Genomic DNA, 1,153,433 nt, shown 5'->3' on the forward strand with positions numbered 1-1,153,433 from the left:
TATCCCAAGGATCTTTAAACCACGTCATTAGGGTCAGGGCTTTTTCTCCAGAGAGTGAGAGGGAACAGCATGGCTTTGACACCTCTGCAGGGAGGGAAAAATACCCTCGTGGGGCATTAAATGCCATTTCTCATCCTCTTTGGTACATCTTTGTCCTCCACCCTCTTTTGTTTTGTTCGGGTTGGCCATCTCCACACCTGTCCTTGCACTGACCAAAAATGCTTTGTATGCCTTGACATTCTTCACTTTCCCAGCCTGGAGAAGGGAAAAAGAGCATTTTTAGCAGCCATTCTGAGGCAAGAGGAGCTCAGGTCAGCACTGGTTGCACCTGTGGCCCGTGGTCCGTGCCCAGCAGGATGGATGCCACCACAGACATCTTCAGAATAATTAATTTCATGGATAGATTCCACAAAAACAATTCTTTTGACAGGCTTTACTCCCTCCTCTCGCCCCTTACCACATCTGCAGTCAGGAACTCTTCCCATTTCTGCCCCTTTTGGACTTTTGGGGTTTGTTCTGTCAGCAAATCCAAGGAGCTGGATTTAGTAGATCCAAGAAATTGGATTTAGTAACATCCCTTAGGAAAAAAATCATGAGGACATGACCCTGTGTCTGTTAAGATGAAACAAAAGCTGTCCTTGAATGGAGGGAGTTTTAGTCTTCCCTTGTCCCTGAGCATACTTCTGTCCCCAAAACCTGAACCCACTTTAGGTCTGCATCATCCTGGGAAGTCAAAACACTCCTCTAGCAGCTCAGGAATGGAGATAAACACCCCTGAGCCCGGAAATGTTCACACAGGGAGGCAAAGCCAAGGCTGCTCGTGTCCCCCTTTCCCAGGGGAAAGGCACTGGAAGGTGGGTGGGAGGCACTTGGATTCCTTGAGGAATAAGCAGGAATCACCATGGTCCCTCCTGGATCCTTCCCCACAGTGACAGATTCTCCTCATCAGAAACGCCTGAATTCATTCATTGCAAACCCCAACCCAACAACAACAACTTGTGGGAAGTAGAAAATATAAAACTTGGGGGGAAAATGGAATGTGTGGAGCCTCTGAGTCTGGACTGGCTGGTGTGTCCAGTCTGGATCTCCTGCTCTGATCCAGAGGGAAGACAGGGAGAAATCCCAGCCTTCAGCTCCTGACACACAAACCGGGGATCCCTGCTGGGAAAGGCATCTCAGGATGCAATTCCCCTCCATTCTCCTCCTCTCGCAGGAAATTCTTCCCTCCAAAAAGTCAGGAAAACCCCCTTTTATCCTAAGCAAGAGGGGAGTCAATAAAAGAAGCAGGTTTTGGTGGATGAAGAATTTTGGCACCTCTGGTGTACTTGCTGCTCCTGCTTTTAGGGATGGAAGAGCTTCAGCAGAGCTCTGTGAAGTTCAGTATTAATATTTATAATAATAGAAATCCTTAAAGCAGCCTCCCATCATGGTTTCTGCTGGAAAGGGACACCTTTCACTGTCCCAGGCTGCTCCAAGCCCAAAGTCCAGCCTGGCCTTAGACACTGCCAGGGATCCAGGGGCAGCCACAGCTGCTCTGGGCACCCTGTGCCAGGGCCTGCCCACCCTCCCAGGGAACAATTCCTGCCCAATATCCCAGGAAGAGTCATGGCATAAAGGAATTAAACTTCCAAGGAGGGAGGATGGGACACAGCGCAGTTTTTGCTGTCATTTAGGGGATTTCAGGGAAGCAAATCCTATTTTCTTCTCATTTCCTTCCTAAGTTCTTTCGGAACCCACCTCCGCTCCAAGCTGTTGCACAGAAACACCTCATTTATTTTTTAATAATTGTTCCAAGCCGATGCTCACACCGCCCTCCCTTCCATTGATCTTCACCTCGCATTTAAAATTAAATGCCCCTAAAAACGCTCGTCTGAGGAATAAAACCTCACACAGCGCAAGAAAGGGTTACAATACCCGCAAGCATTAAAAGGGAAAAATCCCTGGTTTATTTATTAATTTTTTTATCCTCACCTCTCCTGCCACAGAGGAGAATCCTGCCCCTTTGGGAAGATGAAACAGAGGGAGCAGGTGAAAACCTTGCAACACGCGGAGCTTTGGGGTGGTTTTGGGGTTTGTTCTCGCGTTTATTTGGGGCCGCCTTTTTCTGGGGGGGATTCACCCACCTGCTGGAGCTGCTCTTTGTCCCGAGCCTTTCACCCTTGATCTCGCTCGGGAGGGGAAGCGGAGCATCCAGGTGGTCCAGGTGGAAGGGGAGGGTTCCCCGTACCCTGCGCTCCTTCAAACGCATCCCCGCTAATCCAAAGGGATGTTTATTCCTTTTTTTTTTTTTTTTTTTTTTTCCCCTTCTCTCAAGTAGCTTTGTTTCCCCTCCCTCACTGACTTGTGTTCCTAATTAGCACCTTAAGAGGAGTGAGGATAACCGGGACACTTAAGGAGGGCACTTCTGGGCAGAGCTTCTAATCCAGCCCGGGCGGAGGGAGGGGACCCATTAGCAGGTGATTTTAGGGAGAATGAGACCATCAGCATTTAAATGGGCGCGGGCTGATGAAAGGCTTGGCTGGGCACGTTAAGCTCCGCTGGGGCTTTTCCCCCAAATCCCAGGGGTGGGATAAGGGAAGGGTACTGTGGGGTGGGTTGGTTTTCCGTGAAGAAGCGCTGCTGTGCCAGTCCAGAAGGGACTTAAGAACTCCATAAGGCACAGCAAAGGGGAGAAGCTGCTGCAAAACCCCAAATTTTTTCTTTTTTTTCTTCTTTTTTTTTTTTTTTTCCGGGAGCAAGCCGTGAGGACAAAGAGTTGCTGTTATGATGGAAGCAGGGAATGATGTATCCTACAAGGAAGGGCGCTGGCATTTGGGCTTTGCACCTTTAATCACCTTTCATTTCACTTTTTCATATTAAATCCATAGGTGACACGTAGTCAGGAGAGATAAATCTGGGGAAAAAATAATCACGGAGTTGTTAAGGTTGGCAAAACCTCGAAGAGCATCCAATCAAAATCCCAGTAGGCAAGTCAGGAAATATTGCAACTCCAGAAGCAGAGAACTGTGGAAAACACGGGATGAGAAGGTGGGAGCATGTTCCCAGGAAAATTTGGCAGCTGCCAGGTGCCAAAGGGAGGGCAGGAGAGGTCTGGAAGGCTGTAAACAATGCTCAGGACACGACTGAGGGTTATTTTTGTTCCTCCCAATGCGAGGAGGAGCTGGAGTGTCCAGCTCAGAACAAACTCTCCAGGTTGGGCAGCTGGGGGCCACAAATAAATCTCCTGGCTGGAGTCACCTGGGGACAAGGGGAATTCATGGAAGATGGAGGGAGGCAATTACTGCCTAGGAAATCTCTAAATGCTGATTATGGGCACTGGGGAGGATCATTCTGGAAGTGTCTGGAGCTGGAGGAGGATTTATTTAACGATTAATTTAGTTTTTTCTTGGATGGTGGCTCCTAAAGGCCTTGTTGAGAAGGTGATCCAGAGATTAGATCCACAGGGAAGTGTTGGTCTTTATTTACTTCTTCATAATTTTAAACTAAGCCCTGCTCTGAAACACACCATTGGTTGGAGATGCTGATTGTGAGAGGAAAATGGGATTTTTGTGGTGGGAAGTGTCCCTGCCCATGGCAAGGGTTGGGATGAGGTGATCTCTCAGGTCCCTCTTCCTTCCTGTGGCAGGACAGGTTCTCAAATCACTCTTGTCTTTGGGTGATAAAAATATCTGATAAAAAATACAGTTCAAAATATCCAATTTTATTGTGCCTGGCTTAATATTTCTGGGACTTCTGGAATTGGATTTAAAATACACCAATGCCACCATCATTCAGTAAAAAATTAGATTACTTGTAAGGTTTTTTCCATCCCAAAATATGCATTTTTATGGCAATAACGGAAGGGCAAAGTGTTAGCAGACATATCCCAAGATTGCTTCCCTTTCTCTATTTTGTTTTTATAATTAATCCTGGAAGGCACAAATGAAAATATTTCTATGGAGTATTGATCTTACTTTAATTCTCTATTTTCCATCAATTTATGGAGGGGTGGGGTGTAGCTTCACCACCAGTCCAGGTGGCCCTTGAAAATGCCAGCTTCCCAATTTGGGAAGAAGTTGGACAATCCTGGAAGTCTTGGACCTCACCCTTCTATTTCTGAACAACTAGAGTTGCACAAAGAACAAGAAATCCAAACTGTAATGATTTTAATTTAATTTCTTTTAGCCTCTCTCCATTGACTGGGGACAGTTTCAAAGTTTGGGGTGACTCCAAGTTGTGTGAGCAGGTCCCTGTCTCTTTGGAGTGTCCCCAAGCTGTGTGAGGATGTCCCTGCAGGTGTGGGGTGGCCCCAAGCCGCCCATCCCCCCGAGGATGAGCTGATCCTTCCCTATCTCGGTGTTTTTGCCGTCCCAGCCCTCTCGTGCTGGTGGGTTTGGGGCTGTGCCAGCAGCGCTGCCTGCCCATAAATGACCATCCCAGGAATGCAGCTCCTGCTGGCTGCAGCCCAGCTGGACAGGGATGAGTGATGGCAGCAGCCAGCCCCGCTCTTGCCCCTATTTGGAGCCCTGCTCCTTGCACACCACAGCCCGGGGGATGCTCCTGGAGAGGAGGTGAGGGAAGAGCCTGGAGCTGTTTCCTGCCACAGCTTTATTCCACTCCCATCCACAGGGACCACTGGAGCTCATGGACTTGGAGTTTTCAGCTTACATCACAGAGCCTTGCTGCAGAAAACAACTTTGCAGTTTTAAACCTGTCAGGGCTTTTTGGGTATACCCTGCTTTTGTTCAGGAAGAATTCCTTCCTGGAAAGGGTGCTCAGACCTCGGAAGGGATGTGCTGGAGTGCCCATCCCTGGAGGTGTCCAAGGAAGGGCTGGAGGTGGCACTCAGTGCTCTGGGCTGGGGACATTTGGCACAGCTTGGGCTGGATGATCATGGAAGTCTTTTCCAACCTGCTTTTAATGATCCTGGCTGATCCCAATGATGATTGCTGCCCCCAGGCTTGGTGGGACCAAGATCTTCATTCCTGGGCAATGCTCCTGCTCAAACCCTGCATTGTCCCAGAGCATTTATGGGCTTTTTGGAGGAGGTTTACTCATGCCAGATGATTCTCCCCTGCCAAGGCAAGGCACTATTATGGGCAATATTGAAGCCTTTTTATCCCCTGCTGTGTTACCTTTCAGCTCCTTCTTGGTAAGGCTGATGGGGACTTGGGGCACCATGAAACCTGTCCCTGTGCCAGTGATCTCCACCCAAGTGATGCCATTGCAGAGCTGGGTCCTGTGCTCCAGCAAACATTGATTCCCTCAGAAAGCTGGCAGTGCTCACTGGCAGGAGCTGGCCTGTCTGAGTCACCAGGAAGCAGCAGGAATGCCAAAGGGAAGCCTTTCTACCCAAATTATTGCTGTCTTTTAACCCCTGCTGTAGGATTTTCTGCTGTCCCAGGAGTACAGGAGCTGGGGACAGCACCAGTTCCATGTCACTGAAAACTGGCGGGGACTGCAAGGTCCCACCATAGTAAGAGGAGAACTGGCATGGAGAGGTGGGATGGGTTCTTGGAAAAAGCCATTCAGCAATTCCCTGGTTTTATTTTGAAACAAAAATCAAACAGAGTGATCAACAGGGAGGGAAATTAATTTTTTTCAGTTCATTTCCCATGCATTTAAAATTTTCTCTCATAAAAATTTTGGTGTAGAGATCATGCTCTTAAAAAAAACCAAAAGCATTGCATTGGGAAAAGAGGCTTCCAGCTGACTTTTTTTGATCTCTTTAAAAATCCATCAAGGTGGTTCTGAGTTTAGTTTTTGGGGGGTTTTTGACAACTGGGAGCAAGGAACCATCATGGAAGAGTTTGGGTTGGAAGGACCTTAAAGCCCATCCAGTGCCACCCCTGCCATGGGCAGCGACACCTCCACTGTCCCAGGGGCTCCAATCCCCATCCAGCCTGGCCTTGGACACTTCCAGGGGAAGGGATTCTAGTAGGGCTCCTATTATCCTGCTGCCACCTCCATGGATTTGTTTGTATCCTGTTGGGTTAATGAATCCTCATGGTACCACAGCCTTATTTTAAAATGTCCCAAGAGCACTGAGCTGCACTGAAGAATATCAGTTCTGCCTGCATATCAGCTCTCCCAGGTTTCACTGCTCCCTAAAAGCTGACTTCCATGTGGAATATGCTGTCCTGGAGGTTGCTGTTTGTGACTCACCTGGCAGCAAAGCAGCAGTGACCACCCCAAATGCTGGAGCTGCCTGGTGCTGGATTTTGTGCTGTTGAGCAACCCCAGGCACTGGCTGGGTGTATTTTTTCCCATTTTTGCTGCCTACAGATCACGTCTCTGCACTGCTGAACTTCCTGGCCTTGGGAAAAGGCCAAACTCTGCCCCTGAGAAGCTTCTGCTGGTGCCAGTGTGGCTGGGCAGCATCCCCCAGCTCCAAGGAGGGCTTTGATATCCCCTGGAGCTGGGATCATGCTGCTGAAGGTGAACTTCAACTTGTGCCAGAAAAGGTCCTTCTTACCTGGGCATCTCAATCCTTCCTTAGCTCTGGCTCTCTCTTGAGTTCTGGATGTAATTAAATAAAAAAATAGTAAAGCAAGAGCCTTTCAGTACTGCCATGAGCCCTTAGACCTGAGCACCTTTTCCAACCTAGTTCAGAACCTTTCTTGTCATTAAAATGGGAAGACTCAAAGGTATATATAAAAATGGGTAACTCAATCTCAATTTTTTAGTTTATCCCTTAAATCCTGTTGAGCCTCAGACCATCACTTTTGCATGTATTTCAGTTTTGATTTCCTCCTTGTTGATGCAGTTTTAATTACTTTCAAATCAACACTGGGCACTTCACATCTAATCCTGTGAAACAAGGTAAGGACCATGTGTTTCTCCATCCAGGAAAAGTTCTGAGGTGGATCTTTCCAGGTCTGTATTTTAGGGAGGGCTCTGGGTTTGGTTTAGTATTTACTTTGTTTTGCAGGGTTGCTGAAATAGGGTAAATCAGTGTGGGAGTTTTTAAAGTAAAATGTATGGCTTCTCACTGACACTAACTCAAATCCCTTCTGGGGTGAGAAGCAAAATTCCTGAAGAAAAATAAAAACCCCGCTATTTTCTTCCCAGCCTGACTTGGTATGCACATGAGCTGTTCCCCAGGTTTGGATCAAACAGGGATGAAATAGAAAAATCAGATTTTGCCAAGAACAGGGAGAGCACAGAGTCCTGCTGGGCCTTTGTTTTTGTTTACTTCTGAGGGGTGTTTGAGGGACAGAAGAGGATGAGGTCACTGAAGCAGTGGTGGTACAGACAGAGCTTTTTAAGGCACAAGCTGGCCCCTTTATCTCCCTCCTTATCTTTACTAGGATGGCTGGGGTGGGGTTTCAAGCCAGAGCTTCTGTTGCAACCTCGAAGCTCTTGGGCTCTCCCTCCCTCCTCCTTCAGGCTGAGCTTCGTGTTTGGAATCTGCTGCTCTCTGCTCTGGATGCCAGCACGCGTCCATGGGATTGTGACATTCCCTGCTCTGCTCTGATGACCTGCCTGGACCCTTGTAGGGTCACAGACCCCATGGAAGGGACCCACTGGGATCATCCAGAGCCCCCAACAGCCCCACCCTGGGCATCCCTGGTGTCCAAGCACTCCTGGAGCTCTGGCAGCCTTGGGGCTGTGCCCATTCCCTGGGGAGCCTGGGCAGTGCCAGCACCCTCTGGGGGAAGAACCCTGCCCTGATCTGCAACCTAAACCCTCCTGACACAGCTCCAGCCATTCCCTGGGTCCTGTCCCTGTCACAGAGCTGCCCCCAGGAGGATGCTGAAGAGCCCAAAGAGGTCTCCCCTCAGTCTCCTCTTCTCCAGGCTGAACAAACCAAGTGAGCACTTGAAAAGTGGTTGGAAAAGTCCTTTTCTTGTGTTTTTAATGGAATTTTGTTCCTTGTCCTTCTTCTTTCTTTCCACCCTTCTTGGCCCATCAAGCATAGACAAAAATTTCTTTGCTTTCAGTATTCTGAGGTTGTCTTATCCCAGTCTCACCAGTCTCTAGAGCCCAGACATTGAAAACTCCTGACAAATAACCATTTTCTCTTCTTCCCCTTGCTGGAAACCACTCAGAAACTCCAACCTCCAACCTCATGACTTTGTTGTTGCCCTTGGAGTCACTTTTTAAATTCCTGAGATCATTCCCTCCCCTCATGCCCCCACCTCAAACATCCCAGAGAAGAGGGGAGGCTGCTCCAGGCTGACTCACAGCACCTTCTCCAGTAATTTTTATTTTCTGCTACCCCTCCATATGCTCCAGCACAACCAGAATCTTTTGTCACTGCTCTGAATGTAGCAGAGGATGAAGAAAATATCAGAGGTGACAACAAATGACAATAAAAAAGCAGGGGAAATGCATTTCAAGTTGAGTGAACACATTTCAGGCATGGTTTTGGAGTGAAAAGGATGTGTCCTGATGGGAGAGGGGGACAGCAAGAGACACAGAGCAGTCTAGACCTGACCTCTACCACCCACCCATGTATATTTGGTAAAAAAAACAGCTGTGCTTGCTGCGTTTTATTTTTCTCACTGAGGTACACATGGCTCTTAAATAAACATGATTATACCCTACGTGGAGCTGCAGCTCGGGCCAAGCACTAAAAATAGTGGGCAGAAGGGAGAGACTTCAATTAGATGCAGAGTGCTCAACAATTTAACTTCTAATTGGCTTGTGGTTATCCCCCAACAAGGAACCAGCCCTGGTGTGCTGAAAGGATTCGCAGTCTGGCAAAACAGGCTCTCAAATTGAGTATTTTTTAAAGGGGATTGGCCAAAAAAAGAGGCCTGGGTGTTGCATGTCGAGGAACTGGTGTGTTTGTGCACATTTACCTTCAGCAAAGGGGTGAGGGCTCATCCTGGGGCTTTGAGGGGGGGTTCAGCTCCACGTCCTCTCCCCAACTCCAGTTTGGTGGCCCCACAAGGTTTTTTGGGTTGGATTTGGTTCCTAATGCAGCTCATGGTGCAGAACTTCAGGACCAGTGGTCAGAGCTATCCTTGTTTCCCACCCTCTGCTCCAGTCCAAACTCTGTTGTCCTCCCAGTTCCCAGCAAGCCTCTCCCATCATCATTCCCTTAATTTTTACCTGCCTTTCCCTGTTCCTGCTGCCTCAGGCCTCCCCAACATCATGGAGCTCATCCCTCAGCCCCTGGTACGATCCCATTCCCTGGAACTGGGTGTGCAGGGGGAGGAGGGTGGAAACAGGAGCTCGATTTTTGGGAGAACACTGACCCCCAGCCACTGCCCACGCGCCATTCCAAGCTTCCAGTCCAACTCTGCCCCAGCACCCAGCAGGCAAAGCTTCTCCAAGGCTCTGCTGGGATAGAAAGGGGGATTTCAAGGATTCAGTGGCAAAAATGTACAGAGCTGTCCAGCAAGAAGAGATTCCTCTGTCTGCATTCACTCCTTTTTATTTTTTCTCAGGATATGGGACTAGGATATGGGAATGTGGGAATCCTGCCCTTATTTCCAAGCCACCTTTTCCCTCCTAACTCAAGACCCTCCCAAAAAATCTGCAGTAGTCCCATGATGACCAAGGCTCGGTCTTGTACATGTGACTGTGGCTTAACTGGAGGAGCCCGTGGCAATTTAGGGGGAAAAAAAAATCTTGATATTTTTAAGTAAAAGTAGCAAGTGTATTCCAGTAGAATTCATGTTTTTCCCCATTTCTGCACCTCAGGAGCTGCCTGGGAAAGATTTTCCACCCTTGCATACGGGAAGAGACCACATAAACTGGTATGCCGAGGCTGAAAAGAAATCCAGCTCTTGTTCCCAAAGCCATGTCCCTCCAACTAGGAGTGTCCCAGAAACCACTGTGGCCAGGATGGTGTCAATCCTGAATTTTCCAGTGGAACTGGCTCCTGTAATGGTCTGAATCCTTGCCAGCCATGCCCACCTGCCCGAGGCTCTCCCCCATGGCAGCCATGGGGTTTTGGCCATATTTGAACACCAGAAGTGAAGCACAGCTCACACCTCTGGGGAGAAGGAGGGTGATGGCCAAGGATTCAAGGCAGAGTTTGATTCACAAAATCATGGAATGTTTTGAGTTGGAAAGGATCTTAAAGCTCCTTCCAACCCCCTATCCTGGGCTGCTCCAAGCCCCAAAGTCCAACCTTGGACACTTCCAGGGATCCAGGGGCAACGACAGCTGCTCTGGGCACCCTGTGCCAGGGCCTGCCCACCCTCCCAGGGAACAATTCCTGCCCAATATCCAACCTGAATTTCCCTTCTGTCAGTCTGAAGCCATTTGCCCTTGTTCTGTCACTCCAGTTCCCGATGATTTGTCTCTCTCTCATCTTCCCTGTAACCCCTCCAGACCCTGGAAGGAGCTGTGAGGTCTCCTCACAACCTTCTCTTCTCCAGGCTGAACAGCCACAACTTTATTTATTAATATAATTTATTTATTCCCAATAAAACCCCCTTTTTAACAACATAGGACGTGCTTATTCACTCCAAGTCCTGCTCTCTCTTCATTTACTGCATCAGGTGTTCCATCACAATTAATTAAAAAAAATCCTACCCCCAAAATTAAAAGTTGTGATTCACAGGGGTTTTTTTGTTTGTTTGTTTTTTATTTTTTTGTATTTTTTTTTTGTGAAATAGGGTTTCTCCTGCTCTTCAAGCAGAAAACTGAATTAAAGCATATAAGTGAAATGATGATTACATTAAATCCACCTTGATGAGCAGCCAAGGAATGCTTTGAGTCCCAAAAGGTGAGACTGTGGCATCATCAAGCAGCAGGGCCGACACCTCGGGAGCCTCCCATGGGAAATCCTGCTCTTGCCCAGTCTTGCATGTTTGGGCTTGTTGGTTTGTCTCCAACTCTTGGAATTTCAGGAAAGAAATGACCTCTTGTTCCACCAATCCATCCCTGCATCACTGCCCAACATTCAGGAAAAAGTTCTCCATGGAAAGAGAGGTCAAACAATGGAAGTGGGCTGCCCAGGGAAGAGGTGGATTCATTATCCTTGGAAGTGTTCCAGAAATGAGTAGATGTGGCCCTTCATGGTTTAGTGGCCATGGGGGTGATTGATCAGAGCTTGGATTGATGATCTTGGAGTTCTTTTCCAACCTTACTGACTCCACTTTTTTTTTGGCAAGTTGGGAAAAAAATGCAAATTATTTTGTTGCACGCAACAGGACCAAGATTGATGTTGAGAAATGTAGATGAACATTCATATTTTGGGGAAGAAATAGTGGAAAAGAAAGCTTTTGCTCCATCTAATATGGATTGGATGCCCAAGAGAAGGACTGAAAAGCTCTGATCCCAATCCAGTACCAGCCCATCAATCATTCAGGGCTCAGCATGGATCCTCATCCCCTTCTGCAGAATTTCCAGCCCAAAAGGCGTCTCCTGCCGAAATCCTGCTTCATTAACTCCTCTGACAAATGTCAAAGTAGCTGGATAACAGGAAGGGGAAATCCCTACCCAAGCTTTGCCAGCCAAGCTCCAGCCCACTCCAATCACTCTCAATCCCCATTTACTAAAAACTGGGAGCTGGAGTTCAACAGAGCAGGATGCAAATAGCACAGGGCGGGAGCTGGCTCTGCCTAGTCCCTGTTTTGGTTTGGAACAACTTTCCCTGTTTATTTGGGAATTGTGGAAGGACTTCTGGGTGTTGTGTGTGCCTGGCAGCTCCTGGGAGTTGTTTGACATTTGTCAGGATCAGCTCCCTGGTAGAGGGTTCCCAGTTCTGCAGGGTGCACATGGAATATTCAGGGATGCATGGAAATGAGAGATTATGGATGACCAGATTTCCCCCAGGATCTGTTCATTAAAGCCTGGAGGGGCACACACCCAAACTGAATCCCACCATGGAATTGGAGGTACCTGGCTCCCAACACTGTTATTGGGAATCCCAGTGGGCAAACCAAACCAAAACATTTTAGTCCCACCTGGATGGGTCGCAAAGCATCCCAAAAACTCATCCTGTGCTTTCCTAGGTGAGTTTGGAGGTGTAAGGAGGAGGTTTGGGCCTCCCGGAGTGAATCCCAGAATGCTGGAGTAGTTTAGATGGGAAGGGACCTTAAAGCTCATCCCAGTGCCACCCCTGCCATGAGCAGGGACATCTTCCACCATCCCAGGCTGCTCCAAGCCCCATCCAGCCTGGCCTTGGGCACTGCCAGGGATCCAGGGGCAGCCACAGCCTCTCTGGGCAAGGATGGTTGGGATTTCTGCTATGAAATTCTCTGGATTTAAGCTTTTTTTTCCTCCCCACTACGTGGCACAGGTAATTTTCCTTAAGAGGCACCATCCAAGCCCATTTTGGTTTGGGACACATGGAGATGCTGGAAGGGACGGACATTCCAAGATGGGGTTTGGGGTATCTGGCCATGCCCATGGATCTGTGATTTCATGCACTTCCCAAATCAGGGATAGGGGAGAAAGGCTTTTTAAAGAAGATTCTACAGGATTAGAGTAGGGCACAGACACCCCAAGTGTCCTTGGACAATGAATCTCATGGATTTGATCAAATTCCCAACTCAAAATGTAGGCTCCCTGATATTGAAAAGGGATTGATTAATTCCCTGATATTGAATGTGGGATGTTGCCTCAGGTACAGAAAAATCCACAATCTGATGCCAGAAATACAAATTTAATTCCCAAAGGAGATGTTAAACCCTCAGATCAGTCCCAGGCCCCCATTATTTATGGAGAGGGGCTTAAATGTTCCACCACAAGCACCAAAACCTCATTCCCCACGAGGTGCCCAATTCTTTATTTATTATTTTATTGTGTGATGTGGCCTGAGACATTCACTGCCCTAGTATTTCAGGTGGTGCCTTTTTTCTGACCATTCCAGGATTTTTTCCCAAGACCCAGCAGCCAGCAAAATATGCTTGGGTTTGGTTTATTTTTTGTTCTTACCATAAATATCCTCTGGCTCCTGATGTGATGAAGTGATGGATGCGAAGCTCGTTGGCATTTCCAAAGTCACGCTCCGGATTCCTGCTTCACTCTGACCCCAAACAGATCGTGGGGATGAGCTGAGCTCTGCTCTTAAGACTCACTCAACTGCTGTTTGAGCTGCTGAACTCATTTATAAATTTGTCAGCAATTTCTAAAACTGGAGAAGTCAGAAAATGATGGACAACCTTGAGGAAACAGGGAGAGAAGCCAATCTGGGGCTATTTAATGCCCAAATTCCCATCACAGCTGCTGCAATTTGTTGGTTCACAGAGCAAAAAGCACCTGGAAATTTCTGCATAGAGAATAAAAGATTAAAAAATAAGCAGGCAGTCTCCTGGCTGTAATTTGGGCAGTGACCAGGAAAAATAAAAGTTATATTTGAGTAAAGGAAGCTGGAAGGGGGGATATGCAGTGGGTCAGGACAGTGCTGGGTGCTGTGAATAGGAATAAAATGATGTTAATAATAAACAGCTCCACTGCTCTTTTAAAGGACTTATTTCTTCAACACATGCAGAAAGTTAAAGTTACAACTCTGTGAAATTTCTGCTGGCTGCATCATCTGTTTATCATTGACTCCCTGGATGCTCGTGGTAAGAATTCCAGCTTTTGGAATAATGTTTGTGGTAGGTGGTCCCTTCAAAGCTGCTCCCTTGCACTGAGCCAGTTTGATTTGCTGGGCGAGACTTTGCTCATGCAAAGTTTTCCTTCAACTGCATCCAGTGCCGTGATGAGCCAGTGCAAGAGAAACTACTGTGCTGTGATTCCCCTCTCAAGCCACTCAGACACTTTGAAGTGGAATTTTTCCCTTGATTTCTGGGGCCAGAGAAATTGTTGGGGTTTTTCCCCCTCCTCCCCTTTCCTCTATTCCCAAGGGAAAAATGAAACAAAACATTTATACACATGCTGGTGCTCTATATTTATCAACATCAAATATAAATCTAGCATTGTTTTTATACCCATTGCTGGGGCTAAACCAGCCGTGAAATAAACACACTTTCTGGTTTCTAAAATTACATTTTAAAAAAAGGCTTACAATTATTATGGCCATTATTATGGTATCAAGGCAGAAATGGAACTGCTTTCCCTCTGTGTGCTCATCTAAAGGAGGGAGCCTCACATTCTCTTCAATAAACTGCATGGACACTTTCCATCAAGAAGGGATAGAATTAAAAAAACAAAACAGGGCTGCAAACAAGATTTTAATCTTATTTTATAAAGATTAATGCCATAAATCAGCACTGCCACACAAGCAGACACTGATGTGAGGTGTAGCTGAGCTCACACTGTGGAAGAGATGAGTACCAGCACAAAAAGTCCTAGACAAAAATCCTAGAAAAATTAGTCAGTTTACAAACCTTATTTCCCAGTAGTAAAACAAAAAGGGAAAAGCAACAGGTTTTTTTTGGGGTTAATGTCGCACAAAATGCTCACAAATTAAACATACATGGGGACCACTGTGTTTATTTAGCTTTTGCTAAATTCTAGAAATCCATGAGACTCCAGGCAGCATGCTAATCCTAAAAGTCCACGAGACTCCAGGCACTAATTATTCCAAGAGAGGCTGAAAAAGAAGAAGATGGTAAGGAAAAATTCCAGAAAACTGGAAAAGGGCAGAAAAAATGCAAGGGAAAGATGAGTAGCAAAAATGTCAGGGGAAAACCTGGGATAAAAACATGGACAGGTTAGTCTTGAGATCCATTGCTCCCACAATTAATGAACAACTGTGGGAGGCATCACTGGAGAGGAGTGGCTCTTTAACTACAAATCAATGGATACCATAGGTGATGGATCCAACGTTTTAAAATGCTGATTTTTAAAAATTATTGCTTCTACATTGGTTTCTAAATTATTGAAAAATTGTTTTTCCTTGTCTTGGGTTAAACCCCCCTGGAGCCAACAGCTCCTGTGAGCAGCAGCTCCTTCCCAGCTCCCCATCCTGGAAAGGCCCTGGCAGGAGAGCTTCAAATTCCTTGGAGAGCCATCAGGGAGCCCAGAGATGGAGCCCCTAAGTCAGCCCCTAAATCAACTCCTAAATCAGCCTCTAAATCAGCCCTAAATCAAGCCCTAAATCAGCCTCTAACTCAGCCTCTAAATCAACCTCTAAATCAACCTAAAATCAGCCTCTAAATCAACACTAAATCAGCCCTAAATCAGCCTCTAAATCAACACTAAATCAGCCCTAAAATCAGCCTCTAAATCAACCTCCAAACCAACCCAAAATCAGCCTCTAAATCAGCCCTAAATCAAGCCCTAAATCAGCCTTTAAATCAACCTCAATTCAGCCTCTAAATCAGCCCCTAAACCAACCCCATGTCGACCTCTAAACCAGCCCTAAATCAACCCTAAATCAGCCCCTAAATCAAGGCTAAATCAGCCCCTAAGTCAGCCCCTAAGTCAGCCCCTAAATCAACCCTAAATCAAGCCCTAAATCAGCCTCTAAATCAGCGTCTAAATAAACCTAAAATCAGTCTCTAAATCGGTCCCTAAATTAAGCCCTAAATCAGCCTCTAAATCGACCTCTAAATCAACCTAAAATCAGCCACCAAATCAACCCAAAATTAACCTCTTAATCAGCCCCTAAACCAACGCTAAGTCCACCTCTAAACCAACCCTAAATCAGCCCTAAGCCAGCCCCTAATCAGGCCCTAGATGCCCCCTGTCCCTCCCTGGGTGACCCCTGACACGAGCAGCACGCAGGAAGATGCGGGGTGTGAGCGACAGCCCCGCTCAGCAGCTCCCCATGGAGCTGGGATTTCAGGGCTTGACCCCACAAAGTGACACTCAGGATGTCACAGACCAAAAGTGACACACTGCCCTTCGAGTGTCCTTGCCAGAGGGACAAGACAGCACTGGGATTATGTGTCCCTGGCACGGGGCTGGAATGGGATGAGTTCTAAGCTTCAGCCCAAACCATTCTGGGATTCTGTATTTATGGAATCCTCTGTGATTCTATGAAGTCCTGTATTATTCTAATTAAATCTTATTCTTCTCAAGGTTTTAATTTCTCATTCACAGCTCCTGGCAGTTGGAATCCATGCTCATTTTCTTGTCCTCCAGCTGGCAGCAGAGGGAGAATTCCTTGAGAGCAGCACTCGATGATGGGCAAGGCTGGGAGCAATGCTGGGGTTGTGTGGCTACTCCAAATATTTGGAATTTTACTTCTTTCCCTTTTAAAACCATGTTGCTTTCACCTCTGCTGCAGCCCCCACGTCCCTCCTCCCTGGAACCCAAGTTTGTGAGCTCTTTCCCAGCAATTTTGGTCTGGAAGGGAGGCAGTGGAAGGAGAATAAATTAGGAAATTGTTCCCTATAGGGCCATTGCCTATGGAAAAGCTGCTCTGTGTCCTGGGACTGCTTTCAGCTGAACCACAGACTGAAATTACATTGTTCAAATTGTTCAGAAAAGCAATAGAAAAACAAACCTCAGTTTCTTGGTGGCTCTGTTTAATCTTTGGCTGTGCTTCCACTGGGCAGCTATGGGTGAAAAAAAACCTTTATTTTTTTTTTTTTTTCCAAATGGGAAAAATCCTGTGTTTAAAACCAGCAGTGGGCAGAAAACACTCCTGGGGTGTGGGTGAACATGCATGTGGACACTCAGCTCCCATTTCCAGCAAAACCCCTGGGGGAGGATCCACTCCATCCCTTGGCAATGGTTTCTCAAGGCCAGGTATGTGTGTCTGAATTTTCCCAGGAAATTCCTGTCCAGGCAGCAGCCATCCAGCATCCTTACCCCACAGGCAGCACCTGAGTGGGGTGGGCTTTTCCTGCTCCTGAATTGGCACATTTGGGGTGGATTTCCCCCCCAGGCAGCTCCCAGTGGTGCTTGGCCCCACTCCAGTGCCCATTGCTGGCCTCTCCCGCTCGGATGTTAATGGGATAACGCTGCCAAGGGCTTTGAAGATGAAGGAGAAGCCTGGACAAACAGGGCCAGATAAACACAGCGCTTCATCTCCGAGCAGCTCCGAGCCCACAGCGCTCCCAACTCTTTTTCCCAGTGCCTCCCCACGCTGGAGGAAGCCCAGGTCACCGCTGAGCTCTCCTTCCCCCCTTCCCAAGGCAATCCATCCCATTTGATCCGTCCCTGCAGGACGCTGCTGGGAGCACACACGGGCTAATTGAGCAGCATTAACCCAAGTCAAACTATAACCCGCTGGGTAAACATTTCCCTATTGTTTCTGGGGATTACCGTGCTGGGAAGTCATTAATAACCTGGAAGTACATTCCATTTATCTTTGTTTATTAGCTGCTTTTGGCAGACTCCAGGAGCTTCCCCCTGCTCCTGGAGTGTCCTGCTCTGACATCAGCCCAGCTCCAGCCCCTGTAAAGTCAACAATCTGATTTGGTCATTAATCTCCCACTTCAAAAGGGCAGGCAGGAGGTGCAGGAGGAAGATCTCACATCTGCTCTTCCACTTGCTGCTTGCTGGGACTGGCTCCAGATAAAAGCCTGGTCTAGGATCCCCCTGCACTGCCTGACCTCACCAGCATCCCCAAAAACCCTTCAGGAATTCATTTCACCCCTCCTTTGCACTTCCAGGCAATGGGGACTTGGACCCTGAGGAACAGGACCTGGAGATGTTCCACACCTCAAGGAACTGCGTGTGGTGACCAAACCCCATCCCTAGCACCCTAGTCCAAGGATGCACCCAGCTCATTTTTGAGACAATGAACCTTGCTCCAAATTCCAGGCTCCTGGTGGCTCCAGAGCCCAGCACTGAATCTGTGGCTGCAGAGGAAGCCCAAGCTCAGTGCAGAGCTGCCATGAGCAAGGCAGGACCTCAGAGGGGAAGGTCCAGCAGCACAAAGGCTTCACCTCCTCCAGCCTGGTGTGGAGGCATTTCTGCATCCCTTAGCCAGCCTTTTGAACAGATCAGAATCAAAAAGTCCACTAGACTTGCTGGGGAACAAATCAGAATTAGAAAACCTCCTGGATTTGCTGGAGGAACAAATCAGAATTAGAGAACCCACCACCTGCTGGAGAAACAATTTGCCATGTTGGAAATGCTTAACCCCCTTATTATTGTGGGAGGGAGGACTGCAAACACTGCTAAAACAATTTATTCTTCACTAATTGCATTTTTTCCTGCTGCCACACATCCAGGATAGGAGTCACTTCAAGGAGGGAAGCAGGAGAAGGCCATGAGTGAAGAATTCCTTGTGGTTAAAGACACCTTGGAGCCATCACTGCCAAAGCAAACCCAGCATTGTTTTTCCTGGGCAGGGTTTGCTCCTCCTGCTCCAAACATTTGCTTCCCAAATAATTTATTCAAACCACAAATGTAAAATTTTCCTTCCATGTCCAGAGCCTTTCATTTGCCCTGGGAAAGCCCCCAGCTGCTCTTCCATGGGAAAACCTTCATTAAAGTGAAAGTTTTGTTAAAATTCCTTAAATTAAAAAAAAAATTCCTGGTTTCACCAGGATATTATTTTGTTTTTCCTCTGTGGGTAAAAAGGAAGATGTCAACCTCTCTTCTACATCACCTACAAGGACACTTGATTTCATCTGTCATTTTAAAGAGACGGATTATTTTATTTTATTTTATTTTATTTTATTTTATTTTATTTTATTTTATTTTATTTTATTTTATTTTATTTTATTTTACATATATTTTTATTTTTTTAATTTTAAATTTTATGCTCCCCAGCCCTCCAGGAGAAGTGATGTAGGGCTGGGTGAGTGGGATGAGATCTCTCCTCCTTCCTCTCCTCCTACTCCTGCTTTTGCCCTGGATGATCTCCTGATATTGGAGATTAGGTCTCAACCCCTCCAGGCAAGGAGGAACTTCAATGTGCATGTCCCACATCCTAAAAGGATGCTTTAATCACCGGGATATTGCATAAGGAGAGGCAGGGAGGGAAAGGGAAGATAGGGCCTTTTATTTTGCTTTCTTTAGGGCAAAACCCAGCAGCAGTTTCAAGCCCTCCATGTCATGAAGCTGCCTGAAAAGACACCTTGATTTCCCTGCACTTCACCAGACCTCCTGACTTCCATGAATCTTCATCTGTTCCCCTCCACATCCCCTGTCTTGGACCTGGCAGTGTCCAAGGCAGGGCAGGATGGAGTTTGGAGCAGCCTGGGACAGTGGAAGGTGTCCCTGACATGGCTGGGAATGGGAATGGGATGGGATTGGAGGTCCCTTCCTACCCAAACCATTCCAGGATTCTATGATCACATCATTTCATATATAAATGTAAGCAAATCTGTCGAATACATGAAAATAGGTTTACAATATGCAACATTCTGCGATTTCTGATGTCACTTTGCATGGCCTGAAGTTGCTGTATGTGATGCAGTGCTGCTGCTCCACTGCACGTCCAAGGAGAAATTTAAACAGTATTTTAATTAAAAACTATCTAATTATCTTATTTCACTGTGCAAATGCTCTGTATGTGTCCACTGCACACAGCATTTTTGGGGATACCCAAGGAACATCCCTTCCCATCGTGGTCAATATTACAGCTCAGTTTTAAATATTCTTCAAAATGATGGATGCACTTACACTCACAAGCCTTGGGATGATTTTCCTGCTTTTATTATAAACTCAGGAGGGCAATGCAATAAAAAAAAATCAGATTGCTGCGTGTCACGTCCATCCTGTCAGAGGAACCTCCCGGTCCCGGATGGTTTTTGGGAGATGCCCGCGGGCTCCCATGGCAGTAGTTTAACCATTAAGCCGAGCCTAAGGCGGAGCGGGCTCGGTGCCTAAGGTGAGGGCACCAAGAAAGGAACGCGAGAGCTTTGATCTGGGCCAGGTGTTAATTTGGGAGATTTGGGAGCTGTTAGGAAGCCGGGGTAGCACATCCCGCGGGTTTATCAGGGCCGGGATTAGCTAGGCTGGGGACAAACAAGCTCTGCCGGGACAGACAGGGCAGCTGCCACATGAAAGTGCCACCCGAGCCGGCCCTTAATGGGGACACTGGTTTGAATGGGGACTTTCATCTCTGCGCTCCTGAAAGCAACGGGGGTTGGAAAAGAGCAGGAGGAAAAAGCGGACTTGGAGCCGGGAGAAGTCACCTGCTGCTCGGGCAAACACCAGGCATGGCCCTTGAGGCTGTGCTGGGAGATAAAATACAGATTTATTTCCAAAGGGTGGGGGGAGAGAAGCCATGAGGACGGGGCAAGCGAAGGAAAAGAAAAAATATGAGAAGTAGAGGCAATTTTCCCAATGTCTATTCATCGAAATCCCAGCTTCTCCAATAGATGATGTTCCCTCTCCTACACACCTGACACTACCAAACCTTGAAAATGCCACCACATAAAAACTGCATTCAAAAAATTCACTTTAAAATAAATGCCCTGTTTGTTTAAGAGGTTGTGGGATGTCATTTTCCCAATGAAGGAAAATGCTGGTCCCTGAGGGCAGGATTAATATTGGAATCTGTGAGCTTAGCGCCTCATGGTTTGCCTCCCTGACGTGATTTTAAACAACAGGCCTTCAATTAAACAAAAAAGATGACTTGAAAATCCTTTGAAAATAAGCATAACCCCTATTTCACCTTTCTTGTGTTAAGGACAAATGTAAGAACCAACAGGATCGCTGCTGGTTGCTCATTTTCCATCAAACAACATCCAAATAATAAATACTGAGGAGGAAATCTCTCAGTTACTATTTTTAAGGAGTCACCTGACATCGACCTTTTGTTGCTCGTGGCACACCATAAGCACAAAATTTCCTGCAGCCCAAAGATTCCTCCAGCTAAACCCCGATTATTTTTGTTTTCCTCCAGTGCCAATCATTCTATCTCCATCCCGCCCCGCTGGATTGCGACAGGCTGGGAGTGGGAGAGGCAGCACCGTGAATGTGACCCTTCCCAAAGGTGCCAGATAAGGTGGGGGGTGCTGGTGGCCCCGGGGCCACCTCGGTGCCACGCTGGGAGGGAAGGAGCACTCTGCCCTCTCCTGGGCAGCGCAGCCTTCCACAAGGGCTTCATCCCCCTGGGCATCCCAAACCTGCCCTCCTGAAGCAGCACAGAAGCTACAGGGATGTGGGAATGAGATGGTGCAGCTCCAAAGCTGGGCACTGAACCTCACCGGGGTTGGGACTCGTTGCCTTCAGCAGGGGGAATTCCAAGCAGGGGATGTGGGGCAATTTGGGAGCCCCTCTAAACCAGCACATCCCTCCCTTCGGATCACCCTTCCCTTTGGCTCATCATCACCTCGCTCCACTTGTGGTCCAGGCTCCCTTCTTTTCTTTTCCTGGCTGCCTCTAATTTGTGGCCACCCAGTAACCACTGCTGGGCTCAGCCCCCTCGACGGGAGCTGCTCCCTGCCACCACAACCAGCCCAGGAAAATCGGGATGGGGATGGAATATCTGCCCTTGGATTGTTCAGCAGCATCTGAGAATTCCAGTAATTCCCATGAGACCCCAAGGAATGCAGAGCCAGAGGAGGAAGAGCCGTGCCAGAACCGACTCCTTTTCATTTCTTTTGGGCTGTGGAAAGTGGAGCCAAGGAAAAGCCGGGATAAAGAAGCCCATGGTGGTTTTAATTAGCTGCAAGCCTGGAATGTGGGGGCTGATTGTATTGGTTTAATGATGAATAAATATGGAATGGTGTGGGTGGGTGGGTGGGTGGGTAAAGGAGATGATCCAGGAGCCTCTAATGCACGGGGAATATAAGGAATGTCACTGCAGCATGGTCACATCCCTGCTGGGCTCTTCCCAAGGGATATCTCTGTGGAAGGCTTGGGACTGGCTCCTTGGGCTTGTTCCCAGTGTGCCAGGGAAGGAGATTTCTTGGAAGACAGCCCTGGCTGTGGCTGTGCTTGCAGGGGGTCACACCTGGAGCAGGATCAGGTGCTCTGCCTGGAGAGATGCTGCACAAAGCTCCTGGGCCACAGGCAGGAATGGGATAAACATGGCATAAGCAATCCTCGTGGTCAACAGCCCTCAGGAGAAGAAATTGGAACTGGGATCACCTTCCTTCCACATCCCAGCTGCTCCCTGCTGGTCAGTACAAGGCTTCTAACTCAAAGGACCATAAATAATGGTTTTTTGGGGGTGTTTTGCTCCCACATGAGTGTGAGCAGGAAGGGCCCTGCCCATCTCTCACTGTGGCGACAGAGGGCAAAGCTCAGCAACCACGGGCAAAGGGTGGGAACATCTGGGGTCAGTCCATATCTGTTTCCAGGTATCTGGGGTGTGAGCAGCAATAGTCAAACCTTCTTTGAACTGTTCCAGGTGACCATTCCCTCCTGCCTGTGTGGAGCACAGTTAGGTTGTGTCCCTTACCCCCAGACCACCACAGAGAGTGGATCATGGCTTGGTTTAATTTTAATCCGGGCTGGCATTCTGCCCTAGGTGTTTCTAGAGTCTGCTGGTGATGGTGGAAGCTTTCTGTGAGATTCTACTGCAGCTAATGAGTGATTGCTCAGCTGGGGAATACACCCAGGGTGGAATCCTACACCTGGAATTTCTGCAGGATGAACAACAGGAACCTTGCTGGTCGTGCTGCCCTCTCTGCCCACCTGCTCTGGCCTTGAAATGTCTCAAACTCCTGGACACATCAGTGAGGAGGCAGGGTTTGGGTGACTTGATTGGGAGCCACATCCAAAACATTCCTGGTACAGCTCTGATGCAAAGAGCCGTGATGGAGAGTCATGAAAATACACTGGAAAACATGCAGCCTGGGAATTGAAGTGCAGAAGCACTTTGAACTGGAATAAAATTTGCTGAAGAGAAGGGTAATGAAGCTGGGGAAGGGGCTGGAGCCCCAGCAGTGGCTGAGGGAGCTGGGAAAGGGGCTCAGCCTGGAGAAAAGGAGGCTCAGGGGGAACCTTCTGGCTCTGCACAACTCAGGGATCAGTCTCTTCTCAGTTTGCTCAGGGAACAAACTGAGAGCAAACAGCCTCAAGCTGTGCCCAGGGAGGTTCAGATTAGATATTAAGGAAAATTTCCTCACCAAAAAGATTGTCAAGCACTGGAATGGGCTGCTCATGGCAGTGTTGGTGTCAGCATGCCTGGGAATGTTCAAAAGGGGTGTGGGTGTGGCACTTGGGGACACGGTTCAGTGTGCTGAGTGAGCAGCTGGACTTGATGGTCTTGAGGGCCTTTTCCAACATTAAATGTTGTGTGAAAATGTTTTTCACACGCAAGTCCATACCAGGTTTAAGATAGGTTTCTTTTACCCCTCATAGGACACGACTACAGTTTGCATAAACCAGACCTAAAACCTTGACCTCCCTCTTCCCTCCCCAGCCTGTTTTATCCCCGTGGAGAAACTGCATCCCACTGCAGCTCCTGTGACCAGGAATGGTCCAGGCTCCCTACCAAGGCTTGCTGCTGTCATCAACACATGGGGTGGGATCCTGGGAGCACCAGACAGGCCCTGGAAGCTGCAAACCCCCACCGTGCCCCAGCCTGGCTGGTGACCCCATGGATTTCACTCAGCGAGGAGCTCAGAGCAGCCAGAGGTCCCATCTTGCTGGAAGATGCAAAAACCGTGGTTGCTCACCCAGCATCACTTCCCTCCCTCTCTCTGGGCTGATCTAAGCCCCCAGGCTGCAGCCCCAGCCGCGGGGAGCTGCTCCTTTATTACCCTTTTCCTTTCTGGCGCAGCAGCCAAGGACAAGCCGGAGCGGCGTCCACCGCTGGGGCTCTCTGGAAGCCCCAGCATCTGGAGCTGCAGCTCGTGGCGTCCTTTCAAGAGAGCAGCCAGGCAGCTGCCGAGCACATGTGAGGAGGGAAGGCAACCTCTTGCTTCCAGGGATGCTCTAATGAAGCCTCTCGCCCTCGGCAGCTCCCTCCCGGCTGGGACAGCTTCCTGGAGCCTCTGAGAGCTGCAGGCTCAGGGCTCACAGAGGAGGCAGCTCCCACAGGAGAATTTTGTTCTCTTTAAAAGTCACTGGAAGATGGGGATGTGTCGATCTGTGCTCCAAAGAGTTGGAGTGTCAGAGCACGGCATCACAGAGTCAAAGCCTGGTTTGGGCTGGAAGTGCCCATCCAGTGCCAGCCCTGCCACAGCAGCCACAGCTGCTCTGGGCACCCTGTGCCAGGGCCTGCCCACCTCAGAGGGAACAATTCCTTCCCAATACCCATCTAACTCTTCCCTCTGGCAGTCTGAACTCACTCCCCCTTGTCCCAGCACTATATTCCCTTATAAAAAGTCCCTCTCCATCTCTCTCCTAGGCCTCCTTCAAGCGCTGAAAAGCTGCAAAAATGCTTTGAAGGCCCACAAAACGTCAGGACTGAACTTTCCTGGCAAAGATTCCACTCTCAGCCTCCCAGGAAATCATTTAGCAGTTTCTGACACTTTGCTGCCAGCTGGGAGACCTGCACCACAATATTTTTATTTCTTTACCGCCTGCATTTTCTCCTTATAGCTTGTCACCTAAAGAGTTTGGTCCCAAACAAAAGTTAAGATCTTTCTGGAGATGGAATTAATGTGGCATTAAAATGATCTCTTCCTATCATTACCGATTCAGGGCAGGAGGCCACCCCTGTCCCCCACAACAGCATCCAGAGATGTGTCACGTCCTCCATCCACTCCCTCCCACCAGGCATAAATTAAATTCTGCCTCTGGGAGAAACTCTGGAGTGAGGACTTCTGGTGGAAAACAAGGTGTGCTTCAGAGGGACGTTTGGATTTGCCGAGGTTTGAGCTTTGCATGTTTAGTGGGCCTGGGAACACATCAGTGTGCATTTTTCCCTTTCCTTGGTCATTTTTCCCTGCTTTTCCTCTTCCCCAGCCCTGGAAGGGCAGAACCTGGTGTGGGAAATGGAGCAAGAGGTGAACAGCTGCCCCACAGACAGAAATTCCCTGTTTTCCTCCCACACCTGCCCATGCTCCTTGGTCATTCCCCAGAATTTACATCCAACTTCCAACCCTGCACAGGGCAGGATGGCCCAGCTTCGGGGTGATGGAGAAAACATTGGCTCTGCATCCTGCCAAGGGAGAGGTGGAACTAATCTGTGTTTTCCCTGGGACCAAAGCTGTGTTTTCCCTGGGGGCAAAGCTGTGTTTTCCCTGGGGAAAAAGCCGTATTTTCCCTGGAGGCAGTGGGGAAATTTTGCAGAACACAGCTAAGCCTGCGCGGCAGCCGCTGCAGGATGTGGGGTTTGCTCTGCCAAGAAAAATTAAATAATAAATAGGAGGAGGGAAAGCCTGCAGCCTGCTCTCACTTTCACTGATTTAATTCCAACGGCGCTAATTTTGGGAACGCCAGCCCTGCCTTGCACGAGTTCCTCCCTGGATCCCAATCCCTCACCAACTCCAGACAACGCTCTCTTCTCCTGCCCTTCCACCTTCCATGCACTGGGGGGAAAACAACACCCCCATTCCCAAATTTTTAGCACCCCAAGCCAGCAGAGTTTGGGAGAAGTGCTAGAATGGATGTAAACAGGGAATTACACCCTTCCAGCTGCACGTGGGGTTATAATTACCCGGGAATGCAGCTCGGCCGCTGGTGCATCAGATGCGCCACGCTGTCGCCAAATTTGCAGATGTTCAGCCTTACTTTTATTAAGCATGACAATGCCCAGCAGGATCTATTTTCCCTGATTATCCTCAAATGGAGAGGAATATTAAAAGGCAGGATAATTAAAAATAGATGCCTAAACAAAAGGATGTGTCTACAATTCTTTTTCGTAGCGCTTTGAAATAGTTCGAATTTCTCGGCTGGCTCATGTGTACAGGGAAGCCAAAGGATGTCTTAAATTCAGACATATGTCTTCATTCTGTTTAATGTGCCAGAACAAAAACAGAGCTTGAGACCACCATGAATTGATTTGGAAGCGACGGCTCCTCGTCCCACTCTGCCAGACTCCAGGGCAGATTTTGCAGTGAGGATATAATAGCTTCCTACAAGATAAGGGGGGGAAAAAAAGAGGGATATGGAGCCTATCTGCTGAATTTGGTGTTGTGCATGTTGCATGGGGAGTGTCCCCAGAAATAAACTCTGCATTATTTTTCAAAGCCCATGTGCAGGGGTGTTTTCCAGAAAGGTTTTGCAAGAGGAATTTCCTTAAATCCCTCTGACATTTATGGCAGGCTCTGAAATGAGCATCCTGCCTTGGGTTTCTTTGGAGGATGAGGATTCAAGGAGAGGGAACAACCTGGTTTGGAGGAGATCCAGCCAGCCAGATGGCAAATTAAGGGCCCTGGCACAGGGTGCCCAGAGCAGCTGTGGCTGCCCCATTCCCTGGAAGTGTCCAAGGCCAGGCTGGATGGGACTTGGAGCAGCCTGGGACAGTGGAAGGAGGTGGAACAGGATGAGCTCTAAGATCCCCTTAAATTTAAACTGTGCCATCATTCTGTGATTCTAACATAGCACAACTGAGAGCTGGAAAATTCAGGAATTAGTCATGGGAAAAGGGAAGCTCAGGCCAGGAAATGGATCTTATGCACAGAAAAGGGCAAAAGGCACAGGTTACACTTTGCAAATGTGCACAGCTTCAGGATGAAGTAATGAGAGGCACAGGGAGTGACCTGTGTAGGGGGCAGTGGTGCCTTCAGAGCCAGAGACATGGCAGGGGTGGCTGGGAAGATGAGGAATGAGCCCCAGAGGATGGGATTTGGGATAGCTGTGGCTCAGTGGGTGGTGCTGGGTGCTGCCTGTGGAGGGAGAGGCAAAGCTCTGACTCATGTGGATCCATCTTCCCCCCGAGAATGGCCAACCCCATCCAAACCCAAAGCCAACCCAAAGCCAAGAATTCAACCTTTGCTCCATCCCTACACACTCCCCAATGTCTGAGCACCACAGCTTCTAATTTTTTGGGGCAAGGAAGGAAGGAAATTTGAGAGAGTGAAGAGGAAAATCTCCAATCCCAAAGCCATTGATTCAGCACAGCCTTGCAGGGACTGAGGGTGCCTTGCAGCATCCAGAAGGTCAGGCTGGAATGGGCCAAGCTCAGCATGGAGAAGGCTCAGCCATCATTTCCTCGGCTGGAGGATAGGATGGTTTCCTGGGAAGAGATGGGAACTGTGATTGCAAAACCAGATAAAGATTTTCAAACCCTCGTTCAATTTTCAGATTCTTTTTTCATCCAAATTTGTGTGGATGAACTGATGTGTCCCATGGTTCCTCCACCCCAGGGAAGCTGAGGGATGTAACATTGGCTGCAAAAAGTTAAAACCAGCTCAAAAATGCACCTTGGTGCCTAAAGCTGAACCCCAAACACTGATCTGAAAAATCCCAAGCCTCCTGCCTGATCTAAAGGGATTTAAATGTTCCAGGCACCTTGGCTGTGGTCTGAAATCCCTCCAGACACCAGGACTTAGGCTCAGGGTCTGTATTGCATCCAGAAACTGATGGCAAACATTCCAGGAGCCCTCAGGGAAGGGACTTAGATGATCCCAAAACTACCCCAGAATTTCCAAATTTAGCCAAGCACTTGACTTGCTTTCCATTTATCTGCAGAGTAGGTTTTATGTGGTAGGTTTTAGGCAGGGCAGTTTCCCATGGAGACAAAACTCAGGCAAGTGGTGGCAAAGGCAGCAGTGCAGCCTCAAATCCCAGTTTTTCCTTCGGAAGTGCCCAGTGCTGTCATTCCTGGAGGACACCAGTGCCTGTGGGCTGTGTTTTCTGGCTGTGCTTCAATCTGGAAGAGTGCAGCAGCTCCCATATCACTGGGGTTGTATTAATCTCAGTTTGTGGTTGCCAGTGTTTTCAAGAATCCTACAAAACATCCCAGCAGCAATAGGATTTAAAGGCAGTTTAATGACTTCCCGCTGGCTGGGAATGTCCAGACTCCTGCCGACTCCTTGGGCTGGGGATGCCCAAAAATGGGATTGCAAATGTTTGTTTTCTCTCTTCTCCCCACACAGAAATAACTGCTGCTCACCCCTGCAGATGCTTTGGGACAATTGGAGGATCCTGTAAAAGCAGGAAGGGAGGCTTGGGAAGCAGGGAAATGGCCAGCAAGGTGCTGCTGCTCCTGAGAGGAGTGAGATGCCCTCTGAGCTCCAGCAGCACCAACTGGAACTGCTCCTGCTTCTCCCGTGGCAGAGCTGGGTGGGGTGATGAGGGTTCCCACCCCAGGAATGGAGGAAGTGAGGAGAACAAAAAAAGTTACTCCAAGAGGAAATATAGATTAAGGAGCCAGATTTCCTCTTCCTAAGTCTCATTAAAACACAAATTTTGTCTTCCTGACACTGCTCTCACTCCAAGCATTTTCCCTGGGATCATAAGGGGCTTCTCCAAATTGTTCCCAGGCTTTTCTGGGTGGAGGTGCTGGGGTTCAGGGAATTATCCTGGCTTGACCTGCTGGTGAAGCCCTGGGAGTGCAGGGGTGGGTTCAGACTCTCAACTCAAATGGTTCCTGACCCTCTGGGACACCTTGGTCCCAAAGGTGTCCCTGAAGGACAAGGTGAGCACCAAGTGCTGGTTGAAAAACCCTGGTTGAAATTCTAAAGCTCAGTTTTCAAATCTTCCTTTAGGATCTCTGGCACCTCTTTATCAAGGTTTGGAGAGTTTTTTTTCTCTCCCCCTTGTTCTTCTGGCAACCTGTATGGAAATAAATTGGGTAAGATGTGACTGTCCCAAAGTGTCAGGGATGGGGGTCATCCTCCCACCCCCAACTTCACCCCACAGGACCCAGCAGTCCCCTCAGACCAGTTCTATTTGACACAAATTAAAATCCATGGATTTCCTATACATTTTTAGCCACTCTGTTTGTACACTCTCAATAAAAGAGATCAAGGAGGGAAAATAACACCCAATCCAAACCAAACACAGCTCTTCAAGCTTTGTTTTCTCCCACACTCGTTAAGTGCTAAACTAACATCTGGATGCTCTATAAATGTGTTATTTAAGGAGAGAGAGTTCCCCAGAAGTGTTTATTTGCAATGTCCCCATCCCTGTGGCAGAGGGGCTTTGTGATGGGGGCTCAGTGGCAGCTCCTTGCATTGAAGTGACTCCTTTGTAGTCCTGGTGTCTGTGCCACTGCCAGGGCCAACATTGCCACATTAAAAATACTCATCAGCCTCATTAAGGCTCTCTGTCTTGCAACATCCAATGGGGAGCTCACTTGAAGCCTGATTTAAAGGCAGGATTGCCTTGCTCAGACAAGGAGGGAGCCTGTGGGATCACCAACACAGTTATCCCTCTCCCTTTCCCTTTGGTGGCCAGGATGGATTTGCTCCACGAGGAGGGAGGGATGTCTGAGATACCTTTGACTCTGCTGCTGGCACAGCTGAGGTGACAGGGGGTGAAATGCTGTGGCTGCTCCAGGAGTGGCCAGCACGCTGCAGGGTTGGGCTTTGGGCTGCTTTGTCACCACATGGTGGCATCTCTTTGGGGACCATCATGTCTCACCACCATCACAGCACCAGTGGGGGATGAGGAGATGCAGGGCACGGCCCTGCAGGAGGGATGTGAGTTTAGGTCTACCCAAAAGAACTGGAAAAACCCTGGAGTAGCTCTGGTTGGTGCCTGGGACCTGCCAGACCCATCCTGTGTAAATGTCCATTCCCATGGCAGCCATGAAAACTCCTGAAGGATCCCAAACTGAAGGCTGAGTGATGGGATCCATGGAGACATTTGTAGAAGACTGGGCAGTAAGGAGTTAATCCAAGAATTTCAGAATGGTTTGGTTTGGAAGGGACCTTAAAGCCCATCCAGTGACACCTCTGCCATGTCAGGGACACCTTCCACTGTCCCAGGCTGCTCCAAGCCCCATCCAACCTGGCCTTGGACACTGCCAGGGATCCAGGGGCAGCCACAACTGCTCCGGGCATCCACCTCAAAGGCCCCCAACCCATTTCCAGAAAAATCCAGAAGAACGGGCTGCATGTGCTCATTTATTTACAGGAACAGCAGGAAACCAAATTCCAGTGTGGGGAAAACACCTCTAAGAGGTGGGGGTGGCCCCCCAGGACCCTGAAAACCTGGATGGATACTGGATCCAGGATGGGTGATCTCCTTTCCTCTCCTATCTGGTATCTGCTTTTTGCTCTTCCTGCTTTTCTTTCACTCTTTTGTCCTAGTTATTTTCAGAAAATATGGACAAAAATGACACCAATTTCCATGCTGAGCCTGCAGTCTGTCCATAAAACCTTGTGACCTCTCTTTCTGCACCCTCTTGGCTTTTGCTGTGCTTTTTCAACCAAGGGCAGCTACAAATCTTCCCTGTGGGAGTGGGACCCCAGAGACATTAGGTAAGTTGTAATCTAAGAGCTTCCCTTCCATGTCCTGCTCTCCTTCATCACCTCCTGGAGGAGGGAAAAGCAAATCTGGGAAATGGAAATTTGGAGAAATTTGAGGCTCATAAGAGAGTTCATTAGAGAGAAAGCAACAGCAATTTGCAAGGCAAGAATTCTCCTGGACATCCTATAGAGCACACCAACAAACTCCAGGAAACAGTGAGAAAACATTCCACTTCTCCTGGAATGCTGGGCCAATGTTGTCCTTCAGGGAACACCAGGACAGACTGCTGGGAGGACAGGAAATGATTTACATGGGTCAAACCTAAGCCAATCCCATGGCTGGGAACACGGCTCCAGCTTGGATTTTACATGGAACTGGAAATACATGGCTATATTTTCTAATAGGGGGTTTCAAACTAATTAAAACCATGTAATCTTCGTTATGCCAGAGCTGGGTGGCAGAGGAAGATCTGGATGGAAACACTGCTGAGGGTGTGTGGCAGATGCTGCTGCTCCTGGTCAGTGATATTTTGTTGAAAACCCCACAGGGGAAGGAAGCAAAGCAATGACCAGACTGCAAAATCATAAAAGAGTTTGAAAATACTCATTTATTGAGGAAAATAGTTGGAAAGAAGAGTCAAAAGCAACAGGTTTTGTCTGGCTTTTCATGTAAAGGTACCATTTGTACAATAAACACAATTTGTCCTGTAAATAACAATTATGATAAAAAATAATCCTCTTTAATTAGCCCATGGGAAGAAGTTGCACAGCGTCATGACTTTTATTTATCTCCTTTTAGTTATCTCTTGACTATGCCATCTCCAATCAAGCTCTGGTGAGAAATTAGGAAAGGTATGGATTTTGTGTGATTGGATTTTATTTTCCTTATCTCAACATATGGGAAAGAATAGAATTCTGCAATACCACTCTCAGGTATTACAAGGGGTCTGGCTAAAGCCAGATGTGCTGCAGGAAGGGATTTCTGTGCTGTGCAGAAGAGAAGCTTTGGGATGGCCTCATCATGGCCTTCCAGGGCCTGAAAGAGCTGCAAGAAACATGGAAGAGACTCTGTACAAGGGATGGAGGGACAGGATATGGGAATGGCTTCCCACTGCCAGAGGGCAGGGATGGATGGGATATTGGGAAGGAATTGTTCCCTGGGAGGGTGGGCAGGCCCTGGCACAGGGTGCCCAGAGAAGCTGTGGCTGCCCCTGGATCCCTGGAATGTCCAAGGCCAGGCTGGAAGGGGCTTGGAGCAGCCTGGGATGGTGGAAGCTGTCCCTGTCCATGGCAGAGATGGCACTGGATGGGCTTTAAGGTCCCTCCAAATCCAAGCTATTCCATGACCCCATAATAATCCTGGTTGCCCCTGTCATTCCCCTTTCCAGCAGCTCTTGGCTCATCTGCAGAGCCAGCACTGAAATCCCAGGGAACACCAGCTTAGGTGAGGTTTGAGCACGGCTGCTATGACAGGAATATAGTTGATTAATTAAATTAATTAATTTGGGAGCCACAGTGATGTCACATCTCCCTGTGTGTCCCTCACAGTGTGGTGTGGATCCTGAGTAGCAGTTTTCCTTCTCTTCCCAGCAGCCGCTCCAAGGTCTGCTCCTGATTATCCCCTGAAGGAAGGGCACAGGTTCCTGGAGCAGCTCGAGCCAATGCCAGTGGTCAGCCTGGCAAGACCAAGTGTCTGGGAGAGGAAAATGAGCTGTGGGTTAATTGCTTTCTGCTGCCATCCCCGGGCTGGGGTTTGGCAGGCAGGACACGAGGGAAGGGAGACGCTCCCTGGAGAGGATCCGCGTCCCCAGGGATCAGGGATGATAAATGGCTTGCAGAGCTGGCTGGGAAAGCAGCGGCGCCTCAGGAAAGCTGTGAATCATCCCCCTGTCTCACTCTGCTTCCACTGGAGTGGCTTCCCCTCTGGAAAAACGTGGCAATTCCTTTGATTTGAGGCGCTGCAAAGAAATGTGTCAGTCCTGGCAACCCCTGGGACAGGATGGGAGTGGGGATGTGTCCCCCACCCCGCCAGGGGGGCTGCTCCTTGCAGTGGGGCAGGGTTGGATCATCTCTGCTGTTGAATTCCAGTGAAAAAATGGTCCAGTTCTGCTGCCTCCCAGATCCTGAAATCACAGATCTTTTTCTGAGCAGGAATGAAAAAAAAAAAGGCAGGCTGGACAGGGCTTGGAGAAACCTGGGATAGCAGAAAGTGTCCCATGGCAGGGGTGGCACTGGATGAGCTTTAAGGTCCCTTCCACCCCAAACCATCCTGGGATTCTGCCACATTTACCTCGATTATTGCTTGATCCTGAATAGGATTGATGCCAGTGCTGTGCCCAGGGACAGGCTTTAGGGTTACTCCAGCTGTCTTCAGGTCTTGTGGTAGAGAAATCCCCGGAGGAAAACCCCTAAGGATAACTGAGGCAGGCCTGACTGTACCAGGGGAACCTGATGTGCTTTGAATCTTCAGGGGAATCATGGAATCACAGGATCCCAGAATGGGTTTGGGTTGAAAAGGATCTTAAAACTCATCCAGTGCCACCCCTGCCATGAGCAGGGAGACCTTCCACTGTCCCAGGCTGCTCCAACCTGGCCTTGCGCACTTCCAGGGATCCAGGGACAGCCACTATCAGTGAATGCACTATGTAAAAAAGATATCCCTAATGGCTTTTACATATTTATTTTTTCCAATTTTCTTTGTAAGATGCAACTTTCAGGTACCTGAGCTCCATTTGATTTAGTTATAAAGTCTGGGGGACTGAACAGGATAATGGATATACTCCATTTGCTCAGTTTTACTTAATTACAGAAATCAAAACACACATCACTCGGAGTTTCACTTAAATTCTGACAAACAAGAGGGAGGGAATGTGAGGAATAAACCTGAAGAGAGGATGGAGTGAAAAACATGCCCTTGAGAAGGTGTGGGGGAACTATATATACAGAGGTCAATAAATAGAGCTCCTGTTTGGGCTCTGTCAGAGGCGTCCTGAGCTCCCCAGGGCAGCAAAATATGTTTGTTTTGTGTAACCCCTTGGACAAAAACAATATGATCTGAAATGGTGGTGAAATGCACTTTTCTGCCTTAAATTAGCAGGCAAACTCTGTGAACCCAAACCAGGCTTTGCCAAAGTCACAAAACCTCAAACACCTCAGACCTGAGCTGCAGGACCACTGAAGGGGCTCTTTGGGAGGGCAGAGTACTAGAAAGGTGAACTTTCATTGAATATATCAGAGGGAGAGAACCAGTGGAAATCTTTGGTGCTCTCCATGAACTGTGAAGTCTCAAAAAGAGTCCAGCAGAGCACTGGGTTGTTGACAGAGTTTTGGCTGAGCTTGCTGGCTCTGAAAGTGTAAAAATCCTAGAAGCCCCTTAGGGTTCAGGTTTAGACCTAGCTCAGGCTTAAGCAAATCCCAGCCTTAGCAGGGCACCTGTAAAACCCACCAAACCCTGAATTAAACTGAAAGAAAACTGCAGACACTGCAAATCATTATAACTGTAAAGATATAATAGCTGTAACTATTAGTTGTAACTGCAAGTAGTTGTAACTATGAGGGTCCAGTCATTCTTCATGCAAGAGAGAGTAAATCCCAATTTCCTCTCCCTCCCAGAACTTTTTCCTTCTTGCTTTCCTATGGCACAGTGAAATACTTCTTGATATCCTGTGAATTCATTGGTGGAAGTTAATCCAGATTTTATTTCTCCCTTCATTTCCCTGGAGGAAGATCCAAAAGGACTGGAAAAATTTGCTCATCCCAGACTGATTCCCCTGCACTTCTACATGGCTGAAGGAGCTGAATTTGATGGTTTGGAATAAATGAGAGGCTGGATTTGGGTTCATTGAAAACAAATTGAAGGGAATGGGAATTCTAGCCCAGGAGTAATTATTTAATGTTATCTTTAAAATCATGGAACAGTTTGGCTTGGCTGAAACCTCAAAGCTCATCCCATTCCAACCCCTGCCATGGGCAGGGACACCTTTCACCATCCCAGGCTGCTCCAAGCCCCAAAGTCCAGCCTGGCCTTGGACACTGCCAGGGATCCAGGGGCAGCCACAGCTTCTCTGGGCACCCTGTGCCAGGGCCTGCCCACCCTCCCAGGGAACAATTCCTGCCCAATATCCCATCCATCCCTGCCCTCTGGCAGTGGGAAGCCATTCCCCCTTGTCCCATCCCTTGGAAACAGCCTCTCTCCACCTTTCTTGTAGCTCCCTTGATGTCTTTTATCACTTGTCCTTGAAGCTGGTATTTGGTAGAAAACCCATTTTGGAATAAAAAGTGAAGCATTAAAAAAAAAAAAAAGGAAAATGTGGGAGAGATCCTGCATTTTCCTGTCCTATTCAGTGACCATAAATTGTTTGGATAAACTAAAGAATACATTTTTGATGGGATAAAAGATTCCCACTACAGTATTTTTTTTTTTAAGGTTTATAATGCTTCTTCCAGCATTCCATTAAGCCCTTCTTGCCTGCCTGCAGCTGAACGCAGGGATTTGGCTCTGGATATAACATCTTTCCTGAGCCAGCCTAAAAGTGTGCTGATAAAATGTCTGTGAAACCACTGAGCCATTCTCTAAAATCAGTGGGGAGAGTCTACAAGTATCTAAAATATGAGCCAAGCTTCAAAATTATTCTTCCTACAAGAAAATGGAATTATTACTGGAGAGCTTCATGGAACCTATTTCAGCCTTGTGATAAGAAAATATCTTTTCTCCTTAGAAATGTTCTGTGGACAAGAGGAACAGGCAGGGACTGAGCCCAGCAATTCCCCCTGCACAGGAGGCACAACTTCTTCCCTGGGCAGTGCCCAGCCCTGAACAGATTGCCCACAGAGCCTCTGGGCTCTCCTCCCTGGGGCTGTTGCAGAGCTGTGTGCACACAATGCTGTGCCCTGTGCTCTGGGATGGCCCTGCTGGAGCAGGGAGGGGACACCAGGTGCCCACCGAGCTCCCTGCAGCCTCAGCCAGTCAGGAATTCCAACAAATCTCCCAGTAGGAAGAGATGGAAGGCTGGGTGAGGCTTTTTCTCCTACTCTGAACATAAAAGTGAATCACTGCTGGATTCCAGTGATACCCTCACCTTTTCCATGGGGAATGGGGCCCTCCCACCAGGACACTCTTCAGCCATTTCCCAAAACTGTTCCTGAAGTTCTGACTCTTCCAGTGACACAAAACTGGAGGAGAGGGGAGGGAGGCACAAAACTCCCCAGAGAAAGGCACACAAAACTTGACCTGACTTTAGCAGGAATAAACCCAGACACTGATTTTGCTGCTTCAGTAGAAATTGAAGTTTGTCCTATAATCCAAGGCTCCTCTCCTGAAGCTGTAATTACCTAAATCATGGTTCATTAATACCTGATAGCAGCACAATTACAGCCTGAGACCTCAGCCTACATTCTTAGCAGGAGCTTTAGCATTGCAGGCTGAGAATGATTCAGGTGAAAGCTCTTTCTCCATGACCTGCCATAAACAAGGGAGCCTCACAATCCATCCCCCAGCCTGGATTTCCACAGACTGCCAGGATCGAGCCCCTTAATTCCTATTGATGCTGAGGGATTTTTGTGGAAGTCTAATCAAAGGATTGCTGCTTCTAATAAGCTTTAGAAAAGCAGCAAGAAACAAAAACAACCCTGCCTAAGTGGATTTCTCCTACTCTTCATGTTTGCCCCAGCCTTGGATTATTAATTGCTGTGACTGTGATGTGCTTTGATTTATTTAAATCAAAGCAGGCTTCTTTGGCTCTCAGTTTAACTTTAAATAGACATTGATACAAGACTTAGTGATATAAAGAGCAGCTGGTTTTGATAAATGACATCCGGAGATGCAGGGGACTACTGAACACAGAAATTCCCAAATCTCTGCAGGTTACTGTGCATCATAACACACACATTTATTCTACTCACAACACCCAGAGCAAAACAGAAAAATTCAGGAAAATTTCCATCGTGAGTACCTGGACATTGTCAGGAAGTCTCTTGTAAAGGTTTATTAAACCTGGGAGATTGAGTCTCACACCTATGAAGCTGCCAGATACTGCTCTGACCCTGAAAAAATTGTTAATTAATTCAGTAATTATGGCTATTCTATGTTTCTTCATCCTGAATTTGCTATGGTTAAATGCAAACCCCAAAGCCACAACACTGTGCTTTATTTTAGCCTCGAGCTGCACCAGGGGAGGCTCAGGATGGACACCAGGAGGAATTTCCATGGAAGAGCTGGGGCTGACCTGTGGCAGACAGTGGGAGGCAGATGAGCCAGGACAGGGTGGTTTGAAGGCAGGACTAGGGTTGAGATTTTGGTGCTGCCTTAATCCACTTGTTGCTTTTGCTGGTGATACTGGAGGGGAAGCAAGGCTAAATTTGGTCTCCTGGTCATAGATCCAAAAATTCAGAATCACTAAGATTGGGAAAGGCCTCCAAGATGATTGGGTCCAACCACTAAACTCACAAAACTTTGATGAAATAAAGACAAAAAAATTATACTTAATACACCTAATTTTCCTCTCAACTCCCTCTGTTGTTTCTTTTATCAAGCTACAGGGAATGGTCACAGCTCCAGAGCTGCCAGAGCTCCAACGCATTCAGGGTCAGGGTGGAATTGTTGGGTTTCTGGGCAGGGCCAGGACTTGAAATGGAAGAACCTTGGGGGTCTCTTTCAGCTCAGGATACTCCATGGCTCCAAGCACTCCAACTGGTTTAGAGGAAAATCATCCAACAGCCCAGTGAGTGTTTCTGTGAAATGGGCTTGAGACACTTCAGAAGATGGTGGTAGAAAATCAGAATGTGGCACCATTATGAGGTAATCCCAGGATCCCTGAGGCTGGAAAAGCCCTCCCAGCCCATGGAGCCCAAGCTGTGCCCAGTGCCCACCTTGTCCCCAGCCCAGAGCACTGAGTGCCACCTCCAGCCCTTCCTTGGACACCTCCAGGGATGGGGACTCCAAACCTCCCTGGGCAGCCCCTGCCAAGGCCTGAGCACCCTTTCCATGCAGAAATTCCTCCTGCTGTCCAAGCTGAGCCTCCCCTGGCACAGCTTGAGGCCGTTTCCCCTTGTCCTGTCCCTGTTCCCTGGCACCACAGCCCGACCCCCCCTGGCTGTCCCCTCCTGGCAGGGAGTTGTGCAGAGCCAGAAGGTTCCCCCTGAGCCTCCTTTTCTCCAGGCTGAGCCCCTTTCCCAGCTCCCTCAGCCCCTGCTGGGGCTCCAGCCCCTTCCCCAGCTCCGTTCCCTTCCCTGGACACGCTCTAGCCCCTCCAGGAGGGCCAGGACTGGACACAGCCCTCGAGGTCCCTCAGCAGGGCCAGCCCAGGAGTTGAGCACTTCCCTGGCCAAGCCAGGATGCTGCACTGGGTGTCCATGGTGCTCCCTGCACCTCAGGAAACCACAGCTCCCTGGAGTAAAGGAGCAGTGTCCATCACACACTGGGCTCCAGCTGGGAGCCCACGAATTCTGGGATCATGGACTGGCCATAAGGCAGGGATCTGAGTCCTCAGAGGAGCTGACTTGTGCCCAAGGGTCTCCACCACACAATCAGTTATCAAAAGGAGAAAGGCCCTCTGCTCTCTTTATTGATGGACCTTGTTTGCTTTAGGAAACCACAGAAAGTGGAAATCAAATCCAAGCTGCCAAAGCAGGCAGAGAGAGACTGGAAAAATTTAGGCAGACTCATGATCAAGGGACAGACCTGACCATTGAGGTCATGGCATTGTACTGAGTGGTAAAAGCTTATGGAAGCAAGGAGAAACGAGGTGGGACACATCTGTGGTTATGGAATTTGGCTTTCTGAGCAACCACTGCCGGTGCTGAGGATGTGCAAGCACCTGAAAAGCCACCGTGGATGGAAATGGGAATGAATTCTGCCTCCTGCTCTGCCTGTGTGCACAGCTGGTGCTTGTGATTAAATCATCATTATCCAAACCCATGGATCTTTCCCCCTTCCATTCTCCTCCCCATATCCTGGGAGGGAGTGAGGGGGAGGGTGTTGTTTGTTCACTGGCCAGGGACAATGCCAGCCTGGCCCCTGACAGCCTGTGCCACACCTCTGTCCCCACAGAGGAGCCTGATGTCCCCAGGACTGTCCCCAGCCACGCTGGCCCTGCTGGCTCTACAGCAGTGAGTCCCTGGGCTGAGTTTAAGGTTGGAATAGGGATAGGGAAGCTCCAGGCACCAGTGAGGCCAGGAAAAAAATTCCAGCTGCTCCTGTTACCCCAATCACTCAGTCCAACATATGCAGTTGCACAGATCTGTGCCTTGGCCGTAAATATTTGGGATAAACCATCTGTGTTCATCCAACCTGTGCAATTCCCAGCAGTGCTCAGCACTGCCCAAAAGTGTCCCATGGGTAAACACATCCACAGCAGCTGTATTTCCACAGGGAAAGCCCCTATGGGAAAAAAGAGGCTGAGGCAAGTGGATCTTAACCGAGAGTGAATTTTGATTGTACCTTTTATTTGATCTTTATTTCTTTTAAGCACGGCATCTTTTGTTTTTCTTGCTTTCAGGCTCTGATCTGTCCCTCTGAGCAGGTGTCAAGCAGGTGCTATTCAACCTCACAGCAGGTTTGCAGTCCTGACACCCTACAGCTCCATCCTGGATACAGAGCCTACAGAAATCCTGACAGTTCCCAGGCAAGGAAACTCAGGGAAAAGGTGGGGATGAGCACCTGTGTCTGTGTTGATTAGCCCAGGGCATTGTGTATTATCAGCCAGGCAAGTGTCTGACAAGTCCTGTAGCTCTTTTTGAGAGGATCTGAAAGCCATGGGATGGGAGATGGATCTGTGTCAGGGACTACAGGGATGGTAAAACTCTGTGTAGCCTTCATTCCTAGAGATGCTCTGGAGGTGCAGCATCTGCACAGGCACCCCAAAAGTGCTGGTCACCTCTTCTGCTCTGACAAACCCAGCATGGGGCTCTGGTTTGGCTGTACATTTATTAAATGACGGTAAAAATATGGTTTTCTTGCCATATGGCAGCATCCATCTGGAGCAACCCTCAGGATGCAGCAGGAATCAGGTGAATTCTGGTGGTTCGTGGCTCCCTCTGACTGAAGTTTAGGGTTGGGAGGTCTCTCAGGCAGCTGCTGATGAAATATCCACTGGGTAGGTGGGCAGGGATGGAATGAGGAGAGGAAATGAGCCCAGGAGAAGGGGAATGGCTCCTTCATGTGAGGAACACTGGGATCACTGTGTAATCCCTGAGGGTGGCTGGGACTAAAGTCAGGGGAGCAGATGGGACTTTGCAAAAGCCAGGTGAATTTGCTGGATATTCCATTAGGATCTGGATAAAGGCTGTGCCATGGGATGCCTTCATCCTGCATGGATTAAGGGACTTCCTCTGACCCAGCATCCCAAAGAGTGCCTTCTGACTCAGGAGAGAATAAAAGGATGGAATGTCCCTGAAACAGAAGCTCATTGCAGTTTGGGCTGAAGGTTTGCCCTGGAGAGTGACAGGGTATAATACACATATAAAAGGAATGGCATCTAGAACAGCTGTGAATTAGCTTATGAACCCTAATTATTAATGAAGAACTATAATTGCAAATTCTCCCTCTCTGCTTTCACCCTTTTGTACCGTACCTTTTAGTAATACCTCCCCAACTAAACAGAAGGAAAGATGTTTTTTCCAGGATTATTGTAACAAGGGTGGACTTCTGGACACCTTGCAGCATCCAAAACCCTTTAAAAGGGAGAAGTTTCCTATAAGAGCAGGATCAGTTTCTTAATGCACATGGCTTTACCCATGTTCAGCCTGGGGCTGTGAGGGTGTCCCAGCTTGCTAAAACCAAGGGAGGAATAATGGGATCCGAGTCAAACTGTCCTGCAGGGCTCTGTAAACTCGTGTTTATACAAACACATAAGCAAGTCCTTGCTTTGAGGGTAGAGTTTCTCCAGCTTTGTGGCTTTAGATTTCCACACGTACAAAGAGTGAAAAATCAAACACTTGGCACAGGGCTTTTCCTCAGTGGCTCATGAGCAGCGCTTCATGCTGCTCAATCAACAAAAACCAATTAACTCTTCAAAGGCAAGCACAGACTGATTCCTGCTGCCATTTGCATCAGAAGCAACATTTCTCTTTCTCCTAACTTCTATGGAAGCCACAATGGTTCCTCAGTCTTTAAATCACACCGAGGAAGAAAGAGTTCAGAGAATGATTGCATGGAATCATTTCATGGAATGATGTCACAGAATGATTTCATGGAATCATCTTACAGAGTCACTTCACAGAATGATGCTACAGAATGATTTCATGGAATAATTTCATAGAATCATTTAACAGAATGATTCCTTAGAATCATTAAGATTGGAAAAGATCTTCAAGATCACCAACTCCAACCATCATTGCAGCACCGCCATGTATTTCTTGTGTGTTCTCTGGTGCTGGTGCTGATGGCAGTGGAATCAACCAGAGAGCAGCAGCCAAAAGGTTCTCCAAACGGGATGAAAGAGCTGCCAGGTGTGGGGGACAGGACATCCTGGAGCTGGTGACCAGCCAGAGATGTCCCACTGGGTCAAATGTAGAGTTGGGAAGGAGGAAACGCCCTGGGTTTGTCTCTCAGCTCCTCCACCAACAACAGCACCTCCCTCACTACCCCAGTGAAATATTTGTCACTGTAAAAGATTCCTGCAATATTGATGAGGCCAAAATCCCAGGACAGGCCCTCTGATGGGGAAAGAATCTTGTCCACAAGTGTTTCTTTGGAGGGTTGGGTCCTCATAACATTTCTCCTCCCCAGTGTTGCTGTTCTACTCCACCACTGTGAGGGTGACAGACACAGCACTCAGGACAAGAGATTTTCTCTGAGTGCCACCTGAGATTCTGCACATGGAAATGAGTGTCAGGGAAAGAGGTTGGATCCATGGAATAGGAAATCCATGATTTTCCTAGGGCTACTCTTCATGCTTGCTTTCCTTGTAGCCTGGAGGGCAGACAGAGCAAGCCATCCAAAAACAGGGATGAGAGGAAAGGGAGACAAGGACCATTTAGTGCTCTGAGCCTCCTCCAAGGGAATTCAGTGTGGGCTTTCCTGGATCAAAGTTGCTCCCCCACAATCCATTGTAATTTATGTGCGCTGGAGCCATAGAATAATGCTGAGCTCATGTGGTTTGGTACTTAAGTAAACATGTTTGTGGAGTTCCTAATGCATGACAGAAAGGCTGGATGGAAGCTTTTCCTGGGCTAGGAGGAGAGAGGAAAACAGCCATGTGTAAGGAGCAATGTGTCACACTGAGGAATGCAGGAGAAAGGCTGGGAATCAGGATTTTAGTCTTGGATCAGGAGCTATTTCTTGTGATTATGGAGCTGAGGACCAAGCATCCTGGCTTGGGCTCATTCCATTATTCCCAAGCTCATCCCATTATACCTGGGCTCTGGAGCTGCTTCTTTGAAATTCTTATCTTTTTTGTTAAAGTCATATTCTGTCTTATGGCTGTAAGATGCACACACCCCAAATGACTCCCAAATGAGGGAAAAACACAGCAAAAATTTGCCTTAGCTGAAAGAATAAAGTGACAAAAGTGATCTGTCCTGCTGTGGAGAAGATGCAAATTAAATATTATGACTTATTTTTCTGTCTAGTGGAGTCTCATTTATTAAATCGGACTGTGCAGCTGGATAATACATCATTAAAATAAAATAACAAGTTGCTTTTGATTTTGAAAGATAATTTTATAAAGGGTGGTTTTTTTGAGTCTTATTTGGGTAGGGGAATTTATTTAGTTTCAAGGTAACACCAACACAAACCCCAAGCCCTTGGTCACTGGTTTGCAGAATGAGCAGGGGAACCGTAACAATGGTTTTGTTTGAAGTATTTTTAATGTATGTTCTGAAGGATCCTGTCTGATAAAGCATCCTGAGAAATGGACCTTCCCCAGCATTTCCTACCCCAGCACATGGATTTGATCTCCAAAGTCAACCACAAGAAGCAAACCACGTGTTAACAGCGTGGGAACACCAGGGAGAGGGACCTTTCTGGCTGTCTTTGGAACACGAGGAGATTTCGGGATAGTTTTGCCCCACTGACGTCTCTTTCATCAGGGGGACAGATCCCAGAGCTTTTTGGGGATAACAAAAGCAACTGGAAGCAGGAAAATGTGTGTATGTGAACTGGGATGAGCTGGCAAGCTTTGCAGATATTTAATTGTGAGATGGAGTAGTTGGAGACTGAAATGCTGAAGAATCCCACAGATTTCCAAGGAGAAAGCCGAACTTCCATGGAGTTAGGACAAAGACTGGATTACATTTAGGATCCACACATCCAGATGCAGACAGCACCCAAAGCACTCGGTCTGGAGCAAGGCTGTGATCCTGCCAGCATTCACCCATGCCAGAACCACTCCAGTGAGAGCTTCCTGCAGGGATGAGGATTCCTGACTAGGAAAATTAATTCCCAGGGGGGCAGGAGGTGACAGAGTGCTCTGGGACAGCTTGGATGGCACAGAGAAGAGGAATGGGGGCTGGAATCTGCTGTGCATGCCAGGCATGGGACAGAACCAGGAGCAGCAAGGTTAAAACAAGCCAAGGAGGTGATTTGCTACATCCCATGCCAAAAAACTCCTGGCTGGAAGAGGATGCTGGAGCTCTGCAGGCATTCAAAAGGATCAGGCTGTTTCAAATACAAATTCACCTTGTGGAAAAATAACATTCCACCTCCAAAACACCAGGGAAAAGGGAAGAGCATCTTGGTGAACTCTCACTGTGTGCTCAGTCTGAGTTTATGCACTGATGAGGGCAGGAGAGATGGACTTGGCAGACCTGAAGGACCTCGGTTTAGTCTTGGTTTTATCTTTTCTTCTCAGCATAACTGTGAAAATGAGTCACAGCTCAGATTTTGCAGGTAAGGGTGAAAGAAAAGACAGTTGGTGACAGCCCAGGCAGTGTCCTCCCACTGCCATCCCAATGCCAGCTGTGACAGGGACATCCTGTGACATGATCAAACCTCACAGTTACACAAGAGGAAAATGGGGCTTCCCAAACACACACACAGTAAATATCATCCACTTGCACAACATTTCCTGCTGCTATTGAGGGGGCTGAATTCAACAAGTTATCATGGAGTCATGGAATGTCCTGAGCTGGACCCACAGGGATCACTGATGCAGCCCCTGTCCCTGCCCAGACCCCCCAGCAATCCCACCCTGGGCATCCCTGGTGTCCAAACCCTCCTGGAGCTCTGGCAGCCTCGGGGCTGTGCCCATTCCCTCTTATCCCAATATCCACCTGACCCTCCTCTGCCACAACCATTCCCTGGGTCCTGTCCCTGTCACAGGGAGCAGAGATCAGTTCCACTATGAGCAATAAAAGATCTCAGTTTAAGCACATGCTGATGGTTATCAAGGCATTTAAAGTTAGATGTGTGCTCCAGAGCTGCTGCTTGTGCTGAACATTGGGCTTTGGCCGCTCCCCTGAGCTGGGACTGCCCTGATAGTCAGACATGGAACCAGAGAAAAGAGGAGCAAAACCCAAAATAGACGCACGCACACACAAAAATGCAGAAAGAACGTTTCTTTTTATGTCTGTCTGCTGAGCTTAGTGGGCTTTCTTGGCTAAGTCTGAGCTAAATATTACTGAAAATAGCACAGTGCTATAGCTATTTCAAAGCCCTGTCTGTATTTGTTCTGTGCACTGGGTGGGCAGGATGCTCCATTTCATAAATCACTTTCAACGAGACAGTAGGCTATAAAAAGGGAGGGTTTTTTTCCCTTTAGTGTTTTTACTTCTGAGTGTTCTGAAGTGGCACAGGCTGCACACTGGGGAGAGTTCAAAAAATGTGTTGCTTGCTGCTGCACAGATCTTCTCTCACACATGAGAGACCCAGGGAGACATTGGGCAGACAGCCCTGTGCTCGTAGGTTGACCAGGTCATGCTTAGACTGGGCTAAAATATTCAAAAAATGTTAAAGAAGGGCAGATTTAGATAAGATATTGGGAAGGAATTCTTCCCTGTGAGGGTAGTGACACAGGAAAGCTGTGCCTTCCATCCCTGGAAGTGTCCAAGGCCAGGCTGGATGGGGCTTGGAGCAGCCTGGGATAGTGGAAGGTGTCCCTGCCATGGCAGGGGTGGCACTGGATGGGCTTTAAGGCTCTTCCAACCCAAACAATTTTTTAATTTTTCAGCTGCTTCTCATTCCTAGGGCTGTGCAAAGCCCTCCATAAGCAGTTCCCAAGGGCACTCCCAGCCTCAGGAGCTCCTGTGGTGGAATAATTACCTGGCAAAGAAAACAGGTGAGTTTTAGGAGGGTCTCCTGGGACATTTCTGGGCACAGTCAGGCAGGGATGTGCTTCAGGAGGAAACTGTGAGGAAGAGGGGAGAAGCAGGCAGGAGAACCTACTTAATCCAGGAATTTTTGCTAAGAAGACCCTTCTTAAAACTTTAGGATTGGGCTTTGCACTCCAAAAGGATCCATCTGCAGATTAGGTTGCTCCCTGTGGTGGATTTTAGGAACAACAGGACGGGAGAGAGGCAGGGAGTCAATGCCCTCTGCAAGGAAAAGCTGCTGTCTGGGTCAACTCACAACTTTTCCCACTAATACCACAAAAAATGGAGATCTGCACATCAGTATGGAAAATGTGCCCTGGGATTTTAGCACTGGGCAGCTAAAACACCAGAGAGGAATCAATGTGTCTGGGGGAGGAGATTTTCTTCTGGGGAACCTCACGAACAGGGAAGCCTGGGAAGGTCACAGCTGATAAAAGTCAGGAAGAGCCAAGCCCAGAGAGCCCTCTGCAATCAGCTGCTCCAGCACTGAAAGCCTCAGTGAATCGAACCAGCAATTCCAGCTCCAGCCTTTCCCTGGGCTGCCCTCCCAGCCTTTGGACTCCACAGCTTGGCCTTTTCCTAGGTTTGGAAAAGTTCTGGGGCTTCCCATCCGTGTAAATGTCCCAGACCAAGCTGGAGCAACCTGGGATAGTGGAAGGTGCCCCTGCCCATGGAGCTGGATGGGCTTTAAATCCCTTCCAACCAAACCAGTCTGGGATTTTCTCCATTCTCCTCCTTCCTGACACCACCCCAGCATGTCAGAGACCTTGGAGAGAGCTCATGGTGGTGGAATTCACAGTTCAGGTTAAGATTAGTGCTCCACAGACGAGTAATTCTTCAAAGAACCCAAACCAACCCAATATCAGCAACTTCAGAGCCTTTCCTAACTCTGTGGCTCAGATTTCACCCCCTTGTGTTAATTGATCCTGACTTAGGAGAGACCATCCAGTGCTGGGAAGGCTGATTAAATCTTTTCATTTTCCATGGCAAATATTAGGATGAATCACTAAACCCAGGCTGTGCTCTCTGAGCCTGCCACATCCCATGCTCAGCATTCCCTTGCTGCTTTGAGCTCCCTGCATTTGTCGTGGGACCTCCATGGATTTGCTGAGTGCTGAAGTTTGCTTTTAAATTCCCTTCCAATCATGGAAACCACACAATAAGTGGAGGCATTGTAGTGTGATTTGCAGAAAATGAGCTATCTGGAAACTAATTCTGGTGGTTCTACATTGGCTGTGCTCGTGGTGTGTGGCTTTGATCAGAAGTAAAATAAAATCTTGGAAAATTAAAGTCAGAAAAATTCGCCCCAAACCAAGAGTCTGAAGTGCAAAAGCGTTGATTGAAGCTGAGTGAGAAATCGCAGAAATCCTCTGGCTCTGCACAGTGGTGTAAACAGTTCAAGGGCAATGTAGCTATTGTCAGTTATTTAATGCCATAATTGGAGATATATCTATACATTTATTTAGATAAATAGATAGATATAGTTTGCATTTTAAACAAAGAAACCTTTGCATGCCACACAACACCATTTCACCTCCTCTCTCTCTTAGACATGGATTCCAGACCCCCAAAGATAGATAAATAATATTTTCTACAGCCAGTGCCTGCTATAACCAGGTGAGTGGGATATACAGCCTCTTTCCACCACCTCCCCAACACGCTGGAATAATGGATTTACAGCCAGAATTTCCTCATATCCATAAATTCAGATATTCACTGCACTGCCAAGGCTGAGCTGAGATGTGGAGATGTCCTGACTGGAGCACCTTCCCTATGGAGCCAGGCTGGGAGAGCTGGGAATGTTCAGCCTGGAGAAGGAAAGGTTGTGTGGGAACTCACAGCCCCTTCCAGGGTCTGAAGGGGCTGCAGGGGAGCTGGAGAGGGACCCTGCAACAGGAACTGGAGCGAATACAAATGGAAAGAGGAGAAATTTAGGTTGGATATTGGGAATATCCTCGCTATCCAATATCCCCACTCCCTGAGAGGGTGGGCAGCCCTGGCACAGGGTGTCCAAAGCAGCTGTGACTGCCCCTGGATCCCTGGAAGTGTCCAAGGCCAGGCTGGACTTTGGGACTTGGAGCAGCCTGGGGTAGTGGAAGGTGTCCCTGCCCATGGCACAGGGGTGGAACTGGATGAACTTTCAGGCCCTTCCCACACAAACCAGTCTGGGATTCCATGAAAACCAGTACCAGTGGTGATGCCTTGCAAGGCATGTTGATCTGAGATGCTCTTCCTCAAAACTTTTCCAGCAGGAGTTTTTGCTGCTCAAATTACCTGCATTTTAAAAATTAAAAAAACCCCTCTCCCATCCCTGGCTCGCCAGCAGCAACAGCACCTGTAAAACTTAACATTTTAGTTAAGAAAGCCTCTAAAACTTCTGATAATTAAGGGCAACAATCTTTCAGGGCTTCATCCAGACCCTTGCTGGAGACAAGGATGGAGCCTGGAAGATTGCAGATGGATCCAAACCAAGAAACTTGGGGACTGGAAACTGGAAATTAGAACTTGAGTGAGAGATGAAGGATGCAAGCACCAGGAGAGAGCAGCTCTGCACAAATATGCACACGTTCCACCCAGGAAATGGGGCTGGAGGATAAAATCCCTCCTGGCAGGGCAGGGCAGAGGATTTCAGCTTCTCCCCATATTCTCTGCCCAGGAAAGCCAGAAGGATGCTGCTGCCTTTTGCTTTTTTTAAATTATTTTTATTTTTATTTTTTATTTTTTATTTTTAATTTTTTTTTTAGCAACTCTGAAATGAAGCAATTTGTGAAGTTCCTGGGATATGACTTTGGGAAAAATATCACCTCTCCCAGGCAGACTCCACAGGATTTGTGTTTACAAGCTGAGCTCCCCTCCCCTCTGGCTCAGAGGAGTGGGAATACACAGAAAAAAGAGATGCAATGTGCTGCCTCCAGGCTGAGTTGCTTTTTTAGGCCAGGTTGATCACACCAGGCAGAGAAAGGTCTGGCCAGAGGGCCTCGGTCACCTTTAAATCTCTCTTTTAGAGCCAGCTTTTATCTTAAATTTTTAAAAACTCTTTCTATGCTCGGTGTGATTTTCTCATTGAAAGTGAGACTTGAAAAGATTCACCCACCACATAATTCCTCTGGAAATGCAGGATTGCTCCAGAAATCTGCACCTTTCATGCACAGTGCCTCTTTTCCTTGTTTTAGGACCTGCCAAGGCAGCCGCTCAGGATGCTTAGCATGGTATTCCATCCCAGGAAGATCCCAGAAAAAAATCTAATTTAATTCCAATCCTATTTACATTACTGAGTAGCTGATATTTGGTAGTTACAACTCAGTAATTTGTCACTACTCAGAGCAGCTGTGGCTGCCTCTGGATCCCTGGAAGTGCCCAAGGCCAGGCTGGATGGGCTTGGAGCAGCCTGGGATGGTGGAGGTGTCCCTGTGTGCGGCTGGATGAACTTTAATGTCCCCTCCCACCCAAACCATTCTGGGATTCTGGGATTTTATGACTTTTTTCTTAAGCTCTCAGAAGGATTTTGTTCCCAATTTCCACTAGAAAGTTTTAGAAGTTTTGGTTTTGAAAAGTTCTGGTGGAAGTTTATTTCCAGCACAGACATCCTTTGTAAATATGAGCATTGAATTAAGATCCTCTCGTTTGGAAAACGAGGGTGATTAGGGGTGTCAAGGTTTTAGGGAGACAGGGATTATTTGGTGTATCCCAGAGTCATGGAATGATTTGGGTTGGAGAGGACCTAAAGGATCCTCTCATTCCACCCCCTGCCATGGGCTGGGATACCACTCACTCCACCAAATCATCATCCTAACAGGTGTTTATTCCCATTTTCCCCATTTTTCCCACACTGGATGACCAACAAACCTTAAAATATTTCACAGCTTGGCTTGGCCATGCTGTGTATTTGTATTTTAAGCAGGTCTAAGTGTTTGTTAGGGTGAGGAGATGATAACTTTGCCTCTTGCTGGCATTTTCTTCCAATCCAAAACACCCATGGAAGGAGCTGGGGGAAGAGTTAAAGCAGATTTAAAGCTGCTGGTGCTGTTGGAAGCTGCTCTGGGCTGGAGCAGCTGATGGGAGGAGGGTGGGAGAGCCCAGGAAGGTGAAGGTGATGGAGAGATGGGAGAACTGTGAGACAGCACATCCTGGGAAGCGCTTCCTGGAGAGCCTGGCTGCAGGGTATAATCAGGCATCTGCTGCTCGTTTGCTGGGTGTTTTTTTAACTCCCATCCCAATCCCCCGAGCCTCCCCTCCTGCCTTGCCTTTTTTTGCTGGTGAACGCTGTCTGTTTGTGTAAGGGGTGTCAGGGGCCTGAAATTGTGATCCCAACCAGCAATTTGGGTGTGTGGGTGAAAATGAACCATTGTAGTTGGTTATTTTATGGGCCCAAAATATGGCTGTTAAAAACCCCAACATTCCCCAGCTGAGCTTTCTGCATCCAGCCCATAAAATGTCTGGGATGCAGAGACGGGATCCAAGGCGACTTCCTGCCATGAAATTGTGCTTCACTAATGATCACTGCAGCCTGTTTGCTAAACTTGGAGCCCTCTTGTTTTCCCCAAGGGAGATTATGTTGTTTGTCTTGGGGAAAAATAAAAATAAAAATAAAGTGTTTGTGTGCTGCTGTTGTTAAGTTCACAGCGCTTCAAAAATTCACCTGACATAGGACTGAGCAGCCAGGTCAGCCTGGATACAGAAAGCATAAAAAAAATAAAAATACATTGGAAAGCTGTAAGAAAGGATAAGAGATATTAACAATTTAATTGTTAATATTTAAAATCAGTGCTGGAAGTTCATTTATAGATGGGGTTGTCTCTCCTCCCCTTTATTGCACCCAGGTTTTTTTTCCCCTCATTTCCCAATATCCTATTTTTTAAATCCAATAAATGGTGGTTTTTATCTTAGGACAGGTTTTGAGTGAGGAGCTGTCAGACTTCAGGTTTCTAAAACTGCACCTCTGATGCCTTGCAACAGAGAGATCCCAGTTCAGGGTTCAGATGCAGGGTGGGAAAAAAAATACAGAAAAAGAAGATTAAACTGAGATGTGATGGAAAAATTAGGAATTTGGAGTCAACTGAAAAGAGGGGCTTTTTCTTTCAGCATCACCCTGGTTAGGATTAGTTTTTAAAAGCTGCTTTGAAGAAAAAAGTCTTTTTTAGGTGCCAGTGGAAGACTGATAAAGATGGATTGGAAAGCAGACAGGGCCAGATGAGCCCCTTCATCCCAGGTACCTCAAAGCTGTTGTTTTAGGGCTCCCTAAAAGCCACCCAACCTTTTAATCCTTTGGATAAATCAGGACTTTTCTCCAGCAGGGGAGGAAAATACAGCTCCTGTTTGGCCTTCAGCTCAGGGAGGGTCTGGAGGATCAAAGCTGGGATTTTTGGGATCCTTTTGAACTGCCAGCCAGGGTGATTGGTGTCACACATGCCCGTGACATCCCAAATATCCCGATGGAGGGCACAGTGACAGCAGCCACAGCTGCAGGAAGAAGGAATTTTCTGGATCTGCTCCCATATTTAATGTCACTTTTTGAGTGACACTGTGTCACGTGTGGGATGTGTCAGCCCCACACACAGGCTCTGGGTAAGAGAATTCCCTGCTTCCCAAACGTTTCAGGAGTAAAAGCTTTTACCAGCAACATGAAATTCCAGAGGCACTTTAGGTGGGATTTTTAATTTGGTCACTCCCTCTACTGGAGGTTTTTTGATTCAGCCTTATGCAGATGGTGATCTCATTAACAACTGATTAATCAGGCTTTGCACTGTGAGGTTTTTAACAATTTATTTAAAAAATAATTGCATTTAACCCTTTTTTTGGGGGTTGCTTCCAGAGGGCAGTGCTGTCCCTGTGATGAAAATCTGTTGGGATACACACTGAGGGCAGCAGAGAAAGATGGGCCAGGACAATTCCCTGGAGTTTGGGGCTATTTTTCCCTGCAGCAGCCTTTGAACAGCACCTTGTTTTTAGCCTTCCAGTGGCTGCTGCAGGGCTGCCAGGATGTTAATTCAATTTACTACCCGGATTTTGAAAGCAGACTCCCGCCTCCACCTGGAAATGGAGAAAAGGGCACTGCAGGATTTATCCCAGCAGGCTGGAGCTTAAGGAGCAGAGGTGATGGGATCACTGTGGATTTCAGGAACCTATCCCACTCCCAGTGCCTAAACCCAGCAGATCCAAGCATTGCCTTGAAGGCCTTTCAGCACTTTCCTAATATTTAGTTTGGAGGTGGCTCTGTGTAAATGGGAAAAGCCTGGAAAAGGGTAAGCAAATGTAATACCAGCATGCTCGGCTGAGGAGGATTAATAAAACGTGGTAATAAAAAGCTCAATAGAATTAATTCTTAACTTCCCTCAGCATATTTGGAGTAGCAGGATGGAACTGATACAAGAATTTTTCCTGTATGTAAAATGGAAAGACTGGGGGATGTCACAAAAAAGGTTTGATGGGCAAGGTTTGATTCCCATCAATCCAAACCCTTGTCAGCAGCAAAGCCAGTCCATGCAAGCCCAGCCTTGTGCTGTTGAGCTGTGTTTAAATTCCTGTTCCTTTGGAGGCTCTGCCCCCAACCTCAGCCCAGCTCGGCAATTGCAGGTGCCCAGCTCGGCAATTGCAGGTCCCCAGCACTGCAGGCTTTTCTTAGCTGGGTTTGGTTAAGCCAGGGCTGTGTTTAAGGCCGGGCCCAGCCCCTGTTTGACAAGGCCGTGCATTCCAAGCCCGCATGTTTTCACATTCCCAGCGGGAATTGCCCAGACATCTCCCCTGCCTGGGTTTGCTGCTGAGATGCCTGGCACTGTTCTTTTCAGATGGAGGTTAGAGATTTGGATAAAATATTCCCTGGGAGGGTGGGGAGGCACTGGAACAGGCTGGCTGTGCAGTCCCCATCCCTGGCAGTGTCCAAGGCCAGGCTGGATGGGGCTTGGAGCAGCTTGGGATAGTGGAAGGTGTCCCTGACATGGCATGGGTGGCACTGGATGGGCTTTAGGGTCCCTTCCTACCCAAACCATTCTGGGATTCTCTGATTTTGCAGTCTCTTCTCATTCCCAGCCCTGTGCCAAGCCCTCCACAAGCACTTTCCAAGGGCACTTCCAGCCTCAGGAGCTCCTGTGGTGGAATCATTGCCCAGGAAAGAAAACAGGTGAGTCAGGGGAGTCTTCTGGGACATTTTTGGGCATGTGCTGCAGGAGGAAGGCTGTGAGAAGTGAGCAGGTAGGAGAAGTTCCTGAAGAGCTGTGGCTGCCCCTGGATCCCTGGCAGTGTCCAAGGCCAGGCTGGACTTTGGGGCTTGGAGCAGCCTGGGACAGTGGAAGGTGTCCCTGCCCATGGCAGGGGGTGGGAACAAGATGGGCTTTAAGGTCTGTTCCAACCTGAAGCATTCCATAGTCATCTGGAACAGTTTCTAAATGGCTGGTGAAGATTTTCCCAAATTTCTCAATTTTTTCTGCTGCTCTTTGATCTGCTGGGAGAGGTTCCACCCAAACCTGGGTCACCTCATCAGACAGTGATGCACTCAGCCTCTGGCATCTTCTGAGGAGACCTCCTCTGGGAGAGAAATCCCTCCTCTGGGAGAGAAATACTCACCTCACTCCCATCCCAAATTGTGAGCTCCAGGAGCGTTTGGATAACACTCCCAGGGATGAACAGGGTGGGATTTTTGGGGTGTCTGATCAGCGATCCCTGAGGGTTCCTCCCAGCTCAGACGATTCTGTTCCATGATCCCACGATCATTCTGGAATGTCACTCTCCTGGAGGGATGAAAATCCTCTCCTAAACCAGTCCTTTATGTGCAGGTTGTGGAGTTTAATGCAGAAATCAGCAATAATGCAAATAAAAAGCCTGGTCTGGGTTGTTCAGCAGAATGAGGGGTCACCATTAGAAACCTCTAATCTGTGTGGTTTGCTCTGTGTCCTCGGTTTATGCCCTTTCTGGTGCAGGGGACACTGCAAATATTGGAGTTTCACAGGAGAAACAGGGAATTCTCATGTTTCTGTGGAATGCAGTGTGTTACCTGCTGTGGAAAGTCAGGGAAGAACAGACAACATGGGCCTGTCTATGCTCCCACGACCTTTGGTTGAGAAAAATCTCAGAAATTAGAAATATCAGAGAATTTCCAATCAATGAAACAAGAGCTATTAGCCATGGGAAGTTAAAATTCAAACCTCTGAGCTGAACACTGGGCTGTTCAGAACATCATAAAGAAACACTGAAAATATTGAAAAATAGCAAGTATTAAAGCAATATTCTAAGACATTTAAGGGCATTTCTCAGTGCTGTTGAGTTGATATTTTCAGCTGGAGTATCTGACAACCCAAAAGCTCTGAAACTTCCTGAGAAAAAGTGGAATTCTCTTAAGCCTTCCTGATAGCCCCAGGGAAACTTTATTCCTGGCATGCTGTGCTTGAAGATTTTTGAAAAGTAGGTGGCTAAAGGTGATGAAACAGCATCAGATTTTCCAGCTGTGCCATGATTCTGGCAATATCCCAGCAAAAAGAACTTCTGGATGAATCAGTGTGAGGAATCCCAGGGCCAAGTCCAGGCCTGCTGTGCAGGAGTAGTTTGTGTGTGACACCAAGCAGGAATTTGGCTGCTTCTCAGCCTGGTTCTCTGCATATTTAGGAGCAAAACATCTAGAATGCGAGGTTGGGACACTGGAAAACACCACCTGTGCCACTCCAGGCTGTCTGCTGCAGCCCTAAAAAAAGCCAGGCAGGGTTTAGATGAGCAGGAAACCAGGACAAAAATCATGGCACAAGGCAGGCTTGCCTCAAACTGTCCCCAGATGTCCCACAGAGACCAAGGTGAACATGTCCTGTTCTGACAGTGCCACTAAGGGAACCTGTGGAAGTGGCATCTGAAATCCTGGGAGACAAAAGTTTGTTTCTTCTCCTAAATGGGTATAAGATGCCTGAGAGTACATGGTGTGTTCAAACAGAATTCCCCATTTCTGGTCCCCAAAATTCTGGTGTATTAAGTAAAACAGCCAGGCCTTGGTTCTGCCCCATAAACAAAAAAACAGGAGAAATTTTCCAAGCTTTCCTCAGCTTTTATGACCTAACTCTGTCTGTGTACAGGGGAAAAATTACAAAAAAATTGAAAATACAATGGAAATAAAATTCCTTAAGCTGTTTGTACCTTCTGATTATTCACAGCATCCAAGTCAGACATGGATACAAAGCTTAGTTAACACACATGCAACCAAAATATTACAGAAGAATAATACTCCAGGGTATTTCTAGGCAAAATTTTGATTTTTGGTCTCTCTTTTTTTTTTTTTTTTTTTTTTCTCCCTCCAGATTGCTGAGAACCCCAAACTTTCACGAGTCATGAACAGTCCTAAACCTAAACCTAAATTGGAACAAAATCCCCAGGCTGGGGATTTTCATCTGTGCTTCCTCAATTATAGGATTTTTCAGGCTCTCCCTCATCTGTTCCCAGCTACATCCTGTGATTCCCAAAGATTCTCAATCTGGTCAGCACAACTTCCATGTCCTTATCAGTGACTCATCCGCACACTGGAAGATCTTAAGAGTGAATCACAGCTCCCTGTTTGCCGAATTCCTGCTGCTGCCTGGGAGGAAGGCTCAGCCTGATGGAGCAGAGCTCAAGGCAAGAGACACTTTGATGTTTTAGGGACTTTAAGAGAGTGGGAATCCCCCCAAAAGAGGATTTAAATCAGTTTATTAAATCACTCTGAGGCAGCGACACCTTCAAACTCACCCTTGAATTTTTCAGGCTGCACAGGAGGAAAAATGAAAATGTTTGGGTTTTTGAAGCTGGCATTTAAAATATGTTGGAGCAGCTCTCTGTCACATCAGCTCCATGGAGGAAGTGTCACTCAGCACAACGGGCCACAGGCTGTGCCTATAAATTGTCTGAAATCTTCCCTTTCAGCTGTCAGCTGACAAATCCAAACGGGAATTACATAAATACCAGTCCTACATTAAAGCCTGAACACAGGGCTCCTGTCTGCTGACGTCTGAGAGCTCCAAATGCAGCGAAACCACACAGAGTTAATGATAATTGAGATCATATGGGCTTTATCAAAGCTTCCCCCAGAAAAGCAGCTTAAGGGAAAAATCCTTAAATGTGTGTCTTGACCACAGTCTAGCAATCTCCTTCCGCATTGGAGCCTTTAACTAATTTGTTGGGTTAATTACTGAGGCCCAGGAAAGTTTGCAAGAGTGATAACTGCCTATTCTTTGATTGCTGATCGTTCCATCCAGTGGTCTTTGGGAATTAAAAATAACCCCTGAGTGCAAGATGCGAACCTGGGGATTCAGTCTGTGCCTAACGCTGGACTGACAGCCAAAAGGCAAAGCAGCCCCTGGAACTGCTGTGTCAGGAGTTCACTGCAGAAATCTGGGATGCAAAATGGGAGATGAAGGAGAGGTGCAGGGGGTTCAGAGGCTCGTTAGGTAACTCTGATGTGCCACACTCTCCCACTTTTAATTGGAGGGTGGTGGAGCTCCTGCTCCGCATCCAGGGCCGGCAGAATGACCAGAAGGTCAAACAGGAGGGAGGGGTGGGGGGAGGAGGAGGAGGAAGTGGTAATTGAGGAGCCAAGAGATGATTGTGAAAGTGCTCCGAGGAGTCTGTGTGTCTGGTGAGGCGCAGGGAGCTCCCTGGGCAGGGACATCCCGCTCCTGCTTCCCTCCCGGGCCAGCAATGGCACTGCTGAGTGTCCCTCGGGCACCAAAGCATGGCCAAGCTTAATTAGCTGTGGTGGTTAATTAGCCATGGTTAATCAGCTGTGTTATCTATGCCCGTGTAACGACAGAGATATTGGCCATCCACACACTCACACCTCGGTTTCCCAGGGACAAGCAGGAATGAGAAGCCAGCAGCAAAACCATGGAGTAGTTCAAGGACCTTCCTTCTGTTTTGACTCAGTGGACAGAAGGTTTTCCCTGTCCCTCCACCATTATTTATAAAATGGAGCATATTTTATAAATGTTCTGCAATAAATCACCAAGGCCAGGCCAGCCACCAGCACAGCTTTGTTGTCCCCATCCCTGGATGGACTTTGGGGCTTGGAGCAGCCTGGGATGGTGGAAGGTGTCCCTGCCCATGGCAGAGGTGGCACTGACTGAGATTTAGGGTCCCTTCCAACCCAAACCATCCTGGGACTGTACAGTTCCATGGCATCAGGGGAGAAGGGATTGTGAATGCAGGATTCACACGAATCAGGCCTTGTGTCACTAAGTGCAAAACCATCAAAGATTGCACTGGAAGAAGAATTTGGGCAATTAAATTACAGATGGACATGTGTGAGGAGCAGAGCAGGTCAGAGACCCTAGAGAATACAAGAAGAGCAAAAAAAAAATACAAAAAATGCTGTAGGATGATACAGGAAAGTGCAATCCAAGAGAGGAATCAGCAGTCTGGGGATGACAGTTGAGCAAAGAGGGATGAATCCAGAGGAGCATGGACCATGGGACGGGTGTGAATGAGGAGAATCCACATGGCAGAACACACGTGTTCCAGACTGGATCTGCTCCATGGAGGGACAGAGCCAGGCACTGATGGCAGCTCATGAAGACACTGGGTTTGTTCCCATGTGGAATATTCAGGCTGGGAATGAAGTGTTCACCCAAGAGGAAACCTGCCCTATTCTCACCCCACTTTTACGGCAATCCCCATTGCCCATTTCCTGGATTTGAAAGGATTCTCTCAGATTTTTACATCACAGGATCCCTGAGGCTGGAAAAGCCCTCCCAGCCCATGGAGCCCAAGCTGTGCCCAGTGCCCACCTTGTCCCCAGCCCAGAGCACTGAGTGCCACCTCCAGCCCTTCCTTGGACACCTCCAGGGATGGGGACTCCAAACCTCCCTGGGCAGCCCCTGCCAAGGCCTGAGCACCCTTTCCATGGAGAGCAACATTTAATTATTTGAAAGCTTCAAGAAAACAGAAGCAGCCTGACAGCTGGAATCCAGCTCCTGTTTGGATTATTTCTTTCCCCTATAGAGGAGGAAGATGGAATATACAAGCAAAATAAAAAAAATAAAAAGGTGGGTGAGTTACTTCAGCTCTTCCAATAAAAGCAATTTCAGTTTTCCACAAGAACACACAGTTATTAATATCGAATCTGGCTTTAATGAGGATTTTTTTGGTGGAACAAGTACCTTCAGCACAGCCACAATATATCTTTATGATGCAGCCTAGTTGCCAAGAGAGACATTACAATTATAAGGGAAGTATCTGAAAGTGTCTGTGTGGTATTTTTGGAGTTGCATTCGAAAATACAAAGCCACAGCACTACATCTTTCTAATTCAAATTTAAAGGCAAGAAAATTCAATATTAACTACTTTCTCCTGCAACTGGTCCAAAATTGATATACTGCTACAAAAAAAAAAAAAAAAAATCAGCTAATGGGTTTTTCAAGTGTGCACAGAACCTTAAAAGGCTTACAGACCTTCCAGCTGTTGGCTTGGGAGCCCTTCCACTCTGCAGTGCCATCAGAGATGTTGTTGGCAGACATGGAGACCTGGATCAGAACTTGGATAACTGGTCAAAAAGGGAAAAGGAAACAACAATATTTGTAATGGTATTGAAGAGTTGGTCTGAGGTCAGAGAAGCCCAGGATGGTTTGGGTTGGAAGGGACCCTAAAGATCATCCCATGCCATGGGCAGGGACACCTCCACTGTCCCAGGCTGCTCCAAGCCCCAAAGTTCAGCCTGGCCTTGGACACTTCCAGGGATCCAGGGTCAGCCACAGCTTCTCTGGGCACCCTGTACCAGGGCCTGCCCACCCTGCCAGGGAACAATTCCTTCTCAATGTCCCATCTAACCCTACCAACCACTCTTTTTTTCACACAGTTCTGTTGGATCCTCCTGAGTGTTTTGCCAGGCTAAGATCTGGAATGCCCTTCCCCCAGCCTCTCCTCTGCCTCCATTTTTGCTGATTTTTCTGTCTTCCCACAGGCTTTACTCCCAATGCCCATTTGAATCCAAAGGTAGCTACCCCTCAACTACATCCCCTTAAAAGCTTGGGGGACAAAACTTGATGTCATCAACAAACCTTTCCACCCTGTGGTTCTCCCAGTTATTTCTTGGGGTATTAAATCCTTGCTCAAATCCTTTAACAACCTGTTGGTGACATCTTTCCAAAGGCTGCATACTCACTCCTGCTCAGTTTTAAGTGTCTTTAAATAATTATTCCCCATGTAAATACCTTCCCTCTCTTCCCACAGCACCTTTAGTTGCCAAACTCTTATTTGAAACCTGCATTAACTGGGATTTGGACACACATGGGGCTTCCCTGAAAGAACTGAAAAAATGAGAGACTTATCTTGCCTCCACAGACACCCCACTGGCTCTTCCCGAGGGCTGAGTTTATCAAAGCCTCAGCTAAGCCTGGACTAGAGTTTATTTGATGGAGGACCTTGCCTAGACCTGGCTTTGGAGCTGTAGAAAGAAAATCTACTTTTAAATCACCAGAACATGTAGTTCCCCTTTGGAAACCGAGGTGACAACAACAGATGTGGGGACATTTGCTGCAGTACAAGAGGACTGAAAGAACCCAAATTACCCTTGCTCTGAGGGGTTGGCATCCCTTTGATATTGTTCAGGTTTTCTGGAAATGGTTCAAAATTGCATGAGCAATTCCATGCTCCGCAGCCATTTAGGGCTCCAACAGGATGGAGCCCTTTTTCTTGCTGGTTTCAGCACCTGTGCAATTAAAATCACACCAGCATTGTCTTTTCCTTTTCCCCATCTCATTTAAAGGCACCATCCTTTTCCTTCCCTTCTCCTCCCTCCCCTCCTGCCCCTGGCAATTTGTGGAAGGCCCAGCTCAGCCCTTTGTTGTTTTCCTGGGGAGCAGCCCATCAATCCCAGCTGATGAACACAGGACACCGGGGCTGGAAGCATTTGGGGGTTGCATTTTTGATGTTCAAGCTGAGCCCTGCTGGCTCCAGGCATGCAGAGATCTGGGTGTTGCCATCACATCTCGTCCACACAGAGAAATCCATGGGAGGAAGGGGATGGGAATTCTTCTCCCAGATCCATTGGGATCTGTTTGAGAGCCACGGGATCAGAGCTGGTGGGGAGATTTCTTAGGGCCTCACAAGTGTCAGGCTGGGTCCAAACAACTGTTTCAAATGTAGTGGTAGGTGATAAACCAAGAAACATTTGGGGGGGCAAACAGTCCCTACACCCAGCTAGGAACCATCTCACAAAGAGCTGGTGTGCAAATGGACTTGGCCCAATTGTATTTGACTAATTAACCTTATTTGACACCCCTGAGCAGGGGGATGAGAACATCTCATAACAGCACTCAGCAAGTTAAGATAACAAGGGTAGATAATCACACAATCATGGAAGGGGTTTGGGTAGGAAGGGACCTGGAAGAACATCTCACCCCACCCCCTGCCATGGGCAGGGACACATCCACTATCCCAGGTGGCTCCAAGTCCCAGTGTCCATCCTGGCCTTGGACACTTCCAGGAATCCAGGGGCAGCCACAGCTTCTGTGCCAGGGCCTGCCCACCCTCCCAGGGAACAATTCCCTCAAAAAATCCAAACTAAATTTCCCCCTTTTCAGTGGAAGCCATTCCCCTGGATCCTGTCACTCCAGTTCCTGATGCAGGGTCCCTCTCCAGCTCCCCTGTAGCCCCTTCAGACCCTGGAAGGAGCTGTGAGGTCCCCACAGAACCTTTTCTTGTCCTGATCAGACCCAGCTCTCAGCCTGCCAACTTTCTCACCTCCTTGAGAATTGTTGAAGGTCTCTCTGTGACAGAAAACCTGGGCAGTGAAGTGTCAGATCAAGTTCAACATCGATCCATGGAAAACAAAGTATAAGGGAAACAAAATTCCAACCACCTCAGCACCCTCACAGGGGAGAATTTCTTCCTAATATCCAACTTAACCCTACCCACTATCCATGGAAAGCCATTCCCCTGTGGCTCCACAGCCCTGTCCAGAGTGCCTCTCTCTCTAAAATGTAAAATATTGTAAATGTGAATATTTGCATATAAACTGAGATGGATTCCTTTGGCTCTCCAAAGGATGATGTTGGCACCATGACCTTGTTCAGCTCATCCCCAAATGAATCTGGTGATGTAAGCCTGACTCCGAGGGCTCTGTGCTTGTAATGTTCTAAATGGACCTCATTTAAATTGATATTCAATGAGGGAAGTTAATCATTAATGATGTCCCTGTGCCTGAAATCAAGCACAGACCCACAGGCTCTCTGCTTGCCAAGCTTATGCCATCATGAGAGGGCAAACAGGGCTCTAAGAGGGAGGAAATGTAGGATAAAAGAAAAAAAAAAAAGGGATTTATGTGGTTTAGCTTAGGTGCTGGAGTAAAACTGAAATGCTTTTCATGGTGGAGATGAACATTCTCATCCTCAGCCCTCATCCAAACACTTTCCTCATGGGGTCCTAAACACAAGGTAGATCAGCTGAATATACAGTCACTCCCTAAGCAGCCTAAAATCCTATCCCATAAGGAAAAAGCAAACATTTTCCCAATACCTTCCTGCTTTCTGCCAGTGACATGTGCACTCTGTCACTGACAGGACAAACTTAGAGGGCTGGATGCCAAGCACAGGCAGAGACAAAGAATTATCTTTGTAATTCAGGCATAGCCAGCCAAAGGTGTTTAAATCAGAACAATATGTAGCAGGAATCAGATTTTCTTAAGTGTTTAAATCCCCCAGCAAACAACGCCACAACCCAACCAAACCCTGCAGCAAATACCTGATTTTTTATCTCACTGCCCCTCACAGAACTGCCATAAAAATTCAGTCTTCCCTCCCACACAAAGCCATTTGATATCAAACCAGCCCTGGCTGAACTCCTGCTTTCTGTTAGGACCCAAATACTGCTCTGACATTGCTTCTGCAGAGACCCAGCCTCATCCCTCTTTTCCATTAATTTGATTAATTGTTTTTCCATTTGTGTTCTTTGTGATGTTCCTCCAAACACTCCACAAATTATCTTGCCTGTAGAATGCCAGAAGTTGCTTGGCTTTTTGCTTTTATTTTTTTTTTTTTGTTCCCTTTCCCCCCTTCCTCTTTAAGCTGGAGTGCAGCTTGGGAGACTTTAGATCTGCCATTAGTTTTAACTGCTCTGCGTAGACCTGCTGGCACCACCGAGGAGAGGGAGGGCTCCGAGGATGCTCCCGTGTCCCCAGCCAGCACAGAGCCAAAGCCACCCCTATTATTAGTGCTACTGAGCCTACATTTCCCATATTATTAATCATTAAAGCCTGGCTCCAAATTCAGGCTGGTCAGGGGGCTCTCATTAACCACGCTGGGCACTCATTTACTTCTCCTGCAACAACCTTTTCCTAGTGCACGAGGGGCAAAAATGAAATGCAGGTGATTTTTTTTTTTTTTTTTTTTTTGCTTGGGGAGGGGTGGGGGCTCCTGCTTGATCTCCCGAATAGCAGCAGCAGGAGTATTTTGCTTGTCAGGAGGACAGTAATTCTTCGAATCCCCCTCGAGAGATAATGAGTGGCAGCGCGCCGCTTTTGATCTGTCACAATTACGGAGCGAAAAGGAGCGGATGCAAAGCTGCTGTGCCACGGGAAGGTCACTCCTTTAAACAGGCAGGATTCCCTCTGTGGCTAATCCCAGCCTGTCCCCAGCAGTACAGGCTATTTTTAGGCCCGTTACACATCCTGGCCCTATAAAAGCAGCGCCTCTCTGCTGCTTCTCCTCTAGGGCAGTAATGAGTGGGTAGGGAAATGCTGGCTCTGTGCTCTGGGTTCCGTGCTATTCCAAGGAAGGGCAGCGGGAACGTCTCCTCTCTGGCGTCAAACAGTCCCCCCACAGCACCCAGGCAATTTCAATTATTACAAGGCAATGGTACAAGTATGAAGCCGGGCACAAAATAAAGTAATTACACTTAATTAGGCAGCCAAAAAAAAAAAAAAAAAAAGAAAAAAGTGATGGCCTGAGCCTCATTGCCTTAGATGTAGCCTTTTGTTGACTCAACACAGGACAGGTAGTGAATGAAACTTCAAAGTGTAAGCAGCTAAATTACTGCTTAATTAGGGGAGGCCTAGTCAAAAACACAGCAGAGGAACAACGACAGCAACAAAAGACACAAGAAAAAAAACCAACAAACCCTCAATTTTCTGCTGTCAAAGGTATTGAGGGAGGGATACCTGTCTCAGAGAGGCTCTGAAATTAAGGACTATTCCATTAGGTTGGTGTTTGTGTTCAGAAGTGAGTTTCTGTTAATGCACGGCTCTCCAAAGATGCTGGATCAATCCTGGAGCCTGCAAGCATTCAAAAAGGTGCAAACAAATTCCTGTCTCACAAATCTCACTGGCCTGGCAAGCTCCAAGTCCACATTTTGACTACTTTGATCCTCTGATCTCCCCCTCTCAAGGAACCTTTCCTGGAGAGACAGCTTTGCCAAGTCAGAAATGATGAGATATATAAAAAATATAGGTCTAGGAACACTGAATTCTTAGGTACAGCCTCTCTCAGTTTTGCTGTTGCACATCCAGGATTGCAGAGTTTGCCAGGGCAGCCTCTGATGCTTCCATAAGCATCCCACTGCTTTATCACACAAATGTGGAAAACAAGAGCGGGGCTGAGCAGCAAACTGAGATTTGTTTTCTGTTTTCAGCAGGGGAGGGGGGGATTCTGCCCCTCTGCCCTGCTCAGGTGAGACCCCACCTGCAGAGCTGCCCCAGCCCTGGGGCCCAGCACAGGAGGGACCTGGAGCTGCTGGAGAGAGTCCAGAGGAGGCTCCAGGATGATCAGAGGGATGGAGCAGCTCTGCTGGGAGAGCTGGGAATGTTCACCTGGAGAGGAGAAGCTTGGGGGAGACCAAATTGTGGCCTTCCAGTACCTGGAGGAGCTGGCAAGAATGATAGAGACTCTGTACAAGGGAAGGAGTGCCAGAACAATGGGGAATGGCTTCCCACTGCCAGAGGGCAGGGATGGATGGGATATTGGGAAGGAATTGTTCCCTGGGAGGGTGGGCAGGCCCTGGCACAGGGTGCCCAGAGAAGCTGTGGCTGCCCCTGGATCCCTGGCAGTGTCCAAGGCCAGGCTGGACTTTGGGGCTTGGAGCAGCCTGGGATAGTGGAAGGTGTCCCTGACATGGCAGGGGTGGCACTGGATGAGCTTTAAGGTCCCTTCCCACTCAAACCAGTCTGGGATTCTGTGATTGGTCTCATCCCATTCCTCACACACATCTGACAGTCCTCTCTCCCCAGAGGTGCTCAGATTTGCAGGAGAATCTGCAGCCAGTGGAGGATTTGTTTCATCTCTCTGCCTGCTCTGGGTATTTACCAGTGAGAACAGCTGGAAGACACAACAGCATCTCCTACAAGGATTTCTACCTGGCTCAGCTTTTCTCTCAGGAGCCCCTGATGATTCTGCCCAGTTTAACTGCCCTTCCCACCCCACTTGCCTGTCTCTCACACCTTTTCCCCTTTGATTCCCCCTCACTCTCATCTGTCCCTCCTGCTGCTTGTCCATCTCTCCTGGGCCAGGCTTTTCATCCCCCTCTGATGAGCTGCTTCACACTCCCCATCCAGACTTGGGACTGAGATCAGAAGCAGCTCAGGGATGAGGTGAGAAGGAGGATCAAAACATGCAACTCCATCCTCCTAAATCCTTTACTTCAGCAGATTTAGAGGACCAAAATAATTTGTTTTCTGCAGTGGGGAACTGTGTTGCTGTGTCAGTCCTGTCCACCCCCTCCTCAACCAACAAAAATTACAACCAACCAAAAAAGGCATGCATTTTCTAGAAGACTTCCCATTCTCTGACTCCACATCTCAAAGCTGTATCAGGTGTTCATTTTGGAGTAATGGCTCCCAACCCACCAATTATTAAACACCAGCTTGTCCCAGAGCTTTTATTTTGTCTGTCATGGAAAGACTGCACTGCTGGACTGAAACCACTCCTTCTAAGCTGGGTTTTAAGCGAGGAGGTAGATTTTTCCAAGAGCAAGCTCTGCTTTCTATCCACAGACTGAAAACACTCAAAACCCCTCAGCACTTGGATTTTGGCCTTTTCCCACAACATATGTAGCAAAAGGCTGGAGAACAGGGCAAGGTTCTGCCCCCAGAGGGTGCTGGCACTGCCCAGGCTCCCCAGGGAATGGGCACAGCCCTGAGGCTGCCAGAGCTCCAGGAGTGCTTGGACACCAGGGATGCCCAGGGTGGGGTTGTTGGGGGGTCTGGGCAGGAACAGGAGCTGGATCAGTGATCCTGACTGATCCCAGCTCAGGTTATTCCATGACTGCCACCTAAACCCACCTGGCTGACATTGGGAATTGGGAATGCACAGAGATTGACATTGCAGGAGTGGCTGTTTCCTTACAGAGTTTGGGGTTCTGCAATCAAAGACCTGTTTTGAGAAAAATAGTGAGAAAAAACCTATCTCCCCACCCTCTCCAGCTGAAATTTAACAGCTCCACCATGCTGGAAGTGAGCTCTGGAAGCTGGGAAGCAGTTCCAGGACAGTTTGCCTCAGTCCCTTGGTTCCAGCAGGGACACCAAAGGGAAATGCACATGGCCAAACTTCCCAGTGAGATAATGGGATTACACCAGCCCTTGATCAAGCTGACTTTATTATTAATAAATAATTAAAGAGTTCAATGATTTGGTGAGTTTGCAGTTATTTCATCTCCCTCCCCAGTGCCAACCACTCCCAGTTCTCCCACTCTGGGCAGGGTACAGTGTCCTGCTGTCACTTTTCCCTCCGTTCCCTCTACTCATATCCATCAGCATTTTTTCCCAAACCCTCACCAATTTACATTTTTGCTGGAGATAACTTTAGAAGGAGGCACCTCCTCCCTTCTCTGCCTCTTACTTGGACATTGTTTTCCACAGAGGTGATGTAAAGACATAAAAAATTCACTTGACAGTCCCATGTGGATCTCAGGATAAAACTCAACAGCTCTAATCTGCTCTGCAAAGATAAAACATGGCCCTACAGGACACAATATTGGGTGTTCAGGGGCCTATTTCTGTCTTGAACACTCCTGAGCTCCAGCTTTATCTATTAGGATTTATCTTTTACCAATAAAAGTGTCAGTTCTGGGATAATTCAAAGGTTTCACCAGAATCAATAGGGTTTTCACGTGGTTCTCTGCACTATTCCCTTCTAGGACAGGGTCAGAATAAAAGTAAAATAGAGAGAGGGGAAGGCAAGCAGAAATTCAGCAGAATTTCCCCAGCTTCTGCACCAGATAAGCAGGGCACAAAAAGCAGGCATTATCCTGGAATTGGATTTAAATTAGATTCCTCATATCTTTCAATGAGACACTGAAATGGTTATTTTAATTATTTCAGATGAAATGCTACTGGAAATTTTGGATTCCTGATACAATTCAAATTCAAATGCAGGGAGAGCTCACATATTTCCCTTGCTATGAATGTGCTCACTGAGGAGCAGCTGGCTTGGAAAAAGTGATAAGAGGTTGGAGAGCTCCATCCCTTTTTCCCTGGAGTCAGTGGGACAGTAGGAATACACCTACTTGTGCATTAATACACAGTTACAACATGTTGGAGGTGAGGAAAAATCCTGAGGTTGAAACAAAGAATGTTTCTGATGACTCGAATTTTTTGGGAACTGTCTGGTGGCCAAGCCTGGATATCTGGAGGCAATTGCTATGTCACCAACTCACTCTTCTTCCAGTGTCACATTTACAAACAACTATGGAGCAGCTGCCTCACTAAACCCTGGGTTTGTCTAAAACCAGACTGAAATATTGACTGCGGCATATTTGGAGTGAAAGAAATCCTGAAAAAATCAGAAAATCTCTGTCAAATCCCTTAAAAATCCTCTCTCAAATCCATGTGAAAAATTGCAGGAAGATTTTTGTGTGTTTTGTGTCTTCAGGCTGCTGTTACAGCAAAGTATTCCTATCACATTCCATAGAATCATGGAATGGTTTGGGTCAGAAGGGACCTTAAAGCTCCAAAATTCCACCCCTGCCATGGACAAGGACACCTCCCACTATCCCAGGCTGCTCCAAGCCCCAGTGTCCAGCCTGGCCTTGGACACTGCCAGGGATCCAGGGGCAGCCACAGCTGCTCTGGGCACCCTGTGCCAGGGCCTGCCCACCCTCCCAGGGAACAATTCCTGCCCAATATCCCATCTAAATCTGCCCCCTTTCCACCACCTCTTTTTGTTACTTCTGAGAGCTAAAGAGAGAAGCCAAGTTTAGAGTCAGATTCCCAGACTGGCCTCCTGAAGGCTCAGGGAGCTTGAAGAGAACCAGAATCACCCACAGCAGCATCACAGCTGATCAGTGACAGATAAATGTGAGGTTCTTTCAGCAGAACCAATCCTGAGCTTTCATAAGAACTGATTTTTGCTGCTCTGAGGAGGAGTGCTCAGAAACATCCTCCCTGCTTTGGGAAGGGCACAGTGGGGTGGGAATTCAGCAAGGACTAAGGAGACAGACTCTGTTCTCTCTAGGGTTTCCACAGCCCTGGTGAAGAGCCAAGAGATTCCTTCCCTATTCACCAATTTCCTCCTCCCTCAGTCATTCCCTGCAGTTGGGACATCTCACCTGCCTGGAGACAGCTGTTGGATGAAAGGCAGCAGGGTGGGATTGCTGCTGGCTGAATAACCCACTAATCCCAAAACATGACACAACAAGCCCCTCATTCCCACTTCCCAGTTTCATCTTCCTCCTCTCCCCAGGGCATTTGTGGGGCTGAGATCCCTGTCCTGGAGCAGTCCAGCCTTTTCCATGGAGCTCATGGCTCATTTTCCCAACCACAGCAATTTCACAACTCAGTTTCCCTTTCCTAACCTTGCTCAGGCTTCTCCTTGTTTTTCATCCAAGGCATTCTGGCGTGTGCCTCAATTTTCCAGTTGAGAAATGATGGCCTGAGGGCCATCAAAACCACAGCTTGGGCTTTTTTCCTCCCAAGAGATTAATTCACTGTCCCATAAATTTCAATATTAAGTAAGTTCAGCAATTATTTGTCTACTTTTATAAGCCCGTGCCTGAATCATCTGCACCCATGCACACACCCAGGGCCAGGCAGGAAGAGTTTCCAGCATGCTGCTGAAAGGTATTTTAATAAAAGCTTCTAAATTGCTTTATTTTTCATTAATCAATATTAATAAATTAATAATGTTTGGTTATTGGAAAGAAATATGACAGCAGGGCTGTTCTTGGATATTTACAAAAGATCATGGAATACCAACACGGTTTGGGTTGGAAAAGACCTTAAAGCTCATCCTGTTCCACCCCTGCCATGGCAGGGACACCAGGGATAGTGGATATCCTGGGATAGTGGAAGGTGGCAGGGGGTAGGAACTGGAGGAGTTTGAAGTTCCTTTCCAACCCAAACCCTTCCCTATTCCATGATTCGACACCCAAGGAATTACTCAGACACCATCAGAACTGGCACAATAAAAAACCTTCTCAGACAGGAGAAAGAGATTTTATGTGAGCCTGTTTGAAATAAAAATTATAACAGCCTGTCTCCACCTCAAACACCTTTTTTCCTAATTTCTTTTTTTTTTTTTTAATGTGATAAAAGCAGCACTTTTCTATCATTTCTGAGTGGATCAGCTCAACTTTCAGCTGGAAAAAGGTGGTGTTCTACTGGGTATTTTTGTTTTGTATCCATGAGGTCTCATCCAGAGTGCAGGATCCTGTTGCATGACACATTTCCTGGAGGTAACAACCTGCTGGAGCGAGTCCAGAGAGCTGTTCCACCTGGAACAACCTGATTGATGCATTCCAGGTCACTTGGAGAGGGGCTGCACAGAGGATGCACATGATAACCACCCTCAAAGTAATAAAAACCACCAGGAACCAGATCCCTCATTCTGCAGGAGCAGGATAAGGACTAACAGGGAGTTTTAAATAAAGAGGTGAATATTGGGAGAGGTCCAGGAAAGTCTCCAGCCCTCTGCAACTCAGATGTTGCAAGAATTTCACCCACCTACGACTCGGAGAAGATTATTCTTTGATTCTCCAGCTCTCCATGACTCACCTGTTTAACCTTCCTTTACCTCTTCCTAATCTGAATTCCTGAATGTGGGACACCCCACAAGCTGCTTGGAAAGTAGGGCCATGGGAGCAGATGTTTCTGGTGAATCAGTGCTCCTTCAAGCACAGGCTTGTAAAGCAAGAGGGGAGGAGGAACAGTTCAGCCTGCCCTGGGAGCAGCCAGCTCAGAGCTTCAATTGCCAGCAGGTCAGAGAATCGTGGAATATCCTGAGCTGGGAGGGATCCATAAGGATCATCAGCTCCTGGCCCAGCCCAACAATCCCACCCTGTGTGGAGCTCTGGCAGCCTCGGGGCTGTGCCCATTCCCTGGGGAGCCTGGGCAGTGCCAGCACCCTCTGGGGACAGAACCTTGCTCTGATCTCCAGCCTGACCCTGCCCTGGCACAGCTCCAGCCATTCCCTGGGTCCTGTTCCTGTCCTAGAGAGCAGAGTTTGGAGCTGCAGCCCCTGGTGAGCTCTGCCCTCAATCTCCTCCAGTGAACAATCCCAGTGCCCTCAGCCACTCCTTGTATGGCCCTTCCAGACCCTTCCCCACCCCTGTGTCCCTCCTTTGAACCCTCTCCAATGGATTTGGATCCTTTTCTAACCCTCTGTTCTCCTCCCCACCCTGCCTTGCTAAAGCCACCATCCCTAGGGATGATTTCATCTGGCAAAAAATCTCCCAAGGTTGTCTCTGAGGGGCAGCAATGCCAGGTGTGCTGGGAAGAGGAGAAGCACAGGTGTAATGAGGAGTGTAGAGCTGACATTCCCATGGGATTAACCATTGCTTCCTCCTTCCCAAGCAGGCTGCAAGAGAACAGTGCCTCCAAAGGATGATTCTAAAGGCATTTTCCCAAGCTGCTCACGCCCTTCCAATCCCACAGCTCCAGTGAAGGGCTGAATCACCGACAGGTTTTATACCTTACTACATCCCAGTTGCGGGAAGAAATTCTGCAGGAATTTGGCTGGGGTTTACGGAATGATACCAGAATCAAGGTGCTGGTAATTCCCTCAGGGACACTTTGTGGAATCGGGGCAGACTTCCTCTTTTGTCACAGCAATATGGAAAGCCAGAATTTAAAGTGGTGGGTTTAGAAATGATTCCTCAGCCAGGAAAAAGCCAGGGGAGAAAACAGGCTTTGGGAAATAAAAAATATATGTAAGACAATTAGTTTTGAGTATTTGCAAGGGGAGATAGTCCAAACTGAGCCCTGTTAAAATAGTGAGAAAGTGCAGCTAAACCTTTTGGAATGCTAACAGCCCTTTTGCATTTCGTCTGGCAGGTCCCAGGTGGGTTGCACACTAATTACCTCAAAGTGCACCTGCTCACAGCTGGAGAACAGCTGGGCAGCTCTGGAATACTCACAGTTTAGGACACCTGATCTTGTAAGTGTAGAAAACCCTGTAGTCCACAGAAATGCTTGACAGGAAGCAATCAATGAATTCTGGTGTTAGAATTCAAAAGCCACTTCCTGAATTGCAGCAAGGAGCTCATTGCCTTAAACCTACAAAGCCTTTTTTGATTCTGCAGTGCAGAGCAGGAGCTGAAACACTGTCCTCTTCCCTTTTCATTTGTTTCCTCCAGAACCTCCTTCTACCTCATGGATTGTATTTAAGTGATTGTCATACCCTGTCTGCAGTGCAAAAAAGTTTGTGCTGTCTAGTTTTCCATTTAATCACAGAATCCCAGGATCCCTGAGGCTGGAAAAGCCCTCCCAGCCCATGGAGCCCAAGCTGTGCCCAGTGCCCACCTTGTCCCCAGCCCAGAGCACTGAGTGCCACCTCCAGCCCTTCCTTGGACACCTCCAGGGATGGGGACTCCAAACCTCCCTGGGCAGCCCCTGCCAAGGCCTGAGCACCCTTTCCATGCAGAAATTCCTCCTGCTGTCCAAGCTGAGCCTCCCCTGGCACAGCTTGAGGCCGTTTCCCCTTGTCCTGTCCCTGTTCCCTGGCAGCACAGCCCGACCCCCCCTGGCTGTCCCCTCCTGGCAGGGAGTTGTGCAGAGCCACAAGGTTCCCCCTGAGCCTCCTTTTCTCCAGGCTGAGCCCCTTTCCCAGCTCCCTCAGCCCCTGCTGGGGCTCCAGCCCCTTCCCCAGCTCTGTTCCCTTCCCTGGACACGCTCCAGCCCCTCATTGTCCTATTTTGGGCATCCCAAAATAGTGCAGAGGTGCCTCCTGCCTGGCAGATGTGGCCACATCTGGGCCTCATCTGTGTCCTCTGGATCAGACTGAGGGCTCTCACCTGTTGTGTGCCCTGACCTCCAGGCTTTCAGTGTCCTCTCCAGGTTTGATATTTATCTGATACCAGAATGGTTTGGGAAAATCCCGAGGGATCTCAGAACCATCCCACAGGCTCTGTGGGGAGGGGCAGGAATCTGTGCATCCCTGCAGATCTGGGAGCCAGGACAGAGCTGCCATTACCTTTAGACACAAGTGATTGTGCAAAGCCAGATTTTAGGCACCAACAGAAACAAATCCAGGGCAAAGCTGGAGACTGGGAAGATCATGAGTGTGCAGGCTGTTGAATGAGCATGGAAATGCAGCCATGGAGTATTGATCAGCAAGGTGAATTGCTTTTGGCAGCTGCCAACCCACTTGTTTTGCTGCTCCCATTTTACACCACCAGCTCCATCACCTGTCAGCCTTACAGAAACACCCCAATTTTCTGTTCCCGGACTTCATCTCTTTTCCTTGTCTCCCACACTTTGCCCAAACAACAGGAATAAATTATTCCATGGGATCTTCCCCCTCATCATTGGACATGGCAGCACAAAAGACACTTTCTCACAGTCTTAGTGATGCACACAGATAAACTTGAATTACTGCTGAACAAAAAAAGCACACACAAGACTTATCTGAGGAGCTGCAGCACCTCTGGAAGTCATGAACTGATCAGCAGCAGTGGTTCAAGTTCCTTGTTTTCCTAGGAGCATTAACATTTAGGTCTTCCTGCCTGAAACATTTGGAAACCCTCGTTAAAAATGTTGTTGGACAAGCCAGGCTCCGCGCTGTCTGTTTGGAAATCCAGCCCTTACAGCACAGGAAAAACCACACATGGGGCAGAAAGGATAAAATCGACTTCAAAAGGAGCAACTGAGGGTTTCAGCACCACCCCGGTCCCCAAGTGGATCAAGCAAATACAGGATGCACCATGATTGTGTTGAAAACGCAAGGAGCAAGGCATGGCACTGATTAACAGCTCTGGAGAGGCAGCACAGGGAATTTGTGCTGAGTTTGTGCAGTGTGAGTATAGGTGAGAGGTGCTTAGGGGATGTGCCAGGGGTTGGCAGGACACTCAGGAGGTCAGCCCACCTTCCTAATGACCCCCACTCACAGCAGCGAGGCTTTTTTGCCTCAAAATCGCTTTGCAGAGCTGATTTCTCACCATGACACATCACTCAGCATTACAGTGGTGATTTGTACTGAACTGGATCAAGAAACCACGGAGATTTTGCCCTGGCAGCTGGGGAAAGCGAACACACACCTCTGAATCCTGTTGGGACAACAAACTCTGCAGTTGCTGTTGAAATCTACAGCTCAGCTGATGAGCAGGAAGGGGGAATACCAGAATGGAGATTGAGATATTCCAGAGGGTCATAAGAACGTCAGAACGAGGAGTTCCCTTGTCAGGAACAGACGTGCAGCCTTTGGGGACTGTGGCTTGTGCCATCCCGGTCATGGGCAGGGACACCTTCCACTGTCCCAGGCTGCTCCAAGCCCTGTCCAGCCTGGCCTTGTACATTCCAGGGATCCAGGGGCAGCCACAGCTGTGCCAGGGCCTGCCCACCCTTCCAGGGAACAATTCCTTCCCAATATCCCATCCATCCCTGCCCTCTGGCAGTGGGAAGCCATTCCCTGTGTCCTGTCCCTCCATCCCTTGTAAGAAGTCCTTCTCCATCTTTCTCCTCAGCTCCCTAAACGTCCTCACAAAGCCACAACACATTCACTGGACAAGAGGGAAGGAGGAACAGCTCAGCCTGCCCTGGGAGCAGCCAGCTCAGAGCTTCAATTGCCAGTAGATCAGAAAATCGTGGAATATCCTGTGCTGGGAGGGATCCATAAGGATCATCAGCTCCTGGTCCTGCACAGACACCCCAGCAATCCCAGTCTGTGCATCCCTGATGTCCAAGCACTCCTGGAGCTCTGGCAGCCTCGGGGCTGTGCCCATTCCCTGGGGAGCCTGGGCAGTGCCAGCACCCTCTGGGGGCAGAACCTTGTCCTGATCTCCAACCTAAACCCTCCTGGCACAGCTCCATGTCCTTTTGAAGTTTGCTAAGTTTCTTCATTGAGAAGATTTTAGATCACAGGCCTGGCATATGAATCCCAGATAATTCCTGAGTCCTGGTTTCCTCCTCATAGACTCAGCTGCCTGAGCTGATTGCATTCACCTGGAATTTTCTATTTGGAACAAAGTCTGCTGGGCTTTTCTCTCCAAAGGAACTGGAAAGAGATGAAGCCAACCCTCTGCAGAGCTAGGGGAATTTGTGAGACCTGTGGGCAAACCTTGATTCCTGTTTATCCTCCCTGCAAAGGGCATCTCTGTCTTGGGGGACCACTGACCTGCAGAATGCCTACAGAATTAGATAGAAATTAAGAAAGAAAATTTAATTTAAAACAGATCCCATTTAAAAATAATTCAATGGCAAATCCAGCCATGTAGGAAGAATGACTTTGCAAATAGGTGACAGTAATTAATGGTCAGATTTGATCATCTTAAGGCCTTTTCCAACCTGAACAATTCCATGATCCCTTCCTGGAAAAGCCTTGTTGTTAGGAGCTCTTTGATGTTCTAAACACATCCTGATATTAAGATTTTACTAAGAAAAAGTAGAAGTTGGAGAGAAAATAAACTCTTGATGGGAACAGGACCTAAACAAACCTTAGGCAAAATAGGGAGGTGCTAATGGCTGTGTTTTATCAAAGTTAGACTGATAATTAAATAACAGGGGTTTCTTTCATAATAAGTATTGACTTTACTGACCTGTAGTCACCTACATGTCCATTTTGAGGCTGACCACTCATCTTCTGCCATAAAATTATTTTTATTGAGTTCATTAAAATGGGAATTATTTTTCTTGCCAGCTAAAGCTGTTGAAATTTACTGCTGGCTTGCACCAAGCTATTTTAGCTTTCCATTTTATAAAAACTGGACTGCAGCAGTCAGAATTCCTTGCTGCTTTCTTTGCATGGTAGGGCAGCAAATTCCTTCACCCCAGAACTGACTGTCAAGATCAAATCTCAGGAGAAGTAAAGGGCACAACTCAAGTCAGGCAAGAGAACAGGCCTCTTCTTTCATGTTTTCCTTTTTCCCCTGTGCTCCTTCAGCAGTACAGTTTCCTGTAAGGACAGGAATTAATCTCTGAAAATATTGTCTGCACTGATAATCTTGTAAAAGGTTTCTGCAGTTGGTTTGCAGACAGAACAATTATAATTTTTTAAATTAGGACATCATAATTCCAGCCTGTAATTACGAAAGTCCTTTATATAAGTTCTTAATATTTTTTGGTAGCTTGTTGTCAGGGACTTCCTAAAATTTGCCTTTCTACCTGTGATCCATGTATCAAAGATCAATATTTTAGAGGAATATTCTGGAATTTTAAAGCAAGAAATACGTCGCTAATTCTCCCCCAAGGCACAATTGCCTGTGTGTGGGGAAAGCACAGCTGGTGCTTTTAGGGTCCTTTTGGATCCATGGAAGTGAGGGCAGCTTGAGCCAAGTGATGATCCTGCAGTCTTCCAGCTGGGAATGAACTGGGGTCCCAGCACAGGAAGGACATGGAGCTGTTGGAATGACTTCAGTGGAGGCCATGGGGATAATAAGGAAAGGTTGGGAGAGCTGGGATTCAGCCTGGAGAAGAAAAGTTCTGGGGTGACCTAACTGTGCTTTGCAGAGCCTGAAGGGGCTGACAAGAAACATGGAGAGAGATTTTGGACAAGGGATGGAGGGACAGGACACAGGGAATGGCTTCCCACTGCCAGAGGGCAGGGATGGATGGGATATTGGGAAGGAATTGTTCCCTGGGAGGGTGGGCAGGGCTGGCACAGGGTGCCCAAAGAAGCTGTGGCTGCCCTTGGATCCCTGGAAGTGTCCAAGGCCAGGCTGGATGGGGCTTGGAGCAGCCTGGGATGGTGGAAGGTGTCCCTGTCATGCCAGGGGTGGCACTGGATGGGCTTTAAGAATTCCTTCCAACCCAAACCATTCCATAATTCTGTGATTCCAGAGCTATTTCTGCCACATCCCAGTTTTCACACAATCATGGAATGCCCTGCCTTGGAAGGGACCCACAAGAATTCCAGCTCCTGCCCCTGCACAGGACCACCCCAAACTTCTGTGCTGTTTAAGCTGATCTTCCCTAAACCCTTGCAGTCCTTCCCCAGCCCTCCCAGCCGTGCAGTACCTGTTCCAAACCCTCACTCCACACTCCTGCAGCATCCCACTCTCCCAGTTTTGCCAATCCCCAGGCTGTGCCCACAGCACTGGGACAGCTCCAAGACTGACTTGTTTCAAAATATTCCTGGAATTTCCATCTTACCATTCCAAATGTTGGCTGCACCCCCAAACTACAACCAGTCCTGCTCTTGTTCCTGTTCCCAAATCCAGCTTGGATGCCTTTATTCTGAATGCATCCACATTCAAGACACAGGATTTGGGGTGAGAAGGGGGGAATTTCTCACAGGTCAGAGTGGGGATTGAGACCAGGCCACTCCTCAGCACAGAACAGCTGCTTTGGGGACTTCAGGCACACATGGGCTGCTGTTATCCTCAGTGGGACTTTTTGGAAGTGCAGGCTCATTAACATCAGGGCAGGCTGCAGCATCTGGCCACAAGAACATCAATTAGTTGCCTACCAAGTTATCCAGCAGCAAACAAAGGCAGACTTCCAGCACTCAAACCAAATGGGTTTGTAAAAGAAATAGGCTACAAGCTCAGGCAGTCGGTGCCAAGTCAAGTCTGTGTTCACCAGGTTTGCTACAAGAAACAGAGGAAATGGAGGTTTGGCTTTCTAACAAAGGAACATCCTTTGGGACCTAAAGAAAGAAAAAAACATTTCCTGTCTGCCACTTCAACTCAGGATGCTGAGCTCTTCTGGAGAAATCTTTATTCCCCCAGAAAAAAATGACACTGCTTTACTTACCCTTCCTTGAATGATTGCATCTTTCTGCATCCAATTTCCATCGTCTCTGCCCGTGGACAGCTCTGTCAAGGCTGCTGTAATTGGAAACAATTCAAAAGGAAACACAGAGGAGTTCCATGGAAGTGGTGCTGTCAGTCAAAAGCATTCCAGCAGCTGGGAGCACCTTGGAAATGTTCCCAAGCCTTGGGCCCAGAGGTGATTTTTAAAAACAGGGGAACTACCCAAGGCAAAGAAGGGTTCTGCAGCAAAGGAATGAGCTGAACCTACTCCAAATGAATTCCAGGATTTGAGTTGTTCCTCTTCACTTCCATCAGAACAATGGAAACATCCCTGGAAGAACTCAAATCCACAGCCACAGCCTCAACTGCAGATAAGCTGCTGACACAACTGCCACGATTTAGGTGCTGAGCTCGATGCACTTCACCCTTGCCTTTCTCCAGTTGCTCTTGCTGGCACTGGGATTTTTGGAGAAAGCAGAAAGCTATCCCAAAGGTAGAAAAAAGTGGGATTTTTGGCACTGGCTTGAAGCAAAGATAGATCAGCCCCAAACATTGAGATGCCCTGGAGATGTAGCCACAATTTAAAACCTCTTCATTGCTAAGCACCATCATCATCATCATCATCATCATCATCATCATCATCATCATCATCATCATCCACATTCACCAGCATGCATCAGCTTTTCCACTGTGTCCCTACCATGGCACATTCCCATGACCAGGACTTGGGATAGGTGGATGGCCAAGAGGATCTCCTGTCCCTCTGCCCAGCTGTTCAACATCTGCTGCCCAGTGCTACAGGAACAGCAAGCCCAGGGCTCTGGGGAAGCAGCAGCTTGGGAGGGCAGCAACCAAACGCCCAGATGGGCAGTGGCAGCTCTGGAATGCCCACATGGGCAGCAGCTCATCCCAAGGAGCCTGGAGCCAGCCCAGACCCTCACCTGCTCCACACAGAGTTTCTGCCCAGGGAATATTGGACAACTGTTGCCAAACCCCTTATTTGATAACATAAAAGAGCAGGAGCAGCAGAGAATCATGGACAGAATCATGGAATGGTTTGGGTGGGAAGGGATCTTAAGGCTCATCTCATTCCCACCCTGTGCCATGGGCAGGGACACCTTCCACTGTCCCAGGGTGTTCCAAGCCCTGTCCAAGCTGGCCTGGAGCACTACAAACACCAATGCAGAACCAAACTTTGCCTATCTTGTGGTTTTATTAATGACTGATGCTAAATTAAACCAAAGGAATTTAAATGAACTTACATCAGATTTAACCTGGAGAGCACAGAGCAAACTTGGCATGAGGTGCATGAACCTGCAGCCTGTTTCTTTTACAAATCAATCTGGGTTTCTGTAAGGTCTCTCTGTGGGTTTCACACAGCAAATATCAACAGAAAACTCTTTCTAAGCACAATTCCACAGTAAATTCAATGAAATTTTGCTTAATCACACATAATCCTGAAGTGATAAAAGCAAACCAGCCCCAGGCTGGCTGGGCAGGAACAGGCCAAACACTGAAAAGGATCTCATCCAAGCAGGAATTTATTTGGGATGGATTAAAAGCCACAGAGACTGAAGGAAGATAATTGGTAAAACCCAAAGAAAGCAGAAGGCAGTGGTCAGCAGCTCTCTGCCAAGGAGCAGAGACAGGCTCCCTGTGTGTGCACTGCCTGGAAAAGAAGCACTGGAGGTTGTGAGCATGGAGACAAACTGGATTGTCAGCAGCAGCAGCCCCAGTCTCCCAGGAATTGTGCACCCCAGGTAATATGTGTAAGGTCTAAAATCAACAGCAGTGATCTCACAAACACCCCTGTAACAGTCCTGTGATTAGATCAGAACCATTCTGCAGCAATTCCAGCTTTTCCACTTTAAAATAACCCTGGTTTTGGCTGCTTGGTGGCAATCAGCAGTCCCACTGGGGGGTGTGTGGGAAGGCATTCCCACAGAACATGGAAAAGGGGAGCAGTTTGTGACTCTGTTTTCAAAGTCTTGCCAGAAACCCTCAAAGCTCAGGGATCTGTGGAAAGGATCCCAGAATGGTTTGGGTGGGAAGGGACCTTAAAGCCCATCCATTCCCACCCCCTGCCATGTCAGGGACACCTTCCTATCCCAGGCTGCTCCAAGCCCCAAAGTCCCATCCAGCCTGGCCTTGGACACTGCCAGGGATCCAGGGGCAGCCACAGCTTCTCTGGGCACCCTGTGCCAGGTCCTGCCCACCCTCCCAGGGAACAATTCCTTCCCAATATCCCATCCATCCCTGCCCTCTGGCAGTGGGAAGCCATTCCCTGTTTCCTGTCATTCCAGGAAATAGTCCCTGGGAAATAGTCCTTCTCTGTGGTTTCCTTCAGGCACAAACCTCTCCCACCCTCTGTCCCAGGATGAGATTCCAGACTATGGCCTGAACCCAAACTGGTGCTGGTGGAACAGAACTTCATGAGATGTCCATGAGAAGCCTGACTCCTGTTTGGCCCTGGAGAAGCACATCCTGAAGTGTGCCTTGCAGCTGATAAGGAATTTTGATTAATGTTAACTCAAAGCATTTACACTGTGGAGAACCTGTAACATTTGTTGTCTCCACATTATAAAAAAGAGAGGAAAAATTTGCATTCCAACATCTGATTGTGGATCAGGCAGCTGGGATTTGGCTGGGGTTTTGACACATTGAAGTTTCTGTGCCTGATCCTTGGAGAGCTGTTGGATAAATAGAAGTGCTTTGTTAACAACACAAGCAGCCCTTGGAAATCCTCTTGGAAAAGGAGCTGTCCAGACACACAGAGATTTATTCTCACCCCTTTCATCCAGGGGACTCATCCAAGGATTTAGGATGCATCAGCCAAGAAGGATGAGGGGGAGTTTGATGCAGCTCCTGAGGGAATCTGGTGATGCAAGAGATGCACCATTAATGAGCACTTAACTGGAAGGAGCTCGACATGAAAAGCTGATGTCAAGGACTGCAGGAAGCTTTTTCTGCTGATTCATATGGATGTGGACCTCTGCACCCAGAAACCCTCCTGCACCCTGCTTATTAATCCAGCTCCAGCTTGTCCAAGCACCCAGCTGCTTCCAGGAGCCAGGACTTTGGCAAGACTCAGGCTGATGCTTTGGGCTTCTTAATTTTTGTAGAGAGAAGAGGAGAGAGATATTTTCATTCTTACTGTAATTTTGCAGTTCAACTCCTGTTATTTATCTCTCCCCATAAATCAGAGTGATTTGGGGTAGGAAAGACTTTCCACTCAGAAATTGAGGCCTTTATTTAGGTGAGATGCTTAAATTGGAGATATTTATTGCTCAACTGAACTGGAGTTGTTTAGTCCACATAACACACTTAGTGTAGGACAGGGATTTTCTGTATCACCTCCAGTTGCTGCCAGAACCTGAAACAGTGCACCCCAAAGCTTAGTTTTGACATGGCTATAAAAATCTGGGCAGCTCAGTCAGATTTCTTTCAGAGGTGATGTGATGGATGCATTTCAGAGCAGAGTTCTGTATTTACCAGGAGAAAAATGAGAAACAAAGGGACCATCCAGTGCCACTCCTGCCATGGGCAGGGACACCTTCCACCATCCCAGGCTGCTCCCAGCCCTGTCCAACCTGGCCTTGGACACTTCCAGGGATCCAGGGGCAGCCACAGCTTCTCTGGGCACCCTGTGCCAGGGCCTGCCCACCCTCCCAGGGAACAATTTCTTCCCAATATCCCTTCCAATCCTTCTCTCTCTTGGTTTTAACCCATTCCCCCTTGTCCTGTCACTACAACGCTTTTGCCTTTCATTTTCAAAAATAGCACAAAATTTTTTTTACTTTATTTCTTGCCTTCCTGTTTCCCCAAACAAGAGATTTTGTAATTGCCCATGCTCGGCCCAGAAGACAAAAGTGATAAAAGCAATAGAGTTTGGGCTGAATCCTCTTTTCCAACAGGAAGTGACTGAATAATTGCACTTTATTACAAAATAAATGAATACAAAATAGAGAGAGAGAAGGTTTTAGTGACTTCTGTTCTACCCTGGTTGATAATTTAGGTCTGAAGGACTTGAAGTTTGCTACAATTTAGGATCACACATCAGATTTGTGGCTCTGCCCTAGACCTGAATTCGCTGAGGCAGCTCCCAGTGGATTTTTGCTGCCTGTAAAACCTCCTCCTCTCCCAGCTACCTCCCTCTCCATCCTCACAAGATCAAAGTATAAGGAACAAATGGAACTATTTCTTTACAACTTCAAGGTAAACCTAATTTGCTGTAAAGCTGCAAAAAGCAGTGAGGAGCTGCTCTTCCCTTGGTTTCTGCCCCAGGAGCTGGAGGGATGAAGGAAGTGCATCCACACAGGGCAACAGGAGCTGTGAGGTGGCAAAACTCGGGTCAGATTTCAGGGAATAAAGTAGACTTGGAATTGTGGGCGTTTGCCCTTTGGGACTTCTCATCTCCAGCCAGGATGCAATGAAGATCAAACGGTCCCTAATCCCAGTTTTTGGCTCAGGGTCAGCCCTGGGAGCTGACAGGTCTGAAGTCAGCCTGAATAAAATGTTTCCTGAGGTCAGTTCCTGCACTGGCAGGTTAAGGAAAGGTGGGAGGAGATGGATCAGGTCTTTGGGATCTGCTGTCTCAGAAGGAAAGCAATTACAGGTGAGGCTGTGGCTAGAGGGTACTGGACATACAGGACCTGGACTGGGAAAAACCGGATAAAAAGGAAAGAAAATGGGAAAAAGCCCCATGTACTGATAAACAGCATGAAGTGTGAGAGGCAGAGAGCAAGACAGGTGCTGGAAGTTGCTTTTCTTGGCAAGCTCTGCTCCTGCCACACCTCAGCTGCTCTGGTTGCATCCTTCTGCTAGGAATACACAACCCCAGATCCATCCCAGTCACAGCCAATATTCCCCGGACATTAAAGAAAGAGAAAGGGAACATCCATCAATAAGTCCAAAAGCAGACAATCCCTCAGGTTCATACAAGGACTGCCTGATATAGTGCAGCTTTTGGTCATGATTGAGCCCTTCTGATTTATTCTGGATAAAAAGTCCTCTTATTCCAGCCCAAATGTGCTGTCAAGGACTTGGGAGTAACATTTATACTTTACAGCATTTGGGCTGTGAAGAATTAAAAGGGAGTATCTTTAACCTGACATGTCACCAACACAGTATTTTAGACCAAATATGGATTCAGGATGGGGAATTTGGATTGTCAGGGGATCGACGCATTTCCACGATCTCCAGGGAATATTCCTCTGCACCAAACACACTTACACACAACAGTCATTTCCTGGGAGGGCTTGGTTTTCAGGTGCTACCCAAACAGCATTAACAATGAACATTTGCAAACACATTTCCCAGGACACAAAATCCCAGCTCTGGGGAGATCCACTGTCCTTGCCCAGCTTCACAGGGGATTTTTCAGCACCTTGTACTTGTGGTTTCCTACAGGACATGAGGCCAAAATCCAGATGGATTCAATTACCTGGAAACATTCCTGGTACACTCTGATTCCTCTGGTTGTTGTGCCATTGCTTTACGGAAGGGAAATGTGGAATTAACCCACCCCACACCACTTCCAGTCCCAGAATATCGACCACGGGTCAATAGGATGGCCCTGACAGCAAATCCAAGGTCATTCCCATCCACAGGGAAATCATGGCAGGAGCTGGAACAGCAAATCCAGAGAGAAAAGCCTTAAAAAAAGAGCCCTGCTCAGCTTTGTTTAAAGCCCAGCAGACACTGAGGGAGCAGTTAAACACATATTTAATCCCTGTTGTGTTGTATCCTGCTGTTTCAATGCTGTTAGAGTCAATGGGATATTCCTGCCACTTACAATCCTGGGATATTTTAGTGTCCTGGCCTTGCTGGCACACCAGGCACTGGTGGGTTCTGGAGCATCGCTTTTAGGGCCTTAAAACACAGGTGGGAAAGAACAAAATGCTGCCATTCCTGTAACATTTAGAACTTTGGGGATTTTCCTGGTCCTGATATTCAGCACAATTTTCCTTATCAACAGCAAACATTAATGACAAAAAAAAAATAAATAAATAAATGGAAAAAGCAGCCCCAAAACATAGAAAAATATAAGATTTAATTAAATAAAAAATAATTTCTCAGTCAAAGAAATTGCCTCTGTGGGTGGTTTATGGTGCTTCATGGTCATAGAACTACAGAGTCATGGAATGATTTGGGTGGGAAGGGATTTAAATCCCATCCAGATCCACCCCTGCCATGGGCAGGGACACCTTCCACTATCCCAGGCTGCTCCAAGCCCCATCCAACCTGGCCTTGGACACTGCCAGGGATCCAGGGGCAGCCACAGCTGCTCTGGGCACCCTGTGCCAGGGCCTGCCCACCCTCCCAGGGAGCAATTCCTTCCCAATATCCCATCTAAATCTCTTTTTGTAGCCTAAAACACTTCCCCTTCTCCTACCTGGGTTATTTTGCCCATCTGCCTCTTGCTCATTGATTGCCCCTTCCCACTCCTTCTATATTCTTGTCAAATTTAAGGATGGGTCATTATCCAGAGAAATCCAGTGTTTGATCCCATCTGTCTGCAGAGAGATGCTGTCACAACTAGGGATTATTTGAAATTGGAATTACATTTTTGCCATGGATTAAAAAAAAACCTTGAGAAAAGCTCGTTGTGGCGAATCTGGGACCACAGTGAAGGAACTGAGGTCACTCCATGCTCCACATAGCCGTACATTAAACCCCAAACCTACACAAAACCCAAAGTTCACTTTCCCTGAGGCTTTTTCCCAGAGTAGATCTTACTTGGCATCCTCTCAAAATTATCCTCAGCTTCCAACCTACAGCGGTGCAAAAAGAATTCCAGCACCCTTCTCCTTCCACAGCCAGCAGCAGAACACCGAGGAAATTCGGTATTTTATTGCAGAGCAAGGTTTCTGCGCTTCATGATCCCCCTCTAGTGACGTTTTTAGGGAATCCCACCACAGATAAAACTGAGGACACGCTACCAGACCTTAAAAAGTCACTCCTCTTTTAAAGGACTGGGCTGTACAAAACCCAAGGATATTTTTCAAAGGCAATTAAAATTATTTTCAATAGAAAAGGATTCATAAAGTGGAAAGTTCATTCCTCCCTGTTAAGAGCAGGTTGGAATTCTTGTTCCTTTTTCCCCTGAACACATTTTTTCCTTGGCCTTGGCAGTCACCTTGTGGGGTTACATAACTCAGTGACACACTTCTCTTGCCCTGATTTTGCAGGTAACCTTCCAACTGTTCTTCCTGGGGAAAAACTTGCTCTGAGCAGGAGGATCAGGTGTGAAACTTCCAGCACTGGATTTCCTCAGGACAGAAAACTTGACCCAGGAGTCTTCATAAAAACAATATCTTTATGTCCAGACTCCAGAAATAATCTCACCATGGATGAATTTGGATAAACCTCCCAAAACCCCAAATCAGAGTTAATATCACACTGGTTGGGAGAATTTTGTTCTAATTATTAAGCTTATTTTTTTCCCAGGGTTTAAATTCATCAGGTGGGTTTAGGTCCACTGGCCTCAGTTTTATTCAGATGGCAAAATTCCTCACAGTGGAACTAGTGCATAGGGCAAGAAAGACTTCCATGGGATAATAATTCCACAAGGAGAAAGCACCAAATGTCTAGGAAAGCACCATTCCTCACATTACAATATTCCTAAGTGCATTTTTGAGGGGTGATACCCGAGACCAGGAGCCTGCACAGGGTATTCCCAACCCCACAGTGAGGGAATGAACTGTTGGGTCCAAATCTCCATCAATCCGAAGGGGTTGCAAAATTTAATTCTTTTTAAAAGCCCAAATACTGCTTGGGTTATCCTGGTAGCCAGATCTGACTGGGAAATCCCCTGAAATTCCCAAATCCCTGAATGCAATTTCTCTGGAATGCAGCAGCTGTTGCTTGCTATGATCTTTGGGATGTTAAGGATTAAGTGACTTTTCTGAGGAGCATTCTCTGGGAGCACAGCCTTTTCTGACCTTCCCAACTCCAGCTTAAATTCTTGGGATCAGCTGGGGCATTTCAGGGCTGCTTGTCTGGAATCCTGGCCCCAAAGCAAAGCTCTTGACCCCCCCAGTGCCTGGGCTGCAAGAAAAAAAATCCCAGAGCTCACATGGAGCATCTGATGTCACTAGAGGAGCTCATGAAAACTCCAGCACTCCAAAATCAGGGAATGGTTTGGGTTGGAAGGACCTCAAAGTCCATGCAGTGGGCAGGGACACCTTCTGTTCTCCCAGGGTGCTCCAGGCCCTGTCCAGCCTGGCCTGGAGCTGATTTGGTCCATCCCAGGTGCCAGAGCAGGCAAAAGCTGTTTGCACTGAGAGCTGCAGCCTGGTGGGGGATCTTTCAGGTCCATCCCATCCCATCCCATCCCATCCCATCCCATCCCATCCCATCCCATCCCATCCCATCCCATCCCATCCCAGACTCTCTAAATCCTGCACAGAAGCCTCTGGCCATTTTTCCAGACATTTTCCTACCATCTCCATTCCCACTGGTTTTATCCCTTGAAAGTTGTTCCTCTCTGGTTTTTGCTTGTGCTGATGTTTTAAGTGACAGAGCTGCTCCAGTTTTCCTCCATTTCACTCTGCCTGTGTCATGGATTTATTCCAGTTCGCTGACACAGGACAGGGAAGCAAATTATTCCTCACTCCAGCATTTGGGGCACTCAGTTCCAGGCTATCCTGCACAATGTTAATTAGACCTGGTTTCACTGGCACAAAATCCCATTTTTGACTGGGCTAAATTTATTCCATAGCATTCCTCAATCTATTTAGCTCTTGCTAAACCCTTTCATCCCCTGTCCCTGCAATCACTGGACTTTGTAAATTATCAATTCCATCTCAGAGATGGAAAATTTACCTCATTTCTGACCCTAATAATTTCACAGAGGAACTGATGGAGCAATTCCCTTTTGGGAAGGAAAAGCAATTCTGCCTCGATTGTGTCAGCTCCTTCCAAATGTATTTTCAATTCTAATTCAGTGCTTCTGTTGTGTCTTTCATACCTGTTGTTCAATTTTTTAAATGGTGCCAATTACAATGGAATCTGTCAACTTATTTTGGGATGAGCTGTGACTCCAAAATAACAAATAGTTCCTTATAAAGTTTAGCACCACACCTGAGAAGAGCCAGAAGAAATAATTGTGAAATACAGTGAGGACATGGACTATCTGGCATGATTTCCAGTCAGATGAATATAGGGAATTCTGCCACATCCATTCCTGGCATGGGTGTTGCCAGCAGGGTTATAGAAACCCAGATTTGTTTGGGTTGGAAGGGACCTTAAAGCTCATGTCATTCCATTGAAGACACTTTCCACCATCCCAGGTTGCTCCGAGCCCATCCCAGTGATGAAATCCAGGGAGAATTAACCTAAAAACCAGTTAGGAAAGAGGTTCCCACCCCATTTTGCAGCAGATATGGAAGAATAGGATGAATAAAGTGAATCCTCTGGTTCAATGCCACAACAGAAAGGGAGAGCACCTTTATCTTCTCCCTTATCCCGAAGATCTGGAGTGATTTCCAAAGTGTTCCACCACCTGCTTGGAGTACCTTGTGGAATTAGAAGCTTTAAAAGACTTTTAGAAGCTTTAAAAGACTTTTTAAACGACTTGGACCCACAACTTTGTGATCAAGGGTGTGTAATTGCCAGGTAAAAAGGCAGAAACCCCAGGGTTAAATAATTGCTGGACTGTAAAACGGAGGATTTAATTCCCACTGCAGGGGTGGGAAAGCACCTCTGGGAAGGTGGAACCACCCTCCAGAGGCATCAGCCATCCCACTGATCAAGGGCTGCTGACACCTATGCCCCTGATAAGGAGCTGCCCTTATCAGGGAGCAGTTGCCACCTTTTCCCTGAGATCAAGGGATTCTCTCTTTCATGAAGGAGCTGTGAAAATGAGGCAAAGGACTCAGCTCCACACGATTTTCTCAGCGGGAATGTTCTCGGTGGATGTTGTGGCAGGAGAACATCGAGCAGCACCACGCAGGTGGAGGTTGGACCTGTCACAGCATCCCAGCCTGGCCATTTCACTGACCTGGGAGCAAACCCTGTCCCATCCTGGTGTTTGTTCCCAGTGAAATCTGCCCTGTGGGAGAGGATGACTTCAAAACAGCCTCTCCTTACCTGCCCTGGGATTCCTGAGCACCTGAAGGGTTCCTCCCCTCCTTCTCTCCTGCAGTGAAGCTGCCAGAGGAGAGATCTTCCCCTTTGCATATCACCTAGTTAGGATCCTCTGCTTGCTCTCCAATCCTGCATTTTCCATCCAGACACTGTCCTGAAAATAGCACCAAACAATTTAGTGTCAGTGCTTATATAATGTAGGTTTTCTGTGTGCTTTTTTACCAAAACACACATTATGCAAATACACACATTCATCAGTACAATCCCAGTGCAGGGCAATTATGCTGATTAATGTGTGCACTGTGGTAAAAATCATGGAATTCTGGAATGGTTTGGATTTGAAGGGGCCTTTAAAATGATCTCATTCCACCCCCTGCCATGGGCAGGGACACCTTCCACTGTCCCAGGCTGCTTCAAGCCCCAAAGTCCAGCCTGGCCTTGGACACTTCCAGGGATCCAGGGGCAGCCACAGCTGCTCTGGGCACCCTGTGCCAGGGCCTGCCCACCCTCCCAGGGAACAATTCCTTCCCAATATCCCTTCTAAATTTCCCCCTTGTCAGTCATCCCCCCTCATCCTGGCACTCCAGTTCCTGTTGCAGGGTCCCTCTCCAGCTCCCCTGTATCCCTTCAGACCCTGGAAGGAGCTGTGAGATCTCCACACACTCTTCTCCTCTCCAGGCTGAGCATTCCCAGCTTTCCCTGTATCCAGCTGGGTGGCATCCTGCCCATGGCAGGGGCTGGAATGAGATAATCTTTAAGGTTCCTTCCAGTCAAAACTATTCTGGGATTCTCTGGTTGCATGATGCACCATTACAGGGGTGGGCAATGCTTTTATTTATCTGTGTCTCCATTGCTGCTCCAAGGAGCTTTGGATAAACTCACCCCAGCTCCTGTCAGAGAGCTGAAAGGCAGAGCCCAGTGTGGGCATCTTCACTCCCCAAATCAGAGCTGCCTCCTCTTTGAAGTCCTTTTTTTGGTCCCCTGAGTGCTCTACTCTGCATTTAGCACCCCATGAAACGCCCTTTCCCCTGCCTTTAATGAAGTGCAGCGAATGATTTCGCAGCCCAGCTCCTACAGGTTGATTGTCTTGATTAAATTCCTGACCCTGTCAGAACAAATTTGCTGTTTGCTTTGCAGGAATTATTTCTGACAAGATGCCTTTGATTGGTGTTAATTATGTTGTCGTCAATCTCTCACTGATTGCATCTGCCCAGGTCCTCCCAGTCTCCAGCCCAGAGTGGCCCGTTCAGCTTTTCAAACTCTAATTTTAATTTATTCCTCCAAAACTGCTTCAGTGGGGTAAAATTCAACAGAAATCACTCTGACTTGTGCCAGGGGAATATGAAGGAAATCTCTTCATGGGAGAGATCATGTCAAGCCCTGAAAAAAAGCTGCTAAAGGAATTAGAGTCCCCATCCCTGGAGATGTTCAGTGTACAGATGTGCCCCCTGGGGACATGGTTTAGTGGCAGCCCTGGCAGTGCTGGCTGATCTTGGAGAATTTTCCCAACCTTAATGATTCTATGATTTAATTTTCCTTTAAATTTGCAAGCAATTGTACAGCCCAAGGAGATACAGCCTAAACCTGTTACTCCTTTACATTACTTTCTCTAAATAATGCAAAAAACTATCCTGGCAAAAAAATCTATTTATCGATAAAACACTCCATGTGAAAAAAGGAATGGGTAAGTTTAAGGTGCATGAAGATGCTCTGAAAACAGGAAAAACTAAAAATACCCAGCCAGAGCAGAGCCAAGGGGCAATGATAGGTCAGTGGTAAGAATTTACATTATTGTAAACATAATTCTGTTTTTTAGCTCCCAGCTCTATATATAACCCTTAATCCCCACATTAAGTGCAAGAAATGCCCCATAAGTCAGAAAACACAACAGGATTTAGTGACAGCAGAGCCAAGATGGGAAGATTTGGAGCTGGGCTGTAATTCCTTAAAGTCAGGAGCAAAATTGCCATGGAATAAATATTCAAACATTGTCAATATCTTCATAAAATAGCAGGATTTAGGGACAAAGCCTTCTCACTCTTTTTTTCCTGAGACCCTTTTCTTTTAAAAAAAGGAGATATTTCTAATTTCATATGAACTTTAAAAATGAAATATTTAGAAAAATTTAGCACCACCCAAAATCTTCCTACTCCGGTCAAATAAGAAATAGAATTCCTTGGGAATACTGTGGACCCTGGGATTTTCTACAGGAAAAAAAGAGGACAAAGCTGCTCTCTTTTATATTTTCTTTTCTCTCAGCACTTTTATATTCCCTGTGGAGTGGAGAGATGGAAACTGGAGACTCAGGAGTTAAGAAAGAGCAGCCAAAATACCTCAGAACATCCAGCTGCAGATCCCATAAGTTTCTGTGGATGCCAGTGTTATTCCCAAGTGGATTCCTCTGACACACCATGGACACGCTCCTTTGCAGCATTTTTTTTTTTCTGACTTTGCAAAAGAAAAAGTCAGTTTGTTTATTTGTTGTGTTGTTAAAAAATGACCTTTTTAAGCTTTGTGGTAAAAAAAAAGAGAAACTCCTTAAAGTTCTGGCGCTTCAGAGGAAATGAAAAGAACAGGAAAGGCAAAAACCAGAGCAGGACGCTGCTTGTTTTTAATGAACCCACTCATTTGACCATCTGGCCAGTCCTTTTATGGAGAAATCCAAGGTTTTTCCCATGGCTGCTTTTGGGACTGTTCAAAAATAGGCTTCACTTTTGCCTTGCAACTCAATTATAAATATCTGTGGCAGAATGCACAAAAAATCCTCCCCAGAAAAAAAAATAAAATGTTGGAACTCCCACCACATTTTGGGCTTTTTTCTTACCATAATCATGTTAATGGTAGTTTAATTATTAAAAGAGTAAATAATGCAACAGTTTTCTAAATATAAATCCCCCAGGGTGCCTGGGGTGGTTATTGCAGAGATGTTTAAGAGGATTTGAGGCGCTTTCCTGCTTTTTTCCTGTCCTGTGCTGACATCTGCTGGGTCTTGCTCAGACTGCACAAACCCCTCCCGGTGACACTGGGAGGGACAGCCCAGAAACTCACTGCTCTGGGCATTAGGAGACTTCTAAAAAAATCCCACTCTTTGCTTTTCCCACCAGGATTATTCTCCTCAGAGCTTTGTTGCCTGGCCCAACAAATCCCTGCCCTGCTCCCAAGAACTGACTGGTTTTCCAGGGTTTATTTTGCACATTATGATGGAGAAGGAGGGTGAGGGGGCTAAGTCACTCCTCAGCTTCCCAATTCCCTACACCTTGATCCTTGATGCTTTCTCCAAAGGCTGTTCCAACTTCCCAAACTGGCTGTATCCCCTGGTTAAAGCCTGGTTTGGAATTGTTTGGGGGTTTTAAAGGAAAAAAACCAGGATTGTCCTGGATAAGTATTTTCACCTAGGAGCAATAAAAATGTTAAATATCTATTCCATAATGCAAGTATTAAAAAAAACAAAGCCACTAAATATAGGGACATATAAGACAACTACCCCAAGCTGTGCCTGAATAGCTTTTCAGGAACATCCAGGTGAGGATAGAAACTCTTGGATCAAAACAGGTGAGATGTGGGTATCGAACTCTTGGTCAGAGCACCTCCCATGTAGCCTGTGAAGGCATGGGCAGGAAAAATTAGGAATAAGGCCTTCATGCCTCCTGGAAGACCTCCTGAAAGAGTTCCTCAAATAGTTCCTTCAAGAGCTTCAGAAAGATCTCTTGCTAGAGTTCCTGGAAAAGCTCTTCCAAGAGGGATGAATGTCTAATGCCTAGTTTTACCTCCTCATGCCTTCACAGGCCACATGGGACGAGCCCTGAGCAAAAAACTTGATGCCTACATCCCACCTGCTTTGGTCCAGGAGTTTCCATTCCCACTTGGATGTGCCCTGCAGCTGAGTTCTGTACCCCTGCCCACAGCTGGGGCACACAGGTGTCCCCCAGGACATGCCAGCACCAAACCTGACCTCCAGGCAGACTCACACCTGCCCTGGTCCCAAACTCTTCCCTCAATGCTCAAGTGGCTTTGGAAAAATTGTCCCTTGAAGGACACTGGGCTCTCAGTGTCACAGCCTCCCTGCAGGGGTCTGGGCACTTCCATGTGTCATACAGGCCCTGAAAAGGTCACCTGAGGGGATCCTGAGCTGTCTTTGGGCTCATGTGCCCTAGGAAAACCCATTCTGCCTCTGGAAAACTCAGCCAGCAGCTTCCTGAGGCTCCTCCCATGCAGGGTCACATTTTAGAGCAGGAAGTTTTGCAGGAGCATTTCAAGCTGATGATGGAGAAGGAATTTTTGCAAGGACCTGGAGGGACATGACTTTAAACTGAATGAGAGCAGGGTTAGAGGGGATATTGGGAAGGAATTGTTCCCTGGGAGGGTGGGCAGGCCCTGGCACAGGGTGCCCAGAGAAGCTGTGGCTGCCCCTGGATCCCTGGAAGTGTCCAAGGCCAGGATGGACAGGGCTTGGAGCAGCCTGGGATGGTGGAAGGTGTCCCTGCCCATGGCAGGGGGTGGGAATAGATGGGCTTTAAGATCCCTTCCAACCCAAACCATTAAATGATTCCATGATTTCCACTATTTTAAGTTTCCTTTTGTGAATGGGCCTCTTGGATTAAGTCCTTACCCAGCTCTCATCTGCTGCAACCCCTGGAAAATGAACCAGAGCAATGCAAACACAGAGGTGAGGGGCTCTGTGTGTTTATTAGGAAAGCCACCCAACTTTCAGCACCTTCTCCATTAATTCAATAAGCCCTTAACACAGGAAATAGGCTTGGGGGAATGTGGGAAATCAGGAATAATGGGGAAAGTGGTTCTGAATGCTGCTGGCTTGGATACAAGGTGTGTCACACAAAAATGATGGCACAGAATCATTTATGTTGGAAAAGACGAAGGAAGGAAGGAAGGAAGGAAGGAAGGAAGGAAGGAAGGAAGGAAGGAAGGAAGGAAGGAAGGAAGGAAGGAAGGAAGGAAGGAAGGAAGGAAGGAAGGAAGGAAGGAAGGAAGGAAGGAAGGAAGGAAGGAAGGAAGGAAGGAAGGAAGGAAGGAAGGAAGGAAGGATTTTTCTTCAAAATAGAGAGGAGTTCTCTTTATCCGCCTAAATGCTAATTCAGCCTTAACTCCAGTAAAAACAGCTTGGAATACACTAAAAATCTTTGTGTCTGGAGCCCCAGGAGCAGCTGAGGGAGCTGGGAAAGGGGCTCAGCCTGGAGAAAAGGAGGCTCAGGGGGAACCTTCTGGCTCTGCACAACTCCCTGCCAGGAGGGGACAGCCAGGGGGGGTCGGGCTGTGCTGCCAGGGAACAGGGACAGGACAAGGGGAAACGGCCTCAAGCTGTGCCAGGGGAGGCTGTGGGGGCTGTGAGGGCTATGGGGTCTGTATGGCCCGTGGAGCTGTGAGAGCTGTAGGATCTGTGTGGAGTGTGGGGGTCTGTGGGCTCTGGGTTCTCTCAGGGCTCTGGTGGCTCTGAGGGCTGTGGGGACTGCAAAGTCTGTAGGTGCTTTGAGGACTGTGGGGTCTTGGAGGTTTTTCAGTGCTCTGAGGACTTTGGGGGCTGTGAGTGCTACAGGGGGTGGGAGAGTTATGGGGTACTGGGAGCTGACATGGGTCTGGGGACTCCAGGGAGTCAGAGGGCTCTGGGGTCTCTATGGCCTGTGGGGTCTGTAAGGGCTGGGAGGGCTTTGAGGGCTAAGAGGTCTGTGAGGACTGTGGAGGCTGTGATGGCAGTGGGGTCTGTGAAGGTGTGATGGGTCTGGGGGCTCTGGGGGCTATGAGGACTTTAGGGGCAGTGGGGACTGTGAGGGCTGACATGGCTGTGGGGCTTTGAGGACTGTTTGGATTATAGGGAGAATTTCTTCAGGAAAGGATGATCAGGGTTCAGGATAGGCTGCCCAGGTAATGGGAGACTCATAATTCCTGGAAGCGTTCAAAAGCCCTGTGGATGTGGCACCGGGGGAGGAGGGTTAGTGGTGAACACGGCAGCACTGGGCCAATGGTTGGACATGGTGATCTCAGAGGGCTTTTCCAACCTCAGTGATTTTATTTTCTATGACCCAGTGACTTCTTTCCTTATCCCCACTTCAGCTTTTTAGAATGGAGGAAAATCCTGTAAACCCCCTTTTCTCCCCTCTCCAGTAGCACATTTCACAGGGGCTGTGATGCAGCCCCAGCTGACGAAGTCCTGGCACAGGGTGCCCAGAGAAGCTGTGACTGCCCCTGGATCCCTGGCAGTGTCCAAGGCCAGGTTGGACTTTGGGGCTTGGAGCAGCCTGGGACAGTGGAAGGTGTCCCTGCCCATGGCAGGGGGTGGCACTGGATGGGCTTTAAGGTTCCTTGCATCCCAAATGGTGAAGAATCTGTGATTTAACTTGCAGAGTCAGTGGGGAAATCAAAGCAAGTAAAAATCACAGCGATGCTTTCCTGGCCAGGGCCACAGGGGGGACTCTCCTACAACTTTATAGGGGGAAGAGTATTTCAGTGGAGAGGGAGAAGAGGAATAAATCAGTTCTACAGCTGAATATGCAAAGCCCATTTTAGGCTTTAAGTTTTTTATCTTTTAATCTGTGAAATTCATTAACAGATATCAGTCTGCCTTCATGTCCAGCTGCTGCTCTGGCTCCTTCCAGCTCCTGGTGTGATGCTGCAAATGGTATGTTGCAAATATCCTGTTAGTTTTTATTAATGAATTGAAGAGACTTGCTTGATCCAGTTTAGATAAAAATTCCAAACCAATCCCCTGACAGCTCCTAGATTCTGTGTTACACAGCCTGCTCTGACCAGATTCCAGGTCTGGCAGGACCTGGCAAGGTGCATCAAGGGCCAGAGCCAGATGTTAGCAGTGGTGGAAGTTGCAGAGGGTAACAAGACAGGTTGGGATTAGGGAAGCAGGGCAGGAAAAAGGGAAAATGACATGGAAAAGTGCTGGGAGGCAGGGCAGGGGTGCATGGCCAGTGCTGGTCAACTTCAGCCACCCAGGCAGTCACATCTGCCTTATGGCAATGCATTAAAAACAGCCAGAAGAACAAAAGAATGATTTGAGGTTTTTATTAACATGACCATATTTTGTTGTGGTTTTCTGTACTTTCTACTAACACCTGGCTGCCTTGAAATCTCCATACAAATGTCACTCTCTACCCCCAGACATAGCACACACTGAAAACATTTGAGAGTTCTTAGATGTGACCCAGAAAATCAAGACTTAAAACACAAGCATTGTTCTCTTTAACTCGTAGGAAGTGAATATAATAGGCACACTAACTCTCAGTTCTAGGGAGTTAATATAATAGCCAGTAAGTATCACCCTGAATTCCCTGTGCAGTGCCTCTCTTTGCTGAAATGCTGAAGAAACCCTGAGTACCTCTAATTGAATCTCAGCTATTGTGCTACTTCATTTAGTGGGAGGCTGTGGGTTTGTGGTGAGAGTCACGACTAAAATGAAACTGCGAATGAGCTGCCAATTCCCACAAAAGTGGAGGTGACCTCGAAGTTCCTTTAAAGGCTTCTCCAAAAAGGAGACATTAACATTCTAATTAGGGCTTCCTTTTAGTGGGGAGAAAATTTGTATTGCACTGCTGCCATAATTCTCATTAAAAATGAGCAAATAATTGTTCCTACTTGACAGATTAAATTTCTATTATACCTTCAAAAGATTATGTAAACCCAAAAATCAAAGGGTTTTTTTTTGTGCTGGAGGCCAGTGCTCGAATTGTTTTGCCAGGAAAAGTGCAACAGTGACAGACATATCACATCTCATGGCAGATGTACACACCAGACAACAGACACTGATCTTCACCTCCTCTACTGATCCTTTTTGAGGTCCCAGCTGTGTGTGACAGCACGCAAAGAAAGGAATTTGCACCAGGAGCAAAGGCAGTATTTGGATTTCACAGAATCCCAGGATGGGTCAGGAGCTCAGTGGGCACCTGGTGGCCCCTCCGTGCTCCAGCAGGGCCATCCCAGAGCACAGGGCACAGCATTGTGTGCACACAGCTCTGCAACAGCCCCAGGGAGGAGAGCCCAGAGGCTCTGTGGGCAATCTGTTCAGGGCTGGGCACTGCCCAGGGAAGAAGTTGTGCCTCCTGTGCAGGGGGAATTGCTGGGCTCAGTCCCTGCCCGTGGCTCTGGGGCCATTGCTGGGCCCCCGGAGCAGAGCCTGGGCCCTGCTCTGCCCCTCCCTGCACACAGGGACAGCCAGGGCTGAGGGCCCCTCTCAGCTGGGGCTCCTCTCCAGCCTGAACAGCCCCAGCTCCCTCAGCCTTTCCTGGGCACCCAGATGCTCCAGGCCCTTCCTCAGCGCCGCAGCCTCCGCTGGCCCCGCTGCAGGAGCTCCCTGGCCCTGCTGTGCTGAGGATCCAGAGCTGGACACAGCACTGCAGAGGGGCCTGCAGGGCTGGCACAGGGGCAGGATCCCTCCCTGAGCTGCTGCCAATGCTCTTCCTGCTGCCCAGGATCCCATTGGCCTCCTTGGCCCCAGGACACTCTGCTGCCTCAGGGACAGCTCGGTGTCCCCCAGCACCCCCAGGACACTCTGCTGCCTCAGGGACAGCTCGGTGTCCCCCAGCACCCCCAGGACACTCTGCTGCCTCAGGGACAGCTGGATCCCCTGGATGGAAATTCCCTCATCCATCCCTCTGCCACCCACTCCTCAGTGACCTCAGTGATTCCTAGGACACTCCAGGAGTCATGGAATAACCTGGATGCCCATCTGCTTGTGGCCAGCTGGAGGGACAACAGCTGAATTCTCCTCTTCCTCAAAGGCCACAGAAGCATCTCTTCGCTTCCCACTTCTCTCTATCCATCTGTCAATTTTCCTGAAGTTCATGGAAAATTAATTGATTTGGAGACTGTGAATCTTCCTTCAAATCTGGATGAAATTGGCCATTTGGTTCAGAAATGATTCTGAATTATCCTGACAGGTGGGTGGACATTGCACCCACCTCAGTGCTATTTAAATTTGAAAGCAGGAGTGTAATGAGAACATTATTAAAAAAAAAAAAAGAGGTCCTCAAGTCTTAGGAGAGTTAATTAGTATCTCACACCTGCTGGAGAACTAATTACTGATGGGCTAATTTTGATCAGGCAGCTGGGAAGTACCGGTGATGGAAGCACAGTGGGGTTGTGATGCTGCAGAGCAGGGCAGGAGCACTTCCCATAGGATCCAAGGGTATGGATCACAAGGCTCTCTGCCAAGTGCAACAAGTCTAGTCCAACCTAGTGCTAAATAAAGCACTCACTTACAAAAAGAACTTGAATTTCTGAATTTATATTTTTTTTCAGTCTGCCTTTGGGATTTAAAGTCATTGAGAAATGCTACTCTGAGATTTTTTGGGGGTGTCTAAGTGATCCTTGTGGGTTCCTTCCAATTTAGGACTTATAAAGAAATAATTTTGCTTGGTTGGTCTTAGGGATTTTAGTGATCCTCTAAGATTTACACTAACACTCCTTTCCCTGGATTCAGCCAGGAAGAATCTGGAAACATATTATTAACCAAGACCGTGAAACAAACCCTTCTTTCCTAAGCCTTTTACAAAAGATAATTCTGCAGCATTTATTATAATGTAGAGGAGGAAAGAGAACCGTGTTCACTTTGGGGGTTATATTTTCCTCTTTAGTTCAGCCACACAGAGCTGTACTCAGCTGTAAATAAAATCTCCCCAAGACCTCCTACCTGATCAGACCTTTTCTTTATCATTTCTGTAAAAAACAAACCTTTTAAAGGAAGATGGAGAAGGATTAAACACCAGTTAAATTCACATTGCTGCTATTTGTGAGCATGCAGATATGCCAGGGGAGGTTTGGAATTCCAGAATCCCAGGATGGTTCAGGTTGGAAGAGACCTTAAAGCTCATCCCATAGCACCCCCTGCCATGGGCAGGGACACCTTCCACTGTCCCAGGTAGCTCCAAGCCACATCCAACCCAGCCTTGGACACTTCTAAATATGCTCTATATTTACAGTTTTGGAGCTATAAAATCTAATAAATCATATTAGCACAGGTAAGTACAAAGGTGCAGCTGCTATGGCTGGGTGGGGACAGCTTTTCCAAATTCCAGACCTTCTTTTGCTGATTATTTGTAAGAATTTGTTTTTAAAAAGGCAGGGTTTTGATATTTGGGCTATCTTGATACCTGGGGAATCACTCATGAGTGTTATAGATGGCTATGAAGTGACAGATCAGCCTTAAATCCTTCCCGAGGAAGCTTCCTGCTTTAGCACAGAGGAAAAGGGTGTGAATTGGCTGATTAGAATCCATTAATCTCCACGAATTCCACAAACTGGCATTGGCTATTTTTATCATGGGCTGGATTTGTGCTGTAGTAGCAGAGGCCAAGTTGTCACCTACAGCTGGCTCAGCTGAGTGCCCAAGCACAACTTGGCTGCTGAGCTTTCCCCAGGTTTGCCTGCAGATCCCTGGGAATGCAGTGATTCCTTTGGGAGAGGGGTAGAGGTTACCAGGATGTTGGGACTCCTTGATTCCCATCCTTCCCAGCTTCTCCTACTATCCCACCCACTTCCCCTGCTGTTTTTTCTTCTCCTAGGAACAAATATTCCTCCCTTCCAGCCCAAACTGTTCCATGATCCCATGTTTTTTCCCATGGAGGTTGAACCAGCAGCACTCAGATGAATGTATGTCATAGTCTAGGAGTAAAGAATTTCCACACCCCTCCCTCTAAATCCCTAAAAGGCAAATCATGCTGGGAAGGAAGCACAGGAATCCACAGGAATCAAGGTGACACATCCTGCAGCAGCAGCAGGTGGGGGGTTTCACTGCCTAAAACCCAGCATCTTTGCTGTCTGTTCCTTTTATACTCTTCCTTGAACAATCACAGGACTCCCAGGGTACTGGGAAGGCTGAAAATCTGTGTCAGGACCAGAGCAGCTGTTCAAATCACTGTGACCTCCCAATTTTTGGAGCACTTTGCCCCCTGCTACCCCAAACTCATTTGGCACAGGGAGCTCTTCAGCTGCCTTCCACTCCCAGCAGAGTGGGAATGGTGCTCTGGAGCTGGTGAAAGATGCACTCTGTGCATGTGAACTGCTCTTTCCTCCTGCCCCCTTGGGGATAGAACCCATTTTTCACCAGGGTTTCCATCTTTTATTTCCCAAGAATATTTCCCAGCAGGAGAAGGATGATGGTGGGTGCCTCTGTAAGGGCAGGAAGGGAGCACATCCCCTTCAGGCACACAGGACAGGGCTATTCCATGAGCCTGGGCTGTAATTTGTCATCCTGGCAGCTTAGCTGGGCTGGGCAGGATAATGCCCAGTGTGGCACTCGTGTGTGTCTCCACCCCTGGGCACAGCCCTGTCTCTCACCTTTTGGGAGGAAATGAAGGAGGAGGCAGTGGTGGAGCCAAGAATGAGAGTCCTGCAATCACCACTCCCCTCTCTGTGCTTCTCCTGGCCTTAATCATCCTTCCCACGCCCCTGTCCACGTTCAGGGTTCCTGATGTCTCCTCAGAATTCCCATCCTCAGCCCCCATTTATTTATGATTTTCCAGCCTGCAAGGCAAAAATGTGCAGCAGTAAATTAAACTGCTGGGAAAGAGAAATATTTATTATTCTTGGCTTGGTAATGGGGTAAAGTTTTGAGTTTATCCTTTGTGTTCCTCATTTAAACCGTGGTGATTAATAAGCATTGAGCGATTTGTTTCCCCCCTCTCCCTAGGACTAGCTCTGTGTGATGCTAAATCTGAGCAAAGCCTCGGATTTAGCTCAATATTTGATATATTTAAAACTGGCACTTTCCTTTTTCATTAAAAGAGCCTTTCACCCACGTTTCTGAGATAATAACTTAGAATAAAGTAGCTCTTTGTGAATGCTGCTTGAGCGATGCTGTCTAGGTCTGATGTCTGAAATGTAACACATTAAAAAATAATCATCTTTCTAGCTGTGCAAAATTAATCAGATTAAATAATGGTCTCAATACCATTTCCCTGGTGACCTTTATTGAGGAAAGAAGAAATTCTTCCTGATATACTAAAAATAACCATAGCAAAACAGAGTTTCTCTAAACTTTGGTGTTGTCATTCTCTCTAAACTCTTGAAGCAAATCTAAATCCCCCCAGCATCACAACATTCATTTCTGCACCATTCTCTGGAAGCATCCTATCCCTGGAACCCCAAAAATCTGTCCCAGAACCCCTGCCTGGATTTCTGTAGCATTCCCAGGAACACCTGCCCTGGGAACAGCCCTGGACCTGCTCTCACATTCCACTTGTGGGTACCATGCCCACAATCTTCTGGGAGCAGAAAACAATCTGGAGTGGTAAGCACTAAAAGAGGTTAATTTTAGCTTTGTTGCCCTAAAAAGATTGTGTTTTCTATTCTCTAAGCATTTCAACAGCTTTGAAGGCAAATAAAAAAGATTTTCAACAGTTTGATTCAAGATTTTGTCTTTTAGAAGAGCTGCAGAAGAGCAGCTGCAGAGACACTTCCTTTCCCCAAATCCACTTGGGAATCCAGCACAAACAACTTCCCTGCTTTCTCCCCTCCAAGCAAAACTTCCAGGACCTCCTGGAAGCAAAATATTGGTTAAACCCCACAGGTGTGTGCAAAGCACAGCAACTCCAAAGGAATCCCAGTGCCAGAGGGCAGGGATGGATGGATGGATATTGGGAAGGAATTGTTCCCTGGGAGGGTGGGCACGCCCTGGCACAGGGTGCCCAGAGAAGCTGTGGCTGCCCCTGGATCCCTGGAAATGTCCAAGACCAGGTAGGAACTACCTTGTGCAGGGCTGCTGCTCCTGCTGGGTGACTCCTGAGAAGATTAATACAATTTTATCCTGTAAAGAGCAACCATGATTGCCAGAAAGATAAACAACATTCCAGCTGTCCTGGCTGGTGCCACCTCAAAAGCCTTGTTTTTCTCAGCTGAGTGAATTACCTGATTCTGCTCCTGTTGTTGCTACAGCTTTGATCCAGCTCCAGCTTGAGCCTGGGATCAGCTGGGCTCAGTCCAGACAGGGAAATCACTAACACTCCCTTCTTCCAGAAATAAGGAAAAAAGGCAAAACTCAGTTCTCATCTAATGGGTTTCTGAGAGCTAGCTGCCTCCAAAATTCACCTGATAAAGTGTACTGTTCTTTGGGCTTATCAAAGCTTGGTGTTAAACAGTGCTTTGTAATAAATGCACGTATTCCTCAGGCTACAAACAATGGTAACTCAGCAACATGGAATCATGGAATGGCTTCCCTTGGAAGGGATCTTAAAGCTCATCTCACTGCACCCCTGCCATGGGCAGGGACACCTTCCACTATCCCAGGCTGCTCCAAGCCCCATCCAGCCTGGCCTTGGACACTTCCAGGGATCCAGGGGCAGCCACAGCTGCTCTGGGCACCCTGTGCCAGGGCCTGCCCACCCGCCCAGGGAACAATTCCTTCCCAATATCCCATCCATCCCTGCCCTCTGGCAGTGGGAACACTTCCCTCTTGTCCTGGCCGTCCATCCCTAGTACAGAGTCTCTCTCTATCATTCTTGTAGCTCCTTCAGGCCCTAGAAGGCCACAATTTGGTCACCCCAGAGCTTCTCCTCTCCAGGCTGAACAATCCCAGCTCTCCCAGCAGAGCTGCTCCATCCCTCTGAGCATCCTGGAGCCTCCTCTGGACTCTCTCCAGCAGCTCCAGGTCACTCCTGTGCTGGGCCCCAGGGCTGGGGCAGCTCTGCAGGTGGGGTCTCACCTGAGCAGGGCAGAGGGGCAGAATCCCCCCCTCCCCTGCTGCCCACACTGGGGGCTCAGCCCAGGGCACAGGGCGGGTTCTGGGTCCGACAGCACCCCCAGGTCCTTCTCCAGGGCTGCTCCTGCTGCTCACCCCCAGCCTGGATTGATTCCAGGGGTTGCCCTGACCCAGGGGCAGCACCAGCACCTGGCCTGGTCAAACCCCATGAGATTCCCATGGGCACTTCTGAAGGTTGTCCAGGTCCCCATGGTTGGCCTTGTCTTTCAGGAGAGTTTTAAGTCACCATTTCTGCAGCAGCATTTGAGGGCTGAGCAAGTGTGTGCAGGAAAACAAGGTGAGAACCATTTATCCCCATCCACCAGATGGAAAATTTCCCTAATTTTAACCTGTCCAGTTACACCTGGCATTTACTGGAGTAAGCTCCTAGAAAATGGAGAAGCCACTTCCCAGCCACTGAGAGCAGTCAAAAGGAACTTGAGGACAACCACCACTGTGGCTGTCATGCAGTGGAGACTCCTGTGAACATCAAGCAGTATTCTCTTGGAACATGTGACAGTTCCCAGGAAGCATTTCCATGGCTCAAATCAGCCCACTCCCACTGGATGTTTTGCTACCATTTGCTAAAAAATATTTTTTTTCCTTTTTATTTTTTTTTTCCAATCCCTTTTCAATTTTACTGACTATTTTCCAGGTTCTGGAAGGATTCAAGCTGGGATGGGAGGATGCTGAGTGGCTGTGCTGGGACATTTCTGCCAGCAGACAGACACCACAACCACACTCATGGTCCTTTCCCTCACTCTAAATCTTGGGTGCAGAGACTCCCCACCATTAATGCAAAAAAATATTTAATAATAATATTTTATTTTCCAACAGATCCCTGACAGATCTCTGGGGCTTTCTTTCTAGTCTTGCTCACAGGCAAGCGAGAAAATAGAAATAGTTCCATTTTCCACCTTGCTTGCCTTTTCCCCTCCCAGTGGGAATTACACTGCCCTGCCACAACTCCAGAATTTCTCATTTGGATCTTCTCTGGTCTGAAAATGTACCAGATGTTGTGCTAAGCCTCCTAAGAATCCTGTTTGGAGAGATGTAGGAATTAAATCAGTGGCAGGAGGGGTGATTATCACCTTGATCCGCCAGTGAGTGCTTCTGCCACTCAGGGGAACTGCTCATGCCTTGCCTCAGCCCAACAGATTTCAGTGCTTAAACAGCTCTAAATTACATCCCAAGCCACAGATCTGGAATTCTCCTCCCTGTATCCAAAGCTAGACTAATGCCTTGCTTCCCAAAGGGAAATAAAAGGGATTTTTTTTTTACTGGCTCAATCTGTGAAGTTCCTGCTGTTGATTCTGGCTGCCAGCACCTGCTCACAGCCCAAAATCCAGAGTTATTCATGGTATGGCATCCTCAGAAAGCAGAGTTTGGAATTCTGTATTAGTTGACAGGATGACACCCCCAGATCTTGTACACCTGAGAAAGATTTCCCCACAGTATTCCCAATTTTAAAAGTTTAGCTAAAATTGAGTTAATAACACAGCCCCCCCATTGCTGAAAAAAGTGGGAATTCTATCTCTCTGCATTGTGGGAGAAGCTCTGAGCACCTGGACAACACAAAGGAGCTGGTGGGGATGGAATTTCCCTTGGATAAGCATGGACAGCACAACTGACCACCAGTGTCCAGCCCCAGGACCCTTCCCAAGGCTACAGATGCTGTAGTTGTTTTAGAAATAAAGAAACAACTTCTGTTTTCCCTCAGCAAATTGGGAGAAAATGTTCCTATAAAAAGCACACAACCCTTAGGAACAGAACTGACAGATTTTGCAATAAAAGTGAGGCAGTGAAATAATAACATTGTCTTAAACAGGATTAAAATATAACATTTTACTCATCTTTTCAAAGAATAGATTTTTTTTTTTTTCTTTCTTCCATCAGTCTTATCTGTATGTCCAGCCTCCAGCTTAACTCCAAACAGATGTTTTAGTGCCGGTCCCAAGTGCAAATACGCCAAGAAAAAGGAATTAGGGAAAAGAAACATCAGGTGGGTTTGTTTTCCCCACATGTGAGAGGCTACAGTGCATTTCTCACGCCTGAAAACAAGCACCATTGCTCAAAATATTTGGTCAGAAACCTCAGCTTGAGAAGGAGGTATTGGACAGAGAAATCACATCGACACCACATGCAGACAGCTCCCAAAGACAAACATTCCCAGGGATCTGCTGGGGGAGAATGTGGGCAAAGGGAAACCAGCACAGCCACAGCAGCACAAAGTCCTTTTCCTGCCAGAGCAGATCCGTCCTCACCCAGACCTCACAGCGAGGCCTCAGCTGTGCAATGGGGACAAAATGGTGATGCCCATCTCTTCCTTGCTAATTACACACATTTATCTGTTGGCTCTTCCCATCTTTCCAGAAGGATCCAGGTTGTTCTTACCATTGGTTTGATTTTACCCCAAAAAAGTTTGCATAGCACAACAGGACACTTTTTTCATGTGAGTGGGGTTCTGCTTTTTATCTTTGCTGTTTCATATTGGAGAAAAACCCTTTTCTTTGTCTTTTTTGTGTGTTGGTGACAACAGTGAAAATTCTCAGCTCCCTGCCCAAGCTGTGACAACACGCTCAAAACTTTGAGGTAAAACCAGAAATTGTAACCAGGTACCTGAATTTATGTCATGTATTTCACAGGTAATGAGTACTACAGGTTTTGGAAACAACTTTGTGTATGTCCTGTGACCCTTTGCCCTTCCCATGTCTGTCTGTGCATGGTCACCTCATAAAATATTCCCTTTTTCCCCTCTTCCCTGTGGGATCCATTTGTCTTTTCAGCATGTTTGTGTTCAAAGTTGTCAAAGTGGAATGGTGATGGCACTGCTTAACCCACCAGGCAGCTGGGCTTGGGAATAGATCCATTCTCTTCCCATTAATTCCTCTTTAGTGCCTCTCCCTATCACAGGCTCATGGATCATCCTGCTTTATTCCAGAGGAATACAGCCATAGGACGACAATTACTGATAGAGCATAAAAGCTGGAGCTAAAGACCGTGGCAAGAAGCAAACAGAACTGATGTGGGAAGAGATGAAAAGATGAAAAATTGACCTGAGAAGAAAATTGGAACAAGCTAATTTACAAAAGAAAATGAACAAACCACAACCAGGTAGCTCTGAATAAGATTAATTGCTACACGTTACCTTCCTCTTTGCAATTTTTATCTTATTTCAGCTTCTCCTGCACTTTCCTAAGTGGCAGCGCTGTAATATCAGGAACTTTGATTCCATAACTTTGCCAGCTGGGCATTGTTTGCATAAATTTCTCTGACTTTGGAATTGGGACTCAAATTCCAGCAGCAGCCGAGGATTTGCTCCATTGACTTGGACGGGTTTATTTTTAATTTATTACTCTGAGGTCAGAAGGCAGAGCTCTGTATATAAATCTTGAACATAAATAGACAATTCCCAAATCTAGACAGTAGAGCCACGAGTACCATACAGAAAAACAAAGCCAGGCAGGTATAAAACTGTCTGGAGGGTTAAACCAAAGGGGGCTGTGCATTTATTAGTAGTTTACTGTTTATTAAACAAGAACTCCAGTTCCAAAAAGAACTCATTAATTGAAACCAAGTAGTGTTTAGTGAAATGGGAGCCTGTCAAAACTGGGGAGGACAATGGATCAGTCCAAATGTGAGTGCAAATTTTGTCTGGGAATTTTAAAGCGTGCCGTTTGTCATGGACTACAGATGTGCACCATACAAACTCCGTACATCTGCCCCTGGGTGACAATAAAAAGCGCAGTTTATTATAAACCGAAGTAAAAATGAAAATTAAAAAAAAAAATCAACTAAAATCACAGTTTTGTCATTGGTATGTGGAGGTTGTTCCAAGGGCCCATCCAGAGCTCCTCCTCGTCGGACTGTGTGTGTTCACTGTGAGACTCCAAGGGCTCCTTGACTTCCTCGTGGTCAACAACTGATTCCTGCTCATCTGTGCTTTTCAGTTTGGCCGCCCCGGCCTTTGTCACTACATTTTCAGCCCCTATAGTAGAGGAAAAGGAGACACTGCACGGCCTGGAGTTCATTTTGTCACTCGGGGATGGTCCTTTGGACAACGTGTTCAGCGGGACGCTCTCCTCGTGTGTCACCGCCAGCTTGTCCAGTTTCTTGAACTGCTTCCCCAGCCTCACTGGGGACGTGGCTTTTAAGTTATTGCCGAGGCAGACGCGGCGGGTGCGCACGACGGAGCCGTTCTGGGCGATGTAGATGTTGCCGTTGCTGCTGGGCTGGAAGCCGGCGTTGCTCGGCCGGTTCCTCTGGCTGGGGTCGGGAGCGCTCTCCTCGCCTGTGGAGCTGGTCTCGTACTCTGGGTCCACCACCAACTTGATCCTCTTCTTTTTGGCCCACTGTTGGACAACAAAAAGAAATGTCAGTGAAGCCCAGCACTGTTCATTTCCCTGCCCTTTCTGTTCACTGATGAACAACTCTCATCAATTTCTATTAACTTTGCATCTTTCCCCTTGGGATGTGCGCAGAACATCCTGAGGAGGAAGTGAGGGCTGTGTGAGAGATACCTTTAGGAAACTACTCCAAGGTGTAAATTCTAGGAAGGCCTTGGAAGTTTTCTTCCCTTGCATTGTGAATTCTGTGCACTGGGTAGCTCTGATCTGTGTGCATCACACATCCAGCAGAGAAAATCCCGGGACATACACCAGGGAATATCTCAGGCACGGCGCTGGCCAAACTGGCTGGTTACAAAAAGAACAGCTCTGTGTAAGGCTTTGTGACTGTTCCAGACAAGTGGGATCAGTGCAAATGCTCAGGAAGATGGTGAAGAAACCAGGCTTTAGGTTTATATAACTTAAATATTTTCTCAAAGAATTAATGCAAACAATTTCCACGCTGCTGTGACTGTAGTAGCAGTGATTCCTCTATGGTGAGCACACAACCCCCACTAGTTATTATAATTTATAATTGATCTTTTAAAAATAGATGCCTCCTTGCAGCACACTGAAAAGAGCTATTACCCTTCTTGAATGAATAATTCAAACACTAAGATGCCATCACAGTTAACCTCCACTGCAAAACACACACAGGAACATGAGAAAAGCCAGTTTTTAGAGAAAGAAAATCAAGCAAGATACAAATAGGTGATTACTCTTCAGCTTTTGAGAAGTTACACTTAGTAAAAATTGCTTAGATGTCTATTTTGTTCCTGGCAAAGACAGACAATGTTCTTCACATGGATATATTCCAGTGGATCTATTCCTGCTTAGTTTAAGTGGGATTTACATTAACACATTGTGCGCAGCTACAATATTGTACTGTGTGGGGATGCAAAAGGGCAGGTAAGTGGCCATGGCTCGAGTTCAAAGAGATCCTTGCATAAAATAAAATAAAATAAAATAAAATAAAATAAAATAAAATAAAATAAAATAAAATAAAATACAAACCAAAACAAAATTAAACAAAATAAAACAGAACACAAAACAAAACAAAATAAAATAAAATAAAATAAACCCTCTGTACTCTGATAGATAGGAAAGGCAGAGGTTGGGAAATGTAATCAATTTCCTTTCCTGACCCAGCTCACTTGGTCCTTCTGCCTCAGCATTTCTGGCTTGTGCATCACTGGTGTGATCCAGAAACATCCCAATCCAAGCTGTCCCAGTTATCCCCTGCAGTTTTGGGAATGTTGTTTTGCTGCAATTCCACTTGTTCTCCCTGCAAACACAACTGACCTTGACAGCAGGGAACTCACCTGAAGATTAGCAAATGTAAAATATTAATGTATAAGATGGAAACATGGATCATTGTGAAATCTTTACATCCTCCTAATCATGGATGACTTTAAAATCTCTACATCCTTCACCTCCTCATTCCCATTCTTCCCTAAATCCCATGTTTCATTGCTCCATGAAAACTAAACTTTCAATACCTATGATTAAGTATATCTATAGTGTATGTGTGTATGTGTGTGTATATATATATTTACATATATATCCACAGGGCTGGAATTAGCTTGGTTTTCCACAGTTCTCTGCCAAGGACAGTGAAGTGCTGGGTCAATATGCTTTGCCCTTTCCTTTTGGCTGTCTCCAGCCCATCAGCATTGCTTAGGAAAGACCACACAGAAGGCACAGCAAACAAAGCCACTCCTCACTGCAAACCATCACCTACTGTCACTCCTCTTTAAAAGGAGGTGGAATCACCCGTGGCCTCCGACTCTGTAATTCCAGTACCCAGGGGCTCATCTGACTGGGACTGGCTGCTTTCCTGGGCCACCTTTTTCCTTGTTTTCATTCCTTTCTTTTTGGTGTCAGAGCTCTGAGTCTCAGTCGTGGCAGTTTTCCCAGACGTGGCACTACCTGAGCTTTTTGTCCCTGTGGTACCTTTGGAAGTTGCACTGATTTCACTGTCTAGGCAAGAAGATTCATTCTTACTGGCAGTGTCCTCCCTGTCACTGTCCTCTGGATCAACCTCTTCTTCACTTTCCTCCTCACTCTCCTCCCCAGCAACAGCTGATTGTCCTCCCTTGCCCTCTCCAGCAGCAGCAGCTTTTGCGTTGGTAGTTTTAGAAACCACCTTGTTTGAGTTATCTGCCTTCTCTGCCTCTTCCTCTTCCTCTTCTTCTGACACCTCTTCTATGGTGTCCTCTATTTCCACACTGGCAGAGGAGGTTTTGCTCTTGTAGCTGGATCCCGAGGTTTTCTTGTAGCTTGTGTCCCTGTCACTACCTGAGGCAGTGGAGCTCACAGATTTCTGGCTGGAGCGTTTGCCACGGGAGCTGCCTGCCCTGCTTTTTACACTGGACTTTTCTGTGCTTCTCCTGCTGCTGGACTCACTGGTCCCTGACCTGCTGTAGGAGCTCCGTGTGGATGAGCTCTTGGACAGGCTGCCATCCTCATCGCTCTCAGAGTCTTCCTCATCATCATCCTCTTCCGACGAGTCTTCCTCAGACCCGCTGCTGGAGCTGGATTCAGAGTCCTCATCGGAATCCCCCACATCCCCGGTTTCCTCATCCGAGTCCACAGTGCTCTCTGTGGCCTCATCCTGATCCAGGGTTATCTTCAAGTAGTCTTTGTCTTCTGACTCGGAGCTGCTGCTCTTCTCAGAGGACTCATCCGAGGTGCGCCTCCTCCTCCTCTTCCTCCTCTTCTCGTAGTCACTGTCCTCCCGCTCACTCTCTGCTGTGATACTGATTGAAACTCCTGACTTGGCTTCATCCCTTTCAGACTCTTCCTTGCCAAGGCCCTCCTGGAATTTCCTGGAGACGCTGATGCGCTTCAGCACGTGGTTTAGTTTTCTCATGGAGGGCCTGTCATCCGTGGACTTCTGGAAGTAGCTTCCCCTGATCATCATGGGTTTGTCCCCCTCTGCTTGGCGAGCGGACAGCAGCTTGGCATAGCTGGAATCTTTCCTACCTTTCACTTTCTGCAGGATCATTGGGAATATCTTTGCTTTCTTCCACCGGGAACGGGCAGACTCAGCTCTTCCTACGGGTTTGTGGGCACTGACTGACACACGACTTAAATGCATCACTCCCTTTAGCCTTCTTTTCCCCTGGCTGCTCCTAAATCCTCTTCCAGGACCACGGCTGAGGTCCATCCCAACACCTACAGGTCTCCCTTCCATTTGAGGCCCTGCTGCCTGGCTTATACCTCTGCTGGGGGGGCCTCTGACTGGACTCATGCCCTGCAAATTATGAAAATTAATTGATTACCACTTGAAAAAAAAGTTATTGTGAAAACCTGTACCTTAAAGTGAGGTAGGAACAGATGTAACATTTATATCCCAGCATCCAAACAAACTCACCTGTTTTAGAACAGTTTTCTCACCAAAGTTATGGGAAATGTTTCTGAATTTTAGAGTTTTAGAAAGCTCTAGAATAGTCTGGAAATGCACAACTACCTTACTCTGCAATGGAGAAAACACTGTAATGTTCTGTCTTCTCATTTAATAATGGATTAAGATCTAGCATTTATGAAATTTGGACTTTTTTTCTCAAAAGAAAGGTTTACATCAACTTTCTTCTGATTGCTATTGACATTTAAATTTTTTTTTAGATTTCATTGTGAGCTTTATGGAAAATGAGTTTAGGTACTGCTTTTCTCCATGGAAAGGCATAATTTATAAGGAGAATATTAATAACAGACTCATAGATTCATGGAGTGGTTTTAGTTGGAAGGGACCTTAAAGCCCATCCCTGCCATGTCAGGGTCACCTTCCCCTATCCCAGGCTGCTCCAAGCCCTGTCCAGCCTGGCCTTGGACACTTCCAGGCATCTAGGGGCAGCCACAGCTTCTCTGGGCACCCTGTGCTAGGCCTTCTACCCTTACAGGAAGGAATTTCTTCCCAATATCCAACCTAAATTTTCCCTTTTTCAGTCTGCAGTCATTCTTCTTGTCCTGTCACCCCAGTTCCTGTGGGAGATTCCTCCTCCAGCTTCCTTAGTAGGGCCCTACAAATACTGGAAGGTTTCTTTATTTGGTAATAATATACAATGGAATTACCTAAGTGGATTTTCATTTGAACTCAAAACAGATGTGGATACTAACATCTGTTAGTATTGAACTAACTCAGAAACTTGGCAATTCTTTTCTGTGCCTTGAAAACAAAAGGAATTTAATGCTGACGTACTTTACAGGTCACCAGAAGGGCCAACAACGCTTAACACTGATCTATAAAAAACCTAGTTCTAATCAATTCCAGCATACAACTGATGGGGTTTGGTGGCCCTTCGAGCTGTTAAAGGGACAGAATGAGCCCTCCAGAGTTTGTTTCTCACCTCCTCTGCTGCTGGCCCGTGGGGACTGTAGTAGTAGCCACCGTCACTCTCCACCACGACCTCGCCGTACTCGTCGTACATTCCTGACGGGGACAGCAGGCGCCGACGGCTCCCGTACTGCGGCAGCTCGTACCTGCCAGGGACACCACAGATCCTCAGAACCAAATGTGCTCACACCTCCCATCACACAGCCAGCAGTGCAAGTGTTCACATCCAGAGGGATGGGGATGACTCCCTTGTTTTTCTCCCTCCTTTTTGTTCCTTAGCGGCACCCAAATCCCAGACATCCTTCTGTTCCAACAGCCACAAGCCCCTTAGGGTAACCTGAATTTTGAGGTCTGTTGGATCAGTCAAGACCCCTCTAAGTATATCAAGCTTCCTTCAATCCACCTGATTTTTTGGGGGAACTTTCTCAATAACCATGGAGTGAAAGAGCAGCTTCCTTGGGATCAGTTCTGGAGAATGCCATCAGTAATTCCTGAAGAGCCTGCAGTCCAATGTGCTTCATCAGAACAAGGCAGGATGGGGTATTCTGAGGGAAATTTGAAAGGCCACCAGGGCAGGATGGGGTTTTCTGAGGGAAATTTAAAAGGCCAGCAGGTGGCTGGAAACTGGGAGAAGAAAGGAATTATCCCTGAGCTCAGGAGGGGAGGAGGGGATGGAAATGAATCTCCCAGGAAGCAGAAATATACCCACAAAGGATATAAACCCAGCATGAGGGATGGGATGTGCAGTCTCTAAGTGGAATAATGACATTCCTGAAGAAGCAGGGGGTTATCACACACCCCCTTAAACCTCTGAAAAGAGTTTTGTTGTTGGTTCACGCCTTTGTGGACACAAAGATTAAAGTAATCCTGAGGTGAAGGGAAATTCCACGATTAACTGCTGGAATAATAAACATCACCAGCCTGGAAAAGCAGCACTTTCAGAAATAAAGAGGAAAAATGAAACTATACCCGTGCTCATAACTGTAGTAATCCTGGCCATAGTATTCCTGCCCTGGATCAATTCCAGACTCCATACTCAACTCCTGGAAAAGAGAAACACTGATTGAATGCAAATCGTGTGAAAAAGGCCCAAATGTAATTACTGATTTTATTATTCTTTATGATGTAATTACTTCTCCTGACTGCAGAAATGATCCCCATCCTGTAGCACAAAAATACCAATGTCTCACACTTGCTCTTATTGCTTATTCTGGGAACAATTTTGAGGTAAAAGATTGGAAAGAGAAAGATTTGCAATTGCACTGCAAAGCAAGGTGCTAAAGCTTCCAGCACCAATGGCTCAGCTCAGCTCCAGCTGCAGTAATCCATCAGCAGCTGACTGACACCAGGAAAAAATCAGATAGCAGTTAGAGAGCAATGGAATAATTCTGTCTGGAAATCTGAAACTGTGGGATGAAGCAGGCAGGGGCCACTGAAAGATGCTCATGGGGAAAATCACAGTGGTTTGGAGTGGTTTGGAAGAGACCTTAAAGCCCATCCAGCCTCACCTTTTATTATTCCAGGTTGCTCCAAGCCCTATCCAACCTGGCCTTGGAAGTACCAAGATACAGTAAATTTAAAGTATTTAATTAACAGAACTGGGCTTACAATGCTAGAACTTTGCATTTTATCTAAGAGCCAGGGGAAAAAATTACCTGACACAGACAAGTTCTTATTACAAAATGATGTAAAAGCCATTTCAAAACTTACAGAACAATTCAGAAATGAAAAATTGTGGTACCTCTGGTCTGAGAAGAGAAGGTCTCAGCAACTGCTGTTGCTATGAAAGAAAATGAGAAAGCGGTTAATTAGGCAGCAACAATTAAAGTGCAGGTGATTGGTGTCTAAGATTAGTAATAAATGCTGAAACCATAGGTCCTTTGGAACTTTTTTATGGGAGGCAGCTGGATACTTCCATACCTGTGAGAACACTGAGCACCTGATGCAGCAAAATCCCTTTGGAGTCCACCATTTCTTTTGCCTAAATATAAAATCAGCTTCCCAGTTTTTGTGGTGATTGTCTGACATATTTATCTCAAGAACTTCTATCAAAGTAAGTTCTGTATTTAAATTAAGAGACACAAACCAGCTGTGCAAAGAGAGGAAAAAATCAGCAAATATCAACCTTTATGATAGAAACTTTCTGATTATTAAATGAGACTGTATTGAAGGAAACTCTTCTCCCTGTCAGTCATTTCTGGAGAAAATTATACTGCAGGAGCAGAAGAGCTGCAGGGAAGGTCCATGGAGCACCATCCCTGCCTGCAGGTGATTGGGTGTGACATTGGAAAACACAGCAGGTGTGGAGGGAATTCCCTGGGAGCTGCTTCTGGCAGCTGGTGAAGCAGCAATCTCCGAGCCTGGAGGTCGCACTGCTGCCACAAGGGATCTCAGTCCCCAGGGGATTTAAGGCTCATAAACTTCTTGAATCACTTCCAGTTTCTGGTCTGCAAAGCACTCAGTGCCCGGGAGCTCCACAACACACTGTCCCAGACTGGTTTGGGTTGGAAGGGACCTTAAAACTCAGCTTATCTCACCCCCTGCCATGGGCAGGGACACCTTCCACTGTCCCAGGCTGCTCCAAGCCCCATTCAGCCTGGACTTGGACGCTGCCAGGGATCCAGGCGCAGCCACAGCTTCTCTGGGCACCCTGTGCCAGGGCCTGCCCACCCTCCCAGGGAACAATTCCCGCCCAATATCCCACCAAAATTTCCCCTGTGTCAGTCTGACCCCATTCCCCCTTGTCCTGTCACTCCAGTTCCTGTTGCAGGGTCTGTCTCCAGCTCCCCTGCATCCCTGCAGACCCTGGAAGGAGCTCTGAGATCTCCACACAAACTTCCCTTCTCTAGGCTGAACATTCCCAGCTCTCCCAGCCTGGCTCCATAAGGAAGATGCTCCAGACCCCTCAGAAACTCCATGGCCCTACAGAGCCTACAGGGGGACCTGCCCCTACAATTCCATGTCCTTATTTTGGGAGAAGCAGAACTGTGCACAGAATTCCAGGTGGGGTGTCACAAGGGTGGAGTGGAAGGTGAGGCTCCCCCACCCCTGCTCCCCACACTCCTGGGCTGCAGGGGAAAAGCACATTGGTAAAATCAATATTTTAAAGGTAATTGGGCACCAGCCTTACCTCTTGCTGTGCATATCCTCGCCTAGAAGTCAGAAAAAGAAAAAAAATATATTAGTATAATGCTGTGAGCCTGCACAAAGTTGCCCATTGCCATTCTTGCCGGAGAGGGGTGAAAGAGAATGTAATTAGAAACATAATCAGCATGGAAAGAAATACATATCTCTAATACCGAATATGGGGTTTTTTTGTTTGCTCTGGACACAGGGATTGTTGTACGGGAAAGGTTGGTGAAGCTTTGTGACCTTTTCTTGCTTTAGACTGTGAATGGATGAGGAGAAATCCCCAATCCCAAAGAACCAGAGCATCCAGAGAGACTCAGCACAGGGAAAGGGGGCTGGGAGAGGCCCTGCCCCATCCCCTCCCCACTGTCCCACCATCCACAGAGGGACATGTTCCCTCACACGTCTGCTCAAGCACTGAAACAGCTTCTGCTCCTGCACTTTCTGCATCCATCAGGAACCACCCTGGAGCGTGTATTACTAATTTCTTGTACCAACATTACCATTCCAATTACACCTTTCCTAACATTTGCTCAGTGGAGGGGAGGTAGATCCCTTTTTTTTTTTTTTTTTTTTTTTTCTATCTGTGGTTGTTTAGCCACAGGCTTTGTGCTTCTATCTTATGGGAAATTTATTGTTGGTTTAATTCATTTTCTCTGAACCATTCCTGGGCATGACCAATGCATTTATGTCTGTCACGTTCTTTATTTTCACATTTTGTGCCTGAAAATTAAAATGGTTTCGGCAAAATTAGAGAACAAAAATTTAGGCCTTGGAATTTTTCTTAAGGATAAGTCTGGATTACTTTTATTATGGTTTTCAAGAAGGAAAGGGTAAATGCTCAAAATTATGTTAGCCTTAACCTAGGACACAGCCAGCAGTCATGGGGAGGTCTTTAATTACACTAAATAAATAATAAAGACCAGAGAAATCCTTTTAATTCCTTAATATCCCCATCTCTAAATCTTCCTATTAATATTCAGCACATGGAATTGATTATCAGCATTGAATTAATGCTGTCGCCTATATAATATAAACCTCATGGCCAGTTTAAATGAAGATTTATCATCCAAAGATGATCTGTGAATTTTCAAAGCCCTCTTGAGGAATGCTGGATTTGGTTCCCATATCGCCTACAACAATCTTCAGATAAAGGAGGTCTGAGGAGAAGGAAGTCTATTACTCTTAATTGCACCATATTGCAGATTAAAGGCATAATATGAGTAATTCTAATTAAATTTGGAATTCAACTTTCATAAAAATGGCACCATGCTGAGTTTTGCTGATACTTCTCAAATAATTTTGTGTGGCCATGATTAGAAGGAACAAAAAGTCCCCAAAAGACATAAAATACCCATTCACTCACTACAGCACAAAGATCTATTCTGGCACAAAGACAAAGGTCAGGACAACATCATTTGCTTCCTGGAAGGAATTAGAGCTCTCCACAGAGGGAGGGAGTGCTTGTGGGAAATGTTCTTTGCCAAACTTCACTGCAGTCTGGGAATCTTCCATGTGGAATGGGAAGCAAGGCCATGGAGCCTGTGAGGATGTGGGGTAACAGGACAGCCAGAACACAGAGTTGGTACTTAAGGGAGAGACAAAGCCAGAATGGACAAGATGTGATGACTTTTCACTGATAAAGAGGTTAGAGAAAATGGGACTTGCCTAAATAATCCTTTCTCCAATTCCTGGCACCCCAGCAGGCGTTTACTCTTCCATAACTTAAATCTGTTTTCATATCAAAAGCAGAAACATCACAAATCCCAAATGCTATAGATATTCCTCAGAGGGAGCAACTACTTATCAGTTTGCCCTGGCTCCTAAAATGAAGATTTTTCCTGTAGTTCAGAGCTGGAACTGAGAACAAGTTGGGAAGGAGGACGAGTAAGGATAACACCGCGATTCAATTCAGTTTTGCATGGAAGAGGTCTCCACTGATGCCTCTGCGATCCACTCTGCTCCTGCTCACGACTTGGCCCTGTCAAGCTGATGATGAAACTATGAGAGATACCTCCAGGGTCACAGAGGACCCCAACTGACCAAATCAGACAACCTGGGAGTGGTAAATTATATACAAATATAAATTATTTCAGATGTTCAACTTGCTACCAACTCCTATACTGGATCTAATCCTTTGTAGCACCCCAGAACTGCAGTACCATGGAATTGGGGAATGGTTTGGGTTGGAAAGGTCCTTTATGCTCACCATCTTCCACCTCCACCCACTTTCCACTATCCCAGGCTGCTCCAAGCCCCATCCAACCTGGCCTTGGACACTGCCAGGATCCAGGGGCAGCCACAGCTGCTCTGGGCACCCTGTGCCAGAGCCTCCCAACCCTCCCAGGGAACAATTTCTTCCCAATATTCTATCTAAATTTCTCCTTTTTTGGTTGGAAACAATTTCCCCTGCAGTACCCAGACATCTCAATGGGACAGAATTTCCCTGGTACAGCTTCTTTCCCAGTCTAATTGAGTAATTTTTTAAACAAAGGCTATTAAAAAGAGCCAGCAGAACAAAGGTTGCATTATATCCAGACAAAATGAATCCAGTTTTGCAAAGTTTTCAACTTCATGAAGATTTCCAGAATGAAAAAGTAAATGTTCCTCATCAGTGAAGAGCTAATTGCCATGACCCCTCCCAGACTGCTCTGAAATGATGAAATTAAATATATAAAGTGAAACTTTTCTGAGATGTCCATTCCTTCTGCTTAAGAAACATCCCAATTAATTGTAGCCAAGCTGAAACAGTGGAGTTTATGCTGTGAATGACTGAACACCTCCACTCTTGCTGTGTGACCTAACACACCACAAACTCAGGTCCTATTTGTGTCATATTTCACTAGGGATGTAAAGATCTGCATGACAGCCACTGTTTACAAAGTCTAACGTGGGACTTGGGTACTTTAATTTAATTACTTGTCTTTGGGGTTGATTCACTCTGAACATGAGTGGCCCAGTAATTTTTCATGCCCATCTCTGCCCTCTTCCCACTATCCCCTTGCCAGGAGCATGGCCAGGACACAGAGGGGAACATTTAAGTCATATTCCCACTCTGGCTCTTCAATCCTAAAAATTCTCTACCTAATAGGGAATTGATACCTACTTGGGAATATGATTAAAACATTGCAGTTGTGCCACCTTTGGAGAACTGAGCATCAAAAATGTGTACATGTCATAAATGACACCGATTATGTTACAGCAAAAATAGGATAATAGGATAATCCCTCCCCTCACACCATTAGCTACTCCTACACCTACCTTGATTCTACAACCAACAAGGGTTTTAAGTAAAGGAAAGAGTTTGGCACTGGGACAAAGAAAGAGAAACTACCTTGAGCAGCTTTCAACTGAAGCATCCCCACATGTCCTAACTGCAGACTTAAAAAAACCCCAAAAAACAAAACAAAAAAAAAATCAGAAGAAAAGAGAAAAAGCCAAGCACCAGGGAAATGTTGAGTCTGACAAACAGTCTGACAAAGAATTAATTACCTTTTTGCTCAGGATTGCAATGTTGATACTGAACTGGAGTTTTAGCTTCGCTTCATTAGGTAATATCTGCCTTTCCCAATATGGTTTTTCAAAGTTGTCATATTGAACTTTTTAGATTTTGGCAAAGGACTGAAATGAAACTTGCAAGTTGAACCAAACATTTAAATACCCAAACTGCTTTTACTTACCATTTTTTCAAAGGACAAGCTAATTTACTTTATATATACATTTATAATTGACATATTTATGTAATAAAGATCTGATTTAGACGACTGCGAGCAAAAAAGCTGGTAAGTAAATCCACATTATGTGGAGTTTTACAAGTACTTGGAAACCCTTCACCTGGTGACACTAATCAGAGTGACTTTATTACAACTTAATTGAGATGTTTCAGCTCATGACAGACTGGCATGGAAATGAAAGAGAGACAGCAACAACATGCACAGGCAAAATCATAAAAAACAAACAACAAAGGCTTTGTACATGAAAGGAATTTACAAAATATAAACTTTTCACATGCAGTTACAATATAAAAAAAATGCAATGGAAGGCAGAAGATGGAGAACAGGAGTGGGGACACAGCCACATTTGCTGAGAAACCAAGAGCAAACCCTTCTTCTGACTGGAGGCAGGGACTGAGCTACCAGAAAATGTCAGCAGAGCCCACGGAGCTGCAGTATGGAATTATGGAATATGGAATTATGGAATGCCTGGGTTGGAGAGGACCTTAAAGCTTATGCCATGGGCAGGGCCACCATCTGAGGTTGCTCAAGACCCATCCAATAACCCGGCTCACCGAAGCTAAGCCTGCTACTCCCAGGCCTTCCTTGCTCTGATGCCCAATATGTGGCAGAAGATTCCTTCCAGGTGGGGTGTTTTATGGGCAAAGCAAGAGATTCCAATCACAGCTGCAGGAAAATCTGACTGATGTTACCTACAGTGAAGGTTGCTTAAAGAAGTATCGAGCCCGCTGCCATCTATGCCATATCCTTGGGTAAAAATGGACAGTTTCCCCCAAGAATTTCCAGGAAACAGACTAAGAACCAGCAAGCTGTAGTTCTGAGAAAACAACTTGGAGAATTATATTTTACATCATGAATTTCCGAGCGAACAGGAAGGACAATGTCTCTTCATTTCGGATCGGGAGTGGGTAAGTCGTGTACAGCAGAGAAAAGGGGGAAAGCTGGGATTTCCAGAGAGTCTGAGGCAGATACTGTGTGCTGCATTAGAGTCCTCCCACTCAACAAAAGCAGGGAACATCCACCCATGAGCATCACAGAACTGTTGACTGGGAGGGGAAGCGTTTCTCCAGCTCCTCCACAACACAGCTCAAGTTCCCGTTCTGCTGGTTGTGCTCGGCTGCGGCTTCTGGAGTCGGGGGCTCCGGGGTCGGGGCCGGTTTGAGCTTGGGGACGTGCTTGGGCAGCAGGTGGTTCTTGTCTATTTGGCTGTACATGTTGGCCACTGACTTCTCGATGGCGGCCAAATTCTGAATGTTTTTAAGAATTCCTTTGAGCTCCCTGCGGGGAGGAAGCTCTGGCACTGAGGCCGGGGTGGGGACAGCTGGCTGTTTGGCAGGGGATTTGGAATGCTTGGCAGGGGACAGGAGATGCGTGCTAAGAGGAGATGGAGAGGAAGAAGAAGAAGGAAGAGAAACTGCAGGTGGAGGCGGAGGATGTGGTGGCAACAGAGGAGGGGATGGTGGTGGTGGTGGTGGTGGCAGTGGAGGTGGCAGCTGTGGAGGTGGGGGTGGGGGAATTTTAGGCGGATCTGGAATGCATTCTACATTTTCTTTGGTCTGAGGAGCAAGAAAACTTTGGCAAAGTGGTTTCTTTATCCTAGAAGATGGAGGAGTTGGTTTGCGAGTCGGTGGAGGAGAATGAGGATCGTCGTGGTGAGTGACGATTACAGCGGGGAGCACGGTGGCCTCCGCTTCAATTCCTTCAGCAGAAGGCATTGGAGAGGACAGAGGGGAGGAGTGAAGGTGGGGAGAAGCTGCCACACTTTTGGGAGACTGCTCTGGTGCATTCTCTCCCTCCTGGACACTGGCGCTGTGCGTGGGCGACCGCGCGGATTTCACCTCCGGAGACCTCACTTGCTTCATTTCCTGCAGCGCCTCGAACTGCCTCGCCTTCTCCTTCACAGTCAACTTGGGGCCACTGATCTTTTGGAAGAGTGGGCTGCTGACATCATCACTGCTATCAGGGTTTTCAGCTCCTTCCTCCTTGGCTGTGAGTCTCTGCTGCTGCCACTGGATGGGGTCCATGATAACTGGCCTGCCCAGGGACCCTGACATGTGTCTCCTGGTCAGGTGAGTGGGCACTGTCCATGCCCGGTGGCTGCCCCCAAAAGAGGCCTCTCTCCAGGCCAGTCTTGAAGGAGAAAGAATATCTAAAGTATCGTTCCTTTTCCGTAGGAACCCAGCAGCGGGGCTCTGAGGGAGACCTTCCACGTACAATGGGTTTCGGGTCGTTAGCGGGTTCTCATCAGATAAAAAAGTGATGTTACTCGAGGATTTGGGGAGGTTATTGTTCAGGGATCCATTGATATTGGATTGCTTGTGAGCCTCTATGGCACGGGAAGCAAAGCTGCTTATAACTCTCTGTCGATCTCCTTCTTCTAAGACTGACTTTTTTCCCCTGCTTTGTTGGAAATGGTAGAGAAGAAAAAGACTTGAAAGAAAAGAAGATAATCACATGTGAGGAAACATGCATGGACATAGGTACTTATGAGAGAGAGAAAAAAAGAACTTATGACATGAATCAGAGCCATTAAATCGCTTCTAGCAAACTACAACCCAACAGCAGGAGCACATCTACTACTGGCAAGACATTTACTTTTGCATCTTCTTTAAGGGGGAAGGAAGAAAAATTAAAACAAGTTGCTGCTTGTTTTAATTTGAAGCTGCATAGCTACTTGGTGAGTTAAAAAATAAATTCACTTCTTGTTAAAAAAAACCTCTCAGACTTCAAAATTACCAGTTAATATTGTGGCCTATCTACCTAGAAACATGAAGCATCACAGAAGTATTAATATGTGAATGAATTTAATTTCTTGTGTGTATGAATTTCATCTCTTCATCATGTTGAACCCAATGAAAAGCCCCTGTGGTTGGGTAACACTGAATTTCTACACCAAAAGTGGGAGGTCCCACCACTTTCTGGACTGCATGTGTTACTTCCCAGTCTCTCATTAACTTCCTCCCTCAAATATTCTTAATACCACAACCTTCTGAGCAGATTTGAAGATAAACAGTATTTTAAAACTGCCAAACTGCCTGCTAGAAAAATGCTCTTTGAGGCCTATTTTAAATAATGCTCACTGCAGGGGGAAATGAGATTTATTTTTCTCTCAAACTGTGAGATATTTAAGATTTGGGTCTGTGATGGGCAGAGCTAAAGTACAGCATGAGTAGCAACCTTATCTACCTGTACAAATTAAAATATCATTTAAGACTGGTTTTAGTGATCTGGAGATGTCCAGTATTTTCACACAAGTTCTGAGTTAAAAATTATAATCCTTGTCTCTACCAAAATTTGAACTTTGGTAAAGGAGTAGGATAAAAAAATTGAGTTTTCCATTATTCTGTGAATGTTGTAAGATGAAGCTTTAGACCTCTTGGTCACATTGCTCTGCAGACTATTGTTTCATATCTCAGAAAACATAACCAAATCCAAATTAATGAGAAATCAATTTGTGGTGGTTAAATATTCCCTAGCAAAACTTGAAGGGAAATTTAAATACCTAGAAGGAGTTAATTAATAGATCTTCTTTTTCCTCTAAGTTATTTAAGATGTAAAAGTCCCCTGAGGGTTCTATTTAATAACCAAACACTTTTGTTTCTTACGCTTTGTTTCCTATTTTGATCGGGGGACAACCCAGAGAGGGAATCCCCAGCTTCCCAATGTTCCAGGCAGCCAGGAGGACTGGAATTCCTGCACAGAACCGAGGGATCATTCTCCCATTTGCAAAAAAACACCCAGCTCCACAAAGTGAATAAACTCTCCCCAAGCACTGCAGTTTGACAGAGCTCAGTGTGTCTAAGGTTTCCTCTGGGCAGAATGAATAAAAAATAATTAATTTCACACTAATTAGAGAAGGGTTTGGATTGGAAAGGACCTTAAAGATGACCTAGCTCCAACCCCCTTCCATGGGCAGGGACACCTTCCACCATCCCAGGCTGCTCCAAGCCCCAATGTCCAACCTGGCCTTGGACACTTCCAGGGATCCAGGGGCAGCCACAGCTTCTCTGGGCACCCTGTCCCAGGGAACAATTCCTTCCCAATATCCCATCCATCCCTGCCCTCTGGCAGTGGGAAGCCATTCCCCCTTGTCCTGGCACTCCATCCCTTGCCAAGAGTCTCTCTCCAGCTCTCCTGTTTCCTCCAGGTGCTGGAAGGCCACAATTTGGTCACCCCAAAGCTTATCCTCTCCAGGTGAACAATCCCAGCTCTCCCAACAGAGCTGCTCCATCCCTCTGATCATCCTGGAGCCTCCTCTGGACTCTCTCCAGCAGCTCCAGGTCCCTCCTGAGCTGGGCCCCTGAGCTCTAAGTAACTCAGATTTCCAAAGCAGGCAGCTTTGATGCAGGCAGCCAAGCGCTGCATCTGCGGAGTGGCGAGAGAAGCAGTGACTGAACTTGAAGGAGCCCCTCCAGCAGAAGGCTCATGCAAGGTGCTGCCACCTCCCTGCCACTGGAGCAGATTATTTCAAAAGCTCCTCAGTCTCTTCCTCGCTGCACACGAGGCCTCTGAGAGCTGAGGTGACCCCACCGTGTTTTTCTCTTTGTGCAGAGCTGTTCCGATCACTGAGGACCAGGGAGTTCAGTTTCTGTGAACTCAGAGACTCTAAAGGCCTTGCATGGGATTGGAGTTAACAGCCAAGGAAGGTTTAAACCCAGCCATAAATCCATGAACTCCCAGCAAACCTCTGTTCACGCACTCAGTGCTGGTTTGGCTCTTTTGGACCTTTTGGCTTCAGAAATAATGCCCTTCAAGTTCAGCGATCACCCTTCCTCTCTCTACTTCCAAGAAGAGGGTAAAGAAGCACAGAAGTATTGGAACTTCCCAGTAAATGTCTTTCCTGCTCAATGGACAAATAAAATATGAACTTCAACTTGCAAGGCTGGATGGGAATTGCTGGAAGGAAAATTAACTAATTTCTACCAGCTACAAATATTAAGACAACGAAATAAGCTTACTTACTGATGCCTAAGGATCCAAAGACAGGGAAAAATGAAAATGGTGAGACAAGGCAGATTTAAAACTAAAGAGCTTTGTTCTGTTTCATTTGCTATGAACACCAAAGAAAGCAAACAAGACACTGCAAATTAAAGATGACAGACTCAGGACAACTAACAATGTACTAAAACTCATGAAAAATGGCAATAAAAGATTTTTCCCAAATAAGAATTTCCTGTGCCCTGCAGTAAAATATTTAATAGGGAAGAAAAAGTTAATTTGTAATTATATTTATTGAAGCCTGTTATTTTCTTGCAAATCCTATGGATTTTGATGTATCTTTGAAGGATTTTTGTGTTTAATCAGTTCCTCAGCATGACAGATAAGCCCTGGTTGTATGCAAAGACATCTGAGAGAAAATATTCCAACTACAGCATCTTTTTTGGTGCAATGAAGACTGATTTTTGTCCAAATTAGCATAAAGCTAAGCCTCAAAGTCAATACTGCAGATTTGGGAAGTGGCACCTCTTTGGGGCAATACTAAACCCCCAAAAGCCTTTGCAGATAAAACAAAGCACAACAAGGCTTTTTCTGGGTTTAGCATCAAAGAATTAATTTCAGCAGAAATTTGGTTTATTGTAAAATAAAAAGTGGATTTTATTCAAATGGTACCTCCCTCCATAAGGGTACAGATGTGACTCACAAACAGAAGTGCTCCCATACTAAAAAACTTGATTCCACACGTTTTCCCTCTCTTCCTGCCCAAGCATAACTTGACAAAGGCAACAGGCAAAAATTCAGCCCTTTGAAGAAATTATTCCTGCTCCCAGCATTTTTTTGGCCTCTATTTACCCAGAAAAGCTCAAGCCCTGGAATTGTTACAGAAGCAAAAGCTCTGTCATAGCCCTGTAATGTTTTATAAACTCCATCACAGCAGCTGGAAGATTTTAACTTTCTGGGCAAAACAAATCATGATAGAAAATGGAGCAATCCTCGTTTCCACCATCCACTCACTCCCTACCTGCTCCAAATATTATTCAAGCTGGGCTCTTCAGCACTCCTTGGTTTTCAAGTGTAAACAGAGATGAGGAAGTGTGGCAAAGCTTATCAAACAATCCCCCCAGTATCAGACAAATAATAATTGGCTGGAATATTTCCCTACTGAGAGTTAAATTGTTATTGGAGTCCATTAACTTCAGGTTTACAGAGGCATGGAAAGAGAGGCAGCCTTGCAAAATTATTATTTTATGAGCATGTAAGAGGTAAAATATGTGTTTATTGGGCTACTAGGGGTTTCTCTGCTTTGATAGTTCCTTTAAATTCAATATTTAAACAGGTTTAAATTTAGAACAAAAAAACCCCAAAAAACCAAACACGTCTTACTATGGGAAATGGGGACTTGGGGGCAGTAATTTTCATGGAATTTCCATTTCAAATGTGTGCAATGAATAAGAATTAATTTTATTGGATGTGTTTAGTCATCAGCTTTGGAAAATGGGGAGTGCTGGCCTGGATGTGTCAAGGAATGCAATCCTGGCAGTGACCCACTGACCTTTTTGCCCACTTAAAGTTTGTTAAATATTCCCCCATGCATTACAAGAAGACTAAATGGTTTTTTCCCTCCTTCCAGTGCCAGTCTATTTCTTTTCTGGATGTTGGAGAACCCCAAGCAGCTGGGGAATGAAGAAAACCTTTTGTACAGAGAATGCATGAAGCAATTTCATACAATCCCAGAATAGTTTGGATTTGGAGGGACCTTAAAACCCATCTCATTCCACTCTCTGTCATGAGCAGGGACACCTCCCACTATCCCAGTTGCCAGGGCAGTGATTTTGTGGATGGATCTCAAGGAATACTCACATGGTGCTGTCTCCAAGCTCCTCATAGAGGTTGTTGGCTGCAGCTCCAGATGGTTTTCCTGCTGGCAGAGCCATCTGGATCCTCGCAGTCTTGGCACACTCAGCCTGTCGCCTTTGGAGAGCCACGGGGGGAAGGAGAAACACTCATCAGGAATGCCCCAAAACACACCCCCAAAGGAAGCCAGCACGTGAGGTTTTCTATGTTCTTGCCCTGCAGTTACTAATCAGCCCTGGATTTTGTCCTCATCAAAGTAGCAACATGATCATCTTCTCCTGGATTTTTCAGCTCCTGGTTCTTCTGTCTTGGTGGAATCCCAGAATGGTTTGGGTGGGAAGGGACCTTAAAGCCCATCCATTCCCACCGTTGCCATGTCAGGGACACCTTCCACTATCCCAGGCTGCTCCAAGCCCCAAAGTCCAGCCTGGCCTTGGACACTGCCAGGGATCCAGGGGCAGCCACAGCTTCTCTGGGCACCCTGTGGCAGGGCCTGCCCACCCTGCCAGGGAACAATTCCTTCCCAATATCTCATTTAAACCTACTTCTTTCTGTTTTATATCACTCCCCCTTGTCCACTCACAACTCATTTTTCTTAATGGAGTTGGCTGGGAAATTTCTTCTCAATTAATGTTTGGGGGTTTTGTTTGTTTGCTTGTTTGTTTGTTTGTTTTGGGGTTTTTTTTTTTGGGGGGGTAGGTGGTTTTCGGTTTTGTTTTGGAACAAATTTCTGTTCTCTGTCTGGAAAATAAAGCTCCTTGTGTGAGGAGCACCACCAGGCTGATACACCCCGGTGACACCAGGTAGCCGTAAAAATAAATCACTTTTAAATTCATCCCACCAGGAGTTCAGGAGCAAGTTGAGTATAGGAATTTTTAAAAATACCCTTATATTTAATACATTTTGAAAACAAAATTTGTCAGTATTCCTGGGGAAGCTGGAAGAAACAAAGCTGGAAATAAATACTTACTCTTTGAATCTGTTTGGTTGCAAAAAAAGAGATAAAAAGGAAGGTTAAATAAATTCTGCTTCCAACAACTGCCCATAACAGTGACTCTAACAAGAGTAATAAACTACAGGCTACTTAATTATTCTACACATCAAATTCCAGAATTAATGACTTGTTTAAAGAATCAGAACTTCCAGAGCTGAACAGCGTTTGGCTGTGTTTCTGATCCCCTGGAAACAATTCTGTAGTCAGCAGAAATACGAATTACAGCAGGGAATGAAAACAAGACATGAAAACATGAATATTTCTCCTGGTTTTAGACTTGTTTCTTTATATTTAATTATTTTTTATTTAACAATATAAATAATATGATTGCTATTTTATTTATATTTTCCCATTTTAGCATATTTCAAAGATGTATATAAAATACCTTTAATAATGAAGGAGCATTATTTTTGGGCATTATTTAGGAGATGCCATTTTTTTGTGATTAATAAATAATAAATAATTTATAAGTACCTTACAGGTTTGTGCTAGATACTGGATTTCAAAGGAGTCATTTTTAGACTTATTACTAAATAAATAAAATAGGAAAAATACCGAGATTCCTTTGGAAAAGGAGTGAAAAAGGTTGGAATGCAAAAACTAACCATGAGGCTCAGGATTTTAATTTAACTCTAAAATTCCTTTCATTTTCTTTGACACTCTCCGTAAAAATACAATTTATTCACAATGGGCTGCTATAAATCCCACTCCAAGTCAGATTTCTAGATGGGAAAAATGGGATTTTTGGATGAAATGAATTTAAGCATATTCCTGAGAGTTCCTAAAAGAGATTGATGATGTTGGGATAATCTAACATATGTGAAGGAAAAATGAGGCTGCTTAATTTCTTTAAGGAACCTGCAATTCAACTAACAGCTACCAATGAACTGCAAGATGAACTAGATCATGGAAGCAAATTTTCCATAGAATTCTGGGAGAAAAAAAGCAGTTTGGGAATGATCTGCCATCCCAGTGGTGCAGAAGTTGGTCAAGGTCTTTCAGACTTCTTTAAAAGGCTTTTTCTCTTCACCCAAAATGGAGAAAAGAGGAGGATGTGAATGTAATCACTAATTAAAGAATAAATCAGGGAATAAATGGATTTATAAATCTATGAACTGGAATATAATGTATATGTAAATTTATGAATATAATATTTAATTAGAGAACAAATCTATGAACATATCTATATCTATAAATAAATGAATAGGTATGGAGCCTTTAAGTCCAAATGCAGGGGATTTAAATATGAGTAGACCTGAAAATTTTAGTTGAGAGGAACTTGTTGCAGATGTTTTGATTTGAATTAATTTATCAGCCAATTATTGGAATCTCTCCAGTGTATGAGAGGCAAGAGGAAATATCAAAAAAAATCTCTGATGTTGCCTTAAAATGGCACAAAACCTCCTCTCCAGGAAACATTTGCAATTAAGAAGCTCAGGATTGAAGCAAAAACATTGTCATCCTCTAATTTGATTTTTGAATAATTTCTTTTAAAAGCACCGTTTTCCTCAATTTTTCTTTTTGTATGGAATTCAGCTCTGAGTCCTCACTTCTGTGTCCAACATCTGGGTTTTGAGTTGGCACAAAAATCCCGCACCATGTTAGGAAGCCCAGGATGCACTTCCAGCGTTCACCACACCAAGCATTGAGCAACCCTTGTGGCGAGGAGGGGATTAAACCCAGGAATTAACTCACATGATAGAAACATAGATAATACATACAAAATATTCTAGAAATAGGCAGTAATAAAGAGACATTAATCTCGTTGAATGAATAACTGCTGAAGCAGCACTGCTGCACAATGCATCACCTCTACTACAGCGTTACAAGCCCTGGGAGAGGAGGAGGAGGAGGAGGAGGAGGAGGAGGAGGAGGAGGAGGAGGGTACTCACTGCCGGTAGCTGACCATGACGATGAGGATGGCTGGCATGCAGCACAGGATGATGATGACAGCCAGGGCCAGCAGTGCCCCCTCCGTGTAGCCCACGGCCTGCGCCTGCTTCTTCACGTTGGCCACCACGTCCGGCGTGCGGATCTCCAGGATTCGCCCGCCCTGGCCCAGGTAGGGCTGGAACTCCTTGTTGATATCCAGCAGTTTGCCATCCAGGAACCTTCAATGGCACAAAATCACCCCACTATTAGGGCCAAGCTCATGAAGAAAGTAATTACGGCAGGTTAATAGTCCAATAAAGCGCATATGTTGTCTTTGTGGGCTTTGGAATAGTGGCAATTCCCTGTAATGGCGGTGCCAGGGACAATTCCAATGTACTTAACCACCAGGACACAGTTTAAACACTGAAAAGGAGAGTTGAGCTGAGCTTATCCTGATTTACAGGGGCACAAAGTTCTTGCTGGCATCACAAAGGCCTTGCTTTGTGATTTTCCTGCTCCGCTTTGATCCCAAGGATCAACCAACCCTTCCTGGGTACATCCCTAAGGACCAGGCAGTGGTGGAGTCACCATCCCTGGAAGTGTTCAAAAAATCTGTGGATGTAGCACTTGGGGACATGGGGTGGTGCTGGCCTTGGCAGTGCTGGGGAATGTTGGATTCAATGACCTCAGATGTCTTTTCCACCCTTAATGATTCTATGGTTGCTGTTATCCTAAAAGCAGGCAATTTTTAGAGGATTTGCTCAGCTCCTTAGAGAAATTCTTTGGCTGGTTGGACAAAAAATATATTGTCCAAGGCTTTAACTTCTGAAGGAAAATAGAAATCCTTGGGTCACTCCAGAAGTGAAGATTGAGTGTCTCACAAAATGCCTAACTCCAAAGACTGAAGTAGAAGATGTGTTAGGATGGAGTATCCTAAAATATGGGAGCTATAGCAGAATTCCAGATCCTTACATGAACAGCAGTTCTTCTGGAGAAAGACAAGGGGGAAAAAACCTCCAGAAAACTTCAAATAAAAAAACAACAAAAAACTTCCATAAGTATTTTTTGTGTATAAACTCTGAGTGTCTAAGAAAAGCCTGAGACAGCTTTGATTTCCTTACTCTGATCACAAGGCAGAAATTCTACTCCTCAAAGACCATTTCTTCAAGGGCAGTAATTTCTTACAATTGACTTCCCCTCAGATTAATTTCCTGATAAATCCTTATAGCATTTCTTGTCCCTGGTTTTTTATTTCAGAATTCTGGGAAGAATCCACTCTGCTCTGGGTGTGTAATGGATGAACTGGATCTGGACAAGCAGGATGCTGAACAAGCAGAACAGCTCACCCTGAATGATGAATTTGGGCTGGTTTCACAATACTGAAGGCAAAGAGGCTGCTCACCCCCACCCTCACAAAAGTGTCTGGAAGAATAATTCCCATTCCTGACGTCTTCCACAAACCATTTCCTTGGTACTTGAGGGAAAAAATCCCTTTTCCAACCGAAATGATGGCATAAAGTGGATACAAACATTTTCTTGCTGCCCACTAGATGTCACTGGTGCATGTCCCATGTCTTTTGAGCTAGCAGAAGCCTTCCCAGCAGGACAGCACCAAGTCCCTGGATGATTTTAACCATCTCTCTGTTGAAATTCTGCTGGCATTTTCCCGACAGAGCCTTTTTAAAAGGTTCGTAACTCAGCCGTGAGCGTTTACTCTATGATGGAACCTGACACGTTGTGCAGCAGCTTCACACAGTTTCTTTTTAACAGGGGACATTTTCCACTTAATTTATGCAGGGAGAATTTGCTGGATTGAACTGGTTTTTATGCTCCAATAAATCAAAGCCTTTTCCCTTTAAAAGATAGGAAAGGAGGCTGAACGTTTCAGTCTGAGAAATTATCTGAGTGGCTTCAGAGTCTTTTAGGGGTTTGTGGAAGAGGGAGGACAGTGGAGTACAGGCACTATTCAGAACCAATTTTTGGGGTGTAATCAAAGAGATTTGGAGCAAAAATCAGAGAAGAAGTGGCTGAAAGAGGTGGGAAAGGGGCTCAGCCTGGAGAAAAGGAGGCTCAGGGGGAACCTTCTGGCTCTGCACAACTCCCTGACAGGAGGGGACAGCCAGGGGGGGTCGGGCTGTGCTGCCAGGGAACAGGGACAGGACAAGGGGAAACGGCCTCAAGCTGTGCCAGGAGAGGCTCAGCTTGGACAGCAGGAGGAATTTCTGCATGGAAAGGGTGCTCAGGCCTTGGCAGGGGCTGCCCAGGGAGCTTTGGAGTCCCCATCCCTGGAGGTGTCCATAAATGTGTGGATGTGAGGACCTGGTTTAGTAGTGAGCATGAAGTGCTGAGGGAAGGGTTGGACCTGATGAGCTCAGAGGTTCTTTCCAACCTAAATTACTCTGTTTTATGAGATTCCTGATTAATAAAAACTTCAGGTAACCAATCATAACAGTTTGTAGGAAAAATATGGATCTCTTGTTGTGTATTAGTTTTACAAAGTACAGGACAGGCAAAATTCTACATATCTTAAGGGACACATTGGTTTTACCTCCTGGTACTGGCTGCTACGTGACTTCTAAATCATGCCTTTGTTTTCCAGCCAAACATTTTCCTGGAATTATTGTGAAGTTAATATCACGGATTACAGGAGCCTAATGCTTTGGTTCAGTGGGGTTTGCTCCTCATGGTGACAATTGTGACTCTGTTCAGGTGCTGCTTGGTGAGCTGCTGTGTCCACCCTCCTCTCCCAGCTACAGCTGCTTTGGGTTTAGATCCCTGACTCCTGCCTGCATCCCTGCAGTTCCCCACCTGCTGTTCCACTTCATTCTCAATTCCCCTCACATTTGACCTTCACAAATAACTGTTTTCAAACAGTGACAGGTTCACAAAAATTCCTTTAAATCAGAGCCTCCACTTTGATTTAGAGGAGGAGCACAGCAGGTGCTCCCAAAAAAGCCCATTCTGGAAAAGCCACAGGTATCTTCCAATACACAATCATTTGGTGACCTGTGTAAAAATCCCAGCTGGCAGAAATCATTAAGTCTGTGCTGTTAGTCCTGGATACATCATGGAGTTGTGGAACACTTGGAAAATCACCTGTGAGAATTTATCTTCCTTATTGGTAATTAAATGTTCAAAACAGGATGTTCTGTTTCTTTCAGACTTATTCACCTTTTTCCAGTTTATGAAATGATCCTTTCTCCCACTGATCCATTTTCTGTCAAATGCAGAGCAGATTCTTGGCTGACAGAAGAGTGGCTGGGACTCGTGGCTTCCAGTGAGAGGACAACCCCTGTTAAAGTGTCCTCTGACCATGGAGGGAGGAACCCTGAGCCATCCCTCTGACATCAAACTCCCAACAGGGACCTTTATCTTTTTAGGAGCTTAAAATATTTGTAGATTTGGGTATATCCCTGGCGCAAATCCCCTGAGGTTCTCCCACTTCCCAGTGAAAACTTGGGAATTCCAGCTGCATAAATCTGTCTCCTTACTCCAGTGAGCTGACAGTCGCTCACCTCTACCCTAAAGCCAGGGGAGCAGGTGCAAGGATTTTGCTGATTTAAATATTTAAAAGCTTTTGAAGAGAAAAAAAAAAACAAAAAAAACACCTAAAAAGCTGAGTGTGCAGGCACAGGGAGCATATTAATGAAGCTGTTTCTCAGATGAATCCCCCTTCTCTTCCTGCTGGAAAATTTTTACCCATCTTAACTCCATTCTGCTCTGAGTACTTCACTGGACATCTGAACATCCTTAAAAAGACATTCAAATATTCTCAAAGGGTGCCATAAAAAAGAAGGACATTTTTTTCTGAATGAAGAGAGTCAGCAAAGGGAAAAGTTTATTTTTCATTCAGAGAAAGTCAAAGTTTATTTTTAATTCAAAGAGCCAACTGCCTCCCTGTTCTGATAACATCTGATTTTCACATTCTGATATTAGTGGATTTACTGAGAGTTTTCTAAAGGGAGGAGGAAAAGGGGGTCAAAATCATGAATAAAACTGGAAAAAGATCACAATTACTCCATTCTGGGAATGACCAGTACTGGTCAAGTGACCATAAACACCAAGAACATCACTGAGACCTGAAAAGACTGACTGACCATGGGGATACCTACAAATAAACACCAAGAGAAATAAGGACGTTCTATCACCACCCCTCTGAAAGCTGTTATTGCTATTAATGATATTTCACATAAAATTTTTATATAAAATATTCAGTTTTTTATATTCCTAGTTGAGAAAAATGATGCTGGAAGACTGGACTGGGTTCAGAGAAAACTTTAAGTGATTAAAAGAATTAAAACATAGCCCAGAGCAGAACTTCTCAAGAATAAAAATACAGAGGATGATGTGAACATGAGCCTAGACCTCAGTGGGACACAGAAATTAAAAGCACCCATCGATGCTTTAATTTAGCACTCAAAGTTATAATAAAACTGAGCCTGGGAAAATAAAAAAAAAAAGAAAAAGACAAAAGGCCTAATTTTGACAGGGAATTAACCTGCAATCCTGCAATAACAACCCCCAGGTTGTAGTTGATTGGATTTTCTGGTGCAGTTACTTTGCTGAAAGCTATGTTCCAAGCAGAATTAATGTGACGAGTTCCCAAACTTGCTCAGACTGATCCCAGTGATCTTTCCTAGCCTATAAAATCTGAGTATCTGCAGAACTTTCCTATGCTGCAGTTCACCTACAGTCCATAAGGAGCTGGAGAGAAGCCCTTTTCCAACCCCATTTCCCTGCTGTGGCTCGCAGCCTTTTCCTTCCAGGTTGCTGAGGATGTGCTCAGCACAGGAAGAGCCTGGTGTGGTTTTCACTGAAAGAAAAACCAACACCAAGGTGGAACACATGCCAAAAAAAAAAAAAAAAGAAAAAGAAAAAGAAAAAACAACCCAACCAAAAAGTTTTTTTTTCTCCAGAAGAACCTGATTTGCATTTGGAAGAGCCTGATCTCCTGTGTGGAGGTGTGCACTGGGTCATGTCCTAGTCTGTTTTATCTCAGGTACAAATCATCCCTTCCCTTCCCTTCCCTTCCCTTCCCTTCCCTTCCCTTCCCTTCCCTTCCCTTCCCTTCCCTTCCCTTCCCTTCCCTTCCCTTCCCTTCCCTTCCCTTCCCTTCCCTTCCCTTCCCTTCCCTTCCCTTCCCTTCCCTTCCCTTCCCTTCCCTTCCCTTCCCTTCCCTTCCCTTCCCTTCCCTTCCCTTCCCTTCCCTTCCCTTCCCTTCCCTTCCCTTCCCTTCCCTAAAAATGGACTCATGCTCCAAACAGAAACTGTGGGAAGCTTGAAAGCCAACACTGTAGCACCAAAGCCTGAAGATCACACAGGACTTTGGGTACATAGGAAGGAAATTCCCTGGAGGAATTTCAGTTGGAAGCACCTCCACAGGGTGGAGAAAACCTGTTACAGGCTGTCGTGGTGACAATGTCCAAATCATGTGGATTGGGACAATTTAGCCCAAGGCACTGGACTGCACTAGGAAGTGGCAAATTCCCAAAGTATTCATAGGGGATATCCATGCAGCAGCTGTTTCAATGGACTTTGCTATTCCTGTTATGCTGAACCAGTTTCTAACAGACCAACAGATTCCCGAACAATCCATGGAAATAGAGGAAGATCAACAAAAAAAATACTCACTTAAAAAGCTCGTTCCTCATGATGGCTCTGTTGGTTTGTGGGTCGATGGCATAGACCATGAGGTCAGATTTGGTGTAATCCTCCTCAGAATATCCATCCCCAAACCTCCGTGCTCCGATGGATTCCACCACAACTGTAGCCCCCGGAATCTGGTCTTGAACGTAGCGTTCCAAAATCCTAAAGGGAAGATGAAGCTGGAAAGCTGCAGTGATTGATTTGTGCTGCTCACCACTGACCCCAGCCCAAATGAGGTATTGACAGGCAAAACCCATAGGATGAGAAGGATTTTGACCTTCAGAGCACTTTAAAAAAGGAATCATTGCTCCACGTAACCTCTGAAATGCTGAACTCCTGAGAAAAGCTCAGCAGTGCTCAGAGAGGTCTTCAGAAATTGTGTCCTTAAGTCGAGCTCTTTGTATTTATGACCCCAGTCGAGTTTTAAACGGCTCACGGGAATCACCACCTATATTTCACACAAAATCCTCCTGTCGGCCTTTTATTAAGTTATATTATTCCAGTACTTCCATTCCAGCCTTCCACAGGGTGCATTCCATAAATTTTCACCCAGAAAAACAACCACTTGAACGATTTTTGGTGGGATATTTCATCCAGCCCTCCAATATCACACAACATTTCAGGGGCTGCAACACCTGCTGCTCCAAAAGGCACCAGGTTTTACAGGCGGGAGGAAATTGGAATATTGGGCTGACGCTTTTACCACAGGAAATAAAATCAAATAAACTGCAGCAGGATTCCACAAGCAGGGGAAAGAAAGGCTGATAGAATTTAGAGAAAACAACATTATCAATGAAAACAACAACAACCAGACTTGCTAAAGAATGATTGGTTTCCAACATGGACCAAGGAAGGTTCACTCAAAGTCCACAGAAAGTTTTATAAACAAAGGCATACATGCAAATATAATCCACTCTGCGCATTTGTCAGTGCAAAAGTTCCATCTGAACTTATAAGAAAATAGAGAATTACCTGGGCTCATTGATATAACCAGAAAATAAAAAAGGCAATGGCTGAGCTGGGAGGCAAAAGCAAGGGAACTACAGGGAATGTGTTGTCTGATCCACCAAGGATGCACCAGGGTGTGAAGACACACCTCCAAAAAAAAGGATATAAGTGACTTAAAGGTGTCACTTGTTTAACACAAAACCTTCTGCAGTTGCTGAGGTTATATTTTTGCTGTTGTGGTTTTTTCCTGACACAAGATTTCCACCAGCTCCTGATTTTCCAATACTCCTGATTCACATTTATCCAAGGAACATCGCTTCTCTTTGTGTGGAAATTTAGTGTGCCCTTAAAACCAGTTGTAAACTTTTAAGCTTTTCTGCAAGACCGTCGAAAATTCAAGATGTCAGAGCCAGGTCATACCTGAAGAGTGAATATATGGAATTACTGCAGAGAAAATAGGGATTCAGATTGGCTGACATGGAGTGGTGTCCTCTGAACAAGCTCTCCTGTTGTTTGCAGATATGGAAAACTCTGCTTATCTCTACTTCTAGCACGCTCTGTACTGGCAGCCAAGGTGAGAACCTGTCACAGACACCTCAGCAACAATAATTCCCCCAGGGGAAGTCTGACAGGACCAATCTGGGATACAGAGATTATTATAAAACCCCACCAAACATGATGGGAGCGTAAATGGCTGAAAGAAACCACAATCATTCTTAGAAGTGTGTTTGACACAAGGTGTCAGACAGAACAAATATGCAAATGACTTGCCTCCATAATTAGCATTTAATTATCTTCTCTTGCTGCAGGAGATGATTTTCAGGAAATTACAGTGTCCCAGAATCCACCCTGTTCCCAATGCCCACCTTGTCCCCAGCCCAGAGCACTGAGTGCCACCTCCAGCCCTTCCTTGGACACCTCCAGGGATGGGGACTCCAAACCTCCCTGGGCAGCCCCTGCCAAGGCCTGAGCACCCTTTCCATGCAGAAATTCCTCCTGCTGTCCAAGCTGAGCCTCCCCTGGTAGAGCTGGAGGCCAATTCCCCTTGCCCTTGTTGTTTCCTTGTACAGAACTCTTATGCCCAAGACAGAACTTCTCCATCAGGTTAGAAAGTTATAATGTAGGGTCACTTCTGGCAGAATCAGTAACAACATTCCCTATCCTCAGAAAGTCCTGGCATCCTGCTGGATTTCATTGCCTTTGAGAATATCTTCATCTAAGACATTATTAAAACTGAAGAACAGAATGTTTGGACAAGGGATGGAGGGCCAGGACACAGGGAATGCTGCCAGAGGGCAGGGTCAGATGGGATATTGGGAAGGAATTGTTCCCTGGGAGGGTGGGCAGGCCCTGGCACAGGGTGCCCAGAGAAGCTGTGGCTACCCCTGGATCCCTGGCAGTGTCCAAGGCCAGGTTGGATGGGGCTTGGAGCAACCTGGGATAGTGGAAGGTGTCCCTGCCCATGGCATGGATCACACTGGATGGGCTCTAAGGTCCCTTCCAGCCCAAACCAGTCAGGAATTCTGTGATATCACTTCCTGAGAAATGGGCACATTGCAGCCATTGGCTATACTGACATTGCAGGAAACCCCCAAGTCCAGCAGAATGGCAGCAGTGTTCAATTTGAAATGCACAAATTGCATGTTTAGGTTAAAACAGAATAAAATCACACTGAAGAGCTGCAATTAAAGAATTCACTTAAAAATGGGGCAGTTCCCTGTAGAATTGTTTGAAAAATCCTTCAGCTGAACTTGTGATGCTGAAAACAGTGTAGTGTTTTAGAACTCCCCTGGAAATGTCCACTTGTTTGTAGTGGTACTCACAAAAGCCACTTTTTTTCCCAGATTCCTACTTTTAAGTAACAACAGTTTCTGCAGCTCTGCTGTATTGATCAGCAGAATTCAAATTAAAATTAGTATGTCACTTGTTAATCCCACACGGGTCATTCCCATCCTCCCAAGTGGTGTGTAAGAGGTGGAAGCAGGAGCAGAACAGGTGATGAGCCTTTCCAACTGCTCCAAGTCCACTGGAGCTGCTCAGTAGTGAGGGAAATGCCTCCCAATGCTTCCCCATTAGCACAGCTTTCCCAGTTCCCAGCAGTGACACTGGATAAGAGGAGTTGCTCTGTAACTGAGGGATCCTGAGGCCCAAAGTTCCCTGAAAACCCTGAGGTGATTTTTTTTTTTTTATCTTTAGATGCAATATAAATAGAAAGGCAAAACAATACAGGGGTGTTGGTCTGCTGAGCTGTCCCTTGGCTGGGGAATTCTGCTCCATGAAGTCCCAGAATGGTTTGGGTTGGAAGGGACCTTAAAGTTCATCCTGTGTCACCTGTGCCATGGGTAAGGACAACTTCCACTATCCCAGGCTGCTCCAAGCCCATTCAACCTGACCTTGGACACTTCCAGGGATCCAGGGGCACCTGTGCCAGGGCCTCCCCATCCTCCCAGGGAACAATTCCTTCCCAACATCCCATTTATCCCTCCTCTCTGGCAGTGGAAGCCATTTCCCTTGTCCTCTCACTTCCCACTTTTGTGAAAATCCCATCTCCAGCCTTCTTGCACATCCCCTGTAGGTACTGGAAAGGGGCTTTCAGAACATTCCTGAATGGTACTTCCTAGAACATCCCTGAAAGCAGCAGATAAAAGCCCAAAATCTGGGATACGGCACCACATTCACAGCCCTCAAACATTGTTTCTTTCAGGACTCAAATTACCAAAGACTTGGAATGAGCAGTGTTGAAGATTCAATATCCTGCATAATTTTTGTCCAAAATTCTAGTTCCCAAGAATGACCTGGTGCAATAATAATGATAAATTTGTATTCTAGGTATTTGAAAATGCAAATTTGGCAACCATGCAGAGTGGAGAGCATCCAGCCCCCGCCATCAGCATCAACACAGACTTTTCAAGTGCTTTAATTAACTCCTCAATTCTGCTCCACTTCAGCCAAATTCTCGTCGTGTGGAGTCTTTGTGAGATTAATTATTGACAATGAAACCAATGGATTTTCAACTGGACTTTCCTGAAGAGACAAGGACCAATTCCAGCCCCTCTGGTGCAGTCAGTGATAGATTTGGGGGGATAAACTGGAGCCCCAGCTCCCAGATTCCTTATAAATAGAGCTCAGGGAAGGGTCTGCTCATCCTGTGGTGCCTAGGGTTTATTCCAAGCCCCAAAACATCCCTTTTTTATAAAACAGCTTTTCAAAAAGGTTATTCTTCTGTTACACACATGTCCAGCCAGAAGGAGCAGCACAGAGAGAATTCCCTCTGCATAGAATTACATATATAATATTTCATAATAATATTACTAATAATATTTAGAAAATAACTAATGCCTTTATACTCACTTATCCTAATCCTATAAAAGCAGATAATCAAGAATCATTAAGGCTGGAAAAGGCCTTTAAGACTCAAGAGTCTCACTGTCACCCCAGCCCCACTACAAGCACATTGGTTTGCACACCAGAAAGAAAATTTGTTTCCTTACACACTGCTGAAGTTGCTTTCCTTCTCTTTGTGCTCATCCTGTAAAATCCTGCCCTCCAAAACCCTTACACACTCCAACTTTTTATTTCAGCCTCATTTGTCCCAATCACAGGAGGAACATTGCACTCATTCAAAGAATAATACAAAGGGACATCTCCCCTCTGACCCTGAGGACAATCTCCAGATCTCAGCACAAAAGGGCTTTTCCTGCAACTGTCAGCAATTCCTGGGGAAAGCAGGAGTTTACAGCTTTATCCACTGCATTAGTGAGCTTTGGAGAGATCCATGACCACAATAAGGCTGGGAGTTACAGAGAGCAGGAGCTCACTGAACCAGGGCTTCCCAGCTGCCAGGGCGAGTAGCAAGTGGAAAAGCTGGGGTTGTAGAATCTTGGGTCTCTATTACCCAACTTAATAAAGGTGGCCTGCAGTTATTAATCATCCTGATTGCTCAGGAGGAAGGGTGGAACAGGCTCTATGAACACTGCACCAAGCCCTGGGACACTCTCCCAGCAAAGCCAGACTGGCTGGACATGAAACAGGAGACAGCCAGCTGGTGACAAATGTCCCACTAATCCCTTTATTTCATCAGATTGGATCTGTTTAATCCAATTCAATAAATTCTGTTATTATCTAATCTATTCCTTTCTAAGTTTGCAATTTAATCGGGAATGAAACATTACAGTGTGAAGAAGTGACAGAGAAAAATGGGAGGGGAAGTGGAGTAGAGGGACAGGAGCAAAGTGACCCCAAAATGTTCCTGTCAGAGAGGTAAAGGACAAAGCTGCTACAGCTCGACCTGTGTCTCAGGAATGCTTCATAAAGGGCAGGAAACCAAGTGCCACCTGTGGAGAGGGCCAAGGGCAAGGTCACTGCCACCACCCCAACAGGCAAACAGTCCAGTCAGCTGTAATTAGACTTAATTCAGTAATTAACAGGCAAAAATAATGAAGTGAGCACCAGAACGTGACTTCTCCTTGGAAAAAGGAACAAGACTGAGTGATTGATACCCTGCAGCTGAGATTTACTCATTTTTTACCAATTCAGGGACTGAGGAAAAGAAAAAACACAACTGCAGGGAAATCATCCACATCTGAAACACTTCCCTGATGAGAGAACTGCGTGTTCCAGCTCCCAGATATAAAATTTATTGTCTCATATACTATGATTAGACATAAAATCTTATGTGATGCACAATGTACATGTGCTGTATATTATGATCTATAATTTACAGCAGTATTTACTGCTGTAGTATTTTATAACATCTCTTTTAAGTGCAGCACAGTTTCTGTGCATTAAGTAGAGTTCCTTTGAAGAATGATGGCAGTCAGCTTTAGATATGCAAACCATTAAGTTGGAAGGTTCAATGTACATATTCCAAAATACTCCCTCAGCAATAACTCTGAGAATCAGCACTTGATTCTACATTTGGATTTTCAGGGAAAAGCCTGCCTGGCCACTTCTGCACTGTGTTAGAGGGTTCAGCATGGATATTCCTTACCTGGGGAACTGCCTCATTCTTTCCAGAGCATAAAACTGACTGAGAAAAGTGTAGCTGAAGTGAGGGGAGACACTCTGAAGCCACTCCACTATTCAAATTCAGAGGAACTGATGTGATATCTCATCTATACAGGAGTGTACAGAGGAATTTACTTCCCAAGACAGTTCTCTTCCCTGCAGGATGGGACAAGCTCAGGTCTCTCTTGGCAGTGTAGTTTATCTGCCTTGAGGCAGAGCTTTAAGTGGCCACCATGTAAAAATCAAAGAATTAAATGCTCTGAGAACCACTTTGGCTGTTATATTCCAGTTGAATTTCAGGAGTGGGATGCCTCTGGGTTGCTTCCAACTGAAGATATGCTATGAAATGCTGTTCCTTACCCAACAAACCAACACTCTCTGAAACTTCCATATTTCAAGAACATTCTGGCATCTGTCTCCACCTCTCTGAAGAAGAGGAGCACACACTGAATTTTCCATGAAGCCTCAGCCTATTTTTTCTGTCCCTTCTGCAGCAGACAGAAAGCAGTCTCTCTGCCCAGCCAATTAAAGTGGGCAAGAGAAATGGCAAATGGGACATGGATGTGCAGCCCAGAGAATATGAAAAGCTTGATGAAATTAAAGCAGTTGGAGGAAAACATTGAATGACTGCAAAAGATCCTATTGGAACTGTTAGGGAAGACCAGTCCATTGTATCCCTCAAAAAATTCCTAAGCCAAATAGTGATGCTTTAAATCTTCTCTTCCCTGCTTTGCTCCCTTTATGTGGACCATTAACTCCCACCCATCTCTGGCTGTGCTGAGTGTGGAAAAACTGAATTATATAATTCTTAACACCTCATAAGTCCTCGTAAAAATGACAGAACCTGGTATAGCTTCCCCTCCAAAGTTTTTAAACCACTATTTATTTTATTGTGAAAAATCACTGCAATTCCACAAATGACCCACGTACCTCCTTCCCTAACAGTCCCCCTCACCAACTGTCGGCTACATGTTCTATTTTCAAGGATTAATATTTGCCAAAATGAGAGGAGAAAGAGCTGAGTAATCTATGTCGTGACTAATTTAATTCACAGGACACAGAATGGTTTGTGTTGGGAAGGGATCTTAAGGATCATCTTGTTCCAACTCCCCTGCCACAGACAGGGACACCTCCCACTAGACAAGGTTGATGATAGTCTTTTTATTAATTTTATAGCTTAATTACACATTAAGCTTTTATAATTACTGCATTATTTGAAGTGACAAAACTGCTTCAGTCTGAGATTCCACAGAATTTGATTTCCCTTTCCCTGTGGTTGCACAGGGAATAATGTGCAAAACATCACAAATTCTTATTTTGTTTTTATGGGTTGCACAAATTATTAAACCTGTATAAAAACAGGGAGAGGGTGATCTTTTAAATTTAGGAGGAAAACATGAGAAATTCAAAGAGAGCAGTAAAATAAATAAATTTCCCTGAGAAATGGATCTATGAAATTATTTTTGAGACATTTTTTCTCTGCAAATATTTTCAGGAATGAATGGGCCTATTTGAAAATCAGATGATGTAATTCTTCTGGCAAAGGCTGTCCTTAAAAACTTATTCTTAGAAGAGAAATTCTCCAGCCACACTGATCTGCCCATGGTGTTTGTGAAGGTAAAGACTTCCCAAGCTTATTTGGAGAGCACAAAATCTGATAATATTGTGGTGTATTTTCAACTTTGTGCTCATCCCAAAGCTTTGTTCACTGTGAAATACAGAATCACAGAATGGTTTGGGTTAGAACTGACCTCCAAGTCCAACCATCAACCACCACTAACCCATGTCCTCATGTGCCATTTCCACATGAACACTTCCAGGCATAAGGACTCAACACTTGCCTGGACAGCCCCTTCCAATGTTGAAACCACCCTCTCCATGAAGAGATTCTCCCGAAAATCCAGTCTAAACCTCCCCTGGTGCAGCCTGAGGCTGTTTCCTCTCCTTCTGTCACTTGTTACCTGAGAAAAGAGCTTGATCCCAACATAGCAGAGCCTCCTTTTAGGAAGTTATTCCTATTTCTAGGCACTACCTTTTCTAAGGATGTTATTCCTGGCTCTAGGCAATCCCTCCTTTCAGGATGTTGTTCCTATTTCTAGGCAATTCCTCCTTTCAGGAAGTTATTTCTAGGCAATACCCCCTTTAAGAATTTATTCCTGACTCTAGGCAACCCCTCCTTTCAGGAAGCTATTCCTGGTTCTCCAAAGTGCAGTCCCTGTGAGTTCAGCCCATTGCCTGAACAGCTTCGCTCTGGTTCTGACATTCAAATCTCTCCAAGCCAACACAAACCTGGCTCAAAACAGAGGGGGAGAAGAGGAACATGTCCCAGATCTCCAGGAGCAAATCCATCAGAAACTTGTCCTAGCCCAGTGAAGACATGAGGCACTCAGAGACTTTTCCAACAACTGGTTGGACCATCAACCCAAAGGTATTTCAAATTTAATGGACAACAACAAGCAGGATGGACCAGACTGTGGGAATCTGAGAAGTGCCTCTCATCACTGATTGAAGTGACAAAAAGAAGGACAAAGATTGGCTATAAACTACTTTCAGCATTTTCTATCCCATATTGGATAATTCCATGACAGCAAGTACAGAAAATTGTTTTTGTGTTACAAAAAGAAGCCAGAAGTGCAAACCTGAGCCCTGGAAGCTGCTGCTGATGTGGTGTGTGGGGGCTCTTATTGACCAGATAAAAACCCTCCCTCACTCCCTGATCCATCCAATCCCAAAGCCAGGGAATTGTCTGATATTTGGAAAGGAAATAAATTGATTACCCAATGAGCTGGTCTTTGTTTTGCTCCACAAGGGTGGGAGGAACGTTGGAGACAATCACTTGCATGTCCAACTGGTTGACCACAGAGACCTGGGAAGAAAAGAGGGGAATTCAGTTGGCACTGCCAGGCACAGTCCCCTCCCCATTCAACAGCAATGGAAAAATTCCTTTCCTGCCTCCATACCAGCCCTGATATCCAGATTTCTCCTTTTAATTCCAAATAGGAGAGCTGGGGAATCTTGCAGCCAAAGCACATAGGCATCAAAGATTTAACTGGAATTGAATTTCCAGATCTGCATCACAATTACAGATTTTTAAGGTGGGGACAGAAAAAGCTGTTCTTGGTTTAGACTTGACTTAGAGACTCCCAGATCTCCCACAGGCTGTATTCAAAATTACTTCTGAGCATTTGGGTGGTTTGGATGCCAGGAAAATCCTCCCTTGGAGCCATGCAGTGTGCACCAAGGGAAATGGAAATTCAGGTTTAATTCCACAAAATCAATGCTACTTTGTTAGAAAATCAGGGAGGAAATTGTTCATTTACATTGAAGCGATCAGTGAGAGGTTTTATTTTAATCTCCAATTGTTTTAGCTTCTCCTTCTGTCATAAAACTGCACATTTTATAAATGAGTTTTACTGAAAAAAAAGGAAAAATAAAGTAGGAAAAAATGTTTCTAACCCACTCAATACTTGCGTGCTTTGTCGGAATAAAATTAAATTTCAGTTTTCCACCGAGGTATGGAGTGACGTCAGAGCAAATATCTGGCAATTATTGTGTTTTACTATGAACCCAACCACTCCAATCCTGTAGAGGATTCTAAAGGAAAATTTGGAAAACTAGGCCAATGTTAAAGCTGATAAATTTAAAAATCAAGGGTTAGTTGATTCTAAAAGAAATAAACAAGCCCTAATTTTCCAAAGAGGTGTCCTGGAAGCACAGCAGCAGAAAAGCCTGAATGTGCTTCCACATCAAACACTGATTCACCAGCTTTGAAGCTTAATTCAACTTTAAATATTCAAATGTTCTTGAAATGTCATCAGATGCCCTGATCAGCACGTACAGGCTTCTGTGTAAGAAACACAGAATTATAATGAGCTCCAAATAAATTTTAGACTAAAGCCATGCAACAGAACTGGAAAGCAATGATTAATTTAATAGAATTAATTACATTAGCCAATTCAAGCAATCACTGTGCACCCAGGAACTGAAAACAGCGTAAAGGCAACACAAAAACCAAAGGCAGTAATTCTTTCAATATGGAAGAAATCACAATTATCATCACTTGTTCATGTACAAAACCAGAGTTAAACACACATTCATGACAAGCTATAGGAAACCAAGAGTGTTGGACAAAAATCAAGCGACATTTGAGGTTTCCATGGTAACATTAACTTGCTTGTTATCCATATTTGTAAAGGCAGGTTAAGCAGAAAATTGTTGGCAACCTCTAGCCCACGAGTGATATCTCTTTGATCCCAAGCTTTGCTCATTAGGCACTTGCCAAGTTTTAAATCCAGCAAGGCAGAGCCTACAAAGTGTCTTGATTGTGATATGGCACCAGTGGATTCCTGGGAGGAGCTGGGACCAGAATGAGGAAGGGCCTTGAAACCTCCTCAAACCCCAATAAACATTTGATTAAAGATGGTATCTATGACATCATAAAGATGATATCCATGATGTCAAATAATGATAGTGAATATCCACTATCCACACTTTCTCAGCATCTTTAGGTGCTTCCTTGCAACAAATAATTTAAAACTAATTCTTGTATCTCTTTCATCTCACAGATGCTGAGAAGGAAAACTCCTTCTCATGGAAGCAGTCAACCCAGTGTCTGACTTGAACTGTCCTGGTGTCCTTCTCATGGATTGTCCCCACCAGCATGAAGACTTTTGAGAAGGGGTTTTGGCAAGTCCTCTTGCTGCCAAAGCTGTGCCAGGCTCTGGGGAAGCATCCTGGTCCCAGTTCTGGAGGACACCTTGCTCTGCTCAGTTTCTTCCCAGCATTGTCCCTCTGATGGGGACCTGCCTCTTCTCCCAAGACCTCCTCCCAGTGCAGTCCCCTACACCTTATTCTTTTGCATGGGAGTAATTAAATTAATTTCTCCATTCTCTGTGCACTTTTTGAGCTGGTTTAGAAAGAAATAACACCTGAGCCTGAGTCCCTGACCCCACAGCAGGAAAACTGTGTTAAAAAAATGGGAAAGGATTTTGTTGATTGTATATGGATCACACTTGATGCATAAAATCAGAGGATCCCAGAATGGCCTGGAGGGGGAAGGAACCTTAAAGCCCATCCAGGGCCACCCCTGCCATGGGAATTGACATCTTCCACTATCCTAGGCTGCTCCAAGCCCCATCCAACCTAGCTTTGGATGCTTCCAAGGATCCAGGGGCAGCCACAGCTTCTCTGGGCACCCGTACCAGGGCCTGCCCACCCTCCCAGGGAACAATTCCTTCCCAGTATCCCATCCATCCCTGCCCTCTGGCAGTGGGAAGCCATTCCCTGTGTCCTGGCACTCCATCCCTTGGAAATAGTCTCTCTGTATTTCTTGTCAGCTCCTTCAGGCGCTTGAAGGCTATGATGATTTCACCCCAAAGCTTCTCCCCTCCAGGCTGAACAATCCCAGCTCTCCCAGCCTTTCCTCCCAGCAGAGCTGCTCCATCCCTCTGATCATCCTGGTGCCTCCTCTGGACTCAATCCAACATGTCCATGTGCCTGTGTTCTAGGCAGGATGGAGGTGGTCTGGAACTGTATCTCCAGCTCCTCCGAGTTTGCAGGCCTTGCTCAAAGCAACTGGGTGCACTGCTCATCACTCAGCCAGACATCATAAAGAAACCTCTATAAATTAATGAGACATCTTTCACTTTCTAATGTTAATGTCAATTCCTTCTGGCTATATTTTAATATCCCATTAGTGCCTAAATTACCTGAGAATGCCCCATCATTTTGAGAGGTCAAGTATGAGGGTGAAATCATTTATGTTTATTTGGTGAACTCCTGCAGAACTCACCACACCAAGGATTCTGGCTCTCATCTGTATCCTTTGACAGTGTTCCCATTAAGTGGATAATGCACTCCATCCCTTTCACATTATGCTAATATTGAGCCGATCCATCAAGTTTACAGGCTTTAAAGAAATTTAGCTTGGATGGTTTCAGTGACTGGACTAAGTCAATGTTCTCTGAACAGCACAAAACCACGAGCCTGAGGTCTAAAGATTGTGCCAGCATCTGAAATTCTGCTTTCTCAGGGACTGAAAAGTTCTTTCTCAGCCCAAAATTACTCCTTAACATATGCAACTAAGACAACTTGGAAATGACCAGCAGGGACACAGAATCAGGGACCTTAAAGCCCATCCAGTGCCAACCCCGCCATGTGCAGAGACACCTTCCACTATCCAAGGTGCTCCAAGCCCCATCCAGTCTGGGCTTGGACACTTCCAGGGATCCAGGGACAGCCACAGCTTCTCTGGGTATCCTGTGCCAGGGCCTGCCCACCCTCCCAGGGAACAATTCCTTCCCAATATCCCATCCATCCCTGCCCTCTGGCAGTGGGAAGCCATTCCCCATTGTTCTGGCACTACAGGCCCTTGTCCAAAGTTTCTCTCCATGTTCCTTGCAGTTTCTTCAGGCAACAATTTGGTCACCCCAAAGCTTCTCCTCTCCAGGCTGAGCATTCCTAACTCTCCCTGCCTTTCCTCCCAGAAGAGCTGCTCCATCCCTCTCATCATCCTGGTGCCTCATCTGGAGTCAATCCAACATGTCACAAAATCTTTTGGTTTAAGAAATGAATGGCTTTATTCCAGTGCCTTAAAAAAATTAAGCACAAGCAGTTTGTGGCTTTTTTCTAGGTCTACCTGGAATTAAACTTCCTGCAGTATTTGAATCTCCTCAGGAATTATTCCATAATAATAATAATCCTGGCTGATACTTACGAGCACTTCTGCTTTGCTGCTCAGTCCTTTGCCGTAATCGTCGGTGGCAATGACCTGGAACTTGAAATAGGATCTCCTCATGTTTTTGAACATCATGGCAGTTTTTATCAGCCCTGTGTAAGCCTCAATCACAAAGCCTTCCTTGCCATCCTTGATGGGGGGAATGATGAGTCTGTATTGCATGGCACTGTAATTCCCAGTGTCCTTATCATTGGCCTAATGGGGAAAACAAAACAAGCAGAGGCAAACAAGGTAAATATGCATGGAAGGAGTCATTAACCTTGTCCTTTAAATAAAGTTACATCTTGGCCCAGCAAATTTCTAACACTCTGACATTTAAAGCATTAGATCCCTGAGCACAGATATGGCTGCTACTTTAAATGCTTCATTTAGCTTTGCTGCACTCAGTTTTGCTTTTCCAGCAATTTCTTCCTCCTCTGTTGGCATTAAACTGCTTGAGAAGAAAGAAAAAAAATTAAAAAGTAGAAAAATATAAGTTGACTTTCAAGTCTACAACAATACCTAAGAACTGCTTAATTCTGAGAAACCTCCACTTCCAAATTCTCATTGAAATAGAAATATCAAAGAAAAACCATCTCAGCAACTTGTGCACACTTACAAAAGAATGTCCTTCATGTCAGAGATATTCTGATGGAGCACAGGTATTTTTGGTCCAATCAAATAACTTTTTATCACAATAAGGAAGGATTGAGTGGCATTTCTGCAGTGGTGCACAAGGACCTGCTGGGCACCCCAGAGCTTCCCTGGCACCTTTGCTGAACTGGATCAGAATGCAGAGCTGGCATCAGGAATTGTTCCTGAGCTGGCAGCCGCAGGAATTATTATTCCACCTTCCCTACTCCTGACAGCCCTGTGTAGCCCCATCCTGGCCTCTCCAGCCCCATTCCTTATGCTGCTGTTCAACCTGTACCCAGAGGGAAGTGTTTCCAAGGACCCCGACAGAGCTTTCTGTGCTCCTTGCAGGGATTAGCGAGGTGGGAGCTAATTAATGCCTGAGCACTCATTAGTCTTGGGCACGGCCTCAGCATCTGGGATACTTCAGGATCTATCAGCAGGTTTTAATGGAAAAATTGGCACTGCTTCTAAAGCCTTTTACTTAAGCTAATCCTGGAATAAAAACCAGCCTTAACTTTGAAAAGTGCACGTAGAATCCACAGAAAATCCATACTGTGCCATGACTTAAGAATGAAAAACAATAAGGGTTTGTGTCAGTATGAAGAGCTCATACAATCATGGAATATCCTGAGTTGGAATTATGGAATATCCTGAGCTGGATCCACAGGGATCACTGATCCAGCCCCTGGCCCTGCCCAGAGCCCCCAACAACCCCACCCTGTGCATCCCTGGTGTCCAAGCACTCCTGGAGCTCTGGCAGCCTCAGGGCTGTGCCCATTCCCTGGGGAGCCTGGGCAGTGCCAGCACCCTCTGGGGGAAGAACCTTGCCCTGATCTCCAGCCTGACCCAGCTCCAGCCAATCCCTGGGGTCCTGTTCCTGCTCACAGAGAGCAGAGTGCAGAGCTGTTCATGAGACACCACAGCTGCTAAAAGAGAATTATCTGTGCAAGGTCATTAAGCCTTCAATAGGGAGCCATTAATCATCACTAATTGTTTTGTCACCAGCACCGAACAAGTTCTATATGGTGGAAATCGTCCCTTCTGGGTTTTTTTTTCACTTTCAGATAATTTTTCAGGGAATATCAGCACCAGATGAACGATCCAGGTACTCAAAGCTGTTTATGCTCCATGCTACTGCAACTTCTATCAGCCCAGATTCCCAGACAAAATATCCAGCACTTACAGGATAATATCCAGGCTGGATTAGGTGGAAAGAGAAAACAGGTTTCATTCAGCATTGCCCAAAAGATGAGCTCCTGGACTGACACTGGCTGTCACCTCACAAACACACAACTGGTTAAATTCCCACCCTTTCTCAATGTTTTACTTTCTTCTAAATTCATAAAGCTTCATCTGGCTCGACTAACAAAAGCATAAATGTAAAATGTGTTAAGTTGTTTCTGTTCTTTAGCTCCACAGTTTTTTTTTTTTAAGGCTTTTAAAACCGAGATTGCTGCCTCCTGGGCGAGCTCAAACCCCTTTATTAGCGATTTTAGGAAAGATAGGAAGGTTGAAAAGCTTTCTGAAATTTACTCTGTTCTGTCAGTCAAAAAAAGTAAAGATACCAGAGCATTCCAGCTTTCCAACTGGCATGAGGAAATACAACCCCACAACATCCCAGAGCTAGCAGATGGGAGCTTGACAGGTGGAGAGTCAGGAAAATTGTTGGTTTTCCACATAAATAAATTGCTGAAGGGAGAAATGAATGTGAAAACATGCTATGTCATAGAATAATGGATTTTTTATGGTTGGAAAACACCTCCAAGATGACCCAATCTAACCTTTGATCGTCACTTTGCCCATCAAACCACATTGTGCAGTGCCACATCCACTCATTCCTTGAACACTTCCAGGGCTGTGGCTCCACCATTCCCTGGGCAGCCCACCTTCCAATGCTCTGCCACTCTTTAATGAAGAAACATTTCCTAATATCCATCCTGAACTCAAGGAAGCAGCTGGAGAGAAACACCAGGTTGATGTTTGGATGTGAGAAACAAAGACAAAAATGAAAGGAGCACCTCAGCTGTGCCTGGAGTGCAAGGACACAGGGAATGGTGTCCCATTGCCAGAGGGCAGGGATGGATGGGATATTGGGAAGGAATCGTTTCCTGGATCCCTGGAAGTGTCCAAGGCCAGGTTGGACTTTGGGGCTTGGAGCAGCCTGGGACAGTGGAAGGTGTCCCTGACATGGCAGGGGTGACACTGGCTGGGCTTTAAGGTCCCTTCCAACCCAAACCATCCTAGGATTCCAGGGTAAGTTCAGCTCATACAACACAGCCATGACCAAACCAGAAAAATCCTGCCTAGACAAACCCTCTAGTTTACACTCATTGCATGTTGGTAACAGAGCTTGGGGGGAAAGAAAACCAGAATTCCTGTAACCCCACATGGCACGTGGGGGACCCAGCAGCAGCCACAGGAGCAGTGTCTGATCCAGTTCCTTTAGGGTCATCCGTGAGCAAGCAGAGTTTCCCACTGAGTGCCCAGTGAAGTCCAAAGGTTCCCCAGAAGTGCCCTGGAGAGGAGCATGACGCCTTTCCAATAAAAAGCCAATTTCTTTGCTAAAATGGATTGATGAGGTTGGTTCAGCTGGGTCAGAAGCCCATCATATTTTTAATATTGGCAAATTCTCTCTCAATAAAAGCTACAGCTTTTAACAGTCGCTGCTTTCAGTGACACCAGAAATCAATTTCACCTTCAGCATTTCATGCCTGGAGACGTGTGTGACTAAAAACAAACAAAATTTGGATCCAAATTAAGGTGTTGATGCTGCAGGCACAGGCATTATGTGCAGTCAGGCCTTCTGCACAAAGCTCAGGGCACTGGAGCTCAGAACTAATGAGATGTTTAAGTCTTGCAGCTGAGTTTAAGTCATTAAACTCCAGTGAAAGAGGCCTTTTGACATTTGAAGCGCACAGCTTGTAAAGTCCTGCAGAGTTCAGGTGCCTCGAGCTGGTGGACAGGCTCTGAGTTAATTGCCACCAGTTCTGAGAGCTCAGTGCCACACCAGAGCCATCAGCAACCTCAGCATCTTCCCAGTTCAGGCTCTTCCCACATCAATCAGAGATGAGCAAACAGGTGCCATACAGCCTGGAAAATTGATCAGATTCCAGTTTCAAATATTTGAACTTTGTTTGCATTCCCCCCTTTCTCTGCTCTTTGGATCAAACCTAAGGACACTTGGCTTAGCCAGACCAGCAGAGAGAGCTTGTGAGCTGCTCCCAGGAACATCCCAAACTTCTCTAATACAGAGGAGGGATGTTTGCTATTCCTGTAATTTGTCCTGAAGGTAAATATTTTCGACACTTCATTAGGAAGAGATCTATGACATCTCAAGAGTTGCATTATGACTGTCAAAGAAGAGAAAGAGCTGCACTTAATCTTAATATTCCAGCAGCATATCTGCCTTTTGTTCTGTGCAAGAAATACAGATGTCTCCTAAATCCTGTTGTGATTGAGGGCTGATAAATATGGATGATCTCAGGAATTACCAGGCCAAATTCCAGCCTCCTGTGATTGAGTGTAGGTGTGCCCACACAAAGGGAGTTGGGTCAGCATTGCTGCCTCTGCCTTCCAGCCCTTCCCCATCCCCTCCCACAGAGAAGGATGAGACACCAATCCCAGAGTGCTCCCTAATCCCAGCACAAAAGCACTGAGGATATTTTAACTCAGAGGGTGGGCAGGCCCTGGCACAGGGTGCCCAGAGCAGCTGTGGCTGTCCCTGGATCCCTGGCAGTGTCCAAGGCCAGATCAGACAGGGCTTGGAGCACTCTAGGATAGTGGAAGGTGTCCCTGACATGGCAGGGGTGGGAATGGATGAGCTTTCAGGTCCCTTCCAACCCAAACCACTCCGTTCTCTGTGATCAACCCGTTCTTTTTCTCTGCTTTGTAGAAGGCTTAACAGATGATGCCTTTAAAGCATGAATTAATGAATCTCTGGCTCCATGTGACTGTACAAGCAGGTAGGACACCCAGGGAGGCTGGTAAACCCCAGTGACAGTGGCACTCTGACCCTGTCACCAAAAATGACCAGTGGCATGTCTGGGATGAGCAAAAAAAAAATCATCAGTGACTGTAACTCCTGAAGCTGTTGCATAATCATTCATGGTCCCAGTTTTTAGAATTATCAGCCTGAGCTAAATCCAGATGTGCTGCTCAGAGTGAAATGCAGTTGTTAATTTGAAATGTTTTCCACCTCCCTCACAGGGTCACCCTTAACCACAAGCCCGAGGCTGCTAACGGGGCATGGAAAATGGCAGGATTGGGATTGGGCTGCTGAGGGGTTTTTCTCTCTTCCTAGCAGATGGCAGCTTCGATGTTCCCAATTAGTGGCTGGCACATAAAGCAGCTTTTAGAACCAGACCGTTTTTGCTGATAGGAATTTCCAGATTGTTGCAGATTTCCAGTTCTGACGGCATAGATATACAAGACATTATATATCAGTATATAAAAATATATTTCTATTACATTATATTAATAGTTATTTTCATCTATTCATTAATATTCCTATTTATATTGATCTGAATTTATATATCACCACATCACTGATATTGATCACTGCCCAGCCCACTCTCAGTACCCTAGTGCCAGGAATTTTCTGAGAAACACAGGCAGGAAGAAATAAGGTGAATGGGAATTGCTCACTTTGCCCTCCAGTGGTGGCCAAAACCTCCCAGGTAACGAAGGAAACCAGGATTCCTTTTGACAGGCTGTCTCATGGGAAAAGGTGGTCAATAAGAGGGGTTCCCAAAGTCGGGTTTTGAAACAAATAATTGGAAAAATAGATTTTATTGCCATTTTTCTACTGCTGATAGCAGTCAGGGCTTGATAGAATAACCTTGTGTGTGTATGAGAGGAAGTAGAGGTCACACACATGGCTTTCCTCCATGGGATGGGAATGATTCAGGCACACTCCCCACTCCCAGCCCCTGTAGGAGCCTTTACTCAGGAAGGCACGTGCAGTCTTCAAAATGCCCTTAAAACAACAAAGTAATTGAAATAATCTTCAATCACATGAGAAAAAAATCCCACAGGGTAGGGAATTCTCTGATTGCTGCCAGAGGAAAATAATAGGAAAGTAAGAGATATAAGAGTAAGAAGTTCAGGAAGCCAACATAAAAAGCACAAATATGATTTTTGAAGGAAAAATGCTTGGCATTCCTGTGATATTTGTGTTAGCAGGACACATATCTTTTTTGGGGGGCAGATGTTCCAGCAGCTGGAAGCTGCGCTGTTGTCATTGCAATGAGCTTTCAGAGATTTTTACTCCTACCAAGCATCTTTTCCTCCTGTGCTGGGATCCATAAATCACATTTTAAGGAAGAAAAGGTTGTGACTGGCAAAGCAGTTCAGTTTTGTGCACGAGTCATGCAACAGCCAAAGGAGAAGACTCCCGTGTCATCCCAAGGAAAAACAAATATCAAAAGAAATCTACAGGTTATAGGCATAGATAGAAAAGAAATGGAGATTTAACATGGATGACAGATCTGGGAAAAAAAAAAAATTCTGGTATTCTCTCCCTATCCATAGCCAGGAATTTTAACTGTTTCTTTTATCCACTGTTTTAGCTCATTATGAGATCTCTAAGATGCTTTTGAGGTGAAGAAAAGAGGAATTCCTGCTCCCCAATGTGTCCTCAGCATCACAACCTGCAGCCTAAAATGCTTTGGTTTCTTTTGCTCTCTTCTGTTGAGATATTCCAGGATATTCAATTTTCAATAAAGGATATTCAAAGGGAATAAAGGATAAATTTCCATTAAAAAGCTGAACAGAAAGGGGCAAAGAGCACAGGAAAGGGATGGAATTAAAATATTGTAAGAATCAAAGCATTTCCATCAAATACAGGTGACTCCAGAGCCTTACATTTGCTGGCATTATTTAGGCAAGATTCCTTCCCTGCAAACATTTGCAGGACAAAAACACCTTTATAAACTGAGCAGGAATTCAGGCAATTCTCTTGGTTCACTAGAATTAGGATCTCTGATATTTCCTAATTTAAATCTGTAATAATTCAATAATTTAATAAATAAAGGAAGAAAAGCAGAGGTTAACACTGTTAATATTTTAAAAGCAAGAGCTAATAACATCCCATTATAGGGAAAAGCCAATTCCTGCTGGTAATTTCCCTAAAGATTCTGCTGTTTGTGGGTTTGTTTCCTGGAGCAGATTGAAAAGATTGTGTCTGGGGCTCAAGGAAGCCTAGTTGGAATTCTGAGGGGGAACAACAGGAGTTCGATGAAAACACCAGTAAAAAGCAAAATGATTCTAACAAAAGGAAGCACAAAGCAAAGCTCAAGGTGCAGAATTCATAAAATAGAAGCTATGCATGTTACATCTGGTTTTAATTAGTATATTCCTAATGAAAAGCACAAAAAGGTCTTTAATTAAGGAAATGGGCTCTCAAGTACATTCTGGGGGAAAAAAAGGGAATTGTAGAGAAGGGGACTTCAAGCAGCAAGGAGCAAATCCTTGGATAAAAATTGCATTTTATTCAAATATATCCCTTTTGTTTTTTTCTTTCAGAGGCCACTGCTCTTAATCCAATCAGATTGATAGAGAATAATTCATGTGGTTTATCACTCCCCGAATTAATTTTGATTAAAAATGACTTTTACAGAATGATTTGTGACATTCTGCTGAGCTTAAGCTTCCTTTTTATCTACTTAGAGGAATCTTACTATGAATCTAGAGCAGGCCAGCTCATTATCCTCCTCTAAAAGGCTTTTATACTTAAATTAATGTATTTAAGAGGATGCTGCTGGCAGCAAACCCAATGACCTTAGAGAGTTGGGAGAAACTCCATAGAATTGGCCTTGGTACGTATCAACTCTTTGGATGATGAGAGAAATTTTTATCCAACATTTTATTGGTCTTTTTGTTTCCAGATTCAATTTGTGTGGAAGATTATGGACTCAGGATTAGTTTTCTTCTCTCCCTATTTAAAAAAAAAATGTATTTTTGGTGTTTGATTATTTTTATTACCTGTGAAATTTTGTTCAAGGCAGAGTAGAGCATGACTGAAGCAACTGAAGGCAAGCATCTGAATCTTCAGCAGTATTTGTGATCGACTGATCCAAAAGTGATTTACATCAACTAGTCTATTAATAATTAAAGACTACAGTCCTTAATTATCCCCATAAGTTATTATGTCCTGTTAAAAAAGAACTAATTGTGGGATTTTTGGGTCATTTTTGAAAGCTGTAATTTTGCTTCAGGTCATTTGAAATGCTGAGAGAGTTGAGGTTGGCCAGCCTGGACAAGAAAAGCCCTGGGAGGACATCAGAGCATCTTCCATGGCCTAAAGGGGCTCCCAGAGAGCTGGAGAGGGACTTTGGGAAAGGGATAAAGGACAGGACAAGAGAGAAGGGTTTCCCACTGCCAGAGGGCAGGGATGGATGGGATATTGGGAAGGAATTGTTCCCTGGGAGGGTGGGCAGGTCCCGGCACAGGGTGCCCAGAGCAGCTGTGCCTGCCCCTGGATCTCTGGAAGTGTCCAAGGCCAGGTTGGACAGGGCTTGGAGCACCTTGGACAGTGGAAGGTGTCCCTGCCCATGGTAGGGGTGGCACTGGTTGAGTTTTAATGTCCCCTCCCACCCCAGTCTTCCTGGGATTCTCGGATTCCAATAATCCCACGTTCGAGGCTCATCAAGGCTGTTGTTAGCGCCAGCAATAATGAGAAGATACTGAGAAAATGACTTTCTTCTCAAAATCACTCAGATGATGTGAAAGAAAGTGAGCAGCTGTTAATGAATGCAGAAGATGAAAGCAAATGCATTAAAAACTCCTCCTAAGAACCTGAATTTCCCCCTGGAATCCAAACCTGAATAATTTCTACAGTGCAAGCTCTGCGTGTACTTTATTAATGTTCTCCTAAATTGCAACTTGGAAAGCTGCTCATTTCATTCTACTCTTCAAGAACAGGCATTCATTTGATTAATTATTCTTAAACCAGGCTGGAATGTGGATTGTGTTTAACTAACAGAGCAATTACTTTTGCTTTCTAAAGGCCAAGAAAAAAGGTAACGAGCACTGACTGCTGCAAATGCTTGGTGCTACAACAATAAATTCCAGCCTGATCCTCTGCAACAAGAACACTTCTTAATTATTTCTAATTTTACTTTCACTAAACACACAATTATGTTTAATGCCATCCACTAATACCAACTCCTGGCTTAGGCCTTGTTCCATTTTGTGCCAGTGAAAACAGGGAGGATTGAAACAAAAAGCTTAAAGACACAAAATTGACATTTCTTTTTGTCCTCCTTTGGGACTGATGACATGTTTTGAGTCAAATAAGTCTAAAGGGCAAAAGCAGATTCCCCTCATTACCCCCAAGTTTCCCTTAGCTTTTCTCCACCCATTTCTTTGCCCCCTGACTGACACACAAATACCTGTGCCTAAGAAATCCTCTTGGAAAACCAGGACGGATTTAACAGCCTGTTCATGTTTCATGGGATGACTCCAAATGTGATTTGACATTTGTGCCCATGTTTCATTTACTTTCAGATGGAACAAAACGTTCCTTTCCCTGAATTACTTTGCCTTCCAGAATTTTATATCTACTCCTAAGGGCTACACCTTTGACCTGTTATCTGCTCTCTACAATTCCCTGGAAGGAGAATGGAGCCAGGTGGGGATCAGTCAAGGGACAGGAGGAGAGGAAAATGCCTTGAGTCACTGCAGAGGAGGTTTGGATTGAATAATTGCAAGAATTTCTTCACAGAAAGGGTGGTTAAGCATTGACCGGGTCAGTGGTGGAGTCACCATCCCTGGAAGTGTCCCAGAATGTGTGGAAGTGGTGCTTGGAGACATTATTGATGGTGACCATGGTGGTGCTGGTGGATGGTTGGACTTGGTGATCTTAAAAATCTTTTTCAACCTTAACAATTCTGTGATTCTTCAGCAGTTCTAAAGTTAATAGCTTTGACAAGATTCTTGGATTCACCACCATTCTTGGACTCCTAATTTTGATGAAGTAGAAACTTCCCAATTCCCCACTTCTCTGTCATGTCTGGGCTTATTTTGGGAAGGACTCTCATGAAATCAACAAAAAAAATCCCATCTAGAGACAACTTTATTAAGCTCTGACTGTTCTATCATTCCTGATACTCTAAACAGATTGTGTATTTGCTTTATTGAAAACAAAGAGCTTTTACTCTTGGCTAATAACATCTGATGCTAATTGTAGTCTGTATATTATATTTCCATTAATTTTGTCTCTCTTAAAAAACAAAACCCCAAAACACTACGGATTGCTGGATTTCTTCTGTAAAATCTAAACAAGGTGCCACCAAAATAGAAGAAAACTTCAGGTGAAACTGGCATTGAACATAAACCAAATGTGTCAATAGTAATAGATCTAAAATGAGAGCTACAAACTGGCATGAGACACAAACACCTAAAATCGAAAACAAAACAAAACCTGGGTTTTAACTCAAAGTTATCCTTGTGTCAACATCAACCATCAAGCAGCTTCAGAAAATGCAAATTTCAAATTTCCCTGTAAAAAAATCAAAGGGCGAGTACAAATTTTCCCTCAGTAAGTGCAGATTATGACAAAATGTTCAGCCTTACCTTCACTTTAAGCACAGAAGAAAACATTCTGGCATCTTCAGACACACCTCCAATGTACATCTTTTTGGTAAACACAGGTGCGTGGTCATTTTCATCCTTCACCTCAATAAAGACCTTGGCTGTATTACCTAAAAGAGGGAAGGAAAAAGGAAAATATTATATTCTGTAATAATTTGTAACATCTCCTGGCATTCATGCATTTACAGCTTAGGGAGATCATGTAAAATGTGTATTGGGATAATAAATCCCTTAGCCACTGCTGGGGCTCCAGCACCCCACCCTTCCCTGGAAGAGTAATAGGGATCTGTATCACACTTTAATTCTGCAGCTTTTGGTCCCATTAAATACCCACAGGTGTCACAAAGAGCCCATTAACAGCAGCTCTGCACCTTGCTTTATCTATTTTAATTATTTCTACTGCCGTGCAGATATTTTACGGCTGATTCAGTCCTGGTGTCTGTAAACTCATAAATGGTCACACAGAGTCGTGGCTCAGCAGCCTCACCACTTAATTAATTTCATGAGTTAATTGAAAGCATCCCTAAGCCTGTCCTCCTCCCAAAGCTGGCCTGGCCCAGGGGAACTCCACCAGCACTGTCTCACCTGAGAGGTTCAACACAAAACCCCACTGTTCATTTGGTTTTATTAAAGAGTTCCTGCTCCAGCCCATTGAGCAATAAACATCTCCATGGAAAAACATCCAGCAAAAACCATGGACCTGGTGCCAAACAGATTCCACTGTGCAGTAATCTCCACCAACATCTGCTTCCCTCTTTCAGAATCGTATCATCCAGAAAGATTGCTGGAAATGATGATATCCAGTTCATTAAAACCACATTTGCAAGTGATAAATTGCCTACTTTCTGAGCTGGTCTTCCCAGCTCCTTTCAGTGCCAGGATAATTTCAGTGTTGCACAGGTGCCACTGATCTGAGTTACTCGTACAATGCAGGCTCTTTAGAAAAGGCTTAGGAGCTGTATATTTAGGGGAGGAAAACATTAAACCACAGACTATTTCTGACATGGCCAAAGTCATATTCTGCCTATCTGATGGTCCAGGTGATGAGAAACAAAGGATGGCTTCATAAATGGAACTGAAATCTGAAAAAAACCAAATGTTTAAAATGCTGTCCCTGAGGCAGCAGAGTGTCCTGGGGGCGCTGGGGGACACCGAGCTGTCCCTGAGGCAGCAGAGTGTCCTGGGGGTGCTGGGGGACACCGAGCTGTCCCTGAGGCAGCAGAGTGTCCTGGGGGCGCTGGGGGACACCGAGCTGTCCCTGAGGCAGCAGAGTGTCCTGGGGGTGCTGGGGGACACCGAGCTGTCCCTGAGGCAGCAGAGTGTCCTGGGGGTGCTGGGGGACACCGAGCTGTCCCTGAGGCAGCAGAGTGTCCTGGGGCCAAGGAGGCCAATGGGATCCTGGGCAGCAGGAAGAGCATTGGCAGCAGCTCAGGGAGGGATCCTGCCCCTGTGCCAGCCCTGCAGGCCCCTCTGCAGTGCTGTGTCCAGCTCTGGATCCTCAGCACAGCAGGGCCAGGGAGCTCCTGCAGCGGGGCCAGCGGAGGCTGCGGCGCTGAGGAAGGGCCTGGAGCATCTGGGTGCCCAGGAAAGGCTGAGGGAGCTGGGGCTGTTCAGGCTGGAGAGGAGCCCCAGCTGAGAGGGGCCCTCAGCCCTGGCTGTCCCTGTGTGCAGGGAGGGGCAGAGCAGGGCCCAGGCTCTGCTCCGGGGGCCCAGCAATGGCCCCAGAGCCACGGGCAGGGACTGAGCCCAGCAATTCCCCCTGCACAGGAGGCACAACTTCTTCCCTGGGCAGTGCCCAGCCCTGAACAGATTGCCCACAGAGCCTCTGGGCTCTCCTCCCTGGGGCTGTTGCAGAGCTGTGTGCACACAATGCTGTGCCCTGTGCTCTGGGATGGCCCTGCTGGAGCAGGGAGGGGACACCAGGTGCCCACTGAGCTCCCTGAGTCTTTCTGTGGGGTTCTCCAGTATGGAGAGAAGAGGGGGAAAAGAAAGGAAAGAAAGGAAATTACATTAATTGTGAAATCTTTGTCTTCCTAAACCAGGTCCTTAATGTCTGTGGCTGCAATACCAAATTACGGTAGGAAAATGAGATTCCCAGACAGACTTTCCCACTGCAGCTCCACCTTTATTAAAAGCAGGATTATATGTGGAAGTGACTCTGCCCTGCTGAGCCTATAACCAGCCCTATCACTGGCTGCCACCAGTTTGGTCCTAGAGGGAAGGTCCTGATTTTATCTGTGCAGGTAGGATCAGGTGTTGGCTCACTTGCACTGGATTTCTCTAATTCAAATTAAACATCATTTGCATATAGCTCACTTTTGTCAGGCCACCTTAGGTGAGGTGGCTGAGCCTTGTGCAAAGTTTGCCTTGTAATTTGCTCAACTCACCATTTGTTTAATTTACTGGCAGTTCTCTGAGCTGCCAAAATGCTGATTTGTTTAGCAAAGGGTGAATGCTTTGAGAATGGAGAAATGGAAGTTATTACATTAAGCACAAGACAAATAAAATGCTTTGCATATCCACAGGCCAACATTCTGACCATCACCATTGAATAGCTACCTGTGTTTCAGCTTCCTGCCTGATTTCTGGGCACAGTCCTTCATTCTAGCAGATGGAGTAGAATGTGGCATCTGTGAGATCCTCCCTACCCCACCTTTGGATCCAATTCCACAGCTGGCTGCAGGAAAATGCTCTCCACCAGCTATAGAAGTTGCCCTCACAGTGGAATTCTCACTAAAATCCCTCAGCAGCAGCTGAGTCACGTGGGAAGGTCGTGCCTGACCCTTTCCCATGGGAATTTTTCCCACTCCCTCTGCTTGATTCAGGAACATTCCCTGCACAGGGGCTCTGGGGCTCCCAAATCCACCACTCCTGCACCCCAGCCCCCAGTGTGATGGAAATGGCCACCAACGAAGTGCACTCTTAGAGAGTCTGCTTTAGACTCTGTCATTAGACTCCTTTTTCCTTCATATCCCAAATTTCTAACTGCTTTTCTAAACACTGGGTGTGGCTTGAACCCTCTTTGTGAGGACAGTGATTATCACAGGTATTCATACTCATCTTTCAGAGGGGAAATTTATACCCCCAAGTATGTAAAACCTCCCATCTTCGTTGTTCTAAGCATGGAATCCAGCTCCAGTTACCTTTTTTTTTTGCATGGATTCCAGGAGTGGATAGAATGATTTACTCCTTAGTGGTAATTCTCATGAGACCTCCCAGAATCCAAATATAAAATCTTATTACTTATGACTACCCTGCCTAAAAAACTGGCCAGGTGAAAGAACAAAAAGCATCTTTCCCTGGAGAAAGCAGCACAGGTTGCCAGGTGGCCAAAAAGAGCCAAGAAAATTGATTTCAATGGTACCTCAGTCTCCTGCAAGGTTCCTTTTTCCTCCTCCAGCACCCTGGAGATAAGTTGCAGTGCACAGAAAATACAGAACTGCAGCTGCTTCTAAGTCATCCTCAGTTTATAGGAACCAGCTAAATAATCACTGCCAAGACTTTCAGATCCTTCAGCTTCTGTGGTTTGCTTAAGGGGAGTGAAAACACCCTGAAAGGTGCTGTAAAGCAAAGCTGAGGAACCTCTGAAACATCTAAAATGAGCAGACCATTAATAAGTAACACAGAAAATAAGCCCAGCAAAAACTCCTGGGTCACTGTTGTGTCCCAGCTTTTCATTCTCATAAGTTCTTCCCAAACATCCTTGTTGAAGCTCTTTTCCAGTCTCCACATCTAAAAATGTGCCAGATCTATGTGAGCTGGTAGTTCCTTGCCAGGCTGCAGAAATGAAGCTGAACTAAACCAATGATTTTTAGACACTGGGACAGCATCAACGATGCTTTGAGTGTTCCTAGGTGAGTTCTACTCAGTGCTTTCACCAAAAGCACTTGTCTTCTGCAACATTCCAACCCAGACATGGATACAGCTGCTCTTCAGGCATGGATAACTCTAACATAAATCCCTGCATCTCCAAAAGCAATTCTGCAGGAGGCAACAGCAGATTTCAAAGAACCTTTCCAAAGTTCATCTGAATCCAACTGGGAGGGAACACTGTAATTTGCCAGGGTTTAGGAGCGCTTTGCTTTACTTCTGCCTTACAAGTGCATGGAGCAGACTTTGTGCTTTGGCAGGTGAGCTGTGCTGAACTGCAGCTGGGCTCCATCTCACATTCCTGGATTTGGCAGAACCAAGTAGGAAGCAGCACTGAATATTTTTCAGTGGCATTTAGATCTAAATGAGCCCGTAAAGCCAGAAGAAGATCATCATGTGCTGTCATTGCTCAAGAGTGTAAAAAGAAACGAACAGCAAAGTGTTTGGAGCAGAACAGACCTAAGGTCTGATTTAAATCTATATAAAACCTCTTTTTCTACCAAATAATGACCCAAGTGGGAGCTCAGGTTTTATTCAGCCCCTCTAAAATGCACTGCTTTGCTGCCCATAGAAATTGGAAGTTTGTCCCAAGCTCTGTCAGAGCTGTGATGCAGCTGGATCAGGCTCTGCTTGCATTGAGTCCATCTGTCAAAACTCCTGGATTTGGGAACTGCCAGAGCAGCCAACTTGTAAAGCACCACCAGCACCAACTTTTGCAACTAAAAACATAAGGCTGCTTTACTGTTACATCAACACAACAGGGACACAGAATTCATGCTCATATTTAACGCAGTAGAATAATCATTCCCAATTACTGTGGAACAGCTGCAGAATTTTAGTTGTAAAACTCCTATTTCCACTTTATTCCCAAAGGGTTTTTTGGTTTAGAAAACCAAAAACTGAAGCAGACAGGGCTGTTGCCTTACCCCCAACCCCCAAAGCAAAGCCCTGCTCACAGCTGAGAGTACAGTAGAGCCAGGACAGCACCTTTGTACCAGCCCTGGGGGTGCCAAAGGTGACAAATAGTTCTACCTGACTGGATAAAACATGGAAATAATCAATGGGAGGGTGATTTTGTTTTCAAGTCTTCTGACAGCAAGATAAAAACCACGTCTAACAAGGTCCTGTCACAGAATAATCCAGGTTGGAAAAGACCTCCAAGAACATGTTATGTGACCTGTGACCAATCTCCACCTTATCACCCAGCCAATTAATTCCTCTTCAACACAGGAAAAGCCACCACAGGATGCTGTCATTGTCTTTACCTCTCTAGGAATGTGAAATCACAAAATCCCAGGATGGTTTGGGTTGGAAGGGACCTTGAAGCCCATCCAATCCCACCCCTGCCACTGACAGGGACACCTTCCATTATCCCAGGTTGCTCCAAGCCCCATTGTCCAACCTGGCCTTGGACACTTTCAGGCATCCAGGGGAAGCCACAGCTTCTCTGGACATGCCCACCAATGCTTTGGTTCTACAAGTGGGACCAGGTTGAATTTGGAGGTAAAAACCTCTCTTTGTCCCTCCTTGTCCATCCTGCTCCAATGCTCTTTGTCCCTGCGTTTAGGCAGCACTTTCTCTTTGCTGCTCCCTCTGCTTCCACATAAATCCTTCTGTTTCCTCCTACCCCTTACCTTCTTACCTCAAAGAGCATCAAGTGCAACTCCTGGCCCTGCACAGGACAGCCCCAAGAATCCTACCCTGTGCCTGAAAGAGTTGGCAAACTACATTAATATTGAAAGTCCTTCAGGGCTCAGCATCATCAGAATTCTCAAGGAGAACTCCAAGCTTTTTACCTCATCCTCATCATCAAACAGAGCTCACCTTCCATTCAAATGAAGTAACACCACACAACAATATCATAAAGTTTCAGTTAAAGTAACTCCTTTAATGAGTTTGACTCTGCTGAAAGCAAGAATGTGACTTTGCATGATTTAGCATCATCTATGAAACCCCCAGTTTAAGTCACCAATTTGATGTTCTCATACTCCAAAGGATATATCAATTTACTTTCTCTCCCCATATATTTATTCAGTTATTGCCATGCTATCACCTGGCACCATCACTGAATGACAAGCTCAGTTACACTTAATGCACTTTCACTTTTCCCCTGCACAGATGGAAACTCCAGCTCCTACTTCTTTGTAATTATTTCCTATAATACCATCACTGAAAACAATTTGGTACCCAGCTTCTGAGCTTGGTGGCATTCAGCTCTGTGTGGTGGCTGAGCAGTTTGTCAGGGGTATGTTATTTACAGGATCCCAGGATCCCTGAGGCTGGAAAAGCCCTCCCAGCCCATGGAGCCCAAGCTGTGCCCAATGCCCACCTTGTCCCCAGCCCAGAGCACTGAGTGCCACCTCCAGCCCTTCCTTGGACACCTCCTGGGATGGGGACTCCAAAGCTCCCTGGGCAGCCCCTGCCAAGGCCTGAGCACCCTTTCCATGCAGAAATTCCTCCTGCTGTCCAAGCTGAGCCTCCCCTGGCACAGCTTGAGGCCGTTTCCCCTTGTCCTGTCCCTGTTCCCTGGCAGCAGAGCTCGACCTCCCCTGGCTGTCCCCTCCTGTCAGGGAGTTGTGCAGAGCCAGAAGGTTCCCCCTGAGCCTCCTTTTCTCCAGGCTGAGCCCCTTTCCCAGCTCCCTCAGCCCCTGCTGGGGCTCCAGCCCCTTCCCCAGCTCCGTTCCCTTCCCTGGACACAATGTGTATCTCAATGTGAGAGGCTCAGAAATCCCTGCAGCTACAGAGTAGGTCACTGACAAATTCCAGAACTAATTCCACCAATTCAGGGTTATCCAAGACCAGAACTGGCAGCAGGTCACTGCCACTGGGTGTCACAGTTTTGTATTAATTCGCTGTTGCATAATCCTGGGGCTGTGTATTTCTAGTCACCCAGCTTCAAAGAGGGTCATCAGTTCATCCTCAGCAAAGCCCACAGTGATGTGCTGATTGTGCCCCATCTCCTCCCACTGCAGCTCATCAACTGAGTGCCCTGAAATTCAGAACTAGTGTTTAACCTGATTCAAATTCCTCAAAAATAATCAAAGTGCCAAGAATATGGAAAGGAATTAATTGTATAAATGCAGGAATCAAACCCAGAGATAAAGGGATTTTCATTACAAAGTCATAGGTGATTCATCTGGCCAGACACTTCTAAAGTATTTTAAATATATATATTTATCAAATGATTTAGCCATCCCTCCAGCACAGTGCATATTCTAAGGAATATTTATGCTGTATACTATTGGAGAACCAAAGGCACCTAGCTTATGTTCCTTTAAGCTGCCCTGAAGTCAAACTCCAGTCACTATCAAGTATTCCTGAATAAAGTAATTCAGCCATCATTTTTTTTGGAACTGCTGCTCAGCTGGGAGAGCTACTCTAGTGCAGAGTGTGAGTCAGAAGAGGGAATGAAAGGAAGGAGCTGCTGACTGCCTTGTGTCTTCAGCACTGTCAGAAAGGTTTGGAGAAGGCTGTGTCATGCATGGAAGCCTGATCTGCTCCCTGGGTATCCCTTGGTTGTATTTTTATGGATATAACCTCATCTGGATTTCTCCCAGGCACAGGGAGAAGCAGACAGCTCTGCCTTTCTGTCCCCTGGCAGGCACATCCTCGATGGTGGCTAAACCAGCACAGGATGTCACTATACTCTTAACAAAGCCAAACTCCACTGATTAACCCCAGTGTGTCACACCCCACACATTCCATTCTTACTCAAGGAAAAAGAAATATCCACAATAATCCAGGCTCAAAATCCCAAAATGTCCTGCTGGTTCTGTGGGTAACATTGGAAAGAAACCCAGGTGAAGGTATTGGAACTCTCACCCCTGTACAGTGTCTCAGGCCATTCCCAAGATTTATGCCATGTTCCCAAATATATGAGCACCTTCAACTAACATAGAATCCCAGAATCCCAGAGTGGTTTGGGTTGCAAGAGAGCTCAAAGCCCATCCAGTGCCATCCCCAGCTATGGGCAGAGACACCCTGCACTATCCCAGGCTGCTCCAAGCCCTGTCCAACCTGGCCTTGGTCACTTCCAGGGATCCAGGGGCAGCCACAGCTGCTCTGGGCAAGTCAGGCTGAGAGATTCAAAAATGCACCATGTGATCCCAATCATCCCATAAAAGACAACAATGTCACTGCAGAGCAGTTTCAGCATTCTCAGCAAATGCCAGCAATATCTATGTAAAAAAGATGGAAAAGGAAGGATTTTTGACACTTACTTTTGGAGGGGACTCGCAGGTTGGATCTCACCACCTGCAGGGAGTCTGCCTGCACCCGGAGTTCGTAACTTTGGACTCTCTCATAGTCCAGAGGCTTTTTCACAGAGATCACTCCTGTTTTGTTGTTAATGGCAAACACATCTAGAAGCCAGAAAAAACAGAGGAATTTTAAGAGATGCATAAACAGAGATTTTCAATGCCCAAGGGTTGTATTTTGGGGATGACACAGTCCTCTGACACTGCCAAGCAAGTTGTTCCCTCCCTCCCTCCCTCCCTCAGGCTTGTAAAGCTCCGTGTAGCTCATCTTTGAAGATATTTTTGAAGAGCAGAATGGCTGGATCTGCTCTGCTACTGGGATAACTAGCCCAGCATCACAGAATCATGGAATATCCTAAGCTGGAAGGGACCCAAAGGATCAGGGAGTGCCACTCCCTGCACAGGATTTGAGCACAAATGGAAAGATGAAACAAGACAAAGAGCCCACTCTCACAAAAAGGAGGATGGGGATTCTTTACATCCCTCCCAGTAATTTTGTGTTATTTTGTCAAGATGTCCAGGTGGATCACCGAGAGTATCCCAGCAGGATGTTTTGTTTGGATACCAGGCTCTAATCCAATATTTGGTACAGCATGGCTGAGTCTATAATCTCTTAAACCAGATTTTTAAGCAAGTGTGACTCCATCAAAGCTATTTATGTTTTTATTTTGATGTGCCATGGACTCACATTATGTGGCATCCATGGGAATTTTCACATCAGTGAGAATTATTTTCATGTGATTTTGCTAATTAATCTAATCTTTAGCTTATCTCCAAAGGCTTGATAATGGTAGTTACAGAACCATAGAATGGTTTGGGTGGGAAGGAACCTTAAATCCCATCCAGTGCCATGGGCAGGGACACTTTCCACCATCCCAGGGTCTCCAAGCCCTGTCCAACCTGGCCTTGGGATCTTCCAGGGATCCAGGGGTAGCCACAGCTTCTCTGCCCACCCTCCCAGGGAATAATTCTTTCCCAATATCCCATCTAAACTTCTCTGTTCCAGCTTGAAGCCATTCTCCCTTATCCTGTCCTTTATAAAAAGTCCCTCTCAAGGTTTCTTGTAGGCCCCTTCCAACCCTGAATTTCCCTCCTACTTGTCCAGATGAGGTGGGATTTCACCTCAATGATCTGAGAGTTTCTTTCCAACCTCAATGACTCTGTGATTCACCTCAGCAGCTTTACTTCTCCACACTTTCCTGCAAATCTCTGGTGCGCCCTCCAGGTTCCCCATAACCACAAGACATTATTATTATTATTATTATTATTGTTGTTGTTGTTACACTTACCTTCTTCATTCCCTGACACAATGGAGTACACGACGGTCTGGTTCAAGGCGGCTGCGGTGACAACGGTGACCACGGTTCCCTTTGGGGCACTTTCACTCACTGGGGGGGGCCTGCAGAGTGGAACAGAAGGGTTTGTGTTACACTCCTGAACAGTAGATTATTGAAACTTACTCCTCAGGTTAGTATTTCCTCCATCTATTAGGTTGCCAAAGGATCTGTCATTAGGGAAAAATCATATTAAAAATGAAAATGTTTAACCTTTGAAAATGCAAAACCCACTGAGAAGAGGTGGCAATGTAAAGATCTAATGATTCTTGGATCTGAGAAGTGGGACAGTGGGGCATAATGAGGAGAAACAAGAACCATCACAGCCTGATAAATTGAAAGTAAAGATAAAATAAATCTTTTCTATACATATTTTCTATAGATCTGTAATATATCTCTTTTATAATAGATCTTGAGTATATCTGTCAGAAAACCACGCAGGAAACTTCAGTCATGAGTAAAATTCCATGCCTTAAACAGGAATCACTTTGGGGCTACCTCCATGGGAATTTCCACTATTCACAAAGATCCAAAATTTTTCCTGCCAGCACATTTTGGTGCTAAAACACAAGATGCTTTTCAGGAAATGAACTGCAACCCAAGGCTACCCAACCACTGGGAGGGTGGGCAGGCCCTGGCACAGGGTGCCCAGAGCTGCCCCTGGATCCCTGGAAGTGTCCAAGGCCAGGTTGGATGGGGCTTGGAGCAGCCTGGGACAGTGGAAGATGTCCCTGCCCATGGGATGGGATGGCACTGGTTGGGCTTTAAGGCCATTTGAACCTAAACCATTCCATGACTCTGTGCTGATGTCCTTAAGCCAGCAATCCAAACAATTTCAACAAGGAGAAATGAGAATCCTGAGCTCATCTCAAATCCTCCTCCTCAGATTTTCCTTATGGCAAGCAATGGTTGAATTCATGCTTCAAACTCCTCAAAATAAATTTAAAAGGAATTTTTGACACTCATCCATGAACGTAGATTTTTAAAAAATGCATTACACAGATATTTTCAATTTTTAAAAATGACACTCGTTTGATAGATAACAAAATAAACACCAAATAAGGATCTGTTCAGAGAGGCTCCTGAGTTTGAAGATCAGTTGTGAACTGATCTTTAAAATTCTGGACAGAATCTACAGCTGCTTCTTTCTAGGGAGTATAATGGAGGTATTTGGAAGACCAAAACAGCACCTGGAGACCTGGTCTAGTGGTGGCCCTGGCAGTGCTGGGGGAACAGTTTGATTTTATGATCCCAGGACTAAATAATTCTGTGATTCCATTAATATTTTATCACTTTCCAATTTCGTCTTCCAGGTGGTTTTCAAATCCTCCACCCCACACCACATTTTCCCATTCTAAAGGCAGAGAATGGGCACGGCCCCGAGGTGGCCAGAGCTCCAGCAGTGCTGGGACAACGCTCTCAGGGACAGGGTGGGATTGTTGGGGTGTCTGTGCAGGACCAGGAGCTGGGATCAGTGATCCTTGTGTGTTCCTTGCAACTCAGGATATTCCATGATTATATGAAAGTTGGAACCCCAGGACACAATCCCAACTATTGAACCCAAACTTTTCCCATCAAGAAGCAGCCAATCTTCCCCTGAGCTCTACCTTACAAATATTTCCTTTGGAATCAATATTGATTCAAACTTCCTGGAAAAAATTAGAGATAATGAATATATGGAATTAAGTGTTGGATCATGCAATGTAACAGTGATGTCCTCTTTTTTTCACGGGTGGAAAAATCCCCTTTTACTCAAACACACAGATCCCTCTGCTCCCACAGCTCTGCGTCAGTGGTTGGAGTGAAATTCCTTGATGCTCCTTAATTTATTAAGCTCTAAAACCATTGCTATGAAAAGCTTTTTAGTGTGCATTTTACCAAAGCAAATCTTAGGGATTAAAAAGCTGCCAAAAGGCAGGGGAAGGCAGGGAAGGACAGGGAAAAAAGCTGCCAAAGCTGGAAGCATTTAAGGCTGGAGTTCTTTTGATGAGGTCAGAGAAGAAAATGCCCTTTTTATGCTGCATTATAGATGATGCCGTTTTCTTGGCTTCTTAGAAGGGTGGGAGTGGAACAAAAGCCCTACATTTCATTCCCAGCATAATTCCAGGGTGTTTCTGCAGTGGAAATTACCTTATAGCTCCCTTTGCCAGAGCTGAAGCCAATGGATTGACAAATCAATAATAATTATTGAGAGGATTTGTGTTTGCTCTGGAGGGAGAGGACAGGACAGCACATGTTCCTCCCCATGGTAATTGAACTGATTTTGTTCTCTTCCTTTCAGGTATTGGGAACAACAGGAGCAATGCATCAGCTGGAGTGAAACACCCAACTCACCCCTTCAGAGCATTCCTCTGGATTCTGGAGAAGCAAAGCAGCAAAAGATGAGCATCCAATTTCCTATATCCTGCTCTTTATCCTGTTCTTCCAGCTCTAATAACCTTTCTAAGGGAATAAATTCCTTATTTTCCAATGTTTGAATGGTTAAGATAGAAAATGGTGCTTTTTTTCCCCCTGACGTATTATTTGAAGGTACTTTAGGGCACAGGTGAAGGTGTTTTTATGCCATAATTTTGCATTACTGGATGACAAAAGCTGGAATTTTTGTGGGAAGAGGAAAGTGAGAGAATGCAGCCCAAGCCACCCAAAAAAAGGACAAGAAAACACACACTTTAATCCCCACCTCAGCCTTATGCAGAGTTTTAATCTTCACAGAATCACCCTTTGACCATGACAACTTTAATCTATTCCCAGACCACTGTTTCCTCCATTTCCATGGTATTTTTTCCATGACCATCACAGTAATGTGGCATTTAGGCCCTTTGATTCACTTTAACTTTTCCACAGGTACAATAAATGGTATCCTGGGAGAAATCAGGATGGAATGGAGACCAGGAGAGACCTCACTGATGTCTTTGAGTTTAAAACCACAAAAAGCACTTATTCCTCAGAAAATAAACAGAACAACCACAAAGAAGAACAGAATTAAAACAAAAACATCATTTATGCACAAAAATACTGAAAACAAATACAAATTAAAAAAAAAATCTGAATTTGCTGTCTCCTAATTATCTGTGTCTTGATCAGAGATCAAGGGAGACTGAGTATGTCTCAAATACATTTCAGGGTGCTACTACTGGAAGTGTCCAAGTGAAATTTTAACTTTTTCTCTCTACTTTTCTGCTTCTTCTTTTTCCCTGTGCTAAACACATCACTCCCAACCCTTTTTCAATTTGCCTGGTAGCCAATATGCTTTAAATTCACCATGAAACTTGTCTATCTCCAAAAGCATGAATGCGAGATTTAATAAAAAATTAAATTTCAAGCCAGCAAACCCAATAATAATTGGGAAAATTGGTTTAGAGCTGAAGCTTAATAGTGGGATGTGAATGGACTCCATATGAGCCACTTCAGCTGCCTCTACTTTGTGGACTTCATATTTTGTATCTATTTATATAGAATATTAGAACACAAACTATTTTATATATTTATATTTAAATTTATGGAGGTCCATAAAAACCCCTCAGAAATTAAGTTTTGGTGATGTTTAATTACATTGCTCACCTCCACTTGGTTAATATTGAGGGTATTTTTATTCTTAGGATGGTGGGAGAGCAGCTGTGGCTACCCCTGGATCCCTGGCCAGGTTGAAGCAGCCAAGCTGGGATAGTGGGAGGTGTCCCTGACATGGCAGGGGGTGGCACTGGATGGGCTTTAAGGTCCCTTCCAACCCAAACCACTCTGGAATTCCATGATTCCCGTGGCAGCTCTTTTAATTCTTTCACCAGCACATAAAAAACTGCCTTGGCTTCCTGTGTTTGCTTAAGAAAAGATAGACCTGGACACATTTTAGAGCAAGAAACCATCATTTTATCAAGTTCTGTATATGTTTTAGAGCAATATTCCATCAATTTATCAAGTTTTTTTCTTTCCTAGTAACTACCTGAACAGCTTGTTCCAGGCAATCATAATTTTTTTTTCTGGAAAAATTTTTTTTTGTCCTAATTAGATGTATTTATGGAGCAGTTTCTCTTCAGAAAATCACATATTCCTTCCTGGACTTGATATCCTGCCTGTCTGTCTCAATTCCCAAATTGGTTGGAGGCACTCTGACCTTCCCATGATATTTATCTCCAAAACAAATGACAAGGGAGTGTGGACATTGCTCCAGTGATCCTGTCTTAACCTATTGCATTTCAACCCAAATGTCAGGTTTTGCTCTCCTGATCTCTGTGTGTTCATGTTATCCCTCCAATCTTCCCAAATTAAACCTGAGCCCATGAAGGCAGGGATACTCCTGTCAGGATTCTGCAAAAGCAAAAAAAAAATGGGGAAGAATTCCTACCAAGCACAACACACGGCACAAGCACACACTTGGATAGGTCAGACCAATGGGATACATTCCAAGGATAACATGGCTGGAAGGATAAAACACTGCTGGACACCTATGGGGTTTAATACTAAAATTATGGATAATTTCAGTTCCATATCCACACCCCCAGAGTGATTTATTCCTGCATTTAATTAACATGGTGTTGGGAGCTCTGACTCTCAATCTTTTCAAGAACAGCTTCCCTGCTGAGATCTGGCTCCCTGTGCTTTCCTCTTCCCCTGGAAAGATCTCACCAGAACATCTAATTGAAAAAAAAAAATCCTAAAATTCTAGTTTCATTTTCATTTGGTATAAAGAAGTACAGGATTTTAACAAAATGCAATCAGCACTACTAACACAAGGAAAAGTTAGGGGAAAAGGATCCTTCACCTGGTAATCCCCTGGTAACTCACTCCCTAATTTCTCCATGGTAAGTCCTGCTTCAGTGCCTGCTGTAAAAATAGTTAAATTTAAATTTATAATCACACCTGCTAATTTTTTATTACAAACCAAATAATGCACCAGCAGAAAATCACTCTAAACCAATGATTCCAAAGGGAAAATCACACACATTTTCCCAAATCCAAGCTACGACTGATGTGAGATGCAAATTCCAAATGTAGCTTGGAAGCTCCAGCTTAAGTGTCAGGAAAACATCGACTGTTTTTACCCCCACATCTCAAAAATGCTGCAACTAAAAGGTTACCTGTGGTATTCCCTTAATAAAATGTAAATTCCATCCTAGGAAAGCTGGGAAAAGCAGTGGTAGGATCTGGAAATGCTGGGAAAAGAATGATGCAAATGGATACCAGCATTAAACAAAACACTTTTAGGCCCAAAACACTTTTGAGGGACAACAATAACCCTCTGTGGACTCTGACAAGAAAGGGAAAAATTATTCCTGAGGGAAAAAATGATCCCTGACAGGGGGAAATCCCAGGGAGCTCTGCTGGGAGGGAAAAGGGAAACTTGAGTAAACAGAGGTTTAAAGAAATGTAGCTCAGGAGCTGAGGTGGAATGGATATCCTGGCAGTGTCCAAGGCCAGGATGGAAGCAGCTTGGAACAACCTGGGATAGTGGAAGGTGTCCCTGCTCACGGGCAGGGGTGGCACTGGATGGGATTTAAAGTCCCTTCCAGCCAGAAACATTCCAGAATTCTCTGACCCATCAAGGCCTCAGCCGTTCACAGATATTGAGAACCCAACATCCCAAGTTGGAAAGGACCACCCTTTCTGATTCCTGAGCTCCAACCCAGAGCACTGTGGATGCTTTTTCCATCAAGTTATGGAGATTCCAACCATGGAATGGCACCCCCCACCCTCACTGTCACTGTGCAGGGTTCCCCCTTCCCTATTTCCCAATGAGGCAAACTGTCTGAGTGAACAGCAGGAAACCAGAGAACTGGGGAAAATCTCTTGGAATAATCGACTCCTGATACAGCTCCATGATTTTGTTTTGTGAAATCCTTTTGCTTGGATGGTGTTTGACTCCAAATTGAAGGATTTAATTGGGTGGAAAACATTACAACATCTCTTCCACCGAGGGAGAGCGAGCTCCACGTGTCCCCAGATCTCCCTTTTTAGGCAGAACACATTTCCACAGCAGGGCTGGTGCTGGGAGAGAAATAAAATTAAATAAAATTCCACACTACATTTACATCGAGTTATAGCCTGGAATTCACAGCTTCCCATATTTCCCCATAAAACTTCAGATTGCTGGGCAACTGGACACATCTTTTCCGACAGGTTGGGGAGCTGTAATGCAACACTAACAGAAGCTGTAAGTTTGCAAAATTCCCCATTTTTGCTGTTCTGGAATGACTGAACACCTGGTTAATGTGCCCACAGGCACCAATTAGGAAGCAATGGCGCTGCCCCCAGCTCCCATTCCATTCCCTGCTCCAGCAGCACTTTGCTACGAGCAATGACCTTCCCCTTGCAGAGGATGTGGAATTTATTAATTAACACAATACCAAAAAGACCCCAAATCCCTTTCAACTTTTACTGTTTTAAATTGAGGACGTGCTCATAAAGAGGACAGGCTTGCTAAAAATACCTTTTTATATTCATCTGAGGTTCCAGTTACAGCTGGTCTCCACTGTTTCATAGCACTACTAATTAATATCTCTTAATTAAGAAATTAAAGTGCTGCCATAAGTTGTTGTGAAGTAATAGAAACTTCTGGATTAAATCCTTGATCCAGAGGTGATCTGGGTGAAGTTAGGACAAAAGAAAGAAGAGCTTGGGAAAGGGGCTTTGTATGGCAGATTTGATTTTCTCAAAAAATGGATTTATTTGGTTTATTGAGTTTTAACCTGTTTTTTGTTGTCCAGAGGAGCTGTGGCTGGAAATATCCAAGGGATTCTGGACAGGGCTTGGAGCCACCTGGGATAGTGGAAGGTGTCCCTACCCATGGCAGGGGTTGAATGAGATGAACTTTAAGGTCCCTCCCAACCCAAACCACTCTGGAATTCCATGGTTCTTTGTCCAGAGACCATTTTGCTAGCACAAAGCAGGATGAGATCAAAGCCAACATTACAAACTTTAATAAATTATGTGAATTGTCTTGCCCTGTTCCGGGTAGGAATGCAGAAAGTCTCCCCGTCCCCACCAACCCACTCTGACCCAGGCTGTCAATGGGCTGGAGACACTGAAGTGTCCATGTCTTCCATCAGTTCTGCACAAATCCAGTGGAATCCGACTGACAGCCGGTACCCTGAGGGAGATGTGGTGACAAAAGCAGCAGCAGCTGTGTCCTTCCCTGGCACCAAAGGTCAGCTGGGCTCTGAGGTGGCCCAGCCATCTCCAATTAAATGCCCACACGCTCCAGCACTTTGATTCTTTGAGATTTCTGCCCATTTCTCCACACTGTGTTTTTGTGGAACAATGCCTGGCTTGGAAAACGCTTTGTTTGTCAGGCACTGCTGCCATCAGCTCTCTCTGAGTCATCCTTAACATCCATGGCAAGGACACACAAGGACCCACACTGCTAAAGCAGCTCAGCTCCTGGGCTCCACAGGGAAGATCCAGCTGGGGCACTGGGACCACACAGGGCTGACAACAGAGTCCTTAGGGTTGGAAAAGCCCTCAAAGGCATCGTGTCCAACTGGGAACCCAGCAGAGCCCTGTTCCCCACTAACCACGTCCCCAGGTGACACATCCACACCTGTTTTGAGCTCTTCCAGGGATGGGGACTCCAAAGCTCCCTGGGCAGCCCCTGCCAAGGCCTGAGCACCCTTTCCATGCAGAAATTCCTCCTGCTGTCCAAGCTGAGCCTCCCCTGGCACAGCTTGAGGCCGTTTCCCCTTGTCCTGTCCCTGTTCCCTGGCAGCACAGCCCGACCCCCCTGGCTCCAACCTTTTTCCAGGCAGTTGAAAGAGTGAGAAGATTTCCCTGCTGTTGCTCTGCTTCTAAGAGGGAGTGAATGCTGGGGTGAGAGACATTCCAAATCCCTCCTGGCCTCCAGTTGCCAGTCCCCTCCAGAGGAGCCAAAGATGCAGAAGATTCCCTCTGGTGGACTTTTGGGGGAATCTCTCACAGTCATTAGGAAGGAACTGTTTTTATCCCCCAGTTATTACAAATCAACTGCTCCATTCTATATTTTCTGCATCTCAAAGCCCTCAGCTGCCCTTTGCTGTTTGATATGGAGAGCACAGCAGTGTTTAGAAGTCTCCAGAATAATTTACAATCTAAACAAAGAAGGTGGGGGGAAAAGAGACCAATTAATTTGCCCCAAATGATGCAGCAATGCAGAGGGCAAGCCAGTAAATAAATATCAGTCTGCCTTCATCCACTTGGCTGGTGTCTCTGCTGGAAGTAGCTCTAAGACATGGATAATGATCAATCAAAGTTTCCCTGGGTGTGAGGAGGGCTCAAAGCAGTGCTGGTGTTCCTCTGGCAGAGCTGCCAGGCTCTGCAGCTCAGCTCAAGGCAGAGTGGCACTTTCATCTCCCTTTCTGCTCATGCCATCTGCTCTCTCTCTCTCTTTCTTCTTTTTAATTTATTTTTGATTTTGTAGCACAGGCTGCAGCTTTATTCTGTAAAACTGTTCAACTGTGACCTTTCCCTAAATACACAGGCAGGAAGTTTGTAAACCAGCTTGAGAACTGTGCTGGAATCATCCAGATTATGATAATTAGACAAGCAAAGATCAATACTAATCCACTCTAAAGCCACTAATTCTCAATCTATCTGAAATTCAAGCATCCACATCCAGCATTTTTTTTTGTTTTGCAAGGGGCACCATTGCTCTGTGCTGCCTTTCACCCTAAAGATATCCCATGTCACTGGAAAATGAGGTCCTGTGACATCTGCCAGTTCCAGCTTGCATCACTGTCAACAAACCAAACACAAATACAGCTTGCAGAGTGTGACAATCCCTGAAAACCTTAGGAATCAACACTAGTCCTGCTCCCAAATATTTGAGTCTCCAAGCTGAATCAGAAACTTCTGGGGTTGTTTTAATTTCATTTTTGACAATGAAGAAAAGAAATAACTGCCTTTGCTGTCCCCAAAAGATTTTAAGAGCTCCTCAACACTGTGCAAAGGATTTCCCAGGAATGGAGCTGTGCTTTGGAAAGGGAAACCAGGCTGTCCAGATATTCCAAGGAGTTCACAGAGACACAAAGATAACCTGGGTTATTCAGGTGTTGTCATCCAAAGGTATTATGGGCTATGAGTCACTTTTTACTGCACAAGTTCTTCCCTGTAGTGAAATAACATTCCCAGCTGCTGGGATAAAACTGGAGCTCAAGGCAGGATCAGGAATCCCACAGTCCCAGTGTGGTTTGGGTTGGAAGGGACCTCAAAGCCCATCCAGTGCCACCCTTGCCATGGGCAGGGACACCTTCCACTGTCCCAGGCTGCTCCAAGCCTGGCCTTGGACACTTCCAGGGATCCAGGGGCAGCCACAGCTTCTCTGGGCACCCTGTGCCAGGGCCTCCCCAATATCCCATCCAACCTGTCCTCTGGCAGTGGGAACCCATTCCCTGTATCCTGGCACTCCAGTTCCTGTTGCAGGGTCTCTCTCCAGCTTTCCTGCATCCCTGCAGGCCCTGGAAGGAGCTGTGAGCTCTCCACACAACCTTCTCTGCTCCAGGCTGAAAACTCCCAGCTCTCCCAGCCTGGCCCCAGAGGGAAGGTGCTCCAGTCTCTTCAGCAATTTCTGGGCCCTCTCTGGACTCCCTCCACAGCAAGCTTGCTCCAGCAGACACCTGCCTGCCCTGATCTGAAATTTCAGTCACAAATGACCATGTTCTTATTTGCTACATTACCCAAAGTAATGCAGCGAACACTGCACACCTCTGGGGATAACTAAGAAACTGCAGGGAGCAGTGGGAACAATTTCTGTCTCGAGAAAAATCCATCAGCAAAGGACTATTATTAAATGCAGAGTTTGTAATTTTGCACTGGTCCTTCAGATTTCACATTTGTTTCATGTTAAATACAAAATTAGGAGAAGAGAGACATGTTTTTGATATTTTCTACTTCTTTAAGTGAGAAATATGCTAATACTCCAATCATGAGGACAAACAAGAGTGCAGATAACAAATTTTTGTCTCCTTTAAATTCATTTAAATAGCTGAGCAATCCCATCTTTAGGGCTTGCTGAAGACAATTTATGTTCAATTTCTGCTTTCTGATTCCCTGCAGTCCTTGGATTTGGAAATATCTGTACAAACCCCACTACATTCTGCTGCTGATTATGTCACTGCAGTGGCATAGAGTGAACACATTGCAACTTCTTGATATCCTGAAGCTGCTTGCCCTGATCTTATCACATCCTATTATTGTACAGATGTCAAATTCATGAACATATTCTCTGTTACAAAATCTAACAAACTAATCAGTCTGTGCCCCACTGTCTGGTTTGCTTTGGATGAATTTTAAGACACTGAGGTCGATGATATTGAATTGTCAGAGGGTACATTTATGAAATTATGTCTCTGTGGTGATAATAACCATCACCTGCACTTCTAACATTGAAGAGGTCGAGTATTGAGCTCTCTCATGCCTCACACAAATGGTGTAGAGGATCAAAAAATGTCTCACAAAAATGGTGCAGAGGGTCAAAATACTCTCCAGGAAACTGAACCTAGAGCCTTGATGATCCCAGTCCCAATTCAAGAGTATGAAATTTGTTTATCCAAATGACTGACATTTTCAACAACTTCTGAGGTGAAAATTTCAAGCAAACCTTCCCTCACTATCACCATCAACCCAGATCTTTCCAACTGATGACAACCTGCTAAGAGTAAAATTCCACCACAACTGAGTATTTTTGTAGCTCTATTTCAGACTAGCCTTTAAGCAGGAATTTATTTGGACTTTAATAATACCAGTTTTAGGGTGAAAGAAGGGAGTCTTTACCTGTATTCATCCTGTGTGAAGCGTGGGATGACTGAGGGCTGCAGCACCGTGATTTCCACCATGGTGGTGTTGAACTTCACTGGGTCCCCATCATCATAGGCAATGACCACCAGCTACAGACAACACAGGAAATCAGGCTCTGACTACACAAAAGAACATTTTTCATCCTGACTTCCAGCAATTCTGGTATTTGCAGGGTCTAAAAAATCAGACGTGATTTTCTTTTGCTGTAAGTCACGCATTGTATAAGAACAAAACACGGAGGGGAAAAGGTGACAGCCATTCTCAGGTTGAACCTCTGCTGGAAAATTTACAGACACATGGTAAACTGGAAGGATTTCTTCCTGGAAAGGGTTGTTAAACATTGGGATGGGCTGCTCAGGGAGGTCTGCAGTCCCCACCCCTGGAGATGTCCAAGAAACTGCTGGATGTGGCGCTCAGAGCTCTGGTGGGGATTGGTAACAGGCTGGACTCCATGGCCCTGGAGGGCTTTTCCAACCTCAGGGATTCTGGGATTCTACAACTCCCAATAAAACAAACAGGAAAAGCCCTGGGTGAGAATTATCTGTTGCTGACATTAATATGTAGAACCAAGGGCTCATATTAGAACAAAAAAATTAACATTACTTCCCACTCCCCTCCAAAAAGCCCTCTGCAGAAAGGAGATGCTCTAAGCTCAAACATGGACCAAATTACCTTCTTTTAAATGGGGCCTGTTATAAATATTATGATTTTAAAAAATCTTTTCTCATGTCTGCTTGTTGATTTAATCTGTGATTTTGTGCTGGCACAAGCAGGTCCATTCGTTTTTAGCTTGCACATGAAATCTGCTTGCAAAAGGATGTGACTCCAGCCCACTGAAGAGGGAACAATGGGCATTTTTCCAGTTTTCTCCCTAAATTTTTCCTTATTTCTGGAGGTCATCACATGAGGTAAGTCTGCACTTCATTCTAGCAGAGCATTTTCAACTAATTTCTGCCAGACCAAGTTATTGTACAATAACCCTTTTTTTTTTAATCCAGCTGGTATATTAGGAAAGTCACCAGTGCAAGATATAATTGCAGAAATTATCTCGATGTTAAAGAGTGACTGGAAAAATTCCCAGAGGACTCAGCAGCAGACACAAGCTCAGTAGTCTCGAAGCAAATATGAGCTCCAAGTGTTCCTTTCACTGATTTCTGGAGTCTTCTCTGTGGTTTTTTTCTAAGAATCCACATTTTCTGAAAAGTAATTCCCTGCTGAATGTCCCATTTACTGCCCTAGTATGAAGCAGTGTGGGATAGATCCCAGTTTTGGAAAACAGCCCCACAAAATAAGTACTAAGTAAAAACAACAAGTGCAGCAATAGAAAAGTTCCAACCTTATGATGTTAACCAAGAAAAAATCCTCTTCCCCTTGGGTTTTATTATATGATTTAGAAATTTAAAAGGACTTTAATTAGCACTGTCCTAAACCAGGGACTGCTCCAGCTCAAGTAGCCCTTGATGGGACACTCAGGAGTGGAAAACAGTGGACAGCTTTATTCCTGATAATGGAAAGTGTGCAAATAAACCTCTCTTTAACCCTCATTTCAGAAATTAATAACTGAAGGAAGAAAAAAAAAAACACCTTAATGACTGTAAGGAAGTTTACAAGTAGGGCAATTACACCAAACTCAAGATATTATGGATATAACTTTTTTTTTCTTTACTGATCCACTTCTATTTTCATTTTTTTACTACCACCTCCCTTCATGGATCTTAAAGGGCAGAGGGTCTACTGATTTAGGTTAAAATCATACCTTAATCCACACTAACTGACTCCAGACTCTTTAGGACCAGTGACAATGAAATGGGAATTTAGGTTTCCTTAAAATCAATGTTTTTACATTAAAACACTTGTGAACAGGAGCTTCTGAACTACCCAGCTGTGCAGTAACTTCATTTACAAGGTATCTTGCTCTTCCTACAAAGTTCTCCCCAAATTCTCTCCAAAAGCCCTGTTGAAAGTGAACTTGGGTAAAATGAGGGTTCCCCAAGCTGCCTCCCTGTTTTCCCCACCCTCCCAACAGGTGCAACCACATCCATTCAAGACATTCCTGAAATCACAATGGCACAAAACACATGCCAGGAGAAAAAGAAGGAAACAAAGGAACAAACAGAATTGAAATTTTGCATGGAAATCCAGTGAAAGGTTTGGATTTGACCTTGGAGGTCTTTTCCAACCTTATTGATTCTGGGATCTTACTATGCAATAGAAAAAACAAAGAAACAAAGGAGAATCATGAACGGCAAAAGGAATCCCAGCAAATTTAGGGAACATTTCCTGGCACTGCAGCTGAATTTGTACCTTGAACACTGTGCTGGGCTCCTCGTTGAGGTTCACTCGGGTGACGACACGTCCGGAGTTTTCCTCTACATCAAAAATGCTGGCACTGTAGGGAAACTGGACAACATCCACCTTGTAGCGAACTCGACTCGCTGGGGTGCCCTGAAATGCAAAAAGAGGCAAATTGGGTATTTTTGGGTTTTTACACACCTCCAGAAGGATTAAAATGCAACACTGATAAGGCCATCACAAGCAGAACTTGCTGTTTGTCTTCCTCAAACATGAGCAACCCATTCAATCCCCCCAAAATACCTTCCATGACACCTGAGAGGTCCAGAAAGAAAAATAACCAGAGGTTAGGAAAGAAAAGGGATGAACCCCCAGCCACTTAAAACAAAAAATGTTTTATAAAAACTGATACTGAAGATGGGCATGGCTTAAGGCTGGTTAAAATAACTTACAAAAATATTTTCACTTGGTATAAAACTCATTTAAGAAATTCGTCAGTGGTTAAAGAGAACGCCATTTTGCAGATGGATTTTAACCCTCCCCACAGTTCAGACCCTGCTTTGGCGACAAGGATTACTCAGTCCAGGTAGCCCCTGGTTGTATCACAAAGAGTCTGAAACACCAAAGCCAAAGGGGGATCGGAAGCAGCACTGCCAGAGGGTTGAAGAGAAGAATTTTTCCCATCAGTATATCAGCATTTTCTAATTGAAGGCTGCTTATCCATTTAACTGGTTTAACACCACCTGCCTAAAAAATAAAAATTATTGGAAGGATGAAGTTTCTTAGGGTATCCATTATTTTCCAACAATCACCTCAAGGGTCATTGAGTCCAACCATTAGTGCAGTGCTCCTGAGGCCAGCACTGACCCATGCCCCCAAGTGCACCAGCCACATCTTTATGGAACACCTGCAGGGATGGGGACTCCAAACCTCCCTGGGCAGCCCCTGCCAAGGCCTGAGCACCCTTTCCATGCAGAAATTCCTCCTGCTGTCCAAGCTGAGCCTCCCCTGGCACAGCTTGAGGCCGTTTCCCCTTGTCCTGTCCCTGTTCCCTGGCAGCACACAGCCCGACCCCCCCTGGCTGTTCCCTCCTGGCAGGGAGTTGTGCAGAGCCAGAAGGTTCCCCCTGAGCCTCCTTTTCTCCAGGCTGAGCCCCTTTCCCAGCTCCCTCAGCCCCTGCTGGGGCTCCAGCCCCTCCAGGGCTCCGTTCCCTTCCCTGGACACGCTCCAGCCCCTCCAGGGCTCTCTGGCCAGGAGGGCCCAGAACAGACCCTAGGATTTGAGGTGCCAGCACAGGGGGACAGGCACTGCTCTGACCTGCTGGCATACAATAAAAATGATGGAGATTGTCCTTAGCCCACTTCTTGTTGTTGATATGTTTATGGAAACATTTTTTATTGTTTTTATGGCTGTACCAAGAGAAGTTCTAGCTGGTCTTTGGCCCTTTTCCTTCCACACACTCCAGGGAACTGGATCTCCTGGATCTTTCCTCTCTGCATCTCCTGTAGGGTTCTGTCTCTGCAGGGTTTATTTTTGTCTTGGGTTACAATACAGAGTGTGATAAAAGGTATCTATTCTATCACCATCTGTTGAGGGTGGGGGCAGTGATCCTTATCTCCACAGGAGATATTCTGCTAATGGGCCATCCATTGAAACCAGGCAGGGCATTGTTCTTTATCTTTTCACAACCCATCCTTCCTCCAGCCAGTCATTTTCTGCTCATGGCCATTGAGTCCCACTGTGTGACTGATAAAATTACTGCATCCCATTGGAAGTTGCTCCAGCCAGGGGAAAGAGCCCAACATTTCTTACCAAGATAAAAACAGAGGGTTTGGGACACTAAGGGAGCCCCTTTCTCCACTGGACTCCAGAGGAAAACCGGATTTCTCTACATCACCACTGGACCTCCGGAGGGAAACTGCACCTTGTACAGGAGCACTGCTCCAACTGAATCACATCTGTCACTGCAGGAGGATGCAGCCACCATTGAATGGGACTGCTGCCAACACCCTGCCTGACAGGGTGTCAGGTTGTACTCTGACTTTGTCAGGGCTTGGAGTTTGTTTCTTTGTAGTACTGTATTTCTATTTTAATTTCCCTAGTAAAGAACTGTTATTCCTAATTCCCATATCTTTGCCTGAGAGCCCCTTGATTTCAAAATTATAATAATTTGGAGGGAGAGGGTTTACATTCTCCATTCTAAAGCGAGGCTCCTGCCTTTCTCAGCAGATACCTGTCCTCCAAACTAGGGCAATTTTCCAGCAGTCACCTGGTAGGCTGAAATCCCTCATGAGTACCAGGTTATGCAATGGGCCAACTTCTCCCAGCTACTTTTAGGATGCCTCATCTGTCTCTTCATCCACCCTAGGGAGTCTAGGACAGATTCCCTCTGATCCTCTTTGCACACTAATGTCTGAATAATGATTTTGCAGCATGCCAAAGTCCGGATACACAGAGATTTGGGACATTTTACTGAACTCCAACTAAATTATTTGCTAAATATATTTGGGAGTAGAATCAGAGAAACATTTCTGTCCTAACAACAGCATGATTTAATTTTCGAAAACCTCTGAGTCTTGAGCTTGGATCAGGCTTTGACCTTTATATTGTGTTTAAACAGCCAGAACATCCTTAATGGTGGATTGCTGATTTTCACCTGTATTCAGTAATGTGCTTTGTTGGGATTGGGAATATATTCCACATGCCATGCCAGACTCAAACTACATGGGAACAGAACATTTCCTTTTGTAAACAGCAATGGAAATGGCTACAAAAGTGGTTTGAGCTCACTAAATGCTATCAATGTTTTGCTGATCCAACAGAAGTAATTTGAGTGTTGCCTCTTGAAGTTCTCCAAGGCATTCTAGCCGGGGCAGAGTTTATGAGGCCATCAGCAGCTTTAATCATCCCAGCTGGGTCTGCCAGGCATGTTTGAGTGGTTAGCAAATTAATAAATGATTGTGTTCATAGTTAAAAGCACTTCACACGTGCTAAAGAGGGCAAATCCTGGAAAAAGTGAGAATTTCTGGGATCATGGCATAGCAGACTTCATTATCAACTTTCCCCCTGGCATTCCCTGCTTCAGTCATTTTTCTTCAATGTTATAATTAAGAGCAAATTACCTGCTGAAATTCAGCCTATTTGGGCTTGAAGTAATGGCCTTAAACTTGCTTGGAAGACTAAGAGTCCTCATCATCATTAAAGCTCCTCACACCAGGTAATTTGTGATTAAATAAACAAAAAACTCATCAGGTTATTGTTGCTCCTGATGTGATTACTAAGTACACTTTGCTCCTGTCACTTCAGAAAAATAACAAAACCAAGATTTATTTTTTATTTATGGTATTTTGGCACTGATGAAATTAGGAAAATCTCCAGAGAGATTTCCCAGGGAAATCTATTTAGAAGTGAGTTTTAATTATCTGAAATATTAATAATCTTTTGCCTTTGTTCTAAATTAATTTAGATGCATTATTTTGTCTGCAGCAAAACTTGAATCTAGCTGATAATATTCCCAAATAAACCACAGAGCAAAGATTGTGCTTGGCAGGCACCACATTCATTCTCTCCAAGCAAAGTTTCCCTAAGATTCAGGACTAACATGAAACTTAAATGAAGCTCATCCAGTTCCAATCATTTCTTCCATGGCTGCATGGTTCCGTAAGATTCCATTTGCTCTGGGGAAATGCCATTTATTTCTGACACAGGTGACAGCTACCACAATGTTGGTGAGGCTGCCCCTGGAAAAGGGGCCTTGCATGGTGCACAGTGCACTGTCCAGATAACTCCCAGCAGGGAAATTGTAATGGAATAAAGCCAGGAAAAATGGAAAAAAGGAAAACACCATGATTATTGGGGATTTTCTTGCATGTTTCTGCAAGCAACTCGAGAAGAGGCCAGGAATTGTTACTTCCACTCTCCAGGAGAGGCAGGCTGGAGCACCTCTGCTAGGAAGATAGGAGACCTTTGGTAATGTCCAGCCTGGAGAAGAGAGGACTCCAGGGAGACCTTAGAGCTTCTTCCAGTGCCTAAAGGAACTCTAGAAGAACTGGAGAGGGACTGGGGACAAGGGATGCAGCGACAAGTGGGAATGGCTTCCCACTGCCAGAGGGCAGGGATGGATGGGATATTGGGAAGGAATTGTTCCCTGGGAGGGTGGGCAGGCCCTGGCACAGGGTGCCCAGAGCAGCTGTGGCTGCCCCTGGATCCCTGGAAGTGTCCATGGAGCTGGACGGGGCTTGGAGCAACTTGGGATAGTGGAAGATGTCACTGCATATGGAATGGGGTGGCACTGGATGAGCTTTAAGGTCCCTCCCAACCCAAACCACTCAGGGATTCAAACTGGTAAGAGCCACAAAACCCTACAATTCCTTGGCCCAGGAAAGAATGTGGGGAAATGGATTTCACTTTCATTTGAAGTCACCAGGTGAAGATGCCAGATGTGCCTGGATTTCACCCCTAAAGACCAGTATGAAATGGCAGCATCATGAACACAGTTCTCTCTCCAGATCTCTCTCCATATATTATCTCCATATATAGATTTCAACACAAATCTGAATAATTTGTATAATAGGGAGTTCAATCAGGAAAGTTTTGTAAAACTAGTTCCATGAAAAAAAAACAGAAAGTGGTGCTAAACCCCACAAATTCCCAAGTTTTGGTAACTTACTCAAAGCAACCATGGAAGATGGGACAGTGCAGAGCAGTTGGATGAGTTTGGTGGGTTTTACATCAGCTTAGGGATGTGAATGGTGCACTCATATAAATTCACCCTAATTTCATTCACATGAACCCTAAAATTTGAAGGATTTTACTCTTTAGTAGATAACTCGACAAGAGTTATCTGTATTTCTGAATTGCTGAAGCTGGAAATTCTAAATTTTTAACTCTCACAAGCTGAACACAAAAAAGCCCCATCAACTTTTAAAGCCTTGAGATAAAATTACTTGAAGAACTCCTGGAATTTGTGGCATGTATCCTATATTGTAATCTCCAGCAGCCACTGAAATTCCACAGGAAGAGCTTCTAAAAGATCAAGGTCTGGCCTGCCTGAAAATGATTTTTTACCTTCAATTAAAATGCAGTGAAATCTTTAATTAAATATCTAATAGCCTCTTACTTTTAGTGAGTGCATGGAAGACAATAAGGACAATTACTCCCAGTTTGACAAGAGGGCTCCACTGAAGGAAAGCCTCAGGAGGTATTGGGAGAACAGATAAAGCATTAAATGGAATGTTCTGGAGCTCTGGAAGCTGGCTGCTCGTTAAAATTAGTGTTCTGCATCTGTTTCTATTAACATTTCCAATTAAAAAAAATAGCAGGATATGGAGGGGATTTGCCCACGGCCAAAATATCCCAGCTCTTACAGTGATAACCACTATCAAAAAAGGGATATATAGGAAAAACAAACACTTCTTTTTATGTCAGTCCTGGGAATCACCTCTGATAAATAAACTGAGCATTTATCTAACAGCTCCTGGTGCTCTCCTGCCCACATTTTTGGAGGATTAAGAGCTTTGAGACCACTCAGAACCACTTTTTCATCTCTCATTACCACGCCACTTCAGTGAGGCATAAAATGTTCACCGGGAAGAAAACTCCCCTTGTCTCCAAGGGATTTATCCAACACTAATCCAGGCTGATGATTTCTTCAGCTCCAAAGGATGATCTAAATGCCCAAAAAAAGAGATGGCTGGCAGTATGTGCTGCTGGGAGACTGAGGACTGTGCCAGCAACATCCAGAAGAGCAGGACACTGAGCCAGATACTGTCTTTGTCCAGGCTTTGGAATCTTTCCCTGAAAAGGCTGGGAAGCATCTAAGAGAACACAAATCTGAGCACATTTGTGTTAACTAAAATAAAGCAGGATGTGAAGGGAAATATTTTCACAGAGGTGCTTCTCCCCCTTTACTCTGCTCAGGTGAGACCCCACCTGGAATTCTGGTGCCTCCAACATAAGAAGGTCATGGGACTGTTGGAGAGAATCCAGGGGAGGCACCAGGATGATCAAAGGGATGGAGCAGCTCTGCTGGGAGAAAAGGCTGGGAGAGCTGGGATTGTTCAGCCTGGAGGGGAGAAGCTTTGGGATGACCCACCTGTGGCCTTACAGTGCCTGGAGGAGCTGACAAGAAACACAGAGACATGTTTGCATGGGATGGAGTGCCAGGACAAGGAAGGATGGCTTCCCACTGCCAGAGGGCAGGGATGGATGGGATATTGGGAAGGAATTGTTCCCTGGGAGAGTGGTGAAGCCTTGGCACAGGGTGCCCAGAGAAGCTGTGGCTGCCCCTGGATCCCTGGCAGTGTCCAAGGGCAGGCTGGATGGGGCTTGGAGCACCTGGGAGAGTGACCTTAAAGATCATCTCATTCCAACCCCTCCCACCAGCAGGGACACCTCCCACAGTTCTCTCTGTCTTGGTTTTCTCCCATTTCTGTTCCTATTGTGGGCAGCCAGGCAAAGCCAGCTGGGAATCACTCTGGGAGCACAGATCTGTTTGGGTGCTTCTGCTCAGCTGGAATTCCAGGGGTGTAGTGTAGGCAGAGCTTCCCTGCACAGGGCTCACCAGTTTTTCTGGTCACAGTATCCAACAGCCTAAACTCACCCACTCCAAGGGACTAAAAATCCCCAATACATTGAAAATTCCTCAAGCTGCTGTTCACCACCTCTGGAAAGGAAGCTCAAGCTGATGTGTGAGAGAGAACTCACAATTAAAGGGATTGTTCACATAAAAAAGTGCTCAGCTGCTGCAATAATTCCAGCTTCAATGTGCTTAAAATCAAGGATTTTTATTCTTATAAGGTTACCGGTTATTTAGAAAGTTTTTCCTTGGCAGACATGGCTCTGCTTTATCCCCATCATTCCCTCTGGCCTGCTTTTGTTGGTTTTTGCTTAATATTTCCTGCTTATACCTGGAATTAGGTAGAAGCTCCTCTGGGAAAGGCAGGGTGAGCAACTTAAAGATGCATCAAGTAATTTGAAAAATTATTTATGTATTTCTAGAAAATGTTACTATAAAAATGTAGAAAAATTCACTGCAGATTGTTCCAAACAACCAAAGGATAAAATGTTGATTTACCAGATTTAATGAGAACAAAATTTTCAGGCAAAACCTCCCAGATTTCAACGACCAGAAGGGTGTTTCAAGTTTATAACACATGCAGAAGCAGCTACTAAAACATAATTTACATTCTCAGTCACTGCAAATAAAAAGAGAATTAAAACTAAAAAAGAAAGGAGCAACTGGTAAGAATTTAAAGTGACATTTACTCAAAACAGCCCTGCAAATCTTTCTGTGGCCTTTAGAGAAAAGCTCTGGGTTTTATGTTTTAATTGACATTTCACCAAGGGCCTGAAGAATAACTATCAGAGGTCTCTGATGCTCTCAGGCCAAGAGGTTTTGACCACTTTGAAATTCACAGGTTGAAATAAAGACATTACAAAATACCTTTGAGGAAGTGCTTGACTCTGGCACAAATTATTTCTGTTGTAACCAAGCCACTCTTTGTAATAATCAGAAATCTGTGGAGTTTTTGCAGCAAAACCCATCTTCTTATCACCAGTACATTCTATTGATGGCCTGAGGTTTTAAGCACCAGTTAAATTATGAAAATCTCACATTTTCACCCTCAGATTTGTTCATATGGTTACACATTCCTATGTGGAAGGTACACGGAATTGTAAATAACTCAGTGTGTGAGGGTTTGATTGCAGGATTTTTTTTAATAAAACAAGAGATGCTTTCATCTTCATCTCCAATAAGTGAAGTTCTGTTGGATTAATTTAATAGTAAAAGCTCACTCTTACCCCTATATGCTCTAAATTTCTAAATATCATTTCTAAATGTCATTCCCCCTCTCATGTTTCACCTAAATTAATGCTTGTTTGTTAATATGGAGAGCCCACCTCCACTGACACCATTCCCACCTCCTTCTCCTTCCCCTAAACCTGCTCTTCTGCTCCTGGAAAAATTCAGATTTGCAGAGAAATCCCACACAGATGCTGGGCCTTTCCAGCTGGATCCTCATAGCATCCATATTAATTGGACAACGTTGGGACTTGCTGAAAACAATGGTTGTCTCTGAGGAGCTGATTAGGTCTGAAAAGCTTTTATTGCAGATGATGGAAAAATCTGGCTGGGCTTTTATTCTGGATATGGGAATTACGTACATTACTTGCAAAATAACAACAGGAAAAGTTAAGCTTGGAGACTTCAAATGAGTTGGGCTCTTATAAACAGGCATATTTTAAAGCTGCAATTATTTTTTTAATAGATACATATTTCTTTCCCTAAACTGATAAAATAAATGTATTAGTACCCTGCAAATAAGATTCCAACAGGTTTAAAACCCCCAAACCACACAAGTAAAATACTGGTGATAACTAAGAATATTCCATCCCTTAAGGCAAATTTAGAGCAAGGTCCCCTTGCTGAGCAGTGAAAAGGTTTTGTGCTTTTAAACCAAATTTCCAGTGAATTCATATCAAATACTTTGTGACACCATTTAATGTCAAAGACAGCTTCAAATAAATAGAGATTTTCCAGTAGCACAGGCTGGCTCAGGCAGAAAAAGAAATACAGCCATTTATGCCTGGTAGTTTTACTTTTAAAATAAAAATGATGAGGGACAAAAGTACCAGCCATTATTTTAAAATAAAAAAAACTGCTTTCAAAACCTCCTTTAAAAGCTTTCCTACATAGCTGTCTGACTTTTATAGCCCTTGCATTTATTAGAGGCTTCAGGGTAACTTCATTTTTAAATCTTCATAAACATCAACAGGTGTTCATGTGATAGTGAGAAAAATGTTATAAAATATTCAGCAGGGTTTGGGGTTGTTAAATGAGAAATGAAATAACTTTGCATTGGAAATGCTGATTGCACAGGACTAAGGATTATAAGTGTACTTAATCAGAACTATTTTGTTTCCCCTCAGTGATCTCTTAGTCTTCAAAACTTAGACATAGCAATTATAAAATGAAGCTTTTATCAGAATGGGCAAAAAGAGACCAAAATCCCTCATTGTGAGGCAACAACATTTATTTAATGTTAAATAAAAGCTGCCTAAACCCCAATCACACCACATTTAGTTAAGCTGTACCTGATTTGTGTCCAAGCACTTCATCAGCTTTTAATGTTCACGGCACATTCCCCCTGAACTCTTCCCCCTGAGGATTATTCTCCTTCTTATGCCAAACACTGGCAATTAAAAATTAAACCTGGCTGGCAGAACAGCTCTGGCTTTTCCTGTCCTCAGAGGATCATCTGGTCACTGATGTTCATCAGGCTCTGATGACAGAAATGACATCAAACTCAGAACAGGCAATGAGTCAGAGGTGTGTGCCCAGGGCTCCAGCAGCAGAAAGAAACAGGGACAAAAATAAACTTTATCCCCAAAACAAGTACCCTGGGTTCAAATATTGCCCGTGGAATGTGCAGCTGGTGAGCTCTGCAGTCCCACATCAATCTGGCACGGCTCAGCTGGGAAGTGCACGGTGGCTGTGACATCAAACAGTGACAACCTCACAAAACCGTGGCTCCTTTCCTCTTGAACGACCCCAAAGACAGCCCCAGCACCCCTTCCTGCCTGTTCCTCTCATTCTCTGAAGCTGGATAAAGAGCTTTCCTAAAGCCTCCCTGGCAGACAAGAGCTGTAGCATTGATCTTCCAGCTCCAGGAGGCAGCCTTGGAAATGCAGCCTCTGTCCTGAACAGCAAAGCCAGGCTGACATGAAACAAATGCAGGAGTTACTCCTCTGTGAAGCTCCTCATAGTCTGAGTCAGTGATAGAGCGGGGGAACTTGGGAGGGTGCGAGTTTCCTCCCTCTGGGGTGTGGAATTTTAAGAGTTTTCCTTACCGGGGGATCCTGATCCTCAGCTGAGACCGTGGTGATAACAGTGCCCTTGACTGCATCAGGAGCAACCATCCCCCTGTAGAGCTTCTGGCTGAACACTGGCGAGTAATCATTCATATCCTGCAAAAAGCAGAATTCACACTTTAGTCCTGGAGTTCCAACAAAATTCCAGATGCATTCACAAATGTTTTTGTTGAGTCTCTCCCTCCCTCCGTAGGATCGCCACTCCCGATTCTATTCCCCTGCACAAAATGAGGAGGGAAGGTGCTGAATATTCAAGGGAAAATGGATGTGGGACTGCTCTGTAGAAGGGAATTCTGCAGGAAAATACAGCTCCACAAGAGAACAGAGCAGAGAATTTCACACCACTTCCTTCTGTGGCAGCAGGTTAGGCTCATTTTCCAAAAGGAATGAACTGCTCTGGCTTGATGGTGCTTGTTACCTTTAATATCCAGTAAATTAAGGGGAAATAAAATATCCTTTGTAAGACAAAAGGGCATTTGCACAAATTCTTGTGCCTGAGATAGGCAAGGATACATAAATATATGTATATATTTGCATATATACCTAAACATATCTTAAATATCTTGCAGAGTCATCCAGAGTTGCTTCTCTTTGTGTAGAGATGAAAAATAAACAGTTTTTGGTTTTTTTTCTTTCATAAAACAAGATGTCTACCAAAACACTTTTTCCAATTCAAGTTTATTCTTCTCTAGAAAGTCTTTTGGTTTTGGCATAGTCAAATCAGAGCAGTCTGTCACTCATTGAATGTTGTGTGCCATTAACTGGGACAGGTCACTTGGTCCAGTGGAAGATGTCCCTGCCAGTGGCAGGGTGGAAGGAGATGGGCTTTAATGTCCTTTCCAACACCAAGCATTCCATGATTCTGTGGGAATCTGGAGGCAGGGATTCGAATCCAAGGAGTGCTTTTCCCAGAGCAGTGAAGAAGGAGGAAGAGGGGGTTTAACACCCTGGTATTAAATATTTACATTTTTAACTTAGCGGGGCACAAGCATGAAAGGTCTCTTGGTGTCCCCATAAACCAAAAAACCAGGAATGTCCCTGTGTACAGTGACATTCCAAAAGCTATTTTATGCTGGGAATGCTGCACTGCAGGGATTTTTCTCCTGCTGTAGCTGTTTGGCCTGTCCCCACCTTCGGGGGCACCTGGGTGAGTATCAGTGCATTACAGCAAGTGACTGGCTTAATGAGTTTTAAATTACATATTGATTTCCTCCTTAGTGCCTTCCCTCCCCTCCTGCTTTGTTTCTCCTCTTTGCCATTCCCACATGACAGTCTCACTTCCCAACATTTTTGTTCAGCATTTCCATACTCCTTGCAGACAGGGCAGTGTTTGTTCCTTACCAATCTTTTTTCCTAAATAAAAGCCCTGTGTAAGTGTTGTGTCCTGCTCAGAGAATAAGGAATGTGGTGGGGGAGTGGGATCAAGCACATGCTGACATGGTGACAGCTGAGTTAACGAGCTGCCATCAAGAAATCCCTTCATAGGTCTTAGCCTGTTTTTAAAGGTGTAAATGTGGATTCTCAAGAACACTAAAATTAAACCATCTCTCCCAAATTGTGTTTCATCCTTATCTTTGTGCAGGGAAGGGATGTCAGGATCCTGTAGTGCTTCTGCACTGCCCCATGGGAGCAAGGAAGAACAAAACGAACAAAAAAGTGGTAGATAAAGAGTATCTATGCTAGGGAGACAGCTTTGGGGGTGCTATGCTTTGCCTTTCACTCCCTTTTGTAAATAAATCTGTATAAAAATAGAATAAATCTGCAGCCAGATAAGCAGTGACACAAAAGCTGGTTTGTAGTTATCTGTAAATACATAGCTGTTATTTCCTTACTGTCAAAATAGGCAACCCAGGTATTTGAAAGTGAGAAATATGGAGAATCCATTACCCAGATTTCCCATATTTTGGAGCATGTCTGATTGTTAATAGAAACCTGGATTTGAGTTAATGGCAGACAGGGTTTATGTGGTTGGAGGAGTGAAGTGGGGAAGGTTTTCAGATGCTGCAGTTTGGTCCCACTTGTGGGATTACACCTCAGATTTAAAAGGTGATTTCATGACTTCTTACAACCACTGTGGGGGGAGTTTACTGCCCCATTCCTGAACCTGTGCTTGAGGACTGTAATCATGTGCTGCATCCACTTCTGTGCAAGGATTAGATGTGTTTTAAGAAGCCATCAGATGTTATATTCAATTATTTTGTGTTTAAAACCAAAACATGTCTGGGGCTTTGGTCTCTGCTCAGAACAAAGCCCAGGAATTGCTCCAAATATTTGTTGTCCAAAGTCTCTCTGTGCTGAAAACCTGAAAACTCCATCTCTGGACTGGAGTGAGGACCTTGGAGAGAGATAATTTACACGGGCCTGGAGGAACAAGACAAGGAAGAATGGCTTCAAAATGACAGAGGGCAGGGATGGATGGGATATTGGGAAGGAATTGTTCCTTGGGAGGGTGGCAGGCCCTGGCACAGGGTGCCCAGAGCAGGTGTGGCTGCCCCTGGATCCCTGGCAGTGTCCAAGGCCAGGTTGGACTTTGGGGCTTGGAGCAGCCTGGGACAGTGGAAGGTGTCCCTGCCCATGGCAGGGGGTGGAACTAGATGAGTTTTAAGGTCCTTTCCAACCCAAACCAGTCTGGGAATTCATTAAATACCTGATTTCACCAGATACTAGAGTGTCAAGAACTTCAAAGCCCCTTCCCTTCCTTATGTGTTCTCTTGGCCTCTCATAATGAACAGACCTTAATAACACCAAGTTCAAACCCTTGTGATGGTGCTGATAAGTTGATAAGCAGCCCCTTGAATTTTGTCTGTGAGTGCGTGCAGAGTTGCTTTACATAGGGCTTTGACTGAAGCTGCACAGAACAAGGGCCTTGCTCACATAGCACAACTAGATCTCTTTCCCATTCAGTGCCCAGAAAGCCCTAAAGAAGCTCATCCTATAAATTAAGGTATAATAATCATGGTGGAATACATGAGGCAATAAATGACTGGCTGATGATTGAGCTGATCAGTTGAGATGGAAGGAAAGAAATAATTCTATTTACCAGCACTGTAGCCCAACCCCAGGCCTGTTATTCCATTAGCGTCACTAGAAATGAGAAATGTTTTGGAGGCAATCCAGCTGATTTTTCAGCCTTCCTGTAAGCTTTGATGCTGCTCTGTTCTTTAAATGGGAAAATATGTTCATTGTGTGGCTTTTCTTGTTGCCCCCAGGATCCCATTGGCCTCCTGGCCCCCAGGACACTCTGCTGCCTCAGGGACAGCTCGGTGTCCCCCAGCACCCCCAGGACACTCTGCTGCCTCAGGGACAGCTCGGTGTCCCCCAGCACCCCCAGGACACTCTGCTGCCTCAGGGACAGCTCGGTGTCCCCCAGCACCCCCAGGACACTCTGCTGCCTCAGGGACAGCTCGGTGTCCCCCAGCACTCCCAGGACACTCTGCTGCCTCAGGGACAGCTCGGTGTCCCCCAGCTCCTTCCCCTCAAGCACAGACCCCCAGCCTGTGCTGGTGCCTGGGGTTCTTCCCCAGTCACTGATGAATTTAGACAATCCTGAGCCCAGTACTGAGCCCTGGGGACACCCCCAGTGACAAACACCAACCACACCCTGTGCCACTGACCACAACCCCTGTGATCAGCCAGTTCTCAATCACCTCATTGCCCCCTCATCCTCATTTTTTTGGCATTGTTAGAACTGTAACTCTCTGTTTTTAGTTATTCTTGTTGCTCTCTCACTTTGAATACTTCATCTAAGACAATGGCTTCATTCCACTACACAATGTCCTTGAAAAACTCCAAAGCAAAACAATCTCCAACCCAGAAAGAGGAGAAAAGCACTTCTACAAACATGAAAGAGGCAAAATAATACAAAAATAATGCTGGTAATAAGAAGAGGAGGACACAGCATAAAGCATGCAGAGACCTTACAGGCCCCATGATACAGAAATTCTCATTATTTGTGTTTTGGAACACATTACTCAAGAGCAACTGTTTCTGTTAACAAATGCTGTTACCACAGCAGTTGCTTCCAAATGCTACATCCTAATAATATGAACTGCAAGGATTTTGCTTTTTCCCCTACTGGGAATCATCTGGATTGTGAGGGGATGTGTGTGAGTACAAGAAGAAGCAAAATAAACTCAGCCCTCCCAGACACACTGTGACTTCTTGCGGCTTCAGAGGAAAAGTTAAGAAAGCAGCCCAAGGAATCTGAGAACAGGGAAAAGAGAAAAATCTTGGTCTGTTTGAGGTGGTGGGAAGAAATCAGTGCCACTTAGATTGTTCTTCCTTGGAAATACTTGAATGGATGCAGCAATTATCATTCTTTGACTCCCTGAGAGGGGCTGGAGTCAGGCAGGGATCGGGTTCTTCTCCCAGGGAACAACAACAGAACAGAAGGAAACAACTTAAAGCAGTTGGATATTAGGAGAGATTTCTTCACCCAAAGGGTGGCCAGACATTGGAAGGGGCTGCCCAGGGCAGAGGTGGAGTTACAGTTCCTGGAAGTGCTCAGAAGATGCGTGGATGTGGCACCTGGGGACACACTTTAGTGGTGCAGGGTTAATGGTTTCACTCAGTCATCTCAGAGGTAATTTCCAACTAAATGAATCTATGAATTCATTGATTTACCTTTGGCTTTCTGTGCCAAAGGAGTCCTAGGACACCCTTACAATGCAAGGAGCCTTTTGGCTGCAGCAGAGGCCAGTAACTTGTTTCATCCAGACATGAGGGTACAGATTAAGTGGTTCCTCCTGCAGTGAAAGCTCAGCTCGGCAATCTGTGCCTCGACCTAGTTCAGGGCAGGTTAATACAAACTATTTGTAACTTGTCATGCCAAGGGCTCAGAGTCCAAAGAGCAGCCCAGTGTGCATCCCCCTCCTGCAGCCACAGGGAGCAGGGGGCTCTGGGTGTGCTCTTTCTGCTGGATATCACACAAATGATGGACGACACCATCAGGCACCCATAGCTGCTTAACAGAATTCCATTACCCAGGAAAAATTACAGTGCTTGCAGTGAAGAGCTGGGCTGGGAGAAATGACAAATGTGAGCAGAGCAGAGGGAGCCCCAGAGGGCTGGAGACCTCAGTAATAACACAAATAAAGTTTTGAGGGTTGGAGGGGCTGGATCTGTGATGGTGACATGAGCTTGGTCCCAGCACTGCCTCTGCTTCCCTCTAGCTCAATTTTGTGTTCTTATGTTGGGGACTGTGGGGCATCCACACTTGTTTGAGTTCCTATTTGGGCTCTCCAACCCTGTATTAAAGTAATTACTCAAAGGCCAGCCTCTAAATACATGAAGCTCAGGAACTACACAGAGGAAGCACATCCAGCTCCTGCAGAGGAGCAGAGGATGCTGAGTGGGAGGGAAAGGGTGGCCTGTTCTTGTTCTCACTTGGTTTCAAGACTCTGCACCCTGCACCAGCTGCTCTGACTTGGATCAGCCTTAAGAGGTGTCTTGAGGGTTCTGCCTTCACCCTCTACCCTCTCCCCCATCCCCGTGAATTTTATATCTGGGAAGTGCATCTTTAAGCTCAAATTAAACCATCCAGACACCTCTTGTAATCAATGTTCAAAATATCTGCCACCTGACATAAAACCCACTAATGACAGCTGCCCAACACACTGAGATACTAAATCTGGTTTTTCCATGAATCCTCCTCCGTTCTCTCAAGTGCCACTCAAAATTCCCCTGTCCTGGCTCTCACTCCTGGCTGGAACCTAAGCACCATCTTCACCCTAGCACTATAGTAATATTTGATTATGTCCCCTGATCTGCTGCAAAACTCAGCCAGTTACTGAGTATGAAAACACTCACCTTTAATTGGATTTGTTTTCTTTCTCACTTAGAGTATTCCCTGCTTGTCCTCCCTCCCAGGCCCTGTTCTGCCCCCAGCCAAACACCTTTTACTCCAAAATTGTTACTTCTGGCTCCAGCCTGGTATTCCAGCCTCTCCAAAGCATCATCATGCTCCCATTTTGTTGCTCAGGTGTGGGAAGAGGTTCCAGGGGAGCAAGAACTGATTTTTTTGAGTCTTATAATCCCCACCTTAAATTTCCTATTTCTTTGAGAGTGCACAAGCTGCTGGTACAGTGATGCCACTGAGCTGAACTGTAATTTTCCCTGACATTAATTAATACAATCAACCACACAGACAACAGCTTTTCTCTGAACATAATCCTACTGAAAACCTTTAAAAAACCCCAAAAACCCCACCCAAACTACTCTTTCAAAAATTCAGTGTGCTGGGAAAAGGTTTCTTTTGGGAAAAAAACTGAGGTTTGAGCACCTTGCTCTGTAAAAGTCCAACAGAAGAAGCTCAGGGAATGATGGAAAAGCTACTTCCTGTGAATGATGTGGAATGTGCTGGGGAAAAGCACAGATTAGTTGGGAACAGGTGACCTGCACTTCACATGGAGACATTTTGCAGACAGAGAGACATCATAGAAGCCTTCTGGCATTGTCAAAAGAGCTAATAATGGGAGGCATTTACTGTCCTAAAAGAATTGTGAGCTCAGCAGAGAGTGACAAACAGAATTACTTAAAACCATGTGGCAATTCAAGCACCTGCAGCTCCAGAACAGGCTGAACTCCAGACTGCCAAATGTTTTTCACAGACACATTTAAACTGAACATTTGTGAGCTGTGCTTTTGGTCCTGCTACAATTTTTGCTCCTTTACTAAAATCTGAGCAGTTAAAGTCTCTTCTCTTCCACAGTTCACAAAACTCAAGCAACTGCTCAAAAGGACTGAAAGACTGACAGAGCTGCACCTTTGGGAATGCCAGCAGTAGGATTAAGGCATCTGAGCTCTCCTCTTGGACACAGGCAAATGAAGATGGGGAAGTGCTGCTGTCCCTGCCACAAACACTTCATTTGTGGATCATTCCCAAACACACACCAGTATCCCTTTATTTCTGGGAAGGCCCCTGAAACCCTGAGGTGAGGCTGTAGCTCACTGCAGTTCATGGTGCAAGACACTAAATCAGGCTGTTCCTTTGCAGAGCTGGATTTTCCAGCAGCAGAATCTGGAATCCAGGATGTGCTGTGCCACATCAGCACTCAATACACCCCAGTGGGTTTTAAAATTACAATTTGTGGGCTGAAAAGTGATTGTGTCACTTTTGCAAACAATTCCATGAAGGGTTTATTTGAGTCTTTTAGGGATTCTAAAGGACAAAACGTTTGTATTTGTGTCAGGTGTTCATTGATTTCATAAATCCAGGTTTAACTACATAATTGCACACGGGGAAATAATTACAGCTGTTACAAAGTGTGTGTTTAACTCAACAAACTGCTGGCAGAATAAGACTCATACAAGTGAGATGCAGGAGAGCAGAGAGTTCTGGTGTTTCCTAAGGACACCTGCATGGTGATGGAATATTCTGGCATGACTGGGAGAGGATGCTGTGCTGAGGAGTGACCCCTTTACCTTGACTCTGACGGTGACAGTGGCCAGCCCAGGAGGCATTGTACCCTTGCTGTCAAAGGCTTCCACAAGGAAGGTGAAGGTTGCTTCTGTGTCAGAGAAGGATTCATAATCCAAGGATTTGCGGAGTGACAGCTCTCCTGTGTGCTTGTTCAGGGAAAAATACTGCCGGGCTTCCTCAGTGCGGATCTGGTAGTTCACATCAGCACCCAGGTCCACGTCTTTGGCCTGCAAGGAACAGAGGGAAATAAATAATCAAATAAAATCCATTCTCACAAAGTACCCCTCTGAGATTTAAAGGGCAAACTGTTGCAAACATCCTGAGTTTAGTTGTGTTGTTGTAATTGTATTCAATGTCCACAGACATAAGGAATGAAATTCACTGAAAGTTCAAGTCATGTGAGATGAGCACAGTGTTCTGGGCAAATGGCAGTGAAAACTGAATCTCATCTTAGCTCTCCTCCCTGCCACCTGCTATTGGCCACTGCCAAGATCACAGGATCTCAGGATGTTTGGGTTAGAAGGGACCTTAAAACCATCCAGTACCACCCTTGCCATGGGCAGGGACACCTTCCACTATCCCAGGCTGCTCCAAGCCCCATTCAGCCTGGCCTTGGACACTGCCAGGGATCCAGGGGCAGCCACAGCTTCTCTGGGTGAAAAAACCTTGTCCCCATGCTCCAGTTCACAATCTTTTATTGCAGTCTCACTGCCAAGTTAAATAAGGATGAATATTGTAGAACAAACACACACCACCTTCACTCACTGATGCTTCCTTACCTCCAGCTGCAGGAAGACAGTTCCTGGTGGGAGATTTTCTGGCACGCAGACAGTGTAGGAGGCGTTGGTAAACACAGGGCTGTTGTCATCAATATCCAGCACCTTGATGGCCAAGGTGAGCGTGGAGCGCCGGGGGTCCGCGGCTCCGTCTGTCGCCTCCACAATGAGCTCATAGTGATCCCTCACCTCCCTGTTCAGCTTCACTGCTGTGTAGATGCTGCCGTTGGACGTGATCCGGAAAAGGTTCTTGAAGTTTGCCAGACTGTAATGGACTTGCCCATTAACCCCAGCATCTGCATCTGTAGCCTGAAGAGACAGCAGGAAAACCATGGATTAATGCACAAATTGCAAACCTCTGAGGGAGATGCCTATAGGAGAGAAACCTGGTGAGGCAGGGAAGGATTCTGCCAAATCTGTGGTGTCCAGGAGGGCTTGTCTGGGGCAGCCAAAGCTCTCTCTGAGCTTTGAATGAGGATAAAACATCCCACAGAAATAAATGGCTCTGTTCCCAGTGACAGAAGCCAGGCTAACTGAATCCCAGTTGGATTTCGTCAGCAGAAAAGGCACAGTTAGCTGCACAGCCTTGGAAACTTTTGACAGAACAAGAGGACACAGCCTGAAGTTGTGCTCAGCTTGGACAGCAGGAGGAATTTCTGCATGGAAAGGGTGCCCAGGCCTTGGCAGGGGCTGCCCAGGGAGGTTTGGAGTCCCCATCCCTGGAGGTGTCCAAGGAAGGGCTGGAGGTGGCACTCACAGTGCTCTGGGCTGGGATCAGGCAAAGACTGGACTCAATCCTGAAACCTTTTCCAAGCTAGATGATTCTGGGATTCTACCCTATGATTCCCTGAATTTCAACAGAAGATGAATTTAGTGCTTGTGAAGCCAAGCCTTCAGACAATTCTAATGCTGAAGAATCTTAAGGATTGGATAGTGTCTGAGAGGAATTTTTATTTAACACCTATGTAGTGTTTCATTGCTGCCCAGATCCTTATGGAATATGAATTTAGATGAAGGATGGATGGAGACAGACAGAAGGGACACATCAGTTAGAAAGTTTCTTTCTACTTAACACATTTGTCACACTCAGTGATATTTTCATTGCTGCTCTCAGAAGAACTACTTAAATTTCTCTTTTGTTCATCCTGTTCTTCAAACCCAAACATTATCATATTTCATCCTCATTCTTCTGTACTCAGAACAGGCTGATGATTGCCACAGAAAACCATCTTGATTTCTTTAGTTGGGATCTTTGTTGTCACATACTGAACCAAGCCTTAGATTTTAGTGTCAGACAAGTAATTCTTGTTATCACATAATTAAAGGGATGGACAAAATTAATAGGTTTTCATAGAGCTCTCAGGTTGAAATGCTGACATGTTATTTTGCCTCCTCTTAATTAAATTAGGGCGTGATGAACACTGTTAAGCAAATTAAACAAAGGGCACTCTGTGAGCAAGGTATTCTCATTTATTTGCCTTTATGAATGACATCTTTGAAGATCATAGGAGATTTGCATGTTTTGTTTTCAGAACAGTCTCTGGGAATGCTTAATTCTGGTGATGGTGTTCAGTGTAAGGTTTGGTAATGAAACTATTTATCCTGCTAGAAATCAATTAAAAGTTAATTTAAATTGCTATTAAGGAAAAAAACATTGTGTTTCTTCCCTGCATTATATCCATATGCTAGGTGAGCTTCCTACAACTTCATTCTGACTGGTCCACAGGTATATAGCATCCTTCTAATCCACATCTGTCAGCAGGATTTGCTTAATTTTCAAGCAATTCAATTTCCTCTGTAGAAATAACAGATCTAAGCAACAACAACAAAAAAAACCCCAAACAAACCAAAAAGCCCCAGAGGAATCTCCACAAGTAATCTGAAATACGCCTATAATTGGAAAGCATGACAAAAAATTCTCATGAGACATGAGAGTTTTGTATCAGGTTAGTTTGGAGGGATGTTTTAGAATAGATAAACTTCTTGTTTAGGAAAGGAAATTAAAATTCTGTTCAAACGGATGGCATGCTTTGCAACTGGGCTCCTAAAACATGACTATGAATGATGGGAACTCATTTGTGCACATCCTTATGCAGAAACACCTTTGCCACATTCTGCAGGACTGATTTCATTCACAGAATGCCAGGATCCCTGAGGCTGGAAAAGCCCTCCCAGCCCATGGAGCCCAGGCTGTGCCCAGTGCCCACCTTGTCCCCAGCCCAGAGCACTGAGTGCCACCTCCAGCCCTTCCTTGGACACCTCCAGGGATGGGGACTCCAAACCTCCCTGGGCAGCCCCTGCCAAGGCCTGAGCACCCTTTCCATGCAGAAATTCCTCCTGCTGTCCAAGCTGAGCCTCCCCTGGCACAGCTTGAGGCCGTTTCCCCTTGTCCTGTCCCTGTTCCCTGGCAGCACAGCCCGACCCCCCCTGGCTGTCCCCTCCTGGCAGGGAGTTGTGCAGAGCCAGAAGGTTCCCCCTGAGCCTCCTTTTCTCCAGGTTGAGCCCCTTTCCCAGCTCCCTCAGCCCCTGCTGGGGCTCCAGCCCCTTCCCCAGCTCCGTTCCCTTCCCTGGACACGCTCCAGCCCCTCCAGGGTCTCTGGCCAGGAGGGCCCAGAACTGGACACAGCCCTCGAGGTCCCTCAGCAGGGCCAGCCCAGGGGACAGCCCTGCCCTGGCTCTGTGGCCACACCATGGCTGGCACAGCCCAGGGCCATTGGCCTCGTGCCCCTCTGGCACCCCTGGGCTCCTGTCCAGCTGCTGGCACAGCACCCCCAGGGCCTTTCCCAAGGGGCCCTTTCCAGCCCCTGTGTCCCAGCCTGGAGCTGCAGGGCTTGGGGTGAGCCCAGGGCAGGACCCAGCACTTGGCCTTGCTGAACCTCAGCCCATGGATCCAGCCTGTCCTGATCCCTGCCCTCCAGCACATCCACACTCCCTGGCAAGGTGATCTTCACAAACTGACTTGACAATGCACTTGATCCTCTCATCCAGATGGTTGACAAAGATATTAAACAGATATTTCCACAAAGAGTAACAAGCAAAGCATCATTATTCAATCTAATTATCTAATTGGAATTATACCACCATAACACTGGTAAAGAATTAACATTTTTATCACTCTAAACTTGAAAAGAGATAATATTCCCTTTATGGACCAGAAAGAGTTTAATTTGTTTCCTAAAAAATCCTGTCTCTAGGGTGCACAACTGTTCCCAGATGGAAATAATATCCCAGAGCTCCTTGGAGCCTGTGGGAAGCAGCACCTTGGACAAGGACTTGCTGTTGGTGTGGACACTCTTTGTCCCTCTTTGCAGTCATCACTTTTTACCAAAATGGATAACTTTAACCCAAATTTCACGCCCACATCTGTCACCAACAGGTACAAGATTTGCCAGGAAGTGAGGGAACAAGAGGTGTGGAAAATGGGGAACTTTCAGAAAGTTCTGCTTCCAAAAAACAGCCCTGGTTGAATTTATCCTGACCCTGACAACAAGAACCAGTGACATCCCAAAAAATTTTATCCCATTTGGTCATCACCAACACTGGGCTGAATTCCCTGAGTGAACAGGTACAGAGGTGGAGAGAAGCAAAGAAACAGTTCATTCCCATGTAACCTGAATATTTAAGAAAGTCTCAAAGCCAAGGAGAAAATGGCAGGACTAAAAAGAGGTGAGAGCAGATTCCTGTGCCCATGCAAAGTTTTCCACCACAACTCATCCCCAGGGATTTACACAAAAATATGGTAAGAGTCCTGGAGTTTTGGTAGGTAAAGAGCCACCAGATGACAGCAGACCTCAAAAGGAGCTAAAGATGTATTTACAGGCAGAAGGCTCTTCACAGCCTTGCAGAGGCTGCTCCTACCTGACACAAGGCAGCAGAAACAGCAGCTGTGATTGCTGGAGGCACCACAGCCTTCAAAAGCCACTGGTGACACAGGCACCATGGAAACTGAGACCAAAAAACTCAAACCAGAATTTAAAAAACCCAAACAAGAAGAGAGAACTAACAAAAAGAGGTAAATTAAAAAAAATATAGAAGAGATTCCACCACAGGGCCATAGTGTGATTGCATCTCAAATGCTGGCCCATTTCTACCTCTCCCATCTCACAGAATCCCAGAGTGGTTTAGGTTGGAAAGGACCTTAAAGCCCATCCAGTTCCACCCCTGCCATGGGCAGGGACACCTTCCACTATCCCAGGTGCTCCAAGCCCCAAAATCCAACCTGGCCTTGGACACTTCCAGGGATCCAGGAGCAGCCACAGCTGCTCTGGGCATCCTGTGCCAGGGCCTGCCCACCCTGCCAGGGAACAATTCCTTCCCAATATCCCATCCATCCCTGCCCTCTGGCAGTGGGAAGCCATTCCCTGTGTTCGGGCACTACAGTTCCTGATGTGGGGTCCCTCTCCTGTAGCCCCTTCAGACCCTGAAAAGAGCTGTGAGGTCTCCACATATTAGGATGGAGTCACTGGTTGGAGACAGAGATGACACAAATGCACCGAGGGTCACCAACAAACAGCTCTAAGTTTGTTATGGCCGCCCCTTTCATAGGGGGTTTGAATTTCCCAGGCTTGCACCTGTGCTTGGGTGAGGCACTAACACTGCCCAGCTCCCAATGATGCATCTGCATTTGGGGCTGGATGAGATTGGCTGAAGGTCCCTGTGTGGGTTTGAACCCAACTTCTCCTTGCTCACCCATGGACCTGTTTATCTAACCAGGCTAGCCGAACTGGGTTTCTTATTTATGGCCAAATTATTTGTCTGGCTACAAACTGGCTGTGCTGTGACATCCACACAACCTTCCCTTCTCCAGGCTGAGCAGCCCCAGCTCTCCCAGCCTGGCTCTACAGGGAAGTGCTCCAGTCCCCTCAGCATCTCCATGGCCTGCTCTGACCTGCTCCAACAGTTCCATGCCCTCCTTATGCTGGGGGCACCAGAACTGTGCACAGAATTCCAGGTGGGGTGTCACCTGAGTAGAATAGAGGGGAAGCATCCCCTCCCTCCACACTGCAGGATGAGCCCAGGATACACATCCTGGTGTTTAGCCAGAAACAGGAACAATGTGTCTATCCAAAAAGACAGAGCAAGTACTGCTGTTATTCTGGTGACTCCTCAGATCTCCAGGATGACTCTTATTTCCATCTCTAATTCATGAAGCGCTGTATGATAAAACAAACCTGGAAACCTGGGAATATAAATGACTCACGACATTTATTTCCCAGAAAATACATCCCACATTTATTAGCGATGCCATCACCTATAAGGCGACAGCCTTTACCTCATGTGGTAAATTCACATTTGTGTTACCAGCTCTGCTTCCACATCACCAGGAAACCCTCAGAAATACAAACCAACAGTGTTCCAGAGTAACAAATTATCTCCCTCCATCTCAAACAACTGGGAAACACAGTCCTGGGAGATGGGAATGACTAAGACACCTCTGAAGGATCCTTAACTCTGAAGTATAATGACAAGGGCTTGAATGTCAACAGTATTCGTTATATCATTATCATCCTTTGCAAAAGAAAGCTCCTAGTATATCCTCAACTCTTGCTCATGATGGTGAGAGGATTTAGGCAGGTTAATTGAGGATTTGTGCCTGGAATGCTGGAGCAGGAAAACAGCCAAACAAGGTTGTTATTCCTACTTGTCTCCAAATCAGAGACCAGCACAGTGGGTATCCCCCTTTCCTGCAGGTTTAAATATTTCTTAGGGACCACTTGGCCACAAAAAATAGTTTCTCTCAGTTTAAATTTCCCTTCTTCAGGAGCAAAAGTTCCCCAGATTCCCTACCCAAGACAACCAAACTCCTCGTTTTGGACAACTCTCCCAGTATTCCAGCAAACACCACAGCTCAAAGTAGGAATTGTGCTGGAGGATCCAAATGATGCTGTTGGTGAGAATTATTGTGCTCATGGCAGATAAAATGATTTTTTTATTACTAGGGGTTTAATAGGTTTATTATTGAAGGTTTAATGGGTTTATTACTCTGGGCTGAAAGTATTCCCAAGCCCCTCATTTGTGACAAACAGCAAATCAAGTGTGGGTGGGAGTGTTAGATTGGATTTTGTACTTGTTTTGCAGGGAGATTACAGTTTGTGCCCACAGGACAAAATTAACATCTCCCAGATGCAGTCAGAGGCCACAAATATCTGAAATGTGCCTGACCTCTTGGTCATAAACCAAATATTTGTAAGGGGGGAACATCAGTCATCCATAAAAATTTGGACTTTCCTTCTTTCTTAAAGTTCAGAAAGGATTTTCCTCTCTTTTGTTGCTTCCTGGCTGCTTTTATATAGCCTTTCACTTTTTAAATTTTCTGAGAGGGATGGAGCTGCTTGGCTGGGAGGAAAGGCTGGGAGAATTGGGATTGCTCAGCCTGGGGAAGAGAAGTTTTGAGTGACCTAATTTTGACCTTACAGTGCCTGAAGGAGCTACAGAAGAGATGGAGAGAGACTCTTTACAAGGGATGGAGGGACAGGACACAGGGAATGGCTTCCCACTGCCAGAGGGCAGGGATGGATGGGATATTGGGAAGGAATTGTTCCCTGGGAGGGTGGACAGGCCCTGGCACAGGGTGCCCAGAGCAGCTGTGGCTGCCCCTGGATCCCTGGCAGTGTCCAAGGCCAGGTTGGATGGGGCTTGGAGCAGCCTGGGATAGTGAAAGGTGTCCCTGCCTATGGAATGGGGTGGCCCTGGATGGGCTTTAAGGTCCCTTCCTACCCAAACCCATTTAGGATTCTTGGATTTTGGCTGTCTTGCAATTTCAAGGCAAATTCTACTTTGAGATCGAAGTGCACGCACATCCTTTGGAAAAATCCTGCAGGCTTTGTGGATGTTCTCCAGGAACATCAGCATCCTACTGAATCCCCAGGTCAGGGCAGCTCATTTTTCACTCCACCCAGAGTAGGATAAAGGAAACACCCTGTAAATTTTCAAATACTGCCATATTTTTAGGCATTAGACAAGCCAGAAGAACCCTGGATGTCCTCCATGGTCTCTGCTAATTCCAGTGCACCTGGAGGGTTAATTTCAAAACCAATTAAATGTTATTCCAAACAAAACTGTGCATTAAGAGCAGTTAAACTCTAAGAGCAAATACAAATGAAAATCAATGAAAATCCATAAAGCTCCTGGCTGCAAACCCATCACTGGATGGGCTGGTGAACCTCCTACATAAGTTAATGACATTTTAACACTTCATAGCTTCAACCAAGCCCAGCCTTCTCTAGGCTGGCACACAGCAAAACCCTAACCTTGGAGACTTGGTTGTCCTTGAAGGATGATTAAAAATCTGGGGTTTTGATGAGTGTGTTCTTTGGCAATGATATGATCAAGAGAGTAAACCAATGCATTTGCACACTAGAAAAAAACTAAAACACCAAAAATCCCTCTCAAAACAAAAACTTTCTGAGTCACAGATGGAATATGCTGTTTAAAATCTCCACATGTAGCTGGGCTTCCAAATATTTTTCTAATGTCAATTCAGTTTTAAGTTATTTTTGGAATTTTTCTTGACTGGGTTGGAAGGGACCTTAAAGCCCATCCAGTGCCACCCCCTGCCATGAGCAGGGACACCTTCCACTATCCCAGTGTGCTCCAAGCCCCATCCAGCCTGGCCTGGGACACTTCTAGGGGTGGAAATCAGGCATCAAAATCCTAAAAGGGCATGAATCAGAGATATGAAATCACTGATTCAGAAGATTTAGTTTGGTATCAAGTTGAAAGAAATAACAGGGCTTAAAGGCATCCCAAAATATAAAGTGTCAGTGGACAAAAACAAGAATTCCTTTCTTGGAAAACCCTTGGACTCTCAACAGTCAACTGCCATGAATGAGCTGATTATAAATATCAATATTTCCACTGTATTAAAGCACCAATATTATCTGGAGGGCAAAGGTGCAAATGAATGCACAAATATAATAAATATTGGGAACAGGGAAGACAAGGGCACAGCTTTTGAAACCCCTTTCACTTGAGAGGCCCCGTTATGGGTGGCAAGGAGCTTTTTTAACCTCTTCCATCTGTGCCCAAGCTGACAAGGAACAGTGGAAAAAGGATGAGGAACTGTGGCTGCAGCCACTGCTGCCAAATATCCTCCAGGAATTCCTGGTGCCAGGAGGAAGAGGTAATTCTGACAGTGATCATCTGGAATGGAAATAAATAGCCCAAATCTGTGACCCCATCTCTTTCTCCTGATGCCACAGTTTTGGACTTGAGACATCAATCTTGTTGTAAGAGGAATTTGCCTGTTAACAAACATGAAAATCCAACTAGAAGCACATGAAATTCTTTCTGTGACAAGTACCTCCATGAGGATCTTGAGAGAGACAGAGCTGAAAATCATATTAAAGTCCTTTCTATTCCTGCTGGGGACAAATTCCTTCATAAACTGAAGGAAATTATACTGCCAAGGTCCTCTCCCAGTGATCTTCCACCACTTATACAAAATGAAGTCTGAACTTTCTCCGGTTGGAGTTCACCTGCCACATTCTGATTCCCTGATTTTGGGGTCTGATTAGCTATTCTATGGATCCCAACTCTCAAATCCCAGCTTTTCCTGTTGGTTTTACATCCATGAGATGAATTCAAACTGCATTGTTAGGCGCTGGGTCATGCAGTGAGCAGGAGACCTGGACTTATTCTAGGTATTTGAGATTTACTTCAGAACCTGTGATTTTACTCTTCCACAAAGGCTTAAGTCCCTTTCCTCCCTGGATTGTCCTCTCCTGCCACTAAATCCCCTTTTTCCTGGCTTTGTCCTATCTCCTCCACCTCTAATTTTAATTCCTTTTCCTCCTGGATTGTCCTCTTCTGCCACTAAATCCCCTTTTTTTCCTGGTCTTCTCCTTTTCCCTCCACCCCTAATTTTCCTTCAAGTTGTCTTAAAGTTCAGGAAATTTGGGAATTTAATTTCAGGAGTCTGTGTTTTTAACATAGACAAGCTGTAATCTGCAGTGCAGGTTTTGGGAAATCACACCCTTTACACTGAAAACAACGCATTGGGGATTTAGGAAATCAGATTCCTTTCCAGATTTTTCCACAAGATACTGTAATGTTATAAAATAATAGAATCACAGATGCTTTGGGATGGAAAGGACCTTAAAGCTCATCTCATCCCAACCATTCCATGTGCATGGGCAATAATTCTTCATCAGCATTTTAAAGAATTTTCCTGCTTGTAGAAATACAGGATGAGCTGCTTGACACATCTCCAGAGGTCATTTAGTCCGACACAACAAGCTTTACCCAACAGCCGTGAAATTTAAATCAGGCTTTAGATCCAGGGTTTATCAGCTTATGAATTTATTAAATAAAAATAGGAGCCTGTAAGAATTCATTGATACCACCAACAGAAAGCTCTGTTGGGAAATAATTACATTTCATCAGCATTCAGGAGGTCTAGTACAGTACAACCAAAAAAATTCCTCCAAATTTTCCCAACTTTTCCAGTAGGAAGAATAGGTCTGTCCCAAAAAACAACTTTCTTAAAGCATTTATTTTGTAACTTAAAACCAAGCAGGTGACAGAGGCATCACACACCCTGAAAACTGCTCTCATTATGGAATTAATTTATCCTTTAATTTATTTAGAGAAGATCCAAGTGCCAGTGGTACTTGAGCACATAATTCTTTATCCCCATTTTCCATCTCATTTCCTTCCCTGTTGCTATCTCTCCTTGATAGCAAAACGTTCATGATAGAGTTTTCAAACAGTACTGATCAATGACACCAAAATACCCAACAATAAATAAATTATGGGGCTGGGGGAAAGAATCTGGATATAAATAAAACCCCACATGAATAATAACTTCAGTCAAGGGATGCCTTTCCTCTCCACGGCCCCATCAGCTTTTTATTTAACCCCAGGCTGCTTTTTTAGAGTCTGCAACAAACTGCTGGAGCTGTCTTCCCCTGCCCAAGGGTGTGAACATGGCTGCAGATCAATATATTGATCTCTTTCCTAAGTGTCATTCCATCTTTTTTACCTCCCATGCCCCTGCAATTGATTACAGTGCAGAGTTCAATGCAGATCATCCCCATGCCCCATCTCCAGCTGGTTTAGCCTGCAAGAAAGCGCCTGAATTTCACTGTCAAGTTTCCAGTTGGAGTTTTTGGATTCCTGGGGGCCCTTTGTGGAGACTTCATGCAGCAGTTGTGCTCCTGCCTGGCTGGGGAATCCCCAGGATCAGAGGGGAAGGAACACCTCTGGCTGCCACAATTTAGAGAACACAGTGTGAAATAAAAGGATTGGAAACACGTTCGCTCCACTGGCAGCATTATCCTGTCTGGCTTTTGTTCTTTTAATCTTCAGGAGGCTCCTGGAATGCCCACAGGCAGCACTCCCATGCCAGTGCCTCCAGCAGCTCCAGCTGGCAGCAGAGCTGCCAGAAAGGGAGAGCGCTTCCAAGTGTGGATATTGCCTGCCTGTATGGAAAAAATGCTCCAAACCCTCCCTCTCCCACAGGAAACCTCTCACTGCCTTCCTGCTACACCTCCTTGGGAAATCACCCCCCAAATATTATCAAAGTCCTTATGGGAACCCATCTGAAAGTCCAGCTTTCCCACTGAAAACAAAGCAGAGCATGGAAATCTCTTCTTTCTGGCAGGAGTTATTCCTGAGTGTTCAGACTGATTTATACCCCAAATTGTTCAGAATGCCCATCCCTAGAAGTGTCCAGGGCCAGCCTGGACAGGGCTTGGAGCAAGCTGAGATGGTGGGAGGCATCCCTGCCCATGGCAGGGCTGGAATGGGATGAGATTAAAGATCCCTCCCAACCTAAAGCACTCTGGAATTCTGACAGTGAGCCCAGGCACCCAATCCTGAGACCAAACCTCCTGAGTCAAAAATCCCGAGAGACCAAAGTGGTTGAGCACCTTTCCCATGTCCTTCTTCACCAGGTTCTCTGCTCCCATGAGCAGCAGGGTCAGATCTTGGGTTTTAAGGTAAAAATCTCTTGCTATATTTTTCCCCAGGTGAAATGGGAAGGTGTCATTCAAAAGGGAAATGTACACCACAAAATCTGTCTTTTTATTTAAAATCCCCTGTATGACTGCTTGCTCTGGCAGATTTCAGGTTTCTGTTTGAAATGAGTGAAAAGTTTTCTGAAAAACAGCTTGGTTAATCAGTGGGTTAGTTCTTGGTAGGGAAAACAAAAGACACTATAAGGATTTCTTCTTTTACCAGGCTATTCCCACTTAAAATAGCCCTTTATGTACATTTTATCCATATTAAAGCTTCCATAAAAAATTATTCCCATTAACACCTCTCTCATAGCTCCTGTGTTTTTATCTACAGTGAAGCACAACACACCAAAAGCTAGTTCAGTTTTTAAGGAATATCCTCACACAACACAACTACACCCAAACTCTCATCACCATTATTTCAGTAACCTCACTGGAGCCAGAAAAAATTTCCAAGTGCCCCAATTTCTCTTTTCTGTACCATGAAATGGCATTTCCAATGGATAGTCCTATATCAATTTGCAGTTGTGAACATGAGACAGGAGAAATACACCCAGCATTTGGGCAATAAAAGAAAAAGCTTTCTCCATCCAGGGATAAACAGGACAGGAAATGGCAGAAGCAGTTTCTGTCACTCCAAGTAGGAATAAACTATCCCAAGGCTTCAATAAATATTTTCATTTCCACACAGCTTAGAAATTGCACTAATTTAGAAGCCAGAGAGCTTCTTGTGGCAATAACTTGCTGTATTTTACAATTCTGTCACAGCTAAAAATAGAGGCAAGCTCGTGTTTGAGAAGATGATTGAGCCTTGAGGGTCCCCAGCAAAGCACAAAATGGATTTGAAGGATATTTGGGACTGATTGAAAATGTTCCACCTGTGCCTTTTAGGATGCAAAATGAAAAACAACCACACAGGAAGATAATGATAAAAAGCAGAACAGTAATTTAATGATTTATCAAAACTGACTTAATTGCACTGAGGGATCTTAACTTTGTCCAAGACCAGCTCTGATTTCTTACTAAATAATATAAGGATGGGAAGGAACATGATTATTATGCGTGTTTGGGTTCCCATGGTACCCAAATGTCCTGTTTTTCTGAAGCTTCTACTTAAGGAGCTCCCATTTTCTCTTGATGTGGTTGCTGCTGGAATAAAAATAAAAGGTGTATTTTACACCTAAGTTCCTGAAAAGTGCTTCCTAATTCCTCTTTTACCCACAGCTCCTGCTGGATCCAGCCTCAGTGCAGCAGATATGAGACATTATATTCAACTTCTGGATTGAAAAACCCTCCAATTAGTATTTTCTTCTTCCCCTTGAGTCAGGAAAAACAAACATTAGCAAAAAAAAAAGATGTTTTCTTCAAGAGACTGAATCCTCATCCAGAAGACCCCCATGTGTCATAAAAAATTTACAGCTCCAAACTCTCAAATTGTTTTTATCCCCTATTTTTATGCCAGGTCAGCAATTATTTCACTCGAGGGTTTAACTGATTTCCCCTTAATGGCCTTAAAATTTCTAGGTGTGACAATTTCCTACACCCTGGTGTCACTTGCTCAGCATGTTTGAATTCTATCTCAAAACAAATAATTTCAAAATGCGGCAACACTATTTTAACCCTGCAAATCTGTTATCAGCAAGTTTTTTACAGTGGAATTTCTTAAAAATAAGCTTTTTAATGTGCTAATTTTAAGTGACAAAATGTTTTCAGTATTTAGCACAGAGAAGAAAACAATTCCAATATTTAAAATCCTCAAAATGTAGCCACAAATGAAGAGTTTGCATTTCAACTGAAGATATCTGGATGAGTTTTTGTCTAATTATTTTGTACTCTTTCCTTATTGTCTGGACAGCCTGGGTAATAAAATAAACAATTTTAATGACTTACCCTTACTTGACCAACAAAAGCATTGGCTTCCTCTTCCTGCACAGAGAGGTTTTTGGGGAGAAACATGTCAAAAACTGGTCCGTTGTCATTGACATCTGTCACCACTATATTGACAGTAGCAGTTGAAGTCTAGGTAGAAAAAGAACATTTTGAAGAAATTCTCTTTATTTTACAGCTAGCCAGGTGCCAACCCTACTGTTACTTATTAGACAGCATCACAGGTAAGCAGATTATCAACTTTTTAAACATTTTTTTGTGAAAAGGGAAGCATTTCAAGAGGTTATTTTGAATTTTTAGAAGACAAGCTCAAGACTGACTCCTATATTAGAGATGCATGATAAATATCAGATATCTTTTCTGTACAGTATTTTTAGGATTTAAGGAGTTTTTGTTCTGAGTGGAAGGAAAAATCTGGAAATATCAAAATTTGCCAGAATGTGAAAAGGAAATTAGTGATTTATCAAGCAAAATATGCCACAGTGATGATTAACTAAGCTGATGAAGTGGCACAGTCATCCTGCATCATCCTTCCCCACCCCACCCCTATGTTCTATTTTGCAATCCAATTTTAACATCCCGGGGGGGTGGGATAGCAGAATTAACTGAATTTAATATAAAAATTATTGTGTTCAATATATTGAATTTCAAATCACTTCAGCCAACTCAATGTCTTAAATCTTTCTTGTGCCTCCTGATACTTTACATCAAATTCCTCTGAGAGAAATTCAGGCCCTCCTGGCCAGAGAGCCCTGGAGGGGCTGGAGCGTGTCCAGGGAAGGGAACGGAGCTGGGGAAGGGGCTGGAGCCCCAGCAGGGGCTGAGGGAGCTGGGAAAGGGGCTCAGCCTGGAGAAGAGGAGGCTCAGGGGAAACCTTCTGGCACTTTGCAGTTGTGGTTTATTTACAAAGTGGTGCCCAGTCACAGGCTGGAGTTGAGGACTGTCTTGGGTTACAATACAGGATGTGATCAAAGGTATCTATTCTATCACCAACTGTTGAGGGTGGGGCAGTGATCCTTATCTCCATGGGAGATATTCTGCTAATGGGCCATCCATTGAAACCAGGCAGGGCATTGTTCTTTATCTTTTCACAACCCATCCTTCCTCCAGCCAGTCATTTTCTGCTCATGGCCATTGAGTCCCACTGTGGGACTGATAAAATTACTGCATCCCATTGGAAGTTGCTCCAGCCAGGGGGAAGAGCCCAACATTTCTTACCAAGATAAAAACAGAGGTTTGGGACACTAAGGGAGCCCCTTTCTCCACTGGACTCCAGAGGAAAACCGGATTTCTCCACATCACCACTGGACCTCCGGAGGGAAACTGCACCTTGTACAGGAGCACTGCTCCAACTGAGCCACATCTGTCACTGCAGGAGGATGCAGCCACCATGGAATGGGACTGCTACCAACACCCTGCCTGACGGGGTGTCAGGTTGTACTCTGTGTCAGGGTTTGGGGTTTGTTTCTTTGTAGTACTGTATTTCTATTTTAATTTCGCTAGTAAAGAACTGTTGTTCCTAATTCCCATATCTTTGCCTGAGAGCCCCTTGATTTCAAAATTCTAATAATTTGGAGGGAGGGGGTTTACATTCTCCATTTCAAAGAGAAGCTCCCACCTTTCTTAGCAGACACCTGTCCTCCAAACTAGGGCAATGACCCTGGAGGTTGTTTCCAACCATAAAAATTCCATGATTCCACTAAATGTTAATTATAAGACAGTCACAGCAATTACACCATGGAGATGTGACCCCAGAAGGAATTCCTGGCTTTAGGAAGAACAAACGTGTTTGAAAGTGGCACCTCACAGGCTTCATAGAGAAACCTGCAACCATCCTCCTTAACAAAAACCTCAAAACAGCAAAATAAAGAAACAAAGAAAAAGACAAACCAAACAAAGCCCCAAGCAAAAGTCTGAATGGAGACCTGCATCTTCTGGTGTTCTATTGGTGCTGGAATCAGGCTCTTCCCAGCTCCAGATCCAGCTGGTGTGGTTTCAGTGTCCCAAGAGTTCCCCACATCTGCATAAGAGAACTCCTTACTACGTAAAAAATTCAAAAATCCAGAGGATTTTGAACCAAGCCAGCACAAGGTACTCCCAGGCTTGCAGTTTCTGTTTACTGAGCCCCAGTTATTTACTGATTGCTCCTGAAACTGCCATCCCCACATTCTGCTTCTAAAAAGAAAATGCACTTTCTGCCTTCTTGTCCACACAAAAGCCACTTCAAAATGTTTGCTCTGCTGTGATGCACACTGATTGTAAATCAGCTTTTCCAGAGGTAACTCAGCTCCATGAAATTCAGGGAAATGAACTGAGGCAGCACGGTGTTTAATAACAATGGCATAACACAGGAATTCCCATTTGGAAAAGACTTCTTTTCATTCCAGAGAATTTTCATGGGCTGTGGTTGATAATCTGCAGTGTTTCTTCTCTTTGAGAGGATTTTATAAGGAGAAAGACAGAGAGGAAGGAAAATGAGTGTTTGGAATTTTTTCCCAACTCTTGCCTAAGGATTTTCAGTATTTTTCACATTCCTGGCCATTCTTTATTCATCTTAAGCAGCCTCCCTGTCAGCCAACACACCCAGGCCAGTGTTCCACTTGTCATATTTAAATTTTCACTTCTGAATTTAAAAGGCAAGATATTTGCAAATAAACAATATTTTGCAAAAAAAAAAAAAAAAAAAAAAAAACACCCCACAAAAAAACCAGCTTATGGAGACGCCAAATAGTAGAATTAGTTTGGAAAATTTTATCAAATGCTCCTCACCCTAAACTTGCAAGAGTATTAAAATAAGATCCTGTAAAACCAACATTTCAAGAAATCCCTATTCTTACATGAGTCACAGTTTAGAAAATTATCAGATGTGAATGAATTCAGAATTCACTGTAATAAGACCAGTATTTCAAATAACCTTCCTTTTTTAATTAATCACAATTTAGCAAATGACCAAAAGTGAGTGAAATCACAAGGAGCATTCAAAGCAAACTCTGGGTTAGCAGCAACCACCTGGGTTGTCTTCCTAAAAATCAGTAACACTCAAACTGAGAAAGAAAATGGGAGTACTTCAAAGTCTCCCTATTTCAGCCAAATGCAGGAAACATTTGTTATCTCACTGTTATCTCAGCAATGCACACCTTTACCACTTACTGGGACTCACCTGTGTGTCTTTGAGAACAGCACTTCTCTAATTAACATCAGAAAGGGCTGTGATCAAAGATTATAAACCAAAACAAATGTTTTTAGATCCCCATTAGATGGCTCCAAAGACTTGTTGCAGCTCCCAGCCTCACACTGATAAGCTGTTCTGAAAAAGCACTTATTTGACAACCAGAATGAATTACAGGGGCTTCTCCAGAATTGCAGCACAGAGCAGGATTGGGAACAACATCATCATCCCTGCTGGGAATCATGAAAAAGTCAAAAGACACTAAAATCCCACTGACTAAATAACCATTTCCAGTGTTCAGGGATAAACCAGAACCTCTTTTCAGCCTGACACTGGATCAGAAAATATGGAACGGTGGCAGGCCCTGGCACAGGGTGCCCAGAGCAGCTGTGGCAACCCCAGGATCCCTGGAAGTGTCCAAGGCCAGGCTGGACTTTGGGGCTTGGAGCAGCCTGGAACAGTGGAAGATATTCCTGCCCATGGCAGGGGTAGGACTGGATGGGCTTTAAGGTTCTTTCCAACACAAACTGTGATTCCATGGTTTTTATGTGACCTTAAAACCCACCCAGTTCCACCCCCTGCAGTGGGCAGGGACACCTTCCACAATCCCAGGCTGCTCCAAGCCCAAAGTCCAACCTGACCTTGGACACTTCCAGGGATCCAGGGGCAGCCACAGCTTCTCTGGGGATCCCTGTGCCAGGGCCTGCCCACCCTCCCAGGGAACAATTCCTTCCCAATATCCCATCCATCCCTGCCCTCTGGCAGTGGGAAGCCATTCCCTGTGTCCATGCCCTTGGAAAGGGTCTGTCTCCAACTTTTCTGGAAAGTGAATTCACAAATTTCTCAAAGAATTATGGATAGTTGCCAAGGTTTGTAGAAGATGGCAAAAAAGGCAGAGAAACAAAAAAAAAAAAGGTCTTCATAAATATTTAGAAACCACTAAAATTCTTTATGGAAGTGGTTCCCTAAAATAATGAGAGACCCCTAATTCACAACTGGTTTTCCAAGGATACTCCTCATGCAAATCCAGCACAGGAAGGTTTGAAAACTGCTTTGGCTGGTTAAAGATGAGGCTTTTCTACAACAGAAGCATCAAGCAGTGTTTGGGAATCCTAAAGCTATTCCTGGAAATTCAATCAGTGAAAAAACCATCTCAGCCTCATATCAGGCATTTCCTATTCATTACTGGAGAAACCCTGCTTATTTCTCTTTTATAATGAACATAAATAAAAGATCCACAGCACCAATTTATATCTTTCTTAGGGGCCCCCAAATAGTTCTTACATAGATAATTCTTCCCTAAGCAATAATTGTAAAATCTACATTGCCTGCACAAATCTTAAGAATGCCAAGCCCTGATAAATGTTATGGATGATAAATCTGAAGGAAATTCCACTTTGTTCTTATTTTATTTGTACCCTGTCATTTAAATTGAAGCTGGGAATTGATGAGAGCATTCTATGCCTTGGAGAGAAAACATTCTTGGCTCTGATGTTGAGTAAGTTTATTAATTTGGACAAACTCTTAGACAAACCTGTCATATTGAGAGATAATTAGTTTGCAAATAATACAATTGGAGGTAAAGACTTTATTTGATCAAAAAAGAAATGATAAATAATTCTGCTGATCTCCACATCAGGATTTATTGATATTCATCTCAAGAAAACTGTATTTGAGTGGTGATAAAATTAACAACTCTATGATTCTATTTTCACACCTTCTTTCCTTCCATGAGAAGTTTAAAAGAAGTATCCCCCAACCCTCTCCAACCCTCCAAGCTATAAAGAGGAAATTGCAACCTGGACTGCAAAGAAATTTTGGAGACAAGATCCTGAGGTTAAGGGAAGGGTAATTCTGGGCCTTGTCAATAATTACATTAATGAGAAAAAATCCAAATAAGCCTGGAGATGAGACAAAGAGAAAAAATGTCAAAACACCAAGATAAATCCCAAAGGGAAAGCTCCCAAAATGAAAACCTCATACATCATACAAACAGATGGAAGTGTTAAAGTTGGAAAAGCCCTCTAAGACCATCCAGTCCAACCCTTCCCCAGCACTCCTAAGGCCACCCTGACCAATGTCCCCAGGTGCCATGTCCATATGGCTTTGGACACCTCCAGGGATGGAGACTCCAAACCTCCCTGGGCAGCCCCTGCCAAGGCCTGAGCACCCTTTCCATGCAGAAATTCCTCCTGCTGTCCAAGCTGAGCCTCCCCTGGCACAGCTTGAGGCCGTTTCCCCTTGTCCTGTCCCTGTTCCCTGGCAGCACAGCCCGACCCCCCCTGGCTGTCCCCTCCTGGCAGGGAGTTGTGCAGAGCCAGAAGTTCTCCCCTCAACTTCCTCTTAATGGGAACTTATTTATTTGCATCCTTTATTTCAGATTTACAATCTGCTCCAAATCTCAGATTGAAAATTGGGATCAATCTATTGCTTTATATGAATTCCTTAATTCACCCCTCCCCTTTTAGCACATGAAATCGAAGCCTTAAGAGGGAATATTATCCATGCTAAGTTACACAAGCACTGAAAGTTTGGGAGGCTCCTAAAGCTTGCCATAATAAAAGAGCTGCTGAGGGAAGAAAAGCCTTCTGTCCAAGAGGAGGAAATCTGTCTGGACAAACTCCTCTCGTGCAAACTGGAATTCACACAGCAGCTGTAATTTTTAAGGATTTCTTATACAAAACACAGAACTTGTCAGGAGAATAGCAATAGGCAGTCTAATAATTACAGCTTGTCTCTAATTACAGCTTGGAAAGAAAATAATTTGAGGAGAAGTTCTTTCAAGAAGGACAATCAAATTATGGATCTGTGTATATTGTTCCCTTTCATATATTTAGGAATATTCCCTCTAGCTTCCTTCTTGTTGGATAATGGAACTCATGTGGACTAGAGACAGGAGTAACAGAAACAGTTACAGTGCCAAGGAGTAACAGAAAATTTACAGCAATTAATGAATTCTCTGTATGCTACTCAAGAAGTAAATCTTTGTTTAAATTACCTTGATTCAGGGCTACCTGTTTGCTCTAAGGAAGGGAATTAATTCAGGTGTCGTGGGAGACAGTAGCTTTGAGTTACGAATGATCTGCTAAGACAGACAAAATCCCCAAGTCTAACTTCCAGAATTTAACACAAAGCACTGAAATCACAGAATCATGGAATGGTTTGGGTTGGAAGGGACCTTAAAACCATCCAGTGTCACCCCCTGCCATGTCAGGGACACCTTCCACTATCCCAGGCTGCTCCAAGTCCCATCCAGCCTGGCCTTGGACACTGCCAGGGATCCAGGGGCAGCCACAGCTTCTCTGGGCACCTTGTGCCAGGGCCTGCCCACCCTCACAGGGAAGGAGATGAGGTTTCTTTGGATTATCTCAGTTCCCTGTGGTTCCCCCTACTTTTCAGCTGTTGCTTCTTCCCATGACTTTCAAGGAACAGCAGAGTTCTGCATCCAGTTTGATCCCTGCCTTCAGTGCCCAGAGCACTGGGTTCACTTTCAGATGCCTTTCCAAGGGTGATGGTACCTCTGTCTCCTGAGGAAATGTGGCCCCAAACCAGCCCTGGGCTCTGCAGGGCTTAAACAATCCCTGTTTTTTCCTGAAGTGCTCATTGCAGAAGGAATGGGCAGAGTCAGATTAAAAGGACAGATCTTCCATTTGTGGCTTTCAGAGCATCCCAGAGCCAGGTCACCTCTGATCTTCCCTACCCAGTGAATCTTGGGATATACCCTGAATAGCTGGATGGATGACAGCTTCTCCTGGACTTCCAATGGAGTTTGGTGGCCTGATCGTTGAGTCTTCCAAGACAAAAAAAAAGAATCTGACCTCTGCCAGTATTTATGAGTACCCCGAAGTGACCATGACCACCCTGGTGCTCCTTCAGACATGTTAAAAAGGAAGGTTGGAGTTGGAGGGTTGGGAACATCCCCTGGATGACTGATAATTTTTAAGAACTTAATTCCTAATTCCCAAATGGATTTATAAATTAGGCACTGAGCTGCTCTGCTTTGCCAGGCAGAAAATCCCATTTCTGCAGTGCTGGATGAATATTTTCAGGATGAGACATTAGCATTTGGAGGTTGGAATTCCCCTTATTTCACACAAGATACACTAAGACAGCACAATGGAGCTCCTGTTTCATCTCTCTAAATCAACTGACACATACAAGCCAAAAATCAAGAGCACAGAAGGCTTTTTTTTTTTTGACAAAAGTCACATGTATTCTTTTCAAACTTCTCCCTCTGAAAGGTGAAGACAGGAATACTTGCCTTGGAACTGCATCCAAACACACCCCAATTTGTGAGCACAACTTAAGCTTGGAATGTGCTTTTTCCTTCACATGCCACTTTGCCCATCTACAACTGAAAGCTCATTACTTGGAAAAGTAAAAGCATTTTCCTGCCTGCTACATTAATGCATCCTTAAATGTTTGTTGTGTCAGATTGTTAATGGTGACAGGTTGTGTTTTCCCAGGAAACCCCACAAGCACCTTAATGCTCCAGGTCATACCTCAGAACAATAATAATTTGGGAAGCACATCTGAGTATTTTGAACCCATCAGGAGCATTCCAGGGAAGAGTAATGGAAAGGTGGGAGCTAGGCCACCTCACTCCACGGAAAGCCATGGTGCTGGGTGAGGGCATAAGTGGTTCTGGATTAATTTTGATGGAATTAAGCAGTCCCCCAAAGCCAGATGGTACCACCATGACTGTCACCACACCACATGAATCAGTTAAATCAGCCTTGGGGCTTAGAAAAGAGGAACCTCAATTACTCTGTGCCACAGCAGTCTTGTCAAACCTCTCTGATGCCTTTTGGTAAGGATGTAGAAAAAGAAGCAAGGAAAAAAAATCTAAAAACCTTAAAACTCCCAAAAAAATTCTGTGTGTCAGACCACAGACTTTCCAAATGCAAAAATAAGCTCAACAGATTTCACTGATGATGATGATGATGGGGGTTGGTTACAGATTTCTCTAAAGAATATCAGGGATCAAAAGGAGAGCCAATACCACATTGTATCCTTGTACTACTCCAATGGATTTTAGGGCAAGCACAGAGCACTGCCCTGCCCTGGTGGCAGCTGCAGAAGGAGGAGGTCCAAGATGAAGAATCCAGGAACTGGTGGGTTTGGAAAGGAAATAGCGAGATGTCTTCTCCAGTAAGAGAGGAAATCACCTTGAGTTGTGCCATGGGATGTTTAGCTGGGATATGAAAGAAAATTCCTTCACCATAAGCATTGTGAAATACTGGAACAGCTTCTAGCAAGTAGTGGAGTCCTCATCTCTGTAAGTTCAAGACATGGATGGGGATGTGGCACTTGAGGACATAGTAGTGGTGGAGCAGGTAGATGGCTGGATTTTATGATCTCAGAGGTTTTTTTTCCAACTTTAAGGATTCTGGGACATTCATAATTATTGGGAAAGGCATCCAGAGGAAACACTGGTCCCCAAAAGTATGAGGCTGGGGCTGCTGGACCCTCAGCAGAAGCCCAAGCTCATGTGGGAGGTGTCCTGCTGTCCTCCAAATTCCTGGAAATACCAGAATGGAAAAAAAATCTATTTTAATGTGTCTCCCTGGGCCAAGGAAGATCCTTTTAGGGGTGGAGATATCTGAGCCTTGCTTAGCTCCATGGAGAAAAATATCCCTGGTTTTATGAGAACAAGAGAGACATCATGTTGAGACAGAAAGCTTTCAAAGCAGTCTGGGATAAATTTCTTCCTGTAAACATGAACAATTTCTAAGCAAAGCAACCTTTCCCAGATGAGGTATTCCAGGATTTTATACACTATTATTTAAAAATTCATGAGCAGAAGTTTAGCCCCTTTGCTTTCATGTCATAACAGCTAAAAATCTTTGTTTGCACAGAGTTTGGCTGAGAAATATTGTGGATACTGAAATTCTGGAGTGCTGGCCCCAATTTCTGAACCAGTATCACTGGGTGAAGTTAAAAACACTGAATTTACTCAGGTGAGTATGAAAGACCAAGACAAATGTTCCCATTTTTTCCACTCTGCAAGGGCTTTTTGGGCATCTTTATGCTTGAAAGGTATGGATGAAATAACCACATTTAAATTGTCAGTGCCTGAGGAACATCAGCTCCTGAGATCCCGTGCAGTTGGAATCTATCTGGGGATCCTATGACTGTTGTTGACAAAACCAAGCCACAAAAATATAAAAATGTTGTAACTGAGGAGGAAAGTTCTCCTGGGTGGGGTTTGTGTGGCAGGGTTCTGGTAGTGAGGGGTTATAGGGGTGGATTCTCTGAGGAGCTGCTGGAAGCTCCAACAGTGCCAACCCCAGGAGATCCAGGATGTACCTGCTACTGACCAAGGTAGAAATGGTGGGGATGCCTCTGGGATAACCGATTTGAGAAGGAAAATTATGGTTGTGCAGTTGTCATGGTGGCCAGAGAAGAGTGGAGTGAGCCCATGGGAGAGCAGCAGCTCTGCAGGCACCTGGGGCAGGGCAGGAAGAGGGGCAGGAGCTGAGATTCCATGGGGAAGCCCAGGGGGAAGCATCTATGCCCCTCCAGCCTATGGAGGAAGCAGAGATTCACCTGCAGCTCCTGCAGAAGCCCACACCAGAGCACAGGGATGCTGAGAGAGCTGGGAAGCCCATGCTGGAGCAGGGACTCGAGGATCCATGGAGAGAGAAGCCCACACTGGAGCAGGTTTGTTGATAGCACTTGAGACCTATAGGGGACCCACACTGGAGCAGCCTTTTCCTGAAGGACTGAGCCCATGGAAGTGGATTCACATTCAGAGCGGTTCACGAAGAGCTGCAGCCCATGGGATGGATTCACACTGGAGCAGCTCATGGACAGCTGTTTCGCATGGCATGGACTCCCTGCTGGAGCAGGGGAAGGACTCCCACTCCTCTCCTTGAGGAAGAAGCAGCAGCACAAAGAGCACAAACAACCCAAACCCCTATTCTTGTCTCCCTGTGCCACTGGAGGCAAGGAGGGAGAGCCCAGGAAGGAAGGAGGGGTGCTGGGAAGATGTCCTTAAGATTTGTTTTACTTCCCATTACCCTGCTCTGATTTTGTGGGTAATAAAATCAATGGATTTCCCCAAGTTGTTCTGCCCATGACAATATTTGGTGAGGGATCTCTTCCTGTCCTTGTCCCAACTCCTGAGTCTTTCCTTATATTTTTCTTCCCTGTCCAGCTGAAGAGGGCAGGGATAGAGCAAGGCCAAGCTACCACATCTCATTGAAAAAAACCAACTCAACAATAACAACAGAAAACCTCCACAACAATAAAGTCTTTTTCCTTTGAATGTCTTTCAAATTTAAAAAAAAAAAAACCCATTCAAATATAGGAAATAAAATCCAAAAGCTGACTCTAAGTAGGTTTGACTCTAATAGCTGGTTTCATGTTGGATGGAAATGGATCAGGTTGGATAAGTTACCAGCTAAAATATGTTAATGGGATTTAAATAACACTGTACCTTCCTGGGGAATTAATTTTGGGATTTTAGGCAAACTGCAACAAGGCATCTGGTGACATCACCAGTTTTCTGTAGGCACTAATGGAACTGTTCACAAAAAGCAGAGCTGGATGACAGGTGAATGAGCTTGGGGAGCAGTGGTTTTGTAATTGTGGAAATATTTTTCTTTCCTAAAAAGACACTGTTACTTCCTGATAAATACTAGTTATAAAGCAAAATTCCTCCGTGAAATGGCACTAACTCCTTGGACCAAGGATCCATGTCCTCAGAAGGGTTTGGAACTTTGAGTGGGTCCTGACCCCTCTTCAGGAGGAACCTGTCAAACAGCAGGGAGTACATCCAGAAGAGCTGCAAATCAAGAAAATTGTGCAAAGACACAAGGAAGCCTGGTAAATCAGTCACACCCACTGTTTCCTGGCATGGAAAAGGCCTAGAGATTTAATGACTTGGCTGAACTGCCTTGTTTCATCCATTTGTTTGTAAAATGAAAGCCAAGGAGCTTATCCAGCCTTTTTTATAATCCTGGCAAGCCCAACTCTTAACCCTTTTCAGCTGCTGGCATCAGAAGCTTTGGTCAACTGAGTGCTATTGCTGGACAATCTTAAGAAGAAAGCTGCTCCACCACTGACAGAAAATACGAACTGCAGAGGGTGGTAGGCAGAAGGAAGATGCTCAACTACAGAGTGTGCCCACATTTCACCCTGAGAACTATACACACACACCTGCAGCTGCAAAATTTCAGGGGAAAAAAAATCTGTTGTGAAATCTTAGAGTCATGGGATCAACAAGGTTGGAAAAGATCTCCAAGATTATCAGATCTGCTCTGTGACTGATCCTCATGCCAGAGCTCTGTGTGCCACGTCCAGCCCTTCCTTGGGCACCTCCAGGGATGGGGACTCCAAACCTCCCTGGGCAGCCCCTGCCAATGGGATTGAGGGAAGAGAGGAGATAATGAGATAGCAGGGGGTGGATTTCTAATAGTGGATTTTTCTGCTACAGCAAGTAACAAGAACTTCAAGAGGTGTTCAACAGCACAGTCCAGGGACAACTCTAAAGGACCCCTCCATGATTTCTTTTGGGTGGTTTTTCCAGAGCTGAGCTTCAAACAACATATCTCAGCTCACATACAACTATTTTCTGCTAAGCACTGTGCCATGATTAACAGGATTTCTTTTCAAAACCCCAACTATCACCTTCAGAATGTTAGAATTAATCTGCTGGCCACTTAATCCCAGGGCAAAGCGAATGAATCTCTGTCTAGATGAAAGGAAGAGGAAGGAGCTTTTCAGTCCCTTTTTTTTTTTTTACACCCCAGAGAGTATTTCAGGAGCATAACACAGCCTGAACCAACTTGCAAGTCTTTAATTTACATCTTCAGACTTCCCAGCTGGAAGATTGAGATCAAAACCACTGAACTCACAGTTCACGAGGAACAAATCCACAAGTTTTAAGATGAATTACCACAAAAACTGTAACCAGATTTTTCATAGAAAAGGTGGAGACTGTTATAATTCCTCCATGCTGCCACTAAATTGTATAAAGGTTGCCTTGATATTTTTGGGTGTAAATCCTGACCAGGAAGGCAAAGCTTGTTAGGTGAAAAAGCTAAAAAGAGCACGAGATAGAAGAAATAAACCAGATTTTCTTCTGCCACAACGAACACAGGCCCAAATCCCAGAATTTTCACTCTGTAGCAATGTAGACATTCCTCTGTTTCAATCTCAAATCCTTCTAGAATAGTCCAGATAATGCATTCTTGCTATTTATTAATTATTAGAGTTATTATTTCAGATCTGCCCTTACACACAAGGTCAGATGTACAGAGATTTCTACCCAACATGTGCTATTATTCCATGGAAGAGGTGCTGCATTCCCAGGTACCTTGCAAAATCCAGCTGCAATTTTTAAAAAAAAATTTTAATAGGAAATGTGCATTTATTTTTTTTTTTTCAATTTAATAGGAAAATTGAAAAATCACCGTTTCGTTATATTAAACACAAATATGAGCAGCATTTGGTGGGATTGGTTGTGGGGTCATGGATTGATGCAAACACAGAAGACTTGCAGATAGCTCCTGATAAATATTGCTTTTTTTGAAAGAGAAGTGGGATTTTTCCAAGACTTTTCTGGAGAGCTGGACAGTCAGTTGTGGAAAAGAGCTGGATAAAGTACAAATCACTAATTCAGTTTCCACATCTGGGAGAAGGAAAGAAGAGGAGCAGGTATCAAATGGAGAAGAAACAGAAGATGAACATCTGTAAATACACAAACCTTGGCTGTTAAAGAACAACACAAAGCAGCAGCAAAATTCCTTTGTCCATGATCAAAGGCAGTGACACACAGGCTTCACCCATAGCACCCAAAAGAAAACTGTCCCAGATTTCGGATAGGTGTCTTAGTTTGGAGGACAGGTGTCTGCTGAGAAAGGCAGGAGCTTCTCTTTGAAATGGAGAATGTAAACCCCCTCCCTCCAAATTATTATAATTTTGAAATCAAGGGGCTCTCAGGCAAAGATATGGGAATTAGGAATAACAGTTCTTTTCTAGGAAAATTGAAATAGAAATACAGTGCTACAAAGAAACAAACTCCAAGCCCTGACACAGTCAGAGCACAGCCTGACACCCCGTCAGGCAGGGTGTTGGCAGCAGTCCCATTAAATGGTGGCTGCATCCTCCTGCAGTGACAGATGTGGCTCAGTTGGAGCAGTGCTCCTGTACAAGGTGCAGTTTCCCTCTGGAGGTCCAGAGGTGATGTGGAGAAATCTGATTTTCCTCTGGAGTCCAGTGGAGAAAGGGGCTCCCTTAGTGTCCCAAAACCTCTGTTTTTATCTTGGTAAGAAATGTTGGGCTCTTCCCCCTGGCTGGAGCAACTCCCAATGGGATGCAGTAATTTTATCAGTCCCACAGTGGGACTCAATGGCCATGAGCAGAAAATGACTGGCTGGAGGAAGGATGGGTTGTGAAAAGATAAAGAACAATGCCCTGCCTGGTTTCAATGGATGGCCCATTAGCAGAATATCTCACACAGAGATAAGGATCACTGCCCCCGCCCTCAACAGATAGTGATACAATAGCTACCTTTTATCACACTCTGTATTGTAACCCAGACAATAGGTTTGGCCAAGATCCATGCAAAGCACACACTCAGACCACTGGAGGTGGTCAATGCTGTCCATCTCTCCAGGACACTCACCCCATCAGGCCGGCCGTCCGAGGCTGTGACAATGAGGATGTAGCGGTCAGTGCTCTCTCTGTCCAGCGGCTTTCCCAAGGCCAGCAGGCCAGAGCTGGGAACAAAACAAAACCAGGACGTGTTAGTAGAGCACCTGGAACAGGTCTATGAGCACCATGCTGACACCAAAGCTCCTCTTTGTAAGAGCTTTTAGGCTTTCTGTGGGTGAAGGCCAAGAAAAGTCATGAGCCAATTCCTAGTGCTCTCTGCTTGGATACAGGAATAATCCTGGATTAAAGCATCAACCTAGCAAGACTACCAAAGCTAGAGCTCCACTGAACACAATACCCTGATTTGTTCCTGCTGCACTTTAACTAATTATTTAATTATTAAAACATATTGATTTGGTTTTTTTACTATTAATGCTGCAATAAATGAGAAGAGAGAAGGACAAGCAGGGGATTAATCACTGAGGAGTCCTGATAAACAGCAGGACTGAGCAGGAAACTGGGAATACAGTACACACAGGCTTCAGGATGAGTCTCCTCAGGGAGAGGCTACTGGGCAAAGTTATACTTTGTGTAACCTCAGAGTAATGCCTGCAAGTACCCCCTAATAATTAAATATTACTCCAGGCACAAGGGTGGGGGAAAACAAGTCCTGGAGTGTTTTGGGTTGGGAGGGACCTTAAGGCTCATCCAGTGCCATCCCCTGCCATGGGCAGGGACACCTTCCACTATCCCAGGGTGCTCCAAGGCCCTGTCCAGCCTGGCCTTGGACACTTCCAGGGATTTCAGATCTTGTCATTATTGAAGCCGATTTTAAAAGGACAACAAAAGAAGGGTTAATTGAAAGCCACATTAAACAATGTTTGAAAGCATTGCAAATTCCTGTAACTACTGACAAATGAAACAATTTGGCTTTTTCCTCTAATCTAATTCCCTCCTGCAGATGTCTGGAAGCCACCCAGGAGGACAGGACCCCACAATAGACTCATTACTTTTATGTTAGGAAGGATTAGGAAGGCACAGTGAGGACAATCCTGCCTAAGGAAGCTCAATGCTCCTTAACTGAGTTAGCACGATAGCCCTGAGCTGTCCCAAAGCTCCACATTTCATTTCCATGATTTTGGTGCCTGATGGAAGCTGGGCAAGGTTGTGACAAAGTGATGACACCTCTTCTAAATCCACAGGATATTTAACAACTATGGATCCAGGGTGACAGTGATCCCAGCCAGCTCCTCCCCATGGAATTCCACCAAATATGGTAAGAAAGATGTAACGCCACACATTTTTGCAGCCCAAAATTCACATCAGCTGGGATCTGGAGATTCTGTGACTTCCCACGCGCTATTCCATTGTCAATGGATGGATCAGACACAAGCAGTGGCCAAGTAGAGCTCTAAATTTTATTTGCTGTACCCACATTTGATGTTCAGGACCCAGAGCATGAATATCAACTTGTGCAGAGGTTCTACAGAAACAGAAAATCCAAACCAAAGCACAAATTCCCACCAAACCAGGAGGTCTCCCTGGCTGGACTTCTCCAGAACGCTTGGATGTGTTACACCTGGACCTAATAATGGGTTTTCCCCCTAAATTATAAATTTCTGCAGCATTCCTTCTCTAATTTCCTACTCTTAGAGACGATCCCAGCAAACTGGTTCCAGCCAAGACTTTCTCCAACAGAAAGAAATCCCAACACTTCCTGGGAAGCTATTCCTTCCAATAAATACCACAGAAATTGGTGGAAACTGGGAGTGGGAGAACAATTCTGCCCTACGATTGAAAGGTTGGTGGGGAAAATAATATTTAAAGCATATTTCAGGAGATACTCCAGTCTGTCTGCCTTGTGGTTATCCAATGAAAACTTGGGTTTGTGTCCTGTTGAGCTTCCTTCAAGAAGGAAAGTAATTCCCTGGAAGTTGGTAAAAACCAGGGGTAAATGAATTTTGTGTTTGGTTTTCAACCCACTAAATTTGGAGCTGCCATGTCTTGGATCCTGGGGAGAGGAGAATGGAACCTCCAGCATTCTCCTCCTTCTTCCAGAGTGGGATTCCACATGCTGAGGATTCCTGATCCAGGGAAAATGATGCTCCAAAGAGAAAGGGCAAAGTGCAACATCATAAAAAGGGAGAGACCTGAGAGAGTTTCTGCATATATGTATATATTTTTAAATATATAACCATATTATTATTGAAAATATACATTTTATATATTGAAATGTATTATTATTGATATATTTTATATAACTATTTATTAATATTTAAAATATTACATTATTTTATATACAGCTGTGTTATTATAATTCTAAATATAACAGCTATATTTCATTAATCCATACACGTGTATGGATATTTATATGATTATCCACAGACAAATGTTAAAATTCCATATATACATCAAATAAAGGATATGATCCATATTTTATATCTAATATATATACATACACACATATTAAAACATATTATATTTACAATTTTAGTTACTTGATTAGAGTGATAATTGGGTTACTAATCCAAATTTGATTAAGACTTTATTTAGACTAACAAAAATTCTTATTCTGAGCAGATAAATATGGCTCACAAGAAGGCAATCAGCCATAATATATAAGCATGCGACTAGAAATAAATATATTTAATACATTAAATATATGTATTAAATTAAATTAATTACATTATATAGAAATATCTACTTTTCAGCATTTTTCAAAACACTGCAAGAAAATACGAACAAAAAGTTTTAGGGGGAAGAAAGAGTAAATAAAACATAAAAGACTTCAGTGGTCAATTATTAATTAAAAATATATTTACACCACCTACATTAAAGGTGTTTTATTTAATAGTAATCCTTTAATCGATCAACATATTTCAGTATCCAGAAAAAAGAAGGCTGAAGGAAACTTGGCACAAAGCCTTTTCCAAAGGAACAGCGAGGGGAAAACACTTCAAATAACTCTTCACCAAAGGTGCTGGAGCATGAGCTGAGCACTGAGCCCCAAATTGCTCAGATTTGTGAGGGCTGCCAAGGGTCCCAGAGGAGGAGGATGAAGGGATGAAGCAGGAATTCCAGCTGGGAATTCATTCACACACCACCTTTAACTGCTTGGTTTCTGGGTATGGCCACCCTGCTCACATCCCAAATTGGATAACACATGGGTTCCAGAGGATCTTCATGTCAGGAGCTGGCCTGGATTTCCACAGATGTTTTAAGCCTCTCTGGTGTAAAGAACTGCCAGGAATTTTATGGTGTGGTATGAAGGGTGCTGGGATCACTGAGTGATTCCTTTGGAGTATTTCTTGTGCAGCCAGGTGGGATTATTCATGTTAATATTAAAACATGGTGCTTTACTAAGACTGCAACCCCGCTTTGGAGCATCTCTCATGTAGCCAGGCTGGATTATTCACCTTCTAAATCAACAAATCCTTCTTTACTACCACATGTTAAAATTAAAACATGGTGCTTTACTAAGACTGCAGCCCCTCTCTGGAGCATCTTTCATGTCGCTCCTGTAGATTATCCAAGTTCTAAAGGTGCCAGGCTGAGTTTCTCCATGTTAAGGAAAGGGTTGTTTGCATCACTTGGGCAAGAGTCCCTACAAAACTCCAATCCCAAGCCATAGCTAACACCAGCAGCCCAACATCAATCCCTGCTCTGGTCACTCCAGTGAAGGAAAGTGTCCCCTCTCCAAGGTGTCCCTTCCATCACCTGCCAAGTCTTTATCAATCCTAGTGGATGAGAGGACCAGCACCTCCTGGCATCTTCAAGGCTTTATTCCCATTATTTCATGAAGGATTTGATTCTCCATGAATGGGAGATTTATCATCTACAGCTCCCTCAGAACACATAAACCTGTCTCAGGAGGTTTGGATATTTAGGTTCACAATCTTTCCTTCACACCAAATTAGAATTATTTTGCACCATGAAATAATAAGCCCCAGGTTACTTCTGTCCCATCATTTACTGTGGGAAGACAGCTCACCACCCTCCCTCCCTTCCTCCTGCAAGTAAAAGGATACTTCGGATTGCAAATAATAAATAATAGCAGGTAAATTAATAGCTAATAATAGGTAAAATAAAGGGTGGTGGGCCAGGCACAGACCAATCTGGTGGTAATGTTTCATAACATTTCTCTATTTCTCTCTCTATAAAGTTGGAATTCAATTTAAGTAAAATACAGTTCTTAAACAATGCTCAAAAGACTTTTCACTACAGGCTAAACCATAACAAGTCAGGAAATTAAAGCAAAAATTGTCCCTGTTATTAGTCAGGAGCTGACAGGTAAAAGGGTTTTAATTAATCCCTGGCCACTCTTTTAAACAGAATCTTTCCACCTCAGTGAGTTTCCCTTACCTAAAGCGTTTAAAATAAATAAAGGGTGGCCTGTGACAAACCCCAGAGTGGAATTTGGCTCACAGAGCTCTCATTAATGGCTGACAGCCCCTCGAAGGAGCAGCTGAAAGTGTCTGAGCACAACCCTTCTCTCTCAGCTCCTCCATTCCCTGGACTGACAAGTTCCAAGTCTGTTTTCCAAGGGTTTCCCACTTACCTTTGAGAGAGATTAAAAACTTGCTGAGGATCTCCATTCTGAATGAGGTATTTGATGGGGTCGCCCTCTCTATCGTAAGCCTGTAGGGAAGCAAAAACGAGGATAAAATTCAGTCAGTGGAAAGGTTTCTTCTCTTCCCTTCCATGTAGAAACTGGGGAATTAAGTTTTAGGAAAATCTTCCACGGGGATGACACCAATTCCTGTTTCTAAGGCAACTCTGGTTGTTGATGGGCTACTCAAGGAAAAGCTGGAGCACATCAGAATTCCTATGCTGCACAGAAATGACAATATCCTGAATGCAGGAAAATAATTACTATTAATTACTAGTAATTATCTAATTATCAAATTACAGCTATATTACAGCAGTATGAGTGTGAAATTCAGGCTTTAATAATTTACTTCTATTTTTCTGCAGCTTCACACTGATTAGACTGAACTTTCATTTTTCCTTTCTTCCCATTCTTCATTTCCACTTCTTATCAAGATCCATCTTTCTGTTATTTTATTAGAATCCCAATCTTTGGCTGATGCTCTAGTGAGTTCCAACTGCAGCATTCACCTTTTAATTTTCTTTTTGAGGGGGTGAAGATCAGGGTAAGACCTTTAAGAACAAATATTAACAGCACCAAAATGAGGATATTCCACCTATTAGGTCGAAAAAAAAAATCTTTCAAAAGTTGAATAAACTACTTTTGTCTCTCCTGGTGCCACCTGAGGCCATTTCCTCTAGTCTAGAAGAGAAGAGGGCAACCCCCACCTTGCTCCTGTTAAATTATTGCTGTGAACCACAATCAAGGGCTGTGTATGAGCTGACCACCTAAAAAAGCAGTTTTTGGGATAAAAACCTCAGAAAAATAACAAAAAAACCCAACTCAAACATCCCCTAAAATTAAGAGCAGAAGCACAAACCATTTAAATGTGAAGGCAGAGCAGGGAATGCAGTAAGAAAACAACTTGGCTTAGCCAAATAAAAATCAGGGGCTAAGTCAGATGGAAGGGATCAGTACTAAGAAAGAGCAAGAAAAACTGGATAGGGACACAGTCAGAAAAAGTCAAGGGAGAATTGGAATGGAAACAAAAGAAAACACAAAGGGTAACAAAGAAATGTTTAAGTTGCAGAAGGAACCTGAGGAGTTTGAAAACAGAAGTGATGATGTTGAGAAGGTCAAAGAGGTAAAAGTGCCCCTGTTCCAGCTCCAAAGGAAATTAACTGGGGCAAAACTTCAGCTGAGAGCTGGGCAAGAGTCAGGCACAGATGTTCACAAACAGAACATCTCTAAATCAGCTGCTGGAATTCAAGCCTGGCGCAGTCCATCCTGGCATATAGAAGGGCTGGAACAATCTCAAAGCCACTGGTTTTTGGGGGGTTTTTTTGAGCATTCCCAGAGAACAAAAATGCTGGAGGGCACAACAAAAGTCTAGTCTTCATGGAGGAATGAACCAGGAAATCATACACCAGGCAGGTGGAGTGCAATTCCCAGAAAACCACAAATATCCAAATTATTTGCAAGTTCCCTGCAATGCCAATATGCAGATGGATAACACAGAACTAAATTTCTCCAGAACAAAAGGATGCTGAAGCAATTTAATCTGATTTTCCAAGCAGACAAGAAGTCTCCTGAACAGGGCAGAAACTGGATCAATAAACCAGCTGAGCCATGGTGAAGGCTTTTCCCAGCGCTTGATGGGACATTTTCCCAATGGAGTTCCAACAACACAGTCTCCAAATGGAGGCTGCGATTAAGCAAGAATTAAATCCATCATCAAAATGAAGGCCAGGCAGTAGTGGGTAGTGTTAATACTGACTCAGTTCTGCATGGGTGTGTACAGCTCTCCCAGCACTGATCAGTATTCTCATCCACAACATCAATGACAGACTGGGAAAATTGGAAAATTGCTTATAAATTCCATGGGTGGCACTGAGTGTCAGGAGGGGTGGGTGGAATTTGTATCTCCTTGGCCTGAGGATATGAACAGTCAGGATCTGAGCCAAGAACACAAAATGCTACAAACACTGGAGCACACAATGTGAGGAGCTGGCATCTCTGAGGACTGTCCTTGATCCTAAATTACCAGGATCCCATGGTTGCTCTGGTCTTCAGCCCTTTGTCCTCATTTTACCTTCCCTGCAGGGGATCTTGCCCTCCCTTCACATTAAGTTGTCTCAGGGGTGTCATTATGGTCTGCATTCTCTCATAAAAAGTCAGGGGGCTCTCAGAAAGCCAGAAAATCAAAGACTGGCTGTCGTTGATTTTGTTTTCCCCTTATCCCCACAGAAAATCCACCTTCAATCAATATGCTTAAAAAAAGGGGAGGGAAAGTTAATCATTGCTTTTAAAAACTCCTGTTTTCTTTAAAAGCAAAGAACATGAAGTTCTTATGTATAGAAGAAAACCACTGAAGGCAAGGGAGAAGAGCAACCTATTCCTGATTTTTTCCAGATCAATGGCACAGAGTGAATCCATAAATTGCACACAACAATTCCATGTAGCGACTTGTTCAGCACGTAACTGGACCCTGCTAACGGCCCTATTTGTTCTGCAGGCTCCCAGAAAAATGACAGCATTTGCATATTTTAATTAATAATGGCTGGCAGAACATGAAGCCATAAACGCCTCCCAGGCATGCAATAAACTCTGAGGTTTATTTACAAATTAATGCAGTGGAGATCATTTAAAATTGCATTAATCTCAAATGTTGTTAATTAAAACACCAGTCAAGACCAACCGGGTGTGTTAGAAAATAAATAAGGGGATAAGAAAGAAATAAAGTCCTCCATCATCAGCATAAGAAATTTTAATGGACAAGAAGAAATTGAATTTTATTTTTCCGAAGTCTAAAGGGCAAATTTAAAGCAGCTACATTTGCACTGTTACTGACCCTAATGTTTTGCAGATCTTCATATTTGGCAATTTGGGAATACTTGAAAAGTTTTGCAGGCTCTCTCCAGGATTTTGTAACCCTCCTGCTGTATGCAGAACTATCAAATTATGACTAAGAGAGAGTCACAAAAGAATAATTTCTTAGTCTGCACCAGCCCAAAAACTGATTGAATAGATAAGACTCAGGAAAAGAAACATCAGTGTGAAAATTGAAACGTGAAAACACTTGTTCAATATTTAAGGCCTGGAGATATTCCCTATCATCGATGGAACACAGGCAATACTTTAAGGCACTGCTAGAACACCACAAAAACCCAAAACCAAGGTGCCTAATTTGGAACTTTCTGTTGCCTGGAAAAGGCAGCACAGGATTTCAGAAGCTCAGATACTCAGTTTATGAATGTTTAAAATGACCTGGTGGATTTTATATAACCAGGAATGAAAGAAGATGAAAACAAAAATATCCTGCACACAGGAAAGGTCCTTTAGTACTGATGGGGGTTTTAATGCAGGATGAGGGAGCTGGACTTGGAAATGGGTAGAGAGGGATCTGTAAAGCACAGTGCCCCTTCTGCCATGGGCAGGGACACCTTCCACCATCCCAGGCTGCTCTAAGCCCCATCCAGCCTGGCCTTGGACACTTCCAGGGATCCAGGGGCAGCCACAGCAGGGCCTGCCCACCCTCCCAGGGAACAGCTCTTTCCCAATATCCCATCCATCCCTGCCCTCTGGCAGTGGGAAGCCATTCCCTGTGTCCTGGTACTGCACACCGTTGTAAAAAGTCCCTCTCCATCTTCCACATTTCAGGTTGAGAACTACCAGACCTACAAGAGACACAGTCCTGGACTAATCACCAAAGCTAAAGCCTAGCATATTTGGGATTTAGCAATCAAGTATTTTTCATAAAATGCAGGATCCCTGAGGCTGGAAAAGCCCTCCCAGCCCACGGAGCCCAAGCTGTGCCCAGTGCCCACCTTGTCCCCAGCCCAGAGCACTGAGTGCCACCTCCAGCCCTTCCTTGGACACCTCCAGGGATGGGGACTCCAAACCTCCCTGGGCAGCCCCTGCCAGGGCCTGAGCACCCTTTCCATGCAGAAATTCCTCCTGCTGTCCAAGCTGAGCCTCTCCTGGCACAGCTTGAGGCCGTTTCCCCTTGTCCTGTCCCTGTTCCCTGGCAGCACAGCCCGACCCCCCCTGGCTGTCCCCTCCTGTCAGGGACTTGTGCAGAGCCAGAAGGTTCCCCCTGAGCCTCCTTTTCTCCAGGCTGAGCCCCTTTCCCAGCTCCCTCAGTCCCTGCTGGGGCTCCAGCCCCTTCCCCAGCTCTGTTCCCTTCCCTGGACACGCTCCAGCCCCTCCAGGGCTCTCTGGCCAGGAGGGCCCAGAACTGGACACAGCCCTCGAGGTCCCTCAGCAGGGCCAGCCCAGAATGGGCTGTTTGGGTTTAGTGAAACATTAAAGCAGATTATTCCATTGTAGCTTCACTTTCCAACCTATTTAAATCCCATCAAATCCTTCAATACTAAAACCTGCCAACAGGTTTTCTGCCTCCAAAGATCCCTCAGGCCCTTAGCCAGAGATTCTAGCACCTGTCAAGGAAACACAAATGTTTCTGTTTCTCAGCATGTTTCTGGCTCCTGTTCCTCTTTGGGGCTTCCAGCCCCAAGTGTCTCTCACCGGGGAGGAGAAGGCTCCTGAACAGCCTGGCCCTTCCACTCCTTCCTCCTGCAGGCACCACGGATGTGCCAGAAGTTAATTGGCAGCACTGAGCTAAATTAGTCACCCTCCCTCAGCACAAGTGACTATATGAGCTTAACCAGCCAGAATAATCCCAGTCTTTCAGCAGGAAACCATTTTAGAGGAGCTTTCCCATCCACCTGCTTCAGTGAGTTAATTAGAACTCCTTTATTTCACTACTGCTAAACACAGCATTAAGTAAATTCCTGATCCGTCAAAAAAATAAACCTCAATAAAGAGTTGCCATTTATCTCCCTATTTTGCACAGCTGGTATCTGGGCAGAACATAATGCAGTAAATAAGTAACAGTAAATAAGTGAGGAGATAACTGATTTTTTAACCATGAGCACAACAAGGGGAGGTCTGGTCCATGAGGATGAAGGATGTTCCTGCTCCTCGACCTGGCCAGAAGCTGTTGCATGATCCCTGATCCCAGTGCTCAAGGTCCTACTAATCCTGGCAGCACTGGGATCTCTGCTCCCTCTCAGCCTTTTGTTACACATACCAAGGAGTAGAAATATCTTAAGTCATTTTTCAAGAATGACAGGCATGGGAAGGCAAATTGCCAAAAATCTTGTTGAAATCCCCCCTGAATGAGGTGCTGAAGCTCCTCTGATCTGCTGGCAAATACAGAGAGAGATTTTAACACAAGAAATCACAGGCCTTTCATGTTTCCAGCCACTCATCGATTTTTTTTCTAATATCATGATCACAGAATCTCAGAATCCCAGAATGGTTTGGATTGGAAGAGACTTTGAAGATCAGCTCATTTCACCCTCTGCCATGGGCAGGGACACCTTCCACTGCCCCAGGCTGCTCCAAGCTCCAGCCAACCTAGCCTTGGACACTTCCAGGGATCCAGGGGCAGCCACAGCTGCTCTGGGCAGTGCCATTTGCAGCCTATAGCATCTTTCACAGTATTTAAATCATAAAAGAAGTAAAAGAAATAGCCAAGTGAGCCCTTTTCCTCTACAGTCCATGTAAAAAGGGCTGTTGATCAGATTGAAATAATTTTCAATCCCTTTGAACTGCGCCTTTTCCCCCTGAATGTAAGGACTGGCTTGTGCATGGCAGGAACACAGAGGCCAGGAAGGTGGAGAAGGTTTCAGCACCCTCAGGGAGTGCCAGAGAAGGCTCTGTACCTGCAGGTTTAACAGAACAGCGCCGATCCTCATGGCCTCGCTGACTTCCAGGCTGTACATCAGCTGCGGGAAGCGCGGAGGGCTCTGGTTGTTGGGAGGCAGCACCTCGATGTAAACAGTGGTGATGGAGCTCCTGCAGCGCAAGGAGGGGAGAAAACAGTCAAAACCAATCAAAACCAGTCAGAATCAATACATCCAATCCACAAGGCACCACGATGGCTGCTTTACACACTGTGTTCTCCAGCTCTAACAGCCTCCCTTTGCTCCTCTACTAGCTTCAGGACATATTTTTCCTTCTGGATCAAAAGGAAAGCAGGCTGCCACATGAACAGGAAGAAAAGCTCAATAATTTCCCCCAAAGCAGCCCAAAGTGGTGCTCTTTCAAAAACAGAGCAGTGAGCTATCAGTGCACACTGCACAAACAAACAGCTCTCAGTGCACTGTGTCCTCTGTGGGAGCAGCACCAATTCCAAGCTGGGAACTGCTCCTGCCACGCACAACAGCCACACCTGAAGCATCCCTGCTGGCAGTCAGTTTGCTTCCTCTCCTTGGAGAAGAAGGAGCAGGGAATGTTGGCAGAGAGGATAATGCTGGGAGAAGAGATGCACACAACTCTGTCAGGCTGCTGTGATGCTGTGGGTCAATAATCCCCATTTCAGAGCAGTAAATCCCATTTCAGAGCAGTGGCAGTGCAGGATGTTACAAATCCCTGGCTAAACCTTCAGCTGCACTGAATCCCTGTCCCAAACAGACTGCAAACAGCATTCCAGGTGGAATATTGTAGGCTCCTGGGACACTGACACTGAAGACCCTGAACAGACCATCCTGTAAACACACTTGATATCCAACAGCATCAACTTTTGAAACGGAGCCAGGAGATGGAAGATTAAAAATCTGATTTTAAGGGATCTTCCTCTCGTCTCTCTGCTTCATTATCTCATGTGCCTTGCCTCCTGGATGTCAGCACAGCATCCCCATCCCAGAACAACCCCTTGAGAAGAGCAAGTGCTGTGCTGCACATGTAGCTTTTCCCCTCATAAATCCTCGGACAAAGTTGATGAATATCAGGTTTTAGGGCTGCAGGAAAGAAAGCAAAGTTTTTTTGGAGGTGAGGCAGGAAGAGGGAGAGAGAAGTAAATCATAAACCCAAAGAGTTGCTTCTTGCAGGGCTAGCAAACTCCAGAGCTTTTTTCTAGAGGGTCATTTATTGCTGAAACAGCTGCTGTTTTAACTGAGACAGCTCACTGCATATGAAAACATTAGTGATCAATATTTTTAATTAGCTACCCAAAATTGTGGCCAAGCACACTCACCACTGCCGTTTCCCAGCAGGTTTTGCAGGTCTGGGTCACGGATGGGAGCTGGGCAGAGCATTGCAGCAACACCAGGGCTGACAACAACCTGCTGGGGACTGTCACACACCCCCCACAAACACACACTGACACACAAGCTCCAGGGTAAGAAATTGCTGTCCAGGGCAACAAATCACAGCCCCAAGGAAGGGATTCTGCCCCTCAGGGCACATCCACACACACAGTGAGAGGATTCAGTGCCAGGACACAGGGAATGCCAGAGGGCAGGGTCAGATGGGATATTGGGAAGGAATTGTTCCCTGGGAGGGTGGGCAGGCCCTGGCACAGGGTGCCCAGAGAAGCTGTGGCTGCCCCTGGATCCCTGGAAGTGTCCAAGGCCAGGGTTGGACAGGGCTTGGAGCAGCCTGGGACAGTGGGAGGTATCCCTGCCCTGAAACTGAAAGGCTTTAAGATCTCTCCCAGCCCAAACCGTTCTGGGATTCTAGGAATAGTAAGCAAATTTTCTTCCAATATGTAAGGTAAAATCACCGAAGTAAAACACTAATAGTCTGCAAACTAAAAGCACTCTGATATTAAATGTCTTTTTTTTGCAATTCAATCCATTTTTTATTAACACCTTGTTATTTTTCCCCTGTGTCTTTTGTGTGGCTTATAGTCCAGTTAAGGAGCTGGAAAATTCTCCTTTGCCATGGGAAGGGGAAGGAGATGGAGTTGAGTCAAGCACTGCAGCTGGTGTTTGCAGGTGAATACACAGAGACCAGCACAGCATTTGGGAACTGTGGAGCGCTCCCAAAATCACTGCAGAATGGAAAAACAGCTTTTGTGACCCACCTGCTGATTGAAAGTCAACTGCACCCCCATCTCTGCTGAAATAATCTCCACATGGAATCATGGAATGGTTTGGGTGGGATAGGATCTTAAATTCATCCAGTGCCACCCCTGCCATGGGCAGGGACACCTGCCACTATCCCAGGTGCTCCAAGTGCCATCCAGCCTGGCCTTGGACACTTCCAGGGATCCAGGGGCACCCACAGCTTCTCTGGGCAATTATAAAATTTACAATGAATGGATTTCCATCCAAGTGGACCAAGCTATCTTGACTTGACCCAGCAGAACTCTGTATCACCAAGTGACATGAACTCCATGTCCAGGAATCTGAGGGATTGTGAAAAGCTTTAAGTCTGACCCAAAATTACTCGATTTTACAAATGTTGTCATTTATTTTCCAAAAATAGAAATTGTTGTGCTTCAGGAGTGGGCTGTGCAGGGAAGGGGTGAAATCTCCAGCTCTGGAAGGTTTTAAGAAATAACTGGACATGACACTTGTTGTGGTTTAGTTGACAAGGTTGAACTTGATGATCTTGGAGGTCTTTTCCAACCTTAATGATTCCATTATCTCAGTAACTTACATTAGTAATTTTAATTAATAATACTCAAATCTCAGTTGGGGCACAGCCACTCACCAACATTTTAAAATGTCATTCCATGCAAAAAAACCCCCCAGCAAATCCAATTCAGAATTCAGAATTCTGAATTCCAATTTAAATTTGTGTTCACAAAGGCTGCAGAGCTACAGTTCCTGAGCCAGGTTCAGTGGCTGGGTTTTGCTTTGTGCATAAGCAAGGGTGAGACTGAAACCCAGCCACTTTCCAGGTGACTTTGGTTATCCTGGAAGAGCTTTCCACTTCTGATTTGCCTTGAAGACATTTTCAGAGGAGGAAGCACAGGCTCCCAACATCCATCCTCAGAAATACATTTGTTTAGGCAACACAAAGGTTTCTCCAGCACAAAAGGAGTTGATGGCAATCAGAGCTGTAGTGTGGAGCCCCACCATGGGGATCTTAGACTCTCTGAAGGAGAATTACTGCTTTCTTGCCTTCACTCTGAAGTACTACAAAAATAAATGCATAATTGTCCTCAATCTTCTCCTCAGCACTACTAGCAGCCTTCTACCAGCTCGAGAAGGTTTATCAAAAAAGCAAGCAGGACAAAAAAGAGAGTGAAATTCAACAAGGGAACTGCTACCAGATGTTAATTTTATGAACAACTTAACAAGTTGAAGGGACAGTAATTATTAAATATGTGCACAACAGCATGAGCTGCTTTCTTGGAGACGTGACAGAAGCAGCAGGTCCTGAGGAAAATCAGTTATTGAAATCTTACTCTTGTATTTTCTTTCCTTCTTACATTTTCCATTTGAAGAAGTTTTCACTTTACAGTTGTGGGAGGTTTAAATGCAGGAACCTCCTGTTCCTACCCGTCATGCTCTTTGGACAAGGAGGCTGGCACATTATCAACACCAGAACACGACAGAAATATTTTTGCTCCCTCCACACCTTCACAAAATGATGTTTTGGCAGAGCTGCCACCTTTAAAACACAAACTCCACAGAAGCAGGTAAGCAGAGCTTGAAACCTTTGCTGGTTTTTGAACTTATAGATCATAGTATGGTTTGGGTTAAAAGGGACCTTGAAGATGATGATGTTCCCCTCCCTGCCTGAATTCTAAGTTTGCAGTCTGCTCTTCTTTTTCAGCTGGGGTCAACAGAGTTAATTCTGCCTTTAGGAATTTTGGCACACCCTACATCTGGAGAGGGTCTCCAGCTCAGCAACCCCATTCTTTGGGATCCTTTTTGCATTTTCTGAACAAAAATAGACCTCCCTTCTCACTTGGTTTCTTGTCTTAGGTTACAATACCAGATGTGATAAAAGGTATCTATTCTATCACAATCTGTTGGGGGTGGGGGCAGTGATCCTTATCTCTGTGGGAGATATTCTGCTAATGGGCCATCCATTGAAACCAGGCAGGGCATTGTTCTTTATCTTTTCACAACCCATCCTTCCTCCAGCCAGTCATTTTCTGCTCATGGCCATTGAGTCCCACTGTGTGACTGATAAAATTACTGCATCCCATTGGAAGTTGCTCCAGCCAGGGGGAAGAGCCCAACATTTCTTACCAAGATAAAAACAGAGGTTTTGGGACACTAAGGGAGCCCCTTTCTCCACTGGACTCCAGAGGAAAACCGGATTTCTCCACATCACCACTGGACCTCTGGAGGGAAATTGCACCTTGTACAGGAGCACTGCTCCAACTGAATCACATCTGTCACTGCAGGAGGATGCAGCCACCATGGAATGGGACTGCTACCAACACCCTGCCTGACGGGGTGTCAGGTTGTACTCTGACTGTGTCAGGGTTTGGAGTTTGTTCCTTTGTAGTACTGTATTTCTATTTTATTTTCCCTAGTAAAGAACTGTTATTCCTAATTCCCATATCCTTGCCTGAGAGCCCCTTGATTTCAAATTCTAATAATTTGGAGGGAGGGGTTTACATTCTCCATTTCAAAGAGAAGCTCCTGCCTTTCTCAGCAGACACCTGTCCTCCAAACTAGGACATTTCTTCTTTCCTTCACCTCAATGAATGAATGGACATGCACAATGACAGCACAACTGGGAACTTTTAAACAACAGACGATGGCAAGCAAACAAAAGTTTGAGAAGCCGGAGGCACAGGTGTCAGTGCTGAGCTGCTGGAGCCGTGCACCTGACATCAGTGGATGCACTGGTTACCTTCTCTGCGCAGGGGGGGCTCTGTCAGACGCTCTGACCGTGAGGGCGTAGGAGCGCCCCACTGCCAGCACCACTCCTGGAGCGATGGTGATCAGGCCTGTCTGCTCATTGATGGTGAAGTCTCCCTGAGCCCCAGCCAGGATTTCATACACTATCTGGCCATTGGCTCCCTCGTCCGCATCCACGGCCGTCAGCTGCAAGGCAAAACCACAGGGTCAGCAGGGAGCACTCCCACAGGCTCTGGGATGGTGACTTGGGAAGAGAAGGGGGAACTCAAACATCTGGAACACACACAGGAATTTGTAAGCACTTCACAAAAAAGATATAGCTGAAATGAAGAGTAATAGATAAAAAAAACAATGAAGCAGAGAAAAACTGCTAGCTAAAGACTGCAAGCCACTTATTTTAAGATACAAATTAAGAAACTTTATTTAGACCAATTTTATTCTCTGTAGTTTGAAATATGTAAGACTTTCTTTGAAAGCAGAAGGAAGAAGAAGAGGTTTTTTGTGTAGCAATAGTAATGAGAGGATTGTATTTATTTATTTCCCATCCCTCTCTCCACTTTTCCAGGTGACAGCCCTGGTGGTGCCAGGAAGTCTCATATCCAGCCTGGCATTCCAAGCCCTCCTTGTGCAAAGCTGGAAAGCAATGTTTGTGTTAATATTCTCCTACAGCTATGGCAGTCAAGTGGAAGGGAAACATATGTTCCCATATGGATACACCCTTGGAATCATGGAATCATTCAGGTTGGAAAAGCCCTCTAAGATAGTCGAGTCCAGCTGTTGACCCAACACTGCCAAGGCCACCACCAACCCATTTTCCCAAGAGCCACGTTAAATCACTTGAGAAAATCACAGTTTTAAATCACTTGAGGAAAATCTAAATCCTGGTATTAGACCCCAATTCTAATGATGAACATAATGAAATGAGGGTGTTCCTTGCTTCCTCCTGGGAAAGGCAGTGGTTTTAACCCATTTCTGTACTGAGCCATGCTAAATCAAACACACAATTGGCCAGGAATTAGAGCCCAGGGAATGTATTTGCTTTTAGTGAATTATGGAAGAAAATCCCCGAGTGGCTTTGGTTGGAAGGGACCTTAGAGCTCATCCCATTCCACCCCCTGCCATGGGCAGAGACACCTTCCACTATCCCAGGTTGCTCCAAGCCCTGTTCAACCTGGCCTTGTTGTCTCTTCCTCCTTTAGGAGCTGTTTTGCTGATACATGGGTTCCTCAGCTGACTTTTCATTCTGTAGGACATCTTTCCCTCAGACAGCACAAGGAATGACACAAAGTGGTGAGAGCAGCACTGGAACATCCAGAAGGCCACAGCATCCAGCTGCCAACAGCTGGCAATGGAAGTTACAGGGAATGATGGCACCATGGGGTCCTCTGCTGCTCCTGGCTCCAGGCAAGCAGTGGGAGGTGGGGAATGGGAAAGGGCACCGGCAGGGGTGACGGCAGAGCTTTTCTGGCATGTCCAAAGTAATCCCAGCCTCAGGAAGGATCCCTGCAGGGGTCCCAATGTGAGGATGAAAAAGAAGGGACATAGCTTCTTCAAAGGTCTCTGCCTTGGCTTTCCTGACACAAACACTCCTGCCCTGGGGCAAGCAGGGATGGCAGATGGGAGCACTGGATGTCAGCGGTGACGGAAAACCTCGGAACTGACTGCAAGGCCAAGGGCAGGATCAACAGCTGAAACACTAATCTTAAAGAAATAGGATTTTAGTTAAAAGTTAGAAGAAACTGGGTTTGAGATAGTTACCTGAAACTTAAATACTTGATTGCTTGTCAATTTATATTTGCTTATCTGTGATTGTAATGGGAAAGGATGAAACTAGTAGTTAGGTCCAAAGAACACAAACAATTGCAACCAGAAACTCATTCTTTGCAAAACTGGAGTTGCCCCAAAGCCATTTGTATTGTCATTAATAGAAAATGTCAGGGTGAGGAAGACTGACCTTACTTCCTCCTTTTAAGACCCCTCCCCACAAAAACGACCCCAGACTTAATTCAAGAAGCCAACCACGCATCCTTAATAACCATTCAAGCTAATTACCATAGGAAGCAGGGGATGGGAGGGGCTGGTATTATGAACATGTATTTGTTTGAACCTTTTGTCAATAAACAGACTCTGTGACCACCTGTAATTTCGCAGTGTGTATCAGGGGGCTACCCCAGGCTGCTGCCCAGTGCTGAATAAACATACCCTTTGTAACTTTAAATTGTTAGAGAGTCTTTTGTCTGTCTCAGCTGAGTATCGGTGTTAGACCAATACTTATATTTTGGTAAATCACAGCCACTCCCTGAAGCAAGGCCAGATGAACAGCAGCCTCAGTCTCTGCCTCTGGGCCCCTCTTGTCACCTTGTGACACCTTGAGTCAGGGACAGGAAAACCTTGACAGCCCTGCCATGCTTCGATAGAAAATCATCTATTGATCAAGGCAGCAACTTCAGCAGCTCCAGCCTCTCACAGCACTACCCAAGGTTGCCAAACCAGCACCCAAAACTTCATAATCAACACATAAAACTGCTAACCAGCACGTAGAACTGCCAAACTGCCAGCCAAAACTGCCAAAGCAACACCCAGAAGTGCCAAAACACCACCTGGAACTAGCAAATCACCTTTGCCCAAGAATGGCTAAAAATTTAGAAGAGCAGGAACCAAACCTTGCCACTAAAACCAAAATAAACCCCAAAGCTGCATTATCTGAGTTAATCCCATTTGCATACAACATTAACCACTAAGGGGAGGATGTGAATTCATGGAATCATGGAATGGTTTGGGTAGGAAGGAACCTTAAAGCTCATCCAGTTCCATGGGACACGGTCCACTACACCAGGTTGCTCAGAGGCCCATCCAGCCTGGCCTTGGACACTTCCAGGGAAGAACTCAGGGATCTAATTGGTCCTTTATGCACAGAGGCTCAGTGAAATACAAAATTTCATTTAGACAGTAATAACTATTCTCCAAACAAAAAATAAAGCCCTCAATAGTCTTAAAAACAAATCTTATTTAATCTCCTATAGCACTTTGGGGCACACTGTATATTGAACATAGGATAAATCCTTGAAATGCCCCAAAATATCATGGAACAGAGGTCACCTCCTCTTAAAAATTTAAAAAACAAATTAATATTTGTGTAGGGTTTTTTTAATCTCCCTCATTCTCTATTTTCTTTTGGAATTCTGAAGGAGCCATCCTATTAAAACTGCAATTTAGTCACTCATTCTATAGCTTCTATACGTACCTGGGTACATTAATTAACCTTGCAGAGAGTAATTATCCACCCAAGTGACAGAGATGTAAAAACCTTGTCTGCTGGACTTCAAAGTAACACACAGAGACACAAAAGATAAATAAAGCCTTTATGCAAAATACAGGGTCCTGAGGATTTAATGACAGGATTTGGAACCAGGCCAGTTTTTACTGTGACGACATGAAAAAGGAAAAATAATTGCCTACACAAGCACAGTAAGATTAAGAAGGTTAATTAAACCTACAAATACAGAATGCTTGGAAAGATAAGTGATTTGAAAAACATTTTGGGGGCAAAACCAGGAATCAAATCTGGGATTAAAGAGAATTAAAGTTTAACTGCTGCCATAATGTATGACTCCATAAATCCCATCTCCAGCTGTCCCAGCCCGATAGAGCTCCATAGTTAACAAGATTTAAGAAACAGAGGCTAAAATGCAAAGGGAAAAGAACAAAACAAGGTTTCATTTACAATCCTAAGAAATTTTCATCCAGCAGGATCAGCTTCATTGCATCAACATTTAATGTATTAAAAGTTTGGCAAAGCAGGTATGGATTCTGCTGTGAGGAAAAGGAAGTTCAGGAATGGTTTTCTTGGGAGGAAAAGGAGGTTTAGGAGTGTTTTTTGGGGGGAGGAAAAGGAGATTTAGAAGAATGGCCTTAAGCTTACAAAGACACATTTTGGTTATGATATAAACCCTGCTCAGACTCACTTCATTACTGGAGGAAACTGGGCTTCAATGTTTGACTTGGAATCTTCTTACAGCAACATCTGTGGTCACCTGGCCCTGGGCAGATACAGTGATGACCAACATTCCCAGCAGCTTTCACCAGATTCAGCGTGACAGAAAAATTCCAGGATTGTTATGGAGACATTCCTGAACTGGAGTCAACCACACATAATGATCTCTGGGTAGGTTAAAATACCTTTTCATTATCTCCTCCACACATTTCATCAAGTTTCAATCCATTATTTTTCCTTGAGTCTGCAGGGACATTAACTGAGCAATGCAAACACATCCTGCTTTTGTTTTTGCTTTCTGCTAATCAGGTTTGCTTTGGAGACGGAAATTAATTACCTGACAGGCAGAAGGCAAAAGGTTGCAAATAAACATGCAAATAAAAGATGAAGTGGGGTGTGGAGATCACTTTTATGAGGATTGTTTTAGGGAGATGTTCAGGAGTGGTCAAGCACTGAACAGGTCACAGCCCAAAGGCTGCTCAAGGGATGTTTGGACATCACTCCCAGTGCTGCACAGAGTGGGAGTGTTGGGGTGGCTGGATCCAGGAGCTGGGTCCATGATCCCTGTGGATCCCTTCCAGCTGCAGATATTCCATGATCTTAACATTTCTGCTAAACTGTCCTGCTCTTTCATGGCACAATGCAGAATTAAGAGCTGCAAATCAAGAACTTAGGCTAAGCTAGGGCAGGACCTTAAAAATTAATTTGTACTGATGCAATCAGACAAATTTTTTTTCAGTGGGGAACAGGGCACTGATCCCCTGTGTATTTATTGTCCATTTTCAATCAGGGAATTATTCAATTTTTCTTGGAAGAGACCACTTGAATGTGAGTCATGCACCAGGAAATTAGCAAGAAATTAGGATATGTGGATAATTTGAGATAAGATGTAAGAAAAGCAAAACTGGGATTGTTCAGCCCAGGCTAGAGAGAGAAGCTTCAGACTGACCTAACTGTGACCTTCCAGGACCTGATGGAGCTACAGAAAAGAAGGAGGCTCTGTACAAGGGATGGAGGGACAGGACACAGGGAATGGCTTCCCACTGCCAGAGGGCAGGGATGGATGGGGTTTTGGGAAGGAATTGTTCTCTGGGAGGGTGGTGAGACCCTGGCACAGGGTGCCCAGAGAAGCTGTGGCTGCCCCTGGATCCCTGGAAGTGTCCAAGGCCAGGCTGGATGGGGCTTGGAGCAACCTGGGATACTGGAAGGTGTCCCTGTCCAGGCAGGATGGGCTTTAAGGTCCTTCCCACCCAAACCATTCTGTAATTCCATGAATTACATTTAAGGCCAGTCCACAAGTTTTCCTGTAAAGACAAAATATAAAAAAATCTCCTCATGGGCCAAGATTTAGGTGAATAATAATTTTTACCACCCTCTATCCCTTCCCAGCTCTCTCATTTTCCTGCTCAATATTCCTTATCCCCTGCATCCTCAATATGAAAATGAGAGATGTGTAAAGAACAACAGTAGATTTAAATTACTGAGATGGAATTTTTTTGCACCACTGCTGTAAACTCCACCCATCAATGTGTAACTCATTTCAATATCTATGTCACAGCAGTAGAAAAATGAAAACCTGCGCAGCAAAATATAATAACATAAAAATTATGGAATTAAGTACTTTACTAGGTTTGCTGTTAATAATCTTTCTAGTGACAGTTATTATTTACTCCATTTAACTGTTTTAAAGGACACATTGCTCAATTGAGAAACTCTCAGGGAGCACAATAAAATAAATAAAATAAGAAAGGAGAAGAAAAAATGAGAAATTTTCAGGCTGAAATGAACAAAATACACAGACATTTAAACTTTGCTCAACCAAGGCCTGAAACAATTTCACAAGGAATGAGATGAGACAACTGAAATAAAAATAAAACCTGGTTTTGTCACTTCTGAAAAGTAACATGGAAAGAAGGAAAATTCCATGGTCTAACCATCAAGGCAGAAAGGAAAAAATAGGGGTGGTGGGGGGGAGAAAATTAATTCTGCTTGTAATGAATATAGTTGTCTGCTATTTGTGGTTATTTTCAAGCAGAACCTAAGAATTGATAAATTTCCTTTATTTTTTAAGCTGTAGCAGACAGCATACACAAGTAACTTAGAAGCTGTTATGTTCTGGGGCTTTTTTCAGGAGTAAAATCAACACAACATCCCACAAAATAGGGCAGCAAGAAAGCACAAACTGGGATTATTTCTCCATTTTATTTGTACATTTTCCTGAAACTGCACTCTGGGAAAAAAAAATACAAGCCATGCAAAAATATTACCCTAAGGATCGGGTAATATTAATATAAAAGCCAAGTGGCTGAAAATCAGTCTGATTATTATAGATAGTTATGAGACTGTCCAGATGCTCTGAGGTCAGTGTTCTTTTTCTAACCTGCTATCTCTGATCAGACAAAGTGATTTTATGAACTAGTTTTCCTCTGGGAACTGTAAGAGATGAGCATCCTCACCCAGCAGAGGATCCCAAAGGATCCTGACCCCAGGAGGGAGGGTCAGTGACTTTGTTCCTCATGTAGACAACAAGATGAATACCCCTCAAAATCAATGTGTCAGGGCTCAAAAAATGGGAAAGAAAGGTTAATTTGGCCTCTGAGAAAGTCTTTATAAAGCCTTTACATATATATGAAGTGTGTATATATGTATATATATATATACGTGTGTGTGTGTATGTGTGTATATATGTATATACATATATATATCTGTATATATAATATATAAAGATTAGTGCACACCAATTAGTATAGCTGCCCAAAATCCTTTGAATTGGAAGAAACCTTAAGACTGTGCAGACAGAAGCATGGATTTGGGAAAACCTCGCTCTTGGAATTTAAATTTTTTAGCAGAGGTGAGCTAAAGGCCCCACTCCCCCATTATTCCTTTCCCAAATAACATGTTCTGGCTCAGTTCTCTGAAGAAATGTGTCCTCCTGCTCTTTGAAAACCTCCAGGCTTGGGATATGTTTGCAGCTGCAACTCCAGGATGTGTTTGAGAACTGGAGAGCAGCGCCTTCCCTCTGAGTGCAGAAACACTTCAGCAGCTTCAGAAAAGCCCAGGAGCTGCTCTGCCTCATCCCAGGTATCATTAACACACCTCAGGCAGCTCAGAGCATCCTCAAGGCCAACTTGGAGTAGAAAACATTCTTTTTACGCAGCAGAAATCTCATTTAGCAACATTTTCTGCCTCCCGCTCCCTGGCTCCTTCAGGACAACATTATTTGTTGTCATGTTTCCACCCAGCCTTGTGCAGCATTTTAAGGAATTCAACTATCAACCTTTTTTCCCTCAGATCTTGCTGGAAATGCCCCTGATGGTTTTCAAGCACATGTGGCCCAAACTGAGGAGAGGACAAAACAACACAAAGGAAGAGCTGAAGATGCAAAGGCACAAGCTGGGGCACGGAACCATCTCCTCATCACTCCTGCACTCTAATTCCTGATTACAGTTCAGAAAATGGCATTTTATACCTAAGTCAGCTGATTAATTTTATTTTCCCAGTATTCCCACTGCCTTCAACCACTCTGGAATGTCACCAATGGCATCTTGTCTTCTCATGCATCTGGACTGGCAGCACTGAGAGCAGGGATGAGATCTTGGAAGAATTATATAAAAAGAGCTTTTGTCCATTAATTTCAATGTCACCAGTATTCATCTCCAGTCCTGCCCTAAAACATGAATCAGTGTTGGCAAAATTTAACTGAAACTGCTTTTCTCTGGGCTGTGTTCAACCCATTTTTCCTTGCTCATTTGCTCTACAAACAAACTTGCAAAAACCAGCCAGTTTTCTGGCACGGGAAAACTTTCCTGGTTATGTCTTACTCCACTGCTTACCTGTTCCCCAAAAATGTTTTATCTCAATGACCCACTAATAAAGGAGAATTTTCTTTTTCGTTTGAGATTTTTCAGCTTAAGTTTTTTTGTGTAACCTCAGAAGCAGCTGAGCTGCAGCTCTACAGCTAAAACAGGCCTGACATTTAGTATGAACAATTTCGAATAGATATTTAATTAATGAAGTGGATGCAGATACACAAACTTCATTTCTAGCTGGTTTCAGTGCATTTCCAATTTAGTGAACAAGGCCATGTACTGCTAAAAAAAAGTGAGTTATCAAAAGTAATAAAAGCCCTGACATTACCTTGATAACGCCTTCCCCAGGCCTCATGTCTGTATAGATCTTGACATTGTAGGAAATGTTGGAGAAGGTCGGGGTATTATCATTTGCATCGATCACCAGGATGTTGACAGTCACTGGGACACTCTCCTGGACTCCATCAGAAGCTGTCATCTTCAGAGGGATAAAAAAAAGCAGGACAGGAATGTGTTTTAATGGTGTGTTCTCAATACAATTCCAAGAGAAATACAATTCCAACAGGAGAAAATACAGCCTGACAACCCAAAATTAGTGTTTTGTTTCTCTCTGCATTGACAATTACAGGAGGATTCAGCAGAGCTTGAGCCTGCATGTGCAAGAATCAGGGCAAAAGCAAAGCAAACACATCCAAACCTTTCCAATGTAGAAGTGAGAGGGAATAACTTGGAATTTCCCAGGGACTGGGATAGGAGCTGTTGAGTTCAGGGAGTCTCACCTGGATACCACCACACCCAAGAGCTCTATTAAACCTCCCAGACAACATTTTGAGCTGGGAGATTTTCTCATACTGCAGAGGAAATCTGAGCTCTCCTTTCCAATGAAAATGGACAGAAAATAGGGATGCACAGACTGGGAACCCCTGCAGAAGAACTGGGTTTGCCCACAGCCCGTGTCCAAAAGGATGTAAGGCTGTTAAAGGGGTTCACTCAGAGTCTGAGGGAATATCAAATTAATTTAAGCTTTTTTTCCCCTCTTTTTTTTTTTTTATTTCTGTATGCCTATTTTTTTTTTTAAATTTGGGACAAAAATAAAACAAAAACCCAAGACAAGGCTCATGCTCCTGGCTCCAGGTATAAGTGAAAAAGGCAGTGAGAAAGGCAAGGCCAGGAATAAAAAAGAGGGCTCAGATCCTGCCTGTCTGGTTTTACAATACAGAGTGTGATAAAAGGTATCTGTTCTATCACCATCTGTTGAGGGTGGGGGCAGTGATCCGTATCTCCACAGGAGATATTCTGCTAATGGGCCATCCATTGAAACCAGGCAGGGCATTGTTCTTTATCTTTTCACAACCCATCCTTCCTCCAGCCAGTCATTTTCTGCTCATGGCCATTGAGTCCCACTGTGTGACTGATAAAATTACTGCATCCCATTGGAAGTTGCTCCAGCCAGGGGGAAGAGCCCAACATTTCTTACCAAGATAAAAACAGAGGTTTTGGGACACTAAGGGAGCCCCTTTCTCCACTGGACTCCAGAGGAAAACCGGATTTCTCCACATCACCACTGGACCTCCGGAGGGAAACTGCACCTTGTACAGGAGCACTGCTTCAACTGAGCCACATCTGTCACTGCAGGAGGATGAAGCCACCATGGAATGGGACTGCTGCCAACACCCTGCCTGACGGGGTGTCAGGTTGTACTCTGACTTTGTCAGGGTTTGGAGTTTGTTTCTTTGTAGTACTGTATTTCTATTTTAATTTCCCTAGAAAAGAACTGTTATTCCTAATTCCCATATCTTTGCCTGAAAGCCCCTTGATTTCAAAATTATAATAATTTGGAGGGAGGGGGTTTACATTCTCCATTTCAAAGAGAGGGTCCTGCCTTTCTCAGCAGACACCTGCCCTCCAAACCAGGACACCACCATGGGATGAGGAGCAGGCGCCAGTCCTGGGGCCATGGAGAATGTGCTGGCAGGGGAATTTAAAATGCTTCTCTCAACCAACTCATCCTTCACTACTCTCTTCTTTCTGGGCCATTTTAAGACTTCTGAGGATGCTGGAATTGATCCTTGCCCACCACAGAGTTTCCCAAGGGCATTTAACTTACAGAGAAGGTGTAGAGCTGCTGGGTCTCCCTGTCCACGGGCTGCAGCAGGGTGAGGTAGCGGGTGATGCCACTCTGAGTCACAGTGAAAAACGTGGTGTAGTCATTCAGGAAGAGATGGAGCTGGGGATCCTTGGTCTTTCAACAATATCAAAGGCAAAAAAGAGCATTTTATTATAAAATTCAGAGGGACATTAAGTCTCCAATCACTCACTGCATTTGCTTGTTTTAGTTGAAACTTAAATAAGCACAAATGCTGTGACTAAAAATCTAAAAAACTGTAAAAAAAAAAAGGAAAAAAAAAATCTTACTGCTGGCCTAAAAATCTAATCTTCTTGATGAAAAATGTATTAAAAAGCCACCAGTGTAAGAAAATCCAATTGTAAACAAATACCTATACTGGTTTTAAATAAGTGTCTTTTTTCCCCCCCATTAAACAGTATTTTTAAACCCAACTTAATATAAGAAACCAGATTCAAGCATTTATCTTCATATTAAAACCCAAAAGAAGCTGAACCTGATTAACAGAACAATAAAACAGCTGGGTTGGTGCACTGAACAAAGAGAATGACATGCGGTGAAGTATTTCAGGAAACAGAGCCAGCCCAGGGGGTCTCTTTAGCTCCCAGAAAGAATCCAAAAGTATTGATGCAGAATTAGGAACCTCCCAGTTGATGGGGGGAAAACATCATAAATGAGCTGAGAAGTAACATTTTATGGTAAAAAGAGGAAACAAAGCCCTGTAAATTTACTCATGGCTTTTTTTTTTTTACTCAGGACGGGTCACTCCTGATTTCTACCTCTTTCAAGGTGTTTTCTGATCAAGTCTGATCAGACTGTACATGAGTTAAATTTTCAAACAAGCTACATTTCTTTTTGTTGCCCACAGTATTCCAGCAGCTTTCAGTGTCCTTGTCCATTATCTGGTTGATTTAACCTGAGTTCCTGCTGCTTTCGCTCATGAGTTTATCTCTGTTGGTAGGGGAATGCAAACCCCAGGAAAATGCAAAAGGTTGGGAGTCAAGTCCTATAAAAACTGCTTTAAACTGCCCCCAGAAATGGGGAGATGAGGAACCAGAGGAGTGGTACCAGGAACGACAGAAAATCCAGGATTTTACCAGCTACTTTCCAATGTCATTCCACAAACCCCACCCCTACAGAGGAGGCCATGGGGTGAACCAGAACAAGTCCAGAAACTATCCCAAAAGGAGAAATGCTGAACTCAGAAAAAAAATCCCCAAAGGAGCATTATTTTTCTGAATACTTTCTGAATCCAAAGGTCTTCTGGAAGGGTCACTCCATCAGTACCATTCCTGGAGGATTAAAATCTTTGGGAGCACATGACAGGTCCCCAACTCCCAGCCAGCCCTCACCTGCACCAGGTGGCACCAGGACAGAGCAGCACAAAACCAGGACAGAGAGAAACTGCTTTAACTGTGCCCAAAAAAAGCCCCCAAAAGCAAAGATTCCACTATTTAAATGAGAAAACATTGCAGGAAGCCATGGGAAAGAATTATCCAAGTGTTCCACATGAGTGGTTCCTCAGTTCCTAGAGCTGCAATTGCATCTCCCAGGAAAATGAAAATTCATTTTACAGCCAGCAATGCAAACAGCAACCTCTTCATTCCAGGAAAACATAGGTAAAGTAATTGCCCATAATTGCTCACTTTGTAGACATTATAAAGTCTGTTAAGAATTTAATTTACAAAACCCCTAGTTAGTGTTGCAGTACTTGCTTTCATGTCCTTTTAAACACTAATAAACAGCACTTTTTTCCTAATTTATTCCTGAGAAAAGCCAATGATGGAGATCCAAAACCCTCCTGGAGTAATGTGTCCTATTCCTTTGCTATACTTGTCTTAGAAATGTTCTCCTAATATGGAAGGTAATTGCCTTTACAACAATCAATGCCTATTTCACCACCTCCCAGGCATGTCAGAGCCACAGAGCAATTTATTCCCTTCATTGGGAAAAGCATTGTTATGCTTGGACATTATTACCAGGAATATTTGACATTGTTATCAGGCATCTTGGACATTATTATCCCATTTTATGCTGCCTGAAAAGACAGATTGACTTAATTGAACACTTCACATGAGAGAGAACAACCCCAGCTACATTGCCAACACAATTTCCAATAATTCATTTTTAAAAATAATTTTATTTTGGGGTGTGGATTTCAGCATTTCTGCTGACATTACTGGGTCATGGAGAAAAGGCGGGTTTCTGATAAATTGTTTAACATGGAATTTTAAGTAGAAAATTATCAAAATCCACACAAAAGAGTTCACATGCAACATGCAAGGACACAACTCAAACCTGAGGTACTTCTTAATTCAAAAAAGCATTTTTGTAATACTCAGGATGTCTTTGAAGATGTGGAATAATTTAATGAACATTAAGCAATCACAATCCATGACTATGCCCTAAATTGGGTCCAATATGTTAAAGGGCTCTTTGCAGGCTTCACAAACCAAGGGACAGTCCCAGCCTCAAACACCATCAGGACAGGGAGAAATGAGGGAAAAAAAGGGGGAAATAAAGGAAGAAATCACACAATTAAGACCAAAAAAGGTGTTTTGCACACATATCACCCAATACCTACGGGGAAAGCACCTGGTCGGACCTACAAAGGAAAACACAAAATGAACACAAGTGAGGCAACACAAACCTGGGACTGAGGGACATTTGGGGGATTCATGCTTACAGACAAAAAAAAACAACAAAAGGAGGCACAAAAAATGATGCACCCAATAAACAAAGCCTGGGCTCAAGTGTGTTCTGCTTGAAAAATCTCTGGAGAAATTCCTGCATGGATGTAGATGTTCCTGCATTCCTGTTCCTCAAATCCCACCAGGGATTACAACTCTGCCCAAAGCAAACAGTTTCCTAAAACTGATGAAGATGAAACCAAACTTATTTGGGATAATTATAACATTGCCAGGACTAAACAGACAAGGGTATTTATTCTGTGTGTGTTTCAACAATCTCAAAAGTTTTTGGACAGGGTCTGTTTGGCTGTGAACCTCTCCAGGGTAGCCAGAACAAGTTCCTAGAGTATTCAAACTGCTCAGACTTGCTAATTTGCAGCACAGGTCCATCCCCTGAAAGCTGAGTTTTCAAACATTTTGAAGTGGAGAATCATCAGCACTGAAATATCCATGAAAAATTTGTTTTGTTGAAAAGATATTTCCAACACCTGTCCTCCTTGTTCCTGGGTGAAAGGTGAAAGTCTTTCCTACGTTCATCTGGAAAATCTGAGATCCAGAGCCTTGCAGAGGGAAAGCAGGAGAGATTCTGTGACCCCAACAGAAGAAAGATGTGGATCTGTTGGAATGAGTGCAGAGGACAGGACACAGGGATGGCTTCTCACTGCCAGAGGGCAGGGATGGATGGGATATTGGGATATTGGGAAGGAATTGTTCCCTGGGAGGGTGGGCAGGCAGAAACCATGAGATATTCATCCTAAAATAATCAAGGAAGACACACAATGCTACAGAAGCGATTCAGTGTTAGTACTTCTGCTTTTCCTTAAGTGTACAGATCCAAAAAAATTTAACCCCTAAAGGAAGGGAAGCAGCCTTTTGTCTTTGCCTTGACCTTCTGTTTGTTTTAATAATTATATTAAAGGGCTGTTTAATTCTGGGAAGGGCATTTCCTGAGTTATTACAGCTGTTGGAGTGTCACCACAGGGCTGCCCAGAGCCAGCAGAACTTGTCTCCTTGACTGCAAAACAACTTCAAACCACAACCGGGAGTGATAGAAGCAATCAGGTAAATATCAGAGAAATATACTTTGGAATTTAAAATGCTTCAGTTCTCCCAGTTAAAAAAAGAAATAAAAATTCTATTATTTTTCCTTTTCTAGATGTATTGTTGAAAATTCTTAACCTGCACTTGTAGATGCATTTAAAGCTAATTTTATACATTACTTGCTCTGTCTGCTCGCATTGCTGCCAAGACACCCTTCAGTAAAATTCTTTCAAATTTCCCACAAGTTCTCAGAAATAAAAAAAAAATTCCAGAAAATCATGGAATGCCCTGAGGTGGAAGTGACCCACAAAGACCATTGAGTCCAACTCCTGGTCCTGCATGAGACCACGCAGGAATGCCAAGGCCAGGCTGGACAGGGCTTGGACTCCCCTGGGACAGTGGAGGTGTCCCTGACATGGCAGGGGTGGCACTGGATGGGCTTTATGGTCACAGCCCCTTCCATGATGGATACTCAGTGCAGCTTTATCACCAACCCTAACAACTGCAGAAATGAATTCTCTCCCGTGGAAACCAGAGGGGAAGGAAAAAAGAGGCTTGGGAAGCCTTATGTAAAGAGCTCTCAGCTCACTCAGTTTAAGGTCCTCATCTCAGCTTTGGTTTGCTCAGGTCTTAAGGTACTTGTGTAGCTTAATTTAATTTGTGCCATTTAAACAGAGTACTTAATTATATCAGCACTCGGCAGTGCTGCTCTACTGAAAGGTCTGTTTGCAATGTCCCATCTATAAATTAATTTCTGCAAGGTTTATAGAAGGACTCTGTTATAATTCCCACAAGGTTTCAGTTTAGAGGAGGGTTGCTCTTTTTTTTCCTCAGACATACAGTTAAGTGAGCACTTTCTTCCTGCATTTACCTGAGGACATGGAGTCATTTTAATTTTTCAATTAGCAGCCAGACCTCATTATGATTAACTAGAGTCACCAGTGGGAACTGGGATGCACCAGCATAGAGGGGTTTATCTCAGTGTCTCATCAGCAATCCTTAAATTCAAGTATATTCCTAAATACATGAGTTTACTGAGGTACAATGAAACCATCAGCACACTGAGACCTGTAGATGTTAATGACCATCACCTCTGCCAACAATCCCACCCTGAGCTCCCACCCAGACCCATGAGGGGCAATTTTAGTGTTTGGCCATTTTATATGGGAGCTCTGTGCAATTGCTGCACCCCCAGCTGGAATTCTGGAAATTCTGCCCAGAGCAGGTCAGGAGCACTCTGTGAATCCCTGAATTGAAACACAGGCACTTCAATCTGGTTCTCTCACATCCATGTTACACCTGCATCATGCCATGGCCTTGGAAAGGGCTGTGCAAGAACCAGGTAATGGCAAAGGAACAGGGAATATTTCCACCCAAAGGGAGGCTGATCCCCTCTGGCTGGAGGCAGATCTCTGTGTGTCAGAGAATCCCAGGATGGTTTGGGTGGGAAAGAACCTCAGAGCCCATCCAGTGCCACCCCTGCCATGGGCAGGAACACCTTCCACTATCCCAGGCTGCTCCAAGCCCCAAAGTCCAACCTGGCCTTGGACACTGCCAGGGATCCAGGGGCAGCCACAGCTTCTCTGGGCACCCTGTGCCAGGGTCTGCCCACCCTCCCAGGGAACAATTCCTTCCCAATATCCCATCCATCCCTGCCCTCTGGCAGTGGGAAGCCATTCCCCCTTGTCCTATCACTGCACACCCTTGGAAAAAGCCCCTCTCCATTAATTTAGATGTTAATCCACCTGAATTTCTTTATCTCTCCCAGTGATGCCAGAACCCCACAACAAGAAGAAACCCTCAAAATCAATTTTTGGCAGTTACTTCTCACGACACACAAATATTCACCTTTGCCAACAAGAAACTAAAATAATTCACTTTTGGCTCTGCCTCATTGTGTATTGTGTGGCTGAAGTAGATTTTCACTAACCTCACTAACTCCTGCTATTCATCATCCCATGAAAATTAAAACATGAGCTTAAGCTTACTAGGAAAAGCATTTGGGAACTTGAACTGCCATATCCATGGAATATCCTTCCTGTGGTGAGAAAATTTCAGGTCTGTTTGTACTGAGCCACTAAAATATGTAACAACTGTTAAGAAGCTGCCTGAAGCAGTTCAAGAAAGATACATTTGTTTTTTACAGCAATTTCTGATGTAGATTATTTAAAGTATGGTCGTGCTCTCAATTAAGAATCTGCTGCAGATTGGACAGATTTTTTTCATTTTTAGTGATGCAATTAAAGTGACAAATACTTGGGCCACAATTCTGTTGGAATTTTTACTGCAGGTAAACACAAGTTTATTAATGAACTTCCTATCCCAGATCCAAATAGTGGGAGAAATTAATGGGAATGTGCTGATGTACAACAATAAAATGTGGAGCACAATGGTCAAATTGCCTGTGATGAATCTCAGAATCTCAGAGAATGCCTCAGAACTCCAGGTATGAACTTGTACTGACCAAATAAGGAACAGAAAGGACCTCTGGTGGGAACAGGAATCCCAGGATTTTATTATAAACCTAGGGAATTAAAGGAACAGGTTGGTGTTCCATGCAGAAATTTCCTAAATGAAATATTTGTATTTTGAGTGTGTAAATAGTATGTTGGTACTTTCTACATGATTCAATCAAAATCAGCCCAAATTCAGGATTTAACATTTCCAGGCCATCCTATTTTTCTGTCTTGGGTATGACCTAATATGGAGTTACATGGAGAACCCTGAATTACCCAATCTGCCTTTGACACAGACTGGGTAATTCTCCTGGACAGAGCTGTGCAGGTGCCAGGGAAGGGTTAATGCAGCGCTATTAACTCAAGCCTGAAAACCCTCTGGAGCTAAATGAATTCCCAAATCTCTCTGGCATCCCTTGAGTGTAGCAACATCATCCACCAGAAATAGGGAAGACACAAAAAAACCCAGCAGCAGAGAAAACTGCCTCTACATTTGAGCATCTGAAGGAGGATATGGAATTTTCTTCTGTTAAAGGGAATTGCTTTGAGTTATTCCACAATGGAATTGTGGCAAGTTGTGCTGGGTGGCTTCTCTGACCACTCTGGGCTTTGTAGCACAGGGACACCTTCCACTATCCCAGGTTGCTCCAAACCCCATCCAGCCTGGCCTGGGACACTTCCAGGGATGGGAAATCCAACTCTGTGTTATATTTATAAACCTGATCCTTGCCCACCTTGACTGTTCCTATCCTAAGCAGCATCTGAGGTCCCATTTATTTCATCAACCAAGAAACTGCTTTGCTTTAATCAGAACTGAACCTGAGTGTTTCCCAAGCAATCCAGATCTTCAGTAACTCCTGCTGATTCCCACCCCGTGCCCTCATTCCATACCTTCTACCCAACTCCCACAAAAGCCAGATCCAACAGCATTTTCCATCTGCCTTCCAACCACTGATTTCTAACAATGCCCATAAAGTGGTGCTGAAACTTTAATGGACAGAAATCCTCTGCATGAACTTGGGATTTAAAACAATAAATTGCTCTAATGCTGCGATGTTTTAGTGTCAATGAGCTCTTGAGTTCCTTAAAAAGCATTAATTTGCCTAAAGCAAAGCTTTGAAAAGCAGATTGTTTTCAAACTCTCAGATTAAGAACTTTACTCAAGAGATCCTGTAACTATTCCTACAAAACCTAAGCCTATAGCTTGAATTTCCTTCTGTAGCTGAAGGAACCAAAAAGATCAAAGGAGACAACTGGAGAGACAATGGAAATTAGAGGGGAAAGAAATACTGGCTAAAAAATCCATAATGATCTTGGTGAGAACAGAAGAAAGGTCAGAGGTGTTGTACTGTTACTACTTGCTTACTATCCCTCTGGAGATGCCTGACTTCCACTCTGAGTAATGTTACATCAAAATTAGTTCAGATGAGGAATTCCTTTCTTTCTGAGCTCCCCTCTTCTGTTTTTGGTGTGGGGCAGGTTCATCCCTGTCACAAAATGCATTTTGGTTCCTCTGTGCACTGAGCATTCACCACCTTGAACAGAACAGAGTCTTCCTGACAGGTGAGCAAAACACAGATCAGAAAAAAACCCACTTCCAAATCTATCTGAACTCAGAACAAAAACAAACAGAAAATTATAATGAAATTAGGGTGACTTTTTTTTGTAATTTATCGATCTAAATAGGTTTGTCTCAATTAAAAAAAAGAAAGAAAAAAGATAGAACCCTGAAAATAATAAAAGTGCAAGCACTGTGAAAGAACAAACTGTACCTCTTCCACGTCGTTGTCCAGCACCACGACCTGCAGGGGGGAGGTCAGGTTCCGATTATCGGAGATGGTCGTTCCCACCGGGGAGGATTCCAGGATGAAGCCCTCGTAGGTGGACCTTGTGAAATAAGGCTTCTGGTTGTTCTCATCCAGGATCTCGATGTGGAGATTGGCAAAGGCAGGGAGAGGATGGCCATTGTCTTGTTCAGCCTAAAAAATCACCTCATTTGTCAAAGGTTTCCAGTTAGGAACAGCAGCTGGGGATGGTTCTACTTAAGAGTCATAATCCAGTTTAAAAATGGACTTTTTTCCTCAGGGTCCCCTACTATGGAACTCAACATCATGGAAAAGAGAAATGCCAACTTAAAATTAGCTAGGAGACAAGAAACAGCATCAATTTCCATCACAGTTGCATTTACACAGCCACAAGAAACCCAAATCTTATGCAAATATAGCTCCTTAAACTCTCAGGGTTGAGAGTTTTGGAAAAAGCTCTGAGGGATGAAAGAAAACTGAGAATGCTGGTTGTGCAGCAGAACCCACAGCAGCAGCAAGAGAGTAAAATGCAAAAAGTGGGAACAGCACACGTGGACACATTTGCTTCCTCTTTCCCCAAATCTACCTCTTCAGCGTTACACGAGTGGGATTTTAATTTGTATTTTGCCTGGTTTTTAATCCCAGACTGGTCTGGGTTGGAAGGGACCTTAAAGCTCATCTATTTCACCCCCTGCCATGGGCAGGGACACCTCCCACTCTCCCAGGTTGCTCCAAGCCCTGTCCAGCCTGGCCTTGGACACTTCCAGGGATCCAGGGGCAGCCACAGCTTCTCTGGGCACCCTGTGCCAGGGAAGTTGTGGATGTGTGTCCTGAAAAATTTTTTACTTCCACAAACAACCCCTCCATCTCAATGGCAGCTCTGCACCTCCCAGGAGTTAATCCCTGATATTTTTCACCTGATTTATTCTTATTCTCCAACTTCCTAAAGATAAAAGCACTAACTGCCCATTCCAGGCTGCTACTCCTATAAAAACCTGTGATCCTGCTTTCTTTTCCTGCAGCTTCCCAACCAACAACTAATAAAGCAAAGAAACAAGGGAATTAGGAGACAAAAAGTAATTTGGTCTCCAGCTAATAAAGAGCAAACCAGCTTTAATTACAGTCCTGCACTTGATACTGCAGCAAGACAACAACAGGGCATTGAAAGCCAGTTTCCTATTCCTATGGTCAAAATTTATATTCCCAAAATCTGGATGCACACAGACCCTGTATCACAACAGACAGAACAGGGCCTAAATTCCTCTTCTTAACAGGACTTTTTTTTTGCAGAGGTTTTATTGTAATCTGGTATTTCCCCCATTTCAAACAGATAATTCCTCATTTTTCAAATCAAGACTCCAAGGAATCTTGGTCTGGAAACATCCCTTTGACTTCACCAGAGTTTTTAAAAATTTCTTATTTAAACACCTTTTGTTGGTCTTAAAAATGGTGATTCTCTTTGTTTATAAAACAGCAATAGAAAACATTATTAAACCTTCTATTTCAAATAAAAAGAAATACAGGAATAAAAATTGTTATTTTCTTCAAAGAAGGTGACGACACCTTAAGTAATTAATAAAAAACTTATTCTCAGTTTTTAGGAAAAAATGGATTTTTCTTTTCAAAATATACCTGGATTACTCTTGAGCTACAGGAAAAAACACCCCAGGCTCCAGTCTAGTCCAGCTGATGCTCCACTGAATGAAAATAAACTACATGTGTCAAAGCTGACATCACCAAAATTATCTGGCAGGACTCTGGCTACTGACCCAGGAAGGTGAAACTCCAAAAATCTCCTGAGATGGAATTTTTGCCCAAGTTAAAACACTCCTGGGGCTCCAGCTCTGTTCCCTTCCCTGGACATGCTCCAGCCCCTCCAGGGCTTTGCTCCTTCCCATAGGACTAACAATGCTTGTCCATCATTAAATTAAATACTCTTTTCTTCTGTTTTTCCAGGCAAAATTGATCTTTTCATGGCCCAAAGTTTCCATACAATCCCTGCAAGTTACTTTATAACACTGCATAATGTTCCTTGCTATCAAGAGATTCTGAAAAAAATGGAAATGCAAACAAGAGAGTGCCTCAATCTTCTGAACAGCTTGAAACACCACAATAATGGCCCTGCTTGAAAGTCCAAGTGAGCCTGGAGCTCATTCTGGGATAAAAGCAGGAATATTCATCCTGGTGTGGCAGGCTTTGTTGAAGTGCTGGGAATTACACATGGCCAAACACAAAGGAAGTTGTTTGCTCCCAAAATTGGACTTCAAATTTGAATCCCTGGAGCCCAAAATGACAAAGTCCTTCCTCACTGAGCACTTCCACTCCAAATCACTTCAGCTTTCCTTCTTGTTCACCAGTCAAAATGATGGATTAATTTAATTTTTTTGTTTTCAAAGACACCAGTATTTAAGGAAAAAAAAGAAGCTTTGCAAGCATCCACTTATCTTTTCCTTTTGCTTGAAACAAGGTATTTCATATTACAATGTGAGGGATTGATTTGCTTTCAGGTGTTCCATGGAATCAGTCCCAGAAGCAACACTTTACTGCAAGCAGAATTCAATACAGACCCTTCATAATGCTCTAAAAACATAATAAAGCTGCAACAGCAGTAATTTTTGCTTCAGTGCCCTATTTCGTGGGGTTTTTCTTAGTGTGGAGGTTTGAGGGGTTTTTGTTTGTTTGTTTTGTGGTGGTTTGGGGGTGGTTTTCTTGTTATTTTTTGTTTTGTTGTATTTTTTTAAGAGATTAAGTTATACCTCATGAGAGTTGTTCCAGACATTGACCACTACTAGTGCAAACCCTCTTCCCTCACATTGTTCTGTTAAACACTTGCCCAGATTTGCTGGCCATGGGTTGAGCTTTTTTGCTTCCTAACACATATTTTGGAGCACAAACAGCAAACAATTTACATTTTCTTCAGCCAGAAAGCCACTGGTATCTAAGCCACAAAACATTCAGGTTCCAGTCCTTCAAAGAAAAAGTTTTAGTGTCAAAATGATGAGGGATCTCTCGAATAACCTCAAGGATGTGACTTTCCACCAAGACACAAAAAAACCAGCACAGCATTAGATTGTGGTATAACTTAGTAGTTAAGAGCAGCTAAAAAACAAAACAAAACAAAAAAACCAGCAAAATTATGTGAAATGTGTTAATTTTCAGATACTTAACTGCTTTTATTATATCATCTGTGCTGAAGACTGCTTGTAGCTGTAGTGTCCATAATTTTATCCTGATGGAGATAACAGGAAAGCAGCTCCAGGTCGGATGCAAGGAGAGGAGCGAATGGTTGTGGGAATTTACAGGACCAACCAAGCAGCAGATGAAACAGCTCCCCCCAAAAAAAGAGAAATTAGAGCAATGCAGAAGGCTCCCTCATGGAAGCACAGAGAATTCCAGGCTGGAAAGGACCCACAGGGATCATCAAGTGAAATTCCAAGCTGGAAAGAACCCATAGGGATCATCAAGTTCCAGCACAATCCAGAGCTGGAATATTCTCCAGCCATTCCCAATGCCCCCTCTCACTGCTAAATTAGCAGGTCCTGTCCTAGAGAAACATCTGAAAGACAGCAAAATGTGGTTCCCCTAGATAAAACTCCGAGTTCCCATTTCTCCATGGATTCATAAAATCCTGGATTCAGAAATCCTCCGTCCAAAAAATCTGTCCTAAGGTGCAAGGAAATTGAATTGTTGTATCTAAGACATGTCCATGCTGCTGTTTTTCTCCAAGAACACAGAGTTATCTGAAGTGTAAAATAGGCTAATTAGGAATAAATGTAAAACAAAAAAAAAAAAGGGGGGGTTTGTCTTCATGCCAGATCTTTTATTTGATAAAAATGGGAAGGTCCAACACTAGAAGCAAAGAAAAACACAAAATATAACCCCCCAAAAATGAAAAAGCCCCCAAAAACAAAAGAAAAACCCTCAAAAAAAAAAAAAAAACAACAAAAAACCCAAAAAAGTTCCCTCTCCCCTCCAATCCCAACAGGAAGATGAGCAAGTGGAGCTGAGTAGAGAGTCATGGATGATGATAAATCTGAACTTCACACACCCTAAAAAATTGGGATGCCAGGAAATATTCCTAATGAGGGGCTACACACAAATCCATGTGGAAGAGTAGCAGTGGGAGCTGCAAACTGTGCTCCAAGAAGATCTCAGAGTTAAGGAAAGCAAAATCAGGTGGCAGGGGGTGAAACCAGATGGGCTTTAATGTCCCTTCCAAGCCAAACCATCCTGGGATTCTGTGATCTATTATTTAAATGGATGTGATTAAAACTAGGAGCAGCCAGCAGGGAGAGAGGGAAGGAAGGGCAGGGTGACAAAGTGGCTCCTTTGAACTGGAGAGGCAGGGTGAAAAGAGGGACAGCATTTATCCAGATTGAGGCAAAACTTTAGGACTGGGGAATCATTCCTGAACACAAGGAAAGAAGCACTGAACTGGATTAAAACTGTTAAAACTTGGCTTAAGGACAAGGAGCACAGAATATCTTTAGAGCACAGAAGAAATGTGACTTTCTTATCAGTGACTTTGCTGTCACTGTGGCAGGGAAATTAAATCAGCACAAAATGTGTCTAGACACTGGGCTTATAAAACCACCCTTACCCCAAAACATCCATTTTAGGGCCATGGGTAAAGGTTAACTTCAGGACCAGCAAGACTCACGATGCTGCAGGGCAGTGAATAGTAATTATGGATTATTTTCCAAGTACTACAACTCTTCCTTCTTCCCTTAAAAAAATCACCAGCTATGAAGCCATTAGGCCAAGTTTTAAGTGCTGAATATTAAATTTTACATGGAAAAAATATTGTTTCTTATTGTAGAAAGGAAATTTCTGTCAATGAAAGCACTGGACATCCCAACAGGACATCCCAATTATTGATTCTAAAGATTTCATTGCTCTGAGAGTTCTGACACAAAATTTAGGGTCAATCCTGATCTGAAGAAATATTTTAGTGATTTAAAGGAAAGGATTGGGTTTCCTGGACCCTTTTTTCCTTCAACACAAAGCTGAACACTGTCCCTGCACTCAGATTTTTAATTCTACATAAAATCTCATCACTGTATTAAATGTAAGAGAGAAAAAAAGGTTGTCTCAAAAAGAACTAATTGAATTCTGAGTTCACCTAGGGGCTGAACCTTTGAAAAGCTAATTTAAAAAAACACTTACTGCCCTTAGGAATACAGGAGATGCACAACCAAATGAATGATTGGGAAAATGTCAGCCCTTACAGGAAGAGGATGGAGCAACTCTTTAATAAAAATGAACTTCTTCCATTCTTTTCCCTATCTGTCACCCTGAGTACAAACCCCAAAACTTAGAGGAGCTAAAAATAAGCACAAATCCTATGAAATGCAAGAAAATTAAGACATGGGAAGAGAGGAAATTTGGAGCTACCCCACACAAAGGTAACAAAGGTCAATAGATGATGGAGCCAAGATATCAGAACAGGCTGGGAAGAGTTGAAGGTTGAAATTTTTGCAAAAATCAACCAAATCTCGCAGATATGAAGTTTCTGAATGGGTGAAAAAAAGAATTAAATTATTCAGGAGTTTCTAAGTCTTAAAACCTACAGAGCATTTCTCTAATCGAAGAACTTCCAGTCCAGTGAGCCTCAACTGATGGGCATCTCCTCACTGCCTGCTGGAATTGTGCTGTCTGAAATTCAGAATAAAACAGCCACAGAATCACAGAATCACCAAGGTCACCAGAGTCCTTCAAGGTCATTAAGTCCAACCATCACCCCAGCAGCACCAGCATCACCCCTGAACCATGTCCCTAAGGGCCATGTCTTGATGGCTCCTGAACATTTCCAGAGAGGGTGACTCCAACACTGCCCTGGGCAACTTTTTGCAAAGCCTGACCACTCTTTCAGGGAAAAAGGAATTTTTTCTGATCTGAACCTCCCCTGGTAAGCACGGTAAGAAGAACAATTCCAAAATCATGCTTGAAGCTGCAGCCAAAGACAGGAGCCTGGAGAAGAAAAGCAGCTCAGATCTCTCTGGATTTCTCTTTTTATTCATAAACTTGTCTTCCATGAGCCAGCCTGGCCTCCCCTTGAGCCTGGACCAGCATTCAGTCTCACAGCACTGCCTGTCAAATTCCAGTCATAGAAGGAATCAGAGTGTGGGTGGGAACAGACTTTGAAAATCATCCTGTTCCACCTCCTGCCATGGGTAGGGACACCTCCACTATCTCAGGTTTCTCCAAACCCCAAAGTCCAACCTGGCCTTGGACACTTCCAGGGATCCAGGGGCAGCCACAGCTTCTCTGGGCACCCTGTGCCAGGGCCTGCCCACCCTCACAATGAACAATTTCTTCCTAATATCCCATCTTGATTTTCCTTCTGCCAGTCTGAACCCATTCCCCCTTGTCCTGTCCCTCCAGTTCCTGTTTCAGGGTCCCTCTCCAGCTTCCCCTCATCCCCTAAGATCCTGGAAGGTGCTGTGAGGTCTACACCCAACCTTTTTTTTTCTAGAGAAGAACCCATTTTGTCTGTTTTAACCCTGCCACCTCCTTGTCTCAGCTAGGAGCCCCTCACCCTGGAACTGCAGAAGAGGCTGAACTGCTGCCTCCTCTTCACTCCCAAAACTCTGGTACTGTATCCTATAAGTAGGTGCCTGTCTCGGCTTCTTCCTTCCTCACCTGGAGGAGTCTCTGTCCTTTTTGGGACACTGTGTTCAGGACACCTGGATCTGTTCAGAGCTGCAGTGCTTTTCTCCCTGTTCTTTTCTCTATTTTCACTAATGAGTTCTAATGTTCCATTCCCTTTTTATACATTTTTTTGGATCACCGAGCCAACCTTCACACTCTGTCCACAGTTCCAACACCAGGATCTCATTCCCAAGTCAGGCCAGAACCCATCATTTAATATAAAAATTTAGGGTGATCCTTTCTGACACATTTCACTTTATTTTTAAGCCATGCCTAATTTTATCAGCCAATTTTTCACCCAGTCACTTGGTCTTGCAAAGTCCTTCTGTAATTCTACATTCAATCCCTGGAAGTTCCATCCCAGGAAGTGTTAGGAAGATAGGGGACATGGAGTAGTGGTGGGCTTGGCTGGAATGGTTAATTGGCTGCAATTGATGATTTCAGAGAGTTTTTGCAACCTAAATGATTCTGTGGTTATATCCTTATCTTTACAACCAGAAATTTTACATATATATAATATATATAATGATTCTGTAATTCCTCAGGATCAGAAGTAGCTATTATTTCAGGAATTCAACCACTGAGATAATACCCAATATTCTCCAGCCTAGAGCTCTCCTCCACAACCTCCTATGTTCTAAACCTGACCATTTTTTCCCTTGCCAGTGGCTGGCAAACATCCTCTTCCAGTCTCCCTGTATTTTCACTTGGAACAGGAAACAGCCCCTGTGCAATCACACCAAACATGGCACATAAATATCTGTATTTCCTGCCTTCCAAGGTTTGTCCACAGTTTGATCCTGAGGCTGTTTCTGAAAATTCCTGTAATGCAGGAATTTTTTGACAGCTCCGAGAGCAACTGACAGGAGTGATCAATGAAGCTCTTAATGGAATAAGAAGTCAAACAACCACCAGAGTAAGGAGAGCATCACTTCCTTTTGTTTCTGCTGAAATCCATATCAGGGAGAATCATGGGCATTGGGAAGAGTTTAACTACACTGGGACTGCTGGGGGCATCTTTTTTATCCAAAGCGCCTCCATAAGAAAGTAATCAGAGAACCACAAAATATCCTGAGCTGGATATTGGATCCAGCTCAAGAAAAGATGAATACTGGATCATGCACAAGAATCATGGATCCAGCTCCTGGCCCTGCACAGAGTCCCCCTACAAAAACCCCACCCTGGCAGCGCTGTCCAAGCACTCCTGGAGCTCTGGCAGCCTCGGGGCTGTGCCCATTCCCTGGGGAGCCTGGGCAGTGCCAGCACCCTCTGGGGGAAGAACCTTGCCCTGACATCTCACCTAAACCTCCCTGACACTCAAGCACTGCTCCAGCCATTCCCTGGGTCCTGCCCTTGCTCACAGGGAGCAGAGATTGGAGCTCGGTTCAGAAATTCCAGCCAGAAGAAATTCTGTAGCAGACGGAACAGATATTACAGCAGAAACATTCTCCATCACCTCCTGCACAATGGGATCCCAAACCAATTTCCCTCTAACACTGGGATTGCAAATACTCTGTTCCACTCTGACCTTCTGTCACCCCCTAAACAACAGGGAAAAGCAATCCCACTGTAGAGCTGTTTCCAAGGAATTGTCTGTCACTGGGTTGATGCCAGCCTGGCTGAAAGTGCTCCTGGGATCACAGGGATAGTGCCAAGGGATACAGAAAATGCTATGCAGGAATACTCTTCAAAATCCACTGGATTGCCCTGGCATGGTGTTGAAGTACATTTCTGTCACCAGCTTTGTGGGGAAGGAATCAAAACCACCCAAGGGACACAAACCAATTCTTTTTCACAGAATTCCAGACTGGTTTGGGTTGGAAGGATGTTAAAGCTCATTCGGTTCCACTGCACCTTCCACTTGCCCAGGCTGTGAGAGTGTATTCCCTATGTGCCATAAAATTCCTAGAGTCAAGGAAAAGTCCCATTAATAAGTCAGGCTACAAATGTTATTTGAAGCTGGTAATCTTATCTTACCTTTTCCCTGTCCCCCCCATTTTTTAGAAATAATTTAATTGGAGTTTTTATTGAGATGCCCAAGTCACATAAATCCTCCCTAATTTCCTAAATACAATCAAATACAACAGACAGTGGTTTATGACTTGACCAGCCAGACTGGATGAAAACCCACTCTGGAACTATCAATTTAATTAACTAAATCAATTTATCTATCAATTTAACAATCTAAACTCTAATGTGATCCATTTCATTTCACCAATACACAGGTGCCCACATGAAATCACCACAACATTCCTCTATTGTTCTAAAAATCAAAGCATTTTTGTCACTAATACAATGCCATTAGAAATGGAAAATCAATTTCTGCAGGAGAAATAAAATGCTTTCCCTGATTTTGAATCTGACAAAGATAATTTTCTTTGAAGGGGAGAAAATCTGATGTAGTCCTGGGTGCCAGAGTACCAAGAGTGATACAACAGAAATGGAAAAGGTCTGTGTGGGTGGGGAAGTTCTGACACAGATTCCAGAGAAGCTGTGGCTGCCCCTGGATCCCTGGAAGTGTCCAAGGCCAGGCTGGATGGGGCTTGGAGCAGCCTGGAATGGTGGAAGGTGTCCCTGCCCATGGGATGGGCACTGGATGGGCTTTGAGGTCCCTTTCAACCCAAACCAGTCTGGGATTCTCTGCCCTTCACAGCATCAAAATACTTCCAGGGTTTTTTTTGCTGTTGCAACTCCCAAAGGTTTATAGTAACTCTGAATGGACTAATGTTATGATTTTTCCTTAATTGCTGGACATCAACCCACTGCAAATATTGAGGAGAAACTCCTGCAGCTCCTCATCCTTTGCCTAATCCAAAAGCGAGTCTCTGAATCACCCCCAGCATAAACAACTTTATAAAATCAGCTCTCCCCCAGGTGTGATAAATTCTCCAAAGTACAGGAATTCCATCCATGAGCACTTCCCTGTCTGTGCCAGCACATCCAGCCTCCCACAGCCCATCCTCTTTGCAAATGGATAATAATGGAAGTGTCAGCTTACATTCTGTCTGATTAATAAATAACCCTTGCTCAAATAGAAATGGAGCAAAGTGCATCAATTTGACTAATTCTCCCATTTGCTTCATGATTAAAAAAAATAAATAAAACTTGTCTGATGCTTTTTAGACCTGGTAAAAAGAACATAATCTCATGTCTACAGTGTCATGTCACTGCAATTTTAATTAAGCCCTTTCAGTTTAAAGGTTTAATGCACATATTGTGGCAGCCTTGGTGTTGCACATGGAGATTTCAATTGGATCCCCTCAAAAATCCACTCTTTTTTTTTTCCTTTTCTTTTTTTCCTGTGAGGATGTTCTAATAATGCCCATGTTTCTTGGCTAAGAGCTTCCATAGGAGGGCAAAATTGGTTTTCTCGTTGTTTATCATCTAATATATTCCAGAGGTAGAGGAAGGCTGAAATCCAGCATTTCTTATTAGGATCTTTCGTTTTTTTCATTGTCTCCCTATTTGAGAATTCAACATTTATCAGCAATGCAGGTGAGTGCCCCCATTTCCTGTCCACCTTCCTTCCTGCATTCAAATACTCCTGTATTGACTTAACCACCTTTTCCATTTCACAGTTTTCCATAATATCTTAACAGGAGAAAAAAAAATTGATCTTCTCATATCAGAGGGAATATTTTAAAGATTAAATTGAGTGTGTGCTGCAAAAATAGCAGATTTTCTGTTTGAAGGGAAACATCACAAGTTGCATCCCTTCAGATGAAACAGAATCAGATCCTACAATTGTGAGAAATGACATGTGTGCAATACAAGCAGCTGAAGGTTTGATTTGGTACAAGCCTGAGCCATTATTCCAAAGGTCCCAGAAGGATACAGCATTAAAACTTTTATTGTTTTAGCAGGTGGCACATTGCCATCCTTACAGACTGATCCTTTTCCTTACTGTTTTCTTATATTCCCTGACTGCACATTTACCACAGCCACAGGAACCTCTTAAATCCTATAAACATGGCCACAAATGACCCAGGTTGCTATTTAGGCACAGAAAATACCCTCCCACACCAGGTAATTGATTTTTTATCAATGTGTTGTGCAGCTCAGTTTTGGGAATAAAGGGCTACAGGGCTTTAACCTGTAACTCCTGAGGATATTTAGAGTCATGGAATGGTTTGGGTTGGAAGGGACCTTAAAGGGTCCAGGAATGGCCCTGCTGGAGCAGGGAGGTGGCACCAGGTCCCACTGAGCTCCCTTCAGCCTCAGCCAAACTGGGATTGTGTGAATATTCACTACTCAAATATAAATTATTCACTGCTACCCCAGCCTGAGCTGTCCTGGGATTCTGTGAACATTCAGCACTCACACAGTGATCTGTGTCCTCGTGATCCTCTAGGATGGGCTTTGAACTGAACAACTGAAATAGAAATGGGACAGAAATAGCTGCATTCTCAGGACAACAGGGCTCATGAAAAGTGAGGGGACAAGTGGTGCTGAGTTTGTTCACACAAGGTAACATGAAATGTTAGAACTCTGCCACGATTCGTTCCCTTTTTCATAAATGCTTCACACCCCTCTTCCCCCTGATGGTGCTAAATGATGCCTGACAGGCTAAAAGGAAGAGAAAACTGCAAAGAAACAAGCAGCCCCACCCCACATTTTCTCCAGAGATTTTTATTTTCTAAAGAATATAAAAGCACTGAAAAAATTCAGCCCATATTACCTTAATAACCAAGTCAAACTTTTGGTGTAAATCCCTATTTATTGGCTTGAGGAGCGTCAGTTCAGCCGTTGTGAGATTCATGTGGAAATACTGGGGATAATCCTCAGGAGTGCCTGCAAAAAAGAAATTGAGGTTTGAACAACTCTGAAAGGTTTAGTTCAGCTATGTGTTTATTTTATTCATTAATCATCAAAGGAACAAAACCTAATTCTGCTTTTAGAAGGATAAAATATTGCCTTAAGTGGACATGGAGCTTAAGGAAACAATAAAGTTATGTGTTTAGTAGTATTATTTCTGTACTCTCCAAACCCACAAAAATTTCTCTCAACTGTGACTCCCTAAGTACTTGATAACAACAGGAATATTATTAATAATGTATAAATAATGTATATAAATATTAGCACAATTAATAACAATTTGATAACAACAGATAGGTTATTTTAGAAATCCTTCTGGGAAAAGTCTCTCCTCAGGGAGGAAGCACCAGATGAAATCTCAATTTATTGTCAGTTGTAAATGGTGTTTTCATGGTTGGGGATTTCCAGGATATTCTTCAAGCCAGTGAAAACAGAAGCCTCAGAGCCTGAATGGATTTGGGAGCCATTGGAAATGGAGGAAAGGCTGTACCAAGGCTGTGCCCAAAAATGTGCCTATGCCTGAGCCAAAGGGCTCCAGCAACCACAGCCTGGCAGAGGAGGAGGGAAAAATTCCAGCTACAGCCATTCTGAGCCCTGGGATTCTCCAAGAAATGGTGTAAAAGGGCCCAGAAAGCCCAGGTGTTCCACACTGCGAGAGGACCCCAAAGAGCCAAAATTCTGATTTTAAGTCTCAGATCTTGAGGGGTTTAGTCTGGGAGCAGCCCTGTCAGCAGCTGAGGGCAGAATGCACTCCTGGCTCATGGGATAAAAGCCTCAGGATATCCCTGATGCCAGGGGCTGGGAGCCCTAGAGCTGCCCTGGGAGCAGCACAAACCTGGCCCTGCCAAACCCTGAACCCAGCCAGGACTGAGGCATCCATTCCACTTCCCTGATAAATGCTGCTGGCTTTTGTTCCCCTTACAAGTGCAGTGGTTAGAAAGCACTTTCAGAAAGCCAGGAGATAAATTATTACAATAATTTAATTTGCTATATAAATAAAGTACACATGTATTTATATATATTATATATGTTGGGGTTTATTTTCTGTGACTCTCTTAATCCACACCTATATCATTGACCCAAAATGCAGCAAAAGAACCACCATGGATTATTTTTTCTCTTATACCACCCGCACAAATGCAGAGCTTCAAGCTCCAAGTCCTGCATCCCCTTGCCTTGCCTTTTAATTTCAAGTTCTAATTAATTAATCTAATTTTTGAAGAGCACAAGGCACCCAGCAGGAGATCCAAACTTTTGGCAGGTAACAGATTGCTGGTTTCAGAGGCTGCACATCACCAAGGCTGTTGCTAAAACTAAAAACTGTCACAAAATTAGGGACAAAATGCAAAAACTGAGAAAGGAGAAAACAAGAGGTGCCCTAAAGGAGAACAGATATATAGGGGAGGAGGATAAGAGTCACAAAGGAATCTACTGAAGGGAAGAAGAGGATAATATAGGGCAAGGATGTCAGGAAAGAATCCAGGAAATAAAAAGGAAAAAAACCTTACTTACTAACTAACTTAGAATCAACAACATTGTTAATAAAAATAAAGGGAGGGGCCTTTCTTCACACCTGGGTACGTCCAGGGAATGTGGGTGTATTGCAAAGACCCAAAGAAATTAACATTTCCAAAAGCCAAGGATTGGAAAAATTAATGTATTAAAAAAAAAAAAAAAGCCAAATATCCTGTTCCCAAAAGTTAAATATATCAAATATCCACAGTGCCAGGAGCATGTGCCTTGCACAGGTGGGCAAAGAAAGAAGGGAAAAGAAGAACCAAATAAAACTGAGTCAAATTAAATAAAACTTAAAATCATTCTATAAGTAACTTATCCCTTCATTCCACAGGCACAGTTCAAAACTCCCAGTGTTTAAAAAAAGGACATTCCCAAAGAGATCAAGGAGAAGAAGGTTTAGATCTAAAGAAAAGGGGTAGAAAATCCACATAATGAGAAAAATCTGCAAGACCCATTTCCTGTGGAACTACTTAATATTTTCTGAGGCTAAAACAGAAATAGCAAATCTTGGGAGAGATGAAGGCAGACTTAAAATTCAAAAATAAATCCTTTGGAAGCGCACAGGAGAGGGAAAATAAAAAGAACAGAGTAAAAAAAAAAAGTGAGTGAATGGAGGGGAAAAAAGAGGAAAAAAAAGAAGGTAAAAAGAAGCAAAGAGGAAAAAAATACGGGGGAAAATGAATTTTAAAAGAAAGAAAATAGAAAGTAGAACAAAAGAAGTAAGGAAAAAAGAAGCAAGGAAAAAAGAGAGAAAAATTAAGAAAGAAGAAAAAAGGAAGAATAAAGAAGGAAAAGAGAAAGAAAAAAGAAGGAAAAGGGAAAACAAAAGGGAAGGGGAAAGAAGGAAAAGATATGAAAAAGGGAAGGAAAGAAAAAGGAAAATATAAGGAGTAAAGAAGGAAAAAACAAAAGAGAAGGAAAATATGATAGAGAAAAAGTAAAGAAGAAAAAAAGAAGGCAAAAAAAGGAAACAGAAGGACTAGAGAAGGAAAGGAAAAGGAAAAAAAAGAAAAATAAGCAAAAGGGAAAAGATCAGGAGCAAATGAAGTTAAAAAGAAAGAAAAGAGAAACTAAGAAAAGAGAAATGAGGAAAAAATAAGAAAGGAAGAAAGAAAGAAAGGAAAAAGAAAAGAAGAAAATATGGATAAAAGAAAGAAAAAAGAAGAAAAGAAGACAAAAAGGATTAAAAAAGAGTCAAAAGGTTATGGAGGAAGGGAAAAAGAAGGAAAATATAAGGGAAAAAGAAGAATAATAAGAAAAGTGAAAAGAAACAGAATGAAGAAAAAATAAAGAAAGAAAAAAAAGAAAGAAGAATGAAGGAAAAGAGATGGAAAAGAGAAGAAAAAAGAAAGAAAAAAGAAAAAAGAAGGAATATAGGAGGAAAGGAGAAAAAAAGTAAAGAAGGAAAAGGACAAAAGAAAGAAGAAAAATGAAAGAAGGAAAAAGAAAAGAGAGGGAAAAAAAGGGAAAAAAAAAAAAAGGTCCCCAAACCAACCTGAATTGCTGTACCACACCTTTCTGAATTATTTCTTGGAGGTCAGAACAGCCACTCCAATATTACCCACATCCCAGGTTAGTGACACACAGTGTTTAACAATTTCACTCCTGAAGGACTTGGTAAATTATACAAAAATACCTTAAGAAGTTGACCTAAATGTGGCCCTGGGGTGGAGTTCTCCCTGCAGAACTTGGGAATAAAATCAATTTATGACATTTATAAATAAATCCACTTGCAGAGCTAAACCTCCACAATGTGCTCCTCAAAGTCCTCACTTCCACCTCTCCTTGGCTGGGAAAACCATGGAGTTCAACAGGGGGAGACAGGGAAATGATGTGATTCCCCAGAATTCCTCATTTCCAAACCCCACAGAAAGCTTGGTGTGTGCATTTTGGGAGCAGCTGGGCAGGTGGAGCCCTGCAGGCCCTTCCATGGTCACATTCTAGAAGCCCAGAAGCAAATGCCAAACACAGGGAAGCAGCAGGAAAAAAAAAAGAGAGAGAAGCATAAACAACTAAGCAAACTTTAAATTTCAAAGGAAAGTGCACAGGCAGCAAAATTGGAGGTGGATGCAGTAAGATCCTTGAAGCTTGAAGATTTTGGAGATGAAATCTGCTCTAATTGCCTTTTTTAGCCTCTCTTTTTGTGTCTGTCAATGGAAAACACATCCTAGCAGAACTCTCCCTCACTGTGTTGTTCCATTCACTAGAACAGACAACAATTCTGGATTTAATATGAATAAACACTAATAAATAACCACGTGATGTGAATTTCCATGTGACAATTAAACACCACCAAGTAGATGAACAATTCTAAACATCTCACTGGCCACAAGAGGAATTTTTATCAGGGTTCCACTCTGCCAGGCAATCTTTTCCTGGCTGGTCATACCAGAGGGACTGACAGGAATAGGAAAAGTAGCAGACACCAACCAACTAGGATGGAGTAGAGGATGCCGGGTCGCTCGGAGGGAGGCTGGATGTTTCGGTCCTGATCTATGGCTTGGATGGGTGGAGTGACACTGATGGGGTTCACACTGGCCTGGAATGAGAAATCACATCAACAGAGCAATTAGAAAGGCAGCAGGGAGATCTGTGGGTTTAGCACAGCAACATCATGGGGAAGGGTATTGGAGGAGAAAAAAAATCTTCAGAATGAGAAGAATATTTACAGCTCATGGCCCCTTTGAATCCAAATTAACCAAGCAACATAAACATTTCCATAGCAACCTCCTTTCTGTGAGATACAGTTTTAGGATAGATTCCAGACAAAAGGAATCACAAAATCCCAGACTGGTTTGGATAGGTTAAAGCCCATCCAGTGCCACCCCTGCCATGTCAGGGACACCTTCCACTATCCCAGGGTGATCCAAGCCCCATCCAGCCTGGCCTTGGACACTGCCAGGGATCCAGGGGCAGCCACAGCTGTTCTGGGCACCCTGTGCCAGGGCTGCCCACCCTGCTAAGGAACAATTCCTTCCTTATATTTCACCTAAATTTCCCCTGTGTCAGTTTGAACTCATTCCCCCTTGTCCTGCCATTCCAGTTCCTGATGAAAAGCCCTCCCCTGGCTTCCCTGTCAGCCCTTCAGACCCTGGAAGGAGCTGTGGGGTCTCCACACAACCTTCTCCTCTCCAACCCAAACCTTCCCAGCCTGGCTCCACAGGGAAAGTGCTCCAGCCCCCTTATCAGCTTAGAAGGGGACAGTAAACACTTGATAAAGGAAGCTCACAGATACTCCACTGTGTTTCTATAAATAGTCCCTCAAATCAGGGATTTCAGCCATCATGCCAGCTTTCATCTCTGTCAATCCAGCCTCCAGTGGCAGCTCCAGAGCTGCCATTCCCAGCTCCCACAGTTTCAGTGACCTTGGCTGCTCAACCAACCACAAATGTACCACACATGGATGTGTGCACACCAGGGTTTCCCCTCCCCTTGGAATGTTTCCCTGCATGACAAAAACCCTTAATGAGCTCTGTGAAAAGCCAGACACCCTTGTTTTTCCACATACAACTCATCCTGGCAGCCTTTCCCTTGGAAAGCTCTGTGTTCTGCAAGAGGGGACTTGAAATTTAGCGTGGGAATAGGAATGAGACAAGTCCATGCTCGGCCAAGTTTTGGCAGAGCTGTCAGAAATCATCCTGCTGAGAGCTGGATGGGAGCTGTGAGATCTTAGGTGATGCTGAGGGGAAACTTAGAGGGAAAAGGGATGAGGCAGGAGGAGGAGGAGAAGCCAGGGATGGAGGAAAGGTGGTTTATTGACCCCTTGTGCAGGTGTGGATTGGCAGCCCCATAGGTCACCTGCCACCACACCCCAAGGTGTGCTCCCCCAGTCATTTCCAACAGCTTCCTCAAGTCCAGAGGCTCTGCCAGCCTTTTCCACACCAAAGTAATTTGAGGTACAGACATGTCAGGGATAGGCACATTAAGTGAGGATGGAGGCTCTTGGCCTCCCAAATTAGCACTGAAAAGCTCCTCACTCCACCCCTGCTCATGGCTTTTGTCTCAATCCCTGTCCCAGTGTTCAGGACCTTTGTTATCACCCAATTCCATCTGGGACTCTTTGAAAAATTAAACTCTTAAAAGCGTAATGAGGGAGATGAGCTCAAAATAGGCAGAAAGAGAGAAGAAGATGTATTTGACATCTGCTTGAATTTTTAAAAGGCCTTAGGATGGCATAGAAGTTGCATGGGAAGAGAGAAGATTTTGCAGAAAACTGACTAAGACTAAAATGCTATTTTTAAATTCACAGATCATTTGGAGCCCTCTCAGAAAACCCCACATTCGAGTTAGAAACACACCCACAACAAAACCAACCCCATCTGTTAGTCTGGGTTTAAACCCACCAATAATGCTCAGAGCAGCTGTGGCTGCCCCTGCATCCCTGGCAGTGCCCAAGGCCAGGCTGGGTTTTGGGGTTTGGAGCAGCCTGGGATGGTGGAAGGTGTCCCTGCCCATGGCAGGGAGTGGGAATGAATGGGCTTTAGGGTCCCTTCAAATCCAAAACATTCTGAGATTCTGGGATTCTATGATTACCATATTGCAGGCCAGGCTGTGTCTGTGCCAAACCAAGACTAAAATCAGAATTGTTAAAAAAAAAAAATCAAATAGCAAGGACAATGCTTTATTTTCCAGTTCAAGGAAGAGCTAGAGAGCAGCACTTAGAATCCCTGTATTTGAGATCAAACAGGTTCTGGTTGAACAGAAGATGTTTTTTCCCACACTGCCACCTTTGCACCAACCCCTGGGAAACAAAGCACTCAGCTGAACAGAAACAAGTCCAGTAAGGAAATTAATTATAAGGAAGCTGAGAATGAAAAGTGAAATCCATTAATTTTTTTTCTATACAAGTTTTTTCTCCAGGTACTGTACACACCTAAAATGGGCTACTCAAGAGCTAGGAGATATCATACACCATCTTCTGAAATGTTTACAGATAGAATCATCAAATGATGGAATGGTTTGGGGTGGGAGGAACCTTAAAGCCCACCCAGTGCCATTCCCCACCATGGGTAGGGACACCTTCCACTATCCCAGGCTGCTCCAAGTGCCCTCTGACCTGCCCTTGGACACTTCCAGGGATCCAGGGCAGCCACAGTTTCTCTGGGAATTTGATCCCCTCCCTACCCACACAGGAAATGATTTCTTCCCAATATTCCATCTAAATTTCCCCTGTGTCAGTCTGAGCCCATTGCCCCTTGTTCTGTTACTCCAGTTGCTGTTGCAGGGTCCCTTTCCAGCTTCCCTGCAGCCCCTTCAGACCCTGGATGGGCCTGTGGGGTCTCCCCACAACTTTCTCTTCTCCAGGCTATGAAAACATAAAACAATGAAGCAGCCATTACATTAATAAATGGGTAATAGTATGTTAATAAATTAATCAAAGCACACATAGGAAGTTTAAGAAAGTGTGCATATGCTTTTAATCAGAAGTAATTGTTTTAAAAATTAGGAGTCAAAGTGGAAGTCTTCCACAGGCATCCAATACCTTTGCAAGAGACCAAAAAATTCCCGGCTCCTTCTCAGGAGCTTCATGAGATGGAAGCTCATTAAAAGGAAGGGAAAACAGATTAATGAAGGAGTGAAGTGTCTGAGGTGCCCATGGGTGCCAACTGGAGGCAAAGCAAGAGCACCAGGGGGTTTGGCAGGAAAGGCTGGAAAGAGTGCTGGGAAAATCAGCACAGAGCCACAGCAGGGCAGGGAGATCACTCGGAATAAACAGCTGGCCTTCAAATCCCAGCCTCTGCCAAGGGGAACATGAAAGGCTGCCCAAGCTCTGGCAGAGGCAGGTGATTAAAAAACAAACAAGATCTTGCCCATCTGAGGGTGGAATATGCAGTCATTTATTTTCCTCATTAGGGAAAAGCTCCCTCAGTTTCTGGTGTGGTGATTAATTGACTTCCAGGTGTTCAGTATAGCAGAACTGGGCAGGCCAAAAGGCAAAATCCCAGTCCCACCTTGCAGCTCTTAGCACAAATACAAATAAATTTAAAAAAAATCCTCCTTCAAACAGAGCCATGATGGGGAGCCTGCCAGGGAGTCTGCAGGGCCATGAGATAATCAAGGCAGAAGAACAGTTAAAAAAAGCTCAGAGAGAATAAGGTAGCAGCAAAAACCTAAATTCCCCCCGCTTCTTTTGTGTTCACCATGGAAGCACAGCATCACCTTCTCCATGTGGGGTGTCCAGCAGATCCTGCAGAAATCCATGGCCTTCAGAGATCTTATGGATGGAACAAGGCAAATTAAGAGTCTGGCATTTGTGCCAGGGGGTTTTAGACTCCTGCTGAGGGTTGTGAATAAAATAAACAGCTGATATTTTAAATTAATGCATTTAAATGGTGCTTAATAATTCAGGAGTGCAGTTGCATTCAAAAATCCAAATAGGATTTCTAGGCACCCGTCTACATACTGATTTCACCATCCCATGATCCCATGGAATAATCACGAGGGAATTTACAACTCAGATGCAGAATATGCATTTGGGGCTTTCAATAACAACTACAAAAACAGCAGAACAAAAAACAAACAAAAAAACCCCCACCCCCAAATAAACATGATTTTAAGAATAAAAGTAATAGATTTTCCAAGATTTTTAATATATTTTCTTGTATTTAAATTATTTTAAGATGTCCAGGAATGCCATGCTTCCAATAGAAGGATGTGGACAGTGTAGAATTCTTTCTAAAGTCAGGGTACAACAATAATTGTTACACAGCTGATATCAAGGATTTTTAAAATCAGATTTTCTCTTTCCCACCTACCTGAGATGCAAAGCTGAATTTGCTACCTGTAGATACTTAAGGAAAATTTCTTCCTTTGGGGAAGATGAGAAGGAAAAGAGAGGAAATACTACATTTTTGGAGTTGAACTAACACTGTTTTCTGCTCAGAGCTGCCTTTTTCTTTTGTTGAGGGTTTTATGGTGTATTTTGAGGGGTTTTGTGGTATATTTTGGGGTTTTTTTTGCTTGTTACTATGAAAATCATTGTATTCTAGGAAACTGAAAGCCAAATGAATCCAATATTCCTCAGCTAGGAAGGTTTTTTTCTGAGCAGATAATAAATTCCTGAGAGGTGCTATTTGTATGATTAAGACACCAGACCATGAAGCAGCTCCAGGTTTGGTGACTCTGCTGTGATGATTCACAATCACCTGAGTTCCCACCAGAGACTCAGGGGTCACCACACAGGCACAAGTAAACACTGGAAAATACTGCAAAGGATAAAACTCCATGGAAAGCAAGAGTTTTCCTTAAGTTTTGTTTGGATTCACCAAGGTGAACTCAAGAAGTCCACTGAGAGAAGGGACAAAAACCTACACTGTCAATTTATTGTTGAGTCAAACACTGCAAGGCATTTTCTACACACAGGGCCTGCTGAAGACTGAGTTTTTACAGGCAGCTGTTAACTGTGGCCAGTGGACCTCAGGTAAAGTCTCGGGACTTTCCACCTGCACCATTCTCATGGCTCAGCTGAGGAACTTGCTGCTGAACTCTAATCCCTCTGCAAAACAAGGCTGAGGAGTTTTTCTCCAGATGGAAAATACCACTAAAGCAACACAAATTGTCCCTGGTGCCATTCAGAGCCCCATCCCAGGGAGCTCTGCACTATTAAACCAACAAAGTTCGTGATGAATTGATCAATCATTATGGTCACACTGTTTCTCCTGGTGCTTTCTCGAGGCTGGAGTACGAGCTGTAAGTGGGAAATGAGCTGAGTTCTCCCCATGCTGTGCAGAACTGCCTGTGACTTTGCCAATACTCAGCACTAAAACAGCAGGGAGAGCTGCAGAACCATTCCAACATCATTCCTTGCTGCTGTCTCAGCTGCTCTGCCAGCACAACAAGGGCTGTGACAAAACACTAATGAGCAGAAATCCATCACAGAGCACTTGCATGTCAGCAAAACGTGGGGAATGTTTCAGTGGAGTTATCCAACCACAAAGGAAGTCAATCCAAAAGCAGGAATCACACTACAAATGTAGGAGATGACACCAAAATCTCGTCATTAGTCAAACCACACCTCATCAAATCTCCCATTTGTAGGATCTCACCGTTCTCCCTCTTTTCCTGCCTTCCCCCTGGCAGCTACAGCAGCTACACATTCCTGCCTTTGATCAGAGCCAGGGGAGGCAGTGCCTCACACCAGGAGCCTACAGGAATTCCTGTGCTGCTGTTTGAAGGCTGATGTGGCACAGAGATCTACAGGAATCCAAGGGGATGGAATCTTCTGACCCTTTGCATTGCCACAACATGGGAACCCAAACTGTGGGCCAAGACCTCAGCTGAATGCTTTGAAGACTTTGGAAGCAAATCCCAAGCACAGATTTAAAACACACTCTGAATCTGAAAGAGAACTGTTAGATCAAGTTGTCATGGGAGCTAAAAAGAGGTTTACACAGCAAAAAAAATTCTGGGCCTGGAAACACTTCCCAAAAAACTTGAGGAAAACAAATTTACATTGCTCAACTCCAGAGATTTATAGTTAATTCACCCAATTTGTACCTTTTAGAATTATAGAATCAGCAAGGTTGAAAAAGAGCTTTAGTCCAACCACCAATCCATCATCACTCATCCATGCCCTCCAGTGCCACATCCACACCTTTTATTCACCCCTTCAGGAAAATGATGGCACAGCCACAGCTTCTCTGGGCAACCCTCCCAGGGAGGAATGCCCTCCTAATATCCAAACTAAACTTGCTCTCTGGCAGTTTGAAGCCATTCCCCCTTGTCCTGTCTCTCCATCTCTTGGAAAAGTCTCTCTCCAGTATTCTTGTAGCTCCTTCAGGCACTGAAAAGCCACAATTTGGTCATCCCAGAGCTTCTCCTCTCCAGCTGAACAATCCCAGCTCTCCCAGCAGAGCTGCTCCATCCCTCTGATCATCCTGGTGCCTCCTCTGGACTCTCTGCAGCAGCTCCAGGTCCCTCCTGTGCTGGGCCCCAGAACTGATCTGCAAGTTTAAAACTAAACTAACTTTTCTCTTTATTTATTTTTCAGAAGGTCCCTTTCACTTCCAGAAGCCACAGCTAAAAAGCCACAGTGGGTAATTTATGCTGTTGGTACCTGTGACCTGGCCTCTCCTGTTTTCTCTGGGGGCAAAAAAGTGTTTTAGTGACCAATGGGGAAAAATTAAGACATGGGATTAATTGTTCAATTCACCTTCCTTCTAAACTCAGCACTAAATTATCAAACAGTTTTTAGCACCTGATTTAGCTACTCAATACCACACATGGCTGCTTCGTTCTTGGGTTTCTGTCATGCCTCATGTTTATGCAATTTCTTGAAATGAAAACTGTAAAATTCAAATATCCTGGCAGCTCGGGTTGTTAACGGAGTAAGCTGTCAGAGAACACAATTCCTTCCATTCATTTGCAAAAACAAGCCATCTTCAAGGGGGAAAAAAACCCATTTTGAAAGAGCAGCAAGAGAGCATAATGAACCCGAGCACGGAGGAAAACAGAGACTATTTTTATCAATGATGTCTCCCAGGAACAGCAGGGCCAAAAAAGAATTGAATTTCATTGGGATCTGATCACAGTGCTTACTAAATTGCTTTTTCTGTATCTGACATGCTTGATAAGAAGTGTCCCCAGCAGTGTCTGTGCAGGGGACTAAATGAAATGCATTATGCAATGGGCCTCCTGCCTCAGCACAACCAGAATTCAGGACAGAGCTTCTCCTCCTTCCAAGGTGATGACTGGCATTTAAGAACAATAAATATTTCTGGTTTGACATTTGGCTTTTTTCCCATACAACTATGAAGGCTATTTCCTTGACTATCCCTCAAATTCTTGATGGAGGGTCTCTTATCCAAATTTCTGTGCAGAGGAGCAAACTGTGAAGCCTAAGACAAGCACCTACATCTCCCGAAAATCAGAAAATATTTAACAACCATGTAGCACACAATTATGACTTCCAGATTATTTTTGTTTTCTTTTCTAAGAGTAATTTCTTTGTAATTAAAGAATTCCTTGTAATATTAGCCCAATTTTCTTTCCTTATAAATGTTATTTCTCACAGAGGGATAATTCTCTCTATCATATATCTATATCTATATATAAAGTGAGAGAGATTTATATACATACATTTCTCTTCCTAAGGACAACAAGCAGATGGCTTCTCTCTGCCTTTAGGAAAAATTAGCCACACTATAACACACCACAAAAGATACAAGATGTTACAAGCAAATGATAAAAGAGGAGAAAGATTTGGTGGGAAAATATAGCCAGTACCAGAGGTGGAATCTTTCTTAATTTCAGCTGTATGGAACTAGAGAAAAACTCAAAAAACCCCAGAGAGTAATTAATTTGAAATCCAAAAATAGAAATATCAAGATGAACAGGTCAGTATTTCACCCAGGCCCTTTGTCTCTAGGCTGACTCTCTTCACATGGAGATTTTATTACAATAATATTGGTGGTTCATTCTCTTATTCCCACATTTCATCTTCCTGCAGAGAATTTGACATTTCTTCACCAGCAGGAATAAGCCAGGCCCAGAATCTCACATCAGTGGCAATTTCAGAAGGCTGAAACAGGAGGGGGACGTTTGGGATCAGCAAAACCACACTGCAGTTCCCACTCTCAGCTTGGAGAAGCATCTTCATTTTCTGTACTGATTTTCCTCTCTTTTGGGTACTCAATGAGCACTTTTCAAGTCCAGGAGTGGGAATGTCATCTGGAACCACCTCACTACTTAATTCCAGCTGTATCCACACCACTGTCCTCTCCTCATTAAATTTTGCCACCCTGTCAGAGAAAGAATTTTTGGGAGAGATTTGGTGGCCAGCTACAAATTCTGCCTCACCAGTATTAAATCGATTTTATTACACTGATTTAATGATAACATTAAAAGTGGCACTTTTAGATTGAAGGTTATAGGGGAAAAAAGGGTTTTCCCACCTGAATTTTGGATGTATTTTCAATCAATCTGTGCAGATGCAACATGTCTGTGTGCACACACCTCACCTCCAGCGCTCACATCCTTCATCCTTAGGCTCATCCTCACATAATTTTAGGGTGAAAAAAGGAAATTTTTTTGTTATATTAAATGTTTTTCTTTTCCAATCCCAGGACAAAAAGCAGGAACCATTTACCAAGCAGATCTCTGCCTCCCCAGCACTGCTGTGCTGCCCAGGGTATTGATCCAGAGCCAAATGGAGATTATTCCCATTTTCTCCCCAGGAATTTCCTTGTTCTCCCCATGAAAGACCTCTAGGATTCAAGTAATGTTTTCCACAGAACCATTATCAATAGCATGGAACAGAGGCAAACATGACTGTCCTGGGAATGGGGACTTTTTTTCCTTTCATTTCCAAGGAGGGTTTCATTTTAACATGTACTTGCACATATTCATCAATTAAGGTTTTGCAGATCACATTTGATTAATTGAGGAATTAATCTGTGCCCTCTGCATTGTGACAACAAGCTGAAAGGAGAAATAATTCCTCCTGACCCCTAATGATCAGTCACAGTTTAATGGGACAACCCAGGCACTGAAATTATTCTCTCTGCAAGGCCCAAGGATGTGACAGAGATGAGAATTTTTCTGGAGTGAAGTTGGCTAATAAAGCATTGTGGCAAGAATATTTTGTTTAAATGTCAACATTTAAAGCCCTCAAATGCTTTGAAATGACATTTAAGGATCAAATAAATTGCTACATATGTTTTCTTTGAGACAACAGCTCCACTTGGTGTTGTAACAAACAGGGATCTATGGAATAGAAAACAGAATTGAATCTTACAGGAGCTCCTCAATCAATACTTGGGCGTTTTGGCACTTCATTAATAAGTTAATTGGATTTTTAGCCTCAGTTTTGCTGCAGGAAAAGCTGGTTTGTGCTCCTGAAGCTGCTCTGCTGCCCACGCCAAACCCCTGGAGATCCCTCTCCAGCCCTGATGGATTGGATTGCTGTGGCTCTGATCAAAGTTTGAATCAAAGCAGCTTCTCTTCCTTCCTGAAAGGAAATTCCTTCTTATTTCAGAGCCACTGTTACTTCTTCCAAGCAAACTCAGGACCCTTTTCCTTCTCAGCTTCTGGCAAAGCCAGAAGAACTGAGCATTTTCTCACCTGTAAGTTCCTAACCATGATGAGAAATAACAGGCAATTGATTAAACATTCCCAGATTTGAAAACATAAAAACAAATTATAAAAATCAGTCATTTTTACCAGTTTATTCCTGCCTTGATAATGAATCAGATTTAATTTACAGCTTGATAAATAGCTAGAAAATGCCCCTGTTTTCAGTAGCAGCCAAATTTCCAGCCCAGCTTGAGTCTCTGGAGAGCTCCCAGAGCTGCTGCTCCTCCTGTGCCACTCAGTGAGCCCCATGGCCACTGTGGCCCACAGGCCATCCCATAACCCAGCCCCAGCAATACACAACATATGGTTATCTCAACTTAAAAACAACTCCAGAGGTGATATGCAGGGACATTTCTTTCCTGTTTCTTTTTGTTTTTACCAAAATCATCTCACTTTTCAGGCAAGCTTGATCCTTTTTCCCTTAAAACCTCCACTTTTAAGGATTAGAACTACTATATATAAATATATATATATATGTGTGTGTGTGTATTATTTTTTATACCTACAGACAGCAACTCAGCTTCTGAACCACAAGCACTTTATCCCTGAAGTAAAGTGTCTTTCACACTTACTCCCTCATTCTGCAGCCTTGCTATAATTTTCTCGACCACAGTGATCTTTGAAACACCTGGTTCTTTCAACAATCATTACATTTTGGAAGTAAAAATCATGGTTTTGTTTGGTTTTGAAGGGCAAACCAGGCAAGTGAACCTCTCTTCTATCTGAAAAGCAACTATATTTAAAGATACAGGTTAATCTTAGATTAACAGGGACTGTCCTGCCTGATCAATACATCAGCCAAGAGAAGAGCATGCCTGGCTGCTAAGGGAGATTATTCTCAGGTTTATGTATTCACATATTAAAGTTCTTGACAATTTTACTGACAATTCTTTTTAATTAGCCATCCTGGTATCCTCCCAAATACATAAAATTTAATTATCTGTAACATCCCATCTTTGTGATTTTAACCTTTTCATGCTTCGCTACTTTTCAGTGACATTTTCCTTAAAAAAAAAGGCTCTACCTGTCAAGGGATGGCATGTGGGAGACAGACAATCAATCCTAAAAAGGGAAAGGATAGGGGAAATCACATCAGCAGACTTAAAACTACCTTTTCAGCTCCTTATCAGGTACTTGCAGATAATCAATAGTTTATCAAAGCTGTCCATTTTGACTTTGCTAAGTTATTCATTCAAAATCACTAAATTAGGTTAAAAACAAGCCCAACATTGTGAACTTTATCCAGTACCTTGAACTTCACATCAATCTGGTGACCTCTGCAGGACTGCAGTTAGAGTGAAAAGAGGGGGAAAATGAAAAGTTTGCCTAGAATAAACAGAGTGGCTGCAGCCACTAGAGGATTTTATCATTGTTTTTGCCTTGCTTTCCCACTTCCAAAGCACTTCATGATTGCTTATCTGTTCATCTTGCATCTCTGCTGAAATTTAATTAGAAAAATTGCTATCTGCCTCCAATGGCAAATAACTTGGCCACAACTCTGCCTTCTTCTATAAAAAGCACCCTGACAACTGCAGAAGTGTCGGGGAAGTCAATCTGTGTTTCCCCTCCACTCAGATCTGAGTTGCAGCATTGACCTAAATTGCTACTGAAAAATTAATTCCTGGGTAAATGGAACAATTTGCTCATCTTTTAGTGGTAGTGGGACTGTTCAGAGCCTCAGTCATGAAGTTCTTTTCTAATTTACTTAAGAATAAGAATGCAGAGATATAGCCAGTTTTTAAAACATTTCTCTGGTTGTTTCCTGAAGTGACACCAATACTCTGTCCACCAAATAACTTTTGGAATTAAAGTATCCAGGAACTCCCATTCCTCTCAGCCCAGCACTAATTATCTTGCACCAAAAGATTTCAGTCTAATTAACAGCAGGGCTGGATGCTGCCCATTCAAAATATAAAATCACCTTTTTTCTTGCCCAAAATGATTTGTATGAAGAGAAACAATTCTCCTAATGATGAAAACTCTGTTTTCTCTGGAAGGCAGACTTTGAATATTTAGTTTTGCCAGCAGACACAACTGTAGTCAATTCCAGCAGGAAGTGTAAACACCAATCCCTACAAGAGCATTTAGCAGCAGTCCCAAAAACTGGACAGAGCCTGTTCAGCTGGGAAGGGAATAATTAGAAACAAATTAAATCCCAAACAATTTCCTGAAGCTTGATGCCACTGAATCACAAACAGAGCTGATAAAATATGGGAATAAAGCTAGAGAGAAGGACTCAAAGCAGCTTGTGATGTGTTAACCATAGTGGGCCATAAGCCTTGGCAAAAGACAGCAGAACCCTGAAGAAGGAATGCAAAAGATACCAGTGTGTTGAGTATGGTTTGTTTGAGAGAAATCATGCCAGACTGTGCCTTTACAGATCTGTGCAAAGCTATGATTAAGCCATGTTATTTAGTTACATAAATGTTTTTGTTGTGCTACTTTTAGCTATAGCTGAAAGGCATATAAATATATATACTGACGTGTGAAATCAATAAACTGCTTCATGCTTGCATCAAGCTGGGGTCCCGCCTCTTTGCCAATCGCCATCAGTAAGTCTCAACAGACCAAAGGCTGGTGTCCTAGTTTGGAGGACAGGTGTCTGCTGAGAAAGGCAGGAGCCTCTCCTTAAAATGGAGAATGTAAAACCCCTCCCTCCAAATTATTATAATTTTGAAATCAAGGGGCTCTCAGGCAAAGATATGGGAATTAGGAATAACAGTTCTTTTCTAGGGAAATTAAAATAGAAATACAGTACTACAAAGAAACAAACCCCAAACCCTGACACAGTCAGAGTACAACCTGACACCCCGTCAGTCAGGGTGTTAGCAGCAGTCCCATTCCATGGTGGCTGCATCCTCCTGCAGTGACAGATGTGGCTCAGTTGGAGCAGTGCTCCTGTACAAGGTGCAGTTTCCCTCCGGAGCTCCAGTGGTGATGTGGAGAAATCCGGTTTTCCTCTGGAGTCCAGTGGAGAAAGGGGCTCCCTTAGTGTCCCAAAACCTCTGTTTTTATCTTGGTAAGAAATGTTGGGCTCTTCCCCCTGGCTGGAGCAACTTCCAATGGGATGCAGTAATTTTATCAGTCCCACAGTGGGACTCAATGGCCATGAGCAGAAAATGACTGGCTGGAGGAAGGATGGGTTGTGAAAAGATAAAGAACAATGCCCTGCCTGGTTTCAGTGGATGGCCCATTAGCAGAATATCTCCCATGGAGATAAGGATCAGTGCCCCCATCCTCAACAGATGGTGATAGAATAGATACCTTTTACCACACTCTATATTGTAAGCCAAGACAGCTGGCAAAGCTCTTTTATCATATTTGAATTTAAAAAGCCAAATCTTAGTACAAATAAGGCAAAGGAAATAAAGGCAGATTGAGATCGAACTGCTCCAGAGACCACCAATTCCCTAAATTAACTGTGAACAACTGCAGTTTAAAATGTCCCATATCTAACAAACAAACACAAACAAAATGACAAGAAAAAGTGGCAACTGAAGATGATTTTTCAGTTTAATGCAGTTTGATTGTTATTAGGGGTGATTCCCTCCCTGTGAATTGTCTTTAAGCAGTCAGGTTTAACAGTCAGCAAGAAAAACCCCCGATTATTCTCTGGCATTTTGCCACTCTCACAGGTAAGAGAGGCATTCCTCACCTACTGAAAGCTTCTATTAAAGTTGACATAACCACACATATCCACTTCAACTCAGCCTAACAGGCCAAAATCTGAAGGCTGTGTCTTTCAGTGCCCCAAAAATCTTCCTTGGCAGCTGTGTTGGAGCTCCAGGTAAACCAGTAAATCTCTCCCACTTCAGAGGTGGTCACTTGGTGTTCATTCCATGGTAGATCCCTGGATCAAATGTCTTTTGTACTGGTACTTCCCACAGCAAAATAAGGTCATTAATTAATTAATTAATTTAATGACCACTAGAGGAAATCCAGAACATTTTGATGATTTTCTCTTTGATTAGTATAACCAAGATGGGGAGATGCTGTTTTCAGAATTTTCATTTGTGCTGCTACTGCTGCAAATTTTATATTAATGTGTCTCTTGGAGAAAATTCCAGGAGGTTTTGTGTTTGGGAGGAATTGTGATTTGCAGGGTCAAAGGAAGGAAATGCAAGGGAATTCAGTTGGAAGGAATTGTCAGGTGCTTGTCATCCTCAAGACCAGAGGTACTCAAAACCAGAATTAATAATGGAATTAACTGAGTTGGAGAAGACCTTTGAGATCATCCAGTCCAAAACCAGTATATCCTGTATAGTGCTAATTAATTACTAATAATCAGCATAATGTTGATTTGTCCAGAGCTAATTAACCCTTGACACTCTGGAAGTGTCCTGTGCTCCCAGTCCCAACTCACTCAGTAGGATTACAACACCTCCTCAGAAAAATGCAGATTTCTCCCCTGAATCCAAATGGATGGAAGTGAAGAGCTCCTTCACACTAATAAAGACTTGAGGCCTTCCAGAGGCACCTCCTGCTCTCCACTGTCTTTTTTCACCCCTCTCAACTTCACAGCTGTTTGAGAATATTTCATTTATTATTTTTAGCCTTTCATCTCTCCATGCTCTGCTCAGGCCCAGCTCCATGAGGGCACCTGAGCCCACAGACCCTGTGAGGCCCCAGCTGACACAATTCCTCAGGATTCTGGGGATAACCAGTACAAACCTAAACCTCTTCCATGCAGGAGGATCCATCAGAGGTGCAAGGACAAGAAACTTGTAGAAGAGTGAGGTCGAATCTGGATTTAGTACAAAATCCTTGGTGTCAAGGAGTGTCTTAGGGCTCATATGGGCTCATAATTACCCCATGGAACCCCATAATAAATCCCATTAATCCGAATCGAGTCCAGCAATTAATTAAACAAATCTAATGTATATTTTGCTGTTTAATTTCTTCTTTGTATGATGATGGAAAACACTGAGTATAGAAGTGGAGGAAAACTTCACAATGTGAGTGCAATAGGAATGGACTGAAGAGGGAAAAAAAGGAGGAGAAATTATCTTGCCCATGTTATGAGATATTCATGAGGTTGTACTTCTTAACTCCATGTGATACTTGCACATCCTGATAATAAATGATAATTTATTCAAGTCTTCCTGATACAAGAGGGGGGAAAAATTAATTACCAGAGCAGATCAGACACAGAAACACTGAAATATAATATAAATGTAAAGTAATGTAACAACAACAACAAAAATCCCCAAACCTAATCAACAACCAACATAGGTTTTCTTGGAAACTGAAATTCAGCTAATAGCAAGTAATTAATTCCCAACTTTTTACCTCAGTAAATTCATGGATAGATTCTAATTATACTGGACAAAAACATTACTCTTGCCAGTGACATTAAATGCTTTATTTTAGGGGTCAGCTGAGTGGACATCTTGCCCAGCAAAGCAGGACTTCCCTTTCCAGCTACTGCCTCTGAATAATTCATACTTCAACTTTGTTCCTCGTTCATTAATATTCCTTCTTATCTTCATTAAAAAATTAAAAAAAAAAAGATGGTATTAAACTAAAACCAGTCCTTTAGCCTAGGGAGTAGGGTAGTGGTAGCTATAGAATAGCTTAGTAAAGAATAAATATAATGCATAAAAATGTAACAGATAAATGTAATAAAAATATTTCCTAGCTGAATCCAGGTATCATCCATATCTTCCAAAGGAATTATCGCTTAAGAGCCAAGTAAATATTTGAGGTTCAAACTATAACTTCTTCCACTCAGGTTTATCAAAAAGAGATAAACACTGAAGGGTTTGTGGCTCATCAACAGAACCCAGGTCTCATTTCATAGATCAGGAGCAGTTTGACACAAGAAAAGCTAAAAAACAAACAAAAGCTGCTGCCCCTGAGCACGCTGCAGCTCAGGAAGTTTAAATAAATGAGTTTTGCAGCTCAGTACCCAAATCTCAGGTCAGATTTTTCCTGGGACAACCACTCTCCCTGGCAGACACTGCTTTGTTTTCCAGTGGGGAACATGCCTGGCCAAGGGCAGGAGCAGAACTGGAGCTGGAATCCTCTGACTGAGAGGCAGCACCACAAAAATGGTATGGTTTGTGTTACACCTTCAGATAAAAGATAAAAACCCATTAAAACACCAGTTATTTGTAATTCCTGCCTCATCTGCTCCCACACTGCGAATTATAACAGATCTGTGCAGGTGAAACGGGGTCACAGTCCCTCCTCCTTCATTGTCTGAGTGCTCACCCTGAGGCTCCACACTCAGCTGGACAGGGAGCTGCCCCTTTCCTGAAAATGCCACCAAGCCTAAAGCAAATTAAAGTAGAATTTAAAGTCAGAGAAGTTCTTCACCAAACACAACACAGTTACAAAGGGTTTTTAAGCACACCAAGGTGTAGAAGTATGTGTGTGTGGGGAAGATGTGGAAATCAATACTCCAAGGGTATATACAGATCATCTCTCCCTTCCCTTGACCCATCCCAAGGATAATCCCAGCAAGACTCCTAAGGCCACACCAAGCAAGGCACCAAAATGTGTGTGATGGGAGAAGAGTGTGAGGCACAGGACAGGAAGGGAGATAAGGCAGGGAAAAGCAGGATCTCCACACTTCCAACCTCAACCTGCCATTGGCTGGAGGCAGTAGGACACTGAGCGTGTACTGTGATGAGCAACCAAAGTTAAAAACCTTAATGCCAAAGCTTAACATTATTTTAATGTCATCTTAATGTCAGAGTTAATCAGGTGGGGCAATACCTGGTGATTCGATTGGTTCTGCCTTTTTATATTCTTAAATATATGAATCAAAGGTCACACATCAATATTAATTCAGCAATCCCTGTTTCTGTTCCGCCCACCAGAGGTGCAGACCTCCAAGCAGCAGCTCTGCTGTAAGGAATGGTAATTGGCACCAAGTTGCAACAAGAAATGGTAAAGTTCTCACCTCATTTTGGGATTCATGTATGCATGGAGTGTGAAATGAGTCTTACACTCACTTTTAACCCAACCCCATGGATGGATTAACTGACAGATTTAGCACAAGGACCTACACGGGATAAACCCCAATTGCTCTTCAGTGCCTCTTGATCAAAACTGATAATAGCAACACAAATCCTTTCAAAAGTCAGTGACTAATGCTTCCTCTTCCCAAAAGAGGTTTCTCAAAACCCTCAATGGAATAACATCAAGTCTCCTCCCAAAAGTGCTTCTTGGCGATATTTTGAGAGCCAAATACGAACAGATCAGGAAAAGCAATTCCAAAATTTACCAAATTTCTTCAAGACTCAGCCCTTGGCATTGGATCCAAGCTGGAATTTCACCATCATTTCTTACCTTGGTTTCCTCTTGCTTGGCACACGAAACACAGCATCAAGCACAGGTGGCCTTTTAGCTCCAGCTCCCAGGTGTGCCCACAGGAAAAGAGGACAGCCAATCAGATAAAACTTGGAAAAACCCCAGAGGACTTACAGGATCCGTCAGCTCAGGCAGGCTGGCTTGGTAGGTGAGGGGTCTGCAGTCCCGGGTGTTGTTCACCAGCACACAGGGCAGGAACATTGGCCCCAAATCGTCCCCATCCAGCACATCCACAGTCAGGGTGGTCGTGCTCGTCCTCCGCTCATTCAGGTTCTGGGCTCGGTCCTGTGGAGCAAACCAGATCCATCTGGTGAAACTTCCTGAACTGAGAATCTCCTGGAAAAAAATCTCCTAAAAATCTCCTAAAAATTTCCACCCAAAAGGTTTTAAACAAGGCTAAATATAAAATATATAAGCATCAGAATTATCGATGTTCTAGGAGTAATAAGAGGAACTAGTAAAATTAGGAGAAAAAGTGAAGAAATACTGCAAGACATCTATCACTCACAAATAATACAGCCTGGGACAACTATAGGATTAAAACTGTAATAATGCAGCATGTTTGTAGAAGATAAAAAGGCCCTGTGTCTTATTTATAATCCAAAATTGTTGTGATTATACCGAAAGTACACAAGTCTTCTTTCTTCTTTTAGTGAAGAAACATCATGACTGGCTAATATTTTGTTTAAAATACTCAAAAATATTCTTATTTTCACAGAGGAACTGCTGCATGAGCTTCCCTTTGCAGAGCTAAAATCCTGGGGCGGAATATGTGCCATGAATTACATCTTGTCCTCCTATCCTAACAGGATATAAGGTAGATGTAACACTGAAAAAAGGAAGTAATTTTAAAATTTATTTTTAAATTTATGCTGTTTAATAACATCATCTATGTAAGATGATGAGGCCATTGCTCTAACTTAGATTGTATACATATTTATTTTTCTATTTTGGAGTCCGGGAAGTTCATACGCCAGCTTCACATTTAGAGTAAATATGGGAATGTCTGCATTCAGCTTTCTTCATGGTCAATGATGAAAAACAATTCCAGTTACAATGAACAGCTTTTATCATCAACTAAACCATTTCTACCTTTCTCTCTTTTCCTCCAGTAAGTGTCTCAGAGTAATTCTGGATCAAAGCAGATAGAGAGTAATTAATTTCCAGCAATATCTTCAGGATGCAAGGACAACAAAGCACTGATAGTGTAATCAGAGGAATGTGATTGCATAGTGCACACCAGAGAGAATTCAATGCAGCCTGTGGGGTTATAGAATCCCAGACTGGTTTGGGTTGGGAGGGACCTTAAAGCCTCATCAGTGCCACCCCTGCAATGAACAGGGATACCTTCCACTATCCCAGATTGCTCCAAGCCCCGTCCAGCTCCATGGACACTGCCAGGGATGGGTTGTGGTTTATGGCTTTTCCCAGAAACAGGAGCTGAATGGGCAACAGGAAGAGCATTGGCAGCAGCTCAGGGAGGGATCCTGCCCCTGTGCCAGCCCTACAGGCCCCTCTGCAGTGCTGTGTCCAGCTCTGGATCCTCAGCACAGCAGGGCCAGGGAGCTCCTGCAGCGGGGCCAGCGGAGGCTGCGGCGCTGAGGAAGGGCCTGGAGCATCTGGGTGCCCAGGAAAGGCTGAGGGAGCTGGGGCTGTTCAGGCTGGAGAGGAGCCCCAGCTGAGAGGGGCCCTCAGCCCTGTCCCTTGGACACTGCCAGGGATCCAGAGGCAGCCACAGCTGCTCTGGGCACCCTGTGCCAGGGCCTGCCCACCCTCCCAGGGAACAATTCCTTCCCAATATCCCATCTAACCCTGTTTTCTGTCAGTCTGAAGCCACTCCCCCTTGTCCTGGCACTGCATCCCTCAGAAAAGTCTCCCTCTATCCTTCTTGTCAGCTCCTTCAGGTCCTGGAAGGTCACAGTTAGGTCACCCTGAAGCTTCTCCTCTCCAGGCTGAACAATCTCAGCTCTCCCAGCCTTTCCTCCCAGCAGAGCTGCTCCATCCCTCTGATAATCCTGGTGCTTCCTCTGGGCTCTGCTTCTGCTGGCAGCATGCTGAGCAGGTCACAAAATATGTAAGAAAAGAGATTGCAAAATGCATCTGCACTTCTGTGTCAGAGAGATGACAGGAAAGTGAAGGTGTGGATTCAGGATCTCCTATTGCTTCAAAGCAAATATAATTTCCCATGAACAAAGATGTATCACAACAGCCGTGAACAACAGAGGAGAAGTTTTCATTTCAGTTGTTATCAGAAAGACAAAAAGGGAAAAAAAGCTTTCACAGCCCTCAAGGACACCGAAAAACCCACTCTGATGACAGTTATCTGAGATACAGTTTATACATCACTTTTCTTCTCCGTGCAAGTTACCACTGCAGCCACTCTGGAAAAACCTCTCCCTACACTTGAAGGAAATATCACCTCTTCATAACAAAATGCATTTCCAACCTGAAGAATACAATGAAATTGTGTCCACTAAACTCATCAGAGTGAAAATCAGCCTTGCCAGATTTGTTGGAAAATGGGATGCTTAGTGCCATGAGGTCGCACTTTTCTGCATGAGCTGCACTGCACATTTGCAACTTGCTCCTTGTGCCAAAAAGGTTGGCTTGTACCACAGTGAGCAAGCTTTTTTAAGCAGTAATAATATGCCTGAGCTTTCAACAGCCTGGATAAATCTTAAATTAGATCTTCAGCAGAGGAGGATTTATCAGAGCTGGTATTTCAGCAAGACGCTGCCTTTCCTTGGGAAGGAAACTAAACCCGCACCTAAATCAGGGGAAATGGCCTTCAAGAGATTTATACTCACATTTGCTTGAACAATGACAAAATAACGAGTCTTTTCTTCATAATTTAGTCTTTCCCTCAGAACTACTGCTCCGGACAAAGTGAGAGGAATATCAAAGGTCCTGTTGGAAGTCTGCAAATGAGAAAACAACACAATAAAATTGAACATGCCTCAAAATTAAGCTGTGTTGTAGCTGGACCCTTGGTTGGTGTTCCAAGGCTGCATCTGCTCTTCAAATTAAAGATTATAAAGCTTTTTATGTTTTCTTTGCCCCCCAGTTTCCTCCTGAAGAACCCCACAAAAATGAATCTGGATGTCCTGGGTTCTTTACCTATCTATTGCTACTTCCAACCACAAAAATCTGACTTGTCTGCTTCTTTCCCCTTTACTATCCTGAATTTGCAGTGGTGCGTTAAGAACAAACACTCAAGTGGTAGAGATAAGAAATCCACATCATTGTACTTATCTACTCTTCATTCTGCCTTTCATGAGGGCAATGAAGTGCTAAACAAGCAGAGAACATCAACATTTAGGTGCCAGTTCATGCATATGTTTCTATCCGAAAAAATTCACATTTCAGGGTAAATGCAGATGTTAAATCGGGTGAAGTTCAATTTGTTCTGTGTATTTGCTTCCACAGACTCAGGTGACAAAGCTGGGGCAACAACTGGCAGGGGGGCACAAATTTCTGGTCTGAGATCCAATTGCAATTTCATTGTCAAATTAATCTAATTAAAAAACCCCATATTTCCATGCGTCAATCTCCCAGTGCCAAAGATAGCTAATGTTTAAGTATTATGAACAAGCAACAGAAAGACAAGATTCCAAACACAGCAGAGATACTCAGGAATGTTGTCATCACATAACGAGGCCTTTTTCCTCTAAGAGGTTAAATAACTGCTAAAATTGCAGGATGTGAGTGTTAAATTCCCCATACAGCAGGTATCCGTGGTGGGCAGGAAAACAGGATTGGGAAGTGTGTCCCAGACTGATAAATAACTGGAGATAATCTGAGTTTGGCACTCTTCTTTTGGGATAAAATATTCATCATTCCCATCAAGAGGGGAAAAGTCAGTTAGGAGATTTATACTGAGGCGAAACAGAAATCATGGAATCCCAGAATGGTTGGGTTGGAAGAGATCTTACAGCCCATCCAGTGCCACCCCTGCCATGGGCAGGGACACCTTCCACTGTCCCAGACTGCTCCAAGCCCCAAAGTCCAATGTGGCCTTAGACACTTCCAGGGATGGGATAGACACAACTTCTCTGGGCATTATTGAAAGTGAAATAATCCAGCTGCTGACAGCTAGGCAACGAGAGGGAAGGTAAATTCATCTGTGGTTACAGGGCTCATGGGCAGACAGGATACTTAACATGAAGGAAAACAATTCTTCATGTCCAACAGCAACCTCTTGTTCATTTGCTACTTCATGTTACAGAAACATAAATGTAAACATAAATATAAATAATAAAAACATAAATATACATGGAGGAAAAAAACCTGAATGGCTGTACCTTGTCATTAGGATTGTACTGGATGACATATTCTATCTGGCCATTGGGACCATCATCAATGTCAATAGCACCATTGTTTCCAGAAAATCCTGTGAAGATGGTTGTTCCAACTGGAGTTAACTGCAAGAACAGCAATAGATCTCCATTAAAACCTTAAGGTTTTAAAGTTAATTTTAACCTTATTTTCCCCCCTAGCTCTGGTCTCTAATGCATCAAGACAGAACTTAATTTTTTTCAAAAAAATGACAAAGATGAGAAAAACACTCTTTAAACCTGAAAGAACCCATGAAATAAATATAGATTAATCCAAATAAAAGCTCCTTTTTCAGACTCAGGAAGGAAAACAAGAACGAGCTGCAAACGTAAACACCACTTATTTGACAGCATCTTCATAGCAATGTGAACAGAGCCAGATTAATATTGTTACATGCAAACACAAACACCCATAGAGCTTCATGGCTTTGAGCAAACACAGGAGTGATGCTGTTGCTCCAATATTGTGTTGGCAGCAATTGAATACCCATTAAATTATGTTTTGAAAATGAATCAATTTATAATTATCCTTGCACTGATAAATAGAACCAAATCAAGGCCCATTGAGAGCAAAGACAGATTTCTTGGGAGTCATCGTTTCTGAATTTAAATATTCAGGAAACTTTGCACGTAATCAACCAGGAAGTGAAGAAGAAATGAACAAACACATGTGGATTCAGCACAACCCTTGCTTCCTGGTGCTAGATTTGTGGCTCCTAAATTCCCAGAGTCCCGCTGGCCCCTCTTCTTTCCTCCAGAACTTACATGAAGTTGCTGTATATATTTAAACCTAGAGGGCCTAAAAGGTTCAAAATGTTGGAAAAAGTGCAGAGGGCAAAGAACAGAGTCATTCCAGCATTTGGTGCAGATGTGGATGTTATTTCATGTTCTATTTTGTAGTGCTCCCAATAGAGCAAAGACTTAACTCCCCATTTCTTCCTGCACCCATAGTTGCTGTTTTATTTATAAAGCTGCTAATAAAGGGTGCAATGGTTGGCAGAGTTCTCTGGGAAACGTTTTCAGAACTGAGAATACTGAATCCTTTGAAACAAACTCCACCGATTTGAAGCCTTTTTATGGTAAAACAAGTGGAGTCTAATTTATAATACCACCAATAGGCACAGTTACACCACAACTCCTAATGTTCATGTTTTGCTTCTAACTTGTCTTATTTACTCCTGGAACAGGCAGCAGAAATGTCAAGGGATGGGCTGCTCCTTCACATCCTTGCTGCCTCCTCAGCAGCTCAGGAGAAGAAAATCCAATGTTCTTGAGGGAAAAGAGGGAGACCAGGCACCCATTCCCTGGGTGGTCTCTGTCCCGCACTGCCAGGCAGGACAGAAGCAGTGGGGAACATTGATTTTGCATCCTGCCAGCAAAAAATACACGGGGATGGGGACAGAGGGACACAAACAAGCACTGTCCCCTATCCCAGCCCTCTAGCCCAAGCTCAGCGTCACTCCTTAACTCCCAACTCCTCCTCACCACTTTCTCCTCCCTCCTTGCTGCCAAATGGCGTTTTCCTCTCTCTCAATCCCCTTTTCCCCTCTCTCAATCCCCTCTTTCCCTCTCTGATTCACTGTTCCTGGGGCTGACTGAGGGCTGGGATGTGCCCAGTGCTGAAGCCTGTGGATCCCTCAGCCCAGGGCAGTCCCACCTCTCCTCACACGGACTCCTCAGGCCCTGCCTGGGCACTGACACCCTGTAACCCAAAATAAGAGAGTTTAACCAGTTCATCCCGGTTTAAACAATGGTCTCGTTAGTGGAAAGAGCCGGGCAATATGCAGGCTGGTCATAGGGTGGCATGTGATGGAAATCTCCCAGGTTTTTGCTGTCCAAACAGGACAAAGTCCTCATGCTCCCAGAGGGATCTGAGAGGAGCAGCTCTGGAGACATCAGACATGTAGAATGCCATGGATTTGGGTTTGAACTGGTTTGGGTTGGAAGAGACATTAAAGATCCATGGGCAGGGACATCGTCCACAATCCCAGGCTGCTCCAAGCCCAAAGTCCAGCCTGGCCTTGGACACTTCCAGGGATCCAGGGACAGCCACAGCTTCTCTGGGCACCCTGTGCCAGGGCCTGCCCACCCTCCCAGGGAACAATTCCTTCCCAATATCCCATCTATCCCTGCCCTCTGGCAGTGAAGCCATTCCCTGTGTCTGTCCCTCCATCCCTTGTCCCCAGTCCCTCTCCAGCTCTCCTGGAGCCCCTTTAGGTGCTGGAAGGGCTCTGAGATCTCCCTGGATCCCTCTCCTCTCCAGGTGAACACCCCCAGCTCTCCCAGCCTGGCTCCAGAGCAGAGGGGTTCCAGCCCTCCATGGCCTCCTCTGGACTCATTCCAACAGATCCACATCCTTCTTCTGCTGGGGATCCCAGCACTGAACACTGGATTGCAGATGATGTTCCATATTAAAAAAAAATAAATATTACTTATATTTAACACTACTAAACATTGTAAAAATGCTGTTACATCCAAGCAGTCTGGGAGATGACAGACACCGTGGAGCTGCTGGCACAGCTCCCACCATTCCATTCTGACAGCGTGCAGATAAATAGTGGCCAATATAAAAAAGCTCCAGCACCATAAAGCACATTATTAAGTGATAACAAAGGAGAGAGTTGCAAAAATGACACATCAGTAAACAGGAGAACTCCAATTCCATGCTCTAACAGTAAAAGTCAAAAGCTGAATCTTGTATTTGATGTATTACACCCAGGATAACTGACTGCAGATGTGCAGGCCTTCAGGACATGCATGTTTCCATTTTATCGACGTTTTCTTTCATGCAACACAAATGATACTAGAAAAGAACACTGGAAAAAAAAAATCCTCTCCACTCCTTCCTGACAGAGCTCCAGCAGCATTTGGACAATGCTCTCAGGGATGCACAGGGTGGGATTGTTGGGGTGTCTGTGCAGGGCTGGATGATCCTGGTGGGACCCTCCCAGCTCAGGATATTCCATTATTCTGTGATTTCAAGCCTGCTCAACACCTCACATTAGAGATTCCTGCAGCCTTTAGAAAAATTCAGATGACCTCTTAACTCAACATTTCAAATCCACTTCCAATCATGTGGGAGAGGCCCTTAGCACTGCAAGCCTCACAAACTTCTTACACAGAGATCTCAGCATTGTGCTGACTTTTACTATGATATTTACCATTAGCCAGTCATAATACATTTTCCCACAATTTGCGAGGGATTTCTGAGAGATTGCTGTCACTTCCTTGTTGAAACAACAAGGAGCAATACCATTTCCCTAACAAAATGCAACTTCAGCCTGGAGAAAAGGAGGCTCAGGGGGAACCTTCTGGCTCTGCACAACTCCCTGCCAGGAGGGGACAGCCAGGGGGGGTCGGGCTGTGCTGCCAGGGAGCAGGGACAGGACAAGGGGAAACGGCCTCAAGCTGTGCCAGGGGAGGTTCAGCTTGGATATTGGGAAAAATTCCTTCACTGAAAAAGTGGAAGTTCATTTCTCCATAGGAACCTTTGGTATGTCCAAGGGAAAGGGCCTGAAGTTGTGCATTAAAGGGCTCAACCACACTGAATGTTTTACCTTATGCAAAACAAAACTTTAGAGATTGCAAAGAACCAATTCCAGGAGTGCCAGCAACAGCCTGAGGACAATCATCTCTGTGGGAACTCAATCCAGTGGAAAAGAATCATGATGACATGGAATAAGGAAGAATCCAAAAAGAATGCAATTAAACAAATATGAGGAGATGCACACAATAAATCTTCCACAGTCTACAGCTGTAACGCTTAAAAATTTCCTTCAGTGTGATTAATGGCCATTAGAAGTCGAGATGCAGACAGGAATGTTCAGCTCTTCCATAAAACATTTGGAAAATAAATTTCCCTATTATTGCCTATTTACAAAGTTTAAAATGAATAGTTTTTTAGAGTGGCCTCAAAGAGCAGGGCAAAGCCAGATTTGCAGCTAATCATTCTGAGCTAACGCTCTTTTGATGATGTCTACCTGCAGAGATTAATTATTTCAATACCACAAGGAAAAGACAGGAATAATTACACCACAAGAAATGAAAATTCAGCACAATTTCTAATTCTCAGCAGCCCAAACCCAAAGTTTTGGGATGACTGAAATTCAAGAAAGGCTCTTACTTAGCAAAGGATTCCCATTTCTGCTAAATTAAAGGAGAAAAACAAAGCTCCAAACTAAATAAATGAACCAACCCCAAAATTTTGTGTTGCAAGCAGCTCTAAGGTCATGTGCATTTAATAAATACTGACTTCAGTAGTGTTCTAGGGACTCCACCTCTACTTCCAAACAGAACCTGCTACTAAATGCTCCTGACTTGGCCTGTAGGACTCAGGAAAGTGAAGAACTAAGAGCAAACAAAGTCATTTTTATAAAGTCCAGGCAGTTCAGAATTGGAGCTGTATTTAGCTCAGATAAAAATGATCCAGATAAGTTGTGTTTAACACAAAACACAGACACCACCACTGGGCCTCAGCAGTACAAGCTTTTACTTCCTAATCCCTGTATTAGGCTCCATAAATTTAAACCCCTTGTGGCAATGCCATAGATTTGCCTGTGGAATATTAACTGTGCTGCATAATTCTGCTGAATTTTAACTCAGCTGCAAAACTTTGATTTAATATGGTAATAACCCAAATCTTCAAGCCACCAACCAATATGGTCAAATTTAGCCCCAGGCTAATGTCCCTGTCAGGAGTTTTTCCTAACTGAATAACAATGTAATATTTTCATATAAATAAAAATATGTCACATACACACAAAGAAAAGGAGTAACTCTGCAGAGGATTTCTCATTTTCATAAAAATGGTGACATCAACCTTCAGTTGTTTTTCTTCCATGTGGAGATTCCTAATGCTTTGTACAGCAGTTGGAGTTGGTTGAGATACTTGGACTTGTAAAAGCATCAGGAAGGGAAAACTGGCTCCAAAATGGTGGGGCAATAGAAAATCTGTTTTCAACTAAGACTTCAAAAAAATCAGTTTTATTTGTAATGTAATGTGGATGCAGCACTGCCATTCCCAGCTAAGCTACCTCATCCAACAAACATTCCAGCCCCCAGCAAGTCCAGCTCCATGTGACAAGTCCATACTTTTAACAGAGGAATAAAAGTCCTGACAAAAAAGTATTCCTCAATAAACAGGTAATGAAGATTTTGATTCTCAGCTGCAAAAGCCACATTTTCAAACCACTCACATGAATTTCTCTGTACATTTTCATTTGAGGTCACCTTTACCCAACAGTCTTCTATAGGCAGAAGTGTGGGAATGATGGAAGGAAACCCTTAAACCCCTAAGGATTGTTGGACAAAAGGCAGAATATTCCACAGACTCTTTATGCCTTGAGTTGTTTCAGGGTTCTCAGAGTCTAGATGAAGATGTTTGAAGCAGTAGAGTGAGGAATTATGGTACAAGACAAAACATACTGGAAAAAAAAGGCTACAAAACACTTGGAGTAAGGAAGGAAAGGAGGGACCATCATCTCTATGTCCACGAGCAACTGGGAAAGACAAAATTGGTGTGGAGAAAAGCTGCTCCACACAGGATTTTACAGGGAACTCATTAGGGAAGCACCATTGAATTTTTCCCTATCCTGCTTTTTCCTTGAGCATTTGCTAGGGCACTGGCAAAGCAAACATTCTGGATTAGGGGAGCTTTTAGTCTAACTCAGGACAGAGTGATTCCAATCAAGTATAAAAATCAAGACTCCTCTTGGTATAAAACCCAACAAACACTACTACATCCATCTCATTCTAAGCCTCCTGGAAAAATCCAGGCTTAATTTTAAACCATGCCTTTTTCTGTGCAAATGGAAAACACGTGTGAAACCAGGATTTATGGTGCTATTTACAACTACCCTCAGCTTCTCTGACAAACTCATCTTAATATGTTGGAGACAGTTCAAATACGAAGACAACTTGATATAAAAAACATTAAATTTCTCCAAAATATAATAAAAGCTATTTCTTCTTTGAGTTGTTTTATGTTCTATATGTAAGAGAAATTTCTGTACTTTCTGGTTTACAAACAACCTGAAAACAGATGCAAAAATCAACCACAAACCTTTCCTCCCAGTGCATTCCTGTTGCTAAATTCACCAGAGGCAGTGCCAATTATGAGCAGAATAAATGAGCATTAAAACATTTAATCCCTCATTAAAACCTTTGAGAGAGTCTGAGATGCTTTGTGAATTAGTTTTTTGTTAATTAATTATTGAGAGCATGAACTCACTGGGTGCTGCTCAAGGACACAGTGGTGCCATGTCAGATGTTATAAATGGAACAGAGATAAAATTAAAAGAATAAATTAATTAAATCAGGGTGCAGCTGGTGGAAAGAGCAACAGTACATTTTGCCCAGCAATAATTCCAATAAATGCTTGGTGTCCTCAGAACGTCGTTCAATTTTGGGACTGGTGCATTTTGCACTCTGCCTCTTGGACTTCTCCCTAATGATGGGAAATCCTTGTTTACTTAGCATGGCCATACTGCCCGTCTTTGGTGTCCCTGCAAACATGATGCAGGTTTTGGAAGTGATCTGGGCCCTGCAGCACAACCCACACTGGCACTTCAAACTCGTGTTGCCTTTACTCAGGACCAGAAACGTTCCTGCACTGGGTCTGCAGAAACAGAGAAACTCCACAGCCACATGAAGGCCAATGTGAAAAGCATGGACAAGCCCATGGAGAACTTTCATGATGCTCCCAGATTCCAGTGGGAAGTCACACGGGCAGCTGGAGTGCCAAGAACATGTCTGGAGGTAAAAGCTTTTAAATTTAAAACCAGGAATTTTGAAAAAACTTGTTTATCCTCCTCTCAGTTCCAGGTCCAATATAATGTGTGGATTGGAGGGGGTTTCCTCCACACTTTTGGGTTAATTAGGCCTCAACTCATCAAAGTCCCCCCTTTTCCCAGGGCAATGACCTGTCCTGCACACGTGTGGTCATGGAGACCAGAGACAACACAAGGACACACTGAAAAGCTGAATCTCCCAAACACAACAAAATAGGAAATTTCTTCAAACCAAATATTTTAAAATCAAAGCCGTCATGCTCTTTCACAGACCCCCCACCCCACAAACCAAACCTCACCAGGCTGCATATTTAATATAATTTATTTTAAAAATGTAACTCTATTTCTTTCAGTGTTCACCTGCACGGAACTGACCCATCTTTCCATTTTCCACATAATTTCAGCCCACATAATTTCCATTACTTCATGTAAGTCTCTGTTTCTACTCACTACTAAAGCCCCTGAGATGCTAACCTGAAAACTCAGACTTTTTTGTACTGCTTATTGGCAGATTATATAGTCCCTAACAGAATGAAAAACTTCACTGGAAAGTGAAATGAAGTTGTACCAGCTCAAGAAGAAAATTTTTTTTCCCTTCAAATGACACAGCGATCCAATCCATAGCTCTATATTCTAAAAAACGTAACATAATAAATAAGGGAAAATAATTCATTTCACAGGCATCATTTAACGCAAAGCAATAGCAATAAACCACATCTGCACTTTGCCAAGCTTCAATATTGTTAATAATCATTTTAAAACTATTTTTTAACTTCCTTTTCTTCATACATACATTTCTTTTACTTCCAGGTTTGTTGCTAAAAGTGCTTTAATTTAACAGAAATCAACACTTCATACATGAAGACACTGCTTTAAATTTGGATGTCTTCTGCAATGGAAAATGTGCTGGCCTTTGTATTCCTTAAGGAAAAGCAGGATTAAATGCTAAAAACTGAAGCCTACCAAAGTGATGGGCTTTTCTGCAGTGGCTCAAATACCAGGGATTTGAAAACAACCACATTTTTTGGTTTTCAAAGGAAAGGCACTGAAGGCTGGAATTCAGCAGTGCCCCCAGCCAAAGGAGAAGGAGGAGAAGCAGGAGCTCTGACCTCGTTGACGGCCACGTAGTAGCGCTGCTGCTGGAACTGCGGCGAGTTGTCGTTGCGGTCGCGCACCACGATGCGCACCTCGTGGTTGATGATGGTGCCCACCTTCTTGTTCACACACTGCACCTGCACCACGATGGACTGGATGGACAAGGGTGGCTGCAAGGGGAAAGAGGGTATGATAAAGGGACCCACAAAATGTCACCTCTTTGAGCTTTTGTTTACTGCTATTGGAATTCAATGGATCTCAGAAGGGTTTGGGTGGGAAGAAACCTTCAAGATCATCTCATTCCACCCCTTGCCATGGGCAGGGACAATTCACCCTATCCCAGGCTGACCCAAGCCCCAAACATCCCAGTCTTGGACATTTCCAGGGATCCAGGGGCAGCCACAGCTTCTCCAGATACCCTGTGGTGGTGCCTGCCCACCCTCCCGGGGAACAATTCCTTCCCAATATCCCATTCATCCCTGCCCTCTGGCAGTGGGAGCCATTCCCTGTGTCCTGTTCCTCCATCCCTTGTCCCCAGCCCCTCTCCAGCTCTCCTGGAGTCCCTTTAGGCTGTGGACAGGGCTCTGAGCTCTCCCTGGAGCCTTCTCTTTTCCAGCTATCCCAGCCTGGCTCCAGAGCAGAGGGGCTCCAGCCCTGGGAGCATCTCTGTGGTCTCCTCTGGACTCAGCCCAAAGTCATTCTTGTTTCTTGTCTTGATTGAAAGGTCAAGTCTGAAATAAATCACATTTGCTACCACTTACATTTGAAAATAATTCAGAAATAACTTTCAGTGTGGACAATCCCGCTTTTCTCACTGCAGTGAAAGCAGCAGTGCTCTAAAACTCCCAAATTGATGAATGGACAAAAGAATTTAGGCTGGAATGGCTTTTACTGCTCATTTGAGTAAAATCCAATATTTTTTAGGCTGCCTTTAATAAGTTGCAGTCATTATTAAGTATATCTGGAGTAATTAGACAAACCCAAGAATAATATAATTATTTGAAATAACAGATATTTGATAAGTATTTGATATTCTGAATTTACAAAAATATGTAAATAAACAATGGCACAATGCCACAAATTGTTTATGAAACTAGGGACAAATCATCCCAGTACCTTTCAGCAGCACCCTGCACCTTCAGTTCTGATTTATCACTGGTCATTCTTCCTAAGCACTTAAAGCTTTGGAAGAGAAGTGTGGAATTTTCTTTTTATCTGATTCTATTTGGAAAACACACCATCATTCTCAATAACAATCAATGGAATCTAGGAAGATTTGCTGTCAGGGAAGGCAAGAAATAAAAAAAAGGACAGGATCAGGCTGACTGAATAAGCAGGGAGAGAAGAATAGGAAGAGTATCCAAATATATAGAATGCAATCATTTGTGGATCAGAGACTCCAATTTTTGCTCTGTAATAAAAAGCTGAATCTAAAGGTTCAGCTTAATAAAACTCCCAGTTTAATTGGTGCTGCAAAATTTTAAGCGGATTTAAGTGGATAGATGAGAAAAATATGTTGGGGGTTTTTGTTACCAACAAGAGACTTTCCCACACACTGAATGGTTCTGTGGTGTTGGGGTAGCACAGCCCTGCTTCCTAAGGCTGGAAATACCATTTAGGAGAATCCATAAGGTTAGAAAAGACTTCCAAGACCACAGAGTCCAGCTGTTAACCCAGCACCAACCCATGTTCCTAAAACAGCCATATTAATAATGCCCATGACACACATTTCATAATTTTACTCAGTCCTTGGGGGTTTTCAGGGTTGCTCTCCTTTTCTTGGGGTTGTGAGTGACAGCAATTTCCTGAAACCATGCAAGAGAGGCACAGGGGGTATCACATCCAAAACCTAAACCACCTTAAAGTCCAGATTTTCTTCTCAGAGCCCACCAAACTTCAATAGCCACAGATGACTGGACACAGTATTGGAGGTAAGAAGTGTTCCAGTTCATTGTAAAAAATAAAGAATCAATACCTTAAATACCAATGTAAACACAGTATTACCTGTATTTAATTAAGAAATGTACACACTTTACTTGTTTCCTGGGAACTTAAGTCTACCTCTGGCAAAGAACATCCCTGTAAAGTGTCTGGGAACTCACAATAATGGGAACTGATTTAGACAGACTAATACTGAAACTCAAATAATCTTATGAGGTTCTTTGGGTAAAGCATTGACTTTGATTTACATTAAGGTGACAAAAAAGTGTCAATAAACTTACTTGAAAAGAAGAATTACCACTGATCCAACAGGGATTTTGGTTCCTAACTCCCTATGGATGGGTGTGGGGTGGTAAGAACGGACCCCACATTTCTTAAGAATGGTTCTCCAGCCTTGCTCTCATTTTTTGCTCTGGTTTAAAATTAAACCTGAGAGGCCAAAGCTGCTCCTGCAGCTGCTGGTTGGCACTTGAGGAAGTGCCAGCTCTTTCCCAGAAAGTCTTCTGCCACCATGACCACTCTGCCACGCTTTGTGCTTTGCATGAGAAAACAGTTTGTGAATTAAAACAAAATTAAGAACAGCTGTATTCAATTAGTGCCTTTCACCAGCAAATGGAAATGAGGAGAAATTTGCATGTTGTTTCTGGTACTTATGAATTTATCTCAAAACACATGGAGAAGATAAATTAATCAATCAAGCTAATACAAAACAAAGTTCCCTGCACTCCAAGTAGAAGTTCTGAGTTTTACAGCATTCTTGCCATATTGATCAAAGCACTTGGAAGTCAATTTTACTCTCAGATTCTGTCACAAGGTTGCAACACTGTGAGGAGATGTCTCAATTTTTGGAGTGTTTTCTCCTCAATGAAATTAGCCTAGATGAGAACACTCCTATTTATTTTATTTCTTTTTATAAAAATCAAACTTACCCTGACAATATTTCCTTAACACCATCAGGAATGAGCACAGCAAATATATTTTAGGCTGCTTACAAAAAGAATCTGAACCAGCACGTTCTCAATGGAACATGTCAAGCTTCGTGAGTGAATTGTGGCAGTGACAACTCCTTCACCTCTCACAGCTCATAATTCAGTGTACACAGGGAAAGCAGGCTGCTAATAAATGTCACAGGGCACGGGGCAGTTTAATTCAACAAATGAGTCAAGCTTGGTCAGATATAAAACCCTAAAATCAGGTTTTTTTGGTCTTTGTTGTGTTTGTCCACAATAATATTTGCAGATATGGTCAAGTTCCTGTGTGCTCCCAAGAAATTCTAAAAAAAGGATCAGATTAACTCTGTTCACATCCATCTGGGGACAAGATGGATACAGGAATTAGATTCTAGCATGACTTGTGTGTATGGTTAATTAGAAATTAATGTCTGGAGAAAACCAACCCCAAACTTACATCTCTGTCCAGCACCCGGCCAGTGCTGTTGAGGTACAGGGTCTGCTTGATGGGGTCCAGGATCACCCAGTAATCCACGTTGTCCTTCAGGGAGAGCTCAATGGTGGGGTCAGGCCCTCCTGCTGTCCCTTTGATCAGCATGTTGTCAACCAGGATAGTGCCTGTAATGACATTGAACAGCCAGGGAGGAATTTATAGGGAATCTACATTCTTATGTATTTTTGCAAGCACTGCAACACTGAAAATGCTGTTTTCTACCTCGGCTTTGTGCTGTTTTATGTTTTTGAGTGATGTTTAAAGAGTCTGAACCTTATTATCTGTAATGAAAAACTGCCACTGACACCGCAGCTGTATCAGACAATGCCAGAAGAAGCACTTACAATGCACAATGATTTAAATTGACAATGAGACCCGTCACATCCAGCTATCTACTTAACAAGATGAGCTTTTTCTTCATTGAGCAATCATCTCCCAATCTCACCTCGAACAAATGAAAGCACAGAAATAACAACCAAACTTGGAATAAATTTTCTGCAGCGAGAGCGACACGTCAAGGTGAAGATGGGGAGAAAAAAGCACAGTTACATAAAGCTCTCCAGGAAAAAAGAGGGTTTGTACCAGGAGTTGCTCTGAAACAAAAACTGAATTGCAGCAGAAGGATGTGAAAACTACAGCCACAAGACAAAGGTGGTACTGAGAGGAGCAACAAGCTCTCAACACGGGTCTTTTCATGGCATCACAAGATCCCAGAATGGTTTCGTTTGGAGCTGATCCTAAAGTACCCAAATTCCACCCTCTGCCATGGGTAGAGACACCTTCCACTATCCTAGGTTGCTCCAAGCCCCCTCCAGCCTGCTCTTGGACACTTCAGGGATCCAGAGGCAGCCACAGCTTCTCTGGGTACCCTGTGCCAGGGTCTCACCACCCCAACAGCAAAGAATTCCCTCTATGTATGTAACTTGAATTTTCCTTCTGTCAGTCTGAACCGATTCACATTGTTCTGGCACTCCAGCTCCTGATGATTTGCCCCTCTCTAGCTTCCCTGTATCCCTCCAGACCCTGGAAGGAGCTGTGACATCCACACAACCTTCCCTTCTCCAGGCTGAGCAGCCCCAGCTCTCCCAGCCTGGCTCTACAGGGGAGCTGCTCCAGTCCCCTCAGCATCTTCATGACCTCCTCTGGACCTGCTCCAACAGTTCCATGTCCCTCCTATGCAGAACAGTGCACGGAATTCCAGGTGGGGTCTCACCTTGTCCCATCCTGCCAGTTAAGCCTCCCCCCTTTTAGCCATCAACTCACTGCCCCCACAATGTACAAAATGTCCCGTGGAAAACACTCCCAACTCATTTCCCAAATGTCATGCATTACAAACTACTCGGAGTGTTGCCCTCCAGTGCCTTGGATTTGCATGCACAAAACTTACAAGCACTCCTCTGAAATATTATTTATCTGCAACACTAACACTCCCCGGTTTTCTTCACACCAAATATTAGAAGGAATTATCTTTGTGGAAGTTCACCAGCAGTTATGAAGAAAATCTGTGAATATCAGTAGCTGCAGAACATTTAAATTAGGTTAACATATTTCTCATGTGACCTCCCATTATTAAATAATTTATTCCAAAGTGTAGCATGAAGTTTCTTTACACCTTCACTTTGTAACAGTGACTCTGTTTAAAAATATTAATCCAAGAGGAATGGCCCCAACATGGGCTGAGGCTTTTTTGCTAAAACAATGAAGTAATCAATGATCCTAACCCCAGCAAACTGGTTTGTATTCCTGTGGGGGAAAACACCACAGTAAGGTCTTTTCAATCATCTATTTTGAAACTACTTTTTTTCTGACACAATAGAGATGGCAGGAAGAAAACTGCCAAATATTTGGGAATAGAACTGCCAAATTTTGCACCAAAGACTGGTTGCAAGTTCAAGGAGGAACAACTTTTTAGCCACATGAGAAACATTGTTTTAACTCAGGTGTTTTATGGCTCTTGGCACAATTTCCTGCCCAATAACATCCGCACAGTTCTACTCTGCTCCAGGAGCTTGGCCTGGCACCTTTTGGGAGACAAGCACTGGTTTTAATAAAAAGCAGATTTCACCAGGAAAACCCAACTCATTTCCAACCCTGTGACACTGCCAAGTGTTGATATCTACTCAACAAGTTCTGTCAAATCTACAAAATCCACCAGTTCATGCACTGCCCTCGTTAGTGCGCCTCAATAACGATGCAAAGAAGGGTTGGTAATCCAAATTCACTTATAAAAATATCTAAGCAGCTTAAAATCTGTGATGATGAATTTCATGGTGTGTAGTCAACCACCATCACTTCAGCGACCTCACTGCTTTGATTCTGCATCTCGCTGGACTCCGCTCTGCTTCACTCTCTGCTTGGTTTCACAAAGCATTTTTGTTAGCTTTGGTTTGACCCAGGGATTATTTTCTTCTTAAAAATGGGTTGGATTTTCCTCAGATATTCATGAGGCACCCATAATCACTCTCTGAGAGACAGCAGTTTGCAAATCAGCCTTTTAATAGCCATCCTTAAACTTTTATTTTTGTAGTTTATGAAGTCTCTGATATTTCCAAAGCCTTTCCCTTTCCCCCTTAGATATCTATAAGATTTTCCTTATGTCCTGCCTAAAATGCCAGGGAAGGAACCTCCTAATGATAAATCTGATGTGTCTGCATCACCAGTTTTTCCATAAATATCAGCACTAAAGCAAGCCAGTCCAGTGATATTTGTAACTCACTGATACAATGAGTTTACAGAAAATCTGCTTTGCAATTTTTTTTTGCACAAGACAAAACTCAAGCAATCACAGAATCCCAGGATCCCTGAGGCTGGAAAAGCCCTCCCAGCCCATGGAGCCCAAGCTGTGCCCAGTGCCCACCTTGTCCCCAGCCCAGAGCACTGAGTGCCACCTCCAGCCCTTCCTTGGACACCTCCAGAGACCACACAATCTGGCTGCTTTTCCACCTGCCCTGAAGCCTGACTGATGACTGAGGCAATGGTGGGATGACCATACAGATTTCCAAGGGATTAGTACAGGACAAGCTTCAAGGAAGCCATGTCAAGGCAGCTGTTGGCTCAAAAAACAACAAAACCAGCCAGAACCCAACAGGCTGTACGAGAGAGGAAAGATCTTTTGTTGTTGAGGGAACATGATTTTTCTGAGTTTGTTGCAATTATTAAAAAATGGCTGCAAAACAGGACAACAAAATGAAAAACTATAAAAGATGTAAGTATTTAAACAATTGTTTTACATCAGGCTATTTCCCTGAGATGAATCCAGGAGCTGAAAATCCTCATTAGGTGGAAATAAAAGGGAAGATTTTGATTTTACATCCCAATCTCATGTGAACATTCTGTGGGAAGGGCATCAGACTCAAGTGCAGTGGGATCTGCTGGTTATGCTCTGCTAAAGACAGGAGTCCGGCAGTGCTCAGTGAGCAGTCACTTCCTTGAATGATTCTGACACATTCTGGGATTATTTTAGTTTAATGTTTTGGCAGAACCCTTTTTTAAAGTGTGAGGGAATTATGACTGCTCTGGGAATAAACCTTATTGAATCATGAAGAGGTTTGGGTTGGAAGGCACTGATGTCGTTGGAAAGTCCCTAAACATCAAACAAGGTTTTCTCTGCATTTAGATCTATTTTTGCAGCACAGGAATGTACTTAGGGGATTGGGCTGTGGCCTGCAAAGCCTTTAGATGTCCAGCAATACTCTGTATTCCAAGTGGAAAAGCAAAATGAATCTGCAGGAGATGGGAGAAGTGAGGTTCCTCCTTCAGGGGATCATTTTCTACATTTGAGCCTTCAAGAACTTCTACAGCCACTTTTCACCCTGAGAATTTTCCCACTTCAAGAGTAAGTTCCTTACACCTTCCCCTCATGAATACTAGTTTATTTTGGTACTTTGGGGAAAACATATGTATATTAACGAAGTTTGTGCATATTCCCAGGCGAGGCTGAGCTCCTGGGAACACAAATCCTCTGATTATGTACATTGATTATGGAGTTTGGTACCTGCAACCAGAATGATTTGCACTTAAAAGGAGCCATGCTCCCAGGGATATATATCCAAGTCTTCCCACTTAAGTATATTATCAAAAAACCAATCTCAGTTCTATTTCAGACCTGGTCTATTTTATTGAGACTATGTTAATAAATGTTGTATTAATTCTTTTTCTGCTAAATAGGTCCCAAGCCAAAGCAACAAAGCAAACCCAATTTTATCCAGTTTATTTTTGTTCATCTAACTCAAATCTGCTCAACTCAAAATCCCAAACACTTTCCTTTAAATGTATGTTCACCTTGCTAACTTTGCGATTTCTTTCCCCTTTGGGATTTCTTTTCCTAAACTTTTCCTCAAATTCATGGGTTGACAGCACCAAAACTATTGCCCCAGTCTTTCCTACTGAGTCCAAATGGGGTAGATTTAAACCAGAAACCCCAATCTGCAAAATATACAACAACTAGTCCTTAAATGGGACAGAAATTCACACCCAGAGATCAAAAAACACAGCTCCCACAAACACTGCAGCTGAAAACTGGAATGAACTCCGTGCCCACTGCAGTGATTTATTTTGCAGGCAACTGCAGACCATGTGTAACATCATTGGTGTTTGCAGTCCTTCTATTCCCTCCCAAGATCCCTGATGGGTAATTTTCCAACAATGCTGCTTTTAAGTCCCTGGGAATATTCTCTGCCAGGTTTGACAAATGTGTAGCAACATGAACTGGTTTTCATCCAAGATCTGCCTCCTTTGGAGCGCTAGCGGTTGTTGGGAAGACAAGGCCAGGCTCTGGGTGCTACACACCCCAAAAAAAGGGAGCAGCCCGAGCTGACATTGGTGTTGGTGTCACCTCCAACAACCTCAAATGTCAAATGTGACCCAAAACTCAGCCCATGGCTGCTGAGCTCTGTGACAAGGTGATCAGGGAAGGGTTACAGGCTTAGAGGGTCCTCCTGCCAAATGGGAGAATCTCAAATCCCCAAAACTTGGGGTAGGGAGAAAGGGAAAGTTGGAGCTTTCTTGGCTCTTTTCTTACAGATAAGCCCAGGATTTTGGAAGATGGATGTGAGACAAAGGGTCTTTGGTGCCTCTTCATTGATGGTCCATATGCCCAAGATCCCCATGAACTGGAGCCCCTGGTTGTTCTGTTTCATCCACCTTTTACTGAGGGTAATATATTCCATTCCCATTCAACAGAAAATGGAAAAATACCTGATTTTCATTCTGATTCTAGTAAAATGACATCTTTGGAAATACAGTATTATGCCACTGAGGAGATGCCAGGCTTTGCATCTCAAAACAGGAACCCATCTTTCAGAATTAACCTTAAATCCATCTCTGGAATTGAGGAATTGGGGGGGACTCATCTCTCAATACAAGACTGATAATCAGGAGGCAGGAATTGAGAGTGGGGCATGGCCTTGGCCAGGAAAATTCTGACAAAAACTTTTATCCAAATTAATGTTTCTGCACAAAACCCACAGAGATGAAGATCCATCACACTTCCCTCCCACCCTACATATCCAGGTAACCCCTTTTGGAGGTCCTGGGCACAGTTTGGGGCTGTGTCAGTCTCAAATAAATACTTAAAACTGGTTTTGTAAATCCTGTTTGCTTTCCAATTCCTTGAGCCGCTTCTCAAGCCAATCAACAATGAGGTTTATTTGCTCTCTGTTTAGAAAAATCTGATTTACACTATAAACACACAAGGATTCCTAAATAATGAATCAGATCAGATCAGTTTTTTGGGAGCACCATGATCAGCAGTGGCAGATGAAGGTGTGAATTAAATGACTTGAATGTTTTCACCTTAATTTGGAGCCATCCTGGGGCCTGTTTGCAAACCATTCAGAGAGGAGCAGCAGGAGCCTGCACTGCACTGCTCTAACCCTGAATTATTAAAATTATCAGACCCTGTCCAAACATTGCTCATGGTTGTGCATAATTCTTTTTAATATTTCCTTGACATCTTCTGTGCACCACATGCAGCTGTTTTCTCCTTATAAAGGAGGCAAAATAAGGACAATTTACTGATGCTTTTCAACATCTTTTATCTGCTCATGCTGGCTTTCCTGCAGGAAAGCATCCCTGGGGAAAAAAAAATTAGCACTGCCAGCAGACCTTGATTTTATTGGTGCACCCCAAAGGCACAGCCATTAAAACTTATTTTCCAAACTTGTGCTGCTATGTGTTTAGTCTGACATTGGCTCCAGTCCCCCAGTTGTTTCCAGATGTTGGAAAGGTGTAGACACTGTAACGTGAGGTCTGGAAAACTGAATGAAAAGGAGAGTGTGGGGGAAATGTAGGGATGGGGAGATCCCTCCTTTTGCCCAGAGGCCAAAGGAGTCCTTGAGGTTAGGAGTGGAGCATTACAGAGAAACTGCACACTGGATTTTATAACAGATTGAGGAACAAGCACAATTTCTTATCTATTTCACCTTCTATGAGAACAGGGAAGCATCTTCATTCACGGGAGAGAGCAAATCCTATCTTGTCCTGAGAATTGCTTTATCACAGAACTAAAAAGCATAAAAAAGGCCTTTGTTATCCACAGAATTCTACGGGACCCTTTGTAACCTACAGTTGTGTATCAGCCTCTGATCACACTGCTGTCACGGAGTCAGAGTTCCAAACAACTGACAAGAGTTGTCTGACAACTGAGTGAGGATCATATTGGGTTTTGGAGCAGAATCCTGGATTAGGAGATTGTGGGAGCAAGCAGAGTGATGGATTGCAGTGGTCAGAAGAGATACAAACACCAGTCTGACATCCTTCTATCCTATTTTTCCCCTAAAGCACACAAGGTGGGGCAGATTTATTGACAGTAATGCAGCTCCTCTTTGTTTTTGCAGACATCCCAATAGAAACATAGGAAAACCAGGAATACAGTAATTTCACGCTTATAAGCCGCACGTTACAATACAGTGTGATAAAAGGTATCTGTTCTATCACCATCTGTTGAGGGTGGGGCAGTGATCCTTATCTCCACAGGAGATATTCTGCTAATGGGCCATCCATTGAAACCAGGCAGGGCAGTGTTCTTTATCTTTTCACAACCCATCCTTCCTCCAGCCAGTCATTTTCTGCTAATGCCCATTGAGTCCCACTGTGGGACTGATAAAATTACTGCATCCCATGGGGAGTTGCTCCAGCCAGGGGGAAGAGCCCAACATTTCTTACCAAGATAAAAACAGAGGTTTTGGGACACTAAGGGAGCCCCTTTCTCCACTGGACTCCAGAGGAAAACCGGATTTCTCCACATCACCACTGGACTCCAGAGGGAAACTGCACCTTGTACAGGAGCACTGCTCCAACTGAGCCACATCTGTCACTGCAGGAGGATGCAGCCACCATGGAATGGGACTGCTACCAACACCCTGCCTGACAGGGTGTCAGGTTGTACTTTGACTTTGTCAGGGCTTGGGGTTTGTTTCTTTGTAGTACTGTATTTCTATTTTAATTTCTCTAGTAAAGAACTGTTATTCCTAATCCCCATATCTTTGCCTGAGAGCCCCTTGATTTCAAAATTATAATAATTTGGAGGGAGGGGGTTTACATTCTCCATTTCAAAGAGAAGCTCCTGCCTTTCTCAGCAGACACCTGTCCTCCAAACTAAAACAGCAACTTTTCGTTCTTTGTCCATATATAAGCCGCACCTGATTATAAACTGCACTTCTGGGTTTGGACCAAAATTTTAGTCAAAATGGTGCGGTTTACAATCATGAAATTACTGTCCTTGGTACTACAACCTGTAAGAATTTTATGTGTCATTCTGAAAAGGTTTTTTAAAGCAGTTTTGTTCCCTTTCCAATCAAGCACTGCCTTCTTCCCCATAATTTGCTATCTCTGGGAGTGTTGAAGGACAGTTTGGAACAACCTGGTCTAGAGGAAGGTGGCCCTGCCCACATCAGCAGGTGGAACAAGGATGAGTTTTATGGTCCCTTCCAACCCAAACCACTCCATGATTATGTGATTCCTCCTGACTCAAATCCCAAGTCCCTAATGCCACTAAAGTGCTACTATCAAAAACCAATTTTAAGCAGCAGTTTTGCAGTTATCAGGGGAGAGAAAGCAAACCTGTAAAAGCCACACTGTTCCCCAGAGCCAGTCAATTATTTCACAGTTCCCTGACCTGGCTGTCAGGGAAGCAGCAAGGACATAACCAGTTTCAAAGTGTTACCTGAGGATCAGGTTTTTAAACTTTTCATCACCTGACTTGCAAACTATGATTGATTTTATTTTCCCCTTCAGCCAGACCTACTCCTTTCCCACAGGGAAATCACCCTCACCAAAAGCTCTTTGAACACATCTCAGCACAAAGAAAATGTTGAGGGACCTGAAACCAAAGATTTGCAGGAGGTTGCTAAGGACTCACAGCATTTCACTTCACTTGTGATCTGAAAGCTCTGTTAAAAAGTAAAATCTGAATTAGAAAGAATATTGGATGTGATTAACTAAATTAGTGCTGTTCTACTGCCCTGTGGAAATGAAAATGGACATGGAAGTGAGCGGCAGTCTCTTTTCCCAGGTAACAAAGGACAGGGAGAAAGGAAATGGCCTCAGGTTGCACCAGGGGAGGTTTGGATTGGATATAAGGGGAAAGTTCCTACACAGAAAGGGCTCTCAAGCACTGGAATGGGCTGCCCAGGGAAGAGGTGAATTCATCATCCCTGAAAGCATTAAAAAAACTTGAGGATCTGGGTTAGTCGTGAACATGGTGGTGCTGGGCTGATGTCTTAATTACTTTAAAAAAAAACTTCTCTGGGCCAGGGCCTCCCCATCCTCCAAGGGAACAATTCCTTCCCAATATTCCATCTATCCCTGCCTTCCAGCAGTGGGAAGCCACTTCCTGTGTCCTGTCCCTCCATCCATTGTCCAAAGTACCTCTCCAGCTCTCTTGGAGAGGGAAGTACATCCAATATGGTTTTTCACAGAAAACCTACCAAAAAAGACACAAGAAATAGAGAATTAACAATTCTTGGAAGTAGAATCAACCTGAGAGTCACACAGAAAACTGGGAGTAACTGGCAACCATTACATGTCCTAAATGTTTTGTTCTGCATCCAATAGAGTTATCATCATTCATGGGGAGACCCCACATCCCCTCTAGGCAATCTGTTCAAGGCTGGGCACTGCCCAGGGAAGAAGTTGTGCCCTGTCCCTGCTGTGCTGAGGATCCAGAGCTGGACACAGCACTCCAGAGGTGCCTGCAGGGCTGGCACAGGGGCAGGATCACCTCCTTCTGAACCATGAAAACAAAAGCATCTAAGTTTTTTGACAAATTTCTTACACAGTCATACCACCATCCAAAACAAGACCTTCCAATAGAAGACCAAAAGATTGTCAGGAACTGAATGAAGTTTTCAGGTATTCTCTCAAGCCCAAGGCTTTTGTTATCTTTACACTGAGCTATTCCATCAAGACACTGTCAACAGCAAATTATTTGTGCAGTTGATTCTTTCTCTCAGCATTTCCTGGGTTGTGTCTTTACTGAACACATCCTGCACTCCCTTCCTTGCTTTTGACAGGAATAGTAAACAGCAGAGTGTGTAAGCAGATTTCAGAGCTAATTGAAAATAGGAACATGGAGCCTAACGATATTAAATGAAAAACCCTGTCAAGTTTAGCAACAGATCATTTGCATCTCCTTTATTTTGTTGTACAAGTTCCCTGTTTGCATAGAAAAAACTAAAATGCATGTCAAGTTGCTTTGTAAGTGCCTGGTATCTAATAAGGATGAAAATAAGTATCTCAAATGGTAATGAAGCATTGTGTTTATTTGCCAAGCAAATTACTGGAAGGCAAATTACTCTGACAATAGCAAAATGGAGGAAAGGCAGGAAGACCTGCCCTGCTTTCCAATTGCCAGGACACTTTTGGTCCTGGTAAACTGGTCCTTGCCCAAATAACAGCTGGGAGGTGCTGCCACCCAGGTTTGGGTGCCAGTACTGGCTTTAGAGGAAGAAAGAGAACAGTTCCCTGTCTCGAGCACTGTTAAACCCATGAGGTAAGCACAGAAGAGAGCAACAGGATGGAATTAACTCCAGGCCTGGCGAAGGCAAGATCCAGTCAGCACATCCTGGGAAGTCCATGCCCAGAAGAATTCCCACTGTGGCAAAGTGTGCAGAGAAGCAGCTGTCCTACACACATCACCCAAAGCTCATCCAGGTTAGTGACAGATGGCAGCTGCCACCACTAGTGACCACCAAAGCCCCCAGAATATTCCTTTGTGGATACCTGGAACCTGAACTGCAGAGAACCCCACTTGAGATAAATCAAGGTGAAACAATGGTCTGGGTGTTATCCCAGGCTTAGGGGCAGTTAACAAAGCTGGGGAGAAGGGATTGCTGAGAATGGACACAAAAAAGGTTGCATTTATGAGACACAAGGAAAGCCAATGTAGCAGCTCTGACTGGGACAAAGGGAATTCTGGCAGACCATGACCACCAATCCCAGAAATCACCAACTCAAAAGACAAAGAACTCTGAGGTGATACCAATTAGCATTAGAAACAAGGGAATCATTTAACCAATAGTGTAAGAGACCTGATGCACAAGAGCATTAATTCCTTGCTTGCTAAAATATATAAATAGGGAAAAGTTCCAGAGGACTTTGGGACCCTCCACCAGTGAGAAACCTGGGATGAAGAATGACCAGCAGGACACTGCTGGATCCAGGAATGGTGACAATCTTCTGCTGGATCTGTCTCTCTCTCCTCTTTTTTCTATTCCTCCCTATCGCACTACCTCACATTCATTGCGACATAAATTCCATATTATTGACTTCAGCACATGGACTCATTTGCACCTTCCTTTGGCCAGAGGCATCTCTCACTAATCAGATCTTAATAGAGGCCAGGGGTGTTAATTGAACAGACATGCTCAGCCCACACCAGTTGGCTTCACAGACACAGAAAAGACCCTGGTGCTGCTTAATTTACCAAACCAAGACTGATCTGTCTGTGGGAACTCAGAGCTAACAACAGCCCAGTGGAAACCTGGAATTTCTTCTCTGTGGCATATAGGTTGAAATGAGATGATCCCTTCCAGCCCAAATATTTCTGGGATTCTACAATTAAAACTTTGGCTTCAGCAGCTGAATTGCTTCCAGATCTCATCACTCAGTCACTGGTGGCTGAGGTCAGTACCTGGCATCACCTGCTGGAATCTTCCCCATTTTCTCCATGGTTTAAGGTTTTAAATGAAGTGCAGGCTGGATTGTATTCTTCCCTGTGAGGATGGTGGGGCTCTGGCACAGGGTGCCCAGAGAAGCTGTGGCTGCCCCTGGATCCCTGGCAGTGTCCAAGGCCAGATTGGACATTGGGGCTTGGAGCAGCCTGGGATGGTGGAAGGTGATCCTGTCCATGGCAGGGGTGGCACTGGGCGGGCTTTAAGATCCCTTCCAACCCAACCATTCTGGGATTCTATCTTATGATTGTAACTCTGCCTTCCGTATCCCATGTCAATCCTGCTGGAAGTGCTCAGCCAGAGGGATCAAGCAAGTTCCTGTTCAGCTTTTCCACATTCGGCCCACTTCAGATCACTCACTGCAGTCCTGTGTAGTGTTACTTATACACTGACATTTCCTTTTTCCTTTACTGGATCCTTTCTCATTTCCCAGTTTTTCAGCACGCAGAGGTGAGAATCACCCCCCATTTCGCACTCCAAGGTGGAGCAGTGCCATGTGTGTGTGACATCCCTACCCCTCCTGTCTTTTCTCCTGGCAAAGTGCCTAAGGAGAGCAAGTTTTGATTTACTGTTGGAGAGGACAGGCAGAGGAGCTTGTCCACAGTGATTTGTGAATGTATTTCAGAAGCGATGCACTCCAAAGAACATCTCCTTTTGTAACGTCAGCCTTCATCTCCCATTGTTTGAATACTTTCCACTTGTATCAAGAACCCTTTGAATCCTCTGGGGCTGCCTCCTGTGAAAAATTTGCAAGCTTAATATTTGGGTTCTTCCAGATATGAGTTTGGAGCTGCTCAGAGAATTTACTGTTTAAAAACACCTCTCTAATCTATTACCAGCTCTCCATCCCATGTAAGGAAGCACCAAAAATGTGTTATAGAAATGTGTGGGGCTTTATAGGCAGGGCATGTTATAAAATCAGATGTTTTATATTTGTAGATGAGCAGAGATATAACTTTACATAGGAAATATTTTCAAATAAGATTTAATAACACAGGAGCTGTTTGTTTGCCTTGTAAAAGTCTATTAACTACTTTCTTTTTAAATGTTGTTACAGTGTCAAAAGAAGACCTTAAATTTCTAAGCAGCCTGATAAATTCACCTTCTCGGTTATGGCTTTTTTCTGGGGGGAGATAGTGATAGTTCCCAAAACCAGCCCTGGGAAATGCAGGAAAGCTGGGGAATGTAAAGGAAACCCTGGCAAGGACCTGGCACCAACCCAGAGCAGTTTCTCTGCTAAGAAAGATGTGCAGATGGAGCACCTCCGTGATGGCTTTACAGCAGGAACAGTATCATAAATCTATAATGTTTCTCTCCATAAACTCCATTGGTGTACAGTGTATTAAACTGGCTCTTAATAAACTGCACTCCTTCCCTCTTGCTTGCCTTCCAAGCACATAAAATAAACACCAAGAAAAGGAACTAATTTAGAAAATAAAGTCTGTTTTTCTGAGAGGAAAATAGTGACCAATGGCTCAGGGTGATAGTGGTCTCCCTCGAGGGACAAGTGTAATTTCTTCATTAATGACACAGACAAAGGGATGGAGGTCACCCTCATGAGGATTGCAGGTGACACCAAGCTGAGGGTGACCTGATTTTGACCTTCCAGGACCTGAAGTGGCTACAAGAAACACGGAGACAAGACTCTTTAGAAGGGCCTGGAGTATCAGGCCAAGGGGCAATATCTTTCTTCCCACTGCCAGAGGACAGGGATGGATGGGATATTGGGAAGGAATTGTTCCCTGGGAGGGTGGGCAGGCCCTGGCACAGGGTGCCCAGAGCAGCTGTGGCTGCCCCTGGATCCTGGAAGTGTCCAAGGCCAGGTTGGATGGGGCTTGGAGCCACCTGGGATAGTGGAAGGTGTCCCTGCCCATGGCAGAAGGGAGAACTGGATGGGTTTTAAGATCCCTTCCAAACACAACTATTCCAGGATTTTGTGAAAAGAGAAAAGTAGCCAGCCCCAAATCTGTCCTGCTCCCCGGTTTTTCTTTCCTGTCACATCACTGCCACACCATCTAAATGAATGTGCTGACCCTGGCAGTCACTGCTGAACATTCAGAGCTGGTTTCCATTCTGACAGGTTGCTGCCAAACACAGTGTTTGATATTTTTCTGTTTGCATAAGACTCTCCTTGAAGAGGTCAGAGCATCCCAAGGGAAATCTGGTGTCATTTGAGAGGCACAATAATAGCCCATTACACAGGCCAATAAACAACGTTGGAAGCAATTCCTCTTGGACATTCAAACCCTTTCCCTTTTCATTTTATCTTTCCATTCTAAAGAGTCCTGTCATTTCCAGTACATTCTTGCAATAAAATAGAAAGGCTGAAAAGCTAACTGGTGATTTGTTGAGATGCATCTGACTGTGGAAAAACCCACTCCATTACTGGAAATTAAGACCTGACCTCAGGGACCAGACATGAGCCATGCTCAATGTTGAGTGTTAACTTTGTTCCATCCCTCTTGTTTAGCTTGTGAGACAAATTATACATTAAAATCTGGATTGATCTTGTTCCATTTCAGCTTCTGCTCCAGGCACTGCAGGGATGGTCTGCACAGAGAGAGGAAGGGGCTGTTTACACAAAATCCCAGGATCCCTGAGGCTGGAAAAGCCCTCCCAGCCCACGGAGCCCAAGCTGTGCCCAGTGCCCACCTTGTCCCCAGCCCAGAGCACTGAGTGCCACCTCCAGCCCTTCCTTGGACACCTCCAGGGATGGGGACTCCAAAGCTCCCTGGGCAGCCCCTGCCAAGGCCTGAGCACCCTTTCCATGCAGAAATTCCTCCTGCTGTCCAAGCTGAGCCTGCCCTGGCACAGCTTGAGGCCGTTTCCCCTTGTCCTGTCCCTGTTCCCTGGCAGCACAGCCTGACCCCCCCTGGCTGTCCCCTCCTGGCAGGGAGTTGTGCAGAGCCACAGGGTTCCCCCTGAGCCTCCTTTTCTCCAGGCTAATTCCCAACTTCCTCCTTTTCTCCATTGCTATTCCCCATGCAATCCACAAAGGCTGGGCCATGCTGGGACCTGGCAGTGGAAATCACTTCCTCTCTACACACATAATTAGAAAAAGGATTTAGGAACAGAAAATCTTTTTAGGCTCAAGATTTTGCACCTTCTGTCTCTATACTGAGGGTACAAAGACAATTCGGTTGTGTCATTCCTGGCCTTGCTGGTGTTCCCCCTATGCCAGCCCATCAAACCTCCTTCTTTACAGTCCCTTCCACAGATGTTATGGATCACTCTTATCTAACATGAAGCTTTCATCTTCGCCATTTCTGGATGGTTAAACCTGTGAGATTTGGGACATTAAACACAGCTCAATTTGAAGGAGTGGTCAGCAGGAGGGAGTCTGCAATTGGAACACCACTGCCTGGGCTTGCCAGGGTATCCCTGACCGCTCCTGGCCTCCTTATGGGCTCCCACTGTGGCCAACAATCCCTGGACCTCTAGGTGACAACTCCTGCTGATTCTCTCCTGCTCTCTAACCCCATCCTCTCCCATCACTGCTGTTCTTACAGCATCCCAACCCACACTTCCCTTCTGACCTCTGCATTTTTCCTCCTGAAGTCTGATTTAATGGAAGTGAACCGCAGCAGTCAAACTGATCTTTGCACAACCCCAAAACAATTCAGCTTCGAGCCTTTAATGAAGCCTTAACGACAGCAATTTCAGCTCAGAGCACAAGAGAACAACTGAATGGTGGGAAGTGCAAATGAAGAATGGGTTTCAGCTGAAGCATTCACAAGCCCTGCTGCTGGTGACAGATACCTGTCATATCCCAAATGGAGCCTGGAACAAGCTTTATTCCTTCTAAGATAAATCAGTGTCTTCACTCCCAAACATTTTCCTAATGGAAGGTAATCATGCCTCCAGCTTGGGAAGACATCATCATTTAGAGAAACACAGTCAGCTTCATTTTCAGAAAAGAGTGATGGGACGCAGTAAGAAGTGGCCAAAAACTCCCAAGCTGACTTTTCAGTGCACTGGATACAACACTTCAAACACAAATTCAAATAAATATCAAATAATGAAAACAGCTTGGTGGTTGAGTAGCACTCGTAATGTACCATAAAAAGCTATTTTCCTAATGGACATTTGGGGATTTGGGCACAAAGTTGCTTCCACATGCAGATGTTCGACAGAAAAGCTCTCAATCAACTCTGCAAAGCTGGAAGGACTTGCTCAGTTTAGAACTGACCTGAAAAACACGTTTGGGAATGAGGAGAATAATCAACATTTATGCCAATAAAGTTCCATGGTTTGACTGAATGGCACATGAGGAAGTTTATACAGTTTATGACTGGCAGTCACATTATCTGAGACCTCTGCTAGAGTAAACTGAAGGAAGGAATGCCTGAATATGTTAATTGAAATAATGAACTGCTGAAATATCACAACAACTGTGCTCCTGTATCCTGGGCTGAAGCAGAGCTACTTGGAGTCCAGGCCATCTATTACAAATGAAAGACACAACAAAAGGGGAAATTTGGGGGCAGTGGCACCCTGGAGTCTGCTGGAGTGGCCAACTCTGTTATCCAGGGGAATTCTACCTTGCTGGGAGATGATATCTCTGAAGAGCAATTTGGGCTTTGCAATCATTAAGAGAATATGGGAAGTAAGAAATATTAGTAAGACTTGGGGTTTATACCTCTCTCACTTTTTCCTTTTCATTGTTAGTATTACCAATACATTTTACTTTAATGCCAGAAGGGTTGGGATTGGAAGGAACATTAAACTCCATCCAGTTCCACTCTCTGCCATGATCAGAAGCACCTTTCACTATCCAAGTTTGCTCCAAGCCCCATCCAACCTTGCCTGGAACTCCCACAACCTTATTTTTGCTCAAGTACAGGGTACTGATCTTGCAAAACACAAAATACATCCTGACAGGAATCACCTTGGGGCTTGAATCCAACCAGAACAATGTGGCCAGGGCTCACTGCAAGGAAATCCCTGAAAATTAGCAGCTGTAAAGTGTGCAGAGTACCTTTGCTCTCCTATTAATGAATGCACCAATGCCCCATAAAAGCAGTTATTTTATCCACTGTAAAATACACTGTATTGTACCACTGGTACAATGCCCAGGCAGTAAAGAATATCGAACTCTAACACAAATTCCATTATTCCACCAGAGAGGCTCAGCTAATGATTCCAATTCCACACTCTTTGTCAAGTTAAAAGACACTGTAGACACTTGGATATTTGATATATTTAACAGCTAATTGCTTGTTGTTTATTCAGAGCTAAAAACTGAATACCAGCTGTGGCAGTCCCCCACATTGTCCCCAAAGACAGCAGGGTGGTTGTTTTGATCCAACAACCAGTTAATTTTCATGGCAGGCAGAAAGGAAGAAGGAAGCTTGCCAGAAGCATGGATTTTACCATAAGGAAGTGACTGGCAGGTGTTCTGGGGCACAGTTATCCTGGATTTATACATTTATCTGGTGTAATCCTTCGTCCTGGCTATGGCACCTATGATTATTTGGCTTTATCTTGTTATTGTTACAAAATTCCTGTGAAACTCGGCTCAATCCCAGCAGAAATTTCTCATACATACTATCATGCACTACAACTGCTCCTACTTATGGTTTTATTTCAGTACACTTGCATCCTCTGAGAGTTTCCAGTTTTCTTCTTGAAAAATAATTTCAGAATCCATCCTAGCAGTATCAAACTAAAATATGGGTTGGTTTATTTATTTTCCAAGATGAGTAGATTCTCCCATGATTCCTTCCAGCTTTCTTCCTTCTCTAACTCTTTCCAAGGAGGCTGCAGATATTTTTTGCCTGGTGCATTCAACAGTTCTAAGGGACCCATCAGCTTCCAATCTCCTCAAAGCTTCCCACTCTTCACTGGGAGTTTCTGATCCTGTCCAGCCTGGCTTTGGACACTTCCAGGGGCAGCCACAGCTTCTCTGGGCACCCTGTGCCAGGGCCTGCCCACCCTCCCAGGGAACAATTCCTTCCCAATATCCCATCCATCCCTGCCCTCTGGCAGTGGGAAGCCATTCCCTGTGTCCTGGCACTCCAGGCCCTTGGACACTGTCCCTCTTTCTTGCTGGCTCCTTCAAGTCCTGGATGGCCACAGTTAGGTCACCCCCAAACCCAGAGCTTTTCCTGTCACTTATTACCATACAGACCTCATTGAGTGTTTGCTTCTGCAAGGACATCATGAAAGAGTTCAGTAAAATCAGGGTTGAAACGTGGCATACCAATAATTTCCACCTGAATTGGACACCAAGCCTTGGCTGCCCAACTGGCAGGGAGGGCTTAAATATCCAACTTCTCCCTTTCAGATATCACCCTTCTGCCTGTGGAGCTGCCAGAAGCCTCGTTGTCTTCTTTGCCCCATCCCTGGAAGTGCCCAAGGCCAGGCTGGATGAGACTTAGAGCAGCCTGGGATAGTGGAAGGTGTCCTTGCCCATGTCAGGGGTGGAATGAGATGGCTTTTAAGATGCCTTCCAACCCAAACCAGTCTGGGCTTCTGTGATTCTTTTCTTTTAAGAAATCTGTGCTTCCCTTAGGGCTTTACTGCAAACAACCCTTGTTACTCTCACTTGCTGCTGCTGTACAGATCCCATCAGTTCCCTGCCTTACAGCACATCTGTGATGCATCTGTTCCAACAAGAACTCCAGATGTCCAGAGCACATGGATCTCACCACGCTGCTGTAGTTTTCAAGACTTCAAGCATTAGTACAAGAATCTGCATATTTGGTTTTGGTCTGGTTGCTTGGCTGGAATAAAATCTTACATCCCAAGGTACCTTCTTCCTTGTTTTCTACCTGAAGTTAATCAAATTCTACTCTATCCCTGTATTTCCTCCACTGAGAGGAATTCCCTTAAATTGCTCATGTATCCAAACCATTCATTCCTCAGGCTCCCTCCAGACTTCCAGCCATAAATGCCGTTTTGGCTGAAGTGAAACTCATCTGAAAGGGCATGGATTAAAAGGAGACATGAAACTCCATTAAAACCTTGGAGGCACTGCTAACCAGGTTATTCACCTCCTGCTTCTCACTCTGTTTTATTTAGGAAAAAAGGCTTCAGTGGGAACATACCACATGTCATCTTTGAATTGCATCAAGCTGGCCAATAATTTGCATGGCAGCTTTACAGAGCTGAGAAAGAAAAATAATTAGGGTTAGAAAAGACCTTTAATATCCCCAAATCCAACCAACAACCCAGCACCACTGCTGCCACCACTAGCCTATGTCCTCAAGTGCCATGTCCACATTTTTATGAACACTTCCAGGGATGGGGACTCCTCCATTTCCCTGAACAGCCCATTCCAATGCCTGACCACACTCTCCATGTAGAAATTTTCCTTACTATCCAATCTGAGCCTTCCATGGCACAAGTTGAGGCCATTTCCTCTCATCCTATCTCCATTTTCCTGAGGGAAGAGATGGACCCCATCTGGTTCCACCTTCCTTTCTCCTCAGCAGCCTCACTGATTTTTGGGAGCTCATTAACAGGAGTTTTGAAGACCTCACAGGTAGTGCTCATTCCAGTGTGTCCCACACCCAACACCCCTCACAATTCACCAGGACAATATTTCCAACCAGACAAATCTTGGACTAAATGGCTTCCAAGCAGTAATTCCCAGTTCTCTGCTGTAGTAGTGGGTAGGTCACACAAAGGCAGCATTTTGAAGCTTGAACCCATGTCCTCTGTGCCAAACCAGCCCATTTCTCTAAGAACAGGGGCTCAGACAACCAGTACAGGCAGCAGCTCCAAAATTATTCTTCTTCACCTGAAATGATATTTAAATACAGCCACAGACAACACTCTCCCTCATGCTCTTACCAGGAGGAAACAAAATATTTCATGCTGGATGCAATTACGATGCAATCAATTTTAACTTATTCTGCTCTGAGTAGGCATAAATATTTCTCATAAAGGAAGTTAGGATAATTGATTGATTTAGATTAATAGAGAGAAAGTGAACTGTATTACAAACAGCTGGGAATTAACTTTGTCCTTGCAAGCATGAAACAATGCCAAAGGTCTCTCAGCCTTCAAGTACATACAAATCTGAAAGGAAGAGGGAGTTTTTTGGAGAGGGCAGGAAGATCCACTTAGCACAGCAGGGATTTAAGGCTGGAACACCAACAACTTCCTATTGCCATACTAATGTCCTGTCAACTTTGAGTTCCAGACACAGTTCTTTATTTCAGCTGTAAAATGTCCATTTCTGTATTTGTGCTCTTGCTTCGAATTCAAAGTCCACGTTCTCTTTTTCATTTATGGTTATTATTCTAACATCAAAAAATATGCCACACACTTTTGTTTTTCTTTTCCTTTTACTTTTTTTTTTCTCCTTTGTGTATTCAGTTGTTAATTGAATGACCACAGCTGAGGGTTTGCTAACCAAAACCAGGAGTTTTTCCTTGTCTCCACTTGGAAATTAACTGCATGAACATGGCTGGAGACAAGACCCTTCGCTGATGACTGGGAAGTTCTTCCTTAAGCACCCACAGAAGGTGCATCTTCAAACCTCATCTGACCTTAAGCACAGCCTGGATTGCTCCTCAAGGTGAGGAAGAGCATCTCAAAGGAGTGACCTTTTGAGGGTTTGAGAATAGCCCAAAGGATAAAGAAATGAGGCAACACCTGTGCTGCAAATCCTTGGAAAGGAGCACCACCCCATGCTGCTTCCTTTAGCAGAACAAGCTCCAGCAATCCTTCACTTTGTTGTTTCCTAATAGCTGCAAATCCACCTCTGCTCAAAAAAAGCTCCAGGGAAGACTTCTAAAGAGTTCTAAAGAGGCTGGCTAACATGGGGATCACAAAAACATTAATGCACTAGAAGGTGTTTGAAGAACTCTTCTGTCAGCAAGAGGAAAATACAACACTGCCTTTGGAAGGACCCCAAATCTGACAGAACCCCAAACCTCTGTCACTCTGGCTGATGCAGTGCCAAGGGATGCCACTTCCCAGCTAATGGAACAAAAGGGAGAAGAATCTTCTGCAAGGTTAGCACATAAAATACAGACAGGTCCTGGGGTGGGCAACTCAACTATCATGGAAACATGCTGGGCTCCAAGAAAGCCATTCCCACTCAGGCACAGGATCTTGGAACTGCTATCAGATTCTAGGAAAGCATCAGTCCAGCATTTAACATTTTTTATAAAAACCCAAAACCAAACCAAACAAGAACCCCAGTGGAAAAAAAAAAATCAATCCCCTACCTCAAACATTTTTCCATGATATACATTCCTCAAACATTTTTCCATGATATACATTCCTCAAACATTTTTCCATGACATACATTCTGTGCCACTGTTTGCAGCTCCATCCATCAGACCCACTGACTGTCCTGACTGCTTCCTCTGGATTTGCCCACTCCTGGCCAGGATACCATGGCAGACAGCCCCTGGATCAGACCCTGTAGTTTGGTTTCTCTTACCATCAGTTGTAACACCACTTTAAATTACTGGCTGCAATTAGTGGTTTCTGGGGATAAATGAGATGAAGCAAAGCCTCACCACAGGGGAACAATGACACCTGCTAAGGTTGTCATGATGTTCTTCACAGGGAAAAAAACCAAAAGCGTTATGGGGGGTAATTAAATTTCTCTCATCAAAAGACTAAGATATATTTTCCATTAATTTTAACATTTCAAAGGCACATAACTCTTGAGGGAGAAATCAACCCAAAAAAACCCCCAAACAAAATAATTTGAACAGGCAAAGGAAAGCCAATGTTCCAGAAAAGAGAAGCCATTGAACACTAACAGAGATCATAGAATCATACCCTTGGGTTGAAAAGAACATTAAAGCCCATCCATGCCTCCCTCTGCCCTGGGCAGGGACACCTTCCACTACCCCAGGTCTCCAAGCCCCAAAGTCCAGCCCGGCCTTGGACACTGCCAGGGATCCAGGGGCAGCCACAGCTGCTCTGGGCACCCTGTGCCCAACCACCCTCCCAGGGAACAATTCCTTCCCAACATCCCACCTATCCCTGCCCTCTGGCAGTGGGAAGCCATTCTCTCTTGTCCTGGCACTCCATTCCTTGTCCCAAGTCCCTCTCCATCTTTCCTGCCAGCAACTTCGGGTACTGGAAAGCCACAATTTTCTCACCGCAAAGATTGTCCTCTCCAGGCTGAACATTCCCAGCTCTCCCAGCAGAGCTGCTCCATCCCTCTGATCATCCTGGTGCCTCCTCTGGACTCTCTCCAGCAGCTCCAGGTCCCTCCTGTGCTGGGCCCCAGGGCTGGGGCAGCTCTGCAGGTGGGGCCTCCCAAATGTGAGACAGAGGCAAAGTTGATAATACTAGTAAAACAAAAGAGCTGAGGAGAAACCTGTGACTGACCAAGTCAAGCACTTGGAAGCAGCTCTAGGATCCTCCATTGCTATGTTTCATAGACAGCCAAAAATCAGAGCTGGTGTAGCAGAACATCTCTGTCCAAAGGACAGAAAGGTCAGAAGCACTGGTTATAAAAACATCCATTTTCCAGCAGGAAAAGGTGATTTAAGCCACAAGATGCTGCTGAAACCCTGATTACTGACACTGAAACAGGGGACATGCCAAGCCAGTGTTGACAGTTCTGTGCCTCTGGTCCCAGCATGTGGATGTCTCCTGGAAGAGCCAAGAGTGCTCAGACCCCTTGGCAACAGTCCTGAAACAGGAAAAGCAAACACTGTGCCATTCTTTAATCCCAGTAAACACACACATCAGCTGAAGGCTGATCCCAGGAAAAACAATGCAAACAGACAGAGCAGACCAAATGCATGCTACAGGAGGATAATACACCTATTAACATGGGACAATAGGGGAAAAAACACATGAAATTGGTTATTTGTAATGAAATTACAAGCCTGGAGAGCAGAGGGAATGCAACTTCCCAAGTTTAAATATCCATGGCTTCATATCACATAAACTGATTATGAAACTATGAAAATAAACTGGATGAACATTAAATAAATTAATAGCGAGTGAGCTGAGATCTCAAAATGCCACCAGGAAGAAATCCCTGCATCAGCCACATCTAAACACACATATCCAGGTCTGGGAATGGTGTAGAAATGCAGTGTCCTGACTGGGAAGGCTTTGGACACCACCAAGATGCTGTGGAACCTCTCTTTTCTTCAGAGACTAAAAGAGTTGCAGGCTTTGAGTGTACTCAGGGCAAATACAGAGGCTCATGCCAGGCCGGATTTTCCTCCAGCACCTCCCTGCCATCCCTCCTGGAGGTGGGGACATTGTGCAGGAGCACTGACACAGGGTGTAGGTGTGTAACCATGGGATAACAAGGGTGTGCCTGGCATTAGCCGAGCAATGAGGGAACACTGCATGGTCCTGAGGGCCAAAACTCAGAAAGTAAAACTAATCCGAGCCATTAGAGAGGAGCCCAGTTCAGTGACCATATCCCAGAACCTTTGATCTCATCAGAAATGCTCTTAAACTGCCTTTTTCTGTTTCATCAGGCAGAGACTGAGGAATGCGCTGCTTTCACTGTGGAGAACAGCAGTCCAGCAACCCTCCCTTTACCACAGGAAGAAGGAAGTTGAGTTTTCTTTCAGAAGGGGGATATTTTCCTGAAGAGGATACTTCCTTTACAAGTCAGATATATTCTTTCAGAAGTGGGATATTTAACTTTTCAAGTGCTGTACCAACAATGGGATGGGATCGTTCATTAAGAATGATGGGAAAATAAACACTGTGAGGTTACAGCAACCTGATCATTTGTTCAGCACTTTTCCTTTTGCACTTCTCAGGCTCGCACCTGCACCCACCTAACAGCAAGGTTTGTATTTTGGCTGGGCTGGAAGCGTGTTCTGCTTAGCTAAGTCCCTGATGGCTTTGATGGGATGAGGCAGGGAAGGGTGAGAGGCTTAGCTCGACTCACAGCTTTTTCCTTCTTCTCTTCTTCTGGGTCTAACCTCACAGACTGCACTCACAACCCAAAATTAGCCTGGTATCTAAAACTCAGAATACACAGACCTACTCCATGGGTGCTTTTTAAGTTTGAAGGGTAATTAGAGCTAATAAAAATAATATCAAAATGTTCAGTGCTCTGCCGGGCTGCTGAATGAGAAGGACAGTGCAAATCAGTACTGAAGGGAGAGCAAATGTGTGGTTTTAATGTATTTTAATGTTTACTAATCCAGCAGAGGCATCTGACACCCACCAGGCATGTTTTCAGATAGCTGAAAATTAACAGAGATCATGCCACTAATTACAAAAACAATTAAACAAAACCAAGGCAGCACATTTTAATTAAAGAATCTTCCCTTTTGTTGTTTTGTTCCCAATCTATGCCGTGTCATATTTCAACAGTAAAAAAAATCCAACCCAATGCTCCAATGTGCTGTCAGTGGGTGAAATTGCCCTTGAAAAAAAGCAGCCACCGTTTCCCATCTGTCTGCAGAATAAAGAATTAATGAAAGGAAACCCTTAGTCAATTTAAAAATAATGAGCCATCAATATGGAGCTGCTTCAGCTCTATCAAACTGAATTAATAGCTCATGGGCTTTTTGGTAGTTTTTTTTGTTTGTTTTTTTTTTTATTTGCCTCTGCCTCCTCTCTTTATTTTAATCTAGTTGATACTAAAAGGCAAAAATCCTAAATTTCACACTTCCCAACCAACCAATTCCTTGTCTGATTATAAGAGGTAAAATTTACTAACTTAGGTTGGGCTTAACCTTACTAAATCAGGAGTACAACTTTCCAGCACCTTTTCTTGACACCTGAAGTCCAAGCAGGAATCAACCATGCCAAGGACTTGGGCAAAACCTGGCACAAGCAAAGGAAGTGCCTGGAGCACCTGGCTTACATGGGATAATTCCAATTGCAAGGATAATTTTAATTGTAACCCAAGTAAAAACAACCCCCCCCAGGTGATGGAGGAAAGAGTTCCCTGAGGATCCTGGGTTCCAGGGAAGCACAACAATCATCCAGAACAGGCTGTGAGCCCACAGAAGGTGTCTTTAATCCTGTCACCCCACACTGAAGTTTGCACGAGCACTGCACAACCCAAGCAGGCAGTGATGCCTGGAGAGTTTACCTAGAACAGACACTAGACAGTGTTAAAGGAATAAAGTAGGTAATTATTAAAAAGGCTTCAAAGCATTCACCTTGGGCAGCACAAGAGCCTGGCCATGGCTCCACCCAAGATGGACCCAAGATGGATGGATCACACTTTATAAGTTTTGGTCCATTTACATATTTGGGTTAATTGTCCAATTCCAGCTCCAGGTTCTGCAGTCCCACCCTCCCAGATCTCTCCTCAATTCCCTGTTGTTTGCACTTTTTAGGCCTGAAGCTGCAATGGTGTCCTTGGTTCTCAAGCTGGAAAAGGATTGACTTGTCTGACTGAACTGTGAGGAGGACTTGATAACACTTTGTATGGAGTTCAGAATTATACACCAATGCAGTACAGAATCTGCAAAATATGAAAGCTAAAACTTAAGGCATCTGCAGAACCCCACATAAAGCTATTTATATACAATTTTATCACCTATTTCTCCTCTCCCCCTCCACCTTGACCCAGTGAGGCCCAACAAAATTCATGTATTTTGAATTAATGATGAAAAGCACGTCCTGCCAATCCACCTCCCATGCTGGCATTTACTGGTGCTCAGGAGCCCTTTGTAATCTTGTATTCTAACCACTATCAATTATCATAAAAGGTTGAAGTCTTCACCTGCTGTTTGATAAATAATGCATGAGAGAGATTAACAACAGGCAAGAAATAGCACTGCCAGATCTTTAACACTTAATATCCAACCAGCCCTGGTCCCCAGGGACCTGAACAAAAAGCCTGTGCTCCAGGGCAGAGCCTGGGCAAAGAAAGGTGCTTTACAAGTGCCTTTTACAGAGTTTCACAGATCAAAATCTGTGGTTTGCCTGAGATGTTGTTAACAAAATAACTGCAATAGCAGGAAGCTGTTTGAACTGGTATCATATCACATTCCAAGGGGGAAGAATAACATCTCAATAACCTGAGAGTTCTGTGACAACACTGATTAAACAAGGATGTATTCTTCCTCTTAATGATTCTATTAATCCTATGATTCTAGGAATTCTTCTTATGGAAATATGTATTTCATTCCACTGTTACCAAGCTTTTTTTCTTTAATTTTTTGTCCTTTTTTTTTTCTGTCCTCTTTTATTTTTTTCAATAGACAACACCATCCTTCAGGCCCACCCTCAAGCTACCTTCTACCAAAGAAAAGCAGCTTATCCTTCCCTTTCAGCTCCTCTCAGCTAGAGATCCTTAAAAACCAGAGTCCCCTGTGGGACAGGTGGAAGGAATGAACACCCATGGTGACAACACACCTCTAGGAGAAATGGTTTCTCACTGCTGAATTAAATTAAGTGCCTGGAGGGGCTTCAGCGGGAGCATTAATGCTGAACAAAAGCGTGAAACAAACCCCATATGGTCACTTAACAAATTTCACACGTTAAAGCATTGTGAGTTGATACTGATGGGATTTGAAAGGGTTGTAATAACCCAAGGCAGTCCCTCAGCATCTCATGGCGGGTGCAGGTGAAGCAGGAAATCTCTCCCAAAAGCCTGGAGCAAGCACAGGAGAGTGAACCCAGCCTGTGGATCCCCAGCAAAGAAACAGGATCAGTAACTGAAAAAAAAAAAAAAAAAAAGCAGAAGAAACAAAAACTATCAAAACACACAGACACACTTGAAAAGTGAGGTGGTTCTCCCTGCTGCTGCTTTCCTCAGAGATGCCCTTTCTAAAAACTATTAATTCCTTGCATGGAAGATAATTTGTCACAGAACTACTCTTTTCACCCTGTTGTGAAAGTGCCAAAATAATAGGCCAAACACAAATGCTCAGTAGTGCATTTCAGAAGCAACATGTGCCAGGTTTTTCACTGGGTTTGTAAACCATCCTGAGAAATAACATTTTACGCCTGGTAGCAGCCATGTATAATTATTCTTCTGAAAAGAACTAATATTTATAAAAATAATACATATAAATAAAAATATATATTTAAATCCCCCTGAGATTCTTGCCCCTCCAGACCAAAACTCCCCCAAATATCTCCAGAAAATATTGGCTTATCAGAAGAAGAAAATGATCCCTAGGATTGGGGTAATGGTATAACTTAGAGATAGCCAGAAGGTCCAGACTTAATGATTTATTTTTATCAGGCCCTGTGTTCCTAAACAATTGTGTCAATAGGATAAAAATGTGAAACAGCAGAGTAATGATGAAAAATGATGGTTGAATAAAGGAGGAAATATCTCTCAGAGCCATGGAGCAGAACATTTGGCTTGATTAGCATGACTTTGAAAATCTAAAAGGATACAAGGAGCTTTCACATGAGACTGTGTAACAAAACAAACCAACAAATGTAATTTATGTTTGAGCCAAGCAGGGCTTTGAAATCCATAATTTATTTAATTATTTTACTGTTTCAAGCACTCTGCTGTTCAAGACAAGAAATAACTTAAGTGTGATTCTTATTACTAATTCAAAGTTGGAATAAAGAGAAAAATTCTGATGTTTTGGAGCAATCTGCTTAAACTAGGGAATATGAGGGAGAAACATTATCCGTGAATTACTAAGCAGTTATCCACCATTTTAAGATCAAAACAAAATTAGTACAATTAAAGGAAACTGAGATATGAGCATTTTAAAGCCATTTTCCCCCATGTTTTCCCCTTCTCCTCTCCCTTATTTGGGGGAAGGATATGAAAACACTGAGGACAGCTCATTATTCACCTGGTCCAGATCCATGCTCCCAGTGCCACATCCAGACACATGTTGAAGAATGGGAAATGCAAAGCCATACCTGCTCACCCAGGTGTGAAAAGGGACTGGGGTTATATCATCACTTTAAATGGAAATTTAGGTGAGGTTCCCTTGGAAGGAAATCATTTTTCAAAAGCATGCCTGGCTTACAGAAAGCATCTCAGAAAAGTAATGGGAATTTTGTCCTGAGGGACAGACTGCCCAAGATTCTCAGGCACCTCCTGAAGAGGCACACAATCCCAGTTTGGCTGAGGCTGGAGGGAGCTCAGTGGCACCTGGTGGCCCCTCCCTGCTCCAGCAGGGCCATCCCAGAGCACAGGGCACAGCATTGTGTTCAGATGGGTCTGGAACATCCCCAGGGAGAAGACCCCACAGCATCTCTGGGCATGGACCAGGCTCTGCTCTGGGGGCCCAGCACCAGTAATGGCACCGAAGGAATGGGCAGGAACTGATGCCAGGAAGTTCCACCTGGACATGAGAACAAACTTCTTCCCTGTGCAGGTGCCACAGCGACTCTGCTTCTCACTTTGTGGATCTTCTATCGATTCTTTATATCCCTGTGGTGCTCCAGAGGAAAGCAGGGAGGGGCCCTGTGCCTGGACACCAACCTTTGCATCCTGCTCAGTGGGTACTGCAGTAGACTGGCGTGCAAACCTTCCCTCTTCCAGCCCTTTCATAGCCCTTTGGCACCAAAAGCTGCTATTTTTAATGCAGTTTTGTCCATTTTAATCCAACACTTCATTTCCCAGTAAGGTAAGGTGGGGAATTATTTTGACACAGAAGAAACAGAAGGAGATAAGTCTGGGGGCCCATCACACTGTTGCACATGTCTCCTGGTGCTAACTAGACTTGGAAAAGAACGGACATGGCTCCTACCATTCGGATGGGATATTGGAAAGAAACTCCTCCCTGTGAGGGTGGAAAGGCCTTGGCAGGTGCCCAGATCCCTGGATCCCTGGCGGTGTCCAAGGTCAGGCTGGACAGGGCTTGGAGCCCCCTGGGATAGTGGAAGGTGTCCCTGACATGGCAGGGGATGGCACTGGATGGGCTTTAAGTTCCTTTCAAACCCAAACCATTCTGGGATTTCTACACAGGACTCAGCTGAACAAAGGTGAATTTTGAGATCTGAGATGGCTCATCAGAGCCCCAGTAGGTCCAAAAAACTGATTCCAGACTGAGCAGCTCCAGCAGCCGAAAACAAGTAGAGCTGGGAATTTTGGAAAGGGAGCACCTGCCCAGAGAGCTCACCAGAGCTGAGGGAAGAAGGATGAATGGATTCTGAGCTGCAGGCTAGGAACTCCATTGTTTGACAAAGAATTCACATAAAAGATCATTCCCCAGAAAGAAGAAGATCCGTTTCCTCTGACATCAGTGTCACACCTTTGCTGGTGGCGTGAGAGGAAACCTGAGCTGGGACAGCTCCTTAGGAGTCATTGCCACGGAACAACAGCCCCAGGCTGACCTTTCCTGGGAGCTGGCTGGACCAGCCTCCCCCAGACTTACCAGTCCTGCTTTGGGCTCTGTTTTACACTCCAAAATTAAAGAGGTATCAAAACACTTTGGAAAGCACACTGCAGTTCTGGACACCAATCCCAACCATCACCTCCCACTCCCTGGATCAAAAAAGCCTCAAAATGTATCAAATCCTCCCATTCTTGCACTGCTTTACTGAGACTGTGAAGGAGAAGACAATCAAGGAGCATTGCTCCTGAAACAACATTTAATGTTGCAAAACTATATGGAAGAAATAATTAGGGGGAAATATGCAGTTCTTTATTGGCAAAGGGAAATAGACACCCTGGGAATATGAATGGATCATGTACCGTAACTTGAATAATTTATTCTGACTACTCAAACTGTCATAGATGAGCTGCTCATTAAAATTCTAGTCACTCTGAGGAGAATTTCCAGTATAAAAGGAAATCCCAAACACATTTGGAAAAGGTTTGGCATTACAGAGTGGAATCGTGATCCACAATAATTACCCCTACCTCAAAACGAGTCCAATTCCTAATTTTTGCCATTGAAACATCCCTTCTGTCTCTCTCATCCCTGAAGGTAATTTAAGGACCTCTGTTCCACCTCTCCCAAGTGCATCAACACCAGGTTAGGATATTTGTCCAGGCAGCTGACAGCACAGAAATAATTAAATATTTCCAAATCTATCCCTATTTTCTACTGTTAAGAATTAATCAGTTTCTCACAGGACAATTTTTTTCTCCTTCCACCCCAAATTATCTCCTGCTTTTGAAACTTTGATTTTATTTTTTTTAAAGACAAAATTAAAAAAAAAAAACTGAAAGAGGAGCATTGCAGAGATCTTTAACAACATCCCTGCTTAAGCTCCAACCACTGCTGATGTGCTGATAAATAGAAATAGAATAATAAACTGATCCATTTTACAGCTTCCTCGGTCTTTACGTATTTGTCCTACACGAAAAACATGAGAATTGAAATCCATGGTATAAAAACAGCATTAGACACCAAACTGATTCATTACTTCCCAATGAAAGCCTTAATGTCCAATTCTGGAGAACACATCATTTCGGAATAGAAATGAACAAACAGGCTGGAATGAAACAAAAATAATTTCCATAAATTTCGTCCTCTTTTCCCATCTCATGAATTTGTAAACTAAATCAAATTGTCAGGAAAGAAGTGATACTTCCTTGTGCACATTTTGATTGAAGCACCTGCAGGCAGAGTTGAGAAGCAACACCTATGAGCCAACTGCTGACATGAAAAATGGGGAAAAAACATAAATAGAACCTACAAAAAAATAAAAATATTCCGTATTTCATCTCACTGAAGTCATTTACTAGTTGAGTAAATTATGGAGGAAATTTTGGACAGTTCTTGGACCAGAACATTTAGAAAAATAAACCAAGTCGGTTTACAATCGGGCGTCTCTTGATTCCTTGGCACTTGCTCCCCACCCCAGTCAGGGAGGCAGCAGTAGGAAGTCCTGTTGCAGAAACTTTCCTGGAATGTTCATTGCTGCCAATGGATTTCTAAGGCCCAGTTTAACCCCTTTCTCCAAGACTAATCTGCACACTCCTAAAAAGCACAGGAATGCTTTGAACAATCCAGAACTAGAGCCAGTACTTCTCACAGCACTGCAGAGTCTAGGCTGGAAGGCACCTGGAGGCTGATTCAGTTCCACCCCTGCCATGGGCAGGGACATCTTCCACTGTCCCAGGCTGCTCCAAGCCCCATCCAGCCTGGCCTTGGACACTGCCAGGGATCCAGGGGCAGCCACAGCTTCTCTGGGCATCCTGTGCCAGGGCCTGCCCACCCTCCCAGGGAACAATTCCTTCCCAATATCCCATCTAAAATTCTCCTCTGTCAGCCTGAAGCCATTCCCTGTGTCCTGTCCCTCCATCCTTTGTCCCCAGTCCCTCTCCAGGTCTCCTGGAGCCCCTTTAGGCACTGGAAGGGGCTCTGAGCTCTCCCTGGAACCTTTTCCAGGTGAGCACCCCCAGCTCTCCCAGCCTGGCTCCAGAGCAGAGGGGATCCAGTCCCCTCAGCATTTCCATGACCTCCTCTGGACTCTCTCCAGCAGCTCCAGGTCCCTCCTGTGCTGGGCCCCAGGGCTGGGGCAGCTCTGCAGGTGGGGTCTCACCTGAGCAGGGCAGAGGGGCAGAATCCCCCCCTCCCCTGCTGCCCACACTGGGGGCTCAGCCCAGGGCACAGGGGGGGTTCTGGGTCCCAGCTCTCACCCACAGCACCCCCAGGTCCTTATCCTTTCAGAGCAGCATTTGTAGGAAACCTCCAGCTCCCAGAAGAGCCTAGGGATGAGCAGATGGAGCAGACCTGGTCAGCCCTGTGACTGCACAGGCAGTGCTCAGCCCCCAGCAGCAGCCACGTGGGACACACGAATCAATACAAATCCACTCCTCCTGTTAGAATTTGTCCAGAACATTCCACAAGGGTAACAACTTCTCACAGAAGTTACTCAATCTGGCAGCTATTGGATCTAATGGATCACCTCTCTTTCCACATAAAAACACAAAGCTGGAATAAACTCTATAGAGCGAGGCATAATTTGCGCAGATGTTATTACGGGCTTGGGCCTGATCCAGCTCAGACTTGTACTGCTGGCTAATCTAATGTCTTAGACCCGGGAGTAATGACCACAGAACAGCATAAGCACCCAGAGCAAAACACTGCTGAGAATCATCACTAAAATCACATCATCCACCTCGACTGCACCATGAGCTGGAATGGCCAGACTGGGCCTAGACCCTCAGCCTACAGGTGGCCAGGTTTAATTCCGAGGTTTATTTATTGGCTGCAACACCTTAACTTAGATCTGTACACGACACCCCATCTCCATTGCCAGACAAACTGGATCCTGGGCTGGTGAACATAAATTCGTAAAGGATGGTCAAAAGCTGGTAAAAAACACTTTAGGGAGCTGTAAGATTGCCCAAAGATGTGGGAAGAATCTATATGTGGGCAGAGCATTCAATGGCATGAACTAAATTAAAAATTAACTGAAGTACTTTCTACCTGGAAACATTTCACAGGAATTACAGCATCATATAAACTAGTAATTTTAATTTTTGCCATTATAGAAACACTACAAAAAACAGTGCACCAAGTAAAAGCAAAATGCAAAGAGTCCTCAAAGTGCCTTTAGGGGAAAATAAGAAAAATCAAGACAGAATCACAGTTTGGTGTCTTTCCACACCTATACATGCAATGCAAACTTGGGAAATGCTGTCCTCAGAATCCCTTGAAATGGCAAAACTAAGATGACTTTGCATCATAAAGCTGATTTTTGAATGACAAAAAGCAATAGGCGAAAGTATTTTTGTTTAAAATTAAAGAGTGAGATGCTCATGAAGGCAATACAAGAATATCTTGGAATTTAGGTTGGAAAAGTGCTCCAAGGCTGAAGCACCTTCAAGTCATTAATTCATCCTTCTTCCTGAAACAGGAGAGAAAAGCAGACAACGAACATCGAGCCACAGCTCTTAAGGAATGCATTTCTCCATACACCTGTGCTCAGTCACAGCAACCTTCCAAGTTAATTTTACTAAACAACTGTTCCCCTTAGCCAAAATGCCTGGGATAGCAAGATTCTTCATTCTTTAGGGCAAATTACTTAAATTCCAGCCTGCCCTGGTGGTCACTGAACATTTAATTGAGTAATGAATATTCAGAGGCATCACTCCCAGTCCTTATTAGCCCACGCAAGCCCTCTGGAGTGAGGCTGCAGACTTTGTGCCTCTGGGGACACTTTGTTCAATCCCTAAAAACCAGTTTGCACCAGCACAGAAATCATCAACGTGCCTCCGCAATCAGGTCCATTCTTCCAGCATTACATATAATAAAACTGAAAATAAATTGGTCCAACAGAATTAGGAGAAAAAAACCCACAGCTTTGTTTCCTGCATTTTTTTCCCTCCATTTCCCATGAGTGTCTCCCCACAGAGGTTCATGGAAGGGGATTTGTAGCATGATCACACATCCTCTGCCTCCCCAGCAAGTCAGGCTGATGAAAGGTTGCTGCTGAGGGAGCAGGAAGATGAAAAGGTGGAAAAACAACACTGGACTCACCTACAGCTATGAAAGCTGCTCTCCTTGAGTCAGACACCCCCAAGGAACATGGAGGGAAGAGAGCAGGAGGTTTTGGGATTTGCTCCCATTATTCATTAGAGCACTCACACCACCATAAGGAAAGCAGGGAGAAAAAACCCCCCAAAATAAAATCAAACCACACCAACACTGACTGATTTTTCTAGGATGGGAAAGAACACAAAATATTCCTAACTGTGGAATTTTTTTCTTCTGGATGGAACACCAAGATGCCAGCTCCTATTTGTCCTCATATTAGAGGAATTTACTTTGGTCTGCTTGTTTCCTCTACCCCAAACTCTACTTTCTATTCCAAATTCCAATTTAATCCCTAAATCTTTAAATCTTGCCTGGTAGAAGTCCTTTCCCAAAAATATACTTTCCATCAAAAACTCTGCCCAAAGATTCAAAGCCCTTGAGAATCTCAGATTGCTCATCTGAAGGGAAAATGCATGGATGGCTCTACAGGGAGGCCTCCAAAAATTTGGGGTACACTGGCAATGAGAAAGTCTGACCAAGGAATAAGGCTCATTCAGTCTTCAAAACAACTTAAAACTAAGTCTCAAATGCAATCATTAAATAGAGATAAATCCATGGGCAAAAATAACTTTCTGCCTATTAAAAATCATCCAGAAAAAATCAGTTTTGCTGTTAATATTATCTGAAATACCATCACCCAATTCAGTTCAACAGAGGGAAAATCATAAAATAATTATTTATTCCTTAAGAAAGGTCAAGTTCACTCCTTCCAGGATTGCTCACATGAGCACAATTACCATGTAATTTACTATTGTACCTAAATTACTTGATATAAAGAGATATTCATCCCACGATGGGAACTGTCAAATCCTAACACTTCTGCTGATCTCAAGATCTTTAAATGTCAGGCACGGTACCTGTGTGCCTGACTGTGAAAACAAGCAACAGTTATTTGGGAAAATGGTTTTATTCTGTGGGATTTGCTGGTCTCTGACTTCCTGTAAATTAGGAATGATTGAGCTCAATGTGTGAAGGCACAATGGATAAATATCTATTTCTAAAGAGCAGGATTTTCTGTTTATTGTGTTGCCAGAACACAATGACCACATGCACTGATGGAATTAAATATCCCAGTCACTGTTTTGAGATCTTCATCCCAAAACCTCAAGAGAGCTATTCCAACCTCAACAACAGACTCTTGGAAGTAACCGTGCCATGCAAGAACTAAAATAAGGGTGAGATTTCACACTTTAAGTTAGTTAGAGACAAATTTGTATAGGCTAGAACAAAATTAGGTGGATTTTTATTTCTGCATCTCTTGGAAATCCCAATGTAAAGTTTGGTCACTAGAAATGTAGAACATCATGCTTTTCTTATTAACTTTTATATCACAGACTGAGTTGGGTTGGAAGGGGCCTCAAAGCTCATATTCCAGCTCCTTTGCTGTGGGCAGGGACACCTCCCAGTAGACTGGGTTGCTCCAAGCCCTGTCAAGCCTGGCCCTAGACACTTGCAGGATGGGGAATCCACAACTTCAATCTCTCTTTCAAAAGATTTTCACAGAGATTTTTCTGGCGGCAAAGTTTGTTTGGATTTATTTATAACCCCTTGCTAATGAGTAGGGAGGGTGAAAGGCTACGAGAGACAAGCTCTGGCAGCCAAATCATTTCAGTTGAGGAGGTCATTCCACCAAAACTGAACAGGCCACAACTGGAACACATCAGGATAAACAGGAGCTTGCCAAGAACCTGTGGGAACCCAGGACATCCCTCTGGGTGCCCTGGACGGTTTGAGACCCAGGCAGGGGGCTCAGGAGCCCTGGCACAGAGCCCAAAGCCCCTGTGCCTTGGATTTGTCTCCCTGGGAAAAATTACCACCCCTATATGAAGAATTACAAGTTACAAAAAATAAGTAGAGTGTAAGTTAGCCTATTATAAGGTGAAAAAGTAGGTTTTTAAGATTGTTTATAATAAGGGTCTGGGGTCAAGATGGAGGAATTTGGGCATGTTCTGTCCTTCCTTCTCCTTCCTAGCATCCATATTTTGGGTGATGTTGGCACTTTTAGATTGGTTTAGAGTAGAACCAGACTGTACAACATAAGTGATAGGTATTGGGAGATAATTGTAAATAATGTTTATGTCGTTTCTAGTATATAAAGATAATGCTGCCCCAAGGGCAGGCAGTGTGCCTGGGACTGACCTGCTGAGAGGTCAGGCTGGTCAGGGAACGAACTTTTTGATTAGATAAAATAAATCCCTCTGGAAACCACAGAAGACATCCCCTGACTCTTTCTCTGGTTCTCGGACTGGGACACAGAGACTCTAAAACAACACAGGTGGTTGGCTCAGGTTCAACAGAGACACCACCAGCCACAAGAACCAACACATCCGATTCAAAGACACATCCATCTTCACAGCCTCCCTTGGACCCTCCTGACTGCAGCGAAAACCACCCCAGGAGGAGGGAAAAGAACCTTGGTGGTTTTATCAGCCACCCCAGTATCAGAGCTTTTCAGCAAACAGGTGTATTAAAAATTGGTTTATTGAGGAGTTTACCCATAAATGCGTTTATCCATCTGACTTTGAACAATTCCAACAAGGAATTCCTGCTGGTATAACAGCAGAGAGGTTCTGCCAGCATGACCTGGCTTTATTCACTATCTCAAGCTCCCATATCTGACAAACCACAATCACACACAGCACAAAAACAGGTCCAGCTTGCAAAGTTAAAAAAAAATTAAAATACCCTAAACACAGAACAAAAAGCAGAAAAGACTAGTAACTTACTCTCAGGAGCAACAGCTGATCATAACAGGGTAAAGCACTCCATCCCATCACAATATTCTGCACAAAAGCAATGCTCAGAACACAGACCAACAATCAGCGAACTCTATGGCTTTTCAGGAGAATTAAAATACTGAAAAAAGGGACGTTCATTTTCTTTTCAAATTTCCATGACTACAATCAAGTTCTTCCATTTCAGAGGTGTCCTTAAACTCATGTTCTTGAACTTAGAGGGAGCTAACAAGCAGCCTTCCAAAAGCCACGTGGGAAACCCGAAAGAACACGTTTACACTCATGCTGCAGAGGAAAATTTCAGCTTTACCCAAAGAAAACCAAATACTGACCAGAACTCTGTTCTCTGGCAATGTCCCACTGACTTAGGAAAAATTAAGGAGGTCTATTTGCAGCAAGGGACTTGAAGAGTAGTTATAAATAATTTGTGTTATAAATAATTGGGGGGCACTCACCGTTGCGACTCTCCTCATCAATGGGAACTATTGTGGCTGGAGGACCTGTTCTGGCCAATTTGCAATCTATAAAGATGAAAAAAAGAGTTATTTCTCATTCCAAAAGCAGGATCTCTGGGGTTTTGCTATTGGTTTTGTTTTTTTTAAAGTCAGCATATTTGGCATGCTGAAGGTAAGTATTCCCTTAAATGTGATGCAGGTCTGAGGTACAACTGATAGTAAAGTTATACTCACAAAGGTTCAAAATTACAACTGTTTGCTTATCCCTTACTCAGAGAAACTTTGTAAAGTAAGGGAGAATGTGATGACAAAAGATCTCAGGTATGATTCATATTTAAAACACTTGAACAGCAAAGACTTTATATGATTTTCCCTCTTCTTTGCATGTCATGAACACACACACCTCAAATCACAAAATCATGGAATGGTTTGGATTGTAAGGGATTGTAAAGCCCATCTCATTCCCTGCCCCTGCCATGGGCAGGGACACCTTCCACTATCCCAGGCTGTTCCAAGCCCTGTCCAGCCTGGCCTGGGACACTTCCAGTGATCCAGGGGCAGCCAGAGCTTCTCTGGGTGCCTGTGCCAGGGCCTCACCATACGCCCAGGGAAGGATTGGTGTTACATTCCACCACGATCCAGCTGGATGGCTGCACTATTGAATATTTTTGTGTCTTGCTCTAGAGATCCCATCAGGAATCTCAGTGTCTGTCAGGAATACGATGGTAATTCAACCAAAAGAAATGACAGAGGAATGATTTTAAAGTATAAATCATAATTAAAGTTTCACAACAGAAACAAACATAATTTGAATTTAATTGCAACAAAAGGATCTACTTAGTGAATGGAATTTTAATAACTCTAAGGAGAACACAAATGAAAAGCAGACGAGCAATGTTCAGGAAGTCGTATTTTGCCATCTTACCCTCATATTGCCAGTCTGGAGTCAAAAGTTTAGAGTCATCAATGGAAGCAGAGCAGAATAACGAAAGAAAATAAGTAAGAGTTTGTTGGTTTACTCAAAAGAGAGGTTAAAAGGTATCAAGCAGTACATGCAGAGCTAGCAAACACATAAGTGTAGCCTTAAAGTACCTAAAAGCATGATCACCACATGTGATGACTGTTTTAGGACCAATCAGGTTTTCTATATTAAACAGCAGAAAACCACTACTCCCTTTACAGCACATGGAAATAAAAGTTCATTAGGAAGAGCTTTTGATTTTCAAGAGCCTCACTGACTGAGTGAGAAAAGAGAGAATCATTCACTTTCCCAGTTCACCATGCAGGACTATCTGGGATTGCCCATGATTTTACAGACTTCTAGAGGCTCCTGTGATGCACAGCCCAACAAAACCCCTTTTGTGTGAAATGGTACCTTCTAATCAAGCTTTGGACTCAAAATAGGAAAGAAATACCTAGGTATTACTGGTTTTTTTGGTTTTTTGGGGTGCATTTTTTACACACAAATCCCAACAAAAATAATTTGTAAATTAAAGAGAAGAGCAAGCTGAGGTTAATTCTATTTCTCATCTTGTGGTAAAAATTACATATTTTTGATTTCAAAGGACCCGCTTTGCTCAGATCTCCATTCAGGTGAAGCCCCTAAAGGACATCTCTACAACACTGGGTTTTCCTTCAGCAGCAGCCTGGTGTTGCCCCTGAGGAGTTCATGGGGAAAGCTCGACTAAACCTAAACACAATATTTCAGATTATTGTGTTAAAAGAACCCTTCAGGCAATGATCCACATCCCCCAAATCCATAAACATTTGCTGCCAAGAGAAAGCTTATTCTTTGGAATTTTGCTAGTTGAAAATGCTGCATCACCTCTCTCAATAATTCTTGTGATTGTAAGATTGACAAATACAGTCGGTGCATATTAGAGGAGAAATGCTTGAAACTAGAGATTAATTGGAAGAGATTATAGTTTTACAGGGTCTGTATTTAATTGTACATGTAACTCTTTTGGGGTGGGAAAGACAGATTCCCAGCAACAAAGATATTTATCAATGTAAGCCCAACCTGTGACCAAACACCTCCGTGCCCACTTCACCATTTCAAAGTGCCTTAGGCAGTCTAAATAAAATTATTAATGCAGGAACTCTCTCTCCCTATTCCTTCCATGCTTATAAGGTCTACTTTGATACATAACAATTGAAAATTTTCTGTTTGGTTGCTTTTTAAGAATTAAATTAACTATTGTTTTATTTTAAAACTTTTTGTTCTGTAGGCATTAACAGAGCAAATAAATCACCTGGAAAGCCACATCTTTCATAACACTGTAGTTTCCTACGAGCACACTGTGAGGGAAGATAAGAAATGTTTGCATTATCTATATGAAATATGGCCTTTTATTTTTCTTTTCCCTGCTCTCATTTTTTTCACTGGATACAATACACATTCCAGGTCTATAACCAGAACAACTCTAACTTTTTTTCCTAGAGATGTATGTTGTAATTTTCTAGATGTTCAGGATTTGGGGAACTGAAGGACCCTTCAACAAACTCTTAATTAGGGCAAATGGGCTTAACAGTAGAAACTTTTACTGCAGCTTTATTTTCAGGAATAGCCCTGCTATACCCCCTACAACAGCAACTAGAAAAATAAAAGTAAAACCAAACTAAACATCCAAATATAAAAATCCAAAGCAGGGACAATTTTTAAGTCTAAAAATTCATATATCTCACTAAAAGAATAATCATGATTGTTTTAAAAACTCCATGAGCTCTTCCCCCATCTTCTCTGTTTCCATGATATTTTCTTCCTGCTGGATGTACCAGTGAAAGTTTCAGTCAAATCAGGCCAACTTAGAGTTTATATTGAATAAAATAATTATCAAAATTACAAGTCAAATCATATATTCACATTAACAACTTTTCCCAAAGTTGGTTTTCCATCAAACATACCTGAATTTCCAGAATTATAAATAAAACAGTTGTACAGTGCATTTAAAAGTAATGTTCAGCATTTAAAAAGCATGTCCAGCATTCCAATGGGGATCTCGGGAGTCTCACAGAAAAGCCAGGGCTGGCCAGTGAAATTCAGCACTTTGCAGAGGATTTATTGCAAGTGTGAGCAGGTGAAGCAAGAAAATTTATCATGAGATAAATTTCAGAGAAAAGAAGCTATTAGAGCAAGAGACAGAACTACAGGAGGGAAAAAAAAAAGAAAAAACAAAACAAGCAGGTTGGGGTAGGGAAACTTCTGGATTACCCCATGGCACCAATAAGAGATTTGTGAAGGAAAAGAGTTTTACTGCACAGGTAAGAGTTTACAGATTATTTCACATCATTTCACCATTTCACCACCCAAATCTCCTTTTTCAGATGTTGTCACCTCAACTTTTCCTTCTGCAGGAACAAACCTAACAAAGCCACAGCCTCAGTTCCACATCCACCATCACACGCTGAACAGATAGATCTAAAACTGCAGTCTGGCACAAATTTCCAATTCAGAGACAATAATTAAAAACCTTGAACACAAGAGGCACGCTGTAAATATATGGGGGTACCTTTTTTCCCCTCACAAAATATAATCAACAAGTAGCAATATGGGTTCAAAAAACCCTAAACTTAAGGACTGGATTGCACAACCAGGCATCAGCCAGAGATGGTGGGAATTCCTGGGGACATGAAAAAACATCTTTGGACTGAGCCAGGTGCAGAGAAAAGTTATTTCCATCATCAGGAGGATGGAGACACTGTCTTATAAAGATGAGAGGAGTTGGAATTTATTTAATCAAGGAAACTGAAAACTCACTGGAAATACACTCGGGTAAAATAACAAGGAGGAAAAAATATGTTCCTTAAGCTAAAGAGCAACACCAATGAGCAGTGCTCCTCAGGAATTGTCCTCAGTGATGTTCCATGAAAGAGGCTTTGTTTTTAGGAGAATCCCAGACTGCTTTGGGCTAGAAGGGACCTTAAAGCCCATCCAGTGCCACCCCTGCCATGGGCAGGGACACCTTCCACTATCCCAGGCTGCTCCAAGTCCCAAAGTCCAGCCTGGCCTTGGACACTTCCAGGGATCCAGGGGCAGCCGCAGCTTCTCTGGGCACCCTGTGCCAGGGCCTGCCCACCCTCCCAGGGAACAATTCCTTCCCAATATCCCATCCATCCCTGCCCTCTGGCAGTGGAAGCCATTCCCTGTGTCCTGTCCCTCCATCCCTTGTCCCTAGTTCCTCTCTGCTCTCCTGGAGCCCCTTTAGGCTCTGGAAGGACTCTGAGCTCTCCCTGCAACCTTCTCTTCTCCAGGTGAACACCCCCAGCTCTCACAGCCTGGCTCCAGAGCAGAGGGGCTCCAGCCCTGTTAGCATCTCCATGACCTCCTTGGGACTCACTCCAGTTCTCTATTTTTTCCTCCAGTATTTTGTTTGAATGATCCTCAACCAAATTTTTTTCAGCACTCAGCACTAGGACTGCTTTATTCAACCTAAAAAAGCACAGAATAACTGTAGGTCTAAAGGTGACTTAGGAAGGGACTATTTCCACAAGACTTTAAACCCAAAGAGCCCCATGTCAGTGTGTGGGCCTTGGTAGAACTCTTTTAGCCATTATTTTCCCTCTTCCACTTTTACACTGCAGTTTATTACCAGAATGTATTACCAGAACATGCCTCTGTTCCAACATTCTCAACAAAAAACAAGTTGTCCTTGAAATTCCTGGGCATAATGGAGTAGTTTTTGAAGTCATATCATGATAAATCAAACACACTTTAAAAAGGAAAAGCATTCCATTAATGAGCTTCCCTCCCTACAGTTTTCATGATGCATTTTATGTTTAAGCAGCAATGCTGGTAAATGGAATCCTGAGGCAGAAGTGCCCCTGCCCCAAACTCCCTACAGAAAAGGCAAATAGAACTTACTAAATAAAACGAGCTCTGAAGGCTTTCCTAGGACCTTGCAGCAAAACATTTCTGTTCCTGTTGTTAACTTCACTGTTTTTCCTAGCAGTGCTTCTGCTTTACCCTTCTTTAATCAGGAGAAGGGGATAAACAATGGGCATCTCTCCTTGGGAACAAAGTGAGAACCTCTTTAGCAAACTCTCCATGTAACAGTGTCAAGGCTCAGCTCTATTTGGTTTCTGCTGGCTAATTTTCATTATTTTAATTTCTAATTATTTTTAATGAGATGGCTCAGAGGAAACCCTCAATCACTGTCCTAGGTGAGATGCTCAGCAAGGTCAAACAGCCTGAGCACAGGCAAACACAATGTGGGTAATCAGGTATTTTCCCAGCAGAGACCTGCTGGATCATCTTCCTTTCACCTTTGAAACCCCTTCAAAACCCCTTCCTGTCCACAATTTCTATTCCTTGGAGGACTTCTTGCTGTTTTACAGCTAAAGGCATGGAGAATAATGTATAAAAATTTAGAACAAATGTTAATGAATCAGCTAATAACAAACTTCCAGTTTGCAGAACCAAGAGGCAGTGCCCAGAGCTCTGCAGACACCTGAGAGGACAGAGTCTCCAATGGGAGGTGGCTCTGGATGGTCTTGGAGGTCTCTTCCAACCCAGACCACCCTGTGACTTTGTGGTCACATGAGCTGGGGTTTGCCTGACAGCCAAAGGTCCCCTCCAAGCACCACTGCACAACTGTGGGGATCTGCAGTTTCCAGCAGCTCCCTTTCTCCTCCTGAGCTCTTCTCTTCATTCCCACCATCCCAAAGGCCATCTGCATCCTTACAGCCCCTGGTACCATCTCCAAAGACATCAGTTCCTCCAGAAAGGGATTTCACAGGACTTTCCACACTGGTCTCCTGCTCCCAGTCACTGGAGGGACTCTCAGGCTCACAGGATGGCTTGGGCTGGAAGGAACCTCAGGGATCCTCCAGTTCCAACCCCTGCCACAGGCAGGAACGCCTTCTGCTATGAACAACAGGTTAAGGAGTAACTGGAGACACCAGAACTCCTACACCACTCATGGTGTGTGGAGGTTATGAGGCTGCAATAGCATTTGCAAATCTCTCCTCAGAAATTTTTGTGAGAAGCCCCACACTCACATTTCTGAAAAGTCCCATGCTTACTCCCATAGGGACAGCTGAACCTCACACACACTGAGACTGACAATGCAGGCATCAAGGTAGAGAAGTCACAACCATCCAGAATTGCATTTATATTCCCCTTACCAAACACAATCACTTGGAAACCCCAAATAACCACTCATGGTATATCTCTGAATTCCAGCTCAATAAAACATTTGGATGATGTGGGAGCAGTGCCAGGAGAGGGCTGTTCAGGTGTTTGAATCACATGGCTTCAAAGTTCATTAAGAAAAATAGCTTGGCCCACAAAGCCCTAAAAGACTTCAAGCACAAAACATCTCCCACAAGACTTGAGATGGGGTTTGTATTCCCATTAACAGAGCACAGCCTTGGGAAAAAAGTTCACTTAGTCCTACCCCTCCAAAGACAGAATTGTATCTCGACACAAAAAATAAGGGAGGAGCTTTTCAGGGAGCACAATCATCTGAAAAACAAACTTTCCTGGAGAAACAAACAGTTACCCTGAACCTTCCTGGGGAAACAAAGAGCCAGCCTGGACCTTCCTGGGACACGATTCTGGGAAGTAACTGCTATCTCCCCCTGAGGACTCCTGAAATAAAACTGGGAAAAAACATCCACTTCTATATGCTGATCACCAACTCTTCCTCCAGCTGCTGCAAAAACACTTAATCATTACTCATTAATCATATCTTATATTCAAGTTTGCTTTTGTTTAGTCAGACAAATTGTTCCATATGTTTTTATTTAAACAGTCACAGGGAGTGCAACAGGCAATTTCAAACCCCTGACTCAGTTCCTAGCAGATACTCAGTCCAATTTAAAAGATTTTCCATTTAATAAAGTTCTACCCACCAACTGTTGAAGAAAATTATTTTATTTGTCGGCAGGAAATAAGTTTATTTTTAAATTTTAACTGAAATGAGGATCAGTTTGCTGTTAAACCTCCGGTGCTCTTAGGCACCAGTCGGGTTATCTTAAATGAGCAAGCAGCTAATAGTTGCTAAAATGGTGTTTATTACAAAGGCACATCAGTCTCAAAAGCAAAGTCACAGACGTTAAAGTCCATGCTAAGTTTTGGCATGAGTCCCAAACAGAAGCAGAAGCTGCTCCTGTCAAGGTCCCGGGAAGCTGATTTTGTGCAACAGCTCCTGTCTTCTTCTGGGGTGTTGATGATGGCAAACAAAGCAAAGCAAAAGCAAAAAGCAGTGGCAAGAAGTAAATGGGAAAAGCAGTGGCAAAAGCAGTGGCAAAAGCTGTGGCAAAAAGCACCAGCTCTCCCCAATACATACTCTGATACAGGATTTTTCCAACAAGCTAAGACACAAACTCAGACCACCACTCCTTAACCTATTAGAATTCTGGTTTCCTAACACGCCAGGTTATGTATAAACTACCCATAGATCTATCTTGTTCTATCTGAAAAATGTAAGCAATATTCTTACTACAGCTCTATTATGTCTAAGCACTGTCAAAAACCATGTTCCTGGAGCCTCCACTGAAAACATTACCATGTTTTTCAACCTTCACTAGAACTCACCCTTCTACTCTGACATCTGAGACCTTTCACTCACTAAAAGCACTTAAACTCATTCTAAAACTTACTTACTGACTCACTTACTTATCCTAAAACTTAAACTTCCACCTCTACTTTAAGTGTGAGTGGCTTAACACACTTCAATCCATCCAAAGGCTTTAATTCAATCCCTGCACTCTGATTTCTCCCTGAAGAATTCTGAGAGACCCCCGACTCACTGACTCCAACAGATCAGACTCTAAACCTTGTCAGTAATTGTGGAAGGCATCAGTGCCTTACTTCCTAGGGCTGCTCCACAAGACAGCAAAGAACAAAGTATTAACTCTTAAATTTGTCTTCTTGTTAATTTTTCCAAACTCTTCCTGAATCTGTGAGAGTGTGCAGCATACACAACATCTTGGAGCAAGCTTAATTTGAACAAGTCATGGCTTGTTCACATGGTCCCACCCCATCACAGTGCAGGAAGAAGCAGTATCTAACCATTCCCTACCAACCTTCTATTCCCTCCACGTCTCCAATAAACCACTTAATCATCCCCAAACACTGCAGAAAACAAGAATTTATGGTGAGTTCAGGGCTCTGATCCACTTCAGTAACTGTGTGCTATCAATAAAACAAAAGATAAAATGGAAAATTCTTCAAGGAGCCATTAAAGCCACTTTCTTTGATATGCATGTGAAAGAAAAAACCTTGGACAGCAAAAAACCTTGGATAGCACAACATCCAACACAGAGAAAACCTCAGTGGGAACAAGGTAATGACAACTTGTTTGGTACTACAAAAAGCCTGACCCAGGAAGCAAGTCTAAATTATTTTCCACAGAGTGGGACCAGAGTTCAAAAAAAACGCAGAAGGGACTTTTCTAGGACCTAGAGGGGAGCAAAAAGTCTGGATTTGTTATGTGTTGTTTCTTCCCCTCTGTGTTTATAAACATTTAAATTTAGCTCTAGAGAGAATTAAACAAAGTCAACTTTCAACATTCAGCAGTTTTAATTTCATGGATACTCTTTTCAACCACGACCCTTTCCACTGTGGAGAGGGGAAGAATAGAGCTTGTGAAAGAGGGTTTGGAGAGTCTGAGATGAAGAGAGGCTGAGAAAGCTGGGGCTGTTCAGCCTGGAGAAGGGAAGGTTGTGTGGAGGGAGACCTGACAGCTCTTTCCAGGTGTGAAGGGATGCAGGGGAGCTGGAGAGGGACCCTGCAACAGGAACTGGAGTGCCAGGACAATGCAGAATGGGATCAGACTGACACAGGAGAAATTTAGGTGGGATGTTGGGAAGGAATTGTTCCCTGGGAGGGTGGGCAGGCCCTGGCACAGGGTGCCCAGAGAAGCTGTGGCCGCCCCTGGATCCCTGGAAGTGTCCAAGACTGGGTTGGATGGGGCTTGGAGCACCCTGGGATAGTGGAAGGTGTTCCTCACACGGCAGGGGATGGAATTTTGTATCTCTGATGTCCCTTCCAACCCAAACATTATGCAATTTTTAAGTATTTAAAGGCTTTTCTCCCCATTTCTTCTACATGGCTAAGCCCATCAAGCACTTAGAGAAATCTTAGAGATACAAAGTGAGAATCACCAAGTCCCATCCTCAAACCTGAGTCACTGCTAATACCGTGGCCATTTTAAATAAGGAATTAAGTTGTTAATTAGGAAACGGACACTTGGTTTCTGCCTGACCACCAGTTGGAAATTAGAGTTTCTGTTTGTGGAACACACAAGATTCAGGATGGAACAAGGCCAGAACACCTGCACTGCTTCACTAAAACCCTGCCAGCACGAGCAGTGACACGAGGGCAGCTGTGACCCTGAGGTGGCTGGTGATGGGACAAGCTACTCAGAGAGCCCAAGCCAAGAGATCTCCATCATTCACAACCCCAGCATGTCAATGCTAAAACCTCCACCCTGAGGTCTTTTATGGATTGAAACCCCAGCAGTGCTCTGGGAGCTGGTGATGCCTGGGAAAGTGAGACCAGCTTCTCCAAACTGGAGAGGCAAGGAGGGAAACTCTTGCAGTCTGAGTTAAAGCACCTCACATTTCTCTCTGCCTGAACAGGTATTTCTGTTTCCAGCTGCACTTGATTCTCCAAAATGCCCCAGCTGCTCCTGAAGTAAGCAGTGCTTTGTCCTTACCTCCACTTCCATTCAGCAGGGACCACTCAGAGGGAAAACACAGCCATGAAAGAGTCTCTAAAACTCGATTTACAGACTGAGGGTCCTCATAAAGAGCCACATAGAGCCATACATTTAAATTGAGTAACTAAGCAACCCCATTCAGGGGGAAATGCCCCGCCTTGTTTCCTGTGTGGCCATTCAGCTCCACAGCTGGGCAATTTCGGAGGAGCTTGGCATAACCTTTTACATTAGCTGGCTTGTGCTGCCATGGCTCTGCATTGAAAATGGCATAAGAAGGGCTTTCACAGACTATTTTCAGCTCTTCCTGAGAGAAATTCCTAATTGGAGAGTCTGGGAAGGCACCCCAGCAAACCTGAACTTGATTCAGACCCATTTGAGATTCTTCTTAAACCTCCTGGAGTTTGTCTGCTCTAAAATTTGGAGCTGAGGCATTCCAAGGCTCGAGGGAGAGATGAATTTGGAGTTGGGTTTGGTTTGAACTGCACAGAAAGGGAGGCTGGGGGACAATCCAGTGCCAAAAGGACAAAAAGCAAATAAAGACCATTACAAAAAGCTCCCGTTCCATTTCAAGACACGCAGCCTGATCAGCCAATTTATTTTGTGTCTTTATTCTGCCATTCTTCCACCTTTTTTTCCCTTAATTTTATTTACAGATACAGTATCTCTAAAGGGTTTGAGACGTGCAAATTGCCCTGCCAGAGCTGTGCATTGCTATTTTATTTTTACAGCTCGAGAAGAATGCAGAGCCATTCCTCGTTCAGACATTGTGCTTTTAGATTGAAATAGCTCCCCATTTTACAAGCAGTTTTGGAGATGACAGGAGTCTTTAAAATCATACTTGTGCCTCAAAACACTGTAAAGCATATAAAAACATGATACTATACCAAGCAGCAGCTAAAATTACCATTACCAAAAGTCATTTTTAAGACCATTAAAAAGCACTGGATGAGTCGAGAGAAGCTGCAATATCTTCAGAAGTGCTTTACAAAGTTGATTAAACCTGCTTTTAACCATTCCTATGACCCCAGTATTCAAATTTCATCTTATTTTCAATATTTGTTGGGATTGCAATTTCCCTATTATGCCTGTAATGCATTTCATCTTCCTCTCACAGAAGAGGATGAAAAATTTCTAATATTGGAACTTCAACTCATTCTTGGTACTATAAGCAACTTCTAAAATTTTACTTCTGTAGTACCAGTAGTAAAAGCAACTAGGGAAAGTGGTTGGAGATACTCCTACCATTTCATATTGCTGGAATTTCTTTAAAATCAAATAAATCAGCATTTATTACCTGAAATGTGAGGTAAGCCAATAGTATTCACCCTTTCCCTGTTCCTAAAAGGTAAATTTTTCAGTTTTAATCTTAGGTTAAATACTGGAGTTGAAAATCATATTTAATAATCAGTCTTCTCATCTTGCCCTGGAGAGTTTCTTCTATTTCAGTCCAGACTTTTATATGGCCACAACAGGCACAGAAAAACCTCAGTTTGTGTTCCACAGAACTGATGGAGATGAGCCAAGTTGAGAGAAAGAAACATTAAAAGTAATTTTTAAACTAATTTTAAGGGAAATGATATGTACACAGGAATATGACTCTGTAAAAACAGGTTTCAGATTTTAGAATATTTCAATATCATGTGAATACCATTGAATGCATTTTTGAGGCTGTGATTTCAGTGGCTTCCTTTAAAAAGCATCACTTTATAAATTGGGGTAGAAAAGAATTACACAAACATGAAACTTCCAACTTTGGGTCCCCTCAACCTAAAAAAATTAGCAACATCCACATGTTAATAATAAAAAAAAATAATCAAGTTGTCAGAGTCTGGTAGAACAATTAATTTTGGTCCTCTGAAGTCACCTCTCCCAGGCTATAAATACTCCAATAATTCCAGACCCTTCCCCTTGGTGCCAGTCTCCATCAGGTAACCCAGGAAAATGGGTGCTAATTAAGCTGCCACTCCTAGGATTGTTTGTGTTCCAGGGAATTAACCACATATTTGGGGAGATTTACATATTGTGCCTATAAATAGCTCTCTCCTGACATCTCTAATGAAGGCAGTGTTGATCAACACCTTCCTGTAATTTAATCAGGACCTCAAGCAGGAGTGGCAGAAGGAGAGGATGTGGCTTTGCCATCCCAAGGCATCCCCTTGTCTTAAAAGACACTCAGCTCCCTCAGCTCCTCAAGCTCTCCCTTAGACACTGCTAAAAATACCTGGACAAACAGATTGGCACAAGTGCATCTCAATTACAACAATGCCATCTTCTCTGTCTTTCCCCAAAAACGCAACGCTTTTCTGGAGGAACACACCCTACAGTCATGGCACTGCCCTGAACTATCCGCCTGAAACCAGGGAATTCTCCACTCCATCCCTGCAGGAACAACCATCTGCACCACTGAGGACTCACCTGGATGTTTAAAGGCTGCACTTTGGTACTGTGTCTTAACTAAACCATTATTTAATTCCCATTGAATTCTGTCACGAGGCAAGAAGGGGTTCTGTGCTTTGGAAAGGCTTATAGATTTTAAATATCTAAAATTAGCAAACAAAGCCCCAAAAGGGCCAAAATACTGGTTTTAAGCCCATTTCCAGGTGGACATGCAGTGGCAGAACGCAGGAAATGGCATGGAATGAACTTCCTACTTATGGTGGAGTTCCTGTGGCTTCATAAAGTTACCTCATTTTGCACAGAGGACGCTGACACAAAGTCAGTGATGGAAAAGTTACTCAGCCAAGGACATGGAAAGTGCTTCCCTCCCAGGGTGCTAAGTGTGAGAGGAAAACAGGCTCCAAAAGAAGGTCCTTTCTCCCCCTCAAAAAAGGTGAAGGCACCTAAGACACTGTGCAGCTCCCGAATCTCAGCCATTTGCATGTCCCCCATCCATGAATAACCCGGAATGGGAGACTTCAACAGGAAGTGTCACCCTTGGAAGTGTCTGTTAATTAATTACGGTCCAATGGGTTCAATAATTGAAGCCTGAGCTGCTTTCTGACCAACCTTGAGCCAGCCTGTGTTCAAACAGCCTGATTTAATTAGGAAAGCAATGAGGACTTCAGTGCTGGAGAGCTAGGGAGTTATTTGTGGCTCTCCTGTGTGAGCTGCACACTTTGGAGATCGAATTTGTTGAGTAAAAACCAAGGTTATCTTGGTTTTAAAATTAAAATTGTTCCCAGTCCACAATGTGTTAGAGAAGATGTACTTTGGCTTCCTGCCCCACAGTTTATCAATCACGTTTTCAGGTGAATTCACAAAATATCTCCCAATTCGCAAAAAAAACCCAACCCAACTCCCCCCCAAAAAGCAGGGTGAGAAAGGGGGGGAATGCAAAGTCTGTACTTTCTTCAAATTTTATTTTAGAAAAACCTTTTGATGAAAAGCATGAAGGGAGAACTCATACCTTTTTTTTTCTTAAGTACCTATCTAATAAGCAAACCACATCCTGAGATGGAAGAACAGATCTCTGGCATCCTCTCTTACTCTTGCCACAATCTCATATCCTCATCTTTGGAAAGTCTGGGCTCTATTAATCCAAAACTGTCTGGAAATTGCAAAACAGCGAGAGCCTTTGATCGCCTTTGAAACAATTTAGGATTTATTTTAATGAATGGAAGGTTTACAGGTATCTTCTTGGTAAAGCAACTCTGTGAGGGAGGAATTATGGGATGGGAAAATGGATTGTTGGACTCAGCACCTGTCAGCTCACAGTGGTCCCAAGCATCTATCTGGAAAGGATTCCCAAAAAGTGATGCTAAAATCAGAGAGGCTGATTATGAAATCCCAGACTTGTTTGGGCTGGAAGGGACTGTAAAGCCCATCCAGTGCCATGGGCAAGGACAACTTCCACCATCCCAGAGTGCTCCAAGCCCCATCCAGCCTGGCCTTGGACACTGCCAGGGATCCAGGGGCAGCCACAGCTGCTCTGGGCAACCTGTGCCAGGGCCTGCCCATTCTGCCAGGGAACAATTCCTTCCCAATATCCCATCTGACCCTGTCCTCTGGCAGTGGGAAGCCGTTCCCCCTTTTCCTACCACACATGCTGCTGTGTGGACTCACCAGCCTCCAATCACTAAAAAACTCCTTCCAGAAACTTTAGTCGGGATGATTTTTTTGTGGCTTTTCTTTAATAACGTTGTGAAAATGAAGTGTAAGTATGGTTCATCTGCTGCCTGAAACCTTTGTCATCAACCAACTGATAAATTGCAAGGAGAGAGTTGCTGGATTTCTGCTACATTAGGAAAGACATTTCATATTCCTTGCAATATTGACTCCAGAGCCTGAGAATATTTACTTCTCCAGTTTTGCCATCTTAGAAAACACTTTCAAAAATAAACACCTTAGAGGACATCCTGATTATCATCAAAATATCTCTGTCTGGCTCTCCTCTCAGAAGAGTTGAAGGCATGGAAAAAGTATCATTCCCTAAAAGGCATCAGTAGAGTCCCCATCCCTGGAGTGTCCAAGGAAGGGCTGGAGGTGGCACTCAGTGCTCTGAGCTGAGGACAAGGTGGGGACTGGGCACAGCTTGGACTCCCTTATCTTGGAGGGCTCTTCCAACCTCAATGACTCTATGAAATGGCAGGAAAAAAATCATAAATTCTGCTCCTGGTGCTGGTAAGAAGCTGAACTTGTATTTTGTGTTTGCTTACCTATGTACATTATTTTTTTTTTCAATTTATACATGCAAATTAGCATAAAATGCAACTCAGCTGTTTGTTGCAAAGACAATCAATTTTTAAAAAAATAATTAATAATAATAATAATAGTAATAATAATAATAATAATGAAGGAGGATATTTGCTGGCAGAAATTAAGACTGATCATCTGTCCTTGTAAGGATACAGCTCTGCTCAGTGTTTTGGCTCCTATAGAAAATGGGAAGTCACAAAGGAATCTCAGCCTCTGCCTATCAGTGATCCTTCCAAAGACCTAAGGACACATAAAACCCTTCTCCAAGCAGCATCTGCCTGGAAAGGACAGGATTAGGAGCTGTCCTTCCCAGGTCAGCCCAATGCAGGTGCACATCCAGGGAAGTTTTCCATCAGCAAGGATGGGCAGCAAAAAGAATGTGGTTTTTCTTATTATGATTCTTAAGAATACATAAGTAATTTGGACCCACAGGCTACACAGAAGCCACCAGCAGGAGGACAAAGTGATGCCTAAAGCTCGACTCAGTTTCATTTCTAATAGCTGGAAATAAAAGTATTCAGGGCAGCTTTCAAATCCTTCCTGTAAGGTTTTCCCCTCAGAAATAGCACAGGAGATAATCCTGCAGATGAGACAGCAATTGCATGGGTATTTCTGTAGGATTTAAAGTCTTCTTAGCGTTCAGTAATGCCCAAACTCTTCCCCTCCTAATTCCTTTCAGTTTTTGAAGCCGTATTTTTTGATTTTATCTCACCCACAGACGCTGATAAAGAGGCAGCACACCTGACACAGAGCTTCTCAGCCTCTGCTCCAGCTCCAGGCTGGCTGAAATGGAGAGCTTGATTAATTTTGTATTAGCCAGCTGCACAATAAATCCCAAGCCATTGATTACACAGGAAGAACAAGCAGATAAGGTATTTTCTTTGCAGACCTCCAGTAGTTAATTATACAAAGGTTCTACCCACAGGGTTGGTGAGAAAACAACTGAGCACAGCTCTGGGAGTTCTTTATTACTTTCTAAGTGTAATTGTTCATGTTCTTTAAGTTCAAAATTAGGTGCTTGTTTTGGTTGGGGGCAAGATTCTGGTTCATGATGGGTTTAATTCTGGATAAAGAATAAACCAGTTGTTTATCTGAAGCCATTCACAGTTTGCCTTTCCCTGGCAGTTTTGTTCATAACTATTTCAATTAGCAGGCAAGAGTGGGATCAGTGATTATCTGGAGCTGATTATGTGGAAGAAGTTTGGATACTGAGCAGTTCAATGATATTTAAAATACCCTGGTACCATCAGGTTTCTTGCTAAAGCAGAGCATCTCCTCACCTGTTAATCACCATCTCCTGAGCAGAATAAAAACACCAAGCCTTGGAAACCAAAGTGCTCAGCCTCTGGAGCTGGAAAAACCACTGCCTGTGCCACTCTCCCCATCGATTTTCTTACCTAAATAGATCAAACTGGAGATATGAGGAGCAGCTGACTGGAGCAGCATTCCAGAAGCACAAGGCTGTGTCATCCTGATTAGCTCCATTTGATTACACCTTCTTAATTGCTTGTGTGCCCCTGCTCATTAAATGAAAAATAATGTTGCTTTCCAACCTTGGGCACTGGAAGTTCGAGAGATGGACACCAATGGTGGAAACTGAGAAAGTGCAAACAGCAAATGCAAAAAAGGCCACATCTGTTTTCAGTGGCCACAGGACCCTCGATGTCATTGGGAGCCCAGGGCCAGAGTGTTCCTCATTTACTAATATAATATAATATAATATAATGTAATATAATATAATATAATATAAATTTTAAAGTAATTCCTTTTTTTACTGTTCACCCTGAAATTATTCCAGAGCATTTCTGAAGAAAAACTCTGTTTCCAAGCCACATGGCACATGGAGAAGCAGAATGAGTTCTGCAGTTGAGACCTCACCTGCAGAGCTGCTCTCAGCTCCAGGGCCCAGCCCAGGAGGGACCTGGAGCTGCTGCAGAGAATCCAGAGGAGGCACCAGGATCATTCACAGGGATGGAGCAGCTCTGCCAGGAGGAAAGGCTGGGAGAGCTGGGGCTGTTCACCTGGATAGGAGAAGGCTCCAGGGAGAGCTCAGAGCCCTTCCAGTGCCTAAAGGGGCTCCAGGAGAGCTGGAGAGGGACTGGGGACAAGGGATGGAGGGACAGGACACAGAGAATGGCTCCCACTGCCAGAGGGCAGGGATGGATGGGATACTGGGAAGGAATTGTTCCCTGGGAGGGTGGGCAGGCCCTGGCAGAGGGTGCCCAGAGCAGCTGTGGCTGCCTCTGGATCCCTGGAAGTGTCCAAGGCCAGTTTGGACACTGTGGCCCATTCTGTGAGTTACAGTTCCACCTTTTACTGTTTTGTTTGCTTGTTTGTTTGTTGAGGAGGGGCGGATTTCTGGGGATTTTTTTTTCCTTTTTTAAATAATACAAAAAATGTACTTGCACATCATTTGTACTTGAACATCCCATATATCTTATCTCTTCTAACATATGCAACTGTTGGAAATTTTCACAGCCTTGAATTTATTTCCACAGCAGCCATCAATCACTCAGAGATGTTATTTTGCTGGCTTTGTTGATAGAGATTTTGTTTATAGTTTCTCCTTCACTGAAACACCATATTCTATAAGATCTGATTTTTATGAGACTCACAAAGTAACTTTGCCCTGGTAGGAAATCCATCCCAGTTCAATTAAATGGGGCAGCACGAATCCTGTGGAGCACAGTGCTACAGAGTGAGAAGAGGCTTTTGTCTGATAGATGGATTAGGAGCATTAGCTTGGAGTTCTATGTATATTTTCTATGAATACAAAGACAACAATAAAAAAATCCAAAACAAATTTTAAAAACACTCCAAAGCATTGAAGAACCTGCTTCCTTTGTGTTTCTGTGCATACCAGCAGAGTAACTGCACAGAATCACAGAATAATTTCAGTGAAAAAGGACTTTTTAAATGCTATTTAGTTCTCCCCTCTGCCATGGGCAAGGAAATCTCCACTGTCCCACACTGCTTCAAGCCCCAAAATCCAGCCTGGCCTTGGACACTTCCAGGGATCCAGGGGCAGCCACAGCTTCTCTGGGCACCCTGTGCCAGGGCCTGCCCACCCTCCCAGGGAACAATTCCTTCCCAATATCCCATCCATCCCTGCCCTCCAGCTTAAAGCCATTCCCCCTTTTCCTGTTACTCCACATCCTCACAAAAAGTCCCTCTCCACAAGATGCCTCTTCTGTTTTACATTTAGCACAAAACCCTTCAAATTGCCAGCAAGTCACAAAGAACACTGCCCAGATTTGTGCAATTGGTTTTGCAGTAAAAAATAGTAAAGGAAAACTTGGAAGGATTAAAAAAAGCCCACTGAAAAAAGAGCAAAGCTGAAGTTTCTGACTTGTGGATGTGAAACTTCACTTTCTAAACAAAACAGACGAACACTGAGTTTTTATAACAGTTCAGGTGGCAGGATCCCAATAATTTTTTATAGAACAAAAAGTCAGAGGAGTCAAGAAATTTTTGCAAAGAGTAAAATCTCTTAACAGTAGTAAAATAAAACAATAGTAAAATGTATTGTTTCCATGTAAGAAGATGGGAAATAGAATTTAAACACCAGAAGCTTTCCTCCAGCACCATTATAAGGAATAAAAAACTCTCTTTTCTTTGATTTTATTTTTTTCCTGGAAGTTTTTTCAAAATTTCCTGTGATTTTGCAGTAACCAATTTTTGTGCTGTGTTATTTGGAATTGAATCAAAAGCTTGGCCGCTTCTCAAGAACAATTAGGCTGCATTGGCCAACTGGTCATAGAGAAAAGTGACACCAGGCAACACCAGAAATCTTGGTTTAAGTTAAGACCAACTGGGTGATCAAATTAAATGTTTAAATGAGGGAGCTCCAAGTTATTTAACACTCTGTGTTCCCCTCTAGGACCAAACAATTCCCTTCAAACATCTCTGCTTAGAAATAAGGTGTGAAATTATCCCATGGCAGACTTGCCCAGCTGGTCAAATCATTACCTCCTGTCCCTTCAGACACCCTGTTAAAAGGGACAAATAAATCATATATTTCAAGTTGCATCAATATTGCTGGCAGAATCCTCAGCATCTTCTATCAGAGACTAAAACAAGATATTCTGGTACAGAACCAAAAAATGTCTGAATAGCAGGGGTTGCCCAGGGAGGTTTGGAGTCCCCATCCGTGTGCAAGGAGGGCCTGAATGTGGCACTCACTGCCCTGAGCTGGTGACAAGGTGGGGATCAGTTCAGAGGTTTAGAGGTCCTTTCCAGCCTAAATAATTCTGGGATTCTATGGTCTCCTACTCTGAACATTTAAAGATCCCCAAGAGTTTGAAATTCCTTGAACTTAAACCCCATTAAGATGTTCCTGAAATGAGAAGTGATCACGGAGCACCAATGAATTCACAAAAGGGAACTGAAATTATATTGGAGTCAAACACAGACTCACACTATAACCCCTTTCTTGTGTAAGTCAGCTTTCCAGGATCATTCAGACTAGAACTGAGCCTTCAGTTGCAGAGAAATTCCATTTCTCTCTAATCCAATTGAAGAACACAGTTTCTCTCCTTGCTTCCTTCCCTACCTCCTTGGCCCTTCCCATTGCAGTCATATTTAACCATGTGCAGCAGGATAATTTGGCATTATTTAAACATTCGATTTCTGCCTACATACATCAGCTTTAATCTCCCTGCCAATTTAAAAGTTGCCATGCCTCAATATACTGTCTAATAAATACTGTAAAGCATAGAGGATTTTTTTCCTTACTATTTTTTCCAACCTAACCCAAAAGTTTTCTTTTCACCATGTTAAAAAAAAAAAAAGAAAAACAAAAGGAAAATTATTGTCTTCCAACAAAGATTCCCCAGAAGAGATGAAAGTGTTTGGCTAGGAGTGATCACACCTGGGCATTCCAAAATTACAGCAATATTTGTGGAAAAGGTGTGGGAGAGAGAGTTTGGTTTGGGGTTTTTTGGGGGGTTTTGGGGTTTTCAGTTCAAATGCCCATATACTTCCTCACCATGGGCATTCCATGTAAAATCCCAGAGTTTCCATGAGCTTCAGTCAGAAAGAGCCGTGACTGTGTTTAATGACAGACAACAGCTGAGCAGTAATGATGCCCTAATGTGAAAATGATCACTGCAAAATGAACGCATTAAACTGAGCTGGGAGGGTTCAGCCCTTATGATTATTGCCCAGACACAGGGGGTGGCTCCCACTGCACACAACAGCAGCGATCATGGAATTCCTGAGGCTGGAAAAGTCCTCCAGGATCACTGAGCCCACCTTTGAGCTGCACCCTGTCCCCAGCTCAGAGCACTGAGTGCCACCTCCAGCCCTTCCTTGGACACCTCCAGGGATGGGGACTCCAAACCTCCCTGGGCAGCCCCTGCCAAGGCCTGAGCACCCTTTCCATGCAGAAATTCCTCCTGCTGTCCAAGCTGAGCCTCCCCTGGCACAGCTTGAGGCCGTTTCCCCTTGTCCTGTCCCTGTTCCCTGGCAGCACAGCCCGACCCCCCCTGGCTGTCCCCTCCTGTCAGGGAGTTGTGCAGAGCCACAAGGTTCCCCCTGAGCCTCCTTTTCTCCAGGCTGAACCCCTTTCCCAGCTCCCTCAGCCACTGCCTGGGCTCCAGCCCCTTCCCAGCTCTGTTCCCTTCCCTGGACACGCTCCAGCCCCTCCAGGAGCACCCAGAACTGACACAGATCCTGCTGGATTCAGCCCCTGCAGAATTCCATACTGTCCAGAGGCTCTGGAAAACACAGACTCCTGTTTAAAGCTTTCTGAAGGAAGAGTCCATAATCATGATCAACAAAGAAGTTTCTGGGCACTCAAAGTGATTTGGAGCGCACAGATCCCAGGCCCCGATGGATGGAGCCCTGAGCTTGTTCTTTTCATGTGAAAATCAAATCCTACAAAAATCAAGTTTTGATCAAGGTAAAGTTCCTCTGCCTTGTTTCAAACAGCTACTTCTCAATAAAAAATACAGATAAAACCACAGTAATAGGGAGGCTATTTCTATGACATCATATCTGTCCACATGTGATAGTCTCTCATAAGGATTTAGAAAATAATTCTTAGTGGTAGACTAAAACAAGGAGAAATTAGAAGGGAGTTTGGAAAGTAACATGACAGGGGCAGCAGGTAAAGAAGGGATTTCCAACCTTCCTGACACAGGAATTCTGTTCTTGCAAACTGTTGCTACAAATACAGTATTTTCAATAAAAACTAAAAATGATCATACTGATAGAGTATGAGATGAAAGACATGACACTGAGGCAGATTTTAAATCCTGCCAGTTGTAGTGTCTTTCTTAGCTCTCTAAAAGTCAAACTAGTTAGACTGTTGCCCCTCAAACAGAATTTCAAAGCCTGATTTCCTCCAAAGTTAAAATATTTACATTTCAGGCTTACTAGTAAAGAGTCTGTTTATAAGAGCTGCCTTAGTACTAAATTCTAGTGGCCCAGCTAAGCTGTGAATGTGTTTCTGCTGAAGAAGAAAGCAGAAAAGAAAGGTTGTGGGCATTCCAAGTCTTCATGCTGCTTAGGACAGACACAAAATGTCTTCATGACTGAAGAATAAACCAGAAAGCTCAAGACTGAAGAGCTGCAGTGGCTCTGATCACACACAGTGGTTAGGATTTTTAGGAGTTCAGCCCTAAAATTATCATTGGAGTTAGAATCCAATGAGCAACTCTTCTGGAGGGGACACAAGGTGTTCCAGGGCACTTTTAGGGAGGTTTCTGCTTTTCCTGGATCAGGAGTTCCCTTCCCAGGTGTAAGTAGCGCCTTTAGGAACTCAGCCCTTGGAGGAACAGAACCAGCTCAGTCCTCCCAGCCTTCCCCCACCAAGGGATGGCTCAGGACAGTTAAATCCTAAAGGAATCAAAGAGCATCGATGTTCAACACCCTAAAATCCAGACAATCCAACACAGGTGTAGGAGAATCACACAATCCCAGTTTGGCTGAGGCTGCAGGGAGCTCAGTGGGCACCTGGTGGCCCCTCCGTGCTCCAGCAGGGCCATCCCAGAGCACAGGGCACAGCATTGTGTGCACACAGCTCTGCAACAGCCCCAGGGAGGAGAGCCCAGAGGCTCTGTGGGCAATCTGTTCAGGGCTGGGCACTGCCCAGGGAAGAAGTTGTGCCTCCTGTGCAGGGGGAATTGCTGGGCTCAGTCCCTGCCCGTGGCTCTGGGGCCATTGCTGGGCCCCCGGAGCAGAGCCTGGGCCCTGCTCTGCCCCTCCCTGCACACAGGGACAGCCAGGGCTGAGGGCCCCTCTCAGCTGGGGCTCCTCTCCAGCCTGAACAGCCCCAGCTCCCTCAGCCTTTCCTGGGCACCCAGATGCTCCAGGCCCTTCCTCATCTTGACAGCAGAAAAAAAACCACTTGAGAGTCCAGTGCCTGGAAAAGGCTCATTCCTAGTCACATCCCACAGTCTGGTGGTTCAAAGGCTGTTGGGATCTGGGATTTCCTCCTTCTCCAGAAGCAGCTTCCTGCCTCAGCCCTCGCAGCCCAGGCACTGGGAGACCCCAGGATACCCAGTCCCTTCTACCAGGGCTGAAATCAGTACATTAACTGAGATGAACCTCTTTTCAGTGCCCCTATTTCGTGAATAACTCACCTTTCACCACAGGGAAATTCATCTGCCGTTGCCTCAAAGTGCTGCTGTTGGCACTCAGAGACACTTTGAAGAACTAAACTCTTCAGAGGAACTTAATGGCTCCACTACAACTCGACAACATCAAGGAGAGCTCTTTTCCCTGTAGGATCAATGCCACAGCTCCCAACCAAATGCAGCAAATCCCCATAAAACACACAAATGACTCCTGTTCCCATGAACAGACACTTTCCCTCAGGCAAGAACCTGGTGGCATTTCTCTTCTCTCCCTGCATCTGTATAGTGCAGGGCTCAGGGAATGATCAATGAGCTCCAGGTACTCAAATATGCATTTTCCCCAGTTAATTTCCTGCCCAACAGTAATAGATCAAGATCTGAAACTATTTTCTTTCTAAAATAGCCTCTTAAGGTGATTTGTAAGGCCCCTCAGTGATTCAATTTTTGTAGCAGAAGATTGTTAGACTGAATAAAGACATTAACTAATAGAGTGGGCCTTGAAAAACAGGTGAAGGCGTTTGTGGCTGAACAGTCCTGGTGGCACAAGTGAACAGTCATGTTTTTCACTGAAAAAAAGACTTAAAAAGTCACCCCCACTCAGAGTAGTGGCAAAGACCATTTAAATGTTTTTTTATTACATTCTGATAGAAAGTACCCATCTGCTGAACACTTAGGAAATGAAATCCATATTTGGATGAGAAAATCTTCTGATTAGCCTCAGTTTTGTGAAATTTTGTTTCAGAATAAAACAAAACCACTGAGCCAGCAGCGAGATCCATATTCCACAGTGCAGGTGTTCATGGCTCATCTCTTGTTCCACAGTCAAGCAGAAAGGAAGGAAAAGGAAGGAAATTAGTCTGAAACCAGAAGACTGGAAGAACTACAGTGATAAGTCCAAATAGAGTTGAAAAACCAACATTAAATAATCAAGAGAGCATTCCTTCTTAGCCATACATCCCAAGAGAAATAAGTCCAGCATCCTGTTTGCATCTCCTCTGGGATAAACAAGTATTATTCCTTCAGTGAGTCAGAAGGGATGATTTCATGGAACAGCTCCAGGTGATTTCTGGAGTGGAAGCTTCTAGAAATCCTCATCCCCAGCATTATGGTTGGACTCCCTGTTCTTGAAGGTCTTTTCCAGCCAAAATGACCCTGTGGTTCCACTGGCTCCACACCAAACACAGGTGGGACTTGAGTACTGCCATTTTTGGTGTTTGACAGCATGGTGTAACAGGTCCCTGGGTCAGGGGAATGTGGGAGACAGGTGACATCAAGCCCAGTCCTCCTTCTTCTGCCCCTGGAGAACCCCCTCAAACACAATCCAAATTCACAAGATAACAAAGGACCAGGATGGGCTCATCTCTGAGCGTACTGAATTCAGGATTTTTGTCACTGTTCTTCTTTTACAACTATAAATCTTCAGGAGAAATATAAAGACCTTCAAGTGTTCTTTTCATTCTTGTATAAAAAAGTGCAAAACAAGTCTAGGTTAAAAGCAGCCTCCCCAGAATGTTCAAAAACCCTTCAAAGATTCCCAGGTATGAAACAGATTCTCACAACTCACAGCCCCATTACACCACTTCTGAACACCCCAAGAAAATATCCATTACAAATTTTGTGGGTAGATCTTCACATTTGCTTTGGGTTTTTAAAAGGGATCAGAATTATTTTTGTCTTCTATTCATCTTTTAAGGGTTAAGAATAAATTATTTTGCCCCTCCCCTCCCGAGCTCACATTTGTATTTCATAAAAGGTATGGACTCAATGCTGGGCAATTAAATATGTTAAGTGGCAAATAATTGCTGCTGGATTGGTTTGGTCTGGCATAAAAGTGCAGACAGTTTTGAATTCAGTAGCCTTCTTTGTTGGCCAAAAACTGCTGTTAAATTTTTTTCTTTGAGCCATAGGCATTGGGTTAGAGAGAAAAAAAAAAGGAGAAATTTGATCTTGTGTTTCCACCTTCCTCCTCCCTGATTCCTTTAGCCTCAGAGTTTGCCTCTGAATTCAATAGAGCAGCACAGGAAAAATGAAAGAGATTTCAGCTGACCTAATTTAACGTATTGCACAGCTACAAGTGTCATTTCTACTTTTACTTAAGCTAAAAGATTATGGAAAAAAAATCTGACCTTTGCAGCATTTCACCTGTTTGGAAGAGAGATGACAGCAGGAATTGTAAAACCAGATCTCTTCCTTTCAGAAAACCAAACTAAAAATGCTCACAATATCTCCCATCCACACTTAAGCCATAACATTTATTCTGGTGCACCACAGGATTGAACAAAAGGATTTCAGGATGAAAGAATTGAAATTAAATACAGAATGGGCTCATCAACAGTAAATTAGGACTGATGGAATGGCTCTGTAACAAAAAGCATTGGGGTTTTTAATAATTAGGGGGGTGGGTTTGAATACAAAGGGAATACAGTAGATGGGAAGTACTTGAGCAGATGGGATCCTGGGGAAACTTCTTACTGAAGTGTAGGAAAAAAGCGGCCTGACCAAGGCACTCCTGGATGAAGTTACTTTGGGACATCATTAATTGCTGTGGCTCGGGAGGATTTGGTGACACGAGAGGTCAAGTAAAACACGAGAAACAGAGAAATTATGAGCTAATGAAGCAAAACACAGCAAGAGGGGCAAGAAACTGAGTCAACATCCACAGCTCCTGCCAGGAAAATGGAGGCTTGGCATGCTGGGTGCAAAGAAACAGCCCATAATTTCTCCCAGAGCTGATTTTTTGTTTATTTGTATTTATTATTCTGCTGTTAAGAGAACTACACTGGTTGGAAATGGCAATTGCCAGAAGAACACATCTTTTCTGTGTTATATTTCAGGTTACAAATTCTGTTCCTGCACATCAGAACTCCTCCAGGCCCAGCCTGAACAGAGTTTTCTATTTAGCTGCAAGAAACATATTTCCAAGCAATTATTCCTGTAAGCATTGCCTCATTAGCTGGGTGCCATTTGCTGAGTCACCAGTCCCCCACCTTGGCTTAAACCCATTTCCAGCTCATTTTTTCTCTATTACACCACTGTGAAATTTATCCAAAATGCTTTTAGCTACATTTACCCTTTTCTGAGCACAGTGCAGGGGAGGAGATCAGTTCCATTTGTATCAGGGTGCTGCATGTTCCTCAAGAAATAGCATTTCTGAACTGCTCCCCAGAAAAAGCAGCAAGAATTTTGGCTGCAGGCAGCAAATTTATACTCACTGTAACAAAGCTGCCCTGTTCAGGCCATACAAGAGAACATTACCAAGGATAAAATCAAGCGTGAGTTCTGTGATAAATAAATTGGCATGAGCCAGGCTAAAAAAAATCTACCCAAAAATTATGTTTAGAACCTTCTGAAGTAAGGGAGTTGCTGTATTTACTCGATCACAGGACGCTGCCATTAGAGTGGTGGCCTTTCCCTTCCTCTAAATCACCTGGAAGAAAAAGGATTCTGAACGATCTTGGGATAAGGGCACAGAGATGAGAATTTGTCATATGAGTATACAAAGGAACAGAAATGGAAACTTGAGGGATCCCTTTTTCCCCTTCAGGAGATTGAATTGTTGCTGTCCTGTGCGGGCCATCTGTGTTTTGCACACTTTACCATCAAACCTAACTAGAAATGGCTCCTCAACCAAAAATCCCCATTTTATTCTCCTCAAAGATGCCTTTTTGGAGAGATGTGACACTGCCAGCATGAGCACAAATAAAAATCCCACTGAAAAGTGCTTTTTTTTTTTTTTCCATCCTCCTCTGAGGGCTCTCCACACCCCCCTGCTGTCCCATGATCCTGTTTTGCTTCCCACATTTATTCCCACTGCTCTCCCTTGTCCTCCTGCGCTGCTGGACATGCCAGAGACCATCCTGCTGCCTCTCCTCCACCCAACCCAGCATTTTCCTCCTCAAACCACCACAACCAAGGTCAACCCTTCACCAGCCTGCTTGCCCCACTCCTCCACTTCAATAAATTATTAAAATCCAGTTAATTGTACCCCAGCACAGAGCCAGTATGTGAAATATGAGCAGCTCGTCGACTTCAGTGTCAGGAGTGACAGTGATTATGACAGGGTGTAAAAATGGAGAAAATTTAATTAGCTTTCTTGTACATTATGGGCATTAAATATAATGTGGGGTTGGGCTGGGAGATGGAAGGGAATAAAAGGACATTTGGAGAGCAATTAGGAGAGCAAGAAACAGAGACTTTTGACTCAATAGCAAAAAACAAAGCATAATTCAAGCAGGATTGAAGACTTCCCATGAAAGCAAAATTACTTTACTTCCTAACTGACTAAAATAGAGGTTTCTAAACCAAAAATCCAGATGCCAAAGTCATGAATTTGTGCAATTACAGCTCTACCCACATGGAGTGCCATGGATAATGAGCAACTTCATTACAGACATTCTGAAACCACACTGTTTTCATTTATCCCACTCATTATTCCCAAGAGTGTTCAGAAACAACTCTGACAGACTTTGCCCTTCAGTGCTGTTAAATTGTTCAAAAAAATAAACCCTAATCAGTTATCCAGGACTGTAATTTTTAATTACCAGAGATCACTGGCAGGACATGTTTCTACTGTCTTTTAATTAAATTCAACCAAGATGCTCTGAGGAGGAACATGGGCTACTGGTGCTATGTGTCAGGGTTCCTGAAGTATTGTTTCTCTAGAAAATCTTCACTGTGGATTTTTTCCCAAGTTTTTGGTCATTAACAATTCTCTCAAGCTCCTGTTCCAACCACGACTGCTGATTTACAAACAAAGTAAAGTTTACGGTTGAAGCTTGCACAATGAATAAGACAAAACCAATTTTATGCTGGAGTCCAATACTGAATAACCATAACTTAAGATTTTATCTCGCCTGGTAAATCAACAGCTTCAGAAAATGCAATCATCAGTAGATGCTGAAGCCATGAAACACAGAACACACTCAGACTTTTCTCTTGTAAACCTCTTTTTCTACCAAACTAGTTCTTCAAGTAATAATTCTGGGGGGGATAAAAACATTCCACTGAAATTCCAGAGGCATCCCAGCCCTCCCACAGCTCTGCCCCCTCAACCAAACCCTTACCTTCATCATTCTGGGCCAGAGCCCATGCCAGGACAGCAGCGAGTGCCGTCCCCACTGTGAACCATTTCCAGAGACAAAGCTGCTGGACCATTTTTCGTCAAACTTCACTCAAGGCAGAGCTGGAAAAGAGGGATTTGACACATGTGTTACTCAACCTGCACAAAGCTGAGCCACTACAAACTCTTTCACAGGTAACTGCATAGGGGATGTGCAGTCTCTAAGAGCATGGCATTGTTTCAGTCACAAAAAATAAATAAAGGAAGGAAGGAGAAGCCCATTAGCATTAATCAAGATGTGTGTACTCATTAACTCAATAACTGTGCATGCACAGCCCTCCAGCTCAAGAAAATGCAAGGTTCTGGCTTAATGCAGGTCTGATTTCCATAATTTCCCTGCAATAAATGTTATCCTTCCTGCTTTCAAGCACTTTGGAGAAGCAACTGTAGCAGAGAAATTGCTCTGGTTAAAATGAGGGTTCACTGCAAAAGGTCAGAGTGACCCAGGATTCAAAGGCAGTGCCTAGGAAAAATGGGAATGATCCCTGAGGTTCCCGTCTTTAAGGACACAGGTTGTTGGGCTGTGTCCAGGAAAATGAGAAAAACACCACCCACACCAGACCAAAAAAACCCCACAACCAACAAAGTGAAATTAAAAAACAAACAAAGAAAAAACAAACACCAAAAAAACCCCATCAAAAATCCACAAAACAAACAAAAAAACAAAAAGCAAGCAAACAAACAAACAAACAAAAAAAAACCAAAACAAATAAACCTCCCAAGAAAAACAAAAACCCAAAACAAAACCCCACAACCCTCTCTTCCCTTCCCTCCTAGACCCCCAAAACAAAAACCACCCAAACAAACAAAAAAATCCCCCACTAAAATCCCCAAGATGGGTCTGGTTGAACTCCAGAGCACACCTAGAGTGTGAAACATCAAAAAGTTAAAAAAGCTCTGGTTCATGGTTCCAATAAAAACAATTAGCACAATTCTGCAGCCCAGAACTGAATTATCTTAAAATATTCCTTCAAATTAAAAAAAGTGTGAGATAAATACAGTGACAGGAGCATGGAATGAAGAGATTTTCAACAATATAAACCAAGTTATTGTATAAAAAACCAGCTGCATTTATTAAAAATCAAACAAACTTGCAAACAATTGTGTGCCAAGAGTTTTCAAGGAAAACCTGTGGGGTTTTTTCCACAGGAGAAGAAGAGCTAATAGGGAAATGTAATAAACCAGACTGAATGGCCCATATTTACTTGAGTATTTAAAATTCCTAGGTGGTTGACAATATATATTTTATATACATATATATATTTAGTTTTCTTGCAGGACAGCTCACATGGGTGGAATCTCCAGGACATCAGAGGGTTTTGCCAAATTCAATGATTCTACCTGTGATTTATGAGGCTCCCTCACACCCAGCACAGCTCCTTTTCCCTTTGTAAAAGCCATGGATTGCAGGTGACTTTACTGGATTTTAATACCAACATTCTGGAGAAACAAAGGGCAGCGGCAAAATAATTTCAAATTGTTGCTCCACTTCTCATCCGGGGGTGAAGAATGGGGAGAGGACTTTCCCAGCTCCACCTCTCCTCAGGTTGGACCCTTCCCAACCTGTCCAGTAGCAGGAGGTTGGAACAGGTTGCAACAGGGAGCAACTCCAGGCAGAACTTCAAACTCCAGGAAGGTCATCAAACAAGTGAAGCCCCAGCAGAGATTTCATGGCAATAGTCATTTCCATTTCAGAGCAATGTTTATCTTGACAGAGCAGCTCCAGGTCACAGAAGCCAGGAATTCATGCCATGTAAAGCACACTCCTTCCTCCTCTCTCCTCCTTCTCTTTCCTGGCCCTTCTACAGCTGTTTCTGTCCAAATTCCAGCAGGGAATTGTGGAGTCACAGAATTCTTAAGGTTGGACAAGACCATTCAGGTCATTAAGTCCAACCATGGTCCCCACTAACCCATGCCCTCAAATGCCACATCCACACATTCCACCACTGCCCTGGGGCAGCCCCTTCCAGTGCTTTCCAAACCTTTCCATGAAGAACCTTTCCTTAACACCCAGTCTAACCCTCCCCCAGCTCGTCTGGAGGCTGTTTCCTCTCATCCTCTCACCTGTTCCCTGAGAGAAGAGACCCAACTCCCCTCTCCTCACCATCAGCTTCTTTCAGGGAATTGTAGGGAACAACCTTGAGAGGAGAGAGCAACCCCAACAGCTCAAATGGGAATTTGTGGCAAAGCAGGAAGTTAGGAGACAGCTCAAAGAAGAATTGCAGGCTCTTTCCAAAGGATCTATTATTCCTATGTGAGAGGAGACCAGAATTGCTCAAAAGGGCCTTTTCCCCTCCTTCTCCTTCCCAAAATGTTCATTTGGTTACTGTTATCTGAACTTCCACTTAGCCCATTCCAAAATCATTCTGGAATTTGCAACAGCACCTTCAGAAAAAAACCCCGAAATTACTTTTATAATGATATATTCCTGCTGACTCCTTGGAAATAGAGGCTGTTTCCACATTATCCAAACAGATTCCAATTAATCATCATTATCAAACCTCCTGGGAATTTTGGGGATGGGAACTTCTCACTATTTCACCACTATTTCCTCCCCTGTTAACAAAAGTTCCCAAAGGAACTGGGCTCTGCTGCTTCCCCACTTTAAGCAGTGTCATTCCATTAGGTGGTATTTTCCTCCAACCTTTTACACCTCAAATCCCATAATACAGAAGTTCAGGAAACTCTTGGTGTCTTCAGGTCAGTCTAAGGAATATCCCATCCAAACCCAGATTTTAGATGTTATCAGACCTAAAAAGAAGTTCACAAACTCACTTCTGAGGCCTCTGGTATTTGATTTTACAACCTTGAAAAACAAAATAAATCCATCTCTCCAATCACAATGTTCTATTTTAGAAAGTTATTCAGAGCTCAGCTGACACCCTTGAGTGGAGTCTGCTCCTGAGAGATTTTTAGGATGGAATCTTGACAGATTTATTTTTGATTTTGATGAAATGTCAAGTGAAACAACTAGGATAGCAATACTGCTGCTCCCAGAATAAGCAGCTCTCTATGCAACTGAACTACAACAGAAGAAAAATTCTGGGTTTTTCCTTCAATTTCTACCAGAAAAAAAAATTCAAACAAAAAAACAACCCCCCAAAAAAACCCCAAAACAATAAACCAAAAAAACCACAAACAAACCCCCAAAAGCCAGGAGTATAAAGCACAGAAAATAAGACCATTAAGTTCAAATTATTCTGCTAACTTGGAAATAGCTCAGAACAAATCACAATTTACCACAAAGTGCCAAAAGGTTGACAACCTCTAAGAAATAACACTCAACTCCAGACAGGGTAAGAAACATCTATGAATTCATGACAGAAGGAAGATCTGTAAAGTAAAAGCACACAAAATGTCTACAAGACTCAGTATTTTCCTGAAAAATATTCTAATTTTAAATTTTAAGAGGTGATAAATGTAAATTAAAAACAAAACCAATCTAAATATGAGTTATTCCATCCAAGCATTTTGAATATATTTAGAGGAACAATAATAAGACAGTAACTTCCAATAATTATTTACTTTTAGATCTCTGAGGTCTCCTTGGAGCCTTCTCTAGGTGAGCACCCCCAGCTCTCCCAGCCTGGATCCAGAGCAGAGGGGCTCCAGCCCTCAGGGCAGCTCCATGACCTCCTCTGGACTCATTCCAACAGCTGCACATCATTCTTGACAACTTGAAAGAATTCAATGGGGGCAGAAAAAAGAGAAAACCTAAATTTTGGGCCATGTTAGTGGCTACATATTAGTGGTACCACATATTAGTGGCTGGCTTCTTTTCTGCCTTCACTCAGAATCAGGATAGAAACTCAAGAGACGGATTTTCTTGTTTGGACTTGGTTGTTTATGAATTCTTATCTGAAGTACAGAGAGTTCTGCAATACTTCCAGCTAACAAGCCAAAAGTGAGAAAATTGAGGTAGATTTAGCTAGGTACAAGGTCTTTCAAAGGCTAACTATTCAATTAAAAGCTAACATCTATATTACTTATACTTTTGACCCAATAACCAAACATCTGTGACCTGCACTGCAGTACTATCTAATTAAAAACTACCACCTCAAACTAAGAAGGAACAAGAAGGACTTGTCCCATACTTATTACTATATTCTACAACCCTAAATTCCAAACTCTACACCATGTGATATTGCACACTTCTATTCTGACTACACACCAGTGATTGTAACTCCATCACTCAAATCTGGAAGCCTTCTCCAAGACCTCAAGTCAAAAGCAGCATTCTTTTGAGGGTCAGTGTCAGAAAGCACAGAAAGTTTAAAACTCCCAGGCTTCAGGGTTCCAACAGGGTTTCAGAGCCATTGCCTCCCTCACAACAAAACTGCCACATCCATACCCAATTCCACAGGAAACATGGACTATGGAAGTGCCCACACCACCCAAACTGCCACCAGCAACAACTTCTCAGTGTTCTCCACGAGCAGCAAATCTAAAAACAACTTGGAGGAAAACAGTTTGCACTTTCTGCTCCTACAGTGAGTTCAAAGCCCTGAAAAAATGCAACAGAAATCACTAAGCGAGCATTATTAATTCATTAGACACGTAAATAGATATTTGCTATTTAATATATTTGTCAAAAACAACAGTTCCTGAGAAACTGCTGTGGCTGGACGTGTAACTCAGCATAAAAAGGAATGAAATACTCATTTATATCTGTGCTATTATTTACACTACAAGCCTGAACTGCTTTAAGCATCAGGAGTGCACCAATTTGCTTAGTGGGGATGCTCTTTGCACCCTACAATCTTTAAAAGTATTTATTTTTCAAAGGTTGATGCAACTGAATTGCTTTAACACACCAAAAATTATAGTGGACTTATTTTTATAAAGGTCATCATTATTACTGATCACCTGAATTCTCTTAAAGTTTGTAGACATAAAACAGGGAGTGCAAATGCTTATTCTGGAGGACTGATGCCATAATAAATCAGAAATGCCAGTAAAACTGCAGGAAAAAGCTTCTTACAGAAGCCAGAAAGGAGAGGAACTCACTTTAGAGTCTGACAGTGTTCCTTAAAAACTGTGTCCCAAATGTTTGATTTTTGTCACCCAAACAATTCTGTTGAAGTGCCAGCATGAGCAAAAAGCTTCTAAAAGATGATTTAACCACACAACAGACACACAAAAAAACCCAAACTCTGTTTTGCCTCACAATGTTGTTCAACACTCAAGTCACCTCACATGGTATGGAATTCATATCCATTAATTCCATGGAATATCTCAGGGAGTTACTTCTGATTAGCAAGTCCCGAGCCCCTCTCACTGGGGGTGCACATCTGCTGGAAGATACCCTCACCTGGGGCTTAACCACAAAACCAAACCCTAATTCCAGCTCAGGGATCACCTCTGATAGCTCAGGACATCCTGGAAAGATGAATCTTGTCCCACAAGCTCCCTCCCTCACCAGGCTCTGAGCCCCTCTCATGGTGAGACACATCTGGGAAAACACCCTCACCTGGGGCTTACCCAGAAAAACAAAGTTTAATTCCAGCTCAGGAATCACCACTGGTAGCTTGGAAAATCCTGAAAGGGTGACTATCAGCCCACAGCCTCCCTCCCATGCCCAGTCCCAGATCCCATCTCACAACCCCTTCCAACCAGGAGAAAAGCCAGGAAAGGAAGACTTTACCTTCAACTCAGAATCAGTTCTGGCTCTGATTCAGCTGCAAGTGTGACTAACTCTGTTTGCTCAAGTCAAATATCTGCTTAAATGCTTTCCTGAAGAATTATTCAAGCATAAGCAAATATTTGGCTGTGCTGGTGCTACAGTGAATAATTTACAGTGCAAATCCAGCTCTTTCTCCGGCTTTGGAGGTTCCAAAAATCCAAACACTACTCCAGGTTTTATTTTACCAACACTTCTTGAGCAATTAACACACGAGTAGTTCAGCCTATGGACTCTTGGATTTACTCAATCCTATTAAAGTGCTCTTATGATCTGGGACTGGCACAGTTGAGTTGGATTTTATCATTCTCCTCTCCTTGGATAAGACCTTTCAGGAACGTGAAGATTTTTAAGATGAAATTTCAAGATCCAACCTACTCCCAACCTCAATTCCCTTCTCCCAGCTGCTGGGTCTGTTCCACATTAAAAAAAACACATTTAAAAAGTGGAGCATTGATGCTGCTTCTGTCCCTTGTCCTTGTGCTATCAAGCTCTTGAGTTTTTACCCTCACTTGGAGGCAGCATTTTTAGAAAGCAAAGACACAAGAATAAGGAAAAAAACACGGTGACAATTTATATGAGAATCTGAAGTAAAATTTTACCAGCAACTTGAAATTCCTCAGCATTTTCTCTGTATGTACATACAAATAATTCATTTGCAAATATTCCTGCTTGCCCCCATTCTTCTAGGGACTACTGGTTTTGTTCCTTTCCTTGCCCCACTCTTTAAGCCTCTTATTTTCTGTGCCTTTCTTGCAGAAATGAGTCTCTAAGAGTCGATGAGATGCCATTGCAAGGCCAAAATAAAGCCTCAGTAACAGCTCAAAAAAGTGATTTCAAACTTCAGTGAGAACACCACAGCTGCCCCTGGGCCTGGCTAGGAAAGATGCAATGTAAAAGTTAATTAACAAGCCGTTTTTACTTCAATGCAGAAATCTCTAAGTTTATTTCAATTTTGCACCCCTAAAAACCCCAAACCAGCTATTTTCCAGTTTTCCTCAATTATGAATTTGTTTATTTTCCATCTTTATGGACCAGGGGTAGCCAGAGAATCCCAGAATGGTTTGGGCTGGAAGGGACCTTAAAGCTCATCTCATTCCACCCCTGCTGTGGGCAGGGAAACCCTCCAGACACTCCCAGGGTGCTTTTCCACCCTCCTGGCAGCAGAACATCCTATAGATGATTTAAAAGGATTAAAATATTTAATGCTGCTGATTCCCACTGAACAAAGAAGACTGATAAATAGATGGCAGGTTTGCACAGAGACAACTCAGCTGAACTCACGAAAATAAAAAGAGCTTTCTGGAATAACTGAGGAAGGGAGAGAGAAGCACTTTTGTTTCCTGCTTCCATCACGGTGATTAATGTCCTGTCTGTTTAACAAGCAATGCAGCTATTGGATGGATTAACAGGATTACAACTCTTCATTGTTCTTTCCTGTCCACAAACCCCATTTTTCCATGCATTATGAATTTATTTATTCTTGTTTCCAACCCCTCTCTATGGACTAGACCTATATATATATATATATTTTTTTTTTTTTTCACGTAAGGTGTTGAGTCACCAAAGAAGGTGTTTGGCTGGGACACTGTTCATTTGAAACTCCTGCTGTGCAGATGGTGCCTCCAGAAAAAAGAGCAAAGATATCCTAAACCTGCTATCAGAGCCAGGAGACTTCAGCTGAAAATTAACATAAAAAGATTAAAAGAAATACAACCATATTAGGCAGGAGCAGCTCAGTTTGTTCTTCAATAACCTTTGTTTTCACAAAATATGCACACAGAGTTAAAGTCACACATTAAAGTGTTAATAAAAAAAAAATAATGTAATAGAAAAGTCCAAAGATCAGTTTGGTTGCTTTTACTGCAAGACAGGTATTGGATTCCATCCCAAAAACTTCTCCATTTCCATTTTGCCAGAGCAGCTTCTCTCCAAGGATGGGTCCCTAAGATTACATAACACAGAGGAGAGAATCCAAGGGGTAAAATCTCTCTGACACCAGGGAATGTTTTGTCAAGAGCCCTTCTGAGTGCTTCTTGCAGGACACCAGGAACTGTATCCACATCTTATGGCTGAAAAACTGACTGGTGTTTTAAAAACAGAAACATCCCAAACTAAACCAGGACAACAAACATGACCCAGATTAATTTAATTAGTTGGATTTAAGTGCATTCATTTACTGAATAAAATGACATTTTCTCAAGTAGAATCTGCATACTGCCTCTTCCCTTCTCCGAGAGGATTTTATTTAAATTTTGTTAAAATAAATACACTAAACTTGTCAGTTTTCTAGAAATGAGTTTTTCTACCTGTCTGTATCGCTAGAGCAGTAGTGTTAAATACACCTTGGAGTAGTGGCAGGAGCTGTGTTGGAGTAGCTCAGTGCATGACATGTCAGAATTAACATGTGCACATGCCCTGGGCAGAAATTTCATCCAGCCACTCCGAAAACCAGCTGAAGATTTTGATACTGGAGATTACCAGGCCAGAAGTTAGGCCACATGCCAAACAATAAAACTGGTTAAGCCAAAGAGCTACCACAAATTTGCATCACGATTCAAAAGTCCCCTAAAAAACAAATGCACATCCCATTATTGTACAGGAGCCAGTCTGCCTTCCTCCTCACCTTTGGGACACTCCCAATGAGTCCCAAACATTCCTTCTGCCACTGAGGCCCACCTGGTACTAACCCCCAGCAATCCAGGGACACTCCCTTGTGACTTTTACCCTCCAGGGACCAGGCTCCTCAGCAGAACCTAGCCTAAATTAAGCCATTTCACAGGAATTCAGGTTTCTCTTCTAGAAAGGAGCAGGAAGTCCGAAGTTTCATCTTTATCAGGTCTTTGGTACATTACTAATGACCACATTCCGCACTTAAATCACAGATTATTTACAGTAATTTCATGATTATAAGCCACACATCCAGGTGTCTGCAACTGTCTTGGGTTACAATACAGAGTGTGATAAAAGGTATCTGTTCTATCACCATCTGATAAGACCAGGCGGGGCAGTGATCCTTATCTCCCTGGGAGATATTCTGCTAACGGGCCATCCATTGAAACCAGGCAGGGCATTGTTCTTTATCTTTTCACAACCCATCCTTCCTCCAGCCAGTCATTTTCTGCTAATGGCCCATTGAGTCCCACTGTGGGACTGATAAAATTACTGCATCCCATTGGAAGTTGCTCCAGCCAGGGGGAAGAGCCAAACATTTCTTACCAAGATAAAAACAGAGGCTTTGGGACACTAAGGGAGCCCCTTTCTCCACTGGACTCCAGAGGAAAACCGGATTTCTCCACATCACCACTGGACCTCCGGAGGGAAACTGCACCTTGTACAGGAGCACTGCTCCAACTGAATCACATCTGTCACTGCAGGAGGATGCAGCCACCATGGAATGGGACTGCTGCCAACACCCTGCCTGACAGGGTGTCAGGGTGTACTCTGACTGTGTCAGGGTTTGGGGTTTGTTTCTTTGTAGTATTGTATTTCTATTTTAATTTCCCTAGTAAAGAACTGCTATTCCTAATTCCCAGATCTTTGCCTGAGAGCCCCTTGATTTCAAAATTATAATAATTTGGAGGGAGAGGGTTTACACTCTCCATTTCAAAGAGAAGCTCCTGCCTTTCTCAGCAGACACCTGTCCTCCAAACTAAAACAGCAACTTTTCCTTCTTTGTCCATATATAAGCCGCACCTGATTATAAGCTACACTTTGGGTTCGGACCAAAATTTTAGTCAAAATGGTGCGGCTTATAATTGTGAAATTACTGTATTTAATCCCTGACCCATGTACATAAGGAGCCTTCAACACAAACAACCTCCGATATCCAACCTGGCACAGTTAGACCCCTCTCACCTCACCAGTTTTCTTGGGAAGCCTCCTCACCCTGGACAGCTGGATTGGAGTCTGTTCATGGAGTCCCAGGTTAGATTTTCATTATTTTAAGCACATCCCTGCTATTCTGCACCTCCTTTTTGCCTCTTCTCCTTAAGCTTGATCTTCAGTTTCCTCCTGCTCCCACCCAATGGCACCCGAGTCCCAAAGTGGGTCTTGCCCTCCCCATCTCCTCCTTCCCTGTCACTTCTGCACATCAAACCCACTTGTCCCCGTCATTCCTGAACAGCCTCTCCCAACTCTCCCCTGCCCTTCTGCTTGCTGAGCTTTCCCTGATCTGACACCACATCTCCCAAGCCTCAAAGCACACTTTCACTCCTTTGCTCCATGACTTTCCTTCCCAGTATTTTTGGGGGATCTTATCCTTAAAAATCCCTCATTGCTTCATAATAGGCACCGAACATAACTGAGGTGATTACATATTTGATTATGCTTGGATTGATTTCTGAGCTCGTTGGCTGGGAGGGAAAGGAGGCAGTTAAATCTTTACTCACCTTTTGACATTTTTAAAAGGCATCACAAAGCTGGAATCACTTCCCTCTCTTCACCGCCCCAGAGAAGCTATGGCTGCCCCTGGATCTCTGGAAGTGTCAAGGCCAGGTTGGAGCTCCCTGGGATAGGGGAAGGTGTCCTGCCCATGACAGGAGGCGAGATAAGATGGGCTTTCACCAACCCAAACCATTCTATGATTTATCCATCTACATTTAACCAGTCTACCTTCTGAACCTCCTCATCCCTCCAGCTGCTTTTCAGCCCTCTGGCAATTGCTTAAATCCATCTCCTGATCCTTTGTTTCTCCTGACACCCTCACACCTCAGTGCTGATCATCAACCCCCAACACTTAGCACTTCACTTCCTGGATTTTCTGGATCCCTGTTTTCCTTAAAATAAAGAACACCCAGGGCGCTCATCCACCCAGGCTGGCTATTCCAAGACACTTGGCCTCCACATCTCCCAGGCAAATATTTTTCCACCCTTCCAGACTCCCAGAAGTGCTTCTGCCTACTGCTGAATGCAGCAACTGATGTGGCATTTCCAGTTTTTGTTGTTCTGCTGGATCTGTGGGTGATTCTTGTGCTCAGAGCTGGGGTGTGCAGGGTATGCCCACGTGCTGGGACATCGGGATGGGCACAGGGCGCTCATCCACGGACAGCTGGCACTAAGTGCCCACCAGAGCTCTGGGGATGGAGTTAAGCACCCACATGTGGGTTTTGTGTCTGCTCAAGTATCTCTTTGGGCAAATATCCAGCAGGAAACGGCTTCTGAGGAACAGAAGAGAGATAAAGATGGGATCTTACAATATATTGTTAAGACAGGAAAATGACAGAGATATCTTTGGGAGAAGTGCAAGCACAGGGATTTTCAGATTGTTCCTGGCTGCTACAGGGAACTACTGTTTCCATCCTGGAGATAGGCTACACATGCCAGGGATTACTGGTATAGAAATGGTTTGGGTTGGCAGAGACCTCGTAGATCCTCTCATCCATCCCTCTATCCAGAGGCAAGGACAACTATTTCACCCTGCTCAGGTCCTGCTGATTCCAGCCAACTCAGCCCACAAAATTGATCCCTTGTTCATCTCAGTCCTGGGTATGAATCCCAAAATGGTTTGGGTGGGACCTTAAAGCCAATCCAGTGTCACCCCCTGCCCTGGGCAGAGTCATCTTCCACTATCCCAGGGGGCTCCATGCCCCAATGTCCAACCTGGCTTTGGACACTTCAGGGATCCAGGGGCAGCCACAGCTGCTCTGGGCACCCTGTGCCAGGGCCTGCCCACCCTCCCAGGGAACAATTCCTTCCCAATATCCCATCCATCCCTGCCCTCTGGCAGTGGGAACCCTTCCCTCTTGTCCTGCCACTCCAGGCCCTGGCCCAAAATCTCTCTCCATCTCTCTTGTAGCTCCTTCAAGAATTGGAAGGCCACAGTTGACATCAGTCCAAAGCTTCTCCTCTCCAGGTGAACAAACCCAGCTCTCCCAGCCTTTCCTCCCAGCAGAGCTGCTCCATCCCTGTGATCATCCTGGAGCCTCCTCTGGACTCTCTCCAGCAGCTCCAGGTCCCTCCTGTGCTGGGCCCCAGGGCTGGGGCAGCTCTGCAGGTGGGGTCTCACCTGAGCAGGGCAGAGGGGCAGAATCCCCCCCTCCCCTGCTGCCCACACTGGGGGCTCAGCCCAGAATTGGGTTAAGAAATCGGGAAATCCAGGAAAAAGCACTGCACCTCATTCCAGCGTTGTGCAATAGAAAAAATTCCACACCATCACCAGCAAACTTTGAGGTGGAAGGAACAGCCACAGGGGAAGCAATGCACAAGAACCTCAATCCTACATTTTAAATTACTCAAGCAAATTTCCTGAGTGTAAATGGAGCACATCCCCTGGAATGAGTTAAGCTGTTTTGCTGGACATGAAACATCTCATTGTTTGTTTAGATACTTTACTCATAGAGCCTGTGTTGTTGGCTATTTCTGAATGATCAACCAAAATGGGTTTACAATGTTTATAATTAAGAAACTATTAAGATATCCAAGTAACAGTAAGATCCTTTAAAGAAATCCAGGAATACCACCAAAACCAGAGCTTAACAACCCAACAATAACACATCACTCAAAGGAATGTTTTAAAAGTGGGCTATTCTCAAATTTCAAAAGCTGTCAAAGTAAATAAGATTGTTTCACCAATTTCCTGTAACATCTCATAAAGGAAAAAAACAATGTTGTTTTCTGACAGTCTTTAAATGAACAGCACCCTTACACCCACACAAGGTCACAAGTTTGTCTCTGACTGAGGCCAGATGTGGGAGAATGGACAAAAGCAATCAAGGAAATGCACTCAAAGATGCAGAAATCACAGAAGAAATGGACAGCCTGTACACATCCACAGGCTCCTGATAACATTCTCCCCCTCTTTCACTCACTTTTCATCATTCTACTTGATATTTTGTTGGTACTGAGCTGACATTTCCATGAATTCCATTTTAAAAACCTGGTGTTTAGAAGACATTAGGTTTAGCTGGTGAAGTTGAACAGAACTGGCTGAAAACAGCCAGCACAGCATGGACACTCAGTGACCTCCCCATGGCACATCAGTGAGGCACCACATTCCTGCCAGGGCATTATCACAGCTTCAGGCATCACAGCTGAACATCTGAGGCTGGAGAAGGAGTTTGGATAAGGACCTGGAATTCCAGGATGAGACAGAATGGCTTTAAACTGAAAGAAGGCAGGGTCAGATGGGATATTGGGAAGTGCTTGTTCCCTGGAAGGATGAGGAGGCCCCTGCACAGGGTGCCCAGAGCAGCTGTGGCTGCCCCTGGATCCCTGGAAGTGTCCAAGGCCGGGCTGGAGCAGCCTGGGATAGTGGAAGGTGTCCCTGCCCATGGCAGGGGATGGAACTGGATGGGCTTTAAGGTCCCTTCTGACCCAAACCATTCTGGGATCCTGTGATAGTAAAGCAAGCCTCACAAATCAGGGAAGAGACCTCTTTCACCTGCAGCAATATAAACTGGCCCAAGGTTCAGCAGAAGAGACTCCAGGACAAAAATCCCTCACAATCAGACAGGAGCACAGAGGAGAGGGTACCCAAGGCACTCAGGTGGAAGAAAAACACAGAAGACAAAGTTCATGATGGGCAGGTGAGCCATGGCTTTCCTTTTCCATGGAGAAGTGAGCAATGCCAATCCATCTTGGAAGCTGTTCTGTCCACAAACCTTGGAGATGGAATTTTACCACAGGGGTGAACCAGAGAGGTGCCAGTGTGACTGTTAATGTCACCAAACAGCAGCTGCTGAGAATTGGTGACAGCCAGCACAGATTCCTGGTTACTGCTGAAGTCAGGGAAGGGGATCAGACTTGGAAGTCATGATTATTCCTACAGAAGAGAGGATGGAGTTTTGGACATGATCCTGAGACAGCTCCTTTGAACACAGGCCAAGAGGCATTCCTGTAGTAACTGCAGGTGAGCAGTGCCCAGTGAAGTGATGTGTCCCCTCCTGGGGCTTTGTCCACAGTATCCTGAGGCTGCCAGGATGGGGACAGACAAAAAAGGCCCTGACAGCAAGAATGTAACAATAGAATTACAAGAAACATTCATTCTAAAGATGAAAAGAGAAGATAAAATTAGTTTTCATTCAGTGTCAGAAGAGATGTCTTTCAACCCAAGCATGTATTCCATGGGATTGGCATGCCTGAGAGTAGGGGTACTTTGAATCTATTATCTCAATTTTTGTGGCTTTTCTCCTAAAATGTGTAAAGAGAGATGAGAGAGAAAGGAAAGCACTGTGGTGTGTAAGGCTGGCTGTCCAAAATAAAAGGCTGAACTGCGGGAAACACCATTTTAGTGCAATTCGGTTTTAAAAACGAGAGAAAACTACGAGCTAAGAGGCCAGATGAGCTGGCCCACGCGCTTTACTACTGCTGGGTGAGGAGGGGAAGGTGTCAGAGTATGGAATTAAGTGCCAGGTGAAAGTCTGCCAGCTCCAGAGTCAGTCCTGGCTACAAACAGAGGGTTGTCAGCCACTCTGTGAGGATCTAAATGCATTTAGTACCTGGGCAGCTTGGGAAAGGAATATTCATTTGGATAAAAAGGCACGCTGGGACAAATAAGATATTCATGTATGCAGAGAGGGATTGGGAATTTGTCAGCTTTTCAGCAATTTTCCCCTCAGAGGAGGCGGCACAGGGAGTGGTTGTGGGTACCAAGCTGAAGTAAACAAAATGCTGGGGAAAATTTGGGGGGAGAGGAAGAGAGCCTAAATTAGAATGACATTATATAGGACAACAGGAAACCCCCGGAGCATTAAAGCATTTGCTGCCATCATTTCAAAAAAGAGACACCAGAAAAGGACAAGGGCTCAGGAAGGACACTGGGGGACCTTGCACTCCTCTATTAAATACAAGAAACCCAAAAAAATCCAACCCTACCTCAGAAGTCAGACTGGTTTGGCCTGCAAGGGATGTCAAAGCCCACCCAGTACCACATTCCACTATCCCAGGCTGCTCCAAGCCCCAAAGTCCAGCCTGGTCTTGGACACTTCCAGGGATCCAGGGGCAGCCACAGCTGCTCTGGGCACCCTGTGCCAGGGCTGCCCACCCTCCCAGGGAACAATTCCTTCCCAATATCCCATCCATCCCTGCCCTCTGGCAGTTTAAAACATGAAAATAAAAATTCCCAAGGATTACTTGCTGCAAGAAACAGACATTACAGACATCAAATGAAATCTTGATCAGCAAAGCTGCTGTAGCAACAAATTTTTCCCATGACACTGTAATATTTCTGTCCTAGAGGAATACAGACAGGAATAAAAGCAAGAATACTCACAAAGAAATCTTCCTCACGTCAGCTAAACACTCGGGCTTGTTCAGGAAGCCATCAGAACAGAGAAAACACTCTACTCCCAGTTGTTACCTCTCCAAACAACAATAGATTTAATTATGAAGATTAAAACAAGGACATCCCATGCTTCAGGGCTTTTGCCTGCAGGAGCCACAGGGGAGCCCTCAGCTAGTTCTGTGCACCTCATCTCAGGTATAGGGTTCAGGGACACATTTCCTCTCTCCAAAACATGCAGTGAATCAGAGGAATATTTGCTGAACAGAACAGATTAATGTCTTAATTCATTGTTAATTGATATGTTTGATTTTGCCCCCCAGCAGTGAGATATAAATTGAGTAAAACACACAAAAGCCCATAAATGAAGTCTGAGTTTCCTTACAATTCTCTACATTTGTTCCAAGCTAAAGAAACCACCCAGAGTAAGAAATTTACTTCACGTAATCTGAATTTTACACATTTTCCATCACTTTGGTCCTCAGCACACAACAGGGAAAAGGGAAGGTTCTACACCTGAGCATAAGGCAGTCAGGTTCTGGGAAATTTGGGCTTAAACCCAGCTGTTTCAACAATGTCCTGATTCCAAAAGTGACAACACATCCCATAGGGGACCTTCTGGCTCTGCACAACTCCCTGCCAGGAGGGGACAGCCAGGGGGGGTCGGGCTGTGCTGCCAGGGAACAGGGACAGGACAAGGGGAAACGGCCTCAAGCTGTGCCAGGGGAGGCTCAGCTTGGACAGCAGGAGGAATTTCTGCATGGAAAGGGTGCTCAGGCCTTGGCAGGGGCTGCCCAGGGAGGTTTGGAGTCCCCATCCCTGGAGGTGTCCAAGGAAGGGCTGGAGGTGGCACTCAGTGCTCTGGGCTGGGGACAAGGTGGGCACTGGGCACAGCTTGGGCTCCATGGGCTGGGAGGGCTTTTCCAGCCTCAGGGATCCTGGGCTATTTTATTGCAGTGAAAAGAGTTTTTTTCCTGGAGCTGACTCCTGATTCACACAACTGATGTGAGGCATTCCTCCCCAAGGGGAAAAACTGGGAAGAAAAATCTTTCAAGACAAAATTCCCTGATAACAATAAGATGCTTAGCCTTGGAGGGAAGCCATCAAAATCAAGGCAAAATCTGTAAAGAGGCCTTTGGGAAATTATCCAAAATAGCATCCAGACAGAAGCAGTGCCACTTGACCTAAGGACACAGCCTGAGGTGACACAAAAAAGTAGAGAACATCACAGTAATGACATCAATGCTTCTGAACAGCCTTACCCTGATTCTGAAGTTTAAATTTTTAGTGCATTCTCATTAATTGCATCTTGAGAGCATCAGATTGTTTTAAACTTGGTAGGAACAGATTTTTTTAGGACCTAAAGCACCATGTGCCAGGATTTTGGGTTCTGCCATGTCACTTTGAAAGGTCAAGGGGGAAAGAAATAAATCAAAGAATCAGAGTAAGGCTGTGAAAAAAGTGAAAAAAAGTTCATGAGAATCCAGCTTTGGCTAAACCTCCTCAGAGGCCACTTAGACTGGACACCTACTGGGATGGGAGGGCAGCAGCCCTTCAAAATCCCCCTTAAGAGGCAGATTTACCCCAGAACAAGACCTGGATTTACCCTGGAACAACTTCCACCTTCTGTTAACAAGGTGGCCATAAATCACCTCAGCACAGGAGACCTCAGTCATGGCTCTAAACCACGTTGTCCTTGTATTGAACTCTGGATTCATCCTCACAGGAGCCTTCTCCACTCTTGGACTTGAAGCGTTTTCCAGGCTCTGTTGAGTCCTTCCTCAAATTCTTTATGCATTTTCCTGATGCTTTAATCATTGTTTACACCTTTGTAGAACAACTGCAGAGAGGCAGATATGGAAATCTACATCTTTAGTTATCACTTAGCGTGCAAACACCCCATGTGGCTGCATGCACACCTGATGCAGTCAGATCAAAAAATCTGGTTCAGCAGATGTCCCACCAGAAAACCCTCAGGGCACTGGGAAGCTATAGAAGTGAATGTTGGGTTTCTATATTTAAATCCCCTTTTAGGAATAAAATTCTGATGTTTCTGTTTGGTGTCGGTCTTGGGTTACAATACAGGATGTCATAAAAGGTATCTATTCTATCACCATCTGTTGAGGATGGGGGCTGTTATCCTTTTCTCCATGGGAGATATTCTGCTAATGGGTCATCCATTGAAACCAGGCAGGGCATTGTTCTTTATCTTTTCACAACCCATCCTTCCTCCAGCCAGTCATTTTCTGCTAATGGCCATTGAGTCCCACTGTGGCACTGATAAAATTACTGCATCCCATTGGAAGTTGCTCCAGCCAGGGGGAAGAGCCCAACATTTCTTACCAAGATAAAAACAGAGGTTTTGGGACACTAAGGGAGCCCCTGTCTCCACTGGACTCCAGAGGAAAACCGGATTTCTCCACATCACCACTGGACCTCTGGAGGGAAACTACACCTTGTACAGGAGCACTGCTCCAACTGAATCACATCTGTCACTGCAGGAGGATGCAACCACCATGGAATGGGACTGCTGCCAACACCCTGCCTGACGGGGTGTCAGGTTGTGCTCTGACTTTGTCAGGGTTTGGGGTTTGTTCCTTTGTAGTACTGTATTTCTATTTTTAATTGTCTTTATAAAGAACTGTCATTCCTAATTCCCATATCTTTGCCTGAGAGCCCCTTGATTTCAAAATGATAATAATTTGGAGGGAGGGGGTTTACATTCTCCATTCTAAAGAGAGGCTCCTGCCTTTCTCAGCATACACCTGTCCTCCAAACTAAGACAGTGTCCTTCAATACAACTCTTGTTTTTGAACATGGACAGGCCTTTGCCCAACTGAGCACTGCAATTTTTACATTTATGACTTTCAATCACAAGACATCTTAAGTCTTCTACAGGTCGTGGTAGAGGAAAGCTCATCCCACCATTTTATAGCAGAAAACCAGGAAATTCATCAATGTCACACAGCTGCTCTTTGGAACTGTGCTCCACTTTCAGCATCATTGGATTTGCTTGAAAAAGAATTTGAGATTGAGTCATGTTTTAAAAGACACATTTAATTGTTTGTCTTTTTTTGTCCCAAGTTCCCTCCCAAATATAAATATTCCCCAAAGTCTCCTGAAGAACAGGTTGTCCAATATGGAAAATAACAGCCAAAAATGTTAATCAATACTTGAATCAAAGTATTCTGCTCAGGATATTTTACCAGCTCTGTTCCACACTGGAAGTTTAAAAAGATATGGAATTTTCAAATTCATTAGGAACATAAAATGACCCAACTGCTCTATTCCTTAGCATCTGTCCTAGATTTCTTTCTCTCTAAATTAATAAATTCTCCTTCTAAATTCTTGAAAGGCGGAAGCAGTGCTCAAAGAGTCTGGATTTCAGGGTTGATATCTTGCTTTCTTTATGGGAATTATAAAATCATAAAATGAGTTGGGAAAGATCTTTGAGATCATCTAATTCCATGCCCAAGCCATGGGCAGAGGTTTGCAGTCACTTCAAATTCAGAATTGGGCTCATGTATACCAGAATCGCTCTCCAAGAACATTTATGGGATACAAAATTCTGAGAATTAAAATTTTGCTGGATAATCAAAAGGAATTGAAGAGCACCGAAGTTTCCCAACACAGTTTGCTGAATTCATTGCATCTTCCCTCCATTTTTCACCAGAACACCAAATCCTTGTCCCACCTGTATAAATCAGAATCAATTAATATGTATTCCTCAATTTCCTTCCTTTCCTCAAGCTGAATTCCAGAGAAATGGGTATTTATTAATGGATTTTTTTCCCCTCTTGGAAATAACTGACACAGAAGACCTCTGATACCAAGGAATCCAGAGTCATGGAGACCCAAAGTCTAAGTCAAGTCAATGGATTGATGGGAAAAAATGGGAACCATAGCCCAGAAAATCCTTGTTAAGGTAAAGGGAAGAGCAGAACAGGGAAGCCCAGGGAGCTGGGCGGCCACAGGAGATTGGGGAGGACAGGCTGCACTCCAGCCCAAGGATCAGTGACAGCGTTTTTAGGGTATTAACAGAAAAGGACTGTAAGCGAATGGCATCTTTACTGCCTTGGAAGGCATTGTTTGCAGGCTTTGCCAGGCAATAAATTGATTTAGCAAAATGTCAGAGTGGAGGGAGGAGGCAAGAAATAGGAGGTGAATTCCTCCCAGAAGAACATCAGCTCTCTGACTGCTCTGCAAAAGGCAGCTGAAGGATTTACCGATCTGCTGGAGTATTTAATGAAATTATTCTCCTGCGTACAGCCTTTATGAGCTGGATCATTGCTATCTCTCCCCCAATAACTCACTCCCTTCTCATTATGCAAAAAAACTTCACATAAATATCTCTACACTCATCATTCCAATCACTTGTGCCACTGCTGTTTAAAAATCATCTTAACACTGCCACTTCCCCTCATTCCATGGCATAATTCAGCACAGCATTGCTAAAATCCAATTCAGAGTGTCCCAAAACACAGAGTAATTTTGGTTTGTGGCAGGACACCAAGCCCATTCCTACTTCATATGAAAGTTTTGTCTAAAGTTAACTAGATTGCCAATTTGACCATAAATTTGGTATTAAAACTAAATTCTCTTCACCATTTTAAAAAGCCTAACAAATGGATGAATTGCAAAACAGAAGGTGGGATCTCTGACAAACAATTCAAACTTAATTCTTAATTCAGAGGAGGCAAACAAAAATACAGATTTTAGAATCAATTGGTTACTATGAATTTCCTTCTACAAATCAGAGCCTCTTACAATTGACAAAAAAACTGCAATACAGCAAAATTTTGGCTTTATTTCAAAAAAAATATTGACTTCACGTATGTTGGAAATAAGAACGGGGCAGAGGCAGAAAACTCTCAGGTTTTACAGTTTCTACACCCCATGTCTGATCCTACAATCCTTGTTCCAACAGCTGCAAGAGAAGTTTTCACACCAGTTGTATGAAAAGGAAAAAAGAAAAAGAAGCCGCCTTCGAAGAATTAAATTACCTTTGAAATCTTTCTCCATCCTTACAAAGACAAAAAGGTCGTCAGTCAGGACAAAGCTATGGTTGATCAGGTATCCAAACAAAGAGATCATTAGGACCAAAAAATAAAGTTGAAAAAAAAAAGGATTACCAAACAGCCCAGTAACAACCTATTTCATGTGTTGATAACCCAATGTTTGCATTGGAAAAGGTGAGAATCATCAATCCTTGCCCCCCTTTCACTTCAGTCATTACACAGCTCCATGACATCCTTGTTCTGTCCTTCCTTTTCCAGGTTGAGAGTCTGGAAATCACTTAGTTATTCTTCAGAGAGGAATTATTTACAGTCACATAATTAAGTCTCTGCTGAATTTCCCCCAGATTTCATAAAATCTTAACAATGGGGGAAAGTGTGAGACTAATTCCCAGGGAAAATGAACAAAATGTTTTTCCACCTCCTCTGTTTCTGTGAAGAAATTGAAAAGTCTTTTAATACAGTCCAAATGTTTAAGAACAAGAGACACTCTCAACACTTCACCATCACTGCTTTTGGTTCATGTATGCACCTCTGTGACCTTTCCCTGGAAAATAATTCCTGTATTTTCTCTCATCTTGCAACAGCACAGACAGTGCCCCACAGCTTTCAGAGGTGGGAAAAGTACTACTGTCCTCATCATCCACCAGGAAAGGACATTAATCCCAGCAGGAATGCTGGGGACAGAACAACCACAATGGATTATGTCCATGTCTAATAGTTCTAAGAGCTAAATCTCTCTATCAGGCTCATTCATCACTGGGATGCATCAGAAGTTTTTTTGGGTAGAAGGAGATTTTTAAAGTCAGTTAAAGGCTATTAGAATATTGCTCAACAAACACAAATAATTTGTCTTCCCACAAAGGAGTCATTTCAACACCTGTGCTCCCACACAAGAGCAGAATCCCTGGATTCTCCACTTAGGTGAAGTACATGGTCAGGGTTGTGTGCAAACATCAAGACTGGCTTTCATAAATTAAATCACAGAAAAAAAAGGCAGAAAGCACAAAAAAATAAAGGAAAACGAAAATATTGTGTCAGATTGGTCCATGGATCTGCAGTAGCAGTTGCTGTTTGTAATTCATTCATGTGCCAAGTTGGTGGCAGGGAGTAAAGACACTTCTAAAACTGTGTTTATCTGAGCTCTGCCATCACTGTTACTCCTCAGGTCTGACCAAAACTCATCCTCAAGGAACAAAAAAGAGTGACCACAGCCCTCTCCTTCCTCAAAAATCCCATGCTTTAACATGAGATGATGAACCAAAAGCTATGCAGAAGAGATTGGGAGAGAGCAACATACATGGGAGGGAAAGAAATATGTACGCTGGTGAGCCAAAAAAGGTGGTTTTAATACCAGCATTCAATAAAGCACAACTGCATTTGCTAAACCCAATCCCAAGTCCTGCTGGGCAGACATATGGCACATAATAAACACGAAATTGGTTAGAACTGCTGAAATGCCATCGGATAAATGAAATTATTTTCTAACAATACTTAGATACTGGGAACAGCTCCTGCCTTCATACACCAATTACTGCTTAATTACTGTCAGGCCACACTTCCTAAAGGAATAGCAGAAGGAAATTTATGGCATCAGTAAAGGAAACGTCTGTTACGTCAGGAGTAAGAATCATTATTGTTTCTTACAAACTGGTTTCTGATTGAACCTGGCCTTGGACACTTCCAGGGATCCAGGGGCAGCCACAGCTTCTCTGGGCACCCTGTGCCAGGGCCTGCCCACCCCCCCAGGGAACCATTCCTTCCCAATATCCTTTCTAACCTTGCCCCCTGGCAGTGGGAAGCCATTCCCTGTGTCCTGGCACTCCATCCCTTAAAATAGTCTCACTCCATCTTTCCTGTAGCTCCTTCAGGCACTGGAAGGTCACAATTTGGTCACCCCAAATCTTCTCCTCTCCAGGTGAACATTCCCAGTTCTCCCAGCAGAGCTGCTCCATCTCTCTGATCATCCTGGAGCCTCCTCTGGACTCTCTCCAGCAGCTCCAGGTCCCTCCTGTGCTGGGCCCCAGGGCTGGGGCAGCTCTGCAGGTGGGGTCTCACCTGAGCAGGGCAGAGGGGCAGAATCCCCCCCTCCCCTGCTGCCCTCACTGGGGGCTCAGCCCAGGGCACAGGGGGGGTTCTGGGTCCCAGCTCTCACCCACAGCACCCCCAGGTCCTTCTCCAGGGCTGCTCCTGCTGCTCATCCCCAGCATGGATTTATCCAGGGGTTGTCCTGATCCAGGGCAGCACCAGCACCTGGCCTTGTTAAAGCCATGAGATTCCCATGGGCACTTCTGGAGGTTGTCCAGGTCCCCCTGGATTTTTGGGAGATCATTTAACAGTCATCACACAATGTACAGAAGAAACAAAATAAGTGTTTCTACATCCAGAGGTTCCCAATTATTTGAATCCCTCCTCCCCAACAGAAGGGCATAAATCAGGCTGCTCATAAATTTCTGCTCCACTAAGTTTGCAATACAAAAGCAGTTTCTTCCCTAGGGACAAAGAGAAGTAGCAGCACTCAGAATTCTTGTGAATTCTGCTCTCTGTGAGCAGGCTTGTTTCCAAAAAATAGAAAACAAATACAGTATTTGGAATACTTGAGTAGCTAAAAAAAATCATCCTCAAATGCTTTCCAGCACTATCTGCTCTGGTTCTCCTACTCTTTTCCACCTCATAGTAGGATACACCCCATTTCCTACCTGAAGGGCAAGAAAATGGAAGTTTGCTGAAAGCCAGAGCAGAGGAAAAACTCCTCATCCATTTCCCCTCAGGGCTGTCTGCTGCAAAGCCCCAGGCTTCAAGGACAGTCAGGCATTTAAGGAAAAATGTCTTCATTTTGTTCCTCAGACCATTTGAAACACATGTAATAAATCTGGAGAACAGCTTGCCAGATGCATATTCTAAGGAGGAAGAAAATCAGTGCATGAGAGGGACAAACTTCAGTAAACAGATTAATTATGTTAACATTAATGATTCTGAAACAAGAGCCACAAGAGACAGGGTCCTCCTCCCTGCAGACTGATTTATTGAAATAAAGGCCAGCATTGGAAAAATCACCTGACATGAAGCTCCAGATCCATCCGGATTTTACCCAAAATCTTTAATAAAATGACATAAAGCCCCAAATAAATAAGAATAAAGCACAAGTCAGGAAAACACATTAGTTGTATCTTCAGCTGTGTATGCAACAGCTTTTATATAAATACACAACTTGGCCCCAGAAAAGTTAGCTTTACAATTCCTCAATGCTCCTTTTCAATGTCACTCAGCACCTTGAAAACTATTTAAATCCCTCTAGTAATCTCTAGTATCTGAAATTTTAAAATTTGACTAGAAATTTGAGCTTACTAGAAAGCAAGAAAGACAAAGAAGTATTAAAGTGACTTGTGAATTCTAAGTCTCTAAAACTACGTACAACCTCTTCCTAAAGAGTTTTATACACATGATCTTTTACACATGATGGTTAAGACATCACAGTGCCTTAAAATTCTTCATTCTGGATGCTTCTTTCCCTTTTAAATTAACTTTCAGGGTAAAACACATATTTCTCATAGTGTCTCACAGTGTCTCTTGTAATCCTAATGGTGCAGTACCCAAACCTGACTATTTAATTCTCATTGTTCATGTAAAAGTGTGTTCAGTTGACTGTTCAAACTTCCCAGTTTCATCTGATCATATGGGAAGGCACCGAAGTATCAAATGGAAGGTGTTATAGGCAATTTAGTTTTTAATTAATCTAAACTTGGAGCTAAAATTATGACACACAATTTAATTTTATGTTTTAATCAGTCCTTAATAGAGCATTTTAATCTCCAGAGCACGCACACAAATTTGGAAGGGTGCAGTGGAAGGCTCAACTAAACTCTCTACCTCACTTGAAAAAAAACAGTCCCTGAATTTCAACTAACCTGAGAACAACAGGTCAAACAAAGCTTTGAACAGTGACAACTGAGAAAATCCCCAAACTTTGCCTCACTTCAAACACACTTCATTAAAAAAAAAAAATATTACGTGAAACATCAGAAATTGCAAAACCCCCAAACAATTAATGAAGACACCTTACACTATCCCAGGTTGCTCCAAGCCCCATCCAACCTGGTCTTGGACTCTTCCAGAGACCCAAGGGGCAATGAGAACTTCTCTGAGGATCTGTGCCAGGGCCTGCCCATCCTCAGAGCTGCACAGGATCAAGTGAATATCTCCACCCTGGCAGAAATTTTAGATGAAATCCTGCAGCAAACTTTCCCACACAGTTCAACTATCAGCAGGACAAACAAGAAACAAAAGTTCCAACAGTGAGAATTCCACGTGTGTCCAACACAAAGCAAGCCTTCCTACTGAAATCAACACCAGAAAATTTTTTAAAAATGAAGTTTTTAACCACAGAATTATTAAGGTTGTAAAAGCCCTCCCAGCCCATGGAGCCCAAGCTGTGCCCAGTGCCCACCTTGTCCCCAGCCCAGAGCACTGAGTGCCACCTCCAGCCCTTCCTTGGACACCTCCAGGGATGGGGACTCCAAACCTCCCTGGGCAGCTCCTTTCAATGCCTGACCCCTCTTTCCATTAAGAAATTCCTCCTGAAAATTTTAACCATCAAGATGTTAATTTTTTTCTTTTTTCTGAGGCATCTTGCCCAGCTTTGCTCCAATGTGCACAAACCATTGCAGGCAGAACCTGTGACCTGGTGAGAAATCTCTCCCTGAGAAGTCACTAAGTTCAGATCTCATGTTCAGGACCAAGCAGCTTCCTGGGGACACCAGAATCATCTTCTAATTTAAGTAAATCAAAAAGCCAAATACCCAGGCAGACATTTTTACACAGAGCACGTGTTGAGGAGGTGCTGCCTCAAGGCTCTGACAGGATGCCCAGGCAGTCCATGCTGACAGACCTTTTAGGCTCCCAGTAAATAAAACTGTCAGAACAAGAAAAATGAACAGTTGGAAGTGTGAAAAAAATAAAAAAAAAATAATTGAACTTGATCTGTACATCAATTTAGCCTCTGGGGCAAACTAAAATAACTTGGCTCTTACTAGCCTGGAAACATCCAGCTCTCTGTCCAGGGTGATTCATGTTCCAGGCTGAATCATCAGAACCAATTAAGAAAATGCAACTCCCTGACTTTGTCTGAAGTACCACCCACCACCTGATGCAAAGATCTTGCTCTGAGTCCCTGCAGACACTGAGAAGGACAAGAGAAGTGTTAAGCAATCCAAAAATGAGTGGCTCTTCCATTGTCTCCCAAAACCCAAGACTCTCTCCATGTGCCATGTCTTTACTAAAATATTGAGACCTGAAAAGAATGGAATCACCGTGTTCCACAAAGTGAGGACAGAGAGAAAAAGAGAATTTACTCTATTTTGCAAAAAAAAAAAAATCCAGAGGGTTTCATAAGGGAAATGTTTCAGTGGGAAAAAAGGAATGAAGAATGAGAACCATGAGGAGAAAAATGCAGGTCCCTCCTCTGTCTTCCACCAGAATCACTGGACAGGTACCACCTCCAGTTTGCCCTCACACAGAAAATAAAAAAACCAACCCACTTCTTCTACTGAAGATTCAGATGAGGTCCATAATCTTTTTTTTTTAGTCCAGTAACAAAACAATTCAAAGTAGTATTACTCACTCTGAGTTGGAAACACATTTTTACTGTTTCCAATTGCTAGAAATTCAAAAGGGAATTTTCAGGCTTAAGTAAAAGGTATCCAGGTGTTCCCAAAGCAGCCTGAAGGTGAACATACCTCTGGATTTCTGTAGTTTTAAATGTGTCTTGGAGGTAAGCAGGCACTGAATGAGAGATCTGAAAGAAACTGAAACAAACAAAAAAGAAAATCCCTCCTCTGCATTCAGTTGTTTCACACTGGATATTTAGAGAAAAAATTCTATTAATTTGTCATAAGCAATAAGGGCCAGGAGTTGGACTTGGATGATCCTTGTGAGTCCAGATATTCCATGATTCTATGAAAACCTTGGACAGAGTCAGAGAGATGAGACACACCAACTTCTTCTGAGCAGACACAGAATACTACATTGTCTGATTGACAGAAAGATCATCTAATAAGCACCATAAGGAAGATTTTCTCTGCAGAGCAGGTTCCACTGAGCAGCAGGAAGTGAAATTCAAGAGGTTTTCTTCTTACAGCAGCACAAGAGTTGTGTGAAAGAATCACATTGAGATGATCCTTCATACATCTGACACCCAAGAAGCAGCAGTTGAGTCCAGTTCCATGGTCCAGGTTGCTCTGATATCCTCCCAAGGAAAAACCTGCAGGCCAAGAAGTTGTAATGTGCCATTTCCACAACAAACACTTCACAAAATTAAATAATCTGCTTCCAATTCTGGCCAGAAATCATTTCAAGAGCAATGAAAAAGCCAACAATTTAGACACATCTTTAGTTATACTCAAAGATAAAGGTTCTTGGAGCAGCCTGGACAGTGGAAGGTGTCCCTGCCCATGGCACAGGGAGGGATGGGATGGGAGGGATGGGGTGGACTTTAAAGTCCCTTCCACCGCAAACTGCTCTGTGATTCCATAAGGGAATAGAGATGACAACCGTCGCACTTGAGGATGATTATTTGTGAAAGCAAGAATTTTGCACATGTTTTATTGCTCTTTTCAAAAGCTGATAATTCAGAAAGAACTGGTGGGAAAGGCTGGAGAGTCAGCAAATGTGGCTTTGCTTATTTTCATCAAGGAGATTGGTGGCAATCCCAGTTGTGACAGCAGGACCAGCTCCTTTCCCAGCAACAGATCTCATCCCTCTCGCTGGCCATGCTCTGCACATCCCAAATCCACCAAGGTGTCCAGTGGTGAGGGAAAATGCAGGACAGGGTGTCACAAGGCACCAAATCCATCCATTCTCCTGGTCATGTTGGTCGTGTTTCAGGAAGGAAAACAGCCAAGGAAAGCTCAGCCCAAAACAAAGTGTGGCCAAAGGGAACAGACGGAGTGGTTTCATTACAGGCACATCTGCTCCCTGTGGTCTCTCCTCAGCTGGAGAGAGCTGTCCTGTGCCTGCCAGCAGGAGGGACCACAGGGACACCACTCCACCCAGTTAACCCAGTGCCCCCTGAGTCTGCTCATGGGGAGCGCACCCTTGCCAGACCAGCTGTGAATGAAGATGAAGGAGGATGAAGCCCAACAAGGCTCAGGTGAGTTCCTAAGCTGGACTGGTCCATGTCAGGACATTTTCAGGACAAAACCCATCTTATTCCATGTTCACTCTTTAAACTTCAGCTACCAGAACGGCCTCCCCCTCAGCCTGCCAGAAAACAGCAGGAAAAGTGTCTGAACTCAGAGACTGGAGAAGGTTGGAAGGTTTCATGAGGGGAATGTTGCTTCAGTGGGGGAAAAGGAATGAAGAATTAGAGACATGAAGAGAAAAATGCAGGTCCCTCCTCTACCCTCCATCAAAATCATTGACCCAGGTCCCACTTCCCCACAGAAAACACAAAACCAGCCCAATTCTTCTGCTGAAGATTCAGAGGACTTCCAGAATCTTTTGTTTTTTGAATAAACCAGCCTGTAAGAGGAGCAATCTGCTTGTAGCTGATGACTGTTATTTACATTTGTAATAATATATTTCAAGAGCATAACTAATAGCCTGCAATAATTTAGTCAACAGAATTCCCCCATTTGACATCCCTTTGGAGAAATTATGAAACAAACCCTAAACAGATGCTGACAAGCTGTTCCCAAACACGAATGCAACATCATTTTTAAAAACTGCTTAACTAATCAACATCTGAAAGTAAAAATACTGCCTGTGACCTGCATTATCATGCAAACTGTGTATTATTTTTCCCTTCTAAATCTAGAATTCATTATCCTACTTGATTTACCATGCACAGCCCTACAAACCTTATTTACCCTCTGGTTCTCAGCCCTCACAGCACCCTGATAATTTAGTACCTCATCTAAATCTTTGTTTTCCTCATCTCATCAAAATATGACCCACTCATCAACACCAAAAACTCAAAACAAACAAACAAAACCAAACAGACAAAAGCCACAAAAAAACCCCACCAAAAAAACCCAAAATCCCACAAAATTTAAAAAATGCAAATCCCAAACCTATTGTTGAAGCAATGTCCTCCTGTGGCTCAAGCACAAGATGTTTGACAAGGATTTATAGTTTAAAATAGTTTCAAAGCAAGGGGAAATTGATAACATCCCTTGTTAATTTATGTCAACGGTTGGTTACCTTCAGTCAAATATTTACAGCTTGTTTACAATTTCAACATCAACAATTTTGACTTGCAGTCATTTTATTTTGTTCTACATTTGAGTGCAACAATGAGGCCCTCAAGCACTAAATAAAAAAAAACCACAACCTGCATCAAAAAGATCACCCTGCTAATTACTTTTTCTTCTTGTGTGAAGTACGTTGGAGCTCCACAACTCTTGTTGTTAAAACTTTATTATCAAAATGTCATTTTAACTCTGAGTAAGAGCAACACGCAGGTATTCACAGGGAACTTCCAACATTCCCATTTGCCTGTTCTACCTGGTTCTTCACCCTTCTCATATCCATCAACCCTTTAATTTAGGTAGCTCAATTTCCAGTTCCTTCTCGCCTCAACAGCCTGATGAGTCTGGCAAACAAGGATTGAAGCAAACCCACTCCATCTTCCCAATTATTTGAAGTTTATAATACACCTGACCTGAAGGACATTTAGGGAATCCTGAAGTAGCAAAGAATTGCCACCAGAGCTGTTGGACACTGGCCCAGGCAGATAGATTACAGGCAATTAGTGATTCCAACCAGGCACTTCCAGGAATAAAAGCCTGGTAAGCGCTAAAGGAAGGCAGGAAGAAGCCTGTAACAGCCACCAGAATTCTGCTCTTCCTTAATTATAGTCCAGGAATAACATGCTGGAGGTTCATCTGTAGGAGGGGTAAAGGGTAGAAAACCAAGGCCGAGTTTTGAGAAGAACCTGTATGTTGGTAATAAAAACTAACAATAAAGTGCTACCTCTGTCATGCATTAATACAGGCATGTACAGGGAAGCCTTGGAAAGATTTTGCTATTTCTTCTGGCATCAAAGCTACCAGTCCTATCATGAAAAGGAATGATAAACAACAAACCAGCAGAAAAGGAGCAAAAGAACCCAAACACCAAAAAAATCCCCTAAAATCACACAAACCTTTGATACTGCTAAAGAGAAAAAAAAAAAAAGAGGGAAATCCTCTCAGCAGCAGCAAACCAGTGGCCAAAATCCATGCTTTTCTTTATGTAGAGTTATAGTCCACTCGATACACTGCAACTCTTCATTTACTATCTCTTGATTTACTAACTACTGGCACACACAACTTCTTTGCTTCATAAACCCATATCAGGCTACAGCTACAACTCTTACAGCAGTAAATATTTGTGTCCAGAAGGGTTTTCACTGAAACTGGTCCAGTCAAAGTCGTATGAACTACAGGTCTCTACTACTATGAACCAGTTTTTCCCAAATGTACACAGAATAGCAAAACACACTAGGAAAAAAAAAAAAAAAAAAAAAAAAACCTCAGAGAGGGAAAACATCCCATGTGTTTTTAGTTCTGCATCTCAAAGAAAACACTAAAGCAAAAAAAAAAAAAAAAGAAACAAAAAAACAAAAAGAAAAATCAGCACATTCAGATTCAGTGTCACTCCCAATGCTGGATGATTGAAGGAGGGAAGAACCAAAAGAGTTTTTTCAGGAAAAGGGAATAGTCTGAGTATTCAGATATAGTGAGCTATTTTTTGGGTTACCACAGATAAAATATGACACTAAGAAATCCAAAATACAGGTACAGGACAACAGAGATGAAGGTGAGGTGTACCATAAGGTTGTGTTCTCTTAATTTGTTGTTGCTTTGCAACAGTTGTGGATCCTGCAACCTGTATACCCACAAAGGAGCTATTCCCATGAAGGTGCAGGAGTCTTGAAGAAGAGAAAGAGCAGAAGGAAAAGCCCTGCACCTGGGCAGGAACAGCCAGCACAGGCTGGGGGGTCCCTGCTGGAGCAGCTCTGTGGGGAAGGACCTGCGGGAGGAAGGAGCGAGCTGTCCCTGAGGCAGCAGAGTGTCCTGGGGGTGCTGGGGGACACCGAGCTGTCCCTGAGGCAGCAGAGTGTCCTGGGGGTGCTGGGGGACACCGAGCTGTCCCTGAGGCAGCAGAGTGTCCTGGGGCCAAGGAGGCCAATGGGATCCTGGGCAGCAGGAAGAGCATTGGCAGCAGCTCAGGGAGGGATCCTGCCCCTGTGCCAGCCCTGCAGGCCCCTCTGCAGTGCTGTGTCCAGCTCTGGATCCTCAGCACAGCAGGGCCAGGGAGCTCCTGCAGCGGGGCCAGCGGAGGCTGCGGCGCTGAGGAAGGGCCTGGAGCATCTGGGTGCCCAGGAAAGGCTGAGGGAGCTGGGGCTGTTCAGGCTGGAGAGGAGCCCCAGCTGAGAGGGGCCCTCAGCCCTGGCTGTCCCTGTGTGCAGGGAGGGGCAGAGCAGGGCCCAGGCTCTGCTCCGGGGGCCCAGCAATGGCCCCAGAGCCACGGGCAGGGACTGAGCCCAGCAATTCCCCCTGCACAGGAGGCACAACTTCTTCCCTGGGCAGTGCCCAGCCCTGAACAGATTGCCCACAGAGCCTCTGGGCTCTCCTCCCTGGGGCTGTTGCAGAGCTGTGTGCACACAATGCTGTGCCCTGTGCTCTGGGATGGCCCTGCTGGAGCAGGGAGGGGACACCAGGTGCCCACTGAGCTCCCTGCAGCCTCAGCCAAGATGGGATCCTGTGAAAAAGGAACATGACTCTCCTGGTGAGCATTAAGGAGTAAGGACTTTAGAGAAACCCCCACCACAACACAATGCTCAGGGACAAGCTCCTTCAGGCTGTCTGAATCCATTCCCAGTGAGGCAGCTCATGAACATGAAGAACACAACAGTCTCACCACTGCACCACATCAACCCTCCAGAGGCTCGAAGGAAAAAAACAACTGCTGAAATTGATAAATATCTTTGTTGCTGGGAATCTGTCTCTCCCACCCCAAAAGAGTTACAGACCCTGTAAAACTATAATCTCTTCCAATTAATCTCTAGTTTCAAGCATTTCTCCTCTAATATGCACCAACTGTATTTGTCAGTCTTACAATCACAAAAATTATTGAGAGAGGTGACGCAGCATTTTCAACCAGCAAAATTCCAAAGAATAAGCTTTCTCTTGGCAGCAAATGTTTATGGATTTGGGGGATGTGGATCATTGCCTGAAGGGTTCTTTTAACACAATAATCTGATATATTGTGTTTAGGTTTAGTCGAGCTTTCCCCATGTACACAAGGCGCAGCTATGCTTTATTTGCAGATTTACCAGGTGATACATTTATCCCAAAACATTAACTGGAATTGAGAGCTATAAAGCAGCTGACGGTTGGGTTTTCTGATTAAATGCAAGGTACAAGCTCAGATCTGCTCTGTACACTCACAACAAGCCAAGAACAGACACAGCAGAGAGGAACAGATCTTATCCCCCTCCACAAGCACCAACCCATTTCATCCACAAACTATTGTCCTTCTGGAAGAGATTCTGCTTTTAGTGAAGAGAAAAAAAATCCCCTTCTGCCAAATTCTCCTGCACTGCAGTGGCTGGGGTATGTATTTGCCTCTGTCAAGAGTGATCACTGCTTAATTTAAGCATTATCTACAGGAACAGCAAATGAGCCCTCAGAGACAGCTCAGAGTGTGGTGTTTACACTTCCTTTCCTGAAAATACTGAAAAGTTTGGACTTGCCATCTGTCTCTGCTCTTGGCACAGGGAACATCAGTTCCACTCAAAAATACAGGTGTCCTCTTATCTCACACATGTGGTATTATGGACACCAGATTGGTTTGAGTTGGAGGGACCTTAAAACTCATCCAGTTCCACCCCGGGGACACCTTCCACTAGCCCAGGTTGCTCCAAGTCCAGCCTGGCCTTGGACACTACCAGGGGCGGTGAGTCCATGGAAAAACAAACCTGGATGAATCCGAGGATAATGCATTTGATTGTACATTGGTGGATAGATTCTTTTCCAAGGGATGGCATATTCCGAAAAATAATCCCTGTATTTTCCTCCCCTCACCTCTTTTCCCTTTTTTTAACGTCACCTTACTGAGAAAGTTACTCACAAAATCCAGAAGCCTTAGAAAAAGAGAAACCTTCCAATCATGGCAGACAGACACAAAACCATTTGAAGCCAAAATCTCAAGCAAGAAATGTCCCCATGGCTGCAAGCTCCCAGAGACACGAGGACCTTTCCAGAAGTGCAGTAACACAAATGTGCATTAGGCAGACGCTCTCCACAAAAAAAAGGGATCAGAATTAAAGAAGAGATTCAACTTGAAGAATCAAGATTTATAGAAAAACTAAGGTAGTTGGAAAAATTACTGTAAGGAAAGAGCAGCTGGGTCTGAGAACAACAAAACAATAAGGAGGAAGTAACAACAACCTGAACAACTGGAACAAAACTCCTGGAAATCAGGATCTGTGATGAGAAGGAAGCATGACATCTATTTTTACAGGTGGGAGGAACAGCCACTCCAAAGGTTTTACCTAAAATTATCTTTTCTTTCAAATAATCAGTTTTCAGCATTCTTACAGCATCACATCCCAGAATGGCTCAGTTTGAAGAAGCCTCAAAGATCAAGTCCAACCTTTCTCCCAGCACTGCCAAGGCCACCCATGTCCACACTGTGCCACATCCACACTGATTTTAAATCCCTGAAGGGATGGTGACTCAACTTCATGCTGCAAACACAAGATGCTATTTGAAGAAGTGCATCAATAAAACCATGTTAAAAACCAACAGATGGGAGCTGGAAAAAAATAAATTGTTTTTCTGGTTCTGCCTTTCCTGGAGCAGCACCTTATTTCCACAAGGATGGAGATCCAAACAACAAATCCACAAATTCTAACTGGCTCTGCCACACAGTTTGCAGGACTATTATTACCTCAGCCTCCTTGCATGAGATTTAAATTAGCAGATTCAATTAGGTTTGTGCAAAATAAAATCCAAGACAACGCTCATATGGGTATTTCCGTTTCACAACCTGTTATTCCCAGTAAAAGCAAAAAAACCCAACCCCCTGATTACAGTAACAGAGGAAATTATGTTCCTTTTTAAAGGCACTAATTAGATTTCTGTGGAATGCTGGAGGGGGATGGGTGAACCCATCCAATCTACATGGATTTCACAGTTCATTTCCAACCTCAGCCAAATCCCAATTTATCTCATTAGAGAACAATATTTCAATCTCTCTTTTTTAGCCATAAACTGAAGCCAGCACATTTGATGCTCCAGCTCCAAACCAGTGATGGGAATTTATGGGGAAAACAGTGGCAGGGATATCCCAGGGTGACAATTACTGTAAGCAAAGCAAGCCTGAAGCATTGGTGGCTGAGCCTGTGTTGCTGCAGATGCTTCAAGCCTGAATTAGCTTGGAAAACTCTGCAAGAGCAGGAAAAACTCTAACCATCTTCCTTCCCAGAAATAATGGATATGTGTGGTAGAATTCCTGAGTTTGCCCAGCAATCTTCATGTCGCTGAATTTACACATTTCAGACCAACTTGTTCAATCCACAGACTCAGCCCAAGAAGAGCAAGGACTGGCCAAGTGCTCAAAACTGCAAAAATTTGGCTTGAGAGCAGCATCTGCAAGGCCTTAAGGTGAGTTTTGGCTTCAGAGAAATTTGACAGAAGAGCAGGAAAGCTCAAATATGCTTATGGGAAGCCTCTGTCTGGAGGCAATGGAGAAACAGAAAGTGGGGAGGGAAAAGCCACACCCCAGACACCTGGAGAAACCCAAGGCAATCAATGAGATCCAGAAGCCAAGCACACACCTGATATGGCAGTGATGAGCAGAGCAGCTCCTCAGCTACAGCAGCCTCCTCACCTCTGGGAAAAGGTCCCAAAGGTCCCACCCTGTGCCTTGTCTCCAGAAAGGGATGAGAAAACCTTTTGAGGTCAGCTGAGAATAATGTTGTAATTAAGATTACAACCCAGCTGCTGCATCTCAATCAGAGGCTGAAAGCAGAAGGAAGGGACCACCAGGGGTTTGGGGTTTTGTCTTTAAAGAGCTGCATGGCAGGAGGCCAACGAGGTGAAAACCTCAAAAGCTGAAGCCAAGGGTTAAATCCATCCAGCTGCTGACTTTGGCAATGCTGATGGTAATGCCAAAGTATTCAGTAAAGGGCAAACAAATAAAAATACACTATAACTGCAAGTCAATACCTTAAAATACAATAATAAAATAACCAGAACAAACAAATCGGTTCAATAAGTATCATGTCCTTTTCAAAACTGTTCTCTTATTAATATGACTAATAAAGTTTGGCTACAACAAAGCAATAACTGGTGCATGAAAAATGGGCAGTATAAATGCAGCTATTGTTTGGAGAAATCAGGGTACACACACTTAAAAAGCCCACAAGAGCAAAATAAAGCTCTGTTCACACCAAGAATATTAATTCTGAATTAATTCATTGCTGTTTCTTTTAATGTGCTCAACAGATTTAGGCTCATATTTATGATACCTGAGGAGGAAACCAGATGCATCAAATACTCAAGACTTAGAACACCAATTAAGCTTTTGGTAAATGATGATAAGCCAGCAGACAGCACAATGCCTAAGTAATCAGGGAATTTTTTTTTCATTTTTAAAGCAAACCTTCAGCTGCCTGCACCCTTTCCAGAGGAGGCATTTGGGCTGGAGCTGGGAATGAGCCCTGCCACCATCCCCTGCTCCCAGGAACAGCCTGGGTGATGTTTATAAACACACATACACTGCACTGAGCAGACTGCATTTCCTTCAGCACACAATCCAGGCTTTCAGGCACACAAGGAATACATGGCCAGATTTTCTCCTATTACCTCACCATCTGGTGCTGTTGTCTGAGAGTTGCAGGTTTGAAAAGCGCTCACAGAACACATTTTGGTGGGAGATCATGTGTGTGTTGTCTGAGAGTCACCTAATTACCTACAGAAATTCCTGCAGCTCTCTCCTCTCATGAACACATATTTCTAACAGTCCCTCATGGTATTCTCTGAGCAAACTCCATGCAAGCAAAGCCCTGCTGTACTTTGGAGTGATTTATACACACAGGGGTTGCACAGAATTCTGTATGCTGCTATTTAGCTTCTGCAGACACCAGCATTCCCAGAGAAGTGCTGGAAGCTGAGCTTTATCTTCTTCTGTGTCCCCATATTCCCACCATGGCCACCTCAAGTTGTTCTTTCAAAGGACCTGAAGCAACCACATTGCCACTGCAACCCCTGAAGCCTGCACTACTAAGAGTCTCCAAGTCACTGCACTCATCAAAGTCTCTGCTATAGATTCCACCTGCAACCAGATCACCACTGGGCTTCCCCAATATTTCAGATGCACGTGAAATGCCAATAAAACTCACCTATACACTGATGCTTCCAGCAAGACCTCTCTCCACATTCCTCACATCCACAGAAGTGAAGCCTGAGGATTAGGGCTGCTCCAGCCCAGCAAGAGGGAAATTTCACCCATCCCAAATACAAAAGTTTCAATAATTAACATCATTAAAAACACCATCAAAGCCACATCTCTTTCCCTCAAACGTGTGGGGGGAAAAAGCTATTTTAAATATACAGTAAGACTGAAGAAAATAATTTTCACAGGATGCAGTGTTTTGGCTTTAAACCAATTTTTTAATTAATTAAATTGCAAGCAGAAAAAGCACAAGCTAGGAGACTCACTTCAATTTATTTCTTTTTTTTTCCTAGATAGCTTATACAAGCCCTCTGTCAAGTTACATCCACAACAAACCAGCTCTGATACCCAGACTTCAGCTACATGATATAGGAACATCAAAAAAACAGAGAAAAAGGTGCTGTTTAATTGCTTATGCAATTCTCCAATTAAAAAAAAACAAAAAAACAACAAACAAAGACATGCTTGCAACTGAAGGAAGAAACAAGTTTGAAAACAATCTCATTTTGCTCATTAGAAGTTGAGTCCAAACTGCTTTGAAGTCTGAGCTCTACAATTTCAGGTTGGGAGGGGAAAGACTGAAAAGGGTTTGCTGTTTCCTTTTAATTTTTTAACCAGTGTCTTGAGCAACATTTATCAATTCTAAATGCAAATTAAGCTGGGCTTAATTTTGCATTTCTATTCCAAAAGCTGATTGCCACATGCTAGAGTAACAAATAACACAGGAGATTTTACGAGCACGAGAATGAGAGCAGATAACACAGACCTACATTTCTAAGACTTAAATTAGATTCTGTTCACACTATCACAGACACAAAAATTAAAAGCCCCAATAAGATTTGAATACAGAAACTGGTAACTTATCACTTTTCATAGGAGTGGGAATTACTCCAAGTAAAAATTTTACTCTTCCCTTAGAATTTCAACTCAGGTAAGCACAGCAGTGTTTCAAACTTCACATTCCCCAGTTTTCTCATGCACAAAAAATCAAGAGTTGAAATCTCTTTTAAAAGGCTACCACTTGTTTCTCTTGCCCATTAGAGCAAATCCCACACTTCAGCAGGAACCCAAACTTCCAGAGGTTTTTAAAATTATTTAAAAATTCCTCCCAGCACAAGGAATTCAGGTTTCACAACTGATGCTTTAAGCGTATTTTAATATTACAATATCAGACTTTCTCCCTGCTTCTCTCACAGTTGAACAGACAGAGCCCTGCCAAACTTTCCTGCATACTCCAGCTGGCTGAGGGTTTTTGGAGAGGAGGAGAGTGAAGCTGCCACAGGTTTCTCTCCAAGGATGCAAACCTGCCGTTCACATTTTATTCCCTGCTCAGTCCCTTCCTTTGAATTAAATTTTACAACCTGCAGGAACTGAGCAAGAAAATTTGGAGCCAGAAGAATCAACTCTCAGCAGACAAAATAGAGAAATCAGCTGTCCCAAAAAACCTGAGGGGTGGCTGTGAAGCTTGCATGTTGCTTTGACAGCACTAAATCTAAAGTCTGCCTTTAGATTCCCCCTCTGGCTTGTCCCCAAAGCCTTTTAAAGCATCTTGTTGGTTTTACAAGGAGAAGACAAGATAATCACTGTGACAAATGGCAACATTTACATTCGGGACATTAATTCACTCCTGAGCACATCACCTGTCTGCCACTTCACTCCCACACCAAGGCTGAGGCCCTAAAGAGACTGAATTTAAACCTAGCCTTGTTAAACCTTCGTATTCAGCTCCTGCCTCACCCTGGCAAAAGGCTGAGGGAGCAGTTTTCACCTTTTCCTCCACCACATTTACCCTATAAAACCTCCCAAGCATTCCCTGCTTGACTCTGTGGTGTATCCCTGACTTAATTCATGCTGGAAAACATTCCTAGAGTCAGTAGCTGAATTCTCCCAGTAAGGCTCATATATCTGTTCCAGTGGAGAGCGTGTACAAAGCAATTTAACCTGGATTTTTCTTCATAATATCCATGCAGCAGCCTCTTGTTTTCTTAGCTGCCTGCATGGGAGTCAGGCCCAGTGCCTAAAAGCAAGGAGTTCTGGAAATCTGGACTTCAGTGAATATGCTGATATTTGCTTTATCCTCACTAATCAATTATTAGAAGCTGCTGAGCACCTGAAGAGCTCAGAAACCAGAGAAAAGCACCAAAGGAGGCCTCATCACAACCCCAGGGTAACTTGAGATTTATTTGGAATTTGTCAGGGAATCACTGAATTTCCTAGAAGTTAAAATTTCTGTCCAAAATTACGAAAACACAACGCAGGATTTGCAAAATGTCAAACCCATAAATCCTGAAAAGCTGTCATTTGTTTCTTCCCAGCCTTTGTGAATTAATGGGATTACTAAAAGCAACATTCAAGAATGGGAAAAGATCAAGCCTTCATTAATTTTATAGAGCAATTGATGAAGCAATATTGCTGCTCTACAAACTAAAACTAACATTTAACAGGCTGTTAAAAAACTCTCATTTAAAAAATACCCCTCCAAAGTGGTAACCTTTGAAAAATTTACGATTAACCCAGAATGCAACTGCAGAGCCACCTACAAGGCAGCAATCTACAGGAGGAGATGAGGGCTGGATAGGGCTGGAAAAATTGCAGGTGATGTTTTGTGAGGAAGACTCTGACAGTGTCTAAACCAATGGATTGCAAAGTGTAATTTGTATTAGTCCTGATGAGGCAGGGAGTCCAAAATCCCTGATATTTTGAGGTGAATGGCACCACAAAGGTTTGATTCACTCCCAGATCCAAAGCTCCTCCCAGCAACAGCTCTAATCATCAAACTGGGAAGAGCTGGGCAGCACCTGAGGCTTAGGCTGCATTTAATACCCCTGGGGCAGCTACTACCCCTACCTGTGCAAATTGGTTTTCACAAAGAATATACAGAATTCCAAAGAATTCTATACAGAATTCCAGCAGAGGAAGCAGAATTTCACGATTGTAAGCCGCGCTTCTGGGTGTCGGCAACTTTTCATTCTTTGTCCGTATATAAGCCGCACCTGATTATAAGCCCCACCTCCAGATGTCTGCAACTGTCTTGGGTTACAATACAGAGTGTGGTAAAAGGTATCTATTCTATCACCCTCTGTTGAGGGTGGGGACAGTGTTCCTTATCTCAATGGAGATATTCTGCTAATGTGCCATCCATTGAAACCAGGCAGGGCATTGTTCTTTATCTTTTCACAACCCATCCTTCCTCCAGCCAGTCATTTTCTGCTCATGGCCATTGAGTCCCACTGTGGGACTGATAAAATTACTGCATCCCATTGGGAGTTGCTCCAGCCAGGGGGAAGAGCCCAACATTTCTTACCAAAATAAAAACAGAGGTTTTGGGACACTAAGGGAGCCCCTTTCTCCACTGGACTCCAGAGGAAAACCGGATTTCTCCACATCACCACTGGACCTCCAGAGGAAAACTGCACCTTGTACAGGAGCACTGCTCCAACTGAGCCACATCTGTCACTGCAGGAGGATGCAGCCACCATTTAATGGGACTGCTACCAACACCCTGCCTGACGGGGTGTCAGGTTGTACTCTGACTCTGTCAGGGCTTGGAGTTTGTTTCTTTGTAGTACTGTATTTCTATTTTAATTTCCCTAGAAAAGAACTGTTATTCCTAATTCCCATATCTTTGCCTGAGAGCTGCTTGATTTTAAAATTATAATAATTTGGAGGGAGGGAGTTTACATTCTCTGTTTCAAAGAGAAGCTCCTGCCTTTCTCAGCAGACACCTGTCCTCCAAACTGAAACAGCAACTTTTTGTTCTTTGTCCATATATAAGCTGCACTTCCGGGTTCGGACCATAATTTTAGTCAAAATGATGCAGCTTAAAATCGTGAAATTACTGTACCTCAGGGAGGCAACCCAGGGCACTGTGTGTCATTCTCAGGTGCTGCAAGGACTGAAGGAGGAAGGCAGCTTTTCTTCCTCACCCAGTTTTTCAGGTCTTGTGCTAATCCCAGACTACAAAATGACAAGGAAATTCAAGAATTTATGGATCACTTACAGCAAAAACTTCAGGGAATGTGCAGCTATCTCTCTTGAAAAGAAACCTTTGAGCATCCAGCCCAAAATCAGTTGGTACTTAAGTGCTCAGTGGTCTCAGAAATACCAAAATAAACATGATTCCACATTGCTGGATCTTCAAGAGAAACTTCTGCCAAACCAGGATTTACTGACATGCAAAGCAGGATTTACTGAAATACCTGCTTCCTATGTGACATCAACACCTGACCAAAAAAAAAAAAATAAAAAGAACCCCAAAAAAGCCACCAGCAAAAATTCCCAAACTACACAAGTGACAGGACAGATAAAAATGTTTCTTTTCTTACCAACAGGTTGGATAAGAGCCAAAAGATGTGCAACCATCATCTTTTCACAGATAAGATGCTGTAGCAGCAGCATCCACGGGGTTTATTTCACTTTCCTTTCTTTTTTCCCCTCCTTTAAATGCAAACCCCACTGTCTGAGTAACACACAGGGAAAAGAGAGCTTTTGGTAACCCCAGCCATGGCTTCTTGAAGCACTATTTGAATTCCAGTCCCAACTAGAGGGAGGAGCAGAGAGTGTCTGTACCCAGGGGGAGGATTCACTACTGGAGGATTTTGTGATTAGCATCTGCAGAACTCACTTGGGGGGGAAAAAAACAAATAAGTTGGGTTAAACACAAATATGACTGAAAGTAAGCAAAGGAAGGAGCAGCTGAAGTGGGATTTAAATGCTTTATTCCCATGACTGCAGCCAGGTGGACCCAAGACACGACTCACCAACACCAAAACCAGCTCCTAGAGAGGCAGAAGGGGAACAGGGGGTACAGGGGATCTGAAGTGCTGAAACAGGAGTGCAATTTGCACTCAGATCCAGCCAGGAAAAATAGCGTGGCTATAAATAGGAGTCTGCTGTATATTGCATGAACTGCATTGAGATCCTGGAAGGAAGCAAAAGCTATTGTTGGAACCTAAAACCATCTCAGGGAGAGAATTTTGGTGCACAAAACAAAGGGAAGAGAGGGGAGCACAAGGTGAAGGGGGAGGCACCATCCCGGCTGCCATCCTTGCTGTGCCCTCCTCACTCCCACCTCGGAGGAGACCCTACTAAATTTATCAAAATAATTTTCCTACAAAATTAGAAACCCCTTGGAAGGACAAATTACAAAAGAGAGAATTCAGGAACAGAAGGGTTCCAAATTAGCTTCTCAGATTGCTCTGCACAGATATAGAACAAGGATTTAACCACCTGCTTCAAATGTGAGCCACAAAGCCACCTGGCAACATCCAGATAGAAGATTCACTCCATAACTTCATGTAAATACAGGGCATAGTGCTTGGAACACATATTGCCTTAAAAATAAATCTATCAAATTTTCTCTGGAGCTGCAACACATGGAAATGCAACAGGAATATCTGAGAGCAGTTCATAGGAGTAAGAACCCCTTGTTTTTCCAGGCAAGGAAACAAAATTCCATTTGAAAGGCATCATCAAAATTATTTCTGATCTAATTTAAAGGATTACCTAAAAACCTAATAATCTCCAGTTGTAATTAGATAAATTGCATACTCAGATTGATGAAGCTTGTCATTTACAGCAAGAGCCCACATTCCTCTTGTCTGTGACAAGAATGCTCCACTGAAATACTCTTCCATTGGGAAACCTCCATGAGTGAAAGCGAAGCAGCCAATGGGAGGTGCATGTTTAATGCAGAGATGGCTTGAAGTCTTTGAAATGGACTTGAAAAGGTGTTTTTGCAAAGCAATAATTTATTGCCCTTACATTTAAAAAACCTCTTCCTTTTCCAGCCTCCACTTCTACCAGGCAGCATTTGTTCAGCCCACATGGACAGACAGGTTGGAAGCTGCAGATTGGGGTTCCAGAAGAAATTGCTGTGCTGCAACTCCTTCATCAGCCTGTCCTGCAAAATTCACTCAGGGAACAACAAGGGAAACCCATCCTCTAAGCTGTCTCCTTAGCTCCACCTCAAGTATTCTCCTCTTCACCAGACACTTCCTCAGAATTATGAGTGCCAGATTCTCCCCTAAACTGCATTCCAATCTCAGGAAATGGAGAAAGAAAGGAAAAATGCATCACTGCAGCCATGGATACCATTAAATGTTCACGTTCAACTAAAGCCATCAGGAGAAGATGCATTATTCCTTCCAGGACCTGAAGGACCTACAAGAAAACATGGAGAGAGACAATTTCCAAGGGTCTAGAGTGCCAGGACAAGAGGGAATGTCTTCCCACTGCCAGAAGGCAGGGACAGATGGGATGCTGGGGAAGATGGGAAAGACGGGATGCTGGGAGGTTAGTGAAGCCCTGGCACAGGGTGCCCAGAGCAGCTGTGGCTGCCCCTGGATCCCTGGAAGTGTCCAAGGCCAGGCTGGATGGGGCTTGGAGCAGCCTGAGACAGTGGAAGGTGTCCTTGCCCATGGCAAGGGGGTGGGAATGTGTGAGCTCACACTAAGTTCTCTGTGAGATCACCACAAACATTGAAGATATCTACAATCATCCTTCCTGTTAAAACTTCATACACCAACCTCAGAATCACATAATCATTTGGGTTGGAAAAGCCCTCCCAGCCCACGGAGCCCAAGCTGTGCCCAGTGCCCACCTTGTCCCCAGCCCAGAGCACTGAGTGCCACCTCCAGCCCTTCCTTGGACACCTCCAGGGATGGGGACTCCAAACCTCCCTGGGCAGCCCCTGCCAAGGCCTGAGCACCCTTTCCATGCAGAAATTCCTCCTGCTGTCCAAGCTGAGCCTCCCCTGGCACAGCTTGAGGCCGTTTCCCCTTGTCCTGTCCCTGTTCCCTGGCAGCACAGCCCGACCCCCCCTGGCTGTCCCCTCCTGGCAGGGAGTTGTGCAGAGCCACAAGGTTCCCCCTGAGCCTCCTTTTCTCCAGGCTGAGCCCCTTTCCCAGCTCCCTCAGCCCCTGCTGGGGCTCCAGCCCCTTCCCCGGACACGCTCCAGCCCCTCCAGGGCTCTCTGGCCAGGAGAACAACAAGCAGGGAAAGCAGCAAGGAAACATTCCCTTTCCTCTGGAGGATGAAGTATTTACTTTCATTTCAAAACTTTTTAAGAGTCACAAATAAATAGTAGTAATGGATAAGAAATGTTGAGATGCAAGAGGAAGAATCACACCAGGAGTTCCATCAGCACTACTCGGGGTCTGCATGAGACAATAGGAATGCTGGGGCACTGAATCCATCAGCGTCTAATGCCTTTAAAGGCTGAGAAAATAAATGTTTTCAAGGTGAAGGAGTGCTACTCCTATAAACAGGCACAGGCTCTACAAAACCTCGGGCCCAGCAGCCTGGATCTCCTCATTTCTCCAGGAATTTTTAAAATATTGCCATTGAAAACAACTGCATGGAACATGGAGCCACCTGCACTCCTGTCTGCCCTGGAGAAGGGTTATCCTGCAGTTCCCCGTCTGGATGACACAAAACATCAACAGTAGCAATAATAAAACCTTTGGGAGCAAAGCAAAACCTTGGAGAGCAGCGAGATGACTCAAGCAGGGCAAGAGCTCTGAAACTCTCCTGGGACCATCACTTATCCCAGACCTACCCTTTAAATAACAACAGGAGCCCTCAGCCTTCCCTCCTTCCCCAAAACCCATCAATACCTTGGGAATAATCCACACAGCAGGAATGAAGAACACCCATCACAGAAATAACTTCATTTCAAGGTGCTTGAGATGTACTATTAAATCAGTAATTTAAATATACTCATTACTTGTATTAATGTAAAACATCTCAGAAAAAAGGCTCTATCTCCCTACTCGACAGTGAGTTCTGAAATACTGCAACTATTCCTGCAATAAATGCTCAGGTTCTGTTCTTAAATTTAGTTGGCCTCTCTAAAACTTGCCAAAGCTCCAGCTTTTCTCTGTTTATTTTATAAAATATTGATCACTGAATATGATGAATTAACTGCAAGCCAGAAATTTATAACAAGTGTGCAGCATATAAGAATAAACTGCAGCTTTATTGGCTTTTCCTTTCCCTTAAGCTCATCCTTATTCTTATATATTCTCAAACCCTCAATATCACTAAAAATCATTGAGTTGTATTTCAAGGAATTTGTCTATTTAATGATACTTCACTGTTAGTAATTGAGCAGAAGGGGAATAATTTTTTAAAGAAATGGCAGTAATTGCTCCAAAATCCTCTTCTGGAGAGCAACAGATGTTATGGTGCTTCCTATAATACACATTTTTCAAGAAATACAGTTTTCCATTAATTTTATAGGACTAATTGGTTCCAAAATGCAGCATCTCATCCTCATTTCTCCTGAACTCCTGTGAGAACATATGAACTCTGATTTCTTGGGGTTTGCAGCTGGGACATGAAACCAACATCAGCAATAAAATCCTCCTTCCACCAAACAAAAGGAACCTTCCAGTTCCCAATTATTTTTGAGAAAGGGATGACATCTGAGCACCACATGAAGAAGCTACTCAAAGTAAGAAGCAGCAATCACATGGCAATAAAGATTATATATAAAATTATCATATTTTCCAAAAAATTTTGCTATTTCTGGAATGTTTTGTATCTGATATTTTATATCTAATTCTTAAAAACCACTTGAGGACTTCAAGTCAGCTGATTTGGGTCAGTAGCAGAGATGGATTTCAAAGCATTAAATTTAAATAAACCCTCTTTCGGTTCCCCTCAGACAAGAGTAAATACTCCAGCATTTATTACATATATTAGACACTAAACACTGAATTTTCTTTCCACTTCTTAACAGAGTCAACACATTCCAAAACATGGCATTAAAAGGATAATGGATTGCTGTGAACATGGGGTGAACTCAATGGCATTCCTGTGATTTCCAAAACAGATTATGAAACAAAATCATTCCATTTCTGGGCAATTCCCAGCCACATGCTGTGCACCTCACAACATTCCTGTGGAGAAATAAAATTAATCCATGCAGCCCAGTCTGCTTTTGTGTTTATTCAAAGGTTTAACTTCTCTTCCTCCCCCCATCCTCAAATATTTACCTTTCTTCACATTCTTTTCGTATTTATTGCCCTTCCCTTTGTATACTCCTGCTTTTTTTTTTCAATCCAAACACTTGCACACCTGTCTTGGAGAAAATCTGAAGGATCAAATTCTCTTCACGGAATCACAGACTGGGAAACACCTCTGAGATTATCGAGTCCAACCTTTCCTGAAGTTGCAGCTTCCCAACAAAAAGGACTGGAGGTCATAATTAACCCAAAGTAAGGAGCCTCTAAGGAGCAGGCACAGTGAGGTCATGGGACACACAGGATCCACGTCCAGGCCTGGCAATGTCACCTCCACACCAAAATGACCTTCACTAATTCACTGTTTCATACCCAATCTGATCCGAGTCATGGAAATCCACTGGAGTGCATTAAAATGTCAAGCTCCTAATGAAGCTGGGCTGGGAGACTGAGGAGCTGAGCTGGACACTGCACAGAGCTGTTCCAGGAGCTCTGACTGATGAGACAGGCACAGATAAGATTCCTGCACTCACGCTGCTGGAGGCCTCATCATTTTCTGACACGTTATATTTCAAAGTACTCTTAATTTCCTCCAGTTACTCAGGGAGAAATGGTGCCGCACTGCAGTGATTCCAGCCAGCCTTCCCTAAAGCATGCACTGAATGGGAACACTGATCCCCAAGTTTGCTTTCTGAGGGATGGATCTGCCACCTTTGAGTTGCCTTTGTTGCTGTGGAACAGCACAGGGAGAAACCACAGGCGGTGAGGGCACCTCCCTGCACACCAGTATTGTTCATCCAACACAAAAATATCGGCATTTTCCGTGCTCCTGGGGGAGAAGCAGCTCTCTAAAGCCCAAAACAGACAAAATCATGCTGGCACAACAGGGAGAAAATGCTTTTAAAGAGAATTTGAAGTGCCATCCTCTCCTCCTGTTGGAAAGGCATCAGATCCTGTTCAAGGAACACACACGGTGTCTCAGACGCTCTCACTCTTCACAAACCTTGTGTGAAGCAGCTGGATGGAAAAAAATCCTCCCTGTGATGGGGGGAGGCCCTGGCACAGAAACTGTGGCTGCCCCTGGATCCCTGGCAGTGTTCCAGGCCAGGTTGGACAGGGCTTGGAGCACCCTGGGATAGTGGAAGGTGTCCCTGCCCATGGCAGGGGGTGGGATGGAACAAGCTTTAAGGATCCCTTCCAAAGGGAAACATTCCATAGCCTCACTCACAATAATCTCCTTGCTTCCAGCACCAGGAAGAAGCTATGGACATGCTCTCACCTTGAGGCTGGAAGACCAGAACCCTGAAGAACAACAGGACAGCTCTAAAGGTTCATCTCTTGCATGATGCAATTTGCACTTTAAACCAGACAATACAAAACCAGGAGAGAAATCCACTCCAGTCTTTCCTGCTTCCAGTAGGTTCTCAGCTCCAGTCATGGGTAAAACTGCAACTCACTTGTCACACAATCCAGCTGAACCTGCAAGTCCTAACTGGTTACAACCCAGAGTTCAGCAACTCCTCCTTCTACACAAACCAGTGCTTTTAATAAAGCATTACTGGAGGGAGGTGATTTTGGGCACTGGTGAGATCACATCCATGTCCTGTGTCCAGTTCTCCTGGCCAGAGAGCCCTGGAGGGGCTGGAGCGTGTCCAGGGAAGGGAACGGAGCTGGGGAAGGGGCTGGAGCCCCAGCAGGGGCTGAGGGAGCTGGGAAAGGGGCTCAGCCTGGAGAAAAGGAGGCTCAGGGGGAACCTTCTGGCTCTGCACAACTCCCTGCCAGGAGGGGACAGCCAGGGGGGGTCGGGCTGTGCTGCCAGGGAACAGGGACAGGACAAGGGGAAATGGCCTCAAGCTGTGCCAGGGGAGGCTCAGCTTGGACAGCAGGAGGAATTTCTGCATGGAAAGGGTGCTCAGGCCTTGGCAGGGGCTGCCCAGGGAGGTTTGGAGTCCCCATCCCTGGAGGTGTCCAAGGAAGGGCTGGAGGTGGCACTCAGTGCTCTGGGCTGGGGACAAGGTGGGCACTGGGCACAGCCTGGGCTCCATGGGCTGGGAGGGCTTTTCCAACTTAAAACATTCCAGGATTCATTCCACTGCTATGTAAAGGTGTTCACTGGATTTCTCCAGAGTAATTACAAAAATTGTTTGTAAAGACACTTCCTTCAGCTGTTAACACATAGAAAATGGTAAGATGTTCTGAATAGCTCAGAAATATGACTGTAAAGCAGAAGATACTTAAAATTAAATAATAAATTAAAGAAAGCCTTTCTGATTTAGATAACCGATATGGACTCAGTGATCTTAAATCAGAAGAAAATGTCACTCAGCCATCTCTCTAAAATAACAGGGGCTCAGCATTCATTAGCTGGACTCACTGTCACCCTGTGCAGTTCATTAAGGATGCTGCTTTCTCCGTTCACACAGGAAACTGTTTAGAATTCCGCTGGACCTGCTCAGGCTTCCCTTTCACTAAAGCTGGAAAGGAAAAAACCTCCAGATAATGAAAGCCAAACATCTGGCACATTCAGCAAACACTTGCATCCTAATGATGGGGGGAGAAGTCATCCCTCTCATCAGCTCATTTCATCTCAGTCGTGTGGGTGGGGTGCGGAGATGGGGAGCACAGAAGGCTCTCTTCATCCCCCACCAGACTCTCGCATTGGGATCTAAAGGATGGAACTGCACTGCCACTGCTCACTGGGTTGACATTCACACCAGGAAAAGCACATTTTTCAGGGATTATATGTAATATTTATATATATTTTTATATGGTCTGAGAGAAAGATCAAGGCCAGGAGCAAGGCACATTGAAGGCAGTCCTAGGCAGGGACACCGAAGGCAAAAAAAAAATCCTACAAACTTGCACCCACACAGAGCAGTTCAGTTGCCTGGCATTGATGCTTAAAGGGCTGAAGCCCCTCTGCTCTGGAGACAGACTGAGTGGGATTGTTTAGCCTGGAGAGGAGAAGCTTTGGAGAGCTGGAGAGGGACTGGGGACAAGGGATGGAGGGACAGGACACAGGGAATGGCTTCCCACTGCCAGAGAGCAGGGATGGATGGGATATTGGGAAGGAATTGTTCCCTGGGAGGGTGGGGAGGCCTTGGCACAGAGAAGCTGTGACTGTCCCTGGATCCCTGGAAGTGTCCAATGCCAGGTTGGACTTCAGGGGTTTGGAGCAGCCTGGGATAGTGGAAGGTGCCCCTGCCCAGGGGGTAGCACTGGATGGGCAAAAGCCCTATCCAACCCAAACCATTCTGGGATTCAATGAAGTTCCCTTTGGCTCTGCTACAGGTGGTAGTGCCAAGCCAGGACTCAAAACTGCCAGTGTTCCCACATGGATATCAAAGAGCTGCTGCACCCAACCCAGAGAGGAAAAGACAGTTTCCCTCAGCAAAACTGTGAAGATCCAGAGCAGAGTCTAAAAGAGACAGTGTTGGGCTGAAGAGGGTGCAGGCAGAGCTTCCAACATGCTGGGATGAGAAGCAATCCCACTCCAAAGAGGGTGAGCATCCCTGCCAGGGAGACTGGCTCTTGGAAAGGCAGGGAGAGGCCTTGGTGGGAAGAACAAGCAGCTCCATGTGTCCCTCAGCACAAGGAGGAGGAGCAGACACTGCTGGATACCCACAATCCCTTGTCTGGAACCATTGAGAGGGACCATCTCCAAAAGCTTTCCAAGAAAAGGCCGCGGGGTAAAGGATGTGAGGCCTTTCTCCCACTTTGAAGAGAGGAAGAAGAGCAGTAAGGACAGGAACTGGGGGGGTTCACTTATCTCTGTTCACAGAGACATCTCCAAGCTATCCCTCACGGAATTATTTGTCACGGAGCTAAGTCCTTGTGCACAGGGAAAAAGACATTCTGCCTAAAGAGAAGCAACAGGTTCCACCCACATGATGGTTAGTGCTGCGTTCTCAGTTGCCTGACGCTCATCCAAGGCCAAGATTGTGCTTGGCCTTGGATCAATCCATCATCCTGGAAAGCTCTGAATAACAGTGATACAGCAGCCTTCAGCTTTGTCTGGTGTGCAGCTCCTCAGCTGAGACAATTGTAGCAACAACTGCGCTCTTCCACAGCTCATAAATTGTGGTGATGTGGGCTCCACTCTCCAGCTGAGGCTGGGAAATGGGGGTGATTCCAAGCTGTTAAACTGAAGTTATAGGGCTGTATGTATCGTTACAGACCATAGTATCCTGCTCGCTGCATTACAGGAGAGCATCGCCTGTGGTGTGTTCAACATGCAAGCAAATCAGATCTGCTGGGAGCAGAGGACAGGAGGCAAGGTTAAGGGAGAAGCACGTCCTCCCCACTTGTTTCCTGGCACACCTGGGACAAGCACAGTCTGCTCGAGACTTTTGGCTGCATTTCAAGCAGTTCATGGAGCACAAAGACTGCAAAAGCAACACCGAGCAAGGCCCATCTTAGCTCTTTAGAAAACAAGCTTGGGTCTGAAGGGTCATGACAGCACAAATTAAACCAAGTTTTAATGGTGCAGCAGAAGCAGACAGAGCCATCCACATCCTACTTCCACTGGCTGTCCAGCCAGCTCAAACTCCTCTAGATCTGCCAAAGAGAGGACTGTCTGTCCAAAAATCATGGAGTGGTTTGGGTTGGGAGGGACATTAAAGATCATCCAGTCCCAAACCCTCTTCCATAGGCAGGAACACCTCGCACCAGACCAGGATGTTCCGAGCCCCATCCATCCTTGATGCAAACCTCACATCATTCCATGGCACCCTCCAGCTTCTCTCACCCCTTCAAGTGTTAATTTGCTGGGAAGTCCATCACACAGAACATCTCTCATACCAGGACCTCACAATCATTTGGGCAAGCAGCAGCTCTGAAGAAGACAAATCTACATCCACACTCTGATGCCTTGGCACAGATGAATTAACGTTGTTGATGTCCAGCAGCTTTTCTCCCAGCCCACCGTGGGAAGAGTCAGCCCCACCACTACCAACAGCTTCACTGCATGTTCAGGCCAGAAGCAGGGAAATAGAGAGAGGATTTTGTGCAGCTTGTTTTCTACAGCACTCATGACTTCAGAGGTAGGTCAGGGATGCTGTAATCCACCTCTTTTGGGACTGTAGAATCAAGTACTGACTAGCGTTAAGTGTTGTAGAGTAGAATGATTGTGGGGAATTTTTGTTGTAATTGTGATGAAGGGGCTGATTTTGTGGAAATTGTTCATTTTTGTCCAGTATGTTGGTTTCAGTGTTGGAAATTCATTTGGTTTGGTTGTTACTGTTGTTTTAAGTGAAGGTTGTGTGATGAGTGTGGATTTTAATGATAATTCTCAAATACCTTAAATAAGGTTTCCAACACAGCGTCCACTCAGCAACAACAGCCCTGGCCAGTTCATTAACCGGTTTTCAAAGAATGCTGTAATGACCTTACCTGGTTCACAGTGATTTCATCCCTACCCAGGCTGCACCAGAGCAAGGAGAAATAGCAACTGAGCCACACAAGTGGTGCTGAACACAGTTACTGGCAATAAGCATTTCTAAAGCAAATGCTCAGAGAACTCCCGAAACAGAGCCCCCAAAGCACCAAGTGTGGGGAAAACTCATTACAAAGCTTTTAAAGAAAGGATACAGTGTGAGAGTACCTCACCAAATTAAAATTAAGTGTGGGCTGTTTATGAACCAGGGATGTAAACTTAGGGACCAGGAACAGCTCCATATCCCATGGCCAGCTCCCAACCTTTGTATCATACAGCAGCTGCTTGATTTGGCTGCTCCCTGGGCTGGGAGAGCTCTGCTGCTGGCTCTGCCCAAAGTGGGAATGCAGGAATTTCTCCAGTTTTTGACATGGATTCAGAGCCCATTCTCCTGGGACAAACAGGTCCAGCTGTCACCTCCACAGCTCAAAACTTTACATGGACTCCAGAAGGAGACTAAGAACAGTCACTTCCCCTCCCAAAACCTTTCCCCTGCCAAGCACTTCTACCAGAGGGCAGAAATCCCATGGATGGGATTCAGGGAATGCACAGGACCTGCAGACCATGGCAGGATCAGGAGCTGCCACTGGAAAAACCTAACTTCCTCCACGTCCCAGAAGCGTCTTGGCCTCAGCACACTCAGTGTTTAACAAACCATTTTTGTTGCAGTGAATCACCTAAAATTACAGCTCCAATTGCTTGTGGACTGTCACAATCCTGATTTATTCAGGCCTCATTTTGAGCTAAGATAGTGGAAGTGCTTGAAAATTATAACATTTGTTTAACTCAGAACCTAGCGTGTGCTTGCGTGTTGGGAAGGAAAAGAGCATCCTCAAGAAGTCGTAATTTTTGGAAATGCAAAAGGTGTTGCAACATCTCGAGTGTTACAGAGGAAGTAGATTCAGCTGCCACGGCTTCAAAGCCAAAGCTCTGGTGCTACCCCAGAGACAGAACAGTTCCAGGAGGAAGAGCCACTACAGAATTTCAAATCCAAAGCTCTGGTGATATCCCAGAGACAAAACAGTTCCAGGAGGAAGAGCCACTACAGAATTTCAAATCCAAAGCTCTGGTGATATCCCAGAGATTGAACAGTTTCAAGAGGAAAAGTCACTGCAGAATTTCACTTTATGAAAAGTGGGTGTGATAATAAAAACCATTATAAAATTTAAGTAGACATTTTGTGCTTTGATAGAGTTCACAATTATTTCTGGATATTGTGATACAAGTTTTCTTAAAAGCCTGGATTTCGGCAGAGATTTTTGCACTGGAACTTTCCAACTCTCTTTCCCTCCATCAAACCAACAGTTTGTATCTATGTGTGCATGAACTTGGGACTGCCTTACACTGGAGGAAATAAAATATAAAATATCTTCTCTACAGAGGGAGCAGAGCAGCAGTATTTGAAGGAATGTTTTCTGAGGAAAGCTTGTGCTCCATCAGGACAGAGCAAACAAATCCACACCCCTTGTGCTCCCCAGATGAAATAAACTCTGGTTATTCAGTTTTGTGGGAGCCATAGTTGGTGGAAGGGTGGAAATATCGATGTTGTTCCATGTCTGCCCTAATCTGGGGCAGAATTTTTCCCTTTTTGTTCTCTCAAAGAGCTGCCAGAAAGGCAGAACCATTGGGGCAACCAGCAAACTTGATCTTATTCATTCTCCAGACATGAGCAGAGAAGATTCCCCAAAGGATTTTTCCTTGGAGACAGAGACAGGGAGCCAGAAAAGAGCCCCATGTTAAATTTCAGTGTTGGCTGTGATCAAAATCACTCTGGGAAGGGCTGATCCAGGCAAATTGCATTGGGGGGCAGTAATGCCATAAAATGGAAGCAACACATGGGAAGCTGTGGTGTCCTTAAAAGAATTAAGAACTCTTTAGAAATCGGGCCACTGTTGGGGAATTTCATTTTCCAGATACAAAGAACAAAAATTACAAATAGCAGCTTAATTTGTGTGCTCTCATAGAGGATTGATCCAGCAGGAAACCTTTGTATCTCGGAGAAATAAGGTTAATTCATTCTCAGTTTGGAGAGGATTCACCGACAGAAAATAAACTGGATTTGAATGATAATCAGCTGATTAAACAAGATGAAAAACAAAAGAAAAAGGAGTTGTAATTAAGGGTTATCAGCATTTGTTTGGGGAAAAAAAAGAAATTAAGGGAAGTAACTAGAAAAATCAACTGAAATGAGGAGCTCAAGTATCTGAAAATGAAGGAGGCTCAGAAATCTTTAAATGCCAGGTGACAAACATTCCAAAGAGAAAAGAAGGAGGGAAAGACTCTCAAGATGAAGGATTTTGTATGGGTGCACAGTTAACAGGGAACTACCTCCAGGAAAAACCTCACAAAAACCTATGGAGTTTTAAAAAGCTTAAAACCAGACATAATGAAGAAGTTAAAAGAAAATCTAGGGGGAATTGGTGTAACAGAACCTCAGGAAGCTCTCCAAGGATGCAGTATTTTCCTGGTTTTGAGAACTTTATAAGGACTTTTGAGTGGTCTGTAAAGGCAGGGATCATGAAAAGAACAATGTGGGTTCCTCTGCAGTGAGATGTGTATTTTGGGAAGAATAATCACCAAATCACTGCCGCTGGAAAAGACCTCCAAGGTCATCAGATCCAGAGAGTGTAAGTACAAAGGAAATTTTTGACCTTGCTTTGAGTAAGGGTGTTAGTATTTACCATGGGAGGAGAGGGAGGAAGTGAATGGTGAAGAAATTAAAATGAAAAAAGAAATGAAATAAAAAATAAGAAACACAAGGGTATAAAAGAAGAAATCATCATAAAGGAACAAAAGCTGTAGGGACTATTAAAGTCAAAGCCAGAGTTTGGAAACAAACAGCACACAAAATTTAACTCCACCCCAACATTTCCTTTAACTGCAGACAATTAAAGAGCTTGGAATAAATTATTCATGCTTAAGAGAAGAATTCTCTCCAAGTTTACACCACTTCCTTCAGTGACACAGAGACCCAAGTGCTCTCCTCTTCAAATTTCTTTCCAAAGACACAAAGATGAAAGCACAGGGAAATAGGAACAAATTTCTTATTATTCAGAACAAGGTAGCTTGTGAGAGACTAAGAGATTACTTCATCAGATAACATTCCCCCAATGCTGGAGATCCCATTAATCTGGGGTTTAGCTGAGTATTCAGCAGTGTCACATGGGAAAACAGGAGTTAAGCTGCAACCAGCAGAGGCATTTAGGGGTAGGTGAGCATCTGGCTCATGGGGAGACAACAGCAGAAGTCCTGAAAACTTAAGTGATTATTAGACGGTCTTAAAATTCAGGCTTGGAACCGATCTCATTCTAACTGTGTCACTGATGGTAGGAATAGGTTGATCCTATGTGACACAGCAGGGATACAGGACTTGGAGGAGGGGCCACTGATAGCACCCAGAAATAACTGGAGGCTCTGAAGGACTGAAGTACCAGAATCAGGATAAATTCAGAAAGGCACAACTCAGGGTCAGGTACTCAGGGAGTGCAAGACATTTCCTGGAATGCTGTGAAGAACCCAGTGGAAACCACAGAGGAGGAGCAGGGAGTGTGAGTTAATTCCAGCAGGCTGATAGAACTTCCATTTTTACAAAGGCATCTGAGTGACGAGGAGGAGCAGCTTCCCACTGCCAGAGGCCAGGCTTGGATGGGATATTGGGAAGGAATTGTTCCCTGTGGCTGCCCCTGGATCCCTGGCAGTGTCCAAGGCCAGGTTGGATGAGGCTTGGAGCCCCTGGGACAGTGGAAGGCATCCCTGCCCATGGCAGGGGTGGGACTGAATGGGCTTTAAGGTCCCTTCCAACCCAAACCATTCTGGGATTCTAAAAACGAAAAGCCCAAGCCCATCCCCGTTTTTGGAAGGGCTCGGTGATGACACCAGGGGAGATGTGGCATTAAGGCTGCAGTACCAGCCCCACAGCTGGAGATGCAGATGGTCCTTCCAACCTGAGGCTCCTAATGCACATTTAAAATGATGAACTCAGAACCAGTGGTGCTAAAAGTGGCTCCAAACATCAGTGTTGCCACCTCTCAGCCACAAAAGTTCACTGGTACTATTAAACTACACCCTTCACAAGTGCCCTTCACAAGTCCACTCTTCGCGAAAATTTGCCTTTTTTTTTTTTTTTTTTTTTTTAAATAAAGCTGATGATTGTGAATAAGAGCCTTTCATGGAAACACACACACAAAAAAGCTAATCCACAATTTAAAAAGCACGTTAAAACTGGACATCATCCACTGCCTGCAGCACACAAGAAATTAATTCACACTTTATACCTTTAACCCTTACAACAATCTAGCTGTACAGCAAGCTATGAACAGAATCCAGCACAACCACTTAGTTTTATTTTTCATCTATAGAGCTTAAATTTCATTCATTTCACATTATTTGAAAGTAGTTGTGAGGAAAGTTTTCTTCAGTATAGAGACCCATCTCCTATTCCTAAAAAAAGACATTACCAGACAATCTCAGACACCAGGAAACCAGGATGTTCATAAAAAGAAAAATGAGAAAAAAAAAAAATTCTAAACTTTTGTAATAGGAGGGGGAAAAAAAGGCTCTAAAGCCTCCTCCCCTTTCCAAGGAACATTAAAAATTTCTCAGCACAATTTTCCAGGCGACTGCCTTTGTGGCAGAGCCATTACACCTGAGCAAATATGACACAAGGTGACAATACAATTATTTCAAGCAGTGATTTAGCATGAGTAGAACACCATAAAGAAGATATCGAGCCCCAAACTTCTCCACAGACTGCACATTCCCTCTTCCAAGGGTAAGGTGTGAAACACAGCACCTGGGAGTAACTTTCTTGCCTCAGGAGCTCCAGACAAGAGCTGGGAGTGGAGGCTTCATCATTGAGCACAGCTATCCTCTCCTTGAATTCCACTCTTATTTCTAAGGGCTGCACCTGCCAAGCCACAGGGATCAAGTTCCTGAAACCTGAGTGCTCCCAAGGACAGATAAAATGCATCAAATAACCCCCTGGCTCACCGTCCTGCTGCCTCCCCTGGCAAAGAAAACCCCAAAGCAACACCGAAATTCTGATAAGAGACACTGAGAATTCACAGGCAAAGTCTCCAACTCTCCAAAGCAAGACTCCACCGTGTGAAAGTCCAGGCTATTAATATTATTAATTATTTATTCTATCTCCTGTAATATCAGCTTCCCAGCCCCACCAATCAGCTGGCTTGAGGGGAAGGAAGGAAACGTGGACTTGGGGTTACCCTTCCACAGGGAATGTTATACTCGTGTGACAACACAGCACCTTAAACACCATGTCCCTTAGAGTGAGAAATACAAACACACACCTCCCCTCTGCCTTCAAATGCTACATCAACTTTGCTACTTTGCAGTTCACTTGTTTGCATTTGGTTACAGTTCTCCAGATCAAATGGGATGCAGTAATCACTAAAACTCCTCTTTTAAAAAAAATACCTTAAGTAGTGGCAGCATGGCAACCAACACTAGGCAAGGAAAATGCAGGATTCCATGAACAGTTATTACCAAAATAATACCAAATTAACAGACAAGGAATGAGTAAAAAAAAAAAACCCCACAAACAAACCCAAAACTCAAAAAGCAACCAAGAAACCCAAAAAAAACCCAAACCAAAGGAAAAAAAAAAAAAAAACAAAAGTATGCTGTAAGAAGAGTTAAATATGAAGGAATTTAAGGTATGATTAAAAGAAGTTTGTTTTTTTTTTTTTCTCTTAATTAGGGTTAAGTCTGGTATGAGAAAAGGGGGAGAGAAACTAACAGAAAGTAGTAACAGAGCACTTACTACTGAGTGTGGAGGCTTATCACGAAATTAGCCAGGTGCAAGCCCTTAAGTTTCCTAATCCTCAACTCTAAAAACTGCAAAGCCCAGGCAGAATGCTGCTGGGCATGGCAGTGCTGCAGAGGAGTTCCTCTGGGGAAGGGGAGCGGAGCTGTGGGACCTCCACAACATGAATTTCCAACCCAAACTGGAAAGCGAGTGCTCAAATCTCTCCTCTCTCACTGCAGGGAAACCACGCTGGTGGAAAGACACAGACCTCGGTGTGACAAAGGACAATAAACCCAGACCTCAGTGTGACAAAAGACAATAAACCCCGGCGGTTTCCACTGCCTCCCCCACTCCAAACCTAACGCAGAGAGGGCATCATGATTCTTCTAAAGAGGTAAATAAAATATTAGTCCTGGGCGTACTTTTACCTGGATTCCAAAGGAAATCAAACGTGAGACCCCCCAGCCTGAGTTGGCAGTTCAAAGTTTGCTGGGTGATGCAGCAAGAGGAGCGAGAGCAGCCCTGGCACTCTCCGCTCTGCTTCGCCAAGAACCCCCGAGCTGGAACAGAGCAACAGCGAGCCCAGCGCGACCCACTGCCACCAAACAACCCGCGGGGGAGCACGGACGGGGACAGAAATACCTCGGCATGTCAGCGCGGGAGGCGCCCGGCCGTTCCCCACCGGCGGCTCCGCATCCCGGCCGCTCCCGGTGCAGCGATGGGCAGGGATGCGCCTGCCCCTTACCGGCGCCGGGCACTCCCCCGCTGCCAGCCCGGCCTCCCAGCGCCCCCTGCTCTGCCCCTCTCCTTTTCTCTTCCCCTCTGGGCTCCCTGCAGAGCTGGCCAGCGCTGGTGCCCCCCGAGGCGCTCCCCGTCCCTCTCCCCGCAGCCCGCTGCCGGGATCTGCCTTCGGGAGATCACTGCCAGGACAGCAGGAATCCCTCCCGCTGGAGCCCGGCTCGCCACAGCGATGCTGCTGCTTCAGTCTCTGCCTTCCCCCGGGATACGGGTGCCTCAGGCAGGGTCTGGAAAAGAGCTCGGGCTTTTACTCACCTTGGCGGGATTTAAACAGCATTCCCTGAAACTCCCGTTTGCAATTCCTTGGAACTTCACGGACACGCCGTGCAACTCGTGGGAGACCACCCAGGCATCTAATGGAGCTTATTTAAATCAGAGAGTCATGGTTTGGGCTGGAAGGGACCTTAAAGCCCAGCCAGTTCCACCCCCTTCCACACCTTCCACTGTCCCCGGGTGTTCCAAGCCCCATCCAGCCTGGCCTTGGACACTTCGAGGGATCCAGGGGCAGCCACAGCTTCTCTGGGCACCCTGTGCCAGGGCCCCACCACCCTCCCAAGGAAAAACTTCCCAATATCTAGCCTAATTTCCCCTCTGTTAGTTTCAATTTCCTATTGTGTTGTTGGCATTGTTGTCCCTATTACAAAAACAAAACCAAAAACCAGCTAATTTTTTATTCAAAAACAGGTTTAGTTGTTTGGTTTTTTTTTTGCATGTTGTTTTTTTTTGTTTGTTTATTTTTTTGTTCTGGTTTGGGGGTTTTGTGCGTGTTGTTTTTTATTGTTGTTGTTGTTTTGAGGTTTTATTTTGTTTTGGTTTTTTGGGGGGTTTTTGGGGTTTTTTTTGTGGGGGCACATGGTGAGACTAAAGGGGAGCTCATAACACAAGGTTTTATACGGTCATGTAACCACTACAACACTAGAGCATTCCAGTTCTTGAAAACCTCCACTGGGACTAAAATTCTCCTCAGTTCTTCAAAAAATAAAGACACGAGGTTGTTGCAAACCTTCCTAATGCTACTGCTTCTCACCCACAAGCCCCACTTAGCACTATGACTTAAAACCTCACCATCTTTCTAAAAACCTCATAAAATTAAAACAATCAAAATGAGCATTATTTTTGTGTTATGTGACCTGGAATATTGTTTATACCCGAGCACCAAAACCAACGAAAATAAAATTTAAAATCTAATATCCATAGTAAGACCCAGAGTAATTCCTCTTTCCTGGCATGGCTCTGTGCTATATTTAGTTTGTTCTACCATTTATTAATAAGATTTACCTCTCCTGCGAGATCCACCTGTCCCTCACACAGACCTGTATTTTTGTTACAGTTTTCACTCCTCACTTGCTCCAAAAACACTAAAGCCAGCTCTCATGAAATCAACAGTACGAGATCTTCAAGGCAAGATTTGTCCCCCAGGATTGAAGAATTCCTACAGGCAGAAAGGACAATCCAGGAGAAGCTGCCTCTGAAGGAGAGAAAAGACTTCTTGCTCCCAGACATGTGCATTAAATATTTGATATGCTCGAAGAATGTTATTGTTGGTACCTTCACATTCCCTCAGAACATCATCAAAAGGAACTAATTCACCTTGTGGGCTCCGATCAGGGAGTGCTTGGCAGAAGGGAGTTACTCTGGAAGCATGAGGCTCTGCCAGGAGTACCAGTGATTGACAGCAAAGGTGCTCATTAGTTCCCTTCTCTTCCCTGAGCATCCTGCATCTCCCAGCGAGTCCAACCCAAACACAGCCAGGGCCAGCATCTCACAGAGGATTTTCCTGGCAATCAGCGGATGAGCTGAACTCTCCTTGGGATGCATTTGCACAGAGTGCAGCACAGGGAAGGCTAAATTCCACTTCTGCCAGATTCAGGTGCATTTTTCTGCACTTGGGGAGAGAATGCCTGGGAAATAAATTCTGTTTTTGTAAAAAGCAGGGGCCAAGGTCCTGTTAGAGCCCTGTGTGTTATTTACCAGCATTATCCCCACCTGCCAATTCCAACCTGTCCTAGGAATGCAACCCAACTGACCTACCACAGAACTCTGATTCTCTTATGTCTTGATAGAACCGGTTCTTCAGTATTTTAAAACTTGCATAAAGTTCCTTCTCATCTTCCAACCCTTTTAAACACCTTGGATGACATTGAGATCTTCGGTAATTGTGGAGCTTGTCCTCGCAAAACACATCTCTGGGCATGCAGAGGAGAAGAAGGTGAATGGGATCAGTCAGTCTGGATTTACCAAAGCTAAATCATGCCTGACCAACCTGTCTAGAATACAGTGACAGAAATAATAAAGAGATGGAACGTGGATGAGGACATAGCAGTTATAATTTCCCTTGACTTTCCCAGACTTTCAGGACTGTCTCCCACAATATTTTTGTATCCAAGTGAGAACAGTATGGTCTGAAGGGGCAGACAAGTGAAAAATGGGTGAACTCAAAAACTGGTTGAATGACAGGACTCAGATGTGGCAGGAGGAAACACAATATATGAGAGCTTTTCCTTTAGGAAAAATGTGCTGGGACACTGAACAGGCTCCCCAAGGAATGGGCACAGCCTGGGGCTGCCAGAGCTCCGGGGATGCCAGGGATACACAGGGTGGGATTGTTGGGGCGTCCTGGGCAAAGCCAGGAGCTGGACTGGATGATCCCTGTGGGTCCCTCCCAGCTCAGGATATTCCATGATTCATAAGCTGAAGCAATCAATAAGGATAATAAGGTATAACATTTCCTCTCAAGGACAGGTAAGGGGTGCAGCAGGGGCTTTGAAGTCTCCACCCTCACATTTTTTTCTGAACGAAACCCTGGAGAACCTGGTCTGAACCCAAAACTGGCACTGCTCAGCCTTGGTGGGACCAATGAATTTATTTCAGTACATTTTACAGCAATTTCTTTCCTCACTGAGTAGTTGCTAAATTGATTTGAGAAGTTGTAGTTACTGCTTAGGAAACAAACAATGGATTGAGTCTAGAAGTTACCAGCATGCATTTCCAGTTAAAAGCAAGACTACAGCTGTGCAATAAAGTTAAAAATCTTAATGGTTTCAATATTTTGTGTAGTTTAGTTGAGGCAAAGGACAGTACTGGCAGCTTTCTGCTGTATAGGTGTCTTGTTTGTGTAAGGAGCAACACAAGGAGCACAGGGAAGCTCTTATAATTGCAGTAGACAAAATACAGAGTGTTTTCATCTCCCATCTGATGCAACATTTTTGTTTTCCTCCTGAAAAAGCAGAAAGTTTGCAGCTCTAGAAGGCCAAAAATGCAGATGGCAACTCAGTGACTGTGATCAAACTGATTTCAGGGAGGACTAATAATTATTCCTGGTTTATTTCCCGTTATTCAGTTGTTTTGACCTTGGAGGAGAAGATTGGGGTGTTCTGTAATTCCCTGCAAACAAGAGCTCACAGTAAAATGCTGACCACCTCTTAACTACAGCCTACATCACAATGTGCCCCTGGGCATGGGAAAAAACCTTCTGGGGAGGAGAAGATGGTAAAAAATTAAAGACAATTTTCACAGAGGCACGTCAGAAACATCCTCACTAATTCTGTGCATCCTTTTTTGAGTATTTTTGTCATTGAGAGGCAAAGGGGGTAAAGAAAGACGATCCCAGCTCTCTGGAAGTCTAGGCAGAGCCCTACAATCTGCCCATCTGTTCACAGGGAGGGATTACACCAAATCCCACTGAGCCTGCTCACAAATCTGGGAGGAGCAGTAATTGGCTTACTGTAGTTTGTTAGATTCATAATTTGATCACAAACTCCTCTCAAGGCAAGTTCATCCACAGCATTCATTTCTCTGCCTTTCCAATGGCTCATTTGTTCTGCAGCACTATAAATATAATGTGAATGAAAATCACAGGAAATGGCTATTCTGTTCTCCCGCGCTTTATTAAGAGATATCTATTTCCAAAAAAAAAAAAAGCACTAATTATATCTGCATTTACACAGCTCCTTTCAGAAAGATTATCCGAGGCTCTTTATAGTTTATAGAGCATCAAATGACAAGCCCAGAGCTCTGCCTGTATGCAACAATCAGATATATTCCATATGCAGCTGCCATAAACATTTCTATTCATGCCAGTTCATCTGTGCTGGGATTAACAGAGTGAGAAAAGCTGGCCAAGGACACCTATTTAAAGAAGCAGGAGGTTTAAGTGGATGGAACCTGCACTGTAACTTCTCATCCAAAGCACAGGGCAGCTAATGATGGTGTAACCTGGAATTCTCACTGCAAACACAACATTTTGGATCCAATCCTGCCCTTTCCTGCCCTTGGATGTGATGCTGGATATGCCAGAAGCACTTTTGGGGCAGGTCCTGAAAATACCTGCACAAAAACAGCAGGGCAAGGACTCCAAGCACGGGGTGGAGCGCGGGACTTTGCACAGACTGGGCTATTGGACAAGGTGCTCCCAGGGGCTCTGTCCCAGCTTTGGGGAGCTTTGGGGCAGTGCAGGGGGAAAAGCTCTCAGTGCCACACTGCAGAGTGTGGTCAGCCTAGCAGCCCTGAGCTGAAACAAGATTTCAGGGAAGTACATGCAATTCTCAGTGCCTAAATCAGATCCCAGACTGGAAATGCTCCTCTCTCACAGGGAAGCTCTGTGCTGCTGGCAGGCCACGGGTGCTGCTGCAGTTTTGCCTCCTCATTTCCCAGCTCTGACTCTATGCACAGGCAGAACTTGGTGCCACTGGGCTGAGAACCACATTTCACACCTTAAGCCAGGTGAAATCCAGGGGCTAAGATGTATAAATAGGCTTCCTCATACTTCACCTCCCATGGCCTCAGTCCCACATCCCAAGCCCTCCACGGAATTATTACTCCAGCTTTCTACAAACACTCACTCAGCTGGAGCAGGTATGGAGGTGCCCCTCATCCTCCACATGGGAAATGAATCCGAGCTCCAGCCCCTCAGGACGAGAAGGAAATGAGCCCATAGCACTTCTGTTTGGCAGGAAAACACTTCAAGCATCAGGACAGGAAGAGTTTTGGGAGAGCCACTCCTCACCTGGCTGCTGAGTCCCTGCCAGCAAAGCAGGTTATACTGAGCTGCAAAGCCAGATTATGAGATAACTGCTCCATGGACTGGTCCATAAAAAATGCAGGGAAAGTACTGGGACAGAATCCCCCTTCTGCTGCCATGCTAGACACAGAAAATGTGAGCTCTGCTTAACCCTTGAAAGAAAGAGGATAAAAATCTATCTCTAAAGCCCCACTCTGTGGGTGGGCACAGAGCTCTCACCAGCTCTGACGGAGAGGATGTCACCTGGTGCTCCCCCTGCCCAGTGTCACCGTGTGTGGCATGTGTCATGTTTACAGTACAGGATGTGGCACAGGCAAGAGGCTCTGGAGCTGAGCAGGGTGCCCAGGAAAGCATGGGGGGAATACTGAGGCTGCCTGGTTATTGCAGGGCCAGCATGTCCCAGTGGGAGCCGCTGGGTGAGGATCCAGGGACCCCAAAAGATGCAGCAGGGTTGTAAAAGTTCACTTAATGTTTGGAAAGGGGCAGAGGAATGTAACACATATAGCAAATACACACACACACGTATAAATACAAATATAAAAAATACACATCGGTATATATATATACACACTCGTATATATTAGAAAGAGCCTGGTAAGTGGGTACATTTTACTTGGTGCTATAAAATAGCAGCTCCCAACCCCTTTCCACCATTTTAAACCCATCCAAGGTTGGAACCCTAAACAAGCACTTCAAGCACAAGAAACTAGTGAAGTCACAGTCATACAAAACATGGGAATTGTAGTTTTCCCTTTCTCCCTCTGGATGCAGAGGCTATGAGAGCTGTCCTGGGTGACAGAGCAGTGCCACCCCACTGTCACATCCAAATGCCACAGCCTGGTCCCAGAGACAGAGTTCAGGTGCCTCTGTCTTGCAGGTACTGTCCAAAAGCAGGTGAAATAATATCAGCCTTTAAAAGAGTTTTTAAAGTGAAGAACTGCTCAGCAAGGCAGGAGCCCAACAGCTCCACGGCCGTGGCCTGGCTTCGCTCCCTACTACAGCAACGAGGACGTCACCGGCTGAGCTGCAGATAAAGAACATTTTATTCCTGCCCTGCTTGAACCCAGCTTGTTTGGAGTTGTATCCTGCCTCTTTCTCCCCAGGTGAGCTGGCAGAGGCAGCAGGGGAAATACACAAACCCCACTTCAATTATTTGCTCATCCTTCAGCAATGAAAGGGCAGAGAAAGGCACCACACAAAATGAAATGCTCTTTGGAGCAAAGGGGTATTTTAAATCCAAATATTCTTATGAGAGATTTGATATCTCCTCATCCAATAATTTTGGAAGAGCTCTAATCCTGTCTGGGAGATTTCCCTAACTGCTCCAGCAATAAACCAAACACTGCACCAGGGCTTTTCAATATTTTTGTTTCTCTCTCTGGTACCTTTTCCCACACTGCTCACTTTCCAACAGCACATTCAAGGCATTCAGATGATTATCTGCTTTTCACTACCTGGAATTTTACTCTTCAAATGGCAATTCTTTAATGGTTTATTGCTCACAATTAAATTTTTGGAAAGGCAGAAGGCTCTCTTTGGAGGTGATGCTTTAAAGCACCACAGCATGACACATCCAGTCCCGCACAGTACAACAATCCACTGAATTTCCTTTTAGCAGAACTCCTATGGTTTATATTATTATGGTTTATATTATTATTCTTTTCACACCCCACAGCCCCCATCAGGAGTTATCACACACTGAAAGTTTACCCCCAAAAAAGCACTTTTTGCTCTCCAACCTGCATGGATTCTCCCCCAGGACACAATGGCAGCCTCTGTTCCGTCATTGACCCTTCTGGATGGATCCTCATAGGAGTTCCACTTGGAACAAGAAGAGCTTTATTCCTGGAATTCTACAGAGCTGCAAGTGAGCTGAGGACTGTAAGTCAACTGCATGCTGTCTCCCTGTCAGTCAGGGCTAATTCCCACAGATTAGAGAAGGAAATCCGTACAGTTCCCCAGGTCCTAAACCCTACTGCTAAGAAAAGAGAATTTTTTTTCTTTCCGAGCCATCTTTTGGGAGGAAAAAAAAAAGGAATTGTCCATGAATCATTGCTATCTGCACCCAAGGTATCAGAGGAGATGAACCAAAAGCACTAATCCCTGTCTGTGTGTCAGTTCCCAGACCACCCACTCCTGACACTGAGTGTGCTCACCCCAAATAACATCACGATCCCGCAGTTATTGTTGTCAGTAACAACCCCACAGCCACAAATCCCTCCCCTCTGCTTTCCTGGTGTCCTCAGATAACTGATCTCCAAGGCATGCTGGGCACTGTCACTCTGAATAGCAGGGTTTGAAACATTGTGGAAGATGGAGACAGACAATTGAGTTCATCCTGTTGTCTTTCACCACAAAATGAAGACTTTCCATGGATTCAGAGGGGTATTTGCCCTCTTGATTCCTTGGTGTCTCTAGTTGAGGGCTGATATCACTTGGCAGGGAGATCCTTTCTCTTACTTGAACTGAGCTTTCAGACTTTCTCCACACCTTCTCTGGTGCATGGAATCACAAAATATCCTGAGCTGGAAGGGACCTGCAGGGATCATTAAGTCTAACCCTTGGCCCTGCACAGGCACCCCAGCAATCCCACCCTGTGCATCCCTGAGAGCATTGTCCAGTTCTTCCTCCTCTCCAAGTCCCTCTGGAGACAGAGAAGTCTTAAATTAACACTGAGAGCTTCCAATTTAAAGACAATGGCAAAGAAGTACTCTGTTATTCAACTCAAATCCCACACAGCCCATGCAAACAGCCCATCAGACACAGCTGTCACAGAATCATGGAGTCCCAGGATGGTTTGGGTTGGAAGGGACCTCAAAGCCCATCCAGTGCCACTCCCTGCCACGGCAGGGACACCTCCCACTGTCCCAGGTAGCTTCAAGACCCATCCAACCCAGCCTTGGACCCTTCCAGGGATGGATCAGCCACAACCTCACAGGAGAACCTGCAGGAGAGAAGAATTCCCCACCGTGCTCCAAACCCTCTTTTTCGCAGTTCTTGATAAAAGTGAATTTCAATGCACTTTCATAAGTCTTGCAAAAAAGCACCAACTGGCACAGCTTGAGGCTGCTCTTTTGGAGCTCCTTTGGATCAAAGGATCCAAAGGAGGCCTTTGGACCACAGAAACAGGCTGCCCAGGGCAGGGATGAACTCCCTATCCCTGAAAGTTTCCAAGGATCATGTGGATGTGCCACCTGAGGACATAGTTTAGTGGTGAACACGGTGGTTGATGGTTGGACCTGAAGACTTTACAGGTCTTTTCCAGCCTTAAGAATCCTATTATTGCATTATTTCCCTTTTATTCTCTGAGTGAATGTGAGTATTTAGTATGAGAGTCCTAAAATATGATCAGGTGTTCACAGTTGTGCAGTTCTGAGCTTCTCCTAAGACGCTCAGGAATTAAATTCCAACAGAGACTTTACCATCAGTCCAACACAACAACAGTGCTGCTGTTTTTCACAACGCTGAGTCTTGTACAAAGGTGATCAGGGAGCCAATAATTACCTTTCTAGTGCCAAGGAGCTTATTGGACACGTGGCTGGAGCAGATTGCCTGGAGTCAGGAGGAGCAGGAAGGATTCAGGAAGGTTCCTGGCTTCTCCACAGTGCCCATGGCAAATCCCAGAGCACTGGATTTCCAGTTTCCCTGCCTCTTTCCTAAAGCTTCAGATTTTGCTTCTTAAAATGCTCTGTATAGCTCATACTTATTCACTGTTGGAAAATTCTTGATTGGATAAACGTGGGGCAGCGAGGAAAATGTACAATGTGTATTTAACATATTTTCCTTCGCATTTCTTATCCAGCTGAGGAAGGAAGATTGGAAGCCCTCAATTGCCTTCACCTTCGCCTCCTGGAGTCATTTCTAAGTCATTATGTGATAGACTTTGAGCAAGGGTCAAGCAGCTCTCAGAAGTAGGAACACTGTGCACTAGTGGGAAGGCTAATGGAAACATGTTTAAAGCATATTGAAAAGAACAAAGGTGGATTAAAAATACCTTTACGTATTCCCCAAATTCATCTTTATGTTGATTCTGGTCTTACAGGAAATATGATAAAATACTTCAGACAAACCTGAGGGGGCTTTGAGAATTGTACAGAAAAGACTGAAGTCATTAACATTCCAGTTTAAAATCTTTTGCAGATAACCCCCTTATCCCTTTTCCATCTCCATTGCTTTCTCACACATTTCTAATTTTTGTACTGGAATATTCCAGAGCTGGATGAAACGCCTCCAGAGAAAAGCACAGCAGCGAGCCCCATCGGTGTTTGGATGAACCAAGCAAGAGTTAGGCTGTCTCCAGGTATCCAGGTCTCCATGTTTCTGCTAGAATAAGAGGAAAGTGGGTTCTCCTCATACTTTGGCCATTTTCTACCTGAAACCTCCATACCTTCAACCCTCACACAGGTTGTGCCAACAGAGTAACTGTTCAGAATTATTCTTGCCAGGCTCTTCCAGGTGGGACAACAAAAACAAGGAAGAAACCTGTGATCCCCTGGCAATTTCCATCATCCCTGTGCCCTTATTTTTGCTGTCTCTGATATCACCACATGTCAGAAGCCACTTCTACTTGCAGAACCACTACAGAGCCCTCTTGAAACCTCTCCAGCACTCTTCTGCTGTAATTGCCAAATCCAAGTGGATACACAGAGAACGCTTTAGTAATACATTGTTTTTGAATTCATATTTATATTTTGTTGTGAAAATATAACTCAAAACATGGTCCAGATCTCAAAATTCCTTTTTTTTTCTCTTTCTGCTAAATGTTTATTATGCCTGTGTAATTTGTCTTGATCTAAATAGCTTTCTTCCTTTAAGCTTAATCATTTTTTATCCTTATTCTCCCCTTTCTTCCCAACTCTCCTGGTACTTCCCCATCTTGTAAATTCTTCATTCTCCATTTTATTTATATCTTCACTAAACCTTCAGCTAGTTCTAAAATTCAATGATGCATCTGATGCAATGATGTTTATCCTTCCTTGCCATCCCCCAGCTTCCCAGCTCTTGCCTTTATTTCCTCTGTGCCTACCTCAGTTCCTACCATTCCCTTTTCCTCCAGCTGCTTCTGGAGCACCTCATTGGGACCCTTTCCTCTTCTTCTGTGCTGTTTTCTCCTCACATACTTGGATGATCCACTTCTTCTGCTCCCACCTTGCTCTCTCTGTCCCCTCAGTAGCTGTTTTGAAGGGCTCCTGGGGAATTCTTCCAGCTCCTAAGGTCACAGTGCTCACATCCAGAATTCCACTTCTCCCCTCTGGCATTTTTCTCCTTACCCCTCCACGACTACTCCCCAATATGATCTGCAATAATCAGCCTTCCCCAAACTTTCAGAATTTCCAAACTTAACCTTCAGCTAGATGCATGTTTTTTTCACAGGCAGATATCCCCTATCCTTCAAGGCATGCTATTCTCACCTATTTCACTGCTGGTGCACTTCCACCTCTTGGGATTCACATTCATTGGGCAGAAGTACCATGGAGACTGAATTCCTGCCTCAGGTGTGCCAGCATTTGGAAGCAGCCATGTATTTTACTGAGGGAGATAAGGGATCCCACATCCCTTTTTGCAGCACTGAGTCTGGATGTTTTGTCACAGAGTTTTGGCTGCTGGTAGGAGACCCAGCTTTAACCTAGAGTTAACTTTACACTTCATTCCCCTCTACTGAGCCAGGCTGGATCAGATGAGATCCTGGAATAAAAGAAGTAATGCTTACAGTCTAGCTGACTCTGAATTCCTCTTGTCCCACTTCCTTGGTCTCCAAATTAAAAACAAAAAACAAAACAGGAGAGTAAGGAGTAACATGAGTAGACCATGCCCTGAGCACAAGGTGAACCAAGGCTGAAAAGCAGATACCAAGCACTGCATTCCTAAAGGAATGCAGGGATTCCTAATGGATAGTGATGGGAAGGCTGGCAGGCCCTAGTACCTATGCAAAACCACTCCTGAGTATTTGCCCCGGCTAAACCTAAGATTAACCTTGGAGTAAAGTCAGCCTGGGGCTCAGCAGTGATCACTGTAATGCCCTCAAAAAGCAGCTCAAACAAAGGGAATTTTTCTATCTACAATGGCCATGACATGAGCAGGCCAACATCAAACACAGAACAGCAAAACCAGCCCACGGCACGGGAATACTGATGATCCTGCCCATTCCTGGGCTGCTCTGTGGTGTCTGGCAGCAGATTAACAATAATAACAAATGGTATTCAAAAGGCTCCAAGTGGGAATCACTGGGACCATTTTGCATTCTCGGTGATAATTCTAACAGATCTCAAGTATCAGGCTGGTAGCAATCTTTGTGTAATGAGACAGCAGCTCACTAATGGACAAGTATTGAGATTTTGTTTGCATTGTATTGGATAATCATAGGATCTCAGGTTGGCTGAGGCTGCAGGGAGCTCGGTGGGCACCTGGTGTCCCCTCCCTGCTCCAGCAGGGCCATCCCAGAGCACAGGGCACAGCATTGTGTGCACACAGCTCTGCAACAGCCCCAGGGAGGAGAGCCCAGAGGCTCTGTGGGCAATCTGTTCAGGGCTGGGCAGTGCCCAGGGAAGAAGTTGTGCCTCCTGTGCAGGGGGAATTGCTGGGCTCAGTCCCTGCCCGTGGCTCTGGGGCCATTGCTGGGCCCCCGGAGCAGAGCCTGGGCCCTGCTCTGCCCCTCCCTGCACACAGGGACAGCCAGGGCTGAGGGCCCCTCTCAGCTGGGGCTCCTCTCCAGCCTGAACAGCCCCAGCTCCCTCAGCCTTTCCTGGGCACCCAGATGCTCCAGGCCCTTCCTCAGCGCCGCAGCCTCCGCTGGCCCCGCTGCAGGAGCTCCCTGGCCCTGCTGTGCTGAGGATCCAGAGCTGGACACAGCACTGCAGAGGGGCCTGCAGGGCTGGCACAGGGGCAGGATCCCTCCCTGAGCTGCTGCCAATGCTCTTCCTGCTGCCCAGGATCCCATTGGCCTCCTTGGCCCCAGGACACTCTGCTGCCTCAGGGACAGCTCGGTGTCCCCCAGCACCCCCAGGACACTCTGCTGCCTCAGGGACAGCTCGGTGTCCCCCAGCACCCCCAGGACACTCTGCTGCCTCAGGGACAGCTCGGTGTCCCCCAGGTCCTTCCCCACAGAGCTGCTCCAGCAGGGACCCCCCCACCCTGTGCTGGTGCCTGAGGCTGTTCCTGCCCAGGTGCAGGACCTGCATTTCCCTTGTTGAGTTTCAAACATATTTTCTCTGTCCATTTCTCTAAGCTGTCAAGGCCCTAAAAATATAATAAATAACAAATAACAAACAAACAAAAAAATCTTCCATTGTTTGACATTCAGAAGCAGAGTTAAAATTGACATCTTAAATTCTAAATCTTCTCTCTCAACCTATGGGCTAAAATGTCACATCACCTTTTGACTCCTCAAGGGAAATTTAATTATGAAGGGGGAGCGTTAGAGCTATACCAAATTATTATTTTCAAGGGAGAATAGCACTTCATTTTGTGATTTATACATTTATACTCAGTGCAACAGAACTGTGTTAATTCTAAACCAGAATATTAGGAACTGAACATCCTGCTGAGTACAACACAATAGAAATAAGAAATATAAAGGCAGTGTGAACATACATCCATTCATTATAGAAGACTCTGTTTCTAAATGGGTACACATTCTTGGGGAGAGGGAGGAAATATTTTCATTTATTTAAAAGCAGCAAGAAACTCTTACAGTTGTAAGTTACATATGAGCATTTTCTTTGCCAAGCAACACCTGGTTTTGCTTAGGGACCTTTGTTTATACTGGGGAGAGAAAATATTCTGGTAATTCAATAAACACTACAACAATCTCTCCACCTAAATTCAGTTTTAGGCTGAATAATGAAAAATTTCAGTTGGAAGGGGAACTTTTGGGACAATAAGCCCTAAAGACACTTCACCAAAGACCTGCACATCATTTTTACTAGAGCCAAACTCGCATTACATCTTGTGTTTTTTCAAACTTTTAAACTTCACTATGACAATCCTAATTTCTTCCTTACATTCCCATTCTAGAATACAACATGGCAAACCCTGATTTTCCTTCCTGTTCCCTTCCCCCAGGGCATTATCTTGGTTGAGCAGCACTTCTAACGGGAACTTCCCTCTCCCACACACAGCTATGAATCTTTGGACAATTACTGTCATTAAAACTTTTATCCACATTAAAGAAAGGAAAGAAGTGTTTTCTTTCCTTTGCAAGAGCCATCAGCTTTGCCCAGTGATGATCTGTTGCCTTCCTATCTCCACCAAAACCTTTGACTGTTTTGAGTTCATGATTTATATTCCCTATAATCACTTAACTTGCTCATAGCTTTGCTCTTCAGTACCTGGAACCCAGCAGATTTTCCTTCACAGGGTTGTTTCTTGGAATACTCCATTTCACACATGAAAGACAATCAAAATAAAGGATGAAAGTTGACTTTTTTTTTCTCCCTACAAAATAGCAAGCTGTCTTTGGGAGGATGCAAAACTTCTGTCTTCACAACACAAAATACCAGCAGATCAAAAAGAGTAGAAATAGTATTCGGCAAATTCAAAGGAGATCAAAACCAGGACAAATAAACTTGGAAAAGAGTAAGTTACAGTGAGATTCGGGTGGTGGGAATTGCCTGAGACCTGACCATGACTCTCACATTGGAGAGGCTCCAGAAATGAAATCTCCTTTTTTTTTTTTCCCACTATCTCTATGTATGAATTATTTTTTAGGTCCTAACAGGCAACAGCAATTGGATGATGAAATCACTCTCACCACCATCTGCTCCAAAAGAAAAGCAAAGAAACCAAATCTCCCAGAAATCCTTTGTATTTGCAAAGAAATTCACCCTCCCAGTGTAGGGATTTTGACCCAGTCCTCTGATTACCATGAACACCCAACTTCCTATTTGGTCAAAAACACCCCCTTGCAAATCGAAGGCATCATGTAAAAATAGTCACAGTGACAATAACAATGCTAATAATGAGGACGGAGATCTTTCTAAACTGTGAACAAATGTTGATTTTACTCTAAAATTAACTCATGGAGAATGGGAGCATTTTTGTAATCCTTGTGTTCATTGTTTACTTCCTCTGTTGAGCTTTCTGGATGCTATTTCTGAGCGGGAAGAATGAGTCACTGTCTTGTTTTGTGATGAGCCCTCAGTGGAGTTCCATGTCAGCTGGCAGAGAAGGAATTTGGGGGCAGGTACTTTTCAGGAGACAATGACAAACAACGGGCAAGTAAGAGTGGAGCCTCTGTACTGGGATCAAATACAGTATGAGAAATGAAGATGCTTAAGAACAGGACTGGCAAGGAGAGCTTTGATCAGATAGTGCATCCACAAGAGCAAGGCACCCTGATAAGGATTTGAGAAAGGGACAGGAGTGGCTCCATGACTGCTGAGGTTTGCCAGGAGAATGTGTTCACTTTTTTGAGAAAATCCATATGGCACTGAAAATTTCCTGGAGTGTCTCCATTTCAGAGCTTGTTTAGCTTCACCTGCGAGGAGGCCATAAAAGAGTTGAATGTGTCTGAGCTTTTGGGGTCACCTTCAGCAGAGAATTGAAGGTGCCCCAGCTTTTGGGAACATCTTCAGCAGAGAATCAGATGTGCTTGATCTTCTGGGAGTCCCTTCAGCACCAAGCTACAGTCGCCCAAGGATGGGGTAAATGGGGATTTCCAGGGCCTAGATTATAGGGAAAAATCCCCTTTGAACAAACAGCTGAGCAGTCATGCCACAAATGTTCATGCAGAGCTCAGACTCCAAGGTACCTTTTACTCTGAAATATCGGCAGACAGGGAAGTGTTTGTGATTTATAATTACTGCTTCTTTCTTGAAAGGCTACAGCTTTGAAGAACCTTGCAAAGCCTCATCCACCTAGAAACTGTTTATGCCACCTCTTTACTTACAAAAGTCAGACATTCCTTGTACTTGGAGCCAAGAGCTAAAAATAGCACACAAGCATTTCCATGTGCAGAAGTGAATATGCTGCAGCGCTCTTCACCTCTGGCCAAAACTCAGTTCAGCAACAGATGACCCCAGTGATTTTTGACCCTCACATTTAGGGCAGCAGCCCAGTCCTAGAATTCCACAACTTTTATAGCCTCCAGCCCAGAGCAGATCCAACACCTGACACAGCCCCAGAGCCTCTCACAATTAATGACAGCACCCAAAGATGCTCCTGATTCACCCCACGAGTTTCTTTAGTCACTTAGCACACAGCTGACACTTCTTTGTTCTGAAGTCTGACCAGAATGAGAAGAATGTGGAGGTCTTTAGGACTCTGTATTTTGGAGGCTAGTGAATAAGGATCAACAGAATGGATTCATCAGGTTGGGAGAAAGTGCAGAGTTTAATGCTCCTCGGTTCTTTCCATACCCAAACCAGTAAACAGTATTGTCCCACCCAGGCTCAGGGGCTATAGACTCCAGCAAAGCCGATTTTTTCCTTGGCTCTTATGTTTGCTATAAAAGGCTTTAGAAGCATTGATTCTAAACTCACCCAAACCCACAGGAGCACAGGATTATGGAGGAGCTCCTTGTACAAAGAAACTTCATCTGCCTTTTAGAATGTTGTGTTCCTTGGCCCAGTTCAATCCTGAAATTGCTGTAGGACATCGCAGCCTCAAAACCCTTTAACGTGGCCCTTCTGCACCAAGTCATCTGCTAATGTCCCCTGTTAAGTGATCTAAGCCTGGCCTCAATCTTCTGTTAATGAAAGAGAAGGAGGAGGTTACTTTAACTGCTATTATTAGCTCTTAGTACCTGTCCGAAGAAAACAAAACAAAACAGAGCCTTTAATTTCCCAGGCTCCCCAAGGGAATCAGCCTATGCCAAGCAGACTCAGAAATTGTGAAAAACAAACGTGTTGCCCAGGGATTCTTCCCTGAAGTGTATGCCTGAGGAACAGCCCTCCATCTATTAAAAAAAAAAAAAAAACAAAAAACAACAAAACCAACAACAACAACCAAAAAACCCAGTAGTATTGTAATTTAGTCTTTACACTCAGCAAACAGAATGTTAACCGCTGTAATTTTATTTGAAGCTCTAGGATGGTTCCCCGGATTTAGTTAGGGTGGGATTTTGGCACCAGTTTAAAAATCCGTGGGCAGCAGAAGCACCCTTGTGTTGTTCATCAGTCCATCATCTTCACCTGACGCAGTGGATGCTCTCACCTACTCCAGTTCAAATGTTCCAGAATTTGGAGTTTCCCAGCAGTCCATCCTTGCAGAGGCACATTCTGCTGTGCCCACTTCAGGGATGGCTCTGGGGCAGGAGAGGGGTCCTGCACTTTATCAAAGACACCTCAAGAAGCTGAGATAAGCCTGAAGGACTTAAACTCCTGCCTTTAAAACAAACTCTGGAAATGCTCCCAAACTCCAGAGCTCCCATCCCTGAAAATGAACGCCAATTTCCTGCAATGTTTTCATAAATCTGCAAGGAATCTGAACAATTTTTTTAGCAATTACTGAAATTTTAGGTCAAATATTTCCTACAAGGTGGCCTCCAATATTTGATGACTGGAGAAAAGGGTAACATATGTGATTGCTTGATTGCTTCCCTAACGGGATCATGGATAATTAACCATTACAGGGTAATTGATATGTACGTAAATGGATTAGGTGCTTAAAGTTCAGCCTGTGTCCCTCAGATAAACTGGTTCCATGCACTCTGGGAGCACCACACACGCTGGGATTTCAGCTGGATTTTCCTCTCATATTCATTATGCAGCCTGACTAATTCAGGGAGTGATTCACATTCCAACTAACTGACAAAGAATTTTGAAATCTCTATGATTTTTTCAAATGTCTTTTGAGATCTAAAAGGATCTTCGGAGATCTAAAGAGAAAATAAAACAATGCAATGTTAATTTAGGTTTACTTTTCTGGACTCCTCTTCCAGGAAGTTACCAATCCCCTACTTTGATATTTCTCTAATTAAATAAAGGCAAACAAAAAAAATAAGGAACTCTTCCACAGGCAGTCTTTCAGTCAAGAATCCTCTTCACTTTTTTTTTTTTTAATTTAAGAAAACCAGATTTTCTAAATATACGAATGCCTACTGCTTGTAGATTACATTGTGAATAACTAACATCAGCAATTAAAGTTTGAATCTGGGCTCGGGCTGGCTGGATCTTACTACTTCTGAGTTTTTAATATATTTCAGATTGCTGAAAGTTCCTGAGGGGGAGGGATCACTACTGTATTCCCACAAATAATTTCTAAAGAGCCCCTGGTACCCCACAAAAAGGAGAATTTGTATAAGAACAGCATAAAAACATTACATTTTCTAAGCTGTCTCAACTTTTCTCATGTCTTTTTCCAAATTCAGCAATGCCCTCATCTGTGTCCAATGCTTTTGGTGTCCTATTGCTCTCCACACTCCTTCCCTGCTGCAGCCACATTTCGCAATACCACATTTCCTTCCTTCCTTCCTTCCTTCCTTCCTTCCTTCCTTCCTTCCTTCCTTCCTTCCTTCCTTCCTTCCTTCCTTCCTTCCTTCCTTCCTTCCTTCCTTCCTTCCTTCCTTCCTTCCTTCCTTCCTTCCTTCTTTCCTTCCCTCCTTCCTTCCCTCCTTCCTTCCCTCCTTCCTTCCTTCCTTCCTTCCTTCCTTCCTTCCTTCCTTCCTTCCTTCCTTCCTTCCTTCCTTCCTTCCTTCCTTCCTTCCTTCCTTCCTTCCTTCCTTCCTTCCTTCCTTCCTTCCTTCCTTCCTTCCTTCCTTCCCATTATCCATACTTTATCTTGGGAACAACACCCACATCCCTGGGCTCCAAAGACAAGAGCAAAGTTAATACCATTTCACGAGACACAAGCATGGATCATTCCTTGTTTTCCAGTGGGAGAAATTAAACTTGCTGGAATTAAGAGAAAATTATTGGGAAATTCCAAAGAATAGGAGAACCAGAAGATGTCTGTGTATTAGCCTGGTATGAAGCTGTGAGCATTGAATGCACTCTTTGTAAACCAGGTTCCTTCCATACCCTTTTATCCAAACTACACCTTAAAGCAGCAGATGTTGGAGCCTTTCCTAAATGTATTTACAGATATTTATAAAAGTAAATGCAATGGGGGGTTCCCATGTCACTTTAGAGTGGTCAGAAAAGAAGACTGAGCTTTGCAATGAACTGAGTTAGAAATAGAACATTTCCATGACTCATATCTGTTATTCCTGGGAGACAACCTCTGCTGCCAGAGGGTTAAATCCAAATGGTTTCTTGTAACATTCATTTTTTTGCCACTTAGAAAACTACAGAGGTGACAAGGAACACACAGGAAATACAGAAAGCATCAGTTGGGAAATTAGGCAGCGCAGGAAAGCCAAGATAACACAACAATTTGACTTGAACACTTTCATCCCAAAACAGGCTTTCTTCTGCATATTTAAATGTGTAGCGCCTATGGCAGTCTTCCCTCAAGAATCAGCATCTAAACCAATCATTCCGAATAAATCATGGCCTGCCTTGTTTGTGCATTGTTAGTCTCAGATGCTTCAGGGGAAATTGCACAAGTAGAGCCAGCTTGCCAGGTGACAGCTTGCCAGGGAAAATAATTGGCATTGTGCTTGGAGGTGTGTAACACTGGCTCCTCCATCATGTGCTAACAGGGAAAGCTAAAACCCAGTCAGCTTCACCCTGCCAGCCCTCCAGGTGAAAATATACCCACTCCTACTGCAACAGGAGATCTGGATGTGAATGTTATGCATTACATTTATTATGATAAAAGGTGTTTATTGTGATTTATGGGAGGTGTGCAAAAGGCTGACTCTCAGCGCCAGCATTCAGCTGTTTCCTCCTGGAGCTGGCAAAGGAGAGTTTAAGGAGAGGCAAAGAGTTCTGTATTTGCACATCTGTGCATCTAACAGCACAGAATGCACAGGCTTCCTAAAGAAACTGTGGCTGTCACATCCCTGGAAGTGTCCAAGGCCAAGATGGAAACTGGGGCTTGGAGCAGCCTGGGATAGTGGAAGGTGTCCCAGCCCATGGCAGGGGGTGGCACTGGATGGGCTTTTTAAAAAAAGAATCTGCTTTTTCTCCTTACATGCAATGGATTGCACAATTTTTTTCCTGTTTTGTACTAAGTACAGTAATTTCACGATTACAAGCCGCACCTGATTATAAGCCGCACTCTTGTTCGCAGCGAGGACCCGCGTGGAACAAAGTAACAAATTACTAACTGAATTGCAGGATGGCGGGGTTTACTGGCTCGGCTCAGGGCCGGGCGGGCTTGGCCCGCTCAGGCTGCCGACGGGGCCAGGTGGCCCAGCTCGGCGCTGCCGCTTGGCGGGGCCACTCGAGGCTGGCCACCACTGCCGCCAGGCTCGCTCGCCCCAGCCCGGCGCTGCCCCACGGCGGCGGCGGGAGCTCGCCAGCATCAGCGGTGGCAGCAGCAGGCAGGGATGGAACCCCTGCCTCCCTCCCAGGCTGCGGGGCCAGCAGGAGGGAGCCCTCCGCTGCGGGGCCAGCACAGAGCCCGCCTCCACCCACCGCGCAACAGAGTAGCCAATTTGTAGCTATTGCACAATCTCGGATTTTACTGTCAAGTGCTCGGCTCGGCACCTTGGCTTGCACTTCTGGGTTTGGAAATTTCAGAACTTTTTTGATATATTAGCCGCTCCTGAGTGTAAGCCACATTTCCAGGTTGGGAGAAAAATTTTAGTCAAAATGGTGTGGCTTATAATCGTGAAAATACTGTATTTAAAACTCAACAACAAAGCCATCAGAAGCACAATTGGCAAGCAGGTTGTGCAGGTTTGTGTCATCTTCCTGAGAGTAAAAACCCCCAATACTGCTGGATTTACAAATGACTTGGAAGGAACTCATCGTTGAGTGTGCAAAGGAGAGAGAATTCCAAAGCAGCCTTAGCTGGAAAGCAGAATTCCAGGGATTCAACTCTGAGGAAGGTGAAGAGCAGTAAATTGTGGTGCTCAACAGAGCGATCAAGGATACATGTCCACATAGACAGGGAGATCAGGCTGATTTCCCAGAAGGTGTTTGACAAAGGCAACAGCTGCCAAATTCCTCTCATTTGTCCATCATCTCCCCATGGGGACACCTCACCTTTCATCCCATGGCAGCTCAGTTTCCCTGGGAGCTTTTAGTCAGCATCCCCAGCCAGGGCTTTTGGGAAGGCAGTCACATTTCTTTGTCCTCAGGCTTGGTGACAGCTCCAAGGAAGCTCAGCGTGGTTGTAAGGAAGGACTCACCTACCAAACAGGAGCTTGGTGTCCTGCTCTGACTTCTCTGTGGTGATACAGATGCAAAATATTCATCTCATTTTCCTATTCTGGCCTTATTTCCTCTAGCTGTTCCTTTTGTGTCTCTGTTACTCATCTGTGACCAGATTTTTGCACTTGGTGTGCTTGTGAGAGAATTCCTCAGTTCTCCTGCCCTGCTCAAATTGTTCTCCCAGCCCTCTCCTTGCACCTTAATCTTCCACATATTGCTTTTTCCATCTTCCTCTCTAGAGAAAGCCCCAGCTTTTTGCAGGTCTCTTGTATTTCTGGCAACCATCCATTCCCTGCTTACACCCAGGGAAGGTTCCTTCTGGATCCTCTGCTCTCTCTTTTGATACTTAGCATGTCCAGAATATCCCATAGAACAGACTGTATTCCTGCCATCTGCAAGCATTCAAATTGAGAGTTGTTCCTAACTCAGTTAAAGACAAAAGCTGTTTCCAGTTGTTTTCTTTTATTAAGTTCATGGAATCCCATAAAGGTTGAGGTGGGAAAATCCCTCTAAGATCAACAAGTCCAGCTGTCAACCAGCACCACTAATCCATGTCCCCAAGTGACACATCCATAGGGGTTTTGAACATTTTCAGGGATGAGGACTCCAGCACTTCCTTGGGCAGTCCCTCCAACAGCCAGGAAGGAAACCTGCATTCCTGTTTTTAGGGGAATTTCCAAGTTCATACTGTCCAGTCTAAGGTTTGTATTCCAGAACACCTTGGAGATCATAAAAACCCTGCACTTAGGTCAAGAGCTCACTAAATTCCAGAGCATAAGAAACCTTTGTGCATTTGTTTTCCCTTACAATCTAATTCCTTGTTTTTGATGGACAGTGTATGAGTACAAATAAGAAGTAAACATGGATTTAAATCTTCTTTTCACCCTGCTGGCAGTGCCTGAGATTCACACAACCAAATTTAAGCAACCAAGACTAAAATCTCAACCAGACGGCAAGTTTTATATGGAAGATCCTCTCGTTCTTGGGATCTCCCATTTCCAGTGTGGTCCCATTTCTATTTATCCACAGAAACTGGGTAACAGGTGCAACTACAGGACATTTTCAAAATCCCTACTGAAATTGGTCACCTACAACACCTTGTACCTGTTGATGAACACAAACTCACTGAGCAAAGGTGTTTTGCTGTCTCATCCAGCCATAGTCCTTCATTTCCATCCCCAAACTGATAAAAAGATCTCCATGATCGAAAGCAGTAACAGAAACTCCACGTTTAATTGTTTTCATTAAGCAAAATTAACATTAACAAACTTTCTAGATACAGAGGTTTTACAGCTCTTTTTTTAAATTATAAAATTAAAGTTAAATTGAAGTACCAAGGCAATTAAGGGAAATAGCTAAAATAATATCAGGACTTCATTGCCTGAGAATTTAAATGAGGCATTAATTAGTCCAAAACAATATTGAAAAATAGAACCATCTTGTACCTTGTTCAAAATGATCAGCAACTTCCACAGGAGCCAAATCTCAGCATCATTTAATAAGTCTTCAGAAATTCATTAAAATACTTGGAATGTGCAAAGGCAAAGAATTCTGTCTTTTCACTATCTGTAACCCCACAAAAAGTGCAGGACTAAGTAATAAGAAATTGTTTTGTAGCTGTTGATACAGACATTTCTCCTGAAAATTCTTCTGCTTTTACTTGTTTGGAATAGATGTCACTGACACAGCTTCTGAGCAGAGTCATCCTCCCCCAGAAATCTGCCTTTTATTTTTCCTTTTTTCATTCTGCCAAGTAATACCTTGCTCTCTATAAATTCTGCTCAACAGCTCTGCCATGGATACAGCTGCTGTTGCTATCAGCTGAAACTCAAATTTGGCCAGGTAAAGTTGCCAAAGCAATGGAAGATGTGGGAAGCCCTGGCAAGAGGAGTGACAAGAACAGTCCTGTGAATATTTAAACATTCATAGCAGTGGTATCTCAAATTTCAACCAAGATTACACCACTTTTTATAAAAAATTCTAATATTTAGCTAGAAAACTTTTAGCTCCAGGATACATTTTACTACTATTCAGCAAGTTTTTTTCATTTTACTTATAAATTAAGGTCTCATCAAAACCTGGATAGTTCTGTTGGAGACATAAAAGTGAAATTACTCAAAACCAACAAGGAATACTCCTGAGCTATTGAATATTTGAAGAAAACAATATTTTGCTCTTCTATACTTTCCTGTCGGAGCTGACCAAAGCGGCAAAAGCCTTTTCCTTTTTGTATATTTTGATATCTTCTGCTTGCTAGTCTCTAAGACTAATTAAATGCACTCCACTAATTAAGTGGTGGAGTATTTTGATGCATAGATTTGTCCTGTTCTCTGCCAGCTGGTCTCTGCCCAAGTATCCCAGTGAAGGAACTTCCAGACTATAAAGAAAAAAAGGGAAGGGGGGAGGGGAGTGGGGGAATGCACCAGCCCAGTGATGGAGCTGACAAAAGGTGAATCTTCCTCATTAACTTGCACATCACATTCTCATCTACAGCCCCTGGAGCAGCCAGAGGTGTTTCTTAATAACAGAGTGCTGGAAGAGCTAAAGTTCAGAAGTGTGGCCCAGGCAGGTGAGAATTGACAAGCACAGAAAATTCCATAAAGACGTGTCCTTAAGGAGTCAAGTAGCACAAATCACCACCTGAGCAGCACATTAATCCCCATCTCCTGCAGTCTCAAGTGTGACACGTGAAGATCTTTCTCCCAAGCTGATTATCTGTATTTCCTTCACACCCTGACTCCAGCTCATCTCTTCACCCGTGCTGCTAATTGGTTTTCATGCCCAAAACACATTGGCAGAGCCTCTGCTCCTTCTCTTAGCCAAGTCCTTGTCACCTCCACATGTCAAATGCAGGCAACTAATTCTCATCAATCTACTTCTCACTCCCCAGCAGCTTCTTTCCTGTTTGTCCCTGTCACCAGAACTGTAGGAATAAGAGAAGCTCTCCACACCATCTTTTAAGTGTTAGAGAATCAAGCATTACTTAATTCTGGCCAGGATGTGTCATAGAAATCATCCCATCCACACATAGCCAGGGTGTGCAGTAGAAATTATTCCAACACACATCATTCTACACAGACTTTTCCCATATTTATACATAAATAAACCCAAAGAAATTCTAATTCATTGGTTCTACATTGCACAGTTCTTAGCATTCGATTTCCTATTGATTATTGATGTCTTCAATGCTAATTTGGTCCTCATTCTTTGCTTTTCCTATCAATCTTTTTCCCAGACCAGGGGGTGAAGTCTGTGTCCATTTATCTCCTCTTCTTGCTACTCCCAGCCAGTTGATGTTAAACTCTTGGGAGTCTGGGAATCTTCTTTTTGTGGATTGAGGCCTAGCAGGCATCACCCAGCAAAACTCAAACCCTTGGAGTGTTTTGAAGAAAAGCTTAAAGTCCCCTTCCCCTTTGGCCATGGCGAAGAAACCCCTGACTCAAGTTACTTAAATAAAATTTAAAACTTACAGTAATTTCACGAATACAAGCCGCACCAATTTGACCAAAATTTTGGTGGAAACCCGGAAGTGCGGCCAATATTCCGGGGCGGCTAATACATTAACAAAATTCTAAAAGCTGCCAACACGGAAGTGAGAGCCCGCGGCAGCCCCAAGCCAAGCTGGAGCCCGGCCGGCCCCGGCAGAGGTGGGAAAGCCTGGCAGAGGCGGGGCCAGCAGTGTGGGGGCGGGCGGCAGAGCCTGAGCCAGCAGGGCGGGGCAGGGGGGCGGCAGAGCCCGGGCCAGCAGGGCGGGGGAGCCCGGGAGAACTGGGGCTAGCAGTGCAGGGGAGCATGGCAGAAGCAGGAAGGCCGGCGGGTGGGGCTGCCTGACAGCGGGGGAAGCCCAGCAGAATCGGGGCCAGCAGGGTGGGGGAGCCCGGCGGTGCGGGGGCCTGCAGTGCCGGCCAGGGCGAGGAAACGCGGCGGCGGTGCAGACGGGAGGGGGCGGCCGGCGAGCCTGGCAGGGGCGGCAGCAGCTGGCCCGCCGGCAGGGCGAGTACGTGAACGCAGCGGCGAGGCGGCCGGCATGCCTGCCAGCGGCGGCAGAGGCTGGCCCGCCGGCAGGGCTAGGGAACGCGGCGCGGCCGGCGAGCCGGGCAGCGGCAGGCCGCCGGCAGGGCTAGGGAACGCGGCGCGGCCAGCGAGCCGGGCGGCGGCAGGCCGCCGGCAGGGCTAGGGAACGCGGCGCGGCCAGCGAGCCGGGCGGCGGCGGCGGCAGGCCGCCGGCAGGGCTAGGGAACGCGGCGCGGCCAGCGAGCCGGGCGGCGGCGGCGGCAGGCCGCCGGCAGGGCTAGGGAACGCGGTGCGGCCGCTGAGCCGGGCGGCGGCAGGCCGCCGGCAGGGCTAGGGAACGCGGCGCGGCCAGCGAGCCGGGCGGCGGCGGCGGCAGGCCGCCGGCAGGGCTAAGGAACGCGGCGCGACGCGGCCGCCGAGCCGGGCGGCGGCGGCGGCAGCCCGCCGGCAGGGCTAGGGAACGCGGCGCGGCCGGCGAGCCGGGCAGCGGCAGGCCGCCGGCAGGGCTAGGGAACGCGGCGCAGCCAGCGAGCCGGGCGGCGGCAGCTCGCCGGCAGGGCTAGGGAACGCGGCAGCGGGGCGGTGCTGACGGGAGAGGGGGGCCAGCGAGCCCGGCGGCGGCGGCAGCACCACCCAGCCAGCCCCGCCAAGCCGTGACGCTGAGCTGGGCTACCCGGCCCCGTCGGCAACCATGAGCGGGCCGAGCCTTCCTGGCCCCGCCCCGAGCCAGTAAAGCCCGCTATGCCGCGATCCTGTTACTAATTGGCCAATTTGTGAAAGCTGCGCACGGATTCTCGCGACGAACGAAAGTGCGGCTAATATTCGGGGTGCGGCTTATCTATTGACAAAGACAGCAACATTGTCGAGGCACCGGAAGTGCGGCTTATAATCCGTGCGGCTTGTATTCGTGAAACTACTGTACATCATTTCCAAGGTACTTAAATAAAATTTAAAACTTACATAATTTCCAAGGTGCTTAAAATTTAAAACTTCTATAATTTCCAACAACCTCACCTCAAGGTGCCTCAAAAAGCTCTCAGGCAGCTGGGGTTGAGTGCTTTCCAGGCCAGCACTCCCCAAATGTTGACCCTGGGTGTTGGTGCTGGGCTGTGTGGTGACATTGTTTTGAAACAAAACAAAATGTGGCCTTACTGAATAGTGCTGCCAGGGTGTTGTTCCATCATTTATTGCTTTGTCCTGCAGGATGCAGCTCAAAGATGGGGTCACTTCCATCCCTGCACACACAGTTATACTTTATTGTCCTACCTGGCCTTTCTTTAAATTCTGGAGCATTCTCTTGAACACTACTAGATTTATGAGGATTAAATCTTCCTACGCACACCTTTGGAAACTCCTCCTGAGAGCTCAGCTCATCCATGTGTTTTAAATATTCTCTCATTGGTATTTCCTATTTGTAGCTCTGGCAATTAAAAATCGATGGGAAATTGATGCTACTTCAAAACCAGGCGTGGTATAACATCTTTTAGGCAGAGGCATTCCTGGTGAGATGGTGTTCTACCACCACTAAATATGTCCTAGTTTAATCCAAGTAAGTCCTTCATCATTTCATTACTCAACTTTTTATCTTGCACTGCTTTACAATGGTTCAGTCCTTGATTCTTTCCCAAATGGATTCCTAATCACTGCCACAGTTTTCCCACAGCATCCCTCCTGTACAGGCATCAAGATTTACGTTACTGCATTGAGTAATTCCCTGTTTTAATCTCAGTCTTCTACTGAGCAAATCCCCTCATTTTTCAAATTTCAATCATCTTTCAGATTCTACTGCTGACAGTGTGTTCAACATAAACAAGAAATTTCAGCTATAGGTGGGAGATGCTTGTTGAGGCTTCAGAACTTGTCAACGCTACAATTACCTGCATCAATTGTTCTATTAAAACATGAGAACAGCTCTCAGAGAAGAGCTCTGCCAAGCCATGCTGTGTCTTTGCCCAGGGAAAAGAACAGAGAAGCACACAGTGCTTCCTTCTAGGAAGAATCTCCAGCAACTTGCTAAGAAGACTTCAAGAAGATGAGGTCATGTTTTCACAGTTACTGGCCTGTGATGGATTTTCCCCTCATGACTCCAGCCAGGCACCTTCTGAAGTCCTGTCTAGATGAAACCTTTCAAGGCAAGAAGATCTGCAAACCAACCATGCACACATGGAAGGGATGATCTCCTCTCCTCTCCTCTCCTCTCCTCTCCTCTCCTCTCCTCTCCTCTCCTCTCCTCTCCTCTCCTCTCCTCTCCTCTCCTCTCCTCTCCTCTCCTCTCCTCTCCTCTCCTCTCCTCTCCTCTCCTCTCCTCTCCTCTCCTCTCCTCTCCTCTCCTCTCCTCTCCTCTCCTCTCCTCTCCTCTCCTCTCCTCTCCTCTCCTCTCCTCTCCTCTCCTCTCCTCTCCTCTCCTCTCCTCTCCTCTCCTCTCCTCTCCTCTCCTCTCCTCTCCTCTCCTCTCCTCTCCTCTCCCCTCCTCTCCTCTCTCCCTGATTCCTGTATTCAGGATTTTATTATTTTCCATCATACAGAGCTCATTTTTCACTTGTCCAGCTGTCATTCCTCGTAAGCCCTTCCACCCCTCTGATCATCTTTGTTGCCCTGGCTCTCCACCTTCAGCAGGTCACCAAGGAGCCCCCTCTGAGAGACCCACCTGCATCATGTGCACCTCTGACTGAAATTGCATTTTCCATTTCAAAGTCTGTGCTCTTTCCAATGGCTCCCATTTTTAATTTTGCTTTCTGACTATCAAAGTACATTTAGCCATAATTTTTAGCTAAAACAAAAATACCCATCTTAATCCTCAGGTTATTTCAGGTTGGCAGTGCTTCACTGTTTGACCTGCACTGAATATCACAGCATACAGTGTTTCCCCACAGAGTCATCCAGGACCAAAAACTTCTCCTTCAATTGCTATCCTAAAAGATTTAGCATCGACAACAAACTTCTTAGGAGCATGAGATCCCATGGGAATCCACAGGCAACAATCCCTGAACGAAGAACTGTTATTCCAGCTCTCATTTCTGCCTTTTGACAACTGCTTTGTGTCCTGCAGGCTCCAAGTACCCCATGTCCCCTGTGTCCTCCCCCAGCAGCCTTTAAAATTCCCAGATACCAGGCTCCTTTCTCCAATGGTTGTGAGCATTGCTTCCCAAGGCTCTTGTCAGTGCAAACAGCTCCTGTTCATGCCTAGCTTTGTTCTGTTTTGTTAATTATAGCACAGCTAAAAGGCAGCTACATTCCAGTCCTGCAGCTGGACACTCTGTGTATCCTGTGCCAGTGGCAGGCTGCATCCCATTATCCCTGGAACATCTGCCTGTTCTTGGTCAGAGAGTTCAACCATCTTTCAACACAAAATGTTTTCCATCTCAAATCCTGCTCCAGCTCCTTCACAAACACCCATTTTCTCAATTTCCTTGAGAAAGGCAGGGAGGGCCTGACCTTCTCTGGAGCTAAGAGATCAGCAGGAGTGAGCTCTCAGAATGAATATTCATAGGTTAGATATGCTCTGCTGATCATCCTGATCCATCACCCTGCTACTGCCTTGGAGCCAGATTTTAATTAACTGCTTCAAAATGTATTTTTTCCTTCCACTGTTTCCTGTTTTCTTTGCTACACTTTCCCCATTTGTCAGGACATCTGTCTGTGCCTCATTCATATTTTTGTCTTTCTCCAAAATTAATATTCATACATCAGAAATCAATTGGTTGGAAAGGAACTTAAATCTCGCTCCAAATAAATAAAATAGCACTTAAAAATATAGAAAAAGTGCTTTAAAAATTGTCACTCTTTCCCTTAAAATAGAAATTATCCACCCTAACCAACCCTGGAAAAATGTAACCCTTGTTATTATTTCAGTGCTCAATATTGAGCTAGAGGAGGTTCTGATTGGATATTAGAATTTTTTTTCCCCTAGAAGAGTGATCAGACACTGGAATAAATTTCCTGGGGAGGTGGTGGAGCCACCCTCTCTGGAAGTGTTCAGGAGGCATCTGGAAGGGTCATGGCTATGGGGATGCTGGGGGAATGGTTGGACTCGATGATCTTGGAGCTCTCTCCCAGCCCTGACAATTCTGTGATTTGCTGCATCCTTATCAATACATCCACTTCCAAGGAGAAAACTTTGGGAGAGGAATACCTTGTAAAGCCAATTCCAGGGTCACAAACTGTCTACAACAGTCCTCTGGAATATGCACTATTCCACACCCTTCCAAGGGATCAGCTGTGCAGGGACGTTTTTGCTCCCACTTCCAGTAGCAGGGCAAAATTGGGAGTGTGTGTGGCAAAAATGGGCTTCTCCTCCATTAATGGACTTTAAAACCCTTCTTGTGCTGTTTTTTTTAATTATTATTGCTGTCAGACAGCAGAAATTCAGCATTAAATAAATGAGAAGTTCTATTTACAAAATAAAAATCAGTCTCTCTTTTATCCATCAGCGTGAACATTTGCCCATTAAGTACCTTCCTAGAAGTAGAATGCAGAAGTACATCCTAGTCTGAACATAACTGTGGCACTGCTATAAAATCCTGATGTGAGCAGAATTCCAGAAATGAACCCTCCATCTGATAGAACAAACATCTGAAAAGGGAAACCTCAGCACTATCATTGTTTGCTTTCTGGGGGGTCACAGTCCAAAGATGGATGTGGAAGCTGTGAAAAAGCTGGGGGGAAGAGCTGTGGGATTCAAAGCTGAGTTTGTCAGGTTTCCTGCTCCCACTGTGGAGTTGAGGGGAGGCAGACACACTTGGGAGGGAAATAGAGGTTATGGGGTGATCCTGATTAACTTGACTTGCTCTGCTGCCATAAATCCACCCATCTTTTGCTACAATTCACCCTTATTCCGACATCTCCCTACCTGTTGTCACAGCTCAGGGACACGTGGGAAGGTGGGAAGTGAAAGGTGAGGAGAAGCTGCATCCCCCCCAGTGCTGCTCCCTGCCTGAATCCCACTTCTGAAAGGGTTTTAGCAAATCTCTGGTTTTTTTGAAAGAAAAAAAGAAAAGGTGACAATGACTCTTAAACCTAAGAAAGGCAAAATATGGCCATAACAAGACAAAATATTACTGGAATTCTCCAAGAAAACCTGTGGTTAGATTTTATCTTCATTCAATGACTGACAGCCAAAATTAGGGCTGAAAGGAGGGAGGACTTGGGAATCTGAGTCAAAAATTGAAGCATAAAACCCACCAGAACACTAAGAAATATAAACCCCACCAGGACAATAAAGCAGCAGGAAGCCGGTGCAGTTCCAAGGATCACAGCTAACAGGAAAAAAAATTAAAAAGAGCAGTTTATCTTTCTCTTTTGCATCTGGAGAGTTTATGATTAAATTTCCTACCAGTAGCTGAAAGAAATCCTGCCAGTATTCCAAGGGGGGAAGCCAGAGAGGGACTTTTCATCAGGAGCTGAAAGGTCAGGACAAGGAGGAATGATTTCAAACTGAAAGGGGAGAAATTTAGGTGAGATACTGGAAAGGAATTCCTGCTGGGGAGGGTGGGCAGGCCCTGGCACAGGGTGCCCAGAGAAGCTGTGGCTGCCCCTGGATCCCTGGAAGTGTCCAAGGCCAGGCTGGACTTTGGTGTTTGGAGCAACCTGGGACAGTGGAAGGTGTCCCTGACATGGCAGGGGTGGCACTGGATGGGCTTTAAGGTCCTTTCCACCCAAATCATTCTGGGACTCTGTGACTCTATGAAATAACATCTCTAAGGCAAAGATTTGGGAAGCCCCCAAAGAAATATGAATCTGTTTTTCAGTATTCAGAATTACATGCAGATGTGTCACAATATTTTTAACCACTCATTAATGCTCAGTTCCACTCACCAAACCAGCACCAAGCTGCCCCCAAGCAGTGAAATAAGATGGGTTTTCCTGGTGCCTCCTTTCCTTTTGAATCCAAGAGGAAGCTTCTGGGTCGTTCAAACACTTCTCAAGGTATTTTTAAAAGCCTTGGGTTTGATTATTTACATTATTTTTTCCTTTGTGTGTTAAAGATGATGTGGTAGAACAGAACCAATCTTTCCTTGCTCTGCTTGCATTTCCTTTACAATGTTAACACAGAAATCCGTGAGCTGCAGACTTGGTGAGTAAAACTGTCTTAAGTGAGGGGAAAATCACTAGAATCACAAGTTTTTAAAAAAGATGTCTCTGTCACCACCAAACCTGGGATTTGCCTCTCTCACAGGATACCTGTCTTGGTTCTCAAATCAGCTGCAGACTCCTTGGCTTTGATTCCACTTCAAAGAGAAATTTGGTATTTATTCTCCGAGGAAGGAAAACTCATTCGTGTCTCTTTGATGTCTTGTTTCATAACTAATAAAACCACACAAAAAACCCCAACTTTCTAGGGGCAAGATTAACTAATATCAGCAGCAGTGATTTATTTACCAAAAGAAAAGAATTTATGAGCAATGTTGGAGCTGCATTGAGCACGACGGTGGTAAGCTTTGGGGGTTTTTATCAAACTGAATATCAAAGAAAGCACTTAAGGATTTTCTTAGTGGAAGGGTTTGGTAGCTCTGACTGTTGGCACTTCTTTCATTCATACTGAGCTTGAGAATAAGAACCTTGCTTGGTGCAGGCCCAGACTTTGGTCTCAGCAAGAGGCAGACAGTGGAAAATGAAGCAGTGAAGTGTGATTTGACTATGAAAGGTTCCTGGCACCATGATACAATTTCAAAGCTGAGATTAGGGAGGAATCCCCATGTTTACACCTAAAAGAGGAAACACTAAATTTTATTTTATTTTCATTTTTCCACATAACTTCCACTGGTTAGATTAAAATAGCCAGGCTTTTAGAGCAGGGAGGGATGGGGGAGACTAAGTTGTTTAATTTGTTAAAATATAGCCCATATCCCATCTAACCCAGAAAAAAAAAAATTTGGAAAAATTATTCCACAGGCACAAAAATCTCTTACTACATCTCTCATAAGTGTGTGTGCTGCATTCAGCAGTTTCACTCCCCTTCCTTTTGTTTTAAAGGAATGCAAACAATGCAAAAAAGCAACTAAGAAAAAAGAAATAAATTGAAAGTTGCCCTCTAAAACTCCTGCCTGCCTTGTAATAATTACTGAGACAAATGTTCTCCTGGGGAGAAATAGAGAAGTGCTTTCATAGCCGTCACAAACTACACACTTTTGTGGCTCACAGGTGCAAAAATGAATAGACTGAATACATATTACATTCTCTTGCCAGTGAATTGTGCACTACAGAATCACAGTCACAGCTTTTTGAGTTTCTTTATTAAATTGAGGGAGGCAGAAGTTTCAATCCAAGGACTGTTCTGAATGTGTCTATTTGTTTGTAGAACTACAAGCTCTTTTATTTTTCTTTCTTTTTTTTGGCCAAGTCTTCCTGCTCCTGCACAAATTAAGTTATTGAACTTTTTGAATTGTTTTAATCATCCTGGGCAACTGCAGGGACAAGACAAGGAGGAATGAGATCAAACTGAAAGAGGGGAAATTTAGGTGAGATATTGGGAAGAAATCCTTCCCTGGGAGGGTGGGCAGGCCCTGGCACAGGGTGCCCAGAGAAGCTGTGGCTGCCCCTGAATCCCTGGCAGTGTCCAAGGCCAGGCTGGACATTGGGGCTTGGAGCAGCCTGGGATGGTGGAAAGTGTCCCTGTCCATGGTGGGGGGTGGAATTGGATGAGCTTTGAAATCCCTTCCAACCCAAACCACTCCAGAATTCCATGTTTAAAATCATTCCTCTGCTCAAGCAGCTGGCTCCATCCTGAGGTTGGTGTCTGATGCCACCTCCCAGCCCTGTTCTAGACAGATTTTTTCAAATGCTGAACAGACCATTTACAATGTCACTATGTCACTGTCTCACTGTACTGGAAAATCTGACAAAGATTATGCCTTAATGAACACCTAAGGATGGGTTCCTTATTCCATGGCTTTGTTGATCCTGGTAATTAAAGCGGCTAAACACATCCAACAGCCCAAACCCAGCAATGAACATGAAGCCAACAGCCAGTCTCCCCTGCTCATACTGCTGCCTTTGATCCCCCCTGACAGCAATGGCTTTTCCAGCTTCCTCCAAAGAACACTTCCCATACTCAGATTTGATGACAGACTAAGCCAGTAACACTCGAACTTCTTTCAGATTCTTCTGTCTGCAAAATCGAAATGCTTTAAGATTCCTTAAGGTTCAGCCCCAAGTATATTCAGGTTTAAATTCCTTTTGATTTTGCTGGAGAAATTGAAGTTGGGACAGCTATAATGCCAGGACTCTGCAGGAGAGCTGCAGAACAAGGGGTGGCAAAACAGACAGGGAACAGCAAGCTGGCTCAGCTCTTTTGTCCCTGCTCCCATCTTCCCTGGCTCACCCACCTGCAGGGACTCTCCTGTTTAGTCACAGTGAGTTTATAAACGATAAGCAGCACTACAAAATAAAATGGGAAGAGTGATTGGAGGCTCCACAGAGCTCTGAATCTGCCCCATTTGTTTTTCAAGCTTCTCCTAAAACCTCTCTTTTGCAATTTCTTTGCTTAAACTCAAGATTCCAAAACTCAGAGGCAGGGGGGAAAGATGCCAGTGAAGGAGTATTTTGTGCCTCAGCTGCCAAATCACACAGCAAGGGACAGACAAAAAGTATCCTGTACCTTGTCTCTCCCATCCCCATCCCTTGGTTTGTCTGCAGCAAACAGTGCTGTGTGCATTTGAGCACCGTTCCTCTAGGAAAGCAAAATCAAATGCAGGAAAAGCCTTTTGCTATTCTAATTCCCTGCTCATCTTCTCTTCATAGAATCACAGAATCCCAAAGAGATTAGGGTTGGAAGAGACCTCAAAGCCCATCCAGTGCCACCCCCTGCCAGGGGCATGGACACCTTTCACTATCCCAGTGTGCTCCAAGTCCTGTCCAACCTGGCCTGGAGCACTTCCAGAGTTGGGGAATACAAGCCTCTCTGGGTGAGGTTCTCCATTTTCCCCAGTTTCCCAGGAACACAAAGAGAATTCTGCACTCAGCCTTCCAGGCTCTGAAGGAATTCAAAGACACTCCTGGCTGCGGAGAATATTATTCTTGATATTGCAGAAATGTAGCAGGAAAGTCAGACTCCTCCAGAGGCTTCTGTGGAAAGATTTTAGGGTAACAACAGCCCTGGAAAGATTTTGGGGCATAAACAGCCCTGATGCACTGCTGGAAGTGTACCCAGGGCTGGGCAGGGAGGTGAGCTGGAGGATCTTGGCTGCCAAGGAGCCACAGGCAGGACCAGACCTGGGATGAACTCAGGCTGCAAATGCTCCACCTGCCAGTCTCTCTTCCTGTTAGTCCATCCCCATTTGGTGATGCTTCTGGATTTATCTGGATGTGAGGCAGTGCTGAGGGAGCCCTGTTCTGTACATGGTGGGACAGAGGAGACTTCCCAGTGCCCCCTGTTACTGCCTATCCTGGGCTGTACTCACCCCCAGCCATCTGTTCCTGCAGAACAAGGCAACCCTTTCTCATTCCAGGGATGCACTCCTCTCATTTCCACTCAGACAGAGCCTTAATTCCACTTTACTCTTCTTCTGATCCCAGCAATCTGTCCCCATGTCTCCCTGTCCTCAGCCTTCACTGTCTGTTCCTGCTATGGTTCCTCTGCAAGCAAGATCCTCCAGCTCACCTCCCTGCCCAGCCCTGGGTGCGTTTCCAGCAGAGCCTCAGGGCTCTTGGTTCCCCAGAATCTTTCCAGGACTGTTGGTTCCTCAAGATCAGAATCCTCCAGGGGATTCTGTTTGACTTTCCTGCTACACTTCTGCAGTATCAAGAATAATTTCCCTTCCAGCCTGCAGTGTTTTTGAATTTCTTTGAGAGTCTGGAAGGCTGAGTGCAGAATTCTCTTTGTGTTACTGGGAAACTGGGAAGAGTTGGGAAACTTGCCCAGAGATGTGAGGACTCCCCAGTCCTGGAAGTGCTCCAGGTCAGGTTGGATGGGGCTTGGAGCAACCTGGGATAATTGCAGGGGTGGGAATGAGATGGGCATTAAAGTCCCTTCCTGCAGCAGCAGAGCAGTGCTTGAGAAACATTTGGCCTTTTCATCCCAGTTCTCTTTGTTACTCCAGCAATCTGTAAAATAGCAGTACCCAGAGTGTGTTACTGACAGCACCTTTCATTTTAATAATGTTTAATAAAGAATGGCTGCTCAGAATCTTTCAGGTCTTGTAAGGAAATTATTATGTCTGATTTATACCTTGAAATTGCGTGCTGGAATTTCTGAATGCTCTGGGCTGTTTCTAAAACATTGAAAAAAACCCCTAAAAACTATTAGTAGAGAACACCAATTCCTGCCATATCACACTTCCAAGGCTGTGTTGCCCCCAGGGGATGACCTGGAGTTATCAGTATGTATCCAGGTGATCTTCTTGGGGCAGGACGCCCTGAGACTTCCAAATCAAGGGACAGAAGCACAGCAGCAGATGCATGTACCCCTCTGAAGCTACCTGCTCTACCTCACAGCCATTTGGAGCATTGTCTTGGGAGAGTTATAAAAATATCCAGCCCCAAACTGAAATGCAGAGCTCTTGAGCTCAGCACAACCTGGGATTTCAGCACTTTCCCATCTGATGTTGGCCTGAACCTGAAAAAAAAGTGTCTCAGAATGAATTGTCCAAGTAAATGATGGATCCGGGAACATTTGTGGCATTTTCATCATAGAGACTAAAGAATCCAAGACAACCACAACCATTTCATCCCCCTGTCCTTCATTCCCTGCCCAGCCCCTCCAGATCTGCTGCCTGTACAAGGAATAGGAGCAAGGCACCAGTCTCTGTGCAGTCCCCAGACTGGCCAAAATCCAGCTGGATTCATTTCTGAGCTCCACAGGAGCTGGAATGTCACCTTGCTGACGAGCACAGGGCCTCTGTGCAGAAAGCAGCTCTGATGCTGAGAGGGACATTGAGGTTAAGAGGAAGACATCTGCCCACGAGCATTGGGCTGGGTGAGTTACACCAATCTCTACTTAATAATAATTTCTTCTTCCTTTAATATAATTGCTCCCAGAGGACAGAACATTTCAACATTCCCAAATTCCAGGAAATACTCCATTCCAGTTTGGAAATCTCTGAATTGTTAGTGACCTTAAAAGTTTCCACTGCTGCAAGTGCAGAGGGGCAATTTCCTTTGGGAATCACAGCCAAGGCTCTGATGTGGAGGGAGGAGACACCAGAGTGTGCTGCCTTCATGAGAGCCATGTGAAGGAGATGCTAATTCAGGGAGCAGAAAAGCTAATTTGGAAGAAAATCAACCTGGCCAGAATTCTACTCCCATTAGATCAAAAAAACAAAACCAAAAACTCTATTTGATTCCAGAGAAATCAATTCAGCCAATACTGGGCTCTGAGAGTGCCTGAGTGGATGGAGTAGTCTGAGGATTATCTTGGTCTCCATCAAGATAAGCAATCCAGGAGCATTTTTAAGCAGTGATCACAGACCTTTCAAATGGTGATGAAAGGAAAAAAGGTGTTTTAGATCTAATCCCATTGTGGGTCAGCTCCAGTGCTGGGAGGTTTTTGTTTCTGGCTGTGCTGCTGAGAGCCCAAGCCAATGTCCCTGTACCCATCTTTCCCACCCAACCCAGACTTCTGCTGTTCTGGCCCATCCTAGGGGACACCACCAGCCCTCCTTTCCAGATCCTCTGATCCCGAGTGTGAATAACCTCAGCTGAGATGTGGCAAATTGCATATTTGTGTATTAATTACTGCCTTAAGCAGCAATTACAAACCCAAACAAAATTATGCATCAATGGCCAAGTGAGCCAGGCACTGCTGGAGCTGGGCAGCTCTCTGTTTTCATCCTAAACAGAGGCTCAGGAAGGAATCACAGTTCCAAGAGGTCAGGAATTACAGACAACTGTGTTTCCCTGCTGCATTTTATTTCACAAATACATTTATGTGAACTTAGGGCTCTGTCTGTTGTAAATCCTATTCAAGGGTATGTCAAAGGAGGTGATAAATGAAGGTGTAGACACTTGAAAGCATCCTGAGGGATCTGTTAGTGCCTGTCTGGGTGGGCACCAGTGTCCTTTTCTGTGTTGCTGGGTGCTCTCTACTCATGTGAAGGCAGAAGAATTCCATGAGCTGAGTGTTCAGCGAAGAGGAACTGCTTTTAATCCACCTCTGTTGTATCTTATAAGGAGAACATTAGGATTTATAACACCCTGTCACCACATAAAGGCATGCAGGGAGGGAGTTACACAGCAAAGCCATCTGTGGGTAGAATTAATGGGAAGAGCAATGTGTTTGTGGGAAATGTATCCTGACTGACACAATTACCTGGGGAAAATGAGAGCAAAATTAGACGCGACTCTCTTAGCTGTTGAAGTCAGTTCTGATCCAAAAATCCAACAGCCTGCAATTAACAGATTCTATGCATTTTGTCCTGCTCTGGCTTAAAGCTGATGTGTTCTTGGCAGGGCCTTTCAGGCTGATGCTGACACTTAAATTATCAACCTCTCAACATCTGCCCTTGGGAAACCTGGCTCTGTTAGTGCAGCAATAAAACCCCCAGACATTTCTGCCCAAATATTGGGATGGTCACGATCTGGGTGAAGGCAGTGCAAGTGCCAGTGGGAAGCCCAGGAATGCAAATTTGTCTTCAGATAACATAAATCACCACCAGAATTTCAGAGCAGATCATCCCTGGCACATCCCAGTGCACAGGGACAGGCAGAAGAGCAGCCAAGGAGCTGAGAGGACAAAGCCAGTCAGGAGCTTCCAACAGCAGCTGCTGAGGACAAGAGCTGGTGTCTGGGAAGATATTAGAGAAAAGAATCATGGAATTAAAGAATCTTTCAAGTTGGAAAGATGGAGCCCAGCCCATGGAGCCCAAGCTGTGCCCAATGCCCATCTTGTCCCCAGCCCAGAGCACTGAGTGCCACCTCCAGCCCTTCCTTGGACACCTCCAGGGATGGGGACTCCAAACCTCCCTGGGCAGCCCCTGCCAAGGCCTGGGCACCCTTTCCATGCAGAAATTCCTCCTGCTGTCCAAGGAAGGAAAATTCTTTTTCCATTCTCTAAGAGAGTCTGTAACTCATGACCTCTGTCCTGTACCTGCCTGCATCCTAAATGTACCCACCTGGCTTTTTCCATAGCGGGACCTGTGGTTATTTAGATTAGTTCTCCCCAGGTATTTTACCCTTTTCTTACCCTCATTTCTGTGCTCACAACTCTTGCAAAGTGGCCAACGTTTCCACCCTCCTTTCTTTTTAAATCCCACAGACCTCACTATAATAGAACATTTTGCTGTAAGTGACAACTGGTGGTGGCTTATTTGTGCTTCAGGATTTTAATACCAGAGAAATTCTTCTGTGACACCCCAAATCCCCAGTCAGCTGGAAAATTAGGAAGAATACAAAGCTGCAGATCAGTGAAAATTCCTTTTCCCCCTCTGTCATCCCCAGCTAAGTTTCAAACCTAGCTGACAAATTCTGGGTGCCATGGTGGGCAGAGCCAGCTCTGGTTACCTCTGTGCCTTTTCTTGTATCACTGCACAGCTGCAGGAACTTTAGGGAGAGCCCTTTAGGGAGGATGATTTAGGAACAGATCCACTTTGGGGAGGAATGCCCCAGTGTTGAGATACAATTCAACCAAAGCTGCAACCACAGAGCCTTTAAAATTATCTATGATTCTATCTTTAGAACAGGGAAAATAAATTAATGGGTGTGCATGGGAGAGACAAATCATGGACATAAGGATCATATATAAATCTACAGAGGCTACATAATTTAGTGCATCAGAGATCTGGGATTAATCCTGTTCTCCTGGTGAGGATGAAGATACTGATGTGGGAGAGTGCTCCAGCTGAGGTCACTTCTGAAGGACTGTCCTCGTTGTCCCTTGCACACTGCTCTGCACAGCAGAGAGCTCTGGGAGCATGGAAACTATTCCTGGAGGATGGAACCACCAAATCCCAGTGTGGCTGTTTCAGCAGCCACCTCAGGCCCCAGGCTGCAGGCAGTCTGCACGATTGTACGTGTTGGAGTGATGTGGGATGCCCAGCAGGAACTGTTCCAACCTACACCACACCTTAGTCATCCAAAAATTCCCATAGCAGGCTCCTCACTGGATGTTGGCTCAGGAGAAGCCCCCATGCTCCAGCCAGCTTTGATTTAACTTTAAAGATGAACCACAGTGTCTTAAAAACCCCTCACAGAAGGGTGCTCGGAGAAGTCTGATTTTCCTAACTCAACACCAACATGTTGCCTTTTCCCTGACTGGCCAAGCTGTGGGATTGCAGCAGTTCTGCTGAGTGGTGCCCACTAAAGAGCTAAATATGAATTTATATTCATTTCTCAGAGTGCTGCCAAGCACCAGCGGGCACAACAAAGCCTGAACTGAAATCTTGGCATGCTTAAAAGCCAATATTTCTATTTTCAGCTGAGTTTCTCTGGGAAGAGAGGTTCACATAATCATTCCACACCGCTGCCTTTTTGTCCTTCCCCCAAAATCCTTTGATAGCAGCATCAAAGCTATTAAGATGCAAATCACTTCAGGAAAGCTGCAGCCAAGACAGAGGAGAGCAATTCCCAAACATCCCTATGAGGAGACGTGCTGCAGTTTCACTTCCTGTTCATTAAATGCAAGGAAAATCCATGGAAAACCAATCGTTCCCAGTCTCCAGGAGAGGGAAAAGCCCCCAGAGCTCCCAGTGAGGAGATGGGAACCACAAGGAGCCTGGAATTCACCCCTCCTTTTACTCATTAGGTTCAGCAGCATTTCTCAATTCATCCACAAGGATGATCTCTCCCTGCAAATGGTTTTTAACAGGAATACACTAAGAAGAGATAAATAGACAAATATTCGATGCACTGACAGTGTTGCAGCGTAGCTCTTATCACCTAGAATAAAGCAGGAAGGCTTTTAAGAAGGAATGCTGTATCCTGCTTTTGTACCCAAGAAAGCTGGAATTTCCCATCACTGTATTAAAACCTGAACTTCTCCCACTGTAAATATTTTTTCCCTTCCCAGAGAGCATGGAAAACAGTTCTGAGAGCATCTCTGCAATTTCTTTAAAGCCAAAGCCAGCCACTGCTGCAACCTGATCTGCCTGAGTCTAACTCCATCCATGAGACCTGTAGAGGGCAGTGGATAAAAGAAAATCAAGCACCAGAAGGAGCCATAAATGTTAAATACAATTTTTTTTAAAAATTGGGATCTCATCTAAGGACTTCCTCATATTGAAAAGCTTACAGGTAATTCCATGGATTAATGGATTATTGCAATGGGATTTTTCCAAACCTAAATCCCAGGCTCTCAGGCAGATTGCACTGACAGGCTTTACAGCAGAGCTCTTCCCTTGGGATTTACCTTTTTTTTTTCCCAACAGAAATCTTGCACCTAAGCTAAAATGTGCAGCTGGCCCTCCCAGTGCCATGGTGCTCATGGGCAAACCAGACTTCCCCCCTCCTCCACAGAAAGCCACATTAAGCCAAGGAACAGGGAAAATGCAGCTGAGCAAAGCTGAGTGTTTACACAATATACATCAGGGTGACATTAGTGTTCAAATTAATATCAATTTAATATCAAACCAGCCAGGACCCAGAGTCGAAAGCAGCCTCCTGGATAATTCCTCTGTGGTTTTCAGTCACACTGCTAATAACTTCATTATCCATTTGGCATATACAATTAACTCATTACTGATGGAATATGTAAAATCCAGGGTAAAACTCCAATTAGGCACAGCAGATAAAAGCAGTACAGCAGGTACAGGATCCTTTGCCTTATCTTGCACATGAGAGCATTAATCAATACAGTGCAGGTGCTTGTGATCCCCTCCGTTCAGCCATGCTGTAGTAACTGCTCCCAGCTTTGTAAACCTCGTGCAATTCCAAAACTGGCTCTGCAATTACCACAGGCAGAGCTCTCCATACCTCTGTTGATGCCCTGTTTGTCTCTAGAATGCAGATTAGATCTGCAAAGGCACCCAAACCACCAGGAACTGAGAAGGCAGCGAAACAGGGCTTGAAAATGTGTGTGTGAATGTGATGCAGGGGGTTGATATGGAAAGGCCCCACGGTCTGAAGTGCTGGGGTGCAGAACTGGGGGTGCCCTGCCCCCCAGGTGAGTCCCTGGTCCCTGCAGCATCCTTACCCCTCTGGAAAGGCAGAGATCAAACCAGGAGCCAGCGCTGCGCTCTCCTCCTGCCAGACTCCCGGCTGAGTCACCGCGTTATAAATTGCAGCTGCTCCCGAGGAGTCAGACACTGACAACTCACTCTTACCTGCTGCACTTCTTAACCTTGTTTGTGATGGTTTTATTTTTTCCTCCCCTGCCATCGTCTCCTCTCTCTCCCATCAGTGTTCCCTATTGTACCAGTTCCCTCCGATTTAAAAAGAGATAGAGAGCTAATGGCTGCTTCTGTAAGGTACATTTGTGGAGGTAAACACTCACATGGACTTCTGAGCCTTCCTCATACTCTGGCAGAGTTGCTGCAGTGTCCCAGAGTGAGAGCCTTTAGGAATGAAAAATTGGGACAATGCTATTCATGCTCCGACTGGAATGAAACAAAATCACTTTGCTATCATCTGTTATATAGATGTCTGTATGGGGACACGTTTTGGAGGGGGTTTGCAGAAATTGAAGGAATTTTTCTCCTGGGAGAAATATATTTTTGGTGATGGCACTTTTCCTTGTCCAGAAAGCAGAAGGAAACGGTAAAAAAAAAGAAAAAAATAGGAAAAGCCCAAAGTGAAAAAAAAAAAAGGGCAGGTGCGAGCAAGAAAGAACAGTAAGAATGGATCACAGACATAGTGGAATCAGTCCAAGGTTGGACTGGATGATCCTGGAGGTCTTTTCCAACGTTAATGGTTCTGTGATATTGTGATTGAAAAAGTGACAACATAATAACAAAAAAGATGGGTGGCAAGGTCCTGGAGTAGCACTTTGGATGGAAACGGGAGATCAGAAATATTGTTCTGACTTCCTCAGTCATGGAAGGTGCCCACAGCCACAGCCAAATCCACAGCCACAGCCATATCCATATCCATATCTACATCCACTGCCACACGCACATCCAATGTCACACCCACTCCCACAGCCACATCCACACCACAAAGGAGGAAACACCTAGTTTTGGGAGGAAAGCACTGCTAATGCTGCTTTTACTCTCTCACACAGACTACGTCACGCTGCACCCCCCACCCTGGCAGTGCTCCCATTTGGCAGGAGGTTGTTCTTTTTGTCCCATGCAGCCTTTATTCCAGATTATCAGTCACAGGTAAGTGCTCTCCAGCCAGATCACAGCCAAGTCCAATTGCTTGAGAAATTCTCCCAATCACAGTGACAGGTTGGATCTTCCCATGATGAAAAATGAGTCCTCAGGTGCATCATCTGAAAGTCCAAATCTCCAGCTCAGGGGTGAGTCAATGGTTCCCTGGCCCAGTTAGAGAGGCTTCAGCTAAACCCAGGCAGAATTATAGCCTGCTCTACAAGCAGCCATCCCAGCAGATAACTCGAATTTTCCTGTCTCTACCACAGGAAAATGACCATGGAATTGAATACGAATGAAGAGAAGCTGGATTCTTAAAAGAAACTCTTTGCTTATGGTTTGCTCCTCTGGGAGTGATCCAAATGCAGTGCTGAAGTTGTCTCCAGCATTCCTGTGACAGAGGTTTTCATTTTAACCAAAGGATTTGTCAGGAAAATTAATCCACAAACACCAGAGGTTTATGTCCAAAAAGGAGACAGAGGAGTCCTGTAACTTTTTTCAAATAAAGGGAGAGGCCATTTCCCCTGGGGTGTCTCAAATTTTTGGAGGACATAGCCTCCTTTTTATCCTAATTTCCTGGCTACATGACCCTCTCTCTGTCCCCAATGGCTGAGGTTCTTGGGAGGTACAGACTTTCTGAGATGCCTAATACATGGAACACCTAATGCCTAAGACCCCCTTCTAATTTATAACCCATGCTTTGTCTTTTCCTTGTGTCACTCAGTGGAACTCTTTATGGAATTTATGGTTCTTCTCATAGTTTCTTTCATCTCTCAATATCCAGTTTTATTTATCAGGAGACCCACAGTTTGTTTGTAAAGACAAGTCCCTCATTCCTTTCAGAGTCATATAAAAAGATAGGTCTCACACAAAAACTCCAGTTCAAAGCCACAAATCCAGAGGCAGGGATGGCTGCACAAAACATTCTCAGTGGAGGTGCTGCAGCTGAGGACAGTGGGAGCTTTCAGGCTTTGCTTCCCCTGCCTGGTCCCTTCTGGACACTCCTGCTCTGGATGTGACCTTGTGAAAGCACTGTTTGGGGAGAAAGGAAGGTTTCTGCTAGTGAATGTGAGTATTTGCTATGATTTATCATTTCTACCTGCTCATAAAAATAATTATTTTAAATTATGCAAGATGGGGAAAATAACTGCGAAGAACAAAACCCCATAACCTCAGAGGTATTTGTTCCAGTATATGGCCTCTCACCTTCAAATTTCTTGACCATATGGTTATGCAGAAAACTTGGTAAAATCAATACTCTAGCAACAAAATTGCGCAGCAGCAGGAACTCATTTGGCTTGTTAAGCCACTAGCAAATGAGGCAGGGTTTTGTGAATGTACTGTTAATATTCAGACAGGGAGGTAAGTCGCTCAACAATAAACACATTTAATCCAAAGGCTTCTACAAACAATCCCAAGTTTATTTTCATTCTCTCATTAGCAAGTACACTGAGAAGTTTCCTGCAAGCATTGCCATTTGTTTTAGCTCATTATAATAGCTCATTAAAAATATAAATAAAAAACGTGGAATATCCAAGCTAACTTAATGGGAATAGGGGAAAGCTTCAGTCCCCACCATTAGCACTGCCATTCTCCAGCTTTAATTGGAACAAAATGAACTTGTGTCCTCCTACACTACAATTTACAGGTGAAAGAAAATTCCTGCACACAGGGACAGCCAGGGCTGAGGACCCCTCTCAGCTGGGGCTCCTCTCCAGGATGAACAGCCCCAGCTCCCTCAGCCTTTCCCCATAAAACACTAAATCAGGGGCTGAGGGCGAGCACCAGGGTGCTTGGACCTCAGCAGGGTTGTGATGTGCTTTTTTTGCTCCAAGACACCATCAGATCTTTCTTTCCTGATCCATGTTCGTTTAAAATCTTTGTAGGTATATTTAAGTATATCTACTATTTGGGATGTTCTACATGTTTTGTCCCTCAGAAGAAAAACAAGAAATTTTGATCATTGCCTGAGTCTGGACTCACCCCAACTGAATTTTCTCTGATTTCAGACAGAAGCAGAATTTCCCCTCTCCCTCCAATGTCCCTAAGAAGCTGTGCCCTGTAATGGCTCTTAGGAACCTCAACAGTGCTAAGGTGGCTTTAAATCAATTCTACTCAAGGAGATTTTTTCTTTTCCAGTCAGTGCTCATTCTTGGTCTATTTTTCATCAACTGGATAACAGAGGATAATTAAGAGAAAACATTGCCATAAATCAACAAGGGGGGAAAAAAAAGAACAAACCTTGTACCTAAATAAATGCATTTCACACTTTCAAACTGCAAGAATTTAACTCAGTTAAATTCAGATTTCTGTTCTTAATTTGCCTTAAAATGGTAGATTTTTGCCTGAACCAGAAACCCTGTGCACACAGTTTTTGTTTTCCATAACTCCAGCACAAGAAGCTCCTCCTGCCTTTCCCAGGCATGGGAGAGAGGCAGCCCAAGCACTTTTTCAGGAGCAGCAAAATATTGACCTGGAACAGTCTAGGAGGGGCAAGAAACCTCAGCTCCTTTTGCAGTTTTCTGAATAAAACAATGACACTGACCAAGATAAAAAAAAAAAAAAAAAAAAAGGGAGCAAGACATTTAAGTTGCACTCACACTGAAATTAGGATTCAATAGAATAATGGAATCATTCAGGATGAAAAAGACCTCTACAGTTATAATTTCTATCTTTGGACTGAATACCACCACATCCACTCAGTTTTTGAACAACTGTTGATTTAGATAAAACTGAGAAAATGTCAGTACTCAACAGTAAATGAATTTATTTTAAACTCTGTTGTAAGAGAGAGAGAATTTGCTTTCCTCTTGAATGTCTCTCCCTATCACCATTCAAATTTTCTTGCTTAAGTCTTCTCTGAGGTCCTGCTGAAGTGGTGACAGGGATAAAAGGGACAGTCAGGAAGGAGGCAAAAGGCAAGAAGGGTTAAGTTGATGACAGAAGCACTGCTGGCTCCAAAAAAAAAAGAACTAATAATCTATATCCCAGTGAAATCTGATGGGTGAAACCAGTCTCATCCCAATGAGGCTTTATCCTGTTCAGCTGAGGCGTGATCCTGTCTTCCTTTACCCAAGTGTGCAAGGAATGAACTGGAATAGCTGCAGATCAGTTACATGTTTTCAGACAAAATTTATCCTAAAACCAGTGCCAGGCATCCCAGCAGAGTCTCCCAATAGGGCTGGCAGAAGCATGGAAAATATATTTTTCCAATGGCTCTTTGTCACCTTCAGCAGGAATGATGTCTTTACCTATTGTATTTTTCAAGTGTTATCTGCTCGTGTTTTGGTCTCCTCTGCCTTTTAACATTTTAAAAGCTCCTGGGAAGTCTGAAAGGAAAAAGGACAAAGGGACAATTGAATGAGATGTGACATTAAGGCCATGCACATCAATGTTTCCCATTGCCAATCACCATTTCAACTGTGACATGTCCTTCCAGTGATCAGGTGCAGATGGTGTAGGAGATTCCAGAAGCTGGAAACAGAGAGCACGGTTGGATTGGTTGGATTTGTAGCTTGAGCGGTTTTTCACCTCTTGGAAGCTGGAGGAGAGGAGTTACCCCTTGCGTTGATATTCTACAACCTGTAGAAACCCCAGGGTATTTTAAATTCATTTTATATGAGCAGTACTTGAAATCTGATTTAACATCAAGTTCCAACTACATTGTTAATACCCAAAGTGCTAGGTTTTGAGGAATTTTCCATATGGGTGGAAGCTGAATAATCACCGCTTCATTTTACTTAATGCAGTAAGTAAATAATAAACTCGCAAATACGGCTATGAATTAATTCCACTTCATCCCATGACTTCTTTGTCTCTTGGGCAATCCTTTAGTTTATTCTTAGAAGTTTTTCCTTAAAGCAGTTTCATCACCACCACCTTTTGGCCATTTGGTTGTGTTCATTAACTCCTTCAATGACAGAAGTGGAACTCTTTTCCCCACACTCTCAGGAGATTGTAGTGCACTTTGAGAAATCTTGCATTGATCCCAAAAAAGCAGAGTGGGAATCTTCATGCAATAAATTGCATAATTCTTGACACATGCTTGGACCTCAACTCTTCATCTACACCATGGTGAAATTCAATTTATAAAACATTCCTGCTAGAAAATAAGCTAAATTGTTGAATACAGTACCACCCATTAATATATGAAAAGCACCTTCAAGTGAAAAGTGCTGATGTGAAAAAAGTGATTTTATTTGCAAATTTTCCTTGGAGTGAAACAAAAGTGTGCATGGAAATGATCCCGAGCGAATCTCTCAGCTCTGATCATCTTGGTGCCTCCTCTGGGTTTGTTCCAGAATGACCACTTTCCAGTTTTCTCTTTACTGTCTGTTATCATAACAACTATGGGTCTCCTGTCTTTCTGGAGATAGACCAGATATGGCCTCTCATTCATTCCCCAGTTCCAAAGCCTTTGGAAGGTGAGACACGGTTGTGGAGGGGGTTGGTTCAGACACTGCTGACATTACCCTGAAAACCTCATCTCCAAGGAGGCAACTCTTAATTTTCAGCTGGCCCTGGCTGTAGAGGTCACAGGTTTCTCTGGAGGACAGGAATGACACATTCAGTGTATTACTCAGGCAGGAATTGAATTACTGCTCTCCCAAGCCTGGTATTTGACTTGGCTGTCAAGTACACAACATCTAATAAAAGGCACTGGGCTGTTTCACTGTGCTGACTTGCAGCTCTCAGAGGCTGGAGGAGATGGGGCTGGCTTTGCCTTGATGTTCAGGAAGGAGACTTGCCAATAATTTTGAACCAGATGAATAAACATGTGTTCTGTAATGCTCTTTTTCTACAAATTTAATAACGAGTTTCAGGGGTTGAGGTGAGAACCGGGGGAAGTTTGAATAAATAAAAGCATAGGAACATCCCAGGAGGGCCTAATGTGTACCTCGCAAATGTTCTGTGCATTACAGCACTTCTTTTTTGACTGCAACAGTAGTTTCAAGGCAAGGGCTAGGAGGTGGTGCATCAGTCCTGGCAAGAGTTCCAGGCTACCCTTGGAATTAATTTCGGGTATGATCTCAATCCTTGTCTTACAGAATGACAGGCATGATGCAGAGCCTGGCATCACTCACTTGGTGAAGGCACAAAGCACGGAACACACCCCAAATAACGCAAAACCAGTCCAAGACAGTGCTCCTAAAGGGTTTGAAGAGGAGCTGAGTGTGAAGGCTTCATCCCTGAGAAGCCTGTGTCCCAGGCCAGGCCATGACAGGTAAATCCTTCAGAGGGACTGGCAACAAAGGCAGCACTCATGAACCATGAGCAGGGCAGGGGGAAGGGGTGTCCACCAGAGCAGCAAACCTGGAACCTTGTGCAGAAACTGCCCAGAGAGCTGAAATGCTCCCACTTCTGCCTCCCAATGTGAGCAATTCCAGAATATCCCATTCAAAGTCTGCTGGGATGCCAGAAGAACAGGATGCTCTGCCTCAGCTCCGGAGTGATTTGGAATAGCTCCAGTACAGAGTAGCCTGTGTGTGTTTAAGAACAAGAGAGCCATGGAGTGTTTTTGGGAGCCCTCTCCAAGTAAGGACTCAAAGTTTACAGTGACCATGGAGGATTCACAAGCAGAGTCTTACCCAGTCAGCACCATTTTATAAACAGTTATGCTGAATTAGCCACTGGTCCTTCAGGGTCAGAAGCACAAAATAAGTTGGGAAGCCTCTAAACAAAGAGTTTCATCTTCCCAACATCTTTCCCATATCTCCAAAAAGACAATCTGCTAATGGGAAGATGGAGAATTACAGAGCACAAGGTTGTTCAGTAGGGTCACATTGCCATCCTGTAGCTTGTTGCAAGGGACAGCTCCATCTCTGCTCTGGGAGCAGGGAATGGCTGGAGCTGTGCCAGGGCAGGGTCAGGCTGGAGATCAGGGCAAGGTTCTGTCCCCAGAGGGTGCTGGCACTGCCCAGGCTCCCCAGGGAATGGGCACAGCCTCGAGGTTGCCAGAGCTCCAGGAGTGCTTGGACACCAGGGATGCCCAGGGTGGGGTTGTTGGGGTACCTGGGCAGGGCCAGGGGCTGGATTAGATGATCCCTGTGGGTCCCTTCCAACTCAGAATATTCCATGATAATGCATCAATCTGCTTCTCCCCAGAACAAATTCCTAAAGATTCTGGAAGAATCTTTGATTAAACAAAGAACAAGGAGTGTGGCTATCGTTGCTATTGTGGCCAGACCCAACCACTCAGAACCATGGGTGAAATCCAGGGTATTCAAAGGAAGAAATAAAGAAAAAAAAAATCCCTAAACCTTCATTTTTCTCACTTCTCTGTATCAGATGCTTGCCCATCTTGATTAAAATTCAGGATGACTAATATTCCACAGCCCTTTTAGTCCCTAAAATACTACCACCACACCAAGTTGCTTGCAAAGGTGCTCTAAGCCATAGTGAGCAAGATCACTGATAGGAATTTTCTTCCTCTTTATTCAAATAAATTTTAAGTCTTCTTTTTCAGACCTCCAGATTGACACTTAACAGCAGCCACTATTTAAATTACATGTGATGGTGAGTTTCTGTGATGTACTGTCCATTATTTTAAAATAAACTGAGAAAAAGTGGACTCTTATCACAACTACTGAAATCATTTTTCCTTCCCTGTTGATTTACATCCAAATAACCAACTTCTCAACCTTGCAAATGTCAACCTGCACTGAGGCAAGGAGGTGTGAAGTTCTTTAGCAGACACTCTCCTTGGGACCAAAAGGTCAGTGTGCATGTTATTTATTCTTCCTGGGAAAGATTCTACTCTTAAGTCAGGAAAGGCTTTTACACTATCTACAGAAATAATAATGGAAGGCTTTAACCAAGAAAAGACTAGCCCTAGCTTAAATCAATCTTCAAAATGATTCATTTCTTTTAACATACGGACAGGAATATATCCAGAGAATAAAATCAGGATGGAAATACACTGTCCTCCAAGGAGTGCCCAGGCACAAGCCCAGGCTTGGATTCTACTCCTCTTGAGGGAGTCAAAATTGCCAAATCCACTCTGACTTCCACACAGGAATGTCTCTTACTGGCACCTCTTTTCCACCAATTTTAAATACCCTTAAAAACCATCCTCTCCTGGTTTTGGGCAGGGATAGAGTTAAACCACAACACAAACTTGTTTCTCTGTTTCACTCCTCTTCTTGGAAACCCAAAAACCACTGATTTTATAATGAAGTGATGTTATGGCAAAGGCAATCCTGCTCCCTGGCAGGCTCCCACTGCCATGATCAACAGTGCAACCAAACATTTTGTTCCTTATGGCACTATTTTAGTGCAGAGAATTGAGATGGGATGGTGAAAATAAAGAAAATTTGTGGTTGGAGAAATCAAGCTTCAGGGAATGTTGTGGAGACAGATGAAATAAGAAAACAGCACTGCACTAAAACAACAATTTTTAATATGCCAGAGTCACTGCTTTGAGGGGAGGAAAGGCAGCAATGCATCTCCTGCAGCAAAATTTATCAAAAGATTCCTAATTTCTGAAGAATAAAGTCATTATTGTTGTAACAAAGGACAGTCTTGCCCTTAAGCTTCCTTGAACACACTGGTCTGGCTTCTAACAGAGCAGCACAAAGGAAGTCAGAGAATATCTCAGAATCACTAAGGTTGGACAACACCTTTAAGTTCATCAGGTCCAAACACCAACCAGCACCACCACCCTGCTCACCATTAACCATGTCCCCAAGTGCCACCAGCCACATCTTTATAGAACACCTCCAGGGATGGGGACTCCAAACCTCCCTGGGCAGCCTCTGCCAGGGCCTGAGCACCCTTTCCATGCAGAAATTCCTCCTGCTGTCCAAGCTGAGCCTCCCCTGGCACAGCTTGAGGCCGTTTCCCCTTGTCCTGTCCCTGCTCCCTGGCAGCACAGCCCGACCCCCGCTGGCTGTCCCCTCCTGTCAGGGAGTTGTGCAGAGTGTGAATGTCTGATTCCCAGATTACCCAAACTGCCAGAAATCCAGACCAAAAAGGCACAGCTTTTTATTAAATCAAATCACTTCAATGATGCATCATGGATTTTATAGAACCCATTTTTTTTATCAAGCCAGGTGAATTCACCAGACACAAGGTTTCACTAACAAGCTGAAATTGTCTAAAATAATTTCTCCACAATGGTTTTTAGCAAAAGGAAGTGCAAAGCCTTCTCTCTTCTCTGTTAATTAACGTGAAGTTGCTGGTTTATGACACACTTTTGCCACCAACTTCCCTCTTGCAGCAAGCCCCTATCAGGATGCATTTATTTAATAACTTGGGGTTTAAAATTGGTTCCTTTAAATTGGTATTTACCCATGGTGTGTGAGAGCTGGAACACAACATATGCAGATATTTTCTTGGTAATGCGTAACTGCAGAGCTGGGATGTAAAAAAGCAAAAGAGGTGCTAAGGGAACAGAAAATAGGGCAAAAATCACAGAATCACTCATGGTTTGGCCTGGAAGAAAATTTAAAGCCCATTCAGTGCCACCCTGTCATGGGCAGGGACACCTTCCACTATCCCAGATCATTCCAAGCTCTGTCCAGCCTGGCCTTGGACACTTCTAGGGATCCAAGGGCAGCCACAGCTTCTCTGAGCACCCTGTGCCAATGCCACTCTCTAAAGGAGTCTGTCTTTGTTCATGCTACTCTGAAGAAAAAGCTTCCTCTATTAAGAAACAAATGCAAAGACTGGACCAAGCAGGAGACTCTTTTTACCCATCTTTTATCACCCCATACACTCCAACATGCAATGTCTTCTACATCCTCTCCTTTCACCTTAGTTTATCTTCAAAATAGGCCAAAGAGCTCCTGTGGGATGGAGCATCCCTAAACTAACTCTTGGACAACACCAGGGAGAAAAAAATCACTGTTCAAACAACCAGTTCTGCAAAATCTTTGCTCTTTGCTGGAGTCCTGACATTCTTTTTGTCCAGAGCCTCTGACTCTCTCTCAGCTGATCCCGTTGCAGGCTGCTTCATCCCTTCCAACCCACTGGGAATACAGGGACTGTCTGCTGCTCTGAGCAATACAGAACATGTTACACATCCTCTGCATTATTTATACTGGCTACTTACAAGTTGATTTTTATTTTTTTTGAAGTTTCCATCTGTAGGTTCTGGCTCCCTTTCAAAATCTCCCCCTTTCCATCATGTTCTAATGGATATCTGTTCTCTGGGAACATCTGTCCTTAATGGGCCCTGTTAGATGTAATAGCAACACCATTTTCCATCTTACTACATGCACACAGTTTTCAGTTTGTTTTTTAAATTCCCACAATGTTATAGCTTCCTTTAATTGTTTTTGTTGTACAACAACCTCCTCCTCCCAAAAAAAAAAAAAAAGGAAAGGAAAAAAAAATAGAAAAATACTATTAAAACCAAGTTGATGAAAATGTGTTGGCTCTTATGGCTAAGGGTCTCCTGTTCATTCCATTCTTTTAATCTGCCTCTTTTATTCTTTCATCCAACTCTTTTACAAGTGTCAGAGGTCTCCATCAGATTATTTCTGTAATTAAAGATGCTTTAAAATGGCACTTTAGAATGGACTTGAAGACTCCCAGCATCTGTACTGTGTATGGCTCCAAATATTTTAGATGCTAAGAGATCTAACCTCAGTGTCCTGAACAAAAATCCATCCTGTGTAAACACACTCAGGACACCTCAGCCCACAAGCCTTTCCAGCTGGATTATCAGCTTTTATTCCCTTGATGATATCTGCACCCTCAATGTATTGTTACAAATGGAACATCTCTACTTTGCTGGGAAAGGAATTGGTTCCCGATCAGTTCTGTCCCTGGGAGAGCGAGGGAGGCACACCAGGCCATGCCTCATCCTTCTCTCCACTCTCCAACTTTAAATAGACCTTCATCTGATGACAGCCAACCCAAACACACACAAGTGAGCCTTGGACAGCTGAACAAACTTGTCTGCTCACCAGACACAGCCTGAAACCCCTTCCAGCAATGTTGGAGTTTTCAGGAGCTCCATCACCAGTGGTTCCTTGCTCCTCCCATTTTAAGCCCCAGGACAAGCTACAAACAGCCCCTTCACAGGGCAGTCCATCAAGCCCAGAAATCCCTCCCTGACAGGAGTACTCCCTAAGGAAGAGCAGAGATACTCATCCCATGGGACAGTTTCCCTAAACTTCCAACTGATCCCAAAGACTTGCAGCTCACTCACTTCCTTAACAAAAATTACAGTAATTTCACGATTATAACCTGCACCTGATTATAAACCGCACGTCTGGGTGTCAGACTCTGTCTTGGGTTACAATACAGGATGTGATAAAAGGTATCTATTCTATCACCATCTGTTGAGGGTGGGGGCAGTGATCCTTATCTCCACGGGAGATATTCTGCTAATGGGCCATCCATTGAAACCAGGCAGGGCATTGTTCTTTATCTTTTCACAACCCATCCTTCCTCCAGCCAGTCATTTTCTGCTCATGGCCATTGAGTCCCACTGTGGGACTGATAAAATTACTGCATCCCATTGGAAGTTGCTCCAGCCAGGAGGAAGAGCCCAACATTTCTTACCAAGATAAAAACAGAGGTTTTGGGACACTAAGGGAGCCCCTTTCTCCACTGGACTCCAGTGGAAAACCGGATTTCTCCACATCACCACTGGACCTCCGGAGGGAAACTGCACCTTGTACAGGAGCACTGCTCCAACTGAGCCACATCTGTCACTGCAGGAGGATGCAGCCACCATGGAATGGGACTGCTACCAACACCCTGCCTGACGGGGTGTCAGGGTGTACTCTGACTTTGTCAGGGTTTGGAGTTTGTTCGTTTGTAGTACTGTATTTCTATTTTAATTTCCCTAGTAAAGAACTGTTATTCCTAATTCCCATATCTTTGCCTGAGAGCCCCTTGATTTCAAAATTATAATAATTTGGAGGGAGGGGGTTTACATTCTCCATTTCAAAGAGAAGCTCCTGCCTTTCTCAGCAGATACCTGTCCTCCAAACTAGAACAGCAACTTTTCCTTCTTTGTCCATATATAAGCCGCACCTGATTATAAGCCGCGCTTCCGGGTTTGGACCAAAATTTTAGTCAAAATGGTGCAGCTTATAATCATGAAATTACTGTATTTCTATTTTTCAGGCCCTAATATGAAACTTCCAGAACTAAAGCTAACATGGAACAGGTTGCCCAGAGCAGCTCTGGCTGTCCCTGGATCCCTGGCAGTGTCCAAGGTCAGGCTGGACAGGGCTTGGAGCAACCTGGGACAGTAGAAAGTGTCCCTGCCCATGGCAGGGAGTTGGAATGGGATGGGCTTTGAATTCCTTTCCAATCCAAGGCTCTGGGATGATTCCTTGATTATGATTCTGGGAGAGGCATCTTTTGTATTTTACAGCTCTTGGCAGGTGAGTGGCAATGCCCAGTTCAGCACTCATCACCTGTGGGTGGAATTTTTGTCTTTTTCCCTTTGCATGCACCTCTGGAGGATTTTACCTGCCACTGCCTTGCTCAGCAGTTAATTCTGCCTCAATCCTACTGCATTTTCCACAGTCAGCACTCACTCCAGTGCTCTGGAGGAAGCCCCAGCAGCACACCCCATGTCTTTCGCAGCTCATTTATCAGTTGAATATCACAGGTTTTTGCAGATTCCTTGGAGACCATGCTGCCGACATCCTCTCACTCTGAAAACTGCTCAGTTACTCCAACCTTCTGTTTCCTATCTTTTGACCAATTTTTCCACTGATTTGTAGAGCATTCTTTTTCTTTCTCATCCTTTTGGCTTTAATCCCAAATCCCCAGAGGGCTTGACACAGAGCACAGCACACTCGTGATGATCTAATCCTGTTTCACTGATGAGGACCCATTTTGGAGTTCATTTGCTCCTTTCAACTATCATATTGGAATCAGTCTGGGGTTGCTACTCTGCAGGTGGGGTTGTGCTAAGATTTCCCATCCCTGGCAGTGTCCAAGGCCAGGTTGGATGGAGCTTGGGACCCAGAACCCAAGGCCTGAGAGAGTGGAAGGTGTCCTCTTGAGCTCCCCTTGGGAGGGCTCTCTGCCTCCAGCTCTGTCCCAGTGACCGAGCTGCTGCAGTTCTCCTCCCCTACGGGAGGTTTGCCACCTTGAGGAACAGGACTGCTCACTTACAGCACGAGATCCACTCTGGCTTGGCTCCATTTTTTGGTTTGTTTGGGGATTTTTGGAGGGGAGGAGGCAGATGGGCTGGTTCTACGAAAATCAGTTCCAAGGCTGCTACAATAACCCACTGCTTGCTAGTCTGGCACCTTCCTCCTACTCCCCAGGCAAGGTTGGCTTCACACCTGCACCGATTCATACTTGATGGAATCAAGTTCAGAACTTGGTATTTTAGATCTAAAATTTTATTTATTCTCACTTTATAACATACCTAGGCTCTGAACTATTTAGAGTAAATCGTAGTTCTTTAAGGAACAGGTGTCCTGGCAAATTCTGGAGTTGTGAAAGGTTCAGCTATGTGCTACAATCAAACACTTCCCTAAAATAAAAACAATTGAAATTCCATATGCTAAAGTCCTTGTTTTATTTACAGCAGCCCCCCTGCTCTTAGTCCCTAATACAATAGCTTATGATTATTAAATTTTATGCTGCACTTATTCTACTAATCCACAAAGTCAACAAAATTCTTTTGTGTAATTCTTGTGTCCTTCACAGCATTACAGGATTTTCAAAACCTGCATCAAAAACCTGGTACCAAAGTCACTATAGAAGTGTTAGGGAGGGCTCTTCATAAGACCTGTCCCTCAGGAATGCTTCTGATTCCTCCCCTGCACCTGGAGCTCACCTCATCCTGTCCCAGTCCCCTCTTTTCCAAGCTCCTTATCTGCCTTAGCCAGCTCCTTATAATTCCTGTATTAATCTGCGCCATCTCCGCTTTCAATAATAATTTCCTCTGGGAACTGCACTGAATAAATGCTGCCTATAAATCCAGAGAGCTTAAGCCCCCTGCATCTCTGTAGTGTGAGATGTTCACTGTCTCAGCAAAAAGAACCAGCCTGGTACTCAGATAAAATCACCTGCTGAGCAGAATTTTCCCTTTTATCCCACTTTTCACTGAGGACCTTCTAGATTACTCTTTGTTCCAAACCTGACCTAAGGAATCAGCTGATCTGCATGGAATTTCCAGGATCTCCTTTTGCCCAGTATTGTCTCACATCAGAATGCATTATATTCCCAGGTGGAAATAAACATTAAAGGTTTTTGCTAGGGAGCAGACATAATAGTCGAAAAAGTAGTGTATTCACTTTCTCCAAAGGAAGTTGCTAACAAAGCCAAGAACTTTGCCATGCTTTAGTCAAATAAATCATGCAGATTCAGCAACAAAAAAATCCCAACTAAAAGGAGAATTGGAATTGCAGGATGATTTTCCAGCTTCTTCCCTTGACAGCAACATTAAACTGATGGACGTAGAAGGGGAATGGGAATCCTGTCCTGACAATTTCTTTGGAAAGATTTAGTTCCTGCCATTCGAGAACAACTGTTTCATATTGCTCATCAATTTTGAATCTTTATCTGAATTTTTCCTAGGAAAATAATTACTTTTTTTCCACTGCAGTTTATGTTGGCACCCAAGTTCAGTGCCCAGAAAAAACCTGCCACATTTTCTCCTCCTAGTTTTCCCCTCCTGCCACTCTGTATTCAAAATCCCATCCAGAACTCAAACACAACTTGAAGGGAGCTAATCCTGGTCATGAGATGTGCATTCCTAACCAAAACAAGCTTCTGTTCCCTGTGGTCTAGCAGAGATTGTGATTCCAATCAACAAATTCTCAGTGCCACAGAGTGTGCAGCAGCCAGCATTCCAGAGGGACACATTTTCCATCCTTTCCCCACCACATTTTTTGTGTTAGTAATTTCAAAGACATGGCCTTGATCATGGAAGCACAGTTCTCATTGTATATCTGTACAGGCATCCTAAAACATTCCTGAATTTAACACCAGGAAAACAAAAGTTAATGAATAGAAGGGGAAAAAAATGTCGTTTTCAGGAAGTGCAGCAGACAAACTGACAAATGAAAACCATCTAGAGGTGAACTCAGCCTCAAGAAATACAGGTTGTTGCAAATTATTCAAGAGACAATTTTGGGAATGATTTCCAGCAAAAAACATGCCCATATTAAAAGGGAGTTTTCACAGTACCTTAACTGCACTTCTCAGCCATAGCTGTGGAGATTATATGTTGATCACCTGGAAAATGTAAAATAGAAGATTAATGATACTGTTCATGTCTTAATTACTGATTAAGAAGAGCAACTAATCTCACACATTTTCCTTTATTTAAATAGTTTCCACTTCCCAAACAAACAGAGAAGAGTAGAACACACAGCTTTCAATACCTGCTGTTTTATTCCTGATAAAGGCAGCTTCAAAAAAGAAAAATAACAAGAAAACAACGCCTGAGGTTTTCATTAAAGTAGTTTACATATTTTCATGAAGGCTGTCAACTCAGAAACCAGAAGAAATTCATAACAAGTTTTATCCTTCCAAAATATCCACCCTAAAACACATCAGACACTTATCTGTAATTTGTTTTGACTGAAATATATTCTCCACCCTTCCCCAAGATGAAATATTGAACAGGAAAATCTCTGACTGGCTCTTTCCAGCTCTTTTTTTTTTGCGTTATCCCAGGGATGGAGAAATAATTGGGAGATGCAGTGGGATTTTGTGTTTATCCAACTGAGACTGTGCCACAGACTGTGCCACAGAGGAATTCAGGAAAATTCAGGAGGCATTTGGGTTGGAGGTTCCCTCTTTACCCCAGCAGCAAAGGGAAACACAGGCAGAGACCCCAGAGCTCCAAATGTGGAGGGAGAGACCAAGGACAGTGGGAGGCACCTCGAAACTTGTTACTGGCGGGGCTTGAAAATCAAGAAGCTGAGCAATCTGGGCTCATTTCACCTTTTGCTTTTGGGAAAGTCCAGGTTCTTATAAACACATCCAATTCCTTCTCAACATCCCATCCATCCCTGCCCTCTGGCAGTGGAAGCCATTCCCTGTGTCCTGTCCCTCCATCCCTTGTCCCCAGTCCCTCTCCAGCTCTCCTGGAGCCCCTTTAGGCACTGGAAGGGGCTCTGAGCTCTGCCTGGAGCCTTCTCCTCTCCAGGTTGGTCAGCACAGAATCCATATTCCATTGTAATTCACAGCTTGCCAATTTCTTGCTGTCCAAGCAGAAGCAGGGAATTTTAGGCACACATAGTTTGCTCTGCAGTAACCGAAACTGCTGCCTTGTTCTGAGGTGGAATAAATCCACACCACATTGGGCAGTGAGATTTAGGAGATGACTCCCAGCTTCGAAGGCTGATGGGAATCTGGGGAAATACGTGCATGTTGTGATGACTTCCAACAAAATATTCCATAAGGGGAAACAACATGGTATTTTCATAGCCTTCAGAATTTAGCTGAGTATATGTGGGTAAAGCATCATTAACAAGACACCAGATGTGTGTGGGAGTGCATATCTCTTCCCAGGTCTGCTTGACCAAATCATTTATCTCATATATATATATATATATCTAAAGAAGAAGTACAACCAGACAAAAATAAGGCATAGACAACACGCAGTGCATTACAGCAGACATTTGTTTGTATTTCTGAAGACATACACCAGTTCTAATATATTTTTTTTAAGAAAAAGAAATGTTTCCAGCATATTTTTTGCTGAATTTCAGTAATATTTTGCTGAAACTTCTACTTGAGAGAATTCCTATTTTCTGCTTTAAACAGAGCTGGGGAATAGAAGGCTACAAAGGGATCTCCAAGTCCATTCCAGTGCCTAAAGGGGCTCCAGGAGAGCTGGAGATGGACTTAGGACAAGGGATGGAGTGCCAGGACACAGAGAATGGCTTCCCACTGCCAGAGGGCAGGGATGGATGGGATATTGGGAAGGAATTGTTCCCTGGGAGGGTGGGCAGGCCCTGGCACAGGGTGCCCAGAGCAGCTGTGGCTGCCTCTGGATCCCTGGAAGTGTCCAAGGCCAGGTTGGATGGGTCTTGGAGCCCCCTGGGATGGTGAAGGTGTCCCTGTCCATGGCAGGGGTGGGATGGGAGGTCTTTAAGGTCCCTTCCAAAATGGAGAATGTGATGGAAGCTGTTCTGGGCTGTGTGAAACACAGGCACTTTCTGCCAGCAGCATGGTGACCTCTGGATTCCACATCCAAGCAAAAGACTTCCACATTCTACCCCCAAAAATCCACACTGCTAAGACTGCAATTGCTTTGCCCAGAGAAATCCCAGTCACTCAGGCATGGATGAGAGGTACTAAACAAATTCCACTGCCACGAGAAGAGAGTTTCCTCCTTGCTTTACTCAGAGATTAATGCCCATTTTCAGCAGCTTTTATGATAAATGATCGTCATTGTGAATTTTGGTAATGAAGATGCATCATGCTGTGTGTTGTTCACACACTGCAGAACACTTCTCCTCTAATCAGCAAGGGCTTGTAGTTCTGGAGATTGTTTTGCAGGAAAAAAAATAGGCTGTTGGAATGGGAATTGGTTTCTATTTTAATGTTGTAAATAGAGCCAGAGTCTTCAATTCTGAGTTTCCCTGGAAGGTGACAACAGAACTGTGGGCTGTGGCTGTTCCATCTGCCTGGGCTTTGGTGTGAGAGGAGCAGGTGAAAGCAAGAGCTGCTGGATCCATTTCATTCACACTGTCTATAATTTTGAGGTTGGCTTTGGATTTTACACTCTCCCTGGGAAGGATCGGTCGCTCCCTTGGACTCTCACACACCTGTTAGTGGGAGCAGAGCATTTGGTGCCCACTGGACAGTAAATCTGCCTTAGTTTCCTCATTCACATGCACCAAACCACATGGAATTGGCCCAAAATTCAATAAGCAAGAACAAGCACCAATGGTACTAGAGTCATTGTGTGATATTGTGCTCACCATCTGCATATTCCAGGCTGAAATTAAAGAATAACCTAATTTCTACAATTGGTGACTCCCGAAAAAACAACTCCCAACATTAAATCTGAAGCATTATTTTGGTGCATTCCTAAGATTCTCATTTTTGAGGGCAGCCTTCTCCTTCTTAAAGGTCATGGAGATGATTAAAGGGATGGAAAGGCTGGGAGATCTGCAAGTGCTCACCTGGAGAAGAGAAGGCTCCAAAGAGATTCTGAGTTCTTCCAGTGCCTAAAGGGGCTCCAGGAGAGCTGGAGAGGAACTGGGGACAAGGGATGGAGGGACAAGACACAGGGAATGGCTTCCCACTGCCAGAGGGCAGGGATGGATGGATGGATATTGGGAAGGAATTGTTCCCTGGGAGGGTGGGCAGGCCCTGGCACAGGGTGCCCAGAGAAGCTGTGGCTGCCTCTGGATCCCTGGAAGTGTCCAAGGCCAGGTTGGACAGGGCTTGGAGCCCCCTGGGATGGTGGAAGGTGTCCCTGCGCATGGAACTGGATGAACTTTGATGTACCTCCAAACCTCAGCCATTCCATGATTCTGTGATTAATGTAGTGGGGTTAGGAATTGGATTATGGGAGTGGGGTGAGAGGTGGGGATAAGATTTACGTTTAAAGTCAGGGCTCCAGGGTTTTGGTGGTTGCACCTCCCCAAAGAGGCCCATGAAGCTCCCTCCAGTCTGACCCTACCTGAAACCTCCTGACCTCCACAGGCACCATTAGCTGAGAATTTAGAAAAAGATCACCTTCATTAATTTCTTGGCCCTGCCCTATTTGTTTCTACTTGAAGTTTATGTTTTTCTAACCAGCATGGCATTTTCACTTGGCCTCTTCTCCACTCAAAGAAGTAACTCATGTAAGCACTCAGAAATGTTGAAAACCAACATGAAGATCAGTATTGTCTCAGCTAAGGAAAGCAAAGCCACATTTCTCATGAAGCAAGACTCCTAAATCTCTCCTGCAGCTTTGAAAATTACCCTCTTTATTTTAATTAAGCCAGTGTTACCTGTGATGATGCTTACAGTGTGTGTGTTTTCCTATATCACCCCCTAGCAAACTCCATCTCTGTACCTCTCTCAGTGGCTGATCTGGCATTTTGATGCAGAACTTTAGAAATTTTTATCCCTAACTCAATAAATTAAAGAATACTGATCCAGCCTTGAAATATTCACAAAATCTGCTTTCCAGAAAGAGAAATCACTCCCCTTTTTTTTTTTTTTTTTTTTTTTTTTTTTTTTTTTTTTTTTTTTCTGCTTACAAGGCACATTTATGAACCAAAATTGGTTGGGTTGGGGGGCAGCAGAATTTCTTTGCTTTCAACATTTTTTCTCCTCATCTGCAGCAAAAAAAACCAGGGTTTGATTTTGCCTGAAATGTGTGTTAAAAGTTTGCAACAGAAAAAATACAAATCCAACTATATCTTGTAGAACTAATGTAACTCATCTGCTCCAGGTTGGAGTTACAACCATGCACTCGTTTACTGGTAAAAAAGTACAGGTTTTGTTTCTAGAATCTCTTGGAAAACAATCATCTTCCAAAAAGTGTCCATCAAATACTACAAATATGTAAAGGGTACTACCCTGGCATTTTTATTAAAAGTTTTCTTGTCAAATTGTAGCCATGAAATGCTGATTTACAGCCAAGTTTTTTATGGAAAATCAACCCAGTCATGTTTTTCTTGGCAATGGGAAGTAAGCTTGAGTCAAAGTAAGATTTGTTTTAGCATTATTTCATGTTTTCTGAATATATTTCATATATATTTATGTCTGCCTCTGTTTCTACTGCATGGAAATGCTGCTCTCACCCAGCTGGTGGAATTTGCTTGACTGCACACGGGAGCAGCGATTGAATTCCAAAATGAAAATCTGAGTTCTCTTTTCTTTTCTGTGCTCTTTGCCACACAAACTCATAACTGCATCTGAAGAGTATTTAAAGAATTTACTGCTTATGATAAAATTAAACCTCCAAAGTAGTCTTAAAAATACTTAGGGATCTTTCTCTAAGGGCAGGTTACTCAAAATTCTACAGTGCCTTGGAAAATGTTTGGTTTTAGGGATTTCAAGCTGCTCAAGGTGGAACCTCAGAGTCCAGTGTGGCATTCTGAAACTCAGAGCAGAAAGAAAATTCAATAAGGCCCTGAACTTTCCAGATTTTAAAAACCTGATGTGTGGGAGGTACATAACCCACCCAACAGATGACAAGGATTCTCTGCTGCAAGATGTTGAGTGTGACAGCCTGGCCAGGAGCTGAGAATGCTGAGTGAGGTTTTGAACTGGTTTGTAGAACCACAGAATGGTTTTTGTTGGAAGGGATCTTAAAACCCATCCAGACTGCCCCCAGCCTGGTCTTGGACACTGCCAGGGATCCAGGGGCAGCCACAGCTGCTCTGGGCACCCTGTGCCAGGGAGCAATTCCTTCCCAATATCCCATCCATCCCTGCCCTCTGACAGTGGGAAGCCATTCCCTGTGTCCTGGCACTCTCCATCCTTTGTCCCAAGTCCCTCTCCAGCTCTCCTGGAGCCCCTTTAGGCCCTGACAGGGGCTCTGAGTTGTCTCCAGAGCTTTCTCCCCTCCAGATGAACACTCCCATCCCTGGAATGTGGTGTGCAGGTAGTACAGGGGCACTGCCTTGTTCCTCCCCATCATATTCCTTTTGGAAGACATCTTAAAGCACAAAAGAAATTGGTCCTCCAAGAAGGAGCACCCCAATGGTTTGACATGAGCAGAGGTGTAACAAACACCTTTCCTCTGGCTAATTAGGGCTGCAATTGCTTTAGCTTTCTTAATCCTGACTTCTTTCTGAAAGCAGAAAACACAGTGCCAGTCCTTTGCTCGGCAATGCTGTTACTCATCAGGAAGCTGGAGATGAACCCAGGCAGAGGCAGAACCCGTGGATCTGTCCCCAGCAGCTCCAGCTCCACCAAGAGGCGAGCTGGCAGCACCCATGGGTGTCCCTGCCCACGGCCAGCTGCTCCTCACTCTGCTCTGGCTGGGCTCCCACTCTCCCAGCTCTGATGGGAGCATGGACCATGCAGTGCTCAAAAATCTGCTTCCACCACAGCCAAATGAGTGGAAGGGAAGGGTTCACTTGGCAAGAAGCCCCAGAAGCTCTGCAGTTGTGGGGTTTGGGGAGGTGGGAGGTGGGAATGCAGGGACAGTGATGGGGAGCTGCACGTTGTCCTTCTCGGCACAGACAGGGAGAAATCGGGAACAGCCTTTCCACTCTGGAAAGATGGGGTACCTACCCCACAATGTGCATTTCAAACCTCAGTCCTCAGGGGAATTTAGGTCTGCACTGAATGCAGGGTTCCATCAGATCCCCATTCCTGCAGTTACAAACTGACAGTAAGAGGCACCAAATGCAAAATCCACACAGGACAGGAAAGGATTCAGGATTTATCTGTGCAAACATGGAGCTGCAACTGCTCCTGGACCATAAACACAATCTTCAGCCACAGCCTGGGCTCAACCAGGGTATGGATGTTCCCACAGACAATCCTTCATCTACACTCTGGGTGTTCCCACAGCTCGGGAGGAGTTTTTAAATAGGACTGACATGAACTTGCACAACGTAATTACACCATGCCTTTTAAACAAAGGGACGCTCTTCCACATTTTTCATGCTCATCCCTATCCTCCTGAAATCTCCCTCCTACTCTCCAGATTAATAAGGCTCAGGAATTTCTGAACAGTACACTGAGGTATAGAGGCTCTCTCAGTCTTCATCCCACAGTCTGTGTAATATAGTCTGTATAATATTTATGTAAGCCCATTTTAGGCTGTATTTGGCTTGGTTAATATTTTTTCCCACTTACACGGAACTATTCAAGGAAACCTTCAGCAATGTATAGATTTATGTCTCCAGACACAGACATTCCCAGCTATTTTTCCTCCATCAGCCCTCTATCCACTGATAAACAAAACTAAAGACAAAACTGAAGAGAAAATCAGAAACTCCTGGCCTTTAATGCTCAAGACAACACCCACATCTGCAAGAACTTTGACACCTGAAAGCAACAGGGCACCTACAAGGCCATCCCTGTTAAGGATCATGCACAATAAGTGACTTTATGGGTGTGAATTCCCACAAATCTTTCCAGAGCTGTACCTTAAATTACCTGCAGGTCTGCCCCTGTTGGTGTCCAGATTGCTCAGAGAGGCTCTGGGTTCCTCCCTGGGGCTCTTTCCAGAGCTGTGTGCACACAGTGCTGTGCCCTGTGCCTGCTGGTTTGCACGTTGGAGCTGCAATTTGTACCCACACCAGGTCTATTTTGCATAATTTCAGCACTTGCAGCATTATTCAACACCATGATACAAGCATAATAATATTAGTGTTTAAATTTGAATAACTTCCTGAGGAAAAACCACAGTTTATTTCTAGGGCTTCTGGTTGTGAGATAATAGGAAAAATCAATTTTAATTTTTACTAAGTTCCAAAATTCCATTAAAACTGAGAGATATTTTGAGGAGTTTGTACACTGCGTCACACAGAATGAAATCCTAAGACCTGAGTGGTATTTTACACCTTGGCAGTCTTGCTGCTGGGGGTTCTCACACATTGCTAAAACCTGCTTCAACTTACTTGGTCTAATCAGATATGATCCCAAGCCTGGAAGAGTTCAGGACTATTTCTGTGTCTCCTGCAGCCACAAGCCCCTGTAGGCCTGCACTTTGAGATCCTGGATTTTGTGTTTCTCCACTTAATTCTCAACGACAAAGGAATACCTATGGGACTTCCAGCACTTGTGAACCAGCCAATCCAGCAAACCTTTTAGGTATGCAAAGAAGTTTCAGCCATTTCCTGACATTCTTGCAAATGAGATCTGAATTGGAGCTGTAGCATTAATACATAATACTCACATTAAAGCCTAGCAAGGCAGTTGTTCAGATTTGTATTCCAGTGAGACAAACAAGTGTCAGATGCAGAGGTGGTCTTGAAAGTGTCATTGAGGTTTAATTTTAGATTTTTTCCCTGCATACCATAAGTTGGGGTTCAAGGTGTTTTCTTTAACATTGTTAGAGAATATCCACCTTAAAAATCTCACATGTTTCTTATCAAAGGAGTCATTTGAATTGAAAAAAAATGTAAAGAAAAGCTCTTCTTGCCCCATTTCCATTTTTGCAATTATTATATGCATATTAATTGAAGCAAACTCTTTAGGAAATGGTTCATATAAGCAGCTTTTGGCTGATGAATTATCCCTGTCATTTAAAAACATTTACATGGCTTCTTTATGTTACTTTGGTAATTTTATTGTAATTTAGTATTAATTAACAGCCCTGTCTTTACAAGGTGTTTAATCAGTTACAACTCTTAATTACACCACAGCATTGCTTAATAAAACAACACACTATTTGGGATTAAGTTAAATTGGTTAAATTAATCTGTTATCCTCTTTTGTGGGTAATTTATTGCACAATAAAAGCAAGTCATAAAATTATTTTCATGGCAACTAGCCTAAAAATTATTTTACAGAGATTCTTTTTTACCATAATTACCGAGAAAAACTTACTAATTTCAGTGTTTTCTTCAGATCAGCACAGGCCCAGAACTGTCTCAAAAGTTGCAGTTAAAGGAATTTGGTGCTGGAGCAGCCTGGTTTGGAAAGTGATGCTGGAGCAGAAAATCAGTACCCTCAGCTCCAGGGGAACCTCCCCGGCCAAGCACTTCTGCCAGAGCCAGAGGTCCTGCCTTGGTCTGCTGGGGTCACAGGAAAGCTTTTCCTGCATGGAGTTGCCAAACTGCATCTTGAACCCATCTGAGCTTTTCCCACAGAATCCCAGACTGGTTTGGGTTGGAAGGGATCTTAAAACCCATCCAGTGCCACCCCTGCCATGGGCAGGGACTCTTTCCACTACCCCAGGCTGCTCCAAGCTCCAAAGTCCAGCCTGGCCTTGGGCACTGCCAGGGATCCAGGGGCAGCCACAGCTTCTCTGGGCACCCTGTGCCAGGGCCTGCCCACCCTCCCAGGGAACAATTCCTTCTCAATATCCCATCTAAACCTCCTTCTGCCATCTTAAAGCCATTCCCTGTGTCCTGTCACTCCATGGCTTGTCCCAAGCTCTCTGGGAGCCCCTCTAGGCACTGGAAGCAGCTCCAAGGTCTCCCCATCTCCTCATGCTCTGAGGCAGTGCGCCCTGAGCCCTGCCGTGCCATGGGACAGGATCCATTGGCTTGCTCGGAATCTGCTCCTGGATAATTTCATTGCAAATGTGCCTACCCTACACTCTGTGTTAGGAGAAAGAATTCACAGACTTCCCATGACCCCTTTCTCCCCACTTTGGAGTTTCTGTCCCTGCACAAGTCCCTGGCCTTGGCTGCACTTCTCAGGCTGAACACCCCAAATCCACTCCATGACTCACCCAGTGACCCCTCCTGAGGCATTTTTCAGACATGTTCGATATGCACAGCCATTTCTTCTTTGTTTGCCATTGCCAGGCACTCATAGTGACTAAAATAAATCTTAATTACTTCAGATCATTTCTTCCTGTGTTAACATCATTTAGAATCGTAAGTCTGTCCTTGTTGAAATACCTCCAGACCTTTCTGAAGCCATTCTGTCTGTGACTTTCTGGTCCTAATCTATGATCTCTCACAATGCAATGAAAAGAACTAAAAATTAAACATGACAATTATGGCTTAATGTTTGTCACAAGCTCGGGACAGGTTGAAAACACCTCCCTGTGCAGCAGCAGGTATGGAAGATGTGGGGTCACACTCAGGCATGACTACATTGCTGGAGACTTACCCCACATTATAATTCTGATGTGCACTTCTGAATTTTTAAAAGAACAACTGAATTGGAAAAAAATGCAAATCTACCAAACCAATGATTTATGCAATAGAATTTGTCTTGTCAGTCCTCTGGGACCTCTCTGCACTTGGGCAGGTCACAGGTAACAGTTCAGACTGCTCTGGCCACTTCTGCAGATGCTTCAGGGTGAACTTCTTGAGTCTGGTGACTTGAATAACAATCATCCCTTAATTATTTTTCTAACTCTATCTATTCCTCCTTGGACCCTTGCATTATCTCCTGAAATTAGTGAAGAAACTCTGGTTGTATTTCCAATGCTTCTCATGCTGAGGGGAAGCATTTAATACAATATTTATAAACTATACTATTCAAAACTTCATCCTTCGGAAAAGCAGTGCCATGCATTTTACACTTACCTGGGAGCAACACTAAACTTCAAAAAATGCCTTAAGATAAATATTTTACTAAACAGAATGGGGAAACATTTGTGCTCCAAACCCCAAAGGTTGCTTCATCTGACTCTGATTGTTTTATGATAAATGGATGAATGTATGTTCTGGCAGACTGAGAGATGGTGCACAAGTGCCATGGTGTTTGGAGGAAAGAGGAATTGTTGAGCTTTAAAGGCTCACAGAAGGATTTTGAGGTGCCTGAGCTGATATGACTTCTTAGCAGCATCTCCCACATTTAAGAGGTGATTGGGTGATACCTTGGTGCTGATCCTCATTCCAGATTTTTCCCTCTTCACCAGGTGTTTGCAGAGATAAAGTTTTATGCCTGAACAGAAGCACCTCTGTACAATTTGTCCTTTTACTTGGTATGTGCTTGTGCAGTTCCCAGGGTTTTACTGCAGTGATGCCTTAAGAGAATCAACACAAAAATTCGTGAAAGCAAAAGCCTTTTCAGAGTCGTCTGTTGTTGTTGATCTCTCACCAATACCAAGGTTGATACCGGCTTTAACTGGAGAGCCCTGGAGGGGCTGGAGCGTGTCCAGGGAAGGGAACAGAGCTGGGGAAGGGGCTGGAGCCCCAGCAGGGGCTGAGGGAGCTGGGAAAGGGGCTCAGCCTGGAGAAAAGGAGGCTCAGGGGGAACCTTCTGGCTCTGCACAACTCCCTGCCAGGAGGGGACAGCCAGGGGGGGTCGGGCTGTGCTGCCAGGGAACAGGGACAGGACAAGGGGAAATGGCCTCAAGCTGTGCCAGGAGAGGCTCAGCTTGGACAGCAGGAGGAATTTCTGCATGGAAAGGGTGCTCAGGCCTTGGCAGGGGCTGCCCAGGGAGGTTTGGAGTCCCCATCCCTGGAGGTGTCCAAGGAAGGGCTGGAGGTGGCACTCAGTGCTCTGGGCTGGGGACAAGGTGGGCACTGGGCACAGCTTGGGCTCCGTGGGCTGGGAGAGCTTTTCCAGCCTAAAATAATTCTGTGAGAGGGCAAGAAGGATACCAAGGCTACCAAAGGCATGCAATTATATCAAATTGGTATCACAGTGCACTGGGGTTCTCCATGGCCATAAAAACAACCTTTAATTTCCTGGCTGGTGATTTTCCATGGAGAGCATGTCCCATGTGCCAGGGGTAAAATGCCTCCCTGGTGACACTCAGCAGTGTGGAAAAAAGCTCTCCACGTGACTGAGGCAAACACACCCAAATAAGAAAAAGAAGTACAGTAATTTCACGATTACAAGCTGTACTGACTATAAGCCGCATCTCCAGGTGTCGGCAACATTTCGTTTTTTGTCCATAAATAAGCCGCACCTGAGTATAAGCCGCTCTGTCGTTCACAGTGAGGACCCGCGTGCAACAAAGTTGCCAAATAGTAACAGAACCGCGGCATGGCGGGGTTTACTGACTCAACTAAGGCTGTGCAGGCTCGGCCTGCTCGGGGCTGCCGATGGGGTCGGGTGGCCCAGCTTGGTGCTGCCGCTCAGGGCCAGCCGCCGCTGCCGCCAGGCTCGCTTGCCCCGGCCGGCGCTGCCCCGTGGTGACAGGTGGGGACAGAGCCTGCCCGCTCCTGCGGTGGTGGCGGCAGGCAGGAATGGAGCCCGCCTGCTCCCGTGGCGGTGGCGGTGGCAGGAGGGAAAGGAGCCCCCCTGCTCCCGCGGCAGCAGGCAGGGGCGGGAGTCTCCGCTTCCCCCCCGGGCCGCGGGGATGGCAGCACGGAGCCCCCGCCTCCCTCCCTCCCCACCCTGCCAGCATGGAGCCCACCTCTTCCCACCGCGCAACAGAGTAGCCAATTTGTAACAATGGCGTAATGCCGGGTTTTACTGGCAGGTGCTCGGCTCAGCACCTCGGCTGCACTTCTGGGGTTGGAAATTTCAAAAACTTTTTCACATATTAGCCGCTCCTGAGTGCAAGCCGCATTTCTGGGGTGGGAGCAAAATTTTAGTCAAAGTGGTGCTGCTTATAATCGTGAAATTACTGTACTCTTCAAGCGAAGAAGAGTACCAAGCAGCTTCATGAGCTCAGGGGACACATAGACATAGATTTGGGAGCTCAGCTGTGACCTCACAGACACCTTCCAGGGTTTCATGCACAGACTCACAATTGCAAACCCTCAGTATCAAAGCAAGCCCTTTAATTGCTCATTCTCAAAGTTCACTACCAACAGACTGGTGTGATATTTTAACTAATGATTAAATAGTGAAGCTGCTACAAGCACACATTTTTTCTTCTCCCAGGGAACTTTCTTTCTACAGCAGGTAATGCTCAGAAAGAAAAACTCAGCACTGCTGTCCTCTCATCCATATTCATTGTACAGAACAATGTTAGATCACCTCCACATTCCTGGAAGTGTCCAGTCCCAGGATGGATGAGGCTTGGAGCAACCTGGTCTAGTAGAAGATGTCCCTGCCCATGGAATGGGATGAGCTTTAGGGTCTCTCCCAACTCAAACCAGTCTGGATCCTATGATTCTATGTGTGCATCGTTGTCCTCACTTGGTAGTTATGAAATGTTGCAGTACTTTTCTGGTGGTTATATAGCATTTAAAGGTTACAAAGAGAATTGAGGATTAAGAGATTTTTTTTTCTTCTTTTACTCTTCTAATATTCCCTTTAAATTCTGTAGTTATAAAGGTTTGATTGGATGAGCCCCTCAGGACTCTCCATCCCATGCTGTGCCCAAATCACACAGCTCAGTGAACTGGGTGCAGGGGGCTTCCACACCTTTCTCACCAAGGCCTCAAAAATCCTAAACAAACACTCCAGGGAGTTTTAAAGTTCCAGCAGAGCTTTAAAGGCTGAGATGGGAAAAGAGAAGCAAGGAAATCCAAGAAGGGAATGAGGAGAAATACATGACATACGAAGAGCACAGCAGATGCTGGGGAGGAAGGCACCACACAGTGGGTGGTTTCCAAAGAATAACCTGACACTACCCTCACATGTGGCCACCCAGTGCTGGATCACTCATCTCCATCATGGCAATCTTTTAGGAACTTGCCATCATCACCAGCAGCTATTTGAATTTGGGATGTACAGCAGCACTCCCATAGAATTGTACCTCTCCTGTCCCTTATTTAGTACAAAATTTGTCATTTTTTTTCTGTGAAAATTCACTGATGAAGGGAAATCTTAAATATGAGCTTGCAAGTGTTTTGAGTTTCAAAGATCTGTCTCTGTAAAAGCCTGATGATGGTTCTGCGTTTCATCATGTCACGGCTGCATATCACCGGAAAAATAAAAGTCACAGCTCAAGGAAGATAACAGGGTAATGTCTGGAAGGGCTCCTGGCTGTCAGGAGGAGCCCTCACAACTGAAAGGCAAGAGAAAATCTTTCCCTAATCTTTCCTTTCTGAAATTGCATCGTTGTGCTGAAGTATTCAGAGCTATCACAGGAGCACAGCCACCCACGCACCCCTGATGCACACGACAGGAGGCTCTGGCAAGGCAGAGAAAGCAGGGCTTCATTTCAAGGAGAAATCCCAGAAAATCAGATCCAAACAGCCTCAAGGCATCCTTACACCAAAGAAAAAGGGGGAAGAGTCTGGGAAATGCCCCTGTGAGCATGGAAATGGCTCTGCCAGCATCAAAGTCATCACTGCTGCCACAGCCCCTCACCTGGAGCTTCCTTCCCTGGCCTTCCCAAGGGAAGGGATGCGATGGGAAATCCTGCCCCACCCTCCTGTCCAACAGTGCCAAGCTCCAGTGAGCAGCATCTTTCATGGAGCTTCAGCCCCAGGGGAAGGGCTAAAAACTGCACCCCTCACAGACATTTTTGCTCTGATTGCCTGATGACAGAGGCTAAAAGGTAGCTCAGACTAACACCCTTTTTTGCAGCTTCTAAGTGGAATTGTGTTTTCCCTCTTCTCCCCATTTCCAGCAGGTCAGCAGTTACTTGTGCCTGCGAAATATCCATCAGAGCTGCCATCCAGTTAAAAATAAAAACATTCTACTACTGGTAAAAAATAAATTAAGAATTAAAGAACTCATATTCCTCAAACAAACCAACCCCATTCAAAGAGGGGTTGCTTGTTTTAATTTGTGGGTTGGAGTAGGCATGTTTGCAGTTTTTATTAGGGTTCGTAGTTTTAACTTAACGTGCACTGGGATGGTGTCTGATAGCGTAAAAAACACGTTTTACTGTTTTGCTAAAATTTAAAAGGTTTAATAAAAAGACAATAAGAGACATTATAAAGTAAAGGGTTAAAAGAGTTGGGGGCTTGGTAAGCTGTTAAGAGCACACAGTTGTTTTGGGAATGCTTTTTTAAATATACTTTAAGATACATTAATTCCTTGTATATTTATAGGGGTTTTTTTAATAGTAAAATTTTTTGGGAACTATTTAGTATGGTTACTTTTTGGGTTTGTTTTTTGCCATCTTGGGTGAGTGACTCCTACACCATGTGGTGTTTGCCATCTTGGAGTTTTTTGGCAGGCCATGCCCTCAGTCATTCTATTGCTGTCCCTGCGTCTCACTTGGCTTTCAACTATCATGGTAAATTCAAAACAAAGTTTGAGAGCTTTATAACATTCATAGTTCCATCGCAGCTTCTAAACACTACTCAAGAAGGTGACATCTCAGAGATTTCCGCCCAGGACAGAGCTCCTGGCAACATCAGAGGAGCCCCAACATCCAACATGCAGTGTTTAGATAAAGAGGGAATTGATCTTGTTCTGTCAACTTTGAAAGTGCCTCTGTAGCACCCGGAGAGCCTTTCAGGCAGGTTTTTGCAGGCTGTCCTGGCTTTGCTTTGATTGCTGTTGTAGCTGGGATATACAGCTTTAGTATGATGGGATTATCTGTTATCCCACCCTTTGGGAGCAACTCCTGCTGAGACAAAGTCTTTTCTCTGCTTAATCTCTTGAATTTCACATAACTAACAAAACTACAGCACATCCAGCATCACATTTCTTTCTCCTAATGCCCCTCAGGCCCTTATGGGGGAGGCTGAACAATCCCTAAATGGTATTTAACATCACCAGATCTGGTTCTTAATTCACTGATAAACTGAAATCTGATGGCTTTTTTGGGTTCACAATTACAACTGCTTCATGTCACACTGCTCATTAGTGCTTCTTCTACTGTACCTTATGGGAAGGAACAGAGCTGGAAGCATTTAAATCTTAGCTCTGAAAATAAAACAAAGAATCATACTGCGCTTCAGGATCAATTGATTCTGGTGCTGTCCACAAGGAATACCCTTGGCATCAACAGAACCATTTAATCCCTCTCTGTCATGTAGTCCATTCTCTCCTGGCTCAGACAAATCCCCACCACTTTATCCCAGGAGAGTGAATATCCTGCTAGTGAAAGGCCAGGAGTCTGTGTTTGAACAGGGATCACACAAAGCAGAACTCTTTAGAAGAGGAGGGTTTATGTGGGGCTCTGTGACCCCTCCTCTGGCTGGGGACACCTTCAAAGCTCAGGGGCATGAAGCAGAAGTCAGGGCATTGCTCATCCAGAGCTGCTGGCAACTTTGGGGCATTGATCTTCACAGAGGCAGCAAATCCAGAGGGAGCAGAGAAGTCCTGGGCTCACCAGAGGGATAGGATTTCAGGGACATGTTTCTGCAGCCAAATGCTGCCATCAAGAGTTTTAATATAATTTAAAGACAAGGAGAACTGAAGACTTAAGGGTGGTAACATTGCATAATTAATTAGAGTGATACTAAATAAGTCACTAAAAGTAAAAGCAATCCCAACACCTCTTCCGTCAGTTCACTTGCTTGTGGATTCACATCTGCATGCCAAGAGGGAAGGATATTCCCTGTCCATGCTCCCTGACTGAAGAATTGTGCTGCAATGCAGAAATGCAAAATACAGAATTAGAGAGAAAGAGCTAAACCAGTATTGTATAATGTCATATCTGTATAATAATAATCTTCATGTGAACACATCCAGCAGCCCCAGCAGTGGCTGAGGGAGCTGGGAAAGGGGCTCAGCCTGGAGAAAAGGAGGCTCAGGGGGAACCTTCTGGCTCTGCACAACTCCCTGACAGGAGGGGACAGCCAGGGGGGGTCGGGCTGTGCTGCCAGGGAACAGGGACAGGACAAGGGGAAACGGCCTCAAGCTGTGCCAGGGGAGGCTCAGCTTGGACAGCAGGAGGAATTTCTGCATGGAAAGGGTGCTCAGGCCTTGGCAGGGGCTCTCCATGGCAGTGGGGGAGTTCCCATCCCTGGAAGCATTCAAAAGCTGTGTGGATGTGGCATTTGGGGACACGGTTTAGGGGTGATGCTGGGTTTATGTTTGTGTTTTATGGTCTTAGAGGACTTTCCCAACTTTAAAGGTTCTGTGATTCTACATATTAGTTGGCAAAAAAATACAAGATTCACTTGGTTAAATAAAAGCAAAGGCAGCATCCCAGTGGTCCCATCTATCCATAAAATGCACAAATCCAACCATCCTAAAGAAACAAACACAGCAGGCAGAACTTACACACACAGCAGGCAAAACAACCAGCCACAAATACTCCTGAGAAGGCAGGAAAAGATCAAGTGCCTGCATAAAAATCCTGTCCTGCTGCACCAAATCTTGTCCAGATATGACTCTCAATCTCCTTTTGCTGTCATTTCCAGGGGTTCAAGAGACCAAAGAACCATCTCTTGCCAACCCAGATGAACTGAAAACCACTCACTGTGCTGCTGATGGCTGAATGAGCATCTTGCCACATCTACAGAGAGTCTGAAAATCAGAGAGACAGCAGAGTGTCACTCAGAGGACACCACAGACAGGAGGAACCCCTGCTGGAGTGTGCCTGGAGGTCCTGACAGCACTGCAGGATGTGGAGCTCCTGCATCCTCACCAAGCAGAACAGCCAGTTTTTTCCACTTGGGTGTCCATCCCTGCCCCTCCCAGAGGTCCCCTGCAGCACAGGGGATGCTCTCCTCACCTCTGAACAGGCCAGGGTGAGAGAACCCAGCCTCAAACACTGAATCAGGAGGGGATCCACAGAAACACAAAGCACTTGCATCTGCTCATGCAGAATTCCAAACTAGTGAGGAAGAGAAAAATCGGGGAAATTATCCATTCATAATTGTAATATCCATTACAAGACAAGGATTCTAATTACTGTGTTTTTCTGCTTCTTTGCTTGTGCTCTGCAGAGCAAATTGTACAAAGGAAATGGGTTTGTTTCCAGGCAGTTTTTTGCTCCTTTTCCATTTGCCACATTTGCCTGGCAAGCAGAGGAGCAACACAAAGCACTTGGCATCAGAGGTCTGGTGTCCACCTATCCCCATGCCAGGGGGACAGATGGACCCAGACAGACCACAGTGCTACTGCACCACTCCAGGGATTCTTTTCTTGAGGAATCAGAACCCCAGAATGATCCCAAATGCTTGGATGATTCTCAGGAATGTCATAATTTTGCTGAGTATCCAATTTGAGTGTCGAATGCTTGGATTTTCTCTTAGCAGAATGCTAAAAGTTTGTGTTTTTTCCCTGTTAATCAGAGGAAGAAACAACTTTTCCCATTGAGTCTGTTGGGCATCACTTAATCAGACAGTTTTGAAGTTCTTGATGCTGCCAACAACATCCTCAAAATACAAATGGGTTTGTAGAGGTGCCTGCACTTCATCCCTAGGAAGAGAAATCTGCTTCAATCTATTGCATATAACAAAAAAGGTCCACAAGAAGCACTTGGATTTGCCCAGTGTTTCTGCCCATTCTTTATAGAATTATAGAATCATTGAGGCTGGAAAAGCCCTCCCAGCCCATGGAGCCCAAGCTGTGCCCAATGCCCACCTTGTCCCCAGCCCAGGGCACTGAGTGCCACCTCCAGCCCTTCCTTGGACACCTCCAGGGATGGGGACTCCATTACAGGATTTGTAATTACCTGCATTGTTAATTGGCCTGAAAATTGCTAAATAAAATTCATTTATTTAATAATTAAGTAATAAAGGCAGGAAGCCATCCGGGAAAGGAAATGGGAAGCCCCAGTGGATAAAGGGATGAACAAAAGCAATTTTAACAAGAAAACTATATGAGAAAATTTGAATTTTTTCTTGAAATTCAAGAGTAAAGCCTTGGGAAAGTGAAGCACTTGAAGAAAGGCTGGGAAAATGGGGATTCTTCACCCTGGAGAGGAGAAGCTTCAGGGTGATCTAGCTGTAACCTTCTTCTACATGAGAGACTGACAAGAAAGATGGAGAGAGACTCTTTGCAAGGGCCTTGAATGCCAGGACACAGTGAAGGCTGAGGGAGGTGTTAGATGGGATATTGGGCAGGAATTGTTCCCTGGGAGGGAAATAGACCCTGGCACAGGGTGCCCAGAGCAGCTGTGGCTGCCCCTGGATCCCTGGCAGTGTCCAAGGCCAGGCTGGATGGGGCTTGGAGCAGCCTGGGACAGTGGAAGTGTCCCTGCCCATGGCAGGGGTGGCACTGGATGGGCTTTGAGATCCTTTCCAACCCAAACCAGTTTGGTATTCCCTGACAAACCAGGGCAGAGTCAGCTCAGAGGACAAATTCCGAGGCTGCCCTTTCCCCTTCTTGGCTCTAGCTATATCTGAAGCCAGAAGATGCTCAGAAGAAATTTTTTTTTGTTTTGGTTTGGTTTTTTTAATGTAGCAATTAGATGTTCAGCAAAGCATATTCCCATCCTAATTTGATTCCTTTCATGCATCCCCCTTTAACTGATCCCATTTGTGTGCAGCAGGATTTCTCTGCCATCCATGAGAAGTGTAATTTCTTCTCATGCCACACTGGGGGAAACTGTTTTATGATCTAGCTGTTGGTTCCCTTTTACCTTCCAATCAATCCTTTATTGCTGGCAAACATCATGCTCTTTCTACTTAAAAGTTAACTATTATCTGTAAAATATATCTACAATTTTATAGCCAGTATTTTATATCCATAAATATACATTTTTTTTTTTTCATATTTCTCGCCTGAAAACAAGACCCTCTTATCCCATTCCTTCCTAAATTAAATGATGGAGTTCCATGACCCTTTTGCAGGCCTTTTCCCTCATACTGAACAAAACAAGCAGGGAAATCAAATGCAGAGAAAAATATTTCACCGTTTGAATCACAGAATCTTCCCAGAAAAAAATGGAATTATATTGATAACATAATTGTGGAATTTCCCATTGGTGAAGTCTTGGAACAGTGTCTGCAGGACAAAAAACATTAAAATTCACCCTTTTGCCAGCTCCACACCCTCCTCCTTCCTCAGCCATAAGGAAAAATAAAAGGAAGAAGACTCCAATATCCAGAAGCTCTGGTTCAACCACACACAATTTTTTAAAAATCCAGAATTTAAGTGGCCAGTCTTAAATTTTTTGGTCACCTCCTGACAGCATTGTCCAATGAACAACTTCACTCCTTTAAACAGGCTGAGGGGTGATAATTTAAAGACTTTTGACTATAATGTAGAAAAACATGGTTTTGACTAAAGCCACAATAAGTAGAAAAGCCAAAAAAAAAAAAAAAGACAATTTTCCTCTCAAGTGTCTCTTTCACAAAATCACAAGTGACATTAAGCCTTTGCTCCTGGCAAAGAATAATTAATTTTAAAGCTACTGAGATTTTTTAATAGCATTAATTTCTGTGGACATTTGAGTGTCATAAGCATTTTAATTAAAAAAAATCAAAATTACTTTAAAGTCTGGATGATTTTGGTGTTTCCATTCTCAAGACCACAGTTGAATATATTTGTTTCCTTCAATAAGGGGCATATTTTCTTGATGGTTTTGAAATGCTCTCCAGGATTTCAGTTTCACCCTTAGCCCCTGCAGCCTGTCATCTGAATTATGTTATTTGCTATGTTATATCATAGCATGTGGTAATATTATTATTTTATATCATATGACAAAATATATTATTCTCATCTCTGTTTGAAGCCAAATATTCAGCTATGTATTTACTAAGCCAAAGTGGTCTTGACATGAAAGAACTTAAAATTCCTTCCACATCTCAAATAGAGCAAAATAACATTCCATGATTTTTTTTTCCCCTTTTAAGTCATCATGTAATGAAATTGGAAGCTGAGCAGACAGCAGGGATCTCACACCATTTGTTCTGCTCCGAATGAATGCATTATAGACAGGGAGTCATTGCGGCTGCTTCTCCTCACTAATTCTGAGGGAAAAATACTCATTTTATTTGTCAGGGACACAGAATTCTCGCTGCCCACGTGCCAGAGAAAGCAATCTTACAAAAATCCTGTAACTGATGGAGAAGGAAGGCACACAGCAGCTTTCAAATGCCCCAAAATCACGTGAGGCATGCGTGGTTGCACAAATTCCACTCTAAATTTCAGCGTTCTCCCAAGACAACGATTTGATCCCCATTCCATCCATCCACAGGCTGCCAGAATGGGCAATTTGAAATCGTGGTGATTAAAAGTTTTAATTAAGCCATGAGAAACACAAGCATATTAAATGTGCTGACACTCCAAGCTGGAAGAAGAGATGGATTTATCCATAGAATGCTGCAAGGTGTGATGGCATATTATGATTATTAAAGCTTACAAATTACTTACAACTCTAAAACCATTGCTGAGAATAATTACAAGCCTAAAACAAACAACTAATTTCATTCTCATATTGTGAGAGCTCTTCTAATAATCTGTTTCTTATCAATAAGTTCTTAATTGGAAGAGGCTGCACTAAGAAAATCGCACACAAAAAAATCCAAAGCCACTTTTTTTTTTTTTTTTTTTAAAACACAAACCTCAAATTAGTGAAGAACCCTTGAATAAAACTTAGGTATTTTCTCCTCTGCGTAACAATAATGTTCTATAGAGCACATCAAATGATTAAGAAACTTCAGAATCCCTACAACAAGGAGAAAAACCAAACAAGTTTTAGTTCTGATGTCATCAGAATGCCAAGTGCTAGGCGCACCAATCTCAGCTGCCCACAGATAATGGTGTGGGAATCACTGAAGAAAAATGAGGAGGCTCCAAAAAATGTGACTGTTACAAGTGTCTTTCCTAGCTAAAAATAATGTTATTAAACTGTTCTATCTCAGTTTCTGCATTCCTTTGATTATGGATACATCCAAGTATCCCAATCCAACATACTCTCATGAATTTTCCATGTCTCCTCCATGTCTGATCCTGTTCCACCCCTCTGAAGACCAGTGAAAGCAAAGCACATTCCTGTTCCCCCATAAAACCTGTCTTTGGCGGGGACTGAGTTATTTTTCCTCCCAGGAGCTAGTCCAGTGCTGTGGGATTTAGGATGAGAATTCCACTGCTAAGGCACTGATGTTGTGGTTGGTGCTGGGTTGTGCTTACTTCAAGTCAAGGACTCTCAGTTTTCCATGCTCTGCCATCCAAAACACAGCAGGAAGGAATCAGGACAACAACCCATGCTTACAAACTCCCAATGTGAATCCCTCCTGTGACCATTCCAGCTTGTGGCATTCCAACTTCTCCGTGCACCCTACACCAAGGGCTTCACTACTTATCTTGGTTCTCCATATTCTCCAGGTTCCCTCTTCAAGACAGGCCTGCATTTCCTCAGTCTTTTCCTAAAACTACTTTAGAGCCTACCACAGATCATGCAGAATTCAGGGTTTACTTTTTAAACTCAACACGCCCACCCCTCACCTCCTGGCCTTGGCAGAGTTTGAATTATTTGATTACACAGCACTGAACATTTTCCATATTTCATCCAGTGATGAGCCAAGTTGAAATACAGGGTCTACAGAGCATCTGAACATTGTATTGTTCATCAAGTGGAGATGGAGAGCAAACCTCCCCTCACCAAAATCTTCACAGTGACAGAAAAATGAGCCTGTGTCAAATTACAACTGAAATTACATCCCTGCACAAACAGCAGGAGCAGTGAAATGGGAAAAACTGCCATGCAAATTATCCCAGCTGGCAAGATGTGTTCTTTACGAAGGCCTTACAGACAAACACTGTAAATTTTTTGGAATTAAAAAAACCCCAAATACCAAGAACCAAAACTATACTACAGCAGTGTGAGCCTGATGACACCTACCAGCCTTCTACTATCCCAAATCCAGCCTGATCTTTAAAGCCTCAGTAGCTCAAAACACTGGATTTGCTTCTGGCTGAATTAATGAGAACATTTTCCAAGCAACATGTGGGAGGAAAGGAACACCAACTGATTATTAAATACCAGGATGTGGAGTATATAACATTTGGGTGCATACCCTGTGGCATTCCAAGTCATTCCTCCAGGGATTTAAGAGAGTTTGTGTGGGAAGAAGCTTGACCCATCCACAAGGGTTAACACTGCACTGTTAATAACAGTGATACCGTGATTTGCACTAAAAAATTTATATATGAATAAAAAAGAGCATGTTTTAATTTCTGCTGAAAAGTGACCCACAGTTGGCAAACACTTGATGGAACCCAGAAACCTGCCTGGAGCTCTCATCTCCTCTTTCACAGTGCATGAGAATAACACACCTGTAAAAGTATCCATGACTAAAAAAAGGTGTGAAAGAGGCCCTAAGTGTAAGGATGTGGCTTAGAATGAATTTCAGTGTTTGTCCTCGTGATCCATGTTTCATGTGAGGAAAGACTGGATAAATGAGTCTATCCCAGATGACCATGAACAAACACCTACGATGAGGTGTGGGCAAAGGCAGAGAGAGCCCCAGGAGGGATCAGGAAAAGATGGAAGAGAAATTCCTTCATTACTCTGGCCTCATCTACCCAGAGCCACTGTACCTGCACTGACAGAGGTGCACAGGTGGGCAAAGAGCACCTGTACTGTGGGAGCATTATGGGTCTGACACAGGATCCAGCTCCTGGCTGTAAATATCCCTGGATTAAACATTACTGCAGGAGAAGAGCTTCCCTTTCCCTTTCCCTTTCCCTTTCCCTTCCCCTTCCCCTTTCCCTTTCCCTTTCCCTTTCCCTTTCCCTTCCCCAATGACTACATAGCAGGAATGAACCCACCAAGTTGGGAATGAAGCAGTGAACCACCTACAGCTAAATTTACAGGTCCTAGGGAGAAGATTCCAGAAACTGGGACCTAAAGGAGAAAACAAACTCGTTTAAGGTGTGCTATGGTTATTTTATGGATGTCAGCCCCCAGCAGTGTCCCACCCCCTTGGTGGCACTGTTGACAGCATCCTTTGAAGCCATTTTTCTCTCCCCTTGGAGCAGGGGAGCAGCTTTCACTGCTGCACAATAGGATGTGCTCAGCTCCAGCACCCCGAGGTCACACATTAATTGTACCTCATCTCAACACCAACACTCTCAAATAAACCTTTGTGCCAAGGGCTGACCTCAATTTAATTCTCATCAGTGGCCTACAAGTGGAAATAAGTCATATCAGTACCTACTCACAAGATCCCTAGGTTTCCTTTGGGGCATGTTTTTCCACACCCAACTTCCCCTGAATGCAAAAACTTTTACCAGTCTGAACCAAAAGAATGTAGAAGAGCTGGGTTAAAAATAAGAAGATAAAAGGGGAAGACAGCAGGATCTATAAGTACAGTGGCTATAATCAGTATATAAAGGTAGGAGCTACTTCTTAGGGCATCAAAAGAGAGTGATGTTTACACACATTTGTTTTCCTAAAGGGAGATCATAAAGCACCATTTGAATGATTTCATATCTGCTCCAAAGATTGGTACAGGAGAACTTCAAAAGATAAGGATACATCATTCTGCAATCCAAACTGCTCTCCAAAGTCCCATTAATGTTGTTCATTCTCCCCTGCAGAAATGAACCCATAACTCACTCCCAGGGGTTGCAAGAAATGCCATAAAATTGTCGGTATCTTACAGGGCAAACGTCTGCATGGGAAAGATAGTGTGGAATTATGGTGCATATGAACCCTCAGCAACCTTCCTGTTGATACTTCATCACCTGCCACACAGCTGTGGCTGCCCCCGCTATAAAAATCATACATGGAATGCTTTGGGTTGGAAGGGACCTTAAAGCTCATCCTGTTTCCACCCCCTGCCACGGGCAGGGACCCCTTCCACTGTCCCAGGCTGCTCCAAGCCCCATCCAGCCTGGCCTGGGACACTGCCAGGGATCCAGGGGCAGCCACAGCTGCTCTGGGCACCCTGTGCCAGGACCTCTGCATCCTCAAAGGAAAGAATTCCTTTCATATATCCAACCTGAATTTTCCCACTGAGCTGCTGAACTTGAGGCAGATGGAGGTCAAGTGGGATCTCTGCAAAGGACAAACCTCCTTGGAGAGCAGTAAAAACACTGAATATATTTAACTATTACAAGTTAAAAGGTTTGAAGGAAGGGGTTTCCACCAGCTCACGTTTTCCATGGCCCATCCTTCAACTGTTTCATATTTGGAGATGCCTTTACAACTTCATGTTTGTTCTCTGCTCACATTCCCTGGGTGTCACAAGCAGCTTACAAAAGCTTTCAGATCACCAAGGAATCACAGGACTCCACTTTCTATTTTCATTGACATACTTTTAAGTAAGATACTGAAAATCCCTTTAATTAGAACTAAAAGCATGCACTCATGGAACCTCTCAATTGAAAACCACCAGTGAATTCCCACAAGATGTTTCCACTGCATCCAGAAGTTTCTGAGAGTATTTTATTAATCAGCAAATGCACCCCAGTTTTTAAAGAGTGTTTATATATCTATGCTGCAAAACAAGATTCCATGACTGTGAAAATTGCATCTCTTCTCACAGCACTTCATTTCCAGCAAATTAAATGTGGCACTACCAATAACCTTCATAATGAGGCAACTTGATGTGAAATAATTCCAGGTTTTCACAGCCTTCAGGAACAATTATGTTAAATATATGGTGATTTAAATTACTCCGTTTGTTCAAGCATATCTGCAGAACCTTTTCCCCACCTTCCAGGCCTCAAAATCTCCTGCAAGTGATCTTGGTCACACAGGAAGCCTGGCTTGTGGCTGTGGTGAGAGCCTCAGCACGTGGCCTGCAGAGACTGCTGACTGCAGGGAGGCTTTATGGATTCTCCTTTGGGGAATTCTGGAGGAAAACACCAGAGGGATAAGATGGGAGGGGAACTGCAAGTCTAGACAATGCCATCACACGATGTTTGGTGTTTTCTGGCTGCAAGAAAGAGCCAAAGACCCCCGTGCTATATCCCAAGTGCTTCCTCTGCCATCTCTTGCTCTGCAGCAGCACTGGATTTACCTTAGGATTGGAAAAAGGAGAACAGAAATTTCATTCCTGTCCCTGCTGTGGCATTGTACCTTCCTTTGTGACCTCAGCAGAGGACTGAAGGAAGTTATACCCTGAACAGATTGCCCACAGAGCCTCTGGGCTCTCCTCCCTGGGGCTGTTGCAGAGCTGTGTGCACACAATGCTGTGCCCTGTGCTCTGGGATGGCCCTGCTGGAGCAGGGAGGGGCCACCAGATGGCCCAGTGTGGTCTCTTCCAGTCTGACCCATTCTGGGATTCTGAACATGGAGAACATACCACCTATGTAAATATATCAGTGACTACTCTGGAAGTAGGAATAACTCTATAAACTATCCATCTTTAATGACAGAACTTATTTTTCACTAGAGTAATTCTCACAAAATTATTATATTCTCTCCAAAATGAAGTCTATTTCAATATTTTATTATTACAATGTACAAAACTGAGGGCTGAGACAGAGGTGAATGCCATTGTTCTGGTGAGATACAAGTCCCACCTAACACAATCTGGCTGAATCTTTCAAGCCCTCACATTTTATTTTACTGCAATTATATGGCATAGAACTTTTTATGGAATAGTCTAATAAAAGTGATACTACACTGAGTGAAAGCATTTAAATAAAAGGACTACTTTATCCTGTCTTTTAACATCTGCTTGGTTGGGTGTTGTTCTCTGAAGGGCCTGCAGTCACTGAGCTTCATCAATTTTCTTCTGTGGAAAACCCTCAAGGTCTCTTCCACTCTCTGTTGGTCACTCCTCATTTAATAATCAGAAAACCACTAAAGAACTGAGATTTGATGGGAGCTGGAGCTCATCCTCATGTGTGAGACAGAGGGAAAACACCAAAAGACAATGTAGCACCCTTTGCTCATCTGGTTCAGCTCCAGATATGCACTGACATCCCTTGGCCAATACAGAAGGTACAAATAGTAACCCTTCTGTATTTCTGTGTGCATTTCAACACCAGTGCCTTCAAAGTGAGGCAGTGTCTTTAAACTGAACATTTCAGGTGATGATCTCCCTTCTGTATGATCAGAATTTAATGGTGTCAAATATGGAATTTGACTGTTTGACTGCTGAATTCTGACATTTCCCACATAGTCATTAGATTTCAACTATCCTGACTGCTATAAAATGTGCCTAAAATTATAACCTTCAGCAAAAGTCACAGCAAACAGTCTAATCATGTGTGATTACCATGGTCAGTGTTTCATTCCTACCTGGGTATGTGCTCACTGTGAGACCACAAGCAAAATCTGCCCTGCCCCTCAGTAAAATAATTTCTGGATAGTTGGAACAAGAACCAAGAATCCATATTTAATTTTTATAGTACACAGCAACCTCTACAGAGCACAGAGAGACTGATCCTCTATCACTGGTGAGTCCCCACCTACAGAAAAGCCCTCCCAGCCCATGGAGCCCAGGCTGTGCCCAGTGCCCACCTTGTCCCCAGCCCAGAGCACTGAGTGCCACCTCCAGCCCTTCCTTGGACACCTCCAGGGATGGGGACTCCAAACCTCCCTGGGCAGCCCCTGCCAAGGCATGAGCACCCTTTCCATGGAGAAAGGACACTCCTTGCTTTGACCTGCACTGCTCCTTGTCAGCCCTGACCCATGTAGAGCCTGGAACCACCAACAGCTGGAAACCACAGCAGATGCAAAATCCTAGAACTGAAAAGGGAAGGCAGTGACTCCAAAACTCTCAGGTTTAGTGACAAAAGCTGAATCAATTTTAATGCTCAGCCCAGAGCACACCCAAGTGCTCCAGCACTGAGGAGCAGCTTCCTGCTGTGCCAGAAGAGCAGGAAGAGCAGGGACACACTGAGCTTCTCTTGCAGTAACAGTGGTTCCTGCCACCACCACCATCCATCTCCCCCTTTTGTCAGCCAAGCACTTAGAGTGTCCCCATGCTCCATTAAGCTGGCTGGAACCAGTCTGGAATTGACCTGCTAATGCAAAAGAATCACACGACTTCTAAAAAGGACAATTTGTTGCAGGGCTGGAAAGCCATTGGTGTGAGAAGGATCATCCTCCACCTAATCAGCTACGGCCACCTGTGGAATGGGCTCCATCGGGAGCGAGCACAAGGAAAAAAACAGTGCCATGAGATCCCTGCAGCTGTCAGGACATTTGGAGACACAGCACTCTGAGGTCCCTATGATGGTTAAACAGTGCCAGCCAGCACAGAACTGAGCATGAAGGTGTGAATGTGAACTCTTAAACTCTCCATAGAAGCCTTTGACTCATTATCTCTATCATTAAATTTTCATAATGATGGATTAAACAAAACTGGCACATGCTGTTAATACAGAGAGGTGAGGTGAGGTGGAAGCAGAAGTCAGGGAGCTGATCCTGTGTGCTCTGGACACAGCCTGGTCAGGCTGGGGAACCCAGAGTTTGGGGCCTGGAAAGAAGGGAGCAATCATCGTGGCTGGAAGAAAGATGCTGGCAGTGCAGGGAGAGCCAGGAAATGAGGGCAGTCCATGCAGATAAATGTCATGGGGTGCCCAGGGACCTTGGCTGGTGATGCTCAACCCTGACAATGGAGAACAACCAAGATTTCCTGGGCAGCCTTTCCAGCCAGCAGGGATCTGCCCTGAGGGCAGGAGAGGCAGGAGAGAATAAAGATGCTGGGCTGAGGGTGGCTCACAGGAGTGAGTCAGGGAGAACCTCTGATCTCCTCAGGTTCCTAAATAAACCCCAGGACCCAGATAGCTCATGGGCTGTCCAAATCCAGATCCCCCTAGCCACTGTGCACCTGACACAGCACCACAAGCCTGACCACTGTCCCAGGTGCTGGAGAAGGGAAAAGCCAACACGTGAGAGTGAAGAGGAGCCTCAGGCTCAGGCTGACCCCTGCTCCAGGACTGGCTGCAGCAGCACAGCTCCCAGAGACACACAAAGGAGAAGGCACCAGCCCAGAATCCCAGAATGGTTTGGGTGGGAAGAGATCTTAAAGCCCATCCTGTGCCACCCCCCACCATGGGCAGGGACACCTTCCACTGTCCCAGGCTGCTCCAAGCCCATCCAACCTGGCCTTGGACACTGCTAGGGATCCAGGGGCAGCCACAACTTCTCTGTTTTCATAGATACATTCACACATTTTTGTTCTACTCATTAAAAAAAGAGGGCACTGTTTGAGATACAGATCAAAAGTCATGGCTGTATTCAGTTTCATATAAAGCTTTAAAACTAATTATTATTATCTGAAGAAGGGGACAAATAGGAATAAATTTCATAAAAAACTGAAGGTATGAAAAATATTTTTGCATAGAAAAGACTGATTATGATTTGTCATTGGTTCAGCTTTCAAGAAACCCAAACGTAATTCTTCATAAACCAATATTTTCCTTAGCAAACTTCTAGATGTTGCAGTAAAGTATAATAACCTCCCTTAAATTGTCATTTCAACCCTTGCTTTGGAGTACATTGTAATAAGAAATAACTGCCCTGTCAGGATAATGGTCATGCAGCTTCTACAGAACCAATCAAAAGGCCCCAATCCCACAATTAACCCCCACCTCCCCCCCTAGAAAGAAAGACCAAAAAAAAACCCCACCAATGGCAGTGCCCATTTCAACTTGATGGCAGCAAAATCTAAGTTCAAGTGGCAGAAAGTATCAATAAACAAACTCCTCAGAGTTACAGCCACTTCAGCTTTATTACTTATTTAGAAACTATTCATCTTCAGCAGCCACTAGACCAACACTATATCCCATTCTACTCCAAAATAGTTCACACATCTGTTCTGGTAGATGTAGCAGTATATTAAAAAAAAAAAAAAGAAAAAAAGAAAAAAAGAAAAGGTAAATGTCAAAGAGGATGATTTATAGAAAAGTGTTTTTAAAATCTCCTAAGCTCAGTACTTGCCGTTAGCTTCAAAAATAGCATGCCTGATAAAAGTTCCAGACACAAGTATGATAAAACATTTAGGGAAATTATTAATTTGTGTTCTCTGTCCAGAAACTTATTCAAACTTTGATCAAAATTGACCCTCTCTGCATTTGTACATGAAATGAAAGCAGAATATGAGCCTGAGGGGATGTCACAGAAGCACAGAACTATGGAATGGTTTGGGTTGGAAAGGAACTCAAAGATGATGTAGTGCCACCCCCTGCCATGGACAGGGACACCTTCCCCTATCCCAGATTGCTCCAAACTCCAATATCTAACCTGGCCTTGGACACTGCCAGGGATCCAAGGGCAGCCACAGTTTCTCTGGGCACCCTGTGCCAGGGCCTGCCCACCCTCCCAGGGAACAATTCCTTCCCAATATCCCATGCATCCCTGCCCTCTGGCACTGGGAAGCCATTCCCCCTTGTCCTGGCACTCCATCTCTTAGAAAAAGACTCTCTCTATTCTTCTTGCCAGCTCCTTCAGGCACTGGAAGGCCACAATTTGGTCACTCCAAAGCTTCTCCTCTCCAGGTGAACATTCCCAGCTCTCCCAGCAGAGCTGCTCCATCCCTGTGATCATCCTGGTGCCTCCTCTGGACTCTCTCCAGCAGCTCCAGGTCCCTCCTGTGCTGGGCCCCAGGGCTGGGGCAGCTCTGCAGGTGGGGTCTCACCTGAGCAGGGCAGAGGGGCAGAATCCCCCCCTCCCCTGCTGCCCTCACTGGGGGCTCAGCCCAGGGCACAGGGGGGGTTCTGGGTCCCAGCTCTCACCCACAGCACCCCCAGGTCCTTCTCCAGGGCTGCTCCTGCTGTTCACCCCCAGCCTGTTTTCCAGTGTGTTCACAGCTCTGCCAGTTCCCCAAGTCCAATGGGAAAGCCCAAGGACAGAAATTCTCCCAGGAGAAAGTTGCTTTGTGAGCATTTCTGTTGTCACTGCCACTACAAATCACTAATTCCACATAGGAAAATAATTGTCTGTGCCACGGAGGAGCTGTGCCTGTCTTTGGCACCTCTGTTTCTGCGGTGAGACAAAGATCAGATGAGGCATGGCCCGAGCATCTCTTTTTTTCACAACATAAAGAATGCATGTCAAATTTCCGTCCATCAAGTATAAATACAGCTTTAACTACCTGAAATGTACCATAGGTTGGAACAAGACCTTCATCATAAATTTAGTTATGTTTAAAAATACCCTTTGTGGGACTGATAGAAAAGGAAGAGATAGACAGGAAAATATCCACATCTCTGAGTTCTGGATATCTGGCCAAGTTTGAAGCATTCAGCTGGACGAAAGGAAGTTTCTAAAGCTTCAGGAACTTTTCAGAAGCAGCCTCACACACTTCCATTCCAGGCAGGACTGTGCCATGCCTACTTAGTACCACACGTGCACACACTGCAAATACGTCAATTATTTGATCCCTTCAATTATTTGATGCCTTTTATAAAATAAACATATTTTATTTCTATGACAATTCCCCATATAAACTCATGGCACAATGTTATTTTTAATAATATTAATAACAAAGTAACATGGGGCAATACTGCCAGCATGGCACCACCACCTCATCCTTACATGTGAGAAGTAAGAAAAACAAGAAAAAAACCAACCAAAAGCAATCCAAGTGGGACTCGGTGCTAAATCTGGGTGTTCATTTCAGCTAAGGAAAACAGATTGAATCCAATGCTGTCACTGCCTTAAAATACCCACACGAGAATGCACCAAACTCCTCAAATATTTTCAGATCCATAACTTTTATGCAGCCTTTTCAGAGCTTCCTTATAAATTTCTCTCTAAACACATCAAATACATTAGCTTCAGATAAAACCTGCTCCTCAAATAACTTCTGCTCTAAGGAAGGAACAAAGGTCAATCGCAACTAAATTGGATTCTTCTAACAAAAATGAGAAAAACTCTCAGCCATGTAATGTGGAATTCAGGGTTGGGTTCATTTCCGAATTAATTACGACTGCCAAGTCCTCCTCAAAGAAAGCAGAGCATAGCAAATGACACCAATATATAGATATTTATTAGGTGCAGCCTAGCCAGGGACTATTCCTGTTTTCTGCTATAACCATTCAACAGATCTGCTACGAAAATCCCTGAAAATCCAGTGTTGGGTTCTGTTACTTCCATTAAAGTCGAAGTATTAAAAGACTGTGTCTGCAACACCCCTTGGGCACCACTCTCTGCTCTCTGACAGGGACAGGACCCAGGGAATGGCTGGAGCTGTGCCAGGAGGGTTTAGGTTGGAGATTAGGGCAAGGTTCTGCCCCCAGAGGGTGTTGGCACTGCCCAGGCTCCCCAGGGAATGGGCACAGCCCCGAGGCTGCCAGAGCTCCAGGAGTGCTTGGACACCAGGGATGCACAGGGTGGGATTGTTGGGGGGTCTGGGCAGGGGCAGGGGCTGGATCAGTGATCCTTGTGGGACCCTCCCATGGTTCTATGAAACTATAAATCTTCAGCATAAAGCAGCAAAATTATTATTTCAAGAATCTGTGACAAGGAATAAGAGGCTTAATAAACATCCAGTGTGGCTCAAAGGAACCTGACTGAGAAAAAGCCTGGCTTACTCTTAACCAAGAGTTCCCAATGTTATTTATCCATGTTATCAGTTTAGAAAAATGCTCCCTTTATCAAAGCACACTGTGATTTACAGACAACTCCCTCTGGTTGTCCTGGATAGGGGAAAGTCAGGAATTGTAGAGGCAGGACACCCATCCATCCAACACTCCCGTGATCTTTAACTCAATCTCAATTAAGACAAAACTTTCTATTCCATGGTGTGACAGCTCACACAAGATTGATTTCTCACATGGAAGACACTGAGTTGGGCAGTCCCTCAGATTGGCAGGATCTGTCACTTGTGCCAGCGTTTCCTGGAATTGCCCATTATGGACAAGGATTTTATTTAGAGGGTTCTACTTTCTTGCTAGAGAAAAGCTTTTCTTTTTAAACACTACAAAGCAGCACTTCTCTCCTGTGCTACTACAACAGCAGGAATTTTAAACAGGCCCAATGGGGATTTCAGTTCTTAAAATCCTCCTTTACACTCCTTGTCACAGAACAAAAAACAATTCTCATTTATTTGCAATCAAATACACAATTATCCATCAGATGAGATAGAGTTTTCAGACAGCACACAGTAGGAGACTGATTTTGGAAAAGACATTGTTTTACCTTGCATAAAGCAATCCACACCATCAACTCTGGACAAATGTCCAATAAAGACAGAAAAGAAGACAAGAAAATTAAGGAGAGAAAATAGGACTGCCTTTCTTTCCTTCTACAAATTTCTCCTCCCTTCTGCACAGAGGTTCATTGGAACTAAGGCAGTGTCACAGAATTATAGAACAGCCTGGTTAGGAGAGACCTTAAAGCTCACCCAGTGCCACCTCCCTGCCATGGGCAGGGACACCTTCCACTATCCCAGGCTGCTCCAAACTCCATTCAACCTGGCTTTGGACACTGCCAGGGAACCAGGGGCAGCCACAGTTTCTCTGGGCACGCTGTGCAGGGCCTGCCCACCCTCCCAGGGAACAATTCCTTCCCAATATCCCATCTGACCCTGTACTCTGGCATTGGGAAGCCATTCCCCCTTGTCTTGGGACTCTAAGCCCTTGTGTAAAATTTCTCTCCATCTTTCCTGTCAGCCCCCTCAGGCACTGGAAAGTCACCATTAGGTCACCTTCAGGTCGGTGTCTCCTGCAAACCTGCTGAGGGTGCACTGGACCCTTTCATCTGTTAATGAAGTTATTAAACACCCCTGGTCCCAGTGCAGACCCCTGAGGGCCTCCACTGATCACTGATGTCCATCAGGACTCTGAGCCACTGACCATGATCCTCTGGTTGTGACTGTGCAACCACTTCTCTATTCATCCAACAGTCCATTCATCCAATCCAGCTGTCTCCAGTCCAGAGAGAAGGATGTTGTGGAGACCCTTGTCAGAGGCCTTACAGAATTCCAGATAAACGAGATCCATGGCCCTTCCCTTGTCCACTGACAGAGTGTCTCCACCAGAGAAGGCCACGGGGTCAGTCAGGAGGATTTTTCCTTGGTGAGCTCATGCTGGCTGTCTCAAATCACCTCTGTGTGCTCTGTAAGCCTCAGCAGAGCTTCCAGGAGGGGCTGTCCTTGGATCTTCCCAGCACAGAGAGGAGGCTGACAGGGCACTGGTTCCCAGGTTCCTCCTTTCCACCCTTTTTTGAGATAGGGACAATGTTTCCTGTTAGAAAATTATATCGAATAAAGACGAGAAGCAAGGTTCAAACAGGAACTCCATCAGTGACCTTCCTTGGGGAACAGTGACACCTCCTTAGGTGGACGGGTCTGGTTCCCAATACCCAGCAGCAGTTTTAGAGAATGTGACAGCACATCCCTCTTTTCCAACAGAAACATCCTGTGAGATCCGCTCTGGTTGTCCCTCAGATTGTCCCAGGAGACAAACCTGCAGAGGGAACAGGCAGAAGAAACCAAACCTGGCCCTGGGTTCTCAAAACATTCCTCTATTTTTTCAAATATATCACACGTAGATCATATCAGGAGAACTTCACCCCAGGTCAGTGAGCAGCCTTTTGTGGATATAGGGATCCACAGACTCCACATTATCCTGGAAATCCTAGGATCAGATCATCTTTTCATTCACATTGATATCAGAGTCCATTACAAGCTTGAAGTTTTGTGGCCCGTGTGTTATCCTCATTTGCTATCAGCCTTTTGCATTCCAGAGGATGCAAGTCTCTGCCCTTCCCAGGATTTCTTGCACAGTGTTCTGTTCAGCAGGAGATTTTAAGAAGGAAAAACCAAAATCTCCCAGCCAGGGGAAAGTGGTCAACCACTCCGAGAAGTCTTGAATTTTATCCCAGTTTTGATAAGACTCATTAAATGAAGCTGTGAAAATGAGCAGGGAATTCATAAGCCTCCAAGGTCTGGGCTCCCAGGAAAGGCAAGAGGATTTCTGCTTGTGGCTGACAGATCTTCCACAGCTCATGCCCTACTACAAAGCTCATGTCCATATTTCTCACTTCTCCTACCAGGAAAACAGCCAAGAAAGCCATTAGGGAAAATAACCCCCTGATCCACCAAAGCATCACTAACACTCTGAAACATCTGAGAGGGAACAGAAATTACGTCAAAGGCTTGAACACTCTGAGAGGGAGAGACAGAAAACTCTGTGAATAGATTTAGAACGTTGGATTAGTCTCCCAAAGGAAGAAGGATGCAGTCAAAAAACATGAGGGGAAAACAGAAACAACATTAGAACCTCTATTCCGTGGGGTTGTTTTGAAACAACAAATAGTTTTGGTATTTTCAGCTTCCACCAGAGACTTAAAATGAAATTACTCTAGTGCTGTCTCTCCAAGGTGAGGGCTGCTGCCAGACTGGCCAATCCAGCATTTCAGCAATTTAAAAGCCCTGAGCCTAATAGCAAGAGCCAACCTTGAGCTGGTAGAAGCAAGAACAGTGTGTTCACATCTACAGCTGCTTTCTATACATAAAGTGGAGAGAGAATCCTGAAAAATGTACCCATATTTATAACAGAGTTTTAATCCTCATCTATAAACAAACTAAACAGCTCTAAGAGGTGTGCACAGAGGGATAGAGGCACAGATACAGCAATATTTCCCATGGGAAATGAAATATCCTGGGGAAAAAAACAGTGGCATTATGGAAGTCTGACACGCCTTCCTCAGCCAGGTGATGGGCGTCATTGCTCTGGGAATGACAGAGGAATATTCAGCTTCAGCTTCCGCAGCTTCATTAAGTCACACAGAAATCAAACAAATTCCTTGAATTCCTTCAGCTCGTGAGGCTGCCCAGGGAGGTCCTGGAGCCCCCATCCCTGGAGGTGTCCAAGGAATGAGGCACTCCTTGCTCTGGTCTCTGCTTTCTCCAGACAAAACCAAGGCTCCTTGAAACAGAAAAGTTGCCCTTGGAAGTAGCATTGGGATGTTGATGCTCTCTTCTTTAACAGGAACATGCATTACAGATAAAAATTAATGCCAGTGCCTATAATATTTTGTTTTTTTCACAGAGTCCTGTCATAAAGCTAAGAATGCAGAGAGAAACCTAGAGCAGGCCTGATTCATTTTACATACCAAATTAATTATACATGCTAAATCATTCTACTACAAAAGAATTAAGATGTATCTGTGTTCTAATTGCAATGTTAAAACACTTACACCGAGCTAACCACTAAATAACTGTGAAACCAGGACAACAGCATTTACTTCTGGCAAATTCTCCAACATATCTAATGAGGTGAGAACACAATTAAATTCCTCATATTTTAGCAAAGTCCCCTACATCAGCATATCTCCTTTTGGAAACTGTTGAATTTGGAATTTTCTGAAATTAAACCCAGATTTTTGAGCACTTAGCAAGGCCACCGGCTACCTCCACTCAGGAGGGAAAGGGAAAATAAGTTTCACTGCATTAGAAGGGAGGTAATGTTTCAAAATTCATTTCATGACAAAAAAAATAAATGTATCTCCCTAAAAACCAGCATGGAGAACACTCATTTGGAAGTGTGGACGATGTACCAAGGGGAATAAATGATGTGTAGAAAAGGCTGCGTTGTCTCTGACCTTGTATAATTTTAACTCTGCTTTTAACTTCTTACCTGAGTTTTGCACTTCACGACTTGATTCCTTGAATGCTGCAAATTTAAATTGTAATTCCCTAACTCAGAAGTGTTATGAGTTTTCTGCCTGCACTTCATGTAATTGGGAAGACTGGGATTCCAATCACAGCGTACAGAAAGTCCTAAGTACCCCTTTTGAGATGAACTAGATTTCACAACAGAGGGAAACTCCACCTCAGGAATCCCAGTTGGTCCAACAGACCAAGAGGAATCATCATTCCAAATCCCTACAATAAAAATGGGTTGGAGAACCCAGTAAAACACAACCCTCCATCTAAACCATCCTGCCCCTCCTCTTTTTGGCCAATACCACCTTGATATAAGCCATACTCTCACTGGGAAAAGCTCTAAAGGACGTCATTTCCATTGGGAAAAGCATGAGAAACCTGGGGGGCTCAAGCTCTGGTGTGAGAACCACAGGGAAATTCAGTATTGTGCTTGGACACCTCATGCAGAGCAAGTCCCACAATTTCCCAGCTAAGAGGGAAAGATTTCCTCAGTGTGAACCTCACCAGTCCCTAAAAATTATGATGCCCTGTTCAAGTATGAAATTATTTTTTAAGTGCTCTTTAATTACACCTTTTTAAGGCTTTACCTTGTTTCTAAACCTTCATGGTTCATGTTTGCAAGACATTTACCTGTTTTGAAAGACTAGAATTTCATTTTTTGTAGACCTATAAAAGTGCTGTATGCTACTTCTTTTGTAATTGTAGTGATTCAAAGCATAGTTTTGAAATGCTGTTCACAAGAAAGAAGACAATTTTAAATTTTTGTGCATGTCAGATGAGAAATAAAGGTAGTGTGTTAGAGAAACTGTGAAAACAGGGAGACAACTTACTGATAGTGAGTCTATTATTTTGCAAAAAAAAAAAATTAAACAAACCAAGAATTCTGAGATTGCTTGAATTAATTTTCACTGTTGGGAAACTTATTTTTGACTGGGCTAACACGTCTGGATAAGATACTTCAGCCTTTGGTTAAGGAACAGCAGAAAACCCCTGCCCCCAACTTGCACTAAACAAAAAGGGGGAGTTTGAAGGAAAACCTGTGGAATCTCACCACAGAATCCTAGAATGGTCTGGGATAGAACATATCAAGTGCTGGGTCCTGCGCTGGGGTCACCCCAAGCCCTGCAGCTCCAGGCTGGGACACAGGGGCTGGAAAGGGCCCCTTGGGAAAGGCCCTGGGGGTGCTGTGCCAGCAGCTGGACAGGAGCCCAGGGGTGCCAGAGGGGCACGAGGCCAATGGCCCTGGGCTGTGCCAGCCATGGTGTGGCCACAGAGCCAGGGCAGGGCTGTCCCCTGGGCTGGCCCTGCTGAGGGACCTCGAGGGCTGTGTCCAGTTCTGGGCCCTCCTGGCCAGAGAGCCCTGGAGGGGCTGGAGCGTGTCCAGGGAAGGGAACGGAGCTGGGGAAGGGGCTGGAGCCCCAGCAGGGGCTGAGGGAGCTGGGAAAGGGGCTCAGCCTGGAGAAAAGGAGGCTCAGGGGGAACCTTCTGGCTCTGCACAACTCCCTGACAGGAAGGGACAGCCGGGGGGGTCGGGCTGTGCTGCCAGGGAACAGGGACAGGACAAGGGGAAACGGCCTCAAGCTGTGCCAGGGGAGGCTCAGCTTGGACAGCAGGAGGAATTTCTGCATGGAAAGGGTGCTCAGGCCTTGGCAGGGGCTGCCCAGGGAGGTTTGGAGTCACTATTCCTGGAAGTGTTCAAAAAATACATGGATGTGGCACTTGAGGTTTGGTGGAGAACAGGGTGGTGGTGCTGGTAGATGGTTGGACCTGATGGCTGTGATCTTTTTCAGTTGCAATGATCCTGTGATCCTGTCTAGGTTCTGAGCACCACAGCAGTCCCTGTCTCTTACAATCCAGCAGCACAGTAAGGTTCTCCTACACGGGCAGGATTCCAACCTGCTCCTGATTCAGAGCCAGGATCCCTCTGACTGCTGTCTCAAGAGGCCTGCACTGAAAGCCATGCTGCAGGAAGGTGTTGGAAGCAGGTCAGGATGTGTTGCTGGTGACCCCCAGGCTGACAGAGCTGCACCTACAGCCTCCTTGCAGTGCAGTCTGGTCTGTGAGCAAAGCAAACCTGGGCCTGTGCAAGCTCTGATCACACACCCTGCAGCAGTGAGGGTGTGATCCAGATCAGGAACCATTCCTCCAGGTGACAGCATTGCAAATCCAGTTTAATAAAACTGAAGTGGGAGCTGTGTTTGATCACACACAGAACTTCTTGCTGTTCTTTCAAACAAGAGGATTTTCCCAGGGTAGAAAGGAACAAGAGCCTTCAGACTTCAATGATCCACTTTCATATTTACCAGACCAGCTCCAGTTAATCGTGGATGCAAATCTGACACGCCCAAACAAAACACTGCTGTCTGTGCTGGAACACTCACTGAGGGAAACAAAATACCTTCTGTTGGAATGGGAGCTTCTAAAGAAATAATGGAAGGTAAGAAAATTTCCAAGGGCTCAACTGAGACTACTAACTATGCAGGGCAACATTCACGTGACACAAACCCACTGCATCTCGGGGCTGGGTTCGGCCCCAGTCTAGGTAGTTCTGCCCAAACCTGGGCAGTTCTGCTGCTGCCCCCCTGCTCCAGGTTCCTGTGGAGGACTCATTGTTTGGCTGCTCCTCTTGGCGAGACTGACTACACTCCGAGGTTCTGCTGAACAAAGCTCTGATTTATTTCTGCAGAGACATCAATATTGAAAATACCACCTCCTGAAAATTAATAGAGTCTCTGAGAAGCAGGAAGTTATTCTCCCACTGCATCTCTGCCATCACTCAAAGCATGGCCTTTATCATGGAACACATGAAGGATTAACGCTGACTCCGTGGCACCAAATTAGAAAAAACGTCTTGGAAATTAACTCAACTTTCATGAAAGCTTCTGCCAGACCTAAAAGCTGAAGACACTTGAAAGTAAATATATCATGAACAATTTGGCAGTATCAGCTTCTTCATGCTGACATTTAATATTGACTCTGAGAGATCAAAACCCTTCAAAAAATCTCCATTGTCAGGGAGTCTGCTCCTGTCACAGCAGCAAGATTCAGCCTGGAATTTCTTTAATTCCCTTCTCATCAGCAGCCCTAGACCAAGTTCTGTCTCTCTGAGAACTCGTTTGAGTTTCTCAGCTCTGTGTTTGTACACTCCTGACCCCAACCTGTTACTGTCAGTGGAAAATAAACAGCAGAAAACACTGGATAACCTCCACTATTTCATGTCCCAGAAGGTTATCCCTACTCCCTTGAACAGTGAGTTCAAGGCACTCTAGTGAGGAATTGATTATTCTCTACCTTGTCTATTTAAAAACTGCTTTTCCTCCAGAAATAAGTGCTTTAATATAAGGAATTATAAAGAATAACTAATTTAAATCATCTGAGGGCCTGCTTTGTGATTAAAACCTGCTGAAGGTGTAGCTGCTCCCTTTCAGACTAAGAGCACTTTGAAATCAGGCAGATTTTAAGCAGAGGGATCCACATTTTCCCAAATTCCTGAATTTTCCCCTTTGCAATACCTAAAAGGAGTTTATGATAAAGCTGGAAAGGGACTTTTCACAACGGAATGGTGACACACAGGGGGCAATGGTTTTAAGGGGAAGGAGGGCAGGGTTATGTGGGACATTGGGAAGGAATTGCTCCCTGGAAGGGTGGGCAGGCCCTGGGTACCCAGAGAAGCTGTGGCTGCCCCTGGATCCGTGGACGTGCCCAAGGACATGATAGATTTTGGGGCTTGAAGGAGGGACTGGAATGGGATAAGCTGCAAGGTCCCTTCCAACCCAAACCATCCTGAATCTCTGTGGATCTCTGTGAATCGCTGAATGTACTGCAGGGACACATTAAAGATTCCTGCTTTTCTCCCCCAGAGAGATCTCAACGACCTTGTTAACTGCAGGAATTCCTCTGCAAAGCATTACTTCCAGTCTAAAGGAACAAATAAGCATTTTAAAATCCTTCTTTCACTGGAAGTTCCAGTCTCTGCAACAACCAGATAAATAGAGCAGCATAAAAATGTCTAAGATGACCAATTGGTAATATTCTTAATTGGCTATAATAGCAAAGATTTACAGTTCATTTATCTGCATGTAATTTCAAGTGACTCTTAATATTTTTTACCATTTTTTAAAATCAGAAAACTGGATGTAAATTGAGTTCATAGATACATCAGGTAATATAGACCTGGCACAGTAAAAGGGATGAGTTTGAAGAGAATATGGGTTTAGTTCCTAAATTTGTGAAGCATAACATAATGAATGCATCTCATTTCACTTTTAAAGCAACCTGAACAACACACCATCTTTTTTGCAAGCAATTACTCCCCACCCACTGGGACTGTAAGGACAAGAAGTTTGCAAGGACAAACTGTTGGTTAGGAAAGGTCCAAGTGTGAAAGAATTACATGGACCAGCCTCATCCTTCAGCCATTTCACCTCAGCACAGGGAGAACAAAAATCCCATCAGCATTAAAAGCATTGAAGATCAGAGACTCGGGACACAACTGAAATGTGAGCTATACTTTTAGTATATTTAATTATCATTGCAGGAAAATGAGGTCTTGATTCCATCACTTAATCTTAGATGTCCCAACCTATACAGAGACAAGGTCACTTGTGAAAATACGAAAATACTCTTCCAGGAGTCAGAGTCAAATCAACAGATAAAAAAATGTATTTCTGGTTTTGTTTTTTGTTAGGTTGGTTTGTTTGTTTGGTTGGTTTTTTTGGAGGTTTTTTGCTTTGTTGTTTTTTGGGTTTTTTTTTAACATTACCATTCAACCCTGTTCCCATTCTCCACAGAAAGTTACAGAAGAAATGGCCAATTATAAGTCTGCACAATCATGTCCTTCTCTTCTGTTTCACCTTCTACACCTCTGTGAAATTAATCTCACCCTAATGGCAAAAGCTGATTTTTTCTCCCCAACAAACAAAGGAATTAAATGATATCCAAATCATCAGCAGTTTTCTCCAAGAATACAAATAAATGAAACAACAGCACTATGGCAACTTTTGAAGAATATGGCTGGAATTTGAATTATTCAAGCAAGACTGGTAAATCACTCCCAACAATCCATCTTTAAGTACTTTAGGAAACTCAAAGGTCAATTAGCATTTACACCTTTTTCTGCAAGCAAACCTCAGTGGTGAAAAATGACTTGCCATGATCTGGAACTTATAAAATAAAGAAAAAAAATATTAAATTAGGTATAGTTGCCTCAAGAGTCAGCCCAGGAGCTGGATGTACCCATTGCCTGAGCTCACATCCCCAGCATGGCTGACACAGCCAGGACTGGGGGCCCTTGAACTTTTGGTTGGCTCCCTCTGGCTCTGAATTTGCTGCTTATTTAAAGCCAAGGGAAAACAGCAATAGGTTGCTTGATTTGAGATGGGAGATGATCCTGTTTCTCTTCTCTTGTCCAAAAAACACCTCGTTTGCTGTCCCCAGGGTAGAAATTTGCCACATCCCTCTCTGTTTTTCTTTTTTCTCCTACCAAGTGAGGTCTCTGGACAATAAATTGCCTTTTCCTCCCTGCTTCCTACAGATTTTGATTCACCAAGCCTTGTCTTTCCTGTCTCAGCCTTTGAGAGTTTGGATCAAGCTTTTATATTCCAAAACCTCTTCAAAATCACATGTTAAGGTAACAGATTTGGAGGTTTTTTTCCTATTTTATAATCCAACACTGCAATGCATCCACAGGTTGTGCACATAAAGCAGTGCACACTTCCTCTGGGAATTTCCAATTTCTCTGGCCCCTGGAGAAAGGGACACTTCTGTGCCACTATATTTTGTGAAAAATGTCCTGTTCATTTGTGCTTGATTATAAACACTTCCTTTTTAACCTGGCCATTGACAAGATGTGTTGGTGTTTTTATCACTTATTTGTATTCAGACCCCACCACAATCTGTCATTTATATGGCACATGTATTTGTTAGTGATTTGAGATAAATTTTGTAATTAGAGGTTTCAGATAACAGTTCTTTAAAAGTTTCTTTGTGAGAGAACAGCTGTAAATTGCAATTTTGCTGTGAGAGCTCTGCATGTACCGACCAAATAAAAAGATAATAAATGGGAAAGCATCAACTGTAACTCATAAAATGTAATGAGGTATTAAAAATGCAAATATTGGAGCAGTTTATAACTTGACCTGCTACAGAATTCATACCAGGAGCATCACAATGGTTAAACCTCACAGAAATGTGAGGTTTAAAATCTAAATTCACATATTTTTTATAAAGTATACAGAACAAATTGGAGCACAACTGACAGCAATTCCAGGTTGCATCTCTACATTTCTAAACCAACTCTTGCCATCTTTCACTTTTTTCCCCTTCCAAAAATTCCCAACTACCTAGCTGAAATCATGTTTGGATCTGAAAAATCTTTGCTTATGGCATTTCCTTCATCCACATAAGATCAAAGTTTGGTTCAAGCATTTTTATTTCCAATGAGGGCAGGATCTTGACTCATTTCATGCCTGCACACCATTCTGCCTTCCCTAGTTTTTGCCAGATTTTGTCCCTGTTTTGCTCTAGCTCCCTAGGATTGATTCATCACTCACTGATTCATCCCAAGGCTCAGGAGGTTCTTTTGAACTGCTCACAGATTTTTCTCTCTTTAAAAATGAATCTATTTACTGGTGAAGTCATAAATATATCTTCTACAAGGCCATTTAAAGCCCCAATTTTGGTCACCTTAAGGAATAAGGGAAAGTGGCACTGGTGTAACAGACCAATTGTTGCATGTGCTTTGTACCCACAGAGGCGTTTGATCTGGTTTTTTCCCCTTTTAGTGTTAATAAAATCTTTGTGCAGTAGAAAAATGAAGAAATTTTCTGGCAAGAGTTCCAAACTGCCCTTTCCTCCCCTCTGCTTAATTCAGTTTGTCCTGTCAAAGATCCTGTCAGGTGAGCAGATTATTAAGCAGGTACCCAGCAGTGCTCAGGGCATGCCCTCCATGTCCTTCTCACTCCACTGAGGAGCCCATTCAGCTTTTTGTGCAGGATCTGATGCTTGCAGAGAAGGGCACATTTGAACTCTCTGCTGAAATCAATCCCACTGAATGTGGGGACAGTCCCCATAAAAAGCCACCAGAGGAGGTCAAAGCAAGGCATTGCAAAACAGCAAACAAAAAATTAAACAGAAACGAACCGAGCAGAGGGAAACCCCAACCTGAACTACCTTGTCCTTTAGGACAGATCTATTTCATCTGTTTGCAATGTATTAGCAGCAGTATCATGGTGTGAAAACCACGTTTCACTCTTGGTAGAATTTAAAAGGTTTAATAAAAAGACAATAGGAGACACATAAAGCAAAGGGTTAAAACAGCTGGGTGCTTGGCAAGCTGCCAAACATTGTACAATACCTCAACTTGTTGCATATTCATAGTTTTTCATGTATAGTCCAACTTTTTCTGAGAACTATTTAGCATGGCCACTCTTTGGGTCGCCTTTTTAGAGCATGTGTGTTTCTTGGCTTGTGGTTTTAATTCTTTTCTTATTACTTTTGAATTTGGGTGGTGGTCCTGGCCTTTTGCAGCCGGTGAGAGGTGATAATTGTCGTGTCAGCTGCAGGGTTCCCATCACACATTCACAGGCTGTTATTTTAACTAAGTGGGTAGTTTAAGCAGACTATCTCTGAAAAACTTATGTCTAACTTTTGCTATTAGAAGAAAAGAAAAAAAGCCTATATTCAACAGAAAAGCTACTTCAACATTATACATATAGCATTTATCTCAATATTTGCAAAAAAGCCAACAATATGTCATGCACTTATAACAATGGAATTGCAAAATCAGTAAAATTGGAAAAGACCTCCAAGATCAGCAAGTCCAGCTGCCAAACAGAACCATCACCCTGCTCACCATGAAACCATATCCTCAAGTGCCACATCCAGGTGCTTTTTTAACACCTCCAGGGATGGGGACTCCAAACCTCCCTGGGCAGCCCCTGCCAAGGCCTGAGCACCCTTTCCATGCAGAAATTCCTCCTGCTGTCCAAGCTGAGCCTCCCCTGGCACAGCTTGAGGCCGTTTCCCCTTGTCCTGTCCCTGTTCCCTGGCAGCACAGCCCGACCCCCCCTGGCTGTCCCCTCCTGTCAGGGAGTTGTGCAGAGCCACAAGGTTCCCCCTGAGCCTCCTTTTCTCCAGGCTGAGCCCCTTTCCCAGCTCCCTCAGCCCCTGCTGGGGCTCCAGCCCCTTCCCCAGCTCCGTTCCCTTCCCTGGACACGCTCCAGCCCCTCCAGGAGGGCCCAAGACTGGACACAGCCCTCGAGGTCCCTCAGCAGGGCCAGCCCAGGGGACAGCCCTGCCCTGGCTCTGTGGCCACACCATGGCTGGCACAGCCCAGGGCCATTGGCCTCGTGCCCCCTGGGCTCCTGTCCAGCCACATCCAAAGCAGAAAAGCACTGAGATCTGCTGCCACAAGGTCCTAAGTGCTGCTGCTTCCATGTGCTTCACATTGCTAGCACAGCCCCTGGGTGGGTGACAGAGGTTTGGCCTGCTGGGCTCTGAGTGCTCAGGGCTGCTGACCAGCTCAGTGTTCCCAGACATTGTTGTGTCATCCTGGGCACTTCACTGTGGAGCCAGGAAAAATCAGGTAAGCTCAATCCCCTTTGGAGGAGATTCCCAGTGTCTCACTCACACAAGGTATGGACACCTGGCTACTGCCAGCTCTAAACCCTCATTCCTCACTTTGCCATTAAAATGTGTCCCAGGGAAAAGAGACTTTAGGAAAAAATGCACTTCATTCATCAACTACTGCAATTAGGCAGCACTCAGCAGACCTCAGGGCATTCCTTTGATGCAGCACTGGTTCTTCCACAGGAATATTTGATGTACAAACCACGTTTCCCCTGCTAAGTGCTACTTCAAGCAGCACTAAAACAGTTAAACACCGGCTCTCCCTCCAGTGCTCTCACTTATTGTGACTCAGGGTTTATCTCTTTAGCCAGACAGGTCATTAATTTTCCCAGGTGTTTATTATCCACATGAAATGTCCTATTCCACTGGTATCAAGTGTTTTATATTTGTGGCTTTGCCTGTGTGAAATCAGTGAGATGACCAAAGACCTTGATATTATCCTGACGTTATTACTCAATATGACATCTCTATGCCTTGCTCCTTTGAGCATAGTAAAAGTAGTTTTATAGTCAATTTTGTTGCCAAATAAATCAAGCCATAATCCCCTTGCCCCTCCAAAATCCATGATTTTTTTCTTGAGGTAGTGTAGGTACCAAAAGACACACTATATGACTGCCTACTAAACTTCAGACTCCCAAAGTAGATGATGAATTGCTGCCATTTATTAGACAACTCAACTTAGTATCAGTGCCAAATCACATAAAATCTTGAGATCTTGTTCTGAGACTCCAATTTGGGAGAGCATTCTCCTTTCCCAAGTCCCTGCTTTTAATGATAAAAGCCAAGTTTGACAATTTTACTCATTAACTAATGCCTGCATTTTCAGAGGAGGGATGGGTGGCCATATGTCATAGGAAATTGGTAGTAAATCTTTCTCTTTTCCTGGCACACTCTGGGAGCTTTTTTAGATCTGTGTCACCTCAGAAGAGCAAGGATAACAGCACAGCAATGTATCAGCTACACAGTAGGGATTCCTTTTCATTTTTAATTTTTTTTCCCTTCTTTATACATACTCCTAAATGCTTCTTCCCCTGAAATGGAGTGTGTCAGTCTCTGAGAAATGGAACTCTCAGTTACAGCTTCATTTCACACTTTTCCTTCACATTCCTGGGACTCACCTTTGTTAGCTTCTTGCTTTTGTCTCCTCTCAATGGCACCAGTGTCAAGGACAATTACACCCTTCATGCCATACAGCACATTTCTGTTCTGTTGTCTTCTCCATTTTTTTTTTTGCATGGGCTAAAAATCTCCTTTTCAGCCAGAGGCTCTGTCAGTATCCATCTCTTGAGCTTCCTGACTGCTTCACTCCTCAGCAGCTTTGCTTTGCGTGGTCTTCATCTTTCCTGCCCTGGGGTCATGACAAGGCTGATCTGTCACCTTGTCCCTTTATCCAAGACATGGCATGCACTGATTTCCATGAAAAAAATCCCTTTTCCTCCTGGACTGCCAGGAAGAATATAGACTAAAATATGTGCAAAACACCTGCTCCTGAGGACTAGTAATAAATAAAAAGGGGCAAAGGAAGAGGTTTGTGCTGGAAATGCTCTAGTTTGATAGGAATCTGCTTTGAGGGCACAGAAATTGTTGGACTCTCGGTCACTTCACAGCCCAGGGCAGAGACTTCACTCTGCATGCACTGCTTTGGTGAGACACACACCCAAGAGCCAAGGACACCTTGGGAAGCAGCCAATTTGCAGACAAGTGGGCATCCTTAAGAGGAGGAGAATTACAAATGCAGCTGGGGATAAATGGACCTGGATGGAGAATGCAGCGTGCATCTGGGGCTGCAGACAATGCACCCTGCTTCAAGGAATGGGGCTCTACAAAAGGAAGCAGCCAGACTTGGAGGGGACTTTTCCCTCAGCCACAGTTCCATCTCTCCTGCAAACCACCATTGCAAGGGCAGTGGCTTGAACAGTCATTGCAGCCCTCACACAGCTTTCATATTTCCACAAAAATCCTTTAAAACCAAACAACAGCAACTCAGCCAACGCAAGTGCAGCATTGTGCTTGTCCTTAACTGCAACTTCTGGAAACAAGGGAACCAAATGAAAGCAATATGCAAATGGAGCCTTATCTCTGCCCCCACACACCTGCAATGCACACACTCATTTGCCTTGGTATTATCCAGGAATGTCCTCCAGTGCAGCTCTGAGCTGCTGCCACACAATTAAACCCACATCTGTTTAATTTTATAAACTCCTTGTCCTTTATAACCTCACCCTTTTCACACTCTGCTTTTATTTAACCATCTCTAAGGCCACAGACAAATCCATCTGCCACTTCATTGCTGTCAGCTGGGAGAAGATCCAGGCCCTGTTTGCAGTTATTTTACCCTTCTCTTTGAGACTTCCAAAGCTACAGCTCCATGAGGAAACCACAGCTAATCCCAGGGTAATTCAACCCAACACAGTGAAAACAGCTGGGGGGCTCAAAAATAAAAATTTCACCCTATCCAAACAATAGTATGAAAATCAAAAATTTAATCTTCCTCTGAGAATGCTGGACAGAACAGGAAAAGGCCTAAATGAAATAGAAATGCAACATGAACAAACATGAACTGTGATAAACTGAACCCTGTAAGACAACTGAATTTGCCCACAAATCTGGTATTAATGAATTGGCAGATCTGACTTCTCCACATCACCTAAAACTTAACCAGCCCTGAGGACAGAGGGTAAAACATGAGTCTGAGTGATTGTTTTTAATGCTTGCATTTTGTAGCAGAGAGACTAAAAGGGATTAAATGATGGGAGAAATTACTAATGTCAAATTATTAATGACATAATGATTAATGTCACAGCTACTTAAACGCATAATAGAAGAGATTTCTTCAGAGAACTTGTTTTCTGTGAAGAGCAGCTTTGTGAAACCAATCTAAATATTTTTGTCTCTGATTTATTACAGAGCTTTGCATGAATGCTCCTCACAGGGGCCTTCCAAATGGATTCTGGAGCTTCTGCATCAACTGCTGTGAAGCACAACCTTTCATGTAGCTGGGGTTTATCCAGGTGATCCAGCTCAAATGTCCTTTCTTTAATAAATTTCTTATCACTTGGGCTTCTCTCTTCCATAGCAGTGAATTGTGATACTGAAAACTGCCTGTTCACTCATAGTTTCTTAGAAAATAAAGTACCAAAGCACCAAATCTCAGCCTCATTTTCTATATTAAATGAAAGCATTTACTCTGGAAAAGGCAGAAAATCTTTGGCCTTGGCAATTTCCAACAAGAGAACAGCCTGACAGGGCACACGAAGTGAGGACATGGATGTAGTATGGAGAACCATTTCTATTTAACCAGCTCTAAAATGCCAAGTACATGGTGAAGAGAAAGGTGCTGGGCAAAACCTAACCAGCACTCAAGTTTATTTTCCTTTTGCTGTTTTTCCAGTATATGGTTGGTTTTTTTTTTAAACAACAACCTTTGTAAACTTCTGACATAAGAAATTAAATTGCCTGCAATTCAGCAACTCAGGCACAACCCACTGCTGGTATTTGTCTTGTCATTAAGCAACAAAATTCAGTCACACCAAACCTCTACTCTTTACTAACCTTGATAGCTGTTATTATCCACCCAAAACCAGTGTCCCCAGGGGAGGCAGCTCATTTGCCTGTCCTGCAAATCCAGCTCCCAGCTGCCTGTTCAGGATTTAATTGCAGACAACCAACAAGAAGGAGACAAGGTAACTCCCATAGCTGACAGAAACAAGCTGAGGAGGTTTTTATAGCTGCTGCCTTCCAATGACAGTCAACCCCCAGAAGTATGTGATTAACAGAGACACGAGCATGGGAAGAGAAGGATGCACAGAGACTTGGATAATCAGATCTCTGACATCAGTGAAAGGCTTGCCACACATGAAAGACATGGATCTGCTGTATGCTCCAGAAGGTGGAGCCCCTCTGGAGCCACGCTGGGAGAGCTGGGAGTGTTCCTCACACCTGGTGATCCACACACCTGGATAGGAGAAGGCTCCAGGGAGAGCTCAGAGCTCCTTCCAGGGCCTGAAGGAGCTCCAGGAGAGCTGGAGAGGGACTGGGGACAAGGGATGGAGGGAAAGGACACAGGGAATGGCTTCCACTGCCAGAGGGCAGGGATGGATGGGATATTGGGAAGGAATTGTTCCCTGGGAGGGCGGGCAGGCCCTGGCACAGGGTGCCCAGAGCAGCTGTGGCTGCCCCTGGATCCCTGGCAGTGTCCAAGGCCAGGTTAGATATTGGAGTTTGGAGCAATCTGGGATAGTGGAAGGTGTCCCTGCTCAGTTTTGGGAGTTGGATTTTGCAGCCATTTAAGGTTCCCTTCAACCTAAACCATTCCACAATTCTTAAACCAGAACTCACAGAGTTTACTAAGTACTTGGAACAAGGTACCCTAATCCATTTAGTATTAATATTATTAATAATTGCAATGCATTTATTTCTTCCTTCTATAATGAAGAAATAAAAAAATATAACCCAGATGAACTCTTTTCTGTCTAGAATACTAGATGTGAGTAAAGACAAGGATGAGATAATGAGGCAACTCACACATCCCTGCTCCTATGAGAATCCCCATAGCAGTTAAAACAAGGGATCCTTGCAGGGAGTGGGATGGAGATCACAGTAAAGAGCAAAGGAGAGGTACAGCATGGAAAAGCAGAGCAATAGGCATGAATGGCAACAACTGTGTGAGGGAAAACTTCCCTTGAAATCCTCTTAGAGCTGTTAACACATGAAAGACAAGAGAAAATCCTCCAATTTAACTGCGGTTAAATATGAGAAGCTGGAATAAAATCTCCATTATGACTTTGGAGGCAGGTAGCAAAGATAAATGGAGAGAAAACAGTGCCTTGCTCTGGATCCCTAATTGGAGTCTCTAGTTTTCCCAAATAACTGGCACATTTGACTTCTCCCAGCAGGAGAATATGTGCTAATAATGTAATATTTTAGCCTACTAAACCCTCCAATGATCAAAAAGAACATTGCAAAGGCTTTAGCAGTGCAGCAAAGGACAAGCACAAGTAGTCATGGGCTGTAGACTGAGCCACATAACAAAGCATTGGCTCCTGGCAAGGCAAAAGAAGCAGGACATGGAGTGAGAATGGTACTGACATGGGCCAGATCCTGGAGAAGGACCTCATTCGTGGGAATCCTTCAGCAAAGGCAAAGCAAGAGGTCATGTTCTGAGTTCTGAAATGCTGCAACCCACAGGCAATTCCCTCCATCCACTGTTGAATCACTGAAATGGCTACAAAAAGCACTGCAGGAAGAGCAGGAAGCTGTGCCCAGGGAAGAGACAGGAGGCACCTCCAGGGCCTCTGGGATGTGGGACAATAAAAGCTGCTCAATCATCTCTCTCCCCTAAGCTCCATCTCCAACCTCTGGAGCTGAAGAATGACGTGGACAGAGAGAGAGATTGGCACAGGGCCCATAAGGAGGGAAAAACCTTAATATTGTTCTTTAATTGCAGCATAAAAATGGTTCAGTATGAGCACTAAATATTTCCTGTTCTCTGTTGTATTTATAAGGGAGAAAAAAAATCTACAATTCCTTTTAAAGCAGAATACATATGGATTTCCTAAACTCCAGAAGCTACCTGGAGCTGCTGCTCTTCCCCAGCAGCCCAGTCTCAGGTTTATATCACTTGTGCCATCAAGTTATATTCAGTATGTATTCAGTGAGACATATTCAGTGCACTTCATAAAACAAATACAAGTGAAAATGAACACCTTTATCTTAACAGAGATGATGATCTTCTCCCTGTGGGATTATTGAATTGCCCTACTTATCATTCTCACTCTTCTAGGACCTGTCATAACATTCCCAGAAATTTTTCCATTAACTTCCATGAAAATTGAGTTGCCTTCTTGGTTTTGGAGAGTCTGTATTCTCTGACTTAAATTGTTTCTGAAATGAATAAAAGCCTTTTTTGTACACAGGAAAAAGAGTATTCTAAATGTAATACTCTTTTTTCTTATTTTATTTTTTATCAAATCAAAAGATTTTTCACCTTTTAAATCTACCTTCAGCTCAGCTTAACAAGAGCATCAACTTTGCTCCTCTTAGTAATGAATTCATTCCTGCAATATCCAGATCTGATTATCAGCAAAGATAAGGGACATTGCCTTCATATATTCCTGCTCTTTTCAAGGGTTTAGTCTGTTAAAACCCTGGACATGACAGAACATAAAAGACTGCCAAGTGCCTGTAAACAAGAACAGCAAATGCATCATCCCAAAGTGAACAGGCAGGGAAAAAAGGACTGGAATGGACCTCTCAGGACTCCCTGGGCTTTCCCCAGCCACCACTCACCAATCATTGCTTAAACACTTCCGCAATTTGCCAAGCTATTTATTAAAGCACAGGAATATTTTCGGTGCCTGTGCTTTCCCCAGTCCTTCTATTAGTTGGAAGTAACCTCTTTCACCTCTGGAAGTTCAGTTCCTGCCTCTGCTCCAGCCACTTCCCTGCTGCCTGAACCTTTTTGCAGCTGTCTTAAAGCCCATCCAATGCAGGGATACCTTCCACTATCCCAGGTTGCTCCAAGCCCCATCCAGCCTGGCCTTGGACACTTCCAGGATTCCAGGCGCAGCCACAGCTTCTCTGGGGACCCTGTGCCAGGGCCTGCCCACTCTCCCAGGAAGGATTTCTTCCCAGTGTCTTGCCTGAATTTCCCCCTTTTCAGTTTGTATCCATTGCTCCTTGCCCCATCACTCAGTTCCTGAGGAAGAGCCCTCTCCAAGGAGTTGTATCAATAATTCCTCATGTGAGAAGATTCTTTCTGAAATACGGCAGATGCATGGATGGACAAAAGTGTCTATGAACTGTGTTGTGTTTGGGACACTTCTACTCACATTTACCTCCATCCACTGTTGAATCCTGTTCAGCAGGATGAATTGTTCCCATTGCTCTCTCTGAATGCACAGGGCTGAAATGTCTTTCTCTTTCATTTGCTTTGGAGATCAATATTTCCCAACACCCACAAAATACCACTGATAAACTTCCTCTTCAATTTCCTTAGGCTTTCCTTGCACTGACCAGGCTTTTGAGGCTGTTCTTGCAGATGCCTGGAAACTTCCCTTCCTCTCCTTGGACTGCAAGTTAGAAACCTGTTACCTAAGGAAACTCTTGTTCCTTCCACATACAGCTTGATTTGATCCCTTTAGCACAAATCTGAATTCACTCCTGTCCTTGGTTGCTGTGAATGCAGCCCACAGAAAAGGAAGACACTTCCATTTTTAGATGAAAGCAAAGCAAAACAAAATCAAAAAAACTCTGGGAGTACTTTGTTCATGACTTCCCATCTTTCTGCTTTGCTTTCTCTGCTCTAACAGAAGCTGAGGAGTTCCAGGCATGAGCTGAGGAGTTCCAGACTGGAGGCTGGGATTTGGGGGTAGTAGCTTTAGAGAATTTTCTTCAAAAGAATTTGCTCTTTCCAGTGTATTCTTTTAATTCAAAGTGTTTAAGTATAGACACACTGTGTCAAGGAAATTTGCTCCACATAATGCTCTCAATGCAGCAAAATAGATAAAAGGAAGCAAATAAATAATGATCAAGTATAAATACAGGAAATATAAAGCTTAAGGTCAAATACTTGATATCAGAAATTTTAGGAACCCCCATGGCAAGCAGAACCAAATTTCCCAGAGAAAACGAGAGAAGAGGGGAGAAATGAACCTGGGTAGAGTTTACTGACCCAAAAGAAAGGCACCAACTCCCAGCCATAGTGCAGAGTACTCAGGGTTTGGATGTGCTGATTATGAGGGATGCAAAATCCTATGAGGAAAGAGACTTGATAAACTCAAATTATCAGAAATCAAAAAGAAATTCCATGAAAAAATAACACAGACGACACACAGCACTTAAACCTTAGGATAGGGTACCACATTTCCTGTTTTATCAGTCACAATGGTGCCTTGAAGGACCTCCACTAGACCAAGTTACTCAAAAACTCATCCCAACTTTGGCATCTCTATTTCATAAAAAAATGAAATGCAAATGAAATGTTTATGGACTTTCTCAATCATTGATGAAATATCAAAAGACAGAAATAAACCTTCTCAGTCAATTCCTGACTGCATTCACACAAAAATTAAATGTTAACTTCAGTCTCCCAAACTTGTCTATCTGTCAAATCTCAATTTCACCATTTAAATTAAAACTGAATTACTGCAATTGTTAACCATAAACAAGTTTAACATGATTAATCATATGTTAGATGCTTGCTGATTAGGATCTGTAATAATAAATCTCCTTCATTACTTTGAAGTCCACTTTTGTACGTTTTTTAAGATGATCATTCAAAATGTTTTTATCTCCTCTTGATGAGGAAAACAAAAGGAGAACACACTGTGCCAAATGCAGCTTCTCCTTCACTGAAGCTATTTCCTGACAGAAACCTGGAGTTTCTCTCCTTGGTTTCAGGCATCTAAAATGAAATAAAACACACTTTATAAACTTAATGACTGTGCTATTGTAACACTCATTGTAATTCTCCCACTTTACCAACATGTGTGGGAGAAACTTTGAAACACTGAGATTGTTTAACAAGAAAAATTAAGGTTTATATTCTTCTTCAATTAATGACAGTATTATTTCTCTTCCATCCTAATTTTCCCACAGTTCCCCTGGCATAATGATGTGTTTAGGATATTCTAGTAAAACATTTGCTCTAAAATATTTTTTCTCCAGGAGCTGCTTGACAAGCATTTCTGCAAGGCAGACCTGGGTCTAGGGCTGGCAAGCAGAGGAGGAATGTGGGGTATCAATCCTACAGCAGAGCTGGAATTGAACACATTTAAAAGAAAAACAAATCTTACAAAGAAAATGAAAATTATACTACAGCTAAATTACATTTTTACCCATCTCTGCACTGGATTAAAAAAGCTACCAGGAGTAATCCAACCTTTCCCTGCTGGGATGACCTCAAGTAACCAAAACCTTGGAAGCAGATCCAAACAACCACCTCTAAAAAGAATCCAGAATTGATCTCTTCCGTCTCCCACTAGGGTGAAAAAGTGGTTTTACCTCCTATGGTTTTTTCTTCTTTACGATTTTTCTTTCAGCATTAAATCCACATCTTTTCTCCTGATTAGTTCCAGTCTGGCGTGGGCAGAGCCCTCTCAGAGGGTGGCAGCTCCCAGGGGTACAACGACCTCACTGGAAAGAGCGAACCCAAAAAACTCTTGCTCCTTGTGCTTCCCAAAGGCTTGTAGTCTAATTCCTGTGGTCTCGAGATCTACAGCTCTCAGCAGGTTCCTTAAATCGGTCCCACAAAGGGGCGCTCTAAACCTGCCCGTTGCCTGAAGAGTTTCAGAATTGTTTCTGAACGTTTCCATGGAAAACTCCTTGGAATCGCTAATTAGCGCTCTGCTCCTTGGGTCGTGCTCATCTGAAAAGCCAATTACCTGTTCCCAGAGCATCCTGGCTTTGGATTCAGTGCTCTTGGTCCTACATGAGAGCTCTGCAAACAATAGCAATGATCAGGTGGTGAAAAGCCGTTCTCTGTTAAGCTATTTGAGGCATCTGGAACAACAGCTGCCTCTCCATGTTTGCACAGCAGTTTGCATTTGGATATTTCACTTATTTACCACTTTTTGCAGCACACCAGCTTATCCATGAAATTCTAATCACTTCCAACATGACTCCAATTGCCTTTTATCATGCTAAACTCTGCCTTATTTCCTCCACACTTGCTGTGGATCTTTCTTCTTGCATCGAACTAAGCCCAATTTTGTGTTACACCTCCAAGCACCCACTCCATGGCTTCTCCTCTGGAGGAGCTGTGCCTGCGTTCTCCACCTGAATTTTAAGTTGGCACATGATTTAACTCCCAACTGGACAACACCCAGAGAGTTTGGACAAGCTGAAACCAAGGTCACAAAACAAGGAGGCCGTAGCACTGGAGGACTCTTTTCTTTGTGTTGCTGTTTTTCTCCTCCACCAAGGCCATCCTTCAAAACTGCAGGGATAAAGCTGCGAAAATCCCTCTTCTTTTACTTTTTGTGACTCAAGCTATTAGTGAAAGAAGACAAATAAAGAGGAAGCTGAAGTAAAGGTTGATGACTTGCCGAGAAAAGAAGACATGGTATCAGAGACCCCAGTAAAGCTCTGGCTGAGCCACTGCCCCACAAGAAATAGCCTAAGAGAAGGCAAAATCATGAAAAAGTCCCATTTTCTGCTAGTTTTCTCCTTTTCAAGAACGTAACATCAATCTAAATATCACCAGCTTCTTAAAGGAGTAAAAATCATCAGGTGAGAGAAACTCCATATATCCATACCAGCTCCACCCATCCAAGCAGTCACTCCCAGAATTTCCCAGTTACTGAACAAAATGCAAACAATTCTGCTCTACTCTTGATAGTGAAGACTGAGGCACCCACCCCTTCTGCAGCTTTTAGAGCCTCCAGAAATCACATTTTCTTTGAATGCTATTTAAAAAAAAATACTATTCTTTCAAATCTCAATCTTACAAACTCCTACTATAAATTAGAGGGTGTAAAAGCAATGGCTTGTGAAATATTAACAGGAAAGATATATTTTATCAAGAGCTGACTGGTTTGCTGATGAACTGACTCCTGCAACCCAAATAATGGAATCTCCCTGTGGTCTCTCAGCCCTGCTAATGGTGAGAACCCCTTCTAAAAGTAGATAATTAAAATAATTGGATCTTCATTTTGTCTACTCTGATTTTGTCAGAGAACCACACAATTGTATCTAAACACTAGGATTTCCCTTGTGAACTGAGTGGATATAATACCACCTTGAGAGCAAGCTGTGACTCTGGAATCTCTTGATTTTTCAAATAAAATGAAGAAATTAATGAATTAAACTTGCTTTAGTATTAATCAGGGGTTTAGGCTGGGTGTTCCTACATAGTGATAATGAAGGCACCTCAGGGAGTGAGCAAATGGCACTGCCTGTGCAGAGGGGCCATGAGACACCAACATTCAGCAAACTTCCAAGGTCATCAGGGTGAGAATTTTTACTCCCGTACTCACCAAGTCTAATTTTTAAAATGTATCCACAGAATTTTAAGCAATGCTGTATCAATAATAGAACGGCCATAAACAAGTTAAGCTGTCTAATTTGAAATAATCATCACCTAATTCTAAAGCTGCAGTCATTTCTGTTTGGAGCGTGGTTGGAATTACACAGATCCTTTTTAAACAGTGACTCAGCTTTGCCATCTCAAATTTTCTCAATGACCTGCTGAACCTTCAAATATGGCATGCAGGGAGTGTGCTCTTAATGCCAGCTGCTCGTGTGGTCGATGCTGGGATCTGTTGCATCAGCACTGTTTGGCCACTTGAACAGAATAATGTGCAGGTGTTTTTTCAGGCAGGGTCAATTTAACATCTGTTTTCAGCCCTGCTTTCAAATCATCAATATAATGCAGATGGAAAGCTGCCAGTGCACAAAGTCCCACTTGGGGTTGTTTGGTTGTTTTGTGGCTGAATTATCTTCTAACAAAAATATAGAGACATAAAAACCTAAAGCAAAGCTTGACTGGCTATCCATGAATCCAGGGGATTGAACCCCATGGCAGGGGTTGGAACGGGATGGACTTTAATGTCCATTCCAACCCAAAACATTTTGGGATTCTGTGGTCACAAATGCACTTCAAGCTGCCTCTCCTGTGTCAATTCACCTTAAACAGCTTCAAATGGATGCTCCTAGCTGCAGGAGCACCAGGCACAAATCAATGCTCAGGCCTCTCTTAAAAGCCTCTCTCCGTTTTAAAGCCAGCAAATCAAGCCATGCAAATCAGGAGTTGGAATAACATTGTCCAAGGCTCACCTTGGGGAAATACTGGCATTGTGTAGCTGGAATGCAGGCACCTGATGCCATGAGAAAGATTAAGGCCAGGAAAGGTGTTTTCCTAGAGCAGATTATCAATATACAACTAAACACAGCCTCTTACCAGAGCTGCTAAAGCCTGACACTAAACCAACCCAAAGAAAAATTGCCTGGAAAGGAAACAAATGGTGCAAGTAACCCTTCTCCTCCATTAGTTTTCCAGGGAAGCCTGTTCAGAGATCAAAGTGCCACCATCCTCCTGCAGTTGCTGCTGCACTGAAGGGACCTATTACAGCATCTCCACACCCTGAAAACAGGAAAGATTGCACTTTCTTCTGAGTCTGTACTCCATGGTTCGTTTCATTCTCAACAGAGAGTTCCTAAATTGCACCATTCCTATTTTCAAGGAGATCACTAAATACTCACAGGACACCTCTGATTAAATTTAGGAATAGCATAAAATACCTTAAATGCTTGTTCTTACAAATGTTTTCTTCTATAACAAAAAGAACAAATAAGAGTTCATTGAGTTATATTCTGCTCAGATACTCAAAGGCCACAAGAGTCAAAGCTGAGCTAAAGGAATAAACAAGATTGCTGCATTCTATGCTTAACCCTGATAGGGAGGCTTCAGGCGGCCCAGATTTTCCCCTGCCTGCCCACTATAAAAATGAGCCAGCCTCATTTTTCTGTTATGCCTTATAAAATACTCATTCTCCTCAACCAGAGACATTTAAAGTCACCTGAAGGCCTTGTCCAGAAATGTCCCCAACTGCAAAACACTGCAACTTGCCAGGAGCAAAGAATGAAAATGCTCCAGTTTGTAGGACACTTGTAAACAACCTGCTAAGGCTCAGGTGCCCAGCAGCAGTAGGAGGAGGGAGGAAAACCTGAATTCTCCTTTCAGAGCTCCATCACTTCCCTGGTCTGGGCACACAAACAGCTCAGCACTCACACACAGGCCCTGGAAAAGCGAAAACTGAGACCCCTGTGTGTCCTTGAGATGATCAATGCTCCTTTAGAAGATTTGCTATGGAGCACAAGTCAGGCTCTCCAGGAAGACCACAAGAGTTTGATATTTTCTCCTAAGGCGGAGCCGCTCCTGAGATATCAGAATATCAGAGCTCAGAGTCAGAACATCAGCATTTCCAGCCACAAAGTGCAAGGAAGGCTCAGTTCCCTGTTTTCCTTGAAGGGATTCAAAGGCATAACTCCCAGTTCTTTGTCAGGGAAGCCACCTCCAATCCGATGTCCTTATGACTATAAACCAAAATCTGCTCAGGAAAGCAAACTGGAATAGAATAGGATTTAAAGGAAATACAGGAAACCTCCTCCTTCAGTTTGGCCATGGGTGTGTTTCATGGGGCCAGGTATTTGATCACCTGTTCTGTTTGCTGCGCATTAAAATCTTTGGAAAATACATAAACACTTCTGTTTAGAAAAAATCAGAACCTTTAAGAATTAGTTACTCAAATGGTAACAAAGTTAAGATGTCCCTCAGATGGAGATTCAAAATTCCTCAACAGCCAAGAGTTTTCATTTCTTCAGAAGACTTATGATGAAAGAAATGAGACTGATTTTTTTCTTATCCTAGCAGGGAAACAGGCTGGATGAATCCTGAACTACTCACTCAGTCCCGAAGTGGGTGTGACAACCTCCAAGGTGCAAACTGTTCGTGTTACAGAGACTGCAGCTTTCCAAAACCAAGGTGCTAATAAATGCATGTATTTCACAGGGAACCAAGCAAAAAGGATGGAAAACGGTCAATAGCTGACAAGGACCCCAAAGTTTTCAATGACCTTTCTGCTATCACTGCATTTTAACCAGCCAGTGCTATTTTGAAGCAGGAAAGCACACAGGCTCATCCAAGGATTTTAAATATTCCTGTTCTTTTCCCAGATTCCTCACCTGAACACAGTACCCAGCACAGAAAAGATTTCTCTCTGTCAGAAACACTGGACTACTCCTTCCAGCAAAAAAACATTATTTTATCAAACACTGACATTGTTTAACAAATTATACTCCAGAAAAAAACCTTTTGCTATAAAATCATTCAATTTTAAGCAACATCAAGGTCAGAAACAAAATAATCGCTGGGTTTCAGACTGGCAGCTGATTTTCTGGTTTTGCATGGATACCCCTGAATTTATCAACTGCACTTCCTGATTTGAAATATCTGAAGAGGTGAAGTGGTTTTGGTTCGCCAATTTGAGATTTCCTGGCCAGTGCACCAATTTATGTGGTGGGTTTAGTGCTGGCCAAATTGCCAGTGCACCCACCAGAATTATTTACTCATTTCCTGCTGTGAGGTAAGATTAGAAAGAAGGCAAAGCAGGCTCAAACTTTAAAGGGTATAAAGAAGAACTTTATTAACAGAACTAAAAGAGTAATAAGAATCAGAATAAAACCTTCAGAACACTTCTCTTTTCTTTCCCACTGACAAAACAGAAACAATTTAGTCAGTTTATTACCTCTAGAATAGTCTTTCTCCAGTTCACTTAGGGAACTGCCATGCCATGGAGACATCTCCACAAGAAAACAGTTCTCTCATGGCTTCAATGTCACAGTGAATCAGCTGCCCAGGAGAAGGGAACTCTGATCACTGTGTAAAAGTGCCTCCCCTCGACTCACAGCTTTCCCCACAACTGTTTTAGAAGGTTCAACCTTTAGCTAATGGGGTACACTTTTAAGGATGAGCTGTTCAGTAGCAAGGGTTCTCTACATCTATCTCTGAGATCATCTTCATTTCTGTAAACAGAGCTTCTCTTCTTCCCTGGAGGCAAAGGGTCTTCATCACTCTTCTCTGTCACAGCTATTTCAACATCTGCTTGGTCAGTGTGGATGCCTTTGCTCATGTCTACAATTTGAATGCATCATCCCCCCCATGCTTTCCAATGAGCTACAGGGAAAAAGAGTCTGATGTGTCAATCATATCTTCACCATTGCTTGCAAGAGACTTTCAGCCCAAGCTAGGGCATCTCCTTTCTCCACAGGGCCAGAGGGGGAAGAACTTCTCTCTGCAAAGGCCTGGAAGCAAAAGAGCTTTACCTGGGCTTGTTTATTTTGAAACACTAATCTTAAAGAAATTAGGATTTTAGTTAAAAGTTAGAAGGAACAGGGCTTGAGATAGTTACCTGAAACTTAAATAATTGATTGCCTGTCAATTTATGTTTGCTTAGCTGTGCTTGCAATGGGAAAGCATGAAACCAGTAATTAAGTCCAAAGAACACAAACAATTGCAACCAGAAACTCATTCTTTGCAAAACTGGAGTTGCCCCAAAACCCCTTTGTACTGTCATTAATAGAAAAGGTCAGGGTGAGGAAGACTCGCCTTACTTCCTCCTTTTAAGACCCCTCCCCACAAAAACGACCCCAGACTTAATTCAAGAAGCCAACCACGCATCCTTAATAGCCATTCAAGCTAATTACCATGGGAAGCAGGGGATGGGAGGGGCTGGTATTATGAATATGTATTTGTTTGAACCTTTTGTCAATAAATAGACTCTGTAACCACCTGTAATTTTGCAGTGTGTATTAGGGGGCTACCCCACGCTGCTGCCCGGTGCTGAATGAACAGACACTTTGTAACTTTAAATTGTTAGAGAGTCTTTTGTCCATCACAGCTGAGTATCGGTATTAGACCAATACTCATATCTTGGTAAATCAGTTTTTAACATGCGTGTTCACAGAGGTGTGTTCAGCTTTCTCAGTGGTTTAACAGGTTGTCAGTTCTCAAAACCAATCACTGATTGTTTTTCATCAGACACGGAGGAAATCTGTAGAAGCTCCTCTCAGGAAAATAATTTCTATGTGTGGCTTCTTCCCTCCTCACCAAATGTCATATGTGCAAAACCAGCTCAAGAACCAAACCCCACTCCCACTCCAAAAAAACTGCAGTCAGGATCTCCCTTTAGTTGCCTTGTGTTGTACAATATTCTTGCATGGCAACTCTTTAGTTCCCTCTTTTGTCTACAGAATAATCAATAGAAGATTCCTGGAGGGAGTCACTGAAAGAAAGGGAGCCTTTTATGAGCTCTCGTAAAAGCTGTTACCACAGGAGGTTTCTCATGAAGGAAGGAGAAAGCAGGATTATTGCTGCCTCTCTGCAGAGGCAAAACATAACCTTAGGAGGGTTCATAGCAAAAGAAATGATGCAGAAATTGTTCTTAGGACATGTGAATATCCAAAGTTACTAACACTCAGGGAAGTGTGGTGTCTCCCAAAGTCACAGTGAGGTGGGCAGCACCCTTTGTCCACCAGGGATAAGGAAAATTGGATAAGAAGTGTGACTTTTACAGCACAAAATCGCTTCTGCTCTGCTGTTCTTTAGAACAAGTGCCAGTACATTTTTCTTTATTTTCCCTTTTGCTTACACTGCCCCTCTCCTGATCCTGTGGGGATTCAGTTCTGCTACGTTTTCATTAACTGAGCCCAGGTCAAGGACTGGAAGACAAATGTGTTTTATAAAAAAAAGCATTGCTCTATTTGCCATTGCTGAAAGGTCAGGCACACAAAACACACACACAGGGAGCTTTTGTAGGGAGCACAGTTCCCTGAACATCAATATCACTGCCTAAAGGAATGTTGCAGTTCCTGCAATCCCAGGAATTTAGGAAGAGGTTGGTAGAAATGATGATGTTTTCCCTCACTAGGTGACTTGTGCTTTAGACACTCCCCCCGCAAAAGTGACACTGAGACTGTCCTGAGATCCATCAGACTCTGATCCCACGGGAATGGCCATGCACAGGTGCTGCTACAGAACCACAGAATCGACTTGGAGACCATCCAACACCACCTTGTCACACAGAGCGCGGCATGAAGTGCCACATGCAGATGGTGACTTCATCACCTCCCTGGGCAGCCCTTCCAATGCCTGACCACCCTTCCTGTGAGGAAACAAAGCTGAGGCCTGCAGGAAAAGGTAGAAGCTGAAACCAGCTCAGTTTGATGTCTCTGGGTCACTCTCAGTCCCAGGGGCAGAAGGAACAGGCTCCTGCTGCTGCCATCAGCACCCTCGGAGCTCTCTGTCCATCTCTGTCCATCAGCCAAATGTGTGCAAAGAAATGGGAATTTTGGAGCCTTAACCAGCTCCAAAGGTAGCACTGTGGAGACAGGAGGAAGGGTGGGACCCTACAAGGATGAAGAGAGACTATTTACAAGGGATGGAGCGACAGGGCAGGGGAGAATGGCCTCAAACTGATAGGAGTGGGGTTGCATTGGATATTAAGATGAAATTGCTTCCTGTGAGGGTGGTGAGGGCCTGGCACAGGCACAGAAAAAAAACAGTGGCTGCCCTACCGTGCCAGAACAAACACACAAACAAACAAACCACAGACCCCATTAAAACCAAAGCAGAGCACCTCCAAAATCATGGAATAGAAACCTTAAGGTTGGAAAAGTCCTCTAAGACCATCAAGTCCAACACTTAAATCACAAGGATCACATCTAAGGTGTGTGAAGCAACTGTTAGATACAGGCAAACAGTATAAAATAAAGTTAGTTTTACTTAAGAATTTTTAAGGGCACATGAATTTGATTTTATTATCACAGTGTCTTGAAGAACACACAAGAATTCACTTACAAGTGACATTGTTAGGAAAACTCCTACCTGTGTTTTCTTCAGAGTACTTTACTCTGCCAGTGCAACAGCAACCTCTTCATCAATGGAAATATAACTTTTACTCAAAATATAGAATCCCAGAATGGTTTGGGTTGGAAGGGACCTTAAATCCCATCCATTCCCACCCCCTGCCATGGGCAGGGACACTTTTCACTATCTCCACTTGCTCCAAGCCCCAAAGTCCATCCTGGCCTTGGACACTTCCAGGGATCCAGGGGCAGCCACAGCTGCTCTGGGCACCCTGTGCCAGGGCCTGCCCACCCTCCCAGGGAACAATTCCTTCCTGATATCCTATCAAACCTTGCGCTCTGCCAATTTAAAACCATTGCCCCCTGACCTCTCACTGTGTGCCCATAAAAATGGTCCCTGTCCCTCCAGGCCTCCTTCAGGCACTGGAAGGGTCTCTGGGGTCTCCCCAGGCTTTCTCCTCTCCATGTGAATACCGCCAGTTCTCCTTGTCTTTGTAGGACTGTACTCCAGCCACCAGAGCATTTTTGTGGCTTCCTCTGGACCTGCGGCTTTTGTATGAACAAGGATATTTTAATATCATACTTTTTCTTTTGTAATAACAGTGCCTAAAAAGCCACAGCAGGACATAAAACCCCCCCAAATCTTCATGGATATTGAAAGTTGGTGTGGCCAATAAGGTGAGATGACATAAAACAATCCCACAGGTGCTGTGTTGTCAGTGAAAACAGGGACAGAACTGAGGGAACACAACCTCCCCCAGGTGAGATCCTCCCTGGAGCCATCCACAGCCATGGATATAACACCAAGGGAGACTCTTTACATTAATTAAATATCAGTGAAAGGACTCTGGGGAAGGATGCACCCCACATGGAGAGATGTGCAGAGAGAAATTAATACATGGTTGTTTTCTTCTTGACATTATCTGCAATCCTGTCTTTCAAAACTCGTCATGGATGTCAAACCGGGAGATGCTTCAAACATCCTCGATTGTGTTTTGGAAAGTAATTAGGTGATTTCTTCTGCAAGCAGCGTATTGGGAGACATCCCAATACCCATCCCCTGCATGTGCAGCTCCACTGTGGCCAGCAGCCCACAGTGTCTTCCAGATCCACCCCCTTGGTGGGAATGATTTCCTGTGCTTTAAATAAAAACTGGTGTGGGCTTCCTAGCTTCTCAGTAAACAGCCTTAATTGTAAACATTCATGTTTGTCCAGCCTGGAGAAGAGAAGCTTTGGGGTGAGCAAACTGTGCCCTAGCAGTACCTGAAGGGGACAACTGATGGAGAAAACAATTCACAAGGGATGGAGTGACAGGAAAAAGGGAATGACTTCCCACTGCCAGAAGGGAAATTTGGGTGAGATATATGGAGTAAAATCCTTCCCTGGGAGGGTGGGCAGGCCCTGGCACTGGTTGCCCAGAGAAGCTGTGGCTGCCCCTGGATCCCTGGCAGCGTCCCAGGCCAGGTTGGACAGGGCTTGGAGCAGCCTGGGATAGTGGAAGGTGTCCCTGACATGGCAGGGGGTGGAACTGGATGGGCTTTGAGGTCCTTCCAACCCAAACCATTCTGGGATCCTGGGAGTCCCTTTGTATTTCGGTATCCCCTCACAACTCCCATTTTTCTGTGCACAGGCACTGAAAGGTTTTATGGGGAGGAAAAAATACAAACCAAACCTCACAAATATTCAAGCAAAAAAAAAAAAAAAAAAAAAAAGGGGAGGAAAAAAAACCCCTAAAAGGTTAGGAATGCCAAGTCGTTACCATAGCAAAATAAAGGGAAAAAAATAAAAACGAAGAAAAAATCACCACAAAGTATTTCTACTTATTGGTTTCAAGTACAGGAAAAGGAAGGGAGCTCTAGAAATGTTGGAGCTCCATGGAATGATCTAAGAATACAGTGAAGAAAATACCAGCTGAGCCAGGGGTCTGGCACAGTTTACTGGAGCCAAGCTGTTGTAGGAATACCAGGAGGTGATCCCCTGAGGCAATATCCCTGGGTAATACTGAGGAGGCAGAGCTCCTTACTTGTGTCACAGAGGTGTCTGGATAGGAAATCAAGTGCTGTGGAAGGTTCTGCTTCTGATCATACTGTTAAAAAAATCCTTCCTGATAGTTTGCTATAAATTTTTATCTTTTCCTTCACTCTCCCCCAAAGCATTTATTATTAACAGCAACAACCAAAAATTAGAGAAGAATGAGCTTTTGTGAGTGACTTCTTGGGGGAAGAATTGAATGATTTGTATTGTAAAAACTCACTTGACAGCGGCCACAGAGATAACCCTGAATTCACAGACACTTCATGGTGATGGGGAGAGCAGACAGAGGCTACTCCCTCACACAGGGAACCTGTTGCAAATGTGCCTCCCTCCTTCAGACAAGAACAAAGGAGGGAAGCAATTTGAAAGGACAAGTACAAAAATATCACTGAATTGCATGTGACACTTTTCAAGGCTCAGTCAAATCTCTTTTCGCTTTGGTATAAAAAACCCCAGAAAAATTCTCATAATGTCAAAATGAAAAACTCAGTGTTATCATGTTCTTGATCATCAGTGACATTCAAAAATGCTGTTTGAGATCCCATCAAAAGTTTCATTCTCCTCTATTCTTTCAAGAGTGTGTTTTAACATTTTTTTGGCAACAATCTGAATCTGAAAATTTTATCTGTTTTAGCAAACATTATGAAACAGGAATTCCAAACACACTTTGGGGATAATTTCAAGTGTCCATAAAGATTTTATGAAGGCAATCTTATTTATTTCTCCCCTCAGGCAACAGTAATTTACTAAAATTATTTGAAGCAAGGTCTGGTAAAAATGTAACTCAACAAATCCTCATTTTTTAGCTTGTAACTAACCCCATATTAATACTCTTCCCTCCTCCTCAGAAATTTTATGAGGAAGTGAAAAAACCTTACACTTAAAGAAATAATTTCTGAAAGCAAATTAAAATACAGTTCTTACTTAATGGAATTACAGACAAAAGTTGGAGAAACTTAACCACACCATGTGTCTTACAAATACAATTCCAAGGGACCTGCAGTTCCTGACAGTGCAGACATCCGTAAGGACAGAGAGTTTCAGGAGACTCTGTGTCTTCCCAGGAAAGTGGAGGATATATGGGGCTGTTGAGAGTTTAATGAAAGGATTGTTAAGGAGCAAAGGAGGTTGAAAGCAGAGGCAGAGTGTAAATCTTGGGTCTCAGAGCGTAAATCTCAGCTCTTGCAAAGGAGGGCTGCACCTTCTCTCAGTGCTTTAAGCGCAGTGCTGGAGTTCCTTGGCTGTAAATGCACTGCAGGTGTGGGACTGTTACTGGAGGTGTGCCCAAGTGAGCATTTCAGCCATTAAAACTTACTGCTGAAATCCTTCAGTAACACCTCAGCAGCTGTAAAAGAGCCATGTCATGGCTTTGCATGTGCAGGGCCTTACATGGTCCAGGATGATTTACCCCAAATTGTCCTCCCCTAACTCCACCCCAGGGCCCTCCATGAGGGAAAGTGTTTTGCACCATCACCAAGATCTATGACCCAACACTGCTAAACTTGCACAGAGCTTCCCTAAAACCCTCCACTTTCCAATTAAAATCTCAAATTTTTTTTTAATGGTTGCTACTTCTTAAGCTTTTATTGCGCCCTTTTCCTGACCAGGGCATTTTGCATGCAGGATGTTCCAGCTTCCAACTTGTACATGCTTAGGTGAAACCAATACATTTTAAAATGAACCAACCAAGGTTCAGTACAGGAGAGAAACCCATCTGTCTTCACACTCTGTGTAGTGTCCCAAGCACTTGCTAGAAAACAAGGCATCAAGGAAAAAGAATCAATCATAAAAAAAGATGTCACCACTTTGCTTGACGAAGCCATCAGCCAAAAGCATTGTAAGGAAGCACCTGGAGATTCCCAAGGAAATCCCTCATCCATCCCTGTGTTCTGCTACTCTAGGAACTGATCAAAGGTCCCAAGAGGCCAAACAAAGGGCTGGGAGCCCCATTCCCAGCCTGATGATGTCCATGTAGTTACTGGGGCACTGGAGAGCACTCAGTGCTTTCCAGGACCAGACCCCTGTGCCTTTGAACAGACTCCTCTGCAAGGCTGCATTAACATAATTAAACAAATAATTAAACCCAGGCACTTTTAAGCAGATGTGAGTGGGTCCAGGACAATAAGAAGCATCTCTGATTAAACAGCCAGGTCTTTTCATTTTTAACCTCAGCATCGTGCATTTGCTCCCATCCTCATTTGAAGTCAGTTTTACAATTCTCATTGACTTCAGCAAGAATGAAATTAGATCTTGACATATTTGCATGTCAAATCTCTTTTCTTGCCATTACAGTGCTCTCATCCATGACATCTGCAATTTAATGGTACATTTTCCATGAAAAAGCAATGCTACATTTCTTTGAAAAGCAGCAGCAATGAGTAGCATGGCCAAAACAGGGGAGATAAATACTAAAAAAACCCCAAACTGACATATGCAGGACTGAAACTTTACCAGGTTTTCCCTAATAGGGAGAAAATTGTTCACTCAGAGGTCTCCCTCACAAACTTCAAATAAATAAAAGACCCAAAAAATGTGTTTTGCTCAACTATTACCACCCTAAGAAAAAAAAAGCCATTTGAAAAACAGTACTAATTAATTAAATACCAAAACTTTCATTAATAAAAGTCAAACCTTTGAATGGCCTGTGCAGATGTGTTCAATCCAAGTTCCAACATTCAGGAAAAAAAAATCAGTTTGACATAGCTGCAACCTCAAAACCACTAATGCTTTTATTTTGTACATTAATTTAATGTACGTTAATCTTGCAAGTTTATCTTTTTCCACCCCTGAACAAGTGCAGCTGATTTCTCAGTGGATTTCTCCCTCCACATTTGCAGTCACTGCCTTGAATCGTGGAGTTCACACCACAGAATGCCTCTTGAAGCACTTCTGCTGTTGCTATGAATCACTTGCAAGATTAAAAATAAAACATGAGACATTTCTGGACCATACATTGATTGTTTAATTATTTTCCATTTGAAATGCAGCCTATTTTTGGCACAGAATCTTTATGTTGGCTGGACAGAACAATTCATCTTCTAAAATATCTTGATGTCGAAAGCCAATTAGTCAGGTGACAGCATGAATGTTGAGGTTCTTTGCTAACCATGATTAACTCTGGAGGGTCTGCAATAATGCAGTGTTATTCACCAAATTAATTTTCACCTTGGTATCCACAGGCTGTGCTTTGAACCACTTCACAGTAATAAACAAATATTACTGTGCTGTTTAGGAGGTTTTATACAGGAAATGCAAAAATCCTCCCATTAGTGCTGAGACCCAGAAAACTTCCCCAGATGAATTTCCAGTAAAACAAGCAACACATGATGGAGACAGACTGTTTCCAAGGGACAAGGACACAGGGAATGGTTTCCCACTGTCACAGGGCAGGATCAGATGGGATATTGGGAAGGAATTCTTCCCTCTGAGGGAGGGTGGGCAGGCCCTGGCACAGGGTGCCCAGAGCAGCTGTGGCTGCCCCTGGATCACTGGAAGTGTCCAAGGCCAGGCTGGATTCTGGGGCTTGGAGCAGCCTGGGACAGTGGAAGGTGTCCCTGAATGAGCTTTAAGGTGCCTTCCAGCCCAAACCAGTGTGGGATTCTGATTATTCCCTGATCATTACATATCCATAATCTGTTATCTGAACTATGTCATCTTTATTCTGGAATTCAGGAAATTTATTACTTTGATTAACCATTCCTTTGATTCCAATTCATCCATGCTGCTGTGTTTTCCCTGTAATTATATCAGGGTATCTTCTCTTGAAAGAAATCCTAATTACTCCTTCAGCCAGAGCAAGGCTCTGTCTCCCATATCCTTGTTTTGCATGGCACTGGTGGCACAGAGCAGGTGGGAAGTTGTTTATCTAGCTGTCAAAGGAAGGAGAAGATGGCACACAAGGACAGGGATCCTGTCCTCTGTCACCTGCCCCATATCCCAGAGCTGGGATCACACCTGGAAAAAACCTCATAGGTGTTTTCTCCACATTTGGATATTCACAACGAGATATTGAATAGAAATCCAATAGAAATTATGGAGGATTGTGGAACTTGTGGGAACAAAGTGATGTGATGCAAGAGGAAGGGGTCAATTAGTGTGGAGAAATCAGCATTCCTGCAAAAGTTTCACTCCCTGTCTGCCAAAGTGAAAGGATGAGTTCACAACAGAAATCAAGGAGGAAACAGTGGAAGAATCACTACCTGAACATGATCTTTGAGGGACAATATTGAAAGGCAAAAAAAATTCCATGTAGATTCTCACTTTCTGGTACTTGGCATCACATTCCAGCATTTTCACTGTATTTCAAATGGCCTAATAGAGAATGTTGGATCCAGAGCTGACCTTTTTAAGTGTGTTAATTATTTAGAAGAAAGATAAGAACCACCAAATGTCTGATTTTTTTGTTGTTGTTGTTAATTATAGACTTAAACTACTTTGTGCCACCCCAGCTAATTGGCACATTTCCTTAGCCAAGTAAATAGATCTTCAGAAGGCTCATAAATCAGACTGTGTTTATAAGCAATGTTTTTGTAGCAGATATTTTCTAATTTTGGACAGAAAAACCAAGCTGTTGAAATACCCAAACCACAGTTGCACTCACCCAGGTCTGAGTCACACTCAGAGCAAAAATGCCATCACTAACACAATATTCCTCAACAATTTCACTTTGGAACCAAAAATTCAAGGCAACATTTTCTAAGGTAGAAATGGGAGTCAGGCCCTCAAATAATTTCTCTGTGAGAAAGCAATTTCTCTGTCCATTTTTGAAAATTCCCTTACAGAATTTAGGCAGTCATTGACAACTGCCAGGGCCAGAAAATATACCAGACAAGAACTACAAGGGTTTCCTCAATTCCAACACTTCTTTTCCCTAAAAGCTGAAAAACAACTGGGCATTCAGGGGGTTAAAAGTGAAGTCTCCAAGGCCAGGTTGGGTTTTGGGGCTTGGAAGACCCTGGGACAGTAGGAGGTGTTCCTGCCCATGGCAGGGGTGGAACTGGATGATTTTTAAGTCTCTTTCCAACCCAAATCATTCTGGGATTCCATGGGAATTCACCCACCAATTTTTTTTTTTTTTTTGCATGTTTATTCAGGACCTGTTCTGATTTGCAGAAACCTCAAATATCTGGAGTGCCTGCTGAACTTTTCCTTCAGTTTTTTAGCTTCCAAAAATGCAGTCTCAAGGCAAACAAAAACCCTGCAAACCTTTTCCCACAGAGTTTGAATGAAAAGCATTTGCCAAAGTAAAAGGCTCAAAATCTGCATCATGAGGAGCTTTACAGCCAACTTTCTGTCTTCCTTGCTTTCTGGATTAACTGAATTCTGCTATTAATATTCCAACTAGCATTCCTTTCGGGAAGCAGACATTTATACCCTGATGCAGGGAATCAGTTCATATTCCTTGATCTTGAGAGATGAAGTGATGCTTGGGTTAAAATGCATTAAATTTTGGGACCTAAAATTGAGCACTACAGGTCAAGGGCTCTTGGAAAGCAGATTCTGGCTTGAAGTTTTGACTACACAAACTAATATAGGGGAAAAATAATAAATCTCCATTCCACTTAATAGATTAATAGTGCTAGAAGATTTTACCTTGATCCTTTAATGCTCTATTCTGTAATTAGTTTGTCATTAATTCCTGGCTTCAATCTTATGGATTTTCTTGAAGCTTCACCTGTGCAGGTGTACCACAGGTGTAAAATAAATATATATACACACATATATATAAAGAAACTTGTCCTTGCCCCTCACATCAGTCATTAGGTTACTGCAGAAGATACACACACTATATACACACACTATACATCATTCCATAAATTCCTGCTAGTGATTAAAGTCCAGTTCTTTTGTTAGCAATTATGCCACAATTCCTTATAATTAAAATGTAAAAGTAAAAATAAAAGCAAGCACAAGCAGCAGATGCAGCAGAACTCCAGCTGTCAGGCCACCAGAGGACACTGTCATGTCATTTCCAAATAGAAGGAAAATAATTTTTGCTTGAATGCCAGTAATTCAAATTTAGATGGATAGAACAACTCTTTACAGTATCATAGAATGGCTTTGGCTGGAAGGGAACATCTTCAAAGTTCGTCTTCTTTTACTCCCTACCATGGGCAGGGACACCTTCCACTATCCCAGACTGCTCCAACCCCAATGTCCAGCCTGGCCTTGGACACTTCCAGGGATCCAGGGGCAGCCACAGTTGCTCTGGGCACCCTGTGCCAGGGCCTGCCCACCCTGCCAGGGAACAATTCCTTCCCAATATCCCATCCATCCCTGCCCTCTGGCAGTGGGAAGCCATTCCCTGTGTCCTGGCGCTCCATCCCTTGGGAAAAAATCTCTCTCCATATTTCTTGTAGTTCCTTCAGGTACTGGAAGGCCACAGTAAGGTCACTCTGAAGCGTCTCCTTTCCAGGCTGAACAATCCCAACTGTCCCAGTCTTTCTTTCCAGCACAGCTGCTCCATCCCTCTTATCACCTCTTCATGTCTAAGTTCCATGCACATCCATTAGATGTGAGAAATCTGTGCCCATATTAACAGAACATCTGAGAATTGTCTGAGGCTTCACATCCCACACCCCAAAATAACCCCAAATAATGTCAAATGTGGATCCTGAGGATAACAACAGCAAACCTCACGCTGCCTGCAAAGCCAGTGCTGCTGAGCAAGCACTGCCCTGCCCAAAGCCTCACCCACAGCAGTTACACAAGAACCACCTCTGTCCACAACTCTTCCCAAACCAAGCAGCACCTCCTGCCTCCACCCATCTCCCTGAACCCAGTGGAGCTCCTGGAGAACATGAAAGCAGTGACCTCAATCCCAGGGAGCAACATCTGATCCTGGGCACTGAGTGCCCACGAAGCCCTGCCCACACCTGATCCATCACTGACCTTTATCAGACCACAGAAAACAAACAAGAAGTAGCTATCACATGAGGAGGGAGCGCTGCTGTCGGATGCTGGAAGATGAAGATGTATTTAAACTTTTTACAGTCAGAAAAACTGAAGAAATCTTCTTAACCCTGGTTTGATCTGTTGATGCTGGCTGTAAAATATGCAGAATCAGATTTACTAGCACTTACTTTCTATACATTTGCATCAATTTATACCTGGCCTACATAACAAAAACGAGACCTGCACAAGCACAACTGATCTAATGCAAAAGCATTTTGTGTATAGCAGGAAGGGAATCTCACATTATGGAATGTAGGATATATTTTATAGAGTTAGTCTTGAGAGGAGCAGCAGTGGCTGAGGGAGCTGGGAAAGGGGCTCAGCCTGGAGAAAAGGAGGCTCAGGGGGAACCTTCTGGCTCTGCACAACTCCCTGCCAGGAGGGGACAGCCAGGGGGGGTTGGGCTGTGCTGCCAGGGAACAGGGACAGGACAAGGGGAGATGGCCTCAAACTGTGCCAGGGGAGGCTCAGCTTGGACAGCAGGAGGAATTTCTGCATGGAAAGGGTGCTCAGGCCTTGGCAGGGGCTGCCCAGGGAGGTTTGGAGTCCCCATCCCTGGAGGTGTCCAAGGAAGGGCTGGAGGTGGCACTCAGTGCTCTGGGCTGGGGACAAGGTGGGCACTGGGCACAGCCTGGGCTCCATGGGCTGGAAGGGCTTTTCTCAGCCTAAATAATTCCAGGATTCTGTGTTTGGTTCCACATTAACAGCATGAAGCCAAACCAACATGAGATAAAAGGATATAAATGTGAAGGAACAGGACACAGAATTATGATTTTTTCTGCTCCAAACAAATAGTTTGCTTTACAAATTAACATTTTCTTCTCTTTCTGAGTGTGATAAATACACAAACAGATGTCCCTAAACACTTCAACTATGCCTTAAGAGCTGTGCAGTGGCACTGTGCTGGAAGAGGTCAGCACCCACGGTAACAGCGAGATGGAGAGCCCCTCTGACAGATACAGGAATCCTTTTAAAAGCAGTAATTTGGTTTAATAGAAACATTTTTTGAAGGTGTAGGCTTTACTCTTGCTCTGCAGCTCTGGTGTGCAGCACTTCTCTCAATAAGTGGAATGTACACCTTAAGTGATCCAGGTTATACAAACTCATCAAAGCAATATTCCAAGCACTATTTTACTCATCAATTCCAAGCAGTATTTTACACATCATCTTGGGTGGCTCAAGATTCCCAATTTCCCTTGTTAAGCTTAAGAGAGCTCTTGAATTGCTGAGTTCATAGGAAATTGTTCTGAGGTCAGCTACAAACCCAGGCTATGGATGAGTATTCTGAATTAGAAGAATTTAACAAAAAGTAAGTACCAGTTCTGTGTGTTCTGTACAGTGTGAATATCTGAGCTGGAAATAAAGACCAAATCACCTTTCCCAAGCTAAACCCACTCTTCCTGGCTTAACTCACAGCTCTCAGTGCACTGTGCCCATTTCAGTTGTGACTCTCATCACAAGAAGTGATCAGTCATCTTCCCTTCCCTTCCCTTCCCTTCCCTTCCCTTCCCTTCCCTTCCCTTCCCTTCCCTTCCCTTCCCTTCCCTTCCCTTCCCTTCCCTTCCCTTCCCTTCCCTTCCCTTCCCTTCCCTTCCCTTCCCTTCCCTTCCCTTCCCTTCCCTTCCCTTCCCTTCCCTTCCCTTCCCTTCCCTTCCCTGAACTTCCCAAAATGATGTATATCAATTCCAAAATCTGGATTAAGAAGGAAGATTTGAAAAGACTGGAAACCAGAGGTAGGAATATATTCTTAGCAATAATAAGAAACAAAGCAAACAGGAAAATCATTCCTCATTAGGTGTCCAAGGAACTTTCCTGGTGTTATGGCATTAGAAAGCCATTGCCTGCTCTAGAAGAGCAAGCAGAGATCACACAGGCCCTGGCTCTTAAATATTTTTAAATTCTTAAGACCAGCAAGGAAAACCCATTGATAGATTTCTGCCCTGCGCCCTTTCCTTGTGCAGGCAGCAGATACCAAAATCGTATCTTCTGCTGTGCTGCCCTGGTGGTAACAAGCATTTTCACTTCTGACAGGCCTCTGACACTTTATGCAACTGTCACTGGGCTTCCACATATCAGATGGCCAAGCAAGCTTGTCTCTGAGAGCACACTGAGCCATTCCAAACCTCTGCCAAATACCAGCAAAAGTGCCTTTTCCCAGCACCATTTTCCTGCACACTGCACTGAAAGGGGTTGATATTAAGGGGTTGATCACCCTTGTCTGCAATTATTCAGGGTTGCACTTGCCATGATCTGACAGCATCTCAGGCTAATCTCAGAGCCATGCAGTATTTGTAAAGCTGAAAAGACTTTAAAAAGAAATTATTGTAAAATCATTGAAATCAACAGTTGTGTTAAAACAAGCAACAGAAGCTCAGATTTAGGCTGAGAATCTGACATCAATGATTCTCTGCTTAATGAGTGAACACATCTTACTTGGGTGGGCTGATACCCAGTGTCCTTAAATGTGTGTACCAAGGGTAGGTCCAGTTGTGATGTCATTGCTCAGACCTGTGACATGGGCCAGGACTACAGATCCTATTGTGGAACTGGTAGACTTCATCAGTGCCAACTGAGCGTGCCTAATACCAGGGAAAAGAAGGGAAAAACAACCTCTGCTCCCTTCAGGTGACTGCAAAGTGCATTCACAAAGGACAATGTTCACTCCTGGCTCCCCACAGCACCAACAGGTGACAGGACTCACCTCAAGCACACATGCAAAGGCTAAAAACCAGAATTTCACTCTTGTGATTTCCATTTCCGTGGTAATTTCGGATATTAATGCCTTTTCCACATCTTTAAAGCACCGTGTATTTCACTGAACACATTTGAAAGCAGGCTGGGGTACAGCATCCCATGGAGAGATCAAACACTGTCCTCACAGAACTTACCTTTAATGGACTTAATGCATTAAACAGGCTAAAAGTGCCCTGGTTATGAGCAGCATGATGTTATATCCAGGCTGTTCCCCCCACAACATGGAACAGTTTGGATTTAGAATGTTTTGTAGCAAAAGACAACCAGCCAGAAATGCCAATCCCAAATCAATCTCAGTGAATATTTTTTTCAGTCTCATGACTACAAATTGAAAGCATTCCCAACTCCTGGACCTCCAGAGAGAGTTTTGGTGGTGTTTTTATGCATCTTTTTAAAATCTCCATCAGGGAAGGACATAAAATTGCTCTGCACAAGGTACTCTGATGTAAAATGAGGTCAAGCTCCAGCAGCAACATGATTTTTATTGGTTTCAGTGTGCAGATAGTCCTGAGAGGGCCACAAAAATCCTTAAAATATAAACACAGGTAGGCTTTTTGTTGCAAAACCCACTATATTGAAAGTCTTCCTCAGAATACCCAGGATGTGAGGATTTAATATGTGATAGCCAATAAATTAGCAGCAAAGTAGGAACTTTCCACAGAACAATTTGCATTTTTGTAGCACAATATCAAAATTTACTGTTTTTCTATAATGGCTGGGACAGACCAGGCATTCCCTTCAATTTCACCGATTTTTGAGCACAACAAATTTTTAAAAAATCTATAGAAAATATAGAATCTGTTGCCTCAAGCCAGATGCTGTAGTGACAGGCTGGGCTTCTTTTCTGGCTCTCTAAGGCAGAAAACCCTCCTGTAGACGTTATCACCCATCCCAAAGCCTGACTTCTTCACACGTTAATTTACTAAACCTGACAGAATACACTTGTCAGCTTCGTTTCACCAGATGCTACCTGACAATTCCTACATGGATTTGTGGAAGTGCATCCTGAAGGGGATGTAAAATCACAAAAAAATGATGAAGAACTTGTCAAGTCTAATCATGCAGGCCCAGAGCTCAGGAAGGAATAAGAGTGCATTGATTAGATCAACTTTAGCTCCCATGATAACTGAGGCAGTCACTGAGCCACAGCCCCTGTCAGTGGAGGGAAAATGTGCTTTCATGCTTTTGGAATACTTGGAAACATTAGGAAATGCAGGAAGACAAAAAACCTTACCCTTCAAACCTTTCTCCCTTCGTTTAGTTATAGGGTTAAGAAAATTAATGCCTTTTAAAAGCATGAAAGAAGAAATCTATGTTTTCAATTGAGGTACATCCCCCTCCAATATCCTGGACTATTTCTGATGTAAGCTTAGAAAACAGTGAGGAACATGAATAATTTCTAAGAATTCTGTCAGATTAAAACAATATACAGTTTTAATATAAACTTCCATTCCTTATCCAGCTATTGGCTGGATAGCTTTAGTTTCTCTTTAAACAGCTGATGCTGAAGAGACTGAGGACTCAAAACCAGATATTTACCTTCAGAAAAAGGTAAAACTGATGTCATTAATGACACCAATGTCAGTGTTTCATAAAATTTAGGTTGACACTGCTTATATAGATGCTTAAGATTGCAGTCCAATGTGCAGCCAGGTGGGGAAGGGAATCTCTTGATTTCCTCTTACACTGATTTAGAGGAATCATCAAATGTGTGAGAGAAAAAGGCCTAAGCAGGGACTGTTCCTCTGAGTTACCAGCAAGAAAACAAATATCACTGAGATAAAAAATACTGTTTTTTTTTTAAACCTGGCAAGAAGTCCTGGCTGTACACCAACTTTTCATGAAAATCAAGAGACTATTTTCTGCTACACTGTCTTGGTTTGGAGGACAGGTGTCTGCTAAGGAAGGCAGGAGCCTCTCTTGAAATGGAGAATGTAAACACCCTCCCTCCAAATTATTATAATTTTGAAATCAAGGAGCTCTCAGGCAAAGATATGGGAATTAGGAATAACAGTTCTTTACCAGGAAAATTCAAATAAAATACAGTAGTACAAAAACCTAAACCACTGTCAGAGTCAGAGTACAACCTGACACCCCGTCAGGCAGAGTGTTGGTAGCAGTCCCATTCCATGGTGGCTGCATCCTCCTGCAGTGACAGATGTGATTCAGTTGGAGCAGTGCTCCTGTACAAGGTGCAGTTTCCCTCTAAAGGTCCAGTGGTGATAAGCAGGAAAATGACAGGAGGAAGAAAAGCAGGACAGGTGGAAATGGATTTTGGCCAAGGGTGGGAGCAACTGGAAAAGGAGGAATAGCTTCCCACTGCCAGAGGGCAGGGATGGATGGGATATTGGGAAGGAATTGTTCCCTGGGAGGGTGGGCAGGCCCTGGCACAGGGTGCCCAGAGAAGCTGTGGCTGCCCCTGGATCCCTGGAAGTGTCCAAGGCCAGGTTGGACTTCGGGGTTTGGAGTAACCTGGGACAGTGGAAGGTGTCCCTGCCCATGGCAGGGGTGGCACTGGATGGGCTTTAAGACCCCTTCCAATCCAAACTATTCTGGGATTTTGTGATTTGCTGAAAATGGTGTCTGAGATCTGCTCCCCAGTCCTGTGTAAATTTGCATTCTCAGCACAGAGTTCCAAACCTGTAGGATGCCTACAAAATACTTTTTCCAAAGGGAAGAAAGGCTGGATAAAGCTCCCAAGCAGGATGTCCTTTCACCTCCCCTCTGGGAGCAGATGCAAAATGAGACACAGCCCTTGCTGGGTTTGTGCCTCGAGGGGATGTGTGTGCCTGAGTGGTGACTCAGCAAGATCCCATGCACTGCAAAAAGGAAGAGATATTCCAAATGGAATCCTTTTAAACGTTTTTCTAAGGCTGGCTAAAGGACATAGATCAAAGTGTTTCTTTACAAACAGTAGGAAAAACTCTGCTGAAATCTTCTCATCTCCAGTTAAATGCAGAAGATACTTCCCCAAAATGGTTTTGAAAAGTTTTTGCTTCAACTCACAAGCTATGGTTTACTCCCAGGTCCAATATTTCACATCTTGGGAGCGTTATCCAATCTATTTTAAACATTCAGGCCAATCCTGAAATGAAAACTGGGACTTTTAATATCTAATTTTCATTTACTAGATGCTAATATTAAATGTTCTCAAATTTCTTTTGGTTAATAAGATAAAAAAGTATTTGATTACATAATCAAATCTAGCTTTTAAAGCTAAAACTGAAATTTGACATATTTTAAAAATACTTTTGGTCTATTCATTTCTATTATCAGTTAATAGCAATTCCCAGCTCTGTGAACCAAGATCAGCTTATTCATCTGGAAATCAAGAAATTGGATCTAATATAATTTTACTTTTAAAAATAGAAGCAGAAGAGGAACAGGAGAAAAAAAATCTTGCTGTAATTTTCCCCAGTTGTGTCAGGAGAAGTTTCTTTGAAACTGGATTGCTTCCATGGGTATGGAAGTAGATGTTTATATGTGGAAGGAAATGTAAGAGAACACAGCCCTCTGTAACATGATTTACAAGAAAAAACCTGAAGATATTAATTTGGTTTTCTTTCTGAAATAAGAGAAAAATGAAGAGATTTGGAGCATTTCTAAGGTCTTCTTTGCCTACAAACTTCTGTGGGTTTAGTACCAAATCCACAAGATTTTTTTCTTTATTTCAGTGGTTTGGAAGCTCCTGAGGGTTCTGTGTTCATTTTTAATAATTCAGGTTGTACCTAAGGATCCCCACTGAGACCAAGGGTTGAGCCAGCCTGGGCTGTGGCCCTGTGGCAAAATTCATGTCTTGTCAATACAGGCAAGTGGGAAAACTGGTTTGGAATGAGTGTGGATCATAAAGGTCTGTAAGCAGATGATGATGGGTAATATATTGGAATTACAGTAATTTCACGAATACAAGCAGCACCAATTTGACTAAGATTTTGCTCCTAAACCGGAAATGCGGCTAATAATCAGGAGCGGCTAATACAACCTCAGAAGTGCCTGCCAGAGTGCTGAGCCGAGCAGCTGCAAAGTCGGCATTTTGCGATTGTTACAAATCGCTACTTTGTTGCACCGCGGGTGGAGCCTGGCTCCGTGTAGGCAGAACGGGGGGCGGGGAGAGAGGCGGGAGAGCTCTCTTTCCTCCTCTGCCACAGCCCAGGGGAGAGACGGGGGGGGGGGCCCGGCGCCGCCATTGCTGCGGCCTGGGGAGGAGAGGGGGGACCCGGGCCGCCCCTACCGCGGCCCGGGGAGGAGAGGGGGGACCCGGGCCGCCCCTACCGCGGCCCGGGGAGGGGGGGGAAGCCGGCGCCGCCATTGCTGCGGCCCGGGGAGGGGGGGGGGGAAGCCGGCGCCGCCATTGCTGCGGCCCGGGGAGGGGGGGGGAAGCGCGCGCCGCCATTGCTGTGGCCCGGGGAGCCGACGGGAGCCCCGCGCAGCCATTGCCGCGGCTCGGGGAGCCGACGGGGTGCTTTGTCCCCGCCCGCCGCCGCCGCGGCAGGAGCGGGGAAACTCCGTCCCTGCCCGCCGCCGGCGCCACGGGCGCGGGAAAGCTCCGTCCCCGCCCGCCGCCGCTGCCGTAGGAGCAGGGGAAGCTCCGTCCCTGCCTGCCACCGCAGGGCAGCGCCGACCCGGGGTGACCGAGCCCAGTGGCAGTGGCGGCCGGCCCCGAGCGGCAGCACCGGGCTGGGCCATCTGGCCCCGTCAGCGGCCCCTAGCGGGCCGAGCCTGCACAGCCTTAGCTCAGCCAGTAAACCCTGCCCTCCCGCGGTTCTGTTAATAATTGCACGCGGGTCCTCGCTGCGAACGACAGAGCGGCTTATATTCGTGTGCGGCTTATCTATGGACAAAAACCAAAATATTTGCCAACACCCAGAGATGCGGCTTATAGTCAGTGCGGCTTGTATTCGTGAATTTACTGTATCTCCATGGTTTATGAGGCAAGGACTTTGGGAGGCTTGGAAGAGCAATACAATAAGCAGGGAAGCAGCAGGGAAGCAGAGCAATACAAGAGTTATCTATAGCTGACATATGAAGTGTGTTTCTTCTCTGGCTGTTTGTGAATTATCAGGAGTTTTTAAGGCTATACAAAAATTCCATATTGTACTTTTAAATGGAATTAGGATGGCTTTATATTCCTCTCCCTTCTCTTTCAACTACTGCACTGTTCTTTATCTTTCAAAAGATTTGTCTTCTCAATGAGTATTTTTTCTCCCGCAGAAAGGAAGTCTTCATTTTGTGATGGAGATCTCCACTCCCTTGGCAGGGCTCTAGAAACACTTGAGGTTTTCAGAAGTACTTGAATATTTCTTACCTATTTGGGGGTTTTTGCCTTCAAAAATACTGTGGGGACCAGCAATTTCCCCCTGCCTTCACTCCAAGCAATCTCACCATGCACTTCCTTGCAGGAAATCAAGCTCCAGCTGATTGTTGGGTAGTGCTTTTAGACAGTTGTTTCTTTATAGAGATTTTTCCAGAAACAAGTTCCTCTGGTGAGGTGAAGATCTAAGGAAAATAATTTTCCATGTGTTTCCCATGACAAACAAACAGTGAAATTATAAATTACAATTTTTTATCATTATAACAGTTGTTGCTCTGCCCTCATTAGTATTGTCCACATTCAATATAGAGCTCACAGCTATAAAAGGCCTTCAGATATTCAACACTTTCATTTAGGAAGAGTTTTGTGCCTGGGGCTATTTGATCGTTGGACATGGGATTTAAACCATGTATTCAGAAGAGGTTGGCAGAAAAGCAATTGGGAAAATTGTGACTGACAAAGGAATATTGTCCCAGTCCTGCCAAAGCCCACATATTTGGGGCCACAGCATACAGGATAACTCGGTTTTCAATCCCATACGAAAAATTCTTGGCTTTCCACCATCTCATCTCTGATTAACTTGGGAATGTCTCAGTACATTACATCTTTGATTTATCTGTTCAAGCAATTGGCTCAACTTTTGCAGACAAAAAAGTCCCTATTTTATCACTCTGAAACATGTGGCCACTCAGCCTTCAATGAGTCTTGTCTAAAGGAACAACAATAGCACTTAAAAAAGGGGCTTTTGTTTGGAAAATTCAGTATTTATTGGCTCTTGGATCTTGCATTATTTTTCATGATTTTGGACTGCTAAACAGTTCTGATTATTTAAAACATTAGGTTGAATATTAGTTTAAAAATATGCTACAGAAGATTTTTAAACCAGTCAAGAGAGACAAAGAAGCATTACTGTCTTCTTTCATCTACTTGGTAAAAAGTCCAGATGTATTTAATGCAGGATATATAGTGAAATCAGTGGAAATTGTCTGGGGTTTGGAAAATTAATCCAAGAGCAGATATCTCTGTGACTCTGGCACCCAGAGATCGTTTCAGCCCTGGCACGTCAGCCTTTGAAGATCAAAAGGCTCTTAATTGCATGTAATATTTCAGGTGTCTGCACAAAACACAAAGCAAAGTTAATAACATTTGGAGTCTGATGCTGGGCTAAGAGAGCTTCGTTTTATCTGATGGAAGCTCAAAAGCTTTTGGGTGTCAACAAGATCATTAAAGAATTAATTTGACATTTTGAAAACAGTGATATTAAAAGAAGATGTGTATTAGGATGTAGTTGCAAGAAATTGAGCTTCAAAGGAGTTACAAAAGACCTGAAAATGATTAGCAAATGTTATTAAAATATCACAGATCTTGTGTGGCTGCAGGTGTTTGTGTTCATATTGCAGTTATTTTTAACAAAGAAAATTACTAAAAGTCTGTAAAAAGGGCTGCTCGCTTTCAGGGACAGAGATTGGCATAGCATGAGAAAACATCTAAAATCCAATTTCATTTCTTCTCTAAAGCAGAAAACATTGTCTACAGGAACATTTTGATAACTCGTTATATTCCAATTTACCTGAATGCATCCAGGTCCTGGGTGCTGGTGTGAAATAACTGTGAGATATCACTCCAAGGTTGTTAACGAACTTAAATCACAGCACTGCTATGGGCTGTGCACTTATTTTCATGACAAAATTATTGGTGATCTTCTGAAGAGCTGACAGCTGCCAATATGTTTCCTCTTACTTCAGGATCACCTTCATTTCTAATAAAAAGGAGGAAGATGCTGATAAGTGCTGAATTTCCTCCCAGGGGATTGAATTTGTAGTTCTGTTTCTTACTGTGAAACACCTTCTGCCTTTGACAATGGGCACACAGAGAGGAGTTTGCAGGACTGTACAGGGGAAAAAATTGTATCTGGGTACTTCCTGTTGTGCTGTATCACTCATAAAAAAATGATGCTAAGGGGGCAGTGGGTAGGCAAAAATGGTGGAAAAGCATTCCTTGGAGTTTGTAGGCTGTTGATTTGTATAAAATGAGGGCTTGGCTCTTACATTTTTTGTGCTTTCTGTTCTTGAAGCAGAAATCCCTTTTCCTCGTTGTTTCTAGTGTGACTCCAACAGGACCACATGCTTCATAAATGTGAAACTCCCCCTTGTCTTGGTGATTTTATGATGATACTCTATTCCCTAAACATCTGCTTTATGTCCAGAAACGGTTGCTGTAGCTTTGAGGCGGGTCCTGAGTGGGGATGGGAGCCTTGGGCACTCAGGAGCGTGCTCAGTGTGGTGCAGATTGGTTGCTTAACCAGCTTGGTTTTTTGTTAGCTTAAGCAAGAACTTTTTTTATCCTCCTTTCCCTGGTTTAGAGAGACTGCAGCAGCAATCCTGCAGCGGCTTTTGTGTTTTCTTGAACTGTTTGGCTTGGTTTTGGTCAGATCAGACGATCACTGGGAGATGGTCGGATGGGACCTGTGGGGGCGAGGAAACTGCTCCGCCTGGCCCCAGACCTGGAGAAAGGCTGAACCAGCAAGAGAAGGAGCACCAAAATCCACCAGCTTCATGTGCTGTGAGGAGGAGACCAACGTCACAAGTTCAACAGGTTCGCATCTGTTTTGCCTGAGCTGCTGCGTGAAATTTTCCCTTCCCTGATACAAAAAGCCGGTGCTGTTTCCCCCGCCACACCCTGCCACGGCATGCCACACCCTGCCATGCCCCGCCCTGCCACGCCCTACTCTGCCACGCCCCACCACGTTGCCAGTCAGTTTGTTTCTTCCCTTGGCATTTTGGGTTTTTGTTTTGCTGTGGGTGTGTGTGTGGGTGTGTGGTGGGGGGGTGTAGGTAAGGTTCTGGCGGTTCGTTATATAGATTTATTAATTTTTTTCCCCCACACTGTACAGCACTTTGTCAATAAACAGTTGTGTTTTTTCCACTTTTACCTACTGGTATTCATTTCCTCATTGGCAGAAAAGGCATTGCTGAAGCTCTTTTTCTTTAGAGGAAACACTCATTCCAGAGCATCTTCTCCTAAATTTGTCTCTAAACCAAGAACCTGTGAAGGTCATCAAAGTTTTGGAAACACTTTTTCCAGAGATTCTTGGAAAGACAGGTCTGATGGGTTTGTGGATCACAAGAGCACGGCACAAATCAAAACCAGCCCCATTCAAGCCACTGGGAAGAACATGAAGAAGATGTAGTGGTACATACTGGATATTCTGTCAGGCAGAATAAGAAAAATGGCTGCAATTCTTTACCCCACGCTCTTTCGCAGGTTTATTTTCTTTGGATATTTTTTGGTAGTTCCATGTATTTATATTTAGTTATGCTTTCCTTGATCAAGTTATTTAGTCATTTAAAGGAGACACTCCCCCGAAACAGCAAGATAAGGTTTTGTGAGGAATGTTGCACAGACATATTCAAATCCTGGTGTGCTGGTGGCAGGACACTCCCTTTGATGTTTTACAAGAAACAAACAATTTTACCCATTTTTCCTATGATGTGAGCTTTTACAGATATCTTTAGAGACTTAAGGAAAAGAGGATTCTTACATGTTCGTAAAATGTAGGAGTGGTTTGGGTTGGAAGGGACCTTAAAGCCCATCCATTCCCACCCCTGCCATGGGCAGGGATGCCTTCCACTATCCCAGGTTGCTCCAACCTGGCCTTGGACACTGCCAGGGATCCAGGGGCAGCCACAGCTTCTCTGGGCACCCTGTGCCAGGGCCTGCCCACCCTCCCATATTCCTTCCACATATCACACCTAAATTTCCCCTCTGTCTATTTGAATCCATTCCCTGTGTCCTGTCCCTCCATCCCTTGTCCAAAGTCCCTCTCCAGCTCTCCTGGTCAAGAGAAAAATGTGATGGGGATACATTTTGCAAATCATCCTGGAGATGGCTGTTTGCTTTGTCAGCAGCAATCAGGAATCAAGGTGAACACTTTCTCTTTACTGCTCACCAGGAAAGAAGTACACAATTGCCCTTTTTTTTTTTTTTTTTTTTTTTTTTGTCTGCAATTGCCCTGTGTTCTGACTTTTGTCTTCATTGCTCTTTAAGCAAGCAAAAAATGTCCCCATGGATGGAAGAGCAGAACTGAACAGGTAGAGGACACCATTTTTCACTTGTTATCAAACACATAAATTGGATAGTGACTTAATTCACAGAGAGGTGAGAAAACAAAATTTAGAAATAATTATCTATTAGTATAATTACCAAAAAAGTCAATCCACAGCCCTGTATTTTCTCTATTTCCTTTAATACATTTGTTTCAAATTTTCCACTCAAACATTTTCTGGTATAGTATGAGGAATGAGGACATGGAACTGCACAAAATGGTTTAGTGAACATGGTGGTATTAGGTCAAAGGTTGGACTTGTTGATCTTGCAGTTCTTTTCCAACCTTAGTGATCCTGTGATTCCATGAAATAAAATGGCTCTGTCATTCTGCAGGCTAACAACTATTCAAGGATTGAGTGCCACCCATCTCCAGAGCACCACTAACTGAGGAGGGGAAGTGCCCATCAGGAGAATTTCCAATCACAGAACATAAAAATGTCTCAACTTATCATTTTTTCCTTCAGTACTAATAAAACCCTAAAGAGTTAACCAAAAAGCTGTGACAGGAAGAAAGCACAAATTTTAAGACCCAGTTTTCTTTCATTGTGGTTTAACTACAGTTAAACTTCCGTGGCACTTCTGTGAGAGTTCCTACTTCTCTTCCAGGCACCTACCTGTCCCCAGTTCTGATGCCATGAGAGAAAAAATTCCAACACCACATCATATCATTGACAGACCCACTCACTGCAAGTTTATCTACTGCATTTAACTGTGCTTCTTTAAAATGCACCCAAAGTGCCTAAGTCGAACCTGAACTGGCTGGAAAGCTGGAAAGAACTGACCATGGTGCTGGCCTAGCAATGCAGCTGAGAACACCAGGGTGCAGCAGGGAATAGGAATCAGACACAGAAAAGGGACAGGAAAATGAATTATTGTGCAAGTAGCAGAAAGAGAAGTACTCACAGAGAATGGGGAAAACAAAAAGCTGGTTAAACTGGGAAGCAAAAGAAAAATGGTAACCTGTGAACAGAGGAAAACAGGGATGGTTTGGAGACCTTGCACATTTCTTTATAGGAGGACTTGGACTCAAACTTGTTACTCCCAAGACAAGGAAAAAATGTCTGCAGCTCACTGGAGCTCTCAACATGGGAGAAGTGCCACCAAACTTTTGTTTCACCACAGGACATTGTTTGTTCCTGATGTTACACATGGCAGAACGCATATAAGCACATGGAGAATTTCACCAGAAATTGCTGGGATATTACCACTGAACTGGAGCAGTTGGGCAGTCCAGGATTGGAGATGTAGAGATCCAGTCACTTATCCTCTCTGCAACTGCTAAACTCCAGAGAAAACCAGAACACTGCACTGGGCCTTTGAAATGCCAGCTTAGGACACCAAACACCACTGGACAGCTCCTGAGTTAAAACCTCCCCAGGCCCTGCCAGCCACAATTCGTGCTGCATTCACCTACGTGTCTGGGTGAATTTTCCACTGGCTCTTGAGCATTGGTCCTAACCCCCCTCCTTCCCCAGCAGTTCTGATTTACAGATCTCTGAGGAGCTCAGCACACACCACAGTGGCCTGCTAATGTTCCCAGCTTTTTGGCAAAGGGCTCCTTCACCTTTAGCTTATTCCCTTGAGAAGGAGAAAACCATGTCATTTCGACAGAATAACTCAGGCTGCAGGGAGCTCAGTGGGCACCTGGTGTCCCCTCCCTGCTCCAGCAGGGCCATCCCAGAGCACAGGGCACAGCATTGTGTGCACACAGCTCTGCAACAGCCCCAGGGAGGAGAGCCCAGAGGCTCTGTGGGCAATCTGTTCAGGGCTGGGCACTGCCCAGGGAAGAAGTTGTGCCTCCTGTGCAGGGGGAATTGCTGGGCTCAGTCCCTGCCCGTGGCTCTGGGGCCATTGCTGGGCCCCCGGAGCAGAGCCTGGGCCCTGCTCTGCCCCTCCCTGCACACAGGTGGCAGAGAGAAGAGATATCCACTTAAATACCGGAGTTACTTTTACCATGAAGCAATGCAACTTCATCTTTCCTACATTCTGCTGGAATCAAAAGGAGAATTAACAAACACTGTTTGATTTCTTATTTCTTATTGTGTATTGACATGATTATCCATTATCCCTAAGGAAAAAAGGGAGTCAACTACACTTTGTACCAGAACAAAGGGTTCTATTCCCAAATACCCACAGAAGTCACCTGAACATGGAATAAGGCAACAGCATTTGAAATACTGCAGATTATGACCACAAAGTGCAAAGAGGAAATCCAATTACACATCAGAGTGACAAAGCATTAGGATGAAACAGCTGTTAAATCTTTCAGCAGGAGTATTATCATAGAAACACAGTGTGGTTTGGGTTGGAAAGGACCTTAAAGCTCATTCAGTGCCACCCTCTGCCATAGGCAGGAACACCTTCCACTGTCCCACAGTGCTCCAAGCCCTGTCCAGCCTGGCCTTGGACACTTCCAGGGATTAAGGGGCAGGTTCTCTGATCAATAGAGATAGAAAAATCTATTATTTTTCCGTGCTAACTGAAATTAAGAATACTAAGGATACTATCCTGTGTTTGCATTAAATTTTCAATTCAGTTGTTTGGATACACCTAGGACAAAAAGAGTATTAGGATGACACTTATGGAAATCCAATATAACATTAAAAAAGAGAGAGAGAGAGAATTATACTCCTTAATTTACTCTTGAGTTCTTTGAATGTGTCTTCTGTAAATTTTAATACATATTTGTTGTTCATATTTCAGAAACAGGTGTTTGAGCACAGTGAGGGATGGGAGCGTAAAAGAACACTGCTCAGAATTGTGACCAACACCAAGGGAATAAAAACCCCTTTCCACACAAACAAGAGATGTTGAGAACAAGGAGTTTCTAGGACAAACCAAAGACAGAAGAGCTGTACAAGTAAAAGCCTCCAGGTCTGCCTCCTTCATGTACCTTTGAAAAAGGAGAGTTAACAGTTCATAAGAACAATAATAAAAACCTGGCCAGAAGCCCAGAGCTTCAGAGCTGCTGCAGTTGTGAGAGGTACCTCATGCTATGGGAAACCACAGCAGGAATGAGAGATAAGAAAAAGCCAGAGCAAACAGAAAACAGGCACTGGGAAACAGCTGAGAAATACCTGCAGCACATGATGAAAACCGTGCATGTAGGAACATCACACCTTAAGCCAACTCGAAGAGCTTTTCCTCAGGTGCTTTACAGGAGACAACACCCATGAAATGGCTGCTGACAGTGCAGCAGCTCTAAGAGAACAATATCCTTAAAACATTGCCTATCTGGAGCTTTTATTTTGAAGATTGAACATAGTTTACAAATGTATGGAACACCAAAATACTGTTCCAAGACATCATAATTTCCAGTGAATGATATCATAATTCCATGATGCTGGTAGAAAAGAGGACCCTATACAGATATGCATTACAGAACAGTGTAATATGGAACTGTCAGGTCATGTCCTGGGTCACCCCAAGCCCTGCAGCTCCAGGCTGGGACACAGGGGCTGGAAAGGGCCCCTTGGGAAAGGCCCTGGGGGTGCTGTGCCAGCAGCTGGACAGGAGCCCAGGGGTGCCAGAGGGGCACGAGGCCAATGGCCCTGGGCTGTGCCAGCCATGGTGTGGCCACAGAGCCAGGGCAGGGCTGTCCCCTGGGCTGGCCCTGCTGAGGGACCTCGAGGGCTGTGTCCAGTTCTGGGCCCTGCTGGCCAGAGAGCCCTGGAGGGGCTGGAGCGTGTCCAGGGAAGGGAACAGAGCTGGGGAAGGGGCTGGAGCCCCAGCAGTGGCTGAGGGAGCTGGGAAAGGGGCTCAGCCTGGAGAAAAGGAGGCTCAGGGGGAACCTTGTGGCTCTGCACAACTCCCTGACAGGAGGGGACAGCCAGGGGGGGTCGGGCTGTGCTGCCAGGGAACAGGGACAGGACAAGGGGAAACGGGCTCAAGCTGTGCCAGGGGAGGCTCAGCTTGGACAGCAGGAGGAATTTCTGCATGGAAAGGGTGCTCAGGCCTTGGCAGGGGCTGCCCAGGGAGGTTTGGAGTCCCCATCCCTGTAGAGATTTAAAAGCTATATGGATGTGGCACTTGGGAACATGGGTGGCCTTCGCAATGCTGGATGAATGCTTGGACTTGGATGATCTTTGAGGTTTTTTTGTCATCTCAAAAGACACATGGAGACAAAGTTGAACACAATCACTGAATTCCACACAAAACAGCTAAAATTGCTGTGTTGAATCACAGGAAATTATTGAAACTTGCTTAAAAATAGCAAAATCAAGACTTGTCTCCCCTAAGAGAATCAAGAAGTTCATTATGCAAATCATCATAAAAGAATAAGGAAAAAACTGGGTGTAAGGAAACAGCATGACACAGGAAGGGTTCCAGATCCAGTGGGAGAGTTCAGATACATCACCTTGGGTAAGAAGTAAGTGATATCCCTTCTATTTTAAGTGGATATGGCTGGAATTCCATGTTGGAGTGCACACATGTTCCGGCAGTGAACATGTTTCCTGAGGAAACCATCACAACCTTACAAAGAGGCACAGGAGGTCTAACTTCCAGCACTGTGAGGAAAAAAATCCCACAAGAGCTTCCCAAACCCCAAGACTGGCACCAGGTCAGCATTAAACTCCAATAGCCAGGCCCGTGCTGGATAATCCATAATTTGCATAATTTGTCGTGTACATCTGCCCATGGCATCCACTGTGGCACTGGGAAGCTGCCCACCACTGAGATGATGACCAGAGTCATGATTCATCTTCCTTTTGTTTTTATTTCCATTTGTTTTGATCACAGTTCAACCCCTGCTATAATCCAATTCTTCCTGAATTCGGTTCCCTGAAGTCCCAATAAAATAGGGCTGTGCTCCCATGACAAATGCAGCAGAACCAAACTGAGTCCCTCTGAGAACATCTGCAACCTGCTAGCTTCTGTAGGAGCCCAATGCACAATGGCTGCAGTTGGGAGCAGTCCTGTGTGCTGATCCCATCAGCTGACAGAAGAGGGAAATTCCAAAACTGTGTGGGTACAACCACGGCTGGGAGACAGCAGCTGACATTCTAGATAGAGATTGCTTTGTATGGTTTGGGTATTTTGTTTTGTTTTTATTTTTGTTTTTGTTTGGTTTTTTTTTTGGCAGGGGCAGGTTATTGAATTAATTTCCAAGTTTTTTCTATAAATAACAAAATAATTTAAAGTGTAGGCATTTATTTTAAAAAATCATCTTCAGTGCTATATCTTATCATGCTGCTTTGATTTCTTCCATGGTCTGCACTGCCTGTAACAGGCTAAGTAAGAAAACACATTATGATTAACAATCTATTTTGTCTATCTAATCAAGACTTTCTAAGACAAGGCAAACAAAGCTAGCAGCATATTTAACTCTCTTTTAAACAAAAATGCTTTCAGAGATCACTCAGTCTGCTTTCTTGGGTTTTGCAGTGATTAAAGATTGATTCATGTGACTTCTCATTGTTTGCACATCTCAATCAGTTGTGAATAAACAGTGGCCTCACAGACATGACCTCTGTAAACAGCTACCTTCAGTAAGTACACAGCAACTCCTGGTGTGCGTCTCCAGCCCATCTTTATGTCAGGTGAATGTCAGACTTATCTAAATGTTCATTATTCCCCAATTTGAAATTATCACCGAGCTCTATGAAACTTCACCTCTCAGGATTAACATTCACCTGTGCTTTGTCAAGTGCTTCCTACAACCACATTTTTATTGACTTTGTAGAAGAAGTTGATTAGGAAGAGAGTCCCTCAGGCTGAGGCAGGAGGTGTGAAATGCTGCCCTGTCCATTCCAATTGAAATGTGGGAACCACACACTGAACTCAGTGAAAGGAAGGTGGGTCCAGCCTGTCACAGCAGCTCCAGGGAGCAGAGCAGACAGAGGATACAACAGCATCTATTTGACCTGTAGGCTCAAATTGCTTCCCCTGGAATATTAAATCAACAGAAGACTCAAAAAGTATTTATAGCTCTCATGTATTCCCTGTCTCGGAGCAGCTAGGCACATTTTTGGGGTTAGCAATGAGAAAGGAGTATTGGAAAAACTGCTAAAAATAGGAAGCCAGGTGATAAATCACTCCCAGCTACGCAATTGTGGAAAATTTTAAAAAGAGAGGTGCTATTCTAGTTGGGAGCTTACTGATTTTGTCAATTAGCATTTTCAAAGTTCTTTTAAATGAGTGATAGCCATTATCACTTCAGTAATGTAATGTAGTCATAACCCCACTGAGGGGCAGGAAAATGGAGTGTTTTATTCTAAAGAGCTACAGACACACCCCAGCTCTCTGATGGGACTTCACTCGATTTTGGCAACCCAACATTCCAATAAATACCATAGAAACATGTTTTTCAAGACAACTGTAGGAAATCACAGTTGCTCTTCCCTGCCTGCACTGTGTTATCAAGGCCCCAGGAAGCAGATTTAATGAATCTTTAAATGACCCTTCTGCCAGAGATCATATTAACAGTGTGGCCACTGTTGCAAAAAAATAACCTTCCCCAAGCCAGCAAAGCTACTGACACTTCTATAAAGTTTTACGAGCACCATGTTGTGTGCTCAGAAATAAAGCACTCAACTTGTTAGAGATCATTAATCATGGAATCACAGAATGGTTTGGATTGGCAAAGCCCTCCAGGATCAGCAAATCCACCATTCCCCAAGCTCTGCCACGTTCACCACAAACCCCTGTCCCCAAAAGTCACCTCTCTGTGTGCTTTAGAAACCTCCAGGGATGGGGACTCGCTGCAGAAGATCACACTGTGAGGCTCTGCAGAAAGTCAGATTGACAGAAATGCACTCAATTTTCAATTCTCAATGAGTGGGGAGCAATTTCAACTCAAACTGAGTGGATATAGACCCTAAGAATGAGCAATCTGTGTAGTAATGGATAAAAACCATGACAAGGGCAGGGAAGACAAATCGGAAGACATTTGGGTTGAGAAATAAGTAAATGGTATTTTGGGGTCTATCTGAAAGGAGTTGGAAATCCTTCCCACTTAGCAGTAACTTATGAAAGAAGGATTTTAAAAAGGAGGAAAGCAACCATAAGAGTAGATGCCCATGGTGATGCTCTTAACTTCAAAAACTACTTATTATACGTTTCCTAGATTTTGTTTTTCTAGATCCCACTGTGTTTCACAGAATATAAACAGACCAAGATACATCTGCATTCAATTCAGATGTTGCCAATAATTTTCAGTAATATTCTTATGAAGTGAACATAAGGTTTAGCATCTGCAATCTGTCTGTGCTGCTGGGATGGTTTAAAGGTACCAAGGTATCAAATTAATCAAATTTTAGGAAGAGCAAAGAAACAAAACTGCATATTAAGCTGAAAAAAAACCCACGCTGATGTGTATTTTAGAAAATATATGCTGCAGTCAGCATGCCCAGTAACCTCCCATTATTTACACAGTCAGCTGTAAATCTTTGGAATGTGTGACCCAGGAATGCCTTCTACCAATAATCCTGAGACATCAACAAATCCTGTGCATAAATTGTAGCATGCATTGAAGTAAGCCAGTCTGAGAATCTAAGAGTTTAAATTGGTGTGCTTCCACCTGGAATTGTTATTTATTTAGGGTGGGAAACTCCAAGATTGCTGAGTCTAGCTGTTAACCCAGCACTGCCAAGGCCACTACCAAAACACATCCCCAAATGCCACATAAGCTTCCCTAAGAAACAGAACCCATACAAAATAGATGGCAAGAAATTATAAGGCTGTGACATAATCTTAAAAACAAACAAACAAACAAACAAACAAACAAACAAACCAAAACAACAACTCAGCTAAGTTCATGAAACAGCTGATCTTTGTACACAGGGAATAAACCAGAGAGTACAATGAAATTGATAAAAGGGCCTGATATCTTAGGCCTGATCAGGCAGAAACAGTGGGAGAGACAGACACAAGGTAAGTGCTCCCTGGGCAAGAAGTGACCAAGAATCAAGTTGTAAAACTTTGCAATAAGATAATGTTAGTAGGCACTGTGATGTCATGAAGAATGTGTAACCAATGGGAAATTGTTGCCAAAAATAGAACCCTATATAAGTGCCATACAAGTAACACCCTATGAAAACACCTTATGTACTCAATAAACTCAGTTTCTGATCCAAACTTGGATGTCCCCATCTCTTCATTGCTGATATTTGTAAAGCCCCAAGGGAATGATGTGAATTTATATTCTCTGAAAATGTAGCCCCTGGAGTATGCAAAGGAAGAGAACAGAGATTTGGTGGAAGAATCCAGCCCATTTTGTGACTGACATTCCTATTCTGTCCATAGGCAAAATTTTTATGTTATTGCAATTACAGCTCTTTCTATACCACACCAGAATTCTTCTGACATGTGAGCAAGCAGGTGGAGACAGCCCCTGCCTGAAGTGGGAGATTCCATCTCAGGGTGCTTACATGTGTGAAACCATTCCCAGTAACCCTCACACTGCTCTGCTATGAAGTTACTGGGACTGATCTCATTTTGATGTCTGTCACTTGTCTATAAGAGCACACCAATTCAAGCCCCTATTTTAAGAGGGTTTCCTGCAAAAATCCCCTGCTGCCATGCATTGATGGCACACCCACTGAAGCCTTTGAACAGAATTAGCTGCTCCTGACACCTCAGCTGGGGTATGGAAGAGCAGAATCCGTCCAGCAGTTTCCCAGATCCTCCACACAATGTCCAAATTCAGCAGCACTGAAAGCACGTCATTTTTATGGATCCAGCAGCGATCCCACCACACATCTGGAGCTGGTATTTGACAACTCAAAACACCTCCAAGTGTTCCACTGATTTCTAAAGACTTCTTGACAGAGACCTCTGATTCCAGTGGTGCCTCCTGAGGCAGACAAGTGGCCTCTGAGGAGAGGACAAGGATAGCTGGATCTGTTTGAATCCTAGAATGATCTGGGTTAGAAAGGACTTTAAAATCTCTCCAGTCCAATCCTGCTGCCATGAGGAAGGACATCTTCCACTAGGCCAGGCCTTGCTCCCAGAGAGGTCTGGAAAGAGAAAGTTTAATTCCCTTCTCAGGAAATGATGCACTAGTTTTCAAGCAAAGCCACAGCTGATGTTTCTGCTGTCATAGGAAAACTAGTCTGAACTTTTTTTGCCATTTAAGTGGAATAATCAGTTCCTTCAAAATTATAAAGGAAATGTCATGGAGGTATGGGAAGGAAGAGATGTGGGAGCTGAGAGAACAGGAAGACAGCATTAATTATACAGAACCTGACAGGTAGAGGAGAAAATGTTATTTCCAAAGGGAAAAGAATGAACAGATGATTGAGATTTGCCATCAGGCCCTGCATGTTCCTCCCTTCTGGACCTGTGAAAATAAACTCCAAGATCTCAGTTAAAAGTCGCCTGTGCTGGATAAAGCTGCTCACCTGCCCTCAGTGTTTGCTGCCCTGACACTGCTCCTCACCATCAAAGGCAGGGTCAGAAATCTCCTGCTCATTTTAACTCTCTCCCTTTTCCTTGTACTTTCCACTATAGAGCTGCCCTCAAATCCAGACACTGATCTGTGCAGCCAAGGTCTTCCCCAAAGGATCAAATTCCAACTTAAATCAGAGAGGGAAAAGCTTTGTCTCAGACCAGAAAATGCAGAGTGAATTAATGATGGCATTGGTTCTGCATTTTGGCTGGGATTTTTGTTGGGATTTTGGAAACTTCTATAGGGGAATACACTACAGACAGTTCTCCCTGGAGTTCCTACATGAAGGAGGTGCTCTTGCACTGTGGCACTACAGCCGTGGCTGCTACTGATTATCTGAAAAGGAAAAGATTTCCTAAGGCATGAAACTGCACAAGCCAAAACAATTCACGGGTGCTTGAGCCCAACACCGATTGCTTCCTTCAAGGAATATTTTGTTTCAGGTTTTTTCCCTTGATCTAATGTCAACATTTGTCATTTAAACAAACACTCCTAATTTACTCTTGATTTCATAATGCAAAGTATTTTTTCTGTTACTCCATCTATTTTGTTATTTAGCTCTTGCTTTATTTACCAGTTTGTTTTGCATATAGATCTCCCTCTAAGCAATCAAGGGTTAAGTTTATTTTTCCATTCCTTTTCTCCCACTGTTTGTGTGTGACTCAGACTCTGACCACAGAAAATCAGGTGAGAATCCTTTAAATAAAAAATTCCTGTGAGAAAATACTTTTTGTTTCACTCAAACAAGCTCCTGGCTTCCAACATTTGCAGGTCAGGGACTTCTTGGGACAGAGTTTATTTAGATTTTAATCCATTTTTCTTCCATAATCACATGCAATTTCCCCTTTTATCTTTTTGTCTAGTTGCAGTTATTTTTATCACATATTCTGATATTATCTCCCCTCTCCCCCTTCCTTTCTTATTCCCTTGGTCTGATCCTGTTAACTCGAGATGCTCAAATTGTCTGTGACATCACAAGATTATAATTTTCAGGAAAAATCCTCAAGTACTTCAAAATAGATTGGGATTTTTGATTGTGATAAACTGTATCTTACCACACACCTGCAAGTTCAGCAGGTAACCAAGAACTCATTATCAAAAAGTATTTTGGACAAAATTATAGCTAAAATCTTTCATTTGACACACTCATCATCCTGTAACACATAGTTATTTTTTGCATGTTTATAGTTACTTAGCACTTGAGTGTGTGATTTAATAATAACAGAATTGATAACAGATTTGAAGATGGGAGGAATGTTAGAATTCTTGGATTTTTCTGCAGAACTTTTGCCCATCAGTAAATTATAGCTCATGGACTAAAGTTCTTTCTCTGCAAGACCAAAAACTTCACACATCTGAGGTGGTGAAGCAATCAGAGATAGAAATTGTGTGGAATGAAGACACAGAAACTCATTGATAAAGAAAGAGTATTATTATATTTAAAACATGACAGATCATAAGTCCTGAAAAATACTTCTATTCCAAATTAATAAATAAATGCTAAACGTTGATAACATGACACAGGAACACACCAGCTGTAACACCAAATAAAGACACCAAATAAAGCCACCAAAATCTCAAGACCCAGAAAATCTTGTCATTTTTATACATTTCTGGCACAAACCATTTTAAGTAATTTTCCAGCTTTATCAGAAAAGACTGCTCATATGCTGTTTTCATTTCCTTGAATCCTCAGAGACTTCTGTAATCATTGTATTTCCTCCAAACCAGAGCTCCTTAATATACAAAATACCCTAAAATAGCTAAAATTTTGTGAGCTAAGTGGTATCTATACCACATATAATTTGCTAAATGCCAGGAGATTATAAAGGAAAATGTGCACAGATTTTATAAAATAAATATTCCAGAAATAAAGTACATTTTAAAAAAGGGGAAAAAAACCACAAAAACCCCAGGAAAATGAGAAGGAGCAGCAAATATATTTAGAATCATGGAATCATTTAGGTTGAAAAAGGACTCCCATGGAGTCCAACCTAGTTCCCACTTTGTCACCAGCCTAGAGCACTGACTGCCCTGTGCACACCTTCCTTGGACACCTCCAGGGATGGGGACTCCACCTGTCTAAATAACAGATTAGCCTGATATTTTTATATTACTAAGTTGGTCTCTTATTTTTCACTGTCTACACTGAAACAAAAGATCCTTAGTGACAGGAGTTCCATTTTCCACCTGACCCCAGAGTTTCTGCCTCAAGGAGACAATGACTTCTCTCTTTAAAATAGACTCACAGACACAGTCCTTGATTTGTTAACCAAGACAGTTTGGGAAAACTCATACAAAATGAACATATTCTATTCCTTGACCATTTCTTCTCTACCAGATCCCAGCCCAGAGGGTTCCCTAAGGAAAACTGTGTAGCAGGAGGAAGGAGTTCCCTGACTTTAGTGCCTTAATTCTGCTCCATAATGTCACACATGAGCTAGAGGTGCATCTGTCTCATGCATCTCCATTTGATCTCTTGGAAACCTGCAGGAAATAGTTGACACTCAGACATATTTCTGCTTATTTCTGGAAGCCATCTCTGTTTTTTTCAGGTGTTCTCATGCACTTTCATTTCATCCCTTAAGAGTGTATTAAACCCTTGCCTGTTTAAGAGCAATTGGCAAGGAACTCTCTACCCACACACTTGATAGAAGTGACTTGCACATCCCTGCCCACACATTTCAATAGAAAACAACTTGGGGTTAAAAGATTTTAAGTTGCACTGTTTGCATCTAGAGAAAAATAAAATTGCTAGTTAGTTGTTAGGTATTTCTCCCCTTTATGTCCAGTTTTAGGTATTTAAGTATTGGAGTTGAATGTTTTGACCACGGGCAACTCAATGAATCAAGGCAAGTGCTAGTAACCTAATTTCCAACACTGCTTTTTTTCAAGGATGCATTTTGTCTGTTTTCATTATTTCCATTATTTCATACTTGCTTCAGTCTCCGTGCTCATACACCAACACCACATGCTTGCTCTTCTCCCTGCTATCACATTTTAATATAATATACATGATATAATATATGTGACATACTATATGGACGTACACCATTACTTCTCTCTGAATTAATTTTTTCCTGATCTTGAGAAGTGTAGATCCAATTACTGCCAGGTTTAACAGGATGAGAGTCAAATTTACTGGGTTCTGAATCATAGACTGGTTTTAAACATGACTGAGGACTGCTGCTGAATAGGTGTTTTTTTTAATAATCATTCATATCTCTATCTCTTCTGAGGAGCTACTTGCCTGAAACAAAAGATAACGTGTAATTTGATTAAAGATGGATATTTTTCCTCCACAGCACATGTAGATAATCTACTTTAAATCAGTTTGAGCTTTCATGCTTCATCCTGGTGAATGACCCCACATAAGGACAGCTGCAGTTACCACAAGCAATGAAAATAAATATTTAAATAGAAAGCATTCCAGTTTGAAGAGAAGTAGCTGCTTCAAAAGATACGAGTGCAGCAAGGTCTTTTTTTCTGCAATGCTCTCTTCACCCTTTTGTTAGGAAGAAGACTGAGAGTGATCCCTTTAGGCTGGGCTTTGCCTCAGCTTTGTGTCTGCAGTGCAAGGGAAGGAAAGAAATGCAAACAGAAAACATAACAGCTGTAAAATAATCTGAAATGCTGCCACAGTCATGCAACCATTGAATCAATAAGGCTAGAAAAGACCTCCAAGATCATCCAGTCCAGCCTTCCACCAAATCCCACCACGGAGACTAAACCACACCAGAAAGAGCCCCATCATCTAATTTTTTGAGCAGTCCCAGGATGGTGTCTCCAGGACTGCCCTAGGCAGCCCATTGCAATGCTCAACACGTGAAGCACTGGGTCACTGGTTAAACTCAGGTGAAGTTGAATCTGAAATATGAATAAAATTTGTCACATGGAAATAAAAAAAACCTCACCAAAATTAGCAAGTTAATGAAAAATAAAGTATGACTAACGACTTCTCAAGGAACATATTACCACTGACTGAAATGGCAATCCGGCCTCTTCAACACTAATTTTTAATAGATAACATTAATTTATAAATAAACAGTTTTAGCATTACATCCAATATCCCTCTTGTTCAGTACACAGCAATCAGAGTCCTTGAGAAATCACGCTCCTAAAAACATTGCTTTGCTTGGCACAATCAGTTGGCTGCTTGAGAAACCGAAGGAAAAGCTTGCTCACCAAATATTTCCAGTGGCCTGATCACTGGGATCATTTGGGAGCTGTACAGATTAAGTAGTTCCTGAGGATTTACACCGCTATTTATAACTTTTCCTTGTCTGGGTGTGTGTCTTGGGTTACAATACAGGGTGTGATAAAAGATATCTATTCTATCACCATCTGCTGAGGGTGGGGGCAGTGATCCTTATCTCTGCAGGAGATATTCTGCTAATGGGCCATCCATTGAAATCAGGCAGGGCAGTGTTCTTTATCTTTTCACAACCCATCCTTCCTCCAGCCAGTCATTTTCTGCTAATGGCCATTGAGTCCCACTGTGGGACTGATAAAATTAATGCATCCCACTGGAAGTTGCTCCAGCCAGGGGGAAGAGCCAACATTTCTTACCAAGATAAAAACAGAGGTTTTGGGACACTAAGGGAGCCCCTGTCTCCACTGGATTCCAGAGGAAAACCGGATTTCTCCACATCACCACTGGACCTCCAGAGGGAAACTGCACCTTGTACAGGAGCACTGCTCCAACTGAGCCACATCTGTCACTGCAGGATGATGCAGCCACCATTTAATGGGACTGCTACCAACACCCTGCCTGACGGGGTGTCAGGTTGTACTCTGACTTTGTCAGGGTTTGGGGTTTGTTGTTTGTAGTACTGTATTTCTATTTTAATTTCCCTAGTAAAGAACTGCTATTCCTATTCCCATATCTTTGCCTGAGAGCCCCTTGATTTCAAAATTCTAATAATTTGGAGGGAGGGGGTTTACATTCTCCATTTCAAAGAGAAGCTCCTGCCTTTCTCAGCAGACACCTGTCCTCCAAACTAGGACAATGTGGAAATCTGTATAGCATCAGCAGTCACCCAGACGTACAACAGATCTCCTGGGAGCTGAAGAAATGAACTCAAATCAAACCTGACAAGTTCATGTCATGGTTTCCAGAGTCACAGAGTCATCCAGGCTGGGAGAGACCTTCAAGATCATCAGCTGTTCCCCAGCATTGCCCCTAAAGCACATCCCAAGGGCCACATCCAGAAAACATTTGAACACTTCCAGAGATGGTGACTCCACCAGCTTCCTGGGCAACTTATTCCAGTGCCTGACCAATTTATTCCAGTGCCTGCCTACTCCCTTCCTGTGAGTTTCCCCCTAGTGTCTGATTTGAACCTCCCCTGGTGTCACAATGCTACAGAATTGTTGGGGGTGGGGTGCCTTTCTCCAGTCCTGGCACCACAGACATGGAAATCAGTAAACCTCAAACTGAGGCCATGCAGAAAATTTCACATCAGGAATAGAAAAATTTCTTTTTCTTTTCATCCTTTACAAGAACTGTGACTAAATTAAGTTTTAAGTTAGTCTTCTCTAAGATACCATGGTAGGGAGTCTGAGGGTGTATATGGTCAGTCAATATTCAAACTCTCTTTGCATAATACATTAGGCAAATATATTTAATAACATGAATGTTATATATACATACATACATTTAACCAATAAATCTAGACAAATTTAAAGATTTTTGAATTTCATAACAGACAAAATCTGCATCCAATTTTGAGACAACCCTCAACAGACTGATTCATACTTTGAAAAACTGTTGGTGTAACCTTGAAGGAATCAGAAACATTTATCAGGGACAAGACATACTTTTGAATAGGTTTGATAACACAAACCTGTTGGGTTAAAAAAAGAGATGGAAAAGTGTATCTGCTACTCCATGGCAGCAGTCTGTAGCTGTGTGGGCAGGACTGTTTCTGCAGCAATGCCCCCCAAACCCAAGCAAACTGCACAGCCTGTTCCTCCAGCTGGGGATACAAACACACAAACACAAACACACACACACCCACCCCTCCCTCCCCTCCCCATCACCCCATTTTACAAAGAGAAGGAGCTGTGTCTTCAAAAAGGAGATCTTTATCCATAAGCTCATTTCAAGCATAAATTATTATACTGTGGCATATGAAATATTTGCCAGTATTTACCTCTGACTCACCTGCTATTCTCTGGCAAGGTGGAACACTAGATTAGGATCACAGAATCCGGGAATGGTTTGGAAGGCACCTTAAAAATCTCCTATTCCACCCGCCTGCCATAACCAGGGATGTCACTCTCTACAACAGGTTGCTCAGGGCCCCATCCAACCTGTCCTTGAAGGGAACTCAAGTAAAATTCAGAAATAATTAAGATGTAAAGGGGCCAATAACTCAAGAGGTGGATGCCTCCCTGCATTTAAGGAACATGAAAAAACATTCCAGGATTTCACTATTGATCCCACACCTGGAACTATTTTTGGCTTTAATAAATACATGATTTGTTTTCAGTTGTGAAAACCAAACTCCTCATTAGCAGAGAAGCCCTGCTGAAGAGTCAAAAATCCCTGAGGCTGGAAAAGCCCTCCCAGCCTATGGAGCCCAAGCTGTGCCCAGTGCCCACCTTGTCCCCAGCCCAGAGCACTGAGTGCCACCTCCAGCCCTTCCTTGGACACCTCCAGGGACCTGACCTACCCTACATATTTCTGCCAGCAAGTTTGTCAGTACAGGATAGGGAAACATCCTCTCTTTGCAATTCTCAATGCACAAATGCACCCCCAGTGAGTGCAGAACAGTTCTGCTGCTTCAGCCTGTGCCACAAAGATCTCCTGTGACAACGCAAACACTACAGAACCTGGATTTCAGTTTGTTCCAGAATGCTGTGCAGTAGCATTTATTCTATTTATTCTTTGTTTCATAGTAAAGTGAATACAGGAATATGAGTAATTAATGCAATTTTATCAGAGATGGAAATGGTTCAGAATTAGAGAGTCATTAGAGGCACATCTGGGAGGGGGTTTTGGATAGAAAAAATTCAACAGTTATCTGGTGTATATCCTGCACTTTCCAGATGTGAGCAACTAGGAAAGAACAATTCCACAAGGACGGCATTTCTGAAGGAGGCCTGTTTTATCTGACCAAAGCAGCTCAGGTATGTGCCCTTCTGACCAATGCACCAATTTGAGCCCATGCCTGGCTCCCTCCACAAGGACAAAACTTGATGATAAACAACCCCCTCTGACACCAGTCAGTCCGTGAAGGCACAACAATGCTGCTCCACTCACCAAATAGCAAACAAATGAGCAGTTCCCAGTTTCTATTAACAGTTGTCTCCATGACAAGGCAGCTGGGAATGCTCCATGAACTGTGCCCTCTCACCACCTCTCTGCTGGATTCCTCCTCACCTCAATTCTTCTGGTGATCCTCTTAGAACTGCAACCCACCACTGCCCTTGATCCCACCAGCAACCAGCCCTCAGAGGAAAGTTGTGTTGCTCGAGACACTCAAACCTTCCAGCTGACAGGAATTATCCCCTCGTAGTTAAAGAAACTCATGGGGTCAGCACAGCAGTCCTGAAGCCTCAGCACTTCATGCTGAGCTGAATAAATTTGAATGGTTAACTCTGAGTTAACAAAAAAAAAAATCTCCCAATGCAAATGAAACCAAATAGCCCAAACTCCTGCCTACATACCACACTTCCTTATGTGATCCCAGGTCAGGGACTGGGAAGCACAGGTTCAGCACAAAGACAAAAGTATCCATGACAGAGATGTTGTAAGTGCGTGACATATTTGGCTTTTCGCAACTATTGGGATAAATGCTATGTGTATAATGTTAAAATAGCTTTCCTGTATGGGTCTTTTTTTCTTCTAATAGCAAAAGTTAAACATAAGTTTTTGTAGAAATATTATGCTTAAACTACCCACTTAGTTAAAATAACAACCCGTAAATGTGTAATAAAAACCCTACAGCTAACACAACAATATCAACACTCACCAGCTGCACAAGGCCAGGACCACCACCCAAATAAAAAAGTGATAAGAAAAAAATTAAAACCACAAACCAAAAAACACACATACTCTAAAAAAACCGACTCAAAAAGTAGCCATGCTAAATAGTTCCCAACAATTTTTAACTATACATAAATAACTATAAATATACAACAAATTAATGCATTGTAAAGTGCATTTTAAAAAGCGTTCCCAAAACAACTGTGTGCTCTTGGCAGCTTGCCAAGCACCCAGCCATTTTAACCCTTTACTTTATGTTTGTCTCTTATTGTCTTTTTATTAAACCTTCTAAATTTTACCAAAACAGTAAAACGTGTTTTTCAAAGAAAGGCCACATGATCCAGCTACTCCTGGATCAGCTCCTCATTTTCATTTCACCCTGGGAAACAATGTCAACATGTGTCAAAAATTCGTTTCCACATGCCACAAACAGTCTCTCTCAAATAATGCATCATGATTCAAAAGAAATTCCAGGCAAATTTAATATTCAGAATATTCCATCAACTTATTAATGCAAAAGCTGAAATAAATTCTCAACATTGTAACGGTGTGGTGTTTTGCACCACATAATTAGTGGCTTGTCTGAAGTATTGTACGTCTTCAACCAGAGCCAGGATTAAAAAACACACAAAGGAAATGAATTTTCTCGTGTTCGTGTTTGTTTATTAAATCTTTTCTAAGGTACAGAAAGTTCAGCAACACTTCTAGCCACCAGCGAGCAAAATGATGGAGAATCTAGCTAGTTACAAGGTCTCTTAAAGCCAAACAGTCCAATGGAGAATTAACACCTATATTATTTTTGCTTTTGACGCAATAACCAAACTCCCATGACCCTCAGTACAGTACTAAGTATCCAACCAAAAATTACTGCCTGAAACCATGAAGGAGGAGGAAGAACACCGAAAGGAGACACCACCCAAAATCCTTCATCTTGTCCCACACCTATTACTATATTATAAAAGCCTCAAATTTAAAACCCTTCACCATGTGAAAGCACACACTTCTATTTCACTAGACACCCGTGATTTTAACTTCATCACTCACATTTGGAGCCTTCTCCAAGGCCTCAGGTTGCAAGCAGTGTTCTCCAGGGGATCAGTGCCAGAAAGCACAGAAAACTCAAAAAACCCAGGTTTCTGGGATCCAACACAACATCATGATTTAAGTTTTGTTATGAAAATGAATTGAAAATATGGACTAGCTTTGTGCATTTATTTACCTGCATGTTAAATATATCAGCTCAATGGCAGCCTCCTTTGAACTGGGAAATTGTGATGCAGTGATTTCAACAAAGACTTTAGGGCACAGACTGCAGTTTGCCTGGGCCTCTCCAGATGGTCTGGAATGCAAATACAAGGGAAAAACCTGACAGAAAACAAATATGCCACTATGTTCCTTAAATGTAGTTTCCCCTTAAGTTATTATTACCACACAGAATCTACTAATCATAGAATTACAGAGTCCCAGAATGAATTGAGTTGGAAGATAGTGCCTTGATTTTTTACCTCTTTTTTTTTTTTTCCTTTTTTATCGAGAAAGACTGATCATTTGAGTTTTTATTCCATCAAAACCTGGCATTTTTAAATTTTAATAACATTTTGGGCATAATCGAGGAACTCAATTTTCTGAGGAGGCATAGAAAGATCCCTTCAAGGTCTGGCTGACTTTGGGGTGTCAGCACAGCACCTGGCAGCACCTCCAGTGCATTTTGGACACAGGCAAGCAGAGTATCCATGTCCTGCTGTGTCTGGAGAAGACAAAGCCTCACAGGACACCCAAGAGATAGGAATGTTAATAATTCTCATGCTGAGTTTATTCAGGGCCTTGACTGAAAATATTATTTCATAGCAAACAGATAACCCTAAAGAAATCAGACACCTCAACGACATCATCTTCATGCCACTGCCACCACACCCACACAAGGGTTAAATGATTTTTCAGATCATTCCAGCCCCAAATGAGCTCAAACTTGGCACATACAAGATTAGAGGGGACAAAAAAGGCCACTCTAAATTATGCTCAACGATGACACATTGCAGTTTCAGAAACTCAAGAACATAAATCAATATTAAGTTTCTGAGCTCTCTTGACAAGAAAAACCATCATATAATTACAGAATCAAATGAGAGACATGTCCACGTTGTAACTATTTGTAAGCAAGTTGATATCAGTCATACTTTAGAAACAAATATCTCATTTACAAGCCAATTTGAGCAATATAAGCTGCCAAATTGAGCCTGAAGCCTGAAACCCAAAGTCTGCAGGAAGAAGCCAGTCCTCTAATTTCCTGCATGACTGGAGACACAAAAGTAAGACAAAGTGTCGTTCTATTAAGGCTCAGAAAACATGCTTTTAAAACTCAGGTGGTGTTTAATTCCTTGGCTTCCAGAGTTTTAGAAACAAACTCTTGCTTAAAACAGCTCAGTGCTGAGGCTTAATGGGCTGAAGGCAATTTGTGTTAATGGAGTCCACTCTGGAGTGGAGTGGATTTGCTTCTCTTGGTGCTTTTACCCTGAAACTCTTTCTTCACCTTATTATTGGTAACTGTAGGGATGAGAAATTATCGATCCATTTTAGCTGTCATCTTGTTTAAACTTCAGACTGCTCGTGTGCTCTAGGACTTTTGCTGTTTGTACTGAATTAAATAATTGTTAGAAACTCAAAGGGATCAAACTGTTCCTCCCTTAATTAGGCATTTCATGGCTTGCTAAATTCCTTAACAAAATTGAGTCAGTGTTTTGTGGCTGACAGAGCATTATTTGTGAGGAAAAATCAGAGTGCATTTGAGGCTAAATTGAGAAACAACCAAGCTGAAACCTCCTGATTTCAATAGCAACTGATTATCTTGAACTGATCTTTGAAAGTGGCTACAACATAGAATTTTCAAGTTCCTTGCTCTTGGAAGGGGACAACTGAGTAGCACATCATCATCTTATTTATTTAGATATTTCTCTGAATAAAAAATACGAGAAAACAAGACTGGTCTGCTCATTATTTCCTAACATCTTCTCTGGGAAACAACCCAACATCAAAATATTTTATCATCACACTCCCAGCATCTAAAAATTTGTGCTTGTCTGGCTGTTTGTGGTTCTGTGCTACCATTCTCCTCAGATTTCTGCTGCCTCTAGACACAGCTGTCAGCACAGAATTGTCCTTTTTTGTCTCTAATAACACCATAATGCCCAGGTGCTGAGCCCCAGGACCTGTGAAACAAAGACTTTTCTTTTTTCAAGGTATTACAATTATATAGATTGCATGAACATTTTTTTCAGCATTCATTTTAAAGGTCAAAGTGTTTCATCTGCCCTCCTTTCCTGTACATTAGGACCTCTCATTGCTTTTCATGCTTTTGGCAACTAATTTCAACAATTCTTCATTTTTCCCCCCACTAAATATGGTATAATATGGAATATAAATTCACAGTAGGCTGTATTTACCCATTTAATCCCCAGCTTTAAAGAGAAATATTAAAAAATAAATACACAAACCAAAAAGAAACACCTTCAGGCTCCCGGCTGTGACAGCAGCAGATCAATGTTTGCTGTGCCATCTTGACTTGACTATCTCTTCTATGATCATTTCTCCAATTTATATTCATTACAGAACACCTGCCAGATCTGTTATCCAAATTATTTGGTATCCCTGTTGTATTCCCCGACGTGTGAAACCACTCCTTGTGCAATCAAAGCTCAACTCTGCTTTGAGAATCACCGCATAAAAAAAGATTGATTTTCATCTTGGAAATGTCAGACTTCTGCCTATAATGCTCAGCTACATTTTTCAGGAGCAGTAAAGTTCAAAAAAGAGCCCCAGTCTTGACACATCTCCGACACATCATGATGGATGTGACAGTGCTCCTGCTTTATTGCCAGAAACGTCCTGCTACAGAATGAGGCAATCAATGAACAATAATAAATCTATCCCAGACCCCAGAACTATTTTTTGTACATGCAGAACAGCAGAAATGACACATTAGTTATACCTCTGGAGGTAATAAACCATCACACTTTCTTTACTATTACCCAATTCCAGTTAAACAATTTAATCTTTACCTGTTTTATCTGTTCAACATTTCACCATCAAAACTCCCAATATGCATTTTTGGATTATTAATGTAGTGAATTTAAAAAAAAAAAAAACAAAAACAGAGAGAAGGAAAGAATTGAAGACACATTTTCCAGTTAAAATAAGAAGTTTTCTTACCATTTTTTCTTGTCTCTCTATCAGCCATGAGAACAACTGCTGCTCCAAAGGAATCTGCTGAATTACGTTCCCTTCATCCTGGAACACATTGCTCCTGATTAATAATGACTCCAAAATTTTACCTTGAGTGCACAGCACAAATACATTTCATTTACTTTTTTTTTGAGAAGTCCTGTGTTTGAGACAAATTACAGCAAGTTTGGAAAAGTTAATTTGACATGCGTAAATCAAGGCTTTGCAGAGAAAGGATTGGTTTGATTTATAACTAATGCCTCTGAGTGTATTCTACTACCTATCCTTCAAGTAACAGCCTTGATTTCAGCAAGAGGGAATATACTTCAAAATAAGTATTTTCTGAGGTCATTTGACCACACCACCAACAAAACAAGTTCAGCTGTGCCAAACACGGTGATTTAAAATACATGAGTTCATTTAAAATTTTCATTGCACAGGCTTAATAAATTTGAAAACTGTTGCAGCACTAGATTGATGGTTCCTTGTGCTTGTGTATGATTTCCAAAATATATTCATGGATCACTGTCATAATTCTATTTCTCCCATTATTTTACACATTCATAAGCACATAGACAATATTTAATGTTGTAGTTACTGAGTTTGGATGAGGCAAAGCACACAGAACAAACAGGTATGTGACTAAAGCTCACTAGAACTGAGAATTAGGAGGAATTCCAGGGCCAAAGGACTTCTCTTTATTCATTTGGCTTTTCCTAGGCTGCAGCTTTAAAGGCAGGAACATGCTGACACTCTCCCTCTCTTGCCCCCTGAAGGGCACTGGCTGCATTTATAACCAGGCTGAGGAACAAACAAGAAGCAAAGTTTCTTCTCCTTTTGTACAAACCTAAAATAAATTCATAAATCTGTAAGTCAGGCTCTGCCCCAGAGCAGTGGGGACCTGGCTGTGAGGAAATAGGAAAGGTAGGGAATGAGTTTTGATGACACCAAAATCACTCCTGACACTGCCTGCTGGTGGCCCTTTGCTAGAAGGCAGCTCCTGAGAAATCCCCATGAAATCTTAGAGGCAGAAAATAAGAACAAAAATCAGATTTCAGTATGTCTGTGCTTGGCCACAAAGCAGAGATACAATCTCACCCACCTAAAATAATTATCATTTATTTTTGTATGTGGCCTTGTTATCTCTGAAACCCCCTGGTCAGACACAGCTTCACTCTCCTGGTTGTGGGAGGGGCAGGGAAGAAATGAATTTTCCCAGTCCACACAAGGAAACCACAGCAGGATGATGAGCTGCTCCCCATGGATGATAAAACGTTATCGTGACAATTCCTCTCATCTGTGCATCTCATTGCTATTTCCAGCAAGCACAGTTTGGTTTTTCCAAGTGAAAACAGCAATGCACTTTCTGAGGAAATCAAAATTAACAGAGTAGTGCAGCACTGCTTTGTAGTTGTTTCTGACAATTAAGAAATTAATTTAATATTAGGTGCTGAGGGAGGAGACAGAAAATAACTCAGATGGCTATTTCCCTTCAAGCTGGGTGATTTTTTTTTTTAAATACTTTGTAGGTAACAGTTTATTTAAAAACAAAGCAGTAATTATAAAAAAAAAAAAAAAAATTGATATTTTTTTCCTAGGAGCTAAAATAACATTTGGAACATGCTTTAATTTTTTAATGATAGAAAAATATTTTGCATTAATATAATGAAGCTGCTTATTATACCCGAAGCTATTTTTAAATTTCCCATAACTGGCATAACAGTTCACCTAATCATCTCTAATTTTAATGTAATCCTTTTAATTCCTGATACAGACCTAATTTTTAAACAAATGTTAAATAAATAGCAAGTCCAGAATCAGCACAGCTCTTGCAGCAGTGTGCCATTCTCAACCACATGAAAACACTCTGTAATACAAAATTATTCATTTTCAGTTGCCATTCCAGCTCAAAAATCTATAAAGGCTCACCAGATTAACTTTGAGTAATAACAGACTTGAATACATTGTCTTGATTAGCCAAGATTCTTTAACATCTTTCATGTAATAGTAGCTCAACTCAGATTTTTCAATTTGTTCATTGACATCCTTAATAGAGGAAAATGGAAGGATTTTTTTGGACAAGGAAAGGAGCAGGGTGGTTTCAGGTGAGGCAAGGGCTCTCAGAGATAAGAGAAATTCAAATTCAATCTTCCAGCCCCCTCATGATCTGCTGACCTTCTTTGTGTGTATAAATGAGTGGTAGGAATTTAACTCCAAGCCAAAGGACCGGAACCCAAGTAGATTCTTCAAAATATGATTGCTTGCATTAATAGACACAGCAGAACAGCATTCCCCAAGTTCCAGCTGAGGGATTTGTCTTTGATGTCTCCCTTTAAACATCAGAGGGCTGGGGACCACCCTCTGTTCGTGCCAGAAGCAGGAAGGAAAGGTTGATGCCCACATCCAGTGAAAGCCTTGGGTTGGGACAGCAGAGAGCAGCTCTTCCCTCTAGCATCCAAAATTCCTGAAGCCATTAGCATAACAAGAGAACCAGGCAGAGGGAATGGCCAAACCTCCCCAATTCACTGGCTTTGAAATGCTGCATTCTCAGTCTGCCTGGCAGATTTTATTTTCTATGTACAGAAATTTCACTACTATAAGGAGCACCCTTTTGACTAAAATTTTGATCGAAACCCGGAAGTGCGCCTTATAGTCCGGACCGCCTTATGTATGGACAAAGTTTGGAAATTTGCCAACCCGGACGTGCGAGCTGTGAGCTGAGCCGTGGGTTGAGCTGCGAGAGCCGCACCAGCCGCGAGAGCCGCGCCAGCCGGCGCCGGGGGTGGGCGGGAGTGCCAGCGCCCGCGGCATGGGAAGGGTGCCTGGGGCCGTGTTTAAAGGTTACACCAATCTGGGAAAAATGTTTGCAAATTGAGCACCTGCCAGTAAACCCCGTGATCGTGCGATTCTGTTACTAATTCGTTACTTTGTTGTGCATGGATCCTCGCTGCAAAAAAAAAAAGTCCGCCTTATAGTCCGGTGCGCCTTATATATGGACAAAGTTTGGAAATTTGCTGACACTCGGGAGTGCGTCTTATACTCCGGTGCGCCTTATAGTCATGAAACTACTGTACTGTACTGTGATTTAAAGTTTAGAAATCCCTCAAGTGAATATGAAATGAATGAAAGGATTTTTTTTTTTTTTTTTTTTTGGCAAGTTAGAGAACTTCTGTTTGGAATCACAGAATCCTGGGTTGTCAGGGATCCATGAGGATCTAGTCCCAGTCCTGACGCTGCAATATTGCCCTTTTTAGGGTGATTTTTTTTCTTTAAATAGGTGCAAGAGCAACAGCACAAACATAAGTTTAATCAGCATCCTCCCTCAGCTCCTCTCACTGAATTTTGCTGATTGTGATTCTAAATGCTGCTGAGATTCAACTCCTAAAAATGTGTCATAACAACTCCAGCAGCACTGACACTCTGACCTTCAACTCTAATTAATTTTAACAGACATGGCTTTGTTTAGAAAAACTAAAAAAAAATAAAGACCTACCCTGCTCTTTTCTAAAAAAAATAAAAGGGTAAGAGTAAGAGTCAGCCTACTTGATATACATAATGAGATTCACAACAAAAATAAACTTATTAAAATAACTTCTCCTTATTGTGTTTTAAGAATGGGGATTTGACTATGGGCACAGAAAAACAGACCACAAAAAACCAACCAAAACAAAACCAAAACTCACCAAAACACTGCTACACTAAGGCTATATTAAATAAAAAGTTTCAAACTAAAAGCAAACAAGTTCTAGACAAGTTTCATGTAATTTTCACATTTGTAGTGACTTTTAACTGTGTAATAAAATTAACATTTTTTGCTAAGCCTTTCTGAGACCTCACATGGCAGGGGACCTCAGGATCACCTTTCCTTTGTAAAGTCATTGTAGAGTCACTTCAGTCATGTTTAAAACAAAACTAATCACCCAATTAATTCAATAACACAAATATTGAAACTTTTTTCCTAATGAGATGAGAAATATAGTCTATTCTAGATCACCCACGTATTTACAGCTACAAATAATAATATTAAGTCCTTGTAGGGAATAAAATAGATTCCAAATTAAAATTCATGCTTTATCCAGAATCACTCTGTGTCTCTGTGACTTTACAGAGTTTAACACAGAGATTCTTTTCACTTTTTTTGTAGTGTCTACTTATGTGACTGTGAGAGACTTTAAATCAGTGAAAGACTAAAATCCCACAGACTCCTTTCATTGATCTCAGACTTGTGAGGAACCTGTTGTTCAGAACGGCCCAGGAGAGGTGGAATTGTGAGAGGGGATAAGACAGTGTGGTATTTTATAAAATAAATGTTTTCACTCTCCATGAGATTAGGCAAAAAAAAAACAAAACCCTAACCCTTTTTACATTCTTTAAACACATTTTACATAGCTCTCCCTTCCTCAAGAAAGAGAATCTATCCCTTGGATAGGAGAAGCAAATCTGGGGAGTGCAAGGACAGTGAGTAAAGAGCTCTCTCCGTGAATATCCACCTACTCAGATACGGGATGACCAGCTCCTGAGGCAGTAAATAAAATTCATCCCTTCATAAGCTATGAAACACAGAACACTAAATAATTCAGCTCCAAACACTAATTACAGGATGTTGACAGCAGGAACTGCCAACCCTGAGGATACAGAGATGACCCCAGGATGTGCTGATGTTCCCCCTGACCCTCCTGCAAACTGGAAAATAATCCCCTGCCTTAAACAGAGGGGCTATGATGCATGGTCATGCTGAGGGGGGCTTTAAAAAGAATTCCTAGTGTCCTCAGCTTGAAATGCTTGAGAGCCAAGACAATTTCCCAGAGCACACTATCCACCTGGGGAAACTGTTCCAGTCCCTGCTCTCACAAGGATTAATGCTGTTGCTGCTAGCAAGTAAAAATCACCTGGAATTCCCACCCTTCTTGAGGCAGGGCAGTATCAGAGGAAACCACCAGCTCTGCATTATACACAGCCCACTGCAGGGTCACAAACTGGCACAGTAAATATTCCCAGAATCCCAGAATAGCTGGGGCTGGAAGGGGCCTCTGGAGATCATCCAGTGTAATCCCACTGCCCAGGCAGGGCCACCTGGAGCAGGTGGCACAGAAAGATGTCCAGTTGGGTTTGGGATGTCTCCAGAGAGGGAGACTGTCCCTGTGCATCTGTTCCAGGCTCTACCACCCTCCATGGAAAGTTCTTGCTCACATTGAGGTGGAGCTTGTATCATATGGCCACTGCTCCTCATCCTGTCACTGGCACCCCTGAACAGAGCCTGGCATCCTCCTGTGCCATCCCCTGGAGATGTGTGTGTGGATTGATGGGATTCCCACTCAGCCTTCCCTTTTCCAGACTAACCATGCCCAGCTCCTGCACTCTCCTCATTAGGGAGATGCCCAGACCCCAAATCATCTCTGTGGCCTCTGCTGGATCCCTTCCAGTACTTCCTTGAACTGCAGAGCCTAGAGCTGGACACAACACTCCAGATGTGCCTCAGCTGGGCAGGGAGAGGGGCAGGATCCCTCCCTGACCTGCTGGCCATACTCTTCCTGATGCCTCAGGATCCCACTGGCCCTCCAGGCCACAAGGACACTGTCTGCTTGTGGTCACCTTGTTGAACACTGGGCATTGTTCCTGCCCAGGTTCAGGATGTGCATTTACCTGCATAAACCTCACTTGATTTCTCTCCACCCAGCTCTCCAGCCTCTCAGGGCCCCACTGAAGGGCTCAGCTCAGCCCCCAGGTAGATCCACCAGTGCCCCCAGCTCTGTTCCAGCAGCAGCTCCCATCCCCAGCACTGCCCATGCTGGGGCCTAACCCTATACCAAGCAAGATTCCCTGGCCTGAAATTCTGTGTTTCCTGTGATCTTTCCATCACTTTTGCACCTCACTACAGTACTAGTAGAGCCAGAATGCAGTGAGTATTGTGTTAGTAGGACATGGGTGTAGACAGAGATAACAGTGGTCTCAGAGATCCATATGACAAAAACTCCTTTATTGTTCCTGGAGGGAACATGATGCTCCTTCTAATATAGAGGGTTTCTGTTTTCCAGGAATCTCCTGGATATACACATGTGATTGGTTGGGGTCCTAGAACACCCCTTTCCCTGGCCAATGATACATCTGCACTTAGGGTTCAATGATTTGGCTGGGATTCTTTGTATGTGTTCAAATCCATCCTGTGTGACAAGGAAGGAGTCAGGGATTGATTTTCTGCTATCTTTCCTGGTGTTACCTGTCCGTTTGATAAGGGAATTTCATCACCAGGACAAGGCCTGGTCACAGAGAGTGATGCCCACCTGGAAAGCCCAAGAATCACCTTAGGATAGGGTGAAAAGAGGGATCTATACCCAAAATGTTCTGGAAGGCAGACCCCAAAAGGAAGGTCCCAAAGCTTCCATATTTCCAGTAACTCCCTTTATGTGCTGGTTCCAGCAATGCCATAGAACTGGTCACCACCATCTTCATTTTTTGCTCCTCTGAACAGCTTCCATTTATCTCCCTGTGCTTAGACGTGACACAATCAAAAGATAAACGATGATGTACAGAATGGCCATAAAAAAATAAGTACAGCTGTTACTCTGGTGGACAAAAAAATGTAGCACACATAAGAAATGAGTCCAGCTGCAAGTCTGCATTATCATACCACCTTAAAAATGCTAAAGATCAAGTATTTGGTCTGATTTTTAAAAACATATGCTACTGCAAGCTCAGGTATCTCATCAAGCCTTTCCAAAAGCATCTGATTTCCTTCAGGGCTTTTCATGTCCAGCCCATAGAAAAGATAAATATTCCTTTAAGTGGCAATGATTTCTGAAAGATGAATTTCTAAGTGATTTATGCTTGAGGCACTGTGTATAAAACCTGACAGGAAGCTCTAAACTGATGACTATTCCTGCATTGCTCTTACACTGATTTAAAAGGAAAAAATCACCCTTAAAAGGGCAGTATTTGTTTGAGTTCTGAAAACAGAGTCTCAGTCTTAAAGGATGGCAAGAGCTGAGGAATATCACTGATGTGGTGATAAAAGATTTTTTTTGCAGCCAACAAAATTCCTGGGAAATGTATCCTGACATAAAAATTTTATCAGACTACACGCTCTCCATGGCGAGCAGTACCTCTGGAATCAATATGTTCCATGGTTAACAATCAAAACACGAGAACAATTATTTTGAGGATAAATGAAGGAAGTCAATTTAGCCATCACTGCTAAGAGAGACAATCATGATGCTCAAAGACACATCAATGTCTTTATATATTAATATCACAAGGTAAAATACTAAAAAAAAATGGGAATTGAGGAAATAATTTAGTCTTTCTCTAATATCCCTTTCACAAATCCTAAGAATTTTCTACAACACGGTTTTTTTCAGCATTACTGGCACCTGCAGCCAAAGACAAGTAGGCAAATTAAGCACCTTGCAAAGCCTCAGCCACAGCAGCTTCTCTTCTTCCAGCTAATTAAAGGGTTTTCCTCTGAGCCTGAAGCTGTCTAATCATGGCAGAAGCATTCCCCCATCATTAGGGATGACTTGAATCAATCCTGCAGCAGGATGCAGACTCAATTTTGTATTTGATTTTTAATTATAAGCTCTAGATACCAATTTCCCTAAGTTTTCAACATAAACATTAAAGAAAACCAAACACCACGACTCAGATTTCACAGTCTTTTGTTATTCTTAAGTGGACTAAAATGGAGCAATTTTGCTTTCACAAAAACCAGGCATAATCCAAACGATTACACAGCTAAAAATCCCTACATGTCCAATATTGCTGATCAAAACCAATGGAACAGTCAGGCCTGAGATAAGATCTCTGTATCATTTTGGCAGCTTTATTGTTTTTTAACTCTTGGTAGAAATAGGGCTAAAAATCTTTAAAGAGATCTTTCATTTCCTTTCCATGCCTTACAAGAAACAGAACAAGTATATTGCAGTTTAATATGCTAAATTAGACAACATTTTAAAACACAGTGTTGGCTGATAGCAGCACAAAAAGTAAGATAGTTTCTTAATCATTTTTTCTGGACATTGATTTCTGGAATTATTGGCTACTCCAGGGGAAAAAAAACCCCAGAAAAACAAACAAACAAAAAAATCAAAATGGTTGTAGGGCAGATTCCAGTTTAAAAAATTCTCATTTCTTCTTTGTTGTTTTGAATAAAGGCTAAGAGAGGCTGCTGTGTTTTCTGTACCTTTAATAAACAGAGACAAGGCTGGAGGAGATGAAATAGGCATTTTGTCTGGAATTCCACAGTTCAGCTGTGAAGAATTTCATCTTTTCCTTTTACCTTGGGAGTCCAGCTGAAGAAATGCAAAACGCCCTGTACACAGAGGTATTTTAGTGCAGCTGCACTGTCTCAGCAAACAATAGAGGGCCTGGAGGAGAGCACTGCTAAAAATAATTCCCCAGCTGAGGTCAGGAGGAGAGGACTCATCACAAACCATCCCTGTTGCCCTCATCAGGGCACTTGTACACCTCTGGCAGCAGCTGGTGCCAGCACATCACCAAGCCCAGAGAATTTATGCAAATAATGAGTTACTGAATGATACTGAAATAACAACTGGAAGAAAACTGAATTGGGCACTTGAACAGAAATTGTAGCAGTAGGAGCAGGCTGGGCTTTGTCATTTGCAGCCCAGTTCAAATAGAGAAATAGAAAATATATAACAGAGCTCGTTCCAGCCAAAGAGACAGCAACAATAAAAGTAAGTTCTCAAAACAAGTGTGGGCACTTTCAGTTTTGGTGGAATAAACTCTTTATCAGCTGGGTAAACCTAGGAGGCCAAAACAAATTTCAACATCAGAAAATTCTCAGGCAAATTCTATTTAAGCCATTCACATACACATGAATTGAAAAACATGATTCTGAAACTATGTCAGAAAGTATGGAAAACACAGCAGCTTTCCTGATTCTGTTTCTAGTCCACCTAAGTCCAGAGCAGCTGTAGGTCTGAAATCCTTCCCAGTTTGTTCCAAATCTGCTCTCTCAACATATAAAAGTTAAAATACACATCCTTCCTCCAGGAGGGGTTTGGTACTCTTTTGGTACAGGAGGGGAAAGGCTCATGTTAAGAACAGCTGCCTTTATTATTCAGATAAAGGCAGCTTAGAAGCTGAAGAGCAAGAAAATGAAAAACAAAACCCAGAAAAACCACACCTGAAAAAACAACAGCTGAGAACATTTTAAGACATTTTTCTTGAGGGAAACATATCTGTTAAAAAAGTAGCTTGGAACAGCAATTAACACTCTGAAAATTATTGAAGTGAAAGTGTATTTAAGCAAAAGTCATAAATGTATTGATTTTAATGATAATTAGCAACAGATGTGTAAAGTTTCTACAGACCAAGTTAAAAACAAGACATATAAGATATTGAACTTCTGTCACAGACACTGCTCTGGACTAGGTTGAAACCAAGACGAAAACCCAAGGTTTAATCCACATAAAAATTGAAGTCACATTTATTTAAAAATAAAGGTATTGAAGCAAATTAATAATTTCTACCAGATTAGAATAAGAAATAAGGCTATTTAGGAGTTCTGCAAAACGGGGCCCAGATCCTACAGAAGTTCCATATTCTACAGAAGTTCCAGAGATTCTTTTAGGATGCATTAAAAGTCACCCAGCCCAGCCCTGTGACTACACTTTAGCTCCAACCCAAGGCTGAGACTGCACAAAACAGTACAACCTCTAAAGCCTGGCTCAATAAAACCTGTTTGAGCAAGCATGGTTCAGCATTAAAGACAGACACCAAGGCTTTTTTAGATGAGATGTTAGGAAGGAATTATTCCCTCTGAGGGAAGGTGGGCAGGCCCTGGCACAGGGTGCCCAGAGCAGCTGTGGCTGCCCCTGGATCCCTGGAAGTGTCCAAGGCTATGTTGGAAATGGCTTGGAGAACCATGGGATAGTGGAAAGTGTCCCTGTCCATGGCAGGGGATGAGATGAGATGAGATGAGCTTTCAGTCCCTTCCAACCCAAACCCTTCCATGATTCCATGATAATTTACACCAAGACAGAAGCACCCCAGTTCAACTGACACCTCAAGAGAGCCTGGCAGTAATTCCAGCCCAGGAATGGGCTCCATGTGGAGAATGGAGATTCCCCACAATCCTAGATCCAGGGAGCAGCAGGAGCATCTCTTCAAGCACAGCCAAGAAAAAGCAGCTGTGCTGAGCATGCAGTGCTTGCTGCCTGAACTGCTCCCAGGGATAAACAAGTCCCCAGGGAGTGACCAACATCATCTGCAGAAGCAGCCAAAATGTCAGATGTGAACATTCCTGTAGGATGTCAGGTGTGAACATTCCTGTAGGATGTCAGATGTGAACACTCCCATAGAGTGTTTGAATGGTCATTGTGCCAGGGGAAAGTGGAGAACTTAGTGACATCAGGAGATGATGGAAGTCTGTCATCTTGCTACATCTCAAATACCTGATGAAACCTGGAGAGATGATCATTGTCTAGTGAAAACCTGAACCTGAGGGGCTTTGTCTTGATCCTGAGTTTCATAAGCAGATAACAGGCATTTGGAAAAAGTCTCTTTAGGGCTCTGGAGTGCTTTGTTCCCAGCTGGCAAACACACCAGTAACTCCAGAACAAACCCTGAACCTTCTTAGGCATGACAGCAGAAGCTCAGTCTCACAGACTGTGAAGCAGCTTCAAACATCAAATCATAAAATGCATCACAGACCAGTTGTTCACTGTGGATTCCTTAAATCCATTATTCATCAGTGGAAAACCCCAGAATCAGTCCAGGGGAGAACGTAGAACAGCTTCAGTTGGTTCTGGATCTTCAATTAAATATGATGCTTAATTTTTATAATGCAAAATATTTAATCAGATCTCTGATGCCAAAAATACTTACAGGTGACTCCACACCCAGAGCAGGACACGCCAAGTGTGTGATTTTACAGTTTCATGCTTCACTTCCCCAAGCTGCTTACATTTCAAAATGCTTTTTTAATCCTCAGTTTTGCTGCTGCTTTTTGCCGAGTCCATTTGCCTGGCTTCAGGTAGAGCCAGAGGCCTGCTGAGATCCCGGGGAGCAACGTGAGGTCTTATCTCCAGCACCACCTCTTGTCTGGGCTGTGTACTTGAAATTAATCTTTTTGGAGTGCAGAGGAGGTGAAGAGAAGGAATTAGCGGGGGGAGAAACGCCTTGAGAGTTCAACAAAACAAGGCAGGATGCGCTTAACTTCTTAAATCTGACAACACCAAGGCATAGAGATGAGATTGTTGCTCTCTTCACACACCAACTGTGCAAGGGCAAACACAAACTAAGCTCAGAAAAATGAAGGCTGTGGGCACAGGATAAATATGTGTAAAAGAGCCACGGGCAGTTTGAGGCAGGATGTTGAGAGCAGCCTCGCTGCAGGGGACACAGGAGCAAAATGAGCTGCTCCATCTCAGAGCATCCTGATTAATGTGCAGCAGGATTAACCAGCACAGATTGCTGCAAAGGCAGGTGCCTGGTGCCTCTCCAGCCTAAATGCCTTGTGTTAGAGGAGAATCTGCAGTGAAAAACCATCAAAGGTTTGGTACAGTGCATCTGGGCTGGCCAGATACCAACACACACACACTGCAGAATGGTGAATTACCTGAATGGCCCTAGGATGAAGAAGGGCAGGGTTAGATGGGATATTGGGAAGGAATTCTTCTCTCTGAGGGAGGGCGGGGAGGCCCTGGCACAGGGTGCCCAGAGCAGCTGTGGCTGCCCCTGGATCCCTGGCAGTGTCCAAGCCCAGGCTGGACAGGTCTTGGAGCAGCCTGGGATAGTGGAAGGTGTCCCTGCCCATAGCACTGGGTGGAATGAGATGAGCTTTAAGGTCTCTCCAACCCAAACCATTCTGGGATTCTGTGATATTAAAGACTTCTAATCAGTCAGAGAAGTGGCTGCTTTGGATTCCCACTCAATCCTTTGGATTTGATGATTATATGCACTTTCAGCAAGACAACCTGTTCGGATTTCCCCTCTTCCTGCAGTCATGCTGGGTTATTCCTATCATTCATGGTCAAACTCTCAAACTTGGATATTCCTAGAAGAGAGAGGTATCAAATGGCAGAAAAAAGAGGCTTTGCTCTTTGCACTCCTTCACTAAGAACTGCAGCTGAAGGCATTTCTGAGCTGTACTTACACGGGTGAGGAAATGCAAAGCATTTCACGATGGAGAAAGCACAGGGAGTTGGGCTTGAGAAATTCCTGTGTGACACAGCTCAAGTCTGACAACAAAGGCACAAACACAGGGAAGAGTTAGTGCTGTAAATCCACAGAAAACACACACACTGTGGCAGGGAAGGATAGAGAAGGACAAAAAAAGAGAGCATTTTTGCTAAATGGAGTATTCAACTATTTATTGGCTCCAAGAAAACCTCTGTGTCAAAAAGAAGGGATCACAAAGAGCTCACTTTGTACAAAGTATAAGTTTAAAACCACATCAGTGACAGAAAATGACTCCACAGTATTGAATTGCCATGGAGGGATTCACACTGCCCAGCCAAGCTAAACCAAACACAGAACCTGCCCAATTGATTGAGAATGGTAAAGGATGAATAAAAAGGAATCCTGGAGACACTGGTTAGGGTCAGAGAGGAAAGTAGAAAACCCCAACCAAATGCTGCAGTGCAAAAATAAAGATGGAAAAAAAAAGATGTCTGATCTAATAGTATTTATAAAAAATGAACAAAAACCACCCATACTTTTAGGACAAGCACTTTTATAAAGGATTTGTCCAGGTATTGCTGCAATTTCAGGATTTTCCTTTTGCAGCATCTCTGTCCCCCTCTCACCACCTCATTTTCAGTCCTTTCTTTTTTCTATGCAGCTGATTATTTTTATTTGATTAGATTGGACAGGATATAAATTCCTTTCCCACTGACTAGCTGCTTGGGCTCTCCTAAAGCTCATGTAGCCCTTTAGGAACTGCTAGGGGTGCTTTACTAATGACTCATTTAGTCTGCAAAATCCAGCCATGTCTAAATGAAGCTTTGGTGGAGATGAAGCTCAGTCAGGATTAGTCAAAACACAGAGCCAGAAAACCTTCTGTACCTCCTAATTTACATCAAGTCAGCAGTGCCAATGTGTTTGTTTGGCTTTTAATTGTCACAGTGCTGAGCAATCCTTCCTTTCCCTTTTGTTTAGGGCATGGGACCAGGGTTATGGAAATTACCCTGCTTTATTGCATGATTTATTCAAAGTGAAGAGCTCTATGAGGATACAGCTCAAGGAAAAAAGGAAATAAAAAGTAAAAAAGTGTTGACTCAGCTCCTGACTTACAGTTATTCCACCAGATTTTTGGAAACACAACAGGAGGAGGCAGCATTTTTTTCCCAACCCTCCAAGGAAGTTGTGGAAGCAGTTAATTAACATAACACCTCTTTCTGTGGTGCCAAAGTTTCCAGACATGCACTGACAGACCCTCAGCAGCAGAAACCACCATCAGTGCAGAGTACAAAATTTGGGGTACAGACCTTGACATCTGTGAATATTCCAGAGAGCAAAAGCAGAGAAAAAAAGCTCACTCAAGGCAGCTGCAGCCCCAAAATCCCAGTGCCATTCCAAAGAAACAGAAGTATGGTGTCTCCAGGGAATGTTGTACCAAAAAAAATGAAAGAGAGTCAAATAAAAGCATAAATTTTCTGTGCGTCTTTTAAGGTTTGGTTTTCAAAAATTTGTTTCTTGGCTTTTTGGCTTATGTTTTGCTTCTAAAGAATAAATTTAACTTCAAATTAGGAAAAAATGTCATAATAAATGCAAATACTCTGCAAGCAGAATCCAGTAACAAAAGTGAAGGATGTTTTGCTGTGTTTTTTAACCTATTAAGATCTAATTTATGAATTTTACTGTATTAAAATAATTACCACAGAGATAGATTGGTTTGATATATTGTTGCTGGAAGCTGTTTTAATTTTCTTGCTAACAAGTGCAGTCCTTAAATTTCACAACTCAACTTTTATTTTTAGCTCTGAATTGAAAAAATTTTCTAGTGTGATATTGAATGTGAGGAAGAAAAAGCTGGGAGAAACAACTATGGAAGAAGTGTCTGCATTAAGAAAAGAAGCACTACCAGAAATTACTGTGTGAGGAGGGGTTGGAGATTTTGTGGTAATTATAACATATATTATAGGATATAATAAATCCTTTGTCACGTATTTTACCTAGAACCAAAGTGACAGGTGAAACCAGACCCCTCTAGAGGGCCCAGACCTCCCCACATATGGATGAAAAGAGGTTTGTTGTATGCAGGGGTAGCTGTAGAGCACGACAGAGAAGTTCCACCTTGCTAAGGGATGTGTCATTAGACACAGGTACTAATGGGAGATTAAAGGAAAAATTCAGGCTAGGGAACAAATGAATGTTTTTATTATCCTTCCTGTAGAGTGTGAAAAACGTAACATAAAACCTTAAAATTTCTGCTTCAGGAAACAGCCTCTGTATGCCAGCTTGCTTATTCCTTTGTAACCTCTCCAAAATTATGGTGAATAAAACAGAGAGTCCAATGGAACTGATATAGGGGTGCGATATTTTAGGCCAAATCGAAAAGAAACTGTGGGAGAGACACAGATAAATGCTCTCTGGGCAAGAAGTGACCAAGAAACATGTTGTGAAACCTTGTGATAAGGTAAGGCTACCAGGTGATGTGATGTCATGGAGAATGTGTAACCAATGTGTTATCAAAAACAGAACCCTGTATAAGTGCCATACAAGTAAAACCCTATAGAAACACCTTGTGTACTAAATAAAATTGGCTTCTGATCCAAACTTGGCATGTGTCCATCTCTCCAATCACTGATACAAAATCATGTTTAATGCCACCATGGAGGTGCTGAGGGATATTAAATCTAGAAATACTTCAGCTTCAACTTAAATACAGCTCTGGTACTAGATTCCTCTTTCCTCTGCATCATCCCAAAGTACCCCACTATAGCTAGAACTGGAGAAACTATTCCCCGAAACAGCATGAGAATTTAAATATAAACTGTACTGTGAACCTATATAATTTAAGGATTAGCTCTATATTAATTCTTTATGCAATAGTGCAATTTCTTTAAAAACAAAAAACAAACAAAAAAAAAAAACCCAACAAAAAAAACAGGAAAAAAAAAACAGGGAAAAAACCCCCCAAAAGCCCTAAACAACAACAACAACAACAACAACAACAACAGCAGAGTTCAATTCCTAAAGCAAATTTCCAGGCTTCCCATGGCACAGCTTGGCAAGGGCAGAAGGCAGATGCAGAAATCTGGAATTAATTTTCCTGTCAGATGTTTCTGGCGCTTTCCTGGTCTCACCACTGACCTTGTGGGGCAATTTTATTGCTCCCTGTCCTGGCAGTTGTGGGGGGGTCAGAGTGGGAGGCTGATGGAGAATCAGTTTTATCCTCTGGAATTCTTCCTTCCCATCATGAAATGCTTTTATGTACAACAAAAATACACTGATATTTTTCTACATTTTCTCCAGTACAATGAGACATACAATAATTATATAAATGTAGAATAAAACTCTGATGGCTTCCATTTTATATACACATACAACTGCTAAGGCAAGCACATGTTGCATTACTAAACAATCCATGTAAAATAGCTTGGGATATGAAATACCCAAACTTCTGGTGGTTTTTTTGAGGATTAAAATCTGTTCTCCCATTCTCATAATGTCTCATTTGTTAGCAGCTCTACATGATATTTACAGCCTCCTGCAGCAGGAAAAGGTTCAGATGAAACCCTGTTTCTGAAGTGTGGATTGCATGTTCTAGAATTTCAATACTATAATTGACTCCCTGAGATTTCTCGCCTTGGAATTTGGAATACACTCCAAGCAGATTGCTTGAACCTTTACTTTCACAGATGTTCATTTTGGTCCAGAGGATTGTAAAATATTCAGTCTTAAAGAAGTTCATCAAATAGCCTCTGCAAATTTGGATCATTTTTAGTTAAAAACAAACAAAATTATCTCCAGCTTGGGCACAATCCTGCTCAACAGCAGAGACAACACAGAATTTTACTAACTCAAGGATGGAAAGAAAGGGAATTATTTTGTTTCTTACAGTCCAAGCACCAACATCATTCTGAGATGCCAAAAGACTTCCAGGCTCCACTTAAAGAGGCTCAGTGTTGAAACTTGCCACACAGGTTTAGCCCAGACCCTTTCCTGCCAATCACACACCCTCCTTGTCTTTGTCCCCTTTCCTGCCTCCTCAGTCCCACAGCACTGCCCTGCTCAAGGCTGCTCAAAGCAAGGCTTCAACCATCATTTTGCCATAAATACCCAATTCTTGAACACAACAGGCTGGCATTCCCCAGTGCTCTCTCCAAATGTGCCCTTGACAGGTGATGGAAAACTACATCGAGGTGAAGAAAGCTCATGTAGAGCATCATGGAATGGTTTGGTTGGAGGGACCTTAAAGCCCATGCATTCCCACCCCCTGCTGTGGGCAGGGACACCTTCCACTGTCCCAGGCTGCTCCAAGCTCCATCCAGCCTGGCCTTGGGCACTGCCAGGGATCCAGGGGCACCCACAGCTGCTCTGGGCACCCTGTGCCAGGGCCTGCCCACCCTCACAAGGAAAAGTTTCTTCCAGTGAATTTGCAGCAATGACTCCAGAATTAAGTACAGTAATTTCACGACTATAAGGCGCACCGGATTATAAGGCGCACTTCCGGGTGCCAGCGAATTTCCGAACTTTGTCCATATATAAGGTGCACTGGACTCTAAGGCACACTTTTTTTTTGCAGTGAGGATCTGCAGCCAGCTTCCCCCGGGCTCCTGTGGCTCGCACTTCCGGGCTGGTAAATTTCACAACTTTGTCCATATGTAAGGCACACCGGCGTATAAGGCGCACTTCCGGGTTCGGATCAAAATTTCAGTCAAAAAGGTGCGCCTTATACGTGTGAAATTACTGTAATTTGTTTTCCTGCAGCTTGGAAATCAAGGGAATTAAGTGACTTGTTTGCAAAAGCTCACCTGAGCTCCTGTCACCTGAAACAAACAGTGAAGAAATGTCAACTTCTGACAGCAGCTCCCAAAAATGAGAGACTCCAGGATTTGGCTCAGGCAATGAGGTAGAAAGTCTCTCCATTCCAATGGAACTTATGGAGCAGCAGTGAGGACAACTGCCGTTAACACAGGCAAAGTGCACGCAGCTCTGGGACTCCAGAAAACACAGAATGTTTCAGCTCTTTAGGTAAAGTGGTGGCAAAAATCCTCTCTTTTCCCATAGTGCTAAAGTGTAAATTTCTTCTCCAATTTCCTATTGCTCAGGTCGTTCAGGGTGCAGCTCCACCTGGGTCACCTGACATTTACTGAGGGAAGCAAAAGACATTTGATGTACAATTAACGCATCGAAACCCTCGGTTTCCGGCATTCCCAGGAGATTGATTATGTGCTTTATTTAGAGAGCTCCTATTTAAATTCTGAGCAGTTTCCGATTCTCGTATTTGAGAGCACTAATGATTCATCCTTTCATCCCATTTGGCTTCTAAGCAGACACAAGTACAAAAATTATGTAAGAATTAAAATGACCTGCAGTATTAATTCATGAACAGCAAAAGGCGGGGAAGAGATTGAAGTTCTCACAGTGTGGTTCATTCTGGAAAACAGCAGCAGCTCCAGCAATAAAGTTTGTTTTAAAGTTTAGCTCTGTGAAAGTTGTTCCTCACTCATTACAGAAAGGTGTTTTATGGAAGTGCTGTCACAGAACATAAAACCCAGGCATTTTTTCATTGTGTATTTATGACACTAAGGCCAGTGTTTTACACCTCTTGCACATTCAAAGGTAATACTCTATATTTTAACTTTCCAGTTAAAATAACCTTGCAAACACTTCAAAGAAGTACTTCTACAGTGCTTTTATGAGTTAGAAAAAGACAAAATAAGCAGAGGGCAGACTGCCATGAGCTCCCTGTTCTGGAATACATTAAGCTCTCCTGCCACAGCACCTGCAGCTGTCCCAGGAATCAGGTTTAGAAAGTGGATTTACACTGACATTATCCTGCCATCTAACTGGGTGGTCCCACTACAGAATATGTACCAGGTACCCCACATCAACACTCATTGCCTTTCTTTGTGACACTTGGACTTGAAAGATTTATTTTTTAAAAGAGAAAGTCTCTCTTCAATCTCTGCTCTGCCTCAGTATTTGAATAAAAAGATGCCAGCAGAATAAATGCTGGTATAAAATTAGTGATTGTTATAAACAACTATGTAGTAACAGGCTTCTGCTTTAATTTATTCACTTTTATTATAAATTGCAGTTGCTTGTCAATAATTATTATAAGCTTTAACTTGTTTTGAGAATAGTAAAATTTGTAATTGCTTTTAGGCAGTGGCGGCGGGGGGGCGGGTAGTATATATGAAGAGCAGAATACCATCAAAGGAAAAGCACCAAACCTAACGTGGCATCAGAAGACCATGAGAAGACCACCCTAGACATGATGGATGTGACAGACCCTCAGACACTACAGCTGTGGACACCTGAGATGCTGTAGCATTCTGAGGCAGAGCTGTGGTAAACAGACTCCGAAAATCTGCAAAGTCATTTGAGGAAGTAGTGAAACTGTACCAGTATAAAAGATTGCTACCTAAAGAAGTAGGGGTACCTCAGCATTGCCATGCACCCAGAGTGTGCTACAACTTCTGCTTTAGGATTTTGTCCTTTATTATCACTTATTAAACTCTTAAAATTTTAGAGGAGTGTGCTTCATTTCTTACAGTGATGTAATGCAAAAATTGCAAAAGCAACAAGTTCACAAAAAGATTGTCCCTTCTTATTCAAATCAGCAGCTTACAAATTTCCATCTCAGTGATGCCTGGAGAAAAGGAGGCTCAGGGGGAACCTTCTGGCTCTGCACAACTCCCTGCCAGGAGGGGACAGCCAGGGGGGGTCGGGCTGTGCTGCCAGGGAACAGGGACAGGACAAGGGGAAACGGCCTCAAGCTGTGCCAGGGGAGGCTCAGCTTGGACCTCAGGAAAGAGTTCTCCACTCAGCAGGTTGTAAAGCACTGGGAGGGGCTGTTCAGGGCAGGGGTGGAGTCCCCATCCCTGGAAGTGTTCCAAAAATGTGTGGACATGGCATTTGAGGATACTGTTAGTGGGAAACAGATTGGTGCTGGTTGTGGTTGGACTTGGTCTTGAAGGTCTTTTCCAACCTCAGCGATTCTGTGATTCCACAACTGCACATTCCAAGCATGTTTCCTCCAGGTTTATTTCTGTTACTTAACAGTCCACCTAATCCAAAAACTATGGAAAATTCCATCCCTATTCTGTCACAGATGATTTTTGGAATTCTGACCTTGAAAACAAAATCTACAACCCAAAGGTTTGGGCCCTCACCCACCCCTTCCCAGCACTGAGCCATTTCTGAGTCAGAAAAGCCCAGTGCACTTAAGCCCTGCCCCTCCCTGTCCCAATGAACATCACAAAGAACCTCAAGGACAGAGTTTCAGGCATTTGAACTGAGAGTTCTCTGATTTATTTTATTCCAGTATTTTAAAACCAGATCCTTTTAATACCACTACAAAAACCAAGTGGACAGTATGTGTTTATACTAATATTAATGCAAATATGTGTCATTAATTCATAACCAATGGTGAACTCTAAGAGAATGAGGAATGAAGAGTTGGCTAGAAATTAATTTTAGAAGGAAACACATAAAATGCTTGCTTTATATCCGTAGAAAAACCCTTTTACTATAACTACACCTCTTTATAAAGTACTTCCTGCAGTGGTTGAATCCTTCCCACAAAGCACTTTTGAATCAAAGTAAACTGAAAATAAAATTATCTGAGGTGTAATAATTTTGGGCCTCAGAAACAGCAACTTCTCTGATGTCCTCAGACAGTTATCTTGCCATACACACTTCATATTTTCCAATAAGTCAGAGAAAAGTACTGTGCTTAGGAGAGAAAGAAGAAAGGAGAAAGGAATAAAGAGAAAGGAAAAAAGAAAGAGAAAGAGAAAGAGAAAGAGAAAGAGAAAGAGAAAGAGAAAGAGAAAGAGAAAGAGTCTCCCCAGCTTATTTACCCCAGGAATTTTCAATTAGTGACATCATCTGAAGGTAACCATGCTTGTAAAAAGCTAAAAGAAATGCAGGCAAGAAAAAGACTCCAAAATACAAAGGGTACTTCGTACACAGCCCTAAGAATCCCGTTTGAAAGTGCCCTACTCTGGTCTGGGCATTTCCTTCCGCCCTGGAAGGTTTTAGGGAAGTAGAGGGAAAATGGAATAGGGAAGCAAAGCAATAGGCAGCAGAACTAATGCAAGTTAATGAGTAACTGTTCCCATCTTATTTGTATTTGTCCCTATAGTCATCCTTCAATTTAATGAACAAAAAATGCAAAATATGAGGAGTATGTGGAATACAGTTTAAAAAAAAGGTTATTCACAGAACTCTAATTTATAAATTTCATGGGCAGTTAATCTAAGTTGGAAACGACTTTCACAATGAAAGATTTTCTATTTACAGATGAGTGAAATGCCAACATAAACAGAAAATCGAAAAATAAATTGAAATATCTCCACTTAAACTTTGTAAACATTTGTCCAGACTGCCTATCTGTATTCTGTTTTATGGGAATAAATCTATGCCAAGTGACAAAATTTACCTTAACTATAAAATGCACACTAAAAATGCATTTGCACCTTTTTAGCAAATTTACCCCTCTGCAAATCTGATCTCCAGCAGTTGACCCCACACTATTCACACACCAGGATAAAGGAAGTAATTTCATCTTGAAACAGTTTTTCCATTCCAGTTATCTTTTCATTAGAAACACTTGGAAGCAGATTACCCTACAAAAATGTATTTTGAATTTGAATGAAAAATTCCCTGCATAGGAAAAAAAGAGTTTGTATTTCACTGCAGCTCCAGCACAAACACCTCCTATAAACTTGACGTTGCAAGGGACAGGAAACGGCTTGTCTCTTGTAACAGAGGGAAAACAGCCTCAAGCTGTGCCAGGGGAGGCTCAGCTTGGACAGCAGGAGGAATTTCTGCATGGAAAGGGTGCTCAGGCCTTGGCAGGGGCTGCCCAGGGAGGTTTGGAGTCCCCATCCCTGGAGGTGTCCAAGGAAGGGCTGGAGGTGGCACTCAGTGCTCTGGGCTGGGGACAAGGTGGGCATTGGGCACAGCTTGGGCTCCATGGGCTGGGAGGGCTTTTCCAGCCTCAGGGGTTCCATGACCACCAACAACATGGAATAAACACCAGCAACAGCACCTCCTAAATTGCTATGCCACACACAATATTAAAGTTCAATGCTTGGCTATACAGCAAATATCGTTATTTATGTTATTTGACCCAGCAGTGAGAAGGCTTTTTCAGCTCTCCAGAAAAAGAAAACACATAGAACTCATTTTATTCCTCAGTAATCTCAGAAGTTCCAGAAGTTTTTGTGCTGGTTGAAAACATCCTTTCAGCTTTTTCTTATCTGTAAACCCTATCTCACTCCCACTAAAGGGTAAGAAAAAGCTGGTTTTTTATCTATCAGAAATGTTTTCCCTCCAGAAAGGAATGTGTAAAATGCCTGTGTGGTTCTCTAATGCTCTGTAATGCACACTCAAGAAAAACTTGGAAATTCAAGATCCATGTGTTCTCTTTCTCCATTGCTGGCTGAAAACGACACCATGGCTTTAATTTCCTGCTCCAACACCTGCTGCTCCTGTCAGGCCATGTGGGGCAATCCAAGGCCAGGTCCTCAGCTGTGACAAGCACACATTATGCCATCCTAGCCCAAAGCAGGAACTGGATACAGCTTCTTGTGCCATCCCCAAAATGGAAGTTTGAAATATTGATGAAACTATTGAATTTTTTACTTGACCCTAGAATGTTGAACTGTTACAAATGATTTTTCAGTGGACCTTCAGGTCCTGGTGATAGGCGGAGTATTATCTCCAGGGCTTGGTATCAGTGTAACATGCACAACAAATATTCTGCACTCCCTCATTTCATGGGATCCTCTACATTGAGAGAAGCCTTTTCAATTTGGCACCAACATTTAGAAGGAAACACATCTAGCAGACACACAACATGTGCCTGTTATCTGTGCACAGTGCCATTCTTCTCAGGCATCTCAAACTGAATTAATCCTTTTTTTCATGTCTTAAAAATCACCTGTAATCCAACCTGATGCTCCATACAGTTCCGCCTCAAGAGGTTGTTCAAAGCCTTACCCATCCAGGCTTGAAGATCTCCCAGGATGGAATTGCTTCAGCTTGTCTTGGTTCTTTTTCTACTGTTTCATCACTCTTCTTATGGGAAAAAAAAGTCCTTCCTTAAAATTTCTTACCTAACCTGTGTCTGTTCTCAGGTGGAAAGAGCCTCGGCCATCCTCTCCCTACCCCATCCTTCAGGTGGTTTAAGCCTTTTTGTCCCATTTTCCCAAGTTGCTTGAAGAGATAAATTATACTTCCCTGACAGCCACAAAACCCCAACCAAAATGGCACTGAAATATAACAGTGAGATTGTCTAAATGCCCCTCAGATTCCAGCACCATCTCCTGATTTTCCCAGTTTTTTCTTTGAGAAGGAGTGTTCATGTTTGGCACTGAAGAAAGGCCTGAGAATAATTTATTTAAAGTGACTTCCACATTAACAAAACAAGGGGAAAGCATCAAATAAAATGCAAGAAGGATTGTAAAAATCAATCAACAGGTAAACAATTAATTTACATGGCATGATAGGACTTTATTCACCTAGGGACAACAGAATCCAAATTAAAGATTACACTTTCTTACAGGCTCTTGTATGAGAGTGCGGCTTCATTTTCTTTCATATCAGCCTCATTTTACAGTTAAAAATATTCCCAGACAAATACTCTTTGGCTATATAACTACTATAACCAAAAGTCATGGATCTCCTGCTCTGCCAGCCTCACAGTAATATATTTATACCTCGTGTAGATGACTGCCACAGATGAAAGGGAAGCAAGGGACATTTTACAGTTTATCTAGAAGGTTAAGTCTGAAGGGATTAAGTATGAAAGGGCCTCACCCCTTTAGGCCTTGGAGATGCATGTCCAAAAATCCCACAGGAATTACCTAGCCTGCTGCCACACAATTTCTTATGTGAACATTCATTTTTCAACACCTTTAATTTTCAGCTAAATACAGGATGGCCCATAAAGGATCACCAAAGGATCAAGTCAAGGTAATAAAACCTTGAATTGATCTTAGTGCATGTCAATAATAACTGACATTCCATCCATCTCCTTGGAATTCAGCAGCAGGGACAGCCTTTGTGTAACGAGTTTCTGTTTTCTTCTGTTGTGTGTTTAAACAGTTCTGCTGATTGGCTAGGGGGTTAAAATTAAAGATTTTCTTTCCCCATAATCATGGAAACCCGTTTTTCCCAAAAACATTACTTACGGATGTAAACAAAACTAGTTAAAACTGTTCTAGAAGATAAAAAGAACAGCAGAAGCCCAAAAGAGATGTGATGCATTAAAAAAAAAAAAAGAAAAAAAAAAAGGGCAAATTAGCAGCTTGAAAGAAAATCAGGGATTTTAATTCAAAAGTACAAAAAAAGGGAGAATATTCTTTGTACCAATATAACCTAACAGCCCAAGGAAATTCCCAATCATTCCTGAGAGTCACAAGCCACCACACTGCCACGGATGTTTCCTTAATATCAGAGAGCCATTCTTTAAACCTACTGAAATCCAGGTACAGAAAGCAGATACAGTGGATACAGAAATCTTGCCCATGCTTTTATATCCCATACAGAACTCCACAGTTTCCCTATGACTTTCAGAAGGAGAGCAATAGGAAAACACAACACCTTTATTCTGATCCACAGCTGCTGTACAGCTGCAATTAATTTTAACCAGTATTCATTTTAACCAAGGGACCAGGACTTCCTTCAAAACATCAAAGTAATCAAGTAGAGAAAACAAATCACTGTGGTTGCAGAAAAAAGTAAATTTTACTGTTGAAGTTTATCCTCTCTTTTACATTATGCTTCCAAAAAATGAAAAAAAGTTAACATTCACTTCCTTTAAAATAGTCATGAACATCTTGGGTGACTCCATTTAATAACTCCACTCCAACTTCAAGCACCCACTTTGCAGCAGAACCCCAGAATGTTTCAAACCCTTTAAATCAGCATTGATAAAATTAATACTAAAAAAATAGACAACCCAAGTATACCAAATTCCAACTTGTGCCATGCAAAGCCTCCCAAGGAATTTAAAATATAATATAATATAATATAATATAATATAATATAATATAATATAATATAATATAATATAATATAATATAATATAATATAATATAATATAATATAATATAATATAATATAATATAATATAATATAATATAATATAATATAATATAATATAATATAATATTTATGTTCTCCTAAGGCCAGACCACTACAGACATCAACTTGGGTTGTCTGATTATTGTAATTAGCCAAGTCACCTCTGAGTGATCCCCAAATGACCCCCCCAGGTCAACAATTTACCCCTGAATGATCCATAAATAACCAAAAAGTGCCCTGAAGTGCCCCAACTGACCCAAAACTAATCCCCAGACCCCTCTCCTGCACCCCCAATCCTCCCCAGAAACCCCTCAATCCTTCCCAACACCTTTTAGCCTCCCCTATCCCCCTAGGGCCTCCTCAGTCCCTCTTAAAGTGGGTTTAAGGTGTTTTCTCAGACCATGCTGGAGAGAAAAGTTTCTTCCCCTCATTTATTCCAGACCTACAGGAAATTCCCTCATGTAACTGTGTTTCTCTGGATCTGTTAAGTTTAAATCAGTGTTTAGAAGGACCAGGAAGGAACTTATCAGCAAATTAAACTATGGATGTATTGTAAAAAAATAAGTACAACCAGGGAAAAAATAAGGGTTTTTTTTCATTTCTCAACTCTACAAAGCAACAAGAAGGAGTCACTCCAGAGGTGTGGCAGATGCCAGTAACTCTTTCACCTACAAATAAATCATGTGATAAAATCTATTCCTAAATGTTCCAGTTGTGCAAGATCTCCCTAATTTACAGTAACCTACTTGGGTTCTGATGAAACACACACACAGAGAGAAGCACTGCTCAGAAATGGAGCATCAATTCCTTGAGAGATGGATCATTTAAAAATCCTTTCTGATTAAAAAAAATCCTTTCTGATTTGCTGACCTGAGCTATTGACTCACAAAAATAAGGAAATTACCTACCTCAGAAGAGCACCTGGAAAATTGTGAATTAAAGGTTATAATTTGCAGGTACTCCAGAAATTATTTCTGCTGCCAGCTCGTATCCAGTCGTGCTCAGTATGAGCTGTGGTGACAATGACCTGAACCATGCCCTCCTTCAGTGCCTGTTAGCAGTGCTTGACTCCTCTTTCACTCTGACCCTGCAGTTCAGACCAAAAAATCAGGAATCACCAATGATTTGGTTCACTTGCTCAGATCCCAAGGTTTCACTTCCTTTTTTATGCTGTGGTTCTCTGGGTTGCCTTTTTTCACAGGCACCTTTGCAGACTGGAGAGCTCAGCTACAATACTGCCTAGAATATAAGCCAGGAGTGGCTGAGTTTCCTCATGTCCCCAAAAATCAGTGACCATCATATTGAGCCTCTGCCGAAATACATGAGCAGGGATCAGAACCTGCGAGCAGCACATTTTAATGGATATTAAAACATTTCCTACGAGTTTGGTTTTGCCATTCTTGCTCAGACACGAGTAAAGAAGTAAAGCCAGGCTGCTCCTGAGCATAGCATGGAGCAGAAAAAAACTGTGCAGTACTCAAAGACACTCATCTCATTTGACACATCACTTATGGCAGATTCAATTCTGTGCCCAAGTGAAAACTCAAAGATTTGCTCTGAAATCCACTGGGACAGGAAACAAATTGGCATTTGGAGGTTCTGGAAGCCAAAAATCCTGCTCTGAATCATGGTATTTATTTCTTAAGAGAAGCAATTAGTAAACAAAAAGAAAAGCAGTAGCTCAGTGACTACTCTGCAGTTATTTCATGTTGGATTCTGTTGTCTAAGTTTCTGATTCCACACGGATATGTTGTCACTAGATCTATTAAACTTATAATCATGCACAGTGTGCAGAAGATCTTTATATGTTATTTATAATTGCCCAGATAAAATACTCCTCCTTCTCCAACATCAAGCCTTGACAGGATATTTATACCAGTAATTGTATTTCCAATGCATCTCACAGCAGTTACTGTTTTATCAGTACTATTTTTAGGATAGACAGTTGGATGCCTGCTAAATACACTCATTTTAAATTAATTTCTCCAAACGTTGCATTCTCCCACTGCAGCCCATATTCTGCTTTGCCAGAATGGGGCACTATCTTACATTTCTCGAAGCAAAGAGTATCAATTTTTGTCCTGCTTACTGCAGCAGCTCTGAGGGGAATAACTAGAAGGAGCTTTATGCTTTGTCCATCTTTAAAGCTGGATGCAGGCACAGTCTTGAACTTCACCTAGCCCAGACTCAAGCAAAAAGCTGGTAATAAACCCTAAAAGCTTCATTTACCACATAATTTCCCATTTCTACCCCTCTAGGGTTACTCATACTCTTAGAGAATATCCACGTAATCACCCAGATTTTGCCTGCCTTTGATGCACTTCTTTATATGCCTGAAGTCATGAAAATTCCTCTGGAAATTAAATTTTCCTTCTGATCAGGAGGGGGGCATTTCTGAGCCTGATGTCTCAGTGCCACACATTGTTTTTAGTCACTTTTGGAAATCTCTTTAACAGACCTTGAGAGGAAAATGAAAGTAGGGAAATTTTTAAAAAAGCAAACCAAAAATGAACCAAAAATCCTTCTGGTATTACATTAATTATCTGCAGGGGAAAACAGCATTGCACAAATGCTCTCTGTGCATATGCCATCATCTATAGCAGCTACAGGGACTGTTTGGATGGGATATTGGGAAGGAATTGTTCCCTGGCAGGGTGGGCAGGCCCTGGCACAGGGTGCCCAGAGAAGCTGTGGCTGCCCCTGGATCCCTGGAAGTGTCCAAGGCCAGGTTGGACTTTGGGGCTTGGAGGCCCCTGGGATAGTGGAAGGTGTCCCTGCCCATGACAGGGATGGGATTTAAGGCCCCTTCCAACCCAAACCATCCTGGGACTCTGTGACACAGAGTCTTGGCATTTTATGGCATCCTGGTCCTTCATTATACTGCAAATTCGTGCAACGTGAGGATTTAGACTTGTCATAGATGAGTAATATGGTGGTTGGCTCTCCAAATTACAGGATGAATATTGTATGTATATTAAGGTAAGTTTTGTGGATGTATAGTTATGTTATTGTGATATATCCTCCCATAGTCCTCTTTCCCCTCCCCTTGTATTGTTGTCAGGAGATGGCCTAGTCAGGGCATTTGGGGAGGGCTGGCTTGTTCCTACACCTGACCACTCAAGCTGTAAGAAAGTGTCCAGCAATGGACAGCAGAGAAGGAGTTCACTGACCAGACTTTGGGAGAGCCTAGGGGCACAAAAGGCAGAACATCCATTCTGTAGGTGAGCATGGGGTGGTTTAGTCCTGTGCTCCCAATGCTGAATTTTGTCCTTATTCACTCTTTTGTTGTATTTTTTGCTAAGGTTTAATAAACCTCCGAAATTTTAAAATTTCAGGGGGAAGGGAAGTTCAGGGAAGGGAAGGGAAGTTCAGGGAAGGGAAGTTCAGGGAAGTTCAGGGAAGTTCAGGGAAGTTCAGGGAAGGGAAGGGAAGGGAAGGGAGCAATGAATTGCTTTCTATGGTAATGAAAAGCAGCTCCAAGTCACAGATTCATCAAGGTTGGAAGAGACCTCCAGGATCATTGAATCCAAGCATTTCTGCAGCACCACCCACCCCTAAACCACGTGCCCAAGGGCCATCTCCTGATGTCTCTTGATGCCTTTGAGAAATAGTGACTCCACCACCGAACCAGGAAATTTGTTCCAGAGCCTGACCATGCCATCAGGGAATTTTTTCCTAGCAGAAGCTCCCCTGGCACAACTTCAGGCCATTTCCTCTCATTCTTTGGCTTGAGACATTGTAGAAGAGACTGACCCCCACCTTACTACAAGTAACTTGAAAATCCACAACAGATTTGGGGGCTGGTCAGTGCTAGAAACAGAAACTGAGTCAAAATAATTCAAGAAAAGCAGCTCACGCAGGATTCTTCCATTTACCAAGTCTTTCTGAACACCCATTGGAGACTGTTAATAATAAATAGACAGCAACACCTTTTTATGGATTACTCTGAAATGCTGGTTGCTCTGTTGTTTTGAAACCTTTTCCCTTCCATCCCTTTCAGTTCTTGTCTTGCAGTTCCTTGGGACATAGAAAAGCAGATGGAAAGGGAATGACCTGAGCTGAAGCTCAGTTACTGAAGGGCTGCTCTCAGTCCCTCAGAAGTCACATTGAATTAAGAACAGGTTGGAAGGTTTGAAGGGGAAAAGAGGTGCAGGTTTTTTGTTTCCTTTATGCCACTACTTTCCTAAGGATGTTTTACAGCTCTGAGTTGTTTCCCAGTTACCCAGATCTTTGTGCATCTCAAATGGCAAACAAGTCTTTTAGAAAAGCAGTATTAAAACAACCTCACACAGGCACTGAGGCTTAATATAGGCATTCCTCCTGCAGCAAGCACAGAGATTATGTGCATGTCATTAAGGACACTTGCACAGGGTTCTCACCTCCTTCCTATTCTCCACTGAGCAACCTCTGCCTTGAAATACTGTCCCAACCTTCCAGACACTGAACACTTCCCAAGGCTTGCACTGAAGTAAATGTGACACATCCAGAAATATTTACATACACCTTCAATGCAAATAACCATTTCCTGATCTGAAATATCCCAGGAAACAAGAGATTCAGTGCTGGCTTACGAAGAGTATTTTTAAAAAGTGAATGTCAATCCTCCACTCTCTGAGCCCCAGGAATAACCTGTGGCTGGAGTCAGACTTTGTTTCTACTGTCGCTGGAGAGTTCCCTCCAGGCTGGAATCCAAGCAGCATTGCTGGGAAAGGATCCCCCTGAGGGGAGGCAAGGGGGCAGGAGGCTGCCAGGAAGGCTCTGCAATCTCCCTACTCAGCTTGCAGCAGGGGAGGACAGCCCTCCTCAGCTCCCCTCCCAGCCATCCTCACTCCCACCCTGAAGCTGTCACCACTCCAGCATCCATCCTACAAGCTAGAAAGAGCACAAATCCTGTGCTGTGAAGGTCTTCCTTAAAATCGCTCTCTGCAGAGTCCCTGCAACTTTCAGCCTTAACAACAGGAGCTGAGGAATGTTTGTTGTACAGGAAGAGCAAATGAAAACCCCAAATGATGATTGAAGCAATGCTGACAATATTTACAAACCAGGAGAGGAGAATATGCAGTAGTGGCTTGTGCAGTGCCTGTGGCCAATTTTCTTTTGCACTGAAGACACATGGCTTTGTCAGCAGCAATGAAATTGTATCTTGTTTACCAGTGTGAGCAGATCATAGCGCTTTATTATCATAGCAAACAAAGATAAATCCCAACATCCCGTAGTGTAGCTGGGGCTTTTAGGCAAAGTGACAACCATGTCCTTATTGTCACAACATTACAGGACAATTAAAAGTACAAATTTCATAATTAAGTACTTCCATATGATAAATCTCTTAAAAAAAAAAATTTCTCAAACTCTTGCAACAAGCACAAGCCACACATTTTATCACAGTACCTCAACATTAATGAACAATTCTATTTTTAATTCCCTGATCTCCAGCCATTGGCACAAAACCTTGGGAGTTTGGCATGGCTGTTATTTAAGATTTGAAATCCTTTTTCATATTACGTTTGCTGCTCTTAGATTTAGGAACAAAAAAGCAAGCACAGAGTTGCCAGACTTGCCTACTGCATTTGGAAGAACTGAGATCAGCATTTTTAAAAGTCATCTTCAACTGTAAAAATGAATACATTAAAGACACAACAGATCTACATGGCCTCAGACACAATTTATTTATAGGTTTTTTTGATAAAAAATATGCAAAGAAATCTCATAGGTGGATTTTTTTGGCAACATTTCTCTGCAGCAACGGACACAGATGAGAACATCTGGGCATTATCTACCAAACTTCTATATACAGACAAACATTTTTGGTTTTACAGAATCTTTGGGAGGTTTTTTTATATTCTGTGTATAATTTCATTTCATTTGCAACAATACACTGTAATACGACACTTCTGTTTGAAAACAGGGATTTACTGTTATTTATTGTATCAAAATTGCATTTGCTTCTTTCAAAACACCCATCTTATGTCATGGTGTGAGCTAAACTGTGTTTTAATGAAACTTACAGTTTCTTTTCCTTCGAATCTGAGCTAATTTCTTAAAATACTAAAGGAATATTGAATTATGTGTTTATAGGTAAACAAATTCTTAAAGCAGGACCAACTGTGGTGAAACCCAGACACACCCACTGAGTCTCCCCAGGTGTAGCTTAGCAAAGTATATTAAATAAAACTCCTCAAGTGTAAGAACTGATCAATAAAGTTTGTTTTTACTCCTGTAGTCATGGGGAAAATGCCAGCACAGGATGCAAGGCAGAATTTCAGTGCATGAAACACCCATGGTGGAGTCCAAGGCTGAAGGGAGGCAAGAGAAGATGCAGTCACCGATGAAAATCTGCAGCATCAGGGATTTGTTAAAGTGTTAAAAGGGAATTTTAGCCAAGTGCTTTTCACACAGGTTTGCTTCACACTCCTGGTTATGCAGAGAGGATTAGCTGTTGTTCAAAAGTCAAGAAATACCAAAGTCTAGCAGGAACTTGCCATTTATGAGCAGTCTTTAAATAACATAGCAGGGGGCTGCTGTTCAGCACAAGCTTTTAAGCATAGGACAGATGAATGAAAAAACCTTGCTCAGTTCAGAAGAGTCCCAAATTTAATGGTGGATACAAGTAATGCTCAAACTGCTCAAATTTTCATTCAGCTGTGGCACCATCAGAATCTCTGGTATATCCATTTAACCTTTGTTAAACAGCACTGAATTTACAACTCTCATAAAAATTTAGATTAAATCCAAAATGTATTTAGACAGAAAAGAGAGAACTGAATGCCACAATCTCCTTTATTGTGAACATCCAGCACCAGCACAGTGCCCTGGAAGAAAAAAAGCTCTAAGGTAGGGCAGAAAAAAACAAAAGGGATAAAAAATGCCACATTACCTGAAACAAATAATGAGCAACACCACTGATAACACCAGAAAATCTCTCATTTTTTGGTGTCTTTGAACTTCATCCTTTTTCATCCTATTTCAACTACTCTGTACTTGTTACGAAAGCAACATATTCACCTTGGCACTCAAATTCCATCTTAAGGATGGAAATACCATTCAGCTGAGCAATCCCAGGGAAAGGAGGCAGAGAAATATTCCTCTGAAGGCTCAATGTATTCATCAGACCAGTCACTGGAAAGCTATAAAGCCCTAAGTCTGGGTATTTTCCTCTTTCTTCCTTAGCCAAGAATTCAAGAACATTTCCCACATTTTAAATGCTATTAGGACCTGCCTGCTTTGCAGGTGGAAATATAAATGGGGCGGTTAATGCTCATCCTGTGGCTCCAGTGAGACAGGGAATATGGAATATGCAGCAGGCAGGAAAGAGCTGGCTCTGAGTCATCCTGGGAGCCCAAAATGGCACCAATGATCAGCAGGGTTCCACAATTATGCAGAGAGAATTCCCTGTTCTGCAGTTTCTCAGCTCAGGGCCACAGCCACACCACCTGCTTTGGGTTTGCTGGAGGGCAAAGAGAAACTGGGACCTTCCCAAGGTCTATGTGACCTCCCCAAACTCTGTGACCCTCACACATCCATGGATGAGTAAGGCTTAGATGGATTTTAACTATTCCAGGCTCCCATTTTAAGTGCAGTAATTTCAGAACTATAAGGCGCAGCCTTTTGACTAAAGTTTTGATCAAAACCCAGAAGTGCGCCTTATAGTCCGGTGTGCCTTATATATGGACAAAGTTCGGAAATTTAGCAACCCAGAAGTGCGAGCCGCGAGCCACAGCAGCCGTGCCAGCCGGTGCCGGGGGTGGGCGGGAGTACCAGGGCCCGCGGCACGGGAAGGGCACCTGGGGCTGCATTTAAAGGCTACACCAACCTGTGAAAAATGTTTGCAAATTGAGCACCTGCCAGTAAACTCCACGATGGCGCGATTCCGTTACTAATTCGTTACTTTGTTGTGCGTGGCACAGATCTTCGCAGCAAAAAAGAAGTGCTCCTTATAGCCCAGTGCGCCTTATATATGGACAAAAGTTCGGAAATTTGCCGACTCCTGGAGGTGCGCCTTATAATCCAGTGCGCCTTATGGTCGTGAAATTACTGTAGCTTGTTTTGAACAGATTTCCCCCGTTACCCACAGGAGTGAGGACAAATTGCAATGGCGCTGTCAGCTCAGCAGGAGCTCAGCTGACAAAATTTCTATTTCAAAGGATAAGAAAAGATAACTTGACCCAGATAATAAAGGTAAATACATCCCAAAAAGGTCCACTGTGCCATAGCTCTCCAACTTAGAATAAGACAAAAGTCTTGTAATAATTAAATTTGCCACTATTATTAATAACTGCTGTGGGAGGGTGGGTGGATCTGAAGGCTCTCCTCACATAAGAAACCATGAGTGCCACATACATTTATACAAGAGGTACCACCTGTGACTGCTGTTTGACATCAGAATAAAGCACATTTCATACAGGTCTCCAATTTCCCCATTGCTGCTGTTGAGCTCACTTTGGGGATCTGCTTCTTTTCCAAACTCCCTACCCTTGTGCTGGTAACAAGGCAGGAATTTCAGCTTTTAACTTCAACAATGGTATTGTCCAAGACTCAAACCCAGTGTTGCAATGATCAAAAATCCTCCCATTTGTATCATTCCACCTGTGATCTTTTTCATCACATCAGTTCAGACAGAGTTTGATACATTTCTGAGTGTCACACACTCTTCTGTGCAGAATAAATAAACCCCTGCTCTCTGCCCTCTGTCTGATACTCACTTCCCCTGCAAAGGCATCCTCTACTCTTGTATTTCAGTCAACTGTGGCCCTCTGGGCTGTATCTCGGCAAAGCAGGAAAATGTACTTTCCTCACATTTCTGGAATTGCATCTTCCCAGCACTTCAAAACTAGAAAAGGGGATTTTTGACAGAAAGATATTTTTCTTTAATTACCGAATTCTTTTGTAGGAAAAAATCCTACAAAACTTCACATCCTACAATACTCAAAGCTGAGTGTTTTTCAAACTCTACATTTGTTTCCCCTCAGTTGTTAAGAGCTCTTCTATGTCACCTTTTGGTATCCCCCAGGACACAAAGGATATCGATGGGACCAGCTGAGGAATCAGCCAGTGAAGATAACTGATGGAAACTTGAATTATGAGAGCATTTTGCTTCCTCTCTCTGTTTCAAACCAGACTTACTTGACATATGCTGGTGGACAGGGCTGACACTGAAACAAAGCTGTGACTACACCACCCTTGCACCCCTCTCACAGTCTCAAATTGCTCTTGTGTTATACATTGACATATCCTGATCAATGTTCCTCAGCCTCATCTAAATCTCTCTCAGTGAACTGAGAGCAGAATTTTACACTCAGTGTGCTCAGCTTTGCTGCCAGGTCCCTCCTACTTAGACTTGCATATAAATTTAGCCTTCTTCCCAGAGTCAAACAAACACACACCAAGCCAAGACAAAATATTCCAAGCCTGGCTCCTCCTCACTCTCTCTTGCACCTCCCAAAGCCTTCTCATAGGGTGTTGGTGAGCCCCACTGCAGCTTTTAGGGCTGGGTTTATCTCCTGGGGAGTGCAGGTAGACACAGACACAGCTCCAGGACTGCACTCCCCTTTGAACTCTGACATCAAAATACTAAACACATCTCCACAGACCTAAACCTCCCTGAAAACAGCTGTTGTTTCACCCTCCAGAATCAATAAGGTGGGTAAAGACCTCCAAGATCATCCAGTGCAACCTTTGAGCCACGGGCTGTTTTTCTGGGTTGGGCAAAGATGGTGCTCAGGGCTTAGGAAAACTGCATTTCATACACTCGGTGAGAAAGAGCAAAGCCCACTTCTGATCTTAAATCCCATTTTCATTCCTGTGCCTACTGAATTGAATCAGGATTAGTAACCACATATGCAGGATTTAATGGTAAGGTATTCTGGTGTACAAAAAGAGTAAGAGGGACTAAAAAACTTTCATGTGCTCTGCAGGGAAGCCAGGTCCCTTTTGGCCTGTGGAATGCAACATCCAGTTCTTACAGCCAGAATTAAGGAACACCAAATTTCTCAAGGAGCAGATAAAATTTTGTATATAATATTTTGTAACTAAATACCTTTAGAAATGATGGCACTTTTGGATCAGTACCCATTTCTTTGTTGTTAAATGGCTTTCCAATACAACGTGCATCTCTATTAATTGATATGGGAATAAAAGCCCTAAAATCCCATTGACTTTCCAATCATTAAACAAAGCCCCCCAAATAACCCAGGAATATGTACATGATTTTTAATTATCTAATACATGTATATATATCCTAAATATAGATAGGTAATCTATTTTATGCCTCATCCTAAACCTCCTGTAATAACTGCACTCCAGCTGAGGTAATTTAATTTCATATTCTTTTGAGAACATAGTCCTGCAGTCCTATTTAAAAGATAATAATTCTTTTGAAGAACTTGTTAGAGAGGTGGATGGCGTTCAGAGGAATTCTTCACCCAGGTGAGATTTCTTAGGAAGTTTTTAGAAAGCAAATCAATAAGAGTTTGCAGACTGCAAATCTGATCACACTCCTGGCTGTCCCCAGAGGAAGCTGCGGAATTGTCATTTCAGTGAGGGGATCTCAGTAGAATTAGTTCTCTGTCCGGAAAATTGCTAAAGGACAGGAGACAGCAGGCTGGAGCAAAGGCACTCACAATCAATAGAACAATACTTGTGTTATTTATCCTGGCAGGTCTTTACCCTGGTTCTGATCTCTATCATAAAAAAGAGTAAAACTTCCTTTATGCTTCAATATTTCATGGAATCATCTGAACAAGGTTGGATTTGGGGAGGGTCTAAGGAGAGGATATTGATACACATTATATGATCAGAAGAGCTTTGCTTGTAGTTCATTAAATCAAATCTTACTTAAGAGATCCAATAGTCTCTGAAGCCTCTTGGATTTACTTTTTCTCCCCCTCCACACACTCCCCCATCCCCTGCCTTACTTCTACTGGAACACTGGTTCAAGAAGGCCCAGGTCATTAGGAATTCCAGAATGGTCTGGGTAGGAAGGGACATTAAAATCCATTCAGTTCCATGGGCAGGAACACCTTCTGCTATCCCAGGTTGCTCCAAACCCCATCCAGCCTGGCTTTGGACAATTCCAGGAATCCAGAGGCAACCACAGCTGCTCTGGGGAATCTGTGCTGGTGTGTTGTGATACTGAAAGCACTTCTTGACAGTTCTATGTGTGATTGATGTGGGAGGATAAAGGTAGTTTACAGAGAAACAAACCTGAAGGTCACTGCCATCAGAGTCCTCTTCTGGCAAGTTTTAGGGAAGCAATCAAAGAATTCAGTATTATCTGTTTTCTTCTCCATAGGCACAGGAATGTCTGAGAGATGTCACTTGTGGCACCGTCCTCAGGTTGCTGAGGACTCAGCAGTGTCAGAGAGCAGCACAAGCAGCTGCTGCTCCAGCAGTTTCACCTCGAAATGCCAACAGGAAGGAACAGCCAAAAGTGGAGAAATCCAGAATTACCCCTGGTAATTACCCCTGGCACTGGCTAGAGGATTGATGCCCATGGCCACCTACAACTGACCCCCAGTCATTCTGCTAAACCTCATTTCTGGTAATATCAAGCTTGCTAACATCTTACAACTGACTTTTTCATCCAAAAAATGATGGTAGCTGAAAATATGCTTCACCAGGCCTGCAAGCAAACCAGGAATGCCAGATAAAAAGAGCTGTGGTTATGCTGAATTTACCAAAGTAAATGCACATCTCTGTGCACCTTCCTTGCCTCAGTGAGGGAAACAGGAGATAAAAAAGAACTTTCTCCAGTCCCATTTCTGTTGGACTTCATGGAAAATTACAGAATTGTGCATTTTAGTGACTGAAGGAGGAAGTGACCTGGGTCACCAACACTATTACTGATTCAGAACAAAAGAAATTCAAACAAACTCCCCCCATAATTTCCATATCTGACTTCAGTAAATGGGACTACTCTCAATGAGGGGGGTGGGAGCCATTTAGAAACTTCTCTCCTTCTTTTATTCTTTCATTTGGCTTGAACACCTCTCAGTCTGTCCCTTTATTCCTACTATATGAGCATGTTTCACATTGAGGATGAACAAAACCTTTCTTAGAACTGAACCCACAGTTGCAGGGCTGATTTGCTTTAAGCCAGGCTTCTCCTGTACATGCAGAGGACGTCCAGGAATGCTTGAAGGATTCCTGAAGAGCAATGCAAACTCCTACTTCTTTCATGCACAGAGAAATCTGTGCCATCAAAAATCTCTCCCAGGAATGTCCTCTAGGACTAGAACCTTGCCCACACTCACAGGAAAAGCTCTCAGGAGAGCAACTACTATTTAGTGACAACTACATTGTAATAGAAATAAGTCACTTCATGAAAATGTAAATTACAACTTCATGATGACAATGAAAATAAGCTTACAGATATTTACTTTTCAATCCAAACTTGTACCAAGAGGAATGAAAACTATTTTTTGTGGTCTCAGGTTAGCATTTTGTTTCGTACAGTTTCATACGTTCATACAGTTTGTTTCATACAGTTTCAAGCAATTTCTACGCTGAACTGCACCCTAGGAATTGCCTGACCTGAGAAAGATAAATTCAGAGGTAAGAGTACATAAGGAGCTCTGGTTACTCCAAATTTGCTTCACAGAACATTGTATCAAAATATATATTATATCAAAAAACAACAGAAATAAAATAATTATATATTATCAGCTGTTTGGCCAAACTACAGCAAGAACCCCAGTCAAGTTAACAGGAAGCAGAGTGACTGGAAGAACTTTGGGAATGAGGAGAAATAAGTGAAATATGGCTTTTTCTAGTGGAGATCAGTGAGCCAATGTGATTTCAGATAGATGCACTTTACCTTATGTGTAACAAATTCAGTTTATCGTCACATACATGTTTTACTTTTCACAAACAGATTTCCTGAGACAGCTTTGCTCTGGTGATTGAAGAGCATGGAGCCACAATTCCTGACACAGGGCCAGTTCAGAAATGAGCTCTTTTTAAGCTCTTCCAAAATTCACTCTCAGAACTCAGATGAGCTAGGCAGCAGCTGCCCAAGACACTGGCATCCTGCAGTGTTCTCTGGGAAGATCAGCCCTAAAAATCCAACAGTTCTGGTGGCAGAAAACTTGGCTTAACCCAGCTCAGATGCTTATTTCCTAATGGAGGACTACAGGAGCCTCCCAAGGGCAGCCCCTGCAGACACACTCCTGAAAGAACTGGAGTCACTGGACATCATCCTTCTCTGTGGAGTTATTTGCTGGTGGCCATAGTATGGGGAAAGAGAGCACTGGTCTCTGGGAGAGCTGCTCAACAAAAGCTGAATTTGGGAAATACTGTGAAAGTATGGCCACTGTGAAATCCAGTTCCTTCCACAGCTCACTGAGACAACCCCCTTTGTGCAATATCCATCAGGGAAACAGCCACTCTCCATATTTCAGAAAGGTTTCCTCTGTTCTCACTATTTCCATAAAAAATTTACCACATGACTGAGGCACAGACTTTTTTTTTCCCCTCTAGACCTTAAGAAAACTTGTCATATGCTCATAATAAGTTAAATGCTAGAAAACAGCTGTTAGGTTAGGAGGTAAAATAGTGATAAAAAAGCCCTAAGGATGACTTTGAAAGATATTTTCCTGAGGAAATTATGGAAATCCTCCTGATCTGAAGAAAAATGGAAATTAGCAAAACTCTGTATTTCTGACAGCCTCAAAATCTCCTGTTGCTTTGTAAAACCCACTCCAAACCCAAGGCAGTCCTGCTCTGTGCTGCTGTTTATTTAATCTCTCAGCCCACCTTCACAATCACCTGTTAAGTTTGGCTCTGAGAGGCCAATTTTGAGCCACGCTGAGATTTGCAGGAGTTGAATGGAAGGCATCAACCTGGAGCTGTGTCCCCACATTCAGCATAAATCCCTCTGAAGCCACAGAGCCAATAAAAAGTTATTTATAGCAGTTTTACCATGAATATGTAGGTTATGCAACTCAGAAGAACTCAATAACCATTTTAATGGAGGTCATCACTATTCAGAGAGACTTTGGAGAGAATGCTCTACGTGGCTTAATTGTTTAAATAAAAAGATTTCAGCAATTTACAAAGCTGGTTTTTATGTTTTTTATAGTCTTTGCTACTGTGAAACACAGGGGACAACAGAAAAACACAGGCAGGAAGAGGAAAGCTCCTGTCATCACCTCCAAGCTCCTGCTGTGCACTGGACATTTAAGCTGAAATGGCCTCTTTTCCCAAAGAGAATTTATTAGAATTAATCAATAGGCAGCTGGGGATCAAATCTTCAAAACCAGGCAGCACCCAGCAGCTCTCACCATGACCTGAACGTCCACTTCAGCAGATGTTCAAGCAACTGGAACAATTTTGGGAATGGAGATTGACCCCTTTTGCAGATAAAAGAGAAAATATTTTGTAAAAGCATAATTTTTGTTCTCCCCCTACCATTATACTCTGGAGAAAGAGCATTCATGGTTCCTGGGCACAAAAAAATAGGTTAATAAAACTTCAAACAGATGAAGTTCCTTGCCTGGTGTGGTTTCATATCCTCAGTGGTTGTGAGGGCCCATATTTTACAATCAGAATTGCAACAGACATTGTTTCATTGAGAGATCCTTCTATTCCCACTCTCAAAGCACAGACTTTGAAGAAAAATGGAAATTTGGGAGATAAGTTTCCGAACCTCATGAAAATCTGACTGTGACAAGCCCCACATCTCTAAAAACCCAAACCCAAAACCCCAACTGAGCACCCTGGAAGTGCACAGGTGCTCAGCAAAGTCATCACAAAGCTCAGCTAATTCTCCAAATATTAGGACCGTTCTGGAATGATGATGCATGTGGTGACAGAAGGATGGGACAAAGGGCAGAAAGTGCCTGAGAAGGGAGATGGCACAGACTGCTCAAAATGACCAAAGCTTAAGAGGTTCAGATTGAGCTGTAAACTGAGAATATATATCTATAAGGATAATAACAAACAACAAACCTCCAAATCTGTCAGTCTCTCAGAAACACAAACTAACACAGAGATAATCAATAAGGGAAAGCCTATAAGAAATTGATTTAACCCACAGGTGGTATTTTAGCAGCATACAATAAAAAAGGTATGAACCACAAGCTGATCAAAATCAAAATCAAAACTAAATTAAATTATTTAAATTAAAAAATTAAAATTCTGTAGAATATTTTTTTGTGCTATGGGAAACAAATGAATTATTTTCCCAGTATGTTTGGCACAAAGATCTCTGGGAAAGCTGGAAAACATTTAAGCTTCTGAAATGGATCTGCTTCCAACAGTAGTTTATGTCCAATTCTATACTCCACTTATTTATTTAAAACTTAGTAATAAAAAATGGCACTGGGGAGGCTCAAATATTCAGTGTTCAGCAGTTACCTGGTCAAAATTGCTCAGTCTGAATGTTAAATTAGAACCACCAATTAATATTAATTAAAACAATCCCTGAGGTGTAAAACCTGTCCTATTTAGGGGGAAGGCAACTAAGTCCTACTGGATTTTTAATTATCACATATTGCTGTAATTGGTTCACAAAACCTGATTATGGTCTTGGGGACACACACTGGCAGCTCCATGGACCCAGGGTCACTGGCTGGAATTTGGGAAGCAATTCCTTCATGTAGGAAGGAAGGGTGGGTGTTGGACAGCAGGTTACAGAACAGGGGGCCAGAACTGGGATTTTGAGAGAAAAAATTTTCTGTGGCTTCTTCTGAGACACATCTCCACATCCAACCTTGATGTATGACGCTTCTCCAGTGCTTCACAAAGGATTTGTGCTTGGAAAGGAGGGAAAATGGAGCAATTTTGAGTCCTCTGGAAGGTACTCAGCTCCACTGTTTCAGACAAAGAAATGTGTGGCACTAAATGCCCTTGACTACCAAGAATCCTCCCTGACACATTACTCCACTTATTTCATGGCTATTTCAATTTAAGTGCTAAAAGCTCTGCAAAACTGGAAAAAAAATATTCAAAATTTAAACCCTCTAAAAGCAATTTTGCAGCTCCGATCTTGAGGGAAGGACAAAAACTTTAGGCATTCAATAATTGAAACTCCATAAGCAACAGCAACTCACAGGGTTACAGAGCAGAGTTTTTGACAGGCATTTCATGGAATTGCAGATGCTCCACCAGGCACAAGGACTAGTTAAGCTCCCAATGCATTTTTAAAAGACAGAATTAGAGCTATCCATTCCAGGTCATTACTCATGGAAGACAAGGAGACTTCTAGCTTCTCTAGTAGGTGGTTACTAAGGAACTCTTCCTCCTGAGAACACACTCCTGTTATTCCCCTGTCAAATTTAATTCTTCAAAACTGAAAAATAAGCCTAATTATGAACATACATTACTGGCCTGCCCAGTGCATCTTTGCAATATTATTTTATCTCATTTGCCCAATCAGGAAATGCAATTTCCATGGTCTTGAAATCTGCTCCCTTTACCTTTTGTCTAACAGAATCCCAGAACTGTTTGTTCATGGGGGTGTTTACTATTAGAATGTCTTGCACAAAAAGGCGAGAAATATCCAAAACAGCTTCCAGCTACAGTTTTGCTCTGAAGTCACCCTGGCAGCAGGCAGCATTTAACACATCTGAATGTCATCACACTGCTTTGCCATAGAATATGGAATAGGGATGAGCAGGAGCACTGTGTTCTGAGGTGCAGATCTCCAGTTTTCACCCCCGTCCAAAGGACAACTTGGTAATGTCAATGCGAATCCTACGCTGTACCCCAAAATATTTTAACCCATGTTGCAGAGTCACTGAAGGACTACATAAAAGAGAAGGCTTCACCCACTCTGTTCTGCTGAGGCAAAGCTGAATAATCTACAAAATAGTAGCTCTCTTCCCATTTGGGAAGATTTAGGTTGGATTTAGGGAAAAGGTTCTGCCTCCATATGTGGATGATGCAATTCCTCCAAAGCCATCTTCCCCTGGCCCCTGGAACTTGCTGTAATAGATAAGGTATCCTATATACCAAGGCTGAGCCAAATTCCTTAAGAATTTGGTCACTCTCCTAACACTTTGGAAGATAATTGGTCAGAAATTAGTTTGTGTAATTGGTCAGTTTACCTTTAGAACTTCTCACTTAGATTGGATGTTGTTCTTTGTATAAACTTGTATTGGCTGTAGTTTGAATCCCCCTTGAACTTACAAATATGACTGTCTACCCTTTGTTCTGAGAGAATTCCTGCTTGATCACCCTTCGCATGAAATAAAGATTCTTGTGGAACTCATCAAGTAAGGCCTCCGGTCTTTCTCTGCTGGCTAAATGTGAGCTCCTGAGAGATGGCTGATCGGTATTAGCACTCTCAGGTCCTGGTAAAACAACCACCAGAGGCCAAAAGAAAGTTTATACCCGTAGGTCATGTGGCACTGAACATGCTCCTGAGGGAATGGGCATGGCCCAAAGGCTGCCAGAGCTCCAGGATGACACTCTCAGACACAGCATTGAGGTTTAGGTCATGCTGTGAGGAGAAAGGAATTGAACTTGATGATCCCTGTGTGTCCCGTTCCACTTGGGATATTCCAGTTCCAATAATCTCTGCAGGGAAATAGTGGGGGTGACTCACAGCAGAGTCACCAACAAGACAACTCAGGTGCAAAGGTCCATCTGTTGTAGAAGTCACAGTTTGGAGAAAGAAAAACCCAGCATGACACAGCTATTATAGAGTTGCTCAATTAATGCCTTGTCATTAACATAGTAATTATGTCACAGTGTCTAGTAGACAAGCTGCTAGGAATAAACAATAATAGGCATATCCCTTGAAAAATGGTCTCTCAAAAAGTGAACTGAATATTTTAATGAGTTTTTTATGAAGGAAGTGTGTATGTTCTTAACCATTCACATTGCAAGATAATACAGCCCTTAAGTACAACAACCCAGCAGATTTCCAGTATCTTATAATGCTCTGATGCTCCTACATCTGCTGTTTAAAGAACCATGGTTTCCTTCCTCCCTTGGAAATCCCAGTCTGCTTCTTATTTTTCCATGGTCATGATAGTTTACTCCCCAAAACAACACCACCAACTAAAGGATCTCAAATGCATTCATATGAAATACTTTACTTTTTATATTTAAAAAAGTGATGTTCTTGCTGGACTGTGAAGTTTGGGTCTTTGTTTACATTAATTATAATTCAGTTCAACCAAAACTAATTATCTAAGCACATCTATTCAGGCATCCATCCTCAAAAATGTTTGGATATAAATTTCAAATTTGAAAACTTAGGGCTACCCCAGAGCACTGCAACCTTGCTCCTGCAGGTCACATTGGTTAAATGGAAAGAAAAAATTTCCATGTTTGCTTTCACATTGAAACCTTCTAAAGAAACCAATCAGGTAAATAATAATACTGACATTAATAGAGCAAACAAAAATCCCCTCCCAAATCTAAAGGCATGACATGAAAGCAGCCAAGGATTTGAAGGTTACAAATTCAGCATTGTCTAGAAAAATTGAGTTTTGACAAGAAGGTTCTCTCGGGAGGAAGGGCAAAGCCAATTCTCAATGCAACACAATAATTTTCATTACATATTAGAGAACATACAGGAATTTTTGGGAATGCCAGCTATACTGAGTTTGGATTGTGAATACCATTCCAAACCCTTGGATATCAGGAGAAATTTGGCACAGTTGCAGGATGTCATTTCATCTCCACTGCCTGCTCACTGAAAAATTTATGTGCCCATTACTACCTTTGATGATTATAATGATGTCATTTACTTGGTCTAAAGTGGATGTCAGAATATACCTCGTCTTGATGACAGCAATAAAGAAATAAAAAAACCCCTCACTCCATCGCAAAAAAAGTGATTAAAATTGCTATGAAATTCCCATTACTGCTGGACTTCTGATAAAAATCATGACCTTGGCAATCAGCACATTGAGGGAAGTATTAACAGGGCCACTGGTAAAAGGAAATCAACTCTAAAGTCAACAAGAAATCATCAAGAACTGGGGTTTGGATTACACTTACATATTAGTTCCACGGCAGTAGCACATGACTTGGCCTGGACTTGCTAAGAACCAGGCTTTAAATGAGTTTGTCAGGGCCCATCTCACATCTGGGATTCTGCCTGTGACACATTGCTTTCAGAGATTCTTCAGGGTGTTCCAGGGCTGCTGCAAAGCCTCAGTGCTACAGGCAATGCATGGTCTGGGCACATTTTTGTCTCCTCTCTGACCCTGGCTGTTACTTTTTCCATGGAAAATTATCTTGGTTTGGTTCTTGTCTCAATGTAAAAATGAAAATTCAGCATTTCTGAAGCTGCCTCTAAAAACAATAGCACAGTGACTGACCTGTCTCCACAACAAAAATAAGTGGTATTTTTACAATTTCTTTTTCCTGCCCTTATTTTCCTTATTCTAACTACTATACCTTCCTCTAAAAATCAATGTAATCCTTCAAGTTCCTGGCTTTAGGATACATTGATTGTACACAGAAAAGGTCACTTATTTCAATAAAATGCAAACTCTGGACCTGTTTCCTCATGGAGCAGAGCCTGGAAGAGTAAAGCACTGAAGGTTACCATGGCAGGAACTCTCTACAAAGCTTTGTGTGTTTGTGACAGTCCCTGTACCTCTCCTGGTCACGCGTTCCAGACAGAAGGAGAAATAGGGAAACAGACAGTGAATTACTGCAAAACCTCTTTGAGCTGTCAGCTATAAAGCAAACATTGCATAGGCAAGTGACTTCTTGGCCCGAATCTTTCTGCCTTTACAATTTAAAGCTCCACACAACTACACAGATATCACAACAAAGCAACAATTCCAGTGTAAACACAAAAGCATCAATCCCCAAAACAGCTCTGATAAGCTGTTTTACCTGTTTCTGTAAACTCATTATCTAAGCACATATATCCAGGCATCCATCCTCAAAAATGTTTGGATATAAATTCCAAATTTGAAAACTTAGGCTATCCCAGCCAGGACAGCACTGCCGCCTTGCAGGTAACATTTGCTAACTGGAGAGAAAAAAAATCATGCACTGATTGGTTTTCTGTATGTTGTCAGTGTGAAAGAAAAGTAGGGGGGTGGGTGGGGCAGGAGGAGTGTTCTAAAAGTTTTGTTCTGAGTTTTATTCTTTTTTCTTATAGTTTCTAGTGATTACGTTTTTTCTTTGTACCATCTAAAGTTGAACCTGTTCTGCTTTCCTATCTCACAGCAGGAAAATTTCAATTTGGCGAACCAAAACCACTACAACAACTTAGTGGCATCACTAAATATCCTCATGCATCCACAGTAAGCCTGTTTTTCAGGATATACTGAACAACAGAGATCTTGATGTGCTGCTCACTCCAGTGGTGAGCTCCTTCCCTCATAAGGACTAATTCCAGGCTTTTAACCTCCATTTCCTACTTTCCAATCCATTATTTTTCCATGGAAAGATTTCTTTGCTGAAGTTCCCCCTAACTTCTTTAAAACACGCTGGTGAGGATCTGAGGCCAAAAACTCTTGGTACACAATCCTTCTCCAAAGTCCCCACCCACTGTCTGTTGCCCAAAAAGCCACTTCAACCAAGAGGATTCAGCCAAGGTAGTGGTTTGGCTGGGTACAAATACACCAGATGTGTGTCATTAGAAGAGCTGGACAAGGTATATCACTGTGCTCTGCAACAGCAACAAAATTAGTGCCCTCGAGTCTCTGGCAATCTCCCAAGGTGAGATTTTTGTACAAAGATCCTCCTTTTAACTTCTGTCAGAGGTGGTTATTGTTCTCTCAGGAAGTTTGCCAGTGGATATCACAGAACCTTTTGATTATGCCTGAGAGACCTCACATCCAGCTGGAAGCTGACAGGTCCAGAGCCCCAGAAACACAGAATTGATACTGCACAGGCCAAGGACAGGTTGGTGCTGAGGGATTGCTTTTGGAAAAAAATTATTTATTAATAGTGACACAAATAGTTTGAATTAGAAAAAAATGCCATGGAAGACAACCTACTGCCTTTCAAGGTCTATAAGGTACCTAAATGAAACTTTATCCTTTAGCTGATTTGGCAGCTTCAGAGAGACTTGTTGGTGGTCATAAGATACACACATCCAGTTTACATTTTTCTGGCAAAATACCCAAATAAATCAAAGGCCATCAGATTTCCCTCTCCTTATCATACAAATAAATCAAAAGCCTCAGGATTATTTTATTAAATTAATAAATGTGTTAACATTATTGTTGAATGTATTAATATTGTTATATGTTGTCTTTCTGATTACAGAACACCACAATAGCTTTTATGTTCTGCATAATGAACACTGTCAAAGGAAATTTTTTTGTGCAGGCTAGTCACAAAGAGCACCAAAACCTTCAGTGAATACACAGCCAGTATCCTTCCAGAATAGATTTCTTTTGTGCTAAATTTTGCTACTCTTGTGTTAAAAAAAAAAAATAAAAAATTAAACCTTCTTTCTAAAGCAAGAGTTGCAAGGTAACAGCAACAATTGCTCTTGACAATTTAGATATCATACAGGAGACTGTGAGACTTCCAGAACTATTGGCCTCTAATCACTTTTCATGCAGTCTGACATGTGAAATCCACTATTTAAATACCACAGCTGCTTAAATAAAAGCAGAATTTTGAATATTCCATCCAGCTACTGATTATTTCAAGTATGCAAAGGCACACACTGTCAAACCAATTTGTTCACACATGGATTTTTTCAGCTCAGGAAGACCTCGTTTCCTGAACAACCCAAGAACCACCTCAGGACTTGAACTAAAAATGGAAGGACTGAGTTATTGTGAGTCAGTCAAAAACTGACCTTTCCAGACTGGATAACAGTTGATCATTTACAGTTGTCTCAAAGAGAAAGCAATCCTCAAAGTGTCTGAGGGATGGAATCCCTCTCAGGTTCTGTAACACAGCTTTATCTGCTTATACCTGACTCATTCTGTGTTCCTAAAGGGAAGGTTAAACCAGAGTGTTCTACCTGACCTTGGACAAGGGGTAGAGTGACAGCACACAGGGAATGACTTTCCACTGCCAGAGGGCAGGATTAGATGGCAGGAAGAAATTGTTCCCTGTGAGGATGGGAAGGCACAGAGTGCCCAGAGAAGCTGTGGCTGCCCCTGGATCCCTGGAAGTGTCCAAGGCCAGGCTTGGAGCAGCCTGGGATAGTGGAAGGTGTCCCTGCCCATGGCAGAAATGATATGTCCTTAAGGTCCCTTCCAATCTATTCCATGATTCTATGAAAAGAAAAATGACCAAAAAATATTGCCATGTGCTGGAATGAGTTCACTGAATGTTCTCTTTCTAAATGAACCCCATGAGATGTGATTTACAAGTGTCAGCACTTTGCTGCTCCTCTGACTTTGGGCAGCACTGAGCATCTGCTCCCTCCCCACCCCTTCCCTTTTCTGAACCACCAGCTTTTATTACATTCATGTATTGTCCAAGACAGCCATAACTGGTGTTCACTAAATAAATTTGCTTGAGAAATTTATACAGGGTTTGAAAGTTTAATGCAACTGCCAAAAGATTTTGGAGTGCTGGGAGAATTAATCTTACTACTCATTACATTTATTGATTCCAATCAAGCTTCCAGACATCAGCATAGGTGCCACTGCTAAGAAATAAAATGTTTCCAGGAAATCCCTATGTAAATCTAAAGTGACTGCCAGCTGTGGGGAAGGGAAAAATGCTAAGGAAGAGGTGTGTAAGCTACATACCAGTAAATGCTGGACTAATAGGTTATCAGCCACCACTTGAGCTTTTATAACCAGCTCAAGATGAGACTTCAGCCCTCAAGCCTGCAAAAGGGCCAATATTCCTAACAGCATTTTCTCTTTCAACACTCCATGAATTCAATTAGGGATGAAAAGCAAATAGGCACTTTGATACATAAAGGTTGTTTTTTTTTTTTCGTTTTCTTTTTAAATTAGAAGTTGAGTCTAGTTGAAGCTAGAAGCTGAGCAGCCATGCAATCATTCTATACTAAATAAATAGAAAGGATAACTTTGCTGCTATGTCTGCCCGCAAGAACAAGTGGAAGCTTTTCATCTGAGGATGGAAGAAAACAGTGACTGTGAGTTTTGGTAATAATTTACCACATTTGCTTGAGTAAACCTGAGAGAAAAAGAGCATTTGTGAAGGGATGAAAAATAATGACACATTTTTTTTGTTTTCTATGGCTCCTACTTCAGTCTACCCCTAGGACTGGAATGCAAACCACAGCGAATGTTGACAGACCACCACAATCCAGCCAGCATTTAAAAGAGTTTGGTTGAGTACAGCATGAGAAAAACTTTTTATTTACGTGATTTACAACTGATTTTAACATAATTACTTCTCAGTTTTTATTTTTGTGTATGGTATACATTATAGAAGGCTACACTAGAAAACACTTGGGAGAATAATTATTCCAAAAGTTTGCTGCAACTCTGAATTTCTGAAGTACCATTTTTACTTGTAGTGGTTGCAATAAATAAGAGCAGGACTGAAAACAGGCCCATGTGAAAGACCTTTCTGGATCAGCTGTGAGGTAACAATTTCTTGAATTGGTTGGGATGGTTCATATTATAATATAATAAATATTTTAAAACTTTTCTATTTCTGAGCATTTTGCTTTCAATTTAAATTTATAAGAGAACAACACCTGCAATGCTAAATAGAAAAATGTCAATAACTTGTCAGAATTCCTTGATGTTTGCCATTTTGCACAAATATGACCTGGATGTAGTTCAATCCTAGTTAGGCCTTACAAAATTAAGTTATATATAAACGATAAATAATGATCAGCTTGTTCAGCTTGAATTTTCTTTTTTTCTGTGTCATCATTTGACTTTGTAAATGAGGGTGATTTTGGGACATGCTCTTAAACAGCAACACAAAAAGTAGCTTAAAACTTCCTGTCTAGGTTGATTGTAAACCTGTTGTCTCCACAAAAATAAAGGAATCTTCTGCCTAGATAACACCTAACATAGCACAGGAACCCATCAAGCAACACGATCAACCTGTGGAATTTTTTGTGCAAGTTTTATTAGCTGATGATGCTGGGAAGGTTTTGCTTCTCCACTCCTGACACAAATGAGAGTTTACTCCTGACAGATTGTCTGACTACCCCTTGTAACTGAAAGCACAGACACAACCCTAAAAACCTCCCAGGAATTTTATTCTTCCGTGGGACCCACATTGGCAGAGGGAGTATCAGCTAGGAGAGAATGTGCTAAAACATAACATATATTTAAAAAACAAACAAAAAATACCCCCATAAATAAATGATTTTAATGTTGCCTTTTGTATATATTTGGAGATCTCACTGAGAATCACCAGCACAAATGTTAACTAACCAGGGTGGCTGACAAAGGAAACAGATGTGAGTAAAGTAATCTTATGCGCTGGAACTAATTACATCAAGTTTTAGGTGATGACACAAAAGGTCAGGTTGTACTGCTGAGATGATCAAGAACACAAACTGCAAATCTATTGCAACATTTAATAACCCCCATTCCCCACAGGGCAGGAATCCTTTCAGGCAGCTGTGTGATGAGCAAATACTTAAATGTCACACCTGGAAAATTACAACCTGTGTCTCCCACATCAGATGCTTCCCATTTAAAACCCAACAAGAGCAGCTCTGTTTCTGATGCATGGAAGACAATTCACACTCGCTCTCTAATTGTCACTAATTGCCAGCTACAATTTTATCCACAATTTCAACCCTGGAAAGGATGCTTTCCATCAGCTGCAAATAGATAACAAAAGGCTGGAAGGGAATATTACTCTCATGTGGTTGGATATCCCCTGCAAACCCTTGTTAAAAATGTTTTATCCAACTCCATGGTGGCATTCCTATAAATTCTATAAAATTGTGATTTAAAAACATTGAGTAATGTGGTAACTGACCTCATCTTCAAGCTGCTTTTGAAAACTTCATTCTTACTCTCCATTTCCATTCTGTATTTATCTGATTTCAGCCTCCTACAAAGATCTTGTCCTGCTCCTGTCTGTCACTCCAGTCTGCCTCCAGTATTCAAGCATTTAATTCAATCTCTACACCTCTAACCTGTCAGTTAAGAGTCAGCTCCTTAGAAATTTTTTATTCCCAGGACATTTGATCACCAGAACCAAACTAAAATTAAACATTAGGTAAGCTTACTAAACTCAAGCAAATTAACACATGCAGTTCCACAATTAACTTTAATAAAGATACATATTAGAGACAAATCTAAGGTTGGGTATCAGGAGGAATTCTTTCCTGGACAGGGTAGTCAGGAAGTGGAAGGGGGACATTGGTGAAGTCCCAATCCCTGGAGGTGTCCAAGGAAGGGCTGGAGGTGGCACTCAGTGCTCTGGGGACAAGGTGGGAATTGGGCACTGCTTGGACTCCATGGGCTTGGAGGGCTTTTCCAGCTTTAGTGATTCTCAGATTGTTTTCTTTATTATTAAAAAAAAAAAAAGAAAAAGGATTCCCTGCATCTAACAGTACCCGAGAAATTAAATTTAAATACTTCTCACCTTTCAACCCTGGGTGTGTGTGGCTTCCAATAAAACCTCCAGCTGACTGCACTGTATCCCTTGTTCTACTCTGGGCACTTTTCTTCCACAGCTCCCCCAGCCTTGTTTGTCAGCTGGACCTTATTCCACGGCCATGCAGAAGCACCCAGGGCATTATCCCAGAGAAGCTCACTTGTCCTCCCCCTGCACTCGCTCAGCAGGCTCCTCGTGGTGCTGCAGGCAGTGAGAAGCCCATGCTCTGTGGGAGAGAAAGCCAGGATAAGAGAGGATACAACTCAGAAGGCACAACCATGAAACACTTATCTTAAAGAAATTAGGATTTTAGTTAAAAGTTAGGAGAAACTGGGCTTGAGATAGTTACCTGAAACTTAAATAATTGATTGCCTGTCAATTTATATTTGCTTATCTGTGATTGTAATGGGAAAGGATGAAACTAGTAGGTAGGTCCAAAGAACACAAACAACTGCAACCAGAAACTCATTCTTCGCAAAACAGGAGTTGTCCCAAAAGCCATTTGTATTGTCATTAATAGAAAAGGTCAGGGCGAGGAAGACTCACCTTACTTCCTCCTTTTAAGACCCCTCCCCATAAAAATGACCCCAGACTTAATTCAAGAAGCCAACCACGCACCCTTAATAGCCATTCAAGCTAATCACCACAGGAAGCAGGGATGGGAGGGGCTGGTATTATCAATATGTATTTGTTTGAACCTTTTGTCAATAAATAGACTCTGTGACCACCTGTAATTTTGCAGTGTGCATTAGGGGGCTACCCCACGCTGCTGCCCAGCGCTGAATAAACATACCCTTTGTAACTTTAAATTGTTAGAGAGTCTTTTGTCTGTCCCAGTTGAGTATCGGTATTAGATACAGTTGGGAGGGTTGGGACAGAGAATGATCCTGAGGGAAGTGCCTTCCAAAACATTTGTGGCTGTTAAGATCAAAGAAAGGACTTGGTTCTTCTTCTCCCCCAGCCTCTTTCTAGGTATTTTAGACTGTCAAAAAACAGCTACAAAAATCCCAAAATGGTTTGGGTTCAAACCAACCTCCTAAACCATCCCCAGAATTAAGTTGGAAAGGACCTTAAAGATCATCTTGTTCCAAACCCTCCTGCAATATTTCCTAGAAGAAGAGTCATGCTCAGTGCTCTGTTCCTCAGATGGGGAAAAAAGCCCCTAAACTCATACTACTTTTCATTAATTACAGCTTAAAACCTTATGTGCCTTCAGCAAATCCCAAGTGATCTTAAGGAGAGGTTCAAGAGTATTCATCAGAATGCAGAAAACACAACAGGAATGTTTCTTGCCTGTTCTCATCACAACAAGGGGTCACTTTAAATAAAGACCATTTTGTGAAGAGACTGCAAAAATACTAAGGAAAATATGAAGTGCAAGGCTTATTTTTCAAATGAAAAGGCCAGTAAAATGTAAAAATTGCAAGCTTAAATTTCTTTAAAACATCAGAAAATCTTCCATTTCACAACAGTAATAGCTTCTAGGAAAAACTAAGTGAAACCTACTGGAATGAGTTTTTAATATCCAGTTAATGGGCAGATGATGATTTGCACAGAGCCACAGCAACAGCCTGGGGGGCTGCAGGAGGCACAAGAGCAGCAGAGTTGAAGCTGCTGCACCAGCAAAGGTGGAAGCAGAGGATAATCTGAACCAACAGTTCTTGTCTTCAAATCACTTTTTCTTCATTAGAAAAAAAATTAATTAGAGACACTTTTCACAGATAAATAAGATAAAGCTTTGGTCCAAATTGTGAGAAAAAGTCTGTGCAATGCCTTGGGAACACAACCTATAGGATTAATTTGGCTGGCAAGAAAACAGGGCAGAACAGTGGAGTTCCTTTAACCATGCAGGAAATAATGGTTGAAACAAATCTTCGTCTTCCAAATTAGAGCCACAAATACTCTAAAACTGCTATAAACATTCTGGAGATAACAGAAAATAAGTTCTTTAATTCCTTGTCACAGGGATGAGTAGAGATGGTTGTGTAAGGAGCTAGTGTTGAAGAATAACAATCTCCTTGGATGTGAAGGAACTTGGAGCCATTGACAACACAACCTCCCCCAGCCATGGGTCACATGCTCCAAACTACAATACTCATGGAATTGAGCAACGCTTCAGGAGAAAGCCAATCCTGCTCCAAGGTAGGAAAAGTTCTTTCTGCTTTTCAGCAGTACAAACCAAAACTTTTCTAAAGCTTCTGAAACAAAGTTACCCACAAAAAGCACCTGTAAGAAGTGAAGGTGTTGAAAACATCAGTTTTGGAGTTACTGAGGCAGAATTAATTCACCTCTGATGCACAGATTTACCATGAAACCATCTGGAATCACTCCTTTGCTCCAAAAGGCTCCTGCTTTGGGCTCAACACCAAAGAGGGAAGAATGAAATAAATGGTACAGTCAGAACTTCTGAATGCTTGGATTCCTAACTTCTGAAAAGAATTCTTTGATTACAGCCTTTGTACAGAATGCACACATACACACAGAGACATGGATCACCCCGATGTCAAAGGCTGTGCAGCTCAAAGAGAAAGATCCCTCCCCAAAACAAAGGCTGGCTCTACAAGACTTGCTTTCTATCACAAATATTCCCCACTCTCCTCCTCAGGTGACAAAGAGAAAGCAGAACCAATTGCACAGAAGCTGCTCTCAGACAAGTGACATTTAGCCCAGTGTTCCTCCCGTCGCTGGCAATCTTCCCCCGCTCCAGTGTGCTCACATTAATAAAGAATTCAGAGGTGAGCAAGAGCTCCTTGGTATATGTCAAGGACTAGGGGGGAAAACTAGCAATAGGGAGGAAAATCCATTAGAAAAATGAAAAACATGATCAAGCCAACCATGAATCTCACATTACAGGACTACCAAGTTGTCTTATTAAATTGCATGTAAGGAAAAAAATAAATGAAAGAAAAAAAAATAAATTAAAGAGGTGAAATTAGGAGAAGCAGAGACCAACCCAGTACTGAAAATCTCCTGTAATTCAAATAACATATTTAAAAAAAAAAAAAAAAAAAAAGGAAAAATCCAATTGTATTTCCAGGCATTTTCCCTATCAAATCTACATGTGAAAATACATTTCCTCTGTTTTCCAAAGCAGTGTGTGTGGGAAGAAAGAGAGCCTCTAATATTAAGGCATTTGTTCCAAAAACTTCTCCCCTGTTGTCACCTACCAGACTTCCCTGTATGATCCATCTTTCCCTTTCCTTCAAGGTTTTCCTTCAAAGGTTTGGGTTCAGCAAGAAAGTGGCAAGAAAATCCTTGAATACTCATCCCAGAGCAAGAAATTTGGGCAGGAGATAAAAGGTTAGCAGCCTGCAAAATGCAAAGGTTCAAAAGTCTCAGGTGCTCAAATAAATCCAGAGGTATGACCTTAATTAAACCATCAAATTGCTTTATGATTCAGAATCGAAGTACAGCATGTCCCATCCTCTCCTATTGCAATCAAATAGATGTCCAGGACATAAAGGGCTCCAGTTAATTAAGAAGGATTGCTGAAATCATGTAAAGCATCAGAAAAAACTCAGAGGTAGTGTCATTTGTCTTAAAAAGGAGAATAAAAAATTAACAAAATCACTTCACAGCACTCGAGGGGAAAAAATTGAATTATGCCCATTTTTAATTTAAAATACTTTGCACTTAAAACTTTGCAGTCTGGGTTCCCAAATGGGAAATACATGTGCTTTGGACCCCAGTAAATACAGCATAGAATGTTTCACTACGTGCCTGTTCATTAACATTTATGAACATATTAATTAGAGCAATTCCTAATTGTGCTCACAGTACAAAAGCACTGCCTACCTTTAAAATAGACTGAAACCACATTAAAACTCTCAGATTTAAGGGTGGGAGTTGCTAAGGTTCAAAGAGCAGGGGACTGGTTAAAATATTCAAAATAAACCAATCCAAGTATCTGAAGTTATTTTTCCTATACAAAGTTGACTGTATTAATGAAGGTTTTTCCTATGAGAAGACATACAATAATTTGAGTAATCTTAAAGTAAAAGGTTAATGGATATAAATTACATAAACAACCTTTCACTGTTAGAGACAAATCATCTCATTAAGCCTGGTGACATTCTGGGATTCAGTTGTAACAGCACTGCACCAATCAGTACTTCAGCAGCTTCTGATTTGTTTTCTCAGCCATTATCAACTGTAAGAAGAAATGAAAGTTTCCCAAAGCCAATGAATGAACCTCATTTCAGGAGGAACCCAGGGATGCTTTCAGATCAGGGAAACAGAGCCTTGTGAAGAGATTTCCTGAGATCAGAACAAACTATTTTGTCCTGCTCAGAAATGAAATGCGGACATGACCAGGAGCAGACATTGGCGATGAGATCCAAACCCAAATACAGAGTGGCAGCTACATGAGAAGAAACCCTCTCCAGGAGGGGTTTTCTGACAGTCAGTTCCTACATCTCCTCTTTGTTCTCCTCTGCAAGCCTATGTTCTGGCAAGAAATCTCCCTCCCAGAGCGCTGCTGGCATCTTATCACTGATACATCTGCTTCAAGCCAAGGCTTTCTTCATCTTAATTTAAAGAGTTTCATTAACAGAAAAATGCCAAATTATCTGTTTGTCCTCAGAGGTGACTAAACCCCCATATTGGATTTCTTATTTAACTGATTCCATTAATAACAACTACAGATTCCAGGTTCTCCTTACTGTCATCCATTCTTTCTTTGCTGCACCACAGACCTCCCCAAAATCAGAAAAGTTAATTTATCTATTCGATTAATGCTTGACTTACAGCACCAGTCAGTGCAACTACAAAAATACTTTATTTTTACAACGTAATGTAGCAGTAGTTATATTTTCAGTTGCCACAGCTAAAACAGTTTGCTTGGATTAGCATGTTTTGAAAAAATGGTTAATAATTGCCCAATGGAGATTATGTTGAGCAGGGGGTTGCAGCAGATGAAATTAGACATATCTGTTACAATATTTCTCCCACTTTAACTCCAAGCTAGGCTTGAGTTTTGTAACTAAAGCTGTGATCTACTCCCTGGAATCAGAATCCTGTTCATACACATAGGAATTGTCTTCCTAATCTTCACATTTTTGAAAGAAATCTGGCATAAGTTTCACCTGTAGATTTCTGGAATTCCTCAGAGCACATCATTCATTATGAAACTCTGTATGTGAGGAAATGGTTAAATTCTGGTCTCACCAGAAATCTGAGTGCCAGGCCTATACTTTAAGCTTTTCAAAATACATGTGAATGCCCTGAGTCTGGTTAAAGGGATCTGTCACAATCTTGTCCTTCACAGAATCCCAGATGTGTTTGGGTTGGTTAAAACCCATCCATTCCCACGGGCAGGGACACTTTCCACTGTCCCAGGTTGCTCCAAGTGCCATTCTCCATGGCCTTGGACACTTCCAGGGATCCAGGGGCAGCCGCAGCTTCTCTCTGTGCCAGGGCCTGCCCACCCTCCCAGGGAAGAGCAGAAAATGCAATTCCATAATCAAGACAGTCATGCTATTTAAATGTTTCATGGCAATGGTTTTGCTCTAGACTGCTGCTGTGCAATTTAGAAATAACCAATTCCAGTCAGCCTATGAAGTTATTTAAGGCAGGGGTAAACGATTTTCAGGTACACCTGGTTTTAAATACCTTCTACACCTGAACATATGTTGTATTTTAATTTAAATCCAATGCACATCATCTGTTTTATGCTTTTGAAATTTCACACTTTTCCTTGAAGAATATTGACATTAATTAAAAACTTTGAGACACAGATGAGACACGCTGAGTCATAACCAATTTTACAGACAAATCCAGAGCTGTACAGCCACATACCCTGAAGTGGCATACCAGCTCACTTCTCCTCATTCCCCTCAACAGAATTAAGAGCTGGACCTCAGACACCCCAGCAATTTTCTGCTTCACAAACAGCAATAAATGACATTGTTTCCAAAGAGCACAGCAGAGCCATGGGATGGCCTGTGTACGTAAATATAGATACACTTGGTTTGCTCTGTGACTGAACACCTGAAAAGCAGCAAGACAGGAAAAATTAAGTTTTCAAGAACAGCATGACATGCAGAAGTATATTCAGTATTCCCTCTGTTAAATGTACTGTGTTCCACACAGAACACAAAACACCAAAGTTATGCAAGTTAAAGTTTTGAAAGGAAATCTCAAAGTTGGACTCCACAATTTTTATTGCATTTTAACATTCAGAATATGTTGCCTACTTCTGACTTTTATCCAGAAAAAGTTTAGCCTGGAGCCAGGATTACATTAAAAAACCAAAACCAAAAAAAACAATCAAACAAACAAACAAAAACTAAAAACCACCCTGAAAATACTTAACCTCTTACAAACTGACATAAAACTGTCCATTATAAATTTTCTTATTGGAACTTTAAATCCAAGTTGAATAAATCAAAATAAATATTAGAATTTCCTGCAGACACACCATCAACACACCTCAGTCTGAGCTAAGTTTGAAGGGTTTAAGCTTAGTTGTCAGCACTCAGAAGTAAACAAAGAATTAAAGATCAAGAAGTATCCTTCTATGGTTGTGGTGTTTAGTCAGCTCATAAACATGTTATAAAGTCAGCTGGGTGCAAAGGCACAGAGAATTTATCTCTAATGTGATATTTAACTTCAGTTTTACTGGAAGCAATGATCAAAATTAGGATAATTGAAATCTCCATAATCATGGGTGCAAACCTAGACTTTCTCAGTTCTTCTGACTGTACCAGCAATTAATATGTTCTACATTGAGTCTATTCACCAGGTTGAGATAATCTAAAAATATCCCAGTGCTAAGAGTGCTGATTTCTCTGTCTGCTTCTCAAGCAGCTTTTCTGGTCCTCATCTGCAGTGAATCCTCTGCCTGGTGCCTCCACATCCCATATTCAAAGAGAGACTTCAAATAATGTTCTGGCATTTCTCCAGCACTAATTCTGACACAGTCAGTCCAGCAGGGAAATGCCAGATTTCACCAAGCTGCAAAGGGGGTGGGGTGGGCAGCGCTGTGCTAATGCCTCTCCCTCTCCTGGCTTTTATTGCAAATAACTTTCATGCACATTTTCCTAAAATGTGATTTTGTCAACATATCCAGTGGGTTTACAATACAGGTATTGTTGCTGGAAATGTCAGTGCTCTAAATGTGATTCCTGATGTAGCCTCTCATAAGATATTGAGAAAGAGCCAAGTAAATTTATTCTTTCTATCTAAATGTCAGTTTAGGTGTAAAAAACCCTAAATATCATGAAGGGAAGAGGTATGTGCACTGTGTATCTAATGTGATTACTTGGATAAGAAATAAAATTAAATCTGTTTTGTGTGAGAATACTGAACCCTACAGTGAAGGATGTCAACAGCCCCTCTGTAAAAGGAAATGTGTATTACAGATACAAATAATTTTACAAGACCCTTTTTATTGTAATCATAAAACCTCAAAAACATGATGGAATCAAAGGCATATTAGAGTTTAAAATATCATAAACCAGAAGCTATTATAGCCCTGGCATAAAGGATAATTTAAAGGAAGTCATAATCACTAAATCAAAATTTATCTTGCATCAGTAATAGGAGAAAGGTGTTTTCATCATCAGCTTCCCATCCAAGATCCTCCACAACAGTCAACAATGCCTCCATTTATAAAAAATACTGGAGGAAAGTTGAGGTGTTTGCAGGGATAAATAACTGGTTATGGAGATGGGGACTGAAGGCAGGATAGAGAGATGAGTGCTAAGGGCAGGCTCACCTGGAGAGCTCTAGGCCAGCCAAGCCAGGAGCTGTTCTGCCCAAAAAGCCAGAATTATTCTGGGTAAAGAGAGACTGGGAAGGTGACATTCCGTGGATGAGACAAAGGAAGTCCAGACAGTAATGCTGAGAGCCACCTGCAGAGATCTGCAGATGGACCTTCCTGTCTCAGGGTCTGAGCAATCACTATGATGGATGAGAGGCAACAGGAAGAGATGTGGAGTCACGGACCTGAGGGGAACATCCTGGCTTTCCACGCAACATGATGGATACCTGCTGAATGCTGATATACAGGAACAACAATATGAGGTTGCAACTCTTAATGCTGTGAGGAAATTGGTTCAGACTCCTTGACAGTCACTTAAAAAGCAAAATACAAGAATAGAAAACAGAAAAAAAATTAAAATCAAGTGTTTCTTTGCAAAATCCAAAGTGCAAACTTCTTGCACATTATTCTGACTCCCCCACCTCAACACATGTTATCAGGGACTTTGCAAGGGTTCAAGAAGGGAAAGAAAGTTGAGACTTTCCAGTCAGGAAAGGGAGATGTCTCACAGAGGGATGAGAGGGGCATGGCACACCCAGAGCAAAGAGTGACAACCCAGCCTTGGGCATCCACAGCAGTTCCAGACAAACAAAAGGCTGTGGATTCTCCCGCTCAGCCTGTAATTAGGCAGACAAACTTTTCTCCAAGACACCATGAGTTTTCATGGGCCTAAAAGGACTCTCAACATTTATGTGGAAGCCAGAACTCCTGGATATACCTCTGGTTTCCCAGCTGCCACAGCATGTGGAGTCTGAGAGAGTTTGCTGAAGAATTTTTATTATATGCTTGATCTAAACTCACATTGTCATGCTGCTTTCCAAGGAAAGAACCCGAAAAGTGATAGAAAAGTAGGAAAATAGCAGAGAAGAACCCTTTATCTTATCTTGAGCTCAAAGTGGTTGTGAGACAGAGACAGCTTGGATGGAGATGTAGGACCTTCCTTTGCAGGATCCCTGCCTCTCACAGTTCAGCATCTAAATTCTAGGCTAGAGGTTTCATTTGCCCGAGGTTACCCAGATAGCTTTAACAGAGCTCTGAATCAGACTCCAGTCTCATGTAAGATTTTAAATGCAAAGCTTTGTCTGCACAAAGAGATTTATTTTTCTTGGTTCCACTCTACAGTAAATAATAAGCCTCCCTCTAACACCTGAAAGCTTATTATCTGCTTCAGTAAAACTGTTCATAATTATTCAGTTATCTGATTATGTTTGCCCTTTTGTGTATTTGAGCACCCCAGAAACGCAGAAGATATTAAAGTATTTACAAACCAGGTAACTAATTTATTTTCTCTTCATTTGCCTTCCCAAACTGCATATTATTTGTAGTGGTTTTCATTTGCCAATTTCAGATTTCCTAGCCAATGCACCATTTATGGGGTGGATTTAGTGCTGGCCAAATTGCCAGTGTACCCAGCTCAAACTTTGAAAGTATAAAGAAGAACTTTATTAACAGGATCAGAAGAATAATAAGAAACAGAATAAAACCTCCAGAACACCACTTCTCCCCCCACAGATTCTTTCCTTTCCCACTGAAAACATACAGAAACAATTTAGTCAGTTTATTACCTCTAGAATAGTCTTTCTCCAGTTCCCTTAGGGAACTGCCATGCCATGGAGACATCTCCACTAGAAAACAGTTCTCTCATGGCTTCAATGTCACAGTGAATCAGCCACCCAGGAGAAGGGAACTCTGATCACTGTGTAAAAGTCCCTCCCCTCAACTCACAGCTTTCCCCACAACTGTTTTAGAGGGTTCAATCTTCAGCTAATATGGTACAGTTTTAAGGATGAGCTGTTCAGTAGCAAGGGTTCTCTACATCTATCTCTGAGATCATCTTCATTTCTGTAAACAGAGCTTCTCTTCTTCCCTGGAGGCAAAGGGTCTTCATCACTCTTCTGTCTCTCTGTTCAAGCTTCTCATGGGATCACGGCTACTTCAGCATCTGCTTGTTTAGCATGGATGCCTTTGATCATGTCTACCATTTGAATGCTCCATACCCCCATGCTTTTTTCCATGATTTATAGGGATATTCAATATATCATAGTCCATCACCATGGCGTACAAGACCATTTCAGCCTAAGGCATCTCTTAATTTCTCCTTCCATCTGGGACCTGACTTTCTTCTTTATAGACCTTGGTGTTTTCATGTTGTTTCTCTACATGTCTTTACTTTGTCCTTTCCCCTCACTCGAGAGAGAATTAAAGTCTGCCAGTCTCTTCTGGGCAATGAAAGAGTTAATACTGACTCAAGGCCTGCAGATGGTCATGTTATCCCAGCCAGTGTGGTCACAGTTGTTTAGGGTAGAGATTTCTTTGGCAGTTGCGCTGGGGGAGTCTAGGGTCCAGCAGCCAGGCTAGAATATGGTGGGGCTGATGGCCTTCCCCTTCCCCACCGCCACTGGGGCCTGGCCTGGCCCCTGCTGGGCCATGGCAGAGGAGGCCCAGCCCAGCCCGTAGCCGCTCCCAGGGCCTGGTGGACACTGGCTCTGCCTGGGCCAGCAGTGGGCAGGGTTCAATGGCAGCGAGATGTCAGCAGCCATGGCCCAGCCTCAGCCAGGCCCTGTGGCCTCCCCTCCCCTGCCAGGCCACAGGGGGAAGAACTTTTCTCTGCAAAGGCCTGGAAGCAAGAGAGCTTTTCCCAGGCTTGTTTGTTTTGAAACACTAATCTTTAAGAAATTAGGATTTTAGTTAAAAGTTAGAAGGAACAGGGCTTGAGATAGTTACCTAAAACTTAAATAATTGATTGCCTGTCAATTTATGTTTGCTTAGTTGTGCTTGCAATGGGAAAGGATGAAACTAGTAGGTAGGTCCAAAGAACACAAACAACTGCAACCAGAAACTCATTCTTTGCAAAACTGGAGTTGCCCCAAAAGCCATTTGTATTGTCACTAATAGAAAAGGTCAGGGTGAGGAAGATTTGCCTTACTTCCTCCTTTTAAGACCCCTCCCCACAAAAACAACCCCAGACTTAATTCAAGAAGCCAACCACGCACCCTTAATAGCCATTCAAGCTAATTACCACAGGAAGCAAGGGATGGGAGGGGCTGGTATTATGAACATGTATTTGTTTGAACCTTTTGTGAATAGACTCCGTGACCACCTGTAATTTTGCAGTGTGTATTAGGGGGCTACCCCACCCTGCTGCCCAGTGCTGAATAAACATATCCTTTCTAACTTTAAATTGTTAGAGAGTCTTTTGTCCCTCGCAGTTAAGTATTGGTATTAGACCAATACTCATATTTTGGTAAATCGGTTTTTAACATGCGTGTTCACAGAGGTGTGTTCAGTTTTCCCAGCGGTTTGACAGGTTGTCAGTTCTCAAAACCAATCACTGATTGTTTTTCATCAGACACGGAGGAAGCTTGTAGCACTCCTCTCAGAAAAATAATTTCTGTGGGTGGCTTCTTCCCTCCTCATCAAATGTCATATGTGCAAAAGCAGCATATATTATATGCAATCAGTCATCTAAACTACAGGATGCCTCCACTTTCTGTATTTCTGAATGGCCAATAACATCAGCTGTAAGGAGGATTTCTACTGAACACTGATATTCTTGTTTGGACATGAATACCCTGTGTCTTTGGATATAGATCCCCACAGAAGGAAACCTTGTTCCCTGAGTACTGGATAAAACAAAAAACCACCAGAAATGCTTGCAAGGAGCCTGAATGTGACTGATAAGGGAGCTGTATAAATCTCCAACTGCTACTTGCCAACTCAATTCTGAAACATTCAGCTGATTCCAACTACAGATTGTGACTTTTCTCCAACCATCCCCATTTTCATGTTCTGCTAAAAATATTCATTTACTCAAAGCAGCAGAGAGGCAGCCCAGGACACCCAAATTTCAATAAATCACAGACATTGATTTAATCTCACGCAAGTTAAGCTTCCTGCTGTCCTTTTAAAACAAACAAGGAGGACTCAGAGGCCTGCACATAATCACTGAATTACAAAGAACAGATGTGAAACATTAACAAGGAAATGCTTATGCTGGCAAGGAGCAAGGACTATAAAACAGCACGCACTGTACCGAGCCAGATTGGCTTTGCAATGACTCATACTTATGAGATTACAAACAAGAAGGAACAAAAATTAAATGGTTCATTTGACTGGGCCTAATACACTTTAGTTACTTTAAATTAACTGGTAATTGTGCCATTTCTTTCCTTTGTTCTTTTCCTTCTGACTTCTTGGTTGGAATGCCTTGATGAAAGGGAAATTATAATAACCCCACACAACTTCTATCTATGTATTTACCTATGCTAAATTCATGATTAGTGCAAGTGCTCCCTTCAAAACATGCACTCATTTCTTTGAAATGAAAGCACCTCTCTGTCAACTGCCTGTTCAACCTATTACTACACCAAGTATGCACAGGATTAATCCTAATTATTTTAAAACCAGTTCTACAAAGATTTTATCCTGTTCATTTCCTGATCAGCCTGGGATCCTGGAAAGTGTCTCTGCCCATGGCAGGGTGTTGGAATCAGATGAGCTTTAAGGTTCCTTCCTACCCAAACCATTCTGGCATTCTGCAATAGTACCAGGCCTATTTCTCGCCCTGCACTGACAGAGGGAGAGAAAAGAACAGGAGTCACTACTTGCAGTGTTAATAAGGGAGCGTGTCCAAGCAATATCATGAATAACCTCATATGGATAACAGAGATGAAGAACCACTCTGAAGTGCAGGACGATGAAGGCTCAAATGTAAATAGCAATTGAAATTCATTGCATTTTAATTAACATAAAAAACCCACTGCCTGCCTCTCATACATACATGTTTTTTATTTCTATGCCTGTCCTATAAACATACCCTCATCTCTCAAGCCACTTCATGGTTTATTGATCCCACGACTTGGGTTGCAAGAAATGAAAAAGAGCTTTCCTCCTACACGATTTGATGGTAACATCACATTTACAGGTGCTGGAAATCAATGATCCCTGTGGGTCCTTTCCAACTCTGGATATTCAGTGATTCCAATAAAGGAACATGTGTGGTAAGGGGAGATCGCTGCCCATCTTTCCTTATGTTGCTTGGGAAAAAACAGGGTCAATTTCACACAAACAGAAACTTTCCACTTGTCTGTCAGAAGTACTTTTAAGATGTTAATATTATGTCCTGTTGTTGCTCAAAACACAAAAAATATTAATGCCTTAACTACTTGGTTGTAAGGACCCAAGCAAGATCTACAGGTTCAGTTTGAAAAGAATCATAACCTAGCAGGAGCATGTTGGGAAACTTCTCTTGCTCCAACTGCTGATGAATGGATCTACTCAGTTTTTTATTAATTTATTAATTCCTATTTCTCACAGAGATACCTATGTGTTAAAGCAGAATTCCTCATTATGACCAAATTGGATTAACTTTTTGAGAGCACCAGGGACAGATTTTCTTCCTATTATCCACTGGGAATGAGAAAGATGGAGGCAGTGAAAGTCTTAATTTTTTACAACGGCCACTGCTGGGGGAAGCAGCACATCATCATTCTGGCAGTGGTTATTTCAGCGTAACTGTTAAAAATTCGGGCTTCATTTGCAATCAGAGTCTCTCAGGCTCCCATTAAAGAGGCCTCCTTGTGCCTTCATCTCCCAGAGTGAAGGGTCCTTCAGCATCACATCATGCCTGAGCACTCGTGCCCACAGAAGTTGAATTATACAAATTCATGGCTTTTGTCCTTAAAAAAAAAAAATGGACAATTCATTTTTGTCTTACAGCAAATTGAGGACCCTCAAATGACTTCCATGTCTCTTTTCTGCCACAATGTTGACTTTCCAATCAGTTTTTCCAGCCTAGGAATGATCTTACCACTACTTCCTATGGAAATCCCCGCACTTGTGGGCCCAGGCTGATATTACCCTGTACTTATTTAGTATTATTACACATATCCACACAGGCCTGTTCCTAAGGTCACTAGAGAAATTACAGACAAATTTGACTGGTTGCAGCCTTTTAGAGTAATAAATTTTGGGCAATAAGGGAATTAACAGATCATGATGTTTCTTACTCTTCATAAAGAAGAAAGAGCATTTGAGAATATAAGACAAGAAACAGTTGAGAACTGGAGGAAAACTCCCTTTACCTACCCAAGGGAACAGCACAGAGAAGAGACAGAAGGTGATGCAAAGGAGCAGCTGGGGAAAAAAAGCTGAGGTAAAAACTCTGTTGTGTTTCACTGTTTAATGACATTTATAGTTGAGTAAGAAACTCAGAGCCCAGTTATGGCCCTAGTGAGGAATTCCACTGCCTTGTATTACAGAAATGCTCCTTTACCCTTCCCAATCCAAATCTTGATATTCATTATCCTATTTGAACAGAGTTTTAAAGGTCATGATTTGTATTCAAATTCGGAAGAAATTTTGAAATAAAATGGCAAGAAAAAATGCAAAAAACAACCTCCCAGCTGGGGTGGACTTCCCAGCTCAATTTCAATGCCAAGTTTTTTAATTTGCTCAAGGCTAAGAGTCTGAACACTTCACACTTCAGTGCTTCTGCAGCTCCTTTCACACCTAAGCTGCAGTGAAATGCACAGAATGATGCTAGCACCTGTTTTAGTCAGGGTACATTTTCCCTACTGGCACAAATGCACTGTGCCATTCAAATTAAGACTTCAGACCAAGATGGCACATTTCCCAAATCACACTCTTAATCTCTCCCATCCACTTGACAGAAAATAAAAGATAATTAAAACCCACTATTGGAACGATAACAGAACATTCCACTCGTGCAAGGAGAAGAATCAATGTACAAAGACTAGAGAGAAATGGAGAACATTAAAAAACAAATTTTAAAAAATTAAAGTGCTCTACTAACAAATTGGTTTCTGTAGAGAGGTCTACAGGGCATTAACTTTCAGGAATCACAGCACTGATTTTCTCACAGATGCAAAACCAGTATTTACAGTCATTGGGATCCTCCAGCATATTGAATTATGCAGCTGGCAAAGCACAAGACAGAAACAAGTAGATGTTGTGTCCATCAAGGCTGTGGACATGACCCCAAGCAATTCCTCCATAAGGTGCAAAAAATACAGTAGTTGAGACATCAATTTGTTAACAAGTGTCACTTTTTATTATAAGGCACTAGGGAATATTACAAATCCCCTCATGAAATGACCCAGGCTGTGTCCTAAATGTCTTACATGAAAATTTCTGAAGCAGAAAAGAGATGAAGACTTGCTTTTACTGTGTCACCATGCAGAGTTTGAAAGAAAAGGCTCATAAACCACCAGGCCAAGCAACATCTGCATGAACTACCTGGAGTGTAGCCACAATGGGGACATCACCTTCAGGCAGCCCAGAAATCAGCGAGGGAACAGGACAATTAAACTGGGTCACTTCTGTTAAAGTGCCCTGTGTGCTTCCCTTATCCACCTTTTCCTGCTCTAGATGTCCAGATGGTTTCAGGAACAGATGAACAATTTGGTTGATCACATGAACTTTGAGAGGAATACCTGCTAATCCCCTCCCCAGCAAGGGGAGCACATGGCACAGATCCTCCACACTGGGGCCATGTTTAACGGCAGGGAGCTGAAGGGCACTGGTCCCTGGAAGCACCACTCTGCCAACCAACAACACCCATCTCACCAAACAGGCAGTTTAAGCTCAGACCTGTTTTTGTTGCTAGGATATTATTCCCAGAGAGCCAAAGGAGATGCACAGCAACCAGCACAGCTTATGGACAATGCTATGTCAGGCCCTCAGAATTCAGCACTCTCTTGCAGATGTTTCCAAAGCAGTGGTGTGCCCTGAGACAGCCAGGGGGGAGGACAGATTCTGTTACTTCAGGGTCAAGGTCCTCGGCATCAAGAATAATGCCACTTCTCAGTGACCAGCTCTCAGATAAAACTGTTTCAGCAACTGCTCTTTTCAGAAGTGAACAGTGTGTGTCCTGCTGTGGTTGGACTACATGGAATAATCACAGTCACCCTTTGCCAAGGGTGATTTCCATGGTCTGAAATGCAGCCTCCCTCTGAATTTTGATTCTTTTTTTGCCTATTTATGTTCTCCTCTATTGATGGAGGAGCATTACCAGCATGAGTATTTCAGCAGGGGTGGGACAGAGGAGTCAAGCAGGATGGGAAGGAATAACAGATAGGAATAATTGGTACAACAAACTGGCACATTCCAGCTCCAGTTCAGTCAGCAGCTGAGCATCCTTGACTAACATCACCCTGGGGAACAAGAAAAGGAGCACGAAGTTGTTTCTCTTTGCACCTGGCTAGGCACAATAAGAATTACTGGATAACTCGGGGCAGAATCAGCCTTTAAATCACACTGTCCACCCCAGCTGGTGACACAGGTGGCCATGGAATACCAGCTACCCCTGCAGCAGGATGCTCTGCCTGGAAATGCGGTCAAACATCTGTAACACCGAGCAAGGCTATCAGTGGTGGGCTGAGAGGGGTATCGTGTGCTGCTTGTGCTATTCAATTGTGCTAAAATCTGTCTGGCTTATCCTGATAGAGAGGTAAAGATGTGGCAGATGTGGTGAAGTATTATTTAAAATTGCTAAGCTGACCCAGAGACATCTGACAAATATCAGTCCTGTAAAAGTCCACTTTCCCTAGGGTAGGTTCTTTAACATATTCCTCCTTGAAGTGTGTGGAGATTGCTCTCTTGGGTTTGGGGACAGTCCCCAAGGATACCCCTTGAGACTGAGTGAAAGAGGTATGCCCATGGGCTTTGGTCTGGGTGACTTACATCAATCTCTGTTAGTTAATTCTTTTTGCTTGTTTTAATATAATTGCTTTGCTATTGCACACTACCCAATCTTACACCATAATAATAGTTTTAGCTTTTATACTGTGTAGTAAATGATTCTGGTCACAATCGTTGGTCTTATCATTTGTTATACTCATTTTATGTAAGTAGATCTGATTTGCCATCATTAATCCTGCAAGACAAAGTGACTTAAACCATTAACCAAGTCTAGGTGTAGGACTGGGTCCGGCCACCCCAGGTTCCCCTTGGAGGAGGACTTCAGAAAGCCAAGGGGTCTTTTGTGTGCCTTGTGACTCACCAAGAGCTTCTCTCAAACTTTGAAGCTCCCACTCCACCCACAACAGCCCCTCCTCATGGTTTTCTTCTGCTGCCAAACAAGCATTGAAGAGACCAAAACCTTCCCTGACCTGAGTAAATGAAGGCAAGGAACAAATCAAAATTTCTGTCAAGCTTGCTTGCAGTGGCAAGTGGAAGTGTTACTTCCTTCACAGGAAGTTAAAAAGGAAGAGGATGCTCAGGAGCTGTGGCACCTCCTCTGCCTGGTCCTGGCTCTGAAAGAATATCAGGGGTGCAGACACCCTGACTGGAGTTCTCCACATCTGCTTCTCTGCAATTCTCACTCCTTTGCCCCTTTATGCCAAATATACTCTAGGAAGTTTCTCAAGTTCCAGATTTCTCATCTTCCCCAAGTCTTAGAAATCAGAGAAAATGTTTGAAGAACAGAATTTTGCAGTGGAGTGGTATCTATAATACAAACACTGGGCAATAACTGTATTTATATATTTATATACACATACATACACTGCAACAAATTCTGCTCAGCTGAACAGCAGGCTCTGTTTGCCAGCTCAAATGTGGAGCCCAGCTGCAGCACCAGTCATGCTCCCACACCCAAGAGATGCATATCAAGTGTTTGATATTCTCTGTGTCCTGCTTTTCTGTCTCTGAGAAAAGGGATGCTTATGTTCCACAGCAATCCAAAGAAGATCAAGACTCCTAACAAACCTGAAAAGGTGATCAAAATATGTAACAGAAACTAAGAAATAACATCATTAACACTTATTTCCAGAGGAAGAAAAGAATAAAGCACACTTCCCTTTCTTTCTGCATATAGAAGTACAGAAATGCACTGAAATGACATTGTTTAGTTAAAAAAAAAAAATGTTATCTACAATCCTGCATCTCCCAGAATGGTTTGGGTTGGAAGGGGCCTTAAAGCCCATCCAGTGCCACCCCTTGCCATAGGTACAGACACCTTCCACTATCCTAGGCTGTTCCAAGCCCCATCCAACCTGGCTTTGGACACTTCCAGGGATCCAGGGGCAGCCACAGCTTCTCTGGGCACCCTGTGCCAGGGCCTGCCCACCCTCCCAGGGAACAATTCCTTCCCAATATCCCATCTATCCCTGTCCTCTGGCAGTGGGAAGCCATTCTGCTTGTCCCAGTACTTCAGGTTCTTGTGAAAAGTCCCTCTCCAGCTCTCTTGGGACCCCTTCAGGTACTTCAGACTCTCTTTGGAGGCTTGGCAAGGCTCAACAATAGCTACCACTGGTAGCAATAATAACAAGAACAACAACAACCTCCAACTTCCATCATTAACAGTATGAACCAATAAAAACAGTCTCAAATACTTAATGTTTGCTGGGAAAACTTTCCCCAGAAGATTAACAAAATGTTAATCTCCAACGTAATGCTTTACAACATCAGCCATTAATAAATTATGTGCACAGCAGGAATTAGCTTTAACATAATATTCTCAAATGACACAGGCATCCCCAGATAATTTCAGCAAGGGACTTCTTATTTTTGTGGAGGGGTGAGTTTTTCAATAGGGTTGGTTGGTTACTGTTGGTTGATGTTTTGGGGGGTATTTTTTTGGTTGTTTGGGATTTTTTAGGCTTAAGACGGGCACACAGATATCCAGACTTTCAGACAGATTCTTTAATTTCTAATACTAGAAAATCTTTGGCATTAACAATTTTCACCAATTGATCTGAATTCAGCTAGGATAGCAACAACAGAAAGTGCATCTATTTTGGAATGAAATTCCAAGTGCCATCAAGAATTGTCTTTGAGGAAGAGTTGAGATAAACCAGCTCCAGGTCTCATCATGCCACACATGTGGTTCTCATTCCTGAAAATTATTCTTCTTGCTAAAACAGACACATATTTGAAAATAAAACACACATGCAAGGACTACCACCAGAAAAAACACCTACTGAGTGCCCATTCCCACCTTACAACATGTCTGAAGGCCTCCTGGTTGTCGAAGGCCTTGAGAAAGCTCTTTAGCCCATCTTGCTAATCAGTAAATCAAAATAATTTTTTATAATTCTCTTTACTAGGAGGGAATATTTCTTTAGCTGGGGATCTCTCCACACTGACTGGAATGGCCTCAGCTGTTACATAGAGGATTCATGACTGTGTGTGTTCAAAACAATGCAATTGATGCAATTAGCACATTTAAATTGAGCTCTAATTTTTAAGATACTTCAAGCAACACATTCAAATTTAGCTCTGATTTTTCAGTCTATGTCAAGCAGCAGCAACGCTACATCTAAGACTTAAGACCTGAAATACATCATTCCTCTGGTTGCCACAGCAAGCCTCAAGCATCATGGAATTCTGCCATGGAGGTGAGGACACGTTCACCTGGGTTTGATCTCAGCTCCCACTCCCAGCCAGGCAGCAGCTCAGAACCTGTCAGATCATCTTCAGCTCACTGCTGAAGCTCCTGGAGCCTTCTGTGCACACACTGTGGGGTTCCAGGCATCTGTGGAGTGGTTATTCCTCACCACATGGATGGAGCAGAACTTTTCCTGACACCTCAGAACACACAGGGGGGCTCCTCTTGCTTCTGTAGCCACAGCCAGCCTGTGGATGAAGAATGCTCCTACACAGTGCCAGGTCTAAACATTTTGGCTGCTGCACACAACAGGAGGAACAAATTAAGACAGTTCCAAGATTAATTTTTGCATGTGATTATTAATAGCAAGCAATGCTGACAGTTACTCACTGCAGCTTGTGGGGAAAATTTCTCTTGGGCAATAAATCCAGACATTGCTGAAAAATCTGAAACATTGCACACAGCATGAAAATATTGAACTAGTCTCTCTTTCTGCAAACAGATGAAAAGGAATTATCAAGGACTCCACTGGTGAGAAACAACAGTTTGTGATACACAAGGTCACAGAACACCAGGTAGTAAAAGCAGAAGAAAAGGAAATCTGCTGTTTGCTTCCATTGCTTGCAGACTCAGAAGTCACTGGTGAGAAAAAGTGCTGACAGTTTTAGCATTGGGTTTGTTCACAATGGAAATTTTCATTAAAATAAATAAAAACTCAGAAGAGACAGAATCCCAGAATCACTGAAGCTGGAAAAGTCCTCCAGGATCACCAAGTCCAAGTTGTGCCCAGTGCCCACCTTGTCCCCAGCCCAGAGCACTGAGTGCCACCTCCAGCCCTTCCTTGGACACCTCCAGGGATGGAGACTCCAAACCTCCCTGGGTAGCCCCTGCCAAGGCCTGAGCACCCTTTCCATGCAGAAATTCCTCCTGCTGTCCAAGCTGAGCCTCCCCTGGCACAGCTTGAGGCCGTTTCCCTTTGTCCTGTCCCTGTTCCCTGGCAGCACAGCCTGAACCCCCCTGGCTGTCCCCTCCTATCAGGTGGAAAGACATCAAGGAAGCCAACAGAGCCAGCAGCTGGACGGGGATGTCCAACAGCACTCTCCAGGAAGAAGCCAACCAAAGGCTGGCTACCAGAAGGTTGTGGGCATAAAAAATAAAAGTAAGACAAAAAAAAACCTCATAAGCTTTTGACTTTATCAAGACTGGGTGCAAGGAATAGAAGAACACAGACCAATACCATCCAAATTTACCAAAAATCCACCCACTGTTAAACTAGAAAAATATAACATATTATTTATTATAGAAAAGTATGAATCAAAGTCCTCCAAGTGATCCTTCAAATAAAAAAAAAAAAAAGCTATAGTCTGTTCTAGAAGAAGACTTGTCACTCATTACATGCAGCTCTCTGAAATTCTCTCTGGCTGAAAATTCCTATAAAAATGATACAACATGGGGGGTTTTGGTCACTTATAACAAGAAAATAACTTCGCTTTTCAGATAGTGAGAATAATTTTCCTATCTTTGCTGCAATATCCTCAGATGCAGTAAATGGAAATTTTCAGCAGAATGCACTCAGCATAAAAAAAAAATCATCCAGTAAAACCAGACATCTAATGACAGAAGTGGTAGAGTATTAATTCCTCCATGCAAAGGTATGAAAGAGACTTTTGCCTGCCAAAATGGTTCATTTCAAACAAGCAGCAATGGAAATTTTGTGGACTAACAGATGTTTAACAGATCATAAAAACCAGAAATACTTTATCATCATCAACGCGTGAAAAGGTGCATCTACAAGGAAGGATCCTTCCCAAATGTGCCCAGGGAATGCCTGTTTAGGTAATGGTGGAGGTTCAAACCCACCTCCCCCACTGCAATCCCAAACCCCACTGCCTGGGACAAGGACAAGCAGTTAGGGAGAAGCACATTTTCCCTGGAGGCAGCACCAAAGGTGTTCCCGGATCCGTATTTATGACCTGTGAAGTTGAAACTAACTCAATGTCCTATGGAAATACCTGTGCCAACTCCCCTAGTTTAACGCAGCAGTTAAAACACAATTCACATGGCCAGAGGGATAAATTACATGTTAACTTTGCCTTTGGGATCCATGAGATCACACACATCCTGAGCCTGGCTCTTTCACATGAAGAGTACATCAAGGTAGGGAGAGCAAGCTGTAATGCAGTGCTGAGTTACCCAGGTTTGAGGGGAAAAGAGAGTAGAAACATTCCCTTTCAATGTCTGTACTTCCAAGCAGAGACAACCAGCAGCTGCCAAGCAGAGACTGGGGTGGCAGGATGAGGATGGGCCAGAGCCTCTTTGCCTCTTGGAACCTTTTGCTGAGCACAGTCTCAACCATGAAGTCGTCATAATGATTCCACTCCTGCTGCAAAAATTCCCCACGTAACCTGCATTCTCTGCCCACACTCATAAAGGAGATCAGAGCCATTCCAAACACATTCCCTCTCTTCTGGGAACAGCTCTATGAGGTCCCCCAGCACTGGCCGTAAGAACACTTATTGGCCTAATGAGGATTTTGACATTACTGATAACATCAGATTTTGATCATCACACCATCAGGGCACCGTTTCAGGGCTTGCCAAAGCAAGGGAGTGGCACTCACCCTGAGAAATGTATTTTTCAGAAAACATTGAGTATATATAGCTTACACTGACTTCCATGGCACTAAACCAGTTGCTTGTGCAGGAGAGAAAACAGTCAAGGACTGAGTGTTAAAGTCATATGGGGCTCTAACAGCATTGTCTTTGTCCTCATAAAATTCAGTAAATCCATTTTTTAGATTTCTACCTTTCTGTCAGTTGTGGTTGGAACTGTTCAATGCATTCAAAACATATTGGTGTGAGGGGGAGAAATGAAAACAGATAAGGACACACAGGAGGCTGCACGATCACATAAGTAGCATTTCCACAGATAAAATAAACCAGAAGACTGTGAGGGAGGAAAAATAGAAATACCACAAGTGAATAGACTGGACAGAAACCATCTTATTAAATCAGTTTTGTTATGAACAGGGCAAGCTTGAGGCCTGTTGAAGTCTGAGACATATGCTATGGACTTATCTGAAATTGTGCCTGTACAGTTGAAAGAGTAAATTTGAATGTTGTGGCTTGCCAGTCTAAAGAAATCACATTATTCTGGCTTCCGATCCCAATGAACTTATATTAGTCACTGTCAAGTTATATAGAAAGAAATACATCAGAAGTTTGAAAAAATTAGATAAGATCTCTAGGTCTCAATTAATGCTCAACTGAAATTTTTTCTGAAGCTTTATTGGCCAGATTTTCACATCAAATAACCCGTGACATGGAACTGAGGATTCAAAAGAAAAGGTAAAATAATTCCATGACTTGGTGTTATGCCAAGTACAGCAGTGCAGCAGTAAGGATCAGAAGTCAGACTTTCCCAACCCCACCAAATCAAATCCTCTCATTTTTCAGCTCTCAAATGGAAGCCAAACTCCCCTTTCAGAAGAAAAAAGAAAAGCGTTACTGCCACACACAAATTAATGGTCACCCTCAGTCTGCTCCAGATTCCCAACGCTGAAGCCATCAAGGAAATTATCAGCTTGCACCTTCCTGCTCCAGAGGGTGAAAAGAAGAAACAACTACTGGAAAACTTAAAACCAAAAAAAGTAGTATTATATCCTAAAACTAACAAATGCTCCCTTTTCTTTTAATTGAAACATCTCTCCTCTCCCCACAGCAACAACAACAACAAAATCCTCAAAACATTCAGATAAAAGGAAAAGCTAAAAAGAAAACAAAGGAAAAATCCTAAATTTTTAATCATGGATCCATAGATCTCAGGAGAAATAGCATGAAACGTAGCAATGGTTTATTGCTGTTACTTTCTTCCCCCCTTCTTCATGCTTCACTAAGCACATGCATACAGTTAGTTAAAAAAAAAAAAAAAAAACAGCAAAAACCCAACAAAAGAGTTGAGCTTTTTATACTACTGTTTCAGTGGTTTTGAAAATGTTTCATATAAAAAGGGGTCAGTTTATAGAAAATGCCTCTAGGGTTTACCAATAAGACTCATCCTACTTGGTTAATAACTAATAATTATGATAACAGCAATAATAATAACCACAGTAATAATAGTGACAATAATAACAGCAATAATAATAATATTCTTTCAACCTGTCTGTCTAGAAATAATGAGGAAAGCCTACCAGCCTCCTCAGGAGAATGAACAAACCAGATTACAAAAGACACCAAACACTTCCAGCACTTTCTTTTTGACAAAGTATCAGTTTAGCAAACACACCTTTTAAAAATTATTCCACCAAACAATAAATGACTGCTAATATCTGTGGCTGTATAAATGCCCTATGAGTAGGTTTAACAAAAAGCAGCACACTCATTCTTTCCTCCATGAAAAAAAGGCTGCAGTCTTTAGGATGACAAGTGAAATGGTGCAGGAGGTTATGTGGGTGTTAATGGGGACTATCATTCTGAAAACAGCCAAAATTGACCTGAAGTCATTTACAGGCCCACTAAAACAGGAGGAAAATGCCAGTGATGGACCAGTCAAACCCAGCAAAGTGACCTGTAAAGCAACACCAGGGCAGAATGGGTCTGTGTGGGTTTTCCCCAGAGAGCTGATGAGAAACACTTCATCAGGTGTTACAACCTACCCCAAAAGTTACCTCCAGGAAAGTGTCCCTTCTGTCTCTCCCTTTGACCTGCCACATTGCTAAAATATGGACAAAATACACATATTTCCAAAACATAAGCAGGTTCAGAACACTGCAAACTCAGATTTATTTGGCAAAAAATTATGCCCAAGTGCTTCACAAGTTTAAACTACAGTTCTACAAAATGTAGACAAGCCTAGTATTTTTCTTCTCTGTATGGTCATTCAGGCTTTTTACCAAATAAACAGTTATAAATATGTGTAATAAGCACAGGAACAATTTTGTGCAACACTTTTCCTATATAATTTTTTCTCACACTGTCAACAGAAAAACCTGGGGTCCTCAGATGAGAAGGCTCCCTCATGGCACCCCAGCTTCAGCTCTTCTCCATGCCCTGTTAAACGCTTGAGTGGAGAACAGGGGAAGAGCCTGAGTCTCCACACTGACCTGAGGCTGTTTCAGACTGGAATCTAGGAGAAGGAGAATAAACAGCCCTTCAAGGCACTCCTGGCCTGAGAAGGTTTCAGGAGAAGGGCTGGGAATTACCATAGCAGAGAAAAATTACACTGGAGAAGTATGGAGGAAACTTTGAAAATGAGGAGTGATGTTGATAAGAAACAGAAATTGAGTTTGGGAGAGTTCTGTAATGGTTGTAACAGATCCAAGTGCCAACCCCCTAATGAGCTTCTGCCAGGAGACACTTTCTGTCTCATCCTGAGGAAGGACAACTAACCCACCCAAACTGCCCAGACCCCATTTCCATGTCCCCCTTGAGCCTGTGCCATGGCTAGAGGGCAGTGCACAAACAGCCCAGTCCTCAATGCCACCATTTCCATGACACTCATTTTGTCTCCTGAAACTGAGACCTCTCACTGTCCCAATTCCTCTTTCAAACCAGTCCAAGTCCCCACTCCTACTACAAAAATCTTGGCAGACTCCATCTTTTCCCCACCCATCTCCCAGCAATTTCAAAGATGACTTCTTTCTGCCCCACGTGACCAAAATCCACCTGAAGCCCTGCAGATACCCTGCCCTTCCCCAACAGCAGTCCCCAACATTAGAAAGATGGGGTTTGGACCAGAACAGAACTCAGAAGATTCATCTGCTCTCTGGCTGGACTTTGGTCAAAGCTTTTAGGCACAAAATTCCTTTCCTGACACACTATATCCTGCTCATGTCACACATTCCATTTTAGGGCTCCAGGGATGCACAGATCTTGCTCCCAGTTTCAGTTTAAGTACCAACATCTGCCACAAAAATATTTTCATTCCTGGTTCCAACTTCCTCTTCCTCAGATTTTATTCATACTTTAAGTCAAAAAGGAGGCATTTGCTATTAACTTAACAAACTCATTTATTTTAGGGTTTGGATTTAATTTTTTGGGAGCTTCCTCTTTTTAACTTGGGACAAGGCCTTTGCTATGACAGCACAGGATCACAGAATTATTTAGCGACAACTCCTAGGTTGTCAAGGCTAACAAATAACCTAACACCGCCAAACTGAGATGTTACTTTCTTTAAGCTACTCTTAGCCAGTTTCCCAGGGATGCTCCTCCTTATTCCTTTTTAATTCATATTTTCTTTAAAGATCATTGGCAATAAATGACCAAAAATGCTGTGCAAGGGTTACTAACGCAGATAAAGAATGAGGTTGGAGAAAAACAATGCTCAGTCTTTAGCTGTTTTACACTGCAGGGCTGCAGTTGAATTTCTCCATCAAAAATGGATGGTGGTGTGCCTGTGGGCTGCAATTCCCAGCTAATCTGAGTAAAGAAAGTGATTTTACTTTTGACTCAAGATTGTCATGCATTATTTTTCCCTTCTTTAGCAAGAAGGAGCAGCCTTGTGAAGCAGTACATCTTTTGTAATTTCTTTTGTTCAAAAGAGATGAGAAAGATGAGGAAGGCCCCCAGACTTCAGTCTACATTTCCACAGCTGTCGGCAAGTTGTGATTTTGATGACATAAAAGTAAAACAACTTCCTCACAGCAACTTCCTCAGTAACAACCAACAACACCAAAGCATTCTTTTCACCATACTCATCAATATTCTGCTTCTTCACTTGTGCACTGTGAAAAGAACCTCCAAATACCTAAGTAACGGATGTAGTAGGAAAATATTTGATGGTGAAAGACATTTCAGCATTGCTGGGACAGTGTAAAAAGTAAACAGCTTAGATTGCAGATGACATTCCTGGGTTTGAATAATTCATTCTCTTGCCAGATGCTCTTTTAGACTCATGAAAACCTGAACAAACTGGAATAGCAGCTCACTGTGCTGCTCGAGCACCAATGCCACTGCAACACAGACCTGGTGTTACTGGCTTGACTATGAAGGTTAGAGGTTACACCTCTGGAAAATCCAAAATTTCCATCTAGATAATAACTAATATTAAACTAAAGAATGCTGGAGCCCTCCTTCTACACATATTCAGCACAAGCTGTTGCCCCAAGTTCAATTTCTCAACTTGCCCACAGCTTTTCTGCAGTTTTTCTCAGTGGTGGAAAAGGGATGAAGATATCTAATTATTATACTCACATTCCTAAATTTTGACACCTTCAAAATATACAATGCTTGGAGTGATTATCCTTAATTTAAAAATAAGGTAATTCAAAATATTTCAAAAGAGTTAAAACCCTCAAAATTATCAGTCAAGTATCACTGGAAAGATCCATTATATTATTCTTATCTTACAATGTTAAATGCCTTGGACAGCTTTCCTAAAAAAAAAAAAATATATAGGAAAATTGGTGAGAAGTTTGAAAAGGCTGCCAACAGCACAAAATAAAAGGTGGGAACAAATGTCCCAGGAAGCATCCCAGGATGTGTGTTCAGATTTGTGTCATACAACCCACTCCCAAGATAACCCAGAAACGGGTTGTGATGGCAAATTTTGCATTACAACACCATTTGAGTTTACACATGCTTGGAGCTGAACCACACAAAATCCTTCTAAGTTCATAGTCAAACCCTCAAGGATGTCAGAAATGGTGACAATTATTGGATAGCTGTGACAGGCTGCCAGTGGCATTGACATGATGGAAGGGGAGGGGAGCACCCATTGAGTGAAAGAAGATTAACCCACTTTTCTCAGAAAATCTTTCAGCTTTCTCCCCTGACAGACATTCCTGAAGCCCTAAAATCCATCCCTAACCAGCTGCAGGAACCCTTGGCTGGATGACTTGAACAAGACTGAGTAAGATCTCTGGAAACCAGTTTGCATTTTCTGAGGGAGAACAGCATTAACGACCTCCAGCCCAGCAAGACTGAAAAAATTACTTCTTTTCAAATCAAATGACAGGACCCACCTCCAAATAGATTCTCTTTTTTTGGCTTTAATAATCTACTGAAAAGAAAACTCAAAAAGCACTTTCACTGAATGTATCTCTCAATAGTGAGAATGATTCATTTCATAACATGATAGAGGAAAAAACCTATGGAGTTAAAAAAAATTCTGGGGTGCTCTGCCATTGCTCAGGTGCAAGATGCTGTCTTTGTTTTTAAGTTGCAGTGGGGTTGATTTGCCACTGTGAAAGCTGAGACCCAGCAGCATTTGTCATGCAGCTTTCAAGCTAACACTGAATTGTCAAGGCTCAAAATACCTTTTAAAGACTGAAATAAATTACAATTTTTTTATTCATGGAATCCTGGACTGGTTTGGGTTGGAAAGGACTTTCTCATTCCACCCCCTCCCAAGAGCAGAGACACCACCTTCCACTATTCCAGGATGCTCCAAGCCCCATCCAACCTGGTCTTGGACACTTCCAGGGATCCAGGGGCAGACACAACTTTTCTTGCTCTACTCTTACAATGAAGTCAAAACAAGATATTCCCCTCAAGCTAAGGCTCCCCAGTTCATCTCTGGGACACAGAATGTTTGCTGTCAGAATCCAGCAAAAACCCCATGTATACTCCCGGCTTTATCTTGCCATTTTTACATTCCACAGCCTTTATTAAAATAATGACAATCCTAAAAGGAAAGACTACTTGCTAGCAAGCCACACTGAGGTTTGGCCATTTAAGAAACAGATGTGTTGAGAGCAGGAACATTTCTGATCTCTGATCTGCATCCGTGGAGGCTGCACTGTGCTGTTCAGCACCAACACATCTACTATATAAATGATACATCACATATATCATATCTGTATAATCCTTAGCCAGCAGCTTTCACAGAATCGCATCAAGGTTGGGAGAGACCTTCAAGGGGATCAGGTCCAACCCTCGTCACCCCTAAACCATGTCCTCAAGTGCCACATCCAGATACCAGCTCTTGAACTCTTCCAGAGATAGTGCCTCCACCACTGTACAGCAAAATTCATTCCAACGCCTGACTTGTCTTTCAGGGAATTTTTTTTCCCCAGTATCCAATCTTGGCAGCCTGCACATCACCCGTTCTTCAGAAAGGAAGAAGGATTTCATGCATCCAAAGCAAGCTAAGCTCTGTGATCTACTCCCCCTGAAGACATCCTTTCTTCCTGCCCTTTTCCCTGGAGACTCTGATTTATGAGAAAACAAACCAAGTATTTCTCACATCCCAGGAAAAGCACTCCTCCAGCTTGAAACCATGACATTACATTAGCATCTATATACTGTAGTACCTATTTTTTAAAAGATCTTAACCATACCGTGCTCACAGCCAGTTCCTTAAAAAAACCTACTGCAGTCCATATCCTTGTGCCCAAACTTTCTAATGCCAAGTCCTTCCTTCCAGGCTAAAAGGTAATAGGAAATAAATCACTCTTCAATGGTGATCACAGTATAGGATGCTATAGTTATTCAGATTTATTTCAGCATATTTAAATATATATAAATACAAATCATTACTTCTATTAAAAAAGTGACGTTTATTTATACCTTTATCAAATGCCTAAACTCTACCAATATTTATAGAACATGATCATTTATACTAAACTAACACAAAGATAACATAGGGGTAATACCCCAACTTGTATAAAAATAAAATAATGCAAATCCCAGTATTAACCCAGTTAGATCCTGCTTTAAGCAGGCAGGTTTAACAGTGGACACCTGCACTAGGAAACATGTTAAAGAGTACAAAAGACACAGTTCAACCCAACACCCCAAAATCTGATAGCCCAACCTAATTGTTCTAAGGCAAGACTATTTAATATGTGGAACGTTTCACTGAGAAAGAAGTGGGAGGAGGATAAAGCTGCACACTTGTAAATCTGGGAAACACTGGATAATGGCATTTTCACGTGAGCCTTTCCCTCAGACAGGCCTTTACATAAACCCTCTGCAGCTTATCTGAGTCTTTCCAACTCAGATGCATAATTTGGCCATTTGGAAGCAAACCCAAATAATCAGCAGACCAAGAAAATCTCATGATATGAGCATAGATGCACACATAGCAGGGAATAGCACCCTCTTCCCCCAGAGGGTGCTGGCACTGCCCAGGTTCCCCAGGGAATGGGCACAGCCACGAGGCTACCGGAGCTGCAGGAGGGTTTGGACACCAGGGATGCCCAGGGTGGGGTTGTTGGGGGGTCTGGGCAGGACCAGACTAGATGATCCTTCCAGCTCAGGATATTCAGGGATTGTGTGATTCTAGAAGTGATGTTGGTGCTGGTTTGGGTCATGTCTGCCCTCAGCCCCTCACGTTTATGTTAAAATATAAATCAGTGCCTTCTCTTGAAGTAGGGACTTCATAAAGTAGTCAAGCTTCCTAATAAATCAATACCTCATTGCACATACCAAAATTTACTGCTCCTACTTTCTAGACTGGGCTGATTGAGGAAAATAAAGATTTCTCTGCAGCTGAAACATGTTCCAGTACAAATGAAATTAAGAGCTACAGTTTAAGTTCATTATGCAGCATTTCATTTGCAAAACTCTGCCTGCCCTTTCTTCAATTAATTCTGGATTACATGCTAATCAGAAATGTTAACACCCTTTTGTTCAGAAAATCGGGAGGCACTGAAAGAACATTCCAACGGATTTCATTCCTTCTTCAGCAATTATCATGTAATAATTAACTTCAAGAACCAGTTATGTGTCTCATTACAAATCATTCAGACACCAGATTGCCATGCTCCTATTTCTGTGCATTTCTTTTCCTTTCTTCCTTACAATTTCGCCACATAATCTACCAGCCAAGAAATTTATTATGACATTTTTCTTTCCTTCTGTATAAAGATACATAACAGTAGACAGACTTCTTTTTTTCTTTTACTTCTTAGGATCCTCTACCTTCAGAGAAAGGCTACTTTTTATTCACTACTAGTCTAAGAGAATTGAATCTAAGAAGCAGAGGTTTGCAAAAGATAAACAGGAGCAGAATAAAAACAGGAGAACTGCAGTGCTATAGGAGACCTTCAGGTATTTATTTCTTGCTCTTTAAAAGCAGGATAAGTTATATCAAAAAAAACACCAACCCACAACACTCTGAAAGCACCGATTGCAGAGGTCCCACAGTCATGATCCTTCATTTCCATGCTTAGCTCTGCCAACACAGAGAACCCTTTTTCTTGGGCCCTTATTCCTCCACCTGCTATTTCTTCCTTTGCCAAAACAACAGAGCTCTGCCTTCCAGGACAGCTTTACATCTCTAATTTCTTTTCCCTCTCATTAGTACACACAATTCTTCCAGATTTTCTAGATTTCTCAGAGTCCTGGCTGACATTTGGCTTTGGCAGCTGCTGGACCATTGACTTGCATGAGTTTTCATTCACTGTGTCTCCAAAAGTTCTTGTCTCAAACTGAGGCTTGGCAGCCACTCCCAAAACACATTTCTGTGGATTGTGTTTGCCAGACTTCAGTACCCTGCCCAGATCCCTCCTCATTCCAGCCTGTTTATTTCAGGCTACTCTTAACTGGGGAAAATTCCCCTGATCTGGAAGCCACATCCTCAAAACATTTCCATCTCTTCCTGGCATTAATTAAAAAGTTGAATAGGACTGGATCAGAAAAAGACTACCTTTTCTCCATCTGAGATGTGCCTCAGCTGTGAGCTTGTGGGAAGTGCTCTAAACACCTTCTGAAAGCTGCAGGTTTGGAGGAGAGCCAAGAGAGTTTCCATGCTCCAGTGGTTTTCCACTCCATGCTTCCTTTGCACCAGGCAAGATCCACTCTGTTCTCCCCACTCTGTTTTTACATTACAAAAGTATGGGAGGAGAAAAACTTTTCTGTCAATTATAAAGCTTCAGTGGTTGAAAACTCCTGAATTTATGAACATTAGAAAATTCTGGGGATATTGGAAACAAGCCAAAGAATAAAATAAGCAATGTTTCATAGGGAAGATAGATAATCCCATCTGCCAGTCTGAAATGCTCACACCTTTTTAATGTCATTCATCACAAATATTAGACATGACAAGGTATTCAGGCCAGCTTTAGAAGCTCCAAACCCAAAAATGGGTGGGGAGAGGGAAAACCCCAGCTACAGAATATTAGGCTTATAAGAATTATTCAGATCAGCAAGGTTAGGTCAAAGTTATTTTTCTTACCTTAGGAACTACCAGAAGCAAACCCCAAACTGAGAGAGGACTCAAGATATCCCTAACAGCTACAGAAAGATAACTTAAAAATCAGAGGAAGAAGGATTCAAGGAATTAGAGATCAGTGAGCTTAACTTTGCTCCCCAGAAAGACATCAGGACACACTATTAATCAATTTAGAGGTACCTAGGGCATAATAAATGGGCAGCAAACAGCCAGTGTGAATTTGTCAAGTGCAAATCACGTCAAACCAACTTCATTTCTATCTCTGAAAGAGTAACCAAGGCTTTAATATGAAAGGACTTCCCTAAGGTTTCTACCAGTTTTCTTTAGGAAATGTGAGCTAAGTTCTTCAATTAGTTCTTAAAAAGGCATAAGAGTAGTTTTTAAAATGTTCTCTTTCAACCTAAAGGATGTTTCAAGAACAGTTCTGAAGAGGTAAGTCCTGTGTTCTCTAATATCTTCACTAATGATTTCGAGAATGAGTTCTAGAGGAGACTTACAAAAATATGCAGAAGATGATGATGAAAAGGGTAAAAATTGCTCTGAAAAACAAGATCAAAATTTGAAGCTATCTTGGGAAACTGGCAGAGAAATTAAAAACTCTGATCAAACAAGCCAGGAGAGGTTATAGAGGGTGGAGCTCAAGCAAAACTTTCAATGCTTCAGGGGCCAGCACAGCCCCAGCACAAGGCACCTGGAGAGTTCACAAATCTCTTCCATTACAGCAAATTTAGGCAAACATCTGTCAGTGTCTGTGTTCCTGCCTCAGGACAGGGAGGCCAACCATGCTGAACTCCCCAAGAGCCCTCCAGCCCTAACCCAGGTAACTCCCTGAGGTACACAAGGACCTGGTTCCGAGAACACACCAGGGGAATATCATCAGGAACTCACTTGCTTTTACAGAAGCCAGCTAAGCGCCAGCTTGCCAAGCACAGCGACTCTGAACTGATAACCAAAGGAAAAACACCGGGAAAAGGGATCAGGAGCATCACTGGAAATGCCTGTTTTGATTAAAGCTTTTGCTTTGTAACTTCTAACAACAGAAATGTTATAATATATATAATATTATGTAGGCAATATAAATGTACTAAACACATTGCAGAAGTAGCTACAAGCTTTTTTTTTTCCTGCTTTTATTCTGTAACTGTGCTAGAAACAAGTTCTAGAGAAGACGTGAAGTTTGTGTTATAAGTTAGAATATGTCCAAGGTTTTAGGTAAGAACTTACTTGCCTTGCTGCTGTTCCAACAGAACATTTCTTTCCTTCCTTTTTCTCAGAAAAAGATGAAAGACAACAATCAATGACACTCTCACAGTGCATTGGGTGTTTTTTAATAATAATAATATCTCAAAGATGGAAAACACTGCATTTTGATAATTCACAACACTGCGAGGAGTTATCCATCAACAAAAAACAACCAAACATACAAAATCTCAATACTTCATTAACCAGCTCTTTCCGCAGGCCCAACAAGTTTGGGTTGGTTTCTAAGCCCTTATTAGCACCCACATACAGTCTGGCTGAGTGCTATTCTTATCTTCAGATGAGAACACACATCTTGTGCAATTTGATTTGGATACGAACAGGAGCTTTAAACACCATTCTTTTTACTCATGGATGTTTGCAGGGAACTCCTTTCCTCCCCCAGTGCAGGACATAATATCAATTGGGTTATGTGCAAACATAGTCTGACAGAGTCCCTCTTTCTGAGGGTTACTTCGTAGTTTCCACATTAATCTTTGCTTTTTTAAATGCAGAAGAATTGTAGTTGCATGAATTCCTTTTAAAGCCATCTAATATAGCAGAGTAAATATTAAATACAAAGTAAAAGTAGAAAAATCAAGGGTTTGAGTTATTTTTGCCCCTGACCTCCTTCAGCTTAAGGCCATTCCTCCTTGTCCTGTCACTCCAGGACCTTGTCCCAGGTCCCTCTCCGTGCCATTCTTGGAGCCCCTTTAAACACTGCAAGGCATTTAGGGTTCTCCCTGGAGACTTTCCTTACCCAGGCTAGAAAACCCCAATTAAGAGAAATTTCCATTTTATTCTCATCCCTAATTCAACTCTGCAATGTTTAAACAGACCGACTTGTATCAACTTTTTTGTTCTTCGTTTCCAGAGAGGTGAGGAGCTCCTCCTAATTCTAGGAAGAAATTGTCTGTACAGCATAAGCACTAACTCAGTTTGATTTCCAGCACAATGGTTAACAAAATACATCCACTCAAATTCCCCTGGCTCGGTTTCCCCCACCCTCAGAGCTGATGGGGTTGTTGGTTGGAGACAGATGACACAAATGCACCAAGGGTCATCAACAAACAGCTCTAAGTTTATTATGGCCGCCCCTTTCATAGGGGGTTTGAATTTCCCAGGCTTACACCTGTGCTTGGGTGAGGCACCAACACTGCCCAGCTCCCAATGATGCATCTGCATTTGGGGCTGGATGAGATTGGCTGAAGGTCCCTGTGTGGGTTTGAACCCAACTTATCCTTGTTCACCCAGGGACCTGTTTATCTAACCAGGCTAGCCGAACTGGGTTTCTTATTTATGGCCAAATTATTTGCCTGGCTACAGACTGGCTGTGCTGTGACAAGGAACCAAGAGGTTTCCTTAAAACGCAGCAATAACTCTAGCCACAGCTCAGTGAGAGCCATGCTGGACTCAGGGAATTGCTCCAAGCACACAGGAAAATAAGTAAATGTAGGAAACACGATAAAAATTGCCCGTTGGAAGGAAAAGTTTCAGATGGAAGAGATGGATCAGCTTCCAGACCAGTTCACACATTCCAAAAACACTTTGCCTACTGTGTTTTGTCAAGAAATAAAATAACTGTGGTTTTCAACATCAGCCTCTCTAGGCAAAGAGGAACTGTGAAATAAGCCTGGGAAAGCTAAAACAAAATATTTCAGTCACCCAACGTGATGCTGGGCCAAAAATGTTAACATTCAAATGAAAAATCGAAGAACTGTTTTTAAACACTGGTGGTAGTATTAATACAGATATTTTGACACTTACAAAATGAGTCTTTTTTCAATATAAGAAAAACAGTTGAACTTTTCACTAAAAAATTAAATTCACATCAAAAACTACTGCAAACAGTTTCTCTCTGGACTGAACACAAATCTTGCAATGTAGGATTTTTCAAGTAAAGCAGGCATTTGGCACAGTAGAAAAAAGAAAAGGGTCCCATTCCCCAGCTGGACCTTGCCCACAAACATTTTTTACATTTTTATTAATTTTAGGCTGCTTTAAAAATATTCCATACACACAATGAGAATTCCATACACAAACTTAGCAAAATGTAATAGGATTTAGAGAGAAAAATAACAAAAGTACCAGTTTAAAGATTATTAAAAAAATAAAATTACTGTATCCCATTTAATTTCCCAGAGATGTCTCACTGTTTAATCTCAGAATCATTAAGGTTCTCACTGCCAACCCATAGCCACCTCTAAGCCATGTCCCCAAGGGCCACCTCCAGCAGAGCCATTGCTTCAAGGCAAGACCACAGCCCTGCCTGGAAGAATGGGGCATTTATTGCCAAATGTCTTCACAAGCACATAATGCTACAGGATCAGCCGTGAATGGGCAACATAAAGAGATTTTTAGGGCCTTCTTTGTTTGCAAATGCAGAGCTCCCCGGGCCTTGCTCTGAACACCATTTCAAATCATGTCACTCTGGCACCACAGAAGAGACTGCTACTAACATGCAGAACTTTCCCGATTAACTCAGCATTATTTCTTTGCCAGGTCCTGTCATCATTTCTCATTAAAAATCATTTCATTCCACAGCTGTCCTATCGACTTATAAAGTACTAAAGGATGTCAAAACCTGGCACAGTGTGGCTTTTGCAGACAAAAATACAACTGCTGGAACTCAGTCATTAATTTCTACCTCTTTTAGGAGGCTGTCAAAAAGATACTACTGGAAATTGCACTGTGACCATTACAGACAATGAGTGACAGCAACATCAATCACCTCAGGTTGGCAAACATCAGATATGTGGCAGGAGACACAGCTTCAGCAGAGATTTTGGGCTAAAAAGGAACTGATGGGGAAATGCCAGAGGGGACAGAAGAAGTGCTGGTGCTTGGGGCAATCCCAGGGATCAATCTCTGGGGATGAGCAGCTGGAGCAGCCCTGGAGAAGGACCTGGGGGTGCTGTGGGTGAGAGCTGGGACCCAGAACCCCCCCTGTGCCCCGGGCTGAGCCCCCAGTGAGGGCAGCAGGGGAGGGGGGGATTCTGCCCCTCTGCCCTGCTCAGGTGAGACCCCACCTGCAGAGCTGCCCCAGCCCTGGGGCCCAGCACAGGAGGGACCTGGAGCTGCTGGAGAGAGTCCAGAGGAGGCACCAGGATCATCAGAGAGATGGAGCAGCTCTGCTGGGAGGAAAGGCTGGAAGGGTTGTTAAGCCTGAAGAGAAGTTTCGGGGATCACCTGATTGTAGCCTTCCAGTCCATAAAGGGGCTCCAAGAGAGCTGGGGAGGGACTTGGAAAAACAGCCTGGAGTGCCAAGACAAGAGAGAAGGGCTTCCAGCTGCCAGAGGGCAGGGATGGATGGGATATTGGGAAGGAATTGTTCCCTGGGAGGGAGGGCAGGCCCTGGCACAGGGTGCCCAGAGAAGCTGTGGCTGCCCCTGGATCCCTGGAAGTGTCCAAGGCCAGGCTGGATGGGGCTTGGAGCAGCCTGGGATAGTGGAAGGTATCCCCGCCCTGGCACAAAGGGGAATGGGATGAGCTTCAAGGTCCCTTTCAACACAAATCACCCTAGGATTCTACAACAGAAGTCAGCCAGTGGCTTACACTGGCAAAAGGTTTGAGAAGCACCTTCAGTACAAGCCAGGAAACAGCCACAACTTTTACCTGACAGACTATTTGAGTTCTAAGTTATACTTCATAAATTCAGATAATTTTACATTAGCAGTAAAGAAGGATTCTGCAACAAAACTGTAGTCTTGCAGCATGGGTGCAGATATTCTCAACAGAAAATGTTACAGAGCTTTCACTGAAAGTGAACATGCAAGTTTAAATAAAGCAGCTATTCTGTCCCAGAAAGCAAATTCCCCATTAGTGTTCTTAGAAGTAATGTTTCACTCTTGGTACAGGTCCTTCCTGTCTTTGTTTAATTGCTATGCAATTTAAAATGCATTATTAGTATTTAAAATACTAATATTAACTGTATTAATTTTCAGCTAGGAGAGTTACACTGCAGTGCAGGCTCCTTGGACAGTTTTAAATCCCATCATTAAATCCCATTTGGAGGCCAACCATAAGCAGAATGTGGTATTGCAACCAAAGCAAAAGGAACAGGCACAGCAGGAAGTTTTGAATTATTTCAATAACCCCATCCCAAAGCAGCCAGCTAAACGTGAGGGTTCAGAGCATTTCCCTTCAGCTCCAGAAACCATCTTGTGATCTCCTGGTTCAGGAGAGGGAAAGCCAACCCATGGGCAGGAGGCTTTGCAGTTTAAGCCACAATCAAAGTGAATTTGCTCCAGGTGGAGCTTCTGGACGGTGTGAGTGCAAAGAGCACTCAAGCAGACCACCTCTCCCCAGGATGCTCAGGAACAGATTTGTGTCCTGTGGAGGCTGGCAGAGGTCCCAGCCAGCAGCACACACTATAGGGACAGTGCCAGGACACGACAGCATCAGCAACTCACCAGCTGTGGCCCTGCTGGAAAAAAAGGGGCAGGGCACACTCAGCCAGAAACACAGCAGAGCACAAGGGAACAACTGCCGCTCAGGAATTTTTGGTTGTTCCCACAATCTGTGAGACAAACTCAGCCACTGTGGTTGGTGGTGTCTCTGTTGAACCTGAGCCGACCACCTGTGTATGTTTTAGAGTCTCTGCATCCCAGCCCAAGCACCAGAGAAATGGTCAAGAGACATCTTCTGTTGTTTCCAGAGGTGTTTATTTTATCTAATCTAAAAGTTCTTTCCCTGACCAGCCGAGGTCCATTTAGCAGGTCAGTCTCAGGCACACTGCCTGGGGTGGGATTATCTTTTTATACCATAAACTTTGTAAATGCTGTTTACAATTATCTTCCAATGCCTATCACTTAAATTGTACAGTCTGGTTCTACTCTAAACCAATCTAAAAGTGCCAACATTACCTAAAAGATGGATGCTAGGAAGAAGGAGAAAGAAGGACAGAACACACCCAAGCTCCTCCATCTTGACCCCAGACCCTTATTATAAACAATCTTAAAAACTTATTTTCTCACCGTATAATAATCTAGCTTATACTCTTATTTTTTGTGACTTGCAATTCTTCATACAAGGGTGGTAGTTTTTCCCAGGGGTTAAAATCAAAGGCAAAGGGGTCTTGGGCTCTGTGCCTGGGTCTCAAGCTGTCCAGAGAAGCCAGAGGGATGTCCTGGGTTCCCACAGGCCACCGTCATCCTTGTCATCCTTCCCTGCACCACCAGGGCCCCACAGCAGCCTCCAGGTCACTGATTTTCATTGTTCCCTTCACAAATAGCCAGAGCCCTTTGTGCCACACAGGGAACACAGTTCCTGTGGGAACTGAGCCCCAGCCACTTTTCAGGAAAAGGCCACAGGGCCTCCTTATTTTAGTTTATTTTAGCCTCCATCAGAGGCCCTCAGGAGTTTCACCCCAGACAACCCCAACAAACTCCAAGACAAGAAATATGACTGTGAGGGAGGGAAGCAGGGATCTAAGTAGAGAAACAAGGATGGCCAGTCCTCAATTCAACCTCTGGATTCCTCAGCAAGGTGGCACAAAGCAAATTCAGCCCCACTGGAAACACAACAAAACCGAGGCCAAGTATCACCAGCGGCGTATTTAAGATATTGTGGATAGCAAATCAGACATTTTTGGAGAATGATGATGAAAAAAACCCACATTTTGCCATTCTTCCTCCAGTCCTTGTACCTGCATCCACCAGTGTTGATGTCCATCAGAAAGCATGGGGAACTTCAGACTCTATGGGATGGTTGAAAATACTGTTTGTTTCTACCTGAAAATTCATACAATTCCTGCTCCCTTTTCCCAAGCCTGACAGTTTGCTGGCAGGGTAAGAAGAGGCAGCAAGCTACATAAAAATGGTTACAATTTTGTAAAACCTCGCATCCAATTTACTCTGAAGCAAATTTTAAGTAAATAAATCTCTTTCCATAAATTACTGCTGTGTGCTACTGGACACAGCTGCCTTCGGGATTTTTTTGGCAGACTTCTCTTGAAACAAATATGAAAATTTATTTGGCAGCTCCAAGTTAAAAGAATACTAAGTCTTATTTTGATTATGTGCTTTGAAATGACGTTCACACACTGACCCCATCACAGGCATCTGGCATGCCAGGAAAAGCAGTCTGATGCAGGCTGGCACCCAAAAGCTTTTGCTTATGCCCACTCCAGCAGTCATGTGTGGAGAATTTTTTTTTTTTTTTGGGGGGTGGGGGACAGGTTCTGTTTGTTTCATTTTTATTTTGTTTTATAAAATAAGCAGGAGGATCTGCTCCCTGTGGAGGAACTTGTTAGCAGAAAGCCACTCATACCATTCCAGGTATTTTGCTATCATTGCAGTTCCACCCACCAACCAGTACACACAGCTTTTCAGATATGCAAAACAGAAAACAAAAACACTTCTATGAGCCATCAGCCAAGGTTTGGTGCCATGAAAGCCCTAAAATTCAGCAGCAGGTCCCCTCAAGGTGAGCTGAAGGCGCAAAATTCTGAGGGTTATCTGTTTGGTTTATCCTTCATTATATCCTCTCCCTTTCAAAACATATTCTCAGAGAAAAAGCCTCTGCATAATTCTGAAATTCTAGCACTGGACTTCATCTTGGAAAATTTGGATTACAGAAATTAATTGCTTTAGGGCCACAGAGTTTTGAGAGAAATTTCTTTGCCAAATGCAATAAAGCCAGGAAGCTTCCCACAGCTGTCTACAGTAACCCTTCCTGCGGGTCCCTTGTTACTACTCAGCATCACATTATTGCATCATATTCTGACATCACCATGGCCCTGTCAGACTGATGCAACAGAGTTTATTCATGGTTCCATTTTTGGACAAAAAGGTTATTTTAATCTCATTATCTCCCCATTAACAGAGGCTCCAAGTCAGAGCAACACAGGCAGCACTATATCCTTCAGGTATCCTGCACAAATGCATGAAATACTAAGAAAAAAATAAGAATTTGATGTGGGAAACAGAAAAGGTAGGAAACTCTCAGAAAGCTGTGTGAAAGCAAATCTCAGAATGGAAGAACGCAAAAATGCTGAAGATGCAAGGGCAAGAAACAAGTTGGCTATGAGCTGTGTAGAGACGGGCCTTAGGAAAATGTTAAGCAAGACAGTTAAAATATCTACATTTAATAATGAACCATCATCCATTGTTTTTAAGCTATTACAAGCAAGCCTTGTTCAAAGCAAGATGTATGTGCAGCTTTAGTAATTAGCTGAGACAAATGCTTGTCAGCTTTTAACATTATGTTATTGGCTAGGAAGCTATTAAAAGAGTTTGTAATAAAGAGAATTTTGGCCGTGGTTGTCACAGCAAGGACTTTCACCATCTCCTGTGTCTCACTCTGTAAAATGAGGCTGATGATGCTGATGAACTAAGAGCTCAAAGACCATTGTACCTACATCCACATCCCATTGTTGCTGCATATATACTGCAATAATATAATAATAACCAAGAAAATCCAGCATTTTGAGACTTAAAAAGTTAGAAACCAAATCTTATAGGTGTGCTGGGAGCTAAATATCCTCATTGTACATAACAGTGGAGGCACAACTGACACCACTGTCAGTCCCTTATTACTTTAAAAACTTCTCATACCTTCTGTACGTAGGCTTCTTACAGGCAGCTCCACACAGCACTGACACCTTCTCTCTTCCTTCTGCACAACCAGCTAGCCCCATCCTGCCCCTTACAGGGCTGCCTAACCTCTCTGTGCCTCACACAACCTTTCCTGCTCACAGCACATCCCAACTGCAGCAAACTCAACTCTAACTAACGTTCAGCCAGCTAACCTACTCTTTTATAACCCGTGCTCATTGGATGAGCAAGGCTGTTTCCACTCTGGTAATTAGTACAGCTGTAATTCATCAGGAGAGATTGCCTTCAGCACTATCCTTACAAACCATCCTCCCACATATACATAGCAGTAATTATGATGCAGCCCGCTTTTTAAATTTTATTGTGGTTCCTGCAATTAGCTGGATACTGCTACTGACATGAATCATGTTATAGCTTCATCATAGTCAAAAATCTATTATGCACTGGGCCACATTGTGAAGGCTATGACAGGATTTTCAAATACTCATTTTGTTTATTTTTCTCCCCCAGCTGACAGTTTGTGTCACTACTATCACCCCTCACTCCTCCAATTGCAACCACAAGCAGTCAGTTCCCACCTAATACCTGTTAGCATAGCCTTCCCTCAATAAATCTTAGCATTTGGTGTCCTTCCTGCAATTTTTATTGCATGGCCTTTTCACTAATCCAGGACTTAATAACAGGAGCTAGCAGCTGCTATTTTTGCAGCTTCCTGGACAAGAACATAACTTTTCTCTTGTACCTGCTTTATCTGTTACTTTAAATTATATTGATGCTATTTTGCAAATGCACAAGAAGTGAATTGTCACTCCTTTCATTACTCATTTTTTTCCAAGTCTAAACCCTCACTAATAACTGATTTTACATTAAAACAGTATCACATCAATTAGACAGAATCCTAAAAATATTTGCCAAAGGAACTCTTTACACTTCCTTTCCACTAGAAAGCAAAGAAATAGCAGGATCTGCTCATTTTTAAGGGTCCTCTTCACTTTTAATCTTCCTCCTTTTCTTGGGATACTGAACATAGGTGAGAATTGCAAATTGCTCAGTGATCTATCAAGAATCAGGTCCTGGAATTGCATAGGAGCCTGGGACATCCTTTCCCACTAAATCACGAGTTACCCATTACGCAGCAGTTCTTTGCAACACTGAGCTACAGTCACCGATGGCAACCAGAAATCTCAGTGTTCTGCAGCATTCCTGATCAACATCAGAGCCAAGGAATCTCGATCAACTGCTGAGAAAGACGAGGGAAACAAGAACCTCCTGCTGTCCAAGCTGAGCCTCCCCTGGCACAGCTTGAGGCCGTTTCCCCTTGTCCTGTCCCTGTTCCCTGGCAGCACAGCCCGACCCCCCCTGGCTGTCCCCTCCTGGCAGGGAGTTGTGCAGAGCCACAAGGTTCCCCCTGAGCCTCCTTTTCTCCGGGCTAAAGAATTGACACTTGCCATCCTTTTCTTCTTCTCAGTCTCTAATTTCTGGACACCATTATTTTGTTTCCCTTCTCAACACACTCTCTCAAATCCAAAAATCCTCAGGTTCGATGTGGCACAACGTGAAAAGGTGAGAGCTCATGCCAATAAAGGGGACAGTGACACATCCCAGCAGGCTGGGTACACCAGGCTTCCCCTGGGAACAGGGCGAGGCAGGAGGAAGGACACCCCATGACTAGCAGTCATGAACTTGCTAAGTGACCAGCGAAGCACAGAAGCCACCAGCAAACTGTTCCTAAGAAGTAGTGAGATGAAAAAGAACTCTTACTGAGAAACACCACTGTTTAGGACAACAAAATATAATTTTTTCCTCTTTTTCTTCTTCACAGGTTTTACAACCAGAGCATCAGATCCATATGCAGGAGTGGCCCACATCTGTAGCAATGGCAAACCCTGCAACCTGCTTTACCTGTGCTGAAATGGGTTACCTCCTGTGTTGATACAGCAACTAATGTGTCCATTGTGCTTCGTGCTCCTGCATTTCAACAGTCTGCCTAGCTTCAAAGGACTCAATCATAGGCATTTTTTGGCACATGGAATCAGACTCAAAGAAGGTATTAGGCTGGAAAGGACCTTAAGGCCCAGCCCATCCCTACCCCTGCCATGGGCAGGGACACCTTCCACTGTCCCAGGCTGCTCCAAGCCCCATCCAACCTGGCCTGGGACACTTCCAGGGATCCAGGGGCAGCGACAGCTGCTCTGGGCACCCTGTGCCAGGGCCTGCCCACCTGCACAAGGAAGAATTTCTTCGTAAAAAATAACAAACATGCACTTACTATTCAAGGAGGGTTCTTCCTCAACGATAACATAAGGGAACAGATACAGGATTTCAGTGTGTAAGAGGAACTTCCCTGCACTGTGCACTGTCAGAATAAATGCAGTTCCAATCAATTTTAAATTACAGAAATACAACTGTGTAGTACACCTTGTAAGCATTGTGCTCCCTCCAGGAGAACATGAAAACACTTGTTTCCTCAGGAATTTTTTTTGCATTGCTGATTTTATGGTGCTCAAAAATATCCCAAACACATCATATAACCCTTGTGGGATAGGAATAAACTTTAATGACTTTTTCCTTGTGAAGAGAACTTTCAAAAGCAATCTCTGAAATGGATCAAAATACCTAATGTTGAAAAAAGGATCAAGAGGCTTGACTGCTTCTTTCCCTCAGGATCTCAAGGTCCCTTCTCTCCCACATATATGTGACATAAAGTAAACAGGTATTGAACAGTGTGCCAACAATTCCTACTGAGAAACTCCCTTTGCATCACACAGGACCTCTGCCACACCTTGGGACAACAGAGAAAACTCATCCTGCTGCTGGTACCACATGAGGAGCAGGAGATGAGCGCTTGTAGACACTGCAGCATCTGAAATATTTGAGTTTTGTGTCTGAGAAGGTGCCTAAGGGGTTGCATCTCTGTCCCTCTGCTCCTGAGGCAGTGGCAGATGAGTAATTTGTGCTGAAAACCAACACACCACGATTTCAAACATGAGGCTGACAAGTCTTTTCTACAAACAACCAATGTTTTCTGCTCATGATGCAAGCACTGTTTTGACTTCTGCTCTGCCTGGGCACTTCCTGCTGTCCTCAGATGCTCCTGGCCATGGCAGGCACATTCCATCACCCAAACTTCCCTGCAAAACCCTCACAGAGAGATTTGGCAGGACTGTAACTGCTAAATGAGCAGCAATCAAGTAGTTCACCCAATCAGTTTTCTAATTCACCACAACTGCTATAAATACGACCCATTATTACTGAATGTAGCTTTTAGGGGGGAAAAATACATGCAAACTTCCTGCTGAAGCTAATCTATGGGAAAATTATACAGAACATCACATTAAAGTCTAAGTAAACACTTTGGCACCCTCCTAATGTATGTGCATAGATTACTGGGGTGTGCTTGCAGGATAAGTACCATTTGATGTTCAAATTATTGGTGGATATTTAAAGTTGATTACCCTAGAGGTAAGATATAATTGGTAAACAAGGAATATATACAGAACAACAACATAATAACCACAAGTTGTATTTATTTCACAATTCATTCCCACAATCAGGACAATAGTTCAGTCAAGTTCCTAACTCTATTTTCAAGCTAAATGAAATAAAAAATACCAAAGGCATCATTTTCCTTGGTATGAGATTGGAAGGTGAACGGAAAACCTTACTGGACTTCATTTTCACACCCCCACAAAATGGATATAGAAAACAAGAGAATAAACATAGAGAAGTGGTATGCTCCCTAAATTCCTGAAGAGATCCGTCCCCCCACAGGTGCGATGGTGGGACATGTTCACCTGACTGACACATACACTTAATTACCCACAGGATTTCTCCTTTCCAGTGTAGGAATCTTGTCCAGACTCTTTGATTACCTCAATCTGTAATCAGCCTCTGGTTTTTCTCTCTATTTTGACTTGTGATGCCTTTCACTCCACAAAATGGTGTGATTCCTGTCTCCTTTCATGTGTTTCCTTCTTATCACTGTGAGACACCAACAAATTGCTGTGGTTTGGGCTTTCTCACAGATGACCTGAATGAGCCACCAGCAGACACAGCAGTGCCACCATGCTTCCTACTGGAGTTGTGGAATTTTCTGTGGACAACAGGAACCCTCATTCCCTTCAACCTGATGTTACAGCTGGCAGCCTAAGGGATTCTCCAAAAACAAACCCTAGGGAGAAGACCTCCCACATTGGAAACATGATTGAATAAAGTAGATAATAATAACCAAAATCTAGATAAATAAAAATCATCATCAAAACAAAGGAAGACTATTAGACCATGCCTTGCCCAGCTGCTCATGCTTTGAGTGTCTGTCTTACATGCATAGCCTGGCTGGATTTGTGCTCAAGGCCTGGAGAAACCTGGCCTAGGGGAAGGTGTCCCTGCCCTTCTCAGCCACACCCATTCCATGATTCCATGATTTGTGTATAGGATACATCAGGAGGTCCCCCATGAGACCACCAGCACACATCAAACTGGTTTGACGCACAAAGCAATTATCTTCTAGGGGAAAGTAAATATCTTATTCCCTTGTTGAAGACAAAGGGGGGAAGCCTCAATGACAATTCCCTGCACTCAAAAGCCTTGTAGCAGCAGTCTGAACCTCCCTCAGACAGGAGGAGATTCCAGCAGTCAGACGATGATGCAGGAAAACACTCAGGAAGAGGAGCTGGGTCCTGCTTAAATCCTACCCAGAGCAGCCAGAGGACCCCACCCCAGCACCAATGGCAGCAGTGGTAATAAACAGATACAGCTAGGAAGTATGGAAATTTATTCAGCTATTAAAAGCCATTAAATGGAAAAAAGAAAAAAGACACAAGACCTAGAATTGCAAGACTCAAGGGCACCACAGCAAGAACAAAATGTTTCACAACACATTTTTTGAGCAAACGGTAGCATATTGTGAGCTTGTGTTCAAAAATGTGGCACCAAGTTTCATGGGATCAGACTCACAGAATGGTTTGGGTTGGAAGGGACAACAAAGCCCATCCATTCCCACCCCCTGCCATGGGCAGGGACACCTTCCACTATCCCAGGCTGCTCCAAACCCTGTCTGACCTGGCTTTGGACACTTCCAGGGATCCAAGGGCAGCCACAACAAGTTCTGGAAGACTTGTTGCCCACAGGCACATCTTGAGACCAGCCCTGCCAGCAGTGCCTGAAGGTGGTCCCACCTCCAGTCCAAACCTTCTGCCCCCACGTCTCCCCACAGAATCCACCGCTCTGTCCTTGAAGTGACTTTCATTTCAGAAAAGCACTGTCCTTACAGATTGTGAAGTGGTTTTAGAGCAAAGGAATTACAAAAACTCATACCTGAGGGAATAGACAAGGTCGGGTTTCCCACCTCTAGTTAAAAATGTAGGTCTCCAATGCAGACAGAGCCAATTTACAAAGAAACAAACCTTAAATTTTGAGATACCAAAAAATCAACTCTACCGACTAAAAAAATCAACTCAAAAACAATTCCTCCAAAAAAGCCAACTAGGATTTATAGACAGAGAAAAAAACCATGAGATTTTACTTGAATCACCTGAAACAACAAAAGACATAAACCAGGATTAATTATATTTTAACAACTTTAAGCAACTCATGCACTGTTTTGTCTTTTCATTATTTTGATTTCATATGGTAATCAATAGAACTTCATGTGCTTTACTATAAGGAGAAGAAAAGTGTTTTTATTAGTGGCAGCAAACATCTCTGTCATATGTCTTAAAAGAGCTGCTGCTGTTACTCTATAACAGCATTAGAGACACAGGCACACTGCTTTCATCATTACTTGCTTTTCAAGACAGACAAAAGAGCTGTGCTACAGGTAACAAAGGTTCCTAAAAACTGTGCAAACAGTTAAATAAGAGATATTTGGAATTCAAACATGAAAATTCTAAACTCACTTGGTGCCTCCTTGGCTTAACTTAGCCAGTTGCAATTTCTGAACTCTTCCACTAAAGATGCATTACATAAAAAATCCTTCCCTAACACAGCTTTGCCAGGAGCTCAGGCTTTCAAATTACTTGAAATTATATCACAAATCGAGAGCTTGCAAGAAATATGGAGTGATTCACTGGTAAGTACATGACAGAGATAATGAAAAACCAATGTAATCCAGAAAATCCAGTTCTGCTGAAAGTAAGAAAGTAAAGACAGTTGTCTTCATAGAGAGATAAAAACTGACAGCTCAAGAAAGAACTAAAGGGGAAAAAAAGTCTTTATCACAAAAGAAGAGTTTTCTGATGTATTTCAAGTACTGAAAAATCTAGGATTTGCTTAACAGCTCTGCCGGCAGATTTCAGCCACAGAACTCAGAAAAATTACAGGAGGTCTATCAGTTCCGTTTTTCCATAAACCCCACACTAGTCCATGTCTGAGCATGGGAAAGGCACCCTGGTGGTGTTAGAAAAGGTACAGTCCCCTCCCTTTTATCCTGTTATTAGACCAGAGACACTGTTCATGCTGCAGCTCAGCTCCACAGGGGCTGAGAGGTGCTGAGGATTGTTACTCACTGAAAAGAACCCCAAACCACCACTGCAGGTCCCCATGACACTGTGCAGGCTCACAGAGCAGGCAAATGCACCTCAAGCTGGGCCAGAGGAAAAGATGATTATACAGGGAAATGACTCCTTGGGTTTGGGAAATGATCAGGCCAAACCAGTAACTGAGGAACACCTCACAGCATCACTCTGTGTGTCAGCCCACCTGCATTTTCTTAGTTTTAACAGCACTTTATCAAGGAATTGTTACAGTTAGGAAAAAACCCAAACAACATTCTGATTATAATACACAATAGTTCTTTTCAGCAATCAAAACCAGTTGAGTAGTCTGCTCAAAAAGAATATTCTTAGATTGTTTTTGTGTGTCTCCTCAGCTCATTTGCTAAGAAGGACAAGAGCCTGGGCAAGCATAGCCAGAAACAAAAGTGTGATTAAGAGCCCAGAGAGGCTCAACGTGGCTTCCTTGTTGGCAAGGCCAAGATACACTGCTCCTTCAAAATCCCTGTTGTTTTCTATAGCAAGGATTCACTGTATTTCTGCAAAGGAAGGACTCTCCATCTTGTGCTCTCTGCCTGTTACTGCTCTGCAGTTCTCCACACCAAGAAAAATCCTGGCTCTTTTTTTGCTATTTGGCCAACAGGTTACTTAAATCAGTATTTTAGCTGGTGCTGGTTATAAAAGATGATGTGCCAAGAGAAATGCTGTGACACTCAGAGAATTCCTCTGAGATTTCCATGTGCACACCATGGTGTCATTCTGCCAAAGGGCAGCTCTGGAATTTAGGAAGATATTGCTGTGGAGTCCAAAGGCACAGCAGCACAGATATCATTACACAAAACCCATGTCTCGGGTTAGCCAAGGCAATCATTCAAAGCAGCAGCTCATCAAAAAGACCCTCAAGAAGCCTCCAAAGCTCTGTAGCTCCTGTCAACAAGATCCTGCAGGGAAAAACACAAGTGACGAAGAAAAAAAAGTCTCTAACTTTCAGCAGCAGATCAATGAAATACATCAGTACATCTCATCCCTCGGCAGACAACATTTGGCCTTGTGGAACGTGCTATTAGACAAAATTGGCAGGAAAACCTCTCCAAAGCACAGGCCCATCACAGCAACAGCTTCAGAGATAAAGCTCTGATTTCTGAGTGAAGCACAGAGTTCTGATACAGAAGATGTAAAGGTGGCTGACAGAACAACAGCTCTGCAGCTGAGGTTTGCATTTCTACCTCCATCACAGGCCTAACAGCTCCTTCATGTCTGATAAGCAAGTGAGAATGATGCAGAAATATGGTAATTGCAAACAGGTTTTATTTACAAGATACTTGTCTGGTGTCTAATTAAAATTAAAGGAGAAGCTGGATTTGGATGGTTTGGAAAGAAGGGAAATGAAGCAGGTTTGGTCCAGAAACCCATCACAAGCTCCTCATGGAGCTGAGGGGTCTCAGAGGAACAAGAACATTTTGTTTACATGTGAATTTTAAGCATGTTGTAATGCAGTCCAATGCATCTCCCATGGAAAAAGGAATTGCTTCCCTCCTTTCCTGGAGAAGGCAGGGCCCTGGGAAAAAGCCCTGCCTGCCCCCTGGCAGATGCCCTGCCCCAGCCTGTGGGGTCCTGTGGGGAGTCAGAGACTTGCAGAGCACCCAGCACAAGCACCAGGATGTGCACTCCACCCAAGCACTGCTCCAGCAGCATCTGCCCATTTATTCATCTGCCAAACATCAACAAAGACAATGACTTTAAGGACCCTGTCTCCATTACAGATGACTTCTCTGTGGCCAAACTCTCCACCTCCCTCAGGTGAAGGAGATGTGAGGATTTCCAGGATGGAGCATCCTGTGCTTTGTGGCCAGGTGAAAGGTTTCCTCACCTACAGGCACATCAGCCTTTTGCCCTCAGGGAAATTCAGAAAGGATTCAGAAGTGTGCATACATTTATAATTTTTTCAATTCCCACCCACCCAGTCTCCAGAAGTGTTGTTCAGAATGACTTCGGGGCTGCAAAGCAAAGGAGAACTGCTCTGGCTGTAACAACGCTGGGCAGGTGAAAAAGAGAGATTGCCCTGAGGAAGGAGCCAAAAGCTTTCTGAAATCATGAGACAATCACAACTTTTGGTTTCCTGGCTTGGGAATACCTCTGACACCTGGGCACAAAGAGATTCCAGCACCAGGGAATCAATGAACGTTGCTCATTCCTCACCTCCCACAGTCAGTTAAGCGCTACTTACTCCAAGTTCCATTTATCTCCCCCAGACAAGCTTTAGGTGATATAAGCCATTATTATCCATCCTCATGGGTTTCATGCATAAAGATACAAAATATCTTTATTTAAAGAAAAAATCTCTTCATGGGAGTGGTAAAACACACTCTGGGTACATCACCATAAGGCAATCGGAGCAGGATTTTGTTTGACAGTTTAGAACATAAAATTATACTGGATGAGGGGAAAACAGTTTTCATGCAGTAATAAAAGCTACAATCCTAAAATAATCACTCCACTTGAATACACCTTCAAAATGTATTCTCATTTAATACTGCTGGTATACAGGGAATTCTTCCTCTGTGCTAGATAATGTCAGGTGTTCAGATTAATAATTTTTTATTTTCTCCTCTTACTTCCACTTTCAACCCAGCAGTAACACATCCCATTATCTCTTTCACACTAATTAGCAACAACAAAATGCAAGCTGTTTTAACAGAGAGCCTCTTTTTGTGTTATACAATGTAAATTGGATGGACAACACAACTAAAAGGATAGAAAGGGAAGGGGAAGAGAGAAAAAGCCCCGTAAGATGAGAAAAATCACTTTAAATTCTGAGTGGAGGCAAATTTCATAGAATCACTAAGGTTGAAGAAGATGGCCAAGACTATTGAGTCCAACCTTTGACCTTCCACCACATTTGAAAAAGATATATTGGCTATTATTGCCTTGCAAAATAAAATAATTTCCTAATTACATTAAAAAGTGCTGTCTATGCAGATAAGGACCAACAGAAAAACCTAATTATTAATTAACACATCTTCCTGAATCTTGTACTTTAGTGAAACACTGAAATTAGTGTTCCACCAGACCTGCCAAACAGGCAGAGTTAATACTAAGGAAAAAATCTTAGCACACTTTCTTTTCAGAATCCAGATTTTTTAATAATCACAGGCACTTTTTGAAATATAAATAAGAAAATATCAGGTCAGAGCAGTGTGGCAGGCTCAGCTCTCATTCTCTCTGGAATAACTTTTCCCCTGAGTTCCCCCCGTGGCACATCCTCCATCACTGGTTAGAGCCAAATCTTCCCAGTGGTGTTTTTGGTGGCCTTTCTTCCCCTGAAAGCATCAGCACTCCCTATAAAACATATCATACTTCCTTTCTGCCGAGAATTCTACATCCACAAGTGGTGCAGTGTTGTGAATATTCACTTTTGTAGGGGGCTTTCCAGCAAGCTGGCTCCTCATTAGTAGAACAAATGTTAATTAATATTTTCAACTAACAGCCAAAGTCCCAGCAGTTTGGGAGTGCAGACTGTGCCCTGAGCTTGGCTGCTCTGCAGCAGTGAGCAGAAGGCTGCTCTGGCAGGGAAAAGGGAGAAAAGCTCTGTTTTGTGGTCAGATCCAGCAAACCGTTTCCTAGTGCTATTGAGGGTGGATCAAAGAGTGAGGGCATTCCACAGGTGAGACACACATGCAGTGACTGTTCAAATTCCAAGCAAAAAATACGCTGTTCACAGGAATATAATCCAGGGGAAGGTAGAGAAACAAAGGCAGCTGGGTGTGCCCCACCACACTAGTATGGGCTGTGCTCCTGAGGCTGGAGGACAAAATCCTACCCCAGGGGAGAAGGAATTATAACTGAAGATTCTGATACACCTTTAACAGCCCCTGTGCCCACTGACAGATAAACTCCCAACCTTCAACTGCCAGAAAAACTTCAACAGCAATTCAATAAAATATCTCAAGGAGAGGGAAAAAACTTATTAACAATACAAAGCCATTCAATAGTACCTAAAAGCATCTCTGTTCACATTAGCATCCAAAAGCAGAACATCAAAGCAAGACCAGCCAGTTTAGGGCACACAGAAGGAAAAGAATCTTAAAAGGTTCAGCCTTGTGCTGTTCTTAAACTACATCCAGTGGAATTCATGACCATGAGACAGTTCAGACAAGAATCAATTTCCCTTCACACTCCTTCAACTGAAAAAAACAAGTGAATGTTTTCCAAGAGATGAAAAATTAGGGTACTAGACTTTAGGGACCTGCTCCAACTGTCCCCTGCAATATCACCAACCTTCCTCACAAGGCCCATGAATTTATCCAATATACTTTTCTAACTTCTCCTCTCCTATCAATGTAACCAATACTATCAGCTCCAGCTGACATCCAGCAATTACTCCTTGTTAGAGATGACATGAAGTGTGGATGGTTCCAAGTGGTCAGAAGAAAGAAATACAGCCAGGAACTGTGGAACTTACAGTACAGTTTCTCTCTCACTGAAGATAATTTGAGTTTATTTTCTATAGCCAGCTGCAGTTTTCCTTCAAAACTAAGTAAACAAGCTGTGGGAGCTCTACTACTGTGTCAGAGCTGATCAGAAATACATGATGGGGTCAAAAACCACTGTAGAGATGCTGACAAATGAGAAGGGGAATATAAAAAAAACATTTAAGCCTCTGGTGAAACTAAAAATGTTGTCTGTGCCATGACCAACAACTTTGTCCTTGATTCAGCACAGCAGGGAGGGATCAGGTGTGGTTTTACAGCCTGAAAATCTCCAATATTTGTGTTCTTCTAGGCTCTTCCCTTGCACTCCATTCACTGAGTTTTTACAGAGTTTAGGGAGGGAGGCGTCACAGCTTTGCCCAACACCAGCCTGTTCTGAGCTGACTGCCACGGAGTAAAACTTAGACTCTGAAAGATGCTAGTGATGTCTTTATTTGCAACCCTAAAAGAGATCCCAGAACATCAATTGGAGCAGTTGTAATTTTGAAGCCCTCAGCAGTCCCTACAGATGATTACAGAGAAAAGCTTTGTTTCTCAGGGACTGAGAAAGTTTTTCCAACAAGCACAAACTTTCAGATGTGCTTTCACTCGTTCCCCTCACTGTGGCACCACAAGAACACACAGGTGGCTTTGCAAGACCTCTGAACTGGAAGGGCATAGGAGGCTGGATGAGAGGAAATCAGCCTTCTGCACAGGAGCTTTTGTGGCATATCATAGTCCTGAGAGTAGCACAACTGCTAGCAAAAATACAGGTCATGGCAGGAAGGCAATATATCCTGACATGTATTTTGGTGTTTACAGACAGCTGACACTTCCCAAAGCCACTGTAGAAGAACTGAAATACAATCTAGTTCCAAGGACTGGAATCTTCATACAAGGTTCATCACCAGATTTATAAAGGTTCAACAGTAGCAATAACATTAATCCACACTTTTAATTTAATCTACAGTTAGTTCATAATTTTTACAGGGTTCAAACAGGAGATGAATGCAAAATATTTACTGCCTGAAGTGCTGAAAGAATCTCATTTGCTGAGACCACTGAGCAACACCACCTGAAGTTGAGCTGCTATTGACTTTGGAGTCCAAAACACTTCTCACAAGAACCACAGATCACCTGTTTCACAGAAAATGCTGTGTCAGCACTGATTGTTATTTCAGCCTATAAATTAATTCTAGATCTAATGAGCTTCACAGCTGGCAGTTATCAGCAGATGCTTTTCTCCCCTCAGCAGCTGGCAGACCAAAGGTATCCTGTAATAATTCCCCTCTGCATTACAGGCCCCCAGCACTGCTGAGGGGTGAATTTGTGTTCATCAGGAGCTGTTTGTGCAGCTCTTGTGTCACAAGAACTGTCCTGCCTACCATCATCTTAACAACTGCTTTGGTAGTAAGGCAGTCCTAAAACAGAATAAAATGAAGGGCAAGAGCAGCCAGCATTCTGAACTGCCTGCCAGGGTGAGCCTTCATCCTCCTCATGCCTTCAAGGCAGTACAGTAGAATAAGTTCCCAAAATTTGAGGTTGTTCACTGCTGCAAAGCACATCAGTCAAACTTTTCTGGTTTTTCCTTTCCTTACAGTAGGAAGATAATAGTACCAGCTAGAGCAACTGCACAGCAGTTTTGAAAGGATTAATTAGCTAATATTTCTACAGTCTTAAGAATGCAGAACATCACAGATGCACAGTGTAATTACTGTTATTAGGTGAGTGATTTCTTTGACTCGTTGGGATAACACACATTTTATCTGTCATCTTTTCATGGCACAGACAAGTGCCACCAAATATTCTCAGCTAAAAAAGAAACCTGAATATCATGGCCTAAACTTTCTATGATGTTGGGGTTTTTGAGGGGAGAGAGTAATTTTTTTCAAGCATGTATTCTTTTTCATTAGCAATAAGGGTTAGAAATTCTGCTGATAGCCACGAAGCCTTAAAGCTGGCCACAAATGAAAGCCAACACAAAAGCTGCTGGCCTACTTGCAGAGTGCAGTACCCTCCTAAAAACCACGTTGCAAATTAAACTATGCTGGGTTTGCTTTCCCGGCTTCCAGCAATGTCCAGAAAGGCTTTAGGTGCTGACCAAACTGTCTCTAGAGCTATTAATGGGATAAAGTTCTCTTCCTTAGGATGTCCTGACAGGGCTGGGATCAGTCAGGGCACTGGAGATTGCAGGCACTGTACAATCAAAAGTAAGATAAACTAAACTACAAGAAAGGGCATGAGAATTCAGCTTTTTGTGGAAATTCTGGGGGAAAACTTCGGCACAAAGGAGCCAAGATGAGTGTGATAGGGCTGGAAGCTGGACTTGTATGCATGTGTCAAGGGTGATGCTAATCCAAAGTTAGTAACCTCATACTGCAAATAACAGATAATTCCAGGATGTTGATATTCTCTCTCTGAAGCATAAAAATCAGTGTTTTTCATGGAAATTTAGGTCAGCACAGAACCACTGACACAAGCCTGATGAACACGTTAAGGAACACTTTAAAGCAATGCTAAACCAAATAGTTGAAGAAATACAGGATGTAGAGACGTCATCAGAGGGCACAGAAAATCTGCTCTCTGGAAGATTTGAAGTGCCATGAATCCTTGGTGTTCTGTAGAAAAAGAATAGGAACAGACACAATCCCAGTTTGTCTGAGGCTGGAGGGAGCTCAGTGGGCACCTGGTGTCCCCTCCCTGCTCCAGCAGGGCCATCCCAGAGCACAGGGCACAGCATTGTGTGCACACAGCTCTGCAACAGCCCCAGGGAGGAGAGCCCAGAGGCTCTGTGGGCAATCTGTTCAGGGCTGGGCACTGCCCAGGGAAGAAGTTGTGCCTCCTGTGCAGGGGGAATTGCTGGGCTCAGTCCCTGCCCGTGGCTCTGGGGCCATTGCTGGGCCCCCGGAGCAGAGCCTGGGCCCTGCTCTGCCCCTCCCTGCACACAGGGACAGCCAGGGCTGAGGGCCCCTCTCAGCTGGGGCTCCTCTCCAGCCTGAACAGCCCCAGCTCCCTCAGCCTTTCCTGGGCACCCAGATGCTCCAGGCCCTTCCTCAGCGCCGCAGCCTCCGCTGGCCCCGCTGCAGGAGCTCCCTGGCCCTGCTGTGCTGAGGATCCAGAGCTGGACACAGCACTGCAGAGGGGCCTGCAGGGCTGGCACAGGGGCAGGATCCCTCCCTGAGCTGCTGCCAATGCTCTTCCTGCTGCCCAGGATCCCATTGGCCTCCTTGGCCCCAGGACACTCTGCTGCCTCAGGGACAGCTCGGTGTCCCCCAGCACCCCCAGGACACTCTGCTGCCTCAGGGACAGCTCGGTGTCCCCCAGCACCCCCAGGACACTCTGCTGCCTCAGGGACAGCTTGGTATCCATTTGGAACTACTCAAAGCAACACAACATCCCCAGGCATTCACCTGCTGAAATTGGGCTTGGGTCTCTACCTTACTTATAGTCCAACTCAATAAAGAGCTCTGAGGTTGAAGGACTCATGGAATTTCAAGGAACACCACCTGGCAGACTTTAGTTTCCCAGGTATACACAAACCAGCCTGGGTCATATGGAATTCTCTTGCCGGCTCACAGACAAATGTGTCTAGTAGCAGCCAGCTGGGATCATTTAAATCCACTTTAAGAATAACATCACCATGTAAAGCAGGAGAGCACAGCCCTGTTCTCCCAGCTTCCTGCTTTTCCCAATCTGTCAGCCCCAGAGAGCTGCTCCCAGAGCTGATCAGTCACAGTTCCAATTCCACCTCTGCATGATTAGCCAGCATTAGCAAAGCCAAATCAATGGCTTGATTGCAGATTTGCCAAACAGAAGGGCAATGTGCATGCATTAGAATGATGAGGCAATTTGCAACTTCATTACCTCCTTCAGAGACACGAGAGCTTTTACCCTAAAAGTGGCACATGGATTTAAAATCGTGCTGAACCCTAGAGCTGCCCTGGTTTTCCCCACAGGAGCCTGGAGGATTAACAGCTGAACACTGAGACCAAGCCTTTGCCAGCTCCCACAACAGCCTTGATACAGAAAAAGTCATCATGAGTTCCTTCTGGAGGGAGCAGAAGGCCTCACTTGCAGAACAGACTGTCCTAGGGAAGTCTCCTGCCGCTGTGGGGCTTGGGGTGAATATGAGAAGAGAAAGGTTCCAACTCCAGTGCAGCCCTCACATTATTATCCACGACTGATTTCTCAAAGGGGCAGCAGTGAAGTTGCAATCAGACATCTGAGGGCAATCCAGAGACTTCAGAGTCTTGAAATGACTGATTAAGGGATCAGGAGCAGAGGCAATGTTCTCCTCTATCATTCCAGTTTCAGGAAGAGCTAATTGTCTGTGAGCTTGGTGTCACCTGCAGAATTCTGGCGTCTTTGATCAGAGGCTGGTTTACACAAAACCTGTTCAGGCTTGAGCCAGTTCCAGCCAGAGAGGCCTGGAGGGGCTGGAGCGTGTCCAGGGAAGGGAACGGAGCTGGGGAAGGGGCTGGAGCCCCAGCAGGGACTGAGGGAGCTGGGAAAGGGGCTCAGCCTGGAGAAAAGGAGGCTCAGGGGGAACCTTCTGGCTCTGCACAACTCCCTGACAGGAGGGGACAGCCACGGGGGGTCGGGCTGTGCTGCCAGGGAACAGGGACACGACAAGGGGAAACGGCCTCAAGCTGTGCCAGGGGAGGCTCAGCTTGGACAGCAGGAGGAATTTCTGCATGGAAAGGGTGCTCAGGCCTTGGCAGGGGCTGCCCAGGGAGGTTTGGAGTCCCCATCCCTGGAAGGTTTAAAAGACATATAAATGTGGCACTTGGGGACATGGGTTAGTGGAGGGCTTGGCAATGTGAACTTGACTGTTGAACTTCATGATCTCAGGTGTTCTTTCTGACCTAACCGATTCTCCCACGGTAAAAGGGCAGCAGACGCTCACTGTAGTGAGAAATTGGGTGTGCCAGAGTCTCCTTGATCAGCAAACAAACATAAACACAGGAGAGATGGGCATCCCAAGAAACAGCCCCTTAGGAATCCTATCCTCACTCATAGGTGACTGACTCCATGGAAGCAAACTACACAGCTACAGAGAGACCAGTATTTTCAGCTAAAGAACTGAAGTTTTGGGAAACTAAAAGCAGTTTTTGCAGACAGAAAATTATTATTCTTACTCAGCACTTGTGAGGTGAAAATGAGCAGTTACGTTCCACTCATGCCACTGCACGGTTGTTTAGAAGGAACCTCTGGCTTTTACTTTATGTAAAATCCATGGCAGAATTGAGACAAGACTGGAATCAGTCTGCAGTTTGAGCAGCAACCTCCATTTTACTCAACCACTGTGCTTACATTTTTAATGACAGCTCTCCCATGCATCCTCCTTAAACTGTTGTTCCACAAAAGCCAGGGAATACCTGATGTGCCATATAATGGAGCAGACACATTGCCATGTGTCGCTGTGAAAATTCAAATTGTCTGCTGTGAAAGTAGCTAAAATTACAGCTTTAGCACCTAATGCAAAGTAAAAACATCCATCTAGTTTAAATAATTTAATGGTGAGAAAACCAAGCACTTTCCTTCACAACAACTTGCAAATACCATAACAGTGAACTACAACCTCTTTATAGAGTCTTATCTAAAAGCAAAACTAAGAATACCAAGCACGCCTGTGCAGGGAGTGCCTTGCATTTAAACACCTGCCTGTGTGTTGCTGAGGAGTAACTTATTTAGAAAAAAAAATAAAATCCAGAAAATATCTTAAACCCCAGAAGAATATGTGTTGCCCAGATTCTACTCCCCCAGTTCATTGATGCCTATTTGTAAATAAAAGATTGTAATCCAGCTTGTTGTAATTAGGTATTATTATCCTGCTCTCTTTTATGATTTTCTTCATTAATGAACTGATTTCAGATATCAATAATTTCAGTGCCTGCAAATTTTAACAAAAAGTTCCACAATTAAATAATAGTTCAATAATTTAAGCTAATAAACCCTGACCAAAATCTCTCTTAGGCATAAATCACTAATTAAGTACCAAGAGGAAGATTTGAATACAACTTTGTAATAATTGTTTTCAGATTAGCAATAGAAGGAAGCAGCAACTCAAACTCCAATACTTTGGGGCTTGTTTGAAACATTAAGAAAGCAGCTTATGCAATTGATTCTTTTCATCTGGTTGACAGCTTAAAAAACAAGTTAATGCACATGAAAGGTCTGTGGTTTGCAACTGCACTTTATCCTAGCATAGAGCTGTCAGTGTGAACACACCTGCACAACTTCTACATTAAACAGGATTCACTCAGCCAGGATATTCATAACTCAATACCAGGTCACAACTGTGTCACACACTGACATCTACTCCTCTTTTGTTACCCCATTTCTCTGTGTGTCCTGAAAATTCAGACCCACAAGTTCTGTCTCTTGCAACTGCTACAGTAAAGCAGATATTAAAAACAGACACTGAGAACAGACAGAAAAGTTGTTATTATTTGTTACCACACTATGAAATAGGCTTCCTAAAATGCATCCACATAAGATCATTGGAAGAATTAGGCTCTTACTGCTGTCGATATGGAAGCAAACAAGAAACAAAGCAGGCCAATAAGACTGGATAGATGCTTGCATTGGTTTTATTTTTGTATGTATTTAAAACACTTGTAGGATCTTAGGAGGCTGTCTCAGGCACCAGCTGGAACATCTGCAGGACCAGGAGGAAGGTCACCATCATCTGTGGCACAAGTGTGTAATTGCTGAGGCAAATCAGCCTTAGAGAAACACCTCTGAACAAATGAATGCTAAATTCAAACACACTGGCAAATCAGATTTCCAGTTGCAGGTTGATTAAAACTGCAAATTTTGTGCATTATGATGGTGACTTACTATAATCATAACTTTGGGACAGTTTATGGACAAGTATTACAGTCAAGCTGAGCTGAAATCTAAATTGCCAAGCAGAGCAGGGATGCTCCTTTAAGGCTGGGGTTTAAAAGAAAATTTGAAGAGGTATCAAATCAAATACTAAGTCAATAAATAAAGTTATAACTGTAGGAAAAAAACGCCCAATGTAAGCAAGGCAGATGAGTTTTTTTGTGCCATGTTATGTACAAAAAAAATCTTTTAGAAAACTTTTAGGATTCATCATTGGGCTTTTTCCCTTCCTGTGGCATTAGAGGTGTTTATGAACACCTTCAGTTATTTGTCTTTATTCAGCTGTAACATTGGAAGGGACATCTCTAAACCAACCTCCACCAAACTAGGTCAATTTTCCCCATTTTCTGGATCAGTCCCTCTTCCTTGGCTTTGCCTGAACCAGTCATTCTTGGACTGGGACAACCTCTGGTTTGTGCCTCCTGGCACAGGAGAGAGCAAAGCATCAAATACCAGTTTGCTTTTCTTGCTCTGGTGAGTGAAAGCTTCAGTGAATTGCAGCCATCAGATCTTTGACCTGGTAAAGCACCTGCTTCCAAAAACACTCCATATATCTCATGTTCAAGGTTTGCCTTTGTTGAAAGCTGTTTAGGAGTGGGTCTGTGATTGGTTTTGAATAAGACAAAATGATGTTTATTGCTTTCAATACTTACAAGGCAAGAAATTACTATTTCCTAAATAAAAACAGCCAGTGACTATATCCAATAAATTTACTGAGGCTGAACATTTTCCTTTGTCATGGGAACATTCTGATACATTTTTCAAATACACATACAGGAATTTGAGTGAGGTGGTATGAACACTGATCCCCTAATTAAAAAAATAATTAAAATAAGCCAAATATTTTTTCAGAGTCCCAAAAATGTTTCTAATTCCATATATGGAAAGCAGTAGAATGGTACAGGCTGATGAACTAAACGAAGCCTGATTTTTAAATGGCCTGACAAGGAAGTGCAGTCAAGGAGCAGTTGGATAACATGTATGTGATATCAACCAGTGGAGTCCTGAAATATTTCTCATTCCAAGTGGTAGTCAATGGCTTACTAAAGAAACAGACCCATCTAGTGGTAACAGTGCTTTTATGCTAATGCCTGTGGGAAACACAGGCAGGGAGGAGTGGGGATAAATTAATTACACCACCAGAAAGAGCAGAGGCAATCAAGGCTTCACTCCAAGTCAAGTAGGGAGAACTTTTCTTTGGGTGAAGGTGCTGAACAAGCCTTTTCAAATAATTTGGTTTACAAAATATTAGCACTTATCCTCAGAAAAGACCAAGCCTCACTACTCAAACCTGTCAGTCAGGATCAATGTCAGCTCATGGCAGGGAAAGCTCAAATGCACCAGGCAAGGATACTGCTGGAATACTCTCCAGAAATCATCACTTGAGTTTGAAATATCCTAAACTACTTCAAAAAATTGTTTTCATAATGTAATGACTTTGAGTACATCTGTGCCTAAACAGCCCTCAGTGTTGAGCAACAGAGTGTTCTGCTCATTTGATCTGGTGTCATTGCATGTGACAATTCTGAGTGGGAATGGTCCCAGGGGATGAGAGGGAAAAAACCCCACAATGTGCCAAAATCTGAAAGTCATGCAATTTTAGGCTTGTCAGAGCATTCCTAGCAAAAAGTGCTAGAAAAGCTAATAAGGGCTCATCTAATAATGAATCAAAAATGACAGTAAAATTAGCATCACTGGTCACGATTTCATGGTAAATAGATCTTGTCAAAATAAATCATTGTGCCGTTTTTCATTGGGAATCTCAGGCTTGGGCACTTGCTGCCTCAGGCCATCTTGATTAGAAAACAAAAGCACTGCCATGAGATAATAAATGGACTAAAAGCTGTGATGAGTCTCAACAGGCAGCTGGAAAGGAAGACAAAATGCACGTATTGCTCCAGGGAATTTCCCACCTTGTTCCAAATCCTCCTCTGCCCACAGCTCAGCCAAGGCAGTAGAGAAAACTCAAAAGGATCAAAGGTAGCAAACAAATTAGACAGCAATGCTCATACTTTGGGCAGCTCAAAAAAAAAAACAGCTCTGGCCTCACCTGTTATAGCAATCAATTCTCAAATTTAACTCAACTCTGAAATCCCTACAGATACACAAAGCACGTGGCAAAAATGAAATTGGGAAGTAACAAGGATGGAGAGGTGCAAATGGGGCAACAAAGGGATCAGCCAGCAGTGGTTTCAACATGGGAATTTCTGGGAGCTAGTTCTTCCTTAGCCTGAGGGAGAGAAAAATTGAAGGAAAGGGAAGCAGCAGCAATGCCACATCTCCACACATGACCCTTTCTCCCCTGGATCTCCACCAGGGTGCACAGGTTGAATTCATGGGCAACACAGAACTGCCTTTTCCTGCCTTGCAAAAAAACAAGGATTTTTGGCTCATCTCTCAGACAGCAAAATCCTCCAAGGACAATTTCAGAGCAATCCTGACTGTATGGCAGGAAAAGGACTTCTCCATGTTTGTAATCTCTGAACGACAGTTTGTTCCCTTTTTCCTCAGAGTCCACCAGCCCTGGGCCTGGGCAGTCTGGCAGTGGTAAAGGACAAGCCCTTTGCTATCCCCAAGTTCTCTGAGAAACTCATTTCCACTGAGAACACCCCTGCTCTTCCATCATGCACCATGAACATTGTGAGTCACCACTTCACTGTCCTCTGCTGGTCTAACACCATTTGGTCATGTCTCAGATGTAGAAAATGGCCAAAACCCAGAGTCCTCCGCAAAGTAAGGATGTGCAGATACTGGAGGGAATCTAGAGGAGGCCACAGAGATGCTCTGAAGGCTGGAGTCCCTCTGCTGTGGAGCCACGCTGGGAGAGCTGGGGGTGTTCACTTGGAGAAGAGAAGGCTCCAGGGACACTTTAGAGCCCCTGACAGAGCCTAAAGGGGCTCCAGGAGAGCTGGAGAGGGACCAGGAACATGGGCCTGTGCCACAGCACAGCTCTCAAACAGACCAAGCTGTCACAAACAGACAAGTCCACCAGATATGCCCAGAGGTGTGTATCCCTGTATTCATTCTCATTGTCCATTTTCACCCCACTGGTACTATTGAGCAGTGTAATTCACACTGGCCTGATCCTTTCCACATAGTGGAATAGATGTTTTTACATCAGCAGCCTAAAAAGACAGTACTTACCAACTTTGAACTAATTGCACAATTAACTATCAAATGTCATCACAGGTGTTTACAAATGAATGCTAAAGATCCTTCAAAAATTATTATCTCTGTGACACAAGAAAAGTTTGAATGTGATTGGCAAACATTGGAGAGTTATGAGAATGGATCACCTCAGTTAGTAGAACTGAGGGCTGTAGCTATGGCTTTCCAACATGTTCTGTACATTCCTCTAAATATTATAACTGATTCTGCATCATAGCTGACATCACTGAGAGATTAGACTGAGCACTATTAAGGGAAATTGACAATGCACAATTATTTAATTTACTAAAAACTATATGCCATAACATCCAAGCCACTTACCCTTATTATATCTTACACATCAGGCATCACACATATTTACCAGGTTTCATCACAGAGGGAAATGCCAGAGATACTAGCTGGCCCTTCTGGGGCAGCACCACAGCCAGATATGCTGGCACAAGCAAATTCAACACATGATTTCTTCCACCAAGGTGTTTGAGCCTTACAGCAGCAATCCCAGCTGTCAAGCACAGAGGCTCATAATATAGTTAACACCTGCACTGTCTGCCAAGGCCACACTGCACCACTGCAGATGGGGGTAAATCCTCGTGGACTGTGTGCTTTGCAAATCTGGCAGACTGATGTCACTCACATCCCTGCATTCAGGCATCTAAAATACGTACATTTATCCATTGATACCTTTTCATCAGCAATATGGGCTACAGTACACAGGAGAAAAAGGTCAAGATGCCATCGCACATTAACATTCAGCCTTTCCTGCTTTAGTTATTTCCTGTACCATCAAAACAGACATTGGCCCTGCATACATTTCACAAAAAACATTTCCTACACCTCTGGGGTGTGTCACAGCACACTGTATTCCCCAATTTGCAACAGGACAAGCCATTATGGAACATGCTCATGGCACTTTAAAATATATACTTGAAAAACAAAATCCCCACAGAACAGAGTAGCTAAAGCTATCTATACACTAAACAATTCGAAAATATTACAAAAGTCCCTGAACCGAGTCATTTTAAATCACTTTCTATCACTATAATCATCCAGTGATGATCAGTGGCCCAAACCCAAGGTAATGGTGCAAGACCTCACCAATGCATGGGAAGGCCCATGGAATCTCATCACCTGGGGATGTGGATATGCTTGCGTTTCCATGGACACTGGAACGGATTGGGTACCTGCCAGATGTGTCCATCCTGCCTGGGACCATAACAGCATCCCCCTGGTAACTCCTCAACAGACGTGGTGGAGCAATGTGTGGAACAGTGATAGAAACAACTTTTTCACCTACCTAATGGAAATCTTGGACTATTGAAATGACAGTTCATTTAAAGATTTTGTTCACAAATTGTTTTTCCTGTTTACAAATTGTTTCTCCTGTTGGTTTTTTTTTTCCTCACAGTTCTAAAGGTTGAATGTTTTTGTTTACAAAGTTTTAATTTGAGTTTTAAAGGTTGAATGTTTTCTTGTTTACAGGGATAAGTTATAATTTATAACTTTAAGCAGTTAAATTGTGACATGCTAGCCTGAAGGTTGGTGGTTTCACCTGAAAACTGCTGAACATGAATGCTGCAGCTCTGGTGATGCATGGAACACATCTCTAGCTGGGGGAGCAAGGTTTGTCAAATTAGGTGGAAGGCCTCATTCAAATTAAACTCCTACTGTCTGTGTCATCCTAAAAGGGCCCTTGCAGGTAAGATAACAGAGAACATTTTGCATTTTTTAATAAAAAGAAAAGAGGGAATGTCACAGCAGAGCCAGTCTGTAGCTGGGTGAATAATTTGGCCATAAATAAGAAACCCAGTTCAGCTAACCTGGTTAGATAATCAGGTTCCTGGGTGAACAATTATAGGATATATTCAAACCCAAACAGGCACTTAACCCAATCCTAAGCTGCAGACTTCTCACTGGTCAGAGAGCTGAGCAGTCCGAGATCTGAACCAAGCACATGTGTAAGCCTGGAAAATTCAAACCCTCTTATAAAAAGGGGAGGCCATAATAAACTCAGTGCTGTTGGTTGAGGACACTCAGTGACTTTGTGTCTTCTCTGTCTCCAACCAATGAGCCCTAATGTAATAGGCCTGGAGTGTCAGGACAAGGGAGAACAGCTTCAAACTGTCTGAGGGCAGGATTACATGGATATTGGGAAGGAATTCTTGTCTCTGAGAGTGCTGAGGCTCTGGCAGAAGGTGCCCAGAGATGCTGTGGCCGCACCTGCATCTCTGGAAGTGTCCAATGCCAGGCTGGGCAGGGCTTGGAGCAGCCTGGGATAGTGGAAGGTGTCCCTGTCCATGGCAGGGATGGAATGGGAGGCCTTTAAGGACCCTTCGAATCCAAACCATTCCACTGTAAGGAGTCCCCTTTGCTGGGGATGTAAATGGCCTCACAACAACTGCATTCCAGGTGAGCAGCATCCCCACTCCTGCCTGGTGCTGTAATTCCTTGAATCCCAGCCCAGACAACTCCTCCAACATACAGCCCACAACACCCTGTTCTGGTACCTGACAGAGCAGGGAATCTTTTGGAGAGGGAGCTGCCTCTCATTGGGTTGTCACAGATGAAACCTAAACACACTCATTTAACTGCAGCCTGCACCCCCATGTCCCTGTTGGTGACAGGATCACAATCCCCAATCCTCCCAGGCAGGGAGTAGGATTTTGTCTTTGCTCCGAGGCTCTCCTCCCTTGCCCACATTCAGTAAATCCTTTGATTTGCTGCAGTGAACCCACTAAGTGCAAGATCTAAGATCTAATTCACAAATAAAAACCTGGTACCCAGCTCAAGGACTCTGCATCCTCCACCTTTTGGTGTGAAGTTACAACTTTAATTGCTGGAGGGAGCCACATCCCCAGTTAGTTGGGATTTTGCTTTAGAAGATTAGGCGTCTCCTAGAGAGCTTCTCTCCAGGCAAAGGTAGGAGTAAGGAAGTCAATTCCAACCCCAGAGCACTCTTGTAGTCCCTGGGACTGTCTAAAAGAATAGAAAAAGCCTCCAGGAAAGTAATTTGAGGGTAGTAAAAGAAAGACTCCTGTAAAACATTATCTGACAAATAATTTGTCTGCTATAGAAATATTCCAATGGAGTCCTGGAGATAAATTAGGTCCTCAAATGATGCACAAAATAAAAGGAAATAAAAATGAAATTGAGGAACTGAAAGTAGAACAAGTATTGCAATCACACTTTTTAGCAAAGACTGTTGAAATCTATTGCCAAAACTACTGTTTCTACTGGTTTTCCTCTCAATTAAAGGTGGTGCAAGGCAGCACCCCTGGGGGCAGCAGGGCCAGGTTATTTATTCCTACAGAGGTAATTCCCACTATACAAAACAGGGACTAAAATCCCAATGCCGTGGCAGTTTTTTGAATGACTGATTAGAGACTGAACTTCCAAACGTGAACAACAGCATCTGAGCATTCAAATCTGGATTTTTTTTTCTTTTATTCTATGTTTGCTCCGCTTTAATTTTTAAGCATCTTTTATAAGAATACCCTTGGACAAGGGCCAGTATTTTTATACTTAGATGTCATTTTTTTTGTGCCAAGAGATGCAACAACTAAGGAGAGGCTGACTGGGCCATTGCATCAACAAGCAGCCATCAAGGCTATCTTAAACCACTTTAGATTATAATAAGACTACTAAAATTTCTGCAAGTGAACAACTTTTTAGTGCAGACCTTTAATATTTCAGAGAAAACAGGATTTATTTATTTCATGTACTTTATGTGAAATAGAACCAGCAGAGAAAGAAATTAAGAAGAATCACAGAAATGAAACTAACACATGATAACACCACAAACTTTGATACCTGCAATTATGCATGACAGAATCAAATGAAAAATGGATTGAACATGGCTGTAAGTGGTGCTGCATTGGGACTCTTGCATAGCTTTGGAAGGAAACTGATGGGGCTGATTAAACTAAATCAAAAGCTGGAGCACTTCAATGACAATAAAGGAAAAAACAGCCTTATAATTCAGTGTGAGAATAACTGAGCTACTGAAGGGAACCACTAAGCTGCAAATTGATTGGCACAAGCTGGTGCAAAGCACTGCTGGGTTAGTCACCTCCTGCTCCAGGAGTCTGGAAGCACATTTGCTGTCTGACTGTGGCTATTCTCCTACACAGCATCCAAGTGGCCCTACTGCTGACACTGTTGTAAGTGCCCACATGCACAGGTTTGGGAAATTGAGGACAGGAAAGCAACAGCAAGAGCGTGACAAAGGCCATCCTTTGGCGTAGCTGCTGCTGGCATGGGAAATCAGCAGAATGGTAACAAACTGGAGCAGGTACAGGCTCTCCCAATACAATATCCCTAGAACTGGGTTCTCAGGGACAGCCAACGTTCATGCTCCAGCACAGCACAGAGCAGAACATGTTGGATGCCAAAATACAGGTGCTCCTGTGAGCAAGTGAGGGAACAGGAGGGCTTGAAAGCTGGGGAACTATAGTTGATGCTGTAGAAATTTCATCTACTATAAAGAAATTGTTCCCTGGGAGAGTGGGCAGGCCCTGGCACAGGGTGCCCAGAGAAGCTGGGGCTGCCCCTGGATCCCTAGAAGTGTCCAAGGCCAGGCTCGGAGCAACCTGGGATAGTGGAAGGTGTCCCTGCCCATGGTGGCACTGGATGAACTTTAAGGTCCTTTCCAACCCAAACCATTCCATGATTCCGTATTACCACGTAACAAATACACATAGATGTTTGTTTCCATACACAATAAGGCAGGTGCACCAGAGACACTGGGAAGAGCTTCTTCCAGTTTTTCCTTCTGTTTTCCTTTTGCCTGTACAGCCACCACTGCTTCTGGATTCAATAATTATATTTTGATGTGCATGGAGAGTTGTGTAAAACATCTGTGATCTCAAGTAACAGGAGTAACTATGTAGCAGATGGCAAGATTTGGGGTTTTGTTGGGTCTTTTCAAACACATTGATCAATTGTTATGAAGCAACCTTTGATTTATAGGAGCCTCAAAAACACTACAGTCAGTATTTCTCTGAGCTCTGCAGGCAGACTCACAACAAGCAGAAATCAGACCCCGTGTTGTTCTTGCAGCTGAGCAAAAGGATCACTCTGATTACACTGCGCTTCCCTACAGCAGGAGAGATGGCACTGATGTGCAGAGAAAGGTTTCCTTCCTCTGCTATAGAGCTGCTATCCGTATCTGATATGAATTCTGGGGGCAGCAAGTTGTGCATGCAGCTGTGAGGAGTTCTGCTGTGAAAGCAAATGGGGCTCTTTAAGAAACAGGTAATGAATTAGTGCAGCATCTTCTCAATTTTGCCTTAACCTGTTGCTACTTCCAGCATCTGCCCCTCCGTGGCCTCCCCTAGGAACCCCTGGAAGCCTCAGCTGGAGAGAGCACAGGATCAAGGAGCCTTTAATAAAGCACATGTGCCTTTACTTGCTCTGCTGCAGCTCCAGCTCTGCCAGGGCCGTTATATCAGTGCTTATTTATTGCCATTTGATCTCTGAAAGAAGGATTAAATGGACTGGGATTTAATCACCATCCTCAGGATTTAATTACACTCAGCAGAAAAGCTGAACTTAAAAGGTGTTTGGGAATGCTGAGAAGAAATGTTGTCATATAATTCAAGTATTTCTTTTACTTGTACTTAACTTCACCTAAGCACAAAACAAGATTTCACTTTGCCTGAAAGATTCATAGGCACACAGGGCCTCAAGAGGCATTACTTCGGGATTCTTAATTTTGAAGAGATTTCCAGAAAGCTTCTTGAGCGAGCACACACTTGTGTTCACAGAGACGATGTAAGTGGCATCTGTCAGAGCAGAGATGACTTGCAAGCAGAAATTCTGTATATTCCTCCCAAAGAAGACTGTGTTCTCCTCCCCCTGCTTTTCCTTTCTGCTCCTGTGAGCTAGGAGGAAAAAAAAATTACTGTCCATATTCACACTTGTATTTGCCTCTGGTGAGAAAAATCTCCAGGGAAGAGCAGATCTGAATTCCCAAGGCTGGGTAGCCCTTCCAGGTGAGAATTCTTGTCCTTACAGTCCCCTACAGGCTCAGATTTTTGCACTTCACTGGGATCAAGCTTTACCCTGAACAAGGGAGGTGACATCCCAGGGAAAGCATCTCCGGGATTACATCCTGGTTTCAGCAATTCCTCTGCCGTTGTTGAGCTGATTTGCCCAGCTCTGTGCCCTTACAGATCTACACTGTGTCAACTGAATCCACCTTGATTTCCCAGAGTTCCTTCCCTTCTTTTCTGAGCTAAATAAAGGATAATGTTGCACTGTAAAAAGTGGGTCACAAGAAAAGTAGGGAAGAAGAACAACAAATACCACAGCACCATTTCTTTTTATCTTAAAAACAAAACAAAACAAAAAGTTTAAAACCATTCAAGGACAAAACAATATCTCTCAGTCAGTATAGAATAAAAACATTTTGCCATCTCCAAACTACAGGATTGAAGTTCTTCTTCAGAACTACTCAGACAAACTCTCTCCATTACATGCTGCTGATAAATTCACTAAAATGCAACTCATTTGGAATTTAGGAATATAAGAATTTAGGCATGCACTAGAAATTAGAATCCATATGTCCAAAGTATCCTGCATTTGATGTTTACCAATACCTGCCATTTACTCTGCTTTGCAAGTTAGGTGTCCTACTGAGAGCATATTGAACAGTGTTTTGGTACCTCTTGTTTACCTATTGTGTATTTTTTGTCTGTGGTTGGGGTTTTTTGTGTGCTTTGGGGTTTTTTTAAATGAGAATTTGTTCAATAAATAAATAAAAATGGAGCCTTTAAAGTTGCCATTAGTGAACCTTGAGCATCCAAACAGAGTAAACAATAATGTCTCCATCTACCTAAACCCAGGGATAAACTGTATTTCCTTACACCCTCATCTAAGTTAAAGAACAAAGTATTAATATCAGAGCTTTCTGCTGCAATACACTCTGGTCTTGCATTTTTCTCTAAGCAACACTCCTGCTGATCATCTTTTGGATCTCCATGATGGAGATCTTTCCATTATAAAACTTTAAGAACAAGTTTTGAGCCTTTGTCTGCTGAAGCATCCTTGAAACACCAGCACTACCCACACTGACCAGTTTAAGCACTTATAGAAATCCCACAACCTCCTAAAGAACTTTTTTAAGTAATCATTCTGCCTTTTGCACCTCAAGAAACACCATCTCATCTTTTCTGCAGGAGGTTAAATGTACAGGAAGACCAGATTCCACTCAGAAAATAGGAATAACTCAGGAAGTCACTGGGAAGCAAACTCACAACAGCCCCAAATATTAATTTATCAAGATTTCCAGGGGAGAAGGAGTAATTTGGATGTCAAAGTCTTCAGAAAGTCACTTCTTTTCGCTGACTAGACTGAGAATAACCCACAATTACAAGTCCTTGCTGAAATTTTCCCACTCTAATTTCCCTGATGGCAAAAACCCCTGACCAAAGGGAAAACCTGAGACATGAGGACTGTTTGACTCTAATCCATCCAAATGAACTGCTCTGTATGAAACTTTAAATTTTTGTCATAACACCACTACAAGCACATGGCAGTTCTTCCAAGAAACAATGCAGTGCACCTCACAGTCTTCCGAGGAAATTAGTCTACCTCACACATAGGGGTATGGAAGTGAAGAACCCAAGGGCACAAATAGAGTTGAGATTATTCTTCGCTCTTCCTTTCCAGTTCCTCTCCTGAAAGGTTGGGAATCTTTTAGAAGAGACTGAAAGAAGCAGAACATTTTTCCCCTGTCTCAAACACATAAAAATCACCCCAAAAGTGAGCACACATTCCACAAGAGACCAAAGTCTTCCACCTCTCTGCTCACAAGGACAAGGAGTGGCAGGGAGGGACCTGGGGCTTCTGAAGACACAGAAAACACAATGAAGGCACCTCCCAAAAAGAGGCCAAAACCCAGACAACTCTTTGCATTTTTTTCCATAAGAACTCCAGTGGAAACAACTTGGGGAAAGGAAAGTCTGCAAGTTTCTGCTCCAGGGACAGCTGAAGAAAGGACCACCAAACGTCACAGCATCCTTTCAAGGATTGTTTGTTTATCACCTTGGACTCGCCTGAGAGCATCTGTCAATCTCTCAGCAGCCTTCATCCCTCACAAAGGGATCTTCACATCCCTACAGCACAAAGTTATCGCTGGGTGCTGGTGCCCTTCAGGCTTCCTGCTGCCTGTCCTTCCAAATTTTACATTCCAAAGGGAAGCTGAGAGTCCTGATGCAGGATCAGTCTGAAAACAGGATGTTAGCTCAGGACTGGGAACTGCAGGCAGGGTTTGGGGTGAAGCTTCCCTTTGTCCCAAAAGGTGATCTGCTGGAAAGGCTGCACGTGGCATCCACCAGCTTAGAAAAGGAAATTATTACTTGTGGTTTTCTATTATGTTTGTAGGATAACACCACAGAAAAGAGATGGCATATGTGATTTTATCTTCACTTATGCATCAGAAGATTAAAAAAACTCCAAATATTAACATTATATCTGCTGGTCAGAGAGGGGGATTCAAAGTATCAGTCAAAAAAAATCCACTTAAAAAACCCAAAAACAAATAAAAAACAACAACAGAAAAACCCTAAAAACAACACCCACCACACAAAAACCCCCTCACAAAAATCAAAACCCAGCAACACACGAAAGCTAGAAAGCCATGCAGGTCCTGACTTTTCTCCCAAGAAAAAGAAAGTTGGTACATTATCCTGCCTGCTCTAAGATTACATTAAATTCTTAATTCTGAAAACTAAAAAATACCAAACCAACCCATCTCTCTATTCCATATAAAAGCTGATAACTTCTCACAGTATGTTAATAAGTCTGGTGCTCTGGTAGCTGATCCTGAGGTTCAAAAAGAGGCATATGACTCATATTTGTTTTTATTCCCTGTGGTCAAAAACAGAGACCACAGAAATGATGACGTAAATGGCCTGACCAACAAACTCCTAGGTGCCATGTGCAAGAAAAGACAGAGACCAGGCCCAGTTCTGTCATGTCAGGGAAAGAATCCCACCAGGGTTCAAAGCCCCAGAGCAGACACCATCACAGATGGAAAAGTCAAGGATCAAAGCCATAAGAGGAGGAAAATAATTAATAGAAATGTCTCAAACTCCTGTAATCTGGTTTGGCACACACAAACATTTGTTGAGGTTCAGCTCAACAGGAAAAGCTCTTTAGATAATTATGTACCTACTGAGAGAGTTGGTTGCTCTGGAACAAAAAAAGGATCAAAATCACCCAAAACATGGTTAGTTAAATTGCCAATGAAAACCAATCCAAATGTTTGGGGGATTTCTTTTCATTGTTTTACTTTTTTATGTGGGAAAGTAGCTGGAAAAATTCTGTAAATCTGCTCTGCCTGTGTCTTTGGCTCAGAGTTCCCACCAAGAAATACACTATTACTCCAGTGGTATTAAGGGAGGAAATGCAGGTCACTGCCACAAGAAAGAAAATAAAATAAATACATTAAAACTAGAGTAGGAGGTAGCAGATATAAGAAGCCAGAGCTGGCATTGCTCCTTCCGCACACACTTTTGTTTGTGTGTCCGATTTTTTCCGGCTGTTTTCATCTCTCTTGAACTACTGCAATTTGTCGAATTTATTCCAGGACTAAATGGAAGAAATAACGGATGTCAAATACTCAAGCTTTCAAGAAGCCAAATGTTCTCCTTTGAAAACAAAAACTAAAAAGAAAACAAAGAAACAAAAAAAAAAGGAAAAAAAGAAAAAGAGAAAAAGAAGGGAATGACGTTTTTAAGGAGAGCATAAACACAAGATAGTCATTTTCATACGGCCAGGCCAAGGCAATTACAGAAAAGAAAATGGTACTTAAATGAAATAGCAGAATGTAAAGCACTTCATTGTTCTCTCTCATTTTCTTCTTCTTCTGGCATTTGAAAGCCAAAAGTGTCATGCTCCATTAACAATCCTGGTGTTCAGCTGGAGAGAGAGCCTTTATTTTGGCAACACAGCAAGAATAACCAAGCAGCACACAACAGAACCACACTGACATATGTGAGAAGAGCATTTCCTTTATTTCCCTGTCCTCTTTCACATTGTAATTTCATTGATTTGCTTACTGAATTCACTAAGATTAAAAATCCATGCAGTCAGGGAGCCTCACATAGTCCTCTGCAATGAATTACAGGCACAGTAATAATATGTATTAAAGAAGAAAAGAAGACATAGACCTTGTGCAAGAAAAATCATTTTCATTTTGAAATTACAGAAAGGGACAGGTTCTTTTACATTTTACTCTCATTTGTCAGTCTTTCAGCAAGATGTAAGAGATTTTATTCACTAATAACTTTTCATAAAATAATAAAAAACATTTAGCAGAGGAGCATAAAGTATCTCTTGAGTTACTTCATGGAACTGTGGCTACATGCCACAGGTCCATCATCAGCTGAGGAACGCAGCCATTTGATAATTCACTTGCCAACCCAAATGGTACTATTCCCAAGTTCTCTCAGAAAATTTGTCAGGATAATAGGATGTTACAGCTTTTAACTCTAATGGTCATTGCCAAGATTAGAACGAGAAGTCCAAAAACGATTTTACTTCTGGTATTTCTGCCAGTACTTAATCACCATCCTTGGAATCCAGTTTCAATTTTCACATGTCTCCAATCCCTATCCTGTGAGCTTCCTTCAGGTGATACCTAATAAAATAACAGTGTCTACTTGGAGAGCAAAGAAACCTTTTTATTTTGAGGAGGCCAAGTAGGCAGATCACTGAAGTGCCACTGAATTCAAGAGAAAAATATATAATTGTTAGATCAAGGAAGTTTAAAATCTAAATTTTTCTTTAAACTACTACAGAGGAGAAGGATGGGTTCTATCATCAATTATATTTTCAAGTTAAATAGGTTTATATTTGACCCACATGAAATCTAAAAGTGCCTCTAAAATTCTAGTTTAAGATAGACTTTTCTCCATTAAAGTAACACCTATGCAAGGGAACATACCTTGTAATTCTGTAAAATTTCTACAGCAACGAGTTAAGTGCCAAAGGAAAAAAGTCCTATTTGTAGAAGTGAGAGGAATGGGCAGAACAAAGAGCATTAATTGAAAATTTGGATGAAAGCCACTGGTTTAGAAGGTAAAGAATAGCACAAAAATGCAAGTAGAAGCAAATCAGCATTTCATAAGCCAAGTGAGAAGAAAAACAAATTAGTTACTACCTGTGCTATTTATAGCCCAGTCTTCCTGCAGGTGGCAAACCAAAGGAGAATATTTGGAAGGAGAAATCTAAACCAAGAGATCTCCTGTGGATATTTATGGAGAAAGTTTTCCAAAGCTTATGGGGCAGAAGGAGCCTTCTCAGGGGAGGAATCCCAGCACCATAAAGGACTGAGGCAGCCTCCCTTTACCTGTACCATGGGAAGCCCTGGTTTATTTTCTTCAATACATAGCAGTTCTGATATCACTGATAAATTATCAGTTAAAATATTTCACATCCAAACACTAGTTATTTTCAGTGGATGAGTTTTAGAAGCACAGTCCTTACAGCAAATGTTTGCAGATATTTCACAAAGACAGGTTCTTGTTGAGCAGGTAGACATTAAAAATAAAAATTAAAAACCAAAAAATAACAACAACAAGCAACAACACTTGTTACAGAAGAAGAAGACAAAGCACCACAACAGGAGAGTCCTTCAGATCTTCATTACACCCCAAATCCATGCAGGTCCATATGCTCTTTCTCTAGTTCAACAGAACAATTGTACCCTATTTCTCATCTGTTTCTGGAATTCCAGCATTAGCTGCCTTTCAGAAGACATAGAAGTAGGAACACTCTGGCATTAGTTAAAATTTCTGGGGTCTGAACTCCCCAGTAAAACAGGCACCAGACTGCTCGTTCCCTTAGAGGAAGGCAATTTCTCCCCTCCAACCATCAATGCTTTTCATATGCTCAGCTTTGGTAACATCAATTCTTGCAACTTAAACCAACAGAAAGTTGATTTCTGGTCACAAACCCTTCAAATGCTCTCAACTCTTTATAAATAAGCACCCTCTACAGGCTCAGGAAATTCAGACTGTTGATGTGAATAACCACCATCTGAGTATCTGCAAGGCAGAAGGATCCCTGGCACATTGTTATTATTTACAACCTCTCCATCAAAATTAAGTTCAAAGCTTCAATATTTCTATACCATTGACTGTGTATGCCAACAAGCCCTGTGCTGAGAAATATTTTCAAAACTGCAGTTCAGATCTGGGGCTTTCAAAACACCAGCAGAAAGCAGAAAATCCTTTAATCATGGAATAGTTTGGGTTGGAAGAGACCTTAAAGATCAGAATTAGTATGAAAGAGACCCTCAGGTTTAGAGAATTTTAAAGGCACAGAGAACTAAATGAATCTATCAGAAGCTTAATTCACAGCCTGCTGAAAGGACTTTCTCAAGTCCCACACTCAGAGCCTAGCTTCCCAGCAGACTCCAGTAACCACCAGTAACTCACTCCAGCTCAGGGATAAAGTTGAAAAATTCGTGTGTGCTTCACTATTTAGCATATCAAGGGTTTGGCCCTAAACACACTCTCCTCAGTACCCCAAGTAATGTTTATATTCTTCCTAATACAAAAGATTAGTCAGCCATTTCAGGAGAACAGTCAATTGGATTTTCTCCCTTTCAGCGTTAGTGCAAAGTGATGCAAATTTCAACTCGGGCTCACAACAGAGCTCAGTTCCACTCCCCCATTCTTGAAGAGAACTCACCTGGGATGTCCAAAAGATATTTTGGAACAGCAGCAATTTCATTGAACTCCCAATGCAGTCTCCTACATCAATAGATCTTAAGAGAATAATTTGGCAGTTATCCAACTTGAGCAGGGCACAGAGCAGAGGAGGGCTCTCAGGAACCACCAAAATGCCAGGACTGGGTTTCTCAGCTCCCATTAGAACCAATAAAGAAAAGAAAAGGAAAGGTTTTCACTCAGTGGTCTAAAAAGAAACTGAACTTCAGTTATTTGGAGCACCTTTCATAAACCACTGAGTTTTTATCAATAGCAGACATTCTTCTGAGTTAGAAGGGTTTTATTCAAATGGGAACTATCTTGGTAGGATGTGTCAAAGTGCCCCCAGTGGTGCTCCTAGCGCAGGAATAATCAGCTCATCTCTGACGGAGAACATCATCTGGAAACACAGTTAATGAGCAAAATAGTTATGTGGGAAGGTCCTGGAAGCAGCTCAGGAAGGTCGGTGGCACTGACACAAGCCCAGACACCAGGCTGGGAGTGGACAACACTCTGAGCTGTATTGGTTTGACTAAACCTGAGTCTACCAGTACAGAGTACAAAAAAAGAAAGTACTACCAGCCCATTCTGAGCCTGGGTCTCAGCCTGCTTCTGCCTGTATCTCACAATTCATTAAGCTTCTTCTTTTGTTTTAAATTTTATCAAGGTAAACCTGTTTTTTATGACCACTGGTTAAGTTGTGGCATGCAGCTATCAAACACCCAACCAACCAGGTCTCAAATCACCACTCACACAGAGATGGAAAAATGAGCAATTACAGTAAAAACAACAAAATAAAAGAAAAAAACAAAGCAAGCCATTGTATACTAGAACTGAGCATTTGGGGAGAGTTTGAACTGTGAGACATATTCCAGATACAAAACCTAAGGACCTGAGCAAAACTGTCTTCACAGCACTTCCAGAACTCAGCATTTGTGGGAAAGGTCTCTTATTTATTTTCATGCTGCTGATTTTTTTCACTGACTTGTCCCAACTATAGCAGCACTGTAAGAATTGCATTGCCCAATTCTGCTTTGAATATAATTACAAGTTTCAGCTGTTACTTTAATGGACTTATTTACATTAACTGGAAGCATAACCATTAAAAAAATTATTTCTATTTCTTGTTTCCAAATCTACAACAGACCCCTAGTAATCTCAGTTTATAAATCTTGAAGCTGTTTGGGCCTGCCACAAAGTGCTGATTATCCACAGTGCCTTCATACTTCAAATTTGAAAAATCCTAGGTACAATACAGAGCAAAACTGGCGAAAAGCCAGTATGTGGAAGAACAAGAGAGGAAAAGACCACTCTGAGCTCAGTAGGATCATAAAGATTTTCTAGTCCAGTCCCCTGCCATGGACATGACTATCCCAGGTTGCTCCAAGCCTGGCCTTGGACACTTCCAGGGATCCAGAGGCAGCCACAGCTCCTCTGGGTACCCTGTGCCAGGGCCTGCCCACCTTCACCACAGCAGCTTTTCTTACCACCAGTGTTCCTGACTGAATGGGACTAAATGGGCTAAAAGTGGATTGTCCATGCAAGCACAAATTTTGGCATATATTTAAAAAAAAGATAAATGATATCAGCATCAGAGGTTACAAACCTTGGGGATATTTTGGTATTTGGGGTTTTTTTTACTTGAACTGTGATCTATTGCAAAAAACACAATAGCAACTACAAACCCAAGAGGAGTTTAATCAAACACCGATAATTTTGGCAAAATTAAATGCAGTCAGGGGTTCATGAGCCCCCAAGTGTCTAGGAACCATATCTTCAGTGTGAGGGCTTATTTGGAAGCCTAAATTTAGATGCTGCAAAGTTACTAAATTTACCTTCAGTAATAAAAGCTATTTGGGCCTTATTTTGGGGAAAGCTCACTTTAAATTTGGATTTAGAAGCTCAATGCAAATAACTGCTCTTTGTTAAGAAGTTCCAGTAACTGCCAATTCTCTTTTGCGTGTTGATACCCACAAAGCACTGAGAGAGAAAATTAGCTGGCTTTGAAATTCCTTCATTGCTTCCTAGCTTGGCGTGCCCAGGAACTTGTGGGCATCTCTGTTCGCAGCAAGTCCTGCCTGTGCCCCAGATGAGACACAAACAAAAGCCTTATCAGAGCAGGGCAATGAATGAGCCCTGGCAAAGGAGGACACCTTGCTTTCAGCTGGCAAAGGAACAGCCCAAACCAGCTTTAAAGCTTTCAGAATAGCAACAAAGGGGGCAAAAAAATTAAAAATAAAAGTACAGAACTGAGACGGAGATGCTGTCCTATTGGGGTAACACAGTTATGGCCACACTGCCAAATTAAATCAAGCTTATGTGCTCAAAGAAAGGGCCAAAATCTAATTCACTCTTACATTTTCTTTGAGGAGACAAAAGGAATATTTGCTTTTAGCTCCTCTGTTTAGTGGTGAAATTGTGTGGTTGTTCCACTCCACTGGGACAGGCACAAATATATAACATAAAGAGGCATAAGGGCAGAAAGGGCTGGAGGAAGAAAATACCTCTGGAGGAAGAGAACATTTCTGCCTGCTCAGCACTGGTCAATGGATGGTGCCTCTGATCCTCTCCTGAAGGGACACCTCCAGGTGAGCTTTGCAGCTGGAGCACACCAGGAATACCCATTTACACAGGCAGTGCTCGTAGATCTCTTTAACTATAAATTCTGTCATGACACATATTTACATTCTGTCTCTTAGTTAGTTCAATCCCAAACCTGCTTTCTTGGAGCTCCAATAAAACCTGGATCTGGATCATTCAAATGGCAGCAGACTTACAGGAGTGCATTGATACCTGTACAATTTTCACATCTGTGGTCAGGCAACATCATCTGCACTTCACCAGAATTCTGGTGCTAAATTAGCTTTAATCAGAAATTCAGCCACTCCCAGCCTAGCTGATCTCTGAGCAGCAGCTAGAAGGAAAACAAGCTTATTTTCTGCTGAATTCCAATAGCACCAGCCAGCAGGATCAAGTCAGGATGCAGACAACATCAGCCATTCTGCATCACCTCATCACCTTCGTCTTCCTCAGGGTTCTGCACCTGGGTAGGAAAAACCTTGGAAACGAGCATAGGCTGGGGGATCCCTGCTGGAGCAGCTCTGTGGGGAAGGACCTGGGGGACACCGAGCTGTCCCTGAGGCAGCAGAGTGTCCTGGGGGTGCTGGGGGACACCGAGCTGTCCCTGAGGCAGCAGAGTGTCCTGGGGGTGCTGGGGGACACCGAGCTGTCCCTGAGGCAGCAGAGTGTCCTGGGGCCAAGGAGGCCAATGGGATCCTGGGCAGCAGGAAGAGCATTGGCAGCAGCTCAGGGAGGGATCCTGCCCCTGTGCCAGCCCTGCAGGCCCCTCTGCAGTGCTGTGTCCAGCTCTGGATCCTCAGCACAGCAGGGCCAGGGAGCTCCTGCAGCGGGGCCAGCGGAGGCTGCGGCGCTGAGGAAGGGCCTGGAGCGTCTGGGTGCCCAGGAAAGGCTGAGGGAGCTGGGGCTGTTCAGGCTGGAGAGGAGCCCCAGCTGAGAGGGGCCCTCAGCCCTGGCTGTCCCTGTGTGCAGGGAGGGGCAGAGCAGGGCCCAGGCTCTGCTCCGGGGGCCCAGCAATGGCCCCAGAGCCACGGGCAGGGACTGAGCCCAGCAATTCCCCCTGCACAGGAGGCACAACTTCTTCCCTGGGCAGTGCCCAGCCCTGAACAGATTGCCCACAGAGCCTCTGGGCTCTCCTCCCTGGGGCTGTTGCAGAGCTGTGTGCACACAATGCTGTGCCCTGTGCTCTGGGATGGCCCTGCTGGAGCACGGAGGGGACACCAGGTGCCCACTGAGCTCCCTGCAGCCTCAAACAAACTGGGATTGTGTGATTCCCACACCACCACCTTTCCTAAAGCTTGAGAAGCAAACTGAAGTCACACTCACTGCTGGATGCCCTCAAGCCAGGTCACACATCAGAACTGTCACCTCGGGGCAGGTGATGAACAAGCAGCTCAAGTCTCACCTCATTCCATCATGCAGCCTCCACTGATTCCAGCATAATTCACACACACCAAGGCTGTTTTTTTAGCAGGTCGCTGTTTCCTTTCTATCTCCATTTTTACCCCTGCTTCATTTGCATTTTGGTTCAAAGGAAGTCTTAGGCTAATCTGTTTTACCAGCCCTGTTTACTTCTTTCACAAGGATTTTCCTTTCAGAGCTTCATCAAAGCAAGGAAGAACTGAGCACTCCTGCATCCCACCCTCTGAGCAGTGTTCTGATCACTGCATCACATCTTTCTCTGGGCATCATTTCATGGCTGTGCCCCAGCCCTGGCAGTGCCAGGCTTCAACTCAACCACCACTTTCAAGGAACTGCTTCTCAAGCAGATCCTCTTCTACGAATGCCGATCGGTTTGGGTTTTTTTTTAAATGTGCATAAAAAACTCCAAGCATGATTCTGTCTTCTAAAGCAGACAATTCTGTTCTGAGGACAAAAGTAAATATTTCTGGTTTCATTGCTTAACCTTCATAACTTCATCCTTATTCCATCTACAGTATGAATATAAATGCATTTTGGACAAGAAGATTACTATTGAGCTTACATCTCTTAATTATGTTTCTCTTTTCATATGCACAGCTTTCGTCTGGCTCTTGGCTCTGAATATTACAGATTTGCTTGGACTTCAAACTGAAAGTACTTACATTTATTTCCATGGGAGATTTTAATTTTTTTCCAAGTAATTTCAGCATTTGAAATGTAAGCCCTTCAGTGCTGACAAATACACCCCAAATATTAACACAAGTATTTTTAAAGTCATTTTAAAAACCACTAATCCTCAATTCCTACCACTTTTCATCCTAGCCATTCATATAACGTCCCAATCTCTGCTTGTATTGTATATGTGAACTGTAGCTCCAAAGTCTAAGGAAGATTAACACCAGACAGTGAATCTCTTCTGCACAGATAGCTGAAGAATAGCAACACTTAATTTTCCTGTTTTGAGTTCTTTCAGCATTTGATTATAACACAGCCCCAGTCACTCCAATCACTGGAGTTTTATTCAGTTTTTGGTTCGTTCTGTATGAATCACATTACAGAGGCAATGTGTGCCATTTCACTCAAGGAAACAGATACTTCTTCTAAGATATTCTTGGAGCAAAAGCAACATTCAAATCAGAGACCTCAACCAGATTCTTCAGCAGGTATCAAGCCACCACAGGGAGAATTTAAGTTTTTCAAACTGAAGCCCTTAGGTCAGGCATTAAAAAAAAAAAAAAACCAAAAAAACCCCACCAAAACACTAAAACCCAACAAACCCCCAAATACACAAAGAAAAACACACCAAACAAAACAAAACAAACAAACAAAACAAAGGAAAAACCAAAAAAAACCCAAAACCAAAAATAAAACACTTCCGCCATCCATATAATCCAGATCCCTGTAGGTAAGAAGGGAACACTGGAAATTTATGCAATTAAAATTTCCTCATAGGCATTTAGAAAATCAACAGGACAGATATCAAAACCAGTATTTTTCTAGTTAGTACATGGTTTTATGAAGGTATAGGAATGCTGCAGCACCTCGAGTGAAGCTGTTCAGACACCACCATTGCCCCCACAGTTCTGCTCAAAATGGTGTCCTTTGAAATGCCTGCTCTTGTCTGAGTGGTCACACCAAACCTCCCTGCAAAACTGCCCTTTCCAGGCTCCCTGGGATGCAGAAACATGCACCCACTCAGCTTTAGATATTCTGTTCAAGGAATTACAGAGAATAAAAGAAATAAACACATGACTTGAAATACATTTACAGAAGAAATAAGATCAGTGAGAAGAACTGACAACACAAAAATGGGTCCTCTAGTACCCAGTTACCAGTTTCCATCACTCCAACAGATCAATGTTTACCTCTGGGTTGATGTTTTTAAGGCTTCATATCATTTAGCAGAGGCACCAACGGGAAAACAGGGTCTACCAGCTGGGATATGATGACTTCAGAAAGCTTTGGATCACAGCAGAGGTTTGCTGTGCCCAAACCCCACCTCAAGCTGCTCAGACAGACCCAAAAGCAAAACAAAGGACCGCGTGGATTTGTTCTCTGAGAACCTGCCCTCTCCACACCAGTCTCTCCTGAGTGCTCCATTCTGCACAAGGCACACAATATCAGTCTCGGGAGAGCTGAGAAATGCCTTCCCCAACAAACTCTCCATTCTTTATAGGCCCCTGTAGCAGAATTGCCAGCTGCTTTAATCCAGATTAGTCCAACAGATTTGTTGGACACAGCAGACCACTTAAACGCAAGCTGTAATTTTATCTCCGGAGGAAAAAAAAGACACGTCCCATTGAGCCTTTCCTCCATGCAAAGAGCATAAAAATATCCATTACATTGAGCCAGCAATGTCTAAGCTCCTTCTCCACATCAGCAGAACATACCTTTGCCAGGAAGAGGACAATACTGAGCTATAAACACCATGAAAGCAATCTCCCAACAGATCTCACTGATTTGGGGCAACTTCATCCAGCCAAATCTCAGCAATCATTTTTTAGAAGCAGCACCTCAAGAAAATGTGATTGTGTGATTTTAGATGTTCAGATTCTCCAGGGGCACAATGTCTCCAGCACTGTCCCTACACCAAGAGCAGCAGGGCAGAAGACAGGCACTGCCTGAGCAAGGAGCATTCAGAAATCTCCTCTTAAAGAAATAAGAAGAAACGGGGGAAAACCAGCCCAAACAACCCTCCCCAAAGCACCCTAAAAGTGCACATGTGAGAAATCACAAAGGAGGAAGGTTAATTCATTCTGTCTCTTCACAGCCAGAAGGAAGCAAAGCTCAAGGTCCCTTATCTGTCCTGTTCTCTATTATTTTGTCTGCCCTATCCAATTAAGTTCCCATGAACAGCAGTTTTCCAAGAGAACAGAGAGGTGATAGAAAATCCAAGTTTTTTAATCTATGAAAAATTATTTGGGCGTCTTCAATAGACATGTGAGTTCAATAAAAAAAAAATTTATTTTAAGAACTACCTCTGATGTCACAGGACCCCATATCACTGGCTTTTGCTTTCACCTATAGACAGTGAGTGTGAATGGAAGATGTCCATGAGTGTCTGAATTAATTCCTGTGAACAGTATTTTTTGTTTCTTTTTCAGAAATTTAAGTATCTTCACAAGAGTTTGGTGAAGATGAGCATTTTCTGGAGTATGGACTTGAGAAGAAATTCATTTCCAAATTCAATTCCATGTGAGCCTGAAGGAGCTTAAACATGTGCAAGTGCATGGACTTGAGAAGAAATTCATTTCCAAATTCAATTCCATGTGAGCCTGAAGGAGCTTAAACATGTGCAAGTGCTGCTCTGCCAAGACCTGCAAAGCAGCTGAGGAAGGGAATAAAGACTTCACTCCATACATAAATTTATAAAACTATATAGATTTCTTATTAACATACATCACAGGGCTTCAAAGCCAAAACTGCATTCTCATCAAAGGTTTAATGAGCAGCAGTTCCCATCTAAAACAGAAAGGGACTGGACTGCAGAAGCACTACTACCTTGAGTGAAGAAGTATTAATGCCCGAAGGGAAAACAAAACAAACAAAAAAAACCAAAAACCACGATCAAAAAAGCCAAAAATATTTTGTCAAGGACTAAAAATTGGTTTTGTCTTGACTGCCCAAACCCACCTACTCAAGAAGTAAAAACCAAAGCCTCAAGTCCAAATTGCCAACTCAAATTCAGTGGGTTGATACTGGAACCAAAAGTTTTGCTATTGTCTGACAAAATCTGCATCTATGACAACAGCAGTCATTCCCCTTCCTTTAACCCAGGTAAAATGAATTGGATGCTATGCTGATCTTCCACACTTGCTGCAAGGCTGAGGCTAAATTTCAATCGATGCACCCAGTCAGAAAGCAGCCCAGACCCCAAGATTGTTACCATGTTGCTCTAATTTAGTAAAACATTCTAGCCAAATGTGGGGTTTTTTACTGATTTTTGTTACACATACACAAAAGAAAGAAATTAAACTCAGAACCTGAAAACGGGACAAAACCCTACATTGTTCCATTTTAAAGGGGTTTTGTTAGGAGCTGATGATTTACGTGTTCTCCATTCAGCTGTCGCCCACAGAGGAGTTTCCCATTCCAGCTGTCTGTCACTTAATGTCACTTAAATATCTCTCCAGCATTGTTCTACACAAGAGAAATGTTTAGGACAATGCCCCAGTTTGGGATAAAAAGGCAGATAACTCTCAGCAGGAGCAAGTTCCAGACAGAAAAAAAAAAACAGGAAACCAGAGAGAACAAGAACCCTAAGCCCTGTTTTGGTTAGTGCCACCCAAATTTTTAGGGACCAAGCTAACTCCAAACACACGGATATGTATCTATATCTCAGTTTGAAGGGGCTGGAGGATCTCCATAATTATATGGTGTCACAGTGAAAGCAGCCTTCCTGATCAGCTTCCTCTATCTTGTTTCCCGGTAAGTTAATTGTTACTTGCTTCTAGAAAAGACATTTGTGCAGTGATTCCGTAAAGAGAAGATATATTCTGGCCCCAGCACACACTGGGAAATTGGTTGCAGATTTTTATTGCAGCTTGTTGATTCAGACTGTATGTAACCACTGAATAAAAAAGTTGTAACAGGAGAAGGTTTTTTTGTTTGTTTGTTTTTAACAGTTTATTTGTTTTATTCATCTAGGCTGTAGGCAGCTGAAACTCTTCTCCAGAGCCAGGTCATTTAAGATAAACAGGTTTAATTGGAAAATGCAGGAGGTTTTACTTGACCTCTCAAGGATTAAATCCTTCCAGTTTTCAGGAACACCACTCAGCAGCTTGCAGTCCACCTTTCCCTTTCCTTTTCTGGGATGGGCAAAGTAAAATGAACAAGGGCAGGAAAAAATTTTAGAAAACCCTTTCCTTCTATTCTGAAGCTCATACTGGGATTTCACTGTCAGCAGTAAACAGAGTGGATAATTTTATTCATGCAGTAATCTACTCTGTCTCCACTCTCATCTTTTATTTCCAAACCCTTTGAAGCTCTGTGGCCCAGGTGAGTGCACTGGTACAAAGCCCCTTCTGAACTGCTCCACCTTTTTCTGTAAGAACCCCCTATGATTCCTGGCCACATCTTGACCCTCGTGGCCATATCCAAGCTTTTATTTCCCCCATGTATTTTATCAGTAAAAGATTCATAGCAGAAACTTCACTTTACTGAGAGCATCTGAGCTCTTCCCACACAACTGGGCCTCAGCTGGCAGCTGCCTGGATTTGGCTGGAATGAAAAGGGCTGGAGATGGCCTTTGCTCTCCTCTGATGCCAGATGTTATCATGCAGGTGATGTTCTGCAAGCAGCACACAGGGATTTTTATATTAAATTTTTTAATCCCCCAGCAATGTGCCTTGCTGCAGGGGAAGGGAGCAGCACTGCAGGGCTGGTGATGATTGGGCACAGAAATCACAGCAGAATTGTGTTCCTCCTTCCCAACAGAAATATTCATTTAAGCATCTTGCCCCCCCTTTTTTATTGTTTCAGGTTTTTTTTGACGTGGGGTTTTTTTTGTTTGTTTTTGTTTTTGTTTTTTGTTAGGTTTTTTTTGGGGGGTGGGGTTGTTTCTTTTCTTTTTTTTCACAATATTCCAACTATAGAAGGCTATTTATAATACAAATTTTAAAGGTATTTTTCATGAGATGCCTGATGTTTTCATTAACAGAGTCTGAAACAAAAAACTACAAAACTTGATACTGTTACTGAGGGTTTAGGATCCCTGGAGGACGTCCCATGGACAGTTCCTTAATTAGCCAAGCCAGCAGTACTGCAACATTCTAGGGGATTTTGGGATGCAAAACCACTGTTTGCTACCTGTTCCAGCTATCTTCCCTTTCATCAGTTCATGGAGATTAACTATGCCAAACAGGAAAACTCCCCAAGGGGAAGGCATTCCTTAGAATATTCTAAATATCACTGCTAGTTATTTGAGTTACATTCTCAATTCTTCTCAGGTTTTCAGACCTTATTGTCCTTTGCACCCAAGCAGTGTGTATTTAACACCTAACCAGGCATAACTTATTTTTAATAAATCTCTGACATTTTAGACCTGCCAAGTCATATTTCCATACTAGGGAATTTCTGAGTCAAAAGCCACGATCAGTGTAACCCATATAAATGAAACCCATAAAATATAAACATAAAATATTAAATATATTTTTAAATAGTTAAACCCATAAAAATCCTTAAACAACACAAGAATGTAAAGCCAGAATATCCAGTAGAAACTTTAGATATTACCAAGCTTTTATTTCCATCAATGCAAAGCTACTCTTAACCTGCAACCCAGCTGAGAAACTTCAATAACACAAATCTACTGTCGTCACATAACAGCTACAATATACAAGAAAAAATATAGGAGATAGTGGTTCATGGTAAATCCTTCTCACCATTAATACACATTTCTACTTTTTTGTATCTTTTGGTGGTGTTTTTTGATTTGCTTTCCCAATCCAGTGGGGTTATTCTATAAATTGCAGTGCAAAAAGAGGCTCCCTGCAGTGTCCTGCTGAGACCCACCACAGCAGGCTCACACTAGAAGCTCCCTGCTTTTGGTGCTGGAGCACTTTCCAGTGAAAAGTCACCTCCTCCTGCCTGGCCTGAAGGAATATGAGCCAATTTCCTCTCCCCAGGAGAGGTTCTCATTCACCTCTGCTGTGTCCTGTCTTGCTAAAACCTGTAAGACATCTTCCAAGTGGAAATACATAATTCATCCCCATGACTATTTTATTAACTTACATAGCTTTAGCACAGTGTTCTCCCATGTTCAAAAAGTACTTTTTTTTCTTTTTACTCTTCACAAATCATGAATAAATTTCTCTTCTGTACAGACATCAAGAATTCTTTGTCTCCAGCACAATGCCAGGATAAGGACTCACGGCTTGGGTCCTTTCCTTCTGCTATAGGTTCTTCTTGCCAACAGATAAATTTTAAAGTAAGATATGGAGTATGTTTAAAAGCAAGTGTCAGAAGGAAAAAGCAAGTCGGGAAAGCTGTGAAAAACAAGTGGGGAAAGTAGAGAAAGTTTTTACCATTATTATTATTTTTTCTTTTTTTGCTTCAAAATGAAACTATGTTGTGCAACTGGGAGAAGAGAAGGGTGGGGAATACAGTGTTTTGAAATGTATTTTCTTCTTTTGAAGATTCCAAGTAACTTTCAATTTGGGATTCCTTGTTCTCAGCAAGAATGGATGCCCTTTGCCACTATTTCTAGATGATTTAAGCTCGAGCCTAAAAATAAGTCAGGTTGGACACAGCTGCACCAGAGTTAAGAGTTAAAGGTAAGTAATGCACATGTGAGCTACTTTCACAAGTTATGTCTAACACTAAACCCCAGGGACTCTGTTGGGCTGAACACTTGACTAAAACTGATTTAAATCTGGATATTTGCAATGGTATCAGGTTACACCAGAAATCTCCGAAGCCTTTTCTTCCAGCCTGCAGCAGTGCCCAAGAGCAGGTGGATGAGTCCCTCGGTCAGACTAAGCCTGTGTTCCTGATGTCCCAGCACTCTTAAGGCTTCAGACCCTGCAGGTCCTTTGACCACAGGGGATGTCTGCCCTTTCTGCATGCACAGGAAAAGTTTTCATTTCTTTTCTCTCTCCTAACCCTCACAGGGCTTGCACAACCAAGTGCTGCTCCTGGGAATCTCTGCACTCCCCCAGGCACTCACTGAAAAGAACCCAATTCTCTATTCCTCCACAAAACACCACAGAGTTCTTCCCCTCCTCTCCCCCATTCCCTTCCAGACTGACAAGTACATATTCCCATGAAGCTGTGCTACACTGACTCCATTCTGTGTCCAGATGCTGCCTTTCAGCAGTCCCTGAACTGCTTCCATTGCTGCTCTCCAGGCTGGAAGGATGATGGCTGAGCAAAGATCCAGGCAATGCATGGATTTATGTGGTGATAGAATGCTCCCTTCTGTTTTATATTCTTTTTCTAATAATTCCTACCCCTTCAGCCAACTTTTTGACAGCTGCCAAGCACCCAGCTGACATTTCATAGAATTCCCTAAAATTTTAACACAAAGATCTCACTCCTGATTCATAACAGTCAGCTCAGAGCTCAGGCTTCATATGAAAATTAGGATCTCTATGTATATCACTTCACATTTATCTGGAGTGAATCTCATCTGCCTTTTTATTATCCAACCACTCAATACTCCAAGGCTCTTTTGCAGCTCCTCTCATTGCTCTTTCTTGACTGGTGATCATCAACATACCAATATTCCTTTTTTCCAATGCACAAGGAATAGCAGAACAACACAGGTCTGCTCCCAACTTCCTGCACTGTGAGAGCTGACTCACATTTCCTACTTTTCATAGTCACCTTTTGTCCCTGAAACCACCTTTATTGCTATTCCCCTGTGTTCCTTAACACCCTCTAAGCTGATCTTTTCAAAGGCTCCAATAATTGCACTAGCATCATCTTCCCACTGCAAAAGTCACATTGATTCTTCCCTATTTTGCTGTTTCTGTGCATCAGCTACCCACAGGCCTTATTAGCTTTACCCAGCTGGCCTACTATTGACATGAGGCCCGTGGCTTTGTGCTTTCATCCAATAGCCCTGAACTACTCCAAGAGCCATTTTTCATTCCTTGATTTTCTCTTGCTTATGTTCCTGCTCCCCTTTTGGATGCCAAGCCCAGCTGCTATGGACTCTTGTCTCTAAGTCCTACAAAAAAGTATAGGATGGTCAACACAAGCAGGGCTCTGGTAGCAACAGGAATCACACCCCTTGCCCTTCTCAGAGCTGTGTCCTGAGGGGCTCCATAAGGAGCTACTCCTGGCAGTAGCTGGAGCATTTAAGGTTCCTTGCTCATTTCCTAGACTGAGGTCTCCTCCATCCCTGTGCACATTCCATCATGCCTTCTTCAAGCAAAAAAGTGTTCTGTTCAAATCTCAGTGTTTCCTCCGAGTTCCACAACATCTGCCAGATTTTCTTCTGTGGAATGAAGCTTTAAACCACCTCATTCTTGCCACCATATCTGGGAGTGTGTGAGAGGTGTTTGGATGTGGCTTTTGAGAATATGGTTTGGGGGTGACACCAGTGGTGCTGGGGTGATAATCTTGAAGGGTTTTTCCAACCCTGCTGATTCTGTGACTTCGGGTTATGCAGTTTCAGATGCTTTCCACCATTTCTCCTTTTAAATTATCCTTCACTCTCATCTCTTCTTTAAGCAGCAACAGCTCCACTGCTCTTTTGTCAAAATCATCTAAGCCTGCTGTGCAGGTGCCTTCTGTTTCAGACATTTTCCCCATTCCTCATTACCTCATATAATTTTTCAACCACTGCTCTTCTCTTTTCTGGTCCTGTGCACAGCACAGGGAGTGTTTCAGTGGGCATCACTGCTGAGGCCTCAATCCCACCCTGTTGAGACCCCTCCTCCACAGTCCAGGTGCTAAACTACCAACACAAATGTGAACTACAACCACTGGTTCATCCCCAGCACCAGAAAGCCCATGAGGTCTAAAATTTTTGTCACTTGCCAGTCACTCTGTGATTCCCAAAATGCAAGTAGTCATACAGATGGGAATTCTCTTGAGAATATAGATGAATGCCTGTGGCTAAAGGGGCATTTTTGATGCCAAGGCACATCTGTGAGGAGGCCTGTTGGCAGGACCATTCCTGCTCTGGCTGTATTGTGGATCCCCTGTGCACTGTTTTTCCCCTCCTCAGCAGGTCTGGCTGGGAGCCTGGAGATGAGATTGTCTCACCCAGGAGCTGCAGAGCAAAGTTAACAGTGCATGGAGGCACAAGATTGAAGCTCTGAATCAATTTCCTCCACGTCAAGCTGGTCAGTTATTTTAACCGCAGTTTGCAATTACCAAATCAACACCAGAAAGCTATAAAGAGAACAGACTTAAGACCTTTATGATGTTAATTTCTGTGTCTATCAAGCCATAATTTAAAACCAGCAGCTGTGTCACAGATACTGCTGCAGCCTTCATTTACCAAGGAGAGAACAGAGATGCAGAGAAGGATCACCCCCCAAGATGCTCAAACCAGCAAACCATGAGCTGAGCTCAGCACACACACCTCTGTGTTCTTACTCCTAAGAGCTCTAGGCCCAGGTTTTACTTCTATCTGCACACTCTAAAGCAGATAAATCAAATTCCCCACACTCTATAATCTCATAAAACTGTTCCCCATAGCAAAGAAGGGATTGACTTGCAGCACAACACAGGTCTTGAATCACAGAAGATACAACAGAGTTTCCCTAATATTTTGACAGTAATGTTACCTTTATTCATAAAGATGCTGAAACAAAGAAACAGTTGCAAGAACAGCAGGAAACACAAAGAAAATGAGGTTTAAAGTATAGTTCTCACTATTATTTGTGGACAGAAAGAAAAATTATCTTAGATATAAGAAATATTTGCCTCAATATTAACATGTATGCGAAATATTATGCTGATGGAGAAAATTCTTCGTTCAAAGTAAGACAATTAAGATTACTGCATAATTGAAATAATCTCCACAAGAAAGTGAACAAGTTTTCAAGTTGCAAGGTCATACATCATTCAAAGGCAGCATGACAGTGCATATATCTATATAGATATAAAATACAGATATTTACATAATCATTGCAGAGGTGAGAGAAGATTTTGAAAAGAGCTTTCTGAGGAAAAAAAAAACTTAAGACAAAGGGAATAAACCCAAGCAAAACAAGAGATGTTTTTCCTTGGAGGAAAGTAGATGGGGGGAAGAACAATCAAACTGCTGGACAGAATTATGGAATGAGATGTCCCAGACCCTGCAGCCTGGCAGAGCTTATTTTATTGTCTCTGCCAGTTCATCCCCTCACACACACACAGAGCAGCAGAGCTCTCAGCCAGGCAAACTCCTGAGCAGTGCAGGGCTCTCCTCCCAGGACACTCAAGTATCCAACACACATGCATGGTTTGTGGTGGGGTTTTGTTGGTTTGCTTAACATTGTGCCTGCTCTAGAAAGGTTTCTAAGCAATGCTCTCTTGGAACATAATTCCCAACTGAAATGGTGTATACACAAACCAGTGACAGGTTATTGCTGCTGCAATCACCTGGCCTCCCACAAAACACCCCAGGATACTGCACTACATTCCGACAGGTTCAGCGCCACTTCTTGGCTTCTGCACATCAGCACTTGCAGGTAACCAAACCAGCTGGGATCTGAATACCCAGCTATATTTTTAGAAGAATCTGCAACCCTTCAGCCCTCCAGGATCAGATTTTCCAGGCTGGATGGGGTTCTGAGCAGGCTGGTCCTTGTCCATGGCAGAGAGGTTGCAATGAGATCTTTGAGGTCTCTTCCAACACAAATCAGTCCATGATTCAATGAAATCAGTGCCTCTGACACAATGCATGAACCAATGAAGGAAAAAAAGTGCTAAGCCTTCACAGAAAGAAGTGCAACCCTGCAGCTCCCAGCTTGCATGGGAGGGATTTATGCCATACATAAGACATCACATCTGGATCAAGAGTCAAGCAAGAATTTTGATAAATTTGGATAAATTCTTTGTACTTGGTTTGAAGGTGCTGGTGGGTGGCCATCCAGCCCCTCTGGTTCCTGTACTTCATCCCAGAGTGAGGGAGGTACCACTACAGCTCCCTTCTTAAATTTAAGTTACATTTTGCTGTTCCAACAGGGGTTGAACACTTCAGACAAGCCTCTTCTCCTTTAGGATAGCCTCCATAATTCCAAGGACATTAGTGAACTGCCCATCACCCAGCTCAGTTACACACACCTTAACTCACTTCTTCAGCCATCCCAGCTCGTGTTTCAGTGGTGTTGCAAAGGGAAAAGATGTAAAACATGAGAATGCTGCACCTTGGACTGCAACAGCAAAGCTTCACATTCAGGACCATCCTGTTACTCAAACAAGGCACCAGAGCACAGGTGTGACTGCTCAGGTGTGCTGTGGTACACATTGCCTTTGAAGACTTTCTATGATAAATTTAAGTACTGCTATCCTGCCTTTAGCCTGATTTTAGTAAGTGATTTAACTGAACTGGCACAGTTTGGGTTCTTAGCAGGTTCAACCATTTGAACAAGGCTTCCCCCTCCCATGTCAAGGAGTAACAAGGTATAAAGAATGCCTGGTGGGGCACAGTGGCTTCACCTACAGCTATACTGGACTGCTTCCCTGCCCCAATTCATACAGAATATGCAAATTTGGGCACAAAATGAAACAACAAAAATGTGGTGTTTTGAAGCACAACCAGAGCTGCTTTTCATACAGACTTCTTTCTTTACAGAAAGGAAATTTGCCCTCAGTGAAGCATTGCCCAGGTTCTGCAACCACCATACTCAGCAACACAGGCACAGCAAGACCTCTTCCCTGCAGACACTGAAGGGTCAGCCCTGCACAGAGGGCTGCACTCATTTATTCCTTATTCCTGGATAACAGCCACTGCCAGTGCAGTTAGACAAACCTGCTGTACACACCACATTCCCCAAAGCACACAGAGGCCTGGATACCATGGCTCACAAATGTCAGGCCACCAGAAGTATGGGAAATACCCTGTACCAGGGGAAAGGAATAGAATCTCAGGGTAGTTTGGGCTGAAAGGGACCTTAAAGCCCATCCAGTCCACCCCCTGCCATGGGCAGGGACACCGTCCACTGTCCCAGGCTGCTTCAAGCCCTGTCCAACCTGGCCTTGGACACTGCCAGGGATCCAGGGGCAGCCAGAGCTTCTCTCGAAATTCCATTCCATGGCCTCCCCACCCTCCCAGGGAACAATTCCTTCCCACCATCCCATCCATCCCTGCCCTCTGGCAGTGGGAAGCCATTCCCTTTGTCTGTCCCTCCATCCCTTGTCCCCAGTCCCTCTCCAGCTCTCCTGGAGCCCCTTTAGGCTCTGGAAGGGCTCTGAGATCTCCCTGGAACCTTCTCTTCTTCAGGTGAACATCCCCAGCTCTCCCAGCCTGACTCCAGAGCAGAGGGGCTCCAACCCTGGAGCATCTCCATGGCCTCCTCTGTACACATTGCAGCAGTTCCATGTCCTTTCTGTGCTGGGAACCTCAGCACTGGATGCAGAACTTCATGTGTGGTCTCAAGAGCAAAGCAGAGGGGCAGGGGCAGCAAGTCCCTCAATCTGCTGCTCACACTTCTTTGGTTCAGCCCACCAATCATCCTTCTGGACTGCAGTGGCCTCTAGTCTCCCAAGTAACAGAGCTGTGATTTGGCCTGACCCCAGAATCCAGGGCTTGACCTTGGGGAACACACACAACTGCTTGAACGTACCTTTGCTGTCTCTGCCTCATGGCAGACAAAAAATACCAATGCCTTGGACAGAAACCACTAATACAATGCTCCCTTCCACGGCAGAAAGGAGCATGTGTTGACAAATCCACATTCTCAGGAGACCTCACAGAGGCAATAGACCAAAAAGCACCACATGGCACCACCCCATGTGGGTGGATGATCACAAGGGGATTGTTGTCCCCACACTCTGAGTGGCAGCCCTGGTGATCCAGACTCCTTGGAGCTCCATGCTGAGTAGCCAGGAGAAGAGGAAGCTGCACTGCACACAGCAGGCTGGGTCAAGATGCTTTGCAAACCGCAAAACCCAGCTCCTCAGACTGATCCCTTCTCAAGATCATCCACTTCCCATTTTCTGGACAGGACCCCCAGACTGGAAGCATATGGTCTCTGTGCTAATTAAGGCTATCAGGCTTCCCAAATTTTTCAGGGAACGCCTGAGTTCTCCCACATTCATACCCTAGCAGCAGCATCCCCTCAGGGATGAAAACTTCAGGGGTAGCAGGGAGCAACAGCAAGGAGAAAACAAGAAAATATGGTACCAAATTCTGGCATGGCAACCATTACACCTGGTAGATCAGCCATTTAACAACAACTACAGGAGTCATCTGTAAAACAGATTCAGCCTAGAATATATCACATGTTATGTATTCTGCCTCACTCCACCAAAACACTGCACAGAATCCAATCAATCCAATTTTAAGAACATTTCCCTGTGAAGTGCCATTCCCCCAGTAAACAGTTCAGCCATTTACCAGCACTGCTGATTTACATAACTCTTAATAGCAACACTGCACAACCATCAAATTATTAAGGTTTGAAAAGACCTTCAGGATGATCAAGTCTGACATTTAATATCAACCAGCACCCCTACCCTGTTCTCAGGTGCCACATCCATATGCTTTGTGAACACTTCCAGGGTTGAGGCCTCCATAACGCCACTTCTCGCGTCCCACCACCAAACAACATATTCCTCATCCCAAAATCAAAGCGCCAACTCCCTTTAAACTCACTCTGCTCAATACTAGCGCACGTTTGCCAGCATATCGAAGGAAATTATCCTTTCTTTCTCATAGGTATTTCTGTGCATTTGTGTATATTTCAATCTTAGTTCACAGCTCCAAACATGTTCCAAAAGCATTTTATTTAGAAAGGCCCAAATACCGTTTTCATACAGTCCATTACATCAGAACATTGTAACAATTTCATCTGCTTCAGCCTGAATAAAAAATTATTCCCCACATTCTTTTAACAGAGAAGCTCATGTCAAAGAAAATAGCTTTCAGATGTTTTACAACTCTTTCATCCACAAAGGAATGCTTGGGGCTTATGAAAATATACACCTGCTCATTTGAAAACATGTCTTTCCCCCCACTGGGAGGAAACAAGAAAAGCAAAACTGATGCAACAGTTCTGCCCTCCACACTAAAAAGGCAGCCAGGTACAGGGCCTGCTGCCACAGTTGGAAAAGCTGAGTGAAACCACATCTTCTGTAGGGCTCAAACTGAGCCCTAAAGTTTCTGCCCTGGAGTTAAGCTGGTTCCCCTGCCACAGCCCCCACCTGCATCTTCCAGTGCCCTCCAGCATCTTAGCTGGTCTGGCATGGAAAAACCCACAGGTTCAGGATCAAACTCCTTCCAACTCACCTGGAAGCCCACAGGAAATGTTGCCATGCTCCTGGAACTAGGACATGTCAATAATGCATGTGCCAGGATCATTTACATTCCTAACACACAATCCTGGTACCTGCTAGTCAACCGTGATGCTCAGTGCAACATAAGCAGGTTCTTTTCACAGCAAATAAATACTCCCAGCCATCAGCAGATTTGTGTCATTAACTTATACAAGTGCAAGAGAACAGATATTTTTCTGTGGGTCTCACAGCAAAGTGATCTTTGTTATAGGCTGCTCTCTGTAGAGGAATGATTGAGAGACCCACAGTTTGCAATTTGGCACAAAGTCCAACTCCTATTTCAGTTGACTTCAGCACCATTTGCTCCTATTTCCCAGTACAAGTTTCATTGCTGCAGACGTATTGATATTCCTACCACAAAGGGCATAGTACATCACTGAGACACAAAAATTCAAATCACCTACTTGCCCTCCTGCAGCACTTCTTGCCAAGAAGATGGGGCCTCCACACCGAGGGGAGCTGCCACAACATCAAACAGCAAAACCAGCAGCTGTGGTAACCAGGCACTGGGAAAACGCAGCTGCTTTCCAGGATTTTCTCCTGCTCTCCAATTAGAGCAGCATTGGCCAAACCCCCAGAAAGAGCGGCTCCAGCGTGAGCAGGGATGGAAGAGGAGAGAACTGGAGAGCAGCTCAGAATCAGCACTTTCAGTGGTTCAAACCAAATGTTTCTCAACCAGGGCCACGTCAAAGCTGACGTCACAGCTGAGCCTTAATGAAAATGGAAAAACCAGGATCATTTACTTCTCTGTAACATGAGAGCACTGCTAATGGGGTGGGGGAGGGCAGCAAGACCTTGGAGACCCTGCAGGCTGATGGCTCTGGGAACTGCAGGTACCTGCTTGGGGACCTGGGCACAAGTCCCCTCAAGGCTCAGGGTGAGCACAGCTCACAGACAGGGCTCTTGTCAGAGTCACAAAGAGGGGAAGATACCTGTGAGGTCACAAACCCTCTCTCCAGCACCATCATCACCCCCAAATCACATCCCCTCATCTGGGCCACATCCAGACATCTTTTGAACAGTGACTCCACCAATACCCTGAGCAACTCATTCCAGTGCCTGACCACTCCTTCAGTGATATTTTTCCCCCCTAGTATCTGATCTGAACATCCCCTGGTGCAACCTAAAGCCATTTCCTCTCATCCTCTCATGAGACACAGCAGAACAGCCTGACCCCACCTCATCACAAGGCATCAGGCAGTTGTAGAGAGCACCAGGAACACATCCCCCAAAACCATCCAGCCAAGGAGCCCGGAGGTGCCTGGAAACCTCAGCACAGCTTGAGAAGCACAGCAGGAGAGACATCCCTGACTTCCCAATGGGCACAGCTAGAAAAAGTCACTGCAAAATTCATCTGCATCCCTGCTGTAGCCATTTGCTCTGGTTTTCCAGAGACACAAGTATTTCTCAAAATAGAATGCTCAATACCACTGTTCTCAAAAGCTCTTATTGATTTCTGCCCAAACTTAACAAGACATTTGACTTTCTGAAGCTGTACTTAATTTCTTTGTCACTACACTGCCTTTCCCTGAGCTGTGGTCTCTCCTAAAGCAGCATCATTTTTCTCTTTTTCTCTGAACCAGCTGAGAAGGTGGAAGTGTTCCACATCTAGCATGGAGAAACATGGCTCTTCCCATTTCTTTTGCAAAGAAACATCCTGAAACAGAGATATAAGTAAGGAGACAACTCACTAATAATAAGCCACTTCTTTAAAAAGCCTAAGTTTTACAGAACCCTTGAATGGTTTGGGTGGGAAGGGACCTTACAGCATCCAGTCCCATCCCTTCCCATGGCCAGGGACGCTTTCCATAGATGAGGCTGCTCCAACCTGAGCAACTTTAGATAATTTCTAATTATTTCATATTCAAAGACCAGGATTTTTTAATTTTTTAAGTTCCAAGATGAGAAGTGCAAAACACTGCACTCTGCAAGCACCCACAATTTTACATAAACTATATATACCAACACAACTTGGGAAAAAAGTAAATGCAATCCTAAGGACTATTTATTAAAAAAAAAAAAAAAAACAAAAAAAAACAAAAAACAAAAAACCTCAAAACAAACACCAAAATAAAACCCCAAACAAAAAACCCCAAAACATTAAGCCTGTATTTAAACTATGCCTTTGAACAAATGACATAAAATACATGACAAGTCAACCCAAAGCACGCCTTGCAGGATTTATGCTATTTTCTCCAGAGTTTCTCCAGTATTTGTCCTCTAACCCAGTATTAAGAATGTGCTTTGGAAACAGGCTAATGTGAAAAGAGAGGCTTTGGCATCACTTGGATTTGACATACAGTGTAAGAAAGGCATCAAAATCACCCAGTACTGGTACTGGGAACAGGGACAGAGGGAGCAGCTGATTCTGCTTCAGCACAAACATCATAAAACCATTCGGCTCCAACTCCTACCTCAAAACAAAAAAAACTCATGGTGGGGCAGCAAAGTGTTTAAATTTAAGGTTATTTTTATATATATTTTCCTGCAAAATAATATTTTAGTCACAAGAGATGTTACAGGGTAAAGTTATATTCTGCAAGGATAAATGAATCTGAAATTGCTTTTAAGGAATAAGTATTTGTCTGAGCTCAGAAAAAGCAATACATCAAAAAAAAAGAAGGTAAGCAGCCTATTTCAGGGCATTTTACCAGTGCATTTACTGATAGTTATCCTCTTCCATTTTATTCTTCAATTTAGACAGCATTATTCACTGTTACTGTTAATTTAGATCCTTCTGTTTTCCTAATGTCACACAGATAAAATGAAGGTCAGGACAAACTCATGACTGTTTCAAAATCCAGAAATCCTGATGAAGTACCCACATGAAACTACTTGATCAAAAAAACTAAGGGAATTTATCCTCATTCACAAATACAGGATAAACTCTGCCTGTTTTCTCAGAGATGGAACATACCAGAAAGGGAAAGAAACACCTTCAGGGAGAAAAAAAAGGAGAACAGTTGAACTCAGCTCTTCATTCTCTTTATGGATGAAAGAAGAGATTAAAAAGATGTTCCAAATAAAAGCAGGGGATTTCTGGCATTTAAAGAACACAAAGGGAGAGGCAATGCATCAATGCCTGAGCAGCAGAATCCCAGCAGTTCATCTTCTCCTCACTCGGGTGTTCTGTGAGTAAACAGCCAGCACAGCTGAAGGGAGAACACAAAGAATTCAAGGGAGAAACGCAACTGGAGCTGAGAAAATCGATACCTCGAGCACACAAGTTATGCTACTCATTAGTCCAGAGCTGAGGTGTTAATGGTCCTTCTGATTGGTGCTTCTTGGGGGTTTTAAAAATATGGAGAAAATTAAAAGACTGTAAAAACGCTCAGCTCTCGGAAGCAATAACTGAGGGAAAGCTGAGAAGTGTCCAGGTAACCCTGCTGCTAACCAGTAATGTAATTTAAAGAGGAGGGCTCCCGTACTCCTCAATCTGTCCTGTTTGCCAGGCTGGAATTGCCATCCTGGAGCTGTAATAAGCCAGAGGAAAGCCTGTATTTGGAGACAGCTGTCAGGGAAGAGCTTTTTAAACTCAGATTTTCCCCAACATTGTTGAGCCACCAGCACTGTTCTCCATAGACAGCTCCCAGCATAATGGGGGAAGCAAAAGTTATTTTCATGTACAATGCTTTTAAAATTTCAATTGCTACTTGTCTCATTGGATGCAATTCTCTGGAGCAAAATTAAAATTAATGGTGAGAGCCATATAATAGTTCAGGGGGTGTGGGAACCCAGGACATAACTTTGGATACCCTGGATGGCTTGAGACCCTGGCAGGCGGCTCAGAAGCCTTGGCACAGAGCCCAAGACCCCTGTGCCTTTGATTTTAGCCCCTGGGAAAATTTACCACCTTTGCATGAAGAGTTACAAGTCACAAAAAGTCAGTAGAGTGTAAGTTAGTTTATCACAAGGTGAAAAAGTAGAATTTTAAGATTTTTAGAATAGGGGTCTGGGGTAAAGATGGTGGAATTTGGGTGTGTTCTGTCCTTCTTTCTCCTTCTTAGCTTCCATCTTCTGAGGGATGTTGGCATTTTTAGATTGGTTTAGAGTAGAACCAGACTGTACAATATAAGTGTTAGGTAGTGGAAGATAACTGTAAATAATAATAGTAATGAGATAACTGTTTACATAGTTTATAGTATAAAAAGATAATGCTGTCCCAGGGGCAGGCAGTGTGCCTGGGGCTGATTTGCTGAAGAGACCTCAGCTGGTCAGGGAAAGAACTTCTTAGATAAGATAAAATAAACTACCTCTGGAAACTAGAGAAGACATCTCCAGACTCTTTCTCTGGTGCTCAGGCTCGAGCACAGAGACTCTCAACACACACATGTGGTTGTGTCAAGCTCCTGAGACACCCCTGACCATAAGAGGGAGGAATGCACAAAACACTCCTACACTTCAGTGGTGTCACCACTCTGGGACATTTGCTTCCATCCTCTCCTCCTGGGTATGACGGGAAGGATGTCACCATGGCCTGCAGTAAAAGGCTGAGGTTGGAGCAAAATGAGCTGTTAAACCTGAGGCCAGAAGAGCAGCAGACACAGAGATGAGGTGCCTTTTCCTTGCTCTGTTATATATTGGCAGAAGAGGGAAAAGCAGAGTTCTGCAAAACTGGGGGGAAACCTTATGAAGGATGTGCACTTATGCCAGAAATTGAGGGTACAGAGGTGTTCATGAGGGCAACCGCTCAGGGGAAGGAAAACTGAACAAGTTTAAGGCATTGAAAGTAGCAGAGCCAGACTGTTTCAAGACATTAATGATATAACTGGTCACAGCATGGGGGAAAAGGCAGGGGAGGTGGAAACAGGGTTGGGGGCAAACAGGGGGAAAAAATTCTGAGCAGCTATGTTTGTATGTCTGAATCCCATGCACAGAGTTTTGGAAGGAAAGACCATGCTAAAAGATGAACAGGTCAGTGAAGAACTGGCAAACACAAGAGGAGTTCACTGCCCAAGACCCACAGGCATCCAGCAAACACAACAACTTCTCAAAATAGTCCTCTTGAGGCAGCAATAAATAAAGCTGATGTGATGTTTCTCCCCTCATTGGAACTGTAGCAATGTATTTGGTACAACATCCTGAGGGGGACATATTCCAGAAAACACAGAACTTGAAGAACTGGTCTGAGGGGAAAGGGAATGGAAATGCAAAGGAAAAAGCCTGGGGAAAGGCACCAACCCAGCTCCCCTGGCCTGCAGAAACACTTTGGGCAGTTTGAAATAGCATAGTGGGTCCTTGGCCACCCAAGTAAAAAGTCATACCTGTTCTTTTTGAGCTCGCTCTTCTGGAGCTTCTAAGCTGTGCCTGCCTCCACACATTTGAGGCTCTAGAAAGGTTCATTACCCCCACACCACCCCAGCTGGCTCTGCTCAAGTGAAGCCAGCAGGATCCTACAGGAGAGCACCAGGGAAAAAGGCACAATGCCAAGTGCTGCCTCCAAAAAGGCAGATTCCAATGTGAGCAGGCTTTAGCTCCAGCTCCAGCCCAAGCCCTGACCACAAGGGACCCAGGCTGCTTTGCTGAGAGCTCAGCAGGATATTTCTAAATGGTACTGTACATGACCACAGATCAGGTGCCAGGTCAGGCACCCCCCAGTGCTGGCCTGTGCACTTGTGGCACCACAGCTGTCCCAGTTTGGAGGACAGGTGTCTGCTGAGAAAGGCAGGAGCTTCTCTTTGAAATGGAGAATGTAAACCCCCTCCCTCCAAATTATTATAATTTTGAAATCAAGGGGCTCTCAGGCAAAGATATGGGAATTAGGAATAACAGTTCTTTACTAGGGAAATTAAAATAGAAATACAGCACTACAAAGAAACAAACCCCAAACCCTGACACAGTCAGAGTACAACCTGACACCCCGTCAGGCAGGGTGTTGGCAGCAGTCCCATTCCATGGTGGCTGCATCCTCCTGCAGTGACAGATGTGATTCAGTTGGAGCAGTGCTCCTGTACAAGGTGCAGTTTCCCTCTGGAGTCCAGTGGTGATGTGGAGAAATCCGGTTTTCTTCTGGAGTCCAGTGGAGAAAGGGGCTCCCTTAGTGTCCCAAAACCTCTGTTTTTATCTTGGTAAGAAATGTTGGGCTCTTCCCCCTGGCTGGAGCAACTTCCAATGGGATGCAGTAATTTTATCAGTCCCACAGTGGGACTCAATGGCCATGAGCAGAAAATGACTGGCTGGAGGAAGGATGGGTTGTGAAAAGATAAAGAACAATGCCCCGCCTGCTTTCAATGGATGGCCCATTAGCACACTATCTCCCACAGAGATAAGGATCACTGCCCCCACCCTCAACAGATGGTGATAGAATAGATACCTTTTATCACACTCTGTATTGTAACCCAAGAAAACAACCAACACAACCAAGCCTGCTCAGAACCAGACATGCCCTGGAAACTCTCCCATGAGCCCAGTAGAGGTGGATCTATGCCCATATCAGCATATCCCATAGAATTATGATGAGACACTTGCACAGCTGGACTGGGTGCACACAAAAGCATTTAAACTGCCCTGAACCAGGCAAGGCTGCAGTATAACTGGTCCTGCCTCTTTTATCCAAGAAGGGACACAGAGACTGGGGTGGCTGGGCACAGAAGAGTTTCCATAAAATTTCTACGCTGTGCGGGTTGTTTGAAGAGAGAGGGAAGGGAGAATATTAGCTCTTCTCAGCATTTCCCTAAGCAGCACTTTGGAATCATGGAATGGTTTGGGTTGAAAGGGACCTTAAAGCCCATGCAGTGCCACCCCTGCCATGGGCAGGGACACCCCTCAGCATCCCAGGGTGCTCCAAGCCCCATCCAACCTGGCCAGGGATCCAGGAGCAGCCACAGTTTCTTTGGGCAACCCTGTGCCCTGTGAGCGTGGTGAGGAAGAACTTCCTACCAATATCTGATCTAGACCTACTCTCTTTCAATTTCAACCCATTCTCCCCTGCCCTATCTCTGCAGCTCCTGCTGAATTCTCCTCTGACAATGATCCCCCAACCCTTAGAAGCCACACTTTCCTCTCTACAAATGTTAGGGGAAATTGTTTGGTTTAATCCTTGGGAATAGCACATTTGCATGCTGCCCACACAGCTCCAAAACACTGGGTTTTTCTTTGATTTAACAAGTCCTTAAATGCAGAAAATCCTCAAGCCCCAAACGAAACCTCAGCTCACACCTCTTGATGCTGCTGGGAGCAAAGCAGGTCTCAAAAGAAAGAGGTTGCTCACTCTGGGAAGCCACAGGCAAAAAAAAGCCACATAACCCCTCTCTCCAGAATACATTGTGGAAGCAGGGGACACCAAAGAGGGCAGGAAACTACTTCAGCAAAAGGACAATGCTGGCACAAAACCAGATTTGAATATATGGGTCTTAAATAAGCATAAATTGTAAGAGATAGGCAGAGTAATTTGAGCAATCAGCCTTTGGCTGAGAAGAGGGAATATTACCCATGACATGCTTTGTTTTGTGAGAGGCAATGTTCAGCCAGGCAGGCTCAATGGCCCCCTCAAGCACTGAATTCCCATGAGAATTTTAACAACAAAGCCACTTGTTTATTTGAGCACTTGAAGGAAACGATTTTCTAAATGATCACTCAAGAGAGGCAGAAAGCAAACTGAGCTGACCAAGGAGTAGGGCACAGGTGATCAAAGAGCCATCAGAAACGCCTTTGGAGGAACCCAGGACAGGAGGCTGGCTGATAACAATCTCTTAGAAAGACCCTGCCAAGGGTTCTGTTTTAAAGGCTGCCTTGGGCCAGTGTTCCACATTTTCTTTTTCATAATCTTGTTGCAAAAACAGCAGAATATCTTGGATTTCTTAGTTTAATTTTTTTCCCCTTTTTGTTCTTTTCTTTATTAAGCCCAAGAAAAAATGCAGGTTTTTATACAAAAACAAAACAAGAAGCTAAAGCCTGCATTATTTGAAAGAGCAATGCAACTCTTTGAAAAAGTTGATACAACACTGAAAAGCAGAGATGGCACAGAACACAGGGAGCAAGACTTTGGACCACTACCTTAGAACAAATTTGAAGAGAGAAGATTCAGTTTTTACCTCCTGCTCAGTAATTCCACCCATTTCCAAAGGAGCCAGGATGTGCATCAATCCCAGCAGATTAAAATCTAATGACCAATCTTTTGCCATTAGACATGCCTGCCTACCTTGGAATCAACATCCAGTCTTGCAGGTAAGAAGTGCTGGGTTTGTTTCTAGCAGCTCTCAAAAATAATTTTCCAGGTTCTGAGTTCCTCATTATAACTGATTTCAGAGTCCAAAATTCATTAGCTGTGCTTCACCACCTCCCAGCTGACACCATTGCACAATGCAGCCAACTCCTTGGAGCTCTGACACTCCTACGTACACAAAGGTGATTTTTTTACTTTCTGTAGAAGGGGATATAACAGCAATGGAATAACATGATTCCTATGTTGTTGCAATGGAATTGAAAAAGAGGGAAGAATTGAAGAACTGATTGTGTATCTTAAGACCTACCAGTAAAGCTCACTTTGTGCTTTTAACAAAATTTTAAGTCTATGGCCTGCCTGAAATTATATAAGGATGGGTCAGCTGAAACATCTGAATGGTTCCGTGCTAACCACAGGAGAACAAGCTACTGCCAACAACTCTAGACCCTATGATACAGGAAACATATGAATTTTTATTTTTAAGTAGCTCCATTTGTATGCATTTTTTAAAGTACAGATGCTACTAATTCGACCTCTAAATCTACCTGACAGACATGATACTGCTATGATGGAATTAAAACCAAGATTGAATCATGTACACAGTTATTAAAAAACATACAGCAGGGCAAGGCTGGCATACAGCTCCCCAGAAAGCCTGTGGCCATCAGACTGGGGAAATAGAACCATCTGAAAATAAAGCTTTATTTTATATGGCAGTGTGGATTAATCCTTCTGAGCATGGTATTGGTCATGCTCAGGGCAGCTGCACTCCTTCAGTGCCTGCTTCAGATTTCACATCCAAACTTCTATGTTTCAGTGTCCTTCCTCTTTCACATGCAGCACAACATCTTCAGCACAGGAATGCCCCCATTTTCCATGAAAACCAATCCACTCTTGTATGCCCATGGAACACACACCTCTACCAGTTCTGATTTGAGCAGAACCAAAGCTAAAAGTCATTCCATGGCTTTTAGGAGGCTCTGGAGAGCATTTAAGAACTCATTAGTGGATATAGCTGTAAAAACAGGTAAACTGTGAAGTACTGTTGGAGCTCCTGTTGTTCCTCAATGCTGTGAGCAAGACTGTCCCTGGCTCATCCCTGCCATATTTCCAAGGTCTCCAGTCAGCTCAGCAAGGGACCCTCTGGCTGAGTATCATCCACCCTCCTCCTTCCCCAAGGGGTTTACAGCCTAATCCCAGGTATCCAGCTCTTCAGATTCTTGAGCCCCACAGCCTCATCCAAATCCATACCAGCAGCAAGCAGCACATTATTCCTAACCCTGCACAATTCCTTCTGCTAAAAGCAACAAGGGGTCCATGACCAGGCAATCTGTTGCATAATGCCACAGAAACTGTCATCAATTCACGGGTTAAAGCCTTTTCCCCACCCCTCCAGAAGGCTGAAATAGTTGTAGCCAGCCTGGAGAACACAACCAATTTATTACAGTGATCGTTTCTTGCTGGCTCCCTTCTCCAATCCCTCTCACTGCTTCCAGCAGAATGTTAACTCCGAGAAAACAGAGCAGTGGGGAAAAGGAAACAGTGTGCCTACAGATGTGAATGTCATGTAAATGTCAAACCTCCTGTTAAAATTTGATCAGTAGACTGAGTGAAAGGGAAAAAGCATTTCGTGAGTAAACCAGCACATTAACAAGAGTTTCAGCTTGTCTGCTCACAAAGGGACCTCAGTGATAAATTTCATTATTCTTAATTTCCCATGCAATATTAAGATGCAATTGATTTTGTTAAAAGTTCATGTATAGCAGTACAAGAACTGCAGACAAATATTGCTTGACAAGATAGAAATATATCAGTCTTAAAATTAAAATATTTGTGTCCCTTTTCTACAACTGCACTTAAAAAATAAAAATAATAAAAAATTCTTTTGCATTACAAATAAAGCTCCTCTACTTAGAAAGGCCTAGAGATGTTCCTGTCTCAGGGACTCTCTCCCTGCTGAGTGACTTCAATTCTGTCCTTTCAGCACCCTGGACAACTCCCAGACTACCTCAAGCGCTCCAAAAGCAAGGCGAAGAACTTACTGACGATGGGAAAGAGATATTTGTGCACAGAGACAGGAGCAAGGCATTAGATTAGATTGGATTTTATGAAGGAATTGTTGTTGGGGAGGCTCTGGCACAGGGTGCCCAGAGCAGCTGTGGCTGCCCCTGGATCCCTGGAAGGCACCAAGACCAGGTTGGACAGGGCTTGGAGCAGCCTGGGACAGTGGAAGGTGTCCCTGCCCATGGCAGGGAGTGGCGCTGGATGGGCTTTCAGGTCCCTTCCAACCCAAACCATTCTGGGATTCCATGAACTGTAGTTGTTTTTAACACCAAGCAAAAGGCTTGCTTCACTCTAAAACACACAGATGCAGGAATTCTACAGCAACATTCAAGTTACTCAGTGCAAATTTAGAATTAGAAAAATTTTCCAGTTACATGACACTTTCTCTTCAGCTTTCCATGTTCCCACCAAATCACTACCACTTCTCAGCACACAGGGACTAACTGTGGCACAACCAATGCCAGCCTCATTTCTGAATTCTTTTCAAACCAGTCCAACAATTGCCATGAACTGACCCCTTTCTATCCAAGAAGTGCCCACTTTTATCAGCTGTGTGTGGCTCAAAAGACTGAGTTCATTTTGCAGTAGCCTTGTCATCACAGTTACCTGTTGTGCCACCAAAACAATCCGCTCATTTCTTCCACAGGAGTTATGCAAGGATATCCTTGGAAAGAACTTGGAATTTCATGCCCTCAATGACATCCTCTGTGGCTGGAAGCCCAAGTCATAAACTTGTCACTATCCTGAAAATTGTGGGAGGGCAAGAGGACATAACATCCATATCTCTGATGGATGAATCTCCCTTAGTGGTTGGAAGACTTTTTTGAATTTTTTTTGTAATCTGCCTTCAAAGAGATTAGAACACCAACACTGTCAAAGACGCTAAGGGAGATCATTGTAACCACCCCCCCCCACACCCCCGCAAAAAAAAAAGAGTTTTAAAGGGATTTCAATTATCTTCTGCCCTTTCCCTTCAATGAGGCAATGCAGGCACTGTCTTCCACTGCCTCACTGCTGTTTGAAGTTATAATCAGGAAGAAATAAAGCCAAAAGGGAAGCGGATTGCATTGCCAGTGGACAAAGCCTCCATTTACTATGAATTTCATGAGCAGCCTGATTCATCTATTCAGAAGCTTCAGTCCCCCCAGCTTTCTTCTCATTCCCTTCCCAGATGAAAAAAGCAACAATGGTGGTCAGCTTTCCTATTCTGTTGTAGCTGCCACATTGCTGAACTCCCCTCATCCACAGAAACCTCCAGATAAATCCAGAGCAACTGCATCCACCAGGAGCCTCTCCCCACTCTCTCCTCTGCTTCCCAAGGGGGCTGCCAGGCACAAGGATGCTACAGAAGCTGTTGGGGAATTCCTGAGGGCTGTACACTCCTCTCCTACTCCAACTGTGGTTTCACAGAATCTCATTCCCTGGAGTTTTTCAAAATACAAAGTCAATTTTATGAGCCCTGTGGTTCAATAAGGCTGAATATCCTTAAAAACCAAAACCATCTGAAACTCACTGGGTGCATTTATCCAGATCTTCCTCAGGTATAAGGACTTACACAAACAACCTTGTTTCCCATTCAATGTTAAAAGATTTCTGTTCCTAAACTGCAAGTTTTATTCCAATGAAAAACATTGCTCTCAGAAAGTAACAAAATTTTGAAGAAGTAGTAAAGGAAGGCTGCTGAAGAAGATTCTAATCTGTTCTATGATTGATTTGGACACCTAGAAAGTAAAAAGCCCAAGAATTTAAGTAAAATGATAGTCCTGGAAAGCTCCTTGACTACCAAAACTGCAGCAATTTCATTATTATGAACAAATTCATTCTAGTGGACATCTGAGTAACAGAATTCAGACCGCTCTTAAGAGATTTAAAGACCCTATCTGTGAATGTTAAATAACTTGAAGATCCATAAGCTAAATGGATTCAGAAACCAGTCAGTACTTCTTTGAATTTAGCTTGTGCTCATACATCTATCTCCCTCCCCTTTCTTTGACAGGAACTGAAAAAATAAAAATTCAATGGCAATCTATTTCTGCATCAAGTTGTTCATTTTTCCTTGTCATACACATGGCACTGAAGTGTCACAACCTAATTCCATTAGAGTGTAGGTTTCATTTCTAGTTTGCACTCATTCTAGATGCAACAATTAAAATTAAATACACCACATTCTAATTACTCCCACTGTGCTGCCTCACAAAAAATTTCCTCAAACTTGCAGTCTCTGTTTGCAGACAAGAAAGCCCCAAATTATTTTGTGTTGTTGAACACACCATCAGAAACCAAAGGTTCCCAAGACACTTCAAGCTAGGCTATTACCCAAGTATAAAAACTGGAAGGAAAAAAACCAAAAAACTTCATAATCTATCAATTCAATTAGCTTGGTGAAGCACAGTTCTGTTCAGTGGAGAATCTTAGGAATAAGGATCTGCCATAGTAGTCATAGTCCTTGAAGTGCAGTCACACTCAAGTATTTGTTGTTTAGATGAAACACTCAAAAAGAGTTTAACGAAAGCTCAATGACAACTACATCAACAATGTTTTCCTCTTTACCTACTCCCAAAAGGCTATAATGGATTTCTCTTTTTAGAAAGACATTCCTTTTTTCCACAATCATGATAATCATCATAGAATCCTGGTTGGAAAAGATCTCCAAGGTCAAAATCCAGCTGCAAATCCAGCCCTGCCAAGCCCACTTCCAATCCATACTCCAAGTGCCACCTGCCCAGTGCTATAAAATCCATCCCTGAAGTTTGAGAAGCTCCTCTGATGGAAGCAGGGGAAGGAGTGTTTGCTTGACTGGGGAAACACCCCTGCAAACAGGCCAAGCTCACACCAAGATCTGCAAGGAGGGAGCACAAAGATACCCCATGTCATCCCAGCAATGTTTGGAGCTGCCAGCCCAAGCAATATTCTGATATTTCAGTAGAACTGTTGGCTTTGAATTGTGCTGTTTCTGATAACATGAATATCAGAGAAATCTGGAGTTATACACTCACATGGTGCTAGGAGATGGCAAAGAGCTCATAATATTCATCTGGAGCATTCCCATGGGGTGGCTTCCAGCAGACCCAGACCATCAGGTCACAGGAGCTCTCTCCCTCTTGACAAAGTCAACCTTGGAATTGCCCAGTGGAAGACAGCACCCACAGAGAGGAATACTGCTTCTCCAGATACAGAGGGGGGAAACTGAAAATGTTGCAATCAGCCACTCAAATTACTCTTCACAGTGGGATTAGTATTCATGTTTTTGTCAAAAGCACCACATGAAATGTAGTGTAACAGATTGCAGTTGTACATCTCATGGAAAAGAAAAAAAAAATCACCAAAACCCTCCAATGGCTGGACACTGAACCAGAATTTGAATGGGAAACAAAGGAGCATTTTTATCTGTTTAAAATATGCGAGAAGGAACCATGTGAATGAATAACTACAGCAATCAGTACGTGAACAAAGTGAGTGCAACAATCTGGCTGTGCAGGAAGGTTCCCCAGTAAGAAGGCTGGAAAATGGACATATAGCACCAACCCTTATCACACATCCCTCCTAGATCCTCAGGCACTGCTATTTACAATGTCCTTCTTACAACCTGGGTCCTGAGCCATTAAATAAAGAATTATTTGGGTCGGTTTTACTTAGAAATGTGTACTGATGTGCACTTCTGGAAAAACAAAGCTATTTTAGGCACAAATTCTTATCCAAATCTGACTTGCCAACCACCAAATTAGTAACAGTACTGGTAAAAGCAGTGGCTGTATGTTTGTCTCCCACTAATTAAATCACTTCAACCAGAACAGTATTTCAGTTCTTAAACATTATCTTTACTTTAGAAAGGACTCATTACTCTAAGATGGCTCCTCAAAATGTTTTACCAGGAGTATTTTTCTCCTTGCATCTTTCCCAAACTGCTCCCAGAAATCTTTCCACCAGCTTTAATCAGTCAGCTTTGCCTTTTTACCTCACTTTTTTCTCTCAATACCTCAAATGGTTTGTTCAGGTTAGAAATGAAGCATATGAACTAAATTAAAAAAAATAGGAGAGCACTTCAGTGACAGAAAACAGCTGCAGCCTTTGTGGCACTTCCCTTTGAACTTCCCTCTGCTGCTTTTTTCCTTGCCCTTCAGACTGCACTATTCCAGGGAATTTATTTGAACCAGAACTGTCTTTCTCTGTGTTGCAGGTCATTGTTTGATGGCAGACAAAACAGGCTGGAGAAGGACAGAAGTCCATGGCCCTTCCTCAGGCAAACATCCAGGACAGGCAAGCTTGGTTTGTTTGAAGTTACAAGGAAAATTGGGAGAAAGCCCAGGATTCCTCTGTTCACCTTCAGGCTAAGACTGCAGTCTTGATGCCACCAGTGCAAATTCCTACTGGAGCGTTATTTCCCAGTGGTTATTCCCAGTATGAGCCAGCACAGCTCAGTCAAGGGTTTCATCAACAGGGTGGGAGAGCCTGACTGGCACCTGGCTCATGCCAGCTCTGCTGTCACTGCAGCTGCAGCTTCCTAATTGAGGTCACCATTCATCTCTTTGGGCCTCTAATTGGTCTCCAAAGCCCCTGCAAGAGGCTCCCAGCAGAGACCAGGTTCCTCCGATGCAGCCAAAACAAACAAACAACAATTAACACTTTTTCCTGCCTTTCCCACACAGGCAGAGAAGTTCCCTTGCTCATCCCAATTCAGCAGTGCCGGGGTTTGCTGCACCCTGGAACCTCTAAGGTAGCTCCTTAATATTTTGTGGCTGCCTCTGGATCCCTGGAAGAATCCAAGGCCAGGTTGGACAGGGCTTGGAGCAAGCTGAGATAGTGGAAGATATCCCTGCCCACAGCACAGGGTGGGCTTTAAGGTCTCTTCCTACCCAGACCATTTTGGGATTCTGGGATTAACCAAGGATTGAGGGCAATCACACTGACAAGGTCAAATTTCTGCAGCCCCACTCCAGCTGTAGATCACCCTTCTCCCTTCTGGCTCTCCCTTCCCAAGTGAATCCAGGGAGAACACCCTTCTCCCTCTCACACACAAAGCTGAGGGGCCCTAAGGAGGCCAGATCAGTAGATTAATATGTACAAAACAGACACTCTTTTAAGTGACTTTAGCTCTTCCTTCAGAGGCTTGTCACCAGCCATCAGAACTAGTTGTTCTGCCTTCTTTGGAGATACAGCTTGATGAAAGTCCAGCCAGACATGCAGTGACCCAAGAACACCCTGTCATTCTAACCCTAACAGCTCAGGAACCCCAAGCACTGCCAGGGGATCACACCCACTTCCTGAACTGCCAAAAACACACCACTTCCCTCTGCTGCTGAGTTAGTGCTGACTGTCAAGACTCTTGTAATAAATCACCTAAGCATGCAAAGCTGCAGGAGCATCTCCTCTTCCAGAATCCCGCTCTGCTGTGCTTGCACAAGCTTTTTAGGCACTCAATGTCTCTTCCCCCAAAAGACTTCGCATCAACAAATGCATCACACAGAATCCTCTGGTGGAAGCAAAATTAATATATACCTGCAAGGTGCTTTTTTTCCCTTCATCAATCAGTTGATTAGTTATTTTTAATTAAAACAGCAAGCTCTGATTGCAGGATTTTGAGCAATAATCCTTGCCACTTCAAGCACTGTTTTCTGAGGTTCAGACACTGAATTCATGAACTATTAATAGGACAGAACAAGCAAACTTGGGTTTAATTGTCCAGCAGCATTTTGGCTTGATCCAGATTTCAAGTTTCCACTATTCAGTTACCCCTCTCTATGTTTCAGGTATCAAGAAGTAAATAATAATTGGCTAACAGATCAGTTTTCATCTGTGCACTCTAAGTTTGAGAGAAAAACACACAAAACCCCCAATGCTTCATTTTGCCAGAAGTCTGTTAAGTTTGCTTTAAGCTTGGATTAATAATATCCAAAAACATCCTTCACGGGTAAAAAGGTTCTCTTTGCCAAACCATTGGTTTTATATCAGACTTACCGTTAAAACTGAACTAAGACCAGATTTTATTTCCTATTTTCAGATTTTGCTGCTTGGCTGGACAGAGGCCCATGTGCAGACACAAATATTAGAAAAAAAAAAGGAAACAAAAGGAAAGCTGCTGTTCATGTTATTTTCATGTTCAAGAGCCTTTGAATTAAGGCCTAGTTGCTACCAGAAGTTTACTAAAGACATGAAAGAAAAAGTGCAAAGCTAATGGTTTTGTTTCCTTCACCTTGCTAAGCACAAACAGAGTTTTAACAACTTATGCCCCTCGTTTTAAGCTGATAAAAAAAGTACTTAAATCCCAGAGTTCGGAGATAAATCTCCATGGATTTCAGGCTGGTAAGGCATGGGAAGAAGGAAAGCAGCAGCAAGCAAGGGAGACCACTTTTTAAGGATGTGTTCCACCAAGTAAAAACGTGGTTCCTGAAGTGTCCAGGGGCCAGTAGCAACACGTAAAGAACTTATGGAAGTTTATTTTGTAAATCGAGGAAAAAGAACCCAAGCCAAGTTCTAACTCCTCTCTGATATCCATGCTCTTCTGTCAGGCCTGGCAAAGCTCTGTATCCCTGCATCAGTCCTGTAGCAGCTTCTGAAGCACAAAGCTGCAGTCTGCAGCAGATGCCCACCCAGCACTGCAGTGGAGCTGTCCCAAACAGCCACAAACCCCAAGCTATCCCACACATCTCTATCATGGATACACAGCAGCAACTCAACACTTGTGCTTCAGGCTTCCATTTCAACCTAAACAGAAAATCAGAGCCCAGATCTGAGAAACTCATTTACACAGCTGATATGATGCTTCATTGGTGAAGGAATGAGTGATAACCATGGTCTCACAAAGCTGACTGAACCTCTTCATCTGCAAAATGCACACTGAACTAGCATTCACTTTTGAAGGTGTGTAGCAGGTTGCTCTACAAACCACTCCCATTTTGTCAGAGGAATTAGAAAATCTTACACTTCTCCAGATACATGCACATGCTGTCACTGAGAAGCTACAGAAAAAACAAGATGTGAAAGGCTGCACACAAGACTTTGAATAATAACATGAGCAAGCCTGATTTAAGTGTCCCTTTACCTGTCCAGGGCCATTCCCTTGAAAATTAAGCACATGTCACAGTCACTGTGCCTTCCAGAGGGTGACACAAGGGGCCTGCCACATCCATAGCAAGAGGGGAGAGCCGGTAGTCCCCGATTCGGGAGTAACCTGCCTCAAATTTTCCGAAGTTTTGACACATCAGAAAGCTGAAAGCAGGGTGGGCTCCCATGCCGCTGCTGTAGGTGCCGGGTTAGGTGTGTGACAAGGCTGTCACTCCTGCAGCAATGCCAGCATGTCCCCGTTGCCCCTTCGGGCGCTGGGAAAAGCACCTATTCCGTGATCCATGCAGCCCAGCCTCTGCCGGGAGCCAAGAGATCCCATCTTTCAAAGAGAACTGAATTTGGAAAAGCTACACGGCAGGAACAGTTTGCATTCATCCCCAGCTTGTTACGTGGGATCTCGAGAACATTTGCTTTACCACTCCAGCTCTACAGTCTGATTTTATTTTTAAATGTCTCTTTTTTCCTCAGTTTCCACTCACCAGAGAGCAAAACTGCTCTCAGTCGAAGTGAGAAACGTATTTTCTTAACAAGCAGACAGCCCAAAGAGCAGTCTGAGAGATTTATATGTCACGAACCTCCTCCCGTCGGGGGGTGGGTGGGAGCAGACACGGAAATGTTTCCACCTTAACTTTGATGACGGGAGTGGGAGCAGCCCGCCTTGCAAACACAGGGGCTTCCCCCCACACCCCGGCGGGGCCCAAACGAGTCAACGGGAATTGGTTTGCGTCCAAAACCCCCTTGCTCCAGCACACCCCTCCCTCTGAATTAACATCCAATCATCATTAAAGGCCACTGCCAAAGCACGCAGAGGGGCTAGAAAGCCAGCATCTGCCTCTCCCGGCTGTGCCCCCCGATTACATCACCCACCCCCTCTGTCTTGCTCTTCCCAAGGCAATCTCAGTTCCCAGGCTCCAGCCCCCACGGCTGACCTCACCGTACATCCCTCAAGTTCGCACAACATTTCAAACACAGGGCTCGTAGCAGCCACGGGGATAGATAAAATCACCGGGGTGTGGAAAAGGCAGAGTCGCATCACCCACCAGGAGCAGGGCACGGGGGTTACCCTGCTGATCCCTGCCATAATCCCAAAGCGTTCCCGGGGCTTGCCGAGCCCGACAAGGTTTCTCTCCGCAGCTTTGCGGCTGCAAGGCAAGGAGCTTCCCGTCTCCCCTCCGCAGGACTCCCCTGATGCCTGAAGGGCCGAGGCACTCGGGAAAAGGCAGCAGGGAAGGCACCAGCACCACTCCGCTTCCCACGAAGGAGCTCGGAAACGAGATGGAGCGGCAGCCTCTCCCGCGCCAAATATTACAGAGGCGGAATACTAACGGGTTCTTTATTTTACCCATTGCCATATGCAGATATTAAAGTCGGAGCGCTGCATTTCTGTCACTACTGGCCCTCACAAATTAACCCTGCATCTCAAAGCGACACCACAATAGTTGAGGTCACCGTCACTCCTCTGCTTGGCGACAGGGACGGATGGGGAAGGGGTGGAAGAGAGGAGGCTCTCCCGGCTCCGGCCGAGGAGCTCTGCCCTAGCCCCAGCAGGGTGGGAGCCTCCGGGCAGAGGCAGCGCGAGGAGCCGCGACAGGGCAGGTGCAGCATCCCCCCGTGCGCGCATCCCTCCGCCGCCCCCGACTTACCCCATTCCGCCGGGAAACTTTGGGAGGAGACGGGCAGCGGGACGGGCTGGGCCCTGTGGCAGCGAGGCCCGCGGGGTCCGTGCGGGCGCGGGGGCAGCGGCGGCGCCGCTCCGCCCGCCGGGGCCAGCGCGGCTGCGGCGGTGCCTACGCAGGGGCGGGGGAGCGGGGCCGCCGCTCGCTGCCCCCCCGGCGCGGCCGCGGCTCCCGGCGCGGGGAAAGCGCTGCTGCGCTGCGGAGCCGCTGCTCGTGCCCGCCTCCCCGCATCGGCGAAAGGGAAAAAAAAAAAAAAAAAAAAAAAAGGGAAGGGATGGAGGCGGGGGGGGGAGAAAGAAGGCAGCAAGCATTCGCTAGGTCCCCGGGCATCCCTGCCTCGGCAGCCGGTTCCTCCGCCGCTGCTCCGCCGGGATAGCACAGCCAACTCCCTGGCAGCCCCACCGCCCGACTTGTTTCCCGGCTACGGGCGCAGCCAGGGCAGGCAGAGCACGGCAGAGCGGGCCAAGGGCTCCGGGTGCGCTCTTTCCTCCCACCCCGCGCCCCCCGTCCTGCCCGAGCCGGAGATGCTCCGCGGGGCCGGGGAAGGAACCTCCGGCAAAGCCGCTCTCGGCACTTACTGAGCCCAACTCCGGAACGGCGCGCACCCACTGCCGAGGCTGTGCCTGCTGCTGATGCCTGATCCCCAAATGCCACCTGTAGGCCTGTTTCCTCGGAGGCTCGGTGTCTCAGCTGCCACCCATCTGAATTTGGTGTGCGAAGTTTCAGGTGGCGAATCAACACCGCGGGGACCTGTTGGCTGCCCGGTGCGCACGGCGGGTCAGCCCCGCCGCCGGCTCCCGCTGCTCGCCGAGAGCATCCCGCACAAACCTGGGCCAATCGCACTCAGTGCACGAGAGACCCCGAGGGGGCAAACCTCCGGGTGTTACCCTAAAGCTGCACAAACCTTCATTTCCTAATAAACAAACCCCGCGTCAATTCAGCTGTTTATGGCCGATACAAGAGAAGGACTCCTCACAAGTGAGCGGCTGCTGGCTTCAAATAAAACTGTTCACCTTTTCACCCTACCCCTCCACTCCAACCTAGAACAGGACAGATTCTCTCTCCCTGCTGGAAAAGACCTTTTCTTAACTAAGTGAATACAAATTGCGAGTTTGGCCATTTAATTACAGCAAACTCCCCTCCCCTCTTGCCTACAAACCCTTTTATTGGGTTAACCCGTGCTCCTCCCTCACACTTCTGCGGGCAACTCTATCAGCAAACCCCCCAGCACACCTATCCGTAAAACCTTTTAAAAAGGAAAATAATCACTCCTGACCTTTCACGTGAAGATGACCATGTAAGTCTCGAGTGTTTCCATATCCTCTCAGATCCAAACGTCAACGTAGAACTAGGAACCGCAAATTTTCTGCACAGAAGCTGAGTAAAATCTATTCTTCCCCAAATATTTTCAGAGGACCCTGCTAATTCCTTTGGAATCCTAATAACCAATCCCAGCCTTCAGAAAGAGTTGCACTGGATTTCCAGAGTCCCGAGGAGCTCTGACACTCCGAATACATTAGACAGCACAGAGTTTGATCCGAGGGAAACGGGATGCTACCAAGTAGCCGACATCCAAGTGCATCTCCCTCGGACAGCGCCACGTAGCAGCACCCAGCGATCAGAGACCTTCACTCATGGTCCCAAGCTGCGGCCAGGAGCCACTGGGGCGAGTGGCTTCGGGCGAGTGGCTTCGCTGTCTCCCGCACCGCTCAGCGCGCGGGGCCGTGGCTCCCGCAGCTCGGGCGGCTTCACTGCTGCGGTGCGGGTCCCCCTTCCCATCCCATCCCTCCCACCCCCCGTGCTCCGTGTCCTCACCTCGCCTCGGGCCCCGGCCGCCGTGCCCCCTCGGGAGCGGCGCGGAGCCGCTCTCGCCAAACGCGGGCGGAGTGTGCCCCCGCCGCGGCTCGGAGGCACGGCGAACTGCAGCCGCGGGCACCGCTTACTCTCCTTCCTTCCCTCCCTCCTGGCTGCCTCGGCTCGCTCCTGCCCGGCTCAGCACCCCCGGCTCATCCATCAGCTCCTCCCCGTTCCTCACCTGTGCGCTCCCGCTGACTCCGCGCACCTGCGGAGGTTTGACTCGCTAGGGAAGCAAAAATAGCGGCAAACTCCTCTGAAACACAGAGGAACCGCGGCGCGCCGGACTCCGTGTGGACTCCGACAGCGCGTTTGGCTCGGAGATGCTGGTGGGGGAATAAGAGGGAAGTGAACTGGGGTGACTTCCGTGAAGTGAAAATTAATATTAATTACAGTGGCTGAAGGGGAAATATCGTGTGTCCCGGTGCTGGCAAAGAGTCAGCTCATTAGTAGAAGTAGTGTTTAGGCTTCTAGCAGTTGTCCTTGCACATTTGTCTTTACAAACGAGATACTTGTAAAGATCCTAGTGGACTTCAATAGAGGCCCACAAGCTTCCTTGTTAATTTGTTTTAAATATAAGCTTTTCCTGAATATGTGAGCTTTGCAGGCTTAATGGGAGATTTTTGGTGAACTATCTGAATAAAAATCTCCAACAGGCAGGATCAGCAGCCTGTGGAATCAGGGACATAGCTATTATTCATTTCTTACTTCAGTATTCATCAACTGCACTGCACATGTACTGAAATTTCTCCTACCTCTGTCCACAAAGTTTATAAGCTTAAGCCCAGATCCATGCAGTAGCCCAGGCCAGACTCCTCCATTCAGAACAGGATGCAAAGAATAATTATTTAACAATAAAATCCCAAGAAGACTGAGGTTGGCTGGAGATCCCAAATCCCAAGCCCGTTGCTGCTGCTGTTCCCACCACAGGTGCTCACATGAAGACATGAGTAGGGCTCAGAAAATGAGTTCTGCCCTGCCGCCAAAAGAAAAGTTCACCAAGTTCCTCTTAGCCTTGCAGCAACTTTGTTTGACCCAGTTCAACTCACTAAATCAGCAGAAAACTCACTGGGCAGCAAAAACCAGCATTCCCTTCACCTTTAACAAGCTGAGGAGTCAGATAAGCAGTAAAGCCATTGCTGAGCAGGTCTGGGATGAGTAGACCTTGCAGGTAGTACAGGACCATCCCCTTCAACTACCAGTTGCTCTTACACACTTGCTCAGCCACCTTGTGACCCCTTCTTCTCTGTTTCACCTGTGTAAATCCAGATTAAATCCCCCAGTTGAACCTGAGGCCGAAATTTCTTCCCTCACCTTCTCTAAAGGCAAAAACAGAAGTAATTTTGATTCAGATGGAGCCTTCTTGTGTTCTTCTCCCATACAAAAGGGATTGAGAGCAGGAATTTTAACCCTTGTGGTACCCAGGTGCTTTACAGGTACACTGTAAATGTTTGAATGGCAATGTGCACGTTGCAAATCAGCTCATAGCTCATGCCTCAGCATCATTAGTAAGCGCACAGGTGAATGAAAACCTCTCTTCTCCTACTTCCCTTCCCTCATGCTTCTTAAACATCCAAATTCTTCAAACTAATTCCTAGAAGAAGGAAAGGAAGCAGAAGGAGGTTAAGCATGAGAGCAGTGCTGCTCAGCATCTGAGGTGTTGCACTGCCCAGGTATTTCTCCCCACCACCATCAGATGAGTCACAGAGATTCTAGCAGAGAATCTTTTTTGCTTACACAAAGGAGACCAACAGATTTGAGAGCTCAGGAGCTTCTGAGCTAATGCAGAATTTGGTAGCATTTGTCATAGTGCACAATCATACTTGAAAAGTAATGCTTTTAATTAGAGAAAAATGTAATTTCCACTTCAAAATCTGGTGGATGATTTTAATAAGGGAGTAGGAATTACAAGCAAAAGTTTCAAGACTCCATTAATCAAATATTTACATGTATTTAAATGACTCTGCCATTTACTTAATCTTAAAATTCAGAGTGAAAGAGCAGAATTGCCACTGTTTGTTTAGGTATGGCTACATTCACTAAGCTCATGCCTTAAGCCTCTACTTAATCTGTTTTACTACTCAGAATAATTGCAAACAGGGCTGTAACTTCTATTACATCCTTACCTTCTCTTTTAAAGAACAGTTAATCACAGGAAGAATGTGCAGAGGCATTTGCAAAGTTCTGATTTTTCTTTTTCAAAGCCAGCTGTACTGAGAATTTGTTCAAGGATCAATGTGCATTTTATATGAATACAATTAAAGTTGTGAATATCATTCCCCAAAGCCCCAAATTAAGTTCTCGTAATCCATCATCTCCTGTGAGTATTGAATTGGATGGAAATGTTATTGATTTCAGGGGAAGCAGGTGCAGCTCCTTCATGTGCTGGTCCATCTCAGGCCATCTGTACCTATATAAGTGTGGCATGTACACTGTGTGCAGTATAGATCTGTACCTCAATACCACCCACAATAGCCTGCACATGGAAAAGATATTAATTCCACATGTTATTGGGGGAAATTATAGCCAGGAGCATCTCGCACGCATTAATTAATTTACATTTACTGCAAGTTGTGTTCATAACAGAGACACAAACAAGCCATGCTGCAAATCATTTGCAGATGAAAGGTTGGCACCCAGAACCTGCTTTTGTCCCCATGTTCAGATATGCATCCCACTCCTCGTTAATTTGGGGAATGCTGAGTGACCACACTGCCCATCGATTTCATTTGCAGCTCTGAGTGCTCAGCACTTCTCCACATTAAGCCTGAGGGTGCAGGAGATGAGACAGTGAATAGCCAGAAAAGCTGTTTTGGCTGAAGGGCTTGCTCAGCAACATGCACAGAGCCTGCAGCAAAAACAGGGAGAGAGGAGAATTCTTCTCATTCGCCTGCCCCCAGCACAGGCCAGCCTTTCTCTTTCAGCAGTCCTCTGTATTCTCTTCTCCAGGCACCTTGGGAATTCCACACGACCTGTGAATCTTCCTGAAGCACACTCAGGTGCACTTACCCAGCTACCTGAGAAAGCTGGCAGAGAGTTCAGTGCTGCAGTTCAAGGTGATACCCCAGTCTCACAACCAGTGAGGCTGGAAAAGCCCTCCAAGATCACCAACCCAAGTCCACTTCTACATGCTTTTTGAACAGTCCAGACGTGGTGACTCCACCTGGGCAGCCTTTCCAGTGTGTAACCACCCTTTTGGTGAAGGAATTATCCCTAATGTCCAAGTTGAGCCTCCCCTGGCACAGCTTGAGGCCGTTTCCCCTTGTCCTGTCCCTGTTCCCTGGCGGCACAGCCCGACCCCCCCTGGCTGTCCCCTCCTGTCAGGGAGTTGTGCAGAGCCAGAAGGTTCCCCCTGAGCCTCCTTTTCTCCAGGCTGAGCCCCTTTCCCAGCTCCCTCAGCCCCTGCTGGGGCTCCAGCCCCTTCCCTTCCCTGGACACGCTCCAGCCCCTCCAGGGCTCTCTGGCTGAGGGGGGCCAGAACTGACAACTGATTTGAGGTCTCTCCCCAGTTTCCAGAGATGCTGAATTAAAAGATGTCACCATTGCTAGCTTTTCATAACTTTTGAATGACTGACACTGCAGCTGAAGCAACTCGTAATCCAAGAAAACCACCATAAAGAAGAGATGGCTGCTATATTCCAGTCTTTTCTTCACATGAGAACAAGGGGAAAGAGATGTCCCAACAGTTCCCAGTCACCTTCCACCAGTTGTGTTCAGACCACACAAGAAACTGCCGAAGAGATCTCTTACCTTGACTGGGAGGTGGAGTATTGAGGGGATTTTTTTTGTTCACTTACTAGAATTGGTGAGGTAATATTGCATTACAAGTCCAGTGTAGCCCAAATCCGTTCTCAGCACTCTCTGAGGAGCCCATGTGCCTGCCAGTGCCACCTGCCATGGTCCACAGTGGCACAGTGTGCCAGGCCATGTATGTTATGTAAGTTATATGGCATGTGTGTTTTGACAAACTGCCAGTGTTTCACCAAGAAATAAAACGCTAAAAAGGGAAATTAGCAAGTTTGCATCTCAGCCTAAACTGAACAGAATTTCATAGCTCTTCTCTTTTTCTGGAGGTGATTTTCCCTGCCAAGTTCCAAAGACACATGGAAAACGACATAGGTGCTTCAACCTCTAAAAAACATGGTATGAGTCTCTTACCAGGGTAAATCCTAATAATCTGAAATAAACACACTCTGCTCAGAAAGCATCATGGCTTAAATCAGAAAATGAGAGTAGATAATAACAAACATAAAGCCTTTTGTACTAGGAAGAACATATTTATGATTCTTAACAAGCACAGCATGCAGTTCAGCTTTTCCAAACTGGGATACTGCACAGGTGAAAGGTTTGGAAAGATCATCTCACATGGGATGCACTTCACTCGGAGCTTCTGATCCCTCTCCCAAAAATGGGTTGGTTTACATCACTGACCATTACTTCTCTGTAGAACCTGGGGACAGCTGTCAGAATCAGGTTGACTTTTTGGAGAGTTGGCACTAATAAGGGTTCTGTTCCTACACACAGAAAATCCTGGAGAGCTGAACATCTCTGACTAGTACTACAGCTGATAACAGCTAAGGGTAATCAGCAGCTCCCAGAACACACTCAGCAGCTTTTGTTACAGCATAGTTGTGAACACATTCATCAAGAGTAATTACACCTCACCAGTAACTAAATTACAAAGTCCAAACACAAATAAAGGGGGAGCACAATAGCAACAACAGTTGAAATGCCTCCGAGTGAATGTATTCTCCAAAGTGAATAAAAGTTTTGTCCTTGCATCATTTCACTTGGGAACTCTGCTGTATCTGTGTTTTATAAACACCTTTGAATACTTTTAAAATTATCTGCTCACAAATAAAACAAAGAATTGGAAAAATATTAATCCTTGTTTACTTAATATTTTGAAATTTCTATTCAGTGTCTTAGAACAATGTCTAGAAACTTTTGTGTTCCACTACTGAGGTAACAATTTCCATGCACATGACAGGGGGTTGGATGATTTTTAAGGTCCCTTTTAACCAAAACCATTCTGTGTTTCTGTGATTTCATATTTCTTTTGATTTCTCTGTTAGCCAACCCAAAGGGAGGTAGGATGAGGTTGGGGAAGGAACCCACATTCACGTCTCCCATACCTCTAAGTGCACCACATTGGGGATTAGGTTCCTTTTCTTTTGTTCCTTCTTACCTGTAGAATTTTTCCCATAAGTTGCTATGAAATTCTGACTACTGGGCAAATTTATGGGTACTTAAAAAAACAAATAAATGGCCAAACTCGGGGGGAAGGAGGGCATCTGGTTGCATTTTCTCTCTTCTGGGGAGTTCCTCTCTGAGGGACAGAGATACCACGGGATCCTGGGGAGGAAAAGGAGGGCTTGGGCAGATGCCAGTTCTCTCTCTCTGCAGCTTCAGAGGGGACGCTCGGAGCTGCTATTGCTTGGGGAAAGGAATTCGTCATAACCCAGCCAGGAGCTTCTTCTGCTGTGGGGTGAACCTCTGCTCATGAGAGCAGCCACTGACCCGGGACCTTATTAACACCTACCTCACTAACAGAGGGGCTATCCCCATCTGCTCGTGTTCCTGGGAATGCTGATCTCGCCTCTCCCTGCCCTGCTCGGAGCTGGCCGTCGCTGTCCAGCCCTGCCGCTCCTCCGGCGCTGCTCTGGGTTTGTCTGTGCTGCAGCCCCGCACCCCTGCCCTGCTGGGACATCCCTCGGTTCCAGCTAACGCCACGGAGCTTCTGATACATCCCGTATGTGGGAACCCAGGACATCCCTCTGGCTGCCCTGGAGGGCTTGAGACCCAGGCAGGGGGCTCAGAGCCCAAGACCCCTGTGCCTTTGATTTTAACCCCTGGGAAAATTTACCACCTTTGCATGAAGAGTCACAAGTCACAAAAATAAGTAGAGCATAAGTTAGTTTATCAAAGGTAAAAAATTAAATTTCTAAGATTTTTAGAATAGGGGTTCGGGGTCAAGATGGAGGAATTTGGGCATGTTCTGTCCTTCTTTCTCCTTCTTCCTAGCATCCATCTTCTGGGTGATGGTGGCACTTTTAGATTGGTTTAGAGTAGAGCCAGACTGTACAATATAAGTGATAGGTATTGGAAGATAACTGTAAATAATGTTTACGTGGTTTGTAGTATAAAAAAGATAATAGCACCCTGAAGGCGGGCAGTGTGCCTGGGACTGACCTGCTGAACAGACCACAGCGGTCAGGGAAGGAATTTGTTAGATAAGATAAAATAAACAACCTCGGAAACTGCAGGCAACGACTCCTGACTCCTTCTTCGGTGCTCGGGCTGGGAAACAGAGACTTTTAAACATACGCAGTGGTCATCTCGAGCTCTGAGACACCACTGACACTCGTACACTAGCCCGGGATTATTGCTCATTCCTGCCGTTCCAGCTCAGTGCTCCTTGGAGTCCTGCAGGGGCACTGGGATCGATAGCCCCAAGGCTTTGTGAAGCAAAGCCTCTCCTCCATCCTTTTCTGTCTCGGCTGTCATGGGGTCCCTGGTTCTGTTTGTTATTAATTCCATTGTTGTCATGGTTTGTTTGCCTTGTTATACATATTAGTAAAGGACTGTCACTCCTATCCTCTTATCTTTGCCTGAGAGCCCCTTAATTTCAAAATTATAATAATTCGGAGGGAGGGAGTTTCCATTCTCCATTCCAAGGGAGGAGCCTGCCATCCAGAGCAGCCTTTCAAACCGAGACACAACACAAGTTCTCTGAGTTATGACAGGTGAACAATAATTAATGCAAATTTAAAATTTGTATTTCACTCACCAAATGAGAATTTACTTCAGTGTAACCAAAATATCATTGCTTCTTGTAATCAGAAGAGTCCTGTATAAACTGAAAAGAGAGAATTTCGTTCATTATAATCATAGAATCATAAAAAGGTTTGGGCTGGAAGGGTTCTGATACCTGTCATGTGCAGGGACACCTTCCACTATCTCAGCATGCTCCAAGCCCTGTGCAACCTGGCCTTGGACACTTCCAGGGATCCAGAGGCAGCCACAGCTGCTCTGGGCAACCTGTTCTCAGTACCTTGCTATTTTGATGTGTCAATTTGAAGCTACAAAGGAAAACACATCTTTGTAATCTTTTCACATGTTTGCAATCTTTGTGTTTCTGTGTTGAAGTAGGACAAAAAAGAGTTGACCTACTCTTCCTGAGTTCCACATGAAGCCATCTGTGTTTAGTCCCAAGTTAAGGAATAGTTCATAATATCCAACAACAGTGTCAGGATGGCATCAGTCTTCATTCCCTTATTCCCTAGGGACACTTCAGCACAGGGCGCAGTGCCTGGTGCTGGGGAAATTTGAAACAATGTCAGATCCTCTGTGTGCCAGAAAGGATTGAAGCTGAGGGATCTCTGAGCTGGGAGAGGAAATCCCAGAGTCCCCAGGGTTGGTGTTGTGGAGTGTACCTCTGGCACCATCCAGCACAGAACCCTCTCCCCCAACATGGCAGACAGCACAACTGGGAATAAAGTCAAGTTGTGACTCTACTGGAATTTCTGGTCTAACAGACGGCTGAAAGTCAAGGAAGTGGCTTTCCCAGATGTGAAACACAGAGCTGTAAAAGGTCTAACAAATACAGGACAAATCTTTGAGATGGACAAATGGGCCTCCCATTAAAGTTGAAATGGTTTCCAAAAACATCCCACTAAAGATATCATCAAAGCCACTTTGCCAGTAGCTGTAAATGTCACACAACCACTTCTAGGTAGCTGTTGAGGGCAGGAAGGGGACACTGCCTCAGCCACTGGCAGAAGCAACAGAGGAACCAGAATACAATTTTTGCAAATGGATTCCTGCCAGCCCCATACAGTTGATAAACTTTACTCTGAGCAAAATGTAACATTTAATGGTCCAAATGGTGAGTGCCTCTCTGTGGACTTCTTCCCATAGCCTGAGGAAGAAGAGCAGCCATTGGTACTTACCACATCCTTCTCAGCTACTCCAGACCACTCCAGCCTTTCTTTAACCACACTCCCTGTCTGTCTTCCACAATTACATCTCTTATTACATGCTGACCCTCCTTGACACGCTGGAAACACAACCCATGGCATTTTCCCATTAGAGACTGATGGTCAGTTTGGTGCTAATCTATGTTTGCACGAGTATTGAACAAGCCATAGTCTCACTGAAGTTACGCTTGGTTTATGCGGGCACCACAGAGATAAGAGCCCAAATCAAAAATATAAACAGGCCATTTATTTTTATTAATTGGGAGAAACACAGATGGGATTTTAGGTGGATGCAACAATTTAAACAATGAATTAATTTTTGAAACTAGTTTTTACTGCCTGAAGAATCTTTTATCACCACCATTGCCAACTGACTATGTCCCTGAAGGACCTTTATTCAAGAATCTTCTGAAACTAAACTCAACTCATTGTCATTGGCCCTAAGGCCTACAGGGCTGGCAGGTGTATTTGTGTCACTTGGGTATTTGCAGCAGGAGAAAATGGATTTTCAATGCTATGAGATTGACCTTTGAAGACAGGGTGCTGGGCATGTGTTAGTTTGATCTAATCACAATTCCCAACTTTTTGATAATTTGAGCCCAAAATGAGAAGTACTTGAACTGTGATATAAAACCAGGCATATTCACTGGAAAATTCTGCCCCCCACCATATTATTATACTTCAGAGGTAAAGCACACTATTTATTTTTGAATTAAGTGGAATATTTACACTGTGCCAATGAAATATCCCCCACCACAATGCTAAGCGATGAGCACAGCACCAGCCCAAAAATAAGTAGGGTTTGTGATGAGGCCTAGAAGTTGGGTAATTGGGAAGAACCACTCAAAATCAGAAAAAAACCCCTGAAAATTCAATTTAAAAAACCCAAAACACAATAGGGATTCAAAATTTAGTGAAACATGTTATCATCAAAAGAGCTCTACTGCACTGGTAAGCTCTTAGTTAATTGATTGTTTTGTTAAGGTTCATTAAAGGCTGGTGTTGTAGCCAATAAATTTGGTTAGACTGCTAAAATTCTGTTTTGTTTCTCAAGAGTTGGAAATTTCAGCCCAGAACAGATTCTTCTCAGCCTGTGATGCCTGGAATTGTGTTTATTGCTTTCAGTCATCAGCTATTTTTGGGTTTATTATTTCAGTTATTTTAATCACTAAGAAGTGTAGCTGTGCTCTACACACTGGAAATATCTGTAGAACATTCCTGTAACCTGCTGGGGCCACAGAGATCACAGCTATGATTTCTCTGTTTGGAGCATTTAAGTCATGTTACAGTAATTTAACATTGATTTATTTCCTGTTCTCATCCCAGCTTGGAAGCTCTGTCTCTAGAACATCAAATACTTTGTAGAACTCGCTATGTTTCACACTGTGTGGCAGTGTGAAGTTCTTTTCTATTCAGAAATGGGATGTTCTATTAGGAGGAGCAAACCCTGTCAACTTTTAGCAACATACTCGTGAATATCAATGGAATTAGGCACATAAATATTGAAAGGAAGTTTATGATATGCAATTTTCCCATAACTATGGCTAAGCATTTAATAATTATTAATAATTCCCCACAGAAAATCAAGGTAATATTATGCTTTACAATGTACAGTGTATATATATTTATCCAAATCTAGTTTATTGAGCATGGTAAATCAATAGAAGTATTTATTATCCCCTAAAAGCATACATAGAAAAAACTGAATAAATATTAATATCTAAGAAGGAGTAAAATAATCAGCAGTGTTCCAAAGTCCACAGAGACAGAAAAAAACCTGACTTGGGCAGGATCTATGTTCCAATTGTCAGGTCCTTTTTATCCCATTTTAAAGCTGTCCATCCTAGTTGGGCACAGTGAATGCTAAAATCTCTCTCTCATCCTCAGAGAAGTTGATGCTGGTCAAGTATCAATGGGTTGATGCTGTTGATCAAGTTTCTGGCACACCTGAGCTGCTGCCTGGCACAGGTACCAGCAACACTTGTTTGAGTATGAGGCCTTTTGGAATATCTTATTAAAATAAATACTGGACAGGAGTCAGTACTTCCCAGGACTCCAGGCCACCTTCCACTGCTCTGATTAACTCTCCCCATTTGATCAAAGCTTCTAATACCCATTTACATTCTTCTCAGACTAAAAGCTAACACAGTTCAAGGATATTTTTTTACTGAGGCCTCTCTGTTTAGGCCAAAATTGAATTTTACTTGTCTAATGAAGAATGGCAACTGAGTGATGACATGCAAATACATCACCGGTGACTCCCTGGACTGAGTGAGTATCTGGAGCCTAAAACCTTTATCAATTACCTCTGAACCCCAGGGGGTAAAGCAGGGTTGAAAAATAACAAAAGAATTTACCTGCTGAACGAAATCTGTAAGAAATTCAGCTACTTAATAATTTTTGCATCGCCTGAACAGAAATCTCTTCTGCTAGAGCTGTTCATTTTCTTCCTTGCAGCTGCTCTCTAAACTGCTCATTTTTCTGACTGGTAGGGGAGCAAGCTATGCCCCTGTTCTGCAGGGGGAGAGGTTAATTTTAGCACTTATAATCCCAAACACTCCTTGGCCTTCTCCAGGCTGCCATCGGGCTGTGAGAAGCTGGAATTAACCTGCACACCTCCCGAGCTTCACAGCAGCACATCTGAAAATTACACTGGGGGCCTTGGCTCGGCTGCTGGCAGTCAGCACAGCTCAGGGCACGGTCAAGGCTGATCCAGACACACGAGGAACCCCTGAGGAAGGTATTTTCCTGCTCAAGCTGAGCATTTCAGGGATCAGATTCTTCCTTGTGTGTCTTCATGCCCTAGGTTCTTTCTCATCTGTCAGCTGCAGATTATACTCACTGCAGAAAGGATGAAGGAGCAGTCCCTGATATTAGGGGTGTGCAGACAGAAGCAGAAAATTCTGTTAAAAAATAAAAAATAAGACCCCTGAATTCTGACAGCCTCATAGCTGACCTAAGAGGCAAAATATCCTGATTTTGGAGAATGCTGTCATCATCACATCATCAGCATGTAACAGCTCCAACTTCATCTTACACTGCTTTGGCTTATTCCAGACAGGAATCCAACAGCTCTTCTGTTTTCATTAATCCAGTGCATCCTATGATCTCCTTTTTCTTTAAGTTTCAAAGTCTTCCAGCAACTTTTGGGCTTGGCACCTTTAGTGTGGAAAAATCCAATAAAGGGAAAATTTGGGGAAATGCTCCTTTTTCCCTAAATAAATGAAGCTATAACATGTTCTGAAGTCTGTATTTTCAAATTAGCCAGTACAAAAATCAACTCAATACTGAGCAATGGCATTAAAGAAGTTGATGCAGAACATCTTTTTGGATATTCAGATACACTGCCAGCTGTACTTACCTAGGCAGGGAAAGGCAGTGTGGGAAACTCTATGACCCAGAAATGCTAAACACCAATAATTTAGAAGAGAATTGGGGTCCATACTGAGCTAAGTCACATCTCTGCTCTGGGCTCAATACCTGGATGACAGCTATCAACAACAGCACAGTTTTCTTAAACAATACAGGTACCATCCCTAGTCCTGGAGTGTAACTTCCATCTTTTCATGGTAAAGCATTGAAATAGCAAATGTCTCTACATTTCACTCCCTGCCATGGGCAGGGGCACCTCCCACTATCCCAAGTTGCTCCAAGCCCCACCCAACCTGGCCTTGGACACTTCCAGAGGTGGGGCAGCCACAACTTCTCTGGGCACCCTGTTCCAGAGCCTCCCCACTCTCCCTCACAGGGAATAAATTATTCCTAATGTGCAATCTGAAACTACTCTCAGTTTGAATCCACTCCCCGCTGTGCTGTCACTCCATGCCCTGTCCAAGCTCTCTCTCCATCTTTCTTGTAGGCTCTCTCCACGGAATCCCTGAGGCTGGAAAAGCCCTCCCAGCCCACGGAGCCCAAGCTGTGCCCAGTGCCCACCTTGTCCCCAGCCCAGAGCACTGAGTGCCACCTCCAGCCCTTCCTTGGACACCTCCAGGGATGGGGACTCCAAACCTCCCTGGGCAGCCCCTGCCAAGGCCTGAGCACCCTTTCCATGCAGAAATTCCTCCTGCTGTCCAAGCTGAGCCTCCCCTGGCACAGCTTGAGGCCGTTTCCCCTTGTCCTTTCCTGCAGTCTCTGAGAGAGGAGGTCAACCCTCAACACCTTTCCTAATCTCTTCAGGCACTGGAAGGCCACAATTAGGTCACCCTAAAACTTCTCTTCTCCAGGTTGAACAATCCAAATTTTCCCAGCATTTCCTCACAGCAGATTTGCTCTGTCTGATCATCTGGACTTGCTCCAACAGGTCTATTCATGTCCTTCCTGTGCTGGGGACTTCAGTGCTAAAGGAGCAATATCAGTTTTAAATGGAAACCTGCCATTGTTGGTTTATTTTTAATACATCACACTCATAGGGAAGACTTATAAGCAGCAAAAAATGGACTGAAGAAGTGAAGTCTGTAAGAGAAAAAGAGAGAATTAAAAAAAAAAAAAAAAAGGACTAGGATTGTGAACATGAAACCCAGGAATTATTAAGAGCTATCTTTTATTCACATAGGATGCTAGGGTTTTTAAGACTGAAGGTCCAAGGCAGTAACTTAGCACATTTTAAAACTGTCTCTACCAATGGGTATTGCGGTAAATTACTGCCATTTCAAAATACAATGTATGCACCTACCTATATTATGACTCATAAAATGTTGTATTCTAACCTAAACCAAATTTATCAAATTTTATTTGGCCATAAATATAGGTATATTTATATTTCTAAATTACTTGGCTCATTTTTTCAGAAAAAAATTATTCAGGACATGCAGTATAGTGTGATACTCAAAAGCAACAAGGCCATAGCAACATGTGTTTCTGGCAAAATACAATAAAAATGTATAGACGGGGAAATAAAACTCTTGTATTTACTATTAATGTTCTCCCCTCTACAGTGAATATCAATCACCAAGGTATTAACATCACTCAAGGAATGGCATGCTGTGAGAAAATTATGATAATTCATTCTGTAATCCATATTTCTATGAATATATGAAAAAAAAAATGGCACCAATTTAGGTGGGTTCCCTCCCTCCCTGCCTAGAAAATTTGATGGGTTATTTTCAGGAGGGAAATCTATACTGCCTTGAAAATGTGTAACTAAATTCACACTGAATGAATAATCTTCCATTGATGTGGAACCCCCCGACACATTCCTGCGTTTTCCAAATGCACTTTACAGACGGATTTGCTAAGTACTTGCCTTTACAGGAATCATTTCCAGCTCCTCGGAGGAGAGAGACACATAAGTTTACTACAGACAGCAGCAACATGCAGGAGTTAGCAAGGAGAGAGAGAGAACAAAGGATCCTTTGGAATTGTCAGGGGAGTTTGAAGTGTACAGCGTGACTAGCAAAAGTCAAATCGGACCCAAATCAGGGAGTTACAGTAATTTCACGAATACAAGCCGCACCAATTTGACTAAGATTTTGCTCCTAAACCGGAAATGCGGCTAATAATCAGGAGCGGCTAATACAACCTCAGAAGTGCCTGCCAGAGTGCTGAGCCGAGCAGCTGCAAAGTCGGCATTTTGCGATTGTTACAAATCGCTACTCTGTTGCACCGCGGGTGGAGCCTGGCTCCCTGTAGGCAGCACGGGGGGCGGGGAGAGAGGCGGGAGAGCTCTCTTTCCTCCTCTGCCACAGCCCAGGGGAGAGACGGGGGGGGGGTCCGGCGCCGCCATTGCTGCAGCTCGGGGAGGAGAGGGGGGACCCGGGCCGGCCCTACCGCGGCCGGGGGAGGGGGGGGGGGACCCGGGCCGCCCCTACCGCGGCCCGGGGAGGGGGGGGGAAGCCGGCGCCGCCATTGCTGTGGCCCGGGGAGGGGGGGGGGAAGCCGGCGCCGCCATTGCTGTGGCCCGGGGAGCCGACGGGAGCCCCGCGCAGCCATTGCCGCGGCTCGGGGAGCCGACGGGGTGCTTTGTCCCCGCCCGCCGCCGCCGCGGCAGGAGCGGGGAAACTCCGTCCCTGCCCGCCGCCGGCGCCACGGGCGCGGGAAAGCTCCCTCCCCGCCCGCCGCTGCTGCCATAGGAGCAGGGGAAGCTCCGTCCCTGCCTGCCACCGCAGGGCAGCGCCGACCCGGGGTGACCGAGCCCAGGGGCAGCGGCGGCCGGCCCCGAGCTGCAGCACCGTGCTGGACCACCTGGCCCCGTCAGCGGCCCCTAGCGGGCCGAGCCTGCACAGCCTTAGCTCAGCCAGTAAACCCCGCCCTCCCGCCGTTCTGTTAATAATTGCACGCGGGTCCTCGCTGCGAACGACAGAGCGGCTTATATTCGTGTGTGGCTTATCTATGGACAAAAACCGAAATATTTGCCAACACCCAGAGATGCGGCTTATAGTCAGTGCGGCTTGTATTCGTGAATTTACTGTAATATTCTTCAATTACTTAACTCGTGTAACAGCAGCACAGAAAAATCAAATATATCCCTTTCTCATCTTTTACAGGATTATGCAAAAGTGAGAAACAGGGAGAATGTGAAGCAACATCTGGAAAACAAGACAGAAATGGTCTTCAAGATGCTACCCCAAGTTCTGTTGGAATTCTAAATCATCCCTCGCTCGAAGGATGTTGGGACAAAGTGCTTAATGGAACCCTTCTTCCTTTGGTAAAGATTTCTAGAGCAATGAGGCTTCACAGTTGGGCACAGGGAGACTTTACTTTCACTGAAAAGCATTTGGTGAGATAACCTGGACTAAAGTAGAACTTTGGGTATGGCAATAGAGCTCTCTTTCCATTTGTGTCTGAGAGCTTTCAAGCACACTCCTGGCAATTTTAACTGCACCCTCTGTGTGAAGGAAAAACACCCCATTCCCAGCAGTTTATGGACAAGCAGGTCACATCATCCATGGGACACACTTTAAGGGACACCTGTGACTAGGAATTCGGCTTGTGTTTATGAAGGGTTATTTCCCTCCAAAATAAAGGAGAATCCCAGAACAGTTTGAGTAGGAAGGGAAGTTAAAGCTTATTCAGTTCCACTATTCCAGGCTGCTCCAAGCCCCATCCAGCCTGGCCTTGGACACTTCCAGGGATCCAGGGGCAGCCACAGCTGCTCTGGGCACCCTGTGCCAGGGCCTGCCCACCTTCCCAGGGAGCAATTCCTTCCCAGTATCCCATCATCCCTGCCCTCTGGCAGTGGAAGCCATTCCCTGTGTCCTGTCCCTCCATCCCTTGTCCCAGGTCCCTCTCTAGATCTCCTGGAGCCCCTTTAGGCCCTGGGAAGGAACTCTGAGGTCTCCCTGGAGCCTTCTCCTCTCCAGGTGAGCACCCCCAGCTCTCCCAGCCTGGCTCCAGAGCAGAGGGGCTCCAGCCCTGGAGCACCTTTGTGTCCTCTTCTGGATGTCTCCAACAGGTTAACTTCTTCCATATGTTGAGGCTGCACACTGGACACAGTTCTCCAGGTGGAGACTTTGGTGGGTTCTGGCACAGCTACAGCCTTGTGGTTTCTATTTCTCTTTGGAGGTTGCACCACACCTTTATAATTTACATCATCAGAGTGACTGAGGAGTCGTGGCTGAGCTGACAACTCTCTCCACAAAGGATGACAGCAGTGGAAGTTCCTTCAAGGCCTCCAGAGCAAGAGCTTCCTTCCCAGCACAGCAGTACCCTGGGGGGATTCTTTAAGGAAAACATCTCCATTTTTAATTTGGAAGTATCTATAATATAATTGTTTCTCCAGATTCACACTCCCTCTCCCTGCTCCGAGTGATGCTCCCGTGTGTGCACATGGAGAGGGGGGTAACAGGAGAAGGGTTTTCTGGGAGAGCCCACTGGACATCCAGCTTCTCCTCTCACTTTTCCTGCCTCAGCTCTGTGGTGACTGGAACTGGGTACTAAGTACCCAAATCTAATAAATTCCAGCAGAAGGAACATGGCTGGACAGGAAAATACCAAAGATTTTAATGTGCATTTATTTGCTGTACACTTGAAATGAAGACAGGTTTGTTGGATAATGTAGTATTTTAAAGTAATTTAAATAAACAAATTGGTCTCACAAAAATATTTTTTCTTCAAATGTAGCATGAGCTGTATTTCTTCTGTCCACACAATTTCTTGGGAATCTTTATCTTGATTTAAATATACAATATTAAAGCAGCACTTTAGAATTTTTCCGCCTCCATAAGTTGTTCATATGTTCTTTCATGGTTTTTAGAAGGCTCATTTTAAAAATGAGAAAATCAAGCTTCAATCTTTTTCCCCCCATTGGGTTTGGCTAATGCAAACCAGCTGATATTGCTGTAATATGTTGAGCTCATTTTGCAATTTATATGAAATATGAAAAAATACACAAAATTGAAATATGCCATTAACCTAATTCAAACTTTGCTGATACTCACTAGGTATTTTACTGGTATTTGCCTGAAAAATGATCTTTGTTCTCCTTATTGCAACAGATGTTATTGAAACATCTATCAGGAAGCCTTTTTTTCAGTAACAGGGAAATAATAGCAAATAATACAGTAAAAATTCTCAGATATATACTGCATTTTAAACACTTCTGCATCTCCTTTATCTTCTTCCTAACAACTCCATTTTAACTTTTGTGAAATGAAAAAAATAAATAAATTGAGAGGCACAGCTGCCTTGGGTACAGACCTGGCCTGTCACATGTTTAATCTGGTCAGTCAGACTGGACTTGCCAAATGCATACCTGGAAAAGGAGTCCACATCTGCTCATTCTGCAATTTAACTTCTCAAGTTTTGGCCACGGGACTTCCCTCTACCTCTACAAAATTGTTGCCCTTATCCAGCAGGGCCATAACTCCAGCTCAGCTGGTAGAAGTGGCTCAGTGGAGAGCCCTTGCAGTGCCCAGCTTTGGCATTCCTATAGCTCAATCCTGGGAGGAGCAAGGCTTGGCCACCTATAAAATACAGGAAATCTGCCTAAAAACAACCCACACGTTCAATGGCAATTTTCAGGCACTGGCCCCTGTTAAATTCAGAACTGGAGCAGGATGCTCTGCCTGCAGCGGGGGCAGAACAACTCCAGCAATGTCCCATTTTCAGAGCTGTCAGTGGCAGATGGAGGAGCGGACATCATCCTGGGCTGGGGATGGATAAAGCTGAAAGCAGCCTGAGTCATCAATCGCGAAGTTAAACACCCTGATAGTGAGCTGGAGATGTGGCAGAGCTGATAAAGGAAGAAAGAAGTTATCCCACCAATAACTTATCTAAATCTGCTGACTGGCACAGCTAGCCTGGGGACACCTCTGTGACAGAAGGTTTCTTTACACTGCAGGAACCCAGATCCACTTTTTAATGGGAGGATCTTCACATAAGCCCCTTCCTGGGAGGTGTGTGGAATTCCTCCCTGGAGTGAGGATATCCCTCAAGGTTACTCCTGCAGGCTGAGCCAAAGGGATGTGCCCACAGTTCTTAGTCTGAGTGAGTGACATCAATCTCTACCTAATAATTGTTTTTATTGGCTTTAATATCATTGTGTCAAAATTGTCTTAACAATAGTGCACTATGCTGGTAGTTATAGCTCCTGTACAGTGCAGTAAATTATTCCTATTAACATCTTTTAGTCTAATCATTATCATAACATATCATAATACTTATATTTTTTTCCTTTATAAAGCAACATTTTTCAATTTGCTATAATAGAAACACTGGAGTACCAGGCTAATGACTGCAATTCCAAATGACTATACTCATGTACCATTATCATGAACAAGCAAATATTGATTCTCAGAGAATAGAAACAGTTCAGTAAAATATTCTTCAGCATCAGCAAAAAGGCATTTCCAATAACAAATAGTTATTTTAAGGATAATTTATTAAATACATACTTGCTTATTAAAGCTCATTTGGCAATTTGCTTCCCAAGCAGCAAAATCAGACAAAGTTAATTTTTATTACAGTAATGTCAACCAGTATCAGAAAACAGATCAGATGGGTTTTTGGCAGTCAAAACCCTCCTTTGAGAAATTATAAAGAACAAACATATTCTGGCAGATGGGACTACAACATCTCCCACAGGCAGAATTTGGGTACTTTTTGTGAGGTTAAACATTCAGTGTTTTAGAGAAGTGTAAATTATTTTCCTGTGTGTTCCTTTTGCCTGCCACCCACCCACATCCCTCACTATAAACAGCAGAAGCATGCAGGGGTGGTGGTGCAGAGATAGCCACATGTAATTTCTACGCCCATTTCCAGGAAGAGGATCTAGGAAATCTTCTAGGAAATCTTTCAGAAAATCTTCTAGAAAACTTTTCATGAAAGACTTTGGTGGACAGAGAGGTAACAGGGGGGCACTCAGGCATAGATGGGGTGGGACAATGGAAGGAGGGTATGTTGTGCAAGCTCAGAGAGACAAGTGAATGCTCCAGAGTCCAGTGTATGGTCAAGAAAAAAAACCTAGAAAAGTTTTTAAATGTGACTGCACCCACAGAATCACACAATAATCAAGGCTGGAAGAGACCTTCCAGATCCTGCAGTCCAGCCATCCACCCAGCACTGCCAGTGGACCCCTAAACCACATCATCCAGTGACATTCCTTGGACATCTCCAGGAGTGGTGACTCCCCCACTTCCCGGGCAGCCCCTTCCAATGCCCAACAACCCAAACAGCGAAAATTGGGGTTTTTAATATCTGATCTGAATCACCTCTGTCTCAGTTTAAGGCCAGTTCCTCTGCTCCTCTCACTGAAGGCACAGCACAAGGGACAGGCCCCACCTCACTCCACCCTCCCTCAGGGAGTTTGGAGAGTGAGGAGGTGCCCCTGAGTCTCCTCCAGACTAAACAGCTCCCTCAGCTGTTCATCAGATTTGTTTTCTAGACCTTTCATGAGCTTTGTTGCCCTTCAATGGACACCCTCCAGAATGTCAATGTCCTTTTTAAAGTGAGGGGCCCAGAACTGGATGCAGCATTCGAGGTGCCCAGTGCAGGGGGACGGTCACTGCCCTGGTCCTGCTGGCCACGCTATTCCTTACACAGGCCAAGATGCTCTTGGCCTTCTTGGCCCCCTGAGCTCACGGTTGGCTCATGTCCAGCTGCTGTTGACCACCAGGGCCCATAGATTTGTGTGTCTGATTGGCAGAGCAGGTCACCAACCAGCTCCCTGTCACTAACTTCTAGCTCTGGGGGCTGGGTATCCTGAGGACAGCTGGTCCTGATACTGAAGACTGAGGCAAATGAGGCATTCAGAACCTTTGCCTTTTGCTCATCCCCTGTCACTGTACTCCCCTCTGCATCCAACAATGAGCAGGACTCTCCTTCACTCTGCTTTTGCCGTCAAGGCTTTTACAGAAACTTTTTTGTTGTTTTAAATGCAGGCCAAACCAAGTTCTAGTTGGGTTTTTGTCCTTCTAATCTTCTCCCTACGTGACCTTCCAACATCTTTATGGTCCTCCCAAATTGCCTGACCCTCTTTCTATAGTCAATAGATTCTCTTTTTTCCCGAAGTTCAAGCCCAAGCTCCCTGTTTAACCAGGCTGGACTTTTTCCCTGATAACTTGTCTTTCTACACACAGGGACAGCCTGCTGCTGAATATTTAACAATTCCTTTTTAAAGCAAATCCAACTTTCCTTTTTAAAGCAAATCCGACTTTCCTGGACTCTTCAGGACTAACTCCAAAGGAACCCTGTCAATCCCTCTGTGCACTGGGCACTTCACCCCACAAACCTGGCTCAGGGGTTCTAGTGTTTTTTGATTTCTCTTTTCAAAAAACCTTAATGCAAATAAATAACTTCCTATAAAAACCTGCAATAAATCTTACATCCTAATGCCTAAAAGAACTTTAAACTTTTAATTTCACAGAGTTGTATAGTTCTGGCTGAAAATCCACAGAATCACACAAGAGAAGGAACTTGCACAGATTTCTTCCAGAGGTAATCAGCACATGCTTGTATCCCATAGAAATTATAAAAACTGTCATTTTCAGATGGGAAGTACATTTCTGTCAATAAGAAGCATGTTCCAGCTTTCAGGACAGCCTCTTCCTTCTCGTTGGAATTCTGTCCTTAACTGTGCTATTAACCTCAAGGAAATTCAAGTTACAGCTCTTCTGTTCACCTGGGAATATGAATTTCCAAACTACAACCATCCTCCCAAAAACAAACCCTCCCTCACTGGAGGTAAGATATTTTACTAGAGATGACAGAAAGCCTCTAAGTCCACTGCCCTTGCTGATGAACCATTCTAAGGAACAAACTGTGTCCAGGGAATAAAAGAGCATTCCAGAGGTCTGTCATTTACAGATGGTTCCAGGGATTGCTGCTGTCTCCATGTGTCATGATTTATTGTTTAATCACTTAGCACTGGCAGCTCCTGGAAGGCAATAACGTTAAAGGGCACAGGTTAACTTGTACAGTGTTGCCAAACACTTTTCATGCTGCTAAAACTTTTGTTAAATGTGTAATTCCTTTTGAGCTTGTAAATGTCAGGACTTTAAGACTCCTGTACTACAACCTGTGCAGCAACTGGGAAAAGTATCAACTGGATCCTCATTTAGCAAAATTAAAACCTTGTAATTCCCTATGTGATAGATAAAATACATCAAATATTAATTTTATTATACACAACAGCTCAAAATGATGTTACATTTTTCTTAAAACCTGAACACAGGGAATTCTGAGAAGAGAAAGCCTGTACTGCAGAAGTTTCAGTAAGCAGTGTGGAACTCCTCTGGAGTTTATTGGTGTTTCACTAAGCTGGATGTAGTGAACAGAGCAGAAATGTGAGCAACCTTGAAAATTGTCTGTGAATATCCTCCTGGAGATTAAGGTCACACATAAACTTTACGGACAACTGCATTAGCAAGCAAATAATAAGTCAGAGTCAATTCAAAAAGTCTTTCATTATGAGTGTAAAACCAGCCACAGGGTAGAGTTATGGCTGAGAGCACAAGAGCTGCCATTTCACGCACACCCATCTTTCACCTGCCCTCACAGGATGTGAAAAAAATTCTGAAAGCAAGAGCTCAATCAGTAGGGAAAGGTGGAAGAAATCCCTTGCCATTGCTCAAGGCCTCCTAGGGGAGAAATGTGTTAAACTCATGTTAATCAAAAGATGGGTGGATGACACAGAGCTTTTTTTTCTTTATAAACAAGCAGGTTGACACTCCTTGGTCACCTTCAAACCTTAAAATATCCTTCTGCCTCACAGTTTAAATACAGCTTCTCAACTGTTCCCATGACAGAACACTTACACTTGATCATCTTGTGTTTGCCTTGATCTAGTTTTGATTTCATCCAGACACTGTGACTCATGAGGAAACCAGGCCAAAGCTCCCAGAATGGGCTAGCTCAGATGAGCCCAGGCACAAAGCTCCAGCCATGGTACAATGCCAGGAAAAGGGATGGGCATTCAGCATATATTCAACTCTCAATGAGCTCTAGCAAAGGTTTTTACACTTCTCAACCTTCCCAAAGCAGAACAACAGAATGAAAGCCTCTGGCACTCACAATGGATTTATTACAGACAAGTTTTGCTAGTGAGTTCCACGCTCCCTCCCTCTTTGTTAATCACAAAGAATGTGTTTCCAGCAAAAAAAACCTAGAAACTTTTCTTGATTACATAAGCAAAACTTGTCATTACCCAAAATAAACAGTTGCCCATAATCCAGACTCTGGTTAGCTAATGAAGGCTCCATGCATACTGAATTTATGCGCTGATAAGTGCCACAGCTGTAGCAGCTTTATAACTGCTGCACTATTCCTTCCAGGAGGATATCCCTACCTTACTGGCTGTCTCATAGCACATGTGACAAGTTAGTCTCTCAGTGACATGTGACAGAAAGCCCAGTTCTCACCAGACTATACCTGAAAGATGGGACAACACAGAAATAAATTTGTGTGAATCCTGCTGTACAGAATGTATTGCATGGGCCGACCCCTAAATGGTGTAAGTGAAACCAAATCCACTCTGCTTAATTAACTGTAAGGTGGAAATGCATTTGGGATTGAGGAAAGTGTGAAAACATAGGGCCTCCTGTAGCTGAACAGCTCCTGCTGTGGTCCCTTCTGCAGGGCTGGCAGTCTTGAGGGAAAGTGTTAAGTGAGTTCAGAAAGCCCTTCAGCATGGTATAATTTGTCTTCACTGCCCATTTAGGAAGGCATTAAAAGTCCTTTCCCTCCTGATAACACCCCAGTTGGAGAGCCTGAAAATGCCAACAGACCCTTGGGTGTGACAAGTTCTGGGACAAGATATCATTCCTTCAAATCAGCATCATACATAACCGCGCATTTCACACCACACCACGTTTTTTGTCTCTATTGTTTTACTTTGTTTCCTAACCTACCACTGGATGACCTCTGAATATGTGGTTTTAAAGTTTTATAACTATTTAATCAATACAAAGGAAATGCATTCAAGTGATGGAAACTCTTCTCTTGTTTTGTTCTCCAGGTGAAAAAGAGAATTAAAAACCAAGAATTTGAAGTGATGTTAGAATAACCAAAAAGATCCTGTGTCTACATGTTTTTACTAGAAGTTAACTCTGCCTTTGCAAGCAAAAATTCTGTATTCAAAGTTGTTTTTAGAAGGTGTTAAAATGGTACTTCTACATTTTCTTAGCTTTTTTTTTACACTGCACTTTACTACAGAGCGTAGTGCATGTAGTACTCATGCTACTGTAGTACGCATGTTATTAACATATTAACATAAGGAAAAGTTGAGAATTTTGAAGGAAAATGTAACAAATTAGCATTTGAGAATATGAGAGGTAGTGATTAAACACTGAAGAAGTGAACTTCTTGAATTCAAAATGGGACATCTGTTCCTTTGCTTTCCAGTCTGCTTGGGATTTTTTTCTGTCAGTTTGTAGCATTTTCTCCATTCCGTCCACAGCAACCCAGTTTTTCTCCCTTCACTGCAACTATTTCAGCTTTGCAGCCTCCTGCCTTCCTGTCTCAGGGAACATTTCACATTGCTTGCCTGACAAATGACAGCGTGGCATTGTTTCTGCTTGTTCCAAAATATCACTTTTCTCTTTTTATTCTCTCTTTTAATAGGTATTCCACGTTGCTCAGGGAACACTGTGAACTCCTTAAATTTACTCAGCAAAAGCAGTATCAGCACATCAGCCTGTGCCATGTATGAAAGGTGTGGTGGAGCAGGGGCAGGTGGAGATACATCTGGCTCAGCTGGTCTCCCAGTACAGGGAGCACCGCACACTCCTTGGATACCAAACTTCATGTGGCGTCACAGTGATCACTGGGATTGCTGCAGGTTCATTAAAGACACTGTGTGAGGCTACAACACATGGGACAGCACCAAGTAAAAAGATCTAAGGGAAACTGCCCCCTGAATAAGATAAAATCACAGAATCCCAGGATCCCAGAGGCTGGAAAAGCCCAGTGCCCACCTTGTCCCCAGCCCAGAGCACTGAGTGTCACCTGCAGCCCTTCCTTGACACCTCCAGGGATGGAGACTCCAAACCTCCCTGGGCAGCCCCTGCCAAGGCCTGAGCACCCTTTCCATGCAGAAATTCCTCCTGCTGTCCAAGCTGAGCCTCCCCTGGCACAGCTTGAGGCCGTTTCCCCTTGTCCTGTCCCTGTTCCCTGGCAGCACAGCCCGACCCCCCCTGGCTGTCCCCTCCTGTCAGGGAGTTGTGCAGAGCCAGAAGGTTCCCCCTGAGCCTGCTTTTCTCCAGGCTGAGCCCCTTTCCCAGCTCCCTCAGCCCCTGCTGGGGCTCCAGCCCCTTCCCCAGCTCCGTTCCCTTCCCTGGACACGCTCCAGCCCCTCCAGGGCTCTCTGGCCAGGAGGGCCCAGAACTGGACACAGCCCTCGAGGTCCCTCAGCAGGGCCAGCCCAGGGGACAGCCCTGCCCTGGCTCTGTGGCCACACCGTGGCTGGCACAGCCCAGGGCCATTGGCCTCGTGCCCCTCTGGCACCCCTGGGCTCCTGTCCAGCTGCTGGCACAGCACCCCCAGGACCTTTCCCAAGGGGCCCTTTGCAGCCCCTGTGTCCCAGCCTGGAGCTGCAGGGCTTGGGGTGAGCCCAGGGCAGGACCCAGCACTTGGCCCTGCTGAACCTCAGCCCATGGATCCAGCCTGTCCTGATCCGTGACCTCCAGCACATCCACACTCCCTTTGGCAAGATGTTCTCCAAGAAGTTACTGAGGGTGTCCTCAATTTCTTCATCCAGTTCATCCAGATCATCAGTGGAGACATTAAACAGCAGTAAATGATACAGTCCCCTGTAAACTTTCTTTTTGGTCCCTGGTAGTAGTTTTACCAGGACCTGAGAGTGCTGATATCGATCAGCCATCTCTCACATTTAGCCAGCAGAGAAAGACCAGAGGCCTCACTTGACGAGTTCCACAAGAATCTTTATTTCATGCCAAGGGTGGTCAAGCAGGATTCTCTCAGAACAAAAGGCAGACAGCCATATTTATAGGTTCAGGGAGGATTCAAACTACAGCAAATAAAAAGTTTATGCCAAGAACAGCATCCAATCTAAGTGAGAAGTTCTAAAGGTAAACTGGCCAATTACACAGACTAATTTCTAACCAATTATCTTCCAAAGTGTTAGAGAGTGACCAAATTCTTAAAGAATTTGGCTCAGCCTTGGTGTCTAGGATACCTTATCTATTATAGCAAGTTCCAGGGACCAGATTGTATCATCCACAGTCCCCCAAGTATCCTGGGAAGGACTGGTTGGGTGAAGGGCGCATCCAATTCCACTGCACATCTGAGCCACATAAACCATCCAGCACCTTTGTTTTCCTTGTCCACTCTTTCTCCCAGCAGAATTTACCTACCTGGCTCAAAATGCAAGACTTGACATCCCAACAGTTATAAAATCTGATTCAGATTTCCCATTAATAACCACAAAAGAATGCAATAGAAGGTGCTGTAAAAACAAACACACTAGGGGCTTTTGAAATCAAAATCCACAGTTATGACAAGTCTGTAAACAAATTAAAGGAGGAGAGGTATGCAGCAAAAAGACCATAAGTATGAATATTTTTAGTGCTTCCCATGTTCAGACTGGCCCCAGCTTATCCAATGTCAAGGCTGGATAATAATGGATTGCGGACATTAGAGACAGGTTTTAAAAGGGGGACGGGGAACTAAGGAGAGAATGACATGGAACAAGGATGCTGTAGGACAGAAATTCACACTCCTAAAGCAGCTACTTATAAATAAAGACATAGAAGTGATGGTGTGAAATGTGTGGGGTGGGACCAGATGATATAGGCAAACAGCATGGGCACAGTAAAACTCACAACAGTGATCTCAGGATGGGACATTACCGAATTCCTTATTCCAATGTCTCAGAAAGATGAAAACAAACAAACAAAAAAAACCCTATTGTGTTTTTATATGGAAAGGGAGTCAGAGGAGAGATTTAAACCAGGTGAGGTGGTGAAGTCAATGACAGATGGTGCTGATAAGCCTTATTAGGAGATAACTGATGATCTATTATCTACAATTTACATTTCTGAGGGAATCTCTTTCTAAGAGAACAAAATGTTCCAGAAGCAGAATAAATATTGTATGCCATTCATTAGTGACACAAACTCAAACAGATGTCTTATCTCTAATTAACACATATCCTCTAAAATTATTCACATTTCCTTCTTCCCAGGATTGTTTTCAAAGAACAGGTGAATGATGTCTCAGATTAAACAGTTTCACATAGCATCCTCTTCATTTCTGTACTCTCAGGCACACACTTAGTTATGCTTCTCTTTAGACTGGCAAATCAATCAAAAGCAATTAAATGCTAATAAAAACTTAACCTTGACACAAACACATGGAAGAACTTAACTAAAAATCCAATTAGTATAATTTTCATCATAGAAATAAGTTAATAATTGCACACAACAGAGAACTTTCCAATAAAGAAAGAAAAAAAAATGCTGTTATGTCTACTTCAGAATTTTCACTGTTAACACTGTTATTTAAACCAATGCTTTGTTATAAAGGTAATGCCCAAGTTGGACAGGTTTCAGTAAGTGCCTAAAAGGTAATTTAATGGCAGTGTTTTAGGACAGGTCTCATTATTATACTGTGAAAAGGAAGGCAGGGTTATCCAGCTAGATCATACATCAAGATAGCTAATTAAAAGATGCAAACAATATCTGATGTAATTTAAATCTGGTGACCTTAAAACACTAAACAATGTTAACTGAGAAGATGCCAAAGGGATAAGAGGCTTTGTTATGAGCCTCAGACTGACATTTTTATTTTAGCTGTCTTTGCAGACATTCCTAGCTCTGCTTTCCCTGTAATACATGATAGCATTTTGTTATGTGGACAGAAGCAAAACCCCATTCAAATTGTCCATTTCCCCAAATAAAGTTATTTCTCTTTTGATGACTGACTGGCTGTGTGAAATCAATCTCTTTTTACATTTACCCAAGGGGAAAGTCAGCCTTCTCCCCCTCTGCTTGGGATTTTGGAGCAACCCTCAGGATCAATCCAGGCTGGGGATGAGCAGACAGAGGAGCTTTGGGGAGAATTGTTGGGTGTTATTGTGGTTTGACCCCAGTTGGCAACAAAGCTCCACTTCCTGAACCCCCACATCCCACTGAGGAATGGGGAGGAAAACCAAAATAAAGCTTGCAGGCTGAGATAAGAACAGTTCAAAAATTGAAACAAACTTTAACTATTACTATTAAATAGCAATAATAATTTTAAAAAAATATGCACAGCACAATTGCTCACCATCCACTGATGAATGCCAGACCCAATCCCTGAATCCTGATTCAGGCAACTCCCCAGTTTATATACTGGGCAGGACATTTTATGGTGGGGAATATCCCTTTGGCAAGTTCAGGTCACCTATCCCAGCTGTGCTCCCTCTCAGCTGTTTTTTTTGGTGTACCTCCTGACAGGTATACAGAGCAGGAGACACAAAAAGTTGTTCACTTAGAATAAACACGAGTTAGCAACAATCAAAACATGAGCATGCTTTCAACATTACTCTATACTGAACCCAAAACACACCCCTGGACCAGATACTAAGAAGAAATGAACTCTATCCCAGCCCACAGCAGGACAATATCTGTTCCTTATTCCATACCACTATTCCATTTATGTCATGCCAAATCTCACCCTCTCCCACACTCCATCCCCCCCTATTTACTTTGATAGATAAACAGACATCAATCCCTGAGTCCATGGAGCCCCTCTGCCAAATATCTATAAAGTGTCCACAAAAATGTCTGTTGAAATCCTTTAGCCCAGAACCTTGGCCTCCACCTGTAATAACAATATTTTAGGCAGTAAAGATGGTGTAAGGGGTTGGGTTGTTGCATGTTGCACATGGAAATCAGTGCTGGTTCTGGTACAGCTGCTCTTGTTCAGGTTTATTAAATTCATTTTTCACTGGAGCAATGATCAGAGAGAATCCTGGTTCAGATTCCCAGGATGCCTGTGGATAACATGGATGCTGTCAGGTGCTCAGAGAGGCGAACCACATGTAGCTACCATGGAAGTGTTATATAGTTATTAACCTCACGCAGTTTAATTCCTTGGCTATTCTCACCCAAAATCAAATGCCCTGGAGGCACACATACTGGATTTCCACAACTTCCTAAGCCACCAAGGCACTGGTGGGTAAGAGCTGGCCATGCCTTGGTCCCCAGATGCCCCCCTGTCCCCTGGGCTGAGCCCCCAGTGTGGGCAGCAGGGGAGGGGGGATTCTACCCCTCTGCCCTGCTCAGGTGAGACCCCACCTGCAGAGCTGCCCCAGCCCTGGGGCCCAGCACAGGAGGGACCTGGAGCTGCTGGAGAGAGTCCAGAGGAGGCACCAGGATGGTCAGAGGGATGGAGCAGCTCTGCTGGGAGAGCTGGGGGTGTTCACCTGGAGAGGAGAGGTTTTGGGGTGACCACACTGTGACCTTCCAGGACCTGAAGAAGCTGGCAAGAAAGATGGAGAGAGACTATTTAAAAGGGATGGAGAGACAGGTCAATGGGGAATGGCTTCTCACTGCCAGAGGGCAGGGATAGATGGGATACTGGAGAGGAATTGTTCCCTGTGAAGGTGGGCAGGCCCTGGCACAGGGTGCCCAGAGAAGCTGTGGCTGCCCCTGGATCCCAGGAAGTGTCCAAGGCCAGGGTGGATGAGGCTTGGAGCAAGCTGAGATAGTGGAAGGTGTCCTTGCCCATAGAAGGGGGTTGGAGTGGAATGGGATTTAAGATCCTATCCAACCCAACCTCTCCTGGGAATTCTGCTGATTCTCAAGGCATGAGAAGAGGACACCAGGATCTCCTGCACTCTGCAAAGTCCTGCTGCACTGACCTAGCATGCACAGGAAGCCTTGGGCTGTCATATTTGCTCAGCGTAGAATGCCTAAATCTGGGGATTTTTGACCTAACCTTGTTTTTAAAAAATTCTGGTGTAGGAAGAGGAGCAGTGTTGTAATAAATGATGCAAGACTCCATTTTATTCATGCTGGAAAAGCCAATCCTTTATTGACATAATGCGTTTATATACAGTTTTTACAGACCTCATGTTTGACTCAAATTGGCTATTAGCTTTTTTACTATTATTCTTACCATTTATCAGTCAGATGATGATTTTGTGTGTAAGGTTCAAGTGTTTACAATTTTTCTTTCGTGGGTTCTCATGGGACAAACCTTATTGCTGACACAGGTGCACTTCTTTTTCACCAAGGAATAGGTTGTTGTGCTAAGGAACCTTTCATACCAAGATTGCTTTCACATGGGAACTTGCAAAGTATTTAGCTGCACTTAAAAGAAGTGACAAGCCAGGTATTAATTTAGCAGTGCAAGGCCCAATTTTATGAGGCCTTTCTTTTGTAATTCTTCCACCTGTCTACGTTAGGGCAGACTCTGCTCCCACAGAAAAGCAGCACCTCCTGCCAAGGTGTTTCCTGCTTAACTTCATTCAGTTGGAACAGGTGAATCCAATCCTCTGTTATTAAAAGTGCCTTTCTTGGGTTTATTCATGCTGTTCTAGTTGTCAGCTTTATTCCTTCCTATATATAAATAATGTTTCCTATTTATCCTAAACAACAGCTTATTCTGCTCCCCAGCTTTGCAAGCTGTCACTTGCACTAACACAAAGCCTAGCCTCTGAAAGGTTTAAAATAAGGACCCAAGAGAGTTGCAGATGAGCCACAATGCACTCCCCAGGCTCTGCAGAACCCTCCAGTGAAAATTAACACTTTGCTTGCTGAGAAAGCTTGGTGAAAAACACTGCCCCTTGTGCTCCTGCCACATCCCTGCCTCACCACAGACCAAAACCCTGGGGAATTCCATCCCACTTGGTGGGATTGAATTGAGAAATTCCAATGAATGGGAAAGGGTCACATGGCCGAACAAGGTTCCACCTGGTGGAAGGTTTTAATGAACTTGCACTGACAAAGTCAGACATGGCAAAACAGTTTGGGTTTTTGAAATAAAACAACAGATCAACCACAGCAGTGACTGTTACAGGCTTAAAGAGATAATGACTTGGGTGAGCTGGAACATGAGGAATTATTCTAAAAAGGCTCAATATTTCACTGAGGGGTTTTTCTCATTCAGGGACCTCATGTTCCCAAGGCTACTTGGGCACAATGAACACCTGATGCACCTGCTCCACTCGAGCACAGCACCTGCCAAAGCCTTGTGCACTTCACAAAGCCCAGGCTCAAACAAAGACATAGACCAGAACAAGCCTCTCAGGCCACAAAAAAACAGTTTCAGGTAGAGAAAAAGTATTTGGGAATATTTTATATCTTAAAAAAACAAAACAAAACCACCAAAAAAACAAAACAAAAAAAAACCAAAAAAACCCAACCAAACAGAGCCAAACAAAACCAAGAAAAAAAATCTGAAATAAGCAATATATTTTATCTTTCCAATTTCAAGCATGTCCCAAAAAATAGCTTCAGTTAGAAATTTTGAAATGGAACATTATTTCATTTTTGAAGGCTAGACATATCAAAACCCACGCCACAAAAATAATTCTTCATGTTTTTCTGTAGGGGAAGGGGAAGAGAATTAAAAATAAGGCTGTTTAGTTGTTAGGAATATAAAGTTCAGAGTTAATTTTTCTGGTACAGTCAGCAATTTGAAAAAAATAGCCAACAAAAACTCCAAAGCAATTATCTCAATTTACAGTTTGTTTTTTTAGCACACAATCTGAGAGTAGAATTCAGATATTAAATAGCAAAATGAAAGTTCCTAACTACCAGTAAACAGAACTTTGTCATGTAAGACAAGCACAAAGTCATTAAAATGTGAAAACAGCTACAGGAACAAGCCAAGAGTTTATTCCCCTTCCCCACTTGCAATCCTTGTCACATGGAGGGGTTGTTTTCATCCTGTGTTTCAGTTTTTGCTGCAGTGGAAGGTATCTGAATGTTAATCCCCACCTCGTGCCTGAACCACAGGGCTTTGTACGGTTGTTCTGACCTTTTCAATATTCTGCATTCACCCTTCCAGCTCCCCCATGAAAACTCACCAGCCATAGGTGAGGCAAGGGAATGGACAGTGAGGACTGGAAATGCACTCCAGGAAAATCTACTGAGGAAGGAATATCCAATCCATTCCTGTGACAAAGATGAAGGAAGACTGGAAAATGTCACTAAACTAATTCATTCTCCCGAGAAAGCCAATAAGGAAAAAAATGTGTCTAGTCTAATGTGTCTAGTCTCCTCTGCTTGTAACTCCCATAGACCTGGCTTGCATGCTCCAGTGAAACCACCAGATTTTACAGCCTTTAGAAAAGTCTACTTGTAAATCAGCCAGGCTTATGATGAATTCCAAGGATTTTAAGTTACTGCTCAAGAAAAACAAAGCATGACAAAGAATCCTCAACAAATGCATTTCTCCCTCTACCATACCCCTCCTCACTGACATAGAACAAAATATTCCTTAGGACTAAGAATTTGGGGAATAATGATCTAATCAAGGTAGCTTCTCCTTCCCCTGGGAGGGCCCTGCTCCCTCAGGTACCATTTTCTCACTGTTTGATGAATATCTGTGAATTTTAGGTTCTCCTCTTTGCCTTGGCACAGTTTCAGATGCAAGGGGTCCCCATTCCAACCATTCTCATCACCAGCAAAGCCCACACAGCATCTCTCCTGTGCTGAAACAGGAATTCATCTCTATGAAAGGTGTAAGAATTTTGCATTTCCAAATCACTTCTTTACACTGCTTTTTCTGTTTCTGTGGATGTTGCTGTGGACATCATCAATTCCTGTAAGGATGCAATATGTAGTCCTGGCTCGAGATCCCATTTTCTTTTTAAAAACCTGGCAAAATCCTTTTTTAAATCATGATGGAAATATTTTTTCATTAATGAAAGTGAGCCCAAGACTAATCTGCCAACAAGGTACAGATTTCCTGAGAGCAGTTCCCAAATTAATAAAGAAAATACCCACTTTTACTCATCTAAACATTACAATCTTTCATTTGCTATAGCTATTATAAGCGCTCACAGTTAGAAGGTCAAGAATCTCAGTATGCTTATTAAGTCCAAGCCTGAAAACAAGGAGAGGTGAATTTATTTCATTCTTTTTGCATGCTCTTCAGTGTTTGATAAATTAGTATTTTCCTTCCAAGCAGTAATTTCTGTGCAGATACACAGCAGCCAGATGCCAGACGTGTCAGACCTGCACCAGTTGAAGTGGTGTGGTTATTATGGCTTTAGAACCGCGTGACCCAGAGCTGTCATCGACTGAAGATGTTCCTCTCAGAGGTGACACACAGCCTGTCTGCCCAGAGCAGGGCTTTGGGCCAGCAAGTGACAGCACTCAGGGAGCAAAACATCCTGCCCAGGTGTGTGGGAGGACAGGTGAAGTCTATATTAGTGCGGCTGAACGAATCAGCCAAATACGTGCCAGAATCAGCAGGACAGATGATGAATCTTTCTGCTTTGCATTTGCTGAAGCCACACTTTTGAATCTGACTCACCAGTTCCTGCCTGGGCTAACCCCTGTGTGAGAAGCCATAATTTCCTCATATCCACTCAGCAATAGGCAGTGTTTATCCTTTTGTTCACCCCATCTCCACAAAACACATCCATGCTCACTGCCCGCACTCCCCCACTCCTGCTCTGGTCTAACTCAGCATAAGGGTCAAATGATTCAGCCCATCCCAGTGAATCCCACCCATCACATTGCCCGGATATACAGCTTCATCAGGGAGTATTTTTAATACTTTAAACCCAGGCTTTGGTGTATAGCAGGGACAGCATGTCCAGCTACACCATCTCCATCTTAAATTGACCAGCTGTCCCAAAAACACAAGTCCTTCTACGTGAGAACTGTTCTCAGCTCTTAATTTGCACATTTCTAGTGAATTCTCACCCTCCCCTTCAAAATCTCGTCCAGAGGCATTTTCCATTTTCGTTAACATTGTTACTGTCTATTTACACATTTTTAGCAGCCTATTTTGTTACAGAAGGTTTAAAAAGCCTCCATTGCAGCTCTTATTGTTTTTCCAATCTTCCTGTATTGTCCATTTTGCTTTTCTTTCAAGATCTTACCCTTCATAGCTCAACAAACCGGAGTTTCATTTTCAAAAATTTCAGGTGCTTCAGTCTCTGTCCACCCAGCCATTTGCAATGGCAAGTGCTGAGTGTCCTAATGAAAGGCCATCCTAACTACAGCAAATCAGAGTGGAAAGGGGAAAAAAGCAACCACACAGCCTTCACCACGGGATCCTCATCCCTCTTCCTGTTTTCTGAGAGTTCCAGTTGCTTTCCCCTCTCTCCTTGTTCTTTGCATGCCTCTTCCAGCCCTTTCACTTCAAAACACCCAGCTGAGCCCCTGTCTGTGGATAAAATTCTGTAGAGCTGAGCCTGTGGCTTTTCCCTGAAGAGGCAGCAATTGTAACTATCTGCTTTTTCTCACTGATTTACAGAGCCTGTGACATCACTGGGTCATTAACACACACACAGAGGTTAAGTGCCCAAATATATTCTCTACTGCACAGCACACATTTTCCCTGCGAGTATTTTGGTTCTTTGAGAATATGTTTCTGTGTTCTCCTGCCTAAGCCTGATGCAACTCCAGCTGTCCTGGTTTTCAGTCAGTCAATATTGGAATCAATATAAATGTGACACTGTGGCAGGAAGAGCCAAGTGGCACGTGGAAATGGAGTGAATATCAGATTGGTCTCCTTCCTGAATCCAGGGGTTTATAAAGCCTGTAAGGGATGCAACACCACAGACTCACAGAGGGCAAAGTGCTCTGCTGCCTCCCCATGTCTCTTGTGAGCTCAGCTCACATGAAATAAAAGAAATGCCATTTAGAAACTGTTAATACAGAAACAGTTGGATTGGAAACATCATCCTGCTGGAATAGATGCACTTACCACGTGCCAAAATTCCTGCAATAAAACCAAAGCTCTCTTCCAGCCTCAGGTAAAGCAGAATTAACAAGACAAAAGAGCTGCCTTTAGATACATAATTTCCTCAACTTTCAAACAAGACCAAAAATTCCAGTCATACTGACTAATTTTTTTTCCACATTGACTGTTCTTTCTTTTCCAAAATATTTGGAAGAGTAATCTCATGGCAGACACAGAAATCCTGGCTGAAGAAGAGGTCTGGTTACTGTGAGCATCAAAGAGAAATGATTTTAAAAATATGAAAACAGTCTAAATTATTCTCTTTTTTTTCCTTCTCAAACATAGAACAATTTATTAATGCGACCTTATGTGCATTTAAAAATCTGAACAGTTGTCTTTTCCTGTTGAGAAAAAAAAGAGAAATATAATTTTCTAATTCCAAACTATGATCTCCTACAGTTCACTTCCATATGCAGAGGAAAACAACTCAGGCCTTCACGCTTTCCTGGCTGATGTTCATCACCTCTATCCTTTGGCCCACTGGAGTTACAGCAGAAAATGCCAGTGAAGAACTTTCCAGAAGACAGGTTCAGGAAGCTTTTTGTGCTCTAACACAAACTGTCATGATCCTACATAAACATAATTATCAGGGTATAAAGCCCAGATCAGACTCCAAAGACATATTTTTTTTCAGTGTTATTTTCACTCCTTCAAGAAACATAATTGACTTTTCCAGACCAGTTCATTCTTTGCTATCAATTTTATACCATGCCAGGTATGACAGTTTGCTCAAAAAGATAAATTGAGATGTCAACATATTTTCCATTTTTGAGAGTGTAAAATGTAAATATTTAATGAGCAGGTTTAGAAACTCCTACATCTCTGCTTGATTTATTTGCTAATGCTGTCAATACAGTTTCCTTATACTTTATATTCATGTATTGAGCATCCTCCCCCACTCTTTTCTTTACAAATTTCTTCAACCTGCCAATCCCAGGACTGAGACACCTCAACTGTAAAGTCTCAGGCAGTGGCCAAAAGCTTCATTTCTATCTTCCCAGAATAAAATATACTTGGAGCTGCCTTGGAGTACCACAACTGCAATGTGCACAGATGCAATAAAGAAGAAATTACCCAATGTAACAATATAAAAGAGAAGGGAATCTTCTAATTATAGTTTTAGCTTTAGCACAGAGAAGTCCCACCTTTTGCATGGTCAGATCACCAGCTCAGCACCAGATTTTCCAGGTTCATCATAGTTGCATAAAGAAAAGAAAACTCACATCTTCCAAATCCAGGTTATGGATATAATGGAACTCTTGGAAACAGTGTGCATGTTTGATATTTTAATCAGTTGTTTAATGGAAGCTATCTGTTCAAAATTTATTTGCTTAACTACACAAAATATTTAAACAAAGTATTTAATTGCTTGCAACACCTGCTAAAGAGATGACACAATCTTCTTTTGAACTCTAAAACACAAAAAGAGAGCTATTGAAGCCAGCTCTCCATCAATTACTAGTACAAAATTACTTCAGAAATCATTTCTTCTCATCTCTAGCAGTACCTTTTATATAATCGCCTTTGTACAAGTTTAAATATATTTTAAGCAGTGCATCAGCAACTCCTACTTCCAACAACTCAACTCACCCGGCAGAAAAATGTCTTTGAGAGCTGAAAAGCTCCAGCATTTGCTAGGGCGGATGTGTATACACATGAAGAACACTTCTGTAGGAGACATAAATATATACAATTATTTAATGAGTGATAGCACACACATCCGCATGGATTCTCGAGGACAAAGCACTGGGAACTGGAGACTGAACTGGAAAATGCTGTTGGCACCAAGGTCACCTTTCCCCTACCTATTAGCACTGAGGAGAGACTCTAGGCACTCAGGTATAATCCTAAAAGCCATTTCCCAAGTCTTTACACCCAAATTCAGTTTCAATTCAATCCTTAGAGTGAAATTCTAGCACTGAAAGGTCAATGGAACTACTTCCCTTGGCTTCAGGACTAGCAAAGCCTCCTCCTACATCATTAATCCAGAGTATCATTCATTATCATCCTGATTCAGAACAGCCTGTCAGGAAATGGGAACAAAGCCTATAAACATCTTTCATGTTATTGCCATGTTCTTCACTGCAGCAACACATGAATGATCCATGTGGTAGGAGCACAGCATGTAAAAAATGGGGGAGAAAAAAAGACAAAGAGAAAAGGGAGAAAGAAGCTTTATGTTTGATATTTTACACTATTGTGCAAGAGTTGAGAAAAGAAGGTGGCATTTTGAGCAGCAAGTCTGCCCTAGAGGACCTAGTAAAGGAAAGGTGTCAGACTGCAGCAAATCTTAGTAGAAGTCCAAATAATTTAATAAAATTACATTCATAGAATCACAGAGTTAGCAGGAACCTTTTAAGGATCATCACACCCTGACATGGGCAGGAACATCTTCCACCATCCCAGGCTCCTCTAAGCCCCGTCCAGCCTGGCCTTGGACACTTCCAGGGATCCAGGGGCAGCCACAGCTTCTCTGGGCACCCTGTGCCAGGGCCTGCCCACCCTCCCAGGGAACAATTCCTTCCCAATATCCCATCCAAGCCCATCTTTGTCAGTGGGAAGCCATTCCCTTTGTCCTGGCACTCCAGGCTCTTGTACAGACACTCTCTGCATGCTTCTTGTTGGCTTCTCCAGGTCCTGGAAGGCCACAGTTTGGTCACCCCAAAGCTTCTCCTCTCCAGGTGAACATTCCCAGCTCTCCCAGCAGAGCTGCTCCATCCCTCTGATCATCCTGGTGCCTCCTCTGGACTCTCTCCAGCAGCTCCAGGTCCCTCCTGTGCTGGGCCCCAGGGCTGGGGCAGCTCTGCAGGTGGGGTCTCACCTGAGCAGGGCAGAGGGGCAGAATCCCCCCTCCCCTGCTGCCCACACCTAATTACAGAAAAACAAGAGAGAAAAAGCTAGATTTTGAAATCCACTGTATGTGTAGCAACTTGGAAGCAGAACGTGGGGCAGGAAAACCCTTTCTTATCCTCTCCAGCTCTGCTGCAGACAAAACCTTCAGAGGCATCATTTTGTCACACCAATGGCAAACAAAAAGTAGCTGTCACAAGCCAGAAGAAACACAATCTGTATCAAAATAATCAATTAAACTTATCTCTGCTTGGTGATTCCTTTGGCCACTCTGTTTTAACATCCAGAGACTCGAACTGAACTGGAATGTGGCTGCACTGGGTGTGTACAAACACGTGGAGAATGTCTAACCCCAGGAACAGGGAACTGGGTTTGGCTGGAAACAAGAACAAAGTGAAGTGTGGGGTGGTTTCAGTGGTTGCTTTTCACCACAGTGCTTTTGCACAGATTTGGAAAAAACCAAAATCTGGTTTGCGAGGTGTTGGAAGGTCTATACCAAGAAAGTCTCTGCTCACAATAGGCTATTTTTGAAATGCCAATTTTGGCTGTGTTATTAACCCTCCTGCTTCACAGAGAGAGACACAAAACAAACAAACAAAACAAAATCAAACCCCTCAGTTTAAAAGCAGCAAATCTGGAAAGGACACAAAATGATGAAATTGGAAAAATCAACTAAAGGCTGCCTCAGCATCTCATGGGAAACCGTAGTCCAGCTTAATAGGTGTTATTAATGATTTTTTTTAGGAATTTAATATTAGGCTTTAAATTTTTAATTACAAGAAATATGGAGAAGTCAGATCTGCAGGTAATAAGAATTCACAGCCAGAAACCATCTATTTTTCATGTCTTCTGGTAGTTTGTCTCAAAGCTTCTCAGACTGTTGTGATTTGCCCACTGCTGACACACAGCTCCAGGACAAATACTTGGGTTTGTCATCTGAAAATCCTGTCGATAGCACAAGAAGTGCAGCAAAAACCAGTCAATACAAAACCTGCAAGAGTTTCGGGCATTTTCTGCACATCATAAATGTGTTTGAAATGCTAGCTTGAAGGTTTGGCTTATTGAACACCACTTTTTAAGTGTTCTGTTGTGGTTTTAGCTTATCAAAATAGGTGTATTTTTTGTTAAAAAAATGCCATCGGTAGCACTTTAGTGTTGGAGGATTTGTGGCATCACAGAACTGTGGGGTTGGGAGAGATTTTGCTACACCATCTAGCTAATTTTCCCACCCAGATAAGCCATCCTACATCTTTTCTGACTGATGCTCTGAAGGAACAGCAGCAATTCAGGAGAATTTACGGCTAGACAAAAATTAAAAATAATGCAGTATTTAATTTTTCTCACCACTTAAATACTTCACTTGTCTCAGAACTTCCATTTCCAAACTGAAAGGTTTCCTGCTTTGTAGGTTTTTTTCCACCTGAAATAGAGAACCAGCTACCATGAAGTTTATTTCATGTGGCCAGTGTCTTACCAAAACTTGTGACTTGTTATTTGCAGGTTAACCGCGAAGCATAATTCCTTCTTTTTTACTGCATGGCAGAGCTCAGTCTTGCAATTTTTGCCCTGTTCAGCCAGAAGGTTCAGCCTCAGGTACAAAAACTGAGTGTGCTCTCTTCAAAGAAATCCAGCCTCTGAGGGATACAGATTTACTATCACCTGGATCAAACTACAGGAACTGCAGCTGGCTGCATAAACTGCTCTGAAAGGCAGTCAACTTTTGCCATCTGCATAGTTATTAGCAATGCTATCATGCTTTATTCAAAAGGATTAATACAGACAGCGTACAACCCTGGGAACAGATCTCCTAAAGGGATGTCATGCGTGGCTCAGTCACACGTTTTGGAGCAGTCTAAACACACAGTGGCAGTGCCAGTACTTTTATAATCTATGCTTGTAATCACCTGAAAACTTACCCCCAGTTCTGAGACACTGGCTTTTTTCCACAAAGCTTTTGATTGGCATTTGTCATCTCTCCTGCTATATTGAAGGAGAATTTCAGCATAAAAGTACTGGTGCTTCCTCCCCTGGGTGTCTGACCCAGGCGGTTTCCCAGCAGTGAGCTGAAGCCCTGCTGTGGCAGTGAAGTTCTGCATGCCAAACCAGAGCTCTCTGTGTGGAAACAGGAACATCCATGAGGTTAACTGTAGGGGCAGAGACATCATAAGGACACTTTATCTAAACACAGATTGTAGAGTCACTCATGCAGGTTCCCCTACCAATGCATAAAATCTTTTTAAAAATACATAAAAATGCATTAAAATATTTTAATATTTTTTTAAATAAATTTGACAAAATTCCCTGCCACACCACCGCCTCTGCAGAGAGATCCAAAGGAATGTGCTGGTTTTATTCACCCATGCAGCCAGCTGCCATGGCCAGAGCAGAGGTCTCTGACAGACACTGCTGCTGTAACATCTCTCCAGCTCAACATTTTGCCTTTAATTCTCACAAGGTTGTTTCCCTTCTGAAACACCTGCAGCAGACACTTGGGAATGCTGCAAGGCACTGGTCTGTCTTTCATCTGTCTGACACTGGCCTGGAGCAGACCTGATGACATCAGGGTTGTTGGATCAAGACAATCTGAAGGTGTTTTAAAAACAGTTCATTTTCTCCAACATTGATGTAATTGATTTTGAATTGGAAGAAGAGAAGAGCAATTGTTTCAAACTACTCTAGCTTGACACAAAGTCAGGGGTGGTCGGGGCAGTGGAGAAAGGGTGAAGGAACAGGGAAGGAACAACAGGGTCAGGAGCAGCAGCTGCTGGAGCAGCCACAGCACTGGGTGCCCAAGGCCCCAGGATCACAGCACACATCCCAACACACTCGCCAGCAAACTCCTCACACTGCAGAACAAAGACCCTGAGGCTGCCCACAGGGGGATTTGAATCAGGCGTCAAACCACAGACTCAGAATCATTCAGTTTGGAAAAGACCTTTAAAATCACCAAGTCCAAACATGAACTCAGCATCGCCGTGCTGTTCACCATCAAACCATGTCCCCATATCAAGATATTTTTTGAACACTTCAGTTGTGACTCCACCACTGCCTTGGGCAACCTGTTCCAGTGCTTTACAATCCCTTCCATGAAGGAATTTTCCTAATAGCCAATCTAAATTTCCCCTGGCACAACCTGAGGCTGTTTCCTCTTGCTCTGTTGCTTGTTAAATACACCAAAGTAAACTCTGAGGAAAAATAAAGAGAGTAATAAGAAGTAAACATTTGGGTTGAATGTATGAGCAATTCATTGTGGCATCTATTGAAACTGGAAGAGCACAAGAGAAAAATGATCATATGTGGGCTAGTAGCAGAGTATTTCATAAAGGCTGACATTTCAGAAAGGAAACATCCTGATAGTGAAGAAAAGTCTGTCTCTCCAGGGGAAAATGCTTAGTGTTATTTCTGATACCATTGTCTGCTTTGGCTTTTAGGAAATACATTTTCCTATGTTTATGAATTTTAGAGTTTTGCAATATTTAAGTATATGAAGAAGCATTTTGAACTCCTGATCTCTAAAAGCATAATTATTCTCTTGACTGAACAACTTTTGTGATTGTTACAGAGCTTCTAAAATCTTCCAGTCTCTCACCCGTGGATTCTTGAAAGAAAAGTCAGTTGGTTTACAGTGGCTCATGTCCAAACGCCTCTTCCTTCAGTCACAGCCCCTCTCATTTCCCACATCCCTCCTATTCTTCCCACCCACCACCATTTTCCTCTTGTCCTCAGCAAAATACGTTGCTACACACTCACCCTTCTCTCCCTGGATATGAAGGAAAATTGGCTTTTTTGGTTGGGGTTGTTTTTTAATACCCTTGTCAAAGACACAGCAACACAATTCCAGTGGCTGCTTGACATCAGTTAATCCCATCATCTAATTAGACTCAACTGTAATATCAAAGAACAGAATTTATTCATTAATCTTCCCATTCCCCAGACAAGCAAAAAATCTGAAATCAATACCAATGGTGAAAAGTTTTGTGTAGAATACCAAAAATATCAAGGTATGCCAATATTTTTTGATCAACCTGTACAAACTGGAGCCAAAATAGTTGGCTGTGCCCCATATTCATGTGTGACTAGGCAGCTGATTTTTAATAAAGTGAAAGATTTCTACTTCTACATCATTAAAATGCAGATGTTTAATACTTCCTTATAGCAAACAGTGGGATCTTTGTTGGAGTCCTTGTTATAGCCTCTGTTTTTAACATTTATCTCATGGTTTATGCAAATAGCCAGGTGCACACAAGTCATTCCAAAAGCTTGTCTTGAGTGTAGGTGTGTTTGGGTTAGGTTAGAGTCAGCAGATCAAAATGAAGAAAAACATCTCCAGTGACATTCTTCACAGAAGCATAGAACAGGAATGGGAGAAAATGAAAGACAGAAAGAAAGATCCTGGAATTATATTTTTAACCACAAAGACTGAAAGTCCTAAACCAGATATGCTGGGGAGATTGTGGGATTTCTATCTTCCTCTCAGGAATAAAATCAGCTGAGCAGATCTGGCATGGAGATGACTTAGAAAACCTCTTTGTGGGCACTGCTCTTCTACAATTGCACGAAATTCTACATCAAAAGGGATGTGAAGGAACAGTGCTTGCAGGACAAGAAGCCTGCCAGGGATCTAAGCTTCTAGAATCCATAGCAACACAGAAATTTTTCATTTCTGCAGTCTCCTTTTCATTCCCCAGAGTTTTCCACCTTTCAGGACAGTGTCTCACAGCTCAGTCTAGAAATTATACAAGACCAAAGGCATTTCACAAGGGTCTGTGTGTAACACAGTCTCTGTCATTCTGGTTTCCAAAGATACAGCCAGTTTTCAGATGAGTACTTAGAAGAAAGGCAGTGTTTGCTAATATCATTTCATGGCAAAGATGCCTTCTCATGTTTATACATTAAATCATGAAAACGACAGCTACATATGGCATCCAAGAGAACTGAACAAATTAAATTTCTTGTTTTGACATATTTTTGGTGTGAAAAGAAGGAACCACTATCCTCACAGGAAACAATCTAAAGTCAAGAGCTACCCACCACTAAGAACTCAATCCTGCTATCTTTGCATTCCCAGTGCCTCCTTTGAAGCTTCCATTGACCTTTGAAATCCCTATATCAAAGCAAAGTTTGTATTTTAAAAGACCTTCAGTTATTCTGAAACTTAGTTAATAGAATCACCCTCTCCTTTCATCAGCCCAGCACAGAGACTGACAATACAGTGGCACAGCAGGAGTTTAAGGGTTGCTGGAACAAAATTACTATTCTAATGATGATTACTTTGCTGTTATGTCTGTTACAAAAGGAGAATTTGGAGAGGCTGTTGATCCTTGAAATTTGTTCTTTCACTGTTATTGAAGTTTTCTCTGTGTGGGGTCATTTTTCACTATTACTCATAAACAAAACTCACATCTGAAGTTAAATGTACAAGGAAAAAAGACAGGAACCTCAGTATGCCATGATGTCTGAGAGGGCAGAGAGATGTGGATATGCAGAATCAAGTGCTGCTTAAAACTCTCACCTTCTAAACAAAAACAATCTCGAAGTACTGCTCTGAGACTTCAGGTATTGGAGCTAAATTAAAAGCAAAAATGTGGAGCGTTGTGCTTCATCACAAAGTGATAACTAACAGCTTCCAATCCATGGGACAGGGTTTCCCCCTGCTCTGGCTGCCCAGCCCACTCTGCCACTCTCCAAAACTCTCCTTCCCCTCTCAGGGAGTGCTCTGCTCCCCATCCTTTTGTGCCAGAGCACTGATGCTCCAAGCTGCATGTCAGCATGGATGTGACAGGTCAAGATGGAAAGAGGGAAGGCCCTGATATCTGAGAAACATCTGGGCCTGAAAAATAAGTGAAAGGAGCCACCAGAAAAGACAAATTCATGGCCAGAGGTTCCTATGTGGATCACCAGCCACACTTAACCTGGGGCTGACCAAGCAGCTCTCTTTTTGTCTTTTTTGCAGTTGGGAAAGAAGGGTGGCAGGGGGGGACGTCTTTTTTTTTTCCTTAATCTAGAAAAGATGTCTTAGGCCATCATCAAAATTAACTTACTATGGAGACAACTTCTCCAGCCAGGAGTGGGAATGCAACAAGTAAGTAGAAGACCAACCCTAGCCAGAACAGGAGATTTTTCATGGATAAAAAGGCTGGACCATCCCTGGGTTTGACACTGCTGGCAGTGCTGGTACTGGGCTACCAGGCTGGCCAGGATCTGATCTCCAGGGAAAGGGGAAACAAGGGGCATGCCAAGACCAGCAGAGTCTTACTGGGAGCTGGGAAGGACCACTCTCTTCTACCTAAACATTCAGTATGAGATTTCAGGTTGTTTTTCCAAGCTTTCTGGGCTCCAGTTTTCAGACATGTCTGAGAAAGGCCATGGGACTGTATTCAGCTGATCCAAAACAAGGCAGCTGCTACTCCAGAACCCCTGGAGATGTTGCTTCTGCCATGAAGTGCACTTTTATTTCTGCCACAGCTTCCAGAGGGCACTCATGACATTGCAGAGTGTGGCACTCACCTTTCAGCACCTGATGCAGGCTGCTGATGTCTGCCAGGGCAGAGTGAGAAGAAGGAGGAAGGCAGTGGTTTTAGCTCTTGGCAGAAAGCAGACTGTGCTTCTGCCCTCAGCATGGAAAGGTGTGGGCTAATCCCAACCACACACCAACAGGGGCTGCAGAAGAGGCAGAGGGCTGAGGAGAGAGATGGTGCAGCCAGTCCTGCCATGGGCACCGAGTGGGAGCAGGGACAAGGAGCGAGGGGTCACAGCCCTGGCAGCCAGAGCTCACCTGGGCTGAAACACAAAACAGGACCTGATTGGGGTGTGGAGGGTTCCAATCTCACCTGGAGGAAGGGCATTCCCTTATCAATGAGCTTGTGATTAATTAGAGGAGACAAGTGCCAGCCCTGCTCTGTAATGAGGAGAGGCATCTTCTGGCACTTTCCTCATACCCTTGACACTTCCCGTGGGGCTTCACCTGGCAGGCCAAAGGCTCACTTCACTTCTGCATAGCAAATACAGATTAATACCTCCCAAAGCTGTCAGGCACCAATACCAGATACCTCCCTCCCAACCTGAGAAACAGGCTTCTAAAACATCCTATCTTGTTGTGGAGATAAAAATTAAAGCTATAAATACAACTGTGAAGTACGAACACAAAAAGGGAAAGTGTGAAAAACCCTAATGCTGATATAAGTTAAGGCAAAAATGAAGATCAGGATGACAGGAAGGAAGTATTTAAAAACAGAGAAGGGTGGAAAGGGCAATATTTGAATCCTGAAGCATAAAACATGATAAGGATTTTTCAAACAACCTTAATATAAAGATCAAGGAAATTTTCCAGGCTGCAGTGGAAGCTCTTGCCTGTAGAACAATATGTCTACAGTGAGATACTTTCAGAATTATTTTTTTCTGAAACTAAAAGACTAAAAGATAATTAATACTCTATTGTGGAAGATAGAAGGTACACTTCAAAAACAACCTCTTCTTCTTGCCTCCATCAGCTGACTTCCTGGAGTGCTCCATTTGTCTTTAAGTGGACTCTTAGAGAATCCTGTTGAAGACTTAAGAGCCCTCAGTAGCATCTTTTCATCTTCTTACCCTGCTGCCTGCTTTAGGCATCTGCAGCAGTCACATGCTTGAACTAAAATGTCATCTCCTGCTCCTCCTCCTCAGCACTCAGGGACTCCTCCCGCAGCACAGCACTTGGACTGCTGGGATTTACAACCTAAAGTGCAAGAGGGTTTGTTGTTTGTTTGTTTTTTTGGTTTTTTTTTTTAATGCTACATAACAAACAAATCAGCCAAGACCTTTTTACTCTTTTCAGACACTTCTGGAGCTTACTTTTCTCTCCCCATCTTTCCCTCCCAGCTGTTCCCTCACAAGAACAGGGAAGGGAAATACTGAGATGGGGAGATAAGGCAGGGACAGGAGCCAACCTGGGCCTGCCTTAATGCCAGGTTAATTCTGCCTTGGTGAAGTGACAGGCACAGAAGCAAGTTTAGGAGAGAGCTCCCTGGACTCATCCCTACCACACTGCTTCAAGACCCAGCCCTGCAGAACCAGCAGCTATTCAGCTACAGGAGTTTCTCTATTTTCCCTGTCTATTAAATGATATTTATGACTCTGGCCTAAAAAGAACCATTCCATTGCCTAATCTCTGGCTGCAGAAACAGCCACAGGTGCGGAGGGCGGGTGGGCTCTGTGAAGCTCAGCTAAGAAGAAGGGCATGCAATTCTTTCAGGCATTGACTGTTCCACTTACAGCACTGATTGGCTGTTAACCTTAAGAGCAATTCATCTTTCTCATGCTTATTGATTAACAAAACATAGAGTCCCTGACAGGGACATTGTTGCTGACCTTGGGAATTGTTCTGTAGTTGCCAAAAAGGCAAGATAAGCCCCACTCCCTACAGCTGTCCTGTCAGGAAGCCTCAGCTGACTGTCATGCTTCAAGCTTTTGATTTCTCCATGATGACGTGGAAAAATAATTTGTGTGGCTGGCAGAGCACAGCCAGAGCACCCACAGCCCCTTTGCTCTATTTCCAGGTGGGCATTCCTGAGAACCACCTTGAACTAAATGGAGTTGCCTGCTGTGTCAGAGATGTTTATCTCTAAGGAATGTTGAATTTATTGGAAAAGCTGAGTGAAAATAGCTCTCTCATGAATCTGAGAGTGGAGATTAGACTTATTGCCTTTAGATTAAACCTCTCCTAATTAACCTTCCAATTAACCTCACATCACTCCCTTGAACAAGACCATAAATACAAATGTTACTACATTCCCTTTTATCAGTAAAGAGAGTTTGCTAGATGGAATAATGATAGATGGCCATAATCTACAGAGAATTATATTAGCAAGAGTTTCAAGCTCTGCTCTCAGTCCCCAGGAGGAGAAGAGAGGGCACAGCTGCTCTGACAAGCACAAAACACAAAGCACAACATTTTCTGCTTAGACTTTTGCAACGTGAACTCTGAGATGAAGAATCACTTGAAAATACTGGCCACATTTGCCAGGTTTAAAGAAAACCTGAGCTGAAGAGCTATGCTATGGAGAAATTAAGGAAACCAAACAAGACCTAACCAGCCCAGTATCCATCAGACAGGAATCAATGAATCTGCAACAAGGCGATGCTCCAGAGGAAATCATCCCCTCCCTCATGTAAGGAGAAGCAGTTCTGCTCCAGAGAAGAATTTTTTTAAGTGATTCTCAATATGCTGAAACATCCTTTTCTCCTTATCCTTACCCAGAACAGACACTGTCTTTTTGCCTTTTCAAAGACTGTTTTTCCCTGTGTGAAAAGTTCTCTCTGTTACAGACAATGTTCTGCTGAATGTACGGGTAGTGAGAACATATATTGTTTAAAAACTGGAAATAACTTTGTGTGAACTTTCAATCTGTGAAGTTTAACATTTTCAGTACCAGTTTTGCTTTCCTCACTGTCTGAGCTGGGTATCAGTACCTTTGTATTTAAAGGCTTTCCCTGCCACCTCCCCTTGCTGAGCAGGTTTCCTGTGTCACGGGTTCCCCCTGGGCAGCTCTCCTGTGCTCATGGCAGTCACCCAGTGTCCAAGCTGCAGTCCCAGCCCCACGTCATCCCCGAGGGACAGACAGGACAGGGACCAGGGTGCCACCCTACCCAAGCCAACTCCAACAGCCTCCAGTGATGCTGACCTACTCTATCCTCTAAGAATTCACATTCCTCTGCAGGGCTTGAGGGAAACAGGAAGAATTTCTGTGCCAGAAAGCTTTTCTGAAGTTTTCTTTTTCTTAAGGCAATGCTCCCTTCCCAATTTTACTGGCCAAACCCAGAGCACATCCCCCAGTTCTGGTGCTCCCATCCAAGGCTCTGTTTCTGTTGTCAGTATCTGTTCTTCAGGCTCCAGCAGGACACAAGTCATGCTCCCTCAGCTCTCCTCTCAGAGATATCCCTGCATTCTCAGCTACAAATTTTCTCCTTCTTCCTCCTCCCACTGCCCTCCCAGCTTCATTTCCAGCCCTCCCTTAAGTTCCAATGAGTTGGGAAGTGCCCATTTCCTTTAAATCCTCCTAACCAATGTGCCTTTTGTATCAGAGCAGCCTTTTCCCAACAGATTCAAGTTTTCATTAGCCTTTTGAACATGTATTTGTACATGCATGTTTGACTCTCCTTCCAGGACTAGGATTGCCAAACTCATACGCAGAGAAATGTCTGATTAAATCCATTTCTGCTCACTTTCTTCCCCAAAAGGAACCAGCAGAGCCCATAAGTCTGGTGAAGAATTTAAACATCACTCAAGCTCCAAGGAAAGATAACAATTTTCAATTCTCACACTGGTTTCTTGGGCAGCACGCTAGCAACAATTCATTTTCCCACACAATAACTCAAAATGTCTGAGTATATTTTTGTTGCTTTCTCCTGGCCTACAATTCAAACCAGGAATGTTGTATCCTAAAAGAGTATCCCATGCTAGCATACATTAGCGTGCTGCACAGCAACTTAATGAGAACATGCACCTGTACCTGCCTGTGCACAGAAATAACCACCCTCACACAGGCACTGGGAATTCTGAACATGCGGATAATGCTGGGAAAAAAAAAAAAAGCTGAGAAAGAAAGAAAGAAGAGGAAAAAAACCCCAAACATTTTACCAAGGAATATGATATTCCCCCTTTTTTTTGTTTTCAGAAGAAGGAAAGCTCTCTGCCCTGCAGCAACCCCAAATTCTCTGGTAAATTTATGTCTCTGGACTGAATTTGGAACAACAGGGCCACATTTAACAAAAACACAGCCATTAAAACTGGCAGAACAGCTGGAAAATCAGGTTTTTCAAAGAACACATGTGGCTCACTGGACAAAAACAGCTACCACAGGGAGCTAAAATAGTGGAGAAAAGAAAGAATACCTGCAGTTGAAGGAGCTTCCTCAGTCCTGGGCTCAGCACTAGAGCTGAGGGCAAACACAGGATGCAAAGCTGTTCTCTAGCTTCTGTGAGCTGCTGGGTGGGACCTGCTGAAACAGGCAACCAGATGGAAATCCAGGCTATGACTTTGAAGAGTGCCTGTAAATATTAACATTTGCTTTTTCCAGTTCTGACACTTAAATAAATAGCCAGAGTAAAAGACAATTTGTGTTTTCCAAAGAGCTCCAAAGATGAAAACAAGCATCCTGTCAGTCTGACCCTTGCACAGCATCAAGCCAAAGGGTTGAATGTTCTCAGAACAGAAGTAAATGCAGTGCTTTCAGCCAAAGTAGAGACAAAATCTATTAATTATACATAATTATTTAGCCAGCTTTCCATGGAAGAAGGTTTATGTCATTCATTTGCATTCAGTTAACTTGGTGTATTTTAAGAATTGACAAACGCAAATACATAAGGAAAAATGAGTTTCCAGTGGGAGAGAGGTCCTGCAGGATGCCACTGTAACCAAATTCTGAATTCTGTGTTTTCTAAAGAACAGGAATTAAGCTCTGGCTTTTTCAGAATCCCAGAATCCCAGGATGATTTGGGTTTGGAGGGACATTGAAGCCCATCCAGTGCCATCCCTGCCATAGGCACAGACACCTTCCACTATCCCAGAGTGCTCCAAGCCCTGTCCAGCCTGACCATTTCCAGGAATCCAGGGGCAGCCACAATGGCATTCTTAAAAGAAGTCTCTCCATTATTTAGCTCTGCAGTCTGCCCTTGTGAGACTCATGATGTCCTTCTGGCTGTAGACAAACACATGCACCCAGTCTGGGGTCGATTGTAAAAAACATCCCCTCCTGCCAATGCTTCAGTAGAGTCCTTATCCCAATCCTGGAAATCTTCTTACAAGGCCATTGTCTGGGTTCAGTTATTTCACTCTTCCTTCCCAGGGCTGTTTTTGAATTTCTGTATAGGTTCTCTAATCCGAGCCTGTCTTTTGACCTGAAGTTTCATCTCATTGCTTCTCCAGGAGTGTTCTGGTTGTGCTGAAGAGATAAATGATGGTCACAGATAAATACTTACCCAGACTATGTCAGCAAAGCTCTGACTACAAATGCAAAGCACTGCAGGCAAATTTGGACTGGATTAAGGACAGCCAGACACAGCTTTCATACAGTTATGCATTATTTTATGGCTACTCATTATCTGGACTTATTTGTGCTTAATGCCTATGCAGAACGAGATCACAAAGCCAGTCCTCTTAAACAAACAGAAAAAAATAAACAAACCTTCTGTGCTCAAAAAACAAATAGAAATTATATAGGAGGGGATTGTCTTTTTTTTTTTAAAGAATAACTGCAATATGCATTTTAAACATATATAGCACAGCCAGTGTGATATTCAGGAGAAAAAGCAAAGGGATTTGCCTCCAACAAATAAGGACAATTCTGTCTTTGTTTTCTGCACAGACCAAAAGGAAAAAAAGAAAGTGGTCAGCATTTTCTGGGCTATTAGTTCCACACTGCCATACTGTCCAGTCCTCAGACCATGGAATTATTTACACTTTAAACATTTCATGGCTTCAGCTGCCTCTGAAGGAAGATTTTCTGTAAGATGAAATTGCCACTACAAACATTTTTAAAGAGAGACCACCACCACCTTCCCCAAAAAACAAGTACTCTGCTCATATCCAAAGTGAAATTACACTGAATATATACATATATACATACATATATATATATATGTATATAAGGGAGGTTGTCCTTAAACTTCCAGTTACCACCTTTTAATTCCTTTAAAGTTCTTTTCATTGACTCCCATGTTCTTCTTACTGTAACACCAAATTTCATTTAAGAAAGAAATATTCCTTTGCTCCCTCAACTCAACAAGTTAGCAGAGCTTCCAAAGGATTCATAAGAACAGAAAACCTTCATTTTATATTAAATATCCAGTGTAATCTAGTGTAATCTTTGGATATGAAAGTAGTACTTGTGTTATTGGGGAGGTAGTGGTGGTGGTGATTTGTCTTTTAAAAATCCCAGGTGTACGTGTACCTGCAAGCTTTCACATCCTGCCACCTCTGGTCATTTCTTCTCACATCAGGACTTTCTGTAAGGAAATGTTGGGAGAGAGAAGAAAAGAAATTATGGAAAACATGCACAGCCTGGTTGTCAGAGACAGAGCAGGGGGGTGGCCAGAAGGCCTGGAAGAGTGGGTGTGAACTTGGCTTTACTACCTAGTGCATTCTGAGCTCAAGAGACTGAACCAGCACACCCAGGAGAACTCCAGCAAGGAAAAGAAGGACTGAAATAACGAGTGAAGGAAGATCCACAGTCCCTGCAGACATTGGAATTGTCTAATGCCAAGGAAGTTACTTGGAGGAGAAAGAGGGGGAGTTGGGTACTTTGTGTGTAATGAACTCTCATAGAATTAGAGATTCATGGAATACCCTGAGCTGGAAGGGATTCACAGGGATCATTGATCCAGCTCCAGTCCCTTCACAGACACCCCACAATCCCACTCTGTGCATCCCTGGGAGCATTGCATGAACTCTCCTGAGCTCTGGCAGCCTCGGTCCTGTGCCCATTCCCTGGGGAGTCTGTCAGTGCCCAGCACCCTCTGGGGCCAGAACCTTGCCCTGACATCTCACCTAAATCTCCCGTGGCACAGCTCCAGCCCTTCCCTCAGGTCCTAGAGATTCTCACACCTTCCCAGTTTGAAATACGACCCATTCTACCTTGGGTATACGTACAAACATGTAGTGGAGGGAAAGTGGCAGAAAAATGCATGTTATAGACACAGGTATCTATAAAATGGACCAAAATATTTGGATCTCCTGCACCCTATTACTTTCTCCCCTCATCCCCTTCTCAGTCAAGTGCAATTATTCTCAAATATCTACAGCAGACTCAGAGGATTGTCTGTTTCATCTGTGAGTCTTCCAGCACAGGGGTTTTCTTTCCACTATTTTTGATCTTCCTTCCATAATTTGGGCTATGGGAAAACAGAAATAAAACTCAAACTGAGCCAGATGTTCTCAGCATGAGGGACCACCCAGGTCAGTCCACTCAACAGCACCATCAGGTATTCCTCCACCACCAGAATAATTAAATAACAAAATCGATTAAGGAGAACGTTTGAGGGATAACCTGGAAAGAACAGCCAGAGAATAAGTTTAGCTTATTATCGAATGGAAATGCATTCCATAATACTGCAAAATGACCCATTCTCCTGCATTGACACTTCACTGTTGTTGATCTAGTGTATTTTGCTGATGTTGGGCTTTAATTTTCAGATGTGATGAGCATCTACCACACAAACGTAATCCAAGAGCTTCTCTGGACACTCAGCCAATCTGATCATCAGGACATACACAGATCTATTAATATTTCATCCTGATATGTATTTTTAATGAAAAGATCTTAAAGTCCAGTTAAATATCCAGTTTATATATTCCAGTCCTTAGATGTTTCATTAATAGTTTATAGAATGCAGACCTTACACAAAAATGTCAAGATTTTAATGATTTACATGGATTTCTAGGGTGATGAGGACACACTAAAATGAGGTCTGTATCTCAAAACTCAGTACCAAAGTACCATTCACCATTTTAGAAGGACAGCTACAAACGTAAAAGTTTCCATAAAGAGAAGACACAGTGACATTTTAATAGTATATTTCAATTATACCATTGCAGTGTTCATTGTAGATTCAAATCCAGAAAGAAGATGAAAACTGGAAAAGAAAGCAAAACATTAAGGATCTCTGTGGCATCCAGATATTTTAGAGCACCAGTTACTAGGGTGTTCCAGACAGAGGCCTGGATTTGAGACCAACAATAAAAACACACTTAACTCTTCCTAATATAACTCAGTCTTACTCTCCTGCTGATTCCAACGAAGTATTTGATAATTCATAACTCCAGCCTCCAGCACAATTACATCAAACCAAATAAAAGAGAATTCCTATGACTGCTGTATTTATTTTAATCAGAAAAAAAAGAAGGTAAAAAAGGCTACTCCGTGTAAAGACAAATCAATTTAACTTCTAAGAGGGAAGGAGGAAAGGATTCCACAGTGAAAAACTAAATGAAACTAAATGTCGATGACAGGATGATTGATAAAAATTAAGAGAAATAATTGGTTTCATGGGGTTTTTTTTAAATTTTAGTTAGGGCTTTTTTCACTCTTTCAGTGAAGAAATTTTGCCTAATACCCAAATTGATCCTCTCCTGGTGCACCTTGAGACCATTGAGTCTATTGGAGAGTGCACTGTAAATCATAATTTTTACTTACCAGCCATATATTACTCACTGTGGTGAAAGAATTAAATCTTTTGGGGTAAAACCTTCCAAACTATGAACTCTAGCAATTCGTACTTCTTAGGACTGATCAAAGCATCTGTGCAGCGGCCCCACAGTCAGTAATCAATCCAACCCCAAGCCCAGAATAATCAATTCCAAACTGAGGTGAATAATCAATACCAAACTGGTAGCAAGGTGGAGCCAGGCACTGGTGGGGCCCTTCTGCTCTCAGGCCAGGCTGGGAGAACTGGGATGTTCATTTGGAAAAGGGAAGGCTCCAGGGAGATCTCAGAGCCCTTCCAGAGCCTAAAGGGGCTACAGGAGAGCTGGAGAGGGACTGGGGAGAAGGGATGGAGGGACAGGACACAGGGAATGGTTTCCACTGCCAGAGGGCAGGGTCAGATGGGATATTGGGAAGGAATTGTTCCCTGGGAGGGTGGGCAGGCCCTGGCCCAGGGTGCCCAGAGAAGCTGTGGCTGCCCCTGGATCCCTGGCAGTGTCCAAGGCCAGGCTGGATGGGGCTTGGAGCAGCCTGGGATAATGGGAGCTGTCCCTGCTTTGATTCTCCTCTCCTTCCCAGGTGCACTGTGGTGGGAAGACCCAGTGTTATTACATAGCTTGGCAGGATTGAGGAAAAAAAGCAAATGGTTGCTGGTATTATAAAAATGTATATTTTTTTCCCTCAGTAATATTTTCTTCTGGGATGGATGCTCCCTATAATCCTGAGTCTTCACAGCACATTTTCTTTAAAACAATAGATTAAGTTAATAACCCCTTTAAAGTACATAAAAGGTACATTTGTATGGCATATGAAAGACAAATATTTGAGTTTCTGCTGTAACTCCTTCAGTATTTCCAATGCAAGGGATATGCTAAGTGTGCCAGGGGCTATTTCTCTCACACTGATTTCTCACTCCTAAAAACTCTTTCAGAGGTTGAGGTTTTTTTGTTGCTTTGGTTTTTTAAATTTATTTTTTGCATAAGGAAACACATTTTTTGAAAATCTGATGAACACTGACTAAGGTTTCTAATAGTACAAACTTCTCTCTTTAGCCCCTAATTACACCTCTCTATTCCACTTTACTCAGAGAGACAACTCATTACCTCTTCTCCTGATTAGAGCTTCCTTCTATTCCAAGAATTAGCTAACATTTTCTATCAATTTTTTTCTCTTTCTTTTTGAGGTTTGACCTGTGTTTTATCTGTTGAGGACACAGCACGACCCAAACCTCATCTACTTTTTCCAGCTACAATGCATCACTTGTTCTAATAAAAGATACTTGGTATATCTTCCTGCGAATCTCATCTCTTCCAAGCCTCTGGACAAACACATTTCCAAGCTCACTTTCAGGAGTTCCTGACTTCAGCATCCTTTTCTTCCACTGCCAGACAGAATCACTTTATTCAGTCTCTCTGGAGGTTTGCTGGTTGAAAAGCCCACAAAGTTCATTAGCAAATGATCATATTTAGCACACAAGATGTATTTTTCTACATTTATCTGGCTTGCTGAGCCATGTCTCAATTTTCGGGGAATATATACAACATATTTAAGAGCAACCACAGAAAATGTTCAGATGTATGTGACTTATAATTACGAGATTTGATGCACGTTTTATACACTCTTGCTGAACACAGGTGTTTTTTCTAAGGCTGTCTGCAAAATCCAGAAAGTGTGAAGTGAGGTTTGCTACATGAAGGAACTGGGAAGAAATTTCTGTCTCAAAGATTAGCGTCTTATTTTCATATAGAATTTCTTTTTGCTGAATATGTGGTGCAGTCACTGCTTTTCAAGCAAAAATCTGTGATTAAAATATCTAAATCCAGTCTTGCTAAAAATGAGCGGCTGGCAAATATGGTGACCAAAGGTGTTATTTCAAACACAGGAGTGGATTTTTTAAAATTGTTTGAATGACTGTCTTGGGTTACAATACAGAGTGTGATAAAAGGTATCTGTTCTATCACCATCTGTTGAGGGTGGGGGCAGTGATCCTTATCTCCGTGGGAGATATTCTGCTAATGGGCCATCCATTGAAACCAGGCAGGGCATTGTTCTTTATCTTTTCACAACCCATCCTTCCTCCAGCCAGTCATTTTCTGCTAATGGCCCATTGAGTCCCACTGTGGGACTGATAAAATTACTGCATCCCATTGGAAGTTGCTCCAGCCAGGGGGAAGAGCCCAACATTTCTTACCAAAATAAAAACAGAGGTTTTGGGACACTAAGGGAGCCCCTTTCTCCACTGGACTCCAGAGGAAAACTGGATTTCTCCACATCCCCACTGGAGCTCCGGAGGGAAACTGCACCTTGTACAGGAGCACTGCTCCAACTGAGCCACATCTGTCACTGCAGGAGGATGCAGCCACCATGGAATGGGACTGCTACCAACACCCTGCCTGACGGGGTGTCAGGTTGTACTCTGACTTTGTCAGGGTTTGGGGTTTGTTTCTTTGTAGTACTGTATTTCTATTTTAATTTCCCTAGAAAAGAACTGTTATTCCTAATTCCCATATCTTTGCCTGAAAGCCCCTTGATTTCAAAATTATAATAATTTGGAGGGAGGGGGTTTACATTCTCCATTTCAAAGAGAGGCTCCTGCCTTTCTCAGCAGACACCTGTCCTCCAAACTACGACAGACTTTGGTGCCCAACGTAATGACCTACCAAGCCTTCTCATTCAAATGCAAGCTGTGGAGGTGTCACTCCTCTGGAGTCCAGCTCATGTTGTGTCCAGGCTCTCCAAATCCTATTGGGACATTTTTCTGACACATCTCAGAGCATGGGGCACAGATCTGCACTGCTATGAACAGAGGAAGTATTCAGCTGTCTGCCCTCCTTCCCAGAGAGAAGCTCCATCAAACTCAGGAATTCAGAAACACCTTTCTCACTCCCTGGGAACACTTCAGCAGCAAGGGAGATTTGCGTGTCTGCTGATATTTCTTTCCTTGTATCCTTCAGATGAAGCAGGGCACCAAAGGCCATGCCAGCCTCAGCCCTGCCAGGAGCTGATACGGGGCACAGATACTGAGCTCTCAGGGAGGCCCCAGATCAGTGGCACAATGCCACATTCACTGCAGGTAGTTCCCTCTGGAGCTGCCGTAGCCTTGCCAACACTTTTCTGCTGTTGCTTGGGCAGTCCCTTCCTGTTCACAGCTTTCTCATTCTGTAACACTGAGCATAGCCTTACACAGCACCAAATACATCAAAACAGGTACTGAAGTACAGCACTGTCAAACAGGGTTTTAAAATACATTAAATGTGGTTTTGCAATACATTAATGATTAAACTGGCATTTAAACATAAGGAGAAAAAGCAATGAAAAGGAGTCTCACAGCTTAGCATCCTTTCATGAAATTTTGAAGTTAAGAAAATATTTTAAAAAATCTCTGTCTAGAGGCAGAAGATACACAAAAGGTGTTACAGTCTGAAAATGAAACCAAAATACTTCAACAACAGCAATAAATAAGTAAAAAAGGAAGAAAAAAACAACTCCCAAAATTGTTTAACATAAAAGAGATGGATTAGCAGGATCTTCCAAACACATGAGAAGGGGCAGGAAAGGAACCACATGTTGCTAGCATCCTAGCATATATTTTATAAGCTAGAACATTATGTGTAATATTCTGCAAAAAATACCTGTAGTCTACACTCCTTTTCCCCAAATAAATTGTTATTTAAGGTTCCCTTCTCTTGCAGTACGTGACATGGATGTAAGACATGTGAACACAAATGCAGTCAAAGATGCTTTTAGTGCACTTCACAGCAGCTCAGGCTGTAGTGGAAAGCCAGGGTAATACATCTAATTTTTAGCTGTGCTGGATACATGATTGCCTCCTTGAGTGGCAATCACAAATTATTATCAAAGGGCAACACAAATGGCATTCAGATTTCAGTGCCTGAGCTCATTATGACATTTAGAGCACTTACAGCTTATTGTGAGTTTTGCTGATTGCTGCTTATCCACAGATGACAAATATTGCAGAGCACCTCAGACAACCAGAGCCATTTTCTCCAGTTCTGTATCACAGTTGTCTTCCTGTTTTGTGGCTAATTTCTCTGTGCTGAACAGCATACAGGGAAGAAGCAGGAGGGACCTGGCAGCCAGCTTGGGTTGGGTGTGACATCACCTGTCCAACCCCACACAGAGGCTGAGGTCAATTTTCATGAAAGCAGATGCTGAAACATTGCAGACTTTCTGAGGGAATGAAAGCCAAACGGTCCCATTTTGTCACAACTTGGGTACAGTCAGCCATTTCAAACCCTCCTACCACAAGAGAAGTACCAAGGACAATTCGGCTGAGGTGTATTTCCCTCCAGGAGCAAAAATCAGAGAGGGGAGGGCTGGAGCTGTGGCCTTGGCAGGGCAATTTGGAACTAGGTGATATTTAAGGGCCCTTCCAACCTCAAACATTCTATGATTTCTTTTCAAAGGAGCAATAAAATCTTCTTAATATCACCTTTAAAAAGCAGCATTTTGAAGACATTATTTTTTTCAGGCCAAAACCAAACCTGTTCATATCTTTCCATTTGGAGATTAAAATCATGGCTGTACAGGTCGGTGAGTTGGATGTGGGCTGGCACTGTTGAAAGCCACAATCAAATCCCTGACTGCTGATTAACCATCACTCCAAGGCAAGTCAAATGCTGCAAAGTGCATTCACCAATTACAGGAACAACCAAGTGGTATCCCAGGAATGGATCTGCTCCACAGGACTGGTTGATTGAAGTCTCAGGCAGTGTGGCTTTGCAAGCAGTGCTCTGTGTGTGCTTGAGGAAGGGTGAGAGCCTCTTGGTTGAGGCAAGGCTTGCTCTGTCACACACACATATGGTGGGGCCCTGGAGCTGCTCTGAGTAGGAGGAGTTCTCTGGTGTGCAGAAGTCAGATATCACTTGCACACCCCTCATGGCAGTGTCAGAAGCTAATGCATGTATCATTTGCCAGAATTTTTTCTGCAACAGGCAAAATCTCTGTAAAATAGCCATTTCACTTCCCTGAGCCTTTAGAAGCTTTTCCTAACATGTTACTCAGTGGAAAGAGTGCTCTGAATTGTGTATTTTTTACATGTGTCCTCCTCACTCTAGTTTGAGCTCCCTGCACTGACCAGGATAAAACACTTCTAAGCGTTAAGCAGCACCTCTCAGTGAAAAAGCTTCTTGTCAGTTAATGAAAATTACTGTTTAATGCTCTAATAACCATCAGGAGCTTTCCAAAGCCAAATAACCCACAGTAATAAAGCCATCAAACATGTGAAAGAGAGTAAGATTGGATGGGATTTTAGGGAGAAGTTTGAAGGTGGGGAAGCCCTGACACAGGGTGCCCAGAGCAGCTGTGGCTTCCCCTGGATCCCTGGCAGTGTCCAAGGCCAGGCTGGATGCGGCTTGGAGCAGCCTGGGACAGTGGAAGGGGTCCCTGCCCAGGGCAGAAGGTGGAACTGGATGGGCTTTAAGGCCCCTTCCAACATCAAATATTCTATGATATTATAGCTTTGTCTTTATTCTAAATATTTATTCTTTCTTCCTTTTCTGTCTTAGTTTACCTTTTTACTTTACTTACTATTTCATGCAACACCTGGACTAAAAGCAACTTAAAGGACTCATCAACCCATACTTGACTCTAAAGGAGGATCCTCTATACACAATTCTCAGACAACTGGAGTTTAGAGTGTTTCAGAGATGTCTTCAAAACATCCAGAGAGGAGCTGCTGTAGTACTACCCTGTCCTATATCTATCACTGTTTAAGTCATTACCACAAAAATGGAGGAAAACTTGTTTCCTTTCTGCTGTTTTCTGTGTCACTTCATTAAGCTCATACTAACAACAAACCAAAGTCCTTCTCTTTGGTGACATTTTTAACCCACCAGTGTCAAAGCAGTTTGCAAATCAAACTCTCACCCACATTTATCAAACTTTAAAATGAAGCAGGGAGAAGCTGAGGCAGAGCCAGGGGTTCCCTGCTGTGGCTGTGTTTGAGTCCCTCCCAGGTGTGTACCCACCATGCCAGCAGTGAACCAACACCTACCAACCAGTTCAGATCATGCACCAAAATTATTTTCCTTTCCTGGTGGATTTTTCCCTAGGTTAGCAGCTAACAGGATGTCATAGTGTTGCCCAAGCAAGGCACACAAATCAGCTTTGCCTCAAGTGTAGTACCTTGGACTGGAAATAAAGCCAATGATAGACACTGGCAAAGAGTCGAGTGTGTTGAATTTTCTTACAAGCATCAAAGTCTGCTAAGCTGTGACCCAAAGAAAACTTCAGCAATTAAAGCCACCCTGGCTGGTTTGCACTCTCCATCCTCTCTCTCTTCAGAGACCTCCTTGCATTTGTTTGCCAGAGGAAACACAGTGGTCTGAGTTTTAAGTTCTTCCTGGAGGTATTGGTAGTCACAGAGAAAACCTGATTAAAAATTTCTCCTGCCATGTTTTTCCCCTATCACACGATGCAACGATTTACATTAATAACAGCAGAGTGCAGAGAGGACCTGCTGAGCCTTTAATAAACTTCCTTTTCCCAATCACTTAAAATGTTCCTTAAAGTTGCAACTGAAGTAATACAAAGCCTGCATAACAGTACACTTGACATTTATGAGCTTGGCAATAAATCAGATTTTCGTTTGTACAATGTCTGATTTTGATTAAGTGTTAAAAGTTTACTATAAATACTTCCAGACAAACAGTAGAATGGCTATAAACTGTATTGTGCTTGCTAATACCTCAAGTCATAATGGAGTAAATGCCTTAAACCATCTACATTAAATTCAAAGTATTACAAAAACCCAAATGCTCACAAGTTTCATTACTGTGTTCATTAGAGAATAATTGTGAGCTGCATGGATTTCCTCTAGCCTTGGCATCTATTAATGTAGTGCACAATTCAATACAGGTTTTAAGAGAAAAGCTCCAATGTTCAAACATAAACAACACGTGTAATGCATCTTAAAACCCCTTATTTTTGATAATAGAACATGATTAAGTTAGAATAGCAAGAGACTGCAATCTAGATTTGAAAGTCTAGGAAGAAAACCCTCACTATTATTATTTTTCAGCATGACACAAGTGAAACGCAAGGAATGTAATTATACCAGAATTCTGCCACAGGAATGGCCTGGCACTGGGCTGTGTGGATTGCAATTTTATCCCTCCAGGAAACTGTCTCACCTGCTACTCATGGGTCCTTTCCTGGGAGGGTGCCAGAGCTGAAGGGTAATGGAAATATAACGAACAGCTGCAAATTAAATTATGCTGTTGTAATGTGGCATTATTTGGCGTAAATGATTTCGTTGCAATTAAGAAAACAGCTCCACAGCCCACAGCAGGTGGAAAGGTGGTGTAGCAGCACCAGGTAAGTTGGCCTGCTGACAGGAAAGGCAGCAAGAGGGAAGATTCTGCATGCAGAAGCAGGTTTGCTCCACAGCACAATAAACATAAAGCTGCATTATTAAAGGAGTAACTGATATTGCAGTTACTCTTTTAATAAACACTCCTGAAATGTTTGTCTGCCTGAGTGCAGAGGCCACATCCAGACCTGTGTAGTGTTCAAATCTCGTTAGCACCTCACCAAAGAGGTGTGAAATGATGGATGTGCCAGGCTTTGTTTTCTGCCCAAGAGTTCACTGTTCTCCTAATTACTGCGTGCATCTAAAATCAGCATTTTTAGAAGCTCGTTTTGCTTGCAGTTCTGCCACTTGCAGACGGTCCTGCCACACTCAGCAGTTGAAATAAATCAGATTTTAAAACAGTTTGGAGAAGAGCATTCAAAAATCACCCTCTCAACACTTTGCACTCTCTGGTGGTTTTTGGGTTGCACTGTAACTCATTTTTATCCCAGGAAAACATTGTTTTCTTTGATATTTGCCCTAGCTGCTTGTGAATTTGTAACATTTTAAAAGCAGCCACCATCCTCTATATGAGACAGATAAAGTACTGAACAAGAGAAAAATTAGGTAATTGCTCATTACGGTTGAATACAAAATAAATAAAAAGTTCTCTTGGTCTATTCCATCCATGCATGAATGCACAGTGCTGATGTACTTCGCAGCTCTTTAAGATGTAACTGAAATTTCCATATAAACGAGGAACTCAATTTCTTCAAAACTCTGTGAAGCCAAGGCCAGGTTGAAGCTACCTGGGATAGTGGAAGGTGTCCCTGCCCAGAGCAGGGGGATTGGAATTAGACAAGCTTCAGGTCCCTTTCCAACCAAAACACTCTGGGATTCAGCGTTTCTATGGAACATGTGCTGTGTTCCCTCATCCCAAGGGCAGTGCAGACATTAACACCACAGCAGAAGCAGCACAGAAGGGTCATGGAGAGCAAATCCTTCAATAAAAATCAGCTTTTTAATTGAAATCCTTCAATAAAAATCTATGCAGTCATAGGGGTTGTTTCTAGCCACCAAAAGCAATGCAACAACTAAGAGCACATTTGTCAATGGAGTCCATTCAGTGCAAATTCATCAGAGATAGGGAAAAAAATTAAAATGCATATAAGTGGACTCAAGACAAACCTGAACATACACCCAAGCCTTGAGAGGTTTTTCTGGCTCTATTTCCCAGCTGGTCTGCAGTGGTGACCCCAGGGCTTAATCCCAGGCCAGTCCTGTTTAATAAAAGGAAACAGCCTCAAGCCATGCCAGGGGAGGTTGCGGTTGGACATCTGGATGAATTTCTTCCTGGAAATTCATTGTAAATCACTGTAAATCATTGTAAATCACTGTAAATCATTGTAAATCATTGTCACAGGCTGCCCAAGGCAGTGGTGGCCTCACCATCTCTGGAAGTGTTAAAAAAAAATTGTGGATGTCACAACTAGGGACATGGGTGAACAGGGTGATGGTGCTCTTGGACTTTATGATCTTGGAGATCTTTTACAGCCTTAATGGCTTTGCAATTCCATGTTTCACAAGCATTCTTTGCCTCAGTCTAACAATTCACTCCCCTTTCAGATCAGAAGTCAGCAGCCCCCAGGCAGATGTTTTCCCAGATTCGTGCATCAGAGATTTTCTGTTTCCCTCTGCAGACCCTACAATCAGCAGCCACTTGAGACAGGTCAGGGGAGCTCTGGCCTTGTCCAGGCTGCAACTCCTTTGTCTTGGAAAGAGCCCATTTGAGAGCAATAATGGAAACACCTGATAAATATCAGGGATTCACATCAGCTGAAGTTCTGAGGACAGAGCAGATTATGTTTGTTGCTCAAAACCAAGGCAGTGCAGCACTTCTCTGTCCTTGAAGAATGTCTATAAATTGAGTATTTTAGAACTAAACCAACAATTGAGACCTTGCTGCTGATCCAACCCACTGTTACCACTAGACACCACCTGCACATTTAGGAAAAAACCAATAAAAATAAGAATGCCTAATAGAACAAGAAACTAGAAATTAAAGCAGCCAGAGGCTGGATCTTAATTAGAAAAACTCCTTAGAAAAAGACAGAGAAGTTATCAAACTAAAGAACAGAATTGCAAGAAAGTTGCAAGGTTCATACTCCATGGATTTCCAAGTCTTGGGTTAAATCATGGAATCCTAGAATCTCTGAGGCTGGAAAAGCCCTCCAGGATCACAAAGTCCAAGCTGTGCCCAGTGCCCACCCTGTCCCCAGCCCAGAGCACTGAGTGCCACCTCCAGCCCTTCCTTGACACCTCCAGGGATGGGGACTCCAAACCTCCCTGGGCAGCCCCTGCCAAGGCCTGAGCACCCTTTCCATGCAGAAATTCCTCCTGCTGTCCAAGCTGAACCTCCCCTGGCACAGCTTGAGGCCGTTTCCCCTTGTCCTGTCCCTGTTCCCTGGCAGCACAGCCCGACACCCCCTGGCTGTCCCCTCCTGTCAGGGAGTTGTGCAGAGCCACAAGGTTCCCCCTGAGCCTCCTTTTCTCCAGGCTGAGCCCCTTTCCCAGCTCCCTCAGCCACTGCTGGGGCTCCAGCCCCTTCCCCAACTCCGTTCCCTTCCCTGAACAACAAATGTGTTTTTACCTATCTAATGTTGGTGTGCTGAATCTCACGCTCATTCTTCCTGCTGTCTTGGTCCTGCTGCTTCCCAAACCCTCCAGAGCAAGGCTGAAATGATTTTGTCTAAAGCTCTTCACAATCTTGCACTATGATGGGGTTTGGGGACACTCTATGCATCAGAAATGCAGCTACAGACCCCAGAAGGCAGGGGGCAGAAACTTCTCTAAGGAAAGCTTCTGACTGTGCAAACATAAATCCTGCCAAAATAAAAAATGCCATTTTAGCCACATCAGCTTCAGATGAGAGTGTGAAAGGTGCCTGTCAAGGACCCAGGCATATTTAGGATTCAGCCTGTCTCCTGGGGAGCCTCCCTTTCTGAATGCTGTGCCTTGGCTTTCCATGCCAGACGGACAAAGCTTTCAGTACTCCTTCTTTGCAACTCATCTCCGATCTCTGCACCAAAGGCCCCTCTGCGACTCTTCTTATAAGGGCACCAACCCCTGGGAAAACAGCTGGAATTTGTTGTGGCTTTTGAAAAAGGCAGGAGGTCTGCACCTGGGGACACAGGCTCACACGATGGAAGCAAAACCCCTCCAGCCCTCCAGTTTGCTGTCAATCACAACATTGACTTCCTTGCCTCCCCTGGGTCACTGATCAAACATTACTCATGGTGAGTCACAGTACAGCCCTTCCCCAGCACTCTGCCTTTCACTGGCCCACATTAAACAGTTTGGAACAGGAGAGAAAGGCCCAAAGGAGCCAGAAGTCCTGGCAGCATAATTCACTGCCAGTGCCCCAGCACTGTGACTGGCCTGACACATCAAGCCAGCTCACCCACAACGTTTCTGCTCCAGGATCCAGCCAAGCCCTACCCACCCTGGCCAGTACTCAACTCAAATCTGTAATAATGAGCTGTCAAGTCTTTCACTGCTCCTCCACAGGAGGACCACAATCCTATTCACCTACAGCAGCTCATGGCAGATCATGCCTAACCCTTTATTTCCTTCAGTAAAAAGGGACTAATCTTTCCAAGTGAATAAAAAGGCAGCATGTGTGCATTATGTACATACATAGATACTGGTTCTATATGCAGACTTCTTTAAAGTACATAATTATTATTCTCCTCTGCAAAAGAGATTGATGTACCAGTTCAGTAACTGAATCAATACATCTAGAGAGAATTAAAATATTTTAAATTAGTACTGTGCTCACTAAAATGCCCGTGTTCCCCCAAGATGGACTCAGACATTCTTCCCATAGCAGGGCTGGTCTTCCCTTGGTAAAACTAACCTTACAAAATGAGGATTAGTCCTGGCTCTCTCCAGGTCCTGAGTCTGGTTTCTTGGTTCTCTGCAAATTCTCTTTTCCAGAGTGACTCCAGGAACAGGAGCACCCAGGCAGCTGAGCTTTGCCCGTTGTCACTGGTGCCCACATGTCTTGGGTTATAATACAGGGTGTGATAAAAGGTATATATTCTATCACCATCTGTTGAGGGTGGGGGCAGTGATCCTTATCTCCGTGGGAGATATTCTGCTAATGGGCCATCCATTGAAACCAGGCAGGGCATTGTTCTTTATCTTTTCACAACCCATCCTTCCTCCAGCCAGTCATTTTCTGCTAATGGCCATTGAGTCCCACTGTGGGACTGATAAAATTACTGCATCCCATTGGAAGTTGCTCCAGCCTGGGGGAAGAGCCCAACATTTCTTACCAAGATAAAAAGAGAGGCTTTGGGACACTAAGGTAGCCCCTTTCTCCACTGGACTCCAGAGGAAAACTGGATTTCTCCACATCACCACTGGACCTCTGGAGGGAAACTGCACCTTGTACAGGAGCACTGCTCCAACTGAACCACATCTGTCACTGCAGGAGGATGCAGCCACCATTTAATGGGACTGCTACCAACACCCTGCCTGATGGGGTGTCAGGGTGTACTCTGACTTTGTAGTACTGTATTTCTATTTTAATTTCCCTAGTAAAGAACTGTTATTCCTAATTCCCATATCTTTGCCTGAAAGCCCCTTGATGTCAAAATTATAATGATTTGGAGGGAAGGGGTTTACATTCTCCACTCTAAAGAGAGGCTCCTGCCTTTCTCAGCAGACACCTGTCCTCCAAACTAGGACACCACGGGAACTGAAATACATGTGGTATCATAGCTTACTTTATGACAACACCATGGAGAAATTTTCTAACAGAAAACAAACAGCAACTTTGGATAAGAAGCAATATTTGCCTTTAATAATGATGATGCAAATATTTATTTTATTCAGTTGAATTTCAACTCCAAAACAAGTTTTAGACAATAACACCAAAATTACACATAAAAAGGAATAAATTACTATGACTGGACCCTGAAAGAGAAAGCAGTGCCTGGCTGAGTCTGTGTATCCTCACACAGCCTCTGTGGCTGCTAGCTGGGTAAGCAGCACAAGGAATTCCATTTTCCTCATGAAGTCAGAACCCTGCTGAGTGAGGAAATTAGGATATGGAAGAAAGGGGGAGACAAATTTTGCTGCATTTGAAAACCACCTGTTCCAGACACAGAGAAACAAAGAGCCTGGAGAGAAAATCTTCATTAATGATGGAGTTTTAAGGGCTTCCATCACATCCATCAGGGCATTACTGAAAAATTAGGTATTTCTCAGCTCTGATTTACCTTCCTCTGTTTTTTTTAAGTCTGTCTTTTCACTGATTTATGTTCCTAAAAGGATGAACCCAGAGACTGCACAGCACAGGAGACAAACAGCCTAAAAAAATACTCCATGCATATATCATAGAAATTCTCTTGTCCTGGTGCTATCAGCCACTGACAATGAGTCCAGTGAGGATCTCATGGATTCCCAGCTTGGTTGAATCTCCGCACTTTCTGCTCGTCATTTCTGTTACCAGACTCTAGGACTGGGGGACCTCCATGCTTCCTTGGAATACAGGACTCTCCACAGAATGCTGTAGATCCACTGGTCTGACCTGTCTAGCTCCCTTTGTCCTGCATCATGTCCCACGCCAGACCAGCAAATGACCCTCACCAACTCCAAAAATCACCTAGGATTTTTGGGTTTTGCTCTTTGTGGGTCTGCAGAGCAGAGTCTTGTTACATTCTCAGAGAAGGGTCTCCAGAGAGAGTTGTCTGTAAATCCTGTGTATTTTGAGTGCTTTTGGTAAAGTAACAGCAACCTTCCCATTCTGCTCTCTGTGACACATTCATTGTACTTCTGATCTCAGAGATGTGACAGTCACCTTTCCAGGAAGTCAGGATGGCACCAGAGGAACACCTTAAACAGGAGTGATTTCTATAAACTTCTTAAGCTTTTACATGGTAATTCATCAACATTCATGTCACCCTTCAGTGCCATCCATCTGAGGCACCAGGGGTCTGTGGTTACACCTTGACAAGCGTTGGTACAGCGGCGTCTCTCAATTCCCCAGCAAATGGCAGTGGTAATAAAGGCACAAAAAAAGCACATTTCTTGACTGTGCTGGTGCCTCTCACCCAACTATGCTGCTTGTATATCCTCAGGTTTGTCATTCCTGATGCTTATTAGCTCCAGGCTCCATGTTTCTCTGATAAGAATGATTCCCAAAGCAAGAGAACAAGCAAACATCTTCCTTCCCTTCACTGTAAGCAAACTGACTTTTTCTGCTGCCTTTGCATCTGCTCACAGAGAGCCACATTCCACAGAGCAGCTTGCTGGATGGAGAGCTGGCTTGCTCCCAAAAGCATTGTCACATCCCAACTTCTTTTCCGCTGAAAGTGTTATTTATTAAGAAAGCTCACACTCGAGGATGTAGAAGCATTTTTACAGCACTTCTTTCTCAAGCCCCAGCAAATCCGTCCGTCCAAGTTTCCAGAATGTTTGCAACTCTCCATCTGCTGCAGCTCCTGCTGGCGTCACCAAACCGTGACAGTCAGGAGCTGCCAAGTGCTGTGACTTGCTATTTTTTGTTTTTGTAGAAAACAAACCATGAGAGCACGACGTTTTTTAAAATGATGTCACAACATTTTAAAAAAAGTTTGCTTGCAGAGAGGTCTTTTCCATTTCCTTCGCAAAAACATCTTGCTGCTTACAGAAAATGACAAAGAGAATAAATCTTATGCATTTGATAGCTGCTCAGAGTACTGAAAAGAACTGTTAGTTCTCACACCCCTCACCTGAGCCAACTGTGACTCCTTCTATGCCCACCTGCACAGCCCGTGGGGATGGTGTGAGCCTGCCCTGTCCTTGGGGCAGAGCCACCAGGGTTGCTGGAACACCCAGCTCACAGGCAGGCAGTGCTAGGGCTGAGAGGCAAAGCCCTCAGGAGCAGGGTAAACCAAACCTGCACTGCATTATCTGCTTGAAAGGTGAAATTCATTCCATCCCCTGCTCCCCTCGGGTCTGGTTCTGTAGCCTGTGCTGATGCTCCTTGGAGGTGTCTGTTTGAAATCCTTCACTCAGCACAGCAAGGGGAGCTGGGGCTCCCCAGAACAAGCAGCCACCAAAGCCTGGCCCAGCTGGATGACAGCCCAGCCTCTGATCCTGCACAACCCATGGTCTTTGTGACTGTGGCTTTCCTTATTATCTCATTTTTTTCCCCCTTCATTCCTATTCCCTCTCCTCAGTCACCAACCTTTTTCCTTCCCTCTGCTCTCAGCAGAGTTCACACCAATAAAAGCACTTCCCTTCACGAGGAGGGAAACTTTTCTGCAGCAGCTTGTACTGGGTAAAATACACCACCAGTTGCCTCTTTCTTTAGAACCTAAGGACCCTAAAGAAGTCCCCTTTTTTGACTCCCTGTGGCTTAGCTCAGTTTCTGCTCTTTGCTGTAAGTGAAGCAGCAGAAATGACTGCCAGTGCATCATTTCAGAATGTAATTATGTAATTATATACCCATTAAAAGAATATAACCCACCCTTAACCACCTACATGAGAAAAACAACATGAAATAAACTCTGAATATGGTAAAAAGTGAAAGTATTTTCAGCTATTACAAGTACTAAAATAAAGTCAAACTGGTGCTTTAAAGGAACGTGCTTTATTCTAACCAGCAAGATTGTTTTCAGTGAAGACAAAACATGGAGCAATCTGAACAGCAATTCAAATTGAAGTCAGATAGATGAGCTGTCACACATTGGAGGTGCACACACAAGGCTTTTTCTCATATGATGTCAATCATACTTTTCCTCTGATGGTTTAAAAGAACAGTCATCATGTTGGAAAAGTGAGAAGAGGTTTTCCTGGTATCCTTATGCAATAGTGGAGTTTTTTAAAAAGCTCTCTAAGAAGACTTGGTCCAAGGTTTGTGAGCATTATTGCCCCTGACTGACTTTGCAGGGAAGACTGAACAGGAGTTGTGTTTTTTGCTGCTTAAAGGCAAATACATCATACAAAGAAATGACACAGAACAATCTGGGAAATTGAGGTGATACAAAAGCTCTGGCTGTGTGGGATCTGTGGTTTCGTCACATGCTGTAAAATGTCTCCCTGACAAAAGCCCAGCAAGAACTCAGGTTGTGACACAAAAAAATTGAATGTATCAAACTGTGAGCTGCAGCCTGTTTTGCGTAAATAAATGGAGAAGAAAAATGTTAATGCACACATGATTTAAGTGAAGCATCACAAATAAAGAGAACAATTTTTACCTTGACAAAAGGAGGAAGATAAATACTTTCCCAGACCTTTGAATTCTGCATTGCCACAGACGTGTTCTGGGTAAGGCAATTTTCCCTCTCTCTCCCACTGAGCCATATTTGTCCCTGTTGCTGCTGTACTCATACCAAGGAAGCATCATCAAGGAAGGATCTAATAACAACCAGTTTGTCATTATGCTTCCTTCTCCACTAAACACAGCATGCTGAGCTGTGAATGAGTGTGGGGAAACACTAAAAGATAGCCATTAGAAAAATGATAAATAGAATTTACCCTTCCCATTCCTGAACTGGCACCTTCTAAATCCAGATTTTATGCTGGCAGGACATGAGGTAACTCAGGTCCTCTCTCAATTATTTACCCTGACAGACTCATAGAATTATAGAATTGTTTGGGTTGGAAGGGATTTAAGAACTCCTAACCTCAAAAGGATCCAAAGAAGTAAAATTTAAGTGTTGTCTCCTCCCATCTGAATGTAGAAGTCAGTGTCTCAGATGCCACCTTGAATGTAGGGCATAGATAAACCTGGCAGCTGAAGGCTGGTCTTCAATGTTTAAGTCATGTTAAGTGTGAAAAATTATAATATAAATTATTTTTGACACTATTCCAAAGTTTGTAATCTCCCCAAGAGAGCAAATATTTAATTTCTAAACAGTCAAGGATTTAGAAAATGCCAAGAGAAGAAACATGAGAGGTGCTACCTAATCAGTTGCAATAAAATATTAATACTAACAAAAGCTAAAAAGAAGAATGAATGGAAGGTAAAAATGGTTTGAAAATATTGGAATAATACAGCCCTCTCCTTTGTCACACCTGGTGAAACGACTACCATCTGTTTACTCTGATATGTAATGAGAAAGTAGAGCTGAGGGGAGCCCAGCTCAGGCATTTGTACAACACAGTCCTGCTCTGGTTCCTGCCTCTGATGGATGAGCCCAGGGACTTGCAAAGGTGGGAATCCACCAGCTCCCGTGGCTGCTGGAGGAGAATTGCTGAGCCTTTGCAGAGGGTGCTGCCAGAAAACAAGCCAAGAGAAAAGCAAATGAGTGAGGACACCAGTCTGAGGAGAGTTATGGGAACTAATGGCTGGGCTATAATGTGGGAAGGAAACAGGACAGAGAACATTAAGGGAGCCAGGAGGGAAATTAAAGCCTTTCCCGGCTAATGTGAGTTATGAGGGAGATCCTCGTGGCATAACTAGACAATTTATCTTCCTGTAAGAAAATAAAACAAACCTGGGAGAGTAATCCAGCTAATTATGCAATGACTTTATAGACACTGCCTGAACAGAAATTACTTTCTCTATGGGTTGTTTCCTCAGAAATTTTCTGCCTGTTCGCCCCTGTAAGAGCATTCCAAAAGTCTTTCTTTAGACTGTGCCATGTCAAAGTGAAAGAAAATAATTTGGTATAAACATGATCTCAGTGAAACAAAATAGGAGATTTCCTGCCATGGTCCTAAAATCCCTCAGTTAATGGTCAAGGCTGCAAAGGGACCGCATTAGAAAAACTCTGCTCAGTTGTCCTGGTAATCCACTGCTGTCTAGGAGCCTGAATTTTATTTCTCTCCAAGTGTAACATCTCTTGCTCTGCTTTATTATTTGGATACCAGTCCACCAGGCCTTGGACCAACATTTGATTCCAAAGAGTCCACTCAGGGAGGACTGGAGTGGGTTTGCCATTTTCTTGACACTGGTTTGAGGACTACTTAGCTGAGTGATCTTGGCTGTAATCTGGGTGTTTATTCTGGTAAAAAAAATCTCTGCAGTTAATTAATTCTGGAACAATTACCAATTCTGAAACATGAATTTGAGTAGAAATAAAATTACAATAATTTCACGACCATAAGGCGCACCGGACTATAAGGCACATCCCCCGGGAGCCGGCACATTTCGCAACTTTGTAGATCAGATAAGGCGCACCGGACTATAAGGCGCACCTTTTTTTTTGCCACAAAGATCTGTGCCGCACGCAACAAAGTAATGAATTAGTAACGGAAACCCATGATTGTGGAGTTTACTGGCAGAGGCTCAATTTGGAAACATTTTTCCCAGATCGGCGTAGGCTTTCAAGGGCAGCCCCAGACACCCTCCCCGTGCAGTGGGCCCTGGCACTCCCACCCGCCCCCGGTGCCGGCTGGCGCGGCTCAGCACAGCCGCGGGGCCGCCTCCCCCTTGCATCTCCATTCTGCCATGGTGCTGTTCCCCCTCGCAGCTCCGCAGAGCCGCCGTGCCGTTCCATTGCTCGGCTCGGCACTCCTGCCATGCCACCTGTCCCTCACTGGGCTCCGCGGCGCAGCCGCCCTGCCACCCGTCCCTCGCTCGGCTTGGTGCTCCTGCCATGCTGTTCCGTCTCGCGGCTCTGTTGTGGCACCATGCTGTTCCCCCTTGTGTCTCCGCGGAACAGCCCTGCCGCCCATCCCTCGCTCGGCTCGGCACACTGCAGCCCCGCCTGCCCCTATCAGCTGTGGTCCCGCTGCCCCCAGCCCCGCTGGCCGTGCCTGCCCCTATCAGCTGTGGCCCCACTGGCCACAGCACTGTGACCCCTCTGGCCCCTATTGGCTGCAGCCCTGCCAGCCCCTATTGGTTGTGGCCCCGCTGGCCACGGCCCCACTGCCCCCAGCACCGCAGCGCCGCCGGCCCCTTAGGACTGTGGCCCCTCGGCTCAGGCCGCCGCGCACAACAAAGTGATGAAGTAGTAACGCCTCCCTGCCCACGCTGCTCCCAGTGCCTGGGGCCGTCCGGGGCTGCCCTCTGCCTTCCTGCCCGGGCTGCTCCCGGTGCCTGGGGCCACCCGGGGCCTCCTCCTGCCTTCCTGCCCGCGCTGCTCCCTGTGCCTGGGGCTGCCCGCGGCTGTCCCCCCATTGCTACTTGGCGCTCCCGCGGCGCCGCCCCCCCTTGCAGCTCTCACTTCCGGGGTGGCAAATGTCACAACTTTGTAGATCATATAAGGTGCACCGGACTGTAAGGCGCACTTCCACGTTTGAGGGAAAATTTTAGTCAAAAGGGTGCACCTTATAGTCGTGAAATTACTGTACATACCTCACAGGTATAAAACATGGGAGTAAAGCCACGAGAAAAGACACTCCTCACATTGGAAAGGTGAATGGGTGAGACAGAAAATGCTACTGGCTCTTTCCTGAGCAACCCTGAGCATGAGAATAGCTGGAGGTTAGGAGTGGGAACAGCTGGCTGTAGCATCTAGCAAAACCCTTTTACCTGGTGCTTAAAGCAATAAAAGGCACTTTTTAATCCTTCTAGAAAGTGGGTGCTGATGGTTCTGGTGGGGGAGGACTGAAGTCAGTAGGGTCACACAGGTGTAATTCAGGACACCATTCAAATCAATGAGGAAGGTCCTGCAGATGAAACAGGCAGTCCCAGACTTCAAGGGGGAAAAAAGCTGTATGACAGCCTCAGACAGCAGCCTGAGAGGTGAAAATTGTAGGTGATCTTGTGCTGCCACCAGTCTGTAAGTAAGCACTTTCCTTCAACATTTTTGTCCATGATCTCTACTGCAAGATGTGACAATGCGTCAGAAATGTCATATAATTACACCTCAAAGAGCCCGGGGTAATTGGCAATCACCAAAAGCTGCCTTTCCTATAATTTGCTAACAGGAATGAAGCTCCTTGTGTATTTTGGGGCACCACAAGAGCAGAGATGTCTAATTACTAGCAAGTTCAGCTCAATAGCTGTCAACACATCAGCTCTAATAGCTATTTCATAAGGACAAAGACATAATATGGGCTGAAGGAGCTCTTCTAAGCTTGTCCAATTTCGCTCTGCCACTTTCCCCAACATTCAATAAGAGTTGCTAGAGAAATTTGTGAAAGACTTAATTCCAGCTGTAGCTTCAGCAGCACTGAACATACTGAACACTACATGATGCCCAAGCATTGCTGGTGTCAAGCTCGAAAGGCAGAAGAGCCTCTTGCATGGCTAAATGCCTTTTAATGTGAAATATGTCAGCAAAAAGGTTTAAAGGAAAAGGAGAAGAAAAACCAGGATATTATTGTTATCACTCTAGTTCATAGAATCATTGAATCACAGACAGGTTTGGGTAGGAAGGGACATTAAGGATCATCTAATTCCAGTCCCTGGCATGGGCAGGGACACCTTCCACTACCCCAACTTGCTCCAAACCCCATCCAATCTGACCTTGGACACTTCCAGGGATGGGGCAGCCACAATCTCTTCTGAAACTCCTATAAGGAGACGAAATTCTATTGAGAGTAAAGGTTCAGGAATTTGCTGCTCTGAAGTAGCCCATCACCAACAAAGTGAAGACACTGAAGATAAAGAACAAGTGGTATCTTGGTGACACCTGCCCTCATACAGGCAATATGGCTTTGGCGACAAACCGGGTTTTGCACCATTTTCCTTTCTGCCATCCAGCTCTAAAAAAACTGAGGAGGACTACTTCACCAGACTCTGACCTTATGGCAAGAGAGGGACATGCAGCAACCTGTGAAGCCCTTCACATTTTCACACTTCTCCTGCTTTAACTCACTGGAGTCATTAATGTTTAAAGAACAGATTAAAGAGCACACAAACCACTAAATTTCTACCCAGAAACCTACCAGCACCTTTTCTCTGGCTTTTCCCCACTCTGTTGAAGAAGATACAAAGAGTCAGAAAGAAACTGTGCATGCAGAGGAATCTGTTGGATGACACTTGTGGCAGAAATGGAACCTGTACCTGCACTATCCCAACCCATTGTGAGGACAAAGTACTCCAAGCAGAAAACCCCGAAGCCTGAGCTGTGGAGCAAAGTATGCATCTCATTATATTTGTGCCCCATGCCCTGGCACACAAGCAGAGCTTTTTCAGCCACCACAACATTAAGGCTCAATTAAAGTGAGCCCATGGCTTAGTGACCTTCCTCAAGAGGTGAACAATCACCAGGGTTTTGAGATGATCTCCCTTTCCTCTGAGCCTGAGAAGAAAGGGATCATTAAATGATACCTACCCATTTAGAGCTATCAGGTCTGAGTGCTCTGCTACAGGGAGAAGCCCCATCCCAGTCTTACTGATAGACAAAGATGATTCTATTCATCCTCTCTTGTTTTAAGATTTCTAATTTAGGCAAATAATAACTTTCTAGCACAGAACACGTCCTTCATTAACATTTATCTGTCTAATTTTCAAGGTAGGACAAGGCAACCCAGGGAATTCAGAATCATACCATTTGTGCTGCCCAGTGGTGGTCTCTGCAATGAGACAGAAGGTTGCAGCTCCCTCTTCTATGGTTTTTGTTATTGTTGTTTTGAGGGTTTTATATCTATTTCAGTGCAATTATATTACAAACTTATCCTTTGTCTAACAGGGACATAATACAGTATATTTTAAAAGTCTCCAGTGGCTACTCATACATTATGGAAAAGCTGGATGTTAAAGATGAAAGGCAACGAGAGTTACACAGAGAAGATGATCTTAATTTCTCATTTCTCTCTCTCTCCACTTTTCACTCACTCCCTAACACACACACACATTCCTCTGCTGGTCACCCTTGTGTTTTCACACAGAGCACTTACAATAATCTTATTAAAGTTTATGCTTTTTAAATCTGTTTATTACACCACTTCAGCTTTATTTCCTAATCCTCTTTTGTTATCTTGATTTTTTGCTTTATTTTTTTTAAACTAGGAAAGCTATCTGCCTTTTCCCTGCCAGCTTTAACTGAGTTCTCGTGGAGATGGGTGTGATGGGGGTGGACAGGGGAGTGGCAGGAGGCTTTAACCACGGGAGGTGGCATGTCAATGGAGTTATTCTATATTAGGTCATGTTTCTGGTTCTTGTTCTCAATTGGTTTGAGACTGGTCACTCCCAAGGACATGCTCCTAGTCCATGTCTGTGGCTGGACCTTTGCCCTCACATACCCCTATAATTGTTATGTTCAACATCCCCAGGTCTTCGGAAGTCGCCCCTCAGTCTGTACAGTTTCTATATTTGTTCTTTTATCCATTAAAGTTCTTTATCTTTCAGGCAACTCCATAATTCCAGTCCCTCTATTTTCACCACTAACCTTCCCAGCTGGATGGGTCCCAGTGTCGCTGGCAGTGACAAGTTCTTCAATCTTTAAAGCAGCAACAAGTGTTCCCACATTCTGCAGTCCCCTTCTGAGGAGCCTTCCAAAAGTGCTTCCTCCTGATGTCTCTTCTCAAGTCTTGCTTACAGGATCCTAAAAGTTTAAGAAGTAGTTAATAGAAGAGACTGTTAAGGCCCAGCTCTTGTGCAGCATTCTCAGGCACAAGAGAGGTGTCTCACAGATACTCAAAATTACATCACCCTTGTAGTGCTGCCAGTCTAAAATGACTGCAGACAGCAGTGAATATTGCTCAAGTCATTTCAGAGACAAACCAAATGACAGAGCCTCTTCTTCTCTCTTTGCATGACAAGTGTGCCAGGCTTAAAGGAGATGTGACCCTACTGCTCTGGCTTTCCTCCTCAAGTCAATAAATACAACTGAGCAAATGGGAGGAGTTTCTCTCTGTAGCAAAGTCCTACCACATCAATGGCCAAAAATAATCCAGTGATATTATTCAGCCTTCTTTTCAATTCCAAAGAGATTAGCAATACAAGAGAGGGCAACACAGTTGTAATTAGTCTGGTCACTCAAAAAGAAAAATGCATGTTATTCCTGCAGATGAAGCAAGGGAAATATATCGATTGTGTCTCAGAAGGCAAGGAGTAACTTTGTTCTGGATCTCAGACTAGGTAAAGTCCATTCTACTACTAAAATGCTGTAGCAGAACAGCTCCATGCTTGTGTTTTCACACAGTGAGAGTATAAATAAATGCACAGACTGATTTCTCAGTGTATTTCTCATACACATCAATGTATGTGTAAGCCAAAGAGTTACTGAGGCAAACTTTAGGCTGCTGCTTACTGTGAAGGACAATCAGTCTTAAAATTTACCTTAACACAGTAAATCCACATAGTTTCTAAATTATTAAAACATGCCTGAAGCACTGGAGAGTTGTGTAGCTCCAAGTGGGTTATGTCAGTGAACCATCAGGTGCAGCACAGGTCTGCAACAGTATTGAATAAGTACACTCAGTGTAAGAGTAAGTACTTACACACCTGACATTTCACTCACCTCTCTTTTACCTGTGCACTTGCTCAGTGAAGCCAAAATTTACAAGGGAGATATTTCAGAATCTGCTTCTCTGGAAGAGACATCTCAACCTCTTCTTTGGGGCTTAGTGTTTGAAACAGATGAGTGCTGCTTTCTGATGCAAATCCAGATTCCTCTGCGTGGAATGTGATTAGCCGGGGCCAGTCTCAGTGGACGGAAACTCTTCAGCCTGAAATGTTCCCAAGCAGGTACAAATGGCTTTTGACAGGGAAGATCAGGATTAATTTGTTACAGTGGGAAGTGAAGTACAATTAATGATGGGATTCAAAATGTAAGACACAGCCAGGGCAAGGATATGGAGAGGCACTGGAAAAGATGAAATCACCCCTGAGCTTGGGGTGAAGCAGTGGCAGCATGTCTGCAATGCGGGGAGAGAGCACAGAGTGCATCCACTTTCCACTCAGCATCTTCACTGAGCAGCTCCATCTCCAGAGTGTTTCTGGCACAGGGCAAAGCTACAGCTGCAGGATACATATCAACCTTCTCCCGGGGTTTGGGGGCACTGCAAGTGCAGTATTTTGCTCACAGCCCATTAGGCTGCTTCTAGCAGGAGCAGGATTCCCAGAGGATGCACCAGCAGCAGAGCTCCAAAGCTGGCCTGGCTCTTCCCACAGCTGGCCAGCACTCTGCATCCCTGGATCCCTCCAAGGGCTGCATTTGTCCCTGAGCTATGGGGATCTGAACCATTAGATGTAAAAAACTAGCACAGTTATAAAGACTGGAAATACCACCCCACGATGTGTGTGTGGGACTGACAGGACAGCCCCAGTTATACCTCTGCATGGGAATGGTGCTTTGTCCCACAAAACTGCTCCTGGACTATGCCATGGCATCAGCCTGAAATGATCTGAGAATAAAGAAAACATTTTAAACCCAAACCAAAGTAACTTCATTCATCAAGCACATCCATTTATAATAAGTGTGGCTGTGCCAGGGCTCACAGGAGGGAGAAAGGCTCTCTCATGTGGTTCCACCAAAATAACATTATGGAAAGAGTAGAGCACAAAGAGCAGCAAATGCACACAGCCCACAAGCAAAGAGTAATGAGAGTATTATCAAGGTAGTGAATCCAGATCCTGAAAAAGTTAGGAAATCCCAGGATTCAGCTTGTTTGTGTGATGAGAATTTGCCACTACCATCTGCAAGTCTGCTGTCCAGAAGAGTCTTCATGACAGGAATATTTATTTTGTCCTACAGGATCCTTCCCTTACCTAGAGGGGCTTATGAAAAGGAGGGGGAGAGGCCATTTACACTGACAGATAGTGACTATTGACAAGGGGGAACAGTTTTGAAATGACAGAGGGGTGATTTATGTTACATGTTAAGAAGAAATTCTTTACTCAGAGTGTGGTGAGGCCCTGGCACAGGGTGCCCAGAGCAGCTGTGGCTGCCCCTGGACCCCTGGAAGTGTGCAAGGCCAGCTTGGATGGGGCTTGGAGCATCCTGGAACAGTGGAAGGAGTCCCTGCCCATGGTAGGGGGTTAAACTGGATGTGCTTTAAGGTCCCTTCCAACTCAAACCAAGGATTCTATGATTCTTCTCTCTCTCCAGTCAGTGCTCCCTGAATAAGCAGCCATTCCATATTTTCTCCTTCTCCTAGGGCCCCAGTGTGCTGCTCTATGACTTATTTACTGCGTGCTGCTTTGAAGAGAGAATTATTCCTTTTTCCAGCACTCACCATGCAAGGGCTTCTCAAAGATTAATGACATCTGTTAGCACAATGTGCTTGTGAGGTGACAGGACGTGTCAGGAGGACACCTGATTTGGCTGGTGTCACTCAGCCCTTTGACAACCTCACCAGCTCCAGCCAGGACACCATCAGATGTCTCTCTAAAGGGCTGAGAGTGTGACAGGTAAACAAGACCGGAGCCTTTAGCTGGGACAATGCAGGAACAAGTGTCTGTATTTAGGGCATGGGGCTGTGATAAAACAGCTGTTTAGTTTGAGACTTGCTCATGTTTTGTGAAATGTTAACACTCAGCCACAAGAAAGCAGAGCGTGAACCCTGCCGTGAATATTTCAGACACTGCTGTAGAACCAAAGCTTCCCATCCTGGGACAGAGCATTTTGGTACTCAAGAACCCACTGCTTTTGGCATCTCACAGGTTCTAGCACAGCAGAGAGAGAGAATAACTGGGTAATACAGCCAGTCCCAGCACACATTCACACTGCTCTCCACTGAAATTTGAGAAACAATTATTCAGAGTGCATAAATAATTAGAAGGTCTCATATGTTGCATAGAAAGGAGTAAATTTTTTTTGTAAGGGTGCACTTGTGTCAATGCTGAAATACCTGCCTTTCTCTAGTTGGACAAAAACTGATAAAACCAATTTTCTCACACGGGGAAAACCAAACACAATTCATGAGCGAGTGACCACTTCTTAATTTACATTGTTTTTTTATGTACAGGGTAATCTCTGAACATTAATTTCATTTCAGGGAGCAGAAAGGGAATAAAGGAAATGATTTTGAGTATTACAGGAGTTTCTTCCTTTTTTAAATCTTATTTTCATTTTGAGGTTAGTTGAATTTGCTTGTATTCTTTCTAAATTCAGGGACCAGAGCACTTATATTATCTCTATGGCTTATAGTAAGTACTTCTCTCTAGTCCTCATAGTCTGGCAGGTCATTAACTAACAGATGTGTAGGTATAGTACAGTATGTGACAGATTTATATATTTATACATATGTTTAGTGACAAATCTTGCATGGGAAAAGAGTCTCTTGGAAAAACATGGAACTCTGGGAAGGAAACAAAACACAACAAAAATTAAATTTCATAATTTCAAAGAGTTTGCAAAGCAGTTGAAGAAATTATTTGCGTAACAATTCTCAAGTGATGGTAAGATATCTAAGAACCAAAAAAAAAGCCACCAAGGCAGGTATAACAAGACATCAGTGTTAAATTGTCTTGTTAAACAAAATCCTGCCCTAAAAGCCTTCAGCCTCATTGACAAAAAACCAGAAAAATCAAAGCCCACAAAGCTGGAATAGTAATCTGAGAGGACCTGGAGGAGCCAGAGCCAGAGCCAGGCATGGTGGATGAGCAGATGCCTTGACAAATTACCCTCAGGAAATAGGTAAGTGAGGGCAAAAGGCAGTGGGGCAGTGGAATTCAGAGGAACCCACATGAACACCTGCCTAAAAGGATTGCAGGCAAGGAGGGTTCTGTTAATGATGCACGTGGCACATGTACAATGTACACTGTTTTTCTTCTCTCTGTGTGAAGGTCATTTCTCTGAGCAGCGTCATTTGCAAACAGCTCTTGCAGGTGTAGTTTGCTTTTGCTTTTCTTTCCCATTTCCTCATCCTGTGCAGAGCAGTGTAACAGTTGGGTGACTCACTAAGTGGAAATGGATGGAAGGAGTGATCTTGTCTCCTCCAAAATGCGAAGTTGGAGGAGCCATTAAGTGCGCTGAAGTGAGAAGTGATGTTGCAGACTAACCCTCAGCTGGGAGCTCTAAAAAGTGCCTACATTTACTTTACCACTAAATAATCAGGTTGGAATAGAAGCAAACAGCACCCTCTACACACTCAAATCCCCAAAGGGTGGATGTACCACAGAAAAAAAGATTTATATTCTCATGGGAACCCTTTCTGCTGTGCTTTTTTAGTAAATTTGGACTATTACAATGAAAGTAGGCCTTTTGTTTTGTATTTCAAACTAGAGATTGTTGTCTATGCAGGGAACAAATTTCCAGAACATTTCACTCAAAAGCAAGTTATTAATCAAAAACCTTTTTCTTCCTCTAGGAGAACAAGAGAAACAAAATGTCAATTATTTTAGGGCTCACAATCATCTGGAGAGGGATAGATACAGGGCACATAGTGTTAAAGAACCTGGGGCAGGTGCTGTGCAGAGATCCTTTCCTCAGTACAAGGCCCAGCAGGTGAGACACAGGTGATTTTCCTGGACCGGACTTTTAATGTCAGTGATGTTTTAGGAGCTTGAGACAACCACTTGGGTATGTTAAAAGTTTTTGTAGTTTTGCTCGAGCACTGGAGAAAGAGTTAGGAGCTGTTTTCTGTAGTTTTCAGAGGTTATTTTATCTTATTTAAGAAGATTTTCTCTGACCTCTGTGGTCTGTTTAGCAGGTTAGTCTAAGGTACCCTGCTTGCTTTTAGGGTGCTATTATCTTTTTATACTATAAACTACGTGAACATTATTTACAGTTATCCTTTAATACATATTACTTATATTGTACAGTCTAGTTCTACTCTAATTTAAAAGTGCTAACATTACTTAGAAGATGGATGCTAAGGAGAAGGAGAAAGAAGGACAGAACATGCTTAAATTCTTCTATTTTGACTCCGGACTCTTATTCTAAAAATTTTTCAAAATTTAGTTTTTCATTTTATTATAAGCTAACTTATACTCTTTATACTTTTTTGTGACTTGTGACTCTTCATGCAAAAGTGGTAGTTTTTCCCAGGGGTTGAAATCAAAGGCACAGGGGTCTTGGGCTCTGTGCCAAGGTTTCTGAGCCCCCTGGCAGGGGCTCAAACGGTCCATGGCAGCCAGAGGGATGTCCTGGGTTCCCACAGACTTTGGGTATCTTTCCAAAAGGAGCCACAGCAGGAAGGGTGTGCCATTTTCTACCTCAAATGGTGGTGTGAACTGAACCTGAAGCTCCTGGGGTTCCTGGGAGTTTGGGGTGGGTGATGCAGTAATGAGATGACTGACCAGTTATTGCTTGGGAGTTAAGGAAAAAGGTAAGATTTGGAGTAGAATATTTTCAAAATCAAAATGGAGGAAGAGCAATTCCCAGTTTTCTCTGTTGGATTCCACATCTCTGCCAGTGTCCAAGGCCAGGCTGGACAGGGCTTGGAGCAACCTGGAATAGTGGAAGGTGTCCCTGCCCATGCCAGGGGTAGAATGGAATAAGCTTCCTGATCCCTTCCAACACAGACCATTTTATGATTAATTTTCTTTTTTTCATCTTCTGGAAGAGAGTGTTTGTAGCTGTGGATTCCTGAACAATCTCTCAGGAAGAAAAATTCAGCTGAAGAGCTAAAATAGCCTTTCCAGACACATTAATTCAATTTTTTAAGAGGGTCTGCAGGACAGAGAGCACCCTAGAAGAAATTTCTATTTATCCGTTCTAATGGCTCTACACACAATGATTTCTTTCATGAGACATCTCAACCACTTCTAATGTATTCTTACATTTTCAAATAGGAAGCAAATGTAGGGGAAAATGCTGCAAAGCAGCTGAGGAGATAACTCTCCCATAAGATGGAATAATTTTGTATTCCATTAGATTGTGCTGCTCAGCTGAGCTTTTAGGATGGAAGATAAAACAGATGAGGAAAGGCTTCTTACTAATTAAAGGCATGCAGTGCCAATTGTAAGGGTGGTCAAATATTGGTTTGGCCTCACCACTGCTGCTCACTTTTAACAGGTGTGAGGATATTTGCTGAAGATGACAGGAGTGCCCAGCAAAGCAGAGGCTTCGTGCAAAGCCTCATCTCCTTTCAAATCAGGTCTGTGCAGACTGATGAGATAAAGGCTTATGAGAAAAACAGTGCAAAGGGGCCATGACACTGAACCTGAAAACCAAACCTGTTCATTGCTTGGGTAGTGAAACCAGGCCCTTTGTGAGCACTGTGCTTATTTATTGTAAATGTTGCAGCTCAGCTACTGATTCTTGGTTTAGTTGGAGTTCAGATTCTCACTTTCATCAGCATTATCTTGCTAAATGCATTCCCAAGCTTACTTTAATTTAGGATTTGACACCAGCAATTGCCTTCTTTTTTCCCCTCAAAGGATGAATTAGTCCACAATAAAAGATGCATATTAGGCAATTTATTATGCGAATGACTTGCAGAAAAAAAGCCAAATTGCATTGATGGTGGATTATATTGGACAATAAAAAAAACCCCTCGTCACAGCTCTCAGTGAGTACATAGTTGAGCTGTAGTTAGTTCCAGGAAGCTTCCTGAGAGTAGTATCCACACTGCAGACAGCCATGCATCAGCAGGAGCCACATTCCCAATGAAAAAACACGGATCTCCCTCACATTTGTAATTATGTCTTATTATCCCTCAGCAGTCATTTTTAGCTCAGCTAAAAAGCCTGGTGTTATCATGGCATATGGCATTTCCTACCTGATTATCTTACAATCTATCATCTGATTCCAAGCAAACTGAAAGAGAAGTCAAGATTCAAGAGCATTCTGGCTTGCATAATTTTTTTTTGCAAAGAGAGTCAAGTAGAAGAAGAAGCTATCATCAGTGCTCATCACTGATAGAGGAGCTTGGCCTGGAAATAGGAATCTGCAGGAAGCAGTTCTGCATTGCTCCCAGAACTGTTACTCAGTAACTTCAATAAAGACCTGATTAAACAAAAAAATTACATGAGACTATCAAAAATATTCTTTTGAGTTGGATCAATAACAAGTCAGGCACTGGAAAAGTTGTTTTGTGACACCAGCAGGAGACAAAGTTATCAGTCCTAAGGTTGTTAAGAAAATAAAAGGATCAATGTAATTGGAGGAAAAAGAGAAAGTGGCCTGAACAGTAACTTGGCCCCAACACCATCAAAATCTGAGCTGTCAGAATCAGAGGGAGCAAAGAGAGAGACTCTTCCCAGTTCAACAGCTCTTAGAAATCCAGCAGTGTCAAAAGGCTTCAGTGGGATGAGCTTGGACTACTCCTAATTACCAGATGAAAACTACTCCTTTTTAGCAATTAGTGGGATTTAGCACCTGTCACCTCAGGGTCTGGTCAGTGGAGATTTCACGACACACATTATCATGGAGTTTTTCTCCAGTGACTGCAGCTGTTACCTCAGACTTCAGAATTAAGGGCCCCAGCAAAAGCATCATGGAATTTCTTTTAAAGTGTTTAAATGCAACTCACTATGGGTTTATGTACAGTAATTTCAGGACTATAAGGCGCACCTCCAGGGGTCGGCAAATTTCGCAACTTTGTACGTTATATAAGGCGCACCGGGCTATAAGGCGCACTTTTTTTTTTTTCAGCGAGGAGCTGTGCCGCACGCAACAAAGTAACCAATTAGTAACGGAATCCCGTGATCGTGGAGTTTACTGGCAGATGCTCTATTTGCAAACATTTTTCACAGATCGGTGTAGCCTTTAAATGCAGCCGCAGGCACCCTCCCCGTGCCACGGGCCTTGGCAATCCCGCTCACCCCCAGCGCCGGCTGGCACAGCTCGCGGCTCCCTGCTCCTACTGGGCAGCTGCATCGTGTCCTGGCGTTCCCCCGGCCAGTGGCTGCACCGCTTCCCCCTGGCCGGCGGCTGTGCCGCTTCACCCCGGCTGGCAGATATGCCGCGTCTCGGCTTCCCCCTGGCTGGCGGCTGCGCCTCGTCGTGGCATCCCCCCAGCCAGCGGCCGCAGAGGGTCCTGGCGTTGGTGGCCATGCAGGGTCCCGGCTTCCCCTGCCTGGAGGCTGCGGCTCCCGTGGTTCCCAGCTCCCCCCACACAGCCGCAGCTCCCGCGGATCCTATCTCAGCTTGCATCTCACACTTCCGGGTTGGCAAATTTCCAAACTTTGTCCATATATAAGGTGCATCTGGATTATAAGGCGCACTTTTGGGTTTGGACCAAAATTTTAGTCAAAAGGGCGCGCCTTATAGTTGTGAAATTACTGTAATCTGCATTGTTGCAACTAAGCATTTATTTATTTTATTTCTGTTTCTTTTCCTGTCTGAGAAAAAAAAAAAAATCCAGTCCTCCCCCAGCAGCTCTTGTGCACACTCAGACCTTATGCCCATGACAGGGGTAGGCAATGCCATCCCATAAAAGACAGAAACAATGGACAGGAACTGGGTTAGTGATACAGGGTTGTGTCAGCAGTGACACTTCAGCAGTATTTTACCAATATTAAAAGATGAACCAGTGTCTGAATGAGCCTGTTGTGAGAATGAGCCTTTTCAGTGTGTTCCATAGCAGGAAACATTTTATTTGCTATAAAAACAACAGCTTCTGTAAATGATTAAACTCTCAAGCTTCTTTTCAGCAATTAACAAGCTTTGAACATTGTTTACAGTGTTGGATGTATGGCATCATCGCTTTTATCCTCCAGTGTAGCAACAAAGATTCAACATGAATTAAATCCCATTTTCTATTCCTCTGTATCACTGTTAAAGTATAGCACATGAAAAAATTAATTCTAGTAATGATTACCTAGGACAATTAATGTTCAGCATGAGTTTGTAGGAAGAAATGGCTATTTATTTCCTGGTTACCATTAGTAGAAAAGCTGAAAACATCCAGAAGAGTGACTGCAGCACTGCAGTGAATAGGATTTGGGGAAAGCTGTTCCAAACAGTCTCGAGTAAAAGTAAGGCCTGGTTTGCATGGGGTGGGTTTATTTTCCAACACTGTATGAGTTAAGAGGGATGACTTCCTTAGAAGCATCCAAGGCCAGGTTGGATGGCATCCTGATCAAGTTCCTTCTAGTGGAAGTTATGCCTGCCCATGGCAGGGGGTTGGAACCAGGCAATCCTTTCCAACCTAAACTGTTCCATGATTTCTCAGTGATTTCTTCACTGTCTGAACATAAGCACAACTCTTTTGACACCAACACAGCAGCACTCACATGAAGGAACTTGGCCACCTGGAACCTGTGACCTTTGATGACGTGAGACATTCATACCTGGAGGTGTTGCCATAATGGATAATCACATTCAGTTTGCAGACACCCACAGACATATTTGCCAGTCTAGACAGGGCCTTTGTTTTGACAAAGCTCATTTTCTGTTTTACAGTAAAACAGGACCATTCCTGATTTCCCTAAATTCTACTCCATCCCCCATTTCAATACGTGAATTGGTTATTTGTGAAACAATGAGTAATTTTATTTTTAATGGGTGAGTGTTTATCACTCACATAGAAAAGCCACAAAACAGGCTGGAGCATATACTGCAAGGAAAAAAAGCCAAATGTTTCAAAAATTCAATCAAAACATACAAAAAACACTAAGAAGGAGCTGTGACTAAGACAACAGGCAGAGACTCAAGCCCTCAGCTTCCTGCTCTCAATGCCTGATGACACCAAGAATGTAATTTGTCATGCTGTGTCTGGGTCTCCATCTCTGAAATGAACACAACAGGCACTAAGATGCCTCAAGTGTATGTGGGGAGGTTTTTTGAACCTGCTTCATTTTCCACTGGTTTCCATGGAAAATTATCATCTTCCTCTGCTAACAGTGCTCATTTTGGTAAGACAAACAAGTTCAGGGAAAACCAAGAAAATTTAGATAACAGTTTTTTTCCATGCACAAAAAGCATAGGGTGTGGGGTATGGGGGGAAAAAGTAGCAGGTCCAGCAGGTGAGGCTGGGGAAAAGCATGTTTGGTGCAGCCATCCCTGCCTGGCACATGAGGGGTGGAAAACCTCTCACACCTCCCTGCTCATCTGCATTTCCACCCTGTCTGGCACTGGCTTTCCTCACCCCAGAGGAGCTGCTGGCAGCCTGTAGCTGCCACGATTCCCCTTCACAACCTGCTCCCAATCTCCTTCCACACCCCAGTGGTGCCAGGAGGACTTTCCTGTTTTTAACAGTTCCCCAGTCACTGCTGTGGGTCAGTCCTTCCCCAGAAAGAGGTACCTGAGGGTTCATATCCACAAGAATTTCACTCCTTTCCACGAGCAGAGCCTTACTTCAGCCATCCACAGATTAAACATTCAGCCAAAATTACCCAGAGTTACTCACTGCTGAATGGGAAGGGCAACTCGACTCACCTGACATGGAGAGAACAATTTTCATGTAGGATGAACAGTCCTTTAGGAAAGCTTTCTTGCCCTGACTGGAGGCTAATTTAAGACTGCGTGTTTAATGCAGGTGATGTGGAATATGAAAGGGTTTTTTTGGCCCTATATATATTACCCTTTTTGGATCAGATGTACAGCACATTTTGGCTTTAAACTGAAAGAGGGAAAGTTTGGATTGGACATTAAGAAGAAATTGTTCCCTGGGAGCAGGGGGTGAGGACCTGGCACAGGGTGCCCAGCGAAGTGTGGCTGCCCCTGGATCCCTGGAAGTGTCCAAGGCCAGGTTGGATGTGGCAGTAGGGAAAAGATTCTTCCTTTAAATCTACGAACTAGGTAGTTAAAAAATGTTAAATTTTGATGGCAGCCACACAGTGCTACTGGAAACAGTGGCCTTGAGCTTTGGTGGAAGGGCCCTAAAGCACATTTAAATTACACATAAGGAAGGAGCAGAAATTCCTGTTATGAACACAGCATTTGCTAAGGAAGCACGAATCCGAGAATAGCTGGATTTAGTATAGCTATTGGTCATCTAAATCTAGTCAAGCCACACATTCATGGAGACCTTGGGAGGTGCATCTATGTCCTGTCTGTCCATCTGTATTTCCTCTCAGATCTTGCTTGATTTTCATTTCAAGGGATTTAGGAAATATACCAGCACCCATCAACAGTTTGATAGTAGTAGAATCATGATGGAATATTCAAACTACAGCTAAACCCTGTAATGTGCCACACCACTCATTTAGTGTGGCAAATATGTGCCGTGACAACACTGATAAATGCATATTTTAATAATATACATTTTAAAACATATATAATAGATGTTAGAATATTTCTGATATAGATTCTCAAGCCAACATGCATAGCACAGAAGCATTTTGGAGGCAAAGCACCCCCAAGACAGCCAAACATCCAAGCATTTAGCCTGCAGTTTGGATCACAAACTCAAATCCTGATGGTTTGAATTCTCTGAGCTTTTCCTCTGTCACTGCTTGTTGCCAACAGGAGACAAGGAGACATTGCAAAGTGTCCCCTTTGGTAGCCCTGGTGTGTGGGGCATGGATTCCACATGGCAGGACACTGCCACACACCCATGGCTGCACAGCATGCAGTCCCCTCCCTGGCATTTAACTCTGGCAGGAACCACCTGAATCCATCTGCTCTAAAAGAGAGATGACATTTCCATGAAACCAAATAAACCCAGGAATGGCAGATGGTGTGTGTGCAGGGAGGGAGGGAGGAAAAGAAAAGAGAGTGTGGTTTAAAATAAGGACCTGCCCCAAATACAGTGTGAACTACAATGAAAGGGGAAGGGGAAGGGGAAGAATACACCAACAAAGGCATAGCAAGAATACTCAGCATAATCAGTTTGATTAGGGTGCAATTTCTGTGGATCCAGAAAGGAAAAAGAGAATCAGAGAGACAGGGCAAATGGAGTGCCCGGGGATGATGCCCTTGGTGGCTGACATCCATGAGAGCAAATGTGCGTGATTGATGCTCTCCAAAAATCTCCAGAAGATTTGCAGCAAAGCCTTCAGCAGGACACATCACAGCTGGTCAGAGGCAGCAGTGCCCAGATGAGGGGAAAGCTGACCTCTCAGACATGTGGCCCTCCTCAGCTTCTGTTCAAACACCCACTCACACAGAAGCAGATGAAGCTCATTGTCTGTCCTACTGTCCAGGCTATGGCCCAAACCACTGACAGTCTTCAAAGAGTGGTTATCCTGAGGTTTTTTGGAATGTGTACACAGCAAATCCATCAGTGCCTTAGAGATCTCCATAGAAACAGGCTGACAGCTCAGTGCGGGAGGAAGGATCCCTGGTCTCAGCCTGGAGAAGATGCTGATGTGCCTGGTCCAATACACAGGGCTCCCTCCCTCCCTCACTTCCAGCACCTGGTTTCCTGAGGCCGGTTCCCTCTCCCCTTTAGGTCACAGGAGTGCATGGAGGGTTTCCTGCTCTCTGGAGGGACACATTTTCTACCAAAGCAAATGAGACACTGAGGCTCTATTCCAAATGAAAGATCAAAAAATGGAAATAGCTACTTGGATACTTCTGTCTGAAAAAAACTCTGCTTCAACTGTCTGAATGACAACCAGAGCATGTGAATGTGCAGTGGTCGCTGCCATCACCCCATTTTCGGTGCTGCCTCATATATCTTCCAATGACCTGGACTACAAGAACATAGAGAAATCACACAAGCTATGAGACTAGAATTGTTCTGCTGGAAGGGAAAAATGAGGTAAAGAAAGACTTAGTGTTATTTGATGGGACATGTACTCACCAGGCTCCTCCTACAGCTCCTCCATTTCTCTAAATTTGGGGTTGAACTAGAGAATTTTCCATGGGCTTAATTCCTTCCTGAAGTATCTTCCTAGAGAAGTGCCCACTTCTTAGTGTCCCTCACATCACGTGAAGTAGGAATGACATGTGTTTCCACACAGTTCTTCAAATTAAGGCACAATAAATGGATTGATTAAATTAATAATTCATAAATACTAATTGCACTTGAATGGAAAAGTGTTCAACCATTACCCTGTTCACTGACCTGAAAACATATTTCTCAAAGTATTTCTCTAAATTTTGGTCTGATGACAGCAAATCTTTTAATCACCCTCTTATAATTTTGTGACTTCAATTTAAAACCATTACAATCCAATAAAAAGAATTGACATTTAGTCAAACAAAATGATTCATTTCTTTGCACTGCAGTAAGCATTCAGATGCTCAATTTATCTCAAGCTTAAAAAGTTAGCCAAAGCTTTCCCCAAACTGAATTAATTTTAAATATGTGTTTACTCAGTAATTATGACTCAGTACAGTTTAAATTGCAAGGAAATACAGAAATATTTTAACGGGTGAGACAGAAAACTAAACCACTTCATTTTATTTCATGTTATTTTCCATGTTTCCATGTTCAGCCACAAGATCAGTTGAATTCTATCTCACACTGCTCTCCTTGAAATGTTTATTTTCTGCACATTCAGTTTTGCAGTCCAAAATTTAAGAACAATTTAGGATAGTTATTAATCCACAATGTTATCTAGAGTAAAGGTCCACAGAATTCTTCACCTTTTTTCCTCTGCATATTATATCCTATAATTATTATTCTTGGTTATTAGGAAAAACTCCTTCTCCAGAGGTTTGTCCAGCTCTGGAACAGGCTGCAGTGGAGGAGTCAGTATTCCTGGGGGGATTTTAAAGACTTGTGCAGGTGGCACTTGGATACCTGGTTTGGTGGGGGGTCTGGCAGAGCAGGGGGAGCTGGATTTGTCTTTCCCAACCTCATGGACTCTGTGATTCCCTGCTTATTGCACTTAATGATACATCAGTGCTATCATGCAAATACAGCAGTATAATTTATTTACACATTTTGCAGTGTTTGATTTCTTTTAGTGAACTAACGTTGCTCAGGGCAGCATGCAGAGACCTAAGGGTCAAACAAGTTTTTGTGGGAATGTTTCCATCAGCCATCACTTTAGCTGGAGAGATTTAGGAGACATCACAACATGAGGAGATGACTTTCAGTATTTTCATGACAATTCATTACTGCAAAACAAGAACTCTAATTCTGGCTCAATTAAGTTGCATGGTGTCCAGTTTTCCCCAGCAAAAACACTCGTCTTTCCCCTTGATCACCCAGTCAGTGTCAGTGGTGGTTCACCAACCTTTGTTCAGTGGAATATTTTACTGTTAGCACCTGGGATTTTGGGGAGAGAGACTGGGTTCACATCTGTGTTTGGGTTTACTGTTAATGTGTGATAGAGTCAGTGTGAAGTTTGCTAAGGAATTCACTGCTCTTTATTCCCAGCTGCTAAGGAAATAAGAAGCAAGCTGAAGTAGGGAAAAATCATATAAGCTGTAATAAATGTTCCTCAGGAAGGTGCAAAAGCCAATCTGCTTCAATTAGGAAAACAGCAACAGTAAAGTCCAACTAGCACATAAATCCTCTACAGGAGCAAAAGCCCATCCTCCATAAACACATTCAGAAAGATGGTTTTTGCTTTTTGCCTTTAGATATTTGTAATGTTAAACAAAATAAAGCAGCTTCATGAATATGATACTGTTCTGGTAATTGTTTCCTCACAACTCAAGGAATAATTGCGTTTTTGACAGGACAAAACACTTGGCACCGTATGACTCATGTGGAGCTTCTCTGAGAAACAAACTCCTTTTTGGAGGGGATAGACACTTGGAAAAAGCGACAACAGGATAAAAAGGGTGGCTGCTGGAATGATTCAGAGGTAACAACTTGTAGGATTTTTCCCCATCTTTCTGTAGAGGAAACATTTGCTGATAGTTGTGGCAAGCATCTTATCTTCAGTTCATTCTACTCTATCCTCCAATTAGCTATGTTCAATTTGATCCCCTCTATACAGACATAACTGTGCCTACTATTGCTGGGCACAAAAGCCCCACCAGCCTTAGCCAAAAAACAGCAACAACACTCAGCTGTAAAGTTCAGTTCTCATCCTGACTGGCTTCCAAGCTGGCTGTGTGTGCTCTAATGAAATACTCCTTCAATTTCACTTTTTTTGCCTGCCATCAATTACACTGAATTATGACAGTTTCCTGTAATTCAGGCTGACTTTTTTCTTTTTTTTTTCCCATTTAAGATAGATCTTGCAAAGGAGTAATCCAAAAACATAGCATTAGCCTTGCTGTCCTCTGCATCTTTGCAGAATTATTTCTCTTTTTTGCTTTTTTTTTTAGTGTGGAATTCACGTTCCAAACAAAGGCTCGTGACTGTCACTGACAATAAAATCAACTTTCTCTGCATTGCTTTCCATTCCCTTATGAATTGAAGATGTAATTTTTGCTTTTTCCTACTGTTGTTGTGTTCTGGAGAGATTTTCACTTTGCTGGCTTACCAGCGACAACGAGAATTTCTTTTTCTCAGAGGAAGAGGAAAGTTTAAAGCACAGCAGCACGAGAGGTTTGTATTGTTGTTGCAAGCACACATTACCTTTAAATTTATGCAAGCTGAATCTCATCTGCCAAGTTTTCAAAATTAATCTAGACTCTCTCACCATCCCCTGTGGTTTGCACAAACTGAAAAGTTTATGGGCCAAACTGTTGAAAAATGCCTCTGGATTTGTTTTCAGTGCTGGCACATGCAAAAAGAGATGTGCAGACACCAATGCTTTTGTTTCAAAGTCAGCACACGCACTTCCCCTTGTGTGTGAGAGCCATGAGGAGCCACAGAGCATTACCAGAGCCACGGAGCTTCACCCTGGCAGGGGCTGAGCCACCCTCAAATGTGACAACACTCTCCAAACACAAATCTCCCATGAAGTTCAGGAAGGGACAATGACACTAAAGCAACTTTTCCATTGCCATCAGCAGATTGTCTCACTGCTTCTGTTTGAAAAAACTATTTCTGGAAAGCTTTTGTTTTCTCAGTGGTAGTGGATACGTCCCCACCACTCAAAGTGTGAACACAGCACCACAACCCTCCACCATACAACTGATTTATGGAATCACAGAATCATTAAGGCTGGAAAACACCTCTAAGACCCTAAACTCCAACCATCAACTGAGCACCATCTTCATGTTCATAATTAAAAATTACCTCAAATACCACATCTGCACATATTTTGAATACTTCCAGGAATAGGAACTCTCATCTGGATACTCATTTGGTGAGGAAATATTTCCTAATATACAACCTCAGCCTCCCCTGGCACAGCTTGAGGCCGTTTCCCCTTGTCCTGTCCCTGTTCCCTGGCAGCACAGCCCGACCCCCCCTGGCTGTCCCCTCCTGGCAGGGAGTTGTGCAGAGCCAGAAGGTTCCCCCTGAGCCTCCTTTTCTCCAGGCTGAGCCCCTTTCCCAGCTCCCTCAGCCCCTGCTGGGGCTCCAGCCCCTTCTCCAGCTCCGTTCCCTTCCCTGGACACGCTCCAGCCCCTCCAGGGCTCTCTGGCCAGGAGGGCCCAGAACTGGACACAGCCCTCGAGGTCCCTCAGCCCCACGGCTGGCACTCCTCATTGAGTCAGTTAATCACATCCCCACACATTTAAAAATAGTGAAATTACGTAAGGGCAGATGGTAGCTACCTGCCCATCAGGATTAATAAAACTCACAGATGAGAGACCTTGGTAACTGGCAGCTGTAATCCCAACTCCTGCCACTGCTGCAGAAAGTACTGTGGGCCAAGTAGAAGGCCACTGTTTCTTTGAAATAATAATGACATCAGCTCCTGTGTCAATCATACCAGTAATAGTCACCTGCAGGGGGAACCTTGCATGAGTTCTAAAGAACACGTCATATTAGGTCTAGAGTCAACGACCATTCAGGTCCAAAAAACCTCCAGGGTGCCTGTGGACCCAAACCCAGCAGTCCCTCTCTCAAGAGATTCTGCTCTAGGTACTAGCATTGCAAAAGGTATCTACAGGAGGGACTTCATAATGAGACATCACAGCTTTGTTAGTATCCTTCTTACTTTTCCTTGTTTTCCTATTACCTCCAATGACCTATTTCTATCCATTTTTAAGAGACCAACTAATCTAGCTGCACCTCTTGCCAACACCAGATATTTACAAGTGCATTATAGTGACTCTGAAATCCCTGATTCCTCTCACCTTTAACTGAGATCAAGGGTTTATTCAAGAAGCTTTGGATTAGTGCATGAGTGCAAGCCACCTTTTGTAAATAAAAATTTCTTAAGTCTTGGATTACTCCAGTGAAAAGGCTCCCACTCATCTGGGCTACCTCCATTTATTTCAGATCATGGGACAGGCTAGAATCTGATTCACCAAGTCTAGCTCTCCTGCCTCCCTGTGCTTGTTCTGCTCTGGGCAGTTTTGCCCAGAATCTTTTTGAATCTGCCCCTATTACTGGACCTGCTGCTGATTGGTCAGTACCCCTCAGCATTCCATGTTTCTTTCCCTTTAATACTGTTCAGCTGTCCTACACAGTTGTAGTCCATTAGGGATGAGGTTTGGCTGCAGCCCCATTCCCAATCACCAGTGTGCCAACACCCATCCATTGTAATTTGCTGCACTCAGTATCTGCACAGAAACTTTTTTTTCCCCAAAAATTTAAAAAGACTGCTATTTGGTAAAACTGCTTTAAAAAAAAAAAATCATTTTTCTGTGATCAAGAAATAATCTGAATAATTCCATCAGAAATTCTTTTAAGACTGAAACTAGAATTTGACAATGAGTCAGATGAATATATTTTGACATTTATAAAAGTGTTCAGCATTTATCTCTTGATGCACATCAGAGATACAAGCATTTTTCTAAACAAAGGCATGTCTTTTTATATACAGGAAAGCTGCAGTTCACTTTTAAATTGCCGTGTTACAATTTCTAGATTAGAAGAATAAAAAACATTTCAGTGACTCAAAACACCAAAATCAAGAAGCTCTGACATTTTTAGATGAAAAATCAGGGAGAATATTATTTTGTGCAATACTTTCATCAAATAATGTAATTTACAATCCTCCCTTTCCCTGACTAAGCCCAGTTTTATCCTCCTGACCGCTTCTTGAGAAAATGCTCCCAGACTGGTCCAGCTCCTCCAGCAAGTGAGAAGTACAAGATGTAAGGACAGATGAAAGGCAGCAGAGAGAGCGTTATCTTTTCCTAAGTTGTTCACTAAAAGAAGGTAATTTTCTGTACAAAGAAGCCTGCAATCCATTGTTTACAGGCAGGCATAAAACCTGAATAAAAGACAGTCATGGGTATGGTTTTCTGTCGGACATTACAGGTTTCTGACTCCGCTTCTTCCACTGGCTTCTGGTAACACTGTTTGAAGTTCACACCAGAAAACTGGGGTGCTGTTCATGACTTGGCTATCATTTTACTCTCAGTGTGCCCAAATTTCTGTCCAGTTTGGGTTCTGGAGCTGGACGCAGAAGGGTACAGAAGGGATGGCACTGGGTGACCCATGTTGCTCAACTGTCCCTGCCTTGGCCCCCCATGACACCTCACTGCCGGACTTTGTTTCATGTGTGTATTTGCTATCACCTCTATTCCCTCTGATAATGCAGATAATTTCTTAAATAAATCTAACATTGAATTAGCAATTGGACTAGTGTAAGAATAACACTCTGCAGGGTAGGATTTGCATAGGGGCTTTATGTAAATATCTGTAAGTATTTAAGCCTTTCAAACACTCACACATTTTAGGTTCCTGTTTTTTCACTAATGAATATTCTCTGCTGGACTATTTAGAAATCACCTACAAGCATTTTTGTTTACAGAATACGTTAATTAATATTGTTAATACACCAGGGCATGGGGTGAAACTTCTTTTACGTGCTGCAAATGCTTTCAAGAATCTGTTGGTGTTGAAAACCAAGGCAAAGCAGCCAACGTTTATAAACCTTCCAGTTGAACCTCCAGCAAATTTTCAGTGAACTTGGGCTGACAGATTATTCCCCCTTAAGTGACGAGAAAACAGGTACTTTGAATCCTTTCAAATTACTGCTACACTGTTAATTACTGAATAAATAATTTTTAAAGTTCATCTGTAGTTAAGAATTCCAGGTTAACATACAAAAAAGCAAAAAACCACATTAAAAAGATTAGTCAATCTTCCCCAAGTCTTGATTTATTTCGATTCCTTGAATTTTAATAACAGCAAAAAACAACAAAATTTGGAAAGGCCAGATGAACATGGAAACTCCATAGGACTAATGACATCAGGGGTCATGAAGAAGGTCCTGTTTCGAAGGCCCTCTTAAGGCTGTGGAGCAAGGATTTAAACATTGACTTTCTGCTGCCCAGACACATGTCCCATGTCCCTGGGTAGGGTTTATCTGGAGAAGAACTCTTGATTTGTCTTGTTAACAGTGCTCCAAGATGAAGCACAGGGACACACAGGAGTGCTAATGAGGGCACTGTATGACAGTCAATACACCAATTAGGAGCCTGGTATCTTGATTAGGGCCCCCATTCCAGCAATTAATCTTTAACAGGAAAGTTACAGCAATTGGTAAACAAAGAAAGAAATAATGGTACTGGGGGAATACACACGGAGTATTTATAGCTCAGCTTGATATATTTAACTAAATTAGAGAAAATGGAATCGATCCCTGATTCATTCAGGACTCTATTCCACACACCAAACACAAAACCTGGCACCAGGAACTCATTAATGGTGATTTTCTTAAGGCTCTTTGTCTCTTGCTGCAGCAGCTGTTTCTAGAGTGAGGGTAATGCACACCATATATATACCTGGACATGTGATATACATTTAGATGGCTATCATAGGGTTGGAAATGCAGTTTTGCACTTCTCCTGTGTCTTTGAACGTTGATACCTGTTAGCTCTGGGCAGCAGCCTTCAGACAACAGAGCCATGAAGTGCAGAAAAACAGCTGTGTGAGCAGCCTTGACTTGACAGGCCAGCAACACCTCTTCCAGCTCCAACCCAGACAATTTCTTGAGCTTCTCTGGCACAGACTACCAGAGATAACATTTCCTGGTTTCCTGGTCCAAGAGAGGTGAAAGAGACATCCAGAACTGTCCAAGGAAACATCTTCTTTATAGGAGCAGGGGCAAAGACCCCATGAGAGTAATGTTGGCTCTAAAAGCTCCCTTCATGTGCAAAGAAAAAAAGGAAATTTCCATAATGCTGCAGGCCATAGATTGTCTCCAGTTCTGGGAAATTCACTTAAAGTATATGGATTATAGGCAGCCATCCAAGCCACATATATAAATACCCCATGTAAATCTGGGCTGCAAGACCCAACATTCTTTAAGAATAATAAAACTCATCAGTTTTTTAGCTGAGTATAGAGAAAAAAAAAAAAACAAAAAAGGCAAATGAGGTGCTGATACTGAAAGCACCAGAAATACCCTCCTTTCTTTGATTAGAACACAAAATGACGTGTAAAAGACAACACATTTCATTTGCTGAGGATGTGTGAAACATTTTTTAGGGTTTTGTCCATTGTGAATAAAACTTCAGCTGCTTCTGTCCTTAACTGTCCAAAAGTGCTGCAGGTAAGGCAGCACCAGGAGCAGTTTGTGGTATTTGCTGTCATTGGAATCTCTCCCGAGAGTCCTTCATAAAAGTGGAAAGTGAGCCAAGGGATCTCATAGTGAATACAGAACAGCAAAGCCCTTTCAGAAATGCATGAATGAATGAACGAATGCACAAGTAAGTGAATGACTTGTTGTGCTAAACAAAGTATTTGAGCACTCAAGGCTTGCCCTGAAAGCAATCCCAACACAAACATTTTATTTCCCTGCTACAGCTCACCCTGACCTCCAAAGGAGTAAAGCAGTGCTGGAAACTGAAACCACTTTTTTCTCAGAGTACATTCATTGCCTTGTGGCAATTGCAAAACCATGTTGTATTTTCCTTTTTTCACTGATTGTGAATGAGCATTTTCCTAATGAATCCCATACTGATTTCTGGGATGGTGATGCACTAGTTATCCCACTATTTCTTGCTATAAGCAGAATCCTGATTGTCTAAATTCTCTGATTTCAATGCACTAAATTGACGAATCTTTTGTGTGATGACTTTGAGTCATGCAGGGAATCAGGAGGCATTCCTTCACAGTATCTCCATTTATCTACACGTAAACTGTGTGGGTTGAGACTGTGCTGTTGTTTCACCATGAAAACCCCCGGTTTAACTAAGGATACTAATGATCTATGGACTCCAAGCTGTATTTCCCAAGTCCTCTCTGCATCCCTTATGATGAGCAGCACACACAGACCCACAGAGGTAAAACACTCTACCCACACATGGGTAAAACCCCAGCAACAAAACACTGCCATATCCCCCAGGAGTATCTGAAACTTGTCCAAAAAGCAGGAAATTTTATATCCTTTGCCTAGTCACCACTGTTAGAATGTTTTTGGTGAAATAAGGTTTTTGAGCTGCTCTGAATCCCAGAGCAGGGTAACCCAAAAGGCACTGAGGACCTGGAGGCCCTCGGAGGGCACAGCAGTACAAAAAGCTGATTTTCCTGCCATTAGCCCCAGAAATCAGTTAGCTTTCCCAGGGAAACAATAGGAATTTTTTTGTATTTAATACTTAAACTGTGAACAAAATATTAATAAGGAATGTCAGCCTACTTTTAATTTCTATCAGTGAAAGCATATGCTGCAATCTCCTCCATTTCCAGTGGGAAAGAAACCATGGGCACTGTTGTCTTTTGTTATTGAAGCATTATAGTAGCAGTGTGAGGCTGTGCACATGTAAATTTGCCATAATTTTTCTCTAGGATAATATTTACAGTATTTCAGAGTGCATGTGTGTGAGCAGCATTATGTACCCACTTGGTAGTTTGTCTGAACATCTGCTTTCATGGTTTGTGCTCACAAAGGCCTGGTTCTTTCCATTCTGGTCTGGTATGAAACATAATGCTCTTGGTGTAATGGATCTGTCACATTTCCTGTTCAGCACACCAGAAATTTCCACAGCATTTGTTCTTTAGGACAGACATCCCTTTCCAACCTGAGCGTAGGAGAGACTTTGGGCAAGCAAAGAGTGCCAAGATCATTAGTTAATGATGATCACCACTGTTTTAAAAACCATTTTAAGAAATATCAAAAAGTATGTTTAAAAAGTAGTTCATGGGGGAAACGGAGATGAAGAAAGAAATCATTATACCACAAAGAGATGGAGGAAATGGCTCAAATACATCATGTACTGGGTTTCCTCTGTTCCCTCTCTTTTCTGAAATCCCATGGAGGTGAAAACACTATTCAAGCCACTAAAAGAACAGCGAAGTCGATACAGGAAAAAGAAATAAGGTAAAAAGAGAAGAAGAAAACTTGCACAGATAAAGCAACCAAGTAATTTCACGATTATAAGCCGCACCATTTTGACTAAAATTTTGGTCCAAACCCAAAGTGCGGCTTATAATCAGGTGCAGCTTATATATGGACAAAGAACGAAAAGTTGCTGTTTTAGTTTGGAGGACAGGTGTCTACTGAGAAAGGCAGGAGCTTCTCTTTGAAATGGAGAATGTAAACCTCCTCCCTCCAAATTATTATTATTTGCTTTCAGGCAAAAATATGGGAATTAGGAATAACAGTTCTTTACTAGAGAAATTAAAATAGAAATACAGTACTACAAAGAAACAAACCCCAAACCCTGACACAGTCAGAGTACAACCTGATACCCTGTCAGGCAGGGTGTTGGCAGCAGTCCCATTAAATGGTGGCTGCATCCTTCTGCAGTGACAGATGTGGCTCAGTTGGAGCAGTGCTCCTGTACAAGGTGCAGTTTCCCTCTGGAGGTCCAGTGGTGATGTGGAGAAATCCGGTTTTCCTCTGGAGTCCAGTGGAGAAAGGGGCTCCCTTAGTGTCCCAAAACCTCTGTTTTTATCTTGGTAAGAAATGTTGGGCTCTTCCCCCTGGCTGGAGCAACTTCCAATGGGATGCAGTAATTTTATCAGTCCCACAGTGGGACTCAATGGCCATGAGCAGAAAATGACTCTCTGGAGGAAGGATGGGTTGTGAAAAGATAAAGAACAATGCCCTGCCTGGTTTCAATGGATGGCCCATTAGCAGAATATCTCCCACAGAGATAAGGATCACACCCTCAACAGATGGTGATAGAACAGATACCTTTTATCACACCCTGTATTGTAACGTGCGGCTTATAAGCAGGTGCGGCTTATGTATGGACAAAGAACGAAAAGTTGCCGACACCAGGAAGTGCGGCGTATACTCAGTGCGGCTTATAATCGTGAAATTACTGTATTAGAAAACCCCAAAGCTTTCAGAAACACTAAAAAATCTTAATATGCCTTCAAAAACCTGCAAAATACATCTCAAAGAGCATAAAAGAGGAAAAAAATGCATCTGGCAGTATCATAAAAAATGAAACAAAAATGTTTACTGTAACAGCCACATTTTACATACTTTTACAAAAGAGAAGCAAAAGGGCACAATCACAAGGACTTTGGAAGAAGCTGTTTTCCTGTGTACATAATGCAGCTGAAAATTACTGTCCCTGCATCTGAAAGGGATGGAACGTTGGAGGGGCTTGAAAAGCCACTTGGCCTATTTCTCTGCTCTGAAACCTGACTGACCTCAATCAAAAGGATTCCTGGGGGTGTTGTCTCTCCTCTTGCTTGGAAACTTTTCTTCTCAGTGAGTAATGAAGACCTCACCAACTACCTTGTAAGCTTACTTCAGTGTTACATCCCTCCTTGCCCCTAAAAGATTCTTCCCAATGTCCAACTCGCACCACATTTAGCATGATTTAAACCCTAGATCAGGAATCTGACATGCTGTGTGCACTGAGAATGGGGGGACATCATTTACAGTGAGTTTTTACCTTCTTGATGGCTTAAAATGGCTTTTGTCAGCCTACTCCTGATGAAACAATCCCCTCTTCTAAACTTTCTACTACTTCTCCTGTTTTTTCCCCAGTGTCCCATCTTTCTTGTCCTCCCAACCCCAAGAGCAGCAGCAGGACTCGTGTCCCTTGTGCTAACTGTGCTGGGCCCTGTCTCTCTTGGGAAAGGCTGGATTTGCTGTTTTAGGATTCATTACACCCTCCAAACTCTCTTCTGTGCTTTTGTAGCTTGTTGGGTTTTCCCTGGCCTGACTCTGAACAGATGATTGCTGCTGTCCAGGGGTAAGAGTTTAACTCTCATTAAAGGCCAGATGGCTTTTCAAACTTGTCAACTTCCTCTTAATCCTGTATTTTCTTCCAAAATCAAGAATTTTAACCTTGTATCCTGTTTAAACCAGTATTATCTGCAAACTGTGTAACTTATTAGCTATTTCAGCATTCAGGAAAATGCCCCAAGACCAGGCTTTGAAGGAATCAGGCTTTTGAAGAGGCCTTGCATCTTAAAAGAGAACCACAGCTTATATTACTTTATCTGCTCTCCTTATGAGAATGCCAAATGCAACCCTGCCAAAAGCTTCATCTCTGCTGGAATCTAAGCCTCGGACTCTCTTTGCTTTCCCTCTAAGAAGGCTTTTGGCATTGGCACTGGAAGAAATCTGATTGCTGTGATTTAAAATGAATTTAATTTTGACAAAATTATGCTGCCTCTTCTTGATCATTTGTCAGAGGTTAATTATCTTTGAGCTGCTCAAAAATAGTTTATTTAGGCCAGTAATTTTTCTCCTGCTCAGCCATTCCCTCCTTTTTTGTCAATCACTAGATTAGCAATGTTTACTGGCTCCCCCTCAGCCTAGTTAAGATTTCAAATGCGTTTCCTGATGGATCGGGGATTGCTTCACCACTTGAAGAGATCCTCTGTGATTAAAGCCATTGGGTCCAATTAATCTGAGATCATTCCTTAGCTGCATGTTTTCTTCCTCTGTGACAGTGGGCAGGTGGCTCCTTTTGCAGGGGAGCCTGTAGGCGTTTCTCACTCTGAAGCAAAGATTTACATGCAAAGAAGGAAAGCCAGTCCTGTCTTCCTCTTTTCCCCCATGAAACAGACTCCAGAGAACCCTCCAGATTACAGCCCCCAAAGAACCCAGCCCAGCAGAAAGCAGGAAAATCAGCATCATCATTAAACACCCCTCCAATGTAATCAGAGGGCTACATGTGCTCCAGCCAAGACATTACTGAGGATTTTTTCCAGCTGGAACCAAATCAGTTTCTGTATTTGCCTTCAAAACAGTCATGTTTACACAACAACATTCAGCTGAGATACCAGAACCGGGTATGTAAGAAAACCTGTCCAGCAGATGCTTTGAGAAATGCAAATAATCAAATAATTGATTGCTTCCAGAAAACTCTTACGGCCAGAAAACCCCAGAATATTTAAAAAATAAACCAAGAAAAAAAGAAAAAAGGAAGGAAGCAGTAGCAGAGCCTCTGCTCAGGGCTGCAGACACCTGCAGAAACACATTCCTGACACTGCATCCATCAAGGAAGTGATGCTGGATAACAGGAGAGGGAGGAAACAACCAGATCAACCTCTCCAAACTTTGACTAGGTTGTAGACTTGGCTGGAGACCAGCCCTCATTGTCCCACAGGAGTCTGCGTGCTGCTGGAAGGGCTTTCACCATCTGGCAGGGGAGAATGGAGGGTGCACACCTCAGTCCTGGGAGCTGACACAGCTCCAGCCAGGAACCTCTGCCCCACAGGTTAACCCTTTGCTGGAAGTGACACATGGGGTTTATCTCCTCTCACTTGTGCTTCACAACACAATCACCTGAAACAAATCACCTTCCTCACACATCCAGCAAGGCAAGGAGTGCCAAGATCATGTTGGAAAGCAGTTTCACAGCATTATTACATAGAGCATGTCACCTTTGGAGAGCAATTTGTATGCAACTACATCGCAGCCCATAAAACAGATCAGGTGAAACACTAATCTTAAAGAAATTAGGATTTTGGTTAAAAGTTAGAAGAAACTGGGCTTGAGATAGTTACCTGAAACTTAAATAATTGATTGCCTGTCAATTTATGTTTGCTTAGCTGTGCTTGCAATGGGAAAGGATGAAACTAGTAGGTAGGTCCAAAGAATACAAACAATTGCAACCAGAAACTCATTCTTTGCAAAACTGGAGTTGCCCCAAAGCCATTTGTATTGTCATTGATAGAAAAGGTCAGGGCGAGGAAGACTCTCCTTACTTCCTCCTTCTAAGACCCCTCCCCACAAAAACGACCCCAGACTTAATTCCAGAACCCAACCACGCATCCTTAACAGCCATTCAAGCGAATTACCATAGGAAGCAAGGGATGGGAGGGGCTGGTATTATGAATATGTATTTGTTTGAACCTTTTGTCAATACATAGACTCTGTGACCACCTGTAATTTCGCAGTGCGTATTAGGGGGCTACCCCACGCTGCTGCCCAGCGCTGAATAAACATACACTTTCTAACTTTAAATTGTTAGAGAGTCTTTTGTCCGTCACAGCTGAGTATCGGTATTAGACCAATACTCATATCTTGGTAAATCACAGGGATTCTCATGCCCAGGAAGAAAGGTATGCCTAATCCAGCATTCACCTCCATAAAGGATAACACTGACTCTTCATACCTGAAAAGTCAATATGCCATAAATCACTACCAGAGCTTTCTCTTTTCAAGGAGAAAGAATGTTTTTTGTATGAATTAACTTCAGAGAAATGCAGACTTAATGGGTGAATCACAGTTATCTGTTAACTTCAAACAATTTCAGGTGTATCTGGGATCCTTGAATATCTACAGTAAGGTAAAATTTGACATCATATTCTGTACAGAGTCATGTAATATTGACAGAAGGCTTGAAAAACTTATGTTTGAGTAAAAAATGTGAGAAGGTTGGGTGAATTATCTGAAGTAAGATGTAATGCTCAGCCTCATTTCAGGTTTTGAAGTTCTCTGCATGTGGAGGGCACACTTCCCTGCAGCCTCTTGCTCAGCTGAAGTAACTGGAATAAACTTAAACCAATTACCAGAGGTAAGCCTGGATCTCTGCTCCAGGAATAGCATCTTGCCACTTCTTCTGCTTGTGCATCACTGTTCACTTCCAACGGCACAGGGGCAGGATGTGCTGGGCTCCTCCTTTGAATGAGAGGCTGACAAGGCCACAGGGAAACCTGCACTTTTGTAACACCGTGGGCTGGAGTTTAAAGCTTTCCCAAAGAGCAACAGTGGCCTTCTATTCCAGGCAGTTTAACAGCAAATTCCACAAAGCATTCCCACAGAGTCTCCAGCATGGAAAAATTCAGTCTATAAATGACTATAAAATACCCCCTGCTTCCCATGACAGACTAATATAGATGTGTGGTTTGAAAAGAAAAATTCACAGCCAAGTTTGTCCCCGTGTTATTAAACCTGTCACAGCACTGACAGAAACTGCCTGGCTCCCAGCTTTTAGTTCAGCACATCCCCTGTACCACCAAGCCTGAGATATACACGCAAGAGGATGAAAATGACAGAACAAACCATCCAATCTATGCTTTGAAAAGAAAGTACCATCATGGCAAAACAGGTACTAAGTGTAACTTTCCTTCTACCGTAACTTTCAGAGCACTGAGAGGAAAAGAAAGAAACATTTCAGCATTGCACAGCTCCAATTAATGCCATTTTGAGCATTATAACAATTTATTGTTGCAAATTTGCAAATCATTAAACCTGTATATCAGTCAGGCCAGTTTCAGAACTAAAACATTGTCTTGGGCAGCTTTCTTAAGCAAGGAGAGGGAAAAGCTGTTCTTCCCCTGTTTCTTAAAGAGAGTCAAATGAATCCAGAAGTAGGGCTGGAGAAAAAGAACACATTTGCACATTGTTCAGGTATGCTGTAGATTAAAAGGTCTGTGCAGAATTGGTCTATGCCCCCTATGTCTAAAGTCACAGGTAAGAACTAACCATACAATGAGTTAGAAAGTACATTAAGAACACTGGTTTTTAATACAGGAATAAATGTGCCTCCCAAAATATTTCAGATTGAACCTGCAATTTCATGATATAAAGAATAAAATTAAATGCAGCAAAAGACCTTAAAAAAGGCATGTCTGCTGAGGACCCAAAGGCTGAAGGTAAAGAATGCCCAGAGAGACCTCACAACAGGGAGTAAATGTCAAGTACAACCAAAATCCCTTTGTTTGGGGGATGAATTCTTGGGTACGGCTCCAGGCTCATGATTCAGCCTCCTCCTGGAGGAAATGGTGCATTTAGAGGACATAAGATTACACAAACCAGAATACATTTCTTGACTCAGTAGGTTCGGCACCTTGGACAGGCACTTTGCACTGTTTCAGATCATCCCAGCTCCCAAAGCCAGCGGTATGGGAAGAGATATTGCTTGGAGATCTTTCCCTGTGTGGATGCCCAGTGTTTGCATACTGAATGTGTCCCTCCTCCCTCTGGCACAACAATGATCTCTGCCTTTACTTTTTGCCATTTGAGTGTGTGTTTGAACATGTTCTAGTTTGACACACAGTAATTTCCAGTGCAGTCACAATAACACCAATAGAAGAAGACAACCTCAAAAGGCAGACTTTTAACATAATTTAACATGTGCAGGGCTGCATGGATCTGTTTAGTAATTTATGATGACCACATACCACCAGTGATGATCTCTTACCTCATTCTGTTGCCATGTTCTTTCAGAGCACAATGCCCATAGTTGTCCCTGTATTTTCTTGCAGGAGTATCCATCACAGGTAACACTTTCACCAGGCATTTGTCAACTTACCTGACCTGAAAGAAAATATTTCTATATGCTGCCATGGTCATAACACCTGAGAACCTCAGAAAAAAATTAATGAACAGTCTCTGCAGAAGTGTCTTAATGTACAGGTAAAGATCTCAGTTACAGGGAGATTAAAGGTGGATTGAACTCACTGAACACTACCATTTAAGGTTTAGACATCATTAGACAAGACAATCATTAAATCTCCTAAAAATGCTAATGAAAGGAGTCCACTTCTGGAGGTCACTTCGCAATATTCCAAAACAGAGGCAGGATGCACTACCTGCTGAAGCTCAGTCATGCCTTATTTCTGCATATTTAGACTGCAACCCAACCCCCAACAACACCCACCGCCCACCCCCAATTTCAGGATATCCGAGCAGGTTTTCCATGTCTGATGGACAGGATAATATTTCTTCCTCCAGGAAAGGGTTCAGATGTGCGGAGGTTCCAGCAAAAAGAGGGACCCATCCCAATACAGTTTATGAAACTTTCCATTAAAGCTTTTTTGATGAAAAATTGTAGACAAGAAAGAAAATTGTAGACAAGAAGGAAAATTTAGCTGAATAAAGCTGCAGCATGACTTGCACCTTTAAAGATTTCCCCTTTTTCCTCTGATAAATGAGTGACTTGGCCAGTGAGCAAATGTGCCGATGTCAGCCTGCCCATCACCAGCCATTCCCTGGGGTGTCAGCAGCAGGCAGGGGGCCAGGATGCTGAATGCTGACATTCCCTACCCATGACAACTCCACCAATGAGATGTCATCTGGGGAGGGAGACACCTTATACATCTGCTCATCCATGCTGTCCAACAATAACAACAGGAAGCACTGGAAATGAGGATGGAGCTCATGGAAAACCTATGAGCACGACACAAACCTGTTTTGAAATACCCAGATCCCATCAGATCCACCAGATTGGGCACCAGAGCCAGTACAAAAGAACACAAAGCACAGGAAATCTTCTGCATAGGTATTTAATAACATGTTAGAGTTTTTTCTAACATATTCCACTTCAGCAGTAAAGCATCACCTTTAGCTGTACTTTGCTGATAAGTAAAGTGTACTATTAACAAGTTTAGTATTTTCTTGCCTCTAAACAGATTCCTCCTGGTCCCTCTCTGCTCCCTCAATTATTTTTTTCATGATACTTCTTCAGTGTTAGAATACTCCAAATTTGCATAATAAATTGTATTTCAATCCTTTTTCTAGAAACTTTCTTACTCTTACTAAGTCCACACAACAGTGCAACAATGACATACCTCAGCCTTTCAAAAGGGAAAAAATTAACTCATTTGAGTACCTAAAAGCTTGGACTTCTAGGTCCTCAGTGCAAGGCAAACATAGTTGTTAAATACCACAGATTCCTGGAATGGTTAGGTTGGAAGAGATCTTAAAGCTCATCCAGCCCCAATCCCCCTGCCATGGGCAGGGACACCTTCCACTATCCCAGGTTGCTCCAAGTCCCATCCAACCTGGCCTTGGATACTTCCAGGGATCCAGGGGCAGCCACAGCTTCTCTGGGTCTGCCCACTCTCCCAGAGAAAAATTTCAACCCTGCCTCCACCAGTGGGAAGATATTATGTTTTCCTAAACTATAGGCTGAATTACTATGATACTACAGAACTAGAAAACATATAGTTTGGACAACATTTTTGGAGTAAGGTATTCCTCTATTTATTTGTCAATCCAAAGGTAATGTGGGTGATTTGAATCATGTGCTAGCAGCAACTACTCTGAATAAGAAGATGTTTCCTCTCTATCATTTCATTTGCACACCTTCCCATTGACTTTTCTTCTTGTGCAGGCTGCAGCCTGAATTGGCACAAGTTTGAGGCCCATTTTCAGATGCTCTAACCCACTTTGTCAGCACATGGGACAGTTTTATGGTAGTGCCCAATGAAGGCCCTTCCAGAGCACCTCCCCTGAAAGTTTTGGATCATCCCTCCAACATAACTCAGGTTAACAGAGGAACAGGGATCAAACATAGGGTCCTACTTCCCTGTGTGCTTAGGGGTTACCTGGAATGTCAGGGTTTCACTGCAGGCAGTAACTAATGCCAGTCATGCACCAACTGTAATTCCAGCAGCTGTTCCAGATCTCTTCCTCTCATATAGAAATGAGGTGCAGGAAAGAAAGATGTCAGAAAAACAGATGAGGAGGGTTATGCAATTTCTAATGACAACTCTAAAGGAAGATTGTATTCACAATTTCTGTGGTATGGAGCCATGTAAAGTGTGACTCAAGTAATTTAATCTGGCTTTTGTAAAAGTCAACAATAAATTGATTAGTAAATAGATAAGGTTGTGTTAAATATATGCACTGGAAGATTAAGACCTTCATTTTCTAAAGTGCATATATTTCTTAATTTTCTCAAAATTAAGTCTTCCATTTTTAATGGAAGCGCATTTCCAATGTTCCCTCCCCCCCTTGCAGATTGAATTTTTTATCAGTTAACACGTATTTGAGTGGAATTGGTGTGCAGCTCATGAAGAAAATCTAACCTGAAACAGCTTTTCAGAGAGCTTAAACAGTATCTTGGAATTGATTGATTTGAATTAACAATTCACAAATCCTTAGATTGCCTTTTTAATATCTCCCACCCACCCCACACAAGCTACAAACATCACATCAGACTGTGAAATTTTCATAAGCCCAGTGGCGAAGTGCATGCTCCACAAAGAAATAATCCATGCCAGCCTTCCAAATTTTACTCCATATACTTTAAAACAACAGGTTAAGAGGGAAAAAAGATCAGGATTCAGAATAGTCTTATGAAAAGGTCAGATCTGTGCTTTTGCTTGAGCTGTGCTGAAAGCTGAATTCTAAAAATGAATCCAGAGAAATGGCTCAGTCCCTATGACCAGTAGTTAAAGGATTAATAAAAGGATTAATAATAAAAAAGGAAAATGTATTAAAAGTGTATCAGCAAATTTCAGTTGTTTTGACTGAACACTTGGAATGAGCCAATATTTGAAGAACTCACACGAAGCTGTACAGGATTTTACAAACCAAGGACATGTTAAAGACAGCCTGAAATGATTAGGGAACTCATATGGTCTGTAGCCTTTACTGTGGGCCAGGATTAAAGCATTAGTCTCATTCTGAGGTGGCTGCTGGGATATGAGTCACTTTTTCATTTGCTACTTGGATAGATTCCCCAATGCCTGCAACGCACCTACATTACATCCCCCACAGAAGGTAAACTATTCATACTTCAGAGCTGGCTGTCACTGCTGCAATCACAACAGGATAGAGATCCATTTCCTAAATGGAAGAGGTGGGAGAAGGAATGCAAACATGTAAATTGATAATGTAAATTGATAGTGTAAATTTTGAGGGTGACTTTGGAACACTGGTGGCTTTGCAAACCTAGAAAATACAAAAGAAAATCCCGAGAAAATACACAAACCTAATACTGTATGATCAGTATTTACCAAAACCAGGACTTCACACATGCCAGGTTTTGTTTCTGTTTTCTTGTATAAATCTGTAGGAAACAACAGAGTCAAACTCTACAATACTCAAAGCACCTTGGTATAAAAAATGAAGATAAAGCAATAAATAAAGAGCAGGACCTTCTGTGAAAAGTTTGTGTATCTCACTGGAGAAGGATGAAATATTGACAGTATTAAATCCAGTACTCTAAATGCAGTACCAGCCCCAGAACCTTTTCTGCTAGCTGGAAACTGGAAAGAGGCATTGGGGAGGGATCACTTCATGCTGCCCCGACCTCTTACACTGTTTATTTAAGGCTCTTCTGAGGATACAGACCCACAGGTAAAGAAAATACCTCCAGCCCTACATAGCTTGGAAGAAAGGAAAACTCCATTAGGTCTTGTCTCCTCCCTTCTGTGTATTTTACATTCACTTTAAAATTACAAAGGAAAAAAATATCCGAGAGTAGGTGATGTAAATTAAATCCCATCATGTTATAAGTTAACAAGTCTAATTCTTTTTTAGGTCAATCTGGCCACATTCTGGGTCATGTTTTATGATGGTTGTGGCTTCAATCCCTGAAAGTGCCATTCACTTAAGAGCTGGACTTGATGATCCTTGTGGGTCCTCCCAGCTCAGCATATTCTGTGATTCCATTATGTTCCAATTTTCCAGGAGTATTTTGTTTGAGACATTATAATTAAGCTAATCAGAATACATGCCATACCCTAAATAATAAGAAAACTTAGTCCTATACAGCAGCCACAATTTTCCAAGCATTTGCAAGCTCTTTCCACAAGCTCTTTTTGATGATAGCATAGTGCATAAGGAAACTGCAAATTCTTTTGTGTCCCACATGATGAGCAGGTTTCCCCCACAGAGAATGCCTATGAAAACTATGGTGGCTTTGGGGGATTTTAAAGAGCCAAGACAAACTCTGTCCTTTCACAAGCCCCAACACAGCTCAATCCTGCAGTGTGAGTAGGCCAACAATGAATCACCTGCAGGAGGGCAAGACAAACCACTGAAGCACACGTGCCAGGTAGCTGAACTATAGAACAACTTCTATTCATTAATTTGGTTATTTCTGGAAGAAATGAACCACATAAGCAGCAGGTGCATATGCTAATAGAATGACTTAATGATTTAATTAAGCCGTATTTCCCTACAGATTTATTACATATGTTGTTTATTCAACTTTTTTAAAGGCCATTAAAAAAACCTGCAATCATTCCAAACTCATTCCTGTCTAAAAATAAAAGATCTCAAGAACTTCAAAGACACAAAAAAGGTAGTGAACACACTTAGTAGATCCTGCACATACCCAATGAACCCTTGCTATGCACAATCCCATATAGGAACTTCTCTAACAGGTGGTGTTATCTGAACTCCTATCAAAACCTGTCTGGTCTGATCCCACCCAGAGTAATGTGTGAGGAGATATTTTGCATTGGCTGCCTTAGTTGTAAGAAAACTAAGAGTTCAGAGGTTTAGATTAGATATTAGGAAAAACCTCTGCATGGAAATAGCTTGAAAGCAATGGAACAGGATGCCCAGGGCAGTGGTGGGAGTGTTCAAACATCCCTGGAATTGCTCAAAAAACAAGTGGATGAGGCACCTGAGGACGTGGTTTAGTGGTGAACAGGGTGGTGCTGGGCTGATGTTTGAATGATACTAAAGGTCTTTTCCAGCCATAACATTTCTGTGATTCTAGTCTAACACCGCAGATATTGCAAAACAACGTCTGAAATGGAGATTACAGAGCCTAAAGAAGAAAATTAACTTAATGGGATGACAATTTTCTGACCTTAGGATGCAAATACAGAATTTTCCTCAAAGGACAAGGTGGTCTCACCCCAGATGAGTACAGCTGCTGCACAACTGGTCCAGCTGCTCTTCCCAATATTCAATGATAGGTAGATCCCTTATTCTGTAATACTGAAGCCCTGGCACAGGGTGCTCAGAGAAGCTGTGGCTGCTCCTGGATCCCTGGAAGTGTCCAAGGCCAGGCTGGATGGGGCTTGGAGCAGCCTGGGATAGTGGGAGGTGTCCTTGCCTGTGGCAGGAATTGGATGGGATGGGATGGGATGGGATGGGATGGGATGGGATGGGATGGGATGGGATGGGATGGGATGGGCTTTAGAATCCCTCCCAACCCAAACCATTCTGTAAACCTCTCATTTTCTGCTGTGAAAAAAACATTACTGTGTGACAATATTGAGATCACAGCACTGAAAATAATGCAGCCAAAAGCTCTTGTTTCTTTAGGTGAATTCACAGATTTATCTCTGTGCTTTGCCAATTCACTGCAGTGGAAGACAGAGAATTTCAGGGTGAACAAGTCAATTCACAGGCAGTGGAAGCCCTCAGACCTGCAGGCAGCTTAGCCAAATATAACACTGACATCTAGAAACAGACACAGAAACAAACAGTCAAATTCAAACCCGCTGTCTGTGGATTCAAATCTGCTAAGGCTTCTCCTCCAAACTGTGCCCAGACAGTGCTTCTGAGCTTCCTCCAAAGGAGGCAATTCCCTCTCTGAGAGACTTCTTTAAGTTCCAGCTGTGAAAAAGAAACTTCTTTCGTTCTTAAAGAGAACAATGCACACCAAGTAATGTTTAACAGAAGGAATTTTAGGCAATTTTTTTAAATCCTTATTTGTGCAAAATTATACAAATCCAGATTCTATTGCATCTGTCTTAAATATGACACCACTGGAGAGACATATTTCTCAGAAAATAAAGAAGGGAAGACATTCTATATTGCAGGAGGAGAGATGTGTCAAATGCATGTCACATAGCTATTAAATAGAGGAATGGAACTTGCAGTAAAATATGAGAATGTCTTCAAAAGCTAAAAGCCACATTTTCTCTTGCTTCCCTTGTGCAGACACAACTTTCTTAAAATATGTCAATAAGGTATTTATTTTTTTCGAGATGCTCTCTGTCCATTGCCTATGTGAGATCTGTTATTTTCTGTCAGTGTAACACTTCTGGAAAAGCTACTTCAGCACTTTCTCAGAAATGAGGAGTTTGTATAAATCAAGGTTTGTAAAGAAGAGCTAGCAAGTGCAGCTTACAGGCAAGGTGCTGGTCTGCCTGCAATCTTAAGAATAAAAGATTAAGAAATAATATATTTAAAACACATGACTTGTCTTGAAACAGCCAAAAATCAGGGAAACAGAGCATGTAATGGCTTGGGGATTTTTCCCCTTAAAGCAAAAACTTGATTTTAGAAGCACACATACAAATCTAACTTACCCAATGGCTTCCCAAGACCCTCAAACTAGCAAAATAGCCAATAAAAAATAATCTCAAGAGGGAATAATTATTGTATTGGCAGAAATTGGCACAATGGGTAATTTTGCTAGAATGAATCACAGCCATGATGGAGTCTTTCTGTACCTACACGAATATAAATGCATTTTAAGTATTTTCTTTACAGTTTTATTGCACATGTTAGTAGTGTTTGTGGGTTCCTTGCTCTGCATATTTAAATCTTAACCCCAAACACTCAAAATGCAGGAGATGTTAATACCAAAACCACATGAGCTCCCCAGTAGGGTGTCAGTTTGAGGAGCGTATAAATGAACTGCTGACAGGAAAAATGGCCACTCTGGAAAATTCAACTTTTTAGATAGATCTTACCAATCTCAAGATTGTGTTCAAAACTGCAGCTAAACAGAAAATCCACTATCCAGGGAGAATGACCATGAGCAATTGTCTGTGGTTACACTGTGTAAGAGATGCAAGAGGAGTTTTTGAGAAAATAATTTCTTCTAGGCTTATCACATGTTTTATCAGTAAACAACAAGCAAAATTGCTTGAGCATTATCTCATGTTCCTCTTTTTGCCCCTTCTTTTTCTAGTTAATACTAATATATTTTTACAGATAGTTCTTCTGTCAGTGCTCTTCAAAATTTCACATTTGGGCTCAAAAATTGCTCATTTAGAATTTTATAAATTAAACAGTTCTTGTGTTCCATGACCAGCACTGAACTGTCAGAAGGTGAATTATGTTCACCAAGGGGAATCCAGGCCCCGTTTACCTTCTCTGACCACACGGAAGTTCTCACGCAGAAAGCAAAGAACACATACTCAGAAAGTAAAGAATTTTGCCTACCATCAATTCTTGTCCTGCATTAGCTCTACAGCCCAGTTACAGGAATGATTTAATAGGATAATAACAAGAACCCTTTTTGACTTTATCATCTCCTGCTGAGGCTAAATCACTCATTTTTGCACAGCCTCGTGCTCTGAGAGAAGATAAGTGGAAAACAAAGCAACAGAGAACTTCAACTCCAGATGAAATGAATGTATTCTCACCAGAAAAATATTTATCTTGAAATGGGAAACATGTACACTAGGATTCTAAACTTTGGTTGGCCTTTTTCATATTTAGCTTCCAGTTTGCAAAGGGGATTTATCCAGATGACATCTGAGAACTTATGACACTGACTTTTTTCTTTCTAAACTGAGGAAAAAAATCGTGTAATAAAATTAAGGTTGTAAAAACTGGATTTTGGACAAATTTTAAGAAGCTACAGATTTTTTTTCCTTCAAAAAATACTCTCTGTTTCAAATAACTAAGATGCTGAAGAATGTGCTGGTAAAGGAAATTGCAATCGTTATGATGGAAGAATTCCCATCTTACTATGGGCTTAATATATACACATAAGTGTAATATAATGTATATATACATATAATTATACTTAATTGTATATAATATATATATACATATAATACATACACTAAAGTATGAAATAAATATAAACTGATTTCAGAACAAAAATGTACTGAAAAAAAGAAACACAGCATCAGAATGCCCCTGAATGTGCACCTGAAATCGCTCAGAAAATTCTTCTGTGTTACCTAATCTCCTGCCTTCATAAGATTAACTGTTCTGCTTCCAGAACAGAAAATTGTAAATCTGATAGAACTCACTGCACATTTGCTGTGAAAAAACACAAAATTCAATCCTTTTTCCCCCTTTCTCTCCTGGTATTTACTTGGAATACATTTCTGGCAAATTTAGTAGCTAATCCTCTTCTTCTTATTTCTTACCTAGTCATTGAAACATTACAAGCTGATATATTATTACACACACTGGTGAAAATATTCAGAATGTGAATTATATTCTTCTTCTTAGAAAATTCACTCTACCTAGTTCGGGGTTTTATGATCCCCCAAGTCCAAATTTGCACAGGCAAGTAACACCACTGAGGAATGTATGGGCTTGCTCTGGGTAGATTTTTCCTTCATGAGACATAATTCCTTTTGGATCGCATGCACCGCACTGGATATTTGTTTCTGCTGGATAAAAAATTATTTCTTGAAGTACACTGGGTTTGTCATACTGATCTACTGGATTTTTCTAGCAATCCTATTTTGAGAGTTTTATCTGTGCTAAAATAACAGTCAGAATTTATTGGGGAAAGAAGGCTTGAAAAACCTTTCTATCAGAAATAGATATATTCAAGCTGAAGACCTCTAGTATAACTCAGATTTTTGGAATCAGACAGATGCAATTTCATTTATTGAGTGCTTTCTTTGTGTTTTGCAGCAGGATGAAATCAAGAACAAAATAAAACTGATTTATAAGGTAATGCACGTAGAAACAATGTGCATTTTGAAATCTGATCTTATCATTTCAGCCCAGGCAAATTTTGATACATCAAGACACACCAGAAGGGGCTGATTGCTGTGACACCTGGCAATATTTGATGATAAACATCTACCACAGGGACTATGTGACTTCTTTTGGCTGAATTTTTTGTGTATGCCCAGTTTTCAAAACCCAGAGTGAGGAAAAACTCATCTGAGAATGTTTTGCCCATCATATGAGTTAAAATCAAATTATCTGAAGAGGCCTTTGAAGTGTGGTCCAGCAGAAACACAACTGGTGTCACCTTTAGCAGTGTTACTCTGGGTCACTACATTTAGAGCAGGTCACGGGAAACGATTAACAACGTTCTGCTGGACAATCTCCTGTGGGCACAAAGAATGCCTTCCTTACAGGGAACTCTGCAAGCAAGTCCCTTCACAGATATTCTGCATCAAAGAGGAGATCAGAAGATGTAGGAGAGAGGGAACAAAAGCCATTTTCATGCCCCTTCTGAGGCTGTCAGGCCCTGAGCATCAGTGGATGCTCCAGCTGGTGGCAGGTTCATGACCTGGGGGTCTCTGTTACTAGGACAGAAGAGAAGGACAATTTCCTCAACCACTGCTCTGCACTGGGCCTGCATTCCTCCCCTTAAGAGGAGAGGCAAAGGGTTCCATACCTGAAAGATGAACACACAGGGCACAGCCCTCAACTCCCTGGCCATGTAAGAGCCATAGAATCACAGAGTCACAGGATGGTTTGGGTGGGAAGGGACCTTAAGGACCATCTCATTCCTGCTGTGTGTAGGGACACCTTCCACTAAACCATGTTTCTTCCTAATATCTCATTTAATCCCATCCTCTGGCAGTGGGAAGTCATTCCTCTTTGTCCTGTCACTCCATACCTTGTAGAGAGTCTCTCTCCATCTTCCTTGTAGCTCCTTCAGGTGGTGGAAGGTCTCAGGTCAGCCTCAAGCTTCTCCTCTCCAGGCTTGCAGACCACCCCAGCTTTGCCCTCCAGAGATGGACAATGTGATACCTCTGCTGCTGGTTTTCAGGGAATGCACACTGCTGCATCAGAGCAAGCATCTGACTGTACACTGGCTGCAGAAAACTGGCATAAATTCACCTACAGAGTTAGGGAAGAGGGTCAGCTTGATCCAGCAGCTGCACGAGTAGCTTGCAAACACTATCTATGAGAACATTAGAGAGAAGGAATCCTGAAGGAGGAAGACAGAAGCAAAGCAGATCCCCAGAAGCAGCAGAGGAACAGCTGGGATATGATGTGAAGTTCCACCACAACTTGTGGAACTTTATCTATTTGCCCTGCAAAATAAAGGTCTACTGTATTCTTTGGAACTAATCAGTGAGAAGCAGACGTGTCTGTGGAGCTTTGCTTATTTTCTCTCTCCCTCAGTGTTTGGGGAACAGAGCTGAGACACTGCACTCTCCTTTTGTATCCCTGCTGCCACAGTGCTCTCCAGTCAGAGCAGCTGGCAGCAGGCTGGGAGGGGTGGGAGTGCAGGAGGCACCTGGAAGATGCTTAGACAAGAGGCCACTCTAACCTATTGCTGAACCCCAGTAAAGACTCTTTCCCACAATGCTGGGGGATTGGACACTATGGGAATCAACCCTCCTGAAGCACTGTCCCAGGTGAGGACTCATCTCTAATCAACCAGTTTAAACCAGTCACCCAGATTCTTGCTGCAATTGATGCAAAAAGGCAAATACCACCAGAGGTGACTCAGCCCAGCACTTTTAGACAATCACCTGAAGATTATGTGAGCCATCCCCAGGAGGTGTCTTTTCTTTCCTATCAATTATTGAATGAGGCCAGAGCACTTGCCAAGGCCAGCTGGGGCACCTTGGATTAGGGGAAACTGAACAAACAATTACAGAAAATAAAACAGAGACTTGTTTAGTTAAGGAGCTGTCCCAGAGGCTTTTCAGAGATGTAGGAGGTATTGATAAAAATATCCCAAATGGACATTTCTTCTTGCTGAAAGATACAGAGAGTGAGAGTGAGAGGAGAGGAAACACAGGTATATGTGTGTACACCAATATCTGGCTTCAGGGTGTCTTTGAAACACTTTTTTAGGGCCCTCCACATTGCTCTGCCTTTTTTCACAATCTGCACTTTCAATCTGCAGAGTATCCTGGGGGAGAAGGATGGACCTGTGTTTTGCAATAATCACAAACACAAGAGAAGAGTAGGAATATCAAGTTTCCAATATCCATGGGCTTAACACAATGAAACAAATCAGTGTAATTTCATTTCTAAACCCCAATTCTGTCCCACCTATGTTTTCATTCACATATATATGCACACACACTTGCTCGTTCTTTGCATAGGACCTACAGTGGTCACAATGCAAACACTTCAGTCACAGAATTGCCACTGAAAGTCAGAGGGGTGATCTTACAATGTGACCGTGTCTTCATCCCTGCCCAAAGGTGTTCTCCCAGCTCTCTGCCTTCTCCAGCCAGGTTCCTCCTGTGGGTCACATCCCATTTTCATCAGTGTCCCAAATGTCAGGCCCTCCTCCCATCCAAACACTGTGTCCTGTCTACAAACCACACACAGAACATTTTATTCCCACTCCTCTGCAGTGCTGCTTCACTTATTGTCTGCCCTCTCTCAGGATTCCTTCTGGGGGAGAAAGAAGTTCCTCATCAGATAATTGCTTTCTCCTCATTAATAAGAGAACAATATCAGATCTAGGGTACCTAATTAACACTTAAGAAGTAACATCAGTAGAAATTAGTATAGTATTGATTAAATCTGTTTTGTCTATGTAATAGATAAGTGTTAACAACATAAACAAAGACCTGTGCAGCTTTTTAGGGTTGCTTCATTTTTTAATGGAGATTTCAGATAATTGTGGTTTGAATCTCCCTAGGTTTTTCTCAGTTATTTACAATGGAACTGATGCCTCCTGAGAGGTGGTCAGTTTTAGATTCAGGGGGAAGTGATCCCTCTTTACAAGGAACTAAGCACATCAGTGACATGTCAAACTTACCAGACCCAGTCAAGGCTTGTATCAGAATTATGGACACATCTGTACCTCTGTGTTGACCTTGATTAATTAACCCATGATTTCAGTTTTAAAGGTCAGCTTGAGCAGTGACTTTTCCTAAAGTGTAATCCAGAAATGCTGCATTGAACCATTCCAAACAATCTGTTTTGCTCTCTCATCTGATGCTCACTTTGTACCACAAGTAATCACTTTCTGCTTCTGTCAGACAGCTGTGCCCTGAGATCCTAACCCTTACCTGCTGCTGAAAATGGATCTTCCATATGTCTCTACACAAAATATAACCAATGTAAAAAGGTTTTAGGTTTTATGGACCCCGTTACAAACATAAGGACTCAGGTATTGCACCCAGGAAACCAAGACAACTAAAATGGGAAGAAGACTTTTTGCACAAGAGAGGGTAGAAAAGCAAGGAAGAAGGCAAACCAAAGGAACTGATCATATCTTAAAGATCTTTTCAACCAGATACAGCAGCAACACCCAGAACTTTAAATGTTTGAGTTGTCAAAATGAAATCGAGACATTAAGTGGTTTGCTGGACAGAAAGCTAAATAAAACAGATGCATTATTTAATCTAAAAACAGATTGTTCTCTAAGGCCTTCCTGTGAAATATTCTAGATCAGGAGCCCATAGAAGCATTGATTTTCCTATCAATGAAAACCAAGTGGGAAAACGTGCAGTGAGATGAAAGGGGTCATCCAAATGATTCATGAGTTATGCAGTGAGTTTTGGTTATTTATAAACAGCTTCTCAGTTTTTTTTCTGTAATGACTTTGTTCCAAGTCCTTCCTGCAGACCACCTGACTGGTGTGACCATCACAAAAAAGAATTCCACCTGAATCACTGCTAACTGGCAGCAACCATGCCTGAGAACAGAAACCATTGTTGTGTCTTCAACAAACTTCCTCTCCTACATAATGACCTCCTTTAATTTTCTACCCTGCTTCCACAGAACAGGCACTTCCCATTCCAGCAGATGAGGGCTGACAGTGCTCACCCTCTGCAAAAATCCATTAAAAAAGCATTAAGGTTGCAACACAGAACAACAAAAGCTCAGCTCTTGCAGAAATAGGCTACATGGGCTCCTGCACTTACCCAGCAAAACAGATTTGGGGTGCTGGATTATGCTGAGGTGCTGGAAAATGTGGATAGGTGAGAATGGATTGAGGAGCCCTGAGGTTAAAACATGGTTTGTTCATGTATTTGCTACTATAAGTGTCAGATGGATGAGAAAAGCAGGAAAATCTTAGATCTATTTAAAATAAAAAATATAAACGTTGTCTTTGGGCATGTCTTAATTATGTGTATGCTGAGACAATGCTTAGCCCTATTATTTCAATAAGGATTTGGCTTTTTGGTTCTGATTTTCCCCTTTCCACCGCTGCCCTGCTGACTCTTTATTAATTTCCCTACGAAGAGTACATCTACAACAAAGCACACAACTGCCAGCACAGGTTTTGGGGAAGCTGAGAGGAACTTTACTGCACATTGACTCTTCAGATGCTGACTGACCTGTTTGAAAAACTGCATAGGTCTGGAAAATACAAAACCCAACACCTTTCATCAAAATTCTGCCTTCCCTGGCCTGCTTGCTGAGGCAAGCAGCCTGTGGCTGTGTTTATAGCAAACTTCTGAGAGTAACTGATCAGTAATCTGTCTCTAATGGTCCCAATCTGAATTTCTCCTGCTTTCAGGGTAATAGTTAGCAAAGGGGGGGAAATATGTTTTGTAAATAAACCTGCAAAGACAATAGTCCTCCCTTCAGTCACTGAATTGGTTTTAATCTACTTTTTAATCTTAAGAAATCACTAAAGACATCAGAAAGGGATTGACAAGGCTACTCATTTGTTCCTGCTGTGTGCAAGGATTATTCAATTCCAAATGAAACAAATGGCCCAAAGCAGATTCACTGAAGGAGCAACAGATGGGGCACAAAGTACCCTGGAACTCATCACCACTGACCTCAGAGGGCCTCCAGCAGGACACTGGAAAACCTCAGGAAACAGGAAAAGAAAGATCCTGGCTTCTCAACACAGGATTCAGGAGGAACAGGCACCAACCCAACCAGTGTACTAAACAATGTGGCCTCTCTGTATTAAGGTTCTAGTGAAATAATCTTGACCCATCTCTACTTTTCATGTGCGTGAAAAAATCTGTGATTGGCATTTTCCAACTGCCAATATTTTGTCCTAACTAATGCTTTTAAAATAAGCCCTAACTTTAGAAAATAATAAACCAGGAACATTTTAAAACTATACAGTATGTGGATTGATTTATACTTGTCACAATAACTGATGGAAATTACGCACCCATGATTTTCTAAGGGAAAATTACCCCCCTTTCAGAGTGCATTTCATCCTTAGGCTGCAGAATGGTTTGGGTAAGGGGGTAGGTGGGCCTTCCCACCAAGGGAAACTGCTGTCCATGACTGGACACAGGACTGCTGTGAGCTGCCCCTCCTGCCTTGTCCTCTGAGCCAGCACCCCCCTGGCAGATGCCTGTCCCTGCTTCTGCCAGCCCCTGGGCTTCCCCTGAAGTTGGACAAAGATGGAGAGGAACTCTTCACAAGAACAAGTAGTGACAAAACAAGTAGGAAAAGCCTGGAGGTGGTCAGATTTAGGTAAGGTATTAGGGAGAAACTCTTCCCTGTGAGGCTTGGGAGGCCCTGGCACAGGGTGCCCAGAGAAGCTGTGGCTGCCCCTGGATTGCTGGAAATGTCCAAGGCCAGGTTGGTGGGGCTTGGGGTACCCTGGGATAGTGGAAGGTGTTCCTGCCCATGGCAGGGAGTGCAATAGGATGGCTTTAAAGTCCTTCCCAGAGCAAACTATTCCATGAGTCCAGGATTCCATTAGCTGTCAGCTGCTGTGGCTTTGCTAAGGCTTCCCAACAGACCAGTAACTCCACTTCTAAAACGCCAAGAGAAAAGTAACAAAATGACTCAGTGAGATAAAAAACTTCATCCATAAGAGAAGATTGAAGGTTCTGTGATTATTTTAAATTTAAAATGCTGTGAAGACTCCACAACAACAATTTTCAATTATGGAAAATTTCTCCCAAGGGAAAGGGACAAAACTATTCATCACAAGGACAGGACAAGAAGAGTTAAACTGCAGCAAGAAAATTTTTGTTCAGACATTAGCGAAATCTTTCTATCTGTCAAGAGGGCTCAGCACAGAAATCAATTGCCAAGGAAGAGTGGAATCTCTGTCACAGGAGGGTTTGAAGAACAGGCGAGCTAATTAACTGTCAGGCATGGTTGAGATCTAATTGCTCCTGCTGGGGCAGGGACCTGACCTACCTGACCTCCTCAGTCACCACCAGCTTTTCCTGCATTGATCAGAACCATCTACATCCCACACAAATTACAGAAAGGTAGAACATGAGTAACCCAAACCAGCCTAAAAGCTAATTAGAGACATATAAGGCACCTAATGCTATGTGGCTACTGCCTTAATAAGTGTAGAATTAAATCCATAACATCCTCTCAGTAATCCTGTTTTACTGCCAGCATTACTGGACTATGAATGAATCATTCAATCCTACAGTGAAGCACATGGCACACAATTCGTATTCCACACAATTGCCGTATTTTGTACGTGGTACATCGTGACCACATCCTGATGGGAACTCTGGCAGAACCCAAGTGTGGTACCTGCACACTGCCCAGGTGTGCACAGAGCACTGCAGAGAAGTGAAGCGGGGAAAAGAGGTATTGGGAGGCATTTCTTTGTAATTCTCCCTCTGTCCATCACATGCAACATTCATCCAGGGGTATCTCAGAGAGGGAAGTCCTGATCCAGGACTCCTGGAGAGCTCCAGCTTTGTTTCCCAGTGGTAGATTGAAGGGAATATTGTTGCAGGATACTTCTTTCACTATTGCACTCTTTTACATAAATGACAAAATCAATTCTATGCAAATTTATTTATTAATTTGACACATTTCCTTTCTCTACTGCCTCTGTAACTAGCATCATTGCCATGCTGCAACATTTCACTATTCCTTTTTTCCTTACAGAAAGCCCTTCAAATCTTTTTCATTCCTCATAGCTAAATGGTTAAAAGGCAAAAAGAAAATTAGCTTCTTTACCTTAGGAATCCTCGTTCTCTTTTGAAATTGGAACTGCAAAGGGAAAACAATTAAATGACAGTGGGTTTTAAAAACTGTTTAAGTTAAAATATGCAAAACGTGTCAATCTTTCTATGAGGACCTGGAATATATTTCTGAGAATTCTCACAGAATTCTGTGGTTAATTCAATGGCCAGAGGGGCTGTGTAAATTTGACACGATGCAGGGAAAGTAGATATTGTTGGAAGCATTGCCTAAATGCCATTTATAATTACAGAACATTCATAATAAGCAATAAAGTTGCATGAAAGCAGGTTACACAACTGGAAATAATGGAATTAAGCACAACACTATGCCATGACTAGACCACAGTGCAGCACTTGAAGTATTTTCACTGAAAAAAAGCACTTTTGTGCTCTAGAAAGCTACATCCAGAAATGAAGGGAAACTCACTTCCTGGAGAGATTACGGAGCCAGTTCTGTAGGAAAATCAGGGAACTGCACCAAAACGATGTGTTACAGATCCAGTCAAACATCCATAGCAATTTCCACAAACCAACCCTTCACTGCCATCCCCCCAGCACATTCCCAGCACTTGCTCTGCCCCCATGGATCTCCATCAGCTCATCTCAGGTAAAAAGACAGGCAAAAGGCATCACAGAGTGTAGCTATCATGCTAGTAAAGGTGAATAACAACAGCACACTTCTTCTTGGGCAAAAGAAGCACTTTATTAAAAAACCTGACCTAAGACAGGACAGTAGCTTATTGGACAATAGGAGAAACACCCCATGTCACGTACATTATGTACTGTCCCAGGGTCAGCACTGTGGATGATACAATTCCTCCAAAGCCATCTTCCCCTGGCCCCTGGAACTTGCTATAATAGATAGGGTATCCTAGATATCAAGGTTGAGCCAAATTCCTTAAGAATTTGATCACTCTCCTAACACTTTGGAACATAATTGGTTAGAAATTAGTTTGTGTAATTGGTCAGTTCACCTTTAGAACTTCTCACTTATATTGGATGCTGTTCTTTGTATAAACTTTTATTGTCTGTAGTTTGAATCCTCCCTGAACTATAAATATGGCTGTCTGCCCTTTGTTCTGGGAGAATCCTGCTTGATCACCCTTCGCATGAAATAAAGACTCTTGTGGAACTCATCAAGTAAGGCCTCTGGTCTTTCTCTGCTGGCTAAATGTCAGCTTTCTGAGAGAGCTCAATGTTAGCACTCTCTGGTCCTGGTAAATACTACCAGGGACCAAAAAAGGAAAGCCACAAGCCATTAGCACCAGGTGCTAATCTATGTTATTAATTCTTTTCTGCTTCTGATAAAACTATCTTCCTTGGAAAGAATCCTGGCGAGAGCTGAGAATGCTCATAGCCTGGGAAAGATTCTGAGCTAGAGCTTAGTAGAGCCTGGGAAAAATCCTGGCTGGAATTTTCCTAGGCTTCTAGCAGTGTCCACAACAGAGCTGACTCAACATGATTAATTGAAATTTTGTGTGCAATAAAGTAACTCTGAATGTACTCAATTATGTTATTCCAGGTGTCTGTTCTGAGGGAGCTCCTCTCCAGCAGCACTTTAATGGCAACACTACTGGATTCAAAAAAAGACATAAAGAATTTATCCAGATTTTCACCCTGCCAGAGGGCAGGGATGGATGGGATATTGGGCAGGAATTGTTCCCTGGGAGGGTGGGCAGGCCCTGGCACAGGGTGCCCAGAGCAGCTGTGGCTGAATCCCTGGAAGCGTCCAAGGCCAGGTTGGACAGGGCTTGGAGTGCCCTGGGGTAGTGGAAAGTGTCCTTGCCCATGGCAGGGGGGGACAAGATGACCTTTTAGGTCCTGTCCTTTTGAACCAAACCATTCCATGATTCTGTGATTCTATAATTTTATATGACGGAAATTCTATACATCTCATAATACCAATTACTTCTTGGCACTTATGTTTTCATTTCTCACATTAGGTAGCCTGCTGGGTAGAAACTGTTCATCTTTACAGTTTCCACTTAGTCCTTTATTATTATAGTCATAGTGCTGAAACATGGACTCCTCATGCTGTAAACAAGACATTTCTTATTTGGAAGAAATTTTTTTTTGTGGATTTAATAAAGTACCTTCAAAAAATGTTTTTCTTCATAGGCTATTTTAAAAAAAAAGATAATTACTTATTAATCTATAGCATTTCATGTCAAAGCAGATGCCAAAGTAACAGTAACATTTAAATATGTAGCAGGCGGCTCCCATGCTCACACTAGGAGAGATAGAACAAGGGAGATGCAAACCCACGTCTTGGGAGCTGCAGGTTTCCATGAACATGACTGAGAGCTCACATGGTCCAGCACTACCACAAATGGATTTGGTAACAGGAAAATGAGCATATACCAGAAGGGAGAAACACCCAGACAGTTTCAAACCCCACAACAGCATGTCCTAGGTAGCTATCTGCTTCTGTAGGAGACACTGCAACATCACTGCTTGGCAACACCAACGCAGGGATTTGTCTAAGGCCACGCTCTATCACCTCATGTGGCCTGTCCAAGGTCAGCTTCGGGGCAAGACACCATAAAAACTCATCCTCTTACTCTGCTTTTTAAGCTTCGGGTGCATTTCTCCAAGTGCTATAATGGCAAGTCACTAGAAAAAGAGAATTTCAGAGAAACAGCATTTATTCTGGTCCTTCAGTGACCTTGAGGATGGGTACTGTGACCTGCATTAAATAAGATCACTGCCTACACGGAGGTGTTGTACAGAGCTGTCTGGACTTTTATTTTCTTGGGTCTCTTAGACGTGGCTGGGTTAAACATGACAGAGAAAAAACTACCTGGCATTGGGCCATTGCAACAGCTTCCTTAACCAGTGACTCCTGGAAGAACTGGCTGGAACCTCATTCAGTCAAAATCACGGGGCAGGTTCTAAAACTTGGGAAATGCAGACTTTCCATTTCCCTGGTTGTACACAATATATGTGGGCATGTTAATAAACGCCTCCTAGATCACTAGAATGCTTTGTCTCTAAGTGCTATAGTTTTTGACCTTCTAAACAACTGTACCAATTTTTTGATCAACTATCAATCCATTGCTTTTCTGCAAAGAGACACTAATAAATTTACTAAAATTAAATTTATTTTATGTAATGCATATTTGAGAAAAACAAACAGAAATTATTTCTGACTCACTTTTAACAAGTGCTTTCTAGAATCCAACTTCTGACACAAATTAATTCAACTCTGAGAGTTAAATAAAAACAAAATATTTCAGCTTGAGCATCCTGAACTCACCACAGCCTGTTTATAAACCTAAAATTGAAATTATTTCTGACAATAATTTTAATAATTAGCAAGAGATGCATCACCGTAATAAATTGCCAAGTTACTGCACTGAAACCTGTGAGACAAAATGGAATGTGAAGAATCTCTTGTCCCATCAGTCTTGTTTCTCTGAAGTCTACCCTTTTTGTTCCAAAGATGTTTTGCTTACAAGAGTATTTTTTATTTATCTGTTTTTTTCCTAACTGATCTTTGTTGAATGAAGTCAGGCTGTGCTTCCCATCACCAGCCTGTGTCTCCTCCAGGAATCCCCCTTTCCTGCTGAACACCCTCCTTAAACCCAGCTTTGAGAAGAGCTGCTTCTTACCAAGTTCACAACCACTCTACTCAACACAAGCTCTTTGAAATTGTCCCCTCAAAAATGTATTTTTTTGCCATTGCCTGTGCTCCAGGTTACTGATCAGACCTTCAGATTCTCCTGGGTTTGTAACCTTTGAAGCCTTGTGCTGTAGTTTTGAGGTTCTAAGTGCTGGCATGGGTGCACACTTCCTCCCACCCCCGTTTAGCTCCAAAAATATTTTTTCCCTTTTTTGCTGTGCCACCAGGGCCATGAACAGCTTTTATTTGTCCTGTTAGGAGAGAAGATGGAGCCCAGTGCCTGGTTTGTGAATGCAGATCAAGAACTAAATCGACACTACTGAGCAACACTTGACCGGTGCCTAACAAGTGACTCTCCCTGAGGGAAGAGGACAGCAGAAAGAGGCTGCAGGATTTTCACTGCCTCTGAGGACTTACATCGACATGAAAAAAGCTTTTTACAAAGGTCTCAGTGAAAAAAATACCAACAGATTTAATAAACACACAAATGCACTGGACTTCAACACAATGGAACAGTCTTTGTTTTCTGCAGCAGTTGCTGGAGTTGCAGGATGTTTATTAAAAAACACAGATTAGATTGATTATATGAGATCAGCAGAGTTAGGAAAGAGTTTGCTGAAATATATTATAAAGTTAGCACCTAAGTGTAGGAATCGAACCAAATGAGATAGAGGGCATAAATCTGAGACCCTGGGAGGCTGGGCACTTTAAAGATGCTAATTAGCTCATTCCAAAGTAAATCTTGTTCCTAGCCCTAATTCTCTGCTGTTTTGAGACCTTTGACATATAAGGTCAGTCCCTGTCCTGCACTCAGGGTTGGATACCCTGCACTCAGGGTTGGATACCTTGCTCTCAGGTACCCTATGTATTGTTAACCCTCCCCCTGCTCTTTGGATGGTGCCTCTCAGACTGCACGGTCACGGATGGATTAAAGGAACCACAGCACACATCCTGTTTTTTATAAACCACACTGTAACCCGGTTAAACCAGTGAGGTTGTTGCAAGGGGAACCCCCCCTCCTGCCATTGCAACACTTAAAGTAACATTTTGTTAGCTTCTGTTATAGAATCAAAACCAAATAAAGAGTTTTGATTCCATAAATCTGGTTTATGAAGTCCCTGCCTTCCCCACTCATTCCATCTCTTGATCTGTAGTTCAGTGCACTCCAACTGTGCTGAGATAATTTATTACAGGCCTGTGTTATAAATCAAAGAATAACTAAATTCAAGGGAGAGATGCCATATCCTATAGAGACTGGTAGACGGATAAGTCCAAACTAAATGTGTCAGGGTGGATATCTGAGTCAGTCAACACAAACCACTGTATCTTGCATTGTGTAATGCTGGGAATCAGCCACGAGATAGAAACTGTGGGTATCAGACAAACCAGTAACATCTCTGGGCCCCAAACCACAGATCATGCTGGTGAGAAATACAAATAAAACAATACAGGGATGGGTAGTAAAGTCTCACATTGCTCTGAGTCGACCATAAAGCTGAGACATAAAACAATCTGCAATTTTTAAAGCCAAATTGCCAGTCTTAGAACATACTAACTGCATAATGGCTTTTCCATACGAGGAACAACCCAGAGAATTTAATAGATCAATATTTACTAGATTTATATAGATTAAATCATTGTATTAGCACAGGTCATGATAAACTGAATGGTTATGAGTGCAAATGGTTGCAAGATCCATTCAAACCATGTAACAGACATTCAGTGCAGAAAGATTTGCAGAATGTGCCTCAAACATCTCTACAATGGGTAAAAATATGGTCTCCAAATCTCATTTGGGAGACCAGAAAAGATCACAGGCCTCGTCAGGTCCCAAGGCCTTGATATAACAAAAATCTTTTCAGATCAAATTTCCAATCTGTCCTAGGAAACAGACCATTTCCCAGGCTACAGAGCAAGGGGAAAACCCATGTGGTCCTTGCCAAAGAGATGAGAGAAACACAACAGCAAGTGCAGGGAATTGGGTGTCTGCAAGACACAGGAGAATATTGGTCCAGATGCAGTTAAGATCTGAAAAGCTTGAGAGTTCCTGCTCACTACTGTCTGCAGCTGTGGATAGCCACTAATTGCACCCCATTTACTATGGAATAGCCATCTGTATGCATCCTGTGAGTGGAGGAAAAGCTAACATACCACATCTTCAAATTCACATAAAAAAGATTTTAAAATTTCTGCAGGCTTTTTTAGCACTTTTTAAACCTTTGATCAAGCACAGGAAAATCACCCTCATTTCTATACAGTTTGTGAGATATCTTGCCTATATTTTGCAAATTAGTTGTTTTTTTTCCCTCTTCCATCATCCACTCCTCTGTAATTGAAGAAATAATTTTGTTAGCCACTAATTGATTGCCATATTTGCTTTCAGATTGAATTTCTGAGGCACACTGGCTGAGTACCCAGTTTTAGACTGAGAACACTTGAGATCTTGTCTCAATTAGCCCAGATCATAACTGTCAAATCTTTTGATAACTGTAGGGTACCATAGCACAGGAACATGGCACTGTTGGGGTTTATTTCACAAATTTTCCCTCTCTGAATTAAAGCTCTTCATTTGACAGGATTCTCCCTGACCATCTCAGGTTTCAGTGTACACAACCAAGAAGAAAATCCACATTTAAACATTTTCATTCAACTCTTACCACTGAATTTATGGTCATTACACTGCACTAGATAGAGAGCCATTTCCACTCCCTTCATAACCACCAGCAGACACTGGGGTTTGAAAGCGTTGATAAAATGCCTTCATGACATCCATCCTACCCTGGGGTGCTCTGGGTAGTTTTGGTTTTCCCTTTACAAACTGCACATGTTCTGTAAGCTGGTTGTTCTTGGTGAGTCCACCTTTGACATCAGCAGGAGATGGGGACAAAGTTGACTTGTGGGTCAAGTTAAAAGCATGGAGAACACTTACCAACCTCTTACTATTATGGGTGTCCTAGGTTACAAGTAAAGGTATGCCCTAAAGTATCTATTCTGTCACCATCTGCTAAATCCAGGTGGGGCAGTGATTCTTATCTCTGTGGGAGATAGCCTCTGCTAATGGACCATCTGTTAAAAACCAGATAGGGCAATGTTCTTTATCTCCCACGACCCATCCTTCCTCCAGGGAGATATCTTCTGTTGATGGGCTATTGAGTCCCACTGTATGACTGATAAAATCACATCATCCCATTGGGAGATGCTCCAGCCAGGGGGAAGAGCCAAGCATTTCCTACCTAGATAAAAACTGAAATTTGGAATACCAAAGCAGCCCTTACCCTGTGGTTTCCAGAGGACAAGAGCTACCTGACCTTCTCTACAGGATCACTACTTCAACAAGACCACTTCATCAGGGCTGCTACCACCACGCTAACTAACAAAGTGTCAGGTTGTATTCTGACTCTATCAGTGGTTTTTCTTTTGTACTATTGCATGTATTTTATTTTTCGCTTTTTTCCTATTAAATTGTATTTCTGACTTGAAGTCTCCCACTGGTTTTGCTTTCAAAACCATTACAATGGTCAAAACTGATTTCACTGGCTAAAAATGGGTTTATTTCCAACAGGTACAGAGATCAACAATGAGAAACAAATCACTTTACCTGCCCCTTACCCCAGGTTCATCTTCACGGCTCCCTCCCTCATTCCTCTCCCATCCTGATGGAGCAGGGTTGGGAATGGGGGTGATGGGGACTCCACAACAGTCCCACTCTTTATTTCTTTTCTCTTCACACTTTCCCCTTGCCCCACTGGGATGTCCCCACACCACACAGAAGTCTCCAATGGAAGCCCCCAGTCCCCCACTGCCCCCAGCCACACGCAGCCCAAAAAACACCTTTATTTTAAAAGACATTTTTACAAGTTCTGTATTTTTCCTGAAGCTCTGGGAAGCATTTCAAGTCTAAGATATAGAGGAGATGTAAACAGGAGATGTTTGATATACTGAAGCACTCAGCCACTCCTGTAAGTCCTGCACAGGACCAGATCTGTGAGCACTGCTCTGCTCCTCCCTAGACCAAGATGAGAAATGAAAACATGCCGCTTATCTCAGAAAGTGTACTAAAGTACAGTCCATAATTTCTTGACTGTCCGTGCCCCTGAGGGACAGCTATGGTCCCATTGACGTCTCTGTCACAGTAAATGCCACAACAGGAGCCCTTGGAGAAAGGCTGCATTTAAAGAAACGGCAGTAACCACACCCCAGAGACACATTTTAAGAGCCTTTTACCTTTAGCTAGAACTCTTGTCAGCAAAACAAAACAGAACTTGGTGCTTTTCGTATCACTTCATGTATTTCCTCATTAGTCATCCCACAGGTTCCTCTGAGCATGAGCTGATATCTGTGTGTTTGCCCTAAAAAGCATTTTCATTTTCAACCACCAGTGATTTGAGTGTTACTCACTGGACTAGCATTGTAGTTGCTCCAGGTATTTGCTCTGCAGGATGACTCACAGAATGAGTGTCTTGGGTTGCAACACAGGATGTGACCAAAAGTATCTATTCTATCACCCTCTATTGAAACCAGGCAAGGCATTGTTCTTTATCTTTTCACAACCCATCCTTCCTCCAGGAAGATCTCTTCTGTTAGTGGCCATTGAGTCCCACTGTGTGACTGATAAAATTACTGCATCCCATTGGGAGATGCTCCAGCCAGGGCAAGATGCCAAGACTTTCCTACCAAGATAAAAACTGAGATTTGGAATAGCAAGGTAGCCCTTTTTCCACTGGATTCCAGAAGAAAACAGGACCTTTCCACATCATCACTGAACCTCCTGAGGGAAACTGCACCTTGTACAGGAGCACTGCTCCAATTGAATCACATCTGTCACTGCAGGAGGATGCAGCCACCATTTAATGGGACTGCTACCAACACCCTGCCTGACAGATGTCAGGTTGTACTTTGACTTTGTCAGGGTTTGGGGTTTGTTGTTTGTAGTACTGTATTTCTATTTTAATTTCCCTAGTAAAGAACTGCTATTCCTATTCCCATATCTTTGCCTGAGAGCCCCTTGATTTCAAAATTCTAATAATTTGGAGGGAGGGGGTTTACATTCTCCATTCTAAAGACAGGCTCCTGCTTTTCTCAGCAGACACCTGTCCTCCAAACCAGGACAGCGACAGATTGTCTGAGGGTGGAAAATTGAGCGACAACTTTCAGTGACCTGCAAACAAGACCAGTTCTGTGAGGTGGCTCCAGTGAAGCCACTCATGTCAGGGGGTGGAACCAGCTGATCTTTAAGCTCCTTTCCAACCCAAACAATTCTATGATTATGCACAGAAATCCCAAGGGCAAGCAGAGCCCATTGTGGTGAGGAAAATCAGTGCTCTGGGCTTAGCAGGTAAGAGCCACTTCTGTTCCAGAGTAGCTTCAATCCTCTTTGGGACATTTGCAGTCGGGTCAGCATCTCTCTGTGCCAAGAAAGAGCACCAGGCAACCAACCTTGACAGGGACAGGGAAAAATACTGTTATAAATTTTGAAGGTATTTTACCCTCATCCAAATATTACATGTGTGCAGTTCTTTGTAAGATTAGCTGCTGTCCATGTCCTGAAGTATTTTTTAAAGTAGTGGCAAGGGGTACTTGCTCCTTTCCAGTGAGACCATACACAGGATACTTTCATTCATAACCAACTGAGCAGAAGACCAAGTTTAGCACTCATTTTTTACCTAGCCTTCCACCTTCAGGAGCAGAGCTCCACAAGATGCTGTGATGAAATCCAGTGCACAAGTGGTTAAAGTACACCACTACAACACAACCCTTAACTGGCAAAAGCTTAAAAATGAATTTAACATTATTCTACAAGTAAGATCCCCAAAATACCACCACAGCTTTGTTAACTCCAGTGACAGGTTTCATTCAGCTATAAACTAAGGTAATTGTGTTCCTTCTAAAATAGAGACAACTCAGAGAAACACTGGATAGTAACACAAGGAATTTGCTGGGAAATGACCCCTAAATGCGCCGTATCTTTGTATCATGGGGTCTTTAATCCAGGTGTGTCCCTTTTCAGCAAGCTCAAGAGCCTTTCTGTGCTGGAATACACAGCCCTCAACCACTCTGGGCCCATCAAAACAGATTTTCCACCTTCCCTGAGATCTGGTCTTCCTGCTTTTTCCCAAATCACCACAGTAGCACTGCCATTGGCTTACCTCTTGCTCAGACCGCAAGGTGTCTTTACACACACCTGGAGCCTGGCAAACCTCTCGAGGAAGGATAGTATACGGTGCTGGGGAAGGAGCACTGCTATCCCTCACCTTTACCAGCAGTAGCCAGGATAGTGCTCTGCCACCAGGCAGCTGAGCTCCTTTTCTGCTGTCAAACCCTGTTAGAGGCACAGAGCCTTCTCTGGTAGGGCTCAGTCTGCACACAGCAGGCAAATCCTCTGCACTCCTCTCCCCACTGAAGCTCTGTAGTTCCTCAGAAGGATTCCATGACAACAGGGGAGTCATCAGCTGGTGCTGAGCGGTGCTGAGGGGTGCTGGAGCGAGCTGCAAGATCTGCAAGGGGAGCTTGCAGAGAGCTTTACCTAAAAGGAAGGAGATGACAGGGAGTGCCCAGCCCAGAGTGTCAAAGCCCAGTTCTGGTTCTGCTTGCTGTCTGGGACCAGGGCATTAGCTCCACTGGAAGGGAAATAAATCACATAGGATCAGACCTGTGAATTCCTGAAAGAAGTTTTAAGGGAAATTCTGGATTGTCTCTTTTATTTTGGCTTGCTGCACAGAGCAGCCGATCTTTTCTTGAGGTGCCTCTTTCTACAATTCTAAATGCATATAAGTTTTATTTATATGTGTTACCAAGCTAACCAAATATCAGCTACTAAAATGTGACTCTTATCTTCATATGAATATGTTTTCATCTAGCATTTTCATCTATCAAGTCAAGGAAAACAATTACCAATGTTATTTAAGAATGGAGTTCAAGTAAAAAAACTTTAGCTTGCTTGGCTGAATTTTCTCCTCAGCAGTGTTTCTTGAAAGATACAGTGTATGCAATAATTAAATTATTAACATTCTAAGACAATTTTCTCCTTAAAATGACCATGCATTATATGTAACAGTCTTCTGTGTTTGCTTAGAGGTGAAATATAAATCTAGAGAGAAAAACATATTAAAAGAACAGGATGACATAATTAGTACCATCCTGTTGATCTTGTGGCCTCATGAAGGGTTTTACAGAAAAGAGTAGTGGAATCATATTCTGGGATTTCTTTTTTGAAGACTGATTCAACTGGGCAGCATCACCAGCTTTTATAGACCAGTGTTACTCTGCAGACATCAATGGGAACATATCTTCTCTGTTCCTAAAACGAAAGAAGTGATAACTCCAAGAACCTACATCACCTTTTATTTGAAGTGAAATGTCAGATCTCCTATTACCTTCACAAAATCCCTTCAAAAGTTAATCCAAATTTAACAGGATTATAATACTCATTTCAGACCTCATTAGAAAAATTCCACATTATTAGTGATATTTACAGCTGATGTTCAGTTTAATATTTTGTTAATTCAGCTTAAATAAAATTAGGGTTTGTAGTAAATTCTGAGAAGGTCTTGGACATTTTCTAAACAGATCCTTTCAGATAAATTTTATAAATACAAAAAGTCACTGGGATTAAAATCTACCATAAAAAAAAAATAATATATTTGGGTTTAATCACCTTTAAATATAGTTCACTTCCTCTAAAGGCCTTAGATAGAAAGAGTCAGGAAAAATTTCATTTCATGACCAGTGATCCAGTATATGTGAAATGAGATATATCCCTTCCCATTCTTTCATCCAATTTACTCTAAACAATCATTCCATAGCTATTATATTTTTAGGTTATATAAACAGAGAAAGAAATAAAAAAGCAGAGTTCTTTGTCCCTAACAACAACAACAAAACCACCACAAAACTCCAAAAGTGCCACGATCTCCCAAGTTATCACAAGTAAAATTGCAAAGAACTACTTCCTTAAAGTGCTTTTCACCAGTTATTCTACATGCTTTGCATATTCACTTTGCAGTCATTTCTTAATCTCGCAGGCTAATATGATCTACTTTTCATTCTGTATCACCATGGATATCTTACGATCACAAATTACCCTGCCCCATCATTAACACCAAATGTTCCAATACAGTAAAATTACCCTGTCTTTAGTCTCTACTTTTTAATCAGCAAAAGAGGTCAGCTTGACATTCTGGGGTACCTAAAGCCCCTCTGTATTCACTTGTATCGGACAATAAGTCTAATTTTTTACTTCTGAAAATCTAAAACTCCTCCATGGAGCACATCCCTGTGCTCACTGTAACACTTAGTCAGGTTACAGCTTTAGAGCTCATTTTGTTTTCATTACCATTATTCCTCTATTAAATGAAAGGTTGTTTGCTAAAGCAAATGAGACAATTCTGTTGGTGAGATCTGAATTTTAGGTCTGTTTTGTCTTTCTGACTGCAGGAGATCAGGGTAGGACAATTTTGCTGTTTCAAGCACAATGAAGCACTTTCCATCATTAAGCAAGTTTTGTCTAGGAAAAAAAGGGTGGTTTTGCACATACTGGGCGTAATTATTTCACTGCCAGATATAAGGACTTCATGTTTCTCTAATAATTTAATTTTTTTTAGTGGTGGAGTGCTGGTATTTGTTATCCACAAGGAAATGGAGGTGATACAATTGAAAAGGAACATCTGCTATTAATAAGTGTAGCAAGAAAGACCAACACTCATTAGGTCTATTTTTTTAAAGCTGGTATTTGTAAAACCAAGATTAGGAAAAAAAATTGGCAAGATTTGAACTCTCAAGTGCTGGAGTCCTTTAAAATACAGTAAATTCACGAATACAAGCGGCACTGAGTATAAGCCGCATCTCTGGGTGTTGGCAAATATTTCGGTTTTTGTCCATAGATAAGCCGCACACGAATATAAGCCGCTCTGTCGTTCGCAGCGAGGACCCGCGTACAATTAGTAACAGAACTGCGGGAGGGTGGGGTTTACTGGCTGAGCTAAGGCTGTGCAGGCTCGGCCCGCTAGGGGCCGCTGACGAGGCCAGGTGGCCCAGCACGGTGCTGCCGCTCGGGGCCGGCTGCCGCTGCCCCCGGGCTCGGTCACCCCGGGTCGGCGCTGCCCCGCGGTGGCAGGCAGGGACGGAGCTTCCCCCGCTCCTACGGCAGCGGCGGCGGGCGGGGACGGAGCTTTCCCACGCCCGTGGCGCCGGTGGCGGGCGCGGACAAAGTACCCCGCCTCCTCCCCGAGCCGCGGCAATGGCGGCGCGCACTTCCCGCCCCCCCCCCGGGCTGCGGCAATGGCGGCGCGGGGCTCCCGCCGGCTCCCCGAGACGCGGCAATGGCGGCGCGCACTTCCCCCCCCCCTCCCCGGGCCGCGGCAATGGCTGCGCAGGGCTCCCGTCGGCTCCCGGAGCCACGGCAATGGCGGCGCCCCCCCCCCCGTCAGCTCCCCGGGCCGCGGTAATGGCGGCGCGGCCCCCCCGCGTCCTCCCCGAGCCGCGGCAATGGCGCCGCGGCCCCCCCGCATCCTCCCCGGGCCGCGGCAATGGCGGCGTGGCCCCCCCGCGTCCTCCCCGAGCCGCGGCAATGGCGGCGCCCCCCCCCCCCCTCCTCCCCGGGCCGCGGCAATGGCGGCGCCCCCCCCCCCTCCTGCCCTGGGCTGCAGCAGAGGAGGGAAGGAGAGAGCTCTCCCACCTCTCTCCCCGCCCCCCGTGCTGCCTGCAGGGAGCCAGGGCAACACGGTAACACTGTAACAATCGCGAAATGCCGGCTTTTACTGGCCGGTGCTTGGCTCGGCGCCCTGGCTGGCACGTCTGGGGTTGTAAATGTCAGAAAATTATTAATATATTAGCCGCACCCGACTATTAGCCGCACTTCCGGGTTTCCACCAAAATTTTTGTCAAATTGCTGCGGCTTGTATTTGTGAAATTACTGTATCTCTTAGGTGGGATCCTAGTGCCCCAAGGTAGAGAAATGGTCATAAGGTTTGCTAAGACATCCAGCCTTAATGGAGTAAACACCAGTTGGAAAACTTGGGCATTTTCACCATCTTTCTGTATAAAAGGCTCTTTTCTCACTCTAGAATCACATCACCAATTAAGCTGGTGAGATCTAACCACACATCTTCACATCTTCAGTCCTGTTTGACAGAGCTCCTGGGATTCATTTACATTTTTTAGGTTTGGATATCATGAGTGATTCCCAGTCAGCATGCAATACAACTCCTTCATTTGAATTCTGTCACTCCCCCTCCAACACTTATGATTCCACCTGAAATTGTTTTTATTCCCTAAATTAACACCCTTGAATTGTGTACAACTGAACTACATCCTATTTAAATTATTCCAGTCATTCAATTTCAACAATTTTCTTCTCAGAAAAGCATAGAAATACATGAAAAGAAATCCCTGACTGCCCATTACAATGATTCATAACATTATCATGCAAGGTTGATCAGCTGGAAATTAAATCTGCTGAATTTTAGGATCCTTGAATCATGGAATGTTTTGCGTTGGAATGACCTTAAAGCCCCTCCAGTGCCACCTCCTGCCATGGGCAGGGACACCTTCCACTACCCCAGGCTGCTCCAAGCCCCATCCAGCCTGGCCTTGGACACTGCCTGGGATTCAGGGGGGTCAGCCACAGCTGCGCTGGGCACCCTGTGTCAGGGACTCCCCAGCCTCACAAGGAACAGTTCCTTCCCAATATCAAATCTGACAGTGGGAAGCCATTCCCCTTGTCCTCCCACTCCAGTTCCTGTTTCAGGGTCCTTCTCCAGCTTCCCTGCAGCCCCTTAAAATCCTGGGAGATGCTAGGAAGTCTCCACACAACCTTCTCTTCTCCAGGCTGAATTCTGTCTCAGTTTCTGTTTATCTGAGGTTCTTTTGTCCTCCTCAGCAGGGCTTGAATGATGATTGAGGTAGGAAACAAATATTATTACAGATTTCTGATGGGCCAGAAATAGTTTCTTTATTCAGGTTTAGAAATGGCAGAACAACATGAGATATTTGCAATGGAGGGAGTTTTTGGAAGAACAGTATCGTCAATCCAAAATACATGTCCAAAGTGGAAAATCCACCCCGCCTTAATTACAACATCATTACTTGGATGCCACACTTGGCTGGGTTGTGTTACCGAGCCATGTTTCAAGTTTTGGGAGCAGCAGACTCAGGGTGAGTACAGAATGCTATGACTTTCATTTAGCATTCTGTACTTGAACAAAAATTTAAAGGTCATCTCTTCAGCTTCTCTAGGTAAAGACTGATCACTGCACAACTTGGGGCATCCTAACAGAAGCAACTTAATGTTGACAAGTTCATTTATTTTTTGGCAAATTCTACTAATGAAAATGTAGCAATAAAGGGGATTGTGTGTTGGAGTCAGTGAGTTGGGGGTCTCTCAGAATTCTTCTGGGAGAAATCAGAGTCCAGGGATTGAATTAAAGCCTTTGGATGGATTGAAGTGTGTTAAGCCACTCACACTTAAAGTAGAGGTGGAAGTTTAAGTTTTAGGATAAGTAAGTGAGTCAGTAAGTAAGTTTTAGAATGAGCTTAAGTGCTTTTAGTGAGTGAAAGGTCTCAGATGTCCGAGTAGGAATGCAAGTTCTAGTGAAGATTGAAAAATAGCCTTAGATACAAGTGTTCTCCTTGGAGGCTCCAGGAACATAGTTTTAGACATAATAGAGCTATAGTAACAATATTGCTTACATTTTTCAGATAGAACAAGATAGATCTATGGGTAGTTTATACATAATCTGGCGTGTTAAGAAACCAGAATTCTAATAGATTGAGGAGTGGTGGTCTGAGTTTGTGTCTTAGCTTGTTGGGAAGATTCTCTGTAAGAGCATGCACTGGGGAGAGTTGGTGCCTTTTGCCACTGCTTTTTGCCATTTGCTTTTCTTTGCTTTGCTCTCTCTCTGCCATCATCAACACCCCAGAAGAAGACAGGAGCTGCTGCAGCGACATCAGTGTCCCGGGACCTTGACAGGAGCAGCTTCTGCTTCTGTTTGGGACTCTGTGCCAAAACTTAGCGTGGACTTAAATGTCTGTGACTTTGCTTTTGAGACTGATGTGCCTTTGTAATAAACAGCCTTTTAGCAACTATTAGCTGTTTGCTCATTTAAGAAGATAACCTGACGAAGTTGGTGCCTAGAGCATCGGAGTTAACCCCACAGTTGTTCCTTTAAAGAAAGGCTACATGTTTTGGTTTTGGCCAGGATGAGTTTTGTTCATATCCAGTGACAGCAAAGAATTCAAATACCAATGAATTTAAATGTTCAATTTTAGCTGTGAAAAATAAAGTTACAGTAGTTTCACGAATACAAGCCGCACGGATTATAAGCCGCACTTCCGGTGCCTCAACAATGTTGCTGTCTTTGTCAATAGATAAGCCGCACCCCGAATATTAGCCGCACTTTCGTTCGTCGCGAGAATCCGTGCGCAGCTTTCACAAATTGGCCAATTAGTAACAGGATCGCGGCATAGAGGGCTTTACTGGCTCGGGGCGGGGCCAGGAAGGCTCGGCCCGCTCATGGTTGCTGACGGGGCCGGCCGGGTGGTGCTGCAGCCGCCGCCGGGCTCACTGGCCCCCCTCTCCCGTCAGCACCGCCTCGCCGCTGCGTTTAGTACTCGCCCTGCCGGCGGGCCAGCCACTGCCGCCGCTGGCAGGCATGCCGGCCGCCTCGCCGCTGCGTTGTTTACGTACTCGCCCTGCCGGCGGACCAGCCACTGCCGCCGCTGGCAGGCATGCCGGCCGCCTCGCCGCTGCGTTGTTTACGTACTCGCCCTGCCGGCGGACCAGCCACTGCCGCCGCTGGCAGGCATACCGGCCGCCTCGCCGCTGCGCTGTTTACGTACTCGCCCTGCCGGCGGGCCAGCCACTGCCGCCGCCGCCGGGCTCGCTGGCCCCCCTCTCCCGTCAGCACCGCCCCGCTGCCGCGTTCCCTAGCCCTGCCGGCGGGCTGCCGCCGCCGCCGCCCGGCTCGCCGGCCGCGCCGCGTTCCCTAGCCCTGCCGGCGGGCTGCCGCCGCCCGGCTCGCCGGCTGCGCCGCGCCACGTTCCCTAGCCCTGCCCGCCGCCGCCCGGCATGCCGGCCGCGCCGCGTTCCCTAGCCCTGCCGGCGGGCTGCCGCCGCCCGGCTCGCCGGCCGCGCCGCGCCGCCTTCCCTAGCCCCGCCGCCGGGCTCGCCGGCCGCCCCCTCCCGTCTGCACCGCCGCCGCGTTTCCTCGCCCTGGCCGGCACTGCAGGCCCCCGCACCGCCGGGCTCCCCCATGCTGCTGGCCCCGATTCTGCTGGGCTTCCCCCGCTGCCAGGCAGCCCCACCCGCCAGCCTTCCTGCTTCTGCCATGCTCCCCTGCACTGCTAGCCCCAGTTCTCCCGGGCTCCCCCGCCCTGCTGGCCCGGGCTCTGCCGCCCCCCTGCCCCGCCCTGCTGGCTCAGGCTCTGCCGCCCGCCCCCCACACTGCTGGCCCCGCCTCTGCCAGGCTTTCCCACCTCTGCCGGGGCCGGCCGGGCTCCAGCTTGGCTTGGGGCTGCCGCGGGCTCTCACTTCCGTGTTGGCAGCTTTTAGAATTTTGTTAATGTATTAGCCGCCCCGGAATATTGGCCGCACTTCCGGGTTTCCACCAAAATTTTGGTCAAATTGGTGCGGCTTGTATTCGTGAAATTACTGTACATCATTTTGGAATCTGAGAACAGCACTTCTTGTTTGGCTGCTGGATTTGGAGAGAAAGTGGTGAACCCTTGACAACTTCATGGCAAACCCCAAGTCCTGCCAGGGTTAGGACTGACATCAGGGATAGATTCAGTCATAAAGCCAAATGATTTTGTGATTTGAAGTTCCTTGGTTAACTCCCATTTACTTTTCTCTTGGATTTGCTCTGGAGTATGAAGTGTCATTATCCCAGAGTCACATAAAAAGAGTGAATTTCTTAAAACTCCAGATAAAAGCATTTTCTTAGCAATTATAACAAAAATACTGGACAAGATTCATTACTAGGATTTTTATCTGTTTATCACTGATAAAAAAAAGAATTCACAAGCAATAAATTAAAATTATACGAACTAACACTGTATGTTCCCAGGCTACAGTAATTGCTTTTTAGTTGTAGACTGCCTGTAAAATGTCTGTGAACCTTAAAAAGAAGTAATTTAGCAGTCTTTAAAACTCTTTAAAATGCCCCTTTTCGGCATTTGGCATTTTTCTTTTCTCAATTCTGATGCACATATGAGTTTGTTCCAAAAATGAATGCCTCTCTCGAAGAACACAAATGCTAAGCAGGCTTGAAAAGAGCCTGTATTGCTGAAGAAAATGAAATCTCCGTTCCATTGGTAAGTTAGACTTTGTGAAGGAACTGGAATATGGACCTGTCTAAGAGAAAGGAAGATGGATGACTCTTCCTGAATTAGATGCTTGAAACCTACTTCTGCTCAAAAGGGAATATAATCAATTTAGGAAGGAGTTACCTTCAACACTGTGAATGCTTTATCATAAAAAGTAGATTGCATTTGAACTTTATTTGAGTGTTTTAAAGGTAATATTAGAGCCTAACCTTCAAAATGAATAACAGTTTATTTGTGCAGTTACTCAAGGTAACAGGCTGAGATGCTCACTTTAAATAATATTCTACCCTGTTCTTTACACCCCACATTTCTATTTATTATTAGCCCAGTTTATTACTCATTTAGTTTGCCCCTCTTTATGTCCAGAGGCAGCAGGGTAGCACCTGAAGGGCACGGAGCAAACATGAGCTCAGATCCCCCTCTGCAGATGAAGAGCTCCAGAGGGACCATCAAGGAAGAGCTTGCTCAGCGTCCAACCTTCCCCTGGTTATCCAGGGCATTCAGGAAGGAACCCAGGTGCTCCAGGGAGTGTCCTTGAAGGTCACACCCTGAGAGGAGGGGCTCTGTCCTGGAATGGGATCATTCATTTCAACCCTCAAGCTGGGGACTCCTGAGGGCTCAGAACTTCCACTCTGTAAATTCAATTGAGATCTGGCACAAAGCCTTTACAGAAGGAAATGAATCTGGGATATCAGATTCAAACAGCAATCCCAGCCATGAGGTTACAAGCATCCTAGAACAAAGTGAGATACAGGAATTGCAGGCTGTTGCTCTTACTTAAGTTCTGGCAGAATTTAGATTGCTCCACAAACATCCAATCTGAAAAATTCCATGTAATTTATAACCAGGATTCACCCACATATGGGTTTTTCATACTATTGATGGGGTTTTTAAAAGAATAAAATTTATCAAATAATTTAATTGCCAAAAATCAAAATTTTGATGCCATTTAAATATCTCTATGAATAATCCAGCTCTGGATTTCACTTCTGTGAGTTCTACATCTCATTTGCTAACAACATTAAGTGTAAAAAATAAAATTGGATGCTCATTTCCTTTTTGAACTCGGTATGTGTGCACGTATTAGCTTCCAAAACCTGTGCCGTAGTTATTTATTTCAGAGAAAGAGATCTAGCTCAGAAACATCAGGTTTCTTGCAGAGCAACAAATATTGAGCTAATAAAAATTACTAAATTTTAAAATTTTTTCCCATTGTACTTAAATATTTTCATGTTCAGTACAAGTCATACTTAAATTACTTTGGGCACAGTTATGTTTAATACCTATGGAAGCAGCATTGGTGTAAAATCAATGAGAGGAAGAAGTCATGAAGGAAAAAAATGAAGAGCTAAGTTAAGACAGACAAATTTCAAGGACTGTTTTTGTTCACTAAATGCTCTAAAACACTTCATTAAATATGCAGCAGAAAACAACAAATTCCTGTAATCGTAAAATATGGTGCAATTTCTAGGACTGCTAAAAGTCAGAGCATTATTTTTTATTTAAAATACCATCAATTTGTGTTGAAACAATGCATTTGTAAAATCTAAGGTTTACATACTTTCATGCAGAGCTTCCCGTGGCCTCAGGATAACAACATTTGCATATTTTGCTAATTTACCACATCCACAAATTTCATCTTCAAGCTCTTAATTGGTTTTTGGGAAAAAAAAAAATAAAAGCAATACACTGTGAGAAAGACCAGACTAGAGGGAGGGGCTTCGTCCATTGAAAAGAGGAATTTCTTGGGGAATTTTCTCCCACTTCACAGTAGACCTTTCAAGGGTCCTTGGGACTATTTCATGTGTCTCTTCCTTTGAGCATATTCTCCTAAGTTTCATTTCAATATGCAGCCACCAAGTAAAAGCTGTTGAGGCAGCGCTGCAGAAGGATGCAGTAGGGACTGCTTTCCCAATATTTCCCTGCATGAACAGGTAGGCAAGAGGAGAATGGAAAACATCAGGAATTGCAGGAACAACTCTCCATGGCTTGCTCCCAGCTAGCGTGACATACTGAAATGTCCTGCAGGGCACTGGGATCTCTGGCCACTGCACAGAATTTCCGCAGGATCACCTCTCTCCATAGTGTTGAGTGTTTAAAACCTTTTTTAAAAGTATTTTAATTTTTTTTTAAATTTTAATTTAATTTACATTTATTTTTTTTAAACTTTTTTTTTTAAGTTGTCAAGCAGTCTGAACATGAGGATAAGCTTAGAAGCTCTGTGAGGGAAAAATGGGTTACAGCATCCCTGGTTTGATAAGCTCTTTCCCACACAATTACAAGGCTGGCTGGACTAACCCAGTCTTTCTACAGAGCTCCCAGGAGAGGAATAGAAGGCCAGGAGAATGAAGAGAGCACACAGAGGAACAGAACCTCTTTAAAAATGGAAACCTGCCCAAAAAACTGCAGACAGGGGTTCATTATCAACAGATCCATACCAAAGTGGAGAGGACTCTGGCAGAGTTCTGCAGGATCCAGCCTGTGGTCAGGACTAATTCATACTAGGATGCTAATTCCTTGCACAACAGCTTTTAGCAACCAGGCTGCAAGAAAGTAGGATTCTAAATCTCTGTGGGCAGGCAGAAAACTCCTGAATTCATCTGAAGAATAACCAGTCACGGTGTAGGCTCTGGGGAATTCCTGTGGGGCACAAAATGTGCGAGACTCAGCAGTGTCACACTGGAGAAGAAAACCCCAGAAAATGCAGATGAGACCAGGAACAAGAGCATGGGCTGCTGGACACATCCTGTCTGTTCTGAGTCACCCACCATGGAGACCTCTGCACCATCCTTGGAGAAAGAGATGAACTAAAGCACAGAAAATATGACAAATCAACAATGTGAGAAGGAGTGGGAGCCTAAGCCTACAGAGCAACAAGGAGGTCACCGTAAAGAAGACAGAAATAGTCTGTTCTCCCTGTTTGTAAATGATAAAATAAGAGGTCATGGACTGAAATTAGATTCAAGCTGGATTTCAGCATATGGTCAATGGGAAAAGCTGTAATGACAGGCTGCATAAACAGCTGTCAAGACTGTTTTAAGAACTTGTCTTCTTTGTCCTTCCCCACCCTACAGCTCTGAACTGCAGAGAAAGGTTAAACTGTGATGAATGGTATCACTGCCTCAGTGCTGTTCATGTGAATTTGATGGGTGTGTCTGTGGGAAATGGTGCTATCTGATTGCAGTGCAGTACTCCAACATAGAATGAGGATGTTCTAACACATATTTTGGAAACAATAATGAAAACTATCATGAGAAGAAGTTAAAGAAACCAAGAGGCTGGAAAGTCGTAAGAATGCTCCCAATAGGAAAAATAATTTTATTACCTAAGTATATGGATCCAGATGAACTATGTCTCAATTAAATTCTCTATTCTGTTGGACAGATGTTGTTTTTTAAAACATTTTCTGATGTTATACAATATTTCCCCTTTTCCAAATCATGAGAGTGTCTTGAGAGGAGCTTTTACCTCACTGCTAAAGTAGTAAGAGCAATGCTTTCCTTGGGGTGAGAATGAATCCTGCTGTGCTGCTGAGCAGGCTGGAGCATCACCCCATTGTCAGGGAGTGCTGGGGCTGCTCTTAACACAGTGTGCTCTCAGCTCTGGCCTTGGAAGGGTCAGGGCCAGGACAAACTGGCTGAAGAGAATCCTCTGAAATCTTCAGAGACAAAAAGACTTTCTCACACCTCTTGGAAAAGGGGTAGGGATAATCCAAGAGATAATTATGGAATACCTGCAGTCCATTCTCTCAGGATGACAGCCTGAGCCTGGGACCTACAGACCCCATTCACACCACTGCTCTCAGACACAAAGCCTGGCCCCTGATGAATTTCATAGGAATATTTCAATGAGAGTGGAACTGGAGGTGAGAACATTAATCATCACCCGCTTACAGCGTGGTAGTGGGGAAAGAAAAAGTGGAGGATGTAACCAGACATCCCTGAAAGTCCTGCTGTGGCTGTATAACTGTGTGACATTATTAGAAAGATGCCTAAAATGAGGAATTGAACTAATTAAGGAACCATAAAAGCATGGATAAAAAGTTCCTGGTTAAGTATAATTGATAGTAAAAATCTAATTTGAAAGGTTAACAAGCTCTTGAAAATTGTTGAATCGAGTACAGACTGATGTTTTTAATATAATTATATATGGCTAACAGATGATATAGTCCTTTTTATTATATTGTCAGCTATTAGATTTTTACTCCTAAAACAAATAACTGAATTATACTAAAGATATGTGTGGTTATTTGAAAAGATTTTTCTGTTTTTTGAAAACTGTACTGATCAAATGCATGATATTTATTATTTATAAAAATCCGAAAGACAAGATTTAGATAAGAATTCAGAATATTTCCCTCCCCTTCTAAAACAACTTTATTTTAGATGTTAATTAAAAGCGTTATTTGGCTTTATGAATAACATAACTTTAGATATGTAAATATCTTTTTAGACAGACTGAAAATTAGAAGAAGGTTAGAAAAACAAAAAACCAGGGAAAAAAAAACCCTACTCTTAATTCAATAATTCTAGTTTAAAAAAAGCGAGTGACAAATTAAGTTTAATAATATAACAATAATAATAATTATAATAGTAATAATAATAATAATATATCAGATACACAAATTCAGAGAGATGAAGAGATAGGTGATTACCTCAGTCTAAACCCTGCAGTCTGTATCTTATAGCTACTTTATCTGGGTTCTGAAAATCCTTGAATTAAAAGCAATTACTTGTGTTGGTATTTTTAAAACAAATCTTCATATAAGACTCAGATTTCTGGTTCCTGTTGTGCTACTGCCACTACTGAATTCTACAAATTTCTCACATCAACCCAGAACTTTAGAGAGTTCATGATTCACAGATGAAGTATTACAATAACAAGGTATATTTCTCACTATAATCAGTGGGATTTCAGTGCCTGAGGGCAACTCCAGGGAAGCCAAAGAGAGACTTTTCATCAGGAACTGCAGTGATGGGATAACAGGGAGTGGTTTCTCACTGCCAGAGGATAGGTTTGCATGGGATATTGAGACTGGATTGTTCCCTGGGAGGGTGGGCAGGCCCTGGCACAGGGTGCCCAGAGAAGCTGTGGCTGTCCCATCCCTGGCAGTGTCCAAGGCCAGGCTGGATGGAGTTTGAAGCACCCTGGGCTGTTGGAAGGAGTCCCTGCCCATGGCAGGGGAATGAATAGCATTAGCTTTAAGGTCCCTTCCAACCCAAACCTTTCTGTGATTCTGTGATTCTATGATTTACTAAGAAAGAAAGTCCTTGAATTTATTCTTATAAGTATCAGACAAAATTTATTTAGTCCAAACTGAATTTGGAATTTCCAGCAAGCAGGATTCATCACAGAATCTCACTCCACCCCCTGCCATGGTAGGGACACCTTCCACTAGACTATGTTGCTCAAGTCCTTACAAAGATAAGAAGTAGAACATGAATCACTTCTTTTGTATCAGTGTTCATCTCATCTAAATTTAGTAATTGAAAAGGTAAGCACCTCCTTGTTAAGATTCCTGTGTAATCACAGGGACTGATTGCCAGTCACCTGCCTCTTTCCCTCCATTCCCTCCGAGGTGTCTGTTTGCATTCATCAGAAACAGCAGAAATCCAAACAGCTTCTGAATAGAACAATTTAAAACAGTCAGATGGAGAAGAGAGGATATTATCCACACTTAAGAGCAGCCTCACAAAGTCAGAGCAAATGTGTCCATATTCCCCACACTCATAAATATCAGTTTCCTTGGGCAGGGACCAGAAAGCAACACTTCCACAAACACCCTCCTAGCTGTGCTTTCATTTCAAATTCTGCAGACTAATGCTCATCCCTAGCAATAACCAAAGGCTCTGCTGGCATGGCCTGTGAAGAATCCAGGAATAGCTGTTGGGGAGGCCATAAAAATGGAAAGCCTGAGCTTGATGGCTCTTGAAATAATCACACTGCTTCAGCTGGTGTAGGAAATGAGAGATGGGAAATAAGAGTAAATAACTGACCTGTACAAGTTCAGGTGTCCTGCAGTCTCAAGATAGTGAATTCATTGAATCCTTGACTAGAGTGAAATAAATAAAACATTGCACTTTCTCACTTGTGGCTTGTCTCAAAACAGTCACAATGACAACTGTTTTGCCACTTGAAGGAAACTAAAAGTCATCTAAAAGTTCATGGGGGTTAACAACTGATTACAATCAAAAAGCTGGTACAACAGTGGATTCAATTGTACTGTTTCCCACTCTTGCAGTCCTTGTCAAAAGACTGGATTTATGCCAGCCTTTCTGTCCTTCTTACAGTCTTTGTCACAACAAAGAGGCATGGCAGTTTTACAGCCCTGTATTTTCTCTCAAAGATAACAGTAAACAATATTCCTCTGATGTTTTCAATGTCCTATAATTTTACTCAATGGTCCTTCTTATTCTTCCTTTTATATTCTCAAAACTGATGAGAATGTGATGAAATGGCCAACAAAATAAAATACAGAATTGTGAAGAGGTTAAAGTAGTGAGCCTGGCTATTGTCTCTCATGGAGTAGGCAGGACATAAAGGCTTTTGTTTCATTTTTTATCATTTTGTCACAATTTCCTTGTGAAGTAACACCACACTACACAACAAACTCATACAGAAACTACAGATCAAACCAAGCATCACCACTTCCCAACCTAAACAGTAGGTAAGTTAGAGTTGATTCCACTTCAGGAAGGCACAGGGGTGCCCCTGACTCTGTGCAGATACCTGTAGCTATGGCCCCAGACAAAACCCAGATAAATTTCTCCCTTTCAGACTCTCCTCCCCATGTAGAGAAGATGAAAGAGCCAACATGTGACACATTTGTCATGCTGCTTAATCCTTCCCTGGAAGTGATGTGAGCCTGAAGTAATGGGGGGAGTGTAAGAAACCGCTCTGCAGAGCACTGGTGGTGCCCTAAACAAACTGAAGATGAAATAACACAGGAAGGTCTCAGTGGTGAAAGCAAGATGCAGGAGAGTTATCCATCCTTGTGTGCCAAATCCTTGCACAGGCTCTCCAGCTGATCTGCAGGGGCCCTCTGTGCTCTCAGACTGGGGCCAGCATGAGCACAGGGAGAGTCAGTGTGGCATGGATACAGTGCAGACAGAGAATGGGACAGAACAGAACCACTGCCTGCAGCTCCATCCCCTGCGCTGTGAGCACTGCACCTGCAGTTGCATTTCTGCCTGGAGCCATGTGCTTGCAGACACAGGGGTGTCAATGAGGAAAGCACCTCAGCTATCATCAGAGCCAATTACATCACTGTAGCGTTCCTGGTACCCAAATTATTTCTTTAAGTCAATCTTCATTTGAATTTTTTCCCATGAATGTGAACATTTTGGGTGTCCTGTGTTGGCTACAGCTCCACAGACTCTAATTTAAGTCTGCACTTTGGACACCTGAAGATGGAAGCCTGAGAAGGATTGGAGAAGATGTGAACAACACAGCAGGGTCCTGTTTTGGTTGAGTCCTTGTCTGGAAATTGTCCTGATCATCTCCTACTCCCTCCTCAAAACTTCTGGGTGCACAGCAATCCCACTGGACCCTGGGGCATCAGGTCCTGCTCTTATTCACCTTGTGGGAACAATTTCTTACAAAGTGGGAGAGAGACATCTCAGGTCCTTTAAAATTCTGCCAGTGCCAAATGTCAGGCTTCTGGTACTTGTTGCTGAGCCTGAGGTAAAGGGGAACCGCAGAGGGGTTTTGCACAGTGACTTGAAACTCCCAGCCTCATTCTTGTTCCTCATTGGGAAGCCACAATGTCCTCCAGAGTGAAAATATTCTCCACAAGAGTAGGCTTTAGGTCTGGTCTAAGAGTAGAAGCTCTCCCTCAGGGACTGAATCCCACAAAGAATTTGAGCACATACACAACGTTTAAGGGTAGAATATTAAATATTTTGCTGAATTATATCTAAGTGGCATAACCTAATTACAAGCAAACTAAACCAGAGTGGACTTAAACACCTCTTGTGAAATCCTGCTTTAGAGCTTAGCTGTAAAAACACTCAACAGCTTCACACAGTTGAAAAATAGCTACAAGTTGTTTCCAGAGGGGGTTGTTATTTTTTGAGTGTTTGATGCCTTTTTATTCCTTTGATGGTCTCGAATTTTGCTGGGCAATATGCAGAAATGTAGATAAAACTCCTTCACATTAATACACAGAATAATATTAAGTATTTCTTGAATGCTGTCCCATCAAGCTGTGTTTTTCTGAGACTGAAGGCAGGTGCACACATATTCCTGTGTGAGATGCTGCCTGACAGGGCTCTCAGAAGAAAGGATCAGAGGAGTTCACATGCAGCTCAAGGCAAAACACATCTGCTACAAAGGACCATGGGAGACAGCAAGTACTTCAAGAATTAGAAACACCTTTCGACCAAGGAAAACTGAAGGGCAAATATGATCTTATGGACTGGAAAAGGATTCAGATGATTTTCAGTGAAATTGTTGCAGTCCCTTGAGAGGGAAAACTGATTTCAAGCCATCACAGATCAACAGACAGCTCTGAGATGTTCCTGCAAGGAAACCTTCCCAAATGCCCAGGAAGGGAACAGGACCCTGGCTAGCAGGCTCTGCCCAGCAACCAGTCTCTTGTCCCTCTGGAATCCAAGCAGGCTGACTGGAAAAGCAGGGCAATAATATATAAATTATGTGGGTGGCTTTTAAAAAATTCTTTTTTAAAGGAAGAAAAAACTCATATATGCAGAATATGAACACCACAGCACAAGGGAAAAGAGAGAGAAAGCATTAATAAGCATCAAAGCAAAAAAAAAAGTCATTGCATAATTACCTGTGAAGTAATAAATGTGTGAACAGACAGAATCACACTGGCACCAAGCTCTGGCACTGCAGGACAAGGCAGGAGTTTTCCTGGTTTATTCTGGAAAAACAGACCTGTGGCAGCAGCAGGGTCTGGTTATTTCCTGGGTGGTAAGGGCCTCCAGGTTTTGACACAATAAAATAGGCATTTCACAAGATATATATGTTCACCCAAACACTATGCTTGGTACATACACACAGTGAAATATATATTAAGCCAATAATAATATTTTTTTTTTGTTATAATATTACCAACTAATATGGAGAATAACTAATAAACTCATGAGGTGGTTCTACTTTCAACTTAATAAATAAATAAAACCAGATTATAAACAAAGATTTTAAATTTAAAAAAAACAAAACAACAAACAAAAAAACCCAAACCCGAAAACAACAACAATCAAACCCCAAACAACAAAGCCCTGAAAAATTAGGAACACTTATATCTCAAATGAACTTAAAACCTCAGGACATAGATGAATTCAGAAATTCAAAATCCTCTAAAACATTTCTATAAAGAAGCAGAAGGAACTTCTTCAGGAGGCTTCTACCCCTAAGTGGGTGATAATCAGCACTAAAGAGATAATAGCTACACTCTAGAGGGAAAATAGGCAGCATGAGAAAGCTACATTTTAGTGATAAAACTGTAAGACTAATTTGAGCATGGCCCTAAATCAAATATTTTCTACATAGTGACAAGTGTTTTCAGTCCTATAAATAGAGTATTTTTAAAGGGACAATATATTAAGATGCTATAGGAATGGATTTAAATTTTTTAAAATTCAGTTTTAAATTAACATTTTTCTTTGGCATTCAATAGGGGGAGAAGCGAAAAATCTAAGGCAAAATCACACAGTCTAATGGGAACAAAGTACTGGAAAGGAGGCTGCCACTGTCAAAACCCCCCACAGATCAAAGGATTTAATGTGCTTACATGGCAAGGACCTGAAAGTCCATCCTGGAATAAATGAAAGCACTGAGGGATGAGTGCAAGTGAAATAGGAGAGGCCTCTATCAAACAGTGGTGCCTGACCAAAGAGAAGCTGAAATCATACTCAGACTTCAGACACAGAGCAAAAGGGGACCCAAAATATCAGCAGCTCCATTAGCTTTACCTCAGGGACACTTCAGTCTCTTGAACATGTTCTGTGGGAGAAACGCAATGGAAACCCTGGAGGCAAAGGAGCAGGGAGACAGCGCTGGGATGGCAAAGCAAACCTGGCACACCCAACCAGTGCAGGTTTCCAAGGAGGAAAACGTAACCCGGTATGCTGGGTTTGCATCCCCTGGTTTGGTAGCAGGGGGGTCACAGGGGTGGCTTCTGTGAGAAGCTGCCAGAAGCTTTTTCCATGTTCACCAGAGCCAGTCCCTGGAGCTCCAAAGGTGTGGCTGGCCAAGGCTGGCCAGTTAGAAATGGTGGAATTGCCTCTGGGATAACAGATTGAAGAAAAAAGGGGAAAAAAACCTCAATGTTGTTGCACAGATGTAATTGCGGCTAGAGAAGAGTGGGGTGAAAACATGTGAGAGGAATAGCTCAGCAGACAGCCAGGACAGTGCAGGAAGGGGAGCAGGAGGTGCTCCAGGCACAGGAGCCAACATTCCTGTGCAGCCTGTGCTGAGACCATGGGGAGGCAGCTGTGCCCTGCAGCCCCTGGAGATCCATGAGGATTCAGAGACCCACTCACAGCCCCTGGAGATCCATGGGGATGCAGAGATCCACCCACAGCCCCTGGGGATCCACAAGGATGCAGAGATGCCCCCACACCCTTGGAGCAGCCCCTGCTGGAGCAGGGGGCTGTCTGAGGAGAGGCTGTGGCCCCATGGAAGACCATGGACAGAGGGGCCTCCACTGGAGCAGCTGTCCTTGAAGGACTGACCCCATGGCAGAGGGACCCTCGCTGCAGCAGATGGAGGAGGGCTGCTGCCCATGGGATAGACTGATATTGGAGAAGTTCCTGGAGAACTCTCCTGTTGTAGGGACCCCAGGGTGCAGAAGGGAACGACTCCTGTCCCTGAGCAGCAGGAGAACCCACAGTGGATGAACTACCCAGAACCCCCATACCTGTCTCCCTGTACCACTGTGGGAGGAGGTAGAGTTGGGAAGGAGGGAGGGTTGGGGAGAAGGTGTTTTTAAGGGTTTATTTCACTTCTCATTATCCTGTTCTGATTTTGTAAGTAAAATATTCAATTAATATTTCTAATTCCAGCCTATTTTGGCTATGATTATAGTTGATGGGTGATCTTTCCCAGTCTTTATTTCAACCCATGAACCCTTCCTTATATTTTTTTCTCCCATGTCCAGCTGTGAAGGGGAGAGAGAGAAAAGCTTTGGTAAGTGCTTGCCTGGCATCACCCCACTACACCCAGTAATATGGACATGAGGGAAACCTGTAAAAGGTATTGGCCAAGAGAAAAGAGGGAGAAAATAATAGAATGATGGAAAATGTGATGTCAGGCATTTATTGCCCAGTTACAGGAACTGGTGTGAAATGCTAGGAGATGGCACATGGAAATGACACAGCTGCAAAGCTGCGCCCCAGATCTCAGTGAGGGCCAGAGCCAGAGCAGGCAGGAGGCTGGTTAGAGTCTGTCCCCTAAGAAGAGATAAAAACAGGCTAAAAGAATTTCTTGTTTAGCCCAGCAAAAATGCCAGGTGCTAACAAATGCAGCTGTGCTCAATGTGCACACAGGGAAGGTGAAAGAAGTCTAAGCACAGTGCTGGGAAAGGACAGATGGGTAGACTGGCGTGGGAAGAGCCCTGTAGGGGCAGGTGAACCCCTCCAGTCCTGTTCTTTCGGTTCACAAACACTTCACAGCAGTAATTTAATCCTAAATGCTTCTCTTGATGTTGAGCACACTGAAATGTGTGTTGCTGTGTGTCAGTTTGGTAACCAGAGCATACACAACTGCAAGAATACACTTTGATAAACTTGGGGAGGTGGGGTGAAGGTTGTGTATTTTATCTCTGTATAATCAGAGGGAGGAAAAAGCCCTCTCGGTGGATAAGCTCAAAAAGAGTCATAGGAGCACAGTATTATTCAGCTCAGAAAGGACTTCAGAGGGTTTCAGCTGTAGCCTCCTGCTCATGCAGTCAGCTGCATGAGGTTCAGTGCACACTACCTTTCTTAGCAACTTGTTCCACTGAGTAAAGATTTGATTGGGAAAAAGCTTTTCCTTATATCTAGATGGAAAAATACCCAATGCGCTCCCAGACCTTACAAAATACAATCAAACTATGCAAGTGAATTTAGCAGAAAAAGACTGTAAGTAACAATTTAATGGTTGTCTCAGCTCAGACTTCTCTCTTTTATGAAGTATTGATTTCAATACAGAATAGTCTTAAACCTGCTGAGTGGAAGAGTTCAGGTAAAACACATCTACTGCACTGAGTAGGCTCTGACCATTACTGAATTTTTGACACCTGTTTGACAATCGGTAAAACCCAAATCCTTTCCTTTAATTCTTGTGCACACACTCTGCACCACTTGCCTTCCAGAAGCCTCACGGACAGTCCCTATTTCGAGATGCTTAAAAATCTGAAAGCAGTAGAGAATAAGATCTGGTTGAAGTATCCAGCAAAGGATGCTTTTAAAAAATTACAGATTTATGCAAACAGAGCACAACAAAGATTTTTCTCATCTTGGCCTGGAAATGTATATTGAAAAAAAACCATCCAGCTTTGTACTGTAGGGCTCAGCACAGCAGGTGAAGAGTGTGGGTGCATGTGAGCTTGTTTAAATGTTCAGGAGTGAGTAAACAGGATTATACCTCCAAGAGAAAAAGTACTCTATCAGTATCAACTCAGTATTTTTTACTAGTTCAAATATCTTTCTCAATTTTCATGAATAAATTGCTGAGAAAAAGTTGTAACCTTTCCAAATTTTAGTCTTTTAAAAAATACTGAAGGGTATTGCCCAGATATCTCTACTTTTGAAAGACTGATGTCATGACGAAATATAAATTTCACTGAGGTTTGTTTTTTTTCCTTTCCAGGAAATTCCTAAGCCATTTCAGAGTGTTTCAAGTGTCTCCTGGAAAGACACAGAGCACAGAATCACTTCATTCCCAAGAAAGGACGTAGACCTCACCCCATCTGAAGATAATAACTTCTACTTGGGGCAAGTATCTTATCACTTCGACAAGAAATACTTCAAGGTAATGAAATGAAGTTTAATTCATGAACACTGCTGTTTATTCTTTGTACTGTGATCCCAGAGAAACAGATCAATATATTTTAGCTTTAATGAAGTGCCTCCTGGATATTTGTTGATCCTAAAAACACTTCTCTGACGAGTACTTTAGTTACACACAATCGTATTCTTTCACTTCCTGTTCATCCTACTTGTACCTTAAAGGAACCACTGCTTTTGTTTACCCTTATTTCAGCTTTTTGTTTGTTTAAGTACCACATCTGAAATTCTGTTTTGTAAATAAATCTCTTCTTTCAAGTGCTGATTAAGAGCAAACACTCAAACAAACATTGCACAAACAAGAGGAGTTTCCCATCCTGATCCCCAGAAGCTGCACACACTTTTACTGTGGGTGATTTTGGATATTTTTCAGGTACAGAACACAACTAGTTTGAGCAGATGGGGATTTTGTCTTGGGTTGATCCTCTGGAGGAATGTTATCTTCAAGGCTGAACAAGCAGGGATTGTGACTATTTGCAGTCTTGGTTCTTTTCAAAGGTACAACCAGAAAGCGCAACTCTTGCAATAGCACTTTTTCTTTCTCAAAAAGAAATGTGTATGAAAATTTAATTGCTGGTGACTTGGGCAGACACAACCAACAAGGATGTGTCAGCCATAGCAGGCCACAAGGCTTGGCAAGAGTAAGTGGGATTCTGAGGAAGGGACGATGTGAGATGTGAGATGTGTTTGGAGTGATGAGTTTAGTACTCTGTTTGTGGGGAATCATGCCAACACCCTGCACACCTGGTTTGCTGGGAAGGAGCCATTGATTAAGCAATGTTACTTAGTTACAATTAAGTGATATAGCCTAGTAACATCAATATTATTCGTGTGCTATTTTTAACTATAGCTGTAAAGATAAATCAACTCTGCTTTGTGTATCTATAAATGGCTTCATGTTTGCATCAAGCTGGAGACCTCCATCAGGGCAGACCTGACCAGAAGTGTCCACCACAACCCTAAAATGAATGTGCACTGGATGGCACCAGCAATTTCCTCCCTTTTATAATTCAGCACCAATTTCCTCTGTGTTTTTGACATATTCTCTGACCAAATTACTAATTTATACTAAGTGGCTCTAACAGGGTTGCAAATATAGGGCAATATTTGTTTCCAGCCAGTGATGCTTGAAGATGTTAAAATTCTCCAACTCTCTAACCTATAAGAATCTATAATTATTTCCTCTTTCCATCCCATGCCTCAAGAGGAATTACGTATCTGTAACTTGTAAAACACAGTAAGAAAGGCTGAAGAATTGGCTCTTTGGGACCAGAATAGCATCTGGGGAATTTCCAAATGTCAAGAGAGGCTTCCAGACATGGAAGGCAAAAAGCCAAGAGAATTAACCCTTAGAATGAGTCTGTGCTATTTATGTATATCTTATTGTTTTGGGTAGATGATAGTGTGTAACAGCAGCACGGTTCACAGTTTATATCTGAGACCCCTTAAAAAGTGGCAGAAATCTCACTGTCTTCTCCAGTGATCTTGATCATTGAGTGCTTCCAAACCTCTCTTCTGACACTGCCAGAACCCACTCTTTATCCTTTTTGGGCAACATCAGTTTCGCCATTTCCTCCACTGGGCTGTGTGCAGGAGAAATGAGGATGTTTGGTGTTTTACCTTGAGGTCTGTTTCTACCTTTAGCTTCAGATACAACAGATAACTGAGAATCACACATCTAAGATTAATTGTTTGGTTAATAGCCCCAAATACCTCCACTTTAAATAAGCCTTGCCCAGGATAAAATGTGCAGAACCAGGGCAGGCACATAGATAAATGTTAAATCAGTGTGGACATTTCTAAGGCTACACGGGTACAGAAAAGAAAGGCCAGCAAAGCAAGCACTTGAAATAACATTGTGCTGGCTTGGGGTTTAAAAAAACAAACAACTCTGGCTCAGAGCAAGATCTGTGATTCTTTACAGCTGTCATATGTTATTGTGGCACAGGGTGATTCATTCTAAAGCAGTGTAAAGGAGACAGCAAGAAAGAAATGCCTTAACTCTATTTCCAGTGTCATGAATCCAGGGAATAGTCTCAGTAAATTCCTATCATTGACATTAAAAGAAAATTAAGATGTTGAGCATATTTGATATATGCTCAATGTAGTATCCAGTGACGTTTAAAATAACGTGTTTTTAAAAGTTTCTTCCCAAAGAAACAATGGACAGGACATGCAGAAGTCCTAGCTGGAATCTCAGGGATCCTACACAGAAGTCCTCCATGGATGAGTAGAGACAGATGAAACTGAGTGGGGACCAAAACTTTCGGTACCAAGAGACTGAAAAGATCATCACATTCTGCAACAGCATCTGTGCAAACAAATGGCTAAAGGAGAAGAGTGACAATGGGATGAGAAAGGTGAGCGAGATATTTGAGGGAGAGACAAGGAAGTCCTGTACAGTTTTAAAAGGAATTAGAACAGAAAAAGGGGATAGAGTGGGTTTTTTTCATTTTGCTTTAGGTTTTTTTTACTGCACCTACCACTTCTAGAAGCAGGTGGCATCTAACAAAGCTGCAAATAATACGCTCAGAAAAATCAAATCCATGTGGGTTCTTCACACAATGTTTGGCTGAGCCACAGAACTGGGCAGTGAAAGGGAGACTGGACAAACTAAATGGACAAGTGGAGGGTAATGTCCCAGGAAAATCCCAAAAGGAAGGAAATATGACCTTGGGGCACTTAACTGCTGGGCTTTGTGTGCCCTGTTCCCTGCTCCAGGCTCTCTCCCCAGGCCTGGGGGCTGGCAAAGGCTGTAATCAGCTAAAAGAGACCCCTCAGCACAAAATCACGCCCAGAATCTCTGTGAACTGTAGAGCTTGAAAGAGCTCAGGGAATTCTTCAAGCTTTTACCTTCAGGATACTCCATCCCATGGATTTTTCTCTGCTGTCACACAAGAAAAAATTGTCTCCAGCTTCCAGCTTAGCTCCTGCCTGACCCAAATCCTTGCTTACCAAATGTCTTAGGGATTTAGTGGAAGTTCCCCCACCTGCTTTGGAAGATTTGATGGATTTGATTATTTGTTTTGATGTTTATACAACAGTAGCTGTAACCATAAAGAATCTCAGCATCTCAAATTCCACCCTGGATAGCCTGGTTTCTCCAATGTCTTTCAATATCTTTCAAGAGGAGGTGTGGGGCAGGTGGGAGAAATAACACAAATCCCCAAAGCCAATGGAAAATATTTGGAGAGGTCATAATAATCATGTCAGCTCCCTCTTTTTCTTTTTCTTTTCCTTTTTCCTTTGCTTTTTCTTTTTCTTTTTCAAAAGGCCATTAATTGGGAAAGACTTGACAACCGTGATTGTTGTATGAGGAATTCTCAGTAAGGGAATGGTGTGTGCGTGGTGAGCAGTGCCCCTGGGTTCAGATGGAGAGCTTGGTGCTGAGCTGCAGAAGGCAGCTATGATCCTGTGCAGGAGGAGCTCAGTTTTGAAGTTCCTGGCAGCAAGTGGTAACTTGAAAAACTACTTGAATATTGATCTTTTAATCTTGTTGTTCATGCTTTCATGAAGTGAAAGCTGAAAACATTTTAAGTGAAAAATGAGCTCAAAAGGTAGTTCAATTCACAGTATTAAAATGTAGCATCATGTTTTCCAGGTTTCTTATTCTTCTGGCATGAACAATTCAGCAAATGCAACAAAATAACAAATATTATTAAATGCTGGCATGCCATAAATCAGCATTTTTTCTTCTCAAAACCAATATTTCTCCAAAGAATACTACCTGGGTGTACTCTCCAAAGAAAAAACATTCTGGTAATCAGCTGGCTGTCTTCTCATCTCGGCTCCCTCTGTCTCCTCTTAATCCAGTGTTGTTTTTCCTTTCACATCCACAGTGCCCAGCACAATTTGATTACAATGAAATATTTTTCCATTATGTCTTGCATTGGTGGTGTTGTCACTGAGCTGCTTTTTTCCTCCTCACATCATTTTATTTTCAATAAGGTCACCATTAGGCCAGAGATTGTTTGTGGCTCAGGTCTGCTTGTGCACACTACAACCTTGTCCCAACTCTCCAAGGAAAACTGTTGCTAAGGCACAAGAAAGGATACAAGATAAAGAAATGGAAGGTAAGAAAGGTTCTGACTGTTAAGAAGAAACTCAACTTCTGCCCCATCAAAAACATAACAATTTGGTGTCTTCAAGGAGCTCCAAAAATTAAGATTGAAATTTTACCAGAGTGCAAGGTACTTCCTACTTTTATCTTAGAAATAAACAAGTACTAGTGATACTACATTAAGCAAAAACTGTTTTTCTCCTATGTGATAAACTTTTTTCTTGCTTGTTGAGTGAAGTCATTCACAGGGAAAAAGTGAATGCAAAAGAATGAAAAAAAGGACAGTGAAAAATATAACTGGAGGAAATTCTTGAGACAGAGCTGTCTCTGAAGTACTTTTGGAGAGTATTCCTTTTATTTAATACAGAGGTATCTGATTTCACTCCAATGCAGACCATCCGTTCAACAAGGTAATTCTTATCTGTCTTGATTTTTCCTGACTGTATTTCTTATTTTGCTGATGAATTCTTCCTCTACTAAGCAATCTGGAGCCAGATGCTTCTATTTCTAAGTTCCAAGCCACTTCAGGTTAACTGTGTAACATGTTTGTGTGCTTTAGAGAAACACAGTAAATCTCAGACTTAAAAAAAAAATAAAATAAACAAAATAAAAAAGGCCACAAGAAAGATATTGAAAAAGACACAAAAAAAAGAATGAATTATACTAAGGAAACCTTCAGATTCAGCAATTTCTTCTCTTAATCATTTTCATTCAACTGGCAATATCAAGATGAATACCTGCTTTCTCTTAATGCTCTCTTCTCCTGAGAGCACTGTCACTCTGCAAACAGCCAGACTAAATAATGCATTTCTAAGTTGAGGAGGTTTAAAGCATCCAAGAAGACAACAGCAAAAAATCCCAAGGAGCAGCACTGCTGGCTGGAATGAAAAAAGCAAAGGAGACAGCCTCAACGGCAGCCATAAAATACAAATAAACCTGGATTTACCCAGATAGAGATGTCTGAGAAAGGCACATACCAGGCCTTTCATTTAGATTTCTATTCCCTTTTTTATATGTATTCCAGAAAAACTTTTATTTACCCACATTTCCACAAATTTCTTTTTTTAAAATTGTATTCTGGAGGGGAGTGGGGTTTGTGACCAGTGTTCAAAACCCATGTCTGGCTTGGGAGTACTGCATGTTCATACAGAGCAGTGCTATGTTAGCCAGCATTATAGATATGAATTAAGAAGATAACAAGTTCTTACCCATCTGCCAATCAATAGAAGTCATCATCCTCATGAAATGAAAAGCCTTTCTGGTCAGGACCAAAGTAAAACCAGGAAATTCATTCTACTGTCAATCATGTCACTTCTCTGCAGTAAGACCTTCGCAGATCTTCAGCACCTTCTGTGCTTGACTGACTCTTCAGCAGAGCTTAAATCTGGTGCACAGCACAGACCCACAGCCAATATGCCCCAAAAATCACCTCAGTTGATTTTTTCCTCCCAAAAGTACAATCTTCTATTAATCAATGTCCAATTTTTATCTATCAACCTATCAACTCTTTCAATTTGCTTTAATTTTTCTTAGTATTTAGTTTTTTCTTAATATTTCTTTTTGGCAAATTTAACTGAAAAAACATACTGTCAAAGCAGAATATTTTCATATACTCACTGTCTGTCTCAAGTTGGAAGGGACCCACAATGAAATTTTGGCAAATCTAACAGCACAGCTGGAACAGTTGCCTCTGAGACTCTGTCCCATCTTATTGTAGTCCACATCTAGGAGGGTTTCAGCAACTACAGAAAAACGTTCTACTTATAAGAAAAAATTTTCCTAAATGCTGACTGGCAAGCTGCCTTCCAAAAGTCTTGGAAAATTAGAACAAATTGACAGTTTTCTGGTAATATTGTCAAAGAATCGTCATAGCATTGTAGAATGGTTTGCTTTAGAAGGGACCTTGAAGCTCATCTCAGACCACAGCACTCACCCCTGCAAGGGCCAACACTGATTTTACTACAAATAAAATCATCAAATGTGAAAATTATTCTATAAATAAATCTGAGGAAAACACCAGAAATTTTACTCGATTTAATTTAATTTATCTGATTCCATATTGCATCTCCTATAAAGATGGATGAAAACCAGGATGGTTCCAAAATCCCTGCCTCTTCCTGGTTATCTAAAGCTAAAAGCTGTGCTAGCTTTGGGAACCTTCACTCAGGAATTTTGCAAGGAAGGAATTTTGCAAGGCTTGCACAGATCAGAAAATAAAACCTGAAAACCCAAAAAACCCTCACAAACATGCGTTGATCAGTCTTCCCAATTTCGGAGTGCAGAGTCTGTCAGGAAAGGTTCACACATGAAGAAGGTAACTATACCCATCTATGGAGCTACATCTGTGTCCTAGTTTGGAAGACAGGTGTCTGCTGAGAAAGGCAGGAGCCTCTCTTTAAAATGGAGAATGTAAACCCCCTCCCTCCAAATTATTATAATTTTGAAATCAAGGGGCTTTCAGGCAAAGATATGGGAATAGGAATAACAGCTCTTTTCTAGGGAAATTAAATACAGTATTACAAAGAACAAACCCAAAACAATGACTGAGTACAACCTGACACCCCGTCAGGCAGGGTGTTGGCAGCAGTCCCATTAAATGGTGGCTGCATCCTCCTGCAGTGACAGATGTGGCTCAGTTGGAACAGTGCTCCTGTACAAGGTGCAGTTTCCCTCCGGAGGTCCAGTGGTGATGTGGAGAAATCCGGTTTTCCTCTGGAGTCCAGTGGAGAAAGGGGCTCCCTTAGTGTCCCAAAACCTCTGTTTTTATCTTGGTAAGAAACGTTGGGCTCTTCCCCCTGGCTGGAGCAACTTCCAATGGGATGCAGTAATTTTATCAGTCCCACAGTGGGACTCAATGGCCATGAGCAGAAAATGACTGGCTGGAGGAAGGATGGGTTGTGAAAAGATAAAGAACAATGCCCACCCTGGTTTCAATAGATGGCCCATTAGCAGAATATCTCCCAGGGAGATAAGGATCACTGCCCCCACCCTCAACAGATGGTGATAGAATAGATACCTTTTATCACACCCTGTGTTGTAACCCCAGACAATATGCTTCCCTGGAAGCACTGAGAAAGGTGCTGGCTTTGGATTGGCTCTGGTGCACGACATGATCCCAGAGAAACATGGTCCCATTCCTTTCACAGCCAGCATCCCTTGAAAGTCTCTGACTTGTTCAAATAACAAATCAAACCAAGCTCATTCAGCTCAGAAAATGGTCAGCTTGAGCCGCACTCTGAGATGCGAGGATGAATGTCCTGTACTACCTCATCATTTACTGAAAACACTGCATCCAAAACTTACCTGTCTGCTGCCCTGTCAGCCTATCTTCTGTGCTGGTAAGAGCCTGGGACAGGCACTGGGACACACAGAGGTGATTTGGGACAGGCAGCATGGCCTCACCAAGGGAGGATCCTCCCAACCAACCCCGTGGCCTTCTCTGATGCAGTGGCTCCATCACTGGATCATCATGGATAACGCTATGTGGAACCCTGTAAAGCCTTTGGAGAGATGGAGCACTGCACCCATGAGAAAAAACTGGGAGAGCTGAGATTGTTCAGTTGGAGAGGAGTAGCTTTGGAGTGACTCAATGTGACCTTCCAGTGCCTGAAGGAGTCGACAGGGTACAGGGAGAGGGACCATTTACAAGGGCCTGGAGTGCCAGGACAAGGGTAATGGCTTCAGACTGACAGAGGGGACATTTAGATGGGATATTGGGAAGGAATTGTTCCCTGGGAGGCCAGGGAGGCACCACAGGGTGTCCAGAGATGCTGTGACTGTCCCTGGATCCCTGGAAATAGCCAAGACCAGGCTGGACAGGGCTTGGAGCAGCCTGGGATAGTGGAAGGTGTCTGTGTCCTTGTGGAATGGGACAGGTTAAAGATCCCTTCCAAATCAGACCATTCCATGATTCTGGTAATTACAGTAAAGATAATAAAGAAATTTGGTTTCCTACCAAATGCTGGCTCAGACTTCAGTAAACTCAAACCAGAATGTGACAGAACTGAACATAAACAGATGAAGCTACAAAATGTATTTCTGACCTGCTGTGTGTTCCAACACTGCCATTATTGGCATACAAGAGAAAGAGATTTGATTTGTGAACTTAACATCAAAATTCCCTGTGCTTTCCACCAGCTGCATGGGAAGATTTGAGAGCTGCACACACACTGTTTCTTCTGTCCTCCAGAGCCCTGAAGGTCTGAGAAGCGCTGCAGGGTCGCTGCAGGGAACAAGAAAAACTCAGTGAGATGAGACCTGGCCTTTGTTAGTCCTTTGGAGTGTTGCAGGTTTAGACCTAGAGCACAGATTTCTGTGTTTGTCTGGTTTGCAAAGCCGTTTCTGGACTGCCCAGGACACCCTGGGGACTGGGCTCTGCACCCAAATGTCAGAACTGGGAGCTCTGAACACCTTGTTTTAGACACACACACACGGGAACTGCTTTGTGTCTCATGTATAAACACAGCTCAGCTCCAGACTGTTCCTTCAACTCCTCTGTGACAGGCTTGAAACCTAAATTTAAAAGAGGTAGAGCTGGAATCAAATATTCCAAATGCTCGCTCTCACCATTTCATCGTTAGCAAAATGCTTTCACCCATAATTGTTCTCATTACAATAGAAAAAAGCCAGAGCATAAACAAATCTGAGTTTGGTATGCAAGGGATGGCATCCCCATGGCTGAACTGAAAGTGCAACACAAGCGTGTTCTTCAAATTGGAGTCAACAATTATTCCACGCATGGGAGACAATGGAGCTGAAAATAAATAGAAGGATGTGACAATCTGCCAAGTGGTGTGTAAATATGATGGCAGCCTCAACAGCCTGAAAAGATTCCCAAAGTCATTTTTTTACTAACATTATGTGTTCAAAGCATTTTTTTTTACCTTTAAAAGATGCATTCTGTATACTTCCTTGATCAAAATTACTCATTTACTCATTACAAAGAATTTATCTTATGCATAGTTTTACCTTCAAATAATGAAAATATTTCTTTAATAATTAATTATTTTTGCTCAGAAGTAGATTTCATGGCTATGTTTAATGTTGTCTCTCTCATGTTCATTTAGATGGCTGTGAAGTCTCATACCTGGAGCTCACTCTTGTCACCAATTGCAGTGTCAGCTCAGAAACTCAGCCTCTGTTCCTTCCTGAGTGGCCAATGGTTCTGAAAAAGGCACGTTCCTGGAAAAAGTGCCCATCAACAGCATGAGCTGAGGAAGGACACTTCAAACATTTTTAGTCATCATTTGAATTTTAAAGTTGGATTTAAGAAATGGTTTCCATCTTGGGCTTCCTTCCCGCCTCTTGTTCTGAGTACATGAGAAAGCTCCGAGTCAGATTTCCTGGCTCCTTCACACGTTCTGTTTCACTGTCTCCTGTCACAGCCACAGAAGCAAGAGCAGATGTTGGTAGAGCATTCCTTAGTGTTGTTCTGGGCTGTGCAGCCAGACATTTGTCAGGCTGGTTTGATTTCCTGAGGACTGCGAGGAAGGTTCTGCTGGATAATTCCCATCTGCCATTCTGAGCCGCTCCTGCCAAATCCATCTGAAGCCTCCAAGGAAGAATCCCTCCTCTGGATTTTTGCTCAAGGCTATTTTTTATTAGTTTTCTTCAAGAAATCTTCTTTTTCCATTGTTTTTCCTTGGTAACACAGCTATGAAGATGGAGAAAGGCAGGTTTGGGAGTAAGGAAAAGATGTGCATTCCCAACAAATGGCCACAGTCTTTGCCACCTTAGTGTTTTGAAGTGCTGCTAAAGTGAGCAGGGAAGACTCACAAGTCACAAAGATTTCAGTAAAAGAATTTTCTATTTTCCCATAGCTGAAGAAACATTATAATTCAAACACATTATATACATGCCAAATACAAGACTTCATTTTTGATCTAACTGCATGCAAACCATTTTCCAAAGGACTTCTAGAAAAAAGCAATTTTTTTTTTTGTATTTGTACATAAAAGATTAACTCATATTTTGCAATGCCTTAAAACACCCTTTAATTTTCAAGTGAACTTTGTTTTGTTTACTCACTACATATTTGAATTAGTAAATAAATTTCAATAAAAGTCTTATTGCTGAATATTACCTTTGAATAGAATAAGCCAAAGTTTTGCATGAGATTGGAAATGTTTCCAGATTTAGAGAAATTATTATGTTAAATGGGTTAAGGCATTGTCTTAAAACTAAAGGAAGGTTTCCAAATGCTTTCTTCATGACTGAAATGATGGTGCACAGGGCAGGAATTAAGTAGTTGTGTTCTACAGGGGAAAAATAACTCCAACAAATCATGGTGATGCAAAAAGCCATTTTCCCCATTCATTTTCTATAGGAATCTTATCTGGATGTAAAGCTTTTGGTAAGTGATGCGTTTAGCTTATCTATGTGAGTGAGGGAGATGCCCAAGCTGTGGGTTTGGATAAACATCAGATAGGAACACCGGGAACACCAGGAACACACAGCCCTGATTTTGCAGCTTGACAGGTTTCCTTCCAAATATCCTGTTCATTTGCAGGTGCTTTAACAGTATCTAAGGCAGAGGCTGGAAAGGCCTTTTGTGGGGGAAACCCCGCCAAGGTTGCATCCCGGGTCCCATGCCCACCCTCATCCCCGTCCCCCTTTCCATTCCCATGCCCATCACCTTCCCCATTCCCTTCTGCATCCACTCCCTATTCATATACCTATTCCCATCCCCATTCCTGTCCCCATCCCTGTACCCCTCTCATCCATATCCCTCTCCCCCTTCTGACTCTCATTCCCCTCCTCATTCTCATTACCCTTTCCATTCCAGTTTTCACCCCTTTCCTCCTCCCCATTCCCCTCCCATCCCCATCCCTCTCTCACTCCCCACTACCATTCCCTCTCCCCATTCCTTTTCTCTCTCTCCATTTCCATTCCTCTCCCCTCCCATCCCTTCCCCTCTCCCCACTCCCATTCCGGTCCCTGCTGGACCCGGAGGCGGTGCGGGAGCGCCCCCTGGTGTCCCCCGGCCGCAGTCCAGGCGCGCTCGCGGCCGCGCAGGGGCGCGCAGGGGGAGCGCCCAGGACAGCACCAGGTGTCACCAGGTGTGCACAAAGAATGCCCCGGACAGCACCAGGGGTCACCAGGTGTGCACAAAGAATGGCTAGGACAGCACCAGGTGTGTCACAAGGTGTGCAGGATGCGTTCCTTTGCACGGCAGTAACTCAGCCCAACGCCACTTGTGTCCCTTCCCCTCCTGCTTCCCTTTTCCTCCAGGGGTTGAAAAGGGCTGAGCAAGGTGCGTGTCCCTGAGTTGTCGCTGTGCAGACCCCCCCACCGTATCTCCGGAGCACACAGCACCCTGAGCACGGCTCAGCAGTCCTCTCTCCCCTCCCTGCCCTCCAGCTCAGCGGGCACACAAAATCCGAGCCTCTCCTCCCTTTCCTCACCCCCAGCCCAACACTAATGCAACACAGCTGACACTTTCCTGCTCGTAAAAATTCAGAGTTTTCCAAGGAAGTACAACATTTTCATACCCAAATTCTTAGGAAAGAAGTTTATCTTTTGATTCATTCTAAAATGTAGAAGTCTTGTATTGACAGTGTGTTTTTATTGGAAAAATATCCAAACCATTTCAGAAAGTGCAAGTCCTCAGCCTGAGTCTCTCTTGTTTCCATTACACGGATGAGAAAGTGTGACTGTTGCGCATAACAAAAAGGTAAGTCATCTTCATAAATATCTCCAAAAGGCCATTTAGCTCCATCAGCAAACGAGGGAAATGAACTATTTAGCATAGTTCAGTGAGTGAGTTTTCATTTCAAGGTTGAATAATGGCTTAAAAAAGAAAAACAAAAGAAGCTTTGAAACTTTACCTAACCTTCAGCTCCACTTACTCGCTGCTGAATTCAGGGGAAGTGACCTATTTCTCAACACTTCAAAAAGCTTAAAACTGTGCAAATTACACTGACGAAAGCATGTTATTAAGCTTCCTTTGCACATGTTGGAAATCAAGTAGAATATAAAATCTATTACAGGCAAAAGGCCTAAAGAACAGAGTTCCTGGAAGGAATGCATTTTTAAGTTCTTCTAAACTTATCCTTGATTTTATTTCTTCTTTATGGCATGTGTGTTATGAAGAACTGATTCCCTGTGTAGTCAAAATGTGTCAATTTGATTGAGGGGTCAGTTAAAATTACAAAATAAATTAGGACGTTTCTCCTGATCTTGCTCTTCTGTCAGAATTTTTCACCCAGCACTGCCACCACCAGGAGAAAAAGTATTTTGGTTACACATGGAAAAATGATTCTCTCAACATATTACCTCTTTTGTACTTTGGTAAAAGCCAGGCTTGAATACAAAATATTGCGGAGTTCACACCGAGGCACCGAGGTTATCTGGTGCTTTCCTAAAACACTAAAATACCTAGGTTTTCAAGAAGCTTCTAAGTAATTAAACTCAAACTATTTTCTACACTATTTATCTTCTTACCGATTCTTTGTCAAAATCAGCCATGAGAAATGATGGAAATTAATGGAAGTATAGGACTCTCAATTAAAAATTAATTTTCACAGTAACTAGCAAACCCTTCTCCAATTAAGGCTTTGTACCAGACGAGATTGCTAGCAGCTTCAGTTCTCTAAAGATGTCCAGTGATAGCTTTTAATTTTGAAATAAATAGCAGATGCAATCTTCTTACCCTAATTTCCCCTGCATTCTTTATTCCCATCTGATATCACCCTTCCCAGCTCTGATTGGCAGAAAGAAAACTCTGGAAACTGCAGTCGCATTGAAAACACAGTCAAAATGACTGAGAGTCAGAATAAAGCAGTGCAAGCTTGAAGTCACTGTTCAGAGCTGGGTTTTTACAGATGGAACATGGCACAGGCAGAGACAGACAGCTTTGTGTGATTCCCCTTTTTCTGGAGCAGGAAGGTGTGTCTGTTCAGAGTAGGGAATCTTGGGTTTGCTTTTCCTTTTCCCCAGGAACACTTGTGTTTTGCTCAAGCATAATTTCTCTGGTAACCACACAGGCTAGTGCAGAAATTCTAAAACTGGAATTCCAAAAGCCACACCTACCCTTGTTCACTGCCAAAATGGTCAGGATTAAAACCTGAGAGCTCTAGGTTCTCTTCAAGAAGGCAAAGCCATCTCCTGGGACATTCCTCCAAGGGAGCTCTGAGCCCCTCCAACATGTGCACTGGGGATTCCCAGTGCTGCAGGGATGGTGTTACTCAGGAAATCACCTTTCCCTCATGTTCAAAGGACTGCCCTGATACAGCAGCATGGACTGCCTTTTGTTTACTTTTTCATAAACCTTTAATTAGAGCCTAGGCATGTAAGGAAATTAATGTTCTCAAGGCTTTAGTTCACTTTCTAGAGCTCTTAGAAAAAGGATTTTACTAGGAAATGAGGCCCAGATTGGAAACATTGCTGAGTGCTGCTCAGAGCTATCCCTTACCTTCATCAGAAAGATAGCTAAAAAGAGAAACCCTTCAGCTCTTCCAAGTTTGTTTTGATTTTATGTAACTTCTCATTTTAATGTTGCTTCTCCTGCAAGTACAATCAGATCACGCTGATGTCCCTAGCCTCAGGCAGTCTGTATTTCCTGGCTCAACGATATTACAAAGAGAGAAACAAAAAAGCCATGAGCTCTTTGTCATCTGCAACTGAAAGAGCAATCATAGAAACATGGAATGGTTTGGGTTGAAGGGAGGATAAAGCCCATCCTAGTCCACCCCAGCCATGTGCAGGGACACCTGCTACTATCCCAGGTTGCTCCAAACCCTGTCCAGCCTGGCCTTGGGCACTGCCAGGGATCCAGGGGCAGCCACAGCTTCTCTGGGCACCCTGTGCCAGGGCCTGCCCACCCTCCCAGGGAACAATTCCTTCCCAATATCCAATCCATCCCTGCCCTCTGGCACTGGGAGCCATTCGCTGTGTCCTGTCCCTCCATCCCTTGTCTCCAGTCCCTGTCCAATTCTCCTGGAGTTCCTTTAGGCACTGGAAGGGCTCTGAGGTCTCCCTGGAGCCTTCTCTCCAGGCTGAACACTTCCAGCTCTCCCAGCCTTTCCTCCCAGCAGAGCTGCTCCATCCCTCTGATCATCCTGGTGCCTCCTCTGGACTCTCTCCAGCAGCTCCAGGTCCCTCCTGTGCTGGGGCCTGGAGCTGAGAGCAGCTCTGCAGGTGGGGTCTCACCTGAGCAGGGCAGAGGGGCAGAATCCCCCCCTCCTCCTGCAGAGATGCACCTCTGTGAAAGACACAGGTTCCACTTGGACTGGGAGGTCCCTCAGTGGCAAGTGATCAATATTGTTGTCGCTGAAGTGCACAGACTCCTCAGTGGAAAAGCATCGACTGCCCTGGTGCCCTCCAGCTCCCAGCTGGTTCCTGCAGACACACAGCTTCTGGCATCTCCGGTTAAGGGAAGCACAGAGCCAGGAAAAGATTCTTAGCCTGTTTTTCCCACACTAATTTTTTAAAACCCTGATGATTTTCCGTTTGATTTGCCAGAGAGACAGACACCTTTAATGCAGTTACATTCCTGCAAGATTCATGGAAATCAGTGGCAGGTGAGAGACCCTTTGGCCCCTAAACTCAGACTGTGATAGCACTCAGGAAAACAGAGGTCATGAAGCTTCTAAAATGACCACAGAATATTAAAGACAGTCAATTATGAATAATAGGAAGAAGTCAGGAAAACGTTTTGGTTTTGTGCATAATTAAATTATTTTCTTTTTTCTTACAACTAAAAAAATTTAATGTTTGAATATTTACAGAAAGCACATTTTAGTTCTACATTCAACAAGTTGATCACCCCGATTTAATTAGGAAGAGTAATGTACACCTTCAGAGGAGCTCAGCAGGCTTTCAGAGAAACTGAAGAATAAAGCAGCTGGCATTACTGATAGTTCCAGGATAGATTAAAGTACCCTTCTTTGAAAACAAACACTTTTATAACCCCTTTTCAGAGCAAAGAGCATCTAGAAAACCTCATCACTTTTTGGCAGACTGTTTTGCAAAATCCCTTCTGTGTCACTTGTTATATGATAAATGTACATATCTCACCACAGCCAGTGATACATCATCTATATCACTGCAGCCAGTGCTGATTTGTTTGTATAAAAGCTTGGTTGTGGACTGAAATGATAAAAAGATGAACATTAAGCTCTGGTTACAGATAAGAGTGCAACAGTGCTTCAGAAAAGACAGAAAGTCTTTGAAGTTGCTGAGAAAGTTGAACAAATGTAAAACTAAAATACAGCAGCTCCCTAGCCCCACCTGTCACTTTTTTGTTTTGGTTTTTTTTTTGCTTCTCCCCTGCTGTGTACACAGAGAAAAATACAACAGTTCAACAATGAGCAACAATCTTTTCACATTAATCAACAGTTGTGCTTTGAAATAATGTGGGTATATTAATTCTTCAAAGCCAGACATTGGACCAAATACTCTTTGCAAAGAAAACTGTGATCTGTTACAGACGCCCTTCAAAAGCCAAGAGAAGTGTAAAATAAGTGAATATGAAGAGTTCAGAACTCCACACTCTTGTGGACATGAGGAGAAGGAACATGAAATAAAAGCATTTGGAGTTTTTAGGTTGGTCTTGCAAAAACTCAGGGTGGGAAGATGAATTGTTCATCTGCTTAAGGAAGGAATGTATTTGACCATTTTCTTGGAGGATGGACAAAATTTCTTTCAATCAAACTGGAAATGAGGCCATTCTCCCATTAGAGATGAAATTTATGCTGTGATGCTCTGAAAGAGGAGTTTACCACCTTCTCATTAACAATTCATCTCCTGGTGTGACAGCTCCTCAAAACAGAAAGATGGAGTTGGATTTTTTCCTGATTCCCAAGTGTAAATTTCTAAAGCCAGAATAAGGAGAGGATCCACTGTAGAAAATACATCCACTTAGGCAAAGAATATGTTTTAAAAATCAGGATTTTATTCCTGCGTGGATGGGGCAGCCTGCTCTAGTGCATAAGTTCTATCATTCTTTAGTGTTATCATCAGGACTTCCCAGGACCACAAAAAACTTGGAGGACACTGTAGAACCCTCAGTCACAAAACTGCAGGCTGGGAAAGCTGCTTCCCAAAATGCACAGACCCTGCTCACTTCCAACATAAGCCAGTAGATCACTCATTTTGGCATATGTTTGACATGTGCTAGAAAAATAAATCCCAGTTTCCATCCCTGCCAATGGTTTTCACAGCCATCTCGAGAGCCTGAGCTCCCTGCTGAGTGTTGGCTGGCTTGTTCTCAATGTCCATCATGCCTCATCCTCAATGTCCATCACTCCTCATCCTCTGTTTCGAGCAAAATGAGGTCAACCTGACACAAGCAGGACAACTTAAGCGAGACTAGGTGTTGTGGAAATATCTTCCAAGCATCTTTCTGCTGACTGCCATGGGCATCAGAACAGGCCTTGAATGCCTTAATTCCTGCAGGAATTAATCTTTAATTTCATTATGACCCTTGGCTCTAGAAACAATTCCTTCTACAAACACATCTTGCTCCAGAGAAAAATCTTTTACAATTCTTTATTTTCCCCTGCTTCTTTCACCTGGATTAGAAATATCATTTCAGTTTCTATTCAAGTTCTCTGAAGCCTCACAGACACCACAGAAACACATGCCTCTCCCACAGATTGTTGAGAGCTGGCTCCAGAACTTCCCATCTTGGGTCAGGTGACATTTGCCAGCCCTTTCTGGGGTGGCATTAAGAGCTTTCTTTGATGTTGGATATTCCCCTGTCATCTCCAATTCCATTTCACACATCACAATCCATTAGCAGCATGACAATTTTTCTTTTCTCCTCACTTTACCTTTTTTTGCTGCCATTTCATTTAGATTAAATTAAAGCAGGATTATTCCTTTGGTTTTGGGGGGTTTTGACACGTAAGAAAAACATATTTCCCCTTTCTTTTCAGAGGATATGTGAATTTAAAGTGCAACCTTTACTTACTTGCTCAAGTATGGTGTTTACCAAGAAAATTCTTTCTCTTATGTATTTCACATAAAGCACAGAGGGAAAAAAAAATCATGTAAATTACACAGAGAAAATTTGCAGGTATTTGGTAAATATTTTCAGGTGTAGAACCATAGTTTTATTTAAATAATTTTAATAGGACAAATTCAAAGAAGTGATATCTAATTTATGAAAATACATTCAATAGTAGCTGACAATGCTACCTCAAATTCACAATTGGAGATTAGTCACTTTAGTGACTTTGTTCAATAATTTCTGAAAGATTCCACAGACTGTGGTATGATTCTATTATGCCATGTCTCACAGCTGATGAATGTTCTTCCAATTCTCACTTCTGCAGTAATAAAATCCATGAATGAAGTGATTAGCTGCTAAAAAAGATTTTTCTTTCTGGTATTGTAGAATCATTTTAAGACAACATTTAAACTGTCAATGAACCACTTAATATGATGACTTTGAATTTATTAACCTGAACCTGGCTACATACAGAAGGTAATTAACTTTGGTTATATATATCTATCTATATATATATATATATATATATGTGTATATATATATATATATATATTTGCTATTAAATTATGTCATTAACTTCATGGGGAGGGAGGAAAAATGACAGCCACCTCCACCTTCTAGCAATCACAGAGAAAATTCTTCAAATGTTATTTGAAAAGCCATGGAATTCTGTGAAATACCCTGAAACATGGGCAGTGCTACTTTGGGAACAAACCATCAAGCCCAGTCAAACAATGTTCCTTAGGAGTATTTTGTGCCAGATTCCATCTCTGTTCAAATGCTCCAATTTACATGGGATAAAACTGTAAAATATAAGATTTTTTTTCTGTTCTGACAGAAAGAAAAAATTAATGTTTTGCTACATTTTAATCCTTAGCTTGTGGAAAACTCATTTAATAATAAGAGTACATCCAAACTTTTTGACTGAGGGGTTAGAATATGAGTTTTTTCTTGCTTCTCACCCCTTTCATTTTTTGGTTATTACCAAGACTTTTGATAACAAGTGACCTCACCAGAGGATTTCATCTCTCCAGACTGTTTCTACACTTCCTAAACATTCCTGCAGTTGTTTGCCAACTAGTGAAGATTTTTTTGTATCACTTCAGTTTTTCAGTCCACCATATCCTGGTTTTTCTCAGTGTAAATTGTCAATGCTTCAGCAAAATCAAAATATGCAAAAGTTCATAGGTAAAAAACCCAACCAAACATCTCCCTATGCCCAACACATTTTGCTAATTATTGAATTTGTCTTTAGCTCCAGTTTCAGCAGCTGAATTTTTCTCTTTGTTTGTCAGCCATGTAGGAAATCCCAGCACCATTTCTTCATTTCTGTGCTTAATTAGCTGCAAAAAATGGAATATCACCTCTCAAGTTGCTCTTCAGTAAACTCTGTTATTATTGTGAATACATTCCTGTAATAAGTTCCAAGAGTGGAGTTAAAATTTCTATTCAGTGCACATTTATCCCCTGGTGCACCTGCAAAAATGCCTTTTTAAAAAGTTAAAAATTAGCAATATATTTCATTTTAACTACAAGAAGCAGCAAAACTATTCACTTTTTATCAGATCTGACATAAATAAGTCTTCTTTTTATTTTGACAAGGCTTAACTGAGCTATGAACAGTCCACTCTGCCCTACATTGCCCCGAAAAGTTGAACCAAAGAACATTTGTTCAAGTGATAGCTTGGGTGGACTTAACCCCCCACCTATTTGCAATCCAAATGCAATAAAAACATCCTTTCCCTGTTCTTTGTATATTAGTATTAAAGTATCCCAAAAAACACTCCTAAAGTCACTCTAGAACACTAGATCACTTAGGATCATTAATAACCTTTAAGCAGAGATCTGTGTTGCCAAAAACACTCTGAAGCAACATTTTACCACCAGCAATGGGGTTGACTATAATTCATTTAAAGACAGAGGCAGGATGGGTACAGGGACATTCTTTTTTGCCTTTTCGAGGAAAAATCAGATCAGACTGTAGAGGCCTTGTACAAATGAAAGAAAATTGCATCCGTGTGTTACTTACTTTTGTTTTCTTCATCATCACCACAATGAGCAACCCCTGACTCCATGTGCTCTACATGGCAGGCAGAACTTACTTTTTTCATCACATTTCCTAATAAATCCCCACATACAGTCAGTCTGGTGTGCTGGCAGACTTGTTCTGAATATCTGCTTTCCAGCCTTGTTGCCAATGTACAATAATGTGGGGCTTGAATTTGTTGAAAAAACTCCCTCGAGGGCACACAGTGCTCAGAGCTCAGTGTGAGCCTGCCCAGCCCATAGTGCAGGGAAACCCCTGTGGTATGGTCCTTGTTCCAAGTGTTCCTACACATTTCCCACAGGCACAGGGGCACATGAGTTTGTACTCCTATTACCACTGAGTTGTTTTGGAGGATTTCGCTTCCTCTGCTTTTTTTCATGAAGTAATATTACACTTGTAGACTGTGTGTGTTATGAACTATTTCTTTACTGAATACCTACCCCTCCAACCAAAATTATTATCACCAGCATTATTAGAAATAAAACAGACTGACCTGGTCCTTTGTAAGGCCCCTGGTACCCCAGTGCCTGCCTGGGTTGCAGGGTGTGCTGTCTAGGCTGGCTGAATCAGAGGCAGAGGACACAGGGTAACCAACACTCAACTGTCGAAAGGAGAAAAGCATTGACCAAATGTACATGCAGAATTCTGATACCTGGAAAGTAAACTGGTTACTGGGAAAAAAGTTGGTCACCTTGGAACACTTCATGTTTTGTTGTTGAAAGGGATAAATACCCATGTATCAATAACCATTTTAAGAACCAAAGAGGCCTGAAAATACCTTTCCCAAGCATTGGCTCCAGCACAGCCAGTTCAGTAAAGAATCAGATTTGAGGATGCAACTTCTATTCCCTGAGGACAGCAGGTGATGTGAAGCATTTATCTGGTGACTTCACACACACACTAGTCTGTGGATAAAAAACACCACAAGAACAAAATCAGGACTTTGCTGCCACAGAAGGATGGGAATAGCATCATGGAGAAAAGCCACATAAACCTCTCGCACACACAAGGAAAGGCGCTGCTTAGAAGAGAAGTGCTCGTCTGTGTTCAGGGGGCAGCTCTCACAGGGCTGAGATAATTGCACTGTATTTTTTTGACAGTGAATTCACCAAGATTTGATTAAATTTAGTAATAATTTCTCAAGAATTTATTACATTCTTTAATGCAGGAGACTGCTCAACAACATGTTCCAGCAAGAAAGGTGTCCCGGTCTTTCCAGCAGAAGTTGAACTGTACAGCTCCTTTGCAACACTTCTGATAAACACATTACCTTTTCCTCATGAAAATCAGACAATGTCTGTATGTGAATGAAGCCCAGGACAGCCTCCCCCTCCAAGGGAGAAGCAGCAATGCTGGATTCCCACCAGAAAACTTCTTTGGTCAGCTCTGCTCAGGCAGAGAAGAGAGTTTCACTCTCCAGGGAAAATATGCACAATTTCCAACCTAGTTCAGAGTGGCAGAAGACTCTTGGGGTGTTCTCTGCAGCAAAGTCTTTTTCTCTGTGTTCCCTGCCTGTACAAACACACATCCACCAAATGACAGCTGCACCAGCAGCAAAGTTCTGCAGAGAGACAAGAGACCAAACGAGGTGAAACACTGGAGGCTTTCAGGGAGAAAAATGATAGGATGTTATTTCTGTAACAGAAACTATTTCCTTAGTATTCTTTTCAATCAGAATAAATTAAGAGTGAGAAGTACCCTCTGTTTCTAATGGCTCTCAGCACAGGTATGAGACACATTCGTTTGTGAGGCCATCTTTGTAAAAATGTACTTTAAACCATGGAGGAGACAGCAAACCTTTAAAGAGAGAACAGTTCAGAATCTTAACACAGCAGAACTGGTGATCTGCCTGTAATAATGACAAACCTTTCTTTGCTGGCTCCTGAAAACCAAAGAAAGCTAATTACAAGGATGACTGATTCTTTGGTTTCTGTGCTTAAGTATCTAGCTGAAGAATCAGGCTGCTAACCTAGGAAAAGAGCACTGCTTCAGATCCATGCACACACTAGCAGATATGGCAGGGTATTACAGAAAGTAAGATTTTTATTATGGTCCTGATCAATTCAAAGAAACCTGTTAAGGGCTGGACCTTAAGATATCATTACAAAGTATCAGCAGTAATGTTTGAAGTAGTTACTTTAAACTTAACTTCAAATGTTGTCATCCTATGTTTTTATGTCAAAGTTATCATTGTCTTTCTTCATTATTGAGATAGTATGAATACATGTATATGTAGTCAAGCCACACATATCAATTTGAGCTGTCTTTTTAAATACATGCCTCTCAAACCTAATGTAAAATAGCAAGAAAAAGAAAACCACTGGACAAAGGGAAATACTTCAGTCATACACAAATACAAATCTTCTCTTCCTTAATACCAGGAAGGATGAGAGGCGAGCAGCAATATCTATTGCAACTTGTAGTATATGAACAGCTGTAAAACACAAAGAGTAAGTACCTGGCAAAAATACTTGAATACATCTGAATTAAATAAAATCTTTCTCTTTATTTGCTTTAACAGCAGAAGAGATCATCCTAATTTAAACTCAGGCTTTTTGGTTTTTTAATAACAAGTGAAGAGATTATTTATTTTTAAAAAACCTAATCAGTATCATAAGTACTCGAAGCCCTGGTTAGCACTCTGCCTGTACTTCTCCACTTGGCCTGGGTGCAGTCAGGAAGTTTTCAGTCTCTGTCTTCCCCAACTGATTGCCAGGAGAGCTGTGCTTACTTCCTCAGGAGAAAGAAAAGAAACCAGAGAACACAAGGCTCTGAACACAAACATGCACAAGAAAGGCAGAAAGGAAGAAATACAAGAAAACAAGTTTCCCACTCTCTGTGTATCTCTTATTTCTCTCACTTCAGCTGTTTTTGCTTTCACACCTAGCCCTGTGACTTCTCCCTGCAACTTCCCAGTGAGCCTCATCCATGCAGTTGGGTTTTCCTGCCTTATGACCAAACACAGCTGGCATAAGGCATCACTTTTGCTTCCTCTTGAGTCAGTGGATAATGTATACAGAACAATTCTTTATTAATTTCCATCAAAAGTAGAGTGGATGACCTTCAGAATAGATTTACCTTGCTATGAGACCTGAACTGGGCTCAAGCACAGCCACAGTCTCCACTGAATTCACAGCAATAACAATCAAGGCAAAGGCATTTTGATTCTGCAGGGATCAACCCTGTGACCCCTGAGGTTTCAGGGTGTATTTTAGACCTTATTTGCTCAAACTTTCTTCTGTGCTGTACAAAGCTTTGCATGGAAAAAATTGACATTAAAAAATGTGCAGCAATCTGTCTTTTTAGAATGAACAGGAGAAAACTTTTGTCTTGTTCCATATTAATTGAGTTGCTGCATTTGAAAGCAACACAGTTTTGTGCACTGTACACACCAAAAACTACTCACAATGGTTTCATTTAATTATCACACTACCACAGCAAAGCTCCTTACATCTTATGACTGAATCCCTGTGAAAGTCTTACAAACTCTTTTCAATGTATGATTGCAGAAATTGTCGTTTGGTGGATCTATAGAGCCTAGTGGTCCATGAAAATCAGTGAGCCCAAACTGAAACTGGAAAGTATGAACTAAAACTGCACCCTAAACTAACAATGTGCAAATCACAGGATACTACAAATTATTTTCCACTGATGAAATAAGGCACCCAAATTTCTGAGTCAGAAGCACAAACTGAAAGAAGGGCAGGTTTTCAATTTGGCACCTTAGAAGCAATTAAAGAGTGTCCTAAAATCTGGCATAATAGCTACCAACTAAAGAGACTACAAATGTTCTTTTGCAGTAAACTCCTACTTTTAATGATTATGAAGTTAATCCACAGTGTTCTGCTGCTTACGCTGCAGGATCAAATCTCTATTTTGTCTCCAGGTGATGTTAATGAGAAAAATGTGTTCCCTTACTATCCAGTTCGATTTGAAACAAGTCCAAGCCTTATTTTAAATGAAATCAATTTTTAGTTCTTCCACTGTTACTTCCTCCTATCAAAACCAAGGGGGAAAAAATAGCCTGTTCATAGAAGCCAAAGGAGAAAAAAACCCAGAGAGCAGTCAGCCTCACCTCCATTGACAGAAGTGAAACCTAATGCAGAAATACCAATCAAACAGCAGGCCATTAAAACAAACAAGCAAACAAACAAATAAATAAACATAAAAACCACAAACAAACAAACACACAAACAAACAAACAAACAGGGTCTATAGAAGGTGAGTCGCACAGAAAAATCAAATCCCTTGATGGGAGAGCCCCTGGGATGGAATCTGGGTAGTGGCTGACTGCAGCCAGTGAGACATAACGACTCCTTGTTCGTTTGGATATCTGCTTCTAGCCTACAGAATTCCAGTGGATCTTTGGAAATCGTTAGAGTTGATGTGGAACAGGATAGACAAAGAACAAATTGTTCTGGTGACCCTGTTCACATCTAGTACAAAAGTTCAGGCTTCCTCAGAGGTTTAATAACAAATGTAATATTCTAGATGTGACATTTGATACAGAAATATTTTTATCTTAAAGAAAAACAGCATTGCTTGAAGCATGTTGTTAAAAAGAAAATGCATCCACATTTTTGTAAGCTGAACCAACAGCAATGAAATTAAACAAAATGGTGACTCCAATCAGTTACTCCAGAGCAGGGTGCCCAGGGAAAGAATTGTCCCTTTCAATGCTAATGGACTGATCACACAGGCACACAGATGTTCTGGCAGGTGACAAATAAAAAGGCTTTGTATTTAGGAATTCCATTTAGGAATATTTTATACATACAAATATAACCTCAGGTGGTAAACAAGCTGGTTCACATTTCCTGCTGGTAATGTAAAAGCTTTTCCTATTAAGACAAATTACAGTAATTTCACGAATACAAGCCGCACCAATTTGACCAAAATTTTGGTGGAAACCCGGAAGTGCGGCTAATATTCCGGGGCGGCTAATCTATTAACAAAATTCTAAAAGCTGCCAACACGGAAGTGAGAGCCCGCGGCAGCCCCAAGCCAAGCTGGAGCCCGGCCGGCCCCGGCAGAGGTGGGAAAGCCTGGCAGAGGCGGGGCCAGCAGTGTCGGGGGCGGGCGGCAGAGCCTGAGCCAGCAGGGCGGGGCAGGGAGGGCGGCAGAGCCTGAGCCAGCAGGGCGGGGGAGCCCGGGAGAACTGGGGCTAGCAGTGCAGGGGAGCATGGCAGAAGCAGGAAGGCCGGCGGGTGGGGCTGCCTGGCAGCGGGGGAAGCCCAGCATAATCGGGGCCAGCAGCGTGGGGGAGCCCGGCGGTGCGGGGGCCTGCAGTGCCGGCCAGGGCGAGGAAACGCGGCGGCGGTGCAGACGGGAGGGGGCGGCCGGCGAGCGTGGTGGCGGCGGCGGCAGCCCTGCCGGCGGGGCGAGCGAAAGCGCCGCCGCTCGCGAAAGCGCCGCCGCGAGCCGCGAGCCGCGAAAGCGCCGCCGCGAGCCGCGAGCCGCGAAAGCGCCGCCGCGAGCCGCGAACCGCGAAAGCGCCGCCGCGAGCCGCGAACCGCGAGCCGCGAAAGCGCCGCCGCGAGCCGCGAACCGCGAGCTGCGAGCCGCGAGCCGCGAGCCGCGAGTCGCGAAAGCGCCGCCGCGAGCCGCGAAAGCGCCGCCGCGAGCCGCGAACCGCGAGCCGCGAAAGCGCCGCGGGGCGGGCGCGGCGCGGGGCGGGCGCGGCGCTCGCGAGGCGCGGGGCGAGCGAAAGCGGCAGCGGGGCGGACGGCGAGCCCGGCGGCGGCAGCCCTGCCAGCCGGGCGAGCGAACGCGGCAGCGGGGCGGTGCAGACGGGAGAGGGGGGCCAGCGAGCCCGGCGGCGGCGGCAGCACCACCCGGCCAGCCCCGCCGAGCTGTGGCGCTGAGCTGGGCCACCCGGCCCCGTCGGCAACCATGAGCGGGCCGAGCCTGCCTGGCCCCGCTCCGAGCCAGTAAAGCCCGCTATGCCGCGATCCTCTTACTAATTGGCCAATTTGTGAAAGCTGCGCACGGATTCTCGCGACGAACGAAAGTGCGGCTAATATTCGGGGTGCGGCTTATCTATTGACAAAGACAGCAACATTGTCGAGGCACCGGGGGTGCGGCTTATAATCCGTGCGGCTTGTATTCGTGAAACTACTGTATACTGTTCAGAAATTAAGGTTTCAAAAAGAGAAGAGAGCCGTCAGGTGACAGCAGTGCTTTTCCTCAAGGACAGAGCAACCAGTCCAAGTCAGGTCACCTAAAGATACACACAAATAACATGTGGAAAAAAATTATTTATTTTTTTTCCTCACTCTTGTCACCAAAACCCCAGAAAAGGCCAGAGGTGCAAACACTCGTGTACCTCTGTATGGTTGTGCATACCCACACCCCCATGTACAGAATCCTAAATGAACTGAATTAAACACAAAAGAAAAGAATGTAGAGAAGTACCCAGTCTGAATTGCATCTTTGAGAGCAAAGTGCATCAATCAGGAACTTTCACCAAAAGTAGGCAGTCTACAGAATCTTACAGAGAGAGAATAGTACCCATATAAAGTGCCATATATGCTGTCCCTCTGCAAGACCAGGTTCATGTCCTGCTACTCGCTCACTGTGACACTGAAAAGCTCCAGGGACCTAAGCTCAAATATGGGTAGAGGACTGTTCCCAGCAGTGAAGAGTTATGAGAGGCTCCCATGTTCCTAGTGATGGTGATCTGGACAGGCACATCCCTCAGGCACTACAGCACTCCATCCTGGAAGGAAAGATGCAGAGATTCCTCATACATCAGCCTGAGACAGTGAAATGATCCTACAGAGGTGTTTATTGATTGAAAATTTCACTGTTAAATGTGAATGGATTTCTGCAATCTACAGAGTCAGAGACAGAACTGGAAAACAAAATTATTAGTAATTTCACCTATATAAGGTGCACCCTTTTGACTAAAATTTTGGTCCGAACCCGGAAGTACGCCTTATAGTCCAGAGCGCCTTATATATGGACAAAGATCAGAAATTTGCCAACCCAGAAGTGCGAGCCATGAGCCGAACCATGAGGTGTGGTGGGTGTGGGGGCCGAGCCATGAGGCGTGGGGGCTGAGCCGCGCCAGCCGGCACCAGGGGCGGGCGGGAGTGCCGGGACCCGCAGCACAGGAAGGGCGCCTGGGGCTGGGGCTGCGTTTAAAGGCTACACCAATCTGTGAAAAAAGTTTGCAAATCGAGCACCTGCCAGTAAACTCCGCGATCGCGCAATTCCGTTACTAATTCATTCCTTTGTTGCACGCGGATCCTCGCAAAAAAAAAAAGTGCACCTTATAGTCCGGTGCGCCTTATAGTCGTGAAATTACTGTACTTTGGAACAACAGGAGTTAGACTGAGAGACCTTGCAGTCTACACGAGGCACCCACCCACCTCTCAGCCAAGAATATCTGAGGAAGAAAGAAAAACCATTATTTCCCCCAGTTCTCAGGCAATGTTATTACATTACACTGACTCAGGGGAAGCTACAGCTTCTCTATATGTCTCATGTGCATAGTTGGAAAGCCTGAGAAACTATTAGGCACCAGGAGAAGAGCCAGACTGACAGAAATTTTTTTTTTTTCTTTTTTTCTTTTTTGTTTTCCCCAAGTTAGCAACCACCTCCTCCACTGAGCAAATAATGTTCCTTCAACATCAGTTAGTATTCAGTTTGGCTTCATGTGGCCCGCCCTGCCTAAAATCTTCTTGCCTTGTGGAGTCTATTTCCAGAACAAATAGTATCTCCTCAGAACTGGGTCTTTTTTCTGCAACACAGCTTCTAAGCCTCCACCTTCCAGAGCTTCCCGGACTAATTAAGGGGACAACCTTAAGATTTCCAAACACAAAATGAAGATTTGAGTGTTTGGTTGCTTGCTTTGTTGTTTGTTTGGTTGACTTTCCCAGGTTCCTCAAATGGTCTGTGGGCAGCTGTGGTGGGTGGGATACTGCATACAAAAAGAATCTCAGCTCCCAATTCAAAATCTTTCAGGACAATTTTTTTCAGGAGTAGACATAATTCCTAGGGAGCCACAGGAGAAAGTCCTGTGGGATTACCAAGAGTTCAGCATTCCTTTTCCAGAGAGAGAGCATCTTGTTTACCTGATAGCAGCGAAGGGAACATCTGTGCTGTGCTATGTGTCTCCAGTTGCCCTTTCCAAACAGTTGAAGGTATCCCATTCTGATAATACAGACATTTATTAGCCGCTTTTATAACACAGAGAAAAAAGAAAGTCTCTTCTGAGGATGTCTGACAAGCAGAAAATTTTCTTTTCCGTACCTCAATTAGAACAGAGTTTCAAATTTCAGTCCATGACACACCAGACTGATTGTTACAGAAAAGAAAGTCTCTTCCATTTAATGTATCCCCCAAAGAAGAGACTTAAAATCAAGGGGTAAATAACAAGGTAAATACAAAAGTAATCAGAAAGTCAGCAGTGAGAAATTTGGAGGCCATGGAGAACCTCCCTGGGTATTTGACCATGGGTGGAAGATCCTTAGGCAAATATCCCACCAAAGGATAGATTCAGCTCCCTGGGGAGATGAAGTGGGTATGTATCCTGCCTGGAAAGCTGGAAAACTGCAGCTCTGTGTCTTCCCTCCTGATTTTATAACTTGTTGCAATGAAGAACCTTCCATAATTTTGTTGAAACTTTTATCTCCCACAAAATGTGGGATGCCTTATGCTTAACCATACAGGGAAAGTTGTAATGACACAAAAGCAGTTGAAATGTTTAAAACATTAGCAGATTTTTTTCATCACAAAACTCTTGGAAATACAGAAAGCTGGTGGTTCTTGGAGATAAATTATTACAGAAAAAAAACTCTGGCTGTTTTGCAAAGGTATTCAGAATAAAGTCTCCAATTCTTTCCTTACTTTTGTTCTATATCTGGAGGAATTGCCATGCAATTGTTAGAAAAATAAAAGTATGCTGGTGAAGCACATTTCACACGCTGAGGGGTTTTTTTGTGAGCTATATTTTTCTATACACCAGGAAAACAGCTCACTTGACTTGAGAGCATTTGATCCCACTTGTCCTAAATATCATTACATGGTGTCCAACACCAGAATTTTGAATTGTAAATAAGGGACTTTTCTCTCATTCCCATTCAGACTTAAATAATATTGGAAAATGTGGTTCATTGCTGAAATATCAAGAAGATGTGAAACACAGTGCAGAGACTTTTTGATGCCTAAGTAGGGATAACCTAAATAGGTTCTTTTTGTGAATTCTCTGAAGTGACAGTAGAATCACACAGCTGATAAATGCAAGTACGAAACAATGTGATAATAAATAAAAAGACAAAACTTTTTCGGGTCAGAAGACCCAAAAATCTTTACAGTAGTGACTGTGGTACTGTTGTAATCAAAATTTGGTGGAGGTGGTCTTGAAACTGGAATGCTGGAGTGAGTGGATAATTCAGAACAGCCACCAAAGAAACAATGACCTGAAGTAGAATTAATGTCCCACACAGAGACAGAATGTCCCAGACAGGCAGGAGCAGCTACTGAAAATCCAGGTGAAAGCCTTCTGCAGCCAGGAGAGGCCAGAGGAAAGGTCATGGGCACAGTCAAGCATCTGCTTTACAGGGAGGTTTAGTTTTGGACACTGAGGAGATTGGAAAATCTTTGGATTAAAAATTCATTTCAAGGCAGCCTCCTGACCATGTTCCAGTCTATCAGACCTTGATAGGGAGGGCCTGCTCTCTTTAATATGTGAATGTTCATGAAGAAAAAAAAAGTTAAATTAAATGCGCATATTTGCTTAGGAATTGGGACTAATATACATTACTCATTCACTGGTCTTTGCAGCTTAAGGTAATTGTAATGTCTTTAAAAGTTTGAAACAAAATTCTGTGTACTGAATAACTTATGCAAATATTGTAATGGAATTTAGTTTCTATGCTACTCAAATATAAAAGACTAATCCAGTACTATGCTACTCCTTCCAACATTTTCATTCTTCAAACGAACTGATACAAAAGCATTCCCAGTTAACCAGTCTGGTGTCCCAGGATCACCATCCCTTCCAGATGATTAGGAGTTCAAAACATTGAGAGAAAATACCCTTTTACTGACCACGGTCAGATTTATGGACATTTTACACTACCCCAGCAACAAATTAATCACAGGTTCCAGCCTTAAATTTCATGGCCATTTATGAGATGAAAAGCAAAAAGCACAAGTACTGCTGTTGGACATGTTGAATGCTCACCTATATGAGTTTCCATCAGAAATATTGGAATAGTTAAGAGAAAAGGAATAGTTGGAGAAGCAAAGCCAGGGAGAGCATTGCATGTGATATCCCCACTCAGACTTAAGAGGGACTCACAGGCAGAGAATTACAAGGAATCATGAGGGACACAGAAGTGAGTGAGTATTTTTTTTTCCCTTATACACAAGGATTGGTGTGGAAAAAAAAAAAAAAAAGGAGGTGAAGTGACTGAGGAGCATCAAATCCTGTGAATAAGGGGGGAACTCAAGTGAAAGTGGTCTTTATGGAGAAGTTTGTGTAAGGGGAAATTATTCTTCAAATTTCACACATATCTCTCAGAAATGAGGGAAGACAAGAGCTAAAGACAAAAGCCAAGTTGGACGGGGACTAAGGCAGCCTAGAAGGGTGGAAGGTGAAAGTGTCCCTGCTCCTAGCAGAGGGTTGGATTTAGATATTCTTTAAAGCCCCTCCCAGTCCAAACCATTCTGTGATTCTATGCAGGCATTGGAGTCAAGATGATGAAGTTCATACAGTGGGAAAGAGAATGTACTGAAGAGTCCTGAGGAAGCTGAAGCTGAGAACCCAGCTGAGTTTGCCTGGAAGGAACAAGGACAATTCCAGCACAACAGCACTGCTCCATTCTCCCATGTGGAAGAAAGAAGAAAGATGATAAAATAATGACTGTGATAGAGGTAAGAGTGACTGAAAATTTTGGTGAGTGCCACCTGCAGTGACAGGTACTTGGAGACAAAAGCAGGAGCATTTCAGGAAGATTTTGCCTGGGTTAATGATTTAATTTTTAGCTCAGAATATTTCTTTAAATGCCTTTTAGTTTCTCTCTTGTGCCTCACTTCCCTTCATCAACTTCCACACAATCCAGGCAAAACACTAACCATCCCAACAGCCTCTGGGCAGAAGGCAGTACATCAGCTTCCAAATCCATTCAATTTTTATTGAATTCTAGAACAATGCAAGTTGTCAAGTTTGCCTTCATTATAGGGACCTTACCACAGCATCCTACTGAGCACTGCAAACATCCTGCAAAGAATTCCCCTAATTAGACTTGTTCTGACACACTCTGTTCTGCAGTGGGAGAGACAATGGAGAGATTTACAACATCCATAAACACATATTTAAAAGGCCATTTTACACGTGACCTGTGACAGTTCAGAGAGACTGTGGTGTTGGATCCAGGAAAATAAATTGATCTAGTTTGTGGATGAAGCAATAGGTGGCAAGTACAAAAGCATTAAAGGATCACTAAAGGAAGAGAGTCTGGTAAATTGGGTAAATATAGGGTTGGGCATGGAAGTTCCTGGCTTAAATAAGTGCTGAGACACCCTGAACAACGTAAATCTGCAAACAGATGTGTTTGCTTAACAAAATATCAATGCTGTAAAATGTATTGATTTTTTGCAGAAAAAATCAAGCAATAATACCCAAATTCTCTATTTTCCTTTGGATTTCATAATGATGGATGAACTTCTTGTGTGCTTTAGCAAGTGAAAATAGATAAAACACTTTATTTTGCAAACCACATGAATTTATCTCTTCACTCACACTTAGTTCTGAAGTAACACAAACCCTGTAAAAATGGAGCAAAATATCAAGAGTTTTGGGGTGTTTTAAGAGTACATTTATTCTGTCTATAGTAAATAATGATACTCAACAGAATATGAGGGGTTTTTTCCCTAGACTTAAAAAATTGTTTTCTGTAGCTTCATGGCTTCTGGGTCACTAGGCATCTTGTACTGCAGGACAGATGGAAAAGCCCACAGTGCTCACCCATCGTAGCAGGGCAAAGCACAACTGAAAGGCTGGGCAAACAAACCCAATGCTAAACCAAGTGTGGATTAAAAATGCAACTGAAATAAACAATGCAAAAATATGTCCCCATACTACAGAATTCTCTTTATTCCCTTGAAAATGATGACTAATATTTACCTTGTTTATATGGTTAGTTATGAAGTGAAGGAAAAGGATGACTTCAGCCACTGCCATCATTTAACTCCAGCCATCAAGCCCCCCACAGCCACTGACACCTTTTCCCAGGGCCTCATCCCATGTAGCAGGGACTCGGGAAAACAAACGGTATCACTTAAAACTTCCCTCCTTTCTTCTTGTCCCCCCCACTTTGTGTCCTGAGCACGTCACATGGTCATGCCAGAACCAGCACAGGTAGATAGCTCAAAAACAAGTAACTTCTGGATTTGCTCTGCCTCCAGTGGGAACACTGAGTGTAACGTGGTTATCTTCAGCCACGAGATCCCCCTTTACCTCTGCAAACCAGGGAACACCAGTATGAACATCCCTTCTCATCTTTCAAGTGGATCCTTCTTCTGTGATCACAGAGGGTTGTAAAGCTCACAGAAATACAAACCATGGATTTCCAATACCTGGATAACACAGAGGATAAGAGCTCACTTTCCCACACTGGCTGGAACTACTGATGCAAAATAGATTTCCTAACATTAAAGAGTATGGCACAACTCTGACATGTCAGTTCTCTGGGCAGAGGAGTCTCTGCTGCCCAATAAGGTTCAAAACCAGCTCACATACTGCACAAGCTTATTTAAAGAATTATTACAGTGTGATCAGAATGAATTTGGAAGCCATGGAATTCCTAGGGCTCACCTCAAGAGCAAGGACCACTCCTTAAGGGCTTGCTGCTGGGAGGGGGCAATCCTTGTAGCTCATACACCTTCAGGATGTTAGGAATCAGTCCGTGGAATTATGAATAAAGCAACAATTACTATCATTGAAGAACATTATTTTGCATATAAACCAACTACAAAAATATTTAAATCTCATCCCCTTATAGAAACTCTTATAAACTTAGTTGCCATGTCTCTTTAGAGTATTTAGGAGAGTATTTCCGATGACCCTATGTCTTCTATTTGCCCAGACAAACACCAATTAGAGAGAATTCCTGGACTAAACTATATTTTCTACTATTATGCTTCTAAACTAACCCTCTAAGTATTTTATAAATATATTAAAAAAATAAAGCAATCAGTTGGCATAGTTTTGGAAAGCAATCAGAAAGGGCATGAGGCTGTGGTAAATTTTTCCTGGTGGTTTGGTTAGTAAAGAATACAAAACACAAAGCTCCAAATCTTATCTCTCGTGGTCATAGATCATTCAATCTGTTTCAGACACATCTTCAGTTCTTTCTATACCCTTCCCAGACCCAAAATTTTTCATTCTATAGTTTAGATAACCATTACATTTACAAAAAAATATATTTACTCTTAAAATAGTGTAACAAAATGTTTGCTATTGTCTGTCAAAAGAAATGCAAGTAAAATGTCTTTTTTCTTCTCCTTTAAATCAATTCACTAAAAGGTTAATATTCTTAGTAGCAGTTCTTGGCAAGAACTTAATAGTTCTTAACAGTTCTATTGCTGTATCTCTATGTGAAAAAACTAATTGTTTAAACCCTTTATTGCAATAGTTTATCAAGACAATTGGTTACCATGTCTCTACATTTCCAAGAGTTTCCAAATCTGCTTTCTAAGAGTTTCCAAATCTTTCTTTTCTACTAAAAGAAAAAAAATGCAAGTTCAGGAGAAAAAGTGGAAAGCAGGTAAAGACTGTAGCGCTCAGCTGCACTGCAAAATTGAGTTCACCACAGTACAGGCTCTGGTCTCCGTATTCTCCAAGGGGGAGCTGACTTGTGCTTGTCAGTCAGGATCCATTTTACCACTCACAAAGATGCTTCAAAGAAAAAAAGATGCAGAGATGCAAGATCTGTACGTACTTAGTATGTCAGGAAAAGTTGGGCAGAGCTCCTCTGGGACAGACCCTAATGGCTTTGTGTGACAGACCAAGGTTATCTGTAAACTCCACCCTAAATAAACCCCATCGTTTAGCAGGCTAAATCACACACAAAAACAGCTCCATTAGATAAAGAAGAGCTCTTTCATGTGCCAGCTCAGATAATTATTCTTTTCAAAATCTGAAATGTCATTTATGTCCTAGATGAAATAACTTTCAATGTATTGTATTTAGAACAATGTACTGTGGTACATTGTGTCTCACAATATAATCTGCATTTCTTTATTCAGTAAACTTCGATGAGTTTTCCACAACCCTCCCTCAATTGCACAAAAAAACCCTGAGATGCAGAGCCCATGTGCAAAATGTTCATCAATTGCAAAGAAAAAAATCAGCAATAAATATTTATACTTCTGCTGTGGATTCAGTACAGATCATTTTAAATACCAACAGATTCCACTTTCATAAATGTAACAGGAAAGCCACATTAAACTTGCAAACTGGAAAAGCAGTCTCTCAGTTGCAGCCAGCCTTGCAGAACATGGGAAGGACTTTTAGGAGACAGATGCAGCAGAGACTTTGACCTCTGCGCCTCTCTGCTGGAAAGAACAGATGCAATATGTAAAATAATAAATTTAAACTTTGGAAATATTTGACAAAATCCTTCAAGGGGAAATTGTTTTTCTCTCTGTGAAAAACACAGTTCAGAGCACCAGTGATCATATAAACCTGTCAGTGGATAAACTCTCATCTCAAGCAAGATGATGAATTCCTGTCTTGTTCATCTTTCATCTGCTTCTTGGAAAACAATCTGAGATACCAGCTCCTGAAGGCCCAGACAGGAGGAACCAGGTGTGGCTCTTAGATCCCTGCTGAGCCCTCACCCCTGTGGACTGTGCCCAGGGCATGTCCCCACCAAAACTGAGGAACCCCCTTCTGTTTGTCACACCCTTGGCAATCACTGGCTATCCCCTTGTCACCAACACAGCCATGTTCTTTGAGGTAATAAATTTATTGTGGCAGTAAAGGAGCAAAGAAACCTTCCCAGCAAATTCTTTTATTTTTTATTAATAGAAGCAGAGCCATCTCTGCTGTTATATTTAATTAAAACATCACTTTGCCAGAGCTTGCTTTGCAACTTTAAGACAGAACAATACAACCCCTCTTTATTAAAGCTGAAAGAGTGACAGTGCAGAGAAGCACCTGGAAAAGAGGCACATTTCTGCACAGACATGTCCTCTCTATCAACTGGAGCAGGCAACATGCACAAGTAGGTACCTTATAAAACAAAGAGATGTAAAAATGTTTCACTTTTTATTTTTTTAACTGTTTTTGAAAATGATTGATTTAAGGGCCCTTAAGTGTTGTGTGATTTCTTCTGCAAGGAATCTCATTAGCCCAGAGCCTGATGAGAAGGGCAGGAAACCCTGACAGGGACCTGGCGCAGCACAGAGTGGCAATGCCCCAGTGATCCTTGCTGCATCCCACCAGGTGTCTGGGCAACCCATCCAGGAGTGGCCTTCCAGCAGTAATCTCTTAGGACAGAAATTCCAATCATTAATCATGTTCAAGAAATTACAGTAATTTCATGAATACAAGCCGCATCATTTTGACTAAAATTTTGCTCCCACACCGGAAATGCGGATTATACTCAGGAGTGGCCAATATGTGAATAATTTTCTGACATTTACAACCCCGGAAGTGCCAGCCAGGGTGCCGAGCCGAGCACCTGCCAGTAAAACCCAGGATTTTGTGATTGTTACAAATTGGATACTGTCTTGCGCAGCGGGTGGGGCCAGCTCAGCACCGGCAGCGCGGGGGGAGGGAGGGAGGCAGGGGAGTTCCCTCCTTGAGGCGGGGAGAGGCAGGGGGCTCTGTGCTGACATCCCCACGGTTTGGGGAGGAGGCGGGGGCTCCGTGCTGCCATCCCCACGGCCCATGGGGTAAGCGGGGGGCACCTGCCCCCGCCTACCGCGGCAGGAGCAGGCAGGTTCCGCCCCCGCCCTCCACCGCCGTGGCGGGAGCGGGGGGGGCTCCGTGCCTACCCGCCACCACGGGGCAGCGCCAGGCCGGGGCGAGCGAGCCCAGAGTCGGTGGCCAGCCCCGAGCGGCCCCACCGAGTTGGGCCACCTGGCCCCATCGGCAGCCCCGAGCAGGCCAAGCCTGCACAGCCTTAGTTGAGCCAGTAAACCCCCCGCCATGCCGCGGTTCTGTTAGTATTTGCCAACTTTGTTGCACACAGGTCCTCCCTGTGAACGACAGAGCGGCTTATACTCAGGTGCTGTTGTAATCCAATACCCTACTGCTTTAAGAATGGTACATCCCTTTAACCCTGTAACCCCTACAAGACCAATGGATTGACCCCTGCGATGGGATTGGCCTGAAGCCAAGGCTGACCCCTTGCCTTTCCTGACCCAGAGAAAAACCCTGAGCCCACGTGTGGACGCTCTCTTTATCCCCATCTCTCGCTCTGACCACATGGAAGCCTAAGAATAAAGCAGAATACCAACCCTGGGAGATAGAGCCTCTAATATCTTTCTGTTCTACATGAAACAGCATCCCAGGCCAGCTCTGCAAGATAATTAAGGAAGCAGGCAGGCCCATAGGGTGCTGTTTCAAGGTGCGGCTTATTTATGGACAAAGAACGAAATGTTTGCCAGCACCCAGAGATGCGGCTTATAGTCCATGCGGCTAGTATTCGTGAAATTACTGTACTTGGTTGCTAAAATGCTCTACCTCTAATTTAATAAGAGTTCAACCTTAGAAGAATATAGATAATGCCTGATTATGCATTCTTTCTGTACTTCTGCCAGGAAAATGAGAACAGAGCTAAACTGGAAGGTCCCAGATTATTTATCTCTTTTTCAACAAACACCAAAAGAAAAGAAAAATTAACACCAAAAGAAAAGAAAAATTAACAAAAAAAAGAAGGTAGCAAAAGCTACATTTTTCTACATTTCCTTTCCTTCTGTTTTGCTTTAATGGATCATTGCATTTGGCCTAAAATTCCACATGAAATCAATTCCAGCAGGAAATAAAAGAGAAACATTTACAAGGTTTTGCTGTGCCTCTTCAATCTCCCTTCTCAAAGACTTCAGGCCCAAGTGAGGTTGGTGGGTTCCATATCCAGGGCTCCCCAGATACCCCCTTTTCTACCCCACAACTTGATCCTGTGCTATAAAGGACCCAGTGCCTGCCGTTAGCCTCTGATCTCTGCTGACCTCCCACCACCTTTTACCCAGCCAATAACAACTGAGTGATTATCACTTTCTCCAGATTATCGGCTCTAAGTACCTTAAGACATTCCCAACTTCTTGTAACTTGACAGTATCTGCTATTCCTACCTAATTGCAACTTTCTCCATCCACCTGTCTTTCTGCTCCATTATTCTCCTGAACAGCCTCTTGAGACAACTACTGCTGAAGTTGGAAGAATTGAGGTAAATTGCTGGAGAAGATTGATTTACACACAGGTGATATCTTCATCACATCTTCCAGTATGTGAATAATAGACATTCCTTAATTCCCCTCCTAACAACCATTTCTCATTGCACAGAGGCTCAGTGCTCCCTCACTCCCAGGCTCAGCTGAGCACTACATAAATGCCAGTTTTCTATCAGCCACTCAGCACAATTTCAAAGGAAACTTTTAGAGTAATTTCATCATTTCGACTTGAATTTCTTTTTTATTAGCTATCTTACTTTCTTCAGTTCTGGCTAGTAGCACTGCTCTGCTCTCAGATGGCACAATCCTTCCCTCGCCAAGGACAAGCCTGACACATTTGTGGAGGCAGGATTTTCTTAAGTGAACAAAGAGGTGGCAGAGCAGGAGCATGCAACGATTACATTTAACTGGCTGGCAATAAAGGATGATCCCAAATACCTGCTGCTTTTGCAATCTAAGTCTCAGCTATAGCTGAAAAGAAAGGGGGACAAAGAAAAAATTTTAAAAGGGCAAACTCTGAAAGTTTTACCTGTGCCTGATGTAAGTGATAAAGTGGAACACTTATCTTACCATCAGCAAAAATAGGGGATTTGGGGCAAAAACAGTTCAACCTTGAAGAAGTGAAAAGACTGGGAAAGTTACACAGAACCAGCACCAAAGAAAAGTTCCTTTTGAATATATTTCAGAGCTAGCAGGGCTGGTTTTAGCTGCAGGAACGTGAAGCCTACATGGGTAGGTAAAAAATACCTTGAGGTTTTTTCACCTTGCCTCAGGAATGTAAATAATGCATTAGAAAAATCACTTATTTACATATTAATGATATCCTTCACAAAAGGAACAGTATCTACTAGTAATTTTCCTCAACAATTGAGCCAGTTGTGTGCTCCCAGCATCACGGCTGATCACTGGGCACTCATCCCAAACTCCTGCAGGTAGGACCCAGCCACAGGAAGCAGGGCAGGATTCTCTGCCATGGTGTTTCCTCCTCCTTTACATAGACAAAAGTTCTGTGAAAGGAAGTGCTTGGGACAGGAGCTCCTCAGGTGTTCAGATTTTTGATGTTGCAGACATGAGCCTAACAGGACCCTCAGAAGAGTTTTGGGAGGGTAGGGTTTGTTCAGCCTGGAGAGGAGAAGAATCCAGGGAGATCTTAGAATCATTTCCAGTGCTGAAAGGAGCTCCAAGAGAGCTGGAGAGAAACTTGAAACAATGGATGGAGGGACAGGACACAGGGAATGGCTTCCCACTGCCAGAGAGCAGGAATGGATGGGATATTGAGAAGGAATTGTTCCCTGTGAGGTGTGTGAGGCCCTGGCACAGCTGTGGCTGCCCCTGGATCCCTGGAAGTGTCCAAGGCCAGGCTGGATGGGGATTGGAGAACCCTGGGATAATGGAAGGTGTCACTGCCTTTTGGTGGGTGGGTTGTAAGGTCTTTCCAACCCCAACCATTCTGGGATTGCCTGATTCAATCTACAGATTAATAGGACTGTGGTGTATGTCCCACAGCGCTGCACCTTCAGCACAGCACTATGGTGCAGCTTTGGGATTCACTGCTGTCCTGGGGTGATTTTATGATGATACTCTATTCCCTAATCATCTGCTTTATGTCCAGAAATGGCTGTTGTAGCTTTGAGGTGGACACAGAGCAGGGGTGGGAGCCCTGGGGGCTCTTGCACAGACCTTGTTCAAAGACTCGCTCCTCAGGCATGGGGATTGGATGTTATTTTGTTGCTTTCTCTAGATTAGATTTTGCTACCTTGTGGTGGTCAACAGCTGGCCTGAAGGCCTCGCACCTATAATTAATATTTATTTTCTAACTGAGAGGTGACTGTTTATATAAGTACCTTAATTATGTGACTTGACCAGTGTGGACAGTAGGAAAACTGACCCAGAGCATTGGCAGCTGTTGGCTGGTTGGCTGGGGGGGCAACTGGTTCAGCTAATGGGGATTGCCCGTGCAGTCCTTCTGATCTACACAGGGAGAGCTGTACTTAATAAAAGTTGGCTGTTGTACAATATCCAGTGTGTCTTGTCACTTGTCTGACTCCCAAACTGTGACAATTGGTGGCCACTGGATGTGATGCAACAGCTGTCGTGGGTGGAGCAGGGCGACAGAAGGGGAAGCTGGGAAGAGCTGTCTGCAGCCTTTGGGCTGTGAAGAGTGGCATTTGGTCCAAGGAGATCAAATGGACATCACCAAGGAAAACTGCATGTTGTCTGGACCTCCCCTTTTTTTTTTTTGAGTGGAAGACACTGCCAGCATATTTCTCATTGGCAAAAAGGATTACTGAAGCCCTTCTCTTTAGGGAAAACACTCATCCCAGAGCATTTTTCTCCTAAAATTTGTCTCTAAGTCAAGACAAATGCCTTCCCAGCAGAGCTCAGTGAAACACAGAACTTTTATCCCATTTAGGGGTTCTTACCTTGCTGCAATGAGCAGCTGTTTGCACCTTTAATACCTTCATACTTTCAGTATGAAAAATACTCAATTCTGAAATTTTCCCTTCGAAGCCTGGCTCCATTTCTCCATCCCCCTTCCCTTGGGTCCACTGAGGCAGAGCTGCAGCTCCTGCCCTGCCCTGAGTGCTGCTTGTGGGAGCAGCTCCACACAAGTGGATGGCTCAGTTCTCCCCTCCTGCCTTGGCATCACTTCCTGGGATGCCCTGTGGAGCTCAGCTGCAGGGAGGAATCACACTGTGTTAGGAGAGAGGGGTTTTACAGAGAGCTCAACTTAGGGCAGCACATGGGCACGAACTGAAGCATTGGTAACAAAGCACTAAGAGACAAAAGCTGCTAAATTGATATGGCAGGAAATGTTTGTGACTTTCAGAGACTCTGAAGTGAAAGATTGGAATTATGTTTTAAAAGACCCAAGCCAAAACACTCTTACATTTATCTGATAAAAGAGTCCATCATAGAAAAATCTATTTTCCTGACAGAAGCTTCAGTTTTGCAGGGTCATGAGAAAATTCTTCAACCAGCAGCCTCAGAAAAACTTTGAAAACTGCTCAGTATTATTCAAGGTACATTACTCTGCCATCATACCTTCCAAGCTCTTCAAGGACAAAAGAAACCCAAACATACTCCTACCATCAAAGATCTAAAACTCAATCCTTTGGGCAACGTTTATGTACTTTGTCCAAAGCATAGCTGTAGACAAGCTTCAGTATTCCCCTCCCCAGTTTCCCTTCTCCAAATGGATATAGCCTGACTAAGGCTAAACAGGTTAAATGGAGCCTATGCTAAATCCTTCTTTCGAATCTTATATTAATCACCAACTTTCTGCTTGATTTTGGTGGAGTGGTAACATTAAACAGGTACAAAACAGAATGTGCTGGACTCTCTGCTTGGGCTCTCTGACACTCCAACAGGGTTAGAGAAGGAGCCCAGGGGCAGTGCCCAAGTGCCCTGAACATCCTCTATGGCCCATTTGAAACCTCGTGGTAGTTGATTTGGCCAAGATGGGCATGTAAGGGCATGTAGTGTTCATTTGTGATTGGACCTTGCCTTCAGGTACCCCTATGTATTGTTAACTCAACACCTCCCCTGGTCTTTGGAGGAGGAGGGGGAGGTCTTTTGCATAGGATAAAAAGAATTTATTACTTTGGGGAATTCATGTGGAAAAAGACAAAAATGGCGAAGGTGCAACAACTTAAATATGGGAGAGGTTCAAGGGGAAGGTACAATTTATTAGCAAATTGGAGAAATTCTGAGATGGGGTAAATGGTAGGGTTCACAAAGGCATTGTCCAATGAGGGAGGTAGCGGGAGAAAGCTGGGTAACATGGATTAATAAGATGTTGAATTTTAGGGAATTTCCAAAGGGAATTCCAAGCAGGGGGTTGGCACAAAGCAGAATTGACAGGTAATTCAGGATAGATTGACAAGGAGCGTGGGAGGGTATAATTTTGGACTAAAGCATTAACTAGGGCAATAACAGAACACACTATTAACAAGTAACACACTGCAACACCCATCCTGTTTATTATTATAAGCCACTCTGACCCAGTCAAGCTGGTGAGTAGTTGTTAAATGATAACCCCTCTGCGTGCAATAAAACCTCATAGCAATGGGGCATCACAAGGATTAAGAAAAACTTCTGGACTGCATTTACAATATTTACAAGGACTGGGAATTTTCTTTCCAGAAATAAAAATACTTAGCTTGTTAAAAAGAGAATTTAATAAATAAATCAAGCAGTCAAATGATGGACCAAATTCTAGACTTTTTCATCCAAATTTTGGTTACAGTACCTTCAAAATTTTGTAATAATGCCAGCATTCTGTGTATTTGCACACATTTTCATCATACAGAGCATAAAATGTTCTGTATCAGTGAGCATATGAAAGGAGAAGTGTAACCAAACAGCACATCACTGCCTAAGCAATGTAGTCTCCCTTTTTCTGAGAATATCTGGAGGGGTTTAGAACCTGGTTTTTATGCAGTTGGACTGGGGAATAATTGCAGGTCCCTTCCACCTGAACAACTCTGTTCTATTTTAACTGACTTCTATTTCAGATTTTCTCCTTTCTTCTCCTGGATGTCCATTGCTCTAGAATTTTTAAAAGAAATTCCACATTTGAAACAGATTTTGGATGCAGAAATTGCTCTCAGTTATCCCGGAAGGAAATTACTGAAGTAATGATAAACATCGAACACATCTGTGAATGTCCTGTACTTGTATTCATTCCACAAGCAGGTAAAAAAACAGGTAAGTAAAATCAAACCCAGGAAAATATTCTTACCAATATCTTCAAACAGGAAAAGGAGACTAATGTTCACTTAATTTATTTATTATGTCTTGTGTATCTTAAACCACAAGTGATGTTTTAGTTTCATTGTGTGCCTGCCTCAACCAAGAATTAATCATCAACATAAGGTATGGAACTCTCAGTTTAAATGTTGTCAAGGCTCTAAGGTAGCAAGCAGGTTATTAAAAATGAAAATAACTGCAGCTGGGCAGATTAAAACACCAGCCTCATTCCCAGTGGAACATCCTTCAAAATATCAGCTGCCTTTGGAACTGAAAGATGCCAATGTCTATAAAATTTTGCTACAAATTAATCCAAGAGACGAACTAGGAGCTTGTCAATGGTATTAAAAAATACATAAAACACTGCCCAGAGATATTTTATGAGGAAATGAACAGGATATTTTTATATACACCAGCTTTATGATTTTTAGGTGTTTGCTCAGTATAAGTATAAAATAAAAAAATAGGATGCTTCTTCTTTAGCATACTCATGAAACCAAAATATATGAAAATATATTCTAGCACGTTTCTATCTAATAAATATAATTTGTGAAAGATATTTGTCCAAATACTCTTAATTTTGTAGATATTTTTATACACCTGTTAAACTAAAATATATTATAGATTGCTTAGACTCAATTTAACAATTATAACAAGCCAGGTGGCTCAGCTTTTTACGGCAGCTAAATCTGGAGGCTGTAAAACGGTCATTGGCTTTCCATGCTGAGATGACCCCACTCTTGTCCCAGACTGTCCCTCTCTCTGCCTGCTCTCTCATCCTTTTCAGTTGAAAATGCAGAAAAAAACTGGAGGGTTTTTCTGACTGTTGGATGACTTTTTATGGTTTTGTTATTGACCTTCTCTGCTGGACTATGTTTTCGATTGCAATAAACCTAAAGAGTTGACAGTAAGTATTAAAATTAATCAAGTTACTAAGTAATATGTAGTCATTTAAACTAACCATAAGACAACAAACAAATCACGTATTTCTAATAATCAGCACCATTTTCATTAATTTCATTTCAGTCCTTCTGTCATTAGTTTTGCTTTTTAATAGAATCATGAAATCACAGAGACGTTTGTGTTGGATGGATCTTAAAGGTCATCCTGTTCTACCTTTCTGCCTTATGCAGTATTCCAGGCTGCTCTAAGCCCTGTCCAACCTGGCCTTGGCCATGATAAGCTCCAAAACTAAGTGGAAATGCCCATTTTACACTCTGAAAGCAGACACCTACTCAGCATACAGAGGGATGTTCTTGCTTTCTGGTTTCCACCTCACAAATGGGTATGTTTAGAGACAATTTAGTTCAGCATTACCAGACAAAACCATTTATTGCCAGGGCTATAAATAACATCAGAAAAGATGACTCTAATGATGCCTAAATGTCAAAAATCTGTAGCGTCATCCTCAGTCTAAGGCAATCAGCAGGAAAACTTGTCCATGGCATCCTTCACCTGCACCCCAAAATCTGCCTGGCTCTTGAGGAAAAGGGGGAGAGAAACAGAAAAGTTTCTGCCTGGTTGCAAGAAATCCAGTGGTTTCTCCAGTCTCAATGTGGCATCTTTCTGTACAAAATCTTATGAAGCAATATGAGACATCTCTTCCTGCTTTCACGTCTGCTTGATTTTCTTTGCTGCATTTGTGCACACCTGGAAGAACTGCTCTGAACAAGCTGATGCAGTACCATGAACACTTAGAGAAGTAATGACTGACATGATGAATCAACCTGCAAGTACATCAATCTAAGAAAAGACAGAGCATTTTCAGTGACCGTTTGAGGGAATAAACAGCAGAATGACATCATTAGAAAAAGTTTTTTCACAAATTCACAGGTAGGATAGGCATGGTCTTAAAGGCATCTGCCAGTGCAGCAAGGGAGGGAGAACAACACAACAACTGCACAAACATTGAGCACACAAGAAGAGGAATGGTAAAGTGAGACCCTGTTAACCATCAGCACAGATGGGAAAAGCTACAACTTGAATTGAAAGAGTTCAATGGTTCTGAGGATCCCAGCAGAACAAGATGAAAAACCCCAAGCTCAGTGGAGGAGGAAAGAGATGCAGCAAGACATCGAAATGAAACAGAAGCAGGAGGGAAAGAATTGCACCACTAATCTGGAGCAATGCCAGCAGTGAAAATGAGGGAAGGTGGATCTCCCTTAGTGAAACCATCATATACAGGTCCCTGCATTCTGCCAACTTTTTTTCAAGGAAAGAAGCTTTCTGTTCTTAATGTTCCTGGGAGAAGCTAAATCACAGATCTCTGGAGGTATGACTGCAAAACTGGGGATAACTCAAAATCTGTTTTAAAACTTGCATGTGTCACCATGACCTGGCTGCAGTTTGCACTGGCAGTTTCACTGGTTTCCCAAGCACTCGGATTTCATCCAGTGATAGAAGAATCCTCACAGAGCCCTGAACTGTAGTGTCCTAAAAAGCCCCACACCCTTCTCAAAGCAGGAGATCTGGGTCAGGAGGGCACTGTTCTGAGCTGGACTGCCATGTTATGGAGAATGTACAATCAAGGACAAGGGACCTGCTGCTGCAGTCACACCAAGCACAAATAGGATATGGCCAGGGGTGTTTGCCCAGACTTTACAAGGATTTTCTGATGCAGATTGCTCAGGTGCTGGAAGAAGTTGTTTCTGGGTCCCTGATCAGCCAGGAGATGATGTGAGTTCTGAGAGTTACCTGCCCTCTTGCTAAGGGCCAAAACTTGAAAAGCTGCTGGCCAGGCAGGGACAGTCCGGTAGAGCAGTGGGAGTCAGGGAGAAACAAGGTGTCATGAAACAAAAATCTCACAAAAACAGGTTAAATCAGGCAAACCTGAATAATACCACACTGGAATCAGCTGGTCTGACAGTGGCTTCAGCAGATGAAGGTGCACTGAAAGTGCTGTGAGTACCAAGGAATCAGCAATGCCTGCTCCTCTGTCTGCCATGGTGCAATCTACTGCTGCCCTCCAGGGTAAATCTTTTTGCCAAGTTATTTTGAGCATGCAAGCTCACAGTAGATGAACTCATTGCCAGGGACACAGGGGTTCATTTTCCTCAGATTTCTAGGCACAAGCTGAGCTCAAGAAGTCACAGAACTGACCCCAGTCTGAGCTCTGGTCGTTGCATACCAAGCACCAGCACAAAGCCCACCTGTGCAAGTGCTCCCAGAGTACCCTCCAGCCCTGGGGTTTTGCTGTTTTCCAGCTGGAGAGCTGGAGTGAGGGATTTTATGGGGATCTTCACCCATCTAATTTGATTCTGTTGCTGACAGACAAAGCCAAGCAGCAGAATACAAAACACAAGTGAGTAGTGGGCAGAAGAAATGTAATTTTATTTTTTTTCTTGAGCCTTAAGCCTAACGTTAGAAATCTAGACCTTTCTCAGAAGATGGTGACTGTGTCAGAAAACTCACTGAACATTTTAGAAACAGCCTTAGTGCCTGCCCAGCTACAGCTTTCATCACTGTTATCACTTCTTATCTTTTCCACTCATTTCTGCTTTGCTGCCAAAGGAGCGGGTGATTAAATTAGTTCCATTTTCAAACCCAGGGTGTGTCATTTTTCTTGAGTGTTAGCTCCTAATAGTATTTTCCTTTTTGTGATACCACTATCTATTTCTGTCTGAATTCTGAAACTAGAGAGATACAGAGAAGTGTTCTTTACTGAAGTGAGTGAAGCAAAAGAGATGTACAATCCCAATCAAGCCCTTTAAATATAGAAGATCAAACCCAGTCTTTCCTCTGTCCCTTCTGAATACTAGGTGCCAGATGGAGGATTTGGAGTATCTAAAGAAAAGTTCTGGTTCAAATGCAGCCCTGGAAGAGTTTATGGCATACAAGAAGTCAATTGTGCTGACAGTCACTGATGTGGATTTCAACCTTCTGTTTGCAGATCACTGGGGTTCACCTGACTGTTTAAAACAGAGTCATTAAACCTTTAAAAAATAGCTGAGGAAAGCAAGCAGTGTTTGGAGAACAGGTGTGGAAGGATATGAACAAATCACATAAAGGGTATGGACAAATCAAATCAAGGGTATGTACAAACCGAAACAGCTGAACAATTACTTATTAATTCCATTACCTCATTTTTTTCACTATTTCTGTAAAGGTAACAGCTATAAGCAACATCTATATAAATATAAATAATATATAAATAATATATTCCTATATATTTACATTATTTATGGCTATTTATTCAGCTAGTGTTTTTTGCTTTTGGAAGCAGGCATATTCCTAACCCATGAGACAGTTGTGGCAGTCATCCAGAGTGAGATCCAGTCAGGATGATTACAGCACATAGCCACAAGAAGCACTGCAGCAGCTGGATATCATAAAGCTATGCAGAGTTATATTAATCCCTAGCCTGGAAAAAAAATGTTCAGTGCAATCAGATGTAGTGTAGAGTCACTGACAAATCCCATTCCCCAAGATGCCATTCTCTCCAATCCCAGTGATTCCACATGACTTTTGTCCACATTCAGTCTGCAGATCAGGGATCAACGCTCAAACCTCATCCAGTTCATAGTTTAGGTATAAGATGGGTAAAAGATTTACTGCCAGGAACCAACACAGAAGAAGAGATCTCCTTTCTCACCTCATTCTGTTAAATAAATCTCCAGAGGGGATTTCCTGCTGCAGTGTTTTCAGATCAGAGGCCATCAAGAGCAGCTTTTGTGTGGCTGTGGCATATGCTGGAAGCTGTATGTAGATAAATAACTAGAAAAGAAAGCATAACTTCAAAACTTAACATAAAGCATGAAACCAGACCACCAAGGCAGTGTTGCCTTGGTTTGGCTCTGTGTGTGCTGTTGGAGTGGTTTTTAATAATTATTTCTCGAGAGTTACATGTAACTTGCACCACAAATGGAAATTAAATTTTTAAAAAATGAGATCTATTTTTTACTCTCTGTAATTAAGCTGCTATGTCAGATTTCTGACTGGACTAAAGCCCATCCTTTGAAAAAAAAAGTTGTAATATAAGGACCTTCACCAACAGCATTAGTTTTTCTCGGAAGCTACGTGACCCATGAAACTATAGCCAGTTGCAAGTCCAAATCTCCATCCCATGTATATGTTTACTCATTAAAAATTAGGTTTTCTGCACAATTCTATTTGTATTTCTTTGCAGACATGCAAGTTCATTAAAAAGTAGATGGAGTCTGACTCTGCTTTTCAGAGTAAGTGTTTCATGACAATGTTTTTTTCCAGATGAACATCTGAAAAATCTCTAACCCCTTCAAATATTGCTCATATTTCCCTGTCACTGACTTGGAGGAAGTTTTAAATAGTTTTTGATGCAATCAGAGCTTTTAATGCTGTCAAATGTGATTATTTGCTCCATTGATGATACTTGCTGAGGGGTGGTACAAGATTTGATTTGCCAAGGCAAACACATTCCTACCACATATCCACCTGCAATCAGAAGAAGCAGTAAGGACAAAATTCCAGAAACTCTCCCAAACCACACAAACAGCAATCCACAGCAGGCAGAAGGAAAATGTGTCATGCAACTTTGTCCACAAACCCAATATAATCCCTCAGCCAAAGCTGCATCAGACACTGCAACTAGGGTCTAAAGAGAAGTTGGCGTCTACCCCTGAGACAGATCTGCAGGATGAAATCCATCTCCATGGGTAAGGAAGCTCACATGACTCCTGCTCTTGGGTCTATGCAGGCCAGCCAGGGGTCACCTCCTCCCATTTTTCCAAAAGGCGATGAGGAAATATGTCAAGTTCACAACGGAAAACCATCTGAAATGTACAGTAATTTCATGAGTATAAGGCACACTGGAGTATAAGGTGCACTTCCAGGTGTCGGCAAATTTCCAAACTTTGTCCATATATAAGGCACTCCGGGGTATAAGGCGCACTTCCGGGTTTAGACCAAAATTTTAGTCAAAAGGGTGAGCCTTATACATGTGAAATTACTGTATATTTTCATCAGGCTGTGACTGTCAGTACATTGCCAAGAAACCTGAGTTTTCAAGCAGCAGCACCTGTTAGAAGAGCAAAGGTAATTGCAAGGCAAGATTTTTGCTTTTTATATATATTTTAGTTCTGTAGACTATTATTGTACAGTCATATAGTTTCTTAAGCTAAGTCCAGTACTTTATTAGACAAAACACATTGCTGAAATCCTATTCTAACCTTGCTCCTTCAGTGAACCAACAACATTCCCATGTATGTAGACAAAAACAGTGTGGGGCTAGAACCAAGGGGGATGCTTCAATAGGGGACCAAATCAAGAGGAGTATTTACCTCATTAACTGTACTTCAATTTGGGGATTCTTGTCAATTATGATAATTTGTAAATGTATAAAAGTGCCAAAGCTTTATATCACACGTGCATTCTGCCATAAGTATACCTGGAGGACCTTCAATAAACAGTAACCACTTTTCATCATTTTTGTCTTGTTTGGCTTGGGATCTTTGGGCTGAAAAGAGGCAGCTTTTTACAGTACAAAGATAGTGATACCAGCAAAATTCTGTGGTTTTCCAGTCACATCCAGACTCTGCATCTTGTGTGACCCTGTACGGAGGTAGCCAGCCCCCATGGGAAAGGCCATGGGACAACCTGTAAGGGAGCATGGGAATGATGACATGCCACGGAAAGGCCGGGAAAATGAGCTAGGTTTGGAAGTATTATGTACACCTGTGTCCTGGTTTAGGGCAAATTTTGGGAGGAAACCTCCGAAGGGATCTCCTCTAGAAAGCAGATTTCAGCAGCCCCTCCCCCAACTAGTGTGCGACTTAACCTCCTTGGAGAAAAGTGGAAAAAACTGTTTATTTAACAAACAAAGTACTCACAAAAGTGAAAAACATGTTTGCTGTCAGCAAGAGCCCCCAGTTGTGAAAAAACACATTTCACTGTCCTGGTAAAATTTAAAAGGTTTAATAAAAAGACAATAGGAGACACACATAAAGCAAAGGGTTAAAACCGTCGGACGCTTGGCAAGCTGCCAAGAGCACACGGCTGTTTTGGGAATGCTTCTTTAAATATACTTTACAATACATCAGCCCTGTTGCTTATTTATAGTCTTTTTTGTATAGTTAAAAATTTTTGAGAACTATTTAACATGGCTACTTCTTGGGTCCACCTTTTTAGAGCATGCATGTTTTTTGGCTTGTGGTTTTAATTTTCTTTTTATCATCTTTTAATTTGGGTGGTGGTCCCGGCCTTTTGCAGCCTGTGAGTGTTGATAATTGTTGTGTCAGCTGCAGGCCCCCATCACACTTTCACGGCTGTTATCTCAACTAGGCAGGCAGTTTAAGCATAATATTTCTAAAAAACTTATGTCTAACTTTTGCTATTAGAAGAAAAGGACCTCTATTCATACAGAAAAGCTATTTTAACATTACACATACAGCATTTATCTCAATAGTTGCGAAAAGTCAACAATATGTCATGCACTTACAACACAAACATGAGAAAATTAATATTAAACAATAAAACCTCTGAATGTTCTGAAGAGATGGTGAATTCAGCAAGTCCTTCTGTGGTTTAGAGAGAGTCCTTTCCTTGGGCTGTGTCTTGGCTTCCTCAGGCTCTTTCAGTCCCTCCAGACAATTGTTCTGGACTGGAGAGAAGCCCAACAGTTTCAGTAAAAAAACGTTCTGGGAAAAATCTTTCTCGCTGTAGCTAATGAGGAATTAGCAAAAAAAAAAAACAAAACAAAAAAAAACCCCAAAACAAAACAAACAAACAAAAAACAAACCAACAAAAAAAACCCACAAGGAAAACTCCCTGTTTCTCTCTTTCTGTCTGCAGCGGAGAACTCGGAGAGTGCTGTTGTGACCTCGGAGAAAGCTGAACTCTTATCTCTATGTTTTGAATACAGCCTGAAAAAATTCCATCAGTCACCCTCTTCTCTCTGTCTCTCTGTCTCCGGGCCTAGCTTAAAGCTGCAAGACCCATTTCTGAGCAAAAAGACAGATTGTGAGGATACCAGCATCATAAAGTCACCCCAAGGACAACCTGAAATACAGACTGCCAACCTTCCTAGTCCCTGGCAAGTTTATTTCCTTTTGAACATCAAAGTTGGGTGTTCTGTTATGCCATTTGTTAATTAAAACTCTTCATTACAGGTCCCCTTCTCAAATGTATGATGCAGCCACCTCCATAGCCACTCAGCTGTGTTCCCCTGACAATGCACCTGGTTATCACTCAACATCTTTCTCAGGTAACAATCTGGGGATGTCACAATGATCAGTACCAAGGAAAAAGGCCTTCCTTGAAATATTACTAAATATTTGTCTAAGTGCCAGTGTAATATTAAACGTGTGCCTCAAGAGAAATCCTCTTTAACAGCTTGTCTGGAGGTGCACTGTGTAAACAAGGACTTCTCTGTATTTTCATTACCTCTATAAGAGACTGACCTTTCATTATCAAGCAGGTGTTTGCTATTTAAAACAGTATTGGAAGCAAATTAACAAAAAAAACCTCAAAAAAAACTGCTGGAGAATTTTTTCAGAAAAAAATTGCACTGAGTTCTAATGAAGTCAAACTAATCAAAATGACTGTGTTTGCCTTAACACGACTTGTGTCTGTCTGTTTAAAGCAGCTACCTTCTAGGATAGGGTAAAGAAGGCAGAGCCAGAGCCCCCTCTCAGTGACAGGTAAAGGTCAGGGATCCAGAGGCACAAGGCAGAACTTTTTTTCACCTCAGAGTGGTCTTACACTGGAGTGGTGCTCCAGAGCAACAGAGGAATCTCCGTCCTTGGATATTCAGAGTCCACCTGGACAAAGTCTTGAGCAACCTGATGTATTAGGACTGCTCTTAGCAAGGAGTTTGACAAGGAGCCCCAGAAGTCTCTTCCCACCTCAATTTTTTTTTTCCCAGGGCTACAATTTTAATAGAGTTGGGGAAAAAAATTACCAAGAAAGAACATATTGACTCCTTCATTCACCCTTCCCAAGATGCACCTGAAACTAGGCAATGGAAATGGTTTGCTACCTTCCAGAACAGGTTGGAGTCAGGGTCAGGGTGATAAAAAGGGGTTACCTCTATGTAAGAACCCTTAGGTGTGCAATTTGTCAGGCAGAAAATGCCAAAGATGCACACCCCACATAATGTATGTACAATTTTCATAGATTTTGCAAATTTTTGCTAGGATTGAAGTAAGATTGCTAAAATTCAGAGGACAGAAAAGGAAGAAAAATGTCTTGGGGGAGGAAATCTGGTAGAAATCTGAGAGCAGATTGATATTTTCAAGAAAGCTGTTACAAGACACCTGTTAATAAAAGAGAAAAACTTTCTGAATAGTTTTTTATACAGAGAAAAAAAAAAAAAAAAAGATTCATCCTCTTGTATTACCACAGCCAGGGATTAGAAATGGACAAAATCATCTGTGAAAAAACAGCATTTTAAACTGGATTCTCAATGTCAATTGGAACATTGGTCTTCCAGTTGAGCCTGCCTAAGAACCAGCCTAGAAATATCATGAGGTGCCTTTGAGGGGAGAGAAGGGTTTCTCAAGACTTTAAATGCCTCATTCTTTGAAAACAGGCTCCAAAATCCTGTCAATCTTTTAGAAGTATTTTAAAGGTGCTATTTTCTTACAGTCCCAAACCCCACAAATTTTAATACACTCAAAAATCTGCTCCTATAGACACGATCCCAAATACATGGTGTAAAGAACACAATACAAAGGAAACAGATAGAACACATCTCTTTGATAAAACATATTCCTCGAGGATAACAGTGTTTCCAAAGATGAAGGAAGAAGTGCAATAACTACTGAGCTCGAGAACACCTGGGAAAAGGTAAACGAAAAGAGCAGTGAGCTTCAGTTTCATTCTAAAATAATTTAAAAACCTTTGCTGTTTCTGGCATGGAGGAACAAGGAGTTAATGCTTCTCTGTAAAACAGCAGAATGCAAAACCACTCCAGTCAACAGCACATCAGAGATGGTTTGGTGGGTTTCTAGCCTAATTTTCCTGGCTGCGTTCTTCCTCCATTTTGTCTTCCAGCAATTTCTTCTTTTCCTCTCCTCCTGTCATTTGTCTGCATACAAGTGTGAATTCAAGCCAGTGGATGCAGTGGCTGGTCTGATGAAAGGATAACTCTGAATAGTATAGGTACTTTCTACAAACATAATTCCTTTCCTATTCTTCCATTTAAAAAAAAATATCATTATCTGACGGCAGAAGAATACATGACCCTGGTCTTAAATCGAGATGTGGTGGCAGAATAAGACAAATCCCTTTCTCCCTGGAATAATTCTGGCACATGGCTGGATAACTCCTTTGGTGAAGGCAATGTGTGCTCACTGTGTAAGAACCACTGCTCACACACTCCAGGTAAACAGCCTGACAAGCTGTCTGTTTGCCACATATACTCAGCAAGACTTCAGCTCTCACGGATTTCAGGCACATCAAATAACTCAACATAAAAATGAAGCACCTTTCAGCCCAGCTGAAGTAATATAGCTCAATCCATCTCCTCTCCCCCGTATAATCTCACTGAGAACAAACAAACAAAAAATAGCCATGGAATCGATTTTCTCCTGCTGTTGCTGCTCCAGTGCTATTGTCCTTTTAGTAACACCTCTGGAGACCTGAACTGCACATTCCTTTTTCAGCAAGTCCTCTTCAGAAATCAATAGCACCTATTCAAGGGATTTATAGCATGATTCTGCAAAATCCTTTCACGGTGGCTTGCATAGCTTGTTAGGGAAACTGTGTGCAGCATTATCTGTACAAGAGCTTTTCTGGGACTGAAAAAAATAAGTCAATGAAGGGATAGTAGAACAAGTACCACACAAATATGTAATGAATCAATGTGAGATTTTAAGATAACTTTGAGAATGACAGAGGGGGAAATTTCTTGTTTCTTTGGCTTGAGTAAAAGCATTGACACTTAAAGGTGTAATACCACTGCCACTTTATATGACTGAGAACACTGTATTCTTTATTATTTTAAGTTCTGTGTCACTATATCAGAGGAAGGATGAGAGAACACTAAGATTTCTGATCAACAGCTGTCATCAGCCAATTCTCAGTGTGATGCAACTGAAAGGGATGAGACTAGTAATAAAACATTTAACAATTTGTTTTACCAAAGAACTATATATGACCCAAGCACAGCAAAACCACAGGTAAGTCCAGTTACAGCAGGTCTGTTAATCAGCTCCAGTTCTTGGGCCATGTCAGCACTGGAAAATCTCATCCCAGAGGAGAGGTGTTCCTGCTCTACCTTTGTGCAGCGCTCACAGCAGCTGTTTGTTGGCCTGGGAACCTTCTTGGCCAGCTTCTCAAGCTGCTGGAGCCTGGCTCTCAAGCTCTTCAAGGACACAAACCCAAAACAAAGATTGTAACACCTGCAGTGTACGTGACTCCACTCACAGAGTGTGTTTCTAAAGGGATGTCTTCTCCTCTGTCCAATGAAATGTCTGTAAATTGTTTTCCACGATGTACACTATTTAAATCCACAATTTCCTTCAATAAATGCTCTTTCTTGCTCGTGTAAGAAAGTCACCATGTTACTGTGACCATCACAGGAACCACATACAGCAACAGCTGCTGTGTAACATTCAGTGTGCAATCAGTGGCTGCTGTAGGTCAGGTTCAGATCCATCCAAGTGACACCACAGAACAGAGGCACAAGCACAAGCAGGTGCCATTCCCTCATTGCTCTGAAGCAATGTGAAGTGCTGAGCTGGGCCACACCAAACACAGGGCAGCCAGCAGGTGGACAGGCGGCTTTGAACTAAATTTTCCCCTTTTTCCTCAAAACTCTTTCCCACAGAAACTGAACACAGCCAGAGAGGTCATGGAGAACTATTAAGGAAAGTGAAGTTCCAAATTACCTGACAGCCAAACCAACCCCAAATTTGGGATTGCCTCACTCTGATAACAGTGTGTTCTCTGCCAGACCATGCAGTGCAGTGTGAGAGCATCCCAACTTTGCCATAGGTTTGTGATGAAGCTGCCCAAGTATTTCCCTATATGATCTTCTGAAAGAAGACTGGAGAACCATTAAGCACAGGGAGAGCCAAAATTCCCACAAATAATCCACAAGTAATCAAAGATATTTCTTCCTATGTTGTTCCATTATGGTGACTTCAGGAATACCAGAGAGAGACAGCAGAGCAAGGTGCTGTTGTTATAAATGACTGGTTAACAATATTACTGCTTCCCACTAAAACATTTTATATTTTTAAACCAATTAATATTATTCCCACTAATGCTTGTGGACCACTAAATTGAACAGGTTTAAATCACAGTGTTTAAAAATAACTTGTAAAGGAAACAAGAAAAATGTGGTGGGTTTGGGGTGCTGGGGTTTTTTTTAACATTTGTTTCCCAGAAAAGACAGAGAGACTAACCTATCCAACTCTCAGAAAGCTATTTAAAGCCCTGGAGTATAGGAATGACAGCACTCTGAGGAGGCAGTTGGCAACAAGGATAAAGGGAATACTGTTCTTCCTTGTCTTCAAGCACCCTGTGCTCTCCTGTAGGTGACTAAACTGCTCAGGGCAAGCTTTGGAAGAAAATATGTCAAAGTACCTCATGCCTCAAAGATTTTTTTAAATAAAAGAAGTGATTTCAAGTCATACAACAATGTAAAATATAATATTAGATGAGTTAAAAGACTAGCATATCTCAAAAAAATGGAAACCTATACTCTCAAAAAAACCCAAAAAAACCCCCAAAAAAACCCAAAAACAAAAAACAAAGCCAAAATAAGCAGTATAAGCAGAAAGAATGCAAGGCAAGCAATTTTCTCACAAGATCTGTAAACCTAGCAAGCTTTACAGCTGTGTGAAGGTTTTGATTAAGGCATAGGGAACCAAATGAAGTGTTGTAGTGAAAGATTAGTTTCTTTGTGCTGCTATATTAATAACATTTTAAACTGTGCCTCACTGTGCACAGGCAATGCTGCTTTGACAGAATCAAGCACAGAAATTTATTATGGACCTAGTACAATGCCAGTCAAAATTAAAGTGGCAACATCTCAATGACAGTCAGGAGATTCAGCACATTGCTGAGTGCTGGTGAACAATAAAACTACAGCTCGAGATGACAGGAAAAAATATCCTAAACACCATAGAAACTGACACAGCCTGAATAAAATCCTTGAACAAAATGCTACTGAAGAAGAGATCTGAAGTGTTAGTGAATGCTGAAGGTCTTGAGAACACTTGGATCAGCAAAATGCTTTACTGGTGACCAAAGGAAGTCTGACCTACAATGATTCTATGAAGTTCAGGAAATGATGAATGTTGTGATCCAGGCATTGGTTTCCTCCAGTTCTAGCAATGGGTGGGAGAGGAAAACCTGCCTATAGACATATCCAGATTCTGCAGGCCTCTCCTTGAATGAAGAGCAGCAAACCCAGGCCCCATTCATCTTTGTGTTCTCAAATTCTGAATTCATGTGATGAGTCCAGCACCTGGAAAATGGAAGGGCTGAGACATGGCTGTGCCCTGTCCCTGTGACCATTCACTGGTCAATGTGGGGGAAAGGGTCCCTCACAGGGCTCCACAGGGGTCTCTCACAGCCTTAAATCCCTATTAAAGGCAACTCTGAAACATCTCCTGGGTATTGACCCCATGCTCAGCCCAGAGGTTCAGTGTTTTCATATTCTCTGCCTGAGAAAATGCTGGAGATGGAAGAGAGTAACCTGGCTAAGTACTCTCCTAAAAGACAGGGGACAAGTTCCAGGGACAATCCTAAGCTGGGTGCTGAAAATAAATACAGCTTTTTTCAACTCTACAGAAAAACACCTTTCCAAAACTTGTACTGAAGCAATGACAGCCAGTACAGGGATATAGTGCCAAGGGGATATTCACTGCAGAGCTTTGACATTCTCACTGGAGAACATCTGCTTCCATGTGAGGGTTCACTTTGAGACACTGCAACAAAAATCCCAGCAACCCTCTTTTTCAGGCCCCTCATAACCCTGACACCAAACCTAACCAGTCAGGAACAAAACACAGACATCATTCTCTTCTGTAGCAAAGCACACCACATTTATCAGATACTGATAGCTCTGCTCCTCTCCTGGGTTTATTTTGTAAAATCTTACCTTTTCAGATTGCCCCAAACACAAAGCACTACCAGTACCCTGGAGGTCTACAAAAAGCAACATTTTTTTTCTGAAGAATACAAGATTACAAATGTATTATAAAGCAATCAGAATTTATTATTAAGTGTTATAGTTATTCCAAGATTGTTTCCAGGCACAAAATAAGACATTGCCAGGGTTTCTTAAAAATTCTCAGTTAATATTTAATTGTTCACAAAAAAAACCCAGAATTTGTCTGTTGACTGGACTTTCTCAGAGACCCTGAGGTTGGAATCATCACACCATTTTTGATGCCTGAAGAGCTGATGGGTTATTAAGCCATTTCCCACGTCAAATGGTAAGTCTAGAGGATATCTTTTCACCCCTCAGCTACTTCACCTCTCCTACAACCATGGCAGGTTGCAAGCATCCTATATTGCCAAAACAAACCAAACAAAGCCTAAACAATTTTCACACAATGCACTTTACTAAGTGTCTATTTTTTTTTTTTTTTATTAAAAAGCTACTGCTAAAATACTGTGATGAGCAAAACATGCCCAAGATCTCTTGACTCGGCTCTAAAAATAAGTGAATTCTGTGTCAAAGCTTGTGTTGGCATAGTGCAGCAACTGTATAAATAGCAATACTTGCTAAATTTTAACCTTCAGCTTAATTATCTAACTGAAGTTTAATGTATACATCATGAAGACAGTATCTTACACTAATCATTATTCTCTCCTCCTCCTTTTTCAGTGTTCACACTGTGATCTTAAAGGCTTTTTCCAGTCTCAACAATTCTATGATACTCGACAGTCTTGGTATTAACCAACTGAAGAGAACAGTATTGAGCAGGACAAGTAAATAATTAAAAGAACAACCAACAGAAAAGCAATATATGATATGATAAAAAATTTGAGATATTTGGCATGTTTTCTGTAAGAATTTACTCTTAATTTGTAAAAGACCCTTCAATTTTAAAAGTCACAAAAACTCACACAGTTCCTTTAGATTTGTGTAAAGATAAAAGGAAAGTCCCATTTCCAAAAATAAAGTAAACCCTTTTTGTTTTCCAATCCAAGTATCTCCTTCCTTTATGAACATCTCAGAGAGCTTTGGGTCCAAGGACACATTGAGCTGTTGCTCAAGAAAGATGGGATCAAATGTGACTCTGATAGATTGCTTGCCTTGAATAAAAAAGTATTTACTGACTACCTAACAATTAAGACAGGTTCTACAATTAAAGCAACCACATCTCTTTGTTTTGATGAGTTTATTCTAGAAGCTACAGCCATTACACTTGGCTTGATGTATTTTAGCAAGAGAAAAAGCCTCATCACTTTTTCACAGGTGTTTTATTTAATTTTTATCAATTACCATTCAAATGTCTGCACTGGCAGCAATTCCAGCAAGGAGCTTCTGTTAGCAATGACCACACAAACTTCCTCTCCTCTTCAAACAGGGAACTTTCTGGTAAGCTGGGGTCATGAAAGAACCAAAATATGCCTCAATAGAAACTGCCTTGCTCCTGTGCACAATGCACATTTTAGAAGACATGCAGTGATATGTCTTCAGTGAAAATCAGGGAAAATAGAAAAAAAAAAAAAACCTACAAGGACTCTTATTTTGGAAATAGGAGTTTTCAATGGAATTCCCCTTTTAAATGAAGGTTTGGTGCCGTTAATGGAATCCATAATTTAAAAGGGAGCTGCCATTCCAAGCTTAGCCCCAGCATTGAGGTTTGTACAGAGCAGTCGTGTGGGCCAAGCAGGAGAAACACCCATACTGTAATTAGGAACAATAGGTTTTACAACTTACTGTCTTTTTTCACCAAAGCACCAGTTCATTTGTTCAACTTTATTAGTTTATTATACCTTTAATTGTATCAGTTACTCCCATACCACTTTAACTTCAGAAAATTATCCTCTATGATGGGTGACTGAAATATTTAGTCACAGAGAAAACACTGGCTGAATGAGATTTGGGAATTTATTGCTGTGTAAATGAGGTCATGAAAGCCTCAAGAGCTCCCTGCAGGATGATTTTATAGTACAATTGCAATTTTGGAATGTACATACGGGTGATAATTCTGAAGCCACAGAACATTAGACCCAAAACACTGACATGGGATTGTGATGGAAGAATATGGTGAATTTACTGGAAGATAAACAGAAATAAACTGCATGCTGATTGGTGTAATTACTCAAGATACTAAGAGAACATATTTTTGAAAAACGTTGTAATGGAAATGTTTATCTTAACGTGTATATTTATAAAGGAACATTTGAACAGCCTTCTTCAGACACCAATTTTTAATATAGTAAAGCTTCAGGGTGGCTTTTCCATCTCTGAAAGCAAGCTGAAGCACAGGTAGTGATCCCACATAAAGCATGAGCTCCCAATTATAAACATGTTCTGCTTTTGCCATTGCTAAAGAGTCACAGGAGTTGATTTCTCAGGCTAATAAATCTCTGCACAAGAAATGCATGCAGCAAGCTGCAGAATGGATCTGGAGTTGTGGGCTATCCCAAACACAGAGCATTCCAGACAGGCTCCTAGTGGTGCTTTACATGTAGAATATCCCTATAGCATCCCATTTCCTCCACTGCAGGTAGCATTGATTCTGAGACTCCAAGAGCCTGGAGGAACCAAAAGCTGCAAAGGATTTTCCAGGCAGAGCAGCTGAGCCTCTTCGTATGTGAACAAGTATTTTTTCCCTTCCATGAATATGATAAGCCTTGATTCCATGATTATTTACACTTGCCAGGAAAAACACACAAACCTTCAGTGTGAAGCTTCCTTGACTTTGTGGAATCACCATCACCTCTTTGCTGGTCAAGAAGGAATGGGCCCCAACTTCATAAAGCATCTGCAGGCAAAGTTCATCTTATTACCTGCCCTTAGGCCTCAAATGCCAGTTAAATTTACCTTTCAACTCCAATCTGACATATCTGTGACAACTTCTGCATCATCCTAATCAAATCCCACTCCATGAAGACGGAGGTGATTGACTCTTTCCAAATCAAATCCAGGATGTGTTCCCTTTCACTCAGTGAGCTCCCACTCCTTCCAAACAGGGTAACAAATACTAGGAAAACAAAAAAAAAAGAGAGAGAGAGAGAGAAGGATATAGAAATAAAGGATAAAAGTAATACGGATAAGGAGCAATTGAGAGGAAAAAAATGTCAGCAGACAACAAGGCACAAATATCTGTCAGTTCCAAGCTGCATGTTCTGACTGGACAGGAGCTCACTCCTGAGCTCCTGATACTCTGCTCAGTCTCTCTCACATAAACATTTTCTGGTGCTCATTTGTGCAAGCACCCCAGAGAGGCAGTCCACACTGCCCTGAGAGAGCAGGCAAACACAGAGGACTCAGTGCCCTTCCAAACCAACACTGCGACAAATGCTGGGTGACAACAAGAAATTAATAAAGTCTGGAGCTGCCTGGAGTAACTCTGGGACTATAAGGAGAAAACTAAGGGAACTCTAAATGCTGTTTTCAGCTCCCCAGTCAAGCAGATGGAGGAAGACTTCCCTCAACGTGGGGCAGGGAATTAATCGCAGAAGAGGAATTTGTGGTTTGAGCATAAAGGAAAAAAAAACCTTCAGTGGGGGCACAGGGACTACAGGGTCATAGAGGAGTATCCAACACTGAAAATACTCAAAACCCAGCTGCACAAAGCCCAGAATAAGTCAGTCTACATTTGAAATTAGCTGTGCTCTGAGAAAGGGACTGAACTTTATTACCTTCAGAGATCACTTAGATTTTGTGACCTGACTGAGATGCTTTGGACCCCTGATGGAGGCTGCCCCCAGTGTTTTCTATGTGCTGTGTCCAAGTGGAATTGGAGGGAACAAAATATTTTTTTCAGGAAAAACAAAATAGTCTTTCCAAAATCACCATCAGGTTTGTACATCTCTCTCCTGTCTCTCTTTTCTCCTCCTCTCTCATGCCCACAGTAAGGAAATGAGTTTGCCTCTCAACACCTAGATGATTTTTGTGCTCTGGGGGGGGATGTAATTCCAATTGATTACTCTAATTCTTTGTCTCACTCTAGCAGAAAGAAATGTTATTGCAATAAAGACCCATTCATGTACCCATTAGCCAAGGTACTGAAGGTCACTGAATGAAGTAAACCAGTGACTGAGGGACAAAACCTCTGTGTTCTGCTGCCGCTGTTTCCTTGCTTGCAAATGAGTCAGCAAAGATGACCAATTTCTTTTATGTGAAATCAATGACAATCTCCTAACAGGCAGTAAAAATTTCACAAAATATGAGACACTAACACTATTAAAGGATAAGAGAGATCCTGAGAACAGAACTGATCCAAATCTCAGTTACACAGAAGACTTTTTAACTACCAAATGAACTGAAAGCTGGACTCAATGTTTTCAATCTGCCAAGAGGGGCCCAGGTCTCACCCTTGTGTTGCTGCAGACTGTCTGCCACATCTTCAGCTGCTACAGAACGTGCTGGTGCAATTTCTGTGGAACCCCAGATCTTTTAATGCTCACCAATGTAGTAGCAATTCTGGCAATCCCCAGATTTTCCAGAAATACAAAGCTGACACTGAAATAAAATGCTTTGTAACTATTTATTTATCAGGAAAAATCACAAATTATATTCTAGAGAACAAAATGAGGTAATCTTACTAGTTCAGTGGCATCTTTCTTTCTCTCTCACTTTCTCACTTCCAGTTAAGGGTTTCCTGAAAAATCTACAAATCATGTTATTCCAATTAAAAAAAACATAAAGGATTCTTCAGTCTGTACACCAAATGTGGTTGTGGTCAGTTTATCTCCTTCTAGGCATCTTACACAGGAAGAGATACATGCTATTAAAGACAAAAGCTGAAATTTGAAACTTCAGGGAAGTAAGTTTTTAACTCTACTTGTAATTAGCCTGAGCTGCTCACTGACTTAAAGGATCAGTGAGGTCAACAGCTTTGCCAGACCTAAAAGGAGGATTAGCCATTCATACAGTCACTGAGAATTTCCATGGTTCTTCTGACATCCTTAACATTTATAAAATATATTAATATAATAATTTGGATATGACACAGCCTTTCACTGCCAAGGGTTGAGACAGAGTGTGATGACTTTGAACACTCATCGCCCCGCTTTTTCTCTTAATTGCAGTACTGGAACAAACCACCTTTCTGCCCTCACTGGAATTTGCTTCTGCAAGAGTTTACCTTGATGGGCTGTGAGAGGGCTTGGGAGTGTAAGCAAGAGATACCAAGAGCAAAGGGCAAAAGGCACATGCAGATTACCCAAGTGATTGTGTGCAGTCAGATAGAGGAAGGTTGTGGGAGAATGGATTGTGAAAGCATAGAGATTGTGCTGCAGGTGATCTTGCCCCTGATAGTTACAGCTGTGTAAGACAGGTGAACAGTATTGAAGGAAAAGAAGCATGGAATGCTCATGTGTTGTGACCAATCACAAAAGAGTAAAATTTTGTTATGCATGTGAGAAGGGTATAAAAGGTTGTACTGGGGAATAATAAAGTGTTGATGCTTGAAGCCATTCATGGTGTCTGTTGTGTGTCCTAATCAGAAGGTGACAATAAATTATCAATGACAAAGTCTTTCTAACTTTTTTATTTCAAGAAAGGCAAGCAACAAAAGTGACATGGAAACTTCCTTACCAAGGACACCAGAGGACCAGAGTTGTTCACACCAAGAGACAGAGTAAGAGGCTTTCCAGAATAAACCAACAACAGATACCCCATGGGTGAACTGAATTAATATAATCTTCAAAATCCTCGGAATACATTAAAGACATCTAGGAGGTGACAAAAAGGAAATTGAAAACGACAATTGAGCTGGAACACGAGGAGACAAGCATTTATCACTCCTATAAGACAATCACTCATATGGGACAATAATGTGATGTCTTTTGAGTCAGGACGAAAAGTAGAAAATATATTTTCCACAATTAGCAGCTAATGCCACCACACTGCCATTCATACAGCACAACAAAGATACAGTAGTTTCACGAATACAAGCCGCACGGATTATAAGCCGCACCCCCGGTGCCTCGACAATGTTGCTGTCTTTGTCAATAGATAAGCCGCACCCCGAATATTAGCCGCACTTTCGTTCGTCGCGAGAATCCGTGCGCAGCTTTCACAAATTGGCCAATTAGTAAGAGGATCGCGGCATAGCGGGCTTTACTGGCTCGGGGCGGGGCCAGGCAGGCTCGGCCCGCTCATGGTTGCCGACGGGGTCGGGTGGCCCAGCTCAGCGCCACGGCTCGGCGGGGCTGGCCGGGTGGTGCTGCCGCCGCCGCCGGGCTCGCTGGCCCCCCTCTCCCGTCGGCACCGCCCCGCTGCCGCGTTCGCTCGCCCGGCTGGCAGGGCTGCCGCCGCCGGGCTCGCCGTCCGCCCCGCTGCCGCTTTCGCTCGCCCCGCTGCCGCTTTCGCTCGCCCCACGCCGCGCCTCGCGAGCGCCGCGCCCGCCCCGCGCCGCGCCCGCCCCGCGGCGCTTTCGCGAGCGGCGGCGCTTTCGCGGCTCGCGGCGGCGCTATCGTGGCTCGCGGCGGCGCTTTCGCGGCGAGCGGCGGCGCTTTCGCGAGCGGCGCTTTCGCGGGCGGCGCTTTCGCGGCGAGCGGCGGCGCTTTCGCGGCTTGCGGCGGCGCTTTCGCGGCTCGCGGCGGCGCTTTCGCGGGCGGCGCTTTCGCGGCGAGCGGCAGCGCTTTCGCGGCGAGCGGCGGCGCTTTCGCGGCGAGCGGCGGCGCTTTCGCGAGCGGCGCTTTCGCGAGTGGCGGCGCTTTCGCTCGCCAGGCGGCGCTTTCGCGAGCGCCGCCTTTCGCTCGCCCCGCCGGCAGGGCTGCCGCCGCCGCCACCAGGCTCGCCGGCCGCCCCCTCCCGTCTGCACCGCCGCCGCGTTTCCTCGCCCTGGCCGGCACTGCAGGCCCCCGCACCGCCGGGCTCCCCCACGCTGCTGGCCCCGATTATGCTGGGCTTCCCCCGCTGCCAGGCAGCCCCACCCGCCGGCCTTCCTGCTTCTGCCATGCTCCCCTGCACTGCTAGTCCCAGTTCTCCCGGGCTCCCCCGCCCTGCTGGCCCGGGCTCTGCCTCCCCCCTGCCCCGCCCTGCTGGCTCAGGCTCTGCCGCCCGCCCCCCGCACTGCTGGCCCCGCCTCTGCCAGGCTTTCCCACCTCTGCCGGGGCCAGCCGGGCTCCAGCTTGGCTTGGGGCTGCCGCGGGCTCTCACTTCCGTGTTGGCAGCTTTTAGAATTTTGTTAATAGATTAGCCGCCCCGGAATATTAGCCGCACTTCCGGGTTTCCACCAAAATTTTGGTCAAATTGGTGCGGCTTGTATTCGTGAAATTACTGTAACTTCCATTCTAAGCTGTACAAAAAAGAGAATAAACCAGATAAACCTCATTCTTCTAACATTCAAGACCACTCACAAAACTTCCTAGACCTGCATCTGGCTGACACTAAGGAGTTTACAGTACAAAGGCCACATTTGTACAAATCACATTTACTAAAAGAAAAACAACGGCCAAAATAAATAAGAGCCATGGCAAAGCAAGTCTTGTTTCTTAAGTTAGAACAGTGACATTAAATCTCCTCATTGAAGAGACATGCTGCTTTTCAAATAAAATCACCTGAAACGGAATGAGGCTGAAATGGCTGGGCACACTGTTCAGCACAACATGCATATGTGCCACCCTTGGTTCTGACCCCATGCTGTTTTGATGTAAATAGCAATTTTGGGGGGGTTCCAGCTGCTGAGGCCACCCACAAGAAGGGCCAGAAAGCCCTTGGTCCTTTCTGGGGCTGGGCTGAGGGTAGGCTGGGGGGAAATTAAATGAGAAATCCTTACATCACTTTGAGGTGATTCCCAAGTTACAGCTTAAAACCCAAAAGAAAAATTGTCATCCAGCTTAGCAAGCAATAACCAGCATGAACAAACAAACTAAAAATGAACACCAGTAACATCATCTCCAGATATACATCAGAAAGATAAGAATTCAAGGCAGGAGTCTGTCTGTCAATCTACATCTCATTACTCATGTAAAATGTCAGTTTTTGCCAACAAATAATGGCATCTGTTACTAAGGCAGACAAAACACAGAAATTCACCATGAAAAATTTCCTTACAGCACGATTGTAAGAGTTTGTGGCCTGGCATGAAGTCCTGTTGAGTCTGCCACCCCTTCCCTTTGGACAGAGCAGCTCCTTCTGTGCAGATCCCCACCCTGAGACAGAGGGTAGGGAGAGCAAACTCACTGTTTGTGGCCATTTACAAAAAAGTTTACAAAGCACCTGATAAATATATTTATCACTGTTCTACAATTCACTTTAGGTCTGTCACAGCTGCTGCCTGAGGTTCTCCCACAGCTGCTGGCTGAATCCAATCAGCCAGGGACTCCCTAGGATGGAGGCAAAGGGCAGAACCAGACAACAGGACAGTGCTGGGTAGGTCAAAAAGTGGAGCTAGGAAGAAAATCAAGGACTCTGAAATTATATTCCATTACTCCATTTGAACTTAAAATCTGAACTACGCTCAGATTTAAAATATAAACAAATCCTTCTAAGAAATTTATAGAATCAGGGTCCTACAATCCCAGAGAGTTTGGGTTGGAAGGGATGTTAAACATATGTCCTTCCCACGCCCTGCTATGTCAGGGACACCTTCCACAGTCCCAGGCTGCTCCAATCCCCAAAGTCCAGCCAGGCCTTGGACACTTCCAGGGATCCAGGGGCAGCCACAGCTGCTCTGGGCACCCTGTGCCAGGGCCTCACCACAATAGGAAACAATTCCTTCCCAATATCCCATCCATCCCTGCCCTCTGGCAGTGGGAAGCCATTCCCTGTGTCCTGTTCCTCCATCCCTTTACTGTAAACAGTCTCTCTCCATCTTTCTAGCAACTCCCTTAAGGTTTGTGATTATTATTTATACCTGAACACTCAAAACAGGTGGAAATCCATAGGAAATAGGTGCAAAACTGAATTTTATAATTGATTCTCAGACCTACAACAATCTCTTACCTGTAAGTTTGCTCACAAAAATATAAATAAAAAATATTAGTCAGTATGTTAAACCCACATCAAAACTATTTCTATCTAAAAAATTAAATATTAAAATAACCTACCTATTATAGGACAGATACTCCATGCAAATAACTGCACAATTTAAATCTTGAATTGAAATAATATTCTGAAGTTACAAAATGTTAAAAAAGAATTTACATAGAAATTTTCAATGCAATTCACATATCCTCTCCAAATGCAGGCAGTATCGAAGGCACAGAAAATCATGCAGTTTTAAAATGACTTACTTCCTGAAGATCTTTCTTCTCCAAGTCAAATAATTAAAGGATGGCTAATCTTCAGAAACAAGAAATACTTCTCATCTTACATTCCACTACTTAGTCTGGGTAAAGACTGATAATGTTATGTATTTCTGCTCCTCTAGTAGTTTTTTCTCAGAACAAAAGGATTTCATCATTCAATAGGTAGTATCAAAAACCATATGGGAAGATCTGTAGCACAAGATACACAAGAGGCTGAAGTGGCTGTAAACAATAAAAGGGAGATTCTATCTGGTAAAGTGGTAAAATAGGCAACTTATCATGGTCTTCATCCCTTCTGATGTTAGATTAATTCAATGTGGGGGCCTACATCTCTATCAGTGTTTTGGAAATACTGTATAGTCAGTGGTATAGGTGGTTTGTTTTATTTTGTTTGTTTTGTTTTGTTTTGTTTTAAAAACCAAACAAAAAAACAAAATGCATTTCACCCTTGTAAGCTGATTCAAACTCTTATCTGGGGTTTTTGCATCAATCAACAAGAACTGCAGAACCTGGCAGCATTATCACTTAAAGTCAAGTATGAACTGTACCTTCAAATTGCATTAACAGGACAGTAGAAAAGGCTGGTCTACAGAATGCAGCCCCTGCACCACTCCACATTCTATGCAAGCCAGAATTTATCCTCAGTCACTGAGTCTACACTAAAACAAAACCTTCCAAAACGTTGTTCCACAAATTTCCTTCCCTACACCTACTGATTTATCTGCAAGATGCAGGCATTTTAGCAACTGCGTGGTCACTTACAGGGTAATTATGAAGTAACCTAAAAGTAAATCCTTTGAATTTCTTTGTGTACAAAACACTTTGCCCATTGTGCTCAGCTAAGACTTATGAACTATTGCAAGAAAAATCATTACTACAGTAATTAGGAATTCTCTATGGATTAAAATCTCTGAACACTCTGTAATCCTTTTGTGAGATAAACAAGTTTTCATTGTGTTGCATTCATATTTTGACTCTCAGGCAGGAAAAGAAACCCTTAATCTCCTTGTGCCCCAGGGATCCATCCTTGTATCCTGATACTTAGAATGGGCTCAATCTGTCTAAGCATTTTGAAATGTATTAGGGAATAAGGGAATGTGGTCCTAAAACCAGACTTCACTGTCATTTGCAGTCAGCGCTGGTAGGATAAATCCACATACATCCTCTACCAAAGAAGGTGCTCTTGCCTTTCCTCAGACACAATTACACCGAGTTAGGTTAGGGTTCCTTGGATCACCAGTGATTCTCCTCACAACAAACATTTCCTATTCTCTGCTGCAACTGTGCAACTCTTCTTCTGGTCAGTCTTCCCACTATATGACAAGTGTCAGAGTCTGCTAAGAAAAACTTTGGTGTGATTCAATAGTTGAAAGCATCTTTCAAAATTTATTATAGGCCATAGACTGTATGGCAATATTTCACACATAAAGATGTGTGTGGTCACATCACAATCCCCTAGGAAAAAGTGGGAAGGGGAAAGGTCAGCCTGGTTGTACCAAGAGGCCTTACAGTAGATGAAGAATAAAAGTAGGGGAACTTTGGCTTCTAGCAGGAAATGTGATTGCAGCATCACACCCAATAATCATCCTTGTTATTGGAAAACTCTCAAAAGAAGCAGTTTTCCTAGGATTTCCGCATCATGTCATTTCCCAATGTCCCTGTGCATGACACTACAGGAATAAAAACATCTTCTGACCATTTCATTTTGTTCCACTGTCTTTTAAGCATTTAGAGAACATACAAACAAAATGACATTTAACTACTTCATATGAAGGAAACCTCTCTGTTCTCAGCTCCCTCGATGCTGGCACCAGTAAGACTGACCAGGAAGTCTGTGCAGAGCTGGCCATGTGTCTGTTCAGTGGTACTGTGTTGCATTCTGGTTGAACACTACAAAAAGTGTGTCAATGAAACAGCTTCAAAAAGACCCCGCCTAGGTCCCACTCTCGGTGTCCAATACACATGGTAGGTTTTTCTGGCTCTCAGCCATACATATACCTCTGAGACCAGAATTTAAGAGCAACAGCAGATTAAAAAACAGATTTGAGAAGCTTCCCGGGAAGTGATAAAAAAGGGAGAGTAAAACAAACCAAACATCATCAGCTGGATACCTTTCTTTATGTGGTGTAAATGCAGAGCAATCCCCAAACCGACAGGTACCCATATGGAGAGGGAGGCTTGAGGACTGCAAAGGAAGCTTCCTGAATAGTGAGTGCTTAACAGAAATGATAGGAAATGCCAGAGCACATTAAACAATGTTCAGGTACATAAAGGAAAAGAAGAATCTTAACAAAAACAGATTCACATGGATATAAAGCAATTGTACTAGGGAGGTGGATGAGTAGAACTACTCAGTGTCTACAAACAAGCCACAGCCACAGCAGAAAAGCACTTCACTCTTTCCATTGGAAAGAATCACCCCTACAAACCCTGCCAATGAAACACCTGCAACCAAGAGAAAGGACCTAAACACCTCATCCCCATCCACCAGTTTCTCACACACCGTACACCAGGCTGATTCACCCCAGCAGAACTGTCTCCTTAAAGTGTAATAACAAGCCATGGTCTGTCAGCCTCCTTCTTAGGTTTCCCAGAGACAAACCTCATTTACTTGTGAGTGACATGTAAATGTAGGAAAATGGTTTCATAAAATACAGAAGATGCACCAAAACAAATGGTTGAGGTGTCTAATACATAAAATGATTGAGTACGGCTTAATAATTAATTTAATAATTAATAGAAGTAGTTAATGATGGCTCAAGTCACATCTATAATTTTGTTCTTATTCCAGTCAGACACTAAGTTTAAGTGTACTGAACTTAAAAAAATCGTCACAGGCATTTACATTTTGCCCTGTCACTAATCAATCCTATTTAACTTTAAAAGGCTTTGGAGAATGCTATCATTTGCCTGTGATGGAGTGGTCAGTCATCTGAAAAGAATTCATTAACAATTTGATGAAATACAAAAGGTTGCAAGTGTTCTCCAGCCATCATTCTGAACTGTGCAGCAAGATGTAAAAGCAGCAGTAACACACTGGCAGGAACAGGAGCTTGACAAAAACACAAACTCTGCACTAGGTATTATAATGAATAATCCAGAATTACAATGTATGACAGACACAGAGTGTAAGAGACAGGTTTGAAATCCACTTCAACACTCTATTTTGGTGATGTGTGACTTGTGGTATTAAGTAGAACTAACAACTAACACAGTAGTCATATTACACCAGGATTGCATGAAAATTTTCATTGTAAATTGAAAGGGCCCCAAAACATAATAACTAAAGAGCAATTAAAGTTACTTGATTAACTTACAGTAATTTCACAAATACAGGCCGCAGCAATTTGACAAAAATTTTGGTGGAAACCCGGAAGTGCGGCTAATAGTCGGGGGCGGCTAATATGTGAATAATTTTCTGACATTTACAACCCCAGGCGTGCCAGCCAGGGCGCTGAGCCAAGCACCTGCCAGTAAAAGCCGGCATTCCGCGATTGTTACAGTGTTACTGTGTTGCCCTGACTCCCTGCAGGCAGCACGGGGGGCGGGGAGAGAGGCGGGAGAGCTCTCTTCTTCCCTCCTCTGCCGCAGCCCAGGGGAGGAGAGGGGGGGGGGGCCGCCATTGCCGCGGCCCGGGGAGCCGACGGGGGTGGGGGGGGGGCCGCCATTGCTGCTGCTCCGGGAGCCGACGGGAGCCCTGCGCAGCCATTGCCGCGGCCCGGGGAGGGGGGGGGGAAGCGCGCACCGCCATTGCCGTGGCCCGGGGAGCCGACGGGAGCCCCGCGCAGCCATTGCTGTGGCCCAGGGAGGCGGGTGGAAGCGCGCGCCGCCATTGCTGCATCTCGGGGAGCCGACGGGAGCCCAGCGCAGCCATTGCCGCGGCTCGGGGAGGAGGCGGGGTGCTTTGTCCACGCCCGCCGCCGGCGCCACAGGCACGGGAAAGCTCCGTCCCTGCCCGCCGCCGCTGCCGTAGGAGCGGGGGAAGCTCCGTCCCTGCCTGCCACCGCGGGGCAGCGCCGACCCGGGGTGACCGAGCCCAGTGGCAGCGGCGGCGGGCCCCGAGCGGCAGCACCGGGCTGGGCCACCTGGCCCCGTCAGCAGCCCCTGGCGGGCCGAGCCTGCACAGCCTTAGCTCAGCCAGTAAACCCCGCCCTGCCGCGGTTCTGTTACTAATTGCACGCGGGTCCTCGCTGCGAACAACAGAGTGGTTTATATTCGGGTGCGGCTTATTTATGCAAAAAAACCGAAATATTTGCCAACACCCAGAGATGCGGCTTATACTCAGTGCGGCTTGTATTCATGAATTTACTGTACTTTCCATTTGCAACTGCAATTTGTCTCAGAAGCTTAGGGACGTAAGACATGCGTTCTTGGAAGTTTTATTCCTGGACAAAGTTGTTAGTTAGGCTGTTGCCTACATCTGTGGTTTTGATGGTGAACTTCTCGACAAGAGTTTTCCAGCTCCCTGGTAATTGTGCTAAACCCTTTGCTTCCTCTCCTTCATCTCCTGCCTCTGCTCCTTGGCTACTCTCCCTTTTTCCTGACACCTCATGTTTTGTCTCTCAAAACAGGCCAGGACAAAGTAACCGCAATATTCTAGGATTATGGATAAGGCAGAGGGTACCCAAGTGTCAGTCAGAAAACACCAATTTAGCCCTGGGTCACGCCCAGGAGGGAAGGCCAGGCTGGACCGCAGCACCAGCAGAGTAACCAACAGAAATACAACAGAACTTCACAGCAGTGATGTGATGCACCAATTTCTGGTTTATTCAGTATTTGGATTGGGGTGAAAAAACGGATGCTTCTGATCCTTATTCACTGTTCAGTTTTAATGCTGTCATAGCCATCAGAGTACGAGCACATAGCCGTCATGTAAGAGTTGTATGCAGTAGAACAGACACATCTCATGTTCCCAGACCAACTGCCAAATATATTTTCCATGTGAATCTCATATGTCTGTCAAAAATATAAGTCCACAGATCATATATTTACAGTTATTTACTTCTCCCTGTGTTTCCTCTATATACAGGAATTCACATGAGGATGTTATGCAGCATCAAGAGGTTTTGTACCTGAGTTATCACCACTCTTCTGTGTGGCACCAACAACAAATTTCCCTGAACTTCTGCAAGAGGTTTAATGCCACCAGACCTATGGGACACCTTCAATCAGATCTGATTGGACTCTGCTTCCCTCCTAAAATATACCCTCTGGGTGCCAGGATGGCCAAACCACAGCTAGAGGCACTTCCTTAAAAATCGGGTTCTTTACACTGGGTTTTTTATGGCAGTTGAGGGGTTCTCTGTTCCATTAACCCCAAATTCAGAGGGACTGCACAGTGGCTACACCCCAGCTGGACAAGAATCAGTAGAGAAGTGCTCTGACCAGCATGGAACAAGTTAATCTAAGGGTTTCCCAAACTCTTAAAACAGACAGGCAGATACTGATTTAAAAAACGCAACACAAGGGTTTGAGCCTTATCCACCTGAAAGGCACAACATCATTTTCAGTCATGTCTTCCAAAACCAACAATATAGTCATTTTATTTTCCACCTTTCCTGAAGAGGTACAATAAGTCCACACAAACATGCATACAAATAAAAGAATTACTCTTTGCTCACCTCAGCATTCAAACTGCCACAACAAAAGGAGGTTGGAACTTGCTATACTGGCCATAGATCAGAATTATTCAAATTTTTGGTGAGAACACTGTAAAGTGCTTTCCATGGACACTTTTCACAAACCACTCACTATCATCATCAAGTTTTCATGAAAATAACAAGAAATTGTTTTCCCCTGAGATGCAGCTCTGAATTGCTTTCTACTGTCTCGATCATGTCCTCTGGGAATAATTGTCTTTAGTGGTCAGAATAATATAACAGGGGCATTTAATATGGGTGCCAAAATGCAGGCAATCAAGTAATCAGTCTTATTTTTCAAAAGGCTATATACCAACAGTTCATTTTCAAGTTACTTCTGAAAAATGTGGCAATTCCAGGTCATAGCAATGAAAAAAAAAGGCCAGTTAACTCTGATGGAAACAGAACAGGTCTTTATTAAACTATGTGCATTTTAACATTATAACTAAACATTGCTATCTGTGGCTGAACATCGTTATCCCCTGGCAAAAAAAAAAGTACTTAAAGTGCCATTAAATTAATTTTCCATAAGTTTTTCTTTTTTAACAGGCATTTTAAAGAGGATGCAGTAATTTGAAAGCGTGTCAACAACGCAATCAGTAGTGGGCTTTTTAATTTTCATTTACTTAAAAGGACAGTTTAGCTTGGCTTTACAGATGAAATATATGTATGTTTCATTTCACTTATACCAAAATTTTACTCTCCAGCTCCTTCATGTCCTTACTTCCACAAGTCCTTCTGCACCAGTCTTATATCAAGCAAGGATCACAGTTGCCTGTTGACCATTTAAAAGCCACAGGATTACAGCAGTGCATGTTACTTGCAGTCACCATGGCTGCCATCCAGGATCCTCTCAGTTGCACTGCGTAGGACCTTGGCAAGAGACCCTGCAGGGAGTGTTTGATGAATTGTCTGCACAGCCCCACTTCCATTTAATCTCGTCTTCTGTTTTTCCAAAGAGATTATCAACAATTTGATACTGTCCAAATCTATGGACAGGTTTAGTTGAAAGAATGAGAGTTGTAGTACAGTCCACGAATATAACTATAATATAATGATATTATATAATTATAATGTATAATATTATAATAATTATATAATTATATGCTATTATTATAATATAATATTCAATTAAACCCAAGTGTCCAAAACAGAGGATATAAAATATGTATGGCACTTGAATGTCTTCACAGCTTCTCCTACCAATGCACCAGTCATCCTCTGACACTGCAGGGCTCCAAGATCATGTGCTACATATCCTACTCATAAGAATGTAGACACTTGGTTTCAGAATCCTGCCAGGATAGGTTTTGATGCAGAATTTTCTAAAACACTGTAATATGGCAATAAAATACTATCCATTAATTTCCTTCCAGAGACAGAATTCTGTGTACTAAGGTAAAACCAGAGGAATAAATCTTCAGACTTTTTTAAGATAAGATTGTTAAAAGTCTTTAGGTATCTTTGTCAGATTCCTCAGTCTCATTAATCCATAAGCAATATAAATTTGAAAATAATGTGAGACAATTTTTGCAATTGTGTGTGCTGCAGTTTATGCGAATCATTCAGAGCTTCACAAGCCATAGTGGGAGACAGGGACGTAGAGACAAAGTCCAAAAGCACAACATCTGCTGGTACTCAGGTGACTGCTTCACCCATCAGCTTTACACCAGACCCAGCAGTGCTCACCCAGCTGGCTCTGATACTTGAACTGCCCCACTCATCTCAGGGAGATAAGGCTCCCAAAGACTGTGTGTTTTTTCCTAGATTCTTCTGAAGAACTAAGTGGGAAGGCAGATTGCAGATGGGGATGGAGGGAGACGGAAACATTCATGAAGTTTCAGCTTCTCACCCAGCACAGATCTTTAGTGAAGAAGGAGGACAGGGAGGCCACTGGGAATTCTCTTCCTTCTTCAAAACCTCCTCTGAAATGTTCTGCCTGAGCTGCTTCTAAAGAATTACTTGGAGGATGAGGGAGAAAAGAAAAAGGCATTGACTGGAAAGGCAAGATCCCCTGCGTGATTTTAAACTGGGAGTTGGGTTATAGGGAAAATAAGGCACCCTTAGAGAAAGTAGGGCTCTGCCAGAGGAATCCCTTAGACAAGCCTGTTCCAAAGCCTGTTGGGACATGCCATGAAATACTGCCATTCTGAACGTGAGGGAGTTCTCAAGGAGCCCAGCAGAAACAGACTTTCTATGGTGGCTAGCCTGGTTGTTATTCTGTCTAGCAGCAGAGCCAGCCAAATTAACATTGCAAGCGATGCATTTCTCAGAAGCAGCACTTGGCTCAGAGTATTTTGCTATTTGAAATATATATATGCTTCACTAAATTTTTAATGAACATATTTGGGCCAGCTCGAGAAAGGCTTAATATTTTTGCACAGCAACTTCAATTAAAATTCAGTCCATGTGGTTGATGGACGTGCTATCCATTTCTGTTCCTTGATGACTGACAGAGATCCTGAAGAAACCTATCAGCCAGGCAGACAAAGAGGTTTGGAAAATGGTAGTACCTTCTTTGGTTCCAGACAGCAATGATGAGAATTTATGGCTTGATGGTTTTTCTTCAGCTCCAAAGCTGACATAACCCAAGCAGGCATTTGTTGGCTGTTGCCACAGGGACAGCATGCGGGTAGGGAGATTGTTCCAACAGCTCCGTGCTTGGCACTACGTCGCCTCTTTATCTTGCTAACAAATGTTCAATTAAACATTCGTGTTCCCCCAGACATCCAATCCATATGGATGACTGATTTCATAAACACTTGACCCAAATTCTGCTTTGTTATGTGGGTAAGGTAAGAGGGAGATGGTGGGGAAAGGCCCTGTCACAGCACAGCTTTGCTGCTAGCAGGCACAGCTCTTATTTGGAAACCAAATGAACAGCAGGCATGGGATCAAGCTGTTCTATCTGCATGTACTAGAGTCTTCATGATATTCACAGCCCACCACAAAAGGGTGCTGAAATCACAATGAATCACAAGGAAAATGTCTTTTGGAAAGAGTCATAACTTTTTCCTTGACTTTCAATGGAGTCTCTGTCCCACACTCATCTGTTCCACAAAAGAGATGAAGATCTTTCTCTGCTAGAGCTGCCACAATAGGTGCTGCTTCTCCACTTTTTCCAACTCAGATAAAGACATCCTCCTCATCCTCTTCCTGTCTACTCTTACACAAATCCTTCCACTGCCCCTCTGAGGATTACGAATCCATCTCCCGCCCCATTCCTGTAAACTGCTGCAGCATTCTGTGGAGAGGGACAAAAGCTTTGGCCAGGGAAGTGGAATGCCAAGTACAAAATGTTGCCCCTCCGTGCCTCACAGTCTACAATGAGGATGCCATGCAGGAACACACATTTGTGTGCTGGAAACTGAGGCTTCAGCTGGGACACAGCGAGAACGTGTGGCACTATGGGAAAGGATCAGGGCAGCAGCGCAGAGGGAGAACAAAACATCTTCTGGAGATACTGAAATTGGTGCCTCATGACCTCAGGGGTTGTTGGTGGTGGGTTTTTTCTTCCTTTCTTTTCTTTTAGGATTTCATGTTAGTGATGTTACTTTGTGCTGGGAGGGGCTGCACAAACCTCTGCAGAGACATTCCAAGGGCTGAACTGGAACCTTCATTAAGCCACTGAACATGCTCTCCTGGCATACAAAAAAAGTTCTTTTGGCTCTTTCCCCACTATAACAGAAAACATACTCATTACCACCTTATTTCCTACCCAAGCACAAAAGTTTAAGCCACACACAGGAACAGCAGAATTTGTTTATGAAAAATTTATCCTATGTTCATGCACATTACTCCAGAATAACACACAGAAGTAAAGATCTATAGGAGATTTCATCTCGTTTTCATCTCATTTTGCTTTAAAGATACCTTCTGTCCTTTCCTGCTAGAAGTCATGCTACCAAGCCTCAGCTGTGGCACTGTGATGATATTCAGGGCTGCTAAATCCCAAACCTCTTCTCAACAGCACTCTGGGAGCATTAGGGTCTATGTGTGACAGCAGAGTGTCAGACCTCTGCTGATGAATTCCTGTGGAACACCAGCTGAAGGGACTTTCCTGCCTGGTGCTGGGCTCTTACAGCCTCAGCAGCAGGATGAACATCTACAAACACGACTTATGTCAATACTCATGTGATAATCAACATCACAAACTAGAGGCTGGGGTTTTTTGTGGTGTTTCTAAAAGCAGCATTTATTGAAGCCAACTTCTGTGACTCTCAGTCATCTCTCACAGCCCCTTTAAGCTTTAGGGCAATCTCACTCTCAGTGGGATATAGCTGTCTGTTTTGGCTTGGGCTTTGCCAGAGTGGACCCAGCATTCAGGCAAAGAGAGCAATCTCACTGCCTCCAGCCCAAGCACAGCTCCCAGGAATTCATGGACACGTGACACAGTCACATCAGCCATAAAATTATTCACAGCAGCAAAGCATGTTGAAAAACCATGCCTCTGTGGCAGCCCTATACCTAGAGGACTGTAGGGTAAAACTTTAAAACACATTTTGTTTTTCCCTTCAAACGGAATTATATTTCTGGATGGATGTAGAATTTTGAATTTTTAATCATTAAAATGTCTGGTGTTATCTGTTAACGGCCTAAACTTTCCCTCTTCCCTCCAGATTGTTTTTGTAAATACACCAACAGCAGGGCTTTGTCTCCTTATATGTGGAACCACATAACTCTGCCACTTCTTCTGGAAAAGGTTGTAGTTGAATTAATTTAGTATCAATTTGTTGAAGAACACTGAATACTTTACAATCCTTCATCAAGTAAAGCTTCCATAATTTAAAATAAAAATATGATGCCAAGCCAGGAATGGAGAACCTCGGAGACAAGATTAAAACCATGGTCAAGTTCAGCCACCAAGAGCTACACAAGTCAGATAATTAATAAAAACATCAGCTTTTAGCCATTTGGGGATAGCACAACATGTAGAGATTTTAAAAGATGAAATTTAGCCAATTCAGTAACTTTAACAGGACATTAAGTCAGATAAAACTAAGCTTATATATCAGTTCTAGATGTATTTTTCTGTTACGTGTGTTTCTGTCTCAACATGACTTTAAAGATAGGAAAGCACTGAAAAAAGTGGTTGACCCTAAGCCCACTCCTCCAATGTATATATATATCCTGCCCATAATTATCTCTGCCAGTTACATATTCTGTTTTTCCCAAGTGTGTTTTTTGACTGGTTTTCATCTTTCCATACCTGTGCTGGCAGGTGACTCTTCTCCCTTTCTCCCTGAAGGTCAGAGACTGCATTTGAAGAACTTGTAATGAAAAGACACTTGAAGAATCCACATTTCTCAGTGCTTCAACATGCTGTTTTCCAGCCTCTTGCTGACAGCTAGTATTAAAATCCTGAGATGCCTCTCATGTCAGGCAATTGAGAGGCAAGGCAGGCTCAACAGCGAGAGCAAGAAGAAAGAAGCAGTTCTGAAAGCATTAGAAATCCCAGAAAATTCTCAGGAGATTCTGACTATCAATAAAAAAAAAAAAAAAAAAAAAAACAACACAAAAAAAAAAACCCCACAAACAAAAACAAAAAGAAAAAGAAGACAAATAAAAAACCAACCAACCAACCAAAGAAAACAACAAACCACAAAGTTTTCAAACAGGTCTCAGGCTCACTAACACAAATATCTGAAAAGTGCTAAAAATCTGCTATGCCATCATCTATCAGCAAATATGGGGGAATAGCTGGGGGGGGGGTGAGGAAGGGGAATGAAGGTGAATTTCATGAGCTATAATAATTTGGCAAGTGAAGTATGACTGAAATTCTGATATACATATGTCTGCTTCTGGCCTCTTCCTTTCTGATATTTAGTCAACAATCCCAGTGTGATGGCTTATGCTTGTTTTTCTCCTGAGAATAATCCCAGTAGTAAAATATTTATTCAATTCCTTCTGCTCAAGACCTGTAATACCTGACCTGCTCCCAGATCTGGACATTTCTACCTGGACATATATTAAAACCTCACTTCTAACAAACAAAGTGGGTCTTCTCCAAGGATTAATGTTGATGGAGCATAGAGCAAAACACAAAATAAAGTCTCAGCTCAGGCCAGACCAACAGGCATCCAAATATCCCAAGAACAAAGAGATGACAAATATCACCTCTGAGATGTTCCAGCATTTTACAGGCTGGGAGAGCTGGGAGTACTCAGTCTGAAGAAGGCTCAGGGAGACCTCAGAGCCCCTTCCAGTGCCTAGAGGGACCCAAGAGAGCGTGGAGAGGGACGTGGACCAGGGATGGATTGCCAGGACACAGGGAATGGCTTCCCAGTACCAGAGAGCAGGGATAGATGTGATATTGGGAAGGATGGGTGGGAGGGTGGGCAGGCCCTTGCACAGGGTGCCCTGAGAAGCTGTGGCTGCCCCTGGATCCCTGGCAGTGTCCAAGGCCAGGTTGAAAGGGTTTGGAGCAACCTGGGATAGTGGAAAGCGTCCCTGCACATGGCAGGGGGTGGGACAAGGTGGGCTTTAAGATCCCTCCCCAGCCAAACCACTCCATGACTGTGATTTCCTTCCTACAGTGCAGTTACTTGAGAAATTCCACACAGCCCTTCCAGCAGGGCTGCAGTGGAATCATCACAGGCTGCATTCGAGAGGACTGACAGGGGAATCAAAAACACACCAACACAAAACATCATGAGTGCACAATTTAACAGTAAGTTTAAGCCAATATAATGGCCAATGCTGATAAGGAGCAGATGATAAGGGTGTGTTCCCTCTACTGCCCCCTTCTCAGCAGCTCCAAACACACCCTCTTGCCAAAGGAACTGCTCCCTTTTTCTAGAGATTGCTTTTGTGAAGTAAAACAACAAAAAATGGAACTATGTCAAATATTACCTCAGTCAAATTTCCTAAGCCAGGTAAGTGCCACTGCAAGGAAAAAAATTCTGGGAAAACCTGTTTAGGAGGAGTTCTGGGCTGCCTGTTCAGTGGCAGCTGCATCAGTGGTTCTGATGCCTTGACAGGGTACTCAGAACAGAAGCTAGACACTGTTAAAGGAATAAGTAGTCATTTATTAAAAAGGCCTTCAAAGGATAACACCTTGGGCAGCGCAAGAGCCTGGGTGCAGCTCCATCCAAGATGGACCCCAGGTCAGGAGTTTTCACACTTTTATAAATTTTGGTCCATTTACATATTGGGGTCAATTGTCCAATTACAGCTCTAGGTTATGAAGTACCATCTCCCAGATTGCTCTCCTCAATTCCCTGTTGTTTATAGTTTTTGGCCTGAAGCTGCAATGGTGTCCTTGGTTCTTAGGCTGGAAAAGGATTGTTTTGTCAAACTAAATTGTGAAGAGAACTTCCTAACTCTTTATATGAAGTTCAGAGTTACATACCAATGCAGTACACAATCTGGAAAATATGAAATCTAAAACTTAAGGCGTCAGTTCCCACATCCAAAGGAAGCAACACTGTTGTGCTGTGAGATACAGTCTTTCCCAATGGGAATTATCTTTCCTAGTGCTTTTATCTTCCCTGTTGTTTCACAGGAAACAGCTTATTCCTATCAGTTCAGACCACTTCCAACAGGAAGACTCCAATAATCCTACATATGACCAGCCACTTCATACCATCTTCATACAAAGCAAGGCTGAAACAAGTCTGAAACACAAAAGCAGATTGCTCACTTCCACTGGATATATGGCAGTCGTCTTACACATTTTTTCAGAAAACATCAGGATCTGCTCCATCTCAAGACTGCAAGAAATGCCATCATGTGAGCTCCCTTTTAGCACACCCTGTTCAGTAAACACAGTAAACACACACAGTGATATCCCTGGGATCTCCAGGGAAGACAGAAACCCCTCAGCCTTGGACATACCCCCCTCCATGGTATCACAGACAGCTTTTATGGCAGGTATCTCAGGGACCACCAGCTAGGTCTGCTTCCTGAAAATCATTCCTCTAGATCTCAAAAAGATGTAGGTCATCTGATAAACCCCCTTCCACTGGGCTGCTAAGTCAGGAAGCAGCTCAAAGGTCTGGTCTCTTCTCACCATATTCTCCCAGGTGCTGCAGAAAACCCAGAAGGCCAAATGCCAATTTTTCATTCCTGAACTATTTCACAATTTCTATCGACATATGTAATGACTCTCTCAGCACAGTTTTTGGGAAGAATTAACCCAGAGAGATTGAGAACTTCATCAAGTAGAGCTTCTGGACAAGAGGAGGACAGATAGTTTTAGGAAAAGAATGCAAACAATTTCAGAAATGGGGATGTGTGCACAGGTGTATTTGTGTGTGTGTGTGTGTGTGCATCCTGAGCAAGATCAGGAAAGATATCAACAGTTTCTCCCAAAGCCACCCAAAACCCCCCTGAGGCTTCTATAGCTCAGAGTTCATTTCTGACATAAAATACAAAAGTTCAAGCTTTCCAACCACATAGTTGACACCATCTGAAATGCTGTTTATTCGGATACATTTTAAATTTCTATCTCCTCTATCAGACATCATAGTAAGTATTTGTGAATGAATTAAACAATGGAACAAACTCATATTGGTAACATTTTTCTGTGTTTGCAATGCAGATCAAGTGTTTAAAGTGCCTTCTGAGTTAGTGGGGTTATACAGAGAGATGATGAGTCTTCCATCATTCCCTTCCAAAACAGGGCACCTCAGCATCACAGCCTTTCTTCCCACTGTGCACCCTAAACTTAGGTTCCAGCTTTTTAGTCTGTGTCTTCTACTCTTTGCCTCCCTAGACTGGGATCCTGTGGTTGGATCCTCGGAACTCTCACTCTCCTGGCTCCCTGCTCCTTCCCCTCCACATCAAGACACGAACAGGAAACTGCTAATACTCACCATGGCAGGTACTGGTTGGCAGCAGGATAGAGACATCACCTTCCCAGAGAGGGGTCTAAAATAGGAACAGAGATGGACATCTGGAAAATCAAGGCACAGTTATGTTTACTCAGTTAACTGGCACCTAAACCTATGAAAATGAATAATGAATTTATCTTTTAATTCATCATCATTATTATTATTATTGCCTTTTAGACCCCCAAAGTAGCTCAGTAAAAATAAATTAAACATTAGCATATTTCTTACAGTTAGATTCTCATCACATTGCTTATCAGTTATTCCAGTGAATAGGGTTATTTGAATAATCTCAGTTGCATTTTTGTATTGAAAGAGACAGAACAAAGAGATTTTCTGTTAGAACTGGGGATGCCATTTGAAATGTATAATTAAGTATTTTGCAACTGCTCAGTATAAAAAAAATAAAAATAAAATGATAGGTTCTTCCTTGGAAGTGTTGTCAAAATATGATGGTATTTTAATTATAGACCAAAATCTACTCTAAGAGAGAATTGAAGGAAACAGTATCATAAGGTATTAGGACTAGAAGTAAATACACAAGTTTGCAGTAAATCTTTAACTATGACATTATATAAGGTTTTAAAATAATTCAGCAATCTCACAAATATGCAGCTGCAAGAACTAGTTCAATAATCTCAAGTAATTTTTTCTCCCTCAAAGATATTCTATCTGGTCATTTCATATCACTACAGGAGAAACCCATCTTCTGGCTTTACCGAAACAAGTTCCTTGCTGTACCTCAGCCTCCCTGAGCAGGACACAAAGAAACAGTCTGTGCAGAACATGTAATGAACACATCCATCCCTGTGTTCAGGTACCAGCAGGCAGCACCTGCACACTCAACCCACAGCAGCATTCAGTTTGTGCTGTTCAAATCGTTCCAGTCCTGAATTTGTGCTACCCAAATAATTCCAGTGCCTGTGGATGGCCCAGCATGCTTGACTGGGAAAGAGCAGAATCCAATGGCACAAATAAAGCTGGGCAACAAAAAATGTTGGAAGCATGATTTACGTCCTCATAAATTCATAGTTCAAAGTTTGATGTGGTGGGGGAAAATCCACTCTGTGAATCACTGCAGAAGGAAAAATGTTAACAGTGAACTTGGGCTGATTTAAATTAACTCAGTGCCCTTTGTAATAGCTTAGCTATAGTCTGATGTATTTTAAAAAGAAAATGCTGCTTCCTACCTGTGTGATTCACCAGAGGCATCAGCAGATGCAAGAAAAAAGTGCCAGGTCCTGCCATTGGCACAGGGCACTGCTCTGGCAGCAACACCGCTCACTCAGCTTTGTGAAACTCCATCACTGGTGTACTTTGTTCTGATCACTTTCATTGCTCTTCAAAATGTCAAATTCCAATAAACAATGAATTATTCTCCACCTACATGGGCAAAAAGGGGTAAGGAAGAGGTAATATCACCAGTCACCAGTCAAGTTTTGGTCCAACTTTATTGAGGGACAAATCAATGTTTTCCAACCTTGCACCAAAATTCCCTCTGCTTCCCGTGGAGCAACCTGTTCCAAGACATTCAATGCCACCTAGGCTGCCTTAATAAGGAATGCCATTTCAAACAGGGCCCTACTTCTGTTCTTAGTTGTGCCAAAGACTTCAGTGTTGGAATATAGAATATATTCCTAAACCTATGGACAGCTCCAAGCTAGGATGGGCTGTGAAAACTCTGGGGTATGAGAACAGAATTCAAAATCCTCGATGATGGAAGCACTCTGAAATCAGAGAAACTAAATTCAATGTGAAACAAAACAAAAAAATCAAACCCCCAAATTTCTCATGAGAACATCCCATTTGGGGAATGTCCAAATAAACTAAGGACTAAATGGTGAATATCAAAACATGATGCAATAATTATACCACTAAGCAAATGAATGCAAAATGATGTTGATAAAGACAATGCTCAGGCTATGATGTACTCACCAAAAAGCTGGATTCTCTTTCCCTTGCTCTATTAGGGCATCAAAAAACCATTTGGGAGCACTACACTGCCATAAAAACACACACCAACTGGTACAAAGGAGCCATCTAGAATAACAAAATAATTAGGAAGCATGATGCACAACCAAAAAAAAATAATAAAAGAAAATTTATATGAGCACTGCCTTCTTCAAATGCCTAGAAGATTACAAGTATGCTGGCAATTACCAGTCCTCTGTGATGACTCTGCTAAGAAGAGAGAAAAAGCCTCAAAATATTTAAACATGAGCTAAGAGAAACTTGTTAAACCCAAATTGTGAATCTCTCAATCCAGTAAGGCGGTGAGACTTCCTTTGCTGCAGGATTCTGAAAACAGATTTGACAATCACCTTTATTAGGAAGAAATTATTGGCTGAGACAGTGGTGAGGCCCTGGCACAGGGTGCCCAGAGAAGCTGTGCCCCTGGATCTCTGGAAGTGTCCAAGGCCAGACTTAGAACAACCTGATCTGGGATTCCAGAACAAACAGAAAAAAACTAGGACACAGTTCCTTAGCCACCAGTTCACAGGGTCCTGGCATTGACACAAACTTTTAAGGAGCAGTCCAGAGAGCTGAGTCTAAGAGTAATAAATTAACTGCAATGGAATGCCCTCCTGTAACAAGAAAGTGGCAGGTAGCTGGAAGCAGGACACTTGGAAACCCATGGGGTAGCTCATTTCCTGGTGTTGTATCCATTTTATTAACAAAAAAATGGGCAGATTTAAAACTAAGAACCTCAGAGATTATTGGGCCAGTGAACTCTCCTGATTCTTAAGACATCCAGGAGAATTTTCCTCTTCATAGCTATTAAACAACCTTGTATCAGGATTGTGTTAAGCAAGCAGGGACCTTTGTATGGTTTTAACATTAGAGGGAATTAAAGTCCCTGCTTCTGCTCTGAATAACACAAGGCTTAAGTATTTAGAACATGTTTTTTTTCTCAATCCATTTCTACTCTCCACTTTCATCCCTCGCCTTCAGTATTTTAAGAAAACCTAAGTCTCAGAAAGAAAAATCTTTGCCTTCTGTGCCAGTGTAGATGCAGGAGCTTTAATATCATACTTTCTAGAAGGAAATGGTTGAAAGAGACAGATGGCCCATTCTGCCAGAACTGCAAACAAAAGCTCAACTCTTCTACCTGAGGAATTTTCAGCATCTGAAAGTTAAACCATTCAAACTACAAGATTTGGAAAAGGTAATGTGAACTAGAAAATATTTATAATATTTAACTTCACTTAAAGTGAGCACATCATTTATGATCATAGAATCCAAGCGTAAGATGGGAGAATGAGGATAAAACTGAGGAAAAAATCTTGTCTGACTCCAAAGTGGGCAAACAGATACAGAGATATCAAGGGGGTAGGATGACAGCCTGGTGATTTGATCTCTCAGTGCATAATCATAGAATAGCAGATGGATTTGGGCTGCAAGAAACCTTAAAACTCATCCAGTCCTACACCTTGCCCTGGGCAGGGACACCTTCCACGATCCCAGGCTGCTCCAAGCTCCGTCCAACCTGGTCTTGGACACTGCCAGGGATCCAGGGGCAGCCACAGCTTCTCTGGGCACCCTGTGCCCACCCACACAGGGAGGAATTTCTTCCCCAGTATCTCACCTAACTCTGGCAGTGGGAAGCCATTGCCCCTTGTCTTGGCAATCCAGACCCTTCCAAACAATCTCTCTCCATCTTTCATGTTGTCTCCTTCAGGCCTTGGAAGGCCACAGTGAGGTGATCCCAAATCTTCTCCTCTCCAGGTGAACAATCCCAGCTCTTCCAGCCTTTCCTCCCAGCAGAGCTGCTCCATCCCTCTGATCATCCTGGTACCTCCTCTGGACTCTCTCCAGCAGCTCCAGGTCCCTCCTGTGCTGGGCCCCAGGGCTGGGGCAGCTCTGCAGGTGGGGTCTCACCTGAGCAGGGCAGAGGGGCAGAATCCCCCCCTCCCCTGCTGCCCTCACTGGGGGCTCAGCACAGTGCAGAGGAGTTCTCTACTTTTTTCAATCTATACCCACAAAATAATTATTTTCAACTCTAACACTCTTTACACAGCAGCATTAGAGCTGAGTTTCTTACCCCACTCTATCATCTCTGCATTGGACCTTCTCTCCTCAATGCCCAACCCAAGTGCCAGGTCTATGTGGAGGGGTTATTTTTGGTTTTGTTTTTGGGGGTTTTTGGTTTTGGGGTTTTTTTTTTTTTTTTTTTGGAAACTCCAGAGATTCAGAGGGGACAGAATGAGAAAAAGGCCTTGGTTATACCATATAATCAGGAAACCACCTCCGTTCTTGTGATAAATGGGAGATGATCAGTCCACACTGTAGACATCAGAGAACACCTCATCAACCTTGCAAGGCTTGCACGTCCCTCCATCTCACTCCTCACTGCTCAGAGGCATAAACAGCTTCTTTTGCTGCTGGGTGATCTGGTGTCACCAATGGGTGTTTCCCTGCTGCAGAGTGTAAATGCAACATGAAATCAGAAGGGTCAGTGCTTAACTCGACACATACTTTGTACCAGCAGAAGTGGCCAACTTGACAGGAATAAAGCAAAGGAAAATGCAGTCCTTTTACAGCCTCCCAAGCTCTCTTATTATCCAAAAGGCAAAGAGAGAAATCTAGCAGTGGCTGTACAGTGACACAGGGCTTGGCAGCCTGTAATTTGCAGTGACTTCTACCTCTCTCAATAACACATTCTCTTTTCTGTGAGAGGAGGCATCACAATTCTCTTTGTTTCCTAGCAGGGAAGGCAGATTTGGTGGCATTGGCATTGCAATATCTGCTTCCCAATATGAGCAGATTCCTTCAGAGAGAAGCCATTCACATGAGTTCTTGCTCTTGCATTTGCCACTATTCTGTCTGGAAGGCAACAAATATCAAAGAATTTTCTTCATTGAGATTTAGATCCCTTAACTACCAACAACACATGTAATAGGGTTTTTTGTTTGGTCTTATGTGTCAAACAGCTCCATCTACAGTAAAATGCAGCTGAGACTCAACTAAAAATTACAGAGGAGGATAGTACATCTGAGCAGAAGGTTGTTCTCACAAAAAAGAACATATTTATCAATCGTAGCAATACTCTCACATAAAACCAGTAAGCATTTGGATTTGTTTAACTTTTGACTATTTATTAAATACACTAAAATACATTAAAGTACAACACAGAAGAAAGCTTTTGTTTTACGAGAGGAATTTGCATTTTGCTAACAAACCTAGCTTTTCAGACCTGTAGTGAAACAAAACCAACTCCACAATTCCAGCAACAATATGTAAGTGCTGAAATTTCTTCATCATACCTATCCTGGAAAAAGTCTTTTGATGATAGCTTAGCAGAGCTAAAACTTTATTTTCAAAACATGAAATCATATAGGTGATAGATGGGCAAGGAAGGAAAAATATCACAGCAAGAAAATAATAGATTGTTTAGTGTAGCAGAATTACAAACAATAGAGTTTCTTTCTTCAAAATAAGAGATAATAATAAGCATAGGAAATAGGAATTTAGATGAATGGAGAGTAGAGACCAACAGTTAAAACAAAATTACAAGTTTGCTGAAATATCCTATTATCTTAATTAGCTTTCTTTTTAGTTTCTAATTTTGAATAGCTGTAAAATAGCTTTCAACAGTGAGTGACCATATTCTAATACAATAATAAACAGTAACATACAATATGATTCCTTCTTCCTAAAATTCTGTAGTTGGAAAACCACAGTCAAAAAAGCCCCTTCTTTTGCCCATTATGGCCTCTCAGAGAAGTTCCTGTGCACATCATATGTTGCTTTGCTTTTTAGAATAGGTTTAAAGCCTCTCCATGAAGCAACATAAAATTCCTGCAAACCTCCTTCAGGTTTTATAATCGTTCTGGAAAATGCAATTTGATGTTTGTAAGTACACATACCAGACATAGCAAGAATAATGGCAGATCCCCTTTCACATAAGTTAATGGAGCTGGTGATATAATCATGTCATTAAGTAAGTCTGGCTTCAGCATTATTGTGCTCAGATAGAAAGGGAATTACACTGTCTCGAAGTCATAGCCTGTAAAAATGCTGCACAGCTTGTTTGAAATCTACTGAATGTATTTAACAAATTTACAGTAGACCTGGATGACCCCTGATTATCCTTTGATTAAAAAAAAAAGTCTTGAAAAATTAGGGGAAAAAATCCTTTCTTATTTTTAACACTTCACATTAAACAACAGAGAACTCTGATTTTGAGAATTGCTGGAGAGTTGGAAGATGAAACAGTGAGGCAGTGGTAAAGCTCTTTGCCTGGGACTTCCAGTGGTGTTAGAGACTGTGTTCTACCCCACTTCTTTGGGAAACTGCTATCCCTATGTCCCTGTTACAACTCTGACATAAAATCAGCTCTCCCTTAAGGGGTGTTGCTGAGGGTGAATATCCTGAAGTTTCTAAAATTCACATACATGGCACTAATTAAGATATCCATCTGCACTCCAGTGGGTGCAGGACTACAGCAGCCTGTCCTGGGAGTGCAAATTAGCATGAAGTGGCTTAGGAAAAGAAAAATCAAGCAGCTTCCAGACACCTGCTGCCAAAACCCAGGGAATACAGCCTTGTCTCAATGTGCTCAGGAACACACATGAATTAAAGGCATGCCCTCCCTGTCCCATCTCCTACTGCAGATACATCATCTCTGAGGAATTGCTGGTGATTACAGGTAATATTGCTGCATTCTGTTCACTCCCATGCAAACATAGGGGAGCAAAAGGATCTGATGCACCACACATTTGTGACACTCTCTGAGTATAATTCAGCTCTTCTTAGCTCCTGGAACATGCATTTGTATTGAAGAGAAAAACTAAGTGAAAAAATAAACATAGTTTTCTAGACTACAGAGAATAAAAGACCTGTAGGAAAAGGAACAGGAGGCTAAAAAAGCTTCTGACATTCTTGTAATTTCAGTCTGGGCCAGATAGCTTCCTCTGCTTTCAAAATTCAAATTACTTTGAAAAAGGTTAATTGTGATTCTTTTCCAAACTCTCTGGGGTTTTGCTGTTGACGTCAGCTACAAGCTCCCAAGTCCTCCTCCACAAGCAATTACAAACTGCAATAATGTCTGCTCACTCTTAAATCAGACATCTATATTTTCATTTTTTAATTGTACTTTCCAATAAGATCAGTTTCATTTCTAGTTTGAATACTGTATTTCTTAGATCTAGACTACAACACCATTTCAGAGCTGCCACCCCTAGTCAGCTGAAAACTATTAAAAGATGAGAAAAACTAACTCGAGAAAGAAAAATAAACCAACTCCCAATATTTTCATTAAAGCTATTACATTTTAAGGCAGAATCAAGTGCTGTTTGCACACTTCTTTATTAGTCTCCCACATTCACAACAGAATTTTCAGAGAATGTTTGTTGCTGACTTTCATTTGGAGATTTTCATACTTTGCTCTGCACCTAATTCCAGGGGCTGCTGAGGAATTACCTCGAGCTCCAACCCTCTAGATAGCCTAACACAAAAAGGCCACCAATCTAATCTGACTTAATCCAGTCTCTCCCTTATAGGGCACCCCAGACCCAAAGCCGCTGGTGAAGACCACTTTTAACCTTCATATAGCACCTATTAGAAGATTAATTAATGCATTTTTCTTTGTACTTATTACATGAATTTAAAAATACTTAACACAGAACATACTTTGCAAATAATTTTCTTCTTTATCTGTGCTTTTTAAAATCCTTTGACTGTACTTATTGACAACATCTCTTTGTAAGCAACCCCTCTAAGAAATATTAATGATTCCACATGTCTTAAATAGGACTTTCATTGACCTTGTCATTTAGAAAATCCCTTTCTATCTGTATTAAAAAAACATAAATCATACTTTTAAAAGAACAAATTATCTTATGACAAGGTCAGAATATCTTGAATTCCATAAAGAAATTAATAAGGAAGTCTATATAATATATTTAGAGGCTGAAAAATTCATTTGTATTAAACAGAAATATAAAACTAGCTATACCCTAAATTAACATAAAGCAGAAGTCTGCCTCTCCACTTCTCTCATTCCCCCATCTGACATTCTGAATTCCTGGTAGATGTCACCTTTATGGAGTCTCCAGCCTTCACACTCAGTGAGTCCTTCACAGGCAGCTCTATGACAAAATCTTTCCCATGCAGCCACTCTGAGCTCACCTCTAGGTCCACTGGAAGCAATTGGAATAGCTCAAGGGTGAAGCCATAACAATTGGCCCAAGGCAGTTAAATTATCCAGTTTTCTGATGATTTATCAGAATACGAGTATTGGTCTAATACCGATACTCAACTGTGAGGGACAAAAGACTCTCTAACAATTTTAAGTTACAAAGGGTATGTTTATTCAGCGCTGGGCAGCAGCATGGGGTAGCCCCCTAATACACACTGCAAAATTACAGGTGGTCACAGAGTCTATTTATTGACAAAAGGTTCAAACAAATACATATTCATAATACCAGCCCCTCCCATCCCTGCTTCCTATGGTAATTAGCTTGAATGGCTGTTAAGCAGCGTGGTTGGCTTCTTGAATTAAGTCTGGGGTCATTTTTGTGGGGAGGGGTCTTAAAAGGAGGAAGTAAGGAGAGCCTTCCTCACCTTGACCTTTTCTATCAATGACAGTACAAAGGGCTTTTGGGGCAACTCCAGTTTTGCAAAGAATGAGTTTCTGGTTGCAATTGTTTGTGTTCTTTGGACCTAACTACTAGTTTCATCCTTTCCCATTGCAAGCACAGCAAAACAAGCGTAAATTGACAGGTAATCAACTATTTAAGATTCAGGTAACTATCTCAAGCCCAGTTTCTTCTAACTTTTAACTAAAAACCTGATTTCTTTAAGATCAGTGTTTCACTGATGCAGCCTTTGAATGCAGGCTCTGTAACACCATGGCGAGGCTTTAGGGCTCCCTGAACCTCATCAGCACCGAAGGAACAAAGTGGAATAAACTGACCCTGCAAAACGGTTCTGCTTGACACGAGCACCCAGGATGTGCATGGCATCAACCTCAACTGACATGCAGTGCTCTGGCCCTCACATCCAAGGGATAAGGATTGTGACAAAAAACTGAAGACAGATTATGTGGCAGCCTCAAGGCAAGTCCATCTGAGTGGAATTTCTGACGTAATTTCTCCCAAAAGAACAGTTCGCTTGGGACACAGTGACCTCTTGGAAGAAGGATTTCTGTCACCTCAGCTGCTGCTCACAGACTTCCTGCCTCAGGGGGCATGTGGAGGATTCCACTCAGCAGAAGCCAGAGAAAGACCAAGCTCAGCTCACAGGAAATCTCAACAGTCAGAAGTTCATGTGATTTGTTCAAGTCCTGGCGTGCAGTTTTCAGACTCTGTATTTCCTTACACTCCACGGTTTAATTAAAAATACTAGTGAACTTCAAAAAATTAAAAATCTAGCTTCTAGACATACCCTTGGAGTATTTGGAACTCTGTAGTATTTTCTTCTAGTTGTGAATTCTTTGATTCCTGGAAATAAAGCAGTAGTTGAAAGGTATAAACAGGATTCAGGCAGCAGTCCTATCCCAGAGTGAATCAGCCCAGGGTAGAGCTCTCAGAATGTAGAAACATTAAATAAAAGCCCTTAGCCTCTCCACTCCCCACAAAGACCAGGTATAGCCATAATGTGCAAGAGTTTTAAGAGATTAGTCATTCATCCTTTATGATGACTACTTTTCTACCTATTATTCTTACAGTTTCTATACAATCATGTACAAATTGTGCGACTTAGGGGCTCTAAGCAAGTTACACTCAGGTAAGCACATGAATTTACATACTTAGTAATGTAGCCCCCACACAAAACAGCCATTTAATTTCTCTATGTGTCTGTATGACTAAAGAGGAATAAAACAGTATCTATTCACAGCAGGACTGGGACAGAAGGTAGTTTCCCAAGTTTCCTCAGCACCCTGTGGCATGCATGGCCAGCATTTTACACCTGTGAAACGCAACTACAGTTAAAAAATTCGACACATATATAATTGGTATTTATTATTTCATATCTGCTTCATACCACCAAATTGAACAGATACTATCATCCAATCCCATTTGATTTTAAATGAGATATTTTTAGTAATTTCCTTAGTCTTAAATACCTTCTGAAGTACTGCAGGAAAAAAATTTCCTTTCTAATTTCTTCTGTGGTTCTTAAAATGCAGGACAGTCATTTTCCTATATTGTCATCTCCTCTCTGCAGAGAATTTCCATTACCATGACTGTACGTGACAAGTATGTTTATGTTGTGTACAATTAATTTCTCATCTAGAGACACCTAAGAGAGGCACACTGGTAGCAGCAGTGAAGCAGGACTGAGACAAGGCCAGAGACGATGGAACTGTGGCAAGACGAGAATGGTAGCCAGGGAAATGGCACTGGTTGGGAGGGAAAAAGGCAATATTAAATCTATATTGCATCATGTTCTTCTATACATAACTAACAGGAATTCCTACCTGTATTTCAATCCTTTAGCAATCAGTAAAGCATGAATTTTCATTCTCCTCCATACAGAAACACAGAGCCTCATTTCCAGTGAGAGGTTAGCAATAAATAATTTAAAACTTAGTCAAGAATGGATGGGGTTTGACTGCCTATGTAGTCAGTTTGACAACTTGAGAGTCAGGAACAAAGCACTGGAAAGGGTAAGAAACCCTGTGTCTGCTGCAAGAAATCAGAGAAGCCAAAAAAGCAGCCTATAATGATCTAAAACCAGAGGTACATGAAACGGCCCATCAAATCCGTTTATACTGCATAGAAATCTGAGAGAAGGCTCAGCTTGCCAGGCAGACATTGCAGGACCAGGAGGCTCAGGATGAAGCCTGGAATCTTGGGATCAGCCACAAGGGTAACACTCATTGCCAAATGTGCTCTTTGTGATCTACAGGAAAAAAATAAATGCTCGGTTGAGTACCTGTTTCCCCAGTAATTTTAATACAGGTTCTCTCTCAACATCTGACATCAAGCACATCAATCCCTGGCAATCCTGGCACAATTTGTATCTCCTTTGGTAGGCATTTTCCTGGGCTGCTTGAAGCTGGGCTTAGCAGTGGAACCATCTCAGATATCGATCTCCCCTTACATCAAATTCCAGCTACCGCCATACTTGATTGAAATGCCAGGGATTTAGTCTCTAATATATCTCAAGGTTTTTCAAGCAGTTGTCTTGAGAGCTGCTTCTTTCTGCCACGTGATTCATGTTTTGTGTTGGAAGTGATTTAATCCCTTCCTAATAATCTATGGTTTACATACACAGGGCATCCCTGACTGGCATTTCTGGGGTCCCAGAAGATTGTCTTTAAAGATAGACTCAAATACTCAAAATCAACATCTTACTGGAAAAGTAGCGAAAGACTAATCATGTCATCTACTCCTATATTCTGTTCAATTAAAAAACGGGATTTTATTGGAAGGTTTCGGCATCTTCTTTATTAAGAAAGACAGTGAGAAGGTTTGCATTCTTATTTAGGATTAGGAATATCCTGTTAAGTTTTTCACATTTCTGCATACTAAATTATGCTCCTCTGAGACAGTATAAGAACCAGTATTTCAAGTAATTTTACACACAAACACACCCCCCATCTTTTTCTATTTAAATACCAAATCATTTTCAATTTGGTATTTCCTAAAGCAGAAGTTTTCTGTCTTTTCACTGAGTTTCTGGGCATTATTTTTCCTTCTCCTCTATCTTTTAGTTCTATTTCATTCAATTTTAAACTCAGTTGCAAGATGGTTTTGTGGCTTATAAAACCACATGTGCAGAACCTGAATCTTTAGAGGTCTGCAAAATGACAACATCTAAGACAGTAAAACTGGTCACTGGGTAGCAAGTTAAGCACAGGCTTGTTTTCATTACAACCAATCTTAATCATAGGTAATAACTTTCCACTATTAACAGCAAATTAAAGATGGGCAATTGACATTTATAAACCACTGCTTATTTTAAAAGTTAATTGAGAAGAACTTTATGAGGTAAAAGAGAATTATCTAGTGCTTTCCAAGCCAGTCAGCCTCAAACCACCAAAATACTGCATTGGTGCTCTTTATTATTAGTTATTATGGCCACAGCAGCTTCCCTTTTTCCCCACCCAGTAAGGTGGTAAACCCTGGCAACACAGAAAAGGCCTTTCTGGATAATGCAACAACTCCTAATTGTTTCTAGTCTAGCACAGCTTCAAGATTTTTAAACTGTTATTTAGAGGACAACCTCTTCATCCAAGAGAAGAAATTCCGAGGCAAGTATCTGTGTAGCATTGCATCAGTGTATATTATAGTGTGTACTTGCATATTAAATCTAATTCAATGCTGGCAGTGACTCAGCAGACCACTGTTGTTCCTAACATGATTTAAACCATGAATCACTCAAAGATCCTGAAAGTCACTCAACTAAGGATAAGGGAAGAGAACCAACCTTGGGACAGAAACAAGTCACAATGCAAAACATGGACAAGAACAACTGAGCAGGCAGCAATTCTTTAGAAGATAATCTAATCCATCATAAACTGAATCTAACTCAGACAGCACTTGGGAGGGTCTGTGTGAGTGACTCACTCTCCTGTTTGATTTTGCAGGATAATGCTTAAACACCATCATGGTGTCTCAGCTGGGAAATGTCATTACCAGCAAAGGGACTGTGCCTTCCCAAACTGCCTTTGGCAGAACACTTCAGACCTGCTGCTCTTTCAGGGTAAAGATGGGGAAAAAAAGAGTAGAAATGTCAAGATCACCTATTTGCTATTGGCCCATTTCAGTTCAAGTCTTTCACAAGGTGACAGGTGATCAAGCAATTTCCTAAAAGCTTCTTGATTCCAACTGCTCAGCTATATTTGAAGGCAGCTCCACTGCAGAGTCAAACCTGAAACCTGGGATCAGGATTTGGAATTCACCAGTTTGATTTTGGTGTAATAGTTTTCATACAGGCTAGAACTGCTCAGAAAACAGGTTAGAGTATAGTCACCTCTGCTTGGGAAGGTTTCAAACATGGCCTGTCCCCCTCTCAAACCATCACAGATGGCAATTCACTGCAATCCAGCTGCTGGACCAGCCCACATCTCTCAGTACGAGCTACAATGGGTTTGAAGTTGCACTGAATGTATTTCCAGACTTACTGCCCTTTTCAAATTGTGCTCTTTTTTTGATATGCTTCTAGGTGCTGGTCCTAAAAATGATTAAAACATGAAAAAAGAACTTTGAGATCTATTGTAAACTTTGGGAGAAGGTTTCTGAACTGAACATTACATTCTTGTCCCTAGAGCAATTTCATCCCAATCAACTCTGAAGAAGTAAAGAACTTGTATAATTCCATGATTTAGGATGAGGGTTCTGTGCATCAGTGATAAAAGACCTCTCTGAGAGAGCTTAACCATGAAGATCAGCAGTTCCTAGATGACCATTCACAAGTTCCCAGGTAATAAATTATGACATCAGTGCATTTTCACTTAGGATTACAAGAGTTGCCTTATTCCCATTTTGATTCCCTGTGATGCATATACAGAGTCAGTAGTGTTCCAGCACCTGGGATCCACACACAACACACAGCAAACTCTGAAGACCTCATACTCTGCAAAGCTGAACATCCAGGCTTTGGTTCTGCAAATTGCTCAGACTTCAATCTGGGATTGCCAAGAGCCTCAAAAGACTCCCTATTTATGTGGGTATGGTTAATTAGCACTAATAACTTCAGTGAATGGTTAAACAAGGGCATTAAAATGAATATTTACATTTACTGTTAGAATTTCCAGGTTTTTCCTCTTCAAAAACCGCATTTACAGTACATAACCTCATTAAACAGAGAGCTGTATATGTCACACTGGGGATGTATCACACCAACTCTACACATTCTCAGCCATCTTTCTGGGAATTCAGAGCACCCCTCTTTCTGCAGGCATCAGGAGTGAAATAAACCTGCTTGGACAGGCAGAAGACATAAAACAGACATAACAGACAGAAATAAAACAACATCAAAATAGGTGTGCCAGAACACTTCTGATCGAGCAAAAGCCTTGAACTGACACAAACTGCCCTTTCCAGCACTATGGACTGGACAGACAGTAAAACCTTCTGAGTGGGGCTCAGATTCAAAGGACTCTAAGGCAAAGAGGGATTGTGGTGTGTTGCAATGTCACATCATTTCTGTGATCACAAAATACTTGCTTTGAAGAGTAAGGTAAAAAATTTTACTTGGACCTGTTCCAACCTCACTCATGGAAACTCACACTTAAAAACCCTGAATTTGCATTTGTTCATATTGTGGATTTTTTTCCTAGCATTTGTATTTTCTTGGTTGACTTTAATTAACTTCTTGCTATACTTATAAACTTGGAGAATATTTGCTTTAAGTTTTTACATCTCTAGCCTATATTAAGATATTTTAAGCTTTAAACCTCTAGAACATTTAATGGATTTAAACAATTTAAGAAGGAAGGAAAAGGTGCTGGCAAAATACACCCAAAACGGAACAATTTTGCATGAGCTTTCTATTTGGCACAACTTAAAATTTATCTTAATATGATCTAGAAACACCTAAATGGACCCAATCACAACAGATATGTACTTTATTTCCCATGAAATAACACATGGCAAGCTGGGGAAGAAAAAGATGGGGAGCATGTTGGGGATGGGACAGAAAGAGCTAATGTAAACTGAAGCATAAAAAAACTGCAGTAAACAGGAACTAAAAAGGCTGCTTCAGGGAAGCAGTTTTTCAAGTCCATTAAATTAAGAGGTTGAGCTTTCAAAACATGCTGGGGGAAATGAAGTATTATACAGAAATCAAATCTAGAAAGAAAAGTGAAAGGTAAGGTGACTGCGAAAAGAAGCACAGTCATATACAAAATGAGATGCTTTTTGTGGAACATGGCAGACCTGACTTTAAAAATGCCTCTCTCTCTGTATTATTCATATTTCCAAATATTTGTTTTATCTACAGCGATAGAGCAGTTCTCTTCCATTTGTTGTCTAATACACAGAGCATGAACAGTGCACCCTTAAGCACTGCCTCCACCCCATAAAATACCAGTCCTTCCAGAGTGTGACAGGAGTAATTCCCACACATAATTTTCCCTTTTAGTCTGACCATTGAGGGGGATAGAAAACACCCCTTTCTTCTCATCTCATTTTTACCCACACGGAAGGCTTCTGGTAGATGGAGAAACCTGACTGGTGATGGTATCAGAGGAATTGATGGCATGACAGAAACAAGTCTTTCCTGCCCCACATGGGACTGGAAGAAGACCTGTACCTTGAAAGTCAACTGAATGTAGATTTTGGAGTCCCACTCACCCTTCAGTGGTTCAAGCTCTTTCCTTCCTGCGGAAGCACTGGTCTCCCTTGTAAGCACACCAAGGCTTGACTCTCTGTCTTACTTGGATATGAACACAGCTGAAAGAGCACAAACAATGCTGAAAAGAAATGGGATCTTCAGCATTCCTGCTCCCTGAAGCAGCCACAGACACAATTCCTGTTTTTCCATTCACCCACTATTTAGAAAGGCGCTCTCACTCGGCTTACTGTTCAGCCAACTGAAGCATCATAAGAAGCACCATGAACTGGTTGGACTCAATGATCTTAAAGGTCTCTTCTAATCTAAACGATTCTGGAAATAAAAACATGCACAAGACATCCTCCTGACCTTTGTTGTTACTACTTATGAGCCCCAAGATCATTGCAATTAAAAATACTGTGCTACACGAATCGTAATGCCTGACTGAAACAGTCACTTTCCTAAAAAATTAATTACACAAGGTTTATCTTATTCTTTTAATATTTCTAGGAATTGTGGGATTTGAACACCTGTGAATTGTGTAACTTGCACAAGTTCATTGCTGTAAATGCACATGTGACCGAGTGGCACAGAAATCAGTCCAATGACACAGCAAGTGCAGTGTCAGAGACTTGGGGGATGCTGCTTCTTCCAGCTTTGTGCTCCTGTTATTACATAACAGTTGCCTGCTATATTAACTGATCTGAACAAGTACTTCAGCGGTTCAAATACCACTCCCTGAGAGGTGACTTTTGCATTAACACAGCTGTGAATGTGATGCAATCTCTCTATAGATGACATAAAGCAGAATAGAAAGGGATTGGTAGAGGATACACAGAGTCAGTAACCTGTGGGTTCCATGAGTCTGCATCTGTTGTTTAAAAACAATTTATGATGCCAGTTTGAAGAAAACCTAGCACCATGTGATGTTGGTGTGATACTCTCAGATACCGCCTGGGATCTCAATAGACAGGAATTGCTGCCCCATCACTTTTGTTTAGGCTGTTACAGCTCCTGGCTTCCAGCAGCACCACACCAAGTCTGCAAGGAAGCAGAAAACAGAAAGCCACAGCTCAGAAAATACTTCAGGCTTCAAGGTATTTATCTGCAGTTCCTCAGACAGGAGGCAGGTGCTCCAGACTCTTTTCTCAGAGTGAGCAGGTGAAGCTCCTATCAAGGTTGGTGCTCACAACTGCAGAGCCCATAACTCACGCAGGGGCTGCTGCTGCAAGTACCAGCTTTAACTTCCACTCACTTTTCACTGGGCCTTGGCTGTGCAGAGTGGAAAGGAGTAGAATGAATCCTCACTTATATGCCCTTCTTACCCTATTTTTGTTCCTCATAGCACGTTTAAACTACTTCAGCATTTCCCTCCTTTCTTTTGAAAAGGGGTAGAGCCAAAGTCATTCTGGTCCTTCTCCAAGCAGATTTTTAAATCTGAAAGCTTGCTAGTGTGAGAATAATATAATTCACCCCCTGAATATACAGCTAGGGCTTTCAATCAGAAAGATTTGAAAGCTTTAATGTTGTTTCTGTATTCTCACTTTAACGTCTCATTTAGCAGGCATACATAATTTTGCTCTAAGGGACCTCTGGGCTCACTCCATAAGCAAAGAAAAACTTTCACTGGCCTATGCTGACAGCTAAGGTTCTTAAATTTGGAAATATAAGCCAATTGCAAGCACACATCATTTCCACAGTTCCTGTGTTGAGTATCCCAGGGATACTGGGAAAAGGACACAAGGAGAACCAAAGGACACAAGGAGAACCAAAGGAAAAGTGGAGGTAGAAATGGCACCTTGCACACTGGCTGTTGTCCACTGGCTGTGCCCCATCAAAGCGTTCCTTTTCCCTGATGACCTGGTGAAGATTAAAGTTTGGATCAGATGATCTTTCAGAGTCCCTTCCAATCTGGAAACCAAGTTTGCTTGAAGGTCTTCCAAGACAGCTCAGGTGATCTGGCACCATTTTCAGGAGTAGTGTTGCAGTTTTGCTCTCACAGGTATCTCAGGGGCATATAAAATCAGATATCCAGCCAACATAAAGAAAATACACTTGAAATTATAACATTTGCATTGCAATCTGAATATTTTAATAGTCCTTTTTTATCCACAAGAGGCACTTTTACAAATTCCACATAGCCCAAAAATCCTGAGTAACTGGTCCAGCATTTATTTACCACACCTTATTTTGTCTTCTATACTGAACCAACAGCTTTTCTTGACATCTCTGTAGCTGATGTGTTCAAATTCACATTGCACAGAGCTCTGCACCACCCAATAATATTTGCGATAACTCATTCACCCATAAGTGTAGAACCAGATGCCTCAGGCACTGTCAGTGACTGGGCACAGAGTGCCTTTTGTTTGCTAAATGCCCCTCACATTCTGGGCTGCAGAGATGCAGGAAAGCACCTCCTGCCACAGCAGGGGCACTTGGTGCTGTTGTAAGTGCATGACATTGTTGGCTTTTTGCAACTATTGAGATAAATGCTGTATGTGTAATGTTAAAATAGCTTTTCTGCATGAATATAGGCTTTTTTTCTTTTCTTCTAACAGCAAAAGTTAGACATAAGTTTTTTAGAAATATTATGCTTAAACTACCCACTTAGTTGAGATAACAGCCCGTGACTGTGTGATGGGCCCTGCAGCTGACGCGACAATTATCAACTGTCATCGGCTGCAAAAGGCCAGGACCACCACCCAAATTCAAAAGTGATAAAAAAAAATTAAGACCACAATCCAAGAAACACACATACTCGAAAAAGATAGACCCAAAGAGTAGCCATGCTAAATAGTTCCCAGAAATTTTAACTGTGCAAAAAACCTATGAATATGCAACAGGTTGATGTATTGTGAAGTGCATTTAAAGAGGCATTCCCAGAGCTGCCGTGTGCTCTTGGGCACCCGGCTGTTTTAACCCTTTGCTTTATGTGTGTCTCCTATCATCTTTTTATTAAACCTTTTAAATTTTGCCAAGACAGTGAAACGTGTTTTTCACAGTGTGGTGTAGTGTCTGTGCCGCAGCCTTACTCACACCCCACACTCTGTGAGGCCCCTGAGCTCCTACAGTTCTCCCTCCATGTCAGAATCTTATTCCCAGGGCTCCAGTTACCAGAGGCACTCAGCAAAGCTGGAAAAATTTTCACACTTTAACTCTGATGGAGAGGTCTCTGTGTTCTTACCATGAGAATCTTCTTACCTATTGCGGTGGTTTGTAAAGGTTTCCTGAAATTTTTACCTGCCGAAACCTGGGCAGTCTCCCTTGTACCTGACAAGGACCAGTCAGTGTCAAATTTTTAAGATTGACATGATACTAACTCTTTCAATGCCCAGAATAAGACTTAACACATGCTTGATTCTCTCTCTTGAGTGAAAGAAAAGGACCGAGATGGTGACACACACAGAAACAGCATAAAAACACCGAGGTCAGACAGAAAAAAGAATCAGGTTGCAGTTGAGGGAAGGAGGAGAGTCATGGACTGAAATTTCTCTTTTTCTACGCTATGGAGAAGAGACACTTGTTTCCCCATAACACATAAAAATATTATGAGGTGGATATGACTGTTTTAACTGTAGATAGGAGCAGAAGCATTAAAGTAAGCAGATGTTAAAATTGCTGCGATCCCTTAAGTGTAAATAGTGAAAAAATCTCTGCTGCTCCCTAGGGAAGAAAAAGAAGAAGAAAAACCTCTCTTTTCAAAGATGAAGTAAACTTCTCTTTGAACAGCTATAATCCTTAAAGAGTGCCTCGTAAGTTAATATGGTCTTCAATAATAGTTACGGAAAAACCTGTTAATTAAGGAAAGGGATTTTACCTAGTGATCAGAATTCTGTTCTCCCTGGTAGCTGATCACTGTGACATCAAGGCCATAAGCCAACTGTTTCTTGTGGAGAAATCTCCATAGACAGAAGAAGAAATTCTACTCTCCCAAGTGAATTGGTGAAAGACTATTTTAGAGATGGCAAACTGAGTGAGTTATTTTCTGTATGTTTTCAGTGTAAAAGAAAAGAATTGGGTGGAGGAAGGAAAAGTGGTCTAAAGTTTTATTCTGAGGGGGTTTTTTGGATTTTTTTCTTCTAGTTTCTAGTAATAAAGCTTCTCTTTGTTTCTTTAAAGTTAAGTCTGTTTTGCCTTCCTCCTAATCCTATCTCCCAGCAGGAAAATTTCAAATTGGTGAACAAAAACCACTACACCTATATAGAATGTACTGAGTAGGAAAGCAGCCACAAGAACCTTTGAGTTCAACTCCTGTCCCTGCACAGACACCCCAACAATCCTACCCTGTGTGTGCCTGGGTGTGTTGTCCAAAGTCTCCCGGAGCTCTGGCAGCCTTGGGGCTGTGAGTATTCCCTGGGGAGCCTGGGCAGCATTCCCTGACACTCAGCAGTGCTTCAGCCTTTCCCTGGGTACTGTCCCTGGTCACCAGAGGGAAGAAATCGGTGCCCAATGTCATTAGCTGTCCCTTGTTATATGGAACGCAGCATAATGTGGGCAAGTATCTCCAGTGTGACTTTTTGTCTCCACAGAAACACAAGAGGTGTGAGGCTGGGTGCACCACTGTAGCCTTCCATGCAACCAGCCGGGTTCTGACTCTCCCATGGCTCTCAGGTGCTGGCTCATGCCAATCCTCTTCTCTGCTGATCTATGGCAGCACCCTCTGCCTGTGGGGATAGAAGGTAGTTATAAACCACAGCTGCCAAGATTGTGTCTTTGCAGTGTGGCTGAGGAAACTGAGCTGGGAAAATTGAATAGCTGTCCTCAGCCTTCAAACAAAAACATTATTGTGAAAGATGATATACAGATATAACACCAGGTGCAGCTGATAAAAACAGTATCTGTAGAATGAATGATTCAGTTGTGTAATTCTGCACAAGTTCTAAATGACATTTAAAACAGAACAGAACTTTGAAGCACTAAGATATTTCTCTTATTCTATTCTAAATAAAAATAACCATGAAAGACATTCAAAAATAAATCAAGAAGGCATCTCAGCTAAGAAAAATGTCAGCAAAATTCACATCATTGCATAACTCAAATGTTATTTATTTATTTTAAAATATTTGAAACATCTGAGACTTGCTTACAGTCACAGGGAGGATTCTGAACTACAGTGGCTAAGGTTAATGCTAGTTACTCTGCACATAGTTTTCTTTTTTTCTATTTTTTGTGAAGTCACAATAGCTTATGCTTTTCTTTCTAGATACAGAGCTGACAGGCACTGGGGCAAAGAGCTTAAAATGACAGAAAAGTGGGAAAACACAAAAAAAAATTGTCTGAAGAAAGAATAACAAGTTATGCAGAGTAGCCATGCCTTGAAACTAGTCAAAATCTGTGCTGAGATTTTCCTTGACATACAAAATAATTCTTTCTATTTTTGTAAACTGCAGTCATGAAGTGAAGAGATTCAGTGAACAAATATGGAGTAACAGTCCATATCCAGCCAGCCATGAGCCCCAGTGACAGACTTAGCCCCTGAGCTGTGGCTGGACAGAAATATTTGCTTTCTGTGAAATGCTGGCTGTTTTCACCTGTACAAGCTTATTTAACCAGTGTGATGATGCACTCTGTGTTGCAGAAACATCCCAAGTACATCTCCCTACAAAATTAGATTACCAGAAGTCACATTCAGAAAGTAGTGAGTTTCTTAAAAAAAAAAAAAAAAAAAAAAGGTGCAACATATAAAGGGGAAGTTTTAAATTAAAAACAAATTTTAGTTTTTGTTTTATCATTATTTTGGAATGTAAAGAGGAAGGTGAAAAATCTCAAGCCTTGCTGCAAATACATCCCCACAGACTTGGAGCTCTGGTCTACAAAGTCCCCTCTGGAAAGCTCAGATGAAAATTCTCAGCTGGTCCAAACATCTGCTCCATGCAGAGAGCTTTAAACAAAATTGCAACTGTCCAGACAATCTTCATTTGTCCATGCTCTTCTCCTCCGAGCTCAGAAAATCCCGAGATTTTTTTTTGCTTACAAGAGTAGGCAGCAAATAACTAATGTAGTTGCTTACTAAACACTTCAGCTTTATGACTCCCTCCCCTTAGAGAAAGGGAGAGCAGCTCCTGCCATATTCCCTGTACCAGCTGTCAAGTATTAGCTATGGGCTAACATGGCTTTCAAAACTTTATCATTCAGTGCTGCTAATTAGCCCCAATGGACCTAAGCAATATAAAGTTCTTTGATTGGTTTTCTTTGGACATTATTTCCCTTGAACAGATTTTAAGCCGTGGGCAACACTGTTCTCTGTGCCTGTATCCTTCTGCAGAGCTCCCACTAGTCCAGTTCTGTGGTTAGAAAAGCAAAGCAAATCCACTAGGGTCGCTGGCTGGACCATTTCACAGAGCAAACACAATCTGCATTTCCTAACAGGAAGAGTATCCAATTACCTCCAGGTTCTCTGTATTGCCGTCTGCAACCAAACAGTTCCAAATTCTGATCAGCTTGCTTTTTGGAAATAATGGATAGAGAGTTGTTCAATGAGATTTTATTGCATTTATCAGCATTCATTTCCTCCAGCATGTACTAATAGTTCATCTGACTGCACCTGGTCTTTGTTTTGTTCTTTTTCTGTTTCTTTCAACACCCTGGCTTTAATGAGATCACACAGAGTTCCCATTCCAAATCTAGGAACAGAGAACAGGATGGCCAGGCTCTGTTCAGGTCACTGCACACAGAGCACAAGAACAGCCCATTGCAGCTCTGGGAGCACTGCAGAACCTTCCATAGCGTCTGAATGCAGCAAACAAACATTCCTGGTCTCATTTCTTGCCTGATCCAAGCTCTTCCCTCTCTGCTCCTCCCCTTCCCACACAAGTGCTTCAGACCAGACCTCACTTGCCAGCAACCAACCTTCTCCTTGAGTCAACAATCTCAATTATGAAGTCCATGCTTATGTTGAAGTGAACAGAGAAATAAAGAATGGGGTACATGCAGAGAAGTGTGGACAGAAGTGTTCAATGGAACAGTGGAATTTAAGCAGAAAAGCAATCATATTTCTAGCATGACAAAAACATAGGCAGATAGCAATGGAGCTGGAAAATAAACCTGTAGGTGTGAGTTGTTTTCTTTAGCTAACATCAGTGATTTATTTTAGAATGACAGCACATCAAATTTCACCCATTCTTCTGTGTCCTTTATTCAAAAGACATTATTCAAAAGACATTATTCAAAAGAACAAAAATTCTGATTTGAAAAATTCCTGTAAATGTTTTCTCCTAAGATTGGTTTAAAGATCCCACAGGTAACATCTACCTGCAGGAAATGATACACTGTCATCCTATTGAGCAGTCCAAAAAGTAAAACTGAAAAGCAAAGCAGTCTTCAAGAAAACTAGTGAATTTATTTTGAAAATTTATTCTTCAAAACAAAGAGAATGAGATCGTAAGATTCTAACAGATGTGTTGGAAACTGCCTGCTCAATATGAGTCAAACCTCAAGAGTCAAAAATGCAAAATTAATAAATGTTTTAAAACTTAGAAAAGGAAGTATTTCCCATCAGTCAGTACTTATAGTTCTGACCTTCTAACCTTGAGAGAGTATAGCAGAATTAGAAAAGAATGGAAAGGGTGACTAGAATGACCAGAGATAAAAAACTGTTTCAGATCATGGGATGACTAGATTAGGGTCTTTCTGCCAGGAAACAGAAACCGAAGTGGGAGAGGTTAGAGGCCTATAAAATCATGTTGGGCAGAGCAAATAATGCTCACTGCTCACTGTCTCTCTTGTTGATTCAGGGGTTTTTGAAGGAAAAGGGTAGCTGTCATTCCTGACATGGTTTTGTGAAAACCTCCAGCAGGATGAGTTCGTGGATGGCAGGTCTCCATTGTATCTCCAATTTTAAATCAGTGGGATCTACAGCATTAACTCCCTGAATACCTAAATGCAAATTGCCCGACAGAACTCAGCAATCCTTAGGAACAGTCATTCCTTACCTCTGGTGTTGTCTGTCAACAACCAGGCAATGGTGCCTGCTTCTAACAGGCATTTAGCCCAAGGAGAAAGAAAACAAACAGAATATTAAAATAAATTCGATTCATTGGAATTTATCTTTATTTTTCAGACTGCAACATGAAATTTTAAATTCTTGAATCTGTACAGTTTGGTGGTAGATTATATACCTCCAGCCTGGTAACCAAAACTGTGCCAAAGCTCAGCTCTCAAACAATTTTGAGATCTAAGCACCCAAAGTCATGTCAGTACAGAAGGAGTGGAAAGGTGGCAGCTCCAGCAGTACTGGAGGCTCAGGGATTGCCTTTACCCACCTGGTACAGCCAGTGTTTGGCACCAGATTTCCTCACAGGAGCCAGGGTATTCCCAGAGCCCAGCCCCCAAGGGACTTTCTCTTTTTCTATATTCATCTCACCAAGATGTAGCTACACTGAAGGGAAAAAAATAGTTAAATATTTTTTCATCAAAGTCGTAAATTTTCTACAGCTAAAGCTTCCAGTAGGATTTAGGGCATACAGCTTGCTCCAAAAGAGAGAAAACTACAGGAAATTTCTGAAAATTCCACAATAGCTGCCACAGAAGTGCCCTCATTCCCAAACTTCTTCAAGAATGGTTCTCTCCTGGACACAATGAGGAAAGAGAACTGCAAAACACAACAGATTATGCCACTTCAAGAGGCCCATGACCATGGAAAATATCCTCTGTGGGGCAGAAGGAAAATTAATGTTCTTAACTGGAGGTCTCTGGTTTACTTGCATCTACTTTAGGACCTGCTTAGAAACAGAGTTTTGCTGCAGCTTAAGTTTTAAAGGCCAAATTTTCACAGCATCTCATCTTTAGGCTTGGGCTGCTTTAGCTTGGCTTTGAGCTGGGTGATGTAACATCATTTCAATTTCTTAACACTTGAAGTTCCTTATAATCAGATTAAATGCACAATATCAACAGCATCACTGTTGCAAGCTGACTTGATTTACATTTTGAGAAAATTTAGAAGGGCAGAAATCAAATGAATGTGTAGGGACATATTGGGAAAGAATGAAGAAATTATTTGTGATTTCCATTTTTGGTACTCAGCGTCTTACAACAGGAACTGGACTTTTAACCTCCACATCATGATGTGAGGAAGGGTAACTGCTATTTGAAGGGACTGCTTCCAAAGACATAAAAGTTATAATTAAGGTTATAGAGACAAATTGAAACTTTTAAGAGAATAAAGCCAGTAATGGAGAACAATTTCATGCAGCTGGACAACTTATTCCATTACAACAGCAGTGTACTGCTAATGAGCACCTCCACATTTACAATGAAATCTTACTTAACTGAAAATATTAATACACTGTTGAGAACCAATAGCTCCCCACAAATCCAAGATGCTATTTCTTACATGACAAAGGTTTCTGGGATTAAATAACAGCTAAATCCTAAAGCACCAATTTCCCAAATGGTAACTAAGACTAGAAAAATTTAATGGCCCAAGTCTTTCAAGAGGAGCATGCAGCAAAGCTTTATAAAGGGTATTTGGTATCCAAGACAGGAACCCCACCTTTGAGGGTTCTGGCCACTGACTTCCAGACAAGGTGAAAAAAAAGCCTGCAAGCACACTTCCTGAAATGTCCTGAAACAGCTGTGCAGTGGGCAGGTAACTGCAGGACTGTGTTTTAGGATAGCTCCCAAAATTCCTTATACCATAAGCAATTTTGGATTATGTCCTATTGGCACAGTAACAAACAAATAGTGCGTGCTGATGTTCACCAGGAGTTCTGGGAGGGTGTCAGTGACCAGGAAAAGAAAGGTAGGAAGGATTCTACACCAGGGCCTAGGGACTCACAACTCTTTCCCTCTCTCCCTTCATTAACTCCTCCTCACCAGCCAGTCCTCCATCCCTAGCAAGGTGTGCTCCAGCTCCCTGGGCAATCGAGGAGTCAGCCACTGCTCACTCAGAGAGCTGAGCACAGAGTCAGCTTGGCCTGATCTCCTCCAACCTCCCTGCTCCTGCCATCAGGGCTCTCTCTATAATCTTCTGAAGATGTACTCAGGCTCTTACATTGGGAGGAGAGACCTTAGATCCTGAGGAAAAACTTATTAATTCCCTACCATGCCTCAAAACATGGCTCAGAGCAAGTCCTGTTGCTTTCCTTAGTTTTCTGAGCCTCCTGCCTTTGCTGATATGTATGCAAACACACATACTGGAGAATAAACAGCTCCACATTTCCTCCTTGCTCGGCATACCAAGTAATTCCAGACTTTGTGGGGCACCAGGCAGGTGCACTAAGCACAGGGATGAAAAAGCTGCAGTGGTAATCTTCAGAAAAGGAACAAGGATGGACTTTCCGTGAATAAGAAAGATATGCAAGACTCCTTTGTGGAAAATAATCTGTGTAAATATCCACCTACTTGTATCCTTGGTAGCAAAATTTATATTTGTTAATGTGTGGACTTGTTCCAAAATAGTCTTTATTTACGACTATAGGACTCCTGAAATTTATAAAGAGTGAGTGAATAAAAAGAAAGATGTATGTTCTAGAAAGGTATTACCACAGCTGCAGTTCAATTATCTTAGCTGGATGGAAACTCCATGGTAATTCCTATTTTAAGATATTAACACGGATGAAGGAAAGAGAAACAGTAACAACATTAATTCTCTACTAAGTGTGATTCTAGAAAGGATTACCATGAAGAGTTAAATATTATTTCTTAGTTCTAAACCTCATATATAAATTCCTGTCACAGCAAAGCACACAAGCTGGGAGGACATGAAATGATAACCAGAGTGCCCATCAAATATTGTGCTTATTTCTTGTACAATTCAGATTAAGATAACTTTCTCATTGCTAAAGCACTACTGGATTGTTTTCTGCTTCTGGCTTGCAATGGACATAAACCTGAGTGCTGACTTTTAACAACAGGCTGTTAAATAACCACAGGAATGAAACAAAAAAACCTCTTATCTAAAGCTGGCATGAAATTAAACCACTCAGCGTAAAGCTATGACATTAGAATTCGTGTTGTGGAGATGTGTTCACCACAAATTTCATCTGCAATGAACAAGACCCTCTAGGCTTATGCATACAAAGTAGTCGTCATGTCCCCTGTTCAGCTTGTTGTACAAAGCTTGTGAGGAACAGCTGAAACTCAATTTTTTCAGCTTTAAACTGGAAGCCAAGGACACTGTTATTTTTCCCTGCCTACAGCTAAAAGCACATTGAGAACAAGCTCATCAACAACCTGGTAATGGGAGAGGTGTTCCCATGCCTGCCTGCTGTGCAGTGGGGAGTAAAGAAAAGTAGGATGTACCAAATGACAGCAGATACTGATGCCGTAGGTTTTAGCTTTTGTATTTTTCAGATTCTATGCCGCTTGGTGTGTAACTCTGAAACTTCATATTCGGTGTTAGCAAGTTCTCTTCATAGAGTAGTCAGACAAAACAATCCCTTCCCAGCTAGAGAATCAAGGACAACCATAAACCAAAAAGCATAAACAATGGCAAAGGGAAAGAGGGCGTGCAAGGACACTGAGATTTCATAACCTGGGGCTGTGGTTGAACAATTGACCCCAATATGGAGATGAACCAAAACTTTAAAAAGTGTAAAAACTCATTGCTGGGATCCGTCTTGGATTCAACTTGGGTGTAGCTCCAGCCAGGCTCCTGCACTACGCAAGATGTATCCTTTCAATAAATACCTATTTTATTCCTTTTGCTCTGTTTAGTCTCAGTTCCAGGTCAGCCTTTCCAGGCATCAGTTTCAGTGCCTCCACAGAAAAATACAGGAAGTTCAAAGTTACTGTTGTAATATTTTCGTGGTTGGTTCAAGCAAGTAGATTGGGTTAACTCTTCCAAGACAAGACACTGACTCTCTAAGCCCCTGGGAGGTCTGGGGAAACAGACCTTTGCTTCCATAAAATAGCAACAATGGAAGAAATCAAATCATTGCAGGGTTACAGTAATTTCACGACCATAAGGCGCACCGGACTATAAGGCGCACCCCCCGGGAGTCGGCAAATTTTGCAACTTTGTAGATCATATAAGGCGCACTGGACTATAAGGTGCACTCTTTTTTTGCAGCGAAGATCCGTGCCGCGTGCAACAAAGTAACTAATTAGTAATGGAATCTCATGATCGGAGTTTACTGGCATGTGCTCAAATTTGAAACATTTTAACAGATTGGTGTAGCCTTTAAACACAGCCCCAAGAGCCCTCCCAGTGCGCGGGCATGCCCCGGCACTCCTGCCTGCCCCTGGCTGGTGAGGCGGGGCTCAGGGCGGCTGCGGATCGTGGTCGCTGCGGTTCGGGGTGGCCACAGCTCACACCTCAGGGTTGCTGCGGTTCAGGGTGGCTCGGGGCCACCCACAGCTTGGGGTGGCACAGCGCTGCTGCCTCCCTCTCTCCCTGTGTGGCTCCTGCTGGCCGGGGGCTGGCCGCTCCTGCCCCCGCTCACAGCTCGGCGCTCCCGTGGCACTGCCCCCCCTCACAAACTTGGGCTCACGGCTTGCACTTTTTTGTTGCAGTGAGGAGCTGCGCCATGTGCAACAAAGTAACGAATTACTGGCAGGTACTCAGTTTGCAAACATTTTTCACAGATTGGCGTAGCCTTTAAACGCAACCCCAGGTGCCCTCCCTGTGCCGCAGGCCTCGGCACTCCAACCACCCCCGGCACCGGCTGGCACGGCTCGCAGCTCTTGGCTACCACCGCGCAGCCGCGGAACCCGGCTTCCCCTGCCCGGCAGCCACAGTTGCCGTGGGCCCAGGCACTCCCATCTGGCGCTGGTTGGGGCAGCTCGGCTTGCAGCTTGGCTGCCACAGCCGCTGGCCACTCCTTCCCCCCACGCCCGGGCTGTGGCCGCCGGTGGCTCCCTCATTCCCCCCGCGGCCACCGCCGCCCAGCGACTCCTCGTTCCCCATGCGCCCGGCACCACCCGGCGGCTTCTCATTTCCCCCTGCCGGAGCTGGGGCTGGGCAGCTCCTCCCTCCCTGTGCAGCTGCTGCCGGCTGTGGCTGCCTGCTCCCACCCCCGTTCGCGACTCGGCGCTCCTGTGTCACCGCCCCCCACATTGCGACTCACACTTCTGGGTTTGCGAATTATGCAACTTTGTCCATTATATAAGGCACACCGGACTATAAGGCGCAATTCCGGGTTCGGACCAAAATTTTAGTCAAAAGTGTGCGCCTTATAGTCATGAAATTACTGTATTTTTGCTAGACTGGCCACCTCACTGCAAAATATTTAGAGCTACAGAAGCAGAGGCCTGCAGTGTACAGGTTTTCTTTTTCCTAACAAACCAGGACTGACATGGAAGAAGCAGCAGTATTATTGCATGGTTCCTCTCTTCTAGAACTGTTGACCTGTTGCTTCTCTTAAATGGGAAAATCCAGGATGCCTCTGACCTTCACATTAGAATCCTGGGACACAGGACGCCCCAGAGCATCCTGAAGAAGGCTCTGCTATCTGTTTCTGAAATCTGTCAGTGGAAATACCTTTGTGCGAAAAGATTTGTGTGAGCTTCCTCTAAAGGGAAAGGCAAGAGAAGTCCTGGCTGAAATACAAGACATTTATGGGACGGAAGGAGGCAGGGGAGAATGGCTTGCACTTAAAAGAGCAAGAGAAATGTGAGGACTACCATCAAATCGAGTCTGTCCTAGTATGAGGAAGAAAAGCAAAAAACCTCAAATAACCTGGCATAATTGCAATACACAATCCAGTTTAATCTGGAGTTTTCAGGCATATTAACTATAACCATTTACCAAGCAGATACAACCCACAAATATACAATTGATCTGGAAATTAAAGCAAAATATTCTATTTCTTCAAGCATAGAGCCCTCAAATCCAATCTTTTGGTTTCTGATGTCTTCTGAAAGCCAAAATCATCAAAATCACAACAATCAGATGCTTCACTGACAACATGAAAAATGCATTGAACCACATTCCTTAATAAGTACTCCCTTTGTATGAGATACAACCCTCCTAGAATTTGTTCTACTACAAGAACTCTCTTAGTTTCAAGTTCTTCTGCTTCAAACAATACTCTCTGATCAATAAAAAATCTCACACTGTGGTGGTTGTCTCACTGTGAGTTTTCAACAGCCACAAGGCAATTATTTAAAGTACACTTAGGATTATCTATTAAATAACTGAGGATGATGAACTGTTTTGAGAGGGAAGAATCAACAAGAGAATGGAAAACATGCATCAAGACCTGCAGTCTCTCCTAGACATGATTTCCCAACTGGCCAAATGTACTTTACAGCATTATGAGGATTTTGGAAACTCATCAATGGTTGTATGAGTGAACTTGTTTTTATTGAGTAGTCCTATAAGGAAACCCTGGCATGCCTGGGACAAAATGAGCCCAGCTCCATATCCTTAAACCCATCTTGTTGGTCCTTCAGAGCCTTGCGTTGTGGTCTTGCCACAGAAGGGAGATAAAGTAATTGTTTGTCTTTAGCACTGCATAACACAGGGCCAGATTCACTGATAAAACAAGTGGCTGAAATTCCACACACACACCCCTCATGAAAGTGAACAGGTATTTCTGCTTTTAAGAGGCGAAACAATGCAAAAGTCTAATGTGTAAAATTGTCATTTCATGCCAACCTATGATTTTGACGATGCAGTGTGGGGTTTAACATGCACTTCTCTCGGCACTTTTGAGATTTCAAACCTGCCTACCCTTAAGCACCAAGGTAAAAAGGTTACTGCAAACAATAGTATATAAGTACCCCCCCATATACTGTAGATATATCAAAGTGAGCCTGGACAGTAATAATTTCCATTCCTAAGAAGAAGAAGGAAAAAATCAATCTATACTATCTCTAGAGTTAGCTGTAAAGAGAAATGATGTTACCACTAGAAACAGTTCCACAGAACTTTAGTTAAAAAGTTAGGGTTGGGGTTAGGGTTTTGGGTTAGGGTTAGATTTAGAGCTCCTTCATTCAACCAACAACAGTGAAATGTTCTCAATTCTGATTAAATAATTGATTATTATGACTACTTAGTTTTATTTATAGCATTTGTATCTTTTATGTAAATCCTTCTCCATGCTGTATGAGAAGCTGAAGGATTTTCATATTTTTTCTTTTTTCCTTTGATTTGAACAAAAATGAAATCAAATAGAAATATTTAATATTCTTTATATAAAATAAAAATATAAAATGAAAACTTTGAAATGCTCTCACGCAAAGCTTGTACCTCCCCTCACCAATTGGGAGCAATATTTGGCAATATTTTAGGAGGAGAGAGAGATAAGAACTTTAGAGGACAATTTATACTGAATAATTAATTTCAAATATTCACAACTGAAGAGACTGAGAGTCCTGCCTTCTCCTAAAGGACAGAAAAAAGAATATACAATGTGCTTTCCCCTGGAAATGTGCAGGGCAGGACACAACAAGCAAAGAAAATCAGATACAAAATCAAGGAACTTGTCATTAAGCCATTTCTATTACAACATTAGCAGTCATTTTTAGATCTAAAATTAGATTTTATTCTAAGAAATTTTATCTGGCATGCATAGTCTTGAAAATTTTAGAGGGCAACACAATTAACAAATAGCCAATAGCTTGTACAATAGAGCATTATTTTATTCTTTACATGATCCAGTACTTGCTTATATCATAAGATTACTGGGAATTTACTGGGAGAGAGTTTGCCATATAAAAACATCTAATCCAAGCTTTTTACAGCAGGCTCATGCATGCAACATATGTCCAGCTTTGTATTTGAGGACATTCATTCACTGGCCAGTGCAGTTCAGTTATTTTCTGTTTGGTGATAGGAGGAACATTCCACTGGCTTTGGTAGGCAGAAAACTGTAGCAGAAGTGTTATGAATAATCTTACTGACTCATAATTATATCTTACTGTCATTGTCTTTACAATTTTTCATACAAAAGATTGAAAAGTAATCAAATTGAAGAAAAACTGCACCAGGATGAGAGGAATCTGCAGCGCTCCCCATGATTATGTTTCTACCATCTCTGTAATGACAATTCATCACCGACTGTCAGCAATTCACTTTCTCAATTCATTGAAATCAAGATTTTCTCCTTTTAGAAAGAAAGAAGAATTCTTTTAATGCCTTTAATTTAACTCAAACAGCACAGCAGAGCTCTCAAGATCCCCACTCAAAATTACTGTGATCTGGTGGCCTAAGGCCAGAGAGGTGCATAACATTAAAAATAACCCACTCCAAAAATCTAACCCACATATCCTAAAGCCAAGCAGAATAATCAGCCTGAGAAGTGGGACTTGATTTTATTAAAGAGCATCAGTTGTAATTCCAAAATTACTGTTTAGACACATCTAAACTGAAAACTCATCACTGAAAGGAAAAGTGTCTTTATCAGGTCATTTCTTACAAGAAAAGCTCTCTCAAATTATTCTCATTTCATCTGCAGAGATAAATTCCCATGGGTTTGTAAGATATTCCTGCTTTCTGTTAGACCATGTTCCTGTGCCCAAAGTCAACACCAACCTCACATACTCACAGACATTTCTCCAAACAGACATGGATCTTGTTTCTTTACAGCCATGACACAGGACTTTCCCTCTGCATCCCCTCACCCTGGGGTTAGTCTGTTTAGGTGGCAAGATCCTAAAGCAGCAGTACATTTCCACACAGGTCCAGTGAGACCTGTCACACTGAGTAAAGCCATGCTGCCAACTGTGCACCAGCCAACAGTGACCACCCAGGGAAAACAAAGACAAGTACATGGACAGAATTTCTGCTCCCTGCAATCTGTAGCCTGAGAGTTTCTGAAGCTGGAGACATGGGAAGGACAGACCACTAGGCTTAATATTCAACTGCACATGTTCTCTACAAACATCTTTCACCTGCACCTCATGAGCATGTTTGGCCTTGTTTTATGTTTATATTTAGGCCTCAAAATATCCCATGGACATGAATTATGTGATGTACCTATGACATGCCAGAATAAGATTGGGTTTCATTTGCTTTAAGCCGCACGCTTGATAATTTTACCAGGTTACCCACATGTATTACCTCCAAGAGACAGTGAGAAACAATCTTCAAATAAATCATCTCCTCCCTCTCCTCTCATAATAACTTTCTAGACCATTTTCATCTCTCCTCTTATTCACTGTTTTTTCAGGGTGACAGTCCAGATTATTTTTCCCCTGTAGAAGCTGATACATTTTTCTTAGTCTTTGCTGCATTTTTCCTATTTCTGCCCTGTGACCCAAATACTGCAAGTACCCCATAGAAATGTAGAGTGACACTTGCCTAACATTGGCTCCTTCTCAAACTGCCACAGGTAAAACACCAGTTCCAATCATTGATACACACACAGAACTTGCATCTATTCAGTAGAGCTGTGCCTTGAGAGATGTGGGAACACCCCACCTAACATTTTCAACATATGAAATAGAGGTTTGGTTTCCAGGTACCTATGGAACATAGTACAGAGGAAACACTAGTCCCCCCCTATATTCTGCCCCAAAGGCTCCCAGCAACACAGAAACCTATCTATGATACCACCCATCATCCCAGTTAAAAACAACATACTTAAACCTCAGCTATTCCTGCTAAAATAATGCAGTACAACAGTAGCTGTTTTCTGTGCCCCAGGAAGTCATAGTTACTGTACCCCACAGCTTTTTTCCATTGGAAGGTATAGACAAGCATTACAAAAAGGGCTCAATGTTTCCAGCATTCAAGAAGTGGAGTGAAAACCAGAATGTCTCACTATCAGGCTCTGAACTTTGGCACCAGTCCACAGAAAGTATTTCATGAGCACTGTTCTCCAACCATGTGTTTTTCTGCAGTAAAAATGTCAACTCCAGTTAAGGGATTACTTTTGCTTCTGGTTGAACTATTTCCTCACTTACCTTTAGCCAAATGAAGTTTCAGTGCCCAGTCTATCCCACACCAAAAGAAAACCAGGTGATGTTTGACTTGGTCCCATCACGGAGCCCAAGTAGTGAGCAGACATATTTCACATTTCTGGCAAGAGCTCACCGATGTTCATTTGCTCTGCAACTTCACTTGAGCATTTGCAAATCAGCCGTACAAGGGCTGTGGCTGAAAGGCAGATGATGGATTCCTCATTGCATGTAGTAGCTGGCAGCAAGAAAATGAATGCTATGATTTAATGAGGTTGCAGTTTCATTCTAAACAAGTACAGCTGACTCTGCCTAGCATCTGGTTTAGCAGAAAATTTCCACCTTATTTTATAACATGGGCACAAGTTTAATGAAAATGAACCTAAAATGGTGACTTGCACATTAGTGAAGCTGAATGATTAAGGTAAGTGAAAGAAAACATAAAGCCACAGAACAGCTAAGCCATTATATATCTCCCAGTAGCAATATAACTCAGGCATGATTTTAAAACAGACAGAAACTCTCGAGGCAGCAGCAAATAAATCAGAGATGCTACCAGTTCAAAAGCTAACTGTGTATGCATGATTCAAAGCCTGCCTGCTGTCAGATATTGACAGGACACAGTATTTCTGCAATCATCTGGCCAAAGGGTTAACGGGATTAACAGTGACAAGCTCACACAGACACCACGAGGAGAAGTATTGACTCAACTCTGGCCTCAGATGCCTGCCTGCAGCTCTCCTTAGCGTCAGAAGTGACTCCATGCACGTGTCTGCTGTCAGCATTTCACTCACAGACATTCCCTGTCAGGAAGAATTTCAAATCCATTTCCTTCATTACTATTCAGCCTTCCCTCTCAACAGGCATTGCCAGATGTGGCAACTTCCTCAAGCACTCCAGGATGCTGCTGTCTTCACTTATTAATGCAATTATATTTGGCTGCTTTCTTTAGTATGCAAAGGAGATTGGTACCAGAAACACAGCACAAATGGTTGTGTGTACTCAGCTGGCCTCTGAAGGGTCCTCCAGAGCCACCAATCCACACCCAGTGCACATTCGGACATTAATCCTTACATGATCATACCCAGAGCCTGTGAGAAGAGACCAATTAACAGGTATGTGTCCCATCTCACGACAGGTAGGAAACTGCCACCTGCTCACAAAGACCCTGCGCAGCACCCCAGCAGCCTCCATGAGATGAGAACCCAGAAATAAGGAATCCCAGTCTCTGGGGATACTTACCTGAGCCAGGAAACAGCTTTGCTTTTAACACTGGCTATGGACAATGACTTCTCTGTATCACTTGTTAATGCTGATGCAGAAATACAGCTGTTGAGAGATTTTATCTGTTCCATAGTTTTCCCAGAGATACTTTAGGAGTTTCCTTAACTAAATACAGACAGTATCTTCAGCAGGACTGCAGCAGGGTGGTAGAAGGGAAATGACCTTCTGAGAAGAAATACTCTTCACTTATAGGGCAGCACATGACCAGGTTATGGTAGCAAGGGCTACTGCCCTGTTAGAACAAGTTTCTGAAGCTGCAGATGCTGACACAGAATTCATGGAAGTAATAATGTCCAACACAGTGATTCCTGCGCTGAAGTGCAAGTCAGCAAGGCATAATGCTGCTAAATGAAACCAAAACAGGAGTGGGATTGCTAGTAAGGGAAAACAAATAAAAAAAGATACATTTGACAATGAGTTGTATGTGCAAGCAAGTAAAGTATTGCCTTGCAGTTGCCAATTTAAGGATGTCATGGGCTTAGTTAGATATTGCACCAGCCTAAGTGTAAAAGTGGCACAGAGTCCCTTAAAAATAAAAAAAAAACAACCCACATAGAAAAAAAAATTTGCTAAAAACATATAATCTTTCCTCCAAAGACATGTATAACATTTATTTTTCTCTTAATTCAGTTGCTCTTTTTCTCCACTGACATAGTGACTGTTAGAGTTTTTTATATCGTAAAGTCCACGTGGCTGCTCAACCAAGAGCAGTGTGAAGCACCGCTGTGAAGTGGGATACTTCATGATTTCAGTGTACTCCTTCCTACTATTAAAGTTATTGGTAAATGGCTTTGAGTCACCCAGAGGCTGACATATGAAAAATTATACTCTGATCCTCAGAAAGACACCCAACCTTTTGAATAGGTGTTGTCTCAATACACAGAGAGGGAAGAGAACAATTCATAACAAAACCAATTTTCCAAGAACTGCTAAGAGAAAGACCTGTGGCAGGAAATTCTGTGATTAATCTAAGCAATAAATGTAAAAAAAATAAATTGAAATTAGAAGTGAGGAAGAAAAAACACCTTCAAATACAGTAGAAGGGAATCCTGTACCTAAAGAACTGAACATTCATTATAGATTCTTGAAGATTTTCTTCTTTCTCTACAAAAACAACACTGCAAAAGGTCATACAAGCCAAGAAACACTCTCACTGTGGAAACAAGTTTGAATTTTAATACGTCAAACTTTTATCTTGTTTCCAAAAGAGACAATGTAATCATTTAGTGTCAAGTCCTGTTTAAAAGAAGCCAGTTTTGCTGCTCATTTGTGTATCAAAACTACAACTTGTTGTGAACAATGGCTCTTCCTAGAGAGAAATCCATGTTTGACTGAAAGAATCCACACGGTGGAGAACAAACCTAATTTCTCAGGTAAGCTGCAACTACTGATTCAGCAAGGCCGAGTGCTGGGTCCTGCCCTGGGGTCACCCCAAGCCCTGCAGCTCCAGGCTGGGACACAGGGGCTGGAAAGGGCCCCTTGGGAAAGGCCCTGGGGGTGCTGTGCCAGCAGCTGGACAGGAGCCCAGGGGTGCCAGAGGGGCACGAGGCCAATGGCCCTGGGCTGTGCCAGCCATGGTGTGGCCACAGAGCCAGGGCAGGGCTGTCCCCTGGGCTGGCCCTGCTGAGGGACCTCGAGGGCTGTGTCCAGTTCTGGGCCCTCCTGGCCAGAGAGCCATGGAGGGGCTGGAGCGTGTCCAGGGAAGGGAACGGAGCTGGGGAAGGGGCTGGAGCCCCAGCAGGGGCTGAGGGAGCTGGGAAAGGGGCTCAGCCTGGAGAAAAGGAGGTCAGGGGGAACCTTCTGGCTCTGCACAGCTCTCTGCCAGGAGGGGACAGCCAGGGGGGGTCGGGCTGTGCTGCCAGGGAACAGGGACAGGACAAGGGGAAACGGCCTCAAGCTGTGCCAGGGGAGGCTCAGCTTGGACAGCAGGAGGAATTTCTGCATGGAAAGGGTGCTCAGGCCTTGGCAGGGGCTGCCCAGGGAGGTTTGGAGTCCCCATCCCTGGAGGTGTCCAAGGAAGGGCTGGAGGTGGCACTCAGTGCTCTGGAGGAGCATGATGGTGCTCATGGTGGGGATCAGGCACAGCTTGACCTCCATGGCCTGGGAGGGCTTTCTCAGCCTTAGTGATACTGTGTTTTTCTTATTATTCTCATTGATAAAAAGACATATCTTACTGCCAGTCCAGTTGTCTGGATTTCACTCCCAATCAGCTTCTGCCATTATCTAACAAGCCTCTGTTATCAGAAGTCTTGCTATGTACAGGGATATGAGGCTATAATTGTATTATGTCTTGGGTTGCAATGTAAGGTGTAACCAAAAGTATGCATTCTACCACCTACATGAGCTGTTAAGATGGGTGGAGCAGTGTACTTCATCTTGTTCATAACTCAACCATAATAAATTCCTCTGGGGAATCAGCAGCCACCCTGAACAAAAATGAAATCCATCACTCCAATCAGACTGCTGCCACCACCATGAGCAACAGGGTGTCAGCTCATATTCTGACTTTGTCAGTTTAAGCCAGTGTTTCTCTTTATTGTAAGTTTTCCTGTTAAACTGTGGTTCTGACTTGAAATCTCTTGCAAGATATTTGTGTGCTGATTCCTCCCGCTGGTTTTCTTTCAAACTAGTACACATTATTTCAATTTTCACTTTGGATGAACCTTCACAGCTCGAGTTTCTCAAGTGTTTACTCACTTTGGTAGGCTTTTTCAAAGTATGTATTTTAAAATAAAACAACATATTTCAGCAACAGTATCACAAATGCTCAAAAAACCATACCCCCTTGCTCTTTCTGCAGGCTATTTTCAGTGTTCAGGGATCTCATGTTGTCAGTCAGGTGTGCAACTGAATGCTGATATTTAACTAAAACTAATTTCCAAACAATCCCCCATTTGTAAAGAAAACCCCACACTTTTTTACCTTAGATATATGGCCGAGAAATCACTTTAGCTTTTGAACAAGCAAAGGAGTTCAGTGATTTAACATACGGTATCAAATGAGTGAAACCCAAAGAAAATTAGATGCCCCATTTTTAGAACAGACTCTAAGAGCCAAACTGCAATATTTTCTCACAAGGAGGATCCAAAACCCCTGAGCACTAGACAGAAGGCATCTACACCATGTCAGGCACTGCCCCAACACAACACACCTCCATGTGTTCTGATCCAGAGCCCAGAAGTTTCTCTGAAAAGCTTCTGTTCCAAAACACTACGCTGTGATCTGGGTTCTTACCTGGAGAAGTCTACAGAAAAGTATTAGGACAGAGCATTGGATTCCAGCAACTATTTCCAGGCTGACTACTGAGTGTTCCAGGTAGATGTACCAGGAGTACTATCTGGAAGACAAGACTGCTTCTCCTGCTTTCTCATCCCTGTTTTGTAGGTAGAAGCCCCACTCAGAATCTTCTTGTGATATATGTTATAAAGTAATTAGTGTTTTGTGAAAGATAAATCATGTTTGTATAAAGACAAAAATTTAATAAAGGAACTTTAGGCACACTGAACTCCAGAGAGGAGAAAGATTTCTTCACTGGATTCCAGTGCTGCTGCAATTAGCAAGTTAATAGAACCAGCCCCAACAGAGGTGACTCCTTATGGGACAGTCCAGGAGACTCCCCGGCCATGAGGACTTGATAATCTCCATCAATCAATATAACCAGGGTCCTCAGGAAAACCTACATTTCAATATCCAGTTCCTGTAAACCAAAATCTGCACACATCAAAATTCATCACTGCCCAGAAACTGATTTTGTCCAGTCCATGGTGGAGAAAGGAAATGACATGAATATGGGAATCCACGGCAGAAACAAAGGGACTTTTGCCCCAGGCCAGAAAAACTGTATAAAAACGGAGTGCCCAGGACAGCACTTGTGAACACAGGCGATCTGATGCAATAAAGGTCAGATCAGTGTGTGTGTTCACCCAGCACCGAACCCGGGCTCCGTGCTGTCCTTTTTGATTGTGGCTTCCCAGGACCATATTTTTGGTAGGAAAAAAAATTTGTTGTTTTAATATTTTTAATTCCACTCAATTAATTTATTACTATAACATTCTCATGGTCTCTGGTACAGGACTTCAACTTTGGAAATCCATGTTGGGTTCCTTTGCCACACAGGAAGCCTTTACTACCTGTAACTTCCAAGCAAGCCAGACATATGGCTTCCAATTTGCTTAGACTGAGTAATGGAAGATTAAATGTATGTTTTTAAGGAAATATTTATAGTCAGAAAGACACATGTAAAATTACTCTAGGTAACATTTACTCGGTTGCATATCACTAAAATCCAAACAGATTTGCTTACCCAGAGCCTTGCAGGATTTTTGTTATAACTATAAAGATCAGATGTAACATAAGAACATAAAAACATGGTAAAATGATAGACAGAGAAAAAATCCTCCTTAATTAGGAACTGTCATGTACATAGAAACTGACCAGAGGCTGAATTGAATCTTTAAATTGAGTCCTTGAATTTCTCCTAATAATTATTTTCATTAATTATCACGGCCTAAGAGGAGGGCTACTTAAATCTAGTGTGACACAAGCTCAGAGGACATCCTTAGAAAATATTCTAAGGAATATTTTGGAGGTACTGGGAATCTTTGCTGTTACAAGGAAACAGGATGAAATCTACTAGGAAAAAATCAGTTCCTTAGGACTATAGAATTTCATAGAAAAGTAAATTATTTTGAAAAAAATAGAGTTCATCAATTGCAAACACTGAAGTGGAATGAGATTTTTTTTTTTAATTATGGTAAATATTTCTTTATTTCCGTGTGTCTCCAGGTAATGAAAATTCACTGTTAACTATTCTCACAGATGTACATAAAAAAAAGTAAGTACTGAAATGGGGAATTGAACATTCTCAGAGCTCTGTATAACACCTAGTTAAGTATAATGCATATTTAAAAAGTAACAAAATTGCAAAGGGCATATCCTTTTCAGAAATATTGTAATATTATATCTAGCCACTGTTCATCCAGACTTTGAATAATTTAATTTCCTCCAAAGATAGTAGTTATTTTGGTCTGTTGACAGAGCTATCTATGGACAAAGAACACACCTGTTAAACCCAATCACACCACTGCTTCCCTGCCTTCCTAATAATCTCATTTTTTGATATATCTTTTATTTTTAACTCTCTGGTCACATAAGGCACTGCGATATTCTTCAGGCAGAAAATGAAATTGTACAGATATACTCGCAAATAATGCAAACCTTTATAAGTGAGATAAAGGCTCAACAGGGTTTTTATATTTTAATAAACTGAGAGGAATAATCTCTTGCAGTGTTTTTGATACTTTGATCACCAAAGTCTTTTGGATTAAATATGATTAAAAACTATTGTGTTATTCTGTGACTGATCCAATATAACTGCAAATATATTCAGCTGATGAACAATACTCTGTACTTCTGAAGACTTATTTCTTTTTTGTATGTTCAATACAGTTGTTGTCACAGAAATATCCAAAGTACTCTTTGGATCCAAAGTTACTCTCTTAATGGGCTATGGTAATGAGGAAAAAACACACTCTTTTGCTCTAATCTGTTATAAGTACAGTAGTTTCACGAATACAAGCCACACGGATTATAAGCCGCACCCCCGGTGCCTCGACAACGTTGCTGTCTTTGTCAATAGATAAGCCGCACCCCGAATATTAGCCGCACTTTCGTTCGTCGCGAGAATCCGTGCGCAGCTTTCACAAATTGGCCAATTAGTAACAGGATCGCGGCATAGCGGGGTTTACTGGCTCGGGGCGGGGCCAGGCAGGCTCGGCCCGCTCATGGTTGCCGACGGGGCCGGGTGGCCCAGCTCAGCGCCACGGCTCGGCGGGGCTGGCCGGGTGGTGCTGCCGCCGCCGCCGGGCTCGCTGGCCCCCCTCTCCCGTCAGCACCGCCCCGCTGCCACGTTCGCTCGCCCGGCTGGCAGGGCTGCCGCCGCCGCCGCCGGGCTCGCCGGCCGCCCCGCGCCGCGTTCGCTCACCCGGCCGGCGGGCTGCCACCGCCGCCGCCGCCGGGCTCGCCGCTCGCCCCGCGCCGCGTTCGCTCGCGCCGCATTCGCTCGCGCCGCTTTCGCTCACACCGCACCTCGCTCGCCCCGCGCCGCGCTCGCCCCGCGCCGCGTTCGCTCGCGCCGCGCCGCGTTCGCTCGCCCGGCTGGCAGGGCTGCCGCCGCCGCTGCCGGGCTCGCCGGCCGCCCCCTCCCGTCTGCACCGCCGCCGCGTTTCCTCGCCCTGGCCGGCACTGCAGGCCCCCGCACCGCCGGGCTCCCCCACGCTGCTGGCCCCGATTCTGCTGGCTTCCCCCGCTGCCAGGCAGCCCCACCCGCCGGCCTTCCTGCTTCTGCCATGCTCCCCTGCACTGCTAGCCCCAGTTCTCCCGGGCTCCCCCGCCCTGCTGGCCCGGGCTCTGCCGCCCCCCCTGCCCCGCCACTGCTGGCCCGGGCTCTGCCGCCCCCCTGCCCAGCCCTGCTGGCTCAGGCTCTGCCTGCCCGCACCCCCACACTGCTGCCCCGCCTCTGCCAGGCTTTCCCACCTCGGCCGGGGCCGGCCGGGCTCCAGCTTGGCTTGGGGCTGCCGCGGGCTCTCACTTCCGTGTTGGCAGCTTTTAGAATTTTGTTAATGTATTAGCCGCCCCGGAATATTGGCCGCACGTGCGGGTTTCCACCAAAATTTTGGTCAAAATTGGTGCGGCTTGTATTCGTGAAATTACTGTAATTTGAAGGTATTTTTTCCTTGTGAAAATGGCAACACTAAACTGAATTATGCAAAAGTTCAATATATTTTAAGAGTAGAGGACAGTAGAGTTAACCTAATGCAGTAGTTGTTCTTTACCTCCTCAGTTTCCTCTTTTTTCCTAAAATAATGTTAATAATTGGTCTTTTTAACCAGACTTCCTATGGATCATATCCTGGCTACAAATGCAAGCTTTAATTTTTTTTGTTTTAAATAATAAGAATATCTATTTTTTTTTTCTTTTTCCACTTAGACAGGAAAAACTTCAAAATCCCCAGATTCTGAGAAATTAATTCATTTTAGGAACAGTAAGGCCCTCCTTCCTCCAGTCTTGCTGCAGAGACTGTAACATCACAAATACAGTTTGCACTCTGCTAACTTTAGCTGAAGTAGAGGATGAACACCCCCAGCCCTCTGGCATGCTGGCACAGTCGGCAGCACATGGAAAACATGTTATTGAAATCATTCAGCTGTGTATGAAATAATTAGGAGCTAAATATTGTTTGCAGAAATCACTGGGAAATACTTTATGTAATGGATAAAGTCAATCAAATGGAAACTGTTCATAGAAAATTTCTGATCAGAAAAGAAAAATACACAGGTCAAAGACATTATTAGCAGAACACTTTATCGGTTGAATTCATCACAAAAGGTAAAGAAAAGCAATTACATCATTTGCTGCTGCAGGAGATGAAGTACACATGTGACCTGGAATGATTTTGTTAATAGATTACACCTACTGCAATGCATTAGAATAAAAAAATAATAATTTAAAAAAAAAAAAGTTAATCCCATTTCTTCAAGCATTTAAATGTTCAACCCTAATAAAAGTACATAATTAGATTATACTGATAAATGCAAATCTCTTCAAAATAGCTGCAAGGAAACACATGTGCCTCGATGCTTTCCAATGAGAATTGACAAGAGGAAAGCAGGTGGCAATGGGAAAGACTTCAGTTCTCCTGGAGCCATGAGCTATGAAAGCTCTCAGAGGTTCTTGTGTCAGTTTTGGCAAGCTCAGAAAGTATCTTTAATTTGCAATCACCTGAGCAAGGATTACCACAAGGTTGAGCAAGGGCAGAGAAAAGCACAATTCATCAATGGGAATTTTTCATGTAGACCTACCTCCATAAAATGTGGAGGAAAAGGAAGACAAAGCTAAAAAATTAATAATGAATAATATCCAAAAACACAGGGTAATATGAGGAAATGAGTTTTAAGATAACTCAGGCTTGAATGAGCATTTATTGCCTAGAAATATAGCTACCAGACCATGTAGCCTAGTACTTTACCAAAATAACAAAGTCAGACAAGAAAGGTGTGGGTCAAACACTGTGGGTCAGGAGAGGAGCTCCTGGAATCTCTTTAGTAACCCAGGCACTGCAGGAGCCCTTCAGCCATGCTTACCAAGGATTCACGATGTTTGATCAGTTCCAGTCAGGTAACTTCAACCTATTCTAGAACCAAGCATCTTCTGCTTGATCGTTTCCCATCCCTCAAGTTTTGCTGCTCACATTTTGCCTTTCTAAACACCTCTCAAGACCTCAGCCCCCAGGGACCAGCAGGTCTAATTGGAAAGGAAAAGGTGAGTACTCTCACTCCTGCCACAAGCTGACTTCAGCCACCCTGTGCCTGCTTTTTCTCTCCTCCCATTTTGTTAAAAACCAGTACAGCTGTTCAAATTTTGATCCATTAGGTGGAAAATTAGGCAATTAATTCAGACCACATCTGTGGACAATGATTTATCAAACACTGTCATGGGAACCAAAGTATAAAATGAAGTCAACTTCAAGAGCTGGAGGCTTAATATATCTTCAGGAAAAAAAAAAGAAAGAAAATAAAAGTGGTGAGAGAATGAGTCTTCACAGAACCTAAACCTCCTGGCAATCAGAAATGGGAAGATATTCATAGGTGTGATGAAGAATGAAGAAGAAACCATTACAGCTGCCACAAAGCTCTGTAATGCTTTACATTTATACTCGTGTAAGAAATGCAGAGTCAGTGATCTGACTTAGTACATGCCACTGAACTTAAGCTATATGCTACAAATCCTGTAGGTACTCAATATTTAAAAGTGGCTTTGAGGAAAAAATAAATTACTGGAGAACAGTAATACCTCTTCTAATCAAGGTAATCGAACATGATTTTGTGTCATCTTGATTAAACAACTATTTTGCAGACTGTTGATAAGTTTCATTAAGAGAAAATTGTATTTTCTTTCCTGCAAAATTAAGGTGCATTAGAGGGAATTATCAGTCCTCACTGATTTTATCAAGGATTATATCAATATTTGATTTTTTTTATCAGAAAGCCTCTCATGCAAAATACTGCAGATCTTTAACACTGATCTGCTTTCAAGAAGCAATGAAAGCAGCTAAAAATGCCAACAGTATATATTCATGGCACTAAATAATCTATAGTTTTCATGGTAAATATTAAAAGGTTTATCAGGTGACAGCTGAAAGATGCCTTCCTCTGCATTGCCCCATTTCCAAGCTCCTGTGACATTCTATGTCACAGAAAACTGGGAATTTATACACTCTGGTCCAAAAACCATATTACTATGGGGGATGCTATCAACAGGAAAATAATAAGAGGATGACAAATTTGTCTCCACCAAAAGAAAAAAAAATGTAGTGAATAATTTGTCTTTTTAATTCAATTCAATCTTCAAAAGTTCCTGGCTTTTCAGGGGTTGACGATTTTAATCACTACTCCCAGAGTTCTGTGTGATAGTCACTTAGTTTTTACAATACCCTTGTGACATTGCTTATGAGTTTGAGAGCTTCAACCAATTTGGACACAAATTCCTACACATTCCTATTTAATCAAAATGTCTTTTTTTTTTTCTCCATTTCAATCAAGTACAATCAATTTTTGTAACCCCTTAGTTTGGACTCAGAGCAATTAGAGGTACTGGAAATACAAGCCAGAAATACCCCCATCATCTTCTTGTTCCTTACAGACACATAAATTAACCCTTCTCCACATAAAGTGCACAGGTTGCACATTCTGTCCCAATGTTTTCTTCTAAATTAATACTAAACTGGGTAGCTTATCACAAGCCCTTCATTTTTTTGGCACCACCATAAAGACTTTAATATCTTTACACATTTGCATGGAGGGAGCTCTAAGCGCACTGTTAATTAGACAAGAACAAAAGTAGGAAAAAAAATAGGGAAAAAAAGTATAATTCTGCCTTGAGATCCAAACCTTTCTTATCCATTTGAATAGAGCAGGGAGACTCCTACTACCCAGTAGACATATCAGGTACAATATTATGGGGCAATTTAAGGACCAAAGGTTTTTGTGAAGTGTTCAGCAAAATAAACATTTGGTCATACTCAAATTGAGCTCACATAGAGTGAATTTTAGGTGACAAAAAACAAATAGCCAGTGTTAGGTTAAAAAAAATCAGCAGTGTCACATCAGATGTTCCTTTTATCCATTGCATTGGGATTGATCTCTCCTGTCTCAGGCAAAAGGACGAGAGGAAATGGCTTTAATTTGTACCAGGAGAAGTTCTGGGTACATATTAGAAACAATTTTTCCCTGAAAGAATAGTCAGGGATTGGCATAAGTTGCCTGGGGAGATGGTGGAGTTACTCTCCCTGGAAGTGTTCAAGAGGATCTGGATGTGGGTTTGGGACGTGGTTTAAGGGTGATGGTGGCGGTGTGGAGGAATGATTGACTGGATCATCTTGAAGGTCTCCTCTCAGAATGATGACTCTGATTCCACTTGACACAGGTTCCAGGATTAGCTCAAGATGAGGTTGTGAATCTGTGAGAGACGAGAAATGTTGCTGTCTTGAGACATTTTGAAATTGTGTGTGGGAAGGGGCAGGCCAGGCCATGCCCTAACAAAGCAGTGCCTGGCACTCCCAGCCTGGCAGAGCTGCCAGCCCCTGGCACACTGGAGGTGATGCTCCACACTCCACTCCTGGAACTCCTCATGCAGCTCCTCCACTGGAAGGGCCCCCAGCAAAGGAGTGAGTATTTAGGGCCAAACACAAGGCAATCAGACCCTATCTCCTCTTGGAACTTCTGTTAGCTGAACACTGCTGGAACCCAGGAGCTGGTAGCTATATGTGTTCTTTGCTTCATCTTTTCTGTCTTTTTCCTCTAACTCCATCTTCTCAGAATTTTTTTAGTAACTTAAAATTGAGTGGGCTTAGAGTTTGCTAAGTTGGATGGGGCAAGTTAATGCTTTGAGAAATGTTTGATGTTGATTAAATATTGCACTAAACCTTTTGCAAAAGTTCTCTTTTTTATTCCCTGTCTTCTCTTCTGTAGCAGGTGAGCTGCCAAGGCAGGTGTTTGCACAGCTTCAGAGTGAGCTGCATGTAAATCCCTCAGCTGCAGGAAAACCATACAGTGTTTGACTTGGCCTTTAGAATAACAGAGCCTGCAACTTCTGGGAAGTAACTCCAAGGTGATGCAATTGAAAAACAGGATCCAGACAAAAATATACTGTTCAATAGGACAGTGTACGTAACTATATATACATTACAACATAATCGTTGTAACAAGGAAGCCTGGACAGAGTCCTCTGGCAAAGAAATAAGAATTTTTACTATAGAAAGGGAATTTTTTGATGAATTTATGCTGAGCAAAGATAATATATGATAAAAACCCTCTCCTTGGGGAAGAGTCTTAAGTCTTTTATCCTATTTTGTACGTCTCTACAAATTCACAGATTCATGGAGTAGTTTGGATTGGAAGGGACCTTAAAGCTCACCTTGTTCCCCCCCTGCCATGGGCAGGGACACCTTCCACTGTCCCAGGTTGCTCCAAGCCCCAATGTCCAACCTGGCCTTGGACACTGCCAGGGATCCAGGGACAGCCACAGCTGCTCTGGGCACCCGGTGCCAGGGCCTCACCACTCTCCCAGGGAACAATTCCTTCCCAATATCCCATCCATCCCTGCCCTCTGGCAGTGGAAAGCAATTCCCCCTTGTTCTGGCACACTCCCGAGCTAGAGGACTGCAGCCAGCTGCACCCTTCCTCCTCCTCCTCCTCCTCCTCCTCCTCTCAGCCACATCTTCTGTTGCAACAAATGGGAGAAAATTCCCTGAAAGAAAGAAAAAAAAAATCCTAAAGTCCAACACTCCATCTTTCCTGTCGGCTCCTTCAGGCAGAGCAACTGCAGAATTTCTGCAGAAGCAATCCCTACTGACTCACAAGGAACAAAACACAATTTTCCCCAGCGTGGAAGAACCCCAAGACACGAAAAGGAGCTGCTCCAGCATCCCTTCCTCTCTATGTCACAAGCAGTCTCAGGCAGACTTGTTTTGGGGGACACATGTTCAAGTGTTTGTGAGTGTTAGGGAATTACACTGCTGTAAGAATGAATGCCAACAAAGGAAATAAATCTGCTTTGAAGTTCGGTAAAATAAAATTACTTTCCCTTTAGTTCACACATTTAGTTTAGTCATTAAAACTTTCTAAAAGAACCACTAGGTTTTATTTTATATATCAAAGAGCAAGCAACTAAACTTTTTTATTACCTTTGAGACTTGCAAGAAACTGACAACCATTTACATTTACTGTAAAAAATAAGTTTCGGAGTCAACAGTGTATTATATATTTGTCTTAACTGGGCTGATTTTAGCCTCCTTAAATTCTGCCTAATTTTTTAACTTGGACCTTTATTTGTTGCAGAGTTTCTCATAAAAATCTGCAAACAAATTACAAACTGTGGTTAATGAGCTATGCATAAAGCTCCTCTTTTTCTTTATCATTCGTACCATCTGCTTTGGCTGTTTTATTATCAGCCTGTAAGCCAGTAATCTATCTACTTTATTTCCTATCTCACTCAGAAAAAAAAAAAAAAAATAGAAGAAATCCACTAGAGTTTTCAAACTCCCTGTTTTCTCAGAGTTTTCTTTGAGTGATACCTTATTGTCCAATCTGCCTCATGCTCTCATTTCTCTACTGCAAAACTGAGATTTCCAGTTTGATTTAAAAAGCCCTTTGGATTTCCACCACACCCCAGACAGGACAGCAATTCCAAGATCAAATCAATCCATTTTACCCTTGTTCCCCATTCCTAATAAGCAAAAATAGTTCTTTCCCTCCCCACTATTTCTACTGTAATCTTTACTGACTACAGATTTGATGTAAAATACTATGGATTTGCAGGGAAAAAAAATTTAATAATTGGTGTATTTATGTCTTATCGATCCATGTAGAAGTATTTCAGCACACCTTTTTTCTGTGCACTGCAGTTTAATATGTGCTTTGATAGAGCTGTTCTTTCCCTTCCAGGTAGGACCAGCAAATTTCTGTATGTCTGTATTTTGACATGTTCCATCACAGAAGTATCATTGGGATATTAATCTAATTAAATTCCCTCATTTTGTCCAAAAATATCATTAAAAACTTGAATTATTTTCTTCTGAGCTAGGCCAGTACTACTTATGAATAGGACAAGAATAGGAAACAGGGTTAAGTTCTTTAAAAATTTAAAAAACCTTAAGCTCAGTGCTCTGTGGAATACAACCATCACTAAGCAGGTTAAGGAAAAGTTTCATCATGGTCTCTCCTTTCAAATTTAGCCATTATTTTCAGAATTGACAGAATGGTAGCATTTGTTCTTTAGAATGGAATGACTTGGGGAAAAGTTAGACAAGCCAGCAACAAAAATAAGGCTTTGTTTAATGAGGGTGAGATTGTAAGAAATGATCCCAAAGTGAGCAACCATTAACCACCAAGCTGAAAACCAGCTTTGAATCCTCTGCAGATTTCCTAGCAGAACTGCTGTTTCAGTGCTAAGCTCTACAGAGATTTTAATCCATTTTGCACCCAAAAAGGGACATAGAAGTGACATTATTACAGGTTCAAATGCAAGCTCAGGGGAACTCAGCCTGGTGCTGAAAACTGATACTGAACTGACCAAAAAAGGAAAAAAAAAAGCTTGGATAGACATTCTGAGGTGTCATGACTGTCTCGGGCATGCTGTGTACAAAAGGAACCTGCTAGGGTCTGTTTTGAGTTCATGTATTTCTTCACCAGCTGTGTTTTCTCACTGCTTTGTGCTCTCACATACATTATAGCACTTCTGCAATAACCAGGATACCAGCAAAGCTGGCTGTTTCCCATGTTTTCTGAATAACTTATTTGTTTTATAAACCAAAAGAAGCCTAACTGAACAATTTTTTTTTTTTTAGTTTAATCTCAGTAAATTTCTGTGATAAGAACCTCATCTTCCCAGATATAGAAACATGCCAAAACAGAGAAAAGAGTGCAGGTACCTGCTCTAAACTGCTTTGAAATCCACAGAAAGACCATGGGAAACACTCATCTCTCCTAACTGCAATGATTTAAAACTTGTCTGCTCTAAGTTAGTTGTAGGAACCTCCACAGTCCAAAACAATGGTCTTCAAGCGCAATTTATCACTCTGTGCATGCACTGATCTCTCCTGCTCGACTGTAAAGAGGACCCAGATGGGCAGTTTAGGTCAAGGAGCCAACTTTTAACAATGCTGTGGTTAAGTGAGATCCATTACTATTGACTGGGACGGAATGGAGGCAGGAGTCTGTGGTCAAGAAGGGCTGTGATTTCTGCATCTCCAGTCCCACCTATCAGTCACTAAAGACTGTTGCTCTTTGTCACAGACAAGCTTTCAATTTATGGAGTCCTAAAGAAGCATGCCAGTCCAGAAAAGAGCAAACACCAAGCATGTCAGTTGTGTTTTTAGAAAGGCAATTTAATACACAGGTTATTTCTTCTTCTAGAGCCATTGACATCTCCTACATTTCTCTTCTAATTAATCTCTATTTGTACCATGTAGAGAGAAACACAGTTTATAAACAAGGCACCAGAGCACCAGGCAGGAGTTGTGACACCTGGGCAGGTCACACACCCAAACTCACACAGCAAAGGCTCTCACTGCAGCTGCTTTGCCTCTTAGTGCAGCAATACTTAAGTATTCTTCTCACGCCAAGTATGTTGTAATTTAGTAGTAAGAGTACCAAGCTTTGGGTTAATTAGCTCTGACCAGTCTCAATAATTAGCTGTGGGTCAGAAGACAAAAAGGCCCTTTTCCAGTCTTTTCCAGAAGAATGCAGGTTGCTGTAAATCCTGTGTTACAGTACTCGGGTTCCCAGGAAGGCAGGAAACCAGGAAGCAGCACTGCTTTTCAGTTTCCACACTCCATGTCCACAAAACCACTTAAGGGATAACAGCAAAGGGCAACTCTTAAGAAATCAGCAGTCATCAGACACCACTCATGTCTTTGCTAGGCTTTGGTTCAAGGGAGAGTTTAAGCTCTGATTAAGCATAGAGAACATCCTTGAAGCTGTTTTCAGAATCTACACTTGTCTATCCTTATCTCTCTTTTGCCCAGGGTCTGAAGTCTGTTGTACATTAAACTCAACCAGGAATAAAGCTGTCACTCCTGTGATCTCACTTGACACAGGTTTTCCTTTGCTCGCTGTTCCAGGCTGCAGTTCTGCACTGCTTTTCCCACTAGGCCACTTAACTTGCTTCCATCCAGCTCAGCTAAAAGCACAACTGCTTAAATTCAGAAAACTTTAAAAGAACAATTGGAAGCAGTTCAGAAGCAATCTTTCTACCATAAAATTTCTGCTAGCAACTAAGAGTTTAAAAAGTTCTCCCTTGTCTGGAGATATATATATACACACACACACACATAAATACATATATATATATATATGTATATATATGCATAGATGTGTACACATACATACACACACATTTATAAGCATACATATATGTATTTATCTATCTATATATACATATAAATACAGTGCATTTAGTTTACTGTAGGTGAGGGGAAGAGGACTATGGAAAGAACAGAGGACATCTAAACAAAAAACTACAACAACATAACTATACATCAATACAGTTTCTCTGAATATACACACAATATTCATCCCTAAATTGTGAGAGCCAATAATTCCATTGCTCATCTATAACAAGTTCAAGAGCCCAGAGCAGTGGTAGACCAAAACAACCTCCCCAAAGATCTGTTTTGGCACCCTCCTTCACCTTCCCACATGCCAGGATGGACAGTCAGTCCTATCTGTGCTTCTGGCCTGGGAGTCCTTCTCCGCCCAAGATCTTGCTACCTTTAAAAGGAAGGAAGCCATTCAAATGCTGTCCTCTTTCCCCTGGAGGAAGGTGATACATCATCTACTCCCCTATATTACATTACAGGCTATGAAATATTAGCCTTTATTATTTTCCTCACTAAGAACAGACTTCTGCAGGGCTTTTGGGGAAGAAATGAGGCTGTCCTCCCCTGACTAAAATAATTAATAGCAGTGGACCTCCACCACTGTCAGCCAGCCCAGCTGCAAGCAGGAAAAACCAAGGAGCAAGAATCCAATTTCATAGTGTGAGCTGTGGGATATTGGTGTCCGCTTGTCCAAAGGAGTGGCTGATTCTCAAAAATTATTTCTCCAAGCTGACTAAGAACTTGGCTAGGTCTAAAATGTTAGAACTAAGAAAATTCATAATGTTATACTGGTTTTAATATTTACCCCCTTAACATAAAAAAATCCCAAACTAACAGAAATTTTTAATGCATTAGAAGCCCTAGCAACCATGCAAAACTAATCTTTAACCTCTCTGGTCTTGATTCACACAGTCATAATTGTGTTAAATGAAATGCCCTTTGATTCAATTACTGTACGATCCATTACTGTAATGGAAAAAGTAATTAGTATTTTTAATTAATGAGAGACCTGAAAATGCACAAAAAGAAGCATGAGCTTCTGTTTTACTTGAGCTATTAAAATAATTGTATAAAAATATCACATCAAATTATGTATCTAGTCCTCATGACTCTGCTAAAAATGATGCTTTAAGGTGCCAAACAGCAATATTTGCTTATTAAGAAAGAATTAATCATCCAGTTGAACAAACTAAAGGCCTATCACCTACTCACTGAGGATAAACAAAAACTGTGGCATACAATAGAAGAGGTCAGCAGAGCTAATGAGAACATTTTGTGGCACTGTTGCTGTAGCCTGTGCCTGGCAGCAGAGCACAGGTGGTGCATCAGGTCCCTGAAGGAGCTCCTTCTGATCACCAGCTACAAGGGAACTACAGCTTTCCAGTTCATGCATAAATATTTACACACAGAGAAGAAAATGGTTCATTAGAATGACTCAGCTTTTTTGGGGTTTAACTGTAAGGTGAACATGTGCGCCCCAACTCCGAATGTATTTCAATCTGATGCTGCTGTAAGACTTTGTAATATTTATTTCTTGCAAGGAGATGAACACCACTGTCATGGCGACAACTGGCATGGGTTGGCAAGGAAAAAAAGAGCAGGTTCCAGGTCTTGGGTGGGAAATCTGAGAGTCCTCTTCGCTTCTTCCATGTAACACAGGACCACTCCCAAAAGCAGCCAAAGACCAAGACCCTAAACAAGGGGTGAACACGATGGAACATTCTGGAAGCACTGTAACCAATCATAAGTGGCAACACAACTCTTATTTACATAGCAGCTCCCATGACCCTGCCCATCCAGCTTTAACTCTCCCTAACTTTAAACAATGTCCCCAAACTTAGGGTGCTGCTTTCTACGGCTTCTTGTCCATCCTGGCTGTGTCTGGCTTACTGGCCAGACCAGCCCACGGAGCCTCACTTGCCACAGCAATGTATTCCATGTTCTGCTTCTTCACAACCCAAAGGAGGATTTTTTCTCAAACTGAGGTTACCCTTGGGCTAAAATATCCCATCTGAGTGGGGGCTTTTTTATCACAGAAGCTCAATACAACATATATTCTTGAAAACCATCTCTCCTGGTACAGATCCTGAAAGTACTCTGGGGAATTACTAAACCAAAGTAGCTTCAAACCACCTAGAAGGCTTTATAATATTTGCAGGAAGTATTTATTATTAAACCAAAGATTTAAAAATGCAAATTCTTGAGGAAAATAATTCTATGCAGTGTGCAAGGTTGAAAATAATTTTGTGTAGCATGGCAGTTAAGTTTTTACAGATGGTCCCATGTGGGACCAAGTACTCCCCAGTGTAAGTCACTAAGGTCCATGCCATGATTTTACTTGAAAATGTACAATTTATCTGTTAAAAATGAGTTGAGCAGTTCAGCTAGAAAACATAGTGGTAAAAAAGCTAACATAGACATTCACTAAGCCAAGTTAAGGCAAGCACTGATGCCATCACAGTGACCTATCCCTCTAAAAACCATCAGGTATTTAAAGCAAGAAACACGAGCTCATACTTGTACTTGAGTTCTCTATATGCTTTTATATATTATAATATATAGTGTATCAGATCACCAGGTCTCCAATGCAAACATTAGCACTATGACTTAATACCTCAAAATTTATTCTGGCAAGTCTGCCAACAAGGTAAAAAACCCAACAAATTGAATGTCACTGATTAAACTTGGTAACAAAAGGGTTTGGGTTCCTTCAACACACCACTGGAACTCAGTTGCTGCAGCAAAAAAAAGACTTGAAAATAAGGTTTTGCTTCAGTAGGGTTGTGAGTCAGACCTACTAAGCAACTACACTGCAACAAAGATCTCAGACTTTATGCCTTTGCATCAATGACAGCAACCGTGTGCAGTCTTCTGCTTCAAACAAAGCCAGTCTGTCCTTAACCTCCAGTTATACTGCTGGCCTCTCCCTCATCCTAAAGACAAAAAAAAAGTGAAAAATTGGACAAGATAATTAAAGATTCCAATAACTTTTTCATTTAATCTTGAAAGTTAAAACTTTGAAAACAGAACATTGAGCACTTACAGTGCTCCAGAGGACATAAACAGCCCTCCCACATTCCAGAACAGAACAAGGAATAACAACTCAATCCACAGAAACTGGCCTCAAAATTCCCTTATATCCTAAAGTGATCCTTGCTCAAGGGAATGTCCCTCTCACTGAAGGCAGTCATGATTTCAGGGCTGGAAAATCCATCTCAAACAAAATTGTAGCTGCACCACCTACTCTGTCTAAACACTGGTCTAGTCACAAAACAAGACAAACATAATAACCTGCAATAAGTTCTGCAATTGATCTGCTGCCTGTAAAGATTGTTCTGAGTTTTGTCCATGAGAGACCAAATGACCACTGAGCAAGAATTCCTAATTTAGTCTTTTGTAATCACTCAATCTCTAGTGTCATAGATATCCTTGGATTGGATGGATGGATGGATGATGGATGGATGATGGATGGATGAGTCCCACACATAGGCCTGCCTCACCTGGACATCCTGTTGCAGTTTCCCCACTGGAGCCGTGTGTTTTTCAAAAAGAAATGCCTGAAGAGCCATCTGAGAGCAGCATTCTTTCAGCCTATATGAGGAGCACTGGAGCATTTATTTGGAATATATGCAGCCCACAGCTATCAAGATCTTGCCAAAGAAAGAAACAAAACAACAAAGAAAGCCTTCAGCAACCTCACATCATCTATATGAAACTGGAGAGGAGCTCTGGGGGGGACAGACAAAGGAGGTCACCCCTGTACTACTCATTCCCTGGAGCAACTGCATGAGAACCAATGGTTCCAAGCTCAGATTTCTGGGATTGCTTCAAGAGAATCCAGCTGTAGCAAAATGGACAACTTGGAGCACACTCTGACAGCAACAGTCAAACCTCCCTCCATCCTGAGGACATCCCATAACATATTCCATTGTATATTTTACATCATTCCCATGACTCCATAAATAATGGACTAAAAGCAGAATACACTTGACAAAGATTTTATTTTGCATTCAAGCAGTTCTAGTTCAGTAGAACATTTATTTTGTTTGGCTGTCTGAAATACTGAAAATGGACTGTGTATTTCAACTTAATTGCAGCTGCAGTCTTCAGGAGGCTTTCTTATATATCTGAAGTAAATGCTCCCCCATTACATTTTCATAAAATATTGAAATGTGTGAAGAACTGAACCTGTGCTCTCACTTTTTTGTTTGAGTTAACTGAGACATTACCTTAGGGAGTATCTCAGACCCTGAGCCACCTTCCCACTGCTCTATTTAATGAGAATACTTAGTTTCAATATTACTTTACAGTATGTTCAATCTGACATGTCTCCAATTTGCTAACTACAAAATGTGATTATTCCATAAAATGACATTGCCTATTAAAAATGAAAGAAATACAATTTAATTTGAATTGTATTACTAATTTACATCTACATATAGCTTATTAACTGCTCCTGGCCTCTCAGTTGGGTAGGCAAGATAGGAAATGTTTCAATTTATGTGATAATTAGAGTAAGACCGGGGGTTCTTTCCATATTTAAAGTGCATTTCTTCTCTAAAGAGTGACTTTTGAGACATTAGTCTGGTAGATTCCATATTTCTCTCTTAAACATTGAGAAATTGTTTGGGTTACAATTGAGAGTGCTTTTTCTAATTTTAAATCCTATAATGTCCATCAAAATCCAGCTGGGTTTGTTACTTGTCATATTACTAAAACTCCAATACAGACAAGTATTACATTATTTTGAGGCGGAAAATGATGTCTCTGGTTACAGATATTTGGATCATTTTAAGCCTGGTTTTCCCAGTGACCTAAAAAGGAATTATCACAGTCAGGAAAAGAGAGTGTGTCCTTCACCAAAATACAAGTTTTTCAGGGTTGGTTTAGATTGGTTTGCTCCATCCTGAAGGAAGTTTTGGCTTTGTAATAAAGATTTTTACTCAGGTTCTGTTTGAGAAATAATTTACAATGAGATTCAAGAATTCATGGACAGCTAATTTGAGGAAGTGCAACCATAATAATAAAATAAAGGTTACTTTTGCTGGATCAGTAGGGATTTATTCCATATCTGACCTTTCATCCATATATTTATGAATGTAAGAAAACTGCCTTCATTACTAGCATAGAACTCCTGTTCAGGCTTTTACCACCCTTCTCCTCCTCCTCCTCACCAACATCCCACAGCAGGACGTGGGGAACTCACACACCTTGAGCTGCTGGACCCCTCACTACTCTGGAAGCAAATGTTCAGAGTGTTCTGGAGAAAAACTACATAAAACACAAGGGAGAATTTCTAATGGAGAAGTAGTTTCCATTATTTCAGGAGACTTATTCCTAACATGCCAATGAATAGGAGGTTCCTAGGCCATTTTGTCAGGATGCCACAGACAACTACTAAATACCTACTGGTTCATGCCAAAATTATGTTATTGGAGATGGAATTTAGCTATTCTTATACTTTCCTGATGTTCCTTCCAGTTTATTGGATAATTAACATCATATGAAGCCCAGCTGCTCTCAGGCAGCGAATGCTCCAAGCAGCCATGGTCATAATTTGTGCCCACCAGTCCTCTTCTCTGATGCTGCACAACCCTCTGGCTCCTGCAGAGCCGAGTTCATTCCACAGCTCTGACACAGAATCCGTCTTTCGCAATTTGTGTGACAATTCCAAGGTATTTTCTACTCCCTCTAGCATAACGCCCCTCACCACAAACATTCTCACAAGAATATAGCAAAACTTTGTAACAGAAATTTTAACTCCTGCCTTTGGTCATTTCTACAGACACTACAAACACTGTGATAACTTTGTCAGCTCTTCTGTTGATGTGGGTTTTGTGAAAGAACTCTGGATTTGATTGACTTTAACAAGATATTTATCCAGTCAGAAACTCTTGTACAGAAACCACATCCCAGTTGCTGTGTGATCAAACAGCATTGAACACAAGCATGGATCTGGCCTGTCTGTTTGTCAGAGAATATTTTTGATGATTAACTCTCCAAGCCCAAAAGAACAAAATCTTTCTAAAACCTGTTTAAAAACAATAACGCTACGCCATCTGCAATCACACCTGGTAATGCACAGAGGTATGGATCCCAGTTAAAATTCACTTCTGGCAGCCACATTTTCTGCACTGTCACAGAATCCCAGAATAGTTTGGATTGGAAGGGACCTTAAAGCCCATCCAGTGCCACCCCCTGCTATAGACAGGGACATCTTCCACTATCCCAGGCTGCTCCAAGCCCCAAAGTGCAGCTTGGCCTTGGACACTTCCAGGGATCCAGGGGCAGCCACAGTTTCTCTGGGCACCCTGTGCCAGGCCCTGCCCACCCTCCCAGGGAACAATTCCTTCTGTATATCCAGTCTAAACCTGCCCTCCTTCCTCTTAGAACCATTCCCCCTTGGAAATACCTTCCCCGTGGAAATATCCACCCCTACAAACCTGTGATATGTAATCTCTGCATCTAGACAGAAAAAATTATCCGTACCACTTTTGGAGGATGCATCTAAATCCCTATACAAGAAAATGTTGAAAATAATACAACAGTCTAATTTTTGCCCTTCCTTCTGTTTAAAACATTTTCTTGAATAGGAATATTTCTTTATTCTCAAAAATATTTATCATGTTTGAATGTGATGGGCATTTTACTTTCCTTTTTTATGCCTACATTTCAATTTATTTCTATTTTCTTTTAATTTTTTTAACATCTTTTTCCTGTAATTTCTTGTCTACAATCATCATTTCCTTCAATAGGGCATGATACCCAACACATCCTTTTAATGTAAAGAGAAAGGAACTCTATTCCCTGAAAATTTCAGCCTTCAGTTTTCCATGAAGTCATTTCCTTTTGCATTTAGCTCACATATACAGCCAATATTAATAACTTTCTCAGGAGACAACCTAAGCTGACAGTAAAAGTGTTCATCTCAATATGATTTCTGATCCATGAGGAGTGCAACAGGACCTTGGCAACTACTGCTACCTCCAAATGCAAGGTGTAAATAACACTTTCTTATAAGTGGACTTATATGGCATTAGCCTGCAGTCCTGAAATAGTTAACAACATAAAAGGAGACTGCTAAAATCAATAAAATAGCCTGTCAGGTCTGCTCAAATAAAAAACCATCACCTTCACTGTGTGTATCTTTTAAACATTTATTTCCGTCATAGCTCAGGGCAGTTCACATAGCACAACCTCAGCAACATGTCAAAAAACATTGTTAAAGGCCCAACACTGAGATCTGTCAGGGTTTTTAGCACTCTAAGAAAGATGAAGGCCATTTCACAGTATTTATTTGGACAACAGCAGAAAACAAAAATAAAAACACAAACAAACCCCAAAAACAACTAACAGAAACAAACAAACAAAAAATCCCAAACCCACTACCTGCAGGAACTGTTACAGAAAAGGATTTGCAAAGCTAAATCATTGCAGGAAATCCTAAAAAACATCCCTGAAAAAGAGATCAACAGTCCAGTATCTGATCAGAATAGACATAGGATTTGCAATTCTGTGTTTGGAAAATGTCAGGCACTGCAAAGAAACACAGCAACATTAAACCAAGATTAGCTAAACTGGCATTCAAACAAAACCCCTGGAACTTGGTCATGTGCAGAACACAAACCATGCATGAGTATATGATGACACATTACCAGGGGCTGAAGCTGATGTTATGAATCCCAACTGCCCTTGAAGTCAACCTTTAATCCTGCTATTCTATCACTTCTCATTTTGCATCAATGTACTTTCAGTCTTGGGATCACAGTTTAATAGCAGATAAAGGCCTCATCTTTTCACCACTGACATATCAGAATAGACTATTAAACAGCAGCTGTCTCTAACTGAGCATTCCCAAAGAAATCACATCTTGTTCTCAGAGGGATTACATTTCTTACTTCAGTTTAGATTTCAACCAGTCAAAACAAACCTCAATTAAAACAGTGTCCTGGTTTGAAAGACAGGTATTTGCCAAGAAAGGCAGGAATCCCTCCCTGAGATGGAGAGTGAAAATTCCCCTCCCTCCAATTTATTATAATTTGGAAAATAAGGAGCTCTCAGGGAAAGAGATGGGGTTAGGAATAACAGTTCTTTACTAATATATTTACAAGACAAACAAAAACAAACATCACTATGAAAATTAGTGACAAAACAGAACAGTAACTCGGTTCCAGTCCTTTTTGGCCACAGATGCCGTCAGCAGTGCAGCAGTGGCTCCCAGGGATGGCAGGGGTGGTAGGTCACAGCCCTGGATGTGTTCCTCCAATGGGCACGGTCGAGAGAGTGTCCCCAAGAGCACAATTACCTCTGCAACTCCTTCCCCCACTCCACCCATGGTCCCCACGGTGTTCTCCCTACCCGCCTTTGTCACTAGGCATCGTCCTGGGGTGTAGCCAACAAGGTTCTTAACATCACAATGGGGAAAATTCCAAAGAGAAAAGAAGAGGACAGCCCAAGCCCCAACATAGTTTCCAACATTTCTGATTAATTTTCTATGACAAATCATTTGCATATACCACATGTGATGTATGTTATAAAGTAATTTGTGTTTGGTAAAAGATAACTCATGTTTGTGTAAATAAAGTATTTAATAAAGTAACTTTAGGCACACTGAGCCGCAGAGAGGAGAAAGATTGCTTCACAGGACTCCAGCGCTGCAGATGCTGACAAAGCCACAATTAGCAGGTTAATAGAACCAGCCCCAATGGAGGTAACTCGTTATGGGACAGTCCAGGAAACTCCCCGGTCATGAGTTGATAATCACCATCAATCAAGATAACCAGGGTCCTCAGGAAAACCTACATTTCAATACCCAGTTCCAGTAAACCAAAATCTGCACACATCAAAATTCATCCCTGCCCAGAAACTGATTTTGTCCAGTCCATGGTGAAGAAAGGAAACTACACGAATATGGGAATCCACGGCAGAAACAAAGGGACTTTTGCCCCAGGCCAGAAAAACTGTATAAAACTGCCCAGGATGGCATTTGTGAACACAGGGGATCTGATGCAATAGAGGTCAGATCAGTGTATGTGTTCACCCAGCACTGAACTCAGGCTCGGTGCTGTCCTTTTTGATTGTGGCTATTGGGGACCATATTTCGGTCGCAAAAATAAAAATTGCTTGTTAAATCTTTTTAATTCAGCTTGATTCATTTATTATCTATAACACACAGTTCCCTTTTTAAATTTTAATTACCATGAACTGCTAAACCAGAGACATCTTCAGAGAAAAATAATGGGACTTTGAAGATGAAAAACTCAAGCCAAAGAGGTCTTGTTCCAGTCCAAGTTACAGTTGGAAATGCCATGGTTTAACATTTCAGGAATGTTGTGTACACACTGCTCTCCTTCAGTACGGGACTGTCAGACCTCTCACCAGAGAATCCACTTTGCCCAAGAGCCCTTCATGGATGTCTGTCATTATTAGAACAGATAGGACCAGTAATTCCGGACTTGATTTTGTAGAAGCTGTATTTTTATTTTGGAGCATGGTACTCGGAAGAAATGTTTCTCAGTGTAAATTATAAAAACAATGACCATTCTGTAGAAAGATATTTTTCTTACTTGTTTTTACATCTTCTAGAAGAATTTGGTCCCCATTCTGACCTGATTTTGCAAACTTTAATACCATGTGAATATTATTTTTAAAAAAAATCAAACAAGGAAGCAAGAGAAATGAGAATGTATTAAGAAAAAAATGATCCAGTTTAACAAGCTTTTTCAGAAGCTGTAACATTCTGCTGAATCCAACCCCAAAGCAGCCTGACAGCTGTTTCCTTGAGTGGCTCTGTGAGTGTTTTCCCAGTGCTGAACTCACACTTTCAAATACTCTGGCTTAACAATCACCACCGTGAAAGGAGGAGCTTGCAAAGATGTGGAGAAGCCAAAATTTGGTAATAGAGCCTTTTCTTAGGATAATCTAGAGACTTAAATGTAGGCTTAAAATTGGAAAGGTATTCCCATAAATGACATTTTTAGCTTTGGCAATGTTTTTGTTTTCTCAATATTGCTTTCTTTTTCTATTATAGCTACTTAATTCTCTTTCTCATACAGAAAAACAGTTTGTCTTGTTACTGAATAAAAGCTGTTTTCTGCATGGAACTTTAGCAGCAAATTCTAAAGTATATTAACTCCAATTTCTATCCCTTTACAGTACATGCATTACCTATACAGAGATTCTATAACAAAAATATGTATTGATTTTCAGTTGAATGTGCTTCCTTGCTTGCTTTAAAGAAACAGTAGTGCTTTTCCTTCCCACTGCCTACCTTCTAAAGCTTATGCTTTTCAAACTACATCTGGTCCAAGCAAAATCAAGAGATATTGATTAAATACAAGGCAAAGATTTAAAAGTGAATCTGAAAATTACTACAACTCCCAACTTACAGCAAAACTCCTAGTAAATCTCTATGCCCATCATTTTCTATAACTGTGCTAAAAACATCTTGAAGTGAAGTGGAAGGCCAGAGCACCTCAGGTGCAGAAAACACCACTTTCAAAAGAACAGGAAATAGGCTAGTTTCATAATGAAGTGTATATTTTAATTTAATTACCTCAACTTCTGACCTTATTTCAGGGTCTGAAGTTGCTAGATTTCATTGTGAAAAATAGCTCATGGAAAGGATAACACTCAAATATTATATTTTAGCTATTTTATTGGATATTCAACTGTCCTGAGCAAACAGGGAGCACATACACTCAGTGAGAAATGTTACCTTGGCAATGCTGCTTCTTCTTTTAGATTAAAAACTTTTTTTTTAAGAAACATGAACAGAGAGAAATCTGTTCCCAGTAGATTTTCAGTCAAGTAGATTATCTTAACATCAGGTTTTTGTAAAAAATTGGCCTGTAAATAATGTAAATTATTACAGTATCAGAACTTCAGTCAATTTACATCTCTCAGCAACTTGTTTACTCTCCATATTGTATTTGCTGACTTTGTTATTCAATGCTCCTTTTTAGCAAGCAGAAATAATTTCCAAAATCAGAAGTTTTTACTAAATGTCTCAAGATTCTGGAAGATGTAATTTGAGTATCAGTGAGTGAGGGAAGTCTGGAGCTTTTCTTAAAGGAGGAATGGGAATATTAAGGAAGAAAGTGCTATAAAGCTAGAGAGAATAAGAGCTGAAGGCAAATCAACTCAATTTATAATTTATTACAAAAATAGTTGGTGGGGCAACCAAAGCAGTTGTAACAGGCAGCAAGATGCTGTGCACTGCTTAGACATTTTATGCCAGTTTGGTCTGATTTTAATTTTGATTAAATGGGAGCAAAAGAATTGTCACAAGGGAGAGGTCTAAACATGGAATCTCACCAGTTCCAATGTTAATTGGGTTTTATTCTGGAATCTCCAGTAAAACTTTGGACCAAATACCCAGCAGAACAGTGCTGCTGCAAACTAAACTGGCTCTTAGCAAAGAGCAAAGAGAAACGTTGAGGCCTAATTTTATCACACAATAATCATAACTCTTTTTTATGCCATCATTTTTCCATTTGCTGAGCAGTTGAAGGCAAAAATTATCTAAAATGAATTACTACAGATCGTTCTACACTAAGTTTTAATGCTTCAGTACTGGAATGGAATTTTTCACAGCTTCTGAATTATATGCAGCAAACTTTATTTAATCAAAGAAAAATGTAATTCCTTATAATCGGTATAATGTACTCTATAAATGGTGCTATCAATTACAAGATGCTGCAGAAACACCGTGACCAGTTAACAACTCTCTAGAAAACTCCAAGAAGCTCCCTGTTTCCATGTGTCAGCTTTCCACTCCGCCGTTCCCAAGTACTGCTTCTGAAATCAGGTATACATCAAAGAGTAGGGGGGGGTTATGAAGGAAGAATATAGAAACCAAGACATGTTCTACCTAAAAAAAAAAAAAAAAAAAAAAAAGTTGTGGCTGGCTAGTTATAAGGAAAAGGAATTAAACAACAGTAATACTGAAATAAATACAGAATAATAGTCCTTTTTTCCCCAGTTTTTGAACAGCAAAATATTGTTCAGCTGACTTGGTTCACACTTCATATTACAAAGATTTTACCAATTTGAAAAACAATCAAGTCCACTTTTTTCCTATGCTTTGCTGGGGAACACAGAAAATTTTTATTGAGAAAGTGAATGCAAACTTTAAAATACAGCAGAAACCTGCAGAAAAAAAATGAGAAAAGAGTTGTAAGTAAAATATTTCAAGGGGATGATCTGCAAAGCCCTATCAGATAAATTAATACCTATGAAAAAAGATTACACTTTTATCTTGCCTAGTCCTTCTTTACTGAATAAGTAAGGGAAAATAAACAACAAGTCAGCTTCCAGTCATCCCTTTTCTCTTCCCTGACAGCTTTTTTCCCATTTAGATTTGAATATGTGACAAAGAACTGGTAATTGGAACAATGAAGTTGCCTAGAAACTACTTAGGAAATCAGAAAGCATAAACATCACTCGGAGTGTAATGACTAGGGAAGAGAATGCATATTTTGAAGTGAGAATATGCCATATAGCTTCTCTTTTCAAAGGACTGTCAGCAACTTGAGAGACCAAAATTGCAATAAAAAAGAGATTTTTCCATTTTATCTGATGTTTAGATAAAGAGTACAATCATTATAAAGACTAATACTGTCAGAAATTCATTTAGTAACACTAACATAAGAGGAATGCACACCTAAGACTCACAGATTGCATCACAGCATTTTTCTTTACTTATTCTCTTACAGATTTGTACTAAACAACTGGGTGCCTATTTCTGAAACATCACACAGCAAATCCATGCTTCCTACTTTGAGATACATAGCTTCTTTGAAGGAAGTTATAATTATGGTTTTCACTAATTGCAAGGTCTCTAAAAAGTTATCTTCTAGAAATTAGGTAAATCCAACAATATTCCAACTAAAAAATCCAATTCTACAGTTATCTCTAATTACATTGGAGAAACTGTAATTACTATGGAGAATATGAGGTACAGTAATTTCACGAATACAAGCCGCACCGTTTTGATTAAAATTTTGCTCCCATACCGAAAATGCGGCTGATACTCAGGAGCGGCCAATATGTGAATAATTTTCTGACATTTTCAACCCCGGGAGTGCAAACCAAGTCAGTGCAAACTGCAAAGTCGAGCTCCTGCCAGTAAAACCAGGCATTTACGCGGTTGTTACAAATTGATACTCTGTTGTGCGGCAGGTGGAGCTGCTCCGTGCAGGCAGCTCTCTCCTGCTTGGCCCCGCAGCTCGGGAGAAGGCAGGGGGCTCCATGCTGCTGGCCCCGCGGCTCGGGGGGCTCCCGTCCCTGCGTGCCGCCGCCACAGGAGCAGGCAGGCTACATCCTCGCCTCCCACCGCCGCCGCAGGTGCCGGCGGGCTCTGTGCCCCCCCTGCCACCGTGGGGCAGCTCCGGGCCGGGGTGACCGAGCCCAGCTGTGGCGGCGGCTGGCCCCAAGTGGCCCCGCCAAGTGGCAGCGCCGAGCTGGGCCACCCAGCCCCATCAGCAGCCCCGAGCCCTCACGGCCCGAGCTGAGCCAGTAAACCCCGCCCTGCCGCGATTCTGTTACTATTTGGCAACTTTGTTGCACGCGGGTCCTTGCCGCAAACGACAGAGCGGCTTATACTCAGGTACGGCTTGTATTTGTGAATTTACTGTAATTACTGATCACAGCCTCTTCCAATGCAAGAAGGAAGAGGTAGGTACCCAATTAAGGTACAATTCAGGAGAAACAAAACGGAATATGTGTCCATGTCACACCAGGTGACTGGGTCCTTACCTCAGCACCACGAACATTTTACAAAGCCACTGGTTAAAGTTATGCAATAAAAACCTATCCAAGGATTCATAGGTATCAAACTGTTGCCTCTGGCTCAAAAAGCCACTGGGCCACAAATTATTAGAGGCTGGGACTTGCGAAAATGCAAATGTTTAGAATGTTCCTATGAAGTCTCCCCTGTCAGGATGCAGGCAGAGATATGGTCAGCATCTATATTAAATAACCACAGGAATTATTTTGAGAATCACAACTCAACAGAGTGGAGAAAGAGGACAGGAAAAATGGTCATTTGTTGCAAAGTATGAAAAGTTCATCAAGTGAATGCCCATCAGACTTTAATTAAATGTTATTAGGATTTATCACAGACACAACTAATTTCAGAGGAAGATTACAGGAGACAAATGTCCATCAGGACAGAAATGCTGGCTGAGACCACATAAGTTTAGAAAATGCTAAAGAAATGGGATATGGCTCCCGATTCTTTCCTCTTTCCCAAATCACTAGGACTAGGATGAGGGATCAGCAGTTGGTAAGATGAAAAATTAAGTTAAATAAGCAAGAGAACATGTTTGTGATGCACTGAGCTGTTTATAAACAACGAGCATTTACACCTCAATAATTCTTCTCTTCTGCATTAGAGAGAATTGATTACGTGTCATTAGAATGAGAGATTACAGCAGCTGTTGGCAAATTGACAGCAATATCAGATTGCTGAAATTTCAAAATCTTCTTTCATTTAAATAAGGAGACTTTAAAAAGTCTGATTGAGTCCCCACTGGGGCCTGAGGAGTCTTTTCCATCTCACTGCATGCTCTGTGCACCATTTAAGGCTCAATGGTTTAGCACAGAAAAGTTTCTATATGAACTGAGAGTCCAAAATTCTGTCCCACACACCTGCACTTCCCAAGGAATTTCTTCAACTCTTTGCATGGCCACAGCCCACCCATGAATGACAAACTTCCCTGCACTGCTGCTGGCACACAACACAGCATCAAGACAGCCCTCCAGATTTATCTTTTAATTTAAAAAAAATATGCTATTTACATCATTTGTTCCTTAGGTAGCATAGGAAGTGAGTAAAACACTTATTTTTTAATTAAATTATTTTATAGAGTTTAGAGGAAGATAAATAGGCCTTGGAGTTGGAACATAAGGAGAAAATTTCTTGTCGTGTTTTGTGCTCCAGCTCCACTAAAGAGTGTGATGTTACCTCTTTCCATACAGATAATGCTGTCTGGAAATTATGGAAATTGAGCCTATGGTCCCTGTCTCACTTGTCCTGCTGCTAATTAAGTTCTTTTTGACTTATCATTTGACTTAAAATGCAGAAGGGGGACAAATTGCCTTTTTCACTCCCTTTTTGAGGGAAGAGTGATATTGTAAAAAGCTTTTATGTGGTTATTTTCCAGAAAATCTAATTTCAGATCTGTAGACTCTTCTTACAAGGGCTGTTCAACATTAAAGGCTTCCCATTTTAAAGCCCATACTCTAAGAGCATATTACACATAATCCCAGAGAGTAAATGTACTTGTTCCATGTCACTTTCCTACAAGCCTTTACTGCACTATATTCCTCAATATGGGATTATCAGAATTCAAATAGGATTACCTCCTGAAAATTTTGATCCCTGAATTGCTAAGGTTAGTGTAGGGATTGGGTTTTAAAAAGTTGGACAAGAATGGAATGAAACCTTAATGGACTAGATCAACCTCAATAAACTGTCCTAGGAAAAAGTTATATCAAATATCACTGAGGATCAGTAGCAAACTCCCTCTGCTTTCTGCTCCCAAGGATCAGAGAAGAAGTACTACGGTTCAGACATTTTCCTCAAAGCAGAAAATTGGACCCCACTTGTAGTTAATGAACAGATTTGCAATTCTGGCCCTCAGCATTAGCAAGTGAGTGGCCCTCCCCCAAAATAATTCACAAAAACCTATTTTTCCTCAACATTAGGTATCTCTCTCTGAGTCTTGTGGTCCCTGCTCTTCATCCATTTGGCTCACAAAAGTAAAAAAGAACTCTTAGAACTGGATACTTTAGTCCAGGAAAGACTATTTTCTGCCAGCTGGAACCATTTGGTAACACTGGCTTAAACCCACAAGTTGTTTGGTAAATTGGAAAACTTTTGCAGCAAGCTTGTCATTTGTCTGAGCAAAACTGACCTCATTCCAGTGAGATGACCTTGGAAAAATCCACCCTTTTTGGCACTGCAGGGAGGGGTGTGAGGTTGGCAGCGCTGTTGTATTCAGAACAGACTGAGAAAGGGTGAAATAAGGCAGAGACAGCCCACATGGACAGGAATGGGACAGGTCTAGGAGCAACTACATGAATTTTGACCCTGTAGCATGAAGGCAATAAGGAATCCTATAAAGACCAATAAAACTGAGGTAGTGGACAGAAGGGGAACAGGAAATCATTATTTGCCATTTTTCAAGATACAAGAGCTATAAGATACCCACCGTAACCACCAGGAGCAAAAATAAAACTGACTAATTTTTATACCACACGATCAAAATATCTTTGTCACAGCATGGTGGGGAGAAGGCAGAGATACCACTGGGTTTGCAAGGAATTGGGCACAGGAGAGATCCACCCACAGTTATAAATCATGACAGTGACAGTACTGGGCCCATTACCAAGCAGCACCTGAGCACAGCCTTCCCTCTTCAGCTGGCCCTAAGTCTTGCTCTGAGCACCCAGAGACACTGACTGGGGACCTCTGGGGTGTCCCCTCCCAGGGCCCTCATCCATATATTAAAAAAAGGGCTGAGTGTCAGGTTAAGAAGAACAGTAGTGCTGCCTCAAGCAGTATTGTGTACCTCTTAAAGGGCACAGTCTATTAAATGGTGGTATTTCTCCTTTCCTGAAATGTGTGCAGAGATTCCCAATTATGATGTTACTCATGCTTTTTTTATACTGTATTTTCTTAATAAAGGACTTACTTAAAGATTTAGTCAAGCTAATGTGTTATTTCCACATCGAGTTGAACTTTACAGATACCAAAATCCTGACAGTATTAGATGTAGGGAAATTACCTCCCTTTACCAGATTTCTTGGTAGCACATATCCTGCTAGAATTTGTGAATAAACTTTACAGCTGCCACCTCCTGTTGGATACAACCTTCAGAATGGACCAGAATCCAGGGATGGGAGAAATTATCAAAATGCAGTATCTGAAAGCAGGGCAAATAATGCACAATGCACCTCACAAAAGGTTTGATAGATTCATCTCTCTTTTGCTGGCAAGTTTAAATGAACAGCCTTAAATGCCCTTTCTATTTATGGAAAGTTATTTTGTCAGTTTATTTTAAAAGAAAAACATGTTTTTTCTCTTTTTTCCATTTTTGCAGGAAAAAGAATAAATTAAACCTCTGGCGAAGATACCAACAGAACTGGGCAACGAATCTGGTTTTTATTAAGGGCAAATCTTATTCCCTTGCACCATGATTAACAGGGAAATATCTCAGGAAACAAACTTGGAGGAGGGGTGATGAGAATCCCTTACTACATTTTTGCCAAATACTACTTACAGTAATTTCACGAATACAAGCCGCACCAATTTGACCAAAATTTTGGTGGAAACCCGGAAGTGCGGCCAATATTCCGGGGCGGCTAATACATTAACAAAATTCTAAAAACTGCCAACACGGAAGTGAGAGCCCGCGGCAGCCCCAAGCCAAGCTGGAGCCCAGCCGGCCCCGGCAGAGGTGGGAAAGCCTGGCAGAGGCGGGGCCAGCAGTGTGGGGGGCGGGCGGCAGAGCCTGGGCCAGCAGGGCGGGGCAGGGGGGGCGGCAGAGCCCGAGCCAGCAGGGCGGGGGAGCCCGGGAGAACTGGGGCTAGCAGTGCAGGGGAGCATGGCAGAAGCAGGAAGGCCAGCGGGTGGGGCTGCCTGGCAGCGGGGGAAGCCCAGCAGAATCGGGGCCAGCAGCGTGGGGGAGCCCGGCGGTGCGGGGGCCTGCAGTGCCGGTCAGGGCGAGGAAACGCGGCGGCGGTGCAGATGGGAGGGGGCGGCCGGCGAGCCTGGCAGCGGCGGCGGCAGCCCTGCCGGCGGGGCGAGCGAACGCGGCGCGGGGCGAGCGAGGTGCGGCGCAGGGCGAGCGAGGCGCGGCGCGAGCGAAAGCGGCGCGAGCGAAAGCGGCGCGGGGCGAAAGCGGCGCGGGGCGAACGCGGCGCGGGGCGAGCGGCGAGCCCGGCAGCGGCGGCGGCGGCAGCCCTGCCAGCCGGGCGAGCGAACGCGGCAGCGGGGCGGTGCTGACGGGAGAGGGGGGCCAGCGAGCCCGGCGGCGGCGGCAGCACCACCGGGCCAGCCCCGCCGAGCCGTGGCGCTGAGCTGGGCCACCCGGCCCCGTCGGCAACCATGAGCGGGCCGAGCCTGCCTGGCCCCGCCCCGAGCCAGTAAAGCCCGCTATGCCGCGATCCTGTTACTAATTGGCCAATTTGTGAAAGCTGCGCACGGATTCTCGCGACGAACGAAAGTGCGGCTAATATTCGGGGTGCGGCTTATCTATTGACAAAGACAGCAACATTGTCGAGGCACCGGGGGTGCGGCTTATAATCCGTGCGGCTTGTATTCGTGAAACTACTGTAATTCCATTCTCAGAAAAGTTGTTACTGTTAAAACAGAGACAAAAGAATTTAAAACCAACATGTGAGAGCACTGGAATATGCAGCATGTTACTCTGCTTGAAATTATTTACAAAAATGATGTGTAAACCTTGATCCCTCCAGCCTCTCCGATATCACAAGTAACTGTTAAATAACTGAGGAGAAAACTGAATTGGTGATCAGCCCACAAAGTTAAAAAAGGATAATTACCTTTGTCTATATTTCCCCTTCTTTCCTGTGAGCAGGAGAGCTGGTCACAGAGTTCAAAGCCGCACTGTGGTATCTCCTGTACAGTGTTCTGAAAAGCACGTATTCCTGGATGGAATGAGACATTCCTTGGAATTTGAGTTGTTTCTACAAGGAACTGTGAAGGTGCATGCCGGTCTGGCTACAGAGCCACCACACACTTGATTCTTTGGTGTGATATATGTCATAAAGTAATTCGTGTTTTGTGAAAGATAAATCATGCTTATAGAAATAAAAGATTTGATAAAGTAACTTTAGGCACACTGAGCCGCAGAGAGGAGAAAGATTGCTTCACAGGATTCCAGCGCTGCAGATGCTAACAAAGCCACAATTATCAAGTTAATAGAACCAGCCCCAACGGAGGTAACTCGTTATGGGACAGTCCAGGAAACTCCCGGGCCATGAGGACTTGATAATCGCCACCTATCAAAGATAACCAGGGTCCTCAGGAAAACCTACATTTCAATACCCAGTTCCAGTAAATCAAAATCTGCACACATCAAAATTCATCACTGCCCAGAAACTGTTTTTGTCCAGTCCACGGTGGAGAAAGGAGAATATGGGAATCCACGGCAGAAACAAAGGGACTTTTGCCCCAGGCCAGAAAAACTGTATAAAAACAGAGTGCCCAGGACAGCACTTGTGAACACAGCAGGATCCGATGCGCTAGAGGTCAGATCAGTGTGTGTGTTCACCCAGCACCGAACCCAGGCTCCGTGCTGTCCTTTGTGATTGTGGCTTCCCAGGACCGTATTTCGGTTGCAAAAATAAAAATTGCTTTCTAAATCTTTTTAATTCGGCTTGGTTGGTTTATTATCTATAACATTTGACATAATGCTCGGGGCACTCCTTGGGGCCAAGGTTTTACCCTGGTAGTGCTTGTGTTTGGAATTCAGTCCCTTGGAGCATAGCAGAGGTTTGAGCCACCACAGACATCTGTCAACCATGACAGTGGCCAGTCCTGGTCCGGCTTTGTCCCTGCTGAGCCTTAAAGATCCCTGTGAATCCAGCAGAAGCCAGGCTGCACAAGCAGCTGGGGTCACAAGGCCTGTTTGACAGAGCTCCCAAGCACCTAGTCCCATGTTCCCAAACATCAGCCTTCAGTAAATCACAGCCACTTGAGTCACTTGTTTTACTAATTTAATTTACAGATAGCTGGCTCAGGGGATTGTTTAGAAAATAAACAAATAAATTGGGATTTTAAAACATTTTAAAATTATAGAAAATCTCATCTACTTCCAGGGATCCATTTCCAGGCTTGGTTCAGCTTGGTGAGCAAACATAGGGCCTAAGTCATAAATTGCTATTTGTAAAAATTAGAAAAACATATAATTTTATTAGGCATTAAATTAACTACATAGAAAGAATGAGAATACATTGTGTTGTCTCTGTTTTTTTCCCCAATAGAAAATATTGCATTTAAATGAACACTATAATTCTTAGACTTTAATTCAAACGTAATTGTGCATGGATCACTTTGAATATGATAAAATGTAAAGCATACATCAATGAATTTAATATTTACTGCATTACTTAACTGCACTTCAAACTGAAGTAAAAAAAAATATGATTTGATGGGTTGCTTTGCTTTATAAAGAACAATATTGTGGTCAAAGCTCATGGGAGACTTTGCCAACAGTAAGCTTTACTGGTTTATGTACTTTTTTTAAGATTCTTCTAGTTCCTTGTTACTAAAAGAAACAATGTGGCTACAGACAGTTTAAATTTGCCATGGCAAAGAAAAAAAGTCAGTTCTATATGTGCTTACAGTTAGATTTAATGTTAATGACCTACAGCAAAACAACACAAAATGTGTCCACTACTATTTAAAGCATAAGCATGAAACAGTAGTGTACCAAAATGGAATAATTAAATACATTTGAAAGGCAGAAATTTAACAGGTTGTTAGTTCCATCGTTTGCATGGTGATGTGAAAAGCAAAGAATGGAGAGGGCAGCAGCAGTTTATGGTACTTCAGCAAGGTCCAACACAAAATATTAGCTTATATTTATATCCACCTAAGATTTCAGAATATTTTTTAATATGAAACTGGAAATATCCAGATTTTGTGCTAGCTCCACTTAATAAAAGTGTGAAATTTGCACTGTTCTATCACAGTGTATTTTAATCTTCCTTTATTATCTGTCTTTTGAGTTTGACTAAAGTGTACCTCCAAACAAACAATGTCTTTTTTGACATTTTCTTTAACAAAATATCCTGCCTATTACTACCTGAAATAACCCTGTCTATTGAAAATTGCTCTAATTTGGTATTCCAAGACAGAAAAGGACTAATAATTGCATTTCCATTTTTTTAGGGCACAGCTTTATTTGTTTAAACAATAAAACTGCCTTGTGTGGGTTTTCTGCCCCTATATTTCCTAACCTAGTGGAGAATTCAGAACCCTTTTCGCTGAAACTAATTATCAGCACCACCTCATCTGTCCAGCGTGGCCCAAGGACTGGGCAGAGCAGAACATCCCTCAGCTCCCATACCACAAACCTGCCACCGACAATCTAAAATACTCATGGCAAGGTGTCAACAATTAGAATGAGACATCATTTTGGTGGTGTGATCCAAAGGAGGTGGATTTCCAGGTACTATTCCTCTCAGTTTCTTTGGAATGACTCGTGACACAGTATTCAAACCACACGGGTCTCACACATCAGTTGAACCAGCTGGCAAAGGTGGACTAATCCTTTGTTCCTCTGGAACATTCTGTACCAAGACAGAAGGGTTACTGGTAATTACAGTAATGTCATTACTATAAGGCACACTGGATTATAAGGCGCACCGCCGGGAGTTGGCAAATTTCTGAACTGTGTCCATATATAAGGCGCACCGGACTATAAGGCGCACCTTGTTTTTGCAGTGAGGATCCACTCTGCATGCAACAAAGTAACAAATTAGTAACAGAATCATGCAATCATGGAGTTTACTGGCTCAGCTCAGGGCCAGGCGGGTTCGACCCCGCTTGGGGCTGCCACTGGTGCCAGACGCCTTTGCTGCTTGGTGGGGCCGGGTGCCTGTGCCACTCAGCGGTGCCAGGAGTCCCTGCTGCTCAGTGGTGCTGGGAGCCCGTGCCACTCAGTGGTGCCGGGTGCCTGAGCCACTCAGCGGGGCCGGGCGCCACAGCTGCTCAGAGGGGCTGGGGGCCATTGCCGCTCAGCGGCACCGTGGTCCCGCCTGCCCCTGCTGGCCGCAACCCTGCCAGCTCCCCCCGCGGCTCTCACAGCTCACACTTCCAGGTTGGCAAATTTCCCAACTTTGTCCATGTATAAGGCACACTGGATTATAAAGTGCACTTTTGAGTTTCCATCAAAATTTTAGTCAAAAGGGTGTGCCTTATAGTTGTGAAATTACTGTACATGGTTCCAGGTTATCCTGATATTCTGCTGGGGTGAATGCAGAGCCAGGTTGGAACAAAGGTTCCTGCTAAGCCTACTGCTGGTAGGGACAGATACTGGATACTCCGTGATATACGAACTGTAGGTAACACTTTGCCTGGATCTATCCCAGCACCCGTCTGTAGCAATGGGGAACAAAGCACCCCCTCATGCATCCAAAGGAGATCACTTTAGTGCAGAACTCACCCCCCTTTACACCTTTAACCCCTGCCTGACACAACTGAAACCCAACTAAGGCCTAACAGAACTGAATAGAACGAGGGCACCCATTGGCTGGCTCAGCTGTCGCACTGCTGTCTGCACGTCCTTTCACCCAATCAGCTCCCTGTTCACACACTGCCCATGCGCTCCTCCAGCCAATCACCATCTCACTTCCAGCTGTCACTCAGCTGACCCTCTCCTCACCCATAACTGCCTCTCGCTCCTCAGCTCCTTCCACCCCTCCAGCCTGCAGCTGTGCCTTTCACACAGGGCATTCTGGTGAACATAAGCCTTAACCACCTCACCAATTATAATCCTATATCCTACATCTCCCCCACTCCCTTTTATTGTTTTATTTATTTATTTATTGTAAATTAAGCAACAAAAACCTACTAGGGAAAGCCTAAACAACTCCTAAGACATTAATAACAGTGACCACAATAATAACTGTAACAGCTTCTCCAAAACTGTAATATATGCTTATAACATAATGACTGTATATACATAGAATCAAGATGGTGTGACAACAAATGGGCGCACACGCCATGATTGAATCCATACCACATGGTGGGCTGTGTGGTGACACAGGCACAGCTTCTTCCCCATGTTAGTAAGTCCAGGGCTCCTTTCCACTATCCAGCCAGTAAGTCCTTTACCATTACGGGAGGTCTCAGATGAGCCTTTGTGTCCAAGGAATACTGCCTCTCACATGCAGTTTGTCCCATCTCATCCCGATTTAGAAAATTGAAGACCAGCTTTAGCTAGTCGATCATGAGGTTTTCAACAATGATTTTTAGGGTTCTATGGACACGCTCAACAACAGTTTGCCCTGTGGGATAGTGGGGAATGCCCGTATGGCAAGACACACCCCATTGTTGCAAGAAGTTATGAACTTGCTCAGAAGTGTAGGTCCATTGCCCATTTTGATGGTATCAGGAAGGCCTAGAGTGGCAAAACAGGCGAGCCAGTGCCAGATGGCATCACAGGCCTTCTCTCTGGTGTGGGCAGTTGCCATTAGGAACCAGAATAGGTGTGAATAGAAACATGAATATGTTTTTAAGTGGTCAGACTCTGGGATATGGGTAACATCAGTTTGCCAAATTGAGTTAGCTGTTAAACCTCGGGGGTTAGTGCCTTCTGCTAAAGGAGCAGTAGCAACCCCATGACAGGAGGGACAAGACAACAGGATATCACGAGCCTGTGAGGACGTCAATTGAAATTGCTTATAAAGAGAACGAGCATTCTGGTGGAAGAAGTTGTGAGATAACTTGGCCTGTGCAAAACAACTTGGTACCACATGTGTCACCACAGTGACATCTGCATAATTGTTACCCTCTGTAATAGGCCCAGGTAAACCTATGTGGGAGCAAACATACAACACGTAAAAATCATGCTGCCAGCTGTTAATCAAAGTCCACAATGGTCTTAACTCTATAAACAAAAGATGGCTAGTAACATGCTTTAAATAGGTAGATCCTAAATGGAATACAACATTGGCAGCACATGAGGAGTCACTTATGATGTTAAGTGGTTCCTGTGAAAATAACAGAAAGGCATATCAGATAGCAGCCAATTCTAAAATTTGCACAGAGGGATCTTTTAGCATTAATAACCTTTTATGACACTGGACAGAGTCACCTCCACACCAAATCACTGCAGCTTTGTTGGTTTTTGCTAGATGCTCTGTAAAAACAGTTGGTCTGTTGACAGGGGTCATGCTGCAGTGACACTTTGCATACACAGGGAGCTTACCCATCTCTGTCCATAAATGATGTGAGGGATAATGGATAGGCAATTGTCCAGAAAAATCTGCAAGTGCAATTTGAAAGTTGGTGTCTTCTGATAGTAACAGTGCCAAATTGTCTTTACTTGCAGGTATGTAAATGGTATGTGGATCTTGGCCATTGAGAGTTAGTCACTCTCTGCTTTTCTTAACTAAACACAAGAACATATGTTTAACAGTCCACACAGTCTTGTTGCTGTGTGAGGTAAGAATAACCATTCTAACACATGCAAAGAGTCTTTATCATTGAAACAGAACAGCAAAAGGTTGAACTTCGCTAGCAATTATGGCAAGGTACACAGATTTATCAGGATCCCACCTTCAATTTTGTCAATTTTCTAGAGCTTGAGCACAATGTGCAAGTTTTAGCTTCTGGGGTCTGCTGTAGAAGCAAATGCAGAGGGGATTTCCTCTAAGTCCAATAAAGGGTGTTAAACTTCTGTAGATAAACCCAAAACAGGACTCAACCAATTCAAGGAACCTAGCAGTTTCTGTAAATAATTTAAAGTTAGGGTGTCTTTAACACAAAGCTTTAAAGGCTGAGGGCTGATGGTCTGCTGAGTAATTCTCCAGCCCAGATAATGCCACAGGGACTCATGTTGCACCTTTTCAGGTGCCACAATGAGTCCTGCATTTTTAATGGCCTGCATGACAGCTACCTGAATAGAACATAAGATGGATTGATCATGAACTGTGAGTAGAATGTCGTCCATATAATATGGCTGCAGCAGGAAATTTACGATGGATGGGCTGCAGGGCAAGATCGACTACACTTTGACACATGGTCGGGCTGTTACACATACCTTGTGGCAGCACAGCCCAGAGTGTTGGCAACACAGTCCAATGAAATCTCTTCATTGGTTCTGCATGATTCAGGGTAGGAACAGAAAAGGCAAACCGAGGTGCATCACCAAGATGTTGAGGGATGGCAGAAAATCAGTCTTATCAATCTAAAATTACTAAGGGCAAATTGTGGGGAATCATTGTGGGGGATGGAAGCCCAGGTGGCAGAGCCCCCATAGGTTCAATAATTGCATTTACTGCCTCTAGATCCTGTAATAATTGCCACTTGCCATTTTGCTTAGGTATATAGAATATAGAGGTGTTCCAGGGGCTAGAACATGGACAGATATGGCCTCAGGACAATTGCTCTTCCACAAGCTATTTTAAATTTAGTAGCTGTTCCCCTTGTAGGCACCATTGGTCAACCTACACAGGGTATTCAGTCTGCCATGTGAGTTTACATACGTCCAGGATTTGATTTTGGAATGGCTGATCAATGGCCCCTATGAAAAAGGTTTTCCGGTGAGGTCGAGTTTATTTGTATGGTTTCCCCAGGGCATGACCCTGTGTGTGTGTACAAGTGTGTGCCACTAGCAAGTGCTAGGGCTCTCTGCAGGTGAGCAGGTGCCCGTGTGTGTGCACCAGTTCTGCACACATCCCTGAGTACCCACGAGAATTAGGCATGCCCACAGACATGACGCCAGAAACATGGCTCTGGATACACAGCTCTGTGCATCCAGTTGCTGTCCCACTTGGGAAAAACAGACATGTGTGTGTCTCTCTGTGTTTGTGTGTGTGTCACTAAAGAGACACTCTGTTCTCATAGAAAGAAGAGTTTCCCTCTGTGTTTCCTTTTTATAACTGTTAAAGCAAAGAAATGTTGCCTGCCCTAGAAAGAAGGGATCCTAGGCAGTGGTGTCCCTTTGTCCCTTTTCTCTAGGAGAACTGTCCTTTCCCATGATCCCAAGGACTGGATAGTCTAGCGCAGCTGAGGACCCAGTTGAGTACAAGAACAAGCAGCTGTGGCCAAAACAGCTTTTGCTAGAGTCAGAAAGTTTTGGGAGATGCTGATGTGGTGTTCCCTTTCTCTAGTCACTAACCCTGTGCTATGGAGAGGGTAACTGCTGAAGATATTCACTCTACCTTGACTGAAAAGGACACCCCTTTTGCCTTTTTCAGTAGTTGCCAGTCCTGTTTGTCACCTTCCTCACAAAGTCACCCTCTTCAACCCTATGTGCAGTCCAGAGTGTAAATGTGTCAGTGTCCCACATCAGTGACAATTGCTGCTTGTGCCTTTCACCTGCCAGCATAAAACCACAGCATTTTCTCTTGTCTTGGGAGAAGACCACGTCACTGGCACACACCCACAGCCTAGAGTGACAGACACCCAATTCTTGTGACTGCAAACAAGCCTAGAACATACTAGAGACCCCAGGAACCAAAGATTGAGGGGGTGTGTGTAAGCTAGTGAGCTTTGCTGCAACAAGAAATAAGTCTAGATAAATCCACCTCCTTATTAGAGAAAAACTACTTGCACAGTTGGTTTTTTATGCTAACAGCTTTCTTTTCCATGTAAGCTTAACTACGACAACTGCAGTGTGTCTGCCAGATGTAATAGCCAGGGGACACCTACCTGCAATACTTCATAAGCCAGCATTATGGTTCTGGCCAGTTGACAAGAAGATTGCCCGACCTCTGTTGCTTGTCCTCTTCAGAATAAGAAATCCAGTGAAAGAACAAAGAATAGACCATAACATCCCTACCAGGTGAGACAAGACTGACTTTTAAACAAAGACCAAAAAGTAACCAGAGAAGCCCCGGAGGTGTCCAAAGAGTAGAGTCAAGCTTCCACCAGACAGCTCGAGAGCTGCTTAAGTAATCCTTTGAGCGAAGAATTTGAATTATATTATTAATTAATGTGATTGTCTGTGGAGGCCTGTGGGCCTGGTAGGGGACTTCCTGGGGCTATGCTCTGGAAGAATGTCCCCTAGACGTTAGCCTCTCCCATGGACTCCTGTGACATGCTGTCAGTCAACCCCAGTGCCACTCACTCTGTTGGCCCATTGACTGTTCAACTCTCTGTTAATCATACATGGTCAAGGTTCTAGCAGTTTCTTTGTTCTTTGTACCCTCAGTGGTCGATATCCCTGTCTGTTTACCATTGTGTTTCCCTGCTGGTCACTGTAATCCTTTTCCCACCCCCACCTTCCAGTGGTTGGTTGTTGCTGTTGGCTCCAGTATATAACCCTGGACCCTCTACCTCTCCTTGTGTTTTGTCCCTGGACTCTTTCAGCATGTTGAGAAATAAACTACCACTGGAAACCTATACAAAGACCCTTCCTGCCTCTGCCATTTCTGATAATCAGCTGCTGTGTGTGAGTGGTGTGTTTGCTTTTTGCTTGGTGGAGTGTCTTCCTCATGGGGATGATTCAGGAAGGTTGTGGCAACCTACCATCTGCTCGTGCTGCAACAGCTGTCCCGTTGTAAATAGATGAGAATTACGAGTGTCTGTTGAGGGGAGGAACAGTGAGAAGTGCTAAGATGATGTCTTGGTTTGAAAGACGGGTGTCTGCTAAGGCAGGCAGGAGCCTCTCTTGAAATGGAAAATGTAAACTCCCTCCCTCCAAATTATTATAATTTTGAAATTAAGGGGCTCACAGGCAAAGATGTGGGAATAGGCATAACAGTTCTTTACTAGGAAAATTAAAATAGAAATACAGTAATACAAAAAAACAAAACACTGAGTCAGAATACAACCTGACACCCCGTCAGGCAGGGTGTTGGCAGCAGTCCCATTAAATGGAGGCTGCATCCTCCTGCAGTGACAGATGTGGTTCAGTTGAAGCAGTGGTCCTGTAGAAGGGTTCAGTTTTCCCCCGAAAGTTCAGTGATGATGTTAGAGGGGTCTGGTTTTCCTCTGGGAATCCATTGGAAAAAGGCTGCTCTGATGCCCCAAATCTCTGATTTTATCTTGGTAGGAAATGCTTGGCTCCTCCCCCTGGTTGGAACGTCTCACAGTGGGATGATGTGATTTTATCAGTCATGCAGTGGGACTCAATGGCCCGTTAACAAAAGATACCTTCCTGGAGGAAGGATGGGTTGTGGAAAAGATAAAGAACACTGCCCCACCTGGTTTTAACAGATGGTGATAGAATACACACTTTTGGTTACCTTCTGCATTGCAACCCAAGACAGGGGATTAGCTTAAAAACTGACAAGTGAAGCACGATGGGAACCAGAGGGCAAGACCAGGTTAGCCCCTGTGCTCACCACTGAAAAGATTATAACCCTGCTGCAGGCAGTAACCCCATAGGGTCATTCCATCCCCATACTGGCTGGAGCAGGTGTTGGTGGGAGCAGCAACTATGGCAATGGAACCCCCAGAACACTGTTTGCCCCAACAGTTGCCTTGGCAACAGAACCCTCCCAAGTGGTGTTTATCCCAAGCAACCCCAGACTGCCCAAGCACCATGGCAGGTACAGCAGCATGGTCCTGCTCCTCCTGGGGCTCCTGCCCTCCAGGTATCCCCAGTTTGCTCTGCCGGCCAGTATCTCACCTCATCACTCCTCTCTGCTTCCCCCAGCAGAGAGGTTCCCTTTCCAGGTGACAGTGGTGAAGGTACCTGGCGTGAGCTTCCCTGCCCTGGGAGCTGCCTGGGAGCTGCCTTCTGTCCCCAGGCTGCCACTGTCCTCTGGGCCTGTCGAGCTCCACACTGGCTCCCACCAGCTGGTCCCAGTCACTGCCAGGCAGGGGGTCCCAGGGACCCTGGGGCAGGTGGTACATCTTCCCCAGTTGGTGCAGATGCCCCTCGGGGCTGCTCTCTGTCCCCCTGCTTATGGTTGGGTACAACAGGTGGTGATGGGGACACTGCTGCCTCACCAGCCAAGAGCTGTGGTCCAGGAAGAGGCCCTTTACCCCATAGGTTCTGGTGTGTTCCACATCCACCATCAACCTGCCCTGGCTCTGCTAGATGACACAACTACAATGGAACCTGAAGGTAAGCTTTGGGGGCTGACAAAGCCCATGCACCAGCAGACAATCTGAGGAAAACTTCAATCTCTTGGGGTTCCATTTTCAGAAGTGTTCACCACGGATCTGCTTGGGGAGGGACCAGCTGCCATCACAGAGGCCATTCCTGAGCAGGCAGGGAACAGCACCAACACCCATCTGTTTGCCTGGCCTGACACCATGGTGAGCGAGGACACCACCCTTGACAGCCCCAACAGCTCCACCTTGGATGCTCTACTGGAAGAACTCTCTGAGTACCTGGAGGACAGTGGCTGCCTTGAGAAGCAAGCAGAGTTGGCACAGCCAGGGGACAATGAGGACACCATCTTGGCTGCCAATGTCCCCAGTTTGATGGCTGAGGACCTTGATGAGTTCCTTGAATTCTGTGAATGCCTGCTGGAAGATGACCAGCCCAAGAATCCAGTGGTAGAGGCACAGCAAAGGAACAGCCAGGATGCCATCCCTGCCCTCCCTGCCCTCCCTGCCATCCCTGCCATCCCTGCCATCCCCAACCTGATCCCCTCTACCTGCTCACCCACTGTCTCCCAGCCTCACTCATCCCACACAGCCAGAATGGAGGAGGAGGCACTGCAGAGGCAGCCACCAGGCATCATCACTATACGTGTACGCCCCAAAACAAGAGAGCTAGCAGCAGCCAGGCCAAGAACTCTGTGCCAGCCAGCACCCCCACGAGCTAAGAGACCTTCCCGCAGGACCATGGCCCAGCCAGCAAGAAAAAGACGACGGCGATGATGCAGCACTCAGGCCAGAAGACACTCCAGGCCAGTGACCTACATCCAGACCCCCAGCTGCTCTCTTCTACACTCCTCATTCTCATTTAGTCATTAAAGACCTGGTTTGCAGCTCCTCTGTCTTTTGGGGGTCAGAGTCACAGTGGGAGGGGGGTGATGGCTAAGGGCAGCCCTCTGCCCACCCCATACGGGGCCAGGCTGGGCTGGGAATGATGACCAAGAGGATGGCTGTGGGGACATTGCTCCAGGCGCTGGGCACCTGTGGGGGAAATCTCATTGGTCAGAGTCCTCGGAGCACCAAGCAGCAGGACAGCCACCACAGGGTCACCAGGAGACGGAATTGCGGCACTGGGCACGTGCTGAGTTCCCACCTGGGTTGGCTGCCAAAGGGCAGGGAAAGAAGGACCTGCCTCAAGCAGGGACATCTTTTCTTGTCAGGGAGTGGATGAGATGGAGCACTGTGGGATGGTTCTGTTGGGGGATGTTGAAATGCCCCAAGTGCTGCCATAGGGATTCTTCATTTGCCCCACAGGGCAATTTCTCATCTCTACAGGAACCAACCCTCTCTGCAGGAAATCCTGGCTAGCTCTGTCACCCTGTCACTGGGCCCCCTCAGCCAGCTCCCCACATTTTCTATATTAGGCAAGATTTTCTGTGGTACAGAGTATCCTCCAGGCAGACCATGACAGCTGTCCCAGCCATGGTCCCTCTCCCAGCCTCTTTAGGAACATATTTCCCTTTGAAGGGTGTAGCAATGGGGAATGTATCTGAAAGAAATCACTTTATTGTAGAAGTCACCTCCTTTTTATACTTTTAACTTCCACTGTACATAACCAAAACTTAACAGAGGAAGGGTACCCATTGGCTGGCTCAGCTGTAGTCTGCTGTCCAAACAGCTTCCCTTTCATATGCTGTCCAGCCATTCCTCCTCATAACTGCCTCTCACCCTCATCTGACATCCAGCTGTCCAGCCTGAAGCTGTGCCTTCCAACAAGGCTTTTTTGTAAACATAAGCCTTAACAATAATGACAAATATAACCCCATATCCCACGATGGGGTCTCTGTAAGGGGTATTCAAGGCCAGGTTGGATGGGGCTTGGAGCTGCCTGTTCTGGTTGAAGGTGTCCCTGCCATTGGTAGAGGGGTTGGAATGAGATGACCTTTAGGGTCCCTTCCATCCCAAACCATTCTGGGTTCTTTGGTAGGCAGGGTGAGAGAAGGAGCAGCTTCAGACAGTTTCATAAACTAAATCTTCCACTGGCCTGTATTCTGTCACTCCATTTTGTAAAAAAATAGAAATCTAAATTAAAGGGAGATACCAAGCAGGCAAGAATCATTTGCTTAGCCAAAGGAAACTGAATCTAACAACACATCTGGCTTAAAAGAACTGTTTCAAAAAGTTGACTATCTGCTATACCTTAGGTAGAAGGAGTATAGACAAGAGCAAACCATATTCCTACCACTGGATAAATCCAGATTTTGTTTAGACTTATTATTGAGATGTATGTTGATTCAATAAGTTTAAGTAAATAAATCGCATTTTTTGCAATAGGAACGCAAAATAAATATATTGCTACTGAGAAGAAAGAAAAGCTGCTGCTATTTTAGTTGGAAGCTGCAAGTGATCATTTAGTCCAGCTTGACCTGGTCTGGCCAATTCAAATTAAAGTATGCTCCTAAGACATCATCTAAATGCCTTATGCAAGTTGACAGAAAATAGGCATTTTTTTTCAAGGATGGAAAAATGCTCTTCTTGCATTGAACATTGCCCTCTTTCTCAATTCCTTCTATTAAGACATTCTGAAACACAAGAAAAAGGATTCTGAGTCCCTCTCCCAAAGATGACATTTGTGCTTGCAGTGACTGGGAGGGAGCACATGTTAGAGAAGGGGAAAATAAGGTAGGAAGCTGTCTAAATGTTCTAATAATCACTCTTCTCCCCAAAGGTGGGAACAATTACAAGATCATGCCAGACAACTAATTATCTTTTAAAGTCATCACATTTACAACAGAAATCAACTGTCCACAAAGTCTTTAAACAGCAGCAGTACATAGTCTTTAGACAGCAGCACACTGCTGAAAAAGGCCAGAGCCTCACTTCTGCTCTCCAGCTGGACATTCTGCTTTCTTCTAATCTACCTGATGCACTGCAGGCAAATTCCTGAGGCAACCACAGCCACTGCTGCAAAACACCCAGAGGATCTCCAACCCAGAAAGTCTACATTCCATAAGGCTTACAGGCCACTGGATTTACAGACTGCTGTTAAAGAACAGCAGCCCAACATCCACAGCAAAGTAGTTCTGATGTATAGTTTTCAAAAAAATTGCTGGAAATTTGTCTTGCAATGCAGTAGTGAGAAATGTGCATCTATGATTGGATAGCATATCCTGGAAAAGCACCCCTATTTCCTTAAAAAGAATATCAGCACCAAATTTTCAATTTTTTTTGGCTGCATGGTCCAAAATTCACAACCACTCCATGAAACTAACAAGAAGATGTGGCATACCTTTTAACCACACCACCCTCTAGGGCCCCACATGCAAATTCTTTGTTATTACAATTGATTTCTTTTTTTTTTTTCTTTTTTTTTTTTTTGAGTTAACAGACTGAAATAAATCCTGTGCCTCTGCACCAGACTCTCCAAGGAATTGCCCCCGGCCTTTGCAGGAACTCCCTAGCAGTGAGTCCAGAGGCTACCAATAGCTGCCCACTAAGCAAAGTGCAGCTGGAATGCCATTTCATATGCCAGGTCTGAGGCTGGTGACATACTTTGTTCTGAGTTTTAATCAATGGGCTGTGGTATGATGTACAATTAATTAAAAACACAGCACAGGCCCCAAGAGAGAAGCTTAGACCTGAAATGAATTTGTGGCCAACATAACAGTCTCAAATCTAAAACAGTCCTTCAGAAATGAGACACTGTAAAGGATATAAAAAAAAATTTTTAGACCCCTGCAAAAAAGCAGGTATCTAAATTTTTCCTATTATAATAGCACTAAAAGATCTAGAGCAAATTTACACACTGTAGGAACACTACTGCCCCTCTCAGGAATGACACACATGGCATCTTTTTCAACCTGCTTTGTCTCTTCCCTTCTCCCAAAACCACAAATCAAAAACCACTTAACAAAACCTAGCTATATCCCCAAAGTGCACGTACCAAAACTCGCTATGACATCTATTTCATCTATTACTCTGTTGCTTTCCGTGTAGCAAGCATCCAGATATTTTAAAAGATTTATATTGCCTCTGATGAGAAGTTCATTCCTTATGTCTTTCTTAATGAGAGGGGGGAAAAAGACCCAAAAAATGTATTTTAGAGAAATTTTGGGTGTGCAAATCCAGCTGACTGTGATGAACATCAGCCCCTACAGTGCTCACAAGACCAGAGAAGCTCTAGTGGAACTCAAAGAATCCAAAGTTTCCCTAAGAAACAAGAGTAACAGTAACTGCAATAAAACAGTGAATGGAAGTGCCTTCTGAAAGCTGTGCACATTCTATAGACTTTTACTAAATATACTTCTAAATTACCTCAGTGGACCATACGTGCTGCACTGACCATCAGGATCCTGAGAAAACACCATCCCTTCTAATATTATTTGCCATTACAGCAGTCCTTCCTCTTCCCCAACAGCACAGAAACTAATGCTGTCTATCAGGCATAAAATAAAATGTAATATGTGATAAAATATCACATAGCACAGATGCCTCCAAAGGTTTCTATTTCTATTAACATATGATTGCTCACTCTTACATAAAATCCTATAATAATGAAAATATTAATTTTCCATTGTTTCTGTCTAGTTTCATCACCATCATTCTTCCTGCCATTTTAGAGTTGGAAAGACAAATTCTGTTTCCTAGTGCATTCATCTCATCCCTAATAAAATTCAATCATGTCTTTATTAAAATTATATAAGTATATAGGAGGTCAAGACATGGTGAGCTCCAATTGTTTCCTGAATCAAAACTAATTTTCCAGTCATTGTTCAAAATAAATTATACAGAAGTATAATCAAAGTTAATTGAAGAACGCTGCACGGTTTGAGTTCATTAAAATCCCCACAAATGCCAACAGGAAACATACTGTTTGATACTTTCAGGAAAACAGTGACTTATTTTACCTTGCAAAAGGTTATTAATCCATGTGAAAATTCCTCAAAGTTGTATTAATAATACTCACAGCAGCTTCTATGGTCCATGGAGGTAGCACGTGAATTAATCCCCCTCCTTAGAACATGGTGATATCAAAAACATTGACATAATCAGCTGTGAGACACCACATGTGGGTCACACCAACACAGGAATCCCCTCACCACTCACAACACTCCCCGACGAACACCTGCGAAGCAAGAACTTCTGGTTCCATCGAGGCAGCTCATTGACAAGGAAAGCAAAATATTGAAGTGGCACTTTTCACCTGCACACCTACCTAAACCCTCAGAAATTTCTTCCTTTGTTATCTTCTCTTCAAATACTCTGTATCATAGCAATGAATTACATTTGGCCTGAATTTGCAGCAGTTTAATTTCCTGTGATGTCTGTGAGACAAAACACATCTCTCTTCCCCCTGACACACTTACCTAGTTGTTATTTAAAGGCTGTCAACTCAGGGACAACAAGGAAGTGCTTCAAAATCAGCTTCCAGGAAATGGAATGTGGGTTTGGCATTCCATGTATTTCACCATTGACTCTCTCACCATTTAGAGGATGGTCTCAGTACTGCCAAAAGGAGCACAGAAAACACAATCATGGAGTATCACAGTAAGCAGAGCAGAGCAGCACTAACTGCATCCTTTCATAATGCAGGTATGAGCCAGTGAGCTGTGAGCTGACCACCACGTGTTGTTTAAACGTTATTGCACCTGTTTAGATCTGGGCTTTTAGAGATGATTAATGTTTCCAAAGAGCTTTAACAGTCAGCACCGATTTCCAGCAGGCCCACATGGCTCTGGAGTGTTTCATGCTGAGGAGAATGATCCTAGTCAAAAGCTCAGGAGCAGTCACAACCAAGGAAAAGCTCAGGATGCATCACAGCCTGCCCAACTTCTGCTGCATGTGTTCCCACTCAGTGACTATTCAAAATAAAAGGACTTTTCACAATACAGTGACCAGAGTTCACCTATGGTGGCACATCACAATTGAAGATTGATTCAAACTGATTTCTGAATCCTAAGACTTCCACTTTCTAAAACAGCATACCAGAATATAAAAGGAAAACTAAAAGTATAAACAGAAAAATGTGGTTTCCTTTACAAATCCCAAAGTAAATAAACCTTGTGTTGGAGCAGTCTCTCTCTGAAAGGCTTGTTCTAGAAGAATCCTTCTCATAATAAATATGCCATATAAAAAACATTACTTTTGCTGAAAAGCCAATACTTCAACCTTCTTACTCCCTGCAGTTACCTCCAGCAGAATAATTAATACTTAATCATGGCTGTGGTATTCACAGGCAATGACACCTAGTGTGCTTTTGCTGAGATAAAAATAAATTATCTATTCTATTTTTCTATATGAAGATCTGCTCTTCCAAATTATTAGGAATTTGAGTAACTACACTGAACCCAAATACAGATATTTGCAAAACTGCACCTTCATTTGCATTGATTTTTCTTCATCCACAGGGAATTAAGCCAATATAAAGTCTGCTTTATGGAACACAGGAAATAAATATGTAATTAAAAGAAAATCAGGTATTCCATGCAGCACCAGTTGTCACTGTCAGTTCTGTTACTCAGTACAACCCATATCGATTAACTGCCCTTCACAAACATCTACAAATTAACATAAAAATTAGCTCATTGCACTGACTTGGAGGAAAAATGTGCTCTTTGCTAATCCTGCAGTTTAAGAACTACCACAAAACACCCAAATATGGAAGATCCTTGGAAGCAAAGTGCTTCCTGCACCAAATGGCTGCAGAACACAGGATGCAACACAGGGTCAGTGCAAACCCAAAACTGCCTGGCAAGGAAAGGCTTTAGTCCAGTGCAGGATGTCACTTCCTCTGCAGCCTCACTGATAAGTCTCTTGAGAGGGTATTCCATCTGTCCCAGCCCTGAAGGAAAACTTCTTCTGTGGGAAACACCACTGTTATTCCACTGGCCACACCTATCTGGACAAATAACTCTCCTCACCAGGATAAACAGGGAAATCTGTCCATCAGCCATGGCCTGAGGGTTTCTGTTTGTTGGTGCTGAAACAGCACACCAGATTTTTTTGTGAGAAGGCATAGATGACACAATTTCCAACTGATGAAGGGCAAGGGATGCCAAGAAAAATTACTGACCACCGCAGTGAAGAAAACTGGTGCTCACTTAATGACTGCAGTTTGCAGCAGGCAGTGGGTAGGAAAGAGAAGAAAGAGAAATGAGATCTTTAATAACTCACCAGGAGCTCACCAAGGAGGAATTAGCATACTACTGAAATATAAGTAGTCAGAAAAAAATACTTTGAAAAAACCCTCATAGAAATGCTTTGCAGTGTAATTTGGTCTCACAGCAGTGAATTTAAAAGTGAGTGTTTGTTATATAGAAGTGCATGATCTCTGAATTCAAGTAAAAGCCTTTTAATCCTTTCCATAATTCCGTAATTCTCTGCCATACCTAGCAGAATTTCTCTCAAGTCCTGATGAAATTCAGATAATGCTCCAATATCTTATCACAGAACCCACTGCATAAGGCCGTACTGAATATTCTGCATTTCAGAAGTATTTTGACAGCAGACCAAAGTACTTTTCTAAGGCCATTTAAATTAAAATTGCCATGGCTGGTAATTCTGAGGCTGAAATAGCACAGGGATACATGAATAAAATCTTCAGTTCCATGGCAATGAACTGTATACTGCATTAAAGCCTACAAACCAACTCATAATTACTTTTCATAGGAAAATAATGCCAGCCAAGAGCAAAACCAGTGCATTTAAGAAGGCCTTTGTGTGGTACTTAGGGCTCTTGTTCTTGAAAAAAGTAGGTGGTTTTTTGTTTGTTTGTTTTTCAAAATAATTTTCCAACATTATGAAATCAGAATAATTTATTCATAGCAGAAGAAAACAGATCAGTTAGCCTGATCACAATAGCTTGTAGAATTCTGTTATTCAGCAAGTGCCCAGGCACACCTGGGCCTTTTTAATGTCTTTCCCCCTTTATCCAAAATACAGGAAAATCAAATGAATGAGCTACAGCTTCACACCTGTCATTGCATTTAACTGCATCTAGATGTCATGTAGTATTTCAATGATTTTTTAAAATTCAGCAATCTCATGTCCTTGTAGTAAGCTTTATTACAAGAGGTTTATAGTTGTTTAAATTTTAAAAAATAGGATTTCTTCTACAGCTATATAATCAATTTTGATTCAGCACAAAACAAGTTCATGCAGTCATTCTTCAAAAGCATTTTGGCAACTCTGTTCATAAGAACATGTATAGTAATTCCAGTATTTATTCTTCATAAATAATGCTCTAATTTATGCTGGGTTTGCCTTTGAAATATTCATGACATTCTTCTTGTATAATGAATTTTTTTTTTAATCAGTAAGAGAGTAACTATCAGTAACTATCTTCCTGTATTTGTTATTTGTTTTGCTTTGGGGTTCATTTTTTGCTTTGGTTTTGTTTTTTCAATTGCTGTTGAAAATTAACATAGTACCTGTCTTGCATCAGTCTGTCATATCTTTGAGTTTTACAGTATTCTTTTTCAGCAGTACAAAAGCTAATCTATTTTGCTGATTAGTGTTCATAGATTCATGCTTCTAGTCTCATCAATAAATCCATGCTTTGAAAGTCTTCAAGTATTTACACTTTTTTTTCCCCCAGTATTTTAAAGTTCCCTTTATTTTGTGAAAAGTCTTTATTTTCTTGTAAACAGGTACCTTTAGAAGACCGCTATCTTAAATTACTATATAGTATCTCAAATATTCTGCAAGAATATTAATTGTATCTCTCCTGAGCTCCTACATTAACATCCTGTTCCCCTGAGCAGTGTGACAGTATAAAATGACAGGATAAAGACCTTATCCTCTGTAAAGTTTCTGACTAGCATTAAGCACAGAAAAGTTGAGGTGGGATGTAAAATATATAGCATCAATCCTAAAAAAAATCCCTATGGAATACATAAAGTTCATATATTTTTGTAGAGAGATACTGATAATAAAAAGCAGGAACAATGTTTGCAATTAGTAGCAAAGATATTCCTTTCTCTTTTCGGCCGCCTTCCATTTGTTTTGTCATTGATCAGAGACACTGTGCCAACAATGACAAAGAAAAATGTCATATTTAACACTGAAATATCATTCTGCCATTAAAGTTTAGGCACTACATTGACTACAAAATTCTGAGTGTTTGCTTCAAGGATGCTGCTTGCTCAGTAGGGGATGAATTTTCACGGGAATGCCTTTACTTCCTTCCACATTTGCAGCACAGTGTGAAAACAGCCCCTTCTGTTGCAGGCAGCCTTCATCAGTTCTTGTCCTGCAGTAGCCTTCGCACATCTGCTGCCTGAGCAGATCATGCCAGTGCAGGATCACCTGCTTTTTCCCATGCAAACCTGCTTCCCACTTGTTCCTGGCTGCTGCCTCCCAGCAGTCCTGAGGGAAGCAGAAGCCCTGGGCACTGTCTGTTTGGGGCTGTGTTTGCCACCATCCATCAGGCCAGCCTGCACAAGGCAGTGGCTGTGCTCTGAGGATGGACAGCCTCTTCCATTGCACTGGTGACAAACCAAACCAGAGCAGCTCCCCTCAGCCGCTTCTCACTCCCACCAAGATGTCTCCACCCCATCTCCAGTTAGAGCAGCTGAATGTGCTCCCAGCCCTCGTGGGCCCTCAAAGGCACCTACAGAGAACATGTCTGTGCTCCTCCTGCTGCCTTTTCCAGCCTCTGCTCCTGCTGCTTTTTATTGCATATCTCCTCAGAGGTGCAATCAAGAAGACCTTCTCACTTGAAAATCCCTCGACTCTTCCCCAGAGATCTCCCTCCTGAATTTCTGCCTGATCCTTCCTGTACTTCATAATCCCTCGCTCCCACAGGCACTGACTCCCATATCAGCTTGTTGTAGCCCCTAGACTGACCCCAACAAGGTAAATAAACAACTGAGAGGCTTATTCTGCAAATGCTTTCGTCCTTCCTCTGACCTATTACTCAGGGCACCACGGCAAGCTTTACAGAAACCCAGGAAGAAACCAGCAGGCACTTGAATCGTTAAATAAAACAATTCATCTGCTGTAATTAAAAACACCAAGATCAACACATTCCCTGGACAGAGTGAAGCAACATGGATGAGGTTCCTTTTAGCTCTGTGCATATAAAAGCTCTAAAGAAATAGGATGCTTTTTGTCAAGTTAACTGTAAAAATTCATCGATTCAAGTGAGAAATAGTATTGCTGAGGGACACTTTTCCCCATGTATTCCCACTGCTATGCACAGGACTGTATTCCACTCAAGGAGACCTTAGAATACTAGAGATCAGTCATAAATTTCTAAAGAATTATAAGGGAGCATTCTGAGCGGATGGAAATTTGGGGGGTTTAGCAGGTATAGATTTGTAGAGTTAACTTGTGAAATAAACTCACTCATTCCACCTCCTCAGAAGTAAGAGAAAATTGCTGAATGAAGAAATAGATTTGCCCAAGGTGGCCTTTCTTTCCTCCCTAGTATTTGGATTATGGTCACTTATTCTCACACAGGATGTATCTGTATGTACAGGACCTGCTGTGTTTATATTTCAAGCTGGGAGTCAAATATTCCACCTCCATATGTGTCATCCACATGAATGCTGATTTTCTGAGTCGCAGATGAACTGTGGCAGAGAGAACTGGGCAGCCAGGCACTCTCAGATGCCTCCCTTGGACTCCCCCTGACCTTCTCAGCACAGCCTGTTCTTATGACTGAGAGAAAATAAGGTTTGCATCTCCTTGTGAATTCCACTAAAAATTAGTAGTAACTGCATAAAAAGAAAGCACAAGACTGTCTAAAATTGAATCCTGATAACCAAATTAAGATTTGAACTGAAGCCACAGCCAACTAATGAATTGACTATAGCACAGATTGGAGTTTGCATTTGATCAAATCAACAGATAATGCATAAAATGGAAATTGTAAGGGCCCTGGCATTTGAAAACACCTGCTGCAGAAAACAATGGAGCTCATTCCTCTGAGGCAAAGGCCAGCTCCTTCAGACTGTGACAGCTTTGAGGTCACTGCTCCTTTCTGCTGTTTGGATTTGGAACTAGCAGGGCTTAAGGCTCTTCTGATGCAGACACAGTTGGCTAAGAGTGACACAGAATGATTTGCAACAAAATATTTTCTGCCAATCTACGCAAGTAACTTCCCTTCAGAAAAATCTTCTGATAAGCAGAAAGAATGATTACAGAATCCCAGAACGGTTTAGGTTGGAAGGGACCTTAAATGCCACCCAGTCCCACACCCTGCTGTGAGCACAAACACCTTCTTCTGGACCAAGTTCCTCCAAGCCCAGTCCAACCTGGCCTTGGACACTTCCAGGGATGGAGCAGTCACAACTTCTCTGGCACCCTGTGCCAGGGCCCCACTGTCCTCCCTGAGGAGCCACTAAAAGGACAACAGGAGGTAATTTGTACAGAGAGATGAGCTCTTAGTCCTGCACCATTCTCAGAGTGTCAAAGGCAGGAGCCCAGCTCAGGTAACCAGGTGATATCACTGTAAATAAGCTCCTTTATTCTCAGGAACCTCTTCAGCCCTCAGATAATCGGGTCTGTGTGCTAAAGTGTGCTTTGTACAAGGGAAGCTACTCTCCCTCTTGACATGAGGGAGGGAGCTTTGCTTTCCCTAGGGAACATTTAATTTTGCTCCTTCTTCAAACTGCCCTCTCTTCATATGGAATAGAAGGTGTTTATAAAGACCTGTTTCCCTAGGTTAGAAGCAGGCATGGCTTCCAAGCCCAGAAAAGCATGAAAGAGAACTTCAGAGACAGAGTATCAATATCCTTCCTCTGAAAAGCCAACACAGTGCTGGTAACTAAGCTCCTTGTGTCCTGTCACTGGGCTTTGGACTTACTCAGTGGTCTCAGAAGTCCTTTTTACTTGCTTATGCTTTCACCTGCAGACATTCATAGAATATTTTCTGAATGTTCTTGTATTAATTTTACTGGCAGAATGAAAGAAAACTCAATGAAAGAATCTAAACTCTTGGGTATTCAGGTAATTATAGATCAGTTAATGTAAAACTTCAAGAAAGTTAAAACATTAAAGGAAACACTAACAGTTTCTCCAAGAAAACTGTATGTTTAACCAAAAACTGTCAGTCAAAACCAGACTGAAATATATTTAAAAGTAAGCATTGACATATTTCTAGTCACATTTTGCAAAGTAATACATTATTTGCCTTCTGGCATCTCCATCTTAACATGCATGCTATTGAAATATCTTTTCCTGTGATTTCATTTTTTCAGTCAATGAGGTCCTGAAATACTTTTAATTAAGATCTGCTTTTCTGCAAATCACAGGACTCCACAGGAATCACAGGATACCAGAAAGTGGAGCATTAAAAGACGACTCCAAATAGTCTTAGACCTGTACTAAAATAATAAAAGTGAGCGATAATGAAACTTCCAATTTATTTGGCTGTATTTCATCTTCCTCACTTCCCCAGCAATGATTTCTCCAATTTTTCAGTTCTGGTTTTATTGGAATATTTTTGAAACCTTGATTTCTTATATTTTCAAGGAATGATATCTAATATTGGTACAACTATTCAAATAAAAAACTTCTGCCAGCAGGTACCCAGAACTTCAACATAAATTCTAATTACAAATCATGAAGTCTTTAAATAATAAAATCAAAAGTTAAGCACAGGTCAGGGTTCTTGCTTACATAATTTTACTATGAGAGTGATTCAGAGCAAAGAAATCAAAGTACAGGATAACAAGTAAACATCATGATTAGACAAGAAAACTTACAGAGTTCCAACTGTCAATGACCATAAAAACTGTTACATAGTGGTTTTATAACGGTAGTGTGGAAATTCTTTCTGGCAAATTCTTAGCATGGCAGATGCCTTCTTGTATTAAATCGTCATTGTACAGGGATACATTTTCCCTGACAATTTCCTTTCTCCCTTGAAGGTAGCACAGGAAAAGAAGTCTTTACTAAAAAACTACCCTCTACACGACACCTTTCCAGCCATTCCATACCACCTGACGTACACCTGAAAATAAACTTCCAGTGTCAGCTCCCTTCTCAGATAAACCTGTCTTTGCAGAAGGCCCCAGCTCTTGGATTTGCTGGGAAACATCATACACTCAACTTATGTGATTTCTGAAAGTGTTTCCACGTCACATCTCCGTCTCTGCCATGTCCCCACACTCTGCTCCACGGAGGGCTGTTGGAAGCACCCATTTGTGCCAGGGCAGCCTCACAGTTCCTGTGATGAACTGCAATGTGACTTTTTCATCACTGCCTTCATTTAATCTGCAGTGGAGAGTGATGAACAACTAGTGCCACATTCCACTGAGCTGTAAACTCTAGTTTGAAAGCACCTGCCAAGTCCTCCACCACAGATCAGGACAATATGGTGCCAGCCTTCAGAACACCTGCCAGAAAGAGAGCCCTGATCATTAGTCCACTTCTCTGTTTCCATCTTAAATGCAGATGGGCACACAGAGCATGAATTCCAGCCCAGTTCATACTTGCCACTGGAGGTGAGAGAAGATACTGTTTATGGTATGGGTTAAAGTTTTGTATGGAGTCCTCACTCAGAGATCTGCAGGCACCATTCCAGTGATGAACATTTCAGTATGATTCCCAGAGTGGAACTGACCTTTGGTGCATACTGAAATGCAAACACAGAGACAACCACTGTTACCACAACGTGTTCACTGCTGCCCAGGTTTTCAGTATGCATTCCACTTTGGGAGCCTGCCAGTGGTTTGACAGCTTGTGTCCCGTTTATCTTAATTTTCTAATTTTGCAGTCTAATAACTGTTGTCAAGAGGACAAGTGCTTTCTGACTGTAATGACAAGACAGACACTGGGAAAGCAGACCAGGATTATGAACAGCTATTGCAAAATGCCTGTGCAAAGTGGGCCCCTCCCATGCTGCCAGGCCCCACATTGTGCCTGCACACTGCTGGTTTGTCCACAGACAAGTGACAGTAAATTACAGGGTGCTGACTTCTTCCTAGGAGGCAAAATCTGGGGGAAAGGCTGACCAGCAGGTTATATGATAATTTTAATATAACCAACTTAATGTTCACTCGCTTTTCAAAGAGTGAGACATTATGTAATAGAAATACATTTTTAAATCATAGGATTAAAACATGAGGAAAATTTCTCTATACTGTGCACAGTGAAGCTGCAAAGCTCTTCACCACAGGATGTTGTGGCTGTCAAAAACTGACAGGGTTCAAAATATATCCTGCAAATTAAAGGAAGGAAAATCCCTTGAGGTCCATAGAGTAAAGAGACACAATATTTGGCTCAGAAGTGCCTGAAGCACGCATTTTCAGGAGATAATCCAGGATCTTAAAGAATCATCACAACATGACTTCCCTATTCTTCCACTCTGCTTTGCCTGCATTGAAAAGAGCATAAAAGGCTACAGACCTTTGGCTTAAGCCAGTAGAGAGATGTGAACATGCTTGTAGTGATTTAAACATCTTTCAACAGGCAGTAAAAACCCATGCAGGTCTAGTGGTTTGGCTTTCTTCATCAATCCTTTCTTATTCTCTACGTGTAGACCAAAACCTCTGCTTCTGATCTCAGGGCCTGGCCCCTGGCAGCACATGGAAGAACCAAATCATGTTGTGGGTCATCTTTCTCAGCAGCAGAGTCTTTCAGAATGTATGTGATAATTTGGATTATTTTAAACTTTGTTTTCACTTGTTCTCCATCTCATCTCCCACCTTTTAAAAGAGGTGTCTGTATTGCAGGTAGGAAATGACTTGAAAGGAAGGGAGAACTCCAGTCCGTAATTCAGACAATCCCCTTCCCTTTCAAGCATCATATAAATTTTATCTTTTTGTTAAAGGTTGCAAAGGACTCCAAACTGCTGCTGCATTGGCAGGTAGGATGATAGCATAACCCCCTTTCTGCTCACAGCCATCACACAGCACTTTGATATCAGGGCACAGTACTCTCTCTCCAGTGTTTTGTCTTTCCCCAGTAACTTGTGTGGACTTCCACTGCAGCTTCAGAGTGTGAGACACAAATGCTGTGCTCTTCCGTGTCATCATCAGTGACCTTCTGTGCAATAAATAGGAGAAAGAACCTGTATGCATCTGTACACTCATGAGCACTGGCACTCCTGGGGGTACCTGGCACATACAAATGCCTCACTTTGAAGTAGGAACATGCTGAAATGTTGAATAGCTGAACTGGAGATGAGAACATGAAACCTGCAACCACAGCTACACTCTGAGGGGGCTTCACATCCTTTACTTGGTACTTTATGCTGTAGGTTTGCAAGTAGGAAAGAGCTGGTTCCACACAGAAAGGAAGGAATGGGAAAAGATTAAAAAAAAATTACCTTCCTTGGGGTGATAAAATTTCCTCTCAATCTGCTTAACAGCCCCATTTCTTACTACAAAACATGATTCAGTAAATATGTTTAATTTTTTAAATCTTTTTAGTTGTGAAAACTTATTGAAACATACACTCACCACCCTGAGTGAGACCAGGGTGCCACCTCACTTTTGCATCATAAGATGAGAGAAGAAAGATCAGGATAATTTCTCCCACAGAGCCCAACTTTTGAAGCCATCAAATGCAGAGAAAGCAGGAAGAGAATTAAGACCTCTCCCAGCCAGTGTGAGATCTGGGGGAATAAGCTTTCCCATACTAAGACTACAATATCCCGATTTTTTTTCACAGAAGAATGAATTTGAATAGCCTCTTTTTTAACTGAAAAGGAAGTCTTCATTAAAGAAAAAGAGTCTCTTGTGCATTCAGGGTGCTAGCTCAGCCAGAAGGGGGCAAACTAGAGAGAAATAATGTGAATAAAGAAGATGAAAGAATGAGCATGGCAGTGCAGGTGTGAGTGCCCAGACCAAGGACTCCATTGGAGGTGCTGCATCCTGAGATGACTTTGAAGGTAAAGCACTGCCAAAGTCTACAGAACGTGCAGTTTGTCATCAGCCCTTCTCTTTTAATAAGAAGGTTGTTCTTTCTCAGCAGGTACAATTTGATGACATGCAGGTTGTGTATCAAGCTGTACACATCAGGTTTATGGGACACCTTCACACCTGCACACAGGTAAAATGCCTTCCTGACATCAGAATATTCTTTATGCACATGGTAACAGCAACCAAGAACTAAATTCTTCGACAGGATAAATGTTTTAAAGCAGAAGGAATTCTGCATAGATGGAATAGAAACCATGGCACTGGTGTGGTATTAGCAGTAGGGATCCCCAGGTGGGAGTGGGATCACAGAACTCCACAGTTTGTGACAAAACTACAGTGCCTGTGGACATTCCTGTAGTGCTGAAGGCTGAAGCCCCTCCTTGACCCATAGCATGTTAAACAAACGCTGCAACAACCACAGGATTGCCCAGAAGAAGGCCAGAGGCGGCTGATTTTCTGTGTGCTTGAACATGCAATACAGGTGTGAGAGCTCTGCTCAAACCAAGAGAGTGAACAGATGTAACTTCAGGTGCCCTCCTGCCCTGAGGCAGGGACTGAATTAGTGCACAAAAGTTGTGGTTTGGAATTTCTATAGAAGAATTCTGGGGCTCCAGGTAATGTATTTATATGTCTGTGCTTTTTAAGCCTTAAAACAACAAAAATCTTCAGGAAAGAAAAGACAGACAAGCAAAAAAAAGTACACACATTACCACATCTTCAGTGTGGGGGTCTGCAGACACAAAAGCTGCTTTCTGCACACATCAGAACCGAGCCCCACAGAGAGCAGTGCAGTGCAGGGTCTGTGTGGATAAGGATGAGCAGTAGAGTCCCTGCTAACACACTGAAAGGCTGCTGACAGCCTGTGCAGCTCTGCCTCTCAAAGCGCTGCACTGAGGAGCCAGCTGTGATGACAGATAACGTCTGGAAGTACATATCCTTCAAAAAATGCTTTTGACTTACTGTGAGAGACTGAAATGCCTTGGTTAATGACTTAAACACTGTTATGAAGGACTTTTTGCCCATTATGGCAAAACTGCATAAAGAAGCTGTGATCACCAAAGCCCACTCCTCCCTGAATGTGCCTGACTGGAACTTTGAGCTGTGAGTTACGTCACCCAAGGGAACTTGAGATAAGATAAAGGGGATGCTGTTGGTCAGTTAGGTCTAAGGAGAAGTAAGCAGGGCTGAGGGAGAAGAATGTATCCACAAGAAAGCCAAACACAGCAGCTATCCTGAAAACCAGCTCTGGCTGGGTTCCATGGGGAAGGCCATAGCTCACACACTGCTCTGCTGAGCCCAGGTTTGCACAGACTGCCCCCAGCCATGATGGGTAAAGAATTTTGGGGGTGTGGTGTAAACTCTGGTCAGAGGCAGTGAACACTCATCCTCCCTCACAGAAACTGTCTCAGTGTAAAACCCCCCAACCCCAGGAAAGCCACACACAAAGGACATTCACATGAGGGGCAGCTGAGGGGTGCCATAAACCATCAGAGACCCCTGAAGTGCCCAGACTCATTGCTAGGCTCCACAGCAAAGCACTGCTCATGATGCAAAATGATGCAACACATCCAGAGTCTGTTGCAAGAGACTGTCAAACATGGCCCTGCCAGGGGAGGTACCTGGCATTCCCACCTGGCACAAACATGTATTAATCCATTGAACTCTGTGTTTTGGGGGGACCCTCACCACCAAGGAGACCTGATGGAGAGGATCAACAGGACACCATTGGGATCCACTGACTGGTGATACATTCTACTTTATCTGTCTCTGTCACTTATCTTTCTGTTCCCCCAGCTCTTTTCCTACTTCCCTCTCTTTCTCTCTCTCTCTCTCTCATTTACTGTTGAATAAAGTCCATACTATTGACTTTGGCATATGGTCTCTTTTGCACCTTAATTCAGGCAGAGGTATCTCTAAAAATTTGTATAACTGAATCGTAACAGATAATTGAAAAATCTTTTTCATAGCATGAGATCTCAATACTTTGACCCTTTCTCCAAGTCACTGCAACTAAAATTACCCCATACAAGAGCTTTGGGATTTTTTAATCTGAAAATCTAAAAGAAAAACCAAAACTAGACCATGTTTAATGGAATTAATAATCTCTCCCTATACTCTATTATTTTCTCTGGGAATATTCCAGCTTTTCTCATACACCAGCCATAAAAGATCTGAAAAAAACTGCCACCAAGAGTTAACTTCACAGCGAGTTTGATGTCTCCAGTGCTGTGATAGCTTCTGTCTTGGGATGCCTGTGGTAATTGTCATGACTCCAGTCAACCCTTCTGCAGCATTGTAAGAGATGAGGGCTTGCACAGGCTTGCTTCTAACCTATTTTTATCCAAAACCAAGCATGACACAATAGAGTATTAGTGAAATGCAGCCACAAATCTAAATCTATAGAAGACACAGGGTGTGTCAAGGAGACAGGGAGTGAAATGTGTATATGTATCTATACCTGTAAGTCTCTTCTGCTTGGAGAAATTCTGAAATTTAATTGCTTACAACATAGAGAATAAAACTCTACATCTTTGTCCTTGATATAAAATAAGTGAACACACAGAAAGCTAACTAAATGCAAGCTGTTTTAATACAGGATTCCATTCCTGATCAACAGTGCACAAAACCCAAGGAAAGGTGACTAGAACTGCCATAGTTGAGACACTAGGATATTCATAATGCCCTAGAAAACTTTGATATCACACATCCATTGTATGTGACTCAGATTTTCTTCTTTCCTAGACACTGAGGAGAAAGAAAGGTTTAACCTTTATGTTTATTTGCCTCTCTGTTTGGGCAGTACATCAATGGCCACCCGGTGCTGAAGGGTCCCTCTGCAGATGAGATAGACAACGGGGCACACAGCAGAACAAACATTTTCTGCCAGACATCGCTGTTCCCAAGGAGGCCCTGCAGACCAAACTGTACAGGCTCATTTTCTGAAGATCACCGGAGAAATCAGATAGATATTCTAATGATTTGCTAGGGAAGGCAGATCCTAACAGAGACCCTGTATTTATAACCAAAAAGTGTTTAGTGGGTAAGCTCTCTGATTGAGAAGGACTTTGCTGAAATCATATCCTGGCTGAAACAATCTCCCTGCTCCAACAGAGATGATTTATAAATGCCAAATTGTTTTACAGACAGTACCTTCCAAACTGTTATTTCCTGGTAATTGACTGGCATTTCCTTTAAGGAAATTTTGGAATTTATCTGGTGTCTATGATGGGGTCACTGAGTCAAGGAGAGGCACTAAATCTGGTTTCCCATCTCAAGAGTTCTCTCATGAAAACGCTGGCTCTCAGAGCCACCAGAGGAAGTTGGGTATAGGTAAATTGAAAATGTCTCTGCTCATTGCAGGATGGGGATGGACTAGATGACCTTTAAAAGTCCCTCAAAACCCAAATCATTCTAGAATTTTAAATCTTTTCAGCCTTTGGTAATGGCATAAAACACTTCAAGAATAAAATCCAATTATCTTCTATTAGTGATTAAACACTGGTTCTACTTGCAATCTCATTCTCAAATTAGAAGTGTAATAATCTCTGCATCCAAACAGATCTTTCCAGGAATTTTCAAACATTATCTAATGGGTAGGTTATGGCATCTTCACTTCTACCCTGTGGGGATAGCCTTGGAGCTGATAGATGAGCAGGAGCACCTGTCCTGACCTCAGATTCTCTTATGAAGGGAAATGTTGCCAATTGAATTAACTCTTCTTTTAAACTTTAGTGAGCTGATGAAAAGAAGCCACAGAAGAGGTGAAAACAAAATTACTGAGGGTTACAACTTACATCCTCTCCGGGCTTTTCCTCACAGCTGAGCTGAACTGCAGTGTTTGTGAATTCCACCAACAACCAGGTTGTAAACAGATCATCTGCTGGTGTACATCCATGCAGCTCCACGGTCTGTTATTTGCACCAGAAGGTGGTTGAGGCTATCATGTGTGCTCAGCCAGGCTAAGGCCTCCTAAAAAGTCATCTGATGAAGGGCTTCCCAAAGTCTTCCAGCAAAAGGAGTAAAATAAGTACCAGGGTCTCTAAATGTTGGTTACACAACATATTCCAGAAAAAGCATGAACTTTTCTCATTGCCATTCAATTAAGCACGAACTGTATAATACTATTTCAACTTCAACAAACTGAATCACCTTAGAAAGAATTGTGCTGCAGTCAGCAGCAGCTGTAGTCTGGACATATTTATCTACAAACCACAAACTACTGATGTGCCCAAAGGAAAAAAAACAGTGTACAAAAATGAGGTTATCGTATATCCACATTATTTGTCCCTTGATTCTCAATCAGAGGTACTCACCTGTGAACTCCAGGAATTCCAACCTGTGTTTTCCATACATTGTCATCTCTCCACCTCTCCTGCCCTGCCTCTCCCTCCTGAAGACCCTGTAACCATCCAAAAAGGCAGTCCAGTCACAGGATGCATCCCACCAGGTTTCCCTTATGCCAAGGGGCCAAAGCCTCGAGCTCAGAACCACCCAAATTACTGCAGAGCAGTTACTGCTCCCATTCAGTGGTGGGTATTCCACCCATTACCAATGTGTAAACCATAATCTCCTCTGTGTTCCATTTCCAGTGCATTCCTCTCCAAGAAAAAAAATCGCAGCAGTTCATCTGAAGGGGCCGCGAAGAGAGGAATACACTCAGGAAAGTGAAACAGCTTGGAACCTGTCAAGGTTCCACAACACCACAGTTCAGGTGTAAGAGCCATGCTTTTCCCCCAGTGCTTGCTTCTCTGCCATGTGCAGCAACCACACACAAACATACCCTTCAGGCTAAGGCTTTTACCAGCTTTTGCCTTTATTACATGTTCTTCTTGTAAAACAGTTTTGCCATCTCCATTTTTCTTGCACACTCATGGAAATCAGGAATAGAAACTTTCTTGTGAGGCAACCCTACTAATCATCCTTGCCTTCAGAAGAGTTTACTTGGTACTTGGCCAATTGCAGCAGCCACAGCACATGTGGAGGTGGCTTAGTGGCTTGAATCCAGGGCATCCCCTCCTGTCTTTTGAGACACATGGATTTCAACCTGTTAATATATTCCAACCCAGATACATATATTAATATATACATTTGATCACATGCACTTCCATATTATGGCAAAACACTACTTAAGAAACACACCCCTCAAAGCACACATCATTAAATACAGGAGGGCAAAAAGTTGTCTCTGGCACAAAATAGCAGAAGGAAGAGCAAGATCTATTCAGCCCAACAGCCTGCCACTGCAGTGTCCAAGACCAGCTGCCTGGGGAAGCATGGGAAAACAGGGTAATCCCAGGATAATCAACTAGCCCTTCCCTGAAGCACTTTTCCAGCCTCCAGCAGGGATTGGCAGGGACATACTGAACCACACACTATCTATTTAATATGTGAACGAATTTTTTCCACATATATAACTAGTTAGTGTGTTAGGGGGTTTTGCAATTGGAAACTCCTGGAATCTACAAGATCTTGTGGTATTCCAGAGTTGTACCACAAACTTAGTGAAGAACAACCTTTGTGTTTTGACCCAGAGTCCCTGAGTTTCATTTGCCTCCTGCTGGGTGCTGACCAGGAAGATATCTTCACTCTGAGCTTCCTAGACCTCTTCAGGCATTTGTTCAGGAGACAGAGTCCCATTTGTTTCCTTTATGGAGCCTGTTCAGTACATTTGATCATTCAGGCTGCACTTTTATGAGCCTTTTACAATTCTGTTGTAACTTTATGAAGATGGGGCCAGAGCTACATGCAATATTCAAGATGCAGAAGCACCATCATGCAATGCCATAATGACATTTTCTGGTTTATTTTCATTCCTGTTTCTAAGCCCAAGCAGAGACAGTTTTTTTCCTGAAGCCTATGCAGAATTCAGCTAATCTTTCTTACCCCAAATCTTGCTCCTAAGTTATAATGCCCAGCTGAAAGTGGAGCTCAGGATTACTCCTCCTCCCACCACCCCTATGTACCTCACGTTGAATTTTTTGCATTTCATCTGTTTTATCACTCATGTGATCAGCACTGGATTTTTTTACATAGCCCTTCAGTCAGCCCTTACTTTCCCTGTGCCAAAAAATGCAGTATCTCCAGTGAAACCTGCCACCTCCCTGCTCCTTTTGGGTCACCTTGAACACATTAATCATCACTCATCCCACTTCAGGCCACTCTTCCTACTCTTCTTACTCTCCCTGATGATGGCCTGTCTCTGGGAAGAACTACCATTTATTTCTACACTCAATTCCATGAGGAATTCTCATCCTAAAAAAGGGTTCTGGAACAGAAACTGTCCTCAAAGTCCACAGTGAATGAAAGAGCAGAAATTACTGACATGGTGGTTTGACCTTTTATTAGCTAGGTTTGGTTTTGCACCACAATCATCTGCTTATTCCCTGGTTTTCCTGGCAGATTTCCTCTTCCCTTGTATTTCAGGAAAGTGAGATGTTTGTTTTGTGCTCCTTCACAAGTTTTTCCCTGCCTGCCTTGCTTTTATGCCTTTATGGCTTATATATATACGGTATACTCTTAAGTACAACCTGCCCATATGAAAATACCACACATTTTAGCAGTACAAATGCTGAAAGTTCAGGGTTTACACCACCATGATAGTCCAAGGAAAAATATATGAAAGAATCACCAGGAGCCGAATTAGATCTTTGCTATTTGAAGCTTTTAAAAACAAAGCCAAAAAAAAAAAAAAAAACTGAGAGGCTACCTCAAAGTGATTAACAAAATACCAAGGGATAAGAGACTTATGAGAAAACATACTATTTGACATCAGAGAAGGAACAAAAAGTAATTAGCCTGCTGAGAAAATGATCTACACAGTATATTAACAGAGACTATTGTGACTCAAATTTGAAAGAATCAGGGGAAAAATGACAAAAGATATTATCAGCAAAGCTTTGCTATTCAGTCACTAAAAGTAGAGACAGGATCTTGAGAGGAAATACAAATAATGCAGAAGTACATACAGTAATTTCACGATTATAAGCCGCACCATTTTGACTAAAATTTTGGTCCGAACCCGAAGTGCGGCTTGTAATCAGGTGCGGCTTATATATGGACAAAGAACGAAAAGTTGCTGTTTTAGTTTGGAGGACAGGTGTCTGCTGAGAAAGGCAGGAACTTCTCTTTGAAATGGAGAACCCCCTCCCTCCAAATCATTACAATTTTGAAATCAAGGGACTCTCAGGCAAAGATATGGGAATTAGGAGTAACAGTTCTTTTCTAGGGAAATTAAAATAGAAATACAGTACTACAAAGAAACAAACTCCAAACCCTGACAAAGCTAGAGTACAACCTGACACCCCATCAGGCAGGGTGTTGGTAGCAGTCCCATTAAATGGTGGCTGCATCCTCCTGCAGTGACAGATGTGATTCAGTTGGAGCAGTGCTCCTGTACAAGGTGCAGTTTTGCTCCAGAGGTCCAGTGGGATGTGAAGAAATCCAATTTTCCTCTGGAGTCCAGTGGAGAAAGGGGCTCCCTTAGTGTCCCAAAACCTCTGTTTTTATCTTGGTAAGAAATGTTGGGCTCTTCCCCCTGGCTGGAGCAACTTCCAATGGGATGCAGTAATTTTATCAGTCCCACAGTGGGACTCAATGGCCATTAGCAGAAAATGCCTCACTGGAGGAAGGATGAGTTGTGAAAAGATAAAGAACAATGCCCCGCCTGGTTTCAATGGATGGGCCATTAGCAGAATATCTCCTGTGGAGATAAGGATCACTGTCCCCACCCTCAACAGATGGTGATAGAATGGGTACCTGTTATCACACTCTGTATTGTAACGTGCCTTATAATCAGGTGCGGCTTATAATTGTGAAATTACTGTAGTATTTATCAGGTCAGAGGAATATTTACTGCCTAAAATGACTATGTAAGAACAGATAAACACTTTGGTGTACTACACAATTAAATGCATTGAAGTATATAGCCACCTTCAATATGACAAGCCATAGTCAACAAGCAGCAGCATCTTTGTTTTCACTTGGGAATCAAGAGCAGCCAGTGCAATAAAGTCTGTACTTAAAACTGAGCATAAAAAAATGGTCATACTGGCAAACTATCCTGGTTATCTCAGAAAGAAATGCAATTGTCTACATCTCAGAAAAGTGAAACTATGTATTTATGGATAGAAGTGACCTTTTTTGATACCTGCAACTGACCATGGAAAGGGGAAAACTGAGAGGAAAAGTAAAAATTTATTAAAAATTAAAATATTTAAATAAATAAATAAATAAATAAATAAATAAATAAATAAATTTCAAATTAAGATTTAAATATTTAAATAAATAAATAAATAAATGAAAATATAATATTAAAATGATTCTTCCTACCGTTGGATCTTCTTTGGAGCATTGTGTATTTGGTATTCATATTTCTGGAGTTTTGCTTTAATTTTATAGGAAACTCATTTAAGAAAGACAACCACATACTTAAAACTTGTATTTATCATGGTTAAACAATAACTTGCTTTTAGTTTTCTTTCCTAATATAACTCTCCTGAAGATGCACATCAGGTGATAGCACAGAGCGTTCTTAAATGCTGCTCAGCAATTACAACACCAAAGTGACTGATTTACAGCTATTAAGAAAGCAGAAGCTCATTTAATTACAGAGGTAGTTATCTTGGATTTCCCTGTAAAAGAGGCAATTCTGACCAGGGTGCCCTAGTGGAATGACACATTCATTCTGCTTTACCACCTCATTCAGAGTGCAGGCATCAGTAAATCCAAAGATTAATTGTCTTGGAACCTAAGGTGGGATTTATGATGCCATGTGAGGTGACAGCTGACTACATTTGAGTGCACACCACTATAAGACACCCAAAACACACCCCCAACCCCTGGCCTGAAGAGGGGGATATAAAAGGTCTGCACCCAAAGTACAGGAACAAAAAGAGGAGCCCATGCCTGGATCACCAAGAAGTGTGACCCCAATGACATCAGAGATCTTGTGTCTATCAACAACCCATGACATGCCACAAAGTTTTCATTCCACAAACTAAAGCAAACAACAGCTGAAAATATATATTTAGATTTTTAGTCAAATCATTACTTCTGTGCTCTCCTGATTATTCCTGGTCTCACTAGTAAGTGAACATCATGCCATGGACGATGGCAGCTACTGTCATTGCGTAAAAATAACAGAATCAATACTACTTATAAATAGAAAACTGAGTTTTAACCCCTGATAATACACTTCTCGCTCGTGGTTTGTCTGATATGTTTTAAAACCATATGGGAAAACCTGGTGTTGCACAAGATGAACAGTAGCATATTTGAACAACCAAATGGGACATCTCCAAGGACTTAGGAATTCCAGATGGAAATTTAAGAATTCCAGGTGCTACTATATAATTGATTTTCAAATAGAACATAATCAGTCAAGAGTCTGTAATTTTTTAATTTAAAAAAGTAAAAAAAACAATAGTACAATAAAGCTAAAGTCTAAAAAGTAACTGGGGTGAATCCTAAAACAATTATTGCTGTAATTTTTTATCCATAGAGAAATAAAGGCATTAAATTTAATTGAAAAAAAAACCCAAAAAAAAAAAAAAAATCTGCAGCTGAAACATTAAGGCTAAATGCCCGTAATTTTAAAGGTATCCATTGCAGTCCTTGCTTACATTTAAGAGATGAAACTTTTCCATGAAGCTGGTATTTAAACTGCCAGTGGAAAGATGAGTTTCATCAGTAAAGTTAATTATAGCTTCTTTAAAAAGATAACTCTTGAAGGCTCTTGCACTGTTGCCCACCTGTAACATTATCAACTCCTAACAAAGTTTATCAACCCAGTAAGAGAATGCTGCAGGAACAGGTTCCCTACTTGAGGGAGCCCTGAGCACAGCAATACATTAATCTTGAAAGAGACAAATGAACACGACAACTTGAACTAGAGAAGTGCCAGACCACCCCCCCCAGAATATTGCAGCTTGCACTGCACAGAAATACACCAAATTGACAGCAAAAATGTCTAGTAAGTGGAGTTTATTGGCATGCAGAGGCAGCAGACCCTGCACCACGAAACTGGGCTACAATACAACAGCCAGTGAGCTGGTGGGGCTCCAAGTCAGTGCAGAAGGGATTCAGGGGCTTGGGAGCAGATGGAAGATGCCTGGAAAATGGGTGGATTTCAGCAGTCACAGAAGTTTTTAATAATCTGGACACGATTAGGCAAAATACAGAAGACAACCTGCATGTGGCAGCACTGTGCTTCGTAGGAAATACATCTACTCATCCAGGCAGTTCTCAAGCTGTCCACACTGCTGGGTTTCAAAAAACAAGGGGAGATCCTCAGTCAAAAGGGAGGGGGATCCATGGCAGAGCAGTGTGACAAAACTCAGGGAGCAGCCCCACCTCACCCTATCCCGGGATGTAAAGGCACTGTGTCCATCCAGGACCACTCCATGGGAGACAACACACAGCCCCAGGATTCCTCCCTGTGTTGTATTGTACATCCCTGAATTTAATATAAACAAACCTCTGTTTGGTACTCTCCAAGAGAAGCAATTCAAAAACAGCAGGCACTCAGGAGAAATGATCATAAACCAAACACCTATTCAGAGCTGTATTTTCCTGAGAACAGCTGAACAAAAAAAAGGTGGCAAATTATGCATGTTTGTGAGGCAATGTATCAGATACATCTGTGTTATCACTGTCTTCTTGATACAAGTGAGTATGAATTTAAGTTGGCCATTACATTGTAATTTTCAGCAGGACTCTGAGATGTGCCACGCTGCTTCTCAGGTTTGGAGAGATGGATGCAAATAATGCAAGGTGTATGTCCTGAAATGTAACTTTTCACTTAGAGATCTCCGGAGCGTGGTTATCCTGCCTTACAGCTCATCCTGGCCCAGTGATTCTGCACATGCTGAGCACTCCAGCAGAGGCTGCCCATCCAATGCTCTCCATGCCTACAAAAATCAAAAACAAGGAGGCAAAAGAGGGTGAAAGCCCATTTTTGCATCTTCTGGTACTGAATGATGTACTAACTCTTTCAAGCCCAAAGACTGTGTTGGTGGAGTCAGCTGGATCTTGTGAAATACAGCAAATCCCACTTCACTGGGCCATATTCCACCTTGTGTAACTCATTCTAAAATTCTCTGTAATTTTTCATTTATTTTAAGTATTAAAGTATCATACATTTTCAATCACTTAAAGACCATCAGAACATCATGGCTGGACACGACAGGCAGGGAGTTGTCCAACCCAAGCCTTCTGGGCTTTGCCAGGCGCCTCTGCAGAATTTGTACACCTTACTACACAGTTTCTTATTCCGTAGATTTTTGCATGTCCTGTAAAATCTAGGAATGCTGCAGAATACTGAGTGGTTTGATTTGTTTTACTGTTGTTGTGATCTGACAGGATTCTGACTGTGAGGATTTTCACAGTTGGAGTAAAGATTTATTTTTTATTAGATCACAAGAAAACTTGGGTTGGAAGAGACATCCGGAAGTCTAGTTACTCTCATTGTAACAGTGATTTGACTTCAGTTATTCCCACCAATAAATATCTCAAAATAGGCAGAAAATTGTCTTTCTTGAAATTTCTGGAGTTGACAGTCTCAAGTCTCAACACTTCTGCAAATGTCCCCCAGCCACAGAAAATGAACAAATAACCCACTCCACACCCACTGTTATTTTCATACATCACCCAGAAAGTTATGGGCAATGAAGAATGGGATGTATGTCTTCCAGAGGCAAGAATTGACACAAATGATTGCTGTATGCATTTTATTCTAGTATTGCATGGTAATATTCATGTCCTGACACTGAACACTTTAATCACAGGCCAGACAAGGATATCCAAGCACAAAAGCAGGTAGATACTTTTAATTATTAGAAACATGTTTGCATTCTGGTGGTTGAATTATCTCTGTGTGGTGCAAGACAATCATTCTCCAGTGCACACTTTAGATCAATGAAGACACTTCCGTGGAAAACAGTTTGAATTGTGTAAAATCTTTCTGTTGATAAAAACCAGAATGTTTTTCTTGAGTATTAACCCCAGAAGTTTATCTTCAATTCGGCTTTCAAACTGAGCATTACAGAGGTAGCTCTCCGAGATCTGCCTATCTGCTGACACTATTTTGGTCTCTCTGGCAGACTGGGATTCTCCAGGATCTCCAAACAAGTTCTGGCAGCTTGGATTACAACTCAACTGATCAACCAAGTAGCAGATCCTAGCCAACATCCTAGCAAGCACCCTAGCAAACAGGGAATTGCCCCTTTGAGTCATGTCTAATGACTCAGAGCTCTGGAAAGCAAAATGACCATACAAGCAAAAGCAAAATGGTTCATACATTTATGAACCTTCTATTTCCATCACACCAGAACTCCTAATACAGCCAAGCCTGCAGCACTCCACTTTCTGCTACTCCAACTTATCCCCACCTCTTTTCATGACCTCACAAGACCCTTCAGAGCTCTCTCCTTCCTCACTCCTGCAGCTGAGGGCCTGGCCACATGCATCCCTTTACCTGCTGGCTCAGCTCCTTGTGTTGGCTGCTGTAGCTTGCTCCCTTAGACTGGAAACATTTGTAGGCAGTGGCAGTCCTGGCACACTCAGATCCTAGTGAGAGTCTCATGCCTAAAAATAACATCTACTCAATATATTAACCCTGTGATATTATTAACAGTTTAACTACTATTATTGTTATTGTGTTAGCCATATAAAATAACACTACTACTAATGATAATGATAATAATTCGTGATATTACCCATTGCCACATGCATATTGGCGATTGAGAGACAGGGACATTCCGAGTTGTGACCAGAAACCAATTTTATTGAGTATACAGGGGGTTTTATAGGGTTTTTCTTGTATGGTACTTAAATAGGATTCTAATTTTGGTAACCATTTCCCATTGGTTACACATTATAGATGACATTACATTACCTGGTAACATTATCTTATCACAGAGTCTCACAACCTGTTTCTTGGTCACTTCTTGCCCAGGGAGCACTCATCTTGTGTCCGTCTCTCACAGTGTTTCTGCTTGATAAGGCCTAAGATATCAGGCCCCTTTATTAGTTCCATTGTGCTCTCTGGTTTATTCACCATACATGCAGATGTCTGAACAAAAATTAAATCTCTTCCTGGTAGAAACTCTGCTTTATGACATGCCAACATCACCTTCAGCAGGCACACCTGATTTCCCATGCCCATATTGTAAGGCAGCCAGAAATGACTGATATGGGAAACATACATATATATATGGGATAATTCAGAATTTTAAAAGCATATGAAGTTCTCAAGAAGGTGGAGAGGAAAGCAGAAATACATAGCTTATTTAGCAATTTTGTAAAAGTAGAGAAACAATTTGTAATAGAATATATAGGAATGAAATGTACTAGGCAGAAAACATTTGTAACAGAACAGGAATTTAGTTGCTAGGTGAAAGCCACAAAGATAAGATATATATTGTGAAAACTCAATAATGGAAGATTTAGGTATTGTGAAAAGCTGATAAAAACAGAATCTGTATGTTGGCCTGGTAATCAAGAAAGGGGCCAGTTTCTCAAGCTGCTGGAGCCTGGCTTTCAGGCTTTTCAAGGACAGAAACCCAAAACAAAGATTATAACACCTGCAATGGACATGACTCTACTCACAGAGTGTGTTTTTAAAAGGGTGTTTCTCCTCTGTCCAATGAAATGTCTGTAAATTGCTTTCCGCTAGGTACACTGTTTAAATCTATGATTTCTTTCAATCAGTGCTCTTTCTTGCTCATGTAAGAAAGTCACCATATTACTGTGACCATCACAGGAACCACATACAGTAACACCTGTGATTTAAAAAAACAGCAAGAACCAGACTCCTGGTTTTGGATAGGACAAGCTGACCTGGGAGCTAGCTAAACCTCCAGTGCACCTGCCCAGAGGCAGAGGTCAAACAGCGAGGAAGACCTCTCTACTTCATCAAGATGCCTGTCCGCGACCACCAGGAGGCATGGCACCACAGAAGACCAGTTATAACATAAAGCACAAGGAGGCAGAGAGTGGGCAGGGAGTGGGCAGGCAGGAAGGTGTAGATTTGTGGGACCTATGTGTATTTAAACTTGTAACCTGTTTTGACCAGGTATGTGTGTAAGGTGGAAATACCCCCCAAGTGTCCCACCTGGAAATAAAACATACTGCTTTACAATTTTAAATTGTTAAGTCCTTATTCTACAGCATACTACATTGCATTACTGAAGCCTCAAATTAACATACTGTCTGTCAGGCAGAGGCAAAAGCATATCAGGAAATAGTAACTTATGACTGCTGCTGGAAGTTCCAATACATTAGAGGCAATTTAAAAACAAACAAAACAAACAAAGGTAGTTTTGAATTTCTGGAATTTCTGTTTCATTGGTATTCCCATCTCCCAGGAGGGCAGGATTTCTGTATTTCTGTTGCCAGTACCTGCCTCTAAAATGGCATCTGAGTGTCCTGTTTGCTGATGCTCTGATCTTGTAGCAGCTCCTCTAATCACCCAGAAGAGGCTGACTTTGTGGTTGCTATTGCTGACAGTTCAAGCTGAGAGCTGGAGACAGAAACAGCTAAACTTCTAACAATGGCAGGCAGGCAGGGCATTGATTTTTCTCCTGACAAATACTATAACAAAGATCACAGCCAAGAGCCAACCAGCTGATGGTGTTACCTGTTAAAAGGGAAAATGCTCTCAAAAGGGAGCACTCCTTCCCAACAGGGGCTTTGAAAGATGAGAGGAGCACATGTGAGTGGAGAAAGGCACATCTTGGAGCCACGGGAGGTGTTCTCATTCTCACACTGTTGTTCCTCTAGTGCCAGGAAAGCCAACCCCAAGAGGGAGATCTGTCACCCTGCCAGCACTGCCTCTCCTCAGTGCCCGGAGAGAATTCAACAGGCTGTCCCAGGGCTGGATCTGCAGAACAGAGGCACTGCTTACATGCCCTGGTAGGAGGAGAAAAGTGGCAAGAATACCCCTAGGAGTTGCTCCAACTGAAGAGGTGCTGGGCCATCAACAGCTGAATCAGGCACCAAACCTGTCCTGTGGGGCTCAACTATTCCTGCAGTCAGTGCTGGCAGCCCAGGACAGCTGATAGCAGGGGGAGCAGAAACATCACAGCTCAGTTCTCAGCTAACTTCTGTGCTGAAACAATAACCTGAAAAATGCATTTTAATTTGTAATCTTAACAAAACTACCATGCACATCCCTGAACAAAACACAAAGCAAATCCCTGAACCACTGCTATGCCAACCTGGCTTCCAGTAAAATGTAAAATGCCCTAAGGCATTCATTATCTTACTAAGGAAAGAGAAAAGACATTTTATAGACAGCTAGTGTGCGCCTAAAAATACATGCATATTTCAATTACAATTTGAAATGTTGGTTTTGTTGTCAGAATTCTTCATAAAATGGAAATCTGACACTCTCAGCATACATGAGCTCTGGATTCTGAACATTTTACCAGTCGCTGCTGTTGTCAAGTCTTTTATCTCAAAAACTACACATAAGATATTTCAAATTGAGAGGGAAGATGTGTGCTAATGTCTTTCCAAACAATTTGATGGGTGTTAACCTCTTTGACATGAGTCTTAAAGTCTCTACTGACTTTGGCTTTGTTACTAGGCCCAGAGAGTTTGGCTCCTGAAATAGACAAATGGTCAGCACAAGCCTAATGTTCTGAACTTTGGGGGAAAATCATATATTCAAAGGGGAATATGTGGTAGGCAGTTTGGGAGGGCTGTACCTTCCTAGTACCTCAGCCAGTGGGGAAAGGAAGAGGGCAACATGCAGCTGGGAGTTTAGTGTTGAGCCACTTAGATGTTCATAAATCTATGGGACCAGATAGGATCCATCCTAGGGTGATGATGGAGCTGGCAGAGGAGCTTGCAAAGCTGCTCTCCATCATTTACCAACAGTCCTGGCTCACTGCTGAGGTTCCAGATGACTGGAAACTGGCCGGTGTGACCCATCCACAGGAAGGGCTGGAAGGAGGATCTGGGAAACTACAAGCCAGTCAGTCTGACCTCAGTACCTGGCAAAGTTATGGAGCAGATCATCTTGAGTGCCATCACATGGCACCTACAGAATGGCCTTGGCCAGCCACACCTTTGGAGCTCCAGGGATTGGCTCTGCCAGACATGGTGGAAGCTTCTGGCAGCTTCTCACAGAAGCCACCCCTGTGACCCTCCTGATACCAAACCAGGCCATGCAAACCCAACACAGCCCTTAACACCTTTCTTCCCAGTCCCAAGCCCATTGCCTCTGGCAACCTCCTGCTGCAGCAGGAAGAGCAGGCATTAGAGACCAGGTAGCACCTGAGCAGTGCAGGTGAAACCCCTTCACCCAGGGAGACTGCCTGCTTGTCTCAGGAAGCAGACCCTCCTGGACCACCTTCTCCCTGAGCCTGCGAACAATGTTGTACCAGAAATGAAAATATCTCATCAACCTGCACTGGCAACAAAAAGCAAACTCTCTCCCTCAGTTTAGTACCTTTAGTACCTTTGCCACCTGCTCATTGTGGATTCCTCTCCATTCCCATGCCTGGTTTAGAGAAGAGATTGACAGTCCCTATCTCCCAATTCAGGTATGTGTCCAGACCAGCAAGGCTCTCCCTGCCTTCATTTAGAGGTCTGGCCACTCATCCCAGTTCCGTTTCAGCTCCAGTTAGGTAATCAGTTGGTGGGACCACACTATTGACATTGTCCTCTCTCTCATCTGTCACTGGAAATGAAGGAAACAAGGAGTTTTGATTCCAGGATAACTAAAACTGTTGAAAAGCACAGCTGGACAAGTTCACAACAAATAAATCAAGCTACTGATATTAAACTATCTAGATATCTCAGTCTCAGCAAGTCTGAGTGACCCCAGTTGCTGGGGGATAAAACCACATTTTTGGCTGCCAGGCTTACAGTTAGTTGACATGCTTCACTAAGGATCAAGGCTGGTGCTTTCCATACCATGTGTGTACCTGAAATCACTACAAGCACCCCTGAAACAGCTGTGGAACCAAGACCAAGAGGGAGAAAAGTAAATATGAAGGAAAAAATTGAACAGAGTCAAAGGAAAAAAATAAAAAGGGGGAAGGATATTATTTCACTGGCATGATTCACCATGGTTTCTCAATGAATAGCAGTAGCAATACTTGAGAAACAATAAAGGCTTAGTCTGAGGTTTGTTTTCAGCTGTGAAATATCCTAATATATTATGTATCCAGGAGAATAATCCAGAGCCCTAGCAGTGAGGTTTATTCAAAGAACTAAGTGCACCCAATTCTAAATCGGAACAAGGCTTCTAAAGACAATTTAAGAAAAATTCTGAATACAGGAGTCCTGTACTATTCTCACAATAGTCCTTCAGAAAAGCTACTTGATTCAGTGGGATTCTCCTTTCATGCTTTACTGTCTTTTTTCTTAAACACTGCCCATGTTTTAGTTAACACTTCAGACTTCTCTGTTTCCCATCATTTCTGTCGATGGTGGGTACAGAACCTAATGACACCCATACTATTTACAGCACAGTGGTACTTATTTACTGAGAATCATGTCTGGACTTCTATTTTATCCTCCCATTAATTAAAAAGCAAACACTTTTAAAAAAACGGATGTACCCTATTATTTTTCCTTACATTCCTATTTTAAAACTAAAAAAAAAAACAAGGAAGAAGTAAATCCTCTGTTATTTACTGTAAGCATTACACAGACTGACAAGCAGGGAAATGAAGCTGAAAATCAGGGGGCTATAAGTTTCCCCAAAACCCCAGGGTACTGTTTATACATAAGCCTTGCCAGCACACTCTCACATGCTGCCTTGCACTGACTGTCCCTGCTATTTCCATACATTAAAGAGATTTCACCATTAGCATTCGGGAGCAGGGTTAGACACACTGTGAAGGCTATAGAAAAAGAGACTGCAAGTGTCTGCCTCGTTTTTCAGCATTATATCCTATAAAATTGGCTGGAATTAGGTAGTCTGTAGGGATCTAGAGTAGCAGCACTGCTATTTTCCCTGGTGCACAGGAGTGCTGCCATCCCTCTGGAGCCTTTTCATCACAGCTGGATAAAACAGTCAGCAAGCCAGCTCAGCTCCCCCTCCTTTCCAAAAGGAAAATAGTGAATTCACTTAACTCTGCCAGACAGTTTTATAGCCCAAACGAAATGGAGTGGAGCCCAGACAAGCCCATCTTTCCCCACTGCTTCTTGGGGCTCCTTCCAGCAGGGTTTTGGAGGCAAAGGAGGAACAATCTGAGGCTGGGTGGAGAGAGGAGGTGGGGACATGTTTGCACATCTCAATCTCATGCTTTGCATCCTTATCACTCAAGAAAAAGAAGGTTAAAAAAATACGTTTCCTGCAGACTAGATTAAAATAGAGCCATGTCTCATCTGCACTCCACCATGCTGTTTGTTTTTTTTTTAATAAAACATTCCTCCTGACTGTAAGATTGGTGGGGAGAAAGAGGTGTACACAGCTTATTGTGTCCTGGGGATATAGTTCCCTAAACTGCTGTTATGGCACTCTCAGGTGTCAGGAAAGAAAGGTAAGAAAATTGTCATCCAAATATATTTGAAAGTCCATCTTACAAAATTGTTGTCTTTACTTGGTTTGTTGCTTCCTCCTTCCTATGTGAATGTCAGTGCACATCACTGAGGGCTCCTGGTAACCTTGGCAACCCTCACATCACCACTGGCACCAAGTCCAAAATAAGCTCCTTTAAAGCCAAGCGTAGTTGCTGCCAAGACATTTCCCAGTGCTGACGTGCTAAAGGAACAGGATTTCTCTCCAGCTGGAGACAGTTAGGTGTTCCTGATCTGCCCAAGCCTGAAAAGGCTCATTTCCTCTTTCCTCAGTGTTGCCAGTGGTTCAGCCTGAGCCCACACTGGCCTTGCATGTGTTCATGGGGCAATGAACCATGCACTAAACCCACAGCTGAAGCTAATTTGAGCAATAGGACTCTTAATGATGTTTTTTTCTTTTGTCTAATTAATTAACAGAAGTGACAAACCAATTCACTTGCAGGAAATAATGAACAAAAAATCTCAGATAATTAACCATTAGCTCAATGGAAAACATTATTCTTTCCACAATGTAAATTGGTTTATAAATTTCAGTGCCCAATAATACTGCTTTTCATCAGTTCTTGAGAGCAACAACTTTTAGGGCAAACCCATTAGATGATATATCAAGGCAAAAAAGCCTCACATGATCAATTCATTACCCACACTGTTCCCACAGAGGCATAATTATACTAGGGCTCTGTGACTAATTAGTAAGTGAATTCTGCCTTGAGAAGGGTTTTTTTGTGAACAAATTGTTTGTCAGGTGACTGTGAAGTTCTCCAATCCCAGAATACTTTAAAATATTTTTATCTTCAGCCTGAGTCCAACACAGATACTTTGCAAACACCTGGTTTCAGTTACATAAATTCATATTATATGGGTTAGAAACTGAAGTGAAATATTTGTCTCTTTGAGTGAAATGACTGATCCCACCTATGTGGGACAACCAAAAGGCACAACTTTGTTTAGGACTTTGAAAATCCATCTGGCAAGATCCCAGCAAGCTGTGGCAAATGCTGTTATCAGAACATGTTTCTGCTGTTTCTGTATTGCTTGTGGAGATCCACACATTTGTTTCCGCTGAAAGGAGACAATAAAAACAAACAATTTGACAGAGAATGATTAGTGCTTAAAAAGGCCCAGTTTACAGTCTGATAGAGTAGCCAGAGTATCAGACTGCCCTGCTCGGGCACTCAACATCTCTCTGGTTTAGCAAAGGAAAAGCACAACAGTGGCAGGCAACTAACTCCAACAGCAGGTGCTGTGCCCTCCCCTCAGAGCCAGGGATGTGCCACACTGGGTGCCGTGGGCTGCAGACTGAAAGGCCTAAAGGGCAGCACAAAGCAGGAGAAACAGCAAAGCTGGACACACAGCTAAGGAAAGAAAGAAAGAAACACTTCCTTTTCCTGCTGCTTGAGAGACATTTTCCTTTCCTGCCAGTTCTTGCTTCTGCTCAGTCTTTCAGTGACAGCTTACTTAGTCCAAACAAACCCACTTGCTGTGAGGTTCTGCCCCTTTCAGAAGCAGATTATTGACATGACAGCCAGCAGTGGCCAGGGCATCATAAAAAGTAACACAAAACTGGCACAAACTTGCACAAGAAGCAGAGTAGAAGAGGGCAGAAACAACAGGAAACCATTCTGATCCAAGTTCAATGTATTTCCCCATCAGCAGGAAACAGGTCCTTAGCCAAATAATTCCTAGACACATTCAATTTATTTTCTCTCCACCTCTGTCCCTGCTCCCTACCATCCCCTCTACTGTGTAATTTGATTGCCATGGCTGGTTTGGGCTATTTGACTTTTCCTTTCCAGGAGATTGGCTGGGTCTCCCTGCTAGGCACATGCTCAGGTGTTTGGGTAGGCTGTCTTGCCCATGATCCCAAGAATAGATCTGCCTTCTGAGGTGCAGAATTAAGAACTGGTAGAAACACCGAACAGATTTTATTTGCCTCCATTGCATGGGCCGCTGGGAATCAACCAGGAATCTGCCTCACACGTTCCCTGCTGTGCAGCTGCCCATGACATCAGCAGCATCCTTCATCTCTTGAGTTTCCCATGCAGGGCACAAACATCCAAATGGGGATTTTGCTCTTTCACCACAGATTTTATGCACGACTTTGAGGGGTGTTTTGCAGCAGAAGGTGGTTAATCTGAAGCTTCTATCCATCCTGTTGGACTTCCTTTTCTCCTACATGGTTGCTGGTCATTAAATGATGGAAGAAAGAACTTAAGGAGCTGTCATTGGATCTGCCTAGAGGTTTCTCATTGCCTTGGGGTGACTGAGACACTCATCTCCTTGATTTACAGAAAATTCTGCTCCCATACATGAACACTCAGTTTATTTCTGGCCATCACCTGAAATTCCCCACAAAATGTCAGAAGAGATCTGGTAATGCCCACAGCAAAGGATGCACCAGGGTGAATCATCTGATGTCTTCCAGACCTTCCCTGAGCTACAACACTTCTAAGAATATAGGTGAAAGCATTTCTAAAAGAATATCAGGATGAGCATACCAACCTGCCTACTTACTTGACCCCCCTCACTTCAGCAAAACCACAATGCCATAAAGATTTAACCAAAGGCACAATACTCCTGTCTTCTATTTCAGAAATACAGCCAGTGACTAAGAGTAGGAGAGTGGATACTTAAAGTTTGGGATAAATCTGAAGTGTACTCCATGGAAAATCCTGTCTGAATGATCCTCATCATTTATTTTATGCCACCTAATTCTTTAGGTAAGTAAAACTCAACACACTTCTTTTTTAAGGCTTATTTATTTTGTTGTGACAACAAACCATCTCATCTATCAGCAGTGCTGATCTTGTAGCCAAATCACCTTTCCCTGAGGTTTAGAATTACCAAGAGCACCAATTGAATATACAAATGGACCAACTGATGAAGGGAATCCAAGACTCTGAACTGTTCTGTCAAAGAAAAGGAGCCCTTCTTGCCAAATACAACTATTATTGAAATTGCAATGACTAAAGCCATCCTGAGTTGACACTGTCACATGGGAGGATACTGATGAGAGGTTAAGTCTTGGATCTAATTTTCTCTATTTAAACAGTAATTCAACATCACTGGAACACAGTAAGTGCTTTTCTATCTCATTTATTTAAAAGGGTTTGGCCAGGATTGCCATCTGCTTGTAACTAACTTCAGAAGGACTGAATTAAAAATACAAGACTTCAAATGCATCAAACAGTACTAGAAACATTTATGGGAAGAAAAAAAAAAAAGGAGTATTTAGCTGAAACAATCCACTTTGGAATTAAAAGAGCTCAATCAGGATTGAAGTTGAGGTAACTGGAATGAATCTTATCTTTTGCAACTGGCCATTGCAGCCTATGACAGAGTGAAGAGGTCTGTACCTTTTAGAATGTGTCTCATCCCAGGTGTTAGGCAGGGAATGCTGGCATTACTCCTTAGCCAGGGAAGACTAAAGCAGCAGCTTGGCAGCTGGAGATTCCCTGGCCTGGAGAAGGCTGGAGCTGTGTGCAACTATGACTTCAGAGGGAGTACATTAACTTCAACACAGTATTTCCTGTGGTAATGGAATCAACTGAAATAGGAGACATAAACCTGAGACCCTGGGAAACCAGACACTGCAAAGATGTTAATTAGCTCATTCCAAAGTCCATCTTATTCCTAGCCCTGATTCTCGGTTGGTCTGAGACCTTTGCCATAAAAGGTCAAGTCCTTCGGGATTGGACTTGACCTCAGGTATTCCCTATGTATTTTGAACTCAATCCCTTGACCCCCATCTTTGGTCACTGCCTGTCCTTGGAATAACATCATTTTTGGATACTGCTTCTTGGACCACATAGCTATTACCTGGTTAAGCTGGTAAGGTTATTACAAGGGGAGAATCCCCTGGAATGCGACAATTTCCCTCACAAAAAAACAAGTTGTTACTGTCAGGACCAGACAAAACAGCTCTTCTGCAGAGCTATCACAGAATACATCAAAGGCAAGATTTCTATTATTGCCGACAATACCCACAATTGGGTAAGCAAATAAGGGGAACAGGAAATAAGGGGAACAGGACCCTTCAAACTGACCTGCCAAATACTGGAATTGCTGAGCTGAAAGTTATCCCTGGGTGTGCCAGGGCACCTTCCACTGCTGTTCCCCATGACTCAGTTACCAGAAACACTCACTGACACATTATTCTCTACTGACCATAACAGGGAAGTGGCTTCTTTAGCATTTCTCCTTCTGCATAAATCAAGATATGGAAAAATCCCTTAAAAGAACTGAAAGAGTACCTCTGTGGCATTCCCGTATTCCAGCATTTTTTGACATTCATGAAGAACTTGCAGAAACTCTTACTTTGTTTAAACTGGAATTCTCTCTTGAGAGAGTGGTTCAATTCTTTAACCTGCATCCCCCTGCACAGTGACCTGACAGTTCTGAGAGTGCATTAGTGGTATTGATGCTGTTCCCCATGGTCTCAAGGCCAGAGGATAGCTTTCTTCTTTGTACATCAGTTTGCAGAAGAGCTGAAAACACCCGTGTTCAGCCCAGACCTTTCCCAGCCCCAATGCACAGCAGCCACAGCTGTGGCACATAGACTTTTTCAACCCTTTCTCTATTGCAAGTACTTAAAATACATAAATTTTACTATATTTTTACTTAATACTATTTTACCCTGTATGTTTCTGAGTTTCAGTAATCAAGATTAGTTTGTGTTGCAAAGGACCTTAAAGGTCATCTTGTTCCAGCCCCCTGCCATGGGCATGGACACCTCCCACTAGACCAGGCTGCTTCAAGCCCCAGCCGACTTGGTCATCTCAACTTGAAAATAACCGGGTTAAGCAACTGAGTTAATAGTCTGGCAAATATGATTCACATATCTATTCATATATGATTCATATATCTAAAGATGCCTGAGTTAAGGATTAGAGTTTGCAGTGACCACAGGGCAGGTGATCCCTGTCACAGAATCTAGAAAAAGTCAGATACAGAAACAGTGTTCAAACACGCATCTGCTCACGTGTCTACAGCACAAACCTGTGAATCAAAATAGGAAATGATAGTCCTGATGGCTGAGATGGTCCTGATAGTATTTGACTCGATGACTCTTCCCCTAATGTGAGTTGAGTGCTTTGCAGCTTTTCTCCTTCCAGACAAAAGGATGGGGGGCTGGGGAGGGGGAGGGAGAGGCAAACAAAAAAACCCAAAACAAACCAACCAACCAAAAAACTCCACACAAAAATCCCCCCATAAAACCAAACAAAAAACCTTAAAAAAAACCTAGCAACAAACAGACCCAATCCACATAGCATTCAAATCAAAAGACAGATTCAATCAAGAATGAATTCTGACAAATTCATGTCCAATGAGCCTACTCTCTGTTCCTTCTAGATTCAATCCATCTCTTCTATCTGCACACAGGACTGCATTGGTGTAACTCCCTATTTTAGCAGGAACTGCTGAAGGAGGAACATGGCAACCCTTCCACATGAGGCAGAAATAACAGGGGCAGAGTTGTTTTCATTTGTTATTTCTTTTTTTTTTTTAATAGAATAGTTTGCTGGCATCACAGAAACTTACTATGAATTGGGAACACCCTTTCTGTTTGGTCTGTTCTTGTATCTCCTTATAGGAGAAATGTGAGCCATTATCACTTTGGATGGTATCAGAAGTAGGCAGATTTGAGAACTGTGATGACTGTCCCCTCGATGTGCTCTGCCCATCATCCCTTTGGCATTTGGTTGCCATGCATAGCCCAAGACTCCTACACCTGTGAGGATGGATCATGTCCCACAGAGGGTCTGAATGGCCCCATGGAATCAATTTGCCATGGGGACCATAGAGTTTTTCCTTCACTGGTAAGTAGGGTGCTTTAGCAGGATGACCTAACTGTAATTTTAATCTACACTGAGGGTATTCTGTAAGAATGGTTTCACAAGTTTTCCTGCATAGGGGCCAGTCTTTGCTCTGTGCAGCAAAGCAATGTGCTTCCTTACCAGTATGCCCTAAGTTCTGATGGTCCCATTCTCCCAGTCAATACTATTCCTGATTTGAGGAGCCTCTTATCTCTATTTCCCCAATTTTAGTTAATTCATCCACCTTTCAATTCCAGTTTGTGTGTGCTTTGTTGTCCTTGGCATGGGCTTTGAGTCATCCTATTCAGTATGGCATTTTTCTTGTTCTATTTAATAATTTCCACTCTTGAAATCTCCAGATGGAAGATTTTTTTGCTTCTCAATTTAGTAATTCCTATTGGCAGACCCACTGGGTAGCACCAGCCCTGACAGCACAGGAGCCCACGTAGATTATTTTTGCTCAAACAGCTGCTCTTAATTCTCCTACCTGTGCACTACCTTCACCCTCTTCTATTACTTGTTTGTTTGTGTTGATATTTAATACAACAGCCTTGTACTGCTATTTACCACTTACCCTCTTTGCTGCAGCATCAGTGACCCAAATATCTCCTGTTGGCATCTCCTCAGTAAGGGGAGGCACATCTAAAATTGGTGAAGATTCGAAAGGTTACATTAGCATTACATTGTTGTAATGGACCTGCATTGACTGTAATTTGTAATTTAGAAATTTCAGTTGGTCCTTCTGTTAATCTCTTCCTCTTGCAGCTGCCATTAAGGAGGCATTCTATTTCCTGACTGTGGGTTTTTGTGCAACTCATTCTGGGAGAGCAGACCACTGTAAAATAGACTCCAGCAAATTAAATGGTACTCTGGTTTGCACAGATGGTACAATCTGCTCCTGATGTATCTTCTCAGGTTGTTGCACTACTCAGAGTAAAAAGCAATGGTAGAAACACCAAGCACATTTTCACCAGTACCCTGAAGTTCCCATTAACTGTTGAAATTCTTTTTTAGATTGGGGCATCTATTTGTTCAATTGCCTTTAAAGTGCCTGGAGGAACTACTGCACTGCCTGCTATCCAAGAACCCAAATGTTACTTCTTTACTTGGTGCTTGGCATTTTTTCAGGTAGAATTTCAATTTCTGCTTCATGTAATGCTTTCCATATGGCTGGTGTTGCTTCTCCCACTTCTTCATGGGAATCTCCTCCAATTAGATGTCATCCATATGTTGGTACAGTTTCACATCTGGGAGGAGTGAGATGGTAACATAACAACTCAGCAAGTACAGCATGAGCAGCAGTGGATAAAGGTTTATATCCCTGAGGGAACCTGTTAAAGGGATACTATAAACCTTCACAGAGAAAAGCAAATTTCTCTTTGTCCTCCCCTTGTAAGAGAATCATAAAGAACGTATCTTTTGTATCTAGTACTGCTATCCATGGCTGTTAAATTTGCAATATTAGGTACTGCAGCTGTGTTGCCATTAAAACACCAGTAAACAATGATAAAACAAACAGGCTTCTTTACTGGACACACAAGTGAATTAAAAGGCAGACGAATACTTTTAATGGTGCCTCTTCTTAAGGAACCTGCCAACCCTCCATCGGTGGCTTAAAGTGCTGTTGCTGGCAGGAGATATTGTTTTACATTAGATATTTTAGAATAAGACAGCGGTACATGTCAATAGACTGATAAACTTTTCAGAGCCTGAATAGTCTCACATTCATTTGGGTTCTATTTGCACCCTCCACAAACCAGTCCGTCTCACTGTGAAACTCCATAACGTTCCACACGGGAGTTTCCAGGTGCACCCATAAAATAAATCCTAAAAATTGTGTTTGGATTTCCACAGACGGAAGATCTGCTACTGGGTCCCTGTTCTGTTTGCTGGAAATTTCATAGCTGTTGTTGTTTTGTTTGCCTTGGTTTTTACATATATATATATATATATATGTATACATAAGTAAAGAACTGTTATTCCTACCACCATATCTCTGCCTGACAGCCCCTGATTCCAAAATTATAATAATTTGGAGGGAGGGGGGTCTGCACTCTCCATCTCAGGGAGGAGCTCCTGCCTTTCTTGGCAAATACCTGTCTTTCAAACTAATCAAGTTAAAGAATAATCATGATATCTGGTTAAAAAATCACCAGGACCCCAATACACTTCCATTTCTTCCTCATTCCATAAAAATCAATCTTTCTCAGTCAGACAGACTTGCCACAAATATTTTGTCACACATATTGCATCTAGGATTCTTTCCAATGCTTAGAATATTCCTGCAGTTCAGTCAGTTCTGCAGGACACCAAGGAGCTGTATGCATTGCCATACTCACCCTCATTAGTAACTTCAGTCTTAATTAATAGCCAAAAAGGAAGACTCAGGGAAAAGGTCGGAGGTTGCAATAAAATTCTCACTGCTACATTCCCAGACATCCTCATCTCAAATCTCTGAATCCTCATAATGGGTTGATTTGTGATTTTGACTAGCTGTTCCCAGAGAGGGTGACTGGCTTATAAAAAGATCTAATTTTTCTTGAAGATATTTTTCACATTTTTCTGCTTCAGACAATTGAGATTTTAAAATTCCATTTTCTCTCTAAGGGAATCTACTTGTATTTCCAACTTCTCTTTAATTTGTTTTTTAAAAGCTAACTTTTTGGGTCAAATCACTATATGCATGAGCACCATGAGCATATCTCTAGGAGCCAGAAAAGCTGTTTCTCCCTCCCAGAACAACATATATGAAGTAATATTAACAGCAACAATAGCTATATTATCAGTTTAGTGTAGTTATTATTGTTAATATTGCTGTTATTATTATTGTTAATTCATTTACCATTGCCTTTGAAGGATATGTGTGAATTTCTATATAGCATTCCAAACCATCAGCATTGAAACCTGTTATTGATATTCCTGTCTCATGAAACCCTTCTTACCTAGGATTCAAATAAGGACATATATTTTTCTTTATTTTTAAGTTCATAAAATGTAACTAATGGGACATGTAAGAAACACAGTATATTGGACAGAAAAGAGATCATGAGAAAGCCAGTCATTGGGGATTTACCTTTCTGCAGTGCTGGTAAATGAATGGGATTGCAGCTTTTGAAATTTGATTTGTTTTTTTCTGTTGTAACAGCAGAGAAAGATCCTTGCACAAGTAGACTCCATTCTAAAAATTCTGTATTAAAATAATAGAACAGGAATTCTAAACATTTCCATGCCAGAATGCCTTACTCCATGGGAAGACAGTATTGTCTTCCTGATTTTGTTGTCATTTGAAGTCCCATTATTATGCCCATGACATTAACTACTTTTCAGCTCGTCTGTGGTTAATTGTTTGCTCCACAGCAATCTTATTCTCATTCATGCATTGTTTATGAGGCTTTTAACCAGCTTCTTGTTTTATTGAGATCTGATTTACTTGATGATTCTCATCTATTGTCGAAATGGAGCAATATTCCTCCTGACTGTTTCCAGGCTCTGGCCATTAATTGTGGCTACAGTATTGCCTCTTCAAGATGTATTTTCTGTCAAGCTATTACTTTACAAATATTTTTTTTCTACAAATAATCCCTCACAGATTTATAACATTTTCTCTGAAATATATGGATAGCAGAATGCTTGTAAGAGGGCTAGGAGCACCTGAAACTGAAGGTAAATGAAGACCAAAATCAAAAGCATTGCTGTTTGTGACACATGCTGTTATGTTGGTCTCAATTTGACTCATGACTTAAAGAAATCATGCAGATGGACAGATGTAAAATCAGTGCTGGATGAAATTAATGTTTTGAGGGCAATCCCATGAGCGATAAAAACCAGTTTAAGTTCAACCGTATCAGAACATTAAAAAATGCAAATCTGGGGAAAAAAACCCAAGCAGTAAAACTCCTCTTTCATCATTTGTCTTTCAGTAGCTTTATGACTCATATGAAAACAAAGATCTTATTTTTTTCTTCCCATGTTAGGCAAAAAGAGCCAGCTGACCCAGCTGATGCCATAACATTGCCTTTCATTGTGAAAAAAAAATCTGATTTTTTTCACATCATTATACTGGCATCCAAGTTCATAATTTCCTACCTGCTAGCTATTGGTAATTAAGCTGCCTCCAATTAATTTGCATTTTAAGGGAGATCTTGAAATCACATCTCCAGTTAGATTCTCAGTAGAATTAAAGCATCACATTGATTTAAGACACTCTTTTCTGCTGAGGTAAAACAAATGCATTTCCCAAAACAAAGAATTTGCAAGTAATTTTTGACTCATTCCAGACTGACAAGAATGTTTACAGGTGCTTCCTGGTTTCTGTAGCTGTGCATCTTGTCGAGCTTGCTTCTGATCTCATTCAGGCTAGCAGGATGTAATATATATATATATTTGTCCAGATTTATTAATGTTCTGCCCCAGGGGCAGGAGCTTCTGGCCAAGTTTGGAACCCAAAATTCCTTACTCTGTGCAGGACACTGAACCTCCACACAAGGAAACTTCTCAGTTACCCTGGGGCTGTGGACACTTCTGTCCAAGGTGACCTCACAGGCCTGTGAGATTTACAAGCACTTAGTGATGGCAAATTATTGGTTTAGTGAATATGCACTGCAAGCACACACATAGGTTATGCTACAACAAACCTCTTCAGTGCCCTAGGATCTGTAAAACACTTGTGCAACCAGAGAAGTGTCCATCATGGTCCCAGGCCTAGGGGAAAGTGTATCAGTGATGGATGTGGGAAAACAGGATGAAAGAGCTGAAGGAGGAAATACTTTGTTGTCCAATTCACTGAGTGCATAGCAGGCAGCTTATAAGAGCTTCTCCTGTTTTGTAAGATTTAGTGGAGTGATGCTCCCCATTTTGAATATAAAAAAGATCAGTGGCAAAACATTAATCTTTCTTTACCAAAAACACTGAAAGAGTCCCTGTTTTATTTGATGCAAGAGAAACTTGGAAGATCTCTTGTTGCAAACCTTGAGAGATACAAGATTCCCCAGGACTCAGAGGGAAGGGACTTGCCAAAGGGGAAAGAGCTTCTCTTTTTTAAACATCAGCAGACATGGGAATGGTTCCTGATGGAGATGCCCAGAGGCAAGGGAGCATGTAACCCTGTCCACATAGTAATGCCATCAGCAGGCCCCAGCCACAGGGTCACTGCAAAGCCTGAGACAGAAACTCGCTCTCTCCAGGTTTTTCCAGGCCTGCCTGGGCATTATTTTAGTTCCTTTAGCTGTAACAGCAATTTTATAATGACTAAGTGGCTTTTTATGCTTTGCTTGCACTGTATAATCATGTGAAGCAGCCATAACTTCAATACGGACAGTGATAGCAAGCAGTTATCCTGTGCAGAAGGACCATTAACAGTGTCTGCCTAACGATGTGGCACAGAGAAATAGGAGCGTGGAATAGTGCTGAGAACAAGAAAACCGAGGCAAGGATACATAGCAGACAAAAATGAAGATTATAAATGTGGCCTTAAAGTGGAACACAGGATAATACAGGAGACCCAGGAGAGCTGCACACCGATGACCAGGAGCCAAGAGCAGAAGGAGATCAAAGAAGAAAAATTTGGTTTAGGGGAAATGATGAAGACTTGCTCAAGGACTGTGCAGGCAGTTCGGGGCAGCAAAAAGCTACCTGAGCTCTGGGCAGGAGCCAGCTGCCTTCCCTGGGCTGAGGTGACCTGCACGGGCACAGGCTGCTGGGGCTTTGCTTAGGAGACTGATACACAAGGTCACTTCTTCCCTCAAATCTCTCCCCCAGCCTGCCACTTTCCTGCTTTTCCTGTTTATGAATGCGGAAACCCTCATTCTGTGATTAAATTACTGACACAACACCTGGACACTGTGTGTTACTGTCCTGGTTTGGAGGACAGGTGTGTGCTAAAAAAGGCAGGAGCCTCTCTTTGAAATGGAGAATGTAAACCCCCTCCCTCCAAATTATTATAATTTTGAGATCAAGGGGTTCTCAGGCAAAGATATGGGAATTAGGAATAACAGTTCTTTACTAAAAAAATTAAAATAGAAATACAGTACTACAAACGAACAAACTCCAAACCCTGACAAAGTCAGAGTACAACCTGACACCCCATCAGGCAGGGTGTTGGTAGCAGTCCCATTCCATGGTGGCTGCATCCTCCTGCAGTGACAGATGTGGCTCAGTTGGAGCAGTGCTCCTGTACAAGGTGCAGTTTCCCTCTAAAGGTCCAGGGTGATGTGGAGAAGTCTGGTTTTCCACTGAAAATCCAGTGGAAAAATGGCTACTTGGTGTCACAATCTCAGTTTTTATCTTGGTAAGAAATGTTGGGCTCTTCCCCCTGGCTGGAGCAACTTCCAATGGGATGCAGTAATTTTATCAGTCACACAGTGGGACTCAATGGCCATTAGCAGAAAATGACTCTCTGGAGGAAGGATGGGTTGTGAAAAGATAAAGAACAATGCCCTGCCTGGTTTCAGTGGATGGCCCATTAGCAGAATATCTCCCATGGAGCGTGCAGATCACTGCCCCACCCAGTCTCAACAGATGGTGATAGAATAGATACCTTTGATCACATCCTGTAACCCAAGACAGCTACTATCACAGATGCCACTGGAATATGCAGGTGCCAGCACACGGGGAAGGTGGCTCCTGTTTAGAGGCTGAACTCTCCATGTCTTGGCCTGGGGCACTGGACACACCCAGCTCACTCTGCCTGTGATTGCTAACACGCTTTCCTATTAATACTCTCTGGATAGCTATTTCACATGGGACACCCAACATGGAAACACTTTTTAGTAGGCAAACACTGCTCTAGGAAGTCTCAAAGGTTTCCTTTTTTCTCTCCCAATCAACAGCTACTGGCATTCTGGTATGCAAAGAATCTAAACTTCCAATTTTCTTCCATTTCCAACATTTTTCAGAAGTGTATTGAAGGTGAAAAGTATAATCACGCCATCTTCTCTGGCTAATAGCTTTTCTGGACCACTGAGTCTACCCAATTCTGCTGACATCTTTGTGTAAGAATTCACCTCAGGGCAGAAAAGCTGATGATTTCAGGACTTGCTAGAAAAAATCTGCCCCCAAAAAGGAGTGAAAAAGTTGTGTTTCTACAAGCCTTTTCTACTACTTAATCTTTATTCTGAGAAGCCAATGATGATATGAAATAATTCTTTAGTATTCCCAAAAAATCTGTAAAAAATAATTTTTACATGAAATTTCTTAATTCACCTTTACTTTCAAATACTAGTTTCCTCTAAATACTAAATGCCCTCACTAAAAAATTAAAACCCTTATGAAATATAAAACATTTTGAATCTTTTAGCAAAAAAAAAATAGACATACTTGTGTCCATGTCTGTCCATAACCTATGAGTAAATGAGTCCTCTTCTCCTAGAAAAGACTTGCTTATGAACCTCTCCAGTGCAAGCATGAAATTATCCAACAATTTGAGAAGAAACTGTGCTGCCATAACCTTCTTAATTTTTTCCACCTTTGATTGTTGATGCACAGGCCCAGCATCCTTTCCCTGAGTCTCAGAAGCCCTGTGGTACTCAGCTCCCTGGCCTACAGCAGAGAACTCCCCAAAACTGAAGCAGTTGCCTATTTTTGCTACCGAAGCCTCTTCCTCCTGCCCATGTCACACTTGTAATTCATCTCCTGCATCTCCTTTTGCAGAAATGCCAGCAGTGTCCTCTCTAGGTAGGATTGTAGAGGCAGCGTTCTTCTGTTCTTTCTTTTTTAGTAATTATTCTGTCCATGATCTGTTCTTGCCTGTATTTCCTAACTGTGTGTATTAGATACGCCAGCATCTTCTGCGTCAGCAACAACATGTCCTGTCGGTCTCCTGCACACTAAAACCTAGAGCTCCAAAGATCTCACCTTCCTAACTTTGGTGTTGTCAATAATCTGGACCATAACCCTCTAAAAAGGAAGTTTTACAAAGCAGAAATCAACCATGAGATGTGAGAGGACAAATGTCAACATTTAAATGAGTATTAGAAAGTGATTAACTTCATAGCATGGTAATGAAAGAAAGATCCTGCAGCCCATAAAACAGAATCCATACTCTGAGGAGCCCTTAGGAGCTTTGCCAGGTGTGAATCAGTAATTACCTTGCAGAACAACACTCAAGCTGATTTTATTTCAAATATAACCAATGCAACATCAGATTGGTAAAAGAAGTGCATTACTTCTGCAAAGGATATTAATGAAGTCCCACACCCCTATTTGGGTTTGTACTTTAGGAAAAAAATAAAATTAAAAGTGTGAAATTGAATATTTTGGAAATCATCATACTGAAACTTTTGGGAAGCTCAAGCTATTTGACTTATTCAAGAACAGTCAGAGAGATGACTTGATGATGACAAAAGCTTAAAACACATTATGGCAGATTCCATGGGAAAATAACAACAGATTAGGTCACTTTCCAGTCAAAAATAGCAGAAAAAGTTGAAACTGCTGGAGGCTGAAACTACCTGCAATCAGGATGAACTTTTTCTTACTGAAGATTAAAAGTAAAGTCAACCACCTTATGTAAGTGGTTTGATTATTTGATTTTTAGATTAATTAAATCACAATCCAATGTCTATATGATGAGACAGAGTTTTAACACAGAAGTTACATGTTTACTTTAGCAGTAGCCACATGAAAATATCTAACCTGCTGTTTTGGTTTAGGGCAAAATTTGGGAAGAAACTTCTGAATGGGGTCCCTCTAGAAAGCAGATTCAAGTGGTGCCTCCCCCAACTGGTTTGGGAAAATACTTCCTTGGAGAAAAGTGGAAAAAAACTGTTTATTCAACAAGCAAAGCACTCACAAAAACACAAAAAAAGAATAATTTTAAACAAGAAAACCTCTCACTGTTCTGAGGAGATGGCAAATTCAGAAAAGGATACCTACTTAAAATCATTATAGAAAGGACCCATCTTTAGCCCAGCTGCTGGCAAGGCAGCAGTCGCACACAAACCTCAGCTTTCCAATCAGGCAGACATGCACAGACATACATGTATGGATTTGCCACCCAGTTATTTCTTTTTGTCTACAGGCTCCTGAACTCTGGGCTACATTCCCAAACTTTGTCTGTGGTAAAGGTGCACAAAGAGAACCTTGTTCTGTTAGTACAGTAATTTCACGAATACAAGCCACAGCAATTTGACAAAAATTTTGGTGGAAACCCGGAAGTGCGGCTAATACTTGGGGGCAGCTAATATGTGAATAATTTTCTGACATTTACAACACCAGACGTGCCAGCCAGGGCGCCGAGCCAAGCACCTGCCAGTAAAAGCCGGCATTTCGCGATTGTTACAAAGTGTTTCTCTGTTGCCCTGGCTCCCTGCAGGCAGCACGGGGGGCGGGGAGAGAGGCAGGAGAGCTCTCTCCTTCCCTCCTCTACCGCAGCCCGGGGGAGAGACGGGGGGACCCCGCGCCGCCATTGCCGCAGCTCGGGGAGGAGGGGGGGTGCTCTGCCCCCGCCCTCCGCCGCCGTGGCGGGAGCAGGGGGTGCTCCGTGCCCGGCCAGCGCCGCGGCGGGAGCGGGGCCGGGGCAAGCGAACCCAGAGGCAGCGGCCAGCCCCGAGCGGCAGCGCCGGGCTGGGCCACCTGGTCCCATCAGCAGCCTTGAGCGGGCCGAGCCTGCACAGCCTTAGCTGAGCCAGTAAACCCCACCCTGCCGCGGTTCTGTTAGTATTTGGCAACTTTGTTGCACGCGGGTCCTCGCTGCGAACAACAGAGCGGCTTATACTCAGGTGCGGCTTATTTATGGACAAAAACTGAAATATTTGCCAACACCCAGAGATGCGGCTTATACTCAGTGCAGCTTGTATTCGTGAATTTACTGTAACTCTGCTTAGATAGGTGCTTAGTTCTGACAGTTTTTTGGGGGGGCAGGCAAGTCCAAATCAGATGAGCAGTATTACAGAATCATAGACAGTTTGAATTGGAAGGCATCTTAAACCCATCCAGTTCCTCTGCTCTGCCATGGGCAGGGATATCTTCCACTATCCCAGGCTGCTCCAAGCCCCAAAGTCCAGCCTGTCTTTGGACACTACTAGGGATCCAGGGGCAGCCACAGCTGCTCTGGGCACCCTGTGCCAGGGCCTGCCCACCCTCCCAGGAACAATTCCTTCCCAATACCCCATCTATCCCTGCCCTCTGGCAGTGGGAAGCCATTCCCTGTGTCCTGCCCCTCCATCCCTTGTTCCCGGTCCGTCTCCAGCTCTCCTAGAGCCCTTTTTGGCACTGGAAGGGCTGTGAGATCTCCCTGGAGCCTTCTCCAGGTGAACACCCCCAGCTCTCCCAGCCTGGTTCCAGAGTAGAGGGGCGCCAGCTCTTGGAGCAGCTCCATGACCTCCTCTGGACTCACTCCAAACAACTCCATATCCTCCTGTGCTGGGCCCCAGAGCTCAATGCAGCTCTGCAGCTGGGATCTCTCCTGAGTGGAGTAGAGGGGCAGAATGCCCTCTCAACCTGCTGCCTACAATGTGGGATCAGCACAGGACACAGTTGTCTTTGTGGGCTGCAAGAATATCCATTCATCCTTCCCCATCCTGGACCAGTGCTACATTTTCTTGTGCTTTGTATAAACTGGTTTTGAAATTCTTGGTATTCTCAATGTCTTTCTATTGCCCATTAACCTGTATCACTTTGGATTGTAATTTTTAAGGGCAGTTTTGAGCAAATGTTTTGATTTTCATCTTGCTGCTACAAGGGAATGAGAGAACATCAGCAAATATTTCCGGGCAGATTTTCCCAAGTTGAGGAAATGCTGTGACATGGTGTAGACTATTAATTCTTCAGACAATAAAGAGGATATTATATCTAGTCTGCTAAGCTACATGTATACCTGTGTCCAGGGGAGTCCTGTATTTCCAACAGCCAGTCCCAGTCCAGCACACTGATCCCAGGGCCCAGGGACTGCTCCTTCCTTCCCCCAGTCTGTTCCAGTGTTGGCAGGATGTGAAGTGTCATTCATGGGCAGAACCTCTGCTTGTACAATCCCCCCGAAGAAATGTTCTCCAGGCACATTCCCAATTCAGATGAATGAATGATCTCACCATTCTGGAGAAATGCTATGCCTCCTGACTACTTGCAAACTTTCTCACTAGGCTTGTTACCCAGAAATTTACTGGAACACAGCTCTGCATATTTGCATCTGCCTGCAATTTTCTGACCAGAACTGACATTTCAAATAGTTGCTGTCTGTAATGTGCCATCTGCACTGTCTTCAGGGTCACACAGCACTTTATCTACTCCCTTATCAGATAGATGTAATTCACATAAGGAATTTATGCAAAGTCTACAAAGCAGACTCAAACTCATATTTGTACTCTTTGGAGCACCTAACAGATATTCAATTTTCTGCAAGGAAACCAAATCCAAGGTTACCCTAACAGTTAAACATGTTTAAGCTAATTATTGGAGTTCAAGATTCACACAGGGTAAATGCACCCATTGAAACAAAGTTGTGCCAATTCACTGCAGCTGGACATCTGCCTATTTATCCAAATAAATTCTAGAGATATCTTTCCAATGTGTCTAAAACTTACTGAGAAGAGTCAACTAAGAATTAAATGTGGCTTCAAAACCTGGCAGTGTGTTGCTATCCATGATCCCTCATTAAAATTGCCTGAGAGCAAACCTCTGGTTTTGAGTTTCAAGAACCCTTGAAGAGAAAATAAGCTTCCCAAGTCAGCCAGATAAGGATAATTTTTGTTCTTAGGCTATAATAGGAGATATAATATCATTATTAGTGTTGTAGAAAGATAAAAGAATAAAAGCATACTAAGAATTATAGGAGCAATAGAAATGCTCAAGTGTGACAGATCTCAAGGACAGATTTTCACTCAGAGGTTTTACCTGGACACAGATCAGTCCCAAACTACTTTTCTCTGGCAATAGGAGCAAAGATCTGGACATTTTTCTGAGTTAAAGCATTTTTGTATGTGTGAAGATGTGGAGTTGTGTATAAAGCTGATGTTTCAACTCTATTTCAGTTTCAAAAATTATTCATCAACTTAGTATTTTTTCCACTTTCCCTTTATCTACTGATGACACCTTTAGAAGACCAGATTAGGTTCTGGCTACACATTCAGTACCACAAAATGCATTACATCCTTTAAGATTTCCTACAGTTACTTTACCACTAAACATACTGATTCTGAACACAGAAGTTCCCATCCAGTGTGAATTTACCACAGCAAAATACTCCTTATCTCATTGATAAAATGCATTGAACAAGATGGTTGAACACATACAAACTTCTTCCAAAAAATATCCCTGCAAATCTTTTTTTAAAGATGTAGTTTTTCTCTTTTTTCTGCAGAAGAAAAATAGGAGATATATCACTGACACCTCTGAAACAAGAAACAGAGTGTTCAGAAAAGTGAAATAACCTTGTGAGGAACAAAATTTCAAGCAGAAATAATTCTTAACAGTAGGGCTGAACATATTTCCATAGGGTGATGATTAAAAGAGTCAAATGCTTAACCAGAAGTGCCTGCAGAAGGAAAAAAACTAAGATAGTATTCTAGAGAAAACTATAGAGAAATAGGAAAAACCATTGCTCTAAGCTGTAGAATCATCAGAAAGGATGCACTAGGGTTTGAACTCTGCTTCCACTGGGGAAACAGGCTGAGGGAGAATGCTTTGCCTAAGTTTTTCATCCAGTTATAGTATAGAGAGGAAAAGTGGGCTTTGGGGATTGTTTCCTCCTAGAAGCATCTAAATGAGGAGCAGGTAAATACAATGTAGCTGTAATGGGCAGAGAGTTCCTGAAAGTGATAGAAATTATGAGAGTCTGATGGTAAGGGAGTAAAAATCTTAGTCTCACTGGTTTGTGTATATCAGTGGGGCGTTCCAACCTGACACAGCTGAGGAGCTGGATGTCAGCTGCTTAAGTATCTGGAGCCAAATGTTGAAACAAAAGCCCCAGGTCAGGTAGAAGGGGCTGGGGTCTCCGTCCTGCCTGAGGATGCCCCACCACAGCTTGGCTGTGCTCAGCAGACAAACACAGCTTGGCTCTCTGCCAAGCTGAGGGGAACACCTGAAAAAAGGAAGCACAAACCCTGCCCTGAAGCTTGCTTGGGGAACAGTCTGCGCACAGGCAGAGTTAGCCATAGCACTCTGACACCCACAGCAGTGCTGCACAGAAGGAAGGAAGCTGATGTGCCCTGGACACAATGAGGCCTGTGGGAACCCAGGACATTCCCCTGGCTTCCCTGGACACTTCGAAACCTGGACAGGGGGCTCAGAAGCGTTGGCACAATGCCCAAGACCCCTGTGGGTTTGATATCAGTCCCTGGGAAAATTTACCATCCTTATATGAAGAATTACGAGTCACAAAAAAAATCAGTAGAGCATAAATTAGATTGCTAGAAAGTAGAAAAGTGAATTTTTAAAGTTGTTTATAATAAGGGTCTGGAGACAAGATGGAGGAATTTGGGCATGGTATGTCTTTGTTTCTCCTTCTTCATGGCATCTATCTTTTGGGTGAGGATGGCACTTCTGGATTGGTTTGAAGTGAAGCTGGACTGTGCAATGTAGGTGATGTGCATTGGAAAGCACAGTAATTTCATAACTATGAGGTGCACCGGATTATAAGGCGCGCTTCCGGGTGTCAGCAAATTTCCTAGCTTTGTCCATATATAAGGCGCACCACACTATAAGGTGCACTTTTTTTTTGCAGCGAGGATCCGCGCGCGACTAAGTAATGAATTAGTAATGGAATCATGCGATCGTGGGGTTTACTGGCTTGGCTCAGGGCTGCTGCGGGCTCGCACTTCCAGGTTGGCAAATTTCCAAACTTTGTCCATATATAAGGTGCACCAGATTATGAGGTGCACTTCCGGGTTTTGATCAAATTTTTAGTCAAAAGGGTGCACCTTATAGTCGTGAAATTACTGTAATTGTAAACAGCATGTATGTAATTTATAGTATAAAAGATAAGACCTGCCCAGAGGGCAGGCAGTGTGTCTCAGACTGACGTGCTGAACGAATCTCAGCTGGTCATGGAAGAAATTCCTTAGATAACAAAAAATAAACAACCTCAGAAACCTCAGAAAAACAGCTTCTGTCTCTTTCTCCAGTGCTCGAGCTGGAAAGCAAAGACAAGACAGGTGGTTGTCTCAAGGCTACAGAGACTCCACCACCACAACTAACAGCCACAGAGACCCAGTATTTAATGTGATATTCAAAAGCAAAAAGCAGCACTTCATTTCCAGTATATCATGAAAGGGGCCGAGTCAGTCCTCCAGGGATGTGTGTGAACTCTGTCTGTTCATGGCAGGAGAATCCCCAAAGACCCTCAGCAGCTGCAGCCCCAAGCACAAGGCAGAAAAGGCAGAGAGGTGATTTGAGGGGCTGTCAAGGGCAGCCTTGGCAAAAGAGAGATAAAGACTTCTCTAAAATCTGGCACTACTGGGAGTGCTCTGCTCCAGGGTACCCAGAAAAGCTTCAGTGCTGCTTGGGAATGAGAGGTAAGTCAATGCCCCATGTTGCTCCTGGTGAGCAAGAGCAACATTCCTGTGACAGTACAGCTGTGCCGGGAAACCCCGAGCCACGGAAATGCCATAAAGGTTGTTTACATCTATCTGCAAAGCATCGCTGTGCCTAATAGATGAACTTACCTCTCTGCCCTTTTACCTACCCTGAAGATAAGTTGCTAAATTATTTACTCTTGCAGAAACAACACATAGTTCAGTAGGAAGAAAACCTTTAAAATCAAGAGCATTCTTAGTGACGTAAAACATCTGTAAAGGACCCTTAGAAACTACAAGCAAATTTGTTGTCTAAATTAAAATATTATACACACGTAGATGGAAGCAATTGCTGGATTTACAGGCTTTTGAAACATCAGTTTTACAAGGTAGCACAGAGCTACTCTGTATGCTTACCTTCTCCTGTTCCATGACCTCTCTTCTAATCTCATGGCAAACAGCTCAAAGGCGTTTGCTTTCCTAATGCTCTACTTGTTCTCCCTTCATTCTTAATCCAAAAATTTTAGCAGCCAAACAAGTTTAAACAACTGAATCTACAATTATGAACTTGCTCCACTTCTTAGGAAAATTTGTTGCTGTAACAGGACCACAAAAGAGGAAATTTTATTCCTGGTTAAGATCACAGCAACGCTGTTATTGTTTGGAACTCTCAGACACTATTTTAATGTATTGCACAATGTTACTACACTATAAGCTCAAGATATGTATATGATCAGATATTTCCCATTTTTAACCCAGCACAAAATTATCAGAAATTTTCAGATCTTTAAGTAACCAAAGCTTTCAGCAAGTGTAAGGTGTTCTAGGAACTGAGAGTTCAGTGTAACATAATGTGGGTAATAATTTGCTTTATGGAGGGGGGAAAACAAGCTTATTGTTAAGGGATTTTCATGTTGGCACATACTTAGCATGCAAATACAAATCCATGCACATTGTCAATTTGTCTGCCTCACCAATTGCTCCATGTTATTAAACCTTTCCCGTTAAAAAGACCTTGGCAAGTCTCTGAAAGTACTTCCATCCAAGGAAACTGTTATTAGGTGGGTATTCTTGAGAAGGTTCCAGCAACATCTCAGCAACATTGGCAGTTCCAGAATATTTATGAGCACATAACAACTCAGTGTTGGACTCAGCTCCAGGTGCAATTAACATCCTCAGAACAGAAATTAAAATTGTAAAAGGTACCACTGCATTGCTCAAGCAAAACCAGAACACACATATATACTTCTGGAAAATCCCTTTTTCCTTCAGACACTCCTCTCCATGGAAGAACTTCAGTGACCAGGAGGCAGGGTGACTTTGTAGTAAAGCAGCATCATATTTCAGAGTCATGGTCCTGCATGTCACAGAGGAAATGTCAAATGGCGCTTCTGGAATGCCATGCCAGCCCTGCAGGGACACTGTCCTGGCTCCAATGGCCAGGAATGGCTTTTCCTGCAGCAGCAGGTACATTCAGCACCGTGCACAGGGCTGTGTGCATGGGCTGGAAGGAGAAAGGTATGTTTGTGTTTGGGGAAACACTGCAAAGGCAACTTGTCCCTTAGATCTGTGTCAAAAACAAATGCTGAAGGCATGAATCTCTATGCTTGCTTGCTACAAAAGGCATAACTCTACAGTCCATGCATATACCATACACACACACAGCTCCAGGATTATTCCTGGTGGGAAGGAAATGCCCCTGTGCAGTACATGCACAGAGGGGCAGGAAGGTCAGAGAGATGGCAGAACTGGGCCTGCTTTTCCTGAGGAGCAGCAGGAGGACAGGGCACTGCAACAACTCCAGTAGGTGACAGGCTGCAGGAATGACCATCTCTTTGTGCCCAGGATGGATGGCACACAAGCAGGGAAGTACCACAGCTACAGCTTCAAAAGAATGAAGATAGATGCAAGGCCAAAGAAATAAAACACCTACAAAATTTGTAGCATGAAGAACACCAAAATAATTCCCTTTGCCCAAAGGCAGTGGGTGAGAAAGAATAACTGTTTTGATCACTGATTTTTAATTCCTCTTTTTTGAACATCACACTGTGCAGCAGGCCTTGGCCAGAGTTGATTTACAAGATGAATGCTGGGCACTGTGTGATTAACACCATCTGTATTATTTAGCTAAAATTAGATGACAAAGATGCTTACGCTAGTTTTGTATCACCTCGTGTAGCTATCTGAAGAAATGTATCATTTTAAGACACTTTCCCAGCTGACATGAAGAGAGGATTGTTTGTAGGGTATTTTAGGGGAAAATCCTCCCAGCTGGGCCCTGGTTTGTCAGAAGTGTGGCATCAGATCCAGGAGTTTCTGTGCTAAAAGTATAACCAAATAATTTCAACTTTCTGGTTTGGGCCTATAAAACTGGACCCATTTTCAGGGTGAATTTGGAGACCTCACCTATGGGTGCCAGTTGCCAGTTTTAATTTTAAAAGATTTTAAACACACAGGATTTTCCCAATTGCTAGGAAGGGGTCTTCAGGTCCTCACTGTGAAATGGGGATCCCCAGAGAACATAGTCTCTGGATGATGGTGGAATATTTGGGCAATTAGTGATGTATCTTTCTTAATCACTATTCTTTCTTTTCTCTCATATAGTATTGATTAGGTGCATTACCTTGCTTACTTTTGCTTGTTGCTAAAGCCCAGTGTGTAGTTTTATTCAGTGTATCATTTTACTTTTCTGTCATCTTTATATTCATAGTAAAATAAGACCATTCTTTCCATTGTGTGTGTTCTTTAAATCACCCCCATCAACTGGCAGACCAGCAGGTTGTTTGTGCTTTGCTGATGGTGGCTTTTTCTCCTCTCTTCCCTGGATTTGAAAGGTCATCTCAGACACACTGTGTCCCAACATTTTTCCTGTTCTCCTTAGATTTGGTTTTGTTGCTACTTTTTAAAACAACATTTAATTATTTGGCCACAAGCCCCAAGTTCATTGACTAGACACCTGGTAATCCTTTCCCTACATATTTTTCTATGAGTCCACAAATTTATTACTGATGTTAAGATTCTAAAAGATTTTCTCAAATAAAGAAATTGGTTTTCAGTATCTGATGAGAAGGGTCAGTGTAGTTACTGCCTTTGCTCAGCACTGCAGCTGATTTATGACAATTTATTCAGACTGTGAGATGTTTTATGAAATTAGCATTATCTTTGTGTTATCATGCAAACCTTTTCATTCGTACACAAAGCATCTCCAAAACATTTTTCATTAGTTCCTCACAGCCCATTATTTCCTGCATGATTAATGACAGTTGCACAAATGCGGTGTTTTTCCCAAAATAGATGTGCTTTACTTTGCTGTCTCACTATCAAAAGACTATTGACTTTAAAGAAGCTCTTTAATGCAGTCAAACAAAGGTGATATTCAGTATGCTTTCACATAATTCTTAAGTGTTACAAACCTGTGGAAGGGCTATAGGCTATACTATGCCATCTTTCATAGGAAATAACAAAAAACAAATACAAGGAAAAAATGCAAAAGCTGTGATAGACAATGAGTGATAGGAGCAGCTCCTTCCTTGGTTATATTTTGTCCATTTGTTGTCTTACACACATCAAAGGACTAGTAGAAGAAGAAGCAGTTTTGCCCAAACCCCAACAATACTTTTCCAAAATTAATGTCCTTTTTAAAAGAAAAAATAATTTTAACATTCATATTTTATGTATTACTAGCTTCAGGAATGAATCAAGGACTGTGCTTCGAGACCACACCATCTCTTAGTCAAATCTTCTGTCAGTAAGGGGGTGGGGAGGAAAAGAGTAACTGTGGAAAAAAATAAATATTTCAGAATTAAAGACATGTAAAAGAGAAGTTTAATAACTGATATCACCCATTCAAACCCCTAAAACTTGGCGGATACTTTCAGTGAAAGTCATCATCCTAACAAAAAAAAGAGTCCAACATGATTTTTGCTGTGACTTTCTGGTTCATCTATCAGAAATTCCATGTTGACTTTCTCAAGGGTAGCAGAGAGAAGGTAAAAGAAGGAAGACCCTCACTTAAATATTTGGATCACTTCAAAGAAATCAAAAATACTGTACTTCCCCTGACATCTCACCCATGTCACTTCACATGTGGCAGCTGATGCATTCTCTATGTAAACATTTCCCTTCTTATCCAAATTAATATTTACAGATTAACCAAGGCATCGATGCAAATGCTTGAGCTGGTTTCCTGCAGCGCAGCCAAGCTCCCTCGGAGGTGATTCACTTGAGCACAGGCAGCCCCTGAACTGCTGACGGTCAGCAGAGACACTGCTGACCAGCACAAAGGGCACCAGAGACCAGCCAGGTAAGGAGCTGTGACAGTAAAACCAAGTGCCTCTGCTGACAAAGACTGAAATTCCTTAGGCAAAGCAGCAGCAGGTTCCTTTGGAGGGGTGACAGGAAAAGAAAATGAATGCACAGCAATTAAAACATTATTCCCCTGGAAGATCAATTGGCCATACAAATGCAGGAAAGCAGCGGTGCCACACCTGGGAGTAGTTGGTTAGGAAAGATTCTATTTCCCTCTCTGATTTTTCAACCTTTTGCTAGATAACTCCTCAAGTTTCAGCCCTGGCACCTTCATTAAAGGAGATCATTTCAGCTGGGTCAGCTTTGTGGGTAGGGAATGTTGATGTGCCATTGAACTGGATCAGCCTCCTGGGTGCTAAGGACTCCATGGGCAAAGGAACAAGAAGTGGCACCCACAAGTATTGGGGTAATTTTGGCTTAGTTTTCTATGAAGGATCTCCTACAACCAGTCATATGCCGCAGTTTGAGAACAGCTCCCAATACATGCTAATAAACAATTATGTGTGCATAATTCAAGATTATTTTACTTTTCAGCAAAAGTAAAGGCCAAAGTTGATGATACATTTGCATAGCATCTTTCATGCAAGGACTACGTATAACATATGAGAAAGCAATGCAATCCAAAACTTCATTTCCATAATTTAGTACGTTATGAAAAACCCTGAGATCTGCAATAAATGTCATGCTCTTCTTTCCATGCCTTTTTTCCTTTCTCATTTATTTTACCTGTAAGAATTCTGTATCTTAGGACCAGAGCTCATCATGGGAGAGAATGTCTATTCTATGAAAAAACCTGCCATTTCCAGATTTGCTTTGGCATACCCTAGAATATCCTCTTGCCATTTTCACAGAGCAGTAAGTTTAAACCAGTAGAACAATCAGCAAGAAGTGCTTGGTTTCTTCAGTAAGGATGCTTTCCCTCACTATTGTGGGAACAAGTCACTCCCTCACTCTGTAAGAGTAATAATTATCATTTCATAGTTTTATATAAAAGCCCAAATAAAATGAGAGCAGTGTGTCAGGGTGGGCAGTGCCGAGGGAGTTAAGGCTGCTTTCTTTTTGAGGACTGGAGACTCACAAGGATTTTCAGCTGTTTTCCTTTTACATGGTTTGCCTTTAGCTTCCCGGGGCAGGTTTGTAAAGGACATAGCTGATTAGGAACATCAGCGACTTCTTGAAATTGCCTCTTGACTTCCGTCAAAGAGGAGCTATTATTTACAGGATTTTTTGTTCTTTTTCAGCCACCAAAAGCTTTGCTCTAATTTCACTAGTTCTCATCTACAACAAAGTGGCCAGGACGGAGTTTCAGAATGGGAAATAAAAGGAAGCAAATTATAAATATCATGCTTATTGACAAGCATGGAAAAAAGAAAAAAGAATAGCAGCATGACTTAGAACTCTGTATTTTAGATATATAATACCTATTAAATATTTTATTGCTGTTTTTTTTCCTGCAGGACAAGGGGGGGAAAAAAAGACATTTTAAATAGATGGTATAATGTATAATATATAATATAAATACTATTAACAACAGAACAGAACCCAGGGGACCACGGCAGATTTACAGGTGAATGGTAAGACTTTCAGAGGTAAAATTAGCCCTTCACCTGCAGTGACTAACAGAAAAAATACTCATCTTTTTATTTTGGAAATTGGGTGAGTTCTGCTCTAAGGCCTTGATCTGTCTACAAGAAAAAATATCTCCAGCCTTGACCAAGCTATTAATCCAATGTGGAGAAAGGTGGGCTGGAACCAGGGGGCAGAGCTGGCACTTCTCTGGCTGGAGAAGGAGCTGGCACAGAAGGGAGCTCTGAGGGAGGGCGTTGGTTTATGCCGAGGCTTTGGAAAGAGTGGGATGCAATCACAAGGCAGCCCCAAGAAACAAAGACAATGCCTGAAGAAAACGCATCTTGAATTTTAGCTAAATAACCCAACCCTGTGCTCGCACCTGCCTTCTGCCTTGCTAATTTGGCAGAAAAGCAACATCAACATTGACATTAACCTGCTTATTTTATCATGTATTTTCAAGAATTCCCTCTTGTTCAGTTTGTAGGATTAGACTCCATAATCTGCAAAGTTCTCCAGCCTGGCCTAAAACTGGCCTCTGGCACCTTTCCTTACTGCTGGAATTCGCTAGGTCTTTGGGGTTTTTAGCTCTAGCATCAGAGGCTGTCATATCCCATGCACTTTGCCTTTCATGTGCAGACAGAGCCCCAGACAGCTGGGGGCCCTTTGGGAGAGATCTCTGACAGGAAAAGCTCAAGGCAGAGCACTGAATTTCTCCCTAAAAACACAAAACAAGAGAGAAACAGATACATTTCCTCTGGGTAATGTGATGCTGCAGAGTTTCTTTGAATGTATTTACAACACATGACTGTAAATGACCATGTTCTGCTGTTTTTACCTTACAAGAGGTGAGCTAAATAAGACCACAGAAGCCTTAATTTGGGCACTAAAATGCAAATTTCAGCACATCTATTTTATTATATTTTCACCAACTCAGGGGATTATCTGCCTCACCTTTGGGCCTCTGGCAGGTTCTGAGATGTCAGTGGGGAAGCAGTACATCATGTATGCCCCCTGGGGCAAAGACTCACTCCAACCTTTATGATAGCAAGGAAAATGTTTGGAAATTTATGTTTTCAAGTACTGAAAATTAGAAATAAAATTCTTCATTCCTAGGAGATAAAGCTTAGTTATTTAGTGGCATAATGTAACTCTAGATTTGGAATTACCTACAAAAACTGTAAGTTACAAAACACACTAACTTTCCAGTCTTATGGGTGAGGAAAAAGAAAAACAAACTAAAATCCAAACTAAAAATGCTGGCAAAAGAGTGTTTTGGTTTGCAAAGCAGGATGTAACCAAAAGTATGTATTCTATCACCATCTGTTAAAACCAGGTGGGGCAGTGTTCTTTATCTTTTCCACAACCCATCCTTCCTCCAGGGAGATATCTTCTGTTAATGGGCCATTGAGTCCCACTGCATGACTGACAAAATCACATCATCCCATTGGAAGTTGCTCCACCAGGGGGAGGAGCCAAGCGTTTTCTACCTAGATAAAATCTGAGATTTGGAACATCAGAGCAGCCTTTTTCCACTGGATTCCCAGGGGAAAACCAGACCCTTCTACATCATCAGTGGACCTTCAGAGGAAAACTGACTCTTCCGCAGGAGCTCTGCTACAACTGAATCACATCTGTCACTGCAGGAAGATGCAGCCATTTAATGGGACTGCTACCAACACCCTGCCTGACGGGGTGTCAGATTGTATTCCTACTCTGTCAGTGTTTTGGGTTTTGTTTTGGTTTGGGTTTTTTTGTATTACTACACTTTTTTTTTTCCTGATAAAGAACTGTTATGCCTATTTCATTATCTTTGCCTGAGAGCTCCTTAATTTCAAAATCATAATCATTTAGAGGGAGGAAGTTCACATTTTCCATTTCAAGAGAGGCTCCTGCCTTCCTTAGCAGACACCTGTCTTTCAAACCAAGACAAGGAGGAAATAATGCATGAATACTTAGAAAGCCATGTGCCTACAGTGTCTGATGCTGGACTGCCATAAGGAATTCAGTTACCTAAGACTGACAAAGAGTAAAAATTTATCATGTCAAGTTCTATCCATGTGATTTTTACCTATATAAAAATTAATTAAAAATTGTTAAATTATCCTATATTTCCAGCAGTAAATCCAACCTTCACAGTTAATGGCTCGAAGTAAAGGAGTGCACGTGCTCAACCATGCTTCTGAGAGCCTAACTTCCTACTGGATTATTGCTCCAGAACTCTTCTTCATCTGCACTTCCATTCCACTGGCAGCATTCTCCCAGTGCACAGTGTTATTAAAAATAATAGTTTAGAGCATCAATAATACATTAAAGACGACCTTCTCAACATGGCTGTTGTGACAGCATAATAAAATACATGATTCTTTTAACATTTGCAGATGTACTTCTTACAGTTAATGATGTGGCACAACTCCATCACCAAGAAAATGAGGGAAACAGAAGTCGATAGCAAAGAGAAAAATAAAGAGAAAGCGAAAAGAAAAGCTTTAAAATGAACCCAGGAAAAGTGCAAAGGATTCTAAAGTGTAGGGTTGCTTAACTCCATACCCAAGCAGGGAGCAGTCTGCTTAACAGGAGATACAGGTTTGTCATGGTAGACACCCTGTCAAGAAGTTTGGCCACAATCTTCACTTTAAAATTAATTTAGTAGCTTAACAGTACCTAAGGATCTGCATCATGGAGAACACAGGACTTACCTCCCTAAAGTCCCTAAGTTTCATCATCCAAAAATGAACCATTAAGACTGAGTCATATACTTTGGTTTCCAAAATTGTCAATGGACAAAGACAGGAACCTCCAGAAAGCCACCTATTTTTGAGCCCTATGAGTGGAATTACTGACTGGAATATTACACTCTCTGCTACAGATTTCTCCTTCAAGCAAGTGCGTGGAGGGGCTCTGCCAACCACCCAGGACGTGTTGGCCGCTGGGCAGGCTCCGCCACTCCATGGCTGCTGCCAGACAGTGGCAAGGCAGGGCCCTGCCCAGTTGTGGCCACACCGAGGGGGAGGGAGGGCTAGGATCTTGGGAATGGGCCTCTCCTCCCCCTGGCCATTGGGGTCCCTGGCTGGGAATGGGGCCCCATAGCCTCCCGAGCCCACCCAGGTCAGTGTTACCTTGTGAAAGGCCAAAAATGAAAGAGGGCTTTCCCGGAGCTTACTTGCTTCAAAATGAGAATCACGGAGCGAACTAGTTTGTCTAATTGGTTTCTCAGGCTGTCAATAACTAAACCAGCCTCTAACTGGTCCTATCAATTCACAGAGCAAGTTCTCATGGAGAAAAACTTCTGAGTGTGCCCTCCCGCCAGGTGCCTTCAATGCATTACCAGCACACCATGGTCCTCTGCAACAGTTGTGGGAAGACTGTTAGGTGAGGAAGGAATTTTTACACAGTGATCAGTTTCCATTCTCCTGGGTGGCTGATTCATGGTGACATTAGTGTCACAAGAAAACTGTTTCCTGTGGAGAAAAAAATCTCCATAGATTGAAGAGAAGTCTCCTCTCCCTACATAAATTGAAGAAAGACTATTTTAGAGATGGTAAACTGACTGGTTTGTTTCTGTACGTTATCAGTATGAAAGGAGTTGTGGAGGGAGAAGTGTTCTGAAAGTTTTATTCTGATTCTTATTATTTTCTCTTATAGTTTCTAGTAATAAAGCTTTTCTTTGTACCCTTTGAAGTTTGAGCCTATTTTTCCTTCTTCTTAATCCTATTTTACAGCAGGAAATGAATAAATAATTCTCGTGGGTGCACTGGTGATTTAGCCAATGCTAGATCCACCACATAAATTGGTGCATGAGCCAAGAAATCTCAAATTTGCAAACCAAAACCACTGCAAGAATAAATGCTTATTCTAAATGACACTAAACTACATGACACCTTTTCACTTTCTCCTCTGGTAATATTTAATGTAATTTTTATTTATTTTTATTAAGTCAATTAACAGAATATCGGCTTCTCTTCATCCTACTGTCTTTAAGCTCCTCCGTACTCCAACTTCCCCTTTCCAAACGCAGCTCAGAGGAGGACACTGGAACAGTGCTCCTTCCAAAAGCCAGCTCTTCCAGGGAGCACTGCGTGTGTGTCTCCTCCTGGGAGTGCTCTGTATGTGTGTCCTCTCCTGGAGCACTGTGTGTGTGTCTCCTCCTGGGAGCACTGACCTCATCAGCCACACAACAGAACCAATGGACTCCCAGACATGCTGCAAGGGAGGAATTAGACTATGGCAATGGCAGTGGGCATCACTCATGCCAAAAGAAGGAAAAGTCCTTTTCCTCCTAACAGAGCCAGGAATAAAACAAATCAAAGGACTAACCTAATTCAACACCAATTCTCACAGAATCCAACAAGTAATGTAATTTCTGCTTTAATTCCTTTTCTGTTGTGATTCCAAAGTTTCCATTCAAGTAGCACTAAAGAAAACTTTTAAGATCTATTTATTTTTAACAGATAACAAAACTTGTTCTTCATGAACTTCTACAGTCTGATAGTTATCAGGTGCCTCCAATTTTGGCATCACAAAAGTAAGGAATTCCATCTTAGAAGGAAACTGAATGCTGTCTATTTAGAAATTCCCTCCATTTTCAAATTAAGAAAACTCTGCCTTAAGGTAGCCTAAAATTGCAAATTCTTTTTCGAATTTTTTAATCACAGGAGCTTCATGCGAATATTTACTAAGTGGAGCTAGTAGCAATCAATGATACAGCTGGATTAAGATACTTGAAAGATCTTTTTAAAATTACTAAGCATGTTAATGATTCATGTCAGCATATCTGAAATGTTTTGTGTCTGGTGGAGATTTCACTGACACTAGATTCATACATATGCAAGAACGAGGAAATCTCAAATACTCCTACAGTAAAAACATTAGTGGAATAAAAAACTATGGCTAAACAGTCCTTTACTGATATTAAAAGGAAAGGTAAGCCTGGTGCATTTATAATCCTCAGGCAAAACAGAGATTTCACTGTTCCAAAGAGACCATATCCTCGTTTTTTTCCAGCTGTAGCAGTGTTACAGATTCCTGACACCTTACACATAACTATTTTAATTGTTAGGGTTTCATGTCAGTATTCCATTCAGAGATGTCAATATTCCAAAAGCAACAGAGACTGCATTGCATACATTTAGTGTTGCACCATAGTAAGGATCTGTAAGTACTCTTTAGTGCTTCTCTTTCATGACTTCACATTTACTCCAACTAATTTAACTTGGATTTCCAGGGTTGTGTTTAAGCATCAAAAATAATCTTAGACTCTTTGATGAGGATTAGCACTGCAGCACCTCAGAGCATTTCCTCTGGAAGAAGACACAGGCCAGAGAGAAATCCTGTTTTAAACATTAAAAAATAATAAGCATGGTACCAGAGTTTTCAATTTTCTATCTTTCTTAGGTTCAAAGAATGAGATATGAGATTGCTCTTTACTTCTTCCATTTGCAAGAGCAGATCTGTGAGCTGTGTGGTCTTATCCAAGCACCTGATGTTCAGCTGTGTGTGACTTACAATGATAAAAAGAGCCATTAGCTTCAAAAACAGTTTGTTCTTCCCGAGAGTGCAGCTGAAAAGTCCTACAATAAAAGAGATAACTGCATGATGATGACTTGGTAGCTTCTATAGTGGAGTATCAAACAGTATGTTAAAATTCAAGAGTGTATTTGTTGGGGAGGATGAAACAGGAAAACCTTATAAATATGATTGCCTGACAAAAGGTTTAGAGAATATGGAAACTCTAAGCGAGATTGAAATGAAAGCCATCTTTGAGACACCAAACTTTAGTTACTAAATAACTAGAAAACAATAGTATGGTCAGCTGAAAGTTATCCCCTCTTGATTGAACAATTCCCTCTGCTTGCAGACAGGTCCAAGGGTCAGAGGAGACCCTGCTAGCTTGGCAGAAGGGGTCCAGTTTTTATGGTTTAAAGTGTAGCACAGTATGATTCTTACAGGTTGTATGTAAATGCTATAGGATTTGTCTCTTGTATTAGACTGGTTAGTGAAAATTAGAATATTCAACACAGAAGAAGATTTATTGCATTGCAATGGGAACCTCACTCTTTTAGCTCTTTCCCTTATCACCCTCTTACTCTTTCTCTTACTCCTTGCTCTCTCACTGCCCTGCTCTGAGCTGTGGCTGGCAGCTCCAGGCAGGGCCCTTTCACCCACACCCTTTGCAATAAAACACAAGTTCCAAGACCTGGCTTTAGAGATCTCTACTCTGTCCCAACTGTCCTGCCCACTGACACTCCTACATGTATTCAGACACATCTTAATTTCTAGACAGATCTCACAAAATTTTGTCAGAATAAGAGCACAGAGAAGATGTAGCTCAGCCACTTTTTCCAGACAAGTAACACAATTGCCTTTGTTCTTCTTGTTGCCTGTAGCAGCAGGAGTTGTGCCATAAAGCAGGAAAAAACCCTCTGCCTCTGGGCTCCTGCAAACACTGAAACTGCTGAGCCAACCCGTGTACAGCCATCGTGATGGAGCTCTCCAGGGATACTCCATACGTGTGTGCTCAGGAAATCCCAGGGCACAGGCTGCTGTCACCTCCAGAAAACATAAAGCAAGGCCATATCCTCATGCTCTAAGTTCACATCCTAGTTTTAATAGCATGTGATAAGCACATAAGGAGCAATAAAAACTTGTCAAGGAGAAATTCTGGAAGAACAGTCAATAAAACCAATAGCAAAACTAGTTTGCAAACATGACTGTCTTGAATGACTACCAAAAAAAAAGGAAAAAAATAAAAATCATAGGACTTACTCATACAAAATAATTAAGTTGGGATGCACTGTTTAAAAAAGTGGACATTGCTTTTGGCTGTGGGTATTGTTTGTGCAAATGTTAGCAAAACATGGTAGAACTTACAACATGCTGTGCAGCCACATGGTCTTTTCCCTCCAGTAACATCCTTACCTGTAACATTCACTGGGATCTCCTAAAGAGCCAGAATAAATACAAACAGATACATTTCCTGAAATAAATCTTATTACATCTGTACTGCTGAATTTTGCAGAGAACAGTCACAAGAGAGTCACCAAGCAGAATGATACCTGGCAGCCCAGGTTCTAACTGAATTCTTTTTTAAAATACCTCACTCTTTGGAGAACTGCAAATCGTATTTAAACTCTCCTAGGAGGAGGATTTTTTTGAAAGATTCCTGTTGTTCTGGAGAAGCAGAATTAGGGAAGAACTCCTGTCTTTCCAAGTTATTTTTTCTGGTCTCAGGATAGTATGAGATTGTGAATAACAACAGGAGGAAGTGAGAAATAAATGTGATATTTCAAACTTTCAAAGTCAGGTTTAATTTTCTCTATGGATTTACACAGCAATTTTCATAAGTCAAATTTTATTTAACTAGTAACAGGGTTAGTGTATCAGGAGGTATTCCCTTGCAATATCAAGTTACAAATGAGTCCTTCCATTACTTCCATGTTCTATTTATGACTGTGTATTCAAAGCATCTGTGGTGTCCTACATCAAAACAGAGCCAAAATTGGATCAGACACAACCCAGCAGTTTGTGAAAGAAAGGCAGAATCTAATACCCAAGATCCCAAGGTGATGGGCAGAATCAGTGTTGCAGCTTTAATGCCACATTTAAAAGTATTTCATCTTCTAAATTTTGCTACTTTGCAAAGAAACCAATTAAATTTACCTTCTGCTTTAAAATAATTATTTAATCACTAATTAATGACTTACAAATGTCTACTGACTTGCTTGAGAAATTGACTGACTGACTTGAGAAATTTGTCATAATCTTCATAATAATCTACTCATAATATTCTGTCTTTCCTGAAAATCCACATCTGCTCCCATCTTATTGCTGTTTCCCTGGGTTGTCAATTTATTCAGTCACATGTCCCCCCACAACACTTTTCCTTTTGTCCTTTTCCTATCCAGAAATGTGCTGCAAGGAAGAAGCAGGAAGCCGTAGGAAAAGCCATGCCTCTGTTAAAACAAAGTAGCTTTAGACAGCTGAAGAACAGACACAACAAAATAAACAGCTGCGATATAAATTTCCTGGGAGCCCTTACATTTTCTGAGGGCTGCATATATGCAACGATCACAAATGAAAATGAATCCTATGATATTTAGGATCACCTGAGCCTCCAGTCTATTCCTGCAGTCTTTCTCTCCAGATTTCGGCAAGGAGAGAAACCCTGCCTGCATTTAGGGCCTCAAGAAATCACCACACATTTTTTAGTGAGCAGAAAGAAAAATATCTACAACTCATCACTGGTAGTGACTTTCAGTTTGGCCTGGCCTGGTCCTATACCCTTGGAGAGGAGCTGCAGCAGCTTGGCACTGTCTGCTTGCACTGCTCAGTGCATTGATGGGATTTTTTTAAGCAGGTGGAATTCTAAGTGAATGTTGAGAAGAGAGGGAGGAAAATCCTCAAGTTGTTTTTTTTAAGAAGCTTGGGAAGCTGCAAGAATATGGATAATTTTGGAAGGAATAAAACCTTGTCCTTCAGGGCTATTTTTATGAAATTTAAGGGGAAGATACAGTAAAAGTACCTGGTGATTAGAAAAATGTTGGTTCAGTTTTGCAAGATACACAGAACTCATCCCATCTTACCTTGGGTAAAGGAATTTTAAGGAGAAGGTAGTGGGAACAATTCCCAGCTCATCATAGTATGACTGTGCTTAAGGATGCCTGTTTGTTTCAGAAATGTCATAGTCTTAGCATGTCATGATTCTTCTGAAACTGTAGCTCTTTTTCCACATTCACTGCCAACCTGAATGCTTCCTCAGTCCCTGGTTTGTTATTAGGCCATTTCTGTTAATGTAGGCTTCTCATTTACAAGACCAATACTATATTTGGGGACATTAAATGTACCAGTCAAACAGAAAAACTGCCTGGAAAATGTCAGTGAGTTTTAAATGGAATTCCTTCTCTTTGCTTCAATAGTATTTTCTGAAAAACCTTTTCCACAAGAACACACAGAGTTGTGCATCATAACAATAATTATACCAGAAAAAGTGCACATGGTGAGCACAGGAACATACTGGATGCTCTCTGGAACAACATAGCAAAGAAGATGTTTTTCCCCACACACAAAGAAAATATTTCTGACAAAATGATATTAAAAGAAAATTGTGGGGCTTTCACAGCAGGAATGACTACAGTGCTGAAAGACAGTAACTGGTAATTGGGGGAGTTCTGATGAGGAAAACCATGAAGGAAATCTGACATAAAATATGAAAGCAGGATGTTTATTTGTCACAATTTTTCTTCCCAAATAATCACAGGTTTTCAAAAAGCTGCTTTTGAAAAGCTCTGTATAGATAGCTGCTTAGTAATTAAAAATACACCTATTCCCTACTTCCTGATGGACAGAGCTTCTCTGGCACCCCACTGGGCTCTTCCACCTTGGGCTCTTTCCAAACCCAGGGTTTGATTTCTCTTGGTGGCAGGCACTTTCACATTCGAGTAGTTCTGTTATTCTGGACTTTCTACTCAAAAACTGTCTTTCAATCTGAAAGAGACAATGAACCCAAACTCCTTCTTCAGCTGGCAATCTGCTGCTGACAGGAGCTTGCTGTGAATCACTCCTTTCCCTCTGGGTCATTTGTCTTCACTTCCTCAGGGTGAAATTAACCAATAAGCAACTTTAGAATCAGGTCACTGTGAAATCTAAGTTATCATAATGTAGGTCTAAATTCCACTTGGGTTTTCTCCTTAGTTGCCCTAACTGGCAATTTCAGACACACAAGGATCAGAGTTACCTCTGATCCACAGGGAGAAAGTCGCTGGGGGTTCTCTGTCTCCATATTTCATGATTACTTAAATCCAGTGTGAAGTTATTTTCAGTGGGAAACAAAATTGTTTAGTGTTTCAAAAGGCAAGAACTTGACTGGAGAGAATTTGTAGCCATTTGTCTTTTCCTCCTTCCATTTGTGTTACCACATGATCCTCACTCATTTGCCTTCGTGGGCAGTCTTCCATGTGCAGCATGCAGAACCTCAGGCATTATAAAATCCTGAAAACTATTTCAGAATTTTGTACATTTCTAAATATTTCAACCTACATGTAAGATCCACAGTAAAATCCCTCTTTCCTCACCTGGAACCTGCACTAGGCCAGATGAACATGCTGCAATTATGTAGCTGCTCTTCAAGGTTTGAAATGTTTGAATTTTCATCCCTTTATCATAGAGGTATACCTACCCTTACAGTACAAAAGTAATTGTGTCACTATTGGCCTATATTGTCTATATTGCTCCTTCCCTCCAAATTCTCATTTTTCCACTAGTTGCAAAGATTCTGTGCCCTTGTAAACTGGTTTTTACATAAAAGTACAGTAAATTCACGATTATAAGTCGCACTGAGTGTAAGCCACACTTCCGGGTGCCAGCAACTTTTCATTCTTTGTCCATACATAAGCTGCACCTGATTATAAGCCGCACATTACAGTACAGAGTGTGATAAAAGGTATCTATTCTACCACCATTTGTTGAGGGTGGGGGCAGTGATCCTTAACTCTGTGGGAGATATTCTGCTAATGGGCCATTCATTGAAACCAGGCAGGGCATTGTTCTTTATCTTTTCACAACCCATCCTTCCTCCAGCCAGTCATTTTCTGCTAATGGCCCATTGAGTCCCACTGTGGGACTGATAAAATTACTGCATCCCATTGGAAGTTGCTCCAGCCAGGGGGAAGAGCCCAACATTTCTTACCAAGATAAAAACAGAGGTTTTGGGACACTAAGGGAACCCCTTTCTCCACTGGACTCCAGAGGAAAACCGGATTTCTCCACATCACCACTGGACCTCCGGAGGGAAACTGCACCTTGTACAGGAGCACTGCTCCAACTGAATCACATCTGTCACTGCAGGAGGATGCAACCACCATTTAATGGGACTGCTACCAACACCCTGCCTGATGAGGTGTCAGGTTGTACTCTGACTTTGTCAGGGTTTGGGGTTTGTTTCTTTGTAGTACTGTATTTCTATTTTAATTTCCCTAGAAAAGAACTGTTGTTCCTAATTCCCATATCTTTGCCTGAAAGTCCCTTGATTTCAAAATTATAATAATCTGGAGCGAGGCAGTTTACATTCTCCATTTCAAAGAGAAGTTCCTGCCTTTCTCAGCTGACACCTGTCCTCCAAACTAAACTAGCAACTTTTCATTTTTTGTCCGTATATAAGCTACACCGGATTATAAGCCGCACTTTGGGTTCGGACCAAAATTTTAGTCAAAATGGTGCAGCTTATAATCCTGAAATTCCTGTACTTGCACTAATGGCTCAAAATCATTATAAAAGTCAGAGGCATGAAGGAATGATGGCATGGCCCATGTGCATGATTTCTTCCCCTGAGGCCGTGTACCTGCAGAGGAGAAAGGCCTGCTAGGGCAGATTTGGAAGGCAGTCGTGGTTGCCAGTACAGAACAGATGACTGTGACATCAGCGGCCCACAGACTCCATGGATGGCAACCTCAGTGAGCAGCGCATTGTGACCTCACAACCCTCACTGTTAAAGTTTGGGCACCCGTAGAGCCTGGCTCAGACCCGCTCGCGCCTGGGCTCCTGGCAAGTGTGCCTGGGAGGACTGGAAGCCCGCGAGGTCACTGGGAGCTGCCGTCGGCAAATCTCAGCCGTGATTCAGGCGCCTTTGCCTGGTTCCTTAACCCCACCTGGTTGAGGAAGCCAAGAGCTGTGAGTGCTGCTTGCGGCAGCACAGGTGAGCTGTGGTGCAGGAAACACGACTGTGGAGTGGCCGTGGGGTGGGCAGTGGTGTTTGGGGAGCTGTGAGTGTGTCCTTCTTGAGGGGCTTGGGCATTCCTTCATGCCGCCCATCTCCCTGGGACAGCAAGCGACCTGTTTTGCAGTGTGTCACGCCAGCAAGAGAGACCAACTGCTGTGCCCAGCTCTGCTGCAACCCGCAATCATGGCCACGGAGACAGACTGGAACTGCCCCATCTGCCGTGCTGGTGCCGGTGAAAAGGCTTCTGTTTCACCGTGCGACCACCAGTTCTGCCTGGGCTGCATTGTGCGCTGGCTCAAAAGAAATCCATCATGCCCCCTGTGCAGGCAGCCGATCAACCGCATCATCTACTCAGTTTGGTCTGAGGATGACTATCTGGAGATGGCTCTTCCAAGATCCTCAGACTCATCGGCTGCTGGACACCAGGAAGAGCAGGGGGCTGCACAGCTGATGCCCAGCACCTATGTGGCTGGCTTTCCACCTGAACTCTGGGCAGGCATTTTCCAGGAGCGCTCCGAAATCCTGGAGCCCCTGCTGTCCTGGCTGTACTTGGAGCTGTCGGAGATGCTTGGGGCCCGCTGGTGGGAGGTGGCTCTGGCCCAGAGTGTCATCGTAGCCAATTTGTGCTACTATGGGCTGAGTCAGGAGGCCTTGGTCCGGGAGCTGCAGTCCCTGCTGCAGGAGCAGACAGTGGCATTTGTGCGCCGGCTCATCGACACTGCCGCTGAGAGGTGCAGCGACGAGATCCTGCAGCGGATGGACCTCCTGAACTCCCACACTGAGGAGCAGGAGCAGGAGGAACAGGAACAGGAGCAGCAGGAGCAGCAGGAGCAGGAGGAGCTGGAGGGTCCCACAGCCATTCCCGCCTCCCTCCAGGGCACTCCTACCCCCATCCCATCTTCCTCCCGCAGCCCTGCAGTCTCCAGTGTGGAAGCTGACACTGGAACATTGGAAACCACCTTCTGTCACCGGCCTGGCTGCTTTCCATCTGCGCCAGTCCCTGCAGAGCAGGAGCAGCCCCAGGAGGAGCCCAGTGAGCCAGGAGCAGGAGCAGCAGCACCAGCAGGAGCAGGAGCAGCAGCAGGAGCCAGCCCCTCTGCCCAGCGCTGCAGCCGCAGCCCTGTCGCTCGTGGCCAGGACAGGGACTGCTTGCCCGAGGAGCCCCGGCGCCCATCCAAGAGGAAGGCCTCTGGCCCTCGGGACTCTTCCCAGCCCCCAAAGAGGCCGTCCCGCCGGCAGCAGCTCAGGCCAAGACACAAGCGTTGATTCTAGACGTAGGAGTAGGAATAGGATAGAAATTGTAGAAGTAGGAAATTAATTGTAGAAGTTAGAAATAAACTGTTGTTTCTCTGACATAGTCCCTGTGGGTTGCTTTCTCCCCCTTCTCCTGGTGTCTTTTCCCTCTCCCATCACTTCCCACTGTGGGTGGCAACAGGGAAGGGGAAGGGGAAGGGGAAGGGGAAGGGGAAGGGGAAGGGGAAGGGGAAGGGGAAGGGGAAGGGGAAGGGGAAGGGGAAGGGGAATGGGGAAGGGGAAAGAGAAGGGGAAGGGGAAGGGGAAGGGAAGGAGGATGAGAAGAAGAAGGAAAAGGAGAAAGAGGAGAAGGAAAAGGAAAGACCTCTGTTTTCAAGATGAAGCGAGCTTTTGTTTGAACTCATAAGGTGTGCCCCATAAGCTGACATGGTCCTCAATAACGATTGTGGGAAGACTGGTATTCGACAAACAGATTTTGACACAGTGATCAGATTTCCATTCTCCCGGATGGCTGATTCATGGTGTCATTGAGGCCAGGGAAGCCTGTTTCTTCTGGAGAGGTCCCCATAGACTGAAGAGAAGTCACCTCTCCCAATAAAATTGGTGAAAGGCTATTTTTAGAGATGGTAAACTGACTGATTTGTTTCTGTACATTATCAGTGGGAAAGAAAAGAACTTGTTGGGGAAGGAGAAGTGTTCTCAAAGTTTTATTCTGATTCTTTTTTCTTTTTTCCTATTGTTTCTAGTTACAAAGTTGATATTTTAAAAAGAACCTGTTTTTCCTTCCTCTTCTTCCTATCTCACAACAGAAAATGAAAAAATATTTCTAGTGGGTGCTCTAGCAATTTAACCCATGCTGAAGCCACGGCAAGACGTGGTGCATTGGCCAGGAAATCTCACAGTGGCGAACCAAAACCACTCGCTTGATCACTTCTCACGGGTTTTAGTAAAAGCTTCCTAAGGAGGCAGAATATGACCAGCTGCAAGTCCGGATGGAGTGATTTACAGCTCCCTCAAAAGCTGCAGGCAAAGCAGTTTGGGAAGCACAGCAAGAACAGACAGACCTGCCCTTGCTTGGGTGGCCCAGTTTGTGGCAAGCTTCACCACAAGGGAGAGAGATTAAAACTCACTTGTCACATCGTAGCAGGCCTACAAGTTGGTGCCCTGAAACTCAACAACATGGAAGCAGGCAGGTCCCTGAGTGAGCGACGATGGGATGGGCTTGAACTACTACACAGGATCCCAACCAATCCATTGGACCTTAAGTGAAGATGTTTCTTTGGCCAAGGAAATGAGTGGCGGAAGACTGACACCTGTCACATGTGTATGCCCATGAAATCCAAACTGCCTGTCTCAGGAGGGTTCAGAATAATAAAGACAGCTTTTGTCACATGAATCTCTGAGGTAGGTGTGTCAATCTCCAACCATAACTCCAGTTAACAATACACTCAATGACAGTCTAGATTTTCTCCACATTTTGGTCCATTTTTTGTTTTCTCAAAAATTGTCCTTGATGCAGAGTTATCAGTTATCTCTCCATTGACAAATTTATTTTTGAATGGGATGAGAGCAACAGAGGGTTTTAGTGGTCACTGACCTAATGACCACAACACTGTGCCCATGACCACAAATCCAATGGGGCTGTGAGGAAAAAAAGAAGTAAGAATATAGAAGCAATCTATAGAAGTTTGTGCAGAGATTGGCATGAAGTGTCAGGGGGTGCTCAGCTCAGAGTGTTGCAGGCGAGTAGCATTGAGCATAGAAAATATGGGCTCCTCACCAGACAGAAATAGGCCAACACATGTGCCTGCTGTACACAAAATCCCCCCATCACAAAAACACAAAACACAGGTAATGTGCTTCTAATGGAGAAGCACAGTAAATTCACGATTATAAGCCTCACTGAGTATAAGCTGCACTTCCGGGTGCCAGCAACTTTTCGTTCTTTGTCCATACATAAGCCGCACCTGATTATAAACCGCACATTACAATACAGAGTGTGATAAAAGGTATCTATTCTGTCACCATCTGTTGAGGGTGGGGGCAGTGATCCTTATCTCTGTGGGAGATAGTGTGCTAATGGGCCATCCATTGAAACCAGGCAGGGCATTGTTCTTTATCTTTTCACAACCCATCCTTCCTCCAGCCAGTCATTTTCTGCTAATGGCCCATTGAGTCCCACTGTGGGACTGATAAAATTACTGCATCCCATTGGAAGTTGCTCCAGCCGGGGGGAAGAGCCCAACATTTCTTACCAAGATAAAAACAGAGGTTTTGGGACACTAAGGGAACCCCTTTCTCCACTGGACTCCAGAGGAAAACCGGATTTCTCCACATCACCACTGGACCTCCGGAGGGAAACTGCACCTTGTACAGGAGCACTGCTCCAACTGAGCCACATCTGTCACTGCAGGAGGATGAAGCCACCATGGAATGGGACTGCTACCAACACCCTGCCTGACGGGGTGTCAGGGTGTACTCTGACTTTGTCAGGGTTTGGGGTTTGTTTCTTTGTAGTACTGTATTTCTATTTTAATTTCCCTAGAAAGGACTGTTGTTCCTAATTCCCATATCTTTGCCTGAGAGCCCCTTGATTTCAAAATTATAATAATTTGGATGGGAGGGCGGTTTACGTTCTCCATTTCAAAGAGAAGTTCCTGCCTTTCTCAGCTGACACCTGTCCTCCAAACTAAACTAGCAACTTTTTGTTCATTGTCCGTATATAAACTACACCGGATTATAAGCCGCACTTTGGGTTCGGACCAAATTTTAGTCAAAATGGTGCAGCTTATAATCCTGAAATTCCTGTACTTGCACTAATGGCTCAAAATCATTATAAAAGTCAGAGGCATGAAGGAATGATGGCATGGCCCATGTGCATGATTTCTTCCCCTGAGGCCGTGTACCTGCAGAGGAGAAAGGCCTGCTAGGGCAGATTTGGAAGGCAGTCGTGGTTGCCAGTACAGAACAGATGACTGTGACATCAGCGGCCCACAGACTCCATGGATGGCAACCTCAGTGAGCAGCGCATTGTGACCTCACAACCCTCACTGTTAAAGTTTGGGCACCCGTAGAGCCTGGCTCAGACCCGCTCGCGCCTGGGCTCCTGGCAAGTGTGCCTGGGAGGACTGGAAGCCCGCGAGGTCACTGGGAGCTGCCGTCGGCAAATCTCAGCCGTGATTCAGGCGCCTTTGCCTGGTTCCTTAACACACCTGGTTGAGGAAGCCAAGAGCTGTGAGTGCTGCTTGCGGCAGCACAGGTGAGCTGTGGTGCAGGAAACACGACTGTGGAGTGGCCGTGGGGTGGGCAGTGGTGTTTGGGGAGCTGTGAGTGTGTCCTTCTTGAGGGGCTTGGGCATTCCTTCATGCCGCCCATCTCCCTGGGACAGCAAGCGACCTGTTTTGCAGTGTGTCACGCCAGCAAGAGAGACCAACTGCTGTGCCCAGCTCTGCTGCAACCCGCAATCATGGCCACGGAGACAGACTGGAACTGCCCCATCTGCCGTGCTGGTGCCGGTGAAAAGGCTTCTGTTTCACCGTGCGACCACCAGTTCTGCCTGGGCTGCATTGTGCGCTGGCTCAAAAGAAATCCATCATGCCCCCTGTGCAGGCAGCCGATCAACCGCATCATCTACTCAGTTTGGTCTGAGGATGACTATCTGGAGATGGCTCTTCCAAGATCCTCAGACTCATCGGCTGCTGGACACCAGGAAGAGCAGGGGGCTGCACAGCTGATGCCCAGCACCTATGTGGCTGGCTTTCCACCTGAACTCTGGGCAGGCATTTCCAGGAGCGCTCCGAAATCCTGGAGCCCCTGCTGTCCTGGCTGTACTTGGAGCTGTCGGAGATGCTTGGGGGCCCGCTGGTGGGAGGTGGCTCTGGCCCAGAGTGTCATCGTAGCCAATTTGTGCTACTATGGGCTGAGGTCAGGAGGCCTTGGTCCGGGAGCTGCAGTCCCTGCTGCAGGAGCAGACAGTGGCATTTGTGCGCCGGCTCATCGACACTGCCGCTGAGAGGTGCAGCGACGAGATCCTGCAGCGGATGGACCTCCTGAACTCCCACACTGAGGAGCAGGAGCAGGAGCAACAGGAACAGGAGCAGCAGGAGCAGCAGGAGCAGGAGGAGCTGGAGGGTCCCACAGCCATTCCCGCCTCCCTCCAGGGCACTCCTACCCCCATCCCATCTTCCTCCCGCAGCCCTGCAGTCTCCAGTGTGGAAGCTGACACTGGAACATTGGAAACCACCTTCTGTCACCGGCCTGGCTGCTTTCCATCTGCGCCAGTCCCTGCAGAGCAGGAGCAGCCCCAGGAGGAGCCCAGTGAGCCAGGAGCAGGAGCAGCAGCACCAGCAGGAGCAGGAGCAGCAGCAGGAGCCAGCCCCTCTGCCCAGCGCTGCAGCCGCAGCCCTGTCGCTCGTGGCCAGGACAGGGACTGCTTGCCCGAGGAGCCCCGGCGCCCATCCAAGAGGAAGGCCTCTGGCCCTCGGGACTCTTCCCAGCCCCCAAAGAGGCCGTCCCGCCGGCAGCAGCTCAGGCCAAGACACAAGCGTTGATTCTAGACGTAGGAGTAGGAATAGGATAGAAATTGTAGAAGTAGGAAATTAATTGTAGAAGTTAGAAATAAACTGTTGTTTCTCTGACATAGTCCCTGTGGGTTGCTTTCTCCCCCTTCTCCTGGTGTCTTTTCCCTCTCCCATCACTTCCCACTGTGGGTGGCAACAGGGAAGGGGAAGGGGAAGGGGAAGGGGAAGGGGAAGGGGAAGGGGAAGGGGAAGGGGAAGGGGAAGGGGAAGGGGAAGGGAAGGAGGATGAGAAGAAGAAGGAAAAGGAGAAAGAGGAGAAGGAAAAGGAAAGACCTCTGTTTTCAAGATGAAGCGAGCTTTTGTTTGAACTCATAAGGTGTGCCCCATAGCTGACATGGTCCTCGATAACGATTGTGGGAAGACTGGTATTCGACAAACAGATTTTGACACAGTGATCAGATTTCCATTCTCCCGGATGGCTGATTCATGGTGTCATTGAGGCCAGGGAAGCCTGTTTCTTCTGGAGAGGTCCCCATAGACTGAAGAGAAGTCACCTCTCCCAATAAAATTGGTTGAAAGGCTATTTTTAGAGATGGTAAACTGACTGATTTGTTTCTGTACATTATCAGTGGGAAAGAAAAGAACTTGTTGGGGAAGGAGAAGTGTTCTCAAAGTTTTATTCTGATTCTTTTTTCTTTTTTCCTATTGTTTCTAGTTACAAAGTTGATATTTTAAAAAGAACCTGTTTTTCCTTCCTCTTCTTCCTATCTCACAACAGAAAATGAAAAAATATTTCTAGTGGGTGCTCTAGCAATTTAACCCATGCTGAAGCCACGGCAAGACGTGGTGCATTGGCCAGGAAATCTCACAGTGGCGAACCAAAACCACTCGCTTGATCACTTCTCACGGGTTTTAGTAAAGCTTCCTAAGGAGGGCAGAATATGACCAGCTGCAAGTCCGGATGGAGTGATTTACAGCTCCCTCAAAAGCTGCAGTTTGGGAAGCACAGCAAGAACAGACAGACCTGCCCTTGCTTGGGTGGCCCAGTTTGTGGCAAGCTTCACCACAAGGGAGAGAGATTAAAACTCACTTGTCACATCGTAGCAGGCCTACAAGTTGGTGCCCTGAAACTCAACAACATGGAAGCAGGCAGGTCCCTGAGTGAGTGACGATGGGATGGGCTTGAACTACTACACAGGATCCCAACCAATCCGTTGGACCTTAAGTGAAGATGTTTCTTTGGCCAAGGAAATGAGTGGCGGAAGACTGACACCTGTCACATGTGTATGCCCATGAAATCCAAACTGCCTGTCTCAGGAGGGTTCAGAATAATAAAGACAGCTTTTGTCACATGAATCTCTGAGGTAGGTGTGTCAATCTCCAACCATAACTCCAGTTAACAATACACTCAATGACAGTCTAGATTTTCTCCACATTTTGGTCCATTTTTTGTTTTCTCAAAAATTGTCCTTGATGCAGAGTTATCAGTTATCTCTCCATTGACAAATTTATTTTTGAATGGGATGAGAGCAACAGAGGGTTTTAGTGGTCACTGACCTAATGACCACAACACTGTGCCCATGACCACAAATCCAATGGGGCTGTGAGGAAAAAAAGAAGTAAGAATATAGAAGCAATCTATAGAAGTTTGTGCAGAGATTGGCATGAAGTGTCAGGGGGTGCTCAGCTCAGAGTGTTGCAGGCGAGCAGCATTGAGCATAGAAAATATGGGCTCCTCACCAGACAGAAATAGGCCAACACATGTGCCTGCTGTACACAAAACCCCCCCATCACAAAAACACAAAACACAGGTAATGTGCTTCTAACGGAGAAGTATAGTAAATTCACGATTATAAGCCGCACTGAGTATAAGCCGCACTTCCGGGTGCCAGCAACTTTTCGTTCTTTGTCCATACATAAGCCGCACCTGATTATAAACCGCACATTACAATACAGAGTGTGATAAAAGGTATCTATTCTGTCACCATCTGTTGAGGGTGGGGGCAGTGATCCTTATCTCTGTGGGAGATAGTGTGCTAATGGGCCATCCATTGAAACCAGGCAGGGCATTGTTCTTTATCTTTTCACAACCCATCCTTCCTCCAGCCAGTCATTTTCTGCTAATGGCCCATTGAGTCCCACTGTGGGACTGATAAAATTACTGCATCCCATTGGAAGTTGCTCCAGCCGGGGGGAAGAGCCCAACATTTCTTACCAAGATAAAAACAGAGGTTTTGGGACACTAAGGGAACCCCTTTCTCCACTGGACTCCAGAGGAAAACCGGATTTCTCCACATCACCACTGGACCTCCGGAGGGAAACTGCACCTTGTACAGGAGCACTGCTCCAACTGAGCCACATCTGTCACTGCAGGAGGATGAAGCCACCATGGAATGGGACTGCTACCAACACCCTGCCTGACGGGGTGTCAGGGTGTACTCTGACTTTGTCAGGGTTTGGGGTTTGTTTCTTTGTAGTACTGTATTTCTATTTTAATTTCCCTAGAAAAGGACTGTTGTTCCTAATTCCCATATCTTTGCCTGAGAGCCCCTTGATTTCAAAATTATAATAATTTGGAGGGAGGCGGTTTACGTTCTCCATTTCAAAGAGAAGTTCCTGCCTTTCTCAGCTGACACCTGTCCTCCAAACTAAACTAGCAACTTTTTGTTCATTGTCCGTATATAAACTACACCGGATTATAAGCCGCACTTTGGGTTCGGACCAAAATTTTAGTCAAAATGGTGCAGCTTATAATCCTGAAATTCCTGTACTTGCACTAATGGCTCAAAATCATTATAAAAGTCAGAGGCATGAAGGAATGATGGCATGGCCCATGTGCATGATTTCTTCCCCTGAGGCCGTGTACCTGCAGAGGAGAAAGGCCTGCTAGGGCAGATTTGGAAGGCAGTCGTGGTTGCCAGTACAGAACAGATGACTGTGACATCAGCGGCCCACAGACTCCATGGATGGCAACCTCAGTGAGCAGCGCATTGTGACCTCACAACCCTCACTGTTTAAAGTTTGGGCACCCGTAGAGCCTGGCTCAGACCCGCTCGCGCCTGGGCTCCTGGCAAGTGTGCCTGGGAGGACTGGAAGCCCGCGAGGTCACTGGGAGCTGCCGTCGGCAAATCTCAGCCGTGATTCAGGCGCCTTTGCCTGGTTCCTTAACCACACCTGGTTGAGGAAGCCAAGAGCTGTGAGTGCTGCTTGCGGCAGCACAGGTGAGCTGTGGTGCAGGAAACACGACTGTGGAGTGGCCGTGGGGTGGGCAGTGGTGTTTGGGGAGCTGTGAGTGTGTCCTTCTTGAGGGGCTTGGGCATTCCTTCATGCCGCCCATCTCCCTGGGACAGCAAGCGACCTGTTTTGCAGTGTGTCACGCCAGCAAGAGAGACCAACTGCTGTGCCCAGCTCTGCTGCAACCCGCAATCATGGCCACGGAGACAGACTGGAACTGCCCCATCTGCCGTGCTGGTGCCGGTGAAAAGGCTTCTGTTTCACCGTGCGACCACCAGTTCTGCCTGGGCTGCATTGTGCGCTGGCTCAAAAGAAATCCATCATGCCCCCTGTGCAGGCAGCCGATCAACCGCATCATCTACTCAGTTTGGTCTGAGGATGACTATCTGGAGATGGCTCTTCCAAGATCCTCAGACTCATCGGCTGCTGGACACCAGGAAGAGCAGGGGGCTGCACAGCTGATGCCCAGCACCTATGTGGCTGGCTTTCCACCTGAACTCTGGGCAGGCATTTTCCAGGAGCGCTCCGAAATCCTGGAGCCCCTGCTGTCCTGGCTGTACTTGGAGCTGTCGGAGATGCTTGGGGCCCGCTGGTGGGAGGTGGCTCTGGCCCAGAGTGTCATCGTAGCCAATTTGTGCTACTATGGGCTGAGTCAGGAGGCCTTGGTCCGGGAGCTGCAGTCCCTGCTGCAGGAGCAGACAGTGGCATTTGTGCGCCGGCTCATCGACACTGCCGCTGAGAGGTGCAGCGACGAGATCCTGCAGCGGATGGACCTCCTGAACTCCCACACTGAGGAGCAGGAGCAGGAGCAACAGGAACAGGAGCAGCAGGAGCAGCAGGAGCAGGAGGAGCTGGAGGGTCCCACAGCCATTCCCGCCTCCCTCCAGGGCACTCCTACCCCCATCCCATCTTCCTCCCGCAGCCCTGCAGTCTCCAGTGTGGAAGCTGACACTGGAACATTGGAAACCACCTTCTGTCACCGGCCTGGCTGCTTTCCATCTGCGCCAGTCCCTGCAGAGCAGGAGCAGCCCCAGGAGGAGCCCAGTGAGCCAGGAGCAGGAGCAGCAGCACCAGCAGGAGCAGGAGCAGCAGCAGGAGCCAGCCCCTCTGCCCAGCGCTGCAGCCGCAGCCCTGTCGCTCGTGGCCAGGACAGGGACTGCTTGCCCGAGGAGCCCCGGCGCCCATCCAAGAGGAAGGCCTCTGGCCCTCGGGACTCTTCCCAGCCCCCAAAGAGGCCGTCCCGCCGGCAGCAGCTCAGGCCAAGACACAAGCGTTGATTCTAGACGTAGGAGTAGGAATAGGATAGAAATTGTAGAAGTAGGAAATTAATTGTAGAAGTTAGAAATAAACTGTTGTTTCTCTGACATAGTCCCTGTGGGTTGCTTTCTCCCCCTTCTCCTGGTGTCTTTTCCCTCTCCCATCACTTCCCACTGTGGGTGGCAACAGGGAAGGGGAAGGGGAAGGGGAAGGGGAAGGGGAAGGGGAAGGGGAAGGGGAAGGGGAAGGGGAAGGAGAAGGGGAAGGGGAAGGGGAAGGGGAAGGGGAAGGGGAAGGGGAAGGGGAAGGGGAAGGGGAAGGGGAAGGGGAAGGGAAGGAGAAGGGGAAGGGGAAGGGGAAGGGAAGGAGGATGAGAAGAAGAAGGAAAAGGAGAAAGAGGAGAAGGAAAAGGAAAGACCTCTGTTTTCAAGATGAAGCGAGCTTTTGTTTGAACTCATAAGGTGTGCCCCATAAGCTGACATGGTCCTCGATAACGATTGTGGAAGACTGGTATTCGACAAACAGATTTTGACACAGTGATCAGATTTCCATTCTCCCGGATGGCTGATTCATGGTGTCATTGAGGCCAGGGAAGCCTGTTTCTTCTGGAGAGGTCCCCATAGACTGAAGAGAAGTCACCTCTCCCAATAAAATTGGTGAAAGGCTATTTTTAGAGATGGTAAACTGACTGATTTGTTTCTGTACATTATCAGTGGGAAAGAAAAGAACTTGTTGGGGAAGGAGAAGTGTTCTCAAAGTTTTATTCTGATTCTTTTTTCTTTTTTCCTATTGTTTCTAGTTACAAAGTTGATATTTTAAAAAGAACCTGTTTTTCCTTCCTCTTCTTCCTAACTCACAACAGAAAATGAAAAAATATTTCTAGTGGGTGCTCTAGCAATTTAACCCATGCTGAAGCCACGGCAAGACGTGGTGCATTGGCCAGGAAATCTCACAGTGGCGAACCAAAACCACTCGCTTGATCACTTCTCACGAGTTTTAGTAAAAGCTTCCTAAGGAGGCAGAAAATGACCAGCTGCAAGTCCGGATGGAGTGATTTACAGCTCCCTCAAAAGCTGCAGTTTGGGAAGCACAGCAAGAACAGACAGACCTGCCCTTGCTTGGGTGGCCCAGTTTGTGGCAAGCTTCACCACAAGGGAGAGAGATTAAAACTCACTTGTCACATCGTAGCAGGCCTACAAGTTGGTGCCCTGAAACTCAACAACATGAAAGCAGGCAGGTCCCTGAGTGAGTGACGATGGGATGGGCTTGAACTACTACACAGGATCCCAACCAATCCGTTGGACCTTAAGTGAAGATGTTTCTTTGGCCAAGGAAATGAGTGGCGGAAGACTGACACCTGTCACATGTGTATGCCCATGAAATCCAAACTGCCTGTCTCAGGAGGGTTCAGAATAATAAAGACAGCTTTTGTCACATGAATCTCTGAGGTAGGTGTGTCAATCTCCAACCATAACTCCAGTTAACAATACACTCAATGACAGTCTAGATTTTCTCCACATTTTGGTCCATTTTTTTGTTTTCTCAAAAATTGTCCTTGATGCAGAGTTATCAGTTATCTCTCCATTGACAAATTTATTTTTGAATGGGATGAGAGCAACAGAGGGTTTTAGTGGTCACTGACCTAATGACCACAACACTGTGCCCATGACCACAAATCCAATGGGGTTGTGAGGAAAAAAAGAAGTAAGAATATAGAAGCAATCTATAGAAGTTTGTGCAGAGATTGGCATGAAGTGTCAGGGGGTGCTCAGCTCAGAGTGTTGCAGGCGAGCAGCATTGAGCATAGAAAATATGGGCTCCTCACCAGACAGAAATAGGCCAACACATGTGCCTGCTGTACACAAAACCCCCCCATCACAAAAACACAAAACACAGGTAATGTGCTTCTAACGGAGAAGTATAGTAAATTCACGATTATAAGCCGCACTGAGTATAAGCCGCACTTCCGGGTGCCAGCAACTTTTCGTTCTTTGTCCATACATAAGCCGCACCTGATTATAAACCGCACATTACAATACAGAGTGTGATAAAAGGTATCTATTCTATCACCATCTGCTGAGGGTTGGGGCAGTGATCCTTATCTCTGTGGGAGATATTCTGCTAATGGGCCATCCATTGAAACCAGGCAGGGCATTGTTCTTTATCTTTTCACAACCCATCCTTCCTCCAGCCAGTCATTTTCTGCTAATGGTCATTGAGTCCCACTGTGTGACTGATAAAATTACTGCATCCCATTGGAAGTTGCTCCAGCCAGGGGGAAGAGCCCAACATTTCTTACCAAGATAAAAACAGAGGTTTTGGGACACTAAGGGAGCCCCTTTCTCCACTGGACTCCAGAGGAAAACCGGATTTCTCCACATCACCACTGGACCTTTAGAGGGAAAATGCACCTTCTGCAGGAGCACTGCTCCAACTGAGCCACATCTGTCACTGCAGGAGGATGCAGCCACCATGGAATGGGACTGCTACCAATATCCTACCTGACAGGGTATCAGGTTGTACTCTGACTTTGCCAGGGTTTGGAGTTTGTTCGTGTGTAGTACTGTATTTCTATTTTAATTTCCCTAGTAAAGAACTGTTATCCCTATTCCCATATCTTTGCCTGAAACCCCCTTGATTTCAAAATTATAATAATTTGGAGGGAGGCGGTTTACGTTCTCCATTTCAAAGAGAAGTTCCTGCCTTTCTCAGCAGACACCTGTCCTCCAAACTATAACAGCAATTTTTTGTTCATTGTCTGTATATAAGCCGCACTTTGGGTTTGAACCAAAATTTTAGTCAAAATGGTGCGGCTTATAATCGTGAAATTACTGTAATAGATTAATAGTTCCATAAAATATTGTAGACAGCATTAGGTAATAATTTTTTCCCTAAAAAAAATCACAAATCATCACTTCCTCAAAGTGCAATTTCACATTTTTTAAAAAATATTTTCTCTGTAATGGGAGCCAAAAATATTACTGTGCTGCGGAGCCTTTTGTTACTACTTTATAACAGGTTGTTTGGATTTCCAAGCACCTTTTTCGTTTGTTAATAGCTGTTTGGGCACAGAGCTTTATTGATTTATAAAGTCACAGCCATTTTTCCTGTCTCTGATGTTTACAACAGCAAGGTGGAAAACAGTGCTGGCTTTGCAAAAACACCAAAAGTTTAGAGCAGCTGAGGTAAGATATTATCTGGGAAGGTAAAAGAAGGAAAACTGATTCAGGGGAAAAATAACTGCACAAGTTAGGGAGCACATGAGGATGCTTCAGTCAATATTTATCTCTCAGATCAATAAAACTTGATGGTCATTTCAGTGAAACCAATATCTGCCTAATTTAAGTCCATCTACTTCTCCCTTTTTCCAAGATCTCTTCTCAGTGCTTAAGATTTCAAACTTGATCATCCAACCTGATCTTTGCATTTCCAGGATTTTCATCATGGGCTCAAAACAACACCATCATCACCACCACCAACAAAACAAACCTAAAAGTCATTCCCTTCACAGAGCACTGTAGACAAATTGATTTTTTCCATAAATCTCTATCTAAGCCAGAGGAAAATTAAGGGGGCCCGAGGAAGAGGTTGTATAGCCAAAAGTAGGGGCAGGAGGATTAGCAAAGATGTTGGCATCCTTGCTAGCATCTCACAGGTGCTGAAAAAAGGTGTTTTATCTGTTAATTTTCTTCCTAATAACCAGCTTCTTGTGTAGGGACTGTCCTTATCAGATTGACTTTATAAGCTAGCAGAGTGTTGTCAGAGGTATCTGCCCTCAGACTGAATCCTAAAGATCCTGATCTCCATCACAGCTATTAACAGTCCAGCACTGAGCGCTGGAAATTCTGGTGGCTTTTTCAGGCCGTGATTTCTGCACTGCACTGCAAGGAAATTTCAGCTGAATCCTTAAAGGACTCTAGCAGCACAGCACTTGGAGATTATTCTTTCTGCTGGAGCAAGTGCTTCCCTTGTTCTCAGGAAGCTGAGTAGGTGTTTCCCTTGTTCTCACTAGCTATTCAGGTGCAGGGCAGGGCTTCCTGTGGCCATCAGAGGTGCGATTAAAAGGCTCTAGGGAGCTCAGTGACCCGGAGGGGGCAAACAGGAGCACGGCACAGGAGTTTGCACAGGCAGAGTTGTAGGCATCCTCCTGCAAGGGCCGTTTTTATTTTATTTAGCATGATTTTGGTGGTGGTTTCTTTTTTCTGTTTTTCTTTTCTTTTTTTCCTGCAATGGTCTCTAAATAATCAAAAGCTATAGCTAGTAAAAATGTACCAAGCCAAACAGAACCCTCCAAGAAGGACACGTCTGTCCAGATCCCTTCCTGCAAGGAGTGTTTGAGAGGCTCAGTAGTACACCTGTGTGTGGTGAGAACAGGTGAATGATCTCCTCTGTCTGGTGGCTGAGCTTAAGGAGGAAGTAGAAAGATTAAGGAGTATTAGGGAAAAGTGAAAAAGGGAATTAGACTGGTGGAGTTTCACCCTTCCATCCCTGAGAGAAACCCACCAGATGTCAGAGGACTCCCATGCCTCCTTCCATCAGGCAGAAGGAGGAAACCTAGTTGATGAAGGCAAATGGAAATGGGAGAGGTAATAAAAATTCCTCCCAATCTCCATCGCCCACTCAGGTGCCACTTCAGAATAGGTATGCGGCCTGATGACATAAAAAAAAATATAGTCTGCCTGGAGAGGCTCCCAATTAAACTTCGTCTGTCAGATCACTGCCTCTACCATTAAAAAGAAAAGAAGGGTAGTTGTAGTAGGTGACTCCTGTTTGAGGGAAACAGAGGGCCCCACATGTCAACCAGATCCATCCCACAAGGAGGTGTGCTGCCTCCCTGGGGCCCAAGTATGGGATGTCACCAGGAGGCTCCCTGGGCTGATTCAGCCCTCTGATTATTACCCACTACTGTTACTCCAGGCTGGCAGTGATGAGATTGAGAAGAGGAGTGTCAGGGCAATTAAAAGATACTTCAGGGCTCTGGGTCAAGGAGCACACGTGGTGTTCTGCTCACAGAGACAAATGATGAAAGGAACAGGACAGCCCACATTGTTAACAACTGGCTTAAAGGGTGATGTCGTCAGCAGAATTTTGGGTTCTTTGGTCACAGGGAAACTTTCACAGCTCCTGGTCTGCTGGACCCAAATGGGCTCCATCTCTTGGTTAAGGGCCAGAGAATTCTAGCCCATGAACTGGCAGGACTCACTGAGAGGGTTTTAAACTGGGATTGAAGGGGGAAGAGGATGCAACTAGGTGCTCCAGAAAGAAGCCCAAGAGTACTAAGCCAGAGTCAGGGTGAAATCAGCAGCTCATATGAAGTGCATATACACTAATGCAGGCAGCATGGGTAGCAAACAAGAGGAGCTAGAAGTCATGGTACAGCAAGGGAGCTATGACATGATCACCATCATGAAAAGATGGTGGGATGACTCACATAGCTGGAGCGCTGCACTGGATGGCTACAAGCTCTTCAGAAGAGACTGGAGAGGGAGAAGAGGTGGAGGGGTGGCTCTTTATATGAGGGAGGCTCTTGATGCCATGGAAATTGAAACTAATGACAATAAAGTCGAGTGCCTATGGGTAAGAATCAGGAGAAAGTCTAATAAGGCTGGCATCCTGGTGGGAATCTGTTATTGACCACCCAACCAGAAAGAGGAGGCGGATAACTTATTCTACAAGCAGCTGGAGGATGTTTCAAGATCACCAGCCCTGTTCTTGTAGGTGACCTTAACCTACCAGACATCTGCTGGGAAATCAACACAGCAGAGAATAGGCAGTCTAGGAGATTCTTAGAGTGTTTGGAGGACAGCTTCTTGTCACTGCTGGTGGGTGAGCCTACCAGGGGAGGGACTACACTTGACCTGCTGTTTGCAAACAGAGATGGGCAGGTGGGAGATGTGGTGTTTGGAGGCAATTTGGGACATAGTGATAATGAAACTATAGAGTTCTCAATATTTGGTGAAATAAGGGGAAGCATCAATAAAACTTTCTCACTGGACTTCTGGAGGGCAGACTTTGGCTTATTTAAGGGACTTATTCAGAGAGTTCCTTGGGAAGCAGCCCTTAAGAACAGAGGAGTCCAGGAAGGATGGGCATGCTTCAGAACAGAGATCTTGAGGGAATAGGAACAGACTGTCCCTATGTGCCAAAAGATGAGTCAATGAGGAAAGCGACCAGTCTGGATGGGCAAGGAGCTCTTGAAGGAACTAAGGAAAAAAAAGAGAGTGTGTCACCTTTGGAAGGAGGGTCAGCTATGTCTGGAAATATTTAAGGGGGTTGCTAGGGAATGTAGAAAAAAAATTAGAGAGGCAAAAGCCCAGTTAGAACTCAAACTAGCAACTTCTGTGAAGGAAAATTTTAAAAATATTTTTATAAATACATAATGGCCAAAGGAAGGGTAAGACAACCTCCATCCTCTATTAGATGTGGGAGAGAATTGAGTAACTAAAGATGAGGAAAAGGCAGAGGTACTGAACACATTCTTTGCCTCAGCTTTCAACAGAAAGACAGGTTGTCCTCAGGACAACAGTCCTCCTGGGCTGGTAGAAGGTGTCAGAGAGCAGAATAGCCCCCCTGTTATCCAGGAGGAAGCAGTCAAAGACATGCTGAGCCACTTAGATGCTTATGCATCTATGGGACCAGATAGGATCCATCCTAGGGAGCTGCAAAGCCACTCTCCATCATTTACCAATAGTCCTGGCTCACTGGTGAGGTTCCAGATGACTGGAAACTGGCCAGTGTGACCCATCCACAAGAAGGGCTGGAAGGAGGATCTGGGAAACTACAAGCCAGTTAGCCTGACCACAGTACCTGGCAAAGTTATGGAGCAGATCATCTTGAGTGCCATCACATGGCACCTACAGAATGGCCAGGGTATCAGACCCAGCCAGCACGGATTTAGAAGGGGTAGGTCATGTTTGACCATCCTGATCTCCTTTTATGACCAAGTGACTCGCCTGATGTATGCAGGAAAGGCTGTGGATGTTGTGTACCTGGACTTCAGCAGGGCCTTTGCCACTGTCTCCCATAGCATTCCCTGGAAAAGCTGGCAGCCCATGGCTTGGACAGGAGCACTCTTTGCTGGGTTAAGAACTGGCTAGATGACCAGGGAGTGCAGGTGAACAGTGCTGCATCCAGTTGGTGGCCAGTCACTAGTGAGGTCTCCCAGGAGTCAGTGCTGGGGCCAGTCCTCTTTAATGTCTTCATTGATGATCTGGATGAGGGAACTGAGTCCTCTGTCAGTAAATTTACAGACGACACCAAGCTGGGAGCATGTGTCAATCTGTTGGACGGTAGGAGGGCTCTGCAAAGGGACCGGGACAGGTTGGATAAGTGAGATGAGTCCAACAACATGACGTTTAACAAGTCCAAGTGCTGGGTCTTGAACTTTGGCCACAACAACCTCCTGCAATGCTACAGGCTGGGGACAGAGTGGCTGGACAGTGCCCAGGCAGAAAGGGGCCTGGGGTACTGGTCAATAGCCGACTAAACGTAAGGCAGCAGTGTGCCCTGGTGGCCAAGAAGGCCAATGGCATCCTGGCCTAGATCAGGAATAGTGTGGCCAGCAGGAGCAGGGAGGTCATTCTGCCCCTCTGCTCAGCACTGGTGAGGCCACACCTTGAGTGCTCTCTCTAGTTCTGGGCCCCTCAGTTTAGGAAAGATGTTGAGATTCTCAAATGCATCCAGAGTGTGGAAGGGGCTGACAGCTGGCCTGTGAGCCAGAGGAGTGAGCTGACAGAAGAAGAATAGATGAGATACGTGTTTACCCATGAAGGGAAAAAGACAAAGTTGTTCATGTGGGAACCGAGAGAACAGAGATAAGCACCGGACACCTGCAGTTAGAAAAACAGGACCATTATCTGTTTGTAAAATTCTTGTAAAAAGACTGCCCAAAAACAGTGATGCTGACTGCTTTGTACCAATGAACATGATGAGCTGTGTTATTGTAACCAATGAATGAAGCAGGCACTACGTTGAAGAATGTATAAAAAGAGGATGCACAGCCCTAATTTTAAAAAAAGCCATTTTACCTGTTGCTACAGGTTACTTTGTATGTCGTGTCCATCCCAACAGCGACACCAGAGGAGGGCAATGAGGCTGGTGAGGGGCTTGGAACACAAGCCCTATGAGGAACGGCTGAGGGAGCTGGGCTGGAAAAAAGGAGACTCAGGGGTGACCCTATTACTCTCTACAACTTCCTGAAAAGTGGTTGTAGCCAGGTGGGATTGGTCTCTTCTCCTAGACAACCACTGACTGAACAAGAGGACACAGTCTTAAGCTGCAGCAGGGGAAGTTTAGGTTAGATGTAAGAAAGAAATTATTCACTGGAAGAGTGACTGGGCATTGGAATCATCTGCCCAGGGAGGTGGTGGAGTCACCGAACCTGGACATGTTTAAAAAATAACTGGACATAGCACTTAGTGCCACAGTTCAGTTGATGAGGAGATGTTAGATCATAGGTTGGACTAGATGATCTTAAAGGTCTTTTCCAACCTAGTTCATTCTGCAATTCTGTAAATTTGCACATCAATTACCAACACTGGATAAACCAATTCCTCATTTCTCCTCTCCACAGCTGGACCTGGGAGTTTTCCTAACCCCTCACACCAGAAAGCTGATTTCATCCTTTAACCTTCATTTCTTCCTTTATTTTGCACAAAATTGCCGGAGGCTATTTTCAGGTTTGCTGAGCTCAAGAATGTTTTGGCTGCCAAGCTGCATCAAGAGGAAAGAAAGAAAGTGCTTTTATTTGGTCTTATCACAGAACTGATAATAACATTATTATACATGCAAAGAACTCTGGGCTTGCTTATCTGCAACAACAGAATGACACACGCAAACATATAAATGAAAGGCCCGAATATCTCAAGCTTTGATAGTTCAGTCAAGAATATTATATCCCCAGCATGCAAACAGAATTATTTACTCACATCAACTGTACTAATGCCTCTTGCCAATTTTCTGTTTTCCTGTAACAAGCCCTACCAAGTTCACTCTTTGGTTTTCAGGGAAATAATCTGAGAAGGAAAGACTTGCTTTCTAAATAATTTTCAGCCTTTATAATGAAAAGCCCCATACCATGTAGAATTATTTACTCTTTGTTGTGTTACACAACTGAATTTTAAATATAATTCAAACCCTAAAATATTTATCATCATATCCACTGCCAAAATAAAAGTTAGAAATAACTTGTCTGGTATCCAAATCATGGCCCAAAAGAATGGGTCCCTATGGGGCATCTCAGAAATGCACTTTGTAACCAAAGTTTTGGTATGCTTTGCTTTCAAGTTCCTGATTTCATTCACATTTCCTGCCCTGCACTCTGCCTGTTTTTATTTCCCATTTCCATTAGGCAATACATCCCCCTCACAGTAAGTTATGTATGTGCTATCAACTCTAACCTTTTAGAGCATTCTGGTAACAGATTATAATTTAGAACTTTTCCCTATAGCAGGTCAGGTCATTGTTCACACTCCAGAATAAGTAACAACCTGTATAGTGTTGAGAACTCAATTGCACCTGGATTTCTCATGTGGACATCTCACGTCTCCATTTACATTCTCATTACCTTTTCTGTTGTGAGCCCTTGCACCAGCCATTCTGGGGATGGATTTGGATAAAATATACTCAGACAATTAGGAGATCCCTGGAGCAGTGAGGCTATCTTAAAACAAACATTACAGAAAAGTACAGTAATTTCACGTATATAAGGCGCACCCTTTTGACTAAAATTTTGGTCCGAACCTGGAAGTGCACCTTATACCCCAAAGCGCCTTATATATGGACAAAGTTCAGAAATTTGCCAGCCCGGAAGTGTGAGCTCGCAGCAGCCCCAAGTCGAGCAGGGCTGGGGCCGCCCCCCGGCAGCAGTGGCCAGTGGGGCAGATCCCTGGTAGCAGCAGCCAGCGGCATCGGCAGCAGCGGCGAGCGGGGCCGGGGCTGCCTGGCCCCAAGTGAGGCTGAGCCAGTAAACCTTGTGATTACGCGATTCCGTTACTAATTCGTAACTTTGTTGCACACGGATCCTCGCTGCAAAAAAAAAGGTGCGCCTTATAGTCCGGTGCGCCTTATATATGGAAAAAGTTCGGAAATTTGCAGACACTCAGAAGTGCATCTTATACTCCGGTGCGTCCTATACTTGCGAAATTACTGTACATTTGCAATTTTAAGTGGCATGGAAATAAAGCATATAACCCAAACATTAATCTTATGCCAACCAATATTACCCATTCAGTCCTGCCCCAAACTCCACCTCTTGTGCTTTTCAAGGACACCACCAGACCCTAATGGGGAGCAATGTTCTTGAGGTGGGGTCGTGGCCCCACACACTTCCTGCTCTTCCCAGCAGGACTTCCCCAGCCCCACAGCATCCTCCCTTTTGGGGACACATCAGGAAAGGAGGGGGGCAGGAGTGTCCCAGAACAGACAAGACCAACACCGTGGAATAAAAGCCCTGTCTCAGAGTATGGAGAACACCCTCTCTACCCCATGCTGAAAGCACACAGAGGAGATGACTCATTCCGTCAGACTAAAGCGACCTCAGGATGTCACCCTCTCAGCACATGCGTGGTCTGTGCCCTTTGGATTTCTGAGACACCCACGTAAGGCTGGAATTCATGACACAGACACCCCAGGACACACACACTCCCGGGAATAACACCAGATTTTACCCATCATCACTCCCTCAGGGTGTGATTTATCCATGTGGGAGGACTGCTCCCGCCTGCCAGGAGAAATTACAAGTTCCTGAACAAGTTTCTGAACAACTCAGTGGCTGGGGAGGAGCCTTGGTCCTGCAGCCTTCACCAGGGGCTGGGGATGATGCGCAGCATGTTTGGCAGCTCTCTCCAAGAGAGCCTAGCTGATGGTGATCCCAGTTGGACACAAGAGTGCATTAAATGAGAAAAGCCTCCACCCGGGCAAGGCCAATGGCACCTCCAGACAGGGACAAACCCCCTCTACAGCCAGGCTGCATGAATCACTGCCTGGATGTGCCAGACCCTTTTTTCCATCACTTAACAAAGCCAACAGAACAACCTCGGCACTAGAGCTTGACTTTTAGTTAGCTACTGTGAGGTGAGCCAAATCTGGGACAGACTGTCCAAATGGCAAGAAATTCATTATTCAAGTACCAAGAAGGTGATGCCAGGGTTGCAGAGCATGAAGTTTACATAGCACAGAGCTGGACTGCTTCTGGGAGAGTATTTTATCTCATTTTGCTCTGGCTTCCAGTGTTATTCTTCTGCCTTTCACCCACATCCTTCCTAGTAGAATCATTTAATTGGATGATTGGCAGAGTATGGCTCTATAGGGCATGATGCTGCCAAAAAGGATGCCCCCTCCTTCCCAGTCTCTCCTCCTGCCTGCTTGCTGCTGCTGCTGCTGCCTTCTGTTGGCTCTAGGTCAGAGCAAAGCCCTGCCTGGATGCACTAATATGATGGAAAACAGCAATCAGGCAAAAGGGAAAAAAAAAAAAACAAAAATGTGACTAACTTTCTAGTATGTCGTTGAACTGGCTCATGGTGGGGTGAAGGGGGCCTAGGGCCAGTGCAACACAAGGGACAATAGCCAGGGGGAAGAGGGAGGCACAGGGCTGGACACAGCTCCCCTTTCTCCCTGGGAATGAGCTTTCGGGTGAGCTCTGCTGCCTTTGTTATCACCAGCCCAAACTGCCCAACCAGCCAGCCCCTAATCAGCAGCCTGGCTAATCACTGTGTAGTTAATAGGTCTGGCAGGAAAGAAGGCCAAGAGCAGCAATGTCCTGGTTGTACCAAGCCAGGAGTCTGTCACTGGGGAAATTGAGGCTCACAGCCCTGCTCCTGCCATGCAAACCAGCTCCGAAAAAATTCCCAGCCAGCTCTCACCATCAATCCACTCACAGCTCCTTCTTCACAGGAATGTGTCATTAAACCCTCAGACAAGAGGGATTCAAGCCTTGGCTCGAGGTGGCATGTGAAATTTTAAGAGGTCAGAAAGTGAGTTCAGCTCCTTAGGGTACTAGAGTAGCAGCTCAGTGAAAAACGTATCCTTTCTCTTCCAGGGCTGTTGTGAGCAACTCTGTGTTCTTGTTTCTTTCAGTGTGGGATTGGGCTTTCTTGGGGAAGCATGAATTGATATGGGACTGATCTAACACAACCCAAACTTTTTCTGTAGATTTCTCATATAATTATTTTCCTTTCCTTAACTTTCTAGTCTTTCCTCCCCTACAATGTTTGTGAATACTTTTGGTTTTCCTCATTCAATTAATTATCCCTTTTACTTTTTCTATTCTTTTTATTTCTCCCTGCTGAACATGAGGAGGTTTGTAGCTATATGCTACAATGTTATTTGTTAATGACAAGCGATCTTTCAGCAATTACTTTGCCAGTATTTTGCTACCTTGTTATTATCTTATCTCCAACAATCTACTGTAGTTTTTTGGCTGGAAAGAGAAGAAATAAAACTATAGCTATGGCCTGGAACCCCAATTACAGAAATGCAGAGCAATTCCCAACCAACACACTGCCATTTCTTCCCACAGCATTTTACCTTCAGTCACCACTCGAGGACTAAAGAGCATCACTGGAAGATTCTGCAAATCATGCAAATTTCAGCCCTGGAGACTGAGCTATGCTATTTTAGTTTGTATTATTTTGAGTAACACTTGCCAAGGGCACGGAAGAGCATGTCAATTTAATTATGAAAGACGGATCATTGATGTAACACATAACAAGTAGTTCAGTGAAGAGAGCATAGCATTCAGAAAAGCAGTATTTATCACTGCTCAAAAACATGCTATTATTTAGTACAATGACAACATGAATTTTGGAAGGCCACTGAGAACATCCTGTCCTTGTGTTTCTATCACTCACTGTTTCAATCATTCCCTCCTGCTATTCCCCCTTCTCTCTTGTGCAAGGGTGCCCAGCTTTGCACCACATAACATCCTGAGCACCAGTACCCATTCTGCAGAACAGCCTTTCAGGATGCACTGACCTGTGTGCTTATCCTTGTCACTTCTGAATGTTCAAACACACGAAGAAACTTTACCACAGCAAAATTTTGGGATTATATTCCTGAAGTCCCCTCTGTTGTCCTGTGTCTTATTTTTGGGACAGCAGCCCTTTTGCTGGGTGGCCTGAGGCTAAACCCACTTCCAAAGCATACTCTCAGTTCTAAGAAACCATCTAATCCCTCAGTTGTAGTCTCCTGTCTCTCCCTACACCCAATTCCCCCTCTAGCACTTTCATCCCACTGCAGATGCCTTCATCAAATCCCCACTTAGAGGCCTATCAACAATAACAAGAAGCATAAAGACATGACCTTCAAAAGAAATCCCCTAGAAAAATGTTAAATATTGTGAAGGTCCCTCAGTGAAAGCAAAAGATGAAAACAAGGACAATTCTCTGGTTTCAGAACTCTAATTGTACAGAGCAGCCAGCCTTCAGTGGGCTTCACTGCTGAAACTGTCCTTCCCTGCTCACTGAAATGCTGGGGGCTGCTAGCTCCATCTAGTAAAATTGCCTTAATCCCACTTCCACTGAAGTACCCTGCCCCAAAAACAGCTGAGCTGCTTCTTCAAATTCTTCCAGCAATTAGGCTGTAAATACTTCAGCCAAGGGAGGAATTCCCTTTGAATTTATAAATAGATGATAATTTCCATCTTCAAAAGAGGAAAACATTGGAAGTTTATTTTCACACATAGAGGGAATGGATCGAAAAGGAGCCCCAGTTGTCTCCTGCAAACAGTCCAAGTTTTAGTTGCTGGTCTTTCACGTATTAAATACACTACCTGTTCCCATGTGTATTAGTTTAAAAGCAAACCAGTGAGACATTCCAAGTCAGAACTACAATTTAATAGGAAAATTAAAATAGAGGCAGAAAACACTTGTTTAAACTGACAGAGTCAGGATACAATCTGACACCATGCTGGTCAGGGTGGTGGTAGCAGCCCCATTACATTGTGGCTGCAATCCTGTTGAAGTGATAGATGTGGTTCTTTTGAAGTGGCGATCCTGTAGAAGGACTTGGTCTTCCTGTGAAGGTCCAGTGGTGGTTATTGAGCTGCTGTCCTCTTGGAAATCCAGTGGGTAAGGCCACCCATGGTGTTCCAAACCTCAGATTATATCCAGGTAGGAATGTTTGGTTCCTCCCCCTGGGCGCAGCATTTCACAGTGGGATGATGCAATTTTATGAGTCATGCAGTGAGACTAGATGGCCCATTAGCAGAAGATATCCCCACCCCCCAAGGGAGTTATCAGGGGTGTGTCATGGAAAAGATAAAGAACACTGCCCTACCTGTTTTTAACACCTTATGAAAATGATGATAGGACACACTTTTGGGTACATCTTACATTGTAACCTAAGACACCATTCTTTTTCCATATGGAGCCATGCTGCAATAGGTGCAGCTCTATCCGCCAGAGTGCTCACAAAGGCACACTGATTTCAACTGCCAAGCAGAGGAGAAAGGAGCACCATCATCCCATTGAAACACAACTGATGCAGCACAAGCCCAGAATAACAGAGTGAAATGGCTTTTTTTGGCCCTAGCATATATTCTATCCATTGATTCTTTTCAATCCCTTAACATCTCCAAATGACATCAGTCACAGTTAACTTACTGTTAATCCTTAGACTTTTTATTTACTGTTGTAAAATTAATCAAGGTTCACACTAACTCAAAATAATACATAAACATTAGCAGAACTGCCAAGCAGTCTTAATCCCACCTTTCATTGATTTACACGCATAATTTCTGGGGAAAAACAGTTGCTTACTGTGCAACACTGAAACCATGCTGCATGTTATTGAGGGATTTCCTGGGCAAGGGTGAGGGAGAAAAGAACAGGTTTCAGGGTGGTTGTTTAGGTGCCTATGAAGCAAATGTGTGGTTACTTCCCTCTAGTTTGGTTAGGGTTTTTTGTGTAGCAGAATACATTTGGAATTTATTTACTGTAGTTTCTTTCAGATTCAGGGCAATCACAATCAACAGACAAGCTTTCGTCATCAGACTGGGCAAGCAAATGCAGCAGCCATTCTGTGTGCAGTAAGAGTGAACACAGCCTGGACCAAATACATCTTATCCAAACAGGTATTGTATCAGAGAGGACATGGGCAGTACCTGGAAAGTTTGATGAAACATCAGGTGCAGCAGGCTGAAAGAATTCCTCTCTGATATGTGTGTGTCTCCGGAGAACATCTGACACCTTGTGTAAAGGCCAGTCTCCACTGCCCCTCCCAGCATCCCTGGTTGTGAGGCCCCTGCCTCCATGCCAGGTGCTCCCCAGACTTCCCTGCAGGAAATGTAGATTTTCTGCAAGCTGTAGGATTTGTGGGAAATGAAATGACAACTCTCACACACCTATCCTGTACCTTGGACAACTTGAGCATCCTTCCAAGTGCCTGACCCTGACAGCAATCCCCTGGAATGATGAGCACAAAATCAGAGGTGTGGCAGAGGAGCTCAGGACAGAAAAATCTACTCGGGACAGGAGGTGCTGGGATAAATTTCCACTATTGTATTCCCTTCAACCCTCTTCCCAGACAGGGCAGTACCACATGACAGTACACTAGGCTGTATCCCTGTTCTCCTTCAGAGTCTGCTCCCCCCTGGAGCCCAGAGCAGCCCCAGTGGCTGCAGGCAGACACAGTGACTGGGGCAAGATCTGTGACTGATGGAGCAGAGAGCAGCCTGGCCAAGATTCTCATGCAGAATTCCTTGCCAGAATTTCCAGATTCCCCTACTGCAGGCTGTGCAGGAGCTGTAATGTGAGCCTGCGGCCAAACCCAGGGACTCTTCCAAGTGCAACTCTGTGAAAGGATTTTACACTGCTGCTGCTCTCCCTGCTATGAGCCCAACAGGAGCTCTTGCTCTGAGCCCTTAATCAAGCCCTGACCAGCAGCACTGTCAGAGGAAGTTATGTGGCAGCTTCTGCTGGATTGTGCTCACAGGAAAAGGCAGTACAGATGAATAGAGAGCTAGTCACAGTGGTCATCCTTCTAGGGTTGTTTTGCCTCTCCCTCCAGTCTCTCTTTGATTGGGTCTTGATGATCCTTAACTCCTTTCACCCTTACTTTGTCATTTTTACCAAGCTTCTTTTCAAAAAGTGTCCCAATTGAAAAGAGCAACTACCTCCATCAGCACAATGTGGGCAGAGTGTTCTGGTGGTGTAAAGCACCCATGCACCACTTCATACCAGCTGAATATCTACCCTGTCTTTTTATAGGATAAAAAGAAATAAAAGCATGTAGGATGATTTCAATAGGATAATTAAAATAGAAATACAGCATACAGGAAGAAGCAAATCTGCTCAAGATACTAAACTCTGCATGACTGCATCAAAATGCAACAACTTAGGAAGTTTAAGGATTTTCCCTACATTTTTTCCTGCTCTGCAAAAATGCAATATTCTTTTATGAAACACTTGACATACAATTGAATACACTCAGATTTAAAAGGAATTTATCCTGAAGGGCACAGCTTGTGCTATTCAAACAGCCTGCTATTTTGGGGTACCTCTGAGATGCGAGTGAGCAGAAGCCAGGTGCAGTGCAGGACAGCTCAAACCTGAGCACACTTTAATAAATGCCTGCTTAGCAGAGCCTCCCAGGCTGTGCTCAGTGTGGCCGTGCCAGTGAAGGACCCCCCAGAAGGTGGCTGTGATGCTGTCTGTTGTGGCATCAGGTAGAGGATAAGGGGGGGAAAAGGCTGCATTTTGTCAACATTTCACATAGGATATAAACCTGGAAGGTACGGCCTGATGACATGGCACTGACTGTCTTCTTTAACACAGGTACCTCTTACATTTCTCAGATGAAGTTGCTCCTGCTTCTGACACAGAGAGGAAATAAATATCTTCAATAAAGATTTTGTTACTGTTTTCAAAGGTCTGCAAGAAAACCCTTTCTGCAGTACTAGAGATAGCTTCTTAAGTTTCTCGGAAAAACTTGTCCTAGGTGGGAGAAGAATGATGTAAGAAGCCAGTTCTGCTGAAAGCTCTGGGGTTAATTGAAAATGCCAGCTGTCCTACAGTCACTGAGCCACAAATGTCAAGGCCCAGATCTGCAGCTTTCTCAGGGAAAAGGGGGCTTTTATGAAAGAGTTCAATATTGAAATCCATAATTACATGCTTATTTAGAATCAAATTACTGAAGGCTCAGCCTCCTTTTGAAGGGTGGAGGCTTCTCATTGAAAGAGATAACTATGTAGTTCCCTACACTTTTGATGTTGAAAACCATTCCAGAAAAATTCCAGGCAAAACTGAAACTTGAAATTGCACCATGAAATTGGCCTCAAAGAAATATTTATACAGTTGCATATTTATTCTGATCATTTTGCTTCCCGAAATTGTTCCCTGTCATATAAGACCATCAGAATGTTCCCTGCAGATTTCACCAGTCTGGAAGCCTCACTTGCCTGCCACGAGTTCTGAAAATCAAGAGGCAGCCATGAATTAATTCCCTTTATGCTGTCTTGCTGAATTGCATTCTGCAAGTGCCCCTAAATTAAATAAAGCAAGGAGACCAAAGCAAATGTGAACAAGTGAACAAAGAGGTCTGCAAGTTCTGCAGGGTTTGGAAAACTTTTAAAGTTAAGTTTTTCCATTTAGTGTCAAGCTGCTGGAGTTATGGCTCTTTGTACCCTGGTATCACATTCAAAAGTGTGTGAGCTCTGTAAGAGACCCAGAGGGGCTGGGTTGCTCAGTACTGCCAAGAACCCAGTACAGCACTGGGAGTCCCCTGCAGAGGCATTTCAGCTCCCCCAGCAGTGCTCAGAGCATCAGCAGCAGGGTTTTTTCTGTATAGCTGTAACCAATACCTCTGCTGTACTTACCATGAGCTCAGATTTGAGCCAGGGACACAATCCCTCGTTAACTCCAGTCAGGGCTGGGATAGGAGCCAAGTTACCCAAAACAGAGAGAAAGCTGACTCAGCCCCTCCAGTACAAGGACATGGGCTGGCACAGAGGTGACACAGTCAGAGCTGGCTTTGTGCCAGGCAGCACCAGGCCCTTGGCAGGATGGTCTCATAACCCTCTGGAGCAAGGAGCTCCCAAGAGTGCTGCCCAGGAAATGCCAGGGGAGGTGGAGGGCTCCCTACTCAGCTTTAGGCAGTGGGTGAAGGAGGAAGTTACTCCATCCCACAGGCTTTCCCATTTACTGCCAGGCCTCTCCACAGGATGAATGCCCCAGCCAGGCTGGCTGCTCAAACAATAATACCTGGTTTATACAGTAATAGCAAAGCAGACAGGGAGCAAGAGAGGTGCTACAAAAGCAGAAGAGGGAATCGATTTAAATTTGTTTTCTCTCCAAACTGAAGCAGGGACCTGAAAAAATGTTATCAGTCTCCTAGCTTCAGGTATTTGTGGCTGGTTGTCTCCTAAGAACAAACTCAAAAACTGCTGAAGAACTCAGAGAGATGACCAACTTACAGCTCAATGGTTCAGTTGTGCCCCAAAGCAAAAAGGGGCACATTCAGACAGAGGGAAAAGTTTAAACAGAACATATTTATGTAAATACATCCCAACAACCAGCCAAGTGGACTTGCTCTGAATTCATAAAGTAACTAGTTACACTGAAACAGAGAAAAACTCAACCACTGTGATCCCAGCATAACAGCCAGTGTAACAGTGTCATGCTGGCTGAGACATGAGCCAGGCTCATTTCCACACTGGGTCAGGATGGTGGATGATCTTACCTTAAGTCATGAAATGCATTAATGCTGTCTCCATAAATCAAGGATAAAATGCCAGAAAATGCTCAGAAAATGCCATAAAATGCTTAAAAATGTCCTAAATATCTTGCCCAGAGCTTAGCTAACTGGATCAAAACTGAGGAAGTTTCTGCCAGGAGTAAACCCCAGTAAGTGAACAAGATCCTGGTGTAAATGAACTAATCTGAGTAGTTTAGTAGTTGGCTTCAGTCTGAGAACAAAAAAAGATGTGGGTGGGGGGGAACCTAACAAAAAATTCTTGACTATACCAGTCAGCTGGCTGGTCCAGCAGTTTCCAAACCAGTGAGGAGCCGGCTGGGATCTGCCAGGGTAGCTTTGGCTTTTGTCTGGAAAAGAAATGGGCTGGACTGGAGCAGTCTCCAGTGCAGAAGGCTCTGTCTGCAGAGCTTGCACAGGCTCCACTGCTCCTTCCAGCAGCCCTGCAGCACAAAGGCATCAGTCACTGGCAAACACAACATGCCTGGTGGGCATGGTCCTTTCCACACTAATGGAAGCCCTGGGAACAGCAGTCCAAAGATTAGCTGTGACCACTGTAAGAGGCATATGTTTGGAAGCTTTATTTAGTTGAAGAAACTAGAGCATAGGAATTCTGCAGCAGTCCAGCACAGGAGAGATGAGGGACTGTTGCCTGTGCTGTGCCACTTCCTGCATCCTGACCAGGAGGAGGAAGAGGAGAAAAGACAACACCTTAAGGTGCTCTCCTGCCCCACATAGGTTCATTCCCCCTGCCAAAAAGCACCTGTGGAGTCATGCTGGGAAATTCAGTGTAGGCAGAAGCTAATGCTAAGGAAAGGGGTTTATTTCCTGGCAGCTCTAATATACAAGAGGCTCACATGAATACTGTTCCTGTCTGGATTATCTGCAGCCCAGAGTAGACTAGGCTGTCTTCCATCTAATACAAAGTTTCTGAATAAGTTGTTGTAAGACAAACTAATTTCATAGCCTGTAGTTCTCCATGAAGGCTTTGAAAATCTGAAATAGCATTTGAGGGAAACTGTTATCAGAACATAGGCAGTATATACTTACTTATCAGCAAATGTTTCATGTAAGAGTATTTTCTTCTATATCACAGATTTCCAATAATTGTCCTTTTTTGTGTATTTATATGAGCAGGAGTTCATATTTTTTATTACCAAAACAATTTTTGATAAAGTCAGATTAATTCAAATGTGGTTTCATAATCACCATCACCAATTTGAATAATTTCATAGAATAAAAGTCTCATCCTTCATAAATTCCTAGTATTTAATTAAGATGCAAATGCTGGGAAAAGTCCAATGTCCATTGGAAGTGGTGCTATGCAAACAATGCAAGTGAATAGGTTGGTCTTTCAAAGAAAAATTAAGACAGAATATCTTTTAAAACAAAAAACCTCTGGAATATGGAGAAGAGTCATTTAAGGAGCACCAGCTAGAATGCATCTGGGGTAGGGCAAAGCCAACAAATTGCAGTGCATATGCTAATGTAAATTATTATAGAAGAATTAAAAATATATCACTTCTACTTGATAAGAGGTAGAAGAGTAGACTCCTATTGGGAAATTTCTTGTTCAGAAAAAGGAATTTGGTCATGCAAACTATTAGCAAACCAGGAAGGAAAGCAACACAACCTCTAGTGATACAAGAAAAAGACAGGAATTTATCTGGGGACTTTTATCAGAAGCCTCCGAGGAAAGGAAGTTTCTATTCACTTCTATTGCAAAACTTCACCACCAAGTTTTATATCTGCACAGATTGTGGCATTGACATTAAAAAGTTACTTGAAAATGTCTTTGAAACAGAAGAAAGCAAACTGTTGTGCTTTGAACTCACCTTAATTTCATAACTGAATAAGCAATAACTATCTGTCCATAAATAATAAAAGGTAACAACAGTGTTAATGATACTGGGAATAAACTTTTGGGAGCATTCACACAGGGAGCGGTGAAAACCCATTTAAAGCTTTGCACAAAAATCGAAAGAAAATATTAAGTTACTGCTAAGCCTTCATTCTGCCTAGATTTGTAAGGAGCAGCTCTTTCCGTAGACAAGAGTTAGCACTTAAAACAACTGAAAAAAATAAGATTGCCAATCTCATATGTTTTACCCTCTGTGCCTAACAACAAATGAAAAATTTAACAATCCTTAAATATAAACTGTCATTTTATGAAGTCTTTCAGTATGAAGATACATTAAGGAATCAAAGGAAGGTGAGGTATTTTTTAGCTAAATACCTGTCAACCTCCTGGCAGTGATTCTGTCACTAGTGATGTGATATGAGATCCCACTGAAGCTCCTTACAACACATCACTGAGCAACCAATGCCCCAGCACTGAATAGCACCGTGTTGTTTCCAGTGGACAAAGACACATTCGAGTAAAGGGAAGATTGCATCATAAGGAATGAAGGCCTGCAATCTTGGCATGCTGATACAGAAAACAACTTATCAAGTGCGGTATTAAATACAAAGGATATTCTGAGTGTAGACAATGATTAGGTTTAAAATTCCTAAAGGTCCTGTACTTTTAAGAGCCTTCCAACCACTCAAGTTAATCAAATTACTAACTTCATTGACATAAATCATGCTAACTAAAACCAGCATTTCTTAAAATGCCAAAAAGATGAGAAATTACAGAAGATAAAGACTTTTTCTTGCTGTGACCGACTAAAATTAGCAGCACTACAAAATGATATCTATAAATTAAGGCAACTTTACCTTAGTGACAGAACAGTAAGATAAAGGGATCTGCCAAACAGTGACCCATCTGTGGAAACTCTTGTTCACACTTAAATTCCTATCTGCAGATGCAGAACCATTTTTGGGGGGAGCTAAGGTCGAACACAGATAAATGATGGGACATGTATTGTTGATTTCTAGGAAATAGAGAGACACATCTGAAAGAATTAATTTCCTCCAAATTCATATTTACAACCATTAGAATTTTAAGTCGGGTCTTGTTCATCAGCTTGTCTTACAGCAATGTTACTGATTTATTTGCTGTACTACTGTCCTCGTTTGGACAACAGGTACTGCCAAGAAAAAAGGCAGGAGCTCCTCCTGAAATGGAGAGTGAAAATCCCCTCCATCGTATTTACTATGATTTGGAAATTAAGGGGCTCTCAGGCAAAGATATGGGTTTAGGAATAACAGTTCTTTACTGATGTATCTACAAGACAAACAAAAACAACATCAGCTATGAAAAATCAGTGACAAAACAGAACAAATGACTCAGTCCCAGTCCCTTTTCCAGTTGCAGACACTCTCTTCCTCCGCACGGTCCCGGTGGAGACCAGGGCAGGCCCCTCGCAGCTGCGGCAGCAGCAGGAGCAGGGAGGAGGAGGCGGCAGGGCCATGTTCCAGGTGGGAGAAGGGTGAAGGAAAAACTCCCCGCTCACCGTTTGGGTCCCGGTTCTCAGCGCTGTTCTCAGAGGCAGAAGGCTGTAGCAGAGCAGGGTGTAGGGCAGATCTGACCGCAGAGAACCTCGCTCCTCTGCGTTTGGATGGCGTGTGTCCCCACCAAGAGCACGCTTAGCTCTCTCCCTATCTTCCCCCCATCCTGCCCTTTTG

The 1,153,433-nt window shown here is 43.5% G+C and overlaps 1 protein-coding gene across 10 annotated transcripts; it reads right to left on the bottom strand.

Annotated features, from left to right (window-relative positions):
- Positions 1-99,867: 99,867 nt before the first annotated feature.
- PCDH15 (protocadherin related 15) lies at positions 99,868-742,598 on the bottom strand. 10 transcript variants are annotated; one of them, XM_033065834.2, is made up of 41 exons: positions 740,332-740,399; positions 628,695-628,932; positions 579,030-579,107; positions 474,709-474,756; positions 362,806-362,924; positions 336,728-336,742; positions 335,803-335,868; positions 300,071-300,231; positions 296,737-296,892; positions 288,807-288,926; positions 287,313-287,423; positions 284,620-284,790; positions 267,547-267,655; positions 263,462-263,574; positions 252,100-252,306; positions 244,123-244,257; positions 242,344-242,493; positions 234,205-234,398; positions 229,323-229,455; positions 223,564-223,643; positions 219,037-219,130; positions 205,238-205,366; positions 192,393-192,698; positions 191,616-191,840; positions 184,173-184,289; positions 174,333-174,473; positions 172,005-172,117; positions 161,223-161,332; positions 159,898-160,038; positions 151,790-151,917; positions 141,581-141,796; positions 137,643-137,731; positions 128,896-129,072; positions 123,285-123,503; positions 121,369-121,377; positions 120,405-120,515; positions 109,874-109,895; positions 108,485-108,523; positions 107,713-107,786; positions 106,757-106,889; positions 99,872-102,374 (listed from the first exon to the last, which is right to left on the bottom strand). In XM_033065834.2, exons 5-41 carry the CDS (start codon positions 362,894-362,896, stop codon positions 101,823-101,825), a joined length of 5,157 nt encoding a protein of 1,718 aa, XP_032921725.1. In that variant the 5' UTR covers positions 362,897-362,924; positions 474,709-474,756; positions 579,030-579,107; positions 628,695-628,932; positions 740,332-740,399; the 3' UTR covers positions 99,872-101,822. The 10 variants fall into 10 exon arrangements, 3 of the variants coding, with proteins under 3 accessions (XP_032921727.1, XP_032921725.1, XP_032921726.1); XM_033065836.2 differs by lacking the exons at positions 121,369-121,377; positions 336,728-336,742; positions 740,332-740,399 and adding exons at positions 104,254-105,663; positions 740,943-741,137 and having other exon boundaries at positions 99,868-102,374; XR_004418555.2 differs by lacking the exons at positions 99,872-102,374; positions 106,757-106,889; positions 107,713-107,786; positions 740,332-740,399 and adding exons at positions 114,161-116,006; positions 118,569-118,574; positions 742,400-742,598 and having other exon boundaries at positions 108,498-108,523.
- Between the last annotated feature and the right edge of the window lie 410,835 nt (positions 742,599-1,153,433).

The sequence above is a fragment of the Catharus ustulatus genome, chromosome 8, assembly GCF_009819885.2.
Source record: "Catharus ustulatus isolate bCatUst1 chromosome 8, bCatUst1.pri.v2, whole genome shotgun sequence".
NCBI classification, from domain to species: Eukaryota; Metazoa; Chordata; class Aves; order Passeriformes; family Turdidae; genus Catharus; species Catharus ustulatus.

Coding starts and splice junctions, on each gene's coding strand:
- PCDH15 (XM_033065836.2), bottom strand. CDS start 362,896: ATGGTCCAGCAGCTTTGTCTCTGGAAATGGTTCACAGTGGGGACGGCA. Junction 191,841..192,392: donor CTGTCTTCCTGCAGCTGGAG/GTAAGGAAGCAT, acceptor TGTTCCTTGCAG/GCCAAAGACGTGGACCTGGG. Junction 184,290..191,615: donor CTGTCACCGTCAGAGTCAAG/GTAAAGGGGTCA, acceptor TGCTTTTTGCAG/GATATGAATGATTACTCGCC.